Consider the following 1,153,433-nt stretch of genomic DNA (forward strand, 5'->3'; position numbering starts at 1 on the left):
AGATCTTGGCGATTGTATTGTCCAGCTTTTCATAAACTGCATATGTTCGATGTTGTCACATAAACAAAATAATAATGCCTTGTGTGAGAATATGTACAGAATGGAATTGCTTTTCAATTTGTATATAACAATAATACTAATTACACTACATGGAAATTCCTGTATTCTATGCTGTTAACAGTTCCCTTCTTGTGTCACACTAACAGAAAAATTCAAACACTTCTGCAATCTTGTACTGTCATTATGTCACTGCATTTGGTCATGTAATTTTTTTAGGTCTTTTCAAAAAGGACCTTTTCCAGGCCATTTGATGGCAGTTGAATAGTAATCAAGACTACAAAATTTATGATTACACGTTACTGTTCCTTATATTCATATTTTCTGTGAAATATCTACCTCATGCATTGATTATTTTCACTGCTTAAGTGACTTCTTTCAAATCATAAATTGAAATAAAGATAGTGTATGGAAAATTTTATTTTGGCATAAACATTGCCTTTTTAATAACACTTGTAACTTCCAGAGGGATCGTGGGTGTATTGTTTCAAGGTTTATTTGATAGTTTGAGGAATACACAATCATAAATGGTAAATTTTTATTTGGTTGCTTTGTATTGTTACATCTCTTTAAACGTAAATTTTCTTCTTTTCTCCTATTCAGCACAGATCTCAAAACTTGTAGCATACTGTATGAATTTGTGCCTCATCATAATCTGGTAAATCTATTTAACTCCTGTTTTCAGTGTGTTTTGTTACTTTATGATCTCTGATGTTCACAGGCTGAGAAGTAAGAGGCAGCTTGAGCCAGAGTATACCATTGATATATAATGGGAGTAACTTTTCACTAAATTACATAGTTTTGATTTTACTATCCAATTCCAGTTTCATAACTGTCTTCAGTAACTCTTTCTTGGCTGTCCATATGATGTACAAGCTCATTTTTCTTGTTTACAATGGTTCCTAATTCATCTAACAACAGATTTTCACACAACTTCCATTTTTCCTTTTTCTGACAGTCTTCAGTGACCAGTACACTGTGAACTACTCTGTTTGATAGCTGAAATATTCCTTCTAAACCATGCTCTTTGTCAAGGATATTCAGCTGCAAATGTCTCAGCAATGCATTTATTTGTTGACTATGTGAACATTTACACATAAACATGTCTTCTGTCCTCCTATAATTACCACTTCCGTTACCTTTCATATATTTTTTAAAGCAGTTCAGCCTGTTTATGTATTTTTTTTCTGCTCTCATTCGAAGGTTTCTTGTTAATTTTGGCTGTAGTTGTTTATATTATCAGTAGTCTCTAAAATCTTTGTGGGGCTTCTTGTTGGGCTCAACTATTATGCTCAACTTTATGTTCTAGCGATAGTACTGGAGATGATGCTTTTATTCTCTTCAAGGATCATGACAAGACATTCTGGTCACCAGACTTTTCCATTCTGCCTGGAAGTTCTACTGTCACTAACATTTGTGACTTTACTTCTTAACTCACTTGGCAAAGTAGGAACAACACCTGCCCTCACTTCAGCAGTAAGGTTTTGCACACTGTCTGGTAACTGTTGCTGCCTCTCCTCTTCATCCTGTACTGGTTACTGAAATGCTAGTTTTATTTAAGTCTCATGAATTATTACTCCTCTCTCTATTAAAGTTGCCCTTAGTAGGAAACCATACTTTTCAAATTATGCTCTTTGAGTTGACAAGAATTTTCTCTTTGACCTCTCTTAATGATGTTTGAGATTTTTATGAATTGTCTCTAGAGTCACTGGACATGAACAGTAATCAGAGCCTGAATAAAGAGTTCTGCCAATCCATCTTTGGTTGAAAGAACCACACTTTTGCTGCCTTAATTTTCACCGATTCTTTCTAAATAAACTGAAGCACGTGTGAAACAAATGCACACTCAGAAGTTACACAGAAATAATCATTCAACCTGTGAGCCATCTTGACCACGCTAGAGATAAAACTTTAAATTTCTGCACACTGTATGGAGTCACACTTGCACAGCCATTTAAAATATAATAAATTAACTACCAACAGTATCAGATCACCCACAAATACAGCATTTCTCTTTGTTTGTTGTGCCCACTGTTTCACAGCACGTGAAACATAACGTTAGGGTGTAAACTTCTGCTTCTACATTCATATTTTATAAGCTCTCAAAGACTGTGTTTGCATCTCTGTCCACATCTATATCCTGCAAACCTCTGGGAAGTGCATGGCAAGTATTATATATGTATGTCACTACCCTGTTGTGTTTGTGAATGTGTGTTTACATTCATACATATCCTAATATCTCTGATTTTAAAATTTTGTAGATGAGACTACCATATTCTCACAGTTAGATCCAAAGACTTTTCCAGTTGTCATTGTGGACGATAGCTCACATAGTCGATTAAGTGTGCTTCTGCCTAGATTTGAATATTGTTGGCAGCATTAAAGAATATCCTTTAAGAGCTTGATGTTTCTGGACAATTGCAAAATGCCTGAAACAAGTGGAAGTCCCTTGTAAATTGACAGTTCAGTAATTGAGTGACTCTCATTTTGAAGTCCTCTTAACCTGCACTTGTATCATGAGATTCACATTTGTACGTTTGCGCTGACTGTTTTGCCTTATCTGCCCTGGTTCTTTCATACATAATGAAGTAGCATTTCCCCACTCAGCAAAATTTTCACACTAAAGGAAGAGAGGAGGAGGAGGAGGAGGAAGAAGAAGAAATGGATTTTCTTGTCTCAGATGTCTTTTGTGGCCAAGCTTTACACAGTCACTGCATAGGTATTGTTCCCATCACTGGATGTGAGCTCTCTGTCCCAACTGAAATAGTTCTCAAGTTTAACTTGCCTTCTAAAAGTCTGCTGCTGAACTGAAATCGAGTAGCTCATTTACTGCTCTGTTCATTCTTCAAAGAAGACACATTTCATAGCAAAGAAATCTGTCATCACGGCACGTACGCCCATACACAGGGGCAAGTGGGATCCCCACGTTCCTCCCTGCCTCTCAGAGAAAGGAAAAAATATAGTGAAGTGAGGTCTTTTTCTTTCAGGAAATTGATTTCAAAGTCAGTATTACATAGTTTTTTAACAACCTTGGAACTGGATCTTTTTTGTGGATACTTATAAGTCACCATTTGTGTTCCAAAGTATAGAAAATACTCCATACCACCAGGTCTTGGATCCCCCTATGAACTCTCGTAAGAACACCCTTGCATTGTGGGATTGTGCTGGGTTTCCCGTTAGGCATACCTATAGGTGAGTCACGCCCACTAATTAATGCCTTACACTGCCTTTGTTACCCTGATAGCCAACTCCAAGTTTTTCTCATTCTTTCAGCTTCCCTTTCTTTTCTCACAGTAATCTGTGCTTCACCTTTCATTTTGCCGTTCATCGCCTTCAGTGACATTCACGTTACCCTTAACCATTTCTCGTCTACCGTTTGTCTTTAGATACGATAACCGTTCGAGCCGGTAGTTCCTGTGTTCGCACTTAGACTGGCTGGAGGTATGGGAATTTGGAATTTTATTTTAACTTACTCTAGTGCAGGAATTATTTGATGAAAATTAGTGCAGTTTTTGAGAATTGTTAATAACAAGAATCTGTTACATTTGAAATGTGCATATTCATTTTGAATGACCTTTTAGTCTGTTATTCCTTGAAGCAATCTTTGAAACAAATTTCTATGCCACAATCTTATCCCATGAGTTTCTAGCAGATCCACTAGGAAAGAGTGCCTGAAATTTTAATGGACACCCTGTACTTTGTCAGTGGAATGGCCAATAAACAATAAATGTATTTTGCATTGAAATATTTAGTAGTATTCAAAATATTTTCACCTCTCACTTGTCTCTTTGTTTCTGTGCCGACACTTTACCTTTCTTCCCATTTGCTCAGTTTCTGACAAAGTACTTGATAATGTGTCACCTCAGATTTCCTTATAGCTGACACTCCTGTGGCTAACAGGTGGCAGAGCAATAGAGTTTTATCTGTGAGATTCCAACCGCACATACATGGTTGGTACACGAGAGAGTGAGTATCCTTTTGCTGGCCTCACTCTCTGTGCATCCATTGTTGAGCTTGGTACAAAGGATAGAGAGCACTTCCTTCTCCCCTCTGACTCAATCCCTACCTCAGCCTACTCTTCCGAGAGTTCGTTGACTCGCATGGTTCCTAGGTTTGCTCGTCATCCCCATTGTCTCCCAGACTCATCTGGTGCTCATTTCGGTCATTTATATCCAGGTGGCCACAAATCTTCCACCTTTGCAATCTGATATCTCTAGATACCATCCTTATTCTCTCGTGTTGTTCTTCCTTTTGGATTGCATCCCACCCTTCACCACCATGTTAAATAAAAGTAACTGATTATTTTATCCTTTTCTTTTTTGTATCCATTCATGTTTGATAGTATTGGCATTGTCCAGAATCTCAGCATACAAAAAATAACAGATACATGTGCACGCAGAAGGTATCAGTTCTCTAAATGTTTTGCAGTTGCTTGTGCTAGGTGATAGTGCAGTATTTTTCCTATTTTATTACCTGTAGAATTATATATGTGAGCCTGGATTCACGTATATTACCTCTGGTGTCATTTCAACTGCTGTTTCCTTTCCACTCCTGATGAGTTGCGCTTGTTTCATATAAACCATATTCACTGTAGTATTTGGCTCTACTATTTAAGTCAAGTAATTTTTTGAACAACCTGTCATAGAGCTCTACTTCATACTAAAATGTAATTTACTTTATTTTTGTCACTACATCCAGAAAGAAAAACTCCCTCCCCCCCTTCTTCCCCCCTCATTTTCATACTGTATGGCCATTGTTTCTGTTGTGTTCAGTCATCTTGAGTTCATGCCTTCAAGCAGCTTCCCCTTTCCCAGTTTTCTGTCTTACAGCTTTTATAAATCACTTAGCCACCACTACATTGTTCATACCAATTCAGAGGAAGTGCAGATCACTATGTCTATGTAAAATAATTATTTTTTTTATTAACATCCATATTATTGTTTTTCTATCAGTGACTGTCAAAATAGTTGTGTAATTTGTTAAAGTATGAGCTTATATTGTGATTCATCATTGCTTATGTGTATTACACAATTACTATTTATCCATAAATAGTAGCAATTGTTTTGTTTCATTGTTCTGGTGGATACACACTCCCTTGGCTCAACTGTCTTGTCACCATGGTTTGTCCTCCACTATGTGTCTTACTTTATTCCCAGTGCCCTAATTCCTGTTCATGTGCTGCTGAAAGAAAACTTAATTCCTCCTGGATGCTGTGCCTCTTGACTGCATACATTCATGAATCTTTTTTTTTTTTTCTTCATTGCTGTGGTTGGCCTATAATTTTAATACTTATGTTGCAGGCATTTTGTTAGTGTTGCTAGTGTTATACTGTCTGCAGTATAAAGCATGCAGAAAAATAGGGAACTGTAAACAGTAATTTTTGTTGCCTAACCAGTATGGTGTAATGTCTAATATGATGTGCATACTGCAGGGCTCATATTGTCCCTAAGAATACTGAACTGGGAAGATGAAATGCTTTATGTAAGCTGTTGTAAACACTGTGATAATAAAATTATTAAGTCTCACTACCTTGTTAAGCATTTTTAGCCCAAACCCCTCATATTATCCTTAAAGTACCCTTCATGTTAATCTATGTATAAGCTTATGTTTCACAATGTAAGTCAGTAGTGTTTCTATGAGTATCATCAGTATTTTCTATGGGAACTGCCTGCTGGAGTTATATTTATTGGTGTGTCTTGAAGAGAAAGAGAGAAAAGGCTATGATTTTGTGTAGTCGTATCAGAAGTGCAAGTTCAAAAGATACAGAATTACAGGTAGACTTTTATTAAATACTCGTGTGTTTAAGTGCTCAATATGTTCGCCTACTTATGTCTGCATCTGATGGTTAAAGTTTTCTGGCCATTTGGAGGAAGAGTTTATGAAGTTGCTGAATATGAAAAGCACGAAAAAAATACATCATTTTGACTACATCAGTATTTCAGTTGGATAATTTGGGACTCACAGCATAATTTACTGTTGAATGGAATTATTTGCTGGTTCAGAAAATTTCTCGTTGTCAGACATGAAAATATAAAAATAATAGATTTTGAATAAAGTGAAGAAACTATACTGAATAACATTCCTTACGTGCTTTAACATACATGTAACTATTTCAATAAATCTCAAGAACAATATCAAGTATTTTGCTAGATGTGATCAAGTTGCACAGAAAGACGAATTTTGAATCATATCATCATCATCATAGTACTCATTCTGTGTTGTAATTATCATTGCTACTGTTGAATGAAATAACTAAAATTAATCCCATTAACATATGAAAAATAAAAAACTTGTACATTTGATCTCTCAAAACTTAAGCCATTTCTGAGTATGAAACATTAAAAAGAAAAAGGGTGGAAAGAGGCAGGCTCCGGCACTAATAATTCTGTTAAGTGTTTGTCATAATGCTTGCCTCATAACGTTTATCATTTCTACAGCCATATGTTGTGTTTTCATTCATTAAATATTGGACAAAGAGTGCAAAAGTACACTAGGGTGTTGTTCTCCTCTATGCAAATGGTATGTAGAAAATTATAACAGACTGTTCACTGGAACCGCCAATCATGAGGTTCATACAAATTCTGTCAGTTATTATTTCCCAGTAAAATTATGGGATAACCTGCCAACCCTTACAGCTTGATATTCAGCTTTTCTTGTTCCGTTATTGTCTGCTGTTTGTGTTCATACGTTAATTAAATTATTTTCAGCCAAGAAGCTACAATAGTATCCACATCATCAATTTATCCACAGCACGAGCTATGGTATGAAGTTTTTAATTAGTATTTCATATCTAATTTACCCATTCATTTCCACCTACTCTGTTTGTGGTCCTGGCTATTGTGTTTTTTTTTGCTCCACACAAGCAGCCAGTACAAAGAATGTGTTTACCACCCATGGATTGTTTTGACTATTGTAGCTTTTTCATGATACTTGGTATGTAACTGTTACTGAGTCATCACAGATGACTCACTTCTAGTGAAATTGAGTGCACAAAACATATGCATTTCTCCATTATACACCATACTCTGACATGCCTGCCCCCCTCCCCTAGTGATGCAATCTGCAGTTTTGACACGGCACGTATTATGAATTGACACTTGGAGAAAAGCTCTATCCAGTGATGTGTGATTTCTTTAATTCTCATAGTTGCTGCGGTGTCCTCTGAAAGAGCGAAGGAACTTACTCATAACTCTTTATATAGATGTATAGCTAACCGTGTGTACTGGAAAATTGCACCTGACTCTCAAAAGGCAGGGTACACTTATTTGTTTTATTAGAAATCAAGGTGAGTAAAGCAGAAAAGATGTGTGTAGACTATGGAGAAATTAGTCACTTTTTTCTTGTCTATGGGGAAGACAAGCCATGTCCATAAATGCTGCACTTTAGGAAATATTTCCAAAATGATTGTGTATTATTGTAAGATAATCTGTGTATTATTTTATTGTGTGGAAGGATGAATTTACCTGGAAACTCAATATTTGTTAAGTTTTGCAATATAGTTTTAAAACTACAGTGGATATGCTTAAAATTCATTATTTACAAGAATATTCGCCTGTATATTCCAAAATTGGTGGGTGATTTGGTTCGAGGACCCTTTATGTACAGAGTTTTGCACGATTAATACGACCCAAAAGAAGATAAACCACCTCGATTTGCAGTGGATATGGATGTATGCAACGTGATATGACTGTTGTCCCAGAAATGTTAAAACTTTTAAGGGAATGTGGTTGACTATATTTTCTGCTTCAGGGATTAAAATTGCAACAGTTATGGGGACCACTTTTTGGGTAAAAAATCATAGATGCATATTTTTTCCAACTGCCTCAAATATATTTGACTGTCATCAATGGAAGGGAAGAAAATTAAAAAAAGAGCAAAAAACTTAAAAATATAAATACATGAAGAGAAAATAATCTAAAAAAGGACAGTAGCACCATCTTGTCACACCCTGTCCATTGTTTTCAAGGGCACCATGTGAGTAATCTCCTATACTGCTTATTGATGAATGAAGAATCTCCATATCTCAGTGACAAGTGTATCCACAGCTTTGTCCATTGTCTGTTGCAAGTTGTTATGACTTCTTCATTTTTTACAAGTATTTGATTGAAATGGTAGCAGAAAATAGTTCATAGCTGACCACGCACGTGTTGCAGTGTCAGACCACTGAAGTATTTGGACTAGTTTGATATCCATATTTTCCTGTCCTGTGCTGATCATTTTATCTCTTCATCATGACTACAGCCAATATTAACTACGGCCTTTCCCCATATTCTAATTTTTGTCTGCCTCAACCATATTTCTCCTCCAGTGTTCCTTTCAACATCAATTTAACTTTTACTGGAAGCATTACAGGTGTCCCAATAATTTGTCCCTTCTTCTGGTTAGACAGTAAGTGCAATTAAAGCCATATTTGAAAGGATGGTGTTTCAAGCCCCATCCACTCATTGAGATTTATGTTTCCCAGAATCTTTCTAAATTGCATAAAGTGAATGCCAGTAGTGTTTCTTTGAAAAGGCGTGGCCAATCTCCTTCACCAGTCTGACCTTGCGCTCTGTCCCTAATGATAGTATCATTGACTGGTTTTCTTTTCTTCTTCAAGTCTTCCCTCATCTGTTCCTTTCAGAATTTATTTTGCACTATATTTATCACCTTAATTGTCAGCATTCTTCAGCACTACTACATTTCAGCTTCTTCATTGCTGGATTTACAGTCATCTACAATTTTGTTGCACATGATGTTGTGCTCTACTACTGTGTCATCACAAATTTTGACATCAAGCAAACTGTTATTCTCTTTCCTGCTACTCTTCATCACCTTTGTCTTAGCTTCACCTATCCTTAAGCCATATCCTGTGTCGTAAGTTTGCTGTTAAATTCCTTTCAACAAGTCTTCTGTCTTCATTACATTTAAGCAGAAGGACAGTGTCATCGTATTATTATGTAAAATTGGATGTTACGATAGTTATGACCATGAAAATACAGCCAGTGATCTCAGCTTCTGAACTTGTTCAAATAGTGTTGTTACCAGAATATTTCAGTATCATCCCCCTTCTTTACGTGACATGACGTTTTAGAAGTGGCTAAGCCAGAAGCTGTGTACAAGACTATTCATTGTCAACACAGTTATCCAATCATCAAAATGAAAAAAAGAGTGAATCGATAAGCCTGATTATTACTCAGTTAGTCATTGTCATTTGCTAATTGATGTAAGTAGTTGGGACTCAGAATACTGCGTCACATATTGAGCTGTATGAGAATATTCCAACGGGTTCTCTATTGGGACCGAGGGAGGTAGTGCAGTGATTAGCACACAGGGCTTGCTGGCCATCATGATTGAGGTATTCTGTGATTTACCTAAATTGCTTGATGCAGATGTTGGGATGTTTCCTTTGAAAGGACACAGCTGCTTTCCTTCTCCATACTTCGCTAATCTGAGCATGTGATCTGTCTGTAATGACCTTGTTGTCAACAGGACATCAAACACTTATCTCCTCTTCCTCTCCTTTGGACAGAGTCGCAGTGTTACTTTTAAGATTTCCGTTTACATAATTTATCAAAATAGCTGTGCCTGGTTTGCAGGTGGCCATTTTCCCTGTTTTACTGTAGTATTCAAGTCAACCATCATCTATATTGATACAGATTTGTCATTTAAATCACTTTTTTTCCAAAAAATGAAAGTAAGAGATGCATACCAACAATATTTGTTACAGAAGATGAGCAGCCACTAACCAGCTTCTAAAACTAGAATAACTGGAGTACTGTCATTCATTATAAGTTATTTAAATAAACTGTCTCACATATAAATAGTAGATAATGTTAAAACTAGAAGAAACATTCTGTAAACATATGACCAGAAACAATACTTTTTGGTATTCGGGCTATTCTGTCATGTATGTATCTGCTGACTCTTCAGGAGATGCCGCCTTCAAATTTGGTTAGATCTAAGGGACACAATGCCCCCGTAGCATATACATGTTGTCAATGGATGTGGGATACAGCATTATGTTCAAACATTCCCACAACCACAAATCTGAGACAAATGAGAAAGCCGTGCTAATGGAGCTTCTCAACCAATCTGTCACTCATGAAATACTAGTATTTGCTTGTAACAATACGAGAGAAGGAAAGTTGCTACTCATCATATAGGGGAGGTGCTGAGTTGTGATAGGCACAATAAAAAGATTCACACAATCATAGCTTTCAACCATTAAGGCCTTTGTCAGCAGTAGACACACATACACACACACACGCACACACACACACACACACACACACACACACACACACTCACGTATGCGCAACTTGCACACACATCTGCAGTCTCAGAGAGCTGAAACTACGCGAGCGGCAGCACCAGTGCGTGATGGGAGTGGTGACTGGGTGGGGGTAAGGAGGAGGCTGGGGTGGGGAGGGAGACGGATAGTATGGTGGGAGTGGCGGACAGTGAAGTGTTGCAGTCTAGACGGAGGGCAGGAGAGAAGGTGCGGAGGGAGGAGGGGGCAAATAACGGAAAGGAGAGAAATAAAAATAAAAAGAAATTAAAAGGCTGGGTGTGGCGGTGAAATGACGGCTGTGCAGTGCTGGAATGGGAACGAGGAGGGGGCTGGATGGGTGAGGACAGTGACTAACGAAGGTTGAGGCCAGGAGGGTTACGGGGACGTAGGATGTATTGCAGGGAAACTTTCCCTGCTGACAAAGGCCTTAATGGCCGAAAGCTATGATTGTGTGAATCTTTTTATAGTGCCTATCAAAACTCAGCACCCCCGCTATATGAGGAGTAGCAACTTTCCTTCTCTCATATTATTACATCCCATCCTGGATTTTCCATTGTTTGATAGTATTTGCTTGTGACGTTCGTGACATAGAAAATGGAGGGATGTCCAGTCAAATGTAAATTGCACCCATTGGCTTTCTGGAAAGGTAATGTTTTCATAGAGCATAGGTGGTCAACAGCTAAAGTTAACTTGTGTGGCAGATGTGTGACCCTATGAGTCTGTCACCCATAACTCCTGCCCACTGATAGTAGAGTGAAACAGCCGTCCTCATGTGGTTACTGTGGTAATTTATTATTCAGCACTGGGAATCCTATCACACCTACGTAACTATAAAATACAAGATGTGAACTGTATATGTTCAGTGCTGTCTCAGAATCTGTTGGCTGAATGTTAATCTGGCTTGAAAGTGTGCACACACGGTCAGTGGGGAGTGTGGCTTATGCTTCCAGCATCTCCAGTTCTGTGCCTCTTGGTTTCAATATCGCCATCTGCTTCTCTCCACATTCAGTTCTCTGTATCCGACAGATGAACTAGGTGAGATCGACCTTAACCCCGTGTCCTTGTTGCGAATGATACTGTCTCTGCAAGTTGCTGGAACAACATGCCGAGCATGCTTCCAGATACAATTTGGCATACATTACGTGTACCTGTCCGTTAATGTGGTTGGCTTAACCTTAGCAGGTCTACCAATTCCATCCTGGAATAATAAGACTGTTTCCCTGTTCACATTATTTGCATTCTGAGGAAAAAATAATATTTTTCTGATCCTTACACAATCTTAAAATGGCACATACAGAATGGCTGGTGTAGATTGACAGTTGTCTACCATGTCAGACAACAGCATCACAGTGAGATGAGTAAAACAGCCTACACAAGTACCGACCATTCTTTTTTTTCTTTTTTTTGATAATTATTACCAGATGGTTATAATTAAAGTACAGCTAATCATAGAGTCCCAGTGTGAGCCATAATTATCATACGGCAGCAAAACTCGGTAGATATGCTAATGCGTTAATGCGGAACCAATTGACTCTGGGAAACAAATTGTTCCAGTTGTGGCCATCAGGTGTAAATCTGGTGCTGTACACTGCTTGTATTGTGATGTGATACCCACACTTTCATTTGACAAGTTGTAAGGTGAGTGAACAGTATGGCTATTGAGAAGAGAGACTGTGCACTGTTGTTGAAACTGTTTTATGCAAATGGCAGCCATTATACAGGTGCATTGAGAGAGTATCACCATCTGAAGGTCTGAGGAGGGGCCCGGTGTTATATGGTTCAAAGATTATGATGATGAATTTTGAAAACACCGCTGAGCTTGGTGTAGCACCTGGAAGAGAAGGCCACCTATCCCGGTGGAAGTTATTGAGAAGGTTGGAAGTTACTGACAAGGTTGCTGTTGCTGTAAATGACCGTGCACCATGAGCCCGGTTAGCGCTGTTGCTCGTGCAATGTCACACAAGTCGTCCATCCCATGGTCAACAGTATGGAAAATATTTTGTCTATTTTACACTAGTATCTATATAATATCCAAACAGTGCAGCAACTGAAACCTGACAATCCGCAGTAACATTCTGAATCTGCTCTTCAGTTTCAGGCGTAGACTGAAGTTGACGACAAGTGGCCGGGCAATATTCTGCAGAGTGATGTGGCACATTTTACACTACAGGGTGCAGCGAATACACAGAATTGTCGAATTTGGGGCACTGTTAAATAGCATGTTGCGCATGAAGAGCCATTGTGCTTGTCTTAGGTGACTGTGTGATGTGGATTCACAAGCACCTTAATTCTCAATATACTTGAAGAGAATACACCAGGTGGGCCTCTCACGTATATTGTGCTGTCTGCACATTATCAAAACCTTCTGTTAGAGCAAGTAATCCCTGCTTTGGAAGAACAAAACTGTGTTGCACCTCATGTCACTCACACAGTCAAATATCTGCTAATTGCAGCCTTCAACAAATGTGGTATCTCCAGAGGTTTTCCAGATGCATGGGCTACAAGATCACCCAATCTGAATCCATGTGACTTTGGATTCTGGGAACATATAAAAGAATGCGTTCACCAGGGACACATTTGATCTCTGCCTGCTCTGAAAGCTCGTATACAGGAACACATTGTTCAGATTCCACAGGAACTACTGCGCGCAACTTTTAATCGTGTCATTTCGTGGATGCAGTGTCTCGTCAAGATCTGAGCACCAGATTTGCAACAGGTGGCCATAATTGGAACTAATTTTTTTCCTGTGTAAATCAGTTCCACATTACTGCATGAACTTACCTGCCAAGTTTCACTGCCATGTGCTAATTATAGTCCACAATGAATGTTAATTATAGCCATCTAGTATTTCCTGTAAGGAGTGGAACTTTTTAATACACAAATTTCTTGAATGTGTGTCACATGATCCAGAATTTTGAGTGACTGTATCCTTCGGTATGTATCTGTTCTGCACTTTTCTTTTCTGTTAATTTCATTCATTCATTGTATTCAGTGGATCCCCTCTAGGAGGAGAGCCTTTATAGACATGGAACAAGTCAACGTGCCCTTTAACATGCAAAATACAGAAATTTAATCAACAATAAACTGTCACTCCACTGCTTAATGATATTCATGCATGTTAGAAAAATTTAATCAAGTTAATTAAAAAGAAAGTTGCTGTTGTGAAAAAACTTGCTGCCTCATCAATTATATTACCCAGTTTGTTTATCTCCTGTTGGTAGCTTAAAATGTGCTTGATTATACCTTCACCTATAAATACAGATGTAACTATATGGTCACAGAGATCTTTTTAAGCCTCAGAGCAACTGTGCCTGGGTTTCAGGCAGGATCCCCCATCTCGTTCGATGCCGAGGCACTATTCTGATACCATCAGAGCGCCTCTGCAATGCTGACAGAGTATAGGGGGAATTCCAAGTGGACTGAGGTACGAACAAAAATTTGGATAGAGGAGGGAGGCATGCTAGGTTAGTCTGTGCACTTGTGCAGAGCCACTGTGGCAGGATGGCGTAGTGGTTAGCACATGTGCCTTGTGAGTGGGAGACCCGAGTTTGGGCCTCGGTACAAATTTTCATTCATCATTTTAATCTCCATAAATATATTGTGAGGACAGTCCTGTTTACAGTACATTACTACTTGTGTAGCTTTACAACAAACACTGCTGCTTGCCATGTAGTTAATAAAACTTTTCAGTCACTGACTCTAGATATTAAGATGCTTATTTACTTTCCATGTCTGGGAGAAAGATATAACACTTTCCCTCTCCAGAATTCTGCAACATTTCTTAACTTTACAGTGGCATTGAAGACATCTTTCTGAGTAAAGGATTTGTTTTGGTATGCCTGTGCCATCCTCCTCGTACCCCACAAGACCAAATCTGTTCTGCACCTCGAGCCGCTCCAAGTATTGTACTGTAGATGTTATTGCTGATAATTTCTTCCCTTGGAGTGAAGCCCTATTGTTTAGGAACACTTTCTTGCCACAAGAGAAGATATCTGCCATCTGGCTTGCACTTTAATGGTGATATTTGCTGCAAAAAACTTTTCCTGGGCTTAATGTGACATCCTGAAGATGTATAATATTGTACATCAGCTGTTTTGGGTTTTCAGTCTGCTTCTTGCATTTTGTTTCTCTTGGTACTCTGTGTCTTGTAGGTGGGGTTGCAGTGTAACGGTTGAAGCATACGTCTTCGGATTGGAGTCAGTCTGAGACACCTCGTAACTAAGTGGACTAACTTGTTTAAGGCTGCATCCATATGCCTGGTGTGGATCAGCACTCCCCAGACTGTTGGTTCGTACTCTCAAACAGAGAAACTGATCCCCAACGCTGACAGGAGAATCTTGGTATTTGCTCCCCATGTAGAAGTGACCAGCTTTCTTGAAATGTTGTTCCTGCTGCAGTTTGTGCCTTTCAAACCCGTACTGTGTGTTCCAAAACGTAGTATGTGATGCAGAGTAATTTCCAGCTATTTTGGGGTGCCACAGTGCTGAATTCCCGATCCTCTCCACTTAATATTCAGTTTTCTTTTCTTTCTTTCTGGATTGTGCTTGAGAAGGTTTAGATCTTAATATTCTCCCATTTCAGGTACGCTGCTTATTTTGACTCAACTTTCTCAAAGGTCCTCCCTAGGGCTGTCACAGCTGTGTCACCTTCATAGACAAACTGTCTTGCACCTGGAAGATCTGCCTGATCATTCGTATAGATGTAGAGAATCGATGACAACACACTGCCACAAGGTAGTCTGTTTTTCTGGTTTCTCCAATGGCTCTCCTTATCTTGCAGCATTACACAGAATCTTCTGCTGTGGGGCGTGTCTCTAATTATGTTTGTCAGCCTGAAATCTCTTCTTATCTCAGTCGCACTCATCTTCGTTGCTATAACATAACTTCCCTGGTCGTAATCCAGCTTGTTCTGAAATCATGTTTTCATTCAAATTTGATAAAATCTCTCAAAGACTTTATACAGGTGACACAAAAGTGAGATCAGATGAAAATTCTTTGGATCTTTTTCCCAGTCTGAGACTGGTACGTCGTGTCCTTCTCTCCATGGCTTAGGTATATGGGCAGATTCAACATATTCGTTCATTAATTTAACTAACAACTTTGGTCCAAAATTGTTCATTTGCTCTGTTCTTATATCATTTGGACCTTCAGCTCTGTTATTTTCCATTTGCGTGATGGCAATTCTCAACTCTGTTGTAAAAGGCAAAATCAAAAGTTATTTTCCTCAATTTACTGTGTTAATCTATTTGCTTGTAATTTTTTCTCTGTTTTAATATTTTTAAGTAGTTGGTGAGCTATTTCATTTGACATTACAAGGGTGGGTTCCTCTGGTGGTTTTTTGGATCATGACAGATTTTTAATTAGTTTCTATGCCCTTATACTGTTTTGAACCATATCCAGGTCAGCTAAAATATTGGACCATTCTTCTCCTGCAATACATGCAATTAGCTCTTTACCTTCTGAAATGGTGTCTTTAGTTAATGGGTCTTTTTCATATTTATCTTGATAGATCTTAAGTAGGCTTACTGAGACTTGGTTGAAGTTGGATTCAGATCATTTGTAGAAAGAATGGCAAAAGAGGTACATTTTAATTTTCTGATTTGGTAAGAATTTCAAATTTCTTGCCTAATATTTGATAGGAGCTTGTTAAATATCTTACAACCACAGTAAGTAACTCCATTCTGAGCCCTGGATGAACTGAAAATTATTTTTGTGGCTTCTGTATTGTGACTGTGTATACTGCAGTTCTGTTGAAATTGATTTTTATTATCAGCAACAAAAATCATTAAGGGCTAAATATATTGGGAAGTGAGTGTAAGGATTCCAAGATCCTTAAAAAGGTTTTTGCCAAATGTGTGGTTATCTATTTTACACCGTATTCTTACAGCTTGCTTCTACTGAACAAACACTTTATTTGCTTTAGATGCACTGCCTTACCATAAGACAGTAGAGAGTGAAAATATGCAAAAGAAGTCAACATTCTTGTGTTTAGGTCAATGCAATTAGAACTACTGCAGATAGAGTGTGGAGGTTATGAAGTAAGAGCAGGCCAGTCCAACCACAGTGAGAGTGGCTCATCTCACTTGATAACAGTTGTGACGTTTTTGAATATGTGTTGGCTTTTAAAATTAAGATGCCTGCTGATGACCACCACATACGATTGCCCTGCATATTTGTCCCCCTGCATATTTGTTCACATCTGACACTTCAGATATAAAAATTTAGAAGCAACTTTGACCTCACATCTTTTAAATTTGATACAGTGATTCTCTCTCTCTCTCTCTCTCTCTCTCTCTCTCTCTCTCTCTCTCTCTCTCTCTCTCTCTCTCACACACACACACACACACACGCACACACACACACACACACACACACACACACACACTCTCTCTCTCTCTCTGCCCCCCCCCCCCCCCCCACCTCCCACCCCCACTTGACCCTTTTAAAGAAGTCAGTATTCCATACAGCCAACATGAAGTAAAGACTGCTTTAAAAAAATTATAGTGGCTGAGGATCCAGAAGCAGCAAAGTCTGGTGTGGCAGTTGAAGATAGCAAAACAAAAGCCAAAGTTTTAAATTTTACATTTAAGAAATCATTCATGCAGGAGAATCATACAAGCATATCACTGTATGACCATTGAATGGACTCCCATATGGGCAATCACATAATAAGCATCCCTAGTGTAGAGAAACAAGTGGAAAGAGTTGAAAGCAAATAAGTCGCCAGGTCCAGATGGAATCCCAATTCAGTTTTCCAAAGCGTAATCTATAGCATTGACTTTTACTTGGCTTACATTTATCACGAATCTCTCACCAAGCACAAAGTCCCAAGTGATGGAAAAGCGGCTCAGGTGGCTCCCGTATATAAGGAGAGCAAAAGAATGGACCAGCAAAATGACAGATTAATATCCCTAACATTCGTTTGCTGCGGTAACCTTGAACACATTCTCAATTCGAATATAAGCATGATTTAATAAAAAAAAAAAACATTGCTTGTGTGAAACTCAGCTTGCCCATTTCTCACATGATATACTGTGAACTATGGATGAAGGACAACAAAGATTCCATATTGGTAGCTTTCTGGAAAGCACTTGACACATTAACCCTATTGCAGGCTGTTAAAGAAGGTATGGTGACATGGAATAGATTCACATATATGTGAGTGGCTTGAAGATTTTTTAAGTTATATAAACCAGTATATTGTACTTGACAGTAAGACAGAGAGACAAGAGTATCATCAGGAGCGCCACAGGAAAGTGTGACAGGACCACTATTATTCTTGATATACATCAATGATGGGACAGCAGTGCCCTATAGTTGTTTGCTGATGATGCTATGGTGTACCCTAAGTTGTCAAAGTTGAGCGACTGTAGGAGGATACAAGATGACTTAGAAAAAATGTTGATGTGATGAATGGCAGCTAGCTCTAAATATAGAAAAATGTAAGTTAATGCAGACGAGTAAGAAATGTCCAGATACTGCATTAATAGTGTCCTGTTTGACACAATCATGCCATTGAAAAATATTTGGGCGTAACATTGCAAAGTGGTATTAAATGGAACGAGCACGTGAGGATTGTGGTAGGGAAGGCAAGTGGTCAATTTCAATTTATTAGGAGAGTTCTAGGAAAGTGTGGTTCATATGTAAAGGGGACCACATATAGAACACTAGTGCAACCTATTCTTGAGTACTGCTTGAGTGTTTGGGATCTGTACTAGGTCAGATTTAAGGGAGACACAAGCAGTTCAGAGGCAGGTGACCAGATTTGTGACTATTAAGTTCAAACAAGATGGAAGTGTTACAGACATGCTTCAGGAACTCAAATGAGAATCCCTGTTCTTTTCAAGGAAGACTGCTGAGAAAATTTAGAGAACCATCAGTTGAAGCTGACTGAATAACAATTCTACTGCCTCCAGCATACACTGTGCATAAGGGCCATGAATATATGAGAGATTAGGGCTCATGTGAAGGCATATAGACAGCCTATTTGTGAACAGAAAGGAAAGGAAAGGAAATGGCTGCCACATCCCATACGCTGGATTGTGGAGTACCTGGACAGATGTAAATGTAAAAATGGTCATTATTGCAGCCACCATGGACTGATACACACACACATGCTAATGTGATATTTTGAGGCCTGATGACTGTCTTTTAGATTGAACCTGGCAGCACAATACAGAGATTAACTTTTCAGCATTTGGTATGGTTTCCAAAATTGCTTTTGTACACACATTTTGCCTGAAGTAAGAAATATTGTTTGGTTGGGCATTCATGAAGTAATTTCATGTAAATACAAAACTTTGTAAATTTGAAAAAGAGGTTGTGGTGACTGACAGATCTGTTGCAACACAGTCAGATAAAATATAGTATTTTTTAAGCAGAAGCAAAAACAGCAACATTACACACACATTTATCTTCCCCATATCTCTCACCTGCATTTACATTTGGTCCTAGGCGCACAGAAAATGGACTACATATGAAAAGGCAAACTTTATCTACACAATATTGCATTGAGGATGGTTTATACATACCTTTATTTGTACCAAATTACGTAACACACATTGCATATATACAACATTATAACACTGACAGAAAGACTACCAGTGATGTGTGATAATAAAAATAATTTTTACATTTATGTGTTGATTACTTACACACCATATGTACATAAACATATACAAATAAACAGCTCTATTCATATAATTAGAAAACATACACAGAAAATAAAAAATAGCTACTGAATTAACTATAAAAAAGGAATGACTTCAATAACATAATAATACAGTAACATCGAACATAAGAACAAGTAATAGGGAAAGAAACAAATTTATTACACAAAGATCATCTGTAATAAGTACTGGCCTGGAAGACTTACTGATTTTCATAAGGTCTTGTCATCGTACACTGTGAAATATAAAGTATACGACTGAATGTAGTCAACAAAATTTGTCTTCTCAAATATCACATTTCATAATTTGTATCAGGGGATGCATTCAGAATGTAATATTTCTTATAATACTGAACAGCAGAGCTTTCTGTATGGAGAACAGACAGTATTATTTTCTTGCTACAGTGGTAAATGAAAATATAAGTGGAAATTAAAATTTGTTCCACTTTTTTCTTGTCAAACAGGTTCACAGTTGTGCTGAAACAAATAACAACCTTCCATTCAAATATAGTGGCAGACAAAAATAATAATTACACAAGTATTACATAAATGTCTGAAACTTCTATTCCTCTCTGCTTGTTTATAACATAAATACTCAAAGAATAGCCTAGGGATGTGTTCATTTTGGGTGAAACATGTTCTTGACTGATATTTCAGTATAACTTACATTGCCTGCAAATGCACCAGAACACACATGTAGCACCAGGTTAACTCCAAACAACAGCCTTGTCTGCAGCATCAAACTGTGTAAATCAACAGTTCATATCTTAGTTCATTTGATTTATAAACAATACAACAGATTCTCACAGTGAAAGCTGGAACAGAATGTAACGGCTGCATTTCTCTTATGTTAATTTATACTAGTCCATCTTCCTTTTTATTCTTCCATGAGCCATCTCTCAGTTGAGCACGCAGTACTTTACCAGATGGATTGCGTGGAATTTCACTGATAAACTCTACACCGCCAGCAAGGCGTTTATAACGGGCGACTCGGGGAGTTACGTGTTCTTCGACAGCCTCGGCCGTCAACTTCTGCTCAGATTTGAGTACGATGAATGCCTTTGGCACCTCTCCACTAATCTCATCTGGCATACCAACCACTGCAACATCTGCTACTTCAGGCAACTCCATGATGATGCTCTCGAGTTCTGTTGGTGACACCTGAAATGGAAAAAGTCATTAGATTTGTGTCAGAGTTACAGAGAGCAGTGGGTTGCAAAGAAAATGTATTACATTGTACAGCACTATGGAGAAGAGTTTCAGAATACTATCTGCTCACACCACATTTCTTTTATCAATACTGGTTTTGCTCATATACTATCTGATAAGAAGTATCCACACAGCTATTAGTGGAAATTAATACAAGAGGGGTCCACTCTTCACCTCTATGACAGCTCGAACCCTGCTGCAGGCACTTTTAACGAGGTGTCAGAATGTTTGCGGAGGAACAGGATCCCATTCTTCCTCGAGAGATGAAAGTGGAGACGGTAGCGACATTGGATGTTGGGGTCTAGAGTGAAGTCAATATTCTAACTCATCTCGAAGGTGTTCAGGTTGGGACTCTGGACAGACCAGTCTCTTTCAGCAATATTATTGTCCACATAGGGTAGCCTCACAGATGTTGCCTTATGACCGAGAGAATTGTCACACTGATACGGTCATTCTTTCCAAAGGCTTCCTTTACTGTACATAGTACTGTAAAACAAGTTCCATACCCTTCCCACTACTGCTATTCTACTAACACCAATATACTACCTGCATCCTATTATTATACTGGTGGGTCCACCTCCTGTGACGTCTAGTGGTCAATTCCACATTACATAGGTGTGGGCAGATACATTTGATCAGATAATGTACCGTTGTACACCATTCTTGTATTTACACTTACATGTCAGTGTAAATGGAGATATTAATCAATGGACAGAGAACTAGCTAGGCATATCTTTCAGTTTTGTTTAAATAACTACAGAGGCTTCCTTACTGTATAATATACAACTATAGGAAATCAATTGTTATATGCAGAACAAGAATACAAAAATTCAGACAATTTATGAAAAGGTAGGATTAAAATATACATTTTTTTTTACCGTTGCTACATTGTACCAGACAACTGGCACAGATCACAACATTTGCAGAAAGTATGTAATGTATGCCATTGGTTTTGAACACACATTACCACACAGAGAGAGTTTTGAGCACAAAAGACAGTAAAAAATCTGCTTTAATTCTGTATCAGAATTTTTAAATTTGCTAAAACAGTAATTTTCCTTCAAAGATAAGTCAGTCAGCTACATGTAGAATGTAAAAATGCTTATTCATTTTACTTTTTTGTTTATTTTGCATGTTATGTTACACTGACTTGCCCAATAGCACTAGTACATAAACCTTTACAGTATGCTAAAGCTGGACCAATAAATACACACCACAAATGATCCAAATGAAATCGACCCCCCACCAAAATGCTGGCATTTTGAAATCAGTTTCCTGATAGACTTTAAATAAACTGTAGTAATATCCACAGGCTTCCGCAGAAATTTTTCCAGGAGGGGACAAGATTGGAAACTTGTCATTTTTTACATAACTGACTCAGTGAGTCTGAAAAAAAGTTATTCTCCAAGAGCTAAATTTGACATGTATACAAGACTTGCTGTACCCCAGAAGCTTGAAACTTATCTGTTTAGTGTCTTTAAGGCAGTGCACATTGGTGATTACACTGTAAGAATATTCAGTGATACATGCAAAGTACTTCTTTTTATGTTATATGGATGCCAGTTTTTGACTTAATGATTTGAAATTACATTTTTATATGATTAAATCCATGGTATCTGCCAAGTTATGATGAAGAAAATACCCACAAAAATAAGTTGGGTTCAAACCGAAAATTAAAAATCTGAAATAGACAAAAAAGTTGATATGATAAAGAGAAAATATCAACAAAAATGTCACAGTAATACCCCTCAAAATGGAGAAACGGGGAATAAACATTTAAAAATGCTTATTCAAGTTTGACACCATATATAACACTCTTTTTGATCATAAAACTTAATGTGTGTTCATGTTAATAGATTTATTGTGTTACTTACATGATTTCTGTTTCTTAGTGTAGACTTGAATAATGAATTTGAACAAAATGTGTTTTTGAAAGCTGCATGTTTTTGGGTTTGGTTAGGTAAGGTGTAGGCCAAAGCCAGTAGTCGGCTAGATGGAGGTGTGAAGCCTCTGAAAACTATCCTCATATTTGCCAGAAGAATCAACTCTTAGCAGCCTACGACTGCTCCAAGCTTATCTTCACCTCTTCAGTTTTTCATATTATTGTGCAGCATGCCAACTGGAATGCAGAATACGAGGGTCATTGCAAAAGTCACAGCAACTATTTTTTGTCTCAGAAATGGCAATGAATTATGCAAATGGAAGATTAGTTCATATGTAGGTATTACATGTATGGAGATGGCTGAACATGCATGCACGCACGCACGCACGCACGCGCGCGTGTGCGCGCGCGCACACACACACACACACGCACGCACGCATGCACGCACGCACACACCACCACCACCACCACCACCACCACCACAAAAAGTTCATAAATACATAGTACAAGAAAAAAAGATGAAAAAAAGTTTATCGTTGCGAACGTATTCTACTGCCAATTGTAACTGTACACAATAATACATTCCTAGGAATTCAACTGGATAAAAATTTATCATGGGGCCCATATATACAGAACCTTGCAAATTAATTAAATAGCTGAACATTTTCAGTGAGGATATTGTACAACCCTACCAGTATGGTGAAAAGTAGTATAACACAGATACATTGAGTCATTAATAAGGTAAGAAACTGTATTTTGGGATAACTCAAACCATGTGTGTGGAATAGTAAACCTTCAGAAAATCATCACTAGAAGTATGCGCAATGTAGGATGAAGAAAATCACATTGCCCATTCCTAAAAAACCTAAGTATATTATGTGTTCTCTCACTATACATCTATGAGCTGATTACCTTTGTGCACAGTAACTTTGGTTTATTTGTAGCAAGCCATTTTCAACATGATTACAACACCAGAAATCAAAGTAATTTTACGCTGCCCATCCACTGTTTAAAACTCCATGCTAAAGCCTCCACAGTACATGAGTATGAAAATTTATAACAAAGTGAAAGGAAGAGAATTGCTCAGTACAAGTTTAAAACCTAGAGTAGAAATGCTACTGTTAAGTAGAAGAATTCATGAATGATGACTTGAAAGGATTTGGCACAATTTTGCATGAATATAGTGACAACTAAGAAAACTCAAGTTGCATAGTGATTGCTAAAGTTATAGTGTTTTTCGTCTTAGTTGGCAATTTTAAATCCTCTGTTTAGTGGAGTTGCAGGCAGTGAATGCTAGTAATTTGCATGGATTGTGTGATGAATAACTAATCTGTATCCATACTCCCCTCCCTTTGCAGATGCCTATTGTAACACTCATCTATAAAATTGGAGATAAGCAAACAACCTCCAATTACAAACTTATATCACTCTCCAATCTTTTTGAAAATGTTTGAGAAAGTGGTCTTACATAGAATAGTGACTCAATTAACGGGGCAGAATTTGGTAAATGCCATAGAATAGTGATTCAATTAATGGGGCAGAATTTGGTAAATGCCACTCAATTCAGCTTTTGCTAAGGGTCCTCCACAGAGAAAGCAATATGAGACCTAACAAATTAAGTCTTGACAGAGATAAACAAGAAAAATTGTACTGTTGTAATCTTTTGTGACCCGATTTTTAAAAAAAAAAAAAAAAAAAAAAAAAAAAAAAAAAAAAAAAAAAAAAAAAAAAACCTGTGGGTATCGTTGACAGTCTGTGTCACAGGCATGAAAACAATTTCAGGAGGGAAAAACATAACATGTGGAGTGTCACAAGGATCAGTAATGTGTCCACTGTTGTTTCTAACACATACATAAATGATGTTCCAATGACACTAAAGGGCATTTCAGAAACTCTGTTTGCTGGTGACATATAAGCATACTAATCTGGGGTCCAATCTCAACCTTAGCATATGTAGCTCAAACAATCACTGTATGGGCTTGCACTTTCATTCTTAATCTTGCGTAGACTCATACCAGATGATTTAAAACAAGCAAAAATTACCTGCTAGCCTCTGAAAGTATTTGGTATTTGTATGGAGTGTAGCCATGTATGGAAGTGAAACATGGACGATAAATAGTTTGGACAAGAAGAGAATAGAAGCCTTTGAAATGTGGTGCTACAGAAGAATGCTGAAGATTAGATGGGTAGATCACATAACTAATGAGTAAGTATTGAATAGGATTGGGGAGAAGAGGAGTTTGTGGCACAACTTGACAAGAAGAAGGGATCGGTTGGTAGGACACGTTCTGAGGCATCAAGGGATCACCAATTTAGTATTGGAGGGCAGCATGGAGGGTAAAAATTGTAGAGGGAGACCAAGAGATGAATACACTGAACAGATTCAGAAGGATGTAGGCTGCAGTACGTACTGGGAGACGAAGAAGCTTGCGCAGGATAGAGTAGCATGGAGAGCTGCATCAAACCAGTCTCAGGACTCAAGACCACAACAACAACAACAGCCTCTGAATTAGATATTAGCAGTCATATACAAAATGAACACCCTACATAAAATTCCTTGGGATCCAGTTAGCATATTCTGCCATTAGAAGCTTTTCTCGGTGTGTTTACCTAAACACAAGGGCGTTGGTCTATTTTGGATATTTTCAGTCCTTGTTGCCTTATGGAATTATTCTCAGAGACAGTGCACCGGTTTTAATTGCCAACTATAAAATTATCTGTGATCTGCACAATCACAATAAAAGACAGAAGAGTAATTTTCATGTAGACTTTGACATTTTGTCTTTGGCACAGAGTGGAGCTGTGTACACTGGTGAGAAGAAATTCTACAAGCTCAAGCTCCCACCTGACATAAAGAAAGAAGTTGGACATCTCTACCAATTCCAAAGAAAAACAGAAACATGCATCACTGGCATCACAATCTATAGAGTCAAGAAATGAAAAGTTCTGTTAGCTACATGGCAAGTGAAACTGTTTGTTGAAAAGTTGTGTAACAAGTAATAACGTACTGTAAATAGTCCTCATTATTTACAAATGTAGGTAAATATTTTCTTTAAGAATAACATTGTAATTACAGAAGCTACCAACTAACAGCAGATGAAAAGCAGCTATCTACTAAACCTGAGAAATTTGCAGTTTCTCAAAATAGCAGCTTTAGTTGGTTAAATTTAGCTGGCATCATCATGATTTGTATTAAGTAGTATAGTGATCATTTAATATTAATATATGCTACTGGCCATTAAATTTGCTACACCACGAAGATGATGTGCTACAGACACGAAATTTAATCAACAGGAAGAAGATGCTGTGATATGCAAATGATTAGCTTTTCAGAGCATTCACACAAGTCTGGCGCCGGTGGCGACACCTACAACATGCTGACGTGAGGAAAGTTTCGAACCAATTTCCCATACACAAACAGCAGTTGACCAGCATTTCCTGGTGAAACATTGTTGTGATGCCTCGTGCAACAAGGAGAAATGCGTACCATCACATTCCCGACTTAGATAAAGGTCGGATTGCAGCCTATCGCGATTGCGGTTTATCATATCGCGACATTGCCACTCGCATTGGTTGAGATCCAATGACTGTTAGCAGAATATGGAATCGGTGGGTTCAGGAGGGTAATACGGAAGGCCGGGCTGGATCCCAAGGGCCTCGTATCACTGGCAGTCGAGATGACAGGCTCTTATCTGCATGGCTGTAATGGATTGTGCAACCATGTCTCGATCCCTGAGTCAACAGATGGGGACATTTGCAAGACGACCACCATCTGCACAAACAGTTCAATGATGGTTGCAGCAGCACAGACTATCAGCTCGGAGACCGTGGCTGCGGTTACCCTTGATGCTGCATCACAGACAGGAGCGCCTACGATGGTGTACTCAATGACGAGCCTGGGTGCACGAATGGCAAAACATCAGTTTTTTGAATGAATCCAGGTTCTGTTTACAGTACCATGATGGTCACATCTGTGTTTGACGACATCGCGGTGAATGCACATTGGAAGCGTGTATTCGTCATCGCCATACTGGCGTATCACCCTGCATGATGGTATGGGGTGACATCGTTTACGCGTCTCAGTCACCTCTTGTTCACATTGACAGCACTTTGAACAGTGGACGTAAAATTTCAGATGTGTTACAACCTGTGGCTCTACCCTTCATTCGATCCCTGCGAAACTCTACATTTCAGCAGGGTAATGCACGACCGCATGTTGCAGGTCCTGTACGGGCCTTTCTGGATAGAGAAAATGTTCGACTGCTGCACTGGCCGACACATTCTCCAGACCTCTCACCAATTGAAAATGTCCGGTCAATGGTGGCCGAGCAACTGGCTTGTCACAATACGCCAGTCACTACTCTTGATGAACTGTGGTATTGTGTTGAAGCTGCATGGGCAGCTGTACTTGTACACGCCATCCAAGCTCTGTTTGACTCAACGTCCAGGCGTATCAAGGCCGTTATTATGGCCAGAGGTGGTTGTTCTGGGTACTGATTTCTCAGGATCTATGCACCCAAATTGCATGAAAATGTAATCACATGTCAGTTCTAGTATAATATATTTGTCCAATGAATACCCGTTTATCATCTGCATTTCTTCTTGGTGTAGCAATTTTAATGGCCCGTAGTGTACTATAAGCATTAAGTTTCTTGAGGTTCTGTGTCTTTTGTTGGTGTGTACCCTGAGTCATTCCACATCCCTGGATGTACTCCTTCCTCTTCTTCTCCTCAATGGAGAAGTAGCTATTTGCATTGATCTAACTAGATTACCTGATGTAATTAGGAAGATTATCTGACAAAAGGCATCTGGCAATTGTCTGACTCCTCCACCTACAAGATCTGCCACACTGATCCTTTCCCAGAAGTCCAGTATAGCCTCTGATCCCCAATCAAAACCTTAGGCACATCCCAGAATCCCTCCCCTGACAAAATTCACTAATCTGACAGTACTGGACATCTCATTCTAGCTAATTACTGTGCTCCCACCAAAGGATCTCCACTCTTACTGGCCGAAACCTCCAACCGATTGCCAGTATCCTTGCCTCCCACGTTAAAGATATGAACACTTCTTTCACTGACTGTCAAGATTCTCCAAACCAATATCACCTGGATCTCTACTTATCACTGTTGATGTAACTGCTTATACACCAACATTCCACATGCCTGCTGCTATCAGACACTTCTTCTCCTGATATCCTCCCAACTCCCAACTCACTACCCCATTCCTTATAAATCTGACTATGGTCAGGCCACTGGCAGAACATCCCTAACACTTCAAACAGTGGTCCTGTGTAGCTCTCCTACAACTCGAGGTTACATGTGGTCATCCAATAAGCAACCAACACAGTTAACAACAAACGGCTGCATAGCAGCACCAGAAACATGGCCACCTGACCCTTAACAATAACTACACCTTCACTCATAACTACTTCTCCTTTGATGGGAAGATACAAAAACAAATCTGCAGCATGGTCACAGGAAACCTCCTATGCCAATCTGTTTGGCGGCCGCATAGAGCAGTGGCTCCCAACCTTTCTTTGACTACAACCCCTGAGTACAATCAGATATAAGCTGGTAACACCTCCCCCCCCCCCCCCCCCCCTCCTCCACTTCCAACACCATCGCCACCTAAGCAACTAACTACACTCCTGGAAATGGAAAAAAGAACACATTGACACCGGTGCGTCAGACCCACCATACTTGCCCCGGACACTGCGAGAGGGCTGTACAAGCAATGATCACACGCACGGCACAGCGGACACACGCCGTCGAATGGCGCTAGCTGCACAGCATTTGTGCACCGCCGCCGTCAGTGTCAGCCAGTTTGCCGTGGCATACGGAGCTCCATCGCAGTCTTTAACACTGGTAGCATGCCGCGACAGCGTGGACGTGAACCGTATGTGCAGTTGACGGACTTTGAGCGAGGGCGTATAGTGGGCATGCGGGAGGCCGGGTGGATGTATCGCCGAATTGCTCAACACGTGGGGCGTGAGGTCTCCACAGTACATCGATGTTGTCGCCAGTGGTCGGCGGAAGGTGCACGTGCCCGTCGACCTGGGACCGGACCGCAGCGACGCACGGATGCACGCCAAGACCGTAGGATCCTACGCAGTGCCGTAGGGGACCGCACCGCCACTTCCCAGCAAATTAGGGACACTGTTGCTCCTGGGGTATCGGCGAGGACCATTAGCAACCGTCTCCATGAAGCTGGGCTACGGTCCCGCACACCGTTAGGCCGTCTTCCGCTCACGCCCCAACATCGTGCAGCCCGCCTCCAGTGGTGTCGCGACAGGCGTGAATGGAGGGACGAATGGAGACGTGTCGTCTTCAGCGATGAGAGTCGCTTCTGCCTTGGTGCCAATGATGGTCGTATGCGTGTTTGGCGCCGTGCAGGTGAGCGCCACAATCAGGACTGCATACGACCGAGGCACACAGGGCCAACACCCGGCATCATGGTGTGGGGAGCGATCTCCTACATTGGCCGTACACCACTGGTGATCGTCGAGGGGACACTGAATAGTGCACGGTACATCCAAACCGTCATCGAACCCATCGTTCTACCATTCCTAGACTGGCAAGGGAACTTGCTGTTCCAACAGGACAATGCACATCCGCATGTATCCCGTGCCACCCAACGTGCTCTAGAAGGTGTAAGTCAACTACCCTGGCCAGCAAGATCTCCGGATCTGTGGATCTGTCCCCCATTGAGCATGTTTGGGACTGGATGAAGCGTCGTTTCACGCGGTCTGCACGGTCAGCACGAACGCTGGTCCAACTGAGGCGCCAGGTGGAAATGGCATGGCAAGCCGTTCCACAGGACTACATCCAGCATCTCTACGATCGTCTTCATGGGAGAATAGCAGCCTGCATTGCTGCGAAAGGTGGATATACACTGTACTAGTGCCGACATTGTGCATGCTCTGTTGCCTGTGTCTATGTGCCTGTGGTTCTGTCAGTGTGATCATGTGATGTATCTGACCCCAGGAATGTGTCAATAAAGTTTCCCCTTCCTGGGACAATGAATTCACGGTGTTCTTATTTCAATTTCCAGGAGTGTAAATGAAAAATAATTTTCTTTGAACTCTTATTTTCAAAATGATGAAGAATAAATAATATTTAGATTCCATAGGGACTAATGAGTCATTGAGACCATTGGTACAGCTTATACTAATAACTGTTTTTTTATATTTGTTTGTACTCAGACATTGTACAAAACAGATAATGCTCCAAATCTATTCAGTTCCTCATTTTTACTTTCATTGCTATCATAATCAAAAATCTAGTTTCACATTGCTAGAATCATTGATGAAGCATTTCCCAGTGCATCACAAATGCTCTTTACAACTCCTTCTCGGTACATTAAGTTAACTACTCACATTGAGGGTACGCACTTTTTACAAAACACGCTTCCCCTGCACCACTCCTTTCCTTAGCAACACTTGCTTCGCCTGCACCCTGTGCCCCATTTAAAAACAACCAAGTTAAAATGTATGCACTGTAGGTCAATGTTTGTAAATGACTTGATTGCCACATTACTCCTTCTAAGCTGGCAGAAATTGGAATACATCCAGGCTGCTAATGCTTCACATCTTACCACTATAATAATAATAATAATAAATGTACGGCACTATTCTAGCCCTTACGTCGACACTGTTTTGTTGTGCAATTTATGGTCTATTGCAGGAATTGTCCAGAACTTGGAGAAGAGATTTTCAATATAAAAAAACCCACATCCTTTCGTCTTTCCCTCTCCTTCCCTCTTTCCTGATGAGGCAACAGTTTGTTGCGAAAGCTTGAATTTTGTGTGTATGTTTGTGTGTCTGTCGACCTGCCAGCACTTTCATTTGGTAAGTCACATCATCTTATATATATATATACTCACACACACACCCATCCACACATATACAGACAAATATGTCTGCTTGTGTCTGTACATGTGCAGATGGACATGCGCGCGTGTGTGTGTGTGTGTGTGTGTGTGTGTGTGTGTGTGTGTGTATATATCCTAAAATCCACAAACCCAATCATCCCGGCTGCCCCATTGTAGCTGGTTACCAAGCCCCCACAGAACGTATCTCTGCCTACGTAGATCAACACCTTCAACCCATTACATGCAGTCTCCCATCCTTCATCAAAGACACCAACCACTTTCTCGAACGCCTGGAATCCTTACCCAATCTGTTACCCCAGGAAACCATCCTTGTAACCATTGATGCCACTTCCTTATACACAAATATTCCGCACGTCCAGGGCCTCGCTGCGATGGAGCACTTCCTTTCACGCCGATCACCTGCCACCCTACCTAAAACCTCTTTCCTCATCCTGACCCACAACTTCTTCACTTTTGAAGGCCAGACATACCAACAATTAAAGGGAACAGCCATGGGTACCAGGATGGCCCCCTCATACGCCAACCTATTCATGGGTCGCTTAGAGGAAGCCTTCTTGGTTACCCAGGTCTGCCAACCCGAAGTTTGGTACACATTTATTGATGACATCTTCATGATCTGGACTCACAGTGAAGAAGAACTCCAGAATTTCCTCTCCAACCTCAACTCCTTTGGTTCCATCAGATTCACCTGGTCCTACTCCAAATCCCATGCCACTTTCCTTGACGTTGACCTCCACCTGTCCAATGGCCAGCTTCACACGTCCGTCCACATCAAACCCACCAACAAGCAACAGTACCTCCATTATGACAGCTGCCACCCATTCCACATCAAACGGTCCCTTCCCTACAGCCTAGGTCTTTGTGGCAAATGAATCTGCTCCAGTCCGGAATCCCTGAACCATTACACCAACAACCTGACAACAGCTTTCGCATCCCGCAACTACCCTCCCGACCTGGTACAGAAGCAAATAACCAGAGCCACTTCCTCATCCCCTCAAACCCAGAATCCCCCACATAAGAACCCCAAAAGTGCCCCACTTGTGAGAGGATACTTTCCGGGACTGGACCAGACTCTGAATGTGGCTCTCCAGCAGGGATACGACTTCCTCAAATCCTGTCCTGAAATGAGAACCACCCTTCATGAAATCCTCCCCACTCCACCAAGAGTGTCTTTCCGCCGTCCACCTAACCTTCGTAACCTGTTAGTTCATCCCTATGAAATCCCCAAACCACCTTCCCTACCCTCTGGCTCCTATCCTTGTAACCGCCCCCGGTGTAAAACCTGTCCCATGCACCCTCCCACCACCACCTACTCCAGTCCTGTAACCCGGAAGGTGTACACGATCAAAGGCAGAGCCACATGTGAAAGCACCCACGTGATTTACCAACTGACCTGCCTACACTGTGATGTATTCTATGTGGGAATGACCAGCAACAAACTGTCCATTCGCATGAATGGACTCAGGCAGACAGTGTTTGTTGGTAATGAGGATCACCCTGTGGCTAAACATGCCTTGGTGCACGGCCAGCACATCTTGGCACAGTGTTACACCGTCCGGGTTATCTGGATACTTCCCACCAACACCAACCTATCCGAACTCCGGAGATGGGAACTTGCTCTTCAATATATCCTCTCTTCCCATTACCCACCAGGCCTCAACCTCCGCTAATTTCAAGTTGCCGTCACTCATACCTCACCTGTCATTCAACATCATCTTTGCCTCTGCACTTCCGCCTCGACTGACATCTCTGCCCAAACTCTTTGTCTTTAAATATGTCTGCTTGTGTCTGTATATGTGTGGATGGATATGTGTGTGTGTGCGAGAGTATACCCGTCCTTTTTTCCCCCTAAGGTAAGTCTTTCCGCTCCTGTGATTGGAATGACTCCTTACCCTCTCCCTTAAAACCCACTTCCTTTCGTCTTTCCCGCTCCTTCCCTCTTTCCTGACAAAGCAACCGTTTATTGCGAAAGCTAGAATTTTGTGTGTATGTTTGTGTGTGTGTGTCCCTCTGAACTGCAGAGATGGGAACTTGCACTCCAACACATCCTTTCATCCCGCCATCCCCCTGGACTGAACCTACGTTAAACCACCTCACTCCTATTTACTCTTCAGTCTTCTCCTCTTTCCCTTTCCTCTTTAGCCATTCACGCATCTTTTCATCCTACATAGTTGCGTTTATCTTTATACTATATACCTCTTCACTTCTGTGTGTGTGTGTGTGTGTGTGTGTGTATATATATATATATATATATATATATATATATATATATATATATATATATATATATATATATATTCGTTAGTATTTGTTTCACATCCATATATATATATATATGGATGTGAAACAAATACTAACGAAGAGATAGAGGGGCTGGCCAGTACTTACCTCAGCTCAGTACAGCCGATAGATACACAAAAAACAGAACCAAAAATTTACGTTCCTAGCTTTCGGAACAAATGTTCCTTCATCAGGGAGGAGAGAGGGGAAGGAAAGGGAAGAATGGAAAGTAGATTCAGTTACTCACAACCCAGGTTATGAAGCAACAGGGAAAGGAAAACAGGGAGGGTAGCAAGGATGGAGGGATGGTTGTCAGAGGGAAGCCAAAGATGTTCTACTGTAAGTACTGTGCCAGCTTCAAACCAAAGAGGATGAATACAGAAGTGAAGAGGTATATAGTATAAAGATAAACACAACTACGTAGGATGAAAAGATGCGTGTATGGCTAAAGAGGAAAGGGAAAGAGGAGAAGACTGAAGTGTAAATGGGAGTGAGGTGGTTTAACGTAGGTTCAGTCCAGGGGGATGGCGGGATGAAAAGATGTGTTGGAGTGCAAGTTCCCATCTCTGCAGTTCAGAGGGACTGGTGTTGGGTGGAAGAACAAATGGCACATACAGTGTAGCAGGTTCCTAGGTCCCTAGAATTATGCTGGAGGGCATGCTCCGCTACTGGGTATTGGACATCTCCTAGGCGGACAGTTCGTCTGTGTCCGCTCATGCGCTCAGCCAGTTTAGTTGTTGTCATACCGATGTAAAAGGCTGTGCAGTGCAGGCATGTCAGTTGATAAATGACATGTGTAGTTTCACATGTGGCCCTGCCTTGAATTGTGTATGTTTTACCAGTAGCGGGGCTGGAGTAGGTGGTTGTGGGGGATGCATGGGGCAGGTTTTGCAGCGTGGTCGGTTACAGGGGTAGGAACCGCTGGGTAGAGAAGGTAGTCTGGGAATATTGTACGGTTTAACAAGGATGTTATGGAGGTTAGGGGGGCGATGAAAGGCAACTCTGGGTGGTGTGGGGAGAATTTTGTCAAGGGATGATCTCATTTCAGGGGTTGACTTGAGAAAGTCATATCCCTGGCGGAGTAATTTGTTGATGTTTTCGAGGCCAGGATAATATTGGGTGACAAGGGGGATGCTTCTGTGTGGTCTGGGGATAGGAACATTGTAGTTTGACGGGGCGTAATGTATTGCTCGGGAGATCTGTTTGTGGACAAGGTCTGCAGGATAGTTGCGGGAGAGGAAAGCACTGGTTAGGTTATTAGTGTAATTGTTGAGGGATTCGTCACTGGAGCAGATACGTTTGCCACGAATACCTAGGCTGTAGGGAAGGGAGCGTTTGATGTGGAATGGATGGCAGCTATCAAAGTGAAGGTACTGTTGTTTGTTTGTGGGTTTGATATGGACAGAGGTGTGGATGTGAGCTTCAACAAGATGAAGTTCAACATCCAGGAAGGTGGCTTGGGTTTTGGAGAAGGACCAGGTGAAATTCAGATTCGAAAAGGAGTTGAGGTTATGGAGGAAATTAAGGAGTGTTTCTTCACCATGAGTCCAGACCACAAAGATGTCATCTATAAACCTACACCAGGCCAGGGGAAGCAGCTATTGGGTCTTCAGGAAAGCCTCCTCCATGCGGCCCATGACGAGGTTGGCATAGGACGGAGCCATCCTGGTTCCCATGGCCATTCCCCTGATTTGTTTGTAGGTCTGGCCTTCAAAAGTGAAGTAATTATGCGTGAGGATGAAGTTGGTAAGTGTGATAAGGAACGAGGTTTTTGGAAGATCTTCAGGTGGGCGTTGGGAGAGGTAGTGCTCAAGGGCAGAGAGACCATGGGTATGTGGGATGTTTGTGTAAAGGGATGTAGCATCTATGGTGACAAGAAAGGTTTCAGGTGGGAGAGGAGTGGGAATGGATTTGAGGCGTTCTAGGAAGTGGTTTGTGTCTTTGATGTAGGATGGGAATCTGCGGGTGATAGGTTGGAGGTGTTGGTCTACCAGAGCTGAGATACGTTCTGTTGGGGCTTTGAAGCCTGCCCCAATGGGATGGCCAGGATGGTTCTCTTTGTGGATTTTGGGTAATAGGTAGAAGGTAGGGGTACGTGGCTCAGGTGGAGTGAGTAAGTCTATGGAAGACGTTGTGAGGCCTTGTGAGGGACCTTGGACCCCCAACATCACCCCAGCTGAATCCCGTGCCATTAAGGAGCTGAAAATAGACCGCTCTATTGTCATCCTCCCGGCGGATAAAGGCTCCACAACTGTCGTACTTGACCGTGTGGAGTATGTGGCAGAAGGACTGTGTCAACTCTCCGACACCTCAACCTACAAAGCTGTTACCCAGGATCCCATTCCCTCCATCCAGACTGAGCTGCAGAAAATCCTAAAAATCCAAGGTCCCTCACAAAGTTATCAGAACTAGACGAAACCATTTTGTCTGGTTCTGATAACTTTCGCTTTATTTCCATTTCCGTTTTTCCCACATCACTGATAATTTTTAGCAGCTTCCCACAGGTTTTAACGTCATTATTTCTTCGCCAGAGAATTGTTAGCCTCATTTTCATAATCTGCCACCACAAAACCACTCTTTTTAATACATTTACACGTCGTTTTTCCAAATTTTCCCGAATCTCTCCATCCTTTAACGTGTTTTGGCGGCAACACAACCACCTAACCTTTGTGCACATCGTTGTCTACCAACCCAAGTTCACCACAGGATCAACATAGCCCAGCTTTATCCAACACTTTTTCGCCTTTTTTCACAACAGATCTCCAGTTACTTTCTCCAGTTATTTTCCTTTTCATTTCAACCTCATGTTACACTTTCCACCTTATAATACCATGTCACCCTCACAACACCCCTACAACGGCCCCATTAAGTTTTATTTACATTCCCTCCGCAAACATGTCTCCACCCTAGCCAGATTACGCTCGCATATTTTATTTTCTCAGGCTTGTCTGACATTTGGCATTACCCCCAACGCCCTCACACTTAAAGTTCCCATCTCTGGCTGCAACCCTTCTTTCCATCAGTCCCCATACCAGTTCCAAACTGAACAATCAATTGCCCTCACCCACCAAATCCTTCACCTACACATCAACTCAGCCAATGAACACACCCGTCAACTCCTATCCTTAATAAAAGTCCTCAATCTTTCCTCTCCCACATCCACCTGGCTGTTCAGAGCATCCTCCTACAGGCCAACCGCAAATTAGAACAGCATGCCACCCTTCACCTCAAAAAACTATCCAATCTCCTGGTTTCCCACCTCCGGAAAGGCAACTCACTCACCCTTCACAACCTTTCCAGCAAACCTCAACCTCCTCTCATTGCACACAAACCCAGTCTCTCCCATCTACTCAATCTCCCACTTCCAGCTCCACTCCCTCCAAAACCTCAAAATTCCAATCAACGCAATCTGGAACCACAACACCCCAATTCAGTAGTTAACCTTTCCTCCAAACCTCTCTCCCAATCCGAAACCTCTGTCCTATCCAAAGGCCTCACCTTCAGCCCCACTCCCAGATTCAACCAAACAGCCCTCGTCAAAGATTTACTGTCCTACACTCATACTCTCTGCTGGAAATATCACTTTGCCATGAAGAAAAATGATCCTAATCCTACTCCTAATGATCCAACTCCCCAAGACACTATCCAAATTGAACCCTGCCTGGAACAGTTCCGTCCTCCGTCACAGCGGGACCCACCTCCTCTTCCTCAAAATCACCCTCTCCAAACCTTCCAGGAATTTCTGACTTCCACCCTTGCCTCTCAATCCTTCTTAAAAAACCTTAATCCTACTCCCAACATCACCACTGCTGAAGCCCAGGCTATCCGTGATCTGAAGGCTAACCGGTCCATCGTCATTCTTCCTGCGGACAAGGGTTCCACGACCGTGGTACTTGATCGTTGGGAGTATGTAGCTGAGGGACTGCGTCAGTTTTCAGACAACACCACATACAAAGTTTTCCAAGGTAATCCAATTCCTGATGTCCAGGCGGAGCTTCAAGGAATCCTCAGAACCTTACGTCCCCTACAAAACCTTTCACCTGACTCCATCAACCTCCTGACCCCACCGACAGCCCGCACCCCTACCTTCTACCTTCTTCCTAAAATCCACAAACCCAATCATCCCGGCCCCCACAGAACGTATCTCTGCCTATGTAGATCAACACCTTCAACCCATTACATGCAGTCTCCCATCCTTCATCAAAGACACCAACCACTTTCTCGAACGCCTGGAATCCTTACCCAATCCGTTACCCCCGGAAACCATCCTTGTAACCATTGATGCCACTTCCTTATACACAAATATTCCGCACGTCCAGGGCCTCGCTGCGATGGAGCACTTCCTTTCACGCCGATCACCTGCCACCCTACCTAAAACCTCTTTCCTCATCCTGACCCACAACTTCTTCACTTTTGAAGGCCAGACATACCAACAATTAAAGGGAACAGCCATGGGTACCAGGATGGCCCCCTCATACGCCAACCTATTCATGGGTCGCTTAGAGGAAGCCTTCTTGGTTACCCAGGTCTGCCAACCCGAAGTTTGGTACACATTTATTGATGACATCTTCATGATCTGGACTCATAGTGAAGAAGAACTCCAGAATTTCCTCTCCAACCTCAACTCCTTTGGTTCCATCAGATTCACCTGGTCCTACTCCAAATCCCATGCCACTTTCCTTGACGTTGACCTCCACCTGTCCAATGGCCAGCTTCACACGTCCGTCCACATCAAACCCACCAACAAGCAACAGTACCTCCATTATGACAGCTGCCACCCATTCCACATCAAACGGTCCCTTCCCTACAGCCTAGGTCTTTGTGGCAAATGAATCTGCTCCAGTCCGGAATCCCTGAACCATTACACCAACAACCTGACAACAGCTTTCGCATCCCGCAACTACCCTCCCGACCTGGTACAGAAGCAAATAACCAGAGCCACTTCCTCATCCCCTCAAACCCAGAATCCCCCACATAAGAACCCCAAAAGTGCCCCACTTGTGAGAGGATACTTTCCGGGACTGGACCAGACTCTGAATGTGGCTCTCCAGCAGGGATACGACTTCCTCAAATCCTGTCCTGAAATGAGAACCACCCTTCATGAAATCCTCCCCACTCCACCAAGAGTGTCTTTCCGCCGTCCACCTAACCTTCGTAACCTGTTAGTTCATCCCTATGAAATCCCCAAACCACCTTCCCTACCCTCTGGCTCCTATCCTTGTAACCGCCCCCGGTGTAAAACCTGTCCCATGCACCCTCCCACCACCACCTACTCCAGTCCTGTAACCCGGAAGGTGTACACGATCAAAGGCAGAGCCACATGTGAAAGCACCCACGTGATTTACCAACTGACCTGCCTACACTGTGATGTATTCTATGTGGGAATGACCAGCAACAAACTGTCCATTCGCATGAATGGACTCAGGCAGACAGTGTTTGTTGGTAATGAGGATCACCCTGTGGCTAAACATGCCTTGGTGCACGGCCAGCACATCTTGGCACAGTGTTACACTGTCCGGGTTATCTTGATACTTCCCACCAACACCAACCTATCCGAACTCCGGAGATGGGAACTTGCTCTTCAATATATCCTCTCTTCCCATTACCCACCAGGCCTCAACCTCCGCTAATTTCAAGTTGCCGTCACTCATACCTCACCTGTCATTCAACATCATCTTTGCCTCTGCACTTCCGCCTCGACTGACATCTCTGCCCAAACTCTTTGTCTTTAAATATGTCTGCTTGTGTCTGTATATGTGTGGATGGATATGTGTGTGTGTGCGAGAGTATACCCGTCCTTTTTCCCCCCTAAGGTAAGTCTTTCCGCTCCTGTGATTGGAATGACTCCTTACCCTCTCCCTTAAAACCCACTTCCTTTCGTCTTTCCCGCTCCTTCCCTCTTTCCTGACAAAGCAACCGTTTATTGCGAAAGCTAGAATTTTGTGTGTATGTTTGTGTGTGTGTGTGTCCCTCTGAACTGCAGAGATGGGAACTTGCACTCCAACACATCCTTTCATCCCGCCATCCCTCTGGACTGAACCTACGTTAAACCACCTCACTCCTATTTACTCTTCAGTCTTCTCCTCTTTCCCTTTCCTCTTTAGCCATTCACGCATCTTTTCATCCTACATAGTTGCGTTTATCTTTATACTATATACCTCTTCACTTCTATATATATATATATATATATATATATATATATATATATATATATGGATGTGAAACAAATACTAACGAAGAGATAGAGGGGCTGGCCAGTACTTACCTCAGCTCAGTACAGCCGATAGATACACAAAAAACAGAACCAAAAATTTACGTTCCTAGCTTTCGGAACAAATGTTCCTTCATCAGGGAGGAGAGAGGGGAAGGAAAGGGAAGAATGGAAAGTAGATTCAGTTACTCACAACCCAGGTTATGAAGCAACAGGGAAAGGAAAACAGGGAGGGTAGCAAGGATGGAGGGATGGTTGTCAGAGGGAAGCCAAAGATGTTCTACTGTAAGTACTGTGCCAGCTTCAAACCAAAGAGGATGAATACAGAAGTGAAGAGGTATATAGTATAAAGATAAACACAACTACGTAGGATGAAAAGATGCGTGTATGGCTAAAGAGGAAAGGGAAAGAGGAGAAGACTGAAGTGTAAATGGGAGTGAGGTGGTTTAACGTAGGTTCAGTCCAGGGGGATGGCGGGATGAAAAGATGTGTTGGAGTGCAAGTTCCCATCTCTGCAGTTCAGAGGGACTGGTGTTGGGTGGAAGAACAAATGGCACATACAGTGTAGCAGGTTCCTAGGTCCCTAGAATTATGCTGGAGGGCATGCTCCGCTACTGGGTATTGGACATCTCCTAGGCGGACAGTTCGTCTGTGTCCACTCATGCGCTCAGCCAGTTTAGTTGTTGTCATACCGATGTAAAAGGCTGTGCAGTGCAGGCATGTCAGTTGATAAATGACATGTGTAGTTTCACATGTGGCCCTGCCTTGAATTGTGTATGTTTTACCAGTAGCGGGGCTGGAGTAGGTGGTTGTGGGGGATGCATGGGGCAGGTTTTGCAGCAGGGTCGGTTACAGGGGTAGGAACCGCTGGGTAGAGAAGGTAGTCTGGGAATATTGTACGGTTTAACAAGGATGTTACGGAGGTTAGGGGGGCGACGAAAGGCAACTCTGGGTGGTGTGGGGAGAATTTTGTCAAGGGATGATCTCATTTCAGGGGTTGACTTGAGAAAGTCATATCCCTGGCGGAGTAATTTGTTGATGTTTTCGAGGCCAGGATAATATTGGGTGACAAGGGGGATGCTTCTGTGTGGTCTGGGGATAGGAACATTGTAGTTTGACGGGGCGTAATGTATTGCTCGGGAGATCTGTTTGTGGACAAGGTCTGCAGGATAGTTGCGGGAGAGGAAAGCACTGGTTAGGTTATTGGTGTAATTGTTGAGGGATTCGTCACTGGAGCAGATACGTTTGCCACGAATACCTAGGCTGTAGGGAAGGGAGCGTTTGATGTGGAATGGATGGCAGCTATCAAAGTGAAGGTACTGTTGTTTGTTTGTGGGTTTGATATGGACAGAGGTGTGGATGTGAGCTTCAACAAGATGAAGGTCAACATCCAGGAAGGTGGCTTGGGTTTTGGAGAAGGACCAGGTGAAATTCAGATTCGAAAAGGAGTTGAGGTTATGGAGGAAATTAAGGAGTGTTTCTTCACCATGAGTCCAGACCACAAAGATGTCATCTATAAACCTACACCAGGCCAGGGGAAGCAGCTGTTGGGTCTTCAGGAAAGCCTCCTCCATGCGGCCCATGACGAGGTTGGCATAGGACGGAGCCATCCTGGTTCCCATGGCCGTTCCCCTGATTTGTTTGTAGGTCTGGCCTTCAAAAGTGAAGTAATTATGCGTGAGGATGAAGTTGGTAAGTGTGATAAGGAACGAGGTTTTTGGAAGATCTTCGGGTGGGCGTTGGGAGAGGTAGTGCTCAAGGGCAGAGAGACCATGGGTATGTGGGATGTTCGTGTAAAGGGATGTAGCATCTATGGTGACAAGAAAGGTTTCAGGTGGGAGAGGAGTGGGAATGGATTTGAGGCGTTCTAGGAAGTGGTTTGTGTCTTTGATGTAGGATGGGAATCTGCGGGTGATAGGTTGGAGGTGTTGGTCTACCAGAGCTGAGATACGTTCTGTTGGGGCTTTGAAGCCTGCCCCAATGGGATGGCCAGGATGGTTCTCTTTGTGGATTTTGGGTAATAGGTAGAAGGTAGGGGTACGTGGCTCAGGTGGAGTGAGTAAGTCTATGGAAGACGTTGTGAGGCCTTGTGAGGGACCTTGGACCCCCAACATCACCCCAGCTGAATCCCGTGCCATTAAGGAGCTGAAAATAGACCGCTCTATTGTCATCCTCCCGGCGGATAAAGGCTCCACAACTGTCGTACTTGACCGTGTGGAGTATGTGGCAGAAGGACTGCGTCAACTCTCCGACACCTCAACCTACAAAGCTGTTACCCAGGATCCCATTCCCTCCATCCAGACTGAGCTGCAGAAAATCCTAAAAATCCAAGGTCCCTCACAAAGTTATCAGAACTAGACGAAACCATTTTGTCTAGTTCTGATAACTTTCGCTTTATTTCCATTTCCGTTTTTCCCACATCACTGATAATTTTTAGCCGCTTCCCACAGGTTTTAACGTCATTATTTCTTCACTAGAGAATTGTTAGCCTCATTTTCATAATCTGCCACCACAAAACCACTCTTTTTAATACATTTACACGTCGTTTTTCCAAATTTTCCCGAATCTCTCCATCCTTTAACGTGTTTTGGCGGCAACACAACCACCTAACCTTTGTGCACATCGTTGTCTACCAACCCAAGTTCACCACAGGATCAACATAGCCCAGCTTTATCCAACACTTTTTCGCCTTTTTTCACAACAGATCTCCCGTTACTTTCTCCAGTTATTTTCCTTCTCATTTCAACCTCATGTTACACTTCCCACCTTATAATACCATGTCACCCTCACAACACCCCTACAACGGCCCCATTAAGTTTTATTTACATTCCCTCCGCAAACATGTCTCCACCCTAGCCAGATTACGCTCGCATATTTTATTTTCTCAGGCTTGTCTGACATTTGGCATTACCCCCAACGCCCTCACACTTAAAGTTCCCATCTCTGGCTGCAACCCTTCTTTCCATCAGTCCCTATACCAGTTCCAAACTGAACAATCAATTGCCCTCACCCACCAAATCCTTCACCTACACATCAACTCAGCCAATGAACACACCCGTCAACTCCTATCCTTAATAAAAGTCCTCAATCTTTCCTCTCCCACATCCACCTGGCTGTTCAGAGCATCCTCCTACAGGCCAACCGCAAATTAGAACAGCATGCCACCCTTCACCTCAAAAAACTATCCAATCTCCTGGTTTCCCACCTCCGGAAAGGCAACTCACTCACCCTTCACAACCTTTCCAGCAAACCTCAACCTCCTCTCATTGCACACAAACCCAGTCTCTCCCATCTACTCAATCTCCCACTTCCAGCTCCACTCCCTCCAAAACCTCAAAATTCCAATCAACGCAATCTGGAACCACAACACCCCAATTCAGTAGTTAACCTTTCCTCCAAACCTCTCTCCCAATCCGAAACCTCTGTCCTATCCAAAGGCCTCACCTTCAGCCCCACTCCCAGATTCAACCAAACAGCCCTCGTCAAAGATTTACTGTCCTACACTCATACTCTCTGCTGGAAATATCACTTTGCCATGAAGAAAAATGATCCTAATCCTACTCCTAATGATCCAACTCCCCAAGACACTATCCAAATTGAACCCTGCCTGGAACAGTTCCGTCCTCCGTCACAGCGGGACCCACCTCCTCTTCCTCAAAATCACCCTCTCCAAACCTTCCAGGAATTTCTGACTTCCACCCTTGCCTCTCAATCCTTCTTAAAAAACCTTAATCCTACTCCCAACATCACCACTGCTGAAGCCCAGGCTATCCGTGATCTGAAGGCTGACCGGTCCATCGTCATTCTTCCGGCGGACAAGGGTTCCACGACCGTGGTACTTGATCGTTGGGAGTATGTAGCTGAGGGACTGCGTCAGTTTTCAGACAACACCACATACAAAGTTTTCCAAGGTAATCCAATTCCTGATGTCCAGGCGGAGCTTCAAGGAATCCTCAGAACCTTACGTCCCCTACAAAACCTTTCACCTGACTCCATCAACCTCCTGACCCCACCGACACCCCGCACCCCTATCTTCTACCTTCTTCCTAAAATCCACAAACCCAATCATCCCGGCCCCCACAGAACGTATCTCTGCCTATGTAGATCAACACCTTCAACCCATTACATGCAGTCTCCCATCCTTCATCAAAGACACCAACCACTTTCTCGAACGCCTGGAATCCTTACCCAATCCGTTACCCCCGGAAACCATCCTTGTAACCATTGATGCCACTTCCTTATACACCAATATTTCGCATGTCCGGGGCCTCGCTGCGATGGAGCACTTCCTTTCATGCCGATCACCTGCCACCCTACCTAAACCTTCTTTCCTCATTACCTTAGCCAGCTTCATCCTGACCCACAACTTCTTCACTTTTGAAGGCCAGACATACCGACAATTAAAGGGAACAGCCATGGGTACCAGGATGGCCCCCTCGTACGCCAACCTATTCATGGGTCGCTTAGAGGAAGCCTTCTTGGTTACCCAAGCCTGCCAACCCAAAGTTGGTAGAGATTTATTGATGACATCTTCATGATCTGGACTCACAGTGAAGAAGAACTCCAGATTTTCCTCTCCAACCTCAACTCCTTTGGTTCCATCAGATTCACCTGGTCCTACTCCAAATCCCACGCCACTTTCCTTGATGTTGACCTACACCTGTCCAAAGGCCAGCTTCACACGTCCGTCCACATCAAACCCACCAACAAGCAACAGTACCTCCATTATGACAGCTGCCACCCATTCCACATCAAACGGTCCCTTCCCTATAGCCTAGGTCTTCGTGGCAAACGAATCTGCTCCAGTCCAGAATCCCTGAACCATTACAACAACAACCTGACAACAGCTTTCGCATCCCGCAACTACCCTCCCGACCTGGTACAGAAGCAAATAACCAGAGCCACTTCCTCATCCTCTCAAACCCAGAACCTCCCACAGAAGAACCCCAAAAGTGCCCCACTTGTGACAGGATACTTTCCGGGACTGGATCAGACTCTGAATGTGGCTCTCCAGCAGGGATACAACTTCCTCAAATCCTGCCCTGAAATCCTCCCCACTCCACCAAGAGTGTCTTTCCGCCGTCCACCTAACCTTCGTAACCTGTTAGTTCATCCCTATGAAATCCCCAAACCACCTTCCCTACCCTCTGGCTCCTATCCTTGTAACCGCCCCCGGTGTAAAACCTGTCCCATGCACCCTCCCACCACCACCTACTCCAGTCCTGTAACCCGGAAGGTGTACACGATCAAAGGCAGAGCCACATGTGAAAGCACCCACGTGATTTACCAACTGACCTGCCTACACTGTGATGTATTCTATGTGGGAATGACCAGCAACAAACTGTCCATTCGCATGAATGGACTCAGGCAGACAGTGTTTGTTGGTAATGAGGATCACCCTGTGGCTGAACATGCCTTGGTGCACGGCCAGCACATCTTGGCACAGTGTTACACCGTCCGGGTTATCTGGACACTTCCCATCAACACCAACCTATCCGAACTCCGGAGATGGGAACTTGCTCTTCAATATATCCTCTCTTCCCGTTACCCACCAGACCTCAATCTCCGCTAATTTCAAGTTGCCGCCACTCATACCTCACCTGTCATTCAACAACATCTTTGCCTCTGCACTTCCACCTCGATTGACATCTCTGCCCAAACTCTTTGCCTCTGTATATGTCTGCTTGTGTCTGTATATGTGTTGATGGATGTGTGTGTGTTTGCGAGTGTATACCCGTCCTTTTTTCCCCCTAAGGTAAGTCTTTCCGCTCCCGGGATTGGAATGACTCCTTACCCTCTCCCTTAAAACCCAAATCCTTTCGTCTTTCCCTCTCCTTCCCTCTTTCCTGATGAGGCAACAGTTTGTTGCGAAAGCTTGAATTTTGTGTGTATGTTTGTGTTTGTTTGTGTGTCTATCAACTTGCCAGCGCTTTCGTTTGGTAAGTCACATCATCTTTGTTTTTTATATATATATATATAGAACTTTTATTGTCACTGATGTATGGTACAAAAAATGAAGTATATGTACAGTGAGTGGACTACGAGAGGAAACTGTAATCTCCATTGTAAAGTGTCACTCATTAATGTTAGTAAAAATCTAACAATGGAAAATCCAGTGTGGAATAATGACAATATAATGAAAAGATAGATTGCTACTCACCATATAGAGGAGATACTGAATCACCTAAAGGCACAACAAAAAAACTGCTAAACATCTAAGCTTTTGGTCAAAGAATCTTCTTCTAAAGGAAAAAAACTGCTTCAGGCCCCTGAGGTCAGACTGCAAGCAACTGTGCCTGTTGGATGAAGCAATCTGTGGGTGGCTGGGTTGAGGAGGAGACTGGGGCATGGGGAAGATGGGGAGGGGAATGGGGGGGGGGGAGGTAGTAGTGTAGGGGTGGAGGAAGAGGTTGTAGTGTGTAGTGCTGCTTTTGGGAACATGCAGGGACATGGTGGGACAGGGCAACACCGACTCTCCTTTGAGTCAGTGTTGGGCAGGGCAGGGGGAGGTTTGAGGGCAAGGAGAGGAAACGAGAGTGGAAAAGATGAGAGAAGCACAAGAGGGGAAAGAAAGAGACTAGTGAGTGCATTGGCGGAATAGTAGGCTGTGTAGTGCTGGAGTGTGACCAGGGAAGTAGACAAGTAAGTGGAGGATAGGAACTACCAAATGTTGAGACCAGGAGGATTGTGAGGGCCTTTGTTAGCCCTTGTCTTTCACCCACTTGTACCCTTCCCTGCTCCCACTCCAGCACTACACTATCTTCCATTCCAATGAGTCAGAAAAGGTTCTCTGAGACCAAAGAAAAGATTGTCAGATCAGATCAAATGTCAAAGCCATGCTGATTGTTTTCTTTGACTTTGAAGGATTAGTTCATCATGAATTTGTGCCATGGGAACAAACTGATAATCGATGGTGCTATCAGAACATGTTGCAACACCTGTGAGAAAATAAGAGAAGGAAACTCTCTGAAATGCGGCGAGACAATTCGTGGGTCTTGCATCACGATAACATATCTGCAAGGATGAAGATTTGCCACGATACACGAGATAAAAGAAAATTCGCAGACAGCACTTTGCGCGATCCAGCAAGAGACATACCGAGACTGCTTCTGGAAGTGGAAACAGCATTGGGAGAGGCATATTGATTGTGGAGCAGAGTATTTCGAAGGCAACCATGTACAATAAGTAAAAGGTAAGGGCAGAAAAATTTTGTGAATATAGTTTCAGAATTTTTTGAACAGACTTCGTAACATAGTTTCAAAATTTTTTGAACAGATTTCATATACCATGATTACATAAAATTGCTACATAATTATTCACACTGTATTTTGCTAAACTTTATTCTCCTAAACAGTTTTCAGGCTTCTAGAGATAATGGTATAAGTAGTATTTGGGAAAACATTTTATTTCAATTAATAGTAATGACTTAAGGGTTATATAAACCATGAACATATAAAAATTTGATCTCATTAATAATTGTTTTTTTAAGGTTGACATACAGTGTTTAAAAGTCCTCATTGTTGTCTTTCTGAAGCAAATATTATTTTTTCTGAAAATTGTGTGGTTCAAAAGTTATTTCTATTCAAAATTATTACACTCTAGAATGTTCTACCACCTTAAAATGTAATACTTTTCAAAATTCAGTATTATAGTTTTGCAGCCCTAATTTGTCCAGTTTCAAAAATGTGTTTTTTCCTATAATAGTGCATTAGGTTGTAAAATTTTCACATCAGAAAACCTGAATTTCCATAAAATTCTTTGGGGGTTTTGTAGCTCCAAGTGCACACCAAAAGTTCTGTCTCATGAAACAGAACTATTATTTGTATTAATTTAAGGGTCTTAATTTAAGGATATCCCCCCCCCCCCCCAATGAACCAAGCACCTTGCTGATGGTGGGGAGGCTTGCGTTCCTCAGCGATACGGATGGCCATACCATAGGTGCAACCACAACGGAGGGGTATCTGTTGAGAGGCCAGACAAATGTGTGGATCCTGAAGAGGGGCAGCAGCCTTTTCAGTAGTTGCAGGGGCAACAGTCTGGATGGTTGACTGATCTGGCCTTGTAACACTAACCAAAACGGCCTTGCTGTGCTGGTACTGCGAACAGCTGAAAGCAAGGGGTAACTACAGCTGTAATTTTTCCCGAGGGCATGCAGCTTTACTGTACGGTTAAATGATGATGGCGTCCTCTCGGGTAAAATATTCCAGAGGTAAAATAGTCCCCTATTCGGATCTCCGGGCGGGGACTACTCAGGAAGACGTCGTTATCAGGAGAAAGAAAACTGGCGTTCTATAGATCAGAGCGTGGAATGTCAGAACCCTTAATCAGGCAGGTAGGTTAGAAAATTTAAAAAGGGAAATGGATAGGTTAAAGTCAGATATAGTGGGAATTAGTGAAGTTCGGTGGCAGGAGGAACAAGACTTTTGGTCAGGTGAATACAAAATTATAAATACAAAATCAAATAGGGGTAATGCAGGAGTAGGTTTAATAATGAATAAAAAATAGGAGTGCGGGTAAACTACTACAAACAGCATAGTGAATGCATTATCGTGGCCAAAATAGACACGAAGCCCATGCCTACCACAGTAGTACAAGTTTATATGCCAACTAGCTCTGCAGATGATGAGGAATTGATGAAATGTATGATGAGATAAAAGAAATTATTCAGGTAGTGAAGGGAGACGAAAATTTAATAGTCATGGGTGACTGGAATTCGAGAGTAGGAAAAGGGAGAGAAGGAAACGTAGTAGGTGAATATGGATTGGGGGTAAGAAATGAAAGAGGAAGCCATTTGGTATAATTTTGCACAGAGTATAACTCAATCATAGCTAACACTTGGTTCAAGAATCATAAAAGAAGGTTGTATACATAGAAGAATCCTGGAGATACTAAAAGGTATCAGATAGATTATATAACAGTAAGACAGAGGTTTAGGAACCAGGTTTTAAATTGTAAGACATTTCCAGGGGCAGATGTGGACTCTGACCACAACTATTGGTTATGAACTGTAGATTAAAACTAAAGAAACTGCAAAAAGGTGGGAATTTACGGAGATGGGACCTGGACAAACTGACTAAACCAGAGGTTGTACAGAGTTTCAGGGAAAGCATAAGAGAACAATTGACAGAAATGGGAGAAAGGAGTACAGTAGAAGAAGAATGGGCAGCTCTGAAGGATGAAGTAGGGAAGGCAGCAGAGGATCAAATAGGTAAAAAGACGAGGGCTAGTAGAAAGCATTGGGTAACATAAGAAATATTGAATTTAATTGATGAAAGGAGAAAATATAAAAATGCAGTAAATGAAGCATGCAAAAAGGAATACAAACATCTCCAAAATGAGATCAACAGGAAGCGCAAAATGGCTAAGCAGGGATGGCTAGAGGACAAATGTAAGGATGTAGAGGCTTGTCTCACTAGGTGTAAGATAGATACAGCCTGCAGGAAAATTAAAGAGACCTTTGGAGAGAAGACAACCACTTGTACGAATATCAAGAGCTCAGATGGAAACCCAGTTCTAAGCAAAGAAGGGAAAGCAGAAAGGTGGAAGGAGTATATAGAGGGTCTATACAAGTGTGATGTACTTGAGGACAATATTATGGAAATGGAAGAGGATGTAGATGAAGATGACATGGGAGATACACACTGCTTGAAGAGTTTGACAGAGTGAAAGACCTTAGTCAAAACAAGGCCCCTGGAGTAGACAACATTCCATTAGAACTACTGACGGCCTTGGGAGAGCCAGTCCTGACAAAACTCTACCATCTGGTGAGCAAGATGTATGAGACAGGCGAAATATCATCAGACTTCAAGAAGAATATAATAAATCCAATCCCAAAGAAAGCAGGTGTTGACAGATGTGAAAATTACCGAACAATCAGTTTAATAAGTCACAGCTGCAAAATACCAACACGAATTCTTTACAGACGAAGGGAAAAACTGGTAAAGCTGACCTCAGGGAACATCAGTTTGGATTCCATACAAATATTGGAACACATGAGGCAATACTGACCTTACGACTTATCTTAGAAGAAAGAGTAAGGAAAGACAAATCTACGTTTCTAGCGTTTGTAGACTTAGAGAAAGCTTTTGACAATGTTGACTGGAATACTCTCTTTCAAATTCTAAAGGTGGCAGGGGTAAAATACAGGGAACGAAGGGCTATTTACACTTTGTACAGAAACCAGATGGCAGTTATATGAGTTGAGGTGCATTAAAGGGAAGCAGTGATTGGGAAGAGAGTGAGACAGGGTTGTATCCTCTCCCCGATGTTATTCAATCTGTATATTGAGCAAGCAGTAAAGGAAACAAAAGAAAAGTTCAGAGTAGGTATTAAAATCCACGGAGAAGAAATAAAAACTTTGAGGTTCGCCGATAACATTGTAATTCTGTCAGAGACAGCAAAGGGCTTGGAAGAGCAGTTGAATGGAATGGACAGTGTCTTGAAAGGAGGATATAAGATGAACATCAACAAAAGCAAAACGAGGATAATGGAATGTAGTTGAATTAAGTTGGGTGATGCTGATGGAATTAGATTAGGAAATGAGACACTTAAAGTAGTAAAGGAGTTTTGCTATTTGGGGAGCAAAATAACTGATGATGGTCGAAGTAGAGAGGATATAAAACGTAGACAGGCAATGGGAAAGAAAGTGTTTCTGAAGAGGAGAAATTTGTTAACATCGAGTATAGATTTAAGTGTCAGGAAGTCATTTCTGAAAGTATTTGTATGGAGTGTAGCCTTGTTTGGAAGTGAAACGTGGACGATAAATAGTTTAGACAAGAAGAGAATAGAAGCTTTCGAAATGTAGTGCTACAGAAGAATGCTCAAGATTAGATGGGTAGATCACATAACTAAAGAGGAGGTATTGAATAAAATTGGAGAGAAGAGAAATTTGTGGCACAACTTGACTAGAAGAATGGATCGGTGGTAGGGCATATTCTGAGGCATCAAGGGACCACCAATTTAGTATTGGAGGGCAGCGTGGAGGGTAAAAATCGTAGTGGGAGACCAATACACTAAACAGATTCCGAAGGATGTAGGTTGCAGTAGGTACTGGGAGATGAAGAAGCTTGCACAGGAGAGCTGCTTCAAACCAGTCTCAGGACTGAAGACCACAAAAAAAAAGGATATTCAGTTACTTGGTAACCACAACAACGTACATGCCTAAGTGAATTTATATCCTATACTTTTCTGTCTTTTCTAGAGGATAGGGTTAAAAGAAGAGTTATCAAATTTGTGTGGCACCTAAACAGGTTGGTGAAGTTCCAGCCATGCAGAACCAGCTGCAAAGGAGTACTAACCTCGTCAGTCATCATCTCAACGTGGATCAACTGAAATATATCTTTCACCAGGACTTACACCTTATACTATCATACCTGGAAATGAGGGATATCCAACTCACAGTCCTCATTCTTCTCAAACTGGTATTCCACTCACACCCCACCCCCCTCCACCGAACCCACGCAATATCCTAATCTGTCCTTACACTGCACCCATTCCCAACCAATTACTACACAGGTCACATCCCTGTGAAAGACCCAAGTGTGAGATCTGTCCCATCACCCACTCAGCACCTCCTACTCCAGTCCCACCACAGGCTTATCCTATTCCATCAGAGACAGGGCTACCTATGATTGCAGTTATGTCACGTACCAGTTCTGCATAGAACTTCATGTGGGCATGACCACCCACCTGCTGTCCACCCAACTGAATGGCCAACACCAAACTGTGACTGAAAGCAGAGCTGACCACCCATTGGTGCAACATGTTGCTGCACATGTCCTCGATGTGACTGACTGCTTCACAACCCGGGCCTACTGGATCCTATTCTCCGTCGCCAGCATCCCAGAATTACATATATGTATGATTCTTGGGTTTCTCCTGGCGTATTTGATAATCAAAATACTACAAACAAACAGAGGGAGTCACCATGGGTAGCCCACTCTCACTGGTGGTAGCAAATTTGTACATGGAGAACTTCGAGGAGGAAGCCCTGTCATCATCCGAATGGAAACCTACCTGCTTTTTCCGTTACGTGGACGACACGTTCATCATCTGGCCACATGTTATGGATAAACTCCTTGACTTCCTTACACATCTAAACTCCATACACCCCAACATCAAATTCACTATGGAGACTGAAACGGAGGGTAAATTACCTTTCCTTGATGTCTTGGTCAAGAGAAGGGCTGACGGCACCCTAGGTCATGGGGTGTATCGGAAGACAAGGCACACTGATCTGTATTTGCATGCAGACAGCTGCCACCACCTTCCACAGAGGAATGGGGTACTTAAAACTCTAGTACATAGGGTGCGCACTATCTCTGATGCAGAGAGTCTACCCCAGGAATTGGAACATCTGAGAACTGTATTTCGAAAAAATGGGTACTCAGAGTGGCAGATTCAACGTGCTTTCTGCCCTACCACTACAGCACAACCTGTGGAGATGGATGAAATCACGAGGGAGGAGGTAGGCACTGCGTTTATTCCATATACAGGTGCACTCTCGGGGAAAATCGTCCGCATTTTGAAGAAACACCGGGTCGGAACTGTGTTTTGTCCTCTGAATAAAACTCGTGCACTGGTGGGGAACGCCAAAGATGACCTCGGTTTGAGGAAGCATGTACCAGATTCCATGTCAATGTGACAAGTCGTATATTGGTTAGACGATGCGTACCGTCGAGGATCGATGCCGTGATCACCAGAGGCACACTCGACTGATGTATCTGAGCAAGTCGGTGGTCGCTGAACATTGTTTGTCGGAAAATCTTGCTATGGAGTATGAACGCACGAGGATTCTGGTACAGACATCGAGATACTGGGACAGCGTTGTTAGAGAGGCCATCGAAATTCGCACCAATGATGACCTCATAAACTGTGACTGTGGCTATAATCTTACCAAGGCTTGGGAACCAGCGATTGGGTTAATCAAGAGTAAATCGAGCAAACGTATAGTTGTGATGACCACAGCGGAATGCCAAAGATGACCTCGGTTTGAGGAAGCATGTACCAGATTCCATGTCAATGTGACAAGTCGTATATTGGTTAGACGATGCGTACCGTCGAGGATCGATGCCGTGATCACCAGAGGCACACTCGACTGATGTATCTGAGCAAGTCGGTGGTCGCTGAACATTGTTTGTCGGAAAATCTTGCTATGGAGTATGAACGCACGAGGATTCTGGTACAGACATCGAGATACTGGGACAGCGTTGTTAGAGAGGCCATCGAAATTCGCACCAATGATGACCTCATAAACTGTGACTGTGGCTATAATCTTACCAAGGCTTGGGAACCAGCGATTGGGTTAATCAAGAGTAAATCGAGCAAACGTATAGTTGTGATGACCACAGCGGACAGAGCCATCACACCGATGTCATCTCAGACGCCGTCGCAATCTGTTCCACCGCGCGACCATGGCGTGGGGCGCGTACGGCAGAGGGAGTGCGCCGCGGGCGAAGGGTATTTAAATCGGCTGCCGCCGCAACCGAACCCAGTTCCCCCCGAGCAGCCATAGCGTACGGATCTCCGTACCGGCACGTTCACAGGAGCTCAGTCCGTCAGTTCACCTGATGATGGCAACATGTATGATCACCGAAATATTGTGCCCGTTGGACACTGTAGACAGGCAGTATACCTGTGGATATTTTGATTACATATATGTAAGTTGTCCTCACAACACATCCTTCATTCTCATAATGCTGCTGCGCTCAATCTCTGCTAGCTTCCTGTCCCACAACCACCTCCACTCAGACTCAGGACCATAACTTGACTGTCCTATACACATATCCTCTTCCTCACAGTCTTTCCTTCCTCTGTTCTGCTGGCCCCTCCCAACCCACTCCTCCAAGCCATTGTCATCTTGCACTCCAGGGATTCATCGGGTCACATTCCTTTCACTTGCACCTCCTTCTCAGGTGTTAGCCATTCTTCTTTTACTCTCCCTATGTCCTTCCTCTCTCACCCACTCCACTTAACACAAAGAACTACAGTCTTGACACAGTGTTTTCAGCTGGCTGGACCTTTCCATTACCATATTTACAGCCTTCTGTACCACAGGGTAAATCAGTTCACAATTTATGTACAAAGAGACTGTTTGTGAATTTTGTTACAGAACAACTGGGAAGAAATTAATTCAAAGTCATGGAAAGACACACATTTTTTGTAGACTTCCCTCTCATGAAGACATGTCAAAAATGGGAAAGTCAACACATACAGTGACACAGTGGCACTAACAGGTAGATGGGCAAAAATGACTGTTGAAAGGTGAAACAACCATAACTGAATTAGAGTAAACATGCATTTATGGACTGATGTGCGAGCAGTAACAGGTACAAACAAGATAAAAGCAAAACACCTGATGTGCCGAACTTGGAGCCAGTAAATACAGTAAAATGACAGGCATTACTGTATAAATCGTTAAAAAAAAGGAGTGTCAAAAAAAGGTGAAAGTGCCACAACAAAGCACGAGTGTACACACTACGAGGGACCAGTTTCTGAGCAGGAGAACAAGAAGAGGTTACTTGCTACTGTCTTCTGAAATTAAACTAAAGTATATGATACTGTAAATAGTACAAATAACTATCACGCTGCTAATGAACTTGACATAAAAAAAGAACATAATGTACATTCATAGCACAATAAGATCAATGAAGTTAAGACTCTTTTTACTGATGAATAATGGATATCTCAGTAATACATATTTCAACACAGTGACAAGCTAAAAGCAATTCAAATCACAAAAATAAAATATTTCATTTTGATCTCATGGAATTACATTTTCCTGGAGACATACTGAGTCTCAGTTTTATTTTCCATAGGGATATGAACTGAGGTAATTACTTTAGGCACTATCCCTATTGAATATAAAATTTAGACTCAGTATGTCTCCAGGAAAATTTAATTTCATCAGACCAATAGGTCACCAAAGTGTGATATACAACCAGGGTTTTCCCATTATGTACAAAGCTGGGATGCTATTGCTATAGAGGAAAGCCTCAGCAATGATGATGATTTAGGAAAGGGAAAATCAAGATGGGCTGTGGTGTGACTTTGCGGAGGATAGTTATGTGCTTAGTAAGCAGGACACCTGGGTTCAAGTCCTAGCCTTGGTACAAATTTTAATTCATTACTTAAGCTTCTGTACATATCAAAAATTTCATTTTGTCTACTTACTGCTGCATCAGTAAAAATACAGATTGTTAATGGTGTGCTTCTGGGTGCTTTGCCAAGTTGTTGCCACTTTATGCACAATATTTTGAACTTTATTCATGGCTGTTATTTTAAGCAATTGTAATATTATGTTTTCTGATAAAATTCAGTCATCAGTTACAAATAAATTTTTTATGCTTTACCAGTTTTGACAGATTGATTTATCATCTTCAGAAGCCTCCAAAATTAGGAACATTATAAATCTTTAGACCTGGGCTATACACTTATGTGAAGTATAAACAGAATATTACAGAAACTTACTTAGTATTGATATAGCAGACATCAATATCTTCTTCATACAAGCATACCCATGGTATATTCACAAATATACATACTGTATGTGATTATTTTAGACACCGATAGATAATTTACAGTAACTGAATCACATCTATGTATCTTTTGTGCTAGCAGCAAGGAACATATATAAAAGCATATAGACAAAATATAATCACAGTATATAAAAAAGTTATATATAATACATTTCAAAAAACATGACTCATAGTTCTAATGTATGAAAGGAATGGGTTAATTTTCACATTTTATAAGAGATGATATGCAGTCAAAACTGTGTGTTTTTTAATGCAAGTCGATCATTCAATGAATCTTTTGAATTTAGATGAGAATGTTTTTATGTACTGTATTTCAAATTCCTCTAAAAGATTCACTTTGTAGCTCTTGTAAGCTGTATGTGAAATTCCGATATTAAACAAGGATGGAGGAGCAAGTGAGTGTTTCTCCGTTTTGAGATGCTCTGCAGGAGTTGACTTAGAAGAATTTGAAATATGTAAACATTCTCACCTAAATTCACAAGATTAGCAACATACATTAAAAAAAGACACTATTTTGGTTGGATATTATATCTCTTACAAAATGTAAAAATTAGCCCATTCCTTTCATGTATGAGAACTATGTGCTATGTTCTCTCATATATATATGTATATGAAACTTCCTGGCAGATTAAAACTGTGTGCCGGACCGAGACTCGAACTATATTCCTTGCTGCTAGCACAACAGATACATACATATGATTCAGTTACTGAAATTTGTCAATCAGTGTGTAAAATAATCACATACAGTATGTATATTTGTGGATGTACCATGCCATTATGCTTCTATGAGGAAATATTGACATCTTCTAAGCCAATACTGACTAAGTTTCTGTAATATTCTTTTCGTACTTCACATAAATGTATAGCCACGACCTAAAGATTTATAATATCCACAGTTTTGTACGCTTCTGGAGATGACAAACTGATTTGTCGATATTGGTAACACGTAATAGAGTTTATTTGCAACTGGCGACTTAATTTCATCCTGAGGGAAAAGAAAAAAAATATTTTGACCCCGGTCCCAGCCAGCTCCTTCAGGCACTGTGTGAGTTTTGCTGTTATGTGTACTCACTCCTCAGACTGCAGTCAGACACTGAACAGCTGTCAGTCTCAAGCTGCTGTTTACAGCCAAGTTTGATTCCCAATGCCCACTATTCCATTTGTTGCTTTTTATGCATTTCAGAACCTACACTGATATTCTGTGAACACACACACTCTCACCATATCTGGCACAATCTTAATAAAATAAGTTCCAGACCCCAAGCTTTGCTTAAACTGAAATCTTCATTTCTGTTTATTTTGTTATCTGTCACATTTATTTTGGTATCCTCTTTAATTGCGCTGTTCCAGAAACTTGGCATTCACACCAAGAAACTGGTCTCACCGTATTTCATTTTGTGATTATGTTTGAGGAAGTGCTTGGTGACAACAGATCTACTTCACTGTTTCAGTCAGGTCTGTCGCTGATGTTCACTGAATCTCTCCTAAACTGTTACTATAATCTACCCCATATAATACATGCCAAATCTGAATGAAATGCAATACACACCAGGTTTTTGAAGACTCAGATCAATTTTAATATCAAAAAGAAGAATTTTTATCTCACTTGAAGGGAGAGAAATATACTGGATGCCATGTGTCCATTAGAGTCTACTGATCTTTCCAGATATTGGGTCAGCATAAGGTAGAGGCAATTCTTGGCCTCTATTCCTCTGTCTGTCTCAATTCTGTCCCAGGCATTCTCAATTTTGAACTCAATGGCCATCCAATTTGTCAACCTGGGCACCCGTTCCTTCGTACCACTATTCATAGGTGTTGTAATTCTTCAGAGATGCTTTCCTTGCTTAACAGTGTTCGAGCTCTGAGAACCAGAGCCTTTATCACTGAATTTCTTTGTGATGGGTGATGATGGCTTGAGGCATGGTGATGGAGGTCAGTGTGCATAGACTTTCTGTATACACTGTGACCCAGGGATCCGCCCATTCTTCTCTTAACTAACATGTCGAAGAAAGGTAGTAGGTCAAGTTTCATTGTGAATTTTATGTTATGATGGATAGAGTTTAAATATTTGTTTTTCTGCTCAATGTGGCCACACCACAAATGTCTCATTCATGTACCAATAGAAAAGTGTTGGTTTCAAACTTGTCAGATAATAGTGCCTTTGCTTCAAAGTGTTCCGCGTACAGGTTCACCATGACAGGTGATAATGCCTATCCATTGCCACACCATCTGTTTGTTCATAAGATTTTCCATCAAAAGGAAAATCTTGATGTACAAACTGCCTGAAAAGCTCTGTGAAACAATTGTTGTAACAATCAAGCTGTTTCAAATTTAATCATGAACTGAAATAGAATGAGACCAATATCATGGTACAAATCTCAAGTTTTGGGGTCAGCTTTATCAAGGAGTCTATTGAAATAAACCTGTCAGAAAACCTAATAAACATCCACAGAGGATTCAGTTTAGACAAGGTTTGAGGTCTGCCACTGAATTTTTTAATATCTTAGCAGCCTTCACTTTCACAAGAGCTGTGAAAAACAGAAGAATTTTGTTTTCAGTGGAATATCAGTATGGCCTCAGAAAAATGAAAGAGCACCAATGTATCAGGAACTGAACTCTGCTACAAATAGCAGCATGAAATTGATAATAGTTCACAGCCTCATCAGACTCCAAGCAGTGAGTGCATATGACATCAAATTTGCAGCTCATGAAAAAAAAGGCTGGGTTGTGTGTAAAATCAAAACAGCAACTCGGGAGCACATCCGGAAGCACCTCATTAATCAATAACACAGAGGAAACCTGAGAGATTAGATAATTTTTAATAAATACGAAACAGAATTTCTGGTAGGAACTACACTCAAGAGGTGAAATTTTTAGCACCAATGAAGACACACTTTAAAGCAGAAGTGATGATGTTATGGCATCAGTTTTACTTTTAAGCTTGTGTATCAGCAGCACTAAAAATTTTGTCTCTTGTAGATAAGTACTGATCAGCGAATCTATCTCACAGTTATCAGCTTTCTTGATAGAAATTTCCTTTAATACAAGATTGTTTTAATCACGCAGGCTTCACTCAAATGAATGACAAAATGAGATAGCAGGTGTAAAAATTACGATGTTCACATGTACTGTTGGTACTGTTTAGTGATCACCTTCATCACCATCTCCATCGATCAGGTTTGTATTAAAGTCTACAACAATATTATACCCTACAAAAGCAAAACAACAGTACTTCAGGCATACTGTGTGCAATTCCGCTCACTGCTTCGTAATGAGGTCATTTTCTGGGGATACTCAATTCACTTCGTAAAGGTTTTTAAAATGCAAAAAAGAGCTCTAAGAATAATCTGTAGCCTTAAAAAGATGGAGTCCAGTAAATCTCATTTTACTGAGCTTGATGTTTTGAATGTGCCAGACTTATTCATTAATGAAACTGTTTTGTTCACTACTGACTACCTTTTGAAAACAGGCAAACTACCGCAGAACAAAAATGTACACAACTGTGATACCAGAGGGAAAACAAATATACACCAAAAATATACACAGAGCAACGGCCTATCAGAGGAGCATAATTAACTTTGGTGAAATGGCGTAATACTACACAATACGATAACAGAGGAAATAAAAATTGCTATGTATCCAATATCTGAAATTAAACTAAAAGTATTTCTAATAAAGCACTGCTTCTATTCTGTAAAATAATTTCTGTATTTGTAACAAAAATTAAAATGAAAGAATAGTTACCTAATTTTAATTTAGCTACTATTTGGTAATACAATGTATTATTGCAACTTTTCTTTGTCCTGTACAATATCAATTGTACAATTTGTGCTGTATGGTAAAACTTGACCAATAAAAATTCAATGATAAAACAGGGCCAGTAAAAAGAACAATCAATCAAGTAACTAAGAAGAATATATACAATTTCACAGAATGGTAAATGCTGACCCAATCACACTAATCAGACAGAATCTGTACGATGAAAACTGGGAGAAGCTTACCAAGGATATGCAATGGATGAGAAATTTAATGATTACCTCAAAAATATTCTTGCAACATTATGAATCAAGTTTTCCTTTGCGACAGGTCAGGAATAATTACAGTGGAAGCCAAGAGAATGGGTTGCTAACAACTGATATCAAAATATCTCATACCACGGAAAGAGAGAGTTTTATTTAATGGCGAATTAAGAATTCGAAGGTCACTACAAATAGTTTTGCAAAATTCTTTACTTTGTAATTGAGAAAGTAAAAATCATGTACGTTCATTACAAATTTCAAGGTAATTTGGAGCACTATTAAGTATGAAATAAACAAACTAAGGAAGACAAATGTAATCAACCCCTTGATGACAGTAGCAGCAAGACGAATGAGATGAAATTCGAATCACTGGCTAATAACTTCAATGAAATCTTCCTAACAGTACTTGCAAACATAAGGACAAAAAAACGTATCATCGAGAGCAGATTCATTCAACTTACTTAGTCAGGTTGTATACTCAACCACCATCAAATAATAGACGATTTAGCCAAATCATCTATTAAACAGGTTACGGAAGTCTTTAGGATACTGAGCTCTTCTGGTTATGATGATATGTCAACCAAAGTAATAAAATCTTATGCTTACTAGGTACAGCAACATTTGAGTTACCTTTTTAACCAGTCAATGAGTCACTGCATATTTCCCGAATGACTGAAGTATAATAGAAAAGTGGAGATAAGCAAGTGACCACTAATTAAGGACCCACCTCCTTCCTTCCTGTGTCTTAAAACTGTTTTGAGATGGTAGCTCACAACAAAATATCGACCCACCAGTTTGTCCTCTGTAAATGTTTATTTAGTATCCCGACTGGCAGATATTGATACGGACGCAAATGAGTTGCCACGGGTCCCGAGGCAGAGTAGTGGCGCTGGGTGTCGTGGACGGCATGCACAAAGCATAGTACGGGAAGAACCACTGACCGAGATGTTTACCTGTCTGCGGCAATATTCCAGGACTGTCAGCTCTTATGCTGATTTCAACTACCTCAGAACTTATCTTCGTCTCACACTGTGCACTGTTTACATGTGCTCGGGTGTCCAGTCACTCGTGCTGGTCTCATAAGGTGGTTTATCACTGTGCTCATCTCTATGCAGAGTTTGGACTCTGCTCCCCTGGTCAGCACCTGACCCTGAAGTACATACTATGGCACTGGCCTTGTCCAACCCCTCCTTAGCTGAAGTTGTCCTGAGTGTTGAATTACATAAACTTGCCTGCATTGCTGAATCAAATGAACTTACGGTTGCAACAAAGGACGTACTTTCTGATAACTGGCAGGTAGTGAATTAGGCAGTTGGGGTACACAGAATCTGGTACCCCTCAAGTGCGGTGACATCACGGCTCTCCCATGCCTGTGCCTGTGGCAAGACTGCCTGGCGGAAATAAGTCAAATAATCACAGTTCTGACTCGTGACAAATTCTGGGCTCTCAGTGTCATTCTCCTTCTTTATTTGTTTCCACACAGTGTGGCTGTCAGTGGTCCTGCCCCGACTGTCTTGTGGTACAAATTAGACAGGATTGCCCACATATGGAGATGCCATGTGTGGGGTGTGCCATTTGGCATCAATGTGAGACAGTTACAGGACCACAGTGGTTTCCTTGGAGTCAGAGGGTGTGTCCGGCAACCCATAAGCACCAACCCAGGGTATTCTGCCTATGTTGGTCACGGATAGGTGAGCGAATGAGTTTCAGGTAGTAGGGAGTGACAATCAGCCTCATTAACTTAGACACATACAGGCTCTTTGGTTGACCTGCATTGCAACAGATACTACAGCAAATTGTCAGATACTACACAACATTCTCTCTCTCAGCATGTTATCAGAACATGAAATGATTAGTTGTTAATTCACCATTGGCACAATATATTTTGTGGTTATGTGCCTTTTCTGTTTTTGGCTTCCTGATAGTGGACATAGTGCATTTAGTGTGTCAGTTGGTCCCCTTGCAAGATTTGGGATCTTTACTACAGTCACACAACCAGCTGTTTGAGAACAGCTGGAGTCGGGCAGAAAATTTTCAGACACACATCTTGTTTAAGCCACTGGCAACACCTAAAGTTTGTCGCCCTTCCTCCGTTCTGTTCGCAACATATAACAAGGTCAAGGCTGAGTATGGGGACAATACAGATTTCTAGGTAAAAGGAGGAATACATAAGATTGTAAAGAGTAGTTTATATGAAACACTAGACTTGCATACATTCTTTATTCTAATATCCCTTTTTTGTAATCTGGAAGTTTTGATAGTTGCACAAACATCACCCCCATATTTAAGATAAGAATGAAAGTAGGTATAATAAAAACTTCTTATTGTTTTCTCTCCACAACAGCATATCCATGTGCAGAGTAGGTGGCATCTTTGTTAATTTTGCATTTAGATAAGATATGTGCTTATTTCATTATAAACTGATTTTTATTTGCATACAGATGTTGTTTTAGCCAGGTGGTTATGGTTAACACGATACTTTTACATTGCATAAGTAGGCCTACATTGTATTCCTGGTGTACAATAATGAATTATGTATGCTACTAAACTTACCCTGTGACTGTTGTCCATAATCTTTGGTGTTTTGCCACTGTTGGATCAGGTTTTTAAATTGAGTGACACTTTTTGGGAATGGACTAAGCATATCTCTTGGTAATTTGTTCCACTCCCTTACTCCTCTACCAACATAAGGTATTTACCTGTATTGTTATTGCATGATTTCACACATCTTGTACTGATGGCCTTTCATTTTCTTATGGACCCCTTCAGTGACCAGTCTTTATCCTATTTATTTTCACAAATCATCATCCACATATGTTTGGTAAATTCCCACAGGTCTACCTCTTACTTTTCTGTAGAATTATTTGTAGTAGTTTTAACAATATTATGAAAAGGAAAGTTGCTACTCACCATATAGTGGAGATGCTGAGTCACAGATAGGCACAACAAGAAGACTGTCACAAATAAAGCTTTTGGCCATTAAGGCCTTTGTCAACAATAGACGTAGACACACACACGCAAACGCAACTCTCACATGTGGCTGCTGTCTCTGGCAACTGAAAGCACACTGTGAGCAGCAGCACCAATGCGTGATGGGAGTGGCAACTGGATGGCGGTAAGAAGGAAGCTGAGATGGGGAGGGAGAGGGATAGTATGAAGGGGGTGGCAGACAGTGAAGTGCTGCAGGTTAGATGAAGGGCAGGGGAGGGTGGGGGGGGGGGGGGCAGGGGGAAGTAGCAGGAAACGAGAGAAGTAAAAAGACTGAGTGTGATGGTGGAATGACAGCTGTGTAGTGCTGGAATGGAAACAGGGAAGTGGCTGGATGGGTGAGGACACTGACTAATAAAGGTTGAGGCCAGGAGGGTTATGGGAACATAGGATGTATTGCAGGGAAAGTTCCCACCTGTGCAATTCAGAAAAGCTGGTGTTGGTGGGACATATCCATATGGCACAAGCTGTGAAGCAGTCCTTGAAATGAAGGATGTCATGTTTGGCAGCATGTTCAGCAACAGGTTGGTCGACTTGTTTCTTGGCCACAATTTGTTAGTGGCCATTGATGCGGACAGACAACTTGTTGGTCATCATGCCCACATAGAATACAGCTCAGTGGTTGCAGCTTAGCTTGTAGATCACATGACTGGTTTCACAGGTAGCCCTGCCGTTGATGGGATAGGTGATGTTTGTGACCAGACTGGAGAAGGTGGTGGTGGGAAGATGTATGGAACAGGTCTTGCATCTAGGTCTATTACAGGGGTATGAGCCATGAGGTAAGGGATTGGAAACAGGGATTGTGTAGGATGGATGAATATATTGTGTAGGCAGAATACCACTGTGGGGAGGGCGGGGGGGGGGGGGGGGGGGGGGGAGGTGTGGAGGTGTGAGGCGGATAGTGGGTTGGACATTTCTCATTTCAGAACACGGTGAAAGATAGTTGAAACCCTGGCAGAGAATGTAATTCAGTTGCTCCGTTCCTTGGTGGTACTGAGTTTCGAGGGGAATACTCAGTGGCTGGATGGTGGGACTTTGGGAGGTGGTGGGAGACTGGAAAGATAGGGCATGGGAGGTTTGTTTTTGTACAAGGTTGGAAGGATAATTACAGTCAGTGAGGCCTTTAGTATATTTAGAGAGGGACCACTCATCACTGCAGATGCGATGACTATGGGTGGCTAGGCTGTATGGAAGGGACTTCTTGGATGGAACGGGTGGCAGCTGTCGAAGTGGAGGTGTTACTGGTGGTTAGTAGGCTTGATATAGGTGGAGGTCCTGATCTAGCCATTTTTGAGGTAGAGGAGAACATGTAGGAAGGTGGCGACCAGGTGAAGCAAATGGGGGAGAAGTTATTGAGGTTCTGGAGGAATGTGGATATGGTGTCCTCACTCTCAATCCCGATCGCAAAGATGTCGCAATGAATCTGAACCAGCTAAGGGGTTTGGGATTTGGGTTTTTAGGAAGGATTCCTCTAGAGGCCCATGAGCAGTTTGGCATAGGATGGTGCCATGTGAGTGCCCAGCCATACCCCAGATTTGTTTGTAGGTAATGCCTTCAAAGGAGAAGTAATTGTGCCTGAGGATATAGTTGGTCAAGGTGACTAGGAAGGAGGCTTTTGGTTTGGAATCCATTGAGTATTGGGAAAGGTACTGTTCAATAGCAACAAGGCCATGATTATTATGAATGTTAAGTGTAAAGGAAGGTGGCATCAATAGTGACCAGAAGGGCACCGTGTGGTAAAGGGACAGGAACTGTGGAGAGTTGGGGGAGAAAATGGTTGGTATCTTTTATATAGGAGGGTAGTTTGCAGGTAATAGGTTGAAGGTGTTGGTCTATGAGGGCAAAAATTCTTCCAGTGGGGGCATAGTAACCGGCCGCAGTGGGTGGACTTAAAGAAGCATGTAAAATGTAGGTGTGTGAGAAGTGGTATGGGTGAGTAGAGAGATGGACTCCAGGGAGAGGTTCTGTGATGGACCTAAGGATTTGAGTAGCAACTGGAGATCCTGCTGGATCTCTGGAATGGATTCACTGTGGCAAGGTTTGTAGGTGGAAGTATCTGAAAGCTGGCGAAGTCCTTCTGCCAAGTAATCCTTGCAGATTAGAACAACAGCGGTGAAGCCTTTGTCCATAGGTAGGATTATAAGGTTGGGATCAGTTTTTAGATGGTGGAGTGCAGTTCTTTCTGTAGATGTAAGGTTAGTTTGGATGTTGTGGGATTCCACAGTAATTGCAAACAAACAGTCAGTATCATGTAGGATAATGAAAAACATTAATAAACTTGCGTACAGTTTGTCAAGATGTAATTTAATTAAATACGGTGTGGCCCAAGGACCAGTAATGTGATTCCTTCTCATTCTGCTATACATTAACAGCCTACCTGAACATGGATGCTCATGCAATTGTCATTCTTACTAATGATAAAACAATTCTGCAAAAGGGGGAAAAGTTAGGAACAACTGCAGAAATATAGGAAAAACAACGAAGCAGCTGTGCACTGAAAAATCATGTGATAATATACAGCAAACAGAAGCACTCTCACTAAAATTATTCATTTCTCAGAACATAAATACGCAAACAAGGTATATAAGTCTCTGCACATGTTAATGAGTGTTCTGAAGGGTGCAAGCACGGGTACAAATGAGAGAGTCTACATGACTCTTGTAAGACTCCAGTTGGAGTATGCTAGAGGGATTTGTGACCCTAGTAGAGATAGGAGTACAACAGAGGGTATAGTCAGTTATATATAGTGCCCAAGGAGGACTAGACAGTTTTCAGATATACAACAGGAATGCTCAGCCAGAATATAAAAGTCCAGAAAAAATGGGCTTTAAAATGCATACCTTAAGAGCTATGAGCATTTCTTCATCTCCAATAGAGTGAAACAAATATTTACTACAGCAAGCTCTTTGCTTTCCGCATTTTCAGACCAGGTAGTACAGAAAAAAAAGTCCAGTAGACATGGACTCTTAAGTGCACACTTTAAAGAGTTACTAGCACTTTTTCACCTTTGTTAGTGTAAAACAAATATCTGCTTCTGAATAACTTCTCATAACTCTTAGGTATGCATTTTATGACTCATTTTACTCGTCCTCTTTTTTTTGTTTTGGTCCACACTATCTCCTCCCAAAAAAAATGCACCTGCAGTAGAAGAGATTTGTTTCACAGATTCGAAGATGAAGAACTGCTCTTAGTTCCTAACGTATGCCTTTTAGAGCTCATGTTTCTTAGACTTTTTTTGCTTCTAATGATCATCCCTGTCATGTTTCTGAGTACTGAACATTCCTCCTGAGCCACCCCGTATAACGGGAGATTACAGAAGAGTAGATGGTGCTACCAAATGATTAAGAGACTGAGATGGGGAAAGTCTCACATCAAGGGCAGACTGACTTTGTATTCTGGAGGGTGAAGCGTCCAATCTTCATCCTACCATCCTGATTTAGATTTTCTGTTGCTTCCCTAAAATACTTCAGGCAAATGCTGGTACAATTCCTACTATGAGGCCACAGCCGACTGACTACCTGTCCAATCCTTGCTGTACTAGACTTGTAGGTACTCTATGTAGGTGTCTGTACATGTGAATTACTTTTTGGTGTTGCTCTTAAATTGTAATACCAAGACATGTCCAATAACCCTGTAAAAGAAATCTGTGGGTGAATAAAACTGCCTGACAGCTTTCTTTGATCCTAACCCAGTGCTGTTTTCATTTGTTACCATTTTCTTTTGCAACACTATACTCAATGTCAGTCCTTTTTCCTCTTCTTTCCTGTGTTTCTCTTGTCACCTACAAACCGCACTGCATGCTCTACTTATGAGCCATACTGTATCAACCGTCTCAGCCACACACAACAAACAGCTAAAAGACCACGTTGATTGTTGCTGCAGCATCTTATTTCTCACATTACTCCTGCTGATATAATTAATAATATATTTTCCAGTTAATCACACTCCCTGCATCAATCTCCTGTATTTGTACATGCTATTTTCTTCACCTTTCCGGTGCCACATGATCTTATATCTCGAACTATGAAACCGACCCCCCCCCCCCCCCCCACCCCACCCCCCCAAGCTCTTTCGCCTTTCTATCCCAGTTCGCACCGATTAATTCCACCTCATCCAGTCACATCTGCCATCCCCCTTCTTCACGCTTATCCACCCTAAGACCTCCTACCCACAGTATTCTTTACTTTGATCCTTGTGGCATCTCGCCAATTTAGTGGATTTTCGCCTTTCGCTACCATCGACTTCCTCAGATTCCATCTTGTTTCCCCCATTTGCATCCTTTTTGTGAATTTTCGTATGTATTTGGGTGTATTTCTGCAAAATTTATCAGACATAATTCTACATTAGTTAGGTGATTTTTCATATTTTTTCGCCCACCATGGATCCTTGCTCCTTCCATCTGCATCAATACAGAAAAGTTTCCTTATCCCCAGCCAGGAACAAGTACCACATACAGTTCCTGCATTGTTGCTTGGCTCATGGAATCCTCCCAAATGGCCTTACCATTGAATTACCTATCTCTGGCTGCCACCCCTCCTTCCATAATGACCTCCACCTGTTCAGATTTTGCCAGTCCTTAGCCCTCACCAACATAGCCCTGCAAAACCATATCAACCAAGCCCAAAGCTTACAGTACCCTCTCCCCATCTCCAAAATTCTTCTGCTATGCAATCCCAAATTCCTGGAACCCATAACAAATACTGAAACTCTTGCCCTCCAGGAACTTGAGCAACATTCACAACGCCACCGCAAAAAGCTCCCCATCCTGCTCACTTCCTACTCCTTCCTTGGAGTACCACTGTCCATCACCTCTACAACCACCTCCAAATCTCCCCCACATCTCCTCATAGCTGACAAACCCTACCTCACAGACCTAGTACACTTACCCCACCCTCCAAAACTCCTTCCCAACATCACACAGAATCCAGGACCTAAACAGACCTGTAACACAGTCATGAACCTTTCCTCCAAAAGCCTTAGCCCCACAGAAATATCAGTCCTTTCCAAAGGCCTAACCTTTTGCCCCACTCCCACATTCAATCATGCAGCACTTGTTAAACACCTTCTCTCCTTCTCCCGGTCCCTACAGTGAAAACACTTTTTCACCAACAACCCTACCAATCGGACTCAACCAGAGACCAATATTGAATCCTGCCTAACCCAATTCACTCCTCCATCCAACTGTGATCCACACCCACTGACCCCAAATCACCCCCTGTTAACTTTCCAGAATTTCTTAACCTCAAACCTTGCCTCACCATCATTCTCCAAATCCCACAACATCCAAACTAACCTTACATCTACAGAAAGAACTGCACTCCACCATCTAAAAACTGATCCCAACCTTATAATCCTACCTATGGACAAAGGCTTCACCGCTGTTGTTCTAATCTGCAAGGATTACTTGGCAGAAGGACTTCGCCAGCTTTCAGATACTTCCACCTACAAACCTTGCCACAGTGAATCCATTCCAGAGATCCAGCAGGATCTCCAGTTGCTACTCAAATCCTTAGGTCCATCACAGAACCTCTCCCTGGAGTCCATCTCTCTACTCACCCATACCACTTCTCACACACCTACATTTTACATGCTTCTTTAAGTCCACCCACTGCGGCCGGTTACTATGCCCCCACTGGAAGAATTTTTGCCCTCATAGACCAACACCTTCAACCTATTACCTGCAAACTACCCTCCTATATAAAAGATACCAACCATTTTCTCCCCCAACTCTCCACAGTTCCTGTCCCTTTACCACACGGTGCCCTTCTGGTCACTATTGATGCCACCTTCCTTTACACTTAACATTCATAATAATCATGGCCTTGTTGCTATTGAACAGTACCTTTCCCAATACTCAATGGATTCCAAACCAAAAGCCTCCTTCCTAGTCACCTTGACCAACTATATCCTCAGGCACAATTACTTCTCCTTTGAAGGCATTACCTACAAACAAATCTGGGGTATGGCTGGGCACTCACATGGCACCATCCTATGCCAAACTGCTCATGGGCCTCTAGAGGAATCCTTCCTAAAAACCCAAATCCCAAACCCCTTAGCTGGTTCAGATTCATTGCGACATCTTTGCGATCGGGATTGAGAGTGAGGACACCATATCCACATTCCTCCAGAACCTCAATAACTTCTCCCCCATTTGCTTCACCTGGTCGCCACCTTCCTACATGTTCTCCTCTACCTCAAAAATGGCTAGATCAGGACCTCCACCTATATCAAGCCTACTAACCACCAGTAACACCTCCACTTCGACAGCTGCCACCCGTTCCATCCAAGAAGTCCCTTCCATACAGCCTAGCCACCCATAGTCATCGCATCTGCAGTGATGAGTGGTCCCTCTCTAAATATACTAAAGGCCTCACTGACTGTAATTATCCTTCCAACCTTGTACAAAAACAAACCTCCCATGCCCTATCTTTCCAGTCTCCCACCACCTCCCAAAGTCCCACCATCCAGCCACTGAGTATTCCCCTCGAAACTCAGTACCACCAAGGAACGGAGCAACTGAATTACATTCTCTGCCAGGGTTTCAACTATCTTTCGCCGTGTTCTGAAATGAGAAATGTCCAACCCACTATCCGCCTCACACCTCCACACCTCCCCCCCCCCCCCCCCCCCCCCCCCCCCGCCCTCCCCACAGTGGTATTCTGCCTACACAATATATTCATCCATCCTACACAATCCCTGTTTCCAATCCCTTACCTCATGGCTCATACCCCTGTAATAGACCTAGATGCAAGACCTGTTCCATACATCTTCCCACCACCACCTTCTCCAGTCTGGTCACAAACATCACCTATCCCATCAACGGCAGGGCTACCTGTGAAACCAGTCATGTGATCTACAAGCTAAGCTGCAACCACTGAGCTGTATTCTATGTGGGCATGATGACCAACAAGTTGTCTGTCCGCATCAATGGCCACTAACAAATTGTGGCCAAGAAACAAGTCGACCAACCTGTTGCTGAACATGCTGCCAAACATGACATCCTTCATTTCAAGGACTGCTTCACAGCTTGTGCCATATGGATATGTCCCACCAACACCAGCTTTTCTGAATTGCACAGGTGGGAACTTTCCCTGCAATACATCCTATGTTCCCATAACCCTCCTGGCCTCAACCTTTATTAGTCAGTGTCCTCACCCATCCAGCCACTTCCCTGTTTCCATTCCAGCACTACACAGCTGTCATTCCACCATCACACTCAGTCTTTTTACTTCTCTCGTTTCCTGCTACTTCCCCCTACACCCCCCCCCCCACCCTCCCCTGCCCTTCATCTAACCTGCAGCACTTCACTGTCTGCCACCCCCTTCATACTATCCCTCTCCCTCCCCATCTCAGCTTCCTTCTTACCGCCATCCAGTTGCCACTCCCATCACGCATTGGTGCTGCTGCTCACAGTGTGCTTTCAGTTGCCAGAGACAGCAGCCACATGTGAGAGTTGCGTTTGTGTGTGTGTGTCTACGTCTATTGTTGACAAAGGCCTTAATGGCCAAAAGCTTTATTTGTGACAGTCTTCTTGTTGTGCCTATCTGTGACTCAGCATCTCCACTATATGGTGAGTAGCAACTTTCCTTTTCATAATATTGTTAAAACTACTACAAATAATTCTACAGAAAAGTAAGAGGTAGACCTGTGGGAATTTACCAAACATATGTGGATGATGATTTGTGAAAATAAATAGGATAAAGACTGGTCACTGAAGGGGTCCATAAGAAAATGAAAGGCCATCAGTACAAGATGTGTGAAATCATGCAATAACAATACAGGTAAATACCTTATGTTGGTAGAGGAGTAAGGGATTGGAACAAATTACCAAGAGATATGCTTAGTCCATTCCCAAAAAGTGTCACTCAATTTAAAAACCTGATCCAACAGTGGCAAAACACCAAAGATTATGGACAACAGTCACAGGGTAAGTTTAGTAGCATACATAATTCATTATTGTACACCAGGAATACAATGTAGGCCTACTTATGCAATGTAAAAGTATCGTGTTAACCATAACCACCTGGCTAAAACAACATCTGTATGCAAATAAAAATCAGTTTACAATGAAATAAGCACATAGCTTATCTAAATGCAAAATTAACAAAGATGCCACCTACTCTGCACATGGATATGCTGTTGTGGAGAGAAAACAATAAGAAGTTTTTATTATACCTACTTTCATTCTTATCTTAAATATGGGGGTGATGTTTGTGCAACTATCAAAACTTCCAGATTACAAAAAAGGGATATTAGAATAAAGAATGTATGCAAGTCTAGTGTTTCATATAAACTACTCTTTACAATCTTATGTATTCCTCCTTTTACCTAGAAATCTGTATTGTCCCCATACAGGATATATAGCATACTTTCACTCAATACTGTCATATCTACACCACACTCTGCAAGTCACCTATTGGTGTGTGATTGAAGGTACTCCTTTTCTGCATCTACGTAGCTACTATGCAAGCCACCGTACGGTGTGTGGTGGAAAGTACCTGTACCAAAATTTGTCATTCCGCCCCCAGTTCTACTCGCAAACTGAACAAGGGAAAAACAATCTACATGCCTCCGTATCAACCTTAATTTCTATTATCTTATCTTCGCAGTCCTTACAAGCATTGTATGTTGGCGACAGTAGAATTGTTCGGCAGCCAGCTCTAAATTTTTTCAATAGCATTCCTTGAAAAGAACACTGCCTTCCCACCAAGGATCTCCCTGTTTGAGTTCCTGAAGCATCTTCATGACACTTACATGTTGTTTGAACCTACCGGTAACAAAACTAGCAGCCAGCTTCTGAATTGCTTCAGTGTCTACCTTCAATCTGACCTGGTACAGATCCTAAACACTCGAGCAGTACTCAAGTATAGGTCACACCAGCGTCCTATATGCGGTCTCCTTTACACATGAACTGCACTTTCCTAAAATTCTGCCAATAACACTGAAATTTACCATTTGCCTTCTCTGCCGCAGTTGTCACATACTTGTTCCATTTCCTCTCTCTTTGCAAAGTTACACCCACATATTTAAATGACTGTGTCAAGCAGGACACTACTAATAATGTATCCAAACTTACAAGTTTGTTTTCCTACTCATCCACATTAACTTACATTTTTCCACATTGAGAGCTAGTGGCCATTCATCACACCAACTAGATATTTTGTCTAGGCCTTGTTGTATCTTTCCACAGTCACTCACCTTCTGACACCTTACTGCACACCACGGCATCATCAGCAAACTGAAGATTGCTGCCGACCCTGTCCACCAAATCATTTATGTATATATAGAACAATAGCAGTCCTATCGCACTTCCTCGGTACACTCCTGACGATACCCTTGTCTCTGATGAACAGTCACCATGGGAGACAACATACTAGGTTCTGACAATTAAGAAGTCTTCGAGCCACTCGCATATCTGTGAACTTACTCCATATGCTTATACCTTCATTAAGAGCCTACATTAGGGCACCGTGTCAAATGCTTTCCAGAAATATAGAAATATGGAATTACCCTGTTGCCCTTCATCCATAGTTCGCAGTATATCATACGAGAAACAGGCAAGCCGAGTTTCACACAAGCAATGCTTTCAAAAACCATGCTGATTCATGGACTAATTGGTGCCCCCTACCCTGTTCCAGCCACAAATATTGCACGCAGAGAATGATTGTCGGTAAGCCTCTGTATTAGCTCTAATTTCTTGAATTTTTCCGTGATGGTCATTTCGCAAAAGATATGTCGGAGGTGCAAAGCCTGGCCACTTCTAAGTAGGCCTATGGCGTTTACTCTTTATAAACTGTCAATAACTGGGTGAGGGTGCTAGAACTCAATGGAAGCATACTGAGGATCTCAACTGACATTAAAGACACTGTGCTTAGACTTCATGTTATTATTTTAATCACATTCACAAGTTAAGTCTACATTTGAGTTGTAGTTTATTGCAAGCACATTTCCAGGATAAGTTAGGCACACAGTGGTCTCCATTTTTTTTTATTCATTATATGACCTTATTGTAAGCTGCCTTCTCTGACTTCTGTTAATGTAATCAAGCCCTTCTCTAAATTATTAGCCACAGAATAGTAAACAAGAGGAGGACAAATTTACTAACTAGAGTGAAGGTCTATGGCCTCTCTCCTCACTTAGATTCAGGGCATTCTTAATTTTGAGTAATAGCAAACTGAATGCAAGTATTAATGAAAAAAAGTTTAAGTAACAATGTGCTTCCCAGACTGTGGTATTTTTTAGTATTTGCATGTTTTCAACAACAAAATAAGACCTTGCACTTAAGTTCAAACAAAGTCTGATGTATCTTCTACAGTGGCCTGCTCCAAGTCCTGATTTGAACCCAATTTAACACCCTTGAGATGAGCTTAACTATCACTTGCATTCCAAATCAGTCTGTGAAAAACTGCAGCAATACAAAATACTTTACCTCCTCTCCTCTTTCCAGGAAATTGTCTGATGTAAGTTTTATGAATTTCTATTTTGCAACTGATTGGACATATTCCTATTGTACTTTTGACAACTATTTTGGAAAAAGGAAAACTTTTAATGCTTATTTTTGGATGCTCTTGTAAAATGTCTACAAGTATTCACAAATTGTTTGCGATTACTGTCCCACTAGCAAAGTTGGCAAAATGGGGTTAATGTTGCTGAAACTTTCAAATGTAACATACCTTTACACGGTATATTACAGTAATTTTTCCCGTGTATTCCTTCATTCATTAGGATGTTTGTTGCTTTTTGGTTAGAAGTATTTTAAAATAAACATGGTAAAACATTTACATGTTATTTAAATGAATAAAAAAGATGTAAAACAATTTGTTGTATGTTAAAAATGTTTTTATGTTGTGAACGAAGTGTTTTTACTGTATAATGCTAAAAGTAGTGGACACTATAATATTAGAGGGTAAACTTTGAATAGGAGGCTTACGCGGGTTAATGGGAAATATGGGTGGCAATAGATTTCATACGTCTAGCTGCGAGAGTGGGGTGTAGGGACCTAGGCCTATGTGGCAGGAGGCATGTTAATATGGATTAATGTCATCAAGGCAGTATATTGAGGGTGACAGCATTGAGTATATAGGGCTGTTACATCAGTAACAAAAGTCTTGGCAATATGACCAAATTAAATACGATGTATGTCTTTTTCCTTAAAATCCCATCCTAATCTATCGGAAGCAACTGTAATGAGTGGAAGTAAATTTTCTTCGGACTCGGTGAATGATCAGCCCTAAAGGAACTCCTAGTTTCTGTTCGATTTACAGTGCCAGTATTGTTAATCAAAAACTAAAGAACTGGCAACAGAATATATTGTCCACAGCAAAATACTATACACGTTAACTGAACGTCTTGGTATATCAGTCACTTCGTACACACTAACGCTAAAACCGAATATACAAAATATTTTCATTTTCGGACAAATCTAGTCTGTTAACATTAAATAATCACATCATTTGCAACTCTACGAATTACGTGCTTCCCAAAAGGTATATGTTTCAATTATTTTTCAGATGCATAATTTATCCAAAGTTTATGTCTGAACAAGCAAGTTTCCATGCTTGTTGTACACGCAACACTCGCAGCCATCTTGATGACATAAAATATCTGAGAAACTGGCACGCTTTCATTTCAGTGGTTTCAAGTGCTAATCATTTCCTATACGTTGGTAGTTCAAAATTATTCTTCTATTCTTTGGCAGTGGGCTTATTTCCAATGATAAAAAGCACCACGAAAACAACAGTGTTTTGTAGTTTTCTTTTGTTCTTTCCTGTTTCGTCAGTCATATGTTGGTGTAACTGAAGTCTCATATTTGGACTGTGTGCGTCGATAAGTGGTGAGTGCTTGTTGACATCACGTTAAAGTTGTGAAGTTGAAACGGCATCTTCGGGTGATGGAGAATCAGGAGGAGGTGCTTCAGTCACTTGAAGACTTCGCGAAAATGAAGCCCAAGGAGATACCAAAAGAATTAGAAGAGTATCTTGAATACGTCGCAAAAACTGGTGACCCAGTGTATCAGTGGTCTGCTGTGAAATGTTTATTCCGAGAAAAACTCTTAAAAGTTATTACAGATTTCTACGAGTCGTGTCCTACGTGCCCAAATAACGAATTTACACCGTGCCCAAACGTAGAACCATTTAATTACGAGAATATGAAGGCGAGTTTACTGGAACGCCTAGATTCTTTCTCTAGTGCACCGTTTACTATTCAGAGATTATGCGAGTTGTTAACGACACCTACTAAAGAATACACCAGAGTGGACAAGTTTATGCGGGCAGTGGAGAAAAATATACTAGTTGTTAGTACAAAAGAACCGGGAAATAGACGATCAGATGTTCAGTCTGATTTCCTAATGAATGGGGTGATGGATGGAAGAGCACTTGATATTGGTGAAGCGATTGAAACTGTGAGCAGTGATGGCGTTAATTTGTTGCAAACTGAAGAAAATGAAGTGAATGTAAGCAATGGCATTAGAATAGATGAGTTAGACATGGAAAACCGATCTGACATCGAGAACACAAGTGATGCTGTGTGGGATAAAGACCAGAGAGAAAGCTCTGATGCAGAAAAACAGAGTGCAAAGACCAGTGAGAAAAATGGCAAATTAGGCACAGAAAATGAAAGTGGAAGGGAGTCACCAAAGATTTCTGGACAAATTGATGTAAAGGACGAAACGGGAGAATCCCAACAGACCTTAAGTCACCTAAAGGACAAGGCAGAAAGTGATCACACTTGTGCTGCTCAAGAAATAAGTAATACAGTGACTGCACATGAAGTAGCACATGGACAGAAAACAGACAGCACGTCTGTTTTAAGTACAGCAAATGTTACAGAAGCAGAACAGTCTCCAAAGGAAACGGAAAGTAATTCTAGCCAGCTTGTAGATTCAGTGCATGTGGAGGAAGTATCACACAGTGAAGAAAGGGAACAAGAGCTGATAGTGTCATCAACAGGGATTGTGCTGGAGGCAGATGAGAATGTATCACAAGTAAGTTTAGATGTTAAAATTTATTGAAATGTTAAATAAGAGAAGTAATATGATTTGTTTATTGTATTTCCTTGTGCAGTGCTAATATGTAGCCTATTTGAGTGAAAAGTGAATACCTTTCGTTCCACAAAAGTAATAAACCATTTTGCAGACTGATAATTGTAAGGAAAATGCAGAAATATAGACTGTAAAATATATAGCGTATTTTTTAGAATTTTATTGTAAAATGTTGTCACATTTTCTGTAGACTTGATGTTTTAAGAAACTGGCTATATAAAGGGTGACACATGTATGTTATGTATTAAGATGACGGTTTTGTTACCAGCTTGTTCATGCCTAGTACATTAATAGCAATAAAGTATAGCCTACATTTTATTGTGCTTACGTGCATTACTGTGGAATTGTTTATAAAGGCATCCCAAAAATGAGACTTTAGATTGCTTGTTTTCCATTATCACTTCCACACTTACAAGATCATCAACCAGAAGGCAATTATTTTATAATAATACAAAATTTGTCTGTACTGCCATATTGGAGAGAAGAAATCCTGTTTTCACTTTCTGGAATGAAGGGAAAACTGTTTGCTTTAATTTGTGCTTACTTTTGTTTTTGGAACAGACATCAGTGATTGAATTTTACCATTTCATTTATTGCAACTTAAAATATGAAAGTTGTTGTGCTTGATAAATGATGTGGAATTTTCTGCCTGTTGTGTATGAGAAAACATGAAATATCAGGAGCTTGTTTATCTTCGTTGATGTTGTAGTGTGACAGCATTCAGTTCGAACATTTCTGCAAGCCTCTTTCTTTGCCCACATGCAGGTTTCTGCTGTACCCGAAGATGAAGACGATGTACTGTCAAATGAGTCGTACAGCCCAACACAGCCGGTAGAGACCCTAGTTCCATCACCGCCAGCTGTTGTAATTTCAGAGATTGGAGTAGATGAAGGAGAGGAAGTGGGAGACGAGGGCTCTGCAACTGTGGTGGTTAGTCCAGCTGTGCCACAAGGGGACTCGACCACTCCAGGAGCTGCAGTGGAGGAAGTCGTCATCGCAACTTCAGTTACTGGCTCATCTCCCGACCAAGTGTTTAGGGAGACTGCAGTGGTAGAAGAATTAGGTGCTGCCCCATTGAGTACGCAGCAAGAGGTAGTACCACCAGCAGAGACACCAGTGGTTGAAGAATTGGAGAATGCAATGGTGTCGGAGGTAGAGGAAACTGTAGAAAATGTGAAAGTCCTGGCAGTAGAAGAGATGCAGCCTCTTCCACTTCAGTCTTCACCCTTGCAGCAACAGCAGCAGCCACAACAACAGCCACCGGGCTGCGATGAAAGTATGGAAGTGGATGAACAGCTGCAGCTGCAGGAAGAAATGTCCATGGATGGAGATGAACCAATGGACCAGACAGAAGAGATGACCGGTGTTGTTACCGAAGTTGACAGTTAGTGTGGAACGTTATTCTAAGCAGAAGGTGAGTACTAGAAATGATTAGACTGTAATGAACTGAGAATTGTTATGTACCTGCACATATCTTGGATGAAAAATTTGTACTTTAATATACTTAAAAAGTCGTTTGTCAATTTCATTGCAATAAGAAAGTCAGTAATATGAAGTAAACATAACTGAAGAAAAGAAACTGTTCGATTAATTTTATATCACGCCACTTACTGAGTCACTGTTAGAGCTCATTGTATTGATGGCAATCTGTGAGGAAGAGAGACATCATATTCAAAATTAAAGAGCACTTCATTCCTCACAAATAAAAAGAAAAATGATCTTAATATCTTATTAGTTGCCATACAGGTTTCAGAGGCTGTAACATTTGATCTTAACGACCACCTAAGATTAGGCCAAGGCACAAATAACTAAGCAGCTGGGAAATGCAAAGGGAAGTAAAGAATACAGACAACATTTTAATGATGTGTAACTTGGTGGTAGTATCATGTCCTGCATCTGCACTCCTAGGTTAAGATGAATTGTGATGTATGCTACAGTACTTGTGAAATAGTTTTGGAAAAAAACATGTAAATCTCTGAATCAGAGAGTATAGAAGTAGCAAACATTTCCCTTGGAGAATGGGAGTGAAGGTATGCAGACTTAATGGTTGCCATAAATTTTGTATTAAATCATTTAGTGTGTCACCTTTGGTGTACGACAAAATACCTTTCACTCTTTACTTGATCCACTATGTACTTTGATGTATGGGTTATAAAATCTTGAACATGATAGGGGGCTGCAACTGTAATGTACTCTTCATGTAGGAAAAGGTAGAAAACAGCCAAGTTGGTTGCAATAGTACAAGATTTCCTGAAAACGTAGATCAAGTGGTTTTCAATAAACTTTTTACTATTACAGCTGATTTGGCTGTTTTGTTTCCCCACAAGAACTGTATGGGTTAGCATTTTAACTTTAACATTACAGTTGTGGAATCCCTCAAAAATATCAATGACATGTTCTGTGGCTCCTGAAAGACAAAAACATGTGCACATGTAAAAAATGTGGAGCATGAAGTAATTCACTCAAGGATGGTGCCATTGCTGATATATGTATGACGGGGGGTCAACATTACTTTAAGTAGCATGAAATATCTTTAAACAGCTTTAATAAGTGGAGGAAAAAGCAGCAGCAAGAATAAAGTATGTTTTCTGTTTTGTGGATCCTGTTGCTTGTGTAGTTACATGTGACTTCTCTGTTTCAGTTCTTTGGCTTGCATGCAACAAACTGTATACTTTCTACGGGCTGTGTAACATCAGACAACCAAGGCATGAGAGATATGTGAAAATATCAGGGAACTGGGAAGACGTCAGTAAATTATTGTGAACATTAGCCCGTCGATTGTTTTTGTAGGTTGTTAACGTAGGCATTGACTGTACATGAGCATTTTTTAAAGTTTCTTAAGTACATATGCAGCTGGCAAATGGAGAAAATGTTTAATAGTAATAAATTTCTGTTTTTAATCTGTTTTTTCCGTTCACAGAATCTTCATTATGGAAGAGGAAAATATATCCTATGTTTTGTTTTCAATGTCCTGTTTGTTAGTTGAAATGGACAGAGTATTTGTTTGTGATTTTTGTAAATAATAATAAACTTACTCAGTAAAAGCTACGTTATTAAAGTAATTTTTTTTGAAAGAACATCTATTGCCACGAGACAATTTTGCGCAAGGACAGCTTAGGAAATTAGACTTTGAGCGTTTGCATTTACATATTGTATATTTTGTATGGAATGTCAGTGGGATAGTCATTCCCTTCCAGTTGGAAATATTGTGTTATTGACTTGATACATTGTGGTCTTTCATTTAAATCTCTTGTTTGTGGCCTTGCAAGTTCTTGCACAATGATGTATTTCTCCACAAAGCGCTGCAGATGTACGGAGTAGTAAATATATTTCAGCTTAGTGTACACTTTTTGTCATTAGCTGAAAGTGAAAGCAATAGTACCTGAACTTCCTAATTTATACCAATGATATAAACATTTTGTACTCGCACCAAGTGAAGGACAAATTTCAGAGCAACTCATTTTGAAACTGCTGTGCATTACTGAACCATTGTTAAAGCAGTAATATAAATTTCACACGTATCATGTAAACCATTGTGTATTTGTTTGGATATTGTAACGTTAATAAGTAGGCTATGACCAATGGCAGACATACTGGCATAGGATATGTATTTGGTCATGTCATAACAACTGAAATGTTATCCAGTAACCTCTTCACTACAATGTGTTCATAAGTTACAAGGAAGAATGTATATTTATTACACGAATATTTGAGCTCATTAATTGTCGAACAAAAATGTGTATTTTAACCTTGTCAAGTTTTTACTTCGCATTTTAAAAGACTGAAGGCTGGAACTAAGTACCCTAGGACAGGGATTGTCAGTAGCCTGGCTAAAAAGTGTGTCATGACTGTAAATGTGTGATGTCACTGAAAAAATTTGAAACTGTACATAACAGATAAATTCTAAAAAAGTGACAATGTGACAGAAGTAGCATGCTTGTTACCCCTTGTTTTCTTGTAATACAGACAGCCTCACAGATCAAGCAGACACATGTATCCATATATTCACTTCAGATTAAAATAAAGTATCTGTGTCAAGGCAGAAAAATATTTTGTATTATAGAATTATGGAAATAGCAATAAAAACACCTGTTAAATAATTTGAATCCAATTTCTTGTGTCTTATTTCAGATTTGCGTGGGCACGCACGCGCGCGCGCGCACACAACAGCCAAGTACAATCAGCCTGTTTATGAAGTGCTTAGGTATTTCATAGTGTTTTCTTGTGTGTGTGTGTGTGTGTGTGTGTGTGTGTGTGTGTGTGTGTGTTGCCTCTTGACAGTTTAGAGTTCATAAATGACTGAGTTTTATCTTGAAGGCCAGGTAATTAAATAATATTATTAAAACACATGACAGCAGACAGTTGAATTGCCCTCATACTGAAGGAGTTGTATAGAAACTGAAGTTTGAAATGAGACCTTAGGATTTGCAGCTGCACAATAAGGGGAAACAATTATGACCTACTGGTAAATTCCACCCCCCCCCCTCCCTTCCCCCCCAAATCCTTTTAAAAATTGAACTCCCGTATCTGGAACTGCTAGAAGTGAGAAAATTTTTAGACGAGATTTGAAATTATGTTTAAGGTTTATTTGGTACTCTATCCTGTGCAAGTCTCTTAATTTCCAAATAATTACTGCAATTCACATTTATTTGAACCTGCTTACTGTACTCATCTCCTGGCATCCCTTTGCAATGCCTTCAGGTAACATTTCCCAGCACTTAAATTTATATTCCATGTTAACAAATTTCTGTTATTGAGAAACACTTTCCTTGCCATTCTACAATTTATATCTTCTCTCCTTTGGCTATCATATTTATATGATTATTTTACTGCCTAAATAGCAGAACTCATCTACTACTTTAAGTGTCTCATTTCCTAATCTGATTCCCTCAGCATCACCCAATTCAATATGACTATGTTCCATTGTGCTTATTTTGCTTTTCTTAATCCTCATCTTATGTCTTCCATTCAGTACAGTCCATTCCGTTCAATTGCACTTCCGTGTCCTTTGCTGTCCCTGACAGAATTACGATGTCACCGGCAAACTGCAAAGTTTTATGTCTTCTTCATTAACTTTATATTCACTTTCCAGAGTTCTCCTCGATTTCCTTTACTGCTAGCTAAATCTGTAGATTGAATAGCTGCTGCGATATGCTACATTCCTTTCTCATTTCCTTTTCAACCGTGACTTCCATTTATTGCCCTTTGACTTGTGTAACTGCAGTCCAATTTCTGCTAAGTTATAAATAGCCTTTTGCTCGTAGTATTTTTACCCCTGCTGCCTTCAGCAATTTATGGAATGTATTCCAGTCAACATTATCAAAAGCTGTCTACAAATACCTTTACTTGTAAGATAAATCATAGGGTCAGCATTGCCTCACTGGGTTTCTAAATTTCTTCAGAACCCAAATTATTTTCCCCGAGGTCAGCTTCTACCGATTTTTCAATTTTTCTGTAAATAATTCGTGTCAGTAATTTGCAACGACGACTCGTTAAACTTATAGTTTGATAATATTCACACCTGTCAGCCCCTGCTTTCTTTGGAATTGGTATTTTTATGTTCGTCTTGAAGGCCGGCCTGCATGTTCCTCCTGTCTCATTTCTTTAGCGCACACTCCCTAGTATTCCAGCAGTTCTGAGGGACTGTTGTCTATTACATCTCAACTCTTGACATTCATGCAGCTGTCTCTCATTTCTCCAAAGGCCTCTTTTATTTTTCTGTAGACAGTATCAATCTTTCCCCTAGTTATACATACTTCTGTAGACTCACATTTGTCCTCTACCCACTCCTGCTTAGCCAATTTGCATTTCACGCTAATCGCAATTGTATTTCCTTTTGCCTGCTTAATTTGCCGCATTTTTATATCTTCTTTTATCAGTTAATTTCTATGTAGGGATATTCAAGGATTTCTGCTAAACATTATCTTTTTACCTATTTACGACATTGCAATGCCCGAGCAGGCACTGTGGCGACCACAGCCATTTCGAAACACATCAAATGAATTCGCAGTTGCGAGTAAGAACTACTGTCAGCTTTAGAATGGAATGATGACAATGAAAATCTGTGCCAGACTGGGGTCTCGAACCTGGACTTTCCTGCTTATTGCGAGCGGTCACCTTACCGTTTGGCTGTCCCTGCACGACTCGTGGCTAGACCCGTGGTTGACGACACGTGGAAGTTTGGGTCTGGCTGCGAGTCATGCACGGATATCCAAATGGTAAGGCAACCGCTCACGATAAGTGAGAAATTGGGATTCGAGCCCTGGTCCGGCACAAATTTCCATTGTCGTCATTCCGTTCTACAGCTGATGGTAGTCCTTATTCAGAACTGCGAATTCATTTGATGTGTTTTACCTATTTGATCATCTGTTTATCTCACTGTTTCATCTCTGAAAGTTACCTATTTGTCTTCTACTGTACCCCTGTCTCCTGTTTCAGTCAGTCGTTGCCTAATGACCCCTTTGGCACTTTATACAATCTCTGATTCATTGAACTTACCCTTCTCAGTTTGCTACCATTTTGCAAATTTTTGAGTTGTACAGTTCACAACTGAGAAATGAGTATTGTCTGGATAATGTGCAGTGTGTTTTGAGAAAAGCTACTTTTTCATGCATCTTAATGGTTATGACATCGTAGCTCCCAAACTGTGTGTTGTAAAACTACATAATTTTGAAGGTGTAGCCGGTGGTATATGTGGATACCATCTGCAAAATGTGTTGGGAATAGTTACTGTTAAATAAGTGGTAAATTAAAATGTCAAAGTCTGATGCAGCAGTTGTACTGTATGAACAGTGAAAATGTTGTGAATGGTAAATGTTATACCTGTAAAATTTTTTTTTTTAGGGGGGGGTGCAAGAAAAAAGCTTATAAAGGTTTGAAATTATTTTTAATGTTTGTTTTGAAGTCCCCAAGTGCTCTTATTCTCAAAATACTAGATAAAATAAGTTTGGGTGATTTGTGCACTGTGAGTGCACTACACCAAGACAAACACAATTTCTAATTTTAATATTTAATGTGTTAAAACTTTAGTGTAAGATTATACCTCCTAATGAATACATAATCACTGGGTTTTGAATTTTTAAATTCATTCAACAATAATATGAAATATTGAAAATCAAATTTTTGTTGCTTGTAGAAGTTGTCAGGTAAGCAACCTTCAACTGAGTGTTTTACCCATTCAGTAACATAGATGGTTGGTGACGTGCTTCTAAGGATTTACAATGCATTGTGCAGAAAGTAAGTAAATATGGAAAAATAGTAACTGACAGCAGCAAATAATATTTTATTACAAAGAAAATCACTGCACTTGCCAGTTCCCACCTGCAGAGTCCTGAGTAACTGTTGTCTGGGGCAACTCCCTTCGTATCTGCTCAACTAGTGCAACTTGCTTCCTCTTGAACCTGCTTACTGTAATTGAGCCTTGGTCTCCCATTACAATTTTTACCCCCCACACTTCCCCCTGTTACCAAATTCCTTGATGCCTTGGATATGTCCTATTACTCTATCCTTTCGTCTAGTAAAGTTATAGTGAGCAATCTAAGAGAAGACGGGCATTACATTTAAGTAGGCATATACCATGAGCTGAGGAGTAAAACTTTGTAAAAATGTTAATGGCATATGGCATTGTTGATGGGGAAATCCCACGGAGTGGGATCAGCTGCCCATCGAAAAAAGTGTTGTTGTTGTGTGGACACTGGCCCCATTTCCTTGCGGATAAGTGAGAATCGTGCCTTATATGTATTTATATAGTCTAGGTGATTGTAATGGGCATATGTATAGTCATGTTTGTGTTGTTTGATGATGATGATGATGATGGAAGGGGATGGGTGAAACCTGGGGGCCAGCACATACTTTACTGCACTAAATTAGCACCGAGGGGGCTGCTGAGCTTAGCGTCCCCCAACAGATGAAGCAGCATCGACACTGTCACATCCCCTCACTTCACGAGACATTCGAGAGAGACTTGGAATTTAATGCGGGACACTGGTGCGTACCTCCCCTCCCCTTTCTGACTGAATACTGGCAGTGAAAATATCATCCACCAGGTTTAAAACCCTTTTACCTCTAAGTCAAGTGTGACCACATGAGTGTGTGTCAACAGTCTCAAGTACGGAGGCAAATTCATTAAGTTGGTTTTCTTAGAAGTCTGAACACTTTGCTAATAGGAGGTCTTAGAAAGTGACTGGTGGTAGGGGCATCAGATGATGAAGATTTTTTATGATTTGAGATATCAATAGAACATATATTAGCGCCATTACTTAAAATGTTATGAGATGAGAATTAAAACTCAAAAACTGTAATTCGCAAAAAAACTTCTTGGACTTGATTTTACTCTCCATCATTCTCATTTGTACAAATTACGCTTCACTAATGGTTCACAGATATGTGTAGGATGTTTGTTATGCTTATGGTCAATTATTGTTATACAAAAATAAAAACCATTCATGTAGCATTTGCCTGAAGTTTATTAGTATGAATGAAGTAAAATTCACAAGGATTAATAGAATTAAACAAAAAATTGTGGCTCACTGACCATTTACATAAAAATCTACTATAAGCATGTACTAAATTTCTTCATACCATAAAGTTTAAAGCTTTCAGCACATTCATCTCGCATTGTCAGCTGAACTAGAGGACAGATAAGATAAAAGCTTGACGTCATAGTACAAAAGAGCTCCCTCAAATATGGTGTATTGCACATAGTAAGCTACAATCTTAACAAGCAGTTTTACATTGACATAGGTACACCCAGTAATTTAATCATAAAATATTAATCCCACTTGGATTAAGAAGAAAAGAGTAAAGGATGTCGTCACTCAGGCCTTATGTTTCCCATCTTTGATATTGTCACACATTTTCATTGATTCATTGTCCTCTGAAGATTACATCAAGAAAGAGAACCTTTGGGGATGTGGAATGACTCAAAGTATTCTCTTAAGAAAGACAAACAAATTAAACGTGTTTGTACTAGCTGACTTTCTTCCATTTGATCTGTAACAAGGAGATCCTCAAGAGTGTAGTGTGTGTCATGAAAAAAAAATATATATATATATATATATACTAATCGTCATTCCACAGTACTAAATGAAATGGTTTATGGAGTTGGAATAAGCCAAAACTGTATTAATTATATTTTTATTTAAGAGATAATAACAAACTTGTCATAATACATGTAAACGTATAATACATTGAAGTACATGTGGAATCTTACGTTACTGTAGCCAAGCATCATCAAACAGAAAAATCAGTTTACCACACAGAGTTACATTGATCACAATACTTGCACCTCATGTACACATGTGACATATTACAAGGGTTTGCGTGAACAAATTAGTTTTGTCCTTAACAGGCCCAATGTTACAAACGGGTAAAATATTACAAATGAGACAAAACAGTTGAGTAAATTTTTGTGACTAGGCAAGTGAGACTACGGTGGCTGAAAAAAAGGAAAAATAGGGGATGTGAGTAGCAGGGGTAATTTACAAAGTGGTCCAGGTGGGACCTGCACTTCAGAAGTGATGAATAAGGGGACAATACTAAGCTTGAGAAAGTAGGCATACTTATGTTTATAAATTTCTATTATTTCAATGTGGTTCACCTTCCTCCCTTTGTGGATTTATGCAAGAGTTCATGTTGCTCCTTGTAACAGTGTCATTCTTTAAGCAGGTGGTCTGCAGAAGTAGTGTGTCCTTTTTTAAGTGTCCAGCTTCTATGGTGTTCCATCAAGTAAGTAGAGATTTACCAGTTTGTAAAATAATAAATACTGTAGAATATTACATCAGTGTCATGTGTTCCTCATTCATAATTATACGATATTCTTAGTAATACACTGCATTAACAATGTGCTATCAGAATACTGCTTAATACCATCTGTGTTTACTCCAGATGAATGTAAGGCTGATATACTGACAAAAGCTGCTGCTTCTTCAGGTGTACGAGGGTTGCCCAGAAAGCAATGCATCACAGCCGAAAACAATGCTATGAATGCAAAACATTATGTATGTATTATCTGAGGTCTCCTGAGGGAGCGCGCCAAGTTTCCGTCACTTCCAACAGATAGCATAGCTTCAGAATAGTTTCAAAATGGCATCTCTAGATGATGTATGTTACAAGCAATGTGCTGTCATTGAATTTCTCAATGCAGAGAAAGAAACTGTGGAAAATATTCTCAAACGCTTGTGCAAAGTCTATGGAGCATCTGCTGTTGATAATATTACAGTTAGTCGCTGGGCATGGAGGGTGGGGGTCATCAGAAGGCGATTCAGTGGAGCTCCACGGTTTGCAGCAGTCAGGGAGACCATCCGTGGCTGTCACACCTGACAGCCCTGACCTATCTCCCTCAGACTTCCACTTGTTAGGGGCCATTAAAGGATGCCATTCATGGAAGACATTTTGAGGACAATGAGGAGGTGATTCACACAGTGAAGCACTGGTTCCGCGACCAGGACAAGGATTGGCACCGATAGGGCATACACGCCCTTGTTTTGTGCTGGAGGAAGACCATAGAATGGGATGGAGATTACTTGGAAAAATAGGGTGTGTAGATACAACACCATTCTTTCGTGTGTGTAATTCTTACTATGTTCAATAAAGACTTGATGAAGAAAAAAAAAATGCGGTGCATTACTTTCTGGGCAACCCTCATATTAGATAACTGCTGTTTATCTTCTACTGCTAACTCGATATTTGTTTGAATAGATTGGTATATTTTTAATCAACTATCTATTTGCTTCCTTGAGAACAACAACCTCTTTATAACACAGTATGTCATGTTATACAGAGTTATAATGAACACATCTACTTGGCATATAGCAGTCCATGAATCAAAATAAGGAGGAACCATAGTTTTTAGAGGAGCTGATAATGAAGAATTCTTTTTTTTTTAGTTTTCTTTGGGTTGTTAAAGATTGCCAGTTGTTTGTTTTGTGTTAGATTAGAGCTCGTTTTTAAAAATTGACATATGCCAATTGGAAGTAGCAAACTTTGTTTATATAAAACTTTATTACATCACAATTGCTTACATATGTATAAAATATTCACATTACTGGTTTTGTCAAACAGCTGCCATGTTCAGATGTGCTTAATGAATTAAAAAGCTTTGTACACGTATATAAACAGATATAGTTCGTAGTTAGGCACTCTAACATCACGAAGTCATTTAACGTTTCAATGAATGTACATCATATCATCACACGATAAAAGATTGCATTTAGAATAGTGCAATGGGGGTAATGGGAGAGAGAGTGTTCAGAAAATGGGGAGGAAGGGGTGGGGGTAAGAGGAGGAGGGGGCAAAAAACACATGTGAAATGGGGCATAACAATGTTCTTTGCATCTTCGTATGCATTCTGTTGTTGAATACCTTTGCACAACAATAGATGGTAGATCAAGAGTCAGTGTCTACACAAAAATTATGTTCCTGTCTTGTATTGTGATACAGCAAATCATATTTCAGCAGAAAGGGTTTTAAATTATAATCAACAAAGACTATTAACAAATAAATGTGTCGGGTAGTGACTGTAAGAATGCCAAGTTTGATTGACTGATCCATTTTTTCCGTCATTTATTGTGCTGCACAGACGCTGTCAAGAGGGGATGTTCAATGAGTCGAGGTACACATTAACAAAAGACAGTGAAATAATGGAAACTTCGTTTGTATTCTGTATTAACAATGAACAGTCACAAGTCACAGTACAGCTTAATCCTGTTCACTGTTATGCCATTCTAAACTTAGTTCCCTTAAACAGACCTCTACATTATGTGTTGTTCTATACTTTTCACAAAATTCTTACAGCTCAGTCAGTTCAGAGACATGGTGGAACTTTGCATTAACAAATTATTGACATTGACATGTGAAACTTTGCTGTTTGGGTATTTTAATGCAGTAAAATGTGCTCAAAATAGAATTGCATGGGACTAAAATAATTTTTCAAATTGAACGAGTTTCCGGTTTCCACAAAACTCAGTAGGCTACATAAAATTTGTCATGTACCATACACAAAAGTATAAATTTGTAATTAAGCACATATTTACATACCTCGACTCTTGCATAGTAGATATTCATTTACTGTATGTCATACAACAGAATACTTGAATATTACACTTATTGATAAATAATACAACATTTCTGTATTTTTTACTCTAACTTGCACCCAGTATGTCTGCTGGGGGGGGGGGGGGGGCTAGTGGAGAGGGTCTTGCCTGTGCTGTTGAGCGTGCAGGGTGCAGTCGCCTGCGCGTTGTGACTCGCATCACCTCCGACAACGTCTGTCGCGTAGGTTCTGAGGCCGTCAAAAAGTCCCCTGTTCGTGCCAGCAGGTAGTGGAACTGGCCTCGCACATGGGTTGCGAGCAGAGCTTGCAATTTGCTGCCCGTTCCCAGAGTTGACTGGTGTTTTTTTCGGTTTGGAGCTGAGTAGAGGGTCGCAACCTAAGGCTTTGTTGACTCTGTGATGGTCTTGGCTGCAGATTTCTAGACCTGCATTATTGTGTCAGGATTTGTGGGACTCCCATTGAGAGGTCAGGGGTGCACTACTTATGTAACAGAGTACTTAGGCTAGGCAGTAGTTTGAGGTGTTCTGATGAACACTCACCAGCTGGTATGCAGCGAGGGAAGTCAAATGGCATTCAGAATAAACACCATTCAACTGTCACAATTTTGTGAGTAAACTGCCGAAGTATTCGTAGTAAAGTTCACAAATTTAGTGTCCTCCGGGGATGCTCTTGCACTCACATTATTCTCGAGGCCGAGAGCTGGCCGAAACCCAAAGTGGAAAGCAAGTCTTGGAACTATATCAGAAAGACAAATTAGAGGCCATTGGATGGGGAATGTTCATTACACTTGACAAAAATATTGTCTCAATTGAGATCGAAGTTGCGTGTGACAGTGGGTGAAACCAAGGTAATTGTTGGCTGTTTTTACCAGCCACCTGATTCTGCTTTGATAGTTCTAGAGTCATTCAAAGAAAGTCTACAGACAGTAGTTCATAAATACCCAGATAACGAAATACTAGTTGGGGGTGACTTTAACCTGAAAGTATAGCCTGGGGTGTTTATGGATTCATTGTGGGGTGTACAGACTGTCACATGAAATACTTTTGAACACTTTTTCTGAAAACTGTCTTGAGCAGCCAGCAAGGCAGCCCAAACACAGTGGAAATATCTTAGACCTTGTAGCTACAAATAGGTGGACATTATTGGCAATGTCAGTATAGAAACAGGGATTAGCGATCATGATGTCATTATGTCAACTATGATTACAAAAGTTAATAAATCAATCAAGAAGTTCAAAGTGTGTTTCTGCTACATAGAGCAGTCAGTCAGTTATCAGCATCTCATATAGACAGCGAATTGGTGTCACATGGATGTAGGAGAATTATGGGTAAAGTTTAAGCAGATTGTAAATTGTGGTCTGGAGAGTTATGTGCCTAGTAAGTGGATAACAGATGGAAAAGACTCACCACAGTTTAATAACGAAATTCAGTGGATTCTTAGGAAGCGCAGGCTGTTGCACACTCTAGTCAAAAGGGAACACAGAAATGATGACAAGTGAAGGTTAGTAGAGATTTCTGTGTCTGTGAAAAGATCTATGCATGGAACATACAAAACTACCACCATCACACCTTAGCAAAAGATCTGGCACAGAACTTGAGAAAATTCTGGTCTTGCATAAAATCGCTGAGCGGGTCTAAGGCTACCATTCAGTCCCTTGCTGACCAGTCTGGTGTTGCAGTTGAGGACAGCAAAACGGATGCCAAAGGTTTAAAATTCACATTCAAGGAATTGTTTACACAAAATAATCACACAAACATACCACCATTTGACCATCGGACAGACTCCTGTATGGACAACATAGTAATAAGAATACCCAGTCTAGAGAAAGAACTGAAAGATTTGATACCATATAAATCACCAGGTCTGGATGGAATCCCAGTTACATTTTACAAAGAGTACCCTAAGGCACTGGCCGCTTACGTAGCTTGTATTTATTGTGAATCTCTTGCCCAGCACAAAGTCCCAAGCGACTGGAAAAAAGTGCAGGTGACTCTGGTGTATAAGAAGGGTAAACAAATGGACCTGAAAAATTCCTTACCAGTATCCTTTACTTTGGTTTGCTGCAGAATTCTTGAACATATTCTCAGTTCAAATATAATAAACTTTCTGGAGACTGAGAAGCTTATGTCCACAAATCAGCACGGTTTTAGAAAGCATCACTTGTGTGAAACTCAGCTTGCCCTTTTCTCACATGATATACAGAGAACTGTGCATGAAGGGCAATTGGGGTAATTTCTAGATTTCTGGAAAGCATTTAACACAGTGCCCCAATGCAGGCTCTTAATGAAAGTATGAGCATATGGAGTAAGTTCACAGATATGTGAATGGCTTGAAGACTTCTTAAATATAGAATCCAGTATGTTGTCCTCGACAGTGAATGTTCGTTAGAGACAAGGGTATTGTTAGGAGTGCTCCAGTGAAGTGTGATAGGACCGCCATTATTCTCTATAAACACAAATGATTTGGCAGACGGGGCAGGCAATAATCTGCACTCGTTTGCTGACGATGTCATGGCGTGCGGTAAGGTGTCGAAGTTGATTGACTGTAGGAAGATACAAGATAAAATTTCCAATTGGTGTGATGAATGGCAGCTAGCCCTATATGTGGAAAAACATAAGTTGATGCAGATGAGTATGAAGATCAAACCTCTAATGTTCAGATACAGTATTACCAGTGTCCTGCTTGACACAGTCAAGTTATTTAAATATCTGGGCATAATGTCGCAAAGAGATATGAAGTGGAATGAGCATGTGATAACTGTGATACGGAAGGTTTATTGGGACTGCACACAGGGCAATGGTGCAACCTATTCTCGAGGACTGCTCAAGTGTTTGGGATCCATACCAGGTCGGAATTCAAGGAGGACATTGACGCAATTCGGAGGCGGGCTGCCAGAGCTGTTGCTGATAGGTTCAAACAACATGCAGATGGTTCAGGAGCTCAAATGAGAAACACTATTGAGAAAATTTAGAGAACCGGCATTTAAAGCTGACTGCTGAACTATTCTACTGGTGCGAACATACGTCCCGCGTAAGGACAACGAAGATAAGACACAAGAAATTAGGGCTCATATGGAGGCATATACTCATAGACAGTCATTTTTCCTTCCCTCTATTTGTGAGTGGAACAGGAAAGGAAATGATAAGTAGTGGTACAGGGTACCCTCTGCCGTGCACCATACAGTGACTTGTGGAGTATCTATGTAGATGCAGAACTTCAAATTCATTTATTTTTGTATGTGCATACATATTATTCTCATATTTATTTGCTTTACATTTCACATTTTTCACCACATATCAAGGACAGAAATCTGTTTGAATTCCCTGTTCATAACTATTTTTTTCTACACAATATTTTACACTTTACAATAGTTCTAACAACTTGGGAGAATCTGTGTGTACTGCAAATTGCATAATATCATTTACTGATGCAATAGCTTTTTCAAGTGACATCATTTTGCTCCTCTTCTTCTTCCTTTGTTTTCTCCTGCACAACTGCTGTATTGCAGATTTCTATTACATCTACTGATGAAGTAAAAGTGGAGTGAGTTGACAGAAAGTCATCACTTTGAATGTAGTCATTTATGCTAGATGTAATGTTTCAAATTTTAATTAATTCAGTGATTGCTGTCGCATTATCTTGAGATTCGATGGCCAAAGAAGTGTCTTGTTCTCGGCCTCCCAATTCCGCTTTGTTGAAGTGCTCGGTTATAGTTTCAGGCTTTCTTTCCCATACTGCCGAGCCAATCAAATTTACTGCATCCAGGACAGACTCTGACTGTACAAGAGCAAATGCGCATTCTGCGTCTTCAACAATAAGAATAAGAGACTGCATCAGTAATCGCCTATGATGGGATTTGAATGTGTAAATAACCCTGGTCCACAGGTTGTGTGAGGCAGGTTGAACCTGGTGGGAACCAAGCCAATTTCACATTTGATAACTTGACTTTTGAGTGACAGGTTACATTGTCAAGAAAAAGGAGTACTTGGCGTTTTCCTTTTCTTTATTTTGGCATTGAAAGAGCCCAGTCGTTCTTCCATAAGACCATTCACCATCCATGCTTTTTTATTGCTTTGCCTTGTGACTGGAAGCTTACTGACATCAATGTTTTTGAATGAACATGTCTTTTGGATCATAATTTGCAATTAGGTTGCACAGTACTGTCTTCCATTCTTTTGTTACACTGTCCTGCATGTCCTTAGCTTCCCCACACATTTAATTCCACATGGTGTTGTTCCTAGCTTTGAAACTGTCCAGATATCCTGTATATGCCTTAAACTCTGTATTTCCAAGCTCTTTAGCGACTTTCAGAGCCGCACCCCGTAATGTGGTTCTAGACGAACTTAATTTTTTTGCCCACGCATTTATGAACCATTCCCACACTACCTCATTATTTTCTTCAGTTCCTGTCTCCTCATCCTTTCTTTTCATTTGCCTAGGCCCTTTCATCCAGTCATTCCATATCATATCCTTTTGTCTTAAAGTATCATAAATGTGTGTTTTACCCCATTTGAAACACAACACTATTTCACACAACAATACAGACTTCTGGTTCAACATCATGTTATCGCTCAAAGTGCTACTAGTTAGCTGAAACTGGCAGAAAATAGTTAAAACCATTGTTTGATGGAACAACACCCACCTCTTTCACTGAGCAGATTGCAGCAGAGCGTTCATAGGTGCACAACAGTGTTCCAGTGTGTGCCTGCATGCATCAGTATTAATGGAAATTGAGAAATGCCAATAAATACAGTGCTTGAAACGAATCATCTCCTTTGATGTACCAACACTGCACATAGCTTGTTCGTAATTGCACAGAGCGGCACGGTTTGATGTCCACACCTGCTGTGCCGAAACTGTTTTATTGATTTTGTGCTGCTTAATAGCAATGTCAAGGATGTACAGTCTTTGTGTTACGTGACCTTGTAGATTTGCAAATAACTAATGTATACTGTAACACAGTAGTACTGTAAAATGTCTTTTCTGCATAATACAATGAATCATTAATTAAATCTTAAATCTGCATTCTGATTCTTCGTTAGGCATATTCTGCTGTACACACACACACACACACACACACACACACACACACATATATATAAATAAAATAAAATAACATAAATTACATTGAGACTGAAATACTTTTACAGATTTGGCAGATTTCCGAATTATACACATTCCACTTTGATAAAGTTTTACGAAATGGTAGATGATATCCTCAGTGGTGAGGCTCTTCTAGAACACAGATTGTTACTAAATCAGGATCCTGTATTTGCAGACATGATCAGCCATTCTTGAGTACATGATTTTCTACAAAACTTCTGAGAAGGAAATTAATAGTGAAACAGGTATCTACCAAAGGCATGCAGCATCCAATCCAAAGTGTCTCAACTCCCGTAAGTAATGCAGAATGGGCAACTAGATATCACAATAGGTACCTGCCAGTATAAATGGAGGCAGAGAGTATGATGTCAGTACAGGAGCAGTAACAGCAGATTGGATCAATCAGGATAGCTCAAATGTGGACTACTCGTTAGATGTCACCTGAGTGACAAACCAATCAGGGACATTTCAGTTCTTCCAAAACTACTCAGATCGACTGTTTGTGCTGCAACTTTGGTGTGGAAATGTGTAGGAAAAACCACAGCTGAACTGAGGCCAGACAGTGCTAACATGCTGACAGACAGCAACTTTTAATCAGCAGGTAGAATCTCTCATGAGTTTCAGTGTGTTAGCAACAGTCCAATTAGCACCGTGACTGTGTACAGAATTACAAAGAATGAGATACACTGGTGGAGCAGCTCCTCGTAAGCTGTACATTTCTTCAGTTAATGCTAAGTGATGCTTGAGGTGGTGTAAAATGCTATGCTACTGGACAGTGGAGGGCTGGAAATAGTGATTTGGAGTAATCAATCACACTGTACCATGTGGCAGTTTGATATAAGTGTTTGGGTTTGTTAATTGGTTGGGGAATGTTACCTGCCATCATGTGGAGTGCCGATAGTGAAGTATGGAGGAGGTGGTGTTTCTGTATGGAGGTCTTTTTGTGGTCAGGGTTTGGTCTCCTTATTGCAATTAAGGAAATGCTAGATGCAGAAAGGTATGTACATATTTTGCGGTATTGTGTACTGCATACAGCAGAGGAACAGTTCAAAGATGATGATTGTATCAGCATGACACTGTACCCTGTTATAAAGCAGCACCTGTCAGGCAATGGCTTGTGGACAGTAATATTCCAGAAATAGACTGGCATGCCCAGAGTCCCCACCTAAACCCAATGTAATACCTTTTGGACAAGTTTGAATGTCAGTTTCACTCCAGAACCTTAGCATACAACACCACTACCTCCCTCTCCTTTCATCTCTTGAGGAAGGATGCAGTGCCATTCCTCCACAGACTTTCAGACACCTCACTGAAAATATCTCCAGCATAGTTCAACATGTCCATAAAGGAGAGGGGTAGACACACTCTATCTTAATTTTCAGTAACTGGTGTCAACATACTTTTGTCAGATAGCACACTCTAGTCTGTCTGGAGAGGTACCTTGTGAAAATGATGCGTTAAACCTGCTGTTGATACAGTACCTGTAGTGGCAGTGATTTTTTGTTATCTGCCCAAGGCATCTGACTGCGCAAATTCTTACTTTCATTGATGTAATGTGGAATAATTTTTTAAACCAATTTCACACCTAGACACCCAAAATATTGATGGCCCAGGAACATGCTGTAAGGATTATATCTAGTGTCCATCCTCAAACTTCATGTGTGTCACTGTTTAACAAATTAGGCATACTGACGACAGCCTCACAACACATCTACTCTCTTATGAAGTCGTTTTGTGAAAAGAACTGAAATAACTTCCACTGTTGACAACTTGATCTTATTCACTGTAAAAGTACTTGACCACTTACCTAGTTAATTAAAGGTGCTAGTAGATGATGAAAATTTGTAAAAGCTGGTCGAAATAATTTCTGCTTGAGAACACTTACACCATAGATGAATTTCTGAATAGATTCTATGTGGTTGGGTTGGATGGGTCAAATTTTGTTGCAGATTAACACTTAAGTTAAGGAATGTCCAGATAGGTAAATGGCCAGACTCTACCAATGTTTTTGCAGAGAAAATGTAACCCTTTTGTAAATTCTCTAACACATTCAAAATCGTGGCAAATTACTGTGAATATGATCCATGATACATGTAAAAAATTAAACCAAACTAGGCAAAAGAGGCAATAAGTGATAGAAAAAAATCTTAGGAGTTAGTGGGGATCAAGCCCTAGAGATTGAAATTTCCAATCTTGTCCTTATCAGTGGAGTCACCAAGCCACACAGAGTGAGTGATACAGAACATATTAGTTTGTTTATGTCATTTGATAGTGAGCATAAAAAATGGTTAAATATATGAAGGTTCAAATAGTTTGGATAAGATTAGCATTTTTGTGGTCCTTTTAGAGGCACTCAGAAATGTAATTTTGATTTTAGTTGTTGATTCCATAGAAAGCTATGCTCTGAAAACAAAATTTGGCTACTATTTTTCTTTTAAACTTTGTTGAACTTCGCATGATAATTTGTTTTTCTATTACATGCACTAGATTTAAATTAGAATTAATTATGACACTGTGAGTATTTTTAGTAGAAGTTTGGGGGAGTTCATTTAACTGTGAGGTCCACGTCAAGGCCATGTGAAGTAAATACTCTTTGTCCATAAATTTTGCAAAGAATTTTCTCATAGTTACTCTGGCATGCAAAGACATGTTTTAAAATGATTACAAATAGAATTATGCCTAGGATGATGTACCCCCCAGCTTAGTTGGAAAGTGTTTGTCTATTTAGAAAAGATAAAGATGAATCAGCAGGTATTCTTGGGCCGCTTTATGGGATTTTATGTGATTTACAGAATAGCAAGCAGTCTGGAATTTTGAGGCATTCCACATATGGGCCCCCTCCCCCATGTGTGTCACCTGGTTAAAAAAAAAGGAAAAAAAATGGGCCTGAGCATCTACCCCAGGAATACCAACTTGTTTATGTCGTTCCAATATTCTCCAAAGTCTTCGAGCCTCTTATTTACGAACAGTTAAATAACTATTCTGAAAACATGATCCCCTCTCCACCGGACAGTTTGTCTTCTAATAAGATACAATACTACCTCTGCTTCTGTCACTGAAGTTGTTATCTAGCTGCTAACTGCATTTGGAAATGTTTGTTGTACTTTGTGATCTCAGTAAAGCCTTTGACTCTATATCATTTATCATTTACACTCAAAGCTTTAATTTTATGACATATTTAGCTATGAGTAAATCATATTTAAGCAAGAGGAGACAGTTCACCTCAGTTACAAATATGCTTCATTGAAAGAAGCAGGAATTGGTGTTCTGAAAGGCTTAGTTCTCGGTCCATTTCTTTTAGTCATTTCAATTAATGATTTACCTTCCCATGTAGAAGAAAATTCAGTACTGGAGAATGTTATGCAGATGGTACAGCATTGCTTGACACACACCACAATGCCACAGAATTATGTCCCGCAATGCTGGGAAATTAGAACTAGCAATGAACTACTTTTCTTGTAATGAATGTCTCTATAATCCTGATAAAACACAACTAATTCTAAGATTAACTAAAGATTTACAAATTATATAAATAAAATTGTTACTTTTTCATTCTGATTCGAAATTAATCATGGAGAAACATATTAGCCATATGTGCAGGAGAATAACTGGAGTATGGTATCTCATGTGGAAACTGACAAATGCAGTGACTAATGAGTATGAGTTGAAACAAGGCCCCGGGAGAAGACAACATTCCATTGGAACTACTGACGGCCTTGGGAGAGCCAGTCCTGACAAAACTGTACCATCTGGTGAGCAAGATGTATGAGACAGGCGAAAGACCCTCAGGCTTCAAGAAGAATATAATAATTTCAATCCCAAAGAAAGCAGATGTTGACAGATGTGAAAATTACCGAACTATCAGATTAATAAGCCACAGCTGCAAAATGCGACTTCTTTACAGACGAATGGAAAAACTGATAGAAGCCGACCTCAGGGAAGCAATACTGACACGTGAAGCAATACTGACCTTATGACTTATCATAGAAGAAAGATTAAGGAAAGGCAAATCTACATTTCTAGCATTTGTAGACTTAGAGAAAGCTTTTGACAATGTTGATTCTTTCAAATTTTAAAGGTGGCAGGGGTAAAATGCAGGGAGCAAAAGGCTATTTACAATTTGTACAGAAACGAGATGACAGTTATAAGAGTCGAGGGGCACAAAAGGGAAGCAGTGGTTGGGAAGGGAGTGAGACAGGGTTGTAGTCCCTTCCCAATGTTATTCAATCTGTGTATTGAGCAAGCAGTAAAGGAAACAAAAGAAAAATTCGGAGTAGGTATTAAAATCCTTGGAGAAGAAATAAAAACTTTGAGGTTCGCCGATGGCATTGTAATTCTGTCAGAGACAGCAAAGGACTTGGAAGAGCAGTTGAACGGAATGGACAGTGTCTTGAAAGGAGGATATAAGATGAACATCAACAAAAGCAAAATGAGGATAATGGAATGTAGTCGAATTAAGTCAGGTGATGCTGAGGGAATTATATTAGGAAATGAGACACTTAAAGTAGTAAAGGAGTTTTGGTATTTGGGGAGCAAAATAACTGATGATGGTTCAAGTAGAGAGGATATAAAATGTAGACTGGCAATGGCAAGGAAAGCGTTTCTGAAGAAGAGAAATTTGTTAACATTGAGTATTGATTTTAAGTGTTAGGATGTCATTTCTGGAAGTATTTGTGTGGTGTGTAGCCATGTATGGAATGAAACGTGGATGATAAATAGTTTGGACAAGAAGAGAAAAGAAGCTTTTGAAATGTGGTGCTACAGCAGAATGCTGAAGATTAGATGGATAGATCACATAACTAATGAGGAGGTATTGAATAGAATTGGGGAGAAGAGGAGTTTGTGACACAACTTGACTAGAAGAAGGGATTGGTTGGTAGGACATGTTCTGAGGCATCAAGGGATCACCAATTTAGTATTGGAGGGCAGTGTGGCGGGTAAAAATCGTAGAGGGAGACCAAGAGATGAATACACTAAGCAGATTCAGAAGGATGTAGGCTGCAGTAGGTACTGGGAGATGAAGAAGCTTGCAAGGATAGAGTAGCATGGAGAGCTGCATCAAACCAGTCTCAGGACTGAAGACCACAACAACAACAACAACAACAACAACGAGTATCCGATAGTGACATCCTTTGATCTTTTCCAGACACTTATCTCCTATGGTGTACTAATATGGGGGAAGGGGGCATTCCTGGTATATCAGTAAAATTTTAAAAAAAGGATGTAATCAGAATAATGGGCAAAGTGAACCCTGAGGAACACACTGTCCCCTCTTTATGAAGCTGGAGGTACTGACTGTCATAAACCTATGTATATCTATGCAGAATTACTTTATTTTAAAAGCAACACAGAGAACATGTATCATCACAAAACTAAAGGCAACCTGAAGTTTGATATTCTGAAACACAGAATGACAAGGACCAGAAACTCACACAAAATAACATGTATAAATTTTTATTAATATGCTTCCCCAATCTGCTCAGTCCTTGCCCTCTGATATTTTTAAGTTATGATTTGTGATTGGTTATTGGAACACCCATTCTAGAAGATAACAGCACTTTTAAAATAAACAGTGTTGATATTCATTATGAGAATTTGGATGCAGCTGTTAGGATTAGTCAAACAACTAATGTTTTTGTTGCTTATACAGTTTTTGGTATATTTGTGCCATCGACACTGGATAGTTTTATTCAAGTCTGTAAAATACACAATTAATTAATGATTATTGGGAAAAAATTATGCCTGAAAATATTTTACATCTGTTGTGAAATTATTTTGCTTTCTAGGATGTCTAGTAATGTGGCCTACGTTAGTAAATGTAAAATATCTCGTGCACTCCACTGTATGTATATTCACATGTTTGTGACAAATTTTATATTAGCTTTTAAATATAAAATGCAGATAAATAGAGGAAAATAGCTAAATAATAATTACATAGGCATGTTCGAGTAGAATGTACATAATTTAGGAGTAAAGGAGACGACTCATCAAGCACAGAAGCAATGAGTCATTGACAGGCACACACAAAAGAGAAAGAAAACTTTTTAGCTTTTGAAATAAATTGTGTGTAAGATGTGTCCAGCCATGTGTGTGTATGGCGGGGGGGGGGGGGGGGTTGGGGTGTGAGAGAGAGAGAGAGAGAGAGAGAGAGAGAGAGAGAGAGAGAGAGAGAGAGAGAGAAAATGGGGGGAGGGGGAACGGAATGCTTCTGCTATTCGGTGAGTGGTGTCCTTTACTCCTTATTTTTATGACACATTCTACTTTCTATGAAATGAAAAGTATATCATTCTACTCATGCAGCAGAGTGCTGATGTAGGCAGTAGAGAGAAGGTTTAAAGGGAAGAGCAGCTCCCTTAACAGCTTGGTAGCGTATGATGATAGCTACGCAATATGTCAGTGAAACACAGTACCAATCAGATGTTGGCAGCCAGCTAACTGCCTCTGAAGACTTCTGTCACTACAAACACCAGAAAATGATGTCCATGTAATGTGAATTTACTTTTATTTAGTTTCACTTGATGTGTCAACATACATTTTTGTCTGTTTTGTTTTGAAAGAAAATGAAGTTAGGATTTTACAGAACTCTGGAAGACCTCAGGAGGAGCATGACTAGGCACATAATATAATTATAAAACAACAATAGTAAGTAAAGTCATAACTTGTATTTTCTGCTGTAACATCTTAAGGAAATTAATAGAATTAAAAAAATCTTCTTCGGTCACCAGTAATTTCTTAGTTATTGCATGATCAATTCGAAGCCTAAAGCTTCATCTTCAGGTGCCACAAACTGAGAACAAGATGAGGAGCTACCAGTGTACAAGAAATATGGGACTGAGTTACCAAAATGAATTGTAAAACCATGAAAAGTGGTGTACTCATGTAATTATGGAACAACAAATATATGACGGTCAGGCCAGTCAGTCATGGCAGGATCGCACCTACACAAAACCAGTCCTAACATAGAGGGAGGGATCTGGATAAAAATAAACTTGATAGTAGATAAATAAATAAATAAATATATCTAAAAACAGAGATGATGTAACTTACCAAACGAAAGTGTTGGTATGTTGATAGACACTAACAAACACAAACACACACACAAAATTCAAGCGTTCGCAACCCACGGTTGCTTCATCAGGAAAGAGGGGAGGAGAGGGAAAATTTTTCCCTTTCCTTCCCTCTTTCCTGCTGAAGCAACCGTGGGTTGCGAAAGCTTGAATTTTGTGTGTGTGCTTGTGTTTGTTAGTGTCTATCAACATACCAACACTTTCGTTTGGTAAGTTACATCAGCTCTGTTTTTAGATATATTTTTCCCACATGGAATGTTTCCCCCTATTATATAAATAAATAAATAGATAGATAAGTAACTCCAGTCACTCGTATGACCAGCACCCATGGAGTCTGCCTTGACGGTAGTATATGGAAGTAACTAGCGCAGCCAGCCACAGAGTCAGCTGACTGCAGTGGCTGACAGAGGAGTCATTGATGTGGGGAACTGAAACAGATAACTGGGAAAGTACAGGAAACAGGGGTAGACTGGTCCATCTGCTCACATAAGTGTGGTTCACAAGATCAGTGCAAATATAACAACATAAAAACATGAGTGCTCAGCAAAAATGCCTACATGAGAGAATGCGTAACAATAAAAAGATAAAAGTAAAAAATGCAACTAAAATAGGGGCTACTGATAGTATCCAAAAATTAAGCAGTAAGATGATGACAGGTGAAAGACTGTAAGAGAATGATGGCAATCATTAATATCAATAATCATGTATAGATCCATCATTACCATGTCTGCCCCAGATCTAGTTCATAGTCCCTCTTACTTCTCACTTATTTTTATTGCTTCTGGTGCTGCATGGATGCACTGCTCTGTTTTACATGTTTACATTGCTATTTCTGTAGTGTATGTCAGTTTAATCATGACTAAGCTTTTTATACGAAGACTTTGTTTTGGCTTTTTAAGATGAGTCTATACGTTATTACCGATCTTAATGGTTGACGTCATTCTCCTATGCCACTTCACCTATTGCTGTCTTATTGGTCAATTTGTCAATAAATTTCTGTATTCTATCCATGCTCCCTGTTTTAGATATATTTTTATCTTTCATATTTTTATTCTGATGCACTTTGTCACATCGACTTATATGCAGTTCTGACGAACACTCATATTTATATGTTGTTATATTTATTCTTAGATTTGTACACTGATAAGCCAGAACATTTTGACCATGGGCCTACTATTCACATAAACCCATACAGGTGATAGTAGCATTACCTAGTGAGGAATAATTGCTAGTCAGACACACACAGAGTGTACTTTGCATCAGTGAGCCTGCTGTCTGTGTACAGAATGGGGAAGGGGTGCAATCTATCTGACTTTGAATGAGGGCAGACTGTGATGTCCCAGAGGCTCAGCACAAGTATTTCAGAAACTGCATGACTTTAACATTCATAGATTGCTGTGGTGTGTGTATTCGACACATGCTGAAACCAAGGTGGTACCACATCCAGGCATCGTGGAGTTGGGCGTCAGCCCTCTTTACAGATGTTGTATGTCGTAGGCTGGGGAGACTGGTAAAACAGAACACGTGGTAAACTGTTGTGGAAGCAACACAAGACTTTAGTGCTAGGCAGAGTACAAGTGCGCACGAACACACCTCCGCAGCCAGTGATCCGTGCACGTGCCAGTGTTGACACCACGACATTGGCAACTGTGGCTGAAATAGGCACACGACTATCAACACTGGACATTGGTGAAGTGGCAGAATGTTTCACGGTCTGATGAATCCTGATGCCTTCTTCATCATGCTGATGGGAGGATGCAAATCTGTCGCCCTCCAGGGAAACAGCTCTTTGACACCTATACTGTGGTATGAAGACAAGCTAGCGTCAGCTCCATTGTGCTCTGGGGAACATTCATGTGGGCATCCATGTGTCCAGTGGAGCTTGTGTAAGGCACCATGATGGCCAATGAGTGTTGTACACTGGTTGCAAACCACGTATACCCCTTTGTGATGATCATGTCTCCAGGCGGTAGCAGCATTTTTCAACTATGTCACAAGGCCAGGAAAGTGATGGAATGGTCTGGGGAACACAGTGGTGAGCTCCAGTTGATGTGCTGGCCCCCAGGCATGCCAGATATGAACTCAACCGAACACATCTGGGATGTGATTGCATGTGGCGTCAGAGCTCATTGCCCCCTCCCCAGAATTTATGGGAAATAGGTGATTTGTGTGTGCAGATGTGGTGCCAGTTCCCTTCAGTGATGTAGCGAGGTATCATTGCTTCCGTGCCATGATGGGTCACTGCTGCTATCCATTGCAAAAGTGGATATGCCAGCTATTAACTAGGTAGTCATAATGTTCTGGCTGATCAGTGTAGTTCTTTTGATAGATCAGTCAGCCTGTTTCCCACACTTTTTCAGCTACTCATTCTGGCTATCTATTTTGGTTCTCCACCTCACTGGTTCCTACATCAATTCACTTCCATTATTGCACTCAGCTGGCTGCACTAGTTACTTCTGTGTAGTGCTGTAACGGTGGGTGCCACGGTTGCTGGTTCTATGTGTGAGTGCAGTTCCTTATTTAATTATTTATCCACTACTAAGTTCATTTTTGTCCTGATCTGCCGCCCCCCCCCCCCCCCCCCCCCCCCAATTTGGGTAGAAATCATGGAAGAAATAGGAAGTAACTATGATGATGCCATGAATTGTGGTTTGAATGATGATTGTTGTACCAATTAAAATCCAGATCTATAATTCAATAGCTTTCCAGCCCAAAGAAAATGCATACGGTGGAAATATAGTCATTATGCTAACAGCGTGTGCTGCTTGAACCTTTGTCGCACTGTCTGCATGGATATTTGTCTTGCTGCAAAGACCTAATTTCCTGAATCGAGGTGTACAGCATGGCTCACAGATCTCGCACAGCTGGTAAGCAATGTGTGTGTGCTCTCAGGTTGTGCCACATGGAACCATTGAGCTCCTGCATGGCTTTGCCTGTGGTCTTGCTGAACTCATCCGTTTGTGAGATGACCATCTTGTCTGAGTAAACTATCATCTGCCAAAACACTTTTCAAGTTTGGAAATTTAAAAAAAGAATCACTGGGGACCAAATCTGCTGAATAAAATGGATGTTGCAATAATTCAGACTTTAATTCCTCAATTTTGGCCATCAGAACTGTGCAAATGGGCATTTGTGCATTCTCCTGATGGAAGAGGGTTTTTCCTTTTTGAAATGAGGACATTTTTACTCGTTTTCTTCACTCACCTGGTACAATAACAATGCATAATACTCTCCAGTTACTGTTTGTCTCTTTTTAAAGTAACTGAAACATGATTCGGCGTGCATCCCAAAAAACTGAAGCAATCTCCTTGCTGGCCAATTTCACTGTCTTTGCCTTCTCTGGAGCCTGTTTGCCTTAGAAAAACCCATTGTTTTGATTGTTCCTTAGACTTAGAGTGTAGCAGTGTACTCATGCTTAGTCCAAAGTAATGCGCTGTGCCAAAACTTGTCAGGATTTCAGCAGAAAAGTACCAAAAAAGTCTCAACATCAACCACACAGCTGTATTTATTCTCCACTGAGAGGAAGCAAGGCACCAATCTTGAGGAGATTTTTTTTTTTTTCCCCACACCCAATGTTTCATGAAAAATGCAAAAGACTAACTTCAATTGCCTGTGGCCTCAATTATTTTGCATATTTTTATTCATTGATCACTTAAAACCATACTTTGGACTTTGTAAATCATTTTTGGGCTGGTCATTTCCACCAGACATCCCAAACGCTGTTCATATTTTGTGTATGTACAGCCATGTTTAGACTCATTTACCCAGTTGTAAACAGTTGCAAACACAGGAATAGATTTGCTGTGAACATCATACAGCTAAGATTTGATCTACTTTGGTGTTAACCCTCTTAAATAGAAGTGTTTAATCACTGATAGAAACTTACTTTTTTCCATCTTGGGAAATAAGCATGAACTAGTTGCTTGAATGAGATGAAACCATGTGATAAATAAAGCTGCAACTTTATCTTCCCTCTAGTGATAGACGATGCTTACTTTCAGGAAACCACTGCAATACCATGACCATTCCTAGGATATTCTTAGGACCTTCATATCACAGAACAATAAGGCATATTCTTAATAGGCAATGATTCTGCTGTTCATAACATGATGTCACAAATGACCAACATTTAAAGGCAAACCCTGAATGAGAGATACACTGTGTAATCTTTCCACAACTATAGAATGTAGATGGCATTACTACTATGTACTCTGTGCAGTTGTGCTGAAATGTTAGACATTTGCATATCCAAACAATTAGAACACTTCTACCCAGTTTGACATATTTTGCACATCATTTTCATGATGCTGCAGTTTCAATGAGCAGCAGTGTACATTGTTGAAATAACACAGTTATTGACACAAAGATTGATTGGAGTGTCACTGTGGAAGTGGTGTGCTCATACTTTCTCTGAGCTGAGAAATGGCTGATATGGCCAGTTGTAGACAATGCCTACAGCTTAATAGGAATCTCAGTCACAGTACATTTTTATTTCTACACAAACATAAACCAGTATGAGAGGTGGTCTCAATTTTAACTTTCAGCAAAAGTTCTAGCTAGAACCCAAAATTGGACCAGACTTTCAAATCTGTAGTCTGTACAGCCACATCCTACACCTTTGTTTCAAGAAGAAATTTGTATGAGAACTTTTTGCTCACCTTATAAACTTTTTTCACAATGACCAATACACTAAAGGAAACATTCCGCTACTATGAATATGTACCCCGTATATACAGGAGAAGGGAGATAAGATGGATGCTGCTAACTATTGGCCAGTATCTCTGTTGACAAGTTTTTCAAAGGTTTTAGAGAAACTAATGCATGCCAGGATAGTTAAGCATCTCATGGATCAAAATATCCTCAGCAAAAGTCAGTTTGGATTTCAGAAAGGTTTGTTAACAGAAGATACAATATTTGCATTTGCTGGCAAAGTCTTGGAATCTATCAACAAAAAACTAAAGGTGGTTGGGATTTTTTGTGACCTAACAAAACTGTTTGACTGTGTCAGTCACCAGATTCTTTTACAAAAAGCTGCACATCTCGGTATAAATGGTTCATCAGGAAAATGGCTCGACTCGTACCTGTCAAACAGGAAACAGAAAGTTGTAGTGGATAGTCAAAATGGAATACCATTATCTTCAGAATGGAGTACCATCACATGTGGAGTACCCAAGGTCAGTTCTGAGCCTCCTACTTTTTATTATCTCCATAAATGATCTGCCTCTCTGTACGGAATATTGTAGATTCACCATTTTTGCTGATGACACTACACTACTTATTGATAATTCAGTAGATAAACTTGAGGAAACAGCAAATAAGGTTTTAAGTGAAACAGTGAACTGGTTTAACACCAATGACCTTCCTTTACATTACAGTATAACAAACTATGTTCAGTTCCACATAACATTCAAAGATGCAGAAATAGTAATAAAAATAGGTGAGCAGGTGATAACTGGTGTGGTTACCTCAAAATATCTTGCAGATTGACAGCAGACTGAATTGGTCAAACCACATCCTGGACCTATGTGAAAGACTGAGTTCAACAACTTATGCATTAAGCATTGTTTCTTCTTATAGAAGTATGGAAACCATGAAGTCAGCGTATTATGGTTATTTTCATGCCATTATTGCATATGGAATGATATTTTGGGGTAATCAGTCACTGGCTAAAAAAGTAGGGTGTGGACAAAAAAGAGCCATAAGGATCATCTGTGGAGTCCATCCTACAGCCACATGCAGGAATCTTTTTAAGAAACTTGGAATCCTTTCATCCACTGTGCAATATATAAACTCTTTGATGTGTTTCATAAGGAAAGAAAAATCCATTTTTAAACCGAATAGTGAGTATCGTAGTCATGAGGTGAGAAGAAAACATGATATCCACTATGAACAGGCAAATCTAAGTATGGTACAGAAAGGAGTCCATTTTACTGGCTGTAAGATTTATAATGCCTCCCCCCCCCCCTTTCAATAATTAAGTGTTTGATAGAAGATGAGCTCTTGTTTTAAAAAATTTTTAAGGCAGTTCCTATTATAAGGATCATTTTATATGATAGAAGAGTTCCTGAACTACAATATTTAGCATTTCTTTTATTGTTAAATGCAAATATGTGCCCAAATCTACATTTGTAATCCTGACTTTTCTTTATTGTAAACACATATTTTGCAATATTTATTGTCTGTAACGCTTATCATTTTGTAATATTTATTTATCTCTCAAAATTGACTTTCTGTAGTAGAACCTACGTTACTGTTTACTGTAGTATGATATCATTTTGTTTAGTTGTTATGTGCTACCATAGATCTCTGACATGTTACGTATCCCTTGATACTGTCACAACAGGGATCACCAGAACAAGAAATAAATAAATTAAATAAATAAAACAGGATGTCTCATGAAGGAAAACTGGAGGGGCTTGTGGGACATGTGGTGTGTTTGCTGGCTGTTGCCACTGTGCCTGCCAGTTGTCGCTATGTGTAGTTCTCAGACACCAATTCTTTGTGCATGCCCCCTTACACTGTGCGACTGAGTGTACTGGTGTCTTATTTTGAGATTTTTCGCAAGTTTAATCACTTCAAATATTGTTGCTAGACACCATTATTGAAACTGCACTGAATCTGGCACTTTCCCTCCCCATATGCCACTGGGCCCAGTCCTCAGATAGAAACATCGTGTGCATCTCTTCCGTATTGTGCTACTGAGTGTTTGTGTGTTTTGTTTTGAGTTTGCTGTTGAATTTCCATTGAATATTTATACATGAAGGACCAACAAATGTTTCTTGTGTTTTAACTATGCAAAAACAGAATTGTATGTGGAACTTCGGCTTGAATTCATATGAAAATTTTCCCAGTGTGCATGTTCCCAGTGATTTGACAATACACAGTTTAGTGAAGAAATTTCAAGAGACTGGATCCGTGTTACATAAACAAAGGCCTAGAGAACCTAGTGCTTTAACCAAAAATAAATTAGACCAGATAGGGGAGGCCTTGAAGAGAAGTCTGAGAAAATCTCTGCACCGTTTGGCACTTCAGATTGGTGAGTTGAGAGCATCTGCTCACAGAGCTGTGCACAAACTGAAATTGAAACGATACAAAATAACAGTAGTGCATCAGCTGAGGAACTCAGATACTGTTGCTTGACATTGTTATTGCAGCTGGCTGTTACAGTCTGTGCACAATGGGGAAGTTGATCCTGTGATGCTTTTTTTTCTGATAAAACATGGCTGCATTAGTCAGGGTACATAAATTCTCAGAACGATTGATGTTGGAGCTCTGAAAATCCTCATGAATTACATCAACAGCCTCTGCACAATGTGGAAAAAAACAGTGTGGTATGTAATTAGTGCAAGGTAAATTATGGACTAATTCTTTTTCCATGAATCAATACATTCTGACAGTGTGAACAATATACTGCATAATTTTTTTCAAGAACTAACACCAAATAAAAGATGTGTGGTTATTTCATGCAGGACAATGTAAGACCACACATCACCAATGCTCCTATGACAGCAGTATGAAGTGTCTTTGATGACAGTATAGTTGATTGGCCTCCTCATTCTCCAGATCTAAATCCATGTGATTTTTACGTATAGGGAATGTTAAAAGACAAGGTGTATGCAACCAATCCCCACATGCTTGAAGAGTTGGAAGACAGGGTTTGGCTAGTTATTTCCCAGACTTCAGCAGCAGAAATTTGTCGAGTGTTTGCTAATTTGCTTAGGAGATGTCAGGCTGCTCTTACCACAGAGGGACATCATTTTGAGCACCTACTGTAAATAAAGGCAAACTTAAGCTAATCAGATGGCAACATTGTTTATGCTTCACTCAGGGGAAGTGCAGGCAGCCAACAAGTGGATTAGTGTCTGAGAGTTGGGTGCATTGGCAGCTAGTGGGTGTGGTGGTGGTGCTGGCCAGCGGCCATACTGCGCGACCTGTGGACTCCTCCTGGGTGTCTTTTGTGACACAACCTGTACTTCAATGTGTACTTTTTTTAAATTATATCACAGCATTTTTGCAATTTAAGGAAAACAGTTGTAAGATGCAGCCACATACCTGGTTTCCTTTGACTTTGATGAGCTCCTTCGTGCGGTCTACAATGTAGAAATAGCCGTCCTCATCGTAGTACGCAACATCGCCCGTGTGGAGCCACCCGTCACTGTCAATTGTTTCTCGGGTCGCTTTCTCGTTGTTGAAGTATCCCATCATGACCTGATCCAAACAAGTCCACATACATGTTCATTAACTGAACTGTTATTAAATGAAGCACAGAGTTATTATTTTGAGAGCACAGTTTCCTATACATTACAAGTCTCACTTTTTTCAGTGATATTCTGTAGAGTACTGGTTGCGTCAAGAGAAGTGACCAGGTGTGACGTATATCTCTCATATGTCATATTGTTTCTGGCCCAGTAAATCACATTACATTTCAAGAATTATATTCTACAGATGGCAGATAGGAGCTAAAGATGTACCAGTATTTTTTATGTAAGTGCTTTATAACAGAATGACACAAAAATTTTAGTATAAGTAATCCATTCACACTTTATTTTCTGTAAATATCATCATGAAGGAGGGTCTTCAGGGGTATGGGATGTGTCAAGGCAGGAGCAACCAGTGTTGCTACTTCTGTAGAGTTTACTGAAAACTAATTAATTGTATTATAATGAAAAACAAAAGTTTTAAGATCGCTTTTAGTCACACAGTAATATAAGATCTCACACAACAGAAAATATTGTAATTTTTTTTTAAACTCCACTTTCTGTTGTGTTTTTGAAAGCAATTCAACCCATATTTTTGAATGAACTGTGCACTAACGTTAAAACTTTGAAGTATTATTGGGGATAATGCTTTGTATAATCAGTGAGGAAAGAGTCACATTTATAGCGATATGAATACTAAGGGATTTGCATCTAGCTGTACATTATAATTTAAGAGTTGTCAAAATATGGTGCTTTTCAAACCAGTCTCTACAGGATATGCTAAGAGTAATACTAAATATTAATTTTCACAATAATCTTCTATGGACTGAAAATACCATCACTGTTAGTAAATGTGCTCCTTAGAATGATTCAGGGAATGGAAACACACAGAAAAATAATTTCTTCAATTTAAAACTTCCTTAGCACTAATTGTGTGTACCGCAAATGCACCTGAACTAAGAAATTGTTGCATCACGGCCCTGCGTCTTCCAGGAGAAAAATTCTGCGACTTACTTGACAATAGACATCACACTGAGGTGACATAAGAAGCTACAGTATGGGGCAAGTTAAGTATTTTTGCACAAGACACCATAGGCTGAATATGCTGATACTATAGATACCACTCTCGGGAGGTTATATTATTACACAACCAGGCCTACGAAGCTGCTGACACAATGGAAAGGAAGGAAGCAGTGATGTTACAATTGGTCAACGGTCACATTTTGTGCCTTGATTCTGTTGTAACTTAGAGGGCAAAAGCAATACCTTTCAGGAAGAGTAGCAGACCAGACCAGCCAGGTTTACAGGGTGTCCAGAAAAGGACTCCCTGGTTTCAAAATTAAATATCTCGAAAACAAAGATCGATAGAGGAATGCAGTAAACGGTATGTTTATTGTGAAAGCTGTAAGAAGTTTATACAGCAGTTTGAAATAATAGTTACAAAAGCTGCTAACAGATGGTGCTGTATGCTGTACAGCTTATATCAGCATACATAAGTGAAATAATCGTATGAAAACAATCTTTACAAACAGTCACATCACAATGTTTTCAAAATGTTCACCATTGGCACTACAGAAGTGGCGCAAATAAAGAATGAAATTCGCCATCACATTTCGTAGTGTCTCAACCGAAATGGATTCACATGCCACAGGGATCGCCGATTCAAGCTCATCCGGCATCACAGGATGCTTCGGGTGGACCATGTCTTTCACTGTGCCCCACAAAAAAAAAGTCACAGGGAGTCAAATCCGGCAAATATGGAGGCCAATCCACGCCTGCACCAGTAAATTTGGGATATTCCAAAGCAATGACTCGATTCCCGAAGTATTCCTCAAGAAAGCGAAACACTTGTTTAGTCTGATGTGGTTGGGCTCCATCTTGCATAAACCATTCAGTACCTGGTCGATCCTCTAACGCTTGCTGTGTGGCGACAAATTGTTCCAAAATTGCAATGTAACGTGCACCAGTGACCATTTCTCGAATGTAAAAAGGGCCAATAATGCCTATGCTGCATACTGCAGCCCATAATCACCAGATCTGCTTATTCACGTATCCATTCACGTGGAAGTGCGCTTCATCTGTAAACCAGATACAGCCAACATCAAATCCTTCACTATCAATCATTGTGAGCATCTGATTAGCAAAGGCAACCCTTTGTTGCACAGCTCGTACGGGTATGGCCTGGTGCGTTTGAATTTTGAATGGAAACATGTGTAGGCTCTTTCTCAGTATTTTCTGCGTGCTGGAATGCTTCAAACCAGTCTCAGATGCAATTCTATGGACAGATGACATTGGATTTCACTGAATAATTCCAGAAACTGTGGCGACATTTTTAGCCATAACTGCGGGTTGCTTGTGGCAAACATGCCCCACTAGATCATCAGTTACGCTGCCTGTTCGTTGAAATTTTGCGTAGAGCGTACGAATGGTTTTCGCATGGGGTCCTTTTGGAACATTAAATCGTGCTTGAAAACTTTGCCTTGTTGCCGTAGGACTCTCTTCTAACCTGTGGTACTCTAGCAGCAGAAAAATGCGTTGTTCAATGGAGTACACGGTTTTAATCTCTTCCTTCGGTATGCTAACCTCCTTTCACGTTTCAGTAGTGGAACTGATCGCTCTGGGCTTCGGATCACTATTTATACTAGGCATTACGTATGGCGATTACAGCGCCATCTGTTAGCAGCTTTTGTAACTATTATTTCAAACTGCTGTATAAACTTCTTACAGCTTTCACAATAAACATACCGTTTACTGCATTCCTCTATCGATCTTTATTTTCGAGATATTTAATTTTGAAATCAGGGAGTTCTTTTCTGGACACCCTGTAGATATGAATCGTTGTCACCACCAGCAGCCTATTCCAAAGGTAGATCTATGTCGGTCTACAAGTTGAAATGGGTCAACAAGATGTCATTGCCTGACTCTGTCTTCACTAGCTGCAGGCCTGCTGTCTGTACCGAGACCGAATGCTGCCGACTCAGTCACTACTAACTGGCAGCCACCTGCTGGCTACCTTCTGATCACTGTTGGCTGCTTACTTTTGGTGTTCACAGTTTGTACCCAGTTTATCCTGCCACCCAGACACCATTGCCTCTGTGAGCAAACACTGTTGCTGTCAATCATGGCCTGTCGGACACACATTACCATTGTGAGCTGCCGTCACAGTTTGATTCTGCACTCTCCAGTGCATCCTGCACTGAGCCACATATTTGGAGCAGCCATACTAGCCATAGTGACTGGCCATACTAGCCTCTCGCCATCTCACCTGGGCTCTGAGTCAATGCCACTGCTGCAGTGCTGACCACATCACCAATCCTGGACCCACCTACCAGCTGCCCAAAGGGAAATATCGAAATAGATGACAGAGGGATAGAGAAACAATTAAAATCGCTCAAAAGAGGGAGGGCCACTGGACCTGATGGGAAACCAGTTCGATTTTACACAGAGTACGTGAAGGAACTTGCCCCCCCTTCTTGCAGCGGTGTACCTAGGTCTCTAGAAGAGCGTAGCATTTCAAAGGATTGGAAAAGGGCACAGGTCATCCCTCTTTTCAACAAGGGATGTCGAACAGATGTGTGGAACTATAGACCTATATCTCTAATGTTGGTTAGTTGTAGAATTTTGGAACACGTATTATGTTCAAGTATAATGACTTTTCTGGAAACTAGAAATCTACTCTGTAAGAATCAGCATGGGTTTCGAAAAAGACAGTCGTGTGAAACCCAGCTCGCGCTATTCGTCCATGAGACTCAGAGGGCCATAGACATGGGTTCCCAGGTAGATGCCATGTTTCTTGACTTCTGCAAGGCATTTGATACAGTTCCCCACAGTCATTTAATGAACAAAGTAAGAGCATATGGACTATCAGACCAATTGTGTGATTGGATTGAAGAGTTCCTAGATAACAGAACGCAGCATGTCATTCTCAATGGAGAGAAGTCTTCCGAAGTAAGAGTGATTTCAGGTGTGCCACAGGAGAGTGTCGTAGGACTGTTGCTATTCACTATATACATAAATGACCTTGTGGATGACATCGGAAGTTCACTGAGGCTTTTCGCGGATGATGCTGTGGTATATCGAGAGGTTGTAACAATTGAAAATTGTACTGAAATGCAGGAGGATCTGCAGCGAATTGACGCATGGTGCAGGGAACGGCAATTGAATCACAATTTAGACAAGTGTAATGTGCTGCGAATACATAGAAAGAAAGATCCCTTATCATTTAGCTACAATATAGCATGTCAGCAACTGGAAGCAGTTAATTCCATAAATTACATGGCAGTATGCATTAGGAGTGATCTGAAATGGAATGATCATATAAATTTGATCGTCGGTAAAGCAGATGCCAGACTGAGCTTCATTGGAAGAATCCTAAGGAAATGCAATCCGAAAACAAAGGAAGTAGGTTACAGTACACTTGTTTGCCCACTACTTGAATACTGCTCAGCAGTGTGGGATCTGTACCAGATAGGGTTGATAGAAGAGATAGAGAAGATCCAATGGAGAGCAGCGCGCTTCGTTACAGGATCATTTAGTAATCGTGAAAGCATTACGGGGATGATGGATAGGCTTCCGTGGAGGACTCTGTAGGAGAGACACTCAGTAGCTCGGTACGGGCTTTTGTTGAAGTTTCGAGAACATGCCTTCACTGAGGGGTCAAGCAGTATATTGCTCCCTCCTATGTATATCTCACGAAGAGACCATGAGGATAAAATCAGGGAGATTAGAGCCCACACAGAGGCATACCGACAATCCTTCTTTCCATGAACAATATGAGACTGGAATAGAAGCGGGAACTGATAGTGGTACTCAAGGTACCCTCCGCCACACACCGTCAGTTGGCTTGCGGAATATGGATGTAGATGTAGATGTAGTAGATGTAGATGCCACATGCCATCCATTATGGCAGGCTACTGCTGAGCTAAGCACACTTCCAGCCCTTGTCTTGTGGGTGTTGGCTGCCATCTATTACCATCACAGCATTTGTTTCAAAATGAATATACAGTTTTAAGGCTTTGTAGCATTTATTACATTCATCTTAAAATTATAAATATATGTCAAATGGAAAAGCAAGTCAAACAGGTTTTCTTACAAGTGTTTGATGTGAGCACTGTTTGTCATTCATTGAGTCATCCCTGACCTTGGCCAGTGTATCTGAAACAATTGTTGCAACAGAAATGCCGGCCGGTGTGGATGAGCAGTTCTAGGTGTTACAGTCTGGAGCTGTGTGATCGCTACAGTTGCAGGTTCGAATCCTGCCTCAGGCATGGATGTGTGTGATGTCCTTAGGTTAGTTTGGTTTAAGTAGTTCTAAGTTCTAGGGGACTGATGGCCTCATAAGTTAAGTCCCATAGTGCTACGAGCCATTTGAACTATTTTTTTTTGCAACAGTGATGTCTCCAAAGTCAGATATATCAGCTGTTATCAGAGCATGGTCCCTTATGAACCATCAAAGGTAAAAATTGTATCATGTCATATTGTGTATGAATGTAGAGGTCCTGAAAAATCAGCTCTGTCAACTGGCCCCTTGCGGCCAATCCAGCAGTCGTGTATAACTTCGTTTAATCATTTGTGGTGGCACAAATTAAGTTCTGTGGTTCAGCTTCTTCCAATTAAGGAAACAGCCATAGTTTTAGCACATCAAAATACAGTTGCTTCACCAAAAAGGAAAGGCCCATAAACTTTACGCCAGAAATGGCACAAAAAACATTCTATTTAGGGGAGTCTCATTGCAACTGTCCCATCTCGTTGGAATTTTCTAACCCCCCCCCCCCCCCCCCCCCCCCCCAGATATGCACAGTATGTGTGTTTTTAGGCAAAATGTCGCTTCATCACTGAAGAGGACATGATCCAGAGAAACTTCATTGTCATGTAGCAACATTTTGGTTGCAATGCTGACATGTAAACCATAGTCCGTAGGCTTTAGAGCTTGCACCAACTGCAAATGATGATGATGTAGTTGCAGGCACCTCCTTAAAAGTCTCCAGACAGACATCAAAGGAATTGCTGGTTCATGACTTGCCTTCTGGACTGATTTCTTGGGGCTACATGTGAAAGGCTCTCACTCATTCACCATGTTGTTTGGTTACTCATTCGATAATCTCTCTTTTGTGCACACATATACAAACAAAACTGTTTGAGTTGCTCTTTCATTGGACATATTATTTACAATTGCAAGTTCAATGTAATAAATTTTACAAAACCTTAAAACCAGTGCACACATTTAGAAACAAGTACATGGTATTGCTGTTTTTATGATGGAACATTGGACAACCATCTTTGATCAATCCACCACACCACTGTAACAATGCTTAGAGTGGTGAACTGCAATCCTTCCTGACCACTAACAGTGCAGCTCTACAAACCACCATACAGGGAATTCACTCCTAACCGCTACAACTTACAGGGCACGAGTTATGCAACTTCTTAAAAAAAATTTTACAGCACATACAAAAGTCAAACTGACCATTGAACACACCAACCAAAATTCATTTCAATGTTCCACAGTGAGCCTGGGTTTCACATGTATTGCTACAAAAAGTTTTCGTGTACCTACTTAGTAAAGTGATATGGTAGGAAACAAATGATTAATAGCTATCTTTGCATGGATTTATTTCACTGAATCAATATACACTGAAGCACCAAAAAAACTGGTATAGGCATGTGTATTCAAATACAGAGATATGTAAACAAGCAGAATATGGCACTGTGGTTGCAATGCCTATGTAAGACAACAAGTATCTGGTGCAGTTGTTAGATCGGTTACTGCTGCTACAATGGCAGGTTATCAAGAGATATATATATATATCCGCCTGAAAATGTACTGTTGTCCCAAGCATATTGCAACAAACGGTGTATTTCTATCGCTGCTCGTTTCGTTTTTATTGCCGTTTCAAATATACCGGTCATTTTTGAAACACCCTGTATATGGAGCTATATTTGGTGCATGAGCAATGCCACACAGCATATCCAAGGTATGATGAAGTGGGGATTTTCCTGTACAACCCTTTCACAAGTGTACTGTGAATATCAGGAATCCAGTAAAACACTGAATCTCTGACATCACTGCAGCCAGAAAAATATCATGCAAAAATGGGACCAACAATGACTGAATAGAATCGATCAACATGATAGAAGTGCAACCTTTCTGTAGATTGCTGCAGATTTGAATGCTGGACCATAAACAAGTGTCAGCTCGCAAACCATTCAACGAAACATCATCAATATGGGCTTTCGGAGCTGAAGGTGCACTTGTGTACCCTTGATGACTGCATGACACGAAGCTTTATGCCTTGCCTGGGCATGCCAACACTGACGTTGGACTGTAGATGACTGGAAACATGTTGCCTGATCGGATGAGTCTCATTTCAAACTGTTTTGAGTGGATGGGCGTGTATGGTTATGGAGAAAACCTCATGAATCCATGGACCCTGCATGTGAGCAGGGGCTGTTCAAGCTGGTGGAGGCTCTTTAGTGGTGTGGGGCGTGTGCAGTTGGAGTGGTATGGAACCCCTGATACGTCTAGATACGACTCTGACAGGTAACACTTATGTAAGCATCCTGTCTGATCACCTTCATCCATTCATGTCCATTGTGCATTCTGATGGACTTGAGCAATTCCAGCAGGACAATGTGACATGCCCACACATCCAGAATGGCTCCAGGAAGACTCTTCTGAGTTTAAACACTTCCGCTGGCCACCAAACTCCCCAGACATGAATATTATTGAGCATATCTGTGTTGCCGTGCAACGTGCTGTTCAGAAGAGATCTCCATCCCATCATACTCTTATGGATTTATGGAGAGTCCTGCAGGATTCATGGTGTCAACTCCCTACAGCACTACTTCAGACATTAGTCAAGTTCGTGCCACGTCATGTTGCGGCCCTTCTGCACACTCGTGGGGGCCTTACGAGATATTAGGCAGGTGTACCAATTTCTTTGGGTCTTCAGTGAAGATGTGACTGGTTTCCTAGGTTCACATGATGGAATGAGTATTCCATAATTTATCATGTATGTTGTGTGGGTATTTCAATGAAGTGCAGTATGAGGAAGTTTGTAATTTATCACATAGTAAATGCAGTGCAGGTTTGTGCTTCTGTGATGCTTCCACTGACAACAATGGAGAGATGAAAATAAACAATCATTATACAGCTTAATGTTATGCTTACTTACAGCTGGTTGGTCAGTTCAGTGGAGGGGACTGAACAGTGAGGTCATCAGTCCCATCAGATTAGAGAAGGATGGGGAAGGAAGTCAGCCGTGTCCTTTCAAAGGAACTGTCCTGGCATTTGCCTGAAGAAATTTAGGAAAATCATCGAAAACCTAAATCAGGATGGTCGGACACGGGTTTGAACCAATGTCCTCCGCAATGCGAGTCCAGTGTGCTAACCACTGCACCAGCTTGCCCTGTGCATGCATACAGCACATAAATTAGAAAAAAGGTATCACTTTGATCAAAGCTACTTCTTCTTTAGCTGTATTAGATGGTTGCTGTTTTAGATTAATATTTATTTAAGTGCAACCGTATGTTTCAAAGAAAATAATTACCTACATCCATAACTACACACATCTTTTTACAAAACATTACTACTTGTCATGTAGCTTTCAGTGACCACTGCTAATTGCCATGCAGCTAACAGAGCTTTCCACCCCTCAAATCCAAACATTCGTATAATTTGGGTAAGAGCAACTAATGAGGAATGTTTGATTTTGATGCTAATCTGTAGGGGATTCGCAATTTCTTGCTTTAAGTTTATGTCCGAGCTTGTTGAACACCTTAACACCAGAATACATAACCATATTTTGAACCTAAACAAGGAGAGAAAATCTATATGAAAATTATTTTTGTATCTTGTACTGTGATTATGTACATAATAGTTGAGCTGAAATTGATTTTTATTATTAGCAATAAAAACTATTAAAAACCAAATGTAGAAATTGACTATATTGAGGTATAGAACCAACAGAGGACTGAAGCATTCAAAATGATTGGAAAAAGGTCAGGTCATTCCCATTTTCAAGAAGAATCATTAAACAGATGCACAAAACTACATGCCTATATCTCTGATGTTGATCGGATGTAGAATTTTGGAATATTTTTTATGTTTGTATGTTATGACATTTCTTCACACTGAAAAATCTCCACTGTAAGAATCAATATGGGTTCCGAAAACAATGATTGTACGAAACCCAGCTCACTCTTTTCATCCATGAGATCTACAAATCAATTTATACCAGAACCCAACTTGATGTCGTGTTCTTTTACTTTCAGAAAGTGTTCAGTTCAGTTCCTTGCTGAAACCTAATGAACAAAATATAAGTGCACAGAATACCAGACCAGCAATGTAGTTGGATTTAAAAGTTTCTAACAAACAGAACACAGCATGTCATTCTTAGCAGAGAGAAATCTTGAGTCAAAAAATTAACTTTTGGTGTATCCCAAGGGAGTGTTATAGGACCATTACTTTCCACAAAATATATATAGATCAGGATTTTTCAGGAAGAAGCTGTTGTACAAAAAGCAACTTGTAGCAAAAAGTGGGAAGACCAGCAGAGGATTGGTGCTTGCTGCTGGGATTGGCAGTTAATTTTCAACATAAACAAATGTAATGTAGAGTGCATAAAAAGGTAGAAAGACACATTATTGTATGATTACATAATTACAGGTAAGGTAGGTGCCAGGCTGAGATTCACTAAAAGAATCCTCATGAAATGCAGTTCATCTACAAAGGAAGAGGTTTCCAAAACCCTTGTTCAACTTATACCTAAATATTGCTCATCAATATGGGAACCATACCAGATAGCATTGGTAGAGGAAATAGAGAAAATGCAAAGAAGAGAAGTTTGTTTAATTATGGGATCATTTAGTAAGTGCAAAACCATTATGGAGATGCTCAGCCAATTCCAAAGGCAGTCACTGCAATAGAGGCATTCTGCATCATGGTGTGGTTTACTGGTAAAGTTCAGAGCACATATGTTCCTAGAAGATTCAATGAATATATTGCTTCTTCCTATGTGTGTCTTGCAAAAAGATCTTGAAGCTAAATTTACAGAGGTTTGAGCTCAGACAGAGGCTTATCTCCTATCTTTCTTTCTACAAACCATTCTCAACTGGAAGAGGAAAAGGGAGAAAAAATTGTGATACCCAAAGTACCCTCTGCCACACACTGTAAGCTGGCTTGTGGAGTACAGCTATAGATGCAAAGTATTAAGAAATAAATATTTCATTCAGTGGGAGGTATTTAGTAAGCAATACTTCTGAGATCTGTGTTTGTAAATTGCTTATGTTTTTTATGTTCAATTCCATTGGGAACTGTGTGCATGACAACTATGCTACTGTCAGTGTATTTTGGACAAATGGCAGCATCAGTCATAAAGATTGAAATCCTCTATTTGACAGACTGATTTCGGTCACTGTGTGACCTTCTTCAGTGCTAACTCTTTGAAACTTGTATGCCCATATCAAAATAACACAACATTTTCTATGAGGTGCAACATGTACTGTGATGATTACTTCCAACAGATATCTTCAGTTTTAATGCATACAATAATTCAGAAATTATGAAGGGCATATCTTGTCTATAAAAGATTGGTTCTTCTGCAATTTCTTGTCTAGACAAGATAGGATCTTCTGTAATTCCAAAATTATTGTATGCAGTAACAGTGAAGATATCTGTTGGAAGTAATCATCACAGTGCATGTTACACCTCATAGGAAATGTTGTGTTATTATGATATGGGCCTACAAGGTTTGAACAGTTAGCACTGAAGATAGTCACACAGTGACCAAAATTGATCTGTAAAATAAAGGATTTCAGTCTTTATGACCGATAATGCCATTCAGCCAAAATGTATTGCTTATTTTTAACAACAAACCACTGAATGTCGCATTGCTGTTTGTGGTGGTACCTTTAAAAAATACACAATTGTCTGTGGAATTTATGTATGTTTGCAGTTCATGAGTGTTTAACAATGGTGGAGCATTACTCATTACAGGAATTTGCAATATGCATTTAATGTTTAATGCAGCAGGATTTGTATTTTTTTTATCACTGCATCTACACATCATCATTGCATTATATTTTGAATTTTTCCATAGTTATATTAATTTGCCTTCTTGCAAGTGCTTGTCTCCTGAATCAGGTTTCAGAGCATTTGCTTCTTTTCTGTATAATTTGTATATATTTTTATTTTCCCTGTGTCCTATACATTGCTTTCACCTGATACCCCCATTCTTCAGCAAGATGGGAAAATGTGATCCAAAAAATCTTTTATTAATTGCCTAACAATATAAAACGTCTAACAGGTAGCAAAGAAAATTAAAAATTTACAGTGAAATAATTTCTGCAGAGGAACTCCTTACGTTTTTAGGACAAATTATCACTTAAAACTTTCTAATGTGTCCAATTTCACTTGGTTTTCACTTTTCATTATCAACCTACTCCCTCAGATTTAATTTTGTTTCCCCTTATTTGATCCATTTCAACCTTTTTGTGATTTTTCCCAGGTGTCCCAGAGTATTTTTTCAATTTTTTTCACACATAATTTTATGTTATTTACATATTTTTATGTGCTTTTTCCACCATCATGGATCCTTGCTCCTTCCATCTGTGTCAATACAGAAAAGTTTCCTTATTCCTAGGCAGAACACAGTCCCACATACTGTTCCTGAGTTGTTACTTGGCTTATGTAATCCCTCTAAGTGACCTTATCATTAAATTACCCATCTCCGGCTGCAAACCTTCCTTCCACAATGACCTCCATCTGTTCAGATTTCACCAATCCTTAGCCCTCATCAACAGTCCTGCAAAACCAAATCAATCAGGCCCAAACCTCCTCAGAATACCTGCTCTCCAGGAACTAGAGCAACATGCACAATCCCACCTCAAAAGACTCTCCATCCTGCTCACTTTCTACTCCCACCTTGGATTGCCACTGTCCACCACATTTACAGCAACCTCCAAGCCTCTCCCACATCCCTCATAGCTGACACCTGCTAATTTACCCCACACTCCAGAATGCCCTCCCACAACCACACATAATTCAGAACCTAAACAGACACTAAACACAGTCGTGAACCTTTCCTCCAAAAGCCTTAGCTCTGCAAAAGTATCAGGCCTTTTCAAAGGTCTCACCTTTAGCCCCCACTCCCAAATTCAATAATGCAGGATTTATTAAAGATCTTCTCTCCTTCTCTCAGTCCCCACAGTGGAAACACTTTTTCGCCACCAACCCTAACAATCAGACTCAACCAAAGACCAATGATGAACCCTGCCTGACTCAGTTCACTCCTCTATCCAAGCGTGATCCACCACCACTGCCCCCAAATCACCCTCTGTTAGCTTACCAGAATTTCTTAACCCTGAACCTTTCCTCACGATCATTCCCCAAATCCCTCAACATCCAAACTAACCTTACATCTGCAGAAAGAACCACAATCCACCATCTAAAAACTGATCATCACCTTATAAACCTACCTGTTGACAAAGGCTCCACCACCATTGTTTTGAACCACAAGGATTACCTGGCAGAAGGACTTCACCAGCTGTCAGATTCACCCACCTACAAACCCTTCCATAATGGCCCCATTCCAGAATTCCAGCAGGATCTTCAGTCTCTCTTCAAATCCTTAGGCCCAGCCCAGAATGTCTCCCTCGAGTCCGTCTCTCCTCTCCCTTCCACTCACCACACCCATACCTTCAACACACTTCCTAAAGTCCATAAACCCAACCACTCAGGATGCCCCATTTTGGCCAGTTAAGAGAATCTCTGCTCTTGTAGACAAACACCTTCAGCCTATTACCCACAACCTACCCTCCTGTGTAAAAGATACCAACCATTTCCTCCACCGACTCTCCACAGTTCCTGTTCCTTTACCACATGGTTCCCTGTACATCACACCTCTTTTACACTAACATTCCTAAAGCCCATGGCCTTACAGCTATTCAGCGCTACCTTTCCCAATGCCTGACAGATTCCAAACCAACACCTTCCTAATCACCATGGTCAACTATATCCTCACCCACAATTATTTCTCTTTTCAAAGCATTATCTACAAACAAATCTGGGGTAAGGCTATGGGCATTGCATGGCATCTTCCTATGCCAACTTATTCATGGGCTAACTACAGGATTCTGTCAAAAATACCCTTAATTCCAAACCCCTCACCTAGTTCAGATTCATTGATGACATCTTCGTGATCTGGATTGATGGTGAGGACACCCTGTCCACATTCCTCCAGAACCTCAACACCTTCTCCCCCATTCACTTGACTGGTCCTACTCAACCCAACAAGCCACTTTCCTTGATGTTGCCTTGCAGCTCAAAGATGGCTAAATCAGTACCTCTGTCCATATTAAACCTCCAACCACTAGCTACGCCACCAAATCCATACCAGGCAGTCCCTTCTATACAGCCTAATGACCCACTGCTGTCACATCTGTATTAACGAGCAGTCCCTCGCAAAATATACTGAGGGTCTTCCTGAGGTCTTTACAGATTGTAATTACTCTACAAATTTTGTACAAAAACAGATCTCCTATGCTTTATATTTCCAGTCACTCAAAACCGCCCAAAGTCCCACCATCCAACCACAAAGAAGCATTCCCCTTGTGACTAAGTACCACCCAGACTGGAGCAAATGAATTACATTTTTTACCAGGGTTTCGACTACCTCTTGTCATCCCCTGAAATGAGAAATTTGCTATCCACTATCCTTCCCACCCCTCCCACAGTGGTATTCTGCCACCCACCATACCTACACAGTATCTTTGTCCATCCTTACACAACCTCTGCCCCCATTCCCTTACCTCATGGCTCATATCTCTGTAATTGACCTAAATGCAAGACCTACCAATACATTCTCCCACCACCACCTACTTCAGTCTGGTTACAAATATCACATATCCCAAGAAAGGCAGGCCTATCTGTGAAACTGGTCATTGATCCACAAGTTAAGCTGCGACCACTGTTCTCCATTCTACATGGAAATAATAACCACAAGCTGTCTGTCCGCATGAATAACCACTGTGGCCAAGAAACAACTGGACCATCCCATTGCTGAACATGTAACCCAACATAACATTCTTTATTTCAATTACTGCTTCACAGTCTGTCCCATCTGGATCCTTGCCAACAACATCAGCTTTTCTGAATTGTGCAGATGGGAAGTCTCCCTGCAGTATATCCTATGTTACAGTAACCCTCCTGGCTTCAGCCTTTGTTCATTGCTATCCTTACACATCTAGCCCCTTCCCTGTTCCCATTCCAGCACTACACAGCTCTCTATTCCACCAACAGTCTCAGTCTGTTTACTTATCTTCTTTTCTGCTAACCCCCCCCCCCCCCCCTCCTCCCCTCTCCCCTGTGCTCTGTCTATACCTCTTAACTGCACCTAGCTGCCCTTCTCTCCACCACACTGTGTATGCTCCCAGCCCCACTTTACCATCTGCCATCCTTACCTTGCTATCCCACCCCTTTCCCCATCCCAGCCTCCCTACTCCCACCCAGTTGCCTCTCTCATCATGCACTGCTGCTTGCAGTCCGGCTCGAGCTGCCCGAGACTGTGGGTGTGTGTGTGGAGCTGCGTTTGCACGTGAGTGTGTGTTGTCTATTTTTGACAAAGGCCTTGTCGGCAAAAGCTCACTTTCCGATAGTCATTCTGTTATGCTTATCTGTGACTCAGCATCTCCACTATATGGTGAGTAGCAACTATCCTTTTCGTAATATTCTTACATTCCATCCAGGATTTTCCACTGTTTAGTGTATAAGTCATATACATTCATTTTTCCTGTAACAGATCACCACAGTACGTGTTCAGTTGCAGACAGGCACAATGAAAAAGACTGCTTAAATACTTAAACTTTTGGACAAAGTGCTCCTACCAAAGTAGAAAACACAGTGGTGACTGTCTCCCGATCCCGAGGCTCGTCTGTGACTGTGACTGCATCTGATAACAGATGCTTTTGGGCCTTAGTGCCAGGGGACAGTGGCAAGATATGTAAGAGTTGTACTTCTGGCATCGTGCGCCGCAGAATTTGAATCCGCACCAGACGTCATGGACGTCAAAGACCCATAGAGGTCTCTACACCATTGCGCTGCAAGCTGTGGCGGCACTCGCCTCCTGGCCCGCTTTTAGTGAGGGGGTGCCACTGTGGAACACGTGGTCCCAGTGGCCAATAGCGGCGCCCCCGAGAGCGACTTAAGCGCCGGCCACTCGCTCAGCCAGTCAGTCTAATCTCGCTTACGTCAGTTTACACCTCGCTTGCACTAGACTGCTTTCTTCCTGGTTTGTATACAAATTTGTTTCCTTGTGACTCTGTTGTCGGTCTCATCGTATTCATTCTGTCCTACATTGGTCGTGTCCATCCTTTTCCGTTGTGTCGTGGTTTGCGAGCCTCTCCAGGGATCCTGCCGCGCCTTCCGTCAGTGCTACCCCATGACCGTCCTGGTCACAGTTACAACAGTACTTGTGAGTATATGTTTGTGTTTTCTACTTCAGAGGAAAATCTGTGTCTGAGAGCTTATACACTGACATGACAAAAATCGTGGGATACCTCCGAATATTGTCCTTTGGGCCAGTGTTGCAACAGTTCATTGTACCATGGACTCAACAAGTTGTCAGAAGTCCTCTGCAGAAATACTGATCCATGCTGCCTAACAGCATAACTGTGAAAGTGTTGCCAGAGCAGGATTTTGTGCACAAACTGACCTCTCAATTATGTCCCACAAATATTCGATGGGATTCATGCTGGGCTGTCTGGATGGTCAAATTATTCACTCAAATTGTCCAGAATGTTTTTCACATCAGTCACACACAGCTGTCATCCACAGAAATTCCATTGTTATTTGGGAACTGGAAGTCCACGAATGGCTGAAAACGGTCTCCAATTACCTGAGCATAATCACGCCAGTCGACGATTGGTTCAATTCGACAAGAGGACCCAGTCCATTCTGAGTAAACACAGTCCATACCATTGTGGAGCCACCACCAGCTCGTACAGTGCCTCGTCAACAACTTCCGTCTACGGCTTTGTGGGGTTAGTGTGGCGCTCGAACCCTACCGTCAGCTCTTCCCGACTGAAAATGGGACTTGTCTGACCAAGCCACAGTTTTCCAGTTGTCTAGGGTGCAACCAAAATGGTCACAAGCCCAGGAGAGGCACTGTAGGTGGTGTTGTGAAGTCAGAGAAGGCACTCGATCAGTCATCTGCTGCCATAGTCCGTTAATGTCAAATTTTGCCACACTGTACTAAGGGTTACATTCATTGTACACCTTACATTGATTTGGGTTGGGTTGGGTTGTTTGGGGGAGGAGACCATACAGTGAGGTCATCGGTCTCATCGGATTCGGGAAGGAAGTCAGCCGTGCCATTTCAAAGGAACCATCCCAGCATCTGCCTGGAGCGATTTAGGGAAATCACGGAAAACCTAAATCAGGATGGCTGGACACGGGATTGAACTGTCATCCTCCCGAATGCGAGTCCAGTGTGCTAACCACTGCGCCACCTCGCTTGGTCCACATTGATTTCTGTGGTTATTTAATTCAGTGTCAGACGTCTGTTAGCACTGACAACTCTAAGCAAATCCCCCTGCTCTCAGTCATTAAGTAAAGGCCATTGGCCACTGCATTGTCAGTGTTGAGAGGTAATGCCTGAAATGTAGTATTCTTGGTACACTCTCGACACTGTTAATCTCAGAATATTGAATTGCCTAATGATTTCCAAATTAGAATGTCCCATGCATCTAGCTCCAATTACCACTCCGTGTTCAAAGCCTGTCAATTTCCGCCGTGAGACCGTAATCCCATCAGAAAACTTCTCACATGAATTACCTGAGTACAAATGACAGCTTTGTGAATGTAGTGCCCTTTTATACCTTGCGTATGTGATACTACCACCACCTGTGGTTGTGCATATTGCTACAGCATGACTTTTGTTGCCTCAGTGTATATTTTAGCAGTCTTTTTCAACATTTCTGTCTGTGACTCAAGAGCTCCTGTATGGAGTGTGTAGGAGTCTATCCTTTCCAGATTGTTCTTATTCCTTCACGGACTTTCCATTGTTTTACTTTTGTTGTTGAATTTAAGTATGTGCAGTTTCAGAATGTGCAGCATAAAAATACTAAATTTTTACTTATCTTGGTCAATTCAGGTGTGGTCCACTAAGAGTGTGAGTGGTGTTGAAGGCCACTACATTATTTTTGTTATTAAACTTGAAGGTCTAATTTTTTTCTACTTCTGTCTTGCCTATTTGCAGAAGTAGAATTTAGCCTCCAGTAAATCAATACTGGCCTGCCATACCCTCTCCTTTTAACTTTACGAATAACACATGTGAGAGAATAAGTGTGTCTAATTACCAACTACTGGAACAGCAAGGCATACACACAAGTATGCTTAAGAAATCTTTTTTTGTTTTTGTTTTTCATTCTAAATCCATGTGCAATGATTTATTAACTCAGTGGTAGTTCAAAGAATTGAGGTCGACATTGGGAAGTTGTTAGAAAACAAGTTTAAAGCTATTCAAACGTGCAGCTATGCCCATTTTGTATCTGTTTCCACACATCAAATTATGGTTTATGATATGTGATGTGGCCTTGCTCACTGGAAGATGCTGACCTTGCACAGATACTTTCACTTAATTTTGTAGTATTCATACTGTAGTAAATTATTTGACAGTAAATTAAAAGAGTTTTTGCCTGAAACTTTTTATTCTCTAGATGAGTTTTTTAACAGACAAATAGACCACTCCCATGCATATGAGTTTGATGTTTCTGTGTTAACTGTGTGTATTATATAAAAACGATCATTTTATGTTCTACAACACATATAACTAGTCTTTCGTAGCAGATAAATCAAGCTGTATCTTTATGTGATCTCTTAATTATGTTCTATAAGTCATAATTAGGCCCCTTTTTATTTTTGTGTGTAATTGAAAATGACTTATTTGTAAATTAATGTAATATAAATTACACCCATTTAATAAAATACATGTTTTGACATGTTCCACTACTTGCATTTACATGTGCTATTGGATCTATGGAATAAGAATCTACAATAAATAAAGGAAAAGATAAAAATGGCTCTCAGCACTATGGGACTTAACTTCTGTGGTCATCAGTCCCCTAGAACTTAGAACTACTTAAACCTAACTAACCTAAGGACATCACACACATCCATGCCCAAGGCAGGATTCGAACCTGCAACTATAGCGGTCATGCGGTTCTAGACTGTAGCGCCTAGAACCGCTCTGCCACCCCGGCTGGCAAAGGAAAAGATAGACTGCTACTCACCATAAGGATGACACCCTGAGTTGCAGACAGGCACAATGAAAAGACTCTTACACACAGTTTTCAGCCAAAGCATTCTTCGGCAACAAAAGCAAACACACATTCATTCACACAAACAAGCACTCTTCACACACGCCTGACTACCCTCTCTGACAGCTTGGACTAGAATGCCAACCTGGAGTTTTCATTGTTTTAAATAAATAAAGTGCACTTTTACTCTTTGTCTAGACAGTCACTGCCAGAAATTGGTGCAACTGTTACAGAAGTGTGCCTCACCTGTGGACCCTTTACGAGGAGCTCGCCAGTTTCTCCAGGACCCTGGTCGGTGCCGTCCTTCAGCGAGACGATGCGAGCCTTCGTACCAGGGGCCAGTTGGCCACAGCTGTCATACTTGCTGGTGGGCCTGTCCAGGGGCATCACGGTCACCACAGGAGACGATTCAGTCATCCCAAAGCCTGGAATGTGAGCAACATCATAAACTTGGCCTTGGAAGGTCTTCAGTGGTTTGTAAATAATGAACAAGTTAAGGATGAAATGTAGCAAAGTGGAACTGCTACACTTGCTCTTATATGACCCTTAACATAAAACTGTTTTTTTATTTTTATTTTATTTATTTTTATTACGTGCTTGATACACACGAGGGGTAGGTATAAAGTTTTTATGGTCACCTAAAAAAAATAGAGTTGTGTACTTAATTTTTTGTTGTTTGCAGGTTCGTTTATAGACATGATACACACTGGAATCCCCATGTCACCATATTTTAGCACACTAAGAGAGGGGTAAAATGGCACAGCACCATTTTATTTTTGCTCCTGTGGCAGTGTGGTACGATATGGTGGCATGGGGATTTCAGTGTGTGTCATATCTACAGACATGTACCTGAAAACTACACAAAATTAGTTACAAAACTCTAGTTTTTTAGATGACAGTAATAACTTCATAGCTACCCACACATACTGCATTTACATAAAATATCCTAATCTTTTTGTTAAGCTGTAATTTTCTAAATATTATTCTTCAGAGAGCCATTTACACACAGCTGATTACAACCCTGTTTCTATACTACATAAAGAACATCTCGCCGTTTTCCAAATTTTTTATTTTGGGGCACAGTATTACTCAAAAATGTTAGCACACAATTACTCAAAATTTTGGATTGCAGGCACTTCAAAAGTTCAATGCTTGTTTATAGCCATTAGGTTATCTATACCCAAAAATGTATATTTTTATTAGGGAAACATGCTAGTCAGAGAAATATTTAGAATGTAATATTTAGATTTCTAGAAACTTTTGGGTGAGATTTACTAACAAAGAGAGGTAGAAGTGTGTTCTCAAAATTCTAATCACTAATCCATTCATGTTCTGGATCCTATGAAGAATGAGAACCCTCAGGAATGTGGACAAAGTATTAATTGACAGGACAAAGCTGTCATAAAATGTTAATGTCCAAACTGTATTAAAATGATTATCAGTATGTGGTCTCAGGGTTTCTTGGCATATATGCTGTCTTCCAGGTTCTTGAGTGTACTGCTGGATCCAATCACTGAAGGTCCACAATATTTTGGTAAACAACCGTTCTGCCATTATCAGATGGTGCTGATGGAATGATGTGTCTGCTCTGTGCTAGCAGTATTTATAACTGCTGGCCCGGAATTTGTACCTCACCAGCCCCATTTGTTCGTGGTGGTGAGCACTGTGCAGCTGCAGTAGCAGGGTGGGGAGGGGAAAGTGTCTTACTTGCCTTCCTCCCACTGTCTCTGTCACATCTTGCATCAGTATGTCACGCTCTGCTACAACAGAGCTTAGTATTGTCTCCCATACTTTGCTCATTTGGAAGCCTATGTCCCTGTTGATTAAATTACCAGTCTTATGGATTTAAATTGGTCATAGACAACCATCATTTGAAGAGACACTGTGTCAAACACACTGGGTACAAGATATTACCACGAAATCAACTATTCAAAAATATTTTAAAAAGTTCTGATTAAATTCAATTTGCTCATTGCAGTGTGCAAAATTTGCCTGATTATCAATTGAAGACATAAAATCTGAAAATGAGTCAGTCCATGATCATATTTTTGGCACTTTATTTTACATGTCTGTCTCGATCACACAAACTTTTACACTTCACTATTACTTGTATTGGCTACTGCCATCTTCAGATCATAAAATAGTCTGATGTAGTACCAACATCAAACTAAACATTTGGGTACATAGTAAGTGAGCACTTACTATGTACCTAGATGTTTAGTTTGATGTTGATACTACATCAGAATATTTTATGATCTGAAGATGGCAGTAGCTGAAACCGGTAATAGTGAAGTGTAAAAGTTTGTGTGATCAAGACAGATCTGTGAAATAAATTTGCGTGTTTCATGCCAAGTTCATCTCTGAGTGATGTTTTTATCATCATATGTTCACCAAATACAATTGTATTCTGTGAATAGATGTGTTCCTTGTACTGAATTTTAAAATTACACCTAGTTTCCCCTATATAGGAAGCTGTTGAAGGCATTACAGTTAATTTTATAGACACCTGAATGTAAAGTTTGTCATGCTTCTGAGGTCTTTCATGACAATATCACATTTTGAAAGTGTTGTTAATTTGAAAACCAGTTCTGATGTTAGCTAAAACAGCTTTAGATTAACTGTGAAATTTATCCACTGACAGTCACGTCAACATATTCAGTTTCTTGTCTTTATCTCGCTTTATTTTTTCTTTCAGTCTTGTTGAATATGTTTGTGAATTCTGTTTTCTTATAGCCATTAGGCCCTTTTAGGATCCTTTGCTAGGAAAATTATTGTGTGTCTTTTATAATCACAGTTTTTACTACTGGTTCCTTGGCTTTTTATAATTTTATACAGTTCCTAATAGCAATAGTGAATAACCATATTTTTTTGTTTTATTGGATGAGTGGTCCTCAAGGTTCCAGAAATCATTTATCTTAGTTTGTGCTTGACTATATTTAAAAATGTTAAAAATAACTGCTTCATTATAGTTTTTTTAAAAAATACACAAAAAATTGAAATGTCCACCTGGGACATGTGAGCTGAGCATTCTGTCACCCTCTATGGACACAACAGTTCCATTTTATAAGTACAAGACATAAGCAGGCATAGCAGTTGATGTCAGTCCACAAAGATATGGGCATTAGGTGACTAATCAATGTGTTACTTTTGTAACAAGATACTTGGTATTATTTAATAGTAATTTTGTATTTTCTCTGTTTTACTCTATTAGTTTTGATAATGATTCATAAGAGGTGAAACCAGTAAACTGTCATCAGTAAATTCAATGTGACCAAGGAAATTGTGAATATGAGGTGTGTTTTTTAAGTAAGTACCATTTTGAAATTAAAAAAAAAGTGCTAAGATATCTCAATAATTTTATTTTTACATGAAAGCCTGTATCTTAATCTACTTTTTTACATAAGTTCTGTCAATATTGAGGCACTTGTCATAATGTTGTACTAGTTTTTGAATACCCTCCTCATAGAAGTCTGCCACCCGACTTGTTAACCAGTGCATTGCCACTGTTTTTGACTTCGTCATCGTCTTGAAGACGCTGACCACCCAGGTGTTTCTTCAAGTGCAGGAACGGATGGCAGTCACTGGGCACAAGATCAGGGGTGTATGGAGGATGATCTAGAGTTTCCCATTGAAAAGATGTGATGAGATCTTTGGTCTGATTCGCCACATGCAGACCGGCATTGTCTTGCAGCAAAATGATGCCCTTGCTCAACTTCCATTGACTGTTGCTTTGATTCTGGTGTGACGCAGGCCACCCATGTTTCATTGCCCGTAACAATTTGGCTTAAGAAATTATCACCATCATTGTGATACCACTCAAGGAAAGTCAATGCACTGTCTAAACGTTTGGTTTTGTGCACATCCATCAGCTGGTGCTGTTGCAAGGTGTGAAATGAGGAGTAAAGTATGTAAGTGGAACAAAGATGAATGAGGAATCATTCTAGTGATGATACATTCTGAAAATGAGAAAACTGACAGATATACTGCATATGATCAAAAACTAGTAGGACTGATTTTCTGTAGGCCAGATGAATCAACAGAGGGGAGGCTGACTACCTGGTGTATAGTGATGAGGATATTCACAAAAAGAACACAACCTCTGGCAGTAGTGTGTAGGCCTGGAGAAGGTGGGATAATGTTTCCTTTGAATCACTGTGAAGTAGTGTCATCACATGCAGCATGGAACAGAATCTCAAACAGCACTACGCTGTGAAGTTTTGCTTCCAATTTGTAAAATCTGTCACACAAACCTTCAATAATGAGCTTACCAGGGATGAAACTTGGGGGCTTCCAATATGACCTGGAGACAAAACGCCAAAGTTCTGGATGGCACAACAACATGTGTCCATGCGCAAAGAAGGCCTGGATGAGCCAGTCCTGAGTGTAAACCATGCTTCTGGTCTTTTTTGATCATTGTGGCATCACTCACAAGAAGTTCATACTCCCTGGGCAAACCATGAATGCACAGTTTTATGTGGAAGTGCTCAAGAGATTGTAAAAATGAGTCAAGCACGTGTGACCAGACATTGCTCATTCCTGGAAGCTCCCCCACAACAATGCTCTCTGCCACACTATGCCTTTCTGCGAGAGCAGATGTCTCAGTATGGCACTGCCACATTGCCTCACCCTCCCTACAGCTTAGATGTGGTTTCACCAGACTTCTTTCTCTTCCCTCACCTGAAACTGGACATGAAGGGATAATGTTTTGACACTGACAAAGATGTCTGAGACTATCAGCTGCATACCGGTGAGCAACTTCCAAAAGGTGTAGGTGGATCGGTAAGCACTTTATACTTGGTGTGTCAAAGCACGAGGGTCCTACTTCAAAGACTATTAAGGATCTGTACTGATATGTGCAATAAATTAATTTGTGAAAAAACCTGCCCTGCTACTTTTTGGTTGCACCCTGTAAGCAACTTTGACAAAGGCTGCTTGCCTGGGGAAATGATCATCTCAGAATTGGAGCTGGTCAACTGCTTGCCTATTACTGTCATGAGAACCTATGGACAGTAATTTAAGGATGCTGAAACCACAGAAAGGCAATAAGGTGCCGAATGTCCACCCCTCATCACAGAACTTGGAGGTTGGGGGCTTACCCACTCTGTAAAGAAAGTTAAATGGCAATCTGCGGAAGGCGTGATGAGAGAGTACAATGCTGGTGCAGGAATGAATGCTTCAGAACACACTTTTCAGTGCAGATTGTCAACGCTCTACATGTTCCCCTGTTGACCCAATGACATTGTCAGTTGTGACTGCAGTGGACACAGGATCATTAAGATTGGACTGTCAAACAATGGCAATTTGTCACCTGGTTTGGATAAATCATTTTACTTGTTACACCAGGCTGATGGTCATGAATGGCTACTTCAAAGGCTAGGAAACATACTCTGTGATACAGATGCAGGCCAATTGGGACAGTATTATGCTATGAGAGACATTCATCTGGGCTTCCATGAGACCTCTTGTAGTAACAAAATACTCCATGTTTCCTGTGGACTACGTGAACATTATTACAGATCACATGTGTCCTTTCATGCTTGGTATCTTCCCTGACAGCAGTAACACCTTCCAACAGGATAACTCTGTGTGATAGCTAACTCCATTTGATGTCTTAGCCACCAAAAATGCCTGATCTGAATCTGAAGGAATACATCTGAGATGCTGCTGGACACCAGCTCCACACCCACAAGGCACCAGCCTGTAATTTGTGTGAATTATTTGATCTGTGCACAGACATCTGCTGCACATGCCTCTCAAAACCTGCTAAAATCTTGTCAAATCCATGCTATAAAAAATCACTGCTGTATTGCTTTCTACAGGTGGACCAACATGCTGTCAAGCAGGAAGTCGTAATGTTTTGGCTCGTCAATATACAAGGTGTGGCTATAAAATAATGTGGATTGCATTAAAACATTTAATTTCAAAAACATACATATATTTCATCCTCAATATACTCTCCTCCTCTATCCCAATACCACTCCATGTGAATATTTCATTGATAGACACAGTGCTCTAAGTCCTCCTCTGTGAACTCCTTGACGATGTGTGCCACTTTTTCACTTATTGGTTCAACGGACTGAAATATTGTTTCTTTAAATACACATTTGACCCTACAGAATAGATAAAAGTCATATGGTGCTAGGCCAGGTGAATAACACTGGAATGCTGTATTTTGCTAGAAACCTCTTAACAGACAATGTGGCATGAGCCAGAGCATTATCTTGGTGCAGAGTCCACAACCTGTTCTTACACAATTTGGCCCATTTAATAATCTGACCTTTACAAATCTGGTGAAGATGCAAAGTTCCCCGAATATCAAAAAAAACAATCATCGTCACTTTGAATCTTGATTTATTCGTTTGAGATTTTTTTGCTCTCAGTGAATTTGGGCCCTTCCATTGCATGGATTGGCACTTAGTTTCTTGATCATAAGTGAAAAATGAAGATTTATCACTTGTTTTCATTTTTTCCAAGAAGCTAGCATCATAAGTGAAAAATGAAGATTTATCATTTGTTTTCATTTTTTCCAAGAAGCTAGCATCATTTTGAATGGTATTCAAAGTGTCAATACAAACATTTTTGTGGGCTTCTTTTTGTTCAATTGTCAGAATTTTTAGCACTAGTTTTGCACAAATTTTCCTCATCTTAAATTTTTGCATAAAATTTGCCTTGTGCACTCTTTGTCAATTCCTACAGCTTTAGCACTTGATTGAATACTCATCCAGAGGTCAGAGTGAATCAGATTACCTACTTTTCCAATACTTTCATATGTTTTTGATGTTGATGAGGGTTCTGCATGTGTCATCTTGAAAATGCTTGAACTACTGACAAACTCACATATGGGATAAACAGTCTTTACTAACAGTAAAAGAAAGGTTTCAGTAGCAGTTTTTCAAAGTTTCATGTGAAACTTCATGGCAATTTGTTGCTCTATTACTACGCATACCTTCTTTGAGCAAAACAAAATAATAACTCTTACACAAATGAAGGCCGTAGCTACAAAGATTTGTCTACAAACTCCAGATATGCCACATTTGACTGAGAAGCCTTCACCAGTCCCATAATTTTATAGTCTTCATAGCCACACCTCGTATTTGATTCAAGTAGAAACTCATATCCCTTGTATCTCTTTGTGGAACCAACATATGGTACCACCTATATGTCCAGACTAATTGCACATCAAAGTGTTATAAGCACTCCAGCATTACTGACAGCTCATGTACAAAGCCAGCGTCTCACTGGAGTGCAGTCTGCTGCTCTTTCAGTTTGTTGTTCCACTCAAATTTCTGTGTTCTGTGAAACTGATGCCCAAGCTTACAGTTCTCCAGAAAATGAGAAGGAGAAACAGGGTAGGAAGCCTGAACCTGTCTTAAAAGTTAGTGGGAATTCCTACATCACTCACAAAGTCAATAATAAGAAGCCAAAAAAGTGCCAATAAATGAGTTTAGCCTCAGTTTCTATTTTATCCATATCCCAGTCAAAAATGTCATTTACACTGTTAGGCCAGTTCCGCCCTACAAGTTTCTAGGTATGACATGACAAATCTTCTTCCATTTTGACAGTGTCTTAAGAAAATACATGGGCACAATGAGCCTTGCTGAATCACTGGCCATTACATGAGATAAACAGAATTTTTCTGCCTGCCTCCTGTGGTACCATTGTGTGAAACAAAGAAAAAGGACATTTGTTCTAGTCTTGAAATTTTTATTGGTAGAAACTGGGAAATTTATAAGAGCAATCTAAGTTCATAACAGCTTATTCAAGGATTGAATTGAGATTGCATTGCACAACTCAGCATGGATGCAGATCTTACCTGACTTTGAATAACTGTTACATAAAATCAGGGAATGTCAATGACTTACCTAAGAGGACTGGTGCATGGTGCATGGAAACATGTAATAGAGAACTAATTAAAACTAGCTTTTGAGCTCTTGCTCTTTTTGTGGCAAGTGCACACATATACACACACAGAACCACACAGACACTCCAATGCACACACCCACAGTAGTGGCAAGACTGATTACTGAAAGTTGATTATTGAAAGCAGTTTCTTGGGCAGATGGAGGAGAGCAGTAAGATACATGAGACAAATAGGGGGTTACATGGCAGTATGGGGAGGTCTTTTGCTAGATGACTTAGCATTTGCACAACAAGATGAAAGGAATTCAGAAGGTATAGAATATAAGGAATAGAGAGAGGGAGAGGGGGTGGTGCTAAAGAGAGAGACAAGGAGGTGATAGAGTAAGGGGGACAGGTGGAGAAAAGTGGGATCCAGTGTAGTGATGGGGGGAGGGGGGGAGAGTGCAAGAGAGGGGTGGGGGGGGGGGGAGAGAGAGAGAGAGAGAGAGAGAGAGAGAGAGAGAGAGAGAGAGAGAGAGAGAGAGAGAGGGGGGGGCGGTGAGTGCATGTGGTTGGGGAGAGGGGAGGAAGAATGGTGAGAGAAGGCGGTACACAACCTGGTTGGCATAGTAGTGGTGTGGTGTGTACAGAAGAGAGAAGGGAAAAAGTAAGGTAAGGCAGTGGGAAGCACGATAGCAGAGGTTTAAGCCAGGGGGGTTGTGAGAGTGCAGGATATGTTGGAGAGACAATTTCCACCTGTGTAGTGCAGAGAAACTGGTGCGGGAAGGGAGTATCCTAATGGTCCATGTAGTGAAGTGGCTGCGTAGTCATTATTAATGAGGTGCACAGCATGTTTGGCAACTGGACGGTCGAGTTTGCGGTTCGCCACAATTGGGCATTGCCCATTTGTGGGAGTCAACAGTTGGTTACTTGTCACGCCCACATAGAATGCTGTACGGTAATTGTAGCACAGCTGATTTATAACACAGCTGCTTAACATGTAGCCCTGGGCTTTATTGAGTAGGAAATACTTATGACTGGACTGTGGGAGGAGGTGGTTGGCGGATGTATGAGACAGATCTTGCACCTGGGTCAGCCACAAGACAATGACCCAGGGGGTGCATGATTGGAATAAGGATATCCAATGATATTCTGTAAGTTGGGTGGGCAGTGGAACGCTACTTTGGGGGCATGTACAGGATGTGGTTGAGCTTTTCAAAGCCAGAGTGATATTGGGCAAATAGGAGTGCTGTTTGGTTGCTCATTGACAGGTTTACTGGTGTCAGAATGCTTAGGGAGGAGCTGGGTAGGATATTGTCCCTCAATAAAGGCTCAGTTAAGGTTATGGGTATATTTTGACAACTCCTGTTGTCCACTGCAAATACAATGCCCGCAGGTGACTAGGCTGTATGAGAGAGGCCTTTTTAACATGGGGCAGATGATAGATGTCAAATTGGATGTGTTGTTTGTGGCTGGTGCACTTGAAATGAATGAATATATCTATGGAGCCAAGCTATCTGAGAGGTAGAGACCAACAGCTACGGAGGAAGGAGCAAAGATTGTCCCTGCCATGTGTCCAGATTATGAAAATGTCATCAGAGAGTCTGAACCAAACAAGCCATTTCAGGTTTTGACTGGATAGGAAGGATTCATCCAGATGGGCCATAAATAAGCTGGCATAAGATGGTGCCATGTGGGTACCCATGACAGTGACACAGAGTTGTTTGCAAATTTGGCCTTCAAAAGTGAAATAACCAAGGGTCAGGATGTGGTTGGCTAGGAGGATTAGGAAAGGGGTTGTAGGTTTTTATCAGAAGAATGATGGTCACAAGGCTACGGGCAAAGGGGATGTCAGTTTATAAAGATTTTGCTATGTCTGTCATTGTTCATCATTCTCAACAATTAACAAAAAATTAAATAGAGAACACGTTTAAATTTCTTGAGAAAAATGGTTTTGGCATTCATACATATATTCATGAATTTATTTGTCTGTGATTTACAGTGTTGGTCATTAAAACTGCAGCACCATGATGGCATCATGTAACAAATATTAAGCTGCCATGAAGTGTACCAGAAGCCTAGATATGTAAATGATTAGCATATTGGTGCAACTGTGAGAAGTATATGGGAAGACACCATCTATAGTCTATATACACTGCTGGCCACCGTAAATGCAACACCCTGAAGGAAGCATCCGAATCAAGTGAAATTTACACCATGAGTTTGCAGCGATGAGATATGCAACTGATTAGAATTTCAGGGCAGACGCACATCACGCGCGCCTGTGGCTCCACCTCATAGCGCCATTTAAGGCTTGGCGATTTCAACGAGTGTACGTTCGGCACATGTGTTTACCTTGTGGTTGTTTCACAAGACGATCAGTTATGCCTCGTAGACAACAGCGAACATCTTTTGATCAAGCATCCGAGTTCGACAGAGGAAGGATAGTGGCTTACTGAGATTGTGGATTATCATACAGAGAAATCGCTAGTCGTGTTGGACGAAACCAAACAACTGTAATGCGGATATGTGACCGTTGGATGCAGGAGGGTACGACGGACCGACGTGGTCGATCGCATTCACCTCGGTGCACCACTGCACGTGCTGATAGGCAAATTGTGCGCATGGCAGTGACAGATCACTCAGTGACATCCCGAACCATAGCACAGCACATTGCGTCTGTAACGCATCATCCAGTGTCTGCGTGTACCATTCGACGCCATTTACAGCAGATTGGTCTGTCCGCAAGACGTCCATTGCTTCGTCTACCATTGACGCAGAACCACAGACGTCTCCGTCGCCAATGGTGTGATGACAGACGGATGTGGACGGCAGAATGGAATGACGTTGTCTTTACTGACAAGGCATGCTTCTGTCTGCAGCACCACGATGGTCGGATTCGAGTGTGGAGACACCGTGGAGAGAGGATGCTGGACAGCTGCATTATGCACCGCCACACTGGTCTTGCACCGGGTATTATGGTATGGGGTGGTATTGGATATTACTCTCGCACGCCTCTAGTACGCATTGCCGGTACTTTAAATAGCCAGCGCTACATATCCGTGGTGCTGGAGCCAGTTGTCCTTCCTTACCTTCAGGGCTCGGCCACAGCCATATTTCAACAGGATAATGCGCGACCACACGTGGCACGCATTGTCCAAAGGTTCTTCGTCAATAACCAGATTGAATTGCTTCCCTGGCCGGCTCGCTCTCCGGATCTTTCGCCGATAGAAAACATGTGGTCCATAGTTGCTCAACGAGTGACCCAGATTACATCCCCAGCTGCCACACCAGATGATCTGTGGAAGCTGCTTGGGCTGCTGTATCCCAGGAACACATCCAACGTCTCTTTGACTCAATGCCGAGACGTGTGGCAGCGGTGATCTCCAACAATGGCGGCTACTCTGGCTACTGATTCTGGCAGGAACCACATGTCACAGACGTCTGTAAACGTAATCATTTGATACTTGGTCAACATGTTATCTACAAAATAAATTTTGTTGTGCTACCTCTTGTCTTTCTTGGCGTTGCATTTACAGTGGCCAGCAGTGTATAAGGAAAGATTGTGCAGTGGGTTTCTCATTCAGAAATCACATTTTAATTATGAAAAGACTATGTTATGCCTTATGTAAGAAGGAGAAATGTCAAGCAGCACATGGCAGAACTTGACAGCAGCTCATTTTAGCCTATTGTGACAGCTTTTTATTATTCTGCAATACTGCTGTTCACATTTGTTGGGATCTTGTGACTGTCTTGTGAATATGGAGTCACTGGGTTCAGGAGAACCTTACTCATTGCCATGTGGGCTGTCATCAGGTCCATATAACTAGTGCCCCAGGGGGGACAGATATACTGCTTGCATGTCCATGCAGGATTGTACAGCAATGTCACATTACTTGAGCCAGGAAATGGGCTTGCTTACAACAGGACAAATATCCACACAGACAGGGTGATGACACCTGCAGCATAACAGCCTGTCAGCACTGTGACAATTATTGTGCCACCCTTGACACAACAGCAAAGAGAGGCATGTCGGCAGTGATATGTCAGACAGCAACGACGACACAAGAGTGGCTCCGTATGATCTTTTCAGACATGCCTCTGTTCTGTGAACAAAATCACAATCAACAAATCCACATGTCAAGGCTCTGAGGAGAAAAATGTTTCCAAACTGCATTCATCACTTTAATACAGATACAGCCCCAGGTGTGATGGTACAGAATACCACTAGGTATGTAACACAGTCACCTATTGCTCACATAGCTGATAATTTGAACAGTGGCTGCTACATTTCTAACATGCTGGGTCAATGGCTGTGCCCTAGGTTCAAGGTCTCTGTGACATTATCTTGCAACAAACTACCATAAGATAACATGTTCTCATGTTGTCCTGACATGTCTTTATGCAGATGGTGTTCAACTGTTGCCACGGTCAGCATGTTCTCCAGGTCTTGCACCCACTGAAAACATCTGGTCACGGGTTGCCGAGAGACTGGCACGCCACCTCTTGCCACCCACTACACTTTATTAACTCTGGCACAGAACTGAATCACCATGGAATGACATATGTACGTGTCATTCGAGCTCAGTTTGACTCAGAGCTAAGCCAAGATAGAGCTGTTGTTGCTGTCAGAGGTGGAGGATCAATCCACAAAACTTCACACACTGTGTACTTCCAAATCAGCTACAAATTTCGTCAGTTATTCATTCCACTATATAGTGTACACAGAGCAACTAAAATTTAGCTATTTGCTAACCATCCTGGTCTTGCAATTTTACTAGTCAGTAGTGTATTTATGAGGATGTTAAAGCCACCTCTTACATCAAATGGAGTGAGCATATAGCCTCATTAACCATTTCAGGCAGTGAGAAATATCCTTTGTGGTGTAAAACTGTGAACTGCTAACCTTGACCAACGAAGACGTCGTGGCCGGCCTTGTCGAGGAACTTCTGGATGAGGCTCTCCTTGGCCGGAGCCGCACCACTCATTATCATCTTCAGGCTCGCCAGGTGCTCCGGTTTCACCATCGGGTGTGTTGCCAGGAACAACAGTAATGATGGAACGACAAACATCATAGTTGGCTGCAAAATCAAAAACAAAACGCTGCAGTTACTCCATTTATGGTTCAGTTTCATTTGAAAGCTATGATCTCTCACAAAAGTAATTATGCATTTGATTAGTAACTAATGTAATAAATAAGTAATACCTACAGTATACCATGTATGAGGTTGACTGAACCATTAGCACTAATATGTATTACTTGTGAGTACACTCTTTTTCAAATGCAGCATGGGTGTTATATACAGACCAAAAAATTGAATTGAATATCTTGGCGAATTTTGTTATTGTCATTTCACTGTGTGTGTTTAATGGTTAGTTGTAGATGAAGGCAGAACCTTCACATGTTTCTTGTTAATGATGACATTTACTTTCACAACGCAGTTACAACAAGAATGATCATTTATTTATGTTTGATCACTTTGGTGCTGATATTGAACAATTCTGTGCATAAAAATGGAGGTACACACTTTTTCTTGTATGATGTAATTATCATTATCAAGTAATATAGTAGAACACGATACATGACACTAATGTCCAACCCAATATGTAGGCAAATTTCATATTTGTAATTTATCTCTTCATTCTTTGCATTATTTTAGTTTTACATGGGTAATTCTGTTTTGATTTTTTTTCAGAGAATTTTCCTTCATTTAAAATGTGAATATAGTAATTTACTGCACTAACAATTCAACCAATAATGCAAAGGCAGTTCGCTATTTGTGTCACTTAAATCTTAAAACTGTCCCCAAAAAATGAAAATTGTGTGGGAAACTACATTTACAGTAAAATTAATATTATACTAAAAGTTCAGAGTTATGTAGGAAAATGTTGAAACCCTTAGTAAATGAAGAAATTGTTAAATTACAAGTAATTAAACAAGGACATGGCAATGTTTGTAATTGTGTCAGTAAAAAGAACTGGTAATGAGTATTATATCCTGGTCATTCACCTGTCACTACAAGACCCGTTGCAACACTTGTGATCAGAATGTTGTCATGTTCTGACTCTGCTCCTACTGCACTGCGCCTTCACCAGGCAGATGCAGCCATGACTGGCCTTCCTGGCCTCAACCTTCGTTAGTCACTGTCCACACCCATCCAGCCCCTTCCCTGTTCCCATTCCAGCACCACACAGCCGTCATTCCTCCATCAGACCCAATCTTTTTATTTCTCCCCCCTCTCCTCCCCCATACTCCCCCTCCCCCTCTCCCCCTCCCCCTACACTCCTCCCCCACCTCTTCCCCACCACCCCTCCCCCACCACCTCTCCCCTGCCCTCTGTCTAACCTGCAGCACTTCTCTGTCCAACCCCCCCCCCCCCCCCCCCCCCACATACTATCCCCCCCTCCCCACCACAGCCTCCTCCTTACCCCCACCCAGTTATCACTCCCATCATGCACTGGTGCTGCTACTCACAGTGTGGTTTCAGTAGCCTGAGACTGCAGTTCTGTGTGCTAGTTGCATTTGCGTGTGTGTGTGTGTGTGTGTGTGTGTGTTGTCTATTGTTGACAAAGGCCTTAACTGCCAAAAGCTTTAATTGTGAGATTCTTTTTGTTGTGCCTATCTGCAACAGCATCTCTGCTATATGGTGAGAGTAACTTTCCTTTTCATAATGTTGTAAACTATTAACTAGCATTACCTGCTAACCATCAATCACTGCACACATGTCTACCACTGCAGGACACAAAAGCTGATGATAAGGATAAAGTGAGCATTCCTGGTGAAGTCATCTGGTGTGACAGCAACCAGATCTAGATGCCACCATGTCCCGTCTGGCTGCTACCCTTCTCCTGAGCTAGCTGCAGCACTCTGTGCCCTCCTCACTTAGGGGTTCTGTTTTTCATCATTTTCTCTGGTGCTCTGACTCTGCCAAAGTGGTCCCACCAAACGTAGCCTGCCCACGGCTCGGCTCAGCTCTGCTCCTACCGCATTGTGCATTCACTGGGAAGATGCAGCCACGGCTGACCTTCCTCATTAGGGTGGTGCTGCACTTCTGGGTGCCGTATGACGACGTGGTAGTTTCCTCGCTTCTTTCTTTGCATTCGTGCAGTGTAAATCACATTATTCTCCCGTGTGTACCATCTACTGTCTAACTTCTTGCCATCTTCTTGACCTCCTATGTGTGCATCATTTACTGTGATATCTTTTCACGTTCCATCAGGGCTTCATATCATTCGATACTCGAGCCTCAGCACACGGCTTACTTTGTACGGTGTCTTTTGCATCACACGAGGACTCACTCCCGGTCCTTTCTGTTCATGTGATTTTATGCACACTGTGCATTCTGGGCTGTTATGCACATCTTCCCAGAATTTCCAACCGTTCTTCCCCATCGCCACATCCTCAGTGCCCAGGGCACTCTCACCACTGGTGGATCCCGTCTCCACCTCCTGGGGACGATGCCTTCCTTTTTTCATTCAGCCTCTTTGCACTTTCCTTCCAGTGACCACTGCCTCACAGGACTCTCGGCCACTGCACCTCTGTCGGCCGACCTCAGTCGAGACCCGCCTCCCACTGGCTGTCGACACTCTGACGGCCTCTCAGCACCGTCGCACTGGTGACGTCTCTCGTGGACTCGTCCGTCTTCTTCGGGCAGATGTAGCTGCTCCCTCTTCGGTGTGAGATCCACATCTCCTTCTGGACGGGACACCCTACCAGATGCAGCCCATCGGCCGGGGGTTCGCCACCGTCACGCACCGTCACCACCGGCCGGTCTTCCCCGGTTCTGCAGTCACTCGTCTGTCGACCACTTCGAGCCACCGGCTGATGTGTGGCAGGCTGCACCTCGTCACATCAACTATCCTGCATTCTTCTTTCCTTTTCAGACACACTCCATGACAGCTTTCTTCCACAGACACACTACAACCTCTGTCTCTCGATTGGCGCCACTGTCTCTCCCACAGAGGTGAAGGCATGCAGGATATCGAGATGGTTCTACCAGCTTTTGCTTGAGGGGAAGGGTAACTGTATCTGGCCACTCTCCTCTCACTATAGCCAGTGGCACACCACCTGTGATCGGCAGGTGGTCGTGCTGCAGTGCCACAGGCACCTTCTGCCAGAGACGGTACACCTGGCAGGCAGTTCGTATGCCGGCTAACACGCGAGCCACACATATGGCGACAATGCAACTGACAACATAAGCACCCCTGTCAGCAGGCCAGTCTCTAGCCGGTGCTACCAGAGGTGCCAACCTCGCCACCGGCAGCCCATGCATTGACGACAGTGGCAGTGCAGTCGTGGGCACTATATTGCATCTGTGACTCGTATTCCCACTCGGCATCCCGCAGATATCTTTCCACTAGTCATATATTTAAGATGCTGCCCAACCACTAGCAGGCCAACCCGTGATGGCCGTGTCCAGCAGCTCTGTCTCTCTGAGCTCACCACCTCCATCTGGCCGAGCCCAGCCTCTCGATCCGCACCCTGCCGTGATGCCGACCGACATTTTAGTCGCGACACACTACGTGTTTGCTCTTTATGAAGTACAAAATTTTACATTTTTGAAAATTTCAATCTTATCAAGTTCTGATTGGATGTTTTTGCAATTTTTTCAGTCAGTTCTTCTCTGTAGATAACTGCATTATCTGCAGAAAGCCTGAGGTTACTATTAATATTATTGTCTGGCATATCATTAACACAGAATGAGAACAGCACAAGTATCAATACACTTTTAAGAGACATACCTGTAGGTCCTTCTCAGTCTCAATTTCGATTGTTTTGAGCAGTCAGGCACTGGAAAGGTGTTGAAACGATCTTGGCAATGAGTAACAATAATTGTGCAAGTGAATTTACATGTGCAATGTGGTGTAAGTGGAGTAGTTTTTGTGTGTGTGTGGGGGGGGGGGGGGGGGGGGGGGGGTTGCATGTGCACATTTATCTGCATTCAGTACATTCCGTATATCTCTTTATAATGGTTTGGCCATACTGTTGTACACAAAATTGTCAATGAAAGAATAAATATTATTATTATTATTATTATTATTATCATCATCATCATTACATCTACTGATGACTCTCCGTCTAAAATAACATGCAATCCCATAAATCCAGTCATGCTATTCAGTAGTCAAGAAATACCTGAATTCATGATTTGTTCATGGTATCGTGTGAGAAAATTTTGAGCTCGGTTTCGCACAAGTGCTTCTTAGTGGCAGAACACATAGAAGATGCAACAAATCTACTGAAATAGACTGCCTATGCTTTGTTTGTCCATCTTATTCTGGAGTATTGCTATGCAATATGGGATCTTTGGCAGATAGAATTGACAGGGGACAGACAAAAAGTTCAGAGAGGATCAGCTCATTTTGTATTATCAGAAAAAAGATGGAAGAGTGTCACAGATACAATAAGCAAGTTGAACCATTAAAACAGGGTTGTTTTTCACTGTGGATAGATCTTATGTTAAATTTCAATCATCAGATTTCTCCTCTGAATGTTGAAAGATTTTGTCAACCTCCACTTATATAGGGAGAAATGACCATCACAATAAAATAAGGGAAATCAGAGTCGATACAGAAAGAGTTAGGTTTTCATTATTCCTGCATGCTATTCAAGAGTGTAATGATAGAAAAAAATGGTCTGAAAGTGATTTTGTGAACTCTCTCCCAAACAGTTAAGAGGGAGTTGCATCCTGTTCATGCAGATGTAGATGTACTGGGTGCGGCACTTAATATGGACAAGTTTCAGTTTGAATTTCCTGCCATATTGTAGTTCTGACGGAGGTCGGAACTGGCATTCTTGAAAGCCATAGGCACTGAGTAAACAGTCAGAACCTCAAAATGGCCTAGATGTTATGGACAAGTGTGGAGGACAACCGAAGAGCAGCGATTATCAAAAGTCTTTGTGACTGGCGTTCACCACTGAAATATTTCAATTCTTCAGATCAACTGTTTACGATATTGTGGCCAAGTATAATGCTTCAGAGAAGCCTTCAGAATGTTCTGCTAACCTGGCGAGAAACCTCATTTGAGGAAAAGCGTGTCACAAACAGCAGCAGTCATCGAAAAGGCACAGGCACTGATTTCGGAGGACCCAGGGGAATTAGGCATAGCTGAGGAAACTGACATCAGTATTGAATGTCAATGAGTGAACAATGCATCAGATGGCAGAGGAGGATGTGATATGAGCCATTTAGTCCAAAACTGGCTCTCAGATAATGATGAAATGTTCTGGTCAAAGGAGTTATGGCCCCCTAATAGTCCAGATTTGAACTCCCTCAACTACTATGCTTGGAGTGCAGTTGAACGAGTTATCAATAAGATGAGGTGGCGTAATGTATTATCTCTATGCACCGTTATCAAAGCAGCATTCACAAATATGGACAGCACTGTTTTAAAGAGTGCACGCAGTCACTTCAGGACAAGATTGGAGGCGGTCATTGCAGCTGAAGGGGGTTACATTGAGTAATGTTACTCTTGAAAGATACCACTACTTACATGTAAAAGGATTTTCATTACTACTTGCATTTTGTTTTAATAAATTTGCTTTTAATAAAGTTGAATTTGTCCAGATTTAAGCACTGCACCCTGCAGATGTAGACCAATGTTTTCAGAATCCATGCTTGCCGGCGCAGAGATCATTCTCTTTGAGCAAGCAATATGTTCTAAGATTCTGACAACAGTTGGACATCACTGATATTGGACAGTAGTTTTTGTGGATTACTTTTCTTACCCTTCTCGTTTGTTGGTGTGACCAGAGCTTTCTTCCAAACACTGGATGTAGTGCTTTGTTTAAAGGGTTTATAGTGTAGCATGTTAAAATCAGCTAATCCATCTGCAAATACTCTATAGAATCTGAATGAACAAATCCATGTTCCCTCAGGTTCCCAAACTGCTTCAAATGGAACACATGATACTCCCATCACAATTCTCATGTTGGTAAGAGATTTCTTCTACTCTCCCCCACTTGACAAGTTGGCATTTTGGACTCTAACATGCTACTTTTAGCAAGCTTTCTGCTATCAGTGTGTGCTTGCTACCCTTATAAAAGGGACTGGGTAGCTGACAGATGATTCTCAGGTTAAACAGTGTCTTGTGTACATATGGGCTTCATTGCTCTGCCAAAAGGCAATCAGACAGAGTCTGTGCAGAATACTGTGGCCAGTAGATGTGCAGGCAGTGGGCAGAGTGGCAGTGGTGGGGGATGTGGGCAGGTGCTGTAGGGGAAATGCTGAGCACAGGAGGGGAAGTGCCATTCTAAACTTAAGCCTACACTCACACTGTTTGTAAATATTACGCAGGGCCTCTCCACACCCACAACTGTATAGTGACTATTAAAAAAGATCTGTCACCCCTGCTTTGGTTAGTATGTAAGAACAATTCCACTGAAAATGCAACAATTTATTTTTGCCTTACTTGTTCACCATTTGTAACTTTCAGAGAAGTGTCGCAAGTGGCGAATTTTGAGTAAAACCTACACATTTCACTCTTGCCATGTTCTAATTTGCTTCTTATGCCAAAATACAGTGGAGTATACACAGTCTTACCTCACTAAGATGTTGTGCACACAAAATTGTGAGAGAATTCTAAAACAGAGGTTTATTAAGTTTATTAACTGAGGAAAAGTAAGGGCAGCATCTTATGAAAGAGCCCATCTTTGGTGCAAAAAAATGAGTAATATCTTCACTTACGTTGTTCCAAAACTCATAGCATTTCTCATTTCACCAGTATTGATGGCTCTTAAAAATTGCATTCTTTCACTGAAAAATTTTGTAATTAATGGGGTGACACAGTAAATAATGAAGTTCTGCATAACAAACCTACAGCAAAATGCTCTCTTATTTGAAACTTCCTGGAAGATTACAACTGTATGCCAGACTGAGACTTGAACCCAGGATCTTGCCTTTCATGGGTAAGTGCTCTACTGACTGAGCTACCCAAGCACGACTCACAACCCATCTTCACAGCTTCAACTCTGCCAGTACATCATCTCCTACCTTCCAAGACTTCACAGAAGCTCTTCTGTGAACCTTGCAGAACTAGCAGTCCTGAAAGAAAGGATATTGTGGAGACAAAGCTTGGCCACAGCCTGGGAAATGTTTCCAGAATGAAATTTCCACTCTGCAATGGAGTGTACACTGATACAAAACTTTTTGGCAGATTAAAACTCTGTGCCAGACCGAGACTCAAACTCGGGACCTTCACCTTTTGCAGTCAAGTGCTCTACCAACTGGGCTACCCAAGCACGACTCACAACCTGTCCTCACAGCTTCAATTCTGCCAGTACCTCATCCCCTATCTTCCATACTTCACAGAAGCTCTTCTGCAAATCTTGCAGAACTAGCGTTCCTGGAAGAAAGAATGCTATCATTTATCAAAATCTCATTTCAGTACCTCAAATCATTTATAAAATATGAGGAATGTTCTAGATATTTCACTCTGGCTTTATCGCTGGCACAGTGCGACCATAAATGTGTGTCCTACAGAAGCTCAATTTTATCGAGATTGGTGACAGATATAGACATCCACCCAAGTCTAAAGAAAGATTCTGTATGTTATCTAAATTCAGTACGCAGTGACATATTATGTAATATGCTTCATACACAAAATCATAGTGACCCCTGTTTTTCATAGCAAACTTGTTTGAATTTCACACAGTGTCTTACTTTCATGTAAATATCACAATAACTATGACTGTTAACAAAACGATGGACACATCATCATGAAGCTCACATATAAAGCTATAAGTACTGCAAAAATGATGTTGTTTTACCAAATAGTTTCTGTAAAATTGTTTGAGAAAGATTGTAGGGCATACGACTCAATTCTGTAATTGACAACCAGCTGGAAGGGGGTAAACACTTGTTGGACTCCCCTTCTGAAAAGCGAATGAATCGTCCAGTGCTTTGGATGAAAACTGGTCACTGAACGTCAGCTACTGTATCCTTCATGGACACTGCTATTGGATTTGTAGTGTATGAACTATACACAATGATAAGGAGAGATGGGCTACAGAGTGGTGCAGCAACTGTTATTTTAGGACAGCTGGACAGGAGCAGAAATGATTAGCAAACAGGTTAACACAATAAATAGAACATTTACTTAACTTGTATTTCTCTGAGTCTATGAAGACTCATCACAAATAAGGTGGAAAGGAACAGAATCCAGCTATTACAATGTTACAAGGAAGAGACTCCAAGTGCAAGTGGACCATCTGGCTGCCTTTGGGCATTCTTTATCGTGGCAGCAGAGGGCACTCAAGAGTCTAGAGCCATTGGATGCGTGGCACAGCTGGTGCACGCCATTGGGTCCACAGATACCACAGGATTGCTATTGACGTCAGATGGAAACTTGCAATTCTGCTGCTTTGATGCCTGTGGGAAGGTATCAATATGTGACACCACAGTATTCTGCAATGTGTGTGGCTTAAAAACCAAAATGACTGCCTCAGGATACACCTCAAACTGGCGAAATTGGAACCAGGTTATCTATATTGGGTATATCTTCAAAGAGTCACCATGCAAATTTTCTCTGGTATTTAGACAGAAATTGGCCAATTAATTTTTTAAACTTTGCAGCAGATTAAAACTGTGTGTTGGACTGGGTCTTAAACCTTGGACCTTTGTGTTTCATGAACAAGTTCTCACTGACTGAAGTATATGAATATGGCTTACAACTCATACACACTCCTTTATTTCTGCCAGCACCTCTCACCTACCTTTCAAACTATCTCATGGGACTAGCACTTCTGGAAGACATGATACTACAGAGAAACGGCTGACTGCAGCATAGGCAAACGTTCCAGAATGAATTTTCGTTTTACACTAGAGTGTGTCCTGATCCAAAACTTCCCATCAAATTCAAACTGGATGCCAGACTGGAAACTTTGCCATCCATGGGCATCAGATCAATCAGTGAGCCCCAGGCTGGAGTTCCAGTCCATCACACAATTTTAATTTGCTAGAAAGATGCAATTCAGTGCACACTCAGCTGTGGAGCAAAAATTCATTCTGGATAGTCATTTCTGCAGCATATAGAAGGACTCAGCTCAAACAAATGCTGTTCATCAGATGTTTTGCACGGTGTTCAGTGTCAATGGAAAATGCTGTTTTGTTTCTCATTAGAGTCAGTCTCAATAAATACAACATTGCACATTTTAATGTGATGCTGAATGCCAACAGAAAATGTCAGTGTGTTTTTTGTTACAAATAAAATGTATTTTAAACATAATTCCACGTGTATTATAATAGAGTGAACCCTTAGTCAATTTCAGTGTTTAATTTAGTTATCTGTGTTAACAGCAACAGCAAAATATAAAGAGTAAGCAATGCCTAATGACATAAATTCAAAACATTAACACACACTTAAATTTTTTTTCTTTTTATTATAAATTTATTAAATAGAGTACTCTGAAGCATTTTAGTATATACGCTAGTGTTTTATGATAGTACCAAATGTTGCCACCTGTTACTCATGTGGGAAACTATTTCTAATTTTGTTCTGTCTGTGCATAGCTATAATTTTTTATTACTTTTCAGAGATACATTCCCATTTATTTTAGTAATGTATCAAACAATATGAAAATAGTAGAATGAGTAGTGCATAGTGCAAAAGACAGTGTTCATTCATAATTTATTCTTGTTAAAATTCACACACATGCACACACGCACACACGCACGCACGCACACACACGCACACGCAATCGCACACGCGCAAGCGCGCGCGCACACGCGCACACACATGCACACACGCGCACGCGCACGCGCACACACACACACACACACACACACACACACACACACACACACACACACACAGAGAGAGAGAGAGAGAGACAGACAGAGAGAGAGAGAGAGAGAGAGAGAGAGAGAGAGAGAGAGAGAGAGAGAGAATGCTGCAATACATGGGTGAGAGATTGTATTAGTATTGGACAAAGATTAGCAGTATTAGCTATGAGTCAGTTGCCAGTGAAGTGTGTGTGAGCAAGTCAGATTGTGAATGGCACAGGAAGGTCAAAAATATTAACTTCTTAGGAGCAAGCCACTTCAGTATGTTGCTCAAAAAATGTAAACATGGAAAAATTCTTTAACAAGATAATAGTGAAGACATTTTGCTGTCAGTGTAGTGCTATGGAATGATTTTATGAAAATATTCAATTTTTGGTAATATTTGGATGAAACAGAATTGCAACAGACTGTCATGTGTGATACATTATGTGCGTACAACTGTAATTACACAAAACATATTAATAACAAAGTGCTTCACATGGAGCATTCCATGGCTACAAGTGTCACATCTCATGGCAGAGATCCATCAAATTTTTCAGCAGGACCATCTAGAATCACACACATGGAGGTGTCATGGAAATGACTCTGAAACAGTGCCGAATGTCTGCAGCTTTACACATTGGACAATTCGTAGAACATTTATGGAATTTTCAGCAGTATCAAGAGAAGCAATCTTGTAGTGTAAAGTTTCCAAAGACCCAAACACAGAATGGGAGGATAAACATGTGACAGGCTGCCACCCACAAGCTATAAGCTTGAATGCCACCATAAGTTTGTGCTAGCATACGGATAAACAGCTATCTTGCAGCCTTTTCCATGATTCTATAGATGTTGTTTGAAGTAGTTCCATAATAATGCCACATTTTATTGTGTTATGTATTATGAAAATCAGGTGCCTAGACAACCATCAACCTTGAATCATATTTTCTAATTTGAAATTTTGCTTTTAAAACATGTAAGAGAACAGAGTGTTTTTTACTGCAGGTGACAGCATTTATGTTAATTGTACTAGGTGATTAACACTATAAAACCTGATGGCCACTTTACAAGTACTCCAGCAGTGACTGGGTGGTGGTAGCAGACAGACATTGTGGCACAGACTGGCATGTAAGATGGGCATCTCAGGCAAGAAGATGTGGTTAAGAGATACTTACAGTTATGGTACGTGTCAGAGAGCGTATCATTAAACTGAGTATTGCACTGCATTAATGTGGAACTACTCTATCAAATGCACACATAAACCTCCATTTTAAAAACTTTTCTCTTTCCTCCTCCTTTTTATTTTGGCCAAGTACATAACATTTTATAAAGTCAGCTCGATTCCGGAGTTTTAGTTATTTTACTACCCAAATAGCAAAAGTTATCTACTACTTCCTGCATACCTTTCCTAATCTAGTTTGCTCAGCAAGGCATAATTTAATATGACTACACTATCACACTACTGTTCATCTTGTAACCTTTTATAAAGACACTGTCCATTCTGTTCAATAGCTCTACCAAGTCCTTTGCTATCTGTGACAGAAATACAATGTTGGTGGTAAACCTCACAGTTTTTTCTCCCTAAACTTTAAGAACCTATCTAAATTTCTCTTTCATCATCTTTCCTGCTTACTCAGTGCACAGACTGAATACTATTGGTGGTAATACTACTCCCTTTTCAATTGCTACTTCCCTTTCATGTTCTGCAACTCTTATAACTACAGTCTGGTTTCTGTAGAAGCTGTGAATAACCTGTATTGTATCTCTACTAGCTATAGTCAATACTGGCAAACACTTCCTTTAAAATCAATAAATGCTATAAATGCAGGTTTGCCTTTCTGCAGTCTAATTTCTACGTTATGCAATTGGGCCGCACTGCCTCGTGTGTTCCTACATTTCTATGGAACCAAAACTCATCTTCTTTTAGAGTGATTCCTAGCAGTTTTTCCATTCTTCCGTAAACAACTTATGTCAATAGTTTGCAACCATGACAGCGCCAGTATACCTTATTTCAGGAAGGAAGAAAGATTGGGTATAACATCCCGACATCGAGGTCACTAGAGATGGAGCACAAGCTCTGATGGTGTAAGGATGGGGAAGGAAATCCACCACGCCCTTTCAAAGGAACCAGCCTGCCATTTACCTGGAGCAATTTAGGGAAACCATGGAAAATCTAAATCTGGATGGCTGAACAAGGGTTTGAAACACTGTCCTCCTGAATGCAAGCCCAGCACGCTAACCAGGGTGCCCCCACCCTCGGTACCTTATTTCAAGTTATGCATCATTGTCTCTCATTAAAGAGGATGAACTGCTTGAATGGACACACCTGTGCAATGAACACTTAAACTCACACAACAGACTTTTCCCCATATGATTGGCAACTGCTTTTTGACCAAAGTCAGATTGCTTTGTTTTGTTTTATCTTATGTGTCTCATGACTCATGCAAGCAAATTCTTTGTGTTGGAATTTGTGAATTACATTTTATGTGAAGCACTCTTACCTTGTAATCCTCTAGGGCTTTGACAAAACTGGCAGGAGTAAACTTGGGCAAGGTGACATTGTGGATGCCGAGTGACACAGTGAGGTTGAGGATGATGTTGAAGCCGTAGATGTGGTAGAAGGGCAGGATGCTCAGCACCACCTCTTGGTAGCTGGCTGCAACAGAGTCAACATGCAGCTCAAAACACAGGGAAAAGCATTCATTACTCAGATACAACTACATCCACTTCTATAAATTAGAGAAAAAGGCAGTAACTCAGGGAAATAAGCACTTTGAATTGTTGGTGTTCTGCAGCATCAGTTAATTTTGTGAATGATATAGTGTTTCTGAAAGAATACCTCCCAGTTGCTTTAAATAATTTTATAGCCTGGATGATGTTGGGTCTTAGCCCAACAGAAGAGAGATTCAGTTTAGATTATTTCATAGTATTGCTCTGATACAGTGATGTATGTAAACACCATGGTGAGATTTTATAAACCATTCATGATATAAATTTACAATACAGGATTATTCATAAGTACCTCCAGAGTTTCAGAAGATGACTCATGAAAACTATGGCATGCAGCAAAATGACAAATACCAATGGGTAGAGTAGACCTCAATGTTTCAATCTGACATATGCATCACGGTGTACTTTCAGAGCACACTAGAAGGGGGCAGGCATACCAGAAAATTGTAGACAAATCATTCATTAGGTGTTGTCACATCAAAATATTAAGTTAGTGCATAAGTTTGTAGCATTTTTGTTTTGAATGTTGGTATTCTGGTTGCTATGGATTTATTTATCAACTGTCATTTTTTATTTGTTGCTCACTGTTACTATTTGAGTTTATGTATTGTCATTTTGTCATTTGGAGATACTGAGTGGAGCTGTGGATGCTGTAAAATGGAGTGCCAAGTGGTGAAATCAGAACATTTCCAATGTATTCTTCTGTTTGACTTCAACAGAGGGGTGACAGCAGCGGAGGCAGCCAGACACATTTGTAATGTGTATGGGGATAAACCATTGCACAGAGCATGGAGAGAAAATAGTTTTCTCTTTTTCAGGAGGATCATTCTGACATTAGTGGCTCTCCAAATTCAGGAAGACTATTGGAATCTGATGAAATTCATTTAAACACATTAATCCACAATGACCCATGTCAGTGTACCCAAGAACCAGCAACTTTGATGAACTGTGACCATTCTACCATTTTATGACATTTGCATGCAATGGGAAATATTCAAAATTGAGTGTACGGGTACCGTGTGCTCTAACCCAAAATCACAAAAATTAGTGAGTGCATTTCTACTTGTTCTTCATCAATTGGCTCCTAAACACTCCTGATGATTCTCTCCTGAGTCATTACTTATTATCAGAAATGGTGTCTTTATACTGACATAAGGAAAAGAAAAGAATGGTTGAACCCAAACAAAGCAGCGACCTTCTGGTACAAAGACCTGCCTGCGTCCACAATAGGTAATGTTTTGCATCTCGTGGAACAGCATTGGTGTGGTGTACTACGAATTACTTCAGTGAGGTGTAACCACCACGGCTGTCAACAACTGAGACATCTTACAGACACAATTTAAGAACAACAACCAGGAAGACTGCATGAAATGATGCCACTAAGGAGACTGCCTACACTATGGTTGTCTGTCCTCTTTTAGAATACTGCTGCACAGTGTGGGATCCTTACCAGATAGGAATGATGGAATACATTGAAAAAGTTCAAAGAAGGGCAGCACATTTTGTATTATTGCAAAATAGGGGAGAGTGTGTCACTGAAATTATACAAGATTTAAGGTGGACATAATTAAAACAAAGGTGTTTTTCATTGAAGCAGAATCTTCTCATGAAATTCCAATCACCAGCTTTCTCCTCTGAATGTGAAAATATTTTGTTGACAGTGTCCTACATGAGGAATGATCACTGTGATAAATTAAGGGAAATCAGAGCTAATACAGAAAGATATAGGTGTTCATTCTTTTTGCATGCTATATGAGATTGGAATAAAAGAGAGTTGTGAAGTGATTCAATAAGCCCTCTGCCAGGCACCTAAATGTGATTTGCAGAGTATCCATGTAGATGCAGATGTACTCCGTGGTAAGGTCTGCCCACATTCTAATAAACTGTCAAAAAACACTGTGTAGGAGTTGGGTTGGGAAGTCATTCTACACCCACCTCATTCACCTGACCTTGCACTCTCAGATTTCACCTTTTCTACTCTCTATCAAATAACATTGAAGGAACTCCCTTTCTGCACAAAAATGTGCTCCGAACATGGCTTGACGAGTCCTTCACCTCAAAACCACGTGATTTCTATAATTGTGGAATCAAAAAGCTACCCCAGCATTGGCAGACTTTTGTAAATAGTGAAGTAATAATTATTATTGATGACTAAAGTCTCTATTATGTATATCAGTTTTGTTCATTAAAGTTAGGTAAAAACACTACGAACTTATGCACCAACCTAATAGTTCACACATAGGCAATGCAACACAATGCAATGAAGATATTTCCAAAATGCATTGCTGTTGTACCAGCAGCAATTTCAATCAATCGCAAGCACATATTGACATCTCCTGCATCACAAACTATGTCCACATTTAACACCTGTGATGTGTGTTATGAGCCTGGAGAGATGCTCTTTGTACTGCCATGCATCGATTTTCTGTAAGTCTTAATTTTTGTGCAGATTTCTTTTGAAACTCCAGAGATGCTTATGGACAGCACTGTGTATTTGTTGCAGCCTTTTACAGAAACAGTAACACTCATTATTAGTACAAAGCAGGTAAAGTTATGCATCCTAGCCACATACATGAGTCTTGTACAAGTATTTATAAGTTACTTAGCACGAAGTGTGCAGTGATGTGTACATTGTGATATTATTTCCCAAATTACTGTTCATTGCTATGGAAAAGTATTTGAAAGAGAATAAGTTTGTCAGATTTACTATAGCTTTTCGTGCAAAATTTTTTGAGATGAAAATGCATAAAAGACGAATATTAACGGGAAATACTGTCAATTTTGATGTTACTCGTTGCTTGCATACTTCTGGTAAAATATATGGAATAAATCTGTAAAATTTGTCTCTTGTATACCAACTCATACAAAATTTATATATTGTATAGACATTTGCATACATGTTTTCAACATGATCAAAATTTAGTTCATAAAAATGGATAGAAGCATTGTGATGTCTAGGTTTTGATTTGTAATTAATTGAAAATAGAATTATTGATCATAAACACAGAAAAATGAATAAAATGTTAAATTAAAATAACTGTATTTTACTAAAACAAATATATGGACTTATTTTCTTTTTTAGATAGCAGCCAACATTTTTGACTGTGGTATCCTCATATTCCCACGAAGACATAATTCAGCTGATACAGCAGCGTGGTAAAGTGGTTCTCAAAAACTTGTCACTTTATATTTTGCTAGGACTGATTAGTTCAGTTGTTTGATAATATTGTCAAACGGAATCCCCAGTTACTTACAAATCTGAAGCCAGCACCACCAACGAAGTACAGCACTTAGAACTGAAAGCATACTTATTTCTGACACCAATATATAGCCACAACAGAACTGAATTCCTAGACAGAGATTATAGCTATTTATACAAAAATAAGAAGTTCTAGAATGCAAGTATTTATATAAAAAGTGAATATTCCAGAATATACAAACACTACAAACTTAAGGTATTTCAAGAACTTCCAGAAATGACAACTAATGAATAACAAATAATTGCTGGTGGCTAGTTCCGAACAGGCAATCCAAACACACCACTCAGTTATGCTAATCATCACACTATACTGGTCATAGAATTGCTCTCACTCCTGCAGAAACAGTGACCCACTGTTTCAGAGGTTCTTACTGGAACCAACTATAGCACTCTGGACCTAAATCTTGTCAATAGCAATCTGTATGGAGGTACTACTAGATCCTTGCACTCTGGTCATGTTGTTACATCCTCTTCACTATTATGAGCATAGAAAGAAACCCCTCATATTAAAGCTTCATGACCTTCAAGTGGGTCTTCAGTTTCCTTGCACCTCCCATCACTGACCTGCACCTCTGGACTGTAGTAGGGACTCATACATAGGACATGGACAACATCTCTGCCCTTTCGTCTTCTTGATGTAGGGTTATAATCCTTGACTACGTGTTTGATGTCTAACAAGTAATGAAGGATTGATATGGTCCAAAGTAGTGCTTTACTAACTTTTTGAAAAGTCCTACTTTCTGCACAAACATAAAAGGCCATACCAAGTCTCCCAGGGTATATCTTACTAGCTGGTACTGCACACTTGGTACACTCAGTTTTTCTCCTGCTCATTTAAGATCCGCATGCGAGACAGCTGTCTTGCTTCTTTGGTCCTGGTGGTAAGATGATTCACTTACTCAGCTGAACATCTTCCAGCTGAAATGAGAATAGTGTTTCACTTGTCACTTTTGCCTCATGATCAAGGAGCAGAAAAAGGGCATTTGTCTCTAGTGTCTTGCTTTGCTGGATTGCATGCAAATGTCACAATGGACAGTACCATGCCCCAGTCTCTCTGCTTGACATCAGTGAACATTTGGAACATATCTGCAAATATCTTATTAAATCATTCTGTGAGGCCAGTTGTCTTTGGCGGGTAGACAGTTGCCATCATATTAGGTTACCCCTGACACTACTTTTGACTGGAAAACTTTTTCACAATCAATGATCATGACTGGAGTTCTCCTTGCTTCAAAATGATGTCTTCTACAAACAACTTTGTAATTTATGTGGCTTTGGCACCCAGCATAGCTATAGCTTTAGTGACAGCATAGTGTGTGAGGTTGCCTGTACAGACCGCTATCCGTTGACTCCCATTTGTTGAATTTTGAATTCTCTCCAAGAGTTTGAGTCCAATTGGGTGGAATGGGACTAATGCGGGTGGAATGAATATCAGACACCCCAGGGTTGATTGTAGCATGTGATTCCATCATTAGCATTCCACACAGTAGTTCACATAGTTTCTAATGTATTGGTAGAGATCTGGCCAGTAACACCTGTGTCTGATTCTGTCAATAGTCTTCACAAATCTCAACTGAACAAATGTTGGAGTACTGTGTAAATACTGCAGGATAACTTGCCATAGATGAGCTGGGATGACAAGAAACCATTTCCACCCCATTGGATCATAGTTCCTCATATACAGGACTCCATTAATTAATTGAAACTCTTCTTTGGTCAGTTTCTCCTCCATCAGTGTTTCCAGCATTTTCAGCAGTGCTGCATCTTCTCTCTCTTCAGCAGCAATACAATTTAATGCAGTGATGACTGAGACTCCATCCACACTGCTGCATTCTGCCAAAGGATTCCTTGAAAGGCAGTTGGGATCCTTGTGTTTGCATGTACTTTTGTATACCGTTGTGACATCATATTCCTGAAGCCTCAGAGCCCATCTCACTGAACAGCTTGACAGATCCTTCAAGCTAATCGCCAGTAGAGAATGGTGATCAGTCACAATGGAGCAAACCATTCCGCACACAGTACTGAACGTCGTGATCCACAGCAGAGAACCCCTTACATGTTCCCAAGTTGTCACAAAAACATCGTCAATTATCATTGTAGTGTACATAGGGTCATAATAATTGGACCGTCAATCAATCAAACTGTGTTGCCTCGTCAGATGAATCCCATTTATTGTTAAACCAGGTCGATGGTCGTGTCCAGATTCACAGCCACCCAGGAGAGTGGCTGGTCGAAACATGCAGTACCCCACAGAAGCAGCTGGTGGGAGAATTGTTATGTTATGGGGAATATTTCCTCAGCTTCCATTGGATCTGCAGTGGCAATCGAAGGCACCGTGAGAGTGTGGACTATGTGAACATTATTTGGGACCACCTGGAATCACTTATGCTTGATGTCTTCCTCGACAGTGATGGCATCTTCCAATAGGATAACTGTCGATGTGACAAGGTCTGAATCATGCTGCAGTGATGAGCGTGACAGAGAACTTACATTAATGCTTTGGCCATAAAATTCGGCTTATCTGGAGCTGATGAAACTCAGCTGGGATGCTGTCTGGTGCAAGCTCCACGCCCACAAACCAACTGCCCGTAAACTACAGGAAGAGTGTTGCCTGTGCATCATCATCCTGCATCGAAGTACTACAGAAGGCTATCAAACAAAGGAAAAATAGCAAATCAGCTGGCTTGGATGATATACGAACCGAGCAAATCCACTTTGGCTTAAATACACTACTGGCCATTAAAATTGCTACACCACGAAGATGATGTGCTACAGACGCGAAATTTCACCGACGGGAAGAAGATGCTGTGAAATGCAAATGATTAGCTTTTCAGAGCATTCACACAAGGTTGGCGCCATTGGCGACACTTACAACGTGCTGACATGAGCAAAGTTTCCGACCGATTTCTCATACACAAACAGCAATTGACCGGCGTTGCCTGGTGAAACGTTGTTGTGATGCCTCGTGTAAGGAGGAGAAATGCGTACCATCACATTTCCGACTTTGATAAAGGTCGGATTGTAGCCTATCACGATTGAGGTTTATCGTATCGTGACATTGCTGCTCGCATTGGTCGAGATCCAGTGACTGTTAGCAGAATATGGAATCGGTGGGTTCAGGAGGGTAATACGGAACGCCGTGCTGGATCCCAATGGCCTCGTATCACTAGCAGTCGAGATGACAGGCATCTTGTCTGCATGGCTATAACGGATCGTGCAGCAATGTCTCGATCCCTGAGTCAACAGATGGGGACGTTTGCAAGACAACAACCATCTGCACGAACAGTTCGACAACGTTTGCAGCAGCATGGACTATCAGCTCAGAGACCGTGGCTGCGGTTACCCTAGATGCTGCATCACAGACAGGAGGGCCTGCGATGGTGTACTCAATGAATGATGAACCTGGGTGCACGAATGGCAAAACGTCATTTTTTCGGATGAATCCAGGTTCTGTTTACAGCATCATGATGGTCGCATCCGTGTTTGGCGACATCGCAGTGAATGCACATTGGAAGCATGTATTCGTCATCGCCGTACTGGCTTATCACCCAGTGTGATGGTATGGGGTGCCATTGCTTACACGTCTCGGTCACCTCTTGTTTGCATCGACGGCACTTTGAACAGTAGACGTTACATTTCAGATGTGTTACGACCCGTGGCTGTACCCTTTATTCGATCCCTGCGAAACCATACATTTCAGCAGGATAATGCACGACCGCATGTTGCAGGTCCTGTACGGGTCTTTCTGGATACAGAAAATGTTCGACTGCTGCCCTGGCCAGCATGTTCTCCAGATCTCTCACCAATCGAAAACGTCTGGTCAATGGTGGCCGAGCAACTGGCTCGTCACAATATGCCAATCACTACTCTTGATGAACTGTGGTATCGTGTTTATCATCTGCTTTTCTTCTTGGTGTAGCAATTTTAATGGCCAGTAGTGTACGAAGTAATGGTTCAAATGGCTCTGAGCGCTATGGGACTTAACATTTGAGGTCATCAGTCCCCTTGAACTTAGAACTACTTAAACCTAACTAACTAAGGACATAGCACACATCGAAGCCCGAGGCAGGATTCGAACCTACGACCGTAGCAGTCGACAGTCGCCGCCCACAGAAATCGATTCTCCAGCTTTTAGATAATTGTGTAAGCAGAAACCAAATTCCAAACATATAGCGGAAGAATCGACTGATTGCTTTGCTCAAACCTGGCAAAGAAGGAAATTATCCAAAGAATTTTAGACCAGTTACAACGTGCTGACATGAGCAAAGTATCCAACCGATTTCTCATACACATACAGCAACTGACCGGCATTGCCTGGTGAAACGTTGTTGTGATGCCTCGTGTAAGGAGGAGAAATGCTTACCATCACGTTTCCGACTTTGATAAAGGTCGGATTGTAGCCTATCGCGATTGAGGTTTATCATATCGCGACATTGCTGCTCGCGTTGGTCGAGATCCAGTGACTTTTACAAAATGCTGGAATTTTTAATTCCTATCACCTGCAATTGGCCCCTCACTTGTATCTCAGCAATCTGGATTTTGTGCAGGTAAAAGCTGTATTGGACAATTGCTAAAACTCACACAGTTTATAGGAGATGGCTTTGAAGCTCGGAAGGTGACAGGAGTGTCATTTGTCGACTTATCTGCAGCATATGATACCATCAGTGATCTACTACTAGTCAAGGTCTACAATCTGACCAAAGGTTTTAGGTCTAATCAGACACATCGCCTCCCTTCTGCAGAATCGCAGGTCCTTCGTCGACTTTCAAGGACAGCATAGTCGATGGAGATTACAGAAGAATGGCCTCTCACAAGGAAGTGTTTTGGCTCCAATTCTTTTTAATTTATACACGAACGACCAACCGATATCCCCAAACACCAAGAGCTTCTTAAATGCTGCCGACCTCACTCTAGCCACCTACAGCACAGATCTTGGATCAGTGGAGAACAGCCTCATGAATGCCCTTAAAGATCTATCCAGATACTACAACACAAACCAGCTTAAACCAAACCGTTCAAAGACCCAAGTGTGTGCTTTTCATTTGAGAAACAAGGAAGCCACTCGTAAGCTGACAATGGTGTGACTGGGGGTCGAACTGGACCACTATGAGACTCCAAAATAGACTCCTGGAAATGGAAAAAAGAACACATTGACACCGGTGTGTCAGACCCACCATACTTGCTCCGGACACTGCGAGAGGGCTGTACAAGCAATGATCACACGCACGGCACAGCGGACACACCAGGAACCGCGGTGTTGGCCGTCGAATGGCGCTAGCTGCGCAGCATTTGTGCACCGCCGCCGTCAGTGTCAGCCAGTTTGCCGTGGCATACGGAGCTCCATCGCAGTCTCTAACACTGGTAGCATGCCGCGACAGCGTGGACGTGAACCGTATGTGCAGTTGACGGACTTTGAGCGAGGGCGTATAGTGGGCATGCGGGAGGCCGGGTGGACGTACCGCCGAATTGCTCAACACGTGGAGCGTGAGGTCTCCACAGTACATCGATGTTGTCGCCAGTGGTCGGCGGAAGGTGCACGTGCCCGTCGACCTGGGACCGGACCGCAGCGACGCACGGATGCACGCCAAGACCGTAGGATCCTACGCAGTGCCGTAGGGGACCGCACCGCCACTTCCCAGCAAATTAGCGACACTGTTGCTCCTGGGGTATCGGCGAGGACCATTCGCAACCGTCTCCATGAAGCTGGGCTACGGTCCCGCACACCGTTAGGCCGTCTTCCGCTCACGCCCCAACATCGTGCAGCCCGCCTCCAGTGGTGTCGCGACAGGCGTGAATGGAGGGACGAATGGAGACGTGTCGTCTTCAGCGATGAGAGTCGCTTCTGCCTTGGTGCCAATGATGGTCGTATGCGTGTTTGGCGCCGTGCAGGTGAGCGCCACAATCAGGACTGCATACGACCGAGGCACACAGGGCCAACACCCGGCATCATGGTGTGGGGAGCGATCTCCTACACTGGCCGTACACCACTGGTGATCGTCGAGGGGACACTGAATAGTGCACGGTACATCCAAACCGTCATCGAACCCATCGCTCTACCATTCCTAGACCGGCAAGGGAACTTGTTGTTCCAACAGGACAATGCACGTCCGCATGTATCCTGTGCCACCCAACGTGCTCTAGAAGGTGTAAGTCAAGTACCCTGGCCAGCAAGATCTCCGGATCTGTCCCCCATTGAGCATGTTTGGGACTGGATGAAGCGTCGTCTCACGCGGTCTGCGCGTCCAGCACGAACGCTAGTCCAATTGAGGCGCCAGGTGGAAATGGCATGGCAAGCCGTTCCACAGGACTACATCCAGCATCTCTACGATCGTCTCCATGGGAGAATAGCAGCCTGCATTGCTGCGAAAGGTGGATATACACTGTACTAGTGCCGACATTGTGCATCCTCTGTTGCCTGTGTCTATGTGCCTGTGGTTCTGTCAGTGTGATCATGTGATGTATCTGACCCAGGAATGTGTCAATAAAGTTTCCCCTTCCTGGGACAATGAATTCACGGTGTTCTTATTTCAATTTCCAGGAGTGTACCTAGGAGTGACACCTGACAGATCTCTAACTTTCAAAAAGCACTGCATGAAATCCAAGTCAGAAGTTTCCTCCAGGAACAGTCTCCTACGAAAACTGGCCAGATCACAGTGGGGTAGTCAGACTGAAACATTGTCACTATGCTATTCTGTGGCAGAGTGTGCCTGTCATGTTTGGTATAATTCAACTCATGCCAAACAGGTTGATGTAGCTTTCAACGAAACCTGCAGAATTATAACACGTTGCTTGAAATCCGCTCCAGTTGAATGGGTTTACAACCTTGCAGGAATCGCACCAACAGCTGTTCGAAGAGAGATAGCTGTGAACAAGGAAAGGAAGGCAGTGGAACAGGAAATTACCCATCCTTTGTATGGGTGTGAAATGCATATGCAACGACTGAAGTCAAGGAACAGTTTCCTTAGGACATCAAAGGAAGTTAGAACCACTGCTGAACAAGCTAGGTTACAACTATGGAGGGCTATGACTTACCTTCCCCCTAGTTGGAAAAGAGTTGTTGAAGCTCTACCTCCAGGCCATGACGGGGAATGGACAACTTGGAAGTCCCTGAATCGACTGAGATCTGGATTGGACGATCAAAAGTTAACTTGGCAAGATGGGGATACACTGATCCAAATGATATTCGGTGTGGACACAGTTTGACACAAGCTTCACTGTTGACTGTGCCCAGTCTCCTGTACAGAAGATGATCTTCAACAAGCAACAGAAAATGCACTGGAAGTGGCCAAGTTTCTGAAGAAGAGAAATTTGTTAACGTCGAGTATAGATTTAAGTGTCAGGAAGTCGTTTCTGAAAGTATTTGTATGGAGTGTAGCCATGTATGGAAGTGAAACACGGACGATAAACAGTTTGGACAAGAAGAGAATAGAAGCTTTCGAAATGTGGTGCTACAGAAGAATGCTGAAGATTAGATGGGTAGATCACATAACTAATGAGGAGGTATTGAATAGAATTAGGGAGAAGAGGAGTTTGTGGCACAACTTGACAAGAAGGAAGGACCGGTTGGTAAGACATGTTCTGAGGCATCAAGGGATCACCAATTTAGTATTGGAGTGCGGCGTGGAGGGTAAAAATCGTAGAGGGAGACCAAGAGATGAATACACTAAGCAGATTCAGAAGGATGTAGGTTGCAGTAAGTACTGGGAGATGAAGAAGCTTGCACAGGATAGAGTAGCATGGAGAGCTGCATCAAACCAGTCTCTGGACTGAAGACCACAAGAACAACAACAACAACAATAAACATATACAACGAAGGGTTCAATATGCTGCTCTTGAGATGCACATCACCTGTCAATGCGGTATTCAGATTTTCTCATACTGCAGCGAGTATGTCTTGAGTTACAGCTTCCACAGCTTTGCTGTTATGCTAAGTCTCAGTTCATTCATTGTTGTTGGTAATGGAGGCACATAGACAGCATCTTTTATAAGCCCCCACAAGAAATAATCACATACAGTCAGGTTTGATGACTGTGGAGGCCAGTAATGTAAGGCTGAATCATTTGGTCCAGTGCAACCGAGCCATCATTCAGTAATTCTTCGATTTAAAATTTTGACGTTTCCAGATGGCAGTATGGCAGTGCCGCATCCTATTGGTAAATGAAGTCGTTCGAATCAGTCTCCAATTGTGGGAAAAGAAAGTTCTCAAGCATATCAAGATATGTGCTTCCTGTAACAGTCTTCTGGGCAAAGAAAAATGGACCATACACCTTTTTCTGTGAAACTGCGCAAAAGACATTGAATTTTAGAGAGTCCATCTCATTTTGTACAACTTTATGTGGTTGTTTGTACCCCATATTCTCACATTATGATGGTTCACTTTTCCATTTAAATGGAATGTTGCCTCATCACTGAACAGTAAGCATGGAAGAAATCTGCCATCTTACATCATGCCAAGAACAAAATTACAGAACTCCACATATTGTTTGTCATCTTCACGAAGAGCATGCAGTAGCTGAATTTTGTACGGTTTCATGTCTAAGCATCTACGCAACACACGCCAGATGGACACCGAGGGGATGTTGTGCTGTTGAGCAGCACAGCGAACGGATTTCTGTGAATTCCTTGTAAAACTACGGCGGATGTGTTCTACTTCTGTGTCAGACACTCGGGGACGGCCCGGCGATTTGCCTTTACACAAACGCTGAACAGTTATTACTGACCTGCACTGCGCAAGACGTAGAACACACAATGCTTTCTGTTGGCCTGGCACCATTTTTTCTAGAACTGAAGTGGGCGGACACTTGCTGCTACCTGGCGGGAACCATGTAAAACTCGAGAGTTTGCTCTTTCCGAAAGTACGTTGTTCATGAACTTATCTCAAATAACATAACAGTTATGATTTTTAAATCGGATGATTTTTTTTGATAAACCCTGTATTTTGTTGACATTTACACAGGGAGAAATCACAATCGTGATAAAAAAAAAGAGAAATCAGAGCGCACACTCGAGAGTGGAACGGTTGAGAAACAGCCTGAAAGAGGTCCCATGAATCCTCTGCCAACTCTAACCCCCTCTTCCTGCCTCCTCCTCCGGGCTCCCTCTCCTCCCCCTCCCTGCCCCTTAGCGGCTTCCCCCTCCTACTCCCCCACCATCTCTTGTGCCCCCTTTCAGTGTCTCTGCGCTCCCTCCTGCCCTGTCTTCCCTTTTCCTCTCCTGCCCCATGTGTCTCCTGCCTCTTCATGGACCCACGGTTGCCCCTCCTCTCTTCATCCTGCCGCTTCCCCAGCTGCCCCATGCTCTCCCCTCCTTTTCCATCCTCTCTGACCTTTCCCTCGGCAGGTCCCACCTGGCAGTTTTATTCTTCGTCGTGTGTGCTCCAAGTGGGTTTTAAGTGTGTTGTTCTGGAGCGTTTCTAATACTGTGGCCGAGTTTTAACCTGTGCATGTGCATTCAGTGTCTTCTCTGTATTTTAAGAATCGCCAACTGTGTTTTTTTAGCTTTCTGGTGACTTTTTTTAACTGTCTCCCATGAACATCTCCATGTCAGTGTATCTTTACCTCCATTTTCTCCCATTACTCTGTTTTATATTCCCCTTTTTTTATCACCTTATGTATGTAACATTTTCTTCTTGTTTTAGTTGTCGTGTCACTCAGCTGAAAAGCGGCGGATTGTGCCACTGACAGCTCTCCCCTACCCATATGGGGCAGGGGAATGAAATCACAATAGAGAAAAAAAAACCTCTGGCAAACATGTGTCTGTCAACCGCAGAATGGCCATATAGATTTAGATATATAGTAATGGTATCTGATCAAAAGTATCCACACACCCCTGTGTAATGCAGAACTGGTCACTAGTGTCAGACCTGTCAGTAGAAAAGGAGGCGGGAAGTACTGTGTTCTCAGCAGAGGAGCATTAACGGTGTACTGAGTCGGTCACGAGAGCTAAGTGACTTCGAACATGGACTAGCTACTGAATGTCACCATCAGGAATATTTCAACCCTTGTAAAGCTGCTGAACTCAAAGTTGTTGAGGTGATTATGAAGGGGAAACGTGAAGGGACAACCACAATAAACCAACACGAGGCAAAAAAAAACGTGCTGCCAGACAGGGACCGTCGACTATTGTGGAGGATGGTTATGAAAAATTACATGAAGTCACGAAAAGAGTGAGCTGAAACTTCTGTCAGTACTCCAGATAGATGGTTGGTCGATTTGGGTGAGGGAACCAAACAGCGAGGTAATCAGTCCCATCGGATTAGGAAAGGGAGTCGGCTGTGCCCTTTCAAAGGAACCATCCCAGTATCTGCCTGACGCAATTTAGGGAACGTACAGAAAACAGATGGGTAGAACACGTGACTAATGAGGAGGTATTGAATAGAATAGGGGAGAAGAAGAGTTTGTGGCACAACTTGACAAGAAGAAGGGACCGGTTGGTAGGGCATGTTCTGAGGCATCAAGGAATCACAAATTTAGCATTGGAGGGCAGCGTGGAGGGTAAAAATCGTAGAGGGAGACCAAGAGATGAATACACCAAGCAGATTCAGAAGGATGTAGGTTGCAGTAGGTACTGGGAGATGAAGAAGCTTGCACAGGATAGAGTTGCATGGAGAGCCGCATCAAACCAGTCTCAGGACTGAAGACCACAACAACACAGAAAACCTAAGTCAGGAACTGTCGTCTTGCCGAATGCGAGTCCAGTGTAGCCCCAGGTAGCACAATGACTGTGTATAGGAAGTTTTGCAGTCATTGCTAAGCAATGCTTGGATGGAGAAAAGAGTGACGCCACTGGATGATGAATGACTGAATCGCTCTTACCCTGTGGTAATCTGACGGAAAAGTTCGGGTTTGGAGAATGCCTGAATGAGATTGCCTGTCCCCACATGTAGTGCCAACAATGAGGTGTGAATGGGGTGAACTTATGCTATGGGGATGTTGTAGTTAAGGTGTGGTTCCCATATTGTGGTTAAGAAAACGCTAACTGTGTACAGATGTGAGCACACTTTACAGCATTTTGTTCTGCGCATTGTTGTTGTTGTGATCTTCAGTCCTGAGACTGGTTTGATGCAGCTCTCCATGCTACTCTATCCTGTGCAAGCTTCTTCATCTCCCAGTACCTACTGCAGCCTACATCCTTCTGAATCTGCTTAGTGTATTCATCTCTTCGTCTGCCTCTACAATTTTTACCCTCCACACTGCCCTCCAGTACTAAATTGGTGATCCCTTGATGCCTCAGAACATGTCCTACCAACCGATCCCTTCTTCTGGTCAAGTTGTGCCACAAACTCCTCTTCTCTCCAATTGTATTCGATACCTCCTCATTAGTTATGTGATCTACCCATCTAATCTTCACCATTCTTCTGTAGCACCACATTTCGAAAGTTTCCATTCTCTTCTTGTTCAAACTGTTTATTGTCCATGTTTCACTTCCATACATGGCTACACTCCATACAAATACTTTCAGAAATGAGTTCCTGACACTTAAATCTATACTCGATGTTAACAAATTTCTCTTCTTCTGAAACGCTTTCCTTGCCATTGCCAGTCTACATTTTATATCCTCTCTACTTTGACCATCATCAGTTATTTTGATTCCTAGCAAAACTCCTTTACTGCTTTAAGTGTCTCATTTCCTAATCTAATTCCCTCAGCATCACCTGACTTAATTCGACTGCATTCCATTATCCTTGTTTTGCTTTTGTTGATGTTCATCTTATATTCTCCTTTCAAGACACTGTCCATTCCGTTCAACTGCTCTTCCAAGTCCTTTGCTGTCTCTGACAGACTTACAATGTCATCAGCGAACCTCAAAGTTTTTATTTCTGCTCCATGGATTTTAATACCTGCTCCGAACTTTTCTTTTGTTTCCTTTACTGTTTGCTCAATATACAGATTGAGTAGCATTGGGGAGAGGCTACAACCCTGTCTCACTCCATCCCCAACCACCACTTCCCTTCATGTCCCTCGACTCATAACTGCCATCTGGTTTCTGTACAAATTGTAAATAGCTTTTCGCTTCCTGTGTTTTACCCCTGCCACCTTCAGAATTTGAAAGAGAGTGTTCCAGTCAACATTGTCAAAAGCTTTCTCTAAGTCTACAAATGCTAGAAACGTAGATTTGCCTTTCCTTAATCTTTCTTCTAAGATAGTAGAGGAGAAGTTCGGAGACAATTACTTTTTGTACCATCGAGACAGTGCACCCTGTCATCGAGCAGGATCTGTGGTGTAGTGGTTCGTGGCCAATAACATTCCTGAAATGGAGTGGGCTAACTAGAGTCCTGACGTTAATCCAGTGGAATACCTCAGGGGTGAGTTAGAACGCCCGCTTCGCTCCAGCCCTCAGTGTCCAACTTCACTAACTTCTCAGCTCTTGAGGAAGGGTGGGCTGACTTTCCTCCGTGGACATTCACACACCACGTGGAAAGTGTCCCTTGCAGAGCTGAGGCAGTTCTAAAGGCGAAGGCTGGACACATCCCATCCTCCTCTCAGAGTGCTGTGATATTCCTGGCTGTGACCGCCAGCTTTTTTGTTCTGCTAGAAGCTCGCCTTGATGCAGTTTGATAAACGTGAGGTAGCATATGGTACAAAAGTGGAGTGAGGTACAAGCGACAGATGGCTCAGTACGTACCAGTCCTGTGGGAGAGTCCACTAATGGTACTGAACTTGCTTCTGATTCTTTAGTTGAAACTTCCGGGCTGAGAGGCCGTGGTCGATGTATAAAATTTCCACCTGACGTTTCATCCCCAACTGCGGGAGACATCTTCTGAGGTCGACCGGCTACTGCCACTGAGGCTCCAGGTACTCTCGCATTTATAGAGCGCATAGAGGGAACCACTATTCGTCACGTGATGCCGACGGTATGCCTATCTTTGGAAAGCGTCATCATTCTCGATTAAGAGTAATCGATTGCCATTCTGCTGGCTTAACGTCGACATCCATATTTTGTCCAACTTTAAAACTTCCTCTTTTCTATTAAAATTGTTATGGTGTTTGTGAGTTTCTATTGCTTCTCTATACATGCGAGCATGATAATGGGATTTTCGTGCTCGAACGCTTGTCTCATTAAATTTAATTTCGTGATTCCCATCTCAAAAAACATGCTCAGCTACGGCCGATTTTTCGATGTGTCCTAAGCGACAGTTTCTTTTATGTTCGGCTAAGCGGGTGTTTACACTTCTTTTCGTTGTTCCAATATAAACTTGTCCACAACTGCAAGGAATTTTGTGTGCCCCAGGTGTTGCTAGGGGATGTCGAACATCCCATTATCATGCTCGCATGTGTAGAGAAGATATAGAAATTCACAAACACCATAACAATTTTAATAGAAAAGAGGAAGTTTTAAAGTTGGACGAAATATGGATGCAGACGTTGCACCAGCAGAATGACAATCGATTACTCTTAATCGAGAATGATGACGTTTTCCAAGGATAGGCATACCGTCGGCATCACGTGACGAATGGTGGTGCCCTCTATGCGCTCTATAAATGCTAGAGTACATGGTGCCTCAGAGGCAGTAGCCGGACGACCTCAGAAGATGTCTCCCGCAGATGGAGATGAAACGTTAGGTGCAAATTTTATACATCGACCACCGCTTCTCAGCCCGGAAGTTTCAACTGAAGACAATACCGGCCGTGAAAGCCTACATTGCATGATTGCTTCTGATTGGTCGGTAGGTTCGGGCGCTAGGCAAAAAAACGTCTAACTTCTCTTATTAATTACTTATATACTTTTCATTGTATTTAACACAGTTTTTAGTGTGACAATCTCTCATGGTTACCCTACGAATCTATTGGTTTTGTTTATTAAATTTCACTAGTTTTGAGAAACATAAGAGTAACGACATTGCAACCGAAGTGCTTCTGACGCCTTCAAGTCAGTTTGGTGCACCTGGGCGACGAAGTACGTCGCTAGTCACTCTGTTTCAGGCTTTCTGGAGGGTCAGATACGCATCTCAGTATCGTGCATTACTTAGATGTGAATTTGTAATAGTCACTTTGTCTCGGGTGTTCTTCAGAGCCAGACATGTTGTACTCTATATCGGGTGTAACTTAGTTGTGAATATGTAATACTCACTGTGTCTAGTGTGTACCAGAAAGCAGGACATGTGAATCATATTTCGGAAGTTGGATGGAAAAGTTACCATACAATTAAGAAAGCTATGTCGAGTGTTTTAAAAGACAGTGTAAATGTGTGAACATTTGAATAATAAGCCGGCCGGAGTGGCCATGCAGTTCTAGGCGCTACAGTCTGGAACTGAGTGACCGCTACGGTCGCAGGTTCGAATCCTGCCTCGGGCATGTATGTGTGTGATACCTTTAGGTTAGTTAGGTTTAAGTAGTTCTAAGTTCTAGGGGACTGATGACCTCTCTCTCTTATTATTATTATTATTATTATTATTTTTTTTTTTTTTTTTTTTTTTGACAGCATAGCAGTCTCCGCCGAAGAAGATCCCACGACAGAAGAACTGTCTTCTGCGCAGGGGACACAACTTTAGAAGACGACAGTTTGGTGAAAAGGACGGTCAGAGGCTCTTATTCAATCTCACCAGTTTCCATATCTGACTTCCAAAGGGACACATAATTTATAGTATGTTGATACTGCAGACCCATACTTAGCTAGCATATACAGCCACTCGCTCATCGAAAGATTCGTATCTAAAGACTTGAAAGTTTAACAAGTCACACCAATACCCAAGAAAGCAAATAGGAGTAATCCGCTGAATTAGAGGCCTGTATCGCTAACGCCGATTTGCAGTAGGATTTTAGACTGTATACACTGATAAGCCAAAGCGTTATGAGCACTGCCCACCGCGAGGGTGGATCTTGGATGCTGGCGTTGCGGGGGTGTGACACGGTAAGGAATCATTCTAGTGATGACAAAGGCCGCGAATGGGGAAAGCTACCGCCATAAGCGACTGCGACAAAAGTGGTATTACGAGGGTCACTCCAAAAGAAATACTATTTTTGTAAAAATACGGTTTTCATTCTGCAGGTGTGAAAGTTTTACAGTGTGTGGATACATCCTTCCCTCTTGTTTTCAAACTTAGTTCAACCTGTTCCCGTGAGTGGCGCAATCACAGCATGTCTTCAAGATGGCTGCTACACTTGACGTTCGTCAGAAGCAACGTGCTGTCATAGAATTACTGTGATGTGAAAATGAGACAGTGGGAAACATCCACAAGAGGTTGAAAAAAGTGTACGGAGATGCTGCTGTCGATGGCAGTACAGTCAGTCGGTGGGCAAGCAGGTTACGTGATAAAAGCGGGCATGGCAATATTGAGGATTGTCCTTGCAGCGGCAGGCCTCGTACTGCACACACTCCAGACAATGTGCAGAGAGTTAACGAATTGGTGACTACTGACAGATGCATCACAGTGAACGAATTGTCACGCTACGTCGGGAGAGGGGAAGGAAGTGCTTGGAGAATACTCAAAGTATTGGCGTTAAAAAAGGTTTGTGTCAGGTGGGTTCCTAAGATGTTGACAGTGGCTTACAAAGAAACAAGAAAAACGGTATGCAGCGAACTTTTGGAACAGTATGAGAATGGTGGAGATGAATTTCTTGGGAGAATTGTGACAGGTGATGAAACATGCTCCATCATTTTTCACAAGAGACGAAGGGGCAATCAATGGAGCGGCATCATGCAAATTCACCCAAGGTAAAAAAAAAAAATTCAAAACCACACCTTCTGCTGGAAAAGTTATGGCTACGGTGTTTTTCGATTCTGAAGTCCTCTTGCTTGTGGACATCATGCCAAGTGGAACCACCACAGATTCTGATGCATATGTGATGACACTGAAGAAACTTCAAGCTCGACTGAGTCGTGTTCGACCACATCAACAAAAGCAGGATGTTTTGCTGTTGCGCGACAATGCTCGGCCACATGTTAGTCAAAAAACCGTGGAAGGGATCACAAAACTCAGATGGACAACACTGAAACACCCGTCCTTACAGTCCTGACCTGGCTCCATGTGACTATCATCTCTTTGGGAAACTGAAAGAGTGTCTTCGTGGAACAAGGTTTGAAGATGATGACTCCCTTGTGCACGCTGCCAGAATTTTACTGTGTGGGTATACAGACGCTGGTTCCAAGATGGCGTAAGGCAGTTGAGGGGGACGGAAATTATGTGGAGAAATGAAAATATTGTTCCTAAAGGATGTATCTACACACTGTAAAACTTTCAAACATGTAGAATAAAAGATGGTTTTTAAAAAAATAGTGTGCATTTCTTTTGGAGTGACCTTTGTATTACTACCCAGAGCTTGTGAACGAGTATCTAGAAAACGGTGGTCGAATGTTCAAGTGCTACTGTAGAATGACAGTGAAACTACTACTGGGCGGTAATGGTCCAGACTCTTGACGGAACGTGAAATTTGGAGGCTTGCCTGCTCTGTAGAGCAGGGTAGGTGGTGATCTGTACTGTGTCTCCCGAAAGAGTTCCGGTACAATGCTGGTGCACGCATAAGTGTTTCAGAGCACACCGTTCATCGTACGCTGTTGAACATGGGGGTCTGCAGCAGACGACGCCTATGTGTTCACGTGTTGGCCCACGACATCGTCAGCTACGATTGCAGTGGCCAGCGGAGCGTCGAGATTGGACTGTGGATCGATGGAGACGTGTCGCCTCGTCGGACGAGTCACGTTTCAGCCACACTTGGTCGATGGTCGGCTCGACAAAAGCCGTTATCCACGCGAACGGCGGTTACAAATGTGCACCGTGCCAACGACGCAGGTTTGTGGGGGCAGTATCATGCAATGGGAGACATCCTGCTGCTTGTCGTTTTAGGGCGCACAACTACAGTGGTCATTAGCGCCTATACTAAGTTATGAATCCACTGCGAGGCACAAGGTTAAAACAGCAACTAAAACGGACAACACATGAACAGGCAAAGGATTAAAAGAAAACAGCATAATCGAATGTCCTTAGACAGGTTTGTCAAGTGGATAGAACTAAGAACGCGAGCAGCTGCTCCTGGGTCATCCGCTAAAATGTCATCCAGAGTACATGGCAGGCACACTAAGATCAATGCGAACAGAACGTTAAAATGTGGCGTACCGTCAGCAATTGCCTACATGGGCAGAACGGCGCCGGCGCAGCCGTCAGCAGATGGCGATGGCTGAACCGGCAATGTCCAAACCGTAACCGGGCCAAAACGACCTCCTCCCGCCGAGAAGGGCGTCCAAGCCGTGGGGAGAGGTTTCAAGGCCCGAAGCTTGTTTTCAGTAAGTGTAGGTCAATCGGCATGCCACAGCGATAAAATGCGCTGACAAATGACCCTGCTAAAATCAGATGAAGGCACACAACAAGAAGCTGTCCGGGGCTGGAGGACCGCAGCCTTGGCCGCGCCATCTGCAGCTACGTTCCCAGGGATACCGACATGACCAGGAACCCACATAAAGCTAACCGGAGAACTGTCGTCCACCAGCTGCTGAAGAGAGCGTTGGATCCGGTGCACGAAAGGGTGAACCGGGTACGGATCACTGAGGCTCTGGATGGCGCTCAGAGAATCAGACAAGATGACATAAGCAGAATGTCGGTGGCGGTGGATGTGAAGAACAGCCTGGTAGAGGGCAAATAGCTCAGCTGTGAAGACCGAACAGTGGCCATGGAGCCGGTATTTGAAACTGTATGCCCCGACAATAAAAGAACACCCGACACCGTCATTGGTCTTAGAGCCATCTGTATAAATAAAGATCGTATTAATACACTTCGAACAAAGTTCGATAAACCATGAGTGGTATACCGTAGCTTGGGTAACCTCCTTTGGGAGCGAGCTGAGGTCAAGGTGAACGCGAACCTGAGCCTGGAGCCACGGTGGCGTTTGGCTCTCGCCCACTCGAAAGGTTGCAGGGAGTGAAAAATCAAGGTGCTGAAGGAGGCGACGAAAGGGAGATCCAGGGGGTAGCAGGGCAGATACATACAACCCGTATTGACGGTCGAGACAGTCGTCAAAAAAGAAACGACAAGACGGGTGGTCGGGCATTGACAATAGCCGACAGGCATACTGACAAAGCAGTATACCGGGACGGTAGGTTAGTGGCAATTCACCGGCTTCAGCATGAAGACTCACGACGGGACTAGTATAGAACGCTCCGATCGCAAGACGTAACCCCCGATGTTGTATGGAGTTGAGGCAGCGTAAGATGGACGGCCGTGCAGAGGAGTATACAAAGCTCCCATAATCCAGCTTTGAGCGGACAATCGACCGATATAGGCGAAGTAGGACGGTTCGATCCGCTCCCCACGACGTACCGCTGAGAACGCGGAGGACATTTAGAGAACGGGTATAACGGGCAGCCAAAAATGAGACATGTGGGGACCAGCTAAGTTTCCTGTCAAATGTAAGACCTAAAAATTTTGCTGTCTCCACGAATGGGAGAGCAACGGGACCAAGATGTAAGGACGGTGGGAGAAACTCTTTGTAGCGCCAGAAGTTAATACATACCGTCTTCTCGGCAGAAAAATGGAAGCCATTGGCGACATGGGAACTGTGGTAGTAGTCGAAGACACGCTGACAGCTGCTAACCACCTACATCCCTTCATGCTTGATGTCTTCCCCAGTGGCTGCCATATTTCAGCAGTGTAACTTTCCATGTCTGAAAGCCAGAACCGTGCTACGGAGGTTTGAGGAGCATGATAGTGTACTCACGTTGGTGTCTTGGCTACAAAATTCGCTTGATGTGAATCCAATCGAACCCATTTGGGTCACTATCAGGCACCATCAGTACGTACACTAATCAACAGCCCACTGATTAAGGAAATTACGTGACTTGCGTGTGGACATTTGGTGCGACATACCTCCACAAACCTACCAGCAAATTGTCTAATCCATGACGCCCAGAATCGGTGACATATAGTCTTCAAAAGATGGACCACCAAGTCATTAAACGGGTGATCATCATGTTCGGCTCGTACGTGTAGTGTGCTCTGACATTACGCATTACCACGAAGGACGCGATCTATTGACAAACAGCCAAATATCGTTCTTGTGAAACACGAATAGCCCTTTATTCTCACGGAGTAATGAGTGCTGTCAACAGGGGATGTCAAACTCATTCCGTATTTTTAGATCTTCAGAAGGCTTTTGACACCATTCCTCACAGCCACTTCTAATCAAACTGCATACCTCTGGAGTATTGTCTCACTTATACGATTGTATTCGTGATTTACTGTCAAGAAGGTCACAGTAACTGACGGAAAGTCATCGAGCAAAACAATAGTGCTATCTGGCGTTCCCCAATAGCTCTCAGCTATTCGTAATCTATATAAATGATTTAGGAGACAATCTGAGCAGGTTTCTTAGATTGCTTGCAGATTATCCTGTAATTTATCGTCAAGTAAAATCATCAGAAGATGTGTCCGCCTCTGGTAGCTGAGTGGTGAGTGTTTCGGACTGTCACACCTAACGGCCCGGGTTCGATTCCCTTCTGGGTCGGAGATTTTCTCCACTCAGGGACTGGGTGTTGTATTGTCCTGATCATCGTCATTTCATTCCCATCGACACGCAAGGCGCCACAGTGGCGTCAACCTGAAAGAATTGCGGCAGGCGAACGGTCTACCCGACGGGAGGCCCTAGCCACACAGCATTTCCATTTCCATCAGAAGATTAGAACCCATTGCAAAATTATTTAAATAAGATATCTGTTTGGTGTGAAAAGTGGCAATTGACTCCAAATAATTAAACGTGTGAGGTGATACAAATGACTGATAAAAAGGCTTTCTTTTCCTTTTCATGTAATGTTAAACACTGATCCTTGCCAAATTGCGTGATTCTAGGTCAACGGGATGTACTCTGCAGATTTTGATGAGTGAGTTTCCGACTGTCAAATTATGTGACATAAATGGGCGTACATTTTGATTTCATTGACTTAGAAGCTTACGTTTTTTACATCACTTAAGGGACCGTAGGTTTTAGAATGCAACATCAATTTCAACTCGATTCTTCTACCCGTTCCTGAGAGAAGCTAAATTTCAGTTACACGTTAAATCACACAAATTTAAAGGCTGTCAATTAAACTAAATACTTAGGGCTTACAATCACGAATAACTCAAAGTGGAACGATTGTTGTTGTTGTTGTTGTTGTTGTTGTGGTCTTCAGTCCTGAGACTGGTTTGATGCAGGTCTCCATTCTACTCTATCCTGTGCAAGCTTCTTCATCTCCCAGTACTTACTGGAACCTACATCCTTCTGAATCTGCTTAGTGTATTCATCTCTTGGTCTCCCTCCACGATTTTTACCCTCCACACTGCCGTCCAATGCTAAATTGGTGATCCCTCAGAACATGTCCTACCAACCGATCCCTTCTTCTAGTCAAGTTGTGCCACAAACTTCTCTTTTCCACAATCGTATTCAATACCTCCTCATTAGTTATATGATCTACCCATCTAATCTTCAGCATTCTTCTGTAGCACCACATTTCGAAAGCTTCTATTCTCTTCTTGTCCAAACTAGTTATCGTCCATGTTTCACTTCCATACATGGCTACGCTCCATACAAATACTTTCAGAAACGACTTCCTGACACTTAAATCCAAACTCGATGTTAACAAATTTCTCTTCTTCAGAAACCCTTTTCTTGCCATTGCCAGTCTACATTTTATATCCTCTCTACTTCGACCATCATCAATTATTTTGCTCCCCAAATAGCAAAACTCCTTTACTACTTTAAGTCTCTCATTTCCTAATCTAATTCCCTCAGCATCACCCGACGTAATTCGACTACATTCCATTATCCTCATTTTGCTTTTGTTGATGTTCATCTTATATCCTCCTTTCAAGACACTATCCATTCCGTTCAACTGCTCTTCCAACTCCTTTGCTGTCTCTGACAGAAATACAATGTCATCGGCAAACCTCAAAGTTTTTATTTCTTCTCCATGGATTTTAATACCTACTCCGAATTTTTCTTTTGTTTCCTTCACTGCTTGCTCAATATACAGATTGAATGACACCAGGGAGAGGCTACAACCCTGTGGAACGATTACATACATAATTTCCGCCCCCAGTAGTTGAGTGGTCAGCGTGACAGAATGTCAGTCCTAAGGGGACAGGTTCGATTCCCGGCTGGGTCGAAGGTTTTCGCCGCTCAGGGACTAGGTGTTATTTTGTCTTAATCATCATCATTTCATCCCCATCTACGCGCAAGTCGCCGATATGGCGTCAAATCGCCTGTCTACCCGACAGGAGGCCCTAGTCACATGACAAGGCACATATATACTGTGGTGGGGAAAGCAAACCAAAGACTGCGTTTTTGTGGCCACGTGGCACTACCGAGACACCCTGTAGCGTGCATTTCACTGACCCTAAACCACAGCCATTTGTGACTCGGTGTAGTGTCAAGCGACAGAGGGCAGGGTGAAGATCTGTTGTATTTTCTGATGAAAGCCAGCTCTGGCTTGGTGCCAGTGATGGCTGTGTGCTGGTTAGGAGACCAGCTCACTGCCTGCAATGATCCTGTCTGCATGCTAGACACACTGGACCTACACCTGGAGTTACGGTCTGAGGTGTGATTTCGTCTGGCAACAGGAGCACTCTCGCGGTTATCCTACGCAACCTGACTGCAAATTTGTACGTCAATCTGGTGATTCGACTTGCTGTGCTTCTACTCGCAAACAGCATTCCAGGGGGTGTTTTCCAACTGGATAACGCTCGCCCACATACCGCTGTTGTAACCCAGCACGCTCTGCAATGTGTCGATATATCGATCACAGACAGGTCATCGTTGGACGACAACTCGTGTGTCATCCAGAACCGGCATTAACCTTCCCTGTCTCGACTGCCCGAGTGCGACAAGCGTCGAACTTCTTCCATAAACTGACATCTAGCACACGTACAACACAATGCATACACATTTGTATGCTCACATTCAACATTCTCACAGTGACACTGGTTATTAATGTTCCAGCATTTCACATTTGCCACGGCTTACTTCGTGCTCAAATTAACCTGTAATATTGCAACTTTAATCACCTAAATGTGTTACCGAGACAAATGTATTCCGAAATTTCATTACTGTATATTAATAACGAGCGTACGGCATCGGTGGCCAAGAGACCCATCACAGGGCGGTTCGGCTGCCGCTCCACAAGTTCTTTAACGCCACTACGGCGACTTGAGAGTGAACGAGGATGAAATGATGACGAAAGACACACAAAACCCAGTCATCTGGAGGCAGAGAAAATCCCTGACCACGCCGAGAATCGAACCTGGGACCCCGTGCGTGGGAAGCGAGAATGGTACCGCAAGACCGCGAGTTGCAGACACTGTATATTGATTATTATTTTTTAAAGTAATTTTTTGTTGGCACCCACCTTCATGGAGAGTAATGATCATTGTAATTAAAATAAGAGAAATCAGAGCTCACACGGAAAGCTTTAAGTCTTCGCCATTCCTGCACGCCGTTTGAGGGTGGGCCGGTAGAGAGATAGCTCCAAGGAGGTTCCGTGAACCTTCTGCCAGGAACATGAGTGTGTGGATTTCAAAGTTAAATTGTGTTAACATGCCTCAGCAATGCCTCTGCGACATGTATGGCGTCGTCACTGGCGGCAATTAATTGGGGGTCCCAATGTGTTAATTTCACCTGTGATGTACAAGCAGTATTTGGAGGCAGTACATGGCTGACACTGGCTATTGTTTGGGGCAATCATGCAGACTATGGTGGCCTTGAAGCTTTTCCAGATGCCAATATTATTGCTTGGAAGACTTGGAGTACTGCTGAGTCTACAGGACTGTTGGCTAGACAGCCTTATGGTACATGGGTTCCCAGCATGTCATTCACTTTGTCTACCAGGAAGAAGAGGAAATTAAATGCTGATGAATATCTGTTTATTTGGGCCAAAGTTGGAAATGGCAATTGTAAAATAAAGATCAACGGTGACTGTATGTTGTATTGTAGACAATAAACTTCCTTATCCCCTTTCCTTATCTTTGCCTTTTTAAAAAAATAATCACGATTTACTTTCTGACATGTGTTGGACTTGGTTTCGCGCTAGGCATCGCGTGACCTTGAACTGCATGTAATGTCTCTGACTTTGAGTATTTTATCTGTGGCGCTCAAGCTCTTTGGCCAACATGGCAGCCGCCAGGCGAACTGCCATCTTGTCACGGACCTTAGTTTTACTAGGTGTGCGGATATTATTGATCAAATAGTGAAGAAGTACAGAAGCAGTGTGACTGAGCTGACCTGTTGTGGGCTGGAAGAAGAGCAGCCTGGGGTGGTTGAACATCTGCAGGTTGGCGACCAGGTTGTAGTGGGAGAGGCAGACGCCCTTGGGCAGGCCGGTGGTGCCGCTGGAGTATGGCAGCACTGCGAGCTGTTGGGGCTTCCCCGGCGGCGGCAGCGCCACGGGGGAGGCCCGCGACAGCAGGCGGCTCCAGTTGTGCGCGCCGGGCGCGCCGCCGTCCACCACGATGGTGCCGCGGAAGCGCGGGCCCAGCTGCTGGCGCACCTCCTCCAGGGGCACCAGCCGCGAGAACGTCGTCACCAGGCAGCGCACGCCGCTGTCCCGGAACTGCCGGCACACCTCCTCTGCAACACACCGCGCAGCGCGTGCTGCTAGGGTTGCCAACTCTACCACACTCTACGGGGATTCCCACATTCTTCTGAATGTGGGCTACACAGATTAACAGTTAAACCTGCCACAGATTTTTTTAAGTCCCTCTACTGGACGATCTTTGTAACATCGATTAATCGATATGGCTAAATCTCGATTGATGACGGTCATTACAACAACGATTAGTCGATATGGCGCTCTAATATAGATTAGATTAGATTAGTACTTGTTCCATAGATCATGAATACGACACTTTGCAATGATGTGGAACATGCCAGGTTAATAAAAGGTGTCTATACAAGATATTACATTACACAAAATATTACATGACACTCAATATTTTTAATTTTTTTGTGGGGTTTGGGGAAATTACCCACTTACTATATCCAAAAATTCATCTAATTAGTAGAAGGAGTTGCCATTAAGAAATTCTTTTAATTTCCTTTTAAATGCTATATGGCTATCTGTCAGACTTTTGATGCTATTAGGTAAGTGACCAAAGACTTTTGTGGCAGCATAATTTACCCCCTTGATAAATAATCAGCATTGGCAGCCGAAGACTTCCGGCATAAGAAGTCAGCCTCATTCTGCCAACGGCCTTGTCAAAGACGGCGGAGGAGTGGAAAGAGGTTCAGGGCACTCTCTTGTCCCAGGGGTGGGAAATTGCCCCTAAAGGCGGAAGAATCAGCAATGATCAACGACATGAGGATGCAGAAGGCAATGGAAACCACTGCATTAAGGACACGTAACACGTATCCACAGGACATGTGGCCTGTAATTGAAGAAGTGTCATGATGATCTCCCCATTGGCAAAAGATTCCGGAATAGACCCCCATTCGGATCTCCAGGAGGGGACTGCCAAGGGGGAGGTTACCATGAGAAAAAGATTGAATAATCAACGAAAGGATAACGTTCTACGAGTCGGGACGTGGAATGTCAGAAGCTTGAATGTGGTAGGGAAACTAGAAAATCTGAAAAGGGAAATGCAAAGGCTCAATCTAAATATAGTAGGGGTCAGTGAAGTGTAGTGGAAGGAAGACAAGGATTTCTGGTCAAATGAGTATTGGGTAATATCAACAGCAGCAGAAAATGGTATAACAGGTGTAGGATTCGTTATGAATAGGAAGGTAGGGCAGAGGCTGTGTTACTGTGAACAGTTCAGTGACTGGGTTGTTCTAATCAGAATCAACAGCAGACCAACACCGACAACGGTAGTTCAGGTATACATGCCGACGTCGCAAGCTGAAGATGAACAGATAGAGAAAGTGTATGAGGATATTGAAAGGGTAATGCAGTATGTAAAGGGGGACGAAAATCTAGTAGTCATGGGCGACTGGAATGCAGTTGTAGGGGAAGGAGTAGAAGAAAAGGTTACAGGAGAATATGGGCTTGGGACAAGGAATGAAAGAGGAGAATGACTAATTGAGTTCTGTAACAAGTTTCAGCTAGTAATAGCGAATAACCTGTTCAAGAATCACAAGAGGAGGAGGTATACTTGGAAAAGGCAGGGAGATACGGGAAGATTTCAATTAGATTACATCATGGTCAGACAGAGATTCCGAAATCAGATACTGGATTGTAAGGCGTACCCAGGAGCAGATATAGACTCAGATCACAATATAGTAGTGATGAAGAGTAGGCTGAAGTTCAAGAAGTCAGGAAGAATCAATACGCAAAGAAGTGGGATACGGAAGTACTAAGGAATGACGAGATACGCTTGAAGTTCTCTAACGCTACAGCAATAAGGAATAGCGCAGTAGGCAGTACAGTTGAAGACGAATTGACATCTCTAAAAAGGACCATCACAGAAGTTGGGAAGGAAAACATAGGTACAAAGAAGGTAGCTGCGAAGAAACCATGGGTAACAGAAGAAATACTTCAGTTGATTGATAAAAGGAGGAAGTACAAACATGTTCCGGGAAAATCAGGAATACAGAAATACAAGTCGCTGAGGAATGAAATAAATAGGAAGTGCAGGGAAGCTAAGACGAAATGGCTGCAGGAAAAATGTGAAGACATCGCGAAAGATATGATTGTCGGAAGGACAGACTCAGCATACAGGAAAGTCAAAACAACCTTTGGTGACGTTAAAAGCAACGGTGGTAACATTAAGAGTGCAACGGGAATTCCACTGTTAAATGCAGAGGAGAGAGCAGATATGCGGAAAGAATACATTGAAAGCCTCTATGAGGGTGAAGATTTGTCTGATGTGATAGAAGAAGAAACAGGAGTCGATTTAGAAGAGATAGGGGATCCAGTTTTAGAATCGAAATTTAAAAGAGCTTTGGAGGACTTACGGTCGAATAAGGCAGAAGGGATAGATAACATTCCATCAGAATTTCTAAAATCATTGGGGGAAGTGGCAACAAAACGACTATTCACGTTGGTGTGTAGAATATATGAGTCTGGCGATATACCATCTGACTTTCGGAAAAGCATCATCCACACAATTCCGAAGACGGCAAGAGCTGACAAGTGCGAGAATTATCGCACAATCAGCTTAACAGCCCATGCATCGAATCTGCTTACAAGAATAATATACAGAAGAATGGAAAAGAAAATTGAGAATGCGCTAGGTGACGATCAGTTTCGCTTTAGGAAAAGTAAAGGGACGAGAGAGGCAATTCTGACGTTACGGCTAATAATGGAAGCAAGGCTAATGAAAAATCGAGACACTTTCATAGGATTTGTCGACCTGGAAAAAGAGTTCGACAATATAAAATGGTGCAAGCTGTTCGAGATTCTGAAAAAAAAGTAGGGGTCATTTACAATATGTACAACAACCAAGAGTGAATAATAAGAGTGGACGATCAAGAACGAAGGGCTCGTATTAAGAAGGGTGTAAGACAAGGCTGTAGCCTTTCGCCCCTACTCTTCAATCTGTACATCGAGGAAGCAATGATGGAAATAAAAGAAAGGTTCAGGAGTGGAATTAAAATACAAGGCGAAAGGATATCAATGATACGATTCGCTGATGACATTGCTATCCTGAGTGAAAGTGAAGAAGAATTAAATGATCTGCTGAACGGAATAAACAGTCTAATGAGTACACAGTGTGGTTTGAGAGTAAATCGGAGAAAGACGAAGGTAATGAGAAGTGGTAGAAATGAGAACAGCGAGAAACTTAACATCAGGATTGATGGTCACGAAGTCAATGAAGTTAAGGAATTAATAACCAATAACGGACGGAGCAAGGAGGACATCAAAAGCAGACTCGCTATGGCAAAAAAGGCATTTCTGGCCAAGCGAAGTCTACTAATATCAAATACCGGCCTTAATTTGAGTAAGAAATTTCTGAGGATATACGTCTGGAGTACAGCATTGTATGGTAGTGAAACATGGACTGTGGGAATACCGGAACAGAAGAGAATCGAAGCATTTGAGATGTGGTGCTATAGACGAATGTTGAAAATTAGGTGGACTGATAAGGTAAGGAATGAGGAGGTTCTATGCAGAATCGGAGAGGAAAGGAATATGTGGAAAACACTGATAAGGAGAAGGGACAGGATGATAGGCCATCTGCTAAGACATGAGGGAATGACTTCCATGGTACTAGAGGGAGCTGTAGAGGGCAAAAACTGTAGAGGAAGACAGAGATTGGGATATGTCAAGCAAATAATTGAGGACGTAGGTTGCAAGTGCTACTCTGAGATAAAGAGGTTAGCACAGGAAAGGAATTCGTGGCGGGCCGCATCAAACCAGTCAGTAGACTGATGACAAAAAAAAAAAAAAAAAAAAAAAAAAAAAAAAAAAAAAAAAAAAAAAAAAAAATAATAATAATAATAATAATAATAATACCCCCTTCTGAGCCAAAATTAGATTGAACCTTGAGTAGTGAAGGTCATCCTTTCATAGTGAAATTGGCTTCTGTATTTTGAATTCATTTGGATTGTTAATAACAAATTTCATCAGTGAATATATATATTGTGAGGCTACAGTGAAGATCTCTAGCTCTTTAAATAAGCGTCTGCAGGATGATCTTGGATGAGCTCCAGCAATTATTCTGATTACACGCTTGTGTGCAATGAATACTCTTTTACTCAATGATGTGTTACCCCAGAATATGATGCCATACGAAAGCAGAGAATGAAAATAGGCATTGTAAGCTAATGTACCCAGATGTATATCTCGAAAATTTGCAATGACCCTAATAGCATAAGTAGCTGAACTCAAACGTTTCAGCAGATCCTTAGTGTGTTTTTTCCAGTTCAACCCCTCATCAATGCATACGCCTAGAGATTTTGAATATTCTATCTTAGCTACCGGTTTTTGATCGAAGTCTATATTTATTAATGGTGTCATTCCATTTACTGTGTGGAACTGTATATACTGTGTTTTTCTAAAGTTTAATGAGAGCCCATTAGCAGAGAACCACTTAAGGAGTTTCTGAAAAACATCATTTACAATTTCACCAGTTAATTCTTGTCTGTTGGGTGTGATAGCTATACCTGTATCATCGGCAAAAAGTAACAGCTTTGCATCTTCGTGAATATAGAATGGCAAGTCATTAATATATATTAAGAACGGCAGAGGACCCAAGACCGAACCTTGCAGCATTCCATTCTTGATTGTTCCCCAGTTTGAGAAATCACCAGTTTTTTGCATATTATGTGAACTGTTTATGTCAACTTTCTGCACTCTTCCAGTTAGGTATGATTTAAACCATTTGAACACTGTCCCATTCATACCGGAGTACTTGAGTTTATCTAGAAGTATTCCATGATTTACACAATCAAAAGCCTTTGCTAGATCACAGAAAATCGCAACGAGTGACTTCCGGTTACTCAGAGCATATAATATTTCATTAGTGAAAGTATATATAGCATTTTCCGTTGAAAAACCCTTGTGGAAACCAAACTGACATTTTGTTAAAACTGTATTTTTACTACATCGATATGAAGTGAATACAAAACAATGTTTAACACGGTATTGTGTGGCGAGTCATGTTGCCATTTTCTTGCTAGAATAAGGTCGTATTAGCTTTCGTTCTACTGGATCAGAATAACACAGCACCGCTGAACCCAAAACTCCAGCTAAAAAAGAGAGGAAAATTCTTCGAGGGGCGTAAGTAATGCAACACCCTTTTTTTCCTGAAAGCAGGTTGGTTTATTCAGCATTCCAATACACCATACTACTCCCCACTCTTTTGGCTAAAGAAAACTATTTTTCAACATAATCTCCGTTCAATGGGACAGCCTTACGCCACCTAACTGGGACAACTTGTGTGCTCTGATGCTACCACTCTATTAGTCGACATCGGAGCATCGGCAACCTCCCCACCATCCACGTACTGTTCCCCATGGACTGCATCCTTCATTATAGACAGATGGAAGCCGAAAGGTGCTGTATGGTGGATGAGGAAGTCGGTCCACCAAAGTTTTGTGAGCTCCCCTCGGGTGTGCAGACTAGCGTGAGACCTTGCATTGTCATGCAGAAGGAAAAATTAGCTTCCATTCTTGTGGCGACGAACATGCTGACGCCAGAACGAGATTTCCACTCCGCATCAAAGTGTGCGCTGATATCAAACTTCCTGTCAGATTAAAACTGTGTGCCAGACCGAGACTCGAACTCGGGACCTTGCCGTTTGCGGGCAAGTGCTCTACCGTCTGATCTACCCGAGCACAACTCACGATCCGTCCTCACAGCTTCAATTCTGCCAGCAACTCGTCTCCTACCTTCCAAACTTCTTCCAGGACTGCTAGTTCTGCAGGGTTCGCAGAAGAGCTTCTGTGAAATTTGTAAGCTAGGAGACGTGGTGCTGGCAGAATTGAAGCTGTGAGGATGGGTCGTGAATCGTGTTTGGGTAACTCAGATGGTAGAGCACTTGCCCGTGAAAGGCAAAGGTCCCGAGTTCGAGTTTCGGTCTGGTACACAGTTTTAATCTGACAGGAAGTTTCATATCAGTGCACACTCCGCTGCAGAGTGAAAATCTCATTCTGAAAACATCCTTCAGACTTTGGCTAAGCCATTTCTCCGCAATATCATTTCTTCTAGGAGTGTCAGTTCTGCAGGGTATGCAGAAGAGCTTCTGTGAAGTTTGGGAGGTGGGAGACGAGGTGCTGGCAGAATTAAAGCTGTGAGGACGTGTCGTGAGTCGTGCTTGGGTAGCTCAGACGGTACAGCACTTGCCCGCGAAAGGCAAAGATCCTGAGTTAGAGTCTCGGTCCAGCTTACAATTTTAATCTGCCAGGAAGTTTCATGCTGAAGCCGTTTATTCAACTTCCTGAAGGTAGCACAGTAGGCTTCAGGGTTGATTGTAGCAACATGAGGGGTGACGCCAAACAGAGTAACTCCTTCCCAGTGCCAGAAGAAGACTGTCGCCATCACTTTACCGACTGAGGGTGCAGCTTCAAACTTTTTCTTCAGAAGAGCGAAATGACGCCACTCCGTGGGTCACTGTTTTGTTTCTCTTTCGAATTGATCAACCCATGTTTCATTGCCTGTGCTATCAGCCTCATAACGCGCAACCAATTCCGCACAGAGAGTCCTTTGTCGGTCTTTATGGCCGATTGCTAGGCGGCGAAGAACTCAGCGGTCACACACCTCTGAGTATCCTAACTGGTGGACGAGGGCGTCAGCACTACCAACAGAGACGTCCAGTTCAGCAGCGGTGTGTATGAGTGTGACCCATCGATCACGTCGAATGAGAGTGTCCGCACGTTCCAACATTGCAGAAGTCGCAGGCACGCGGGAAATCGGATAGGTTTGCGCGACGTCGTTGCGCTCATGACAGACGGCTCGCTCAATGAGTCACCGTGCTTTTGTTCAGGTTTCCGTAGACATTCAGCAAGCGCCTGTGCATATCGGCGATGATCTGGTTTTCCTTCAAAAGAAACTCGATGATGGCTTTCTCCTTGGAACGCACCTCAGTTACAGACGCCATTTTGAACACTAATTATAGTGCTGCCACCTATCGGAACTTCAGGAAACGACATAGTCTGAACCGGGAATATTCCAAGATGTCCTGCAATAATTTACGCATTTTTTCAACCGAAATTGACCGAGAAAAAAATGTGTTGCATTACTTCCTGACAAATCGGAAGAAATGGGAAGAAACCCATTTACGGGTTAATCTAGTCGAAAGTAAAAATTATTAATCGTGCTGCTCCCTTCTCAACTGTGAATTCAGCTTGATGGCACTACAGACTGTCAGCGGCCCTGCAAAACAGAAGGACACAAAAGCAGAGTCGGGAGAATTAACACTAATTCTAAGGTATCCAGCTATTTTCAGTGCCAAAGTGGTAGTCCTACTAGTGGTGAATTCGACAAAGCTGCAGTAGGTGAGCTGTTGGTGGTGTTCCATGCAGTGAGACACAGCGTTAGTTGTGGCAGCATACACTGTGCAAATAAACTTGCAAAGAGTGTGTTTGTGGGTTCAGATGTGGCCAAAAAAAAAAAAAATGCACTGTGGTGGGACGAAAAATGTGCTAGCGCCAAGAAGTGTAAGTGGTTTCCTAGATATGCTTGATGATCCAGAGCAGTGTACGACCTTTTCTTCCGTGACTTAATGTACATCGAATTATAAGAAACGGAAAATGTTCCCTGTGGTAATCACGTACCGTACTTCGAACCTCTTTTTGACATCAGAAATAAACTATTAGATTTTGTGGACAAAGCGGATGAGAGTGCTACTGGTTTTCATGCTATGATAAAAAAGAGTCTTGAATCTCATTCATTAAATGAAAATAACGTTTCGTCTTATAGTGCAGATGATACCAGTGTAAATTATGCCAAAAATAAATCCGTGATGAAATTGTTAGGTAGGATAATAACAAAATATTTGAAACAAGCTGCACAAATCACATAATCCATAATGACATTAAATGTGCCTCAAATCTCTAACATATATAAATAAAAATTATAGTTGTTAAGGTTTATGGACACTTTTCTGTGTCAGCAAAACACAGAGAAGAATTAAGACTTTTAAAAAAAATTTATTGGTACTGAATGGTGCGAAATGTTAAGGCATACGCCTAATAGGTGTCTTGATAGACTAAAACGAAATGGGAGCCAATAATAAGTTATTTTCAAAGCACGAAGAATCATCTAAAGCTTTGAAACTATTTTAGTGATGACAATCCAGAAAAAAATTTTAATTCTTGAAGCGTATCTTCATTTTTTTTCTGATGTTGGGAACATACTTTTAGAAACCTGAGAGTATCTAGAGATTTCAGATTTAACGTAAATTGAGCCCTGTAATGCTACTGAAGCCCAGTTAAAGAAAATTTTACAAATTGGAAGAAAATTAAAAATAATCTTGTTGAATTCTGTGATACCTCTGATATTTACAGTGTAAAAATTTTAACATTTCTTTCTACAGTTCAATCTTTGCTCCAACTGTCCTTAAAGAATTCCGTTAATTTTAATGATTTTAGTACATTCTCACTCATATTCAGCTAAGCATAAACGGGGATAATCAATATGATGAATTCTGTTCTTTAGAAAATACAGGCTGTAGCACACTGGAGAAGTGGGCAGAGGAGCCCAGGAGATAAACAAGATTCTTGGTTTTGTTCTCAGTCTGCTCACTCAAAAAGAATTTTTTCTTAGATGAACAGTAAATGGTCTGATGATATGAACTATCGTAATTTAAATGAAATGAAAGATGAATGACAAATAAGTGTTAATTTTGGTTTGAGATGTGGAGAATTTGTCAAATTTGAAAAGAATGATCGCAGACTTCAGGCTGCTGTCAAAAATGTAAGAAAATGTAGTTTTAAGTAACAAAAACTGTAGACCTGCAGTCAGTAATTGTTACGATGAAGTTTTTCGGTTGGTTGATCCAACAAACTTGTTACAAGATTTTGAAAAAATACATTAGGACTATTTACTATTTTTTAAATTTTTGTCAGGTTTAAGTCTCCCTTATTTTGACAAAAAAAAATTTGGCAACCCTACGTAGTGCGCGGTTGGCCCTCAAAATTATCACTGTGGCTTTGGACCTGCGGTCATAAGATGACAGCGAAACAGTGACGAGAGAGCAGAAACGTGTGCATTTAAACTGACTACTCCGAACTAATACCAGTCACGCTAAAGAGAGCTGTTTTTCTCTGCGCCATCAGTCTTCTGATTGGTCTGACACAATCCACTACTTGTGTTACAATCTCTTCATATGGGGGCAGCAGTCACACCCAGCGTCCTCCCCTGTTCGTTGGATGTATTCCAGTTGATAGGAGTCTGTTTCAGCACCCTTTCTCTTATAGATTAATTTGCTTCATCTAGGTTAACGATTGCTTTTCTGCTACTTGCTTAACATACACTGAGGCGACAAAAGTCACGGGACAGCGATATACGCATATACAGATGGCGGTAGTGTCGATATAAAAGGGCAGTGAATTGACCGATCTGACATTTGTATTCAGATGATTCATGTGAAAAATTTCCGACGAGATTATGGTCACACGACTGAAGTTAACAGACTCTGATCGCGGAATTGTAGTTGGAGCTAGCGGCATGCGACATTCGATTTCAGAAATCGATAGGGAGTTCAATATTCCAAAATACACAGTGTCAAGAGTGTGACAAGAATACCAAATTTCAGGCGTTAACCTCTCACCAGGCGAAATATCCTCAGACTTCAAGAAGAATATAATAATTCCAATCCCAAGGAAAGCAGGCGTTGACAGATGTGAAAATTACTGAAGTATCAGTTTAATAAGTCATAGCTGCAAAATACTAACGCGAATTCTTTACAGACGAATGGTAAAACTGGTAGAAGCCGACCTCGGGGAAGATCAGTTTGGATTTCGTAGAAATGTTGGAACACGTGAGGCAATACTGACCCTACGACTTATCTTAGAAGCTAGATTAAGGAAAGGCAAATCTACGTTTCTAGCACTTGTAGACTTAGAGAAAGCTTTTGACAATGTTGACTGGAATACTCTCTTTCAAATTCTGAAGGTGGCAGGGGTAAAATACAGGGAGCGAAAGGCTATTTACAATTTATACAGAAACCAGATGGCAGTTATAAGAGTCGAGGGACGTGAAAGGGAAGCAGTGGTTGGGAAGGGAGTGAGACAGGGTTGTAGCCTCTCCCCGATGCTATTCGATCTGTATATTGAGCAAGCAGCAAAGGAAACAAAAGAAAAGTTCGGAGTAGGTATTGAAATCCATGGAGAAGAAATTAAAAGTTTGAGGTTCGCCGATGACATTGTAATTCTGTCAGAGACAGCAAAGGACTTGGAAGAGAACGGAATGGACAGTGTCTTGAGAGGAGGGTATAAGATGAACATCAACAAAAGCAAAACAAGGATAATGGAATGTAGTTGAATTAAGTCGGGTGATGCTGAGGGAATTAGATTAGGAAATGAGACACTTAAGGTAGTAAACGAGTTTTGCTATTTGGGGAGCAAAATAACTGATGACGGTCGAAGTAGAGAGGATATAAAATGTAGACTGGCAATGGCAAGGAAAGAGTTTCTTAAGAAGAGAAATTTGTTAACATAGAGTATTGATTTAAGTGTCAGGAAGTCGTTTCTGAAAGTACAGGGTTATTACAAATGATTGAAGCGATTTCACAGCTCTACAATATATTATTTGAGATATTTTCACAATGCTTTGCACACGCATACAAAAACTCAAAAGTTTTTTTAGGCATTCACAAATGTTCGATATGTGCCCCTTTAGTGATTCGGCAGACATCAAGCCGATAATCAAGTTCCTCCCACACTCGGTGCAGCATGTCCCCATCAATGAGTTCGAAAGCATTGTTGATGCGAGCTCGCAGTTCTGGCACGTTTCTTGGTAGAGGAGGTTTAAACACTGAATCTTTCACATCACTATGTGTGAAACTTGCCCGCACGCGTTCAACCATTTCTTCGCTCACTGCAGGCCGACCCGTTGATTTCCCCTTACAGAGGCATCCAGAAGCTTTAAACTGCGCATACCATCGCCGAATGGAGCTAGCAGTTGGTGGATCTTTGTTGAACTTCGTCCTGAAGTGTCGTTGCACTGTTATGACTGACTGATATGAGTGCATTTCAAGCACGACATACGCTTTCTCGGCTCGTGTCGCCATTTTGTCTCACTGCGCTCTCGAGCGCTCTGGCGGCAGAAACCTGAAGTGCGGCTTCAGCCGAACAAAACTTTATGAGTTTTTCTACGTATCTGTAGTGTGTCGTGACCATATGTCAATGAATGGAGCTACAGTGAATTTATGAAATCGCTTCAATCATTTGTAATAGCCCTGTATTTGTATGTGTAGCCATGTATGGAAGTGAAACGTGGACGATAATTAGTTTGGACAAGAAGAGAATAGAAGCTTTCGAAATGTGGTGCTACAGAACAATTCTGAAGATTAGATGGGTAGATCACATAACTAATGTGGAGGTATTGAATACAATTGAGGAGAAGAGGAGGCTGTGGCACAACTTGACTGGAAGAAGGGACCGGTTGGTAGGACATGTTCTGAGGCATCAAGGGATCACAAATTTAGCATTGGAGGGCAGCATGGAGCGTAAAAATCGTAGAGGGAGACCAAGAGATGAATACACTAAGCAGATTCAGAAGGATGTAGGTTGCAGTAGGTAGCACAGGATAGAGTAGCATGGAGAGCTGCATCAAACCAGTCTCAGGAGTGAAGACCACAACAACAACACCTCTCACCAGAGAGAACGCAGTGGCCAACGGACTACACTTGGCGACCGACAACAGCGGCGTTTCGGTAGAGATATCAGTGCTGACAGACAAGTAACTCTGTGTGAAATAACTGTTGAGACCAATGTGGGACGTACGGCGAACGTGTCCGTTATGACAGCGCGGCGAAATCTGGCTTTAGTGGGGTACGGCAGCAGACGACCGACGCGAGTGCCTTTGCTTTACAGTATGACATGGCCTGCAGCGTCGGTCGTCGGCTTGAGACCATACCGGTTGGACCGTAGACGACTGGAAAACCGTGGCCTGGTACAGAGTAGCTACAGGAACACTCTTCTGAGTTTAAACACACCCTCTGGGCACCTGACTCCCCAGACATGAAATTTATTGAGCGCATCTGGGATGCCTTGCAACGTGCTGTTCAGAAGATATCTCCACCCCGTCGTACTCTCACGGATTTATGGACACCCTGGGGGATTCGTGGTGTCAATTCCCTCCAGCACTACTACAGACATTAGTAGAGTCCATGCCACGTCGTGTTGAGGCACTTCTACGTGCTCGCGGGGGACCTTACGCGATATTAGGCAGGTGTACTAGTTTCTTTGGCTCTTCAGTGTATCGTCTGCACTATTGTGAGCGTGGAGTTGATCTGCTATTCTGTTATTCTGCGCAACGGATTAATCTGAGATGTACCCTTTTCCCTGTGGCTCCTGCAAGATGCAATTTCCACCCCCACACTACTACAGAAGTCCGACAGACGCTCCTAACGTTCTAAAGAGAAATGCCTGAAAAACTTTCAGCAATAAATATCTTCTGGAGTCGTCCGCTGTAAGGAAATGACACAAAAATTCACAACATTTCTTACGTAAATAGTGGCGCACTTGGGTACTGGAGAAGTGCTAGTTAGTGTATGAAAAACATGAAACTAACGAAAATTGTTATTTATTTTGCAAAAATTCTGAGAAATCACAATGGCACTTTTAGTTATGAATTGAACAAGTTATATCCTGGTTCTTTTCGGAATGTGATGTTACCTCTCAAGGATAGGACTCGCTAATGAAATTTCTATACAAAATTTAAGATTGTTATTGACTTGGCCGAATGGCTGAGAGGCACACCTACTCAACTTGAATAATTATCCTTTAGAATGTTGCTAGGTCCGGTCGAGGCTGTCGCGTGTGAAATGCAGTGAAATGTACTGTTGTGCAGGAAATATGGGGCTCGCAAGAGCTGTAGCGCACAATACCGTAAGCTGCGATGACTGCTGTCTGCGCCGCTCGCTGCTGACAAATAAGATGACTCTCGTTCTATCTGGATTGACCTTCGCCAATCAAACTCTCCCTACGCCTTGATGAAGTTAAGGATTCCTATTCACTCCTAGTCTAATGGTGTGGTACACCGGTCTGATAACCAGTCCACCACGATGCCACTCAAAAATTCGCTCACAGGCATTTAACTATAATTCTGTCCATTCACACCGCACAATAAGTGTGTCCGCCAACACAGTGAACGACATTTAATGGCAAGGGCTCAATATAGAGTCGCACTTAGATTCGCTCTCGACAGAGGTGCTCTCCCAGTGAAGTACTGAGGAGAGACTTGTTCCTCGCTCCAAGAGAGACAACGGAGCGGCGCCTCTCCACGCCAGACGTGAAGGAGTATATCTTTTGGTCTCTCCCATTACTCCTTCAGTTCAAGGCGTCAGAAATATCGACTGCCAATCGCCATTGCTCTTCTAAAATTGGAAGAATGACGTTTTGTTTACGGCGACCAATCCGGAAATCTGTAGTATCGGTGTTTGGCTTTTGCTGTCTTCCTGTGAAAATCTCTGAAACTGCATGCTATGTGTAAAGAATGCGTAGGTTAGATGCTCCCACACAATGTAGCGGAATTAGCTTTTAAGCCAAACATAGGGTCGTTCCCCCTTTCACTCGGGCACAGGCTGTCTGCTCCATCGGCGGCCGAGGTTGACTCGTCCTCTGAAGGGACCGGCCTCCCGGTGTGTGGTCTGCCTCTCTCGAACTAAAAGCTCCTGTGACCTTTGTATCTGGAATGTATGTGTGTATGCCAGCCTCGAGTATTTCAACCCCGGTGCGCACTTGTTATTTGCATATCGTTTACATGAATCCATACAACATTGACTTTATCTTATCAAGTTAGGGTTCGAATGAAGCTTCTTGATGTGCGGAATATGATTGTGAGGGCGGAATATGTAAGCAATGAAGGTCAGGAGACCGCGACGTCTTACACTATGACAGGCAGGTCGGCGTTACACCCACAGCGATTGTAGCCTGACTGTAAGGGATATGTGTACCAAGTTTGACTGACATGGATTCAGTGGTTTGCGTCGTGATGCTTTCATAAAACAAAAAAATGATTTGTTATATTTGCTTTCCGAGTAAAGGGACAACCAGTGTGGTATTGGTGTCGTTTAGCAGAGCGGCAAGTAGGTTTTGTTACTTGGCAGTGTGGTTCAAGTGTGTCATCAGTTTTTATTCAGTAAGGACACAGTCTAACACACGCCGAGATGACAAAAGTCACGGGACACCACCTCACATTGTGAGAGACATCCTTTTGCCGGTGTGCTGCTGCAGCTCGACGTGGTATGGACGCAAGAAGTCCCTGGAAGTCCTCTGCAGAAATACTGACGGACGTTGCTTCTGCAGCCGTACATAATCGCGAAAGTATTGCCGGTGCAGCATTTTTTGCATGAACTGACCTCTTGATTGTGCCCCATAAATTTCGATGGGATTCATGTCTTGCGATACTGGCGGCCAAATAATTCGCTCGAATTATCCAGAATGTAATTACCAATCAGATCAACTGAAGCGCTGTGACAGGGCACACTGTCATTCATAAAAATTCCATCTTTGTTTGGGAGCATGAAGTCCAGGAGTGGTGCAAATGGTCTCTATGTAGCCGAGCATAGCCATTTCCAGTCACTGATAATTTCATTTGGACCAGGGGACCCAGTTCATTGCGTTCCATGTTAACACAGTTCACACCATTATGGAGCTACCACCAGCACGCACAGTCCCCTCTTGACAATTTCGGTTCCACGACTTTGTAGCGTCTGTGTCACACTCGAACCCTACCATCAGCTCTTACCAACTGAAATCGGGAGTCATCTGGTCGGGCCACGGTCTTCCAGTCGTCTAGGGTCCAACCGAGAGTGTCACAACCCCAAGTGTGGCGATGTCGCGCTGCTAGCAAAGGCACTCGCGTCGGTCGTCTGCTGCCAGAGCCCATTAACGCCAAATTGCACCGCATTGTCCTAACGGATACTTTCGTCCTACATTGATTTCTGGCATTACTTCATACAGTGTTGCTTGTCTGTTAGCACTATCAACTCTACGCAGACGCCGCTTCTCTCTACATCCACATCCATACCCCGCAAGCCACCTGACGGTGTGTGGCGGAGGGTACCTTGAGTCCCTCTATCGGTTGTCCCTTCTATTCCAGTCTAGTATCGTTCGTGGAAAGAAGGATTGTCGGTATGCCTCTGTGTGGGCTCTAATCTCTCTGATTTTATCCTCATGGTCTCTTCGCGAGATATACGTAGGAGGGAGCAATATATTGCTTGACTCCTCGGTGAAGGTATGTTCTCGAAACTTCAACAAAAGCCCGTACCGAGCTACTGAGCGTCTCTCCTGCAGAGTCTTCCACTAGAGTTTATCTATCATCTCCGTAACGCTTTCGCAGTTACTAAATGATCCTGTAACGAAGCGCACTGCTCTCCGTTGGATCTCCTCTATCTCTTCTATCAACCCTATCTGGTACGGATCCCACACTGCTGAGCGGTATTCAAGCAGCGGGCGAACAAGCGTAATGTAACCTACTTCCTTTGTTTTCGGATTGCATTTCCTTAGGATTCTTCCAATGAATCTCAGACTGGCATCTGCTTTACCGACGATCAACTTTATATGATCATTCCATTTTAAATCACTCCTAATGTGTACTCCAAGATAATTTATGGAATTAACTGCTTCCAGTTGCTGACGTGCTATACTGTAGCTAAATGATAAGGGATCTTTCTTTCTATGTATTCGCAGGACATTACACTTGTCTACATTGTGATTCAATTGCCATTCCCTGCACCATGCGTCAATTCGCTGCAGATCCTCCTGCATTTCAGTACAATTTTCCATTGTTACAACCTCTCGATAGACCACAGCATCATCCGCAAAAAGCCTGAGTGAACTTCCGATGTCATCCACAAGGTCATTTACGTATATTGTGAATAGCAACGGTCCTACGACACTCCCCTGCGGCACACCTGAAATCACTCTTACTTCGGAAGACTTCTCTCCACTGAGAATGACATCCTGCGTTCTGTTATCTAGGAACTCTTCAATCCAATCACACAATTGGTCTGATAGTCGATATGCTCTTACTTTGTTCATTAAACGACTGTGAGGAACTGTATCGAACGCCTTGCGGAAGTCAAGAAACACGGCATCTACAAGGGAACCCGTGTCTATGGCCCTCCGAGTCTCGTGGACGAATAGCGCGAGCTGGGTTTCACACGATCGTCTTTTTCGAAACCCATGCTGATTCCTACAGAGTAGATTTCTAGTCTCCAGAAAAGTCTTTATACTCTAACATAATACGTGTTCCAAAATTCTACAACTGATCGACGTTAGAACTATAGGGCTATAGTTCTGCAGCTCTGTTCGACGTCCCTTCTTGAAAACGGGGATGACCTGGGCCCTTTTCCAATACTTTGGAACGCTACGCTCTTCTAGAGACCTACGGTACACCGCTGCAAGAAGGGGGCAAGTTCCTTCGCGTACTCTGTGTAAAATCGAACTGGTATCCGATCAGGTCCAGCGGCCTTTCCTCTTTTGAGCGATTTTAATTGTTTCTCTATCCCTCTGTCGTCTATTTCGATATCTACCATTTTGTCATCTGTGCGACAATCTAGAGAAGGAACTACAGTGCAGTCTTCCTCTGTGAAACAGCTTTGGAAACGGAATGCCATCGGCCACTGCGTTGCCCGTGATGAGAGGTAAAGCCTGAAATTTTGTATGCACGGCATACTCTTGACTCTGTGGATCTCGGAATACTGAATTCTCTACTGATTTCCGAAATGAAATGTTCCATGCGTCTAGCTGCAACTATCATTCCGGGCGTAAAGTCTTAATTCCCATATAGCGGACATATTCAGGTCTTACACAATTTCATGTGGATCATCTGAGTCCACATGACAGCTTCGCCAATGCACTGTCTTCTTATACCTTGTGCACACGATAGGAGCGCCAGCTGTATATCTGCATATGGCTGTATATCTGGAGAATGTGCTGGCAAGGGCAGCAGTCTAACATTTTCTGTATCCAGAAAGGCCCGTACAGGACCTGCAACATGCGGTCCTGCATTATCCTGCTGAAATGTTGGGTTCCGCAGGGATCGAAAGAAGGGTAGAGCAACGGGTCGTAACACATCTGAAATGTTACGTCAACTGTTCAAAGTGCCGTCCATGCGAACGAGAGGTGACCGAGACGTGTAACCAATGGCACTGCATACCATCACGCCTGGTGATACGCCGGTATGGCGATGACGAATGCGCGCTTCCAATGTGCGTTCACCGCGATGTCGCCAAACACGGATGCGACCATCAATCACGATGCTGTAAACAGAACCTGGATTCATCCGAAAAAAATGACGTTTTGCCATTCGTGCACCCAGGTTCGTCGTTGAGTACACCATCGCAAGCGCTCCTGTCTGTGATGCAGCGTCAATGGTAACCGCAGCCATGGTCTCCGAGCTGAAAGTCCATGCTGCTGCAAACGTCGTCGAACTGTTCGCGCAGATGGTTGTCGTCTTGCAAACGTCCCCATCTGTTGACTCAGGGATCGAGACGTGGCTACACGATCAGTTATAGCCATGCAGACAAGATGCCTGTCATCTCGACTGCTAGTGATACGAGGCCGTTGGGATCCAGCACGGCGTTCCGTATTACCCTCCTGAATCCATCGATTCCATGTTCTGCTAACACTCATTGGATCTCGACCAACATGAGCAGCAATGTCGAGATACGATAAACCGCAATCGCGATAGGCTACAATACGACCTTTATCAAAGTCGGAAACGTGACGGTACGGATTTCTCCTCCTTACACGAGGCATCACAACAACGTTTCACCAGGCAACGACGGTCAACTGCTGTTTGTGTATGAAAATCGGTTGGAAACTTTCCTCATGTCAGCACGTTGTAGGTGTCGCCAATGGCGTCAACCTTGTGTGAATGCTCTGAAAAGCTTATCATTTGCATATCACAGCATGTTCTTCCTGTGGGTTAAATTTCGCGTCTGTAGCGCGTCATCTTCGTGGTGTAGCAATTTTAATGGCCAGTAGTGTAAGAAGCTATTCAGTGTTTGAGAGCATTGCTTATGCCGCACTTCTTGAAAGATTTAATGTTAATGTCTTCTCCCACTCTAGCCCACGACTGTTTTATCCACTGACACACTTGTTTGATTGTAGGTCGTTTGAAAGCTCCCTTCGGCGTGAATCCATGTTGGGTTTCGTCCATCATCCATTTCTTCCTCTCTCACAAACACTTTAAACGGTTTATCGAAACATCAAGAGGACGCAGTTGCGAAGTAATTCCCGAAATACCAACAAATGCTGTATTTGCATATCTCAGTTTCTCTTTTACAGAACTTTTCAAATGACTACTAAACTGATCGAGCACAAGAAGAGAACTCTTCTTCAATAAAGTACCTTTCCTTCTCTACCACACTCTGTTAATCCATGTTTTCATAGCGGCTTCCTCCATCCAACCCTTGTCATGTACCTTGAGAACACCATCTAGCAGTATTTCAGAAGGTTTTGGCATTGTTTTGTGCTTGAAAATGATCATTGAATTAAGTTTAGTACCATCACCACAACATGAAAGGACAACAGTTTGAGTATTTTTTCATTTCCACTCGTTTTACAGTTTTAGCATCTCGCATGGCAACAGTTTTGCTACTCGACACACCAAATGTCGCCGGCTGGAGTGGCCGAGTGGTTCTAGGCGCTACAGTCTGAAACCGCGCGACCGCTACGGTCGCAGGTTCGAATCCTGCCTCGGGCATGGATGTGTGTGATGTCCTCAGGTTAGTGAGGTTTAAGTAGTTGTAAGTTCTAGGTGACTGATGACCACTGCAGGTAAGTCCCATAGTGCTCAGAGCCATTTGAACCATTTTTGAACACCAAATGTCAGAGGAGTTTCGTCCATATTCGCTATTTGGCTTAGTTCCACACAGGTTTTCTTTCGATATTGAATAATAAATCGATGGAAAGATAATATTTTCTCTTCATACTCATGTGGCATTTTCTGAGATATTTTGGTTTTGGTTCAAAAATGGTTCAAATGGCTCTGAGCACTACGCGACTTAACTTCTGAGGTCATCAGTCGCCTAGAACTTATAACTGCTTAAACCTAACTAACCTAAGGCCATCACACACATCCATGCCCGAGGCGGGATTCGAACCTGCGACCGTAGCGGTCGCTCTGTTCCAGACTGTAGCGCCTAGAACCGCACGGCCACTCCAGCCTCCTTGGTTTTGGTTCGCACGCTGTCCATGACGCTTCACAAACCTGTGGCACCCTCTAACTCCACCATTAAAGTCCTAATTTCGTCTGTGGCGCAAACCTACCAGCCTGTTTAGCTGGGTGGTAACGTGCTGGCCTCCCATGCAAGCGGGCCCTCGTTCGATTCCAGGCTGAGTTGGAGATTTTCTCCGCCCGGGGACTGGGTGTTGTGTTGTTCTCATCATCATTTTATCCTCATCACCGGCGCGCAAGTCGCCCAATGTGTCGACTGAGATAAGACTTGCAGTTGGCCGTCGAACTTCCTCGAATGGAACCTCCCGGCCAACGATGCCATATTCTCATTGTGGTGTCACCGCCGGACACCACACTTGCTAGGTGGTAGCCTTTAAATCGGCCGCGGTCCGTTAGTGTACGTCGGACCCGCGTGTCGCCACTATCAGTGATTGCAGACCGAGCGCCGCCACACGGCAGGTCTAGAGAGACTCCCTAGCACTCGCCCCAGTTGGACAGCCGACTTTGCTAGGAAAGGTTCACTGCCTACATACGCTCTCATTTGCCGAGACGACAGTTTGGCATAGCCTTCAGCTACGTCATTTGCTACGACCTAGCAAGGGGCCATATTCAGTACCTATGTCTTCTGAACAGATAATATTGTGAATAATGTACCGTCAAAAGCGACGTTCATCATTAATGGATTAAAGTTAAGTATCAAACTAGCTATGTCCGCTTTCTGAATTCTAATTCTTTGTCATGTTCCAGACCTCACGTCAGTATAGTCATTCCCTTCTCACGCCAGCCTGCGTGAGCTAAAACGCGTGCATTTCGGCCTCCTCTAGTAACACGGTGTTGGCTCTTCTGCCAACACAACACTCATTCCATTCATTTCATTACCAGCGTGTGTTGGAATCATTTTTGTATTAATTCCAGTGCCCTTTTGACGGTGTCCTTGAATCTATGTCAATTTCTGGTTTTGGCCATTTTGCATTCAGTCCTCTGCTTGTACATGCAGTCTTTCTCTTTTTTTTCAGATCCGCTTCACTAGCCCGCCAATTGCGAGTGTTTTTTTTCTGTTGGTGGAAGGCCGAAATGTGGCTCATCTGCTCTGTTTCCATGTTATTTGCATATGCTATTACTTTCAATTTATAGCCCGCATCATGTGAACTCTTTAATTTTTTTCGTTAGGGAACTCGCAACTCAAGTTCACTGGCGCCATAGACTGAAATGACACATCACAGGCAAGACAGTGTTCTCGGTTTGTGATGACGGGACGAGAGGAAGACAGTGTTAGCAAGCTTGTGAATCGTGGAGACTATGTTCGTCACATCGGTGCACATGCAGGGAGGACTGGAAACTAAGTACATTTTGTGAAAGACACGCAGTCACTGGTAGTGTGTTTAGGAAATTACAACTATCCGCTCTTGATAAATTTAATATGTTTGTTTAATATCTTGACAGTGAGAGATTTTGTAGTTATTTTTGTCGTAAGAGTGGTAATCTATTTTTAACTGGTTATTTCTGTACATGAGTATTTCTGACCAATAATTGTCATGCACAATATTCTAAGACGTCGTGGTCTCCTGACCTTCATTGCTCACATATTCCACCCTCACAACCATATTCCGCACCACAAGACGCTTCATTTGAACCCAAATTCGATGTTCTATGAATTCATGTAAACGATATGCAAATAACAAGTGCGCACCGGGGTTGAAATACTCGAGTCTGGCGTACACACATACATTCCAGACACAACGGTCACAGGAGCTTTTAGTTCGAGAGAGGCAGACCACACACCGGGAGGCCGGTCCCTTCAGAGGACGAGTCAACCTCGGCCGCCGGTGGAGCAGACAGCCTGTGCCCGAGTGAAAGGGGGAACGACCCTGTGTTTGGCTTAAAAGCAAATTCCGCTAGATTGTGTGGTGGCGTCCAACCTATGCATTCTTTACACATAGCACGCAGTTTCAGAGATTTTCACAGGGAGACAGCAAACGCCAAACGCCGATACTACAGATTTCCAGATTGGTCGCCTTAAACGAAACGTCATTCTCCCATTTTAGAAGAGCAATGCTGATTGTCAGACGATATTTCTGATGCCTTGAGCTGAAGGAGTAATGGAAGAGACCAAAAGATATACCCCTTCACGTCTGGTGTGGAGAGGCACCATTCCGTTGTCGCTCTTGGAGCGAGGAACAAGTCTCTCCTCAGTACTTCACTGGGAGAGCACCTCTGTCGAGAAAGAATCGAAATGCGACTCTGTATTGAGTCCTTGCGATTAAGCGTTGTTCACTGTGTTGGCTGACACACTTATTGTGCGGTGTGAACGGACAGAGTTATACTTAAACGCCTGTGAGCGAATTTTTGAGTGGCATCACAGTGGACTGGTTATCTGACCGGTGTACCACGCCAATAGTTAGACTAGGAGTGAATAGGAATCCTTAACTTCATCAAGGCGTAGGGAGAGTTTTATTGGCGAAGGTCAATCCAGATAGAACGAGAGTCATCTTATTTGTCAGCAGCGAGCGGCGCAGACAGCAGTCATCGCAGCTTAAGGTATTGTGCGCTACAGCTATTGCGAGCCCCATATTTCCTCCACAACAGTACACTTCACTGCATTTCACACGGACAGCCTCGACCGGACCTAGCAACATTCTAAAGGATAATTATTCAAGTTGAGTAGGTGTGCCTCTCAGTCATTCTGCCAAGTCAATAACAATCTTAAACTTTGTATAGAAATTTCATTAGCGAATCCTATCCTTGAGAGGTAACTTCACATTTCAAAAAGAACCAGGATATAACTTGTTCAATTCATAACTAAAAGTGCCATTGTGATTTCTCAGAATTTTTGCAAAATACATAATAATTTTCGTTAGTTTCATGTTTTTCTTTCACTAACTAGCACTACTGCAGTACCCAAGTGTGCCACTAGTTACGTAAGAAGTTTTGTGAATTTTTGTGTCATTTCCTTACAGCGGACGACTCCAGAAGATATTTATTGCTGAAAGTTTTTCAGGAATTCCTCTTAAATTGCATCCTGCAGGAGCCACAGGGTAAAGGGTACATCTCAGATTAATCCGTTGCGCTGAATAACAGAATAGCAACCCACACGCTCGCAATATTAAGAAACAGTATATGCAACGGGGTTATTGTGCTGATCAAAATTAGAAAATAAAAAAAGCCTCCTAGACCCAGAACAAAATTTGCAACTCGAGTACTCTAACGCAAAACTCTACCCACTGCTCGAACCAGATAGCACTCTTGCATAGTATTGACTCAAAACAATTATCAGACCTGTGATTACAACTTTGCCAAATTTCATTTATTTTTCGACCATTCTCTACCGTGATTATGCACGGATGAAATTTTGTAAGAGATGTTCTGTACTGATCGTATGTAAGGAATCGCGCTGTGGCGTCCGAGTGCGAGAATTTCGTTTCACACTGTATGTTTAACTGACACACCCCGATCGCGTACACCCCCACGGAGTGACTCTGTAAAACTACGATCATATAATGATGTCCCATACTCCGAGGAGTGTAGGGGACGATGCGGGAGACCCGCACCGTTCGTGGTACGATCATCTAAAAACGGCACATCACCGAAATCAGCTGATCGTGGGAACGTATCATCGTCGCCTTAAAGGACTGGGCCTTTTGGCGTGTTCCACCTCAGAATCGTTCACGCAATCTCTTTACCTGATGTGCAACGTTACTCTTGCCTGTTGGGTTCTACTGTATTGCGGATTCAGCTAATCTATCATTAGACGTCAGTTAGAAATGTTCTTTCCAGTTCATTCGGTGTTTCTCAATTACATTTAAAATATGTTCAACATTTAGTTCTTGTCTAATATCGGTATTTATTATTTGGTCCAACAACGAACACCCTGTTACAAAGCGGAGGAACTTCATCTCTGACAAGTGCGAGCCGGCCGCGGTGGTCTAGCGGTTCTAGGCTCTCAGTCCGAAACCGCGTGACTGCTACGGTCGCAGGTTCGAATCCTGCCTCGGGCATGGATGTGTGTGATGTCCTTAGGTTAGTTAGGTGTAAGTAGTTCTAAGTTCTAGGGGACTGATTACCACAGATGTTATGTCCCATAGTGCTCAGAGCCATTGGAACCATTTTTGACAAGTGCGAAGCAGTTCTGTTTACACACGGACAGGAACTACTGCGCAAACGTCAACACAGTAGACAGATAACACAACATGTTCGCCCAATACGTTTCCGAGAGAAATTCAGATATCTCGGTGTCTGGCTGAACAGGAAACTTACATAGGGGAGGGGGGACCACATCGAATATTTCGTCAACAAAGTGCACACGAGGCTCAAACAGCTGTACCCAATGCTCAACAGGGAAAGCACACTGAATAGGGGAGTGTCGAGGTCCATACACATGAAACTGACGAGAGCTCAGATGAGGTACGCCTGCTCCGCCTGCACATCATACAGAACAAAGTGCCACGCATCATTAGCAACGCTCCACGCTACACATGCACCGTGGATCTTCACAATGAATACCGCCTTGAAACCCTCAAGCAAGTATTCAGAAAACACGCCACACGAGTAAACAGGAACACGAGACACTTCTCTTTTTTTTTAACGATCGTTTATTTAATTATTTATTCGATGCTCGAACAGTCCTTTCATCCTTATTCTGGGAAACTATGATCACAACCATAGGTGGAAACATAAGCGGCCAAAGACACTACTACGTAGGGCATAACCACCTATGGCAAGCTAACTCTTTGAAGGGCAGGCAAAACTGTAACTAACCGCATACGTAGACGGTTTGAATGGGCGGTGGTCACTGTGGCTAACCACATAATACACTGCTGGCCACCGTAAATGCAACACCAAGAAAGACAAGAGGTAGCACGACAAAATTTATTTTGTAGATAACATGTTGACCAAGTATCAAATGATGACGTTTACAGACGTCTGTGACATGTGGTTCCTGCCTGAATCAGTAGCCAGAGTAGCCGCCATTGTTGGAGATCACCGCTGCCACTCGTCTCGGCATTGAGTCAAAGAGAGGTTGGATGTGTTCCTGGGGTACAGCAGCCCAAGCAGCTTCCACACGTTGCCAAAGATCATCTGGTGTGGCAGCTGGGGATGTAATCTGGGTCACTCGCTGAGCAACCATGGACCACATGTTTTCTATCGGCGAAAGATCCGGAGAGCGAGCCGGCCAGGGAAGCACTTCCATCTGGTTATTGACGAAGAACCTTTGGACAATGCGTGCCAGGTGTGGTCGCGCATTATCCTGTTGAAATATGGCTGTGGCCGAGCCCTGAAGGTAAGGAAGGACAACTGGCTCCAGCACCTCGGATATGTAGCGCCGGCTATTTAAAGTACCGGCAATGCGTACTAGAGGCGTGAGAGAGTAATATCCAATACCGTCCCATACCATAATACCCGGTGCAAGACCAGTGTGGCGGTGCATAATGCAGCTGTCCAGCATCCTCTCTCCACGGTGTCTCCACTCGAATCCGACCATCGTGGTGCTGCAGACAGAAGCGTGCCTCGTCAGTAAAGACAACGTCATTCCATTCTGCCGTCCACATCCGTCTGTCATCACACCACTGGCGGCGAAGACGTCTGTGGTTCTGCGTCAATGGTAGACAAAGCAATGGACGTCTTGCGGACAGACCACTCTGCTGTAAACGGCGTCGAATGGTACGCGCAGACACTGGATGATGCGTTACAGACGCAATGTGCTGTGCTATGGTTCGGGATGTCACTGAGCGATCCGTCACTGCCATGCGCACAATTTGCCTATCAGCACGTGCAGTGGTGCACCGAGGTGAATGCGATCGACCACGTCGGTCCGTCGTACCCTCCTGCATCCAACGGTCACATATCCGCATTACAGTTGTTTGGTTTCGTCCAACACGACTAGCGATTTCTCTGTATGATAATCCACAATCTCGGTAAGCCACTATCCTTCCTCTGTCGAACTCGGATACTTGATCAAACGATGTTCGCTGTTGTCTACGAGGCATAACTGATCGTCTTGTGAAACAACCACAAGGTAAACACACGTGCCGAACGTACACTCGTCGAAATCGCCAAGCCTTAAATGGCGCTATGAGGTGGCGCCACAGGCGCGCGTGATCTGCGTCTGCGCTGAAATTCTAATCAGTTACATATCTCATCGCTGCAAACCCATGGTGTAAATTTCACTTGATTCGGATGCTTCCTTCAGGGTGTTGCATTTACGGTGGCCAGCAGTGTATTTTCTCCCTTTACCGCTCAGGGGCCAGTAGTTTCTCTGCCAACCAGCTCATTGTTGCCTAAAATGCCGCTAGATGGCAGTGCAGGTTTTCTGCGCGAGTTTTGCGGCATATTCAGAACAATAGTTGATACTTCTTCATTGTTAGCACTGTTCTTGGAAGCGGCGTGCAGTATTCTCTGTAGCTCTTCTTTATACGACTATTTTTGGTAAGTAATTGCTTATATTTATGTGTTGAACACATATAAGTCTACATATAATGTAACTTTAAATTGAAATAGAATTTCCCATGTTATACTGACAAATTTCTGTGTGATTAGCACTGATGGAAATGACCCCACATTCACGACAAGTTGTTCAAGTTCTAGTCTTGTGTGCAGTCGTGTGGTTCTAAATTTAACCAGTGGTCTTCATGGAAAGAGTCATATAATTTTCATGGACAATTATTTTGCATCATATGATCTGTTCAAGGACCTAAAATCCAATGGTGTGTACGCTTGTGGTACAATAAATCCCAGAAGGATAAACATACCAAAACTCAAGGAGGAAAAGGAACTGAAAAGAGGGGAATTCGATTACAATTTTATTTATTTTTTATTTTTTATTTAGCGTATGGCAAGTACAAATCACGTATGAAAAATCTAAAAGTACATAACACACAAAACAGTTACAATATCACAAACAAACATCTAGGTTAGAAATATAATCGATTGCACTGTTAGTCGCATCCATGAAGTCCCTTGTTGGCCCAGGGTAGGCCCTCAGAGGGCATTCTACCACGATATGGTGAATTGTCTGCCTGTCAGCGCCGCAGTCGCACTGTGGTGATAGCACTATGCTCCATTTGTACAAGGAGTCCGCACAACAGCCGTGGCTCGTCCTGATCCTGTTAAGGGTAGACCAGATTTTGCGGGGCAAGTCAAAGCCCCGAGGTAGTTAGATGTTCCCAATAAGGTGTTAACCTGAGGCGGTGTCTTTTCCTCCCATTCTTCTCTCCAGCGGTCCTCAAGAATAAAAGCGTTCTTTACCAGATCTTTGGCACTTGCGAGAGGGGGGTGTCTGGATTTCAATCTATTTTGCTCAATTCCATTACTCAGGGTGTGGATAGGAAGATCTGGGCTATTTTGGATTTTTCGACACTCCCTGACAAGTGCGTGTTCTCTGGGCAAATGTGGCGGCGGGATATGGCTCAATACAGGCAGCCATTGGACAGGAGTTGACCTGATCGTTCCAGAGATAATCCTCATCGTTTGGTTCAAGACTGCATCCACCTTCTTGATGTGAGCACTATTTACCCATATTGGGGAACAGTACTCTGCTGCAGAATAGACAAGTCCTAGTGCAGAGCTACGCAGAACGGAGGCAGTGGACCCCCAACTAGTGCCACTAAGCTTTTGGACAATGTTGTTTCTAGTTCTGACCTTTTCAGCAGTGTTTACAAGGTGTTGTTTATAGCTCAATGTTCTATCGAGTGTCATGCCCAGATACTTTGGTGTTCTATTATATGGAAGAATGCCGCCATCAAAGCGGATCTTGAGCTCTTTGTTTGCTAATTTGTTATTCAGGTGGAAACAAGTGGCCTCTGTATTGGATGGGCTGGGTTAGAGCCTCCAGTCACGGAAGTATTTTCCTAGAGTGGTCAAATCGCTGGATAGTGTGATCTCAGTTTCCTCCATCACTCGGTGTTGTGTGGCCAAGGCCCAGTCGTCCGCATATCCGAACATTTTGGATCTCGTCCTAGGCATATCGGCTATATACATGCTGAAAAGCAGTGGAGCCAGTACTGAACCTTGGGGCAGGCCATTATTAAGTTTCATGAATTTACTTCTGTTGTTACCGATGACAACCTGGAATGGTCTATTGCAGAGCATTTCGTTGATAAGGTTAGCCGTTTTTAGACATGGCACGATGCGGAGGAGCTTATAAATCAGGCCCTGTCTCCAGATAGTGTCGAACGCCGCCGTCAGGTCAACAAATACCACTGATGTTTTTTGCTGTCTTTGGAAGCCCGCCACAATGTAGGTTGTTAGAGCGAGGACCTGATCCGTGCAGCTTCTTTTCGGCCGGAAGCCCACCTGTTCTACCGGTACAGCCTCCAGGATGACTTCGCTCATTCTGTTGTACATAAGTCTCTCCAGTAATTTATAGATCATGCTGAGTAAGGCGATTGGGCGGTAGCTCTGAGGTTGGTCACTCGGTTTGCCCGGTTTTAATATGGCAACAATTTTAGCCTTTTTGAGAGTGTGCAGAATTTTTCCAGTTTGCAACACGTTAGAGAAGAATTGCGCAAGCCATAATCTTGCAAATTTACCACAGTGGAGCAGAAATTCTGGGTGAATCCCATCAAACCCTGGGGCTTTTCCTGGTTTTATATCGTTCAGGGCCATATTTAACTCTTCGACTGAAAAGGGTTGGGAATAAGATGTATTGTTCTCTGCTGTCGATTTTAGCTTTTTAAGCTCCTTTTTAATTTTTATAGTATGGGCTCGTTCCTTTGGGGCCCTGGACGTCTTGCTGATGTGAACCGCAACTGTATTTGGGGACATAGCGCTGGTCATTCACAGATTTTTACCTCCACCTCCAACTCTCCGAAGCAAAGACCACGCCCTTCTGCTTGATCTTGTAAAATCCATTTGTTCCACGGTCTCCATCCACTTAGCACCCCTGGCCGCGTCTAGGCTATGTAATAGATCGTCTGCAATTTCTTTATCCCCATTGTCCAGAAACTGTCTATAAAGCCGTTCACTTTCCTCGCTCCATCCTGGCACATATTCGTTTCTGAATCCTCTGGGCATACTAGCTTTAGCTGAGCTTATGACGGCTCCAACAAATCTTTCGTAGTTCTTATACGTTGGGGGTATCCATCCAAGGCATTTATCAAGTTTCTCCGAGAAAGCAGCCCAATCTGCCCTCCCAAAGTTCCATCTGGGACGAGGATAAGAGGATATCAGGGGAATAGTAAGACCTATTTCTAAGAGCACTGGACGATGCTGAGAGTGGGGGAAATCCTCAAGTACCCTGCGAGAGACCGGCAGGGGTTTGTTGTTCTTGTCAGTTGTAACAAAACTGAGGTCAGGGCAGGTCTCAGTTAGCCAAGCGGCTGATATAAATGTACCTCGGTCTTTGGCGTCAAAGATTAGTGAGTATTATGATCTTCTGTCCATTTCACCAGGTCTTCGCCATTTTGGTCAGATATTCGATATTTCCACAGTTCATGGTGGCTATTAAAGTCACCCACGCATATTGCTGGGTGAGGCAGGATTTGAAGGGCTTGTGGGGGCCACGATTGCCCTGGAGGCTTGTATATATTATTTATTGTGACTTCACCCACTTTTATAATGACTTCGTGAATCTCGTTTGTGGTAGATGTTGATACGAGAGCCACTTCTTCGATATTTCTCCTGACGTATGTTGCCGTGCCATAATGTCTGTGGTGTGTGGCGCCTATTAGGTCATAGTCAGATATTATGCCCCTTGATCTTAGCTGCTCGTCATCTTCAGTATGGGTCTCCTGAATTGCGACTACGTCAATGTCGTTCTTTGTTAAAACTTTATGCAAGTACATGCATTTGGCTCTACTTATGCCTTCAATATTCGATTACAAAATAAGCAATGATGGCATAGTAATCTATAGACGGAAAGATAACAGGGCAGCCAACTTGATTTCAACATGTCATTCTCCATCAGATGTGTCCACAGTAACTCGAAAAATGGAAGATGGAACAATAACCAATATCACTTGTCCAATTGTATTGAAAGACTACAATTCCAGTATGAACTATGTGGATAATTTTGATCGACTAAAGTTAGACTATGCTATTGACAGAAAAAGCAAGAAATGGTGAATGAGATTGTTTTTTCACTTTTTAGACTGCAGTGTGACAAACGCGTTCATTATGCACAAAGAAATCGAAATGGAGTTCTCCAATAAAGACTTCCGTCGAGAGGTGTACAAAATATTGTTGGCTGCAAAAAATAGTTTCAGTGGCAGCTAATTTTGCTTCTGTATCCCAAAGTAGTATAGCAACCCAGATCAGATCACACAGACCATAGGTAGACGAAAGTGTTCGCCACGAAAGCAGTAAACATCAACCAATTCACTCATCATCTAGAAGATGCGCAGTTTGCCGTTCAAAGAAAAATCCAGTGCGAACAGTGTGGATGTGTTCAGTGTGCAAAGTACATTTGTGTCTGAGAGCAGGCAAGAACTGTTTCAAGAGATACCACGAAAATTAAAAACTAGTTATTTCAAAGTCCAACCACCAAATATCGAATTTGTATACTGTAATGGGGTGGTGGTTACCTGTAGAGGCCACATTTAATGTTAATATTTTGTTGTCGTTTGAATGAATTTTTACAAACTCAATGTATAAAACATGTCAAGACAATAAAACAAATGTGTTACAAGTAAAAGAAATTTGAAATTTGCAAATAATTTTTCTTGCCCCACTATGGTAAATTTTAGTGGTGTTTACCTGCCCCTCAAAGAGCTAACATACACCAACCAGCGACAAACATCGGCAAGCCCCTGCATATCAGTAACGTTGACTGGATATGCCAGCTGCTATTAAGACCGACCAACAGGCTACTACAGCAGGGAAACCGACGAGCTCGCCCACTGACGCAAAAACAAATCGCCAACATCACCCTACACTGTACATCTGATATATGACCTATCGGACACAAAACGATGATGAACCTAAGTGTTACAAGTATGCTGACGCTGACGGAGAGATCAACACCGGCACCCAGCAGCAGCCGCCGAGTAACAGCACCGCACAACGTCAAAGGTATCGACATGCATGGTACCCACTACTAACAAAGCCTACCCTTGCATGACCTATCGCAGGCAGCAACACATCCGCTACTGTTTTTACTATCTGTAAAAGTTTCTTTCTCTTGGCTCTTGCCTTGTCACTCTTTTGCCTCTGCCCTTCAAACCGTTACCCTTCGTTCGACTTTCGACCCAATCTACACTCCTGGAAATGGAAAAAAGAACACATTGACACCGGTGTGTCAGACCCACCATACTTGCTCCGGACACTGCGAGAGGGCTGTACAAGCAATGATCACACGCACGGCACAGCGGACACACCAGGAACCGCGGTGTTGGCCGTCGAATGGCGCTAGCTGCGCAGCATTTGTGCACCGCCGCCGTCAGTGTCAGCCAGTTTGCCGTGGCATACGGAGCTCCATCGCAGTCTTTAACACTGGTAGCATGCCGCGACAGCGTGGACGTGAACCGTATGTGCAGTTGACGGACTTTGAGCGAGGGCGTATAGTGGGCATGCGGGAGGCCGGGTGGACGTACCGCCTAATTGCTCAACACGTGGGGCGTGAGGTCTCCACAGTACATCGATGTTGTCGCCAGTGGTCGGCGGCAGGTGCACGTGCCCGTCGACCAGGGACCGGACCGCAGCGACGCACGGATGCACGCCAAGACCGTAGGATCCTACGCAGTGCCGTAGGGGACCGCACCGCCACTTCCCAGCAAATTAGGGACACTGTTGCTCCTGGGGTATCGGCGAGGACCATTCGCAACCGTCTCCATGAAGCTGGGCTACGGTCCCGCACACCGTTAGGCCGTCTTCCGCTCACGCCCCAACATCGTGCAGCCCGCCTCCAGTGGTGTCGCGACAGGCGTGAATGGAGGGACGAATGGAGACGTGTCGTCTTCAGCGATGAGAGTCGCTTCTGCCTTGGTGCCAATGATGGTCGTATGCGTGTTTGGCGCCGTGCAGGTGAGCGCCACAATCAGGACTGCATACGACAGAGGCACACAGGGCCAACACCCGGCATCATGGTGTGGCGAGCGATCTCCTACACTGGCCGTACACCACTGGTGATCGTCGAGGGGACACTGAATAGTGCACGGTACATCCAAACCGTCATCGAACCCATCGTTCTACCATTCCTAGACCGGCAAGGGAACTTGCTGTTCCAACAGGACAATGCACGTCCGCATGTATCCCGTCCCACCCAACGTGCTCTAGAAGGTGTAAGTCAACTACTCTGGCCAGCAAGATCTCCGGATCTGTCCCCCATTGAGCATGTTTGGGACTGGATGAAGCGTCGTCTCACGCAGTCTGCAAGTCCAGCACGAACGCTGGTCCAACTGAGGCGCCAGGTGGAAATGGAATGGCAAGCCGTTCCACAGGACTACATCCAGCATCTCTACGATCGTCTCCATGGGAGAATAGCAGCCTGCATTGCTGCGAAAGGTGGATATATACTGTACTAGTGCCGACATTGTGCATGCTCTGTTGCCTGTGTCTATGTGCCTGTGGTTCTGTCAGTGTGATCATGTGATGTATCTGACCCCAGGAATGTGTCAATAAAGTTTCCCCTTCCTGGGACAATGAATTCACGGTGTTCTTATTTCAATTTCCAGGAGTGTATTTCCAGATGAGCGCGCATTAATGTTAACCTTAACCAGACGTACGCAAACATTGCAGTACCCACATCCTGCGACACCTCACTTAAGTGAAAACTAACCCTTATGCAGAGATGGCAGTAGACCTTTTGAGCTGGCCATCTACATCTACATCTACATTCATACTCCGCAAGCCACCCAACGGTGTGTGGCGGAGGGCACTTTACGTGCCACTGTCATTACCTCCCTTTCCTGTTCCAGTCGCGTATGGTTCGCGCGAAGAACGACTGCCGGAAAGCCTCCGTGCGCGCTCGAATCTCTCTAATTTTACATTCGTGATCTCCTCAGGAGTTATAAGTGGGAGGAAGCAATATATTCGATACCTCATCCAGAAACGCACCCTCTCGAAACCTGGACAGCAAGCTACACCGCGATGCAGAGTGCCTCTCTTGCAGAGTCTGCCACTTGTGTTTGCTAAACATCTCCGTAATACTATCACGCTTACCAAATAACCCTGTGACGAAACGCGCCGCTCTTCTTTGGATCCTCTCGATCTCCTCCGTCAACCCGACCTGGTACGGATCCCACACTGATGAGCAATACTCAAGTCTAGGTCGAACGAGTGTTTTGCAAGCCACCTCCTTTGTTGATGGACTACATTTTCTAAGGACTCTCCCAATGAATCTCAACCTGGCACGCGCCTTACCAACAATTAATTTGATATGGTCATTCCACTTCAAATCGTTCCACACGTATACTCCCAGATATTCTACAGAAGTAACTGCTACCAGTGTTTGTTCCGATATCATATAATCATACAATAAAGGATCCTTCTTTCTATGTATTCGCAATACATTACATTTGTCTATGTTAAGGGTCAGTTGCCACTCCCTGCATCAAGTGCGTATCCGCTGCAGATCTTCCTGCATTTCGCTGCAATTTTCTAATGCTGCAACTTCTCTGTATACTACAGCATCATCTGCGAAAAGCCGCATGGAATTTCCCACACTATCTACTAGGTCATTTATATATATTGTGAAAAGCAATGGTCCCATAACACTCCCCTGTAGCACACCAGAGCTTACTTTAACGTCTGTAGACGTTGAGAACAATGTGCTGTGTTCTGTTTGCTAAAAACTCTTCAATCCAGTCACACAGCTGGTCTGATATTCCGTAGGCTCTTACTTTGTTTATCACGCGACAGTACGGAACTGTATCGAACGCCTTCCGGAAGTCAAGGAAAATAGCATCTACCTGGGAGCCTGTATCTAATATTTTCTGGTTCTCATGAAAAAATAAAGCGAGTTGGGTCTCACACGATCGCTGTTTCCGGAATCCGTGTAGATTCCTACAGAGTAGATTCTGGGTTTCCAGAATCGACATGATACGCGAGCAAAAAACATGTTCTAAAATTCTACAACAGATCGACGTCAGAGATATAGGTCTATAGTTTTGCGCATCTGCTCGACGACCCTTCTTGAAAACTGGGACTACCTGTGCTCTTTTCCGATCATTTGGAACCTTCCGTTCCTCTAGAGACTTGCGGTACACGGCTGTTAGAAGGGGGACAAGTTCTTTCCCCTACTCTGTGCAGAATCGAATTGGTATCCCGTCAGGTCCAGTGGACTTTCCTCTGTTGAGTGATTTCAGTTGGTTTTCTATTCCTTGGATACTTATTTCGATGTGAGCCATTTTTTCGTTTGCCGATGTGGGCGTGGACAGGCTCCACCTCTTGCAAATCTGTGATGATTCGATTAGCCGCAACTGATGAGATATTACGGCCCACCATTCGCTGTCACACAGCAGCAAAGGTTATGCTATTACTCTGTAGAGTTTAATTAGTGTTTCCCTCTGTACATTATGTTTTACGAATCTGGCAAATTTTAGCTCTACGTCATCAGACTTGGGAAATTTAAAATTGCACCCTAAATAATTAAATTTTTTTACTTGTCAGTTGTTTGTATATCTACAACAGTTTTGGCTCTTATAGGTTCCAGTCCTCGAAAACTTTTGTTTGATCTGTTGATATTCTCATTTCGTATTTAGCGGCAAACTGACTCAATTTGGGTACTAAAATTTCAACATTTTCTTCAGATTCTCCCGTTATAATCTGATTATCAGCAAATAGCATCGTCATAAAATTGAAATTATTACTTATTAATGTGTCATTTAATAAAATCAATCGTTTACGAATGATATCGTCAATATCAACATTAAAACGGGTGGGGGACAGTGGGCAGCATTGTCTGTCTCCTTCACTGAGGAATAGGACATAACCTGCCGATATCACAGTACAGATCTTTCTTTTCAATTATTTTGTAATGAATGAATTGCCGGAATCATACGTGCTGGAACTCCCATTTACTTAAATGATTCCCCATAGCACCTTCCGATTTACCTTCTCAAACGCCGTTTTATAGTCGATAAAAACATAGTAAGCTGGCAATCTAAATTTCTTTCTCTTCTCGGTTACTTGTGCCAAACTAGAAAGACAATCAGAACATGATCTGCCTTTTCTAAAACCATGTTGTACCTCTGACAAAAGTACTCACCATTAGTACTGATCTCTTGTTTATAATTTTAGCATACAGTCTGTAGCAGGAATTCAATAGACTTATTCCTCGGTAACTTGCGCTTTATGGTTTACCGCCTTTCCTGTAAACAGGGCGTACAAAAGTTCCACCACGTTCGTGTGGCACTTGTTCAGTCAGCTAGCAAACGTTCATAACATTTAAGGCTCTGTGCCTTGGTCGATCACATGCATATTTGATCAGCTCCATGTTTATATTATCAGTGCCAGGCGTCTTTTTGTTTTTTGTTTATCTGATAACATTTTGTAGATCTTCTAGAATATTTGTATACAGGCTGGTCCATTTATCGTGACCGGGCCAAATATCTCACGAAATAAGCGTGAAACGAAAAAACTACAAACAGCGAAACCTGTCTAGCTTGAAGGGGGAAAACCAGATGGCGCTATGGTTGGCCCGCTAGATGGCGCTGCCATAGGTCAAACGGATATCAACTGCGTTTTTTTAAAAATAGGAACCCCCATTTTTATTACTTATTCGTTTAGTACGTAAAGAAATATGAATGTTTTAGTTGGACCACTTTTTTCGCTTTGTGATAGATGGCGCTGTAATAGTCACAAACATATGGCTCACAATTTTAGACGAACAGTTGGTAACAGGTAGTTTTTTTAAATTAAAACACAGAACGTAGATACGTTTGAACATTTTATTTCGGTTGTTCCAATGTGATACATCTACCTTTGTGAACTTATCATTTCTGGGAACGCATGCTGTTACAGCGTGATTACCTGTAAATACCACATTAATGCAATAAATGCTCAAAATGATATCCGTCAACCTCAATGCATTTGGCAATACGCGTAACGACATTCCTCTCAACAGCAAGTAGTTCGCCTTCCGCAATGTTCGCGCATGCATTGACAATGCGTTGACGCATGTTGTCAGGCGTTGTCGGTGGATCACGATAGCAAATATCCTTCAACTTTCCTCACAGAAAGAAATCCTGGGACGTCAGATCCGGTGAACGTGCGGGCCATGGTATGGTGCTTCGATGACCAATCCACCTGTCATGAAATATGCTATTCAATACCGCTTCAACCGCACGCGAGCTATGTGCCAGACATCCATCATGTTGGAAGTACATCGCTATTGTGTCATGCAGTGAAACACCTTGTAGTAACAACAGTAGAACATTACGTAGGAAATCAGCATACAATGCACCATTTAGATTGTCATCGATAAAATGGGGGCCAATTATCCTTCCTCCCATAATGCCGCACCATACATTAACCCGCCAAGGTCGCTGATGTTCCACTTGTTGCAGCCATCGTGGATTTTCCATTGCCCAATAGTGCATATTATGCCAGTTTACGTTACCGCTGTTGGTGAATGACGCATAGAACACGTGCAAAAAATCTGTCATCATCCTGTAATTTCTCTTGTGCCCAGTGGCAGAACTGTAAACGACGTTCAAAGCCGTCGCCATGCAATTCCTGGTACATAGATATATGGTACGGGTTGATGTTGATGTAGCATTCTCAACACCGACGTTTTTGAGATTCCCGATTCTCGAGCAATTTGGCTGCTACTGATGTGCGGATTAGCCGCGACAGCAGCTAAAACACCTACTTGGGCATCATCATTTGTCGCAGGTCGTGATTGACGTTTCACATGTGGCTGAACAGTTCCTGTTTCCTTAAATAACGTAACTATCCGGCGAACGGTCCGGACACTTGGATGATGTCGTCCAGGATACCGAGCAGCATACATAGCACGTTGGGCATTTTGATCACAATAGCCATACATCAACACGATATAGACCTTTTCCACAATTGGTAAACGGTCCGTTATAACACGGGTAATATATCACGAAGCAAATACCGTCCGCACTGGCGGAATGTTACGTGATACCACGTACTTATACGTTTGTGACTATTACAGCGCCATCTATCACAAAGCGAAAAAATTGTTCCAACTAAAACATTCATATTTCTTTACGTACTACACGAATACGCAATAAAAAATGGCCGTTCCTGTTTAAAAAAACGCAGTTATATGCGTTTGACCTATGGCAGCGCCATCTAGCGGGCCAACCATAGCGCCATCCGGTTTTCCCCTTCGATCTATACAAGTTCCGTTCTTTGTAGTTTTTTCGTTTGATGCTTATTTCGTGAGATATTTGGCCCGGTCACTATCAATGGACCATCCTGTATACTATAATCCGACAACAGAATCGTATTTTAATCTCGAGGTTGCATAGGTATCTCCTCCAATCTCCCGACCCCATCCGACAGACATGGTGTGGATAAGATACACACTGCTCAACAGAAGTTTAGAATACTATCGTAAAATGAAGTCTCCGATACTGGGGGCATTATTGAGCTATGCACTTCTGCATTATCCAGTAAGAGCCCATTTGCTGGACGGTGATTACTACTGGAATGCTTTGCGGCTGCTTCCCAGTCATGTAAACCTACAGCTGCCGGCCAGGGTGGCCGAGCGGTTCTAGGCGCTACAGTTTGGAACCGCGCGACCGCTACGGTCGCAGGTTCGAATCCTGCCTCGGGCATGGATGTGTATGATGTCCTTAGGTTAGTTAGGTTTAAGTAGTTCTAAGTTCTAGGGGACTGATGACCTCAGAAGTTAAGTCCCATAGGGCTCAGAGCCATTTGAACCAAACATACAGCTGACGCAGTGGCACACCGCGAGGAGTTCACTGTCAACAACAGTTTCATTCATTTTGTGTTCAGCAGTGCAGGAACATGCCACGTAAAGGCATACAACCCTTCGATAGAGTCAGGACAGTGGCTTTACTTTCAGCAGGTCATACACAGCAAGAAGTTGCCAATCGGTTGCATGTCACTCAAAATTGTGTGTCTAAGGTGTGGATAAAGTACAGAGAGACAGGAAATGTGAACGATGGACCTGGCAGCGGTCGCCCTTGTACGACAACACCAACGCAGGATCGAATCCTCCGACTGTCGGCTCTCATTCGCCCAACATCAACTGCCAGAAATATTGGAAATGGCTTCTCCCAGGCAACACGGATTCGTATCTCGGACCCAACAGTGCGTAGAAGAAGCATCAGGGCGGTCTTCATTCCAGAGTACCAATGAGATGTTTTGTACTGAACCAACGGAACCGACGCAGTCGAAGGACCTGGACTCTTGCACATCAACATTGGACCATTGCAGAACGGAGTCATGTCATGTGTGCTTACCAGGATTGGCATGTCACTGGACACTAGACTTGTTAGAGTTTGGAGAGGCGCTAGACGACACCAGGAACGCCGATACCTTCAGATAGTCCACCCGTTTGCAGGTACTAGTGTGATTTTCTGGGTGGAAATAATGATGGGACGGCAGACACCTCTAATTCCCATCTATAGCTATTAGATTAGATTAGATTAGATTAGAAGGACAGATCACATAACTAATGAGGAGGTATTGAACTGAATTGGGGAGAAGAGGAGTTTGTGGCACAACTTGACTAGAAGAAGGGGTCGGTTGGTAGGACATGTTCTGAGGCATCAAGGGATACCAATTTAGTACTGGAGGGCAGCGTAGAGGATAAAAATCGTAGAGGGAGACCAAGAGATGAATACACTAAGCAGAGTCAGAAGGATGTAGGCTGCAGTAGGTACTGGGAGATGAAGAGGCTTGCACAGGATAGAGTAGCATGGAGAGCTGCATCAAACCAGTCTCAGGACTGAAGACAAGAACAACAACAACAACAACAACAACAACAGCTATTAGACCGGTCCCCTATACCTCCAAGAGGCCCTACAAACAATTTTATGGTCCTACAGATGTGAAGTCAGTGACAGTTTCATCCTAGTCGATGACAATGCAAGACTGTACGTACTCTAGCAGCGTCTTGGTATCTTCAAAGTTGCAACATCAACCGAATACACTGGCCAGTTTCTAACATTCTGCGTGGTGTCTGTTTGTTCTAAGTCGTGTCTCCCTACCACTTTCGCGCAACGACGCTCTGAGCGTGTTTTTTTAGGGAATTGACTAGTTTGAACCTGGGACCAGTTGCTGTTAAGGAGACGCCAAACCACACATGACATGCAGAGTTCAGAAGAGTTCAGTGAGACTAGCGATGATATAATCAAATACTTAATGATTTCAGCGTCAGCTCCACTGCACTCCCTGTAAAAGAATCTTAATACTAACTACATTTAGTGGAAGGGGTTCAAGGCTTTCCTATTTTTAGTTAGCTGGTAAAATAACGTCGAAAAAGCAGTTAAGTTTACCATTGGAATTTTTATTCTACTCACAAAACACTGTTTGCAAATTGCGCTATTGATAAAAAAAGGAAATATTTTAATACAGGTTGATAAAAACCAACTGCCTTCAACAAAAATTTGAATGAATATTCCGTGAATGGGTTTCCAAGTTCTACAATGGATCGAAGTATGACCTATGCCATATCACATTTATAATCTAGGTTTAAGTTAAGTTTCATAAAAGAGAAAACTATCAAAATTGTCTACAGTGACCCTCAATTATCTTTAATTACTTATTTAACTTGTCATAAATTACAGTGGCTGATGTGGCTTCTCAATAATTATATAACAGAAAAATCATCACGTTTCAGATTTTAACTTCTAGTAGCAAATGTGAATACCACGAAGTTTAATTGACGATCGACACTAGTATTACGTAAAAAGGGGATGTAACAGATGAGACTTCTGCAGTGCTGAGTGAAGCCTTATGCGCTCTTATGCGGCATCGCATGTGTTCATTACGTTTCGGTGGTTAGGCAGCATCAGGGACCGGCGGGTGGTGCAGCTCTACACACCTCGCCGTCTTGGTAGCAACTCTCTTTACTACCATTTACCGAAGTTGGTTTAAGAAAAGTTATCTGGCTGTGTTTTCAACTGACCAATCAGGGTCTCAATGTTAACCTTAAGCTCCGCCTACAAAAATTCTGTCTATCCAATGAGAAACGTTATAATTTTCGTGGTGGGTGAATGTTTTTAATGTTTGCGACGTGACAGAGACGCGTATAGGCTCACGCTAAAACTTGCAGCTGGTGTGGCCTTTTTAGTGTTATCGTAAGATCTACACTGTTCTTCTGGAGGGCTCTATCTTTTAACATGGCTTGGGGGCTGCACTTGGCGGTTGACCGGCGATGTGGGTGTCCATCCCTTATTGTAGGGCCTCCTAGCCTACACGATTCTGCTCTCGGCTTCGGTTCTCGTTTCTCCCTTCGGGACTGCATCTGTTTCACGGTGGGAAGGTATGACATGCATTTAGGCGTTCTTGTGTTAGTCTGTGGTATTCCATTTGCTCACTCGTTGATCGTATTACTTTGGTTAATTTAATGTCAGGATTTATTCGGAGCTATGTGACGTACTGCCGGATTTGCTATCATGCCAGGGTTTTCATGGAAGGTGTTGGATTTGCCTGACACCTTACAAGTTCAGTCCCCAGACACGATTGCAATTGAGCATGCATGATACCTGTTGAAGGTGGCCATTGCACAGCGTCCAAATCCACTTGACAATCTCACTGAAGGTCCCATTGACGGGTGTGACCTCATACCCCAAGATAAACTTGACGATCTCTTCCAGAGCATCCTTTGCAGAGTGGAAGAACTCATTCGTGTATGGAGAGGCCATACTCACTACTTGAGACTGATAATCGTCATCACGGTGGGATAAAAACTTTCGGGGTTTTTGTTTTGAAGATGTATGCTTGGGACGGAGCCCACTTCGTTTTGTGGTGATTTTTTTTGTAACTAACCAAAATAGTTCTTGTTATCAGAAGGAATTATGTTTATTTTGTTAATAAGGTGGCAACGGCCTTGCCACAGCGGATCACTGAAGTTAAGCGCTGTCGGGTGATCATCCAGCGGCCATGCGCTGTTGCCATTTTTCGGGGTGCACTCTGCGTCGTGATGCCAATTGAGGAGCTACTCGACCGAATAGTAGCGGCTCCAGTCAAAGAAAACCATCATAACGACCGGGAGAGCGGTGTGCTAACGACACGCCCCTCCTATCCGCATCCTCAGCTGAGGATGATACGGCGGTCGGATGGTTCCGATGGGCTACTTCTGGCCTGAAGACTGAGTGCTTTTTTTTGTTAATAAGGTATTGTACATTGAAGAGCCAAAGAAAATGATACACCTGCTTAGTATTGTAATGGCCCTGGCGAGCGTGCAGAAGTGCTGCAACACGTCACGGCGTGGACTTGACTGATGTCTGAAGTAGTGCTGGAGGGAAGTGACAGCGTGAATCCTGCAGGGCTGTCCATAAATCCGTAACAGAACGAGGGGGTGCAGATCTCTTCAGAGTAGCACGTTGCAAGGAATCCCAGATATGCTCAATAATGTTCATGTCTGGGGAGTTCGTTGGCCAGCGAAGGTGTATAAACTCGGAAGAGTGTTCCTGGCGCCACTCTGTTGGAAATCTGGACGTTGGGGTGTCGCATTGTTCTGTTGCAATTACCGAAGTCCGTCGGAACGCACAATCGACATGAATAGTATCAGGGGCCTCATATCACTATCACTCCAGCTGCACACGTCACACACCGTTACAGAGCCTCCACCTACTTGAACAGACCCTGGTGACATGCAGGGTCCATGGATTCATGAGGTTGTCACCATACCGATCCGCTCGATACATACTGAAACGAGACTCGTCTGACCAGGCAACATGTTTACAGTCAACAGTCCACTGTCGGTGTAGACAGCCCCAGGCCAGGCATGAAGCTATGTGTCGTGCAGTCATCAAGGATACACGAGGGGGCCTTCGCCTCCGAAAGCCCGTTTTAATGATGTTTAGATGAATGGTTCGCACGCTGACACTTGTTGATGGCCCAGCATTGAAATGTGCAGCAATTTGCGGAAGGGTTGCACTTCTGTCACGTTAACAAGTCTCTTCGGTCGCCGTTGGTTCCGTTCTTTCAGGAGCTTCCTCTGGCCGCAGTTATGGCGGAGATTTGATGTTTTACCAGATTCCTGATATGCACGATACACTCGTGAAATCGTCTTACCGGAAAATCCTCACTTCATCCCTACCTCGGAGATGCTGTGTCCCATTACTCGTGTACCGACTATAAGTGCAGGTTCCAACTCACTTAAATCTTGATAAGCTGCCTTTGTAGCACCAGTAACCGATTTAACAACTGCGCGAGACACATGTTGTGCTATACAGGGTGGCGCACGAAATGTATTTCCAATTGTTTCTTTATATTTACTAAGATGGTATCTGTTCTTTCGGACATGTCCGAAAAAACAAAAACAAAAAAAAAAAAAAAAAAAAAAATGGCTCTGAGCACTATGGGACTCAACTTCTGAGGTCATTAGTCCCCTAGAACTTAGAACTAGTTAAACCTAACTAACCTAAGGACATCACACACATCCATGCCCGCGGCAGGATTCGAACCTGCGACCGTAGCAGTCTCGCGGTTCCAGACTGCAGCGCCTAGAACCGCATGGCCACTTCGGCCGGCCCCGAAATAACAGATACCTTCTTAGTATATATATAGTTAAGGCTCACCGGCCACTTGACCATCTTCTTCTTCTGTGCGAATGCACAAACAGTGCCCGAACTCTTACGGGAATCGGCAACTCGCCGCGAGCAATGAGTATAATGGGCGGGGGCACTACGAATGTAGTGCGGGACAATACGTTGAGAATGTGGGTTTCGCGGGAGGCGTGCCAGAGATAAATCCCTGCTGTCGCGCTATCCTCTGTGTCCTCGGTGGCTCAGATGGATAGAGCGTCTGTCATGTGAGCAGGAGATCCCTGGTTCGAGTCCCTGTCGGGGCACACAATTTCATCTGTCGCCATTGACGTAGGTCAACGCCTGTAAACAGCTAAGGGTGTTCATTTCATTATAATTGTTTCTTTCACAATGTAGGACGCACATTAGATATCCCGCTGGGATCTCTACAGCAGTACCAGCAGAGCTTGGAAAAACAAATGAGTTACGAAATGACGTGTAATTCACGATACTGCGGCTAGGAGACAAGCAAGCAGCAATGGCTGACAATGGAAGACTGACGACACAGCAACGATCGGCAATTCTCATGAAACGAAAAGCCTTGTTGTGACTCAGAGGCGTTTTCGACAACAGTTTAACACACGATGCGTCCCTTGCAAGAAGACCATCCACAGGTTGTACGATAAATTTGTACAGGAAGGAGCATTATTGGAAGCGAAGCGACCTCGGCCTAAGCCTGTTTGTTCGCCGGAGAGTATTGAAGCGGTACGAGTTGCTGTACAGAGAAGTCCCGGGAAATCGTGTAGAAAGGCAGCAGTGCAACTGGGAATATCCAGACGCTCCGTTCAACACATTCTTAAAAGTGACCTAAATGTTTACCCATACAAGATGACCTGTGCACAGAAGCTCACTGAAGAACACAAGCAGCAGAGGTTACTGTTTGCTCAGTGGGCGGAGGATAGGGAAGAAACTCTCAACAACGTTTGGTTTTCAGACGAGGCGCATTTTCATTTAGACGGTGTGGTTAACAAACAAAATGTACGCTTTTGGGCCACTGGAAACCCACAAGTGCTTCGTGAACGACAACATTATGCTCCGAGGATTACAGCGTGGCAGCAATTTCCAGTCACGGACTTATTGGACCTTTTTCTTTGAAGAAAATTTGAACAGCGAGCGTTATTTGAGCATGCTTCGCAATAGCTTCATTCCACAGCTTCTTGCTACTGCCTTGCCCTTCAACACGCAGTGGTTCATGCAAGATGGAGCAAGGCCACATACTGCAAACACTGTGTTGGAGTTTTTACACGAGCATTTCGACATGCGGATCATTTCACTCAGGTTTCCAGGTCGCTTCAATGACGGACAAAATTGGCCCCCTAATAGTCCAGACCTCAATACATGTGACCTTTTTCTTTGGGGGTATCTAAAGGAAAAAATTTTCCCGAAACGTCCACGTGATTTAATGGAGCTCAGAAGACTTATTCTTCAAGCTTGCAGTGAAATTACGGAAGACATGTGCTGTAGGGTAATCACTAACTTCAATGTTCGTTCGAAGGAAGTTAGGAATCGAAATGGTGGACATATTGAGCATGTGCTGAGTTAGAACAAATCTCCATGGACGGCTGTTCATTGTAGTATATGTTCCTCTCAGATTGTATTGACAAAGTTTTTATTCAAAAACAAAATGGTAACGCATTTCGTGCGCCACCCTGTATACGCGGTGCCGACCGCAGCGCCGTATTCTGCCTGTTTATGTATCTCCCTATTTGAATACGCATGCCTATACCAGCTTCGTTGGCGCTTCAGTGTAAAAGTTGTCAATGTGTCAAAGTCTATGATATTCCAAACTTTTGTTGAGGTGTGCATTTTCAAAGTCATCCAAAATCTTGAGCTAATTGTGACCTTCCCTCCCCCTTCCCCCCCCCCCCCCCCCTCCCAACAGGACTGAAGCCTGAGTCTGTGCCCAGAACCACGTCCCAGCATAGGAACAGTATTCCGTGGGCATTGCAGTGGGCGCACTTGGTAGATGTAGCGGTGTGAGACAACACGAATGCCGGGCATTTGCCACGCCGGACATTTGCCAAGTAGCGATCCCTCAGGTATGGGAGGCCCTTCCTCGTACTACCTCTGTCCGCTTTCAAACCGCCGTCTCCACTTCTTACTCGATACAACCAGGACGTAAGGGACCTTCTTCTTCGAAATCTTGACGAAATACAGAGCTTCTTTTCCGAAATCGAAATATTTATAACTTTTTGGAAACTAAAGCAATTTCGACGATTATGTGAGTGTGTAATTAATTCTGCCAAGTATAAATATAGATTCCTCTGTCTGTACGGTAGCTCCCTTTCACGCGTACTGATTGAGTTAGAAACTGTCCATGGCCATGGGAGCAACAAGAAAGGAATGATGTAAAGAGAATGCGAATGTACACTAGTGATTTCTTTTTAATCACTGCATTTGTGCCTACTTTAATTACTACAACTGCATGCCCAAAAGACAATAAGGAAAGAAGAAATGGGTATGTGAATGTTTGAAAAGAAGAATGACATACCCCATATTAAATTACTCTCTAAAATCCGATATCCCTTGCGGCGAAACATTAGTTAATAAAGTGTAGCGGGACAATGTTCAAAACATGACTGAAACTACGTTCATAAACAGAGGTAAGAACATCTATGACTGACATGTCATCTAAAGTCGACGTACAATTTTAAAACTTGTCAGACCCTATTGTAGATACAAAACAACTTCTGTAATTGTTTTAAATGCTTTTTTAAAAAATTATTTTCAACAATTTGTTCACGAGGCCATTCAAATTGTAAATCGTTACGAAAACACACTTGACCTCTTAGCCACAAATAATCTTGAGCATCACGACGGATACAGGGATTAATAAACACACAGTCGTAACGAGGCTCAATTCCGTAACAAAGAAATTCACTAAAACTAAACGCGAAATATATCTATTTATAAAAGCGGCTAAAAATTCGGTTGACGTCTTTCTAAGAGACAGTCTCCAATCCTTCCAAACTATGTAAGTGAAGACCATATGTGGCTTAAGTTCAGAGAAATAGTATCAACAGCACTCGAGAGATTCAGGCCAAATAAATTAATAACAGACGGAACTGATCACCCACAGTACACAGAACACGACAGAAAGCTGCTGGAGGAGAACCGAAAAAGGCAAGTGTAATTTAGACGAGCGCAAAATCTGCAAGATTGGCGAAGTTTTACTGAGGCTCGAAATTTGGTGCGGATTTCAATGCGAGACGCATTTAATAGTTTCCACAACGAGACTCTCTCTAGAAATGTGGCGGAAAATCCAAATACATTCTCGTCCTATGTTAAGAAAAGCAGCGGAAAGGCTCAGTAAGCGATGAGGAGGAGGAGGAGGAGGAGGAGGAGGAGGAGGAGGGGGGGGGAGGGGTGACAAGGGACCCAACCCTTCAGAGCAGGTAAAACCGTGGCAAATGTCCGCACACCAGACAACACAGTCGCTCTTGTAGATTTTTACCCTCCACGCTGCCTTCCAGTACTAAATTGGTGATCCCTTGATGTCTCAGAACATGTCCTACCAACCGATCCCTTCTTCTAGTTAAGTTGTGCCACAAACTCCTCTTCTCCCCAATTCTATTCAATACCTCCACATTAGTTACGTGATCTACCCATCTAATCTTCAGCATTCTTCTGTGGCACAACATTTCAAAAGCTTCTATTCTCTTCTTGTCCAAACTATTTATCGTCCATGTTACACTTCCATACATGCCTACACTCCATACAAATACTTTCAGAAACGACTTCCTGACACTTAAATCTATACTCGATGTTAACAAATTTTTCTTCTTCAGAAACGCTTTCCTTGCCATTGCCAGTCTACATTTTATATCCTCTCTACTTCGACCATCATCAGATATTTTGCTCCCCAAATAGCAAAACTCGTTTACTTCTTTAAGTGTCTCATTTCCTAATCTGATTCCCTGAGCATCACCCGATTTAATTCGACTACATTCCATTATCCTCGTTTTGCTTTTGTTGATGTTCATCTTATATCCTCCTTTCAAGACACCTTCCATTCCGTTCAACTGCTCTTCCAAGTCCTTTGCTGTCTTTGACAGAATTACAATGTCATCGGCGAACGTCAAAGTTTTTAGTTCTTCTCCATAGATTTTAATACCTACTCCGAACTTTTCTTTTGTTTCCTTTACTGTTTGCTCAATATACAGATTGAATAGCACCGGGGAGAGGCTACAACCCTGTCTCACTCCCTTCCCAACCACTGCTTCCCTTTCGTGCCCCTCGACTCTTATAAGTGCCATCTGCTTTCTGTACAAATTGTAAATAGCCTTTCGCTCCCTGTATTTTACCTCCGCCACCTTTAGAATTTGAAAGAGAGTATTCCAGTCAACCTTGTCAAAAGCTTCTCTAAGCCTACAAATGCTAGAAACGTAGGTTTGCCTTTCCTTAATCTAGCTTGGTCTTCCCCGAGGTCGGCTTCTACCAGCTTTTCCATTCGTCTGTAAAGAATTCGAGTTAGTATTCTGCAGCCGTGACTAATTACTCATCTGTAATTTTCACATCTGTCAGTGCCAGCTTTCTTTGGGATTGGAATTATTATATTCTTCTTGAAGTCTGAGGGTATTTCGCCTGTCTCATACATCTTGCTCACCAGATGGTAGAGTTTTGTCAGGAATGGCTCTTCCAAGGCTGTCAGTAGTTCTAATGGAATGTTGTCTACTCCCGGGGCCTTGTTTCGAGTTAGGTCTTTAAGTGCTCTATCAAACTCTTCACGCAGTATCATATCTCCCACTTCATCTTCATTCTCTTCCGTTTCTTAAACATTGCCCTCAAGTACATCGTCCTTGTATAGACCCTCTATATACTCCTTCCACCGTTCTGATTTCCCTTCTATTTGAATACGGACGCCTATACCAGCTTCGTTGGCGCTTCAATGTAAAAGTTGTCATTGTGGCAAAGTGTATGATATTCCAAACTACTGTTGAGGTGTGCATTTTCAAAGTCATCCAAAATCTTGAGCTAATTGTGACCTTCCCTCCCCCTTCCCCCCCCCCCCCTCCCAACAGGACTGAAGCCTGAGTCTGTGCCCAGAACCACGTCCCAGCATAGGAACAGTATTCCGTGGGCATTGCAGTGGGCGCACTTGGTAGATGTAGCGGTGTGAGACAACACGGTCGCCCTCGCAGAAGTGGCGCTCAGCAGAGGCAGCAGGGCAGGGCTTGGGGACTCACCGGCGGTGTAGGCGGGGTTGGCGAACGTGACGACGAGGCCGGCCTCGAGCGCGCCGTGGACGGCGACCAGGAACTCGGGGCTGTTGGGCAGCACGATGCCCAGCACCTCCCCCGGCTGCATGCCCAGCTCCGACAGCAGGGCCCAGGCCAGCCGCCGGCACTGGTCGCGCACTTCGCCGTACGTCAGGCTGTGCCCCGTCTCCGCGCACGTCTGTCGGCAGCACAGTAAAACCTCCAGTTGCCGAGCTTTTTCACACCCCTATTTTACCAAGCGGGGTATTTGGACTACCCCAAAAGAGTTTTGTGTTTTATTCTAATATTTGTTCTCAGATTTCGTTATTTCCATTGAATGGGTTTCTTTAGTATTGAAAAACAGCTTTTCAGGTTATTAGAAGTATTTAATTAGGTCACAGATACAAAGTATAAAATGTTTTTTTATATCACTCACTAAATTCAGTACTCAACGAATAGAAAATTAATAATCTATGTACCTCAAAACGAGGATAATGGAATGTAGTCGAATTAAGTCGGGTGATGCTGAGGGAATTAGTTCAGGAAATGAGACACTTAAAGTAGTAAAGGAGTTTTGCTATTTGGGGAGCAAAATAACTGATGATGGTCGAAGTAGAGAGGACATAAAATGTAGACTAGCAATGGCGAGGAAAGCATTTCTGAAGAAGAGAAATTTGTTAACATCGAGTATAGATTTAAATGTCAGGAAGTCGTTTCTGAAAGTATTTGTATGGAGTGTAGCCATGTATGGAAGCGAAACATGGACGATAAATAGTTTAGACAAGAAGAGAATAGAAGCTTTCGAAATCTGATGCTACAGAAGAATGCTGAAGATTAGATGGGTAGATCACGTAACTAATGAGGAGGTATTGAATAGAATTGGGGAGAAGAGGAGTTTGTGGCACAACTTGACTAGAAGAAGGGACCGGTTGGTAGGACATGTTCTGAGGCATCAAGGGATCACCAATTTAGTACTGGAGGGCAGCGTGGAGGGTAAAAATCGAAGAGGGAGACCAAGAGATGAATACACTAAGCACATTCAGAAGGATGTAGGCTGCAGTAGTTACTGGGAGATGAAGAAACTTGCACAGGATAGGTTAGCATGGAGAGCTGCATAAAACCAGTCTCAGGACTGAAGACCACAACAACATAATGTACCTCAACAGTCTGCCCGGGTTCCCGGATTCGATTCCCGGCGGGGTCAGGGATTTTGTCTGCCTCGTGATGACTGGGTGTTGTGTGATGTCCTTAGGTTAGTTAGGTTTAAGTAGTTCTAAGTTCTAGGGGACTGATGACCATAGATGTTAAGTCCCATAGTGCTCAGAGCCATTTGAACCATTTTGAACCTCAACAGTCACTGCAGTAAAGTAACACAAGACTTTTTTCAACTTTTCAGTCAAGTACATTTTTGCACTGCATGCACTTCTCAGTAACAGTTTCTTCTCCGTGTATATTACAAACAGGTTTCTTGCACGTTACACAACAGAATTTTGTTTTCCGATCTTCGTTTCTCTTGCAATCTTGACATCGTTGTGGTATTGGTAACTTGGAACACTCGGTCTGCATCACTGCTGTAGGAATTGGAATACCACAAGCTTTCAGTGCATCTTGCACAGCTTTATGAAGACCGTTGATATTTTTGGCTCTTTCTTCCGTGTTGCCTTTGCTGAGTCCAAATGCCAGTTCAATCCCGAAGAGTTTACGTCGGCTTCGGTTATTCTGCTGCCATCCAGGAAATCTTTGAGTGTACAGAATATATGCATTCAGTGCTGCAATATCTATCATTGCCATGAAGATTCTTATTGGCCACCGCCTCGTTCCTCTAACACAACTGTATTCTCTAGTCATTTTGTCCCCATTATCTGCAGCACCTTTCGTTTTCTTGTAGTGCAGTATGATTTCGGGTTTGTGTTCACTTTCTTCACCACTCACTAGTCTCTCATCATGCTGGGTGGAGAGTGGTATTACTGCCTTTCCCTTCTTTGGAACATAGGAGACTAAGGTCAAGTCATTTGTGAAACCAAACATTGAACAGTGAACTTCTCTCTTTCTATTTGGCAAGAATTCCTTCGGAATCTCTTTCTTATTGGAATGCTAGGTGCCAACCAATGTCGTGTTTCGTTTTAGCAGTTCAGTAGCCAATGGAATACTGGTGAACAAATTATCAGTTGTTACACCATGACTTTTATTCAGAAATGGTTTCATCAGATCCAAAACAACTCTCTGTCCTTGATTCACTTTCCTGTGTGAATTTGGATCCATAATGAGTAAGATGTCTTCACAGCAGCACAAACCCAAATTTTAATGCCATACTTGCTAGGCCTGCTCTTCATAGAAACCCTAAAAGGGCAGTTTCCTCGGTACGTTGCTAATCATTCATCAGTAGTCACGTATTCATAAGGGTAGAAGTTCTTGCACAAGTTAGACTGAAATTTGTCGAACACTACCCTGATGGCTTGTAGCTTGTCCTTGGTTTCTTCAATTCTCTGTGCTCTTTTGTCTCTGTTGTCAAATCGCAAGAATTTCAGTGTAGACAAAAATCGGTTTCTTGACATGGCAGCTGAAAAGAATGGTGGTCCAAAGGCAACATTACCTCCCCACAGATCGGAAGCACTTGTGCGATGTCCATGAGTTCGACCAGCTCCTATTAGAATTGCTAATACAGCGTACACTTCACTTGCATTTATATCTCTCCATGTCGTTTCATTCGAAGAATGAGCTGCATTACACAAAGCAATTACTCGTTTGGCTTCCCTGTTCGTTTCTTCTACAAAAATGCTCACGATTTCCGGTGAGGTAAATAATAAAAATGACTGTTATTGTTTTTCAATCATTCACTGGGAAAGGTATTACGTTCAAAATGTTGCGACGTTGACGCCGCCCACCTTTTGGTTGTTCACTAGAAAATTGTAGTCCACTTCTAGAAACAAACAAATCTCCAGTGTCTTCGTCGTCTTCTTTTTCTTCTTCTTCTTCTTCTTCTTCTTCTTCTTCTTCTTCTTCTTCATCCTCTCCTTCTTCTTCTACTTGTTTACGTGAAAGTGTAGTGACTTCTGATATTTCATCATCAGCTTCCTCTGATGCTATGATATGGTCTTTGTCAAGAGGTTCCACATATTCATTCAGTTCATTAGCAATGTCCCATTCATTTTCATCGTCACTGACATCAGAATTGTATAGAATTTCCATGATCTCTTTGCTAGAAAGTCCTTTGGACATCCTTACTTGCAGATGAAATACTGACTCGTGTAATTTAAGGCTCAACAGTGAACGTCAAATTCAACTCAACAGTAGTAACCAGCAACAATAACAAACATTGGATCTATGGCAAAACTCAAGAAAGAAAATGAATGACAGATATATTTCCCAAAATCTTCTTTTTCTGCAAATAAGAAAATAAGACGTTTCATACCAAGCGGGGTAGTCTCACAACCACACCAACAAATGACCTGAATGATAAAGCCAAAAAAATTAGACAGTCGTGAGTGTGAATTCAACGTCAACCATTTTGGTACAAAGTCATGAAACCACAGGCATGTGGCCATTCAGATAACATTATTATAGGGAAAAAATCAACCTGGGGTAGTCAGAATACCCCGCTTGGCAATGCGAGGGTTAAACCGTGAACACTCGCAAGCATGCTGGGCACTGTCCTCTCTGGGGGGTCAAAAAAGCCTACATTGTACTTCCATAAGGATCAACGTTATGACCACTAGTCCCGTACCTCACCATACGAGAGGCTTTGCTCCATCTCTGCGCACATTTGTCGACACAACAGTAATACTGTACACACGATATGTGTTTGCAGTTGCGAATAGGGGCAATAATCAGTTGTTTATTGGAATTACTTAACTTACCGGCTGATCAAAAAGTCAGTATAAATTTGAAGACTGAATAAATCACGGAATAATGTAAATAGACAGGTACAAATTGACACACATGCTTGGAATGACATAGGGTTTGATTAGAACCAAAAAAATACAAAAAAGTTCAAATTTTGCAATAAAAAATCGACTTTTTTCGCAAATTTCACCCTTCATCTGCCCTTAAGGCAACGCAGTTGCGTGTTCAGCACAAGTCGGTACATGCACGAAGTGCGCGGTTCCAATATGTTCCAAAGACGCGCAGGAAGATGCGATTTTTCAAGCAGTTATATCTCGGGTTGTACTGATCAGAGAGATAAGAGATGAAGTGTTTTGGCTACCCCTCGGCCTAACGACCCTTTGTTTACCTCTCGGAAGGACAGGCATACTGTAACTATGCTACAGTACAGGTTCAAAAGTTCAAACACTTCACACTTCTTCCAGCCCTTCTTCTAGGCGCTACAGTCTGGAGCCGAGCAACCGCTACGGTCGCAGGTTCGAATACTGCCTCGGGCAGGGATGTGTCTGATGTCCTTAGGTTAGTTACGTGTAATTAGTTCTAAGTTCTAGGCGACTGATGACCTCAGAAGTTAAGTCGCATAGTGCTCAGAGCCATTTGAACCATTATTTGACTCAGATTACAGCTGTACATTCTTCAGACATTTGTTTAGAAACGCCGTTTTCCCGTTTTCGAACTTCTTTATCCATTCTCAACATACACCCGAAAAACCACTATTTTTTTGGGTGCCAAAAGATTGTGGGGATTGCCATTTTTATAATTTCTGTTTATGGCAGATTCTCGAAATCATTACATATTCTTAAGATGATGTTCTCGGGGACCTTGAACCTTTTTACGCTATCATTATCCGTTGCCGAAGTCCAGAGGTTCAAAGTTACCGTACTTATGCACTTAAAATATGCTCCTGTCTTCCGACCTGAGGCGTAAATGTGCCGGGTGATCAAAAAGCCAGTATGAAAACTGAATAAATCACGGAATAATGTAGATAGAGAGGTACAAATTGACACACATGCTTGGAATGACATGGGGTTTTATTAGAACCAAAAAAATTCAGAAGTTCACAAAATGTCCGACAGATGGCGCTTCATCTGATCAGAATAGCAATAATTAGCATAACAAAGTAAGACAAAGCAAAGATGATGTTCTTTACAGGAAATGCTCAATATGTCCACCATCATTCCTCAACAATAGCTGTAGTCGAGGTATAATGTTGTGAACAGCACTGTAAAGCATGTCTGGGGTTATTGTGAGGCATTGGCGTCGGATGTTGTCTTCCAGCATCCCTAGAGATGTCGGTCGATCACGATACACTTGCGACTTCAGGTAACCCCAAAGCCAATAATCGCACGGACTGAGGTCTGGGGACCTGGGAGGCCAAGCATGACGAAAGCGGCGGCTGAGCACACGATCGTCACCAAACGACGCGCGCAAGAGATCTTTCACGCGTCTAACAATATGGGGTGGAGCGCCATCCTGCATAAACATCCTACGTTCCAGCAGGTGTTTATCAGCCAGGCCGGGGATGATACGATTCTGTAACATATTGGCGTACCTCTCACCCGTCACGGTAGCAGTTACAAAACCAGAATCACGCCTTCCCTCGAAGAAAAAAGGCCCGATAACGATAGATGTGGTAAATCCAACCCATACCGTGACTTTCTCGTCGTGCAATGGAGTTTCCACGACAGTTCTACGATTTTCGGTAGCCCAAATTCTGCAGTTGTGGGCGTTGACAGACCCTCGGAGCGTGAAATGAGCTTCGTCGGTCCACAACACTTTACTCAACCAATAATCTTCCGCCATCTTTTGAAACGCCCACACCGCAAATGCCCTCCGCTTCACTAAATCGCCAGGGGTTCATGATGCCGATGGATTTTGTACGGATAGCATCGGAGGGTACGCCCAAGTGCCAACCAGACAGTAGTGTATGGAATGCCGGTGCGACGTGCGACTGCACGAGCGCTGACTTCCCCGTGCATAGACGAACCCGCTACAGTCTCCATTTCTTCCTGAACTGCCTCAGCAGCATTACGCCTTGTGCTCGGTCGGTCACTACGGGGTCTATCGTCTAAACAACCCGTGGCTTCGAACTTCGAAATCATTCTCGCCACAGCTGCATTTGTCAACGGACCTTTACCCGTTCGAATCCCCTTCCTACGCCGATAGGATCGTAACGCTGAACTAGCACATTCCCCATTCTGATAATACAGCTTCACTAAAAGCGCCTTTTCAGGTATCGTCAACATGCTGCGACTGCATTCTCTCTCTCATTACAGCTCCTTTATACACAATTGCCATTCGCAGTCACTGACGTTTTGCTGTCCAGCGCCATCAGTCGGACATTTTGTGAACTTTTTTTTGTTCTAATAAAACCGCATGTCATTCCAAGCATGTGTGTCATGTCTTACCTCTCTATCTACATTGTTCCGTGGTTTATTAAGTTTTCAAATTTATACTGACTTTTTGATCACCCGAACTTACTTACTTACTTACACTGGCCACATAAACCGCAGATGTCCCGGGTTCGATTCCCGGCGGGGTCAGGGATTTTCACCTGCCTCGGGATGACTGGGTGTTTGTGTTGTCCTCATCATTTCATCATCATTCACAAAAGTGGCAAGATTGGACTGAGCAAAGGTTGCGAATTTGTACGCAGTTGAGCGCCCTACAAACCAAACATCATCATAAAGTGCAGCTGGTCATTGGCCTCACTCAGTCCAGCCTCCCACACCTACCTGTCAGCTGCATCATCATCTCTGAGACCCAGTACCCGCACGTCTCCCACAGTATTGTACTTCCATCTCGTTGTCGGCTGCCCTAATGGTCTCCTCCCTTCAGCTTCTTCATCCACTACTGCCTTACCATGTTCTCCCCTCTTCTCCTCGTATGTCCGTATCACACGAGTCTTAGTTTTCTCACTTGCTACAATGTTACGTAGTGTGTATAATAGACAGATTTCTCTTTTTCCTTATTCTCCACTGCTCATTTTCTTTCACTGGTTCATACATTTTACTCAGTACTTTATTTTCAAAAGTGAGCCGAGTATCGACTCGTGCTACACCTTGTGTTTGGATTGCATTGGTTTTCCTTTTCTTCCCCTGACATGTTTGTTTGATATGTTGTCTGTCATTAAGTGGCTGCTTGGTTGTCTTTTCCCTCTGCTATCGATATCTGCGTTTTGCTTCCGGGAAACTGCCATGGAGGAAGTGAGGTCTTTGACCGGTTGTAACCTCGTGTGGTGGCGCGGAAGTAGGGGCGTTGCGCGCAGAGAGTGTGGTGGACACGGGAGGGCAGTGTGGCTCTCCAGCGCGTAGCAGGCGTGGTCGGTTGTACCGAGTCGTCACGTGATGTATGTCGGTTGTGTGTAACGAGCGGGTCGAGTTGACGGAAGAGCTCCACGCGGGTTGGTTGTATACAGAATCGCCCCACGAGAGCGACGTTAACAAGCTTCTTTAAGTCCTCCGTTTCAACACTGGAGTTTAAAAAGGAGACACCTAACGTGAAGGAGCGCTCACTACCCTTCAACGTTGCAGAGAAGACGTGAACTCCGGTGACAGAGCGTGTTGTCGCGTGACCGTGGCGTGTTGGGTACGCTGGCGACGCGTGCGCGGTCGGATGTGTGGATCCTTGCCATCGGAGGTCGTGTACTGCCTGTTCGACCATAATTGCAAGTTACGTTAGTGGAAGGTTTAATCATTAAGTAATAAGTATGCGCAACCAGTGTCTATTCTGCCTTGTGGCCTCCGGCGATCGGGTTTCCTGTCCCCGGCACCAGTGTAATTGAAGACAGTGATCTTTCCTCCTCCTCTCGTTACTGCCCGATGGGAGGTATAGTTTTGGCAGTTTAATTGTTTCGCTATTCTGTCGTGGGTTATGAGTAAATTCGTGCTTCTTGTTGGTTGATCATGTGGTCGCTCATTCAGGACTGTGTGGTGTAATGTTTCCTTGCACGAGGTTAGCTCTAATTCTGTCAGCAAGTTAAGCCATCTTATTACAAGTTTTCGCTGGCTAAAAGTCGGTGCAGTGACCAGCCTGAGAGTGGCAACTGTGTTTACGGGCGTATTTAAATTGGTCAGTATTCTGCCTAGCCTGAGCATCCCTGAGTGGGTGATTCGTGGCCGCCTTACACGGGTCCGTCAAAACTGTTATGTTCTAATGATATTCCAGGACACTTTTGTTCAAAACTTTTTTAAATTCCTCCATTCCTTTATTGCCATTAATCGTGTGTTTGCTGAGGCCTTTGGTTTTTTTTTAATGGCGGTGTTGGTAGCTTCACTACCTCACCGTACTTTATTAACAAAGTTCTGTATTTACTTTAGTAGGCTGTTTACTAATGTTCTTTAAATTTTTGAAACTGTTGTAATGCTGTAAATTACTTGATTCCCGTTAGCGGCGTGTTTTGAAAGGTTGTTTATTGCAGTACTGTTACTTTCTGTAAGATATGAATAAAACATTTGTGTGTGAAAATCTCAACTCGACAGTAAACTACTAGAAATTTGGCCCCGTTTCCCAATTTGTAGTGTGGCTTGTAGTAACCGTGGTAAAAATTGCTGTTTTGAAGAGCGCGCCGCAGCGCATAGTGTGAAGCAGTCGCCCTCCGTTTCTGGCGGTGGCACCGCTGTGGCAATCGCAGCTTTGGTGTCTCCCTCTGGTGGGAAAGGGGAAAGGTAGCCTGCTCACGTGCATTTAAGGGGCGCTATGAGCTCGCCAGTCGGTCAGTTGGAAGCCGGGCCAGTGTGGCGCAGTCAGTGTCTGTCGGTCGTCCGGAGTGCTAGTATGTGTTAGGCCGCCAGTCTGCCCGAGTTGCTCGGGCAATGGGCATTGGCGGTTGGATCGATTGGTAGGTCGGTCGCGCACTGGGACACAAGATGACTTGTCACCCTTCAGCGTCGGCGCATGTGAGGTCGCCACGTGAGTCCAGCGAGGGGTAGTGGCTTCGCGGCCGACACGAGAGCAAGAGGAGTCAACCCACGACGTCGGACTGGCCGGTGCGAGCTGCGACGCCGTGAGACGGGAGATCGGCGCGCCTTCCTGCGTCCGTTGAAGCGGCTGGCAGCGGACGGTTCGGGAGAGCGTTGGGGGTGCTGCACCAGGTCTTCGCCAGATATCGCAGTTTATTAGAAGTTAAGTGATTCGTGATATGTTGTTTCATTTACTTGTTAAATTCTACTTGTTTTCTTGGGCAGTCTCTCGTCCCCAGCTTGCTCGTTTGTCTCTCGTCCGCATTTGTTAGACAGTTAGTGTCTGTCTGTCTGTCTGCCGTACGTTAACAGCTGCCTCTGTCATGTTTGTCGGATTCGGTGTTAACGAATTTATTGCTTGAAGTGTAAAGGCCAAATTTCTGAAATATGTTTTTATCTTGCCTCTCATCTTGAGAGGCGATATATGTGTAATGTAGAGCATGTTTGTATATTTTATGTAAGACTGCATTTTATGGGTTTTTATTTAAATGGTCATTTTAGTATATAAAGTTGCCACCCTTCCTCTGTAAGAGTGTTTTTTTTCTTCTTTAAATCAAGTTGCACCTTCGGTGGCAAGTTAATCTTTTAATCTTAGTGTTTTGTACTGTTTCCATCCCTCCTACGGGGTGCATAGTTTATGTGCTTGTGTGAGTTGTTAAAATTTTTAGTTTAAAGTAATAGGGTGTGTTGCAGATTTGCACCAGTGTAGTCTTTCAGAGGTTGTGAGTGGTCGTGACTACGGCCGTGTCAAAAGGGAGCGGCAAGGTTCTCAGCCCGAAAGGTCATACTGTCAAAAATTTGTTCTTTCTGCCTCTGAATAAATTGTAACTTGATATTTAGAGAGTGCTTTCTGATTATAATTTTAAATCTGTTTCTAAAAAAATAAGAAAAAGGGTTTTTAGGAATAAAATTTCCATTTGTTGAAAGAAATTTGATTTGTTTTCATCAGTTACCCACTGGCAATTACTTCCACGCTCACATAGTGTGATTAAATGTGTTAATGTTCTTGATGAATCGCTAGTAAATAAAGTAAATTCTTAAGAAAAAGTTTTGAAAGTAAATTCACGGTTCCGAGTTTTTATTTATTTTTTTGTCAGGGTCCGTGTCTAGTTTGTGTAGCACACTATTGGTTTGATGATTGTCTGATATATTCTTCGTTTTGTTTGCCTGGAGAGTAGCTCATATCTTATTATGTTGTATAGCTCCTGGACATCTTACCCCAGCTTGACTTCTCGTTACAATCTCTTGTTCTACAAGACTTTGTTTGTTGGTGCTGACACTGAGGTACGTGCATGATTGTGTCTTATGTATTGTTAGGTTCCTGATTGTTAAATGGTTTGGTCCTAACTGAGCTCTTCATTCTATTACTATGCATTTTGTTTTACTTTCATTTATACTCAGACCTACTTTCTTAGTTTCTTCCCTCAGCACAATTCCCATTTTCTTCATGTCTTCCTTGCTCTTTCCTATCACCACAATATCATCTGCAAAAGCCAGAGCATTTATCTTTTTCCCTGTGTTGACTCGTGCACATTCTTGTGTTACTCTCCTCAGGGTGCTGTTGAGTGCTAAACTGGACAGGGTTGGTGATATAATATCTCCCTGTATCATTCCTGTTTTTACCTCCAATGTTTCTGAGAACTCCGCCTATATTTTCACACTACACTTTGAGTTCATCACACATCAGCTTTATCAGCTTGTCCGGTATCCCACAGTCTGTGTAATGGAATTACAGCAGTGAAATTTTGTGCTGGACGGGACTCTACCCATATTTCCCATTTACCTCGAATGGTCGCCATACCAATAGGCTATCTGAGTGCACTTCATGGACAGACTGAAACTTCCATATGTCATCAACTGTCTGTTTACAACTGGCACTTGTATTCCCATTATGTACAATCCCATACAGGGAAGACACTGTAACTGGAAGTCGCTTGCTCGTTGCCAATAGATAAATTCGATATTGCAGTGCCCGTGCAAATGAACATCCCATCATACTTTTGAACAACACAGGTATCGTATACTGTACGAACTCACCAGCACCTTACATTACACATGGGGTAGCATTCTATTTAAAGAGACTACAAATTAATATTGGATTTAGGACCACTGCTTCCACACATCAGTGTACATCAGGCTGCATTCCATCTCCACACATGTTGCTAATACAACATCAATACTGTATACACTCGGTAGCACTGTGTTTCGGACGCTGGACAATATTCTGGACGGAGTGACAAAAATTCTGTATACATTTATTGCTCCCACATCTTGCCAAACATCGGGCTGAGACCAATCTCCAAGTATGTCTACCAACAAGGCACCAATGCCACACACATTCACCACACCAGGTGCGGATCCAAGGGGTGGGAGTGCCACGGAGCTTATGAGCGCCCAAAAATTTTTACTAATATTCTCATATAAACATCAAAAAAAGTTTTGCATCACCCCAGTTACCAGAGATCCTGAAGACAAACGTTAACTGTGTATACCGTATCACAGACACAGTCCCTTTGACTGTTCAGAGATGTAAACAGGCATATACTGTATGAGCAGCACCTATCAGATGGAGGTGGTCCGACAGTCGATCAGTTCCAGGCATTCCAGCAGGAAGGAGGTACACGACCTGTGTTGTCTGCAGTTCAACCATGCCTAGACACTCAATAACGCAGTTAGATCGCGTCCGCATTGTTACTTTGTGCCAGGAAGGCGTCTCAACAAGGGAAGTGTCCAGGCGTCTCGGAGCGAACCAAAGCGATGTTGTTCGGACATGGAGGAGACACAGAGAGACAGGAACTGTCGATGACATGCCTCGCTCAGGCCGCCCAAGGGCTACTACTGCAGTGGATGACCGCTACCTAAGGACCATGGCCCGGAGGAACCCTGATAGCAACGCCACCATGTTGAATAATGCTTTTCGTGTACCACAGGACGTCGTGTTACGACTAAAACTGTGCGCAATAGGCTGCATGATGCGCAACTTCACTCCCGACGTCCCTCGCGACGTCCATCTTTGCAACCACGACACCATGCATCGCGGTACAGATGGGCCCAACAACATGCCGAATGGACCGCTCAGGATTGGTATCACGTTCTCATCGCAGATGAGTGCCGCATATGCCTTCAAGCAGACAATCATCAGAGACGTGTTTGGAGGCAACCCAGTCAGGCTGAACGCCTCACACACTGTCAAACGAGTGCAGCAAGGTGGAGGTTCCCTGCTGTTTTTGGGTGGCATTATTTGGGGCCGACGTACGCCGCTGGTGATCATGGAAGGTGCCGTAACGGCTGTACGATACGTGAATGCCATCTTCCGACCGAAAATGCAACCAAATCGGCAGCATATTGGCGAAGCATTCGTCTCATTCTTGTGAATGACTTCCTTCAGGATAACGACATGGCCTGACTAGAGTGGCCAGCATGTTCTCCAGACATGAACCCTATCGAACATCCCTGGGATAGATTGAAAAGGGCTGTTTAAGGATGACGTGACCCACTAACCACTCTTTGGGATCTATGTCGAATCGCCGTTGAGGACAAGCTGGACCAACAGTGCCTTGATGAACTTGTGGATAGTATGCCACGACGAATACAGACGTTCATCAATGCAAGAGGACGTCCTACTGAGTATTAGAGGTACCAGTGTGTGCAGCAGTCTGGACCACCATCGCTGGAGATCTCGCTGTGTGGTGGTACAACATGCGACGTGTGGTTTTCATGAGGAATGAAATGGGCGGAAATGATGTTTAATCCAGTTTTCTGTACAGGTTCCAGAACTCTCGGAACCGAGGTGATGCAAAACGTTTTTTGATGTGTGTGTATACATTGACGAAAAAAAAACCGAGTACTTGTGCGAGACATACGAAAGTTGGCAAGTATCTTTCTACACCTGAAAGACTATGTCTACTCAGATTTCGAGTCAGTTCAATAAGAGTGACGCTAGAAGCTTCATTATGAAGACGCAATTCAAATTTGGTTCAAACACTCGCCATAGCCAGAATGAGCTTTTCACTCTGCAGCGGAGTGTGTGCTGATATGAAACTTCCTGGCAGATTAAAACTGTGTGCTCGACCGAGACTCGAACTCGGGACCTTTGCCTTTCGCGGGCAAGTGCTCTACCACCTGCGCTTCTGTAAAGTTTGGAAGGTAGGAGACGAGGTACTGGCAGAAGTAAAGCTGTGAGGACGGGGCGTGAGTCGTGCTTGGGTAGCTCAGTTGTTAGAGCACTTGCCTGCAAAAGGCTAAGGTCCCGAGTTCGAGTCTCGGTCCGGCACACAGTTTTAATCTGCCATGAAGTTTCACTCGCCATAACGTTTGTGAGCGTTAAGTTACCTTTCAAATTGGACATTGCACGTTGGGTGTTAGTCCAGAATGTCTTTAAGACAGCGAAGATGGCATTATTAACAGCTGACTGGGTTTGAAATGGTCCGGTAATAGGATTACGAGAGGCTGGATGTTCCTTCCGAGATATTTCAGAAAGACTTCGCAGGAATGTAGTCACTGCACGCGATTGCTGGCTGTGGTGATCACGTCGCTAGAAGATGGGCTCTGGACAGCCACGTGGCACAACCGAAGAGGAACACCACCATGTTCGGCGTATGGCTGTGGCGCAACCTACTGCGCACGAAGCAGCAATCTGAGCAGCAGTTGGCACCACGGTAACACAGCGAACTCTTACAAATCGGTTACTTCCGAGCACAGCTCCGAGCCAACCACTCTGTAGGGCGCATTCCACTGGCTCCAACCCACTGCCGTTTGTGACGTCAGTGGTGTCAAGCGAGAGCCCATTGAAGGTCAGGGTGGAGGTCTGTTGTGATTTCTGATGAAAGCCTTTTCTGCCTCGGTGCCAGTGGTGACCGTGTGTTGGGTAGAAGGAAACCACCTGAGCGCCTGCAACCTACCTGTTTGCATGCTACACATACTAGACCTACACCCGGAATTATCGACTGGGGGTGCGATTTGGTATGACAGCAGGAGCACTCTCGTGTTTATCCCACGCACCCTGACTGCAAATTTGTACATCACTCTGGTGATTCGACCTGTTGGGCTGCCATTCGTGAACAGTATTCCAGGGGTGTGTACCAACAAGATTAACGCTCGCGCACATTCTGCTGTAGTGATCCAACATGCTCTGTAGAGTGTCGACATGTCTCGAGTTGCTCCATCACCACATCTGTCTCCAATCGAGCACATACAGGACATCAACGGACGACAATTCCAGCGCCATCCGTGTCGTGTACATAGTTCCGCGTAGTCAGCGCGTACACAACTTTCCCACTAGAGCACGTCCCGCTAAGCACAACAGCGCAGGCGCAGCGCTCGTCCGTCTCCGCACTGCGAGATGGCGCTGCCATAGAGACGGACCACATTCTGCTTACGCCGATCCGAGTATTAATATGTAACGCAGCCAATGAGATTGCTGCTAACGTAGAACGAAGTTTTACACATATTAACTATCTGTTAATCAGACATTTTAAATGAATCAATTTTATGTTATTAGTGTATTTCGTATTTTTATACTTTGACGATAGCATCATATTATGAACGCTGATTGGCAGTTGTGAAGTAGTGTGAGAGGAACTAGGAGGAGCCTCTGCATATTTAAGCTAATGCTCAGCACTCATAACCATCAGTTGACTTTGTAGCAGCTGAGGAGAGCTCTGCCTTCCATCCTCCAAGGAAGCCATGGGTACAATAAGTTTTATTTTATCTTGTTGAAATTTTGTCGTCATTAGACACTTTCATTTTATTTTAAGATTGGTTTCTAGTATTTTCTAAAATTAATTCACATGTCTGAAGATGGTGAAAGGTGGCTACACTGTGCCACTGCGCCAGAGAGTGCGCCAAAGAGTACTTTTAAGCCGCCTCCACAGTGCCTGTTTAGAGTTCGTGGCAGTCAGTGCTTGTTAGGAGATCGGAGAGGACAGTGTGTGTTGGGAGTTCGTAGCAGGCACTGCTTGTCGTGAAATCGGAAGGATATGTTGTAGTAAAAAGTGTTGTTCCTTGTTTTATGCAGTTATTTGATGGGAGAGATAGCAGATGTTATTGTAATGAGTGCATTTCGTCAATATATATGAAGGTAAAATTTATAATGTTCCTTTATTAGTTGTGTATCTGAAATAATGTGTCACTACAGGTTCAGTCAACAAAGCATCTGGCTCGTGTTCTTGTATTAGAGTGAATTTTGATTTTCTTGCGTAATTATAGTTTTTCTGAATTTCTTTTGTCACGTCGGTATAATTGGTATTTAAGAATTCTTGTCTTGTTTGAGAAGAACCGTGCCAGATGTGGACGTTGAGTCACACTCCCACATACAGAACAGTTACTTTTGTGCTTATTGGTTTTGTTGGTTTTTTTAGTTGCTGGGGACTTAATTAATTAACTGTGTTTACGGAAATTTTCTTACATTGTTCTTTGCAGTCAGATAGCGTAAATATACTAGTCAGGGCCAACCGATTACGAGACTTACGTAATCGGACAGACAGTTACAAAAGTATTTTCAATCACATAAATTTAAATAAGCCCCCATGCACGTGGCGACCGCTGCTTCGGATCGTCCCTTGGATTCTTCTGATTGTGAAAATTGTAGACTGTAGTATTGTTGTAGTGATTTGTAGTTTTATAATTGTAGTCTATTTTGCATGTGTAGATTTGGTAATTGGCATTCTTCTAATGGTATTTTTCAAAATTTAATTTTTATTGCCTTGTACACGCGTTTGACAAATTAGTGCAATTATTTCAATTGTTCGATTGATCGTGTCTGAGGGAGACATTTCATGTGAATAGTATTGTTGGAGATAAGGAGGCATTGTGTGTAATTTTCGAACAGTGACGAATTTTTTGTGTATTTTGTAAATGATTACGCGATCTATGAAAAAGGCAAAAATGATGAATAGTGAGAATAACGAAATTGTTGACATGGCGAACTCGCCAACAGAGGAAAACAGTACGGTGGATAATGAAGTGGAAAACAATGTAATAAGTCGGGAAAATAGTCCGGAACCATTTCAAAATTTTTCGCAATCAGATAATCCACAGAATCCGAGATTAACGATAGAACATTCTGGAATAGTATCGAACACAGATAGCTTTACAGCCATGCAGAAGGAAGCTGGTTTTGTGGGAAATGTGAGGGGTGAAAAGAATTTTGAAACAGTTACTATGGAGCAGTTGATGAGTGCTATATTAAATGTGGGATCACAGTTACGATCTGAACTAAAAACAGATATGGAAAAACAAATAGGAACTATTAAAACTGATATGGGAACAAAGTTAGACTCACTGGGATCACAGATGGGAACAATTAAAACAGAGATAGGAACAATGGAAACACGGATGGGAACAATGGAAACTCGGATAGATTCACGAATAGGAACATGTTTCAAAAATATGAAAGATGAATTAAAGAAAGAAATCAGAGAAGAAGTGCAACCGATTTTGAATGCTCACAATAATAGATTAATTGCAGTAGAAATCAGACAAAGGGAACAGGATAGAGAACAGGAAGAAAGAGATCGCGTGATAGTACAAAAATTTTCAGAGTTAAATTTACAACGTACAAACGATAAGAAAGAAATATTTGAAAGAATCGGGGAATCCGTACCAAATGACAGAATAAATAACTTAACGCAACAGTGTGAACACTTAACTACCAAATGTGACAATACTGAAACCCGAGTCGCGACACTTACGGAAGACGTAAATAAACAGAAAGAACAATTAGGTGACTTATCGGAAAGAGTTGAGGAAATTTCAGATAAACTGACAAATCTTAGTTTACATGGGGACAGAGATTCGGATGATACAGCTCCATTACCATTTGCAGAAACCGAAGAATACCAGAACATAAATAAGCATGTTGAAAATCAGGGAAAATTTAATGAACGCGTGAAAAGGGAATTTGAGGCATTACGAAAGCAAGTCAAGCAGATCGAAGGGGAAATTGTAGGAAAAGATAGCAGAAGAAATTTGGAATCACAGGTAGCAGAAGGGTTTGAAGAAAATAATTTGTTTCATTTACGGGATGCAACAAGAGAGCGCCAGGCGCGCGAACTTTACAATAATCGACATTCGGACTGGGACAGACGCGGTAGGTCTTTGTCGCCGCGAGGCGAAAACTTTGATTATAAACACTTTTTGACTGTCCGGAAATTTAAGATCTTCCGCAACTCTAAGAATGACATACATCCATGTTCATGGCTAGATCAATTTATGTACGCACTTCCGCCAAAGTTGCCATTAAGTCACAAACTTGAAATTATGTGCAGTTATTAAAGTCCTCAGGGGATTCACTACTCTAAGTGAATATGTGCCGTAGCGAGCATAGGGCCCCGAGCTGTAGTGGTGCTATTTCTCTTTTAGTTTTCTGGACCACTGCCTACTCTTTTACTATTCTTTGCATCTGTCAAACCAACTCTTCGACTATCAATCTATCTAGTGAGTAAGTAAACAATAACCGAATATGACTAATTTTACCCAAAAGTGACTTTGGAAATTACCGATTGGACTTACTGTACCTATTGCAGCATTCATTGTAGTTTAAACGAAATGTTACCTGTTTATATTCGTGACAATATTACTTCATATGTTGACGATATTATTATTGCTAAACGTTCTTGGAGTGAGCACAACGAAATTTTGGATTCATTATTACGTATTTTTGCACGAGTTGGCATGACAGTGAACTTGGAAAAATCTGAATTTGGTCGTTCTCAGGTGAAATTTGTCGGTCACATTATTGCTACAGAAGGTATTCTTCCTGATCCAGAGAAACTAGATGCTATTCAGTTCGCAATGACATTCTTTTTAAACGGAAATCGGTCGACAAATCCGTTTGGTTAGTTTGTATTCCTGATGAGTGGGTCAATAAATTGATTTGGTATACGCATCTCAGTTATGCACACTTTGGTCCCCGAAAATGCTTTCATAAATTACGAGAAAATTGTTACTTCAGTAATATGGAAAAACGTATTCGATCTGTTCTTGCCAAATGCAAATTATGTCAAATGGCTAAGCCTCCAACGATTTCTCACAGAGCACCGTTGTTTCCCATCATTCCAGCGAAATTAAAGGAGATGGCTGCAGTCGATTTGTTTGGTCCAGTGGTTCGTTCTTCTAATGGTTTTGCGTACATTTTCGTAGCAGTGGAACTGACATCAAAATATGTGTGTTTTACACCTTTACGCAAAGCAACAGCTCGTTCAGTATCTAACGCTTTTATCAAACATTTTCTTAAAGAAGTCGGTCACGTTGATAAGGTTATATCAGATAATGGATCACAGCTTCGTTCTAAAATTTGGCTTCGTACTCTTCAGCGTCGTAAAATTAAACCAATTTTCATTTCACTTTTTCACCCTCAATCTAACGCTTCAGAGAGATGGATGAAGGAAATCAATAAATTGTGTCGTCTTTATTGTCATCAGAATCACAGAACTTGGGATCAGTATCTTCATATTTTTCAAAACATTCTGAATGAACTTCCTAATGACTCAACTTCTTTACCGCCTCTATTGACATTAAAAAATAAAGCACCGACAAATCGCATATCTGAAATCGTTCCTTTTCCGCCTTCACGGAAACTACGGCATTCTGAAGTTGTGAACATGGCTCTACGAAATATTGCATCTGCGGCTGCTAGAAGAGAGAAATCAGCTAAGCGTCCTGGTCATTTAAAAACTTTTTCAGTTGGTCAAAAGGTATTAATTAAGTCCCATCGTTTGTCTCATAAAGGAAAGGGGTTGTGTCGCAAATTTTTTCTGCTTTATAACGGTCCATATAGAATTCGCAAAATTATTCATGATAACACTGTTGAAGTAGAAACTCTTAAATCTCGACGCTCTAAAGGAATACATCATATATCAAACGTAAAAATTTTTGTAGAATGACATACTTTGGAGAACTAACAGCTACATGTAAACACGCAGAGAGTACAAGGATACCGCGCTGTGTTTTGGCGGCGGCACATACTCAAAGCAACAGTCAAGTCTGCGCGCCGCACAAGGCAGTCGTTGACCGCGAACAATGACTTCCTACGTCACGCGCCCACAGCTGATCGAGCGCTCAGTGCGAATGCACTGACAGCCGTAAACAAATACACAGTCTAATTTCTCCGACTAAATTCTGTATAAAGCTATAAGGATTTGTTGAATTGTGTTATTATCATTCAGTATTTTGCAGGATACGGTTGTATAAAATACGTCACGCGCCCACAGCTGATCGAGCGCTCAGTGCGAATGCACTGACAGCCGTAAACAAACACACAGTTTAATTTCTCCGACTAAATTCAGTATAAAGCTATAGTGACTTGATGAATTCTGTTATTAACATTCAGTATTTTGCAGGATACGGTTCTATAAAATATTTAAGAACTTCAGGTAAACTCTGTGTGTCTCCGACGTTAAGACGACCTGCTATCGAGAAATTTTCAGGAAGAATGTAATTTCGAAGAAGAAACTAATAAACTAAAAAAGGGTAACTATTAATTGAGTTCATTTTACAGGTAACCTATTTCCACTTAGGTACGTACTTTAGACGTAATTTGCTGCTCGCGATTACGTGATTCATACTTTGCGCTAATTTCATGTTCTATGGATTTACTTGTGAAGCGACGTGCTTGTATACATTTACTGATTTTGACAATTATTGATTAATGAACTGGGTTGTGACTTGTATATATTATACATCGCTTGGCTACACTGCTTTTTCACTGATGTCATTTTGTTTTTTAGTTATGTGCCTGCTGTGCTTATTTATTTGAATTATAATTGTAACCTGATTTATTGTGCTGATGAGTTTAGTTATGTAAGTTATACTTTGTGATTTATCTGCTTGTGCCTTCATGTTTGCTTATTAAGATGACATATGAATATTTATTTGCTTATGCTGATATGATGCTAATGACTTGTTTATTACGTAAGATATATGTTTGCTGCTTTTTGTATGGATTGCATATTTACACATTTCTGTTTTGTTGCCATAACTGCTCTTTAATTTGGTGTATAGAAATGCTGATATACTGTGTATTAACATAGAGTTTAGGTCACACTATTGGATTAATTATAGATCGTTCGCTTGGCAGAGCCTCGTTGTAGGGATTGTGCTGCATCCACTTGTTGACATTCTGTTCTTTACTGGTCTATTTACTCGCTATTGCTTGTTTTGCTTACGCTCAGTGCCTTATATTTTTAAGATAAGAAAATTCACTGCTATAATTCGACGAACGACATTAGTACAAGAAAGTCATAGAAGTCACATGAGCTGGAGGTTTTATGGAAGCTGTATAAATTTATGCTAATAGGAAGGAAGCTAACGACATGACAGACCAAAACTAGGTGTAGACCATTGACAATTATCACACTGCATTTTCGTGAGCAATTGAAATAGGAAGTGACACTTGACACAAGAAATACTCCACATGTTTGCTTCTGTCTGCCATAATTCTTGAAGTGGTGTACACACTGTGAAACATTATGATCATTCACGCTCCGTAATCGTACTTAATTACTGAGAGTTATTCGAACTAAGTCTGTTAGAGGTCAGGTATGTATTTCTTTTATTTAATGATGAACAAGGAACCAAAATGTATCTTATAATTTATAATGAGTAGAAGATTGGGCTCAGATGGATTACACAGAGGTTGTGTGTGGACACTGTGTCTTCGGATTGTATGGGATGCTGAATTGAAGTTGCATTAGGATTTTATCTGTACTTGTTCAAGGAGACTGACTAGAGGAAAGAGTTGTGTTGGAAGTGAGATGATATTGGTAATGAGGTTTATATTTATCGACGTATTATTATAGGTATTGAGAGTATATGAAGTTGTTTGTGGACAAGAGGTAAGGTAAATGATATTGATGATAAGAGTTATATGTATCGACGTATTGTAGAAGTATTAGTGACGTATTGAGATTAAGTTGATGATTATTGAAGTTTTGGTGTATAAGAGGTAAAGTAAGTGAGGAGCATATTTTTTTGGTTGGTCTTATGGAACAAGGAGGATGAAGATAGCAGACTAGAACACTAAAGTAGAAGGAAGATAGTCTATACACACACTTTGTTAAATCACTAAGCAGTATATACTTTTTTTTGAAGAGAGGAAGAATTGCATATCTTGGCTCACTGACAGTTGTTCAACAACAGTACATTTTGATCTGGTTTGGCAAACATTGGTCTTGACATGATGACTATGACGTTGACTTAACTATTATTGACTGTTATACATTGCTGCCAGTACTACTTGACACACATGATGAACATCAGATTTAGACAGAATTTCATTTACACAATTAACACTATTCAGTTACACAGTAGTACTTAATGTGGATGAAAGATGAGTGAGTGTGTTCTGTGTGTTTTCCTTTACTAATCCTACCCACCTATCTCCTAAATATTATTTTATTTGTTGGTAGTGGCTTGCACTGACACCATAAATATTATAGGTTTACTGGTATTTGTGTATTGTAATAGTTAATAGGACAATTATCTGACATAATTTGTGTGTTTGTTATGATTTGTATGTTACTGTAAAAGCATTTGTATGTGCATTCAAACTATTGTTCATGCCTGAACTGTCTGATTAGTGAAGATAAATATTCTGAACTGTTACCTGCACTTTTCAACATGATGTGTGACATTTGGTCGTGTTTAATTTCTGCTGATGAACTGTGTGATCAGTGCTAGTGAATTTTGTGGAACTGCTTCGGCTGAGAGAAGTCACTGTTGCTGTGTGCACCTGATCAACATTGCTGATGCCACTAATGGACTGTTTTTACTGAAATGGTGTCACTTGTTGGTGTTTGCACCTACTCAACATTGCTGGGTGCAACTGATGAACTGTTTTTACTGAAATGAAGTCACTGGTTGCTGTCTGCACCTGCTCAACATTGCTGGGTGCAACTGATGAACTGTTTCTACTGAAATAATGTCACTTGTTGCTGTCTGCACCTGCTCAACATTGCTGGGTGCAACTGATGGACTACTTCTACTGAAATGATGTCACTTGTTGGTGTCTGCTCCTGCTCAACATTGCTGGGTGCCTCTGATGGACTGCTTCTACTGAACTAATGTGACTTGTTGCTGTGTGTACCTCTTGAACTTTACTGGGTGCCACAGATGGAACTGCTTCTACTGAAATAATGTCGCTTGTTGCTGTCTGCACCTGCTCTCAATATTGCTGGGTGCCACTGATGGACTGCTTCTACTGAATGGTGTCACTTGTTGGTGTCTGCACCTACTCAACATTGCTGGGTGCAACTGATGGACTGCTTCTACTGAAAAGATGTCACCTGTTAGTATCTTTTTTTTGTATAAACTAATCATTGAAAGCATTTTATGTGAACATTTGTATGAACTGATTTTTTTGTATATTGTATAAACTATTATGTAAGGTCACATGTATGAAAAGAAGTTGTATTGCTTACTGTATTTTATATATTAGGTTAGTAAAAGGTCAGTGCAAAGCCAAAATTTTTAACTAATTATGTGATGTTTAGGTATTAATATTATCTTTTATTTTTGTCTGTATTTTTGTGGACGAATTTGGTGGTATTTTCACCACCAATGCTGGCAAAAATACCATCAAATTCTGGCCTGTGGAGGAGGGGCATATGAAAGGTGGCTACACTGTGCCACTGCGCCAGAGAGTGCGCCAAAGAGTACTTTTAAGCCGCCTCCACAGTGCCTGTTTAGAGTTCGTGGCAGTCAGTGCTTGTTAGGAGATCGGAGAGGACAGTGTGTGTTGGGAGTTCGTAGCAGGCACTGCTTGTCGTGAAATCGGAAGGATATGTTGTAGTAAAAAGTGTTGTTCCTTGTTTTATGCAGTTATTTGATGGGAGAGATAGCAGATGTTATTGTAATGAGTGCATTTCGTCAATATATATGAAGGTAAAATTTATAATGTTCCTTTATTAGTTGTGTATCTGAAATAATGTGTCACTACAGGTTCAGTCAACAAAGCATCTGGCTCGTGTTCTTGTATTAGAGTGAATTTTGATTTTCTTGCGTAATTATAGTTTTTCTGAATTTCTTTTGTCACGTCGGTATAATTGGTATTTAAGAATTCTTGTCTTGTTTGAGAAGAACCGTGCCAGATGTGGACGTTGAGTCACACTCCCACATACAGAACAGTTACTTTTGTGCTTATTGGTTTTGTTGGTTTTTTTAGTTGCTGGGGACTTAATTAATTAACTGTGTTTACGGAAATTTTCTTACATTGTTCTTTGCAGTCAGATAGCGTAAATATACTAGTCAGGGCCAACCGATTACGAGACTTACGTAATCGGACAGACAGTTACAAAAAAATATTTTCAATCAATTATTTATTTAAATAAGCCCCCATGCAATGGTTATATAAATATAACCGAAACCTGTCACCTATGTTGTTGAGACATAAGTGTTGTGATCAAGACTGAACTTTAGTTAAAATATAATAATCTATTGATCACTGTATTCCAAAAATGTTTACCAAAATTGTAACACAGGATACTTTTCAGTTGCTTTTGTGAGAGCCTGTGACATAACTGCCTGCAGATTACACTGCACACAGGAAAGGCACCCATTCATGGGCTGACTGTGCCTGCTGTCAACAACAAATCCGACACTGTTTCAGAGTCCACAGTCAGAACCTGCAAACCACAGGAAGTTGAGTGAGGAAAGAAAGAAAGAAAAAGGCACTGTCCTCTAACAAACCAAAATGACGGAAGGACTGACTTCCCGAACATAGGGGGAAACAATTAAAAGAAACAACTCTCCTTGTGTGTATACTCGCACAGCCATAGTCTGCAGAACTGTGTTCACAATTTTAATGCTTAGTGAAGTACTGATAATGGTGAATCAGTATTGGGTTATCACAAGGGTGAATTTTATACTGAGTAAAGTATCATGTTGTCGAAGTTTTGGGAGTATGTTACTACAATAGTTCTTAAATCAATTGCATGACATATGTACTTCTAAAATTTTCAGACCACTGTTCTTCAAATACTGTTTTTGTCGTAACCGCAATTTCGAGGAAGTTGTGATAAAGAGACGTACTAAGCAATGATGTAAAATAATTTAGTATCCTTATTTCTATTATTAAAATCGTTGACACCTTAAAAGTGGGAAGTGATGGCAAGCACTGTAAGGCATCAGTCAATATTCTGGATTGAGGGACCAAAAAAAAAAAAGAACTCCGCAGATATCAACTCCATAATAATGTCATACAGGGAAGGACAGAAAAAAACCACCTTTGAAGGATTCCCACAAGGTTCCATGTTACATCCACTGTTCTCGTACCTTGTCAGACGCCAAACTATACCCTATCTCCGTGGATCTATTTCAACACCACATTAATACCCTCACCAGCACCACACTGGATAGCATTGTGTCTGACAGGGCACAACATCAGTTCTGGATTTACATAAGGGTTAGTGTTAGGATCACTGCCCCTGCACTCACTGCATGTTGGGCTGTGCTCGATCTCTCCACATGTACAATAATGCCTTACACACTCAGCTGCATTGTGTTCCAGACATTGGGTAGCATTCCGTGTGGAATAACAACGAAATCAGTATTGTACTTCCACAACGTTCAATGTCAGATACATGTCACAGAATATGTGTCTGTCAAAGCCACAGTGCATGCACTCACCAGCATCTTATACAACACATTGAGAAACATTCTACATTTACGTCTACGTATATACTGTGGAAGCCACTGTGAGCTGCATTTGCCATTGTAGGTAGCGTATATATCAGGGTTTCTTCCGGATCCATTTCTGTCTGGAACGTGGGAAGAATAACTGCTTAAAGGGCTCTGTGTGCGCTGTAAATTAGTGTGAGCTTGTCTTCGCAGGTCCTACTGGAGCTATATGCTGGGGGTCTTTACATTCCTCATTGAAAATTGGTTCTTGAAAATTAGCGCCTATCTTAAAGAGCCTGTCAGCTTAGTTCTTTCAGCATTTTTGGGACACTCTCCTGCAAGTCCAACAGACCTGTGACCATTAATACCGCCTTTCGTTGGTATCTAAAAAACATCTTGCCAAACCTGTTTTGTACAAGTCAGTGCACTTGATCGATATTCTACAGTATGTGGTTCTGACTGTTTTGAGAAGTCTCGTGGTCCGTCCTGCTCCTCTCATCACTTCATTGTTTGAGACTCCGTCAGTCCTTTTCGTGTTCAGCACTCTCCTCCAACGCCACATCTCGAAAGTTTGTACTCCTTTCTTTCCCGCCTTTGTCAGCGTCCTACACTCATGCTCATAAATTTAGGATAAAGCTGATACATGGTGAAACAACGCTCTGGTGGGCGGTTTGCGGGTTTAAATCACCTCGGCGTATGACCATGCGGTGAATTTGACCTGCGGTCGTAGCACGGTGCCGCTCGCAGCAGTCCACATACGCAGAGGTGTGTTGGTGCTTTTGTCAGAGTACGGTGCAGCGAGTAAGTGTGCAGACGTTTTCAGACGTGATAATGGTGACTGTGTGTTGAAAATGGCTCAAAGAATACATATTGATGACGTTATGAGGGGTAGAATACTAGGGCGACTGGAGGATGGTCAAACACAGCAGGTCGTAACACGGGCCCTCCGTGTGCCACAAAGTGTGATCTCAAGATTATGGTAACGATTCCAGCAGACAGGAAACGTGTCCAGGCGCTACAGTACGGAATGTCTACAGTGTACAACACCACACGAAGACCGATATCTCACCATCAGTGCCCGCAGATGTCCACGGAGCACTGCAGGTAGCCTTGCTCGGGCCCTTACTGCAGCCACTGGAACAGTTGTCTCCAGACACACAGTCTACAGACGACTGAACAGACATGGTTTATTCGCCTGGAGACCTGCAAGGTGCATTCCAGTGACCCCTGGTCACAGGAGAGCCCGTAAAGCCTGGTGTCAAGAAGACATTACATGGTCATTGGAACAGTGGTCCCAGGTTATGTTCACAGATGAGTCCAGGTATAGTTTGAACAGTGATTCTCGCCGGGTTTTCATCTGGCGTGAGCCAGGAACCAGATACCAACCTCTTAATGTCCTTGAAAGGGACCTGCATGGAGGTCGTGGTTTGATGGTGTGGGGTGGGATTATGATTGGTGCACGCAAACCCCTGCATGTCTTTGACAGAGGAACTGTAACAGGTCATGTGTACCGGGACGTCATATTGCACCAGTATGTCGGCCTTTTCAGAGGTGCAGTGGGTTCTACGTTCCTCCTCATGGATGATAAGTCACGGCCCATCGAGCTGCCATCGTGGAGGAGTACCTTGAAACAGAAGATATCAGGCGAAAGGAGTGGCCTGCCTGTTCTCCAGACCAAAAACCCATCGAGAACGTCTGGGATGCTCTCGGTCGACGTATCGCTGTACGTCTTCAAACCCCTACGACACTTCAGGAGCTCCGACCGGCACTGGTGCAAGAATGGGAGGCTGTACCTCAGCAGCTGCTCGACCATCTGATCCAGAGTAAGCCAACCCGTTGTGCGGCTTTTGTACGTGTGCATGGTGCTCATATCCCATATTGTTGTCGGGGTACATGCGCAGAAAACATTGGCGTTTTGTAGCACATGTGTTTCGGGACGGTTTTATCAAATTATCACCAATACCGTGGACATACAGATCTGTGTCGTGTGTGTTCCCTATGTGCCTATGCTATCAGCGCCAGTTTTGTGAAGTGCCACGTTTTGTGGCACCACATTCTTCAATTGTCCTTAATGTATGAGGATGAGTGTAGTTTCTGCCTTGTACACGCATATGTTCCACATGTATTTCACTAAGGATTGGTTCCTGGTAGTCAAATAGACACTGTTTGGCGTTATCAGTGCCATCACCTGGATAACACATTCTTTTTCCTGGGATATTCTAGATTTAACACCCGTTTTACTTCTGTGATAGAACTTCCACGGTACCTGAAGGAAGTTGTGTCAGCTTTCCGCCTTCAAGATGCAAGAATAGATTGTGTTCTGTTTTCCATTTTTTGTGATCTTCATCTAGCACTTCTTTATTAAGATTTAATATTAATCTAGTGACGTGCCTTCCAACGGCTTTGCCGCAGTGGATACACCGGTTCCCGTGAGATCACCGAAGCACTGTTGGGCGTGGCCGGCACTTGGATGGGTGACCATCCCGCCGCCATGCGCTGTTGCCATTTTTCGGGGTGCACTAAGCCACGTGATGCCAATTGAGGAGCTACTCGACCGAATAGTAGCGGCTTCGGTCAAGAATACCATCATACCGACCGGGAGAGCGGTGTGCTGACCCCATGGCCCTCCTATCCGCATCCTCCTTTGAGGATGACACGGTGATCGGATGGTCCCGGTAGGCCACTCGTGGCCTGAAGACCGAGTGCTAGTGAAGTGCCTTCAGTGGCACGTCTTTAGTTCTGACCAAGAAGGCAATGCCAACTGCAAAACTGGTCCTTCTGAACCATTCTCCGTTGTTATCTAATTGCTGCTGATTTTCGAGAATCTCTTCACTGCATTTTGTATGTACGAACATAGTATTCTGATAGTTTCACATGGTTGTGTAAACTTACTATGAGTTGTGCTCAAATGGGTGGAGAGCACTGAAACCTCAGTCTTAACTTCTCTATTTTTTTTATTAATCCTGTCTCGAAGCTTTTTGGTCTGATGGCGTATGTATTGATAATTTCACTATCAAAACTGAAAAGCGGAGATAATTTAATCTGGGTATTCATACGGCAATTATAAATTTCGATAACGCCTTCGATCGAGTCAACAGCAAACTCCTATGGCAGATCCCTAAAGAATACGAGTATCCCGAACACATTATACGCAGTATTAAAATATTATACAAAAATACGAGATAGTGATTGACCTGACAAAATCAGGAACGTGAACAACGAATTACGAATCGAAGGGTCCGAGAGGGATGCAGTTTTTCATATAAGCTTTTCAAATGTAGCACATCTAGACGATGCCTTACAAAAGGTGGAAGCATTACTTAAACCCAAAGCAATCATAAATGACGACAGCAGGGCATTGCAGTTGTTTTTTTATGGTGATCTCGTAGTTGCGGACAATTCAGAAGACAAGCTGCAATTCGCTATACATATACTGTTATACTGAATCATATCTGATCCGACTAAAATTTATTGATCTCGGATAATAAAAGTAAAGTGTTGGAATCCGTCGGAAAATATACATTTGGTAAAAAGATGACTATTAGTAGTAATGCAGCTAATTAGTCTGTGATATCAGGTGCAATAGAGACAACGATAAGCATAGAACTGAACAGGTTCTGGGCTATGAGTAGAACAATTAAAGCAATCTGTCAGGAAGAAAAATAAAACATAACTAAATTTTTATAAAGCTATGAGGGTTTCAGAGCATCTTTAGGGAAATGGGACATGGGTAACGTAACCATATAGAGGCAGAATGGATGAAATTCATTGGATGCATGAGAGGATATACATTACTGAGATAAGAAATAATGTAGACAGAAAAGACATTAAAGTTTTTAATATCATTGATAAAATACGGCAGTAGTAAGGTTTAAGGAGTTTATAAATATGATGAGAAATAGCAGATTCCCAAAATCATAGCCTTCCGTAGTGGCGGAGCGGTTCTAGGCGCTTCAGTCTGGAACCGCGCGACCGCTACGGTAGCTGGTTCGAATCCTGCCTCGGGCATGGATGTGTGTGATATCCTTAGGTTAGTTAGGTTTAATTAGTTCTAAGTTCTAGGCGACTGATGACCTCAGAAGCAGATGTTAAGTCCCATAGTGCTCACAGCCATTTTTGAACCCAAAATCATACTTACGATTACAAAATTCTAGGGGGAAGAGCAGGTAAGAGAGAGGCATGATCGACAGATGTAAAGGTAATATCCGGAGTCCCACGGGGAAGTGTGATAAGACTGTTGCTGTTTACAGTATGTATAAATGATCTAGTAGAAAGCGTCGGATGCTCTTTAAGGCTATTCGCAGATGATGCAGTTGTCTGTACCAAATTAGCAACGTCAGAAGATAGTAAGAATTTGCAGAACGACCTGCAGGGAATTGATGAATGGTGCAGGCTATGGCAGTTGGTCCTGAACGTAAATAAATGTAACAAATTGCGCATACATAGGAAAAGAAATTCACCACCAGTACTGTACAGCTACACTATTGATGAGAAACAGCTGGAGACAGCGTCTGCCGTAAAATATCTAGGCGTAACTATCCAGAGCGACCTTACGTGGAATGACCACATATAACAGATAACCCATAAGACTCAGATTCATCGAAAGAATCTTAAGGAAATGCAACACATCCATGAAAGAAGTGGCTGGGGTATCGTCTCAGTTGTGCGACTGGATTAGTGATTTCCTGTCAGGAAGGGCGCAGTTCGTAGTAATAGATGGCAAATCATCAACTGAAGTGATATTAGGTGTTCCCCAGGGAAGCGTCCTGGGACGTTTGCTGTTCCTAATCTATGTAAATGACCTGGGTGACAATCTGAGCAGTTCTCTTAGGTTGTTCGCAGATGATGCTGTAATTTACCGTCTAGTAAGGTCATCCGAAGACCAGTATCAGTTGCATAGCGATTTAGAAAAGATTGCTGTATGGTGTGGCAGGTGGCAGTTGACGCTAAATAACGAAAAGTGTGAGGTGATCCACACGGGTTCCAAAAGAAATCCGTTGGAATTCGATTACTCGATAAATAGTACAATTCTCAAGGCCGTCAATTCAACAAAGTACCTGGGTGTTAAAATTACGAACAACTTCAATTGGAAAGACCACATAGATAATATTGTGGGGAAGGCGAGCCAAAGGTTGCGTTTCATTGGCAGGACACTTAGAAGATGCAACAAGTCCACTAAAGAGACAGCTTACACTACACTCGTTCGTCCTCTGTTAGAATATTGCTGCGCAGTGTGGGGTCCTTACCAGGTGGGATTAACGGAGGACATCGAAAGGGTCCGAAAAAGGGCAGCTCGTTTTGTATTATCACGTAATAGGGGAGAGAGTGTGGCAGATATGATACGCGAGTTGGGATGGAAGTCATTAAAGCAAAGACGTTTTTCGTCGCGGCGAGATCTATTTACGAAATTTCAGTCACCAACTTTCTCTTCCGAATGCGAAAATATTCTGTTGGGCCCAGCCTACATAGGTAGGAACGATATTCAAAATAAAATAAGAGAAATCAGAGCTCGAACAGAAAGGTTTAGGTGTTCGTTTTTCCCGCGCGCTGTTCGGGAGTGGAATGGTAGAGAGATAGTATGATTGTGGTTCGATGAACCCTCTGCCAAGCACTTAAATGTGAATTGCAGAGTAATCATGTAGATGTAGATGTAGGCGCTTGTTCGCCAGATTCTTGAGTATTGTTCAGCTATCTGGGATCCCTATCAGGTAGGACTGATAGAGGAGATAGAGAAGATCCAACGAAGAGCGGCGCGTTTCGTCGCGGGATCGTTTAGCTGGTGAGAGAGCGTTACGGAGATGCTAAACAGACTCCACTGGCAGACGTTACAAGAGAGGCGTTGTGCATAACGTAGAGATTTGCTACTGAAATTTCGGGACAGCATTTTTCAGGAGGAGTCGGACAACATATTATTTCCTCCCCCCATCCCCCTCCCCAATACACTCGCGTATTGAGCACGAGAAGAAAATTCAAGAAATTACAGCCAATACAGAGGCTTACCGACAATCATTCTTCCCACGCAATATTCGCGAGTGGAATAGGGTTGGAGGGATCAGATAGTGGTAAGTACCCTCCGCCACACACCATTAGGTGGCTTGCGGAGTATGGTGTAGATTAGATGTAGATCATTTGGCCGGAAACTGTTTGAACGGAGAATTAGGAGAAGACTATGTTATCCAAGAATAAAGCTTGTGTAGGAAGAGATATTCTTAAACTGTTAAAAACTGTAATATATCTTAAAACCCGTATCAGAAAAATGAAAATACATACAGAACTACAGAGGTCAGAAATGTAGATTATAAGAATTAATTTAAGAACTGTATACCAGCTCAAACGAAACAACTTCAGCTTCTTATAAAATGGTGATTCCATAGTTCAAACATAGTAATTTAAAATTAGACTTAACGTAGTACTATCGTGGAAAAACTGGAAGAAGCCAACCTCGGGGAAGATCAGTTGGGATTCCGTAAAAATGTTGGAACACGTGAGGCAATACTGACCCTACGACTTATCTTAGAAGAAAGATTAAGGAAAGGCAGACCTATGTTTCTAGCATTTATAGACTTAGAGAAAGCTCTTGACAATATTGACTGGAATACTCTCTTTGAAATTCTGAAGGTGACAGGGGTAAAATACAGGGAGCGAAAGGCTATTTACAATTTGTACAGAAAAGAGATGGCAGTTATAAGAGTCGAGGGGTATGAAAGGGAAGCAGTGGTTGGGAAGAGAGTGAGACAGGGTTGTAGCCTATCCCCGATGTATATTGAGAAAGCAGGAAAGGAAACAAAAGAAAAGTTCGGAGTAGGTATTAAAATCCATGGAGAAGAAATGAAAACTTTGAGGTTCGCAGATGACATTGTAATTCTGTCAGAGACAGCAAAGGACTTGGAAGAGCAGTTGAACGGAATGCACAGTGTTTTGAAAGGAGGGTATAAGATGAACATCAACAAAAGCAAAACGAGAATAATGGAATGTAGTCGAATTAAGTCGGGTGATGCTGAGGGAATTAGGAAATGAGACACTTAAAGTAGTAAAGGAGTTTTGCTATTTGGGGAGCAAAATAACTGATGATGGTCAAAGTAGAGAGGATATCAAATGTAGACTGGCAATGGCAAGGAAAGCGTTTCTGAAGAAGAGAAATTTGTTAACATGGAGTATAGATTTAAGTGTCAGGAAGTTGTTTCTGAAAGTATTTGTATGGAGTGTAGCCATGTATGGAAGTGAAATATGGACGATAAATAGTTTAGACAAGAAGAGAATAGAAGCTTTCGAAATGTGGTGCTACAGAAGAATGCTGAAGATTAGATGGGTAGATCACATAACTAATGAGGAGGTATTGAATAGAATTGGGGAGGAGTTTGTGGCACAACTTGACCAGAAGAAGGGATCGGTTGGTAGGACATGTTCTGAGGCATCAGGGGATCACCAATTTAGTACTGGAGGGTAGCGTGGAGGGTAAAAATCGTAGAGGGAGACCAACAGATGAATACAATAAGCAGATTCAGAAGGATGTAGGTTGCAGTAGGTACTGGGAGATGAAGAAGCTTGCACAGGATAGAGTAGCATGGAGAGCTGCATCAAACCAGTCTCAGGACTGAAGACTACAACAACAACAGCAAGAGATATTCTTAAACTGTTAAAAACTGTAATATATCTTAAACGCGTAACAGAAAAAATGAAAATACATACAGAACTACAGAGGTCAGAAATGTAGATTATGAGAATTAATTTAAGAACAGTATACCAGCTCAAATGAAACAACTTCAGCTTCTTATAAAATGATGATTCCGTAGTTCAAACATAGTAATTTAAAATTAGACTTAACGCAGTAATACCGGTTGTTAAATCTGCTTCTGTTTTATTATCAATTACGACCCTTCATAGGACTCTGTAGGTTTTCGGAACGAACGCTCTTGGTGACTACATGAAGTTTTTAGTTACGGGTTTGGCTCACTATTTCTCAGAGACGCTCGCTTCCGTCGTTCCATCGACTTAGTGAAGTCAAAGTTGCGTATAAGCCGTCATCATCTGACGTTCTAAGGGCCGACTACAAAAATAATCTATGAAGTAAGCAAGAAAAAACCACTATTCCGCAATATATATTTAGACGTTGACTTGTGTATTGGCGGTCAAAACAGGGGATGGGGAAGGGGCAAGAGGTGAAATCGAAATTACATCGCACAGTTTATGTTGCCATTAACAACCAATACGGGCCCTCCGACTTACCTTAGAAGATAGGCTGGCGGTAAACAAACTCACATTCATGGCACGTGCAGATTACTCCCACTACTCTTACTACTGCTACCACTACTGCTACTACACTCCTGGAAATGGAAAAAAGAACACATTGACACCGGTGTGTCAGACTCACCATACTTGCTCCGGACACTGCGAGAGGGCTGTACAAGCAATGATCACACGCACGGCACAGCGGACACACCAGGAACCGCGGTGTTGGCCGTCGAATGGCGCTAGCTGCGCAGCATTTGTGCACCGCCGCCGTCAGTGTCAGCCAGTTTGCCGTGGCATACGGAGCTCCATCGCAGTCTTTAACACTGGTAGCATGCCGCGACAGCGTGGACGTGAACCGTATGTGCAGTTGACGGACTTTGAGCGAGGGCGTATAGTGGGCATGCGGGAGGCCGGGTGGACGTACCGCCGAATTGCTCAACACGTGGGGCGTGAGGTCTCCACAGTACATCGATGTTGTCGCCAGTGGTCGGCGGAAGGTGCACGTGCCCGTCGACCTGGGACCGGACCGCAGCGACGCACGGATGCACGCCAAGACCGTAGGATCCTACGCAGTGCCGTAGGGGACCGCACCGCCACTTCCCAGCAAATTAGGGACACTGTTGCTCCTGGGGTATCGGCGAGGACTATTCGCAACCGTCTCCATGAAGCTGGGCTACGGTCCCGCACTCCGTTAGGCCGTCTTCCGCTCACGCCCCAACATCGTGCAGCCCGCCTCCAGTGGTGTCGCGACAGGCGTCAATGGAGGGACGAATGGAGACGTGTCGTCTTCAGCGATGAGAGTCGCTTCTGCCTTGGTGCCAATGATGGTCGTATGCGTGTTTGGCGCCGTGCAGGTAAGCGCCACAATCAGGACTGCATACGACCGAGGCACACAGGGCCAACACCCGGCATCATGGTGTGGGGAGCGATCTCCTACACTGGCCGTACACCACTGGTGATCGTCGAGAGGACACTGAATAGTGCACGGTACATCCAAACCGTCATCGAACCCATCGTTCTACCATTCCTAGACCGGCAAGGGAACTTGCTGTTCCAACAGGACAATGCACGCCCGCACGTATCCCGTGCCACCCAACGTGCTCTAGAAGGTGTAAGTCAACTACCCTGGCCAGCAAGATCTCCGGATCTGTCCCCCATTGAGAATGTTTGGGACTGGATGAAGCGTCGTCTCACGCGGTCTGCACGTCCAGCACGAACGCTGGTCCAACTGAGGCGCCAGGCGGAAATGGCATGGCAAGCCGTTCCACAGGACTACATCCAGCATCTCTACGATCGTCTCCATGGGAGAATAGCAGCCTGCATTGCTGCGAAAGGTGGATATACACTGTACTAGTGCCGACATTGTGCATGCTCTGTTGCCTGTGTCTATGTGCCTGTGGTTCTGTCAGTGTGATCATGTGATGTATCTGATCCCAGGAATGTGTCAATAAAGTTTCCCCTTCCTGGGACAATGAAATCACGGTGTTCTTATTTCAATTTCCAGGAGTGTACATCATCATCTTTACTCCGCACGTACTTTGTGTACGATTGCCACTCCCCACTCTTCCTGTTCCAGTCGTGGATGGCATTTGCCTTAGCTGCGGTTAGTCTTAAGTGGCCGTTTCATTTTAAACCGCTTAGTATGCGACCTCTGAGATATTTTATGATTGTGAACCGCTTCCTGTGTTTGTTCTGCAGTCGTTTAATCATACAATAATAGTTCTTTCTGGTAATTTATGAGCAGGATATTATTACAGTTGTTCACGCCGACAGTCAATTGCCAGTCCCTGCACAAAGCGTCGAACCTCTGGAATTTCCATGAAGCTTTTTGCGGATGATGATGTACACCGAGAAGTCGCAACGCAAAAAAATTGTAGCGAAATGCGGGAAGACTTGCAGCGTTATATACTAGCTCATTTACATATATTGTGAAATGTAATGATCCTATAACATTCCCTTGGGCTATCAGAATTATATCAACATTGTAAAGTACATTCTTATAGTCCAGGCTATGTCAACCAATGGAATTTGATCTAATAGCTCGACCCTTTCAGACCTGAATTTTTTCTGCAGGAGTGAATTTTTTTTTAATCCTCTGACGCTCTTAGATAATTTTAGACGCAAGTGTTGTTAAAATATATGAATCCGTTTTCAAAATGTACTTTGTACATACTTGTGTACACTAGATCTCAATCAACTCTGAAATCATTATGGACCAACATACTTTATTCACATCGTGCAGCTCACATATAAACCTTACATTCATTTACGTAGTCTTGAAGTGTTGTTTCGCACACTAAGCAACCATTTTTATTACAGCTGATGTCAGGCTGATGTATAGGATGCTCTAACCATACGCCATTCTGGCAGTGTGACAGAATGGCGTAGTGGTTAGTGCATTTGCCTAGTCATCAGGTGATTAAGGTTCGAATCCCGGCCTTGGCACGAATTTTCATTCGTCGTTTGAGTCTGCATATATCCATGGTAGATGACAGTGTTGAAAAGGTCTCTTAAGCAATGTAGTTTCATTTGATGCCGGACTTGGGAATGGTGTGCAGATTGTGCTGACATCCAGCATAGGAAGAGGAAACTGCGTGGAATGGGACCTTTCTGTCCCTACACGTGTGACGAGCTGTCGAGTTACAGAATTCAACACTCGTAAGTCCCGCCAATAAATAAAGGGTTATACTTGTTTACTGAAAAAAAAGTTCTTACGTCTTTCGGCACTGCAGTTATCTCAAAATATGCCCATAGTCTTCTGTAAATTCGATCGTTAACAGTAGAGAGAACAGACAGAATTTTTCTCCTTGAACATGACCAATGTTATTATGAAAGATATGGAACATAATGCAAATGATTTAGCTGATAGGCTCGTCCGTAAAATTAACTCTCGTATTTCAAAAAAATGGTTCAAATGGCTCTGAGCACTATGGGACTTAACTGCTGAGGTCATCAGTCCCCTAGAACTTATAACTACTTAAAGCGAACTAACCTAAGAACAACACACAGATCCATGCCCGAGGCAGGATTCAAACTTGCGACCGTAGTGGTCCCACGGTTCCCGACTGCAGCGTATAGAACCGCTCGGCCACTACGGCCGGCTCTCGTATTTCAGAAAACAGATCAATGCTTTACTGTGATAACCACTGTCTCTGACACTGAAACACGAAGGACTGCCGACTGCTGTTTTTTCTGTCACAATATAATAAACTAAGGTGAAGAACTCATGGGACAGTTCTCAATATTGTGTCGGACGTCTTTTCGACCGGCGTAGTGCAGCGACACTACGTGGCATGGATTCAACAAGACGTTGGAAGTCACCTCCAGAAATACACACATCAACAAAAGATTTGCATCACCCCAGTTCCCAGAACTCCTGAAGATAGACGCTGTGGTGCATATTGTATCACAGACGCAATCCCTATGACCAGAGATGTTACTAGACCAGTCCAAAGGTGTAAACAACCATGTATGGGCATCGCCTAATGGACGGAGGGCGTCCGACAGCCGATCAGTTCCAGTCATTCCAGCAGGAAGGCGGTACACGGCTCCTGTTGTTTGTGCCTAGACGGTCAATACCACGGTTCGATCGCGACCATATTGTTACTTTGTGCCAGGAAGGGCTCTCCACAAGGGAAGTGTCAAGGCATCTCAGCGTGAACCAAAGCGATGTTGTTCGGACATGGAGGAGATACAGAGAGACAGGAACTGTCGATGACATGCCTCGCTCAGGCCGCCCAAGAGCTTCTACTGCAGCGAGTGACCGCTACCTACGGATTACGACTCGGAGGAAGCCTGACAGCAACGCCACGATGTTGAATAATGCTTTTCGTGCAGCCACAGGACGTCTTGTTACGACTCAAATTGTGCGCAATAGGCTGCATGATGCGCAACTTCACCCCGACGTCCATGGTGACGTCCATCTTTGCAACCATGCAGATGGGCCCTACAACATGCCGAATGGACCGCTCGGGACTGGCATCACGTTCGCTTCACAGATGAGTGTCGCGTATGCTTTCAACCTGACATGTGTTTGGACGCAACCGGTCAGGCTGAACGCCTTAGACACACTGTCCAGCGAGTGCAGCAAGGTGGAGGTTCCCTGCTGTTTTGGGGTGGCGTTATGTGGGGCCGACGTACGCCGCAGGTGGTCATAGAAGGCGCCGTAACGGCTGTATGATCCGTCAATGCCATCCTCCGACGGATAGTGCAACCATATCGGCAGCACACTGGAGAGGCATTCGTCTTCGTGAACGACACTTCGCGCCCCTATCGTGCACATCTTGTGACTGTCTTCCTTCAGGATAACATCGATCGACAAGAGTGGTCAGCATGTTCTCCAGACATGAACGTCATCGAACATGCCTGGAATAGATAGAAAAGGGCTCTTTAAGGACGACGTGACGCACCAACCATTCTGAATGATCTACGCCGAATCGCCGTTGAGGAGTGGGACAATCTAGACCAACAGCGCCTTGACGAAAGTGGATAGTAGGCCACGACGAATACAGGCATGCGTCTATGCAAGAGGACGTGCTACTGGGTATTAGAGGTACTGGTGTGTACAGCAATCTAGACCACCACCTCTGAAGATCTCGCTGTATGGTGGTACAACATGCAATGAGTGGTTATCATGAGCAATAAAAAGGGCGTAAATGATCTTTATGTTGCTCTCTACTCTAATGTTCGGTAACGGAACATGAACTTTTGAACAAACTTTGTAATCAGAATGGTGATACAGGCTCTGAGTTCAGCATTAACGCAAACAATGAAGGTGCGAAATTGAGCATGCCATCTATTGTACATAATAATGGGACATCTGTTGCACATAGTAATGAGAAAGACACTATCAATCAAAACGTACAACAGTGCAAAGACGAAAGTAATGTATTATTTTTAACGGACAGTCACGGCAGAAAAATGAAACACGAAATACGACGCAACAGGAGGAGGGGAGGAGGAGATTAGTGTTGAACGTCCCGTCGACAACGAGGTCATTAGAGACGGAGCGCAAGCTCGGGCGAGGGAATGATGGGGAAGGAAATCGACCGTGCCCTTTCAAAGGAACCATCCCGGCATTTGCCTGAAGCGATTTAGGGAAATCACGGAAAACCTAAATCAGGATGGCCGGAGACGGGATTGAACCGTCGTCCTCCCGAATGCGAGTCCAGTGTGCTAACCACTGCGCCACCTCGCTCGGTCGCGACGCAACAGGTTTTGTGAAGCCAGGAGAAACAGCAAAAAACATTATTGGTGTTGATTTACAAGACAAAATGTCGGGAAAAAATGACTATGTCGTGTGTATAGCGGGTGCAAATGATGTTGCGAAAAACGAAGCAAATAACTGTCTCACTGAACTAAAGAAATTCCTGGAACGCAGTAAACAAAAAAATACGATAGTTGCAACATTACTACACAGATATGATCTAATGTATCACTCGTGTGTAAATAAAGAAATTCGTAAAACTAACATTGAAATAAAACAGATGTGTTCTTTGTTTGGAAAATGTAGCGTCCTTGATATAGGCAAATTGGACAGATGCCAGCATACCACACACGGAATGCATCTAAATTATGAAGGAAAAAACTTTGTATGTAAAATGATAAAAGAAATCATTGCGAACAGAGAGAGAGAGAGCGAACAGAAAAATTCCATGTACCGGTATGGGACCAGTCTCAGCAAAAGAAAAAGAAGCATCCTCAAAAGCAGCAGAATCGTCAGTGGCGGAACCAACAGCTAAAACAACATATTCAGCGGTAACTATTGCCCGTCCTACACGCAACAGAAAACAAACTCAGCGTTTTTTATGGTGAGTAACACCAGAGATGAAGATTCAAAGTTGCGTGAAGCATCTCTCTCGTGTGTTCAATATGAGTTTTCCACACCCCAAGCAATACTATCAACTAATGTACTGAAAAAAGCCACTCCTAGCAAACATCACGCAAATGCAGAGGTGAGAAAAAATCAAACTTTGTCTTTATTCCACCAAAATATATGTAGCCTCAAGAATAAAATAGACCAGTTGCTAATAAATTTAAAAGACGAGTGTGAAAGTGAGCCTGATATACTGTGTTTCTCAGAACATCACGTTATGAATGGGATCCACATGATACAGATTGAGAACTTCAGTTTAGCTACTCATTACTGTAGATCTGTTATGGGAAAAGGTGGTGTTGCAATACTTATAAAAAATAATATAGTGTATAAATCCCTAGATTTAAGCAAATACTGTGATGAACAACATTTTGAGGTGTGTGGCATTGAGTTAACAGCAGATAGTGCAACTGTTATTGTACTGGCTGTTTACAGGGCACCTGCTGGAAATCTAAATGTATTTCTAAGACAAACTGAATCACTTCTGGCCCACCTATGTAGGAAAACTAAATCTATCATTGTTATGGGTGACTTCAATGTGGACCTTTTAACAGAAAATAGAAACAAGACAGATTTTGAACATTTAATGTACTGTTACAATTTAGTACCAGTGGTGGACACTCCAACTAGAGTAACTGCCAGCTCTAGCACTTTAATAGATAATGTATTTGTAGATAAGGATATTTGCAATAATTTAACCATGAAAAATATTATAAATGGGCTCTGATCATGAAGGGCAATTCCTCACTCTAAACCAAATGAATGTACAAAGAAAAGAAAATTTCATTTGGAAAACATTTAGGATTATAAACAGACACACCACTGAAACCTTTAATCAGAAATTACGGCTTGTGGACTGGTCTCCTGTATATGCTACAGTTGATGTTAATTCAAAATTTAATATATTTATCAATGAAGTTACAAGCCTTTTTGAAGAAGCATTTCCTAAAAAATCAGTGAGAGAAAACCTGTTCAAATCTGGAAACAAGCCTTGGATTACTAAAGGCATCAAAATCTCTTGTAAAACAAGAAGAGAACTATATGCTGCAGACAGGAGTTCAAATGATAACAGTAGGATTACACACTATAAAATCTACAATAAAGTTCTGAATAAGACAATTCAGGCAGCAAAGAACATGTGCTTGAAGGCAGAAATTGACAACTCGAGCAACAAAGTAAAAACTATCTGGAAATTTGTAAAGAAGGAAACGGGGAAAAATGCAGTTTGTAGTGAAAATATCCAAATCAAAAGTGAGGGTAATCTTGTTAGCGATCCAAAAACAGTTGCAGACACATTCAACTACAATTTTTTAACAGTAACAGAAAAAATAGGTTTACAAGGGTCCATGAAGCAAGCCATCAATCTTTTGAAAGCTAGAGTACCTGGTTTAGTGCAACACATGAAGGTAAAAACAGTCACTGTTCAAGTAATTGAAAGAGTTATTAAATCCCTGAAACGTAAAAACTCTGCTGGAATCGACAACATTTCTAACAAATTATTAAAATACTGCTCCAGCCATGTAAGTAAAGTCCTTTGCCACATTTTTGATGCGTCACTTTAGCAAGTAATAGTTCCTGAGAGGCTTAAGTATGCAGCTGTAAAACCGCTGTATAATAAGGGGGATAAGACGGATACTGCTAACTATAGGCCAATATCACTACTGACAAGCTTTTCAATGGTTTTAGAGAAACTAATGCATGCCAGGGTAGTTAAACATCTGAGTGAACACAATAGCTTCAGCAAAAGTCAGTTTGTATTTCAGAAAGGTTTGTCAACAGAAGATGCAATATTTGCATTTACTGACAAACTCTTGGAATCTATCAACAAAAAACTGAAAGTGATTGGCATATTTTGTGACCTAACAAAAGTATTTGACTGTGTAAATCACCAAATTCTTTTACAAAAAGCTGCACATCTCGGTATAAGTGGTGCAGCAGGGAAATGGCTTGACTCATATCTGTCAAACAGGAAACAAAACGTTGTAGTAGATAGTCAAGATGGTGTCCCAGTATCTTCAGAATGGGGTATCATTACATGTGGAGTGCCGCAGGGCTGTTCTGGGCCCCCTACTTTTTATTATATTTATAAATGATCTTCCTCTCTCTACGGAATATTCTAGATTCACCATTTTCGCGGATGACACTACACTACTCATTGATAATTCGGAAGATAAGCTTGAGGTAACGGCAAATAAGGTTTTAAATGAAATAGTGAAGTGGTTCAACATTAATGGTCTTATTTTAAATTACTGTAAAACGAACTACATTCAGTTCCACAAAACATCCAAAGATGAGGAAATATTTGTAAAGGTAGGTGAGCAGACAATAACCAGGGTAGATTCCTCAAAATACCTAGGCTTGCATATTGATAGCAAACTGAATTGGTCCAACCACATCGTGGATCTGTGCAAAAGACTAAGTTCAGCAACATATGCATTGCGCATTGTTTCTTCTTATAGAAATATGGAAACCATGAAGTCAGCATATTATGGTTACTTTCATGCAATTATGGCATTTGGAATTATATTTTGGGGATATCAGCCACTGGCTAAAAAAGTACTGTGTGTAGAAAAAAGAGCCATAAGGATCATGTGTGGAGTCCATCCTAGAGCCACATGCAGGAATCTTTTTAAGAAGCTTGAAATACTTACATCCACTGCGCAATATATATTCTCATTGATGTGCTTCATAAGGAAAGAAAAATCCATCTTTAAGCTGAATAGTGCATATCACAGTCACAATACTAGAAGGAAACATGATATCCACTATGAACAGCCAAATCTAAGTATGGTGCAGAAAGGAGTCCATTTCAGTGGCTGTAAGATTTTTAATGCCCTCCCTTCAAGAATTAAGTATTTGGTAGATGATGATCTCCTGTTTAAAGAAACCTTAAGGCAGTTCCTATTGCAAGGATCATTTTATACATTAGAAGAGTTCCTGAACTACAGTGTTTAACATCTCTTGTATTGTAAATTGCAAATGTATGCCCAAATTTGTATTTGTAATACCGAATATTTTTATTGTAAACATATATTTTGCAATATTTATTTCTCTGTAACACTTATTATTTTGTAATCTTTATCTCTCTCTAAAATGTATTTTTGTAGTGGGACCTAAGTTACTGTTTACTGTTTTTTGTTTTGTAATCTCTATCTATTTCTAAAATGTATTTTTTTTGTAGTGGGACCTAAGTTACTGTTTACTGTTTTTGTTTTGTTTTATGTATTACCATAAATTTGGCCAGAAGCTTGTAAAATTGACACGTTCCATATCCTGTGATGCTGTCACAACATGGATCACCGGAACAATAGATGAATAAATAAATAAATAAATAAAAGTACAGGTTCCGGAACTCTCGGAACCGAGGTGTTGCAAAACGTTTTTGGATGTGTGTATTAAGCCATGCTGCGTCTTTAGGCATCCAGAGCGGGATATTGTGGACGAACTGACTTATCGATTATGTCTAATAAATGTTCCCAGTCGGGAGATATGGGTGGCCAAATCATTCGGTCCAGAATGTTCTTCAAATCAGTTGCGAATATTTGTAGCCCGGTGGCTTGGCATCGTTGTTTCGGAATTTGCAGTTCACGATTGGCTGCAAACGGTCTCCAAGTAGCCGAACCATTCCCAGGCAGATGAACCAGTCCAGTCCACGTAAACACAGTTCACACCATTATGGAGCCACCACCAGTTTTCACAGTGTCTTGTTGCCAGCACGGATGCATTGATTCGTGGCGTCTGCATCACACTCGGACGCTGCTAGCAGCTCTCAGCGCCTGAGGTCGGGGCTCATCCGACAAGGTCACGGTTCTCGAGTCGTACACGGTCCAACCGATGGAGTCGCGAACCCAGGAGAGGCGCTGCAGGCGATGTCGTACTGTTAATAAAGGCACTGGCGTCGGTCGTCTGCTGCCATACACCATGAACGCAAAATTTCGCCGTATTGCCCCTAACGCATACGTTCGTCGTACATCCTACATTGATTTCTCTGCTCTTATTTCACGCAGAGTTGCTTGTATGTTAGCACTTACAACACTACGGAAACGCCGCTGCTCTCGGTCGTTAAGCGACGGCCCCGACGGCAACTGCGTTGTCCACAGTGAGAGGTAAAGCCTGAAATTTGGTATCCTTGGCAAACTCCTGACACTGTGGATCTCGGAATATTGAAGTCCCTGACGATTTCCTAAACTGAATGTCCGATGCAAGTTCCAACTACCACACCGCGATCAAAGTCTGTTAATTCCCGTTCTGCGGCCATAATCACGTCGGAAACCTTATCAAGCGGATCACCTGACTACAAATGACATGTCCGCCAGTGCACTGCCCTTCTATACCTTGCGTACGAGATAATACCACCATCTGTGTATGTGCATATCGCTATTCAACGACTTTCGTCATCTCAATGTAACTTGCGTCAACTCTGTGCACTGGATAAGAATATTCTCGTCAGGTCTCGAACTTCGTGTAGGTGTCTCCAAGATTTAGTTCTGCCGTCCGTGCACATACGAGGGCTTCCTCAAAAGTAATGCCTCCGAATTTTTTAGGTGAAAACTCTTAAAGCTTTTTGAATAAAACGAAATGTATAAGCAATCTATACCGTTATTCTTCATGTCTATATATTTACTCCTCAACATATCATTCTGGCGCGAACACATTTCTCTCTACATCTACATTTACACACATACTCCGCAATCCACAATACGGTACGTGGCCTACAGTGCCACAACTAGCATCTTCTCTCCCTGTTCCACTCCCAAACAGAACGAGGGAAAAATGACTGCCTACATGCCTCTGTACGAGCCCTAATCTCTCTTATCTTATCTTTGTGGTCTTTCGGCGAAATGTAACTTGGCGGCAGCAAAATTGTACTGCAGTCAGCCTCAAATGCTGGTTCTCTAAATTTCCTCAGAAGCGATTCGCGAAAAGAACGCTTCCTTTCCTCTAGGGACTCCCACCCGAGTTCCTGAAGCATTTCCGTTACACTCGCGCGATGATCAAACCTACCAGTAACAAATCTAGCAGCCCGCCTCTGAATTACTTCTATGTCCTCCCTCAATCCGACCTGACAGGGATCCCAAACGCTCGGGCAGTACTCAAGAATAGGTGGTATTAGTGTTCTATAAGCTGTCTCCTTTACAGATGAACCACATCTTCCCAAAATTCTACCAATGAACCGAAGACGACTATCCGCCTTCCCTACAACTGCCATTACATGCTTGTCCCACTTCATATCACCGAGCGAGGTGGCGCAGTGGTTAGCACACTGGACTCGCATTCGGGAGGACGACGGTTCAATCCCGTCTCCGGCCATCCTGATTTAGGTTTTCCGTGATTTCCCTAAATCGTTTCAGGCAAATGCCGGGATGGTTCCTTTGAAAGGGCACGGCCGATTTCCTTCCCCATCCTTCCCTAACCCGAGCTTGCGCTCCGTCTCTAATGACCTCGTTGTCGACGGGACGTTAAACACCACTAACCACCACCACCCACTTCATATCGCTCTGCAATGTTACGCCCAAATATTTAATCGACGTGACTGTGCCAAGCGCTACACTGCTAATGGAATATTCAAAAACTAAGGGATTCTTTTTCCTATTCATCTGCATTAATTTACATTTATCTATATTTAGAGTTAGCTGCCATTCTTTACACCAATCACAAATCCTGCCCAAGTCATCTTGTATCCTCCTACAGTCACTCAGCGACGACACCTTCCCCTACACCACAGCATCATCAGCAAACAGCCGCACATTGCTATCCACCCTATCCAAAAGATCATTTATGTAGATAGAAACCAACAGCGGACCTACCACACTTCCCTGAGGCACTCCAGATGATACCCTCACCTCCGCTGAACACTCACCATCGAGGACAACGTACTGGGTTCTATTACTTAAGAAGTCTTCAAGCCACTCGCATTCTTGGGAACCAATCCCATATGCTCGTACCTTAGTTAGGAGTCTGCAGTGGGGCACAGAGCCAAACGCTTTCCGGAAGTCAAGGAATATGGCATACGTCTGATACCCTTCATCCATGGTTCGCAAGATATCATGTGAAAAAAGGGCGAGTTGCGTTTCGCAGGACCGATGCTTTCTAAAGCCGTGCTTGGACAGCAACTTCTCTGTCTCAAGGAAATTCATTATATTCCAACTGAGAATGTTCGAGAATTCTGCAACAAACCGAGTTAAGGATATTGGTCTGTAATTTTGAGGATCCGTCCTTCTCCGCTTCTTATATACAGGCGTCACCTGCGCTTTTTTCCAGTCGCTCTCAACGACAGACCAGTTTGTTAATGCTTTCACTGTAGAATGACCTACTTTGCTGACGCAGGCACAACCTCACCTTCGCTTGCACCGCTTCACCACTATCAAAGTGCTCGAAGGTGTTCTTTAAGTTTTCAAAACAGATGAAAATCAGATGGGGCCAAGTCGAGATTGTATTGAGGATGATCGATGACTGTGAACCAAAGGAGTCGGATTGCTGCAGGTGTCGCAGCACTCGTCTGTGGTCGGGCATTTTCCTCTAGAAGGGGAGGGTGTTTCATACATGGACGAACGTTTTCTGCTGTTAGAAATTCGATTGTAGAGCGCAATTATGCATCAATATACACTGAAGAGACAAAGAAACTAATAAACATGCCTAATATCGTGTTGGCCCCCCCCCCCCCCGAGCACGCGGAAGTGCCGCAACACGACGTGGCATGGACTCGACTAATGTCTGAAGTAGTGCTGGAGGGAACTGATTCCATGAATCCTGCAGGATTGTCCATAAATCCGTAAGAGTACGAGGGGTGGAGATCTCTTCTCAACAGCGCGTTGCAAGGCATCCCAGATATGCTCAATAATGTTCATATCTGGGGAGTCTGGTGGGCAGCGGAAGCGTTTAAACTCTGTAGAGTGATCCTGGAGCCACTCTGTAGCAATTCTGGATGTCTGGGGTGTCGCATTGTCCAGCTCGAATTTCCGAAGTCCGTCGGAATGTACAATGGACATGATCTGATGCAGGTGATCATACAGGATACTTACCTGTGTCGCCTGTCAGACTCTTATCTAGACATACCAGGGGCCCCATATCACTCCAACTGGACACGCCCCAGACCATTACACAGCCTCCACCACCTTGAACAGTCCCCTGCTGACATGCAGGGTTCATGGATTCATGAGGTTTAGGAAGTTCCAAGCGGCTTTTCGCGGATGAAGCTGTAGTATACAGAAAAGTTGCAGCATTAGAAAATTGGAGCGAAATGCAGGAGCATCTGCAGCGGATGGGCACTTGGTGCAGGGAGTGGCAACTGACCCTTAACATAGACAAATGTAATGTATTGCGAATACATAGAAAGAAGGAACCTTTATTGTATGATTATATGATAGCGGAACAAACACTGGTAGCAGTTACTTCTGTAAAATATCTGGGAGTATGCGTGCGGAACGATTTGAAGTGCAATGATCATATAAAATTAATTGTTGGTAAGGCGCGTGCCAGGTTGAGATTCATTGGGAGAGTCCTTAGAAAATGTAGTCCATCAACAAAGGAGGTGGCTTACAAAACACTCGTTCGACCTATAATTGAGTATTGCTCATCAGTGTGGGATCCGTACCAGGTCGGGTTGACGGAGGAGATAGAGAAGATCCAAAGAAGAGCGGCACGTTTCGTCACAGGGTTATTTGATAAGCGTGATAGCGTTACGGAGATGTTTAGCAAACTCAAGTGACAGACTCTGCAAGAGAGGCCCACTGCATCGCGGTGTAGCTTGCTGTTCAGGCTTCGAGAGGGTGCGTTTCTGGATGAGGTATCGAATATATTGCTTCCACCTACTTATACCTCCCGAGGATATCACGAAAGCAAAATTAGAGAGATTCGAGCGCGCACGGAGGCTTTCCGGCAGTCGTTCTTCCTGCGAACCATACGCGACTGGAACAGGAAAGGGAGGTAATGACAGTGGCACGTAAAGTGCCCTCCGCCACACACCGTTGGGTGGCTTGCGGAGAATAAATGTAGATATAGTAGATGTAGAGGTCGTCTCCATTCCCATACACATCCATCCGCTCGACACAATTTGAAACGAGACTCGTCCGACCAGGCAACATGTTTCCAGTCGTCAACAGTCCAATGTCTGTGTTGACGGGCCCACGCGAGGCGTAAAGCTTGGTGTCGTGCAGTCATCATGGGTACACGCTCGCGCCTTCGGCTCCGAAAGCCCTTATCCATGATGTTTCGTTGAATGGTCCGCACGCCGCCACTTGTTGACGGACCAGCATTGAAATCTGCAACAATTTGCGGAAGGGTTGCACTTGTGTCACGTTGAACGATTCTCTTCAGTCGACGTTGGTCCCGTTATTGCTGATTCTTCTTCTGGCCGCAGCGATTTCGGGGATTTGATGTTCTAGCGGATTTCTAATATCCACAGTAAACACGTGAAATGATCGCATGGGAAAATCCCCATTTAATCGGTACCTCGGAGATCCTGTGTCCCATCTCTTCTACGCAGGCTGTAACACCACATTCAAATTCACTTACATTTTGATAACCTGCCGTTTTAGCAGCAGTAACCGATCTAACAACTGCGGTAGACACTTCTTGTTTCATACAGGGTGAAAAGTATTTAAACCGACAAACTCTGGGAGGTTTTAGGGGACATTAAACAAATACTTTTCCCTAATGTCATTTTTTCCTATGAGGATTATTTAAACCGGTGGAGGCCGTATTACGCTCTTCGGTTGTTAGAGGGCGTATTACGCTCTTCAGCTGTAGGCAACTGCTGTCCACCAGTGTAGTAGTGCATTGTCTCTGTTTACTAATGGAGCGATACATCTGGAGTGAGTACACTGATATGGTTGGTGCGTACCACAACGGACGAGCTGTACAGCGGGTTTATCAACAACAATATCCTAATCGCCGTATCCCGGGGATCCTTCAATCAGCACTCGCGCAATTGCACGTAACGTGGGGACGAATCAGACGAATGTAAGAACAGTCCTTCGAGAGCAATTGTTACGTCAATTTCACTTACAGTGTGTCCACAACCTGGAACCAGTTGATTATCCAACCAATTTTCGCAGTGGTACCTGGAACAGTGTGAAATGCATCCTACATTTCCATCCTCTGTGTTGTTTACCGATGAAGCAACGTTCGGGCGTGATGGAGTCTTCAACATGCACAATTCGCATGTTTGGAGTGAGGATAACCCACATGCCATAGTTACTAGCGCTCGTCAAGTGCGGTTCTTCGTTAATGTGTGGGTCGGTGTTGTTGGGGAGTGTTTGATTGGGCCGTATCTGCCACATAGGCCATTAAATGGCAGGCAATATTACAATTTTCTCGCCAGAGCATTGCCAGAATTGCTGGATGACGTCCCGATCCCTACAAGACAAAGCACTTGGTTCTAACATGACGGGGCGCCGGCACATTTCAGTCGTCGTGTGCATCGATTTCTGGACCGACGGTTCCCAGAAACATGGACTGGCAGAGGTGGTCCTGTACCATGGCCTGCTCGATCCCCAGATATGTCCCCTCTGGACTTTGTTGTGTGGGGAGAGATGCGCAACCTTGTTTACGCAACTACTGTTACATCAGAAGAGGATCTGTTTGCCCGGATAGCAGCAGCAGCAGGAACAATTCAGGGTACTCCTGGGGTTTTCGCCCGTGTCTGACAGAACATGATCCGAAGGTGTAACCTTTGTTTACGTGTTAATGGAAGAATTTTTGAAAATCTACTGTAATTGAAATTGGGTTTTGTTAATGTGTTGTCTCTTGGTCATAAAAAAATTGGAAAGTGTTGGTTGGTTTAATTAATTTGCCATAGAAATCTTCCTCTACCGGTTTAAATACTCCTCATAGGAAAAAATGGCATTAGGGAAAAGTATTTGTTTTGATGTCCCCTACAACCTCACAGAGTTTGTCGGTTTAAATACTTTTCACCCTGTATAGGCGTTGCCGACCGCAGCGCCGTATTCTGCCCTTTTCAATGTCTGTACCTGAATACGCAGGCCTATGCCAGTTTCTTTGGCTCTTCACACCACTACGTTACACGTCACAATTCGGAGCCCTCTAGCGGTAGAGGTTTGCAAATTGGAGTAGCGATGCTGGAACGTCGACCGAGTACTCTGCATGACAGGTTAACACCTCAACCGGCATTGAGCACAGAATACAGAATTCAGAGGCATTACTTGTCAACACGCTCTCGTACATTCCATCATGAAGTTTGTTGTTGACAATACTGACGCATTCAGAAGAAACTGAACCATTCATTCGACGAACACTAGACGAAGGAACGGTTACACACTTGTATAACATTTCCTTAGCCAAAGTGCGGAAAGGTGTGCACTTTTCAGAAGGTTTAATTATCAATAGGCTTCCACAGAATTAAAAAAATAATGTGTGTGCTAAACACAAGTATTGAAATCAGAATGAAACTCTTCATTGTGGCACAAGTCTCCCATTCTCTACTGCAGTTTATATCAGTTACTGACAACTTTTCTCTGTAATATGTTTTTATTCCTACACGTCTCGTGTTTGATTACTTCCCTAGGTTATTTTTTTATAAATTTTCTAATCATCATTCCGTGATTGGTGCCATTACCAGGGATCTTCGGCTCGCTCGCTGCAACGGCATATGGTAAATGAATAAATGAGAGTAAATATATTAAAACGCACGTTGGTGTTGTGGCCTTCTGTCCTGAGACTGGTTTGATGCAGCCTCTTCATGCTACTCTGTCCTGTGCAAGCTTCTTCATCTCCCAGTACCTACTGCAACTTACATCCTTCTGAATCTGCTTATTGTATTCATCTCTTGGTCTCCCTCTACGATTTTTACCCTCCACGCTGCCCTCCAATACTAAATTGGTGATCCCTTGATGCCTCAGAACATGTCCTACTAATCGATCCCTTCTTCTAGTCAAGTTGTACCACAAACTTCTCTTCTCCCCAATCCTATTCAATACCTCCTCATTAGTTATGTGATCTACCCATCTAATCTTGAGCATTCTTCTGTAGCACCACATTTCCAAAGCTTCTATTCTCTTCTTGTCCAAACCATTTATCGTCCATGTTTCACTTCCATACATAGCTACACTCCATACAAATACTTTCAGAAACGACCTCCTGACAAATCTATACTCGATGTTAACAAATTTCTCTTCTTCAGAAACGCTTTCCTTGCCATTGCCAGTCTACATTTGATATCCTCTCTACTTCGACCATCAACAGTTATTTCGCTCCCCAAATAGCGAAACTCCTTTACTACTTCAAGTGTCTCATTTCCTAATCTAATTCCCTCAGCGTCACCCGAGTTAACTCGACTACATTCCATTATCCTCGTTTTGCTTTTGTTGATGTTCATCTTATATCCTCGTGTCAAGACACTGTCCATTCCGTTCAACTGCTCTTCCAAGTCCTTTGCTGTCTCTGACAGAATTACAAAGTTTTTTTTATTTCTTCTCCGTGGATTTTAATACCTGCACCGTATTTTTCTTTTGTTTCCTTTGCCGCTTGCTCTATATACAGAATGAATAACATCGGGGAGAGGCTACAACCCTGTCTCACTCCCTTCCCAACCACTGCTTCCCTTTCATGTTCCTCGACTCTTATAACTGCCATCTGGTTTCTGTACAAATTGTAAATAGCATTTCGCTCCCTGTATTTTACCCCTGCCACCTTCAGAATTTGAAAGAGAGTATTCCAGTCAACATTTTCAAAAGCTTTCTCTAAGTCTACAAATGCTAGAAACTTAGGTTTGCCTTTCCTTTATCTATCTTCTAAGGTAAGTCGTAGGGACAGTATTGCTTCACGTGTTCCAATATTTCTACGGAATCAGAATGATCTTCCCCGAGGTCGGCTTCTACCAGTTTTTCCATTCGTGTGTAAAGACTCCGCGTTAGTATTTTGCAGCCGTGACTTATTGAACTGATAGTTCGGTAACTTTCACATCTGTCAACACCTGCTTTCTTTGGGATTGGAATTATTTTATTCTTCTTGAAGTCTGAGGGTATTTCGCCTGTCTCATACATCTTGCTCACCAGATGGTAGAGATTTGTCAGGACTGGCTCTCCCAAGGCTACCCGTAGTTCTAATGGAATATTGGCTACTCCTGGATCCTTGTTTTGACTTAGGTCTTTCAGTGTTCTGTCAAATTCTTCACCCAGTATCGTATCTCCCATTTCATCTTCATCTACCTCCTCTTCCATTTCCATAATATTGTCCTCAAGTACATCGCCCTTGTATAGACCCTCTATATACTCCTTCCACCTTTCTGCTTTCCCTTCTTTGCTTAGAACTGGGTTTCCATCTGTGCTCTTGATATTCATACAAGTGCTTCTCTTTTCTCCAAAGGTCTCTTTAATTTTCCTGTAGGCAGTATCTATCTTACCCCTAGTGATATGCGCCTCTACATCCATACATTTGTCCTCTATCCATCCCTGCTTAGCCATTTTACACTTCCTGTCGATCCCATTTTTGAGACGTTTGTATTCCTTTTTGCCTGCTTCATTTAATGCATTTTTATATTTTCTCCCTTCATCAATTAAATTCAATATGTCTTTCGTTACCCAAGGATTTCTACTACTCCATGTCTTTTTACCTATTTGATCCTCTGCTGCCTTCACTACTTCATCCCTCAAAGCTACCCATTCTTCTTCTACTATATTTCTTTCCCCCATTCCTGTCAATTGTTCCCTTATGCTCTCCCTGAAACTCTGTACAACCTCTGGTTCTTTCAGTTTATCCAGGTCCCATCTCCTTAAATTCCCACCTTTTTGCAGTTTCTTCAGTTTTAATCTACAGTTCATAACCAATAGATTGTGGTCAAAGTCCACATCTGCCCCTGGAAATGTCTTACAGTTTGAAACCTGGTTCCTAAATCTCTGTCTTACCATTATATAATCTATCTGATACCTTCTAGTATCTCCAGGCTTCTTCTACGTATACAACATTCTTTCATGATTCTTAAACCAAGTGTTAGCTAACTAAGTGAATCAAAAATTCATGTTCGTAATCTTAATCTTTTGAGTAGTGAACTGAGTAGTCTCGATAAAAATCATTGCCATTTAGTAAAGTCATTAGAAGGTTAAAACAGATTACAAAATTATTTAAACACGGCTTCTGCCTGCAATCGACCATGAACAAAAAAACTGATTCGTCCACAGAGTTTTAAAAATAATTTAGTAAAATTCCACTTACGCGAACCCACACAAATTAAAAGATTGTCGATTTACCTAAATGTTTCGAGATTACATTTACGAACAACTTAAATTTGTACCACTCCTGAAAAAGACGGCGTTTTATTGGCAGAATATTTAGAACGTGCAACAAATATACGGAAGGGACTGCCAACACTACGCTAATTCGTCCTCTTCTGGAGTATCGCTACGCCAGATGGGTTTGACGGATGAAATCGAAAAAAGTTCAAAGAATGGCAGCTCGCTTCGTATTAAAGCAAAATAGTGGAGAGTGTTTCACGCGTGCGATAGGCTAGTCGGGGTGGCAGTCTTTAAACCAAGAGCGATTTTCGTTGCAGCGAGATTATTTCACGCGATATCTGATTTTCTTTTCTGAATGCCAAAATATTTTCTTGACTTCTACGTACATAAGATGAAGAGATGAATATCGTGACACAATAAAAGCTCGTACGGAAGGAGTTAGGAGTTTGCTGTTCCCACGTTATAATCGAGAGAGGAATGGCCGAGAAATAGCGTGGAAGTGATTGTCCGAATCCTCTCCCGAACACTGAAGCGTGGACTGCAGGGTAATCACGCAGATGTGGATGCAGACCTTCCTCATGTGCTGCTTCCTGGTAGGGCACCAGACCCGAGGTCGTAGAGCAAGAACCAGCCCTGCTGATAACCTTATCGGCTGTTTACTCCGCTCGTTGGTAAACGTCCTATTCTTAAAGCGGTCGGCTTTCATGATAACGTCGATCTGATATCTGTTTTTCTTGCTACGTGGGACAGAAATTCCAGCATTTTTATCACCACTATCAAATGTAGTCCTTCAGGTGCCAGAAATCCGTAATCGGTGTATCAAACCTGCACGGAAAGACTAATTTTCATGCCCGTTCGGTGTAAATCTTTTCTGATGACAAGAAACTCACCGGCTTCACGTACTCGTAGAAGGTTCCAGTTAATTAGATTCACTTTTGGCGATAGTGAAAAGTAGATATCTTGTGTATAGAAACATTGTCATTCGCTGGAAAAGAACACTGGTCACGTGCATTTACAAAATCGGAATTACAACTGATCGACAGACCTATCGTATCAGTAATATTTGTACCAGAATGTCCTGAGTTCGAACACAGTGACTTAAGTGAAATGAAATATCTATCTACGTGGGTTCCGGGAATAATATGGCTCTGAGGTCATCAGTCCCCTAGAACTTACAACCACTTAAACCTAACTAACCTAAGGACATCACGCACATATTCGAACCTGCGACCGTGCAGTCGCGCAGGTTCAGACTGAAGCGCCTAGAACCGCTCGGCCACACCGGCCGTCGGTTCCAGGAATATCGTCAAGTCCACGGATAAACGGCAACAGATCACTTTGATGATCCTATGCTTCCAAAATAATTGAAGCGTTACCACACCGACGACGTCTAAGATATTTAAACTGGGTATGGAATGGATCCATTTCTGACAAGCAGGCCTCAGTTAGTTATACTGGATGGAGAGTCCACAGACACAGGAGTAATACCTGTTTGTTCCAAGGGAGTCCCGTTCAGGTTATACATGAAAGTCTGCAGACACAATTTTAGTTGCGATCTGAGGGTCTTCGCAGATGATGTAGCTATCTGTGTGGAGATTCTGTCTGGTAAAGCTTAATAATATAGGGACAGATCTCAAGTAAATTCCAGCCTGGAGCAGAGAGTGCTAACAAGCTCTTAACGAAGCGAAGGTGAGGACCTCACGAAACATAGAAGAGTAGAATGGTATCCATTAACTGTAGAATGAAGGGGGGTAGGACGTCAAACGGGCCGACTTGCAGCAGGAGAGTCACAACAGGACATTTTATTTCCTACTGTCTATACTTTTACAAACAAATTCATAAAAGTTTGTCAGCATGACGAGGAAGAATTCAGGATTCACACTCATAGCAGTGGAAGTGCAAAAACATAACAAAATAATTTTTTTTTGGATATGAAATTTCATCATTGTTTCACTTACTGTTGGCTGCATTTGTTGCTATAGGTACATTTTCCTTCACAAATAAAAGAGATTCTTTGATGAATTTTGCACAACATACAAACCATACTCACAGGTGTATGAAACTCTAGAATTTTCCAAATCTATTAAAAACTGTGGTAAAAATTGAGATAATTAACTACAAAATTTGATTTTTTTTCTAAACATAAAGTTTAAAACGTAACAGCTCATTCACTTTTTCATAAATTAAATAGATTCTAGAGTTTTAGACACCTGTAAGTATGGTTTGTATACTGTGCAAAATTCATCGAACAGTCTCTCTTATGAAGAAAAGTGTAGCTATAGCAAGAAATGCAGCCAATAGTAAGTGAAAAAATGATGAAATTTCACATGTAAAAAAAATATTTTGTTATGTTTTTGATCTTCCGATGCTACGAGTGTGAATCCTGAATCCTTCCTGGTCATACTGAGAAAGTTTTATGAATTTACTTGTAAAAGTACAGACAGTGGAAAATAAAATGTCCTGTGGTGCCTCTCCTGCTCCAAGTCGGCCCGTTTGACGACCTACCCCCCTTAATGAGTTACAACCAGACTTATTAATGTGACACATATAAGCACACTGTTAGGCAAAAGGAGCACCTGAAAGAAATTTTCACTCTGCAGCGCGGTGTGCGCTGACGTGGAACCTTCTGGTGTACTAAAACTGTGTACCGGACCGAGACTCGAACTCGGAACTTTTCCCTCTCGCGGGAAAGTGCTCAACCGACTGAGCTACCCACGCACGACTCATAACCCTCCAAACAGCTTTACTTTCAAATCAGCGCACATTTTGCTGAAGAGAGAAAATTTCATTCTGGAAATACACCCTAGATTGTGGCTAAGCCACGTGTGCGCAATATCCTTTCTTCCAGGAGTGCTAGCGCTACAAGTTTCGTACGGGAGATTCAGTGAAGTTTGGAACGTAGGAGACGAAATACTGACTGAAGTAAAGGTGTGAGGACGGGTCGTGGGTCGTGCTTGGGTCGGAAGCGTGCAAAATCTCTTTCCGCCCTGCCTACCCCTTTCCCCGCTGCAACCATTAACCCTTTCGTGAGCCGTGGGAAACATGCTTCCCACTACAATGAACTCGCTGCTAGTCCCGTGGGATTCACAGTTCATACCTCTGTACGGTGCTACCACCTAGTGAACAGTATAGGGTACTACTTCCAATCGGAAGTTGCCGCCGTTTTTGCTGTACCTACGCTCAGAGGCATTGTATAGCTGAGTGTCGCTCTGTAGAGGAGCCTATCAGTGCTGTTTGCGTGACATTTTGTGATTTTCTCCTCAAAGCTATAGTATAAGGTAAATACTTTTGATTTATCCAAATTTATGAAGGAAAACGTAAAGTTGGAACGAGGAGAATTCCAGTTTGAAACAAAAGGAGCCATTTCTGCAGTAAAATGGATGGATAACCGTCCAGTCACTTTCCTGTCCTCAATTCATGACCCATGAGAGACAGCCATAGTGAAAAGAAAAAACAAGGATGGTACTAGTACAGAGATTTCTTGTCCTGAAGTTGTGGCAGAATACAACAAAATAATGGGTGGTGTCGATAAGTTTGATCAATTACGAGAAAGGTATGCTATTGGCAGACGTTCTGTAAAATGGTGGCACAGAATATTTTATTTCCTGGTGGATGTTGCTGCAGTGGACAGTTTTATCCTGTGGAAAATAAGTAAAAGAGAAAGTGGAGAGCACGATCAGCTCACATACAGGACCCATCTAGCCAGACAACTGATCGCTGGCTTCTCATCCCAAAAAAGGCGTGGGCAAAAACCTGTCTTTCTGGCGAAAAGGGGTAAAGTACCTGAAGATTTTCGTCATGTGGCTGTAGGGGAGCATCAACCCATTTTAGAAAATACCTACTGGAAGTGCCGTCATTGTAGTACGAAAGCTGCGAGAAAAAAAGAACTCGCTGTGTTTGTATATATTGTCAAATACCACTTTGCATAGACCCATGTTTCAGAAAATTTCATGGCAAGTAATTATGAACAATCATTGTAACAAGAGAAGTAAATTTATCAAATAAATATGACATATATTGAAAAAGTTGTTTTTGTCATTCAACTCCAAGGAAGGGCAGTGGAAAGAATACTTCCCACCTTGTTGTGTGACCTCACTTTCACAGTTGGAGCAAATTTGATATTCTGTATGATAAATATACCTATCTGTTAACTACTTTCTACTCTCCATTCATTAAAAAAACTGCTCAATAATTTTGCCCACGAAAGGGTTAAAGCAGCTCAACCTACCGGAACGAGAACATAAAGAGTACATGTGTACTGATGCACAGCGGTTAAAGCAGTGGATTTCCGCAAGCCTGACAAGTTTCAGGGGACCCGTTCAGCCTGCTGCACCCGACAAGAGGTTGCGCTACCAATACAACGTGACACGTCGGGTATGTACGTGTCGGGGTAGGAAGTTTCACTCCAGATCATCCATCATATCAGTGGAAGCAGCAAAATTAGTAAACCAAACGTAAAGGAGGCTGAAGAGGAACAAAGAATTGTATATCAGTCACGAAAGAGAACCCAAGTCTAGCATGGGAAAAAGTATTTGTAATTATAAGCCAGTTTTAAATAAATCGGTCATTTGGGAACCTCAAGTACGTTACGATATGTTTGTAAGTTTGACAAGGAGTTTCCTCACTTCATAATTAATTTGAAAAAGGGCAGAAATGTAATGGCTGACAAGTGTGTGGAAATGTGTGTGGTGATGTTTAGTTTATGTGGCGCTCAAGTGCGCGATCATTAGCGCCCGTACAAATTCCCAATTTTTACACAGTACAATTTGTACACAATCCAATCTAGCTCCTCTCACCAAATGACGACGATGATGATGATGATGAAATGATGAGGACAACACAAACACCCAGTCCACGGGCAGAGAAAATCACATTTAAATGCCTGGCAGAGAAGATTCCGTCGCAACGAAAAATGCCTTTCTTACAATGATATCCAGCCCAAATGCTGTATCATTTCAGTGACACTCTCTCCCATGTTTCGCGGTAATACGAAATGTGCTGTTCTTTGAACTTTTTCGAGGTACTCCGTGTGTCGTATCTGGTAAGGATCCCACACCGCGCAGCAGTATTCTAGAAGAGGCCGGACAAGCGTAGTGTAGGCAGTCTCCTTAGTAGGTCAGTTACATTTTCTAAGTGTCCTGCCAATAAAACGCCGTCTTTGGTTAGCCTTTCCCACAACATTTTCTATGTGTTCCCTCCTATTTAAGTTGTTCGTAATTGTAATTCCTAGGTGTTTAGTTAACTTTACGGCCTTTAGATTTGACTGATGTATCGTGTAACCGAAGTTTAACGGGTTCCTTTTAGCACTCATGTGGATAACCTCACACTTTTCGTCATTTAGGGTCAACTGCCAATTTTCGCACTATTCAGATATCTTTACTAAATCTTTTGCAATTTGTTTTGATCTTTTGATGACTTTATTAGTAGATAAATGACAGCGTCTTCTGCAAACAACCTAAGATGGATGCTCAGATTGTCTCCTAAATCGTTCATATAGATAAGGACCAGCAATGGGCCTCTAACACTACCGTAGAGAACGCCAGAAGTCAGTTCTGTTTTACTCGATGACTTTCCGTCAATTACTACGAACTGTGACCTCTCTGACAGGAAATCACAAATCCAGTCACATAACTGAGACGATATTTCATAAGCATGCAATTCCACCCCAAGCCGCTTGTGTGATACAGTGTCAAAAGCGTTCCGGAAATCCAGAAATACGGAATCAATCTGAAATTCCTTGTCAATAGCACTCAACACTTCATGCGAATAAAGGGCTAGCTGTGTTTCAGAAGAGCGATGTTTTCTAAATCCATGTTGACGTGTGTCAACAAACCGTTTTCTTCGAGGTAATTAATAGTGTTCGAAGACAATATGTTCTAAAATCATTTTGCATATTGACGTTAATGATCTGGACCTGTAATTAAGTTGATTGCTCCTACTAGGCTACCTTTTTCAATATTGGTGTGACCTGTGCAACTTTTCAGACTCTGGGTACTGATGTTTCGTCGAGCGAACGGTTGTATATGATTGTTAAGTATGGAGCTAATGCATCAGCATACTCAGAAAGCAACCTAATTGGTATACAGTCTGGACCAGAAGACTTGCTTTTATTAAGCGATTTAAGTTACTTCACTACTCCGAGGATATTTACTTCTACATTACTCTTCTCGATTCGAATTCTGGAATATTTACTTCGTCTTCTTTTGTGAAGGCATTTCGGAAGGCTGTGTTTAGTAACTCTACTTTGGCAGCACTGTCTTCGATAGTATCTCCATTGCTACTGCGCAGAGAAGGCACTTATTGTTTCTTGCCGCTAACATACTTCACATACGAAGAGAATCTCTCTGGATTTTCTGCCAGGTTTCGAGACAAAATTTCGTTGTGGAAACTGTTATAAGCATCTCGCATTGAAGTCCGCGTTAAATTTCGAGCTTCTGTAAAATATCGTCAGTCGTGGGGATTTTGCCTTCGTTTAAATTTGACACGCTTTTTTCGTTGTTTCTAAGACAGTGATCTAACCTGATTTGCGTACCTTGGGGGATCAGCTCCGTCGTTTGCTAATTTATTTGGTATAAATCTCTCAATTGCTGCCGATACTATTTCTTTGAATTCAAGCCACATCTGGCCTACACTTATATTATTAATTTGGGAGGAGTGGAGATGGTCTCTCACGAAGGCGTGAAGTGAATTTTTATCTGCTTTTGCTACTCGCGTGGGCTCATGAACTAACTGGTCGAAACAATTTTCAGAGGACGCGTTTAGCACAATTTCGGATGATGTTTTATGCGTACCTCCGGAATTAAACATGTATTTTCGCCAACATATCGAGGATAAATTAAAGTCGCCACCAATTATAATCGTATGAGTCGGGTACGTGTTTGCAATCAGACTCAAGTTTTCTTTGAACCTTTCAGCAACTGTATCATCTGAATTGGGAGGTCGGTAAAAGGATCCAGTTATTATTTTATTCTGGTTGCCAACAATGACCTCTGCCCATACTAACTCAGAGAGTGTCTACTTCAATTTCGCGACAAGTTAAACTACTTCTGACAGCAACAAACACGCCACCGCCAACCGTGTTTAGCCTATCCTTTCGCAACACCGTCAGGTTCTTCGCGAAAATTTCGTCGAAGTTTAAATCAGGCTTTAGCCAGCTTTCAGTACCTATAACGATTTGAGCATCAGTGCTTTCTACTAGCGCTTTGAGCTGGTACTTTCTCAACACGGCTACGACAATTTACAACTGTTATACCGAGGATGTAGATGAAGATGAAGATGAAATGGGAGATACGATACTGCGTGAAGAGTTTGACAGAGCACTGAAAGACCTGAGTCGAAACAAGGCCCCGGGAGTAGACAACATTCCATTAGAACTACTGACGGCGTTGGGAGAGCCAGTCCTGACAAAACTCTACCATCTGGTGAGCAAGATGTGTGAGACAGGCAAAATACCCACAGACTTCAAGAAGAATATAATAATTACAATCCCAAAGAGAGCAGATGTTGACAGATGTGAAAATTACCGAACTATCAGCTTAATAAGCCACAGCTGCAAAATGCGAATTCTTTACAGACGAATGGAAAAACTGATAGAAGCCGACCTCAGGGAAGATCAGTTTGGATTCCGTAGAAATGTTGGAACACGTGAAGCAATACTGACCTTATGACTTATCATAGAAGAAAGATTAAGGAAAGGCAAATCTACATTTCTAGCATTTGTAGACTTAGAGAAAGCTTTTGACAATGTTGATTCTTTCAAATTTTAAAGGTGGCAGGGGTAAAATACAGGGAGCAAAAGGCTATTTACAATTTGTACAGTAACCAGATGGCATTTATAAGCGTCGAGGGGCACGAAAGGGAAGCAGTGATTGGGAAGGGAGTGAGACAGGGTTGTAGCCTCTCCCCGATATTATTAAATCTGTATATTGAGCAAGCAGTAAAGGAAACAAAAGAAAAATTTGGTGTAGGTATTAAAATCCATGGAGAAGAAATAAGAACTTTGAGGTTCGCCGATGACATTATAATTCTGTCAGAGACAGCAAAGGACATGGAAGAGCAGTTGAACGGAATGGACAGTGTCTTGAAAGGAGGATATAAGATGAACATCAACAAAAGCAAAACGAGGATAATGGAATGTAGTCGAATTAAGTCGGGTGATGCATTAGGGGATCACAATTTTAGCATTGGAGGGCAGCGTGGAGAGTAAAAATCGTAGAGGGAGACCAAGAGATGAATACACTAAGCAGATTCAGAAGGATGTAGGCTGCAGTAGGTACTGGGAGATGAAGAAGCTTGCACAGGATAGAGTAGCATGGAGAGCTGCATCAAACCAGTCTCAACAACAACATACCGATGGTTGCTGTAGCAACATTCTTCCTGTGTTCGGCCTGCACCCTTTGTGACTGAAGCCCTTCTTGTGTTTTCCTGAGATCCTGCAACCTACAAAACCGCCTAGTCCACGCGACACAGCCCCTGCTACCCGTGTAGCCGCCTCAAGCGTATATTGGACACCTGACCTATTCAGCGGAACCCGAAACCCCACCACCCTATGGCGCAAGTCGAGGAACCTGCAGCATACACGGTCGCAGAACCGTCTGAGCCTCTGATTCAGACCTTCAACTCGGCTCAGTACCAGAGGTCCGCAATCGGTCCTTGTAATGTCCTCACAGAAAATACCCTCTACCACGCACCAATTAATCATTTTCAATCAAACCATCCACATTCATTCACTTTGGAAAAGTTATTTGATCTGATTTTCTCGTAATATATGGGGCGACAGCTCGACGACGCCAAAGTATTTTCTAGTGCGTTTATTCTTTGAAATAACAGAGATGCATATATGCATTCTCCATGGTTCTTAAGAGTGGTAACTAGGACAGCTTCTGGAGTATCTGTTGAGGGATTGACGTGTTTCTGAGAGATACATATTCTGCTTTTCTTATCGCTAAAGCGAGCCAATTAACATTTGTGCCGCTAGCGGTTTGTTTGAAGAGAAAGAGACTGTAAAGGGAAAATAATTATGGCGTGGAATCACCGGAGATCTGGACATGTAATGGAGATGGATTTAATACACAAGAGAGAGAGCGAATGAAAATAGAGATAATACTAATAACCCTCCATTAGTCTAATTTTTCGCCTGTCTTATCACGGATTAGCCAAGAACTGGGAGGGCCTTACTTTACTGTATAGATTTATGTGTGAAGGTGAAGGGATCTCAAAGGCAACAGATACACGTCTATACAGACAAGACATTACACAGAGATAGCGGCTAGCTGCATTCATCATCTATTCTTAGATAAAGAGATGGCAACTTATTATCCGAACATTTAAAAATGTTAAATCCTGTCGACTATGCTGCAAATGGTTAGCTCTGCTTTCATCTTTCAAGCAAGAGTGGCAGCCTTTACCACTTCTATTAGCCGCTCGAAACCAGAGGAACCTCTTCTGATCCGAAGTGACACACATCATTGGTACCGACGTGAGCCACCACCTGAAGCTGGCGCACTGAGGTGAAAACAGCCGTGGGATGCCTCTCCATATCTACGTTTACACTCCTCAAGCCACCAACGGTGTGTGGCGGAGGGCACTTTACGTGCCACTGTCATTACCTCCCTTTTCTGTTCCAGTCGCGTATGGTTCGCGGGAAGAACGACTGCCAGAAAGCATCCGTGCGAGCTCGAATCTCTCTAATTTTACATACGTGATCTCCTCGGGAGGTATAAGTAGGGGAAGCAATATATTCGATACCTCATCCAGAAACCCACCCTCTCGAAACCTGGACAGGAAGCTACACCGCGATGCAGAGCGCCTCTCTTGCAGAGTCTGCCACTTGAGTTTGCTAAACCCTGTGACGAAACGCGCCGCTCTTCTTTGGATCTTCTCTATCTCCTCCATCAACCCGATCTGGTACGAATCCCACACCGATGAGCAATACTCTAGTATAGGTCGAACTAGTGTTTTGTAAGCCATCTCCTTTGTTGATGGACTACATTTTCTAAGGACTCTCCCAATGAATCTCAACCTGGTTCCCGCCTTACCAACAATTTTATATGATCATTCCACTTCAAATCGTTCCGCACGCATACTCCCAGATATTTTACAGAAGTAACTGCTACCAGTGTTTGTTTCGCTATCATATAATCATACAATAAAGGATCCTTCTTTCTATGTACTCGCAATACATTACATTTGTCTATGTTAAGGGTCAGTTGCTACTCCCTGCACCAAGTGCCTATCCGCTGCAGATCTTCCTGCATTTCCCTTCAATTTTCTAATGCTGCAACTTCTCTGTATACTACAGCATCATCCGCAAAAAGCCGCATGGATCTTCCGACACTATTTACTTGGTCATTTATATATATTGTGAAAAGCAATGGTCCCATAACACTCCCCTGTGGCACGCCAGAGGTTAGTTTAACGTCTGTGTACGTCTCTCCATTGAGAACAACATGCTGTGTTCTGTTTGCTAAAAACTCTTCAATCCAGCCACACAGCTGGTCTGATATCTCGCAGGCTCTTACTTTGTTTATCAGGCGACAGTGCGGAACTATATCGAACGCCTTCCGGAAGTCAAGGAAAATGGCATCTACCTGGGAGCATCTAATATTTTCTGGTTCTCATGAAAAAATAAAGCGAGTTGGGTCTCACACACTCACTGTTTCCGGAATCCATGTTGATTCCTACAGAGTAGACTCTGGGTTTCCAGAAACGACATGATACGCGAGCAAAAAACATGTTCTAAAATTCTACAACAGATCGACGTCAGAGATATAGGTCTATAGTTTTGCGCATCTGCTCGAAGACCCTTCTTGAAGACTGGGACTACCTGTGCTCTTTTCCAATCATTTGGAACCTTCCGTTCTTCTAGAGACTTGCGGTACACGGCTGTTAGAAGGGGGGCAAGTTCTTTCGCGTACTCTGTGTAGAATCGAATTGGTATCCCGTCAGGTCCAGTGGACTTTCCTTTGTTAAGTGATTCCAGTTGCTTTTCTATTCCTTGGACACTTATTTCGATGTCAGCCATTTTTTAGTTTGTGCGAGGATTTAAAGAAGGAACTGCAGTGCGGTCTTCCTCTGTGAAACAGCTTTGGAAAAAGGTGTTTAGTATTTCAGCTTTACACGTGTCATCCTCTGTTTCAATGCCATCATCATCCCGGAATGTCTGGATATGCTGTTTCGAGCCACTTACTGATTTAACGTAAGACCAAAACTTCCTAGGATTTTCTGTCAAGTCGATTCATAGAATTTTACTTTCGAATTCACTGAACGCTTCACGCATAGCCCTCCTTACGCTAACTTTGACATCGTTTAACTTTCTGTTTGTCTGAGAGGTTTTGGCTGCGTTTAAACTTGGAGTGAAGCTGTCTTTGCTTTCGCAGTAGTTTCCTAACTTTGTTGTTGTACCACGGTGGGTTTTTCCCGTCCCTCACAGTTTTACTCGGCACGTACCTGTCTAAAACGCATTTTACGATTGCGTTGAACTTTTTCCATAAACACTCAACATCGTCAGTGTCGGAACAGAAATTTTCGTTTTGATCTGTTAGGTAGTCTGAAATCTGCCTTCTATTACTCTTGCTAAACAGATAAACCTTCCTCCCTCAACTGATCAGGCCACGATTTTCCAATCGCCTAGGCTCCAACCGGTATGGTCACGAGCCCAGTAGAGGGTCTGCAGCCGATGTCGTGCTGTTAGCAAAGGCACTCGTCTAGGTCGTTTGCTGCCGTAGCTCATTAGCGCCAAAGACGCGTCACTGTCCTTATGGATACGTTGGCCGTATGTCCCACATTGATTTCTGCTGTTATTTCATGCAGTTTTGCTTGTCTGTTAGCACTGACAACTCTACGTAAACGCTGCTACTCTCGATCGTTAAGTGAAGGCCGTCGGCCACTGCGTTGTCCGTCGTGACAGTTAATGCCTGAATACTCGGCCCGCTACATCTACATACATACTTCGCAATCCACCATACGGTGCGTGGCGGAGGGTACCTCGTACCACAGCTAGCATCTTCTCTCCCTGTTCCACTCCCAAACAGAACGAGGGAAAAATGGCTGCCTATATGCCTCTGTACGAGCCCTAATCTCTCTTATCTTATCTTTGTGGTCTTTCCGCGAAATATAAGTTGGTGGCAGTAAAATTGTACTGCAGTCAGCATCAAATGCTGGTTTCCTCAGTAGTGATTCACGAAAAGAACGCCTCCTTTCCTCCAGAGACTCCCACCTGAGTTCCTGAAGCATTTCCGTAACTCGCGTGATGATCAAACCTACCAGTAACAAATCTAGCAGCCCGCCTCTGAATTACTTCTATGTCCTCCCTCAATCCGACCTGACAGGGATCCCAAACGCTCGAGCAGTACTCAAGAATAGGTCGTATTAGTGTTTTATAAGCGGTCTCCTTTACAGATGAAGCACATCTTCCCAAAATTCTACCAATGAACCGAAGACGACTATCCGTCTACCCCACAACTGCCATTATATGCTTGTCCCACTTCATATCGCTCTGCAATGTTACGCCCAAATATTTAATCGACGTGACTGTGTCAAGCGCTACACTACTAATGGAGTATTCAGACATTACAGGATTCTGTTTCCTATTCATCTGCATTAATTTAAATTTATCTATATTTAAAGTTAGCTGCCATTCTTTACACCAATCACAAATCCTGTCCAAGTCATCTTGTATCCTCCTACAGTCACTCAACGACGACACCTTCCCGTACACCACAGCATCATCAGCAAACAGCCGCACATTGCTATCCACCCTATCCAAAAGATCATTTATGTAGATAGATAACAACAGCGGACCTACCACACTTCCCTGGGGCACTCCAGATGATACGCTCTTTGTGGCTCTCTAAATATTGAACACCCTAACGAACTGAAGGTCTCACATGTCTAGTTACAACCATCTTCCCGCGTTTGACGTCATCACATCCCAGATATGTTCAACCAGGTTCTGATGCGGCGAGTTCGGGGGCCAGCCCATCAGCTGGAACTCGCCACTGTGTTCCTCGAACAACTCCATTCGCGGTCTTGCGACATTGCGCGTTATCTTGCTCAAAAATGCCACTGTCTTCGGGAAACATGATCGTGATGAAGGGATGCACGTGATCTGTAACAAGTGTACGATACTCCTTCGCCGTCATGGTGCCTTGCACCAAGTGGCGATGGTCACGTGCCCATTTCAATTGTAGTTGCCGATGTCATGGTGATAACATTGGCACATGCAAAGGTCGTCAGCTCAAATGGCTCTGAGCACTATGCGACTTAACTTCTGAGGTCATCAGTCGCCTAGAACTTAGAACTAATTAAACCTAACTAACCTAGGGACATCACACACATCCATGCCCGAGGCAGGATTCGTACCTGCGACCGTAGTGGTCGCGCGGTTCCAGACTGTAGCGCCTATAACCGCTCGGCCACTGGCCGCCCGACCCAGTCATCAATCCAACCTGGGCCCAGAGGATTGACAATCCGTCACGCTGACCATTCAGCTACTGGGGGCGGCCTACGATGCTGAGGTAGGGAGCGAAGTCAGCATTATACACATTAATGAAACCACCTCCTATGTTCGACGTCAACGTGTGATAACCACCCACAGGCAACAGGCGTCAACACCAACAGTGAGGGGTATATAAAGCGAGTCTGGCCAATGCAGTCAACAGTGCAGTCGTAGTCGCAATGTGGAAACTGAGCTATTTATCTGGCATCCAAAAGGACGTTGTCATTGGCTTCCGGGCTAGTATAGAAGCATTTCCGAAATGGCCAAGTTTGTAGACTGGTCGCTCGTCGCCAAAGGTGAAGTATATCGTACATGGCAAAACGGCGCTGTCAAAAACTGGCGCTGAAGCAGCTGTGATGTACCATAAGCCACAGATGGGAGGGGTCAGCCACGGCTGTCGAGATGTGTACAGGGGAACAGATGAGCAGCTGATGGCCCAAGGGGCTACCAACAGTGCCTTCTCGAAGACTGTTGTGGGAACATTGTTGCATGTGGGCACACACCTCGTCGATGCACCCGTGTCGACTGCTATTTATGAGCGACAAACGCTGGAATTTGCTAGCCAGTATCACAACTGGATGTCCACGGAGTGGCTATAGGTGGCCTTTTCAGATGAATCTCATTTTATGCTCCTTCAGATAGATGGCTATCGGCGAGTGTGGCCTGGCAACAACCTATCAGACGGCTCCAGGCCAGATAAGAGAGCATTATGGTCTGGGGATTGTCTTCTTGGCATTCCCTGGGTGATTTCATCACTCTGGACGCCACGGTGGGTCAACGTAAGTATACATGTTTCTTTGGGGGTTTGTTTAACCTCGGAACTATAGCACCTACCAGCAGGACAATGCGACCTGTCACACAGCTTGCGGTGTATGTGCGTGGTTCAAAGAACATCGAGATAAGTTTACCGTACTTTCCTGGGCACCAAAATCTTCAGATTAAAACCCAGTCACCAATCTGTGGGACCACCTCGATCGCGCTGTTCGTCCCATTGTGACCGCTCAATGTCATTCAATACGATCACGACGACACCCCTCGATCGACGTGGTGTCTCTCGCCTTCACACATGGCAGTGGACGTTTGAAAATTCGTGACGCTAGCTCAATGGTCGTCAATTCATTTAAATGTTATTCCCGGCTGACTCTTAATTCAATTACTGCCACGGGAGTGAGGAGAAAGAACACATCCTGGTGATACCAGCATTATGCGTATTTAAATATTCGATTAATCTGAATGGTTTGCAATGTTCCAGCGATTCTATTCGAACTGTATGCTGATGTACCGACAAGGACCATTTTCGCAGACAAACATGCAAGTACGTAATGGATGTACAGTTTCTCAATATAGTTCGTGGCACTCACACATTATACATCCGCTGTAAGAACAATTTCACGCATTTACATTTTTGGTGTCCCACAAAATTGGTTGGCTAAATATTATGACGATACGTTGCATACAACTTCCACAGATATTGTTTTTCATGTAGTCAAGACTACGTAATGGAGCCAAAATCGTGGATGAAATTGAAATGTAGTTTGTTTATTAACACTTTTCTTTTCACTAACTAAATATGAAATATGAATCGGGATTGGAGGTGAAGATCCTATCCTTCTTTTCAGTATTAGAATGGTCGATATCGTGTTCTGAATAACGCGTGTCATATAATGTCCAAATATCGACACGACCCAGGCTCTCAATTCGGCACTTAAATGACTATTCTTCGCTTTCGAAATGTTCGATGTGATTGTCTTTCACGCGCAGGGTTCAATTTAACGGTGTATGCACTGTTTTTAGTATTTTAGGTCCCAGTTAATTAATATCTGGTAGTTAATAAGCGAACTATTTTTATGCTGGCGCCTTGTTTGTATCAGTTACCCCCGCAACCGTCCAAGGATAAGATTCTATTAATGTTCCGCGCACACGCATTTCACAATTTTGTAAAATGCAGAATTACGTAAACTATAGCTTTCCGTTACGTACAACTTTCGTGGGTTCCACAACCATAACAGTTTCCCAAGAGTATTTTTCCAGCTAACACAAAGTTCGAATTATGTTGTCGGAATCATTTCCACTTCACCAGACAATAAACGTCTCTGATCACTTCATCACACGTAATGTATTTTAAACGTGCGTGAAGAGTCTTTAAATAATCTCCTTAACGAATTTCGCAGTCGCGTACCACTTTTTCATCGACTAGCCCGATCGCGATAACTGTAGGTACAGAGCTCAATAATGTGTTACATGTTCTTTTATATGTATTAAAAAACAAACGCGCCCCTATATCTTACTGTCCCGCTTGGTCTTTGCTACTTTGCTTTTTATTACTTTACATTATATTGCTTCTTAGTAATACTGTGCAGTTATTAAAGTTTCGTATTACTTTGCCATTTTTAATTCTTCCAAAATAAAGTCTATTTATCCCCGATTTTAATTAATATGATGCTAATTGACACGCCTGCCCGCAAAGTACCGTTATACCATGGATTCTCAACCGAGAACCCTAGAGCAGTTGGCTGGGGCACTGGTATCAGCGAGGCTGCACGTCGCTGTCAGTACCTTCCAGAACTTCGTGGACACACTTCCTACAAGTCTGCGCTGCAAAAGGTGGTTATTCGGGATTTTGAGAGGTGGTCAGATTAATGTGAGTGGACCGTGTAACTCTCCCCGAAGCCCACTGGATTCAGGCCGGGACTCCGGGTAGGGCATTTCATTAAAGGAATGTTACTGTACACAAAAGATTGCGTCACAGATGCTGCTTCACGACAGGGTGCAATGTGATGCTGATGCAAGCAATCATCTTGTTCCAACGCAGTGCTGAATGCTGTAAAACCATACCCTCCGCATTTAACGTTTTCTGAAGCACATTGAAGGGAGCACATACTGACCACGAAAAACACCGGCATGCGGTTCCACTACATCCTTCATACTTTTATGTTCATACTATCCCTGTCTACAGATAACGTTCTCCAGCATTCGCCAAACCCAAAACCTTCCATCAGATTGCCACAGGGTACAGAGTGACTCGTCACACAAAACAACTTGTTTCGTCATTCACCATCCAGTGGAGTACCTCTGCCCGACTATTGTACTCCATTTCTTTCAACGTCCTCTGTGCAGTCATGGGAACTCACGAGTGCCGCCGTCCGCTGACCTGCTATTTTTTAGAAGCATTGCGTGCAATACTGGACGGTTCCTGTCCATCAATACGTGGAGTCTGTCTGGTCTTGGTTTGGCTAAGGTTTTACCTTCGCGTTTCCACTACACAGTCGCACCTGCAACAGCCGACTTGGGCAGATTTAGAAAGCTTGAAGTGGCCTTTGTGATGATGTTCGGTTTTGTGGCGCGCTCAACTGCACTGTCATCAGCGCCCACATAAAGTCGCAATTTTCACAAGTCCAATGTGCCACTGTCACTTGGATGGGTGACCATCCGGGCCGCCATCCGCTGTTGCCATTTTTCGGGGTGCACTCAGCCTCGCGATGTCAACTGAGGAGCTACTCGACCGATTAGTAGCGGCTCCGGTCACAGAAAACCATCGTAACGACCGGGAGAGCGATGTGCTGGCCGCACGCCCCTCCTATCCGCGATCTCAGCTGAGGATGACACGGCGGTCGGTTGATCCCAATGCTCCACTTGTGGCCTGAAGACGGTGTGGAGAGTGGGAGAATGTGCCACTGTCACGATGATGAAATGATGAGGACAGCACAAACACCCGCACCCTGGGTAGAGAAAATCCCTAAGCCGGCTGGGAATCGAACCTGGGACCCCGTGATCCAGAGGCAGCAACGCTAACCACTAGACCACGAGCTGCGGACTGAAGTGGCCTTGATGGGTTTGTTACTCAGGTGACATTAATTGACTAGTCCACGTTCGATTCACTGAGTTCTTCTGACCCACGGGTTCTGCTCTTAAGGCTTCTATATTGACGACACATCGTCTTTCTTTTATACTGACGGGTCCCCCTTTCGTGACATGTATCGGTCAATTCCGATTAATACACTACTGGCCATTAAAATTGCTACACCAAGAATAAATGCAGATCATAAACGGGTATTCATTGGACAAATATACACTCCTGGAAATTGAAATAAGAACACCGTGAATTCATTGTCCCAGGAAGGGGAAACTTTATTGACACATTCCTGGGGTCAGATGCATCACATGATCACACTGACAGAACCACAGGCACATAGACACAGACAACAGAGCATGCACAATGTCGGCACTAGTACAGTGTATATCCACCTTTCGCAGCAATGCAGGCTGCTATTCTCCCATGGAGACGATCGTAGAGATGCTGGATGTAGTCCTGTGGAACGGCTTGCCATGCCATTTCCACCTGGCGCCTCAGTTGGACCAGCGATCGTGCTGGACGTGCAGACCGCGTGAGACGACGCTTCATCCAATCCGAAACATGCTCAATGGGGGACAGATCCGGAGATCTTGCTGGCCAGGGTAGTTGACTTACACCTTCTAGAGCACGTTGGGTGGCACGGGATACATGCGGACGTGCATTGTCCTGTTGGAACAGCAAGTTCCCTTGCCGGTCTAGGAATGGTAGAACGATGGGTTCGATGACGGTTTGGATGTACCGTGCACTATTCAGTGTCCCCTCGACGATCACCAGTGGTGTACGGCCAGTGTAGGAGATCGCTCCCCACACCATGATGCCGGGTGTTGGCCCTGTGTGCCTCGGTCGTATGCAGTCCTGATTGTGGCGCTCACCTGCACGGCGCCAAACACGCATACGACCATCATTGGCACCAAGGCAGAAGCGACTCTCATCGCTGAAGACGACACGTCTCCATTCGTCCCTCCATTCACGCCTGTCGCGACACCACTGGAGGCGGGCTGCACGATGTTGGGGCGTGAGCGGTAGACGGCCTAACGGTGTGCGGGACCGTAGCCCAGCTTCATGGAGACGGTTGCGAATGGTCCTCGCCGATACCCCAGGAGCAACAGTGTCCCTAATTTGCTGGGAAGTGGCGGTGCGGTCCCCTACGGCACTGCGTAGGATCCTACGGTCTTGGCGTGCATCCGTGCGTCGCTGCGGTCCGGTCCCAGGTCGACGGGCACGTGCACCTTCCGCCGACCACTGGCGACAACATCGATGTACTGTGGAGACCTCACGCCCCACGTGTTGAGCAATTCGGCGGTACGTCCACCCGGCCTCCCGCATGCCCACTATACGCCCTCGCTCAAAGTCCGTCAACTGCACATACGGTTCACGTCCACGCTGTCGCGGCATGCTACCAGTGTTAAGGACTGCGATGGAGCTCCGTATGCCACGGCAAACTGGCTGACACTGATGGCGGCGGTGCACAAATGCTGCGCAGCTAGCGCCATTCGATGGCCAACACCGCGGTTCCTGGTGTGTCCGCTGTGCCGTGCGTGTGATCATTGCTTGTACAGCCCTCTCGCAGTGTCCGGAGCAAGTATGGTGGGTCTGTCACACCGGTGTCAATGTGTTCTTTTTTCCATTTCCAGGAGTGTATTATACTAGAACTGACATGTGATTACATTTTCATTGGGTGCATAGATACTGAGAAATCAGTACCCAGAACAGCCTCCTCTGACCGTAATAACGGCCTTGATACGTCTGGGCATTGAGACAAACAGACCTTGGATGGCATGTACAGGTACATCTGCCCATGCAGCTTCAACACGATACCACAGTTCATCAAGAGTAGTGACTGGCGTATTGTGACGAGCCAGTTTCTCGGCCACCATTGACCAGACGTTTTCAGTTGGTGAGAGATCTGGAGAATGTGCTGGCCAGGGTAGCGGTCGAACATTTTCTTTATCCAGAAAGGCCTGTACAGGACCTGCAACTTGCGGTCGTGCATTATCCTGCTAAAATGTTTCGCAGGGATCGAATGAAGGATAGAGCCACGAGTCGTAACACGTCTGAAATGTAACGTCCACTGTTCAAAGTGCCCTCAGTGCAAACTAGAGGTGCCCGAGAAGTGAATCCAATGGCACACCATACCATCAGTAAGGCGATGACGAATACACGCTTCCAACGTGCATTCACCGCGATGTCGCCAAACACGGATGCGACCATCATGATGCTGTAAACAGAACCTGGATTCATCCGAAAAAATGACGTTTTGCCATTCGTGCACCCAGGTTCGTCGTCGAGTACACCATCGCAGGCGCTCCTGTCTGTGATGCAGCGTCAGGGGTAACCGCAGCCATGGTCTCCGAGCTGATAGTCCATGCTGCTGCAAACGTCGTCGAACTGTTCTTGCAGATGGTTGTTGTCTTGCAAACGTTCCCATCTGTTGACTCAGGGATCGAGACGTGGCTGCACGATCCGTTACAGCCGTGCGGATAAGATGCCGGTCATCTCGACTGCTAGTGATACGAGGCCATTGGGATCCAGAACGGCGTTCCGTATTACCCTCCTGAACCCACCGATTCCATATTCTGCTAATAGTCACTGGATCTCTACTAACGCGAGCAGCAATGTCGCGATACGATAAACCGCAATCGCGATAGGCTACGATCCGACCTTCATCAAAGTCGGAAACGTGATGGTACGCGTTTCTCGTCCTTACAGGCAACGCCGGTCCACTGCTGTTTGTGTATGAGAAATCGGTTGGAAACTTTCATGTCAGCACGTTGTAGGTGTCGCCACCGGCGCTTACCTTGTGTGAATGCTCTGAAAAGCTAATCATTTGCAAATCACAGCATCTTCTTCCTGTCCGTGAAATTTCCCGTCTGTAGGACGTCATCTTCGTGGTGTAGCAGTTTTAATGGCCGGTAGTGTATATGGATGCTCAGAGATACATACAGGGTGGAGACAAACGACCTAATAATAAGTCATATTAGGGTGGGAGACTTGGAATCTGTATTTCAGATAATTGTAGTTCGAAAACGGACTGTTGTGGCGCAACGGCTATGAAACGACAGCCAATGTGCGGCGAACGCGCGAAAGCGTGTGTATTCAAACTAGCTTGTCCCAAATAATACCTGTAATGCTACAGAGTGCAGTTAGTCATGAAATTAGCTGAAGCTCATGTTTTCAGCTGAATAGTCAGAGATAAGGAAACTCTGAATTTCTCTGCAAATCTGGTTACGTCACATACTCATTTTCTGTTTGTTCACTGGATACAACTACGCTAAAAGCACCGAACAACATTTATTTGTGAAGGTAATAAGTTTTTCTGATCAGGTATCTACAGGATTGCAGTAATATGCTCGACACCTGGGGTGCAACGTTATCGAGTTCTAGAGGTCACATGTTTTTATTCTGCTAATGATCTATTCCACAGTAGATCAATAAGTGTGAACTCAAATGTGCCAAAGAAAAGAGAAATAAAATTTTAAACAGCCATTTTTTCTCAGATAAATTATTTTACAGCAGTTGCTCGAAGTTCCTGCCTCCATCATATTGTAGCACAAAATTTGACGTCGTTCGCTTGCCGAACAATCCCTGGCGCGATCGTCGCTGATTGACTGCCGCATAATGCCCGTAGCTCCGCGGCAGTGCATTTCGTGTGTGTGTGTGGTTATCTGAGATTATTTTCTGGCCGTGTTACTCCGTCCTGCATGTATTTATACAGCGTGAAGCGGCTAAGCAGGACACACCTGATACAGTGTCTTTGAGGAGGTGGTGGTACAGACTAGTCGGAATAAAAAAGCTACATTACTAAACCGCTAAAGCAGCACATGGTGCACAGACTCGATTCCGCGTTGCCAGTCAAAAAATTACACAGACCAAAATGTGATTTTCAGTATTTCATATAATTATTGACCGCATTAAAAATTTTTAAAATGTTACCATAACCTACTCAAAAGCTAAAACAATATGCCAAGTATTAAAGTTAGAAATTATGTCTTGCGGCAGGATAACTCACAGCGTCCAAATCACACAATCTTCAGTACGTTCTGCCTGTTCGTGCAGTAATACTTCAGCACCAGGCACGAAGTTTCAATTTATTACTTCTTTACTATTAACTCTGTTTGCAACACATTTGGCAGACAGCATACCATTCAATGTGCCTCAAAAATTATACAAATATACGACACGCAGTTTGGGAGACGTGACGTCGCGAACGTCGAGATACGTAAGGAACTAATTTTTACTTAAAATGGAGCACAAATTACCCAAACTATACGTATCCATTATTTGATAATTAGAGCATTTACCGACTTCCAATAAACTTTAAACACAATTTCAAACCTTCTGTAAACTTTTTCTTGCTTACATTCATAGCGTCAAATATTTAACACATTACATAATCCGTAACGTGAACAGACGTTTGAAGCACTTTTGTACACGGCACTTGGATTCTCTAAACAATTGAGAGTGGGAGTTTACTGTTTCCACAAAACTTCTATGCAGAGATACGGCAGGTACAAAAATAAGTGTTCATTTCGTGCGTTGGCACTCTTGTTGCTACAAGATTTTTTATCGACCAGCTTAGCTCTAGCATAGACTGAATGTATTGCACATACTTTTTTTCGTTTTTCTTTAATCGAATTTTTAAGTTGTTCACAAATTGCAACATCACATAAACAGTATCCACTAATTAAGGCCAAGGAAGCATGGTTATTTCCGAATGTACTTCCGACCAAAAAGAGATTCTGGCAGCTGCATTCGGAGGTCTCTGTTAATCCTGCCTTTCGAGTAATTATTTCTACAGAAGCTTCCATCTCCTAACACATATTTATTTAGAAGTGAAATAGCGGTATTCTTAGATTCACTCTAAAAATGTTTTAATATAACAAAATATTTTTTTAAAAATTTTCGTCCTCTGTTTCTTTTTGGGCTGAATCCCCAAAAACAGTAAAACGCGTATTTTTTTATTTCTAACCGAGAACTCAAATACCTGTTGTCATATATGTAGCCTTAAAATTCTTTAGAAGTTCTTTAGTAATTATTTATTTTGAAAAAAAATTTCACCTACTGTATTACACTCTCAGTGGTTGAATTTTCAAAAATACTGTAAAACATATTTTTTATTTGCTGACTGAGAAACCAGATACCAGTTTTCGTTGTTCTAGCTTCCAAATTCCCTTAACAGCGATGTGCTTTCAGAAAGCCTTTCATCCCCTATGTCAGCTCTTTAGGAGAGGAATTTCGGACAATCCCTTCTTAAACGATGCCCACAGCATAAGATCCACACCCTCTCCAAGCATCAAGTTTCTATCCTTAGAGGTTTGGGCTGGGCTACGATGATTCAGTGAATCAGTCTGACCCTGTTTCACCCCCTGAGGCGTTAAATTTCCAAAAAAACAGTGAAATGCACATTTTTTTAATTTCTAGGAAGCCAAATTTAAATTTTCACAGATTTAGCTTTAAAAATGCTTTGATAATAAGATTTTTTCATGTAAAATTTCATCACCTATTTCACCACCTAAGGTGTTCACTTTGCAAAACCACTGATACACGTATTTTTTTTTTTTAATTTGTAACCTAGAAGTAGAATACCAATTGTCATAGACGGAAGCTTCAAAAATACCTTAGTAATTCTTTAATAATGATATTTTTTCAAAAAAAAAATTTCACCTATTTCGCCCCCATAGGATTAAATTTCCAAAAATGCTGAAACTATTGCTTCTTTATTTCTGACCGAGGAACTAAATACCAATTTTCGTAGGTCTAACTTCAAAATTGTCTTAACAGCGACATTTTTCAAAAAACCCTTCATTCCCTTTTTCTCTCCCTTACGGTTGGAATTTCGTAAAATTCCTTCTCAAACGACGCCTACGGTATAAGATCCACACCTTCTCCAGGTATCAAGTTTATATCCGTAGCTGTTTGGGCTGGAAGATGATGACAGCCGGTCAGCCAGGACATAGCGTTTGTTCTATCTGTTTCGGAGTTCAAGTTGAGAAATTGTGCTTGAGTTTACAAAATCGAAGTTTTCAACTTTGACTGTGGTTGTAGCATCGTTTAAGGGGGAATGTAACGAAAAATGTAAATATTTATTTAAAAATCATTACAGCCATATTTATTAATGTACAAATCTAAAATTTTACATATGTAAAGCTAGAGGGCTGTGTTTTAACGGAAAAATGTAATAAAATATGCAGTATTAATATTTTGCCAAAAACTTGGATTTTTATTTTTTTATTGTATTTTTTATAAAACGCCATAACTCAAAATCTAATCATGAAATTAATTTGAAATTTTTATTGTAGTTGCCTGAGAAGGTTGTAACACTATTGAACCACAGTTATTAATTTATGGTACAAACTCTATCATAACAGAGTTTTTAATTTTGCAACCTCCAAAATTAACTTTTTTCTACATACGATCATCTAAAAATCAGAATGTAATTGCAAGATACCGTATTTTTTAGTTCCAGAGACATAGAAAAACGTTGCGAACAGTTCCTGAAATTTTCATAGCATTAGCGCATATACTTTTGGAGAAAAGGCTTCTAATAACGTAAAAAATGTAAAACAGAGAAAATGAGCTTCAAAGATTTCCTTATACTTCTGCATGTAATGCGCTTATCTCAATTTTAAAATCCCCCGTACTGATACTCCTCCAGGTTTCTCTTCTCTCCTCTTCGCATCTGCCTGGCCTGTATTTGCAGGTAAGACTCTGATCTGTTAGCTTTCTTGACCCTGTTCTCGTCGCTAGTGTAAAATGATTTTGTTGTAAACACACCAGGCTCTATACCAACTCTCTTCAGCACTTCAATTCTGCTGCTATTTCCGTTATTATCACAAAACTGCATCATAGACACGAATTTTGAGTACTTCAAGTCCACAAAAGTCCTTTTTGGCATCGAATCCAAATTACATTATTGAGGCTTTCATTTGCATTTTGTGTGTTTCCGTGAAGACAAATCCAAGGTTTGCAAGAAACCACAATGTGGCCTTAAATGTATTCATAACAGGTTCTGGTAATGAATGATTATGTGAATACGTCTTATTTGTTGAACTTACACCAATCGTCTTTCGGAAACAGATTGTGCATTGGTGTTTGGTCAGTGGATAGTTTGTGGAAAAAAATTGCCCACACAGCACGCCTCATTGCCTCTAAATTGTATGTGTTTTTCCTGATAGCTCTCCCATAAAATAACTGAAGAGCATCAATTTCTTTCAGAGTAAGCCTGTCTTTTCTTCCTAGTGGTTTTCCATCCTCAAGTACTTCACTTTCTTCTCTTTCAGCAAGCGACGAAGTCTACCACTCTTTTGGATGTGGACAACACATTCGAAAGCTTCTGTTGTTTTATTGTGCGGATTTTTATCTGTTACAGCTTTGAACGAAGAGGGGTCCCCATAACCAAGGTATTTAGTATACCTAACACCATACTCGTCCTCAGGCCTGGAGGACATCCTCATAATTGCAGCAGCCTCCATGTCCCCACTTGAGCCACTATATATTTTTAGAGCATGCTACAGCATGCTTTCTTTTGTTGATAATTCTTTCGGGTTATATGGCCGTGGTCCATGGAATACTTCTATTGCTAACGTTTCGTCCAATACTACGTTGGACATCCTCAGAGGTATGACTGGTCCTGTTGAGTCCTGCCGACTGAGGATGTCCAACGTAGTATTGGACGAAACGTTAGCAATAGAAGTATTCCATGGACCACGGCCATATAACCCGGAAGAACTATCAACAACAGTACCATCCGGTCGTGAAAGCCTTCATTGTATGATTCTTTTTTTTTTTTTTTTCTTGCTACAGGTTCTCGTTGTCTTCACTGTTGCACATTTTCCTTGTTGCACACCGGTGGCAGTATTTAGACATATACATCTAAAACTTTACCTGAGTCAATACCAATAACAGATGCAACTTCATGCAGGGATATGTGACCCATTTCTATCCAGGTCCCATCTACAGAAACACACAGGTCAGTAACATTTGTAGAAGATTCACTGTCATGAATATCTACCCCAGGATCTATTCCTTTCTGGTTTATTTCCACTGCTTCCTTCATAGGAACTTTGGCAGTATCGCATACAGTATCAGACATTTATTTATTTTTTCAAACCTTGCTCAAGGTGGAGGCGTGTTCAGAAAACCACACAATAAATTACCTCCTTCCCTGCCCTGTCCAAGGCATCTCAGAGCATATACTAACCTAAAATTGCTTTCATAGGTACCAGTGTCAGTTTTTTTTTTTTTTTTTTTTTTTTTTTTTTTTTTTTTTTTTTTTTTTTTTTTTTGAGGAGGAAAATGAAAATTCGCAGCCACACGAATTACAAATCGTTTTAAAATCACAAGCTATCCCAGCTCTTATTTCTTCAACAACAATCACGCATTCCGTATTTTTACAGCTAACACATGAAAACTTTATAGTCTGGCAGAGAAGCCCTAAGTCAATAAGTCTGAATCCAGTGGTCCATATCATCATTCACGCACCTGTACAATTCTCTTGTCTAAAGTTTCGATGCTGAAACTGAGAGCTCATGTTCTTCATTTCGAGCTGCTTCCTCTTTTTTGTCGGTAAACCGATATCCATGAAACCTCCGATTCCTAGACACAGTTTTTCCACCACCCATTATGCATAAATCTTGACTTCCACGTAAAGGTTTGCGAATTCAACCTTCCACCTACTGATGCGTGTTAGTATTGTCAAAAAGTAAATAAACCACATGCAAGGTTCGCAGGAAAGCTTCTGTAAAGTTTGGAAGGTAGGAGACGAGATACTGGCAGAAGTAAAGCTGTGAGGACGGGGCGTGAGTCGTGCTTGGGTAGCTCAGTTGGTAGAGCACTTGCCCGCGAAAGGCAAAGGTCTCGAGTTCGAGTCTCGGTCCGGCACACAGTTTTAATCTGCCAGGAAGTATCACATGCAAGAAAATTTTCAGGCATATAGTTAAGGCTCACCGGCCACTTGACCATCTTCTCCTTCTGTGCGAATGCACAAACAGTGCCCGAACTCTTACGGGAATCGGCAACGCGCTGCGAGTAATGAGTATAATGGGCGGGGGCACTACTAATGTAGTGCGGGACAATACGTTGAGAATGTGGGTTTCGCGGGAGGCGTGCCAGATGTAAATCCCTGCAGTCGCGCTATCCTCTGTGTCCTCGGTGGCTCAGATGGATAGAGCGTTTGCCATGTAGGCAGGAGATCCCGGGTTCGAGTCCCTGTCGGGGCACACATTGTCATCTGTCCCCTTTGACGTATGTCAACGCCTGTAAGCAGCTAATTTCAAAGATATAGATGTCAGCCAGAGATAGAGATGTCAGCCAAAGATATCGAAGAAAACAGCTTTCATTGAAAAAAATTCCGGTGATGCAAGCAGTTTCCCCAATGTCGGAAAGATGGGAGTGGCCGCCAGTGCTGAGTTAATCAATCAGTTTAACAATTTAGGCATTTCTAAAGTTGCTATCACGATAAAATTCGCACACCACGTAGATTAAACTGTGTAGATCAAGAAAATAATACTTTTGAAAAATCGATTTTTTGAACCAGAATCCATTACATCCCCTCTTAAGCATACTGAGTAGATGTATTTGTGTGTGGCGTTTGTCTGTTGGTGCTTTTAGAGAGTACGGTACAAGATTTCCTAACCGCAGAGAACAAGATTTAAGACTGTTTACTCGTGTTTTCGCTGAGCTGCGCGAGGCCGGTGCAGCTGTCAACAATCAACTGAACGTACAAACGAACAGAGAGTGAATGAGGTGGAAGACATTGTTCAACAAGCATTCGCAGCATTTATAGAAGCATCACTGTTATACATATAAGAATATGGCCAACATCACGTACGCAAGGCCTCGGTTCTTATCTTCACAGAGGATTCAGCGCCTTCGCGAAGGAGATGAATTTAGAAGAGTGAAATGTTATCGGTGTGTCATCCTGTTGATAACGTTTTCTGCAGACGCGACTCTCAAAAGTGGTGGTACCAATAACATTCGTACATCACATCAGTATTCAGCTACATCTACATTTATACTGCGCAAGCCACCCAACGGTGTGTGGCGGAGGGCATTTTACGTGCCACTGTCATTACCTCCTTTCCTGTTCCAGTCGCGTACGGTTCGCGGGAAGAACGACTGCCGGAAAGCCTCCGTGCGCGCTCGAATCTCTCTAATTTTACATTCGTGATCTCATCCAAAAACGCACCCTCTCGAAACCTGGACAGGAAGCTACACCGCGAAGCAGAGCGCCTCTCTTGCAGAGTCTGCCACTTGAGTTTGCTAAACATCTCCGTAACGCTATCACGCTTACCAGATAACCCTGTGACGAAAGCGCCGCTCTTCTTTGGATCTTCTCTCTCTCTGTCAACCCGACCTAGTACGGATCCCAGACTGACGATCAGTACTCAAGTATAGGTCGAACGAGTGTTTTGTAAGCCACCTCCTTTGTTGATGGACTACATTTTCTAAGGACTCTCCCAATGAATCTCAACCTGGCACCCGCGTAACCAACAATTAATTTTACATGATCATTCCACTTCAAATCGTTCCGTACGCATACTCCCAGATATTTTACAGAAGTAACCGCTACCAGTGTTTGTTCCGCTATCATATAATCATACAATAAAGGATCCTTCTTTCTATGCATTCTGACGGCAACCCACATGCCTCTGAAGAACAGTTCTCTGTGAACCTGTGGCGTGGTATGCTAATCAGCTGACTGAACAGTCACAGTAGCATCCCACAGGGTCACGTTACCTAGAATTTCTCCCAGCCCTATTGGAAGAGGTTTCTTTGACAACAAAGATGTGTGTGTTCTATCAGCGCGACAGTACTCCTGCACATTGTGGTCGGCAGGTGATACGTAATCTAAATCAAACATTCCCCAGAAGATGGATCGGCAGAAACGGTCACGTTTGTTTTGGCTACCAAGGTTCCCAGACCTTACCACTTCTACATCTACATCCATACGCCGCAATCCACCATACGGTGCGTGGCGGAGGGTACCTCGTACAACAACTAGCATCTTCTCTCCCTGTTCCACTCCCAAACAGAACGAGGGAAAAATGCGTATATGCCTCTGTACGAGCCCTAATCTCTCTCATCTTATCTTTGTGGTCTTTCCGCGAAATGTAAGTTGGCGGCAGGAAAATTGTACTGCAGTCAGCCTCAAATGCTGGTTCTCTAAATTTCCTCAGTAGCGATTCACGAAAAGAACGCCTCCTTTCCTGTAGAGACTCCCACCCGAGTTCCTGAAGCATTTCCGTAACACTCGCGTGATGATCAATCCTACCAGTAACAAATCTAGCAGCCCACCTCTGAATTACTTCTATGTCCTTCCTCAATCCGACCAGATAGGGATCCCAAACGCTCGAGCAGTACTCAAGAATAGGTCGTATTAGTGTTTTATAAGCGGTCTCCTTTACAGATGAAGCACATCTTCCCAAAATTCTACCAATGAACCGAAGACGACTATCCGCCTACCCCACAACTGCCATTATATGCTTGTCCCACTTCATATCGCTCTGCAATGTTACGCCCAAATATTTAATCGACGTGACTGTGTCAAGCGCTACACTACTAATGGAGTATTCAGACATTACAGGATTCTGTTTCCTATTCATCTGCATTAATTTAAATTTATCTATATTTAAAGTTAGCTGCCATTCTTTACACCAATCACAAATCCTGTCCAAGTCATCTTGTATCCTCCTACAGTCACTCAACGACGACACCTTCCCGTACACCACAGCATCATCAGCAAACAGCCGCACACTGCTATCCACCCTATCCAAAAGTTCATTTATGTAGACAGAAAACAACAGCGGACCTACCACACTTCCAGATGATACCCTCACCTCCGATGAACACTCAATATCGAGTACAACGTACTGGGTTCTATTAACTTAAGAAGTCTTCGAGCCACTCACATACTTGGGAACCAATCCCATATGGTCGTACTTTAGTTAGGAGTCTGCAGTGGGGCACCGAGTCAAACGCTTTCCGAAATTCAAGGAATATGGCATCCATCTGATACCCTTCATCCATGGTTCGCAAGATATCATGTGAAAGAAGGGCGAGTTGCGTTTCGCAGGAGGGATGCTTTCTAAAGCCGTGCTGATGCATGGCTTAGGTTCTTGTCTAGGTATGCCTGAAAGGCGAAGTCTAGAAAGAAAATAATAAACACAAGAGAAGAAAACTGCAGCCTCTTAAAAGAATCTCAAGACGGCCTTAAAGAGCTGTACATGGCGTTTTCAAAAGAATTCGAAGGTTCCTTGAGGTCGGATGTTATATTTATGAAAATATACGCTGACCTTAATCATTTGCCTTTGCTTAACACTGTAATGTTAATCGAGCCTCACTGACCTTTTTTTTTAACTAATTTGTGCCTGATTTTATTCTGAGTAGTTCAGTAATGTATGTAAAAACCAAAAATGTAAATGCGATTCAAAAAGTACTTGAAGTGAGGTGAAGCGCAGCTGGACAGCAACAAACTCTAGCGCGCAATCCCCGCAATGATAGCAGTTGTGAATCATTGTGTATCGACTCTTTAAAAAAAAAAAAAGAGGACTGTTAATCTGTACCTTGTCGAAAGAGGACGTGCTGTTCGGCCGTCGCTCGTCGCTCAGAACATATTGTTACATGTAATGAAAATTGCTATTGTAGTAATAAAACTAAGTATATGTAAGAGTTGCCAAACATTTATGTATACAAATTTTCTGGAAGTGAAGAATAGAAATATCTTGTTTTTGGAAAAGGAGGTGAACTTCATTGTCTGTCAATCGACAGAATTGTAACTGTACAAAGTTCAGTAAAATACAGGAAAGGAAATGCATTCTCTATAGTTTTCATTCAGTACGTAACAACCTGTCATAATTTCTTAGTTACAGTAATTGGGTTATGATCTTGTACAATAGTGTAGTGCTGAACTCCACTGACCAGTTTTGATGTAGCAGGACGCGTAGTTTGAAGGACGTTTGTGTGCCAAGCAATCTCCTTTTTCTCACGAAAAGCAGATTGCTGTTTGATCGTATTTACTTACAACAAAAAAATGGTTCAAATGGCTCTGAGCACTATGGGACTCAACTTGTGAGGTCATCAGTCGCCTAGAACTTAGAACTAATTAAACCTAACTAACCTAAGGACATCACACACATCCATGCCCGAGGCAGGATTCGAACCTGCGACCGCAGCGGTCGCTCAGTTCCAGACTGTAGCGCCTAGAACCGCACGGCCACTACGGCCGGCTTACTTACAACAGTGGTCCCTTAGGTATGATGAGCTACGAAAACTTGGGCTCAAAACTATCCGCAATACGGCCAAGTAAACAACAGAGCCGTACTGTAAATTTTAAAGAACAGAAACTTTCTGCACCAACTGGTGCAGAAGCTGATCATTTAAGGAGGCAGCAACCAAAATTTAGGTACCAGTTACGACTTAAAGTAAGATCTTAATTAAAATCAATCTCTCTCTCTCTCTCTCTCTCTCTCTCTCTCTCTCTCTCCAGACACATACATAAATATTCATATTATTAAGATAAAAGTCATTTTATATTGGCGCCCGAACTGTCAACACCTACTGTGAATATTTGTTTGTGTTATTTTGTAACAACTGTGTCTTTTTAACAAACAAAAATTGAACTCATGTTGTGTGGAATGTTTCATTCGATTCGTTCTAAACTAGCACCTCCAGAATTATTTACTCTTCCTCCTCAAGTATCATGCACGTCCAGAACTAGTAAATCTAACAATAAGTGGTTTATTCCAAATTATAGCGAACTGTATGGAGAATTTACTGACATGTGCAATTAACTTTTGGCGTTAGTAGCTGACAAATTACGACACAGGCTTTTTAAAAACGGGAGTTACATACATTTTTCTTCTACACTAGAATGAGCTTTCAAGGATTACTTCAATAACGTAGCATGTGAGGAACATGATTAAAAAGAGGAAATTGCGAAATACAGGCAGACTTGTAGATGTTTATCGCTTAGTGCGAACTCCGAGAGCTGATCAATGTAAAAAGCAGCAATGTCACGCGCGTTATCTCAAGAAAAACAAACGATATCGCTTAACTACAGGATCAGCGGTATGTCACTGAAATCAGCCACACCTATCACATAGATTGCGCGCAGAATAACGTGGCTGATAGATGCGCAACCGGCAGAGCATGTGTAGAGAGAGCGTTAGTGGTGGTGGTACGTGAAATGGCTAGTCCAGGAGGGGGAGTGTCATTCTGAACTGAAACCCACACTCTCACTTTTTGTAAATATTAGGTGGAGCCCTGCTACACTCACACTTGCATACTGTCCATTCAAAAAGAGCTACTGTCACCTCTGCTTTGGGTAGTATCTGCACTACCGGCCATTAAAATTGCTACACCAAGAAGAAATGCAGATGATGAACGGGTATTCATTGGACAAGTATATTATACGATAACTGACATGTGATTGCATTTTGACGCAATTTGGGTGCATACATCCTGAGAAATCAGTATCCAGAACAGCCACCTCTGGCCATAATAACGGCCTTGATACGCCTCGGCATTGAGTCAAACAGAGCTTGGATGGCGTGTACAGGTACAGCTGCCCATGCAACTTCAACACGATACCACAGTTCATCAAGAGTAGTGACAGACGTATTGTGACGAGCCAGTTGCTCGGCGACCATTGACCAGACGTTTTCAGTTGGTGATGCACCGTCAAGGGTAACCGCAGCCATGGTTTCAAATGGTTCAAATGGCTCTGAGCACTATGCGACTTAACTTCCGAGGTCATGAGCCGCCTAGAACTCAGAAATAATTAAACCTAACTAACCTAAGGACATCACACACATCCATGCCCGAGGCAGGATTCGAACCTGCGACCCTAGCGGTCGCTCGGCTCCAGACTGTAACGCCCAGAACCGCACGGCCACTCCGCCCGGCCGCAGCCATGGTCCATGCTGCTGCAAAAGTCGTTCAACTGTTCGTGCAGGTGGTTGTTGTCTTGCAAACGTCCGCATCTATTAACTCAGGGATCGAGACGTGGCTACACGATCCGTTACAGCCATGCGGATAAGATGCCTGTCATCTCGACTGCTAGTGATACGAGGCCGTTGGGATCCAGCAAGGCGTTCCGTATTACCGTTCTGAACCCAGCGATTCCATATTCTGCTAACAGTCGTTGGATCTCGACCAACGCGAGCAGCAGTGTCGCGATACGATAAACCGCAATCGCGATAGGCTACAATCCGACCTTTATCAATGTCGGAAACGTGATGGTACGCATTTCTCCTCCTTACACGAGGCATCACAACAACATTTCACCAGGCAATGCTGTTTCTGTATGAGAAATCGGTTGGAAACTTTCCTCATGTCAGCACGTTGTAGGTGTCGCCACCGGCGCCAACCTTGTGTGAATGCTCTGAAAAGCTAATCATTTGCATATCACAGCATCTTCTTCCTGTCGGTGAATTTTCGCGTCTGTAGCACGTCAACTTCGTGGTGTAGCAATTTTAATGGCCAGTAGTGTATATTTCTTGCTATCGCCAGTCTGCATTTTATATCCTATCTACTATGGCCATTGTCAGTTATTAAACTACCCAAATAGCGTTACTCGTCTACTACGTTTAATGTCTCGTTTCACAGTCAATTTCTCTTAACATTGCCTGATTTAATGCACCTCTGGCTGCTATTCTTTTCATTTGTATGGTTTAGACCAGTGAATTCTCCAGCAGTCAAACATAAACAGAAGTCCTTGCTTGATACGGAACCCATGGCAATCAAAATTACCATCATCAGCCCTTTGACATTTTCCGGTGGATAAAGATCTCTAAGACACATTATGTAAGCCTACTGATGTAGACTGTTATGTATGGTAGAGACTTAGAGACCTTTATCGACCTGAAAATGTCAAATTTATTTACTTATTTGTTATGGCAAGATAGGACCATAAAGTCTGCATAGCCTTATCCGACAAAACGCAGGGTAGAGCAGAGTAAACGCTTGGTTTTTGAACCGCACGTACGCTGCGACGAGAGGGGGTATTGACCTTTGTTGAATGTTGGCAGACTGCCCGTACAGTGCAGTTTCGGTCGCTATGATGCGTTGGAGCATAGAGCACCGTGTGATCGTTCTCGAGCAATACCTTAGAAACAATGATTCCGTAGTCACAGTGCAACGTCATTTCCGTCCAAATTTTAGAGTTGGACGTCGAGGTGCAGTGCCTGATCGAAATACAGTACTCCGATGGGTTGCAGCGTTTAGAAGTCCTGGATCTGTGATGACCTGGTCTTCCCCGTTCAGTTCATACTCCGGAAAATGTAGACCGAGTGAGATCGGCAGTTCTTGCTAGTCCGCAACGATCGGCTAATAGCCGATATTTTTACGGAAGATGCCGATGCTACAGTCTTCATGAGCGATAAAGCACATTTCGTGTAGACGGTTACGTCAATGCTCAAAATTGTTGGTATTGGGCGCAGGAGAACCCACATGAAATAGACCAAAGACCTCTTCACAGTTTAAAAGTAACAGTGCGGCGCTGCTTTTCAAAGATGGGGATTGTTGGACACTTTTTCTACACGAACAAGGGAAGGGAGTGAGACAGATTTGTAGCCTCTCCCCGATGTTATTCAATCTGTCTATAGAGCAAGCAGTGAAGGAAACAAAAGAAAAATTTGGAGTAGGTATTAAAATCCATGGAGAAGAAATAAAATCTTTGAGGTTCGCTGATGACATTGTAATTCGGCCAGCGACAGCAGAGGACTTGGAAGAGCAGTTTAAGGGAATGGACAGTGTCTTGAAAGGAGGATATAAGATGAACATCAACAAAAGCAAAACGAGGATAATGGAATGTAGTCGAATTAAGTCGGGTGATGCTGAGGGAATTAGATTAGGAAATGAGACACTTAAAGTAGTAAAGGAGTTTTGCTATTTGGGGAGCAAAATAACTGACGATGGTCGAAGTAGAGAGGATATAACATGTAGACTGGCAATGGCAAGGAAAGCGTTTCTGAAGAAGAGAAAATTGTTAACATCGAGTATAGAGGAAGTCGTTTCTGAAAGTATTTGTATGGAGCGTAGCCATGTATGGAAGTGAAACATGGACGATAAATAGTTTGGACAAGAAGAGAATAGAAGCTTTTGAAATGTGGTGCTACAGAAGAATGATGAAGATTAGATGGGTAAATCACATAACTAATGAGGCGGTATTGAATAAAATTGAGGAGGAGTGTGTGGCACAACTTGACTAGAAGAAGGGATCGGTTGGTAGGACATGTTCTGGGACATCAAGGGACCACCAATTTAGTATTGGAGGGCGACGTGGAGGGCAAAAATCGTAGAGGGAGACCAAGAGATCAATACACTAAGCAGATTCAGAAGGATGTAGGTTGCAGTAGGTACTGGGAGATGAAGAAGCTTGCACAGGATAGAGTAGCATGGAGAGCTGCATCAAACCAGTATCAGGACTGAAGACCACAACAACAACACATGAACAAGCCTCGCACAATCGATGATCTGAAGAATTACATTCGTCAGGAAATTGAAGCCGTGTCGAATGAAATGTTGGAGAGAGCCATGAGTAACTTTCGGGAGAGGATCCAAATTTGTACCCAGCAAGAGGGACGTCATCTACAAGACATTATTTTTCGAACCTAATTAAAGTATGTATATTTCAAAACTGCATTAAAAATATATCACTTAATGCTTGTTTTTATTATTTTTATCAAACCGTGTCTCAGTCATTCAATAGCGAAAAACATTTATTTCCTCTGATCCACCCTGTATTAGGTACCCACTTGAAGCAGCCCAATGACTACTTTGGAGTGTTGTAGCTGGTGTATATTATTAGTAGACGGTCATTTCAAATAAATGGTTCAAATGGCTCTGAGCACTATGGGACTCAACTGCTGTGGTCATCAGTCCCCTAGAGCTTAGAACTACTTAAACCTAACTAACCTAATGACATCACACACATCCATGCCTGAGGCAGGATTCGAACCTGCGACCGTAGCAGTCGCACGGTTGCGGACTGCGCGCCCAGAACCGCGAGACCACCGCGGCCGGCGCGGTCATTTCGCATTCCGATGTTGAGCTTAGTAACGGCAGTGTAGTGCTGTGTGTGTGTGTGCGTGTGTGTGTGTGTGTGTGTGTGTGTGTGTGTGTGTTGTGTGTGCGTTTGTTGGGGGGGGGGGGGGCGGCCGGAGTGGCCGAGCGGTTCTAGGCGCTACAGTCTGGAGCCGCGCGTCTGCTGCAGTCGCAGGTTCGAATCCTGCCTCGAGCATGCATGTGTGTGTTGTCCTTAGGTTAGTTAGGTTTAAGTAATTCTAAGTTCTAGGGGACTGATGACCTCAACAATTAAGTCCCATAGTGCTCAGAGCCATTTGAACCATTTGCGTGTGTGTGTGTGTGTGTGTGTGTGTGTGTGTGTGTGTGTGTGTGTGCGTGTGCGTGTGCGTGAGCGCCAGTTGGAAGTACGGAATCAGTGCATTGAGACGGGTCGACACGTGTCTTGGCATACCCGTGACCACACCGTGAATGAAACTGCCCAACTCATTTTTGTACCAACGTGGACTGTTCATTGTGCCTGTAGGGTATGGTGTAACACTTGTTGACGTGTAACATGGCATAAGAACAAAGTTTGTAGGAGGATGCTAACGAACAGGTACCAGTGGCAACGACAGTCTGTTTCAAACCTAACTGGAACTGCAAATAGTATAACCAGGTCCATCTCAACCAATTTTAGAACAGGGGAATACCACGCTGTAGAAATTCGCAGTCCGTGCTGACAGTGGCACATGGAGCTGCCCTTTGCCAATGGACCAGGCAACACAGAAATTGGACAGCAGCTGACTGGCACCAGAGTATACACTCACAACCGCGAGTGACACTAGCAGCGTATTGAGGGCACCGCACGGGTGCCGTATGTGGTCAAACACAACAGCTCCACCTGCATCTGCTTTTCTGTTCAAACAAGAATTTGCCGCGGCGTCTCCACATGCTTGTGGAACCACAGGAAGGGCTGAGCACCTGACTGTGCTGTCTTTTTAATGCGCTGGATACAATCAGTCTTATTAAACGGCACACAGCTCCAGTTGCAGGTTGGATTTACAAAGCCTTCCAGAGACAACAAAAGTCTCATTATCAGTGTTTCATAAAAGAAAATCAGTGGTTTTGAAAAAGGCATCAGTCATACCTTTTTAAAAAATGAGGTTAGGACTTCGACCATAGATACTAGTAGACTGGCCTTGCTGTGCAGAAGCTATAGGGCTGGTGTGGCTCCAACATAAACCACGTGACTGTTGGCAAAACGTGGCGGGATTTCAAATCAGCGGTCTGCCATCCTATGTTTGTATCGTATTTTACCCACATTTCTCAATTGACTGCCAAACGCTTCCAACAAAAATTACTTTTTTATTTGCGAAAAATTATGTCAGAACTACATTTGACCTGGATTTGTTCACAGTACCATTTATAAAATCTAACAAATACATCGAACGCCCCTCTGGTGGGCAGCGGGACGAAATTACTATGAACTATCACTTACGGTAAAATGTCGTTAAAATTCTTTTAAACAGTAAGAGTGGGCTCGTGTCAAAACTTTAAACATTGGATTCTCCGCGTTTTGAGCTTTAGTCGCATATAAAAGAAAATGGGATATGGGAATTACGTCAAATATAGGCGCCAAATTTGTCGACTTTAGGAGCAGGTCCATTTTAGAGTACCAATTTTAGGCGCACTTCAAAGGTTCAGTTCCTACTATTTTTACAAAAGTTTAAACTATCAGTTTAAAAAATGATATTTTAGATGAAAGGTGAGACTTTGAAGTTTCAGAAAATAATTTTGGAGCCTACATTTATTTAATAGTATTAGAAGTTAGAAAAAAATTCTCTTCATGTGTCGACTATAGGTGCTCTTACCTTATTATAATCTCACTTGCATACACAAAAAGACGCGTATGTGCAGATGGCTTAAAGTTTTTCCGTTTCAGGACCTGTATCCAAAGCTGCCTTCGGTTTTCATCCTTAGGGAACCTATGAGTAGGAACGAGAAACAGTTATACTTACTTCTGTAATCGAATTATCACAGATACTTTCCAAAATGTAATAGGAGTCTGACTTTGCAGGCATCACTTTCAACACTTTAATTTACGTGATACTCTATTTCAAGTGTAAAATACATATAAAAGTCACGTCAGCAGATTTCAAAAAACGCATCTGCACTATCATAGAAACACTTACACGTGAAATGTAATGCCATTTCCCCCGACAAAACGCTGAGTGCAGCCATAAGCGCAACACGAAACAACCATGTTTTGCTAACATTCACGTGACTTTACCCCAGAGATGTTGGAGCCACGAAAATGACGTCAGGGCCAGTCTATTACATTTATGGTCGAAGGGTTGGGAGCGAAGTACGCTCTTAACGGCTGTACCTACGAACAGCAGCCCACTGCATATTGTCATAGTTGCCATGGTTTGAAAATTCTGTATGTTTTGAATTTCTAATGGGACAGCCTTCTCTAACATTACCTTTTTTATGGAAATAACCGATACCACGTATACTATCGATTCTTGTATAGGTGAACATTCTCGGTTGTTTCACTCAAAGAATTTCATTTGATTTTGTATACGATGTACTATATTTCAGGCTAAAATGTATAAAAAAATTAATTTGTTACACTCGATATGTACAGCTAAAATTATTCTTCTTTTAGAAATATTTGAAACTACGAAATATCTTAAATTTCGTATCATTAACTGCACAATCTAATGCTAATTATTAAATTTATTTCTGGATTCATTTATAAAATAGTGGTGGTGGTGGTGGTTTGTGTTTAACGTCCCGTCGACATCGAGGTCATTAGAGACGGAGCGCAAGCTCGGGTTCGGGAAGGATTGGGATGGAAATCGGCCGTGCCCTTTCAAAGGAACCATCCCGGCATTTGCCTGAAACGATTTAGGGAAATCACGGAAAACCTAATCAGGATGGCCGGAGACGGGATTGAACCGTCGTCCTCCCGAATGCGAGTCCAGTGTGCTAACCACTGCGCCACCTCGCTCGGTGCTATAAAATAGTGATATAAATTAGTAAAGGTTCTTCTTTTGTCTAGAAGTTTGTAAACTCTTTTGCTTTGTTAACTCTTTGGAATATTGTGAGTACCTTAGAATGTAGGTAGTAGTGGGGCATGCCTCTGATGGAATCAGATGTGTTTTCGATTGTGTAACTAATAATGTAATCTGTGGTGTGATAGAAGTGGAAATTGTAAAGACGGTGTGATGCTGGAAAATGTGACAAAGAATAAAATTCAAGAATAATACAGGCAAATCTTCATCAGTTATTTAGTCATCAGGAACCCACAACGTTATAAATCAAAATTTCAGTCGCATGAATTTACCCCTAGACGCAAGAACCGGAGCCAACAACAAGAGAAAATGAAGATAAGTAAAAAGATTTTCTATCTTACGCCTCTCGAAACTTTCAAAACTTGTGCAGAGGCAGAGAATTTTAATAGCGATGTGTGGTAGGTTAAGATTACAAACTGAACTGATGCCTTATTCAAAGAAGCTACGCTGGCAGTCTCATGTGATCAGCTGAAGAAACTCTTGTGAATCCCATAGTTCTTGCAGTTAATGTTGTTGTCATTTTTAGTTAGATTCTGTTAAATATTTCTGAAAAGATGAATTCTGAATCTGATTTCGAGAGGAAATAATTACTAAAAAAACTTATAAGAGGTATGGAAAATATTGACAGTTGTAAGCAAAATGTGACAAAAAGTGCAAAATGAAGGGCTATAACAGCTGCAGCTGGGAGCTAGGCTGCTATAAAAAATAAATATGTCCAAGGATTAGTATAGAAAGTTTATGCCCTAGGTCTTTTAACAGTTTAGCACTAGACTATGATACTTAATTTCTTGATATGGGCTAATAAGAGAAGTAGGCTACAAGTATTAAAAGGTCATTAATATAGTCAAACTACGTGTACTAAATCCAAATAATTTGAATTGATGTTATAATGAACCACATTTTCACTGTTGAACTTGGTGAAAAACTTGATCAGTCTGTTAAATTTAGTACAGGAGGTTTCTTTCCAGGTGCAAGGAAAGAGTTTTAGCAAGTTCAGTGACACAGACAAAATATCAGTTTTAAAAACATTTCATGGTTCTGAGACCTTCTTTTTCAAGGACTGCTGACATAAACATATATCTACCGTAAAAGGCCTCGAATTCCCAATTCAAAATCAAGAGCCTGTAATATTCTGTTAATACACTCCTGGAAATGGAAAAAAGAACACATTGACACCGGTGTGTCAGACCCACCATACTTCCTCCGGACACTGCGAGAGGGCTGTACAAGCAATGATCACACGCACGGCACAGCGGACACACCAGAAACCGCAGTGTTGGCCGTCGAATGGCGCTAGCTGCGTAGCATTTGTGCACCGCCGCCGTCAGTGTCAGCCAGTTTGCCGTGGCATACGGAGCTCCATCGCAGTCTTTAACACTGGTAGCATGCCGCGACAGCGTGGACGTGAACCGTATGTGCAGTTGATGGACTTTGAGCGAGGGCGTATAGTGGGCATGTGGGAGGCCGGGTGGACGTACCGCCGAATTGCTCAACACGTGGGGCGTGAGGTCTCCACAGTACTTCGATGTTGTCGTCAGTGGTCGGCGGAAGGTGCACGTGCCCGTCGACCTGGGACCGGACCGCAGCGGCGCACGGATGCACGCCAAGACCGTAGGATCCTACGCAGTGCCGTAGGGGACCGCACCGCCACTTCCCAGCAAATTAGGGACACTGTTGCTCCTGGGGTATCGGCGAGGACCATTCGCAACCGTCTCCATGAAGCTGGGCTACGGTCCCGCACACCGTTAGGCCGTCTTCCGCTCACGCCCCAACATCGTGCAGCCCGCCTCCAGTGGTGTCGCGACAGGCGTGAATGGAGGGACGAATGGAGACGTGTCGTCTTCAGCGATGAGAGTCGCTTCTGCCTTGGTGCCAATGATGGTCGTATGCGTGTTTGGCGCCGTGCAGGTGAGCGCCACAATCAGGACTGCATACGACCGAGGCACACAGGGCCAACACCCGACATTATGGTGTGGGGAGCGATCTCCTACACTGGCCGTACACCACTGGTGATCGTCGAGGGGACACTGAATAGTGCACGGTACATCCAAACCGTCATCGAACCCATCGTTCTACCATTCCTAGACCGGCAAGGGAACTTGCTGTTCCAACAGGACAATGCACGTCCGCATGTATCCCGTGCCACCCAACGTGCTCTAGAAGGTGTAAGTCAACTACCCTGGCCAGCAAGATCTCCGGATCTGTCCCCCATTGAGCATGTTTGGGACTGGATGAAGCGTCGTCTCACGCGGTCTGCACGTCCAGCACGAACGCTGGTCCAACTGAGGCGCCAGGTAGAAATGGCATGGCAAGCCGTTCCACAGGACTACATCCAGCATCTCTACGATCGTCTCCATGGGAGAATAGCAGCCTGCATTGCTGCGAAAGGTGGATATACACTGTACTAGTGCCGACATTGTGCATGCTCTGTTGCCTGTGTCTATGTGCCTGTGGTTCTGTCAGTGTGATCATGTGATGTATCTGACCCCAGGAATGTGTCAATAAAGTTTCCCCTTCCTGGGACAATGAATTCACGGTGTTCTTATTTCAATTTCCAGGAGTGTATTTCGTGTGATGCAAAGAAAAATGAGGTGTGCAAGAAAGCTTCTCTGAGTTTATATGGAGTATCACATAAAAGAATTAGATGAGTGATATCACTTCTCTTTGCAGGTGGACCTCCAAAATAAAATCGGGAAAAGAATAAAAATTGTAGAACTAAGGCTGAGCCTGGAGAAGCTATTGCGAAAATAAATGAACACATTATGTCCTACCTCTCAAGTGTGCTAAATACGCAAATCGGGATATCAAAAACCTCAAAGCCGACCTCACTGTAAACCCTATGCACTCTCTTTCTTATACAAAGTACCAAGAAATCAAGGTAACTCATACGTTTTATTTAAAATATTTCAACAAAAACTTCATTCATATTGCCGGTAGGCCACAGAAGTGTAGGGTGACCAGACGTCCGGATTAATCCGGACATGTCCTCCTTTTTAGCTCTTTGTCCGGGGTCCGGGCGGAATTTTACAGTGTCCGGCTTTTTCGCAAAGTTGAGCGTAATACAGTTTAATTTGCAATTCATCCCGTTCTATTGCTCTTTTCTTAAATACTTTAACTATTGGCACAGCCTTCGTGATAAACACGCACGAAGGCGGTGTTAGTAGGTGGCACCAGGATCGTCGATGTTATCGTTGATCGACCTATAAGCGAATGCAAATATGGATTATTTAAAATTTTCGTTACGTATCTTCGCTCTGTATTGGCTTGGCTTCCTGTAGTGCACGTGTGATTTGTAAGTTACGTAAAATATTTGGCCATGCTTAAACGAAAGTGTACATATTCTGATGTCCTTCCCTGCAAATATCCGGCTTTAAAGAAAGGGAGAAATGAATTTGAAGCGGAATGTAAGATACGTGGAGATGGTTCGTACGTCTCCAGTGGCCAATAAAGGTAAGAAATAACTTGACAGATTAACTGTCATGGTTTTATTTCATTGTTTCATAGTCATTCAATTTATTTGTATTCGGAAGGTTAAAGTGCAGATTACATGTCGTCAGCTGCTGCTTGAATTGTAGATGTTGGTAGCGGTGCGTCGAATGAAGGGAGGTGAATGGTCTTAGGTTTTTCGCTTTGTAAACAATACCGTGTTGTTGACATAACAAAACAATTGACGCCACACTGTCACCATAATCAATGTTTTTAATTTAAAATAAAAAAATATATTGCTCTGGGAATCACCATCTGACCACCGGTAACAATTAACTACTAGTTTTACCGGTAATTCCCGGCAGTCACGTGACTTGTCTAAAGCTGACGGGTGGTATCCTCATCTGCAGTTGACCCGTTTGATGTCTCCTCTTCTTTCTTCCTTTGTACTCCTTTTTGAAGCTGTTTTTCCTTTTAAACAACTGCATCTGGTCGCCCTATATAAGTGCCACATGCAAAGCATTAGGCATAAAACAAAAGTAACTACTTCAGATACAATCCAAAACATCTTGCAGCCGCAGAACTGTTAGTTCACAAAAACAGGTCAAAACAGTTTTACAAAAAATGAATGGGGTTAAAAATATGTGTACAGAGCGAGACGATGTTGCATATATTTACGGAGGATGTGCCTCTACCTCATATTCCTGCGCAGGAAGTGTTTCACCTATGACAGCTGATGGTGTATGTGTTCTGTACGTATAAGAAAAGGGCATCGGAGTTTCATTTATATGATGAAGGTATGGGACATAGAGGACCAAACGAAATCTGCACTTTTCTCAACCACTGTATTACAAATAATATACCAGGAACAGCCGAAGTGTATTTATTTTATAACGGATCTTTTACGTTGGGATACATTTATTTTATTTTTTGTTGAATGTTTTCGTTAAATAGCTGAATAAATTATAATTTGGAATAATTTAATTAAGCAGAGTAGAGAAGATAAAGTCAAAGAGATGTTCATTGGGCGGACATTGTCGTAATGTAACGACATTGCGTTGTTCGGTTGTTAAAACAAGTCGTTTGTGTTCCGTTCTGCTGTTCGGTCGTGCGCGTATCTGAAAGGAATTGATTCGGGGACTAGAATAAACTTTCACATAATAGTTAGGATTCGATGTTCCGACAAAAGGGGTTAACGTCAGTGTTAATTTGAATTGTGGGCGACAGGATTAGTTTTGACAGATACGTGAAAACGGACGTAACGAAAGTTGTTCGCATATCATCCTGGAACGTGACTTTTTATTTCATTAACGATTGCGGGCTCATTAAAAGCTATTATCTCATGATTAGGATCAATCCCTCTTTCCTTCTAGATAGTGATCATTCATTAACATTTACGTCATAAGAAAAAGGATTATTAATAAAAGTTATGTTAAATGACAATTACGTGTTCTTCGGATAGTGTGGAACCAACGTAATATCTCTGAAATGACATTGATATATAATTTGTGTTAAATACTGAACTGAGATAGGAAGTAAATTGAAATTAGTGAACATAGAAGCAGAAGCGCTTAAGGTTTCTCTTCTCTAAAATAGCAAAATAGGTACGAACTTTAACTCAATAGTCGACATTATGGATTGCAAAGACATTAGCATTTCATACTTATTTTGATGACGCGTTGTCAAACAAAGGAACGTTGAGTCTCTGTACGAGTAATAAAATTAAATCTAAAAACATAATTAATAACGGCGAACTCCGCTTTAGCAAACTGTATAGCGTGTCTTCATCGGGCAATAACTGCTCAACCCTGGAGACTTGTGTGGTGAAATTAGAAGTCGGGCATATAAAACAAACATAAAAATCCATTCAAGCTACATTGGAGTCGGCACAACACGACGTGGGCAGTTATACACCGGAGGACAAAATCGAAATAACACCGTTATCCGATGCCTGATGACGTTGGCTTCCTCTGGACGATTTGACGAAGTTATCCAGTACTACGCTGTAAGAGGGTCATTCATTCCTTTCCTGGCACTCTAAAGAGACACTTGAAACGAACTGATCGTGTATACACACCTACGGAGTATGCAAAAATGCTGGTGGAAGCTAGTTCAAGCTGCAAGGTTACAAGTGTACTTCACAAGATATTTTTTTCAATTGATTTCAAAAACTGGTGGTAGTAATTTTATAAGGCAAAAGTTTTACCTAGTGAATCTTTAGGAAAGTATATTCCTAAAGACACAAAACAGTTCTGCACTACAGGTTTGAATGCAAGAAGCACAACAAGGGGGCGTCGAAAACTTATGATTTTATCAACGGATTAAGATCCCATAGTTTTTAGTTGGCAAAATGCGAAAATGTACCATTTCCTACTGAAGAGTCATACTTGGAGAAGTGTCCGATTACCTCAAAATAGGACATTAAGAAGTTCCAGTAGAACAAATTATACCATGTGGAAATTTGTGAGAGGCCAACAAAGGATGGAGGAGAAGATGATTAACAGGCATTACATCAAACCTTATGAAGCTAAATGTCGTAAATAAATGCATTTTTTTGTGCAAATATGTCGTAGACAGTGACATTATCTGGCTTGGTGATCAGTTATGTAAAACTAAAACATTTTAAGGTGTATTATTTTTGCTCTAAAATGATATTATTACCTTAATTTTGAAATGACATCAGTCCCCTTATTTATTAATTTTTTTACTAGCTCAACAAAGCAGTAAAAAAAAATTGGTAGCATATGTCTTTTCACAGCTAGTAACTAGGAAAAAAGTTGCAACTCTAATATTGAAAAAATTTTGGTAAACTTTTTTTTCAATTTTCCGAAAGTTAGGACTTTCAGGCTTACGTCCTTTTCAAAACTCCTTATTCAATTGTTGATGGTGTTGAGACGGCGACTAGCCACAAATTTATTTTGAGTTCCTTTATTCAAAAGGTACCGTTACCGGTTTCGAATCATTACGATTCGTCTTCAGACGGTTTTCATGCTTTCATTGCATGTACCATCAACATTTGCCTTCAAAAAACAGCCACGATCTCCAACCATGACATCATATGACAAAATTGCACTTTTTCGACTATTCACTGAATTTAAAGGTGTAACACAGGATCGTCCACAACTCGTAGAACAGCACACGTAGTCCGAAGCTCGGCCTTTGTCGGCAGTTCTCGGTACTCCTCGCCTTTGCTCGGTCCTTCTCGGAACTGCTCGCAACAGCGCGGTCTTTCCATTGAACAATGCGACCTGATGCTGTTTCTTCCGGCATTTGTTGCGGCATTTTTCGGTCGGCACGACTCCCTTCACTTCAGCAGAATCGTGCTATCAGCACTGTTTATCTTTCACTTCTTGATCACGGTATTAAGGAAGTCCATAGGCCCAGTGGGTGTTTGCGCAAAAAGAGGCAGAGTAGCGATCTGTAGTCACAAGCCTTTAAAAATTAATGGGTATCACAGAAGAGAAGGATCAGAATTCCCTATATCTATTGTCCAGCCGCATAATCGATAGGTACCACAAATTTGCTATGGAACGGCATTACAACACCGTACAGAGAGAAAATAAAGATTTTCTGACGACGAGAAAGTACAACATAACAGCGCTTGAAAGACGATCTGTACAGGGGTTTTGTTTTCAGAATGAATTTTTCATTTTGTAAGTGAGTGAGCAGTGATATAAAACATTCTTGACAGATTACAGCTGTGAGCCGGACAGAGACGATAACTCAGGACCTTTCACGGGCAAGTGCTCTACCATTTGAGCTACTCAAGCACGACTCACGACCTGTCCTCACAGCCTGACTCCTGCCGGTACCTCATCTCCTACCTTTCAAACTTCATAGAAGTTTTCTACATCAAGAAGCACTTTATACTAAATTTGCAGGTAGGAAGCAGCAGATCAAATTAATCCTATTAAAAGTCAGGAAGACAAACGGATTATTATAGCGTAAGTTGGAACAGTTTTGATGGAAACGAGTGTAAAGTACTGAGATGTTACACACCGAAGCGATAAGGAAACTGGCATAGGTATGCGTATTCAAAAACAGAGAATTGTAAACAGGCAGAATGCCTATATGACAAGTATCTGGCGCAGTTCTTAGATCGGTTACTACTGCTACAATGGCAGTTTATCAAGATTTAAGTGAAATTGAACGTGGTGTTATAGTCGGCGCACGAGCGATGGGACACAGCATCTCCGAGGTAACGATGAAGTGGGGATTTTCCCATATGAACATTTCACGAGTGTACTGTGAATATCAGGAATCCGGTAAAACATCAAATCTCCGACATCGCTGCGGCCGGGGAAAGATCCTGCAAGAACGAGATCAACAACGACTGAAGAGAATCGTTCAACGTGACATAAGTGCAACCCTTTCGCAAACTGCTGCAGATTTCAATGCTGGGCCGTCAACAAGTGTCAGCGTGCGAACCATTCAATGAAACATCATCGACATGAGCTTTCGGAGCCGAAGGCCCACTCGTGTGCCCTTGATAACTGCGCGATACAAAGTTTCACTCCTCGCCTTGATCCGTCAACACCGACATTGGAACTGTTGATGATTGGAAACATGTTGCCTGGTCGGACGAGTATCGTTTCTAATTGTATCGAGCGTGGACATCTTCGGGTAAGCAGACAATCTCATGAATCCATGGACCACGCAAGTCAGCAGGGAGCTGTTCAAGCTGTTGGATCCTCTGTAATGGTGTGGGGCGTGTGCAGTTGTAGTAATATGGGTCCCCTCACACGTCTAGATACGACTCTGACAGGTGGCACGTACATAAGCATCCTCTCTGATTACCTGTATCCATCCGTGTCCATTGTACATTCCTACAGACGTGGGCAATTCCAGCAGGACAATGCGACACCCCTCACGTCCAGAATTGCTACAGGGTGGCTTCAGGAAAACTCTTTTGATTTTAAACATTTGCGCTGGCCACCAAACTCCCCATACATGAACGTTATTGAGCATATCTGGGATGCCTTACAGCGTACTGTTCAGGGGACTTACGGAATGCCCTGCAGGATTAATGGTGTTATTTCCAGCACTACTTCATAGATTAGTTGAATCCGTGCCACGTCGTGTTGCGGCACTTCTGCTTGCCCGCCGAGGACCTACGCGATATTAGACAGATGTACCAGTTTCTTTGGCTCTTCAGTGTATATTAATTCTAAGTACAGTGGTTAGTTCAAAGGGTTTCTTAGAACAATTTTTAATATTAAGACACCCTATTGATGAAGTTCTGAAGAAAAATAAAAAGCAGGAATGAAAATTAGAACGTCTGCAATGGTCTGCAGTCTTAGGATTTTACGAGGGTCATTTCAAAAGAACTGCATACTGCGCTTGCGCCACCATTACGGTGGCGTGATCAAGTTAAAATTCAAGGCAGTTATGAGCGATACCTTAGGCGTGACGGTCGCCCAAGTGTGTGCGCTCGTTCGTGTAGATGTGTCGTGAGTAATTCAGTTTTAAAATTGACGCAGAAGCCGAATCATGTGGATTACACATGGTGACCCGCGTTCATAATCCCTACGCAGAAAAGAGTCAACGGAAATATACAACGCCTTGAGAGTGATGTGTGGGAATAGTGTAATGGATCGTAGCACAGTGCCACTGTGGTCTGCTCGTTTCCATGAAGGTCGGGTAAGCACTGAGGACAACTCAAGACGTGAAAGAGCAACAACTTCAACAGACAGCACATCCCGTATTATTGTTGTAAGACGTGTATATTTCTATTGTCAAACCACAATTTATGAAAGATGCTTATATTTTATTAATAGGATTAAGTAGGAATAATTAATATTTGTCATGTTGGAAATAATTGTGGTAGCAGGGAATATCTGCACCAAAGTATTGTTGATATAATTTTAAAAAGGGCGGGAGAAACCGCGTACGGATACATTTTAAGAAAAGAGCGAGAAAGACCACGCATTGATACATTTTGTAATGGTAGCAGGGATTGTCTGCACCAGAAAGCATTGTTGGCAGGAGAGACCGCACTTTAGCGTTCGTAGGAAGTCAGTAGAAAGCGAGATGTGTAGCGAGTCGGTAGCAGGTCTGAAGCGAGAGGTTGAGAGGAGCGGTGTGCTTGCCAGCCACCAGCTATGATTTACAAGAGATTATAAACGGATGTACAGAGACATCAGCTAACTATAATCATAAGAGGAAATAATATTATTGAATTATTTTTTTGAGAAACTCAAGACTACTGAAGGTGTGTATGCGCACTGCTAGTTGTCAGATTATTGTAAAAAGTAAGTCCCATTTGAACGTTTGTAAAATCATTTAATTACCAGCAGTAAATATTTGAAGAAACGTTTTCAGAATATAATTAATTTTTGCCAGATATGTTGCATTACTGATTATAATCCAACCCAAAAACCATCAAATTAAAACTTTGCAATAATTTTATTGTTGTCAAGAAAAAGTTTAACTATGAATTACGTAACTTCAGTCAAATTAATTAAAGAATAACGTCAGCTTTGGTAATAAATACAGCCACTTATTATGAAAACCCACCAGCAGCTAATAGAGTATAGTAAAAGAGAGAAAGTATATTCATGTCGCAGTTAGATGTAGCAGTCAGATGGCGATCCAGTAACAGTAAAAAGGGTAAGGAACAGTTTTAGGTTATTGCAGATAACGACTGAGGGCCACACGACGAAGACACATTCTATGTTTCGTCGAAATAATCAGAAAATCTCTTTTAATAGGCAGCAATTAAATTTGTATGCGAAGATAGAGAAAGAGAATAAATTTCAAAGGGAAGATTTCTTTTGTTATTATTAAGCAAGAGATAGAAATCCTAAGGGAAGGTTACATAGGTTGTTGTAAAAGAGAAGGTTATCATTAACAAAAGAGGTATAGAGGAGACGGGAAGGTTTCATTGTCGATGATATTTTGAGGTACGATCGATGAAAAACTTGCGAGCAAATTGCGCATGAGGTCAGAGTGTCTGTAGGTTCAGTTTACAGAATCATAACTGAAAAGTTAAAGATGAGAGAAGTTGTCGCCAGATGGATTCTGCATGATTTTAGTGAAGAGCAGAAAACGGGTCGCAAGGAATCTCACAAGAATTGCTTCAACGTTATCGAAGGAGAGCAGTTTATGAAAAAGAATTGTTGCACGCGATGAAACCTGAATACGAGGTTTTGAGCCGAAACTAAAGTCTCAGTCGTCATAATGGAAATGTTCCTAGTCTCCATCCCTGAAGAAATACCAGCGCCAACGACCAAAGATGAAACTGATGATGATCTTTGCGTATGGTTCAAATGGCTCTGAGCACTATGGGACTCAACTGCTGAGGTTTTGCGTATGACATGAATGGAGTTGTAGCTACAAATAGAATGCCCCAGAGCACATCCGTGACAGGTGCGTACTACAAACTGTTTCTACAGATTGTTTCGCGTCCGAAAATTGGTCAAAGAAGGCCTGTCATGCTTGCAACTGTTGTCTTCACTTTGCACGATAGTGCAAGACCGCATATTGCCCTACCAGTGAGAGAAACGCTCGACAAATATAGATGGGAAGTACTTCCCCACCCGCCATACAGTCCTGATACGAGCCCACCAGACTGTGATTTATTTTGCAAATTGAAGGAACAACTCGGTGGAAAACGCTCCAATACAAATTATTGATGGAGCTTCCTGTGAGCTGACCAGGGTAATCAGAAAAACAAGGAAGGTTCCCTATCCGGAATATAGAATCTGCCAAAACGTTGGGTAGTCATAAGCAAGAACGGAGATCATACTGAAGGCCTGTAAATGTATTTTGTAAAATAAATTATTTTCTTCAATTCTATTTACAGTGTGCAGAACTTTCCAAATGACCCTCGTAAGTAGTCTGTACGGCACACGGCCCATAATAAGACGCTACAAGACGAGAAGCAAATCATTTCTGAATTGAGGTAGACGCATTTTTAAAAAATCGCATTGTGGAAGAGACAAATTCTGACAAGAAATACTATCTACTGTCCTAAGCTCACTGGCGTTAAAGAAAAAGCAAAATTTGGAAGAATTCACCGTGGCTTTGAAATAATTTCAAGAATGGTTTTCGAGGACCCTTGCAGTCTTTCATCTGTTTTTGAGCTGTTTTGGGAAGAGGAAAATTGAAAAAAGTCGAACCCCCCATGCAGACCAAACCGGTGATTGGCGGACATGTAAGGTCCTTTCTTTCGCTGCCACCGTCCACTCTTGTTTCTTTCTCTCCCATTTAAGTTCTCTCACATCCACTGTCTCCTTCTGCCTTTCTCTCGCACAGCCACTGTCCCCTGTCTCCCTTTCACACTATCTCCTGTATTTACAGTATGCTCCACTGCCACTGTCTCCTCTCTCACACTGTCTCCTTTTGTCTTTCTCTCCCACTGCCATTGTCTCCATCATACCTCGGCAGCTCAAAACTTCTCGAGGTCCAATATATATTTTCCTCCTACACCGACGTACTTGAAATTTCGGTTCAAAGGGCGCCGTCTCCTATACCAAAGTGTTCGCCAGTCCGGGGACAAGATTCTCCAAGTATGGTCTCCGCTCATCTCTCTTTTTCATTTCCATTGTCTCTTCTCTGTTTTGCTCCCACTGCTTCTATTTCCATTCATCTCTCTTCCGCTTTTACTGCCATTGTCTCTCACTGATGATCTCTGTCCCTTTTCTCTTTGGCTATCCTCTTCATCCATCTCTCTCTCTCTCTCTCTCTCTCTCTCTCTCTCTCTCTCTCTCTCTCTCTCTCTTCCACTTGCACAGGGTTCTCTCTTCTGACGTCGCCGTCACTACGTCTCTTACAATCTCTTCCAGCACAAAAAGTGCGAATATGTTGACACCCCAAAATTTTTGGTCAGTAAGGTGGAATTACGACTGAAGCAGTTGGTTTCCCGATTTTGCGTCAGGGTCTTTTAAAGAGAACATATTCGCCTTTTTATACCGCGACACGAGGACTTTTCCGTTGCCTCCTTTTCCCTGCTACAGTCCGCCCCCGTTAGCTGAGTGGTCAGCGCCACGCCAATGGGCCCGGGTTCGATTCCCGGCTGGGGCAGGAGGTTTTCTCCGCCGAGGGACTGGGCGTTCTGTTGTTCTCATCATCATCATTTCATCCCCATTTCCGACGCGCAAGTCGCCCAACGTGGCGTCCAATGCAATAAGGCGGCCGATCTTCCCTGAATGGGGGACTCCCGGCCCACAATGACATACGCTCATTTACATTTCCTTGCAACAGCAGGAAGTGCTGCTTATGTAAAATGAATTCTGTAATCAGTAAATTTTGACAGTTTATTCAAATACTGGGTCATCAAAAAGTCAGTGTAAATTTGAAAACTTAATAAACCACGGAATAATGTAGATACAGAGGTAAAAATTGACACACATGCTTGGAATGACATGGGGTTTTATTAGAAGCACCCCATTTTGCTAGACGCGTGAAAGATCTCTTGCGCGCGTCGTTTGGTGATGATCGTGTGCTCAGCCGCCACTTTCGTCATGCTTGGCCTCCCAGGTCCCCAGACCTCAGTCCGTGCTGTTATTGGCTTTGAGGTTACCTGAAGTCGCAAGTGTATAAGTGTATCGTGATCGACCGACATCTCTAGGGATGATGAAAGACAACATCCGAGGCCAATGCCTCACCGTAACTCCGGATATGCTTTACAGTGCTGTTCACAAAATTATTCCTCGACTACAGGTATTGTTGAGGAATGGTGGGGGACATGTTGAGCATCTCCTGTAAAGAACATCATCTTTGCTTTGTCTTTCTTTGTTATGCTAATTATTGCTATTCTGATCAGATGCAGCGCCATCTGTCGGTCATTTTTTAACTTTTGTTTTTTTTTAGTTCTAATAAAACCCCATGTCATTCCAAGCATGTGTGTCAATTTGTACCTCTCTATCTACATTATTCCGTAATTTATTCAGTTTTCAAATTTATACTGGCTTTTCGATCACCCGGTACATTTACGCCTCAGGTCGGAAGACAGGAGCATATTTTAAGTGCATAAGTACGGTAACTTTGAACCTCTGGACTTCGGCAACGGATAATGATAGCGTAAAAAGGTTCAAGGTCCCCGAGAACATCATCTTAAGAATATGTAATGATTTCGAGAATCTGCCATGAACAGAAATTATAAAAATGGCAGTCCCCACAATCGGTACTTTTGGTACCCAAAAAAATAGTGGTTTTTCGGATCTATGTTGAGAACGGATAAATTCGTTCGAAAACGGGAAAACGGTGTTTCTAAACAAATGTCTGAAGAATGTACAACTATAATCTGAGCCATTTGCTGTGGTTCGTTATTTAGATAATTCCGGCTCGTGATGCTAAAAACGGCTAAAAACTTGTTTTTGTGTCAGGAACCGATCATGAACATTCGGTGGTTTTATGAGCCGTTTAAGACTCACCTTGGATCACACCTAATGCAAAAGAACGAACCGATATGCTCAGTTTGCTTGGGCTGGAAGTGTTTAAACTTTTGAACCTGTACTGTAGCATAGTTACAGTATGCCTGTCCTTCCGAGAGGTAAACAAAGGGTCGTTAGGCCGAGGGCTAGCCAATACACTTCATCCCTTATCTCTCTGATCAGTACAACCCGAGATATAACTGCTTGAAAAATCGCATCTTCGTGCGCGTCTTTGGAACATACGGGAACCGCGCACTTAGTGCACGTACCGACCTGTGATGAACACGCAACTGCGTTGCCTTAAGGGCAGATGTAGGGTGAAAATTGCAAAAAAAAAAAAAAAAAAAAAAAAAAATTCGGTTTTTTATTGCAAAATTTATTGAACTGATTCTGTAAGAAGAACGTCGCAAAGTTTCAAAATGTAATTCCGGCTAGAAATACGTTTTTAAAAAAGTTTGTTTGGGCGTCTAAACCTGCCACGCCCCCTCCTTCTGTACTGTGAAAATGAAATGAAATGATCGTATGGCATTGATTGCCGGGAGGCCCCTTGCGGGGGAGTTCGGCCGCCGTGTTACAAGTCCTTTTTAGTTGACGCCACTTCGGCGACTTGCGAGTCAATGATGATGAAAAGATGATGAACACACAACACCCAGTCATCACGAACCCGGGACCCCGTGCGCGGGAAGCGAGAACGCCACCGCAAAACTATACTGTGATCTACAGCGTCTCTACGCTAAAAATTGTGTGTGCATTAATTTTGCGTTCACATAATCGAAACGAATTGCACGAGTCTTAGAAGACTGTGACAAAGATTATTTTTGCTTGTTCCTTTGTTTATAAAGCTTTTTTTTAAATAGTACGTTCTACGAAGTTATTTAGGTTTTAAGTTTTGTGTACATCAACCTGTTTTGTTCGAAATGGTTCGTAACAGTGGACGCATATTCAAAAACGTGTGAGAGTAACTGGAAATTTAAATAACAGTGTTACAGATGCTGCTCCTAAAATTGAAGAACGGTTTTCAACAAAGTCACCGACTTCATTTAGACAAAAACAAACGTTCAGGTACCTAGCCAATCCTGAACTGCTGAAAAAATGTGTGCATGGGAAAACACAGCATACGGATGCGTTGTCCAAAAACAGTATTTGTGGTCCCGGTGGAGGCTCGAGTCCTCCCTCGGGCATGGGTGTGTGTGTTTGTCCTTAGGATAATTTAGATTAAGTAGTGTGTAAGCTTAGGGACTGATGACCTTAGTAGTTAAGTCCCATAAGATTTCACACACATTTGAACAGTATTTGTGGCCTCAATTGTTGTGAAGACAGCTGCATGTAATGCTGCCTGCCTGTTGTTCAGTGGTGGAAATGTAGGTAGGATTAAGTGCCTGCAGGGATAGGCTTGCACCCAGGTGCGTTCACACCGAAGATGCTCAGAAGCGTCGATGAAGTGCGGCTGGACAAAGCTCCAACAGCAGAAGAAAAAATGCAAGGGCTGGCTAGGCCCAGGAGGCAGGGGAAGAAATTACTCCAGGAAGACTAGGAAGAGAATAAAGATTATCGATATGGACATCACTGGTCACTAAAGATATAGCAATATTGTCAAATATTGAAATAAAAACTTTAGATGCGAATCCCCATAAATTGACTTTTGTGAGTAATAATGTATCTTTCCTCAGGAACTATAAAAGCTAACATCCTGAAATTTGGCATACTTCTTAAGAATTACTTACTGAATAATCCTGTGCAGCACGTTTCCGTTATATTATCTCTGAGAAAAGTTTTCAGTTAAAATTTGAGAAATATAGAGCAGTCCCGGGTAACACAAAACTGAAAAATTAATTTCAAAGAAACTATGACTTTAAACGAAGATTTACTCCGCACGTTTTATTAGTCTCTTATGCAAATGCAAACTGTGGAAGTCCAGTTTTATTGCTTGATTAGTTTAGGAGAAAAGGTACATTCTAAAAACAATGGTAATTAAAAATTCAAATCCTTATAAATTGTATGTCGATGCGCATTTTCAAACAATATTGACCATAATATCAAGCATTATGTTGTACATAGTAGTCTCAAAATTTACTACAAATACACTACTGGCCATTAAAATTGCTACACCAAGAAGAACTGCAGATGATAAACGGGTATTCATTGGACAAATATACTAGAACTGACATGTGATTACATTTTCACACAATTTGGGTGCATAGATCCTGAGAAATCGGTACCCAGAACAACCACCTCTGGCCGTAATAACGGCCTTGATACGCCTGCACATTGAGTCAAACAGAGCTTGGATGGCGTGTACAGGTACAGCTGCCCACGCAGCTTCAACACGATACCACAGTTCATCAAGAGCAGTGACTGGCTTATTGTGACGAGCCAGTTACTCGGCCACCATTGACCAGACGTTTTCACTTGGTGAAAAATCTGGAGAATGTGCTGGCCAGGGCAGCAGACGAACATTTTCTGTATCCAGAAAGGCCCGTACAGGACCTGTAACATGCGGTCGTGCACTATCCTGCTGAAATGTAGGGTTTCGCAGGGATCGAATGAAGGGTAGAGTCACGGGTCGTAACACATCTGAAATGTGACGTCCACTGTTCAAAGTGCCGGCAATGTGAACAAGAGGTGACCGAGACATGTAACCAATGGCACCCCATACCATCACGCCGGGTGACACGCCAGTAAGGCGATGACGAATACACACTTCCAACGTGCGTTCACCGCGATGTAGCCAAACACGGATGGGACCATCATGATGCTGTAAACAGAACCTGGATTCATCCGAAAAAATGACGTTTTGCCATTCGTGCACCCAGGTTCCTACTTGAGTACACCATCGCAGACGCTCCTGTCTGTGATGCAGCGTCAAGGGTATCCGCAGCCACGGTCTCCGAGCTGATAGTCCATGCTGCTGCAAACGTCGTCGAACTGTTCGTGCAGGTGGATGTTGTCTTGCAAACGTCCCCATCTGTTGACTCAGGGATCGAGATGTGGCTGTACTATCCGTTACAGCCATTCGGATAAGATGCCTGTCATCTCGACTGCTAGTGATACGAGGCCGTTGGGATCCAGCGCGGCGTTCCGTATTACCCTCCTGAACCCACCGATTCCATATTCTGCTAACAGTCATTGGATATCGACCAACGAGAGCAGCAATGTCGCGATACGATAAACCGCAATCGCGATAGGCTACAATCCGACTTTTATCAAAGTCGGAAACGCGATGGCACGCATTTCTCTTCCTTACACGAGGCATCACAACAACGTTTCACCAGGCAATGCCGGTCAACTGCTGTTTGTGTATGAGAAATCGGTTGGAAACTTTCCTCATTTCAGCACCTTGTAGGTGTCGTCACCGGCGCCAACCTTGTGTGAATGCTCTGAAAAGCTAATCATTTGCATATCACGGTATCTTTTTCCTGTCGGTTAAATTTCGCGTGGTGTAGGAAGTTTAATGGCCAGTAGTGGCGATATGTATTTTTAAGTAAAAGAATGCATTTTGCCCCACGTCTGTCCTTAAATGGGAACTGACACAGTGGAGGGATGAGTATTGAGAAGTCGATTAAGCGGATATAGTGTAAGGTAGTTGTCTAGAATAAACTGACAGGGCGCAGCCACCCTGAATGGCCGCGCAGTCCGACAGGCGGGCTTTGCAGACATAAATCAGTCGGTTTACGGACCGTGCATTCGAACGTCAGCGTTGAACGTGACGAGTTTCTGACGTCACAGCGTGAAAAAGCACGTTGCTGAATCTTTCCGAAAGTACATAGCAATATCAAGCGTGATGGTTATTCTCAACGTACGTTTAAAAGTAGGGCATTGAGATGGAAGGACGCCACCTACGTCACACGCACGCCATCTGTTTTCAGTACAGAGTCTGGAGACTGTAATGGTACGTGGACTACGTAACCATTGCGGCACATCACCTCAACCTCTCGATACCAGTAATATTCTACTGTGTTTCTGTAAAGTAATTAATATATTTCTGAGACAACATTCAGATTTGATTTCATTAATGTAGAGGTACTTTGATACATCGATATGTTTATATTGCAAAGATATTATTCTTATGTGTATTCTTTCTTTTGTCACTATGGTCTTTGTCGTACTTTTAACTCTGAGGTTTGGGCGCGTAAGCGGTGATTGGGGACTCAAGCCTTGGTCGTCATGTTGAAAAGACGCAAATTGTAGTCAGTTTATGAAATGTGAACTTTAACAGCGAGGAAGATATTTTCAAGTATGTTTTATATTGTGAAGTGATGTTTTCTGAGTTAAGTGATATCGCAACAAGAGTAATAAAAAGGAAGTGTAACTTAAATTCGGAGTGCTGATTACTCTTTTTTACATCACCATTGTGCTAACTTGCAAAAGTTTAATTTTCAAGAGTGGTTTATGAAACACATCTATAAAACTTTTAAATATCGCAGCATAACACCTAGGCCTCTTTGCATCCGAGCTTGGAATCATCACTACCTAGATTTTCGACGATTGAGCCGTGAGTTCACAACGAGACCAGCGTGGGAAACACGAGAAGATGACTGCCTAGTTTATCAATTATTTCATGAAATGACTTTATTAACTGTGCTCTAATGACACCTGCCACATAATATAACTTTGTTGTTGCGCGAAAATGCAATATTTAGCAGTGTGAGCAACACTACAATCATAATTAATTTTTCACCTTTGTTGTGGTAGGGTTGTTGGAAGACGCAATACTGGCTTTCAGTTGAAGCCCATTTTTTGTGATGTACGCTTTATCAAAAAATCTGTTTCAAAGCAGCAGAAAAGTTGACCTCTCGAAAACGTGTCGTTTATTAATACCATTTGTTGTAATAAACCGACTGGAAACGTCATATTGGCGGTTAAATAATTTTCGGAATTTAAGTACAGGGTTTTTACAAATGATTGAAGCGATTTCACAGCTCTACAATAACTTTATTACTTGAGATATTTTCACAATGTTTTGCACACACATACAAAAACTCAAAAAGTTTTTTTAGGCATTCACAAATGTTCGATATGTGCCCCTTTAGTGATTCGGCAGACATCAAGCCGATAATCAAGTTCCTCCCACACTCGGCGCAGCATGTCCCCATCAATGAGTTCGAAAGCATCGTTGATGCGAGCTCGCAGCTCTGGCACGTTTCTTGGTAGAGGAGGTTTAAACACTGAATCTTCCACATAACCCCACAGAAAGAAATCGCATGGGGTTAAGTCGGGAGAGCGTGGAGGCCATGACATGAATTGCTGATCATGATCTCCACCACGACCGATCCATCGGTTTTCCAATCTCCTGTTTAAGAAATGCCGAACATCATGATGGAAGTGCGGTGGAGCACCATCCTGTTGAAAGATGAAGTCGGCGCTGTCGGTCTCCAGTTGTGGCATGAGCCAATTTTCCAGCATGTCCAGATACACGTGTCCTGTAACGTTTTTTTCGCAGAAGAAAGAGGGGCCGTAATCTTTAAACCGTGAGATTGCACAAAACGGGTTAACATTTGGTGAATTGCGAATTTGCTGCACGATTGCGTGAGGATTCTCTACCGTCCAGATTCGCACATTGCGTCTGTTCACTTCACCATTAAGAAAAAATTTTGCTTCATCACTGAAAACAAGTTTCGCACTGAACGCATCCTCTTCCATGAGCTGTTGCAACCGCGCCGAAAATTCAAAGCGTTTGACTTTGTCATCGGGTGTCAGGGCTTGTAGCAATTGTAAACGGTAAGGCTTCTGCTTTAGCCTCTTCCGTAAGATTTTCCAAACCGTCGGCTGTCGTACGTTTAGCTCCCCGCTTGCTTTATTCGTCGACTTCCGCGGGCTACGCGTGAAACTTGCCCGCACGCGTTCAACCGTTTCTTCGCTCACTGCAGGCCGACCCGTTAATTTCGCCTTACAGAGGCATCCAGAAGCTTTAAACTGCGCATACCATCACCGAATGGAGTTAGCAATTGGTGGATCTTTGTTGAACTTCGTCCTGAAGGGTCGTTGTACTGTTATGACTGACTGATGTGAGTGCATTTCAAGCACGACATACGCTTTCTCGGCTCCTGTCGCCATTTTGTCTCACTGCGCTCTCGAGCGCTCTGGCGGTAGAAACCTGAAGTGCGGCTTCAGCCGAACAAAACTTTATGAGTTTTTCTACGTATCTCTAGTGTGTCGTGACCATATGTCAATGAATGGAGCTACAGTGAATTTATGAAATCGCTTCAATCATTTGTAATAGCCCTGTAGTGTGTACTTGTTGTTGTAAGGCAAATACGCACTAAATATGCATCCAAAATACATTTTTCTTGGCCCTATTTGCTATAATTACATGTTAGTTAATAACATATCTGCGATTAGAGCCTGTAGAAAATAGTAACATACATGAAATAATTTATATATATATATATATATATATATATATATATATATATATATAAATTATTGAATTACTGTGCTGGTAAACCTCTTACATTATTTGATTTTCAAACAGCTGAGCAAAACTGAACGTACTCAGACATTTCGCTCTTTACGTATTCTGATCAACATTAAACTGACACACAATATTTTTAGCGCAACGCAACCTGATTTTCAATAATCCCTACAAAAGAATGACCCTGACTAACATCAACCTATACCTCACAAAAATGTTCGTTACTCGAACTACTGCAATACAGCGAGCGCCACTACTGCCAGCTAAATACAAGATTCTAACTACTGAAGGCACTAACTACTGATAGGCATAGTTAGTAAATGAAAGATTTTGATAGAGAACAACAATGTATTTACCTTAATAGTGTTCAAAGGTCATAATAAATATAGCAGTTCACGACATCCATTCTTACAAATGTACTGTTTCTGATGGACACACATCCAGATCATCCGCTCCCAAAAATCCACCATCTCACTTCCCCACATCCACCACTGCTGGCGACTCACCTCCAACTGCGCAACGCTACGCGCTGTTAACATCGAACTGCCCAACACTACAATAGCGAACAACAATGCAACCAACCACAGACTGCACACAGGACAGCCAGTGATTTTCATACAGAGCGCTAGGTGACGTTACTAACATAAAAACCTAAACAGCCTACTTACAATATATAAAGGCAATGTCGTGATTGACTGGCTGGCTCATCATGGCATACCCCAAAACGCTAGGGACAGAAACTTGAAATTTGGAGAAGGTGGGTCTTATACTGTAGGCATCGTTAAAGAAGGGATTTTTCGAAATTACAACACTAAGGGGGTGAAAGAGGCGATAAGTGATTTCTTTAAAAGATGTCGGAATTAAGGCGATTTTGGAGCTAGACCTACGAAAATTGGTATTTGTTTTGTGTCACAAATAAAGAAATACGTGTTTCAGCATTTCTGGAAATTTAGCTCTACGGGAGTGAAACGGCAGCTGGAGACGTGTCGCTGGCGACCAGCACGTCGACGGCAGTCGTGTGAAGTTAGCACCCCTTTTTCGAGAAATATACATTTTTTTCAGAGTTCTTGATAGATATGGCATAGTTCTAGAGTTCTTTGTACAAAATTTCAATAGTTCTGCAGAATTTAGCGACGAAAACAACAATACTCGAAAAAATTTTCGTATCGAAAACGTTCTTTGGCAATTTCTGCAAAATGTAAATAAGTACAAGAGTTCAGAACACAGTTCTGAACAGAGCTCCAAGAGTTCTTTCGAAAATCCAAGTAACATTTTTTTGTGCAGCTAATAGTTTACGAGATAATTGCATTTTAATGAGAAAATCTTTTCACTTACTGTGAAGTTGGCACCCTTTTCTTCAGAAATGTATATTTCTTTCACCGTTCTTGACAGGTATGCCATAGTTCTAGAGTTCTTTGTACAAAATTTAGGGAAGAAAACAACAATACTCGAAAAAAATTTTCTATCGAAATCATTTTTTGTCAATTTTCGCAAAAATTAAACTGGTACAACAGTTCTGAGGACAGTTCTGAACAGAACCCCAAGAGCTCTATCGAAAATCCTAATAACATTTTTCTATGGCGATAATAGTTTGTGATAAATTGATTTAATGTGGGACACACTTTCTCTACAGAAAATATAAATATATTCGTACAACAGTTCTGATGACAGTTCTGGACACCACGTGAAGAGTTCTATCGAAATTCCTAGTAGAATTTTTTAGTGCAGGTAATAGTTTAAGAGGTAATCGCAACTTAATTAAGAACCCCATAAGAGCTCCTACTGTGAAGCTGGCACCCTTTTTTTCAGAAATATATAATTTTTTCAGAGTCCTTGATAGATAAGTCATAGTTATAGAGTTCTCGGTACAAAATTTCAATAGTTATGCAGAATTTAGCGAAGAAAACAACATTGTATAACAAAGCTGATTCAGGAACCCTTTCCTTTTGATACAATTCTTCCTGTTGCCACAATAAATCACTTGTGCATAGATTGCAACTGTACTGATCATTACAAAAATACAACCATTGACCAGCGGCGCACATTTCTTGCAGCGTTGTACAAAGCATTCGGCTTATCCGCTGTGAAAATACCACACTTAACGCTATTTTAAAATTTACGGTGGATGGCTTCCGTTTATCTACAATGTCAGCATCTATCGAATTATCTTCATGCAAACGTGATGCCTGGATCACTCACTTCCCCTTTTAGGTACGGAGGAAACTAGAGTTCAGTCTTGTGGAAGTCAAAAAAGGAAATGTGGGCAGCCCTTCTTTTACTGATAGCAAACTCTAGAGAAATCTCCACACTTGTTTTTCTTCATCATGCCAACAAAAGAAAAACTCTCCCTTCATAGCTCTATTATCATTCCAGTACTAGTAAACCAGTTGTCCGCTTTCACATTTCGACCTGACTGATATATAGGTTTACACAGTCACAGAACAACATCAAATTGTTTATTGCTCAGTTGGTAAATCATTCTGGTTGCAACACAGCGTATATTTCCAAATTGTACAGGTAAAATACTTAAGAATCCACACTTAAGAATCCATACTCGTTTGTTTTGATTGATACATATTGGCGAAAACTGTACCTTCCACAGAATCCTTCCAGTTTCTTGCCTACTGTAACATTTTCTCCAAGGGTGTAAGATTTGTGGTAGTTGCGTACAAACACAGTGAATATTTCCCGAATAGCTGTTAGCTTGTCTAATTGTCTCCTTTCATCACGAATAGCGCGACTGTAAAATCTAAGTCTCTCCAAAATAAATTTGAAACGTTTTATGTTCGTTTGCGAGGTGAAATTTTTCAATGCCATCACCATCAGTTCCACACAGATCTTCCAGGCTTTATCTGTTACTTTTGTTAACAACAATTAAAAACAAGAGACTGATGAAGGCTTTCAATTCAATATCATCTATTGACTTTACCCCTCTCTCACGCTGAAATGAGGCTTTGATGCTTTCAAAATTCTGATTGGAATACAAAACTACAATAGACAAATATCGTTATCTATGAGGTAATTACAGCATCACAAATGCTGCTTTGGCTGCACCTATTGGTACAGGTAAATTTCGAATAATATTATGCTCTTCGAACAATATGCTTCGAATTTCTTCAACATTATCTAGTACTTCCCACTTAAAATAATAAAATTCCTATAAAATAACGCAACCAGGCGCAGTGTATTAATCTGATATTTGACGTTCAGACAGCGGACACTGACTATTAAACAGTTCAAACAGAATTTAAGTGCAGTTTACATTCTGGATTAGCTTTGTACTACTTACTACGTTGATAAACAAATAAACTAATCGCTGAAATGAAATACGAAAGGGCACAGTGGATAAAAACGAGCAATCGGCTCATATCTCATCAAGAGAGCATTAGCGTCGATACTGAATCATACATACAACAATGAAAGGCACACATGAAGTGTATATTTTTAGAATCAGGAAGAACCAGATGAATTTTATCACGTAAAACAGTAATTGTTTTGAACTCTCATGACATCCAGGACCCACTAACAGCTAAAAATATGCCCAGGACCCTCATGGATGAAAGTTATATTGCAACATCACCAGCCGCTAGGATACATAAAAACATGTGCTGTGTGTAACGAATAAATTTGAAATTGATGTCGTTAATATTGTTGCAAACATTTGTTCTAGTTAGAAAGGAAGTGTGGAAGTTTGATGAGTTACACTACAGCGAGAGTTAAAAGTCTTTACAATGTATAGAAATGTAAGTATATTTACTGAATATGTCGTACAAACGAACTAAGTAGTATGTTTAAATCCTAATTCAATACATGACTGATAGAGGTGTTATAATGTTGAGGGGATACAGTAGTAAAGAAGTTCGAAATTTGTAAATAAGAACCTCGTTTATTTGGTCCTCAATAATCCGGATTTCCGGTTTATCCGGATTCATATTTTGTGTCCCTTGGTATTTTTCTCTTTTTTTTCTTATAACACGAAGATGTGTAGTCGGTGAGGTACATAGGCTGCTTATCACCAGGCCGGTAATTTAGTCTAGTACTGAGTGATAAGGAACTCGGAGTGTGTGAATGACATTGTTTCTCAAGTATTGTACATTAATATAACAGTGTATTGATGCCCATCAAGTAAGTTGCATAGTAACCACGCCAACAGCACTCCACCACAGCTCATTGTACCTCTGGTGCGATTCTCGACAGGTGTGACACCATCTGGTTAGTGGCGCGTGTGAATGTATCTGCTCTCTCAGCCATCTGTTTGTTTTGCACTGACGAGCCTTCTCTCCTTGAATCATCTAAGCGTGCACATCCCACACTTCCACCTACAGTTACTACAGTCAGTCTTAAGAAGGTGTACTGGCATTTGTATAGTGCTGAACATTTAGACCTTTTGTATTTAGTAGAATATACATCCGGTTTTCGATTTTCGGTTTTCCAAAATAAAAGTGAGAATTTACGATCGTACTCATAGCTGTACTTCCAGCAGTACTTCATCTCCTGCGTTCCCAATTTCGTAGAAGTTGTCCTACGAAAATTGCAGAAGAAGCACTCCTGGACGAAAGGATATTGTGACGATATTCTTTGGTCACAGCCCGGGGTTAGAGACCCGGTCCGGCACACAGTTTTTATCTGCCAGTAAGTTTCACATCGGCGCACACCCACTGCAGAGTGAACACACAATCTATTTCATAATCTACTGGCACCATAAAAATGTTATGAGGGTTTTTAAAAGAACTCTTTCGGTGCTATCCAGAACTGGCAGCAAAAGGGTTGTGCCAATTTATTATAATGTAGACCAAGTGGGTCTCTCGAAAATGCTATTATCTCATTAACTGTTATCCCCACAAAAAATGTTATTACAGTTGTCGGTAGAACTCTTAGGGTCGTATTAAGAAATGCCGTCAGATCTTTTGTACGAATTTATTACTTTTACATGACAAAAGTGAGTCCCGCATTAATTATCTCATATAATGTCATCGTCACAAATAATGTTATTATAGTTTTTGGTAGAACTCTGTGGGTGATATTCAGAACTGTCATCAGAACTATTCTACGAATTTTGCTATATTAGATAAAGTGAGTATCAGATTAAAACAATTATTGTATAAACTATTATCGCCACAAAAATGTTCTTATTTTCAATGCAACTCTTCCGGTGCTATCCAGAACTGCCAACAGAACTGTTATACAAATTTATTTTTTCTAAACTGACAAATAATTTTTTACCATACCAAAATTTTGCCGTGTTATTGTTTTCTTCCCGAAATTCTGTAGAACTATTCGTGTTTTGAGCAGGGAAATCTAGAACTATTGCATATATATCAAGAACTGTGAAAAAAATTTATATTTATCGTAAAAGGGGTTCAAACTTCACGGGAAATGCTCATAAGCATTCCTTAATAATGGCAGTTACTACGTAAACAATTACCTGCACAGAATATGTTACTAGTTTTTTCGATAGAACTCTTACAATGCTATCCAGAGCTGGCATCAGAGCATACGAACAGACATAATTTTTTTTTTGAGTAAGAGTGCCCCACAATTAATCAATTACCATACAAACTATTACAACCACAAAAAATGTTATTATGATTATAGATAGAAGTCTTGACGTGTTAACCAGAACTGTTCATCAAAACTGTTGAACGAATTTACTTTTTCTGTGGAGAAAGTGGGTCTAACATCAAAGCAGTTACCGTATAAACTATCATCGTCACAAAAAGATGTTATTAGGATTTTCGATAGAGCTCTTGGTGTTCTGTTCAGTACTGTTGTACGAATTTACTTTTTGCGAAAATTGACAAAGAATGTATTCGATACGAAAAATTTTTCGAGTATTGTTGTTTTTTTCGCTAAATTATGCAGGACTATTCAAATTTTGTACAAATAACTCTAGAACTATGACATTTCTATCAAGAACTCTGAAAATATATATATATTTCTGAAGAAAAGGATTCCAACTTCACAGTAAGTGAAGAGGTTCCCTAATTAAATTGCAATTATATCGTAACGTGTTAGCTGCACAAAAAATTGTAATTATGATATTCTATAGAACTATTGGGGTTCTGTTCAGAACTGCCCTCAGAACTGTTGTCCGAATTTACTTTTTGTGAAAATTAATAACGAATGTTTGCTATACGAAATTTTTTTCGAGTATTGTTGTTTTCTTCGTTAAATTCTGCAGAACTATTGGAATTTTGTACAAAGAACTCTAGAACTATGCCATATCTATCAAGAACTCTGAAAAAAATGTATATTTCTCGAAAAAGGGGTGCTAACTTCACACGACTGTCGACGGCGCCGGCCCGCCTCCGCACTGCCAGTCCAGGGCCCAAGGCTGCGGCCGTCGTCAGCTGCCCGCTGCACCGCTTCCTCGTCTCACCGCAAAACCACCAGCGCCTGTGCCCAGCGTCACGTCGCCCCTTCCACGTGCACCGAGCCGAGGAAGGCAGTCGCACACGGGGAAAACTGACTATCAACACCGACGTAGCTCCTTCATTTCACGCACGTTCCGTTGTAAACAAGCATGCCGAGGAAAATTAGTCACCCACAGGAGACATCGCGCTGATGCAGCCTAATGCCGCCTCGGCTGATCGCGTCTGACCGACACAATGGAGGATCGCCGTTTTGCGAGCCGGTCGCATCGTAAGCTCTTCACTTCTCTGTCTGCCATCCGAGAGCAGCAACGTCCTGTGTCATCCCGCACCGTTGTCGAGAGACTAGCAGCAGTCGGGCCAGGGAATTACCGTGCCGCGCATAGGCTGCTGTTAACGCCACGACATAAACGGCTGTGAAACGGAAGCACGGATTGCGTTCAGCGATGAATCGCGGCTCTACACTTCCCCCGATGATCGTCATTGGGGATTACTGCGGCGACCTGGCATGAGATCCCTTTTTACACACACGCACATAATCCTCAAGCGACAATATGGTGCCTGGCGGAGGGTGCCTTGTACCACTACTAGTCTTTTCCTGCTACACTCGAAAACAGAGCTAGAGGAAAAGGACTGTTTAAATTGTGTGAGCTCTAATTTCTCGTCTTTGTGGTCCTCACGCGAAATATACGTTGGCGGCAGCAGAATAGTTCTGCAGTCAGCTTCAAATCCCTGTTCTAAACGTTCTCGACAGTGTTCCTCGAAAGGCTCTGAGCACCCTAGAACTTAGAACTACTTAAACCTAACTAAGCTAAGGACATCACACGTATCCATGCCCGAGGCAGGATTCGAACCTGCGACCGTAGCGATCGCGCGGTTCCACGCTGAAGCGCCTACAACCGCTCGGCCACCCCGGCCGGCTGTTCCTCGAAAGGAACGACGTCTTCACTCGAGGGATTCCCACTCGGTTCCCAAAGCACCCACTATACTTCCCCTTCTAGAAAAGATACACAAATATATTAGGACTTGGCTGTGGACACACCATAGCACAACAGCCAGTTACCTAACCATCTAGCACCCTAATCTCATTGCTGGCTCAACTGTACTAACGATATCGTCTTGGTCCGAATCCAGGGCTAACAAACACTATCCTCTTTCTTCGAAAGTTTTCCATTTCACCTGCTCCTACTCAAGCTAAGAGCCCCCACTTTCATGAAGCTTTATCTCCATCTCTCCGACTGCACAGTAAAACCTCCAGACACGTAAAACCTTCCAGCAATGCACAGTACCTCACTTAGACAGCTGCCATCATAACCTCTCCTGTGTAGTCTCGATGGTATATCTGCAGTCACAAGCCAGTATGCTGAAGATTTAGGCCGGTACAGATAGGACAATACCACCACAAATCTAGTATGGCTAAACAGATTTAAGGTAGCATAACTGCACATGTTCCTTATACATCCCCACTATCCAGCTACAAAGGGAATCCAACCCCCCCCCCCCCCCCCCCCCAAATGTTGGAGGGCACAATGGTGTTATTCCTGACATATGGCGTGGAAGGTCGTAGGGTATACCCTCAGGTCACAACTGCTACTGATCAAGAAATTAGGCGGCACAACCATTCGTCACGGACAGCCTGCATCCTCATGTATTAAATCTCATGCGACAGTATCGCGGTGCCATTTTTGAACAGATCAAAAGTTTTTTTTCAGACGACTGGCAACAGCATTGATATACTTGGATTAATGCATGATACACACTGTGCTGTCTTACAGTATATTTACTCACTATCGGTTTCGATCGTGGGCAATCTTCACGGTGTCACAGTAGATATTTTTCCACTTTAAAGATTGTCCGTGATTAAAACCAGCAGTGAATAAATATGTTGTAAGACAGAACAGTGTGTATCTTGCATTCCTCCAAGTAGATTTCAACTGGGCAGTACTCGTCCACGCAAGGTACATGTTTTCATAAAATGTCCGCGTGATGTTGAGGTTCTCCCGCGGCCAGAAAGATGCCCATATCTGTCCCAATAGAACATATGTGGAACCAGTTCGGATGCAAACTCAGTCCCTGTGCTAGTGTCCAGAATATGAAGGACCAGTTACAGCAGTTGTGAGCCATTTTGCCTCAGGAGACGATACAAAGAATTTATGACATGCTTTCCAACCGAATCAACGCCTACATCAAGGCCAGATGATGATGATGTTGATGATGATGATGATGATGAGTTTGTGTGGCTCTCAACTACTCTCTCATAAGCGCATGTACTAAGTCCCAATTTTTCCACAGTCCAGTCGAGCAACTGTCACGATGATGATAATGAAATGATGACGACAAACACCCAGTCCCTGGGCACAAAAATCCTCAACCCGGCTGGGAATCGAACCCAGGTCCCCGTGATCCAGAGGAAGCAGCGCTAGCCACTAGACCACGATAAGCGGACACCAAGGCCAGAGAGGGTGTAATGTCGTACTGGTAAGTGAGCTGATACTGTCAAGTTCTTTGTAAATTTGACTCGAATTTGTAATCCTCTCAACACGTAAAGTTTCATTTCGTTTCCTGCTTCCCTTCTGGGTGCTCCACTTCTTTTGTCAGGCAGTGTACATCTTAAGTAATGACAGCATACAGCACGTTTTATTATCAGGACTAGCTGTGTACCCAGCGTTGCCCAAGTACGTATTTATTCCGGTCTTCTAGTAGTCTATCTTCTCCTTCCCTCTCTCTTTTCTGTTCATCTCTTTCCCCCTCTCAAACCACCTCTTCCACCCTCCACTCTCTATCCATCTCCTCCTATCCGTCTCTCTCCATCCATCTCCTCCCACCCCTCTCTCAGCCCATCTGCTCTTTCCCATTCTCTCTGCCCATCTGCTTCTATCCCCTGTTCATCTCACCCTCGTCCTCTCCATATCCTCTTCTCCCCTCTTTCCGTTCACTTCCACCTCTCTGTTCATGTCCATCTCATTCGCCCCCACTATCTGTGTCCGTTTCCTTCTTCCCATTGTCTATCTGTCCATCACCTCCACCTCCACGTTATTACCGCTGCCCAAATAGGGTGCCGGTGGTTCTTACTTCATTTGTTTACCGATCGCAATTATACAGGCACCAAATCTGAAATCGTTCCGTGGGTTTGGGCTGGGCTTTTTGCGTATGGTTTTGCCTGTGTTCGCACATGTCAAATGTATTTTACATACAGTATGTGATCAAAAGTTTCGGCAAACCTGGCTTAAAATAACTTACAAGTTCGTGGCGCGCTCCATCGGTAATGCTGGAATTCAGTATTGTGTTGGCCCACCCTTAGTCTTGATGACAGCTTCCCCTCTCGCTGACATACGTTCAATAAGGTGCTGGAAGGTTTCTTGAGGAATGGCAGCCCATTCTTCACGGAGTGCTGCACTGCGGAGAGGTATCGATGTCTGTCGGTGAGGTCCGGCACAAAGTCGGTGTTCCAAAACATCCCAAAGATGTTCTATAGGATTCAGGTCAGGACTCTGTGCAGGCCAGTCCATTACAAGGATGTTATTGTCGCGTAACCACTCCGCCACAGGCCGTGCATTATGAACAGGTGCTCGATAGTGCTGAAAGATGCAATCGTTCCGCAATTGCTCTTCAACAGTGGAAAGCAAGAAGGTGCTTAAAATATCAATGAAGGCCTGTGCTGTAATATTGCCATGCATAACAACAAGGGGTGCAAGCTCCCTCCTTGAAAAACACGTCCACACCATAACACAACCACCTCCGAACAAGGGGTGCAAGCTCCCTCCACGAAAAACACGTCCACACCATAACACAACCACCTCCGAATTTCACTGTTGGCACTACACACGCTGGCAGATGACGTTCACCGGGAATTTACCATGCCCACATCCGGCTATCGGATCGCCACACTGTGTACCGTGATTCGTCACCCCACACAACGTTTTTCCACTGTTCAATCGTCCAATGTTTACGCTCCTTACGCCAAGCGAGGCGTCGTTTGGCATTTACCGGCGTGATGTGTGGCTTATGAGCCGCTCGACCATGAAATCCAAGTTTTCTCACCTCCCACCTAAGTGTCACAGTACTTGCAGTGGATCCTGATGCAGTTTGGAATTACTGTGTGATGGTCTGGATAGGTGTCTGCCTATTACACATTACGACCCCCTTCAACTGTCGGCGGTCTCTATCAGTCAACAAACGAGGTCGGCCTGTACGCTTTTGTGCTGTACGTGTCCCTTCACGTTTCCACTCGACTATCATATCGGAAACAGTGGCCCTAGTGTATGTTTAGGAGTGTGGAAATCTCGTGTACAGACGTATAACACAAGTGACACCCAATTAGTGATGGGGAGCTCGTGAATGAGTCGTTTAAATGAACGCTTCACTCCAGTGAAGTGTGAACTAACCACTCAATTTCAATGAACTGGTACTTCAAACTCTTCACAGATAACACACTCCACACTTTTTTCTAGTTCACTCACTCTCTTCCCCTCTCCCTCATCCCATTACATCGGCGCTACGTCACTTATTCTCCCTTCACTTCAGTTCCCTCTCTACTGCCTGTCGACGAATCGCGCGGCGTTTGTGGGAAACGATAGGTTTGCGTGGGGTTTTGTAAGTGAGGGGCGAGGGGAAAGCAGCGTCAGCTGCTTCCTGCAGTGCTGACATCATTACCCGTGACTATTTGTGCAGTTCAGTTATACTTCGCGTCTACGGGTAGCCTACCGTTGGCAGCGCTTGCGGACAAATGAATATTACATATAGTAGATACAAATGATGAGGCTGGCTGTGTGAGCACGCACAGCCAACATGAAAATAAAAGGTTTGTTAATAACACTGAAATCGTACCAATGACTACAGGTGACAGTTTACGTTTTGAATCTGGAGGGTTATTATTCTCAACAAAAATAAATCTACAGGAAAACTTCTGAATTATTACTTAAAGTAGATATATAGACTTTGTGACAGTGGTAAACATACACATTCTATTTTGGATTAAATTTTAAAAGGAACATGAAAATGGACTGCATTTCGTTGGTAGCCCTAGTTTTCAGCCCATGAATACAACAAATAATGTTTCACTTGGCAGACAAAGACTTTTTTGGGCGCTTCATGGGAAAACGTCGAGCAAGATTAAATGTAATACCTTCTTTATATGTGACAGGCTTCTCTACTTATCTTTCCTTTGTCCCCTTCGACCATACTCTTATTTAAGTTAGCTCAGACGTTGTAAGAGCGTAAAACGTTGCGTGCACGTTATGCATAGTTCGGCCATCTGTTGGTAAAATTATGAAGTATTACGAAGCTTTATTGTACGAGCGAGGCGAAGCGAGCGTATCCGCGGCTGAGCGGCGAACTGGGCAACTTCGCCAGGCTTCCGTACTTCATGAATAAACTACTTCATTTGAACGCTTCACGGCAAAGAGTGAAATGAATGAAGTAGTTCACGGGAATGAACGAGTTCGACCCATCTCTACACCCAATCACCTGACCACGTTCGATGTCCGTGTGTTCCGCGGAGCGCCCCATTCTACTCTCTCACAATGTCTAGTGACTACTGAGGTCGCTGATATGGAATATCTGGCAGCACAATGCACCTAATATGAAAAACGTATGTTTTTGGCGGTGTCCGTATACTTTTGATCACGGAGGGTATTTTTACACTTATATCGCCTGTACCTCTAGCGAATGTCGCCCTGCAGTTTTACTTTTACGCAGCTCAAGGTTTATGACGTCATATCGTGTAGTACAGTGATACAATTTTGCTGCTACATTCTGAATACTGTATGCAGAATTTGTCATCAGTACATTTAGTAGTAAAGGAGTAATAAATTAAAACGTCTTGCTTCACGCGGCAGTTATGCTGCGTGAACAGTGAAACTGTAGTAAGCGATAAACGTCTTCCCTTTCATCAAATGGCTCTGAGCACTATGGGACTCAACTACTGAGGTCATTAGTCCCCTAGAACTTAGAACTAGTTAAACCTAACAAACCTAAGGACATCACAAACATCCATGCCCGAGGCAGGATTCGAACCTGCGACCGTAGGGGTCTTGCGGTTCCAGACTGCAGCGCCTTTAACCGCACGGCCACTTCGGCCGGCTTCCCTTTCATCGTTTTGGTTAGTTGTCAGCTAGAAAAACTTTCGTAATAATTTGAAATCATGTTAAAGTTTGTTGCTAGTCACTAAGTGGTCTCATTGTCAAATACTGAATCAATAAATTACGAGTATTCGTGCGTTGTGGGCTACGCTACTTTTTCACCCCGCCCCTAGCTCTTTGATAGGTAAGTGGTTCTTAGCCCCGAGAGAGACTCTTTCCAGAGAGTATTGATGTGTGTACCAAGTTTCTTTAAAACTGGACTAGCGGCTTAGGAGGAGATGTGTACCATATGCGCATCATTTTCTGTAATGTGTATGGATTCAGTATCTCGGATAATGCGATATGGCAGATGATCAGACAGTTCAGGAGACAAAGTTTCACGCAACAGAGGCGATAGGGAATCGTCGTAACGAAGCTCTAGGAGATGATACCATAAGAAAGATAACAATAAACAGCTGTACTACAACGAACAGTAGAAATAGAACAACTTGCTGCAAGCGAGTATCAGCACGCGAGGCACTGCAGCAGACTCACTTGCCGGCTGTACTAGATCGAGACGTGAGAATCGTTCGTGTAGAACGTGCTGGGGAGAGCGAAGAGCCAGCGGTTGGCCAAGGGATGGGCAACTGGGAGGACGCGGTGACGAATGCCGGACATTTGCCACGCCAGACATTTGCCCCTTCTCCAGGTAGCTTGAGTGGCGATCCCTCAGGTAAGGGACGCCCTTCCTCGTACTACTTCTGTCCGCTTTCAAACCGCCGTCTCCACATCTTACTCGATACAACCAGTACGTAAGGGACCCTCTTCTTCGAAATCTTGACGAAATACACAGCTTCTTTTCCGAAATCGAAATATTTATATCTTTTGGGAAACGAAAGCGATTCCGACGATTATGTCAGTATGTAGTTAGTTCTGCCAAGTATAAATATAGATCTCTCTCTGTGCGGTAGCTTCCTTCCACCCTTACTGATTGCGATAGAAACAGTCCATCGCCACAGGAGCAACAAGAAAGGAACGCTGTAAACAGAATGCGAATGTACGCTAATCATTTCTTTTTGATCGCTGCTTTTGTGCCTACTTTAATTACTACAACTGCATGCCCAAAAGACAATAAGGAAACAAGAAATGGGTATGTGAATGTTTGAAATGAAGAACGATATACTCCACATTAATTTACTCTTTAAAATCCGATATCCCTTGCGGCGAAACATTAGCTAATAAAGTGTAGCGGGACAATGTTCAAACCATGACTGAAAGTACGTTCCTAAACAGAGATAAGAACATCTATGACTGACATGTCATCTAAAGTCGACGTACAACTTTAAAATGTTAGAAATAAGGAAATGAAGTAATACAGAATGCTATGCTTGTACCGTACGTTGTTGTTATACATTGTTTAGCTCTGGTATTTACAGGGTCACAGAGAAAGCATCCTAGGTTTTGGAGGGAAAAGCCGTAATTGTAATGATCTGCACTACAACAGAAACAAGAAGCAGAACTTAAGGAAAAATAATGTAATGTGTGTTCCAGCTCACAAGCGACATTGAAGCAGGTAGTTCCTGTGGCTTAGTATGGACAGAGGTCATATTCGACAACCGAAATAAATTAATAACTGGCTCCTTTTACCAACCCCCGGTCTCAGATGAAACAGTTGAGGAACATTTCAAAGAAAACTCGAGTCGCATCGCAAATAGGTACCCTACTCATACTATTATAGTTGGCAGTGACTTCAATCTACCTTCCGTAAGTTGACAAAAATAGATAGAAAACAACTTCCATAATTGTTCTAAATGCTTTTTATAAAATTTTTGTGAACAATTGGTTCACGAGACTATTCAAATTGTAAATGGTTAGGAAAACACACTTGACCTCTTAGCCACAAATAATCCTGAGCATCACGACGGGTACAGGAATTAGTGAACACACAGCCGTAGCGAGGCTCAATTCCGTAACAAAGAAATATACCAAAACTAAACGCGAATTATATACATTTATAAAAGTAGCTAAAAATTCGGTTGACGTCTTTCTAAGAGACAGTCTCGAATCCTTCCAAACTAAGCGAAGACCATATGTGGTTTAAGTTCAAACAAATAGTATCAAGAGCACTCGAGAGATTCATACCAAATAAATTAATATCAGACGGAACTGATCCCCCATGGCACACAGAACACGACAGAAAGCTGCTGCAGGAGCACCGAAAAAGGTACGTATAATTTATACGAGCGTAATATCTCCGAGATTGGCGAAGTTTTACTGTGGCTAGAGATTTGGTGCGGATTTCAATGCGAGATGCATTTAATAGTTTCCACAACGAAAGTCTCTCTAGAAATGTGGCAAAAAATCCATAGAGACTCTGGTCCTGTGTTAAGAAAACCAGCGGAAAGGCTCAGTAAGTACCTTTACTGCGGGTCGGGGGGCGAGAGAGGAGGAGGAGGAGGAGGAGGAGGAGGAGGAGGAGGGGGGGGGGAGCCAAGGGACCCCACCCCTCGCAGCAGGTAAAATCGAGGCAAATGTCCGCCGTGGCAAATGTCCGCACACCGCGGTGACAGCGAAGTCGTTTGGTAGAAGGCAGAAGAGGTGGGGCGTCACAAGCCAGTGTGGCCCTTGACGCGTCGCGGTATCTCCAGATATCGGCCGTGTTTGCGTGGTCTTTGCCCCACACCGCATCCGACATCTTCACCACTAACTGCTCACTGCGGTTGCACAACACCCGACCATCTGTTTGACACGAGCGGAGCAAACTTAATTTCCCTGTAGGCGCACGTTTTTCTAGAAGCGGTCTCGCTCTGTGGTGTCGAAAGGCCCCTGCAAACGATCAAACAATTTGTCAAACATCGCTTGTTTATCAAATTACTTGACAGTGTGCGGCTTTGTTAGACGTGTTTGTGAAACAGACAGTGTTTCGAGTGTTTGAGAGGAACTTTGATTGACGATGTACTTGAGGACAAAATTATCGAAATGGAAGAGGTTGTAGATGAAGATGAAATGGGAGATACGATACTGCGTGAAGAGTGTGATAGAGCACTGAAAGACCTGAGTCGAAACAAGGCCCCGGGAGTAGACAACATTCCATTAGAACTACTGATAGCGTTAAGAGAGCCAGCCATGACAAAACTCTACCATCTGATGAGCAAGATGTATGAGACAGGCGAAATACCCTCAGACTTGAAGAAGAATATAATAATTCCAATCCCAAAGAAAGCAGGTGCTGACAGATGTGGAAATTACCGAACAATCAGTTTAATAAGTCACGGATGCAAAATACTAACGCGAATTCTTTACAGACGAGTAGAAAAACTGGTAGAAGCCGACCTCGGGGAAGATCAGTTTGGATTCCGTAGAAATGTTGGAACACATGAGGCAATACTGACCCTACGACTTATCTTAGAGAATAGATTAAGGAAAGGCAAACCTACGTTTCTAGCATTTGTAAACTAAGAGAAAGCGAAAGCAAAACGAGGATAATGGAATGTAGTCGAATTAAGTCGGGTGACGCTGAGGGAATTAGATTAGGAAATGAGACACTTGAAGTAGTAAACGAGTTTTGCTATTTGAGGAGCAACATAACTGATGATGGTCGAAGTAGAGAGGATATAAAATGTAGACTGGCAATGGCAAGGAAAGCGTTTCTGGAGAAGAGAAATTTGTTAACATCGAGTATAGATTTAAGTGTCAGGAAGTCGTTTCTGAAAGTATTTGTTTGCAGTGTAGCCATGTATGGAAGTGAAACATGGACGATAACTAGTTAGGACAAGAAGAGAATAGAAGCTTTCGAAATGGGTGCTATAGAAGAATGCTGAAGATTAGATGGGTAGATCATATAACTAATGAGGAGGTATTGAACAGGTTTGGGGAGAAGAGGAGTTTGTGGCACAATTTGAGTAGAAGAAGGGATCGGTTGGTAGGACATGTTCTGAGGCATCAAGGGATCACCAATTTGGTATTGGAGGGCAGCGTGGAGGGTAAAAATCGTAGTCGGAGACCAAGAGACAAATACACTAAACAGATTCGGAAGGATGTAGGCTGCAGTAGGTACTGGGAGATGAAGAAGCTTGCACAGGATAGAGTAGCATGGAGAGCTGCATCAAACTAGTCTCAGGACTGAAGACCACAACAACAACAACAACATTTGATTGACGGCCGACTTGAGAAAATGACGGACTTCGTGTTGATGTTCCGCCGCTCACGTTTAGGGGGAAAGAGAGTTTTTGTTACTATTTATTTTACTGTACAGTGAATTCCGAAAAATTATGGAAACAACGACCAACGATAAAAACAAAAGAGCACTGGCAATTAACAAAATGATCGAGATGCTGCGTCTTTCCCAGCCATATGTCATACAGAAAACGTTAAGAAGAAAATGAATGGTGTATTCATGTTGTCTTCTTTGTTTTCCCATCTTTTTTCTGCAGTTGCAGGTATGCAAGTTATTTAGGTTAATTTCCGCCCTTTGCAACTGCAATGAAAGCCCTACTAAAACCAGATGCATTTCGCTTAATTCTAAAGCATCTTCATTAGTCAATGTAACTATTTGCTTTTATATCTGATAATTTTGTTTGCAATGTTTATGAACAATTTGCATGCTTTACTTACTACTATAAACAGTTTTTAGTCTTTTCGTTACTCACGGTTTTTCGTTGTTTGCTATATGCTTTTCCTTCTTCCACATGTATGTGTTGGGTTTTTGTGCATAGCACTTTCACTGTACTAAATATATTCGCGCTTCTGTGTCGAAGTGTCGGTCTCCTCTCGCCATTTCGTGTGTTTAGTTTTGCTGTTACGGGATGCGTTCAACTTTTGTTCATTTGGGTAGTGGCGGGAGCGTCTGCTACGGCTGTGTGAGTGTTAATACTTTCTGAATAGAAAGAGAGAGCGAGCGAAAGTGTGTGTGGAGGTAGGGGGTGGGGGGAGGGGTTGCATGCGCGTGCATGTTTATTTATTTACTTATTTTTTTAATAAATTGTAAATTGGGGATGATTATCAGTGTGTGTGTGTGTGTGTGTGTGTGTGTGTGTAACACAAGAAACATCACCTAAAGCTACAGGAAAACTTCCAAATTGCTTAAGCAATAACAGAGAAGAAACGCACAATAAATGACCAGAAGCTATTTAAACTAATAAAGCTCATTGTTGAGAAAGACCAGCCTCCTGGACGCCACAGAATAATACCACGCAGCAGGCAATACCCCACCTTAGACCATCCACCTCCGTACCATAGTAACTAGGACATGTTAGCTCCTTTATTTCTTTCTTTCTCTCTCTCTCTCTCTCTCTCTCTCTCTCTCTCACACACACACACACACACACACACACACAACAAACAAACACACCGCGGTAGCAGACGTCCCCACCACTATCAAAACATACACTCCTGGAAATGGAAAAAAGAACACATTGACACCGGTGTGTCAGACCCACCATACTTGCTCCGGACACTGCGAGAGGGCTGTACAAGCAATGAACACACGCACGGCACAGCGGACACACCAGGATCCGCGGTGTTGGCCGTCGAATGGCGCTAGCTGCGCAGCATTTGTGCACCGCCGCCGTCAGTGTCAGCCCGTTTGCCGTGGCATACGGAGCTCCATCGCAGTCTTTAACACTGGTAGCATGCCGCGACAGCGTGGACGTGAACCGTATGTGCAGTTGACGGACTTTGAGCGAGGGCGTATAGTGGGCATGCGGGAGGCCGGGTGGACGTACCGCCGAATTGCTCAACACGTGGGGCGTGAGGTCTCCACAGTACATCGATGTTGTCGCCAGTGGTCGGCGGAAGGTGCACGTGCCCGTCGACCTGGGACCGGACCGCAGCGACGCACGGATGCACGCCAAGACCGTAGGATCCTACGCAGTGCCGTAGGGGACCGCACCGCCACTTCCCTGCAAATTAGGGACACTGTTGCTCCTGGGGTATCGGCGAGGACCATTCGCAACCATCTCCATGAAGCTGGGCTACGGTCCCGCACACCGTTAGGCCGTCTTCCGCTCACGCCCCAACATCGTGCAGCCCGCCTCCAGTGGTTTCGCGACAGGCGTGAATGGAGGAACGAATGGAGACGTGTCGTCTTCAGCGATGAGAGTCGCTTCTGCCTTGGTGCCAATGATGGTCGTATGCGTGTTTGGCGCCGTGCAGGTGAGCGCCACAATCAGGACTGCATACGACCGAGGCACACAGGGCCAACACCCGGCATCATGGTGTGGGGAGCGATCTCCTACACTGGCCGTACACCACTGGTGATCGTCGAGGGGACACTGAATAGTGCACGGTACATCCAAACCGTCATCGAACCCATCGTTCTACCATTCCTAAACCGGCAAGGGAACTTGCTGTTCCAACAGGACAATGCACGTCCGCATGTATCCCGTGCCACCCAACGTGCTCTAGAAGGTGTAAGTCAACTACCCTGGCCAGCAAGATCTCCGGATCTGTCCCCCATTGAGCATGTTTGGGACTGGATGAAGCGTCGTCTCACGCGGTCTGCACGTCCAGCACGAACGCTGGTCCAACTGAGGCGCCAGGTGGAAATGGCATGGCAAGCCGTTCCACAGGACTACATCCAGCATCTCTACGATCGTCTCCATGGGAGAATAGCAGCCTGCATTGCTGCGAAAGGTGGATATACACTGTACTAGTGCCGACATTGTGCATGCTCTGTTGCCTGTGTCTATGTGCCTGTGGTTCTGTCAGTGTGATCATGTGATGTATCTGACCCCAGGAATGTGTCAATAAAGTTTCCCCTTCCTGGGACAATGAATTCACGGTGTTCTTATTTCAATTTCCAGGAGTGTACAAGAGACGAACTCGTCCTGCAATAGCAAAACAACAACACACGAAATGGCGAGAGGACAGCGACACTTCTTAACACAGAAACGTAAATATATTTAGTGAAGCAACACGCGGAAGAAGAACAATAAAAAACGAAGTAAACAACAAAAAAACCGTGAGTAACGAAAAGAATAAAAACTGCTTATAGGAGTAAGTAAAGCATGCGAACTGATTATGATCGTAGCAAACAAAATTGTTAGACAAGACACGACACTATGTGATCAAAATTATCCAGACACTCCCAAAAACATATGTTTTTCGTATGAGGTGCGTTGTGCTGCCACCTACTGCCAGGTACTCCATATCACTCATTAGACATCGTGACAGAGCAGAATGGGGCGCTCCGCGGAACTCACAGACTTCGAACATGGTCAGGTGATTAATGTGTCACTTGTGTCATACGTCTGTACGCGAGATTCCCACGCTCCTAGGTCCACTGCGTCCGATATGATAGTGACGTGGAAACGTGAAGGGACAGGTATAGCACAAAAGCGTAGAGGCCGACCTCGTCTGTTCACTGACAAGAGACCGCCGACAGTTGAAGAGGGTCGTAGTCTGTGATAGGCAGACATCTGTCCAGACCATCACACAGGAGTACCAAACTGCATCAGGATCCACTGCAAGTACTATGACAGGTAGGCAGGAGGTGAGAAAACTTGGATTTCATGGTCGAGCGACTGCTCATAAGCCACACATCACACTGTAAAATACCAAACGACGCCTCGCTTGGTGTAAGGTGCGTAAACACTGGACGACTGAAGAGTGGAAAAACGTTGTGTGGAGTGACGAATCACGGTACAGAATGTGGCCATCGGATGACAGGGTGTGGGTATGGCGAATGTCCGGTGGACGTCATCTGCCAGCGTGCGTAGTGACAACAGTAAAATTCGGAGGCGGTGGTGTTATGGTGCGGTGGTGCTTTTCATTGAGGGGGCTTGCATCCCTTGTTGTTTCGCGTGGCACTATCACAGCACAGGTGTACACTGATGTTTTAAGGACCTTGCTTCCCACTGTTGAAGAGCAATTCGGGGATGGCGATTTCATCTTTCAACACGATCGAACAACTGTTCATAATCCACGGCATGTGGCGGAGTGGTTACACGACAATAGCATCTCTGTAATGGACTGGCCTGCACGGAGTCCTGACCTGAATCCTATAGAACACCTTTGGGATGTTTTGAAATGCCGACTTCGTGCCAGGCCTCACCGACAGACATCGATACCTCTCCGCAGTGCAGCACTCCGTGAAGAAATGGCTGTTGCCATTCACCAAGAAATCTTCCAGCACTTGAGTGAACGTATGCCCGCGAGAGTGGAAGCTGTCATGAAGACTAAGTGTGGACCACCACAATACTGAATTGCAGCATTACCGATGGGGCGCGCCACGAACTTGTAGGTCACTTTCATCCAGGTGTGCGGATACTTTTGAGGAACAGTGTATATTGTTGCAGTGACCACAGAAGGTGCTTTAGAATAGAGTGAAACACGTCTGGTCTTAATAAGACTTTCATTACAGCTGCAAAAAACTGAAATCAACATATAAACATGAAATACTACGTACAATGTACAAGCGGGGCGCAATGAAATTGAAAAAATCGAAGCTCTTCGGTTAATCCACGGACGACGTATATTTTTCCACGTTGTTGTATTTTAATGAACTTTCATTACAGGACCAAGCAAAAAGAGAATAGATTTTTTCAAAACTGTGACTTCTTTTTCAATGTGAGTGCGAAGTATTCCTAACAAGATATGTAAAGTTTGACTGTCCATTAGGACAAAAGTGGACGTAGTCATCAGGTTCTGAGTGCTGCACTTCCTTATATATTCCTGACGCAGTCTGGAGGCTGTCTGTAGTGCGTGGTAACTGAAGAAACTTTGACAAGCCAAGATTACTAAAAACGCATTTTATTGTATGACAGAGCTATACTGTCATCGTATTTTATGTTGTAAAAATTTTAACGCTTAAGATCCGATAATGACAGCACAGCTTTGTCGAAACAGGTCATCCGATGGAATGCTTTGTTAGCGATCTTGGCTTGTCAGGTTTTCTTCAGTTACCACATATTTCATTTCCTATCATTCTCGTGGCCACCGTCTTGTTTTCTTTTTCTTCTTTAGCGTTAAAGGCAAAGCAAGAAATGCTTTGTCTGCATTGGTAGCCACTTGCGCTAGTGTCAGAATATTTCGCGACATGAAAGTGAGGTTATATTTGGCAAACTTCGCTCGTACCTCGGCGTGCTTGTTGGACAAACTCGTGGATAGCAAACGGTGAATTTGACAAAACAAGTTTGATCGTTGACAGGAATTGTACCAGTTGTTCACGCTGCAACAAAGCTGCATATTGATAAGTTAGGCGTGACGCCTCTTTCCAGTCCTCTCCCAATGCACCCACAAACAGCCAGGCCAAAACCAACGCCTTCTTCCGATCTTCTCCTCGGCTGTTCCTCGCTCACGTCCTGCCCCATCAGCTTAACAAGAGAACCTTCCACTACGCTGTGTCCGGACTGAGACTCGAAACCGAAACCTCACCTTTCGCGGAAATCTCTTACCGACTTAGCTCTCCAGCCACGACTAACTCATAGGTTCACTTCTACCAATATCTGTCACGTGGCTTCCAAACTCCACATGAGTTCTCTTGCACATCTTGGAGAAACGGGAGAAGTAAGCGTAGTCGCGAGGGTGGGTTGGATAGCTCAGCTGGTAATGTGTCTCTTGGTCAGGAGATGGTAAGATTATCTGACCGCCATTATTTGCTAGTTCATTTTAGCGTTATACGCAAGGCTCAGCACACAGTTCTAATCAGCCATGAAGTTCCATGGCAGCAATATACCAGTATAATGCAAACGCTCGAAGATAATCGCTCTACTAAAACCTGGCAAACCAGCTGATAGCACTAAGAGCTACGGAGTAATAAAGCCGCTATCTGTGACCTACAAGCGATTAGGGGAGATTATTCGTAATACAATCAGTGCAAGATTATTTGAAGCGATCCCGACCAAACAAGCAGGCTTCTGGCTAAAACGAAGTAGCGTGTATCCATCATTTTGATTTGCAGCTCCTTGTATTAGCGTGTTCGCAGTTAAAATTGTTGGATGTGAGGTCCGCCAGTTACGCAAAACACCGTTTCTCTCAGTATCCAAACATGTTTCTGAACCACTGTGCCTTCATCAGTGGGTTTTCGTTTTTATTTATTCTGCAATGTGAACCTCTTTTGCTACATGATTATAAAATTATGTGCATTTTTAGTTCAAACAACAGATCATTTCTTTTTGTAAATACCTTTACATGTGGTGTACATGAATTTTCTGCATCACTTGCGGGTTAATTACTACAGGTAGCTTGTCATCTCAAAATGTTCAAATGTGTGTGAAATCTTATGGGACTTAACTGCAGCTTGTCATCTCCAACCAAACGATGTTGATGAGAACATTTTGTTTCTGGGAGTTAACCTATCTTCTAGAATGTAATTCAGTTTTTCGCGATGTTTTCGCGCCTGTATTCGTTTTTACTTACGTTTTCGTGTGGCAAGTACTCCACATAATGCTGAGGTGCTGTGATGCACACGTAACTAAACCGAGTATTTTTCACAAATAACGTAGTAAAACACTTTTCACTTACCCAGAACACAGTGCGATTGTGGTATGTTATGTGTCCCAGCCCGGTCAGTGCTGTTTTGGGGTGGCATTATGTAGGACCGACGTACGCTGCTAGTGGTCATGGAATCCGCCGCAACAGCTGTACGGTAAGTGAATGCCATCCTTCGACCGACAGCATATTGGCGAGGCATTCGTTTTCATGGACGACAATTCGCGCCCCCATCGTGCACCTCTTGTGAATGACTTCCTTAGGGACAACGACATCGCTCGACTAGAGTGGCCAGCATATTCTCCTGACGTGAACCCTATCTAACATGCCTGGGATAGATTGAAAAGGGTTGTTTATGTACGACGTGACCCACCAACCATTCTGAATGATCTACGCCGAATCGCCGTTGAGGGGTGGGGCAATCTGGACCAACAATGCCTTGATGAACGTGCTACTGGGTATTAGAGGTACCCGTGTGTACAGCAATCTGGACCGCCACCTCTGAAGGTCTCGCTGTATGGTGGTACAACATGCAATATGTGGTTTTCAAACCACGTGGCTGCTACGGTCGCAGGTTCGAATCCTGCCTCGGGAATGGATGTGTGTGATGTCCTTAGGTTAATTCGGTTTAAGTAGTTCTAAGGGAATGATGACCTCAGATGTTAAGTCCCATATTGCTTAGAGCCATTTGTGGTTTTCGTGAGTAATTAAAAGGGCGGAAATGATGTTTATCTTGGTCTCTGTTCCAATTTTCTGACAGATTCCGGAACTCTCGGACCGAGGTGATGCAAAACTTTTTTTGATGTTTGAGGGACTTCTCCTCCTAATGGCGGGATGGAGGTTTATGGCGATGTTATCTTGCAATTATTTCTTCATCAAGAACTATGCATGTTAAGTCGTTGAAGTCGTATTGAAAGGCTCTTCCCAATACCACGCTGTATTCAGGGGAATGTAGGTTCTTAATCTCATCCGGCCACTGTGATTTAGATTTTCCTTGGATTCTTGCCTAAACTACTTCAGGGAAATGCTGGGATAGTTCCTACCATAAGGCCACAGCCGACTACTCGTCCCATCCTTGACAAACTAGACCTCTGAGTATACTATCTACATCTACATTTATACTCCGCAAGCCACCCAACGGTGTATGGCAGAGGGCACTTTACGTGCCACTGTCATTACCTCCCTTTCCTGTTCCAGTCGCGTATGGTTCGCGGGAAGAACGACGGCCGGAAAGCCTCCGTGCGCGCTCGAATCTCTCTAATTTTACATTCGTGATCTCCTCGGGAGGTATAACTAGGGGGAAGCAATATATTCGATACCTCATCCAGAAACGCACCCTCTCGAAACCTGGACAGCAAGCTACACCGCGATGCAGAGCGCCTCTCTTGCAGAGTCTGCCACTTGAGTTTGCTAAACATCTCCGTAACGCTATCACACTTACCAAATAACCCTGTGACGAAACGCGCCGCTCTTCTTTGGATCTTCTCTATCTAATCTGTCAATCCGACCTGGTACGGATCCCACACTGATGAGCAATACTCAATTATAGGTCGAACGATTGTTTTGTAAGCCACCTCCTTTGTTGATGGACTACATTTTCTAAGGTCTCTCCCAATGAATCTCAACCTGGTACCCGCCTTACCAACAATTAATTTTATATGATCATTCCACTTCAAATCGTTCCGTGCGCATACTCCCAGATATTTTACAGAAGTAACTGCTACCAGTGTCTGATCGAAGTTATGCGAAATTAACCGCTATTCGTCACGAGAGGCGAATTCTCCAGTATGAAAGTATGCGGGCGGTGTTGTAATGGCGGCAGAGATGCCATAACAGCAGAATGGGTCTGTTACGAGAGCTCAGTGGCTTTGAACGTGGAGTAGTCATTGGATGTTACCTTGGTAATAGATCCATCAGGGACATTTCAGCTCTTCAAAAGCTGCCCAAGACTGTTGCTGAAGTGGAAACGCGGTTACACACGGACAGCTAAATCAGGTCAAGCAGGCCTCAAGTACTGGCAGACAGGAAGCGTAACGTATTGCCGAGTAGGACTATCGATGTTTTTAAAAATATCGGGAATCTGATATATCGATATTTAAAAAAATATCATCGGTTCTCAATATTTCGAAGAGAATATCGCTGTATCAGCATGTCGAAGGAAACTGGCCTGTAAAAATATCGGCTGCACATTGCACATACTGGTACAGTGAATCGCGAAAGAAACTGGTATGGGCATGCGTATTCAAATACAGAGAAACGTAAACAGGTAGAATAGCACGCTGCTGTCGGCAACGCCTATGTAAAACGACAAGTCCGAGGCAGTATTTAGATTGGTTACTGCTGCTACAACGGCAGTTGATCAAGATTTAAAGCGAGTCTGAATGTGATGTTGTAGCCGATGCACGATCGATTGGACACAGTGGCTCCGAGGTAGCGGTGAAGTGGGGATTTTCCCGTATGACCATTTCACGAGTGTACCATGAATATCAGGAATCTAGTAAAACATCAAATCTCCGATATCGCTGCGGCCGGAAAAAAATCTGCAAGAACGGGACCAACCACGAGTGAAGAGAATCGTTCAACGTGACAGAAGTGCGGCCCTTCAGTAAATTGCTGAAGATTTCAGTACTGGGCGATAAACGTCAGTTTACGAACCGGAGGCGAAGTCCCACTCGTGTACCCTCCATGACAGCATGACACAAAGCGTTACGCTTCGCCTGGTCCGCCAACACCGATATTGAACTGTTGATGACTGGAAACATGACGCCTGGTCGGACGAGTCTGCTTTCAAATTTCATCGAGCAGATGGACGTGTACTGCTATCGAGACAACCTCATGAATCCATGGACCCTGCATCTCAGGAGGGGTCTGTTCAAGGTGGTGGAGGTCTGTAATGGTGTGGGGGCGTGTGCAGTTGGAGTGACATGGGACCCCTGATAAGTCTATACAGGATGGTCCATTGATCGTGACCGGGCCAAATATCTCACGAAATAAGCGTCAAATGAAAAAACTACAAAGAACGAAACTGGTCTAGCTTGAAGGGGGAAACCAGATTGCGCTATGGTTGGCCCGCTAGATGGTACTGCCATAGGTTAAACGGAAATCAGCTGCGTTTTTTTAAAATAGGAACCACCATCTTTTATTACATATTCGTGTAGTGCGTAAATAAATATGAATGTTTATTTGGACCACTTTTTGATAGATGGTGCTGTAATAGTCACAAACATACGGCTCACAGTTTTAGACGAACAGCTGGTAACAGGTAGGTTTTTTAAATTAAAATACAGAACGTAGGTACGTTTGAACATTTTATTTCGGTTGTTCCAATGTGATACCTTTGTGAACTTATCATTTCTGGGAACGCATGTTGTTACAGCGTGATTACCAGTAAATACCACATTAATGCAATAAATGCTCAAAATGATGTCCGTCAACCTCAATGCATTTGGCAATACGAGTAAAGACATTCCTGTCAACAGCGAGTAGTTCGCCTTCCGTAATGTTCGCACATGCATTGACAATGCACTGACGCATGTTGTCAGGCGTTGTCGGTGGATCACGATGGCAAATATCTTTCAACTTTCCCCACAGAAAGAAATCCGGGTACGTCAGATCCGATGAACGTGTGGGCCAGTCATGAATTATGCTATTCAATACCGCTTCAACCGCACGCGAGCTATGTGCCGGACATCCATTATGTTGGAAGTACATCGCCATTCTGTCATGCAGTGAAACATCTTGCAGTAACATCGGTAGAACATTACGTAGGAAATCAGCATACACTGCACCATTGAGATTGCCATCGATTAAATGGGGGCCAATTATTCTTCCTCCCGTAATGCCACACCATACATTAACCCGCCAAGGTCGCTGATGTTCCACTTGCAGCAGTCATCGTGCATTTTCCGTTGCCCAATAGTGCATAATATGCCGGTTCACTTTACCGCTGTTGCTGAATGACGCTTCGTCGGTAAACAGAACGCGTGCAAAAAATCTGTCATCGTCCCGTAATTTCTCTTGTGCCCAGTGGCAGAACTGTACACGACGTTCAAAGTCGTCGCCATGCAATTCCTGCTGCATAGAAATTTGGTACGGGTGCAATCGATGTTGATGTAGCGTTCTCAACACCGACGTTTTTGAGATTCCCGATTCTCGCGCAATTTGTCTACTACTGATGTGCGGATTAGCCACGACAGCACCTAAAACACCTACTTGGGCATCATCATTTGTTGCAGGTCGTGATTGACGTTTCACATGTGGCTGAACACTTCCTGTTTCCTTCAATAACGTAACTATCCGATGAAAGGTCCGGACACTTGGATGATGTCGTCCAGGATACCGATCAGCATACATAGCACACGCCCATTGTGCATTTTGATCACAATAGCCATACATTAACACGATATCGACCTTTTCCGCAATTGGTAAACGGTCCATTTTAACACGGCTAATGTATTACGAAGCAAATACCGCCCGCACTGGGGGAATGTTACGTGACACCACGCACTTATACGTGTGTGACTATTACAACACCATCTATCACAAAGCGAAAAAAGTGGTCCAACTAAAACATTCATATTTATTTACGCACTACACGAATATTAAATAAAAAATGAGGGGTTCCTGGTTTTAAAAAAACGCAGTTGATATCCGTTTAACCTATGGCAGTGCCATCTAGCGGGCCAACCGTAGCGCCATCTGGTTTCCCCCTTTCGTTCTTTTTAGTTTTTTCGTTTGATGCTTATTTCGTGAGATATTTGGCCCGGTCACTATCAATGGACCACCCTGTATACGACTCTGGCAGGTGACAGTAGGTGAGCATCCTGTCTGATCGCCTGCAACCTCTGTGCTTTCCGACGGAGTTGGGAAATTCCAGCACGACAATGCGACACCCCAGACATCGGGAACTGGTACAGAGTGGCTCCAGGAACACTCTACCGTTGGCCACTAAACTTCCCAGACACGAACATTATTGAGCATATCTGGGATGGCTTGCAACGTGCTGTTCAAAACAGATCTCCACCTCCTCGTACTCCTACGGATTTATGGACAGCCCTGCAAGATGCATGGTGTCAGTTCCCTCGATCACAATTTCAGACAGTAGTTGAGTCCATGCCGCGTCGTGTTGTGGCATTTCTGCTTGCTCTCGGGGGCCCTATACGATATTAGGCAGGTGTACTAGTTTCTTTCACTCCTCAGTCTATAATGGCGGTTTTAGAGCTGTATATTTGAGTATTTGTTTATTATTTGATGTTCTGTACATCAACAAGCTGGCAGCTTGCCTATCCCCGTTAGAACAAGAACTGAAAGGAAAACGATGCGCACTCAATTTGCTGATAACCACTTTGTTAACAATGGTAACTGCACGTAAGTAGCGCAATGAAAAAGGAGTCCGTTGTTCTGTTCCGTCACATACCGGATTTGTCCGGAACACTTCATGTCGACATCTCTGTTTTTTCATTTCTGCCAACGCCGGTGACCTAGCAGTTGTAGTTTCAAAATTGCGTGGTGAAGTTCAATGCTACAGTTTTTGTTTGGTAGTCCCGAGCGGCGTTTACATCAGCATTTCTCTTCATCTACATCTACATCTACATCTACATCTACAGCATACTACTCAAGGCACCTAAGTGTGTGTGGTGGAGGGTAGTTTCGGTACCACTATCTGATCCCTCCAACCCTATTCGATTCGCGAATAGTGCGTGGGAAGAATGATTGTCGGCAAGTCTCTGTATTGGCTCTAATTTCTCGAATTTTCTCCTCGTGGTCATTAAGTGAGATGTACAGGGCTATTACAAATGACTGAAGCGATTTCATAAATTCACTGTAGCTCCATTCACTGACATATGGTCTCGACACACTACAGATACGTAGAAAAACTCATATAGTTTTGTTCGGCTGAAGCCGCACTTCAGGTTTCTGCCGCCAGAGCGCCCGAGAGCGGAGTGAGACAAAATGGCGACAGGAGCCAGAGAAAGCGTATGTCGTGCTTGAAATGCACTCACATCAGTCAGTCATAACAGTGCAACGAACCTTCAGGACCAAGTTCAACAAAGATCCATCAGCTGCTAACTCCATTCGGCGATGGTATGCGCAGTTTAAAGCTTCTGGATGCCTCTGTAAGGGGAAATCAACGGGTCGGCCTGCAGTGAGCGAAGAAACGGTTGAACGCGTGCGGGTAAGTTTCACGCGTAGCCCGCGGAAGTCGACGAATAAAGCAAGCAGGGAGCTAAACGTACCACAGCCGACGGTTTGGAAAATCTTACGGAAAAGGCCAAAGCAGAAGCCTTACCGTTTACAATTGCTACAAGCCCTGACACCCGATGACAAAGTAAAACGCTTTGAATTTTCGGCGCGGTTGCAACAGCTCATGGAAGAGGATGCGTTCAGTGCGAAACTTGTTTTCAGTGATGAAGCAACATTTTTTCTGTTGTGGACTGGCAAGACAGCCAATCCACTATGACAGGTAGCCGAAAGGCACGCATTTAAGCTCACGCAGGATGGCGTGAGGTCTGGAACAGGACAAGGTCTTTATAGTAGCAAAAATAGTACGTAGCTTCTGGAATACTGAACTTTAATCCATAATTGGTGAACATCGCTCTTGACGGTACATGCATCACAAGATAAATAGCAAATGATAATGGCGCCTTGCTAGGTCGTAGCAAATGACGTAACTGAAGGCTAACTATCGTCTCGGCAAATGAGAGCGTAATTTGTCAGTGAACCATCGCTAGCAAAGTCGGCTGTACAACTGTGGCGAGTGCTAGGAAGTCTCTCTAGACCTGCCGTATGGCGGCGCTCGGTCTGCAATCACTGACAGTGGCGACACGCGGGTCCGACGTATACTACCGGACCGCGGCCGATTTAAAGGCTACCACCTAGCAAGTGTGGTGTATGGCGGTGACACCACATTTTCTTAATGGTGAAGTGAACAGACACAACGTGCGAATCTGGGCGGTAGAGAATCCTCACGCATTCGTGCAGCAAATTCGCAATTCACCGAAAGTTAACGTGTTTTGTGCAATCTCACGGTTTAAAGTTTACGGCCCCTTTTTCTTCTGCGAAAATAACGTTACAGGACACGTGTATCTGGACATGCTGGAAAATTGGCTCATGGCACAACTGGAGACCGACAGCGCCGACTTCATCTTTCAACAGGATGGTGCTCCACCGCACTTCCATCATGATGTTCGGCATTTCTTAAACAGGAGATTGGAAAACCGATGGATCGGTCGTGGTGGAGATCATGATCAGCAATTCATGTCATGGCCTCCACGCTCTCCCGACTTAACCCCATGCGATTTCTTTCTGTGGGGTTATGTGAAAGATTCAGTGTTTAAACCTCCTCTACCAAGAAACGTGCCAGAACTGCGAGCTCGCATCAACGATGCTTTCGAACTCATTGATGGGGACATGCTGCGCCGAGTGTGGGAGGAACTTGATTATCGGCTTGATGTCTGCCGAATCACTAAAGGGGCGCATATGGAACATTTGTGAATGCCTAAAAAAACTTTTTGAGTTTTTGTATGTATGTGCAAAGCATTGTGAAAATATCTCAAATAATAAAGTTATTGTAGAGCTGTGAAATCGCTTCAATTATTTGTAATAACACTGTATGTGGGGGGGGGGGGAGTAATATGTTGTCCGACTCCTCCTGAAACCCCGTTATGCACAACGCCTCTCTTGGAACGTCTGCCAGTGGAGTTTGTTTAGCATCCCCGTAACGCTCTCTCGCCAGCTAAACGATCCCGTGACGTAACGCGCCGCTCTTCCTTGGTCCTACATAATAGGGATCCAGGACAGATGAACAATACTCAAGAATCGGGCGAACAAGCGCCTTATCACTTCTTCCGTGGATGAGTTACATTTCCTTAAGATTCTTCCGGTGAATCTGAGTTTGGTGTCTGCTTTTCCCACTATCGGTTTTATATGGTCATTCCACTTAATGTCGCTGTGGATAGTTACGCCTAGATATTTTACGGCAGATGCTGTCTCCAGCTGTTTCTCATCGATAGTGTAGCTGTACAGTCGTGGATTCCTTTCCCTATGTATGCACAGGACGTTACATTTATTTACGTTCAGGTTCAACTGCCAGAGTCTGCACCATCCATCAATTCTCTGCAAATCGTTCTGCAAATTGTTACTATCTTCTGGCGTTGCTACTTTAGTATAAGCAACCGTATCGTCTGCGAATAGCCTTAAAGAGCATCCGGCGCTTTCTACTATATCATTTATATATACTGTAAACAGCAACGGTCCTGTCACACTTCCCTGTGCTACTCCGGATATTACCTTTACATCTGTCGATTTAGTTCCGTTAAGAGCGACGTGTTGAGCTCTATGTGCGAGAATAATAGGTCTGCTCCGATACTCCGTAAGCTCGTATTTCTTCATGAAACGGCAATGTGGGACGGCATCAAATGCCTTCCTGGAATCAAGGAACACGGCATCAACCTGAGTGCCGTTGTCCACTGCGCTGTGGATCTCATGGAGAAACAGAGCGAGCTGAGTTTCGCAGGATCTCTGTTTGCGGAATCCATGTTGATTTTTATAAAGGAGATATTCATTTTCCAATAACGTCATAATTCTTGACCGTAAACGATGTTCCATAAATGGACAACAGATTGACGTGAACGATGCAGGTCTACAATTGTGTGGATCCGTCTTACACCCTTTCTTAAAAACGGCAATGACCTGCGCTTTTTTCCAGTCGTTAGGCACGTTTCGTTGCTCAAGCGACCTACGATAAAATACTGCCAGATGGGGAGCAAGTTCTCTTGCATTGTTGTTGTTGTGGTCTTCAGTCCTTAGACTGGTTTGATGCAGCTCTCCGAGCTACCCTATCCTGTGTAAGCTTCTTCATCTCCCAGTACCTACTGCAACCTACATCCTTCTGAATCTGCTTAGTGTATTCATCTCTTCCTCTCCCTCTACGATTTTTGCCCTCCACGCTGCCCTCCAATACTAAATTTGCGATCCCTTGATGCCTCAGAACATGTCCTACTAACCGGTCCCTCCTTTTTGCCAAGTTGTGCCACAAACTCCTCTTCTCCCCAATTCTATTCAATACCTCCTCATTAGTTATGTGGTTTACCCATCTTCTGAACGTGAACGATGCAGGTCTACAATTGTGTGGATCCGTCTTCTGTAGCACCACATTTCGAAAGCTTCCATTTTCTTCTTTTCCAAACTATTTATCGTCCATGTTTCACTTCCATACATGGCTACGCTCCATACAAATACTTTCAGAAACGACTTCCTGACACTTAAGTCTATACCCGATGTTAACAAATTTCTCTTTTTCAGAAACGCTTTCCTTGCCATTGCCAGTCTACATTTTATATCCTCTCCGACCATCATCAGTTATTTTGCTGCCCAAATAGCAAAACTCCTTTACTACTTTAAGTGTCTCATTTCCTAATTCCCTCAGCATCACCCGACTTAATTCGACTACATTCCATTATCCTCGTTTTGCTTTTGTTGATGTTCATCTTATACCCTCCTTTCAAGACACTGTCCATTCATTCCGTTCAACTGCTCTTGCAAGTACTTTGCTGTCTCTGACAGAATTACAATGTCATCGGCGAGCCTCAAATTTTTTATTTCTTCTCCATGGATTTTAATACCTACTCCGAATTTTTCTTTTGTTTCCTTTACTGCTTGCTCTATATACAGATTGAATAACATCGGGGAGATGCTACAATCCTGTCTCAGTCCCTTCCCAACCACTGCCTCCCTTTCATGACCCTCGACTCTTATAAATGCCATCTGGTTTAACTCATAGGTATCTCATCTGCTCATGACGCCTTTCCACTACTAACCGATTGCAGTTGCTTTTCAATTCCGCGATCGGCTATCTCAATATCTGCCATTTCGACGTTCACACGACGATTGAAAGGAGTGACAGTGTTACAATCTTCCGCGGTGAAACAACTTCGAAAGACCGGATTCATTATTTCGGCCTTCTCTCTGTTATCTTCCGTTCGTTGCCGATGGGGTCGCCTAGAGAATGAATAGATGGTTTTACCCACTTACTGATTTCACATACGACAAAAATATTTTACGGTTTTCACTCAGGTCCGTTGACAACGTCTTATTTTCAAAATCATTGAACGCTTGTCTCATTGCTCTCCTTACGCTCGTTTTCGCGTCGTTCAGCTTTTCTTTGTCAGCTAGGTTTTTACTTCTCTTGAATCTGAGATGAAGTGCTCTTTGTTTACGCAGCGCTTTTCTAACACGGCTATCAAACTGTAGTGGATTTACCATCCCTTAAAACCTTACTTGGAACATAATTGTCAAGGAATATTGAACGATGTCTTTAAATTTTTTCCATTTCTTCAGACGTCTCCGCCCACTGCAAAGACCCATCTTGTTGGTATTTGTTCATTATTTTGAGCAACTATTTTTGAAGGACGTTGATATGAAGAAATAGCATACTAGTGGAGTTTTTTTTTTTTTTTTTTTTTTTACGCAACAGGTGTGCTATTTCTTCAGATCTGGAATCTTGTTATTCGAGTCACACCGCCACCCTCCAGTGAACCTATTCCTGCTTCACACACTCAAAGAGAAAGACTGGACATGGTGAAAGCTCCAAAAGTAATAAAAACTCCTCCACACAGTGAAAGTAAAATTGAATTGTGGTGTCACCGCCAGACACCACACTTGCTAGGTGGTAGCCTTTAAATCGGCCGCGGTCCATTAGTATACGTCGGACCCGCGTGTCGTCACTGTTCCTAGCACTCGCCCCAGTTGTACAGCCAACTTTGCTAGCGGTGGTTCACTGACAAATTACGCTCTCATTTACCGAGACAATAGTTAGCATAGCCTTCAGCTACGTCATTGGCTACGACCTAGCAAGGCGCCATTATCATTTGCTATTTATCTTGTGATACATGTACCGTCAAGACCGATGTTCACCAATTATGGATTAAAGTTAAGTATTCCAGAAGCTACGTACTTTATTTGCTAGTCTTCATTCCTTGTCCTGTTCCGGACCTCACGCCATCCTGCGTGAGCTTAAACGAGTGCCTTTCGGCTTCACCTCATAGTGGCTTGGCTGTCTTGCCAAGTCACAACATGTATTCTACTACAATTTCAAAAGAACAATCCCAAATACACTACTGACCATTAAAATTGCTACACCACGAAGATGACGTGCTATAATAGCGAAATTTAACTGACAGGAAGAAGATGCTGTGATATGCAAATGATTAGCTTTTCAGAGCATTCACAGAAGGTTGGCGCCGGTGGCGACACCTACAAAGTGCTGACATGAGGAAAGTTTCCAACCGATTTCTCATACACAAACAGCAGTTGACCGGTTTTGCCTGGTGAAACCTTGTTGTGATGCTTCGTGTAAGGACGAGAAATGCGTACCATCACGTTTCTGACTATGATAAAGGTCGGATTGTAGCCTATCCCGATTGCAGTTTATCGTATCGGGACATAGCCGCTCGCGTTGGTCGAGATCCAATGACTGTTAGCAGAATATGGAAGCGGTGGATTCACGAGGGTAATACGGAACGCCGTGCTGGATCCCAACGGCCTCGTATCAGTAGCAGTCGGGATGACAGGCATCTTATCCGCATGGTTGTAACGGATCGTGCAGCCACGTCTCGATCCCTGAGTCAACAGATAGGGACTTTTGCAAGACAACAACCATCTGCACGAACAGTTCGACGACGTTTGCAGCAGCATGGACTATCAGCTCGGAGATCCTGGCTGCGGTTACCCTTAACGCTGCATCACAGACAGGAACGCCTGCGACGGTGTACTCAACGACGAACCTGGGTGCACGAAAGGCAAAACGTCATTTGCGGATGAATCCAGGTTCTGTTTACAGCATCATGATGGTCGCATCCGTGTTTGGTGACATCGCGGTGAACGCACGTTGGAAGCGTGTATTCGCCATCGCCATACTGGCGTATCACCCGGCGTGATGGTATGGGGTGCCATTGGTTACACGTCTCGGTCACCTGTTGTTCACATTGACGGCACTTTGAACAGTGGACGTTACATTTCAGATGTGTTACGACCCGTGGCTCTACCCTTCATTTGACCCCTGCGAAAACCTACATTTCAGTAGGATAATGCACGACCGCATGTTTAGGTCCTGTACGGGCCGTTCTGGATGTAGAAAATGTTCGACTGCTGTCCTGACCAGTACATTCTCCAGATCTCTCACCAACTGAAAACGTCTGGCAAATGGTGGCTGAGCAACTGGCTCGGCACAATACGCCAGTGGTATCGTGTTGAAGCTGCATGGGCAGCTGTACCTGTACACGCCATCCAATCTCTGTTTGACTCAATGACCAGGCGTATCAAGGCCGTTATCACGGCCAGAGGTGGTTGTTGGTTGGTTGGTTTGGGGGATTAAAGGGACCAGACTGCTATGGTCATCGGTCCCTTTTTCCAAAGACAAAGAACACCCACAGAGAATAAAAACGAGGAACAAAAGAGATCACAGACGATACAGGACAAGAGAAACTGAGACAAAGACAAGACAAAACGAACTAAAAGCACACAGAGTGTGACGGTGGTTGGCCGACCAGAGAAATAAAAAAGGAAAAGCCAACCACTGGAAACACATTAAAAAAAAAAAAAATCAGTTTAAAACCGGAGGCCAAAGCCCAGAATCAACACAAAACAATAAGATAAAAACAGAAACACTCAGAGCAAAGAATAAAAACCCCCTGCCCGAATAAAACGTAAAACTAAGTCAGCCATAGCCGGGTCATCTGTTAAAAGGGCAGGGAGCGAGTCAGGCAGTGCGAACGACTGCCTGAGCGCAGCTAAAAACGGACACTCCAATAAAACATGAACCACGGATAAAACGGAGCCGCAGCGACATAGAGGCGCATCCTCACGGCGCAATAAGTGGCCGTGGGTAAGCCGAGTGTGCCCAATGCGCAGCCGGCAGAGGACAACAGACTCCTTGCGAGAAACCCGCAAGGAGGAGCGCCACACACCGGTAGCCCCCTTGATGGCCCGAAGTTTGTTGCGTGAAGGCAGGGCGCGCCATTCAGTGTCCCAAAGGTCCAGAATTTTGCGGCGTAGGAACGCCCGCAAATCTGTCTCCGGGAGGCCAACGTCCAGAGATGGTGCACTAGTCGCCTCTTTCGCCAGCCGGTCAACATTCTCGTTGCCGGGGATCCCAACATGGCCTGGGGTCCACACGAAGACCGCAGAGCGGCCGCAACGCGCAAGAGTATGCAGGGACTCATGGATAGCCATCACCAGACGGGAACGAGGAAAACACTGGTCGAGTGCTCGTAAACTGCTCAGGGAATCGCTACAGATAACGAAGGACTCACCTGAGCAGGAGCGGATATACTCTAGGGCTCGAAAGATGGCGACCAGCTCAGCAGTGTAAACGCTGCAGCCAGCCGGCAAGGAACGTTGTTCGGAATGGTCCCCTAGAGTGAGCGCATACCCGACTCGACCAGCAACCATCGAGCCGTCGGTGTAAACAATGCCAGAGCCCTGATACGTGGCCAGGATGGAATAAAAGCGGCGGCGGAAGGCCTCTGGAGGGACTGAGTCCTTCGAGCCCTGTGCCAAGTCTAGCCGAAGGCAAGGGCGAGGAACGCACCACGGGGGTGTACGCAGAGGTGCCCGGAAAGGAGGTGGAACAGGGACGAGCCCAAGCCCGGAGAGAAGCTCCTTGACGCGTATGGCGATCGGACAACCCGACCGGGGCCGACGTTCCGGCAGACGGACGACTGACTGTGGGAACAGGAGACGATAGTTAGGATGCCCGGGCGAGCTTAGAACATGGGCAGCATAAGCGGCCAGCAAACGTTGGCGCCGGAACCGCAGTGGAGGGACACCTGCCTCCACGAGTAAGCTGTCCACAGGGCTGGTGCGGAAAGCACCAGTGGCAAGGCGTATCCCGCTGTGGAGGATTGGGTCCAGCACCCGCAACGCAGATGGGGATGCTGAGCCATATGCCAGGCACCCATAATCCAGACGGGACTGGATTAACGCCTGGTAGAGCCGCAACAGTGTAGAGCGGTCGGCGCCCCAGTGGGTGTTGCTCAAGCATCGCAGAGCGTTTAGATGCCGCGCCAACACGTCTGTTTCAGCTGCCGGATATGAGGCAGCCAAGTCAACCGGGCATCGAAAACCACCCCCAAAAACCTGTGGGTCTCCACCACAGCAAGGAGTTCGTCGGCAAGATAAAGCCGCGGCTCAGGATGGACTGTTCGGCACCGGCAGAAATGCATAACGCAGGTCTTGGCTGCCGAAAACTGAAACCCATGCGCTACAGCCCAAGACTGCGCCTTACGGATAGCGCCCTGTAGCTGACGTTCAACAGCTGCAATGCCAGTAGAGCTGTAATAAAGGCAGAAGTCGTCAGCATACAGGGAAGCGGAGACAGAATTTCCCACGGCTGCAGCAAGCCCGTTAATGGCTATTAAAAACAGACAGACACTTAAAACTGAGCCCTGTGGCACACCGTTCTCCTGGACGTGGGAGGAACTATACGAGGCCGCGACTTGCACGCGGAAGGTACGACACGACAGAAAATTGCGGATAAAAATCGGCAGAGGACCCCGAAGACCCCATCCATGGAGCGTAGAAAGAATGTGATGACGCCACGTCGTATCGTACGCCTTCCGCATGTCGAAAAAGACAGCGACCAGGTGCTGACGGCGGGAAAAGGCAGTACGGATGGCCGACTCCAGGCTCACCAGATTGTCGGTGGCGGAGCGGCCTTTACGGAACCCACCCTGAGACGGAGCCAGAAGGCCCCGAGACTCCAGTACCCAATGCAAGCGCCGGCTCACCATCCGTTCAAGCAACTTGCAAAGAACGTTGGTGAGGCTAATGGGACGGTAGCTGTCCACCTCCAGAGGGTTCTTTCCAGGTTTCAAAACGGGGATGACAATGCCTTCCCGCCATTGCGACGGAAACTCCCCCTCGACCCAAAGACGGTTGTAAAGATCGAGAAGGCGCCGCTGGCAGTCCACTGAAAGGTGTTTCAGCATCTGACAGTGGATGCCATCTGGCCCAGGAGCGGTATCAGGGCAAGCAGCGAGGGCACTGCGAAATTCCCACTCACTAAATGGAGCATTGTAAGATTCTGGGTGGTTGGTGCGAAACGAAAGGCTCCGACGTTCCATCCGCTCTTTAATGGAGCGGAAGGCCTGGGGGTAATTCGCAGAAGCGGAACTCATAGCAAAATGCTCTGCTAAGCGATTGGCAATGACGTCGGAGTCAGTACAAACTGCTCCATTCAGTGAGAGCGCAGGGACGCTGGCAGGTGGCCGATAGCCGTAGACGCGTCGAATCTTGGCCCAGACCTGCGAGGGAGTGACATGGAGGCCAATGGTGGACACATACCGCTCCCAGCACTCCTTCTTGCCTTGGCGGATAAGGAGGCGGGCCCGTGCACGCAGCCGTTTGAAGGCGATAAGGTGGTCGAGGGAGGGGTGTCGCTTGTGACGCTGGAGCGCCCGCCGGCGATCTTTAATCGCTTCAGCGATCTCAGGCGACCACCAAGGCACAGCCTTCCGCCGAGGGGACCCACAGGAATGGGGAATGGCAGATTCGGCGGCAGTAACGATGCCGGTGGTGATCGATTGAACCACCGCATCAATGTCATCGGTAGAGAGAGGCTCAAAAGCGGCAGTGGAGGAGAACAAGTCCCAGTCAGCCTTATTCATAGCCCATCTGCTAGGGCGCCCAGAAGAGTGGCGCTGTGGCAGTGACAAAAAGATCGGAAAATGGTCACTACCACACAGGTCGTCATGCACACTCCATTGGACAGACGGTAAGAGGCTATGGCTACAGATTGAAAGGTCAATGGCGGAGTAGGTGCCATGCGCCACACTGAAGTGTGTGAAGGCACCATCATTTAACAGCGAGAGATCGAGCTGTGACAATAAATGCTCAATGATGGCGCCTCGACCTGTTGCCACTGACCCACCCCACAGAGGGTTATGAGCATTGAAGTCGCCCAATAGCAAGAAAGGTGGCGGCAATTGGGCGACCAGTGCAGCCAGGACATGCTGCGAGACATCACCATCCGGTGGAATGTAAAGACTGCAGACGGTAACAGCCTGTGGCGTCCACACGCGTACAGCGACAGCCTCTAAAGGCGTCTGGAGAGGGACAGACTCGCTGTGCAGAGTGTGAAGGACATAAATGCAGACGCCACCAGACACCCTTTCATAAGCTGCTCGGTTCTTGTAATAACCCCGATAGCCACGGAGGGCGGGGGTTCGCGTCGCCGGAAACCAAGTTTCCTGGAGAGCAATGCAGAAGAAAGGGCGAAGGCTGAGAAGTTGGCGGAGCTCAGCTAGATGGTGGAAAAAACCGCCGCAGTTCCACTGGAGGATGGTATTGTCCATGGCTGAGAAAGGCGTGAAAGGACTGGGAAGGCAATTTACGCCGCTTGTTCACTCACTGCCACCGATTCAGTACCCGGACGAGAGGCATCCATGGCGTCTGAGGGACCAGCGAGATCAAGGTCCTCAGCGGACGCTAGAATCTCGACTTCATCCTCAGACGCAGAGCGCGAAAGGTGCGGTGGGGTTGGTGCCACCGCAAGTTCTTTAGCCTTAGAGGTCTTTCTCTTGGACTTCTCTCGCTGAACCTTGGGTTTCACCGGCTGGGAAGGCTTCACCAATTCAGTCTCCGGGACAGAGGAGGATCGTGAAGCCCGACGCCCGGCTGCTGGTGAGGACTTATGCCACTGGTGGCCGTCATCCTTCCCGCTGGGGGAACCCTGGGAAGGGAGCGTCCCAAGGGAACTCTTACGGGCGAGAGTAGCCGAAGAAGTTAGGCGCTTTTCCGGCTGAGAAGCGGGGACGGACGTCCCCGACGGGTGGGAGGAGGTTGCTCCTGAGGTAGGTGGTGCAGGAGCAACCGGTTGGGGAGAGCCCCCCACGGGCAAGGGGGCAGAAGGAGTCGTACTGCTTATCGAGCTGGCTGGAAGTCTCGCAACTGATGGAGCTAGCACAGTTGTTGTAGCAGCTGCATACGAAGACGTCATTCTCACAGGATGGAGTCTGTCATATTTCCGTTTGGCCTCAGTATAGGTCAGCCGGTCCAGGGTCTTATATTCCATGATTTTGCGCTCTTTCTGAAAGACTGTGCAGTCAGGCGAGCAAGGTGAATGGTGCTCCCCGCAGTTGACGCAGACGGGAGGCGGGGCACATGGAGTATCGGGATGAGACGGGCGTCCGCAATCTCGACATGTGAGGCTGGAAGTGCAGCGGGAAGACATATGGCCGAACTTCCAGCACTTGAAGCACCGCATCGGGGGAGGGATATAGGGCTTGACGTCACATCGGTAGACCATCACCTTGACCTTTTCCGGTAACGTATCACCCTCGAAGGCCAAGATGAAGGCACCGGTAGCAACCTGATTGTCCCTCGGACCCCGATGAACGCGCCGGACGAAATGAACACCTCTACGTTCTAAGTTGGCGCGCAGCTCGTCATCAGACTGCAAAAGGAGATCCCTATGGAAAATAACACCCTGGACCATATTTAAACTCTTATGTGGCGTAATAGAAACGTTAACATCCCCCAACTTGTCACAAGCAAGTAACCTGCGGGACTGGGCGGAGGATGCCGTTTGTATCAGTACTGACCCAGAGCGCATTTTAGACAAGCCCTCCACCTCCCCAAACTTGTCCTCTAAATGCTCTACAAAGAACTGAGGCTTCACGGACATAAAAGATTCCCCGTCAGCTCTGGTACAGACGAGATACCGGGGCGAGTATCTTTCACTCTCATTCATAGCCCTTCGTTCCTCCCATGGTGCGGCCAGGGAGGGGAACGATTTGGGGTCATACACATTAGCCTTGAATTGAGCCTTGGAACGCTTAGAGACTGCTGACGGCTGGCCGCCAGCAAGAGATGATGTACCACGCTTCATTGCGGGTCATCCGCCCTGATGCCACCTACTCCGACCAAGGGCCCTCCCCACGGGCGCCACCCAGCCACAGCAAAGGCCACCTGGCAGGATGGCCATTGCCGGGAGTCCCGATGCCCCAGGGAGATGGGCATCTACTCCTTGGCATACGTGGGGAGTGAACGGCGCAGGCATCAGTAGAGCGATCCCTGTGTTGTCAGGGGGCTACAACCAAGAGGGTACATGGCGACCCCACCACAACGGACTGGCTACCGTGCTGGATCTTAGGTGCAAAAATGGCCAAGGTCGTCGTCACAGTTAACAGAAACACTGCAGAGTGCAGCGTGGTAATCGCCCATGAGATCGAAAACGAGCGGGACACCATCGCAACGACGAGAAAGACGGCAATAGGTCTAATTGCACGAAGGATACAGTGCACCACGTAAGGTGCCCTTCCCCAATTGGCTCGCTCTTCGGAATAATTTGGATAGATGGAGGTCAAACCCGAGAGGGGACCATCACATAAGGCCGAAACGTTTGAGACTCCTTTTAGTCGCCTCTTACGACAGGCAGGAATACCGCGGGCCTATTCTAACCCCCGAACCCGCAGGGGGACCCAGAGGTGGTTGTTCTGGATGCTCATTCCTCAGGATGTATGCACGCAAATTGCGTGAAAATGTAATCACATGTCAGTTGTAGTATAATATATTTGTCCAATGAATACTCGTTTATCACCTTCATTTCTTCTTGGTGTAGCAATTTTAATGGCCAGTAGTGTATTTACCGAAAATTGTGAAAAAATATGATAGAAAACAAAAATATCGGCCCTCGATAATGACATTTCCATACTGATGTATCGGCACATAGTGGAAAAAAATATCGCCGATAGATATCTGTGTCTTTTGGAAAAAATATCGATATAATGATCTTAACAGCATTATTGCTAAGGGTGAACGTAAACATTCGCACGAAATCAGCGGAAGGGATGGCTCTTGTGTCCCAAAGTGCTACCAGCGGTCCGGCTAGTACACTGACTGTTGGTATGGAGTTATAAAAATAACGGGGTCCAATGATCGCGCAACAGCTCACACCGGCGCACACTCCTGCAGTCAGGGCTAAGATGCGACAGTGGTTTACTGGAAGCGAGCACTTTGGAGTGACGTCTCGTATTACACCGTGTGGCAGTTCGATTGAAGGGTTGGCTCTGGTGAACGGCTGGAGGATGTTACCGGCCATCATTTGTGGTGTCAACAGTGAACTACAGAGATGGACTACGTAAGGTAGAGGCGATGAAAGATTGTGTCTCGATGTAAATGCACCCTGCCATAAAGAGCCTCTTTGAGGTGGCGGTTTGTTGATAATAAGATTCGTGAAATGCAATGGATCGCCGAGAATCCCAACATGAACGAAATGGAACACCTTTGGCATGTGTTGCAACGTTGCCCAGACCGCAGCGTTCATATCGCTTCTCCGGCTTTGGCTCTGGAGGAAGATTGCGCTGCCATTCCTCCACATTCAGTCACGTTACCGAAAATGTCTCCATCAGAGTTCAAGGCGACATAAAGATGGAGCTTGAACACAGCCCTGTTAATGGCCAGTAATAGATGTCCGGATACTACTGATTAAATAATGTGTGTAAATGCATGTATACAGGGTGTCCCAGCTATCTTGTCCACCCAAAATATCTCTGGAACAATAACAGCTGTTGGAAAACGGCTTTCACCGGTATCAATGTAGGGCTGTGGCCTACGAATGTACATATTTGGAAACATTCTAAAACGAAAGCATATGTGTTTTTTAACACAAACTTATGTTTTTTAAATGGACCTCCTATATTTTTTCTTCAGCAATCCGTAGCATGACAAAGCACATATACAACGGCGTTGATTGCATCGCAATATTCCAATTACATCCCGAGATATTAAGACGCGAAGTTGACGCTTGAAACACCCGACATGCGCTGCTAGCGCACGTCCTGAGGCTCAGGCGTGAACCCCATGCTGCCCGTAATCGCGATGTGATTGACATGCGCAATCACACTTCCATACTTATCAAGAGGTCCGAAACGAATAATACGGTCTGCTGCCATCCTGCATTAACGTCGTACATTCCAGCAGATATTTATCCCATAGGCTAGGGGTGATGCGGTTCTGTAACATATCTGCGTACCGCAACGTTAATCACAAAGTTAAGCTTATCGTTAATCCGTTATTAAAAAGGTAATGCCGTTCAACGTTAAAACTTTGCTTTACTGTAGATCTAGCGCAAGCGACAGTTAATCATTCACTCGTAATAGTAAAATTCATGTTGATGGTTTTAGTGAAAGGAGCAAGTGGACTAAAAGTTTTACCGTTGTTTCGGACCTCTTGATAAGTATGGAAATGTGATTACACATGTCAATCACATCGCGATTACGGGCAGCATGGGGTTCACGCCTGAGCCTCAGGACGTGCGCTAGCAGCGCATGTCGGGTGTTTCAAGCGTCAACTTCGCGTCTTTATATCTCGGGATGTAATGGGAATATTGCGATGCAATCAACGCCATTGTGTATGTGCTTTGTCATGCTATGGATTGCTGAAGAAAAAATGTAAGAGGTTCATTTAAAAAAACATAAGTTTGTGTTAAGAAACACATATGCTTTCGTTTTAGAATGTTTCCAAATAAGTACACTCTTGGGCCCCAGCCCTACATTGATACCGGTGAAAGTCGTTTTCCAATAGCTGTTATTGTTCCAGAGATATTTTGGGTGGACAAGATAGCTGGGACACCCTGTATATGAATCATGTTTTTGTTCTTAATGTGTAATAACAATACACGATAGATATCGTTGGGAAAGTGGTTCATGGATGAATAAAACTACTACTACTTACTACTGCTGCTGCTGCTGCTGCTGCAGACATGCGCGTTGCCACAAAAAGTGGAAGAACTCTGCGGTCATTGGCCACGGCGAAAAGAAAACACGGGATGCCGGCGTAATTAGTGTGTTTAGCGTATGGACCTGTTTCTGACTGCTGTGGAATATATGCTCCACGAGGAACTCTCGCGCTACGTACCGAAAATGATGTTCTCCGATGGCATTGGCTTCACTACGATAACTACTCCCCAGTGGACTAGGAAGTGGCGACTCGGGAGGGGGGGGGGGCACATCAAAGTCGCGGCAGTTGGGGTGGGGGTGGGGGGAAGATAGATACCGCGTTTTGGTTTCTGTCCTCGCTTCCCCCGCTTTCCACCTCCCCCTCCACAAAAAAAGAAACAGATGTACATGATATACGGCCAGAGCCAGCGATAAAAAAAGATGTACGTCAGCAGCAATGTCGTTTAACACCAAATTTCGCTTCTAATGAATCAAAAGCGCGCAAATTGAAACCATTATCCGTCAAAGGGTGTCAGACGTCTTCTAACGCCAGGTACGTTCTGTCCTGTCCTCCTCCTCTCTGCCTTCGTCCCATTTTCCAGTCCGTCCCTTTTAACGTCCCACAAAAAAAGTGCTAAGGAGACGAACTCTGAGGCTGTGCGTTGCAAAATCCACGTGCAACCTTTTTTGGAAACCTGTGAACGGATCAGTACAGACTGGTAGAGCCGGCAGAGCCCTCTTCTTGTTCAAAGAAATTATTTTTTCCTTTAAGATCTGACACACAGTTTTTGTAAAATAATTATAATAATAAGTGGTTTATTTATGGTCTGTTCATACTGCAGTTCACACCAAATGTAAACTCATGTACGTAAGTGCTTCAAATGGTTCAAATGGCTCTGAGCACTATGGGACTAAACATCTGAGGTCATCAGTCCCCTAGACTTAAAACTACTTAAACCTAATTAACCTAAGGACATGACACACATCCATGGCCGAGGCAGGATTCGAACCTGCGACCATAGCAGCAGCGCCGTTCCGGGCTGAAGCGCCTAGAACCGCTCGGCCACCACGGTCGGCACGTAAGTGGTCTCAGTGCAGTATTCACAGCGATGTTATGTCTTTTTCAAAAGTAAACGAAAGTAACTGTTTCCAAGAGGCAGGGCCTACCAATTAATTGTGGTCATGCTGACAAGGAACAGTGACTTCGTGAAATAATTATTTGTATTTCTCTGCTACCATTGAACATATGTTGTATTTAATATACGCTGTCTACATTCACGGAGAACTGTTTGTGGACCCAAAATATGTCAAAAACAGGATTAGACGGAGCAGTGGAATAATGTAATGCCGAATAACAGCTCAACAAGTGAATCAACGAAGCTCCGGGGCGTCAAAATCTCAGTGAGTACAACAATGAGAGACAGCTCCATGGCAGCAGAAGACGAGACTGGACTTGGCTTTCGGTCACCCACGCCACGCCACGCCCCCCTCCCCCTCTCCCTGAAGTACTCCAGCAGCAGAGCAGCGGACAAAACATTTCTAGGTTAAGTTAGACCAACAAGAACATCTGTATGCGTAAACGTCTGAGGATGAGTAAAAACACGCCAGAAATGCGTTGCGCTGCTTTAAATTGAGCATAAAGTAAATAAAGGTAACTGGAAACGGAAAAATACAAATAAGGGCTTGTAAAACTGGGCCGATATTTACAAATTTTGATATTAATGAATAGTTTCGCTTTGAAGAACAACATAGCACTGATGCATATCACATATTCCCGCACTATCAGTACACCCAGTCAGTCCACATAGTTTCTTATACGGGGTGAAATGTATTTAAACCGACGAACTCTGGGTGCTTGTAGCGGACATCAAAACAAATATCTTTCCCTAATGTCATTTTTTCCTATGAGGATTATTTAAACCGGTGGAGGCCGTATTACGATCTTCAGTTGTTAGGGGGAGTATTACGCTCTTCAGTTGTAGGAAACTGCTGTCCACCAGTGGAGTAGCGCATTGTCTATATTTACTAATGGAGCGATACACTTGGAGTGAGTACACTGGTATGGTTGGTGCGTACTACGTAGCGCACCACAACGGACGAGCTGCACAGCGGGTTTAGGTATCAACAACAATATCCTAATCGCCATATCCCGGGGATCCTTCAATCAGCACTCGTGCAATTGCACGTAACGTGGGGACGAATCAGACGAATGTAAGAACAGTCCTTCGAGAGCAATTGTTACGTCCATTTCATTTACAGCGTGTCCACAACCTGGAACCAGTTGATCATCCACCCAGAGCACAGTTTTCGCAGCGGCACCTGGAAGAGTGTGAAATGCATCCTACATTTCCATCCTCTGTGGTGTTTACCGAGGAAGCAACGTTCGGGCGTGATGGAATCTTCAACATGCACAATTCGCATGTTTGGAGTGAGGATAACCCACATGCCACAGTTACTAGCGCTCTTCAAGTGCGGTTCTTCGTTAATGTGTGGGTCTGTGTCGTTGGGGACTGTTTAATTGGGCAGTATCTGCCACCTAGGCTGTTAAATGGCAGGAACTATTACAATATTCTCCCCAGAGCGTTGCCAGAATTACTGGAAGACGTCCCGCTCCCTACAAGACAAAGCATGTGGTTCCAACATGACGGGGCACCGACACATTTCAGCCGTCGTGTGCGTCGATTCCTGGACCGAGTTCCCAGAAACGTGGATTGGCAGTGGTGGTCCTGTACCATGGGCTGATCGATCCCCAGATATGTCCCCTCTGGACTTCTTTGTGTGTGGAGAGATGCGCAACCTTGTTTACACAACTCAGAAGAGGATCTGGTTGCCCAGATAGTAGCAGCAGCAGGAACAATTCAGGGTACTCCTGGGGTTTTCGCCCGTGTCCGACAGAACATGATCCGAAGGTGTAACCTTTGTTTACCTGTTAAAGGAAGAATTTTTGAAAATCTACTGTAATTGAAATTGGGTTGTGTTAAAGTGTTGTCTCTTGGTCATAAAAAAATTGAAAAGTGTTGGTTGGTTTAATTAATCTGCCATAGAAATCTTCCACTACCGGTTTAAATACTCTTCATAGGAAAAAATGACATTAGGGAAAGTATTTGTTTTGATGTCCGCTACAAGCACCCAGAGTTCGTCGGTTTAAATACTTTTCACCCTGTACGTAAATTGAAAGTGGAGGGGTGAGACAGGAAAGAAAAGCGAAGGGATGAACATATAACCAAATACTGGGTGATCAAAAAGTCAGTATAAATTTGAAAACTTAATAAACCACGGAATAATGTAGACAGAGAGGTAAAAATTGACACACGTGCTTGGAATGACATGGGGTTTTATTAGAACGAAGTTCACAAAATCTCCGACAGATGGCATCGTTTGGTGATCGTGTGCTCAGCCGCCACTTTCGTCATGTTGTCTTGTGACAGCCAGAGCGAGAGCACCAGCAGCAGCGAGTACTGTTTGTATAAAGCGTTTATTTTGCATTTTGTTTACGACCTTCCACTAAGGAAGGGATTCTATTTGTGTTTATCTGCTCTGCATAGTAACTAACAGTTCTTGATAAAACTTTACGTAGTTTTCGTGTTAGATTTCTTAGTGTTTTCTTGATCGTTTAGAACAGAAAGCGCCCTAAAACCGTCTTTTGTTTGTTTCGCGGCCGTTAGCCACTAGTCACTTGAATCAGCAGTTGTCTTGTGACAGCCAGAGCGAGAGCACCAGCAGCAGCGAGTACTGTTTGTATAAAGCATTTTTGTACTTATTTGCTGCGCTTAGCTTTTAAATAGTTTTTCTGGGAAAACCTAGCGTAGTTTTCGCGTCTCGTATTTCAGTGAGTGTTTCTTGATTATCAGAGTAGCTCATAAGAAGATTATCTTGGGAATTTGTCACCGTATAGAGTAGGGTAAACATAGTCATGTGTAGGGACTGTGGTTGTTGTGAGCGCACGCAAGGAGAATTGGCCACTCTTCGGGGGCAGGTGGAGGCCTTGTCTGTTAGGCTCATCGAGCTCGAGGCGCAGGCGTCGGCTCGTAGTGGCGTTGGGGCAACTGTGGTGAGACCTATGCCTACTTCGGTGGCCTTGGAATCACATGGAACCCCTGATGTCGCTGCGTCTTCCGGCAGTGAGCATCTTACCGGTCAGCCATCACTCCAGGGTGAATGGCGGACAGTGGTGGGCTCGCGCGTGCCTGGCCGAAAGGCGAAGGTGGGATCTGGCCGCGTGGCAGCTGCCTTACCCCTTTCCAACAGGTACGGGGTGCTTCCTAGTGGTGATGACATCGTTTCCGAGCCACCACAGGATGCCTCGCCTGTTGGGCCAGTGGCCGATTCTCCGGCAAGGTCCCGACAGTCACAGAGGGCGGGCCTATTAGTTATAGGGAGCTCCAACGTTAGGCGGGTTATGGAGCCCCTTAGGAAAATAGCGGGTAGGTCGGGGAAGAATGCCAGTGTGCACTCGGTGTGCTTGCCGGGGGGTCTCGTCCGTAATGTGGAGGAGGCCCTTCCGGCAGCTATTGAACGCACTGGGTGTGACCGGCTGCAGATAGTAGCACATGTCGGAACGAATGACGCCTGCCGCTTGGGTTCTGAGGCCATCCTTGGTTCCTTCCGGCGGCTGGCTGATTTGGTGAAGACAACCAGCATCGCACGCGGAGTGCAAGCTGAGCTTAATATCTGCAACATAGTGCCCAGAGTCGATCGCGGTCCTCTGGTTTGGAGCCGTGTGGAGGGTCTAAACCAGAGGCTCAGACGACTCTGCGACTATAATGGTTGCAAATTCATCGACCTCCGTTATTGGGTGGAGAACTGTAGGGCCCCCCTAGACAGGTCAGGCGTGCACTACACACCGGAAGCAGCTACTAGGGTAGCAGAGTACGCGTGGCGTGCACACGGGGGTTTTTTAGGTTAGAGGGACCCCCCTTGGGCGAAACGATAAAATACCTGACGGCTTACCAGAGAGGACATTATCATCGTTGATAAAGAACGTCCGTCCTCAGAGACCAAAAACAGGAAAAGTTAACGTAATATTGGTAAACTGCAGGAGTATCCAGGGCAAGGTTCCTGAATTAGTATCTCTTATTGAAGGAAATAGTGCGCATACAGTATTAGGAACGGAAAGTTGGTTAAAACCGGAAGTGAACAGTAACGAAATCCTAGACACAGAATGGAATATATACCGCAAGGATAGGATAAACGCCAATGGTGGAGTAGTATTTATAGCAGTAAAGAATTCAATAATATCCAGTGAAGTTATTAGCGAATGCGAATGTGAAATAATCTGGGTTAAGTTAAGTATCAAAGGTGGGTCAGATATGATAGTCGGATGCTTCTATAGACCACCTGCATCAGCAACCGTAGTAGTTGAGCGCCTCAGAGAGAACCTGCAGAACGTCGTGAAGAAGTTTCGTGATCATACTATTGTAATAGGGGGAGACTTCAATCTACCAGGTATAGAATGGGATAGTCACACAATCAGAACTGGAGCCAGGGACAGAGACTCTTGTGACATTATCCTGACTGCCTTGTCCGAGAATTACTTCGAGCAGATAGTTAGAGAACCAACTCGTGAAGCTAACGTTTTAGACCTCATAGCAACAAATAGACCGGAACTTTTCGACTCCGTGAATGTAGAAGAGGGTATCAGTGATCATAAGTCAGTGGTTGCATCAGTGACTACAAGTGTAATAAGAAATGCCAAGAAAGGAAGGAAAATATATTTGCTTAACAAGAGTGATAGGGCACAAATCGCAGAATATCTGAGTGACCACCATCAAACGTTCATTTCTGAGGAAGAGGATGTGGAACAAAAATGGAAAAAATTCAGAAACATCGTCCAGTACGCCTTAGATAAGTTCGTACCGACTAAGGTCCAAAGCGAGGGGAAAGATCCACCGTGGTATAACAATCATGTACGAAAGGTACTACGGAAACAAAGAAAGCTTCATCATAGGTTTAAGAGTAGTCGAATCATAGCTGATAAGGAAAAGCTGAACGAAGCGAAAAAGAGCGTAAAGAGAGCAATGAGAGAAGCATTCAACGAATTCGAACATAAAACATTGGCAAACAATCTAAACAAGAACCCTAAAAAGTTTTGGTCATATGTAAAATCGGTAAGCGGATCTAAATCCCCTATTCAGTCACTCGTTGACCACGATGGCACCGAAACAGAGGACGACCGAAGAAAGGCAGAAATACTGAATTCAGTGTTCCGAAACTGTTTCACTGCGGAAAATCGTAACACGGTCCCTGACTTCAGCCGTCGCACGGACGCCAAAATGGAAAATATTGAAATAAACGATATCGGAATTGAAAAACAACTGCTATCACTTAGTAGCGGAAAAGCATCCGGACCAGACGAGATACCCTTAAGATTCTACAGTGATTATGCTAAAGAACTTGCCCCCTTTCTATCAGCAATTTATCGTAGATCGCTGGAAGAACGTAAAGTACCTAGCGACTGGAAGAAAGCGCAGGTCGTTCCCATTTTCAAGAAGGGTCATAAATCAGATGCGAATAATTATAGGGCTATTTCGCTTACGTCAATCTGTTGTAGAATAATGGAACATGTTTTGTGTTCTCGTATTATGACGTTCTTAGATAATACAAATCTCCTTCATCATAACCAACATGGATTCCGCAAACAGAGATCATGTGAAACTCAGCTCGCCCTATTTGCCCAAGAAATTCACAGTGCCGTAGACATTGGCGAGCAGATGGATGCCGTATTCCTGGACTTCAGGAAGGCATTTGATACGGTTTCGCACTTACGTTTAGTGAAAAAAATACGAGCTTACGGAATATCGGACCAGGTTTGTGATTGGATTCAGGATTTCCTAGAAGAAAGAACACAACATGTCATTCTTAACGGTTCAAAATCTGCAGATGTAGAGGTAATTTCGGGAGTACCGCAGGGAAGCGTGATAGGACCTTTATTGTTTACAATATACATAAATGACTTAGTTGACAACATCGGTAGCTCCGTGAGGCTATTTGCAGATGACACGGTTGTCTACAAGAAAGTAGCAACATCAGAAGACTCGTACGTACTCCAGGAGGACCTGCAGAGGATTAATGCATGGTGCGACAGCTGGCAGCTTTCCCTAAACGTAGATAAATGTAATATAATGCGCATACATAGGGGCAGAAATCCATTCCAGTACGATTATGCCATAGGTGGTAAATCATTGGAAGCGGTAACGACCGTAAAATACTTAGGAGTTACTATCCGGAGCGATCTGAAGTGGAATGATCACATAAAACAAATAGTGGGAAAAGCAGGCGCCAGGTTGAGATTCATAGGAAGAATTCTAAGAAAATGTGACTCATCGACGAAAGAAGTAGCTTACAAAACGCTTGTTCGTCCGATTCTTGAGTATTGCTCATCAGTATGGGACCCTTACCAGGTTGGATTAATAGAAGAGATAGACATGATCCAGCGAAAAGCAGCGCGATTCGTCATGGGGACATTTAGTCAGCGCGAGAGCGTTACGGAGATGCTGAACAAGCTCCAGTGGCGGACACTTCAAGAAAGACGTTACGCAATACGGAGAGGTTTATTATCGATATTACGAGAGAGCACATTCCGGGAAGAGATGGGCAACATGTTACTACCGCCCACATATATCTCGCGTAATGATCACAACGAAAAGATCCGAGAAATTAGAGCAAATACGGAGACTTACAAGCAGTCGTTCTTCCCACGCACAATTCGTGAATGGAACAGGGAAGGGGGGATCAGATAGTGGTACAATAAGTACCCTCCGCCACACACCGTAAGGTGGCTCGCGGAGTATAGATGTAGATGTAGATGTTTGGCCTCCCAGGTCCCCAGACCTCAGTCCGTGCGATTATTGGCTTTGAGGTTACCTGAAGTCGCAAGTGTATCGTGATCGACCGACATCTCTAGGGATGCTGAAAGGCAACATCCGACACCAATGCCTGACCTTAACTCCGGACATGCTTTACAGTGCTGTTCACAACATTATTCCTCGACTACAGCTATTGTTGAGGAATGATGGTGGACATATTGAGCATTTCGTGTAAAGATCATCATCTTTGCTTTGTCTTACTTTGTTATGCTAATTATTGGTATTCTGATCAGATGAAGCACCATCTACCGAAAATTTTTTGAATTTCTGTTTTTTTCGGTTCTAATAAAACCCCATGTCATTTCAAGCATGTGTGTCAATTTGTACCTCTCTATCTACATTATTCCGTGATTTATTCAGTTTTCAAATTTATACTGACTTTTTGATCACCCGGTAGTTTCGAGACTGGATTAATAAAGAATACAGAAAGCTTCAGGTATTGTACATAAGCTTCCAGTATCAGCCCTCAAGACCTCTATTGATTATTACGACAGCAGTTTAGGAAGATTTCCATTTTCAAGTATGTCTACGTTGTCCTGATATAACATCTGGTGCGACTGTATCTGGTGATTGTTCTTGTTATATTTCACGTGAAATTCTAAAATATCGATTTCTCGACAGTTTTGGCCTGTTTTATACAGTGTGGCGTAATATTCTGATAAAATGTTGTAGACATTTCCTATACTTTATTGGCAATTCACGCAATAAATGTTTTATATTAATTTTTATATTTATATTTTTTTGACAGTTCACATCATCATGTTTTATGTTTATATAAAATATCTATTTTGTGATCCGTCAAAAAAATTACCGGAAATAGCTACAAATTATATCAAAATTTTACGCCACACACTGTAAAACAACAAAAATCGATATTTTAGAATTTCACGTGAAAGATAACGAGAACACTCACCAGATACAGTCACAGCAGATGTCATATATACGTCAGGACAACGTAGACGTACTTGAAAATAGAAATTTTCCGAAACAGCTGTCGTAATAACGAATAGAGGTTTTAAGTAGTGATCTGGAACCTTACTTACAATGTCCTTTCAAGGCTATTTCACTGCAGGCCCAATCGTCAAGAATCATCAAGAAACATCAACAAAGCTTCAGGTGTTTTTCATAGCTCACCCTCCCGCGCCCTCGCTACCCTTGAGTATAACTCACCGAACGTCCATACAACCGTGCCAAACTCTCAGAAAAGCCCTCCTTTGGGATGGTGGTAGGTTTGTATTGATCAGACAACGTCTCGTCACCTGTGACGATGTTTCCAGTAAACAATTGTCCGCAGTTTCCGTTTCCAAGATGTTGACCCACTGCGAGTTGCGACGCACCGGTGTTGACACACTACACGACTTGCCACCGCCTGCTCACTGCTACCTGGTCGAATGTACGTCTGGTTTACAGTCGTTTGTTCAAGCTGTCACCTACTTACTGTGCTGACGTGACTTATACATGAGGAAAAAGAGTCAGTCTCGGAATTTTTTGGACGGACGAAGTGCATCTTGCATGCTTAATGGTTTTGCTGAAAACTGTGTGTCTGGTAAACATTAGATAGCCGCACGGGATTAGCTGAGCGGTATGCTGGCACGGTAGCTCAGCGTGTTCGGTCAGAGGGCTAGCAGCCCTCTGTAATAAAAAAACTGAGTAAATCGATCGACAACGAGCTTAAACGGATGTCTTACGACGCCCGCCCCGAGCAGATGCAACGAACAAAAGCGAACAAAATGAGATTAAAAAAAAAATAGCGGTCTAAGGCGGTGCAGTCATGGACTGTCCGGCTGCTCCCGGCGGAGGTTCGAGTCCTCCCTCGGGCATGGGTGTGTGTGTTTGTCCTTAGGATAATTTAGGTTAAGTAGTGTGTAAGCTTAGGGACTGATGACCTTAGCAGTTAAGTCCCATAAGATTTCACACACATTTGAACATAAAAAAAACGTTAGATGAAATCAGTGAACAGATTTCCTTGACCCTTGCGCACAGCGCCCCCCCCCCCCCTCCCTTCATCCCCCCTCCCCTCCCCTCCCCAACACGTACACACTTAAAAATTACACTGAAGCGCCAAAGAAACTGGTAGAGGGATGCGAATTCAGAGATATGTAAACAGGCAGAATACAGCACTGCAGTCGGCAACGCCTGTATAAGACAAGTGTCTGACGCAGTTGTTAGGTCCGTCACTGTTGCTACAATGAGATGTTACCAAGATTTAAGGGAGTTTGAATGTGGTGTTACAGTCGGCGCACGAGAGATGGGACACAGCACCTCCGAGGTAGCAATGAAGTGGGTATTTTCCCCACGACCATTTCATGAGTGTACCGTGAAAATCAGGAATCCGGTAAAACATCAAATCTCCGTTGTGGCGGGGAAAAGAATCTGCAAGAACAGGATCAACCACGATTGAAGAGAATCGTTTAACGTGACAGAAGTGCAACCCATCCGCAAATTGCTGCAGGTTTCTATGTTGGGCCATCAGCGAGTGTCAGCATGCGAAACATTCAGCGAAACGTCATCGTCATGGGCTTTCGGAGCCGAAGGCCCACTCGTGTATCCTTAACGACTGCACGACACAAAGCTTTGCTCCTTGCCTGGGCCCGTCAACAGCAAAATGGTTCAAAAGGCTCTGAGCACTATGCGACTTAACTTCTGAGGTCATCAGTCGCCTAGAACTGACATCACACACATCCATGCCCGAGGAAGGATTCGAACCTGCGACCGCAGCGGTCGCCCGGCTCCAGACTGTAGCGCCTAGAACCGCACGGTTAACAGAGACACTGGACTGTTGTTGACTGGAAGCATGTTGCCTGGTCGGACGAGTCTTGTTTCAAATTGTATAGAGCGGATGGACGTGTACGAATATGGAGACAACCTCACGATTCCATGGACCCTGCATGTGAGCAGGGGACTTTTGAGGCTAGTCGAGGCTCTGTAATAGTATAGGCGTGTGCAGTTGGAGTGATATGGGACCCCTGATACGTCTAGATACGACTCTGACAGATGACACGTCTAATGATACGTAAGTAAGCATCCAGTTGATCACCTTCATCCATTCATGTCCAATGTGCATTCCGACGGACTTGGGCTATTCCAGCATTACAATGCAACATCCCACACATCCAGCGTTGGTACAGAGTGGCTGCAGGAACACTCTTCTGATTTTAAACACCTCTGCTGGCCACCAAACTCCACAGACATGAACACTATTGGGCATATCTGGGATGCCTTGCAATGTGCTGTTTTCTTTATGAATTTTGGTTGGGACCGCAGTTTAGGTGCAGATCGGATCATCACTGTGCAGTATGTTTTTCCTCTTGTGACGTATAGAAATTCCTGTTTAATTAGCTATTTTTAATTAGTGACTGGAAACGGTTTTCTGTGTGTTTTCTATCCAAGAAATGTTATTTATATTAAAAAGACGTGGGGAACTTTTTATACAGTATGTTTTGGACATGAGTACTGCCATACTCCCTCTGATGGATTTGAGTAATACATCATTTATAGTCACTATTTTTTCCAAAAGTGTGGAAATATTTTACATAGTAGTAGATGAAATCACACTTCATAAAAATCCAACCTCAGAATCAGCTTCAGAACAAACAAGAAAATGCTGTCATTCCCTAGCTCAATCCTATAAATTTACCCATTCAGGTGTTTATACGTTAAAATGTGGTAGATTTAAGAACATATACGTTTGGATGGACAGAAAGAACTTTCAATCCAATGTTAACGGCGCACCGCACTCTCACACTAGTGAAGCTGTCTTCATTTATCTCACACCTAAAACAACAAAAACACATTTTGAGCGACTTTACACAATGCATGTCAATCCCATCAAGCAATGAAACAGTTCCCTCTTCAATGTTTTACAAGATATGGAAAGTTTCACACATGTCACGAAAGATCCTCACATTATTTTGAACGAACAGTTCGAACTAAAACACAAATAATTCATTCAAAATTTTGACAAAGTCCTTGCAAATATTTAACGTTGAAGCAATCATGGATAACACAATTTAGAAATGAAATTATATAACCTGTGATATAACCATATTAAACATTATCTTTGAATGTAAAACACATCACAGTTGACAATTACACAATAGCCAAATTTATATGCTGACTGTACTATGAAATCGGTGTATGTAAGATATATGAACAAAATATTAGTTGCATTAAGCAATATGAAATACTAGTCAACCGACATAAATGTATTCGGTAAATGGTTTGCACCTCCTCTTACAGATTTATGGACATCCCTGCAGGATTCATGGTGTCAGTTCCCTGCAACACTACTTCAGACATTAGTCGAGTCCATGCCACGTCCTTTTGCGTCTCTACACAATATTAGGCACGTGTACCAGTTTATTTGGCTCTTCACTGTAGTCGGTAGGACACAGCTACAGGCTACAGCTATCGCTTTCGCTGTTGTTGTACGAATATAGCCAATATCTACGGCGTCCCGTTCAATTCAGAATTAGTTTACAACGTGTGTAGATCTGCATGTTTGCTCCGGAAGCCACCTAACAGTTTGTGGCGGAGCTTACGTCGCCTACCGTTATCATTTCTCCCACTTTCCCTGTTGTACTCTCGAATGGAACTCAGTTAGAACTTCTGTCAGTGTCCCTCCGTAGGATGTGCAGATTGTCTGATTTTCCCATCTTGAGCATTTCGGTACGTGTGCCTGCATGAGGGAGACTGGCTCTTCGTGGAAGGCATGCTCCCTGAATTTTAAGTTATGCGTAGCTTCCGGGAGCTTTGATCAGCGTCTCCGCGATGGTCCGGCTTTTGCTGAACGACCTCTTCACGCATTATGCATATTTCCCTATTTCCTCCACATTACTGCAGGCTGTTGTCTGACAGGGTAGTAACTAGTATCTACAGATCAGTTGTTTCAACCTGTGAGTTCAGTTATATTACTTGTCCACAGGAGAATTCAGCTCAATAAGTCCATATAATTAGTACGTATAGATCAGTACTTTCAACCTGTGACTTAATTCATATTATCTGTTCACTGAAAAATTTAGCTGAATAAGCACAAACGAAATAATTACATCAACGTCTTTAACACATCATTCCTTTGGTGGACCAGTGTGCGCTTGCCGTTGCTGTTGTCAAGACTTTCTCGAAATTGTTGGGTAGGTTTTTCCCTCATCTTCTTAAATGGCTAGTGGTCTGCGATTACTGGGCTCGCCTGAACGACGAGTAATTGCCGTGACGGCCTGTGTTTTCCAACACTCGCAGGGGAAGTCGGAAGTGTTCTTGCAGGGAGTAGCCAATGAACTTGCCGGCCTGTGGCCACTGACAGATTGGTTGGAAGGTCTACGTCTACGTGTGCTATATAAAGACAAGGCGCTGTTTAGCGTTGTTACCAAAACGGAAAGTTCTTGATCGACGCGACACTCTAATCAACGTTCGCACTGACATAGGCTACATATTTCTTAATATATACATGGCATATAAATATGCACAAATATAAAAGTTGTTAGCAAAAACCTTGATCGATATTCTTCAAATTTTTTACGTGATACTTTAATAACATTTGCATGGACACGGCTATACATTTTTTTAGTAACAATTTACAGAGTTACTGTTAAAACCGACTGCAAGGAAGAAAATGCTATGCTGTGTCTTGCTTTGAAAATGCGCGTTTCGTTTTCTTTCCCACAGTCAGTTTTAACAGAAAACAGGAAAGTTGTATCTATGGCTTATGGGCTTACGACGAGAATACTACTACGGAATCTGAATCGTGCGATACTTGGTAATCCTACCCATTTGCATGTTACAACTATGCCAAATACTGTCACTGAAGCTACGATACTCACAGATCTAGCACGTGTAGAGGTCTCTCTCATACCCTGTGTACCAAGGACGCCAACAGATTTACCCATTCATTTTAAACGAGTTTAATTCCGAATCAAGGTTTTGTTTGCACTAACAATAAACAAGGCTCAATGTCAAACACTGTGTCAAGGAGGAGGCAGAGATATCTACATACATACTCCGCAATCCACCATACGGTGCGTGCGGAGGGTACCTCGTACCACAACTAGGATCTTCTCTCCCTGTTCCACTCCCAAACAGAACGAGAGAAAAATGAGTGCCTATATGCCTCTGTACGAGCCCTAATCTCTCTTATCTTTGTGGTCTTTCCGCGAAATGTAAGTTGGCGGCAGTAAAATTGTACTGCAGTCAGCCTCAAATGCTGGTTCTCTAAATTTCCTCAGTAGCGATTCACAAAAAGAGCGCCTCCTTTTCTCTAAAGACTCTCACGCGAGTTCCTGAAGCATTTCCGTAACACTCGCGTGATGACCAAACCTACCAGTAACAAATCTAGCAGCCCGCCTCTGAATTGCTTCTATGTCCTCCCTCAATCCGACCTGACAGGGATCCCAAATGCTCGAGCAGTACTCAAGAATAGGTCGCACCAGCGTCCTATAAGCGGTTTCCTTTACAGATGAACCACATCTTCCCAAAATTCTGCCAATGAACCAATTCTTTCATATCGGTCTGCAATGTTACGCCCAAATATTTAATTGACGTGACTGTGTCAAGTGCTACACTGCTAATGGAGTATTCAAACATTACAGGATTCTTTTTCCTATTCATCTGCATTAATTTACATTTATCTATATTAGAGTTAGCTGCCATTCTTTACACCAATCACAAATCCTGTCCAAGTCATCTTGTATCCTCCTACAGTCACTCAACGACGACACCTTCCCGTATACCACAGCATCATCAGCAAACAGCCGCACATTGCTATCCACCCTATCCAAAACATCATTTATGTAGATAGAAAACAACAGCGGACCTACCACACTGCACTGGGACACTCCAGATGATACCCTCACCTCCGATGAACACTCACCATCGAGGACAACGTACTGGGCTCTATTACTTAAGAAGTCTTCGAGCCACTCACATACTTAGGAGTCTGCAGTGGGGCACCGAGTCAAACGCTTTCCGGGAGTCAAGGAATATGGCATCCGTCCGATACCCTTCATCCACGGTGCGCAAGATATCATGTGAAAAAAGGGCGAGTTGAGTTTCGCAGGAGCGATGCTTTCTAAAGCCGTGCTGATGCATGGACAGCAACTTCTCTGTCTCAAGGAAATTCATTATATTCGAATTGAGAATATGTTCGAGAATCCTGCAACAAACCGATGTTAATGATATTGGTCTGTAATTTTGAGGATCCGTCCTTCTACCCTTCTTATAAACAGGCGTCACCTGTGCTTTTTTCGTCGCTCGGGACTTTACGTTGGGCAAGAGATTCGCGATAAATGCAAGCTAAGTAAGGAGCCAGTACAGTAGAGTACTCTCTGTAAAACCGAATTGGAATCCCATCAGGACCTGGTGATTTATTTATTTTCAACCCATTCAGCTGCTTCACAACCCCAGGGATGTCTATCACTATGTCCTCCACATGGGAACTCAAACGCAGTATGTTTGTACGATCCTTCTGCGTGAAAGATTTTTCAAATGCTAAATTGAAAATTTCAGCTTTCGTTTTGCTGTCTTCCGTTGCCAGGCCAGACTGATCAGTGAGTGACTGGATGGAAGCCTTCGACCGGCTTACCGATTTTACGTAAGACCAGAATTTCCTTGGGTTTTCCCTGTTGGACGGAGAGAGGGGGAGGCGGAGCGAATGAAGAGATAGGAGGAGGAGGAGATGAGGGGAAAGTGGTGGAGAGAGATAGGGGAGGAGGAGAAGAAAAAAAAAGAGAGTTGGGGAGGAGGTCAAGGACAGAGAGAGGGAAGAGCAGGTATCCAATTCCTACAGATATTTAGCAACTGTGATGCTTTGCCGGCTTCGCGAGTCTTAAAATAATTTCGTGGAACAGTCAGGAATTCGCGAAATCTAAGGAATCTGGCATCAATTCTTGTGGGCTATCTGGGCCGGAGTTTGTGTTCTAGAGCGGTTGTTTCACGGTCCAGTGGCACTGATGTGGCCACCGTCTGTCTTCGACGATCACGTGCAACAGCCGCTGACAGACGGCAGATGGGAGCTCTTGCAGAGGGGGGGGGGGGGGGGGTGTACACAAAGGGAGTGTGTGAGGACTTCAGTACTGTCGTTGTCGTACTGCGGAAACGGAGTGATTTATCTAGCGTCCAAAAGGCCTTTGAGCCACGAGGGGAAGAATTTCCGAGACGGCTAAGTTTGTAAACTGTTCGTGTGCCACAGTGGTTAAAGTACACTACTGGCCATTAAAATTGCTACACCAAGAAGAAATGCAGATGATAAACGGGTATTCATTGGACAAATATATTATACTACAACTGACATGTGATTACATTTTCACGCAGTTTGGGTGCATAGATCCTGAGAAATCAGTACCCAGAACAACCACCTCTGGCCGTAATAACGGCCTTGATACGCCTGGGCATTGAGTCAAACAGAGCTTGGATGGCGTGTCCAGGTACAGCTGCCCATGCAGCTTCAACACGATACCACAGTTCATCAAGAGTAGTGACTGGTGTATTGTGACAAGCCAGTTGCTCGGCCACCATTCACCAGACGTTTTCAATTGGTGAGAGATCTGGAGAGTGTGCTGCCCAGGGCACCAGTCGAACGTTTTCTGTATCCAGAAAGCCCCGTACAGGATCTGAAACATGCGGTCGTGCATTATTCTGCTGTGTTTCGCAGGGATCGAATGAAGGGTAGAGCCATGGGTCGTAACACATCTGAAATGTAACGGCCACTGTTCAAAGAGCCGTCAATGCGAACAAAAGGTGACCGAGACGTGTAACCAAAGGCACCCCATACCATCACGCCGGGTGATACGCCAGTATGGCGATGCCGAATACACGCTTCCAATGTGCGTTCAGCCATGCGGATAAGATGTCTGTCATCTCGACTGCTAGTGATACGAGGCCGTTGGGATCCTGCACGGCGTTCCGTATTACCCTCCAGAACCCACTGATTCCATATTCTGCTAACAGTCATTGGATCTCGACCGACGCGAGCAGCAATGTCGCGATACGATAAACCGCAATCGCGGTAGGCTACAACCCGACCTTTATCAAAGTCGCAAACGTGATGGTACGCAATTCTTCTCGTTACACGAGTCATCACAACAATGTTTCACCGGGCAACGCCGGTCAACTGCTGTTTGTGTATGAGAAATCGGTTGAAAACTTTCCTCATGTCAGCACGTTGTAGGTGTCGGCACAGGCGCCAACCTTGTGTGAATGCTCCGAAAAGCTAATCATCTACATATCGCAGCATCTTCTTCCTGTCGGTTAAATTTCGCGTCAGTAGCACGTCTACTTCGTGGTGTAATGGCTAGTAGTGTATAACGTGCATGGCAAAATGGCGCTTTCCAAAACCATTGCTGAGGTATATGTGGTGCACCATGGGCCAGAGGTGACAGGGGTTGGGCTGTTTGGGTAAGAGACCAAATTGTGAGGTCATCCGTCTCATCGGATTAGGGAAGGACGGGGAAGGAAGGCGGCTGTGCCCTTTCAAAGGAACCATCCTGGCATTTGCCTGGAGTGTTTAGGGAAATCATGGAAAACCTAAATTAGGAAGGCCGGACGGGGGATTGAACCGTGGTCCTCCCGAATGAGAGTTCAGAACCCAGTACGTGCAGAGATGTAAACTTGTTGGCTTACCAGCTTGCGTCCACTGTAAACTCCAGCGACCTTGACAATCTTTTGCTCACTTTGTCACATAACTAACCATCCGCCATAGAATTGATTGTCATCCTAAAAATTGTACCGCACTTTGAACTGGTATCGGACGATTTTCGTAGTATTGACCAACATCGTAACGTAAGCGTAGGAACTACACGCGGTATTTACCTTCAGCTGTGATGATCTGTCGTCTGCTGGGCCACTCTCTTCCTCTGAAATTCCTATAGAACTAATTACACCGTTGCTGAATTTTCCAGCAGAAACTTTTCCCGTGTTTCTCATTATGCGAGAGAACATGTACTCATCCCTAGTCTTAGAATGTGGTGATATACACGCCCGTGACTGGAGCAACGTGCTTATTATAGTGACCGCTCAGTTCTCGCAGGAACAATTAACTAGTTCTTACTTTAATATTCTTGTCTTTACAATTATTTAACTTTCTGAGAGGTAAGATTTAATACTGTTGTGTTTACGATTATTTCACTTTTTGATGTTGACGAGATGCGTTATCCTGACAACCGTTTTTTGCTGTCACATTGAAAACTGTGTAAAAGTGTGTATTTTTGTGCTAATATTGCGACATTAAACATGTCATTTCAACTTACAAAGTTGTCTTCAATCCTAGAATAAGTAAACCTCAAATATTGCACCTTACAATTGTAGTAAAAGTTGAAACTGATATTGATGAAAGACTCAAGATCAATTAAACAGTGACTTCTCCGCAATGATAAATTGTCGGTGTCAATTACAAAAGTGTGGGAGTGGAAGGCGCAGTAAGGAACATTCATTGTTGAGAACCAATAAACAAGTTCATGTACATCGTGTTGTCATTTGTCAGAGAAGCACGTCGTGTGTGGTTATCAAGTCGATGGCCATTAATTACAGCCACGTGGCGAGTAACAGGCAGACTGATTGGCGTTTCGGTGGTGGTGTGTTTTATATCATCTCACTAAGTCAGATCGGCAAACGACTAAATAAACAACAGTACATGTAAAATTCAAAAGGCAGAGGTCACGACGTGCTTCAACTGCATATGACAAAATCCAGTATGACAGAGCTGTGCAAATTCAGTCTCCGGATCGCTTTTCTTTATTTCCGCCTGACCAGTTCGAGGCCAGTTGCCTATCTTGAGAACTATTACAAAAAAATTTAAAATACAATATTTTAAATTACAAATGCTCTAAGATTTATGTTTAGAAAACTTAAAAACTCTTAAGAAATTAGTTACAGCACAACAGTTGAGCGACATACGATTTGTTACTGTTACAGATTAATCTGTCCCATATGGAACTGAAGTTCACTGCTATAACTAACCACACACTAGCCTGCTACGACTTTTTAAGTTTTTTTTAAGAAGCCTGATTAGTGCAACACTTATAGAGGTGAAAAGCGCCCCTCTCTGTAGAGAGTGCATTGATGGAATTAACAAAAAATGTTTCTAAGTAATGAAATACTGATGTGCAATTTAATAGCTTTAAAACATTTTAAGATAACTATATAAAATATTTACAAAAAAATTAATTTTTTTTATATGGATGCTACTGGTACAAAGTTTTTAACGATCAAGAGCGCCATCATGGGCTAACAGAATACATAAAAGATGTTCCTGAATGTAACGCATGAAACAGAAGAAATTATTGTTAAAGACATTAAAAGAGCTTTCAAAAAACGTCTTCTCCTCCTCCTATTTGGCCATCATAGAGCCACTAGGGCTAAAGTACTCTAACGGAAAAAATCGCACCCCAAGATATAGTTACTGATGAAATATTGGAAATATATTTCTCAATGTAACATATTGTAAGTAGGCTGTTTAGGTTTTTATGCTGGTAACGTCATCTAGCGCTCTATATCAAAATCACTGACTGTGCGGTGTGAAGTCTGTGGCTGGTTGGCATTGTTGGAATAGTCGCTATTGCAGTGTTGGGCAGTTGGATGTGAACAGCGCGTTGGAGGTGAGCCGCCAGCAGTGGTGGATGTGGGGAGAGAAATGGCGGAGTTTTGAGAACGGATGATCTGGACGTGGGTCCATCAGAGACAGTAAATTTGTGAGACTGGATGTCATGAACTGCTATATATATTATGACTTTTGAACACTATTAAGGTAAATACATTGTTCTGTATCAAAATCTCTCATTTGCTAACTATGCCTATCAGTAGGTAGTACCTTCAGTAGTTAGAATCTTTTATTTAGCTGGCAGTACTGGCGCTCGTTGTATTGCAGTAGTTCGAGTAACGAAGATTTTTGTGAGGTAAGTGATTCATGAAAGGTATAGGTTATTGTTAGTCAGGGACATTCTTTTCTAGAGATTATTGAAAGTGAGATAGCGTTGCGCTAAAAATATTGTGTGTCAGTTTCGTGTTGATCAGAATAAGTAAAGAGAGAAATGTCTGAGTACATTCAGTTCCGCTCAGCTGTTTGAAAATCAAATAACGTAAGGGGTTTACCAAAACAGTAAGTCACTAATTTTTCTAAGGGGACGTTTCGATATTTAAGTGACTAACCTTGCAAGATCACAGGCTAACATAAGTGGGGGAAAAGCCATTGCACACGTGAAAATGTTGTACAGTAATAACCGGTGTAAGAGCCAGAATGTTGAATACAAGCATGCAGTGCCGGATGTCAATTGTGGGATGGATTTCCATCCCCGTTGCCCTTGTTTCGTCAAAACAGGGACGGTTAATGCTATTCGTGATGACACGGAGTAGTCGTCCGATAATATCCCATGTGTGCTCCGTTGCAGGTAGATCTGGTGATCGAGGAGGCCAGGACAACATGTGGACACCCTGCAGAGCAAGTTGTGTTACAGCAGCGCTATGTGGGCGAGCGTTATATACATCTACATCCATACTCCGAAAGCTACCTGACGGTGTGTGGCGGAGGGTACCTTGAGTCCCTCTATCGCTTCTCCCTTCTATTCCAGTCTCGTATTGTTCGTGGAAAGAAGGATTGTCGGTATGCCTCTGTGTGGGCTCTAATCTCTCTGATTTTATCCTCACGGTCTCTTCGCGAGATATACGTAGGAGGGAGCAATATACTGCTTGACTCCTCGGTGAAGGTATGTTTCTCGAAACTTCAACAAAAGCCCGTACCGAGCTACTGAGCGTCTCTCCTGCAGAGTCTTCCTCTGGAGTTTATCTGTCATCTCCGTAACGCTTTCGCGATTACTAAATGATCCTGTAACGAAGCGCGTTGCTCTCCGTTGGATCTTTTCTATCTCGTCTATCAACGGTATCTGGTACGCATCCCACACTGCTCAGCAGTATTCGAGCAGTGGGTGAACAAGCGTACTGTAACCTACTTCCTTTGTTTTCGGATTGCATTTCCTTAGGATTCTTCCAATGAATCTCAGTCTGGCATCTGCTTTACCGACGATCAACTTTATATGATCATTCCATTTTAAATCACTCCTAATGCGTACTCCCAGATAATTTCTGGAATTAACTGCTTCCAGTTGCTGACCTGCTGTATTGTAGCTAAATGATAAGGGATCTTTCTTTCTATGTATTCGCAGCACATTACACTTGTCTACATTGAGATTCAATTGTCATTCCCTGCACCATGCGTCAATTCTCTGCAGATCCTCCTGCATTTCAGTACAATTTTCAATTGGTACAACCTCTCGATAGACCACAGCATCATCCGCAAAAAGCCTCATTGAACTTCCCATGTCATCCACAAGGTCATTTATGTGTATTGTGAATAGCAACAGTCCTACGACACTCCCCTGTGGCACACCTGAAATTAGTCTTACTTCGGAAGACTTCTCTCCATTGAGAATGACATGCTGCGTTATGTTATCTAGGAACTCTTCAATCCAACCACACAATTGGTCTGATAGTCCATATGCTCTTACTTTGTTCACTAAACGACTGTGGGGAACTGTATCGAACGCCTTGCGGAAGTCAAGAAACACGGCATCTACCTGGGAACCCGTGTCTATGGCCCTCTGAGTCTCGTGGACGAGCTGGGTTTCACACGACCGTCTTTTTCGAAACCCATGCTGATTCCTACAGAGTAGATTTCTAGTCTCCAGAAAAATCATTATGCTCGAACATAATACGTGTTCCAAAATTCTACAACTGATCGACGTTAGAGATATAGGTCTATAGTTCTGCACACCTGCTCGGCGTCCCTTCTTGAAAACGGGGATGACCTGTGCCCTTTTCCAATCCTTTGGAACGCTACGCTCTTCTAGAGACCTACGGTACACCGCTGCAAGAAGGGGGGCAAGTTCCTTCGCGTACTCTGTGTAAAATTGGACTGGTATCCCATCAGGTCCAGCGGCCTTTCCTCTTTTGACCGATTTTAATTGTTTCTCTATCCCTCTGTCGTCTATTTCGATATCTACCATTTTGTCATCTGTGCGACAATCTAGAGAAGGAACTACAGTGCAGTCTTCCTCTGTGAAACAGCTTTGGAAAAAGACATTTAGTATTTTGGCCTTTAGTCTGTCATCCTCTGTTTCAGTACCATTTTGGTCACAGAGTGTCTGGACATTTAGTTTTGATCCACCTACCGCTTTGACATAAGACCAAAATTTCTCAGGATTTTCTGCTAAGTCAGTACATAGAACTTTACTTTCGAATTCATTGGACGCCTCTCGCATAGCCCTGCTCACACTACATTTCGCTTCGCGTAATTTTTGTTTGTCTGCAAGGCTTTGGCTAATGGCACCGAGACAGAACCAGTTATCACAAAAGGCAACAGAGCTCCATCCCGCACTCCAATGAGCTCTCACTTGACACCACGGAAGCCGAAGACAGCGCCGGTTTGGGGTCAGTGGAATGGACGCTACAGGGTGTCTGGCTCGGAGCTGTCCTTGAAGTAACCGATTTGTGACGGTTACTTGTGTCCTTGCGGTGCCAACTGCTGTTCCAAATCCAATACGACGCGCCAGATCCACACGCCGAGCACGATGGTCTTCCCTCTCGGTAATGCCACGCGGCCGTTCGGAGTCCGGTCTTCTTGCGAACGTACATTCTCTTGCCCACCACTGACACCACTAACGTACAGTGGCTACATTCCTGCCCAGTCTTTCTGCAATAGCGTTTTCCAAAGCTGTTTCACAGACCGCATTGCAGCTCCTTCTCTAAATCCTCGCACAAACGAAAAAATGGCTGACATCGAAATAAGTGTCCAAGGAATAGAAAAGGAACTGAAATCACTCAACAGAGGAAAGTCCACTGGACCTGACGGGATACCAATTCTATTCTACACAGAGTAAGCGAAAGAATTTGCCCCCCTTCTAACAGCCGTGTACCGCAAGTCTCTAGAGGAACGGAAGGTTCCAAATGATTGGAAAAGAGCACAGGTAGTCCCAGTCTTCAAGAAGGGTCGTCGAGCAGATGCGCAAAACTATAGACCTATATCACTGACGTCGATCTCTTGTAGAATTTTAGAACATGTTTTTTCCTCGCGTATCATGTCGCTTCTGGAAACCCAGAATCTACTCTGTAGGAATGAACATGGATTCCGAAAACAGCGATCGTGTGAGACCTAACTCGCTTTATTTGTTCATGAGACTCAGAAAATATTAGATACATGCTCCCAGGTAGATGCTATTTTCCTTGACTTCCGGAAGGCGTTCAATACAGTTCCGCACTGTCGCCTGATAAACAAAGTAAGATCCTACGGAATATCGGACCAGCTGTGTGGCTGGATTGAAGAGTTTTTAGCAAACAGAACACAGCATGTTGTTCTCAATGGAGAGACGACTACAAACGTTAAAGTAAGCTCTGGTGTGCTACAGGGGAGTGTTATGGGACCATTGCTTTTCACAATATATATAAATGACCTAGTAGATAGTGTCTGAAGTTCCGTGCGGCTTTTCGCGGATGATGCTGTAGTATACAGAGAAGTTGCAGCATTAGAAAATTGCAGCGAAATGCAGGAAGATATGCAGCGGATAGGCACTTGGCCCAGGGAGTGGCAACTGACCCTTAACATAGACAAATGTAATGTATTGCGAGTACATAGAAAGAAGGATCGTTTATTGTATGATTATATGATAGCGGAACAAACACTGGTAGCAGTTACTTCTGTAAAATATCTGGGCGTATGCGTGCGGAACGATTTGAAGTGGAATATCATATAAAATTTATTGTTGGTAAGGCGGGTGCCAGGTTGAGATTCATTGCGAGAGTCCTTAGAAAATGTAGTCCGTCAACAAAGGAGGTGGCTTACAAAACACTCCTTCGACCTATACTTGAGCGTTGCTCATCGGTGTGGGATCCGTACCAGATCGGATTGACGGAGGAGATAGAGAAGATCCAAAGAAGAGCGGCGCGTTTCGTCACAGGGTTATTTGGTAAGCGTGATAGTGTTACGGAGATGTTTAACAAACTCAAGTGGCAGACTCTGCAAGTGAGGCCCTCTGCATCGCGGTGTAGCTTGCTGTCCAGGTGTCGAGAGGGTGCGTTTCCGGATGAGGTATCGAATATATTGCTTCCCCCTACTTATACCTCCCGAGGAGATCACGAAAGTAAAAGTAGAGAGATTCGAGCGCGCACGGAGGCTTTCCGGCAGTCGTTCTTCCCGCGAACCATACACGACTGGAACAGAAAAGGGGGGTAATCACAGTGGCACGTAAAGTGCCCTCCGCCACACACCGTTGGGTGGCTTGCGGAGTATATATGTAGATGTAGATGTAGATGTAGTCACATCCAGCTTCTCGTAGCCCTACTAAACGACCTCATTGAAAGACAGTGAGGTGTTGATAGTGGCGTCTTTGTGAACTTAAAGGCATTCGTCACTAACATCAGCTGTCCGCCAAGTGACACTAACCTCCGCAGCAAATGCTGCCTCGTTGGTAGTGTGCCTCATCGTTACACATTGAAAGGTCTCTGTTGGATTCCTTTCATGTTAATTTCTTAAATCTGTTGTCATTTACGGCATAAATTCTTATTCTAAATTTACTGTGGTGTTTCTGACTATCCGGGAGGAGACTGAGCAGTGGAACGCGTTACTTTTACACATAAACAAGAACGATCTGTCACACTACTACACTTTAAAACACAGTTTACATGTAACTCATGTCACACAGTCTCATACGGAACCTACATCCGCTTTCTTTTATGTACTGTATATGATAAGATACTGTCATCCCCCTTCCCTTCTGTGTGAAAGGATGAATGAGCAAATGTATTTCTAGTTGCATGCTTGATGGTAGCAGACAAGCCTGTCTGCTAGAGAACAGTAGGACCAACGTCGGAACAGGTAGCTACGCTTTCTAAAAGCACAGAGGTTTCTATTCTTAGTATGGTCCTGTCCGTCCCTTGTCATGTTGGTATAGGAAGCTGCCTCTCTGGTCACTTCCGTTTGTATCTGTGAAGCACCCTCTGTAGGGGCCCAGGTAGTCTGTCCGCGGCGAGCATCTGAAGTGGTAAGATCTCCGGCTAAGCGCGTCCCTGCGAAGTCCGTAGGACAATGGATTTCTTAAGTTCTGCCTAACTGAAAATTTAATCACCTTTATTTCAGGTTTAGATCTTAAATTGTAACGCAGTGTAATTTGAGTGTGAAGTTCAGAATATCTTCCAGTAGTTGCTTTGTCACTACTTTGTGAGTAAAGTGGAACCACGTGTTGATGATCCGTAACTCTAACTAAGATCATCAATCTTAAATGCGAATGTCTCGTCTTGACAATATTTTTCAATATAGCAACTTTTCTTTATGTTCAGCCCATGTGGGGTGTACTTTGTGAGACCAGTACCACGTGCTTATACAATTGTTTGACCCATCAGGTTAATAGTAAGACGATAGTAACCAGTTCGAGGTTTTTCTTTTGTAAGTTGTGTTTCGATGTAATTTATTTTAATTATCAAAATTATTGTGGAGTTACACTCCTTGTGTAAACCAAGTTGACCACGTGAAGCATGTAGTGTAATCATCAAAGTAGCCCTCAGCTATTCTTTTCGGGAAGATTTCACAGAGAGTTAGTATGAATTTAGTATACCAGTAATTTCATGACGGACAGGATTGCGCTACGAACGTAACTTCTTTGGGTGAAAATTGAATCGGTTGGTTGTGGTTAATTTCCTCTTGCATATGTTTCAACGTTCTTCGTGTGTTATTTTATGAATGCAGTGTTGTATGCAGTCGCCCAATCTTGGCTCCATATTTGATGTGTTCCGTAATATTACAAACTCACATTTTCACAATCCTAATTAAGGCACCAGTTTAGTTATGAATCAAGTTTAATATGCTGAAATTTTAACGGAACAATGATCAATGTTAAAACAAATGTCCAAGTACAAACTGGTTTATTTCTTTTTATTTAAATTGTCCTTTTATATATATATAGATGACTACTAAAAGATTATAATTAATGTTAGTCTGGTTGGGAATTTGGTAAGCTGGACTAGATACCTGGTGAAACAGTTGCTCAGTAATGCAAGGTTAACTTCCCCAGATAGCTCACAGGTTTTAACCCGCTTTTATTGTCTTGAATATCAGCACCGCTTTCAGAACAACATAAAGCATCAACATTGCAACACGTGGAGATCGGACTATCAACTGGAGGTGGACCAGGGAGAAAATTGCTCAAATAACAAGAACTTCAGCAAACAATGTACCGACTAATATTTTCTTCAGACCAGAGGAAATAACGCAGTGAGTTGGTTAATGGGCAAATATACAAGTTATGTTTTTAACAATATTAAGAGTGATGAAAATATTGAATACAAGATGTATGTGGATAATGAATTCGAGAAAATACTTAAATATCAGAATCACAGTAAGAAATATGGTAACATGTCAAAGGTGGCTACACTGAGTCACAGTGCCAGAGATTGCGCCAAAGATTGTTATTCCCCCGCCTCCACTGGTGCAGTAGTAATTCAGAGGTTACCGTGGAGAGGATGTCGAGAGCAGTACTAGTTCAGAGGATGTCGAGTGCAGTTGTTGCTATGTTGGGCGAGAGAGTAGATGCTGTTCGGTTTGTATAATGTATAGATGGAAGATGTTGCAATGATCACAGTGTATTTTTCGTCAATATATAGTGAGGTAAAAAAAAAAATACACATTGAAGAATTTTTAGCTAACATAACACAGCATGTTTTTCTCAATGGAGAGACGCCTACAGACGTTAAAGTAACCTCTGGCGTGCCACAGGGGAGTGTTATAGGACCATTGCTTTTCACAATATATATAAATCACCTAGTAGATAGTGTCGGAAGTTCCTTGCGGCTTTTCGCGGATGATGCTGTAGTATACAGAGAAGTTGCAGCATTAGAAAATTGTAGCGAAATGCAGGAAGATCTGCAGCGGATAGGCACTTGGTGCAGGGAGTGGCAACTGACCCTTAACATAGACAAATGTAATGTACTGCGAATACATAGAAAGAAGGATCCTTTATTGTATGATTATACTATAGCGGAACAAACACTGGTAGCAGTTACTTCTGTAAAATATCTGGGAGTATGCGTGCGGAACGATTTGAAGTGGAATGATCATATAAAATTAATTGTTGGTAAGGCGGGTACCAGGTTGAGGTTCGTTGAGAGAGTCCTTAGAAAATGTAGTCCATCGACAAAGGAGGTGGCTTACAAAACACTCGTTCGACCTAGACTTGAGTATTGCTCATCAGTGTGGGATCCGTACCAGGTCGGGTTGACGGAGGAGATAGAGAAGATCCAAAGAAGAGCGACGCGTTTCGTCACAGGGTTATTTGGTAAGCGTGATAGTGTTACGGAGATGTCATTTCTCACGTCACCACTTTTGAATTTTTTGAACCACGCATAAACGCGTTCGCCGAAGCTTCGATAAGCATTCGATGCGATTCTGCAGCAGATTACTTCAAATGATAACAGAAAACCAGCGCTGTCCGCAAATCGTACTTTGTAGGCATGACACTCGACATGTTTACAGGTTTGAAACAGATACCTATGTACGGAACTTGGGTTACTGTGTGCTGACATTCGTCGTCAGCCGTTACAGGAAGCACATGGGGCTGCAGACGCGGTCTCACGGGCCCTACACTGACAGCTAGCTTTCGACCTTAAATGTAATAGACTGGCCCTGACGTCATTTTCGTAGCTCCAACATCTCTGGGCTGAAGTCACGTGAATGTTGGCAAAACATGGTTGTTTCGTGTTGCTCTTATGGCTGTGCTCAGCGTTTTGTCGGGGGAAATGGCATTACATTTCACGTGTAAGTGTCTCTATGATAGTGCAGATGCGTTTATTGAAATCTGCTGACGTGACTTTTATATGTTTTTTTACATTTGAAATAGAGTATCACGTAAATTAAAGTGTTGAAAGTGATGCCTGTAAAGTCAGACTCATATTACGTTTTGGAAAGTATCTGTGATAATTCGGTTACAGAAGTAAGTATAACTGTTTCTTGTTCCTACTCATAGGTTCCCTAAGGATGAAAACCGAAGGCAGCTTTGGATACAGGCCCTGAAACGGAAAATCTTTAAGCCATCTGCACATGCGCGCCTTTTTGTATTATATACAAGTGAGATTATAATAAGATAAGAGTACCTATAGTCGACACATGAAGAGAATTTTTTTTCTAACTTCTAATACTATTAAATAAACGTAGGCTCCAAAATTATTTTCTGAAACTTCAAAGTCTCACCTTTCATCTAAAAAACTGATAGTTTAAACTTTTGTAAAAATAGTAGGAACTGAACGTTCGTAGTGCACCTAAAATTGATACTCTAAAATGGACCTGCTCCTAAAGTCGACAATTTTGGCACCTATAGTTGACATAATTCCCATATCCCATTTTCTTTTTTAAGTGACTAGAGCTCAAAACGCGGCGAATCGAATGTTTAAAATTTTGACACGAGCCCACTCTTACTGTTTAAAAGAATTTTAACGACATTTTACTTTAATTGATAGTTTATAGTAATGTTGTCCCGCTGCCCACCAGAGGGGCGTTCAATGTATTTGTTAGATTTTATAAATGGTACTGTGAACAAATCCAGGTCAAATGTAGTTCTGACATAATTTTTCGCAAATAAAAAAGTAATTTTTGGTGGAAACGTCTGGCAGTCAATTGAGAAATGTGGGTAAAATACGATAGAAACATAGGATGGCAGACCGCTGATTTGAAATCCCGCCACGTTTTGCCAACAGTCACGTGGTTTATGTTGGAGCCACACCGGCCCTATAGCTTCTGCACAGCAAGGACAGTCTACTAGTATCTATGGTCGAAGCAGCTAGCACAATCTGTAGCGAAATTCCGGTTTCATACTTCTGTACCTGGCAGTGCTTCCATATGTTCGCTTATTGTACTAACCTCATGCTTGCTATCTTTTACAAGCGCTCCAAATGCTGTTCGATTAATGTGAGTTCAGTGTTCCTTGTATCAGATTTCGAAATGTCGCTCCATCTGGTATTTGTAATACGTATCAAAGTCCGCACATATGTTCTTGTACATTCCGGAGTTACCGTACCTATTTCGTTTCGTCGCGGTTGGTCTATTTTTAATGTATACCGAATTTGCCCTTAGGAGCTTTTTTTGTTAGTTAAGTCAGTCTACTCTCTACAGATGGAGGAGGGTGCTTTTCAGCTCTGTAAGTGCTGCCCCAATCAGGTTTACCAAAAAAAAAAAAAAAATTAATAAAGCCACAGCAGGCCAGTGTACGGCTAGTTTTGACAGTGATCTTTCCGTTCTATATTCGCCAGATTACTCTGTAAGTGTAACAAATTATATGTTGCTCAACTGCTGTATAGTAACTAATTTCTTAAGGATTTTCAAACTTTCTGAACATAAATTTTAACGAAATGCAGTTTAAAATACAGTTTTTTTTTTTTTTTTTAAGTAGATCTGAAGATGGCCAGCTGGCCCTGAGACGTAGCGCCGTATACCGATCCTGCCTTGGAGGCGGTTAAGTGGGAGATGTGTCTCAGAGCTGGATAGTGACAGATGGTGACGTGAGACTGGACGCGCACGTAGTTTATGTATCAGCCGATAGAGGACAGTAATCAGCCGATAGAGGACAGTATTGGATATGAGTACTGTGATTTTAGTTTCGATTGTGCCCACTAGAGTGCATTAAAGTAATAGAACGTTTTTCATTAACTGTTCTAGTATTTTAATAAAGTGTTATTATGTCTTTTTGTGTATGTAAAATGTTATAAATGTGATTTAGCAGTATGAATGATGTGTGAGTGTGGTTTAAGGTTAATATGAAGATAATTGCTTAACGAGTTATGTAGTAGGATTTAGTGTGGAAACATTTCGAAGAAGTATGGATATGGACAAAGGGGATTTTTGTAGAATAGATTTGTAAAGTAAGTTTATGGTAAAGGGAAAGTTAATTCAGGTATTAAAAACAATAGTAAATAACTTTATGCATAAACAAAACATCAGCATATTAAATAATTATGTCGGTAAAAAGTGCAGTCGTGAGGTTTACTATTTTGCGATTGGTTATGGATCAAAAGCGCTGACTGACGCGGGAGAATGTTGTTTTGTAATTGGCTGTTGAGTAAACTGACCAATGGTAAAGCAATATTTTTCGCGCGCCTTTCTCTGCTGGTAGAGAAGACTTAGAGTATTCTAGGGAAGAGTCGGAGCCTAGCCATGAAACAGTTCGGACGTGTGTAGCAGTAGTTCCGATGGAAATGATAAGTTGCCGGATCTAGCAGTGTTTCATACATCAAAAGTGTGGTAAAGTGACGGCATAATTATTCCGATGTGTGTGTAGAAATTTCGGAATTTTGAAGTTAATTTTGTGACGAGAAGAGACATATATTCCGCGTGACGTATTGAGCAGGTCGGTGGCTAAAAACTGTGACTGCATTAGGTACCGACAGACTTAATATTTGGCGAGCATTCTCAATGGAAAACAATCAGTATTCGTGTAGCTATTATGTTTTCGGGAAATGCAACACCATAAACTTGCTAACGTGAGTGAAAGGGATTGTGAGTGACTGTGTTAAGACTAGCACGGGCTTGGCAGTGATAGTTGTTCACCTAAGTTTCAGAATATGTTAATTGAGGACAAAATTTCCAACCTTTCATTTGTGAGAAAACTTTCTCCCGAAACGTAGATTAGTGGCTTAAATTGCAGCCTGGTTCACGTCGAAGTACAGTAGGTTTCACTCGGCTTTTCTACTGATGATCTGTTGAGACAATGTTCACAGGTAGGTGCAGGTCCGTTGTCGTAAAAGGACTGAAAGAACCGCGCTGCCGCAGCCCGAAACCGGTGATGTGGCAATAAAGAAAAGCGATGTGAAGACTGAATTTAGACAGTTTAGTAACGCTCGCCAGCTATCCTAGATGACGAACAGAAGGAAGGAAAATATATTTGCTTAACAAGAGTGATAGGGCACAAATCGCAGAATATCTGAGTGACCACCATCAAACGTTCATTTCTGAGGAAGAGGATGTGGAACAAAAATGGAAAAAATTCAGAAACATCGTCCAGTACGCCTTAGATAAGTTCGTACAGACTAAGGTCCAAAGCGAGGGGAAAGATCCACCGTGGTATAACAATCATGTACGAAAGGTACTACGGAAACAAAGAAAGCTTCATCACAGGTTTAAGAGTAGTCGAATCATAGCTGATAAGGAAAAGCTGAACGAAGCGAAAAAGAGCGTAAAGAGAGCAATAAGAGAAGCATTCAACGAATTCGAACATAAAACATTGGCAAACAATCTAAACAAGAACCCTAAAAAGTTTTGGTCATATGTAAAATCGGTAAGCGGATCTAAATCCCCTATCCAGTCACTCGTTGACCACGATGGCACCGAAACAGAGGACGACCGAAGAAAGGCAGAAATACTGAATTCAGTGTTCCGAAACTGTTTCACTGCGGAAAATCGTAACACGGTCCCTGACTTCAGCCGTCGCACGGACGCCAAAATGGAAAATATTGAAATAAACGATATCGGAATTGAAAAACAACTGCTATCACTTAGTAGCGGAAAAGCATCCGGACCAGACGAGATACCCTTAAGATTCTACAGTGATTATGCTAAAGAACTTGCCCCCTTTCTATCAGCAATTTCTCGTAGATCGCTGGAAGAACGTAAAGTACCTAGCGACTGGAAGAAAGCGCAGGTCGTTCCCATTTTCAAGAAGGGTCATAAATCAGATGCGAATAATTATAGGCCTATTTCGCTTACGTCAATCTGTTGTAGAATAATGGAACATGTTTTGTGTTCTCGTATTATGACGTTCTTAGATAATACAAATCTCCTTCATCATAACCAACATGGATTCCGCAAACAGAGATCATGTGAAACTCAGCTCGCCCTATTTGCCCAAGAAATTCACAGTGCCGTAGACACTGGCGAGCAGATTGATGCCGTATTCCTGGACTTCAGGAAGGCATTTGATACGGTTCCGCACTTACGTTTAGTGCAAAAAATACGAGCTTACGGAATATCGGACCAGGTTTGTGATTGGATTCAGGATTTCCTAGAAGAAAGAACACAACATGTCATTCTTAACGGTTCAAAATCTGCAGATGTAGAGGTAATTTCGGGAGTACCGCAGGGAAGCGTGATAGGACCTTTATTGTTTACAATATACATAAATGACTTAGTTGACAACATCGGTAGCTCCGTGAGGCTATTTGCAGATGACACGGTTGTCTACAAGAAAGTAGCAACATCAGAAGACTCGTACGTACTCCAGGAGGACCTGCAGAGGATTAATGCATGGTGCGACAGCTGGCAGCTTTCCCTAAACGTAGATAAATGTAATATAATGCGCATACATAGGGGCAGAAATCCATTCCAGTACGATTATGCCATAGGTGGTAAATCATTGGAAGCGGTAACGACCGTAAAATACTTAGGAGTTACTATCCGGAGCGATCTGAAGTGGAATGATCACATAAAACAAATAGTGGGAAAAGCAGGCGCCAGGTTGAGATTCATAGGAAGAATTCTAAGAAAATGTGACTCATCGACGAAAGAAGTAGCTTACAAAACGCTTGTTCGTCCGATTCTTGAGTATTGCTCATCAGTATGGGACCCTTACCAGGTTGGATTAATAGAAGAGATAGACATGATCCAGCGAAAAGCAGCGCGATTCGTCATGGGGACATTTAGTCAGCGCGAGAGCGTTACGGAGATGCTGAACAAGCTCCAGTGGCGGACACTTCAAGAAAGGCGTTACGCAATACGGAGAGGTTTATTATCGAAATTACGAGAGAGCACATTCCGGGAAGAGATGGGCAACATATTACTACCGCCCACATATATCTCGCGTAATGATCACAACGAAAAGATCCGAGAAATTAGAGCAAATACGGAGACTTACAAGCAGTCGTTCTGCCCCCGCACAATTCGTGAATGGAACAGGGAAGGGGGGATCAGATAGTGGTACAATAAGTACCCTCCGCCACACACCGTAAGGTGGCTCGCGGAGTATAGTTGTAGATGTAGATGTGATCTAGTTTTAACATTGAGTATGACGTCTGTTAACTTCTGCTTGTAGCTTAAATACGATCTTACATCTGATAGGCCGTGGTCCTCTCGACGAAGGAAAAACGTGACGTCTTATTCTGTATATGACGATTTAAACGCAGCGGAACGTGAAGCTGCACGTACTGGCGTCACAAAAGCCCGTCGGTCCCACCAACAAGTTTGCTTTCGCGCCCCCGAGAAGACGGGCTCCGTGGAGGCTTCGAGGCACCGACGAAAGGAGCGCAACACACACGAATCACTAGCCGACGGCGCGCATTAAACCCTTGTTCTCTCGTTCGACTCTGTGCTGCCCTAAACATCAGGCACCCTGTGCCAGCTCTTGAAGGGGAAGAGCTGGATACAGCTCATCAAACGTGTGAGGTCAAATTAAATCAAACGGTTTGAAGAGCCGAACCGAGTTTATCTTTTAATGGCTCGGAGTGTTTGCAGAGCAAATCTCATTTCGATAAGAATCACGGACACGCGGTCAGAACTTCGGGACAGATAAAGTTCTCTCGTGCGTAATCTCACCAAAGTGCGAGCCGATAGCGACGTATCGCTTCGAGTATTCTGCATCTACATACTACCACTGCAAATCGCTGCGAACACGTGTCAGAGGGTACTTCATACGTGTCTGGAACGGGAAAAACCCGTAACAAGTGGAAGTGCGGGAAGCAAGATCGACTGCTTAAACAGCCCTTCGCTGGCGGTTATTAGTCTAAACTTTTCTTTGGGGTTACTGTGGAAGTGACATGTACGGGGGTGATGTAAATCTACATTACTGGCCATTAAAATTGCTACATCAAGAAGAAATGCAGATGATAAACGGGTATTCATTGGACAAATTTATTATACTAGAACTGACATGTGGTTACATTTTCACGCAATTTGGGTGCATAGATCCTGAGAAATCAGTACCCAGAACAACCACCTCTGGCCATAATAATGGCCTTGATACGCCTGGAGCCAAAGCTTGGATGGCGTGTACAGGTACAGCTGCCCATGCCGCTTCAACACGATACCACAGTTCATCAAGACTAGTGACTGGCGTATTGTGATGAGCCAGTTGCTCGGCCACCATTGACCAGACGTTTTCAATTGGTGAGAGGTCTGGAGAATGTGCTGGCCATGGCAGCAGTCGAACATCTTCTGTATCCAGAAAGGCCCGTACAGGACCTGCAACATGCGGTCGTACTAAATGCTAAAATGTATGGTTTCGCAGGGATGGAATGAAGGGTAGAGCCACGGGTCCTAACACATCTGAAATGTAACTTCACTGTTCAAATTGCCGTCAATGCGAACAAGAGGTGACCGAGACGTGTAACCAATGACACCCCATACCATCACGCCGGATGATACGCCAGTATGGCAATGACGAATACACGCTTCCAATGTGCGTTCACTGCGATGTCGCCAAAAACGGATGCGACCATCATGATGCTGTAAACAGAACCTGGATTCCTCCGAAAAAATTAGGATTTGCCATTCATGCACCCAGGTTCGTCGTCGAGTACAACAACGCAGGCGCTCCTGTCTGTGATGCAGCGTCAAGGGTAACTGCAGCCGTGGTCTTCGAGCTATAGTCCATGCTGCTGCAAACGACGTCGAACTGTTCGTGCAGATGGTTGTTGTCTTGCAAACGTCACCATCTGTTGACTCAGGGATCGAGACGTGGCTGCACGATCCGTTACAGTCATGCAGATAAGATGCCTGTCATCTCGACTGCTAGTGATACGAGACCGTTGGGATCCAGTACGGTGTTCCGTATTACCCTCCTGAACCCACCGATTCCATATTCTGCAAACAGTCATTGGATCTCGATCAACCGCAATCGCGATAGGCTACAATCCCACGTTTATCAAAGTCGGAAACGTGATGGTACGCATTTCTCCTCCTTACACGAGGCATCACAACGTTTCAGCAGGCAACTCTGGTCAACTGCTGTTTGTGTATGAGAAATCGGTTGGAAACTTTCCTCATGTCAGCACGTTGTAGGTGTCGCCACCGGCGCCAACCTTGTGTGAATGGTATGAAAAGCTAATCATTCGCATATCACATCATCTTCTTCCTGTCGGTTAAATTTCGTGTCTGTAGCACGTCATCTTCGTGGTGTAGCAATTTTAATGGCCAGTAGTGTACATACATCTACATAACTACTCTCCAGTTCGAATTTAAGTATTCGGCATAGGCTTCGTAGATCAACCTTCGGACTATTTCTCTACCTTTCTGTTCTCGAATAGGGCTTGGGAAAAATGATCACCTAATCTTTATCCGCACGAGCTCAGATTTATCTTATTTTATTTCGATGATGATTTTTTCCTATGTACGTCGGCGACAACAAAATATTTTGGTATTCAGATAAGGCACCGCTGACTGGAAAGTCGTGAAATCTTCCCGCACCGAAAAACGCCTTTGCTTTAGTTAATACCACCCGAACTAACTTATCACATTCGTAACACTCTGTAATCTGAAGGGAGCGAAAGACTATTTACAACCTGTGCAGAAACCAGACGCCAGATACAAAAGTCGAGGGGCATAAAAGGTAACCAGTGGTTGGGAAGGGAGTGGGACAGGCTTGTAGCCTATCCCAGGTGTTATTCAATCAAGCTGTGAGCAAGCAGAAGAAACCAAAGCAAGAATTAAAGCTTTCATGGAGAGGAAAGAAGTACTTTGAGGTTTGCCGATGACACTGTAAATAAAGAAATAAAAAAAAAACATTGTAACACTGTCAGAGACAGCAAAGAACCTGGAAGTGTAGTTGAACGGAATGGACAGTGTCTTGAAAGATGGTTGTAAGATGAATATCAGCAAAAGCAAGACAAGAACACTGTAGCAGAATTAAATCATATGATACTGAGGGAATTAGTTTAGGAAATCAGACATTTAAAGTAGTAGATGAATTTTGCTATTTGGGCAGCAAAATAATGAACGATGGCCTAGGTAGGGACATCAAGAGTTCACTAGTATTGAAGGAAAATGGGAAGAGTGGAAGGGGCAAGGGGAGTAAAAAGTCTAGCAGGCTGAGAAGGATGTAGGCTGCAGTAGTTATTCGAAGATGAAGGGCCTTTCACAGTATGCACCAGCATGGAGAGCAGCATTAAACCAGTCTTCCGAATGAAGACTTCAACAACAACATTCTCTCCTACTTCGCGATAATGCATAAACATCTACCCGTCTTTGAACTTTTTCGATGTTTTCCGTCAAGCTATACCGTGCAGCAATACTCCAGAAACTGATGGACAAGCATACTGTATGTAGTCTGTTAGCAGATTTCGCTGGCTGTAAGCATTGTGCTAGTAAAATGCAGTCTTAATCCAACTTCTCCGCGCATTCCCAATTTAAGCTGTTCATAACTGCAGTTTAAAGATATTTTGTTGAATCGACAATCTTTAAATTTGTGCGATTTATCGTGTAGGGAGAATGCACCGGAATTTTTTCTCAAGTGGAGAACCCCACGAATTTTACTGTACAAGGCCTTTTGCAATTGGGTTTGGTGCTCTGATGACTTCACTAGCGGTAAATGACAGCATCATCTGCAAACAATCTAAGAAGTTTGCTAAGATTGTCTCTTAAATCGTTTGTACAGATTAAGAGCAGCAGGTGGTTTATAACACTTCCTTAGCGAACGTGTGACATCACCTCTTTCACTAGATAGCTTCTCATCAGTTACCATGAAATGTCACCTTCCCGCTCGCACAACTGTGACTATACTTCATACATACGCAACTTGATTAGAAGCCTCTTCTAAGAAATGGCTTCAAAAGCGTTCTGAAAATCTATAAATGTGGAGTCAACGTGATCCTCTGTTGATAGTACCCACTATTTTCCGTGAATAAAAAACTCGTTGTCTCACACAAAAAATATTTTTCTGAATACGCATTGGCTGTGTGTCACAGATCGTTTTCTTAGAGGTATTTCGTATTGTTGGAGCACAGTAAACGTTTCAAGATTGTATTGAGCGGTTTTCCATGTTCTTTCAGACCAATACTGTGCTGACTCCCGAATTCCGTCCCAGCGAATATGATGGACAAACAGTTAAAAAGCGATAACACACAGAACAAAGCTAACGCAGTTAGCAGACATGTGGGCATAAGACTTCCCTCCTTCAGGTTATTAGACGTTGCGGCGACAGGAAAGGGGACACTGCAAAGACAAATCAGGTAATTCACAGCTTTTGTTTTCTGTTTTTGCTTTCTGTACTTCCACCGGATTGTATTGTCATAACGAGCATTTTGTCGCAGCTTATCCACGGGCCACTCACATTAACGTGACTACCGCCTATATTCGACATCAACGTGCAACAAGCACTCGCAAACTACAGGAGGCAACACTAGCAGCGGGCGGTATACACTGAAGAGCCAAAGAAACTGGTGCACCCGCCTAATATCGTGTAGGGCCCCAGCGAGCACGCAGAAGGGCCGCGACACGACGTGGCATGGATTCGACTAATGTCTGGAGCAGCGCTGGAGAGAATTGACACCATGAATCCTGCATGGCTGTCCATAAATCCGTAATAGTACCAGGGGTTGGAGATTTCTTCTGAACAGCACGTGGCAAGACATCCCAAATATGCTCAAAAAAAGTTCATGTCTGGGTAATTGTGGCCAGCGGAAGTGTTTAAGGGGCTCCGGAACGCCCTATACTTGCAATGTTAAAATAACCCTCATAAATTACATCTTTCCTCACAAGGTATTTGAGGTAGGAAGTTGAACTTTTTACAGATTATTTATTGGAATATGGGCTACAACTTAACACAGGGATTTTACAAAATTTTAGTTCAGTTATTAAAGATGGTTTTTTTTCAATTGTAATGAAAATTCACAACATTTTTTTGCAATTTTTTATTTATATATTCAAAAATATACAGTTTTTTGGAAAAAGGCTGTGTTAAATTATGCAGAAGGTACTGTGTAACATTTACTGAAAGTTTGAAACAAATATGTTTGGAAGATCCTTAGAAAGCATGTAATTAGTATGAGAAAATAAAAGTTTTGGGAATCGAGCGAAAAAAGATTGGATTAACTTTTTAGTGCATTCCAGGTCCATAGGATGGATTATCTTCATCCTCTGCAAACTCCTCCTCCAGCTTCCTCTTGTTCCTCCTCCTGTTTACTCTTGCTTGTATTTCTAGACTCTTTACAGCCCTGTCTGCAGCCCGAAGGCGTTCCTTGTCTAAAGCAAGCATCGCTCGTTGCTGTGTTCGTAGATTTTGCTACCATTTTCTTCAGTTGCAGTTACTGCAACACTGTTCCAAAAGGTGGTCATGTATGAACACTTATCACATTTCAGTTGTATTTCACTAGCAAGTCCTACGTGCTTTATTATGGAGAGTTCCAGACCAACTTCACTACAATGAATACATCTTACACAGTTTGAAAACATTCCTTTGAGAACCGACATATCAAATACACTCCTGGAAATGGAAAAAAGAACACATTGACACCGGTGTGTCAGACCCACCATACTTGCTCCGGACACTTCGAGAGGGCTGTACAAGCAATGATCACACGCACGGCACAGCGGACACACCAGGAACCGCGGTGTTGGCCGTCGAATGGCGCTAGCTGCGCAGCATTTGTGCACCACCGCCGTCAGTGTCAGCCAGTTTGCCGTGGCATACGGAGCTCCATCGCAGTCTTTAACACTGGTAGCATGCCGCGACAGCGTGGACGTGAACCGTATGTGCAGTTGACGGACTTTGAGCGAGGGCGTATAGTGGGCATGCGGGAGGCCGGGTGGACGTACCGCCGAATTGCTCAACACGTGGGGCGTGAGGTCTCCACAGTACATCGATGTTGTCGCCAGTGGTCGGCGGAAGGTGCACGTGCCCGTCGACCTGGGACCGGACCGCAGCGACGCACGGATGCACGCCAAGACCGTAGGATCCTACGCAGTGCCGTAGGGGACCGCACCGCCACTTCCCAGCAAATTAGGGACACTGTTGCTCCTGGGGTATCGGCGAGGACCATTCGCAACCGTCTCCATGAAGCTGGGCTACGGTCCCGCACACCGTTAGTCCGTCTTCCGCTCACGCCCCAACATCGTGCAGCCCGCCTCCAGTGGTGTCGCGACAGGCGTGAATGGAGGGACGAATGGAGACGTGTCGTCTTCAGCGATGAGAGTCGCTTCTGCCTTGGTGCCAATGATGGTCGTATGCGTGTTTGGCGCCGTGCAGGTGAGCGCCACAATCAGGACTGCATACGACCGAGGCACACAGGGCCAACACCTGGCATCATGGTGTGGGGAGCGATCTCCTACACTGGCCGTACACCACCGGTGATCGTCGAGGGGACACTGAATAGTGCACGGTACATCCAAACCGTCATCGAACCCATCGTTCTACCATTCCTAGACCGGCAAGGGAACTTGCTGTTCCAACAGGACAATGCACGTCCGCATGTATCCCGTGCCACCCAACGTGCTCTAGAAGGTGTAAGTCAACTACCCTGGCCAGCAAGATCTCCGGATCTGTCCCCCATTGAGCATGTTTGGGACTGGATGAAGCGTCGTCTCACGCGGTCTGCACGTCCAGCACGAACGCTGGTCCAACTGAGGCGCCAGGTGGAAATGGCATGGCAAGCCGTTCCACAGGACTACATCCATCATCTCTACGATCGTCTCCATGGGAGAATAGCAGCCTGCATTGCTGCGAAAGGTGGATATACACTGTACTAGTGCCGACATTGTGCATGCTCTGTTGCCTGTGTCTATGTTCCTGTGGTTCTGTCAGTGTGATCATGTGATGTATCTGACCCCAATAAAGTTTCCCCTTCCTGGGGCAATGAATTCACGGTGTTCTTATTTCAATTTCCAGGAGTGTATTTCATTCACATCCGATTCGCCCATAAATCATTCATAGTTTTCACTCATTGAACCAAGCTTCTTCTGTGAAGTATTTTCTTTCCCACTTCGACTGCTATGGGCAGGTGTACTTGAGAGGTTAGGTTCACTCACTTGGTTATCGTCTTTATTGTTTACAGTAATAACACATACCTTTGGCTTTCCAACATTTCTCCTTTTCTTAAAAGCCTTCAGAGGATTTCTAATAACTTCACTTTTACTCATTATTATACTTCAACAAAACAGAGACTCAAGAAACAGAATTAATTACGAATATTTTCGAGATAACGACAGAGTAAATAAACATGAAACAATCGACAATCACACCAGCGATATATATTGAACCATCACAGATTAGCCACAACACATAATTTATCTCACATCACTAAAATGTACCTGATGAACACGGACGTTAATAATAACACCATTTGACAGCAGTTTAACAGCGCCACAGTGGGTCACGCCCATGTAGAACACATTTCAAAAAAAATTTAAAAATAGTTGTAGTCTTCGGAATTGAATAAATTATATATCTATTAAAAGGTAATAGTCTGCAGATTCAGAAAACGCAAAAAAGTAAAAATTGAACTTTTCATGATTTTGAGCCTTTCCGGAGCTCCTTAAGCTCAGGAGAGTGTTCCTGGAGACATTCTGTAGCAATTATGGACGTGTGGGTTGTCACGTTCTCCTGCTGGAATTGTACAATGAACATGAATGGATGCAGGTGAGCGCCGGCCGCGGTGGTCTCGCTGTTCTAGGCGTGCAGTCAGGAACCGAGCGACTGCTACGGTCGCAGGTTCGAATCCTGCCACGGGCATGGATGTGTGTGATGTCCTTAGGTTAGTTAGGTTTAAGTAGTTCTAAGTTCTAGGGGGCTGATGACCACAGCAGTTGAGTCCCATAGTGCTCAGAGCCATTGGAACCATTTGAACCATCGCACTGTCGCCTGATAAACAAAGTAAGAGCCTACGGAATATCAGACCAGCTGTGTTGCTGGATTGAAGAGTTTTTAACAAACAGAACACAGCATATTGTTTTCAATGGAGAGACATCTACAGACAAAGTAACCTCTGGCGTGCCACAGGGGAGTGTTATGGGACCATTGCTTTTCACAATATACAGGGTGTCCCAGCTATCTTGTCCACCCAAAATATCTCTGGAACAATAACAGCTATTGGAAAACGGCTTTCACCGGTATCAATGTAGGGCTGGGGCCCATGAATGTACATATTTGGAAACATTCTAAAACGAAAGCATATATGTTTTTTAACACAAACTTATGTTTTTTTAAATGGACCTCCTGTATTTTTTCTTCAGAAATCCATAGCATGACAAAGCACATACACAATGGCGTTGATTGCATCGCAATATTCCCATTACATCCCGAGATATTAAGATGCGAAGTTGACGCTTCAAACACCCGACATGCGCTGCTAGCGCACGTCCTGAGGCTCAGGCGTGAACCCCATGCTACCCGTAATCGCGATGTGATTGACATGCGTAATCGCACTTCCATACTTATCAAGAGGTCCGAAACGAATAATACGGTCTGCTGCCATCCTGCATTAAGGTCGTACATTCCAGCAGGTATTTATCCCATAGGCTAGGGGTGATGCGGTTCTGTAACATATCTGTGTACCGCAACGTTAGTCACAAAGTTAACTTCGCTTACCGTTAATCCGTTACTAAAAAGGTAATGCCGTTCAGCGTTAAAACTTTACTTTACTGTAGATCTAGCGCAAGTGACAGTTAATCATTCACTCGTAATAGTAAAATTCATGTTGATGTTTTTAGTGAAACGAGCAACTGGACCAAAAGTTTTACCGTTGTTTAGGTAAAAATGTTTTGATTTGGGAAGTTCAGGTAGGACATTGAAGATAAATGTAAACATGTTTACACAATTAGTTTTATTATCACATAATTATCAATGTTATGTTTATCTAATGCGTTAAATGACAAATTGTTGCAAACAAATGTTTCTTAATATCACTGGGTAAAATGGCCCTTTGTAGAAACTTCCACTGTGATACCAGCACTACATACTAAACATAGCGTTCACATCTCATGCTCAAAGTGATGCCCATTGGCTTGCATACATAGGGTCACTCTGCGGATGAAGGATGCCCTACTTCGTGCTACTGTTTCCTCTTTGATGGCTGTACAAGCATCAATAATGCGTTGCTTCATGTCCTCTGGTTCATGTTGGTAAACAGCATCCTTCACTGCTCCCCAAAGAAAATAATCCAGCGGTGTAGGGTCCGGAGATCGGGCAGGCCACCTAACTGGGCCACCTCGTCCAATCCACCTACCCAAGGAGCTTACGGTTCAGAAGTCGTCGTGCTCGTAAGGCGTTATGTGCAGGGCATCCGTCATGCTGATACCACATGGCCATTCTCCGGTTCTGAGGTACGGTGTCCAAGAGAACAGGAAGATTGTGTCGTATAAATCTGGAGTATTGTCTGCCATTTTGGATGCCATTTATAAAGAAAGGTCCGATAATGGTATCTCCAATAATCCCACACCAAACATTAACTTTCCACCGACGTTGATGCTCTACCTGACGGAGCCATTTTGGATTGTCTGCGGACCAATAATGCATATTCCTCATATTGACAATTCCTTCGTTGGAGAATGATGTCTTGTCGGTAAAGAGAACATCTGCAAAAAAATTTGAATTAGTCAGAAGTTTTTGCTGAGCCCACCGACAAAATGTTACCCTATTGCGGAAGTCATTTCCATTAAGATCCTGGTGTAAATGAATATGGTAAGGATGAAATTTATGACGTTTAAGAATACGCTGTGCACTTGATTTCGACACACCAACTTCACGTTCAGTTTGACGTGTGCTGATTTGAGGATTCACAGCTATGGTAGCGAGCACAGCAACTTCAGCACGTTCATCTGTGCGTGTTCTAGGACGATGTCGAGGTCTTGGATTTAAGCTTCCCGTTTCACGTAGACCAGATGTGAGACAACCAAACATCCGGCGCGAAGGCGATGGCTTGTCAGGGAATAGTCTTCTGTACAGTCGTTCTGCCTGAACAGCATTTCGTCCACCTACAACGGGGTACAGTACAGGTATGTAGAGTAGGGTAGAAAGCAGACATATTAACTTAATAATCATAATGTTCGCTAGCAATACTATCAACAAACAAGCAATCTCATAACGTATTTCCCGTCAACGCACATTCTCCATAGATCAGCAGCACTTCTACCATATCTTCATGTGTGTACATTATACTGTACAGTATAAGTTCCACAACACAACGTCTATTCACAATGTGTACTACCTCCGTGCCGTCACTTGATTACTCTGATGCACGACTACACTGGCAAGCGGTGTACTGCACGCCAAAGCAACAACAAATGGGATGCTCAGAGAGTGGTGGAGTACAGGAGCTTGCATGGGTCGCAAATCATAAACAAGGCGAAGTGGTAACTGTGGCAGTAGTGGGAACTACGTTGGACACTTGACTAGGTAGAGCCAGGCCCTGCGCGACAGGCTCAATGGCTCATATAACGCCTTATTTTGGGTGTACAGGATAAATAAGACAACCTGATGGGTGTACACCGATCGGTACTGGTTCATATTGTGTACGTAGATACGTAAAACGTGCAAGAGGGAAACCATTATGTGCTTATGAGAGTTCAAAATGATTCAAATGGCTCTGAGCACTATGGGACTCAACATCTGTGGTCATAAGTCCGTTAGAACTTAGAACTACTTAAACCTAACTAACCTAAGGACATCACACACATCCATGCCCGAGGTAGGATTCGAACCTGCGACCGTAGCGGTCGCGCGGTTCCAGACTGAGCGCCTAGAACCAGTGGACCACCGCAGCCGGCTTATGAGAGTTGATGGCAGCAGACCGTATTATTCGTTTCGGACCTCTTGATAAGTATGGAGGTGTGATTACGCATGTCTATCACATCGCGATTACGGGCAGCATGGGGTTCACGCCTGAGCCTCAGGACGTGCGCTAGCAGCGCATGTCGGGTGTTTCAAGCGTCAACTTCGCGTCTTAATATCTCGGGATGTAATGGGAATATTGCGATGCAATCAACGCCATTGAGTATGTGCTTTGTCATGCTATGGATTGCTGAAGAAAAAATATAGGAGGTCCATTTAAAAAAACATAAGTTTGTGTTAAAAAACACATATGCTTTCGTTTTAGAATGTTTCCAAATATGTACATTCATGGGCCCCAGCCCTACATTGATACCGGTGAAAGTCGTTTTCCAATAGCTGTTATTGTTCCAGAGATATTTTGGGTGGACAAGATAGCTGGGACACCCTGTATATAAATCACCTAGTAGATAGTGTCGGAAGTTCCGTGCGGCTTTTCGCGGATGATGCTGTAGTGTAGAGAGAAGATGCAGCATTAGAAAACTGCAGCGAAATGCAGGAAGATCTGCAGCGAATAGGCATTTGGTGCAGGGGGTGGAAACTGACCCTTAACATAGACAAATGTAATGTATTGCGAATACATAGAAAGAAGGATCCTTTATTGTATGATTATACGATAGCGGAACAAACACTGGTAGCAGTTACTTCTGTAAAATATCTGGGAGTATGCGTGTGGAACGATTTGAAGTGGAATGATCATATAAAGTTAATTGTTGGTAAGGCGCGTGCCAGGTTGAGATTCATTGGGAGAGTCCTTAGAAAATGTAGTCCGTCAACAAAGGAGGTGGCTTACAAAACACTCGTTCGACCTAGACTTGAGTATTGCTCATCAGTGCGGGGTCCGTACCAGGTCGGGTTGACGGAGGAGATAGAGAAGATCCAAAGAAGAGCGGCGCGTTTCGTCACAGGGTTATTTGGCAAGCGTGATAGCGTTACGGAGATGTTTAGCAAAGTCGAGTGGCAGACTCTGCAAGAGAGGCGCTCTGCATCGCGGTGTAGCTTGCTGTCCAGGTTTCGAGAGGGTGCGTTTCTGGATGAGGTATCGAATATATTGCTTCCCCCTAGTTATACCTCCCGAGGAGATCACGAGTGTAAAATTAGAGAGATTCGAGCGCGCACGGAGCCTTTCCGGCAGTCGTTCTCCGCGCGAACCATACGCGACTGGAACTGGAAAGGGAGATAATGACAGTGGCACGAAAAGTGCCCTACGCCACACACCGTTGGATGGCTTGCGGAGTATGAATGTAGATGTACATATCTCTGTATTTGAATACGCATGCCTAGACCAGTTCCTTTGGTACTTTATAAAGCGCGTCGGGTTACTCGGACAACGTCATCCAATCCCCAGAGACAACCCCTCCTGATCCCCGTTCCAAATTCCCGCGTGTGCTCCTACACTGCAACATAACATCTCACACCATCCAGCGAGTTTCTCCCCTCAACTAAAATCCCAACTATCCGATACAAGAAGAGAGACTGTGCAGTCGTGGGTCTTGAGAAGACAGCGGGCCTGAGCACACTCGATAGCTCAACAAGATCAACGGAAAACTGGGCAGTCGTTGTCGTAACACAGAAGCTGAGGGTTATCTCACGTCCAGAAGGCTATGATCATTGGCTTCCAAGCCAAGAGCGGAAGCATTTCCGAAACAACTATGCTTGTGAACTGTTCGTGTGCTGTCGTGGTTGAAGTACACTCTGCATGGCAGAAGGGCGGTGTCCAAGACTGGCGCCGATGCAACTGTGGTGCACCATGGACCGTAGATGACAGGGTTGGACGAAAGCTGTGGAGATGTAAACGGGCGAATAGACGCGTAACTGTTGAGCAAATGACCGAAGAGATGAACCAACGTCTATCAACAGTGTCTCCTAAATGACCGTTTAATGGGTCTCTCTCTACCGCAGGCGCCTGTTTCGTGCTCCTGCCGACAGACAGTCATCGGCGACGACGGCTGGAATTTGCACACCATTACCTTAATTTAAGGAGATGGCACCTGGATAAACTGACTAAACCAGAGGGTGTACAGAGTTTCAGGGAGAGCATAAGGGAACAATTGACAGGAATGGGGGAAAGAAATACAGTGGAAGAAGAATGGGTAGCTTTGATAGATGAAGTAGTGAAGGCAGCAGGGGATCCAGTGGGTAAAAAGACGAGGGCTAGTAGAAAACCTTGGGTAACAGAAGAAATATTGAAATTAACTGATGAAAGGAGAAAATATAAAATTGCAGTAAATGAAGCAGGCAAAAAGGAATACAAACGTCTCAAAAATGAGATCGACGGGAAGTGCAAAATGGCTAAACAGGCATGGCTAGAGGACAAATGTAAGGATGTAGAGGCTTATCTCAGTAGGGGTAAGATAGATACTGCCTACAGGAAAATTAAAGAGACCTTTGGAGAAAAGAGAACCACTTGTAAGAATATCAAGAGCTCAGATGGAAACCCAGTTCTAAGCAAAAGGGAAAACAGAAAGGTGGAAGGAATATGTAGAGGGTCTATACAAGGGCGATGTACTTGAGGTCAATATTATGGAAATGGACGAGGATGTAGATGAAGATGAAATGGGAGATATGATACTGCGTGAAGAGTTTGACAGAGCACTGAAAGACCTGAGTCGAAACAAGGCCCTGGGAGTAGACAACATTCCATTAGAACTACTGACGGCCTTGGGAGGGCCAGTCCTGACAAAACTCTACTGTCTGGTGAGCAAGATCTACGAGACATGCGAAATACCCTCCGACTTCAAGAAGAATATAATAATTCCAATCCCAAAGGAAGCAGGTGCTGACAGATGTGAAAATTACTCAACTATCAGTTTAATAAGTCACAGATGCAAAATACTAATGCGAATTCTTTACAGACAAATGGAAAAACTAGTAGAAGCCGACCTCGGGGAAGATCAATTTGGATTCCGTAGAAATATTGGAACACGTGAGGCAATACTGACCCTACGACTTATCTTAGATGAAAGATTAAGGAAAGGCAAACCTACATTTCTAGCATTTGTAGACTGAGAAAAAGCTTTTGACAATGTTGACTGGAATACTCTCTTTCAAATTCTGAAGGTGACAGGGGTAAAATACAGGGAGCGAAAGCCTATTTACAATTTGTACAGAAACCAGATGGCAGTTATAAGAGTCGAGGGGCATGAAAGGGAAGCAGTGGTTGGGGAGTGAGACAGGGTTGTAGCCTCTCCCCGATGTTATTCAATCTGTATATTGAGCAAGCAGTGAAGGAAACAAAAGAAAAATTCGGAGTAGGTATTAAAATCCATGGAGAAGAAATAAAAACTTTGAGGTTTGCCGATGACATTGTAATTCTGTCAGAGACAGCAAAGGACTTGGAAGAGCAGTTCAACGGAATGGACAGTGTCTTGAAAGGAGGATATAAGATGAACATCAACAAAAGCAAAACGAGGATAATTGAATGTAGTCGAATTAAGTCGTGTGGTGCTGAGGGAATTAGATTAGGAAATGAGGCACTTAAAGTAGTAAAGGAGTTTTGCTATTTGGGGAGCAAAATAACTGATGATGGTCGAAGTAGAGAGGATATAAAATGTAGACTGGCAATGGCAAGGAAAGCGTTTCTGAAGAAGAGAAATTTGTTAACATCGAGTATAGATTTAAGTGTCACGAAGTCGTTTCTGAAAGTATTTTTTATGGAGCGTAGCCATGTATGGAAGTGAAACATGGACGATAAATAGTTTGGACAAGAAGAGAATAGAAGCTTTTGAAATGTGGTGATACAGAAGAATGCTGAAGGTTAGGTGGGTAGAACACATAACTAATGAGGAGGTATTGAATAGAACTGGGGAGGAGTTTGTGGCACAACTTGACTAGAAGAAGGGATCGGTTGGTAGGACATGTTCTGAGGCATCAAGGGATCACCAATTTAGTACTGGAAGGCAGCGTGGAGGCTAAAAATCGTAGAGGGAGACCAAGAGATGAATACAATAAACAGATTCAGAAGGATGTAGGCTGCAGTAGGCACTGGGAGATGAAGAAGCTTGCACAGGATAGAGTAGCATGGAGAGCTGCATCAAACCAGTCTCAGGACTGAAGACAACAACAACAACAACAACAACAACAACAACAACAATAGCCAGTGCTGAAGAGACCCGCCTCGGTGACCTAGGTCGCTAAGGCACGCTTGTATGGTGGCGCTCAACCCGGAGATAAGCTGGTTCGAATCCTGGTGGTGGACGGAATATTCACTGCCAGTGTTTGGGCGGCAGGAGGAGGAAAGACGGTGGCGTCGGGATTCTGACCATCACTTTTTGCGCCATTGTGCCGGATTTAAATCCAAACCTCTCCGCTGTGTCTCATGAAATGAGGTCATGGGATGCAGTTGGTGACCCGTCCGTCGTATGGGGGCGTTATGCTTGGTGCAGTTCGAGAGGAGTAAGCTGTAAGCCGGCAGCAAGTTTCGCCCTCTCCCTTGTAATACTTCTGGCTTTACAGCCATCATATTAAGCGACAAGAAGCTCTTCTTAGAGCAGTTGAGAAAGCAGCAGTGGGAAGATGTAATGTGGTGTGAGGTACCAATGACAGACGGGTTTTGTGAGGAACACCGCCTAAATGTAGATCCTTCTCCGCGTTGGCTGCTGCGTTCGGCAATTGCGCGCCAAAATGACAATCTTCTGTCATTAACATTAGACAAACTAAACAGCACTTTTGTTTGCATTTCAAATTAAAGCAGCTCTCAGAAAGCATGCTAAAAAAAAAGGAACAACTTTATAATTAATGTAACAGCATCAATGTCTCTGTACTAGTGTAAAAAGCATTTCAGTTGCATAAGTGATTATATGATCCTTTTCCAAACGTAGGACATCTTCAAATGTTACGATGTATCATAGCATCTTTGATACTCATATGTTTGTAAGCTCTTTGTATGTATCAAAACATGTGGTGCGTGGTAGAAATCTTTTCAGAGACAAATCTAAAGTGTTCAGTGAGAAAAATTGACGTGAGCAACAATAAGAATGCTGTGGGAATGTACTCATATCTGTTGGCGGAATGTTATAAAAACAAACACTCCAAACCGACATTCCATGTAAGTCACATCCAACAAAAATCTGTAAAGCAACCATCTGTGTGTGGCGTGCTTATAATTATGTATTATTTATATTTTAGGACAATTAATCTGTAAAAAACGCACCACATATTATAATGAAAGCGTGTAAACAGTCTGAAGATGAATCACAGCGATTTGAAATCGGTAATGGTACCTTTTGAATAAAGGAACTGAAAATAAATTTGTGGCTGGTTGCTGTCCCTATACCATCAACATTTGTCTTCAGATAACAGCCACAGTCTCCAACCATGTCATCACATGACAAAATTGCAAAAAAAAAAAAAAATCAAATGTGTGTGAAATCTTATGGGACTTAACTGTTAAGACCATCAGTCCCTTAGCTTACACACTACTTAAATTATCCTAAGGACAAACACACACACCCATGCCCGAGGAAGGACTCGAACCTCCGCCGGGACCAGCCGCACAGTCCATGACTGCAGCGCCCTGGACCGCTCAGCTAATCCCGCGCGGCACAAAATTGCATATCATGCCATTATTTCACTAGTATTTATAACCAACACAATTATAAACAATTTTGAATGGAAAAGGCAGACGAAGGATTCGGTGATCTTCGAATCGCGCCTAAGTTGGATGGCAGGTGAAGTGGTTCGGCTGTACGATCAGAACTGGTTCGGCAGTTTCGAAGGACAGACATGTTGTCTGCCGCTGCCACTGTCACTTAAGTCTTTGTTAGTAATCTATGGTTTGTTAATAGAGCTGGTTGGGAAGCCTCGGAGGACAAACATGTTGTCTGCCGCGGTCAGGGTTAGTTAAGACTATTACCAATGTGTGGTTGTTTGCATATGTAGTTGAGATGAGTGTGATACTAATTGCGGATATATGCAGTTCATTAATTTGTTGAAGAATAGGAATCATTTGTGACTCTATAAAGGCAGATCCTCGTGTTCTGCCAATGAAAGGGGAGTGGCATCCCGTACAAATAAACTGTTTGGAAACTTGATCATTTCAAAAATTACAGTTCCTCGCAAAGAATTTCTTACAGCCTCAAGATTACGGATTCACGGCCCACGTGCTGTTTTCTGCACAGGGGATGACTACTGTAGAAGACTGCAGGTCGCTGAACACTTATTAGAACTTAATGCATTCCACTCAGGGCGGCGGAAGCAGTTAGGCACCTCACGCGTACTACAATCTTAGTACAAATGAGGTCAGTGACACGTCATATGTGGTAACACAGAGGAGGTATGAAAGAGAGAAATATTTTTGAGGGCAGAGGTTCATCACACACACGTATAAATGTCACCCTCCTCCTCTCCCTGACACTCTCTTTTTCAACTTGCCGTACCCTCCTCTCTCGTTGTCTCCAACACGAACATGACACTACACTACACACAGACCCATTACAGTCACCTACACTTATCGCATACAGTTCTCATACTTCGCGAGGGAAAGATGCATGCGGGCAAGAACGATAGGAAAAACTTTCCCGATGTGGCGGCTGCACCTTCCCTTCGGCATCTCCCTGCCATTCATGCCGTACGACTTTAAAGGGTGACAACTGAGATTGAACAACTTTCTTTTTCGTGTTAATTTGTCCGCTTTCAAGGGTTACAAGCAGATAAAAGCATATTACGTAGACAGAGGAAACAGGTCAGTTACAGAATGTGATCAAAAAGTATCCGGATACCTGGCTGAGAATGAGTTTTAAGTTCCTGTCTCCCTCCATCGGTAATGCTGGAATTCAATATGGTGTTGTCCCAACCTTAGCGTTGATGACAGCTTCCACTCTCACAGACACACGTTCAGTTAGGTGCTGGAAGGTTTCTTAGCGAATGGCAGCCCATTCTTCACGGAGTGCTGCACTGAGGAGAGGTATCGATTTCGGTCGGTGAGGCCTGGCACGAAGTCGTCGTTCCAAAACATCCAAAAGATGTTCTATAGGATTCAGGTCAGGACTCTGTGCAGGCCAGTCCATTACTGGGATGAAAGTGCAAACGCCATCTCCGGACTGTTCTTCAACAGCGGTTAGCAAAAAGGTACTTAAGACATCAATGTAGGCCTGTGCTGTGATAGTGCCACGCAAAACAACAAGGGGTGCAAGCCACCTCCATGAAAAACACCACCACACCATAACACCACGCTGGCAGATGACGTTCACCGGGCATTCGTAGTACCCACACCCTGCCATCGGATCGCCACATTGTGTACTGTGATTTGTCACTCCACACGACGTTTTTCCACTGTTCAATCGTCCAATGTTTACGCTCCTTACACCAAATGAGGCGTCGTTTGGCATTTACCGGCGTGATGAGTGGCTTATGAGCAACCAGTCGACCATGAAATCCAAGTTTTTTCACCTCTTGCCTGTCATAGCACTGGCAGTGGATCCTGATGCAGTTTGGAATTCCTGTGTGATGGTGTGCATAGATGTGTGCCTATTACACATTACGACCCCCTTCAACTGTCGGCGGTTTCTGTCAGTCAACAGACGAGGTCTGCCTGTACGTTTTTGTGCTGTACGTGTCCCTTCACGTATCCACTATCACATCGGAAACAGTGGACCTACAGATGTTTAGGTGTGGAAATCTCGTATACAGACATATGATAGAAGTGACAGCCAATCACCCGACCACGTTCGAAGTCCCTGAGTTCCGCGAGTGCGCCATTCTGCTCTCTCACGATCTCTAATGACTATTGAGGTCGCTAAAATGGAGTACCTGGCAGTAGGTGGCAGCACAATGCACCTAATATGAAAAACCTATGTTTTTGGGGGTGTCCGCATACACTTAGTGTACTTCCAGTGCCGGCCGTGGTGGCCGTGCGGTTCTAGGCGCTCCAGTCCGGAGCCGCGCTGCTGCTACGGTCGCAGGTTCGAATCCTGCCTCGGGCATGGGTGTGTGTGATGTCCTTAGGTTAGTTAGGTTTAAGTAGTTCTAAGTTCTAGGGGACTGATGACCACAGCAGTTGAGTCTCATAGTGCTCAGAGCCATTTGAACCATTTTTTGTACTTCCAGTTTTTATTGTGAACTATGAATGTTTTGTAAGTTTTCTCCTTATATGGAGACGCAAATTTGTTGTGGCTCCTGTTCTTAATCTTTAAAAGGAAATAGAGCATTGTGCTGCATTGGTACCGCACTGACGGCGGCAGTGTAAAATCACCATACAGATCGTGTGTACACGAGTACCATCCAACAGTCCGCGCTACGTGGTAATAGGTACATTACTATCTCAGCAATGCTGTAGCAATTCTTATGCCACGTGTTTGTTGCTCATTTCTGTTGGCATTGTTATTAAAGTACCACTGTTCGCTTCTCCCATTTTTATAACAACACAGTATTTCAAAGCAGTACAAGATTTATGAATAAACATTACTCGTTTCTTAAAGATTTATTTGAAAACAAAAAAAATTGCTTCTATGGCTAACTAATACTTCGTTTTCTTACTGGATTATCAGCAAAAAATAACACCTGTTATAAGCCGGCCTTTGTGGCCGAGTGGTTCTAGGCGCTTCAGTCCGGAACCACGCAGCTGCTACGATCGCAGGTTCGAATCCTGCCTCGGGCATGTACGTGTGTAATGTTCTTAGGTTACTTAGGTTTAAGTAGTTGTAAGTCTAGGGGACAGATGACCACAGATGTTAAGTCCCATAGTGCTTACAGCCATTTGAACATGTTATAACTGAGACCAACGAAATAGCGAAAAATACCGGTATCGGTTTTAAGTGGTCTGTTTTTCCCATACCTACGGGGCACACAGATGGTTTGTTACGCTCGGCCACGTACAGGAAGCTGTCAATAAGGTGACCGCAGCTGAGAGCGTCCTACTGGACCGCGTGGCCAACAGACCGGAATACGCGCAGCCTGCAAGAGGTGCAGCGTGCAGCGAGTGGCGGAGAAAGTCCGTGTCCGCAGGTTAATTCCAGCCCAGCTTTCTCCCGCGCCTCCGGGGTTTCGGAAGAGGCCAGCGGTTAGAGTGGACCGAGTTGTAGGCACTTGTGAGAAGCGGCACTTGCGAGAAACTGGAATGTGGAGACAGTTGTGAGAAATCCGGGGTGCTGAGGGACCGGCACAGGGTGTGTCGCGAATGCTGCGCCGCTACCTGCTCGGTCACCGCCTGCTGCCGCTGGGTGTGACTGAGCGCTCGGCTTGTGCCGGCCCGGGCAGCTGCCGAGGGGCATTCACACTCCCCCAGTGCAGCCAGGCTACATTATTTCAGAATTTGTTTGGGCAAAGAAGAGTAGCCTTAGTTACATTACAATAGGAGCTGATTTTGCCCCCTCTATATCATGTCAACCATTAGCTGCAGCGCACAGTTATGCGTAAGACCTTTTTCATTGTAATTTTTGTTCTGATTAATCTTACATAGGGCATAATTTCCGCTCAACCTCATACTTAACGATGTATCATACAGAAACTACAGAAACCGAAAATGTTTTCCATCTTTCAACCCCTCACCCAAAATTTGATATGATAGGAGTGGCAACCTTTTACCATACATTAAGAGGAACCAACCAAAGGATTTGGTTCTCGGTACAAACTTTTTTCTTTAACTATTTCGAAATAAACCTCAATTTTCCCTTACCACGCAAGGAAGTGTACTCTAACGTGAGTCCTGCTAGCAATTAGCGTTAAGGAATGCAATGTATGTATTGAAACAAGATGTATTCATCGTCCACTCAAACAGACATTGTTTCTAAAATTCTCTACACAAAAATGCTGATTGTGATTGTTAGAAAAGCTATGACTTTTCGGACTTCATTAGTGAATCTTTTACAATGTGCAAAGACATTTAGCCGACTTTGTGTCGTTTCCAGGGAACACCACGAGGAGGTAGTCTCTCTTCGTCCCGCATTATATTTATTTACAATATTTACAGGATGATTATTTATTTACAATTTTTACAATAGGGTGACTGGCGTGAACTGAACCCCTTTTCAGTATTTACAAGTGTTGCTGTAGCTTCAGCCATTTCCGTTTCACTGTAATTTCTGTGCATAGGCCACGCAAGTAAGAAATGATTTAATATTGCCGTCTACTTGGGGTCTTGTAAGGGCCTTAGAAACTATCTCATCGGTCTTAATTGCGGACTTTTTTCTTCTTTTCCCACCTAGATTTAAAACTACTCGGTCAAATTAGTGCCCATGATATTCTGCGTCCTCTCTGAGAATTTTTACTAAGGAGTAAAAAAATTGGATGAACCTTCGAAATTGTGTGTTTATCCTCAGATTCCATCCTTCTGAAACATCGTTGGTGCGCTGACGCCTTCCTGCGCAGTTCCATATATCCCTTGACATGTCTTCATTATCCAGCTATTGTCAACAAAATAGTCGTAAAAACCCTGCAGTTTTTCATTATCTGGCGCCCTCTCCTGAATGCATAGCCACCCATCATCTAACATGTCCAGGGGAATGTGAGCCAAAACGGAACACAATCTTCAAATGGCTCAAATGGCTTTGAGCACTATGGGACTTAACTTCTGAGGTCATCAGTCCCCTATAACTTAGAACTACTTAAACCTAACTAACCTAAGGACATCACACACATCCATGCCCGAGGCAGGATTCGAACCTGCGACCGTAGCAGTCGCGCGGTTCCGGACTGAGCGCCTAGAACCGCTAGACCACCGCGGCCGGCGAACACAATCTTATGTGAAAACGAATGTCTTCTTTTTCCTTGTAGGCAGCAACAAGGCCACAATTCTGCACTTGCCTCCACAAGCACTGCTTGAATGGTAGTTGCAGCCATTAATCTTTGCAGCAGGAAACAAATGTGTTACTGATTGGATGATTGCATCTTCAAAATCCATCATGGTAGCTATAGGATTCCATCCATGTACGTTGCTCTTAACAGCTGTGAAAAAGCGATCGTACGTTTCTCGCTTTTTGTTGGATGGCAAGGCGTACACGGTTGCAACTGTTTGTTTCTTCCTCAGAACTGGAAATATCGGCATGAACAATAAATAGCTGTCCAAACTGCTTGCTGGAGCTTTTGAATGTTTGCAGTCCGTTAAACAGGATTTTCCCCTTTCGCTGGCGAACACCAATATCCTATCATTTGGTCCTCTGTCGTCATCTGCAAGTAAAAATTGCTCCCATCATTCATTAGCAAATGATGTTCTTGCAGAAATAATCCTGCAGCATCGGTCGGATCTTGTGTGGATCCCACGCTTTTTTGCCTGTTGCGTTGCAGCGATCGCTTAGCACTCCTGTGTGACGGCGGTGACATGACGATGCCGTATCCTTGATTGAACAGCGGCCCTACTTCTTCGGCGTAAACAGAAGAAATTGAAGTGTCCGTTTCTTTTGCACGCCTTTTGGCGTTTGCCACGTGTTTTCGCACTTCATTAGCTGCGACGTCCGGAATACACGTATGGCTACCTTCGCCTAAAACTAAGTTGTTTCTGGTGTATAGCCTTCCTTTACACTTGTTGTTTACGTTTATGCACCGCCAATAACTTATACCTTCATTGTTGGTATATTCCACTATATACTGGTAACTGAGTGCATGGCAGTACTGAACTGCGGTGTGCTACCTGTTTGGTGTCCCTGTAGACCACCTGCTACCTGTTCGGCCGGGTCTCCTCACAAGTGTCGCTCCTCAACTGTCGCTCCTCACAAGTGTCCCAACCTCGAGTGGACCGCGTAAGGCCGGTATTACACTGTCAAAAATCTTTGTCAAAGATATTTGATGGTGTAATAGGAACTTTGTCAAATGTCGTCCAATATTTGATCAAACCTAGGGCCTCGCTGTAGATTTGATCAAAGAAATCGCTTGTCTTCTGTTCACTGCAATGTGACGTGTTACCACATGGAGCGCTAGCATCGCTGCAGCGTTCTGTCGTCTGTAGTGTTTTTTATAAACATTGCCCGTAAATACAATTGGTGTGTACCGACAACTACAAAATTAATAGATATGTAGGAAGCTGATGAGGCGCTTTACAACGTGAGGCACCCTCAATACAAAAATAGATTAAGAAGAATGGAGACCTGACCTTCCTAACCTAACCTAACCTAACCTAACATAACATAACCCTCTCCTGTAGCAAGAAATCTGAGTGTTACAGTGAGCCTGTCTTCTGAAGACGTAGCAGTTCTTAGTGAATATTGTGCTTTGTGATATGAGGATACACTTCACTGAGCACATACAGAAATGTATGCTCATCCATTCTTAAGTAATTGATGTACGACTTGACGTCTTCCACTGTAAGCTCACGTAACAAGTTTTGTTGAATGCTTTTATCGTGTTGTCGTAAAACCCACGGATTCACCCAGATTAGATTAGTTTTTCGTTCCATAGATCCGTACTGAGGAGATCCTCGTGGATGTGGAACATGTCAATATTTTTAAAGCTGAAATAACAATACTAATAGTATGAATAAATACAATACATCATTTGTTTCTATTAAAAATTTCGTCAATGGAGTAGAAGGAGTTGGCCACTAGTAAGTCTTTCAGGCTCCTTTTAAACTGATCTTTATTTGTAACTAAATTTTTTATGTTTGCTGGCAAATTATTGAAGATGAGTGTTCCTGAGTAGTGGACCCCTTTTTGAAGTAAAGTAAGTGCTTACAAGTCCTTGTGCAGATCATTTTTGTTCCTGGTATTGTATGCATGAACTGAGCTGTTTGTTGGAAAAAAGAGATATATTATTTAGGGCAAATTTCATTAAGAAGTAAATATACTGAGAGGCAGTAGTTAGTATACCCAGTTCTTTGAAGAGGTTTCTGCAGGACGTCCGTGAGTTTACTCCACAAATAATACATACTACACGCTTTTGGACTCTGAAAACTTTTGTTTGACTTGAAGATTTACCCCAAAATATTATACCATATGACATTACGGAATGAAAGTAGGCAAAGTGTGCAAGCTTTTTCATTTTTACGTTGCCTATGTCTGCTAACACTCGAATTGCAAATACAGATTTGTTAAGGCGTTTCTGCAGTTCTGTGGTGTGCTCCTCCCAACTGAATTTATTATCAAGTTGTAATCCCAGGAATTTAAGACTGTCAACCTCGTATGTATTGTTCTTCCCCCCCCCCTCCCCCCCCCCACTTCTTTTCCGCATGTGCAGACAATGCAATTGCGGTATGTGCAACTACTGTGGTTAATAACAAGTTGTTGTCAGCCATCTTGAACTTTGACGAAAAATTTGACGACACTGTAATACCCGTTCTAGCGCTACGTCAAAGATCTTTGTCAAATATATTTGACGGAATATTTGATCACATCTTTGATCAAATCTTTGACAAAGAAATTTGATAGTGTAATACCGGCCTAAGCGGGTCTCTTAGGGGCTGACCACAGTGTCATTAGACGCCTGCTGAGCTGGAGAAAGAGGCGACACTGGAACGTCTTCCATTCGTCACTACTGTCACGACCGAGATCGGATTGTGTCCTGTACAGAACATTCCTCGGGAGGTCCTAGTGCAGCTGGTTTCTGTACTGATAAACGCCAGCACACCGCTTCTCGTTGTCGCGACATATGGCAGGGATCTCACCGCTGTTGGGGCATCTCCAGACACATCTTCGGCCTGCAGTCTCATTGCCTGGAATAGGTCTTCAGTGATGAGTCCCGCTTCGAATTAAGCGCCGATGACAGCGAAGACGACTGTGGCGACGTCCCGGGCGGGGTATCAACCCGACCGTCCTCCACTATACGGTGCAATGGTCTGGGGCGCCATCTTATTTCATAGCGCGATCGCTGTGGTGGTCATCCACGGCATCCTTACAGCATAACGGTACGTCGACGACATTCTACGCCCCGTTTTGTTGCCCTTCATGGCAAACCATCCTGGGCCGACTTTTCATTAAGATAATGGCCGCTCCTCCGCGGTGAGAATTTCTACTGCTTGTCTTCTTGCTTGCCAAACCCTGCCTTGTCCAACACGGTCGCCGCATCTCTCTGCAAACCGTTTGGAGTAAGGGAAGCGACCTCAAACCATCTCGGGATTTTGACGATCTAACGCGTCAGTTGGACAGAATTTGGCACGTTGTCCCTCAGGAGGACACCAAAAACTCCATCAATCAGTTCCAAGCCGAATAACTGCTTGCGTAACGGCCAGACACGGAAAAACGCGTTATTGACTTCGTATATAGATTTCTTTATTATTTTACAGTTCATAAATTTCACGTACTCTGCTGCCGAGAGCAGATCGAAGATGAGAACGAAACTGGCGGAAGTCCAGTCAATTACAGTCTCTTCTTGGGAGTTTATCCGTAGAGTCCTCGTGAACACTGTAAGTACAATCCTTTCTTTGAAATTTTTTGCAATCCCAAAATTTTTATTCACTATGAATTAAAATTGAGGAATTTAAGGAGATTGATTTGGGTAAACTGAAAGAACTAGAGATTCTAGAGAGTTTCAGAGGGACCATCAGGGACAACAGACAACAACATGGGAGAGAATTACAGTAGAAGAAGAATGGGTACCTTTGAGAGATGAAATAGTGAGAGCGGCAGAGGATCAAGTAGGTTAAAACACGAGGGCTAGTAGAAATCTTTAGGTAATACAAGAGATTCTGAATTTAATCGATGAAAGGAGAAAATATAAAAATTCAATAAATGAAGCAGGCGAGGGGAATACAAACGTGTAAAAAATGAGATTGACAGCAAGTGCAAAATGGCTAAGCAGTAATGGCTAGAGTACAAATGTAAGGATGTAGAAGCATATATCACTTTGGGTAAGGTAGATTCTGCCTACAAGAAAATTAAAGAGAACTTTGCAGAAAAGAGAACTAGCTACATGAATATTGTTGTGGCGTAACAAGACAGCTACGCCACACTGAAGTAGCCGAAAGGCACGCGTTAATCTCACGTAGGCTAGAGAGAGGTCTGAAACAGGATACGTAATGAATGGTAGCAAGAAAAGTACGTAGCTGCAATAATACTTAACTTTTAATCCATCATTTGTATACAGCATTCCTTGATGATACAAGTGAGACTCTATCTTAAAATGGTTAATGGCGCCTTGCTAGGTCGTAGCCATTGACTTAGCTGAAGGCTATTCTAACTGTCTCTCGGCAAATGAGAGAAAGGCTTCGTCAGTGTAGTCGCTAGCAAAGTCGTCGTACAACTGGAGCGAGTGCTCGTCCGTATCTCGAGACCTGGCTTGTGGTGGCGCTCGGTCTACGATCACACAGTGGCGACACGCGGGTCCGACATGTACTAAATGGACCGCGGCCGATTTAAGCTACCACCTAGCAAGTGTGGTGTCTGGCGGTGACACCACAAATATCAAGAGAAGGAAAACCAGCCGGCCCAGGTGGCCGAGCGGTTCTAGGCGCTTCAGTCCGGAATCGCGCGCCTGCTACTGTCCCAGGTTCGAATCCTGCCTCGGGCATGTATGTATATGAAGTCCTTAGGTTAGTTAGGTTTACGTAGTTCCAAGTCTAGGGGACTGATGACCTCAGATGTTAAGTCCCATAGTGCTTAGGGCCATTTGAACAATTTTTTTTCTTCATGAAGCTCTCTCTCTTCAATAAATCATTCAGTTTTTTCTGAAATTGTAATCATTTGCTTGTCTGTACATGTACACCACATCTACTGATTTCCGTTCCATTCGGATAATTCGTTCGTGATGCATCATTTTTGTCTGTCTTAGAGTGTATTACACTCTGTTTAAAGTGTCAGGATATAAGACAGATAACAGAAGACATATTACACGTCTATTGCAACGTCAGAGCCAACAGTGATGTCACGAAGGGACTTTTAATGGCACACGCAGCCTGCCAAGGTTAATAGTAACATGAATATTAAACGTTATACACAATACGAGGGGAGTTTGAAAAGTCCGCGCACAGTCCAACAGATGGCATCACTGGTGCGTATCGAGGACATGTTCAATTAGTAGCATCTTTGGAAAGAACGCACTCCAAGTTTCAGCCATATTGGTCTATTTCTTTGTGTTTGGTATTCGTGTGAATCAAGGAAGTCGAGTGATTGTCAAAAATGGACGAAAAATAATTTCGTGTGCTGATTAAACATTAATTCATGAAAGGTAAGACGTCTCAGGAGACTAAAGAAAAGCTTGATAAACATTACGGTGACTCTGCACCTTCGATTAGAACAGCTTATAAGTGGCTTCAAAATTTTCGGTGGCCATATGGGCACAAGTGATGCTGAACGTTCTGGACACCCTGTGGAGGTTACGACTCCACAAATCACTGATAAAATACATGATATGGTGATGGACGACAGAAGAGGTAAGGTGTTTGAGATTGCTAGTGCTGTGTGAATCTCGAGAGTATGGGTACATAATATTTTGCATAAACATTTGGACATGAGAAAGCTATCCACAAGATGGGTTCTGCGATTGCTCACGCTTGACCAAAAACAGAATCGTGTGAAGTGTTGAAAGGATGGTTTGCAGCTGTTCAGGAAGAATCCGCAGGACTTTAAGCGTCGTTTCGTCACTGTGGATGAAATATGGATACATTACTATACTCCTGAGACCAAAGAACAATCTAAACAATGGGTTACCAAGGGAGAATCTGCACCAGAAAAGGCGAAGACCATTCCTTCAGGTGGAAAGGTTATGGCGACTGTCGTTTGGGATTCGCAAGGGATAATCCTCATCGACTATCTGGAAAAGGGTAAAAGTACTACAGGTGCATATTATTCATCGTTATTGGTCCGCTTGAAGCTGCAAGAAAAACGCCTGCGATTGGACCACAAGAAAGTCCTTTTCCATCACGACAATGCACCAGCACACACCTCAGCACTTGTGGTCGCAAAATTAATGGAAATAGGATTCCAACTCATTTCACATCTCCCCTCTCCCCCCCCCCCCTCCCCTATTCTCCAGACTTGGCTCCCTCGGACTACTATGTGTTCCCCAGTTTGAAGAAATGGCTCCCGGGACAAAGATTTTATTGAAACGAGGAGATGACTGCAGCAACTAATAGCTATTTTGCTGAGCTGGACAATTCCTATTATTCGGAATGGATCAACAAATTAGAACAGCGTTGGACAAAGTGTGTATGTCTAAAAGGAGATTATGTCGAAAAATAGAAAAGGTTTACCCCAGACACGTAAGAAGTTTTTATTTTTGCACGGAATTTTCAAACTCCCCTCGTACGTCATGCAATCTGTTGTGCATTAGTGGAGTTTCCAGCCCGCACCCTCTGATCGTATACGAGGAATGGATGGAGCACAAAACAAGTCGGATAGAGATTGGCTTTTGATGCAATGTCGGATGTGTCTGAAATACAAAGTTCTCATTCAGTCTGTGCAACCACAATGGCAAGTGGGCATGGACTGTTCAGAAATTATTGCCCAGAAAACAGAGGAAGGATGCATGGTTGGAACTGTTAGAGAAGATACGAAAACAAATCTATAAGAGAACAGATTGTAGCGGAAGTAGTTACAAAATTAAATGGACGTGGAAAGGTCTTGTATAGGGATTGGGAAATAATATGAAAACACCGCGAGAAATGCATTCTTGGGTGTCAATGCTGATGCTAGCCAAGTCTGCACGGTGCGGTGTTGTGTCTAATCACAAATGACAACTATGCAGGTCCATGGCCCAATACGTTCCAAGTGTCAGTCGTCGATACGGCAAATTGTTGGTCCTCCTACAGCGGACGCTTCCGTGACCAAGGCAGCACAAGTGTTTTGTGTTTCGAAAGGCACCGTATCGAAGATTTATACCGCATACGGAGCAAGCGAGAAACCACCATCTGGTAAGTCACAAGCCGGACGAAACTTTATGTTGAGTGATCATGAAGGACTATCATTGAAGAGGATTGTGACGAAAAAGCGGACGACAGCTGCAAAAGTCACTGTCGAACTGCACGTCAGGACCAAAACAACATGAAGCTGAGACGTGGCGGCTCATATCGATAGTGCCACTCTGGTGGTTTATCTTTCCTGCCACGGTCAGGGCGGTAAGCAGCGTCCTCTGGGGCCTACACGAGGAGTAACGAGGGAGGTCCTGTGGGGGGTGTGCTTCGGGACGTGGTGGGAGACGGTTGTCGGGTTGACCCAGCGAGTGTGGGACCGGACCTATCGCATGGAGATATACAAGTTGGCTCTGAACGGAAGGCGCCGCAGCAAGCAGCGGGAAGCGGACGTCCTGTAATTTGTGTGAAGCAGTAACGATTTTGCATTGGATGTCCCAGTGGTTCCCGAGAGTTGCGGTGGCTGCTTTTGGAGAAGTAGTAAGAGCTTGTGTCTACGCTCTTTTTCGCACGATGTTGCTGCCTGCCGTTATAAACGGGTGAAAATCAGGCGCTTGTATTGACTATACAGGAACTGGTGATGTAAAATTACGTTTGTGATTGAGTCTCACTTGTAATGTGACAATTTAGAGGCGACAACTGTGGTGGTTTCATTAGGTCTGGTTCTTTGCTGTGCAACTAAGGGAGTCAGTTATTTGGGGTAACTGAGGGAGCTCCATTTTGTAGGTCTAAGTGTACGTTCTCCACGTTTTGTCTATGGCTTTGTGAATCGAAATCGTGGGGGAGTACACGTGTGAGTAATTTCCTGTTGTATTGATGGTTATGATGTAAAGACTGTTCTCTGGTGTGTTAAATCACGCGCTGATTTGTAGCCAATCTAACCAGAAGTTACCGTTGCTACTTGCTTATGTGCTACTGTCCTTATGATTGGCGTTGTTTGTCTTTACATCGTGGATGCGCTCACTATTCATAAGGGTCGTCTGGTAAGGAAATTGCTTAAGCTTTTATCATATGCTGCTCTGTTTGCTTTTCACATTGGCTTTCTATGCAGTAACTGAAGGAATGTATATGGTGGTTCAAGATTGTAGGCTGACAAGTATTTGAACTTGTGTTGAGGTTAAGGGCGAAATCAGCATCCCGCAAACCCGCACGCTGCGCGCGGTTAAATGTTTCGCTATTGGGGGGGGCCGGCTCTCTGTTCTTGGATTTTGTAAGGATACGTGATGAGTGCATCGCTGTAGTTTTTCGCGTGCTAAATTGCGGGGTGTCGGTGCCGTCCTAGGGCTAGACTTGTGATGTATGTTATGTTGAAAGGAAATTAACTGTACCAAACTTAAGAGAGCTTTTAGTTATTTTAGGTCTGTACACGGAATGATGTTCATATTTTGTCGATTGCGGCAATAACTTCCTGTGTGGGGAGATCCTCTGAGGGACTTGTATTGTACTGTTGCAGTGCAGTCCATCTGAAACGTGCTGCTTAAAACTTGGGACTGCAGCTCTCTGATGTTATTTATTACTGTTTAATCTTAAATGTAATATGGTTGTTGAGGATTATGTAATTAATTTTGATGGCTGGTTCCTTAAAGGAAGTATTTCGTTTTAAAATTTGATCTCGGTCAGAGCCTATTTAAATATGATTTATCATTCAAATTTTCTAGTCTTGCTTTCTTAAAAGGCTTTCAGTTAAATGATTGCTATTTGCCTGTTTAAATGTTTGAGTGACTTAAAGGAAAAGAATATTATTTTGTAATTTGTACTGATTGTTCCTTTTGGGTAATACCTGACTTATGTGTTCAATAAATGAGTGTCTAGTCAATGGAGATGCACTGTTCTATTGCTAGCCTACCCCTTCCACTCCACAGCCTATTGAGCTGCTTTGTGTCGAAATTGTGTTCAGAACACCCCTCTGACCTGACACCTCAGAAACGAGCTCCATAGTCTGGGAACTGCATGACGACTGAGATTCCAAAACCACTCACAGTGATGCCCGTAGCACGGAAACGCGCTGCCATAGCCATAAATCAAGGACTATGGATGAACGTCGTTTCCAACACACAGTTTCCAACTTCAGGCTGAGCATCTGTCCCAAGAGTGAAACATGGCGGGGGGTTCGGTGGTAATTTGAACAGACATATCTGTACGCCGCAGCGATTTCATATTCTGTTGCGATTTCATTTGCTGGCGCCCTGTTAGGTGGCACGAATTGTCCTCAGATTCCTGTGTGTTATCGCTTGCGCGGGGTCTTGAAAACTAGCCGGGGCGTATGGAGTGGCGAAGGACAGTGGTCGAACCGCCTGCTGTGTGGGCCGTTGGCTCTATTCGTGCGGAGACTGGTTAGTTGCGAGTGCGCCATTGGTAGTTTTCATCACGTCCATCAGTGTGCTTTAGCTGAATTGTCATCCCTTATGTCCATGCTGCGCGCTTTTGGATGCTGGCGTTTTGCATTGACCTGAAATGGTGGAATAACGACTTCTTAGTTTCTAGCATTTGTAAACTTAGAGAAAGCTTTTGACAATGTTGACTGGAATACTCTCAAATTCTGAAGGTGGCAGGGGTAAAATACAGGGAGCAAAAGGCTATTGACAATTTGTACATAAGCCAGATGGCAGTTATAAGAGTCGAGGGACATGAAAGGGAAGCAGTGGTTGGGAAGGGAGTGAGACAAAGTTGTAGCCTATCCCCCATGTTATTCAATCTGTATATTGAGCGAGCAGTAAAGGAAACAAAAGAAAAGTCGGAGTAGGTGTTAAAATCCATGGAGAAGAAATAAAAACTTTAAGGTTCGCCGATGACATTGTCAGAGACAGCAAAGGACTTGGAAGGTCTTGAAAGGAGGATATAAGATAAACATCAACAACAGCAAAACGAGGATAATGGAATGTAGTCGAATTAAGTCGGGTGATGCTGAGGGAATTAGATTAGGAAATCAGACACTTAAAGTAGTAAAGGAGTTTTGCTATTTGGGGAGCAAAATAACTGATGATGGTCGAAGTAGAGAGGATATAAAATGTAGACTGTCAATGGCAAGGAAAGCGTTTCTGAAGAAGAGAAATTTGTTAACATCGAGTATAGACTTAAGTGTCAGGAAGTTGTTTCTGAAAGTATTTGTATGGAGTGTAGCCATGTATGGAAGTGAAACGTGGACAATAAATAGTTTGGACAAGAAGAGAATAGAAGCTTTCGAAATGTAGTGCTACAGAAGAATGCTGAAGATTAGATGGGTAGATCATATAACTAATGAGGAGGTATTGAATAGAATTGGGGACAAGAGGAGTTTGTGGCACAACTTGACTAGAAGAAGGGATCGGTTGGTAGGACATGTTCTGAGGCATTAAGGGATCACCAATTTAGTACTGGAGGGCAGCGTGGAGGGTAAAAATCGTAGAGGGAGACCAAGAGATGAATTCACTAAGCAGATTCCGAAGGATGTAGGTTGCAGTAGGTACTGGGAGATGAAGAAGCTTGCACAGGATAGAGTATCATGGAGAGCTGCATCAAACCAGTCTCAGGACTGAAGACCACTCCAACAACAAGAACAGTGTAGCAATGGTTGTGTCGCCCGTGCTGTGATATGCCCGCCTTTGTGACTCTCGCCTTATGGATTCCAAAAAAATTTTCACCCGTTGCAATTATTGCTAACCATAACTGGTCTGTTTGAGTTTTATCCGTTAACTGGTTAGTGCTCGTTACTCACGTGTAACGGTGGTTGCTTGCCACTATAAGTGCCACAGGAAGTTGGTGGCTTTCAAAACAATGTTATTTTCTTCTGTGAGTCGTCAGGGCATTCGTCGTTACCCTAGTGTTTAATGAAAGTGGGTATTTAGTGCTATCAGATTGTTTCATAAACTCTTTGGTGAATCTGGTTTATTAAACGAGTGTTTTCACGTCCTGGGATATTTCCTTGGTTTTATTCTTTAATCTGTTAATTATTCTAAGAAAATTTGTCAGGCTAATGTATGCTGTTCAAACTGTGTTTTAGATCATTTTGAAATCTAAGAGAGATTTACTTGTAAATGCTAGCAATTAAGATCCACTTTCCAGAGGTAAGGTCCTGTAGCTCGTAGAAATTTCAGCTTGGTGCAAATCAAATTGGCTGTGTAGCCTAAGTGACTTATTCGCTGTTTTTTATTTCAAGTAATTCTCTGAGATCAATGATTTTACCCTATTCAGTAACGTCGCTTTGGGGGAGACGTTTGTTACGTTAACGTTTTATCATGTTATCAACCGGTGTTTGCTCTGTGCAATTTTGAGTAACGTCACTGATTATTACGGCAGGTTTGATGGTTTTGTGTCATTAAGGCGTGGGCGAATTACACTGGCTGAACTTGTACCTTTTAGCACGTGTTTCACCTCAATGGCGTTTGTTAACAGCTAGTTTTACGAATTGCACGTCCGCTGTGTGGGGGACGCTCGCCCGCGAGAACCTGTTGCAGTTACGCACCGGCATGGGTTTGGCTGCCCGACATTACCTTAGTGGATCTGTTCGCACTAGCAGCGTATTTCTTCGTTTAGCCTACGCACTTATTAACAAGCTCTTACGATAATATTTTCCGCCAAACATTTTATGTCTCTTCTGAAATGGATAATATTACCCGACTTATGAATAACTTTCAAATTTTCTATATCAGACTATTTCAGCCTGTACTTATCGTGCAAATATTCGGAAAATTTGAGCTTACTTTCTGTAATGGTCAATGTTTGAGATGTTTTTCTAATATTTTTGCCATGACTTTCTTGTTGTATTCACTCCATGTATGTAAAACAAAAATCATGCTGGATCGTAACTGTTGACATTCTTCATCGTTGGTCTGTTCTGAAGACTGAATGCTTGCCCTTGTGATTTACTAATCGCAGCTGCAGGTGTTCCTTTCAAAGGCTAGTCTGATTAATACTGAAATTAATTTAAATTTATTTTTTTAAACCGTCTTAAGAGCCATAAGTGAAGACACGTTCTTAAAATTTCGGAAAGTAATTCTTTTAATTATTCCAAGGCCAAATTGTTTTAGTTAAGAAACGCCTTACCTTACTGTCTTACGATTTTGTATTTATTACGGATTCCTTGTTCGTGCCTTCAGACCTTCTATCAGTGGCTTAAACCAATTACTCGTAAAAAAAAAAAAAATGCTGTTGGCCATTGTTCGACATGTTAAATATTGTTTTTCGTTTATTAGTGTAATGAGTTCTGCAAATAAATTTTGAGAGTTGGCAATACTCTTAGCATTTAAAGGTTGGCTACAGCGCGCATACACAAGCTCTGGAATCTAAGATATTGTTGTCGCGCCTCGCAGCGCACGGATTAACTAGTGGCAGTTTGGGAGCCGGTGTAGGAGCCCGCCTGCCCGCCTGCTGTGGTGCGCACGTGTGTTGGGCGAGGGGTCGTCGCCGAGCTGCCGTACTGCCGTGTCCGCCAGCAGCGACACAGGATCTGGTAGTGAGTTGCTATTTTTTATAATTTGCAGCGCGCTTATTAATTTAAAGGAAAGGGTCTGTGTATGCGCGTAGCAGCAGACGGTAATTTTGATAATGATAGGAGTTGAATTCTTAAGGGAAGCCATTGTTAGGCGAATAGATTAAGTATTGATTTTTGTCATTGATTTCTTTTGTCATTGTCAGGGAATTGTTTCACTATGTATTTAATTGAGAAGTATTTCAGTCTGTCTCAAGATTTTGGTTAATTTGTAATATTGCTTTAATGCCACTGGGGGCAGATTTAATACGAAGCGATTATTCAGAGAGCTTCTAGCGTTTTGTTAATTGAATGAGAAAGAATAGCTTTCAGAATATAGGTTTTTTATAAAAAGGAATTACTTGTTTGGGTTATCATTTATCGAGTTTAGATTTGACCAAACCCTTTCTCTTGAATTACATGTAGTTGTAGTAAGCAGCAACAGCAGGAGCCGCCATACAGAACATGCATTGCACTCAGCATGAATAATAGGTTTTTTTATGTTTTTGTTAAATGATGGAATGCAGCAGATCAAGCAGTGGCAGCAGAAATACCAAGTAAGTTATCTGTTGTGCACAGGACCAATTAAAAAAATAAAAATAAAGTTTAGGCGATCTCTGTAATAGTAAAGTTAACAAGAGTGCAAGCACGAGATTTTCAGTAGAAAACACGAGATAAGAAGATAGAGCTCGTGACGTTCAATGTGAACTGTCAAAGGAAAAATGATGCAATTATCGTGGGTCCGCCCTTCCCATGTTCTGTAAGGGGATTTCAATATCGTGGTAATCCACGGGCCCCACCGTTGATGTGCAAGGTCGAATTACTGCCAAGTACTATGTGGCCATCCCAGCTGATCACGTCCATCCCACGGTGCAGTGCAGGTGCTCCAGTCGTGATGCTGTCTTCCAGGACGACACGGACCCTGTTCACAAAGCTCGCATCATCCAGAACTGATTTTTGAACACGAGGATGAATTGTCGCATGTTCCTGGCCACTATAATCACCAGACCTCAATATTATTGAGACTACTTTCGAGAGAGGCGTGATCGCTATCCACCTCCATCATCTCCGTTGAAAAAATACAAGTCCTGTGTTTATCCGTTCCTATGGAAACTGAATGCTAATAGTTTCCCTACAGAGTATTAGGTACTGCAATGTGTTGCATTTTTCATGTGTCCATATATACACATCAGAAAAAGTTTTGCGTAACCCCAGTTCCCAGAACTCCTGAGGATAGGCGTCGAGTGGATATTGTATCACAGATACAGTCCCTTTGACTGTTCACACATGTCACTAACCTGGCCAAGGAAGTAAACAACCGTGCTTGAGCAGCGCCTATTAGACGGAGAGGGTCCGACAGCCGATCAGTTCCAGTCGTTCCACCAGGAAGGGGGTAAACGGCTCATATTGTTTGTAGTTCAACCATGCCTAGATGGTCAATGCAGCGGTTTGATCGCGTCCGCATTGTTACTTTGTGCCAGGAAGGCGACTCAACAAGGAAAGTGTCCAGGCGTCTCGGAATGAACCAAAGCGATGTTTTTCGGACAATGGAGGAGATAAAAAGAGACAGGAACTGTAGATGACATGCCTCGCTCAGGCCACCCAAGGGCTACTACTGCAGTGGATGACCGCTAACTATGGATTATGGCTCGGAGGAACTCTGACAGCAATGCCACCATGTTGAATAATGCTTTTCGTGCAGCCACAGGACGTCGTGTTACGACTCAAAACTGTGCACAATAGGCTGCATGATACGCAACTCCATTCCTGACATCAATGGCGAGGTCCATCTTTGCAACCACGACACCATTCAGTGCGGTACAGATGCGCCCAACAACATGCCGAATGGACCGCTCAGGATTGGCATCACCGATGAGTGTCGCATATGCCTTCTGCCAGTCAATCGTCGGAGACGTGTCTGGAGGCAACCCGGTCACGCTGAACGCCTTAGACACTGTCCAGCGAGTGCAGCAAGGTGGAGGTTCCCTGCTGTTTTGGGGTGGCGTTATGTGGGGCCGACGTACGCCGCTGGTGGTCACGGAAGGCGCTGTAACGGCTGTACGATACGTGAATACCATCCTCCGACCGATACTGCAGCCATATCGACAGCATATTGGCGAGGCATTCGTCTTCATGGACATCAGTTCGCGCACCCATCGAGCACATCTCGTGAATGACTTCCTTCAGTATGTTCTCCAGGCATAAACCCTATCGAACATGCCTGGTATGTATTGAAAAGGACGACGTGACCCACCAACCATTCTATCTACGCCAAATCGCCGTTGAGAAGTGGCACAATCTGGACCAACAGTGCCTTGATGAACTTGTGGATAGTACGCCTTGACGAATACAGGCATCCATCAGTGCAAAAGGACTTTCTACTAGGTATTAGAGGTACCGGTATGTACAGCAGTCAGGATCACCACATCTGAAGGTCTCGCTGTACGGTGGTACAACTTGCAACGTGTGGATTTCACGAGGAATAAAAAGGGCGGAAATGACGTTTATGTTGATCTCTATTCCAATTTTCTGAACAAGTTCCGGAACTCTCGGAACCGATGAGACGCAAAAATTTTTTTTGATGTGTGTATTTGTACACCCTCTGTAGCTAATCAGACGGATGGTAGCGACAGTAACGGAGTTTCTGGCAGAACTAGCGACACAATGAATAGCTGGGCAGATGGAAAGTTGACACTAAGAAACATGGGGGAGCGACATGCATGCTAACTACTGAAGAGTGCAGTGTGTTAATTTTCCAGCAATGGGTGTCACATTGCCGCTGCTGCTGATAATGATGATGATTATGATTGTGTCAGCCTTCCAGATCGAACCAACAAGTACGTTACTGATTAAGGCCCGTTTAACACTGGAACACTGGTGACGGTCACCGGCGACAGTCACCGTCAGAGATACATTCGTTTGAACCGGAGCGTTCACACCTCTCAGTCACCGCCGCACATGCATTTCAATTGGAGTGTTCGCACTGGGACATAGATCACAGACACAGCGCTGCTTATTCGCCAACAGACGACAGTCATTTTTGAGGCAGTGACGCGAAACATTCATTCTACATTCTGCTTAAACTTATTAGGTCCATCTATAACACAGGAGAGATACTGACAGACATCCAGAAATGCATCATTGTTCCTATACCAAAGAAGGCAGCAGCATCAAAATGGAAACAGGAACGAACTCTAAGCCTAATATCACATGAATCAAAAATTCTCATAAAAATAGTTCTGAAGAAAATTGAAGAGAAGGTTGAGGATATGCTGAGTGAAGATCAGTTTGGTTGCAGACGGGGACTGGGAACAAGAGAGGCAATTCTCGCACTGAGCCTCGTTATCGAAAAGCAATTACAGAAAAATAAACCAACTTATATTACCTTTGTAGACATGGAAAAGGCATTTGATAACGTTATCTGGCAAGAGATGTTCAGAGTGCTGAGGAAAAGTGGAATAAAGTACAAAGACATCCGTGTGATACTCAGTTTCTAGAAGAATGAGGTGGCAGTGATTAGGAACAAGAAGCAAATATCAGAAAAGGGGTAAGTCAAGGATGTGCTCTCTCTCCTGTTATGTTCCATGCTTACATCCAGGAAGATATAGACCAAGTTCGAGAAACTACTGAGGTGGGGATCAAAATTAATGGGCACAAGATACACATGCTGCGTTATGCAGATGATATTGGTATAGTCACGGAGACAAAAGAAGATCTAGAGGAAGTCCTCAGCACAATGGAAAAAATTCCATGCAATCAGTATGGAGAATAAACAAGAAAAAGACTAAAGTGATGGTATGCAGTACAGGAGCAGAATATGAACCTCTGAGAATGAGAATTGAAGGAGAGGAGCTGGGAGTGATACAGGAATTTACTTACCTGGAAAGCAAATTCACAAGAGATGGTAGAAGCCGAAAAGAAATTGCGACCAGAATAGAAAAGGCCAAAATTGCATTTAATCGGAGAAGGAACTTACTCACCAGCAATAACATCAGTCTGAAAATAAGAAAACGTATCATGAAAGGTTTCGTTTGGAGTGTGGCCATATACGGATGTGAAACTTGAACAATTGGAAGAGAAGAGAGAAGACGGCTAGAGGCCCTCGAGATGTGGTGCTACAGAAGGATGATGAAGATCGGCTGGAGAGACAAATGAAGAGGTGCTTAGAAGAGTACAGGTAACCAGATCTCTGTGGAGGCACATCCAAACAAGAAGAGACAAACTTGTAGGGCACAGCCTACGACACATCATCATTGGAACAATAGCAGAAGGAGGTATTGGGGGAAGTAATCGGCGGGGGCGATCAAGGATATCATACAAGCAACAGATCATGAATGACGTTGGATGTAACACATGTGGAAATGAAGAGGAAGGCTGGCACAAGAGAGAAATGGCGCTGCTGCAAACCAACCTCGGGGTTGAACACTAAAAGAAAAGAAGTAGACATTATACTGTACACACTGTATCCATGAATTTAGATTTGATTAGCACAGAAGACTTTATAGGTGAAGTAGAAAGCTATTTGGGACGTCAAAAGCGATTACTATAGCAACAAAGTGGTGAAAACGAATGCTTGGCAAGAAATTATAACGAAGTTTGTGCCTGATTTCAATGAGAAGAGCATGGATGAAAAAACAACATTGTATAAGTTCTATGTTCTATTTTCAAATTTAATACCTTATTCTTCGGACCATGAAAGAGTAGCGAAATTTAGTTACTACGACTGTAAAGCTAGGACGGCAGTAACCTTGCAGCACATTTGCATCCCTCTCCCATTTTGTTTTGCATTTACCAGTGTTAAGGGTACCTTTCTGAGTCTTAATGCGATAAGAAGGGACAAAATTGATGAGAGTGGAAACCATGAACTCACCCCTACAGGGCGAATGAAAAAGAAAACTAAAAAATACTTATTTCAAACTTTTCATAACAAAATTAAATATGCGTCTTATCGTCGAATTACGGCGATCCGCCTAAAAGGTCCGAAAAATACAGTTAAAATGTTATTGTCCATTCCTGTGATTTCTTGTTTCACTTCTCTTAGCAGTTCATCAAATGAAGATTTCGACATTCGAAAATACTGAAAAAACGTCTTCTCATCTTGCCTCAGATCGACATAAAGAGTTGTCGTTGTTGTTGCTGTGGTCTTCAGTCCTGAGACTGGTTTGATGCAGCTCTCCATGCTACTCGATCCTGTGCAAGCTTCATCATCTCCCAATACCTACTACAACCTACATCCTTCTGAATCTGCTTAGTGTGTTCATCTCTTGGTCACTCTCTACGATTTTTACCTTCCACGCTGCCCTCCAATACTAAATTGGTCATCCCTTGATGCCTCAGAACATGTCCTACCAACCGATCCCTTCTTCTAGTCAAGTTGTGCCACAAGCTCCTCTTCTCCCCAATTCTATTCAATACCTCCTCATTAGTTATGTGATCTACCCATCTAAAATTCAGAATTCTTCTGTAGCACCACATTTCTAAAGCTTCTATTCTCTTCTTATCTAAACTATTTATCGTCCACGTTTCTCTTCCATACATGGCTACACTCCATACAAATACTTTCAGAAACGACTTCCTGACACTTAAATCTATACTCGATGTTAACAAATTTTTCTTCTTCAGAAACGCTTCCCTTGCCATTGCCAGTCTACATTTTATATCCTCTCTACTTCGACCATCATCACTTATTTTGCTCCCCAAATAGCAAAACTCCTTTAATACTTTGTGTGTCTCATTTCCTAATCTAATTCCCTCAGCATCACCCGATTTAATTTGACTACATTCCATTATCTTCGTTTTGCTTTTGTTGATGTTCATCTTATAACCTTCTTTCAAGACACTGTCCATTTCGTTCAACTGCTCTTCCAAGTCATTTGCTGTCTCTGACAGAATTACAATGTCATCGGCAAACCTCAAAGTTTTTATTTCTTCTCCATGGATTTTAATACTTACTCCGAATTTTTCTTTTGTTTCCTTTACTGCTTGCTCAATATACAGATTGAATAACATCGGGGAGAGGCTACAACCCAGTCTCACTCCCTTCCCAACCATAGCTTTCCTTTCATGTCCCTCGACGCTTATAAATGCCATCTGGTTTCTATACAAATTGTAAATAGCCTTTCGTTCCCTGTATTTTACCCCTGCCACCCTCAGAATTTGAAAGAGAGTATTCTAGTCAACATTGTCAAAAGCTTTCTCTAAGTACACAAATGCTAGAAACGTAGGTATGCCTTTCCTTAATCTTTCTTCTAAGATAAGTCGTAGGGTCAGTATTGCCTCACGTGTTCCAACATTTCTACGGAATCCAAACTGATCTTCCCCGAGGTCAGCTTCTACCAGTTTTTCCATTCGTCTGTAAAGAATTGGCGTTAGTATTTTGCAGCCGTGACTTATTAAACTGATAGTTCGGTAATTTTCACATCTGTCAACACCAGCTTTCTTTGGGATTGGAATTATTACATTCTTCTTGAAGTCTGAGGGAATTTCACCTGTCTCATACATCTTGCTCACCAGATGGTAGAGTTTTCTCAGGACTGGCCCTCCCAAGGCTATCAGTAGTTCTAATGATGTTGTCTACTCCCGTGGCCTTGTTTGGACTTAGGTCTTTCAGTGCTCTGTCAAATTCTTCACGCAGTATCATTTCTCCCATTTCATCTTCATCTACCTCCTCTTTCATTTCCATAATATTGTCCTCAAGAACATCGCCCCTGTATAGACCCTCTATATACTCCTTCCACCTTTCTGCTTTCCCTTCTTTGCTTAGAACTGGGTTTCCATCTGAGCTCTTGATATTCATACAAGTGGTTCGCTTTTCTCCAAAGGTCTCTCTAATTTTCCTGTAGGCAGTATCTATCTTACCCCTAGTGAGATAAGCCTCTCTATCCTTACATTGGTCCTCTAGCCATCCCTGCTTAGCCATTTTGGACTTCCTGTCGATCTCATTTTTGAGACGTTTGTATTCCTTTTTGCCCGATTCACTTACTGCATTTTTGTATTTTCTCCGTTCATCAATTAAATTCAGTATCTCTTCTGTTACCCAAGGATTTCTACTAGCCCCCGTCTTTTTACCTACTTGATCCTCTGCTACCTTCACTATTTCGACATAAAGAGTATAAAAAATATATTCTGCAGCCGATCTCGTAGCAGTGGATGTAAGTGTAATGAACGTTTTGTCCTTATTCGCCCCCTCCTCTTGCTTAGAAATACTAACAAAAGTTCCTCCTCGCTCGAGTCCATTTCCCTAACTAATCAGTTGGCAATACCTGTGGTGCCGGACACCGGTGATCCAGGAGTGCTCACCACAATTACCGGAGACAGTCGCTGGTGACCGTCACCAGTGTCCCAGTGTGAAACGGGCCTAAGAATCGTCGCCTCTCTTCTTGCAGCCGTCCCCGCTGCGCGCCGTACATATCATCGCTGACTAACGGCGACCGTAAGAAGTGAGTGTGCCGAAGTTATTGGCGTTCCCCGTGTGACGTCACGGACGCGAGGAGCCAACTCGAGCCGATTGTGTGCCTCGCCGCTAACTTTAGAACAATGCACTTCCCACGGCGCTGCTCAAGAGCGGGCCACGCCTCCAAGGGCAGAGGGCCGACGCAGGAAGGGAAAGGGCACGCACGGCAACTAGCGGCAGCTAACGGAGCTACAAGTTCCGCTCAGAAGGGAACTGTACGAAGACCGATGTAGACAGGGCGTTTAGGGCACGCTTGGCACTTCAACATGTGCGAATATGAAGACGTAACTAACCGTTTTCGTGGAAATCGAGTTTTGAAAATTTTAGGTTGGATTATAGACTTTGTAGCACTGAAAGACGTAAGTCGAAAAAAGGCACCGGGGTTAGACAACATTCCATTAGAACTACTGACAGTCTTGGGAGAGCCAGTCCTGCCAAAACTCTACCATCTGGTGAACAGGATGTATGAGACAGGCGACATACCCTCAGACTTCAAGAAGAATATAATAATTCCAATCCCAAAGAAAGCAGGTGTTGACAGATGTGAAAATTACCGAACTATCAGTTTAATAAGTAACGGCTGCAAAATACTAATGCGAATTCCTTACAGACGAATGGAAAAAGTAGCAGCCGACCTCGGGGAACAGCAGATTGGATTCCGTAGAAATATTGGAACACGTGAGGCAATACTGACCCTACCATTTATCTTAGAAGCTAGATGAAGAAAAGGCAAACCCACGTTTCGAGCATTTGTAGACTTAGACAAAGCTTTTGACAATGTTCACTGGAATACTCTCTTTCAAATTCTGAAGGTGGCAGGGGTAAAATACAGGGACCGAAAGGCTATTTACAATTTGTACAGAAACCAGATGGCAGTTATAAGAGTCGAGGGGCATGAAAGGGAAGCAGTGGTTGGGAAGGGAGTGAGACAGGGTTGTAACCTCTCCCCGATGTTGTTCAATCTGTATATTGAGCAAGCAGTAAAGGAAACAAAAAAATTCGGAGTAGGCATTGAAATCCATGGAGAAGAAATAAAAACTTTGAGGTTGTAATTCTGTCAGAGACAGCAAAGGACCTGGAAGAGCAGCTGAACGAAATGGACAGTGTCTTGAAAGGAGGATATAAGATGAGCATCAACAAAAGCAAAACGAGGATAATGGAATGTAGTCGAATTAAGTCGAGTGATGCTGAGGGAATTAGATTAGGGAATCAGACACTTAAAGTAGTAAAGGAGTTTTGCTATTTGGGGAGCAAAATAACTGATGATGGTCGAAGTAGAGAGGATATAAAATGTAGACTGGGAATGGCAAGGAAAGCGTTTCTGAAGAACAGAAATTTGTTAACATCGAGAATAAGTGTCAGGAAGTCGTTTTTGAGAGTATTTGTATGGAGTGTAGCCGTGTATGGAAGTGAAACATGGAAGATAAATAGTTTGAACAAGAAGAGAATAGAAGCTTTCGAAATGTGGTGCTACAGAAGAATGCTGAAGATTAGATGGGTAGATCATACAACTAATGAGGAGGTATTGAATAGGATTGGAGAGAAGAGAATTTTGTGGCACAACTTGGCAAGAAGAAGGGATTGGTTGGTAGGACATGTTCTGGGGCATCAAGGGATGACCAGTTTAGTATTGCAGGGCAGCGTGGACGGTAAAAATCATATAGGGAGACCAAGAGATGAATACATTCAGCAGATTCAGAAGGATGTAGGTTGCAGTAGGTACTGGGAGACGAAGACGCTTGCACAGGATAGAGTATCATGGAGAGCTGCATCAGACCAGTCTCAGGACTGAAGACCACAACAACAACATAGACTTTGTATGGTTGCTAAAATGGAACGAGTCCGCAGCCCAGCGAGTAAGCGCTCAGTTTAGAAGTGCGAGGTCTCCGGGTTGAATCTCGCTGCCGATACACCTTTTTTCGTGATCTGCACGAAAATCCCGTGCTGTGCTTCGATATGCGTGGTACGCCGCAAACTTGCGTGATGACCAAGAACCGTCTGTGGGAGTAAACCAAGTTTGTTTTGCAATACACTCATGGAAAGGAACGATGGACATGCAAAAGTTGAGCGTTACTTACATCTTCTGTACATCGCGATAAATACTGTGTTTCCATAGTTCTACGGTCAGTACCATCCTGAGTAGTGCTATGCTGTGTGAGTTGCACGTCTACTTGTCACAAATGTAGATATAGTATGTTGTCGGCTACTGTGGGAATCAGCACCGATACAAACAAGGGAGGTGAAAACTTGCGATGACCGGTGGCAAGAATCGAAAACGATCTGTACATAAAACTTTCATATTATCTGTAAAGAGGGAAGAAACATAACTTTTCGTTATGAGTTGGCTTCTAGTCCTACCTGTGCCTCCTAAATGCAAACTTTTATACAGGGTTTATACAGCATGATCCATTGATCGTGACCGGGCCAAATATCTCACGTAATAAGCGTCAAACGAAAAAACAGCGAGTACTTCGCCTTCCGTGATGTTCGCACATGCATTGACAATGAGCTGACGCATGTTGTCAGGCGTGGTCGGTGGATCACGATAGCAAATATCCTTCAGATTTCGCCGGCCGCGGTGGCCGTGCGGTTCTAGGCGCTTCAGTCCGGAACCGCGGGACTGCAACGGTCGCAGGTTCCAATCCTGCCTCGGGCATGGATGTGTGTGATGTCCTTAGGTTAGTTAGATTTAAGTAGTTCTAAGTTCTAGGGGACTGATGACCTTAGAAGTCCCATAGTGCTCAGAGCCATTTGAACCATTTGAACCATCCTTCAACTTTCCCCACAGAAAGAAATCTGGGGACGTCAGATCCGGTGAACGTGCGGGCCACGGTATGATGCTTCGACGACCAATCCACCTGTCATGAAATATGCTATTCAATACCGCTTCAACCGCACGCGAGCTATGTGCCGGACATCCACCATGTTGGAACTACTTCGACATTCTGTCATGCAGTGTCCGATCGTCCCGTAATTTCTCTTGTGCCCAGTGGCAGAACTGTACACGACGTTCAAAGTCGTCGCCATGCAATTCCTGGTGCATAGAAATATGGTACGGGTGCAACCGATGCTGATGTAGCATTCTCAACACCGACGTTTTTGGGATTCCCGATTCTCGCGCAATTTGTCTGCTACTGATGTGAGGATTAGCCGTGACAGCAGCTAAAACACCTACTTGGGCATCATCATTTGTTGCAGATCGTGGTTGACGTTTTACATGTGGCTGAACACTTCCTGTTTCCTTAAATAACGTAACTATCCGGCGAACGGTCCGGACATTGGATAATGTCGTCCAGGATACCGAGCAGCATACATAGCACACGCCCGTTGGGCATTTTGATCACCATAGCCATACATCAACACCATATCGACCTTTTCCGCAATTGGTAAACGGTCCATTTTAACACGGGTAATGTATCACGAAGCAAATGCCGTCCGCACTGGCGGAATGTTACGTGATACCACGGACTTACACGTTTGTGACTATTACAGCGCCATCTATCACAAGGCGAAAAAAGTGGCCTAACTAAAACAATCATATTTCTTTACGTACTACACGAATATGCAATAAAAAAATGCAGTTGATATCTGCTTGACCTATGGCAGCGCCATCTTGCGGGTCAACTATAGCGCCATCTGGTTTCCCCCTTCAAGCTAAACGAGTTTCGTTCTTTGTAGTTTTTTCGTTTGATGCTTATTTAGTGAGATATTTGGCCCAGTCACTATCAATGGACCACCCTGTATACTATAACTGCTCGCAGAACGGAGGCTAAGTGTCGTCTTCCTGTTATTCAGTGCTGATGCTGTCAAAGTCAAAGTCTGACCCGACAAGCGATGGGCTGCTGATTAAGTCAGCGTTGGAAGGGAGTGCTGAACTGTGCCTTCCTGGAGGCGCGCTGGTCGGTGTGCAGTCGATGCTTTAGGAGTACACTGATTTGATTGAAAGTTCTCGTGTATTCTTCTTCCATTTCCAATCTCCTTAAGAAAAAGACACTTCTTCCTCCTCTTTTTCTTGTTAAAGATCAGGAAAATAGTAAATGAATGATAAGGCATCGTTACTTCTCACCGTCATAATAAACCTACTGTTAAAATTACGTTGGAATGAAAAATGAACTACCAGCAGCAAGACTCGACCCACAGACTTGATGTTGCCTATCTTGCGCATGGACTACTCAGTTTGTATATTTTGCTTATTTTTTTCATAGTTCCACACAACTTCTTCCTGTTTTCTCGATTGATCTGTGTCCAGTTTTTCAAGGCCTATCCACTGTGCCAACTTATAACTAAATCTGAGGGGGCGGGGGGGGGGGGTGCGATGGGGAGGTTCCCTTGTCAGCAGCTATAAGAGCTCCCAGTTCAGTGCTGCCGCTTAGTTTAATCAACTGGTAACCTAACTTTTTAAACTAATGACCAGCAAACTTCTGGTGCAGTCACGGGACACCCTCTGGAGACACTCGCCGTTCCTGAGGCTGGACACAAGACTTCCGCGACATACTTTCCGTGCATGGAAACCTACGGCTAGTGTTGTCATTCTGAGCTAGGATTATGAAAAAATCCCCGAAATACTACTGCAGTATCTCGCGCTGCAATTACAGCTCCTGAACTTACCCTCTGGATAACTCAATCCCTTTGCCACGATTCCATCACCCGTTTTATTAAAAGCCACGGAGAGATAGAAATTCATAATAGACACAATTTAGTAATAATAAATGGGGATCGTGTTGTTAAATCGACCGCCGGAGAGAGTTTACGAAAATGCTCTAATTTAAGTTCAGAGATATAGCAATACCAATGTTAAACTCAGTGGAGCAGTGGTCTCGAAAAGTATTGGACTGAAGACGCAACGCAGTCCAGTTGGGGCCACCACAAGTAGCGGAACTACGAGGGGAAGTTGGGAAATAAGTTTCCCCGGTCGACTGTGGGCAGAGTTGTGTGATATGGGCGAAAGACGACATGGCAGGTGAGTGCAAGACACCGGTACACCATTGGATAGAGGTCGACGGCGATGAAGCAGATGGCGCTGTCGCAGTGCCTGCGCAAAGCGGAGGCCAGCCGCTCACAGGGGAACCTGCCCATCGCACCCCCCTCAGATTTAGTTATAAGTTGGCACAATGGATAGGCCTTGAAAAACTGAACACAGATCAATCGAGAAAACGGGAAGAAGTTGTGTGGAACTATGAAAAAAGTAAGCAAAATATACAAACTGAGTAGCCCATGCCCAAGATAGGCAAAATCAAGGATACTGTGAGCTTTGGAGCGCCGTGGTCCCGTGGTTAGCGTGAGCAGCTGCTGAACGAGAGGTCGTTGGTTCAAGTCTTCCCTCGAGTGAAAAGTTTACTTTCTTTGTTTTCGCAAAGTTATGATCTGTCCGTTCGTTCATTGACGTTTCTGTTCACTGTAATAAGTTTAGTGTCTGTGTTTTGCGACAGCACCGCAAAACCGTGCTATTAGTAGACGGAAAGGACGTCCCTCTCCAATGGGAACCGAAAACATTTGATCGCAAGGTCATAGGTCAACCGATTCCTCCACAGGAAAACACGTCTGATATATTCTATACGACACTGGTGACGGCATGTGCATCACATGACAGGAATATGTTGTCGACCCACCTAACTTGTACACTTGGCGAATGTGTAAGAAGATTCTTCTACCTTGCCCGATTTAGGTTTTCTTGTGGATGTGATAATCACTCCCAAAAAAGTGATGAAAACATAAGAGGTTGTCACATAAACTGCAAGAAATGAATGCAACAGTTTCACAGTCGCACGGTTTTCCCTGTGCTCTGTCAAAACATATGTTTTTAACGTTTCCAAATTTTTCCTTGTGTAGACCGTCAAATCCAGCATACGTCCAAGCAAATCTGAACATGTCCTGGAATTTTGGAGAGCGAAGTTGATTATGTGTGGGTGCCTGAACTTTAATAATTCTCTGAAAAATAAAAATTCAAACTGTTCACTCGAGGGAAGACTTGAACCAAGGACCTCTCGTTCCGCAGCTGCTCACGCTAACCACGGGACCACGGCGCTCCTGAGCTCTCAGTCTCCTTGATGTTGCCTATGTTGCGCATGGACTTCTCAGTTTGTATTTTTTGCTTATTTTTTCATAGTTCCACACAATTTCTTCCTGTTTTCTCGATTGATCTGTGTTCAGTTTTTCAAGGCCTATCCATTGTGCCAACTTATAACTAAATCTGAGGATCTGAGGGGGGGGGGGGCGGGGGTGCGATGGTCAGGTTCCCTTGTCAGTCTTTTCCCGGAGCTATGGAGAGGTGCGTTTTCGAGTCGTGGTCAAAGGCGGAAGTCAGAGCTGTTATCCGCTGTGAATGGGCACATGGAGTATCAGGCACAGAAATTCAGAACCGCCTTGTTGAGATGTATGGGTGAGGTGTGATGTCGAGGCAAGTGGTGCGGAGATGGTGTCAGTAATTCAGTGATGGACGTCAGCACGTGCAGGACATACCGAGACCTGGGCGGACGCGCACGGCCACTACAGATGCAAATGTCAGGGAGGTGGGTGACACGATTAAAGCGAACCGGCGTGTCGCCGTCGATGGAGTAGCGGCAGAACTTGGAATCGGACATGAGCGAGCTCACAAGATCATCCACGACATTCTTCGATACGGGAAGGTGTCAGCACGATGGGTGCCCACCCAACTGACCTCGACGCACGTGGAACAACGCATGGCGTTCAGCCTGGAACAGCTCGTGCGTTACCATGAATCTGGCAATGATCTCCTGTTCCGGAATGTGACGGTGTATGAAACGTGGGTCCACCACTACGCGCCCGAATCGAAGGCCGCATCCGTGGAGTGGAAACATCCGCCATCACCTGTCCGAAAGAAGTTCAAAAGCACTCCGTGCTACTCATCGTTTTCTGGGACGCCAAAGGAGTTTTGCTGCCGGACTTCCTGGAGGATGCAACCATCAACACTGCGCGGTACTGTGCCGCTCTGTCAAAATTGAAAGAGGTGATCTGGAAAAAGCGGCCTGGCCTTCTCAGAGCTGTTGGATGACAATGCGAGACCACACACGGCGATGGCAACGCAAAACCATATTGCAACTGTTGGTTGGGAGCGCCTACACCATCTGCCTTACAGTCCGGATCTCGCACCAAGTGACTTCCATCTGTTTCCTGCTTTGAAGAAGACTCTTGGCGGACGGCGCTTTGGCAGAAATGCTGACGTCAGACAAGCCGTTCAGCGCTTCTTCCGTATGCAACACCCTGATTTTTTTTGCTGGAAGGCTTTTTGAAGCTTATCAAGCAGTATGACAAATGACTCAATGTACTTGGAAATTATGCAGAAATATAAAGATATGTCTTATCTTTAATGTCTCATTCTCTTTTTTTTCCTTTCACACGCAACTCTGATCACAGTCGACAGGGGAAACTCATTTTCCAACTCCCCCACGTATTAACTCAATTCAACAATAAATCTGCACTCTGCAACGGAGTGTTCGCTGATGTGAAACTTCCTGAGCCATCAGAAGTGTTTGTCGGACCCGGACTCTAAACTGGCAACAGGGCCTTTTGCAGGCAAGTGCCTACCTACAGAGTTTCCCAAGCATGATTCACGACCCACCCACACAACTTTACTTCCGCCAGTACCCCATCTCCTATCTCCCAAACTTGACAGAAATTCTTCTACATATCTAGCATTTCTGGAAGAAAGGATATTACGGAGACTTGACTTAGTCGCAGCCCTGAGGGATTGTTTCCAGAATGAATTTTTACTCCGCTACAGAGTATGCTCCGTTTTGAAGTTCTCTGGCAAATTAAAACTGTGTGCCGAACTGGGATTCGAAGCTGGGACCTTTGCATTTCGCAGGCAGAATGAGGAAGAACTTCTGTGAAGTTTCGAAGGTAGATGATGTGCTGGGGGAATCTTATTAAGTTTCCTCCCCCCCCCCCCCCCCCCCTTCCATCTCTTCACATCGAATGGTGCAGTGACATTATTTCAGCGGAAACGTTCGAAAATACGTAGCACGTTCATTGCAACAGTTACAAAAGCAGGTCCCAATATGGCCAAAGTATCACGTGGCGCTACAACAGAGACGTTACGCATTACGTGGAGGTTTACTACTGAATTCTGGTGACGTAATTTTCGGGTTGAGTTGGCCAACGAATTATTTTTCCCACTTATGTCTCGCGAAATAGCACAACGAGATAATCAGCGAAACTAGAGCTAGCAGGAATTTCGCCGACACATCTTCCCAGGAGCCAATCAGGGTTTGAACAGGGAAAGGGAGAACGTTTTTTTTTTTTTTTTTTTTGTCATCAGTCTAGTGACTGGTTTGATGCGGCCCGCCACGAATTCCTTTCCTGTGCTAAGCTCTTCATCTCAGAGTAGCACTTGCAACCTACGTCCTCAATTATTTGCTTGACATATTCCAATCTCTGTCTTCCTCTACAGTTTTTGCCCTCTACAGCTCCCTCTAGTACCATGGAAGTCATTCCCTCACGTCTTAGCAGATGTCCCATCATCCTGTCCCTTCTCCTTATCAGTGTTTTCCACATGTTCCTTTCCTCTCCGATTCTGCGTAGAACCTCCTCATTCCATACCTTATCAGTCCACCTAATTTTCAACATTCGTCTATAGCACCACATCTCAAATGCTTCGACTCTTCTGTTCCGGTTTTCCCACAGGCCATGTTTCACTACCATACAATGCTGTACTCCAGACGTACATCCACAGAAATTTCTTCCTCAAATTAAGGCCCGTATTTGATATTAGTAGATTTCTCTTGGCCAGAAATGCCTTTTTTGCCATAGCGAGTCTGCTTTTGATGTCCTCCTTGCTCCGTCCGTCATTGGTTATTTTACTGCCTAGGTAGCAGAATTCCTTAACTTCATTGACTTCGTGACCATCAATCCTGATGTTAAGTTTCTCGCTGTTCTCATTTCTACTACTTCTCATTACCTTCGTCTTTCTCCGATTTTCTCTCAAACCATACTGTGTACTCATTAGACTGTTCATTCCGTTCAGCAGATCATTTAATTCTTCTTCACTTTTATTCAGGATAGCAATGTCATCAGCGAATCGTATCATTGATATCCTTTCACCTTGTATTTTAATTCCACTCCTGAACCTTTCTTTTATTTCCATCATTGCTTCCTCGATGTACAGATTGAAGAGTAGGGGCGAAAGGCTACAGACTTGTCTTGCACCCTTCTTAATACGAGCACTTCGTTCTTGATCGTCCACTCTTATTATTCCCTCTAGGTTGTCTCTCCCTATGGCTTACCCCTACTTTTTTCAGAATCTCGAACAGCTTGCACCATTTTATATTGTCGAACGCTTTTTCCAGGTCGACAAATCCTATGAAAGTGTCTTGATTTTTCTTTAGCCTTGCTTCCATTACTAGCCGTAACGTCAGAATTGCCTCTCTCGTCCCTTTGCTTTTCCTAAAGCCAAACTGATCGTCACCTAGCGCATTCTCAATTTTCTTTTCCATTCTTCTGTATATTATTCTTGTAAGCAGCTTCGATGCATGAGCTGTTAATCTGATTGTGCGATAATTCTCGCACTTGTCAGAGAAGAGATAATGGCACCGTAAGTACACTCCGCCACACAACGTCAAAGGTTTGAGGAGTATACATGTAGATATAGGGTTACCATCCGGCCGTATTTATGCGGGCGCAAATGTTAGCATTTTCGTCCCTTAATTTAGTGTCCACATACCTTTTTACGATTTCCGCTAAAGTGTGTTTTTATAGTTTTCTGTATTAAAGTCTTTTGATTTTTGTTTTCATCTCGTATAGTCAACAATTTATATACTTTTCACTTCAGTTACTGAATTACGCCATTTTTATTTGCTTGTAATCGATCTGTTATGCTTATGATATCGGGGATTTCGATTTATATCGTTTACGGTCGATGTTTAGATTATTATTGCTTAGAGACATCTGTGGTGTATGTGTCCCTTGGCTGCTTCGACCATAGATACTAGTGGACTGGCCTTGCTGTGCAGCAGCTATAGGGCTGGTGTGGCTACATCATAACCCACGTGACTGTTGGCAAAACGTGGCGGGATTTCAAATCAGCCGTCTGCCATCCTATGTTTGTATCATATTTTACCCACATTTCTCAATTGACTGCCAAACGCTTCCAACAAAAATTACTTTTTTATTTGCGAAAAACTATGCCAGAACTACATTTGACCTGCATTTGTTCACAGTACCATTTATAAAATCTGACAAATACATCGAACGCCCCTCTGGTGGGCAGCGGGACGAAATTACTATAAACTATCGATTAAGGTAAAATATCGTTAAAATTCTTTTAAACAGTAAGAGTGGGCTCGTGTCAAAACATTAAACATTGGATTTGCCGCGTTTTGAGCTCTAGTCACTTATAAAAGAAAATGGGATATGGGAATTATGTCAACTATAGGTGCCAAAATTGTCGACTTTAGGAGCAGGTCCATTTTAGAGTATCAATTTTAGGTGCACTACGAAAGTTCAGTTCCTACTATTTTTACAAAAGTTTAAACTATCAGTTTAAAAAAAAAATGATATTTTAGATGAAAGGGGAGACTTTGAAGTTTCAGAAAATAATTTTGGAGCCTACATTTATTTAATAGTATTAGAAGTTAGAAAAAAATTCTCTTCATGTGTCGACTATAGGTGCTCTTACCTTATTATAATTTCACTTGTATATACAAAAAGGCGCGTATGTGCAGATGGCTTAAAGTTTTTCCGTTGCAGGACCTGTATCCAAAGCTGCCTTCGGTTTTCATCCTTAGGGAACCTATGAGCAGGAACGAGAAACAGTTATACTTACTTCTGTAACCGAATTATCACAGATACTTTCCGAAATGTAATATGAGTCTGACTTTACAGGCATCACCTTCAACACTTTAATTTACGTGATACTCTATTTCAAGTGTAAAAAACATATAAAAGTCACTTTAGCAGATTTCAATAAACGCATCTGCACTATCATAGAGACACTTACACGTGAAATGTAATGCCATCTCCCCCGACAAACCGCTGAGTACAGCCATAAGCGCAACACGAAACAACCATGTTTTGCCAACATTCACGTGACTTCAGCCCAGAGATGTTGGAGCCACGAAAGTGACGTCAGGGCCAGTCCATTATATTTATGGTCGAAGCTTGGCTGGGATAATTCCCTTTCCTCTGGTTTTCACTTAAGTTTACTTCTGTACGATACACGTGTTCCTAACAGACTAGTGTATTCATTTACCTGTATCATTTATAAATGACGTATTGCTCACCCACTAATGCATCTCTTTAGGTAAGTTGAAAAACCAGTTTTGGAAATATAAGCTACGGCTGAAAAACGTTGTTTCATTTCATAAGCTAAGATTTTTCTTTTGCTGAACAACGCGTTTTGATCATTGTTTATTTCACTTTTGTTTAAGATCATTTGATAATTTATCGTCACGCTGAAGAGGAAACGCACATTTACGGATAACTCCGAACAGAGTGTATGGTTTGTTACTCAGGGACCTATGTTTCAATGACAAATGACGGCGCTAGTGACGTGGAACCCTATCAGAGAAACATATTAAGAGGTCCACGACTAAGGAATTGGTTGCTAGCGCACTCGAGCAGATGTAATTTCGATGGATTGCTCAAGCGCTGCCTGCGATATGTAGGCTATAAGAGAATCCGAGACCAGAGAGCAGTGTTGTCAGCAGTAGGAACTGTGTAGCAGGTGTAGTAGTAGTAGTAGTAGTAGTAGTAGTAGCAGCAGCTAGCTGTCTAGTGTATCGTGTTGGCTGGGCCGGTCGTGTGGAGCGATGGCGGTGCCTTAGCGTTGTAGTACAAGGTAAAAGCAGCCTCGCGCATATGTAGTATTATTATTGTATCTAGTCCCATGTAAATGTTTTTCAAAAGATCTCTTAATAATAATCCTTTTTATAAAAATTAACTTTTGACAGTCATTCATCTCAATTTAAAGAATTTACTAATTTCTCCAATCCATGATAATCCCGATTATTGTAAAGAAAAATCAGTTGTTTCCTTTTATACATGGCAAATATATCGGCCAGCATCGCACTGGGCTGTGCCAGAAAAATTTCTTATAGGAGCAGATATATACGCGTTATCCGGCGTCCTTATTGAGGTAAGAATTTTCAATTTATTCAGAATGATCTTTCAGGGCCATGACGCAGCGCTGCTGACGTCCGAAATTTACCAGTTTAAATTCACAGTCAATTATTGAAAGGTTATCTATGAGTCACAGTTTTTATTAGGAGATTAGTGACATTTTATTGTTCCAAGGTTACGGAATTTATCTGTTGGTAGGTTACGCAGAATGTGAATTATATATTATATTTTTACTGTTGGGAGGTTACAATATAAAGTGTGTTATTTTGTTTGTTTCACCTGTAATGTAGCCATCTGACAACATAAAATTGAATTAATAATGTTCCATTGGCCAGTCCTATACGGATTAGCCCGGATCTCAATAGGAACATGACAGTAACTGTATTACAACAATAGTACTTACTTATTTACAACAAAAAGATCCCAACCTGGTACCGATTACCAGGGCTGCGCTACAAATAAAGGGTACGGCAATCGTACTACGAGGGTCGTTCAGTAAGTAATGTCCCACATTGTTTTGTTCGGAAAATATTTATTGTTAAGAGTCAGAATTTGGTGACAATATACATCAACACGTCTTGTCCATATCCTATTTTTCTACGTAGTCTCCATCACGTTCTAAGGTCGTGCGCCATCGTTGTGGAAGGGCATGTATTCCCTGCTCGTAAAAGCCCTTCTCCTGTACGTCTACCTGCATGACTGACAAGCTCGTCGTCTTCAAACTGTGTTCCTCGTAGAAATTCTTTAAGCACCCCAAGAAGATGGAAGTCCGAGGGTGCCAGGTCTGAACCGTAGGGTGGATGGGGCAATGATGTCCAACCCAATTTATCGATGTGTTCCCGGGTTCTCGAGCTGATGGTTGACCCTCTTGGTATCACATCCACGAGAATGGCGCCATCACAATCCCAGAAGACTGTCACAACGACCTTTCCAGCAGAGGGTGTTGCATTTAATTTCTTCTTCTGTGGTGAATGTGGATGATGCCACTCCATGGACTGCCTTTTTGTTTCCGGCGCAATTTGGTGCACCCAGCTTTCGTTCCCCGTAACGATCCGTGACAGAAAGGCCTCTTCGTCGGTCTCACAATGCTCCAACTATCCAGATGAACTGGCCTTTCTTTGAATATTGTGGTCCGGTGTGAGCATTCGTGGAACCCATCGTGGGCACCTCTTTGAATATCCGAGAGTCTCCATCATTGCAGACGCACTTCCAATACTAACCGACAACTGTAGAGCCAATTGTTGAGCTGTGATGAGCTGGTCGGAACGAATAATGGCATCCGCGCGATTCAGCATGTCTGGAGCAGTGGCTGTGACAGGGCGTCCCGATCGTGGCTGATCTTGAAGTTCTGTTTCTGCATTTCCTGAGGCTGTAACTTTTCTTTACCTGTCACCCAACTGTACTTCAATCTGAGACCTGGCGCCATTAAGTTAGTAGACCTGTCTGCCGCCATTAGCTCAAGGGTAGTATCGACTATCCCTATTGGGGCCCCGTTGCCAATACAGGGCGTTTCAAAAAGAAAGAGCAGATTTCAAACATTTATTTCTCAAAAACTACAAATGATAGAAACACAATTCCAACGGTCCTTCACTCAATATGAGTACCAAATGTTACACAACAAATATCAAAACTGTACCTCAATATGAGCACCATTTGTTACACGACAAATATCAAACCGGTATCTCATTTCTTGCCACACACGACGCAACTGGTCTTTAGTTACCGAATTCACGGCCGCAACAATTCGATGTCGTACTTCTTGAAGAGTAGCGGGCATAGGTGGGACATAAACACAGTCCTTTATGTACCCCCACAAATAAAAATCGCAGGGAGTAAGGTCTGGTGACCTGGGAGGCCACAGACGATGACATTGATCTTGTGCTCCTGCTCTTCCAATCCACCGTCCTGGAATGGTGTTATTTAGGTACCGTCGTACAGGTTCAGAGAAGTGTGGTGGGGCGCCATCTTGCATGAAGATGAAGTGATTTGAATCTTCCTGAAGTTGAGGAAATAGCCAGTTTTCTAACATGTCCAGGTAAATGGTTCCTGTGATAGTTTTCTCCATGAAAAAGAAAGGTCCATAAACTTTGTTTACCGAAATTGCACAAAAGACGTTAACCTTTGGTGAGTCTCTTTCATGTTGAATAACGTCCCTCGGAGTTTCACTCGCCCAAATTCGTACGTTATGCCGATTAACTTTACCAGAAATGTGAAACGTTGATTCATCTGAAAAAATTAATCGTTCGGCAAAATTGTCCTCTTCCATGTCCTGTAGAATTGCAGTTGAAAATTCGAACCTTTTGTTGTGGTCGTCAGGACGCAATGCTTGCAATAACTGCAGTTTGTACGGCTTCATGTGCAGACGCTTACTCAGAACGCGCCATACCGTTGTTTTAGACATGTTTAGTTCGTGACTTGCCCGTGTCGTGGATTTTCTAGGGCTCCTTTCGTAAGCTGCACGGACACGCTCGACATTTTCATCCGATGTGCGTGGACGACCCGTGCTTTTTCGCTTGCAGATGCAACCATCTTCTACGAATCTGTGATGCCACTCATAAATTTGCTTATGACGAGGCGGCTGTTTGTTGAATTGACGGCGGAATGCACGTTGCACACCAACAATGGACTCTAACTTTGCAAATTGCAGCACACAAAATGATCGTTCCTGTGGTGTCGTCGCCATTTTCCTACAAACAAACGCCAGCGCCACTGCGGATTTGCATGGAACTTCTGCGCGGACCATTGAAAAACTTTGAACCTTTCTCTGACAAGAAACGTTTGAATTGTGTTTCTATCATTTGTAGTTTTTGAGAAATAAATGTTTGAAATCTGCTCTTTCTTTTTGAAACGCCCTGTATATATGAAGAAGGGTTGGTATCTGTGGGTTGTGTCCTTAGGCGGTCTTTGTTTGCCGATATACATACGAGTTCGCTGGCCCGAGATGCAGAGGCACCAAGTTTGGCGGTCACAAGGTCCGAGCGGCCGAAGCCACGAGCTACGCCAGGATGGCCTGCCCAAAGTAAAGATACCGGAATACTTCATCGGGGTCAGCGTCGACTAGCAGGCCGACATCCCGTCGGTTGGTTGGCATCATTCGTGTCGGACGACCGCTCGTGGCCTGGCTGCCCCTTCTACCTGGCTGTCATCGGCACCACTCACAAGGGAACCTCCCCATCGTACCCTCCACAGATTTAGTTTTAAGTTGGCACAGTGGATAGGCCTTGAAAAACTGAACACACATCAATCGAGAAAACAGGAAGAAGTTGTGTGGAACTATGAAAAAAGTAAGCAAAATATACAAACTGAGTAGTCCATGCCCAAGATAGGCAAAATCAAGGATACTGTGAGCTTTGGAGCGCCGTGGTCCCGTGGTTAGCATGAGCAGCTGCGGAACGTGGGGTCGTTGGTTCAAGTCTTCCCTTGAGTGAAAAGTTTAGTTTCTTTACTTTGGCAAAGTTATTATCTGTCCGTTCGTTCATTGACGTCTCTGTTCACTGTAATAAGTTTAGTGTCTGCGTTTTGCGACCGCACCGCAATACCGTGCGATTAGTAGACGAAAGGACGTGCCTCTCCAATGGGAACCGAAAACATTTTATCGCAAGGTCATAGGTCAACCGATTCCTCCACAGGAAAACACGTGTGATATATTCTATACGACACTGGTGACGGCAAGTGCGTCACATGACAGGAATATGTTGTCCTAACTTGTACACTTGGCGAATGGGTAAAGAGATTCTTCTACCTTGCTCGATTTAGGTTTTCTTGTGGATGTGATAATCACTCCCAAAAAAGTGATGAAAACAGAGTTTGTTACATAAACTGAAAATATAAAATTAATCTTTTCACTCGAGGAAAGACTTGAACCAAGGACCTCTCATCCCGCAGCTGCTCACGCTAACCCCGAGACCACGGAGCTCCTTTGTTTTCACTATCCTTGATGTTGCCTCTCTTCCGCATGGACTATTCAGATTGTATATTTTGCTTATTTTTTTTCATAGTTCCACACAACTTCTTCCTGTTTGCTCGACTGATCTGTGTTTGGTTTTTCAAGGCCTATGCACTGTGCCAACTTATAACTGAATCTGTGGGGGGGGTACGATGGGGAGGTTCCCTTGTCAGTAATCGCCGCGACGCACCGTTGATCCACGGAGCTGCTTGCTGATAGAGGGGAGTAACATTCTGTAACCCTCGCAGTGATTGGTGTCATTGTCTACGCGACCTCCTAATTATTTTCTGGTTTGTACCTGACACTCAGAGTTTTACGCGGTCGGCTCTTTGGTCGTAAATATAGACCGTAGTATTGTACTAGACACTAGGGGTCGTTTGAAAATTTGTTGTGCTATTATATTGCCCTTCCTTTTTAGTTTATACTCGATCATTAATGTTTTAATGAATCAGTTCCTGGTTGGAAATACAGTCGGGACAATTCTATCAAGACACAGGTTGTCGTTAGACAAACAGGGGTCTTGTGGTTAGATTTAGATGTTAACTGGTTCACTTCCTTGATTGTAATTGCATTTGTGATAATCTGAACTACCTGTTGTGCTAAGCTGCGCCTCCCTGTCTTTGAAAGACCGGCTTATTATTGGTGTATTTTTAACTGGATCTTGTGGTTCCGCCGAGTGAGTTCTCTTGTAATAAGTGCTCATGCGTAATGTTTTGAAACATTCCTTCAGAGTGGCCTTCATAACTGACAAGCAGTTTAACTTCTGACGTATTAACAGCCAACTATCATCGCAGGCCGGAGTGGCCGTGCAGTTCTAGGCGCTACAGTCTGGAGCCGAGCCACCGCTACTGTCGCAGGTTCGAATCCTGCCTCGGGCATGGATGTGTGTGATGTCCTTAGGTTAGTTAGTTTTAAGTAGTTCTAAGTTCTAGGCGACTGATGACCTCAGAAGTGAAGTCGCATAGTGCTCAGAGCCATTTGAACCATTTTGAACCAACTGTCATCAGGGTTTTAGTCAGAATAAGATTGTCAAAAGGCATCGGTTGGGATCCAGTCGCACCTTGGTTGCTGATTGAAATGGAAAGGTTGCTCGCTTTGAAGCAAGCCTTATCATTGTCATAATTTTTTCCTAATTTGTTTAACCTTTAAGCATTGGTATGCATCGTAACCCCAAACCTTTCGACATAGTTTCCAAATTAAAAAAGAAATTTGTACGTCATCTGTTTGAATGACTGAAACGCTCTTGTCATCAATATTAGTAATATGTTTTCATGTGCCGGCCACGGTGGCCGTGCGGTTCTAGGCGCTCCAGTCCGGAGCCGCGCTGCTGCTACGGTCGCAGGTTCGAATCCTGCCTCGGGCATGGGTGTGTGTGATGTCCTTGGGTTAGTTAGGTTTAAGTAGTTCCAAGTTCTATGGGACTGATGACCACAGCAGTTGAGTCCCATAGTGCTCAGAGCCATTTTTTTGTTTTCATGTATTGCAGAAGGGCATTTAATAAGAGAAACTGTGTCCAGCGCGATAGTAAACACCGCTGAGAAAGGACCGCTATCTTCTTCGATATACGTAAACAACCTGGCGAACAAGGGGGGGGGGGGGGGGAGGCAGCAATCTGCGCTTGTTTGCCGATTATGCTTTGGTGTTCGGCAAGGCATCGAAATTGAGTGACTATACAAGGATACAAGATAAACAAAATTTCCAATCGGCGTAATGAATGGCAGCTAACTCTTAATGTAGAAAAATGTAAGTTAATGCAGCTGAGTAGGAAAAACAAACCCGTAATGTTCGGGTAGAGCTTTAGTAGTGTCTTGGTCGACACAGCTACGTTGTTTAAATATCTGGGCGTGACGTTGCAAAGCGATATGAAATGGAACGAGCGTGTGAGGGTTATGCTAGGGAAGACCAATGGTCGACTTCGATTTTTTGGGAGAATTTTTGAAAAGTGTGGTTCATCTGTAAGGGAAACCACACATAGGACGCTGGTGTGATTGAATTGTGACTCCCGCTCGACTGGTATCCGCACCATGTCTATTTAAAGGAAGACATCGAAGCAATTCAGAGGCGGGGTGCTAGATTTGTTACCGGTAGGTTCGAACAACACGCAACTGTTACGGAGATGCTTCGGGAACTCAAATGGGAATCCCTGGAGGGAAGGCGGCGTTCTTTTCGAGGTATACTACTGAGAAAATTTAGAGACCCGAGTTTGAAGCTAACTGTAGAACGATTCTGCTGCCATCAACATACACAGCTGGCCATTAAAATTGCTACACCAAGAAGAAATGCAGATGATAAACTGGTATTCATTGGACAAATATATTATACTACAACTGACATGTGATTACATTTTCACGCAGTTTGGGTGCATAGATCCTGAGAAATCAGTACCCAGAACAACCAACTCTAGCCGTAATAACGGCCTTTATACGCCTGGGCATTAAGCCAGACAGAGCTTCGATGGCTTGTACAGGTACAGCTGTCCATGCAGCTTCAACACGACACCACAGTTCATCAAGAGCAGTAACTGGAGTATTGTGACGAGCCAGTTGTTCGGCCTCCATTGACCAGATGTTTTCAATTGGTGAGAGATCTGGAGAATGTGCTGGCCAGGGCAGCAGTCGAACATTTTCTGTATCCAGAAAGGCCCGTACAGGACCTGCAACATGCGGTCGTGCATTATCCTGCTGAAATGTGTGAGGCAGCGTCAAGGGTAACCGCAGCCATGGTCTGCGAGCTGATAGTCCATGCTGCTGCCAACGTCGTCGAACTGTTCGTGCAGATGGTTGTTGTCTTGCAAACGTCCCCCTTTGTTGATTCAGGGATCGAGACGTGGCTGAACGATCCGTTATAGCCATGGGGATAAGATGCCTGTCATCTCGACTGCTAGTGATACGAGGCCGTTGGGATCCAGCACGGCGTTCCGTATTACCCTCCTGAAGCCACCGATTCCATATTCTGCTATCAGTCTTTGGATCTCGTCCAACGCGAGCAGCAATGTCGCGATACGATAAACCGCAACTTTTACCAAAGTCGGAAACGTGATGGTACGCATTTCTCCTCCTTACACGAGGCATCACAACAGCGTTTCACCAGGCAACGCCGGTCAACTGCTGTTTGTGTATGAGAAATCGGTTGGAAACCTCCTCCTTGTCAGCACGTTGTAGGTGTCGCCACCGGCGCCAACCTTGTGTGAATGCTCTGGAAAGCTCATCATTTGCGTATCAGCGTATCTTCTTCCTGACGGTTAAATTTCGCGTCTGTAGTACGTCATCTTCGTGGTGTAGCAATTTTTATGGCCAGTAGTGTATTTTCGCGTAAGGACTACGAAGATAAGATGTGAGAGATCACATTTATTATGGAGGTGTATATATACTCTTTTTTCCACCGCTTAATTTGCGAGTGGAACTGGAGCAGTGATCACAGGGTACCCTCCGCCACGTACCGTTCTGTGGCTTGCGGAGTCTGAAGATGTATACGTATAAGCGGATGCAGACGTAGACATTCCGTGAAACGTCCTGAGAACATTGACTGATAGTGTAGGAGTAAGCTACAACCAACCCGCAGGGAACGCGAAGATAACATTAGACTACTTACAGCGTTTAAAATCCGTTCACAATCATTTTGAGCTCTCGAAATGTCAATGGAAGCCCTTACAGCTGCAGACTGGGAAGTACGCTGTGCCACACACTGCACACAGATTTGCAGATTATGGATGTAGGTATTAATGAGCTTTGGCACAAAACTAGTCGTGTAAAAGAGCTTCCATCACTACGTTCCGTTTTTGGAAAAGGCTTGTCGAAATAGATTGTTCGCAGGGTCTGCCATTTTCTTGCAAGGACGTTCAACAGACGTCTGAAGATGCCTGGACGAAAGCGGCCCGGTCATGTTGACTCGTGTATGATCCACGGGTGCTGACGCAAATTGTTATCGGCACTTAAAAGAGCTTCATAGTCGGCCTTCGTTATTTTACAGTAGACGCGCGGTTTTACGGCGGCAGCTGTGCACCGGTAATGTCTAATTTGGGGCCGCGACTTTCAGAGTCCAGCGTACAGTGATTTAGTCGTCAGCTGTTGTTAGTAAGCATGCTAGGCAAATTATGACCCACGTTCAGAGACATCACGCTGATTCCATGTGACTCTGCCTCTTTTGCTGAGGCTCTCAATCCGACGCCGAAGAGAGTGTGCAAGTTTCTTCAGGTGTCATATCCACATCTGAAGCCGTTCGTGGATGATTAGATATCGTTGTTGTTGTTGTTGTTGTCTTCAGTCCTGAGACTGGTTTGATGCAGCTCTCCATGCTACTCTACCCTATGCAAGCTTCTTCATCTCCCAGAACCTACTGCAACCTACATCCTTCAGAATCTGTTTAGTGTATTCATCTCTTGGTCTCCCTCTACGATTTTTACCCTCCACGCTGCCCTCCAGTACTAAATTGGTGATCCCTTGATGCCTCAGAACATGTCCTACCTACCGATCCCTTCTTCTGGTCAAGTTGTGCCACAAACTTCTCTTCTCCCCAATCCTATTCAATACTTCCTCATTAGTTATGTGATCTACCCACCTAATCTTCAGCATTCTTCTGTAGCACCACATTTCGAAAGCTTCTATTCTCTTCTTGTCCAAACTATTTATCGTCCATGTGTCACTTCCATACATGGCTAAACTCCATACAAATATTTCAGAAACGACTTCCTGACACTTAAATCAATACTCGATATTAACAAATTTCTCTTCTTCAGAAACGCTTTCCTTGCCATTGCCAGTCTACATTTTAAATCCTCTCTACTGCGACCATCATCAGTTACTTTGCTCCCCAAATAGCAAAACTCCATTACTACTTTAAGTGTCTCATTTCCTAATCTAATTCCCTCAGCATCACCCGACTTAATTCGACTACATTCCATTATCCTCGTTTTGCTTTTGCTGATGTTCATCTTGTATCCTCCTTTCAAGACACTGTCCATTCCGTTGAACTGCTCTTCCAAGTTCTTTGCTGTCTCTGACAGAATTACAATGTCATCGGCAAACTTCAAAGTTTTTATTTCTTCTCCATTGATTTTAATACCTACTCCGAATTTTTCTTTTGTTTCCTTTACTGCTTGCTCAATATACAGATTGAATAACATTGGGGAGAGGCTACAACCCAGTCTCACTCCCTTCCCAACCATAGCTTTCCTTTCATGTCCCTCGACGCTTATAAATGCCATCTGGTTTCTGTACAAATTGTAAATATCCTTTCGGTCCCTGTGTTTTACCCCTGCCACCCTCAGAATTTGAAAGAGAGTATTCTAGTCAACATTGTCAAAAGCTTTCTCTAAGTACACAAACGCTAAAAACGTAGGTATGCCTTTCCTTAATCTTTCTTCTAAGATAAGTCGTAGGGTCAGTATTGCCTCACGTGTTCCAACATTTCTACGGAATCCAAACTGATCTTCCCCGAGGTCAGCTTCTACCAGTTTTTCCATTCGTCTGTAAAGAATTCACGTTAGTATTTTGCAGCTGTGACTTGTTGAACTGATAGTTCGGTAATTTTCACATCTGTCAACACCTGTTTTCTTTGGGATTGGAATTATTATATTCTCCTTGAGGTCCGAGGGAATTTCGCCTATCTCATACATCTTGCTCGCCAGATGGTAGAGTTTTGTCAGGACTGTCTCTCACGAGGCTATCAGTAGTTCTAATGGAATGTTGTCTAATCCCGATGCCTTGTTTCGACTCATGTGTTTCAGTGCTCTGTCAAACTTTTCACGCAGTATTGTATCTCCCATTTCATCTACATCCTCTTCCATTTCCATAATATTGTCCTTAAGTACATCGCCCTTGTATAGACCCTCTGTATACTCCTCCCACCTTCCTACTTTCCCTTCTTTGCTTAGAACTGGGTTTCCATCTGAGCTCTTGATATTCATACAAGTGGTTCTCTTTTGTCCAAAGATCTCTTTAATTTTCCTGTAGGCAGTATCTATCTTACCCCTAGTGAGATAAGCCTCTATATCCTTACATTTGTCCTCTAGTCATCCCTGCTGAGCCATTTTGCACTTCCTGTCGAACTCATTTTTGAGACGGTTGTATTCCTTTTTGCCTGATTCACTTACTGCATTTTTGTATTTTCTCCTTTCATCAATTAAATTCAGTATCTCTTCTGTTACCTAAGGATTTCTACTAGCCCTCGTCTTTTTACCTACTTGATCCTCTGCTGCCTTCACTATTTCATTCCTCAAAGCTACCCATTTTTCTTCTACTGTATTTCTTTCCCCCATTCCCGTCAATTGTTCCCTTATGCTCGCGGTACAACCTCAGGTTCTTTCAGTTTATCCAGGTCCCATCTCCTTAGATATCGTAGAGTTACGAAATCACGAGGGGGGGGGGGGGAGGGGGGGGGGGATGTTTGTTGCTAGCGTTCACTCGCTGTTCGAAATAGTCCCAGGCATTTTCTGTGGGAGTAAGATCGCGTGGCTTATTGGAACTGAGTGTCCACAGAACCAGAAACATAAGGGTGTTTATGAATTGGTTATACAATAGCAACCTTACAGAAATGTTTGACTCAACGCTGAAGGCAGTATATCTTCAAGTTTTATTTGCAAATGCTCAGTGTGGCTACCTTTTGCAAAATGAGAAATCTCCCGTGTGTAATCAATTTCCTGCCAAATTCTACGAAGCAAGTCTTGATGTACGGTGGCAATTGCTTGTGTTATCCGTTGTCGCAGCTCGTCCCATAAGTGGAGCAACAAACACACTGTCTTTAATGTAACCTCACACACAGAAATCCATTGGGGTTAATTTAGGTGATCGTGGTGGCCACGATATTGTCCCACCACGACCAATAAAAGTCGGCACATTCCTGTGCAGATACGCGACAACGATAATGTGGTGGCGTACCATCTTGCTGGAAAATAAATAATGTGCCCATATTCTGTCGTGATTGGAGCATTAGATAATGTTCAAGCACGTCCAAGTACGATAAGCCAGTTGGTTCGATAAAAAAAAGAGAGGAGCGCAGATGTTGTTACGGCTGACCCAGCGTCGTATGTCACACACTGTCAGTGTCGGTGATGCGATTGGACCAGCTTGTCTGTGAGATGGTGGCTTGCAATATTTAGTCCAGGATTGTCTCTGAAATGTAGTATCGGATTTGGATTCATAGAACCGTAAACAGCATCACACAAACGCTCTGCACGGTTATACGACTCCATGATGACTGTTGGAATAAGTCATTCGCGTATGGCACCTAGCGGCAACGTCGGAAGACAACAATGTTATGCGGGAATAATACTTGAAGATATTCTGCATTCAGTGCTGTATCCTGTTGCATAAAGTAATAAGAAAAAGAGTATCCAATGTTTAAAAAGATATCATTATGGGTCCTCCATATATCGAAAAGAGAATCGACACACCGATAGGAAAAGACGACATACTTTCTTATAAAAATATCAGCTGCAAATTGTAAATATACGGCCAGTTATAGAGCTGTATATTTAAGTATTGATTTAGTGTTAGATATTCTGTACATCAACAAACTAGCAGCCTTGGAGTAAGAATTAAAGGAAAACGATGCAAGTTCCCTGAAGGCGATAACGACTTTGCTAACAATGGTAACTGCATGAAAGAGCCACAATCAAAAGTGCCCGATGGGTCGGTCGTTCGGGTTCCTTACATATTTGTGTGTGACACTTGATGTCGACTTCCTCGTTTTTTTTATTCCTGTACACACCAGCGACCTAGGAGTTGTACTGTCAAAATTTGTGTTGTTAGCACCAAGCGCCGATTACGTCAGCATTTCCCCTAACACACCTGGGCACACTGCCAAAGACCAATCTTGTCATTTAGATTTTTGTTTTTTAACGCAACTTGTGTGTTATTTCTTCGCATCGGAAATCTTGGTACTCCGTTGACGCCGCCAGTATCCAGTGCAATTGGACAACTTCTTTCTGCCACCTATACTTGCTTCACACAGTCAACGAGAAAGACTGGACGTGAAGAAAGCTCAAAGCTCCTTCGCACACTGAAAGTAAAATTTTCTGCTACAATTTCAAATATTTATTGAAAATTTAAAAAAAATAAAATAAAATAAAATAAAAATATATAAAATAAAAATTTCGGCACTGAATAATGCCATTTCGATATCGATATACCGTTGAAAGAGATGGCGACGATATATATCGTTACGTTTTGGATTTATTTCGATTTATCGATATTTTATCAAGTGCCCTACTGTGAACTCGGCTATTGTCACCTTGCAAGGTGAGATTAATATACAATAAACCTATAATCGACGGAGAAATAAAATATTACTTTGCAATCAAGTAAAGGAAAGAGTTGGCTGTAATAAGTGGACTTTTTTTGAGTCATCAGTCTTTTGACTGGTTTGATGTGGCTCGCCAATAATTCTCCTCTTCTGCCAATCTCTTCATCTCCGAGTAGCAATGTCACCCTTCATCCTCAATCATCAGTTGGCTGTATTCCAACCTCCGTATTCTGCTGCAGTTCTTAGGCCCCTACAGCTTCCTCTATTACCATTGAAGATATTTCCTGATGTCCCATCATGCCGTCTTCTTGTCAGTGTGTTCCTTTCTTCGCCGATCCTACAGAGAATGTTCTCAGTCCATCTAATTTTCAACATCCTTCTGTAATACCACATCTCAAACGTTCGATTCTCTTCCTTTAAGGTTGTCCCAAAGTCCATAATTCGCTACCACACACCTCTATACTCCAAACATATATCCTCAGAAATTCAGGAAAAGTATAAACTTTAGTGACTGGCGACATTTATAAATGGAATCCCCAAATGGTTCATTTTCGTGTTCACTGCTATTCCTTACATATACCCTACTGGCCATTAAAATTGCTACACCACGAAGATGACGTGCTACAGCCGCGAAATTTAACCGACAGGAAGAACTAGCTGTGATATGCAAATGATTAGCTTTTCAGAGCATTCACACAAGGTTGGCGCCGGTGGCGGCACCTACAACGTGCTGACATGAGCGAAGTTTCCAACCGATTTCTCATACACAAACAGCAATTGACCGGCGTTGCCTGGTGAAACGTCATTGTGATGCCTCGTGTAAGGAGGAGAAATGCGTACCATCACGTTTCCGACTTTGATAAAGGTCGGATTGTAGCCTATCGCGATTGCGGTTTATCGTACCGCGACATTGCTGCTCGCGTTGGTCGAGATCCAATGACTGTTAGCAGAATATGGAATCGGTGGGTTCAGGAGGGTAATACGGAACGCCGTGCTGGATCCCAACGGCCTCGTATCACTAGCAGTCGAGATGAGAGGCATCTTATCCGTGCAGCCACGTCTCGATCCCTGAGTCAACAGATGGGGACGTTTGGAAGACAACAACCATCTGCACTAACAGTTCGACGACGTTTGCAGCAGCTCGGAGACCGTGGCTGCGGTTACCCTTCACGCTGCATCACAGACAGGAGGGCCTCCGATGGTGTACTCAACGACAAACCTGGGTGCACGAATGGCAAAACGTCACTTTTTCGGATGAATCAAGGTTCTGTTTACAGCATCTTGATGGTCGCATCCGTGTTTGGCGACATCGCGGTGAACGCACATTGGAAGCGTGTATTCGTCATCGCCATACTGGCTTATCACCCGGCGCGATGGTATGGCGTGCCGTTTGTTACACGTCTCAGTCACCTCTTGTTCGCATTGACTGCACTTTGAACATGTGGACGTTACATTTCAGATGTGTTACGACCCGTGGCTCTACCCTTCATACGATCCCTGCGAAACCCTACATTTCAGGAGGATAATGCACAACCGCGTGTTGCAGGTCCTGTACGGGCCTTTCTGGACACAGAAAGTGTTCGACTGCAGCCCTGGTCAGCACATTCTCCAGATCTTTCACCAGTTGAAAACGTCTGGTCAATCTTGGCCGAGCAACTGGGTCGTCACAATACGCCAGTCACTACTCTTGATGAACTGTGGTATCGTGTTGAAGCTGGATGGGCAGCTGTACCTGTACACACCATCCAAGCTCTGTTTGACTCAATGCCCAGGCGTATCAAGGCCGTTATTACGGCCAGAGGTGGTTGTTCTGGGTACTGATTTCTCAGGATCTACGCACCCAAACTGCGTGAAAATGTAATCACATGTCAGTTGTAGTATAATATATTTGTCCAATGAATACCAGTTTATCGTCTGCATTTCTTCTTGGTGTAGCAATTTTAATGGCCAGTAGTGTATGTGAATGACCTTCCACTTAACATTCAACAAACAAATCTGGTACTTTATGCAGATGATGCTAGTGTTATAACAAACCCGCTAAGAGAGAAATAATTGCAAGAGTTAATAATGATGTTTTCCAGTGAATTATTAAGTGTTTCTCTGAGAATGGTCTGTCCGAAAATTTTGAAAAAAAAAGACATTCTGTACCACTAATAGAATTATACCAACTAATAATGTAGCACATGAGCAGAAAGTCAGCCCCAAATTTTTGAGTCTACATACTGATGAAAACTTTAACTGGAAGAAGTATATTACTGAACTTCTCAAGCAATTAAGTTAAGGTACTTTTACTCATCGTTTTACTGCTAATCATAGAAATAAATGTATCAACACTCTGACATGAAACTTCTTGGCAGATTAGAACTGTGTGTCGGACCGAGACTCAAACTAGTGAACTTTGCCTTCCGCGGGCAAGTGCTCTGCCGACTGATCTACCCAAGCACAACTCACGACCCTTCCTCACAGCTTCAATTCTGCCAATACCTCGTCTCCTACCTTCCATACTTCGCAGAAGCTCTTCTCCAAACCTTGCAGAACTAGCACTCCTGGAAGAAAGGATATTGCGGAGTCATGTCTTAGACACAGCCAGGGGGATGTTTCCAGCATGAACTTTCACTCTGCAGCGGAGTGTGCGCTGACATCAAACTTCCTGGCAGATTAAAAGTGTGTGCTAGACCGAGACTCGAACCCGCAACCTTTGCTTTACGCGGGAAAATGGTCTACCAACTGAGCTACTCAAGCATTCTGGAAATATCCTGACATATTTTGCATATTTCCACTGAGTAATTTCCTGAGGTAACTCATCACTTAACAAAGAACGTATTGAGAGCACAAAAGCGGACTGTAAGAATAATATATGGTATTCACCCACACACATCACTTATGTACCTCTTCAAGGAGCTTGGCATTTTTATTGCGCCGTCACAATACTTAAATTCGCTACTGAAATTTGTCATAACTAATCTGCTACAATTTGAGAAGAATAGTAATGTCCACATGTACAACGCTAGTGGGAAAAAATGACGTTTTATTACCCATTATTAAAGCTCTCAGTGGCTCATAAATGATTTCAACATGCAGTAACAGAAATTTTTGATCACTTGCCCAGTAGCATAAAATGTCTGACAGATAACGAAGCACGTTTTAAATCTAGTTAGAATTATTTCTCCTGGACAACTCCTACTATTCTACTGACGAATTTCTGCTTAAAAACTGGTACCGGTAAAAGAAGAAGGAGAAGAAGAAGAGAATTTAAGTGTAGTTGCTTGAGTACGACAAAAATAATAATGTGTTCATTATTGTTAACTCTAATCATGCATTCATACCCTATAATCTGACACATCATTTCTTTAAATGAATAATTCAAATGATCTGTGAATAACTAACTTCTTCAAATTAACGCTGATATTTGATACAAGCAGGTTTCTTTTTGGGGAGGGATACCCTATCTGTCTGTGCTCATCTGCTTTTTAGGTCATCCTTGTTTCGTCCGCCAAGGGAGTACCATTTGTTCATCTACTTCGAGATCCCCATTTTTCTACATCTACATCTACATGGATACTCTGCAAATCACATTTAAGTGCCTGGCAGATGGTTCAACGAACTACCTTCACAATTCTCTATTATTCCAATCTCTTATAGCGCGCGAAAAGAATGAACACCTATATCTTTCCGTACGAGCTCTGATTTTCCTTATTTTATCGTGGTGATCGTTCCTCCCTATGTAGGTCGGTGTCAAATAATATTTTCGCATTCGGAGGAGAAAGTTGGTGATTGAAATTTCGTGAGAAGATTCCGTCGCAACGATAAACGCCTTTCTTTTAATGATGTCCAGGCCAAATCCTGTATCATTTCTGTGACACTCTCTCCCATATGTCGCGATAATACAAAACTTGCTGCCTTTCTTTGAACTTTTTAGATGTACTCCATAAGTCTTACCTGGTAATGATCCCACACCGCGCAGCAGTATTCTAAAAGAGAACGGACAAGAGTAATTTAGGCAGTCTCCTTAGTAGGTCTGTTACATTTTCTAAGTGTCCTGCCAACAAAAACGTAGTCTTTGATTAGCCTTTCCCACAACATTTTCTGTGTGTTCCTTCCAATTTAAGATGTTCGTAATTGTAATACCTAGGTATTCAGTTGAATTTACGGCTTCTAGATTAGACTGATTTATCGTGTAACCGAAGTTTAACGAGTTACTTTTAGCACTAATGTGGATGACCTCACACTTTTCGTTATTTAGGGCCAACTGCCACTTTTCGCAACATTCAGATATCTTTTATAAATCGTCTTGCAGTTGGTTTTGATCTTCTGATGCCTTTATTAGTCGATAAACGACAGCATCATCTGTAAAGAACCGAAGACTGCTGCTCAGATTGTCTCCCAAATCGTTTATATAGGTAAGGAACAGCAATGAGCCTATAACACTACCTTGGGGAACGCCAGAAATCAGTTTTACTCGATGACTTTCCGCCAATTACTTCGAACTGTGACCTCTCTGACAGGAAATCACAAATCCAATCACATAACTGTTACTATATTCCATAAGCATGCAGTTTCACTATGAGCCGCTTGTGTGGTACAGTGTCAAAAGCCTTCCGTAAATCCAGAAATACGGAATCGATCTCAAATTCCTAGTCAATAGCACTAAACACTTCATGTGAATAAAGAGCTAGTTGTGTTTCATAGGAACGATAATTCTAAACCCATGTTGACTGTGTGTCAATAGACCGTTTTCTTCGAGGTAATTCTTCATGTTCTAACACAATATATGTGACGTGATTCTTCAATTTCTCCAGGCGCATTTTATGACGGAATAAATCTCAGGTGAACAGCCTGTTATGAGTGTGCATAGGACACAATATTTCGGCAATCGATCACGTTGCCATCATCAGGTTGTAAGACGTCGTGGTCTCCTGACCTTCATTGCTTACATTATCCGCCCTCACAGTCATATTCTGCACATCAAGACGCTTCATTCGAACCCAAACTCAATAAGACAAAGTCAATATTGTATGAATTCATGTAAACGATATGCAAATAACTAATAAATCGCAAGTGCACACCGTGGTTGAAATACTCGAGTCTGGCGTACACACATACATTCCAGACACGAAGGTCACAGGAGCTTTTAGTTCGAGAGAGGCAGACCACACACCGGGAGGCCGTCCCTTCAGAGGACGAGTCAACCTCGGCTGCCTGTGGAGCAGACAGCCTGTGCCCGAGTGAAACGGGGAATGACCCCGTGTTCGGCTTAAAAGCAAATTCCGCTACATTGTGTGGTGGCGCCCAACCTATGCATTCTTTACACATAGCATGCAGCTTCAGAGATTTTCACAGGGAGACAGCAAAAGCCAAACACCGATACTACAGATTTCCGGATTGGTCGCCGTAAACAAAACGTCATTCTCCCGTTTTAGAAGAGCAATGGCGATTGGCAGTCGATATTTCTGACGCCTTGAGCTGAAGGAGTAATGGAAGAGACCGAAAGATATACCCCTTCACATCTGGCGTGGAGAGGCGCCGTTCTGTTGTCGCTCTTGGAGCGAGGAACTTCACTGGGAGAGCACCTCTGTCGAGAGCGAATCGAAGTGCGACTCTATACTGAGTCCTTGTGATTAAGCGTTGTTCACTGTGTTGGCCAACACACTTATTGTGTGGTGTGAACGGACAGAATTTTTGAGTGGCATCGCGGTGGACTGATTATCTGACCGGTGTACCACGCAAATAGTTAGACTAGGGGCGAATAGGAATCCTTGACTTCATAAAGGCGTAGGGAGAGTTTTATTGGCGAAGGTCAATCCAGATAGAACGAGAGTTATCTTATTTGTCAGCAACGAGCGGCACAGACAGCAGTTACCGCAGCTTACGGTATTGTACGCTACAGCTATTGCGAGCCCCATATTTCCTCCACAACAGTACACTTCACTGCATTTCACACGCGACAGCCTCGATCGTACCTAGCAAACATTCTAACGGATAATTATTCAAGTCGAGTAGGTGTGCCTCTCGGCCATTCTGCCAAGATGGATGTTTGTGATGTCCTTAGGTTAGTTAGGTTTAACTAGTTCTAAGTTCTAGGGGACTAATGACCTCAGCAGTTGAGTCCCATAGTGCTCAGAGCCATTTGAACCATTTTTTCATAACTAAAAGTGCCATTGTGATTTCTCAGAATGTTTGCAAAATAAATAAGAATTTTCGTTAGTTTCATGTTTTTCTTACACTAACTAGCACTACTCCAGTACCCAAGTATGCCACTAGTTAAGTAAGAAATTTTGTGAATTTTTGTGCCATTTCCTTACAGCGGACGACTCCAGAAGATATTTATTGCTGAAAGTTTTTCAGGCATTTCTCTTTACAACGTTAGGAGCGTCTGTCTGACTTCTGTAGTAGTGTGGGGGTGGAAATTGCATCTTGCACGAGCCATAGTGTAAAGGGTACATCTCAGATTAATCCGTTGCGCAGAATGACAGAATAGCAACCCCACACGCTCACAAGGTGCGCTGATGTACTGACCGGCGGTGGGCCGGCGCCAGGTATATATAGGACAATCTCCCTCCTCCCTCAGGCGCTTCCTATGAGTCGATGCTGTCCAGGTACAGCGCCCGTTCTCCCGCCGTCTGGGCGCTGCGTCCTAGGACTTCTCGTTCAGGAGGGTCTGCCGGCACCGCTCTCGTTCTTCTTCTCTCCTCCCCCGAAGTCGGTACACTCTGGGAAATATCCTCTTTCTTCTTAATCCGGGTGATCGCGGGTTCCCACGCCTTGCTAAGAATGTCACGATTTAGTTGTGGCTCCCTTACTCTATTCTCTATGGCTTCTTTGATGACACAGTCCCAGTATTTGGAAGTCTGTGTCAAGACTTTGGTTTGCTCATAATCCATGCTGTGGAGTTCCGACAGGCAATGCTCAGCGATTGCAGTCTAGTGTGCCGTTGATGTTCTCGCCATCGGTCCTCAATGGTACGAATTGTCTGACCTATGTATACACTCCCGCATTGGCAAGGTATCTGATAAACCGCTGATTTACGTAGACTAAGGTTGTCCTTGACACTACCAATAAGGCTCTTGGTTTTGTTTGGAGGACGGAAGATGGTTTTCACTTGGTGTTTACGTAAAATGCGTCCAACTTTTCCGGATAAGGCCCCACAAAGCGGAATAATAGCCAAGGCCACCTTCTCCTGATGTTCATCCTCAGTTTCCGCCGGTGCTGCAAAAAATGGTTCAAATGGCTCTGAGCACTATGGGACTTAACATCTGAGGTCATCAGTCCCCTAGAACTACTTAAACCTAACTAAGGACATCACACACATCCATGCCCGAGGCAGGATTCGAACCTGCGACCGTAGCGGTCGCTCGGTTCCAGACTGTAGCGCCTAGAACCGCTCGGCCACTCCGGCCGGCCCGGTGCTGCAGGTGTGGGGTTGAGGTTGCGTTGTTTGGGGAAGGAGACCAGACAGCGAGGTCATCGGTCTCATAGGATTAGGGAAGGACGGGGAAGGAAGTCTGCCGTGCCCTTTCAAAGGAACCATCCTGGCATTTGCCTGGAGCGATTTAGGGAAATCACGGAAAACGTAAATCAGGATGGCCGGACGCGGGATTGAACCGTCGTCCTCCCGAATGCGAGTCCAGTGTGCTAGCCAATTGCAGGTGTGGGATATAGAGCCCTCCGAATTTGCCCTTCCTTGTAACCGTTCCTCCGAAACACGGTCTTCAGATGGTCCAATTCTTGTTGGACAATGTCCCTGTCGGAGATGGTGTGAGCTCTGTGTACAAGAGTTCTGAGCACACCATTCTTTTGCGCCAGGTGGTGGCAGCTATACGCATGTAGGTACAAATCGGCGTGCGTCTTCTTCCTATACACACTGTCTCTGTCTTCGGCTTGCTCCCAATCTGTATTCTGTACCAATTAGATTGTTTTTTCCATTCTACAAGTCTTTTAATTCTTCACGTTTTTCCTACAGTCATTTCGCCTTGGTTTCCCTGCTCTTCATATTTATTTCATTCCTAAATTATTTTGTTCTATTCCTGTCTTCCCCTAAACATTTCTGCACTTGGTTTGCATCGACGAACTGAAATACTACTTCTGTTACCGAAGGTTTCTCCGCAGTTACCTTTCTTGTATTAATGTTTGTCCGTCAAACTTCTTTGAGTGCCCTTTTTAGAGATATCTAGCCCTATTCAACTGAATTAGCTACTGTAGCAAACAGTATCTGCAGCTTCAAAGAACTTCAAACGCACCTCCCTTCCAAACCGCATACAGGTTCTCCTGTGAAAGGTAAAGGTTACATGTTCGAGTTTCTGTTGGGTGCACAGTTGTAATCAGCCAAGATGTTCCGTGTCTCAACGAAGTTAAAAATTCACTGCTTCCAATTTGAGTTTCCGGACTATTCTCTTTAAGTTCATTCTAGTCGTCATTATTACTAAATTGCGATCAGAGTCTACATCTGCTTCTGGTTGCACCCTAAAATCCAATATCTTGTTTAGGAATCTTTGTCGGACCACGACGAATTCCAGCTAGAAGCTGCCTGTGTCTCTGGGCCTTTCCCAAGTGTACCAAATGAACATTGCGCGTTGTAATATCCGCCAGATGTGAAGGGAATATAATACAACGGAGCAGAAGATACGTATACCCTCTTTGGCTTCTATGCATTAGTTTTTAGAATGTTTTTCCTTCAGTCTAAGTAATCTGCATCAACTAGTCTTGAGAAACGTGGCATTCAGTCAGCCGAACTCAGTGCACTATTGAATGTATGATGAAAGTTGAATACGTAAAGCAACACTTTTTTCAAGGCCAATTTCGGTCGAAAAAATGCGGAATTTGTTGTGGGACATCAATGAATATTCACGCTTCAGTCCCTATAGTTTCAAGAAGTTGCGATGGTGCCGCTATAACTAGCCCTCAAAATGGCATTCCGTAACGGAAGTGCGCTCCAAACAGTGAGATGTCATTGATTTATTTATGTATACAGACTGAGGCGGCGAGTGAAAACTCTTTCCCTGTGTAAGAGGGAATTTAAATTAGACGGGGGCCTCAGTGAGGATTTGGATCGAGAAGGGAGGCGTGTCAGGGTAATTCGTGCAGCTGTGTGGACCGCTGTGGCAAGGTGGCTTAGCGGCTAACACACCTGCCTAGTTAGCAGAAGACGCGGGTTCGATTACCGGCATTGGTACAAATTTTCTCTCGCCTCTTCAGCCTACATACACTTCTGGCCTTTAAAATTGCTACACCAAGAAGAAATGCAGATGATAAACGGGTATTGACTGGGCAAATATATTGTACTAGAACTGACATGTGATTACATTTTCACGGAATTTGGGTGCATAGATCCAGAGAAATCAGTACCCAGAACAACCACTTCTGGCCGTAGTAACGGCCTTGATACGCCTCGGCATTAAGTCAGACAGATCTTGGATTGCGTGTACAGGCACAGCTGTCCATGCAGCTTCAACACGATACCACAGTTCATCAAGAGTAGTGACTGGCATATTGTGACGAGCCAGTTGCTCGGCCACCATTGACCAGACGTTTTCAATTGGTGAGAGATCTGGAGAATGTGCTAGCCAGGGCAGCAGTCGAACATTTTCTGTGTCCAGAAAGGCCCGTACAGGATCTGCAACATGCGGTCGTGCATTATCCTGCTGAAATGTAGGCTGTCGCAGGGATCGAATGAAGCTTAGAGCCACGGGTCGTAACACATCTGAAATGTAGCGTCCACTGTTCAAAGTACCGTCAGTGCAAACTAGGGGTGCCCGAGACGTGAAACCAATGGCACACCATACCATCACGCGGGTGATACGCCACTATGGCGATGAGGAATACACGCTTCCAATGTGCGTTCACAGCGATGTCGCCAAACACGGATCTGACCATCATGATGCTGTAAACAGAACCTGGATTCATCCAAGAAAATGAAGTTTTGCCATTCGTGCACCCATGTTCGTCGTCGAGTACACCATCGCAGGCGCTCCTGTCTGTCATGCAGCGTCAAGGGTAGCCGCAGCCACGGTCTCCGAGCTCATAGTTCATGCTGCTGCAAACGTCGTCGAACTGTTGGTGCAGATGGTTGTTGTCTTGCAAACGTCCGCATCTGTTGACTCAGGGATCGAGACGTGGCTGCAGATCCGTTACAGCCATGCGAATAAGATGCCTGTCATCCCGACTGCTAGTGATACGAGGCCCTTGGGATCCAGCACGGCGTTCCGTATTACCCTCCTGAACCCACCGATTCCATATTCTGCTAACAGTCATTGGATCTCGACCAAGGCGAGCAGCAGTGTCGTGATACGATAATCCGAAATCGCGATAGGCTACAATCCAACCTTTATCAAAGTCTGAAACGTGATGGTACGCATTTCTCCTCCTTACACGAGGCATCACAACAACGTTTCACTAGGCAACGCCGGTCAACTACTGTTTGTGTATGAGAAATCGGTTGGAAACTTTCCTCATGTCAACACGTTGTAGGTGTTGCCACCTGCGCCAACCTTGTGTGAATACTCTGAAAAGCTAATCATTTGCATATCACAGCATCTTCCTGTCGGTTAAATTTCGCGTCTGTAGTACGTCATCTTGGTGGTGTAGCAATTTTAATGGCCAGTAGTGTACATAAAAAAATATGTCTGTATGCGACCAGTTAAGTCTTTAAAACTGTGTCATTCCAGATGTCATTGAGTTTCTTTTAGATGCGCGCTCAAATATCTCTAATTTTACATTCGTGATCTCCTCGGGAGGTATAAGTAGGGGGAAGCAATATATTGGATACCTCATCCAGAAACGCACCCTCTCGAAACCTGGACAGCAAGCTACACCGCGATGCAGAGCGCTTCTCTTGCAGAGTCTGCCACTTGAGTTTGTTAAACATCTCAGTAACGCTATCACGCTTACCAAATAACCCTGTGACGAAACGCGCCGCTCTTCTTTGGATCTTCTCTATCTCCTCTGTCAACCCGACCTGGTACGGATCTCACACTGATGTGCAATACTGAAGTATAGGTCGAACGAGTGTATTGTAAGCCACCTCCTTTGTTGGTGGACTACATTTTCTAAGGACTCTCTCGATGAATCTCAACCTGGCACCCGCCTTACCAACAATTAATTTTATATGATCGTTCCACTTCAAATCGTTCCGCACGCACACTCCCAGATATTTTACAGAAGTAACTGCTACCAGTTTTTGTTCCGATATCATATGATCATACAATAAAGGATCCTTCATTCTATGTATTCGCAATACATTATATTTGTCTATGTTAAGGGTCAGTTGCCACTCCCTGCACCAAGTGCCCATCCGCTGCAGATCTTCCTGCATATCGCTGCAATTTTTAATGCTGCAGCTTCTCTGTATACTACAGCATCATCCGCTAAAAGCCGCATGGAACTATCTACTAAGTCATTTATATATATTGTAAATCAATGGTCCCGTAACACTCCCCTGTGGCACGCCAGAGGTTACTTTGTCTGTAGACGTCTCTCCATTGAGAATACCATGCTGTGTTCTGTTTGCTAAAAAATCTTCAATCCAGCCACACAGCTGGTCCGATATTTAGTAGGCTCTTACTTTGTTTATCAGGCGACAGTGCGGAACTGAATTGAACGCCTTCCGGAAGTCAAGCAAAATGGCATCTACCTGGGAGCCTGTATCTAATATTTCCTGGATTTCGTGAACAAATAAAGCGAGTTGGGTCTCACACGATCGCTGTTTCCGGAATCCGTGTTGATTCCTACAGAGTAGATTCTGGGTTTCCTGAAACAAAATGGCACGCGAGCAAAAAACATGTTCTAAAATTCTACAAGAGATCGACGTCAGAGATCTAGATCTATAGTTTTGCGCATCTGCTCGACGACCCTTCTTGAAAACTGGGACTACCAGTGCTCTTTTCCAATCATTTGGAACCTTCCGTTCGTCTAGAGACTTGCGGTACACGGCTGTTAGAAGGGGGGCAAGTTCTTTCGCTTACTCTGTGTAGAATCGAATTGGTATCCCGTCAGGTCCAGTGGACTTTCCTCTGTTGAGTGATTCCAGTTGCTTTTCTATTCCTTGGACACTTATTTCGATGTCAGCCATTTTTTCGTTTGTGCGAGGACTTAGAGAAGGAACTGCAGTGCGGTCTTCCTTTGGAAAAAGGTGTTTAGTATTTCAGCTTTACGCGTGTCATCCTCTCTTTCAATGCCATCATCATCCCGGAGTGTCTGGATATGCTGTTTCACACATGGCCATAAAGAGCAACGAAAGGCCATCTGTGCGGATTTTCTTGCGCGTTACGAGGCTGATAGTGACAATTTTTTGCCGCAAAACGTCACAGGCGATGATACATGGGTTCGTCATTTCGAAACGGAAGCAAAACGGCAATGTATGGAATAGAACCACACCATCTGTCCTTCGAAGGAAAAGTTCAAAACCGCGTCCTCAGCCCGAGAAGTCATGGCAACTGTCTTCTGGTACGCTGAAGGGGTTATTCTGCTTGATGTCCTCCCTCATGGTGCGACGATCAACTCTGAAGTGTACTTTGCTAACCGTACGAAATTGAAGAAACAACTTCGGTGTATTCGCCACCACAAAAATGCAAACGAACTTCTTCTGCCGGCCGGAGTGGCCGAGCGGTTCTAGGCGCTACAGTCTGGAACCGCGCGACCGCTACGGTCGCAGGTTAGAATCCTGCCTCGGGCATGGATGTGTGTGATGTCCTTAGGTTAGTTAGGTTTAAGTAGTTCTAAGTTCTAGGGGACTGATGACGTCATCAGTTAAGTCCCATAGTGCCATTTTTGAACTGCTTCTCCGAGACAGCGTAAAGCCTCATACAAGTCTTCCGCGCCCGAAGGGAACTCATATGACTTCATCGGACTGTTCTTCCTCATCCATCCTACAGGCGGGATCTGACACATCCCGACTTCCATCTGTTTGGCACAATGAAGGATGCACTGCAGTGTGTGCGTGATGGGGAGGTTGCTGATGCAGCAAGACTTTGGCTCAGTAGGGAGGTACCACGCGGGTACACCCCCTCCCAGTAAGGTTGCCTAAGGCCGTCGCATTGAACGGAGACTATGTTGAAAAATAGCAGCTTGTAGCGAAAAGTGCGGGGAATAATACGGTGTATTCGAATCCTGATTAAAACCAACCTGCTTTCAGAAAATAAATGTGTTACATTACTTATTGAATGCCCGTCGTATTATCATGTAAAATAACGGTAATGCGCTTACTGTTTTGACACACTGAAGTAGAGCTTTTTTTTTCACAGATTTGGATGTTCGGTCATTAGACACTTTACCTCCGTGGTGTACGTCACATGTTACTGCAAGTGTATATTCTAACATCCTCTTGCGTCACCACTGTAGGACTCGAAGATATACGCCAATCCTACGAGGAATAGTCATAAAGTTTTAATTTTAACTCTGAAAATAATAAAATTACATAATGAGATTTTCACTCTGCAGCGGAGTGTGCGTTGGTATGAAACTTCCTGGCAGATTAAAACTGTGTGCTGGACCGAGACTCGAACTCGGGACCTTTGCCTTTCGCGGGCAAGTGCTCGACGAACTGAGCTACCCAAGCACGACTCACGCCCCGTCCTCACAGCTTTACTTCTGCTAGTACCTCGTCTGCTACCTTCCAAATTTTACAAAGCTCTCTTGCAAAATCTTGCAGAACTAGCACTCCTGAAAGAAAGGATATTGCGGAGACATGGCTTAGCCACAGCCTGGGGGATGTTTCCAGAATGAGATATTCACTCTGCAGAAAGTTTTATATCTGCGCACACTCCGCTGCAGAGTGAAAATCTCTGAGCTTCTGTAAAGTTTGGAAGGTAGGAGAATAGGTACTGGCAGAAGTAAAGCTGTGAGCACGGGGCGTGAGTGGTTACATATCAGCGCACACTCCGCTGTAGAGTGAAAATTTCATTCTAGTATAAGTGCTGTTAGTGTTATTAATCAATTAATCATGCGCTCATACGGACAACAACACTTTATGAGGCAATTAGTGTGGCAGCTTTGGTGTCGCTGAGGGTGGCAGCACTGAAGTAGAGAACAGTCGACACGAAGTGTTCGGATTCTAACGATCAGTACTTTGAGGGAGGATTGGTTTGTTTGGGGGAGGAGACCAGACGGCGAGGTCATCGGTCTCATTGGATTAGGGAAGGTTGTGGAAGGAAGTCGGCCGTGCCCTTTCAAAGGAACCATCCCGGCATTTGCCTGGAGCGATTTAGGGAAATCACGGAAAACCTAAATCAGGAAGGCCGGACGCGGGATTGAATCGACGTCCTCCCGAATGCGGGTCCAGTATGCTAACCACTGAGCCACCTCGCTGGGGGGAGGGGGCGGAGGGTACCTAATTACACCCTTACTATACCTAGCCTATTGGGAGTTCGTAACATACCAATTCATGTAGGTTACCAATTAATAATAAGGTCGGTATGTGTGCGGTCACAGGAGCAATCCCACAATGTCAGTATTGACTCTTCAACTTGTGGTAAGGTCTTATGGGACCAAACTGCTGAGATCATCGGTTCCTAAGCCTACGCACTATTTAACCTAACTTAAGCTATGGACAGCACATACACCCATGTCCGAGGGAGGCCTCGAACCTCCGACGGGGGGAGCTGCACGGACCGTGACAAGGCGACGTAGACCGCGCGGCTTGGCTCGCGAGCCAAAAACGTTTGGTGACCACTGGTTTAAACTATTGCACAACAACGTCTTTTATGGAAAGGCAATGAAGCCTTACACGACAGATCCACGTTGTTTTATGTAAATTTAATGCCAAAAAAGACGGAAAGTACAAAAATGTGCACTTGTCTATTTACTTATTGTAAATAGCTTCAAATATAAATAACTTATGTAAACTAATTTTGTGAAACGTAATTATTATTTCATCAATAATATTTCAAAGCCTGCGGTTGACTGAGATCCATTATAATACGCTGTTTGCTTTAGAAAGTATGTGAAGAGCGTTCCTGCTCGCATCTCATCTCTCTCTCTCTCTCTCTCTCTCTCTCTCTCTCTCTCTCTCTCTCTCTCTCTCCTCTGTTAGACTTTATACTGATAGGAAGAATCCTTGCATATCACTAATTAATCTATTATTTGTGTAGACAAATGTGATTTAAGTGTCACGTATTAGCTTTAGAACCATTTGTAATTAAATTAATGTAAATTAGTTACGTCTCAGGAATTCTCATTTTAACAGTTCTCCTAACAGATGTAAGACACATAAAATGTTTTAACATTTACTGTAACAGCAAACGACCAATACGAGGTTAATGGAGCATGGCGTGGAGACGCAATGGCCGAGTACAGTTAGTATTCCGTCATTTATTTATTTGCAACTTGCTACGGTGTCCGTGAGATTAATTGCCGATCATCACAATGCGTTTAGCGAACTTGAGTGCAAGCGCCAAAGCTTAAGTAATCTGGCCACAGCCTCCAAGCTACGGTTCCGCTTCACCCGTAAATACACTACTGGCCATTAAAATTCCTACATCAAGAAGAAATGCAGGTGATAGATGCGTATTCGCTGGGCAAATATATTACACTAGAACTGACATGTGACTACATTTTCACGCAATTTGGGTGCACAGATCCAGAGAAATCAGTACCCAGAACAACCACCTCTGGCCATAATAAGGGCCTTTATACGCCTGGGCGTTGAGTCAAACAGAGCTTGGATGGTGTGTACAGGTACAGCTGCCCATCCAGCTTCAACACGATACCACAGTTCATCAAGAGTAGTGACTGGCGTATTGTGACGAGCCAGTTGCTCGGCCAAGATTGACCAGACGTTTTCAAGAGATCTGGAGAATGTGGTGACCAGGGCTGCAGTCGAACATTTTCTGTATCCAGAAAGTCCCGTACAGGACCTGCAACACGCGGTCGTGCATTATCCTGCTGAAATGTAGGGTTTCGCATGGATCGAATGAAGGGTAGAGCCACGGGTCGTAACACATCTGAAATGTAACGTCCACTGTTCAAAGTGCCGTCAATACGAACAAGAGGTGACCGAAACGTGTAAGCAATGGCACCCCATACCATCACGCGGGTGATACGCCAGTATGGCGATGATGAATGCAAGCTTTCAATGAACGTTCAACGCGATGTCGCCATCGGATGCGACCATCATGATGCTGTGAACAGAACCTGGATTCATCCAAAAAAGTGACGTTTTGCCATTCGTACACCCAGGTGCGTCGTTGATTACACCATCGCAGGCGCTCCTGTCTGTGATGCAGCGTCAAGGATAACCGCAGCCATGGTCCCCGAGCTGATAGTCCATGCTGCTGCAAACGTCGTCGAACTGTTGGTGCAGATGGTTGTTGTCTTGCAAACGTCCCCATCTGTTGACTCATGGATCGAGACGTGGCTGCACGATCCGCTACAGCCATGCGGATGAGATGCCTGTCATCTCGACTGCTAGTGATACGAGGCCGTTGGCATCCAGCACGGCATTCCGTACTACCCTCCTGAACCCACCGATTTCATATTCTGCTAACCGTCATTGGATCTCGACCAAGGCGAGCAGCAGTGTCGTGATACGATCCGCAATCGCGATAGGCTACAATCCGACCTTTATCAAAGTCTGAAACATGATGGTACGCATTTCTCCTCCTTACACGAGGCATCACAACAACATTTCACCAGGCAATGCTGTTTCTGTTTGAGAAATGGGTTGGAAACTTTCCTCATGTCAGCACGTGTGTTGGTGTCGCCATTGGCGCTAACCTTGTGTGAATGCTCTGAAAAGCTAATCATTTGCATATCACATCATCTTCTTGCTGTCGTTTAAATTTCGCGTCTGTAGCACGTCATCTTGGTGGTGTAGCAATTTTAATGGCCAGTAGTGTAACAGATACCGGCTGTGCAAAACTCACAGTGGTATGAAAAGTGTAATCTTTTCTAAATTTTTCAGCATTTTTCTAGAAATCAGTTTGGGCACTAACAAAAATGCGTTCACTATCAACAATGACCGTCTGCATCACTTGATTTTAACAGTTTTGTTTCCATTTCAATTTCTACTTAGAACCAAATTATTATTCGTTTTGTAATCTTGCGTGAGTAGATGCGTCAGCAGAAGGCGAATGGTGATCGATGTCTATACTGACAACGGCGAAGCTTAGAGAACAGTTTTGGGAGACACACACACACACACACACACACACACACACACACACTCACACACACCGCGATTAGCCGAGCGGTCTAAGGCGCTGCAGTCATGGACTGTGCGGCTGGTCCCGGCAGAGGTTCGAGTCCTCCCTCGGTCATGGGTGTGTGTGTGTTTGTCCTTTGGATAATTTAGGTTAAGTAGTGTGTAAGCTTAGGGACTGATGACCTTAGCAGTTAAGTCCCATAAGATTTCACACACATTTGAATATTTAGAACACACACACACACACACACACACACACACACAGCGAAAGAGAGAGAGAGAGAGAGAGAGAGAGAGAGAGAGAGGAGAATTAATAGAAGTCGGATAACGTTTTTCCTTTTTCGGCACCTCCCCTGCATTATTGATGCACGTTTCCTCCCTGCCGTTCACTAACACGATCCTGCACCGAGCCCTAATTACACCTTAGCGCACAGCAGGTGCAAGAACTGACGTACGTGGCTCATGTCCGTAACAGGAGCACCACTGAGTGCATCATCGCAACGACTATCTGGTATTGTGCGATACTCGCGAAGGCCAACGCGGCAGGCTACGAAGAAACGTCGCGGGAAAGTGTGCAAGAGCTGTTCCTGCTACTAGCAAGGCACTGCCCCGCCTCACTGAACACAGGGCCCAGTCACGCACGCTACATCGTTAGCCAATCAGATTTTGCATCAGCCCCTTCCTCTAGCCCCCCCCCCCCCACCCCCACCACCGCCTTCTCCTTCCTGGTGTAGTATCCAACAAGTTCTTCCTCTTTCCACCCTATGAGAAAAATACTGCTTCGCACGCATTTAAAGAATGACTAAGCGGTGGTTCTGGAAGTAGGACATCCGTAGAACAGCAAAAGTGCAGACGTCTACAACCGAGGTCTACATCAAGCTATGTTTGGTGAAAATTTGTCGCCTTGATGGGCGAATAAGCAGAGAAATGCGACGCGTCAGCAATTTTAGTAGTCGGAATTGTCTTTTTTTTGGGAGGGGGGGGGTTACAATAAAAATGTTATCTTCGAGTACATTTACTCCGGAAGCCACCGCCCGACGCGTGGCGAAGCGTACCACGTCCCATCACTAGTTGTTTCCCTTCCTGTTCCACTCGTAAACAGCTAGCTTTAACCGTCCGTACTAGCCCTAATTTCCATCATCTTGTCTTCGCGATCTTTATGCGAAACGTACGTTGCCGGCTCATTAAGCTTCCGCTATAGTACCTCGTTGAAAGAGCGTCATCTTCCCTCTAGGGATTCCCATTTCAGTTCACGAAGCATTTCCGTCATTTTTGCGTGCTGATCGAACCTACCGGTAACAAAACTAACAGCCCGCCTCTGAATTGCTTCGACGTCTTCCTTTAATGCGGATCTCACTACCTTTCTTTACGCCGTCTCTCTCATAGATAAGCTACACCTTCCTAAAAGTCTGCCGGCTGCTGTGGCCGAGCGGTTCTAGGCTGAAGCGCAGGAACCGCGCTGCTGCTGCTACGGTCGCAGGTTCGAATCCTACCTCGGGCATGGATGTGTGTCATGTCCTAAGGTTAGTTACGTTTAAGTAGTTCTAAGTCTAGGGGACTGATGACCTCAGTTGTTAAGTCCCATTGTGTGTAGAACTATTTCAACCATTTGACCAAAAATTCTCTTAATAAAACGAAGGCGAGAATTCGCGTTCCCGATTACCAACCAGATGTGTTCATCCATTTGATATCGTTTTGCAACGTTACGCCTCGTTATATAATCGACGTCACTGTGTTGAACAGGACACTAACAACGCTTCATTCGAACATTATGAGATTCGTTATCCGCATTAACCAACATTTTTCAACACTGAGAGCTAGCTATCATTCGTCACACAAACCTGAAAGTAGCTATGCTTTCTAAAGCGGTGCTGATTTAAGGACAGGAAGCGTTTTCGTCGCAAGGAAATTTATTTGACCGTGAATAAAGAAAAGTGTGAAGTTATTCACATGAGTACTAAAAGAAATCAGCTAAATTCCGATTACGCGATAAGTCACACAAATCTGAGGGCTGTAAATTCAACAAGTACTTAGAGATTACGATTACAAATAACCTAAATTGGAACGATCACATAGATAATACTGCGGGCGCAACACTTAGATGGTGCAACAGGTCTACCAAAGAGACTGCTTACACTACGCTTGTCCGACCTATTCTGGAGTACTGCTGTGCGGTGTGGGATCCGCATCAGGTGTGACTGGCGGATAACATCGAAAAAGTACAAAGAAGGGCAGCTCGTTTTGTATTATCGCGAAATAGGGCAGATAGTGTCACAGACATGATACGTGAATTGGAGTGGCAATTATTAAAAGAAAAGCGTTTCCCGTTGCGACGAGATCTTGTCATGAAATTTCAATCTCCGCTTGCGAAAACATTCTGTTGGCACGCATCGACATAGGGAGAAATGATCATCACGATAAAATAAGAGAAATCAGGACTCGCACGGAAAAATATAAGAGCTCGTTTTTCTCGCGTGCCGTTCGAGAGTGGAACGGTAGAGAGACAGTTCATTGAACCCCCTGTCAGGCACTTTATTGTGAATAGCAGAGTAATCACAAAATGATTCAAATGGCTCTGAGCACTATGGGACTTAACATCTGAGGTCATCAGTCCCCTAGAACTTATTGTTGTTGTGGTCTTCAGTCCTGAGACTGGTTTGATGCAGCTCTCCATGCTACTCTACCATGTGCAAGCTTCTTCATCTCCAAGTACCTACTGCAACCTACATCCTTCTGAATCTGTTTAGTGTATTCATCTCTTGGTCTCCCTCTACGATTTTTACCTTCCACGCTGCCCTCCAGTACTAAATTGGTGATCCCTTGATGCCTCAGAACGTGTCCTACCAACCGATCCCATCTTCTAGTCAAGTTGTGCCACAAACTCCTTTTCTCCCCAATCTTATTCAATACCTCGTCATTAGTTATGTGATCTACCCATCTAATCTTCAGCATTCTTCTGTAGCACCACATTTCGAAAGCTTCTATTCTCTTCTTGTCCAAACTAGTTATCGTCCATGTTTCACTTCCATACATGGCTACACTCCATACAAATACTTTCAGAAATGACTTCCTGACACTTAAATCTATACTCGATGTTAACAAATTTCTCTTCTTCAGAAACGTTTTCCTTGCCATTGCCAGTCTACATTTTATATCCTCTCTACTTCGACCATCATCAGTTATTTTGCTCCCCAAATAGCAAAACTCCTTTACTACTTTAAGTGTCTCATTTCCTAATCTAATTCCCTCAGCATCACCCGACTTAATTCGACTACATTCCATTATCCTCGTTTTGCTTTCGTTGATGTTCATCTTATATCCTCCTTTCAAGACACTGTCCATTCCGTTCAACTGCTCTTCCAAGTCCTTTGCTGCCTCTGACAGAATTACTTAAATGTAACTAACCTAAGGACATCACACACATCCATGCCCGAGGCAGGATTCGAACCTGCGGTCGTAGCGGTCGCGCGGTTCCATACTGAAGCGCCTAGAACCGCTCGGCCACACCTGCGGGCTCGAACTCGCAATGTGTTAAAGAATTCTTCAGCAAACCTATGTTAAGAGTGTCGGTCTGTAATTATGCGGATACGTTCTTTTTTCGTATACAGACGTCACCTGTGCTCTTTTGCACTCGTCTGGGACTTTGCGCTGGGCGAGACATTCGCGATAATTGCGAGCTAAATAAGACGCTAATGCCTCAGAGTAGAGTCTGTGAAACCGATTTGGCATCCCAGTTGGACCTGGCGACTAATTTGTTTTCAACGCCCTCAGTTGCTGCTCTACGCCAGCGATGCCTGCCCATCGAACAGGGAGCTGATGTGCCGCGCATGGCGAATGACTGTGAGCCTTGCAGATTTCAGTGCGGATGCAGGCGAACGGGCATGTAATGTGCAGCGGGAATGTGAAGTGGCGCTGGCGGGGCGTCAACCAGTCTCTCGCCCGTGTGTGTGTGTGAGCGCGCAGCACGTGGCGGGAAGTCCCACATGGAGGGGAGCTGAGCTGTGGCCCGTGTCCGCAGCCGTGTCGCGGATACAGGGTTCGGCTCTGGCCAGCGGTAGAGAGGATCGCAGTTGTTTACTTTCTGCTGCTCTGCCACATCTCCCCCCCCCCCCCCCTCACCCCCAACCACCACCACCACCTTCTCCCGAAAAAATATTATTTCCGATTACCCACACAACATGCCAAATAATAACAATAAAACATACACGATGTTATCTACATCTACGCATGGCTACACTGCAAATATACATCTAAATACATACTCCGCAATCCACCATACGGTGCGTGGCGGAGGGTACCTCGTACCAAAGCTAGCATATTCTCTCCCTGTTCCGCTCCCAAACAGAACGAGGGAAAAATGACTGCCTATATGCCTCTGTACGAGCCCTAATCTCTCTTATCTTTGTGGTCTTTCCGCCAAATGTAAGTTGGCGGCAGTAAAATTGTACTGCAGTCAGCCACAAATGCTGGTTCTCTAAATTTCCTCAGTAGCGATTCACGAAAAGAACGCCTCCTTTCCTCTAGAGACTCCCACCCGAGTTCCTGAACCATTTCCGTAACACTCGCGTGACGATCAAACCCACCAGTAACAAATCTAGCAGCCCGCCTCTGAATTGCTTCTATGTCCTCCCTCAATCCGACCTGATAGGGATCCCAAACGCTCGAGCAGTACTCAGCAATAGGCCGTATTAGTGTTTTATAAGCGGTCTCCTTTAAAGATGAACCACATCTTCCCAAAATTCTACCAATGAACCGAAGACGACTATCCGCCTTCCCCACAACTGCCATTACATGCTTGTCCCACTTCATATCGCTCTGCAATGTTACGCTCAAATATTTAATCGACGTGACTGTGTCAAGCGCTACACTACTAATGGAGTATTCAAACATTAAAGGATTCTTTTTCCTATTCATCTGAATTAATTTACATTTATCTATATTTAGAGTTAGCTGCCATTCTTTACACCAATCACAAATCCTGTCCAAGTCATCTTGTATCCTCCTACAGTCACTCAACGACGACACCTTCCCGTACACAACAGCATCATCAGCAAACAGCCGCACATTGCTATCCACCCTATCCAAAAGATCATTTATGTAGATAGAAAACAACAGCGGACCTACCACACTTTCCTGGGGCACTCCAGATGATACCCTCACCTCCGATGAACACTCACCATCGAGGACTTACGTGCCTGGTAGAGGGTTGATCGAACCACCTTCACACTATTTCTCCATTATTTCACTCTTTCACCGTGGCCTAGGGGTAGCGTCTTTGATTCATAATCAAAACGTATTCGGTCCCGGGTTCGATCCCCGCCACTGGCTAAATTTTGATAAATAATTAGCATTGGCGGCCGAAGACTTCCGGCATAAGAAGTCAGCCTCATTCTGCCAACGGCTTTGTCACAGAGGGCGGAGGAGCGGATAGAGGTTCAGGGCACTCTCTTGTCCTAGGGGTGGGAAATTGCCCCTAAAGGCGGAAGAATCAGCTTTGATCAACGACATGAGGATGCAGAAGGCAATGGAAACCACTGCATTAAAGACACGTAACGTGTATCCACAGGACATGTGGCCTGTAATTGAAGAAGTGTCATGATGATCTCTCCATTGGCAAAAGATTCCGGAATAGTCCCCCATTCGGATCTCCGGGAGGGGACTGCCAAGGGGGAGGTTACCATGAGAAAAAGATTGAATAATCAACGAAAGGATAACGTTCTACGAGTCGGGACGTGGAATGTCAGAAGCTTGAACGTGGTAGGGAAACTAGAAAATCTGAAAAGGGAAACGCAAAGGCTCAATCTAGATATAGTAGGGGTCAGTGAAGTGAAGTGGAAGGAAGACAAGGATTTCTGGTCAGATGAGTATCGGGTAATATCAACTGCAGCAGAGAATGGTATAACAGGTATAGGATTCGTTATGAATAGGAAGGTAGGGCAGAGGGTGTGTTACTGAACATTTCAGTGACCAGGTTGTTCTGATCAGAATCGACAGCAGACCAACACAACGATAGTTCAGGTATACATGCCGACGTCGCAAGCTGAAGATGAACAGATAGAGAAAGTGTATGAGGATATTGAAAGGGTAATGCAGTATGTAAAGGGGGACGAAAATCTAGTAGTCATGGGCGACTGGAATGCAGTTGTAGGGGAAGGAGTAGAAGAAAAGGTTACAGGAGAATATGGGCTTGGGACAAGGAATGAAAGAGGAGAAAGACTAATTGAGTTCTGTAACAAGTTTCAGCTAGTAATAGCGAATACCCTGTTCAAGAATCACAAGAGGAGGAGGTATACTTGGAAAAGGCCGGGAGATACGGGAAGATTTCAATTAGATTACATCATGGTCAGACAGAGATTCCGAAATCAGATACTGGATTGCAAGGCGTACCCAGGAGCACATATAGACTCCGATCACAATATAGTAGTGATGAAGAGTAGGCTGAAGTTCAAGAAGTCAGGAAGAATCAATACGCAAAGAAGTGGGATACGGAAGTACTAAGGAATGACGAGATACGTTTGAAGTTCTCTAACGCTATAGATACAGCAATAAGGAATAGCGCAGTAGGCAGTACAGTTGAAGACGAATTGACATCTCTAAAAAGGGCCATCACAGAAGTTGGGAAGGAAAACATAGGTACAAAGAAGGTAGCTGCGAAGAAACCATGGGTAACAGAAGAAATACTTCAGTTGATTGATAAAAGGAGGAAGTACAAACATGTTCCGGGAAAATCAGGAGTACAGAAATACAAGTCGCTGAGGAATGAAATAAATAGTAAGTGCAGGGAAGCTAAGACGAAATGGCTGCAGGAAAAATGTGAAGACATCGAAAAAGATATGATTGTCGGAAGGACAGACTCAGCATACAGGAAAGTCAGAACAACCTTTGGTGACATTAAAAGCAACGGTGGTAACATTAAGAATGCAACGGGAGTTCCACTGTTAAATGCAGAGGAGAGAGCAGATAGGTGGAAAGAAACATTGAAAGCCTCTATGAGGGTGAAGATTTGTCTGATGCGATAGAAGAAGAAACAGGAGTCGATTTAGAACAGATAGGGGATCCAGTATTAGAATCGGAATTAAAAGAGCTTTGGAGGACTTACGGTCAAATAAGGCAGAAGGGATGGATAACATTCCATCAGAATTTCTAAAATCATTGGGGGAAGTGGCAACAAAACGACTATTCACGTTGGTGTGTAGAATATATGAGTCTGGCGATATACCATCTGACTTTCGGAAAAGCATCGTCCACACAATTCCGAAAACGGCAAGAGCTGACAAGTGCGAGAATTATCGCACAATCAGCTTAACAACTCATGCATCGAAGCTGCTTACAACAATAATATACAGAAGAATGGAAAAGAAAATTGAGAATGCGCTAGGTGACGATCAGTTTGGCTTTAGGAAAAGCAAAGGGACGAGAGAGGCAATTCTGACGTTACGGCTAATAATGGAAGCAAGGCTAAAGAAAAATCAAGACACTTTCATAGGATTTGTCGACATGGAAAAAGCGTTCGACCATATAAAATGGTGCAAGCTGTTCGAGATTCTGAGAAAAGTAGGGGTAAGCTATAGGGAGAGACGGGTCATATACAATATGTACAACAACCAAGAGGGAATAATAAGAGTGGACGATCAAGAACGAAGTGCTCGTATTAAGAAGGGTGTAAGACAAGGCTGCAGCCTTTCGCCCCTACTCTTCAATCTGTACATCGAGGAAGCAATGATGGAAATAAAAGAAAGGTTCAGGAGTGGAATTAAAATACAAGGTGAAAGGATATCAATGATACGATTCGCTGATGACATTGCTATCCTGAGTGAAAGTGAAGAAGAATTAAATGATCTGCTGAACGGAATGAACAGTCTAATGAGTACACAGTATGGTTTGAGAGTAAATCGGAGAAAGACGAAGGTAATGAGAAGTAGTAGAAATGAGAACAGCGAGGAACTTAACATCAGGATTGATGGTCACGAAGTCAATGAAGTTAAGGAATTCTGCTACCTAGGCAGTAAAATACCAATGACGGACTGAGCAAGGAGGACATCAAAAGCAGACTCGCTATGGCAAAAAAGGCATTTCTGGCCAAGAGAAGTCTACTAATATCAAATACGAGCCTTAAATTGAGGAAGAAATTTCTGAGGATGTACGTCTGGAGTACAGCATTGTATGGTAGTGAAACATGGACTGTGGGAAAACCGGAACAGAAGAGAATCGAAGCATTTGAGAAGTGGTGCTATAGACGAATGTTGAAAATTAGGTGGACTGATAAGGTAAGGAATGAGGAGGTTCTACGCAGAATCGGAGAGGAAAGGAATATGTGGAAAACACTGATAAGGAGAAGGGACAGGATGATAGGACATCTGCTAAGACATGAGGGAATGACTTCCATGGTACTAGAGGGAGCTGTAGAAGGCAAAAACTGTAGAGGAAGACAGAGATTGGAATACGTCAAGCAAATAATTGAGGACGTAGGTTGCAAGTGCTACTCCGAGATGAAGAGGTTAGCACAGGAAAGGAATTCGTGGCGGGCCGCATCAAACCAGTCAGTAGACTGTCAGTAGACTGATGACAAATAAAAAAAAAAGCGCGCGGAAAAAAAGAACTCCTATGTCTTCCCTGCCAACTCTAATTTCCGTTAGTTTATTACGATGTTCTTTTTTCCCCATGTGGTTCGGCGTCGACAAAATACAGGGTGGGATTGAAACTTCTCTATTTAAACGAATGTGCGAGTACTTAAATTGCAGAATGACTGAGAAGATGAAAACTTCTACGTTAATTGAATCTGAAACAGCTGAGTAAAACTGAACGTACTGAGCCCACTTTCCCTTTACTTTTTCGTATCATGTCGACACTGGCCCACAATATAATAAGCGTTTGACTCGGTGCCCATCTGCAGACTCCTAACTAAGGTACAAGCATATGGGATTGCTTCCCAAATATGTGAGTGGCTCGAAGACTTCTTAAGTAATAGAACCCCGTACGTTGTCCTCGATGGTGAGTGTTCATCAGCCGGCCGAAGTGGCCGTGCGGTTAAAGGCGCTGCAGTCTGGAACCGCAAGACCGCTACGGTCGCAGGTTCGAATCCTGCCTCGGGCATGGATGTTTGTGATGTCCTTAGGTTAGTTAGGTTTAACTAGTTCTAAGTTCTAGGGGACTAATGACCTCAGCAGTTGAGTCCCATAGTGCTCAGAGCCATTTGAACCATTTGAGTGTTCATCGGAGGTGAGGGTATCATCTGGAGTGCCCCAGGAAGAGTGTGGTAGGTCCGCTGTTGTTTTCTATCTACATAAATGATCTTTTGGATAGGGCGGATAGTAATGTGCGGCTGTTTGCTGATGATGCTGTGGTGTACGGGAAGGTGTCGTCGTTGAGTGACTGTAGGAGGATACAACATGACTTGGGTAGGATTTGTGATTGTTGTAAAGAATGGCAGCTAACTCTAAATATAGATAAATGTAAATTAAAGCAGATGAATAGGAAAAAGAATCCTCTAATATCTAAATTCTCCATTAATAGTGTAGCGGTTGACACAGTCATGTCGATTAAATATTTGGGCGTAACACTGCAGAGCGATATGAAGTGGCACAAGCATGTAATGGCAGTTGTGTGGAAGGCGGATAGTCGTCTTCGGTTCATTGGCAGAATTTTGGGAAGATGTGGTTCATCTGTAAAGGAGACCACTTATAAAACACTGAAATGAAATGAAATGTCGTGTGACGAGGGCCTCCCGTCGGGTAGACCGCTCGAATACGACCTGTTCTTGAGTACTGCTCGAGCGTTTGGGATCCCTATCAGGTCGGATTGAGGGAGGACATAGAAGCAATTCAGAGGCGGGCTGCTAGATTTGCTACTGGTAGGTTTGATCATCAAGCGAGTGTTACGGAAATGCTTCAGGAACTCGGGTGGGAGTCTCTAGAGGAAAGGAGGCGTTCTTTTCGTGAATCGCTACTGAGGAAATTTAGAGAACCAGCATTTGAGGCTGACTGCAGTACAATTTTACTGCCGCCAACTTACATTTGGCGGAAAGACCACAAAGATAAGAGAGATTAGGGCTCGTACAGAGGCATATAGGCAGTCATTTTTCCCTCGTTTTGTTTGGGAGTGGAGCAGGGAGAGAAGATGCTAGTTGTGGTACGAAGTACCCTCCGCCACGCACCGTATGGTGGATTGCGGAGTATGTATGTAGATGTAGATGTCCCAGCAGGGTGCGACGTGTGGTACGGTAGTGTGGGGTGAAACGCATCCCTCTATATATTATGATGCGCTGCGCAATATGACAGTGACGCCTGCTCCTCGTTTTCATACATGTGTTTTCAAAATGCTCGCACTCTTATTTTTGCGAGATAAACTTTTGTCTTGAATCTGGCTGATAAATCTCATACTGATCCCCACCTACGGAATTTTTCCTTCGCTCTTTGAATGTTTGATATGTCACTGTTCATCGTTAAATATTACTTCGTTATATAGTATGTACAGACCTAATCTTCACAAGGTTTATATCCTATTTCGGAAAACACTGTCTCTCTACATGATTTGAAAATAGTTTCAAGTAATCCGAAACTAGTCATCAATTAAATAAAAAGTGAATCTTGCAACTGGAGGAAACGATGAGATACGGAGGGTTTACAAAGGAAAGTACTACATTGTTTTGTTATGCAGAGAATTTTCCACGAAAAAAACATGAGAAATTAAGCTAAATTTAGTAATATAATGTAACATTCGTTTAACTGGATCATACACTATGTGAACGATAGTATCCGGATACCAGGCTGAAAATGACTTACAAGTTCGTGGCGCCCTCCATCGGTAATGCTGGAATTCAGTATGGTGTTCGACCACTCTTAGCCTTGATGACAGCTTCCACTCTCGGAGGCATACGTTCAGTGAAGTCTTGGAAGGTTTCTTGGTAAATGGCAGCCCATTGTTCACGCAGTGCTGTACTGAGGAGAGGTATCGATGTCGATCGGTGGGACCTGGCATGAAATCGGCGTTCCAAAATATCCCAAAGGTGTTCTGTAGGATTCAGGTCAGAACTCTGCGCAGCACAGTCCATTACAGGGATGTAATTGTCGTATAACCACCCCACCACAAGCCGTGCATTATGAACAGGTGCTCGATCGTGTTGAAAGATGGAGTCGCCATCTCCGAACTGCTATTCAACAATGGGAAGCAAGAAGGTGCTTAAAACTTCAATGTAGGCCTGTGCCGTGATAGTGCCACTCAAAACAACATGGGGTGCAAGTCTCCTTCATGAAAAACACGACCACACCATAACACCACCGCCTCCGAATTTTACTGTTGGCACTGCACACGCTGGCAGATGAAGTTCACCGACCATTCGCCATACCGACACCCTGCTATCGGATCGCCACATTGTGTACTGTCATTCCTCACTCCACACATCTTTTTTCCAGTGGTTTATGGTACAATGTTTACGCTCCTTACACAAAGCGAGGCGTCGATTGGCATTTACCTACTGACTACTGAGCTCGTTGATATGGAGTACCTGGGAATAGGTGGCACCACAATGCAACTAATATGAGAAACGTATATTTTTGGGGTGTCCTGATACCTTTGATCACATAGTGTATTTCAACATATTCAGGAACAGGAAATTTTGTTTGGTGCCTGGCGTTCTTTGTCATATGAGTCATCTCTGCTTTTCTTAACTGTGTGTACGATGTTCGATACTCGGCATAGTAGTTACATATAATAACAACTAACTGGTCGTACGACTCCATACAGGTATATTTTAATTGTTCTACGAGGTACGAAACATGTCACAAAGATCGATGAGAGCGAACTGGCCCTGAGTATCATGGGACTTAACAACTAAGGTCATCAGTCCCCTAGAACTTAGAACTACTTAAACCTAACTAACCAAAGGACATCACACACATCCATGCCCGAGGCAGAATTCGAACCTGCGAACGTAGCGGTCGCGCGGTTCCAGACTGAAGCGCCTAGAACCGCGCGGCCACTCCGGCTGGCATGAGAGCGAACTAACTGCAGGTCTAGAGAGGTTAGTTGAACTGCGCCAGGGCAGCGATATTGTTGCAGGCGAGATGACGGAGTTACGTCCCCAGAAGTGTATAAAAAGTCATCTTTTTCCTCTCACTTTGGACTGGGGTTTGTAAAATACGAATTTTCGTGTCAGATAAATTTAAACAATTATGTTAACAACTGTATTATGCGGTACACACCTGTAACGGTGTATTGTATTAGCGACGATCGATTTCGATCGAGGATCAGACCATCATCGAGTCCAAAAACCACCTCAGTCATCCATTTCCGTAATTAGAAGGTGAATCAGACGATTACATCACTATTGCATTCGCTGAATGTAACCAGACGTCTGTTTCGAAGATATTCCAGCAAAAACAAGCCCTGACGGTCGTTATAAACACAAATTTTCGTCATAAACGGCGCACAGTGATGAAAATGCGTATTTATAACTATCCTCAGGGTTCTTTTTGTCTTCTGACGTTGCAGCCTTCTTATAACCAACGTCCGCGAAAAGCGTAAATGATAACGATCCTACAACACCCCATTGGGATACTCCTGAAAATAACTTTATGCCTGTCGATTTTTTTCCATTAAGATTCTGTCAGAGAGAGAAACGGAATTGGAAGAGCAGTTGAACGGAATGGATAGCGTCTTGAAAGGAGGGTATAAGATGAACATCAACAAAAGCAAAACGAGGATAATGGAATGTAGTCGAATTAAGTCGGGTGATGCTGAGGGAATTAGGTTAGGAAATGAGTCAAAGTACTAAAGGAGTTTTGCTATTTGGGGAGCAAAATAACTGATGATGGTCGAAGTAGAGAGGATATAAAATGTAGACTGGCAATGGAAAGAAAGGCGTTTCTGAAGAAGAGAAATTTGTTAACATCGAGTATAGATTTAAGTGTCAGGAAGTCGTTTCTGAAAGTACTTCTATGGAGTGTAGCCATGTATGGAAGTGAAACATGGACGATAAATAGTTTGGACAAGAAGAGAATAGAAGCTTTTGAGATGTGGTGCTACAAAAGAATACTGAAGATTAGATGGGTAGATCACATAACTAATGAGGAGGTACTGAATAGGATTGGGGAGAAGAGAAGTTTGTGGCACAACTTGACTAGAAGATGGGATCGGTTGGTAGGACATGTTCTGAGGCACCAAGGGATCACCAATTTAGTATTGGAGAGCAATGCGGAGGGTAAAAATCGAAGAGGGAGATCAAGAGATGAATACACTAAGCAGATTCTGAAGGATGTAGGTTGCAGTAGTTACTGGGAGATGAAGAAGCTTGCACAGGATAGGGAAGCATGGAGAGCTGTGCTTATAGCCGGGAGATACGTGTGTAGGGGCCCGTGGGGCGCTGGTGGGGTGGGACGGTGGGGGGGGGGGGGGGGGGAAGCGGGAGGCAATGCGGTTGCCACTGCAACCGCTGCCAGGATGTCTGACGTCACGACACAGAACGTTCATACGGAGGGGACTCGCACGCGCCTGCTGCCTCTCCTGCCAACAATGCTTTCTGGTGCAGACAATCCCTGCTACTATTTCAAAATGTATCAAAGCGCGGTCTTTCCCGCTCTTTTTAAAATTATGCGGAGATACTCCATTCGTTTGCCACTTAAGTGGGGTAGGACGTCAAACGGGCCGACTTGGAGCAGGAGAGGCACCACAGGACATCTTAATTTCCACTGTCTGTACGTTTACAAGTAAATTCACAAAACTTTGTCAGCATGACCTGGAAGGATTCACAATTGTAGCAGCGGAAGTTAAAAAACATAAAAAAATAATTTTTTTTTACATTTGAAATTTCATCATTTTTTCACTTACTGTTGGCTGCATTTGTTGCTATAGCCGGCCGCTGTGGCCCAGCGGTTCTAGGCGCTTCAGTCTGGCACTACGCGACCGCTACGGTCGCAGGTTCCAATCTTGCTTCGTGCATGGATGTGTGTGATGTCCTTAGGTTAGTTAGGTTTAAGTAGTTCTAAGTTCTAGAGGACTGATGACCTTAGATGTTAAGTCCCATAGTGCTCAGAGCCATTTGAGCACCTTTTTTGTTGCTATATGGACACTTTTAATCATAAGTGAGAGAGACAGTTCGATGAATTTTGCACAGCATACGAACCATACTTACAGGTGTCTGAAACTCTAGAATCTATTTAATTTATGAAAAAAGGAATGAGCTGTTACGTTTTAAGCTTTATGTTTAGAAAAATAATCAAATTTTGTAGTTAATCATCTCAATTTTTACCGCAGTTTTTAATAGATTTGGAAAATTCTGGAGTTTCATACACCTGTTAATTATGGTTTGTATGCTGTGCAAAATTCATCAAAGAATCTCACTTGTGGAGAAAAATGTACCTATACCAACAAATGCAGCCAACATTAAGTGAAAAAAATGATGAAATTTCCATATCTAAAAAAAAAAAATTATTTTGTTAAGTTTTTGCACTTCCACTGCTACGAGTGTGAATTCTGAATCCTTCCTGGTCATGGTGACAAAGTTTTATGAATTTATTTGTAAAAGTATAGACAGTAGAAAATAAAATGTCCTGTGGTGCCTCTCCTGCTCCAAGTCGGCCCGTTTGACGTCCTACCCCCATTGAAGAATCGATACTGTCTTGATCGGCCGTTCGAACTGCTCTACCTTTTATAAGAATTCCAAAATCGGAAATGAATGATCTGAATCACTCCATATTTTTTCTCGGCCTGTTTCGGTTGAAAAAATGTGAATTTGTTGTGGGCCACCGTGGAGTATTTGCACTTCGACCCCTATAGTTTTATGAAGTTCCGATTGGTGGCGGCGCTATACGTGACCATAACCTCCAAAAAGGCGTCAGTAAAGGAGAGATCTGTATTGAGTTTCTTTTGGCGGGAAACCAGCGCATCGCAGATACTCATATGCAGCTTGCAGACCTGGCAGTGAACTTTTCCCATTGGCACTACATCCCGGGATGTGACTTAGCCTCCTCAATAATTTTCTGTCATCCCTCTCTGGACTTCGCCGTGGACGTCCAGTTACGGCAACCGACTCTGTCAGCGTCCTCTCCAACCTCCTCCATCTCAACCTAGGTCGTCCTCTCGCTCTTCTTCCTCCAGGTTCACTGCAGCAGGCATTCCTTGCGGTGAAACCTTCCAGTCTCCTCTATATCTCTCTTGTTCCCTTCTACAACAACCTATGAAACCTTCCCTTAGGATTTCTGTCTCTTGCTTAATAACAACAAACGAAATCTTCCCTTTGAAATTAATTCTATTTCTCAATCTTCGCGTACAAATTTAAATTCTGCTTATTAAAAGTTATTTTCTGATTATTTCGACGAAACATAGAATGTGTCGTCGTCGTGACCCAAAACTGTTCCTTACCTTTTTTACTGTTACTGGATCGCCATCTGACTGCTACATCGAACTGCGACATGAATATACTTACTCTGTTTTACTATACTCTATTAGCTGCTGGTGGGCTTTCATAATAAGTGGCGGTATTTATTACCAAAGCTGACGTTATTCTTTAATTAGTTTGACTGAACTTAATTAATTCATGGTTAAACTTTTTCTTGACAACAATAAAATTTTGCGAAGTTTTACGTTGGTGGTTTTTGGGATGGATTGTAACCAGAATTCAGAAATGCAATATTGCTGGCGAAAATTAATTATATTCTGAATGAAATGATTTTACAAACGTTCAAATGGGACTTACTTTTTACAATAATCTTACAACTAGCATTGCGCAAACATACCTTCAGTAATCTTGAGTTTCTCAAAAAAATAATTCAATAATATTAGTTCCTCTTATGATTATAGTTAGCTGATGTCTCTGTACATCCGTTTATAATCTCTTGTAAATCATAGCTAGTGGCTGGCAGGCACACCGCTCAACTCAACCTCTCGCTTCAGACCTGCTACCGACTCGATTCACATCTCGCTTACTACTGACTTCCTACGAACGCTAAAGTGCGGCCTCTCCTGCCAACAATGCTTTCTGGTGCAGACAATCCCTGCTACCATTACAAAATGTATCAATGCGCGGTCTTTCCCGCTCTTTTCTTAAAATGTATGCATACGCGGTCTCTCCCGCCCTTTTTAAAATTATATCAATGTGCGGCCTCTCCTGCCAACAATGCTTTCTGGTGCAGACAATCCCTGCTACCATTACAAAATGTATCAATGCGCGGTCTTTCCCGCTCTTTTCTTAAAATGTATCCATACGCGGTCTCTCCCGCCCTTTTTAAAATTATATCAATGTGCGGCCTCTCCTGCCAACAATGCTTTCTGGTGCAGACAATCCATGCTACCATTACAAAATGTATCAATGCGCGGTCTTTCCCGCTCTTTTCTTAAAATGTATCCATACGCGGTCTCTCCCGCCCTTTTTAAAATTATATCAATGTGCTGGCTCTCCTGCCAACAATACTTTGGTGCAGACATTCCCTGCTACCACAATTACTTCCAACATGACAACTATTAATTATTCCTACTTAATCCTATTAATAAAATATAAACATCTTTCATAAATTGTGGTAGACGTCTTAACAGCGGGATCTGTATCATCGAGTCGCATTACACGTCCCGCCCATTACAGTCTACACAGCTTTATGAACTTTACCACATCCTCCTCCATATAGCAGTCAAAGTTCGGCATTCCTTCACCTTCTCCAGCTCCCATTTTCATATACAGGTCCAAAATTCCTCCTCCATATACTTCTTTGATGTGATCTCAATTTGTTTTCACCCTGATTTGCAATCGTCCATGTTTCTGAGCCATAAGTAAGTATTGGGCGTATCGGCGAATTGTAAAGTCGGCACTTTGTCCCTCGTGATATAAGCTTGGATTTAAAATGTCACGACATTCCAAAGTAGCATCGGTTAGAAGGTTGCCATTTGCTTCTATCTTTGGCATCAGATAGTTGAAACATTCCACTCGCTCAAATGTCATTCCATCAATGGTTATTGTGGGCCGTAAGGGTTGGCTAGTGCCATTACACATATACTTCGTCTTTCCTTCATTAATTTCAGGCCCATATTCTCTGTACTTTAGAGCTGAAAATGCACTTTTTAGATCTCTAAGTGTTCTGCTCATTAAATCCAAGTCATCTGCATACCCCAGCAATTGTACAGACTTTAGTAGATAGTTCCTCTTGTTTGAATACCCGATTCGCGTACCATTTTTTCAAGTGCCAGGTTGAGAAGTAGGCAGGAAACCCCATCTCCTTGCCTTAGCCCATTTCGAGTGGGAAACGTAGGTGATAGTCTTTGCACTCGCACGGCACACTGGGAATACTTTAGGGTGACCTCTATTAAATGCACCAATTTTCCAGGCACTCGAAATTCCCGCGTTGCCTCATAAAGTTTGGCCCGGTTTATTGTGTCATATGCTGATTTAAAGTCAACGGCAGTGAACGGCAGCGTAAATTTCATCCACCTCTAGGAAGCGATCCGGCTTACTTCCGGATCGGGCGTCATCACACAGAGCCGGATTCTCTGCTGATAGCGCTGACACACTCGTCCACCATTTGGGACACTGAACGGTGTGTGTCGCTGGGTATCTCACCGCCTAAAAAAAGACCATAAAGAGCAATGAAGGACCATCTGCGTGGAACTGCTTGCGCGTTACGACCTTGATCATAATTTTTGGACGAACATTGTCACAGGCGATGAAACGTGTGTTCGTTACTTCGAACCGGAAACAAAACAGCAGTCCGTGGAATGACGCCACACCACCTCTCCAGAGCCGCAGCCTCAGTCGGTAATGGCCGGCCGGAGTGGCCGAGCGGTTCTAAGCGCTACAGTCTGGAACCGCGCGACCGCTACGGTCGCAGGTTCAAATCCTGCCTTGGGCATGGCTGTCTGTGATGTCCTTAGGTTAGTTAGGTTTAAGTAGTTCTAAGTTCTAGGGGACTGATGACCTCAGAAGTTAAGTCCCATAGTGCTCAGTCTTTTTTTTTTTTCAGTCGGTAATGTCGTGACAACTGTCTTCTGGAAGGGGTCATTCTGATGCCTCCGTCATGGTGCAGCAATCAGATCTGAAGCGTATAGCGCTGTTGTCAGGAAATTGCGCGTTCGTCGTCACAAAGATGCAAACGAACGTCTCCTCCGTGACAACGCAAAGCCTCACGCAAATTTGCACACCCGAGAGCACAGAACTTCAGTGGAACTGTTCTTCTTCAGCCACCCTACAACCCGGATCTCGCACCTTCCATCTGTTTGGCCCAACGAAGCATGCACTCTGTTAGAAGCAGTACACTGATGATGGAAGGTTACAGATGCAGCAAAACATTGGCTCAGACGTCCACAAATAGAGTCCTACCATGCAGGCATACAGACCTCGCCAGTAAGGTGACTTGACGCCATACCACTGTGTTGGAAATGAGTTTTGTAGCCAGACGTAAGGGAAATAGTATGCTGTACTGGAATCCCGAATAAAACCAAAGTGGTTTCAGAAAAAAAATTGTTACATTACTTACTGAACGCCTCTCGTATGTAGACCTAGCACTGTCTGCGGCGCGGCACGTTTCTTTTTACGGCCCTGCCAGTGTCCAGCAATGTTCATTAGTCTAGCTAAAAGCTGTAGTAGAAAATACTAGACCACTACTGTCTACTGCAGATCGTAACATACATAGAATTGTCCGGTAAACAGGATGTAGCCAGCTACTGAAATAGAAGTTTTAACTTGGCAATGTAAATTTTCAGGTGTATTTTTACGATAAAGATCACAGTTAATACTGCCAAGTCCGTACTAAGTGGCAACACAATGTAAAGTTCCCAGGCATACCACAATCACACACGTTGCCAGTTTATGGTATTTACACCCGTTACCGAAGTTAATAGAGTTCACCGGATCGTTTAGTTATGAAAATGCTCCCCCATATGTTGTGCACTCTGCTCTACACGTAATACCTGTTCCAGTCTCAGATCGCACAACACGCCACGTGGTTTTAACCAACAGTGAAAAGCAATAATTTTCATATTCCGTCCGAAATTCCACACGACTTCCACTATACCGTTCGCTTAAATACACTTTGTACTACTTCGCGAATTCGTAATTAGCATTTTTCCGCGATTTTATAGTACTTTCGTCGGAGCTGCTTTCAATGGCATGTTACTGGTTCGAACCCTCAGCCCCGACTGACTTAGATCACACCAAAGGCTTTGTTCCCAGCATAGATTGGCGCGAGCCTGCATTTTTCTGATTGGCTGATATCATAAACAGCAAATCAGGTTGCGGTATTATCCCGCGCTAACCCGCGCTTTACTTCAATGACCAATAATAGTAAACCATTTCTTTCTATGGCAATTGCTAAATAAATAAATTTAGAAAAGTATCAAATATAATACTACTACTCCTGAAATTACCGATTAATGTGTGTTCTACTCACGATTTATTAGTACCATAAACTGACTGCACATTTAATTATAGTAAACCCCCTGTATAGTTTCACTGGTACTTCGTGAATAAACAAAACAGTTTTCATTTACTTCTGTTCTTCTTCACTCATACAACACTCACACTGCTAATTACTACTCATATAAAACAATTATAATTATGCAAATTGTTGTGGTTGGCACGCCCGCATCTCGTGGTCGTGCGGTAGCGTTCTCGCTTCCCACGCCCGGGTTCCCGGGTTCGATTCCCGGCGGGGTCAGGGATTTTCTCTGCCTCGTGATGGCTGGGTGTTGTGTGCTGTCCTTAGGTTAGTTAGGTTTAAGTAGTTCTAAGTTCTAGGGGACTTATGACCACAGCAGTTGAGTCCCATAGTGCTCAGAGCCATTTTTTTTTGTGGTTGGCAGGAGAGCCAACACCGTGTTACTAGAGGAGGCCGAAAGGCACGCGTTTTAGCTCACGCAGGCTGGCGTGAGGTCTGGAACAGGACAAGGAAATTAGAATTTAGAAAAACGGACGTAGCTGGTGGAATACTTAACTTTAATCCATTAATGATGAACGTCGGTCTTGACGGTACATGATTCACAATAATGAATAATAACTGAATATGACGCCTTGCTAGGTCGTAGCAAATGACGTAGCTGAAGGCTATGCTAAACTATCGTCTCGGCAAATGAGGACGTAAGTAGGCAGTGAACCATCGCTAGCAAAGTCGGCTGTACAACTGGGGCGAGTGCTAGGGAGTCTCTCTAGAACTGCCGTGTGGTGGCGCTCGGTCTGCGATCCCTGACAGTGGCGACACGCGGGTCCGACGTATACTAACGGACCGCGGCCGATTTAAAGGCTACCAGCTAGCATGTGTGGTGTCTGGCGGTGACACCACACAAATACATTAAATATTAATCAAACATAAGTTTACAACATTGTTTTGACTACGACTGCTAGCACTGTCCGTCAACTGCTGACCTCTGCCGCGTACTAGTACAACTCCGTGCAGGTCTGTAACTCAGGTCCATGTCAGCTGACTCATGCCTATAACGATATCGTCCTAACAAGTGACAGGGGCGATGCGAAGGCGCTGCGCCTCATGTCCTCTTTTGTGTGATCGGACAGGTCGGTGTCAGTCCAGACTAAAAAAAAAAAATGGTTCAAATGAATCTGAGCACTATGGGACTTTACATCTGAGGTCATCAGGCCCCTAGAACTTAGAACTACTTAAATCTAACTAACCTAACGACATCACACACATCCGTGCACGAGGCAGGATTCGAACCTGCGACCGTAGCGGTCGTGCGGTTCCAGACTGAAGCGCCTAAAACTGCTCGGCCACTTCGGCCGGCAGTCCAGACTCAGTCCGTGCAAAGCCGTCAAATGAAGTGAAAACATGAAAGCAAATACCGGTATGCTTGTCGACTTCAAAGAGCGCAGTATCAGAGTGTGAGTGAGTTCTAACTGGGGCAAATAAATCGTCTCCAGGAAACGGGCTTGTCGCACGTGACACGTACGACAGCGATGCGTGTGCGGAAGCAGTGGATATAAGAGGGTCGTACACAGCGACGAACTGGCGCTGAACCACACAATGTGACCACAGCGCGGTATGACCGCCGTCTTGTCCACACGGGTGTAGGCGGCAACACGCCTTGGTTCACAGTGTTGGTTCGATAATGGAGTGCTGGAGCTAGTGCGGGCACCTCTGCGTCGGCAGTCCGACTTTGTAGGCTGGGGGGAAAGGGGGGGGGGAGACTGGTGGCACGCACGTCATTCCGTTGCTTCCACTGACAGGTAATCACCAATGTTGTTCGGACATGGAGGAGAGACAGAGAGACAGGAACTGTCGATGACAAGTCTCGCTCAGGCCGTCCAAGGGCTACCACTGCAGTGGACGACGGCTACCTACGGATTATGCGACTCGGAGGAAGGCGGACAACAGTGCCAACATGTTGAATAGGGCTTTTCGGGCAACCACAGGACGTCGTGTTACGACTCAAACTCTGTGCAACAGGCTGCATGATGTACAACTTCACTCCCAATGTCCATCGCGAGGTCGATATTTGCAACCATGACACCATGCGGCACGGTACAGATGGGCCCAACAATATACCGAATGGACCGCTCAGGATTGACATCACGATCTCTTCACCGATGAGTGTCGCATATGACTTCAAGCAGACAATCCTCGGAGACGTGTTTGGAGGCAACCCGGTCAGGCTGAACGCCTTAGACACACACTCCAGCGAGTGCAGCAAGGTGGAGGTTCCCTGCTGTTTTGGGGTGGCATTATGTGGGACCAACGTACGCCGCTGGTGGTCATGCAAGGCGCCGTAACGGCTGTACGATACGTGAATGCCATCCTCCGACCGATAGTGCAACCATATCGGCAGCATATTGGTGAGGCATTCTTCATGGACGACAATTCGCGCCCCCATAGTGCGTATCTTGTGAATGACTTCCTTCAGGATAACGACATCGCTCGACTAATCCTCCCGAGACATGAACCCTATCGAACATGCCTGGGATAGATCGAAAAGGGCTGCTTATGGATGACGTGACGCACCAACAACTCTGAGGGACCTACGCCCAATCGCCGTTGAGTGGGAAAATCTGGACCAACAGTGCCTTGATGAACTCGTAGATAGTATGCCACGACGAATACAGGCATGCATCAATGCAAGAGGTCGTGCTGCTGGGCATTAGAGGTTCAAGTGGTTCAAATGGCTCTGAGCACTATGCGACTTAACCTCTGAAGTCATCAGTCGCCTAGAACTTAGAACTAATTAAACCTAACTAACCTTAGGACATCACACACATCCATGCCCAAGGCAGGATTCGAAACTGCGACCGTAGCGGTCGCTCGGTTACAGACTGTAGCGCGTAGAACCGCACGGCCACTCCGGCCGGCGCGTTAGAGGTACCAGTGTGTACAGCAATCTGGACCACTGCCTCTGTTGGACAAGGACGTGCAGGTGGAAGTTACAGACTTTTTCAGGCAGCAGGACACCGCGTTTTACTAAACAAGTATCTTCAACTTGGTGCGTCGGTGGGATGAGTGCCTCAGTTCTCACGGTGATTTTGTCTGGTTGGCATACTGACTTTGGACTGTACGGCCTTCGAACGGAAACTTTTTGTTCGCCCCTTATACGTGACACAACTTATCAGCACAGTCTCCAAGCTTCTGTAAACGAACGGCGGAACAGTCTGCCAACCGTTCGGTTCCTTGAACATAGAAATTGAGTCCATGGTCGCGGACCCACACGGGAACTCCGTGTGAACGTCCTCACTATACGAAAACCTCTTTCCGCTCCAGATGTTCTTGTAGCTTGTCGAAGAGATGGAAATTGCAGGGTCCATGATCTGGACGTCTCTATCAGCATGACCCACATCTGTCGATGTAGCACTGGCCAAATTGTTGGCAGCATTTCACGAAGGCTGGACGCGAAATTACATTTGATGCAAATACCGCCAGAATTTCACTGTGAATTTGTGTGAAATTTAGATGTTGTACCCTTATGAATCTTACCGCGACGTGTACTACAACTTCGGAGCAAGTTTCCAGCTTTTGCGCCATTTCGCTCCCACACTGTGACATAGTGAAATCCGTTTCGCAACATAACTGCGTGTCTAGCAAACCCGGAGCGTGTGCTCTCTCCTGACAACTCGTCTGTATTGTTGCGCAATGGCTCGACGTTGCGCTGTTGCCGAGAGGTGGCGTGGACACAAATGGTTCAAAGGGCTCTGAGCACTATGGGACTTAACATTTGAGGTTATCAGTCCCGTAGACTTAGAACTACTTAAACCTAACTAACCTAAGGACATCATACACATCCATGCCCGAGGCAGGATTCGAACCTGCGACCATAGCAGCAGCGCGATTCCGAACTGAAGCGCCTAGAACCGCTCGGCCACAGCCTAGGGCATGGAATGTTCGCCGATATGAATCTTCCTGGCAGGTTAAAACAGTGTGCCGGATGAGGCACATTCTGGGAACAGCCCCCCCCCCCCCTTCTGTGGCCAGGCTACTTCTCCGCTGTATCCTCTTTTTCAGAAGTGGGATACGCCTGAGAACTTCCATGAAGTTCGAAATGTGCGAGACGAGGTATTTGGTGTTGACAGAATTAAAGCTGAAACCTGTGAGGTGGGAAAGGGCGAGGTGACGGGGGGGGGGGGGGAGAGGGGAGGAGGAATGGAGAGGGGAGAGTGTGACCTGAGTCATGCTTGTTGTGCAGCTCAGTTGGTACGCGAAAGAGCTTGCCCCCTTCTAACAGCCGTGTACCGCAAGTCTCTAGAGGAACGGAAGGTTCCAAATGATTGGAAAAGAGCACAGGTAGTCCCAGTCTTCAAGAAGGGTCGTCGAGCAGATGCGCAAAACTAGAGACCTATATCTCTGACATCGATCAGTTGTAGAATTTTAGAACATGTTTTTTGCTCGAGTATCATGTCATTTCTGGAAACCCAGAATCTACTCTGTAGGAATCAACATGGATTCCGGAAACAGCGATCGTGTGAGACCCAACTCGCTTTATTTGTTCATGAAACCCAGAAAATATTAGATACAGGCTCCCAGGTAGATGCCATTCTGCTTGACTTCCGGAAGGCGTTCGATACAGTTCCGCACTGTCGCCTGATAAAGTAAGAGCCTACTAAATATCGGACCAGCTGTGTCGCTGGATTGAAGAGTTTTTAGCAAACAGAACACAGGATGGTATTCTCAATGGAGAGACGTCTACAGACGTTAAAGTAAGCTGTGGTGTGCTACAGGGGAGTGTTATGGGACCATTGCTTTTCACAATATATATAAATGACCTAGTAGATAGTTCCATGCGGATTTTCGCGGATGATGCTGTAGTATACAGAGAAGTTGCAGCATTAGAAAATTGTAGCGAAATGCAGGAAGATCTGCAGCGGATAGGCACTTTGTGCAGGGATTGGCAACTGACCCTTAACATAGACAAATGTAACGTATTGCGAATACATCGAAACAAGGATCCTTTATTGTATGATTATATGATAGCGGAACAAACACTGGTAGCAGTTACTTCTGTAAAATATCTGGGAGTATGCGTACGGAAGGATTTGAAGTGGAATGATCATATAAAATTAATTGTTGGTAAGGCGGGTGCCAGGTTGAGATTCACTGGGAGAGTCCTTGAAAATGTAGTCCATCAACAAAGGTGGTGGCTTGCAAAACAATCGTTCGACCTATACATGAGTATTGCTCATCAGTGTGGGATCCGTACCAGGTCGGGTTGACAGAGGAGATAGAGAAGATCCAAAGAAGAGCGGCGCGTTTCGTCACAGTTTTATTTGGTAAGCGTGATGGCGTTACGGAGATGTTTAACAAACTCAAGTGGCAGAATCTGCAAGAGAGGCTCTCTGCATCGCGGTGTAGCTTGCTGTCCAGGTTTCGAGAGGGTGCGTTTCTGGATGAGGTATCGAATATATTGCTTCCCCCTACTTATACCTCCCGAGGAGATCACGAATGTAAAATTAGAGAGATTCGAGCGCGCACGGAGGCTTTCCGGCAGTCGTTCTTCCCGCGAACCATACGCGACTGGAACAGGAAACGGAGGTAATGACACTGGCGCGTAAAGTGCCCTCCGCCACTCTCCGTTGGGTGGCTTGCGGAGTATAAATGTAGATGTAGATGGTAGAACACTTGCCAGCGATAGGCAATGGCTACAGGTTCGAGTCCGCCACGCAGCTTTAATGAGGCAGGAAGTTCCAAATCGTCGCACTGCTTCTGAAAACATTTATCCTGTGTGAAAGAAAGACTGACGACAGAATTCAATAACTCTGCTTTAGTTCTGCTGCTTCTTGTTGCAGTGCCTGTCCATTCACATTCTTTAGAAGACTGTTTTCGTGCTAGTGACAGCCTTAACATATTACCAAAGTTTCTTGGAGTTTTCAGACATGTCTTCTGATACTATATGGCTATTATAGTGATTCAAAGCTTCACCCCTACTTCCCCTACCACCAAACATCTCTCAATTGACTTCTGCCACCTATAAATTCATGCTCTTTTGTACCTATTACGAAGTAAGCGTTCTTTCTGTATTTACATACAATAGCGTGCAAAACTTGAGGAGCAAAGTAACTTTCGCATGATGTGTCATGGTTGGTTGGTTGGTTGGTTGGTTGGTTTGGGGAAGGGGACCGACCAATGCGGTCATCGGTCCCATCGGATTAGGGAAGAATGGGGAAGGAAGTCAGCCGTGCCCTTTCAAAGGAACTACCCCGGCATTTGCCTGAAGCGATTTAGGGACATCACGGAAATCCTAAATCAGGATGGTCGGACGCGGGTTTGAACCGCCGTCCCCCAGCCGAATCATGTGTCAATGTGAAGTAACACAGCTCGATGAAATTTGGACCACACATAGAAAGAACCGCTACATTATAGTACAGAAGGTAACTGAAAGAAATAGCCCATGAAACGGAGCGGAATGACACTTTTATTCAAAGACAATAATTACACATAAGTCGCCACAATTTATGATGGAACCCTGGACATTACAAAAGGTGGCACATGGTTCCAAACAGGGTGTGCGATCACCAAAGATGGCAACGCATCCTCTGCAACGTGGTCCCACGCCGGCCACGAGGATGGTAAACAGCTCCTGCAGTAGCACGTATCATTTCTCCAGTAAAGCGGTTTGCAACCGCTGGTCGTTCGTGGATGTTCACGTGCTGCAATACATAACCCCTAACGCATTTCACAGGTACTCGACTGTATTTAAATCGAGGAAATGGGCAGCCCAGTCCATTCACCGAACATCCGCTCGTTCCAGGTGCTCCTACACCTGTGCTCTTGTATTTCTACATCAACATGGACACTCTGCAGACGACACTTAAGTACATGGCAGAGGGTTCATCGAACCACTTTCACAATAATTGTTTATTATTCCAATCTCGAATAGCGCGCGGAAAAATAAGAACACCTATATCTTTCCGTGCGAACTCTGATTTCCCTCATTTTATTATGATGGTCGTTCCTCCCTATGATGGTCGACGCCAACCAAATATGTTCGCATTCGGAGAAGAAAGTTGGTGATTGAAATTTAGTGAGAAATTTAGTTTGTTTTAATGACGTCCATCCCAAATCCTGTATCAATTCAGTGACACTCTCTACGCTATTTTGCGATAGTAAAAAACGTGCTGTCCTTCTCTGAACTTTTTCGATGTACTCCGTCAATCCTATCTGGTAAGGAGCTCACACCGCGCAGCAGTATGCTAGATGAGGGCGGACAAGCGTAGTGTAGGCAGTCTCTTTAGTAGACCTGTTACATTTGCTAATTGTCCTGCCAATAAAACGCAGCCTTTGGTTGGCCTTCCCCACAACAATCTCTATGCGTTCTTTTCACTTTAAGTTGTTCGTGATTGTACTTCCTAGGTATTTATTTGAATTTACGGCCTTTAGATCGGACTGATTTACTGTGTAAACGATGTTTAAAGGATTCCTTTTAGCACTCACGTGGTTAACCTCACGCTTTTCATTATTTAGGATCAATTGCCAATAAAGATACTTTTCTGAATCGTTTTAAACACTACTGTGTATAAAAAAGTTTGTGTGTGTGTGTGTGTGTGTGTGTGTGTGTGTGTGTGTGTGCGTGTGTGTGTGTGTGTGTGTGTGTGAGGGGGGGAGGGTCATTTGGGGAGGAGAGAGATTCAGGGGAGGGATTCTGGGATGTGCCTAAGGTTTTGATTGGGGATCAGAGGCTATACTGGACTTCTGGGAAAGGATCAGTGTGGCATATCTTGTAGGTGGAAGGAGTCAGACAATTGGCAGATGCCTTTTGTCAGATAATCTTCCTAATTACATCAGGTAATCTAGTTAGATCAATGCAAATAGCTACTTCTCCATTGAGGAGAAGAAGAGGAAGGAGTACATCCAAGGATGTGGAATGACTCGGGGTACACACTAACAAAAGACACGGAACGTGAAGAAACTTAATGCTTATAGTACACTACGGGCCATTAAAACTGCTACACCAAGAAGAAATGCAGATGATACACGGGTATTCATTGGATAAATATATTATACTAGAACTGACATGTGATTACATTTTCACGCAATTTGGGTGCATAGATCCTGAGAAATCAGTACCCAGAACAACCACCTCTGGCCATAATAACGGCCTTGATACGCCTGGGCATTAAGTCAAACAGAGCTTGGATAGCGCGTGCAGGTACAGCTTCAACACGAGACCACAGTTCATCAAGAGTAGTGACTGGCGTATTAAGCCAGTTGCTCGGCCATCATTGACCAGACGTTTTCAATTGGTGAGAGATCTGAAGAATGTGCTGGCCAGGGCAGTAGTCGAACATTATCTATATCCAGAAAGGCCCGTACAGGACCTGCAACATGCGGTCGTGCATTATCCTGCTGAAATGTAGGGTTTCGCAGGGATCGAATGAAGGGTAGAGTCACGGGTCGTAACACATCTGAAATGTAACGTCCATTCTTCAAAGTGCCGTCCATGCGAACCAGAGGCGACTGAGACTTGTAACCAATGGCACCCCATTCCATCACACCGGCTGATACGCCACTATGGCGATGACGAATACACGCTTCCAACGTGCGTTCACCGCGATGTCGCCAAACACGGATGCGAAATCATTATGCTGTAAACAGAACCTGGATTCATACGAAAAAATGACGTTTTTCCATTCATGCACCCAGGTTCGTCGTTGAGTACACTATTGCAGGCGTTCCTGTCTGTGATGCAGCGTCAAGGGTAACCGCAGCCATGGTCTCCGAGCTGTTAGTCCGTGCTGATGCAAACGTCGTCGAACTGTTGGAGCAGATGGTTGTTGTCTTGCAAACGTCCCCATCTGTTGACTCAGGGTTCGAGACGTGGCTGCACGATCCGTTACAGCCATGCGGATCAGATGCCTGTCATCTCGACTGTTAGTGATACGAGGCCGTTGGGATCCAGCACGGCGTTCCGTATTACCCCCCTAAACCCACCGATTCTATATTCTGCTAACAGTCACTGGATCTCGACCAACGAGAGCAGCAATGTCGCGATACCATAAACCGTAATCGCGATAGGCTACAATCCGACCTTTATGAAAGTCGGAAACGTGATGGTAGGCATTTCTCCTCCTTACACGAGGCATCACAACAACATTTCACCAGGCAACGCCGGTCAGCTGCTGTTTGTGTATGAGAAAACGGTTGGAAACGTTCCTCATGTCAGTACGCTGTAGGTGTCGCCACCGGCGCCAACCCTACGTGAATGCCCTGAATAGCTAATCATTTGCATATCGCAGTATCTTCTTCCTCTCGGTTAAATTTCGCGTCTGTAGCACGATATCTTCGTGGTGCAGCAATTTTAATGACCAGTAGTGTAATTAGCTTTGATCATCTGATGATTTTACTAGACGATAAACAACTGCATGATCTGCAAACAACCAAAGACAGCTGCTCAGATTGTGTTCTACATCGCAGCAGAGAGTCTATAACACTACATCGGGGAACCCCACAAATGACTTCTGTTTCACTCGGTGACTTTCCGTCATTACGACGAACTGTGACCTCTCTGACAGGAAATCACGAATCCAGTCACATAACTGAGACGTTATTCCATAAGCACGCTATTTCACTACAATCCGCTTGTGTGGTACAGTGTCAAAAGTCTTCCAAAAGTTTAGATACATGGAATCAATTTGAAATCCCTTGTCGGTATCACTCAACACTTCGCGTGAGTAAAGAGCTAGCTGTGTTTCACGAGAACGATGTTTTCTAAATCCGCTGTGATCATGTGCCAACAGACCGTTCTTTTAGAGGTAATCCATAATGTTATTTTATTTTTATTTTTATTTACACGTCAAGTTTCGTATGATCAAATTGAGAAGAAAATCTCCAAGGTCTTGGCACGTGTCAGTACATGAAATTACAACATAAAAGTAATAACAGATAAAAATAAAATGTTTATGAAGCCGCTTTATAAAAAAGGAGAAAGGGATAATGTAGACAATTTTTGACCTATTTCTATGTCATCAGTTTTTGCTAAAGTTATCGAAAAGTCTGTATGTAAAGATAACTGATCATTTTTTATCACACGATTTGCTATCAAGTGTACAGTTCGGCTTTGGTATCGCTTAACACCTGAAAATGCTATATTCTGTTTTCTCTGTGAGGTATTGGGTGGGTTAAACAAAAGGTTTCGAACGCTAGGCATATTTTTTTATTTAACTAAGGCGCTTGATTGTGTTAATCACAAAATATTGCTCCAGAAGTTGGACCATTACAGAATATGGGGAGTAGCTGACAATTGGTTCACCTCTTACTTTAGCAACAGGCAGCAAAAGGTCAAGTGGGTGGGGGGGGGGGGGTGTCCCAATGATCAGTGTTGGGCCTCTCCTGTTCCTTATTTATATGAAAGACATGCCCTCTAGTGTTACAGGTAACTCTAAAATATTTCTGTTTGCTGATGACACTAGGCTGGTAGTAAAGGATGTTGCGTGCAACATTGGCTCGGTTTCAAATAGTGCAGTTCATGACATAAGTTCATGGCTTGAAGAAAGTAAGCTAACCCTATATCACAGTAGCCGGCCGGAGTGGCCGAGCGGTTCTAGGCGCTACAGTTTGGAACCGCGCGACCACTACGGTCGCAGGTTCGAATCCTGCCTCGGGTATGGATTTGTGATGTCCTTAGCTTAGTTAGGTTTAAGTAGTTCTAAGTTCTAGGGGACTGATGGCCTTAGAAGTTAAGTCCCATAGTGCTCAGAGCCATTTGAACCATTCTAAAAGGATATTTTTGGCTCAGAAACGGGCGGTTCGGGCAATAAGTGGTGTAAATTCACGACCCTCTGTTCACGAGTCTGGGTATTTTGACGTTGGCCTCTCGATATATATATGTTCCTTGCTGTCCTTTCTTGTTAACAATATTATCTTATTCCCAAGAATAAGCAGCTTTCACTCAGTTGATACACGGCAGAAATAAAACCTGCGGCCGGCCGGAGTAGCCGTGCGGTTAAAGGCGCTGCAGTCTGGAACCGCAAGACCGCTACGGTCGCAGGTTCGAATCCTGCCTCGGGCATGGATGTTTGTGATGTCCTTAGGTTACTTAGGTTTAAGTAGTTCTAAGTTCTAGGGGACTAATGACCTCAGCAGTTGAGTCCCATAGTGCTCAGAGCCATTTGAACCATAAAACCTGCGTTTGGATTGGACTTCCTTAACTCTTGTGCAGAAAGGCGTGCAGTATACTACTGCATCCATTTTCAATAAGCTTCCACTAGAATTCAGAAATCTTAGCAGTAATTCAAGCCGTTTCAAATCGAAACTGAAGAGTTTCCTCGTGGGTCACTCCTTCTATTCTGTCGACGAGTTCCTTGAAAACTTAAGGTGATTCTAGTTGTGCTATTGGTTGCGTTTACTTAAACTTATGGTTTGACTTTATTTGTTTATTTACACGTCAAGTTCCGTAGGACCAAAATGAAGAGCAAATCTCCTAGGTCATGGAACGTGTCAGTACATGAAATTACAACGTAAAAGTAATAACAGATAAAAATAAAATGTTTAAGAAGCCAAAAAAAGTCAATCAATAAGTTTAAGTAAACGCAATCAACAATATAACATAAGAATCAGCTTAATTTTTCAAGGAACTCCTCGACAGAATAGAAGGAGTGACCCATGAGGAAACTCTTCAGCCCCCACCGGGGGCGGAACCGCACAATAACCCCGGGTTCGGTGTGGGGCGGCGGAGGGGTGAAGTGGACTGCGGTAGTCGTCGTGAGGTTGCGGACCACTGCTGCTACGGCGGGGACGGAGCCTCTCCGTCGTTTCTAGGTCCCCGGTTAACACACGATACAATACGTTGTTTACGGAATATGAGTCATGTGGTTAGAATACTTTACCGTCACAAGTAAATGTGATGAATAGTGAGGGCAGGCGACATAGATATCATATAGACGTCTCACAGAAATGAAAACAACAAATAAACGGGTGTGAACTGTGGTACAACAAAGGAATTCTAAAACGTTATAAACGTATGTTTTGACAGAGAAACTGTGTGATTATGAAATTGTTCCGTTAATTTGTTGCAGCTAAGGTGATTTAGAATTATGTTTTCATCATTTCCTTGGGAGTGATCATATTCAAATTCATACGTACACCAAAATCGGGTTAAGAGGCACATTTCAACACTCACCAGGCGTACAAATTAGGTGCATAGATAAGAGATTCCAAAATGGTTCTAATGGCGCTATGCACTATGGGACTTAACATCTGAGGTCGTCAGTCCCCTAGAACTCAGAACTACTTAAACCTAACTAACCTAAGGACATCACACACATACATGCCCGAGGCAACATTCGAACCTGCGACCGCAGCAGCAGCGCGGTTCCGGACCGAAGCGCCTATAACCGCTCGGCCACAGAGTCTGGCAAGAGATTCTAAACATATGACAAAGGTAGTTTCACTAATAGAATGAAATTTTCACTCTACAGCGGAGTGTGCGCTGATATGAAACTTCCTGGAAGATTAAAACTGTGTGCCGGACCGAGACTCGAACTCAGGACCTTTGCCTTTCGCGGGCAAGTGCTCTATCAACTGAGCTACTCAAGCACGACTCACCCCTCCGCCCTCACAGCTTTACTTCTGCCAGTACCTCGTCTCCTACTTTCCAAACTTTACAGAAGCTCTCTTGCGAACCTTGCAGAGGCGAGGTACTGCCGGAATTAAAGCTGTAAGGGCGGGGCGTCAGTCGTGCTTGGGTAGCTCAGTTGGTAGAGCAAAGGTCCCGAGTTCGAGTCTCGGTCCGGCACACAGTTTTAATCTGCCAGGAAGTTTCATATTGGTCTCACTAATACCGTGTATGACACACCAGACGTGTTTGATTCAAATGGCTCTGAGCGCTATGGGACTTAACATCTGTGGTCATCAGTCCCCTAGAACTTAGAACTAATTAAACCTAACTAACCTGAAGACATCACACACATCCATGCCCGAGGCAGGAGTCGAACTTGCGACCGTAGCGGTCGCGCGGTTCGAGACTGTAGCGCCTAGAACCGCTCGGCCAGTCCGGCCGGCTCCAGACGTGTTTCCCGGTGGATGATTCGCTTGACCTGTCTCCTTGTCATCAAACGTTTGCGGTTGCCATTCGAAACCCACTTCCTCTCGGCTGCTAACAGTAGTTGTGCAGAATCAGCTGTCATCACAGGTCCTAGGCTTACACCTCGCTGTTGCAAACAGACGTTACACCACGGCACAGACACAAAATTGAATAAAGCGAACAGCGAAAAAAAAAAAAAATGTCACAAGAGAGGTTTGAATACGACTAGCCCGCTTGGCAGTCCAACATCTTAACCGCGACGCCATTTCTTCTTCGGGATGCTCTACATTTCACTTCTTGTTCTTGGAGCGTTCAGTGTTTCTATTTTGTCTTTTCTCGCAGTTTTCATGCTTGATCTGTATTCAGTTTTTGACGGAGTATCCACTGGGCCCGCTTACCCTTAAATCTGAAGGGGGGGGGGTGCTATGGGGAGTTCCCACCATTCGAAACTTACTTACGTTTTGTAGAGGAAAGGTGCTTATTATGCGATAGTTCCCTAATATGAGACACCCCAACTGTGATCTTGTTAGGGGTTGCACTCTGGTGGAGAGTTTCGTAAACACGTCTATTGTGTGCCAGACGACGACACAGCGAGTAGGACGCCATAGTTGAGCCGGACACAGTACGTACAGGCTGATACAAAATTGTTTGTGTTTAGAGTTTTTGCGACATCGGTGTAGAGACAATATTTCAGCTTAAAAGTGAGTGGATATTACTGCACTCTTTTACTGTTGTTATTTGTACCTGTATTACCTATAATTATTGACAATTAGGTTCATTTTCCAACGAACGTTGTTACAAGTGCGTGATGCTTTGTGTAAGATGGCGAAATTCCTAATATGCGATAGTATGGGGATCCAAATACGCGACAGTGTCGCATATTACGATACGTATCGCATATTGGGGAAACTCGTTTTCTCGCAACTTTTTATATGTAATTTACGCAATACTGTCATGAGATAACAATATTTCATCATTTATTGTAGTAAAATTTTGGCAACTGCGTTTATTTTAATTCGATTAAATTATCATAAATAGGGATTACTTTGACTAGTCTTATGATCAGAAACTGGAATGTTTTCTGGAACATGATGGACCGTCCACCAGCAGGATCAATATCAGCTTGTCATCCAAGTGGCTGGATACAAACTCACATTTTTACTCAGTTGTTTGATCATTTTGTGAGTCATGTAAAGCCATCCTCAAATGAGGCTGTCATTTTGATTCTTGATGGGCATTATTCCCACACAAAGAATCTCGATGTGTTAGATAAAGCTCGCGAAAATAATGTTCATACTGTATGTTTGCCACCTCACTCAACGCATAAAATGCAGCCTTTGAAAACCTACTATGCCTAAGAGATAGAAACGTGGTTGGCAAGTAACCCAGGTCGTGTTATCACCCCATTATTAATAGCCAGGATACTTAGGGCAGCTTACAACCGAGCAGCAACAATGGAAGCATCTGTGAATGCCTTCAGAAAAGCAGGTCTCATCCCATGCAACAGAAACATCTTTAGGGAACATGAATTTTCAACTCATCGCCGTGCTGCCGCTCTTCAAGAAAGAGACGCCAAAAACGAAAATGGAACTACTGATGGAGATGGTAAAGCTGTCAGCCCGGCAGACATCAGACCTCCCCCACACATCGCAAAACCACCTGGAGTTAGGCAAATAGGTCAAACATCGCGTTCGTGCTCTGCTGCGTTACTAACTTCAACTCCTTATGTGAAGCAATTGCAAGAATCTAAACATAAGAGATCATAGGCTGAAGCTAAGAAAGCAGCGAGAAAGTTATTTGTGGAGAAGAGTGGAAAATCTTCCAATCGTAGACCTAAAGCAGAAGAATCGTCTGGTGACTCGGCATCCGATGTCCATCTTGATGACAGTGGGGATTCAGACAGCAGTGATGACGATGACGCGGAGTGTCTGTTCTGTACTGGGCGCTCTTCTGAAGGCAGACACGGGGAGAAATGGGCACAGTGCACGAAATGTTATCGCTGCGCTCACGAAGATTGCGCTGTCACAGAAGACAATTTTGTTTGCCCTGGATGTCGTAAATATAAACCTAAGTAATGTGAAATGAGTGAAGGATAACAGAAATGAATGAACATGTAAAAATTGTATATTCATATGTCATTATTATGTAATAAAACAATTAAAACAAAATATTGTTACTGTCTCATATTAGGAAACCTTGATCTCATTTCTATGAAATGCCTTGTTTGTGAAGATTTAATAACTACTCTGAAATATTGTTTATTATTGCAAATACGATAATTTTATGATAAAATTAGATAATGCAGAGATCTTATTGCCATCATAAAAAATACAACTGCACTTACTTTTATGTCTTTCAAATGGGTTTACAAAAGTGTCTCATATTAGGCACCTTTCCTCTATACTACTGTATTCCGGAAGCGTACAGGCCGATTGCGTCGAAACGGAAGGAATGTACTGTACGTGCATTCGTTGTGTCCGGATTCATATCGCAGGATGAGTACCTGCGTGAAAAGGCGCAGAGAGGTACGGCCGCATCTGTCGGCCGCTCGTAACACTACAACAGTCCGACTGTTAGTTGCCGTCTGCGGCACGTTCCTGAGACACGGAATAATTTGTGGAACTCAGCTGAAGTCACGTACAGAAAACTAAGGAGAGAGGTGTGTGTGTGTGTGTGTGTGTGTGTGTGTGTGTGAGCGCGCTTCGAATGTGCAGTTCTCCGAAACAGCTCCCTCACACACAAGCGGACGGCGAGTTGCAACGCAACTGCACGCCGTGGGTTCCCGCGAATTTCGGCATCTCTGGTCGGACGAAAGCTATTCTGTACTACCCAGATCGCTGGGAAATTTTTCGAACACGTCATCTGAATGCCTGCTGGAATGGAATTTCCTACACATCAATGATTAGATAAGACCTATCTTTCCAACACAACCTCTGTTTGAACACGGTTACATGATAAGGAACCCGGTGCAAAGGGCATCTGTCGTGCTAAGAGGAAAGAATCGAGGCTACTTTGTTGGAAAGAGGTTATTCCATTAGTAGTAACTACCTAGAGCGTCCTATTTCTTTTCAAGACACTGGCAATTCCATAACAAGATAGACATTGGCACAGTTAAAACAACGGTAATGAAATGTAGTCGAATTAATTGAGATGGTACTGAGGGAATTGGACTATGAAATGAGGCACTGAAAGTGGTGAAGTTTTGCTGTTTGAGGTCGCGCGGGGTAGCCGCGCTGTCTTGGGCGTCCTGTCACGGTGCAGGTCGCAGGTTCGAGTCCTCCCTCGGGGATGGGTGTTTGTGTTGTCCTTAGCGTAAGTTAGTTTAAAGTAGTGCGTAACGTAGTTTAAAGTAGAGCGTAAGGTTAGTGACCGATGACCTCAGCAGTTTGGTCCCATAAGACCTTACGACATATTTCCAAAATTTTTGCTATTTGAGCAGCAAAATGACTGATGGCAGAGGAGATGAAGACATCTACATCTACATACATACTCCGCAATCCACCATACGGTGCGTGGCGGAGTGTACCTCGTACCACAACTAACATCATCTCTCTCTGTTCCACTCCTAAATAGAACGACGGAAAAATGACTGCCTACATGCCTCTGTACCAGCCCTAATCTCTCTTATCTTATCTTTGGGGTCCTTCCGCGAAATGTAAGTTGGCGGCAGTAAAATTGTATCGCAATCAGCCTCTAATCCTGGTTCTCTAAATTTCCTCAGTAGCGATTCACGAAAAGAACGCCTCCTTTCCTCTAGAGACTCCCACGCGAGTTCCTGAAGCATTTCCGTAACACTCGCGTGATGATCAAACCTACCAGTAACAAATCAAGCAGCCCGCCTCTGGATTGCTTCTATGTCCTCCCTCAATCCGACCTGATACGGATCCCATACGCTCGAGCAGTACTCAGGAATAGGTCGTATTAGTGTTTTATAAGCGGTCTCCTTTACAGATGAACCACATCTTTCCAAAATTCTACCAATGAACCGAAGACGACTATCCGCCTTCCCCACAACTGCCATTACATGCTTGTCCCACTTCATATCGCTCTGCAATGTTACGCTCAAATATTTAATCGACGTGACTGTGTCAAGCGCTACACTACTAATGGAGTATTCAAAAACTACGGGATTCTTTTTCCTATTCATCTGCATTAATTTACATTTATCTACATTTAGAGTTAGCTACCATTCTTTACACCAATCACAAATCCTGTCCAAGTCATCTTGCATCCTCCTACAGTCACTTAACTACGACACCTTCCCGTACACCACAGCATCATCAGCAAACAGCCGCACATTGCTATCCACCCTATCCAAAAGATCATTTATGTAGATAGAAAACAACAGCGGACCTACCACACTTCCCTGGGGCACTCCAGATGATACCCTCACCTCCGATGAACACTCACCATCGAGGACAACGTACTGGATTCTATTACTTACGAAGTCTTCGAGCCACTCACATATGTGGGAACCAATCCCATATGCTCGTACCTTAGTTAGGAGTCTGCAGTGGGGCACCGAGTCAAACGCTTTCCGGAAGTCAAGGAATATGGCATCCGTCTGATACCCTTCATCCATGGTTCTGAAGATATCATGTGAAAAAAGGGCTTTCTAAAGCCGTGCTGATGCATGGACATCAACTTCTCTGTCTCAAGGAAATTCATTATATTCGAACTAAGAATATGTTCGAGAATCCTACAACAAACCGATGTTAAGGATATTGGTCTGTAATTTTGAGGATCCGTCCTTCTACCCTTCGTATATACAGGCGTCACCTGCGCTTTTTTCCAATCTCTCGGGACTTTACGTTGGGCAAGAGATTCGCGATAAATGCAAGCTAAGTAAGGAGCCAATGCAGTAGACTACTCACGATTCATATTACACTGAAGTGTCAGATGTCACGAGCTAGCGATATGCACACATACAAGTGATGGTAGCATCGCGTACAGAAGATATTAAGGAGCAGCACATTGCCAGAGGTGTCATTTGTACGCAGGTGATTTGTGTGAAAAGGTGTCTGACGTGATTATGGTCGTACGATTGCAATTAACAGATTTTGAATGCGAAATGGTAGTTATAACTAGACTTGTGAGGCACTCCTTTACGGACATCATTAGGGAACTGAATAACCTGAGATCCACAGTGTCAACAGTGTACCGAGAATACCACATTTCAGGCATTACCTTGAAACGCCTCTGTCGAGTCTTTTCATACATGTTTGCCTCATATGACTCAGTTACGTCTCCTTTGATCCACTGCGTAATTGCGATTTTGCTTATTAACTCTCCCAGAAAGACTGAGCAGTGGAACTGAAAGCAATTTACTTACATCCAACGTAAAACACAAGCAAATTGTGCCTTGCACTAGTATTTCAATGTATTGTATTCTAATTTTGTGTTCTACGTGAAATCATGAGCCATATTTATCATGTCCATCCGTTATATTACCTTATGTGTGGTTGAATGTGAGTGAATGGGTGTTTTACGTATATTGTCGGGCTTATTTAGTGGTGGAAGCTAGTTGGTTGTCGTGTGCTGGGAGCAGAAGATGAGTGCCTGTCGTTTGGCAGGGCTCACAGGCTCACCAACTTAGAATTGCTTACCTGAGCAAAGAGGTTCATCCCTTTTGTCCCAAGATTTGCGTGTTTGTCAGGTTGGTGGCGGAAACGATCCCTCTGGGCGCTTCCGTCTCAGCCAGGGGTTGCTAGGAGCTTTGTGCAGAGCAGGCACTCTTCTCCAGGCTGTTGGTGAGTACGGTTCGCAGCTCCTAAGTAAGGCTTCTAGCACTAATGACGAAGTAGGAGGCAGTGCTAATCGCGATTTTCCTATGTTAAATTCGTTGGAATATTTAAGTCGCTCAGCCTAACTGAAACCTTACGAATTTCTGCTCGGACTGTGGTACAATTGGTTAATAATAGGTCATGATCGTGTTTAGTTGTGGATGAAATTGGCTTTGTTCCTTTGGGACATCGTCGTGTGGAGCATCCACTATTGAACATGATTAGGAACAGCTAGTGAACTTATATCTCGTGCCAATGTGAGACTAATTGTGTATTTTGCTTGAGTGGTTTTATTTTTTTCTATTTTTTTGTGGTTTCTTGGTGATAGTATATGTTTGTGTTCGTATTGTACTACGGGTTTGGTAAACCATGTACGTTTCCGCTTCCTACTGCATACCCATAGGTTTTTCCAGTGCTAATTTAATCTGTTTTGCGCGGGATAAATTCGTTGAAACATCGGATTTTCGTGAATTAAGGCGAACTTTTGTAATGGTTTAATTCTTAACGGACCACGTGTACCTTGAATCATCGGAAGGTTTCTGCCATGGTGATTTAGTTTTCCGTTGTAGTACTAATTCATTTTATAGTCGTTCCCTAAGAAAAGAAACGCTTCTTGTATTTATTCTTTCCACTCAAATTCTGCTTTGAAACCATGAATGTGTGACCCAATTCACCACGTGGTGAGCCGGCCGCGGTGGTCTAGCGGTTCTAGGCGCTCAGTCCGGAACCGCGCGACTGCTACGGTCGCAGGTTCGAATCATGCCTCGGGCGTGGATGTATGTGATGTCCTTAGGTTAGTTAGGTTTAAGTAGTTCTAAGTTCTAGGGGACTGATGACCACAGCAGTTGAGTCCCATAGTGCTCAGAGCCACCACGTGGTGAACTGCGTTCCTTTGCACGTGGGCGCACGGGTTCTCATCTCATGTATTTACGCTGACCAAATCTTGCAACGGAAATAAACCGCTTTGCAAATCAGTGCATGTTTGTGAAGTGGTCGGTTATTCCTGTGATCTTTCTCTGTGTGAATCTAGATTAAATGATTGAGAGGATGTTTCCAGTTTCCCCTTCCTCACCTTATCCATTAATCACAACAGTTAAATTGTACAAAATAATTTCACTTATCGAAAATAGATTAATGTAGTTCATGTTCAGGCACCAGCTAAGTGTACCCATAGGATGTGCACGCTATTTCAAAAATCTTTATTAACGAATACATATGCCCTAAAGGATAATACTGTGTGTCGTGCTACTTCATTTGTTTCCATTGAATTCCAAATTTGAATTAATTCCAGTTCAGTCATTCTTGTTTGTTTGGAAGGGCTTGGGCTCGTGGCGACCCTGTAAATTTTATTGTAAAAAAATTGTCTTTTGACGATAGCTCAACAGCAGATATTTGCCAAGTGTGGATGCAATTCGTTACTTAATATGGTTCGATTCAGTCCATTATCATCGATAAGGTTACGACGTGTAGCTTACACCTACAAATGGAAATAGCTCCCACTGTAGATCAGCGAACTAGCGGTTTACATAAGTAGCTTACAACCTCTCACCACGGACAACCCAGCGACCGACGGCCTTCACTTAACGACCGATGGCAGCGGCGTTTGCACAGAGTTGTCAGTGCTAACAGACAAGCAACACTGCGTAAAACAACCGCAGAAATCAGTGTGGGACGTAATGACGAACGTATTCGTTAGGACAGTGCGGCGAAATGTGCCGTTGATGGGCTGTGGCAGCAGACGACCGACGCGAGTGTCTGCTAGCAGCACATGGCCTGCAGCGTCTCCTGGGCGCGTGACCACATCGGTTGGACCCTAGACCAGTCCCCATTACAGTTGGTAAGAGCTGATGGAAGGATTCGAGTGAGGCGCAGACCCCATAGACCCAAGCTGTCAACAGGGCACTGTATATATTACGAGTGGAATATGAACGTGTGGAAAATTACGTAACTCAATAATATTCATTCAATTGTGTAATTATTTCTTAAAAAAATGATAATTATGTAAGACAGAGACAATATTTGTCTCATTTTTTGTTAATCTATGTCATTCTTTTCTTTTGTTTTGTATCCTTTTGTCGCCTTCTTTTGATGTACGTCGCCGACGCAAGACGCGAATCGATTTGAGGTCTGTTGAATGAAAAACATTTAATGTAAAATTATTGTACTTTTGTGTTCATTTGCTGGTAAAAAACAAACAAATAGAGCCAAATGCGTTAAAACTATTTATGATTAATTATTGAAAAATCACTTCCTCTTTTAATTATAATATGTATTAATTGTTTTATCATAGCTGCAAGAAGCGCAGCCATTGTTAGTTGCGATTATATAGTAACTACGTCTGTACTTCTAGTTGAAAATACCATGGGTTTGTGTTAAACTAATTTGCAAAACAATTTAGTAATTTTTTTTATTGGTGGCATCAATTAAAATGATTAATTATTTATTGAGCAAAGGAAAATCTTAATTAAAAAAAGAAATCCTCTATCTTTTGTTGGCCGCCATGTTAAATTTTCTCACAGCGGAAATTTAAATTACTTGAAATTGCAAACAATATTCCGATGTGTAAGAAATAAATGTGCACCGGTGGTTCAAAAATGGCTCTGAGCACTATGGGACTCAACTGCTGAGGTCATTAGTCCCCTAGAACTTAGAACTAGTTAAACCGAACTAACCTAAGGACATCACACACATCCATGCCCGAGGCAGGATTCGAACCTGCGACCGTAGCGGTCTCGCGGTTCCAGACTGCAGCGCCAGAACCGCGCGGCCACTTCGGCCGGCGCACCGGTGGTACTGAACTCTATTTATAAAAGAAAAAAAAAATCGAATCAGACTGCATTTTCTAAGAACAGTGCTGGTGGTATTTATTGTTGAACAAGATTTCATTGCTGATGTACGAAGCCAAAATTAAACAACGCACGAATCACGGAGAAAAATATTTCTGGTAGCATACGTCAGTGTTGTATGCGGGTGGTATTCTGTGGTTCCATTTCATGATCAATTTGCTAAGAATAATTAAATCCATTGAAGACAAAAATTATAAAAGCTCTGATGTACGATCTGTAATTTTAGTGATATGAACACAACTTACAGTCAACATTATTACACTACGTCAGGTGGAATTCTTGTGCAATTTGAACAAAATAATTATCCGGGAGAAGTTGTAGTATGCATAATGCATACATAATACATGTGTATTATATTGTCAGTATATATTAAAAAAAAAGAGAGAGAGAGAGAGAGAGAGACAGACAGAGACAGAGTGACTTCAAACCGCAGAATACCATTGAGGATCGTATCATCCATATTCATTGCATTTGTCCATGTTGATGATACACAAAAACCGCTACAACTGTGCAAGGTGATAGCGGCTTTATACGGGTGTAGGCTGTGTTTACTGGAAGGGACTGGTTCGTCTAGCTCAACTGAACCAATTATTAACAGAAGACGGGTGTGTTCGGCTCCTTGGAGACGATTTGGCGCCATTCGTGGACGTCATGTTCCGAAACAACGATGGAATTTGTTGGATGACAACGCGGCGTGTCACCGGGCCACAATTGTTCGCGATTGGTTTGCAGAATATTCTGGACAATTCGAGCCAATCATTTGGCCACAGGGAGTACCAGACATGAATCCCAAGAACATTTAGGGTGCATAACCGAGAGGTTATGCTGGGACACGTGAGGCAATACTGACCTTGCGACTTACCTTAGAAGAAAGATAAGGAAAGGCAAAACTACGTTTCTAGCATTTGTAGACTTAGAGAAAGCTTTTGACAATGTTGACTGGAATACTCTCTTTCAAATTCTAAAGGCGGCAGGGGTAAAATACAGGGAGCGAAAGGCTATTTACAATTTGTACAGAAACCAGATGGCAATTATAAGAGTCGAGGGGTATGAAAGGGAAAAAGTGGTTCGGAAGGGAGTGAGACAGGTTTGTAGCATCTCCCCGATGCTATTCAATCTGTATATTGAGCAAGCAGTGAAGGAAACAAAAGAAAAATTCGGAATAGGTATTAAAATCCATGGAGAAAAAATAAAAACTTTGTGGTTCGCCGATGACATTGTAATTCTGTCAGAGACAGCAAAGGACTTGGAAGAACAGTTGAACGGAACGGATAGCGTCTTGAAAGGAGGATAGAAGATGAACATCAACAAAAGCAAAACGAGGATAATGGAATCTACTCGAATTAAGTCGGGTGATGCGGAGGGAATTAGATTAGGAAATGACACTTAAAGTAGTAAAGGAGTTTTGCTATTTGGGAAGCATAATAACTGATGATGGTCGAAGTAGAGAGGATATAAAATGTAGACTGGCAATGGCAAGGAAAGCGTTTCTGAAGAAGAGAAATTTGTTAACATCGAGTATAGATTTAAGTGTCAGGGAGTCGTTTCTGAAATATTTGTATGGAGTGTAGCCATGTATGCAAGTGAAACATGGACATGAGGAGAATAGAAGCTTTCGAAATGTAGTGCTACAGAAGAATGCTGAAAATTAGATGGGTAGATCACATAACTAATGAGGAGGTATTGAATAGAATTGGGGAGAAGAGGAGTTTGTGGCACAACTTGACTAGAAGAAGGGATCGGTTGGTAGGATATGTTCTGAGGCATCAAGGGATCACCAGTTTAGTATTGGAGGGCAGCGTGGAGGGTAAAAACCGTAGAGGGAGACCAAGAGATGAATACATTAAGCAGATTCAGAGGGATGTAGGTTGCAGTAGGTACTGGGAGATGAAGAAGCTTACACAGGATAGAGTAGCATGCAGAGCTGCATCAAACCAGTCTCAGGAGTGAAGACCACAACAACAACAACCGAGAGGTAAATTCATCTACAAAATCCTGCATCGGAAACAGTTGTACAATTATGGACTGGTATAGTTGCAGCATGGCTCAATATTTCTGCAGGGACCTTCCAACGATATGTTGAATCCATGCTGCAGTACGCCGGGCAAAAGAAGGTTCTACGCGATATTAGGAGGTATCCTGTGACTTATCACCTCATCGTAGTAATAGCAAGAAACAAAGAGTTTGAAATATTTGTCTGGCGTGTAGGCTCCTATGAGAGTGAAACGTGGAGTATAAACAATGCACACAAGAAGACACTGGGATGAAGATGGTATCTGTTCTTTCTGTGCGGATGCGCACGTTTTGCCCGAATTCTTACGGGACTCCGTAAGGTTGTCTGCCGCGAGTAATGAGTGTAATAGGCAGGAGCACTACGATGTAGTGTGTGGACATTAAGTTGGGGCTGTGGGTTTCACAGGGAAAGTGCAAGGGATAAGTCCCTGCAGTCGAACTCTCCTCTGTGCCCTCGGTGGCTCAGACGGATAGAGCGTCTGCAATGTAAGCAGGAGATCCAGGGTTCGAGTCCCTGTCGGGGCACACATTTTCAACTGTCCCCGTTGATGTATATCAACGCCTGTCGGCAGCGTTGGTTCTATCAAGACACTAGGAGCTTTTGAAATGTGATGCTACACAAGAATGATGATTACATGGGTGGATCGGATAACTAATGGGGAGGTACTGAATCGAATTGAGAGGAAAAAAAAATTATGGCGCAACTTGACTGAAAAAGGGATCCGTTGATAGGACACATCCTTAGGCATCAACGAATATTTAATTTCCAGAATGAGATTTTCACTCTTCAGCGGAGTGTGCGCTGTTATGAAACTTCCTGGCAGATTAAAACTGTGTGCTGGACCGAGACTCGAACTCGGGACCTTCGCATTTCGTAGGCAAGTGCTCTACCAACTGAGCTACCCAAGCACGACTCACGCCCCGGGACGGGGCTCAGTTGGTAGAGCACTTGCCCGCAAAGGCAAAGGTCCCGAGTTCGAGTCTCGTTCCAGCACACAGTTTTAATCTGCCAGGAAGTTTAATAATTAATTTGCTAATGGACGAAAGTATGGGCGTAAACGTTGTTGAGGTTAATGAAGGATTAACTAAAGTAAGCAGGTTCGAGTGGTTGAGGTTACTGTGCAAACAGAGCCTACACAGGAGAGAGAACACGGAGTACTGTATCAAAAGCAGCCTCGGCCAGCTGACTAAAACAAGCAACATCAAAGGCCCGTCGAAGAGCAGCGAATGGAAGGCTTCCAACCACGCTCAGTCCGCAGCTCGTGGTCGTGCGGTAACGTTCTCGCTTCCCACGCCCGGGTTCGATTCCCGGCGGGGTCAGGGTTTTCTCTGCCTCGTGATGACTGGGTGTTGTGTCTGCCCTTAGGTTAGTTAGGTTTAAGTAGTTCTAAGTTCTAGGGGACTGATGACCATTGCTGTTAAGTCCCATAGTGCTCAGAGCCATTTGAACCATTTGAACGAACCACGCTCACTGTTTTTGAACTATGCTGGACATAATTTGCGTACTTTCTTTATGGTCAGCTGTGGACGTCCCATTTCCGACTGCACATTTATTAGCAAAAATCTCTAAGATCTTCTTGACCGATTTACTTCAAATGCAATGTTTTGTTACCTTTTCCGTTTTAACAAAAAAACAAAGTTGTATTTATGGCTTATCTGGTGATGATTGCAATATTACTACGCAATCTGGAGCCTTCTAAACTTTGCAATCCAGCCCGTTTGCAGCTTAAAACTATACGAATTACTTTTAAGCTACTATCCTAACAGATCCAACGGCGGGAGTGATTTCTCATACCCCGTATAACAATAATCCCAACAATTTACTCGATCATTTTAAGCGACTCCAATTCCCGCGTGTTTAGAGAACGCTCGACAACTGACCTGTGGTTTATGGTACAAGGCCAGCCGCAGAGCTAACGTAAACATGGTGACTCACCCAGGCTGCTCGGCGACGCCCAGTTCAAGAATAATAAGGGCGTGCTTTCTACACAGAGCCTAACCCTTACGGTTCTTTTTAACAAAGAAGGTCTTGCACAGTGGCACCCAAAAGTATGTCCGCAGACTATCAGCATCCAATACAAAATGTATAAATACTATGAACGTTATGTGTATACCATTATCTTTGATCAAATTATGAAATGGGAGATACGATAATGCCTGAAGAGTTTGACAGAGCACTGAAAGACCTGAGTCGAAACAAGACCCCGGGAGTAGACAACATTCCATTAGAACTACTGACGGTCTTGGGAGAGCCAGTACTGACAAAACTCTACCATCTGGTGAGAAAGATGTATGAGACAGGCGAAATACCCTCAGACTTCAAGAATATAATAATTCCAATCCCAAAGAAAGCAGGTGTTGACAGATATGAAAATTACCGAACTATCAGTTTAATAAGTCACAGCTGCAAAATACTAGCGCTAATTCTTTACAGACGATTGGAAAAACTGGTAGAAACTGACCTCGGAAAGGTCAGTTGGGATTCCGCAGAAATGTTGGAACACGTGAGGCAATACTGACCCTACGACTTATCTTAGAAGAAAGATTAAGGAAAGGCAAACCTACGTTTCTAGCATTTGTAGACTCAGACAAAGCTTTTGACAATGTTGATTGGAATACTCTCTTTCAAATTATGGAGGTGGCAGCAGTAAAATACAGGGAGCGAAAGGCTATTTACAATGTGTACAGAAACCAAATGGCAGTTATAAGAGTCGAGGGGCATGAAAGGGAAGCTTTGGTTGGGAAGGGAGTGAGACAGGTTTGTAGCCTCTCCCCGATGTTATTCAATCTGTATACTGAGCAAGCAGTAAAGGAAACAAAAGAAAAATTCAGAATCGGTATTAAAATCAATGGAGAAGAAATAAAAACTTTGAGGTTCGCCGATGACATTGTAATTCTGTCAGAGACAGCAAAGGACCTGGAAGAGCAGCTGAACGGAATGGACAGTGTCTTGAAAGGAGGATATAAGATGAACATCAACAAAAACAAAACGAGGATAATGGAATGTAGTCGAATTAAGTTGGGTGATGCTGATGGAATTAGATTAGGAAATGAGACACTTAAAGTAGTAAAGGAGTTTTGCTATTTGGGGAGCAAAATAACTGATGATGGTCGAAGTAGAGAGGATATAAAACGTAGACAGGCAATGGCAAGGAAAGCGTTTCTGAAGAAGAGAAATTTGTTAACATCGAGTATACATTTGAATGTCAGGAGGTCGTTTCTGAAAATATTTGTATGTAGTGTAGCCATGTATGAAAGTGAAACACGGACGATAAATGGTTTGGACAAGAAGAGAATAGAAGCTTTCGAAATGTGGTGCTACAGAAGAATGCTGAAGATTAGATGGGTAGATCACGTAACTAATGAGGAGGTATTGAATAGAATTGGGGAGAAGAGGAGTTTGTGGCACAACTTGATTAGAAGAAGGGATCGGTTGGTAGCACATGTTCTGAGACATTAAGGGATCACCAATTTAGTACTGGAGGCCAGCGTGGAGGGTAAAAATCGTAGAGGGAGACCAAGAGATGAATACACTAAGGAGATTCAGAAGGATGTAGGTTGCAGTAAGTACTGGGAGATGAAGAAGCTTGTACAGGATAGAATAGCAGGGAGAGCTGCATCAAACCAGACTCACGACTGAAGACCACAACAACAACGACAACAACAACAGCTACAACAACGAGTGTTTTGTCGCTTCCTGTGGTGTTTTTAAGTGTCTCACTGTGTGATTTTTCTACTGTGGGCGACTTTTAACTTGTGTTTCACTTCAGTGCCTTTAAGTGTGCAACGAATTGGCAGCTGTGTTATTTTAACTTTATGTCGATTTTTTAACTGTCCCCGAGTGCATGTGCTCAGCTTATAAAAGTAGTCACTATGTGCCTCAAATGTTTTTGTCTGGATACTTGCGTATGTGTATGTATGGCGGTAATACCAAAATTGGTTCTTGTATACTGTTCTTATGTTGTCTAAATGGTAATTTTAGAGCTGCACAGATACTCAATTCTCTACCAGCAGCTTTTGAAATAGTTCTTACAGGGCGTACAAAAGAACATTTTATTGTTAATTCTGAGACACAATCATAAATGTGGATTGAATTGCCTATGTCCCAAATGTGTAGAAACAGCGATTTATCATTTCTTACTGGCAGGACTTTTATAGCATACTACACTGAAGCGCCAAAGAAACTGGTATAGACATGCGTAATCAGATACAGAGACATGTAAACAGGCAGAACACGACGCTGTGGTCGGCAAAGCCTGTGTAAGACAATAAGTGTCTGGCGCAGTTGTTAGATCGGTTACTGCTGCTACAGTGGCAGGTTATCAAGATGTAAGTGAATTTGAACGTTGTGGTAGCGATGAAGTCGGGATATCCAGCACGACCATTTCATAAGTTTACTATCAGGAATCCGATAAAAGATCAAATCTCCGACATCGCTGCTGCCGGAAAAAGATACTGCAAGAATGGGTCCAACGACGACTGAAGAGAATCGATCAACGTGTCAGAAGTTCAACCCTTACGCAAATTGCTGCAGATTTCAAAAAATGGCTCTAAGCGCTATGGGTCAACATCTGAGGTCATCAGTCCCCTAGAACTTAGAACTACTTAAACCTAAGGACATCACACACATCCATGCCCGAGGCAGGATTCCAACATGTCACCGTAGCAGCAGCGTGGTTCCGGACTGAAGCGCCTAGAACCGCTCGACCACAGCGGCTGGCTTGCAAATTTCAATGTTGGGCCTTCAACACGTGTCAGCGTGCGAAGCATTCAACGAAACACGATCGATATGGGCTTTCGGAGCCGACAGCCCAGTCGTGTACCCTTGATGACTCCTCGACACAAAGCTTTACTCCTCGCCTGGGCCCGTCAACACGGAAATTGGACTATTGATGACTGGAAACATGTTGCCTGATTGGACGAGTCTCGTTTCAAATTGTATCGAGCAGATGGACGTGTAGAGGTTTGGAGACAACCTCTTGAATCCATGGATCCTGCGCGTCAGCAGGGGACTGTTCAAGCTCGTCGAGGCTCTGTAGTGGTGTGGGGTGTGTGCAGTTAGAGAGATATGGGACCCCTGGTACGTCTAGATACGACTCTGGCAGGTGACACGTACGTAAGCATCCTGCTTGATAACTTGCACCCATTCATGTGCATTTCAATAGCTTTGTGTAACTCCAGCATGACAATGCAACACCCCAAACGTCCATAATTGCTACAGTATGGTTCCAGGAACATTGTGGCTCCCCAGACATGAATACTATGGAGCATATCTCGGATGCCTTGCAACGTGCTGTTCAGAAGAGATCTCCACCCCCTCCAACTCCTACGGATTTATGGACAGCCCTGCAAGATTCATGGTGTCAATTCCCTCCAGCACTGCGTCAGGCATTAGTCGATTCCATGCCACGTCGTGTTGTGGCACTTGTACGTGCTTTAAACCGACAACTCTGGAAGGTTGTAGGGGACATCAAAACAAATATTTTTTCCTAATGTCATTTTTTCCTATGAGGACTACTTAAACCGGTAGAGGAAAATTGTCCGGCGGCAAATTAATTAAACCAACAGAGACTTTTCAATTTTTTATGACCAAGAGACAACACATTACCACAACCCAATTTCAATTACAGTAGATTTTCAAAAATGCCTCCATTGACACGTAAACAAAGGTTACACCGTCTGATCATGTTCTGTCTGAAACGGGCAAAAATCCCAGGAGTATCCTGAATTGTTCCTGCTGCTGCTACTATCCGGGCAACCAGATCCTCTTCTGAGTTGTGTAAATAAGGTTGCGCATCTCTTCCCACATAAAAAAAGTCCAGAGGGAACATATCTGGGGATCGAGCAGGCCATGGTACAGGACCACCTATGCCAGTCCACGTTTCTGGGAACTGTCGGTCCAGGAATCGACGCACACGACGACTGAAATGTGCCGGCGCACCGTCATGTTGGAACCACATGCGTTGTCTTGTAGGGAGCGGGACGTCTTCCAGCAATTCTGGCAATGCTCTGGCGAGAAAATTATAATAGTGCCTGCCATTTAATGGCCTAGGTAGCAGATACGGCCCAATTAAACAGTTTCCACCAACACCGACCCACATATTAACGAAGAACCGCACTTAAGCGCTAGTAACTGTGGCATGTGGGTTATCCTCACTCCAAACATGCGAATTGTGCGTGTTGATGACTCCATCACTCCCAAACGCTGCTTCATGTGTAAACAACACAGATGATGGAAATGTAGGATGCATTTCACACTGTTCCAGGTACCACTGCGGAAACTATGCTCTGGATGGATAATCCGCTGGTTCCAGGTTGTGGACGCACTGTAAGTGAAATGAATTTAGCAATTGCTCTCGAAGGACTGATCTTACATTCGTCTGATTCGTCCGCATGTTATGTGCAATTGCACGAGTGCGGATTGAAGGATCCCACTCCATATGCTGCAAGATAGCTTCCTCAAATTGCTGTGTTTTTACCGTGCGTCGGCGTCCCTGTCCAGGTAATCTACTAAATTACCCGGTGTCGCGCAGACGTTGGTACACAGCAGCAAATGTCGTATGATGCGGGATACGGCGATTAGGATATTGTTGTTGATAAACCCGCTGTGCAGCTCGTCCGTTGTGGTGCGCTACGTAGTACGCACCAACCATATCAGTGTACTCACTCCAGGTGTATCGCTCCATTAGTAAACAGAGACAATGCACTACTACACTGGTGGACAGCAGTTGCCTACAGCTGTAGAACGTAATACGCTCCCTAACAACTGAAGATAGTAATACGGCCTCTTAACAACTGAAGATCGTATTACGGTCTCTAGCAACTGAGTCCACGAGACTCAGAGGGCCATAGACACAGGTTCCCAGGTAGATGCCGTGTTTCTGGACTTCCGCAGGGCGTTCGATACAGTTCCCCACAGCCGTTTAATGAACAAAGTAAGAGCATATGGACTATCAGACCAGTTGTGTGATTGGATTGAAGAGTTCCTAGATAACAGAACGCAGCATGTCATTCTCAATGGAGAGAAGTCTTCCGAAGTAAGAGTGATTTCAGGTGTGCCGCAGGGGAGTGTCGTAGGACTGTTGCTATTCACAATATACATAAATGACCTTGCGGATGACATCGGAAGTTCACTGAGGCTTTTTGCGGATGATGCTGTGGTATATCGAGAGGTTGTAACAATAGAAAATTGTACTTAAATGCAGGAGGATCTGCAGCGAATTGACGCATGATGCAGGGAATGGCAATTGAATCTCGATGTAGACAAGTGTAATGTGCTGCAAATACATAGAAAGATAGATCCCTTATCATTTAGCTACCGTATAGCACGTCAGCAACTGGAAGCAGTTAATTCCATAAATTACCTGGGAGTACGCATTACGAGTGATTTAAAATGGAATGATCATATAAAGTTGATCGTCGGTAAAGCAGATGCCAGACTGAGATTCATTAGAAGAATCCTAAGGAAATGCAATCCGAAAACAAAGGAAGTAGGTTACAGTACGCTTGTTCGTCCACTGCTTGAATACTGCTCAGCAGTGTGGGATCCGTGCCAGATAGCGTTGATAGAAGAGATAGAGAAGATCCAACGGAGAGCAGCGCGCTTCGTTACAGGATCATTTAGTAATAGCGAAAGCGTTACGGAGATGATAGATAAACTCCAGTGGAAGACTCTGCAGGAGAGACGCTCAGTAGCTCGGTACGGGCTTTTGTTGAAGTTTCGGGAACATGCCTTCACCGAGGGGTCAAGCAGTATATTGCTCCCTCCTACGTATATCTCGCGAAGAGACCATGAGGATAAAATCAGAGAGATTAGAGCCCACACAGAGGCATACCGACAATCCTCCTTTCCACGAACAATACGAGACTGGAACAGAAGGGAGAACCGATAGAGGTACTCAAGGTACCCTCCGCCACATACCGTCAGGTGGCTTGCGAAGAATGAATGTAGATGTAGATGTAGAAGGGCGTAATACGGCCTCAACCGGTTTAAATAATCCTCATAGGAAAAAATGACATTAGGGAAAAGTATTTGTTTTGATGTCCCCTACAACCTCACAGAGTTTGTCGCTTTAAATACTTTTCACCCTGTATATTGGGCAGATATACGAGTTTCTTTGGCTCTTCAGTGTGTCCCTGTGTATCCTGTGTCAGATTTTGGTCTTATTTACTCGTTTCGGTGTACTGCGGGCGTAAAATTTCTTTTGTGTCGGAATCTGTCCTTCGTTAAGCCTATATAGTTTCGTATCACAGTTCGACTGAAACTTGTGTATATTATGTTTGACGGTTCGATACCCACGCCAGTGGCCGCCGCTTTGGATTCCCGCCGAGTGGTGGCTCCATTGACCGTAGTGACATGGGGCACTCCGGGGTCGGTCGCCGCACTCTGCTGGCAGTGGGCGACAGAAACTCGCTGCGACAGAGCGGCGGCAGTTGTTTCCCTGGCCATACGTTGGGTTGGTCGGGGCACACGGTAGGTCCAAGCCGTTGTTGTTTCGAATGCCAGACATTTGCCCCCGTCGCCAGGTAGCGATCGCACAGGTATGGGACGCCCTTCCTCGTACTACTACTGTCTGCTTTCAAACCGCCGTCTCCACATCTTTCTCGATACAACCAGTACGTCGGGGACCTTCTTCTTCGACATCTTGGTCAAATACAGAGCTTCTTTTCCGAAATCGAAATATTTATAACTTTTTGGAAACTAAAGCTATTTCGACGATTATGTGAGTGTGTAATTAATTCTGCCAAGTATAAATATACACTCCTGGAAATGGATAAAAGAACACATTGACACCGGTGTGTCAGACCCACCATACTTGCTCCGGACACTGCGAGAGGGCTGTACAAGCAATGATCACACGCACGGCACAGCGGACACACCAGGAACCGCGGTGTTGGCCGTCGAATGGCGCTAGCTGCGCAGCATTTGTGCACCGCCGCCGTCAGTGTCAGCCAGTTTGCCGTGGCATACGGAGCTCCATCGCAGTCTTTAACACTGGTAGCATGCCGCGACAGCGTGGACGTGAACCGTATGTGCAGTTGACGGACTTTGAGCGAGGGCGTATAGTGGGCATGCGGGAGGCCGGGTGGACGTACCGCCGAATTGCTCAACACGTGGGGCGTGAGGTCTCCACAGTACATCGATGTTGTCGCCAGTGGTCGGCGGAAGGTGCACGTGCCCGTCGACCTGGGACCGGACCGCAGCGACGCACGGATGCACGCCAAGACTGTAGGATCCTACGCAGTGCCGTAGGGGACCGCACCGCCACTTCCCAGCAAATTAGGGACACTGTTGCTCCTGGGGTATCGGCGAAGACCATTCGCAACCGTCTCCATGAAGCTGGGCTACGGTCCCGCACACCGTTAGGCCGTCTTCCGCTCATGCCCCAACATCGTGCAGCCCGCCTCCAGTGGTGTCGCGACAGGCGTGAATGGAGGGACGAATGGAGACGTGTCGTCTTCAGCGATGAGAGTCGCTTCTGCCTTGGTGCCAATGATGGTCGTATGCGTGTTTGGCGCCGTGCAGGTGAGCGCCACAATCAGGACTGCATACGACCGAGGCACACAGGGCCAACACCCGGCATCATGGTGTGGGGAGCGATCTCCTACACTGGCCGTACACCACTGGTGATCGTCGAGGGGACACTGAATAGTGCACGGTACATCCAAACCGTCATCGAACCCATCGTTCTACCATTCCTGGACCGGCAAGGGAACTTGCTGTTCCAACAGGACAATGCACGTCCGCATGTATCCCGTGCCACCCAACGTGCTCTAGAAGGTGTAATCCAACTACCCTGGCCAGCAAGATCTCCGGATCTGTCCCCCATTGAGCATGTATGGGACTGGATGAAGCGTCGTCTCACGCGGTCTGCACGTCCAGCACGAACGCTGGTCCAACTGAGGCGCCAGGTGGAAATGGCATGGCAAGCCGTTCCACAGGACTACATCCAGCATCTCTACGATCGTCTCCATGGGAGAATAGCAGCCTGCATTGCTGCGAAAGGTGGATATACACTGTACTAGTGCCGACATTGTGCATGCTCTGTTGCCTGTGTCTATGTGCCTGTGGTTCTGTCAGTGTGATCATGTGATGTATCTGACCCCAGGAATGTGTCAATAAAGTTTCCCCTTCCTGGGACAATGAATTCACGGTGTTCTTATTTCAATTTCCAGGAGTGTAGATTCCTCTGTCTGTACGGTAGCTCCCTTCCACGCTTACTGATTGACTTAGAAACTGTCCATGGCCATGGGAGCAACAGGAAAGGAATGATGTAAAGAGAATGCCAGTGTACACTAATGATTTCTTTTTAATCACTGCATTTGTGCCTACTTTAATTACTACAACTGCATGCCCAAAAGACAATAAGGAAAGAAGAAATGGGTATGTGACTGTTTGAAAAGAAGATCGACATACTCCATATTAATTTACTCTCTAAAACCCAATATCCGTTGCGGCGAAACATTAGTTAATAAAGTGTAGCGGGACAATGTTCAAAACATGAGTGAAACTACGTTCATAAACAGAGGTAAGAACATCTATGATTGAGATGTCATCTAAAGTCGACGTACAATTTTAAAATATTAGAAATAAGGAAATGAAGTAATACAGAATGCTACGCTTGTAACGTACGTTGTTGTTCTACATTGTTCAGCTCTGGTATTTACAGGGTCACAGAGAAAGCACCCTAGGTTTTGGAGGGAAAAGCCGCAATTGTAATGATCTCTACTACAACTGAAACAAAAAGTACAACTAAAGGAAAAATAATGTAACGTGTGTTCCAGCTCACAAGCGACATTGAAGCAGATAGTTCCTGTGACTTAGTATGGGCAGAGGTTATATTCGACAACAGGAATAAATTAATAACTGGCTCCTTTTACCGACCCCCGGTCTCAGATGAAACAGTTGCTGAACATTTCAAAGAAAACTCGAGCCTCATCGCAATAGGTACCCTACTCATACTATTATAATTGGCAGTGACTTCAATCTACCTTCCGTATGTTGACAAAAACACATTTTCAGACCATATTATAGATAGAAAACATCTTCTGTAATTGTTTTAAATGCTTTTTTAAAAATTATTTTCAACAATTTGTTCACGAGGCCATTCAAATTGTAAATGGTTACGAAAACACACTTTACCTCTTAGCCACAAATAATCCTGAGCATCACGAGGGATACAGGGATTAGTGAACACACAGTCGAGCGAGGCTCAATTCCGTAACAAAGAAATTCACCTAAACTAAACGCGAAATATTACAATTTATAAAAGCAGCTAAAAATTCGGTTGACATCTTTCTAAGAGACAGTCTCCAATCCTTCCAAACTATGTAAGTTAAGACCATATGTGGCTTAAGTTCAAAGAAATAGTATCAACAGCACTCGAGAGATTCATACCAAATAAATTAATATCAGACGGAACTGATCCCCCATGGTACACAAAACACGACAGAAAGCTGCTGCAGGAGCACCGAAACAGACACGTATAATTTAGACAAACGCAAAATCTCCAAGATTGGCGAAGTTTTACTGAGACTCGAAATTTGGTGCGGATTTCAATGCGAGATGCATTTAATAGTTTCCACAACGAGACTCTCTCTAGAAATGTGGCGGAAAATCCAAAGAGATTCTGGTTCTATGTTAATTAAACCAGCGGAAATGCTCAGTAAGCGATGAGGAGGAGGAGGAGGAGGAGGAGGAGGAGGAGGAGGATGAGGAGGAGGAGGGGGGGGGGGAGGGGGAGACAAGGGACCCAACCCTTCGGAGCAGGTAAAATCGTGGCAAATGTCCGGCGTGGCAAATATCCGCACACCGTTGTTTCGAGACGGCACGAAGAATTTTATGAAGGAGCCTGCTGCAATTACTGCAGAATTGTGGACTCTGACTGACGTTAAATAGCCACATAAAGAAAAGATGATGGTCGAGACGACCGTGGGCAGCTGTTGGCCTGTGTGGGTTGTGTGGCCGTTACAGCTTGTAAGAGCGCATATTTACTGCTCACTCGATTGAGTGACTGGCGCGCATCGTCATTATTGTATCGAGTCCACGTGGTTTTGGATGCGCGTGCTTGTCTCGACAAGATCCATATCTATTACGTTATGCTGAGTACCGTGCATCTGTTATTCGTTGGATACCGTTGAAAAATGTGTCGTTCAGATTTTGGAAGGATGGATGTGTATGGATTATGCTAATGTGTGAGCTATCAATTCAAAGTATTAGAAGGCTTGTCTATTGTGTAAGGATTACCTGGGGTCATTTTAACATTATTTATCCTGAATTGCAGGACGGTGTACTAAGTGCGTAAATTTAAATTTTCTTGTTAACTGCTGGTGAGACCCGTGCGATTGCCGTCTGTGATATTAGTTAATGGGATTTGTACATTACGTAAAGATTATGATAATCTAAAAATAACAAAACTTTATCGTTCTACGTCGCACTGAAGGTGCCTTACAGTAAGAAAAAGGCGAAACGCGTCTGGGAAAAAAATAAGTTGCAGCAAAAATGGCAGTTATATTTACAAAACAATTCTTTAAAGTTATTTATTCTAAATGCAGAATGGTGAACCCAGTACATAATTTGAAAGTTGTTCTGGAATGAGATTTTCACTCTGAAGCGGAGTGTGCGCTGGTATGAAACTTCCTGGCAGATTAAAACTGTGTGCCGGACCGAGACTCGAACTCGGGACCTTTGCCTTTCGCGGGCAAGTGCTCTACCAACTGAGCTACCGAAGCACGACCCACGGCCGGTCCTCACAGCTTTACTTCTGCCAGTACTTCGTCTCCTACCATCCAAACTTTACAGAAGCTTTCCTGCTAACCCTGCAGAACTAGCACTCCTGAAAGAAAGGATATTGCGGAGACATGGCTTAGCCACAGCCTGGGGATGTTTCCAGAATGAGATTTTCACTCTGCAAAAAGTGTTATATCAGCGCACACTCCGCTGCAGAGTGAAAATTTCATTCTTGAAACATCCCCCAAGCTGTGGCTAAGCCATGTCTCCGCAATATCCTTTCTTTCAGGAGTGCTAGTACTGCAAGGTTCGCAGGAGAGCTTCTGTAAAGTTTGGAAAGTAGGAGACGAGGTACTGGCAGAAGTAAAGCTGTGAGGACGGGTCGTGAGTCGTGCTTCGGTGGCTCATATGGTAGAGCACTTGCCCGCGAAAGGCAAAGGTCCCGAATTCGAATCTCGGTCCGGCATACAGTTTTAATCTGCCAGGAAGTTTCGTATGAAAGCTGTTCTGGTTGATTTCAAGTATGCTTATGTCATGCTGATTTCTTGTTAATTCCTAGTGAGACTTTTGCGATTTCTGCCTGCCATGTTAGTTGATTGGATTTCTTGTTTTTTTGTGAAGATTGTCTGTGGATCCTTTTAAAATTGATTTTTTTTAATGCACGAAGGTGAATCCAGTACATAATTTGAAATTGTTTTGGTTGATTCGAAGTACGTTCATGTCATACCAGTTGATTAGCTGCTGTCTTTGTTTCTTAAAGGTAAAAGGGGAATGAAAGATTAAATTCAGATTTTCCCTACTCATCGATCTTAAAAGTTGTATTTAAAAACTTTGTGTGATAAAGTTGTTTTATCGATTCTCTTGTAAGACTAACTGGGGTTCACCTCTTTGTTCGTTGGAATGTCATTACGTATGTCTGTAAACCCCAGTACCGCCACCCAATTGCTACGTCACACTATGAATTGCACAAAACCAACTGCTGTTTAAAGTTTTCAGTGTTCAGATAGCTCCATAGACACGTTCCAAAATCCTACAAATTAAAAAAAGTTAATTGGTATCCCTACACAATTTTTTACCCTCTACACTTCCTGCCATTGTGAAACTGAAATTTCATTGCTGCCTCAGGATGTTTCCTATCAACTGATTTCATTTTGTAATCAAGCTGTGCCACATTTTTTTTTCTCAATTAGATCGAATACCCCCTCATCCCGTCATCTTCAGCATACCTCTATAGTATCACATTTCAAAAGCTTCTGTTCTCTTCTTGTGTGAATTGCTGATCGTTCGCTTTCACTTTCACACACGACTCCACGACAGACAAATATCTACAAGAAAGGATTCCTAAGGCTCAAGCACTTAAATTAGATGTTAACATATTCCTCTCTCAGGAATTCTTGCTGTTGGCAGTCTGTATTCTATATCCTCGCTTCATCTACATCTACATGGATACTCTGCGAATCACATTTAAGTGCCTGGCAGATGGTTCATCCAACCACTTTCACAATAATTGTTTATTATTCCAGCCTCGTATAGCGCGCCGGAAAAAAACGAACACCTATATCCTTCCGTACGAGCTCTGATTTCGCTTATTTTATTATGATTATCGTTCCTCCTTGCGCAGGTCGCCGTCAACAAAATATTTTCGCGTTCAGGGGAGGAAGTTGGTGATTGGAACTTCGTGAAAAGATTCCGCCCCAGTGAAAAACACCTCCATTTTAATGATGTCCACCCCAAATCCTGTATCATTTCAGTGACACTCTCTCCGCTATTTTGCGATAATACAAAACGTGCTGCCTTTCTTTGAACTTTTTCGATGTACTCCGTCAATCCTATCTGGTAATGATCCCACACCATGCAGCAGTATTCTAAGAGGAAGGACAAGCGTAGTACAGGCAATCTCCTTAGTAGGTCTGTTACATTTTCTAAGTGTCCTGCCAATAAAACGCAGTCTTTGGTTAGCCTTCCCACAACATTTTCTATGTGTTCCTTCCAATTTAAGTTGTTCGTAATTGTAATACCTAGGTATTTAGTTGAATTTACAGCCTTTAGATTTGACTGATTTATCGTGTAATCGAAGTTTAACTGATTCCTTTTAGTACTCATGTGGATGACCTCACTCTTTTCGATATTTAGGGTCAATTGCCAATGTTCGCACCATACAGATGTTTTTTCTAAATCGCTTTGCATTTTGTTTTGATCTTCTGATGTCGATAAACGACAGTGTCATCTGCAAACAACTTAAAATGGCTGCTCAGATTGTCTCCTAAATCGTTTGTGTAGTTAAGGAACAGCAGAGCGCTCATATCTTGGTGACAAATCACTTCTGTTTTACGCGATGAGTTTTCGTGTCAGTTACTACGAACTGCGACATCTCAGAAAGGAAATCACGAATCCAGTCAGATAACCGAGACGGTATTCCATAAGCACGCAATTTGATTACAAGTTGCTTATGAGGTACGATGTCAAAAGCCTTCTGGAAATCTAGAAATACGGGATCAATATGAAATCCCTTATCGGTAGCATTCAACACTTCGTGAGAGTAAACAGCCAACTGTGTGTCACAAGAACGATGTTTTCTAAATCCGTGTTAACTGTGTCAACAGACCGTTTTGTTCGAGGTAATTCATAATGTTCCAATACAATATATGTATCCAAAATCCTGCTGCATATCGACGTTACTGGTATAGGCCTGTAATTTAGTGGATTACTTCTACTTTGCAGTCTTTGGGTACGGATCTTTCGTCGAGCGAACGGTTGTATATGATTGTTAAGTATGGTGCTACTGCATCAGCGTACTCTGAAATGAACCTAACTTGTATACAGTCTGGACCGGAAGACTTGCTTTTGTTAAGTAATTTAAGTTGCTTCACTACTCCGAGGATATCTACTTCTATGTTACTCATGTTGGCAGTTGTTCTTGATCCGATGTGTGGAATATTTACTTTGTCTTCTTTAAAAAAATGGATCTGAGCACTATGGGACTTACCATCTGTGGTCATCAGTCCCCTAGAACTTAAAACAACTTAAACCTGACTAACCTAAGGACATCACACACATCCATGCCCGAGGAAGGATTCGAATCCGCGACCGTAGCGGTCACGCAGTTCCAGACTGAAGCGCCTAGAACCGCACGGCCACACCGGCCGGCTCGTCTTCTTTCGTGAAGTAATTTCGGAAGGCTGTGTTTAGTAACTCTGCTTTAAAAGCACTGTCTTCGATAGTATCTCCATTGCTATCGTGCAGAGAAGGCATTGATTGTGTCCTGCCGCTTCGGCCGCCGTCAGTTATTTTGCTGCTCAAATAGCAAAACCCGTCTCCTACTTTTAGTGTGTCATTTCCTAACATAATTCCGTCAGCATCGGCTGATTTAACTCTAATACATTCCATTGACTTTGTTTTGTATTGTATTGTTGTAGTGTGCGTACTGTAAGACCTTCGGTACACAGACCATCAGATTATTTGACTCGTCGCTCTAACGAAGTAGGCGAGTGTCAGCAATATGTCTCGTGGTCTTATCGTGGCGTGTTTATCTTCTGCCGTTAGGTCAGATGATAGAAATGCCACTTGCACGCTTAGAGTAGCAGATTGACGGTGACCAACTTTAAACAGAACTTGATTAAGTTTCACACACATTTATTAAAATAATAACAAGCATAAAATTACTTAACTTGATTCTGGATGCTATTTACAATTGACAATCTGAAGTTCCTTTGGTCTTGGTACGTTAATCTTATTCTCACATATCTCTGACACTTGACAAAGTGTCTATATATTTATCTTCATGGCTGTGTACAGGAATATGATAATCTTATTAGGCGCAGACTGAAACTTGACTACAGACTAATGCAGACTGACTAATCGGAGGTCTGTACACTCGTTATAATACTTCGCGCGTTCAGGTATCACTGCGCGAGTGTGATCCGCGAGGAGAAAAGGTTCTACGTTAGCAGCAATCTCATTGGCTGCGTTACATATTAATACGCGGATCGGCGGAAGTAGAATTTGGTCAGTCTCTAAGACAGCGCCATCTCGTAGAGCGGAGACGGACGAACGCTGCGCCTGCGCTGTTGTGCTTAGCGGGGCGCACTCTAGTGGGAAAGTTGTGTACGCGCTGACTACGCGGAACTATGTACACAATAATTGTATTAAACCGGGGACCTAGAAACGACGGGGAGGCTTCGTCACGCCGTAGCCCTCAGTGGTTCAAATGGTTCTGAGCACTATGGAACTTAACATCTGAGGTCATCAGTCCCCTAGAACGTAGAACTACTTAAACCTAACAAACCTAAGGACATCACACACATCCATGTTCGAGGCAGGATTCGAACCTGCGACCGTAGCAGCCGCGCGGTTCCAGACTGAAGCGCCTAGAACCGCTCGGCCACCAGCGGCCGGCCTCAGTGGTTCACAACCCCACAACAGGTCGCAGCACGGGTTATTGAGCGGTTCAGCCCCCCCGAGTTGAGCCCCCCCCCCCCCTCCCCCCACCGGGAACGTCTCATACCAGACGAGTGTAACCCCAATGTTTGCGTGGTAGGGTAATTATGGTGTACGCGTATGTGGAAACAGTGTTTGCGCAGCAATCGCCGACATAGTATAGCTGAGGTTGAATATGGGGAGCCACCCCGCATTCGCCGAGGTAGAAACAAACCGCCTTAAAAACCATCCACAGGCTGGCCGGCACACCGGACCTCGACACTAATACGCCGGGCGGGTTCGTGCCGGGGACCGGCACGCCTTCCCGCTCGGGAAGCAGCGCGTTAGAACGCGCGGCTAGCCGAGTGGATTGACTGTGTTTTACTTTTGCTGATGTTCATCTTGATGTCATCGTCTGTACTGATGCCAGCTTTTGTGTTGTTAGTGCAGTCACGGGACGGAGCTGGAGCGACTCCAGCGTGGTGAAGCTGCGTCGTGCGCGTGACTTGTGACCAGCTTTTCGTGATAGACGGCGTCCTCACACGGCGTCGTGTTCACCGTACGTGGAGCAGCGGCGAGCATCCGCCTTTGCAGCGGACCTGACCTCAGCTATCGCTCCGCACTCTGCACCGGCGACTCAGAGGCGATAGCCGCGGAACAATACTTTTATTCTGAAATAGCGGTGACCGGACGCCTATCACCGGTTGCGACACCAGGCCTCGCTCTCAGCTTGCTACGCAGCTCGGAACGTTCCTCTCGTCCGTGCTCCAGAGCTTCCGTGGCGTCGACGGAATGCCGCGGTCGGAGCCCCCAAACTCTTATCGATGTGACAAACAGCACGACGCACAGATCCGCAGATTTAACGAGAATAGCCATTCCTCTGTAGGAACCGACACAGGTTCCGGAACAACGACCGTGTCAAACCCAATTCGCTCTGTTCGTCCAAGACACCCGAAAAGCAGTAGACACCAGCGCCAAAATAGAGGCTTCGTTACAGGATCATTTAGTAATCGCGAAAGCGTTACGGACATGATAGATAAACTCCAGTGGAAGACTCTGCAGGAGAGACGCTCAGTAGCTCGGTACGGGCTTTTGTTGAAGTTTCGAGAACATACCTTCACCGAGGAGTCAAGCAGTATATTGCTCCCTCCTACGTATACCTCGCGAAGAGACCATGAGGATAAAATCAGAGATTAGAACCCGCACAGAGACATACGGACAATCCTTCTTTCCACGAACAATACGAGACTGGAATAGAAGGGAGAACTGATAGAGGTACTCAAGGTACCCTCCGCCACACACCGTCAGGTGGCTTGCGGAGTATGGATGTAGATGTAATGTAGATGTAGATACAAAATACAAACAAAATTCGAGCGTACAAAATGTCAGACAAACTGTACGACTGGCTCGAAGAATTTCTAGCAAATAGGACACAGCATGTCATTCTTAACAGAGATTTATTTATTTATTCGTATGGCTGACAAGCAGTTTAAAATCACAGGTATATAACATTAGTAATACTATATGTGACCACAAGTAACCGGACACGTGGCTGAAAATGACTTACAAGATCGAGGCGCCCTCCATTGGTAATGCTGGAATTCAGTATATTGCGTTGGTCAGCCCTTAGCCTTGATGACAGCTTCCACTCTCGCAGGCATACGTTCAGTCAGGTACTGGAAGGTTTTTTGGGCAATGCCAGCCATTCTTCACGGAGTGCTGCAGTGAGGAGAGATATAGATGTTGGTCGGTGAGGCCTGGCACAAAGTCGGCCTTCCAAAACATCCCAAAGGTGTTCTATACGATTCAGGTCAGGACTCTGTGCAGACGAGCCCATTACAGGATTGTTATTGTCGTGTAACCACTCCGACACAGGCCGTGCACTATGAACAGGTGGTCGATCGTGTTGAAAGATGCAGTCGCCATCCCCGAATTGCTCTTCAAGAGCGGGAAGCATGAAAGTGCTTAAAATATCGATGTAGGTCTGTGCTTTGATAGTGCCACGCTAAACAACAAGGGGTGCAAACCACCTCCAAGAAAAACACGACCACACCACACCACCGCCTCTGAATTTTATTATTGGCACTACACACGCTGACAGATGACGTTCGTTCACCGGGCATTCGCCATACCTACACCCTACCATCGGATCGCCACGTGTACGGTGGTTTGTCACTCCACACAACGTTTTTCCACTGTTCAATCGTCCAATGTTTACGCTCCTTGCAGCAAGCGGGGCGTCATTTGATTTTTACCGGCGTGATGTGTAGCTTATCACCAGCCGCTAGACCATGAAATCCAAGTTTTCTCACCTCCCGCCTAACTGTAATAGTACTTGCAGTGGATCCTGATGCAGTTTGGAATTCCTGTGTGATGGTCTGGGTAGATGTGTGGTTATTACACATTACTATCCTCTTCAACTGTCAGCGGTGTGCCGCGCGGGATTAGCCAAGCGGTCTCAGGCGCTGCAGTCATGGACAGTGCGGCTGGTCCCGGCGAAGGTTCGGGTCCTCCCTCAGGCATGGCGTTTGTGTTTGTCCTTAGGATAATTTAGGTTAAGCAGTGTGTAAGCTTAGGGACTGATGACCTTAGCAGTTAAGTCTCATAAGATTTCACACATATTTGAACATTTTTTTTGTCGGCGGTGTCTGTCACTCAACAGACTAGGTCGACCTGTACGCTTTTGTGTTGTAAGTGTCCCTTCACGTTTCCACTTCACTATCACATCGGAAACAATGGACCTAGGGATGTTTAGGAGTGTGGAAATGTATCGTACAGACGTTTGACACAAGTGACAGCCAATCACCAGACCATGTTAGAAATCCGTGAGTTCTGTGGAGCACCCATTCTGCTCTCTCATGATGTGTAATGACTATTGAAGTCGCTGATATGGCGTACCTGGCAGTAGGTGGTAGCACAATACACCTAATATGAAAAATGTTTGTTTCGGGGATATGCGGATAGTTTTGATCACATAGTATATGTAACAGTAATATGAAAACACAAAACTACATACAGGGTGTTACAAAAAGGTACGGCCAAACTTTCAGGAAACATTCCTCACACACAAATAAAAGATCTTATGTGGACATGTGTCCGGAAACGCTTAATTTCCATGTTAGAGCTCATTTTAGTCTCGTCAGTATGTACTGTACTTCCTCGATTCACCGCCAGTTGGCCCAATTGAAGGAAGGTAATGTTAACTTCGGTGCTTGTGTTGACATGCGACTCATTGCTCCACAGTACTAGCATCAAGCACATCAGTACGTAGCATCAACAGGTTAGTGTTCATCACGAACGTGGTTTTGCAGTCAGTGCAATGCTTACAAATGCGGAGTTGGCAGATGCCCATTTGATGTATGGATTAGCACGGGGCAATAACCGTGGCGCGGTACGTTTGTATCGAGACAGATTTCCAGAACGAAGGTGTCCCGACAGGAAGACGTTCGAAGCAATTGATCGGCGCCTTAGGGAGCACGGAACATTCCAGCCTATGACCCGCGACTGGGGAAGACCTAGAACGACGAGGACACCTGCAATGGACGAGGCAATTCTTCGTGCAGTTGACGATAACCCGTCAGCGTCAGAGAAGTTGCTGCTGTACGAGGTAACGTTGACCACGTCACTGTATGGAGAGTGCTACGGGAGAACCCGTTGTTTCCGTACCATGTACAGCGTGTGCAGGCACTATCAGCAGCTGATTGGCCTCCACGGGTACACTTCTGCGAATGGTTCATCCAACAATGTGTCAATCCTCATTTCAGTGCAAATGTTCTCTTTACGGATGAGGCTTCATTCCAACGTGATCGAATTGTAAATTTTCACAATCAACATGTGTGGGCTGACGAGAATCCGCACGCAATTGTGCAATCACGTCATCAACACAGATTTTCTGTGAACGTTTTGGCAGACATTGTTGGTGATGTCTTATTCGGGCCCCATGTTCTTCCACATACGCTCAATGTAGCACGTTATCATGATTTCATACTGGATACTCTACCTGTACTGCTAGAACATGTGCCTTTACAAGTACGACACAACATGTGGTTCATGCACGATGGACCTCCTGCACATTTCAGTCGAAGTGTTCGTACGCTTCTCAACAACAGATTCGGTGACCGATGGATTGGTAGAGGCGGACCAATTCCATGGTCTCCACGCTCTCCTGACCTCAACCCTCTTGACTTTCATTTATGTGGGCGTTTGAAAGCTCTTGTCTATTCAACCCCGGTACCAAATGTAGAGACTCTTCGTGCTCGTATTGTGGACGGCTGTGATACAAAACGCCATTCTCCAGGGCTGCATCAGAGCATCAGGGATTCCATGCGACGGAGGGTGGATGCATGTATCCTCGCTAACGGAGGACATTTTGAACATTTCCTGTAACAAAGTGTCTGAAGTCACTCTGATACGTTCTGTTGCTGTGTGTTTCCATTCCATGATTAATGTGATTTGAAGAGAAGTAATAAAATGAGCTGTAACATGGAAAGTAAGCGTTTCCGGACACATTTCCACATAACATATTTTCTTTCTTTGTGTGTGAGGAATGTTTCCTGAAAGTTTGGCCGTACCTTTTTGTAACACCCTGTATAAAAGTAACTAAATGCCAATATCTAGGTTCCTAATCTTTGTAAGAGCTGTATCATCAACTTTCATGAGGTCGCTCCAATTCCCCTCGAAGGAGAGCAAGGGGCATTCAACTCTAATGTGCTCGATTGTCTGGTTCGGAGCCCCACAGTCACAAACCAGAGCCTCTGTAGCACCCCATTTGTAAAGAGAGTCTGCACATCGTCCAAGCCCAATGCGAGCTCTGTTTAATTTGGCCTACAGGTTCCTCGAGTTCTGTGCCAGCAGTATCACAATCACACTTTCGCAACCAGCCACGCTCTTCAGGATTTTCAATAAGTTGACAGTTCTGGTTCCACAGGTCTCTCACGCCAGTATTACTGGTATCTAGCTGTTCTGGTTTCTTGAACGGAGTGTATTTCGTCGTAAAGTTGGTGTGTCTTCCTGTATGGGTAATTCCAGATTCTCCTGTAGGTTGCAGTGTTCCCTAAACAAGGCCTCGCTTCTGTGTATTGCGGGTGGATAGGTTCAGATGGTTCAAATGGCTCTGAGCACTATGGGACTTAACTTCTGTGGTCATCAGTCCCCTAGAACTTAGAACTACTTAAACCTAACTAACCTAAGGACATCAGACACATCCATGCCCGAGGCACGATTCGAACCTGCGACCGTAGCAGTCGCGCGGTTCCGGACTGAGCGCCTAGAACCGCTAGACCACCGCGGCCGGCGGTGGATAGGTGTTGCTCAGCAGAGGAAGCCAATAAATCGGTGTCGGTCGGATTGCCCCATTTATTAACCACATAGTGTGATTCAACTGGACGTCGATCAAGTTGGTGTGGCAGCTGTTTAGCTACATCAGGGGCACAATACTCGGCTGCTGAGAAGACCAGCACAGTGGATGATGAGCGCAAGGTATTTGAAGATCCCAATGTCATTCCACACAATTTTTGAATAATACTGTTACGAATTTTTATCTTGGCAGCAGTATTCTCAAGATGTTTTCTACATGAAATGGTGCGGTCAAGGGAGACACCAAGGTACTTAGGGTACTTGTTATGGCAAAGAGTGTTTCCATTAAATTTCACTTTGATTTCTTCATTTGCTTGATTGTTAGTCAGATGGAATGTACATACATACTTCAGTTTTACTTGTACCGGGTTTAAGTCGTCAGTTTTTAAAATAGGCACTCATAACGGCTAGATCCTCTGTAAGAATTGTCTCCGCAAGATTCTCGGTTCTACAAGCAAGAGCAATATCGTCGGCGTAGCAGTATTTTCTTGACCTGGTATTGGAGAGATCGGAGATATAGAGAGTGAATAATAGGGAGGATAAGACGGAGTCCTGTGGTAGACCATTACTTAATTTCCTCCCCTTGCACACATTTTCTCCCAAGTAAATACGAAAACATCTATTTTTTATCAAGGTGTTGATGAGAGTTACAGTTTTTCGGCATCGGATTGTTTTTAGTGAATTGCAAATCATCCCTTCCCTCCAGACTGTGTCAAATGCCGCGGTTAGGTCTACGAACGCGACAGACGTCTTCACATTTTCTTGGAAACCAGACTACGAAAACTGTTAGGGCCAGCAACTTCTCTCTGGTCTGAAACCCGCTTGCTCAGCTGGGATATTTTCCATAATGAAGCCGATAATTGTGTTACAGATGAGCCTCTCCAAGAGTTTATAAGTACCAGGTGAACAAAAAGTCAGTATAAATTTGAAAACTGAATAAATTACAGAATAAAGTAGATAGAGAGGTACAAATTGACACACATGCTTGGAATGACTTATTATAACCAAAAAATTAGAAAAGTTCAAAAAATGTCCGACAAATGGCGCTTCATCTGATCAGAATAGCAATAATTAGCATAACAAAGTAAGACAAAGATGATGTTCTTTACAGGAAATGTTGAATATGTCCACCATCATTCCTCAACAATAGCTGTAGTCGAGGAATAATGTTGTGAACAGCACTGTAAAGCATGTTCGGAGTTATGTTGCATTGGAGTCGGATGTTGTCTTTCAGCATCACTAGATGCATCACGATTCACTTGCGACTTCAGGTAACCCCAAAGCAAATAATCGCACGGACCGAGGTCTGGGGACCTGGGAGGCCAAGCATGAAGAAAGTGGCGGCTGAGCACACGATCATCACCAAACGACGCGCGCAAGAGATCTTTCACGCGTCTAGCAATATGGGGTGGAGCGCCATCCTGCGTAAACATCTTACGTTCCAGCAGGTGTTTATCAGCCAGGCTGGGGGTGATGCGATTCTGTAACATATCGGCGTACCTCTCACCCGTCACGGTATCAGTTACAAAACCAGAATCACGCATTTCCTCGAAGAAAAAAGGCCCGATAACGGCAGATGTGGTAAATCCAACCCATACCGAGACTTTCTCGTCGTGCAATGGAGTTTCCACGACAGTTCTAGGATTTTCGGTAGCCCTTCCTACGGCGATAGGATCGTAATGCTGAACTAGCACATTCCCCATTCTGATAATACAGCTTCACTAAAAGCGTAACGTCAACATGCTGCGACTGCTGGCACATCTGATTATCTCTCTCATTACAGCTCCTTTTATACGCGATTGTCATGCACAGTCACTGACGTTTTGCTGTCCAGCGCCTTCTGTCGGACATTTTGTGAACTTTCTTTTTTTTTGTTCTAATAAAACCCCATGTCATTCCAAACATGTGTGTCAATTTTTACCTCTCTTATCTACATTATTCCGTGCTTTAATAAGTTTTCAAATTTATACTGACTTTTTGATCACCCGGTACAGCGCTGTGTAAACCAGCTCGCGTCCGTAGTGGGGCACTACACGTGCAACCTGGGTAACGCTGAATGAGCTAGAACGAATAGGCAGCCAGACCAGATATTGGATTTCCTGGTTACAGGCATGCAGACAAATCAAAATCTGAACGGAGAGAAGGCGTCAGACGTCAAAGTAACTTCGGGCGTGCCCCAGGGGAGCGTTATACGACCACTGCTTTTCACAACATACATAAATCGCCTAGTAGACAAGGTCGGACGTTACATGATGCAATTCGCGGGTGGTACTGTTGTATACAGTGAAGTCGCGACGCTAGAAAATTCTAGCGAAATACGGGAAGAAAATGGTTCAAATGGCTCTGAGCACTACGGGACTTAACATCTGAGGTCACCAGTCCCCTAGAACTTAGAACTACTTAAACCTAACTATCCTGAGGACATCACACACATCCATGCCCGAGGTAGGATTCAAACCTGCGACCGTAGCAGCAGCGCGGTTCCAGACTGAAGCGCCTAGAACCGCTCGGCCACAGCGGCCGGCGAAATGCAGGAAGACCCGCGGGGGATCGGCGCTTGGTTCAGCGACTGGCATTTGACCCCTCAACGTAAGAAAATGTAACGTATCGCAAATACATACGCAGAAAGACCCTTTATTGTATGATTACAAAACAATCACTGGAAGCAGTTATTTCCATAAAGTACCTACCAGTATGTGTACAGAACGGCCTGAAGTGAAACGACCACACAAAATCGCCAGCAGCTTGTGGTCTAATGTCTAGCGCTGCTGCCCCTGGATCATGGGGTCCCGGGTTCGATTCCCGGTCAGGTCGGGGATTTTCTCCGCACGGGACTGGGTGTTTGTGTTGTCCTCATCATTTCATCATCACTCAAGAATTGGCGAGACTAGACAGTGAAAAGATTGGGAATGTGTAGGGGCGCTGATAACCACGCCGTTGAGCGCCTCCCAAACCAAAATCATCATCATAATCATAATCACTACCACCACATAAAATAAGGCAGATGCCAGACAGATTCATTCGAGATATCCGGAGGGAATGTAGTCCATCAGGACGGGGAGTAGCTTACAAAACAATCGTTCGGCCAATACTTTAATACAAGGTGTTTGTAAATGAATATCGGGGTTTTAACGCTTTACAATATTTATTACATTAAACTTACAGTTATAAATGATATGTCAAATAAAAGAGCAACTCAAACAGTTTTACCAAGAACCTTATAAATGTTCGATGTGAACATTATTTGTCACACGGCACACATCAAGTCTATACCAAAGCGCCGGCCGCGGTGGCCGTGCGGTTCTAGGCGCTTCAGTCCGGAACCGCGAGACTGCTACGGTCGCAGGTTCGAATCCTGCCTCGGGCATGGATGTGTGTGATGTCCTTAGGTTAGTTATATTTAAGTAGTTCTAAGTTCTAGGGGACTGATGACCTCAGATGTTAAGTCCCATAGTGCTCAGAGCCATTTGAACCATTCTATACCAAAGCGCTGGATAGGCCGCAAGGGGCCCAATGACAGGGGTTGCTCTGCATGGCCTCCACGTTCAGCCGACCTAACGCCATGCGATTTTTTCCTTTGGGGCTTCATCAAGGATCGTGTGTACGGGCCTCCGCTACCAGCAGACCTCCGTGAATTAAGAAACCGGATTGAAGCAGCTGTTGTTACAATCGCTGAAGACATACTTATCAACGTTTGGGAAGAACTCGGCTATACAGGGTGAAAAGTATATAAACCGACAAACTCTGGGAGGTTGTAGGGGACATGAAAACAAATATTTTTCCCTGGTGTCATTTTTTCGTTTGAGGAGTAGTTAAACCGGTAGAGGAAGATTTCTATGGCGGCAAATTATTTAAACCAACAAACACTTTTCCATCTTTTATGACCAATAGAAAACACTTTTCCATTTTTTATGACCAAGAGACAACACATTAACACAACCAATTTCAATTACAGTAGATTTTCAAATATGCCTCTATTGACACGTAAACATAGGTTACACCGTCGGATCATCTGACACGGGCAAAAAAAACCAGGAGTATCCTGAATTGTTCCTGCTGCTGCTACTATCCGGGAAACCAGATCCTCTTCTGATGCAACAGGAGTTGCGTAGACAAGGTTGCGCATCTCTCCCCACACAAAAAAGTCCAGAGGGGACATATCTGGGGATCGAGCAGGCCACGGTACAGGACCACCTCTGCCAATCCACGTTTCTGGGAAGCGTCGGTCCAGGAATCGACGCACACGACGACTGAAAAGTGTCGGCGCCCCGTCATGTTGGGAACATGCGTTGTCTTGCAGGGAGCGGGTAGCTGAGAAACCCGCTGTGCAGCTCGTCCGTTGTGGTGCGCTACGTAGCACGCACCAACCATATCAGTGTACTCACTCCAGGTGTATCGCTCCATTAGTAAACAGAGACAATGCACTACTACACTGGTGGACAGCAGTTGCCTACAACTGAAGAGCGTAATACGCCCCCTAACAACTGAAGATCGTAATACGGCCTCCACCGGTTTAAAAAATCCTCATAGGAAAAAATGACACTAGGGAAAAATATTTGTTTTGATGTCCCCCACAACCTCCTAGTGTTTGTCGGTTTAAATACTTTTCACCCTGTATACTTGATATGTGCCGTGTGACAAATGGTGCTCACGTTGAACATTTATAAGTTTCTTGGTAAAACAGTTTGAGTTGTTGTTAATTTGTCGTATAATTAATAGCTGTAAGTTTAATGTAACAAATATTATAAAGCGTTAAAACCCCGATATTCATTTATAAACACCCTATATTGTTCGACAGTTTGAGATCCGTAGTAGCAGACAGGATAGATGGAGGAAATAGAAAAGATCCTTAGAAGAGCAGCGCGTTTCGTTACAGGTTACTGAAGTTAGGGCGAAAGTGTCACCAAGATTCTAGGCCAACTGCAATGGCAGACGCTGCCAGAGACGCATCCTGCAGCGCGTTATGGTCTACCATAAAAGTTCGACAGCTTACGTTCCTAGGAGAGTGAAGCAGTGTACTGCTTCCTCCTCCGTATATCTCGTGGAAAGACCACGAAAATAAAATTCGAGAGGCTTACCAAAAATCGTTCTTCCCACGAATCACTCGCGACTGTTACAGGAAAAGGAGCAAGTAAGGCTGGTACCCAAAGTACCCTTTGCCACAGACTGTAAGGTGCCAAGTGGCGTATAGATGAATCTGCAGAAGGGTTCATTTTCTCCTACAACGTGCTGACATTTCTCATACAGAAACAGCAGTTGACCGGCGTTGCCTGGAGAAATGTTGTTATGATGCCTCGTGTAAGGAGGAGAAATGCCTACCATCACGTTTCCGACTTTGATAAAGGTCGGATTGTAGCCTATCGCGATTGCGGTTTATCATATCGAGACACTGTTGCTCTCGTTGGTCGAGATCCAATGACTGTTAGCAGAATGTGGAATCGGTGGGTTAATGGGGGTAATACGGAACGCTGTGCTGGATCCCAACGGCCTCGTATCACTAGCAGTCGAGATGACAGGCATCTTATCCGCATGGCTATAACGGATCGTGCAGCCACGTCTCGATCCCTGAGTCAACAGATGGGGACGTTCGCGAGACAACAACCATCTGCACGAACAGTTCGGTTCGACGACGTTTGCAGCAGCATGAACTATCAGCTCTGAGAGCATGGCTGCTGTTACCCTTGACGCTGCATCACAGACAGGAGCGCCTGCGATGGTGTACTCAACGACGAACCTGGGTGCACGAATGGCAAAACGTCATTTTTTCGTATGAATCCAGGTTCTGTTTACAGCATCATGATGGTCACATCCGTGTTTGGCGACATCACGGTGAACGCACATTGAAAGCGTGTATTCGTCATCGCCTTAGTGGCGTATCACCCAGCGTGATGGTATGGGGTGCCATTCGTTACACGTCTCGGTCATCTCTTGTTTGCATTGAACAGTGGACGTTACATTTCAGATGTGTTACGACCCGTGGCTCTACCCTTCATTCGATCCATGCGAAACCCTACATTTCAGCAGGATAATGCACGACCGCATGTTGCAGGTCCTGTATGGGCCTTTCTGGATACAGTAAATGTTCGACTGCTGCCCTGGCCAGCACATTCTCCAGATCTATCACCAATTGAAAACGTCTGGTCAATGATGGCCGAGCAACTGGCTCGTCACAATACGCCAGTCACTGCTCTTGATGAACTGTGGTATAGTGTTGAAGCTGCATGGACAGCTGTACCTGTGCAAGCCATCGAAGCTCTGTCTGGCTCAATGCCCAGGCGTATAAAGGCCGTTATTGCGGCTAGAGGTGGTTGTTCTGGGTACTGATTTCTCAGGATCTATGCACCCAAACTGCGTGAAAATGTAATCACATATCAGTTGTAGTATAATATATTTGTCCAATGAATACCCGTTTATCATCTGCATTTCCTCTTGGTGTAGCAATTTTAATGGCCAGTAGTGTAATTCCCTGCACTTAGACGCTATTAAAAACAGTGACGAGTCGTCACCTTCGCTAGGACCTATAAGACAAGGTTAAATTTCTGGCCACTCCAGAGTCAGTACCCATTGTGCAGTAACCTATGCATAAGTCTGAGATCCCGTTGAGTACAGTAACAGCATTCCGATACTTCACCATTAGTAATTCGTCAATGTACACTCCTGGAAATTGAAATAAGAACACCGTGAATTCATTGTCCCGGGAGGGGGAAACTTTATTGACACATTCCTGGGGTCAGATACATCACATGATCACACTGACAGAACCACAGGCACACAGACACAGGCAACAGAGCATGCACAATGTCGGCACTAGTACAGTGTATATCCACCTTTCGCAGCAATGCAGGCTGCTATTCTCCCATGGAGACGATCGTAGAGATGCTGGATGTAGTCCTGTGGAACGGCTTGCCATGCCATTTCCCCACCTGGCGCCTCAGTTGGACCAGCGTTCGTGCTGGACGTGCAGACCGCGTGAGACGACGCTTCATCCAGTCCCAAACATGCTCAATGGGGGACAGATCCGGAGATCTTGCTGGCCAGGGTAGTTGACTTACACCTTCTAGAGCACGTTGGGTGGCACGGGATACATGCGGACGTGGATTGTCCTGTTGGAACAGCAAGTTCCCTTGCCGGTCTAGGAATGGCAGAACGATGGGTTCGATGACGGTTTGGATGTACCGTGCACTATCCAGTGTCCCCTCGACGATCACCAGTGGTGTACGGCCAGTGTAGGAGATCGCTCCCCACACCATGATGCCGGGTGTTGGCCCTGTGTGCCTCGGTCGTATGCAGTCCTGATTGTGGCGCTCACCTGCACGGCGCCAAACACGCATACGGCCATCATTGGCACCAAGGCAGAAGCGACTCTCATCGCTGAAGACGACACGTCTGCATTCGTCCCTCCATTCACGCCTGTCGCGACACCACTGGAGGCGGGCTGCACGATGTTGGGGCGTGAGCGGAAGACGGCCTAACGGTGTGCGGGACCGTAGCCCAGCTTCATGGAGACGGTTGCGAATGGTCCTCGCCGATACCCCAGGAGCAACAGTGTCCCTAATTTGCTGGGAAGTGGCGGTGCGGTCCCCTACGGCACTGCGTAGGATCCTACAGTCTTGGCGTGCATCCGTGCGTCGCTGCGGTCCGGTTGGTTGGTTGGTTGTTTGAGGTTAAAGGGACCAAACAGCAAGGTCATCAGTCCCTTGTTTCAAATGGACTCCATTCTGCTAACGGGACATCGCAGTATAGTCAGAAAAATAAAACGGATAAAGGGGAAACGTAAAAGGGCAGTCACGTTGTCATTAGTAAAAACAAATGAGGGAAGTTGGCAAGAGAACGAACCCAACACTATGCTGAAGCAGCATAGGCAAGACCACCTGTGACTTAAAAGGTACAACTGCTATAATGCAGAAAGTACGTATGGGAATAGGAAAACTAACCAAGCCTTAAAAAGAAGGGGTAAAAACAGAGTAAAAGGGAAAGAAAAGAGGATTCCGGTCAGGGAGGTGAATCGGGAATCTCTGAACACTGCCTACAGTGGGAGACACCGAAACACTCACCGCCCTGCCCCAACACCAGAGGGAGATTAAAAACTTTAAAACTGAGAATAAAAACCACTCTCCCGGAGGAAACCTAGAACCAGAGAGACCATCCGGGAATCGTCAGCCAACATCAAAGGTAAAGTGTGGGGGAGTCTGCTGCGGTCCGGTCCCAGGTCGACAAGCACGTGCACCTTCCGCCGACCACTGGCGACAACATCGGTGTACTGTGGAGACCTCACGCCCCACGTGTTGAGCAATTCGGCGGTACGTCCATCCGGCCTCCCGCATGCCCACTATACGCCCTCGCTCAAAGTCCGTCAACTGCACATACGGTTCACGTCCACGCTGTCGCGGCATGCTACCAGTATTAAAGACTGCGATGGAGCTCCGTATGCCACGGCAAACTGGCTGACACCGACGGCGGCGGTGCACAAATGCTGCGCAGCTAGCGCCATTCGACGGCCAACACCGCGGTTCCTGGTGTGTCCGCTGTGCCGTGCGTGTGATCATTGCTTGTACAGCCCTCTCGCAGTGTCCGGAGCAAGTATGGTGGGTCTGACACACCGGTGTCAATGTGTTCTTTTTTCCATTTCCAGGAGTGTAATACACTGACTGACCTTACAAGTCATGCGATGTCCCTGTAACGTGTCGGAGCTCCTATTGCCCGGCACAGTGCAGCAACCCGACGTATCTTCAACTCAACAATCGCTGAAAGTCAGTCCCCTGCGGAGATGCTGAGCCACGCTGCCTCCGTATCCGTCCTCAACTGCCGGAGCAGAATTTTGAGCACGAACTGTGCACGTCCCACAAGTTTTCGATGGGTATCATGTCGAACGGTCTGGGTGACCACATCATTCGTTCGAATTTTCCGGAATGTTCTTCAAACCAATTGCGAACAATTGTGGCCCGGTGACATTGCGCATTGTCATCCGTACAAATTCCATCGTTGTTTCGGGACATGACGTCCATGAATGGCGCCAAATGGTCTGCAAGAAGTCGAACCTAACCATTTCCAGTTGGACCAAAGGCCCCACTCCATTCGATGAAAACACAGCCTACACCTTTATGTAGGCCATCACCAGTTTGCACAGTGCCTTGTTGAAAACTTGGATCCATGGCTTCGTAGGGTCTGCGCCACACATGAACCCTTCCATCAGCTGTTACGGCGATGTCGTGCTGTTCGCAAAGATAGGCCTACTCGCGTTGGTCGTCTGCTGCCATAGCTCATCAACGTGAAATTTCGTGATATTGTCCTAACGAATACGTTCGTCATACGTCCCACATGGATTTCTGCGGTTATTTCTGGCAGTGTTGCTTGTCTCTTAGCACTGACAACTCTACGCAAACGTCGTTGCTCTCGATCGTTAAGTGAATGCCGTCGGCCACTGAACTTCCTGTGGTGAGAGGTAATGCCTGAAATTTGGTACTCTCGGCACGCTCTTTGCAATGTGGATCTCGGAATCCTGAATTCCCTAACGATTTCCGATATGGAATGTCCCATGTTCAACTAACATTCCACACTCAGAGTCTGTCACGTCGCAAAACTTTTCACGTGAATCAAGTGAGTGCAAATGATAGATCCGCCGAAGCGCTGCTCTTTCATACCCTGTGTACGCTATACTATCGACATCTGTATGTGTGCATATCGCTACCGAACGAAATCCTGAATTCCCTAACGATTTCCGAAATGGAATGTCCCATGTTCAACTAACATTCCACACTCAGAGTCTGTCACGTCGCAAAACTTTTCACGTGAATCAAGTGAGTGCAAATGATAGATCCGCCGAAGCGCTGCTCTTTCATACCCTGTGTACGCTATACTATCGACATCTGTATGTGTGCATATCGCTACCGAACGACTTTTGTTACCTCATTGTATGGCGGCATTGATGGCTGCAGTTAATGCCTCGCCTCTGGTCTCAAAATTTACTTGTAGTGTCGGGTTTTTTTCCTATTTGCAATGGAAATTTTGATAAATAAAACATGTGTTCACAGTTCAGCACGTGTTTTCTAAATAAATGATCGAATTCGCACAGGAATGTCATCCCGCATGTTTATGGGCTGATGTGGACCTACGTTTGATTGAATTTCACAAAAATAAAAGCATTGTGGACCTTCGTGATACACCACGTTCACCACTTGTGAAGTGGCGATTCACAAAATGTATTTAAAGAGATCATTCTCGGCACCAGTTTATGATATGTGAATTTACAAAAGAAAGTATAAAAATGCATAATAAAAATAGATTGCCTAACATCTAGCTCTTTGTTTCTTTACATCGTAAAGGGCAGTCGACTGAAAACGAGTCAATGGAAAAAAGTAAGTAAACTGTTTATTAATTCGAAAGTAATCGCCATAACCGTTAAAACTTTTATCCCACCGGTTTTACAAATGTTGACCCCAATATTAATTTTTTTCCGCATATTCGGGTCAACATTTGTAAAACTTTCATTCCTCTCTCTCAAACCCCACCCTATGGGGGAGAGGGGGAGAGTAAATTTTAGCGAATCAAAATTTACGAAGTATATGAGCATTTTTTATTTATTCGTAACCATTTTCCACGCAAAAATGAGAACATGGATTTTCTTGAAGTACAGCGCCAACTACCAAAAATCAAAACAAATGTTTAAGACAAAATGTACGTAGTTTTTATGTAGAACTTGATTCAGCAATAAAAGATAGGATATCATATATGGTGACCGTTCAGCTCTCTAGAATGAAATTACAATTAAATTAATACCATTAGCTGCTGACGGACGTTGATATACATCAAAGGGGACAGTTGAAAATGTGTGCCCCGACTGGGAGTCGAACCCAGGATGTCCTGCTTACATGGCGGACACACTGTCCATCTGAACCACTGGGGGCACATAGTGCGACTGCAGGGACTTATCGCCGGCACGCTCCCCGTGAGACCCACATTCTCAGCTTACAGTCCACACACTACATTCGTAGTGCCCCTGCCAGTATACCCATTACTCTCGGCAGACAATCCACCGAGTTCCGTAAGAGTTCAGTCAATTCGTGTGCATCCGCACTGAAGAACGTCATCAGCCGGTTAGCCTTAACGATATGAAGATGGCATCTGTTCTTTCGGACATGTCCGAAAGAACAGATGTCATTGGTGACCGTACAGCTCTCCAGAATGAAATTACAATTAAGTGGTGGCTCAGATGGATGGAGTACCTGCCATGTAAGCAGGAGATCCCGGGTTCGAGTCCCGGTCGGGTCACACATTTTCAACTGTCCCCGTTGATGTATATCAACGTCCGTCAGCAGCTAAAAGTATTGATTTAATTGTAATTTCATTCTAGAGAGCTGCACGGTCACCATATATGATATCCTATCATTTTGTCACCACAACTGGAATTCGTGTTACAGGCAAAATCACTGACAACACGAAAGGGGCACAGTCCCGTCTAATTTATTTCGATTAGTTTCGTTCGTCAAAAGCGAGCGTTGCAGGTACTGATAGCCCAAACTAACCACGGAGTGTACTAACGAAAACAGTTTTGCTTTCGTCTGTGTTGTAAACGAAAACAAAGTTTTCGCATAATTTTACGTGATTTCTATGTTCGTTGTAAAGCGTTATAGCAGGACACCAGTAGTCATTGACTGTGAACACATAGACATATTTCACTGAGATTACAATGAAATGAACACCCTTAGCTGCTTACAGGCGTTGACATACGTCAACGGGCACAGACGAAAATGTGTGCCCAACCGGGACTCGTACCCGGGATCTCCTGCTTACATGGCAAACACTCTATCCATCTGAGCCACCGAGGACACAGAGGATAGCGCGACTGCAGGGATTTATCTCTGGCACACCTCCCGCGAAACCCACATTCTCAACGTATTGTCCCGCACTACATTCGTAGTGCCCCTGCCCATTATACTCATTACTTGCGGCGCGTTGCCGATTCCTGTAAGAGTTCGGGCACTGTTTGTGCATTCGCACAGAAGAAGAAGATGGTCAAGTGGCCGGTGAGCCTTAACTACGAGGGCTGTCCACAAAGTACATTACGTTTTGGAATTAAAAATAAATAAAGTATTGGAATTTTTTTTATTATATACAGATGAAAGCCACACTGAAATACTACTTTTCTACATAGTTGCCATTTAAATTAAGGCAGTTACCGTAGCGATGGACGAGCTTGGAAATTCCTTCGTCGTAGAATTCGGCCGCCTGCGCCTTCAACCACGTGGTTACCTCTTCTTGAAGCTGTGCGTCGTCATCAAAACGCTGCATAGCCAACCACTTCTTCATTGCTGGGAATAAGTGGAAGTCGCTCGGTGCCAGGTCGGGACTGTACGGCGGATGAGGAAACAACTCCCACTTAAAAGATTCGAGAACTTCACGAGTGGCATTTGCCGTGTGGGCCCGGGCGTTGTCGTGAATCAGCAAGATCTTTGAGCCCAACTTTCCCCTGCGCTTGTTTTGTATTGCTCTTCTGAGGTTGTCCAGAATTTGGCAATACCTTTAAGAGTTTATTGTAGTGCCTCTTTCAAGGAAATCCACAAAAATCACACCTTTTCTGTCCCAAAAGAGGTAACCACGTGGTTGAAGGCGCAGGCGGCTGAGTTTTACGACAAAGGAATTTCCAAGCTCGTCCATCGCTATGATAAGTGCCTTAATTTAAATGGCAACTATGTAGAAAAGTAGTATTTAAGTGTGGCTTTCATCTGTATATAATAAAAAAAAATTCCAATATTTTATTTATTTTTAATTCCAAAACGTAATGTACTTTGTGGATAGCCCTCGTATATGCCAGAGACATGTCCGAAAGAACAGATACCATCTTAGTATATATGTATTTCACTGAAACATCATAGATCTCATTCATTTTCTAGATACATCTCATGATGGAATATATATTCCGAAATCGGTCATGTCTGTTGTATGAATAACCATCAGTTAAGTGCAGTCTGAGGAAGTCTAATATTTCAGGTAAGAAAATACGTCAATCACTTTTCTCCACGGCAGGCTCTTTTTAAGCCACAGATTACGATAGCATCAGATGCAACGTAAACAAGTTCGTAGAAGAGAGAGAGACGTTTAGCCGGGAGTATGAAAACAGTTACTAGTGGTACTATAATGAGTCGTATTTTACATCAGGAAATGTATAGTTCTGCAAAATAACGTTAAATTAAGGCTGTTTTCCCCTCTTACGGTAGCTATTAGCCCCATGAAAGGACCGTTGGAAAATGTATTTGGCACTTTATCTGTTTTCTTAAAAGGGAACTTTAAAATTTTAGGAACTGTTTCGCTTTTTAGACTTATATAGTGTATGTATATATATTAAAAATTTGTGAATTTTCTCGTGATGCAGCCGGAGTAATATACTTTCTACGCCAATTGCCTCGTACAGCCGTTCGCTTATCTTTACGCAGTCGACTTGTGCAATACATGTGTTCTTTATTTTGTAATGAAGTCAGACAAATGTACTGTTTCTTCCAGTATTTTTTTTTTTTGTTTTGGTTTTAGGGTGCAAAACTTCTATGGTCATTAGCGCCCGGTCCGTGACTTAGGAAACAGTAAAAAGCCGAAATTGAAAACCAGCAGCAATGGGAACGAAAGTCATAAAATTGGAGAAACTAAAAGCAGAAGGAAGGCTTAAAAATCCACTACAGAAAGGGGTTGGTTGTCCCCAAAAAAAGCTTCAAATGACTGACGTCATTTCACTGGCACTAATAAACTTGAGAACGCGGTCGGTTGAGCGCGTGTCATCTGCTAAAATCGACGATATATCAGGCGATAGCTGTAGACGGGAGCGTAACGGATTAAAATAGGGGCACTCAATTAAAAGGTGTCTTACCGTCCACAGCTGAGAGCAGTGGGGACAGAGTGGGGGAGGATCGCCGCTTAAAAGATGTCGATGGCTAAAAAGACAGTGCCCTATCCGGAGTCTAGTTAAAATTACCTCCTCCCGACGACGCGTTCGGGAGGAAGAGGTCCAAGCACAAGGAAGAGCTTTCATGTCCCGCAATTTATTATGGGTAAGTGTCGACCAATGCGTGTGCCATAAATGTACAACACGTCGACATAGAATGCTCCGTTGATCGGCGAAGGGAATCGATTGAATAGCTGGCCGAGGAAGAGAGACTGCAGCCTTGGCTGCAATATCGGCCGCCTCATTTCCACAGATACCAGCGTGTCCCGGGAGCCAGAGGAACGCCACCGAGACGCCCCCCAGGTGGAGCAAGCGCAGACAGTCCTGAATCCGGTGGACCAGAGGGTGCACAGGATAAAGAGCTTGGAGACTGAGGAGAGAGCTGAGAGAATCTGAGCAGATAACGTACTGTATCCGCTGATGGCGGCGGATGTAGTGGACAGCCTGGAGAACAGCGTAAAGCTCCGCAGTATAAACCGAACACTGGTCGGGAAGCCGAAAGTGATTTGGGGTGTCGCCAACAATATAGGCACTCCCTACACCTAACGATGTTTTCGAGCTGTCGGTGTAAATAAATGTGGCGTCCGTCATTTGTGCACATAGAGCAGCAAATGCCAGACGATAAACAAGTGAAGGGGTACCATCCTTGGGAAATTGACAAAGGTCACGGAGCAGGCAGATCCGGGGACGGAGCCAAGGCGGTGCTGTACCCCAAGTTGTCAAGAAGGTTTTAGGAAAGCGGAAGGAAAGAGAATGGAGCAGTTGACGGAAGCGGACTCCCGGTGGTAGTAGGGAGGAGGGGCGGCCTGCATACCCTACATCAAAGGAGGCGTCGAAAAAAATGTCATGCGCTGGATTAGCAGGCATGGAAGACAGATGGCTAGCATAACGACTCAGAAGGACTGCTCGCCGATTGGACAGTGGAGGTTCAGCAGTCTTAGCACAAAGGCTTTCCACAGGGCTGGTGTAAAAAGTTCCAGACACTAAACGTAATCCACGGTGGTGGATAGAGTCGAGACGCCGAAGAATAGACGGCCGAGCAGAGGAGTAGACTATGCTTCCATAGTCCAATTTCGAGCGCACTAAGGCGCGATAGAGGCGGAGAAGGACCACTCGGTCCGCTCCCCAGGAGGTACCATTCAGGACACGGAGGGTGTTGAGGGATCACAGACAGCGAGCCGAATGATAGGAAACGTGGGAGGACCAGCACAGTTTTCTGTCAAACATAAGACCCAAGAATTTAGCGACGTCTGAAAACGGAAGGTTGACAGGACCTAGATGTAAGGAGGGCGGAAGAAACTCCTTACGTCGCCAAAAATTAACACAAACGGTCTTACTGGGAGAAAAACGGGAGCCGGTTTCGATGCTCCAAGAGTGGAGGCGAGCGAGACATCCTTGAAGACGTCGTTCAAGAAGGCTGGTCCGTTGAGAGCTGTAGTAGATCGCAAAATCGTCCACAAAGAGGGAGCCCGAGACATCAGGAAGGAGACAATCCATAATTGGATTGATGGCAATGGAAAACAGTACAACACTCAGCACGGAGCCCTGGGGTACCCCGTTTTCTTGGGAGAAAGTACGGGAGAGAGTAGTGTTCACCCGCACCCTAAATGTGCGCTATGCCATAAATTCGCGAAGAAAAAGGGGCAGCCGACCTCGAAAGCCCCAAGAGAACAGTGTGCGGAGGATGCCTGTCCTCCAACAGTTAGAAATTGCGACGGGGTCCACTAATGTGTCATGCGCGACAGTGAGCCCAGAGACCGGGGAGAAACTAGGCGCGCCTGAGAACCGTCGAAGCCGACTCCAAACTTCCGAGGAGGGAGTGAAGGTGTTAAATGAGCTAATAAAGAATTTCCAGCTTGCCTTCTTGCTATCGCGGATGACACGACGGCATCGCGCTCGGAACTGCTTATAGCGGATACAGTTGGCCAAAGTAGGATGGTGGCGGAAAACGCGGAGAGCACGTCGCCGCTCACGTATTGCATCACGGCATGCCTCGTTCCACCAAGGAACTGGGGGGCGCCGGGGCAATTCGGAGGTGCGTGGTATTGAATGTTCCGCAGCTGTAAGAATAACGTCGGTAATATGTGTGACCTCATCGTCGACGCTGGGTAAGTGACGGTCATCGAATGTCGCTAGAGACGAAAAAAGTGTCCAATCGGCTTGGGCAAACTTCCAGCGTCGCGGGCGCATGTAGGGCAGTTGAGGCTGCAGGCTAAGGACACATGGAAAGTGGTCACTCGAGTGTGTATCATCAAGGGCGAACCATTCGAAGCGCCGAGCTAGCGGAACAGTACCGACCGCAAGGTCCAAATGAGATAAATTTGTCGTGGAGGCAGACAAAAATGTAGGGACCCCAGTGTTGAGGCAAACTAGATCTGCTTGGTGGAAGACGTCTAGCAATAGTGAGCCACGTGGACTAGGACGTGGAGATCCCCAAAGCGGGTGGTGGGCATTGAAGTCCCCAACCAGCAAATATGGGGGTGGAAGCTGACCAAGAAGATGAAGGAGATCAGCTCGTGCCATTGGTGTGGACGATGGAATGTATACAGTACGAAGAGAGAACGTGTATCCGGAAAGGGAAAGATGGACGGCGACAGCTTGGAAGGAAGTGTTTAAATGGATTGGGTGATAATGGAGAGTTTCATGGAGAAGAATCATGAGTCCTCCATGTGCTGGAGTGCCATCAACAGAGGGGACATCATATCAGACAGACTGAAAATGAGGGAGAACAAAGCGGTCATGGGGACGCAGCTTTGTTTCCTGAAGACAGAAGATGACCGGCGAGTAGGATCGTAAGAGGATCGACAATTCATCCCGATTGGCTCGAATACCGCGGATATTCCAGTGGATAATGGACATAGAGTGAACAGAAAATGGAGGAATGTGACTAAGGTCGCTGTCAACTCAACGACTGCTCTGAGCTTGCGACCGACAGCATAGAATGGCATTCAGCCGAAGGCAGAAGATCCTGATCCATAGGTTGGTCAGGAGCAGCTCCTGCCACCAGCGATCGGCCGGTTGATCGGCCGCCAGCAGTGCGCCTCGGCGACACAGAAGACGGCCGAGGGCGATTTCCGCCAGGTGGTGCTGTAGATGGGACACGCCTTGGCGGAGAAGGAGAGGAACTGGGTTTCTTTCTAGCCTTCTTGGAAGTATGATGTTTAGAGGAAGGAGGAACCGATGGTTGGGAAGTTGCCGTACGTAAAAAGTCTTCACGAGTATGCTCTTTTTTCGAAGTCTTGGTGTCTGACTTTTGGGCTCGAGATTTAGCAGAACTCGACGAAGGGTGAGCCAGAGAGTGGGCAGGCGAAAGTGGTGAGGTTGAACGGGCGATCTTTGCGCTGGCCGATCTGACGACCGTGGCACTAAAGTTGAGGTCGCAAGTCTGCGTGGCCGCCTCCTTTGTTGGCCGAGGAGAAGCAAGGACAGTGCTGTATTTTCCTGTCTGAGGCACGGTGGGCTGTGGACTGGCGAATAATTTTCGAGCAGCAAAGGTCGACACCTTTTCCTTTACTCTAATTTCCTGAATGAGCTTTTCGTCCTTAAAAACGGGACAATCTCGAGAGGAAGCAGCGTGGCCACCCATACAGTTGATGCAGCGAGGGGATGGAGGTGGACAAGCATCCTCATGGGCATCCTTGCCACACGTAACACATTTGGCCGGATTGGAACAGGACTGGCTGGTGTGATTGAACCGCTGACACCGATAGCAACGCGTAGGGTTTGGGATGTAAGGGCGAACGGAAATTATCTCATAGCCTGCTTTGATTTTCAATGGGATTTGAACTCTGTCAAATGTCAAGAAGACAGTGCGGGTTGGAATGATTTTCGTGTCAACCCTGTTCATAACCCTATGAACAGCCGTTACGCCCTGGTCAGACAGGTAGTGCTGAATTTCTTCGTCAGACAATCCATCGAGGGAGCGTGTATAAACGACTCCATGCGAGGAATTTAAAGTACGGTGCGGTTCCACCCGGACAGGGAAGGTGTGTAGTAGTGAGGTACGCAGCAATTTTTGTGCCTGGAGGGCACTGACTGTTTCTAACAACAGGGTGCCATTCCGTAATCTGGAACAAGACTTTACAGGACCTGCAATTGCGTCGACACCTTTCTGAATAATGAAAGGGTTGACCACGGAGAAGTCGTGACCTTCGACAGACCGAGAAACAACAAGGAACTGTGGCAACGATGGAAGAACTGACTGTGGCTGAGACTCAGTGAACTTACGTTTGTGAGCAGACATAGTGGAAGGTGAGGAAACCATTGCGGAAGAACCCCCCATGATTACTGGCGTCTCCGATGGCGCGCTCCTCCCTTGTGGGGGCCCTCTCTGAGGGCACTCCCGCCTTAGGTGATTGTTCACACCTCAGGTCACACCTCCTGACAAACGGACAGAGGGACCAATCGGCACTTTCGGAAGGTATCAGCTCGGGTAATCACCCCTCCCTGGGCCTGGCCGTTACCAGAGGGTATGTACGTGTCCTACCTGTCTACCCGGGGCGGGGAATTACGCGTTACCCCGTCACTGGCTACGCATGGAAGTGCGTGGGTCGGCCTTCAGACACGCACAGGGAGGAAGAAATAGAAAGGGAAAGGAAAGAAGAGAGGTCTCAAACGCCGCAGCGGAGAAAAGGGTAAAGAGAAGAGGTAAGGAAAAGAGAAGGACAAGGGAAGGATGAAGACATACAAGCAAGGAAGGCGAAGAATGCGGTACATTTACAAGCATCCGTCTCCGGACGTAGGCACAAACCATACTCCCAGAGGGGGAGAAAGGGAAGGAAAGAGCCAGAGGTGAGGGGGGGGGGGGCGAAGATGGGGGATGGGGAAGGATGCGGAAAGGGAAGGTATGCAGCCCGGAAAGGAAGGAGGGCCACATTAGCTCGGGGTCCCGTGCTCGCTACGCACGTATCCACAAAAGAGTTGTGGATCCCCTGGGGGGTTTTTCCAGTATATGACACAATTGTATCTCGAGAAATGGGCTTTGCGTGAAACCAATTAACTTTTTTTAAAAAAAGCAAGAAAACACCAGTGGACTACCTTAAAATGCGCAAGCAGATGACACTTCTTGATCCGAGAGAAAATTGGTGATAACATACTACAACAAAGTCAGATTAATGAAACAGAACGAGATTGGTGATGTAATTACGCATTTTCTAGTAGACCTCCGATTCTTTAAGGAAACTAACTGCTATGTATACAACAGTTTCAGACGCCTGATTAATTTACGAAAGAGGGAAAGCGTTAAATATTTGACGTTAGGCATGTAAGTGAGAAAAAGTTTAGAAAATATTTGAGATTATACAGGATGTATCAAAAAGAATCATCCGATTTGCCACATCTATATTTCTGAAACTAATAAACATATACAATGAATTTTGTTTTTTGAAGAACGGTTAACTCAAAAAGTTTTTTTCCATACCTTTTCATATGTGCTCAATATGCCTCCTTGAGATGCACGGCATATGTCAATACGCTAATCAAACTGTTCCCACACTGTAGCGAGCAAGTCTTGAGTTACAGCGTCCACAGCTGGTGTCATGCGATGTCTCAGGTCATTCATTGTTGTTGGTAAAGGAGGCACACAGAGTCTTTTATAAATCCCCACAAGTAAAAATCACAATCAGATCCGGTGACCTTGGAGGCCAGTAATGTAAGGCTGAATCATTTGGTTCAGTGCGATCGATCCATCGTTCAGCAATCTTGTGGCGGTGCAGCATTTTGTTGGTAAAACTCGAGTGTATGTCCTTTCGAACAGCGCATTATTCAAGTACGTATCTCAAATAACATAATAGATCCGATTTTAAAAACTCACATGATTATCATATCATTATCAAACACTGGATGAGTGAAGTGTGGGTAGTTTTCCACCGTTTTAAGCTGGAACTAGTTTTCCACACATCTCTGTTTATGACGTCATCACAGAATGATATAATTTAGCAGTCACATCCAGTGATGTTCGGAGTTGCGGTCTGCAAACTGTGTTGCGAATACAGCAAGCAGTGAAGAAATATCAAATTAAAACGTCGTATCTGACTCTGAAGTTTTACTGCACGAGCAGTTAAAATGTCGTAAGTGAAATCCTTTTTTTTCTTTCATCATTTTATGCGAGTGTTTGCGAGAAATTTTTTTGTAAAGGTTTGAAATTAAGCGTACGGTTTGTTGGAAGTCGCTGACAAGGGGATCGACCTCACGAACTTCCCTCGCCGATTTGATTTGTATTGGCAGGATCTGTATAGCACGATTATGACTTCAGCATAATGTAAACAAGAAGTCGCAACTCTCAACCGTTTCCAAGAAAATCGAGTCTGAAAATTTTACGCTTCTTTATATATTTTACATGGTCGCTAGTATTCCAGACGTCCGCAGTCAAGTGTGTTAAGAGGTTACTTTTAGGAGCGCGAGGTCCATGCATCGAATATGCCTGCGCTCCTTTTTCTTTTCCCATGTAATTATTACGACTGTTTAGATTGTCATTATTGAATTATCTGTTACTCTCAATCTTTATCCTGGAAAAAGGAGAAAAAAATTTCGTAATGAGCATGGAAAGAGTGAATACACAAGATTTTTTAATCCAATCATTATAGTCATTTTATTTATATTATTTTGTCTACATATGTAGCAATTACAACGTGTAACCTATGGAACACTGTACGAATCTGGATGATACTCATCATAGAAACATGGGAAACAATAATTATTGGAACATACAGCATTTGTAATGAACGCATGTGCACGACTTTTTTTTCAGTGTGAATATTGCGAAACACGCTTGGGTTACGTTCGTAAGCGGTTCTCTGTCATCAAAGATTTTCGTGGGGTACCATGCATGTCTGCTGTTAGAATTACGTTGGAATGAAATTTAAAAACTACCCTCGGACATGTGAAGAAACTAAGCGCTTACTCCTTTGGCTGCCGAATTGTTGGTTACTGGCGACCATACGAAGTATAGCTGGACATACACCCCCATTTGGTAGCATGTTGCGTACAGCCTGGATGCAGAGAGGTAGGCGTGCAACTCTGTGCTGGGTCCACGTCCACAATGACATAAACCAAGGTCTTCAGACCGGTATCCTGCGCTGCAAGCGTGACAGATGCAGCAGTGTTTGTTTACTGCGGTACAGAAGTCAACATACACTTCGAGTCTGTCGTTTGTTCCAAGAGAGACTTGCAACGAACGCACTGCGAGTGGTGTGGTGTGTTAGTGTAACAGACGTGTATTGCAATACATAATTCGATAGCGTAACATCGATTCGAAAAGAACCGAAATACCAGCGGAGGTGAGGAAAATTATTATTGAGCTCAGTAAAAAGGGCTTTTCACTGCGGAAAATTGGGGAAATTGTTAGAAGGAGACTGGCAAGTGTCTTAACCGTAATAATAAATTACAGGGATCGAGGAAGTGTAGAAAACAGAGCTAAGTGTGGACGACCACCATTATTATCCGACAGGGAGCGTCGACACATCATTATAAAAGTGAATGCGGATCCCACAGTTACAGCCACAGAGTTGGCATTAGATGTCGCAAATACTCGTGTAAATAATGTTCATCCCGTAACAGCACGAAGACTGCTGCACAATCATGGATTTGAAAGTAGAACAGCAAGGAAGAAACCGTTCATAAGCAGGGTAATTGAACGGAAGCGACTAGAATTTGCAACTCTGCGTCGAAATAATGATTCCACATTTTTGAATAGAGTACTTTTCACGGATTTGTGTAAGTTTAACATCCCCCAGTGTGATGGACAGCAAAAGGTGTGGCGAAAAAGGAATGAAAGTTGGAAGAAGAGAAATCTTGTCCGATCAGCGAAGTATGGGGGTAGAAATATTCTTGTGTGAGACTGCATGTCTGGAGCTGGAGTTGGGAATTTACTATTTATTGAAGGTACTATGGATAAATTGAGGTATCTCACCATCTTAAAGGAGAATCTGAAGCAATCTGGGGAGAAACTGAGACTAAGAACAGACTGGGTGTTCCAGTAAGACAATGACCCCAAGCATACGGCCACTGTAAAAGAGTGCCTACCTTACAGTGTACCAAAACAGTCTTACTCGCCTCCCCAGTCACTAGACACTAACTCAGTTGAACATCTTTGGAGATAACTAAAGCGTAGTATAAAAAAATGCAAATCAAAAACAAAGATGTTTTAAAAGCAGCCTTAGCGAAAGAGTGGAATAACTGCGTACTCAAAAACAAATTGGTAGAATCTATACCTCGACGTTCTGAAGCTGTGATCCAAGCAGAAGGTGGCAAAACAAAATATTAATTTGGACCTGAAAGTGAAGAACATCACAGTGTATATTTACTCTTATGCCTGACCGCTGTTTCATTTGTATGCTCAAGATGTCAGTATATGGAATTATTATTAATTATGTTGTGTAACTGTTGTTTTTCAGTCCCTAACATGTATGTTTATGTCACAGAAAGTGAATATATAATATTTTCTTGATTGATTTCGATTTCAAGTGTTATTTTTAGGGTGTAGTGTTTAGTTCAAAAATGGTTCAAATGGTTCTGAGCACTATGGGGCTTAACATCTGAGGTCATCAGTCTCCTAGAACTAAGAACTACTCAAACATAACGAAACTAAGGACATCACACACATCAATTCCCGATGCAGGATTCGAACCTGCGGTTGAAGCGCCTAGAACCGCTCGGCCACACCGGCCGGCTTAGTGTTTAGTGTCCGACTGTATGTAGGCACGCGCAAAATGTTCAAATTCGATTTTCTCGAAAACGTTTGAGAGTTGCCTCTCGCTATTTACATATGTTGCAGCCCTAGTCGTGCCCTACACAGCTTGTCAATACGTATCAAATCTGTGAGGGGAAGTTCGTACGGTCCGTTTGTGAGTGCTCTCAATCTCAAATACTGGACGAATATAGTGTGGGTACTTCGCGCCGTGAGTTACGGCTGCTTTCAAGACATATGCACAGGTTCTAACCTTAACTCTACCTTATTGTGTTAAGGTTATAGCTCTAAATAAGCAGATTGTGATAGCATATAAAAATTTTAAGTTCATTCAATAATTGCCCGGGATACCGGATATAAAATTCTTTTGTTGGCCCTGGATGCCGTTAGATAGGCAACCCGCATACGAGTTACCAATTTAGTAATATAGGTGTATCTCGCAAGGGAACCTCCCCATCGCACCCCCCTCAGATTTAGTTATAAGTTGGCGCAGTGGATAGGCCTTGAAAAACTGAACACAGATCAATCGAGAAAACAGGAAGAAGTTGCGTGGAATTATGAAAAAAAGAAGCAAAATATACAAACTGAATACCCCTTGCGCAAGATAGACAACATCAAGGAAAATATGAACTCAGGAGCGCCGTGGTCCCGTGGTTAGCGTGAACAACTGCGAAACGAGAGGTCCTTGATTCAAGTCTTCCCTCGAGTGAAGAGTTAAATTTTTTTTATAATCAACTTCGCTCTCCAAAATTCCAGTACATGTTCAGATTTGCTTGGACAAATGCAGGATTTGACGGTCTACACACGGAAAAATTTGAAAACGTTAAAAACATATGTTTTGACAGAGCACAGGGAAACCCGTGCGACTGTCAAACTGTTGCATTCATTTGTTGCAGTTTATGTGACAAACTCTTATGTTTTCATCACTTTTTTGGGAGTGATTAACACTTCCACAAGAAAACCTAAATCGGGAATGGTAGAAGAGTCTTTTTACCCATTCGCCAAGTGTACAAGTTAGGTGGGTCGACAACATATTCCTGTCATGTGACGCATATGCTGTCACCAGTGTCGTATAGAATATATCAGACGTGTTTTCCTGTGGAGGAATCGGTCGACCTATGACCTTGCGATGAAATGTTTTCGGTTCCCATTGGAGAGGCACGTCCTTTCGGGAAATACCGAAGCGTCCGATCCCGCCCGTCTGTTTTGATCCATGACGTCACAAATATGGCGGAAACGACCATAAACCATGATTCCAATATGGCGCATATAAACTCGGTACGTACACATTATGAAGACGAAAATACATCGAAAAACAAACACACACACTTTCTACAAAAAGCCTAATGACACTAACGGGACAAGCGCGAGAAATGGGGTGTTTTTGGGTGGGGGCAAACTAAATATAAACAAACTTAGACACCCACCCACATACAAATCAACACAAAACGACGAAAAAAACCGACATCACAAAACTCTCAAAATACCACTAAACACAATATCATCTGGTATCGGACACTTCCCTTGACCTATATAGCTCAACAGCAGCTCCCGATCCCATAAATTAGGACCTAACACTTCCCTTGGCCTATATAGCTCAAAAACATCTCCCTATACCAGTTGGGATCGAACACTTGCCTTGACCTGCGCACTGTTAATATTATCCGTCATATCCATTCCTGAACAAAAACAACAACCGATTAATTTTACTAAAATTACCACACGGTGTACAGCGAACAACACTAAATTAACCTTCACATAAAATCGTTAACTCGAACGAATTCCACTACAAACACAGCCGACACTCTAACAATTCTGGATAATGAGCAAAAGCAAACTGAGCCCATTACTCCACACAAACGAAAACCCTGAACATACCACCAGAGAGCACAACAAACCGCAACATGACGACATCTACAAACACGCCACACACACAAACCAAACTCCGCGCCGTCATGACGTCACACACGACAACACCCTTACCGACGCGTAGGGTCGGACGCTTCTGTCGACCCTCCTTTCGTCTACTAATCTCACGGTTTTGCGGTGCGGTGGCAAAACACAGACACTAAACTTATTACAGTGAACAGAGACGTCAATGAACGAACAGACAGATCATAACTTTGCAAAAATAAAGAAAACTTTTCACTCGAGGGAAGACTTGAACCAAGGACCTCTCGTTCCGCAGCTGCTCACGCTAACCACGGGACCACGGCGCTCGTCAGCACACATTATCCTTGATGTTGCCTATCTTACACATGGACTACTCAGTTTGTACATTTTGCTTATTTTTTTTCGTAGTTCCACACAACTTCTTCCTGTTTTCTCGATTGATCTGTGCCAACTTATAACTAAATCTGAGGGGGTTGCGATGGGGAGGTTCCCTTGTCAGGATACAAGGCGAAGGCAGAAAGGCGCATTCAGTTTGTTTTGCACCGGGCGAGGTACTTACGATGGCTTTCTTGTCGGGCCACCTGTGGTAGTCCTGCCAGAGGTATTGCGTGACGCTGAGTTCCGGCACCTGCACCTCGCCCAGCGGGGACTGGATCACCCTGGAGGGGGCGGCGGCTGAGGAAGACGCGAGGCAGCGACTTCCTTGGCGGCGGGCCGACGCCCACACGCAGCGGCCCACGACGCTCCACATGTCACACACACACAGCACAGCACACGAACAGATCACTGCACTGCGACCAGCTGCGGCCGGCGTTCGCGGCGGACTGGTCCGCGAGATACGCGCCTCGTGCAAGGTCGCGTGCTCGGTCGGCGCCCCCTCCACTGCTCTCCACAGCTGACTGGCGCGCCTCGCCAGCTGATGCACTAAAAATACGCGACACGCCTCCAGAGACCGGCAGGCTGCAGGGGCTGCCCCAGCTCAGGTGCCACACGAGTTGTTGTGGTCTTCAGTGCGAAGTACTGTTTGATCGACACCGACTCAAAGGAAGGCCTCGGCGCTTGTTGGTGACGTCACGTCAGCTAGGCACGGCGAACGCCAGGTCTGTTGCAGGCATACTCATCATGGTGTCTCCCTCTCTGACACAGGAAAATGTGAAACTATTGGCGGTAGTTGACCAACACACATTGTTCTGAGAGATTTCCGCGATCAATTAATTGTGCAATTCATTACACTTCTTACAAGGGAACCTCCCCATCGCACCCGCCTCAGATTTAGTTATAAGCTGGCACAGTGGATAGGCCTTGAGAAGCTGAACATAGATCAGTCGAGAAAACTGGAAGAAGTTGTGTGGAACTATGAAAAATATAAGCAAAATATACAGAGGAGTCCATGCGCAAGATAGGCAACATCGGATAGCCTGAGCTCGGGAGCGCCGTGGTCCCGTGGTTAGCGTGAGCAGCTGCGGAACGAGAGGTCCTTGGTTCAAGTCTTCCCTCGAGTGAAAGATTTACTTTCTTTATTTTCTCAAAGTTATGATCTGTCCGTTCGTTCATTGACGTCTCTGTTTACTGTAATAAGTTTAGTGTCTGTGTTTTGCGACCTCACCGCAAAACCGCGCGATTACTAGACGAAAGGACTTGCCTCTCCAATGGGAACCGAAAACATTTGATCGCAAGGTCATAGGTCAACCGATTCCTCCACAGGAAAACACGTCTAATACATTGTATACTACACTGGTGACGGCATGGGCATCACATGACAGGAATATGTTGTCGACCCACCTAACTTGTACACTAAGCGAATGGGTAAAAAGATTCTTCTACCTTGCCCGATTTTGGTTTTCTTGTGGATGTTTCGATGTTTCTTTAGGTGTAGCGTCCCCATGCTACGGCGCAGTTACCTCGCATCGGACGGACGAACGGACGGACAGATAAGAATTGTCTGCAAACAAAAAATTAAACTTTTCACGCGAGGGAAGACTTGAACCAAGGACCTCTCGTTCCGCAGCTGCTCACGCTAACCACGGGACCACGGCGCTCCTGAGCTCGAACTATCCTTGATGTTGCCTATCATGCGCATGGACTACTCAGTTTGTATATTTTGCTTATTTTTTTCATAGTTCCACACCTTCCAGTTTTCTCGATTGATCTGCGTGCAGTTTTTCAAGGCCTATCCACTGTGCCAACTTATAACTAATTCTGAGGGGGGTGCGATGGGGAGGTTCCCTTGTGAGAGATTTCCGCAATCAATTAATTGTGCAATTCATTACACTTCTTAACAAATAGTGTCCTCCTGAATTTAAATGTCCACCTGTTTTAAGGATTGACAAACAAAAACAACTTCATGGTCCAGCAGCAACAGAATTCGTGCTTCTTTACCTCACTTGTAAACCTGAGGAAGTTACATTTGTACTGGGTTGCTTTTACAAGAAACTGTGAACATATTGGTCTCTTATTTAGCTATCTTGGTTGACTATGGGGTGAGGAGCACTGAATGTTAATGAAATATCTTGCGATTGTACACGTTGTGGGAGGGGGTGGGGGACAGAAGAAGAGGCAAAAGAGAGATACTTGTTTTATCAATTTTTTTTTCTTTTATCTTATAAAGTTTCTCCTTTCAGTTGCAAGAGGGGAATATTTATCTTTTGTACTGCGCATGTTTAAAAAAGTTTAAGCTCAGCAGTATTTTCAATGTATGAAGCTATTTTGTTTCCTGTTTAGAATTCCTTTCGTTGAAAATGACTGTAATCTAATGACTGGCAACAGTTGGACATTTACACATGTAAATTAATTCACATTTCCAGTGACGATGTCAAACGAAAATAAATAAATAAATAAAAGAAACGAGTTAATTGTAACGGGATTGGGGTAAGTTTCGACAGCAAAATGGATCAAGTAAATATAGTTACTTGAATGTAAAAGTTCCGAAGCTCGCAATTGGGCAAAGCATCTTCTCATATTGATCTACGTTTGTTTAGACAGGATTCGGTAACTCAGAACTATGATCTTCATTTGTAGCTTTACGATAGTAAGAAAATCTTTCATCTAAATAAAACTGCAGAATCCAAAACAATACCAAACATTTTGTCCAAAAATAAGAGACTTATAGTGATAAGCACGCCGGGCGTTTCTGCCTGCAACAGACCTGGCGTTCGCCGTGCCTAGCTGACGTGACGTCACCAGCAAGCGCCGAGGCCTTCCTTTGAGTCGGTGTTGGTTTGATGCAGCTCTCCTTGTCACTCTACTCTGTGCAAGCCTCTTGCAAAGTACCGCGCACTAGAGGGCCTTAGGCCGGTATTAAACTATCAAATTTCTTTGTTAAAGATTTAATCAAATATTCGTCGAATATATTTGACAGAGATCTTTCACGTGGCGCTAAAAAGCGGTATTACACTGTCATCACATTTTTCGCTAGCGTTCAAGATGGCTAACAACAACAACAACCTACTAACCGCAGCAGTTGCATGTACCACAATTGCACTGTGTGCACATGCTGAAGAGAAGCGGAGAAAGGAAAAGGAAAAGTATCTGCGTGAAGCCTTGCGTTTTACGACGACACGATAAAAGCATTCAACAAAACCTGTTACGTGAGCTTATAGTGGAGGGCGTCAAGTCGTACATCAATTACTTAAGAATGGGTGAGCATGCATCTCTGTATGTGCTCAGTGAAGTGTATCCTCACATCACAAAGCACAATACTCACTTAAGATCTGCTATATCTGTAGAAGACGGGCTCACTGTAACACTCCGATTTCTTGTTACAGGAGAGAGTTAGGTTAGGTCAGGTCTCCATCTTCTTAATTTATTTTTGTATCCAGGGTACCTCGTGTTGTAAAGCGCCTCATCAGCTTCATTATTGTTATTGTAGTCTTCAGTCCTGTGACTGGTTTGATGCAGCTCTCCATGCTACTCTACCCTGTGCAAGCTTCTTCATCTCCCAGTACCTATTGCAACCTACATCCTTCTGAATCTGTTTAGTGTATTCATCTCTTGGTCTCTCTCTACGATTTTTACCCTCCACGCTGCCCTCTAATACTAAATTGGTGATCCCTTGATGTCTCAGAACATGTCCTACCAATCCATCCCTTCTTCTAGTCAAGTTGTGCCACAAACTTCTCTTCTCCCCAATCCTATTCAATACCTCCTCATTAGTAATACGATCTACCCATCTAATCTTCAGCATTATTCTGTAGCACCACATTTCGAAAGCTTCTATTCTCTTCTTGTCCAAACTAGTTACCGTCCATGTTTCGCTTCCATTCAAATTCCATACAAATACTTCCAGAAACGACTTCCTGACACTGAAATCAATACTCGATGTTAACAAATTTCTCTTCTTCAGAAACGCTTTCCTTGCCATTGCCAGTCTACATTTTATATCCTCTCTACTTCGACCATCATCAGTTATTTTGCTCCCCAAATAGCAAAACTCCTTTACTTCTTTTAGTGTCTCATTTCCTAATCTAATTCCCTCAGCATCACCCCACTTACATCCTATTATCCTCGTTTTGCTTTTGTTGATGTTCATCTTATATCCTCCTTTCAAGACACTATCCATTCCGTTCAACTGTTCTTCCAAGTCCTTTGCTGTCTCTGACAGAATTACAATGTCATCGGCGAACCTCAAAGTTTTTATTTCTTCTCCATGGATTTTAATACCTACTCCGAATTTTTCTTTTGTTTCTTATAGTGCTTGCTCAATATACAGATTGAATAACATCGGGGAGAGGCTACAACCCTGTCTCACTCCCTTCCCAACCACTGCTTCCCTTTCATGTCCCTCGACTCTTATAATTTCCATCTGGTTTCTGTACAAATTGTAAACAGCCTTTCGTTCCCTGTATTTTACCCCTACCACCTTTAGAATTTGAAAGAGAGTATTCCAGTCCACATTGCCAAAAGCTTTCTCTAAGTCTACAAATGCTAGAAACGTAGGTTTGCCGTTCCTTAATCTAGCTTCTAAGATAAGTCGTAGGGTCAGTATTGCCTCACGTGTTCCAATATTTCTACGGAATCCAAACTGATCTTCCCCGAGGTCGGCTTCTACCAGTTTTTCCATTCCTCTGTAAAGAATTCGCGTTAGTATTTTGCAGCTGTGACTTATTAAATTGATAGTTTGGATTTGCACATCTGTCAACTCCTGCTTTCTTTGGGATTGGAATTATTATATCTTTCTTGAAGTCTGAGGGCATGTCGCCTTTCTCATACGTCTTGCTCACCAGATTGTAGAGTTTTCTCAGGACTGGCTCTCCCAAGGGCGTCAGTAGTTCTAATGGAATGTTGTCTACTCCTGGGGCCTTGTTTCGACTCAGATCTTTCAGTGCTCTGTCAAACTCTTCACGCAGTATCGTATCTCCCATTTCATCTTGATCTACATCCTCTTCCATTTCCATTATATTGTCCTCAAGTACATCGTCTTTGTATAGACCCTCTATATACTCCTTCCACCTATCTGCTTTCCCTTCTTTGCTTAGAACTGTGTTTCCATGTGAGATTTTGACAATTCATGTGAGTGGTTCTCTTTTCTCCAAAGGGCTCGTTAATTTTCCTGTAGGCAGTATCTCATACACTTTCTCTATCTCTTCATCTTCAGCTTGCGACGTCGGCATGTATACCTGAATTATCGTTGTCGGTGTTGGTTTGCTGTCGCTGAACTTTTCACAGTAACACAGTCCCTGCCCTACCTTCCTATTCATAAAGAATCCTACTCCTGTTACACCATTTTCTGCTGCTGTTGATATTACCCTAGACTCATCTGACAAGAAATCCTTGTCTTCTTTCCACTTTACTTCACTGATCCCTACTATATCTGGATTGAGTCTTTGCGTTTCCCTTTTCAGATTTTCTGTTTTCCCTACCACGTTCAAGCTTCTGACAATCCACGCTCCGACTCGTAGAACGTTTTCCTTCCTTTGATTATTCAGTCTTTTTCTCGTGCTAACCTCCCCCTTGTGGCAGCTCCCTCCCGGAGATCCGAATGGGGGACTATTCCGGAATCTTTTGCCAATGACGTTTTGATCGACACCGACGGACGAACAGCCCTTGTCGGGATACCGGGGGGAGGGGAGGGGAGTGTAGGACCACACGACAGCCCCACCCCCCTCCCGCCCCTTCCCCACTTCACCCAACAAATTGTGTCGTGTGTAGGGCTGTCGTGCCAAAGTGATGTGGTTATCTACTGTATATTCCCGACTTTTCGTTGTATCTATAGCTCAGATGGAGCAGCCACAAACACCTTCACCGTAGCGGCGACTTAATTTAGGGTTTTAATAATAATAATTAATGTTAACTTTTTGCTCAGTCGATCACCCGTCATCTGTTGCTGCGTTACCAAAGACGAGATAGTTACTAACACATATGCTATTGTGGAAATCACTTTAGCTTTTTATTAACAACATTTGATAATAATTAAATGATCATGAATGATTGCGTTTTGTATGTAGGGAATACAAACGTCTCAAAAATCGACAGGAAGTGCAAAATGGCTAAGGAGGGATAGTTAGAGGACAAATGTAAGGATGTAGAGGCTCATCTCACGAGGGGTGAGACAGATACTGCATACAGGAAAATTAAAGAGACCTTTGGAGAAAAGAGAACCACTTGCATGAATATCAAGAGCTCAGATGGAAACCCAGTTCTAAGCAAAGAAGGGAAAGCAGAAAGGTGGAAGGAGTATATAGAGGGTCTATACAGGGGCGATGTTCTTGAGGACAATATTACGGAAATGGAAGAGGAGGTAGATGAAGATGAAATGGGAGATATGATACTTCGTGAAGAGTTTGACAGAGCACTGAAAGACCTACGTCGAAACAAGGCCCCGGGAACAGACAACATTCCATTAGAACTACTGACAGCCTTAGGAGAGCCAGTCCTGACAAAACTCTACCATCTGGTGAGCAAGATGTATGAGACAGGCGAAATTCCCTCAGACTTCAAGAAGAATATAATAATTCCAATCCCAAAGAAAGCAGGTGTTGACTGATGTGAAAATTACCGAACTATCAGTTTAGTAAGTCACAGCTGCAAAATACTAACACGAATTATTTACAGACGAATGGAAAAAACTGGTAGAAGCCGACCTCGGGGAAGATCAGTTTGGATTCCGTAGAAATGTTGGAGCACGTGAGGCAATATTGACCTTACGACTTCCCTTAAAAGAAAGATTAAGGAAAGGCAAACCTACGTTTCTAGCATTTATAGACTTAGACAAAGCTTTTGACAATGTTGACTGCAATACTCTCTTTCAAATTCTAAAGGTGGCAGGGGTAAAATACAGGGAGTGAAAGGCTATTTACGATTTGTACAGAAACCAGATGGAAATTATAAGAGTTGGGGGCCAAGAAAGGGAAGCAGTGGTTGGGAAGGGAGTGAGATAGGATTGTAGCCTCTCTCTAATGTTATTCAATCTGTATATTGAGCAAGCAGTAAAGGAACAAATGAAAAGTTCGGAGTAGGTATTAAAATCCATGGAGAAGAAATAAAAACTTTGAGATTCGCCAATGACATTGTAATTCTGTCAGAGACAGCATAGGACTTGGAAGAGCAGTTGAACGCAATGGACGTGTCTTGAAAGGAGGGTATAAAATGAACATCAACAAAAACAAAACGAGGATAATGGAATGTAGTCGAATTAAGTCGGGTGATGCTGATGGAATTAGATTAGGAAATGAGACACTTAAAGTAGTAAAGGAGTTTTGCTATTTGGGGAGCAAAATAACTGATGATGGTCGAAGTAGAGAGGATATAAAATGTAGACTGGCAATGGCAATGAAAGCGTTTCTGAAGAAGAGAAATTTGTTAACATCGAGTATAGATTTAAGTGTCAGGAAGTCGTCTCTGAAAGTATTTGTGTGGAGCGTACCCATGTATGGAAGTGAAACATGGACGATAACTAGTTTGGACAAAAAGAGAATAGAAGCTTTCGAAATGTGGTGCTACAGAAGAATGCTCAAGATTAGTTGGGTAGATCACATAACTAATGAGGAGGTATTGAATGGAAGTGGGGAGAAGAGGAGTTTGTGGCACAACTTGACTAGAAGAAGGGATCGGTTGGTAGGACATGTTCTGAGGCATTAAGGGATCACCAATTTAGTACTGGACGGCAGCGTGGAGGGTAAAAATCGTAGAGGGAGACCAAGAGATGAATACACTAAGCAGATTCAGAAGGATGTAGGCTGCAGTAGGTACTGGGAGATGAAGAAGCTTGCACAGGATAGAGTAGCATGGAGAGCTGCATCAAACCAGTCTCAGGACTGAAGACCACAACAACAACAACATGTAGGGAAAAGGAGGGTTGATCCTACAATTACGGCAACTAAAATGTCCGTGATTTTTATAGTTCGACACTCAAAGATATTATAGCAAAGACTATGATCCATTACTATACTTCGATACAGCCATTCAGACTTCGTACGTTTTTATTTTCACAAAGCTAAGTGTCCAGTTCCGTTCTTAGAAAAACGTCCCTCCGTATAGTCCACAAATCCCATTATCGATGAATCGGCATGTAATAGAATTTAATGCTGAGCGCTACATTTCCTCGCGCACACAATTCGTCAGATATTCTTAGTCCGTGACCTTAAGGGGATACGGAATCGGATTTTGGGTTAAAAAATCGAATTTTTTTTATTGGCGTATTATATTCTGCCATGTTTCCTCTTTAAAATGACGTATCATACATAGCTCTACTACAATTATAACTATTTTATTTTTATATATTTGTGAGATCGGGTATTGCGCTTTAGTTATACACGTCTCTCGTGGCTGACCATGAACTTTTTGGCAGTACCTTTAAAGTGACATGAATTCAAATATCCCGGTTTCCAGCGACTATTTATACACTAGTTGCCCGAAAATGTTTTTCTCTGGTTTCCTCAAGTTACTCTTTGACTTTGTGGCGGGACTGTTTTGTAAACAGTGTGATATAAGAAAGTAGTTGTTGTTGAGTTATTTCGTATTTAGTGCTTCATTTTTCGCAGTGAAAATGCCTAGAGCTAAAGCAAAAGTATTTAAAAAGCGTGTGAACTGGCAAAAGAAAAGAAATAATGATTCATTAGCAAAGCAAAGCAGTTCATCATCATCACTGTTGGAAAATGTGAATCCACTTATTACTGATTTGCCGAACGAACTTACACCAAATGAAAACAGTGCTTCTCATAAAAAACTAAGAGATTTGGAAGAGAAATATAATTTACTTGATAGAGGGAATGAAGTTTTTGAACTCATTGATACGAATATATTGTGTGAAGCTCTTGAAAACAGTTTGTGCTGCAAAAAATGTCATGGAAACGTTTCTCTGAAAGTAGAATCCCATGTTGGCCTGGCTGCCCAGTTTAATTTAATATGCAGTGTTTGTAAATACAGCTGTAAGTTTCCAAGTTCGGTTTCAGTAACTGTAAATAATGGATACAAGAAAACTGAACTTTATAGTGTAAATATTAGGTTAGTTTATGGATTGCGAGCAATTGGTAAGGGCAAAGCAGCTGGTGATATGCTATGTGGTGTTCTAAATCTTCCAAGTGCACCTTCAAAGTTTGAAGCTTACAATTATGTACTAGGATCTGCAGTTGAAGATGTAGCACAGAAGTCAATGCAGGTTGCTGTGGAAGAAGCAGTGGAAGAAAATGACGGCAGTCGTGACCTCACAGTGGCGTTTGATGGCACGTGGCAGAAAAGGAGCCACACCTCCAACAATGGTGTTGTAACAGCAACTAGTGTTGATACTGGCAAGGTTATTGATGTTGCAATAATGTCTAAATACTGTAGGTGCACAGGCAGGCTGAAAAATGAACACAGTGATGACTGTATTGCTAATTATTATGGTAGTAGTGGTGGCATGGAGGTTGCTGGGGTGAAGAAAATTTTTCATCGCTCTTCACAGTGGTATAATGTTCGCTATGTCAAATATCTGGGAGATGGTGACTCTAAAGCATTCAAAGAAGTTTTGGAAAGCAAACCATATGGGAACAGTGTAAATATAAGCAAACTTGAATGTATAGGACATGTGCAGAAGAGAATGGGTGCCAGGCTGAGAAGGTTAAAATCAGTTATGAAAGGGAAAAAACTAGATGATGGGAAAACCTTGGATGGCAGAGGAAGATTGACTGATTCCATAATAGACCACATTCAGAACTGCTATGGCCTTGCAATCAGGCAAAATACAGGAAATCTTGAAGAAATGAGGAGAGCTATATGGGCTTTATATTTCCACACCGCATCCACGGATGAGCATCCACAACATGGTTTGTGCCCCAAAGGTGAAAACAGCTGGTGTAAATACAATAGGGGACTAACAACAGGAGAGAAATACATTCACCACCACAGTCTACCATCAGCCATCATGGCAGAAATAAAGCCCATTTTCAGAGATCTGGCTGACAGAAGTCTTCTGATGAAATGTCTTCACGGAAAAACGCAGAACCCCAACGAGTGCTTGAATAGTGTGATATGGCATCGTCTCCCAAAAACAGTGTTTGTCGGAATTAATACACTACATTTTGGTGTGTATGATGCTGTGGCAACCTTCAATCTTGGAAATATAACTAAATGCCAGGTCCTTCAAAAGTTAGGTATGTGTGTTGGTTCCCGTACGGTACGTGCTATGTTCTTTTTAGATCAGCACAGACTAAGGCATGCTGATAATATAATCAAGACATTAGTGAAAAAAGCAAGACAGGTGCAGAGGGGTGCCAAAAGAAGACTTGAAGATGATTATGAAGACTGTGAAGGGGGTATTAGCTACGGATCAGGAATGTTTTAATTTTCTTTCTCCGTTTCCCGTAAGTTTACTTTTTACTTCATCTAGGAACATTATCTCAGGTACTGGTCAACCTAGAAGTCTGAAATTTTTATGACGTAGTGACATAGGTCCCTATTACATACTGAAACAACGATTTTTTAATTACTTGATTTACAAAAGACTTAGGGGTGATAGTCTAGTAAAAAGCGATGGAAAAAATTTACTTAAAAATAAATGTACAATATCTCTGTAAGAAAATACTTTGACAATAAACTGTTGTTTCAGTATTGTTGTAACATATGAATGCACATACAGTAAAATTTTTACCTCTCTGTCTCCAGTAGTTTGTGAGAAAATGTTCCCTATAGTAGGCATATATTAACATTGCGGGGATAGGTGATTCCGTATCCCCTTAAGGCAAAAGTCTCTCCCGTATAATCTAACTATGGTCAATTTTCCTGCAGTTTAACAAAAGTACCCTGATCCCTTCCGTAGCATATCACACGGAAATGCACGCTATATCGCAAGTCGCAGCTAAGTAGACTTACTCAGAGCGCAGAAAACAAGACAACTAGCAATACCCGCTCGTGATTTATGTAGCAGAATTTAGAAACAAAAGTAGCTGCATTAAACCCTCTTTGATTTCCCTGAAGCGCTACTTTGCTGCAGGCGTTATTCTGATGAGAGATTATTTATCGACAATTTTAATTATAACTTTTTCAGTGCCATTAATTATTTCCGATATTATCAATCACCTCTCCCCTGTATGAAAATAAGCCTGATATTGCTCTAGAGTGGTTATAGCCCGACAAAAGTTCGCCTTTTGCCACTACACGCGGGTTCAAATGCTGTTCTGTTAAATATACATGACAGAAAGCGAGGCGGACGAAACTTCTAAGAACAGAGTTTTTGGAGAAATTTAAAGACTGCGGATTTTTTTTTAGGACGCGTCGTGAGAGGCGTACGGCAATAGAAATATAAAAAATGAATTTTTTAACGAATCCATAACAGTCCCTTGTGGTACACAGAGAGAATAAATGTATTTCTGTGTTTCTCTTTTTAGGTTTTATTTCGGGTGCTTATTGGAAATGAAATGTAAAAACCGAAATATCGGCATTCCATGGACTTCAACTCATTCTGGTAAGTGTTAAAAAAGTCCAACCAATATTAAAGTTCTCTGCTATGAAAAATAAAGTGGTTTCGATTTTTTTCTTTTTTTTTATAGATATAGCAGTTGCTAAATGTTTCATTTCTTACATATCTGTTGTATTTGTTGGATGTTGTGCGTCACATCCAGTGTAGTCTTTCTTCTTCGAGTCTGAAGCGAGTTTCTTAAACTTACAGTTCATCTTTTATGCTACATCCAGAAACGTCTTATATTTATTTTGCTTTACGCTGATGTTTTTCTTCAGTCAACTATAAATCACGTTGCTGGTTTCAGGAAAAATTTTAGTTGATAGTTGTGGACATACAATACCACTGAATCACTGCACACACTGTATCAATCCGATAGCAGGGTGTGAGTATGGCGAATGCCCGGTGAATATCAGCTAGTGTGTGTAGTGCCAACTGTAAGATTCGGAGGTGGTGGTGTTATGGTGCGGCCGTGTTTCTCATGGAGGAGGCTTGCACCCCTTGTTGTTTTGTGTGGCACTATCACAGCACAGGCCGACAGTGATGTTTTAAGCACCTTCTTGCTTCCCACTGTTGAAGAGCAGTTCGGGTATGGCGACTGCATTTTTCAACCCGATCGAGCACCTGTTCATAACGCACGGCCTGTGGTGGAGTGGTTACACGACAACAACATCCCTGTAATGGACTGGCCTGCACAGAGTCCTGACCTGAATCCTATAGAACACCTGTGGGATGTTTTGGAACGCCGACTTCGAGGCAGGCCTCACCGAACGACATCGATACCTCTCCTCAGCGTAGCACTCCGTGAAGAATGGGCTGCCACTCTTCAAGAAACCTTCCAGCACCTGACTGAGTGTATGCCTGCGAGAGTGGAAGCTTTCATCAAGGCTAAGGGTGGGCCAACACCATATTGAATTCCAGCATTACCAATGAATGGAGCCACGAACTTCAAAGTCATTTTCAGCCAGGTGTTTGGATGCTTTTGATCACATAGTGTATTTAAACATACCCGCGCCAAAAAGAGATATGTACGAAAAGAAAGGTGAACGTGTACTCGTATACTTCTGTTTCCTTGGCCGATATCAGATCTTTCACTCTTCAATTATCGGCCTTTTCCCGCCCCTGATAGTGGGTGGACGTACGGCGTGTATGTCCGATAATAATATATGAATTTGTGCAAAAGTTTCTACAATATATTGTACAATATATTTCTAAATTGCTTATACCGAAAATGATTCCTGGGCACACGGTAGCCTCCAATCTTTGGATACGGCAGCGACGTTATTTATGATTGTATTATGTCGCATTCTTTGTGACGGAGATGGACGGTGCATCCTTTTCTTCAAGAAAGAAGACGTAAAAGTCACTCTGTTCAGAGGACCGTTAATGCATCAATCAAATTAGGTTTTTACGGTGGTAATCGTAGCGAGAGACTGTGGAGGGGCGAACGGCGAAGCGTGAATTGCTGTTGGTGAAAGTATCCGCAAGCCACACACCTCGAAACAGTTCGCATTATTCGCACTTCCTTATGGCGTCATTTCTTAAACACCAGTATAAATGATGCCCGTGATGCGAGTTTAGATAACTGAAGTAATTAAAATATATTAACTCTTTCTCAAAGTTTTCCATTGTTTTAACTATCTTTTGTTTTCTCTACTGCCAAGAGAAAGAGAGGAAGGATTACGAAAGAAGTACATGCATGGACGAAGAATAAAATTTGTATGGGAACTACCAGAAAAAAAATATTGCGAAATCTATCGAGAATGTAGGAAAATTCTAACTTACAGCTTGCATGGCTTCGCTTGGTAGCGCTTCACTCGTATGTGATGATAGTAGTAGTAGTAATAGTAGTAGTACCTCTCCTCTCACATCCTAAAAATTAGAGCATTTTAAATTATAGTAAAATAGTGTGTTTTAAAAAATTATATTTTGGTAGATTATTTTGAGTTAGTGTAAGTGTGACAACAATGAGTTGCAGTAAATGTTCACAACAAGTCTCAGAATAATTTAGAATATGTTGTCAGAGTAATTAAGAAGGGGATATTCATTTCAAAATTCTGCAAATAGTAAATCAGAAGGACAGAAATGGATACAGCAGGTAAAATCATTGTTGATCATTCAGTAATTAAGTTCAAGCACAAAATGTTGCTGCAATTAATGCGATGACAAATGTTAGTGATCGTGAACATGTCGGCGAGTCAGACGAGAACAGCGAGCATTATTTAAGCTCAGCTATGATTGGGGTAGCGATGTTGTGATTAATGACATGGCTTTACTTACGGCAGACGAAACCAGTTCACGATTATCATCGGGAAGCATTTCTTTCACATGAGACTAGTGAAAGGCGCGGTGGCGCAGATTCTAGTAGATCTAAAATTTCTGCATCGGGCGAAATGGACCCGAATGTAATCAGATACGTCAGTAGGTGTTCAAAATGATACTTCAACGTTGCGAAACGCCTTAATTATGTTAGGAATGAACAAACACTAAAATTTAATCAACAAACACAAAACTTACACAAAAATTCAATAATTTGTGACAAGAAGTCGATGAGTCTTCAAAATAACGAACACGAACATTTAATGATTTTACGAAAAATGTGACACAAAAATTTGAGGAATTTTCAAGTGATAGTATGAAAGCTTTCACGACCGGATGATATATCTTCTGGTAAACCTTCCGGGATGTAAGGTCGTGGTCCATGAAACTTTTCAGCTCCTAACGTTTCGTCCAGAGCTGCGCTGGACATCTTCAGAGGGGGGAGGAGGAGAAAGACCCCTCTGAAGATGTCCAGCGCAGCTCTGGACGAAACGTTAGGAGCTGAAGAGTTTCATGGACCACGACCTTACATCCCGGAAGGTTTACCAGAAGAAACTTTCAAATGAACAAATGCAAAAATTTGATGACCTAAGTAAAAAATTGTCCACTGACCTGTCAAACGATTTAACATATGAGTTATCGGAAATGGGAAAAGAATTAAAAGTGGAGTTACTCAAAGGACTGTCTCAGGAAACAGATAAAAAGGCATCGGATATTGACAAGGCACAGCAGGGAGTTGCAGGTATGCTGGAAAACATGAGAGAGACACAGACTGAAACACAGGGCACTCAGTCAGAAATTAGTAACAGTGTGAGGGCGATGCAAGGTACTATTACTGAGTTACAAACTAGATGTAAAAATATCCCTGAGGAAGAACAGAAACTGTCCGTGGAATTGAACAATTTAAAACTGAGCGGTAAGTTCAACCCCAGAAAGACCGATAGCTCTCCATGAAGACAGTAGGAAGTGCACAGCCTTTGTGTGTAGGGACACAAGCTGTGAATTCTGTGTCTTGCCTTTTGGCTTAAATGTGAGCGCGGGTATCTTCATCTCCGCGTTAGACTAAGTGTTACGTCTAAAATTACTTAATAAAGTCACTGTCTACGTGGTTGACTTGCGCACTTTTTAAAGCCAGTTCTAAGACACTTTTATTTGTCATCCTCGCCTCTGGGAAATCCCCACTCCTCACCATTCCCCCCACACTGTAACATCCACGAAATAAATTTTAGCTACAGTGCGACGAGAGGAAGTTATGCCTCTAACAGTTATAAACATTATCTATTCGACATATGAAAAAACAGTGAAAACGATGATAAATATTAATTATTTATATAATATTTATGATGTAGTTAGACATATCGATGTGTATCATACAAAGACAATGATAATTGTAAATTCCTTTTATGATCTGCGTTTGTCTTCTTTTGTTTTTACCTTTTGTTGGATGGCTTTTACAGGTTGCGGACGCATATGAGACTGAGGTCTGTTAAGAAATTGTAATTATTTGTTAATTATTACTTGAGAATAGAGTTCATTATTATTATAAATATGAGTGAATAATTATTTGTAACCTTAATTCCTCACTCAATAAGCATTATCTGTGTTAATTATTTCTTTCCGCTGCAAGGAGCGCAGCCATTGATGATAGCGATTTGTATCGCGTTTTTGTCTGTGTTTTCCTTAGAAAAAAATCAAATGTTTGCTTGATGAAGTCTAAATAGTGCACAATACGAAAGTAAAGTTTAATAAGCATTTCAAATACTTATCTTACTTGCTCTAACAATAGAAGGTCTCTATCAATTGTCTGCCGCCATCTTAACAATTATCTCAGCGGCAAATTCAAATTACGCAACTCTGCAGACAAAAATTCCGAACGTAATACAAATGTGTAAAAATAAATGTGCACCGGTGGTCCCGAACTCATTTTAATGAAAATAATTCGAATCAGATTGGTTCTTTAAAAACAATACTCATAGCACGATCCTTATAACAAAGTTTTCTAGCTGATGTATGGAGCCGAAAGTAATTAAGCACGAGTTGCGAATATTATTGTTTCAGGTAACATACGTCAGTGTTGTGAGCGGCTGGTATTCGGTGGTTTTAATGATCATTTTGCTGAAGATAACTGCTTCCATCATAATCAATAGTTGCATAGAATCTGTTGTATGAAATGTGATTTAGTGACACTTACACAACTTACAGGCAACACTTTAACACGACGTTAACTTGGAGTTCTTCAGCAACTTGACCAAATCTTTAGCCGGGAGAAAAATTATTTAGTAATTACTCAATGTAATAAAATAAGATTATCATTTTCATTTACAAATTAGTTAAATAACAAACCACTGAATAACACAGCGAATGCCATAACACCCTCCCCTTAACCTATTGTTCACTTATACATCACGTTTCCCCTCTCAGTTGAATACAAGCTGCTTGAGGTCTGGCCTGAATTATTCGATTAGCCCCCTCCCACTCAATCAATATGATGACTAATTAATTAAATAGATAACCTTTTCTGTGGGGCAGTTTCCATTGGTGGATATTGCCACCGTCTGCAAATATTGATAGACTGGCTTTTTGCCAGAAACCGATTGAGTGCAACGAATATTGTTTAAACAACTTCTAGTAGGCAAGGCAACTTATGGAATATTGTTTATTCAAATAATTTATGGAATACAAGGCAGTACATGGAATACAGTTTATTTATTTATATAAAGAATTTGTTAGGAAACGGACTGCATTGTATGGAACACTGTTTATTCAAACGGTTTGTGGGTGGCAAGGCAGTACGGAACATTGAAACAAATGCGGCGCTTTTTTATTCCGATTACACAAGGAATACCATCATGAAACACTCATCACACGTAATTACACTGTTACAGATCGCGCGAAGCATATCCGGCGAAAGAAAACCCCCGATCGTGTCGCTGACCGCTGGGCCAATCGAACTGTACTAGGCACGCCACTGGCCAGGGACCGCCATTACTGATCGTTGATCATCCACAAACAAACCACCAGGCAGCTGTATCCCTTTGAAATTTGATACCAGACACTTCCTGCCTCTCTCTCCCTCCCCCTCTCTCAAGAGGCTACTTCCTGTTAGCCTTCAAACACACTGACGAAGGTTTTTTTCACTCCTCATAATTCTGTTGCTGCAAAATACTGACACGAATTCTTTACAGACGAATGGAAAAACTGGTAGAAGCCGACCTCGGGGAAGATCAGTTTGGATTCCGTAGAAATATTGGAACACGTGAGGCAATACTGACCTTGCGACTTATCAAAAAATGGTTCAAATGGCTATGAGCACTATGGGACTTAACTTCTGAGGTCATCAGTCCCCTAGAACTTAGAACTACTTAAACCTAACTAACCTAACGACATCACACACACATCCATGCCCGAGGCAGGATTCGAACCTGCGACCGTAGCGGTCACGCGGTACCAGACTGAAGCGCCTAGAACCGCTCGGCCACCATGGCCGGCTTACGACTTATCTTAGAAGAAAGATTAAGGAAAGGCAAACCTACGTTTCTAGCATTTGTAGACTTAGAGAAAGCTTTTGACAATGTTGACTGGAATACTCTCTTTCAAATTCTAAAGGTGGTAGGGGTAAAATACAGGAAGCGAAAGGCTATTTACAATTTGTACAGAAACCAGATGGCAGTTATAAGAGTCGAGGGACATGAAAGGGAAGCAGTGGTTGGGAAGGGAGTGAGACAGGGTTGCAGCCTCTCCCCGATGTTATTCAATCTGTATATTGAGCAAGCAGTAAAGGAAACAAAAGAAAAAATCGGAGTAGATATTAAAATCCATGGAGAAGAAATAAAAACTTTGAGGTTCGCCGATGACATTGTAATTCTATCAGAGACAGCAAAGGACTTGGAAGAGCAGTTGAACGGAATGGACAGTGTCTTGAAAGGAGGATATAAGATGAACATCAACAAACGCAAAACGAGGATAATGGAATGTAGCCTAATTAAGTCAGGCGATGCTGAGGGAATTAGATTAGGAAATGAGACACTTAAAGTAGTAAAGGACTTTGCTATTTGGGGAGCAAAATAACTGATGATAGTCGAAGTAGAGAGGATATAAAATGTAGACTGGCAATGGCAAGGAAAGCGTTTCTGAAGAAGAGAAATTTGTTAACATCGAGTATTGATTTAAGTGTCAGGAAGTCGTTTCTGAAAGTATTTGTATGGAGTGTAGCCATGTGTGGAAGTGAAACATGGACGATAAATAGTTTGGACAAGAAGAGAATAGAAGCTTTCGAAATGTGGTGCTACAGAAGAATGCTGAAGATTAGATAGGTAGATCACATAACTAATTAGGAGGTATTGAATAGAATTGGGGAGAAGAGGAGTTTGTGGCACAACTTGACAAAAAGAAGGGACCGGTTAGTAGGACATGTTCTGAGGCATCAAGGGATCACAAATTTAGCATTGGAGGGCAGCGTGGAGAGTAAAAATCGTAGAGGGAGACCAAGAGATAAATACACTAAGCAGATTCAGAAGGAGGTAGGTTGCAGTAAGTACAGGGAGATGAAGAAGCTTGCACAAGAAGGGTAGCATGGAGACCTGCATCAAACCAGGACTGAAGGCCACAACAACAACAATTCTGTTGCAATTTAGATATACATATAGAGGATAATAGTCCATTTGCACTACCTTATCAAATTAATTGTTTAACAGTTTACAGGCGTTAAACAGATTGCTTAAAGCGTTCACCACCACCTTACGTTGATACTTCTTGTAATAAAAACATATTTTCAACATTTGAGAATCACACACAAACACTTTGCAAATCAAGCAATTAAATTTCCAGCACAAATAGATCGTAGTGGTAAATACACTGAAGCGCTAAAGAAACTGGTATAGGCATATGTATTCAAATACAGAGATACGAAAAAAGGCAGAATACGGCGCTGCTGTCGGCAACGCCTATATAAGACAGTTGTTAGATCGGTTGCTGCTTGTCCGCAGCTCGTGGTCGTGCGGTAGCGTTCTCGCTTCCCACGCCCGGGTTCCCGGGTTCGATTCCCTGCCTCGTGATGACTGGGTGTTGTGTGATGTCCTTAGGTTAGTTAGGTTTAAGTATTTCTAAGTTCTAGGGGACTGATGACCATAGATAAGTCGCATAGTGCTCAGAGCTATTTGAACCTTTTGGTTGCTGCTGCTGCAATGACAGGTTCTCGAGATTTGAGTGAGTTTGAACGTCGTTTTATAATCGGCACACGAGCGATGGGATGCAGCACCTGTGAGGCAATGATAAAGTGGGGATTTTCCAGTATAACTATTTCACAAGTGTACCGTGAATATGAGGAATCCGATAAAACATCAAATCTCCGAATCGCTGTGGCCGGAAAAAGTTCCTACAAGACCAACGACCACTGAGGAGAATCGTTCAGTGTGATAGGAGTACAACCCTTCCGCAAACTGCTGCATATTCAGCAATCAACGAAACATCATTGACATGGGCTTTCGGAGCCGAAGGCCGACTCGTGTGTCCTTGATGACTGCACGACACAAAGTTTTATGTCTCGCCTGGGCCCGTCAACACTGACATTGGGTTGTTGATGACTGGAAACTTGTTGCCTGGTCTGACGAGTCTCGTTTCAAATTGTATGTAGCGGATAGACATGTACTGGTATGGAGACAACCTCATGAATCCATGGACGCTGCATGTCAGCAGGGGACTGTTCGAGCAGGTGGAGAACCTGTAAGGGTGTGGGGCGTGTGCAGTTGGAGTGATACGGAACCCCTGATACGTCTAGATTTGACTCTGACAGGTGACACATACATAAGCACCTGCATTCACTCATGTCCATTGTGCATTCCGATTGACTTGGACAGTTCCAGCAGGACAATGCGACACACCATACGTCCAGAATTGCTACAGAGTGGCTCCAGAAAAGCTCTTCTGAGTTTAAACTCTTACGCTGGCCACCAAACTCCCCAGAAATTAACATTACTGAGCATATCTGGATGCCTTGCAACGTGTTGTTCAGAAGAGATCTTCACCCTTCGTACTCTTACAGATTTCATTCATGGTGTCAGTTCTATCCAGCGCTACTTCAGACATTAATTGAGTCCATCCCATGTCGTGTTGGGGCACTTCTGCGTGCTCGCAGGGGCTCTGCACAATAGCAGACAGGTGTACCAGTTTCTTTTGCTCTTCAGTGTATATCCGAGGTCTTGTATGCACCAATGTTTAAGAATACAAGCACTGTTGTCCACCACAATATTTCCACTAAACATATCTGGTGACAAAGTTCTATCGATCACACACACTCATGATAGCGAAAAGTGCATTATCTGCTCGTTGCTGAAATCTGCAGCAATGATGCCAGCTGGCACATCGCGCCGGTCGGGAGACACCAACACATGCATCGGCAGCTGCAGGTCCATCCTCCAACATCCACACGCCGGTCCTACCGAACACTCACAGGTCAGAGACATTGTCACCAAGTAGTCAACCAATCGATTTACGCAAGAGCAATAATCGTCGAATGCAAACATCTATCGTACTCAATCTTCTCAAACGACACACACATCTGCTTCTGTCGTCGATTACCTAGCTTGCTACACAGAACAACAAGAAAAGGGAAGCGCAACTGCTATGTTAAAAAGAGGGAAACTCAGACCGATAACAGTGCCTCTAGTGGTACGGAGATGGACTAAATAAGGATAAACATTGCGGGTTGCATCACTCCTAGCTTATGTACGTTGTAGTTTTTTTTTGTTTTTTGTTTCTAACTTTCTGATCTCACTTTTGTGGGTGTGCTATGTAACTATTTTGGCTAGCATCATAATAAAATAATTCAAACTCACCTACAGCACATTGCAATACAGAAGTGACAAACCTGTTATTCAGGAATATTTTTAGTCCAATTTAGCTGCTACAATTTTATTTAGCATCAGTTATTTACACTACAGGCTTGTTTCGACTTACTGTCAGTTTCAAATGTTGCGTCTAGTTCTTATGACGCACAAACATCCTGGAGCTTTTACATGTTGACAGAAATGGATAAGTATGTCAGTGTACAAGTTTGTGGCACACAGTCGCTGCTCCTATGGTGGTTTCTTGAGCAGCGACTGTCAGACACAAAGGTGAAAAATAGATTTACTGTCACACATTTTGTGCGACATAAGAACTAGATGCAACACTTGAAACTAACAGTAAGTCGAAACAAGCTTTTAGTCTAAATGACTGTCACAAGCTAAATAAAAATTGTAGGAGCTTTTGGACTACAAATATTCCTGAATAATTCATACTTTGACATCTTACAAGCTGCAGGGCCAATAGAGAAAAAAACCTGTTATTAAGCGAATAATCAGCAGTTAATGAGGTTCAATTAAGAAATCTTTATCAGATTGTCAATTATTGAAGAATTCTAAAATTTGTTACAACTATGTTTCAGGACTGTAATTTCTGAGTATTTGCCCAGGAAACTTATTCTACAGGCCATTAATTTCTTAAAAAATGTTCCTACATCTTACGATTGTAAATGCTTCAACAAAAAAAGAATACATCAGTATTAAGTACCGAAAATAGGAAAGGTGGATGAAAACAGTGAAATGAAAACAAAACCTACTTTTTCTAAAGCACACCATAAAAATTTTCTTTAACTCTCATACAGCCTTAAGCCTTTTACTAATGTTGTCTTTAACAACATTAAGTCTTTTACTATCGATGGTGTGTTTCCAATCTCACACATACATGTAAATTAAAAGAGGTACACATTTTCTTAAAATATATGGTTCAGAAAAATGGGCTTTGTGAAATGTTATTTCCAATGGAAATATAAACAGCGAATAGAATGTATTCTACAATTTTTTATGGTGTCCACATTTATCTAAAAATGCATACAACTGCCTTTGAACATTTGCTATAAAAGACATTAAGCTTTCACTAACATACATTAATTATTGTGGGTTTAAAGCATCATACTCCTTGAAACTTGTAAATAAATGATGCTCTGTGGGTCTTGGAGCCAACAGAGTAGTTTTAGAGTCACTACAGTTGGCTTCAGATGCTACACCCATGTTTCATAGAATGTAACCAGCTACATATGCTAGTGGTTGTCTATCATTTCTTACATCAGCCCATTCACCACCACCACCACCAGCAGCAACAGCAGGAGGAACTTCATTATCAGCAGGGGCACTCTCTAAAGCACTTTGGTCAGTAATGGAATTGCCTGTTGTGGAATCAAGAAAGCTGTCACCACTTGCTCCCAAAAATTGCGTTAAATTGCTTGATACCATGCATCTATCATCCTCTCAATTACCTAGTGAATTTATAGGTGTGCCCATGTTATTGACTACAACTGTTTCCAATGTTGCTTTGAACTGAAAGCAAGATGGGTAGGTGTTTGCAACACCATGCAGCTTCACACAACAAAATACATTCTCCAGTGGGTCTTGCTTGAAAGCCCTCATGCTTAAAAAATTAAAGCCATTTTTTAAAAAATCTATTAAAAATGAACATCAGTGATCTTATTGTAGTTTGTTGCCCACTTATGAAACTGAACATTTTTGTCTTATGTCTCCCTGTGCCTTGCTCCAACACTTTCCAATTTTCCATTTCCTTTAATAGACTTTACCACATTTCAATATGTGGGGACTCTACAGAGAGAGCACACTTATAAGATTTGCCATCATGTGGATAATAATTGGAGCTGTTCAGTGAATCAAATAAGCAGTACTTCTTTTCAACAAATTCTGCAGTGTATATTGCCTCAACAGGTGAGATATTACATGCCACGTAAGTTTCAACAACTGTATGACTAAGTTGGGCTGCAGCTACCCTACCTTTCATTTTAGTAAAAAAATCATTAAATTCAAAATGATTCCTCTGTAATTTTGGCAATTTTTTAAACATCTTCCGCTGATCCAGAAGAAATGCCCTCTGAATAATTTCAAAACTAGCCTCTTTTTTTAAACCAAATCTGTATTTTATATCTTAGCAGAGCATTTCTAGTATTCTTTAATAGATGTGGGACATCATAAATTGCTGCAATCTGCTCATCACTGACTAAAAAAAGAAATGGACTGGACTCAGTAAATTTCTCACAGCAGAGTTCCTTGAGTGCTCTCCGGTTGGTTGCACCCTGGTCACAAACTGTAGAAACTACCTTTAGCCCTATTTCTTGCAATTGCCATATGACATAGATAGTAAGACTTTTTAAAGTGATACTTAAAACTGAGTTCTGAGTGAAGTAATAAGCAACAACCCGCTTCCAGAATTTATGTAAGCCTCTAACAATGAAATCTAATGTATGGTTTGCACATACATTTGCTCTCCCTAAATGCTCTAAATCTTGAGACCCTGAAATTTTTTGTTTGTTTGCATCATAATACTACCCTCTCTCCAAAGACATTTTATCAAACAAAAATGCACAATAGTTATCACTGTTGTCGACTGTCTCAACTTCTGCTTTTATTATATTCATCACGGAACTATTCAATCCTGGTTCAAAATGTATAGAAGACAATAGAGATTTCAGATGCCTCACAGAAGGAAGATAAAAATGAACTGATCAATATTTGTATAGGCAGGGACTTCGTTTGTATAAGGGTAAAGCAAATACTGTGTCCTCAGATGTCCACCACCTTGCATTTCTTGATCGATGAGTATTCTTAATTGACTGTTTACGAGATCTTTAGCAATGGAATTTCAATTAGTTTCTGTGAAATAGGAAGTATTGCTGCCATATAAGTCTTTGAGTGTTTTAGTTCTGATTTTTCATGATGTAGCTTTGCTTTTAGTTTTGATAGATTTGTTAGAACATTCCTATGAATCTTGTACATTTTTCATGTTCTTGAGTTACGTCTGCTTTTGAAACCCTTGTACCTAAAACCCCACTTTCCTCATTACAAAATGTTTGAGATAAGAATGTGTACTTACAATCTGCAGATTCATTTTGAGGGGAGCTAAAAACTTTAAGAGGTGCATCACTCAATGAATTACTCTGTTGAGCACAACTAGTGCTAGGGAATTCTCTAACACAAGTTTAACTTCTGGTATTGGCACCTGTATAATAAAGATTTTCCATGGCAACACTAGTGCTTGATAGGCCTAATCCACTATTGACACTAGTTTCACCTGATCCACTTCTGGTACTAACAGCTGCATGAGAACAACTTGCCACAGAACAACTAAAGCTTTGCAGTTCATTAACACCAGTTTCACTTCTGGCATTAGTAGCTGTGTAACCCAAGTGATATCCAGATGAACAGCTGGGGAATTTACAAAAGTATTTCGTCAGTTTGTTGTGTTGAATATTCTGAAAGAAACAAAATTCTTCATTAAATAAAACTACCACTGACATATCAAAGTTACTTAAATAAGCAAACGGAAACCACATAGCTTAATTCACGATAGAAGAGAATACATTTCATTTATAGGCTACGAGATTATTTACTGGAAACTCTAGATGTTATTCCAGTGAATCCACTCACTAGGTGCTTAAATTTTTCTCTTACTGCGAACCCTGTACTAAATTCATGGTGGCTCTCTGGAACCATGGCAGAAAATTATTGAGCTTTGCATATCAAGCACTCCATGTCCAGTCCATTGCATTTCCTATAGGGAAATTACGCCTGCCTTGGTTTTATGCAGCTAATCTAGCAGTGACCTCAGGGCCCCACCCTGTAGACCAACTGTATGTTCCAGCTTCCAATAAACACATCATTTTCTCATTTTCGTTTGCCTATAACACGTTATTGTCCATAAATCTGTCTGGCTTCTTTACTTTGAGGTTTCTGAACAAGAATTTTTTTACAGGAAGAGGTTGTTAGCTACTTGCCCAACCCCCAACTTGGAGGAGCAGGATTTGTATGAGGTTTACTCCTTTAGGGAAGCTGGCTTCACTACACCTATAGAGCCCTCCCTGCCCTACGTTGTGGGACACACTTTGTCTGGCTCCTTCATCAAGACCACTCTGGCTTGGCCTGTCGGTAGCTACGCTACTGCCAATACAGCTGTTGACTTCATCGGAGCGCACAAACCCTCCCGCTTGTCACTGAAGGCGCCTTCGATAAGGCAGTGTCCCCTGGGAGGGTTGGACCTACAACTACTGCCCGTATATTATTGAGTAGGAGTATCCCATTCTTCTTCTGGTCTTCTTCCGCATCATCACAAGATCATTTAGTTACAACAAAGTCTTTGTGTTGAGGATACTTCACCCAACTATCCATGATACCAACTGCATCATACTGGAATGGAATTTTATAGAAAATATATGTCACCAAATGAGCTGCAATGCTCACACATTGTATATACACATGAAAGTTGCTCTATCATTCATTTTAACAATGACTGGAGACGCTGCTGTGATGATGAGGTGATTCAGACAACCGGGTGCTGCTGCAGGTATTCTAGACATTTCAGTGAAAATACTGGTAGAGTAACATTGTTGTGAGAGGTATGAACAAAATAAAGCATGATTTGCGGTAATATACACATCTTTATTCAGTAGCCATACACTGGATGCGCTACATCAAAAAATTATTTGGTTCTTTACATATATTCACACATATACAGAATTTAGCAAATAAAGCTTTCTTGTATGCATGGAATTTAGTATGTAATTCACTCAAACTGATAGGTATTCCTTTAGCTTCTTTTGACATCATATCGATGCAGTGTTCTAAGTCGTCTGCATGCACACTATATGTACGGAGATAGTTCACAATGTCTTTATACACAGTTTAAACACAAGTTACCCATCTGTCAAGTCTTTCCATCACAAAGGATAGCACCATCTGTAGGCTGAACAAGTTTGTTACGGTGGAGTATTATCGATAAATGGATCGATCTCCAGATCTCATCATGAGTCCCAAGGAGGTTACTGCTGGCCCAGAGATGCCGTAGGTCGCTGCAGATGCTAACAAGCTGGATGTTACTGACTGTCTGAACATATTGGATGTTACTGAACAAATAATAATAAGAACAAACTATAACCATGTACAAGCAAACACATGGAGCTGAACAAACACATGGAACGAAGCCACATGCACTTACTTTCATGCTTCTGCTGTGGAACAGGCAGATGACAATCTCTCTTGCTGCTGACGCTTCATGGTTCTTCACCTGCCTGACTGTGACTGAAACCACATCTGTCTTATGTCTCCCGACGACACAATCACATGACCAGATGTTGAATTCCTATTGGCTCCTACCAATTTTCAGGTGGGGAAGGGGGACTGCCGTGTTACTATCGGTTCTTCACAGGACAAAATGTTTCAAGGGTCCTCTGTGGATTAGCTCATTCCAGCCCCATACACCAAGGTGAGTACCTTTGGTTCATTCAGTCTGGAGTGGTGGAGTAGGACAAAGTTGTCTCCTGCACTGTGGATTGACTGACACTTCAAAAATCATGAACAGCTCCAGCACACGCAGTAGTCTCTATGAGTAGTGAAATTCATCTTTAGTCCATCTCGCTTCATGACCATTACTCGCTGAATAATATTCCCCCCACAGTTGTCTGTTATCACTCCTTCCATTCCTCGTGTGGGAGACAGACCTCAGCTGTATGCTTACAGATAAAACACTTATCAAACTTCTCTCCATCCAAAATCTTGTGAATTGAGCACATTTCCTGCCCAAAATATATAAATAAATAGCTTACGACCTTTTTCTCCAGCCTTTTTCCCTTCATTGTACAAATGGAGGAGGGGATGCAGCCCTAGGACAATCCTTCCTCTCCAGCAGCCCAGTGCAGACTGACAATTTTTCCTGCCAATTAACAAGTTGGAGAAGGGAGAGGAGGGGAAGTGAGAGATGGGGGGAGTAAGGGTGGTGACATCATCAGTGCGATGTTGCCACATCTACCCCACACAGAGAGGAGGTGGGAGGACCCCCAGGAGAGCCGCCATATTATATAAATTTGGCAACAATGCAGACTGTGTTCATTTTGATTTTGTTTCCCTACCTCTTCATCCAAAGCAAACTGACAGCCACAAATGTCTTGCTTCAGGGCTTCAAAAATATGGAAATCGCAAATGAGATCGGGACTGTATGAAAGATGTATAAGAGTTTCCCAGTGCAACTTCTGTAGCATACTTGAAACGACCTTGGCGACGTATGGGTGGGCCCCTACTGGTCCTCCATATAGTATCAATATCTCCTCTTGCAATTTCTATATTTTTGGAGCCCTGAAGAGAGACATTCATGGCTGTCAGTTTGCTTCAGATGAAGAGGTGCATGCCTTGGTACAGCCATAGTTCCCTAGGGAAGTTCCATGAAAGCATTGACTATCTTTTCTCACATTGGGATAAATGTGTCAACGGTTTTGGTGATTAATTTTGAAATAATAAAGAGTTTTCTTACTTTTTCCACCTGTCTCATTTTTATTTGACTGGCTCATATATCTAGATACATTTTATTATGTTTAGAAAAACAAGTGCCATGCATCAGATCATAGTAAAGTTAAGTATCATTTTGTACCATACTTTTAATAAATGTTATTTGTTATTTCTTAATGTGTTGGCTCATTTTTGTGATTGTGAACCTGTCAAACAGCAGTGTAATTAACAAGCATACAGTCAACCACCACAAAGGATCTGGTAGCAAGGAAACTCTGGGCTGCATTAATAGCGGCATTCAGTTACTACATACAGAACATTTTGGCGATCAGGAAACATTTTCACTTTGTTAACAATTTTCGCCAGTTATCATTTTGCCGAGGTGGAGAAACTTTAACAATTGTTCACACTTTTTCACCAGGTCCCAACATTTTGGTAATAAGAAACTAGAAATTGTTGATCAGAGCAAACACATAGTATGGTACCGTGCGCCGCAGAATTTGAATCCACGCCAGACGACATGGACGTCGGAGACCCCCAGAGGTCTCTACACCATCGCGCCGTAAGCTGTGGCGGCGCGCGCCTCCTCGCCCGCTTTTAGTGTGAGGTCGCCACAGTGGAACACGTGGTCCCAATAGCGGCATCTCCGATCATGTCTTTAAGCGCCTGCCCCTCGTTCAGCCAGTCAGTCTAATCTTGCATACGTCTCTGGACATATCGCCTCGCCTTAGACCGCATATTTACTTTCGTGTCATGTGTACGAGTGGACGTGGTTGTCTAGTTATGCTTTCTTGTGATTGTTGTTTCTATCTTGTTGTTCATAAGGTCCTTCGTTGGTCGTGTCCGTCCTCTCCCGTTGGTGTTGTTGTTCGCGGGCCGCTCCGTGGGTCCCGCCGCGCTTTTCGTCATGTCAACCCCGCGACCGTTCCGGTCGCAGTTACAACATTTTGGCGGCGAGGTAAACGGTGGTCGTTGTTGGCATGGGGGCGAAGTTGTTCTGTCTGCTGGAGCAAGAGCAGCAGCTCATGCAGCAGCAGCCCCAGTTAGACATCTTACAGCAGTCACTGCGATTGCTAACGGACAAAGTCGATGCCTGGTACACATTACCACAACACCTTCCGAGTCCTCGGGTGTCCGATGAGTTCTCACGTCCGCCGCCATTCCCATCATTTAATGACGCTAAAGAAGACTGGGAGACGTACTTACAACGACTGAAACAACATTTCACGGCTTTTCAAGTCACAGGCGACTCCTTGAAGTGGTCGCTGCTTTTGTCTTTGGCCTCCCCTGATACGTTCTTTCTTCTCCACAAATTGGCACCACTGTCCGATCCTGTGGCTGTCTTTCCAGCAGATATGCCTTTTGCTGAGAAACTATTATTCCCAACAGTACCATGTGGTCGCCTCTCAGCTGGAGTTCCACCAGTACCATAAACAGCCCGGCCAATCGTATCATTCCTGGGTCACGGACTTGCGAGGTCTCAGCTGTCGATGCGATTTTATGTGCACCAGTCAACAGTGTAAGGCTTCGTATGCGGACTCCCTGATCCGGGATGTGGTGGTTCAGCTGGCTCCCGATCCTGAGGTCCGTACTGCGGCACTAAAACTCGATAACCCCTCCTCGGAAGAGATCCTCCGCATTACCCACTCCTTTGAAATTTCTTAAGCGGCTAACGAGCGTCTTATGGCGCGGCCGCAGGTGGCGGCGATAGAGGCGTCACGGCGGGTTCCGCCCTCGGGACGTCAACGTGGCCCAGCCGACGAAGGCCAGCACCATAGGGACTCAGCATTGTCCGACGTCTCTGTGGCATCGGCGCCTTCGATCGCCCCTCGTCGCCTCTCGCGCGGCCCACTTCCGTCTTGCCCACAGTGCTTACTGCACATTCTCGAGCTGACTGTCCCCACTCCTGGAAAACCTGCACACTGTGTAACAAGGAAGGCCATATCCGATCAGTTTGTCGTAGTCGCTCGACTCGCTCGGGTCCTGCCCCTCCTGGGCCTCAAGATACAGTCCATGTTCTGCAGCCGGTCGTCCCACAGGGTGGCCTGTCGGCGCGGAAGCTTTACCTCACGCTCCACCTTTTTACTGAGGATGTCAGTTTTCAGGTCGACACTGGGGCCACTGTCTTCCTGATTAATATGGCGACATATACCCGGCTAGGCTTTCCTGAGTTGTCTCCTCCCTCTCGCCATTTGGTCGCCTACGGAGACGGTTCCATTCCCCTTTGTGGGCAGTTCGTTGTCCAGGCGACGTACAAGTATATTCCCGGTTCCTTACACTCTTTGTCGTCGACCATCCGTCGGCTTCGAATCTTTTTGGCCTGGATGCGTTTCAACTGTTCGATGCGCAGCCGCGCTTTTTCCGGGCCCAGCCCCTTCTGGGGCAGGAACTTGATCAGCTCCAGGCTGCTGGCGTTCTGGAGCCTGTGACATACAGTGCCTGGGCGACACCATTGGTGGTCATACAGAAACCCAATGGGTCCCTTCAGCTGTGTGGGGACTTCAGTGCTACTGTCAGTGCTCAGTCCCTCGTCGACTCTTACCCCATGCCCCGACAGAAAGACCTTATCACCATCCTTGTCAGGGGATTTTTCAAAGATCGACCTGGCTGAGGCATACCACCAGCTACCTTTTGATGCTGAATCTCAGAACATCTGCACACTGTGCACACTGTGCAGAATCTCAGCGCCTTATTTCACGCTCTGCAGTCAGCGGGTTTACGCTGTCAGCTGGACAAGTGTGTTCTTTTTTTAGCCGGAAGTGGAATACTTAGGCCACTGGCTTAGCAAAGATGGCATTCGCCCTTTAGGTCGTAATGTCATGGCCATTGAGGCCCTTCCTCGTCCCAAGGACTTATCTGAACTCCAGGTGCTTTTATGCAAGGTTACTTATTACTTAAAGTTATTGCTCCAGGCTGCCTCCATTGCTCGACCCCTCAATCACTTGCGTCACAAAGGGGTACATTTTGATTGGACTGCTGCCTGTCACCAGGCTTTTCTCCGTTTAAAGGTGATGTTGCAGTCCGCCACTTGCCTTACTCCCTTCTCTCCAGACCACCCCATGGTTGTGGTGGCTGATGCGTCGGCATACGGCATTGGGGCCCTCCTTGCTCATCAGGATGCTGATTGCTCCAAACAGCCTATCGCTTATGTCTCTAAGACGTTGACCCCAGCACAACGGAACTACTCCGAGATTGAAAAGGAGGCCCTGACGATCGTGTTCGCCAGCCAAAAATTTCACACCTATCTTTCTGGGGTAAAGTTCACCCTCCTGATGGACCATAAACCCTTGGTTACGCTTTTCAGACCTCACTCTCACCTTCCAGAGTGGACAGCTCAACGTGTCCAGCGCTGGGCGTTTTTTTACGAAATTACGCTTACACCAACCTGGTATAAGCCCAATACCCACCATGCTAATGCAGGCACTTTGTCACGTCTCCCAGCAGACCCTTTGACCAACAGGAGTTCCTCTGCTTTCACATTGATTCCACCCACTCGTATGCACTGGACGGTCTGCCTCTTGTGGCTGCTCACGTTGCCTCAGCTACCCTCCGCGACCCTGTCTTATGGCAGGTTCTCCACTACATGGTCCATGGGTGGCCCTCCTATGTTACTCGTCGCATGCAGTCCGGTTTCAGCCCCTGGCGCCACCTGTCCCATAGGCTCTCTGTGGGCAATGATGTTCTTCTGTTGGCCACGGAGTTGGATGCCCATCAGGTGGTCATACCTCTGGATTTGCGGCCGTGGGTGCTCAGGTATGTCCCGTATGAAAGTTTTGGCTCACCGGCACGTGCATTGGCCCGGCATTGATGGCGATATTGACTACCTGGTCCGTGGGTGCACTGTGCGTGCGCGTCACCAGGCAAGCCCTCTTCAATCGTTTGCATCCTGGCCTGTGCTTCACCGGCCCTGTGATCGCATCCGTATCGATTTTGCGAGCCTGTTTTTGGGGTATATGTGGTTACTCATCATTGATGCCTACTCCAAGTACCCATATGTCGTCCGCACGGCATCCACCACAACAGAGGATACACTCACGGCCCTGGCCCAGGCTCTCTCCATTGAGAGCCTGCCACACATGTTGGTCTCCGACGATGGCCCCCACATCACGGCGTCCTCCTTCCACGACTTCTGTCAGCCAAATGGTATCAATCATATCTGTAGCCCTCTTTTCACCCTTCATCCAATGGCGCAGTGGAGAGGCTTGTCCGCACTTTTAAACAACGGTTGACAAAGGTGATCGACACATCTCCAACCACGTCGGCGCTCACCCTCTTTTTGAGCAACTCTTGCACTACGCCAATTGACGGACGCCGTCTGGCGGAGCTCCTTTATGGGCGACAGCCGTGGACCCTGCTGCATTTGCTGATGCCATCCCACTCTCACTGCCAGGCCTCGCAGAGTTGTGCTCCCGGCACGGTCGTGTGGGCCCGCGAGTACGAGCTGAAGGCGGGTTGGACGCCCGCCACGGTTGTCGCGGCCCGTGGGCGGCGTGTGACGCCGGTGCAGACGTCGACAGGGCTGGAGCGCTGCCATCATTATCAGCTCCGCGCGCGTGCCCCCTCAGGACTCGCGCCGCCGCCTCATCCCCTACCCCCTTCGGGTACGGACGTGGTCCTCGAGTAGCCGCCCCTGCCCCTGATTGCCGTCTCCCCGTGGGCCTGCCACCCGCCCTCCCCAACCCCAGGTGGATGGCAGCTCCCTCCCCCTGGACTCTGGGTCGACCATCACGGATACCTTGGGCATCCCTTCCACATCACCAACGGCAGTTGACGAGCCCGGCTCAGGGGTGAGGGATCTGGTACCGTGCGCTGCGGAATTTGAATCTGCGCCAGACGACATGGACGTTGAAGAGGTCTTTGCACCATCGCGCCGTAAGCCGTGGCGACGCACGCCTCCTGGCCCACATTTAGTGTGAGGGCGCCACACTGGAACACGTGGTGCCAGCAGCCAATATATTTAAGCGCCTGCCTCTCGCTCAGTCTAATCCTGCGTATATCTTGGGATATATCACCTCACCTTAGACAGCATATTTAATTTCGTGTTCTGTGTACTACGAGTGGATGGGGTTGTCTAGTTAGGTTTTCTTGTGACTGTGTTGTTTCTATCTTGTTGTTTGTAAGGTCCTTCATTGGTCGTGTCCATCCTCTCCCATCTGTGTTGTTGTTCGCGGGCCTCTCTGTGGGTCCTGTCACACTTTCCGTCACGTCAACCCCGTGACCGTTCTGGTCGCAGTTACAACACATAGCATTCTCATCAACATAGGGTGACAAGTAGAAAGAAACAGTGCTGGACAAAAAGCAGAAAAAATGAAGCAGGACACATTTTATTTTCAGTTATTCCTTACACATCATGAATTTTGAGTTTGATTTTTGTAGCAGCACTGTATGGCTTAAAATATTCTATTACTGTTACATTCTAGGGCTCCTAATCAGTTTCCTTTTCAGGAAGATATTGTGAGTATTGTAAAACGTTCTGACCATATTTTTCAGACATGGCCCAAATGGACCTCATCCTACAACCAAACAACGCTAAATTTCCTACAATGACTGTCACACCCCAGGAGCTCGTGGTGGCACGCTTGACCTAACTTGAAGAAAACAAAACCAACAACTAACAACAACAACTACTACTGCATTTAAAAATGCTGCCGTCAGCGTTACGAGCATTTGAAAGTGGAGTCCTGGAACAGTTGCATGCAGCGTCTGGAACAGCATTAAACCAAGCATCACATATCAGCTGATGTAAAAATAAAATAATTTTTATCAGCTTATACAGGCCCCACTGTATTTAAGCTTCTTCAGAAACCGCTTTCTAGGTGTGAACCACGGACTCTCTCATATTCTGATACTAAAGAAATGCTTGCCACGTATTTTGACTCGCAAGTTCATATTGCAGCTGTTAAACATAGTTTTTTCAGCGCTTCAAGAAGTCACTTACAGGACCTGACAAGGAAACGGAAATTTCATTATGAAAATGATCAATTAAGATATTTTATGCAGATTGACTAATTCACAACTTGCTTATCATGCACACCCTTGGCAATAAATTCAAGAACGATGTGATTAGTCTAACAAACTCATGTTTACAAGATTGTTTACCATTCATATGGGCATACAAACATCGGTATATATACAGTGAAACAATACAGTCCAAAGATGCTGACATATTCACTACATGGTTCAAATGGCTTTGAGCACTATGGGACTCAACTGCTGAGGTCATTAGTCCCTTAGAACTTAGTACTAGTTAAACCTAACTAACCTAAGGACATCACAAACATCCATGCCCGAGGCAGGATTCGAACCTGTGACCGTAGCGATCTTGTGGTTCCAGACTGCAGCGCCTTTAACCGCATTGCCACTTCGGCCGGCTTCACTACATGTAAACAGCCAGTATTGCTAAGCAAGGTCAGACCTGGAAATCACAGGTCACCGACGTTATCCAGCTGAAATAGTCAGAAAACATACTTAGAAATTCAAAATTACAATCTGATTCGTTCTGTGGCATAAACCGCGAAAAATAACGTTGTCTCTATAACAATGCACTTAGTAATAACTGAAGAAAGTCCAGACATAGGGATGAGGTGTTCGATACGAGGCACAATGAATAAAAATAGCAGACATTCACCCATATGGCAGTGGCTAACAGTAAAAGTCAAGTACTATTCATAACAAACATGTGCAAATTCAAAAACTTTCACGACGAAATGTTAAGTGAATACCATCTTTGCTGGTAATAGCAAGTCATTAACTGTGGCTTGTCGAATAAACAAAGTGTCACACAGAATCGTTCACTTCAATAATTAACCTCCAGGCGTAGCAAAAGTTACGAATGCAAAAGATTACAGATTTCCAAAGTTCACTGTTAAGGCACAACAATTAGAAGTTTCCAGTAAGAGTATAACTTTCAACAGATGCGCTGCGCAAATACGTTTGAACTGTAACTTTCACCAAAGCAACAAATTTATTAGGATTGAATTCCTGCAAAGTTTTGGGTCCCACCATTCTCGAGTGAGCAAATCAAATTCAAACTGACATTACAAATAGAATGTTAAACAAATGTAGCAAAAATATGATTATATTTTTTAACATAGCAACAAGCAGTATCGAAGGTTACAAGGCACACATTATGGTGAAGCCAAAAGCAGTGCTGAAATTTTGCAAACCACTCAACATTCCTTTTTTGTGGAAAGATGAAGTAAAGCAAGGACGAGACCATCTTGAACAGAATGAGGTTATCAAAGTCATAAGCAGTAGCCAATGGACAATGCCGATAGTAGTTATACAGGAACTGTATGTTTCACTGCCCATATGTGGAGAATTCAAAGCGACAAGTAATTCTCAGTCTATTACTGATTCATATTCTATTCCCAGACTGGAAGAACTGATGTTAAAATTTGCTGGTGGTGTGTACTTTGGCAACCAGGACATTAAAGAAGCATATTTGGAAATTCCTTTGGATGAAGACACACAGAGATTTATGGTGATAAATACTCCATTTGGTCTCTATCATGTACTGGACCATATTATTTTTCTTTCTTTTCTTTTCTTATGTATATAAGCAATGTGTAAACTGAATGAGCTATAAACCAAAGACACCGCCAAAAGTAAATTAACGAGTTGTTTCGTGGCAAGGATAATGTTTTGATACATTGTTAAATATTTGCATGAAACACAGTGAGAAATATGCTCTTCAGTTTATTAAATCATGTACCTTCACCCTTTTGTTTCAGGAAGTGGTAGCATATGGACGTATGCTTGGATCCGTCATACCAGCATTGTTAAACATGTGTATTTTATCTTTTCATTGAAAGTGTTATAAAAAGTTGCTAGAAAAGGAATATTTATTTGCATGGCTGTAAGTCAAGTACCTATCTGTTCATCATTTCAATCCCCTCCAAGATCCTGCATGAAGAGGTTCAGTGCATACAAGAATAATTAACGCCATATCTGGAGAAGCGTTGCTGCATCGACATTGTCACACTCAAGACTAAATACAATGGAATTAATTTGAAGGTAATGACTCAGACTTGATAGGCAGCTACTGAACTTGGTTTACGTACAATAAAAATATTGTGTTTTGTGTGTTGATGAACTTATAGACAGATCGACAATTTCAATGGTTGCCATGATTATTTGGTACCGCACACTACTGGAAGCAGCAGTTATGTTTATTGACCTTGAATGTAATGATATTCAAGGTCTGTTGATATAGGTATCAGTTAAAGTTCACCCCAGATTGTGCACAAATTCATAAATTGCATTCAAAATTTTCTCAACTATTCTTTCCAATCAATTTTTCCAATTATTCAAGCAATTATTATTCCATTTCCATATAAACATCTCACTATTCAATGGAGACTGTTTAAAGGACGGTGCCGAGCGAAATATGAACAGACCTGTCAATTGCTGAGATAAATATTTTTGAGATAAATGATTCATATTACTGTTACAAGGAACTAATGAAACTTTCATTGTTAGTTGTTACATGGCCACGAGATTGGGAATGATAAAACCATTGAAGGTGCAAATTAAAATTATATTCTCATACAAATGAGACGGGCCTTGCTGATTTCAGCGGTAAAGGCAGGAAGCTGTTAGGCTATATGCTTATATGGCCATGCTTAGCGCTGTCTCTCTGGAAATAGATAATGTCTTTTGCTTCCAATTATCATCCTTTACAGAAAGTGCATTTCTACAGAAAAGATGAAAATTTGCACAAAGTCATCATTAAAATGCAAGATAAGTCATTTAAATTCTATAAGACTGTGTCAGATAATAACAAGGTTCATTTTTGAATAAGAAGCTAAACCCACTTTATCTAAAAAGTACCAATACAGACAAAATTTCATTTTTGAAAAATTTTATTCATAATTTTGTTGAAATATATTCCCAATGGAATCAAAGGAAATAGGCATTGTTGAAAATCCATTACAAAATGCAAGATGTCGAAAATTCGAGCTTGGCAACAGTTGAATGTAAGGCCTAGTTTACATGACGACAGTAGGTTGCAGGCAACTGCACTACCGTCCACTAAGCATGCGCACCGCGCGTTTGCGCAACTCGTCAGTGAAACTAAACACTTTCGGCGTGTTCCAACTTTGACGACAGTAGTTGCACGAGTTTTGATGTTATGTGTGTTCGTAGAGTGTAGACAAACTGAAATATGAAGTGGAGAATGGAGAATAATCTTCGCTTTTTGGATATCTATGCTTTGCATAGGTGTTTGTGGATTTCAGTGTTGCTGATTACAAAAATAAGAAACATAATGCTTATCCTGAGGCCATCACGTGCAATCTGAATAAAGATAGTTTGACAATATCTGAGCTGCAGTGCAAAATTTATTGAATTAGGTGCACATATACAACTGAATTAAAAAATACAGGCAAATGTAATTCCTGCTGTAGAAATGCTCTTCCCTACCCATCATTCGATTTGTCTGACTCTTTTTTTAAGGAATATTGTTGACAGTAGGGAAGGATACACAAATCAAGAAGCTACATTCTTTATTCAGTATTCATCTATTTAGAACATCGCAGAGGTGCTCCCCATTCACATATGTCTGAATTTTGAAATATTGCCACTGTACAGATCTACCTTCAAGAGAGTAGTTTGCAGACCATTCTCTTCTTAATGCGGCCTGCTTCGAATAATTACTGATATTAATGTTATTAATTATTACTGTTAATAATTATTGGTCATAATGAAAGGACATCATCACCAACTAAAACGACATCTTATAACATCCCGAGCGTTCTCGATTGTAATGTAATATGTAATTTCAGTTCTGGCGACAGTGCTTTATGCATTACAATATATTTATTCCTTATCGCCTAATTAACTCTATTTAGAAGAAATGGTAACAATTCTGGACAAATTCCAAGATAATTAAAAGGACTTCTTTGGTCTTCCGTTACAAATTATTTCAGCAAGGATGCTGAGCAACCGAGCTGATACGAGGGCTATCCACAAAGTACATTACGTTTTCGTTTGTGTCCGTTAGGGGCGGGGCTAGCGCGGCCATCTTGGTGTCATAGCATTCCGCCGCTCAGTCGGCATCCTGACGTGCTAGTGAGAGGTTCGTGCTGTACTCCGTTGAGTTACTGTGACAGTTAATTGCGTTAACTGAAAATGCTGCGAAGTGTGAAGTGCGTGCTGTAATAAGGTTTCTGACTACAAAAAACTGTACACCGATAGAAATCTATCGGCAGCTTTGTGAAGTGTATGGGGACAACATAATCACTGAAGGTGGAGTGCGTCAATGGGTCATAAAATTTAAAAATTGCCGAACTAACGTTCACGACGAACAGCGAAGTGGAAGACCCAGCATAGTGACTGCCGAACTTGTTGAAAAAGTCGATGCCGCGGTCCGTGAAAACCGTAATTTCACAATAACGGAATTCACTATGAGTTTTCCACAAATTTCACGAAGTTTGTTGCACGAAATCATTACCGGAAAGCTTGGTTACCACAAGTTTTGTGCGAGATGGATACCAAAAATCTTGACAGAGATTCACAAAAATCAGCGAATGGCTGCAGCGTTAACGTTTTTGGATGCTTACGAGAAAGATGGCGACTCATTACTCGATCGCATCGTTACTGGTGACTGGGTTAAGCATGTGAACTGCAAGACAAAATTGCAGTCAATATAGTGGGGCCACACAAATTCCCCCCAAAAACCCAAGAAATGCGTGCAGACAATGTCGGCAAGGAAGGTGATGGCAACTGTCTTTTGGGACAGAAAAGGTGTGATTTTTGTGGATTTCCTGGAAAGAGGCACTACAATAAACTCTCAAAGGTATTGCCAAACTCTACACAACCTCAGAAGAGCAATACAAAACAAGCGCAGGGGAAATTTGGGCTCAAAGATCTTGCTGATTCACGACAATGCCCGGGCCTACACGACAAATGCCACTCGTGAAGTTCTCGTATCTTTTAAGTGGGAGTTATTTCCTCATCCGCCGTACAGTGCCGACCTGGCACATAACAGCCGTTTTCCACTCCATTGGCATGCTCTCCTCCAGCCATATGTTCAGTTTTACTTTATGTATTGCTTTTGACAATGCTGCCACACCATATTTGAGAAGTTCTGCCTGTATCTGATATTCTCCTAGAGCTGTGTTATTTTTTAAGGCCTTAATGGCTTGTATCACTTCCTCCACTGTGGGTTCTGGTGTTACGGCCTCTGGTCCATAATAAATAATTTCCACCAGTTTTTCTTGTTCTAGTCCTTCTACTTCTGGGTTCAGTAACTCTTGGCAGTATTCTACCCATCTGTCGAGTATTTTATTACTCCCCCCTATCAAATCCCCTTCTTTATTTCTACATACATTTGTTCTAGCTAGAAACCCAGCCTTTCCTTCTTTAATTTTTTGGTACATTTCGCGTGCTTGCTTCACTTCTCCTAGCTGCTCAGTTTCTTCCATTTTTTTTTTCTTTTCTAGTGCTCTTCTCTTCTTTCTACAAACCCTCTTAGCCACATGGTGCTTCTCGTTCTATTCATTTAAATTCGTTCTATTTCTTCTCTGAAATTATTTCGTTCATGGTGTGTTACACTACTCGGTTCTTCTCATACATTCTTCATCAAACCAATCTGGCTTCCATTGAGCCCGTACATGTCCCAAAACCTCCCCAGCTGCATCTAGAATTGCAGTCCTACATTGTTTCCACATTATTTCTATATGTTCATTTGATGTGTCAATATTGTTCTTAATCCCCTCTTCCATTTTCGTCTCGTATGCTCTCTGTATTTCTTCTGTCTTTAGTTTCTTAATGTCAAAACTCAACTGTTTGTGGCCTTTTTTGTTCACTCAATAGTGAGATCCTTTGCCTGTACTTAATTCTCACTAGATGAAGGTCTGAATTTATTGGCTCCTAACATCCATTACGTCTGATCTGTGTCTCCAGTCAATCAATTTATGGTCAATCTGATTTCTAGTTTGTCAGTCTGGTGACATCCATGTTTCTTTGTGTATCTTTTTGTGTGGAAAACGTGTACTGCTGACAGTCATGTTTTTTCTTATATCAAAATCTACAGCCCTAATTCCATTGTCATTTGATATTTCATGGAGGCTATGCCTTCCTATAGTTGGCTGATAGGCCCCTTCCTTTCCTATTTTTGCATTCAAGCCTCCTATTAAGATCTTAACATCATGTTTAGGAGCCTGATCATACAATTGCCCTACCTCCTTATAAAACTTATCCTTCTCTTGTTCATCCGCCTCCTCTGTGGGTGCTTGTATATTTATAATTGTTATGTTGAAAAATCTTCCCCTTAATCTTAATGTGCACATCCGTTCATTGATTGGTTCAAAGTGCATTTCAGTCCTTTAGCGATCACAAAACCTGTTGATTGGTTCAAAGTGCATTTCAGTTCTTTAGCGACCACAAAACCTGTACCAAACGTATTCGTCTTCCTGCCACTATAGAAGATTGTGAAATTTCCTGAGTCCATTATGTCATTAGCGTTCCACCTAATTTGCTGGAGAGCCAATAGTTTTATACCATGGTTGTTCACTTGGATTAGCAGCTGCCATAGGGCTCCAGTTTGGTAAAGGCTCCACACATTCCATGTTCCTATGTAAATATCTCTTATCCTGTTTTTGTTTGCTGGGGTCGTCATCAAACTATATGTCTGGTTTACTCCTGTGTCAGCATTCGCAACAAGTGATTTTTACAGGGGAAGATTGTTAATCTTCCGCCCAAACATTTGAGGACTTGCCTCTTACAGCTCGCTGGGTAGTTGGTTCCATTTTCAGGGGAACACCCTTAGCCTTTGTAGATCCCTTTACTGGCTGCAAGGCAGCAGTTGATGGTTGGGGCTCATCTGCCCTTTTTCCAAGCGATTGGTTCTCATACCTGCTGGTTTTGGTCCGCCTCAGGCATTTTATTTCCCTGGTACCCTCCATATCTGGAGGGCATTCCCCCATCTGCCGCTTGAGGAGGCGCCTGATGAGGAACAAGCAACCCCAAACGGGCAGCTGCACTTTTAAACACTTAATAAACATTTGATACTACTGGTAGAGTCAGATTTGAGTTGTTCTTAGAAGCAACTAACTATTTTGTTCTTGGAATCACTGTTAAATCTATAAACAAGACGCAACTAAGCACATAAGTGCGTTTCTGTGGAATTTCCACAACCCTGTAGAGTGTAGATCCTTCCTGAAGAATACTAGAGAGGCAAGGCATTGTGTGGTTATCTGAGCACTATAATGTACATGCGATGTTGTTGTGGTCTTGGTCCAGAGACTGGTTCGACGCAGTTCTCCACGCTACTAAATCCTGTGCAAGCTTCTTCATCTCCCAGTGTTTACTGCAACCTACATCCTTCTGAATCTGCTCATTGTATTCACCTATTGGTCTCCCTCTACGATTTTTACCCTCCACGCTGCCCTCCAGTACTAAATTGGTGATCCCGTGATGCCTCTGAACATGTCCTACCAACCGATCTCTTCTTCTAGTCAAGTTGTGCCACAAGCTCCTCTTCTCCCCAATTCTAGTCAATACCTCCTCATTAGTTATGTGTTCTACCCATCTACAGAATTCTTCTGTAGCACCACATTTCAAAAGCTTCTATTCTCTTCTTGTCTAAACTATTTATAGTCCATGTTTCATTTGAAATTTCTCCTCTTCAGAAATGCTTTCCTTGCCATTGCCAGTCTACGTTTTATATCCTCTCTACTTCAGCCATCATCAGTTATTTTGCTCCCCAAATAGCAAAACTCCTTTACTACTTTAAGTGTCTCATTTCCTAATCTAATTCCCTCAGCATCACCCGATTTAATTCGACCGCATTCCATTATCCTCGTTTCGCTTTTGTTGATGCTCATCTTATATCTTCCTTTCAAGACACTGTCCATTCCATTCAACTGCTCTTCCATGTCCTTTGCTGTCTCTGATAGAATTACAATGTCATCGGCGAACCTCAAAGTTTTTACTTCTTCTCCATGAAAATACCTACTCCAAATTTTTCTTTTGTTTCCTTGACTGCTTGCTCAATATACAGATTGAATAACATTGGGGAGAGGCTACAACCCTGTCTCACTCCCTTCGGAACCACTGCTTCCCTTTCATGTCCCTCGACTCTTATAACTGCCATCTGATTTCTGTACAAATTGTAAATACCCTTTCGCTACCCGTATTTTATCCCTGCCACCTTCAGAATTTGAAATAGAGTATTTCAGTCAACATTGTCAAAAGCTTTCTCTAATTCTACACATGCTAGAAACTTAAGTTTGCCTTTCCTTAATCTATCCTCTAAGATAAGTCGTAGAGTCAGTATTGCCTCACATGTTCCGACATTTCTATGGATTCCAAGTTGATCTTCCCCGAGGTCGACTTCTGCTAGTTTTTCCATTCATCTGTAAAGAATTCGCCTTAGTATTTTGCAGATCCATACGTGATGATAATGACATGTCAGCAAATGAGTAGGACAAGTGTATTTGTAACTGTATTTGTATTTTATTATGTTATGTGTACAGTATGTGGAAAGGATACTACAGAAACTTTATGTAATGTAACTTTATGAAAGACGCTCAAAAACAAAGTGCAAAACCATAAGAAACCTGGCTGCAAAGTGTTAGGTTTATGTGTGTTAAAACAATATGTGGGTGTGCATGTGGTAAACTAAAAATGGCAATACTTCATGTAACATGAATTGTCTGTGCTCAACAACATACCTTGTCGACGTGTGTTGGTTGTACGGCTGGTCTCCCCACTGAATAAGGCAGAGCAAAGAGGTGAATAAATTCCGCGGGCCGCTGATATGGAAGCCAGTAGTCAGCACATCGAAGATTTCACAAAGTATCACGGCGATTAACACAAACTTCACGAATTTGCGTAGCGAAAGCCACTGTAAACGCATGACAAGGACACTCTGGCCTCGTATTGGACATCTGAGCGCGAACTCTGATGATAACGGAAGTTGAGCTGCTTATGTGTACTTCGCAAATTAAACACTGTGCAGATTCTGATTGACAATAATGGGATTATGCGGTTGCAGCATACACTTTGTTAGGAGAGAAGACTTATTGCAAAACTGTTGATTTCTCCAAATCTTGAATTGCAAATACAAAAATGTGTGTATATTATGTGTGTGTGTTTGTTTTATAAGAATCTGACATGCCCATATTAATTGATAACCATTCAAGGTAACTCAAATGGCCGAAAATAAAGGCTACACCCATACCAGCCAGGATTATCAAGCATCAAAAAAGGAAATAAGCTCAGCCACTGTGTACCTTTGTATGACATCAGCGCACAGTGGGGTGCAATTGTATTGAATCATATTATTTTTCTTTCTTTTCTTTTCTTATATATATAACCTACATGTAAACTAAATGAGCTATAAAGCAAAGACACCGCCGAAAGTAAATTAACGAGTTGTTTTGTGGTAAGGAGAAAGTTTTGATACATTGTTAAATATCTGTATGAAACAAAGTAAGAAATACGTTCTTCAATTAATAATTCATGTATCTTCACCCTTTTCTTTCGGGAGGTGGTAGCATACAGACATATGCTAGGATGCTTCATTCCAGCACTGTTAAAGACGTTTATTTTAACCATTCATTCAAAATTTTACAAAAAAGTTATTAGAAACGGAACATTTATTCGCATGGTTATAAGTTCAACTCCAATGTGTTCATCACTTCACTCACTTTCAAGATTCTGCATCAAGAGATTCGGCCAGACAAGAATAATTAACACCATATCTGGAGAAGCGTTCCTGCATCGACATTGTCACACTCAAGACTAAACACAATGGAATTAATGTGAAGGTAATGACTCAGACTTGATAGGCACCTTACTTACACTAAAGATATTGTGCTTTGCGTGTTTAAGAACTTGTAGACAGGTCGACAGTTTCAATGCTTGCAGTGGTTGTTTGATACTGCACTCTACTGGAAGCAGCAGTACATAATGCAAATTATGTTTATTGACCTTGAATGGAATGATATTCAAGGTCTGTTGATATTGGTATCTGTTGAAGTTCATCCAAGATTGTGCACAGATTCATAAATTACCTTCAAAATTTTCTCAACTATTCTTTATAATCAATTTTTCCAATTATTCAAGCAATTATTAATCCATTTCCATATCAACATCTCACTATTCAACTGTTAAAAAACGCCATTCTTTGGAATAACCGGTGCACTCAGTTTGTTCCAGCATTATTTAGAATATTTGATTTGGAAGGCTCTTAATAACGTGAACTAGCCGGATGACATAACTGTCTGAGGCACAGTTCCACAAGAACTCTTACACAATTTGGAACCTATTTTCCAAATTCTACAACTAGTAAATTTGAAATGCAACAAAGACAAGTATATCTTCCTTCAATGTGAAGTACAGTGCTTAGGGCACATATTGTCTGCACGCAACATCAAGTCAATGGCACAACACATGATGCCATTAGAAACCTTCCCAAGGATGTCAAGTAATTACATTCTGCATTAGGACAAATAACTTATTATTGGAAGTTTTTCTCTCACATAGCTTCCAGTGAACCACTGATGAATGACCAATTGTAGTTGTTACAAAAGGCAACAAATGGAACTGGACAGTGAATGGCAATGTGCATTTCACAAAGTAAAACAATGTTTAGTTCACACCAAATGTCTTACAATGTTTGTTGTGGCAAAATGTTTACAAATGCTGTGGATGTTTTAGACTAAGGCTTAGGCACAGCTCTGTTGCACAGACATTGTGGTTCTGAGTGACCAGTTGCATTTGCCTCAAAGACTTTGAGTGGCACAAAGAAATTACAGTCAAATTGAGGAGGCTATCGCCATTATACTTGCAGTAAAGGAATCTCATGATGATATTTAGAGACATAAATTTATGCTTCTTACAGCACAGCTCTTTAGTGGCAGTCTTTGCGCTGAACGGTGCCGATCCTACACAGACAGCTCAATGCTTACAGTACTGGGTTGCCCTCTTTGTCGAATTACGACTATGAAATTATGTTCAGTTCCACTGCACAACACATGAACGCAGATTAGCGCACACTCCGCTGCACAGTGAAAATCTCATTCTGGGAACACAGGTTTGCTTTCACACTCTGCTAATAGGACCAGACAAAAAATTCCTCTCATCAGGTGGTATTTGTTAATAGATATCAATAAACTTTGAAAACTATCCCAGGGAACTTAAATTTAATTGCCAAACTTGTTACTGATGATCCTGTTTTGTCTAAGATCAAACAGAATTTTCAGTCAGAGTGAGCTAATGATAAGATGTTACTTAATCGACCAGAGATTAAATCTTATTGGAATATGATGCATGAACTTGCATTATATAAAATTGTCATTTGGTACATTCAGAAACAAGCATCTGTACTTAAATTTGAGGTTGTGTTGCTACTCATGCCACATCAATGCCATTGGGACATAATTCGTACCAAACAAATTGCTGGAGAGCATTGCTAGTGGAAGAATATTGACTAGACATTGAAATGATTTTAGCTAAATGCTATTACGTCAAAGAAACTAGTCAGCTCCAGCTCAATAACATTTTTCGTAGCCACAGACATCAGAACTCTGGTTTTGTCTGCTTACTGATTTTGTAGGACCATTTGTCTGAAGTTACTGACTCATCCTTATCAACGCTTTCTCTAAATTTTCGTTTGTGGTAATATGTTTTGATATCTTCCACAAATACTATTCAGGCTTTGGCTAAGGCCTTCTCTGTTGAAGGACCGTCGAAATATATTGTTACTGACAATGTTACGCAGTTTTCTCCTCAGGAATTTAAACTGTTTTGTGAAACCAATTTCATTTTACACTTCAGGTCTGCGCTGTTTCTTTCTGAACCTGGTAGACTCACTGACAGAATGTACGAAGTTTCAAGTTGCATATAACAAAGCTGATCCAACAGTACAATGAAGACAGTTCTTTATTGGCCTTCCAACCTCAGTACAGAGCCACTCCACACGAGGCTCAATCTGCAGTAGAGACACTCCATGTAAGACCGCATTGAACATTAATGTCAATTTTAAAGACATGGGTGCACCATGACAATAGTTGAAACAAAAAAAATTTAAGCTGCATGATTCAGCTGCCAGCCAGTGTGTCTGAGCGATTCTAGGCGCTTCAGTCCAGAACACTTGAACAGTCGACAACATCTTGTCATTCCCTGAAATGAGGAATATCCTACCCATTACCCTTCCTACCTCTCTCACAGTGGAATTCCGCCATCCAATGAACTTGCACAATATCCTCATCCATCCCTACACAACACCTGCTTCCAATCCATCACTCATGGCTCATATCTCTGTAATAGACCTAGACGCAAGATCTGTCTCATCTGGTCTCCCATCACCACCTTCTATAGTCCCATCACAAGCATCAGCTGTTCCATCAATTGCAGTGGTACCTATGGATGCAGTCTTGTGATCTACAAGCTCAGCTGCAACCACTGTGATGCGTTGTAGGTGGGCATGACAAGCAACAAGCTGAAACTTCCTGGCAGATTAAAACTGTGTGCCAGACCGAGACTCGAACTCGGGGCCTTTGCATTTCGCAGGCAAGTGCTCTACCACCTGAGATACCCAAGCACGACTCACGCCCCATCCTCACAGTTTTACTTCTGCCAGTATCTTGTCTCCTACCTTCCAAACTTTACAGAAGCTCTCCTGCGAATCTTACAAAACTAGCACTCCTGAAATAAAGGATATTGCGGGGACATGGCTTTGCCACAGCCTGGGGGATGTTTCCAAAATGAGATTTTCACTCTGCAGCGGAGTGTGCTGATATGAAACATCCTGGCAGATTAAAACTGTGTGCCGGACCAAGACTCAAACAAGGGACTTTTGCCTTTCACGGGCAAGTGCTCTACCAACTGAGCTACCCAAGCGTGTGCAAGCATGTGTCTCTGAAATATACTTTCTATCGTGCTAGGGTAGCTCAGTTGGTAGAACACTTGCCCGCGAAAGGCAAAGTTCCCGAGTTCGAGTCTCGATCCAGCACACAATTTTAATCTGCCAGAAAGTTTCATATCAGCGCACACTCAGCTGCAAAGTGAAAATCTCATTCTGGAAGCAACAAGCTGTCTGTCTGTATTGCCACTGAAGAATTGTGACCAAGATACAGGTGGTCCACCCAGTTTCTGAGCACACTGCCCATCACAACATTCTGCATTTCAATGATTGCTTCGCAGCCTGCTCCATCTGGATCTTTCCTCTTAACATCAGCGTTTCTGAATTACACATATGGGAAGTCTCTCTTGCACTATATTCTACATTCCTGTAACCCCCCTGACCTCAATGTTCGATAGTCACTGTCCTTCACCCACCTATCCCTTTCCCTGCCCACTCCAGCATGACACAGCTTTCTGATGCACCAAAACACACACAGTACTTCTTATCCACTCCACCCCTCCCCCCTTCCATCTAACCTCCTGTTTGCACCTAGCTGTCCTGTCCTGAGCATGCCCCTGTATCCTCCCATGAGCAGAACTTTACCATCCTCTACCTCTGTCTTGCTATCCCTACCCCTCCTCACCACAGTCTCATTTTTACCCCCACCATCCAGATTCTACTTCTTCCATTGTGTGCAGTTGCTCACAGTCTGGCCTTGGTGACCAGATACAGTGGTCATGTGTGTGCCAGTTATACTTGTGGAAATGCGTGTGTTTTGTCTAATTTGGGAGGATGTACTTTGGTTGATAACCAACTTGTTTAACACTTTTTTGATGTGCCTGTCTGCGACTCAGCCTCTCCACTGTATAGTGAGCAGCAATCTATCCTTTTGATAATATTGTCATTATTACATCCTGAGTTTTCTTTGAAGAGCTCTGTACATGTTTGATATTCATTGGCAATACTAGTTTATCAAACCTTCAATATATGGAAGCGACCTCACACTGTCAATAATACTAACAAAAATTATCAGCTGACACCACAATTTTTAAAGGTTAAGATGTTGAAGAACCAAAAGGAAGCGTATGTTGAAATTGTGTTAGCCGTAGCATGCAAGCAGTAGGAAACAACGAGAAAGAAGAAATGGATTCAAAAATGGTTGAAAAAAATGACCAACTCGTCACATGTTAATTTACTGACTGAAATCAGAATCATAGTTTTTTTTCATTATTATATCAATTCCCTACAAAGAGGATGGGCTGTCAGCAGATGAAAACTACTCTTCATCTGAAGGTTACATAAACTGTAATTAAAAGACAGTTAAAATATATAAAAAGATGACAATAATGGGTGATTTTGTAAAAAATCCATTGTGAACGACATTGACGATTTGTGCATAAAAACAAAAGACAGTAAATGAGGTTCTTGTAAAATAGATATGACTGGAAAATATTGATGATTTTTAAACCTCATTTGACGATTTTATGTTACAGTTAAAATGTAGTCACTGATGAATGGGGATAATACTGTGGCGTAATGGTGATGCTATGTGATACATGAAACAATGGTCATTGTGTAGAAGCAATGATGAATATGACTATGAGGCCTGTAAAACCACAGGTAGCGACAAGAAGCTGGCAAGATAGATGAAGGGGGAGAGAGAAAATGGAGGAATGGTGTTAGCTGGAGCGTTGTGATTAGGAGTGGAATTGGGTATACCTCGGGACAGATTTCATTGTTGAGGAATGGGACTTGGTCAAAATTCTGGCGGGAGAGAATGTATAAAGCATGAGCGTGCATGTAAGGTGGAATATGAATGTAGTGATGCAGCAGGGTACCTGGATTGGTTGGGTGTTGGGACTGGGTTTTGTGATTAATGTATCAAATCTGAAGGTGCTCTATAAAGAGAAGGAAGTGTGGGAAGTGGATGAGTTGGCAAAAGATGTGAAATAGGAAAGGTAGGCGAATGCAGAAGGCGGGGATGAATACATGTCTTTCCAGGATTTCAAGGGAAGAGATCCAGGCATTGATGGCATAAGTTAAGATGGGACGAATGTGGGATTTACAGGTGAGGATAATGGTAGAAGGATGTACACCCCATGTATGGTCTGTTAGTAGTTTTAGTCGTTATTGGGCTTTGTGGAGGGTGGTAAGAAGATGTGTGTTCCATGTCAGTTTTCTGTGAAGAGTCAGTTCTAACTATTTTACTTTGTTAGTCAGAGGGATCGGTTAGTTGAAGATCGAGAGATGGAAATCAGGACGATGGACACGCCAGGTGGTGCAACCAATGATGATGGCTTGACTTTAATTGGATTTGTTTGAAGTTTTCACATATCACATCACTCAACCAAGAAATTCAAGTGGCGTTATAGGGAGACATGGGAGACTTGAAGGATGTGGTGAATGGCAAGGTATGTAGTGTAATCAGCATATTGCAGGAGGTATATTGGGGGTGGTGGTTTGGGAATGTCTGCAGTGTACAGGATTAAAGAAGGGGTGAAAAAACTGATTCTTGAGGCATACCTGGAGTGGAATGAAAGATGTGGGACAGGTATGGTTGATTATAACATATGTGTGACAGTGGTGAAGGAAGTGTGCTATAAGCTGGACATAGTTAACTGGGAGTGCATAGGTTTGTAGCCTGAAGAGCATTCCTGAATGACATGCCCATACAACGTCTTTTTGGATATGCAGAGTTACAATTATGGTAGACTTCCATTTATTCAGTTTATGGGAGATTAGTTGGGTAAGATAAAGGAGTTGGTTGTCGATGGAATAGTTGGGAGAAAAGCGACACTGAATACTTGGAATGGCTAGGTGGACTGCAAGGTGCTGACAGATTCACTAGGTAACAATGGCTTCAAAGTTTTTGCTGAAAACTGACCTGAGGCTGTCGACATGATGAGGTCTGTGAGGGTGGTTTATCAGATTTCAGGAAGAGGACGATTCTAGATATTTTCCACAGCTCTGGGTAGTCATCTATGTTGAGGATGATATTGTAAAGGATACCAAGGGTTTCGTGATAAGCTCTGGGACATTCGTTAGGTGGTGCCAGCTAACTGTATTGTGACCAAGTGAAGTGTTTCGCTTTGTAGTAAATGCTTGTGTAATTCTGTCGGCTGTCATTTGCGTGTTCAGCCCTGTTTCTGGAGTGCTGTGTAAGTACTGAAAGTTCAGTGTGAGAGGTGGGATAGTTGTGTTGGTGCATTCATTCATGTACGGGTCCATTGTCTAATCAAAGTTGGAATCATGTAGGGTGATAAATGTGTCTCCCAGGTAGAATGTGAAGTTATTGGCTTTGGTGATGTTTTGTAGGATGGGATAGATGGGAGTGGGCTTGTTTCTGATGAGTCTAAGAAATGCTTTCCAATATTTTGTGGAGTTTATAGATATTTTGTTTAGTTTTGTGTGTGTCATGTGCTATTCCTAACGTCATTTGGCTTGTAAGTAACTGCAAACATGTTGCTGGAGCGGTCGGCGGCATGTGAGTGTGTCTTGGTCACCAGTACGAAGGAATTTTCTGTACGCACGATGAGATTCTTGGAGCTGGACGAGAGGGCATGAAGGGAGAGTAGGACGGCCGTATTAGAGATTCTGGAGTCATATATGGTTGAAAATTGCATCCGAGATGGTGTGTTGTAAGAAATCAGTCACACCTTGGATGTCATTAGGATTTTGAAGGTTGGAATCGTGGCTTTCGACTACGTCATGAATTTCGGCACGTTATGCGCTCCTATCTTCTCGGGAATAATCCTGGATATGTCGAGGTGGATCAGAACCCTAGACTCGAAACGTTTCATAACTTATTTTCCGATGAGTCCTGCATTTTATGACAAGTTATTATTATCAACGCGAGATAAAATAGAGAAGCAATATACGTTAGGGAGAGAGACTTTCGCAGTCATCAAGAGACTAAGCGTAACTTTAAGATTTCTGATGACAAGTATGTCTTTCTAACCGTCGATGTTTAGTTTTGTAATATCAGCGAACACAATTAGCAAAGTTCTATAGATACATGTGAAGCAGTTATATCTGCCTGGCAAGGAATTGTTATGACAATTAACATGAAACATTCTTTTTAGGCTTTATGATAATTAGGTGAAACTGACAAGCATTACGCAGACCTCTTGCCAGTCACTGCAGATATATGACGTAATTTTCGAAGTGGAAACATTTTTCCAGACTTCTGTCACGGCAGATATGTGGCGTAATTTCCGAAGTGGGTACAATTTTCCAAACTGGTATGTAATTCACCAATTTACACTGTATTTTCAAATTAATAAAGTAAGCAGTGACCTCCATTAATCATTCTAAAGTGGCACATACAGAATGTTTACCCTTACATGGTAATATTATTTTTTTATTAAAAGATTAGTTAAAATAGAATGTGAAGTATGATATAAACAATGACGAAATGAATACATAAATAGTGCACACTGACATCGTGTACCTTGTTCATGAATCTCTGCAACATCTGAAGGAGGAATTGTCAGTCAATAGTTGACCTCACACGTTCAGTATGTAGGTATTGACAATACTGAGAAATTTTGAGGGCCTTCAATACTGTTCGTCAATATTTCTAGTTATAATAATATGTCAATACGCACCCTCATACAGATAATACACTTGACAGTTTGGCAATATCATTGAATGTGAGAGGACCCTTGAGGTAGGTGTTTCATCTCTTTTGTTTTATACTCTTTGTACGAAATCCACAGCATGCGCAGAGATGATACGTATCTTGTAGGTTATGATGAGGAACTGTGACGACGAATTTGAAGTTTTGTTTCGAAATTCTCTTGCTATGGTTAGAATGGTTTAATAACTTTGAGTATACATCTAGAAAATGTGTAATGTACTGATAACTCGCTTCATGGATACTCCAAAGGAAAGGTAATTAAGCTGATAAATTCTCGGTACATAAATACTTTGATCTAAGCAGGTCTGAGAAGCGATATACCGTAGTTTTAAGGATAGTAGTGTGTAAAAATCTTTTACTTTAAGTAGCTATATGTGATGTATTGAATAAGGAAGTGTTTGTATACTAATCTTTTGGGAACTTCAATCGCTATGCCTATAAACTGTGTATGCCAAACCGCTTTTGGAAATATATTTTCGACTATATCTAGGTGTACATTCATGTGCGCCTGCACTCAACAAATAAATCAAAATCAGATTGCGATAAATTACAGTACCAGTTAACAGCCACTGAGAACGGAAACTTGGTTTGTAGTTCTTTAGTTCCATTCGCACCTACATATTAGACAACAGTCGTCTGGAAAGTTGGAAAACAGGTTGAGTTGAAGTAAAACGCATTCTTTGTGGCCAAAGTTATTGTTGACGAGTCAATGCATGTATTTTAAAAGGTACACAGAAAATTACAACTACGTAAATTCTTAATGCGAGGGTAGTAGAAAATCTTTATATTTAAAATACGAAAGTCTTGAATTCATGAGCAACGAAATCCAAAATGGCGACAATATTAGGGTTCGTAGAGTCTCGTAAAATTGGGGAAATGGTTTTTGCCCTGAAACTGATATCTTTACTGCTTTTTGTTCTTCGCTGTATGATGATAGTTGTTGTATGCAGTAAATCTCTTTGGACATTTAACACGCTTTGAGGTTATATTAATCGTCAGAGGTCAAAACTTGCTCCAAAGAGTTTTAGTATAAACGTTAAAATTCCATTTGTGAAGTATGTTTTCCAGTTACATGCTAAAACAGTGCCTCAAAAACATGAGTAGGTTAACTTCTTTAGAATGTTCAAATGGATGTAATTTATTTTTTAAGCTCTGACTTCTCGTTAACTGATCACTCATGTTGCGCAAACACTCGGCCCAACAGATGTTTACCTGAGTGTTCCTAAACTGTGCAGTGGTACGAACGCTGGTTAAACGGTTTTAATTGTCGAAGATAGCGTATTCCAGCTAGAATCCTGTTAAAGATACTTTTGTGTCTCAATATTAACCGGTCATGTATACTGTACCAAGGAAGAAAGTATAAGATGATCCTGTTTATTCGTGTAAATGGTCTCCAAATCTGATATTAAACTACTTTTGGTTCAAACTAAACGATTGCACTGACAGTTTGGTTTAGGAACACATTAATAAATTTTAATGTGTGCCAAGATTTGTAAGCCAGGTGAGGGCACTTGTGTTGTGGGTATGGTATTGTTTGAAGTGAAATTTCGTTGTATATTTGTGCAATAAAGAATTTTTACAGTAATTTCTGTTGTACTGATTTTGTAGCAGTGTTACTTTCATACTTCTGTTATATGCTGACTTCGGCAAAACATTTTTTTTAAGCTGGTAATAGGACAGTATTTGTAAATAAACACTCACTTGTACTAGTGATTTGCAGCTTTTATTTGGCATATCTTACAAGTGATCCAATAAAAATTAAGTTGGTTGCTTGGCTGTTTTTAAATATTTTAGTTTTCATGTGTGATTACTATATAATTGAGAAGTTTAAAACAGTTAACTATGTTGCAGCCTTATTAGGTGGTGACAACACGTGCACAACAGGTTTCAATTTGGAGAAATTAACATTAATTTGGATATGGGTTAAATTACAATATTGCAGTTGGCTTGATTGTTTACAGAAAATTCTTGCTTACAACAAAGTTTATTACTGAAAAATACCCTAAATTAGAAAATAACCAGTCAATATGACCTCCAAAGTTTTTAGAAAATCAATGTTTTAGACTCAAAAATAACAACCAGGGAGTGATTTAAGAGGTTTTTTTTTTCTTTTTCTCCAGTTAGCTATCATAAGCTACCAGTCTTACATGGAGCAATGACACTGACAAATGTTTCCTTAATTGTTTCAAAATTTTTGAAATTTGAAAAACCTTAATTTTATAAAGTTTGGGGCTAATTATCTCTGGTGGGGCTGAACATGTTAACTTTTGCAAATTTTGTACACTTAAGACATCAAAGAACTGCCAAAAATTCAACTTTGATATTTGACTGTGAACAAAGATATGAATTTTTGAAAATGATAAGATAATGCACATTAGACTGCAGTTGATTTTATGACTGTTGCCTAATTCATATGTGATATTGGCTAGGTGTAATCAATTATCATTGAAGTTACGGTACTGAACTATATGCTGAAACTCAAAAAATTACTTTTATTATCCTGAATGATGTAAAGTAAATATTTTCAGTTAAAATACTTCTGAGATGTGTTGCTTCCTAGTCCTAGTGTTAATTGTTAAGAACACTTATGTCTTCAGACAACTTCCGTGGTACAGAATAAGATCTCCTAGGTGCTGTGGTAAGTTCAAGCACTGAAAGCTTCCTTAGTAAGTTTTTCATTGGTACCCAAACTGTCAATAGTACATGTCTTGAACAACATTCTAGGGCCAGCAGCGTGGTAAATATGCATAAAAACATGATTGTTTTACAAACTTGTTCTTTCAACCTATGCAAGCCACCATTGCTATCACATAGACTTGCCACTGTGGCATTGAATGTTAAATTGTACTGACACAATGATCCTCATAAATTTTTGTTTCTGATATTACCTAGCACCGAACAAAGTTTTCTGCAATGCCAAGGAAATTGTGGAATTCCTTGTTTTATTGCTATACAGTTTTCAAATCTGGTTTGAAGTATTGTTTTGATTAGGACTAACAACTTCCTCTTCTGTCTTGATAAGAAAATAGGTTATGCCTTTAATTAATTCTTGCAAAAGGCATACATATATCTTCTGTTGTAAGAATTTGGTCTTTGGTCATTTTTTGTAGGCTGGCTTTAATCACTTCGCATTTTGTTGTACCTCTTCTTTCGTCGCATGAATTTTTACTTATGGCAAGAGGCAAAAAAGCACCATTCAGCCTCCAACCTGAAATCTACTTTGTAGTTGCAAAGATTTGGAAAATTCTTTCTGTTGTTATATTGCCCACCACTTCCATCTGAAAAAGTATGAGCTTCTCAACCTTAGGCAACTTTTTCATGTAAACTGTTACACTTTAGAAACACATGGACAACCACAGTGTTGTACTCAAATTAGTCATGTAGAATGCAAATTGAAGAACTGCAAACTTGATCTTTCTCATTTTTGAAGTACAGGACAAATGGATGCACTTTTGCCCGGTCATTAACCCTGTGGTACCCTTGTATTTATTTCATCTTGAACCATAAACGTAACATTTTTTGCAAAACTAGCTAGGCCTATGCATTCAATTAAAGCCTTGTGCTTTGTCCTTCAAAAACTTACTTCAGATTTTAGAAACATAGTGGTCACTTTTGAGATTTTCTAAGTTATCAATTAAAGATTCAGAGCACTCTTCTCGAGATATAACCACTGTTATCGTTCCAGCTCTGTCGGTTGTGATCCACTGTTTGAAGGCAACATTGTCAGGCATTTCCTCCTCAGATTTGTTAAACAGCTCAAGTGTTTTCTTTACCAGAGCCTTTATCACACAAACTCATTGTGCAGTCATAATTGTTGGTGTCACAGACCACTAAATCTAGTAACTCTTAGTAGTTCATGCCATTGAGTTTGCACCTGCGATCATCATTTTGACATTTAATGACGAAACAAACACACACAGAGCGTGTTTCTGAGGAGTTGGCCAAAATACACCACTTAGGGCGAAGGTCACAAAATTTTGGCCTTCCAATTTTACATTCAGGATGAGCATTTTTGAAAGCTACATAAACTTCATTTAAATTTGACAGTGCTGTCCACTAGTTGTTTCTGCTTTGTTACTTTAACTCCATTTACAACAACCCTTTTGCTATCTTTGCTACCTGGGCACATTCTACTGTTTTGTCTTCATCAGAAAACTGAACCCATGAACTTTTTTTTTCACTTGACCATGGGTCGGGGAGCAAACTTAAAATTTATAAGTTTGTTTTTTAGGTTTCATCGAACTCTTACTTTTTAATTACTCAATTAAGCTCAGATATTCTGTGTCAGATGGTTCTGGAGATAAGATTTCTTCCTTGTCAGAATACTGTTGGCATCTGCATTATTAAAGCATGATTCACAGCCTTTTGTAATTCTGTCTGAAATTCATTGTTCCTTGCTTTCGATAGCTGCTTTTCTTTTTCTGCTAATTAGTTTCCTTATTTTCTAAGCAGGAGATACTTCTGAGTTGGAACAGGCAAAATCCAGTTTGCTAATAACATCCCAATTAGTAATACAAACGTCATTAACAGTGTTAGTGATTCTTTTTTTGGATTCACAGTAAGTATTTCTGAGTAACAGTTTGAGCACAGGGAACTTCCAAGAATCACAGTAAGTTTCATTTGGGAAGCCAATTTACTTGCACTTAACAAGGACAAATGTTCAAGATTTATTTCCCTCAAACCTTTAGTAACTGGCTTTTTATGAACTTTGAATGGATCAGAGTATTTTTTCCAAAAATGTGATTGTACTTCAGAAAGTTTTTTCTCATGATACTAATGAACTGATGATACAGTAAAACTTATTCATAATTTAACCAAAGTTTGTCTATCTTCGTCACTCATTAAATTTTTAAGTTTTTTGAAACTGAACCATAAACTGTTTTGTGGCACTCTTCACATACTGTTTGTCCAATAGAGCACTGTTCATCCATTTTATCACATTCCAATTACTCTTTAACATTCATTTATTATTAAATTTTAAAATGATTTTTGTCGATTAAAGATTCACCCACAACAAAAGCACATAAATTATTCTACACTCTCAGTGAAAAGTATATACATCCACCCTAAGAGTTTTATGTACAGACTAGGCACTGGCTACTGGGCTCCTGTGCAGAGTTATTACTCTGAGCTTCTGTACACACCTGTCTTGAGGACCAAATTTGTGCACAAAACTGCAGCCTTCTCAACAGTAATTTCACATGTTTATTTTACTTTCATTGTTTTGAACTGGTAATTATGTGCTGCTTAATTGAGAATAAACTGACACGTAAATAGGCAACTTTTTACTATACTGTCACGTAGAAGAAGGGGTAATTAGATGAATGACGAACACTAACTTCACTTAATGGAGGTTTATTCAGCACTTGCACATATGAGTGCGGAGTGAACTGCCTCCGGCCAGAACACTTGCAGTATATATACAGCTACAGAACATTCCAGTACAATAATTCTTGACATTTGTGGATACTTCTAAAATGTACTGGAACAGAGTATAGAAATTAAAATAGTACAGTCCAGGTGAGTTTTGAACTCGCGACCCTCCGTGTAAGAGTTTAGTATCGTAACCACTACACCATAGTGCTACTCAGCTTCTTCTGCGACATTGTTCTCTCCTTAAGAGAACAGTGTCTTGGTGTTACGTTGTCCTAGTCTGGGAATGAGTCATCGGTCCTGCATACTCCGACTCCCGATGACTGATGCTCGCCTTGGCGGTGATCTTCTTAGAACTTCTTTTGGCGCTGCACTATTCGTCACCTTTCCATTTGTTTCCTGCTGCTGGAGCTTCAAATTTACCCTGGGTGGCAGGATTCTTGTAGGGCTTCATTCGAAGGATGTGGACCGTATCTCTGATCTTTCGTTGTCTTGTGTTGAGGTCGAAATCTTAAACTTCATAAGTAACTATAGACAACTGTCTAACAACCTTATAAGGTCCAAAATAGCACCTGAGGAGTTTCTCAGGGAGGCAAACTTTCCGAACATGAGTGAATATCCAGACGAGGTCACCAGGCTGGTAGACAGCAGGGTGGTGGCTTGCATCATACCTTCGGCGATCGTTTTCTTGAGCCTGCAGTGCGTGGAGTCGTGCAAACTGCCGAGCTTCCTCAGCTCTGGTTAACACCTGACCGATGTAGTCATCGTCCGCGTCATCAGGATGTAACGGAAACACAGTGTCCATCGTCGTCACCTCGTGCCCATGCACCAGGAAAAATGGCATAAATGCTGTGGTGTCTTGTTTGATGGTGTTGCAGGCAAATGTCACAAAGGTAGCACCTCATCCCAGTTGCTCTGCCCAACAATGACAAACATTGATAGCACGTCAGCCAAGGTCTTATTAAGGTGTTCAGTAAGCCTGTTAGTTTGCGAATGGTAGGCAGTCGTCATGTGATGAGTAATGTTGCACCGACAGTCTATCTTTGTCACAAGATTCGATTGAAAAACTTTCCGTTGATCCGTAATTGACAACCTTGGGGCACTGTGTTTTAATACAATGTCTTCCACGATGAATTTGGCTACCTCAGATGCTTCAGCTGTTTTCACAGCTTTTTGTAATGGCATAGCGTGTCATAATCAGTGCAGACAGTAATCCATCTATTGTCACTAGCAGAAATTGGAAATCGTCCGAGGCGTTCAATCCCAACACACTGAAAGGCATTTCGGCTGGTGGAATTGGTGTGTCGGCCAGGTGGTTTCTGAGGAACTGCCTTTCTCCTCTGCCACTCTTGACAGTGCGGCACAGTGACGGACACTCCTAAATAAACATGGCCAGAAAAATCTCTTTTGGATTCTGTCGTAGGTCTTAATAAATCCTAAATGTCCGGCCTCAGGTGTGTGATGGAATTTCTGTAGAATACCTAAGTGCATGTAGGAATAACTGGTAGCCACCTCTTTTTCTGGCAAAGTAATCCATTAACTACCTTAAATTGTCCTTTCACATCATCTGACCGTTCTAAGGCAAGCATAATTTGAGATATCTTGGAGTCCTTCTGCTTAGCAGACATCCTCGAGTGTCTGCTTAGCAGAGACATCCTGGAGTGCAGCGAGACAATCTTTATCCAAGGCTTGATGATCTTCCACAGGGTTTCTTGAGAGACAGTCAGCATCTTGGTGTTTTCTTCCACTTTTGTACTCTATGGTAATATCATACTCTTGAAGATGTAGTGCCCACCTGACGAGTCGTCCTGTTGGATCCTTAAGATCTGTCAGCCAACAACATGAATGATCTGTAACAACTGTGAATGGCCTTCCATACAATACTGTCAAAATTTGCACATGGCCTAGATCACAGCAATACATTCTCTTTCTGTAGTAGAGTAGTTTCTCTTGGCTTTTGTAAGTGTCATAGAAGCATAGGCTATAACCTTCTCTTTTTTATCCAAAATTTGCACCAGAACAGCACTGGTTCCATACCCACTGGCATCTGTGTGTAGTTCCATATGTGCTCTCTCATCAAAGCACAGGATAAGTCGTCAGAGCTTTTCACAGCACATTGAAAAAATCTTGTTGAGCACCGCTGCAGATAAATTTAGCATCAGCTTTTAACAACTCTTGGAGTGGCCTGGCTTTGCTGCAAAAGTCTTCGCTGAAAATACGGTAATAAGAACATAATCCGAGGTAGCTTCTCACATCTCTAATACTTTTAGGAATAAGAAATTCTGTTATAGCTCTCACCTTTTCTGGGTCTGGCCGCACGCCTTCGTTTGACACAAGGTGTCAAAGTATTTTGATTTCTTTGTCTCCAAAGAGACACTTTCTTGACTTAAGTTTCAGTCCGCCTTGTTGGAGACGCTTAAGAGCTGCTCTTAGTCGTTTTGTGTGTTCATCAAATGCCTCTGAGAACACTATAGTGTCATCTAAATAACAAAGACACACATTCCACTTCAGGTGCATTAGAAGATTATCCATCATCTGTTCAAAAGTTGCTGGTGCATTACACAAACCAAACAGCATTACCTTAAACTCATACAGGCCCTCGGTGTGTGATGATTGCAGTTTTCTCACGATCAGCCTCATCTACTTCGAGCCCCCTTCATACAATCTAGTGTATCGTCAGTTCGTGGAAGGGAGTAAATGTCCTTTTTAGTTATCTTATTAAGCTACCTGTAATCGACACAAAAGCACCAACTGCTATCCTTCTTCCTGACGAGGACCACTGTTGATGACCATGGGCTCTGCGAAGGCTGAATGATGTCATTCTTAATCATTTTCTCTACCTTGTCAAGAATTATTCAATGTTCTGTTGCTGACACATGGTATGCTCCCTGGCTTATTGGTTGATGATTTCCAGTACTAATCCGGTGCTTCACCGTCGATTTGTGTAATTTGCTCTTCACTTGTGGATTGAAGCATTCAGAGAAATCTTGAAGAATGGCAAGTAGTTTCTTCTATTGTTCCTTAGTGAGATCTGGTGATAGCCGAGCTAGATCATCTTGCTTCGTAGTGGTAGCACTAAGTTTGCTCACAGGCTCTGCATGGGAGGTTTCTATGATGTTCAGCTGTTCTTCGATTAACGGCTCAGTGTTTGCTACGCACGTGCGTCTTGTAAGGATCTGCGGTTCTCGGTGGCAATTCACCGGATCAGTTCGTAAATGAGACGACAGAGGCTGGGATGACAGTTATTCTTCAGTGGTATGCTTCTCTACAAGATCCATGGGTTGATGCATGGCATGACACATGACAGTTACCTTTCTAGCAGTGACTGCAAGAATGGTCACTTCATCCAGCACACACAGTCTCCACACACTCGGATGCGCATCTTCCTGTCCACAGTATCTCATCTAGCAAAATCTTTGAGCGACCACAATCTATAATTGCCTGAGAAACTTTTAAAAAGTCCCATCTGAGAATGATGTCATGACTACTCACTTGTAAGACAATGAATTCTGAGGGCTGTGTATAGCCACTTATACCAACACGAATGACACACCTTCCTGTAGGTTTTGCATATTTCCCATTAGCCACCTTCAGCAGAGATGATTTGTTGTCGAGGAATACAGATTTCCTGCAACTGGTAACGGTACTTCTCCAAAATGACTGAATATGATTCTCCAGAGTCCACAAGAGCTTGGGCTGGTCAGCCATCCATGAGGATATCGACGTAGTTACCTATCATTTTTGTAGTGATTGGCGGCAGAGGATTTTTCTCTTCGGCGACCTAACCTCCAAGGAAGGCCGCGCCCTCTAGTTTTCCAGGTTATGGCAGCTAGGTGATCGGCTGGAGCTTCTAAACGGCGATGGAGACCTTGATCAGCATGTTGGGGAGCGTCCTCTCTAGCGGCTAGCTTGCGGCGATGGTGACCTACGTCGTCCTGTACCCACATCTTCTTGTTCATCTTTGTCATCCAGGAGCTGTTGTCAGCTAAGATCTGTCTGCTGTATTCTGGTGCAGGTGTCATCAAATATCCGCCGCCTTCCTTGACAGTAGCACACCACATTTCCCGATCGTCTGTAGTGGAAACATACTGGTTGGTTATCGTGGGTCCTCCAGACGTCAGTCTTCCTTGGTGCCCAAACAGGTTCCTCATGCAGCATTGTGGGAACGTAATTTCACCTAGATCTCGACTTTTTCACCATTTTAAAGGCAAATGAATGACAAGAGATTGGGTTCAATGTCTGTTCCACTTCCTCCCTTATGACCTCTTGAAGCACCTTGGTTTTTTGCTCGCCGTGTAATCCAAGTGCCTTCTGAACTTCCTCTCTCACTATCTGACAAAGAACACTTGTGAAATCACTTGCTTCCTCCATCACAGACATCAATACAATGTTTGGAAGCCGTTCAAACTTCTTGTGTGTAATTCTTTTTTCATGCATTGCCTCTATATACTGGCACCATTTTATGAAGTTGTCTGCTGTCGAAACCTCCTTCAGGAGTAGAGCGTGATACATGTCCTCAGCAACAGCATTCATGAGATGTTAAACCTCATCTTCCTCCTTCATTCTGGGATCCACTATTTTACACAGCTCCAAGAATGTAGGATGCTGTTGTTTCTCCTGGATGCTGTGCCCTGCACTTTATCTTCAGCCTTGCACTTCTGTCGTTGTGTGTCACCTGAAGTACTTGCGCAGTTCTGCTTCAAATACTTCCCAGCTTGTGAACTTCTCCTCGTTCTCATACCATTGCTTGACAGTACCCTCCAAGTAGAAAAATACGTTAGCCAAACACACAGTGTCATCCCATTTGTTAAATTCGGCTATATGCTCATATACCTTCAGCCACTTGTTTGAATCTTGGCCGTCGTCACCAGAGAACCCAGAAAGAGGTCTCATGTGGTGGTACACAGTTGCTGTCATCGTAACGTCTTCTTCTTCTGCCTGTGGTAGATTGCGATCTGTAGAATATGGCTCGAACTCTGGTTTCTCATCACGTAAACAGCGGCTCTGTTGTGGCCTGGTGGGAACCACTTTGTCATCGATAATGTGCGCTATCGTAAGTTCCAATACCCAGGGCCTCCACCAGAATAATGTGACATAGAAGAAGGTGTAAGTAGATGAATGATGAACACTAACCTCACTTAACGAAGGTTTATTCAGCACTTGCACATACAAGAGTGCAGAGCGAACTGCTTCCAGCCAGAACACATACAGTATATATACAGCTACAGAACAGTACAGTGATTCTTGACAGTTGTGGAAACTGCTAGAATGTACTCAAACTGAATATAGAAATTAAAATTGTACAGTCCAGGTGAGTTTCGAACTCGCAACGCTCCTTGCAACAGTGTAGTATCATAACCCCACTACACCACGGTGCTACTCAGCTTCTTCTGCGACAATGTAGTTAAGCAAAAGTTTCTGTTGTTTAATATTTTATTATTAAAATAAATAAAACTAACTAGATACGGAGTGGTAATGTTAACTACATATATATTACAGCTAAATTTTATTACAGTGAAACAATAAGCCATTTAAATAGGCAACAACCGTAAGATCAATAGTAGTGCAATGTGAATTACTTCCTCACTTTTAGAGTGTCATATCTTTGTTCGGTCAGATATCAATGTTTAAATTGTTACGGTAGTTTGCTATCATATAGGTGTACAAAGTGTGCAAAAATCAAATTTTTATATTCAGTGCCAACAGAGATAACTAGCCCGATACTTACAAAAAATTAATATTTTTCAAATTTCAAAAATTAATAAGAAATTGAGGAAATATGTCAGTGTTCTTACTCTACAATATAAGGCTAGTTGTTTATGATATCTAACTAGAGAGGGAAAAAAATAGGCTCTCGTAAATCAGGAGGACATTTTGACTGGTTATTTTTGACTTTAGGATAATAACCAACATTGTAGAGGAGAATTTTCTAAAAACAGTCATGTCAGTTGCAATGTTGTAACTTAATCCAGTGCAGAGATATTCAAATTAATGTTAATGTCTCAAAACTGAAAAACTGCCGTGCACTTACAAATAAAATGTGGCCACCATTCAATAAGGGTGCAAGGCAAAATTTTTTTAAAAACTGTTTCGAACTTCACAGTTATAGGGTAATCACATAAAAAAGAAAACAATGTTTTTAAACAACCTTCATTGGATCACTTCTTAACCCTCTTGTGATATTAGATCGGCTTTACCACATGCAAACAATATTTTCCTCTGGATTGTAAGTGTCCTGGCACCATGCTTTGAGAGATCTGTGCCCTCAGTCATTTCAAAACATTGTGACAATACAGTTGCAGTGGCATAATTTTGGCCCTGCAGTTGTTGCATACACACAGTACCAAAGTAAAAATAGATTCTGTGTGTTTTAGCCATGTTGCCAAAATCAAGAAGTGTATAACTCCAAGTTTTGGTAAAACTCAGTAGTATCTGTACATCAATAAATGTTCCTGACACTGTTCTTATCATAAATGATTTCAATGTGTTACTACGTATTGTGGCCAGTAGATGGTGATTAATGTCTGCAGGTAACAAAATTGTCAGGAAATAAGACAAATTGCACCTGCTTACATATAAGTTAAACTGCTTCTACAATCTCCCAGATTTCTGTAATACAGAAATTTGGCATTATGGAAGTGTCAGATTCCACCCATCTGCTTTGACCCATGACGTCAGTATGGTGGAAACGGCTATCTCCAGCATACATAATATGACGACAATGACATCACTACATACACACACCAACAAATGCCAACAAAAATAAAAATGACACAGTAATGTCTCACTTCAGAAACAAAATGAAACTAATGGGATGACCACGGAAAAGTGGGAGTTTAGGGTGGGGACAAACTAAAACCACGACATTAAAAAAACATTGCACCATCCAAAAACAAATAATATAAAAAAATAATTACAACATTCCGCTACACCAACAAAACCACAGGAAGTGGACATTTCCCTTGTCCTATACAGCTCAAGTGAAACTGTTGTTACATAAAATTCAGTAACTACATCCCCGAAAAGTGGAATTGCACACTTCCCTTCAACTAATAGCTCAACTGCAGCTATCAGTGCCAAAAAATGGCACTTATAACTTTGAAAAGTGGGAACTAAAACCCCAAGAACTCAAAAACCCAAATACCCCATATCACTACATCAATTAAAACGCAACCAACCTACCAGAAATATAAAACAGACAAAACATCACAATTACTATGGAATAAAGGCAGAATAGAAATTACTTACCACCAACAGCTGATGGCAGTATCACCTGGGTTGCCCAGCACGAGTGCAGTAACACCCCCCCCCCCTCCCCTCCTCCCCCCCCCCCCCCAAAAAACACCCACTCTTGACCTTCTGTCATACCCATACCTAACTAAAAAGCAATTAAAAAAGTTAAGACTTCTTTTCGCACATCAAATACCAGACTAATTGCACCTAACCAAAAAGAAGAAACCCTTAGTAACTCACTGAAAACACTTCCACAGCCAACAATGCCTCAGCACCTTCCTGAACTCGAAACCATGTTTGGATGATAACCAAAACTGAAATGAACAGCACGTCCACTTCCACCTCCAGAGGGCACCATCAAATGCAACAACACAATGTGTACAAACAAAACCAATTCAGAAACACTGCAACTAAGTGACATCACACACCACAACACCATTATGTCATGGATCAAAGCAAATGGGTGGCATGACTCAGAATTTGTAGAGGTTAGTTAGTGCTCTTTGTTTCAATTCATGCTGTAAATGTGCATTCATAGTTGATTTACTGGAAGTTTGTCTTGCATTTATGCAGAAAAGCATGCCTAATGGTACTTAGCTTAGTTCCAAATAATACAAACAGATCACTGCCTAAATGAAGCAGTTGTTAATAAGTACTTTGAGAGGACTAGAGAAAAATTGTTTGTTGCACCATGAGGTACAAATATCTTAATAGCCGAAACAGTTTGGTGTAGCAGTCGTGTTACCTACACCTATGGGATGATCATATGTACATGGACAATCATTACTCAATAATGATACAGACAGATACATCCTCTAGTTGACATCCCATTGAAAAACATGAAGTAAAACAAAATTGTGATGCACATGTGAGTGATGGCTGCTAGGCATTATCCTAGTTATCTTCATAAGACACTGTGGGAAATTACCTGTTTTCTCTGCCTTGACTCCTTTCGGAGTATTAGGTGTTCATAATTTGTCAGAAATTCCACTTCTGGTGCTTGCCATGCCATTTGATTCACGTTTATGCCCTAGCATGTGTGGTGTTATATGAAACATACATCCCATTAGAATGAGGTGGGTGACAAGATCTTAATACATTATGTTCTGGATTGCAGGTATTGAAACCTTTAACCCAGTTCATTAGGTTTTCTGGTACTTTTTCTATGAGTGCACTACCCCATAAATTTGGACCATGAAGCTACAACTTTGGTTTTTGACTTTGTTTCATAGCAGTGCTCAGTGTTAGCTGCAGCTGGTTTGCAGTTAATTAGTCACATTTCCCAAGGATCAATTTGCACAATAGATCGTATTAACGTGTAAAGAGTCATTTTACATTCACATTATGCTATAGCCAGAAGAAACACAATTAATGGAACATAGTACTTCACAGAGCAACAAATAAGATACACGTTGTGCATAACACTAAATATATTGACTGGACAATGGTAATACAGTGTACAGAATAGGCTGAGCACTCACGATCGTGTAAAAAAAAAAAAAATTAGTTTCCTTGGTGGCTCACCAGGGTGTGCAAGGCGGCTGACCAAGGTGGCCTCTATAAGCAGGCCTGTCAACTGTATGGACGTGCAATTGCAGAGGCAATTAATTTGTATCTATCCTTATATTCTGAACATTTCTAAGCTTTTTTTATGTGAGTTAGTAATTCCTGCCCTTCACCTTTTGCACATTACAATAATGGAAATTCTTTAAGGGGTAGTAGTAATTCTCAAGGAGAACCTTCCTCAGTTTGTTTTCAAATTTTACTTAGCCGTCTGTCGGACACTTTATACCACTGAGTAAATGATCAAAAATTTTTGTAGAGTAATGAATGCTATTTTTCCTTTTGGCCTTGTAATTATGATCATCATTGTTCCTTTTGAACTGCAGTGGATTATTTATAACAAACTTCACGAGGGTATAAATATACTGTGAAGTAGTAGTCAGGATGCCCAACTCCTTCAACAGATGTCTGTAAGGTGATTGTGGGTGAGCACCACATATCTTCTTACAGCACATTTTTGCGAAATGAAGACTTTCTTAAAGATGGATTACCCAGGAATATTATTGTCTTCTGCAAAAAGAACTAATTATGCTTGGTATGTACTAGATGGAAAATTGTTTATGCCTGTGGGGAACAATAGCGGACCTAAGATTGAGCCTTGGGAACCCCATACGTGATTTCTTCCCAGTCAGAATTATGTCCCTAGACTGTATTGTATGAATTACTTAATAAGACTTTCTGCATTCTTTTGGCTAGATATGACAGTCTCCACTGATCGGCTATATCATCAATCCCATAGAACTTTAATGTACCTAGGAAACTACTGTGATTCACATCAGATGCCTTAAATGGGTCTCAGAAAATTTTGACCGGCACTGTTTTATTATTTAATCCCTGGGGTGAATGAACATGTAAACCGAATTCTCAGTAGAGCAAAATTTCTGAAACCAAAGCAGTGGACACTTCAATTACATGTTACTGTGGCACTTGCAAGAATTGTTCAATGAGGGGTGGATAAAAGAAATTGCTCATATTGTTAAGGTAGTATTTATCATGATGTATTAGTGCACAGTTACGTTTTTCTAGATTAAACCATGTTGTGCTGCCAAGTTTCATTTGAGTCAAGCAACTTGTAACATTGGATAAGCAGTTTGGTACATATGTGTTCTTGCACTGTGCTAGAAAGTAAAATTGTGTAGTTTCTGTTCATATTCATTTAAAAAAAGACTTGCTGAGATAATTTATATAATAGAAAGAAATGCAGATGTGTAAGAATTCGGTTCTAGGCGCGCAGTCCGGAACCACGCGACTGCTACAGTCGCAGGTTCGAATCCTGCCTCGGGCATGGATGTGTGTGATGTCCTTAGGTTAGTTAGGTTTAAGTAGTTCTAAGTTCTAGGGGACTAATGACCACAGATGTTAAGTCCCATAGTGCTCAGAGCCATTTTTGTAAGAATTCAGATTCAAATAGGTACACATGAAGACAAACATCACTAATCGAGCATATTTGAAGTATACAGATTTGCAGTCATTCTCATATGTGACAGTGACAGTGTGACAATCTGTGGTGGAGTAAAATAATATGTCTTCAACAATTAATCTGTGTAACCACTAATCACACCTGACAAACCTCAGAAATCACTCTTATCAGGAATACACTTTTTTGTATTCATATGACCAGTTTTGAGACATTAAATTTCATTATCTAATATTGTCAGTTTGTTTCATTATCCAATATTGTCAGTATTCATTGTAATATATTGAGTTTTGCTGATGGCTGAAATGTATCAGAAAAGCATGTTTAAGTGCACTGTATCATATTCTATGATTTATGCACTGTAGACGTAATGATTCATTTAATATTTGGTATGCCACAAAACTGGTCATCCAAATTAGTCCTAACAGTGACATTGGAAGAATTCAGTAAGTTTTTGTAAACTACTTCAGATTTCAACACTCAAAAGCATCATAAAGATGACCAAATGCTTGCATCCTTTTCTACATTGCTATTTCTGTAACCCACCACAAACTGGTTCTGTAGCAGCTTCATTGTTGCCATCCTTCCTCCTCTCTCTCTCTTAACTATGTTTGTTGAGTATTTTAGCCGTGGTTTCTGTAGATCAAATATGCTATTAACATAACGAGCTGTTCAATAGTTTTTGATAAACTTCTGTTAATGTGATGACAACTATACTGAGTAACCAGTGTACTGCGATCCCTTTGCCGACCAGAAAATATATGTAGCACTATTTGAAAAGCTGCATGCCACTGTATTAGTAGTGATGAGACTAGATAGTTCATAAGTCCTGAGCAGTTGAGATCCCAAGGAACCCTCCACATTTGTACCAATAGTTTGATTTTTTTGTGTTGATTTAGTATCTCAAAACACTAACTGTTCCAGTTACAACACTTTGCAAAGGCCTTTATTTGAGAGACTGAGGTACACCTGTCTCACAATCTGTCCTGTATGAAGCCATCCATTTGATGATACTGCAGCACACACAATTCATCCTCTTGCCTTTGCAAGTGAGACTGATTTCCGTGATTTATTTTGATTATTAGACCCTGAGGATGTGACTGAATGTGTGTTGACAAAATTGCCAGCTAGGAATGTCATATTTGTCTCCTAGTATCACAAGATGCTGTTCCTAGGCTTCGTGTGATTTCAGATAGTTACTTCTACTTGAGTTCTCCAGCCGTGCCATGAAGTCTGACTTTTGGTTGAGATTTCTATCAAGCCCATCTCCTCTTGACATTTTGATGAAAAGCCTATAGTAAATGTAAACACCACTCATAGATTAGGCTGTAGGCCTGTTCTGACTGACTAGCTGCCGTCTACATTGCAATATGAGCAGCAGTTTATGATTGTGGGATATGATCAGTGTGTATCCGATCCCTCCAGCTGTTATTACCAATAAATAATTGTGATGATGCTGCTGCTTCTTTATTCAAGCCGCTCCTCACCTTAGAAAGATCCAAGGTTGTACTCGGAATCTAACCCAGCTGCATCCACACCAAAAGCAGCAGAACTAACCAGTTGGCTATGGGGGTAAATAGGATGCACAGCTTCATCAACCAAATCTGCGTCTACATGATTGCACTGCAGCTCACACTTAACTGCCTGGCAGAGGGTTTATCTTACCACTTTGACTAATTCTCCATTGTTTCACACTCAAATACTATTTGGGAAAAAGAACACCAAAATCTTTCTGCACTAGCTCTGATTTCTATTATTTTCACTGTGGTCACATCTCCCTTTGTGGGTGGGAGTTCAGAAAATCTTTTCACATTCAGAGGAGAAAATTGGTGGTAGAAATGTTGTGAAAAAGTCTCACAGCAATCAGAAACATTTTGTTTTAACAACTGCCACCCCAACTTGCAATACTTCAGTAGATGATGGCCAATCGTAATGTAGGCAGTCTAATCGTGTGTTGCCCCTTTTAAGTGTTCTGCCAGTAATAGTGTCTCTTTTAAACTTTTTCACATTTTCTTTGTGACCATTCCAATTTAAGTTGTCCATAATTGTAATTCATAGGTATTTAGTTGAACTGACTGCCTATAATAGGTTCCTTTTAGTGCTCATAATGATGACCTCACACTTTTTATTGTTTAGAGTCAGTTGCCACTTTTGGCACCAGGCAGATAGCTTATCTAAATGATTTTACAATTGATTTTGATCTGCTGATGATTCCACTGGACAGTGAATGACAGCATCATCTGCAAACAATCTAAGAAGGCTGCTCAGATTGTCCCCACATCATATGTATAGATTAGGAACAACAGAGGACCTATAGTACTTTGTTTTTAGATGATTTTTGTCAATAACTACCAACTGTGACCTTTGACAGGAAATCACATATCCAGTGACACAATAGTGACAACACAACATGGGCATACAATTTGATTAGAAGCCGCTTTTGAGGAAAGCCGTCTGGAAATTCAGAAATATTTTGAATAGATTTGAGTTTCCCTTTCAGTAAGTCATTACTTTGTGTGATTAAAGAGCCAGTTCCATTTTGCAAGAATATTTTCTAAATCCATGCCGATTGTGAAAGTCCTTATAATGTTCAAATACAGTATATGTTCCAATCTTGCTGTAAATTGTCCTCAGTTATGAGTTTGTTGTTCAACAAATCACAATTCTGTTAATTGTTTGAAAGGTATACTATCAGGAAAGACTAATTCAGAGTGAACAATATGTCGTCGTAAGAGGAATTTGGGAGGACGGGGGGGGGGGGGGGGGGGGGTAGGGGTATAATACAGTACTGTGTCAAATTATTTATCCCTAATTGGCTTCCTCATTGTGTTCTCAACTTGAAAACTACAAAAATGAAGTTTATTAAAATGTTACACCACATATTACACTCAAGCTTGATTTTCTTCAGTCAGTTAAGTCTGTTTAATCACAAACATTTCACTTGTTCCTGCTCTCAAATACTCATACTGCTCCTGTTTCTTATGTTGTCTTGTGGTACACTACACTGGTTCTGCGGAGAAATACTGAAGACTTTCCCTTACAAATCATTTTCATTGGCCTCAGCCTAATCCAACTGTTCATACTTTCATCTCTTCTCCTGATTTGTCATTCCAGATATCCCAACTAGATTTCCTAGCAGTCTCTCAGGTCTTGCACTCTCACCTGAATAACCCACTGTGATTCACTATCAAGAATTTATCGATGCTCAGTGTTTGCCGACTACCCTCTTCCTTTTCTGTCTATTCCAGACACTCTGTAGTGTAGATTAGGAAGATGGGGGACCTTAGTCATTTCTAGCAGAAATTCTGTTACATAAAGGAAGAGAGATCAGAGTGACAAGTTGAAAATAGTAAATTAGTAAGTACTGTGCTTGCTTCACTTCAAATATAAGTAAATGTACAGCCGACTTCAACCAAGAGCACTTATTTTGAACATCATAATGTTTTATTATGGAATGTCCATTTGGAGGTGGTGTGCCTTTGCCTTTGTCTGAGGTTTGCACTGACAGATCCAACCAGTTATGGGATGACCTATAGTTTAATGTGGTGGGGTACAAACCATTGTATAATTTGATATTTTTCAACTACACACATCATGGCAAGATGTGATAAGTGATGGAAAAAGGACCAATACTTAATGTGGTGGTGAGCCCCCCAAGGTCTTATAATTTACTTACTGAGCTACACACATAACAGACTGAGAGGTAAAGCTGGAGCAAAAGTGAGAAACTGAATGAATAATGCAGTTATGGAATAGGGGAAAAAACGGAGGAGGAGAGGAACACTAATAGCTAAGTTCTGACAGCCACCATATAACAAAAGGGTAAGGAAGAGTTGTATGCAAACAGAGAACAAGTCCAAGAGGGGATAGTGAAGAGGGAGTTTCCATCACTGTAGTTAGCGGAAACTAGTTCTGGTTAGGAGGCTGTAAATATCATGTGTAATGCATGTTTGTAATGTGCTCAGTATTTCCTATGGTATCTGCATGACATACGTTGTTCCTGCAGTTAGACTGACAGTGTGTGTCTGTAATTTCTCAACTTCATGCAGTCCTTAGCAGTAAATCATTGGCTTATTTGAACTACAAGCTTTTGTGTTCCATACTCTGTGATTTGAACTGTAACCTAATATTTAGTGTGCACAAAACAACTTGGCCTGTTCCTGCATAATGGATGGAGAGGAGACAGTTGTAGTAGTGGGGGTTTAGTTGTGAAAGAGCACCCCACAGTATGGGAGATGCAGTTAAGGCGGGTGACATGTACACACAAATGCATGATTTGTAAGCTGTTAGCAAGTCTGCAAACAATCATATTAACAGGTTATGCCAGTACAACCAATAATTCAACAAATGACATTCAAAGTTTCTCATTACAGTATCTAAAAAGAAATGGTTCTGTAAACAAAGGTTAAACCACAGCAAATTAAGCACAATCACATGTTGCCAGAAAGAAATTATCTCATAAAACAAAAAATTGTAAAAAATGTATTGTGGGGAGCAAAGTGTTTTAGTAAAACACTGAAAAGGTAAAATAAAGAACTTGTCATATTAAAGTTGTGTGGCCATTCCCTGTTGTTCTGTTCATCAATATTATCTGAATATGAAATTGTCTTCTTCCATGTCTTTTCTGTAGTAGTGAAGCCTTTCCTCCTGTGTGTTCTCTTTATTATTATTATTGTTGTTGTTGTTGTTGTTGTTGTTGTATGATTGGAGTAGCTAGTAGTTCCAACAATCCTCTCAAGCACAACTTTTAATGAGATTTTTGCTTCCTCGTTTGCCTCTTCTGACATAAATCTAATAACATTACGTATAATCAAATATGCATGAGTATGAAAACTTTCCCTAGAGTGAAAGTGCTTGGAGACAGTGGCACCTATGCAACATAGGAAAGAGAAAGCAACAAGAATGCTCAAAGTGTGCAAGTTGGCAGGTGACTGCCCATTCAGAACAAAGGGGTGAACTCACTCAGGATGACTAAGCATTTTTGCACGTGACATGTTTCATAATGTTTCCAGAATAAGGTTACACGTAGCCAGTGTGATCTGCAAATGTTGCCATCAGCACGAGCTGGAATTTAGATCTTCTACTAGTCAGTCGCACACAAACTACTTTCTTGTTCAATTAAGACTTGGAGAAACTGGAAATTGGTGCATCTGTGTTCCCCCTCTGCCTCCCCCTTCCTCCACTCTACAGAGGTTGGTGCAATTTAATGGCGAGGTGCAATAGTCAGCTGTAAACATTGTTTCCTCTTAAATGCACCACCACAAATAGCTGTTGCCATGTTGCTGACTTCAGTGTGGATGTGGCTTAATGTGACATTGGGTGATAACAGGATATTTTTATAGCCTGCTTCCTTCATGGCCATTACCGTTAGCTTATCCCACTTCTGGGTGTTTATGTATTGCAGAAATACAGTTTTTCTATTCCTCAAATTATTTAATTGGATAGAGAGAAAAAATCTGCTCACCAAGCGGCGGCAGAAAAAAAACACACACACACACACACACACACACACACACACACACACACAAGGCTGTTGTGATTGGCAAGCTTTTGGAGCCAGTGGCAGAAGGGTTGAAGGGTGAAGGAAAAGGACTGGAGAGGTCTAGAAAATAGATTTTGGGAAAGTCATCCAGAACCGCAGGTAAGGGGAGACTTACCGTATGGTATGAGAAGGAGAGACTGATTGTTCAGGACTGCTTCGGACGAGATTTGAGAACCTGAGAGCTTAAAGGTGGAGGACAGGATAATAAGCATACAACATTGTGCACGAATTAATAAGAGTGAGAAGCTAAGTACATTGTACGTAACAAAGTTGGGAGGGGGTGGTGAAAAATAGATGGGAAAGACAACGAAAAATGTAGAAAACTGAAACAGAGTGAAGCAAAGAGTAGTTACAATGAAGAAAAGCTGAGACAGAAGAAATTAACGTGAATTAAGGCCAGGTGAGTGGGTAGAACCAAGGACATGTAGTGGCAGTTCCCACCTGCGGAGTTCTGAGGAAATGGTGTCTGGGGGAAGAATACCGATGGTGTGTGTAGTGAAACAGCTACACATTTCCGTCCACATCAAACCTACCAATAAACGACAGTACTTCCATTTTGACAGTTGCCATCCTTTCCATGTCAAACGTTCCCTACCATACAGCCTTGGCATACGAGGCAAATTTATTTGTTCGGATGCAGACTCTTTACAGCAATACACCACCATTCTCATCTCAGCTTTCTCTGCACGTAATTACCCCACCAGCCTAGTTAAAAATCTGATTTCCTGAGCCATCCCTTCCAGTCCTGATGCTGCTGATCCGCCCACAAAATGCTTCAGAGCACACCATTGGTGACTCGATATTATCCTGGTCTGGAATGTGTTAATCAGCTACTTCGACAGGGCCACGACTGCCTAAAATCAAGCCCTGAAATCAGATCCATTCTGTCAAAAAGTTTGCTGTCCACACCTAGAATAGCTTTGTTACCCTCTTAATCTCCACAATATTCTTGTCAGACCCTATGCTCGTCCTGCACCAATCTCCCTACCCTATGGCTCCTATCCCTGTGACTATCCCCGCTGCAAGACTTGGCCTACACACCTTCCTACCACCACCTATAATAGTCTTGTAACTGGCAAAACATATACCATCAAATGGAGAGCCACCTGGAAAATGACACGTCATATACCAGCTATTATGCAAACACTATTCAGGCTTCTACATCAGCATGACTGCCACCAAATTATCAATTAGGATACTGGGCATAAGCGGAGGGTATATATTGGGAACTTGCAATATCCTGTTGCAGAGCATGCTCTACAACATGACATTCATGATCTCGGCACCTGTTTCACCCCCACGCGCCATCTGCATTCTTCCCCCAGATACTGGTTTCTCAGAACTCTGCAGGTGGGAACTACCACTACAAAATGTCCTTGGTTCTCACCACCCACCTGGCCTTAATTTACATTAATTTCTTCCATATCAGCTTCCCTTCACCGTAACTACTCTTTGCTTCACTTCGTTTCAGTTTTGTTGTCTTTGCCATCTATTTTTAATCATCCCCTCCCACATCTGTTACGTACAATGCACTTAGCCTCTCACTCTTATTAACTCGCGGATGATGTTTTAGTGGTAATCTCTGTCTTGTGTATTATCCTGTCTTCCACCTTTAAGCTCTCAGGTTTTCAAATCTCACCAGATGCGGTCCCCAACAATCTGTCTTTCCTTCTAATACCGTGCAGTAAATCTCCTCTGACCTGCGGTTCTGGGTGACTTTCCCAAAATCTACCCCTTTCGTAGACCTGTACAGTCCTTTTCATTCACCTTTCTTCCTTTCCCCCTCCAGCCCTTCTGCCTGAAACAGGAACCACTGGCTCTGAAAGCTTACCAGTGACAACTGTCTTTTATGTGTGTGTTCTGCGCCACTTGGTGAGTAGATTTTTATCTTTTTGATTAAATAAATTTATAAATACAGTAGAGCGTCAATTATCCGAAGTAATTGGGGGGACATGGGTGTTCGGAAAACTGGTTTGTTTGGATAATCGAACTGTACATGTTTATTTGCCAAAAAAAAGTACTGTACAGCATAATCTTCTTTCCTTAATATGTCCCTTAGTTTGACTTTGCAAGAATCAGCCGACAGTTTTTCTCCCTGTATTGTAAGCTCACGAATGCCGTGTCTTGACTTGAAGTGTTTTAACCAGCCCGTGCTCGCTTTAAAGTTCGAAGGCCCTCCAAGTTTTTTGTTGAACTGCATTGCCTTCTCACACAGAATGGGACCTGAGATAGGTTCTCCTTCTGATCTCTTTTGTGTAAACCACTTGTAAACAGCATCATCTAGATCTGTGTTAGTGGCAAGCTTCATAGTTTTACGGCTTGTTGATCCATCAGTAGAATCAAGCATAGCTATAAAATTTGCTATGCTCGTCTTTTGTAATCTATCCGTAATTATCGACTTCCCCACCTTTTACTCATTGGATAAAGTGGTTACAGATTCACCTTCTTCTAACCTTTTAATAATCTCATACTTGTCCCTCATAGAAAGGACAACACGTTTATGTTTAAGCATTTTGTATCGTCAAGTTCACTTCTTCACGCAGCAGCACACAAGGGGTCGTAACAGAGAACAGAAGGTGACTGTTTGCACTGTGAGAAGCTCTTCTTGGGGGTGCGCAATCCTTCAAACTGCGTGGAGCGGCACGCCTCAACTCTTAAGCTGGTGCAGCTGTTGCTGTGAACAGCTTTGATATTGCCGCTACTTCTACTGCCAGTGCCAAGCCGACAGAAGTGTGCTGATTGTTGAAACACAGCGACTAGCGGCTTGGCCAGTCAGCAGTGCCTTGTGAAGGCCCCATTAGAAGCAATGTTCCGCCAGCGGTGGCCCAGTGCAGTGACTACTGTGGGAAACTTGGTTTGGGAGTGAGGGGGATGATGGACGGTAGGGTGGGAGAATAACAGGTGTGAGCGAGTACACAGTTCGGTTAAGCAGTCGTTCGGTTGACCGACGTTCGGATAATCGACGCTCTACTGTAATTGATATTTTTTCTATTCCCTATATTTTTGTTTATTATTTTCTAACCAGCATTTGGTATGGCATTTATTGTTATGTAATTATCTAAGAAAGGATCTCTCTGGACATTCTGGATCAAAACTGATATTTTAACCCAACCCCCCCCCCCCCCCCCCTAAAAAAAACACCACCACCACCACTGCCTATTTTTGAACTTGTTTTTTTGCAGTTTATCTATATTACTGTATGTCATTTCATATTTTAGCAAAGATACAAATTTTTGCATGATACTCTAATAAACATTTGGACAGACATATTTTTTAAGTGACTATCTACAGTTTTCTGACAAAATTAACTGCGCAGGGGGAGAGACGTTGTGCTATGAAAATATGCGGTTTAGTTTTTTCCCAGTCAGTTTCAACTGTGATGTAAACCATTAGACAAATTGTTTCTGCCGTTCATATTCTTTCTCTTTCAAACAAATATTGTTTACAGAACAGTGTGGTTTCCTTCCTAGCTGCCAGTTTTGGAGAAAAAAGGATAGTTATATTTATGCCTTATTGGCTTATGATTAGAATACTACCAAAGAATAGAGTTGTCTGAAACTTCAATTCTTCCCATTCGCAAATTAAAACTAAGGGAAATAATATCATTGAGGCTATCCTCACAGGTCCAGCAGTTGGAGATCTCTCTCTCTCTCTCTCTCTCTCTCTCTCTCTCTCTCTCATACGGCATACACCAGTGTTACCAAGTGATGTACTCAATAATTTGAAGCAGCGTAATTACCAATCACAATTTGTAGAGTGGGGAGAAGATATTACAAGAGAGGAGAAAAGGAAATGGACATTTGGGGGGGGGGGGGGGTAGTGGAGTTTAGGACATATATCAGATTCCCTACATATTTAGAAAATGTGAAGCATTGACAGGTTCACTAGTTGTAAATAGTAACAAAGCAAGATATATCATGTGTAATGTTGATGCATTTTGCAAGTTCATTATTTATTTCTGTGTCAGTATGGAACCCATTATTTACATCTGGGGTTTTATGGAACCAGTCATTTGAAAAGTAACATAGTCAGAATTAGGCTAGCCATTTTCTAATGTGTAATTGTGAGAAAAAGTTTTCCCATATAGTCACTCTTGTGGACACTTTCTTGACATGCACATTTTTATCTAAAATTTTGGGAAATTTCATGAAATTAAAATTTTAAATGTTAGACTAATAAAAAGGCATCATTATGTAGGTAACATTCTGTTTTCTCCCATTTAGGACTACAGGCTGGAAGAGAATACACTGTGCTCTGGCTTGTAAATGAAGACTACGGCTAATTTGAAGCTGCAGATGGAAGACTACGGAAACATATGCTTTATTTCTCGCAGCTGCTCTGCATTAATAGAAACACTGGTTAATCGAGTTTTAGTTATGGACAATTTCAGTGTCGAGATTGTCCATGGTGCAGACCGTGATAAAATAAGTGACTGTGGGAATGAGGGCTTTGCAGTGGCACACGATATTGTCTTAGTCTTACGTGGAGAATGTTCTCAAATCCTTACTCACCCTTCTTGATATCTTTTGTGCAAACAGACTTCAAATGTTTCTCAAAAACATTTATTGAATCAGGCCATCAGTAGCTGCAGTAATATTAAAGTTTGAAATCCTTAAGTGATACACAACTGTCTCTGTTTGGGAGTAATAGTTACAGAGGTCTGGAAACCAAAATTATGCATCTGATTTAGTAAATACATGACAAATTAATTGCTACATGTAAAACTAGAGAGCAACTCTTGGAAAAATGAAGTAACTGAAAATGGGCCTTTTAATGTGGAATGATGCATTGGATTTAAATTTACATCAGGTGTTCTGAGATCGGAAACAGAATAACTACTATACTGGGCATAGCTTGTTTTTATACAAGAAAATTCAGCATTAGTGAAGTATGACAGTGGCCAGACAGCAATTTCTGAAGTATCCGAGGAGTTTTCTGTAAAGTGTGAGAGAATGGAGGGCCATCACCAAGAAATTGTTGCAGAGTTACACCTGACACAAAACAATAGTGAGAATCTAATGCATGACGTCACTTCAGTGGAAATAGGGATGACTTGAGGAAAATTTGAAGTAGAATACACAAGTAGTTAACTGATTACATACTGTCTTGACCCCCACAACTTAAAGAGAACTGCAGGTTTTTAACTGTCTAATTCAGATCTAGTGGGTAGGAAGCAGATTATGGTGGTAAATTAATGTTAAGCAACTATAAAGTTACATGGCTAAGAGATACTCAAGATTAAATTCAGCTGCCTGATCAGAAAGGGGTGGTCTTTTTAAACTTCACACACAGTCAACTCTCCTTTTTGCAAAGTGAGAGAGTTGTCATAAGTATATCTGTTGTGGGTGATTATAATGGGAGTATTTTTATAGTTTACCTTCATATACGTGTTCTATGATGTTCGAAGAAGGGAAAGGCTGAAATCCAAAGTGGGCACATAACCTACCCCTTGTGTGTGTGTGTGGGCCCTACACACTTAATGTCCTCATCCAGTGTATGGGCAACCATCAATATGCCCTCACTCTGAAATAAGAGATGTTTGGAATTTAATCTAGACTGTTGACAAAAATTCTACTGATCATTAGCTTCATGTCTCCACCTCTCCTTCCCCTTCCAGCCTAAAACTAGAAGTGAATATTTCTTCCACTGCCACGATTCAAACCACTGCCTCAGCATCCAGTGCAGTCACACAAGTGTCTGTTGGTGACCTTTGCAACAGAGATGGGCTTTGGATAATGTTAACATTTGTGATATGGTTTTAAAAAAAGCTAGACCTTATGAGGTTGTAAATGCAGCTTCAGTACAGAAGATAAAATTTGTGCCATAAATTTGCAAGTAAGTGTTTTCTGGTTAGAGAAAAAGTTTGAGATTTAAGTTTGTAATTTGGTAATTTTGCAGTTTTGCTCCAAAAATAATAAACAAAAGAAAATGAATGTAATCTTTGCAGTATGCTTAGATGGCAAAATCTTTGCTATGATAATACAAACCCATCACATCTTTGTTCTTTCAGTTCTGCACCAGGGAAGAAATAGCTTCAGATTACTATGACAAAACTATGCCTGGCATTTTGAACTTGGATCCCAGTCATTTGCAGGCAGTGTGCTACCAGTTGCCTAAGTTTTCACCTGACATATGAGGGGGCGGGGGTCAAAAAGTTTCTAGCCTCAAAAATAATGAAAGAAATTTTATAATACCAATTTATTTTTCAATGGAATGCCTGTGTACACTAATACACTTATGGGCACGCTCAGATAACTTCTGCAAACCATTTGAATAAAAGTTATTAGATTTCGAGTCCAACCAAGTGTCCACGGCATCAATCACTACTTTGTCATTGTCCTTTGAGGTCTTTTTTTAGGTTTGGGAAAAGAAAGTCTGATAGAGCAAAATCTGGAGAATATTGCAGATGGTGTAACAATTTGAACCCGAGGTTGCGCAGAGTTTCCAGTGTTGTTAGGGCTTTGTGCACTGGTTCATTTCCTGATGTAAAAGAACCCTGCACACCAGTTTGCTGCACCATTTTTTCTCTCAAATGGTGCAGGAGGTTGCAGTAGTATGATACATTGATAGCTATGCCCTTTTGCAAGTAATCCGCCATAATACCCCTTCTGCATCCCAGAAGACTGATGCCATCACCTTACTGGCTGATTTTTGCACTCAGAATTTTTTTGAGGTAAGGGATGAAGGATGATCACATAGTCGTGACTGTTGTTTTGTCTCAGGATCGAAGTTCATCGACTTCAAATTGGTGGACGATATCTTCACAACATTGCACATGCTCCTATCTCTGTTCTGCATTCAAGTCTTTTGGGACCCACAGAGGATGAAACTTTAAGCATTCCCAAAATATCCATAGCAATGTCATGAGCATGCCCATAGGAGATTCCAAATGTGGTTTGAATGTGCTACTACATTGCTAGGCCATCCTGCAAAATAGTATCATGAATTGCAGTCACTGTTTCATCAGTAGCAACGGTGACAGGCCTTCCACCCCTTGGTGTGTCTTCCACACTCGTTCTAATATGTTTGGAGGTGGACACCCAGTTTTTCACTGATGCATAAGACGGAGCACTGTCCTTAAGTGTATTCCGCATTTCCTCTGCAATTTCCTTGGGCGTCATTCTCTTCAAATGAAAATATTGAGTCTCAGCGTGGTTCTTGATTCTCTCAATATTCGTCATTTTGCTTACACTACGGTATACAATGTATCCTAGTGGCAAAACTAATTAAGCTGGAGCTGCAAAATTTGATTTGCATAACACAAAGGGTCACCATAAAAGTAGGTGGTGGTGTTTGTTTGAGACATCACAGTAACTATCTCAGTCTAGAAACTTTTCGATCACCCCTCATCTAATTCGTGCAGTCTATGCTCTGCATAGAGTAATAATGATTCATTCTTGACTTATACTTTCTTAGGTTTGAAACTGTAGGCTTTAGCCTCTCTCTGAAATAAATATCTTAAAGTTTCATATTATGGAACAGTTCTAGGAAGACAAGTGTTTAGAGGTATTGTAAATGAACTGACATGAGGAAATTGGTTATGCACAGACACGGAGAAGAAAGATTCTGTAATGTATAGTTACACTGAGCGACTGTTCCTGGTCAAATTTTGTTTACCAGTAGACAAGGCCAGTATGAAAGTCTTCCACGCAAGTAATGATAGAATCAGTTGTCCATGAGGTACAATAAGAATGTGGCAGGTGCAAACAAGATACATAGGGCCACAGTGAAGGGTTTGATTTCCACAGAACTTTTAGGGTCACAGTAAATTTCGAGGATTGATTTCCACTGAACTATTTGGGGGAGATGGGGAGGAGGGGGTATCTGCAGTGTCAAAGGAAATTTAGAGGAACCATTACATACATAATATGAAGAAACTGCAGAGAGAAATGTCAGGCAGTAATAATTTTTAAACTTAGAGAGATCATGCTACATTGCTTAAAACTAAGACTACCGTTGGATAAGAACCATTAAATTTATTGGCAACATTACTTATATCTAATCCTAGTAAGTTGTTACACAATTTAAAAATTTATGCCACTCATTAAAATTATGTAATATTTTGCAGAGGTTTAAAATGAGTTGATAGACAGGAATCCAGAGTGTCCTTTTTGAGCAGCTGTTTGTATCATTCTGACATTATTTTTCTGTAGTTTTACGGAGCCAGTGGTGTTAATAATGTCTCTATATTGGTAGGGGGAAAAAATGGTCAACAGCATTTGATACTTCTGATAATCAAGCCTTCCAGATGTAACACCATTCATCCAGACTTTGAGATATCTTTGTGTGTTTCATCAGGATTGTACCAGAGCCACCTGAAACTTAGATAGGAAGAGTTCTGTTGTTGGTCCCCTTGAGATTCTGTGTATGGAAATAAGGCCATCAGTTCCACACATCACCTTGCAAATAAAGGGTATTTCATAAAGGACTTTACAACTTTGAAAATTCATATAAATTTATTGAAAGAAGATACATAGCTGGGTTTAGTGTTATTTTGTAGGGAGACACATTAAGTTGTTTTTTACCTTAAACTAAAGATGTTGTATGTGGCTTCCGTTGGTTATCCTGCACACATCCCATCAGAAGCCAGTTTCTTTGCAAACTCACTGTAGTACTGCAGGTGTAACATGCTTAGTGGCAGCGTAAATTCTTGCTCTAAGTTCAGATAGAGAAGTTGGCACAGGAGGTACAAACACGATATCTTTGATGAATCCCGATTAAAAAGAAAAGAAAAACAAAAAAAGGAAAGTGATGTCAGGTCTGGGGAACATGGGGGCCATGCAATTGATGGATCACGGCCAATCCATTGACCTGGAAAGTGGTCATTGAGAAAATCCAGGACATCGGCTAGGTGGTGGGGTGGTGCGTCACCTTGCATGAAGTAAACATTTCGTTCTTGATCATCCTCATCGATCAGTGGTATCAAAAATTGATGTAACATATCCAGGTCCACTATACCGTTGATGGTTCTCTTATGAAAAAAAGGGGCCATACACTTTGTTCTTGCTCCATTCACAAAAAGCATTCAGTTTAGGACTATCACAAACATATTGCAGTGTGTGGAAATTACGCTGAATTGTTATCGCAGACTTTGATTCTTCAGACCAAAAACACAGCTAGCACACTCAGGTCTAGTGAAAGCAGCCATCTTTAACGCAACTGCCGCTAGCGCTCTTTGCGGTGCAATTCAGCACTAGCGAACTACGTGAGACCATCTTGATGTATTCCCCTGCAAATTGACGCTACAATCACCTCTGTAGGTACTAAGAATTAATTTACATGAATTTTCAAATTTGTGAAGTCCTTTTTGAAACACCCTGTATATTCATCATTGAAATTGTCAAAATCATTACCTGTTGCATAATGTGAATCACTGTGATGAAGTATATCTGAACCTCCATATGGCTTGATTCTCCTGCAAAGCTGCACTTGATACATTGAAATTTTCAATTTTGTCTAAAACTTTGTGCCATTAGTAATCTAGTGCTCTTTCAGACAAATAACTAATATTTGCACATTTTCACGTAATGATTTCCAAGACTCTGGCCTCGCCAGCTAGAGACAGTGAGAGCTGCGTTTGCATGAATGAATGTGTGTATGTCTAATTAAGAAGGCCTTTTAACTAAAATCTTATTTATTTAGCCGTCTTTTTGTTGGGCCTGCCTGCAGCTCAGTGTCTCCACTGTATAGCGATTAGCAATTTATCCTTTTCATATATTTTTCTTTTTCTACACTCGGGACAAGAAGTTCTTTGAAAGATGGAAAAATGTAGCCATGCAAAGGAAATCTTGTAGGTTATTGAATTTCTCTTTTAGGTACGTTTGCGCATGTCCCGTTGGCAATCTTGTGATAATTCAGTCCAAGGATCACCCATCACAGCATGCTCATTCTGGTCAGTGACTGCCTGTGTTTTAGGCATGGTCTCACTTAGTTGGCTGTCTCAGGATCTCACTTAATCGGCTGTGTCGTTCACTGATGCTTAGTTCTTGAGAAAAGTTGTGAAACTGTTGCTCTCCACTTAAGATGTTGAAGGGCCATAGAGCCAACTCTCACTTCCCTCTGTCCGTCTCCTGTCTCAGTACTGCAGTTAGAAACTGTTGTGGATGCCAAATGTTGGATAGCTTTTCCACTGCTGTTTTATTGTACTAGTGATGTTTCCCTTGTATATGGATAACACTTTGTGTCCCACACTTTAGCACGGAAAATTACAGTACCACAAGTGTCCCTTTTGAGCACTATATGAAACTGAAAATAGCATTAATTAAACATTTGCTCTGCCGAATACTGCCCGTGTCTCTTCCTCTACATTTAAAGACATGACGCATTATTTTTGAAAGTAGCTTGCAGTAAAAAGTGAAAAGAAAATATTGATGATTATAAATTATTGTATGCGTAATAGTCCCAAGTTGAAAGTTGGAAATTTTTTGCTAACTAAGAAATATTACTCAAATTGTTTCAAGTCGTAGAAATAATTTTTCTGCATCTCTTCTCAAAATTTATGTTACGATCCAATTTCTGTGTAATCTCACACACCTCCTCCTTCTTACAAATGATTGTAAGGGGTAATATGGAAATTTCAGGCTAAATTCTAGAACATTGGTGTAGGTGAGTTGCTCTTCTGACCTGAAATGATGCAAATTCGCATCAAATTGAACAGGTAGGGCCATGAAATTATCCCAAATGGAACTAGGCCAACTTATTCTGGGTCATTCCATCTGCTAAAATTTTGTAGAACATCCCCCTTAGGTGCCATAGCACTGTGACAAAACAGTACTATACTGTCAGTGACTCTTAAGCGCTCAACAGGCACAGTGGAAACTTGCAGCTTCACTGTGCTAGATGTCGGCCGCCCACTTTTGCCCCATTGCATCTCATGGGGCCCTCGGTAGCAGCGAGTATGCAACATTATTGCAGTGAGCGAAATCTAAGCATACCTGCATCACTTGCTCTGTGTGGAACCTAAAATAAGGAGAAACCGTTTTGAAGTCAACGGGAGTGTACACCTTGTTCTCATTTTGTTTGAGCCCGCACGCGCCCACACACACACACACACACACACACACACACACACACACACACGCCCCCCCCCCCCCCCCCCCACACACACACACACACAAAGTGCCTGCTCCTCTCTGCTGGTTTTCTTACTCTAGTTGAGATGTACAGGTGGTGGCTGTTAGTCTTCTTGGATTTGTCACATTAGCTCTTACTGGCCTCCTTGTGAGATCTGAGAATAAAATATTGTTGAAATGAGATTGAGCTCCTACCTTCCTCCTTGTTTATCAGTTTGATGGGTCCTCTGCCCTCGCATATAGATACACACTGTGATTTTAGTATGGTCACTATCATGCATGTTTGTTTGCATAAACATTGACCACCTCTTAAACTGCTTGAACGAGCTGTCAGTATTATAACAAATTTAGTGGTTAATTACATGATAGTGAAAAGAGGCAAGCAGTTGACATCCTTTCAAGTGCATTAAATTCGTAGATTAAAAATGTTCGTGCTTGTACGGATTGTTGCAACAATAAAGGTGTACTAAAATTGCTAAAGACAGTAAAAATACCCAATTCAGAACAACATGTTTTCTGTGGTTCCAGGTAGAAATAAGAATAAAATATTTTAGGTGTGCTTATTTATAACATATTTTACATATGATGATGACATGTAATTTATACATAATTTACTTTCAAATGGTAATCTTGGAACCATTTAGGTACATTCGATCCAACACACAGGCCTTTGCACAACCATCTATATTTTGTGATGCAATTGCCAATGTTTTTTCTTCCCTTTGTCAGAGCAAACTTTAAAGTAGTGCATAGCATTCATTTTGTTGTTAGTTGGAAGTATTGTCACTGGGAAATTGCGACTAAATTTGTCATGAAAAAGATTGGTGTGTATAGCACTGACATTTCTCCTCCTGTAATTATTTTTTTTGTGACTTCCACAAGAGAGCTTTTACTTGAAACTGTTAGTAGAGTATGAAACCATTCTCCGTAGACACTAGGAAAACTTTTATGAAGAGTTTTTCACACCATTTCATTATTTTACATCCAAATGTGTATTAACTGATCCATGCCGATCTTGTTGGTGTAATCAGCAACAATAACTAACTTTATCATTTTTTCTTATCCTCTTTTTGAACAAATGGGTCTCTCTATTGTGGTAACCTGATGTTTTGTTGGCAGGCAGTACACATTATGTTCTTCCATTGTAGTACCAGAATAGGACCCTTTCCACGTAAATTCATTTCATTTTAAACTCCATTGTTTTGGAGATTGACAGTAAACCCTTTGTGTTCTTTGGGACAACTCCTATATCTAAGTTGCTGTTACATTTTCAGTAGGGTCACACTTTTATATTACTGGCCCAAGTAAATATAGTGACCTTCATTGTGATATGGGGGAGCACAACCTAACCACTAAACCTGGGATGCTGTTGTCAGTCTTTTCTGATGTTCCATTGTAAACCTCGCAATTTACCACATAGCTACTGTTGCATCACAGAATTCATATTTTCAACCAATATATTTTTTTCATGTAAACACCAAAACTTGGAAACTAGATTTATGTCTGAAAACAAATTTTTTTGCGATGGCACTGTTATATGAAACATTTTCAGACAGCTTGCCACATCAGTTCAAAACACGAATATAGCTAATATTATGAATAGGAACATGGTTTTGATCTCCCTTCTTGGTGTATGTCAAAATATTGTTCAGATGCAACATGAACTTATGCTTGGAAACCTATCACTGCTCAAAAATCAATTTACAAATCTAGTTTGTAAAAGTGGCTCATTTGGCTAATAGTGACTAAGTTTTGATAATTTCACCACACGTATAAAGCAGCAAAGGCCACAATAGGTACAATAAAGAACAACAGGAGGAAACTGTGGTTTGATGAGGAATGCAAGAAAATTGGTAGAGGAAAGTGCGATTAGATTGGGATAGAATGGGAGACAGAAAATGAGAGTAGTTCTTGAACATGAAAAGGGATGTTGGTCGTAGGCTACGGGCAAAGAAGAGGGATTATTTGAACAATCAAATTACAAAAATGGAAACAAACAGTAAAACAAACAAAAAATTAGGGAACTTTATGTAGACATAAATGGGTATGGGAAGGGATTCAAGGCTAGGACAAATGCACTTCGAGGGGATGCCGGGGGAATACTGACAGGCCCCAGTGCTATATTAAGTAAATGGAGGGCGTATTTTGAGCATCTATTAAATGTACACCAGGAAGCAAGAAATGAACAGGCGTGCGAAATACATGCAGCAGAACCCCAGATACCTGAGCCAACGTTAAGGGGCTCCGGAACGCCCTATACTTGCAATGTTAAAATAATGCTTACAAATTACATCGTTCCTCACAAAGTATTTGAGGTAGGAAGTTGAACTTTTTACAGATTATTTATTGGAATATGGGCTACAACTTAACACAGGGATTTTACAAAATTTTAGTTCAGTTATTAAAGATGTTTTTTTTTCCAATTGTAATGAAAATTCACAACATTTTTTTGCAATTTTTTATTTATATATTCAAAAATATACAGTTTTTTGGAAAAAGGCTGTGTTAAATTATGCAGAAGGTACTGTGTAACATTTACTGAAAGTTTGAAACAAATATGTTTGGAAGATCTTTAGAAACCATGTAATTAGTATGAGAAAATAAAAGTTTTGGGAATCGAGCGACAAAGATTGGATTAACTTTTTAGTGCATTCCAGGTCCATACGATGGATTATCTTCATCCTCTGCAAACTCCTCCTCCAGCTTCCTCTTGTTCCTCCTCCTGTTTACTCTTGCTTGTATTTCTAGACTCTTTACAGCGCTGTCTGCAGCCCGAAGGCGTTCCTTGTCTAAAGCAAGCATCGCTCGTACCATGTTAGAACCTATCTTCATTCCCATATTTCTAAATACCTTGCACCTTGCAATGTTGCCATCATTGAAAGTCGCAACAGCATCATACACACCAAAGTGAAGTGTATCTATTCCAACAAATACAGTCTTGAGGATTCTCGACCATATAACACTATTTACACTTTCATTGGGGTTTTGAGTTTTTCCGTGAATACACTTTTTCAACAGTTTAGGTGCTGCTAAGTCTCTGAAAATAGGTTTTATCACCTCCATTATTGCATGAGGCAGACTATGCTTATGAGTGTACACTTCACCAGTTAGCAATCCTTTGTTATATTTACACCAACTGTCTTCTTCTTTGGGACAAAGCTATGTTGGGGATTTTCATCGGTTGAAAAAGTATGAAAAAAAAGAGCCCAAACAGCCTTCTTCATTTCGTCGACACTTTGTGTATTTTGCCTAATAGCCATTCCATAATAGTTCTGTATTTTGCCAATTACACTGTCAGTTAACCTTTCCTTCCCATGCAACCCTTTACCATCACTGAGTTTTTGTTTTTTGTACGAAGCTTTCAGTCGCCGAAGTCTTGTTCCCATTCGCTTCTGTACGTGTCCAATGCACTCAAATTTCTGCACTACAACATCATCACCATAGGGGTTCAGTCCTTGAACATGTTTGAAACTTTTAGAATCACCGTCACCAAGGTAATTAACATATCGCACTTTATCACACGCCTCAGAACGCTGGAATATACTGGCAACACCAGCCACTTCCATTCCTCCACTACTGCCACTATAGTTAGCTTTGCAATTATTTTCATGTGTACCTTTGTATTTTTGTGGACATCTACAATACTTTGATATTACTGCTACATCTAAAACTTTCCCTGTATACATGCTGGTGGCAGATACTACACCATGAAGAGATGTGTGTCCCCGTTTATGCCAGATACCGTCGAACGCTGCAGTCAAATCTCTGTTACCATTATTTTCCATTACTGCCTCTTCCACAGCGTTCTTCATAGATTCTATACAGACATCTTCTACTTTAGACCCTATTAATTTATTATAGGTCGTAAACTTGGTTGGGGGATTTGGAAGATTCATGATGCCACAGAAAATTGCACCTGCAGTAGCACCCTTACCAACTGAACGCAAGGAATAAACAAATCTAATATTGTGTTCGTAGATTTTGCTACCGTTTTCTTCAGTTGCAGTTACTGCAACACTGTTCCAAAAGGTGGTCATGTATGAACACTTATCACATTTCAGTTGTATTTCACTAGCAAGTCCTACGTGCTTTATTATGGAGAGTTCCAGACCAACTTCACTACAATGAATACATCTTACACAGTTTGAAAATATTCCTTTGAGAACCGACATATCAAATATTTCATTCACATCCGATTCGCCCATAAAACGTTCATAGTTTTCACTCATTGAACCAAGCTTCTTCTGTGAAGTATTTTCTTTCCCACTTTGACTGCTATGGGCAGGTGTACTTGAGGTTAGGTTCACTCACTTGGTTATCGTCTTTATTGTTTACAGTAATAACACATACCTTTGGCTTTCCAACATTTCTCCTTTTCTTAAAAGCCTTCAGAGGATTTCTAATAACTTCACTTTTACTCATTATTATACTTCAACAAAACAGAGACTCAAGAAACAGAATTAATTACGAATATTTTCGAGATAACGACAGAGTAAATAAACATGAAACAATCGACAATCACACCAGCGATATATATTGAACCATCACAGATTAGCCACAACACATAATTTATCTCACATCACTAAAATGTACCTGATGAACACGGACGTTAATAATAACACCATTTGACAGCAGTTTAACAGCGCCACAGTGGGTCACGCCCATGTAGAACACATTTCAAAAAAAATTTAAAAATAGTCGTAGTCTTCGGAATTGAATAAATTATATATCTATTAAAAGGTAATAGTCTGCAGATTCAGAAAACGCAAAAAAGTAAAAAAAGTAAAAATTGAACTTTTAATGATTTTGAGCCTTTCCGGAGCCCCTTAAAGGAAGTAAGAGATGCAATCAACAAATTGAAAAACCATAATGCGCCAGGATCAGATTGCGCAACTGCAGAATTAGTTAAAAGTGGGGGACAGAAATTGGTGGAAGTTGTTCACAAAGTGATAACTAAAGTATGGAACTCAGAGATGATACCTGAAGAGTGGCAGGAGTCGATTCTGATCCCAATTTTTAAGAAGGGCGACAAAATGGATTGTAATTATAGAGGGATATCGCTATTACCAGTATGATCCAAAATTTTCTCGAATATTCTGCTAAGTAGGCTTACACCATATGCAGATGAAATTGTGGGGGATTACCAAGCTCGCTTTTGGAGGAACAGATCAACTATAGACCAAATATTCACCCCGCGTCAAATTTTGGAAAAGAAATGGGAATACAATAAACCAGTTCATAATCTTTTCATAGATTTTACAAAAACATGTGATTCAGTATTGCAATCAAAATTGTACAGAATTCTTTTGGAACTTGGAATGTCAAAGAAGTATGTTAGACTTATAGAAGCGAGTTTGGAAAACACAAAAGGTAGAGTACGTGTAGGGAAATTGGAGTCAGAAGAATTTGTAATAAAGAACGGACTTAAGCAGGGACATGCCCTGTCTCCGCTACTTTTTAATTTAGTCCTAGAATATATTGTATGAATGACAGCAGATAATTCAGAAGGGGGGGGGGGAGTTAAATGGAAATATTAAGATATTAGGGTATGCAGATGATCTAAACATCATTAGCGATAGGAAAGAATCTGTAACAGCAAATGCGAATGCATTAATCAAGGCTAGTGAAGATGTAGGTCAAAGGATAAGTGAAGACAAAACTAAATACCTGGTCACTACTAGAATGCCAACAGCAGTAGATCAGGAAATGTTAAGAGTTGGAGACATACAGTTTGAAAAAGTGAACACATTTAAGTATCTAGGCATGGACATCACTTCGAGAAATGAGATTGAATCCGAACTGAAGAAGAATGCGTGCTACTTCTCACTGAATAGATTACTTTCATCACGGATATTGTCTAGGAATTTAAAGATTAGAATCTACAAAACTATTATTCTACGAGTTATGCTGTATGGTTGTGAGACTTGGTCTCTCACTGTGCAAAATGAAAAGCTGTTTCGAGTATTTGAAAACAAAATTTTGAGGAAAATTTTCGGAGCAAAAAGGGATGACATTAGCGGAGAGTGGCAAAAACTGCATAACGAAGAGGTTCACGAACTTTATTCAAGCCCTGACATAATCAGTATTATTAAATCACGTAGGATGCGGTGGGCGGGTCACATAGCTCGAATGGATGAGGGCAGGGCAGCGCGCAGAGTACTGGTAGGGCACTTAGAGGGAAAACGTCCTGTGGGAAGACCAAGGCGTAGATGGGAGGACAATGTGAAGGCTGATTTGAGGAGCCTATATATTGAAGGTGAATGGAAGGAAATACCCCAAGACAGGGACAGATGGCGAAAATACATTGGTGCGGTAATGGAGTCCGGTGTGACCAGCGAGTGATCTTTGTACGATAATTTTACTGTGTTGTGCCCTAATCACCCCTGTAACAATTATATTTAAACATTGCAGCATACATACATTGAGACATCTTATCATTAGGTGCTTTCTTTGACCATGCTGCAAGACATTGCATCTCATGTAATGACATTTTGCTACTTTTAAAATCTTTATTATGTTTCACTTCTTCATCTAGTAGTCTAGCTTTTACAAAACTCGATTTCAATTGCTTACTTGACGACAAGCTTTCCAAAGCGGTAACAACTTCTTATCCTGGAGGCATTGTTAGTTACAAACTGCATGTTGTTTTACTTTCTTCAGTATCAGCACCAAATGCTTTCAAATCGTATATTAGCTTATCGAACTTCAAATTTATTTTAATTTTAAAGAGTATAATCTCTTGCATTAAACTTTGGCAACAGTATGTTTATAATGAAAGTTTATTAGCCACATCATTCCACTTGAGAGTTTTAATTAATGAATTCCACAGACATTTTTAGCATACTTAGAGTGACTGAAATTTGTTGGATTATTTGTGACTTACACCTCCTGTCTTCTTGGCAAAGTTTATCCAGAAGAGCCCTCTGTGCACCTGTGTCGTCCTGAATATGTTCCATTTCCACGTAGGGCCTTCCCACAGAGCTCAGTAGTTCCAGCTTAAGAGTTTCAATCCTAAATTTCCACTTGCTGGTGTTTGTGCCGTCAGTCAACGGTACCCTATACTTCTCTATTTCTTGTGCTGTGGTTCTAAATTATGTATTGAACTAATGACTCTGTTTTTCTACCATAAAAATTTTGCGCTGGGTCCAGAGCATGTTATAACTAGAAAATTTGGTGAATGTTTAGTAGTGTTTACCCTGGAAATCCACAGTTAGGCAAATAACAATAATTTATTAGATATTAGAGTTACAGAACAACCACCAATGCAAGCAAGGTACTGAGTACTGAACAGTGATCAAAAGTGGAGAGAAGTTCATAAAGAAAGAGTATCAAAGCATAATAATTGAGTTGTTAATACGTCAACATTTTCTGGAAGACATTTTAGAGACAGTAGCAACAGCAGTTGTCGTCATGCGTTGAGTGAAACATCTCAATGTAGCCAACCATATGAACCAAATGTCACTGAGAAAAAATGATTTTAATGACAAACTGCATTTGTCCTTGGAGAAAAATAGAGAATTAATATGAAGCTGGCTTGACACATGGATGTAAGAGGTTGTTATAAAATCTGGATTATCTTTTGTGGCTACAGTAAATGCAGTTAGCTCATCCATTGGCAGTCCTTACTCTCATGTTTGTTGTTCTGCTTGCACAGTGTCAGTGAAACAAAAATGTGTAGAATAAAGTGTTTCATTTAACATGAACATAAATACTAAAATATGACTTCTTGCAACAAATCAGAAGCTCAGTGTCTTCAGCGGTGTGGAATCTGTCATATTATACTATTAGAAATGGTCCAAAAGATTATGCATTTCCTTGTAGCTTGGGAAATTAGGCAAGAACGGAATAATATGGGCTCTAGCAATATTCCCACCATGCCATCCGAGCTCTAGCCAAGTGACCAATGCAAAATCAGAAGTGGAAGCCAAATTGAAAATGCTGTGCAAACACACAGATTGGAAGCAGATGGTTTTTATTGACACACTAAGCACTGCTGCTTCTTTGAAAATTTACCTTCCTATTTGTGAAAAATTGTTTTAACATTTGCCATGATTGAAAGATTCAATGTTTTGTTTCATAGTGCTGTCTTATACAATAGTCAGATAAACTATGCATGTATGAAATTAAATCTGAAGCTTTGGAATGGTTTCTCCCAGAAAAGCTTGGGTGTACTACACTTAAATGTGTCAATGCAGTGGTAAATAATACACACTTTTGTGGTGCAGTATTTAATATGTTAACTTGGGCAAACACACACACACACACACACACACACACACACACACACACACAAACACAAAAATAATCTGGCTCGCACATTTCATTCGGACAAGCCCTATATCGTGAATTGTGATCAAATGGGCACAAAATAAATTAGGTCAAATTACAGAAAGTGCAGTAATCAACACAGATGGTAAATGCATAAAAGTATGTGGAAAATTGCATTTGCTCATAGTAAATTATGTTTTGGTGTTCACACCCAGCAGATCTACTTATCACATTTGTTACAGCAAATATTTTAATATTCCACTGCTGCTGTCAATATTACATATTACATAATGAGTACAATGTTAATCAACTACATTTCAGATGTTATTGCAACCTCTTTATTATTAGAGATTGATGCTCTTGGTCTTTCTTCAGGATGGCTTCTACAAACTGCCTTTTTCTTTCTGCTAATTGCAGAGATCTGAACTCTTCTCTCCGTAAATTAGATTCACATTTGTGCCTTAATTACCGTAACCAAAATTCAATGAATGATGTGCACTTGCAGAATACTCTTTCACATTTCATATGATCTATCTGAAAAATCTGAGAGACGAGTTTGATTATTATTTGTGTTATGAGGAATTTTTTCCGCATGCATTGCCTGTGTGCCATCTCTTTTTGTTTCATACTTTACTTCTTGTGTGTCCATTGGCTGCAAATGATCATCATTGTTTGTCTGCGTGCCAGTTCCAGACCCGTACAAAGGCTCTAGCAAATTTTGAGGAGGCTTCTCCCTGTCACTATGTTCTACACATACTGCTGGTATCGGTTGTTTCCATATAGTTTTCTGATTGGCAAGCAGTACTAGCCCAGTCTCTTTTTGCAGATCTTCTCCATGTTGCCGAGAGCAAATTGCAAATAATCACAGCCATATTGTCTACATAATAATGGTTGTTTTTATCCTCACTGGGAAATAGTGTCTGCATTTTAATCAGTCGGCCTTTTTCCTGTGAAAGGACCTTAATGGGCTTATAGATAGGTCTTTGGCTTTCTGTTTGTAGCCTCAAGTAATCTTCTTCTGGAAACATAAATTCACGTAAGTTAGTATAAAATCAATCATATGCACCACACTGAAGACTTGAATCTTTTCAAAAATTTTGTCAAAAACTTCTTGTGAATACTTATTTAAGATTGTTGATGATGTCCTGTGGTACCAGCACACCTATATTATAGTAAATCACCCATTCCTCCCACTTAGCCAAATAGCCTTAAGAAGTATTTTAGATAATTCTGATACTTTTGAAAAGCATTTGCTATAGATACGTAACATTTGACAACAGTTACATTATTTGTACAAACATTTTTTTTTAATTCTGTAAGAATTGAAAATGTTTTCCTGTGGTATACCATTTTTGGATTTGATAAGCTAAAGACAGGTTGCATATAGCACATGAAATGAACACACAGAGGTAAAGTGGAAAACAACTTCTAATGGCATTTTGCTCTGGCTGTCATCAGTGTGAAAGCCACTTGGCTCAGGGATGTCCCCCAAAAAATATTCTACTCTGCTAGCTGTTTCAGAATCTGGAAGTCTATTTCCAAAAGTCACAACTTTCTGATGAAGCTACTACAATTCCCAGTGACAAGCCTCGACACTCCTGTCTGTGACTACAACAGGAACTAGGCAACCATCATGGCCCAGAGAGCGTGTACAATCTATAAACAGCATTTTTGTTGCAGATTTTGTGTGTGTGTTTGTTTTGCATATATAGTGAGTAAATTTCACTGCCGGTTTTGCATCCATCAGAAAAATTCAAGTGTTTTAGTTCTTGCACATTCCTGAAGGTCCAGTACATACATTTTCCATTGTGGAAGAATTTTCTGTTGAGAAAAAATTGCTTATTAATGAGATGTCAAAAACATTAGTAAGAAAACAGTAGTACAAATACAGTGTGTTTGGAAAAACGCTGCATACTGGTCTACGGATACATATTACGGTGGAAGTTAGAAACAAAGATGGCAGAACTTGTTTTTGGAATAGATACAGTTTTTACTAACTCCTAAATGCATGAATTGTTTATTTTTATTGAAAAAATTTTCATAGTTGTGTTTAGGGGTGTTAAAAGCCAGAAAAGTAGTTTTAAAAAAAATTATCCCAAAATTTGAGGCTCTTAGATACAGAGAAATAGTTTGTAGCTGATCAGCTACAAAATGCGTTTAGCAGTTAACTGACAAACCACAGTGACTTTATGACTTTACATCATCTCTCTCTCTCTCTCTCTCTCTCTCTCTCTCTCTCTCTCTCTCTCTCTCTCTCTCTATTCGTTTAGTCGGTTCTGATGCTTCGTGACCCCATGAACCAAATCATGCCACTTTTTCCTGTCTTGCACTTTCTCCTGTAGACCTTCCAAGATGGAACACATTGCTTCTGTGATGCCATCGATCCATCTCATCCTCTGACGTCCTTGTCTTGTAGTTCCTTCAATCTTCCCCAGCATTAATGTTTTTTCCAGCGAGGCATGCCTTCGCATTGTGTGTCCAAAGTAGGTCAGCTTTTGTTTTAACATTAGACCTTCCAGGGAGAAAACTGGTTTTATTTGCTCCAATATTGATCTGTTGGTTCTCTTTGCAGTCCATGGAACTCTAAGAAGTTTCCTCCAACATTACAATTCGAAGGAGTCAATTCTTTGCCATTCAGCCTTTCTAATGGTCCAGGTCTCACACCCATACATCACAACTGGAAAGACCAGAGCCCTCACAATACGGATCTTTGTTGCTAGTGTTACATCTCTGGACCTTATAACCTTGTCAAGGTTTGACGTCGCCTGTCTACCGAGCAACAGGTGTCTCCGGATTTCATGGCTACAGTCACCATCAGCAGAGATCTGGGAACCGAGATAACTGAATGTGGTCACTAACTCCATGGTTTCTCCTGCTATATCCCACAAATTGGTAGGTGTAGTTGCCATAATTTTTGTTTTCTTCAAATTCAGCCTAAGATCGGCCTTTTCACTTTCGTCTTTCACCTTCAGCAAGTGTGTTCTCAATTCTTCTTCACTTTCTGCCAACAGGGTCGTATCATCCATGTACCTGAGGTTGTTTACATTTATTCCAGCTATTTTAATTCCTGTTTCTCCTTCATCTAGCCTCGCATTCCTCATAACATGTTCTGCATACGGATTGAATAAGTACGGTGACAGTATGCAGCCTTGCCGGACCCCTTTCTTAATCTTTATCCATTTCGCTGTTCCATACATAGTTCTCACCGTGGCTTATTGGTCAAGGTATAAACTCTGTATCAGATGAACGAGATGATCTGGTAAACCCATTTTTTCAGTACGTTCCATGATTTGTTGTGATCGATGCAGTCAAAGGCCTTGGTACACATTTCTCTGGAATTTTCTTACTTTTTCCATAATCCACCGAATGTTAGCAATTTGATCTCTAGTTTCTCTTCCTTTCCTAAATCCAGCTTGTTCTTCAGGTAGCTCTCAATCTAGATATTGACGAAGTCTATTTTGTAAGATTTTCAACATGACTTTGTTAGCATGTGAGATAAGTGCAATTGTTCGGTAATCTGAGCATTCTTTAGATCTTTTCCAGTCTTCTGGCCACTGCTGTGTGATCCACATTTTTTGACGTATTGAGTGCAGCACTTTCACTGCATCCTTTCCAGTGACTTTAAACAATTCTGCTGGTATTTCATGTCCACTAGTTTTGTTATCAGCCATATTTTCAAGGGCTCTCTGGATTTCACTCTCCAAAATATCTGGCTCTAGTTCTAAATTAACATTAACATCAGCAGTAGGAGCCCTGTCATTATGCAGTTCTTTCTTGTATAGGTCTTCTGCATATTCTGCCCATTTTTCCTTAACATCCTCTGATTCACTCAGATCTTTCCTGTTTCTATCTTTTATCATTCCAATTTTTGCCTGGAATTTTCCTTTAATTTCTCTGATTTTCTTATAAAGATCTCTGTCTTCTCCATTCCGTTACTATCTTCAACTTCTTGCACTGTTCATTAAAGAATATATTTTTATCTCTTCTAGCTAATTTCTGAAAATCTTTATTTAATTCAAACATAGCTGATCTATCTCCCTTGATTTTTTTCTTTCCTTCGTTCTTCTGCAATGTGCAGTGCCTCAATTGATAGCCATCTAGCCCTCTTGCTGTCCCTTTTCTTGGGAATGCGTTTCTCTGTGGCTTCCTTGACAGTATTAGCTACTTCTGTCCACATCTCTTGTGAGCTTTTGTCCTCCAGCTCTAATACATAAATCTGTTTTGCACCTCTACAGTGTAGTCGGAGGATATAGAGTTAAGGTCGTATCTGCAAGTTGGGATACTTTTTTGCTACATTCTGAAGTTTCAGCCGAAATGTTGCAATCAGGAGCTCATGATGTGATCCGCAGTCAGCCCCAGGTCTTGTAGCTGACTGAACTGCACTCTTCCACCTCTGATTACAAAGTATGTAATCAATTTGGTTCCAGTGTTGGCCATCTGGCGAAGTCCAGGTATATAGGCATCGTTTTGGTAGTTGAAACAGTGTATTAGCAATTACCAATGAATTTTGTTGGCAGAATTCTAGGAGTCTCTGTCCTGATTCATTTGTTGTACCAAGACCATATTTCCCTGTTATACCTTCTACAGCTTGATTTCCCACTTTTGCATTCCAATCTCCAACTATGAAGACGATATCCTTTTTTGGTGTTGACAGTAGTAATTCTTGTAAATCTCCATAGAACTGGTCAATAATTTCCTTTTCAGCATCGGTTGTTGGCGCATAAATTTGAATTACTGTGATGTTGAGGGGCTGTCCTTGAAGTCTGATGGACATCATTCTATCATTTTTATATTTGCATCCCATTACAGCTTTTCTCACTTTATCACTAACTATGAAGGCTACTCCATTACTTCTGTTGTTATTGTGCCCAGAATAATACACCATATGGCCATCCGAAGCAAATTCTCCCATGCCAGTCCACCTCACTTCACTTATTCCCAATATGTCGATGTTAATATTCTCCATTTCTCTTTTCACTATGTCTAGTTTTCCTTCATACTTGTATCTTACATTCCATGTTCCTATGCAGTGCTTCTCTTTGCACCTTCTTACTCTTCGTGAAGCTCCTCTTGACCTGGTTCCCCCGGGAAACTTGAAACTCCGGAAAATTTTGAGCTGAGCAAAGCCATGGGGTTTTCTTGGGATAGTTCAGTGGTGGTTTCCTGTTGCCTTCCACTGTCCTCCAACTCCTATCTGCTCACTGACTCAGTTTCCCACTGGGGTTGGTTACCCAACCTTCCGCTGTGTTGCTCGGCTTAGGAGGGGCACCACGTGTAGGTAGGAAGTTGGAGAATTGAGGTGACAGAGGCTGTGAGAACTCTCTTGCTGAGCTCTTGTAATCGCACATCACCCCCATTTTACGCCAGAGTCTCGTGCCCCCCCCCCCCCCCCCCAAGTCATTTCCTAGTTGAGTTACATCAACTAGTGTGTGAGATTTCTGCTCCATTGCAAAAGTGGACATTGTCCATACACACTCACAGAGACATACTCACTGACGTTAAGCAAGAAAAACTAATAATAAAATAAATAAAAATATTACATAAGCTTCAGTAGGTTACAGAAGCAACACAAAAACTCATTTAAATGAAGCACAGAAGTAATTTAAAAATTTTCAACTTAATTTGGAACGTGCAACAGTCGTATTGCATATGATATTCCTTAAAGCATTTTTTATTTTTGTTAAAGCATAATGGTACTGTAGGCACCCCGGTGGTCCCGGTCGCCTACGATGTACTGGAGGCCGAGCCGTGACCTCTCCAGTTGTCAGAATGCTAGGAAATGACTGTGGACACGTCAGAAACGCCAAAGAAACATTATTAATTCATAACACCTTTATTTCTGCCGAGTAGAATGTGGCTTGGAGATATCAACGACCTTCCCGAGTCCTCGCTGACTCGTAGCGATGACACCAGCTCCGGGCCGCACAGTCTTGCTAGCGCAGCGCCTCCTGCTGTGACGTAGCAGACGAATGCCCTCACTTCAGCCGCGCGTGGCTGGTGGCGCCCGCCCGCCCGCCTGCCCGGCTGGCCGGCCGGCTCGGCTGCGGACAGCAAGCTGCTGCACGTAGGAGGCTCCGGGTTGGAGTTCCGGTGCTGTCGGCACGAGAGGCATTCTCGTAGTGTGGAGGGTACTCTATCCCACCCCGTCTTCTTCCCTGCTCCTCCTGGTGGCTCGTCCACGGTGGACGGGCGGAACAGGCTGCAGTCCCCCAGTGTCGTCGGCTCACCCAGTTGTGACGGCGGATGCACAGGGCCTAGGCCCCGCACAATCTCGACGACGGCTCCCTGATGTGGTCAGTATTGGCGGCGAGCGAGTCTGCCGCGATGTCTGCTAATCCTGGGTCGACGATTCACAGCAGCAGCAGAGAGGACCAGAGCTGGTACTGTCCCCTCACGTCTGCTGCTGGATGGGCCTCCCTTACTGCAACATCTCCTTAATAAAGATTAACATGTCGATCACTGAGCCGAGTGCTATGCAGCGGCCCAGTACACATCTAACTGCAAGTCTAACTGCGAGTGCCTTGTTGCTATCAAAGCTGGCGTATTTAAAGGAAGCACGAGCGACGTCCTGACGTCATGCTCGTTTGTAATGAACGCATTCGTTCCACTTATACTGCTGATTCATCTGTCGTACTCGCCCCTTAGGTGTTCTTGCGGTAGAGTTACGTGTTGTTACGGCAGACTTCGCGAAGTTGTGAAATGCAGTACAGCTGACACTATACCTATGTATTGCACTCTACGAAAGTCTCCATCTAACACAAACCCGCGGGCTAAGCAATTCTCTCTCGCCTGTTGTGTGTAACGAGGCCATTGCGCCTGCGTGACGACACATTCTGATATATGCACAATCCTCTTAGTTCTTGGCTAACCTACAGCCTCTGGCTCTCGGCATAGGCAACGAAACTTTGACAATATTCCATGTTTCCAACTCTTTACTATTCTGCGACACTACAGTACTACACACTTTTCACAATAAACCCATGTAAATCCATTAAATCCAGGAAATTTACGTCACTGCCTTATTTCCAAGTGAGGTGGAAAATGACACACTTGGTCCAGTCATAAAACCTTTGTTGGCATATGAGCAGTTGGTCCTCTACTCTTCTTTGCTTGGATTGTTGTTCCAATTCATTGTTTGGTCTCCCACATTTTGACGATGTGGTCCCAGCGTGGCATAAACATTCGGCAACCTCCATGCAGAATTTGCTTATCTTTATGGTATTTTGATTCCCTTTACACTGTGCTATTAGTACAAAATCCATGATTTACTATGCCCATATTTAACAGATAGAATATTATAAGGTACCACTTCTGATATAAGAATTTCATGTCTGCCTATAATACTGTCTAATAAATCTACATCTCCCATATGTTTGTTGTACAACTTTATTTATTGAGGACATGACACTGTTATTCTTGCTTTTGTTTTCCTGCTATACCTGCAAACTTTCCTTTCCAGTAAGAGTAGAAAGAAGCATAACAGTTTATCATCTTTCTAAACAACATTGGAGACAACTCCTTGAACAGTTGCCACATGCTCGATACACGTACCTCTTTCCAGTTTTTTTCAATTCTTCTTCCTTTGGAAGCTTGCAATCTGTCACTCGGTCTCTTCTCACCGTTCCTAAACAATAAATGCCCTGCTTATGTAAGTGAACTAGAAGTGATAATGATGTGTAGTAATTGTCACAATAAAGTTTACAGTTTACATTTCTTTGCAGTGCTCAGTTAAGGCGAACAACAGTATTTGCACTTGCTCCTAAATCCTCCCTCCTCAGCAATCTTTTCTCAGGGCAGTTTTCATCACTTGTGAAAATTTCAAAATCATATGTGAACCCTGAGATTCTGCTAATAATGAATAGCTTGTACCCATATTTATGTGGCTTATTTGGCGTGTACTGTTTGAGATAACTCATCAGTTTTGTGAAACACATTTGCTAATCGACAGACGTGCATTCTTCAATAGGAACTGTTTGGAAACGAGACCTCAGCAGGTCAATTATATACCTCAACTTGAAAAGTCTATCATGGCCATTTTTCCCCTAGGAATAATGTTACTGTTGTCATTGAAATGATGATTTTGTCTGATGTCAAACCTACCTACCAACTTTGTACTGCTAATCAATTTGTTACCAATGACAGTATCCTAATAATCTCTTGTGTTGTGCATGTACAGCTGATATGACAGTACAGATGCAAATAAAATTACTCACGCCGTCACAGGATATAGCTAGTGGTTTACTGGGATATTTCTGAACACTGTATCTTTGCGATACAAATCTGTCGATTGTAAAATGATTTACCTTTTAAAGTTCTTTGCGGGCTGCTAAATAGGAAGGAGGCTCTTCTTTTAAAGCACCATCAATTAAATTTGCAATGTAATGGCCACAAGTGTTTGTAGTATCATAAACGGAAATCCAGATAATGTAGTCTTTGAGTTCATTGCGTATTTCTACCAGAACCTTTACGAAAATTGTCGGTATGTAATTTTTACACAATGTTGATTCATCTGGTATATCTTGATTTAAGCAATATTTGCTCTGGAAGCCTTTCAGGATAGGGTTTGTAAGTTTGTCGGGGAGGATATTGCTTGCAATGAATGCTTCACATCAATTCATGTTAAACCGATTTTTTGGTTACCTTTGGACAAATCCCTGCAACTTGTCTGTTGTCAGAAGTTGTTGTCGTGGTCCTTTCTTCTGCATTCCTGTGATATGAAGACTTGTCTCAACATGCTGGGCTATTTGAAACTTTTTTTTGCATGAAGTGTTTTTCTTGCAAACTTGACAATATTAAAAATAAAAAATCCATCATGTGTAAATGTTCCAGGATGGTCAGCTATCCACGAAACGATATGTTTTTTCGGGCGGCATGATGCACACACTTTACAAAATACACATTGTAAACACATTCAGCTGTGTACAAATAAATAGAAAGCTAAACCGAAACCGTGGATGTACGACTAAAAGCTTGCATAGTTTCATTTAAGTGTTGCCGACTCGTACGGTATGACAGCAGAGGGGATTAACTGAGGGTGTGGGCGCAGGAGCATTGACTCTGTCTGCCTGTTCCTGTTCCTTATCTGTAATGATTTCACTAGGCAGTGGCCTCTCGTTTAGCGAATCCACGCAGTTCTAGGTCAATCTGTGAGACATCGGAACTAGATCGAGCTAGAGACCGCAAGTCTAAATTTTTAAAATATTGTAAACATAGAGCGAAAATATGCATTGTCATTTGATTTTAGTTAAAATGTGCAATATTATTTATTTATTTGTTTGTGTCAGAAGTACTAGGACACTGACTGTGCTGATTTAAAAAAATACATATTTGTATACATGAGTAATTCAGAGACATGTGACCTTAATAAAATAGGGAAAAAAGAGTAAGAAATCAATATTTAGATAATACACCCAGGAGTAAGAAATCAGTTTTTACATAATAAACACATTTACACTAGTTGTGTCCAGTATTTGGCAACATTGACTGCGTTGCTATAAGCCAAGGCCAGTTCCAGTCCTGTACAAGAGTATGGGCAGAGACGACATTTCAGGAGATAGGTTGTAGTTTGTTCATCTACACACACACACACACACACACACACACACACACACACACACACACACACACACACACGTGTGCCTGCCTCGTGCAAAGTTGTCCTACATTCTTGCAGTGCCGGAGTGCAGTCTGTTCAAGGACTTCCGTGTGCACCATCCTTCTTGGTGACCAGGTGCAAAGTTTCTTCAATGAAGTCTTGCTCTGGATGGACATGATGTCTTTCTTTTTTCCACAATTCAACCCTGGCTATACTTTGGTCTCTGTCAATAGGAACAGGAGACTAGAAAGTTCTTCCTGGACTTCAGTCGAGGTGGTGGTAGCTGGTGTTCATGCAAGGGGTGGGCCAGGTTATTGCAGACCTTTTGCCTCTCGTTGCTAGCAGCTATCTCGCATCTAATATTGGGTGGGGCTATACTTGCAAGTGCATACAACTTCTGTATTGGTGTTGGCTTCAGACAGCCCGTGATCAGCCTGCAGGTTTCATTCAGGGCAGTGTCCACTTTTATTGCATGTGCAGAATTGTACCACACTTGAGTAGCATATTCGGCAGCAGAGTGCCAGGGCAGTCGTTTTTACTGTCTGGGGGTGGGCACCCCGTCCAGAACCAGTCACCTTGTGCAGCAGGCAATTTCGCGATGAAACCTTGGCTTTAAGGTAGGTGCAGTGTGCCTTGAAGGTCAGGGAGCAGTCCTGGGTAACACCAAGGTAAACTGGAGCACTTCAGTGTTCCAACTCCTTTCCATTCGAGTTCACATGCAGCTGTTGAGAAGCTTCTCTGTTCTACGTTTTAGTTTTTGATGGGTTTGGCTTGAGATGGTTTTCCTCATAATATTCTGAGAGAATCTTCAGAGCAGCAGTGAGATTTTCTTCAACTGTCTCAAAGTTCTTACCCCGAGTTGCCACTGCCAGGTCGTCTGCGTATAGGAAGCTTCTTATGTAGAGAGGAAGTGGTTGGTCATTGGTGTAGGTATTAAACAGCATTGGTGCTAAGACACTGCCTTGCGGGAGCCCAGTCTTTTGTATTCTCCATCTGCTCCGCCTGCCTTGAAATTCTACAAAGAAATGTCGATTCCGCAACAGGGTGGCAATGATTTGCATAAGCCTGAAGTCCATTGTAAGATCATAAATCTTCCTTAGGATGATTTGATGTTGTACAGTGTCATAGGAGCTGAAAACCATATTCTATGTGCTGTGTCAGGTTAAGGGTCTGTGTACAGCAGTTCTTTCCTGGCCTAAATCCAGCTTGCTCTGGCATGAAAAGAGGTTCGACCGGTAGTGTTATGCGGTTCAATAACAAACAGTCTTTCAAAAACCATGTAAAGATGGCACAGAAGTGATATTGGCCTGAAGTTCTTTGGGTCTATTGGCTGCTTTCCAGGTTTCAGAACAGCAACAACTTTAGTCTTCCTCCAAATTTTAGGGATTTGGCATCATTCCAGGCAGTTATTGAAGAGCTGTAGGATCCATTGCTTGGTAAGGTTTCCAAAGTAATGAATCTGCTCCATACGCATATCATCTTGTCCGGCTGCCTTGCCTGTCATGCTCTTTTTTTTTTATGGTGTCTTCCAACTCTTTGATAGTGAATGGGTTGGACAAGTTAGATGTTTCTTGTTCGACATTTCTTTGAAGCTTAGATGGTGTTCTTGTTTTATTTGTTTTGCCATTTATCAAGAGTTGAGGAGCAATCTTGTTAAGTGTAATGTTGGAGTGCATGGGGCCGTTCGTGGGATCATTGTTCAGAAATCTTATTAACTTCCAGGTGCCTCTGCTGTTTTTTGCCATGTCCAGTTCTTCCATCAGCTTAACCTAGCACTCTATCTTTATTTTACTCATCAATTTACCTTTAATTAGCACAATAAGCCTGTCAAACAGCTTGTGCTTCACAAAAGACGTCAATACAAAAATAGCTTTGTCTAAATGTTTGACACATTTACTATCTACATATATATATTTAATAGTGCAATGCATTCTTTGTATATGCGTGTTGGTATTGATTCCAGCTTTCAATCTATGGCAATATGCCCATCAATTTGCATTCCCAACATAGTTGTCTCGAAGTATGTGGCAAATTGAACTGTATCAGGATCACATTCCAATCTCTCTAGCACAATATGTGACATCTCGTCAAATGAATCTACATCCTGCTCATGCACCAAAGTTCTGATTTGCTTGTATACTTCACCATGTTTTTCTACACCTTGAATCTTATATTTGATATTCTTCCTCCAACATCTATCAACATGCCATGTACAATAAAGTTGCATTGATGGAGCTGCCACGACATCATTCCATGCAATAAAGAAAGACTCAGCCAAATCTGACATAAAAACATCTGGCGAAATTGGTACAACCTGCCTCTTTATACGCTGGAAAAATATTGACAGCATCTAGGAGTCATTCCTGTCAGATATTAGAAACGCGCATGGAAACCTTTATCTCAGATCGTCTAGCACTAGTTGAGTTACAAGTTCAAAATTACATCTGCTGAGACCATGTGTCCTATCAACATAAACACAGTTGTTCCCATATTTCTTTAATATCTCGCCTTTAGCATTGTTCATAATTATCAATGCAAAATCAGAGTGCTTTAATTGAGGGTATGAATCAAGAACCACATCTTGTGGTTTATAGAAAAGCACAGAAGGACTGTCTCAACCATTTACTTCGTTTACCCGTCCTTCTACACTTATTGCATCATTATGGTGTCTTATTGACTTGAAGGACAAATTATAAGATCAATCTATATTATGTATATTCTGTCTCGTAATCAAATGTATCCTTTCCAAGTTCGAATCTACAATTGTATCTCGAATTTTGCCTAATATGAGTGAATGGTATGCCACTTGCTATATCTGCAGCAATACTTTCCCTTTCTCTTTTTGTTAGTTGCAGATGACATAACTGGGATTTGTGGCCAACATGGGTTGAAACATATTTCACGCAGCAGGTTCCATCCTTTTTCATATCTACTCTCATCTTAGCATGCACAGTGCATCAATCTTACTACTACCTTGCAATTTAAGACATCGCACGTGTTTCTCCTATAGACACAAACTTACCAGAATGGTGACAGATATAAGAAACAGCTTCTGAATCAACCTTAGCATGGGAACGACGACGTTTGACAAACCTTAAGAGCGTTGTCTGCTCAGTTTCCTCCTTCCCCTTCCGAAATTCATCAACAGTGCTAAAATGTAGTATTTCACATCTACTTCACATGCTGACTGTCAATGTTCAAAGAGGCACTTTTCAGAAGTATTTCTTTCATTATTTCTTTCATTGCACAGGGCGCACACAAACAATTTTTTCTGCTCTATTTGCAGTCCATGAACCTCTAACAAGTATCTATTCAAATTACCTTTTTTAGGATAGACCTTATCACACACGACACTGAAAAATCATGTTGGACACAAAGAAAATTTCACTGCTTACACACACGCACAGCACAGCACAGCACAAAGTAACAGTAAGGCCAAAATACACTTATTCCATTAACTACATATTTGCTGACAAAACTGCACGTGTAAACTTTCCAAAGATAAGAATGTCTACGCCACAGCTCCTTCGAGATGAACCAATCCTATTGGATTCGCTACCCTAAAATGCTATTGGTTATTTTCGTTTCAAGCCAAGATCTCCGTAAAGCTGTTGTCCCGCATTATTGCTCAGTCTGTGTACGTGTAACACAGTGTAAAACGTATCCTTGTGATCGTACTTGACTGTGCTGGACACAGCTTGGATTCAGCTCCATGAGAAATGAAATCCAATGAGATTCGAGCAAATGTGGAGGAATATGTGGCATACTGTTTACAACAGGTTTATTCTTATGATGAACAGAGTATAGTGCCGAAGTTCACTATACACGAAAAGTGTTTGCTCCAAAAGTGAGGTTAAATTGACAAGCTTTGTTGATACGTATACGGTTTGTTTGACCCATCCTTAGTGAATTTAACAGACGAGTTTGCTCCATCTTGAGGCCATTAACAAACTTTCGAAAGTTTCATTGTCTATTCGAAGGAAGTTGATGTAATCATCAGGTTTTGAGAGTAATATTTCTTTTAGCAGATTATCATGGGTAAATATCTCATTTTCAGCTGTTTCCCAGACCAAGCCTTGTTTTCTTCTTTCTCTTTAAACACTGTGTCAAAGTCGGCGCCAGGACTGATTTGTCTGTATTTGTGCCCATTCTCACTACTGTCAAAATACTCACAAACAGCGTTTGCTTCCAAGTGAAGTTAGACTGACGAACTTTGTACCTGCACAGGCTTGCTTGACAAATCTGTGACTAGACAGGGACACATTCGACAAACAAGTTTCCTCATTTACAGGGGTCTTAACGTCCAGCTGTTTGATGCAGTCTATGTTTATTTATTTATTTAATTTGCTCGTAACAGGTAATTTTTACATGCATGTGCCTTTTTACAAAGTATATAAAGAATAAAAGTGAAATTTTTACAATTAGAGTTTTCATTTTACATTATTTCTTATTACATTATAAATGTATGTAAAGTATATAAAACCATAAAAATTAATTTCTGATTATATCATAAATGTATATAAAGTATATAAAAAATTAATTATTTCAATTAGAATCTTCTTTTTACATTACTTCTTGTTACATCATATTTCATTTAGGTCCAGATGATTGGGACATTTTTTAATAAGACACTGCTTGACGCACTGTTTTGATTTCATCCAGTAATGAATTGTGGAAAGCAGCTCCGTGCATATAAGTACTTTTTGCTGTTGGAGTTAATCTTCTGGTAACCATGTGAAAGTCTTTTATGCCTTGCTTCATAGTGGTGGATGTCCATATTTCTTTTGGTGATCTTAGTGTCTTCTTTCACTAGCATTATGGTTTCTAGTATATACATGGCATAAACTGTAAGAATATTGTGTCTAGTGAACAGTGTTTTACAAGAGCTTCTTTGTTTTACTTTTGTTACAATCCTTAAGGCTCACTTTTGTGGTATGAAGACTCTTTTCATATTTGTTTGGCATGTGCTGCTCCACAGTACTACCCCACATGACAAGAATGGGTATACTAACCCTTAGAGTTTCCGAATTGAGATACGGTGATAATCTTCTTAGTACATATAGACTGGATGTAATTTATTTTTGCAGACATGGTCAACTTGCTGCTTTCATGAGAGAGTGTCGTCTATGTGTAGTCCCAAGAATTTATAATCTGAACAGCTATTTGACAGTGTTTCCTTAGTCTCGGTGTTTTGCCTGTTTATACCACTGGGTTTAAAATGAATGATATTTGTTTTTTTCCATGTTTACTTTCAAGTTGTCTTTTTCGAAGTGTGCCCTTGCCTTCTCAATAAAGCTACGAATTTCTTCGACTAGGACGGTCTCACTGTCTGCACAAGACACACCAGATGTATCATTGGCATACATAGTGACCAATTGCTTACTGTCTAGAGAACTTGTGAAATCATTTATGTAACATATGAATAGGACGGTACCTAAAATAGAGCCCTGGGGAACCCCAAAATGTATTTTTCTTATACTTGACATTTTCCACTCTAGTATTTCTCCGTTGTAATATAGGGTTTCTGTGCACTGTTGCCTGCCTTTTAAATATGTTTCAGGCAGTTACATGAGTTTTCCAGTGACACCACTCTTTGCAATTTTTGACAAGAGTACATCATGATGTACTCTGTCAAAAGCTTTTGAGATGTCCAAGAATACTCCTGCCATTTGAGACTTTTCATTTATGTTTTCAAGTATGTGGTGCGTAAATTGTACAGCTGCTGACATGGTACTTCGACCCTTCCGGAAACCATGTTGGAAATCCCCTAGTATTTCAGCATTATTGTAGTGTTCCAGGATTCTTTTTAATATTATTTTTTCTATCAGTTTGCTGAATGTTGAGATAAGGGCTATAGGCCTGTGTAGTTCTGTACATGCTTTCTTTCCCCTTTTTTGTGTAATGGTTTAATTACAGACAGTTTCAACCTGTCTGGGAACACACCTTCTTCGAGTGTGCAGTTTATAAGATGAAGTAGTGGTTTCAACAGTTCATGTTTGCATTTCTTCATTGGATATGGAGAAATTTCATCTATTCCCGCAGATTTTTTGTTTTTGACGCTATCAGTGTGCTGCAAAATATCATAAGCACTTACTGCGGGTAGTGTACTACTGCAGTCCTGTTTGTCACTTGTCGTGAATATGTATTGTTTATCCTGTTTCATACATTCATCATTTTCGACAATGTCTATGAAGTAATTATTGAAAACATTGCTGATGAGAAAGGAATCGGAAATGACATTATTGTTCGCGGTTAATTCTACATTGTTAATTTTGGTGTCTGTTTCCTTATTTCTTATTTTATTTACAACTGACCAGCAAGGCTTCGAGACATTATCTGAGTTTTGTATCTCTTGGCTGATTCTTTCTGCTTTTAATTTTCTGATTTCTTTGCGGTACCTGTATTTGTACTGCTTGTAGGTTTCTTTGTGTACCTCTGAGTCAGTCAGTCTGTGTAAGCGATACATGTTTTCCATTTTTTCTTTTATCTTTTGTTTTACAGTCTAATGGCGCAGGTTTTGATGTTAAAGGTTGGTTTTTGTGGATATTTACTTTTGTTATTGGCATTGTTCTGTGTAGGTGCCCAGTCAGGATTTCTACAAATTCGTTCCATTTATTGCTTACCCCATTGGTAGTAATAACTGATTCCCATGATTCCTGACTTTAACAAAGTCTTAGCTTGGCAATGTTGTTTGCAGATAGTATTCGCTTGTGCTCATACATTTTAGTACTAGTGTTTGGCCAAAATGATCTGAAAGGTGACCATTTATGATGTCTGCTGAGATGATATGGCCATAATTTGTAATGATATGATCAACTGATGTGGGTGTGTTAGACATTCTAGTGGGTACTAGTCCAAGAATGTCTTTAGCCCCATAGGAGAGGATACAATCTGCAAAACGATTGCTTTCCTGGTTGTCGAGTAAGGTGTTTATGTTCAGATCTCCAAGTATGATAACATTTACATTTCTGCAACCTGACATTGATTTACTTAGAACTCCATCAAGTGATTCCAGGAAAGCGTCAAAGTTGCCACTCGGGGATCTATATATACCTATAACAATGATTGGAAATAGTACAAAATGTGAGTTTAAGAGCTGTTATTTCGAAATCTTTGTCAGCATTGAATTTTTTTGTACATAATACTTTTTCTGTGGCTGTTATTAACTTACATTTTCTCACGTAAATGGCAACACCACTGCCTTTATTTTGTGTTCTATAGTAGAATGTTGCTAGGTTATAGTCTTCTAATTTGAAATGATGACTGTTGTCTACTGGTTTTTGGTGTGACCATTACTACATGTGGAGCTAGCTCTGTGATGAATGATTCAAATGCATTTATTTTGTTTCCTAAACCCTAAACACAATAATGCAGAAGCGATAAATTGCACTCATTTGAACTGAGGTCTGGTTGAGGCATATATGTGGATCACGCACAATTGCATCTGGTGGAAAGTTTTATTGCCCCAAAAAAAGTCACTTTCGTCCTGCTGATGTACTGTATCACTGACCTGGTATTTCGGGGTTGATTCATCTGTGAATTTGTAATTTTTGTCCTCGAGAGGGATGGCCATTGTAGCATAACGCTCGACATTCACTTTGTTGTTTACTATTTCTTCAATGTGTGGAATTTTCTTCGTATGCTGCTTATGCCCACGAATGTTATGTTTTCGAATCTCTAGCATATATTTTTATTTCCTTATTTGCTCGCTGCACTTCTTCATTTACACATGACCTATTTGGTAAGTCGTGTCGATGTGGAACTGAGAAGATGATAACCAGGCACGGCTCGTGGTTTCTATACTGGGGAAGGCTGCGGCATTTATCGAACAGAGCCAACATAGACCTCGGGTTACGCTACAGATTAGTCTGACATAAACAACTAAGAATTCAACGGGAGGGGGGTGGGCAGATCACTCTCTACCCATAATTTTATGTACTGTATCTTCTAGACTCGCGTATTACATATCATTAGGAGCTAACTTCGAGTTAAAATCTTTGGTTAGTGTTTTTATGTGTCATCATTACATTTTCTGACACTTTGCAGCAAATCATACGAAAAGACGTGTTTTGGAGAGATCTTCAATGCGATGAATGTTAACTTTGTGGCTGCTTAATATTTTTGGTGTTTTCAGTTCTAAACTTAAGGTGTTTATTGTGTTTTACCTCCAAAGCTCGAAGTTTATGAGTTCGCATGACGATACTGTGTTGTTTTGGTGATGTCACAGGTCTTGTGTTGTGATTGGGTGACATGAGTAATCCATGCAACTGCCATATTAATTCACATGTTTGAGAAGCGAACAGTTCATATTTATTGTGTATTATGAAAATATGCATTTATGTGAAATAGCACACTAAAGATCTCTCCAAAATACGTCATTTTTAGTATGGTTTGTTGTGCTAAAGTACACAAAATGTGACACTGTAGCGCAACACACTGTACCGATACCAAAAGTGATTCGTTTCGGAAAATGTCATCACGTTTATGACTGGCTAAACATGACACTACCCTTTTTACTCACTTCACTTAATAGGCTAAGTAGGACTTAATATAAAGAAATTACCTCTTATCAATTATGAATGCACTTTTGCTTACATCAATTCATTTGTTTATAGATGAAGTCCGCTCGTATCCCCTTCTGCACAGCAAAATGGTCTATGACCATTTCATTGAAATTTGGCCGATTCAGTAATTCTTTTGCTAGGGAACACATCGCAAGCGCACGAAGTCTGTCCTCATTCATAGCGTTGCGCGTGAATGTTTTCACTCGCTTTAACATAGAGAAGCAGCGTTCTGCCTCTCCGGTCGTCATAGGAAAGGTTACTATTATTTGCAGAACTTTTACACTTTCAGGAAAAACTTTAGCCAGATTGTTATCGTAAAGAAAATTCAACAAGGTCAAAGCACCTGATGCCTTCATAAAGTCTTCAGCTGTACAACATGTTCAGCTCATGACATAGATCTGAAGACTGTAAATGGAACAAATTAACAGCTATTTTGAGCTCTTTTTTCCGGAAAAATAGTTTGATGTTTTGCTAACAACGATGGATCAAACAGCTGTGAAATTGATAAGTGATCATTGAAACTGAATTGTTCTTTGCTGTGAGTTGTGATGAGGTCACAAACGTTTTGTGCACACACTATTCTTGATTCTATGAAATGTCCCCGTTTTGCAGTTGGTTCTATCTGTTCCTAGTGATCGTCCGTTTCAAGTGAGGCCCTAATTTGCTGGACAGAATCTGCAAAGTGCGATAGATATTAAACAGTTTTCACTGTATCAATATTCCTCTGCTGCAGTTGATTAAAGAGAATGTCACAATGAGGCATGACTGTATTAAAAAAATTTAACCAGAAGAGGAAATCTTCGTCTTGCAGGAAACCTTTCAGTCGTGTGGCCTTGTTTATTGTCTTGTAATTACTGGCATCATCATCAATAATTCTTTCTAGGCACTCAACAATTTCCTTTTGGTATTTGTACACACTGGTTATGCTCTGCGATTTAAAATTCCACCTGATGGACTGAGGACAGGTAGGAATACGCTTCTTCACTAATTCGTCAAGAATGGCTGTATGGCTAGAAGACCGGGAGAAAAGGTGGAAATTCCTTCCAAGTTGCTAAAGAAGATCTGCACTTGTTTATTGCCCGTCACACAATGTTCAACAATTAAATTTAACTGATGGACGGAACAGTGAATAAAGTGAGCATTCCTGTACATTTCTCTAATTTTAGTTTGAACTCTACTTTTATGGGCACTCATAACAGGAGCACCGTCATAACGCTGAGCTATCAGTTTTTCAGGTGTTTCATGTACATTCATTTTCTCTAGCTCGCAGAGAACAGCTGCAGTTACATCATCTGCACTGTGACTTCTTGGGCGTACAAAGGAAATAAATCTTTCATTTATTTGGCCCAGTAGCTCATAGCGAATTATTAGGATCGATTGTGACAAATTTGCACAGTCGGTAGTTTCATCAACTTCTATTGCGAGAAATTTTGCCTTTGACAGTTCACTCCTGATGAAATTGAGGCATACCTCATAAATTGATTCCAGGAGTTCATTTTGAATTGTCTTTGATAGGCCTAAGAAAACACGGTTTTCTGATTTCTCAATGTGCTGCTTCAAGACACAGTCCAGTTCTGCCATAAGACTGACTAATCCTTGAAAAATTCCTGGGTTTTTGGAATCTTCTGTTGCGTCGTGCCCCCTTAAGGCAAGCTCGAATTTACCGCAAAATTTAATACAGTCTATCAGTTTACCCAGAATATACCGATTTTTTGATACATTTTCATTATATATCTTCATATTATGGCGGTAAGTACTCCTACTCTTCTTTGAAAAATTTTTTCTATAGTTTTTGAGAATACAGATAGTAGAGCAATGGGCTTGTAGTAAGCCACTTCATCCTTTTAACTTTTTTGAATAGTGGTTTGAGCTTAGCTGTTTTTAGGCATGATGTGAAAATTCTGATTTGAAAGGAACTGTTATAAAGGTGAGATAATGGTTCAGTAATTAGATCTCCACATTTTTTAATGAGGCTGTCTGGGATGCCATCTATTCCAGTGGAATGATTCACTTTTAAAGTTCTGATAACTGACAGGACTTCTTTCTGGATTGTTGGAAAGAGAAACAGTGAAGTAGGATTTATGTTGATATTTACAAATGATACTGAGCAGTTTGTATTGCAAGATTTGATTTCAGCAATTAATTGCTCACTTATATTGCTAAAATAAGTATTGAACACATTTGGTATTTCTTTAGGATCTTTATTTTTTTTGCCGATACAATTCAATTTAATGTTGGAATTTTGAGGAGAAACATTGTCAGCTTGCTGTTTCACTATACTTCATACAGCTTGCATTTTGTTAGTGGAGTTATTTGTATAGCAGTCATTTTTCATTACTTTAGCTTCTTTGAACACACACACACACACACACACACACACACACACGGTATGAGGAATTCAAACATTGGTATTTTAATTTCACAGTTAAGCCTGTTCCTAGCCAATAGTGTAAACAATCTGTAACAGAGTTTGCACTGCTCTGAGTGACAATTAGACTTGGGTGACCTACAGTACGTTTAGTTCAGAGTGGGAGCATTTGACCATTTTAGTGTTATTTAATAATAATAATAATAATAATAATAATAACAGTTATGTGCACTCTTATTTCCCTTGGTTACTGTTATTGTCATTCTTATATTTGCTTTTTAGTTAGTAGTTTTTACTTCAATTTTTTGTCCATGTTTATGAATAGTGCTTTACTTAATTGTGAAATTTAACTTGGGATCAAAATGCTCAGTGATGTCGGAATGGAAAGAAACCGTATGACTGCATAAAAAGTGATCCCCAAGATAAAGTTTCTGCAATATACAGTACACAGCATCTGCAAGGTTGTTTCATATTCTGAAATTGTATTAAGAAATTCAATAAAACTTAACCCTCAAACGGAGTGGTGACTTCTTAGTATCGTAAATGGTGGTGTGGGGTCCAAAAGGACACCACTCAATTTTATCCATGAAAATTAATTTACTTTCATTAGAAATATTTATTTATAAATTCCTTAATTGCCTATGTTACAACACAAAACTTCAGTTAAACTAAAAAAAAACTCTATAAAAATCACATAAGGAAAAAAAGTTTATGCAACACTAATTAACATTGAAATGAAATGCAATATAAAAATTCAAACTAGTTTATTGTATCAGAAATAACACGAAACAGTAACAGATTGCTGTGAGATAAATATATAGTGTTTGAAAAATTATCTGCATGTAATGAACATTAAATATGAATTGATACAGAGTTTTTCACAAATCGTCAATAATCACCCACATTCTCCTCTCCACACTATTTACAGACAACCGGACGACAGGTTTGGCAAACTGGGCGACTGCAGCAGGTACAATATTAGTTTGTCTTTTTCTCACTGGCACGTGGACAAAGAGCACACCGTTTCCTCTTTGAATCCAGAGTGAATATTTGTGATTTTGGGAGAGGTTTCTTCAAAAGTCCTGAGATTGTTACTCTTAGTTCTTTTGGTAGTGTGCCGTTCATCACCTCTCATTGAGATAGGGTTCAGTAAGCTGCCTGGCAAGTGTCTTGATGAATTCAAACTGGGAAATAGGTATGTACTTCTTGCAGGATGTTTGTATTACATACGAGTTAACTCCGAGCATGTTCAGAACTGCATAAAATACAGCAAGAGGCCATCTGCGTGTTCGTCTGCCTGTGCTGTAGGTAGCATACTTCTGGTGAAGAGTTTCTACGTCACCTTTTGTGCTATTGTAAAAGGAAATTATTTCTGGCTTTCCTGTTTTTGGATCTGTACTTTTTGAATGATGCATACTGGGAATAAATGACAGCTTTTCCTTTTTTTAGGGACATAAGAAATCAATGTTCCGTCATTTGTGAAGCCATAAAGTGTTGAACCTTCCACACACCTCTTCGATGGCTGGAATTTTGATGGGATTTCCTTTTTGTTTTTTCCTCAATGTACCAACATAGGTCAACTTTCGTTTTTTCAACTCTGAAACTGATTCAATAGAGCCAAAGTAGTTGTCAGCTGTAATGTTACGGCTTGTACCATAAATGGGCTTCGCTAGTCTCAGGACAGATTGAGTAGGTTTCTGAAATTTCTATTCTTCTGGTGTCAAGCCGCCATCACTGTCTTTCCCAGTGTATAAATAGGCATTCAGAAGGTAATTTGTTTGAGCATTAGCTAAAATCATTATTTTCAGCCCATATGTCGCTGGTTTACTAGCCATATAAACCCTAAATGTGCATCTCCCATGAAAACCAACCAGCATTTCATCCATGCATCCATGTGAACATATAAGATGCCTGAGAATTGTGAACCATTCTATCGAAAAGCCAAGAAATTGCTGCTGCAGGGTCATTTTTCTTCCTCTCATCTCTGCTATTTATGTCATCAGATCTTAGGCAGTAAAGCAATATCAGCACTCTCTTCATGGATAGTGTGGCGCGGAAAATCTCTCTTCCAGTGCCGTCTGTTGCAAACATAGACTCCAGATTTTCATGATTAGATTTGAAAATGGCACTGAAGTATAATAATCCAAATAGTGCCCTAAGTTCATTGACGTTCATGTCTCGTAGTTCTGTGCACTGCTGATCAGAAAATTTTGATCGATATGAAGTAGTTTTCACATTGGTATGACTCACAATTTCTTCTAATATATCTCTGGTAAACAAACAATCCCATGCTTCCAATGGACTGCATGAGTCTCCCAATCGGCTTGCAGGGCCTTTCAGTGTAGGAACTTTTATTATCAAGTTGTGGGCTGGTGTTCTCACATTCCTTTGAGGTTCTAGAGTGGACCACATATACCTATTTCTGCCATAGAAACTAGCTGATTCCCATCTATGTTTATTTCCCCTCTAATTTATCTGATTCACTAGAGTCACGACTTTGTTCTGAAGCAGTTTCATGTTCACTGTTGTAAGAAGGGTCATTTTCATCGTCCAGATCATTTGCATCACTACCCTCTTCTCCTTCTCCTAGCGTTTTTCTCACAAAGTCTGGAAAACTTGGATCGAGCACTGACATACGTGAATGAGAGCTCGAAGCCATAGTAACACTGAAAATAAATGAAAACACTCACTAAGCCTAAAAATAAAATGACATTTCGTTGATAAGTAAACTTTTGACGTAGGGCAAACAGAAACACTTATGGTGTCGTGGGTCAATAATGGCACCACCCAAACTTTACAGCTGTGCACTGAGAAAGAGAACAACTCGACAATGCTACTAGTTCGTCAGGAGGTTCACTATCAACTGCTGAGAAGGTATGTAGAACCGCCAACAATAGAATGACCAACAGAGGAAATGGCATGTGTGTACAGTTTGACTGATATCAAAAAGGACCCCAAAACTCCGTTTGAGGGTTAATGATTTCAGAAATATTTTCCACAAAAAATACTTCAGTCATTTAGCAATTTAGAACTAACCACAAAAAATCATGTACGGAAAATGACTTCCGGAAGATGGTGTCCTTCCTCGGTGATGCATTCCACAAGTCTTTCCTCGAAATTTTCCATCACTTTCACTACTGTTTCTTCTTGAATTGCCATAATTTCCGCACTGATTGCCTCCTTCAGATCAATTAAGTTTCGGGGCTTCTTTACGTAGACTTTTGACTTTAGGTATCCCCAAAGAAAAAAATCACAGGCTGAGAGGTCAGGTGATCTCGCGGGCCAGTGGACATCTCCAAAACGCGAGATGATGTGGTGGGGGAACATCCGCCTTAAAACACACATGGAGTCATTGGCTGTGTGGGCCGTGGCCCCGTCCTGTTGAAACCAAATTTGATCTCGATTTACATGTAACTCTCGCAGTTTCGGCACCAAAAAGCTACGTAGCATGTTAACGTAACGTTTAGAGTTCACTGTGACTGTAGCGTTGTTCTCCTCAAAAAAATAAGGACCAACAATCCCCAATCTTGAAATTCCACACCAGACTGTTACCTTAGCACTATGAAGAGGCTTTTGGTGCAATTCTCTGGGATTATCTGCTGCCCAATACCTGCAGTTTTGTTTATTGACATAGCCGTCTAAATGGAAATGGGCTTCATCTGACATAAGAAGCACAACATCATTATTAGAGTACAAAATGTCAAGCATTGATTCACAAAATCGTCTTCGCTGCTCAAAATCACGATCATACAGCTTTTGCGTGATCATAATTTTGTATGGGTGAAACTGTAACTCACGGCTTAAAATACGCTGCAACGAACTACGGCTGAGGCCTAAAGTTTGAGCACGACGCCTAGTGGAACGACGCGGGCTTTGCAGCACTGACACTCTATCATCATCAATGTTCTGTGGAGTAACTGCCGTACGTGTACGCCCTGTAGATTTACCACTTTTGACAGACCCTGTTGTCCGGAATGCAGTCACCCAACGTGATATGGATCTGCGATCTGGAATGGGTCCATCACGCGCTACACCAAAACGTTGTCGAAACAATCGTTGCACAGTAATAAACGATTCATCATTTCTGAAAAACTGTTCCACAGCAAAAACACGATGCTCGACCGTCCACTGCGCCATCTCGCGGCAAACTGGGTGTAATGGCCGACTTGCAGACGGCCGGCAGTGGTCCTCCCCCCTCACCTTTCAATGGTACTACGCAGTTCAAATCCGACCATCCTTTTTGGGCCACCCAGTATCACCTCAGCATTTGCCGAAAGAGAATTATTGATGTTGGGTGCAAACCAGCAGGAAGAGAGAGACAGAGCTTCAATAATTTTAAATAAGAAACTTGCTCATTTATTTGAACATAAATTTACGATGTAGCACCAGCTACTATACTTTTAAAACCAACCAAAACAATTTATATTTATTGCCAAAAAGTGCAAAAAATTGCATTTATCTAAATAAACAGATGACTTTAGGAAATACTTCGATTTTAGAAATATAGCTCTTTTTCTTTTTTCCTGTAAATCCGTCGCCACTGCTATGGAGGCAGAGTTGCCACTGTTGTTATGGTAGGCTGACTGTGAGTTCATGAAACAGCTTCCGGTGCAGTACACCGCTAAGACAATGTTTCTCTGCCACTATTACACATCTATGCCCCAGGATCAGGTAACAGGATAGGAGAATGAAGGTCCTACAACACTCTAACAAATTAGTAACAAAGTCACGCAAATGAGTTAAAAAGGTTTACTTATCTTTGTGACTTGTCGAATTGTGAAGTCCGCAAAACTGCTTGTAATATAACACAAAAAAGGCCCTCAGTGGCCAAGTGCAAATAATCGTAGGTTAACTTCACAGTACATAGCAAATGCAATTTACATCATCTGTCTGTTCACTTCTAAGAGTTCACTAAATTACGTTCCTGGTCTAAGTCAGCCGTGGGTGAGAGCTGCTCTTCTATCTTCCGAGTAGGCTTCTGTCCACTGTCATCCAGTCATTGGCAGATTGTACTCGGCCAGCTATTGGCTGAGACAAAGTTGATATCTTCAGCACTGCCCGTGGCGCTGGTGGGACTTGTGCAAGTGGTGAATCTCTATGGCACTGGCACCAGCTCGCATCTTTGTACTTGTAGTGCTTTTGCCCAGGCTGTGTCTTATTCAGATGACTCAGCACTTTTTTTTCTCTCTCTTTGAAATCACATATGTTATTTGTGTCTAAAAGTTGGCAACTTATGTATAACCAAAAAAGCTGAAGAATTGTGTAATTGAGGTCTTCCCCAGTTATGGACTTGCCTCTCAGCTGTCCGAGTACCACATTATAATTTTTATGTTGGATGTTACTGGGTGGGTCTGTACACTGTCACAAGAGTCAAAGCCAGTGGTTGTGTTTACTTCTGTAGCTACTGTCTAATGTCTCTAACTGCTGTGTGCCCGTGGGGGGGGGGGGGGGGGGTTTCAACTGGTGATGTGGGATTTCCACTTTTACAAAGTTTGTAACCCCACCTCCTGCTGTTGACCTATCTTTGTGGTAGATAGTATAGTTTGGTGCCAAGGTCCTAAATCCTGATTTGAGGTGAGTCTCAGAAACTGAACAAATGCAAGACATCCTTGCCCTTCAGGAATTCACTGAATTTGCTTACTTGTCTGTGTGTGCCATTTGCATTAAAAAAGTACGAATTTAAACCCTATATGTGGTTCTCAATGCACCTGGAAGGGGGAACGGTTTTTTGGAGTTGGTTGCAGCTATTTATGAGGACACTACTGCCGCAGTGGGTGTGTTTGCATCCCTGGGCTAGCTTTTGAGTGAAGCTCCTGTTGGATTCGTAGGATGGTGCTCTCATCAGTTTCGTATCTAGTTGGACTGGTGCTAGCATTGTCTATGATATTAGCAGGTGAGCTCACGACTTCTGTGTAGGTGCAGCCGTCAGCTGCATTTATGCTGTGGTGATATGGTGCCACTGTCTCAGAATCTACTCTTCCCATTATTACCTGCCCTATTTAGTTGTAACATAACCTACTGATAGAAAACTAAGGGGACATTTAATTTACTTGGAAAAAAAGACCACTTGTATCATCTTTGCATTGCATATAACAAAAAGTAACAGAAAACCATGCGAAATGAATAGCGTTATCCAATTAATGAACAGAGACTGGATCATCAGATGCCTGATCCTGATAGTATGTTTTTTCTGCGATGCACCCAGTTTTTGCTTTTGTTTCAAAGAAAGAAAAAAGAAAACCCCCTCATGATATACTTTCCATTTTTCAGAACTGCCTAAGGAAGTTTATTTGTATTTCTTTTCTTTTGCCCTTTTTTATCATTAATTACTGACCAATGAAGTTGGTCCTTTCAGGTTTCCACTGGGATTCTATGAGCTTCCTGAGATGAGCTTGCTATTGGTGATTTAGAGTTCTGAACCTGAGAACCATGAATGCCTTCTGGTACGCCTGAATGAATGTTTCCAACTGCAGAGATGTATTCTTCTAAAACCATCTATTCTGTTTGATTGTCTGAGGAATACCTCATTTCACATCTCATTTTACTAAGGTTTGAAGCTCCTCTTTTTGTTCTTCTGTGTTTGCAATTTAAAAACTGGGTTGTTTTGGAAGTCAGCCTTATGCAAACACAATTAGTTTATTTCTATATTTCCCCAGACATGTTTTGACACCAGTGTGTCATCTTCTGTGGGTTAAATTTTTATTTCTGTAAGTACAATATCACATTTGTAATAATTTAACTGCTGTAGGCCTCAGAAACACAATATTTGCAATTTGCTTCGTTTTGTTTGGACACTTAGCTCAAAATTACATCTAAAGTATTGTTTTGCTCAGTCTGTCTGTAATCTCAGTGGCTCTTGATTTGTCAAGTAAAGCTGTTTTGAGAAATAAATTGTATCCGCAGATAATTCAGATTCCATGGTCTGTAGAAATGTATGGTCTTCCTGCTTTCCTCCGTCTATAATCTCCCGTCTCCTTAGAGATTATATGGGTTAATTAATGATTATTATGTTACAATCCTCTTTTTGCAGTTGACCGTGTATATCAAGACTTCGTTCATTGTTAAATGCAATGGTGCGGTACTAACTGATGGAGACGCATTAGTAACGGTCAAACTGTGTGCCACTACTATTAAACATAGAGATAAATCCTTTGCTACGCAACCTCCTTTGGCTCACGCAGCCTACACCTTCCACAACCTCTCGACAACTGCCTCTGCTTGCGACACTCTGTGCCACTGGGCATTGTCGCCCTCCAAAGAACAACCACTTACAGATACTACACACCAGTACCATCACACATCCAATGTGTTTTGCATTAACTCTTGATGATGAGCCTCCATGCATTGTTGAAATTCATATTTTGCAACGTGTCTGCACGCATTTGTTGAAATTTGTGTTTTCAACATTGAAATGAAAGATTCCACAACTTTAAAAGCTTTCTGTATTTTCTTTTCATCCACAACTAATTCAAAAGCTTCGTTTAAGAGAGAAACAAATTTGGCCTTTGTAATTGTTTTTGATCCACCATGCTTTTGTTTTGAGAATCTGACACTGTTCTTCCATGATGCTTTGTGGATGGAAAACACTCACATCACAAGGCTGAAGGACATTAGTTGGATTTAATGGCAAACTGAAAATAAGTATTCCCTTCTCTGGACAGAACTTACTTAGAACTAACAAGTTTAAATGAGACTTTTGCCCATCTAAAAGTAATGACACAGGAAAACTGATCTTTTTGCCAGTAACCAGGGATAAAGGCAGTTGGCAGCAAACTGATAAGAGATTGGTGCAGTCATCCAGTCTGAGCCACACTTTCCAACAAAGAATTTCAGAGGGCATCCTTTTATGAAGATGTACTATCATAGGTTTCACAATTTTTCCACTAGCAGAAAACTCAGCTATTACAGTGACTGTTCTTTCTCTTTGCCACGAGGAATACTGTATTTTATGGATTGTGATACACACTTTTTTCTTCAAAAAATTGTCTCTGAAATTCAGGTGCATCTTAGACTCAAAATTAATATAAAAAAATGCAGTGTTTGATTAAAAATTCCCACCCGTCTTAAAAATGGCCATATATGGAATGCTGTGGGAGACTTATCTTATGTGGCAACATTGTATTCAACTGGCACAAGCAGTGCAGCAATGCGATGAACATGAGTTGTGGGACTCACAAGCATTTCTGCGTTATCAGCAACAGTACAATATTTTTGTTAGTAGCTAGTTTTGTAATGAAAACAAAAAAAGACATTCATATTATGTGGGCTATAAATTGAAGGTAATAGCATAGGCAAAGAATGTAGAAACAGAGCAGCTGAGCAGCATGTCAGCCTCAAACAACAGAAAAAACCGTTTGTGATTGATGGGCTAGTAAAGAAGCACTGAAGGAAATGAGGAAGACTAAAGATGCAAATAGAGAACTGAGTGCAAAACAGCCAAAACTAGATGATGACGATTTTCAGGGTTTTGAATTCTCTGTTCGGTTTTGTAAACTAAGAATTTTTTTAGTCTGGCATTGCACTCCAAAAATAAAAATGGTAAAAATGTTATTTTTTTTAAAAAGTGCTTAAAACTTAAGGTGCAGATTATAGTCCTTAATATATGGTAGTAAAAAAAGATTCTTCTTTGAACCTAAGACTCATCCAGTTTTAGGGCAACACCTGCCTCATCAGTGTTGAATATTTGGTCACCATCAAGCAGTATGTTGTGGCAGTTTTCTTCTTGTCAGTGTTTTCAATATTCCTCAAACCAGCTTCATATGATACCATTAGTCAAATGCTTTCTCTTTCAATATGATTTCTGAACTGTGATGTGAAATAGCAGCGTTTTAAGAAATAGTTTCACCCATTTCTCTTGTGGTCTACTATTTGTAAAGGAATTCTTGCTTCATGCATCATCATTTGTGTACAGCATTTTTCACTTCACAGATACACAATTTTTGCTTTTCCTAACATCCAGTCTTTCAACACCTGTTCTTCATTTTCAAGCCATTACTTACATTAGAAGTACAGTATTAATACAAACATAAAATACAAAATGTTAAAACACACAATAGTTCTTAACATTTTGTATGTGCAGATTACATAGTTATTACATACTTCCTTCTCTGTTTGGCTGTTCATAATTTCAATGGAAGATTCAAAATGTTTGTCCATACGTTAGATAAATATAACAAATATGATTTGATTGCAACATAATTCCAGTGGCACATTCAAAATCTTGATGAATTATAAATAAGAGTTGCTGATCCTTGTACCAACACAGTGTTGGAATTTCCTAAATTATTGGCTTCGATAATCAGTATAGTTTTGGTTTTCTCTGCACGTAGCGTGTTATCATTTCATAAGCAGTAGTTGAAGATAGTTGTCAGTAATTATATTATTGTTTGTTGTAGAAACTTTTCTGAGGTGTAGTGTTTATAATCTATTTTTACTGGTGTGAAGAGCAAATTTCATTTCTGCTTCTGTTATGTCTTCAGTCAGGTAAGTCTATCTACCATGGTATAGTTTTGATCAGCAGTAAGATTGGTAGTTCTGTTCCAACATTAGTCAGAAGTCAGTCAGATATCCCATTTTGAGGAAAGGGGTATGCCCCTTTTTGAGCACCTCTTCAAAGATTTCACCTTTTCTTCTGTCATCTGGTGTTCCAATGGTGTTTATGATTGCTTTATCCTGTCAGGGTTTTGAATTTTGTCCAGAACTTCCTACCCTTCCTGCAACATAGTCAGTTGCAGATGTCGGTCCATTCTGTTTCTTTTTATTCTGAAATTTTCGTTTTGTGGGTTTAAAGACGTTCCCCTGCCCCCCAATCATTCGAATATGTCTGGGGAAAGGGTTGATTTCCAGTTGTTAGAGATTAACCATGCCATGTGGGTGTGTGCACCCAAGAGCTTGAAAGCCAGTGTGAACACAAACTTTTTTTTTTTTTTACGTGTTTCTGGACTCCCCGCATCAGTGTGCTATAGGTGAGTTGTTGGCTTTCCCTTATTTCTCGCAGTGTTCCCTCCAGAAACTTCCATTACAGCTATACAGTGATCACATGTATCATCAAAAGGTGTAATTAAAGCAGCAAGAGACATTAAAATGGGAAAACACAGTAATATATTGGAAATGGTTCTGTCTGTCTCTGTCAAAGGAGCCATCTTGGGAACAAAAACTGTTTTCAAACAAACCATGCTTCAGTTTACTTTTAAATAATTGATCATTATCTCATAGTGACTTAATATTACTTGGAAGAGACTTGAGGATTTTTACAGCAGAGACAAGTTCTTCAGGTTGCAATATATGACACATTTCCCTCTTCTGTTATGTGCTGACTGTAGGAGGGTACAATATGACTCGTTAAGCAAAATTTCTAGTTGGCGTGATCAGTGGCAGCCGGCTCTAAATGTAATAAAAAAAGTTATTGCAGATAAGTAGGAAAAACAAACCCGTAATGTTCAACTATAGCATTAATAGTATGCTGCTTAACACAGTCGTGTAGATTAAATATCTAGGCATACACAGCAAAGTCTGAAATGGAATGAGCACATAAGGATGGTAGTACAGAAGGCGAATGGTTGACTTCAGTTTATTGTGAGAATTTTAGGAAAGTGTAGCTCACTTATAAAGGAGACGGCTCAGGGAACACTAATGTGATCCATTTTTGAGTGAGCTTGAATGTTCAGATACACACCAGATTGGATTAAATGAAGCAAATCAGAGTCATGCTGGTAGATTTGTTACCGGTAGGTTTCATCAATGCACGATTATTGTGGAGGTGCTTCACGAACTGAAATAGGAATCCCTGGAGAGGAGATGACAGTCTTTTCACACAACACCATTGAGAAAACTTAGAAAACTGTCCAAGATGACTGCAGAATAATTCTACTGCCATCACCTTACATTTCATGTAAGGAGCACAAAGGTAAGATGAATGAAAAGTGAAATCAGGATCTTTACGGAGGCATTCAGACAGTTGTTTTTCCCTTGCAGTATTTGAGAGTGCAACAGAAACGAAAATGAGTGGTGGTGGCATAAGGTACCCACCGCTGTGCACCTTACGGTGGCTTGCAGAATATATAGACACATATGTATGCAGCTCATAGGGACACACATTCGTTTCATATTGAGAAGGATTTTGAAGCTTGTTGTCATGGCTGAAGAGAGATACCTGTATTGTGAGGCAGTGGTTAATATCTCTAATAGCTAAAATATTATGACAAGAGGTTCTTGGGAGGACTCCACACACAACTCTGACAACCTACTTCTGAATGGTCAAGACTTGTTTTGGTGGTAGTGATAATGACTCCATAACACATCAATGAATGGAAGTAGCTTCTAATGGAGATTATCTGGATATCAAATGTTGCTAAGCCTTTCCAAGATTTGTAGTATGTGTTGTTTCTAGTTAGGCCTATTACTATATGGATGCCTAAGAATTTCGAACAGAATACCCCGTGTTTCTGCTGGCTCCATGAACAATATTAATCTTCTGTAGGCTTTTGTGGTCAGAATGAAATTGAGTATAATTGGTTTCGCTATTGTTTTTTTTGCCAGAGAATTTACTGTACACCACTTAAGAATACCTGCACCCTAGTTGATTGACATTGAATGTTTTACTGTCTGTCACAATGCACGAGTCATCTGCAAACATTGTGAAGTTGCTTGCTTTGTTGGAGGACAGAGATGGGACACACACATAAGAAAAGTACTTAATGTAAATGATTTGCAAGTTATAAGTAACAAAACGCAGACCCAATAAATTGGTGTAGTACCGTATTTCTTAATAACCTGTTGTATTATGTTGTTTCCAAAAGAATTTAGTGTGAAGCATTTCGCATTTTCATTAAAGGTTAATCTGAAGTGACATCTGCAGTGCAGATTCTTGCAATTGATTATGTTGTCAGGTTTGATGGTGTGTTCTGTGCAAGCTGAATACAATCCATTACTGTACTTCACATTTCTGTCACTCATCTGAAGAGATACTATTCCGATATTTATCTTCAGTGGAGTATAATTTTTGGCTAAGGATAGTGTGAAGCAAATTTTCTGGAAGAATGGTCAACTTCGGTTTTTTGTGAGAATTTTAGGGAAGTGTAGCTCACTTATAAAGGAGACTGATTAGGGAACACCAATGTGATCCATTTTTGAGTGTGCTTTATTCATTTTAAGCATAAAATGATAATTACCACTAAATGCATGTGAAGTGCTCGCGAGGTGTGTCGGCTCTATAAATATGCTATTTTCAGAATTATTCAGTTATGTATTAAGGTGAAAGCTTTACTGTCTAGTTCTCTGACTTTTGACAAGCAAACTGATACAATTGATTTGCTATTAATGGAAGGATAGGACCGTCGTATGTTGCAGGTCTCAGGAGCTTCAGCTGGTTGTCAGCAACAGTGCCGGTGAATTATGCGGACTTCAAAAGAAGTTGCTGTCATCATACCAAAAACCACAGAAATACAGACAGGAAGGAAAGGGAGACCATAAATTTTGCATTAAGAACAAAAAGTTCACATCTGTAGACAGTCAAAATGAGGGAGATAACAGTGGGCCATCTGAGGATGGAGAGGAGCAGGGAAGCATTCTGGAAGGAGGGGAAACAGCAGTCGATTCCAATACTCACAAGCCTGAAGCTACAGATAGAGAGCCAGGTTACTTGAACTTCGGCTTTCAGAAGTTCTGTGAAGACAAAGGACAGTATAGATATCTAGTGAATTCTGAAAAGATAGACTGGAATGAAGAATTAAAGTTTTTGGACGAAGTAGACAAGAGTAAACTAGAAGAACCTGCAACAAGCTCAAAGATTGAAGAACTGCTCGTGTGCCCACCAGAGAAAGTAGAACGATTCTCGTATAAGACACGTAAGGTGGAGGGTAGTGCAGTGCCTCACATCCTGACCAATGAAAGAATGTACTGCACAAATTCAGCAGTGCTAATTCAGGAACAGGCAAAGTGTGTGAAAACAGAAATTTCACATGGAAAGGATCTGTTGTTGCAGTGTGACAGAAAAGGGGCCGTGAACTACAGTGAGAACAGTGACCCTTGTGATGAAGCACATGGTATGAAAATATGGCTGAAGATGAACAGAGAGGTTTTTATTGCAAAAGATAAAGTACCTGACTTGCAACGAAGCTCCTTTGGGATTAAAAAGTTAACTCTGTATGAAGCAACACAGTCTGGTAAAAATAGTGAACTAAATAAGCAGAATGAAGGGGGCAAAAGGGTGAAGACATGGGACCATGAAGTCGGTGGAAATAATTCTGGGCCTCTAGTTAAACGTGTTTGTCTCACCGATATTTCTGGCTGTGCCTCTACATATACCTCTCATATTTCTCCTCCCAAAATGGAGTTTAGATGGGTGGATGAGAAGTGTCCAGAAAACAATTGTCTGTCTGCTTTGTCACTTTTCAAAGAATTGCAGACAACAGTCAGGATGCACCCTGTCTATGAGCAAAATATTTTGCAGCAGTTTGTGTGGCCAGTTTGTGGTACTGGCATGATGTGTGTGCCATTTTCTCTACTTGGCAAGCCATTGGGAACTGCTGGTATCCCTACAGACTGTAAAATTTGGATGTGGGGTGGAAGCTCTGCTGCAAAACTCAGTGTGAATGTGGCAGAATACTTACTTCAGTGGTCTTTGAAAACCAGCCAGAGGCTGAATGCCTTGAGCGTTACATTGTGTACATATTTAACTAAGAGTCAGACAGACCTCCTCCATGAAACATTAATATCATTACCAAAAAGGAAAGAATTGCTGTCTACAGAGAAAAACAATGGCACTTCATCCCAAATCATAGCTGTGGATGGCAACACCATTAGAGTACAGGGAAATGATGTGACAGATGTGCAAAATGAAGCGAAGGAGCAAAAACCTGTGGACTGTGGTTTCCTGTTATTCTCTCCTGTGTGTAGTAATGTATGTGATGTCCAGAGTGAAACAGCAGACAGTCAGGTTTGGAACTGGGACAACGGAGTCACTCAGAGAAAATCATACAGTGATGAACACATTACTGGTGACAGCATTTTCCTGCTGTCTTCAGAACTGCAACCATTCAGTGACAGGTTAGTACCCTTTCCAAAGTTATTTCTATCTGCTCCTAGTTGTAATATTTTACTCATGCAGTTTAGTGTCTTTTCAAGACTCATAACATTTTTATTTGTGAGGTGGGTCGACAGGCTTCATATACAGTCCCTGGCCAATTTATTAGATGCACTACAGTTTTTAAATTTTGATTTATGTCAAATGAAATGTTCTTTTTATATACATAAATTGTGACAAAATGATTGTGTGTAGTCTACTTCATAACTAAAGAAATAAATAAAATGTAGTATTTGTTGAAAATATTGTATTTCAACAATTACAACAAAAATTAAAATATTATGAAAGTGAAACATTGGTTTTAATATCTCGGTGAGCCACCTTTTGCAGCTGTGAGAGCCGTAATGCGATGTGGCATGCTGTTGATGGAGGACCATACTGTGTCCTGCATTTGTGGATGATGATACCACATATGGATGATCTTCTCTAAGAGCTGTGTTTTTGTTGTGATGACATCTTTTGCCACCTCCCTCTTCATTAGTTCCCATACATTTTCTACATGATTCATGTCGAGACTATTACCTGGCCAGTCTAACAGAGGGATATTTTGTTCCTTCAGAAAGGATTTAACTGACCGGTTTGTGTGACAGGGACCTCCAACCTGCATTAAAAAAAATGGCTCTGAGCACTATGGGACTCAACTGCTGATGTCATAAGTCCCCTAGACCTTAGAACTACTGAAACCTAACTAACCTAAGGACATCACACACATCCATGCCCAAGGCAGGATTCGAACCTGCGACCGTAGCGGTCGCACGGTTCCAGTTTGTAGCGCCTAGAACCGCTCGGCCACTCCAGCCGGCAACCTGCATAAAAACAAATGTTTTTGTGTTAACTGTTTTTGCAGGACTTCCTTGTACTGGTCTTGCCTCATTATGCCCTTAATCACCCTTACCACAGATGACAGACCAAATCATCACCTTAGTTGTCTCATGGTCTGAATAATGCAGTAGGGATGAAATTTTTGTCCTGTTCGACGGTGCAAATGTTGAGATTTGTTAGTTAAAATTTCAAACTTGCTTTCATTGCTGAAGCATACCTGTAAAAATCAAGAAACATCATTAATATACCATGAATAAATGTTACACAGGTTATATAATATCATAAACAATAATTTTAAAGTTAAATTACGAATCTCCAGAAGTCTACATCCTTATCACACCACTGTTTAGCACACTTCAGATGCTTTGTTTTCATTGTGGCTGTTAACTTTGGTTTTCTAGCAGGTCTACAGGCCTTGAAATCAAAATCTTTCAACTTTCTGCAAACAGTGCATTCAGATGCATTCACCTTAGCCTCTTCCAGTTGAGATTTTATCTGTTTTATTGTTGCAAATCTGTTTTCTTGGCAAAGTCTTTTGAGAAATCTTTCTGACCTTGGTGTGAAAATTGGTTTCCTTCCACTTTTATTCTTGCTTCTGGGGCTCAATTCTTCACCTGAATCAATTTTCTTCTTTATGCTCCTCGCACTAGCTTCAGATATTTCCAACCTTCATGAAATTTCCCGATTGGAATACATTTTCATTTTAACGAGGGCTTTGACCTCATCTTTTTTACGTGATGAAATGTCCCCTCTTTTACCCATTTTTAAAAGACACAATTTGTAACATCAGGCTGATAATCAAAATGAACAAAATATTACACCAGTTACATGTGAGAACGCCACTGAACAGGTCCTTTCCTGTATGCTGTACTCTGCACATTGATACCTACAATAAGTCAACAATTCAGTGTCACGTACCAACAATAGTAACAAAATTCAACAATGTAACAAGTGCCCGGAATAACTCATAAATTTTCTAAGTAATCACATTAGATATAGTACTCAACATATAATTATCACAAAAAACATTAAAAATGTGCATTGTGTCTAAGAATTTGGCCAGGGACTGTAATTATTAATCATTGTCATTTTGGCTTAGGCTCCCAAACATTGTTATTTTCTGAGCTTATTCCTTGTGGGTAGTGTAGAACATGTCTGTGTATTACTTGAATATAAGTATATATAATTGTGACCAGTTACTTATGAAATATTTGTTTATTTTCATAAATTAGTTTTTGAGGCTTTTCAAGTTCATCTTCGGATTGAGCATGCAGAACTTAAATGTTTTACTTTCATAGTGTGTTGTTGGGTACTGGCTTGTGGCAGTATGAGTGGAATTGTTAATACCCATTTTTATTGCCTATTGGTCACTGAATTAATTACTACTCACTATAAAGATTGTCACCATAAATAAATCTGCCTGCATTTGCTGTGTGATTTACATAGATTTTTTATTTATTGTGACTGAATTTTGAGTATCACTCATTGTCAGGCTGCTGTAGGCGTACTATATATCAGTATATACAGCAGTTCATGAAATGAAAAGTGTATTCTATTTAAAAAAAGCAGAAGATGTGCATGTGAGCGATGCGTAAAAATGGCAAATGCAGAAATCCACACAGATGTAAATACTGCTGCTAATTCAAACACCAAATGAGTGTGATCTGTGTCTAAGTCAGAATATATAAACAAACACAAATTCAGATGGAAACTGTGACAGTACTGTACTTTCTCAGGCATGCCAGATCAACACTTTAAAAAAAAATAATCATCCTCTTACGCAATTACATCTCCTGATCAGTCGTCACTAGTACCTGTTGTAAAATCTCACCTCGCCCTTCCCTCAATTAGCACTACACCATGGATGTGGAGGAAAAAAAAAAACTATTCACCATCACCTTGCCCAATGATAGCTAAGTCTTTGCTTTTTCTGTTGGTGAATCTACATGTTTGCACTGCTTGCTTTGTTTGTTTGTCTCTGAGTGATAGCAGTGTACCCAGCACTTGTTCAGTGATTGTGTGTTTAAATACTTCATCCAGATTACCACTGAAATTTTTCTGCTGCTACCTTAGTTCAGGAGGTTTTGTAAGGTTCTGAGTATTTGTGAAACCCAGTAAATGGTGACATTTGTCGTGTTCAAAATGGCGTGCAAGATGTTGAAAGCTGATCTGATGACGACTTTCTAGTTTTTGCACTGTTGTGTCAGTTGTGATGCAGTGGTCTTTTAGCACCACAGCTTCCGTTTCTCTTGAGATTCATGATTCTTCACAGAGAGAAGAAAGTCTGTTACTTCATTCTTCAACACTCAGACTTCTTTGGTCATTCGAAGCACCTATGGCACCTAACAATTGTGTCATACAGTGGTGCACAGTTGCCGTACAAGTTACCCTGTGATAATGCATGAGCACAATAGTGTTACATATTGCCACTTGGGTGGCTAAACGATGTATGAGGGCATAGAGACCAGCAGTCTGTAGTGTGAACGTTCAAGGACACTTCATATTATTTTTCTTAATTTTAATTCTCATTCCATTGAGAAAGTTAAATGAATAGCACTCAAATGGCACTGTGCTTGAATTATTTAGTTTTTAGTTAGTTTCAAAATAAATGATTCAAAATTTTGTAGTCTGTTAATGTGAAACTGTTTCTCTGGACTAAGCTACATAACAGATATGATTTGGAGTTTGATCCTTACGTAACTGTGAGTACAGAGAAACTTGCAATTTGAATACACAAGGCAGATATTTTCAAGGAGTGAATTTTTTTCCCTTTATTGCAACATGAATTTCCTTGACTGTTGTAACTTATTAAGAAGTTTTACTTGTTGTATAAAAGTCTCCCAAATCGATTTTACCCTTAGTTGGGGAATTTACAGTATTTTTCACAATATGGATTGTCACTGGTTTGTGACTGCCCTCTTACTGAAATGCAGCATTATCTTCCTAGCATACAAAGCTTCAGTCTTAGGTTTTAGCATTTCTTTCTTCTTACGTTTGTTAAATATCACCCAAATGTTAGGTGAAAACTGTATTCTAGGTACCAAAGGAATAAACTGCAGCAGATGGTAATTTTTTTAACCTGTAGTGTATACTTTTCAAATCACTTGTTGTTTGTCCTAAAAATTCTGTATAATTGTGTTTTCTTATTTGTGATTTTGCTGTGCAGTAGTTCTGTTTTTTTACTTATTCAGAATGCTTTGTCATAAGCATTTGTTTATCAGAAAAATGGTTTCTCTCAATCAGCACTAATTTCTGTGGCCACTGTAAAGATAATGAGAATCCAAATGCATTTTAACTGAGAGTGTTTCACTTATTTATCCATTGGACTTGGTAGTACCAATCTTTACAGTGTGGTATTTTGTCACAAGGTAGCAAGTGCCTTTATTGTTTCCAGTTTGACCATAAAACAGGCTTCAAGTCACTTTTATCAGACCTTAATAGATGCATTTACATAAAGAATAATATTTTAGACAGTGGATGTACTTGAGTTCTTACGGGTAACATGCTACATTTTGAAATAAATTTATAGAAACAGTGACATCCAGGAAATTGTGCTCACTCAGAAAACAACTAAAATTGTATCGCAAGGCTTTAAAGAGATGCCAAATAAATTTTTGATAAAACTTTTACATATAAAATTCTGAACAGAACTGTATCTTAAAACAGTTGTCAGTTGCTGAAGCTCAATGCTCAACTATCCTCATTGGAACAGTACTGTGGCAAATAAGTCAAAGATAGATACTGTAAACTTCAGATGTCCTGAATCAGTATGGCAGTCATTCAAACAGTGACTTCAGTTAACTCTGCACTATCCTGTTGTTGTTATTTTTTGTGCTTCCTTTGGTGAAGTTTAATTATTATATTCAGACAGCCAGTTATTATCTGTATTTATAAATATACTTTCATACAAAACATCTAGTGTGTTGTACTGCAAACCAGTATCTCTCCACAGAGTTACTTCCCTGAAGGTTCGGAACACATGCCCAGCTGTCTGGCATTACTTTCTAAGAATTAAAAATTTCACTAATTTTGGGTATGTTATACTCAGATGGTGAATTAGCACTGAATGCGATGTTTCTACAAATTATTTACTGGAGTTATTGTTTCAGGTCATCTGTGATGCTTCCAGAACAAAATGAAGAATTTAGTGTTGCCACTACTGGTGAAATGTGGGCAGTGCCAGCATTGGAAGCCACATTTACTTCTGAACAAGAATTTCTTCCACCACATAGATCAGAGCTCCAGATGTCTAAGTGTCATGCCAATGACAAGATTCAAAGCAGTGTCGATGAGACATTCTCGAAATTACATGATAGGTGCAACCCAAATGGTATACTGTCCCCAGACTACGGTTTCTGTGAAGGTGATGATGCTGCAGGTCTCCCAACTCAAACTGCAAGCTTGACTGACAAATTCTGTAATGTATTGGATGAACATCGTGGTATTCTCACACATGCAGAGTTCCCAAAAACCTCTAAAGGGAACCACGAGAGGTATGAGAATATTTTTCAAAAAGAAGCTGAATGTAAAGAAAAGGAAGCCATTGAGAGATTATGTGAACTCTTGGATGTTCATATACCTAATAGTAACAGGAAAGATAGAGATAAGTGTTCAGCTACATTGCTCCCAGCTGATACCACATTACCAAAAATCACTGAAACTGATCAACCCATAAACAGAAGTGTAGAGCATACAAAGTTTCAACAAAAGTTCAGAGATAAAGTTGTCTTAGCAGCAGATTCTCAGTTTCGACCAATTTCACCAGAACATGTATCTTTAGAGGACACTGGATGTATTAGGAAGGCCCCACAAAAAGATGCTGAGGCCAAGAAAACAGAAGTTTTAGAGTTTACACACAGTGTTACTGATGGTACGCTGCCTCCGAGCAGTGACGACGATGATGATGATGATGATGACAGCAGTTCTGAGTCATTGTCCTCTGTTGTTACTGTTGTACCAAATGCCTCTTGGGTCCCTCAGAACATTCACCAATATCCAGTAGGAAACCAGAGCCAACAGAGAGGTAGCAGTGGAGGTGAAGGTGAAAGTGTTCCCTTCAACCAGCTCAATGACCACACATATCCTATAGTAGAATGCCCACAAACAGGCGAGCCTGTCAGTTGTGTGACAAGAACAAGCTGCTCAATGACTGTCTCGGTAAGAAACTGTGATAACAATGAGAGTACAGAAACTGTGCTTCACACCTTGGGCAGAGACCAGTCGTACAGTGGGTCACAGTCAAATTCTGAGTGTGCAGATGGGAGCAGTTTGTCTGTAAATGAGCCATCCCTGCAATTTTTGGATGATTTGGTGAGTATGTCTGATATTGGGTCTTCTAATAATTTAGAGCAGAAAATTGTCAAAGGATCGGGAGCACTATTAGTCGACACAAACAGTTGCAGTAACACGGCAGCACAAACACATCCACAGTGTTCCGAGGCTGTGCACTTGGACTGCAAATGCAACACCAATTTGAACTCAGTGCAGGAACTTACGGTCATCAGTAAACTGCACGAACCTAGCTGCTATGACACGAAAGCAAAAGGTAATAACATATCTCTGAGCAGTCTGATGGTAGTGCCTCGGTCAAAGAGAAAGAAATCTTTCCGTAAAAATGACACTGTTGCTGAGAAAATTTTATGTAGGACTAGGAAAAAGATGTTAGACATTCACAAAACATCAGTTGGTGAAACTTGTTTACAAATGAAGGCGTCAGAAGAATTGTCAAGATTATCTTCTGCAGAAAATAAACCAATCCAAAGTAATCTGACAGCACTCAGATTTGATAATCTAGACCCAGTAGCACAGTATACTAGCAAGAGGAGGAGAAAACGTGTCTCTGAACCCGTCGAGGCCTGGTTGCAAAATACTATTACGTATTTCCCTGGTATACAGGACGAGCATTTTGCAGGAGAAATCTCAAAAGATGTCACTTGTAATCTGCCAAAAAAGGAACATGATGCTCCCAGAGTCAGCCCAGTATCGATTTTGCCAAGAAAACGTTCATCAATCGATAGCAGAAGTGATGAGAGCTCTGGTACTGAATTGTCAACTCGCCCGTCCAAAAGACGCAGAGGGACATTGTGTGATGAAGGAGTCGTAATGGTTCAGATGTACTCTAAAGGTGGCTGTTCTGTAAATAAAATGTCTAAAGGAGGAAATGGAGCAGAATTATCTTGTACATACTGTGGTAAGCTATTTGACAGGGTTTCAAAGCTAACTGAGCACATAGGCTCACACACCCTGCCCTACCATTGCTTAATGTGTGGACGCCGCTTTGGGAGGGAGTCGCAGCTCACTACTCACGAGCAGCATCTGTCCTGTTCACCTCTAGAGAAGTGCCGCTATAAATGTGAAGGATGTGGCCAGAAATTTCTTCAGAGGATATGTTTACTTAGGCATGTGGAAAAGCACATGGAACAGGACAAGGAGGAGCGAGTGGAGAAATCGAGGTGCAAGGCTTGTGGAAAAGTATTCGATCAGGCAAAGCTGCTTCTGCAGCACGAGGGAGAACACAGGACGAAGGGGCGGCAGCACACGTGCAGGGTGTGTGGCAAGACATTTAAGCGACAGGCCTTCTTGGTCAGGCACCGACAGCTTCACCGGGAGAAGATCCGCTTTGAGTGTGGCTACTGTGGGGACTATTTCAAACTAAAGGACCAACTAAGAACACACATTAGGCAGCACTTGAGGGACGAGACAAAGAAAGCTCTCGAACAAAAGCGGAAAGTGCAGCAAAAAGAAAATATGATGAGAGAAGAGGTTGCAGGATCCTTTCCCATTATCCAAAAGGAGCTCTCCCTGCTCATCTGCCCCGATTGTGGCAAAATTTTCCGCTGGAAGACGGCACTGCAGAGGCACTCGGCACAGCACAAGCGGGAGGATTGCAGGAAAGCGGCACTCGACCCCGAGCTAGCCCGATTCCACTGTGACGATTGCGGTGACAAATTTGCTTCCAGAAACTCAATGCGTAGCCATGTCCGCCGACATGTGTGTGAAAAAATTAATTTATCATCTGTGGAGTTGCAGCGCTCTCGACACCACTCTGGGTGCACCGGCAGTAAAGAATGTACATCACCACCGATGACTCCCATCTTGCAGTATAACTGCAGCAAGTGCCTTGCAGACTTTTCACAGTTGTCAGAGCTGCAGCAGCACTCGTGCGGTACAGATGACCAGCGACCGTACACATGTTATGTCTGTGACAAGGCATTTCTGTCCCCGCGCCACCTAAGTCAACACATGAGAGTCCACTTCCCACCCCACAAATGCCGTTTTTGTGGACACACTTTCGCCCGTAGATATGAATTGCTCTACCACGAGTGGAGCCATCGTGACCGTGAGCACTTCAGTACCAATGATAATAATGGAGGAACCAAAATAGTTTATAAATGAAGCCTTTATATTTTCTTCAGAGTTCAGATCTTTTTTTTTATTTAAATATTTTTTCCTGTGCTTTTAACGAATTGGAATTACCTTTTTCCCCCTTTTGCTGAACCAGTGTGTATTTTTGTAACTGTGCTGCCCAGACACTTGTTTTATTATTGTTATTACTGGTTAAATGCAGTGCACGTTCACAGTGTACAGTTCTGAAGCCTCCATCTGATAGTGGCTCTCTTTGTTTGAATTCTCCGTGGTATTTGACAAGTCATTTTCAAATGCATGGCATATCTCACAACTGTACTACATGCTGCCATCTATAAAAGTCTGTGCTGGTGCCAACACCTTTTCATATTTTTCAACTGTGGGCACCTCGTTAGCCTGTAGTACAATTCTTAATTAGACCAGTTATGGCTAAATGTTTCCTTTAATTGCGTGCAATGTGAATAGATTGCATGGCCCTTACTGGCAGTCAGCAGACTGGGCACTGTCTGGTTTAGATTTCAAGTGGATCAACATTGGTTTCAAAGTACTACTGTGACAATAGCAGCCAGGCTGCATTGAAACTAGCATGAATTTTGTGTGCTACAAAACCTGAAATAAGTTAACCTAGCCACAGAACCATTGCTGCAGTTTGCACTATTTTCTTAGATGTATTCTGCCAGCATGATGAAGTTTGACATCCATTGTGTCATCTACTTGAAACTTAAAATTAGCTAGAGTGAGGTCTGCATCAGTTATGTTTCCTCCAGCTGTGTGGTAATGCATCTTTCATGTAGAACTAAAACCCCATGTTTGCACATTTCACCAGAGCTTGGTGATGTACTCTGTTACAACGCTATTACCATGACCATTACACTTCCAAATATTTCTATTGCTGGTTATCAATAGATCCAGATCGAAAAGTCTGTCTGTTTGAACTTGTTGCACATCATGGTGCAGTCTTCAGAGAGTAAATTAAGTAAATGATCTGCTCTGTAGACTAAAGTAGTTTACCAGACAGTTCTGATAAGATGTCTGTTCATTATATTATATGTTTATTGGGTATTTATATTTCATTTTTTTTAATTATTTGATATTTCTGCTCCTTTTAACTGCTATTAAATATTGCCAAAATAAATACATTATGTTTGTCCTTAAGGATGTTTCACACAGTACTATTTACTTAGTTTGTTTACGTGTTTGTTAATTTAAGAACTCTATCTTGCATTTGTATATTGCTATTTTTTTGCAGAAAAATATCAAATTGTGATCTCAAATTAATTATATTTGTATAAACTGTACCTGAGAAAAAATGTACCTGAGGAAAAATGTTAATTTTCTTGTATTTTTGTAATAAATTATAAGAAATCATATTTAACTTATTTTTTGAGGTATCCACACACAAAGACAAACAGGCTTCATATTTCAGTATCCTTTTGCATAACTTCTCAAAGTACAGTTGTATGAAGTCTGAACCAAACAGTCAACTTTTTATGACTTCATTACTAGGAATGTAAATTGCATTAGTTTTATTTATTCCATGCATTTCATTTATTATGGCATAACTATTAATTTTAAATTCATGTGAAGATTTTGCATTGTCAGGAGAGCTGTAAGTAGCCTATTGAGTTTGTTAATTTTAAACTGAGGTTTTGTTTGGCATTGTACACATGAATTTTCAGACATAACTGTTTTATTATTATTATTATTATTATTATTATTATCATCATTACCTTCATCATCAGCTGACAGCATATGGCACACAGCTGGCAGCTGTAGTACAATGCTCCATTCATTTCATAATTCCACATAAAGACAAATTAAATGTTAAGGATACAAAACAGAAGATTTTTAATGTTTCACTAAGACTATTGCTTGGTAATTTTGTGATTCTTCTTAGCTATTGATAACTGTATTTTGTGGAGTGTTCCTTAGACTATTAAGTTACAAAGACACCGTAAATTTCATTATTCTTTTCAAAGATTTTGTTAAATTGTATTTCCATAACATTTTTCATTTATACAAAAGAAAAGTCACAAACAATATCATAATCTATGTTTCTGTGTTTTGCATAACTTTTCCAACAAGAATTGCCCAAGGTCATAAGCAAATCAGTAAAACTCTGAAGAATACAAGTACATCAAAACTGAACGATATGCTGGAAAATGGCATGAGTGTTCAGTTGTGTGGGAACCGGTAGATTCAGTCATGGATGGCATGCTTTAGTTTGTTTGTCTCATATATCACAAATTCCCAATAGTTCAGTTAATAAAGAGCAAGTGTAAATGATAGAGTGTCATTCAAACTTCAGCATTATTCACTGAGTAAAAGCAGTGCTCTGAAATTACTCAAGACTATTTTTAAATGAACTTTTATTATACCAATATGTAGATTTTTGAATAATTAAACTGTGATGTGCACAACACTTCTTACTGTTACAAAACTCTTCTGTGCTGGGTCATGCGAATAATGTAGGCACTTTTCTGCTATATGTTTATTTTGTTTCAATTCCTCAGTTCTGTTTAAAAGATAGTCATTTGCAAAAAAGGTCAGATTCATAAATTCAAATGCTCATCATGAAATCTGGTCTGCATGATTACATTTTCATTGAGATAAAAATAATGCCAATAACCTCCTCCAATAACCTAATGACATTTTTTTGCTAGTGGCATAATTTCCGCAGTAGGTTAATCCAAACCAAAATAATGAAAGAAAGTGTGCGCAATGTACAGTCGTTGCTGATCAACTGTACTCTTACGTATCACATACAAAACATAACAAGCTTTCAAAAGCTGTGTTTTCAGGGCTTCCTAAATGATAAGCCTATTTTAAGTTGCTATTACAATATTCCAACACAATTCGGGAGTGAGTCAAAACTCATTAGCATGGATTTCTTTTTATCATCAACACATGGCAAACAAAGCAAGAAGGATGTAAACAGTAGACTTTTATAGGCAGAAAGAGCGTTCCTCACCAAAAGAAGTCTGCTAGTATTAAAAACCGGACTTAATTTGAGAAAGAAATGTCTGGCCAGTCTTACCTTATACCATTGTCACACAGAGCAAGTTTGACTAAGCTTGCTGGATGGTGCACACAACTGTTGGCTAGCAGGCAGCAGTGATGGCTGATCCACCTTCAACAGGCTGTAAGGAGGCCCCACACACAAACAACAGATCACAGCAATCTGTGGGCAGATTGTGCAAACTGTCCAGTGATCGCAAGTGTGTGGACAAACTGCAATGATCGATCACTGATCACTCGGGATTCCCATGCAATTTCATGAATTGCATACAATGTGTGATAGTATGGTTGCCAGGCTGTGCCTTCTTTGTCTAGTTCTTAAGTGTGTATGTATAGTTTTATTTCATTTTGCTTTGTCCATATTGGGTAAAAACTTTACATTAGAATTTATAGTTATCTGGGGGCCCACGAACAATTCTGAAAATTGAAACTGAAGCTGGAGTTAAGTTGAGAAGGAATACGAATAGAAAACATTGACACTTTTGTATCCCACCTGGAAGGCGGCGCGTGGGTTGGATCAGGAAAAGGTAAAACATGTCGGTACTGCTGTATGAATTCAAATCCCCTTTACTCAAGCAATAAGAATACATAACTTGGAATGAGGTGCAAAGTTGAAGTGAATTGTCCTGGCTGTCTGCACCTGATGAGAAATGGGCAGAAGCAGTTGCAGAGCTCGTAGACCTCGACAGCACCGGCTAGAGGGTGCTGTCGTCGGTGTCTCTCATAGTGCCAACCTAACCGAGCGGACCTATGTTGTGGCATCACAGCTACTGATACCACAGACACCCTCAGATTTTGTAGTGATTAACTTTTTGCAGCTTGTGCTCTAGAAGTAAAATTCAGAGTTCTCAGTGATAGTCACAATATACTGGGCTCCATGCAATGATTTTGAGCTATTTATGAAACAGCTAAAGAGTTTTTAACTTGTGTACCATAATGTTTAAATTAAAATACAGTGTGTCCCAAAAAGAATGACCTGATTTTAAATAGAATTATTTATTAGGAAGAAGGGCTTCACACCAACAAATTGCATACTAAATTACTCAGAAAAGACAGAAGTTATAAAAATCCATCATAAATGTTCAATATATCCTCCATTGGCCGCACAGACGACATCTAGCCGATAGCCGAATTCATCCTAAACTGAGTGTAAGGTGTCTTCTGTCACCGAAGCTACAGCAGCCGATATTCTGGCTTTTAGTTCATCAATGTCACGAGATAAGGGAGGATCGTAAACACATTGTTTAAAACATATCCCCACAGGAAGAAATCACATGGTATTAAGCCAGGGGGCCTAGGAGGCCAAGAGTCTCGTAGTCTTGTACGCCCTATCCAACGTCGAGGCACTTTGGCATTGAGGAAACTGCACATGTTGTGCCAGTGCAGTGGTGCTCCATCTTGCTGATAGATGAAATTGTCAGAGTCAACTTGTGGGAATAACCAGTTCTGTAGCATTGCAAGATACGATTGTCGTGTTGCGGTTTCTTCCTCAAAGTATGGTCCATAAACCTTGCTTTGCGAAACAGCACAAAAAACATTCACTTTTGCTGAATCACATTAGTGTTCAATTGTTTCATGAGGATTTTTGAGCCTCCATATATGGACATTATGACAGTGAACCTTACCGCTAATATGGAAAGTTGCCTCATCACTGAATATAGACATAGAAGTGTCATCTTCCATGTCCTCTAGAATAGCATTGCTAAAGTCCACTCGTTTCACTTTGTCAGTATCTTGAAGAGCTTGTAACAGTTATAATAGGTATGGTTTGAGGGCTAAATGATGCCGTAATACGCGCCACACTGCCATGCGTGGTAATGCAAGTTCTCGGCTAGCATGATGCGTAGGCTTGCGGGGGCTCTGCTCAAATGCTCATCGGATTTGTTCCACTGTTTGTTCAGAATCTGTGGCCGGCCAGGACTTTTGGCTTTACAGAGGCACCCGGTTTCTTCAAACTGTTTATACCACCGTCAAATGTTCTTTGGTGATGATGATTTAGCACGGAATTGAATATGAAACACCCACTGAACTGTGATCACTGATTGAGTATGACTAAATTCAATAACGCAATACACATTCTGTTGCGTAGATGCCATATTGAGTGAGACTGGATCCACGCTCCAGATCAGCACTCGTAGCAACATCCAGTGGAGTTTTTCTGAACTCTAGACCAAGCCAATTACATCTAGCACTGTTTCAGTTACCTAGTGACATTTGTCTCAATATTATTACAAGTTAAAATTGGGTCATTCTTTTTGGGACACCCTGTATATAGGGCAATCCTATTCTGCAACTATACTGAAGGCCTTTTCATCTCATATGGTCTAAGTATAACCCATACAATTTGTAACAAGAGTTATGGAGTTATTGAAAACATTTCTACACATGTACTGAGATTGCAGTTAAACTAAAAGAGTAATGATTGAAAAACAAATTGATGACTATAGTTGGCTATAGTGTTAATGGCCTCTGGCCACACATCTCACAAGAAGTTGTGCATTGTCAACTCGGCTGAAAGTGCACCAATAATGCCACAGGCCATTGCAGTGCGTAGATGCACCTTGGCATGTTTTAAACCAGCTCGCCTGGATCTGCCTCATGTTTGAAGAATGACAACACTTTAAAAGTAAGGTCCCTTGCTTGTTTGTGAAGCACTTGGTGCCTCCTAGATATTTCAGCCATTATACCACCGAAATCAATCGTAGTTCTTTTGTACGTAAAACATCATAGAACAGTCAAATATAATGGAAGAGTACACAATACGGAATGCAGAAACAGAGGAGCACTGATTGGCTAGCTGCACAGTTGTCTACTGCATATCCCTGGCCCATATGCCATAAACGTGGTTGCGGATTGTAATACATGAAAGTGACACACTAAAAGATGTACACAACCCATTTCGGATCAGTGACAGATGTAAAGTAATGTACAGTTTCCAGGAATAACATTTCAATCAACATGTTTATTACATTTCAATTTCTAGCTTTTTAAAGCATTGTGGAAATATGGAGATCACTTGCCACTGCTGCTAACGTAGCACTTCTTTTGCATAGCAGAATTCCTCAACACAGTGGCATTCATGATAGTATGAGAAATTGCTTGGGAAACTGCTCTCAGATGCTGGTCTCAGAGCAAGTGACTCATTGCAGGTGGTATCAAAAGTGATCTGTCACCTGTGTGGGGAGCACTTAAGGTCTGCATCAAGTTGTTTGGTGACAAAAATGTGTTTCGAATGCAACTGTTCATTGTAATAATTCAGATTTTTCTGTTAAAACAATAATGATTTCTTTTCTTCACTGTGCAGATGCACACACACATATTAAAGGTACTTTTTAGGTTAGCTTCCAGTAGTTCTTCTCTCTGCTTGCAGTGATGCACTTGAGTTGTAATGTCAGACACTGACAGTAGTTCTGATTTGGCTGAACAGGCGGCATTCAGAGACTCTTACAAGCAAAACTGCACTAGCGCTCTTATTCAGAAACATGCAAAGCTCCTGGCAGTCAAGTTGCTTTTGAGCCATCACATGAGCTACTGAGTAAACTTAAAGCAAATCTTACAATGTGAGACATGGGATTCTTCTCGAATCACTAAGCACGAGTGGGAGATCGTAACGGCAGTACGTTGCCTAATACTTAATGCTAGGCTAAATGGGTGGCTAAAAATTGGAGACAAATGACACAGAAGTTTTTGTTTTATGCAAACACTTATTTATTTGTCATGGTCAAGTAAATATTCCATAATTGTGCTTTTTTGGCCTCTAGCCGCGATCATCATATTGGGTTGTAGGCTGTTAATAATTACTGATACAGAGATTATTGAAAAAAATATGCTCACACTACTGTATTTCTGGAAGGCAGAGGGTTCTTTCACTTCCTTTCTCCTTGACTTCTTGTCATGTGTATTTAGTTGAAAGTTCCATCAAGGGAAAACATAAGAAACAGTAGCCTTGAACAGGGTACACTCACTGAGGCAAGCAGTTTGCATGTGACCCTTTATCCTAAATCTCATCTGACAACCTACTATGGAAAGCATAATCTGCAAGCAAGGTGAGTGCAACACTTTATTTTCTAGTGATTATAAAAAGAAACAGGCAGCACTATTTGTGGACACAGGGTGGTGTCATCCTTCCTCTGACAGAAACTCTGCAGTACATTTCTCTCCAGCATGTTTCCCTTCTCCTGGACAACTCTAAACTTGCCTTCAAATTATCATTTTGGCCCCTTGTTCATTCAACTTAAAATTCCACACGGAACAATAAAAGTTGATCGTTAAGTACACTACTGGCCATTAAAATTGCTACACCATGAAGATGAGATGCTACAGACGTGAAATTTGACAGGAAGAAGATGCTGTGATATGCTGCTGATAAGCTTTTCAGAGCATTCACACAAGGTTGACGCCAGTGGAGACACCTACAACGTGCTGACATGAGGAAAGTTTCGAACCGATTTCTCTTACACAAACTGCAGTTGACCAGCGTTGCCTGGTGAAATGTTGTGCTGCCTCGTGTAAGGAGGAGAAATGTGTACAATCACATTTCCAACTTTGATAAAGGTCGGATTGTAGCCTATCGCGATTGCAGTTGATCGTATCGCAACATTGTTGCTCATGTTGGTCGAGATCCAGTGATGGTTAGCAGAATATGGAATCGGTTGGTTCAGGAGGCTAATACGGAACGCTGTGCTGGATCCCAGCGGCCTCATATCACTAGCAGTCGAGATGACGGGCATCTTATCCGCATGGCTGTAACAGATCGTGCAGCCACACCTCGATCCCTGAGCAACAGATGGGGACATTTGCGAGACAACAACCATCTGCACGTACAGTTCGATGACGTTTGCAGCAGCATGGATTATTAGCTCGGAGACCATGGCTACAGTTACCCTTGATGCTGTATCACAGACAGGAGTGCCTGCAATGGTGTACTCAACGATGAACCAGGGTGCACAAATGGCAAAACGTCACTTTTTTTGGATGAATCCATGTTCTGTTTACAGCGTCATGATGGTTGCATCCGTGTTTGGCGACATCGCGGTGAACGTACATTGGATGTGTGTATTCGTCATCACCATACTGGTGTGTCACCCGGCGTGATGGTATGGGGTGCCATTGGTTACATGTATCGGTCACCTCTTCTTTGCATTGATGGCACTTTGAACAGTGGACGTTACATTTCAAATGTGTTACGTCCCATGGCTCTACCCTACATTTCAGCAGGATAACGCCCAACCGCATGTTGCAGGTCCTGTACGGGCCTTTCTGGATACAGAAAATGTTCGACTGCTGCCCTGGCCAGCACATTCTCCAGATCTCTCATCAATTGAAAACGTCTGGTCAATGGTGGCCGAGCAACTGGCTCGTCACAATATGCCAGTCACTACTCTTGATGAACTGTGGTATCGTGTTGAAGCTGCATGGGCAGCTGTACCCGTATATGCCATCCAAGCTATGTTTGACTCAATGCCCAGGTGTATCAAGGCCGTTATTACGGCCACAGGTGGTTGTTCTGGGTACTGATTTCTCAGGATCTATGCACCCAAATTTCATGAAAATGTAATCACATGCCAGTTCTAGTATAATATATTTGTCCAATGAATACCCGTTTATCATCTGCATTTCTTCTTGGTGTAGCAATTTTAATGGCCAGTAGTGTATGAACAGTTTCCGTTTAAATGGTTCCCTGCATGAGGATACTAAATAAGATTTAAAATTGGCCTCATATTTTAATAACGTATATAGAATTTCACATATTAAAAGTTTTATTAGACATATTCCTGTTACTTGATGAAGCAATCAGGGAAATACAAGGGTAATTCTAAAAGGTAAGAATATTTTGATCTGCGGAGTTGTGCAGCTCTTCCCAACCCGTTTCACTGTGTCATTAACCTTCCTAAGTTTTGGCATCATTATGATGCTACCAGCAAGTGGGAAGGGTTATTTGCTGTTTATTTGTGACAATATTAATTATCTTACCAGGTGTTGTGTTCGTAATGTAACACTATTTCTGAATTCAAAAAAACTCTTCCCTATCAAAATGTACTGACGGATAATCAAATTTAATGGAAATGTGATGAGGCTTTAGTTGGAATGTAACGTGTCTTTTTTAGTGGCAGACAAATGAACATTCGACTGACAAAATCAAATCAGGGACTGAGGGGAAAATTTGGTAGGGCAGACATTTTGCTGTTCATTGACTGAATTTTTGCTTTCCTGAAATATCACAATCGTGTTTCTTTTTTTTTTATATAAAATTTTTAGTGGTGATTTCAGTTACAGAAAATTGTATGAGAGGTGGGTCTTTAAACGTTTTACATATGAATGCAAAATGGTAGCTGCACAGAGTTTTCTCACTCAGTACAAGGATGGTGAGGTTTCTGAACCGCATTGTTACTGTTGAAAAGACCTGGGTCTCACATGAAACATCAGAAACAAAGTCCCCTGTCAGTCGAATGGCATCATTCACTATCCCTAACAAAAAAAAAGCCATACAAATTATGAGTAGCAGAAAGGCGAATTGAAAATGATCATATGGCATTATTGACTAGGAGACCATGTCTACAGTTGTTTGACTCCCAGGTGAAAGGCTTCCTGTATGACACTGCTGCAGTGAATTGTTCACCAGTGATGGTGAAATAATGATGACAATGTGATGCCCAGTCCCAGAGTGGATAAAATCTCCAACTAGGCTGGGGATCAAACCCAGAGCCCCCACGTGGCAGTCAGCCATGCTGACCACTATGGAGGTGGACCAAAAAGGTTTTGGGCCACAGTATTTCGGGATCAAAAGGGTGTCCTATTCATTGAATCTATGCCTAGAGGAGAAACTTTAAATGCAGTGGCCTACTGTAAGATCCTTCACTATGCCTTTCTGTTCAAAAGATATGGTATGGATTGTTGTCTAATGGCAATGTGCCTCTTCACAATAATGCTTGCCCACTTTCTGATGTGTTGAAGAATTTGCTTCGGAAGTTTTAAGGGGGAAGTTTTTGAACATCCACATTATAGCTTAAACCTGGCTCCGAGTGATAACTATCCTTTCCCAAATTGACGGGTTTCTTGGGTAGAAATCATAACGAACAAAACAACAAACTGTAAGAGGACAGTATGACTGATTCAACAACTTGGTGGCAACTAAGTATGCAGAGAGCATTGGAAAACTTGAGGAACAGTACAACAGATGTATGAATTTGAACAACAACTGTGTATACAAATAACTAAGATAGTAAAATGTGTTGTAAAATAGATTATCTTGAGTAAAAATGCTTAGTGAAACAAATTTTCTTTACTTTTAGAATGACCCTCCTACATGTAGGGTTGGCACCAAGAACATCATAGCGCAAGTAAAGAGTACGTATCATCAAACCCAATTGCCCAGAGAGCAAAAAAATGGACAAATCACCATGAGTAAAACTGTGGGACAAAGAAGAGGAAGGACAGAAGAACACTTTGCCACAGAATTCTATTCTGTTTGAGTCTGAGGAGTCAATATTCTTCACTAGCAGCTGCTGTTTTGAAATGATAGCCTTGCCACAGGTGGCTTGTCTGAACTCTGCTGTGGTTATCACATTTCCCTCTCCCCCCATCTGAAAATCATGAGTAGTACCTGAGGACACAAGGTAGAGAACCAGCCTCTGCTGAGCTGCCCCCAACTGCATAAAGTTTGCTGCTGTCCAGCTCTCAACAGCACACCATCAACTGATCCTGAATGCGCTTAACCTCTGACTTTTCATAAGCCTTGTCTTGGTGTAGACAGGAACTTGTAATCCTCGATAACATGTGTCTCTATTGTTATACAAGCAAAACACCCTGGGGGAGTTTTACTGTCCATGCTGCTAGTTAAATCACAGTAGTTTTGTATCTGTCTGAGGATGGGTGCATTAGTATCTCATGTTATACATTTTAGTGATTGCATATTGCACACTTGTACTCTGTTATGAAGATATTTTCACAGAATTGGGGTTGTTACATTAGACTATGTTTTCTGTTGTATGTGTCGATGGATTGAATATTTTATGCTTTTTCATAGAAGAAAAAGAACTGTGATGATGATGTGAGTATCCATGTGTCCCATACACTAAAATACCCAAAATATCACTGAAAAACCTGCAAAAATGTATTGTTGGAGTCACGTTCACCCTATGAAAACACACACATACCAAATGTACATCATTGCACAATAATTAAATATTGACAAGCACTTTTTTTACAATACTTCTCACTGACAACAAATTATATTTACAGTGTAATGCATATGAATACATGTTTTGTCTGAATAATCCACTGGCCACTTTAATTCTGAGCCTTTGTTCCTTCATTTTTCCATAAAACTCTAATATAGTTTACCTTTCTTCAAACTACATCAACTTATTCACAAACATGGTGCCTCATTTATTGAGGCATCTTTCGACCACAGATCGGTTCTGTGCAAGGAAAATGATGAAGTTTGTGGAAAGTTGGTACTTCCTTGTATTGTTCATAATAATCACAGAATCTGCTATCAACATATTTTCCCACACCATTAATGGGCAATTTATTGTGTGCACTTTGCTATTGAATACTGCATCACTTAACATCATATCGTTCCCCCCTGCTGCAATCTGTACACCATCAGCTTACTCAGCCTTAACATTCTGCTTGCATTTTACATCAGAACGATCATGCCTTTCTCCTTTTCATCATCACAAAGTTTAATGGCATTAACAGTAAGAAACAAAGGCATTTTCCATAGTCACTTGAAATGCTCATACTGCAAGGAGACAATGATCACTAGTTTGAATGGAATATGGTTGCACCTAGTGATGTGATGAAATTAATTCCCACTACGACAAAGTCTACGCTTTGCTTCATCAAGTAATACTTGCCAACATTTATGTTTCATTGCTTGATACCTTATATGTTAAATGACCTGTAGAAACCACATCAACACCCAGAGCACTGAATTAATTTAACTGACCTCTTAAGCATAACCTAATCCTAGAAATTCAAGTCACAACATGAATTTCATCAAATGAAAATATATTTGTCTATGTACAAGATGTTTCAACAGATGTGTGATACACGTTGTAGGGTGGTTAAAAAGAAAAACTGTGTGTATCGTGAACAACTCACTGTACTTCTCAACATAGTCTCCTTCGAGGGATATACACTTGGTCCAGCAATCCTCCAGCTTTTTCATCCCATCAGAAATAGTTACTGTCAAGCTATGCAAAACACACGTTGACAGCAACTGTCGCTTCCTCGTTTGATGAAAATTTCTTCCTAGTGAGCCAAAGTTTCAAGTTAGGTACTAGGGAGAAGTCATTTGGGGCTACGTCTGGTGAATAGGAGGATGAGGAAACAGTTCGAAGCCCAATTCATGCACTTTTGCCATTGCTATCATAGATGGATGGGATGGTGCATTATCTTTGTGAGAGAGCACTTTTTTGTGTGTCAGTCATGGTCTTTCTTCAGCCAAGGCAAGTTTCAAATCATCCAACAATGAAGCATAATTGGATCCAGTTATGGTTCCACCTTTTTCTGAGTAATCTATTAGGATTATTCCTTGAGAATCACAAAAAACAGTGGACCTCACCTGACAAAACAGTTTTACCTTCTTTGGTACACTTTCACCAGTGATGGTGATTGTTCTGACTGCCATTTTGACTTTGGTGTGTAATGATGGCTCCAGGTTTCATCAACAGTAGAAAATTGGCACAAAAAGTCTTGGGAATTGCAATTAAATATCACCAGCCATTGTATTGAAATGTTGTGCCGGATGTGCTGTCGGACTATTGTGAGCAGTCATAGCACACAACTTGCACACAGCTTCTTCATAGTCAATTATACATCCAGGATATTATGCACTCACTCAGTTGTGAAATGCCTTCAGTCTTGGCAATATCACAAATTTTCATTTGGCAGTCTTGCATTACTGTATTATGGATTTTGTCAGTGGTTTCCTTTGTGGTGACCTCAATTGGACGGCTGGAGCATGCTTTGTCTTTGGTGCTTGTCCATCACTTTTAAATTCATTAATCCAAAAGTAAATGGTCGTCAATGATGGTGCAGAGTCCAGGCAAACTTCATGCTGTTCTGTTTTGATTTGTGTTGTAGCACAACTCTTCAAATGAAAATGTTTAGTAACATCATGAAACTCGGTATTCTCCATTTTCAAATCGCATTCAACACACTGACCAGTTAAGGCAGCTGTCAACAATGAACTGTATGCTGCATATTATTCAAATTCTTTATACAGACCTTGGAATAATCGAGCTTACCAACCATGAAGGTGCTACAAAAATGTTCCTTTTTTTGCAGAAATTTACCAGACTTTTCAAACCACCTCCTATCATGAATCACAAGGACAATAAAAGTCAAGGATTGGAAGATTAATTGATACAACCTAATTGTTGGGACATGGCAAGGCACCGTAGGATAGTTGAAGGGTGAAGCAACGGAGTTCAGCGACATTTATACAGTTGAATTTTAGTATACACTATTTCATATAACAATATGTTTTGAAGCAGTATCAGACAGATAGCAAACCATTAGGAAACAACCTTTTTACAGAGAACAATGATCCACAATTACATATCAACACAATTGTGAAACTAATTTTCATTTCAATAACACTTATCTCTTATCCCATGCATTAGATGGAGGTAAGATGTGGGTACCAGTCTTGGAAATATCTTAAACAATAAATACAAGAATGATCACTGAGATAAAAAAAAGCCATTTAAACGAAAACCTAGACAAGCTACCTCATACTGAAGTTTTATCTTCAGGTTATTTAATCTTGGTGATTCCTAAATCTGCTTTAGTTATTGTTGGCCAGTCAGAAATTTTACCGGATTAAAAAAATAAATAAATTTCATAATCATAAGCTTATGCCCCTTTCTGTGCAATCGCAGATGACAAGCAACAAGACAACACATGACCTCTAGAAAACTTTCAATATTTTCTTAAAAGCAAAGGCAATTATTACTTTTAACCAGAGCAGACACATGTGTAAACCAATTAATCCTGACATGCAGTTTTAGGCTAACAGGTATTCCACCGGGGATGGACAGGCAGTATTTAACAGGGAGGGGACAACCAGTGCTTCAATACATATTATTGGATTCCTGATGGCAAGCCTTTATATTCAGTCCTTTGATATCCACCTCAGAGCTCCATTCAAAATATGTCTTGAATCACATCTGAAACAGGCCATTTAGCAACAAGCAAGCAAGCAAGCAATCATCATCATCATCATCATCATCATCATCATCATCTACATCTACATCTACATCTATACTCCGCGAGCCACCTTACGGTGTGTGGCGGAGGGTACTTATTGTACCACTATCTGATCCCCCCTTCCCTGTTCCATTCACGAATTGTGCGTGGGAAGAACGACTGCTTGTAAGTCTCCGTATTTGCTCTAATTTCTCGGATCTTTTTGTTGTGATCATTACGTGAGATATATGTGGGCGGTAGTAATATGTTGCCCATCTCTTCCCAGAATGTGCTCTCTCGTAATTTCGATAATAAACCTCTCCGTATTGCGTAACGCCTTTCTTGAAGTGTCCGCCACTGGAGCTTGTTCAGCATCTCCGTAACGCTCTCGCGCTGACTAAATGTCCCCATGACGAATCGCGCTGCTTTTCGCTGGATCATGTCTATCTCTTCTATTAATCCAACCTGGTAAGGGTCCCATACTGATGAGCAATACTCAAGAATCGGACGAACAAGCGTTTTGTAAGCTACTTCTTTCGTCGATGAGTCACATTTTCTTAGAATTCTTCCTATGAATCTCAACCTGGCGCCTGCTTTTCCCACTATTTGTTTTATGTGATCATTCCACTTCAGATCGCTCCGGATAGTAACTCCTAAGTATTTTACGGTCGTTACCGCTTCCAATGATTTACCACCTATGGCATAATCGTACTGGAATGGATTTCTGCCCCTATGTATGCGCATTATATTACATTTATCTACGTTTAGGGAAAGCTGCCAGCTGTCGCACCATGCATTAATCCTCTGCAGGTCCTCCTGGAGTACGTACGAGTCTTCTGATGTTGCTACTTTCTTGTAGACAACCGTGTCATCTGCAAATAGCCTCACGGAGCTACCGATGTTGTCAACTAAGTCATTTATGTATATTGTAAACAATAAAGGTCCTATCACGCTTCCCTGCGGTACTCCCGAAATTACCTCTACATCTGCAGATTTTGAACCGTTAAGAATGACATGTTGTGTTCTTTCTTCTAGGAAATCCTGAATCCAATCACAAACCTGGTCCGATATTCCGTAAGCTCGTATTTTTTTCACTAAACGTAAGTGCAGAACCGTATCAAATGCCTTCCTGAAGTCCAGGAATTCGGCATCAATCTGCTCGCCAGTGTCTACGCAACTGTGAATTTCTTGGGCAAATAGGGCGAGCTGAGTTTCACATGATCTCTGTTTGCGGAATCCATGTTGGTTATGATGAAGGAGATTTGTATTATCTAAGAACGTCATAATACGAGAACACAAAACATGTTCCATTATTCGCCTGGTGTACACCTAGAATTTGTATTATATCAAAGGACAAAACAGATCAGTTAGAAATTAGCTCATACTGTTGGTGAATGAAAGGAACTTTGGGGATGTGACTTGAATAACACTGCAGGATCCAGATGCAATAACAATGCCAGGTTTTCAGTCTGGCAGGATATTTGATGTTAAATATATTTTCACCCACAGTCTGCTCGTTCTCCAACTATCCACTACCACATGACAGCTAATCTATTCACACTGAAAACAGTGTGACCCCTTAGCTAAATGGTCAGAGCATTTGACTCACATGCATTGGGCCTTTGTTTGATTTCTGGCTGGCTGGGTTGGAGATTTTTTTCAATTCAGGGAATGGGTGTTGTGTTGTCCTCATCATAATTTCATCATCAGTAACATACAATGTGGTGTCAACTGGTAAGTCTTGCAACCTGACACCTGAACTTGCCCTGTGGGGATTCCCAGTCATTAAAGCTATATGATCCTTTCATTTCACAGGGAAACAGAGTGCCATTTCACTGTGTTAGACAACATCCTCAGTGGCCAGAGACAAATCCATGTGTTTAAATATTTGTGTACTGAAGAAATATGTGGATCCGGTGATTTACTGAATATGGTATCAGTCACTTCAATATAACATCTCTTGGCCTGCCACATAAATGGTCTATTATGCTTATTGGCTTCTGTTGAATGGGAAACACCAATATGTGAACTGCAAACACATTTTTAATTTTGCCTGCTTCCTAACATGTTACGAAAGGCTGTAGAATTTCTGAAATTGAGCATCGACTTTTTAAAATTGTGAAGAGAACTGTTTGATACCTACGAGAAAATGACAAATCAAAAAATCTGTCTGAAATATTCAGATGTCAGCAAGAGAAAAAAATATCACGATGGTGGTAACATTGCAGAAACTGATTCGTTGAAGAGAAAAGTCAGGGATTGAAACTTTACTACTATGAAGGTTACTCAATAAGCTATAAACTATACATACAAGACGATTCATTTCCTGCCTCAGTTCATTGTTGAGTTTCCTGTGGAAATTAAAGAAACTGCCCAAACATTCCTTGAAACCCATTCTTAGGATATTAAAACCACACTCTCCAATTCATTTGGTTCATTTATTCATTATTATTTCATTTTCAAGTTATAGGATGTTGAAGATCAAAAAACATTTCCAGCATTCTGAAAATATGGTGCAATCAATATCTGTGAATGTTGTACCAGTTGTAGAAACTTATAGATGTCTCAAGATTGTGAACGCCACAGGTGAATAACGTATCTCGAATCTGTACAGCTTCTGAAAAATTATCACCAGTCTTGTTTGAGGCAAGAGCAATTGAACTCATTGAAAATTATGTCTTGTATTAAACAGACTTTGAAGTTCGAGAGCTAACAAATAAGGGCCCAGCTGTGCTTTGCACTGCACATGGAGGGGCAAGGGAATAGATAGCTGGGCACAGCATGTAGCTTATTGTGCTGTGTGGCAATAGCACTGAAGGAAGGGCTGGCTAGCTTGGTTGGGAAAGTGTGTGTGTCTCTCACACACGCCACTAAGAGTGGAGTGCCTGCAAGTAGAGTGAGCTGGGGGCACCATCGACACCAGTGAGATGCACGCTTGAAGCAAAGTGCTAAAGAGAACAGTGTTACCTTTCTTAAGGCCAAGCAGTACACACTCTTTAGGAGTGCCGTGATCTAAACTACTGGTCCTATTACTCACTCCTTACATTCTAATGTCTTCACTGGCACCAAGGGAATGCCTGTTTCAAAACGCAACACAGAAGGCAGTGTCTCTTCTCATCGGAAGGTGCTACTAGTATGCTTTTGAAGACAAAGGGTTTGAAAACCACCATTCTGCATTGAATTTGGACCAAAGCTACCAGTATTTGTTAGATGCTGTAGGTGCTCCACTTGCAGCTGAGAATTTGACTCTGTTCAAATGCACAAGATGTTCACGCAAAAGCCTAGGAGTGGGAGCAGTGAAAATTACTTGACTTGTTTGTTGTTGGGATATTTGTTAAATGACAGCTTTTTTTTGTGATGCTTTTGAAGTCTCGATTGTATTGTTAACTGTGTTTGAGAGAGAACACCCATGTAAGATTAAGAAATGTTATCACAAACAGCATTTGACTTTCTTACTTAATCAAAACATGGATGGAAAACACTCGTGTATTTAATTCAGAGACAAAATTAACACATGATAATGAAATAATTCAAGTTAACATAAGTTTTATGAGAGATTAGACCTCGTAAATATATAATGTTTGATATTGTTAAAATCAACATTTAAATGCAGTTTGGGATATAAGTTTTGTTTGATTATATTTATCAAGGTTGGCCAATTGGTTCAAATTCGTATGAAATTGTATTTATGGCATGACACAACACCAAAATGATGAAGTTGGGGAGGCACAGAAGCAGCAGCAAATACCCAACATACTGTAAGGTATAATGGGGATATAAGAATTTACCTTGGGACTGGTGTTAGGACGTAAAAGGGCCTTCTGTCAGTGACTCAGAAGAGTCAAGATGTTTCAGTTCTAGCTGGAGAGGACTTTGGTTGGGGACTCAATATTTGTGTATTTCATTATGTAAGGAGATGTGCCTGGATTAGTGGACCAGAGTTTTCTCAGGAACTCAGGAGAGTCCAGACTTTTTTGTTCCTCTTCTAGTGAATTGTGGACTGGGTTGGGGACTCGAGAGGGTCAAGACATATCAAATTTAGGGGCTAAGTTTCCTGAACTGTGAAGTTTTCGGACTTCACTTTTTGTTGAGAATATATCATGATTTAGGAGATTTCTGTGCAGTTGAATTGCAAGAGCTCTAAACATGAGTTGGTTTACCCCGGCTTGGAGTTCCTTCCCCAGTGGCACTGTACCCGAGTAGTAAATTATGTTGGGAACTGTGGTCAGACTCAGGAACAGTTAAAACAGTTCTTTGCACATTGTAAGTGAGACTGTCTGCTAAATTTGCACCTGCTGAAGTGACTGAGATAGTTTGCGTCATTGATACACTGTTACTAATAAACTAGCAACTTTAACAATTTCATTGTGTCACCTGGTTTTACTTGCAAAACCCAACTCCAGCTACATAGATCTGATTTGAACTCAGACAGCAGATTTGCTAGGATATTATAAACTTGAAGTAACTGTAAAGGGAACTATTTTGCAGTGATGTATAGTTGGCCCCAGACAAATTCTGATGAGACAAAATTGAAATCAAACCCAATAGTATTTTTATGTTTCCTTCCCTAAGAAGAGTTTTAATTCACAACAGATAAGATATGCTTCCTCCTTGCACTCTGATGGATATCTGGAATGTGTATGCCTTGTTACTTTCTTCTAGGGGAAAGAACCTACACAGCCCAACCATTTTTTTCTCATTTTCAAGATGACTATAAGACTTATGTACAGTTGGCAGCGTTTTCACCATTGCTTAACCTACTCGAAGCATCTGGAGCATTTGAAATAGCATCTTCTGCCAGTAAAACCAAATATGTAACAAAGTAAATTAATACCTTATTTGTTTGCTGCTGTCACAATCTCTCATGAATAATTCTGTGTGACTGGTTTCAGGCATAACACGTCTCCAGACCATAAATATTACAATACTCATATAGTTGTTGCTATGGTCTTCAGTTCAAAGTGTAGTTTGTAATACATCAGAACTATGGTACTAACTGCAGATACTCCCTGTTATGTGCATGGTGCTATGCAGTTTTGACATGCTATAAATAAACCCTGAAATCAGTCACCTAGAACAATACATGAGCAACTGTGATGGCAAAAACAGAAACTGATACCAATTGTGACTATATTCATCATAGCATTACAGGATGCCGCAAATCTACAGAAACTATTTTTTTCTGTTTTTAAATTCCATCCACTGAATACAAGTGGAGAAACATCGCAAAAGATTTTGAGGTTTCCTGGAATTACCTGCTCAGTGTTAGGGCTTGTGATGGAAAACACATAGTTATTCAAAGCCCAAAGAACAGTGGCAGCATGTTTTTCAATTACAAATGGACCTTTAGCTTTTTTTTTATGATGACTGCTGTTGATGCTACCTATTTTTTCTTGTTTGCTAATACAGGCTATCAGGGCTGCATTTCAGACCATGAAGGTTTCCCAGAAACTTTGTTCCACAAAAAATGAATTGGCATTTCCACCTCCTGAAGCTCTTTGCGCAAGCATGAAGTGTTGTCATATGTATTAGTGACTGATGATGCATTTGCATCACAGGAACAACTTATTAAACCCCTTTCAGGCCTTCAAAAAAGGCACTCTTGTCGAAGACAGTACAACTAAAGATACTCAGGTGCTTGCAGAGCAGTGGAGAACAATTTTGTGTTGTTGGCATGTTTTTCATGTATTTAGAAAACCACTAGTGCTATCTGTGGATAATGCAGAACTTGTTACAACATGCGCTTATCTTCACAACTTCTTGAGAAAAAGTTACACTTCAAAACTTCTGCACTCACCTCAAGGAATATTTGACAGACAAAAGGGGTGAAAATGTTTGTGTATCATGGAGGTTCATAATCCAGAATGATACTGACATGGAGAATTTGCAGTCACACCACAGATGGTCAGCCTTAGAACCAAAAGAAGTGTGGGATGAGATTATGAGGTACTGTAAAGTACTGTAAAAATCATGCCTGCCTTTGTAAGATCACTACTGGTACTGACATGTCCACAGCAAGAGGAAATACAAATTCTTATAATGCAAGGAAATGAAAACTCTACAACTATGCTACACACATCTTACTGTATGCAATCTACGAATAAAAAACACCACATATTTGAAGTTCAGTGAGATTGACAGGAGCAGGCTGTCACTATAAGTGCAATAAATTTGTTAATTTACTTTTAATTTCTCATATTCATGCCAGTTACAATAATCCGTAATAAAGAAATTGTTTTACTAGTTGTCCATTCCATCTCTCATACAACAAGCTACACAGAACCACTGACTGTCAGATAACTGGCAACAAGAAGCAACATGTCATTTCTTGTTAACTAGCCTTGCATTCACGTGACAACAGATGCTAGAATGCCATTAATAAATAGTCCCAATTCAAGAATAACAGCAAAGTGCATAGCTACAACACTAGAAGAAAGGAAGATATTCACTATTCTGGATTAAATCTCACTTTGGCACCAAAAGCAGTGAATTATGCTGCCACAAAAATCTTTGGTCATCTGCCAAATAGTGTTAAAAGCCTGACAGATAGCCAGCCAACATTTAAAAGCAAATTAAACGAATTTCTGAATGACAACTCCTTCTACTCAATACATGAATTCTTAGATATGAAGTAGTAACTGTAAAAAAAGTAATTAATTAATTATTTTGTGTAAAGAAAACTCATGTTAAAGTGACATGTTCCACATCATTATGAAATGTTGTTTTCATGATCTATGGAACAAGCATTAATGTTTGTACGTCTTTATGTAATGATGCATGGGGTGTGTTGCCATGTGTCACCCTGGTCAAATTGCTCCTTGTGACACAGCCACATGCCACATGTTGCCAAGATGTCCCATTGGTGGAACTGCAGTTTGGAATGAGTGGGGGTGATATTTTGGGCTGACAGATATATTGTTCTGGTCTTTCTGATGTAAGTACTTAGTGCTTTGTATGAAATATGATACAAACACCAGAGTGTGCTCACTTTGTCTGGGGTATAAGGTATGAGACAAATTAGCAGGATTTCCAAGTTATCTACATCTGCAAAACTCATCAGACTGATCATGGTATACACCTCAGCACGTCCAGCAGGACTCCCATGTGTGATGGATACTCAGAAACATACTCAAACTCGATTTTAGAACCCCCTCCAATACTGTTGTGAAACAGCAAGGATCACCCCTATTAAAACTGCCTTGCCTTACTTACAAGTTAAACTACCCAGCAGACACACTTCAGTTTTGATTGGCTTTGAGTATATTGTAGCTTAGAGCAAAATAAAAGAAAGCAATTTTTTTGTATGTGCCCATACGGGCATTAAGGAGATGAACCAACCCTTTGAAAAAAATTGAGTTTAATATTCCTAAGCGAATACCACTGGAATGGTGACACATATAATACATTCTACATTTTTAATGTGCATTACTAAGGTGCAAACAGATTTGCTGAAAAAGTGATTTTTTTCAAAATACCCTCTCCCTCATTACTTCGTTTTTCATTTTGACCTTTTACTAATAGCAACATTTATAGCATTGTTAATATCAAATTTAATCATATGTGATGAAATAGTATTCCTGATATACATTTGTCAGAAATAAGCAAGAATTTCTTTGTATGAAATTGCATTCAGTACCCCCTTTTCTTTTTTTTATTCAAACATTTAACATATTTTACAGACTACAGGATGCAACTTAAATTTTAAGCATTTTTTTAAAAAAACATTTTTACAATTTTTATTGTTAGATTACAAAGTCAGACTAAAAAAAATTCTTAGTTTATAAAACCGAACTAACCTTTAAAATCCCTGTAAATCATCATCTCAACTTTCTTCTTCTTCTTCCTCTTCATTGCCATTGTTGTCCTCTTCATATATAAGATGGTCTTCACTGCCACTGAGAGCATTAATTATGCTGCACATCTTGAAAGATTTAACAATAATGTCTTCTCTCACTCTAGACCATGACTGTTTTATCTGCTGACACACTTGTTTGATTGTAGGTAGAGCTTTAAGCTCTCTTCAGCATGAATTCATGTTGGGTTTCATCCATCACCCTTTTGTCCCATTCCTCTCTCATACACACTTTAAATGGTTCATTTATCAAGACATTAAGAGGTTACTATTGTGCAGGAAGTCCTCCTGTAATAACAGCAAGCTCTGTATTTCCCTGTCTCAGTTTTTCAAGTGACCACTAAACTGATCTAGTGCAAGAACAGAACTCTTCTTCAACAAGGCATCTTTCCTACCCTCCCACACTCTGTTAACTCTTAATTTCATATCAGCCTCATCCATACAATCCTTGTCATGTACATGAACACCAACATGTGGTGGTATTTCAGAAGGTTTTGGCATTGTTTTGTACTTGAAAATGATCATTGGATTAAGTTTAGTACTGTCAGCACAACATGAAATGATGACATTTATTGCATTTTTTCATGTACTGTTGTTTTTATAGTTATAGTTTTAGCACCTTTGATGGCAACAGTTCTGTTACTCAGCACATCAAATGTCAGAGGAGCTTCGGTCATATTTGCTGTTTGGCTTAGTTCCACACTGGTGTTCTTTCAATGTTGAATAATAATGTGGTGGAAATATAGTATTTTCCCTTCATATTCTTGTGGCATTTTCTGATACGTTTTGGTTTTGGTTCACTTGCTAAGTCCACGATGCTTGATAAACCTGTAGGCACCAACCAACTCTACTGTTAAAGTCTGTTATGTTCCACTGTACTGCTAGCTTACAGGTGTGTATTTGAATCATTTTTGTATTAATTCCAGTGTTGTTTTGATGGTATTCTTGAATCCATTTCAATACACCATCTTCTAGTTTTGGCCATTTTGCATTCAGTCCTCTGTTTGCACATTGAGTCTTCCTTATTCTCCTTTCCTATCCTGGGAATTGCAAATGGTTTTTTTTCTGTTGGTGGACAGCAAAAGTACTGCTCAATTGCTGTGTTTCAATGTTCTTTTGCATATACTATTATTTTCATTTTATAGCTCTCACCATTGAATACCTTTTATGTTTTTGTGTTACAAAACTAGCTACTAACAAACTTTTACTGTAAAATCACTTTCAGTTCAAGTTCACTGGCAACATAGACTGCAATGATGCATCATAGGCTGGACCATGTTCTATGATGTTGGTGGGACAGTAGGGAGACAGTGATGGCAAGCTTCTGGATTCCTGCAACTCACATTTGTCACATTGGTGCACTGCTGCTGCCAGGTGAATCAAATGTTGCCAGATAAAGATAGGTTTCATGCAGCATCAAATGAATGGCCATTTTTAAGACTGGTGGGAGTTTTGAGCCAAATACCAGAGATTTTAATATTAATTTCAAGTATAAGACACACATGAATTTTGGAGGCAACTTTTCAAAGAAAAAATGGTGCAGTTTATAGTCCATAAATTGTGATATGCAGCTTTCTCATTGTTGTACAAATTTACAATAATGCACTAACAAATTCAAATATAACATAATTGAATCTGAGAAGTTTGCAACTTGAAAATAAAATACAAAAATACACCAAATACAAAAACAAAACACAATTACAAAACAAGGTATTTTATATTTCATGAAATTAAAACAAAAATTATGTGTAGAACAGCATATGTTGATATACATTTAGACTAAATTTATCTGCAGAAGACTTTATACAAATGCAACATGAAAACAGTCATCAAAACAGTCATATCAGGTGCACATGCAGCAATATAGAGATATTTCCAGCTTATTTCTAATACATGCGTCTCTGGAATACCACTTCATTATATGTGATTGTATTTGGTGTTATGGATGCTATACATTTTGCTATTAGTCAAATGTTGAAATGAGAAACAAAATAGTGGGGGCCATGGGATCTAGAAAAAATGAAGTTTTCAACAAATCTGGGTGCATCATTGTAGCAGACATTAAAAACCATAGAATTTTTATTTGAAGTTCCCTTTTTTTACCATTTCAAGGATATTCATTCGGTGATATTAAACTCAGGTTTTTTTTCCGATGGGTTGTATCACCCCCTTAACGACCATATGGGCCAGTATTTTGCTCTACATTACAACATATTCAAAGCCAATCAAAATTGAAGTATATCACTTGGGTTGGTTTACTTGTTTCAGCTGGATAGAGACACATCATAACCAACAGACAAGATATGAAAGAGAGGCATGCAACAGGATGAACACAAATTTCTGCTTCAGATGCATCTACACCCTCCTGCCTCTGCCTCCCCCCGTCCCCCAATAACCATAGTCACAAACAACCTAGACTTGTAACCCAGTCTTATGACAGAAGAAACCCAGAGACTCATAGAACAATCTCTATCCAACAACCTGAACCAGGCAAAAACAGTAACATAGATGCTAAAATATTAGGTTGGTGCATAAATTTAGGGCATTTTTAACACTGTACAATAAGACAGATTGCTAATTACCATGAAGAAAACATGTTAAGCTGCAGATAGGCACAATTTACCAACTGAGTGAGGTGGCATAGTGGTTAGCACACTGGACTCGCATTTGGGAGGACGATGGTTCAATCCCACGTCCGGACATCCTGATTTTAGACTTGCTTGTGTGTATGAATGGTTTGTGTGTCTCTCTTTTACTGATGAATGCTGTGCCCAAAAGCGTTATGTAAGGGTCTTTTGACTGTGGTTTGTTGGTTTAGAGCAGGGGACCACACAGTGAGGTCATGGGTCTGATCGGATTAGGAAAGGATGGGGAAGGAAATTGTCCATGCCTTTTCGAAGGAACCATCCTGGCATTCATCTTAAGTGATTTAGGGAAATCACAGAAAACCTAAATCAGAATGGCCGGACATGGATTTGATCCATCTTCCTCCCGAATGCGAGTCCAGTGTCCTAACTACTGCACCACCTCACTCAGTTTTTTTAATTGTGCCTATCTGCAACTTAACATGTCTTCTTCACAGTAATTAGCAATCTGTCTTTTGCTACAGTGTTAAAAAATGCCATAAACTTATGCACCAACCTAATGTTTTAGGATGTATGTTACTGTTTTCGTCTGGTTCAGGTCGTGGGATAGAGATGTGTTCTATGAGTCTGTGGGTTTCTTCTGTCATAAGGTTGGGGTACAAGTCTAGCATGTTTGTGAGTATGGTTATTTGAGGGAGGGAGGAGGGGTCAGGGGGAGGGGGGGTTTGGCAGGTAAGTAGCAATCTGTTCTTTCCTACATTGTTGATATTCCTACCTGGAGTATCCATTGTTTGATTTTGCTGAACAGCTTTCTTTTGTCCTACAAACCTGTGATGTTTTTCATTGTTACATTCCTCTGTAGAAGTACTCGTCTCAGTGTCCAGCATGGCTTTCTACCATCCCACAACCGTGTGATGTTTTTCTTTGTTACTCTTCTCTATAGCATTACTCATCTCATTGTCAATTCTTTCTCTTCTTTCCTGTGTTTTTTCACCTCCTTCCAAAATGCATCTACTTCTGAGGCACATTGTATCAGCGATTGTCTGTGCATGACACAGACTTGGTGACCACACAGATTGTTGATGCAGCATCTGATGCCCCAGATTCTTTCCTCTGATAGTTATATTTGTTCCTATTGATCCCAACCTGATGTACCTAAGTGTTTTATTTTCTACAGCTACCCATGCTGCACGAACCGTTGAACCTCGACCTAACCCATCCCCCTCCCTCTCTCTTCACTTACCACAAAACACACACACACACACACACACACACACACACACAAATGTATCTGTGAATATTTTTACATGGTTTCATGCAGTTTCATGTATTTTTGTGTATGTGTGCACAGTTATATGTTCCTAGCATATTTTTGCGTATATATAAATATTGGGCATTCCACCCTGAAATGCTGGAGTTGGCAGTCATGTGTGCATGAGGTATGCTTGCTTGTGTGTGTCAATGGTGTGTGTCTCCTTTACTGATGAAAGCTGTGGCCAAAAGCTTTATTTAAGTGTCTTTTAATTGTGCCTGTCTGCAACTTAATGTGTCTTCTTTATGGTAAATAGCAATCTGTCTTTTCCTACAAGATATATAACTTTGCTTCCACTGTTTGTTGATAGGTGGCAACAACGGTGAGTAGCGGTCGAAAGAAACAGATCGCAGACCTCAGGCAGTTAGCTTGGACCTCATTCAAACATTAGTCAATTTGTGTCTGCATCATAAAGTTGTTCTTGATTGAAAATGTTAGTTTACGATCCTAATTCTCATCAGTTGTGGGAGGTGTTACTGTTTTGTTCCAATATGAAGAAAACAGCGGCTGAGTCTCGTCGAATGCTCTCAAGTACGTATGGTAGGGATGCTATTAGTGAAAGAACACATTGTGAGTGGCTTCAACACCCCAAGATCAGTGATTTTAATGTTGTAGACTGGCACAGTGGTGGAAGAGAGAATGTTTTCGAAGATGCAGAACTGGAGACATTGCTGAGTAAAGACTCACGTGAAACTCAAGAATAATTGGCAAGATTAGTGGGAATGACACAGCAAGACATTTCAAAACGTCTCAAGGCTATGGGCACGATTCAGAAAGAAGGAACTTGGATCCCGTGTGAGCTGAAACCAAGAGACATTTAACGGTGTTTGTGTGTTTGTGAACAGTTGCTTCAGAGGCAAAAACAGAAGGGATTTCTGCATTGCATTGTGACTGGGGACAAAAAAAGGGCTCATTACAATAACCCTAAATGCAAAAAATCGTGAGGATATCCCGGCCAAGCTTCCACACTGATGGCCAAAATGAATATTCATGGCTTCGAGATCATTCTCTGCATTTGGTGGGACCAACTTGGCATCATATACTATGAGGTGTTAAAACCAAGCGAAACAATCACAGGTGCTTGTTATCGAATGCAATTAATGCATTTGAGCAGAGCATTAAAAGACAAACGGCCACAATACTGTGACAGGCATGATAAAGTGATTTTGCAGCACAACAATGCTCGACCCCACATTGCAAAAGAGGTCAAAATGTACTTGGAAACGTTAAAATGGGAAGTCTTACCCCACCCGCCGTATTCTCCAGACATTGCTCCTTCCAACTATCACCTGTTTAGATCAATGGTGCATGACCTGGTTTACCAACACTTCCGATCTCATGAAGAAGTCACAAATTGGATTGATTGTTATATAATCTCCATTTCTAAACATGTTTTCTCCCTTAATACAGTGCAGTATAATGACAAATGGACTTTCCACATAATATCTGTTGTCTTGTCTGCCTACATGGAAACAAAAGTGGCAGCATTAATGTCTTTAATCAGTCTTTCAATGTAAACTTGATACATACAGTCTAAAACTTCATTTTATACGAGGGTTGGAACTTAAATAGTGGCAACTATTTATTCACAACCAATACAAAAGAGTTACATCTTTGCACCTGTTACTGTCATTCAGAGTAGTCACCAGCATTGTGTAGAACCTGTTGCCAGTGATGCGAAAGGCGTAGTATGGTGTTAGCAGAGCCTGTGCTGTTGATGGTGCGAATGGAGCTGTCTACTGCCTGTCGAATCTCTGGAACAGTTCTGAAGTGAATGCCAAGAAGTGGTTCCTTCATCTTCGGAATCAAATCAAAGTCACAAAGACTTAAGTCCGGGGAGTATGGTGGACGGTACAGTACTTCCCAGTCCCATCGACTGAACAGAGCAGTCACAGCTTGTGCTGTATGCGCCCACGCATTGTCATGCAATATGATGGGTGGGTTGCACAGAAAGTGTCGCCGCTTTCGCAAAGCTGGTCACGGGCGGTGCTCCTAAAATGAACAATAATACTATGCATTGACAGTCTGCCATGCATTAGGATAACAACATCACAGTCTTACATGAGAATCACCGTAAATTTCACCATACTGGGGCTCTGACACACTTTCAACTTTCACGGCAACCCACAATGACGCCGTTCATTGGATTGGCATTTCAGTTTTGGCTCCTATTATGTGGCCCATGTCTCATCCAGTGTTGCAGTATGGCATAAGAAAGCCTCTCCTTTGTGTTCATAATGCTCAAAATGTGTCTGAGCAGCACTGTAATGCATCCATTTCTGCATTTCCATCAAGTCATGCAGAACCCATTGTGATGCAGTTTTTCACATGCCCAGGCAGTCCAGAATGTGAAGCACAGTTTTATGTGCTATTCACTTTCATTGGCAAGCTCACAAATCATATGGCAAAGATAACTGTCCACTAACATGGATACAGTATGCACTTCTTCTTCAGAGACACTAGGACGGCCTGCACGATGCATGTCTGCCACAGTTTGCTGACCTTTGTTGAAGGCTTTTACCCAGCGTTCCACTGTTCTGTACAGCAATGCTGATTCCCTGTATGCCTCTTGAAGACCTTGATGACACTTTTGTGCTGTACAACCTCTGGCACATTCAATCTTGATCCAACTCCATTGTTCCTGTTTAGAAAACATAGTGATACCGTTACGTTAGACCTCTCACTCACAAGTGACTTTGTTTCACTTCGATTGTGTACACACCGGTGACACGAGACAGGCGAGTCCATTTGCTCGGAGATAAGATAGGTATGTCAACAATGTGAGCTATCAACGACAATAGTAGATTCCGTTGTATAGTGTCTCCACAGCAGTGTTGCCACTATTTAAGTTCCAACCTACGTATAACGTGTGATGTATGTTTACAGCTGGAATTGCTACAGCTGTTTAAGAGGTCATTTAACATACTGTCAAGATTTTCTAGAAGAGATAACTAATCTAAGAAACTGCCTTGGTTAGTTGTCTTCTGTTTTGCATTGAGGGCCCTTAGTGGTAACTGAAGAGTACCACTAAATTTTAAGCACTCTACTACTCTGACTACCCTGTTTAATATTCTTCATAACTAATTCATTATATTTCTCTACTGACATTTTATATACTGAATCAATCTGAGCAGCAATATCAATGGTGCCAAAAATTTTGTATTTACAAGCATTTCTAAGTGTACATCTATGTCTACATACCCACTCCACAAGCCACCAATGATGCATAGTGGATGGTAGCATGTATCACTGCTAGTCATTTCCTTTCCTGTTCCACTCGCAAACAGAGAGAGGGAAAAATGATTGTTTATAAGCTTCTACATGAGCCCTAATTTCTCTCATCTTATCTTTGTGGGCCTTACATGAAATGTGTGTTAGTTGCAGTTAAATCAATCTGTATTTGACCTCAAATTCCAGTTCTGTGATTTTCTGCAAAAGTGCCCGATGAAAATAACCCTCCAGGTACTGTCATTTGAGTTCATGAAGCTCTTCTGTAATACAGCAGAGTCCCATTAATCTGAACTAATTGGGGCCGGACCTTGTTTGGAAAACTAATTTGTTTGGATTAGGCGGAATTATGGTGAAGAGTTTCTAGAATGAAGTATACCAAGCAGATAGTATGTACACCATGGTAACAAATGGGAACAAGTGTGGGAACAATGGCTCACTCTCAGTCCCTGCCCTTCGTTGTTGTGCATTGTTGAGATCTTTGTAGTGTCTGTGGCCAGTGCACTGCCAGTTGGTTCGCAAAGCACTTGGTTATGTTAGTTATCGATCACTGGTACGCGTAACAGTTGTATTGTATTTGTTCAGGTGTAGTGGTGTACATATTTTTGTCATGAGTAAATGGAAACATACAATGTTAATGCTCAAAGAAAAACTGAATGCTTTGAAGTAGAGAGACAATGGTGAGAATGCATCTAAACTGGCAACAGAACTGGGTGTTGGTAAAGCAACCATTTGTGATTGGAAGAAGAACCAAGTGAAGCTTCAACAGTCCTGTGCAATGTCTTTGGGAAAAACACTCGAAATTTGGCAGACTTTGAAACAGTCCAAGTACGATAAAGTGGATGAAGCTCTTTTCCTTCGGTTTATGCAGGAAAGAGAAAGGGGAACTCCTTTGAGTGGAGCACTGGTTCAGGAAAAGTCTGTTTACCTGAACAAGTTAACAAATGGTGATGAGTCTTCTAGTGCGAGTAGGGGCTGGTTGGACAGATTCAAAAAACGTGATGGAATCCGTCAGCTAACAATTACTAGAGAAAAGCTTTCTTCTGATCATGATGCAGTGAAGGAATACTTGGGTGAGTTTGAAAAAATGATAAGAGAGGAAAAGTATTCTTCCCAACAAATTTATAAAGCTAACGAGACTGGCTGCCAACAAAAAGCCTGGCATCAACAGCAGAAGACCGTGCTCCTGGTTTTAAAATGTGCAAAGATCTTATGACTTCATTAGGGTGTAGCAACGCTGCTGGTAATCACAAGTTGCCTATAATGCTGATCGGCAAATCTGCTAGGACCAGAGATTTTAAAAACTGCAACATGGAGTCCCTGCCTGTATATTATTGCAACCAGAAAAAAGTATGTATGGATGGTAAGCTGTTCAAAGAATGGTTTCACAGCCAGTTTGTTCCCTCTGTTCGATGGTTTTCTAAGGAAAATCATCTGTCTCCCTGTGCAATCCTTTTGATTGATAACACGCAGTCTCACCTCAACACTAAGGGATTATGTGATGGAGAAATTGTAGCGAAGTTTTTGCCACCAAATGTTACACCACTTCTACAGCCGATGGACCAGGGCATACTGCAAACATTAAAACTGGTTTACAAAAAACCAATTTTAAGAATGCTGACCCAAGATGATAGCATTCCTTTAGTGGAAAAAATAAAAAAGACCAAGTGAAAGATGTTGTTTATTGGGCCACTGAGGCATGGCAGAAAATTTCAGAAAATACTTTGAGAAAATCATGGAGACAACTGTGGACATCACTTGAATTTCAGAAAAACCTAGTTGAAAAAGAAGAGGAAAATCTACTGCAAATGATACAGACAATCTCTGGATGTGAACAAGCTAGTGAAGGAGACATAGGTGAGTGGATGTTAGTGGATGGGGCATGTGTGGAGAACCTTACTGACGCTGATTTTGTTGCTACTGTGACTAAGACCAGGAAGAAGTGGACTGCTCTGATGAAGTCACAATGAGCCTGAAAGCAACAAAGGAGAGCTGGTGCCACACAGTGACGCAGCAGAAGTGCCTGAACTCGTACTACATTATTTGGAGCAACAGCCTACTGCTACACCTGCTGATTTGATGTTTATGAGATGATGGTGCAACTATGCATCATATAACAGACTGTCTTCATTACACCAAAAAACAATGACTGAATTTTTGTCATCTAAGAAGTAGGGATAAAATGTCTGCTGTATTTTAATAAGTTTGACAGCTTTTCTTTCATTGTTATGCATTGGTTAAACCTAATGTTTTTTTGCCAATTTTTCTAATACATGTTTACTGTACTGTGTAAATTAAAATAGTGTGTATGTACGGCAGTTTACCACACAGTTTTCCATATTTAGACTAACATTTTTCATGTTCGGATTAACTGAACGTTCTGATTACTGGGGTTCGGATTAGTGGGACTCTGCTGTACTTGTATGCTGGTCGAACCTATCAGTAATAAATCTGGCAAAGTGCCTCTGAATTGCTTTGATGTCTTCCATTAATTTGACCTGATGGGAATCGCAAACACTTGAGCAGTACTCAAGAATGGCTCGCATTAGTGTTCGATATACCATCTCTTTTATAGATGAACTACACTTTTCTAAAATTTTTCCAATAAAACAAAGTCAAGAACTTCCCTTCCTGATTACCAACGTGAAGATCTCATTCATTGTTTGATATCTCTTTGCAACATTACACCCAGATATTTAACTCATGTGATTGTGTCGAGCAGCACACCAGTATAGCTCTATTTGAATGTTACAGTTTTTCCTGCTCATCTGCATTAACTTACATTTTTCTACATTCAGAGCAAACTGTCTTTAATCAGACTGTAGTGCACAGACCATATTTGGCCATAAATGCATGAAGTTGGAAAAGAATTGCAGCAGTACAAACCACAAGCAAGTGTGGATGTTATGCTTTACGAAATATAACACAGCCTTCACAATGATGCGAGGTGAGCTGGGCTGGGACAATGGGGGAAGTAGCTGATTCAGCATTGTCCAACTGATTGATGCCATAAGACTTCCCATACTGGCACACACCAAAGTGTTTAGTGTACATGCCGCAAGCCGTAGTAAAGCCCAAGCAAGCACGGCTAGGAAGTCTATAGTACCTAGAGATTTATTCCAAAGTCCCTTCTGTTAGTATTTCAGTACTATCACTGTGGATCTATGTCACTTGTCCACCATTCAGAATGCTGTTTGTGGACCACAGTTCAACTCTCTGTCAGGGCAGTCCATCTCGAGACCACAGGATCTGGTGCTGCAGCCTCAATGGGCCAGTATCAGCCCTGGCAAGCAGCTCACAGGCTGTGAACTAAGGGCCATTGGGGCACTGCCATTATGCAACCATCCTGCCATCTTCTGGATAGTGTGGGGCATGCGAGTCACATCACAGTGCACAAGGCTGCAACTAGCTGAGGCCAACTGGAGCTCAAGTCACTACTGATAGAAGCAGTCACATTATGGGCCCCTTCCGGGCCGACACTGTACTCTGTCAGCACTGTGGGGGGGGACAACGTGCAGGAGGCCCCCAAATGCTGCTGCTGCTTCCTGTACTGAGCTACAGCAGGCAGGCTGTAATATAGTATTTGGAATTAGAAGCAATTTAATTGGTGCCACACAGCATTCCTCCACCAGCTCATCTCGTCCAGCCATTTACAACACCAACTAGAAATTCTGTCTAAATCATTTTGTATCCCCCTCCAGTCACTCAACAATGACAGCTTCATGTACACCACAGTTTCATCACCAAACAGCTGTAAATTGCTGTTCACCATGTCTGCCTAATTATTTATTTATGCATACAGAGAATAAGAGAAGGCCTTGGGGCATTCCTGATGATACCCTCGTCTCAATGAACACACGTTGTCTAGGACACTGTACAGGGTTAGGACAATGTACAGGGTTCTATTACTTAAAAAGTCATTGAGCCACTCACATATCTGGGAACCTAATCCACATGCTCAGACGTCCATCAAGGATCTTCAGTGTGGCACTGTGTCAAGTGCTTTATGGAAATCTGGGAATATGGAATCTGCCTTTCGCTCTCAATCCATCATTTGTAGAGTATCATATGAGAAAAGGGCAAGCAGTCACATGAGTGATGTTTTTCTTAGATCCATACTGATTTTTGGACAGAAGCTTTTCTTTCACAAGGAAATTTATTACTTTTGAACTCAGAATGTGTTCAAGAATCCTGCAGCAAACTGGTGTTAGGGATGTTGTCCACTTTCATTGTGTTTCTTAACTCATTCACTTAACTGCTCTAAACCCTTACAGCCAGCTATTGTCAAGAATCCTTAACCACAAAATAACTCACAGCCAAAGCAAAGCAACTTTTACTTCTTTTCACTCACTGTTAACCATAACTTTTTACAGAACCATGTAATGCTGAATGTTCTGTTCTTTCCATCAAGTTGAGCCATTAAGAATTCTTTTGGTTGGTGAGCTTCTAGCCATTTGATTTCTAGCTTCTTTACCATAGTTGATAAATTAAAGGGCATTCTTAGCAAACAACCTACTCCACTTATTTCAAAATCACTGTAAGAATGAGTTTCAACCACATAGCTCCAGAATATAGAACACTACTGAGAGATGCCCCCTGTCTGCTCTGTTTGCTGTTTGTGGCATTTCCTGTTGATAAAGGGTAATGGGGGGAGGGGAGAGGAAGGGGAAGAGAGAGAATGGAGTGAGGGATGAGACAGCAGCTACAGATACATATGTTAAGTGATGCCGGTGAAAATTCTGGGTTACAGGCCCAAGCTGGCTGGCCCCAAACAGGTGAAAGTATCAAAATCCTAGTAACTGACAGCCAAAGCATTCACAACAAAGTGACAGAGTTTGAAACATTCCTGAAAAGCAGTGAAGCTAGCATAATACTAGTTGCAGAAAGCTGGTCAAACTCTGAAGTTGACAACAGTGAGATTTTTGGCGAAAATTTACATGTCTATCGAAAGCATAGGCCAATAGGAAGTGGAGGTGGTGTACTTGTCATAGTAGATGAGACACTCTAATCCATCAAGACAGAATTGAAGCTGCATGTGAGACTGTTTGGGCAAGACTCAGTATCAGGGGTGGGCATAAAATTGTAATTGGATTCTTCTATCAACCACCAGACTCACCTCCTGATGTAACCGAAAACCTTAGAGAAAACCTCAGTTCACTTGTACTGCAATCATACTGTGATCACTGGTGGAAACTTTAATCACTCAACAATCAACTGGAAAAATTAAATTTTGTAGTGGTGGGCACAACACGACATCCCATCAAACATGTTAAATACCTTTTTTTGAAAACTACCTAGAACAGATGGTTTGGATCCTAACTCATGATGGAAATATATTAGATCTAATGGCAACAAATAGGATGTCCAATGGGGAACTTGAAACTTTTAGCACAGGACAGGTGCATGTAGAGAAGCTATGGCTCAAGTTTAAAAGAATAGTTCATCATGCACTTGATAGATATATACCCAGTAGAACAGTTCATAATGGGAGAAATCCTTCATGGTATACAGTTGCTGTAAAGAAACCTCTAAAGCAACATAGACTACTGCATAATAGGTATAAAATATATAAAATAAAGCATAGGGCTATGGATGTAGAGATATTGAATGAAATGCATTTGACAGCCAAGAGAGCAATGTGTGAAGCCTTCAGTGACTATTGCAGCAGGACACTGTCAAAAGATCTTTCACAAAACCCAAGGAAATTCAAGTCTTATGCATAGGCTGTTAGTATCACCAAAGTCCATTCACTCATGGGTGAGATTGGAACTGAAGTTGAAAATAGCAAAGGAATAGCTGAAATGCATAACTTTGTTTTCAAATGTTCCTTTACAAAGGAAAACCCATGAGTGTTGCCCCAACTAAATTCTCATACCACTGAAAAGATGAGTGAAATAGATATTGGTGCCAGTGGTATTGAGAAACAGCTGAAATTGTTAAAACTGTACAAAGGGCCCGAAGGACTTCCTATCGGATTCTGTATCCAGTTCACAACTGAGCCAGATCAGGATCCTCTGTTAATTGTAATCTAACACAGATTCCTCAAACAAAGAACTGTTCCCAGTAGTTGGAAGAAAGCACAGATTGCATCTGTCTACAAGATGAGTAGCAGAAGTGATACACAAAACTACTATCGATGTCCGTGACATCTTTTTATTGTACAACCTTAGAACATATCCTGAGCTCAGAATCAGATATCACAAACAGGAATGACATCATCCATACCAACCAGCATTGTTTCTGAAAACGCCAGTCATCTGAAACTCAACTCACACTTTTTCCACATGACATGCTGAAAGCCGGATACACTGCCAGAAACAGAGTTAGTTTTGTTTGCAGATGACACAAGTATTGCAATAAATAGTATGTCAAGTGCAGTTCTAGAAAGATCTGCTAATGATATTTTCATGGATATTAATAAATGGTTTAAAGCCAACTCACTGACATTAAGCTTCGAAAAGACTCACTATATGCAATTCAGAACCTGTAAGAGGTTTCCACCCAGCATATGCATAAAGTATGAAGAAGAGCAGATAGAAGAGGTTGACAGTCTTAAATTCCTGGGATTACAAATTGATAATAAATTCAGTTGGGAGGAGCACACCACAGAACTGCAGGAACGCCTTAATAAATCTGTATTTGCAATTTGAGTGTTAGCTGACATAGGCAATTTAAAAATGAAAAAGCTTGCATACTTTGCCTACTTTCATTCCATAATGTCATATGGTATAATATTTTGGGGTAACTCTTCAAGTCATACAAAAGTTTTCAGTGTCCAAAAGCGTGTAATACGTATTATTTGTGGAGTAAACTCACGGACGTCCTGCAGAAACCTCTTCAAAGAACTGGGTATACTAACTACTGCCTCTCAGTATATTTACTCCTTAATGAAATTTGTCCTAAATAATATATCTCTTTTTCCAACAAACAGCTCAGTTCATGCATACGATACCAGGAACAAAAACGATCTGCACAAGGACTTAAAAGCACTTACTTTAGTTCAAAAAGAGGTCCACTACTCAGGAACATTCATCTTCAATAATTTGCCAGCAAACATAAAAAATTTAGTTACAAATAAAGATCAGTTTAAAAGGAGCCTGAGGGACTTACTAGTGGCCAACTCCTTCTACTCCATTGATGAATTTTTTAATAGAAACAAATGATGTATTGTATATATTCATACTATTAGTATTGTTATTTTGATCTCCTCAGCATGGATCTATGGAATGAAAAACTAATCTAATCTAATCTAATCTAAGGCAGCTGGATGGATGCAGTAGCACTTGATTTCTGGAAAGCATTTGAGTCAGTACCACATCTTCACTTTTTTATCAAAAGTACAATCCTATGGGGTATCAAGCAGAATTTGAGATCAAATTAAGGATTTTTAATAGAGATGATGCAGTGAAGTATCTTTGATGGAGAGTCAGTGGCAGATATAGCAATAACTTCAGGAGTGCTCCAGGAAAGTATGTTAGTAACCTTGCTGTTCATGTTGTTTATAATTAACCTAGTGTACAAAAGTCATTTTGCAGCTGATGCAGGCATCTGTAATTTAGTACTGAAATGCAATTGAGCTAATAATATATAAGAAACATACTATGCCAGTAGGTATCAATCTTTTAAGTATGATAAGAATAAGTCTGATATATACTCATTCACAAAAGGGAGTTTTCCATACTTAAACTTTTATATCCTGCACATTTAAATTAATGTTGAGGCATTTCACTTATATTCATATAAATTAACTGTTTTGAAGTTGTACAAGTGATTATTATTGATAGTGTTACAAACTCATTGACCTCTATGTGAGTTCACTGTTCTTGTCCATTGAGATTTGGAGGGAAGGTGTGGTGGAATGTACACACTTGACAGAAGTGTTGTTGCAAAGGAATTTGATATTGTTTTGTAGAATGCTGAAGACAGAAGTATTATATGCTATTAGAGCTGAGGGTGGAAATACTGTAGAATACATCTATTTCAAAGTTCAGGAACTGCATTTATTGGTGTAACCACCAGATGTTGACTGAATAACAATCCTTTGACTGTTTAATATTTCTTTGCATAAGGACAATGACTAGGACCAGCAACATCTTCCACAGAAGGCAGTGAGAGGAACAATGAAACATACAAGATAAGTACTAATTTAGAACTATAAATGTCGCATGAGACTCACTGCAAACTAACTACAAAATCATGATCAACATTTTTTTTGAAGGTAGATCATTGAAGAGGCAATACTGAAGAACATTTTACAAACTAGATAGATATTCAGTCAGATCTTGATAATGCTTCAAAGTGGTACTAAGCTTGGAAACTTGCTTTAAGGTTGTGCACTTCACAGAACAAAAAATTGTAGTGTCCTATGGCTATAATTTCAATGCGTTGCACTTGGAAATATCTGGGTGTAACACTTGTAGTGATATGGTATTTTCTCATAAGCTCAGTCATGGGTGAAGCAGGTAGTAGACTTAAGTTTACTTGCGGAATACTAGGAAAATGCAATCAGTGTGCAAAGGAGATTGCTTGCAAATCACATGTGCGATCCATCCGAGAATATTGCTCAAGTTTGTGGGACCTGTACCGAGTAGGACTAACATGGGATATTGAATGTATACAAAGAAGGGCAGCACGAATGATCAAGGTTTGTTTGATCAGTGGGAGAGTGTCACAGAGATGCCAATGAAACTGAACTGGCAAACTCTTGAAGCTAGACGTAAACTGTCTCGAGAAAGCCTACATACAAAGTTTCAAGAACTTAAGTGATGACTCTAGGAACGTACTAGAACACTCTATGTATTGCTCCCATAAGGATCATGAGGACTAGATTAGTTTACTGACAGTATGCACAGAGGCATTTAAATGGTCATCCTTCACATGCTCCATACATGAATGGAATGGTAAATAACCCTAATACTGGCACAGTGGGACATACCATCCACTATGTATTTCATAGTAGGTTGCAGAATATAGATGTACATTTGCAGACAGGTGGGAGAGCAGTAATGTGACACACAGACAGTGCAGTTTGCTGGGGTATGCGTGAGCTGGTCCATCCACCAGACCCAGCTGAGATAGCCCTAAGCTACGCTACAGGCAGGCGCACGATGGAGAAAAGGAAAGAGCTCAGTTAGGTCACTACAGCTACAGTTTTAGGGCTGAAGGTAAGGAGGGAGAATGTGTCACCTGACACTGGGCCTCAGTGTTTGCTGAATGGGATGGTGAGAGGAAAACAAGTTTGACACTGTGAAATGATGGGCAAAGGGGAGGGGTAGCGGTGGTGGGCCTGATTACCTGTGGTCTCTGTCACTCGTAGTGCACCAAAATCACATCATACTTAAACTCTTTGATGTTGTTGTTGTTGGTGGTCTTCAGTCCTGAGACTGGTTTGATGCAGCTCTCCATGCTACTCTAACCTGTGCAAGCCTCTTCATCTCCCAGTACCTACTGCAGCCTACATCCTTCTGAATCTGCTTAGTGTATTCATCTCTTGGTCTCCCTCTACAATTTTTACCCTCCATGCTGCCCTCCAGTACTAAATTGGTGATCCCTTGATGCCTCAGAACATGTCCTACCAACCGATCCCTTCTTCTAGTAAAGTTGTGCCACAAACTCCTCTTTTCCTCAATTCTATTCAATACCTTCTCATTAGTTATGTGATATACCCATCTAATCTTCAGCATTCTTCTGTAGCACCACATTTCGAAAGCTTCTATTCTCTTCTTGTCTAAACTATTTATCATCCATGTTTCGCTTCCATACATGGCTACACTCCATACATATACTTTCAGAAATGACTTCCTGACACTTAAATCAATACTCTATGCTAACAAATTTCTCTTCTTCAGAAATGCTTCCCTTCCCATTGACAATCTACATTTTATATCCTCTCTACTTCGACCATCATCAGTTATTTTGCTCCCCAAATAGCAAAACTCCTTTACTACTTTAAGTGTCTCATTTCCTAATCTAATCCCTCAGCATCACCTGACTTAATTCGACTACATTCCATTATCCTCGTTTTGCGTTTGTTGATGTTCATCTTATATCCTCCTTTCAAGACACTGTCCATTCCATTCAACTGCTCTTCCAAGTCCTTTGCTGTCTCTGACAGAATTACAATGTCATCGGCAAACCTCAAAGTTTTTATTTCTTCTCCATGGATTTTAATATCTACTCCGAACTTTTCTTTCATTTCCTTTACTGCTTGCTCAATATACAGATTAAATAGCATCGGGGAGACGCTACAACCCTGTCTCACTCCCTTCCCAACCGCTGCTTCCCTTTCATGTCCCTCGACTCTTATAACTGCCATCTGGTTTCTGTACAAATTGTAAATAGCCTTTTGCTCCCTGTATTTTACCCCTGCCACCTTCAGAATTAGAAAGGGAGTATTCCAGTCAACATTGTCAAAAGCTTTCTCTAAGTCTACAAATGCTAGAAATGTACGTTTGCCTTTCCTTAATCTTTAAAAAAAATGGTTCAAATGGTTCTGAGCACTATGGGACTTAACTTCCAAGGTCATCAGTCCCCTAGAACTTAGAACTACTTAAACCTAACTAACCTAAGAACATCACACACATCCATGCCCAAGGGAGGATTCGAACCTGCGACCGTAGCGGTTGTGAGGTTCCAGACTGTAGCACATAGAACCGCTCGGCCACTCCGGCCGGCCCTTAATCTTTCTTCTAAGATAAGTCGTAGGGTCAGTATTGCCTCACGTGTTCCAACATTTCTATGGAATCCAAACTGATCTTCCCCGAGGTCTGCTTCTACCAGTTTTTCCATTCGTCTCTAAAGAATTCGCATTAGTATTTTGCAGCTGTGACTTATTAAACTGATAGTTCAGTAATTTTCACATCTGTCAACACCTGCTTTCATTGGGATTGGAATTATTATATTCTTCTTTAAGTCTGAGGGAATTTTACCTGTCTCATACATCTTGCTCACCAGATGGTAGAGTTTTGTCGGGACTGGCTCTACCAAGGCTGTCAGTAGTTCTAATGGAATGTTGTCTACTCCCGGGGCCTTGTTTCAACTTAGGTCTTTCAGTGCTGTGTCAAACTCTTCACACAGTATCATATCTCCCATTTCATCTTCATCTACCTCCTCGTCCATTTCCATAATATTGTCCTCAAGAACATCGCCCCTATATAGACCCCTTATATACTCCTTCCACCTTTCCGCTTTCCCTTCTTTGCCTTGTTTCAACTTAGGTCTTTCAGTGCTGTGTCAAACTCTTCACACAGTATCATATCTCCCATTTCATCTTCATCTACCTCCTCGTCCATTTCCATAATATTGTCCTCAAGAACATCGCCCCTATATAGACCCCTTATATACTCCTTCCACCTTTCCGCTTTCCCTTCTTTGCTTAGAACTGGGTTTCCATCTGAGCTCTTGATATTCATGCAAGTGGTTCTCTTTTCTCCAAAGGTCTCTTTAATTTTCCTGTAGGCAGTATCTATCTTACCCCTCATGAGATAAGCCTCTACAGCCTTACATTTGTCCTCTAGCCATCCCTGCATTTCCTGTCGATCTCATTTTTGAGACGTTTGTATTCCTTTTTGCCTGCTTCACTTGCTGCATTTTTGTATTTTCTCCTTTCATCAATTAAATTCAGTATCTCTTCTGTTACCCAAGGATTTCTACTAGCCCTCATCTTTTTACCTACTTTATCCTCTGCTGCCTTCACTACTTCATCCCTCAAAGCTACCATTCTTCTTCTACTGCACTTCTTTCCCCCATTCCTGTCAATTGTTCCTTTATGCTCTCCCTGAAACTCTGTACAACCTCTGGTTCTTTCAGTTTATCCAGGTCCCATCTCCTTAAATTCCCACTTTCTTTTATATAATAGTGAAAAAATACACAGAAAAACACTATCTCACAAAATTTCTTGTGAGGTTGGTCTAAACCAGGTCTTAAAAAGAGCTGTCCCTATCATCAGTGTACTCATAAGAAGAGTGCAGCTACATTTTGGGCACTTAAACAAATTGAAGACATCTTCCTATCATTCATCTCTCAGCATGCTGAATAATGTAATGAACCTAGCTCTGATTGGGAACTGTTTTAGGCTCTTAACTCATCACATAATACAGCTCCAAGCCCTGATTCAATTCATAATCAGATGAGCCATCATCTGAATGTTACTCAGAAACTCCATCTACTCAGGATCTTCAGTCATATTTAGCTATAAGGTGTTTTCCTTATGTAATGGCAAGATCGTATCATTGTTCCAACACTTAAGTCAAACTATAAACCTTTGTCTATCAATAGTTACCAACTAATCAGCCTCAGCAACATGCTTTGCAGACTGCTCAAAAGAATGGTAATGTAATAATTCTGCTGGGGACTCTAATCATTGGGCCTTTGTTCCCATATCAATATGGTTTCCAGGACAGATGATCCCCAAAAAACTATTTTGAAATATAAATCAGACAGGCTTTTTCTAAATGCCAACAGGTCATTGAAATCTTTCTTGGTCCACATAAGTCATACGATACCATCACAATTCAAGGCTTCCTACCATTTTTTACTTGTGGTTTTATCACACTTGTTGTTTCAGCTCAGAGTTGGTTCACCTCTCAGCTCCCCTTAGGTTCCAGAGAATGACATCCTGTAGTAGGTCTCCATGCTGTTATACTCTTCCTCATTTCCATCAATTGGCCTCTGTCAGATCACTGGTCAGCCTCACAGTGTATGTTGATGACTTTTGCATGTGGTATACCTCCCTTCTGTGGCCTTGCATGAATGTCAGCTCTGAGGTGCCATTTGGATGACCTCTATTTGGTCCCTTTCCTGTAGCTTCCAATTCTCCCCATACTCTACAACTGTATTCACCCCTATTTGGGTTTGGAATGGGTCAGACGCCAGTGGGGTTTCTACCCCCACAGATGAGCCCTGGAAAACCCTTATCCATTCTGACCCACACTATGTGATCCAAAGTATCCAGACATCTGGCTAAAAATGATTTACAAGTTTGTGGCGCCCTCCATCAGTTATGCTGGAATCGAATATGGTGTTGGCCCATCCTTAGCCTTGATGATAGCTTCCACTCTCACAGGCATATGTTCAATCAGGTGCTGGAAGGTTTCTTGGTGAATGGCAACCCATTCTTCATGGAGTGCTGCACTGAGGGGAAGTATCGATGTCAGTCGGTGACGCCTGTCATGAAGTTGGTGTTCCAGAACATCCCAAAGGTGTTCTATAGGATTCAGGCCAGGACTCTGTGCAGGCCAGTCCATTACAGGAATGTTATTGTCATGTAACCATCCTGCCACAAGCCATGCATTATGAACAGTTGCTCGATCGTGGTGAAAGATGCAATCGCCATCCCCGAATTGCTCTTCAACAGCGAGAAGCAAGAAGGTGCTTGAAACATCAGTGTAGGCCTGTCCTCTGATAGTGCCATGCAAAACAACAATGAGTGCAAGCCCCCTCCATGGCAAACACGACCACACAATAACACCACCACCTCCGAAATTTACTGTTGGCACTTCTCATGCTGGCAGATGACATTCACCAGGCATTTGCAATACCCACACCTTGCCATTGCATTGCCACAATGTGAACCATGATTTGTCACTCCACACAACGTTTTTCCACTGTTCAATGGTCCAATGATTATGCTCCTTACACCAAGCGAGGTGTCGTTTGGCATTTACCGGTGTGATGTGTGGCTTATAAGCACCTGTTTGACCATGAAATCCAAGTTTTCTCACCTCCCATCTAGCTGTCAAAGTCCTTGCAGTGGATCCTGATGCAGTTTGGAATTTGTGTATGATAGTCTGGATAGATGTCTCCCTATTACACATTAGGGTTCTCTTCAACTGTTGGCACTCTCTGTCAGTCAACAGACAAGATCGGCCTGTACGCTTTTGTGCTGTATGTGTCCCTTCACGCACTTCACTATCACATTGGAAACAGTGGAGCTAGGGATGTTTAGGAGTAAGGAAATCGTGCATACAGATGTATGACACTAGTGACACTCAATCAGTTGACCACGTTCAAAGTCCATGATTTCTGCGGAGCATCCCAGTTTGCTCTCTCACAATGTCTAATGACTACTGAGGTCATTGGTTTGGAGTACGTGGTAGTAGATGGCAGCACAATGCACCTAATATGAAAAATATATTTTTTGGGGGACTGTCCAGGTACTTTTGATCACATGGTGTATGTACTGCCCTAACTCTTATACTTTTATTTCACCTAAAATTGTTTCTCAGCTCTGGAATCAATCCTGCTTTCGGTGCCTCAGTTTTACTGCACCTACATACTTCCATAATCTCATAAAATTTCTGACAGATGTCACTAACTTCAGATGAGCTACCTCTTGATTGATTGACTCATGACATTGCTGTTTAGTCCCTTAATCTCCTACCAACCAACCTACAGAAGGTATCAGATTTTGAACAAATCCTGAGGTGTCAAGGAATTGTCAGTTTGGCAGTAGAGGGAAGTATTGGGTGGTAAAATGTTTGGAGGAAGACCAAGGCTTAAATGCCACATGCAGGTTCAAGTGGATGCAGACTGCTGTAGTTATGCAAAGAAGAAGAAACTTGCACGGGATAAACTAGTATGGAGAGCCGCACCAAGACATTCTTTCAACAGAAGATCACAACAACAACAGTTAGAATGGGGACACCTCCAAAGAAATCACCATTAGTGATAGAATCTGAGGGAAGAAACCTGGCACAGTTTTGTTTTGTGAAAAAGAGGAACAGAAAGCCCTCACTATTCCATTACAGAAAGCTGACAAGATCAACAGCACTAAGCCGGCCAGAGTGGCCGAGCAGTTCTAGGTGCTTCAGTCTGGAACCGCACGACCATTACGGTCGCAGGTTCGAATCCTGCTTTGGGCATGGATGTGTGTGATGTCCTTTGGTTAGTTATGTTTAAGTATTTCTAAGTTCTAGGGGACTGATGACCTCAGAAGTTAAGTCCCATAGTGCTAAGAGCCATTTTTCAACAGCACTAAATACTGTCAGTGGTTCCAGAATCAACTCGTTTCAAATCTTCCATACTGATGAGAAATGTTATACTTGACGTGGTTCCCAACAGCACAATTCCAAGAAATGAAGCTCTCTTCACTGCTTACTGCACAGGAAGTACACTGAAAGAAAAAAAATTACACCATCAAAAAATAATTAATTTAGAGTAATGAAAGAAGTACATTTGTCTAGGTAACATGTTTCAGTGATTAACTTTGCAAGATCACAGGTTAATGTAAGCACAAGGTAAGTCATAGCAAATGTGAAATGATGGTACATTGGAAATAACTGCCATGTGGCTAGGGCCTCCCGTCGGGTAGACCTTTCGCCTGGTGCAAGTCTTTCGAGTTGACGCCACTTCGGCGACTTGTCTTTCAAGTTGACGCCACTTCGGCGACTGGTGCATCAATGGGGATGAAATGATGATGATAAAGACAACACAATACCCAGTCCCTGAGCGGAGAAAATCTCTGCCCCTGCTGGGAATTGAACCCAGGCCGTTAGGTATGACATTCTGTCATGCTGACCACTTAGCTACCAGGGGCTGATGTAACCACCAGAATGTGGGATGCAAGGATGCAGACATGCATGCATTGTGTCATACAGGTATCTGATGTCAGTTTATGGGATAGAGTTTGATGCCTGTTGCACTTGGTCAGGGATAGTTAATGCTGTTTGTGGATGATGCTGGAGTTGTCATCTGATGATGACCCATATGTGCTTGATTGGAGCCAGATATGACGACTGAGCATGCCAAGACAGCATGTTAACACTCTGTAGAGCATGTTGTGTTACAACAGCAGTATGTGGACGAGCATTGTTATGTTGGAAAACAACTCCTGGAATACTGTTCATAAATGGCAGCACAATAGGTCAAATTACCAAACCGACATACAGATTTGCAGTCAGGTGTATGGGATAAACACGAGAATGCTCCTGCTGTTGCATGAAATCACACAGCAGACAATAATTTCAAGTGTAGCTCCATTGCGTTTATCATGCAGACAGTTTGGTTTCAGACCCTCAATGGCCTTCTCCTGATCATCACACAGCCATCACTGGCACCAAGGCGACACCAGATTTCACAGAAAATACAACAGCCTTCCACCCTGCCCTCTTTTGAACTCTCACTTGACACCACTGAAGCCACAAATGGCAGTGATTTGGGAATGGTGGAATGTGCCCTACAGGACATCTGGCTCGGAGCTGTCTTTGAAGTAACCAATTTGCATCACTGTGGTGCCAACTGCTGCTGCAGATGCAGTACAGTGCACCAGAGCCTCTTGGTTGAGCCATGTGACTGTCTGGAGCCAAATATTCTTGTGACTCTTCTTTCTCATGACCATTGCTGCCAGCAATCATGTACAGTGGCTCATTCCTGCCGAGTCTTTCTGCAGTATCACAGAAGAAACATCCGGCTTCTTGTATCCCTATTACACAATCTACATCTACATCTACATCCATACTCTGCAAACCACAATGAGGTGCATGGCAGAGGATATGTCCCATTGTATCAGTTATTATGGTTTCCTCCCATTCCATTCGCACATGGAGCACCGAAGGAATGATTGTTTGAATGCCTCTGTGCATGCAATAATTATTCCAATCTTATCTTCATGATCACTGTGTGAGCAATATGTAGGGGTATTCCTAGAATAAACATTTTAAGCTGGTCCTTGAAACTTTCTTGGGATAGTTTATGTCTATCTTCAAGAGTCTTCCAGTTCAGTTCCTTCAGTATCTCTGTGACACTCTCCCATGGATTAAACAAATCTGAGACCATTCATGCTGTCCTCCTCTGTGTACATTCAGTAGCCCCTGTTAGTCTTATCTAGTACAGTTCTACAAACTTGAGCAATATTCTAGAACCTGTCGCACAATTGATTTGTAAGCAATTTTCTTTGTAGACTGATTGCACTTCACCAGTGTTCTACCAATGAATCAAAGTCTACCACATGTTTTACCCACAACTGAACCTATCTCATCACTCAGTTCCAAATCCCTACTAAGCATTACACCCAGGTATTTGTATGAGCTGGTCAATTTTTGTGAAGCGCAAAATTTTGCATTTCTAAACATTTCAAGCAAGTCGACAATCTCTGCACCACTTTGAAACCTTATCAACATCTGACAGAATATTTATGCAGCTTCTTTCAGATAGTACTTCTTTATAGATAATTGCATCATCTGCAAAAAGCATGAGGTTACTATTAATATTGTCTGCACGGTCATTAATATACAACATGAACCTCCAAGGGATCCACGAAAAATGATAAATGTAATGTAATGTAAACCTGAAATTACTTTGACTCTGACAATGACTCACCATCCAAAATGACATGTTGTGTTCTCCCTACCAAAAAGTCCTCAATCAAGTCACAAATTTCACTCGATACCCCCATATGATCGTACTTTTGACAGTAATTGTAGGTATGGTACTGAGTCAAATGCTTTTCGGAAATCAAGAAATACAGTATCTATCTGACTGCTTTGATCCAAAGCTTTCAGTATGCCATGTGAGAAAAGTGCAAGCTGGATTTCACATGATCGATGTTTTCAAAATCCATGCTAGCTGGCATTGAAGAGGTCATTCTGTTCAAGGTAACCTCATTATGTTTGAACTTAGAATATGTTCTAAGCTTCTACAAGAAATTGATGCCAAGGATATTGGACAGTAGTTTTGTGGATCACTTCTACTACCCTTTATGTAGACGGGTGTGACATGTGCCTTTTTCCAGGAACTGGGCATGGTTTTTTGTCTGTGGGATCTACAATAGATTATAGTTAGGAGATGTGATAACATAGCCACAAATTCAGTATAGAATCTGACAGGGATTCCATCATGCCCTGGAGTTTTGTGCAGTTTTAACAATTTCAGCTATTTCTCTGCATCATTGACTCTGATATTTAATTCATTCATCTTTTCAGTGGTATGAGGATTAAATTGGGGCAATTCTCCTGGAATTTTCTTTGTAAAGGATCATTTGAAAATGGAGTTAAGCAATCCAGCTTTTGCTTTGCTACTCTCAATTTCAGTTCATGTCTCATTCATAACAGACTGGACAGTAACTTTAGTGCCACTAACAGCCTTTACATATGACCAGAATTTCCTTGGGTTCTGTAAAAGATCACTCATAAACATTCTGTTAAGGTAGTCACTGAAGGCATTACAAATTGCTCTTTTCACAGCCAAATGTATTTCATTCTGTATCTCCCTATCTACAGACCTATGCTTTGTTTTACACCTGTTATGCAGTAAGCTCTGTTGCTTTAGAAGTTTCTTTACAGCAATTATATATCATGGAGGTTCCCTCCCATTATGAACTGTTCTACTGGGTACATATCTTTTCAGGGCATAGTCAAATGTTCTTTTAAACTTGAGCCAGAGTTCTTCTACATGCTCCTGCCCTGTACTGAAAATTTAAGTTCCTCACTGAGATATGACACTACTGATTTTTTATCTAGTTTACTGAACTGTCTCTTTCTGCTTGTTCTAGTTGTCCTTTGTACTTTGGTTATCATGGTCACTGATATCAGTTTCGATTTGGACATCCTCAAAGAGGTCAGGTCCATTTGTTGCCATTAGATACAGTGCATTTCCATCACAAATGGGGCTTTTAACTATCTGTTCTAGGTAGTTTTCAGAGAAGGCATTTAGTAAAGTTTCGCAGGTTGTCTTATGACTACCACTAACAAAACTTTAATTTTACCAATGATGATTAAAGTGTCCATTGATGATTACAGTATGACTTGGGAACTTATTACAAGTGAACTGAGGTTTTCTATAAAGTTTATAGTTACATCAGGGGATTAATCTGGTGGGTGGTAGAAGGGTTCAATTATCATTTTATGTGCACCATTGATACTGAGTCTCACCCAAACAGTCTCACATGTTGCTTCAATTTCTACCCCGGTGGATTTGAGTTTCTTGTCTATTGCAAAAAATACACCACCTCCATTTCCCATTTGCCTATTCTTTCAATATACTCTTACCTTTTTCCCAAAAATTTCACTGCTATCAATTTCAGGTTTCAACCAGCTTTCTGTACCTATTATTATGTGAGCTTCACTGCTTTTCATAAGTGCTTCAAACTCTGGCACTTTGTTGTAAGTGGTTTGGCAGTTTACCGTCAGGATTTTAATACTCTCACCTGTGGGACACATTTCTTTTGATCTTACACTGATACTTCTGGGTTTCCTACACTTATCATTATCTGGAATGTAAGGAGAGTCACCCAATCTAAAAAAATCCCTTGACTGCACAGAACACACACAGTCAGCTAGCTGAGTAGCAGCCTCTGATTTGTAGTGCACACCTGACCCATTTAGGGAGACCCTACAGTTCTCAACCCTATGGTGCATGTCCAGTAAGTCACTGTCTAGTCTGTCACAGAACTTTTGCAGTCTGTGTTTCAGTCCTTCCACTTCACTCAGAACCAAAGGGCCATGATCAGCTTTCAGGACAATGCTGCAAACTGTGAGTTTCATTGAAATTCCATGTGCAAGGATGTCCAGGCTCTTCTTCTCAACCTTCTCTGCGAGACACTAGAATTTCCCAAGAATGACCTTGGAGCACAGATGACAGGTATCACTTGTTCCAACCTGTGCCACAATTTGCAGTTGGTTGCACCCTGTTCCCTCAATGGCTGCTGGAATAGCCTCTTCAACATGTTGAGTGAGGCCCCCAGGAATACACACTGAGTGCATCTGGCATCTGTTCCTGTCCCTTGCTGCCATTTCCCTAATGGGTACCATTATTCACCATACGTCTGAACTGTCAACTATTGGTACGCCAAAACTAGCTTTCAAACTTCAAAAAAGGGCTATTAGAACAATAAAAAGGGTTCCCTGCAGAGTGTCATACAGGGAAATATTTAAAGAATTTAAAATAATGAATCTTCCTAGCTTATACATCTATGAATGTGTATGCTTTCTGAAAACTCACCAGGAATTTTCAACATTAAATAATCAGGTTCATAACCATGAAACAAGGAACAGGGATGATTTTTACAGACACACCCACAAAGGAGCACTCTACCAAAAAAGTGTAAACTAACAGCCCAAAATACTTTTTAGTGCATTGCCTCCTACAACAAAGAAAATTAAAGAATTTCATAAATTCAAGGTAGATCTTAAACAATTTTTACTACCACATAGTTTTTATAGCATTGAAGTATATCTGAATATGGAAAAGTAATATTATTTATATATCTGATATAAAATATTTGTATTTATTATCCAAGTTTTTGAAACAAATTAAAGATAAGAAACTATATTGTAATTGACTACATCCATACAATGTATATTGTTAACGGAGGAATAAAGAGATAAAGAGGTTGATAGACCCCTGTCCTTTTGCGTTTGCCTCCTCCTGGCTCTGGACAAACCACGTTTCCCAAAAACAGGTGAAGTGAAAGATAGCACTTCAAACTTCTTGTTTAGGGGGATCAATACAACACCCTGAGTAGATTAGATTAGATTAGATTATTACTTGTTCCATGGATCATGAATACGACACTTCATAATGATGTGGAACATGTCAGGTTAATAAAAGGTGTCAATACAAGATATTACATTACTCAAAATATTACATGACACTTTATATATATATATAATGGAAGGAAACATTCCACGTGGGAAAAATTATATATAAAAAACAAAGATGAGGTGACTTACCGAACAAAAGCGCTGGCAGGTCGATAGACACACAAACAAACACAAACATACACACAAAATTCAAGCTTTCGCAACAAACTGTTGCCTCGTCAGGAAAGAGGGAAGGAGAGGGGAAGACGAAAGGAAGTGGGTTTTAAGGGAGAGGGTAAGGAGTCATTCCAATCCCGGGAGCGGAAAGACTTACCTTAGGGGGAAAAAAGGACAGGTATACACTCGCACACACGCACATATCCATCCACACATACAGACACAAGCAGACATATTTTCTTTTAACCGGAAAGAAGCTGGAGATCTGGAATGAAAAAAGGCGAAAAGGTGTTGGTTACAGCTGGGCTATGTTGGACTTGGGTTGGTAGACAACGATGTGCATAAAGGTTAGTTGGTTGTGTTGCCGCCAAAACACGTTAAAGGACGGAGAAATTCGGGAAAATTTCGAAAAAACTGCGTGTAGTATATTAAAAGGAGTGGTATTGTGGTGGCAGATTATGAAAATGAGGCTAACAATTGTCTGACGAAGAAATAATGGCGTTAAAACCTGTGGGAAGCGGCTAAAAATGATCAGTGATGTGGGAAAAACGGAAATGGAAATAAAGCGAAAGTTATTAGAACTGGCCGAAATGGTTGTTTAAAAGGTGAAAGGAGCTGTTTGTGAACTAGAAACGGTGGATATTATAGCGGCGGTAGTGCTGAAAGCGGCAAAAAATTTTTTTTTGGTTATGGTTTGGAAGTGGGTTACGTATTATTGAGTATATATATAGGCGGGATAAAATAGTATAGCAGATTACGGTAAAAAGGAGAAGGTGAATACAAAGTGAAACTACTGGCAAAAACAGAAAGAGGAAAATAAGACGACAGAAAAGATTTCGAAATGCAACAGTGACAATAACAAACGTGATTGTTGGATTCAAATTAATGATATCAATATAATGGAAGGAAACATTCCACGTGGGAAAAATTTTATATAAAAAACAAAGATGAGGTGAGTTACCGAACAAAAGCGCTGGCAGGTCGATAGACACACAAACAAACACAAACATACACACAAAATTCAAGCTTTCGCAACAAACTGTTGCCTCGTCAGGAAAGAGGGAAGGAGAGGGGAAGACGAAAGGAAGTGGGTTTTAAGGGAGAGGGTAAGGAGTCATTCCAATCCCGGGAGCGGAAAGACTTACCTTAGGGGGAAAAAAGGACAGGTATACACTCGCACATATCCATCCACACATACAGACACAAGCAGACATATATATATATATCTGCTTGTGTCTGTATATGTGTGGATGGATGTGTGTGTGTGCGAGTGTATACCCGTCCTTTTTTCCCCCTAAGGTAAGTCTTTCCGTTCCCGGGATTGGAATGACTCCTTACCCTCACCCTTAAAACCCACTTCCTTCCGTCTTTCCCTCTCCTTCCCTCTTTCCTGATGAGGCAACAGTTTGTTGCGAAAGCTTGAATTTTGTGTGTGTGTTTGTGTGTCTGTCGACCTGCCAGCACTTTCATTTGGTAAGTCACATCATCTTAGTTTTTAGATATATTTTTCCTACATGGAATGTTTCCCTCTATTATAATATATGTATATATATATATATATATATATATATATATATATATATATATATATATATATATAATATGACTTACCAAATAAAAGTGCGGGCAGGTCGATAGACACACAAACATACACACAAAATTCAAGCTTTCGCAACCAAGGGTTGCTTCATCAGGAAAGAGGGAAGGAGAGGGAAAGACGAAAGGATGTGGGTTTTAAGGGAGAGGGTAATGGGTCATTCCAATCCCGGGAGCAGGAAGACTTACCTTAGGGGGAAAAAAGGACAGGTATACACTCGCACACACACCCATATCCAACCGCACATACACAGACACAAGCAGACATTTGTAAAGGCAAAGAGTTTCGGCAGAGATGTCAGTTGAGGCAGAAGTACAGAGGCAAAGATGTTGTTGAAAGATAGGTGAGGTATGAGCGGCGGCAACTTGAAAATAGCGGAGGTTCAGGCCTGGTGGATAACGAGAAGAGAGGATATACTGAAGGGCAAGTTCCCATCTCCGGAGTTCTGACAGGTTGGTGTTAGTGGGAAGTATCCAGATAATCCGGACGGTGTAACACTGTGCCAAGACGTGCTGGCCGTACACCAAGGCATGTTTAGCCACAGGGTGATCCTCATTACCAACAAACACTGTCTGCCTGTGTCCATTCATGCGAATGGACAGTTTGTTGCTGGTCAGTTGGTAAATCATGTGGGTGCTTTCACACGTGGCTCTGCCTTTGATTTTGTACACCTTCCGGGTTACAGGACTGGAGTAGGTGGTGGTGGGAGGGTGCATGGGACAGGTTTTACACCGGGGGCGGTTACAAGGGTAGGAGCCAGAGGGTAGGGAAGGTGGTTTGGGGATTTCATAGGGATGAACTAAGAGGTTACGAAGGTTAGGTGGATGGCGGAAAGACACTCTTGGTGGAGTGGGGAGGATTTCATGAAGGATGGATCTCATTTCAGGGCAGGATTTGAGGAAGTTGTATCCCTGCTGGAGAGCCACATTCTGAGTCTGATCCAGTCCCGGAAAGTATCCTGTCACAAGTGGGGCACTTTTGTGGTTCTTCTGTGGGAGGTTCTGGGCTTGAGGGGATGAGGAAGTGGCTCTGGTTATTTGCTTCTGTACCAGGTCGGGAGGGTAGTTGTGGGATGCAAAAGCTGTTTTCAGATTGTTGGTGTAATGGTTCAGTGATTCCGGACTGGAGCAGATTCGTTTGCCACGAAGACCTAGGCTGTAATGAAGGGACCGTTTGATGTGGCATGGGTGGCAGCTGTCATAATGGAGGTACTGTTGCTAGTTGGTGGGTTTGATGTGGACGGACGTGTGAAGCTGGCCATTGGACAGATGGAGGTCAACGTCAAGGAAAGTGGCATGGGATTTGGAGTAGGACCAGGTGAATCTGATGGAACCAAAGGAGTTGAGGTTGGAGAGGAAATTCTGGAGTTCTTCTTCACTGTGAGTGCAGATCATGGAGATGTCATCAATAAATCTGTACCAAACTTTGGGTTGGCAGGCCTGGGTAACCAAGAAGGCTTCCTCTAAGCAACCCATGAATAGGTTGGCATACGAGCGGGCCATCCTGGTACCCATGGCTGTTCCCTTTAATTGTTGGTATGTCTGGCCTTCAAAAGTGAAGAAGTTGTGGGTCAGGTTGAAGCTGGCTAAGGTAATGAGGAAAGAGGTTTTAGGTAGGGTGGCAGGTGATCGGCGTGAAAGGAAGTGCTCCATCGCAGCGAGGCCCTGGACGTGCAGAATATTTGTGTATAAGGAAGTGGCATCAATGGTTACAAGGATGGTTTCCGGGGGTAACAGATTGGGTAAGGATTCCAGGTGTTCGAGAAAGTGATTGGTGTCTTTGATGAAGGATGGGAGACTGCATGTAATGGGTTGAAGGTGTTGATCTACGTAGGCAGAGATACGTTCTGTGGGGACTTGGTAACCAGCTACAATGGGGTGGCCGGGATGATTGGGTTTGTGAATTTTAGGAAGAAGGTAGAAGGTAGGGGTGCGGGGTGTCGGTGGGGTCAGGAGGTTGATGGAGTCAGGTGAAAGGTTTTGTAGGGGGCCTAAGGTTCTGAGGATTCCTTGAAACTCCGCCTGGACATCAGGAATGGGATTACCTTGGCAAACTTTGTATGTGGTGTTGTCTGAAAGCTGACACAGTCCCTCAGCCACATACTCCCGATGATCAAGTACCATGGTCGTGGAACCCTTGTCCGCCGGAAGAATGACGATGGATCGGTCAGCCTTCAGATCACGGATAGCCTGGGCTTCAGCAGTGGTGACGTTGGGAGTAGGATTAAGATTTTTTAAGAAGGGTTGAGAGGCAAGGCTGGAAGTCAGAAATTCATGGAAGGTTTGGAGAAGGTGATTTTGAGGAAGAGGAGGTGGGTCCCGCTGTGACGGAGGACGGAACTGTTCCAGGTAGGGTTCAATTTGGATAGTTTCTTGGGGATTTGGATCATTAGGAGTAGGATTAGGATCATTTTTCTTCATGGCAAAGTGATATTTCCAGCAGGGAGTACAAGTGTAGGACAGTAAATCTTTGACGAGGGCTGTTTGGTTGACTCTGCGAGTGAGGATGAAGGTGAGGCCTTTGGATAGGACAGAGGTTTCGGATTGGGAGAGAGGTTTTGAGGAAAGGTTAACTACTGAATTAGGGTGTTGTGGTTCCAGATTGTGTTGATTGGAATTTTGAGGTTTTTGAGAGAGTGGAGCTGGAAGTGGGAGATTGAGTAGATGGGAGAGACTGGGTTTGTGTGCAATGAGAGGAGGTTGAGGGTTGTTGGAAAGGTTGTGAAGGGTGAGTGAGTTGCCTTTCCAGAGGTGGGAAACCAGGAGATTGGATAGTTTTTTGAGGTGGAGGGTGGCATGCTGTTCTAATTTGCGGTTGGCCTGTAGGAGGATGCTCTGAACAGCCGGTGTAGATGTGGGAGAGGAAAGACTGAGGACTTTTATTAAGGATAGGAGTTGACGAGTGTGTTCATTGGCTGAGTTGATGTGTAGGTGAAGGATTAGGTGGATGAGGGCAATGGATTGTTCAGTTTGGAATTGGTATAGGGACAGATGGAAAGAAGGGTTGCAGCCAGAGATGGGAACATTAAGTGTGAGGCCTTTGGGGGTAATGCCAAATGTCAGACAAGCCTGAGAAAATAAAATATGGGAGTGTAACCTGGCTAGGGCGAAGGCATGTTTGTGGAGGAAATGTAAATAAAACTGAATGGGGTCATTGTGGGGGTGTTGTGAGGGTGACATGGTACTAGAAGGTGGAAAGTGTAACATGAGGCTGAAATGAAAATGAAAATAAAAATATATGGGGAGAGATAAAGGCGAACTAGAAAGCAACTGGAGGTCTGGTGTCAAAAAAGGCGAAAAAGTGTTGGTTAAAGCTGGGCTATGTTGATCCTGTGGTGAACTTGGGTTGGTAGACAACGATGTGTACAAAGGTTAGGTGGTTGTGTTGCCACCAAAACGCGTTAAAGGGTGGAGAAATTCAGGAAAATTTCAAAAAAACTGCGTGTAAATGTATTAAAAGGAGTGGTTTTGTGGTGGCAGATTATGAGAATGAGGCTAAAAATTGTCTGACGAAGAAATAATGACGTTAAAACCTGTGGGAAGCGGCTAAAAACGATCAGTGATGTGGAAAATACAGAAATGGACATAAAGCGAAAGTTATTAGAACCAGCCGAAATGGTTGTTTATAGGTGAAAGGAATTTCTTTGTGAACTAGAAACGGTGGATTTTATAGCAGTGGTAGTGTTGAAAGCGGGATGTCTTTTTTTTTTTTTTTTACGGCAAATGAATCTGCTCCAGACCGGAATCGCTGAACCATTACACCAACAATCTGAAAACAGCTTTCGCATCCCGCGACTACCATCCCGACCTGGTACAGAAGCAAATAACCAGAGCCACTTCCTCATCCCCTCAAGCCCAGAACCTCCCACAGAAGAACCACAAAAGTGCCCCACTTGTGACAGGATAGTTTCCGGGACTGGATCAGACTCTGAATGTGGCTCTCCAGCAGGGATACAACTTCCTCAAATCCTGCCCTGAAATGAGATCCATCCTTCATGAAATTCTCCCCACTCCACCAAGAGTGTCTTTCCGCTGTCCACCTAACCTTCATAACCTCTTAGTTCATCCCTATGAAATCCACACTTACTAGATCCAAAAATTCATCTAATGAATAGAAGGAGTTGCCATTCAGAAATTCTTTTATATCCCTTTTAAATGCTATATGGATATCTGCCAGACTTTTGATGCTATTAGGTAAGTGACCAAAGACTTTTGTGGCAGCATAATTTACCCCCTTCTGAGCCAAAGTTAGATTTAACCATGAGTAGTGAAGATCATCCTTTCTCCTAGTGTTGAAGCCATGTACACTGCTATTACTTTTGAAATCGTTCGTATTGTTAATAACAAATTTCATAAGTGAATATATATATTGTGAGGCTACAGTGAAGATCCCTAGCTCTTTAAATAAGTGTCTGCAGGATGATCTTGGATGAGTTCCAGCAATTATTCTGATTACATGCTTTTGTGCAATAAACACTCTTTTACTCAATGATGAGTTACCCCAGAATATGATGCCATACAAAAGCGGAGAATGAAAATAGGCATGGTAAGCTAATTTACTCAGATGTATATCACCAAAATTTGCAATGACCCTAATATCATAAGTAGCTGAACTCAAACATTTCAGCAGATCTTCAGTGTGTTTTTTCCAGTTAACCCCTCATCAGTTCGTACACCTAGAAATTTTGAATATTCTACCTTAGCTACCGATTTCTGATCGATGTCTATATTTATTAATGGTGTCATTCCATTTACTGTGTGGAACTGTATATACTGTGTTTTGTCAAAGTTTAATGAGAGCCTTTTTGCAGAGAACCACTTAATGATTTTCTGAAAAAAATCGTTTACAATTTTATGAGTTAATTCTTGTCTGTTGGGTGTGATAGCTATACTTGTATCATCGGCAGAAAGTACCAGCTTTGCATCTTCGTGAACATAAAATGGCAAGTCATTAATATATATTAAGAACAGCAGAGGACCCAAGACCGAACCTTGAGGCACCCCATTCTTGATTGTTCCCCAGTTTGAGAAATCACCAGTTTTTTGCATATTATGTGAACTGATTATTTCAACTTTCTGCACTATTCCAGTTAGGTATGATTTAAACCATTTGAGCGCTGTCCCATTTATACCACAGTACTTGAGCTTATCTAGAAGTATTCCATGATTTACACAATCAGAAGCCTCTGTAGTCCCCATCGACCCCGTACATGATGCCTAGGCCTACCACTGACATGAGACTCCCAGTAAAGTGGACAAGTAATGAAAGATCCTGTACTTTCTGCAGACAAGATAGGATCCATGGGAGAAAATAGTACTTGAGGTACATCTGGTACAGTTGTCACAGGTACACAACTCCCGGGAGCTCTTCCAACAGACTGACTCACAGCAGTTGCCAATAGCTTGACAGTATTCAGGACAATTTCCAACTGCTTATGAATGTCAACCTACTCATCCTGTGTTTGAGCACAGCTTTCACAGTGGGGCTGCATTTTGGCTGGTGCAATGTATTATAAGGCAGTGAACAAATAACTTTGAATTAAGCCTGTTGATTATCTTTTAATCTCTTTAACTAAAAAGTACATCTAAAAACAAAGATGATGTGACTTACCATACGAAAGCGCTGGGAAGTCGATAGACACACAAACAAACACAATCACACACAGAAAATTCTAGCTTTCGCAACCAACGGTTGCTTCATCAGGAAAGAGGGAAGGAGAGAGAAAGACGAAAGGATGTGGGTTTTAAGGGAGAGGGTAAGGAGTCATTACAATCCCGGGAGCGGAAAGACTTACCTTGGGGGAAAAAAGGACAGGTATACACTCGCACACACACCCATATCCAACCACACATACACAGACACCCAATTTGTGTATGTGTGGTTGGATATGGGTGTGTGTGTGTGAGTGTATACCTGTCCTTTTTTCCCCCAAGGTAAGTCTTTCCACTCCCGGGATTGGAATGACTCCTTACCCTCTCCCTTAAAACCCACATCCTTTCGTCTTTCCCTCTCCTTCCCTCTTTCCTGATGAAGCAACCATTGGTTGCGAAAACTAGAATTTTGTGTGTATGATTGTGTTTGTTTGTGTGTCTATCGACTTGCCAGCGCTTTGGTATGGTAAGTCACGTCTTCTTTTTTTTAGATATATTTTTCCTGCATGGAATGTTTCCCTCTATTATATTCATAACTAAAAAGTACCTCTTTCAGACTCAGTGAAGTGCTGATAATGGGGTCTTTGTCATCTTGAAGGCATTCTTGACTAACACCAATTCACCACATCCAATCTCAAAGGTGAATAACACTCATCTGCAAACCTGATTTGCAACCTCATGGTGGCACTACTAGCACCATTCATATGCAGGTGGTGTGCAATTGGAATGGTCATCATGTTTCAGATGTAGAAACATGCTTATGAACTTCCATTTAAGTCACACAACTCCTTCTTTATATTGTGACTTTTTTTCTGCCAGTGTATATTTTTTTGGCTGAGAAACAGGTGAACTCTTTCAAATACACCACAATATCAGAAATTTCAGGTATGCAGCATTACTTTTTGAGGTTTTATTCTTCTTCTGACTTTTTATCAATGCTACCTACTACTACACACTCACACAAATGCAACTCAGACACACATGACTGCAGTCTCAGGCAACTGAAGCCACACTGCCTGAGACTGCAGTCATGTGTGTGTGAGTTGGGTTTGCATGAGTGTCTGTCATCTATTTTTGATGAAGACCTTACTGGCTGAAAGCTTTATTTGTGACAATCTTTTTTGTTGTGCCTATCAGTGACTCAGCATCTCCACTATATGGTGAGTAACAACTTTCCTTTTCATATTATTGTTACATTCCATCCTGGATTTTCCATTGTTTGCTCTACCAACAATGTCATTTACATGCTCACTCAACATGTTACAAGCATTAAATAATAAAACAGCACCACTTGGTATTTTCTGTGACCTATCTAAGGCATTTGACTGTGTAAATTACAGTATTCTCCTAGATAAAATTGAAGTTTTATGGGATTGATGATATAGCAAACCAATAGATAATGTCATATCCAACCAAACGAATGCAGAAAGTTGCACTTGGTAATTCAACCAACGTAGGCCAGGAATATAATTCTGACTGGGGAGAAATCATGTATGGGGTTCCCCAAGGGTCACTCTTAGGTCCACTGTTGTTCTTTATATATGTAAATGATCTTCCATATAATGTACAACAAACAGAATTAGTTCTTTTTGCAGATGATGCTAGTATTGCAATCAATCGAAGCACACATACAGAAACAGGAAAAATGGTAAAGAAAGTTCTTAAAAGTATCATTGACTGGTTTTCTGTGAATGGTTTTACCCCCAATTTTAAAAGGACACAACATATTCAGTTCTGCACAATTAGGGGTACTAAATCTGTGAAAAGTGTAACACATGGTGAGGAAATAATAAATAGGGTGGAAACTTCAAAATTCTTAGGTGTCCATTTTGATGAGAATTTAAAGTGGAAAAAGTACATATTGGAACTGTGAAAATAACTTATTTCAACCAGATTTGTACTCTGAATCATTCCAAATCTTAGGGAGAGACAAATCAGCAAGTTGGCATATTTTCGTTCAATAATGTCATGTGAAATAATTTTCTGGGGCAATTCAGCTTTAAGAAAGAAAGTCTTCTCTGCTCAGAAATGCTGTGGGATAATATATGGTGCTCACCACAGTCATCTTGTAGACATCTGTTTAAATAACTGGGCATTCTGACTACTGCTTGACAATATACTTATTCCCTAATGAAGATTGTTATAAATAATCCACTAAGATTCAGAAGGAATAATGATGTACATAATTATCATACCAAAAGGATGAATGACATTCACTACTCCACAGAAAGGGGAACACAGTGCTGCAACAAAAATTTTTGATCACTTATCTAGTGATATAAAATGTCTAACAGACAGCAAAGTAAAATTTGAACACAAACCAAAAAAGTTTCCTGTTGACAACGCATTCTATTTCATAGAAGAATTTTTATTGTGATGTGTAAAAGTTGGTGGGTAGGAATTACTAACTAACATTTAAAAAATAAAAAAAAAACAAAGAAAGTATAAATGTTCAGTATGTAGCCATGTTTACAAATTAATTTATCATATGAATGCAAAATGACTTCTTTCACACAGTTACAATTTATCCTATAAAATGAGCCAAGGTACATGAAACGAACTTTCTGAAGGTAAGTAACAATTTTTTCTATACATGCACACTCTTCAAATAGTCACAGATCTGAAAATAAGCCTTTGTAAAGCTAAAAACACTTGCTGTCCAGTTATAATCTGTCACAGAAGGTTGAAATCACAACTTCTTTCATTGTGTCTTTGCAGATTCCTTACGGACAGCAGTGTAGGCAGTGACTGTATTTTGCCTGTTTCTATTTTGTAGCCATTGGAAAAGAGAGCTTATACCTTTAGCCATCACTGATATTTGATTTTCTCTCTTGGAATGGGGGACTCAAAGCCAACGAAAGGTTGCACCTGCGCTGAGAAGTCACTGCACATAAAAGTGGAGCAGCTCACAAAGGATAAGGAACAGTTACAGAATGAGGTGGCCGAGCTCACCAAGGAAAGGGAGGCACTTCTGGAGAAGGCGGCCCGCTACGAGGTATGCATCCAGCTGCCAGATGACGCTGTGTTCATAGCATGACAACATTTAGTAGCTTGCACCTTTTGAAAGATTAGAACTTTTCTGTATACAGAGGACTTAGAGTTGCATTTGATGATAGCTAACTCCAACTGATTATATTACACTATTTTCCAATGCCAGGATGGACTGAAAACAGAGGAAGGAGTAAAAATTACCACTCATGACATAGCTGAGACACTGAGTGGACAGCAAAAATATAGTACTGAGTTCTGCACTTTGTTGAATGTTGTCCTTCCAAACAATAACTTTAATGCATTAGTAGATATAATTTAGCATAATAGCCCATTTAAGCACTTAGCAAACGTACCTAATCCTTGAAAATTTTGTAAATCACATGGTTAATCAAATCAAGTGCTTTACCTTTTCTGTCCTCTCCCTCATTAATGTACTTGATGCACTTTAATTCTGAAGCCTCCAAATTATCTGCTTCCTCCATTTCCATACTACAATTTTCTGTTACTGTTAACATTCAGTGATTTATGCACAATTATGTTCAATCCCTCAATCCTTCTTTCTTCCATTGTTTGCATTCCATCCAGGACATGGCAATCAGTATAATATAATTAAGTGGTGTTAGATATCACCAAATGCTTCCAATTTTAGCTCTCTATACACAGAATTCTGTAACGACTGGTCATATGATCAGTCAGAAAAGTTCTAGCCTTTTCAAAAGGTAAAAGTTACTCAACATCATCACACTACGGACACTCCTTCCATTTCTTTTTATTGTTATGTATCAAACTGTGGTAATTCACACAATTCACATTGTAAAGTTTTCCTGTAAATGCTATAAGTCAGTCATCAGACCAAAATTAAGGCTAGTTAGTTGACACCCTTTTGGTGGTACTCAGTTCTGTGTATGCAGGGGATCAGGACAAAGCAAAATCATGAGTTAGGTGTAGGCACATTCTTGAACACATGGGACATAAAAGTATTTCATTCGAGAACAAATAGAACTCAGGCAGAGAGCAACTTATGCTCTGGAGAAGTTGAGGATGTGGAGGGAGATTATGAAAACTTTTGACAGTCTGTGATATTGTTAATATTATTTATCACAGGGACCTTACGAAGTGGCCCACTTAGATTTTCATGATACTTGTACTTGTAATCTTACTTGGTTACTGTCTAGTCATCTGTTTCCTAAGGTTGTACAATGCAATTTGGACAAAAATCAGCTGTGAAGATTAGATTTTAACAGAGTTTCTTGTAGCTGAGTTCATGGTGTCTGGTAATCCTGAAGTCACTGGTTTGTTTATCACTAGCAGCAACATTTTTATGTACTTTTATTTAAATTCTATACTTATTGTCAAATGGAGATGTTAATTAATAGATATATAGTCCTATTTTTCAAAATAAAAATTACATTTTTTCTTACATCTTATCTTAATATTATTACATGTTATACATTAAATCTTAAATAACATGAAAAAAATTACATTTTTTCTTACATCTTATCTTAATATTATTACATGTTATACATTAAATCTTAAATAACATGAAAAATAAATTAAAATTTCATACATACTTGTGAAAGTCTTATTGATAAATGAAAAACTATGTACTTTAGTACGTAATACTCTTTGATCAGTAGAAATAAATAAGTGTTTTATTTTCTATTTGGTGCTTCAAATTTTTATACAGAATTTTAATTTATTGCAAATACTTGAGTGCTCTAAATCTAAATTGTGCCAGGGACTTCATGAATGCAAGATTTTTATGCTACGCACTCAGCTTCCAGTGATTGTATTAAAACAGTCAAAATGTTTGTTATTTAACAGTGTTCAAATAGTTGTGAACCTTGGGAGGAGATTTTTTGTTTTTCTGAGAACTGCATTGTACTCCCATAGGACAGTCATGTCCGAACAATAAACTTCAAGTTATAACTATGAAGAAAATCAAAGAGAATCAGTTTATGAGGTCATCTCAGTTGATTATTCTTTAAAGAATATCAAACTGCATAAACAAAAATAGTAACAGTTTTAGGAACAGAAAGGATTGTGTAAAATTTTTTTTCTACATTTTCTTATCATATAATTTTCTCTGTTGATAGGAGTATGTAGAGGAACTGTGGACACTGATAAGCCAGCTAAGGGACTTAATACACCATGAGAAGGTGGAGATTGGTGATGCTATATCCCATTGCGGCTGCAAGAACTGCAAGTCCCAAGAGTAAAATGTTGTCCCTGACTCAGGTACAGACTGAAGGTAAGTGTACAATGTGCTTTACAGTTCTGTTAGGTATGAAATGGCTGTGAGGTGATCCTGCCACACATTCTTTGTATGAGTGCCACCTTTTCAGTTTTTACAAGTGACTGCTAGCAGGCGCTATTGAGATGTGACTTTACTGTTTTCTTCTGAAATTTTGGGAATTGATTCAAATGCACACAAAAGTGTGTAAATTTTAAAAGTAGGTATTTTGAGAAGCAATAAAATGATTCATACCAAAAATGTTTTTCTTTCACTGTTTTTGTAAATACTTAAAAGGAAGCCCTGGTACCATGTCTATGTCATTCTGAAATGATACTAAAATGTCCTGGGTGTAGTTGAGGGATTGTGCATTTGAACAGCCAATAAACCAGATTCGATCTCTCAGACAAAGCCATTGTTAAAATCTACTCCCCCCAACCCCTCCTTCCTTCAACCACCCACAGATACATTGCTGTGGCTCTGTGGCTACTGTGAGGAGCTGTACAGGACTGAGTCATTGTGTAACTAGCAGCAAACTGGAGGTTTGAGTCAATCCATGAAAGCATGATATCCCATCATTTTTTATTACTGTAATCATCTCTACCTCCACCCCCTCTCACATTTGTTGTTATAGCTGATATACAAAGAGGTGGAATGACTCCTTTAATTGCAGCTGTACCATGCTTTGCATATATGAGGGAACTGCCTTTTGAATTTTAAAAAAAAGTGGTGACAGAGAAAAATTTTTTTAAATGTGGATTGTACTACCATTTGTAACATAATTCAGCTTTAAAATTCATACCCTTGTCCAAGGTATCATATCAATTATGGAAGCATTTTTCCACTCTTGATACATGTACCTCAGTAACGTGATTTTGGGATGATTAAACAGCTTCTTGAAGTGATGAAAATGTTCATCTATGCCTTTTTGGTTGAATTTTCATAGGATTTGTTGATCCAGACAAAGCTTTTGAGAGTATAAAATGATACAAGAAGTTCAAAATTCTGAGACAAGTAGGTGTAAGCTATAGCAAAAGATGGATAATTTCCAATCTGTACAAAAAGTGAGAGGGATCACTAAGAATGGAAATAAGTGCTCAGATTAAAAATGGTGCAAGACAGGGATGCAGGCTTTTGCCACTGCTATTCAGTTGATACATACAAAAAGCAATAATGGAAATAAAAAAAAGCTTCAATAGTGGGTGTAAAATTCATGGTCTAAAGATATCAATGACAAGATCTCCTAATGACATGCAATCTTCAGTGGAAGTGAGGAATTACAGAACCTGTTGAATCTAATTACCATTAACATTTCTTATGGTCATATATCACTTTTTGGAAATATTTGAATTCATCAATACCATGTTGTTGAGAATATGGCCTATAAGAAGCATAATTCCATTACTGTCATCACCATAACCCAAAACTAACACCTTCTCTACTTTATTAAAACCAATAGAGCTTTTTTTCCCCCCTTACAAACATCACCAGGGCAAATTCTCAGCCCGTGTTCTTTTCAGTGCATAAGTTTTGTTGCAGTACACAAAAATACAGGAATAAAACAATGACTGGCTCATACTATGCCACTTTATTGGACAATTTGCTCACTAAATTGAAGCAGACACAAGGAAAATTATTGTAAACATACACAACAGTCTTTAGCTGGGCTAAACAAACGTTTTTCAGCTACGTTTTCCTGCAGATTTCCTCCTTCTGAATTTTTACCCCTGTCTCAACAAAAATTGAATTGCACAAGGAACTTTTCATCAGATGAAGAGGTTATAAAAATTTTAAATGCATATTACAAGTTTCTTTCATGAGGGAATACAAAAACAGGAATCTCACTCCACTGAAAATCTCTCCACTGTAGTTTCCTTCAGCCTCGGTGGAAAACATTAATGTAGGTAGTAAGGTTATTCATTGATCAGTCATATGATTACATGTGTACTTATTATTCTAGCCTTTCTCGAACCAACACCAAATTGAATTGCAACATATAGTTGAGTAATAACATGTTTTCGAACATGTCTTCATGTGTATTCCTAATATTTGTAGCTGTTATTCCCTCATTGGCACGTGAGTTATGTTTATCATGTGAATAAGAATATATTCAGTTGCAAAATACAGATAATATTTATTCTTACCTACCAATAATTGTAGTCTAAACTAGATTAATATCTCGCAGATTAAGTTCCTCTATGAAAATTGCTAAGGTCTGTGCGTTTAAAGCATTGGGTTGTAGCAACTGCAAATTTTTCATATGTATTTCTGTTTCAGGCTTGCATCATGCAGTAGGATGAAGGATTTTAAAAAGCGCTACAAAAATAATAGAAAATAAGGATGAATCAAAGCATGAGTTCTAAAAATAAATTTTATAATGTTTAATAACAAATAATGGTTGTGGAGTATTTTGTGCATTTGACATTTGAACAGAGAAGTGATTTTTTTCTGATTTAATGCTGAGTGTGTTCCTAACTTCTTGCTGCTGTGAGAAATTAGATCATTTTCTATTGAGAACAAAACTACAGTGGTTTATCAGAGAAACCAATACACATGACTACATTGGGTATGTGATATGAACAGAATACATTAAGAGCAGTGATATACATATTAGTGTTCAAATGTTACAACCTACTAGAATTTTCCAGTTGCAAATTCATCCCAATTTCTGAAAGCATAAGGACACTTTTTTTATATTTCCTTTGGAGAGATTCTAATACTTCTGAACTTGGCAAGTGTCACCAGAAAAGTCCCAATTCAACACAATGATCCCAAGAAATCTGACTGGCACTAATATTGGTCATTTTCAATTATTTTTACATTTCCCACTCCTCAGACACACTCACAATATAGAGACTTGGAAACTGAGCAACTGACAAGAATGTGGCATGTTGGTCACATTTTCATTGATTTTATTGGGCTGTGGTAAGACTGGTACAGTGCCTCTATTTTGAAATGTTTGTTTGCAGTATAGCCCTAGGAAAGTATTGCTACAAATTTAACCTACTTTGACCAGTTAAGATTGGCTCGAATTGATCCTAACTCCTGACAGCAGAGGACGAAATATCTTAACACATTGGTGTTAATTAGGGTATTCAAGTATACAACAATTATTTAAAGTGAAAAGAAAGACACTGATATTTAAAATGAGGAATAATGTAAAGAAAGGTATACTGTGTGTCACCATCTGTATTAGACTAGTGACTGAAGATGCAAGATAGATTGATAAATAAAGTGTAAATAATGACATCAGTACACTGTGGTGATGTATTTACTATGTTGAACACCCCTGACAGATTCAAATTTTTAGCTAGGCCAGGACTTAACTGTAATCTATACCTTTGAGCGACATTACTCTTTCCAGAACATGTTTCACTGCCCAATCTAAAGCTTTAACTAACTACTACTTAATTCTGTCTCATTTAGACCTAACACAGATTATCCTTCAAATACTTTTTTCTGTATAGCTGAGTAGTTGAACCAGTCTATGAGTGTACCCATGTGGCTTAGTTGAAAACAGCATTTCCTGTGAGAGATGGTGTCCCAATTTGGCACAAACTTTAGCTGAAAGTAGCAAAAATTATCATAATAGAATATCAGTATGGACTTGTGGTAATTCCAGTTCTAATGATGATTTGGTACAGCATAAAAGTTACCAACAAGCAATTCATTAAAAAACTTTAATGGAACACTGAAGCACAATACAATTCAAAAACTTTTAATGGCACACTGACACAAAGACAAAGAGAGAAGAATCAAAGATCGTAACATCAAAGATGAATGATAGTGTTCTAGTGGTCAATGATCGCCACAGAGACCCCTCTCCCGCCAATCACAAACCCCCACCCCCACTCCCAACCCCACCCCCACCCCCAGCCCACCCCCACCCTCACCCCCATCTCCACCCCCAGGAAGAGCAGAGCACTGTGGAGGTGCAGAGTAGGTGATGCCATTGACATCAAAATCTTCATTCCATTCATATGGATGAAGTGGAAGCACTGCAGAGGAATGGAGGAGGTCATTGGCTGCAGCATTGTCCATAACTGGAGAATGAAAGAGTTGACCATCGGAGGAAATTTTCTCGGAAATAAGATCTTGGTTGGTATTGGGAGGAAACTCAAAGAGTTCAGGAGTTGGATGTGCATAGTGGTGGTGTCATCTCGAGATGGTGGTGAGACAACAAAGCTGAAGGCTTTGATACACACTACTCCAGTATTGTCATACACGTTACTCAAAACACTGGGGAGTGAGGTGGGAACCTCAAGGGGGACTAACTCGCTCTCAGCACACATAACGTACATCAGAGCACTGAAAGATGAAGTTGAGGCCATGGGAGGTGGGGAAGGGCCATCAGATTGATCTGGAGGGATGGTAGGTGTGGCCTGAGTTAGGTCATTGAAGAGCAACCAGGCAGGTTGCAATAAATTCACCGAGACCATCTGATGTTTGCCATTAAGTATAATAATGATGGCATTCTGTCCACGAGCGAGGACTTTGTGAGTGCACAACTATGGAGTCTGGAGTGATGCATGAACAGAGTCATCGGGGAATGTCACATAATCTCAAGTAGCCAGTTCTTTCTGGACAATAACATGGGAATATGGCTGTGGAGGTGTCATACAGATGTGTGCACTGTGTGTGTAAGCAATCAACCAGTGCTGGAAGCTTGTCATTCTGTGAGGAAGTAAGAGAGCAACGAGTTTGGCAGGTAGGACAAGGGGCTCACTGTGCAAGATGTCTCTGAGTGATGCCTGGAGGTCATCCTTGTAAGCAGGGCATATGACTAAAAGTGTCCGTGGTAGCACTTGCAACCAGGAACCATCATGACACATGAGTGGTGCCTTAAATGTGTGATGCAAACACTCCATGAGACTATGGTTGTATGGATGGTAAATGGTAGTGTGGAATGCATTAACACCACACAGCTCACAAAGTTTTGAAAAGAGGATGGACTCAATTTGGTGGCTCTGGTCGGTTGTAATTGAGGAGGGGCAGTTGAAGTGGGCAATCCAGGAGTTAATGGAAGACCAGTTAACTGTTTTACCCATAATGCCAGAGAGGGGAATGGCTTCAGCTCAGCCGCGCGGGATGAGCCGAGCAGTCTAAGGCGCTGCAGTCACGGACTGTGTGGCTGGTCCCGGCAGAGGTTCGAGTCTCTCTCATGCATGGGTGTGTGTGTTTGTCCTTAGGATAATTTAGGTTAAGTAGTGTGTAAGCTTAGGGACTGATGAACTTAGCAGTTAAGTCCCATAAGATTTCACACACATTTGAACATTTTTTGCTTCAGCTCACCTTGTAACTTGCTGAATGATAGACAGAATGTAGCAACAACCATCTGAGGGTGCTAGTGGACCCCATTGTCAATATGGATGTGGCATAGGTAACCTCTGGCAATGCTGAATTGTTCAAGGGGAGGCTGGACCTGCTGTTCCACCTTACTCCTCTGACACGGGATATAAGCAAATGTCCAAGAGCGACAATCATTTTTTATTCCTTCCGAAATGAAATGTTCTGTGATTAGTTTCAGGGTAGCTTTGGTACCTGGGAGGGATAGTCCTTACAGTGATGTGAAGACTGTACAGCATAGAGAGGCGGAGCATGCCTGTCGAGGTGTAGCACACCATGGGTGTGGGCCAACACGCGAGGAGGCAATGTTCGTGTGTAAAAGAGCATTTTGTGCCCGTCAACATTACGGATAGCTCAGGATAATCGGTCTCTATGTGTTTCAACTCGTTCATGCCCATGCAGTCAAGATAATTTGTATGCGGGACAAATAGTCTGTTATAACATTATCAAACCTGTCAATATAGTGTACATCAGCAGAATACTGCCAGACGAAGTCTGTGTGCTGGAGCCATCGAGGAGGAACATCCTTTCCAGGGTAACGAATGGTGTCAGCCAATGGGTGGTGGTCACTGAAGATGGTGAATTTGTTCCCCTTGATATTATCAAATAATGTTTGATTGCCTCAAAAAGTATGAGAAGTTCATAGTCGAATGTTGACCATTTGTGCATCAAATTACGTGCATATGGAGTATCGTCTGAGTTGTGTGACTGGATTCGTGATTTCTCTTAGAGAGGTCACAGTTCGTAGTGATAAACGGTAGAGTAGAACAGAAGTGATATCTGGCGTTCCATAAAGTAGTGTCATAGGCCCTCTGATGTTCCTGATTTACATAAATGTTCTAGTTGATAATCTGAGCAGCCCCCTTGGATTGTTTGCAGATGACGCTGTAATTTACCGTCTAGTAAAATCATCAGACGATCAATTCCAATTAGAAAATGATCTAGAGAGAATGTTTGGTGCGAAAAGTGGCAAACAAAGAAAACTGTGAGATCATCCACATGGGTACTAAAAGAAATCCGATAAATTTTGGGTATACGATAAATCGCACAAATCTAAGGGCTGTCAATTCGACTTAATGCCTAGGAATTACAATTATGAGCAACTCAAATTGGAAAGACCACATAGATATTGTGGGGAGGCGAAACAAAGACTGCGCTTTGTTGGCAGAACACTTAGAACATGCGACAAACCCACTAAAGACACAGCCTACATTACACTTGTCCGTCCTCTGCTGGAATATTGCTGCGTGGTGTGGGATCCTTACCAGGTGAGATTGACGGAGGAGGGAGCTCGTTTCGTGTTATCGCGCAGTAGGGGTGAGAGTGTCAGTGATATGATACGTGAGTTGAGGTGGCAGTCCCTGAAACAAAGGCAGTTTTCTTTGCAGCGATATTTATTTACGAAATTTCAATCACCAACTTTCTCTTCCGAATACGAAAATATTTTTTTGACACCCACGTACGTAGGGAGAAAAGATCATCATAATAAAATAAGAGAACTAAGGAGTTCAAACAGAAAGATTATAAAATAGGAGAAATCAGAGTTCGAACGGAAAGATTTAGGTGTTTCTTTTTCCCACACGCCATTCGAGAGAGGAATTGTAGAGAAGAAGTATGAAAATGGTTCGATGAACCCTCTGCCAGGCACTTAAGTGTGAATTGCAGAGTAACCATGTAAATGTTGGTGAATCAACAGGCATTACCAGCCAGCCAATCGCAACTCTTAGCATTTGTCCATTTAATTAATCAAGATCAAATAGTAAATCAATTTCTTTTTTGCAAAGAATTAAGTGTGTCTACTAAAGTTGAGGATGTTTCCAACATTTTAAATGTTTATCTTAATAAGTAGCAGGTAACATGGAAGTCGTGTATGGACACTTGTACAGATGGCGTCCCTTCAATAGTGGGCTACGTTAAGCGCCTTATAAAAAAACAAACTTAAGATGTTATCACAGCTCACTGCTTTCTTCATAGGAAGTCCTCATTAACAAAAACATTGGGAGAAAAAAATGAGAGAAGTCTTATAGCAAGTTGTTCAGATGCTAAATTTTATGAAAACAAGACCAGTTAAAACCAGTTCATACGAAAAATTTTGCATCGATATGGAGTCAGAACACAGACAGTTTCTTTTACACACAGAAGGCAGCTGGTTGTAGAGGGGAAAGTACTTAACCGTGTGCATGAGCTACGACAAGAACTCCTCGTTTTTTTCCGAACAAATGAAACGTTTACATTTTTATAACCTCTTTCAGAGTGAACTTTGGATTGCCAGATTGCAGTATTTGACCGATATATTTCAGCAGTTCAATATTTTGAACACTAACATGCAAGGGAAAGAAGAAAATATCTTCACATCCAACGACAAAATTAAAGCTTTTCATAGGAAACTACAAATATGCAAAAGAAAAGCTATTCAAGGTATCTTGGAAATGTTCCCGTATGTAAGGAGCACATACATAAGTGAAATAGTTCCAATAGTAGTGACTAGTGAATTATTTGATAAGTTTAGAAGAGAAACAGAATTCAGATTTTCCATCCCTCAACACTGAACAGTGCGACTGCATTCAAAACCCATTCATGGAAACTTCAGGTGATTTCGGCTTAATATTAACAGAAGAAGAAGAACTGGCAGCTATATATATTGATCGTTGACTGATGGTTAAGCATAAGAAATTGTCTCTTGAAGCCTTTTGGATTTCGAAAAAAGAAGAATGTGTGTCGATATCTAAAAAGGCTCTGAACATTTTACTTCCATTTTCGCCGTCATATTTACGTGAATTAGGATTTTCTGCCCTCACCACAGTTAAGTGTTAAAATGGAGGAGCTCTTCATTGTATTGATGAGGAAATGAGAGTTTGTCTTTCAAATATATCTCCAAACATTGAAGAAATGTTTCTCGTAAACACTAGAAAGCGTAGACGTAGGGTACCTTTCATTTGTACTGCATTTATTACTTTTCTCTATAATTTGAATAAATCGTTAGTTTTATTGCATTATTTCATTTCAATACGTTGCACTTAGCAGTCTCTCTTGCCTTTCGTCTTGGCAGGGTTGGAGGCAACGCGACGCTCAGCCGCCACTTGGGTGGCAAACATGCTTCATGAACCTCTCACATTTTGTACACAAAAATAATTTGTTCTTATTGTGATAACGTATATTTTTATTAATAGAAGTCGTTTTTTTTGTAGTCTGGACGCAAAAATCAAAATAAAATGACTGTTATTTTATCACAGTACTGATTTCCCGTATTGACGGCTGTAAAATATTCCACAGAAGTGTGTATGTAGTGCGCCCACAATTATTTGGGGCCTTTTAAATGCGCCCGAAGCTCAAAAAGTTCGAGAACCACTGCCTTAGTACGTGACATAAGCTTCCACTCTATAGCTCCACCGAGTCCACAGAGAATTCGTGCTACGTAATGGTCGATATGGAAATGACAAAGAAGTAACTTTTCGTAACATTTTACCAGAAATGAACTCTTCTCGCATTTTGTCGTAAATATCGCTGCTAATATCCGTCTCTTGCCAAATTCTCCGCTCCTAGGTCAAGTGGGAAGCGCCTAAAATGGCCGATAAGAGAGTTATCGATGACCAAACAATCTTATGTAAGTCGCTGTAATTGTCGTTTGCATTGAGTTAGAAGCTTGTATTTTGAACACAACGAATGGATCAGACACCTTTCCACTCGATAGCTAGACACAGTCCTAACTCCAAAGAGAATTCCTGCTATGTAATGGTCGAACATTACGATAGTCGATATACAAACGATAAAGCATAACTTATTCCTAACGTTTTACTACAAATTAACACTTTTCGCGTTTTGGGGTAAATATTGCTTTTAATCCTCCTCTCTTGCCTCGTCTCTTGCCAAATGTTGCTCTTCTAGGTAAAGTGGGGAACGCGTACAATGGCCGATAAGTGAGTTATCGATTACCAAAATGTCTAATATAAATCTCCGTACTTGTTGGTTGCAATACCTTAGAAGATTCTGTTTTGTATACAGTGAAGATACCAAAAACCTTACTACATGGCATAAATTTCCACTACATAGCTCAACCTAGACTTCAGAGGATTTGTGCTATGTAATGGTCGAACATTAGGATAGCCATATATAAATGACAAAGAAGTAACTTTATCGTAACGTTTTGTCCGCAGCTCGTGGTCGTGCGGTAGCGTTCTCGCTTCCCTCGCCCGGGGTCCCGGGTTCGATTCCCGGCGGGGTCAGGGATTTGCTCTGCCTCGTGATGACTGGGTGTTGTGTGATGTTCTTAGGTTAGTTAGGTTTAAGTAATTCTAAGTTCTAGGGGACTGTGACCATAGCTGTTAAGTCCCATAGTGCTCAGAGCCATTTTTTATCGTAACGTTTTACTTCTCTAGTTTTGTCGTCAATATTGCTACCAATCCTCGACTCTTGCCAAATAATACGCTTCTAGGTCAAATGGGAATCGCCTGAAATGGCCGATAAGTGTGTTATCGATTACCAAAATGTTTAACATAAATCGCCGTACTTATTGATTGCAGTAAAATAAAAGCTCCTATTTTGCACACAACTAAGGGACGGGACCAGATGCCTTAGTACGTGACATAAATTTCCACTTGATAGCTCCACACAGTCCTCAGAGAATTCGTATTATTTAACGGTCGGACATTACGATAGTCCATATACATGTGACAAAGAAGTAACTTTATCGTTGCATTTTGCTACAAATTAACACTTTTCGCATTTTGTCGTAAATATTGCTGCTAATCCTCGTCTCTTGCCAAATATTACACTCCCAGGGGCCAGTTGTACAATCTCGGGATAAATCCATGGCTACCTAACCGAGAAATAGGCTTACTACTGGTTAACTTTGAGTGCGCGTTGTACGTCGCCATCTTATTCCTCGGTTAGTTATTCCTGGAATAGTTCTCATGTCGAGTTATTTTGGCAACAACTGAAGAGCACTCTGGGTATTTCGTGTACGTCGTTTCATATTTATGTAGTCCTTGTCTACAAAAATAGCGTGTCAAACACGAATGATAAACGTTCCAGACCGCAAAACTTTTCGCTTGAGAATACCTTGATGCAGGTAGGTACTGTGAATGAGTTCAAGAGTATAGAACGAAACACGAAAACTGTTACAGTTTCAACCATTGAAAATGTTAGTTCAAAACATTTAACTAAATTGATAGGGTACATATATGTATAACTTCCTATCCTGAATTTAGTTAAATGATCAGTCATTAGTTATTTGGCCACTAAGGGATCTTTCTAGATTTCCGCATAAAGTATATGAAAAAATATGCAGCAGTTTTCATTCACAAACAACTTCAAATAGATCGACAGAGAAGCTACAAGAGACAAATGTCTCTGAGCACTATGGGGCTTAGCATCTGACGTCATCAGTCCCCTAGAACTCAGAACTACTTAAACCTAACTAACCTAAGGACATCAGACACATACATCCATGCCCGAGGCAGGATTCGAACCTGCGACCATAGAAGTCGCACGGTTCCGGACTGAAGCACCTAGAACCGCTCGGCCACAACGGCCGGCCAAGAGGCAAATGATGATTGTTATTTTTACTTAAAGAAAGAAGCACGGAAATATTAAGAGGTTGTAGATTTGTGGCCCCCATATGTGTAATGTAAGTTCCAAAAATACATGATTGTCACAGAAGGACGCCACAGTCAGTTCGATTGAGATGCAACATTTCTATATGATAGTATTCCATCAAATGTAGATGTAGGGTAGATGGTGCATTGAACTGTAAGTAAGCATGTAAATAGAAGCAACTGTGAAATGCAGTCTGCTTTGTAGTAGGCCTAGTTGGCCTTTATAGTCTCTCCAACAAAGTGTGACAACACAGACCTGATGGAGATTGATCGGACTGAAAATTATTAAAGTCATTACTGGCTAGCTTGCTGTTGTGTTTATATCTTAGAATAACTAATTCATTACAGCAGCAATGGGTGTTATACAGAAAATAAATTGTTTAACACTATTTGTGCATCCATTTTAGCAATTCTTGGGCATAAATAAATCACGTTTCTGTGCTTTAATAATCATTAATTATACTGGGCATATATATAAAGAATAATATGGCAAAATTCACAATAAGCATCCATGATCTTTTCTATAATCTTGGGGTGGAAATGTACCTATGACAAATATCAAACTGGAGGCTACTGTTATTCTATCTCACCATAAGTGGTTGAGACACTGTTTCATACATAATTTTGGATTGTACAATTATCTCTAGCACCTGCATTTTATCTGGGAGGGGAAGGGGAAGTAACCAGAGTCCTGGCACTGACACTGTGTTCTTCCTTCTCTTATTCTCATCTCAGCTTATAATTGTCAGTTTTGTTTTCAGAATAAAAATATTTGTTCTCAAATGTGAAAGAATTAGCAGACTTGCAGAGAGTGTTGTTGTTGTTGTGGTCTTCAGTCCTGAGACTGGTTTGATGCAGCTCTCCATGCTACTCTATCCTGTGCAAGCTTCTTCATCTCCCAGTACCTACTGCAACCTACATCCTTTTGAATCTGCTTAGTGTATTCATCTCTTGGTCTTCCTCTACGATTTTTACCCTCCACGCTGCCCTCCAATGCTAAATTGGTGATCCCTTGATGCCTCAAAACATGTCCTACCAACCGATCCCTTCTTCTAGTCAAGTTGTGCCACAAACTTCTCTTCTCCCCAATCCTATTCAATACCTCCTCATTAGTTATGTGATCTACCCACCTTATCTTCAGCATTCTTCTGTAGCACCACATTTCGAAAGCTTCTATTCTCTTCTTGTCCATACTAGTTATCGTCCATGTTTCACTTCCATACATGGCTACACTCCATACAAATACTTTCAGAAACGACTTCCTGACACTTAAATCTATACTCGATGTTAACAAATTTCTCTTCTTCAGAAACGATTTCCTTGCCATTGCCGGTCTACATTTTATATCCTCTCTACTTCGACCATCATCAGTTATTTTACTCCCTAAATAGCAAAACTCCTTTACTACTTTAAGTGTCTCATTTCCTAATCTAATTCCCTCAGCATCACCCGATTTAATTTGACTACATTCCATTATCCTCGTTTTGCTTTTGTTGATATTCATCTTATATCCTCCTTTCAAGACACTGTCCATTCCGTTCAACTGCTCTTCCAAGTCCTTTGCTGTCTCTGACAGAATTACAATGTCATCGGCGAACCTCAAAGTTTTTACTTCTTGTCCATGAATTTTAATACCTACTCCAAATTTTTCTTTTGTTTCCTTTACTGCTTGCTCAATATACAGATTGAATAACATCGGGGAGAGGCTACAACCCTGTCTCACTCCTTTCCCAACCACTGCTTCCCTTTCATGCCCCTCGACTCTTATAACTGCCATCTGGTTTCTGTACAAATTGTAAATAGCCTTTCGCTCCCTGTATTTTACCCCTGCCACCTTCAGAATTTGAAAGAGAGTATTCCAGTTAACATTGTCAAAAGCTTTCTCTAAGTCTACAAATGCTAGAAACGTAGGTTTGCCTTTCCTTAATCTTTCTTCTAAGATAAGTCGTAAGGTTAGTATTGCCTCACGTGTTCCACCATTTCTACGGAATCCAAACTGATCTTCCCCGAGGTCCGCTTCTACCAGTTTTTCCATTCGTCTGTAAAGAATTCGCGTTAGTATTTTGCAGCTGTGACTTATTAAACTGATAGTTCGGTAATTTTCACATCTGTCAACACCTGCTTTCTTTGGGATTGGAATTATTACATTCTTCTTGAAGTCTGAGGGTATTTCGCCTGTCTCATACATCTTGCTCACCAGATGGTAGAGTTTTGTCATGACTGGCTCTCCCAAGGCCATCAGTAGTTCTAATGGAATGTTGTCTATTCCCGGGGCCTTGTTTCGACTCAGGTCTTTCAGTGCTCTGTCAAACTCTTCACACAGTATCTTATCTCCCATTTCGTCTTCATCTACATCCTCTTCCATTTCCATAATATTGTCCTCAAGTACATCGCCCTTATATAAACCCTCTATATACTCCTTCCACCTTTCTGCCTCCCCTTCTTGCTTAGAACTGGGTTGCCATCTGAGCTCTTGATATTCATACAAGTGGTTCTCTTCTCTCCAAAGGTCTCTTTAATGTTCCTGTAGGCAGTATCTATCTTACCCCTGGTGAGACAAGCCTCTACATCCTTACATTTGTCCTCTAGCCATCCCTGCTTAGCCGTTTTGCACTTCCTGTCGATCTCATTTTTGAGACATTTGTATTCCTTTTTGCCTGCTTCATTTACTGCATTTTTATATTTTCTCCTTTCATCAATTAAATTCAATATTTCTTCTGTTACCCAAGGATTTCTATTAGCCCTCGTCTTTTTACCTACTTGATCGTCTGCTGCCTTCACTACTTCATCCCTCAGAGCTACCCATTCTTCTTCTACTGTATTTCCTTCCCCCATTCCTGTCAATTGTTCCCTTATGCTCTCCCTGAAACTCTGTACAGCTTCTGGTTCTTTCAGTTTATCCAGGTCCCATCTCCTTAAATTCCCACCTTTTTGCAGTTTCTTCAGTTTCAATCTCCAGTTGATAACCAATAGATTGTGGTCAGAATCCACATCTGCCCCTGGAAATGTCTTACAATTTAAAACCTGGTTCCTAAATCTCTGTCTTACCATTATATAATCTATCTGATACCCATTAGTATCTCCAGGATTCTTCCAGGTATACAACCTTCTTTTATGATTCTTGAACCAAGTGTTAGCTATGATTAAGTTATGCTCTGTGCAAATTCTACAAGGCGGCTTCCTCTTTCATTTCTTCCCCCCACTCCATATTCACCTACTATGTCTCCTTCTCTCCCTTTTCCTACTGACGAATTCCAGTCACCCATGACTATTAAATTTTCGTCTCCCTTCACTACCTGAATAATTTCTTTTTTCTTGTCACACATTTCATCAATTTCTTCATCATCTGCAGAGAGTGCTGTTTCAAAAGTACCTTGGCAAGAGGCAGAGAAGGGCAAAAGAATTGTATTTGTTAATAAAGGATCAAGAAGCTCAAAATTAGGATCAGAAAATAAAAATTAATGCAAATGATTTCAGAATAAAAATTTATTAATCCATATACATTCGTTTATTTTCTTTTCTTTTAATTACATCATAGAACTGAAATAATTAAAAAACTGTCTCTTGTGCATGTTGTCCAGTTTCATACACATCCTTGTAACAATCATGCTGGCTGTTCCCTTGCCAATACCAATAAAATCTCCAATGGACAGAAAGAAATCACCAGAGGCAAAATATCTGAATGTCTGTAGTAGTCTTCTGGAAGAAAGTAAAGAATGAAATGAGATAATTCAAGAGAAATTTAAAAACATAATTTGCAACCACACCTTTCACTGTTACGGTTATGTAGATCCAATAACTAAAGATTCCTGTTTACTGAATGGAATGTACCTATGTTATTGTCACACAGAGATAATATGTATGTGGTTATGTGGATAATACTAATAACTGAGAAGTACAACAGTTATCTGCTATAGCTTTCCTTTTTCTAAAAATATACTTTCCTATTAATTTTACCATGTTTAATTTAGCTTGAACAAACACAAATTATTTACATGTTTATGGGAATAATGCTAGGTGGTGGAATATTTTGTTGCTCTGAAGCATTCATTAAAAAGATAGAAAGTTATTGTCCCAATGGGATATAAGAGTGAACAATATTTTCTGCTGTAGACATTAATGTACTAGCATACTTTTTGTCATATTAAACAGTCACAGTAAGGCATCAGTTTCGGAAAAATGGTGCTTCACACAAGTAAAATATATGATAGTTCAATTTAAGGTACCATCAACTAACTACAGTTTGACGAAGGACACTGAAAATGACTTGATAGTTAAGGAAATTAGAACCATAGCATTCCAGGCACTCCAGCCAACTATGCAGATACCTGGATTTCTGTTCTCTTCTTGTAGCATACAAATACAGCTATTATTTTATGACAAATATGGGTGAGCTTATGTGGATAACACCAATAACAAAGAAACAACAGTTACTTTCTATAGCTGGGGGAGCGTCACTTTTTTTAAAGAAAAAATCTTACTTTCCTCTTAATCTTATTGTGTTAAACTTAGCCTGAATAAGAACCAATAGTTCACTATCATCAGTGAATAATTGTAAGTGGGAGACAATCTTGCTCTGAAGCATTAATGGGCCTGCAATGCTAATATTTTCAATAGAAGGTGGAAAGGTGTTTTGACACTGCTGTGGTGTTTACATAATAGGGGCATTCCCAATAGAAAACAAAGTGGTACAATATTTCTGGCATTGATGAGATTGGGACACAACTGTTTTGTAAAAGCGTTTTGCTTCACGAAAAATCAATGTTTCGCCATAAATAGAAAAAGCTGTTAATGCAAATTGTACACATGATTTGTATGTTTTTTTCCATTTGGTTAAGTCTATTATGTCCTTGTCTGCTAAATAAAGCGAAGTAGTCCTTTTCACTACTACAGCAATTGTAACACATACCAGATAAACACGACAATTTTTCTACGAATCGTCATTTCAATGTGCCCGATTTACATGAATAACATGACGGAATTCCTGAGGTACTGAAATCGAATGCATATTACTACAAATCAACAGTATTATTAAAGAAAACAGAGACGGTCTCACCTGTCTGTCATATGCTCCAGTTTCTCATATACAAGATTGAAAACACAAAGCACAGCTTCCTTTGATAAGCGAGAGACGTTTACAAACGTTGAAGTAGCCTCTGGCGTGCCACAGGGGAGTGTTATGGGACCATTGCTTTTCAGAATATATATAAATGACCTAGTAGATAGTGTCGGAAGTTCCATGCGGCTTTTCGCAGATGATGCTGTAGTATACAGAGAAGTTGCAGCATTAGAAAATTGTAGCGAAATGCAGGAAGATCTGCAGCGGATAGGCACTTAGTGCAGGGAGTGGCATCTGACCCTTAACAAGACAAATGTAATGTATTGCGAATACATAGAAAGTAGGATCCTTTATTGTATGATTATATGATAGCGGAACAAACACTGGTAGCACTTACTTCTGTAAAATATCTGCGGGTATGCGTGCGGAACGATTTGAAGTGGAATGATCATATAAAATTAATTGTTGGTAAGGCGGGTACCACGTTGAGATTCATTGGCAGAGTCCTTAGAAAATGTACTCCATCAACAAAGGAGGTAGCTTACAAAACACTCGTTCGACCTATACTTGAGTACTGCTCATCAGTGTGGGATCCGTACTAGATCGGATTGACGCAGGAGATAGAGAAGATCCAAAGAAGAGCGGCGCGTCTCGTCACAGGGTTATTTGGTAAGCGTGATAGCGTTACGGAGCTGTTTATCAAACTCAAGTGGCAGGCTCTGCAAGAGAGGCGCTCTGCATCACGGTGTAGCTTGCTGTCCAGATTTCGAGAGGGTGCGTTTCTGGATGAGTTATCAAATATATTGCTTCCCCCTACTTATACCTCCCGAGGAGATCACGGATGTAAAATTAGAGAGATTCGAGCGCGCACGGAGGCATTCCGGGAGTCATTCTTCCCGCGAACCATACGCGACTGGAACAGGAGAGGGAGGTATTGACAGTGGCACGTTAAGTGCCCTCCGCCACACACCTTTGGGTGGCTTGCGGAGTATAAATGTAGATGTAGAAATCTGGGTATAAATTCGGAATCAACGTCGTCTCAGTATCTTCTTCTTCCTCATTCTCACGAACACTTCAACCGAAATACCGCCATCACTGTCTGCATCTGTCACTAATCCTGCCATTTTGAAAACTCATTCCCCGGTTAAGCTCGCCAACTGTCCAGGAATCGCCGATTAAGGTATCCTGAGTTTATTCTCTGTTTAGGGGTTATTCCGGTTTCGTACAACGCATTTCTCGTGTTATTCCGGGAATAGCGCTTAACCGGCTGCTAACTGGAGATTCTACAACCAGCCCCAGGTCAACTGGGAACGTGCCTACAGTAGCTGATAAGTGAGTTATCAATTATGAAAATATGTAATATACAGGGTGATTATAATTAAAGTTAAGCATTCAAATGCTGTAGAAACAACACCACTGGTCAGAATGACGTCAGTTTGTAACGGAATATTATCGGAGAAAGGGGAAGACGTATGGCAGAAGAAAAAAAAAATAGTGTGAAAATTTATCAATAGATGATGCTGTATGCGTCAAAATACGTGTCATGCGCACGACCCATTGAAGTTGGTATAAACACTCCGGGTATACGGTTTTTCCTCCTTCCGTGTGTGCAACGTTCGCCATGTCCGTCTCAACGCAGGTTCGCGCACTGCATGTAAAGCTGTATTACAAGAATAATGACTGTGCACACGTCGCTCTGCAGAAGTTCCGGACACTGAATGGTCTGAAAAAAGGCGTTGGTCCGATAACTGCCGTGGGTCTGGAGAAAATTATTCGGAAATTCGAAAAGACGAGTTCTTTTCGTGTCCAACCTGGCAGAAGGAGGAAACGAATTGATTAGACATCAGTGGAAGCAGCGGCCACAGCAATGCAGGAGGAGACGAGTGGTGGTGTGCAAACGTGTAGCGCATGGAGAATTGTCCGAACATTGGACATACCCATGGGCATGGTGCGTAAAATCCAACGAAACATCCTTCTTTGCAATCCATTTAAAATTACCCTTGTGCACGAGTTGCTTCCTGTTGACCTGCCAGCGAGAGAGACCTTCGCTTTAGAATATCTTGCTTGCTTGTAAGTGAGCAATGATGTACTGTGGAAGATTTTGTGGACAAACAAAGCCCACTTCCAGGATATATCAATACACAGAATTGACGAATATGGGCAACAGAAAATCCACATCCAAATCAACCAGTTCCACTTCATCCTGAAAAGGTCACTGTATGGTGGGGGTTTACAGCACCATTTATCATAGGGCCATATTTTTTTGACGAGACAGGTGCTTCCGGTCCTGTTACCTGCACCATCGCTGGTAAGCCTTATGAGTGTTCAGTTAAGCAGCTGCTGAAGTGCTAATTCGGAAATGCTAGAATTATCAGCCGACATTTCCCTACTACCTGGCCGTCCCGATCACCTGATATTAATCCATGTGGCTTCAGGCTGTGGGGCTATCTGAAAGATGTTGTGTTCAGTATTCCGACTGCAAACTTAGCTGCATTGAAGGCACACTTTGTGCAACACATTCTGAATGAGACCCCGGGAACACTTCGATCACTTATGGAACATGCTTGTTTTTCGATTTCAATTTGTTGCAGAAAACGGTGGACAGCACATTGAACATGTTTGGCGGCAGTTACACGGAAATTAATAATCCGATTTGGTGTTGATTGATTCTTTTTATGCAGTTTCTGGCCTCAGGACAATTAAAAACAGTTGTGAATTATGCTCTTTATCGGTTTTTGGACTCAGTAAAATTAAAAACCGATGAGATATATGCTTTCTTTGCGATTTTTGGCCTCGGGAAAATTAAAAACCGATATGAGTGATGCTTTTTTTTTGCAGTTTTTGGTCTCTGGACAAAGCCGATTTTTTCCCCATCCGATGTGATATGAGCATGCCATAGTGGATGGGCTTACATAACTAACAGTATCATGCCTGTACACCTCTGCATACTGAGTAGTACACTTTGTTTAATGACAAACTTACACCTTAGGCGTTGTTTTATGATACATTTGCATGTGTAGTCGACAAGTATTACATTATGATGCTTACAGCGCCATGTATTGCTACATTTGGTAACTATTTACTTTTCTTCTTCTTCCATATGTGTCCCCTTTCTCCGATAATATTCTGTTGCAATTTGACGTCATTCTGACCAGTCGTTTGAAAATTTAACTTTGATTATAATCACCCTGTAAATCGCTGTAATTGTCGATTCCAATGACTTGGAAGCTTCTATGTTGTACACGAAAAAGTGACCAAACTCCTCAGTATGTGACATAAATTTCACTTGATAGCTCTACCGAGTTCTCAGAGAATTCGTGCTACGTAATGGTCGAACATTACTATAGCACATATACAAATGACGAAGAAGTAAATTTATCGTAACATTTTACTACAAATTAACACACTTCGCGTTTTGTCGTAAATATTGCTGTTAATCCTCGTGTCTTGCCAAATAATACGCTCCTAGATCAAGTGGGAAGCGCCTAAAATGGACGATAAGTGAGTTGTCGGTTACCAAAATATCCAATACAAGTAACTGCAACTGTCGATTGCAATGACTAAGAAGCTTCTATTTTGTACACAACGAAGGGACCAGACATCTTAGTACGTGACATACATATCCACTCGATAGCTCCACCCAGTCCTCAGATAATTCGTGCTATGTAATGGTCGAACATTACGATAGTCGATATACAAACGACAAAGTAGTATCTTTTTCGTAACGTTATACTACAAATTACACTTTCCGCGTTTCGTCGTGAACATTGCCGCTTATCCTCGTCTCTTGCCAGATATTACGCTCCTAGGTCAATTGGGAAGCGCCTACAATGGCCGATAAGCGGGTTATCTATTACAAAAATATATAACGCTGTAATTGTCGATTGCAATGACTTATTAGCTTCTATTCTACACAACTAAGGGAGCAGACACCTTAATAAGTGACATAAATATCCTCTCGACAGCTCCACCCAGTGCTCAGACGATTCACGCTATATAATGGTCGTACATTGCTATATTCAATCTTCAAATGACAAAGAAGTAACTTTATCGTTATGTTTTACTACAAATCAACACTTCTCTAGTTTTGTCGTAGATATTGCTGCCAATCCTCGCCTCTTGCCAAAGAATATGCTCCTAGGTCAAGTGTGAATCGATAAAAAGGCCAATAAGTGTGTTATATCAAATATAAATCGCTGTACTTGTCGCCTGCAGTAAATTACAAGCTCATATTTTGTACACAACTAAGGGACCAGACACCTTTAGTACGTGACATAAATTTCCACTAGATAGCTGCACCCAGTCCTCAGAGAATTCATGCTATGCAATGGTCGAACATTACGACAGTTAATATACAAATGACAAAGAAGTAACTTTATCGTCACATGTTACTACAAATTAACACTTTTCGCATTTTGTCCTGAATGTTGCTGCCAATTCTCGTTGCTTGACAAATATTACACTTCTAGGTCAAGTGGGAAGTGCCTACAATGGCTGATAAGTGAGTTATCGATGAATCAAGAATTTGATTTACCATAGATCATTTTATAATGATGTTGGCTTCATCATACAGGACGTACTAGTACATACAGAACAATAAAGTAAACTAGTGTCAGTACATTATAGAATACATTTTAAGCATGGCAGTGTACCAAATTACACAGGAGAAAAAAATGGCTCTGAGCTCTATGGGACTTAACTACTGAGGTCATCAGTCCCCTAGAACTTAGAACTACTTAAACCTAACTAACCTAAGGACATAACACACATCCATGCCCGAGGCAGGATTCAAACCTGCGATCGTAGCGGTCGCACTGTTCCAGACTGTAGGGCCTAGAACCGCTCGGCTACACAGGATCGTTTCTAAAAGTTAATGCAATACGCTATACTATAATCTAATATGATATAGTATTGTAATGTTTCCAGAATGAGATTTTCACTCTGCAGCGGAGTGTGCGCTGATATGAAACTTCCTGGCAGATTAAAACTGTGTGCCCGACCGGGACTCGAAGTCGGGACCTTTGCCTTTCGCGGGCAAGTGCTCTACCATTGGAGCTACCGAAGCACGACTCACGCCCGGTGCTCACAGCTTAAGTAAAGTTTTAATCTGCCAAGAAGTTTCATTGTAATGTTTATTGTATACACTATGGAATTACACACAATTAACCACATCACACAATAATATGTTATGTGAACAAAGTATCAAATATAAATCGCTGTAATTGGCGATTGCCGTGACTTACAATCTTCCATTTTGTACACAATGGAGGGACCAGACATCTTAGTACGTGGTGTAAGTTTCCACTCGATAGCTAGATACAGTCCTAAGAGAATTCCTACTATAGAATGGTCGACCATGATGATAGTCGATATGCAAATGACAGAGATGTAACTTTTTCGTAACATTTCACTACAAGTTAAAATTTTCAAGTTTTGTCGTAAATATTTGCTGATAATCCTTGTCACGAGCCATGTATTACGCTCCTAGACCAAGTGGGAATCGCCTAGAATGGCCGATAAGTGTGTTATCGATTACCAAAATATCTAATCTAAATCACTGTACTTGTCGATTGTAATGACTTTGAGCTTGTATTTTGTACACAACAAAGTGACCAGACACCTTAGTAAGTGACGTAAGTTTCCACTCGCTAGCTAGATACAGTCCTAAGAGAATTCCTGCTATGTAATGGTCAAACATGATCATAGTCGATATGTAAATGACAGAGATGTAACTTTATGGTAACATTTCACTACAAGTTAACACTTTTCGAGTTTTGTCGTAAATATTGCTGCTAATCCATGTCACTTGCCATGTATTACGCTTCTAGGTCAAGTGGGAAGTGCCTACAATGGCCAATAAGCGAGTTATCTATGAATCAAAAATCAAGAATTTTATTCGCCATAGATCATTTTACAGTGATATTGGCTTCGTCATACAGGATGTACTAGTACATACGGAATAATAAAATAAACTAGTGTCAGTACATTATAGAATACATTTTAGGCATGGCAGTGTACCAAATTACACAGGAGAGCTTCTAAAAGTTAATGCAATACGCTATACTATAATCTAATATAGTATAGTATTGTATTGTTTATTGTATAAACTATGGAATTACACAAATTAACCACAGCACACAATAATATGTTTTATGAACAAAGTATCCAATATAAATCGCTGTAATTGGCGATTGCCGTGACTTACAATCTTCCATTTTGTACACAATGGAGGGTCCAGACACCTTAGTACGTGACGTAAGTTTCCACTCGATAGCTGGATACAGTCCTAAGAGAATTCCTGCTATGTAATGGTCGAACATGATAATACTCGATATGCAAATGACAGAGATGTAACTTTTTCGTAACATTTCACTGGAAGTTAACACTTTTCGAGTTTTGTCGTAAATATTGCTGCTAATCCTTGGCACTTGCCATGTATTACGCCCCTAGGTCAAATGGGAATCGCCTAGAATGGCCGATAAGTGTGTTATCGATTACCAAAATATCTAATATAAATCACCGTACTTGTCGATTGTAATGACTTTGAGCTTGTATTTTGTACACAACGAAGGGACCAGACACCTTAGTACGTCATATAAATTTCCACTCGATAGTTCCACCCAGTCGTCAGAGAATTCCTGCTATGTAATGCTCGAACATAAGGTGCTCGAATATTACGATAGTCTATATACAAATGACAAAGAAGTAACTTTTTCGTAACATTTTACTGCAAATTAACATTTTTCGCGTTCCGTCGTGAACATTGCTGCTAATCCTCGTCTCTTGCCAAATACTACGCTCCTAGGTCTACTTTGAAGGGCCTACAATGACCGATACAGGGTTATCGATTACCAAAACGTCTAATAAAAGTAGCTCTAATTGTCGATTGCAATTATATAGAAGTTTCTATTTTGTAAACAACGAAGGGACTAGACATCGCAGAACGTGACATGATTTTCCACTCGATTGCGCCAAACAGTCCTCAGAGAAATTGTGATATCTAATTGTCGAACATTGCGAAATGACAAAGAAGTAACTTGTTCGTAACATTTAACTGCAAAGTAACATATTTCACGTTATTTCGTAAATATTGCTGCTAATCCTTGTCTCTTGCCAAATATTACGCTGTTTGTTTTTCAAATATCACGCTCCTTCTATTATTTTTTGCTTTGTTTTTTTTTGTTTTTTGTTTTCTCTTGTTACTTTTTTTCTTTTCTATCTTTTTGTTTCATTGCGACTCCAATGTCGTAGAGAAAGTGCAAAATAAAAATGTCATTCGTTCAACGTGCGAAAACGAAACTGGCTTTTGAAAATAAACGTTCCGTGTTCCCGGAACACGGCACCGATGTAACGTGCAGGTAACGCATATCGAAAAGAAAAAGAACTAAAAGCGAAGTAGTATATAATGTTCTTCATCAATAGACACTAAATGTCCAAAACGGAAGGCTGAAGTAATGGGTTACACAAATACAGCATCTTTTAGTAGAGACGAACTGAAATTCCACTGATATGAAAAACTTTGAAAAAGTAGAAGGAATCTTCCATCAAAGGTAAAAGAAAAAAGTTGTACAAGGAATAACAGTAATAAATCATCTTCGGATAATGATGAAAACAAAAAACGGTGGTTAACAGCGTGCTGATGCAAAGTCTTTTATCCAGTAAAATGAAACTGCCCCTCCGTAAATTAAGGGTCAACAAAATTCCAAGGGCCCGTTATTTGAAATCACATTGCAACCAGTGAAGCTACACATCCGGCTAGCGCGTAATGACTGGAGGTGTGGACACAAATTGTTTTTCAAACTGTCACACAAAACGGCACAGTCTTGTAAAAATGAAGTCACATCTGTACAAATACGGTAAGAGGATTTAGTGCTACACAACAGATGTCATTGCTGTGAGAGCAAATTTAAAGACGTTACTAAAGTCCAGACTGTAAACGTAAGGTGTGAAAAGCCTTCTGTATCGGGATAAGCAAAAATCTGGCGTAATGTTCATGTTATTTCAGGTGCTGTTTCTCTCGTCCGTGAATGTCCCAGACATAGGTTATGAAATCCAGGTTGTCCGTTAAACCAAAGGCGAAAGTTGCATATTCCCTATGGGCAGAAATACAGATATTTGCATCTCTTTTTGTTGCTGGATAGGGCCGCCAATGAGGTACCAAAATATGGAGAGGGTGGATTTTCCTGCATCAGTGCTATTGATGAGCGCCAGCATACCCCTGGCAGTGATCCCTACTTCCATGAATCATGGGCACATAAAACGATGTTCAATGGTGTCTTCTGCCGCTAAGTCATCATATAGTCTCCGTGGTATAAGATTTATCGCATGTAATTTCGCATTCGTAGGTCTAGTACGATTGACAACCTTATACCACGTAGTTTGGACATCACGCATTAACAACGGGCTGGAGATGTTCTTCCATACTGCCAGCCAGTCAAAATGCGACAAACTCTGTGCCCATTTATTTTTGGGTGAATTACTGCGGAGGGCATCTGCAATTTTACTGGCGTTTTTGCGATAAACGTCGGCATCCACCAAATAACTGCTATAAAAATAGTACTTTCGAACATGATTCTATTTGTAGGGTGTAGACTGAATTGAAACTGGTGCCCGTCGGGAGGTTCGTCGATAGGATGTAAAGAGTATCGATCTTGGACTCATTGCATCGTTTTCCATCAGGCAGTTTATTCGACGCAGAAAAAGCGCGGCGAATGAAGATCTATCAGACCGATGTCACCATCTTCCAGAGGGAATATGCATATGCACAAAGCAACTTTTCCCCTCGCCAAATTATCGAATAGACGGCGTGATGAATGGCTCTTTCCAGATCCTGAGGTACTGGCGATACCTGTGACGGAAACCATGCCTTTACCATAATTTGTGTATTAGCGATGGAAATTTTCCGTTAAAACCATATTGCGTTTAGCATTTGCTTGAGTCAACGCACTAATCGACTATAACACTGCTCGCCAATTTAAGGCTTCCATGAGTTGGACGTTTGCCGTCATTAAAACGTCTACAATTTTATGTTGGTCTTTAATGGTATACCAGTTGCGTTGGATAGTCTTCATATCATGGGTGAGAAGTAATAAAATAGATTTGCCCCTGATGCTTTTTCAAACTGTTCGAGGATTAAAGACAGTGCAACAATGTCGTCCGGCCTTTCAATAAAAACACCTAAATCGTCTTCAAGGGCCTTGCAAATCAATGAGCTCCCACCAATAGTGATGCCGTGGCAGATGTTGGAGATTTTACGCAACAGTGGATCGAGCGCAATAGTGAAGAGACTCATAACAGCGGGCATCCTTGCTTGACAGATCTGTGAATTTTAACGCTAGCACCCGAGCGTCCATTAAAAAGTATTCTAGATGTCACCGCATTTAAAATATTCTGAATCAGGTTTGGAAATTCCATGCTAAATCCCATACGGATCATCACGTTTCGCCGATACTCGTGGCTAGTCCTATCAAAGGCATTCTTGAAGTCAAGTGAAATGATTGCAGCATTATTGCCATGGAGGGAGGTAGCACAGCCAAGGCAATCACGCTATGCAAAAACCGCATGGTGTATGTTCCTCCCAGGAACAGCATACGTCTGAAACGGACTAATGGGAGCCTTCATAAACCGCTTCAAACGGTTGTACTAACGACGAGACAGAGCGTAGCTGGGAGTCGCTGTTTTTTTTTTTCCTTTTTGGTATGAAAACCTAAGACCGTCTAGTATCTCCTCCGGAACACCGATGCCCTCGTGCAGTTCGTTGACCATTGCAGCAAAAGTGTCTTTTAAAATATCAAAAAGCTTCACATAAAATTCTGCTGGAATACCGTCGTTGCACGGAACCTTCGCCTTGAATCGTGTCGGACACATCTTCCACCGTAAACACTTCATTTAAACCTAATCTTTCAGCCCTCGTTAAAGCACATGGAACGTCTCGTAAAAAGTATTGAAGCGCAGCGTCATCCAAAGGCCGATACTGAAAAAAGCGTCTTCAAGTGGTCGAAAATTTCAGTTTGAATATCCTGTTTGTTTGTTATTTTGACGCCAGCGTTCGTGACCCATTCCTTTATAGAAGGTTTGTCACTCCGTAGTCGGTTCCGTTTTAAATGATACATGGATAGTGGCTCAGTCAGCGTAGCATTAAAGGGCCTGCTACGTATGATGCAACCTTTCCCTTTCCAACGCAATGTATTCAAAATTTTTGGCCTAATTTGTCGTAAGGCCGGGAGAAATTCTGGACGATCGGTTACTTTAGAAGTGAGGTCTTTTAAACAATCTTGATAAAACACAAGCGTCATCTTGTCCCAATGGACTTTGTTACGACTGTAATTAACTAAAAGATTACGTATGGCAGGTCTGGCACGGAAGAGCCACCATTCAAGTTCAGAACGCGCTTGTAAATGCAGTTGCTGCTAAGTTGAATGCACATGTTCTATAAGAGATGTGTCATCTACAATGCTTGTGTTTAATTTCCAGATCGAATGTCAGCGTTCAGAACGTGCATACGGGGTGTGAAAAGTACACAAATAACCACAATGATCAGAAAGAATTGCCGGGGCGATATCTGCGTCCACAATTTGGGCCGTTAATACCGTTGAGATAAAAATTCTATCCTCTCTACTATGTCCACAATGATAAAAATGCGTAAACCCTCTTACGTTTGGACGGAAAACAGTCCACGTATCCTTAAGGTGATAAATGTCAATCAAAGTTAGCATTCCAAAACCTTTAATTGGGTTTGGTTCCTGATCGTCATCCCTTAAAAAGCAATTAAAATCACCGCAAATGATCATTTTGCAGCGGTTTTTATAAAATAGTTGACACTGATCACTACTTAAAAAAAGAACTCCGCAATCGTTTGTTTTCCGTTCAGGAAGGAGTGTAAACATTTACAAAAAAAAAAAAAAAAAAAAAAAAAAATGGTTCAAATGGCTCTGAGCACTATGGGACTCAACTACTGAGGTCATTAGTCCCCTAGAACTTAGAACTAGTTAAACCTAACTAACCTAAGGACATCACAAACATCCATGCCCGAGGCAGGATTCGAACCTGCGACCGTAGCGGTCTTGCGGTTCCAGACTGCAGCGCCTTTAACCGCATGGCTACTTCGACCGGTTAAACATTTACAAAAGAGGTATCTTGTGTAACACAACTCATCGCTCGCCCATTTGGTAGAAGATCGACATCTTTGACATCTAAGCCTGGCGACGTTAATATAGCCGTGCCACATTTTGTTTCGGGATCGATAGTGACGATGGCATCATAATCTGAAATACACTACCGGCCATTAAAATTGCTACACCACGAAGATGACGTGCTACAGACGCGAAATTTAACCGACAGGAAGAAGATGCTCTGATGTGCAAATGATTCAGAGCATTCACACAATGTTGGCGCCAATGGCGACACCTACAACGTGCTGACATGAGGAAAGTTTCCAACCGATTTCTCATACACAAACAACAGTTGACCGGCGTTGCCTGGTGAAACGTTGTTGTGATGCCTCGTGTGAGGAGGAGAAATGCGTACCATCACGTTTCCGACTTTGATAAAGGTCGGATTGTAGCCCATCGCGAATGCGGTTTATCGTATCGCGATATTGCTGCTCGCGTTGGTCGAGATCCAATGACTGTTAGCATAATATGGAATAGGTGGGTTCAGGAGGGTAATACGGAACGCCGTGCTGGATCCCAACGGCCTCGTATCACTAGCAGTCGAGATGACAGGCATCTTATCCGCATGGCTATAACGGGTCGTGCAGCCACGTCTCGATCCCTGAGTCAACAGATGGCGACGTTTGCAAGACAACAACCATCTGCACGAACAGTTCGACATCGTTTGCAGCAGCATGGACTATCAGCTCGGAGACCATGGCTGCGGTTATCCTTGACGCTGCATCACAGACAGGAGTGCCTGCGATGGTGTACTCAACGACGAACCTGGGTACACGAATAGCAAAACGTCATTTTTTCGGATCAATCCAGGTCCTGTTTACAGCATCATGATGGTCGCATCCGTGTTTGGCGACATCGCGGTGAAAGCACATTGGAAGCGTGTATTCGTCATCGCCATACTGGCGTATCATGCGGCGTGATGGCTTGGGGTGCCATTGGTTACACGTCTCTGTCACATCTTGTTCGCATTGACGGCATTTTGAACAGTGGACAGTAGATTTCAGATGTGTTACGACCCGTGGCTCTACCCTTCATTCCATCCCTGCGAAACCCTACATTTCAGCAGGATAATGCACGACCGCATGATACAGGTCCTGTACAGGCCTTTCTGGATACAGAAAATGTTCGACTGCTGCCCTGCCCAGCACATTCTCCAGATCTCTCACCAATTGAAAACGCCTGGTCAATGGTGGCCGAGCAAGTGGCTCGTCACTACTCTTGATGAACTGTGGTTTCGTGTTGAAACTGAATGGGCAGCTGTACTTGTACACACCATCCAAGCTCTGTTTGACTCAATGCCCAGGCGTATCAAGGCCGTTATTACTGCCAGAGGTGGTTGTTCTGGGTACTAATTTCTCAGGATCTATGCACCCAAATTGCGTGAAAATGTAATCACATGTCAGATCTAGTATAATATATTTGTCCAATGAATAGGTGTTTATCATCTTCATTTCTTCTTGGTGTAGCAATTTTAATGGCCAGTAGTGTATTTCCTATTTACACCAAAGCTCTAAGCACCTCGTCTACACAATGTCCACTTGCTAATTTTAGAAATGCACTATACTGTATAAAGGTCAACTGAATACCAACTAAATCAAATTCCAGAATCCTCATTTCGTTAAACATCCATTCACGGATTATGTAAGGGGACGGACGAGCCGCGTTTCCATCAAACAAACACCGCAATGAGATTGCACGATTCATTTTTCGAAGTTACTCACAAGAACGTTGACTGAAGAGGTGAGCTGCTAACCGCTGCTCGACGTAAGCACGGCCCACTGAGCGACGACGGAGGTCGCAAGCAGTCAGCCAACTAGTGTACTTGGTCAGGCGGGAGGCACTTACAATGGTCGATAAGTAAGTTACTGATGACCAAAATATCTGACATAAATCAACGTACTTGTCGATTGCATTAACTTACAAGCTCCTATCTTGTACAGTACAACGGGACCAGATACCAAGCCCGTGACATAAATTTCCACTCGATAGGGCCACCCAGTCCTCAGAGAAATCGTGATATGTTATGGTCGAACATTACGATAGTCGATATACAAATGACAAAGAAATATACTTTTCGTAACATTTTACCACAAGTTAACACTTTTCGCGTTTTGTCATAAATATTGCTGCTAATCCTCGTCTCTTGCTAAATATTACGCTCCGGAAGCGCCTACAATGGCCGATAAGCAAGTTACCGATTACCAAATTCTTCTCCTCTTCTTTTCCTTCAGCATTTTTCCCACGTGCCTGGGGGTCCGTTACATAGCTCCGTTGTTCTAATTTCCCTCTATCACGGGCTGCATCTTGGTGGATGTTCACGCGTTTAAGGTCTTTATGAAACGTATCACCCCAAAGTTGCTTTGCGTCTTCTGCTGACGACTTCAAGTGTGTAACCCACCTTGGCACTAGAGCCATCACCAACTCATAAAACATGGCCAAACCATCGAAGACGACTCTCACGCATCTTGTCTTGGGTCGGAGCAACACCAAACTGTTTCCTAATTGGAAACGTGATCTGACTTAGTGAGGCCTGCTGTCCACCTTAGCATCTTCGTTTCCACTACACTTAGGCGACGTTCTGTCTCAATTGCAGTTGGCCAGCACTCACAACCATACAAGGCGACTGGTCGGATGACAGTGCGATAGGTTTTTGATTTTAAATTATCTTTCATCCTGCGGCCGCAAGTGACTCCGGTTGTTGTTCGCCACTTCATTAAGGCTGCCTAAGATCTGGTGCTGACCTCTTTGGTGAGTCGGCCGTCAACTGTGATCGTGGAGCCGTGGTACATAAACTTACTCACACGAGACAGATCTTCACCATTAATCTTGAAGGTACCCATTTCATGGCTGCCTGATGTCATGTACTCAGTTTTCTTCAAAATATGGCGAAACCGTGTTACGCCAACTGGTCACTCCATTTTTGAGTTTGGCTCTCCAGATAAAGCTCGTTTTCTGCTGCCAGCACCACGTCGTCAGCATAAAGTAGGACCCATCTAATCGAAATCGGTGTAATTATCGGTTGCAGTGACTTCGAAGCTTCTATTTTGTACACAACGAAGAGACCAGACACCTTTGTACGTGACACAAATTTCCACTCGATAGCGCCATCCAGTCCTCAGAGAAATTGTGATATGTAACGGTGGAACATTACGATAGTCGATATACAGATGACAAAGACATATATTTTTCGTAACATTTTACTACAAGTTAGCACTTATGGCCTTTTTTCGTAATTATTGCTCATAATACTCGTCTATTGCCAAATATTACGGTCCTAGGTCAACTGCATGGCACCCAATATAGGTTAATAGGGGAGTATTCGATAGCCAAAACATGACCTCTAACATGTCGTACTTGTCGACTGCATTGACTTAGAAGCTTCTAATCTGTACAGAACGAAGAGAGCGGATACCTTAGTACATGACATAAATTTCCACTCGATACCTGTAACAATGCCCGAGGGAAATGTGATGTTCGGGCATTACGATAGTACGAAACCAAATGACAAAAACGGAACTTTTTCTTAAGATTTCATTAGAAATTAATGCTTTTCGTGTTTTATCGTGTAATTCTGCTGCTAGAGCTCGTCTCTTGCGAAATATTATGGTCCTAGCTGAATTGCATTACACATAAAACTTCAATAGGTGATTTCCGATAACCAAACCGTTAGCAGTAAAATGACGCACTTGTCGATTGCATCGACTTTGAAGCTTCTGTTTTGTACAGTACGAAGAGATCGGATACCTTGGTATGTGAAATAAATTTCCACTCGATGCTGTAACCATTCTAGAGAGGAAGGCGTGCAATATGACGTTCTATTACGATAATACATAAACAGATGACAAAAACGGAACGTTTTCCTTAGATTTTATTACAAATCAACACTTCTCGCCGTTTTCTGGCGTAATTCTGCAGCTACACCTCGTCTCGTCCCAAATATTACGGTCCTAGGTCAATTGCATGGCTTTCTAAAACCGGAAAATAAGCGAGTTTTCCATAATCAAGAAATGATTCGTAAAAGCCATAATCAATGATTGCATTGGCTTAGAAGCTTCTATTTTGAAGAGAACGAAGAGACCGGATAGCTTCGTACGTGGCAATAATCCCCGAGATAAATTAATACTTTTTGCATTTTCTCCCGTAATGTTGCTACTACACCATGTCCTTTGCCATATATTGCGGTGCTTGGTCAACTGCATGGCACCTAAAACGGTCAATAAGGAAGTTTTCAGAATGAGATTTTCACTCTGCAGCAGAGTGTACGCTGACATGAAACTTCCTGGCAGATTAAAACTGTGTGCCCGACCGAGACTCGAACTCGGGACCTTTGCCTTTCGCGGGCAAGTGCTCTACCATCTGAGCAACTGAAGCACGACTCACACCCGGTCCTCACAGCTTCACTTCTGCCAGTATTTCGTCTCCTACCTTCCAAGCTTTACAGAAGCTCTCCTGCGAAACACTTGCCCACGAAAGGCAAAGGTCCCGAGTTCGAGTCTCGGTCGGGCACACAGTTTTAATCTGCCTGGAAGTTTCAAGGAACTTTTCGATTACCAAAACATGAGCTGTAATATGGTGTACTTGTACATTGCTTGACTTAGAAGCTTCTATTTTGTACAGAACAAAGAGACCAGATACCTCTAACCATTCCCAAATGGAAGGCATGCAATGTGAAGTACGGGCATTACGACAGAATGATAAGAAATGACAAGACGGAAAATTTTCCTAAGATTTTATTACAAATTAAAAGTTTTCACGTTTTCTCGTGTAATGTTGCTGCTACACATCATCTCTTGGCATATCTTACGGTCCTAGCTGAACTGCATGGCACCTAAATTAGACAGTGAGTTTTTGATAACTTAATATGCCGTACTTGTCGAATCCATTCACTTAGAAGCTTCTGTTTTGCCTGGAACGAAGAGACCAGATACCTTAGTATGTGACGTAAAATTCCACTACGTGAGTTTTCGATATTACCTGAGCCGTAATATGTCGTACTTGTCGACGAGCTTGACTTAGAAGCTTCTATTTTGCACAGAACGAAGGAACCGGATACCTTAGTATGTGACATACATTTCCACTCGATACCCGTAACCATCCCCTACATGGTTCAAATGGCTCTGAGCACTATGGGACTTTATATCTGAGGGCATCAGTCCCCTAGACTTAGAACTACTTAAACCTAACTAACCTAAGGACATCACACACATCCATGCCCGAGGCAGGTTTCGAACCTGCGAGCGTAGCAGCAGCACAGTTCTGGACTGAAGTGCCTAAAACCGTTCGGTTGGCATCCCTAGAGAAAGACGCTTAATGTGATGTTTGGGCATTACGATAGTACGAAAACAAATGACAAAAACAGAACGTTCTCTTAAGATATTATTACAAATTAATACCTTTCATGTTTTCTTGTGTAATGTTGCTGCTACACCTCATCTGTTGCCCAAGATTACTGTCATGGTCATCGATGTTCGTGCTGTGTGAACTGTGGCACCATCTTGTTGGAACCAGACATCACCCTCATCCATTTCTTCAAGTTCTGGAAGAAAAAACTGTTCAATCATCCAAATATAACACTCAGAAGTGACCGTCACTGCCTTATCGTTCTCTTCGAAAAACCATGTGCCAATAATGCCAGGTTTAGATAGCACACATCAGTCACACGCTCTGTATCCAGGGGCTGCTCATGAAGTTGTCGGGCGTTCGTGCCACTCCAGTACCACATATTTTGTTTATTCACGCAGCCAGACCACTCCCAGGATCTATAAATCCCTCCAAATCCTCGAACACCATGCACTCCACCTCGCCTTCTGCATCTGCCTTCTGTCCCCCACATGCATCCTCTATGACCTCATCCCCTTCCCCCACCTCATTTTCCTTGAACACATTCGCACATTACATATTCTCCGTTACCTTGATCCCTCTCACCCCCTGGTGTCTCCCTTCCTCTCCATCCCATTGCTGTGCCTTTACCATTGTGTCCCACCCTCTCTCCATCTCCACACCCTCCACCTCCTTACCCAATGCAACTTCCACCATCTACCCCTCCTGGATGATGAGCTTCACCCTGTCATCTACCCTTCCTACCAACTCTAACCCCATCTTTCTCCTGCCTCCTCCTCAGGGCTCCCTCTTCTCCGCCTCCCTTCTCCTGAGCGGCTTTCCACTCCTACTCCCCCTCCCTCTCTTGTGCTCCCCTTCAGTGTCTCTGCACTCCATCCTGCCTTGACTTCCCTCTTCATCTCCTGCCCCACCTGTCTCCTGCCTCTTGGTGCACCACTGACGTCCCAGTTTTATTCTTCATTGTGTGTGCTCCAAGTAGGTTTAAAGTGGGTTTTTCTGGAATGTTAATACTGTGGCCAACTTTTAACATGTGCGGTTGACTTCAGTGTCTTTTTTGAGTGCTAAGAATCGCCACCTGTGTTTTTTAAACTTTATGTCGACTTTTTTGATTGTCCCCCATGAACGTCTCTATGTCAGTGTATTTTTACCTCTATTATCTCCCCTTGGCCTGTTTTATGTCCCCCCTTCTTATCGCCTTATATGTAACATTTTATTCTTGTATTAGTTGTCATGTCACTCGGCTGAAGAGCGACGGATTGTGCTGCTGACAGCCCTCCCCTGCCCATATGGGGCAGGGGAATGAAATCACAAAAAAAAAAAAAAAGCAGCCAGACAAATGAAAATTTGCCTCTTCGTTGAAGAACACAAAGTCGTCATAAGGCAGCTCATTGATCAAGGCTTCATACACACTTTTTCATGAACGGATGGAGTGTGTGCACCACTGACAGTTTACATGGATGAAATTTCATGAAGAATTCGTCTCACTGTGCGTTCAGAAATTGAAAGAGCAGCTGTATATTTGGGTGTAGATCGCTTGGGAGAATTAAAAATCGACATCCTTACCCTCTCTATGTTTTCATGCATTCTGGTGGCTCTTGAAGGTCCTGGTTTCTTTTTCTGCACACTTCCAGTACCCATAAAGGTCTCTACCCGCATAACAGTTGATTTACCATCAGGAACACGACGTGAAGGCGCGATCTTGAACTGTTTCCTGAATGCACGCTCAACTCCGATCACCGAACGTCCATTCGAAAAGTAGGCCACAATGGCGAACGCGCGTTCCTCTCTCGCCCACTGCATGATCGCGACTAAACTAACCTTAAAAGACACGTATTCCCAGAATCGATCCTGAAGTGTTTACATGACCGCCCAGAAGCGGTAAATACGAACTCGTTTTTAAATCTACTCAGGTCAAGCAAACATCTGCGATCACACCCATATGCGTTTGTTTGTCATTGATAATCCTGCCGGTAACCATCATGGTCCCAAAGATATATGTTGTTATGGAACTAAATACGAATTTTTATCACTGATGTGTTGTACAGTAACGATGTATGTACACAATATTTATTTAATGAAATCCACATCATTTGTGACACACTATAACAACGCATCATCTCTGTAGCAAATGCCCTAAATAACACTGACAACAGCCTGTTGGCATCCCCATCATACAGTTCGGCTGAACCGTAAACAATAGGTAACAGACGTCTGCTGTTGGTGAAGTTGTGACAGGAGTTACATTACAAATGGAATTGTTCAGTAAGCACTCGTGATTTACTTTGCGAAGCAATTCGTGTTGGATATGGTGAGTATATAATAACTGTTGAATGAATTGTGTGCAAATTTCATCGGTGGAAGTTACATATTTGTCACGATTGCACCCCCCCCCCCCCCTATTCACGCCTTCGTCTTCATTTGAAGAGTAACACAAACAATTTTAACTGTACACCTTTGTCAGAGTAATATATGTATAACGTTCTACTAACTAGGACGCGTGCAACGTGAAGTAAAATAATGTAGTACGGTTCATACGAAAGCAACATAAAAAATTTAATATGCTATTGAAGACATTGGAAGGCCATTATTTACATGCTACGTCATACACGCCGACCAGTCCAGTGGTCAGCTTCCGACCATATTCAAACAGATAGAAATTTTGCGCTGACGCACCCAATAACGTACAACTAAGCTGTGCAAACATTTAACTCAAGATAAAAAAAAAAAAAGATAATTCCAGTTTTTATGAAGCTTTCAGTGGAGGGCCGAAAACTGTCAAGCGAGTTCAACGATAGCCTTGGCAGGACTTAAGTTGGCTTGAAACTGGAACTAGTTATAATGCAGAGGAGATATTTGAGTCAAATGCCCAACTTTTTCCCAATAGCACCATTTAAAAATTTCAGGGCTGTGGTGGTCACAATTTCAACGCTTCATGAACTCAAAATTGACAAGCAGTTATTTATGAGTAGTCTGACGTTATTAATGTGTATACATGCCATTAATTTTGTAATCAAATTTCTGTGTACTTTTACGCAACATTTCTAAATATTAACACTCACCCCATTTTCTTTGTGTTTCTTATTGTAGAACAAAACGTTTTTGTACTGGAAATAATTTTGTTTGTTTTTGAGGCTGGGTAGTGTTAAAACAATGAGCCTGAAAATCCAGCTACCTAACATTCATAAACTGTTGCCATATTTATTTGAAAATGAAGCTATTAGTAGTTTGTGTGTGGTTGAATACTGATACATAATGCGAACTAAGCATGTCTTAGTATTCACAAGTTTGAAATATAGAATAACAGTGTAAATGACCTGCTAGCAACTGCTGTCAAGATTAATCTTCAAATAGTGTCATCTACATCACCGTACCCCCTGTTATTACAAGCTGGCTGCACCAGGTTTCTCAGTTATATTTAGAAACTGAGTGTTAGAAGGGCCTGCTGTATGTTTGGTGTTGTGTATCAATTGGTCTTTGTCTTTAATTACTAGATCATCGTGTTCCTTGATAGATTTTCCTGTTTGCTTTCAAATTATGCTCTATGTTGTTTTCATTTTATTTTTGTTCTCTCTTTCTGCTGCTTGATACTTAAATACCTTTTTAACTCGGGTTTCTTTGATACACTGCTAGTGCCATATTTCATAATTTACTTTGAGAAACAGTTGTTCAAGGAGGAGGGAATTTACTTAGAAATGGATTAAGCTTAGAATTAACATTCATTACCTCATATAGCTTACTCCAGCTGATGCCTTGCAGATTCCTTCTAAAAGTGTTTGTTGATAGCTCATGAACTGTTCTAATGTTTTTCCTAGTTAACACTCTATACTTTCTATGCGCCAGATGTTTAATACATAACAATGATTCTTTTTTTTTTCTTTTTTTAAAAAAAGTTATATCAGACAGCTGTTGCCTTAGATATGTAAACATATAACAGTTTATACAGATGAAATACCCTGTAGGTTCAATTTTAGCATAATATAAACCTCTCCAAATAAATGCTATGTGCCATCATTGCTGCAAAAGAATTTTTTGAAATCTGGATTAAATTTATTTTCATCTTCTGTTGTCTGATGCAGGGTGGCAGTGCACTGTAAAGCCTAAAATTAGTACACCTCACATTTCTTTATGCATGAATACTTTTTTCTCACTGTGTATAATGAGCTGTGGTTTAGTTTTCCTAGCCTGAGAATTTCTAATTTGGTCCTGGTGATTAAAATGTCTTGTGTGTGTGTGTGCGTGTGTGTGTGTGTGTGTGTGTGTGTTTTTCTTTTTAAAGATGTACATTGTTATTCAGATTGCCATTTTCTGTAACAAATAAACTGGTTGTAAATGGGGTGGTGACAATTCCAAAATAATAATTCGCGTGTAAAGAGGAACTGGACATAACCAAAGGATCAAAGTACACCATCCTGGCGACTCTGTTGTGCAAATGTTTCAGACATTTCTTAAAGTAAAACAGATTGAATTAAGTCGGTGCAAGGTTTGTTATGCAGTCTCTATAATTTAAGTTTTTGTCAACAGTTTTGTATATTTAGGTTTCCAAAATTGCAGGTAGTTTGATGTATGGAGACTGTCAATCTTTTGGCATTAAACAAAGAGTAGACGTACTTCAGGACTTCATCAGTTATGCTCAGGGATTTGTTTGGAGCAATTATAATCATACTAGTGGAATGTGTGAATAACGTCTTTCCTGAATTATTTCTCGTTCTGCCCCTTCATCCTCCTTCCTCCCCTCCTCTCTCCAACCCCCCTCCCTCTCCCCCTCCCCCTCCCCCTCCCCCTCCCCATCCCCCTCCCCCTCCCCCTCCCTCTCCCCATCCCCCTCCCTCTCCCCTCCCCCTCCCCATCCCCCTCCCTCTCCCCTCCCCCTCCCCATCCCCCTCCCCCTCCCCCACACACACCTCCTTGCCAGCCTTCATGCATGTATATTCATCATGTATGGGTGAGGGTGGGGGTGGGGGTCACATGTTCATGTCACAAGTTGATTTATACATATGGTTACATTCTGAACGTTTTGAGGTTTTACAAAAAGAAAGAGAAGAAAAAATACAGATGTGAGTTGGTAATTCCTACCTGCACATTTTACACATTATAGTAATAGAAATTCTTCCTTTTGAGGAGGAGAAAAAGTTGTCAAGGAGAAACTTTCTCAGTTTGTTTTCAAATTTTACTTTGCTGTCTGTGAGAATTTTATATCACTGGTTAAGTGATCAAAAATTTTTTGAAGCACTATGGTCCCCTTTTTGTGCTAAAGACGGCTTTAATGTGGAGTGATGAATGTCTTTTTTTCCTTCCTGTGTTATAACAGTGAGCATCATTTTTCTTTACATAATTGTTGACACTCTACTTAAACAATTTCTCTAATATGGAGACCAAAATGAGGAGAGATAAGTGTCAGTGGTTTTCTGCCTTTTACTTGCTGTCACTTGTAAGTAATAGCTTCACTTTTTGGGAAACACTCCTTTATTGAATGATAAAATGACAATGTGGGTCTTGCAGTTTGTGAAGCAATCTTTTATGAAGACAGATACAGCACTTCATGCAAAGCTCCAGACATTTTTGGCTTCAAGCTTTTTACCATCTTTAACACTTAATAATTTATTGAAACTATTTTCAAGCTACAAACTACTTTCAAATTTTCTTTTTTCCTTAATTTGTGAATTTCAATCTGAATGCACCAGTTGCATTTATGAGATAATTATTGATACGAATGGGTAAGTCTCCTTTTTGAATATTACCATACTCTATGTTTCTGCGATTGATTTACTGGTTGTAATCTGTCTTTCCCATTAAGTACAGCATAGAAATTGTAGAGCAATTTACAAACTCTTCTATTCCTACAATATAAACATGTCACCACTTTCCAACCCCTACCATTGGAATGGGAGGTTTCTTAGTCCTGTAGTCCCATGTGCACTAAGTTTGGTTGCACTTACTTTAGTTCTTCTACAAGGGCAGCAGCCTAGATTTATGTGACAGTGGCCTGGTTTGGTAAGTATTTATTTATAATTGTAGTGTGTGTGTGTGTGTGTGTGTGTGTGTGTGTGTGTGTGTGTGTGTGTGTGTGTGTAGTTTTTTGTGTCAAAATAGGTGATGATGCAAGTCTTCATGAATTTTGGGGTTATTCTTTTTAGTGTTAGGTAAATGTGTTGTATCATGATTGAAAGGTATCATGAACTTTGGCTCAGGTTATGTTTTTGATATTAGTTGTGTGAGTGAGTTTTGGTTTGTTGCACTGTGAACTTCATTTTTGATAGATAGGATAAGTGAAGGTTTGAGCGTTACAGAAGCATCCAATTCCACACGTCTGCTTTGGCCCGTGATGTCATTAATATGGTGGAAATGACTATTTCCAATGTATACAGAATGACAACAATGTCACTACATACACATGCCAACAAACGTGACCAAAAATTAAAATGAGACAGCAATGTCTTACTCCAAAAATAAGATGAACTAACAGGACAACTGTGGAAAACTGGGGGGCGTAGGGCAGGGACAAGCTAAATATACAACAACAAAAAACACATCACTGTCCCAAAACAATTAATACATAAAAAAATTAAATTACAGCATCGTGCTACACCAACAAAACCACAGGAATCGGACATTTTCCTTGAGCTGTACAACTCAACTATTGATACAAAAAAAACCAAACACCTATAATCTCGAAAAGAAGCAATTGGACATTTCCTTTGACCTATATAGCTCAACCAGAGATATCAATACCAAAAATCGAACACCTGCAACTCCAAAAAGTGGAATCAGACATTTTCTGTGACCTTTATAGCTTATCCTTGACCTGGGTGCGTATGATCCCAGTTGTTTTCATGCCATAAAACAAAACAAAACAAAACAAAGTAATTTACAGCTCAACTGCAGCTATCTATACCAAAAACCGTCACCTACAACTTTGGAAAGTGGAACCATAACCCCAGAAACTCAAAAACCCAAATACCCCATATTCACTACATCAATTAAAACCTACCATAACCATGCAACACACACACACACACACACACACACACACACACACACACACACACACACACGTCCGACATTGTCATCTCAGAACATAATTACACACTCATGAACTTCACTGTCACATCCATACCTAAGAAAATAGCGAAAAAACAATTAGACTTTTTTCCCTGCTGACAGGCACTAAATTAATCAGACCTCACAAAAATGCAAAAAAAAAAAAAAAAAAAAAGAAATTCCTTAACTCACTGAAAACACCTCCAAAACCCACATTACAGCACCAACTACATAAACTCAAATGAACCCAATAGCCCATGTTAAACTCAGTGGGTCCACATCTAACACCAGAGGGCATGATCAGATACAACAGTAAGACATCTACAAACACAGCCAACTCAAAAACTCAGTGCCATAATGATGTTACATGCCACAACACTATTATGTCAAGGGTGAAAACAGATGGGTGGAATCAAACGCTTCTGTTGAATGGGAAGTGTCTGATTCCTGTGGTTTTGTTGGTGTAGCAGAATGTTGAAATTTAAATTTTCTTTTATAGTATTTGTTTTTCTTGAGGTGGTGGATAATGGGTTTGATGATTTGTGTGTGTTGTTTTTTGTTCCATTGTCACACCTTGGAGATTCTTAGTCTGAGAGGCTTTTTCCCCCAAATAATAAACAATGTATGTGCAAGTACTGATGCCAATTGCTCCATAGATTCCAGTGCTTAATTTAATATTTGGCCCTCTTATCACCCATATTGCCAAATGCTCTGCTGTTATGCTTTTCGCCATACTTCTTTGAGTTGACACTTCACACCTGATGCGTTAAACGTCATCAAGAATCGTTAATCAGCCCAGAACCCACAAAAACTGTGGTTTAAGTACTAATTTCGTAATTTTTAATTATAGATTTCTCATCCTCCCCCCTCCCCCCCTGCTCCTGTTAGGATGATACGGGTGTCTTGAACAACATTATGTTTTTTACAAGTAGTAAGTCATATATGTACTAAATCTCTTATCTTTGAAGTACTTTTCTCTTGAATTTCACTTAATTACAGATTCTTTGTTCTCTCTACAGATTTCATCCCCAACATAAAAGGAAATGACATACTTCTGTTTCAGGCCTATATTTTAAAATCTTCTCTTTCACACTTCCTCCCTATTCCTTGCTCCTCCCTTCCCTCTCTCTCTTCCCTCTCTCGTTTGCGCACGTAGACACATACTCAGACACTTGCTTGTTTAAATGCATGATAGAATATGTCTTGGAATATAAAGCTTCCTTAATAGAAATTTTAGTTAATAGTACCCAGTTTGTACTACCTGAAACAGAATATAAGTTACATGGAAAAGAGGAAAGCAACATGAAATTTATTGATTTCACGCAACATTTAATATGGTTGCAGTAACATTCCCTTGGCTAATTAAAAGTTCAAATGCATTAAGTGCTATTAATGTTGTTATGCTTGAAGTGGTAAATGCCAAGTGTCATATGTACACAACCCATAAGAATATGTGAATGACAGTATACTGTCCCTGGGGTGTGACAAATTTTTAACGATGAGTTGGGTGCAATTGTGCATTGTTGGTAGCACCTCTCATTGAATTTTTCAAGATTTCACCCAAACCAAGAGACATCTGCAGTGGAGTGATGAAGGGAAGCATCCTTCATTAGAGGAAAAGCTGCTGTTGCTGAGGATGCTATATTAGCTCATCCCCTTCCAGGCACACGTCTCACTGCTGTGGCAGACACACCATCAGCTGTGATTGGAGCTGTACAACAACAACGTATTTGACATTAGTGGCAATCTCTGGCTTTCTTCAGTGACAGATTATTACCTTCTGTCAGAAGCCAGACAAAGAATTATTGTGCCAGTTAGAGCATTCAGACTGCATCACACAGTTCATCATAGATATTCAGTATGTTGATGGTTAACAGAATGGACCAGCAAATGATCTGTCTCACATTAATGCTGTTGTGAACACGCTTGACTTCTTGGCACATGCTGTCACAGACAACTAACTAAAGACATTCCAGAAAGCACGATAGAGCTTACAACTCTGACATATTCAGATAATAATCTCGTATTTAGTGCCATATTGTGACATATCCATGTCATAAGCATGTGCATTTGTTACAGCAGATAACCATCAGCAAGCAGTTTCCTCTCTCCACAGCTTATATCACCCAGTAGTCAGCGATACTGCACAGCTAGCGGAAGAGGAATTTGTTTGGTCAAGTATCGAGGAAGATTGCAAAGCATCTGTCTTCCATTGCAATGCTAGTCATAACACCAGAATAAGTTGACACATTATAGCTCTGCTTGGCACTTTACCTTTCATATTCAAAGATGTGAGTATGTCTGTATTGATGTCTTTGAACCTTAACCACCATCAAACGGATACCAATACCGTCTCGCAGTGATGATTGTTTCTCTCATTGGGCTGAAGCCTATCCAGTGAAAGATTCAACAGGAGCAACTGTACCTAAAACCTTGTTTCCTGATAATACCTTGTTAGTCACACCTACAGTTTATCAGAATATTTGGATACTCAGATGTGTTAAACAGAATTTTGACTGTTTACAAATGGTACTGGTGTGCATGAAGTAAATGCCTTTAAAAACAGCAGATGAGTGGTATGAGAGAAGGAGGTGTGCCTTTTATGGAAGCAGCTGATTTTTCTCCTAATGTAGTTGTTTAAAATAATCCAGAAGTAATTTCCACAACTACTAGTTAGAGTAGACTAGCATTAGTGAGAAATTGTTGTCAGTATATGTTATAAAAGTTGACAGTAGTGGCTGTCTCACTTGACTCAGTCCACATCCTTGATGACACTCTTTCATGGCGAGATTTTGTGTGTGTGTGTGTGTGTGTGTGTGTGTGTGTGTGTGTGTGTGTGTGTGTGTGTGGGAGAGGGAGAGGGAGAGGGAGATCTGTTTTTACTAAATTATCTGGCATGTTCTCCTCTTACAGGAATCCACAGGAGAGAAAGAGGCAGTCCCACTGTGCAGCAGAATAGACATCAAAGAAGAGCCAGTAAGTGATATTAATGCAAATATTCACTGTAGCGTTTCATTAGAGTTTTTCTTTTTGTGCAGCCATTGTGGAATATCAACAATGTAAGGAAAGCTAGATTGATACTTACCTCAAAAATGACACATTAAGTTGCAGATCAACAATTAAAAGACGCTTCCACATTAGATTTCAGCCACAGCTTTCATCAGAAAAAGAAACACACGCACGTGCATTCACACAAACAAGCGCACGTCATGCACACGACCGCCATCTCGTGCAGCTCGGACCAGCTAGTCCTATCTGCAGGTGATGCAGTCATGTGTGCGTGAGGTGTGCTTGCTTGTGTGAATGCATGTGCGTGTGTTTCTTTTTCTGATGAAAGCTGTGGCTGAAATCTAATGTGGAAGCGTCTTTTAATTGTTGATCTGCAACTTAATGTGTCATCTTTGTTAATCGTCAATAAAAACTGGTATCTATATGTAGAACTGATCTGTCATAAAGGAAATAATCTAATTGGTAAGTTTTGAGGCACTTCCTTCACGTGGAACAACAACTCAAGAATGCTAGGCTAATTCTTGGTAGGTCTGTTAGTAAAAGAATGATACACAATAAATGTTAGTTGATAAAATATGACTACACAGGGGTATGATACCACACAGGCCTCAGTGAGGCAAGTTTTGGTAGATCGAGGCTAAGTGGAAATATAGAAATAACGATGACTAGGTTAATTAATCCCATTACTTTTATCCACACACAATTCATTAAATCCTATCAAAAGAGCCTTTACAGATATCGCACAAGTTAAGTTATTCAAAGAAGACACAAGCAGCCCCTCCTACAAATGCCCCCCCCCCCTCTCTCTCTCTCTCTCTCTCTCTCTCTCTCTCTCTCTCTCTCTCTCTCTCTCTCTCTCTCTCTCTCTCTCCCTCCATTGTATTGGTACTGCAGTGTAAATGTATGTGTATTCCATCCTAGTAATTTCTGAATGAGAACATTGTCCACAGGTTTAGCATTGTTTAATGGCTTCAACTACTCAACATCTCAACAATCTGATGAACATTTTAATATGAATATTTGTATTGCAACATGGCTCTCTTTTTGTTCTGTTACTTGAGATGTAATCTCAGATATTAATTTAGTTCTTGTTTACCTTTATTCTTAACCACGGCATCTTTTTGTCGTTCTCAGACTCAGGATCGTTTGTTCATGTGTAGCTGTTAAGGTTGTTTACAGCACATTTCAAGTCTCCGTCAAATTGCTTTGGGAATTTCAGTCATATTATTTATAAAACATTCATAAACTCATTTACATGAACAGCATCCTGACTCAATATATTATACCCAAACTCAGAATCATAATTGTCAAGAACAACAAAGGTTAATTACAAGTCTCTTTCCTTTACAAGCTTCAGTTGTTCTCTTTGTGATTTGGAATGTAGTGCACCTCCAAGGTAGGCTGGCACTCCATGATGTAATTATTTTTGTATCTGAGCCAGCATTTCCTTTCTTGAAGTCTCTGCAGATACCACCCCATTTGGAAGACATGCATTGTCTTTGGATTCACACACCACGCATATACAGAAATGATAACCTTGCACAATATCTGCACTTTTATCTGTGACATCTTCTTTTATAATTGCCAGTTGCGAGTATCATTCACTGGTAAGAAGATGTAGGAAAACACAACAGTCTGTGGAGTGATATGCATCTCCATATACGTTGTTGTTCTTCCTTCATTGCTGTATCAAGTTTTTTTACCTGTTTTCTTTCTCTCTTATAGTCCATCTGTATCTTCCCCTACAGTTTCTCTAACCCCTTGGTTACATATTGCCACCCCTCCTTAGCACATTTGGCCTGGACTTATTGCGTGCTGTAGCTCTGGTCAGAGCCACTTTGTCAATGCTGCTCATTACCCACCTAATCCAAAACTGGATTTCAGCTGAACCTCATTGTATCCCCTTACCTATCCATCCTATTCCTCAGACTGTCCCAGTCATTTTTTGACATTGTATCTGTGGCCCAATATCAACTGCAGCTTGTAGGTAATGATGTTCCACTGTTGGTTTGTAGAGGAGGCACCAGTGTTTCTTATCCGCTTCTTTCCTAGCCTCCAATGTAACTTGCAATCACACCCCATTTAATAAAACATGCCACTGATGGCTAGGATTTTAATAATAATAACAATAAAATATGTAAAATATTTGTATGTAATAATAATAATAATAATAATAATAATAATAATAATAAGTAGGGGAGGCCCGGGAAATGAATAGGCCTCCGTTATGTTCTGCCAGTCGTAAAAGATGACGAAAAGAACAAACCACTAATAGGGCAACCCCCCTTTTAGTGTGATTAGTTGGCTCAGGACAGAACTAATGAAGCCTTGGACAAGTGCTGTCATGGTCGGCGACGACGCTTGAACCCTATGCCCGTCCACAATGGTAACGACACTGCTAGCCACACGGAAAATGATTTAAATCCAAATAGAGGTGTTTTGCAGGATGTGCTTCCTGCAACCACTCTAGAAGGAAAACAAAGACAGAGGATGAGATGGTCAGATTAAGTTAACCGACACCTCATGTTCTGTTATTACCAAGCAACAGACTTAGGAACCAACACAACTGGATATAGATCACAAGTATACACAACATTTATTACCAGATACCCAGAATTAAAATTTTTAACAGAACAACGATTAGCTGATCAGATCCGTGTAATAATAAAAAGCAACAGGATACCCCAGTCAGAATTAGAAAACATCAAACAAGTACAACAAATACTGGAACAAAATAATGTGCTATCAGAAGAAGAAGAAAATACAGTAATGGACTCAAACATACCACAGCAAACAAACAAAGAATAACACGCATCAGTTAAACAATCAGAGGAAAACGAAATCTTAAGACAGCCACCAGAACAAGCACAAATAGAACATGAAGTGACACACATGTTAGATATAGAAGAAAAATTTCAGCTGACATACATAGAATATAAAGACACAAATACAGACATTAGACCATTCTTGCATAGACCACCAAATAACCCACAAGTCAAAACAACAATAACAACTATCAACACAATCATACACAACAAAATAGACGAAAATACAACTATGGAAGAGTTAAAACTACTGGTTTATATAGGAGCACTCACTACACTAAATATACACACTAGGCAGAGATCAGAACCAACCAACACACAGAAGAAACCCACAAAACCAGCATGGCAACACAGGCTACAGATCAGAATAGAAAAGCTGAGAATAGACATCAGACACCTAACACAATTTATAAGAAATGAAATATCAGACAAAAAACGAAAAAGGTTTGGTAAAATCTCACAACAAGAAGCGATAGAGCAATTAGATGAATGTTGTTGTTGTCCTGAGACTGGTTTGATGCAGCTCTCCATGCTACTCTATCCTGTGCAAGCTTCTTCATCTCCCAGTACCTACTGAAACCTACATCCTTCTGAATCTGCTTAGTGTAGTGATCTCTTGGTCTCCCTCTACGATTTTTACCCTCCACGCTGCCCTCCAATGCTAAATTTGTGATCCCTTGATGCCTCAAAACATGTCCTACCAACCGATCCCTTCTTCTAGTCAAGTTGTGCCACAAACTCCTCTTCTCCCCAATTCTATTTAACACCACCTCATTAGTTATGTGATCTACCCATCTAATCTTCAGAATTCTTCTGTAGCAACACATTTCAAAAGCTTCTATTCTCTTCATGTCTAAACTATGTATCGTCCACATTTCACTTCCATACGTGGCTACACTCCATACAAATACTTTCAGAAACGACTTCCTGACACTTAAATCTACTCTTAACATTATCAAATTTCCCTTCCTCAGAAACGGTTTCCTTGCCATTGCCAGTCTACATTTTATATCCTCTCTACTTCGACCATCATCAGTTATTTTGCTCCCCAAATAGCAAAACTCCTTTACTACTTTAAGTGTCTCATTTCCTAATCTAATTCCCGCAGCATCACCCAACTTAATTTGACCACATTTCATTATCCTTGTTTTGCTTTTGTTGATGTTCATCTTATACCCTCCTTTCAAGACACTGTCCATTCTGTTCAACTGCTCTTCCAGGTCCTTTGCTGTCTGACATAATTACAATGTCATCGTCAAACTTCAAAGCTTTTGTTTCTTCTCTATGGATTTTAATTCCTGCTCTGAATTTTTCTTCTGTTTCCTTTACTGATTGCTCAATATATAGATTGAATAAAATTGGGGAGAGGCTACAACCCTGTGTCATTCCCTTCCCAACCCCTGCTTCCTTTTTGTGCCCCTCGACTTTTATAACTGCCATTTGGTTTCTGTACAAATTCCAAATAGCCTTTCGCTCCCCGTATTTGACCTCTGCCACCTTCAGAATTTGAAAGAGAGTATTCCAGTCAACATTGTCGAAAGCTTTCTCTAAGTTTACAAATGCTAGAAACGTTGGTTTGCCTTTCCTTAATCTATCTTCTAAGATAAATTGTACTGTCAGTATTGCCTCACATGTTCCAACATTTCTGTGGAATCTAAACTGATCCTTCGCAAGGTCGGCTTCTCCCTTTTTTCCCATTCGTCTGTAAAGAATTTGTGTTAGTATTTGTCAGCTTTTACTTACATAAAAAGCCATTGTCCTTTTAAACACTACTGCCTGTCATTGATAAATGTGAAGTTGTATATTTTTGATCTCTCTCCTGTACTGCAGCAAAATAGTTGTATCAGTGTAAATAATTTAAAAAAAATCACAACTCAAAATATAGTCAGAATAGTCTGTACTAAAACATTTGGCACCATGTTGCATATTTTAATGGCTTTTAGTAAATTAACTGCACAGGCAAAGGTTGGGTCCGGTTTCAAGTCATTACATAGCTACAATCTGTTGGTAAGTTTCATTGCAATATGTGAACCACTGTAGAGTTAAATTTACATTTTATCATCTTATACATATCAGATGAATGCAATGTCAGTCAGATTAGTATTTGTTAAGGTTTTCTGTCTGTGGAAAATACTTTATTAATCTAGCAGAAATTAATGATACTACATGGTTATTCCATTCTTGTAGTCAGTACCTCATCTAACTTCAGGAATCTGGAAAGTCGCACCGATACCAATTAGGACTATCAATATATGGCGTTTAATGAAGCAGATCATGAACCTGAATGGGAATGGGAAGCCGAGGTCAGTTAGTCTGATCAATGAAAGCATAGTGGGTCACTCTGTGTACTCCCACACTGATAAGATGACCATTTCACCATTTCAGCATTTAGTCATAGCCAGTACATGGATACCTACATGTCTTAATAGTAAAACTATTAAATTGCACTGTCCTAACTCTTACCATTTTTGACAGTTTCGGGTTTGAAGGCTGAAAGGTGTGTATCCAGTCAATAGATGCCAAATTCCTTGTATTCATAGATCTGCTGCTTAGTAATGAGTTAACCTACTGACCTCAGTTTTTAAGCATTGAGTGCTTAGGCCCCTGAGTTGATATAATGTATAAAAAATAGGATAAGTCATTGAGATTTTTTATGAAAAATGTTGAAAAACACACTTTTCCCATGTTCTTAAAATTCCTGATTTTTTTTAAACAGTAGAGAATCCAGAATGGAATGTAGCAATATTGCTATTCACCACATAGTGGAGATGCTGAGTCGCAAATAGGCACAACAAGAAGACAATTACAAAATAAGCTTTTGGCCAACAAGGCCTTTGTCAGAAATAGACAACGGGTGCACATTTTCTCTCTCTCTCTCTCTCTCTCTCTCTCTCTCTCTCTCTCTCTGTCTCACACACACACACACACACACACACACACACACACACACACACACACACACACACACACGATCACAGTCTGTGGCAGCTGAAGCCACACTACGAGAAGCAGCAGCATTGCATGTTGGGAAAGGCAACTGGGTTCGGATAAGGAGGAGGCTGGGGCAGGGAGGGGGAGGGATAGCAGGGTAAGGGTGGGGGATGATGAAGTGCTGCTGGGAATCATGCAGGGATGAGGTGGAGAGAGGGTAGTTCAGCTAGGAGCAGTCAGGAGGTTAAATGTAGAGCAGAGGAGAGGTGTGGAAGCAGAAATAGATAGAAGTAAAAAGTGCGCTAGTGGAATAGAGGGCTGTGTAGTGCTGGAATAGGAACAGGGAAGGGAGTGATGAGTAAGATAATGATGGCGATGACAATGATGGCGATGATGATGTTGGTTTGTGGGGCACTCAACAATGTGGTCATCAGAGCCTGTACAAATTCCCAATTTTTGCATTTGCGGCCTCGCCACATCCCAATTGATGATACGATGGTGGTGATGATACGATGGTGGTGATGATACGATGGTGGTGATACGATGATACGATGGTGGTGATACGATGATACGATGGTGGTGATACGATGATACGATGGTGGTGATACGATGATACGATGGTGGTGATACGATGATACGATGGTGGTGATACGATGATACGATGGTGGTGATACGATGATACGATGGTGGTGATACGATGATACGATGGTGGTGATACGATGATACGATGGTGGTGATACGATGATACGTTGGTGGTGATACGTTGGTGGTGATACGATGGTGGTGATACGTTGGTGGTGATACGATGGTGGTGATACGTTGGTGGTGATACGATGGTGGTGATACGATGGTGGTGATACGATGGTGGTGATACGATGGTGGTGATACGATGGTGGTGATACGATACGATGATACGATGATGATGATGATACGATACGATGATGATGATGATACGATACGATGATACGATGATGACAACACAAAACACCCAGTCCCCAGCTGGAGAAAATTTCCGTGCTGTCTATGAATAGAACCCGGGATCCAATGATTCAGAAGCAGCAACGCTAGCCACTAGACCATGAGCTGCAGACTGATGGGTAAGGACAATGACTAACAAGATTAAGGCCAGGATGGCGACTGCAGGGAGAGTTCCCACCTGTGCAATTCAGAAGAGCAGGTGTTGGTGGGAAGGATCCATATGGCACAGGCTGTGAAGCAGTTATTGAAATGAAGACTGTTCTATTGGGCGGCATGTGCAGCAACATGGTGGTTCAGTTGTTTCTTGGCCACAGTTAGTCGGTGGCCATTCATGCAGACAGCCAGTTTGTTGGTTGTTACGCACACATAGAATGCAGCACAGTGGTTGTAGCTTAACTTGTAGATTACATGACTGGTTTCACAGGTAACCCAATTTTTGTTGGTATAGCTGATATTTGTGACCGGACTGGAGTAGGTGGTGGTGGGAGGATGTATGGGACAGGTCTTGCATCTAGGTCTGTTACAGAGATATGAGCCATGAGGTAAGGGGTTGGGAGGGGGTGTTGTGTAGGGATGGACAAGTGTATTGTGTAGGGCACAATAACTGGCCATAAACGCAACCACCCAGGACACTCCATCAGGGCTGGCTACTGTGCCCCCCACAGAGAGAATTTCTGCTCTTGTAGACCATCACCTTCTACCTATTACCCAGAACCCACCCTCCTATGTAAAAGATACCAACCATTTCATCCAGTGACTCTCCACATTTCCTGTCCCTTTACCACACAGTGCCCTGTTCGTCACTATCGATGCCACCTCCCTTTACACTAACATCCTAATGCCAATGGTCTTACTGCTATTGAACGCTACCTTTCCCAACACCCAATGGATTCCAAACCAGCAACCTCCTGCCTAGTGACCATCCTAATGCCGATGGTCTTACTGCTATTGAACACTACCTTTCCCAACACCCGATGGATTCCAAACCAGCAACCTCCTTCCTGGTCACCATGACCAACTATATCCTCACCCACCATGACTTCTCCTTTCAAGGTATTACCTACATACAAATCTGGGGTATGGCTATGGGCATCTGCATGACACCATCCTATGCCAACCAATTCATGGGCCATCTAGGGGAATCCTTCCTAAACACCTAGAATCCTACCTTGTTTAGATTCACTGATGACATCTTTGTGATCTGGATCGAGGGTGAGGCCATCCTATCCACATTCCATCCAGAACCTCAACAGCTTCTCACCCATTAGCTTCACCTGGTCCTACTCAACCCAACAAGCCACCTTCCTAGGTGTTGACTTCCCCCTCAAAGATGGCTACATCACTGTCTCTGTCCATATCATACCTACCAGCCACCAGCAATACCTCCACTTCGACAGCTGCCACTTATTTCATACAACCTAACCACCCAAGGACATTGCATTTGCAGTAATGAGCGGTCCCTCTCAACATTTACTGAAGGCCTCACTGAGGCCATTACAAACTGTAATTATGGTCCCAACTTTGTACAAAAACATATCTTCCACGCCTTATCTTTCCAGTCACCCACCACATCCCAAAGTCTCACTGTCCAGCCACAGAGGAGCATTCCCCTCGTAACTCAGTACCACCCAGGACTGGAGCAACTGAATTAATTCTCTGCCAGGGTTTTGACTACCTCTTATCATGCCCTGAAATGAGAAATGTCCTGCCCACTATCCTTCCCCCCACCCCTCCACAGTAGTATTCCACTGGCCCCTTAATCTACACAATATACTCGTCCATCCCTATGCAACCCCTGCTCCCAAACCATTACCTCATGGCTCATATCCCTGTAATAGACCTAGATGCAAGACCTGTCCCATACATCCTCCCACCACCAACTACTCCAGTTCGCTCACAAACATCACTTATTCCATCAATGCTAGGGCTATCTGTGAAATCAGCAGTGATCTACAAGCTAAGCTGCAACCACTGTGCTGCATTCTATATGTGCATGACAACCAACAATCTGCCTGTCCGCGTGAATGGCCACAGACTACCTATGACCAAGAAACAACTGAACCACCCTGTTGCTGAGCATGGTGCCTAACATGACACTCTTCATTTAAATGGCTGCTTCACAGCCTGTGGCATATGGATCCTTACTACCAACACCAGTTTTTCTGAATTGTGCAATTGGGGACTCTCCCTGCAATATATCCTACATTCCTGTAACCCTCCTGGCCTCTACCGTCGTCAGTCATTGTCCTTATCCATTGCCTTCCCTGTTCCAGCACTACACAGCCCTCTATTCCACCAATGAACTTTTTACTTCTCTCCTTCTCCGTTACTTTGCTCACTGTCTAACCTCCCAACTGCATCCAGTTGCCTCTCCCAACATGCACTGCTGCTGCTCGTAGTGTGGCTTCAGCTGCCAGACTGTGGTCATGTGTGTGTAAGTTGCACTGTGTGTGTGTGTGTGTGTGTGTGTGTGTGTGTGTGTGGAGGGGGGGTGTCAATTTTTGACAAAGGCCTTGTTGGCCGAAAGCTTATTTTGTGAAAGACTCTTTGTTGTGCCTATCTGTGACTCGGAATCTCTGCTGTATGATTTTAAGATCATAACTTTTTACAGGGAAAAATTTCAGACCTCAGCTTGTACATTGTAACTCTTTAGTCCTAATATTAAGTATAAACAACAACGGAAAGTATTTCACAATACAATTTACAAATCTTATTTTCCATTAAAGATGACTCAATTGAGAAAAAGTCCAGTCACACAAACTTCAAAGTCCTGGGTACATAGGTAGACAATTGAGTCTCAACTTGATTTTTTGCTGAAATGTTTCCATACTTGGTAGCAATCTTAGCTCAGATAAGAATGTCCTAACTCACTCTATTTGTTAGCAAAGAATAAAATGCCACTTACACATACCATCCACATTCAACACTACATGGAATTAAAAAATAAAAACCATTTGTGTTTCTTAAAATTTTTTCCTAACATATATGTGGTACACATGTAGGTCAGAACTGTAAAAAAGTGAGAGTTGAAACCAGTTATCAATTATTTTTTAATGTATGTGTAATTTTGTATTACACTGTTATGTCTTTTCAATGTAAAGGATTAAAAGGTCCAGCTTCGGTGCACAAATGTGGTGATATATTATTATTCTGTTAATGTCAATCAAAAAGACATCAGTGAAATAAAAGATGCAAGCAGTAATGAGAGACATTAATATTTTTTTTACGTATACAGGGTGTTACAAAAAGGTACGGCCAAACTTTCAGGAAACATTCCTAACACACAAAGAAAGAAAATATGTTATGTGGACATGTGTCTGGAAACGCTTACTTTCCATGTTAGAGTTCATTTTATTACTTCTCTTCAAATCACATTAATCATGGAAAGGAAACACACAGCAACAGAACGTACCAACGTGACTTCAAACACTGTGTTACAGGAAATGTTCAAAATGTCCTCCGTTAGCGAGGATACATGCATCCACCCTCCGTCGCATGGAATCCCTGATGCGCTGATGCAGCTCTGGAGAATGGCGTATGTATCACAGCCGTCCACAATACGAGCAGGAAGAGTCTCTACATTTGGTACCGGGGTTGGTTAGACAAGAGCTTTCAAATGCTCCCATAAATGAAAGTCAAGAGGGTTGAGGTCAGGAGAGCGTGGAGGCCATGGAAATGGTCCGCCTCAACCAATCCATCGGTCACCGAATCTGTTGTTGAGAAGCATACGAACACTTTGACTGAAATGTGCAGGAGCTCCATCGTGCATGAACCACATGTTGTGTCGTACTTGTAAAGGCACATGTTCTAGCAGCACGAGTAGAGTATCCCGTATGAAATCATGATAATGTGCTCCATTGAGTGTAGGTGGCCCAATCAAGACATCACCAACAAAGCCTGCCCAAACATTCACAGAAAATCTGTGTTGATGACGTGATTGCATAATTCCGTGCAGATTCTCGTCAGCCCACACATGTTGATTGTGAAAATTTGCAATTTGGTCACGTTGGAATGAAGCCTCATCCTTAAAGAGAACATTTTCACTGAAATGAGGATTGACACATTGTTGGATGAACCATTCGCAGAAGTGTGCCCGTGGAGGCCAGTCAGCTGCTGATAGTGCCTGCACACACTGTACATGGTATGGAAACAACTGGTTCTCCCATAGCACTCTCCATACAGTGACGCGGTCAACGTTACCTTGTACAGCAGCAACTTCTCTCACGCTGACATTAGGGTTATTGTCAACTGCACGAAGAATTGCCTCGTCCATTGCAGGTGTGCGCATCGTTCTAGGTCTTGCCCAGTCGCAAGTCATAGGCTGGAATGTTCCGTGCTCCCTAAGACGCCGATCAATTGCTTCGAACGTCTTCCTGTCGGGACACCTTCGTTCTGGAAATCTGTCTCGATACAAACGTACCACGCCACGGCTATTGCTCCGTGCTAATCCATACATCAAATGGGCATCTGCCAACTCCGCATTTGTAAACATTGCACTGACTGCAAAACCACGTTCGTGATGAACTCTAACCTGTTGATGCTACGTACTGATGTGCTTGATGCTAGTACTGTAGAGCAATGAGTCACATGTCAACACAAGCACCGAAGTCAACATTACCTTCCTTCAATTGGGCCAACTGGCAGTGAATCGAGGAAGTACAGTACATACTGATGAAACTAAAATGAGCTCTAACATGGAAATTAAGTGTTTCCGGACACATGTCCACATAACATCTTTTCTTTATTTGTGTGTGAGGAATGTTTCCTGAAAGTTTGGCAGTACCTTTTTGTAACACCCTGTATACCATTATATATAGACACAAAATTCTAAAAAGAACATTGCATAAACAAATTAGTATATAAAGAAGGAAATAGTATTTTTAAAACTCTTCCACCTTGTTTATCACATTGCGTTTCTTGACATCTTCATCCAAAAACAAAATATGTTCACGTAAAGGTGAGAGAGAGGATCTCTTCTTAGCACTTTTATCAGATTTATACAACTGTGAATTGTGACTTTGTAATGATGGGTTATCAACTTTTCATGTAACATGGGGGATCGGGATCTAAACAGCATCTTTCCTACTGGATACAATTAATCTCAAAATCTTTAAAATCGAGTGAGACCAAGAAAGTTTTCACTGTATTTGAAAATCACATGCTGCTCCACTTGTAACTGTTCCAACAAAACATTTTCTCAGTCTGCTATAGCAATTTTATATCTGTTGAACATCTCTTCATTTGAATTGTGGTAGTAGCAGTGGCTAGAAATGAATGATGTAATTGTGTTTATGGAACTGTCCCGACTGTACTCTGCCTGTGTTCCAAGAAACTGTAAAGTGATTTGATCTCTTGTGAAGAAACAAAGAACATCAACACCCAGTATTTTGTGGAGTGTCCATGGTTACGTGTCTTCAGGAGTCAAGGTGTAGTTTTATGGTGGTGTAGCTTCCAAACTGGTTGTTCTGGCTTGGCATTTGACAATTCCTCCATTGCCATCAGAGGGGCTATTCCCATGGCTCAAAGCAAAAAAGTGCCATTCTGCTTCAATCTTAAAATCTTCCTAATGGTAACCCAGGTTTGTGAGGTTCTTGTAATTTTTGTACTGTAGTGCAGCATTTCAACCAAAAATGAAGTTGAGATTTAGTTGTTTACATTCCTGCCAAGGACTTTGATGTTCGTGGAATTTGACACTTTTTTTCTGGTGGAGTCATCTTTAAGTGAAAGTAAGAACTACTAATTGCAGTGTGAAATGTTTTACATTGTTGTTTATACTGATAATAGGACTGAAGGGTCACAGTGCACAAGCTGAAGACTGTACTGTTTTCCTGTGAAAGTTATGATATTTTTAAAAAAATCATGACTTTAAAAGCACAGCATGGAAAAGTGTTTTTCAACAATTTTTTGTAAAAAATCTGAATGATGTATCCTACTTTTCATACATTATGTGAACTCAGTGATCTAAGTACTTGATGCATAAAAAAATTGAGGTATCTAGGTTAACTCTTTACTAAGTAGTAGATCTCTGAAATAGTTTCTGACTAATGACTGGTTCACATCCGTGAACCTTCAAACCTGAATTTTTCAAAAATGGTCAGAGTTACGACAACAGTGCTATTTGGCAGTTTCATTATTGAGAGATATACGTACCCACATACATAGTGTTTTTGTTTCGCATGTTGGTATTCCTGTTGCTATGAGTTTATTTATTTTTTGTCGTTTTTTATTTTTAGTTCACTGTTGCTATTTGAGCTTATGTATTGTCATTTTGTCATTTGGAGATAGAGATTGGAGCTGTGGGTGCTGAGTCAGGGAATTGGAACATTTGCAACATATTCTTCTGTTTGATTTCAGTAGACAGATGAAAAGCGGCAGAGGTAGCCAGAAACATTTGTGCAGTATATGAGGAACAGAGCATGGCAAGAAAATGGTTTTCTCATTTTGAGGAGGATTGTTTTGGCATTGTGACTTCCTGCATTGGGGAAGACCTTCAAGGTTTGATGATGATTATTTAAACACATTAATCCACAATGATCCACATTAGTGTAGGTAAGAACTGGCAAATGTGATGAACTGTAATCATTCCATCACTGTGCAACATCTGCATGCAATAGGAGAGGGTTCAAAAATCAGGTGTATGGGTACACAATCACAGAAACTAGCATGTGGCCATATGTGCGTCTCTGCTTGTCCATCATCAGTTGGCTTATTAACAACAATGATCATTCCTGTCCTGTATCATTACTAGTGACAAGCAATTATGTCTTCTAGATCTTGTAATTAAATATTCCCCAAGACATTCAAGTCTCATCTTTATCTACGATAATGATGGAAGCAGGAGAAATGAATTAAAATTTGTGCCACAAATGCTAACATAAGGAAAAGAAAGGAATGATTGAGCCCAAACAAAGAAGCAACTGCCTGTACAAAGACCTGCATGCATCCACAAAAGATATTATTGCAAATTTGGTGGTACAGCGATGGTGTGGAACCACCATAGCTGACACACATTGTCAACAACTGAGATGTTTTGCAGACACAGCCCAAGAACAATGACCAGGAAGACTGTGTGAAGTGATGCTACTAAACAATAACGCCCATCTGCATTCTGCCAGACTGACAAAAAACACAATACTGGAGTTGGGATGGGAACTCATTCTGGGCCCATCTTATTCATCTGATCTTGCTCTCTCAGAATTTCACCTTTTCCACTCTATATCAGACAACCTCTGAAGAACTTGCTTTCTGTATGAAAAAGCACACTGAACATGACTGGATGAGTTCTTCACCTAAAAACCACATGATTCTACAATCAGAGAATCGAAAAGTTACCCCATCATTGGCAGTCTGTTGTAAATACTGAAGGGTTGTAGCCTATCCCTAATGTTATTCAATATGTATATTGAGCAAGCAGTAAAGGAAACAAAAGAAAAATTTGGAGTAGGAATTAAAATCCATGGAGAAGAAATAAAAACTTTGAGGTTTACTGATGACATCGTAATTCTGTCAGAGACAGCTAAGGACTTGCAAGAGCAGTTGAATGGAATACACAGTATCTTGAAAGGAGAATATAAGAGGAACATCAACAAAAGCAAAACAAGGGTAATGGAATGTAGTCGAATTAAATCAGCTGATGCTGAGGTAATTAGATTAGGAAATGAGGCATCTAAAGTACTACATGAGTTTTGCTATGTGGGAAGCAAAATAACCGATGACTGTCGAAGTAGAGGGGATGTGAAATGTAGACTGGCTATGGCAAGGAAAGTGTTTCTGAAGATCAGAAATCTGTTAACATGGAGTATAGGTTTAAGTACCAGGAAGTCTTTTCTGAAAGTGGTTATATGGAGTGTAGCCATGTACGGAAGTGAAATATGGACAATAACTAGTTAAGATAAGAAAAGATTAGAAGCTTTCAGACTGTGGTGCTACAGAAGAATGCTGAAGATAGATGGGTACATAACGTAACTAATGAGGAGGTATTCAATAGTATTGGGGAGAAGAGGAGCTTATGGCACAACTTGACTAGAAGAAGGTATTGGTTGGTAGGACATGTTCTGATGCATCAAGGGATCACCAATTTAGTATTGGAGGGGAGCGTGGAGGGTGAAAATTGTAGAGGGAGACCAAGAGATGAATACACAAAGCAGACTCAAAAGGATGTAGGTTGCAATAGTTACTAGAAAATGAGGCATGAGTAGCATGGAAAGCTGCAGCCAAACAGTCTCTGGACTGAAGACCACAACAACAACAAAGTCTGTTGTGTTCATTAAACTTGCAGAGAAATTTTCCAAGCCAATACTTTGATGTATCAGGCATTGAGATAACAGAGATTGAAATTTACAATAAGTCATTATTCTTTGTATATATCAGTTCTAGTAGTATTAAAAAAGGAAATGGATAGGTTAAAGTTAGATATAGTGGGAATTAGTGAAGTTCGGTGGCAGGAGGAACAAGACGTTTGGTCAGGTGAATACAGGATTATAAATACAAAATCAAATAGGGGTAATGCAGGAGTAGGTTTAATAATGAATAAAAAAAAAGGAGTGCGGGTAAGCTACTACAAACAGCATAGTGAACGCATTATTGTGGCCAAGATAGACACAAAGCCCATGCCTACCACAGTAGTACAAGTTTATATCCAACTAGCTCTGCAGATGATGAAGAAATTGATGAAATGTATGATGAGATAAAAGAAATTATTCAGGTAGTGAAGGGAGACGAAAATTTAATAGTCATGGGTGACTGGAATTCGAGAGTAGGAAAAGGGAGAGAAGGAAACAGAGTAGGTGAATATGGATTGGGGCTAAGAAATGAAAGAGGAAGCTGCCTGGTAGAGTTTTGCACAGAGCATAACTTAATCATAGCTAACACTTGGTTCAAGAATCATGAAAGAAGGTTGTATACATGGAAGAAGCCTGGACATATTGGAAGGTATCAGATAGATTATATAATGGTAAGACAGAGATTTAGGAACCAGGGTTTAAATTGTAAGACATTTCCTGGGGCAGATGTGGACTCTGACCACAATCTATTGGTTATGAACTGTAGATTAAAACTGAAAAAACTGCAAAAAGGTGGGAATTTAAGGAGATGGGACCTGGATAAACTGAAAGAACCAGAAGTTGTACAGAGTTTCAGGGAGAGCATAATGGAACAATTGACAGGAATGGGGGAAAGAAGTGCAGTAGAAGAAGAATGGTAGCTTTGGGGGATGAAGTAGTGAAGGCAGCAGAGGATAAAGTAGGTAAAAAGACTAGGGCTGCTAGAAATCGTTGGGTAACAGAAGAAATATTGAACTTAATTGATGGAAGGAGAAAATATAAAAACACAGTAAATGAAGCAGGCAAAAAGGAATACAAAAGTCTCAAAAATGAGATCGACAGGAAGTGCAAAATGGCTAAGGAGGGACTGCTAGAGGACAAATGTAAGGATGGAGAGGCTTGTCTCACCAGGGGTAAGATAGATACTGCCTACAGGAAAATTAAAGAGACCTTTGGAGAAAAGAGAACCACTTGTATGAATATCAAGAGCTCAGATGGAAACCCAGTTCTAAGCAACGAAGGGAAAGCAGAAAGATGGAAGGAGTACATAAGAGGGTCTATACAAGGGCGATGTACTTGTGGACAATATTATGGAAATAGAAGAGGATGTAGATGAAGATGAAATGGGAGATACGATACTGCGTGAAGAGTTTGACAGAGCACTGAAAGACCTGAGTCGAAACAAGGCCCCGGAACAGACAACATTCCATTAGAACTACTGATGGCATTGGGAGAGCCAGTCCTGACAAAACTCTACCATTTGGTGAGCAAGATGTATGAGACAGGTGAAATACCCTCAGACTTCAAGAAGAATATAATAATTCCAATCCCAAAGAAAGCAGGTGTTGACAGATGTGAAAATTGCTGAACTATCAGTTTAATAAGTCACAGCTGCAAAATACTAACACGAATTCTTTATAGACGAATGGGAAAACTGGTAGAAGCCGAGCTCAGGGAAGATCAGTTTGAATTCCGTAGAAATATTGGAACACGTGAGGCAATACTGACCCTATGACTTATCTTAGAAATTAGATTAAGGAAAGGCAAACCTACATTTCTAGCATTTGTAGACTTACAGAAAGCTTTTGACAATGTTGACTGGAATACTCTCTTTCAAATTCTGAAGGTGGCAGGGATAAAATACAGGGAGCAGCGAAGTGCTATTTACAATTTGTACAGAAACCAGATGGCAGTTACTAGAGTTGAGGGACATGAAAGGGAAGCAGTGGTTGGGAAGAGAGTGAGACAGGGTTGTAGCCTCTCCCCGGTGTTATTCAATCTGTATATTGTGCAAGCAGTAAAGGAAACAAAAGAAAAATTCGGAGTAGGTATTAAAATACATGGAGAAGAAATAAAAACTTTGAGGTTTGCTGATGACATTGTAATTCTGTCAGAGACAGCAAAGGACTTGGAAGAGCAGTTGAACGGAATAGACATTGTCTTGAAAGGAGGATATAAGGTGAACATCAACAAAAGCAAAACGAGGATAATGGAATGTAGTCGAATTAAGTTGGGTGATGCTGAGGGAATTAGATTAGGAAATGAGACACACAAAGTATTAAAGGAGTTTTGCTATTTGGGGAGGAAAATTACTGATGATGGTCGAAGTAGAGAGGATATAAAATGTAGACTGACAATGGCAAGGAAAGTGTTTCTGAAGAAGAGAAATTTGTTAATATAGAGTATAGATTTAAGTGTCAGGAAGTCGTTTCTGAAAGTATTTGTATGCAGTGTAGCCATGTATGGAAGTGAAACATGGACGATAAATAGTTTGGACAAGAAGAAAATAGAAGCTTTCAAATTTGGTGCTACAGAAGAATGCTGAAGAGTAGATGGGTAGATCACATAACTAATGATGAAGTATTGAATAGAATTGGGTAGAAGAGGAGTTTGTGGCACAACTTGCCAAAAAGAAGGGACCGGTTAGTAGGACATGTTACGAGGCATCAAGGGATCACAAATTTAGCATTGGAGGGCAAAAATCGTAGGGGGAGACCAAGAGATGAATACACTAAGGCCATCCTGCCAGGTTGCCTTTACTGTCGCTGGGTGGTACCCCCTGGTTGGAGTGGGTGGCATCAGGATGGATGACACGCAATGAAGCTAGTATGTCATCTCTTTTCAAACACCAGCAGCCTCTGAGCATTCGCAGCCTCAATTCAGTGCACAGAAGTACAACCCCAAACCATTCCCCTCCCTGGCCACACCATGGGAGGAACGTCAGGCTTAGGATGGCAGTGGCTCTTATTCGCCCCGGTACCTTGTGTGTCAGAGAGCTGATGGGGAATGTTTCATGATGATGAAGCCTCAGTTTTCTGTTGAGTATTTAGAGGGCAAGTTTGGGGAGGTGGAGGGCTTGTCCGAGATCTGGGTCAGTCTTGATCAAAACAGTATCCTCTGCTCAGTCACAGGCGTTACTAGCTTGTGGCAAGCTGGGGGATATTTCTGTAACCATCACACCCCATAAGAGCTTAAATATAATCCAGGGTATCATATTTCACAGGGACCTTCTTCTGCAGTCTGACGATGAGCTGTGCGCCAGTTAAAGCAGCAAGTTCTACATTTCATTCGGCGTGTCCACCGGGGTCTGAGGGATAATCGTGTTGCCACCGGGGCCTTCATCTTGGCCTTCGAGGGTGACACATTGCCCGAAAAGCCCTCCATCCCTCCCCCAATGTGGTGCTTTAAATGCTGGAAGTTTGGCCATATGTTGTCTTCCAGGTGTACTTCCAGCGTCACATGCCTAGATTGCGGACGCCCATCACATCCCAATACTCCATGTGCCCCGCCTCCCATGTGTGTCAACTGCGGAGAGTACCATTCGCTTGCTCGCCTGACTGCAGGATTCTCCAGAAAGAAGGGAAAATCATGGAGTACAAGACCCTGGACTGACTGACCTACACTGAGGCTAAGAGGAAATTTGAACATATACATCCTGTACATATGACATCATTTTACGCCACCGCTACAAACAGTTCTAGCCCCATCAGCTCTGCCAACTCGTCACCTCTCAGAGCCGGATGACTACACCTGCCCCCTTGATGGTGGGGGGGCACTTTCCTCCCTTTTGATCCTGCACCACCTACTTAGGGAGCAACCCCCCCCCCCTCCCCCCCCTCCAACCATTGGATATATCAGTCCCACTTCTGTGCCGGCGAAGCGTAAGTCTTCTTCGGCTCCTCTCGCTAGGAAGGGGTCCCTTCGGTCACTCGCTTCCCAGGTTTCTGCTAGTGGGAAAGATGACATCCACCAGAGGCCGAAGAGCCAAAGAGCAGCTGGTCATAGGGCTTCACGCTTATCCTCAGTTCTGGAGAGTGAATCAGTGAAGTCCTCCCAGTCAGGAAAACCCAAGGAACAGTGAGAGAAATCCAAAAAGAATGTCCACAAGACCAAGGGAATTGTGGTGGCACTCACACCACCGCAACCTGCAAGCCCTGTGTCTGTGGATGAGGTGGAGATTCTGGCGTCCACTGAGGACCTAGATCTTGCCGGACCCTCAGACACAATAAATGTAGACTGCTGAGGCAGTAAGTCAGTGGCAGCAGATGACCCTGAGGTGTAAACTGCCTCATTGAATGTTCCATGCCTTCCCAGTCTCACGATGACGTCATCCTTCAGTGGGATTGCGGCGGCTTTTTCCTCCACCTGGCTGAGCTACGGCAACTGTTAAGCCTTACACCTGCTTTCTGCATTGCCCTCCAGGAAACCTAGTTCCTCGCAATGTGGACCCTTGCCCTCCGCGGCTATAAGGGATATTATAGGAACCGTAGCGACTATAATCGAGTGTCAGGCGGAGTTTGTGTTTCTGTCCTAAACTCAGTCTGTAGTGAAACTGTGCCCTTAAAACCTCTCTTGAAGCTGCAGCTGTCAGAATAAGGAAGACACAGGAAATAACTGTCTGCAATGTATATCTTCCTTTGGAGTGTGCAGTACCCCTGAATGTATTAGCTGCACTGGTTGACCAACTCCCTAAACCTTTCCTACTTTTGGGAGATTTCAGCACCCATAACCCCTTGTGGGGTGGCACCTTGCTTGCTGGCTGAGGCAGAGATGTCGAAACATCACTGTCTCAGTTCGACCTCTGCCTCTTACATACTGGGGGCACCACACATTTCAGTGTGGCTCATTCTAGTTGCTCGGCCACTGATTTATCAGTTTGCAGCCCAGGACTTCTCCCATCAATCCACTGGAGAGCACATGACGACATGTGTGGTAGTGACCACTTCTCCATCTTTCTGTCACTGCCCTGGCATTTGGCCGACGGACACCTGCCCAAATGGGCTTTAAACAAGGCAGACTGGGAAACTTTTACCTCTGCTGTCACCATTGAATCTTCCCCGTACAGGAACATAGATGTGATGGTTCAGCAGGTGGCTACATCAATCCTTCCTCCAGCAGAAAACACGATCCCTCACTCTTTAGGGTGCCCCCGGGGAAGGGCAGTCCCATAGTGGTCTCCAGAAGTCGCTGAAGCAATTAAGGAGCATTGGCAAGCTCTACAGCAGCATAAGCGAGAAGGTCGCCAGAAGTCGCTGAAGCAATTAAGGAGCATCGGCAAGCCCTACAGCAGCATAAATGGCACCCTTCCCTTGAGCACCTCACAAACTTTAAATGGCTCTGTACCTGCATTCGCCAACTTATCAAATGACGGAAGCAGGAGTGTTGGGAGAGAGAAGTCTCGACCATTGTGTGCCATATGTCACCTTCCAAAGTCTGGGCAAGGGTCAAACATGTTTTTGGGTACCAGACCCCAAGAGGTGTTCCCGGTGTTAACATAAGTGGCATGTTATTTACCGATCTGAATGCGATTGCCGAGCACTTTGCTGAGCACTATGCTGGAGCCTCTGCATAGGAGCATTACCCCCCAGCCTTTTGCACTATCAAACGACGACTAGTAGGGAAAGTCTTCTCGTTCACTACACGCCACAGTGAATATTATGATGCCCAATTTACAGAGTGGGAGCTCCTCAGTGCCCTTGCACATTGCCCTGACACTGCTTCTGGACCAGATCGAATCCACAGTCAGATCTCTCATCTGACTACAAGCGACGTCTCCTCATCATCTTCAACCAGATGTGGTGTGATGGTATCTTTCCGCTGTAATGGTGGGAGAGCACCATCATTCCAGTGCTCAAACACAGTAAAAACCTGCTTGATGTGGGTAGCTATTGGCCCATCAGCCTCACCAACATTCTTTGTAAGCTGCTGGAATGTATGGTGTGTCGGCATTTGGGTTGGGTTGGGCCTTGGAGTGAGGTGCCCTACTGGCTCCATGTCAGGGTGGCTTCCGCCAGGGTCACTGTACCACTGACAGTCTTGTGTCTCTCGAGTCTGCCATCCGAACAGGCTTTTCCAGATGCCAACATCTGGTTGCCATTTTTTTTTTATTTACAAAAAGCGTATGACGTGATCTGGCGACATCATATCCTTGCCATTGCTTTGTACTTTCCATGTCCAAGTTGGTGCCTTCCATAGTTCCCTCCATATCCAGGAGAATGGGGTCGCACATGGCTCTGTATTGAGAGTGTCTCTCTTTTTAGTGGACATTAATGGTCTAGGAGCAGCTGTAGGGCCGTCTGTCTCACTCTCTCTGTATGCAGACGATTTCTGCATTTTGTACTGCTCGATCAGTACTGGTGTTGCTGAGCGGTGCCTACAGGGAGCCATCCACAAGGCGCAGTCATGGGCTATAGCCCAGTTTCCAGTTCTTGGCTTCAAAGTTGTATGTTATGCACTTCTCTCAGCATCCTATTGTTCATCCAGAACCAGAACTTTACCTTAATGACAATCCACTCACTGTATTGGAGACATATCGATTCTTAGGACTGGTTTTCGATGCCCCATTGACTCGGCTTCCTCACCTTTGTCAGCTTAAGTGGAAGTGCTGACAGCACCTCGATGCCCTCCGCTGCCTGAGCAAGAACAACTGGGGTGCAGATCGCTCTACGCTGCTGCAGCTCTACAGAGCCCTTTTTCAATACCACCTTGACTGTGGGAGTCTGGTTTATGGTTCGACAGTGCCTTCAGCATTGCATTTACTCAACCCAGTGCACCACTGTAGAGTTCACCCAGTGACAGGAGCTTTTAGGACGAGTCTGGTGACCAGTGTCGTGGTGGAGGCCAGAGTCCCTCCATTGCAAGTTAGGCGTGCACAACTGCTGGCCAGTTACATTGCACATGTTTATAGTTCTCCTGCACATCCAAATTACCGTCTCCTTTTCCCACCCATGGTGGTTTATCTCCCGCATCGGCGGCTCAGGTCAGGGCTACCAATTTCAGTTTGTGTCCTGTCCCTTCTTTCCGAAGTGGAGTCCTTGCCTTTACCACCTATACTTGAGGTCCATTCAAGTACACCTCCATGATGTACACCTAGGCCGTGGCTTCACCTGGACCTCTCACTTGCCCCTAAGGACTCAGTTAACTCTGCGGCTCTCCGCTGCCACTTCCTCTCAATTCTTGACTTGTACCAAGGTCACGAAGTGGTTTAAACTGACGGCTCGATGGCTGATGATCACGATGGCTTCGCATATGTCAATGGAGGACATATTGAACAGCATTCCTTGCCCAATGGCTGCAGTGTTTTCACTGCCGAGTTGATGGCTGTTTCTCTTGCTCTTGAGCACATCCGTTCATGCCCTGGGGAGTTGTATCTTCTGTGTACTGACACCTTGAGCAGCCTACAAGCTATCGACCAGTGCTACCCTCGTCGTCCTTTGGTATTGACCATCCAGGAGTCCATCTATGCCCTGTAATGGTCCAGTCATTCAGTAGTGTTTGTCTGGACCCCGGGTCACATCGGCATCCCAGGCAATGAACTTGCCAACAGGCTGGCCAAACAGACTATGTGGAAACTGCTTATGGAGATCGCCGTCTCTGCAACTGACCAGCATTCAGTACTACTCCATAAGGTTTTGCAGCTCTAGGAGACAGAATGGCATAACTTCAGTATGCACAACAAACTGGATGCCATTAAGGAGACTACGAATGTGTGGAATACCTCCACGTGGGCCTCTTGCAGGGACTCTGTGGTTCTCTGTCGGCTTCACATTGGCCACGCTTGGGTGACACACGGCTACCTCCTGTGCCATGATGACTCACCTCAGTGTCGGTGTGGCAATCAGCTGACAGTGGTGCGTATCTTGTTGAGATGTCCATCTTTATCTGCCCTGCGATGGACTCTTCAGTTACCAGACTTGTTGCCATTAATTTTAGCTGACAATGCCTCATCGGCTAATTTAGTTTTATGTTTTATACGTGACAGTGGGTTTTATCATTCTATATAAGTTTTCGTGCATGTCCTTTGTCCCTTTGTGTTCTCCACTGTAATGCTTTTAGACTGGATGTTTTAATGTGTCTCAGAGTGGCTGGCTTTTCCTTTTTATTATTGTGGTCGGTCAGCCATGGTCATTTGCTCTCTCGTTTTTACTCCTTATACCTGTTTCTTCCCCCCCATGAACCATGGACCTTGCCGTTGGTGGGGAGGCTTGCGTGCCTCAGCGATACAGATAGCCGTACCGTAGGTGCAACCAGAACGGAGGGGTATCTGTTGAGAGGCCAGACAAACGTGTGGTTCCTGAAGAGGGGCAGCAGCCTTTTCAGTAGTTGCAAGGGCAACAGTCTGGATGATTGACTGATGTGGCCTTGTAACAATAACCAAAACGGCCTTGCTGTGCTGGTACTGCGAACGGCTGAAAGCAAGGGGAAACTACAGCCGTAATTTTTCCCGAGGGCTTGCAGCTTTACTGTATGATTACATGATGATGGCATCCTCTTGGGTAAAATATTCCGGAGGTAAAATAGTCCCCCATTCGGATCTCCGGGCGGGGACTACTCAAGAGGATGTCGTTATCAGGAGAAAGAAAACTGGCGTTCTACGGATCGGAGCGTGGAATGTCAGATCCCTTAATCGGGCAGGTAGGTTAGAAAATTTAAAAAGGGAAATGGATAGGTTGAAGTTAGATGTAGTGGGAATTAGTGAAGTTCGGTGGCAGGAGGAACAAGACTTCTGGTCAGGTGACTACAGGGTTATAAACACAAAATCAAATAGGGGTAATGCAGGAGTAGGTTTAATAATGAATAGGAAAATAGGAATGCGGGTAAGCTACTACAAACAGCATAGTGAACGCATTATTGTGGCCAAGATAGATACGAAGCCCACACCTACTACAGTAGTACAAGTTTATATGCCAACTGGCTCTGCAGATGACGAAGAAATTGAAGAAATGTATGATGAAATAAAAGAAATTATTCAGATTGTGAAGGGAGACGAAAATTTAATAGTCATGGGTAACTGGTATTCGAGTGTAGGAAAAGGGAGAGAAGGAAACATAGTAGGTGAATATGGATTGGGGGACAGAAATGAAAGAGTAAGCCGCCTGGTCGAATTTTGCACAGAGCACAACATAATCATAACTAACACTTGGTTTAAGAATCATGAAAGAAGGTTATATACATGGAAGAACCCTGGAGATACTAAAAGGTATCAGATAGATTATATAATGGTAAGACAGAGATTTAGGAACCAGGTTTTAAATTGTAAGACATTTCCAGGGGCAGATGTGGACTCTGACCACAATCTATTGGTTATGACCTGTAGATTAAAACTGAAGAAACTGCAAAAAGGTGGGAATTTAAGGAGATGGGACCTGGATAAACTAAAAGAACCAGAGGTTGTACAGAGATTCAGGGAGAGCATAATGGAGCAATTGACAGGAATGGGGGAAATAAATACAGTAGAAGAAGAATGGGTAGCTTTGAGGGATGAAGTAGTGAAGGCAGCAGAGGATCAAGTAGGTAAAAAGACGAGGGCTAGTAGAAACCCTTGGGTAACAGAAGAAATATTGAATTTAATTGATGAAAGGAGAAAATATAAAAATGCAGTAAGTGAAACAGGCAAAAAGGAATACAAACGTCTCAAAAATGAGATCGACAGGAAGTGCAAAATGGCTAAGCAGGGATGGCTAGAGGACAAATGTAAGGATGTAGAGGCCCATCTCACTAGGGGTAAGATAGATACAGCCTACAGGAAAATTAAAGAGACCTTTGGAGATAAGAGAACGACTTGTATGAATATCAAGAGCTCAGATGGAAACCCAGTTCTAAGCAAAGAAGGGAAAGCAGAAAGGTGGAAGGAGTATATAGAAGGTCTATACAAGGGTGATGTACTTGAGGACAATATTATGGAAATGGAAGAGGATGTAGATGAAGATGAAATGGGAGATATGATACTGCGTGAAGAGTTTGACAGAGCACTGAAAGACCTGAGTCGAAACAAGGCCCCCGGAGTAGACAATATTCCATTGGAACTACTGACGGCAGTGGGAGAGCCAGTCCTGACAAAACTCTACCATCTGGTGAGCAAGATGTATGAGACAGGCGAAATACCCTCAGACTTCAAGAAGAATATAATAATTCCAATCCCAAAGAAAGCAGGTGTTGACAGATGTGAAAATTGCTGAACTATCAGCTTAATATGTCACAGCTGCAAAACACTAACACGAATTCTTTACAGACGAATGGAAAAACTAGTAGAAGCCAACCTCGGGGAAGATCAGTTTGGATTCCGTAGAAACACTGGAACACGTGAGGCAATACTGACCTTACGACTTATCTTAGAAGAAAGATTAAGGAAAGGCAAACCTACGTTTCTAGCATTTGTAGACTTAGAGAAAGCTTTTGACAATGTTGACTGGAATACTCTCTTTCAAATTCTAAAGGTGGCAGGGGTAAAATACAGGGAGCGAAAGGCTATTTACAATTTGTACAGAAACCAGATGGCAGTTATAAGAGTTGAGGGACATGAAAGGGAAGCAGTGGTTGGGAAGGGAGTAAGACAGGGTTGTAGCCTCTCCCCGATGTTGTTCAATCTGTATATTGAGCAAGCAGTAAAGGAAACAAAAGAAAAATTCGGAGTAGGTATTAAAATTCATGGAGAAGAAATAAAAACTTTGAGGTTCGCCGATGACATTGTAATTCTGTCAGAGACAGCAAAGGACTTGGAAGAGCAGTTGAATGGAATGGACAGTGTCTTGAAAGGAGGATATAAGATGAACATCAACAAAAGCAAAACAAGGATAATGGAATGTAGTAGAATTAAATCGGGTGATGTTGAGGGTATTAGATTAGGAAATGAGACACTTAAAGTAGTAAAGGAGTTTTGCTATTTGGGGAGCAAAATAACTGATGATGGTCGAAGTAGAGAGGATATAAAATGTAGGCTGGCAATGGCAAGGAAACCGTTTCTGAAGAAGAGGAATTTGTTAACATCCAGTATTGATTTAAGTGTCAGGAAGTCATTTCTGAAAGTATTCTTATGGAGTGTAGCCATGTATGGAAGTGAAACATGGACGATAAATAGTTTGGACAAGAAGAGAATAGAAGCTTTCGAAATGTGGTGCTACAGAAGAATGCTGAAGATTAGATGGATAGATCACATAACTAATGAGGAAGTATTGAATAGGATTGGGGAGAAGAGAAGTTTGTGGCACAACTTGACCAGAAGAAGGGATCGGTTGGTAGGACATGTTCTGAGGCATCAAGGGATTACCAATTTAGTATTGGAGGGCAGCGTGGAGGGTAAAAATCGTAGAGGGAGACCGAGAGATGAATACACTAAGCAGATTCAGAAGGATGTAGGTTGCAGTAGGTACTGGGAGATGAAAAAGCTTGCACAGGATAGAGTAGCATGGAGAGCTGCATCAAACCAGTCTCAGGACTGAAGACCACAACAACAACAACAACAACAACAACCTGTTTCTTACTTCTCTTTGCAGTTTTCTTTTCCTGTTTTGTCCGTAGTAGTGTTGGTTGTCCTCCTGTCGTTCTTCTGGTTCTTCCATTCTCGAGCTATTGTTCTGTACGTCTCCTTTCTTTTCTTTTTTCCCTTCTCTAATTCTTTTACAGAGAACAAGGGACTGATGGCTTCACAGTTAGGTCCCTTCCCCTCTCCTTTAAACCAACCATCCAAGGGTGGAAGCATTTCCAAAACGGTTAAGTTTGTTTACAGTTTGTGTGCTGCTATGGTTAAAGTATACCACCCATGGCAAAATGACGCTATCCAATACGATTGCTGATGCAACTGTGGTGCACCAAAGACCAGAGGTGAGAGTTGTGACTGATGGCTGCAGAGATGTGTACAGTTTGCCCAGATGAACTGAGGGGCTACCATCAGTGTCTGTTCAGTGAACTTTGCTTCATATGGGCCTCTGCAGCAGGCACATGGTTCATCCGCCCGTGATGCCTGCTGTTCACTGGCAACAAAGGCTGGAATTTGCATTCCAGTACTGCAGCTACACATCCACTGAGTGAGTGGCGATAGGTGGCCTTTTCAGATGAATCACATTTTATGCTCCTCAGACTGAAAGCAAACACCTGCAGCAATTTCCGGAAGGGTGCAGGCTGAAGGAAGGACAGAGCATAATAGTCTAGGAAATGTTTTTGTGGTCTTATCTTGGTGATCTCGTAATTCTGGAAGGCACAATAGATCAACACAAGTATGCATCTATCCTTGGGCACCATGTCCATCCCTACATCCAGTTTGTTTTTCTTTGACACAATGGCATCTACCAGCAGGACAATGCATCATGTCACACAGCTCACAGAGTATGTGTGTAGTTTGAAGAGCATAAGGATGAGTGTACTGTAGTCCCCTGGCCACCAAACTCCCCAGATTTAAAGCCAATCGTGGATCTGTGGGATGACCTTTATCGGACTGTTTGCACCATGGATCCTCAACTGGGAAACCTAATGCAGCTGTTCATGGAGCTGGAATGGATCCACACCCCTGCCAGTACCTTCCAGAACCTCATTGACTCTCTTCCTACATGTCTCACACTAGTCAGACAGGCTTTTGACAGGTGGTCATGTTAATGTGACTGGACAATTTTATTTTTCTCCATGAATGTGTATCTGAGTGTACTCATCATGTCTTCTTACTTGCAGATACCAGCTGACCCATATGAGCAACCAGAAAGTGAAGACTTCTATATTGAAGAAGGAAATGTAAGTGTTATCAGTTATTCTTGCCTGTACGTGCTAATATTTTACACAGAGTTTTTGATTAAATAGTGCTATTTTTACATTGTATCAGTGCTAAAAGAGAGAATAACTGATGGTACATGTTGAGGCTAATAAGAAAAGGGATAATGTTGGGTGTCACATTTTGCCAGTTATAAACTTCCCCTCCATCCCAAAACTCCTAATTTTTAATAAATTCCTCCTTATTTGTATTTGAATGTCACAAACTACTATTCTAGAGTAAGAGCTTTTTTTCTTAACTCCAAAGTGCAGTTGTTCCTCTTTTTTTTGTTTCTCGAGCTAGAATGATTATGATTTTCTCTCTAAGCTAAACCTGAGCGGTGTCTCTTAATCAACTATGCCTAAATATTTGTTTATTAAATGGCTTCTTTACTGTATAAGCTTTTTGTACTGAAAAAGACAGTGCACAGCTGGTTAAAACATATTTATTAACACACATTGTAATTCTCAGATGACAGACAGGTACAAGAAATGTTGATGGAACTTCTCTATGGTTCTATAGACGATTTAGAGAAGACCCAAACTACAGCACAACACTTGTGTTTCTGCAATGAGATTGGCATCTGCTCCAATGCATGTACTATCACCCTCTTCAGTCTGGTAAAGTACCAACCCACACACTAGATAACTCGTGCATTTTAGAGGGAACACAGTAACTTGCACTCACTCGATGATCGATGGCGACATCAAATAAAGAACATAAATTTTTACCAGCATGACAGATAGTTGCAACTGTGACCATCTAGGTACAAGAAGATTGTTGATAACTCTTTGCTGTAGCCACACAAGGGTTAATGGGATTTATATCATTCTAAAAAAAAACTGTTCCAGTTCCCATATAGCTGCCGGAGTATAGTAATGAGCTTGTAGTTGCGCTTCCAAGACAGATCACCGTGGCTTGATACCTACTTCTGCATCTGCAACTATACACTGAAAAATACTCCGAAGTGAATGGCAGAGGGTACCTCCCAAATGTTCCATTTGTTAGTTCTCAATCCCATTCCATTCACACAACAAGATTGATTGCTTAACAGTGTTTATGTGAGATGCGAGCTGTCTAATCTTGTCTTTATGATCCATATGGGAGCAGTACTTAGGAGGGCTGTGTATATTCAAAGTTTCCTCACATAAAGATGCTTCTTGAAACTTATTTGCACTCACAGAGCAATTGATGTCTATCTTCAAGTGTCCTCCAGTTCAGGTTTTTCAGAATCTCTGTGATGCTATCCTAGTGCTCAAATGAGCCTATGATGATCGATGTTGTTCTTCTTTATGTACTGGTATATTGGATATCCCATGTTAGTAATGTTTGGTACATGTCCCACATACTTCAGCAATATCCTTGTGTGGGTGTTTTGTAAGTAGTCATTATAGACAGATTAAGGTTTCCTAGTATTCTGCCAGTGAACCGAAATGTGACGTCTGTGTCAAATAAGACTGAACCTGTGTGAGAGTTGATTGATTCCAGTTGTGACTCATTGATATTGTTAGTGTAGAATATTATTATTATTATTATTATTATTATTATTATTATTATTATTAATTTTTTTTTTTTTGCGAAGAGCTCAATTTTATTTTTCTGAACATTTAAGTCAAATTACCAATCTATACATCATCATGAAAACTTATCATGATCTGACTGAAAATTGTACAGCTATTTTCAGACAGTGCTTCGTTATAGATAACTGCCTCATCTGCAAAATGTTTGAGGTTACTATTAATATTGTCTGCATAGTTATTAATATGTAACATGAACAGCAAGTGTTCTAACACACTGCCCTGGGGCATACATGAATATTGTCATCCGTAAGTAGACATTATGGATTACCTGTCAGCTCTACTATAAATGTTTGGTTGAAACAGTTGCAGTTAAATTTATTGTGTGACACACAAATCTCAACAGTCAGTTACATGGCAATGATTTTTTGTTTTACCATGGTTAATATTTCTATTAATGCTCTCCTATCTTCAGGTTTTCACCCAGCATTGTCTGTACCAGGCAAAGTTTTCTCATGAACTCTACACTTTGGGGATATCATTATTCATGGCAACATTCCTTCAGGGTCAAAATTGTATACACACTACTGAATGCTGTCTAATATCTCAAATAAAGGAACAAGGTCTCAGTGAATAGTTAAGACAGTATGAAATCTTGAATGATCCATATTTGAAATCTGTGAAGTACATACATTTCGGGGAGTACTGGCGGAACTACACCTCATAAACATCATTGGTGGCAATGGCCTAAATGAATTTCAATTAAGATTTCATTGCATCAAGTTGGCTGTTCTAATAGTAAGTTCCATTAATGTATAAGAAAAAGCCAGTACTATGAGAGATTTTTTAAATTATATTCTACTTGGATATACAGCTGGCTACTGTTTTTGTACATAATTCATAGAGGCAGCCGTCAAATCAAGAAACAAGTTTATCAGTGCCCTCATTGTAGAATTCTGCAAGCCAAGGCGTGCTTTGACACATTCCTTTAACTCATGATGATCTTGAGACTGAAGTGAGTATAGCCATTTCTTTATCTCCATGAACAGTTTTAAATCATTGGATAAAAAAATTCCCAGTTGAAACTGTTTGTGTAGAATGGCAGCATGTGCACTAGTGTTATCATGTGCAAAAACAATGCCAGAACTCAACTTCTGTGGCTATACTGAGATCATTTATGGTTTCACAGTAACTTTTGAAATTTATAGTAGTGCTGCTCTTTTTTTTAAAAAAGAGCAAGTACTCCTTTTCTTTGCAAAAAGCATTTGTCACCAGCTGTCTAGCAGAGTATGTTTGGTGGCATTTTAAATGTCCCACTCCAGTCATTGGATTTTTGTATCCAAGTTGACGTATGCAAACTATGTTCCATATCCTGTCACAGTGTGATTGAGGAGTTTGTCTCCTCCTGCATCATACCACATCAGAAACATTACGGCGGCTCCCAGACTCTTCATTTTGTGGTGATCAGTCAGAAGCTTTTGGACCCGTCGTGCACAAAATTTGTGTTAACCAGGATTATCAGTCACAAGTTTGTAAATCTCCGTCTGTGATACCTGAAGAAAAGTGACTGGTAATTCTGCAACAGTGTACCAAAAGTTTTCTCAAATTCTGTCTTTTACATTTGCATCAAGTTCGTTTGTTACAGTAGATGGTTGTCCACTACTTTTTTCATTATGGACATCCATCCAAGCTGAAGCAATCTGTACCACTTTCTTACAGCAATATCACTCATGATATTCTCCTTGTATACTATGCAAAATTCACTATGGATGTCGACAGTTTCCACATTTCTCACACAAAGAAAACAGGCAGCAGGACATTTTTTTACTATGGTGACCATTTTGTCTTTACATGCAGACAGTTCAGTAACTTTTCCACAGAACTGCCATACTCGTACTGAGCCATGTTATACAACTGTTCTGAAACCACTCTGCTACCCCCACTCCTCCGCACAACAGACAGCATCGGTACCTATTTTTCAAAAAGCCCCTGTGTTATACGGTATAGGAATTATTCACCATAGAGGCCTCTTTCAACTATGATGGTTTCACGGACTTCAGTGTGAAAACTATTCATAAACTGAAGATTTTGCAGCAGGTAGTCGATAAATGCATGATGAGAATTATTAAGACAGACTCAAAAACAACAAATTGATCAGAGTGCAGAGTAGAGCTGAAAAAACAATTATGATGGTTGTTGTAGTTGTTGTTTGGTCTTCGCGTTGAAGACTGGTTTGACACGGCTCTCCATGCTACTCTATCCTGTGCAAGCCTCTTCGACTCTGAATAACTACTGCAACTTAAATAATTCTGAAGATGCTTCCTGTTTTCATCTCTTGGTCACCCTCTACGATTTTTTCCCTCCCACACTTCCCTTCCCCCTGCAGGTTTGGGTGTAAGAATAGGTCCGCGGTATTCCTGCCTGTCATAAGAGGCGACTAAAAGGAGACTCAAATGTTTCGGCCCTTATGTGGTAGTCCCCTCTAGGGTTTGACCACGCTATTTCAAAATTATTCTGAAGAATGAGTCAATTGGGGAAGGGCGCCTTACTTGGTGCGTTGTGTCCATCATACATTGAAACCTGTAGCCAGCTTATTTGTCGATGCATTGCAGTCTTGCTTGCTCTGCATCTCTTGGGCGAGGATACATTTCTGGGTGCAATTTCTGCCATGCACTCTGCAGTGTCGCTTTTTGTGCTGATGACGACTGTGGAGCACTTGCCACCTAATATCCAGCATGGTAGCCAGTCCATTGTGGTGGGGCCACCATGTACCCTGTTGATTGTAGCCCCCTGACAACACAGGGATCATTCTACTGATGCCTGCGCCGTTAACTCCCCATTTATGCCAAGGAGTAGATGCCCATCTCCCTGGGGCATTGGGACTCCCAGCAATGGCCATCCTGCCAGGTGGCCCTTGCTGTGCCTGGGTGGTGCCCGTGGGGAGGGCCCTTAGTCGGAAGAGGTGGCATCAGGGCAGATGACACGCAGTGAAGCATGGCACATCTTCTCTTGCTGGTGGCCAACCACCAGCAGTCTCTAAGCGTTAGAGGGCTCACTTTAATGCAAACATGTATGACCCCAAATCGTTTCCCTCCCTGGCCACACCATGGGAGGAACGAAAAGCTAAGAATGACAGTGAGATGTATTTGCCCTGGTATTTAGTCTGTACAAGAGCTGATGGGGAATCCTTTGTGTCCATGAAGCCTCAGTTCTTTGTAGAGCATTTAGAGGACAAGTTCGGGGAGGTGGAGGGCTTGTCTAAAATGCGGTCTGGGTCAGTCTTGATAAAAACAACATCCTCTGCCCAGCCACGAGCAGAAGCCGGGAGATATTTCTGTTTCTATCACGCTGCACAAAAGCTTAAATATGGTCCAGGGCATTATCTTCCACAGGGACCTTCTTTTACAGTCCGATGACAAGCTGCGCGCCAATTTAGAGCGGCGAGGTGTCCATTTCATCCGGCGTGTCCACCAGGGTCCGAGGGCTAATGAGGTTGCCACCGGTGCATTCATCTTGGCCTTAGAGAGTGACACATTACCCGAGAAGGTGAAGGTGATGGTCTACTGCTGTGATGTCAAGCCATATATCCCTCCCCCTCCTCGGTGCTTCAAGTGTTGGAAGTTCCGCCATTTGTCTTCCCGCTGTGCTTGCAGCCTCATATGTCGCGATTGTGGTCATCCATCCCATCCCGATACTCCATGTGCCCCACCTCCCATCTGTGTCAACTGCGGATAGCACCATCCCCCTTGCTCGCCGGACTGGAAGATTCTACAGAAGGAACGAAAAATAATGGAATACAAGACCCTGTGCCGACTGACCTACACTGAGGCTAAACAGAAATTTGAACAGCTTCATCCCGTGCACATGGCCTTGTCTTATGCCACCACTGTCACTCCTGTTACAGCTCCATCCGTTGCACCACATACAGTCAGCTCTCAGAGCCGAAGGACCACACCTGCCCCCTTAATGGTGGGGGGCACTTCCCTCCCTGTTGCTCCCACACCACCTACCTCAGGAACAGCACCCCCTCAACCATTGGGGCATCAGTCCCCACTTCTAAGCCGGAGAAGCGTAAGTCTTCTTTGGCTTCGGATCCCTTGGGTCACTCCCTTCCGAGGTTCCTACAAGTGGCAAACCAGACACTCGCCAGGGGCTGAAGAAGCCCCAGGTAGCTGGTCGTAGGGCTTCGCGCTCCTCTTCAGTCCCAGAGACTGAATCAAAGAAGCCCTCCCACCAAGGGCAACCAAAGGAACAGTGTGAGAAATCGAAATCAAAGACTCCCAAGACCAAGGAAATTGCGGTGGCACCCACTCCACTGCTACTTATAAGCTCTGCATCTGAGGACGCAGTGGATATTCTGGCATCCGCTGAGTACCTAGATCTCGCCGGTCCCTCAGACATGATGGATGTCGCTCCCGTCAGTACTCAATCGGTGGCACCAGGTGACCCAGTGGCATAATCTGCCTCCTCGGTCCCTTCACACCTTTCTCGGCCATGGACAATGTCATCCGCCAGTGGAACTGTAGCGGTTTTTTCCAACATCTTGCTGAGCTCTGACAACTTCTCAGCTTTCACCCTTTCCTCTGCATTGCTCTTCAGGAAACTTGGTTTCTGGCGATGCGAAATCTTGCTCTCCGTGGCTGTCGTGGTTATTTTAAGAACCGGGCAGCTTATGAGAGGGTAGCTGGTGGCGCCTGCATCTACGTCCTTCGCTCTCTTTACAGCAAGTCTGTCCCTCTACAAACACTTTTAGATGCTGTCGCTGTTTGGGTGTGGACGCCTCAGGCTGTTACTGACTGCAGTCTCTACCTTCCACCGGATGGTGATGTCCCGCAGCATGTCCTGGCTGCACTGATAGACCAATTGCCGCCACCTTTTTTGTTACTGGGCGACTTCAACGCTCATAACCCTCTGTGGAGTGGATCAGTGGAAACAGGCCAAGGCAGCATCGTTAAGCAAGTATTGTCACAGCTTGACCTTTCTCTTTTAAATACTGGTGCCTTCACACATTTCAATGTGGCGCATGGCATGTAGTCAGCCATCGACCTTTCGATCTGCAGCCCTAGCCTATTACCATCTGTCCAATGGAGTCTGCATGGTGATTTGAGTGGTAGTGACAACTTTCTGATCTTTCTGTCACTGCCACAGCATCACTCTTCTGGGCACCCCTGCAGATGGGCTATGAATAAGGCTGACTGGGACTTGTTCTCCTCCACTGCCACTATTGAGCCTCTTTCCAGTGATGCCATTGATGTGGTGGTTCACTCGATCACCACCGGCATCATTACTGCCGCAGAATATGCCATTCTCTGTTCTTCTGGGTCCCCTCAGCAGAGGACTGTGCCCTGTTGGTCATCCTGAGGTCACTGAGGCAATTAAAGATCGCAGGTGGGCGCTCCAGCGTCCCAAGCGACATCCCTCATTGGAACACCTCATCGCCTTTAAACGGCTCCATGTGCGAGCCCACCGCCTCATTCATCAATGTAAGCAGGAGTGCTGGGAAAGGTATCTCTCCACTATTGGTCTCCGTACCTCTCCATCGCAGGTTTGGGCTAAGATCAGGCGACTCTATGGCTATCGGACCCCCATCAGCATACCTGCGCTTTCACTGATTGGAGCAGTCTGTACTGACTCTGACGCAATTGCAAACCGCTTAGCAGAGCATTTTGCTGAGAGTTCCACTTCTGCGAATTACCCATTGGCCTTCCGCTCCCTGAAAGAGCGGTTGGAACATCGGAGCATTTAATTTCACACCCGCCACCCTGAATCGTACAATGCTCCATTCAGTGAGTGGGAATTCCAAAGTGCCCTAGCCGCTTGCCTTGATACGGCTCCCGGGCCAGATCGCATCCACTGTCAGATGCTCAAACACCTCTCAGTGGACTGCCAGTGATGCCTCCTAGACCTTTTCAACCATATCTGGGTTGAGGGTGAGTTTCTGTCGCAATGGCGGGAAAGCATCGTAATCCCTGTGTTGAAACCTGGCAAGAACCCACTGGAGGTGGACAGAAACCGCCCCATTAGCCTCACCAACGTTCTTTGTAAGTTGCTTGAATGCATGGTGAGCCGGAGGTTATGTTGGCTACTTGAGTCTCGGGGCCTTCTGGCTGCGTCTCAGGGTGAGTTCCGTAAGGGCTGCTCTGTTGCTGATAATCTGGTGTGCCCGAGTCTGACATCCGTATGGCCTTTGCCAGCCGTCAGCATCTGGTCGCCGTCTTTATTGACATGCGGAAGGCATACTATATGACGTGGCGACATCACATCCTCTCTATGCTTCATGGTTGGGGTCTTTGGGGTCCACTCCAGATTTTCATACAAAATTTTCTGTTGCATCATTCCTTCCACATGCAAGTTGCGGCCTCCCATAGTTCCTCCTGAGTTCAGGAGAATGGGGTACCACAATGATGTGTCTTAAGTGTCTGCCTCTTTTTAATTGCAATTAATGGGCTCACTGCGGCAGTGGGAACGTCTGACTCAGCTTCCTTGTATGCTGACGACTTCTGCCTATACTGTAGCCGCTGAATGGCAACTGCAGGGCGCTATCCGCAAGGCACAGTCTTGGGCTGTAGCGCACAGCTTCCAGTTTTTGGCTGCCAAGACCTGCATTACGCATTTCTGCTGGTGACGCACTGTTCACCCTGTTCCACAGCTTTATCTTGACGACGAACCTCTTGCTGTGGTGGAGACACATCAGTTTTTGGGATTGGTTTTTGGATACCCGGTTGACTTGGTTCCCTCATATTCAGCAGGTTAAAAAGACTGGCGGCACCTTAACACTCTCCGTTTCTTGCGTCACACCAGCTGGGGTGCTGATCGGTCTGCCCTTCTACAGCTGTACCAGGTGTTAATTCAGTCCTATGTAGATTATGGGAGCCTGGCTCATGGTTTGACATCCCCTTCCGCATTGCAGTTGCTGGACCCCATCCTGCACAGCGGGATCCAACTCGCCACTGGAGCTTTCTGAACAAGCCCTGTCAACAGCATACTTGTGGAGGCAGGTGTCCCTCCATTGCGGTTCCAGCATCAACGATTATTTGCCGCTTATGCTACACACGTTTGTAGCTTGCCTGGGTATCCCAATTAGCGTCTCCTGTTCCCTCAGTCGGTCGTCAATCTTCCGAATGGCGGCCCTGCTCAGGGTGTACAATTGCGGTTCGCGTCAGAGCTCTCCTCTCTGGGCTTGAGGTTTTCCCTCTTCCACCTCTTTTTTGAGCCCATCTGCATATATCCCCATGGCATGTGCCCCACCCGTGCCTTCGGCTCGATTTGGCACAGGGCCCAAAGGACTCAGTCCCTCCTGGGGCCCTCCGCCGCCGCTTTGTTTCAATCCTTGCCGCATTTCAAGGCTCTGACGTTGTCTATACTGACGGTTCTATAGTTGCTGGTCGTGTTGGTTATGCTCTTACTCTAGGGGATCATTATGAACAACACTCGTTACCAACTGGCTGCAGTGTTTTCACTGCCAAGCTGGTCGCCATCTCTCGCGCCCTAGAGTGTATCCGCTCCTGCTCAGGTGAGTCCTTCGTTATCTGTAGTGACTCCCTGAGCAGTTTACGAGCTATCGATCAGTGTTTCCTTCGCTCTCATCTGGTGATGGCTATCCAGGAGTCCCTCCATACTCTTGCCCGTTGCGACCGCTCTGTGGTCTTTGTGTGGACCCCGTGTCATGTCAGCATCCCGGGAAATGAACGTGTTGACACGCTGGCCAAACAGGCTGTCAGTGCACCATCCTTGGAAATTGGCCTTTCAGAGAGTGACCTTAGGTCAGTTTTGTGGCAGAAGGTACTTTGCACCTGGGGTGAAGAATGGCTTGCCCTTCCTTCACCCAACAAACTTAGGGCCATCAAGGAGGCTACCGGTGCGTGGCGCTCCTCCTTGCGGGTCTCTCACAAGGACTATGTTGTCCTCTGCCAGCTGTGCATTGGCCACACTTCGATGACACACAGCTATTTATTGCGCTGCGAGGACCCACCTTTATGTCACTGTGGGTCAGCTTTGACGGTGGCCCACATCTTGTTGGACTGCCTGCTTTTAACTCCGCTCAGGCAGACGTTTGCGGTGCTTGATACGCTTCCTGCACTTTTATCAGATGACATTGCGATGGCCGATTTAGTTTAGAGTTTTATTCATGCAGGGGGTTTTTGTCAATTGATCTAAGTGTTTCTCCTTTTTTGTGTTGAGTCTGGCCTTTGGCCTACGATTTTAGACGGATTTTTAGTGCGTTTCCTGGTGGTTGGCTTTTCCTTTTTTGTTTCTATGGTCAGCCAACCACTGTCACACTCGGTGTGATTTTAATTCCTTTTTGCTGGTCTCCGTCTGTGTCTTTCTTGTCCTGTGTCGTCTCTTGTCATCTCCATTGTTTGTTCTTATTCTTCGTGAGTGTTTCAAGTTCGTGGAAAAAGGGACCTATGGTGCTAGTAGTCTTGTCCCTTCAATCCCACAAAGCAACCAACCACACTTCCCTCCAATACTAAATTGGTGATCCCTTGATGTCTCAGAATGTGTCCTGCTAACCGATCCGATCTTCTAGTCAGGTTGTGCCACGTATTTCTTGTCTCCTCTATTATATTCTGTACCACCTCATTAATTACATGATGTATTAATCTAATCTTCAGCATCTTTCAAAAGCTTTGATTCCCTTCTTGTCTAAACTGTTTGTCATCCATGCTTTACTTCCATACTTGGCTACACTCCATACAAATACCTTCAGAAAAGACTTCCTGACACACAAATATATACTATATGTTAACAAATTTCTCTTCTTCTGAAACTCTTTTCTTCAGTCTACATTTTTTATCCTCTCTACTTCGACCATCATCAGTTATTTTGCTCCCCAAATAGAAAAACTCATCTACTACTTTAAGTATCTCGTTTCCTAATCCAATTCCCTCAGCATCACCTGATTTAATTAGACTACATTCCATTACCTTTGTTTTGCTTTTGTTGATGTTTATCTTGTATCCTCCTTTCAAGACACTGTCCATTCCGTTCAACTGCTCTTCCAAGTCCTTTGCTGTCTTGACAGAATTACAATGTCATTAACAAATCTCAAAGTTGTTATTTCTTCCATTGCTTCCCTTTCATCACCCTCAACTCTTACAATGCTGTCTCATTTCTGTACATAGTGTAAATAGTCTTTTGCTCCCTGTATTTCAGCCCTACCACCTGTAGAATTTGAAAAAGAGTGTTCCAGTCAACATTGTCAAAAGCTTTCTCTATAATGAGATTTTCACTCTGCAGCAGAGTGTGCTCTTACATGAAACTTCCTGGCAGATTAAAACTGTGTGCCGGATCGAGACTCGAACTTGGGACTTTTGTCTTTCGCAGGGCAAGTGCTGTACCATCTGAGCTACCGAAGCACGACTCACTACCTGTCCTCACAGCTGCCAGTACCTCATTTGCTACCTTCCAAACTTCACAGAAGCTCTTCTGCGAACCTTGCAGAACTAGCTCTCCTGGAAGAAAGGATATTGCAGAGAAATGGCTTAGCCACAGCCTAGGGGATGTTTCCAGAACGAGATTTTCATTCTGCAGCGGAAGAAGAGCTTCTGTGAAGTTTGGAAGGTAGGAGACGAGGTACTGGCAGAATTAGAGCTGTGAGGATGGGTTGTGAGTCGTGCTTGGGTATCTCAGATGGTAGAGCACTTGCCCACGAATGACAAAGTTCCTGAGTTTGAGTCTCGGTCTGGCACACAGTTTTAATCAGCTTTCTCCATGTCTACAAATGCTATAAACATAGGTTTATCTTACCTTAACCTGTTTTTCAATATAAGTTGTAGGGTCAGTATTGCTTTGCGTGTCACTAAATTTCTCCAGAATCCAAACCAATCTTCTCTGAGAAAGGCTTTTACCAGTTTTCCCATTCATCTGTAAAGCATATAGTTTAGTAATTTTTACATCTGCTGACAAATTCTTTCCATGGAATTGGAATTATTATATTCTTCTTGGAGTTGAAGAGTATTTCACCTGACTCGTACATCTTGCACACGAGATGGAGGAGTATTGTCATGGCTGGCTGTTCAAAGGCTATCAGTTGTTTCGACTTAGGTCATTCAGTACCGTGTCAAATTCTTCCCGCAGTATCATACCTTCCATCCCATTTCCTCTATGTCCATTTCCATTTCTATAATATTGCTTTCTAGTTCATCAATCTAGTTGTTGTTGTTGTTGTTGTTGTTGTGGTCTTCAGTCCTGAGACTGGTTTGATGCAGCTCTCCATGCTACTCTATCCCGTGCAAGCCTCTTCATCTCCCAGTACTTACTGCAACCTACATCCTTCTGAATCTGCTTAGTGTATTCATCTCCTGGTCGCCCTCTATGATTTTTACCCTCCACACTGCCCTCCAATGCTAAATTTGTGATCCCTTGATGCCTCAGAACATGTCCTACCAACCGGTCCCTTCTTCTTGTCAAGTTGTGCCACAAACTCCTCTTCTCCCCAATCCTATTCAATACCTCCTCCTTAGTTATGTGATCTACCCATCTAATCTTCAGCATTCTTCTGTAGCACCACGTTTTGAAAGCTTCTATTCTCTTCTTGTCCAAACTATTTATCGTCCATGTTTGACTTCCATACATGGCTACACTCCATACAAATACTTTCAGAAACGACTTCCTGACACTTAAATCTATACTTTATGTTAACAAATTTCTCTTCTTCAGAAACGATTTCCTTGCCATTGTTAGTCTACATTTTATATCCTCTCTCCTTGCCATTGTTAGTCTACATTTTATATCCTCTCTGCTGTGACCATCATCAGTTATTTTGCTCCCCAAATAGCAAAACTCCTTTACTACTTTAAGTGTCTCATTTCCTAATCTAATTTCATCAGCATCACCCGACTTAATTTGACTACATTCCATTGTCCTCTTTTTGCTTTTGTTGATGTTCATCTTATATCCTCCTTTCAAGACACTATCCATTCCGTTCAGCTGCTCTTCCAAGTCCTTTGCTAAGTCTGACAGATTTACAATGTCATCGGCGAACCTCAAAGTTTTTATTTCTTCTCCATGGATTTTAATACCTACTCCGAATTTTTCTTTTGTTTCCTTCACTGCTTGCTCAATATACAGATTGAATAACATTGGAGACAGGCTACAACCCTGTCTCACTCCCTTCCCAACTGCTGCTTCCCTTTCGTGCCCCTCAACTCTTATAACTGCCATCTGGTTTCTGTACAAATTGTAAATAGCCTTTCGCTCCCTGTATTTTACCCCCGCCACCTTCAGAATTAGAAAGGGAGTATTCCAGTCAACATTGTCAAAAGCTTTCTCTATGTCTACAAATGCTAGAAATGTAGGTTTGCCTTTCCTTAATCTATCAATCTAGTACAGACCCTCTATTTACTCCTTCTGCCTTTCCCTTCATTGCTTAGCACTAGTTTGCCATCGGAGTTCTTAATGTTCATACAGCTGCTTCTCTTTTCTCCAAATTCCTCTTTAATTTTCCTGTAGATGGTATCTATATTACCCCTAGTGAAATATGGTTTGAAATCCTTAAATTTGTCCTTCAGCCATTCCCAGAGAGTATGAATATGAAGTGATGATGGGCGAGATGGGTGGCTGGATGCATGGATGTTAGTTACTTAAATTTGATACGAGAGATTATGCCGATGTCTGCAACAGCTGGATGCTAGTAGTGCCACTGATCACATTAAAAAATAAATAACTCACTTTATGTCTCTGTAGTGTTTGTAGTATATTACGTTTTTATGGTTTGTCATTCTTAGATTAAAATCTTCTCTTAACGTCATTCAGGAAAAGTTTGACAAGGGTGCAAGTTCAATAACGACCCATGAAAACCCTTCCTCTAGTTTATACATTATGCCATTAAATTTGGTACTATTAAAGAAAATGGTTCTGTATCTTGTGTTACCCAAGGATTTCTGTTGTGTAGTTGTTATTCCACTGCCTTCACCATTTCGGCTCTCAAAGCTACCCACTCAGCTTCTATTGTGTTACTTTCCGCAGTTTGTCAGTCATTGCCTGATGCTCTCTTTGAAACTGTCAATAACCTGACAAAAATAGCACAAATCATTAAATTGTAGCATATGGGTAAAGGGAGGTTAATTAATGGATGTTAAATTCAGGAGGATGGGGAGAAGGAGATACATTAGAGACAATTTCTGCTAATTCCTAGAACTAGTATTAAGTGAAGAATGCAGATATGTACTATATAGATGCCTACACACAAGTCTTGTAGGAACTTTGGGGACAAGGTAGGCTGATAACCTTATGCACAGAGGAATTTTAGCAGTCACTCTCCCCACACTCTTTACATAAATGGAATGGGAAGAAATCCTAATATACGAGATAACAGAAAGTATCCTCAGCCACACACTTGTGGAGTGTGTTGGTAGATGTCTATGTTATGGTGAAGTGCTGGTATACCACAGTTGATTTCCTTATGTAGACATTGGCAATGGCAGGCATTTATGTCCTGTGATGATTGCGCCAGAAAATTTAATGGCATGCCAATTCTGTATTTGTGTGGGTGACACATCATGCTCACAAGCCCTTAATACTCTGAGAGGTACTGTTTGCCATCACTACCATCTCACTGCTTCTTACTTGGAGTGCTAGAGGAGTAGGAGGGGAGGATGTACTTTCATATTGCAGCTGTTTGGCTATGAAACAAAATTTGTGTCACTAGACACTGGATAGTTTGTAACACACTGTAAAATGGAAAGCATATAGTTATAGCACAGCACTTCGTACATTCTTTGTGAGTGACCTTCAGATAAAACTTGTGACTGATATTATTGTTAAAGCCACCAGTGTCACCTATAAGCTTGAACTAGTAGGATATAAAGGGGTTGGACAAAAATAAGAAAACACCAAAGGAAATGTGTGCTTGAACATACAGTAAATGCAGGTGCTAGCCGAGCCTGCAGGTTCCGCTGTTGTAACTGACCACACACAGTACCTGTGCAATGTTCTCAATACTTTGTGGTCAGAACAGTGTTCTGTGTAGATGTGAGTGCAATACATCAGAGCTAAGTGACTCTGAATGTGGACGAATTGTTGGTGTTCATATTGTGGGAGCTTCCGCAAGCGAGATAGTCCCTGTGTTAGGTGTTTCAGGAAGATTTATTCTGCACACAGGGAAGGCGGAATAATATGATCCGCTGAAGTCTGAGACTGCTGGAAGGTGTTTTAAAAGTCATGAAAGGCATGATAGTGCTTTCGGCATTTCCACATTGTTGCCATCCCATCCCCTTATAAGTTCTGTGAAGTTGCATTTACTGTGCCTTTATCACACAAAAAATATTAAGAATAGAATCTCTCAGTGTGTGTGTGTGTGTGTGTGTGTGTGTGTGTGTGTGTGTGTGTGTGTGTGTGTGTGTGTTTTACGGATGAAGCTACATTAATATAATCCACATTAATTTTTGCAGAAAGTGGAAATTTCTGAAGATGATGATGTGTATGAGCTAATAAAAGTGAAGAAAGAGGTAAGTGATGCCTTAGAGTATTTATCTCTGTGTATGCAAGATGTAACTTCCATAACTAATCATGTGGAGGGGCCTGTCGTAAAGTTTTATTACTTTGAAAATAAAATAGTTACATAATAAATTTTTTGTTTGTTTACAGGTACATGTTTACAGTCCTGGTACAGAGTCAAATCCTTGTACCATTTTTCTTGCTAGATGAGCTAAAACAAACTAGTACAGTACAGTGGTGAAGTGGATGTGGAGTGCGTCATTCAGTTTTAATTCCCCTAGCAGCATACTATGGTATTGTAGAACAGGGATTTGAATGTGTAGCTAGAGTGCAGACATGTACCTGTAAATGCACAATAAAGGTAAGGACCTTTGTTTTTTAGTGGGGCGATTAAAACTTTAACCCTCAAGCAGGCGCACTGCGATTCATAACACAAGCAGGCAGGTGGTGTACTTTGTACACATCTAAAGAACATCTGTCTTTGTCAGCAAGGTAAACATTTATGAGCAAAATCACACTTTAATCTTAGTTTAATTAAACAACTATGAAATAAACATACATTATATGAGCCAAATCACTGTTTAATTAAACAGTAATAAATGAACTTCTATTATGTTACTCTGTTGTTGCATACAAGTGTTACCCCCAGTAATGACCAACTCTAAGCATTAAACAGAGCAGTTTGCATCAGATCCCAGCCAGCCACTTATTTGATTACTAAGTACCTTGTAGATGACTGCCTCATCATGGGATTGTGCTACTAGCTCATAATGTGGGTCATTTTCGTGCATGCATCATAAATTTTTTTTCACCAAGCGTGATGTTTATTGTCTATTATTGCTGCTCGTTTGGATGTATTACAACACACCTTATCACTGTCTTAGCTGAAGCAATAACAAAGGAATAGGTACAACCTTGCACTTTTAAAACAACACTCGAATGGAAGAAGACAATGTTATTTGTGGTTGGGGTACTTTATACTTACATGCACCTGCTCAAGGATTAAGAGAACACCCTCCTAAATAGGTGAGCGCTAGTTGTACTCATTAGCTTGTTTGATGTACTGAAGTAACTTGCAGTGGCTGTCTTCTGCATGTTACTTATAGCTTGAATCGCTCCACATCCCAGGAGGCTCTCTTTCATGATGTGATGTGTGACGCACGCATTCACATAATTGATTCGCCTTGATGGGCAGTCAATCCACCACCTTCAGTGCAGATGCACAATTATGTTCAACCTCCTGTGGGGATATCAAGAGTAGCGAGCAAGGACGACATCGACAGGGACTGCAGATAGGCAGTGCTAGTTGGGAATGTAGGTCAGTTGAGAGGGTGATGATACAGTCCACGCAGTTGTTATAAACACTGTGTCCAGATCCCAGTTTGAATCCCGGTCCAGCACAGATTTTCACTCATCGCCGCTGATTCTATATAAACCCCCAAATGCAACAGACATAAATATTTCCTTGCTTTTGCTTTCCTTTCTCCTTCTCCACCCTAATTTACATATAATGAATAATCTTGCACTACTGTCTCTCAAATTGTAATATGATAGCTAATAATGTGAAAGACCATTGATTACCATACAGAAGAAGAACAGAAATAGACCCAAATGTAAACTTTCGTATCCTCTCTCTCTCTCTCTCTCTCTCTGCGAACCAAATAAAATGCTTATGAACCTGAAAAAAGTCAATCCATAAGTTTAACTAAACATAGTCAAGAACACAACAAGAATCAGCTTAATTTTTCAAGGAACTCCTTGACAGAATAGGAATAGTGACTGATGAGGAAACTCTTCAGTTTCAAGTTGAAAGCATGTGGATTACTGCTAAGATTTTCGAATTCTAGTGGTACCTTATTGAAAATGGATGCAGCAGTATACTGCACACCTTTCTGCAACAAGAGTTAGGTAAGTCCAATCTAAATGCAGGTTTGATTTCTAGAGAGGGAGGAAGGTAGGTAGGTAGGAAAATACCCAGTCTCCCAACATGGGTTGACAAAAGGTTTGTGAACTTACACCACTTATTGCCCGAACCGCCCATTCTGAGTCAAAACTATCCTTTTATAATGGGAAGAGTTACCCCAAAATATAATAAAATACGACATATGCAAAGTAGACTAATTTTCATGTCGAACGATCACTCACTTCAGATACCATTCGAATAGTAAAAATGGAAGCATTAAGTCTTTGAACAAGATCCTGAGTGTGGACTGTTCACGACAGCTTACTATCTATCTGAACAACTAGAAGTTTGAACTGTTCAGTTTCACTAATTATATGCCCATTCTGTGAAATTGAGCCAGTTTTTGTTGAATTGTGTGCTAGAAACTGTAAAAACCGAGTCTTAATGTGATTTAGAGTTTATTTTCTACAAGCCATGAACTTATGTCATGAACTGCCCTATTTGAAACTGAGCCAATGTTGCACACAACATCCTTTACTACCAGGCTAGTGTCATCAGCAAACAGAAATATTTCAGAGTTACCTGTAATACTAGTGGACATATCATTTATATAAATAAGGAATAGAAGTGGCCCCAACATTGATACCAGGGGCACCGCCCCCCCCTCCCCCGCCACTTCACTGTAACCCACTCAGACCCCACATCACAGCCATTCTCAACACTGTGAATAACAACCTTTTGCTGTCTGATGCTAAAGTAAGAGGTTAACCAATTGTGAGCTACTAGCTTCTACCTAAGAATTAGAAACACAAAAATTCTACATCTGCATATATGCACCACAAATCACCCCACAGTGCGTGGTTGAGAGCAACTTCCACCCCTGCTAGTCATTCCGTTTCCTGTTCCATTCACAAATGGTGTGAAGTAAAAACGACTGTCTATATGCTTCCGTATGAGTCTTGCATTCTCTTATCTCATCTTTGTAGACGTTACATGGGATGTGTGTTGGTGGCAGTACAATCATTCTGCAATAAGCTAAAAATGCCAAATCTCTAAATTTTCTCAGTAGTATTTTGTAAAAAGAACTTCATCTTCACACCAGGGATTCCAGTTTGAGCTCATAAGCATTTCCGTAATACTCACATGTTGCCCGAACCTACCAGTAACATATCTAGTAGCGCATCTTTGAATTACATTGCTGTCCTTCATCAATACAACATGGTAGGTATCTCAAACAATCAAATATTACTCAAGAGTAACTCACAAAAGTGTTCAGTACGCGGTCTGTAGAATTTTTGGAATAAACTGAAGTCAATCCTTTGCCTTCCATACAACCAACCTTACATGCTCATTCCATTTCATTTCGCTTTGCAATTTCATGTCTAGATGTTTAATCGACATAACCGTGTCGAGCAGCAGACCACTAATATTGTATTCGAACATTACGGGATTGATTTTCCTAGTTATCTTCATTAAGTTACATTGCCCCACATTTAAAGTAAGCTACCATTCAGGGCACCAAATAGGAACTCTGTCAAAGAGATCCTGTATCCTCCCACAGTCATTCAATGACAATACTTTCTTGTGCACCACAGTACCATCAGCAAACAGTCACAGTTTGCTGCTCATTGTACCCAGAAAATCGTTTATGTATACAATGTATTTAAAAAAATATTTGGTATTTTGAGATGTGGTAGTATGGACCAAAACAAGAAAAATTTGTCCAGTAAACAAGGCTTCTGGAAGGCATACCTTAAGAGCTATGAGCACACTTGTTCGCCTTCACTACTGTAAAACATGTCTTGTCTTCTGAGCAAGCTATGAGCACACGAGTTCATTTTCCCTACTGTAAAACACGCCTCTTCTTCTGAACAAGTGCTCGTAGCTCTTAAGATATGCATATTAGAGCTCATGTTTACCAGACATTTTTGTCTTGTTTTTATTGGTAGTACATACTCTCAAGATATGAAGTACTTTTTTTGACACCCTGTATAAGAAACGCTAGGTCCTAGAACACTTCCCAGAGGCGGTCCTGATCATACCTTCATCTCTTCTTTCAGTACAACATACTGTGTCCTATTATTTAAAAAGTCTTCAAACCAGTCATAAGAAGTATGTCATTTTTCTAATTACTTCAAATTTATGCAACTTTATGAAGCAATCCAAGCAGTAGATTTTATCACAGGATAAGTATTTGAATTTCACTGGTGGAATTGTGCACACGGCATATTGTACTCGTAATTCACACCAAATCATACCACAGTAGTGACAGCATCCAGTATTCCCTTCCACACTCTCTACATCATGCAGGTGATGGGATATTTCATACTGCACTTATGTAGGAATGTCAAGAGCAGATGAAACTTGGTGGCATATTGACTGGGTGCCGAACTGGGACTGTAAATTAGAACCCACATTTCTGTGGCTGAATCACTGACCAGGCACATGCTCAACCTGCCATCACAGCTTCACAATATCCAGTACCTATTCCCCTATTTTCCAAACTCTACAGAAATGACCTGCCTGCCTTGGTGCTATAGCAGTCCTGGAAGAAACAGGAAATGGCTTAGCCACAGCATAGGTTACTTTTTTAGAATTAATCTTTCATTCTGAAGCAGTGTGTTAAGTGCAGAGGAGAAGTGTTGTTGGAACAGCAGCTGTGCCTAGGGGACTCCAACAGGAAGAGCACAGTCTGCAAAAGGTGGTGATCTGGGTTCATATCCTGGTTTCAAAACAGCACAGCTGGCACTACAGAGTGAAAGATTCGTTGTGGGTCAAGGTTGTTAATACCAACAACTGTTGGTTGTTTGATAATGTTTTATTTGAACTTGATACTGGATATATTTTTTATTTCCATGTTCACTTCATGTAGTAAGCTTGTGCCAATCCGTATATATATGACCATTTTTTGGTGCCTTTTTTTCCGCATCAAGGAGCAGTGTAGCTCTTCTGGTTATCTTAATCCACAAATTGATGGTATTTTGTTCTTTAGGTGGCCAAAATAGCTGGAAGATAACATCAATGGTGCCAACTGGAGTAACTTAGAAGTAGTGTAGTGAAGTAACTTAAGTCACATAATAAAGATAATACTGCAAGTCCAAAATGCATACAAGTTAGGTTCCTTTTGGAGTATGCAGATGTAATGGCTCAGTATTTAGCAGCCATATACAACCAGTCATTTGTCAAGATTCATGTAGAAGGAATGGAAAGTTGCACAGGTCACACAAACATACAAGAAAAGAAATAGAAGTAATCCACTGAACTCTAGACCTATTTCACTGGCATCAATTTGCAGTAGGAGTTTGGAATGTATCCTATGTTTGGTTATCATCATACCTCAAAGAAAACAATCTATTGACACATAGCCAGCATGGATTCAGGAAATATCATTTTTATGAAACACAGATGCTCTTTATTCACATGAACTAATGACTGGTACTGACAGGAAACTTCATATTGGTTCCACATTACTAGATCTACAGAATGCTTTGACGCTGTTCAAAAAGATTTCAGGCTTGCAGCTGGTCATCGTAAACTTCATTGCTTGATATTTTGGCTGGACAACTGCTAGCCATCTTCAGGTAAGCTGAACGAGGACTGATGAAGACGTTCTCTGCTCCATCTTATATAGTGCGCTGATAGTACTGCCCCGCATGCGTTGCAGTCGCAGAGACAGAAGGGCCACATCACCTGGCGACAGTGCCCTCGCTGGTGGAACTGCAATACTCAGCTGCTGTCAGTATTGTCGCTGGCCGTAGCTATCGAAGTCTTCTGGTGTCTTTGTCTCAAGCAACTTTCAGACATGACGGGATTCCATGCGTTATTCAATTGGTAACCACTGTCAGGGTTCATTAGATTTCCTGCAATGCATATTTCAACAGATGCTTTGACAGTGGACTCCCAAAAAGTTGTTGCTGTGGCCAAAATCGAAGTTTTGTCGTACTCCATTGAATGTCCATTAGAAATACAATGTTCTGCAACTGCAGACTTACTGGGTTGCCGTAGGCGCTGCAGACTTACTGGGTTGCCGTAGGCGAGTGCAACATTGATGTTCTGTACAACGCTCTTCCACTGTATGCGTTGTCTGTCTTATATAGGCCATACCACATTGACATGGTATTTTGCAAATTCCCGCCTTCCGCAGTAACAAATCATACTTCACCAATCACAGCAAATCTGAAATCTTAGAAGGTGGACGAAAAACCACTTTCACATGAGAATTATTAAGAATCCTCGCTATCTTGAAGGAGCTTATATTTTCGTTAATACTCTGCAGTGGGACGCTGGAGTGTTGCTGCATGAAACAGGATCCTTATGAGATAGGATTGATGGACAACATCAGAAACATTCAAAGAAGGATAGCTCATTTTGTATAAACATGAAACATGGGATAGAAAGCAACAGACATAATATGCAAGTTGGGATGGCAGTATTTGTAACAAAGGTGTTTTTCATTGCAGTGAGATCTTTTCACAAAATTTCAGTCACAAACTTTCTGCTCTGAATGCGAAAATATTTTGTTCACTCTCACCTACATATGGAGGAATCAGCATTGTAACAAAATGAGAGATCAGAGTTTGCACCAAAAGATTTAAGTGCTTGTTTTTTCCACGTGCTGTTGGAAAGAGAAGTGATTTAGAGTTTGATTCCAATAGTTTCATCAGAATTTTTTACCAGTGAAAATTGAAGCTTTTGAAAACATTAAAAAAATGTTACAGTTAATGGATTTTTTTTTTTTGCCTGATATGTGGCACTTGTTCATCATTGTTAATGTGCACATGTGTTGTTGCTCCACCACAACCACCACCACCACCACCACCACCACCACCACTACTACCTGTCACTGCAGCTTGACCAGCCTAAGAACAGAATGGACAAGAGGCTTTGGAAGTTGAAGGGGATTACAGCTGTGGAGGTGGATGGGAAGAGGTTCAGAGTCTAATACCATATCTTGACATTCTTTGCTAAATCTCACAGAAAAAGCTTTTGATGACACAACTTCATCTGAGCTAGGGAAAGGTTTAAATTTTGCACTGATGCCAAAGCATTTGCTAGTGGTTATTTTTATTACTTCTGTTGAACAGGCTGTTTTTAAACTACCTCCTGATTATGCAGAGGGGGCAAGGAGGGAGGAATGCCATATGTTGACAGGGCACATCCACCCAAGTGTAATGTAGCAGCTGCTCAGAGGGCTTCTTTGTGTTCACTTAGAGGCGATCCAGGTAATGTTATTTTACCTGCTATGAGCAATGCTGCAGTTTTGGACAAGCAAGGTATGTTCAAAGGATGCAGTAATTACTACCCGATTCAGCATATTGTAGGATTGGTGTTGACACCACGAAAAGTGCTGAGAGAAAGACTAACAGTCTTCTGAAGAAAAGTTCCTTTTTGCAAGATACTATCAAGAATCTTAATTCTTAGTGTGCTGTTTCTCTTAGGTTATATGCTTTTCTAAAGCTCTACATGGAAATGGTTCCCATCAGGCCGACTGTAACAATGGTGCTTTGACATATCACGTAGCCAAACACCTTGCTACTCTGTTGAGCTCACTAGTAGATCAGTGTGAGTATCACATTAAGAACATGCAGACTTCTTATGTCAATTAGAGGGAATGCATTTGAATGATCCTGATTAAAAAAAAAAAAGAAAGAGAGAGAGAGAAAGAGAATGTCGTGTGGCTAGGGCCTCCTGTTGGGTAGACCGGCTGCCTGGTGCAAGTCTTTTGAGTTGATGCCACTTCGGCGACTTGTGCGTCGGTGGTGGTGGTGGTGGTGGTGGTGGTGATGATAACACAACACCCAGTCCCTAAGCAGAGAAAATCTCCGAACCAGCCGGGAATTGAGTCTGGACCCTTTAGCATGGCATTCCATAGTGCTGACCCCTCAGCTATTGGGGTCGACAATGACCCTGATAGTCTAGTAAGTTTTGATGTGGTCTCTCTCTTCTCTCTCTCTCTCTCTCTCTCTCTCTCTCTCACTCTCTCTCCCCCCCTCTCTCTCTCTCCCCATTCCCATTCCTGTGCCTGATTTGTTACTGTTAATCAAGATTAGGTTCAGTGTTGAATTAACAAACCTGTTTCGACGTGATTGATTTTCACAGATGAAGTTGTGATGGAAGCCCGTTCTCACTTATTATTGTCAGTTTGTTTATGGAAGACCGAGGAACATGCCTTGTAGTCAATGGCTTTGAAACCTGGATTTTTTTTTTCTTTCTTCCACGTACGTAAATCGTATTTGTGTTATTTGGCATTTAGAATTTGAACAATTATTTAGAACACCTGAATTCAGTCCACCCAAATATTTCTTTTATGGTGGAGGTGGAAAAGGATGGCTGCCGTCCATTCCATGATGTGTTGGTCAGAAGGAAGTTTGATGGTATATTGGTACATCCTATTTATAGGAAGCTTACTCACACTGGCTTGTTTCTACATACTGATAGTTGTCACCATGGGATGCTTCAGTTTCCTTTTTTTCTTTGTTTGTTGTCATTGGTGTCAACATACTGTGTTGTGATACTAGATGAAAAATAAGTTGTGGAAGTAAAACACTGACTACTTTAAATAATGTAGCCGACAGGTGCACAGTTGCATTTTACAGTAGTTCACTTTTACTGTTCACAACCCCCCAATAATATGCTGTTATATATGGCCAGTGCACTATTGTTTTAATTTTCCATAAGCCTCATCAATAGTTTGCAGGCAAACCTCTACATACTGCTACAATAGTTTACTACTGAACATCTACGACCAGTAAAAACCTAACCACAAAGTTCACATTTCTTGAAGAATAGAAAGGTACATATGGAGCAGACACTGTCATTGTTTTAACACATATCCTAATTGTGTTATGCATATTTCATGGATGCATTGTTGTTGATCTAACCAATACAGGTTCCTCGTCTGAAACTCGGTCGTGGACTGACTGTCTCGGGACCAAAAATCGGGGCCTCATATACCCTCACAATAATACGTGCTGAAACTTCACAATGTTTGATGTTGAATTTATGAAAATTACAATTAAAACTTAACTCATTAAATTAATTCAATACATCGAAAAATTGATTCTTTTTAAAAGTTTCTTCTACTACAAGAGTCAGGCTGAATTATTTGTTTAAATCATGTAATAACAAATATCATTATGCAAATAATACTTTTGATAAAACTGTTAATTACTTTGGAATTAATGAAGGACTGGCTGTGCTAACAGGTTTTCGAATAGAGCCAAATAAATACTTAAAGGATGTTAGTGTTTCATCTTCCAAACGTTTATAATTAATACAGAATTTATATTTGTTTATATGTCAACAATAGAATTTAAATTACGAAACAATTACTGATTTCACCCTGTAACAAAAGATACTAACTAAAGTGCGCGTCATATATGTTGGCGGCCGAGTTTAGGTTTGTTCTGCGCATCTGACGTCACAAAACACAGTCAGCCAATGAACAGAGAATGACGTTGCCAGATCTCGACTGCAGAGCAGAGCACGGACGAGTGTCTTCAGTTTTAGAAACGTTCAGTCATAAATAAAGTAATAGAACAAAAGCAATGTCTTGATAGCAGATTTTCTTTTATAGAAAGTTTGGAAAAAGCGTTCTTTATACCACTGCTTCATATTCTATTAATTAATTAAACCAAACAAGCAATAAGTCTTCTAATTCAGGCGATAGCAAGGAAAGGTGTTTGTATCAATCTCACGAACCGCTTTTTCGCAATAAAGAACAGCGGTAATTGTTTATTTCCTATTGTACTTCGACGAAATGTGAGTAATTCATAATCATACCAACAGTGTTTCTCAGTATTTTGCGTGACGTGTTAGCTACCTCGTGGTGTTACATTGTCGGACGAGTTGCGGTAGCGTAACGGTTAAGGCGTTGGGTTAGTAAGCGAAAGGTGTAGAGTTCAAACCTTGTGCCGTGCTTATTATTTTCTTTATTTAAAAACAATATCGAAGTGTCTTACTTCACGAATTTTATTCGTTTGAATGCAGTTTTTTGAAATTTCTAGTGCTTTGTCTCTTCATTAACCCTTTCGCTGCTGCAGACACGTGCTTCCCGCGTTCCGCGCTGTGCACGATTTTGTCATCACTGCACTGCTCGCCTGTGCAGACACATGGTGTTCTCATTGCTTTGACACACTTATCATTCGATTTCACAAAAACTATTTGGTCCAAAAATTAGGTTTTTACACATCTTCTTGACTGATACCTTCCCCCCATAAATGACTTAATTTTTTTTCGATGTTCAACCCAGTTATTGTGCAGCATTAAATATAGTAAACCATTGCACGAAATTTTGAAGAGTTTGCAGAGGTAAATGTCCATAGAGTATACTTTCCGTATGGTCGATTTTGGTTGCCACAATGTTGAGAATGAAATGTGGACAAGGTACCTAAATTTCATATAAAATTTACTGTGTAACAATATCTCATTTAATTTAAGTACCACATAGGTGTCGTATGTAATATTGAGAAATATTCCATCTTTCGCGACTGCAACAAAAGTGTGTCTGCACAGGCGAGCAGTGCAGTGACAAAATCGCGCACAGTGCGGAATGCGGGGAGCACGTCTCTGTAGCAGCGAAAGGCTTAATGCGGCCTTGGTGGCATTACTTCATGAACTGCGCGCTCCCCCCCTATACGTAAGCTTGCGAACTATGCTATACTATGGTGCTGCTTCTCTTGGCGCGTGCGTCGTGTGCAACTGGCAACGCTGCAATCTCCTGCGTCTGGGCAGGCATGCGCGAGCCGCCAAGATAAAAGAATTGAACTATAGGAATAGTCAAAATAAATCAGTAAATCAATTACATACGTGCCTTCTGCAGGGAGCATTTCCATCATAATTGGTCATTTTTTATGGAAATATGATATGAAATATGTTTGTAGACCACTATCTAAGATTAGGATCCTTTAGGTTCCACAAAGGATGATTTTGGTTTGTGTAAGGCGAGTGTCTGCCGTTTTCCTTGCAGTTGTGACATTTCATATATAGATCATAATTTCAGGACTGTGGGGGACCAGTGTACTGAGCACAAGCAGCACACACACTTACAACAGCCAAGCAAATCTGCAGTTGCAGAACATTGCCTTGGCACCAGTCATTCTAGAGAATATAACAGTACGGAGATTCTGGCATGCACTTCTAGCTACTTGGGATAGTGCTGTTAAGGAAGAAGTTGAAATTAAACTAACAAGTAACTTTATATATAGATACAGAAGTTTTTGTTTGAATTGTGTGTGGAGTCCTGCTCTTTCTCACTTGTCAAAAAAGTTAAAAAAAAAGAAAAAACAGAGGGTCAGAGTTAATGCTATCTCACCCATTGGTTCTAAATTTTCACTACCAATAACTTCTGACATTCATCTCCTCTCTCTCTCTCTCTCTCTCTCTCTCTCTCTCTCTCTCTCTCTCTCTCTCTCTCTCTGTGTGTGTGTGTGTGTGTGTGTGTGTGTGTGTGTGTGTGTGTGTGTATCTTATTTTTTGTATATGCTGGGAGAAACTCAGGTCTCATAGGGTTATCCCCTAGTTGTCAGTAATGGTAACAAGCTTTGTGTTTTATTTTTCTTTTGAACCAGCTGCAGGCATCCAGCTTGTAACAAAATTTAGCACTGCTGATGAGCTGCCACTGCTAACAACTAGCAGATATTCAGCAAACAGGAATGATTAATTCAAAACTTTATCACAAGCAAAGTTAATCGTTTACCTCTGGTTGAAAATTAGGCAATTACCATCTATTGATATGTCTCTATACTTGCAGCGAGAGGAAATAATTGACTCAATAAAAAAATAACCAGTATTCTTGTGCACAGATTTAGTATCTATGCAGCATTATAAAACAAGAATAGACAATGCACAATACAAAAATGAGGGATGTGATAATATCCTTCTAAAAATCCCAAGCAAAACAATCCTTATAAATGTGGTATAAACTAGAAAAAAATCTGGTCTAAATAATGCCATAGGGCATAATCGAGCTACTGACAAGATGGGAACTATGTTGGAGTTTTAACCAGGCCATTCAAACTTACCAGATGATCCTACATATATAGTGATCAGCATCCTAAATTGGTCCAGTGCTGGGGACAATAGCTATTTAAAAACAAAAATTAATCTGAATCTAATTGGTGAGAGAAATTTATTGCACAGCTCAACCAAAAGAAGGGATATACATGTGTTTGACCCATGCTGAGACATAAAAGGATAGTTAATTTGGTAATGAAGGGAAGTGTGGGTGTTAAAAATCACAGAGGCAGACCAAGGCTTGACTGCAGTAAGCAGCTTCAAATTGTTACAGGGTGCAGTAGCTACACAGGGGTGCAGAGGAGAGACTAGTGTGAATTGTTGCATCAAACCAGTCTTTTGATCAAAGATTATGAGTTATGCCAATGCTCCTACTTTGAGAAACGTATTTTTTTTATGTAGGTATTGGAAATGTAGACATTTAGTGTCTCACTTTCTTTGTTCCACTTTTTATTTGATGTGTAACTGCCATTCTTTCTGTATAGGCATGTCTGTCAGAGGAAGAAACCACATCTCCACTTGATGCAGCTCACATAAAAAAGGAACCTGTAAGTAATGACAAACATATGATTCTTTTGTTGCATGAATCTGTACATCAATCAGTAAACTCAAAACTGTGGGAAGGAGTAATTTTTTGAAGTTATTTGCACTGTTATGGAAAGAAATAATAGTATTTCTAGTTGATTTTACATTCATTATAAAATTAACAACTAATAGGAAATAAAACTACATTGGATGTGGACTAAAACCCAAATATTTTCCTTTTACAATAAGTGGTGTTACGAAGTCTCCCAAGTCTGCATCATGGATCGACTCACAGCATCAATTAGCCAATGGCTTTCTCAGTTTCTTAGACATAAACATTAATTTCTGTCCATAAATATTTATAGTGCCATTTTCAAAAAATGGAAATTCTAGGTTGGAACATCAGCAATATTAGGAAAAGGATAGACTGCTACTCACCATAAAAATGACACGCAGACTGGAACAATGAAAAGGCTGTTACACATTTTGCTTTTGGCCAGAGTCTTCTTCAGAAAACATGCATACGTGCACAACCACCATCTCCAGCAGACATTCCAGTCTGAGCTGCTCGAGATGGCAGCCATGTGTGCATGTGCATGTGTCTTTCCTGCCTGCTTGTGCCTTTTCTTTTCTGGAAAAGGCTGTTGCTGCAAACTAAATATGTAATAGTCTTTTCATTGTGCCTGTGTGCAACTCAATTTTAATGACAGCATTTTGTTGCTTTGCATTTATGTATTCTGCTTAGCAGTTTATAAGCACAAGATGTGTTACTGTTCATCTATAAGGTTTCATTTCTGTGTTCATTTCGTTTCCTCAGTTCTGTGACGATATTGTTTTTTTCCAAATAATGTAATACAGTTTTGAACATTAGGTGAGATGAAACAGTCTGTATTGAAAATTCTTCAATATGGGTGAGTTTAAAGTAAAATGAAATAAAAGGAGGAAAAGAAATCCTGTTTAGCTCTCTTAGAACATCTCTCAAGATTTTTTTTGAAAAACCAGTGTTATTAGCCACAAGTGTGCTAAATATTATTTTGTAACATTACTTGAAATTCAGAGATTAGTGGAGTTTGGGTGGTGAAATAAAGGTAACAATCTGAGGCCCTTTCTGTGTGATATGATATACAGGACAGTTATAATTAAACTTTCCCTACTTGAGCCAGTGTAGATTATTTACCATAGGGATACCCAAATTAATAGGAATGATGTTCAGACTGTGTGCTGCAAGATTTGTGTTGTTAGTACTGTTAGTGTCATAATTTGCCTTTAGGCACCAGTACTGGTACTGCAATGTAGGTTTGAAACATGAGCATATGTGCACATTGCAGTTGCAGACTGTCAATATGGGTCTGCACAAGGTGAGTGACACTTTGCTCGTAAAGTTTTTTTTATCAAAACAACAGCAGTGGTGGTGCTGTTCACAAGTATTGATGCAGTAAAGGAATACAGAGAGGTGTTCTTTCCACACCAGGGTTAAAGAACAAGATTTGGAAGTTTGAATTCACTGGTGATTCGAGAATTACTCCTAGGAGAAGTCGACAACGAATTGTGCCACAAACTGTTGAAGAATTTACTGTTGCCATGGCTGAGAATGCTGGACACAGTGTGTGATCTTCAAGAAGTGCACAAGCTATGTCACAACAGCTGAACACTCTATAGTCTCCCATTCAAAAAGTACTGTGAATGGTATTTGTACAATCTTCTAGGCTGTTGTGGATACGGACTGAGCAATGTTTGTAACCTGGTATGTAAACATTGTATGCAATTAACAAATGTTACCCTCTCATGTAAAGTAAAATTGGTTTCTTTCAATGGTTTATTTATTAATTATTTTCCGCAAGACCTTACAAAAAGTTTACATGAAGTTTCATTGTCCTATGATCATTCATTTCTCATGGGGATCTCTCAAGCATTGAAAATTTAATTATAATCACCCCTTAAGTTACTGAATTTATTATTTTTTGCTTATATTTCCATTAGAATGGTCTCCTTAAATGACTAAGATGAAGTGGTGGACCACACGTAATGGCAATTAGTACAAAAGAAATTACAATGCCATGTATTTTCAGTTATTATTGTTACTATTATTATTATTATTATTATTATTATTATTATTATTACTGTTATTTTTACTGTTTTGAAGGGGATTCAGAAATGATTTAGAATAGTAGTTTTTTTAACCATATTTATTAATGAATGTGGGTAAGTGCACCTTCGGATATCTTATTATGCTTCCCATTGACATCAATACACCACTGCAACCTTCCTGGCAACTTCATTATTATGCCAAAAAACCACTGTTTGGGGGTATTATGCACCCACTCTTGGACAGCTGCCAGCAATTTTTCACAGTTGCTGAAGCTCTCACTTCGCACAACATCCTTCATGTTATCGAATAAATCATAACCAGATGGAATGAAATGCAGTGAATTATGGCATGTTTGGTAGAACAAGGAACCCCAGTAACGTCAATTTTGTAATAGTGGCATTGCTGGTGTGGGGTCATGTGTTATCGTGCTGGAGGAGTCCTCCTTTCAGCCACTTTTCATGTTACATGTACTGAATCCTGTCTGTCATGTAAGAGTGTCACCATACACCCTGCTCTTGGCAGGTGTTCCATGTGGAAGCCAGCCCATTAGCAATATGCTGAAAGTATCCCAAAAGGTGAAGGTCATCTGCTTACCTTCTGATGGAGTAACATGAAATTTCTTGGGCCTAGGACTCCCAGAATGTTTGCATTGCATAGACTGGAATTTCTTATTACAAGGGAACCTCCCCATCGCACCCCCCTCAGATTTAGTTATAAGTTGGCACAGTGGATAGGCCTTGATAAACTGAACACAGATCAATTAAGAAAACTGGAAGAAGTTGTGTGGAACTGTGAAAAAATAAGCAAAATATACAAACTGAGTAGTCCATGCGCCACATAGGCAACATCATGACAATGTGAGCTCAGGAGCGCCGTGGTCCCGTGGTAGTGTGAGCAGCTGCAGAACGAGAGGTCCTTGGTTCAAGTTTCCCCACGAGTGAAAATTTTACTTTGTTTATTTTTGCATAGTTATTATCTGTCCGTTCGTTCATTGACGTCTCTGTTCACTGTAATAAGTTTAGTGTCTGTGTTTTGCGACCGCACCCCAAAACCGTGCGATTAGAAGACGGAAGGACGTGCCTCTCCAATGGGAACCGAAAACATTTGATCGCAAGGTCATAGGTCAACCGATTCCTCCACAGGAAAACACATCTGATATATTCTATACGACACTGGTGACGGCATGTGCGTCACATGACAGGAATATGTTGTCGACCCACCTAACTTGTACACTTGGCGAATGGGTAAAAAGATTCTAGTACCTTGCCCGATTTAGGTTTTCTTGTGGATGTGATAATCACTCCCAAAAAAGTGATGAAAACAGAAGAGTTTGTCACAGAAACTGAAAATAAAATATTAAACTTTTCACTCGATGGAAGATTTGAACCAAGGACCTTTCGTTGTGCAGCTGCTCACGTTACCACGAGACCACAGCGCTCCTGCGTTCCCAGTGTCCTTGATGTTGCATATCTTCCCATGAACTACTCAGTTTGTATATTTTGTTTATTTTTTTCGTAGTTCCACACAACTTCTTCCTGTTTTCTCAATTGATCTGTGTTCAGTTTATCAAGGCCTATCCACTGTGCCAACTTATAACTAAATCTGAGGGGGGTACGATGGGGAGGTTCCCTTGTTAGTTGTATGATAGTGATACCATGACTTGTCACCAGTTTCCCCGAAAAAATCAGGATCGTCATTCATTTCCAATAGTCTAAAACAGACTTCAACTCTTTTTATCCTTCTAGGCCTGCATCAAGTCCTGTGGAAGCCAGTGTGCACACACCTTTTTCATACCCAAATCATCATAAATAGTGGGGTATGAGGCTATGCCTCTGAGGCCTGTCTACCATTTTTCATTCATGAAAGTTTACACATGAATCAGCCATAATCAGTTGAGGGCGAACTTCATTGTTGGCAGATGGCCAGTACTCGCATTCTTGCATGCAGATTCCCTTCCACTAGTGAACCTAGTGATCCAGTTGTAGGCAGTCTTTTATGCAGGAGCTTCCTGGCCACACACCACAATTAAACATTTATGTATATCTGTTTTTGACTCCTTCCTTCCCTAAAAACCATGCGGTCCAGCATTGTCCATGACAGTCGCCTTCCCTTTTGTCTATAGCTTTATCAGCTTATCAAAAAACAAGTGCTGTCCTTCCACTAAGCGCATGGTTCACCACCACCAGCTAGTGTCTGCATGGTGTACTAGAATCAGTTCATTATCTAGTGAGAGGACATGCCTGTAGCTTGAGTGGTATTCAAAAAGCAGCACAATTATAAATCATTTCCAAATGCCCCTATTACTACTACTACTACTACTACTACTAATACGCCTCCATGTTGTTTAGTCCATTGAGCAAGCAATGAAAGAAACCAAGAAAGAATTTGAAGAGGGAATTAAAGTTCAGAGAGAAGAAATTAAATCTTTGAGGTTTGCTGATGACTGAAATTCGGCCAGAGATGACAAAGGACTTGGAAGAGCAAGAGAGTGGAATGGACACTGTCTTAAAAAGATATTGTAGGATAAACACCAACAAAAGTGAAACAAAGGTAATAGGATCTAGTTAAGTTAAATCAGGGGACTTTGAGGGAATTACCGGTAGATCAGTAAATAATACACTCAGAGTAATACATGAGTTTTGCTGTTTGAGCAGCAAAATAACTGGTGATGGATGAAGTGGAGAGGATACAAAATTACAACTGGCAACAGCAGGAAAAGAATTTATGGAAAAAATGGATTTGTTAACATTTAATATCAATTTAAGTGTAAGGAAGCCTTTTCAGGAGGGTCTTATGTGGAGTGTAGCCTTGTATGGAAGTGAAGTTTGGATGATAATCAATTCAGACAAGAACAGAATATAAGCTTTTGAAATATGGTGCTACAGAAGAATGCTGAAGATTAGAGAGGTATCAGATAGCAAATGAGGAGCTACTTAATCAAATTGGGGAGACAAGAAATTTGTGGCACAATTGAGATTTTGTGGAAAAACCCAATTTATTTCCTTTTTACCTACTCTCCATGCAAGTAGTTAGTCATAACGTTGTTGATGCCCTTTATGTACGTTGTGAAACAGTTTGCTCGTGTCACTCAACATATAACACTACCGTCTGCTACTGTTATACCATAACCCCAAAGCTGAAGGCAAATTGTATCACGTAATTACTAGTCAAAGCAATTATAGTATAAAGAAGTAGAGCAGTGTTACCCTCTGGAAGGAATTTAGTTGTGTTGACCATATACCTAATGGAGGTGGCTGATCGGAAGTGAAAATCAGAATTACATAAATATTTAAACAGTAACAAACAATAATTTACCTATCCACAGCATCCAAATGATAATAAAAATGGCCACCAGCCTAATTAGGCATAAGGATGAGTATCATTCTTGTTCAAGGACTGAAAATAAGTAACTTCAATGGGCAAACACAGCCTATAACTTTTGTCAAACGAGAGTGCAAAGAACTCTGGCACCTGCATATGTTCACATTAAGGTTGGAGCTGACAGAGCAGAAAAGACTATTTGTGTTAATATAACAGATAACAATACACACTACTACCTTCAGGGCTTATTCAAAGTGAATGATCTCGTAACATTACTATTAATATTCGCTGTAGAATCCTAAATTGGACATAGGTTCAGTCTCTCTTTCTACCAAATACTTTCCTATCTGACATGAAAAAAAAAAAAAAGAATATTTCACAAGCAAACTGTTTCTCACTGTCCTATGAATGAAAGAAGTTGCTGTTATCATAGATAGTGGTCTTTCTATTAATCATTATTTAGCTTAGCACAAGAGACAAAATGTGTGCCCTGTTGCACTATTAATAAGCACTTTCAATATACAAGAGAAACCCAATACTGTACAGAACTTGACAGGAATAGCAAGAGTAATTGAAACTTTCTATAATTAAGTAACTTTGTGCATTTGGACTACTTTCAATTGGGGGGGGGGGGGGGCTTGACCACCGTAGTAGAGCAAAATAAATGCACTTTCATTACATTAGTGAAACAAGCACATGAACATTTAACTCTCAACAGTTGCAGTTCTGAACTTTTCCTGCAGTGAAACACAAAATTGAGATGTTTGTAAGATCCTTTCAACAAACAATATTAATTTTAGCACTCTCTATTGCCATATTAATTTTAATATGCTTTCAATAAAGGACACTCGGTAAGCACTTTAGTGTGGGAGGGACGCTAAGTGGATATGTGACTGAGGATAAATCACAGTAAGTACAAGAGTTCAGTTATAATTTACCTTATATTTGAGTACACTATAACATCCAATGAACTGATCCTTCACTGTACATTACTATAGTTCTTCTGTTTAATTACAGTGATTGCACAATTTGGTGACGAGTGCATGTTGATAGGTGGATTTGCAGGTAGAATTGCTGGACTCTGTCATTTCTTGGGGGCGATGATAGGTATCAATTCCAACATAATTCCAACTTGTTACTGCATCCACCCGAGGCTTTGGCACATTGGAAAATGGCACAAAAAGCACCTCTCGACACCAGCACAATTCACAACCTTTTCGTGAGCTGTTTGTGGTTCATTAGCTCATTCCCGACTGACTCTTGATCCAGCTCTTCTACCTATGCCAACCACAATTTGCGTGTGGTACTAAGATCCATTCTGGAGGGGAACCACACCACCTTTTACATACAAAATAACTAAGAACCCTAAGTGAAGGTCAGGAGTTTACATAACAGCAATCAATCACTTTAAACAAAACATATTATTTGCACATATTGGTAGTTTTACATAAAATTATTTAAATAAAATTATTCAATTTTAAAGACAACCAAAGAGATTATGTAAGAAAGACAAAACATATCATTTGCTCGTATTGTGCATATTACAGAAATTACACTTCATTACAGTATCAAATTAATCATACACTAATTACAGAAGTTCAATGACGTAATGTTAAACAAAACAGAAAGCTAAATACATCAGCAAATAAATAAAGAAATAAATAAATAAATAAATGAAAATAAAAGGTAGGTTCTGAGCTGTGGTGTTACGAACATGGCAGATTTTATTGGTACACATACTGTTGGGTGTGCTAGGTTGGAGGGTAGACGGGGCACAGGTCATTGTGGTTTAGCCAGTTGGAAAGTATGTACCATCAGCAGCAATGTGATTAGACAACTAGGCATTATAGGTGAAATGCTTCAATCTGCAGATGTTAAAAGGCGTTTTTCTGATTTCAAGGAACACTTCTGAAAAAGCAACCTTTTTTAAAATAGAATATTTGCCAGAAACTTAAAAAAAACCATGCCGTGTTTGAACTTCCTTGGTGGGAAACTTTTCAGTTTTGGTGCATTTCACAATGACCTCTGATATGTACTGTACATTATAGATTTATTTGTGCTTGCGCAAGGTACGTTTAGATGGACCATATTTTACAGAAATATTTGTCTGCAATAGATACGGAATAGAATGACCATGAGAGCAGTTGTTTTTTATTTCTGTGACAATGATTTTATATCAGCTGGTCTGCCTCATGTATCGTTATATCCAAATGGTTTATAAATGTTAAGCTACATTCAGATCTGAGAATCGCAGCTTTAGGGTGTTGAAACCATTCAGTAAACAGTATTTAAGCGATCTTGGCTTTTGAATTATTTCTGTTGCAACTAGTTTCCGACATATTACCTTGTTGTCCATGAAAGGCAGAGAATATTTTGCATTGCAGAGCAAAATCAATCAGTCAATGAAGCTAGCTCTCTCTCTCTCTCTCTCTCTCTCTCTCTCTCTCTCTCTCTCTCTCTCTCTCTTCTTGTCTGTAAATACTTCCCTCTCATTCTCACCTGTTTCATACATCTCTCACTGACAGCACTGCAGTCACATGTTCGAGTGCAAACACTATTATTTCGCTTTTGTTTGAAAGTTTGCACTTTCGTATATTGTGTTGTTTTGTTTTGTAGTTTCTTGCTGTTAGTTTGTTTGTATACAGCAAATGAGTTTGTTATTTGCATATAGCAATGAAAACGTGGGCAAATGAGAATACTGTAATGTTTATAATTTTGATTCCTCTAAGATCGGAGCTACGAGACATGGAAAGTAGTGTCTGCGAAAATCACACTGCGAAAAAGGATAGCCGATGATTTGTTGCTGATGAATACAGAATCGTGGTTGACGAAGCTTACAAAAATTGCAAAGGCATCAAAACCTTTGCTAAAATGCGAGGCAAAACAGTTGCGGAAGAAGAGTGGAAGTGCAGGCAACTCTTCATCCACATGTTTGCATTTGATGCCATTGGTTTGATTCTGTTCCAACGTGTGCCTGAAGCAGGAACTGAGAACTTAAACACCAGTTCAGAGGTAAGCAAAAACTTTATTTCTTGTCAACATAAATACAATGATACATTTTTCTAGTATATGTCTTGCCATGCTGTCTGACCATGATCATTTATTACGTAATTCATGTACTGTTCTCCTACTGCTTTAGCCCTCGTACTTACATTCCTCAGGACTTTTTTAAGACATTCTACACAGACTTTGTTGTTTTGCCAAGATCCTTGTAATATTCACCTTGTATCCACACCTTCACTATCAACAATCCCTGGTGGTGAATACAGCATCTGGCTTTGTTCATTATGTTGCAAAAAATTGTGCATATATGCACAAACAAAGCAACTTTTGGCATGTTATCTACTCCTAACTCAATTTTTTTCTAGAAGATACAAAAAATTGTCACCATTAAGCCAAAAGTATTTTCAACAACCGTCCTTGCTCTAAAAATTCTATAATTACACGCACATTTTGATGCATGGGCACTTACTGTTGAAAACATCCTCATAATGTTTTCTGTTAATGGAAATGCATTGTCTGCTACAAATACAACAGGGACTGACATTCCCCTGCCAGGAAGAGGCACAGGTTCCAGTAAATTTAGTGAATGATCCAGTAGTGCTTCACCAAGTACAGTGTGTCTAAAAAATCCATCTGAAATCCTTCCTTGGCATCCATTGTATGTGTCTGTAAGCAGGCAATTGACAAACAACGCTTTGCTGGAGAACTATTTGTAGTTAAAATTCTTACTACCAGTATTACATGGGCACACAGCAGCTAAGTGCTTTCCATCCATGGTACCAACACAGTTAGATTACCAAATTAAAAAAAGAATAAATACAATAAATACAAAAGCAATATGTATACTAGATATGTAGGATTCAAAAGAAAATGTTGTATTTCAGATAGTGCCAATTGCTAATGATTTATACCCTGTTTTCAGGCCCAGTTACAGACTGACACTAAGGTCATGTTGCAGGGTGTCAGATACCCAGACAGAAGTGACGGCTTCTAGAAGAAACCACAGGAGAAACATGAAAGATCATCATATAGACAGAAATTCAAAAGGAGTGGAAACAGTTAACACCACCTTTACAAATTGATATGGTACAATAACTGTATTAGCGCTAAAGTGGAATTCAAAATCAGTAATTATTTCTATGAAGCAAATCCTGCAATGCTAAGCAGTGCAAGTGGTTCTCCTTTAGGTTCCAGCAAAACTGCATTAGAAATAGTGTATTGTGAAAGTTCTCATGACAGTGATGGACAGGCATTTGCAGAGATTGTATTAATGCTACTGTCATACTTGAAGATTATCTGCAGCAGTGATGAACATTTCAACATACAAGTTTTGCTGTCATCTTCATCAACTGTGTGCAATGTGCTCTTAAACAAAAATAAAACATAAACAAAAATTGTTTTCTTATTTCAAACTTACCTTGATGAATTTCTTAATTTTTTTGTGTTCTTTGTATCTTTTCATTATACAGACGTTTTTCAGAACATTGTACTCTCCACAGGAACACAGCAAATGAATGCAGCCTGAATACTTCATATCTTGTCATACTTGTGTAGTTATTTAATGAATAGCTTACTATTTTTCCAGATTTTACTTACAGCTGCTAACTCAAAATCATGGTAATTTAAGATGTGGCCAATCACATATGTTAGCTGGCACCACTATTGTAAAGAGTGCCAAAAGGCCTAAGTAATTGTAGCTGAGCTCAGATGGATGTTCATCTGATGTAAGTGTATTGACTAAGGACCATGTCTGGTTTGGAATGTATCATTCCCCCCATTGGGGTAGCATGTTTTATTTTAATCTCTTTCTTATGTTCAGGAAGAAATTATAGGCTCTTGGTGCCTTTTTATGCCATGCGTCCATCTGCCATCTTTTAATATGGCATTTATCGATCTGATGTCTTCTTCAGTGATTCGTTCTAGTCAGTCTTCAATCCAACATGTTGCAGCATTGTACATAATGGTAATGTCAATTGGAAACTCACTCGGAACACACAAAAGGCTTCCAGAGTTACAATTCTAAGTGTGCCTGATAACTGTAGGAGCACACCACCCTTCCTGTGCCCCATAGCAGTTCTGTTTATTACCAGGCAGAGTTTACCTGCCCATGTGCTTGTTGTAAAGCATGTAATGGATTCAAAGGGTGCACAGTAGTAGAGTCTCATGTGTTTTAGTGGATGCCTGTAATATGTCAGTTTTTGTAGCAGTTTTTTGGCCTTGTCTGTTGTAGTTTGTAAGTGGCTCTTAAATGAGAGTTCTTTGTCAGTTATAATTCCCTGTTATATTTTTGTCTTCTTTTGTTCTATGTTTTGTTTCTGTTTGCAAGCTTCATCAATGGATTCTGATGCATTTTACTTTAAGTAGGATCTGAAATGTTTTGTTTGGGGTTACCATTAACATATTTTGTGTACACCAGTTGTTCATGTGTTGTTATATACCACTTGCTTTCTTATAAAGTTGTGCTCGGGAGTTTGCTGAGATTACAACCAGCAGTTCATCAGCATATGTTGGGATTCTGTTGGCACAATTACAGACATCTATGAGGTCTAGTAGGGGTTCTATTGCTATATCACAAAAAATGGGCCCACAGATAGATCCTTGTGGGCACCCTTAGTTAATTTTTTGACTACTTTCCAGTTGCCAGCTTGCCACTTGGCATTCTTGCCCCCTGCAATAAATCTGTAGGATTTAGTATAGGATCACCAGTATCTACAGCTCCCTAAAACTTCATTTTCACTGGAGCAATATCTCAAAACACTGAGGTACACAAGAGAGACATGCATTTTTGCACGATTCATACGACAAAATTAACACCGTGTGTCATGGTGCAAGTTGCCATGACTGGGTCCTGACCTCAATGGATTACTGTGTGGCAATGTTACATTGGCAACACGTAGTGCCCAATGAAAAACATCTTGCATTTATTAAGGACTACAGACAATATGAAGTGCTGTCGAACAAGCTTGTAACAGATTATAAAAATAACTGTATAAAAAGAGAAATTATATAGAACCTAAACCTGAAGTGCAAAATTGACAAGAGCACTGTGAAGAAGATAAAGAATCTACAATATGCATTTCATCAAGAACACTCCTGTGTGGCAAAGCAAAAAGTGGCTCAGGCCTCAAGTGAAAGATAGGAAATCGTTCACATACGATTCATTAAAATTCATTCTTAATGTGATGGAACCAGGAAGTGCCAGCTTTTTTTTTTCCAACATTGCAGCACAGACAGCAATCATGATAATCAAATATATAAGAAACTATCAGCCTCAATTGCGGTAATGAAACCAACCTTTACCTAGGTTTCAGCCCAAATAATTGAGCCTTCTTCAGAAGATATACCTGAATCTATAATTCGTCTAAGAGGACACGGTCTAGAAATAAAACTAAAACAGCTTGAATAGGCGCAGTCACATTTTAAAAATGCGGTACATAAGTACTAAGTCTACACCAAAACTTGACTTAAGCTCTGGCATGCGCCTAGTCTCCATGGACGCCATGCGGTGGGCCTCGGGTGTCCCGAGATTGGATGTCATCAGTTAATTGTGAACCTGGATTTTGATAGTAAGTTAAATAGGAAGCAGCTCATATGGAACAACAAAACAGTGTACGCATGCTGTGTTGATCTGGCCAACATTGTGAATATAGATGCAGAAGAACTGGGTACTGAAGCTTTTTTAGATATACTAAAAATTTTAAGTACCTCATTGTATATTTCATTGCAAATAAACTGTCATCAGATGTAATGACTGAAATTGCGAGACTTTACTGAAACTGTCTGCTGTAGGTGTTCTTGTGAGGTCAGCGACATGTGGTGGTGCTGCTGTCAACATTAGGACATTCAAAAATGATGGGTGCTCCTGGAATCTGGAAAATTTTGCCTCTTACTTCAAGCATTTTGCCAATGACATTAATGTTCATGCAATTCTTGACCCATGCCATATGCTGAAATTAGTTTGTAATATTTTAGCTGAAAAGAAAGTGATTAACTCTGAAGCTGGAGATGTGAAGTAGGATTTTATTTTGAAGTTACATTATCTGTAAGAGTGTGAATCATTAAAATTTGCTGATTCACTCTCTAGTTCACATGTGAATTGCTATAATGTGTAGCAGCCCAGACAAAAAACTCCAAAGTTACTAATGGCGTTGAATTTCTAAAGTGTTCCAAGCACCCAGATTTTCAGTTTGCCACTGCCACTGTACAATTCATCAGAATTATTGATAAACTGTTTGATGTGTGAAACTCTAGGAATGTTCATGCTAAGGGATTTAAACAAACATGCAGAGCTGAAAATGTAAATTATTTGACTGAATTTCTTTTCCATGCAGAAAACTTCCTTCAAACATTAAGGATTGATGGTGTGTGTGCATTAGTATGTCCACAAAAACAGTTCTGCTGGGATTTTTGATGCACATACATGGTGTTAGAAGCCTCTCACCAGATTTCTGTTTCAGGATACTGAAACACTAAAGTATTTTTTAATATAGACACTCTCACAAGATCATCTAGAACTCTTTTTCTTCGATCAGATCTAAGTTTGCTTGGACCAATACTCCCACCACACTGCAGTTACAGTCTGCTCTGAGAACAATGTTGCTCAAGGGCGATGTTATCGTAAGTGACAAGATGCCACTGAGAAAGTGAGCTCTTTTAGTGTTTGTGAATTCATGTGCCATAAGAAGCAAAGTGATAAAATCACTTATGATAATGAAGAGGCTCTTGACCCAACACTACTCAGTGAATACAGGAAAATGTTATTTATTACATATCAGGGTATCTTGTGAAAAAAATTTTGTACAAATGTTAAGATGTGCTGAGTGCAAATAACTTATTACTGTTCCCTACATGTGCCCAAATGATCACACTTACTACAGGACTCCTGGGCAAATGCAGCTGCATTTACTATGAAGGTTGACAGAGGTGGTTTGCTTCATTCATCTGTAGCTGTGTTTAAATTGTGTAGCATACAGAAAATCCTTTCGTTCTGCTCTAGCGAGATTTACCTTCAACTCAAACCATTTTCATGACTGGCTTATTAATTGTCCGTTGTTTCTTTAGTGAACATGCGAATGGGCTTGAAGAGCATACGCTAGTCTCTGCCGTTGACCGTGAAGATATGCATGAGTCACAGTTAATATGTCATATTGGTACTGTGTATCTTCAGATGAGATTAAAGACACGCACACACACACACACACACACACACACACACACACACACACAAAAGCAACAGCTGCTGCACAGGGTAACTATTCTGACATGAGGCAGAGGTTGGGAAAGCTAATTACATTTAACATTTATGATGTGCAAAAAATAAATAAAAATTAAAATGTGATGTTTACATGTTACTAATTTGACCGCTTCCTTCCTTTCCCAAAATTGTTGCGTAAATTGTAAACATAACATTCTGTTAAGGGATTCATATTAAAATTAAATGTTTTTCCCAGTTAGCAACTGAAATTAGCAACAAAGCAATGGTTTAGCAGTTTTGTTGGCTAATGATGTGTATTGAATTTCTCTTGTTGTGTGTAGAGAGAAATACACTTTGCATCACACGTGCCATTGTTTGAACGTTTGCTATGTATCTGACGAAATAACTATAATAAGAAATTTTTCATGTCAATGTTTGGTCATTTTGTATCGCTATTTAGTTTCGTCGGAAATAAAGTGCAAAAAGTGAAAACTTTTGCACAGAGATAATATTTTTGAAAAGCATAATGTGTCAACAGCTTTAGCGGCAGTACGGAAATTATGTATTTTATTTTATTTTGTCCTTCAAATCCTACATGTAAAGAATATATACAAGGACATTGGACATGGTTAGGTCTTTCCAAGATAAAATACAGTTTGTATTGCATTCCTAATGACTAGATATTTAACTAATTTAGCAAAGAATAATATATACAACAAACATTAGAGGCAACGTACAAAGTTGAAGATTCATAATGCATTTTTGTTTTTGTTGTTTGGTTTCTAGGTACTCTGTCAGACTGTAAAAGCAATGATTAAGTAAATATGCCTTTAGTTCAGCCTTGAAACTATCGACTATACTTACTGATTTAATATTGTTAGGCAGATTACTGTAAATTTTTATCCCAGTATGTAGAGTGTCTTTTTTTGGCACAATGATGTTCTCCCCTGTTTCATATGAAGATCAGATTGTCTGCCTTGTACTGTATGCATGTATATCTTCATTTTTTAATAAGATATCTGGGTGTTTATCAATATATTGTTTGATGAAACCAGGTGTTTCGTAGATAAAAATGCAAGGAAGAGTAAGAACTGACAGTTTTTTGAATATGGGTCTGCGTAATTTCCTATTGTTTACCCCTTCAATAATTCTTAATATTCTCTTTTGCATCCTGAAAAGTTTAATATTTGTTGTTGCATTGCCTCAGGAGATTATGCCATATTTAATTACAGAATGCACATAGAAGTAGTATACATTTAACAGGCTGGCTTTGCTGCAACAAGTTTTTAACATCCTTATCATGTAGCAGGTTTTGCTTTGTTTTCTTTGCAAATATTCAATGTGTACCTCCCATTTTGTGTTGTTCTCGAGGCAGAGTCCCAGAAATTTTGTGCTGTCAACACTTTCAAGAACTCTGTTCCTTAGTTCTATTTGTATGATTTGGTGGTGTCTTCCATTTAAATTGCAGAAGTTCAGTGCTACTGTCTTTTCTTTGTTTTTAATTAGCTTGTTGTAGCTGAACCACTGTTCTACACTGCTCATTGTTTGAATAGTGGAGTCTTTTAGTTTTTATTCTGTTTTCCCACTAATAAGGAAGCTTGTATCGTCTGCAAATTGTAGGGTAGCTCAGCATACATGTTGAACATAAGATCATTGACATAGAGGAGAAACAGAAAGGGTCCTAATGCTGATCCTTGAGGGACGCCGTACTTCACATCCTGCATAGTAGTAACTGATTTTGTTATGGTCAGTATATTGCACTTCAACCACCTGTTTGCGACCACATAGGTATGTCCTGAGTCACTCATTGAATGTACCTGTAATTCCTAATTGGTCAAGCTTCTGCAGTAGGACATTGTGGTCAAGCTTAAGAATAATTGCGAAATTGATGTTGTGGGGAAGGGTTAGAAGGTACCAGACAATAGCTAACAGTGAACTATAAACTAAATAAGCACAGCATATAGTGTACATAAATGGTAATTGTATTTTTTATCTATATAGTAGAATAATTTGACACCTTGCCGTGGTTTAACAAGGCGACTGCGACGTCACGCATCATGGCTGCGCTTCGTCTGGTGCTCTCTTACTAACGCTATAGTCACTGTATGTATCTGAAGCAGAGATGCTGTTCCCTACAGGCAGGTATTTATGTATCAACTTTGATTTGCCAGTTACCAAGAGCAGTACACTAATGTTTTAATGCAGCTCGTCCCTTATTACGAGGCATGTATGGAAAGAAAGTACCATTACAGAGAAAAACTCATATTTTTTCCTAACCAAAATTTACTTTTACAGGAAAGGGCATTTCTTAGATTATTTTTCTTGCATAGTTGCCACCATTGTTCAGACTTTTGTCATAGCGGGAAACCAGTTTTTCTATGCCCCCTCTTAAAAAGATGCCGCCAGTGAAGACAGCCACTGCTGAACACCATTTTCGTCGTCGTCGATGCTGTCAAAGCGCTGTCTTCCAAAATCACGTTTAAAATTCAGCAACAAATGGAAGACGGAAGGTGTGAGATCGCGTCCGTACGACGGGTGATCAAACTGCTCCCAACCGAATTGTTAAATAGGGATTTGAGTGACACCAGCAGAATGGGGACGTGTGTTGTCTGAAGCAATGCATTGATTGGGCATCCTACGCATTTTGTTTTGAATTGCGTGCGGAAATTTTCTCGGTACTGTTATCGCAGTGCCGTACTACACTGATGGTTTCATCTCTGGGAAGTAACTCAATAATCACAATGCTCTGTCTGTCCCAGAGCACACTGCGCATGATTTCTTGTCAGCACAAGACACATTGTTTTGAATTTTCGTTTTTTGGGGACTGGTAAGTGCCTCCCCTCCTTCAACTGTTCTTTTGATTCTGGAGTGACTTGACAAACCCACGTTTCATCACTGAACCCAATACTGTTTAAGAATTCATCGTGACTTTCTCTGGTAAGAAACGCTTCATTTTGTGGACCTATTTTCAGGACCTAATGGGAACACGATTTGCGAAAATTTATGCGATTTGTGACTATCCCTTCCCTGGTGGCATTGAGAAGCTACATCAAGCATCCCACGAGGCACTCCCCTGGATCGAGTCCATCAAAATCCGAGTGTAATCTGAGCCGTTTTAAAGCTTGTGTACTGTATACAATTTCACATGTTCATCTATATATTTCTTTGTTTTGCTAAATGTGTATTACTGTAATTGATGCATACGATAATAATAATAACTGCATGAGCGTCTAGGGAAGTGATTCCAGTGGTGGTTTCCCGTTACCTTCCACTGGTGATGAAATGATAATGAGGACAACACAACACCCAGTCCCTGAGCGGAGAAAGTCTCCGACCCAGCCGGGAATCGAACCCGGGCCCCTTGGCGTGAATATTATTACTAAGTTACGTTAAATGAAACATTAAGCTATTCAAATATATTAACAACCATCGACGTATTTCTTAATCACGCTATAGTCGTGCAGCTTTCATTTCAAAAATCGCGTACAGTCACAGCATCTGCGCTGTTGTGCACCGATTGTTGTGTTGTTAATACGCAATACGAAAATAACTGAGGCTGCTTGTTGTTCCGTAGTGAAACATGCGTGTGGAACACGGTTAAAAAGTGCTGAGGGATGTAACTTGTAATGGCACACTTTCCTCTAACATTATCTTCTTTTTATAGAAATAACCGATACCATTTATACTATAAAGTCTTGCACAGGGTGGTCCATCTTAGGTTTCGGATGATATTATCTTTAAAACTATACAGCGGGTAAAAATAGTGGGTAAGACAAGTTCATAAGCTCAAAGGGGGACATAAAATGATACTACACGTGACCCTCAGCCCCCACCCCCTTGGGTGCAGTGAGGGCAACTTTTAAATCTTAAATGGAAACGCCAATTTTTTATTGCAGATTCGGGTTCTCCATAAAAAAAGTAATCAAGTTTTTCCTGAACATTTCTTTAAACCATTGAGAGATGGCGCTGAAATCGGGGAAAATTAAAATTGGGGAAGAACTCTGATTTATTTAGATTGATCCGAGAAGAATTTTTTTCGCAATTTTCCTTTTTCCTCGATTTCAGCACCATCTGTCAATGGTTTAAAAAAAGATTTCAGACAAAACTTGATTACCTTCTTATGGAGAATCCGGATCTGCGATAAAAATGGGTGTTTCCACTTAAGATTTAAAAGTTACCCCATCCCCACCCAAGGGGGCGGGGGCTGGGGGTCACGTGTAGTATCATTTGATGTCCCCTTTTTAGCTTACAAACTTGTCTTACCCACTGTTTTTACCCAATGTATAGTTTTAGAGGTAATCTCATCCGAAACTTCAGATGGATCACCCTGTATAGGTGAACATTATCTCAGCCATTTCAATAAATGAATTTCATGTGATTTTGTATACGGTGTATTATATTTGAGGCTAAAATGTATAAAAAGAAATTAATTTGTTACAATGGATATTTACTAATGGTAAAAAATTATTCTTGTTTTAGAAATATTTGAAATTAGAAATTCTAGCATACTTAAAATTCATATTGTTCATTGCATAATCAAACGCTAATTATTAAATTTATTTCTGGATTCATGTATAAAATAATGATGTGGCTTAGTAAATATTCTCCTTTTGTCAAAAAAGTATGTAAACTCTATTGCGTTGTGAACTCTTTGTAATACTGTGAGTACTGCTGAATGTGTGGGCATGTCCCTGATGAAGACAGATGTATTCATACTATTAACACTAACAATGTAATTTGAATATTAAGTGGAAATTGTAAAAACGATGTGATATTGAAAAAATGTGACAATGAATAACATTCAAGAAAAATACTGGCAAATCTTAATCAGTTATTTAGTCATCAGGAACCCATAACGTTATAAGTCAACATTTCAGCTTCAAGAATGTAACACTAGACGTAACAATGAGAACTAACAACTAGAAGAGAAAATTGAGTAAAAAGTTTTTCTTTTGTAAATCTTGTGCCTCTCGAAGTTTGCGAAACTAATGAAGACTCTAAGAAAAATTTGATAGTGAAAGTGTGGGAGGGTAAGATTACAAACCGACGAACGCTGGCGGGATATAGGACGGCACGTCACGAAAGAAGAAGAGCAAAATGCGGCACTTGGGCGGCAACATGGATTCTGTTGTTGATCGACTTGTTATCAACGCAGATCATCACAGTTCCAGAACAAACAAATTACTCCGATTCGTATGAGGAAGGAGCTAAGAGATTGCCAGACGAGTTAACGTAATCAATACATTCATTGGCTTCAGTGGGTGAAATCTCTGCATCACGCGTAGCTCCCTCAGAAATATTATCCACTGCTTCAGTTAATAATTTTCTTCACTCTTGTTTGTAATTAAAATACTATATAGGTGGTCACCTAAGAATCGCATGGTAGTGCTGGCATTTTGCCTGATATTCATTCATTCTTTTTAAAATTAAATGACATTCGAAGCTACATTGTTTCTTTGCTCATCTCATTTTTACTTCTGAACTGCAACTGCTCGCACCATTCCAGGTTAGTTGGGCCGCTGGCTGGGCAGTGCTGTCAAAGTTAAATGCGACGGTAAAGCTGTTGTTTCGCGTAATAGCTCGGTCCATGTGCATGTAACACAGCATAAAACGTATCCTTGTAATCGTACTTGTCTGTACTGGTCACAGCTTGGCTTCCACTTCATGTGAATCGAAATCCAATGAGATTCAAGCAAACGTGGAAGAATACGTGGCGTAATGGTTACATCGGGGTTATTCTTATGACTATAGAACAGGGCTTCACAACATTCGTGCTCGCGGAGCAAGCTGTGAGCAGCAAAGCGCGAGCACAGAGCAGTGCGAGCGCGCTACCCCCACTACCAGACCAGACCAGAGCTGAGAGTGGGGAGAGTCACGTGGGGCACACAACAGCTGCCGCCAGTCAATGTAAATCCGCGGCCACCTGCAGGGATATCACCCACGAATTATTACTGCGACAATTGAAACAAATAAAGGAGAATGTAAACGTGCCACATAATTTTATTAGAATAGTGTATGCCTCTACATTCGTATTAATTTGTGAACTATTACACAATAAAAGGTGTCACTGAAGTGTGAGATTCTCGGTTATCTTGTACTTTTTGCCCTTTACAATTGCGTTTATGTTCGGAGTAATTGTTCTTGTGCATCGTAGGCGCAGCGTGCAGTTTAAATTTTGATCAGACAATGCGTTTCTCAGGCGCGTCGTGTTACATTTCATTGCAGAGAACAGTTGTTCACAAATATACGTGGAACCGAACATTGATATTATTGTAGCCGCCAGTTTGTGCAAACGAAGAAATCTATCCTGAGGGAAGTGTCTGTAGAATTCCAAAATGTTTTTCATGTTCTGAAATTTGTCTCTGTATTCTCTGTCACACTGCAGGTCAATAATTTCTTGCTGCAGCTCTGGGTGAATCTCTTAAATATTCGCTGAATATGGAGAGAACAGATCAAAATCACTGTCTAGTGCTGTCAGATCTTGAAAGCGCTGATCAAATTCTTCCTTAAGGGCAACTAAACTATGTGAATAACGTTCAGACTCTTTGTGAACATCTTGCATGATGATAATTTAGGAAAATGAGCTAGGTTTCCTGTTTCCAACTGACTCACCCAAAGTGTCAATTTCATTTTAAAAGCTCGTATTCGATCTATGAAATGAGTAATTAGCAGATCTTTACCTTGTATTGGAATGTTCAAAGCATTCAGATGGCTAGTCAAATCTGCTAAGAATGCGAGATCATATTTCCATGAAGGCTCTTTCAATTCAGGAACACACATGTTATTTATTTCCATGAACATATTTATCTCATCTAATAGGCAAAAAAATAGATTTAATAATTCGCCACGACTAAGCCAGCGGACCTCGCTGTAATAAGGCAGGCTGCCACACTGGCTTTCTACATCCTCAAGAAAGCTTTTAAATTTCCTGTGTTGTAGCCCATGCTTCCTTATATAATTGGTTGTACGAACAACTCTCATTGCATTTTTTAGAGTGATACTCTTTGCGCATAAGTTTTCCTGGTGGATCACACAGTAAACGCCCCATATTTCATTCGGCACGGTCAGTTTTTGCATTTTCTCCTTCAACAGCGCAACGAAACCTGATAATTTCCCTGTCATCACTGGTGCACCGTCTGTAGACACTGAAACTAAAGAATTCCATGACAATCCTATATTTTCAACACTTTCTTCAATACTACTTAAAATATCACCTCCGGTTGTAGTGTTCTTCATGGCTACTACATCGAGGAGCTCCTCTCTCACCTGAAGATCTCTTTTAACGCCTCTAATAAATATGGCAAGCTGCGCTGTTCCAGTGATATCAACACTTTCGTCCAGAGCTATAGAATAAGCCATAAAATCTTTACAGATATTTGCAAGCTTGCTCTGGACGTCGTCTGCCATGTTCTGTATGCGACGCATAATGGGCATGTTAGATAATGGCACAATCCGAAACTGTTCAACTTGAGATGGACACAAATGTTCCGCTGCAACTATCAAACATTCTTTTATTAAATCGCCATCAGTGAAGGGGCGCAGGGATTTTGCTAAAAGCAAAGCAATTTTGTAACTCACTCTGAGAGCTGCCTCAGTTGATTTTTCTTCGTCGTCCAGATCTTCTTCGGATAGCTTTCTTTTAAGTTTAATAACTTCCTGTGCACGATCTGGTCCATCACATTTTCCACTTCCATAGTCTTTCACGTGGTACGACATATAATGTCGCTGCAAATTAAATTTTCTAAAAGAATTCAGCGTTTTGTGACATACTAAACATTTTTCAACACCATCTTTTTCTGTAAACAGATACAATTCCTCCCAACTGCGAAAGCATGGTTGGGGTTGCACAACAGCGACTTGACATGATCCTTAACCAGCGAAGTGACTGTTAGAGCTGATCTTAGTACTTTAAACGTTACACAGTGGTCGCGATTTCAATAGGCAAACTGCGGCCCTATTCAAACGTGCGCGCGCATTTCCCCTCCCTGCCCTCCCACCCTACTCCGCGGCCTTGCACCTGGTCGCGAGCACGTGCCTGAGCGTCGTAGTCGCGCTCAAAACTGGCCAGTTGTAGAGTATAGTGCTGCAGTGTCGGTAGAATCAGAGTGAAAGGGAAGCCTTGAAAACCGGGAAAAGGTCTTGAATTTCCATCAGAAACCTGGATTTTTTAATGACATTAATCTCTTCATTTTTGTATACAAAAACATTTTAAACCAATTTGTGGGCGTTTTTAAAAAAGCAACCAAATGATAGGCTAGACATTTCGAAATTATTTGGATATTTCTGTCTTTATCTCAACGTCTTAAACCGTGTGATTCGACGTAATTTCCTTCCCGACGTGGCTCTCTATTCAAGAGATGCGACGTTATCGCAGTGCGCGACTCTGCGAAATCGCAGCTTAAAAGAAAATAGAATAGAATAGAAACTTTGTCACATAACATGTCATACACAATCAGATGATTGGGACATAGGTGACTCGTCAGTTTAAAGCTACTTCTAATTGTAAGTATAAAGAATAATTACAGATATTTTGTAATTTTAAGTACCTCAAAATGATTTAAAATAATCATGTTGCAAATAAAGTAAAATTAAGAATAAGTATTTACTTAAAGTACTTTTTTAGCATGACAGAATAAAATTTAACATCAGGCACAGTTATTTATGACAGTCAGTCATACATTCTTCTACACTGTAATAATATTTACTTGCTAGGTATTTTTTTAAAATGACGTCCAAATTTTTCTGGTAATAATTTTCAAATTTTTCATAGACTTTATTTCCCATCCTCATACCCATATAGTAAGGTGTCTTCTCCAGCAGTTTTAGCATGTGAGCTGGTAACTTATACTGATATTTGTTTCTTGTTTCATAATCATGGTTAAACAGGTTATCCTCAAAAAGTTGTTGGTTTTGTTTAGAAAACTTAACTGTCTCATAGCTACAGAGACCAGGAACAGCCATAAGCTCAAGGGCCTTGAACACAGGTCTGCACGATTGTCTTTTTTTCTGCACCTGCCATGACACTAATGATTTTTTTTTCTGTAGCCTAAAGAGTCTCTAAGTTTGTTTTCTCTGATCCCTAAAAAATTATAACATATCTAATTACAGATATAAAATATGCGTGATATACAACTTTTTTGACTGGCGTTTCTATTATACTGCTTATAACATTCATTGCAAATATTAGACTATTGAGACGGTGACACAGGCCTCTACATGGTATGTCCATGAGAAGTTCTTGTTCAGCATTACACCTAGAAATTTGGTACAGTTTGTGGTGGCAAGGTGATTGTCCTCATTGGTATTTCTAGTATATACTATTTCTCACCCAGGCCTCAGTTTCAGCCAGAGACTGCTGAAGATGACTAATTAACTTTTTACTTTGCTTGCAACAGACTATTGCTGTAGAGTTATCCGAATAATGAATAGTGTCTGAATTTATGTTAGTTGGCAGGTCATTTGTATAATGCAAGAAAAATATTGGCCTTGTTCTGTCTTTTTCCAACTAGAGAAGAATCTCTTACCAGTTTCTTCTATTACTATTCTTTGTTTCCTGTTTAATAGGTAAGATGACATCCATCTCAGCGAATTTTCACTGAAACCATATGCTTGTAGCTTGTGAAGTAGTAGTTCGTGATCTACTGTGTCAAAGGCTTTACATAGGCCACAAAAGATGCCAGAAACATTCATATTTTTATCTAGACTACTACTAATTTTTGTAATAAGTTCATTAATAGCTTTCACAGTGCAATTTCCTCTTTGGAATCCATGCTGATTGTTCTGGATAATACACTCCTGGAAGTGGAAAAAAGAACACATTGGCTCCGGTGTGTCAGACCCACCATACTTGCTCCGGACACTGCGAGAGGGCTGTACAAGCAATGATCACACGCACGGCACAGCGGACACACCAGGAACCGCGGTGTTGGCCGTCGAATGGCGCTAGCTGCGCAGCATTTGTGCACCGCCGCCGTCAGTGTCAGCCAGTTTGCCGTGGCATACGGAGCTCCATCGCAGTCTTTAACACTGGTAGCATGCCGCGACAGCGTGGACGTGAACCGTATGTGCACTTGACGGACTTTGAGAGAGGGCGTATAGTGGGCATGCGGGAGGCCGGGTGGACGTACCGCCGAATTGCTCAACACGTGGGGCGTGAGGTCTCCACAGTACATCGATGTTGTCGCCAGTGGTCGGCGGAAGGTGCACGTGCCTATCGACCTGGGACCGGACCGCAGCGACGCACGGATGCACGCCAAGACTGTAGGATCCTACGCAGTGCCGTAGGGGACCGCACCGCCACTTCCCAGCAAATTAGGGACGCTGTTGGTCCTGGGGTATCGGCGAGGACCATTCGCAACCGTCTCCATGAAGCTGGGCTACGGTCCCGCACACCGTTAGGCCGTCTTCTGCTCACGCCCCAACATCGTGCAGCCCGCCTCCAGTGGTGTCGCGACAGGCGTGAATGGAGGGACGAATGGAGACGTGTCGTCTTCAGCGATGAGAGTCGCTTCTGCCCTGGTGCCAATGATGGTCGTATGCGTGTTTGGCGCCGTGCAGGTGAGCGCCACAATCAGGACTGCATACGGCCGAGGCACACAGGGCCAACACCCGGCATCATGGTGTGGGGAGCGATCTCCTACACTGGCCGTACACCACTGGTGATCGTCGAGGGGACACTGAATAGTGCACGGTACATCCAAACCGTCATCGAACCCATCGTTCTACCATTCATAGACCGGCAAGGGAAGTTGCTGTTCCAACAGGACAATGCACGTCCGCATGTATCCCGTGCCACCCAACGTGCTCTAGAAGGTGTAAGTCAACTACCCTGGCTAGCAAGATCTCCGGATCTGTCCCCCATTGAGCATGTTTGGGACTGGATGAAGCGTCGTCTCACGCGGTCTGCACGTCCAGCACGAACGCTGGTCCAACTGAGGCGCCAGGTGGAAATGGCATGGCAAGCCGTTCCACAGGACTACATCCAGCATCTCTACGATCGTCTCCATGGGAGAATAGCAGCCTGCATTGCTGCGAAAGGTGGATATACACTGTACTAGTGCCGACATTGTGCATGCTCTGTTGCCTGTGTCTATGTGCCTGTGGTTCTGTCAGTGTGATAATGTGATGTATCTGACCCCAGGAATGTGTCAATAAAGTTTCCCCTTCCTGGGACAATGAATTCATGGTGTTCTTATTTCAATTTGCAGGAGTGTATTATGCAGATTATTGAAGTTTACTATATGGTTCCATGCAGCTCTTTCAAATAGTTTGGAAAATATTGATAACAATGAGATTGGTTGATAATTACTCGCTTCATTGTGTCTGCCCATTTTTGTAAATGGGTCGTATTTCAGCATACTTCAGTCAATCGGGAAAACATACTTCCTCGATAGATTGATTCATGATAAGGGACATAGGATGTGCTATACTATGGGTGACTGCCTTCATTATTTTTGTAGGAATTTCATCCCAGCCTACAGAATTTAAATTCTGCAAGGATTTTATGATATCAGCTACTTCAGAATAGGATATATGGTGAATTTAAATGTAGTAGGGTAACATAAACTGGAAACATGGTACACGTTTGGCGGTGAAAGTTCATTAGTTTCCATGGGTTTATGAAGTGGCTCTTAAACGATTCACAGATTTGTGTAAGGTCCTGAACAGTCTCACCTTCAACCACCAGTTCAAGTTTCCGTTGCTTGCCTTTTTTTAATATCTATTTCATACTTTACAATGGTCTATATTGCTTTAGACTTATTTTTAGCGTTTGTAGTGTAATTATTATTAGCCAATTTTTTGGCTTGTCTGACAATTTTATCAAAGATCTACTTATATTGCCTTACATAATTCAAGAATTCTGTGTCTCAATTGACTTTTGCCTCTATACGAAGTTCTCTTTTCCTCATGCTTGAAATTTGAATACCCCTTATTATCCATGAACCCTTCTTAGGTGTGTCAGTTTTTACAATTATAAAAGGAAAGCATTCATTGAACACCATCAAGAACGCCTCCAGAAATTTATTGAAATTTTCATTTACTGAGGACCCTGCAGTAAATGGCCATGAGATGAGGCTGATTATATTGACGAACATTTCTATTTTTTCCTGTCGAAAATTTCTGATTTTCTTATTTGTGTGCTTTGGGCTAACATAGGGTAATGGCACTAATAGAGCACTGTGGTCTGAGATCCCTAAGTTTACTATACATTTTTCTGTTACTCTGTAGTTTAAGCTACTAGCAACGTTATCTATGCAAGATGCTGACGAGGCAGTTAGCCTTATCATTTCTACAAAATTTAGAATAAAACCATGTGTGGACATCAGCTCCTTCATCGTAAAGGGAAATTTGTCATTTTTTCTCACATCTATATTAAAATCAGCCCAAACAACATTTTTTTACATAGCTTTTCAGTTCTGAGTTGGTGGAGTAAATTTTCAAGTTGGACCAGAAAACTGCAGGAGACTGAGTAACCAATAGTACGATATATGCTGAATATCAGCATGTTATAGTCCTTAAGTTCTACACAGCAACTCTCAAATGTGCATTCTTCATTCAAATTATTGAAATTTTGCTTAATTTAGTATTTTACTGATGAATGAACCAGAATACATGAACCACCATACCCATTGCATCTACAGAAGCTAGCTGCTACTTCATAATCTGCAAGTTTGTTCAATAAATTTATATTTTCAGCTCTAAGCCAATGTCCACTTAAACAAATAACCTTTACAGACCATTTTTTTCTCTCTATAAATATTTCTGCGTCATGAGGCTTACTGTCCAAATTACTTGATAAACCTCCAATATTCAAATGCATAATAAGATTAGATGTCATCAAAATTATCTACTCTAAACTGGCCAGACACAACATTTTGTAGATTACTTATCTTCATGTTTTTTCCTTCCAGTTTCTACTAAAAAATCCTTAAGATGGCATGATGGTGAAATTTTTCTCTTGTTGTGAGTGGCTCCTATTGATTCTTCTGCTGTTGTTTCTTCTTTTGATTTTGTTGGTTCTTCTGTTGTTCTTGCTTATTCCCTTTTTGCTTGTTCATCTGGCTATGATAGTCCTGATTCTGGCAATGCCGATAGGTGACACGTGGGCCTTTCTGGCCCACCACTCCAGTTCATGCAAATTCTGTTATTGCGACTGTCCAAAATGTGATACTCTTAACTTTCAAACGTATTGAAATGTAACAGAAGTAAAAGCAAATTTCACCCGCGTGGTTAGAGGCGCCATGTCAAGAATTGCGCGGCCCCTTCCGCCGGAGGTTTGAGTCCTTCCTCGGCTATGGGCATGTGAGTGTGTTGTCCTTTTTTAGCGTAAGTTAGTCTAAGTGTTGTATAAGTCTAGGGACCGATGACTTCAGCAGTTTGGTTCTTAGGAATTCACACACACACTTCATTTAAACATAATCAACGAAAACAATTCTAAACTTCCGCAACATTTCTTAAATAATAATAATGAAAACAAACACTTTCTTATCCTAGAATAATCAGGGAAAATAATCGTTTCTATGAGTGTAATATCCTTTTTTCTACAGTGAGTAAGCGCATGACGAAAAAAATGAATCTGTATGAGTATAAACATGACTACGAAAAGAACATAGTTATATCCTTCTACAATAAAGTGTTTCTCCTGTTCAGTATTTTCAGAATCAGAATAGTCAAACTAGAAAATTAGAAGACATTTCGGCACAACAGACATAATTAACTGGAAATTATTAATTATCGGTAGTCTTCAAGTAGCTGTACTCAAACAGAAATTTTCATCACAAAAGTAAATACAGATCAGTAACAACATGACAGTATAAAATCTAGTTTATATAAAATATCAAAATACCATGAAAATAGAAAATAATACTCTGTACATTTCAGACTGGCCATTGTATATCATTGTCTAGCTCATTCACGAAACAATTTGTTTTTCTTTTGAAGGCAATAAATGTAGATTGTCCTTGAACATTATGCACAAACAGGCTCTTGGCAGTCGACACATTTATTAGCTGTCTTCCTGCGCTGGGGGTAAAGATGACAGTATTTTATTTTCCCCAGCTTATCATCCATCGGAATGGTTGAGAAAGTAATCTCAATTTAAAGTGTTTTACATATCCAAGATTTGACGCCATTGTTTACTATAGGGCTTGCTAGCCTAGTTCTCGTGTGTGGTTTCACAAGCTGCAGCCCGATTGTCTAGATAAAAATGAACCTTCGTAACTTTGGGTTAACAACAAAACTTTTGTGATCAATGTAGCTGTTTACCATGGCAACGTTTAGTATTCCACTAAATACTCACAGAGTCCATCTTTTATCCCTTCGTTGTGTTGGATAGAGTGCGCATTTGTGATCCAATGTGTCAACGCTCTTCTCTGTAGCATTGAAAAATGGTTGATTTCAGATTTACCATTTCCATTAGTTCTTTGGAATGGTGCATAGAGGATACAATGTTCAAAACCACCTTACTTTTCAATTTTGAAGAAAACAACGTATTTTTACCATCTAGGAAGAATCCATAGAGTGAATCCCTGAGACATTGTTTTTTGGTGGTGGTGAATTCAGGAGTAAATCCCTTTTTTTTCGCATGGTGCCTAAAGCTCGGTTTACACTAGCAAGTTATTGCAGCAATTTACTTGCCGCGCGAGTTGCGAGTGTAAACATATCGCCAACTCGACTTGCGACTGTAGCAATTTATTGCGGAAGTGACTTGCTGCACGTTTTCTGCTTCCAGTGTGAACACCACCCAAGAAGTATCTGCAAGTAACTTGCAGCTTTTAGGATTTATTTCTATTTCCTGCAAGTAGGAAGGGCAAGTTATAGTAAGTATGTCGTCTGCATAACACCCATATTTAACATTTTACTTAATGTGGTGACTTAATTTTATGCAACCATCTTACAAATTATATGCAAACAAATTTCAGAAATGGAGGAGAAACGGGAATGGATGAAGCAGGATACAGAACATTTTATTGAAGTCGTGGAGAGCTACCCCGAAATATGGAACGTGCATAACCGAGACTTTAAGGATAGAGTGAAGAAGATGAGCGCATTAAATGAAATCTCGTAGATATTCGACACATCTGTGAAAGAAGTACAGAGAAAGTAGCATAACTTGCAGACACAACCCCTTTGCCACCTGCATCCACTTGCTTGTTGTTTTAAGAGTCTAAAAAAAGACGATGTGTAATTATTACATGTTCTATTAGCGTGTCACTTTCCATTTTATGAGCCTTAGAAAAAAAAAAACATTTTTATAAACATATTCTGTAAAATGCAGTTTATTTCAATAAAAATTTAATTTTATTGTTGTGTTTTCACATACCTTCAAATAATTTTTCCTTTTCAAGACGACTTAAATGGCTCTACATACATCGGGTACTATCAGAGAAATCGTGCTGACTGGAATATGAAACAAGTACATTAGGGACTAGTATGAGTCTCCTACAAAGAAAAGATTTCAAAATTCAAACTTTTTTTGGTTGTATGTTTCACATAAATAAATGAAAAGGCCTATTTTATTCGTAGCTCACCTGTAGCTATAAATCGTAGAGTGACTTGCTGAAACAGCAGTACGGAAGTTTGTGTCTCGTTTGATATGACGGGCGCTATTAACGTCAACAAACGCTCCAGGTCATTGGAGGACATTCTGCAAAAATTTTCAGAAGTATCCATGCTCTCGATATCAAGTTCTTGCAAAAGTTTATTATAGGCACCATTTTGCGATCTTCTCATTATCCACTCTCTAACTCAAATATTTTTCTTCTTCACGTTTTTCATTACAAGAGCTGCAGCACATCTCATCCGCCTACTTGTGATTTTATACTTAGGCTGACACTCGTAGTGGTACTGAAAGCATATGTAAATAGTATCAGCAAGTAGTTGACGCAAGTTTCTTGCCAGAGAACTTGCGGAAGAATCTTGCTTAATTCTAGCGCTGCTGTGTAAACACAGCTGCAAGCGGCTCCCAATAACTTGCAGCAATAACTTCTGCAAGCGACTTGCTAGTGTAAACCCAGCTTAAGTAGGTCAACCCTCTTTTTACCAGGCTCATTCAAGTCTCCGTTGAGCTAAACTAATTGTCAGCTGTCACAATGCGGTTGCTGCCTTGAATAGGAGCTGTTAAGGTGAGGAAAGCTTGAGTTGGGACCTTTAATTTTTTTTCCACCTTCTTTAATGATTTACAATCAAATCTCATCCAATGTATATATAAGAATTCAAAATGTAGCTGGTACGACCACCAACTAAGTTCATCAACTTTATGCTGTTCTTTCCTGGATTTTTTGTATATGTGTACAGAATCTGTCCGCAGCTCGTGGTCTTGCGGTAGCATTCTCGCTTCCCACACACGGGGTCCCGGGTTCGATTCCTGGCGGGGTCAGGGATTTTCCCTGTCTCGAGATGACTGGGTGTTGTTGTGTCTTCATCATCATCATTCATTCCCATTAGGTTCGGAGGAAGGCAATGGCAAACCACCTCCGCTAGGACCTTGCCTAGTCGGCGGTGCGGGTCTCCCGCATCGTCTCCCTATGCTCCTCGGACTATGGGACATCATCGTCACCATCATCATCACCATCATCATCAGCATACGAAATCTGCATAACCCCCTGAAACGAAGTAGAGTTTCATCCACAGGCAGCCAATGGCTGACTACATACATCTTCTGACATTGTGCCACAAACTTACAACAAGTTTTCGAAATTGGAGCAGCAAGGCCACTTCTATGTCTCTTATCCCTTGTAGGACAGTCATCAAACCAAAGTGTTGCTTTTGTAGCCGCAAAGTGGGGAAAAGAGGAAAACAGGACGCCCTTTACACCAGACGGAAACGAGAGGCTGGCATGTTTTGATTTGTATATTTAGGTCAGTACCAATAGCCCAGTGGACGTGTCCGATTCGTCCTTTGTTATATCGTAGTAGTTCCTTATATTGGACGACGTGATGCGTGAGTTAGTTTGATTCATGTGTAGTGTAATGAATCGCCAAATCTGTTCCATTCTCTCTCCATTAATGAATTGTTTCCACATGTCTAATGCAGAAGATTCATTGCCGAATCACTGCAGTGTATAGTTATTAACACCTGATAACTAACCAAAAAAAAAAAAAAAAAAGGCTCTGAGCACTATGGGATTTAACATTTGAGGTCATCAGCCCCCTAGAACTTAGAACTACTTAAACCTAACTAACCTAAGGACATCACACCCATACATGCCCGAGGCAGGATTCGAACCTGCGACCGTAGCGGTCGCGCCGTTCCAGTCTGAAGCGCCTAGAACCGCTCGGCCACTCCGGCCGGCTGGTAACTTACATCCGAAAACATTGTGAGCTTGAGGTCTCCCTCTTCTCTCTGGCTCTGTGGCTTTCCATTCTGTTTTTAGCTTCATATACTTTGTCGTGAGCACGTCACCTTCAGTAGCTGATTTCTCGTCGTCCAATTCCTCTTTGTCGTAAGATCTCGGTTTCAGTGTAACTCCACTTTGGGTAATAATCTGGATCATCGTCTATGTCCGAATCTAACAGTGACATTGCAGATGGAGCACGTAATGGTATCTGTTAATTTTCGTCGTCACCCTCTTGAAGCATAATTGTATCACTGTCGCTGCATCTGGAATTACAGTGACTATTGCCAAAATGCGTTTGCCAAAATCTGGTTCATCAGCTCGAATTAGTTTCCTTGCGTGACAGTTTTTAGGTGTACATAGTTGATCAATCTGCACAAATTACGACAACAGTCCGTCAAAATGTGTACATTTATTTGGTGTCACGAAGGTCAAAATAGCCGTCATGTGGCCTGAAATGTCCCATACTATTACAGGAAAAACAAAGTTTTACCTTACCTTGAAACAGATGAGCCCGCAACCAGTGCACCACCCACTCAACAACTAACTGAAACGTATTTACCATTGGCGTTCCGGGCTTTCATGACCTCTAGTGTCCACATCATAACTTCAAGTTGCCGCATTGACTATAAAGGCCTACGTGTCTTGCAAAGGATTAAGCAATGGAAATGGACGGTAGCAGAGACAGATAGTGGAAATCGACCTTAACTGTGCCTGTGCAATTGAACAAGTTCATAACATGTTTCCATTACGTGAAAGCAGAATGTAACTCAATGATTTCATTTAGTAGTTCGTTTAACAGTTTCGCTCCCTTTTCTGTCATGTGGGGCAACCTCCATTGGCTCTTTGGTACCAAGTCTCAGCGGCGCGGGATTAGCCGAACGGTCTATGGCGCTGCAATCATGGACTTTGCGGCTGGTCCCGGCGGAAGTTCGAGTCCTTCCTCGGGCATGGGTGTGCGTGTTTGTCCTTACGATACTTTAGGTTAAGTTGTGTGTAAGCTTAGGGACTGATGACCTTGGCAGTAGAGTCCCATAAGATTTCACACACATTTGAACATTTTTGAACCAAGTCCCATTCCTCAATTTCTGGCCTGGCCATAGCAGATGATGTCACTGTGGGCTCTATTGGTGTCTCCAACTCCTATTTTGCAGAGATTTCGAGCTTCGTCCACTGTCAGTCTGCCTCGGGTGATATCCATCTCCTCTCAGAATCATGAATGCTACAATTCTGCCTTTACTATGAAGGAGCTAGACTATGATCTCACTTCAAACCAATCTTCTGACTCAGGGCAGTGCCTTTCTCTTGTGGGTAAGCACTTTATCCTTCATATATACAGTTGTAAGTGGTTTGTCCCACCATCTTTACATCTTGGCTCTGGTACCACGAGCTGCGGAATTTGATTCCGCGCCAGATGGCATGAAGGTCGAAGATCCCTAGAGGTCTCTGCACTACCGCGCCGTAAACCGTGGTGGCGCGCGCCTCCTGGCCCACATTTAGTGTGAGGGCGCCACAGTGGAACACGTGGTCCCGGCGGCCAATGGCGGCGCCCCCCAATAGAGTAAACCGCCTGCCTCTCGCTCAGCCAGCCAGTCTAATCTTGCGTGCGTCTTTGGACATATAGTCGTGCCTTAGACAGCATATTTACTTTCTTGTTCGGTGTATAAGTGGATGTGGTTTTCTTGTGATTCAGTTGTTTCCGTCTTGTTGTTGTTTTGTTAGGTCCTTCATTGTTCGTGTCTGTCCTTTTCCATTTATGTTGTTGTTCGTGGGCTGCTCCTCGAGTCCTGCCGCACTTTCCATCACGTCAACCCTGTGACCGTTCTGGTTGCAGTTACATCATTTGGCCTGTTGCTCTTCCTTTCGTTGAGACTATGAAATTCCTGGGGCTCATGCTTGATAGGGAACTCTTTGGACCTCCCATATCTCTTACCTCGCAGCCCACTGTATGCTGTTCCTCAATGCCCTGAGTGTCCTGAATGGTACTTCCTAGGGCGCTGATCGAACCACCCTCCTGCGTTTCTACTGGTCCCTTGTCTGTTCGAAATTCGACTATGGGTGCTTTGTTTATACGTCTGCACGTCCATCCCTCTTATGCCCTCTCATCACTATCTATCATTGTGGCAGCCAGTTGGCCATGGGCGCCATTTACACCAGCCCAGTTGAGAGTCCGTATGCTGAAGCTGCTGAACTACCTTTGTTCTACTACCGTGACTTTCTCCTCAGCAGGTATGCATGCTGTTTGTCTGCCATGTGTGGCCACCCATCCTATGCCTCCTTGATGATTCCTTTGATCACCAGTATGGGGCTCGTCCTTCTTCTCTGTTACCTCCTGGAGTCCGCTTTTGGCACTTGCTACGGTGCCTTAACTTCACACTACCTGCACCTTTCCCAGTGGGTGTGAACCCTTCACCACTTCAGCTCCATGAAGTGGCCCATGTTAACATTGGCCTTCATTCGCTTCCTAAGGACACTACTCCAGCCTCGGTCTATTGCCTTTAGTTTCATGACCTTCGCATGGTGCTTTGTGATAGTATCTTTTTATACAGTGATGGCTCTCGGACTAACTGTGGGGTCGGGTGTGCCTTCGTCATTGGCACCCGTGTCTTTCAATATCAGCTTCCGGCACACTCCTCAGTATTTACAGCTGTGCTCTTCTCTGTGTATCAGGCCAGGAGTACATCAGGTGACACAGCCTTTTCAATTGTGTCCTCTGCTCAGACTCACTCAATATCCTTCAAAGTCTATGTGCACTGCACATCACCCATCCCTTAGTGCAGCGGGTCTAGGAAAACTGTCAACTGCTCACTCTTTTGGGAGCCAGTGTGATGTTTCTGTGGGTTCCTGGTCATGTTGGTCTGCCAAGAAACGAGGCTGCTGACACTGCTGCCAAAGCTGCAGTCCTACAACCTCAGCCTGTGAGTACCTATATTCCCTCTGATAAGCTATGGATCTGTCAGGAGGTGGGTGGTGTCTCTCTGGCATTACCAGTGATCCTCCCTTCATGGGAATAGGCTCTGGCGTGCTCTCGGCCCTCCCGCCGGCAGGAGGTTATTTTAAATCGGCTGCATATTTGTACACATTGCACTCAACTTTTAACTGTCCTCCAATTCCTGATGGAATGTCCATTTTTTAACCTTTTAGGTTCCCATTCAGGTTTTCCGTCTTGAGTTACTTACCATTTTAACAAATGACATGTGGGCTGTTGACTGCAGCTCACTTTTTATCCGCCATATTGCGAAGGTCATTTAATAATTAGTTTTGGACCTCCATTTCTGTATGGTGTCTTTTTTTAGCCCTTTTTCCCTGTACCTGTTTTTAGCTGTCTTCTATTATATCAATTGGGACTGACATATACTCGCTTTTTAACGCCTCTCTATCTTTGTGTTCTATAGTTTTGACTTCAGCGCGTATGACCCCAGTTGTTTTTGCGCCCTGAAGCAAAGCAAACCAAAGCCAATACATACAGTCGCATTTGAGCAGAAGTCACGTTTCCCAGATGCTGGTGCGAAGACAGTTTCATACCCACACCTAAGCCCAGTAAGGACAAACATTTTCCTTCTATCTACTGCCTGATTTTTCTCATCAGCTGTATTTGCAAGGTGATGGAACGTGTAAGTCATGGCCAGTTGGCATTGTTGCTTGAGTCTTGCAATCCATCAACCACTGCACAACAGGGGTTTCGAGCATGCCACTCTGCATTTGACCATCTCATCAATTTGTTGGCTCATGTTATGAACAGTTTTCTATGGCGATACCAGACTGTGACCATGTTTTATGATTTGGAGAAAGTCTATGACATCTGCTGGACGAATGATGTCCTCCATACTCACTACATATGGGGCTTCCAAGGCCATCTGCCCCATTTCCTTCAGAAATTTTAAAAGACGTAGTTTTCAAGGCCTTGTCGAACAACTTTATCGAGGAGGACGGTGTGCGTCATGGCTCCATCCTGAGTGTTGTCCTCTTTGCAATAGCCATTATTCCTATTATGGACTGTCTCCTGCCAGACATCTCTGGCTCCCTGTCTGTCGACGACTTTGCGATTTATTGTTGCAGTTCTGCAGGGACTTGACTTCTTGAGTGGCGTTTTCAGTGATGTCTTGATCGTCTTTATTCATGGATCATCGACAGTGGCTTTCGCTTTTCCACTGACAAAACCGTTTGTACGAATTTGTGACGGCGCAATAGGTTACTTCCACCATCTTTACATCTGGGGCCTGTTCCTCTTCTGTTTGCTAAAACAACGAAATTCCTGGGGCTCATGCTTGATAGGAAACTTTCTTGGTCTTCCCACGTTTCTTACCTAGCCCCATGATATATCTGATCCCTCAGTGTCCTATGTGTCCTAAGCTGCGTGCTTCGTTTATCCCTCTTATCATGTCTGTCAATCTTACGCCGTCTTAACACAGTCCACCATTGAGGAATATGTTTGGCCACTGGAACCTCTTTCATTGGCCTGGTTGAGAGTCTCCCTGCAGAAGATGCTGAACTGCCACCGTCATACCAGCATGATGTCTGCCTCAGCGGATATCCATGCTGTTTATTTACCATGTCTGGTCACCCATCCTGTGGCCCTTTTTATGACGACTCCCTTGACCACCAGCATGGGACGCATCTTTCTTCTCTGTTAATTTGCTTTCAGATACTGATAGGGCAGCTTAACTTCACACTACCTGCCATGTTTCCGATGGGTCTGAACCGTTCAGTGTCTTGTTTTCGTGTGGTAGCCTGCGTTCACCTTGGATGTCATTCGCTTTGTAAGGACATTACTCTTGATTCGATCAACCACTGTAAGTTTCTTGACATTCACACGCAACTTAGCGATAGCACCTTTGTGTATACTGATGGCTCGAAGAATGACTGTGGTGTCAGGTTTGTCTCTGTCATTGGCACCAACCATTTTCGGTATTGGCTTCCAGAACACTGCTCGATCAATACAACAGAACTCTTCGCCCTCTCCCACCCAGAGCATCCGGCGATACAGGCTTTTTAATTGTGTCATATGCTCCGATTCTCTCAGTGGCCCTCAGATCCTCTGTGTGCCGTACACAGTCCATAACTAACAAGGGGAGGCCATGACGATTGGAACGCGGATTTACTGTAAACTTCGTACACTCGTAGTACTTCACGGGGGCAACAAAATGTGTAAGCAGTAGCGCGTACTTCTCAAGCGTTATTGAGAAAATCGCAAGATAATTTCGGTCGTCGAGTATATATCTGTGCGTGGCCATTTTAACCATGAAGCGGCTGCAGCCGAGCGGCGGCGTCACGGTAGCTCAGCGTGTTCTGTCAGAGCGTTAGCTGCCCTTTCTAATAAAAAAAGCTGAGCGAACGGATCATCGAACAAACTGAGCGGGTGTCATCAGACTCCGCTCTGAACAAACTCAGCGAACAATATAGAACAAAATGTATTTTTTTAAAAAGTGTTTGGCGTTCAAGCCGCTGGATCGAGTTTCGTTCGTCAGTTTTTTTTATTTTCAACACAGTCATTTTCTTTACTATTTATATTACAATTGATATAATGGGAAAATACGTGTAACTTTTATTAAATTAACAATATTATTTGGCAGTCTACTAAGTTTTATTATCACAAATAATATAATATTCGTAACTATCGACTAGTAAACGACCAAACGCATAAAGTGATACTGAAAATGTATGCTTGTCCGTGTCTCCAAAGCTTAGTATTTAATCGAAAGAGAACGAGAAAGTGCTTCTCGGAAGACCTTATTAAAATACACGCCATACTGCATAACCAATTATCACAGCCGATTTTTAAGGAAATACTGCGTTATGCATGGTTTGCTTCCAAACTATCGTCTGAAAGAGAGGTTTTTGAAAATGTGAACAAGGTTTGTTTTCCCACAGAAAACGTCAAAAGACGTTGCGTATGCGGTGCCGTTTAACTTTATGTTTACCATGTTTTTACGAAAAATACCATCCTGCAACTTGTAATGTCGAAAGCGACGATTAATTGTACATCTTTCGAAACCCATCTGTGCCGGTCAAAACTTGGAGGTAACAAGTCGTTTCGGGCTCCTTCCAGGTGTAAGGGATTTCTCAAATCACGGACAAGCTTACATTTTCAGTATGTCTTTATGCATTTGGTCGTTTAACAGTCGATAGTTTCGATTATTACATTATTTGTGATAATAAAAATTAGTAGACTGCCAAATAACATTGTAACTTTAATAAAATTTCATCCGATTACACGTACTTTCCCCGTTATATCAATTGTAACATAAATAATAAAGAAAATGACTGTGTTGAAAATAAAAATAAAAACTGACGAACGGAACTCGATCCAGCGGCTTGAACACTAAACACTTTTTTTTTTTTTTAAAAAAACCATTTTGTTCTATACTGTTCGTTGAATTTCTTCAGGGCGGACATCCGATGACACCCGTTCAGTTTGTTCGATGATCCGTTCGCTCAGTTTTTTTTTTTTTTTTTTTTAGAAAGGGTAACTAACGCTCTGACCGAACATGCTTTTTTTTAAAATCTCAATTTGTTCGTTAATGGTCGTTGCAATTGTTCGGGGCGGACGTCCCCTGACGCCCGTTGAAGTTTATTATTGATCCATTAGCTCAGTTTTTTTATTACAAAGGGCAGCTAACCCTCTGACCGAACACGCTGAGCTACCGTTCCGGCGACATGCTGAGCTACGCTGCCGGCACCACTCGGCTGCAGCCGCTTTATGGTTAAAATGGCCACGCACAGATATATATTCGACGACCGACATTATCTTGTGATTTTCTCAATAACGCTTGAGAAGTACGCGCTACTGCTTACACATCTTGTTGTCCTCATGGAGTACTACGAGTGTACGAAGTTTGCAGTAAATCTGCGTTCCAAACGTCGTGGACTCCCCATGTTAGTGCAACCGGTCCAGGAAAGCTTCCACTTGCTCACTGTTGAGGGAGCCCGTCATGTTGGTTTGATGGGAAACAGGGCTGCTGACGCTGCTGCCAATGCTGCAGTCATCCTGCCTTGGCCTTCTAGCTCTTCCATTCTTTTGTATGGTATCTGTGTTGCCATCTGTCGGCGAATGGTGTCAGTTTGGGATCACCACAGGTCTTCTCTTCGTGGGAACAAGCTCTGGGAAATTACACCTCTCCCAGTGCCTTGGCCGACCCCCTCTCGTCGCGAGCATATCATTTTGGGTTGCGTATTGGGCACTGTCTTTTTAGCCATCACTATTTGTTAAGTGGTGATGCCCCACCACTTTGTGCTCGTTATCATCAACCTTTCACGGTTTGCATTTTCTGATCGAATGCCCTGTTTTCATCCGCTTACGTTCCAGTGTATGTTTGTCGTCTGAGGTATTAGCCGTTTTAGCGAATGACGCGCGGGCTGTCAACCGCGTTTTGGTTTTTATCCGTCGTAGCAACATAACGAAGGACATTTAGTGTTCAGTGTGGGACCTCCACTATCTCTATGGCGTATTGTAGCCCTTTCTCCAAGGGGAAGTCCTTCTTTTTAACTTTCTTTCCTTCCATTGATTGGGCCTGAGGTGTAGTCGCCTTTGACTTCTTTTACTTATTAATGCTCTAAGGTTAAGAAATGGGCGCTTATGATCTCAGTTGTTTTTGCGCCCTAAAAAAAACCACACCCAAAAAAACCTCATTACCAGAGTTCATACGAGTCAGTTTATCCATGGCTTATGTACGACACCTAATTACAAACGCATTACGCTCTTCGTACAACGCAACGATAAATATTCCGTCAATGGCGAAATTGGCTTTGGGCAGCCACGGCAATAGCCAAAAAGATAAACGCTCTATAAAGAATCGGAAGTCTTTTCTGATAAATATACTTACGCAACGCCCTGAACCTGACACAAAGAAAATTCAGTCGCAAACCAGTGAACAAAGTAAAACTATTTTTATCTCTCACATACAATATTTACTTGCCCTCACGATGTTATCGTCTTACAAGGTCCCCACGGTGGGATCAACGTTTTGGAACCATATATACGGTGATATAGGCCAAGATCTCATGTATCGCAGTCTGCAGCCATTCGTCCTGGTGCGCCATCATTTTCGAGTAATCGACGAAAAAAAATTTCGGAATCTTGCGTGACCGTTCAAAAACTGGTGTTGGATAGACTGTGTTGTGTAATGGATAGGATAGGGACTTCACATGCAGAAGATTATGGGTTCGAACCTCGATCAGCTGCACTAAATTTTTTTTATATTTAAATCTTTATCGAAATGACTGTGATCAGTATTTTTATTCACTTAACTTGTTTAAGTGTAGTCTCTTTTTCTCTATTCCTTTGTCACATTTTTATCAACATATGAAATTTTAATTTGTTCTAATTTTACTTATATCATTCTTTTTCTCTTAGAAGTTTTTATTAATGTTTATTAAATTATGTGTATGTACTATAATATTTAAATATTTGAAAATACCAATCTATCGGTTAAAAAACAAAAGACAATATCATCGATTTATATTGACTGTGCAGTGGTGTCAAAAATGTATTTTTTGTTAAAAGATGCGCATTTTTGTATGGTAATCGTCATACAAACATTTTAAACGTATCCTAAATTCCTACTGCGCATGGACAAACTAACGCAGATCTAGCTTTAAATGAAAGAAGGGATTATAATTAAAACAAAATTCAGGCAAATGAAGAATAGGAATAATGAATGCAATAACATGGACAAAAGTATAGGGCGATAAACTGAAAGAAAATAAATCAAATTAATACATAAAATTAATTAAAATCATATGAACAAAGATTTCATGCAGAAAAAGAATGATAAGAAGAAAAGTAATAGTAAATTAATAAATTTATATGTGAATTAAAATTGCAGAATTAAAAATTTACATTTAAGCCAGTTAATTGAATAAAAATAATGATCAGAGTAATTTACAGAAAGATTTTAAAAATAAAAAAAAAAATTGAAGCACCTGAAAGATTCAAATGCACAACCTCCTGCATGCAAAAGCTTTAGTCTACCCCTTACACCACACTGCTGGTCTACAAAACACTACTTATTTAAAACTATCGAGTGTCATGCAGAATTCTGGCATTTTCTTTCTGTCAATTACTCGCAAACAAGGGCCCACCAGGACGAATGGCTGCAGGGTGTGATACCTGAAATCTTAACCTACATCACCACGTAGATGGGTTCAAAGAGTCGACCCCACCACTGGGGACTTCTCCTTGTTAGACGAACAATCGAAATGTAGGTGTCTTTATTGAACTATTTTCCTTGAGTCACTCTGAGTCGATGTAAGAGAGGAAGATGTTGACCAGAATTATCTTAGCATTAAAAATGATATTATGAAAATCTTATCCCCGAGTGCAGCAGCCTCTGTAAAAATGAGCCATTACAAAACACCTGTGTTTTCTGTACTGTGTTATTTTCATAACCCATTTGCAAAATTGCTATTCTCCATTTCAAAACTGCTGTTTTCAAATGCTCGATTTCCCCATGATTCATTTCCTTGTCGTATTTTCAGTGCTTTATAGTATGGTAGTATTTAGAGTGCAGTGATTTATTTCAATCGTTACATTTTTTTTTTATTTTATCTTCTTTGCAACCACGCAGACTCTATTCAAACAGTCAATTTTTTCAAAAATTAATTGTATCTATTCTTTGTTTTTTAGATCATAGAATTATTTGTGTTGATTTTGGAAATCATTGCATTCAGCTTTGCCATGACGACTTCTGATGAATTGCACAGCTTATACAGAAAGACATTGGCAGAAATGCATATCAGACAGCCTCAGCATGAATTATTACAATGTGTATTTGGAGTTTTAGGGTATCATTCTAATGGAAAAATTCTTATCGAGGTCTTTCCCCCTACATCGACTCAGGGTGACCCAGAAAACATAGTTCAGCAAAGAAATCCAGGATTGGATTATTATGCTAAGATGAAAACATTGTGGCAACAACCCAATGATTTCGTAATAACTGGCAAAAAGAATCCAATTGTAATTATACATTCTAGCACCTAATTAAACTTACAGAACGTGTATAAGTTAAACATTTAAACACGACTTAAATTTTACAGGAGCTTCAGCATCTAGCGATTCTTCCAATGCAAGTGGTACTATAGAAGCAGGTTCGACACCTTCAAATTCGAAACCTGTCAATGTAAACAATCGTTAGTGCAGTCATTTTTATTATCAGCAAATATCACGGAAGCTGACATTTTATGGTGGTTAAGTACAATTTATAATCATTTGTCAAGCCAAAGTTCTGCTGCTTACATACAATCATTTCCAGAAATGTTTCCTGACTTCCTGACGCTAACGAAGTGACTGCTTTTGCTGACATCTTTTACAATCTGCGTGGATCTATTGTATCTCGTACGGACAGAAGAAACTGATGACGTTATTGAGGACTTGCGCGCGTGCATTTCCGTCTACTTGAGCTCTTACTTGTGATGGCAGTCAGACAATCAGGTGTGTCGATTGTTGCAGCCAAGTGTGAAATATCTGCATTGTGCGTTTCCGTGAAGTGATCTTTACTGCAGAAAGGCGATCTTCAACAGGTTCTATCTGAGGTGCAGCGCAGAGCGTAGCAGTTTCCGAGGTGTAGCGTTTATCACGTCTGCCTAACACGCAGGAAGTCCCGGCTCGCAAAAAAATACGGTTGCGAAGAACAGAAATTGGATAGAGCATTGTTTATAATATTGCTCCTTATGTTCATAGCAAACTTACTGACATGATTAAATAATGTAACAATCTTGTTGTTGAATCTGATGCGATTTTAAACACGGTTTCCCGAAAAACACAAATGGACGTCAATTTATTTGTTTTGATTCATCTTTGAGCATTTTTATGCAATCGATGTCGCGATAGGGAGTTTACGTATATTGTACAAACGTATTGTTAGACTTTGGAATCAAGATGAGCCACATGTTTCAGCCTGGTGTTTTGACTCTACTTTTATTTAACACGCAAGGGCCAGTGACTTACTATATGCTTTGAAAGGATCTTTTGGTTCGCAGAGGATTCCAAACATTTTGTGGTTGTTGATGTATGGACCAAATGTTAATTTTAAAGTTTGGAAGGACTTGAATAATGAACTAAAAGAAATTTCTGTTAACACAGAACTCTTGCAGTTAGACAGTTGCAGCCTGCATGTAGTTCATGGAACTTTCAAAACCGACATGTCACAAACAAATTCAGAAATTGCACCATGTTTAGACTCCTATATTATTTGTTTCACTGTTTGCCTACGTGAAGAAGTTAATATCCAGGATACACAGCTTCCTCAGATTTTCCTTTGCACTTCTGTGGCACAAGATAGATCGAAAATTTAAATGTGGCCGAACGAGTTTTAAAATTTTTTCCGCATCTAATCGGTCCAGAATTAAACGCTATGTGATTCAGCGAGTTTTAATACCCTGTTGGAAGCAATTAGAAACACTTTCTTGGGTAGAAAATTGTATTGTTGAGACAGCATGTTTATTCTAAGATTTTTTACGATATTTCGAAAGCTTTGTACCTATGGCTCCTTTTATGTCCAATGAATTGTTCATTCTTAGCACCTCGTTTATGCAGTGAGCTGTCAGATCAGACATTTTGGTAAATGAAAATTCCCTCATGAAGATCAACATTAAGGATGAGAAGAATCTGATCACGACACAATACTTTGTTTTTGATTTTACTACACAAGATGCCTGGACCTGTCTGACATCTAGATGCGTAATGAAGAAATGCGTTCTTGTATTATTGGTATGATGCAAAAGATACCTAAAAGATCACCACTGAAATATAAACTTATATGTCCCATTCCACGTTTGGACCCATCAGTAGCTTGAAATCAAGAAATGACTGTAATAAGATTGACAACGTGCCTTCAAATTCTTCTTTCTGGTTAACCAGACCATGTCAAACAAGAATTTATCAATATTATTTTGTAACATTGACCATATTCAAAAATAAATGACATTGTTCAAAAGAAGCGAAACTGGTGTGGATGAGTTTTGGATGAACGTCATTAAATTGTCACAAAAAGTGTTGTAACTTTGTAGATATTGTGAAAATTATTTTTCTAAATTCAGATGGAAGTGCTGTTGCTGAATGAGGTTTTTCCGTGGACTCTTGAATGTAGTGTTGAGAATCAGAGTGAAAAAAGTCTTGTTGCTCATATAAGACATATTTATGTTGTGATCCATGATGTTGGCAGTGTAGACAATTCCAAAATCGACAGGAGCTAATTCTGTCAATGCACAATGCAAGCTCGTTGTACAAAGATGATAAAAAGAAACAGCTAATTGAAAACGAAAAACAACAAGAACAAGAATTTACCAGAAAAAGAGTATAGCCTGAAATTAACACGCTAGAAACTTAGAAAACAAAAATGTTGTTTTAAAGCAGTTAAAATTACGACAGAAATTGAACATTTGGGAAAGCATTTTTCGTGTAAATATTTTTATTGGTTTTTGATCATACTGTCCATAACGCAATATAAGTTATATGTTTGCTAAATATGTTATTTACAGTACCAAAAGCAGAATTTGTTTATGTTCTTGAAATATAGAGAGATTTAATTTTTTTTAAATATAATGACTTGTAGATGTTGTATATACAGGACTTAATTGATTTCATAAAACACCATTCAAAATATGTAAGTTACACAAGTATAGCAAACTCGCAGTTATTTGGCTTACAGATTATTTGTGTATATTTCGACGCCTTTTTGGAACTCTAAGAGTAAAGGAAATAAGCATCTTAATTAGAACAAAATAATGTTCCCATTGAAATGCGCTAGTGAGCATGTAACTCACGTGTTACAGCCAGGTGATGCTGTGAGTCCGATTTCTACACATCTGTTATTATTGAAATGTTTTTCCTTCTCTCATTTCATCTCCTCCAAATTCCAGAACTCTGCCCTCACAGCGTTTTTCATTAGGCCTGTGTGGTATTACGCACACCGAAGCATTAAAATTCGTTGATCAAAGTTTGCAGGACTTTACTGATGTTTTAATGCTGTGGAAACTGAAAACCATCGTCAGAAAAAATATAAACGAATAATTGAAACAGAAGAATGGCTGTTCATTTCTTGATAGTGCAGTAAATCATATGAAACGCAGTGGCTTTTGAAATGTGATTTTGGAAGTGAATGGTCAGTTATCCTCTCTCTCTCTCTCTCTCTCTCGGTGTGTGTGTGTGTGTGTGTGTGTGTGTGTGTGTGTGTGTGTGTTTTAAGGACGGGATGAGAATTCTACTTTCTTGATAAACATTCAAACTGACACATTTCGCGTAATTATTCACGATTCAAACATAGCTCATACACTGTCCTATCACTTCATATTGGATACTGTAGGCATACAGAAAAATTGAGAAACACGATACACACAACGCAAATGATTTGCTGGTAAATTTTGGTTACGCACTCATACAAGGATATTTTTTCGGTAAATAAACCAATTTTAGGTTATTGTTGCTTAGAGAAACTTCAATGAGAAAGTTCTACACGTATCTTCAAGTTTTCTTTCAAGATGAACTGAAACATTCTACAGTCATTAGTTCATGTGATGTGACTGTGTATTTTAATGTAATCATTTCTGTCACGCGTTGGCTGATTAAACCATCAGTTGATTATGAGAAGTTTAGTTTAAAAACGAACAGACAACGTTGATCAAGCGAAAGCAGTTTAAATACAGCGGTACCGGTATCATATTATGATGTACAGTATCCTCCAATAGCGAAAGCTCGACTTATCTATTACACTGTGCGTGGTGCACATCATATCATGACATGGTTCAACTTTGACGACATAGCCTATATTTTGGAGATACGTAACTTGTTCTTTCCAGTACAGTATGTTTGCTAACACCGTTGAGTAAAAACAAGTGACGCGGCAACCTGGAAAATGATCATTTTAACCTGAGAAACCTGGAAAAAATCTTTAACTTGAAAATTAAGATTCCAAGAATGGAATCATACTTACGTTCCGGAGACACCTCGTACTTCTGGATGACTTTCATCATGTAATTGAAAGGACATTTTTTCCCTTTAGGACACACACAGATGAGTGAGTCAAAACATTACTATTGCTCACTGCAAGAGTGAATATCACTTGGGGTGTAGCGGGCATTTGATGTGATAGGGAAAACACATAAACATATGTAAGGAACATTTTATAAGTAACACACATTTTTTTTATTACACGTTTTTTTCAGTCTGTTTGCAGTCCTTCAAGATAGCCTCCCTGCTTTTCTACGAGAGACCCCAACCACTTCTGTTCATCTGTCGAATGGCTCGGGTAGCGGCGGTAGAAAGCTCTTCCAGATGAAGATTGCGACGTCCACGAATTGGTTTTTTCAAGTTTGGGAACAAGTCGAAGTCTTTGGGACTCGTGTCCGGTCAGTAGGGAGGATGCGGCAACACTTACCATCTGCAATCGCCCAGTGTTTGGGCTATAACATTGCCGATATGCGGGCGAGCATTATCGTGGAGAATGGAAGGTCGATCCTCGAGCAACTGGGGTCGGAGATTACGATAATAAAATACTGTGACACTTGTTCCACGTGGGTCTCTGTCTGTCATGATGATTCCATGGTGGTCTAAGCAAAAATCATCATTTGATTGAGCTTTGATGGAGCACCTCGAAGTGTTTTTGGACGTAGAGGAATCTGAAGCTCTCCACCCATTGGACTGTGGTTTCAGTTCCTGCTCAAAGTCTGTCATCCACGTTTCACCAATAGCGACAATTCGACTTTCTCGACCTTCACGGTCAAATCGTTTGAGAAAGCCTGCATGTCCAGGCATTCCTGCTTATTTAGCAGTCAAACTCATCTCGCAGGAATTTTTCTCTTCTTCAACTCTTTTGACAGATTACGGAATACTGATGTTGCGGGATTTCCCGTTGCTTCAGAGAGGTCGCAGTGCGATCTTCAAGAGTATCTGCCACAATTTTCATATTTCGTTCACCTGTTGACATTTTTGGACCTCAGGCCTTGGATTATCGTCTATGCTCATACGAGCGCCTTATCGTCTATGCTCATACGAGCGGCACGAAAACGATTAACCCAACGTGAAACTGTACTACTGTCGACTGTAAACTCACTTCAAACATCTCTAACGCAATTTGGGTTTCTGTTGGAGTTTTTGCTACATAAAGTTTCAGTCTTGTTGTACAACGTTTGGTCTTCGACAGTACCCGACACCCTTGCAGGGTCCATTTCTACCTCTCGCCAATATTCTATTAGAGTACGCATTGAAGAAACAGGAAAAATGTACTTCTTCCTCAAGCGCTCAACTGCATCTGCTGTAATTTTCATTGTTGTTGCATAAAAAAATCCACTGTAATACCTACCCGTGCGTTATTTATGGAATGTCCCTCATATAAGATGAATGGTAAATGTGAAGATATGGCTTGCAAAGGAGGAAATTCACTGAAATGAGGGCAGACCGAGCGTAGTGGTACAGTGGTTAGCATGCTGGACTCGCATTCGGGAGGGCGACAGTTCAGACCCGCGTCCAACCAACCAGATTTAGGTTCTCCGTGATTTTCCTAAAATCGCTTCAGCCAAATGCTGGGGTAGTTTCTTTGAAAGGGCATGGCCAATTTCCTTCCCCATCCTTCCCTCATCTCATTGGACCGATGACTTCGCTGTATGGTCCCATCCTCTAAATCAGCCAACCGACCAACAAAGGGCAGATTGTTATGGTTCGGCACCTGAGATTGTGCAAAACTACTAGGTTCTTCAGATGCTGCTTCTATGGAAAATATTTGAACACTGTGAAACCATGAGTAGATAATGTGTTGGGTGTCTATGCTTCATCACAGGCCAGAAATTTGTTCGCTCTGTATTCTAGGATAAACAGTGACCTCTGGCCATCTGATGACAGAGTGCAATGCTGGTGCGAGTACAAACGTTTCAGAGCACACCATTCAGTGCTCATTGTTGAACACAGAGATTCACAACAGAGGATCCTCATGTGTTCCCATGTTGACCAAACGACACTGTCAATTACAATTTTTGTGGGCAAAGGATCCGCGAGATTGGACCATAGTTTAATAGAAATGTGTTGCCTGATCAGATCAGTCCTGTTTCTTGTATCCAGATTTGCCCTTGTCAATGTGAAAGGCTGCACAAAAGTGTATCAAGCCATGGGTGGAGGCTGGTGGACACAGTATTATGCTATGGCGGATATTCATCTTGGCGTCCATGGTAGTAATTGAAGGCACCATGCCATCTGTGGACTACATGAGTATAATAGTGGGCCACCTAAATCTCTTCATACATGATTTCTTCCCCAATGATGATGGCATATTCAAGTAGTATAGCTGCCCATGTCGCAAGGCCAGTATCATGCTACAGTGGTTTCCAGTATGTGATAGCGAACTCTCGCCGATTTCTTGGCCATCCAGTTCACCTGATCTGAACACAATGGACAAATCTGAGACGCTATCAATTACCAGTTCTGTGCCCACAAACCATCAGCCTGTAATTTATGGCAATTATGTGAACCGTTTGTAGACATCTGGTGTCATATGTCTCTGGAAAAATGCCATGGCTTTATGAAATCCATGTCCCAGATGTGTTTCATTGTGCTCAGATCGGATCAGGGGAATTAGATGATCAAGACAACAAAGTCAGTTTATTATCATTACTGCATTCCAAATGTGGATCAACACACTGTTGAACAGGACGTATTGTTGTTGTGGCGTACCAGCATATGTTTCACTGTGCACTTTGTGGGTTTTTTGTGACTTTGTGTCCTTTTGCACAAAATATATTGGCCTATCTTTGAGAATATGAGGATTGTGAACTGTTCCACAGCTAAATTATTATTGCTGCTCTCTCTCTCTCTCTCTCTCTCTCTCTCTCTCTCTCTCTCTCTCCAGGGGAAGGCAAATGTCTCAAATTCAACTCTTGGTCTTGCACACAGTTTTAATCTGCCAGGAAACAAATCAGTGCACACATCACTGCAGAGTGAACATTTATTCTGGATACAATCCTCTAAGGCTGTGATTAAGCCATATCCTTTCTTCACATGCTAGTCCGCATAGTCCACAAGGGGTACAGGAGAACTTGTGTGATGTTTGGAAAGCAGGAGATGAGGTACTGGCAGAAGTAAAGCTATGAAGGTGGGTCAAGTGCCATGCTTGCATACGTGTCAGGAGAGCACTTGTTCATCAAAGAGGAAGGTCCTTGATTTGAGTCCTGGTTGGCACACAGTTGTAATCCGATGGGAAGTTTCAAATCTGTGCACACTCTGCTGCCGACTGAAAATTCATTCTGGAAACGACTGATATATGACATTGATATACAAAGAGCATTCCTACGTTAAAACACACAGATGCCATCTTCAGTGAGAAAAGACGAATTGAGGCACTTGTCAATACGCATGGTGCACTGACATAAGAGACGTAGAGGTGAACTGTACCCCGATTGAATCAGTGCACTAGGTTGACGGCCTTCAGTTTGATACATCAGCCAACCTAACTGAGGCTTTTAAGTTGTTTAGCATTCTCGTTTTTTCAGATGCAAGGCAGATCGTCAATCTCCACTTAAAAAAAAGTTAAAATGCAACAATACACAGAAAACAGTATACATGACCCACAGATAGATGGTGCAAGTGATTTTCCTCCTTTTGGTAACTTGGTGACACTGGCAGCAGTTAACGTACTCGGCGACCGAAGTTTGAGTAATTGCTAAATGATGGAATAGCAGACACTGCCAGAGGGAGAACAAACGCTACAGAAACAGAACCCTTGGACAATCACAGTCACTGGGAAGTAAGAAGAGAGGTTGTATGCATTTGCAGGGTTGGGCAAATCCCTCAAAACTTAGGTTGATAGGAACCCACTTTCTATGAGGAGATGAATTGGCGTTTTATATGAGGTGGATAACCGTTAGCATAGGTTTTGGGTGACTTGCACCTGCCCCCTCTCCATCCATCCTAACTGCCTTCGTTCCCCCAATTATATCCTATTTTCCCCATGAAAAAGGAAAATCTAACTCTTACAGCTGTGAATGCTGTAGTCTATTATTATTGTTGTGGGATATCAGCAGGGAGCCTGTGTGTAGGTACTACCAGCTCATGTGTCTATGTTAAATAGCATTTCTCTGCTATGTTCAGATTGTGCAATTGGACTATAATGGCATGGGCTTCAGTGAGAGTTTTGAACACATTATTGTGAAAGAAGATACACAGATCTAGTGTAATTTGTTGTATGATTTCCTGAGTTTTTGAAATTGTGTTAATTTATTTACTCTGACTTTTAAGACAGCAAACGTCTGAAAGTTGTGTAAAGTAAATAATGAATGTATTTTGTTGATTTTGCTGTGCTGCTGTCAAAAAATTCTTAAACTATTATTTTAACATCCTATATGTACTATTTGAGTTTAATCACTGCTTACTGTTCACAAATTGTGTGTGCAAGAGGGTATCCATACTGAAAGGTGTGAAAGCATTTTCATTCTTATTCCTTTTCACAGTTGCCCATTTCATAGAGCAGGTTGCTTGTTTCATTTTAGTGAAGAAATAACTGGGACATGGTGTAGAGCTTCCTCACTTTCATGTCTGTCCATATGTTATTTGGGATATTATGTTAGAGACAATGTACTTTTATATGTTTTGGAATTCTCATTTCAGCTATCTGACCACAGTTTTCATTAGCTTTGCAGATAGTCCAGTTTTCAGCACCATATAGTAACAATGTGTCTCATTAGTGCTATTACTATTATTGTTATTATTACTACTACTACTACTAGTACTATTATTATTATTATTATTAATGTTCGTAATCCTTTCAGGAGTTAAAAATTGAAGTGGAGCCAACCAGTTGTGGCAGTGACCAAGAGAGGTACAGTTTTTTGTAGTTCTTTTTAGTTTTTTGCATTGTTGCTTTGGTATTCAGCTTCTTGTTCAAGCAGCTATCTGGACCATCTGTGCAATGTTTTAGAACAACCCCATGATATACATTTTGTAGTGAGCTGTACTGTCATTGATTAAAAAATTCCACCTTCTTATTTGCATGCTTCCTGATCTTATTTAATCTATCTTATATGCCAGCACCTTCTGTGCAGTTTTCGAAGGCGAACAGTCTTTTACCCTTATAAAAATATGTACACTCTGTCACTATTTTGTTGCCATTACTTTTTCAGATAGAATATAACATTTAGTTCAGCACATTTTACTCAAAATGACAATTGTAACGTTAGTTGCACATGAGAGCTGTCTGAAATGTAATCTCCATTTTCAAGTAGCCTACTTTAGGAAGTCCCCCCCATGAACCTTGGACCTTGCCGCTGGTGGGGAGGCTTCCGTGCCTCAACGATACAGATAGCCGTACTGTGGGTGCAACCACAATGGAGCGGTATCTGTTGAGAGGCGAGACAAACGTGTGGTTCCTGAAGAGGGGCAGCAGCCTTTTCAGTAGTTGCAGGGGCAACAGTCTGGATGATTGACTGATCTGGCCCTGTAACACTAACCAAAACAGCCTTGCTGTGCTGGTACTGCGAACGGCTGAAAGCAAGGGGAAACTGCGGCAGTTTTTTTCCGAGGGCATGCAGCTGTACTGTATGGTTAAATGATGAAGACGTCCTCTTGATAAAGCATTCCGGAGGTAAAATAGTCCCACATTCGGATCTCCGGGTGGGGACTACTCAAGAGGATGTCGTTATCTGGAGAAAGAAAACTGGCGTTCTACGGATCGGAGCGTGGAATGTCAGATCCCTTAATCGGGCAGGTAGGTTAGAAAATTTAAAAAGGGAAATGGATAGGTTAAATTTAGATTTAGTGGGAATTAGTGAAGTTCGGTGGCAGGAGGAACAAGACTTCTAGTCAGGTGAATACAGGGTTATAAACACAAAATCAAATAGGGGTAATGCAGGAGTAGGTTTAATAATGAACAGGAAAATAGGAATGCGGGTAAACTACTACAAACAGTATAGTGAACGCATTATTGTGGCCAAGATAGATACGAAGCCCACGCCTACCACAGTAGTACAAGTTTCTATGCCTACTAGCTCTGCAGATGACGAAGAAATCGAAGAAAAGTATGATGAAATAAAAGAAATTATTCAGATAGTGAAGGGAGACGAAAATTTAATAGTCATGGGTGACTGGAATTCGTCATCAGGAAAAGGGAGAGAAGGAAACATAGTAGGTGAATATGGATTGGGGGTAAGAAACGAAAGAGGAAACCGCCTGGTAGAATTTTGCACAGAGCAAAACTTAATCATAGCTAACACTTGGTTCAAGAATCATAAAAGAAGATTGTATACATGGAAGAAGCCTGGAGATACTGACAGATAGATTATATAATGGTAAGACAAATATTTAGGAACCAGGTTTTAAATTGTAAGACATTTCCAGGGGCAGATGTGGACTCTGACCACAATTTATTGGTTATGACATGTAGATTAAAACTGAAGAAACTGCAAAAAGGTGGTAATTTAAGGAGATGGGACCTGGATAAACTGAAAGAACCAGAGGTTGTATAGAGTTTCAGGGAGAGCATAAGGGAACAACTGACAGGAAAGGGGGAAAGAAATACGGTAGAAGAAGAATGGGTAGCTTTGAGGGATGAAGTGGTGAAGGCAGCAGAGGATCAAGTAGGTAAAAAGACGAGGGCTAGCAGAAATCCTTGGGTAACAGAAGAAATATTGAATTTAATTGATGAAAGGAGAAAATATAAAAATACAGTAAATGAAGCAGGCAAAAAGGAATACAAACGTCTCAAAAATGAGATCGACATGAAGTGCAAAACGCTAAGCAGGGATGGCTAGAGGACAAATGTAAGGATGTAGAGGCTTATCTCACTAGGAGTAAGATAGATACTGCCTACAGGAAAATTAAAGAGACCTTGGGAGAAAAGAGAACCACTTGTATGAATATCAAGAGCTCAGATGCAAACCCAGTTCTAAGCAAAGAAGGGAAATCAGAAAGGTGGAAGGAGAATATAGAGGGTCTATACAAGGGCGATGTACTTGAGGATAATATTATGGAAATGGAAGAGGATGTAGATGAAGACGAAATGGGAGATATGATTCTGCGTGAAGAGTTTGACAGAGCACTGAAAGACCTGAGTCCAAACATAGCTCTGGGAGTAGACAACATTCCTTGGGAGAGCCAGTCCTGACAAAACTCTACCATGTGGTGAGCAAGATGTCTGAGACAGGCGAAATACCTCCAGACTTCAAGAAGAATATAATAATTCCAATCCCAAAGAAAGCAGGTGTTGACAGATGTGAAAATTACCGAACTATCAGTTTAATAAGTCACGGCTGCAAAAGACTAGGGCGAATTCTTTACAGACGAATGGAAAAATTAGTAGAAGCCGACCTCGGGGAAGATCAGTTTGGATTCCGTAGAAATATCGGAACATGTGAGGTAATACTGACCTACGTTTCTAGCATTTGTAGACTTAGAGAAAGCTTTTGACGATGTTGATTGGAATACTCTCTTTCAAATTCTGAAGGTGGCAGAGGTAAAATACAGGGAGCGAAAGGCTATTTACAATTTGTACAGAAACCAGATTGCTGTTAAAAGAGTCGAGGGACATCAAAGGGAAGCAGTGGTTGGGAAGGGAGTGAGACAGGGTTGTAGCCTCTCCCCGATGTTATTCAATCTGTATATTGAGCAAGCAGTGAAGGGAACAGAAGAAAAATTCGGAGTAGGTTAAAATCCATGGAGAAGAAATAAAAACTTTGAGGTTCGCCGATGACACTGTAATTCTGTCAGAGACAGCAAAGGACTTGGAAGAGCAGTTGAACGGAATGGGCAGTGTCTTGAAAGGAGGATATAAGATGAACATCAACAAAAGTAAAACAAGGATAATGGAATGTAGTCGAATTAAGTCGGGTGATGCTGAGGGAATTAGATTAGGAAATGAGACAATTAAAGTAGTAAAGGAGTTTTGCTATTTGGTGAGCAAAATCACTGATGATGGACGAAGTAGAGAGGATATAAAATGTATACTGGCAATGCTAAGGAAAGCATTTCTGAAGAAGAGAAATTTGTTAACATTTTGTATAGGTCTAAGTGTCAGGAAGTCGTTTCTGAAAGTGTTTGTATGGAGTGTAGCCACATATGGAAGTGAAACAGGGATGATAAATAGTTTGGACAAGAAGAGAATAGAAGCTTTCGAAATGTGGTGCTACAGAAGAATGCTGAAGATTAGATGGGTAGACCACATAAGTAATGAGGAAGTATTGAATAGGACTGGGGAGAAGAGAAGTTTGTGGCACAACTTGACTAGAAGAAGGGATCGGTTGGTAGGACATGTTCTGAGGCATCAAGGTATCACCAGTTTAGTATTGGAGGGAAGCTTGGAGGGTAAAAATTGTAGAGGGAGACCAAGAGATGAATACACTAAGCAGATTCAGAAGGATGTAGGCTGCAGTAGGTACTGGGAGTTGAAGAAGCTTGCACAGGATAGAGTAGTATCGAGAGCTGCATCAAACCAGTCTCAGGACTGAAGACCACAACAACAACAACTTTAGGAAGTACAGGGGGAGGGAAGTGGTCAGTTATTGAAACATTCTCCCTAATTGACTCGTACAGCAGGTCTGTTGGCGTAGAGCCACAATAGGGAGACAGCCACATTGCTTCTTGTTCGCCACAGTGGCTGTTCAAAACGAGCTTTGTAACTGAAGTCCATTCTGTAATGTGGTTTTCAGTGGCACTCCTAAAAGTGTGGACAGTCCACTACGCCTACACATTGGATTGTGGGTGGAAGGGTAAAGTACGGAGGCGCTGAAAGCCACATTGTCTATGAAACACTGTAAATGTTGCAAGTGTGAACTGGGGACCATTGCCTATGACTACTGCCGTCAGTAGATTCCCGTGCTGAAGACTTTAATGAATGCCTTAATTTCATTCTCCTCACTCGTAGAATACACCTGCCTCAAATATGAAAGTTTTGAAAAAAGAATCCAAGATACATACATTTCAAAATGGCATCCACATAATCTGCAAACCTGCTCCCAAGAGCGCGCAAAAAAAAAAAAAAAAAAGAAAAAGTTGTGGAAGAAGCTTATTGAGTTGCAGACTCCTTATCTATCAACAGCCAGTAGTCATGGTGGCAGGTGAGTATCTTCATGCAGATGATACCCACTATCTGACATACAGCAGTGAAATCACTGTAATGTTGAGGTGGGCAGAACTAACACCAGATGAACGCATTCTCTGTGCCAAGTAGTAGCATGTCATCTTGAGCTGTTCAGTGATGCCTTAAATTAAAATAGCCTTTTGACTGTTTGATGGTCTCATGCTGGTAGTTGATAAGGCTGATCTAAATTCACCTGTATCAACACTTGTCGAAACATATTCTTCTTTGATTCTTCTGCAGTTGTTGGTATGGTAATAGGAAATTCTACTAAAGCATGGCATGCCTCTGTGTTGGTCACACATGACCTCTTGTTGGCTGAAATCAGGTTCTGGATCAGCTGGAAACCTTGGGAATGCATCCTCATTGGTGTAGCAGATGGAAGGCTTGGATCCAGTGTGATACTCATATGCTAATAGAAACATAGTGTACAGCCTAAAGCCTTTGGACTGTCTTATCTAGTAAAGAAGATGGACTGAAAACTGCCAGCAGTGGCTTGTGGTATGTCACGTGTTGAAATTTTACGCCATGTGGATATATGCGGTATTTATATACAATGTAGGGGGCCTCTTTTTTCCTATTTCCACGTAATTCTGCTGGATGGAGTTTTGTGCTTCAGAAATGTATACATCAGAGTGTTTGGAACAATTTTGCTCATTATGGTATGACTCTCTCACTACAATATTGACAGATGTCAGTTCCTAGTATCAGTGGTTTCCCAGGGAATGCAAGATTAATCAAGCTGCAGACTGTTTGAGATTGCAGAACATAAACAGTTGGATAGCAGAACATTTTGTCACACTCTGTTGACCATATGAACTTTGTTCCCCTCTTGTGAGATGCATTGAGGGATGCAAGATCTATGCTACATTGTTAGTGAACCTACCACTATTGCAACACACTGGAACATTGCAGATGAACTTTGTTAGAGAGGACTGAGAACTGATAGGGATGCTGTAAAATCCACAGGAAAGTCCTCAGTGCTGATAGCCAAACGGTCTGTCAAAACAAAACCTGTTGGGACTCCAGATCCAGTGAAAGTGTATAAATGCGCTGGACAGATTGTCCCTTTTAGTTTAGAAAATAAGCTTTGCGGACAAAGGGTCAGAAATGTGTCTGCAACAACTTGAGAATTGCAAGTTTCCACAGACTCTAACAGAGCTCTTTATCTTCCAAACAAGCATTAGCAGAGTTGCCCAGAAACTGATGTGATGAGTGTAATGTTTTGTCCTGTGGGTGATCAATTTCCACCCTGAATCCTTCACAGAGGATGTGGAGGTATAGGTCAGTTGGGGCAAAATGGGTAACTGTGGTTGATTTAACACACATCTTGATATGTATGTCTTTTGCTCAGCCTAATCCAGGAGAAAAAAGTTTGAGAATTTTGTATATGATTCATTAAACGCTTGGAAAGATACCAAAATGGGTTGTCCATCATATGTTTGAAGTTGGCTGGACTGTTATACGGTCAGAGCTGCACAACCCTCAACTCATAGAGGTTATGAAGAAATATTTTCATTGTCAGCGTGACTGTGTGTCTGTAGTTGAAAATACTTCACTACTTTCAAGCAGTCTAGGGTGCCATCAATGTGCAGCAGGGAGTAGACATCTTTCTTCATGATTTTGTCCAGTTGTCGGTAGTTGAGACAAAAACACCATTGCCATCCTTCGCAAGAACCACAGGAAAATACCAAGGACTCTCTGAAGGTTTATCTTTTCGACTTCCTCCCGAATTATGCAACGTTCAACTGGTGACACCCCACACAAGCATTGGCTAACTATTGGATGATCCCTAGTATTAATATCGTAATTTTACTATGGATTGCTTGATCTGTCTTTTCTCCACTCCAGATTTCAGTGCATTTGAAAATTGGATAAGACTGGTTAACGCATACCGACATTGTTTCTCAGTCAAGCTAGATCCTTTTGGCAGTTCGATAGTAGCTTCCTCACCTGTGTTGGCTCTAGTGATAGTGTAGCATTATTCTTAGTCAGTGGCACTGAGTTCTCAATCCTGGTTTGGTTCGGCTGTTTGTATGCACATATGTTAAGGGATGAGTTGTTGCTGCTTATGACAATTGAGGTGTTGAGATCAAAAGAGGGACATGTTACTCGACAGCAGTTTTGATATATATTGAAAAAACGTGATAATCTTGAGTATCATTATTCCACAAACCTTACAGTTACTCCCACAAGCTCATTAGGATGAATACATTGTCATACCAAAATATGTAATCATAGAATAAAGGCATATAACAGAAAATGGTAATAGAAAATGATTGCATATCACCTTTTTGCTTTACAAAACACTCATTTCATGATAAATATTATGTAACTAAAATATTATATTTTCAATCAAAATATTCTTTTTAATCATTTCAGCATGTTCATAAACATTCGTATTATCTGTACAAACATTCATAATTAAACAATACATATGAAAGTAGACAGTATAATGAAAGACAATATCCTTTTTAGTGCCTAGGCTTGTAACATGGGAGAGTTAATTCCACAATTTTTACTTGTTAAACAACCCTGTTTATATTGACAGTCACACATGTTCATAAACTTGTCATCTTTGATCACTGTCTCAAACTTCAATTTCAGATTCATTGTCTTCCACTCCACCAGTCACTATATTAATGGCACATTTTTTTAGAATATTATCAAAATATTCATGAAACTGGAAGGGGCTAACACCAATCATGCATGAAACATCCTGCAGTGCCTCAGGTTTTAGAGGAATGATATCCATGTACACTCGTGGCACATTATAAAAATGAGGGACTATCCATAGTAACCAGAGGAAATCCGTATTTGACCATTCCACTATTACTGGGTGAAACAGAGACACATTTTTACTGAACAGTGTATTCAGATACCTTGTTTACTGCATCCCACTACACTGCTGCCATCACATCTCAAGTTCTTTTTTGCAGTATGGGGACTTGTCTCTGTGACAGCTTTCTCTGCATGAGAAGGAATTTTAACAGTGATTTAGACACAGAAATATCACTGAACAAACCCTATTTTAGAAACAACAGTTATGGAATCGTATGAAAATAACAACCCAAAAATTATAACAAGTCCCCTTTTTGATCTCAATGCCTCAATTAGTGATTCACAGTTCTCTTTGAACAATTATAATGTTTATGGTTGTCACTGATATGTAGTTATAGATTTCTTTTGTTACTTTTAGTAGCTTTTTGCAACTGATGAAAGCTTCACACTTTAACTGAGCATCTAGATTGATGACTGAATATCACTTCATTGATGACAGTGGGATAACAATGTCCTCAACGGCAACTAATCATCAAGAGGACTCTTCATCATGTGTTCTTATGGAACAGCTTCATTAACTTGTAACTCTGATCTTCCACAGTCTATGACTGCTTGGGTTTCCTGCAAGAAGTGCCATCCAAGAGCGACATTACAACTACATCACTCAGCTAAAATGACAAATCTGAAGGGCTGTGTTCTGTCATCGATTGTTATTCCTGCAATACATGTTCCCATCAGCTGGATGTATTTCCCGTTTGTGATCTTCACAAATCTACAATCGGTCATGTATCATGAAACATAGTCTTCCTGAGCTAGGAACAGTCAGCATTTAACATTACAGTAAAATAATCCCCTTAGTCAGTGCCTGGACAGGTTGGCTGCCGACGATGACATCAATGAGATTTTCTGACATCTAGTTAACTGTTGTCTATGGAGGATTTTCATTTGTGGTGTCCTCTATAGAGGATTGCCTCAATTAATTTTCCTGAATTTGTAGTTTAGGTAAACTGTTGGTACCTCTGCACAGTGACAAGGAATGGCTTCGGCATCCTCAGGAGCGACCGCATTCAGTGTACAACGATTAGCTTCGTCCTACAGCTCGACTATAACCATGTGCAGTAGACTGGCACTGTTGTGATATTGACATTTTGTGTTGTGATAGTTGCTGAAAACTCATTTTCCTTCTCTGGAGCTGTGTACAATGTGTTCAAGACCTCCACAGTGGAAATATACCGGCATATTGTCCTCTGTCCTCCAAATGTCTGTCCCTCTATGAGGCATTATCCTTGACAGACAAGTTGGTTGCAACCGCTTTGGTCCAATGCAATACACCTCTAAGAGCCTTCCACATCGCAGCACGTCAGCAATCGTTGGTTAATATATTTAAAAAATAGAAACCCGGCCCGATTGCGAAAAAAGCACCTTGTGTTAACCTGGGTTTCGGCGTAGATAAGTACACCTTCTTCAGTGCAGAGAACTCTCTTAGCCTAGCCTTTGACTGAAGATAAAAACAATGTATGAGGGGTGTGAAGCAAAGAGGCACAGGTGACACTTCCGTTAAAAATGAGATAAGTGTGTCAACAGCATGATAAGGCATGTAAAATTGTTGTGGCAAACGGATGCAACTGAAATCCCACAATGTGCACTCCATGGTGATAAAAAAGGAAACTAGTTATAAGATGTCACAAAAGAGCTAAAGCATTCTTTCAGATTTTGGTTCAGTATTGTAAGTCACAATAGGCATGGTGTTCATGTAACTTTACATAAATATTTCGTTGTAGGTCTATAAAGAAATTTTATGGTAAGTGAATTGAGGCACTGAGAACCGTAAGGACCCAAAGCATGGACACAAAGTGGCAATTATACTTTGTGTTTTGGACCTACATAGAAGTAAATATAAAAGAAATTGGTGAGAGAACTTTTTGTGAATATTCTTGTAAACAATGTGAATGTACAGATGGTTCACCATAAGATCAACAGGTGTCAGGAGCATTCATATATTATGAATGAAACACACACAACATTGATGTAATATTCTACAACATTTATTACTTGTTCCCCAAACTAGTTTTCAGGTGTTACACCATCAGCAGGTGCAAAGATAAGTATGTGATGCAGTGAAGTTTTGTTGGATGAAACATATTAAACTGGTGCACCTAAAGAGTATATCAATTTCCAGAGCTGAAAAATGTTTATATTATAATTAGGAGTAAAACAAAAGCCATTATTTCAGTGTAAATGCAAAGTAAGATTATTTGACTAGGATCAAATATGTGACACCTTAACTAATGAACTATATACAAATTACTACAGTGTTCATAGAAGAAAATTATAGAACAACAAATTTTGGTTATATATTCCGAAGATGTGGCTGAACAAAATAATCTTGTCTGTAATAGGTCTTAAATTACAAACATTTAAGATATAATAGTGATATTAAGGAGGTGAGTGAAGCAGCTGTGGTTATACAAAGTAAATTTTTTTAACACAACGAGTGAAACTGTGGTTACTGAAATGAAGGAAAGTGGGGCATGTGGATAAGAGGGGTAATTTACAGCACAGCCTGGATGGGATTATGAGTAGTATCTGGAGTTTGAAGTACCAAGTAAGGGAACTGTGTCTGGTCATTCAGTACCAAGCCTGGGCTGATGGGCATGTGTTTGATTAATTTCCATTATTTCAGGATAGTTCATGTTCCTTCCTTTATAGAAGTGCGCTCCAGATCCCTTGTTTCGACTGAAGCCTCCCCGGGCTAAAAAGTCAAAATTTCCTCACACTATCATATCTCATATCCTCCTTATTTAGTTCCTAGTCCCTTTCCATAATATTCTCTTCCAGATTCTTCTATTTTTCCATTCCACTTTCAGCCTTACCTTCTTCGTTTAGTAGTCACTTGCCATTTGAGCTCTTAATAATCAGAAAGCTCCCTCTTAGAAAATTTCTTCAGTCTACCTTATAGTTGGGCATACTTTACAGCTTTGCATTTCTCCTGTAGCCCTTCTCCTTTAGCATTTTACACTTCCTGCAATCCCTTTTTATTAAGGCTGTAACTTTTTCTATTTAGCCTACTTCATTTGCAAAAATTTTACATCATCTCCTTTCCTCAATTAAATTCAATATCTGTTATGTTGACCAAGAATTTCTACTGGGCGTTTCTTGCATAGTTGATTGTCTAGTGCTTGCAGTATCTCAAATATACTCATTCACCTTCTGTTGCCTTCCTTTTGTTTCCATTAACTAATGCTTATTGCTCCTTTGAAATTCTCCACAATCGTATTTAAAAAACAAATCCTCTTATTTATCCATTTTTGAAATTTCTTCAGTTTTAATCAGCAGGCACGAATTCGAGTGGATACACTGGGAGCAGTAGTAGTTTCTGTTTACACGCAGGATTTAGATTGGTTTTTGTCCTCATGTGCTTCTATAAAGAAGTGAATAGGATCTGCGTATTTAACTGTGTTGACTGGAGCATACGAACTTAATGTTAACTTCTTCATGTAAGTTTTAGTGCAGCTGCATTATGAGAGCTGACTTTGGGGTGTAGTAAAAACCAGAAGTAGCGTAGCACCAGTACTCGCATTGCATCCAGCGACTGCTTGTGCTGCAGACAATTATTGACTACAGATGGATACGAACTGCGACAGTTGTGTACAAATGCAGTGGGAATTGACCACTGTCAGTAAACAGTGATGGCTTCAGTCTGCTGCCTTTGGTTCCAGTGGCGTTGGGACACATGAGACTAATGCTTCAGCACCTCTGATGCGTACTGCACCACCCGGGATTCCGGATCTCTCAGTGCCTTCAGATGCACTTTTCCTGGCCAATTGGGCATAAGGACGGGTTTGAGGTATTGCCCACTGTTAAACGTAAATCTGAGCAAGCATCGAATCCATTGTCTGTTGGGACTGGAGCCAGGCTACCTGAAAAGTCCTAACAAGTGCTGGGGGTAGGATTGCTTTCCATTAGAAGCTCGAATGTTGGGCAGGTGGTGGGACGCCTTTGGTAAATAGCTGAAACTCGGGAAAGAAAGCTAATTTCCATTCTGTTTGCCAGCGAGGAACGTCCAAGATGTAGAGGAGGTTCTGGCGGCAGTTACTGAATGGACGTTGTGCACCTAGCTCCAAATTGTGGCTTGTGGCAGTACGAATGATGACTGCAGCCAGGGATCAGATGCCATCCTCGGTTGCTATGGGCAGCTAGCTGCCTTGGTGAAGGTAGAGTAGAAGGCGTAAACAAGAGGCGCAGACGATTCTGTAATGATCCTGGACGTGAATTTTTCTACTTCTGCTATCGAGCAGAGAATTGTAGGACCTCGCCCCCCCCCCCTTCCCACCCCCTCCCTGCTTATAGGTCTGGTGTGCGGTACACGCAACAAGCAGCTACTAAGGCAGCGCAGTACATACGACAGGCATATGTAGTTTCTTTAAGGTAGAGAAATCTCTCCACAGGCTCAACAACGTAAGTCATGGCGGATCGGAGAAAGAAAGTGTTAATGTAGTATTGGTAAACTTCAAGAGCGCTTATGGAAACGTTCCTGTACTAATCTCCAGAGATAGGTAGCTGGCTGAAACGAGGTGAAATTCTAAATTTTGATTGGAATATGTAGTCAAAGAATGTGAAGTTGTTACAGATTCTGAATGCGAAATAGTGTGGGTGAAATCAGTTTTATAAGTGGTTTGAACATGGTTATCGTATGATTTTATAGGCACCCCTGCCTCAGTGGCAGCAGTGACGGAACATTTGAGGGGAAACTTGGAGAAGATTTCGTATGAATTTCCTGGTCATGTTATAGTTTTATGTGGAGATTTCAATTCAACAGCTATAGACTCGGAGACAGAAGTGGTTAAGGTGGATAGTAGGGACAGGGAATCATGCGAAATAGTTCTAAAGACCTTACCCGCAAATTGCCTTGAGCGACAAATCAGAGACTGACTCGAGAAGGTAATATACTAGATCTTCTGCTCACTGATGGAACCGAACAGTTTGACTCAGCATAAAACAGGGAATCATTAATCCTAAGGTCATTATAACATCACTGAATATGGCTGAAAGAGGAATGTAAAGAAACGTAGGAAGATATTTCTGATTAGCAAGAGCGCTAAAGAAACAGACTTCAGATTACGTGAGCGCTCAACACCAAAACGCATCTCGACGACCGAAAATGTTGAGCTTAAGTGGACAAAGTTTAAGAGTGTTGTACAGTACACTCTAGACAAGTACATGCTGTGCAAAATTATGAGGGGTGGGGAAGACTTGCCATGGTTCAAAAGCCATGTTAGAAAGCTCTATGGGACTTAGCATCTGAGGCCATCAGTCCCCTAGACTTAGAACTACTACTTAAAAAAAATGGTTCAAATGGCTCTGGGCACTATGGGACTCAACTGCTGTGGTCATAAGTCCCCTAGGACTTAGAACTACTTAAACCTAACTAACCTAAGGACAGCACACAACACCCAGCCATCACGAGGCAGAGAAAATCCCTGACCCCGCCGGGAATCGAACCCGGGAACCCGGTACTACTTAAACCTAACCAACCTAAGGGCATCACACACATCCATTCCCGAGGCAGGATTCGAACCTGCGACCGTAGCAGCAGCGTGGTTCCAGACTAAAGCGCCTGGAACCGTTCGGCCACAGTGGCCGCCCCCCACTACCATGTGCTGCTCATTTGTGCGAACTTGTTTATTCTGGTTCGACAATGTGGCCTTCCTGCACCCACTGTGACATGAACTTCGTTAATCATGACGCTGTTCCACGTTCTTCGCTAACAGCGAACATGAACAATATACCTTGTGCTTCACAATTAATAAAAGGTTACAGTGACACTTCACGAACCGGTGTTTCGCTGGTGAATGTGCTTGTACAACAATGGTGTGGACAGTGCTCTTATTGGATTTGCTGCAGGACCTGCCTGCGGTGTTACTTTTACAGCCTCACATAAACATTCGTATCGGCTCGATCCAATTAATCTTCCAACTGCATCATGTTTTTATTCACACGCGTTGGACTCGTGGCTCGCTTGCTACACATCATCTTGTAACCACGCCACATGATGTCTCGTGCAGTCCATGTTTCATGCAACCGACTGCACTACTGGCTGCCACATCAACTGTACGTCAAGATTCGCAACACACATCCAGGCTGCGCATCCTTGCAGCCGCCACACCATCCAGGAGAACAACATGCAGCATCACATCTCAAGCTTTCTCCATTCCGCATGGATATTCCTCATCTTTGGTTCCCTATCGCGGAAGGCACCTCTCACACCTGGGTCGCCCCCCATTGCGCCGTAACTGAGCATGTGCAGTCGCGCTACTGCTGGCACGATGCGCGCTTTGGGGACACTGAGTGCAGCTGTCGACATTGCTGTCAACACCCTAACTTACCCCACAGCCCGTGAGAAGCGCCACGGGCCGTGTCGGATGCAGGAGTCATCTCGATGAACAGGAGAAAGTCTCATGGACACTTCACAAACAACAAACTATATACTCTCACAAACTGCCTATTGGCTTCTGTCTCGGCTTCTTCGGCCGACGTTCATCTAATGATTTTTCTGACGTTTCGCCAGCACGAGTGGCTGGCATTGTCTAAGCTTCACCCTCCATTGCCGGTGGTGAACTGGTGGTGAACAGTTCACCACCGGCAATGGAGGGTGAAGCTTTGACAATGCCAGCCACTCGTGCTGGCGAAACGTCAGAAAAATCATTAGATGAACGTCGGCCGAAGAACCCGAGACAGAAGCCAATAGGCAGTTTGTCAACAAGTGGCCACGAAAGCCTCAACAATTTTGTATATACTCTCAGCCAGAACAGCGGCCTCCACTTTCTCGTTGATACTTTTCTCATGTTCTCACTCTGCAACCTTCGCCTTCTCTACTGACAGCTGTCCAGCACCACAACTTTGGCTGAAGGCCGCCGATGACTCCGTTATTATCGGTTATAGTTCACAATCCCGCAAACTCGACGTGGAATCCTTCATGTCGTTCACTTGGACGTTCATTATTGCTCACGTGAGCAAACCGGTTCGTGGCGCTGATTTTCCCTGGGCCTGCCATCTCGTTCCTGACTGCACAAGGGCGAGTTAACATACTCGTCTTCCGCATGTTCTGTCAAGGCAATCTGCGACTCTGTTTCCTCGAGAACATGTCATGGGGTCACTGCCCCTCGAGCAGATCGTGTAACTCAACCATCTTTGGCGAGAACTACATGTGACAATGTGTCGATTACATGAAACGTATTCTGGACATTCAACAGCTCCATTGAAACCTCATGCGAAATGGACTTAACTGCACAATGACAGTGAAATGCTTGCCGCCACATCCGCATGGCTGACTTCCTGCGGTACGTTACCTCCTCAACCACCTCCATTACTTGCGTCATGTCGCTACCTGTGGATCTGCTGCAGCCAGACGCCAACATGAGCCACCTGACAGACCCGCTGTGACCACGGAGACACCACAGGTTATTGACATGCCTTCTTGTTGCACATTGCCCCATACCTCTCAGTGCCACTCCCCTAAAGGCCTCGTTTGTTATGTCTGTGATTAAGAATGGAACAGTGCACCGCATTAACACGACCCCTGGGCTCAGCGAGGTCGACGCCCTCGCAAGCTAAACCCTGACTGTTTGCGTACAGCAAAGGCCACAGTGGACGAGCTTCTTCAGGTGGGCGTTGTACGTCTTTGGACAGTTGCTGGACATCACCGATTCACATCATCCCCAAAAACGATGGTTCAGTCAAACTTTATGATGATTATTATGCTATCTGCGCTTGCACCATCATAGACAATTATCCTGTACCTAACATTCAGGATTTCACACAGTACCTCACTGGTGATACAGTGTTAATCGTTTTTGACTACAATAAGATCCCTATGTGTCCAGAGGACGTCCGCAAGACGATTATAATCACGCCCTTCGGTCTGTACAAGTTCCTCTTTATACCACAAGTTCTCAAAACGCCGTTCAAAAGTGGCAACGGTTTATTGATGGTGTGCTCTTCAGTTCTGATTTTGCTATGCATCCCCTGATGACATTAAAATTCCCACCTAACTTTGACACCCATTTATCCTACCTCAAAAAAGTTCCTTTCCGCTGACAGATAACAGCGTCATGATAAGCAATGACGAGGGCCAACTTCCTGGGAATGCTTAATTTGTAAGTCCATCATCTACCCCATGTGGCCTACTTCTAAACCTCCTCACCAAAGTGATACAAGAATACCTCTGGCCAACACACACACACACATGAATGTGGGATATACAGTGGGCCTTTGAACACATCAAGGGTGCTGCCACATAGGCTCATCCACTACCTGCAGCTCAACTCTCAGTTACTGCAGATGTTAGCGACCTGGCCATTGGTGCTGTACTGTAACAGATAGAAAACGGGTCCCAACAGCCCCTACGCTTCTTTTTCTGCAAGCTTACACAATTGCAATGCAGATGGTTCATTTGTTTATGAAGCCTTCTGTTACTTTCGAGAGTACACAGAAAGATGCCTCCTTCTCATGTACACCGATCACTGGCCCCTCATGGATGCTAACTGTAATGCTCCCAAATACAAATGCTACAGATGATACAGACACTTATAGTACATCGCACAATGCAGACTAATGTCCGACATGTAAATGGTACAGACAATGTAGTAGCTTATTACCTCTCACACGTTGACACCATTCTGTCCACTGTGATTATGAGAGATTTGCACAGACTCCACACCTCCATGATCTTCACGATCCCGTGGAAAACCTTCATATCGAACCCAGGCTCATATCGCGTGTGACTCAATTTGGTTCTCTGTGACACACAGCAGAATTCGACATGCCTCTTGTCCCACAAACTTCCCATCACCCAATCTTCTAGCAATATCACAATCTTACATATCTTGCAGTGCATCCAACCACATGCATTACCACTGAGCGTTTTATTTGGCTGTATATCGAGAAAGACTTCAGTTGTGGAGAAGAGTGTGTGTTCCCCATCAACAAAGCAAAAACTCACTACACACCCAGCCACCTCTAGGTCGCTTTTAAATACTGAAGGGTCAGTTCCAACACATACATGACGACCATGTTCGCTCCCTGCCTCTCTCAGCCTTGTTGGCTCCCTGCATCTCTCAGCCTGGCTAACATTCATTATATCCTATCGGTCATTGACCACGTGCAGACGACAGACGACCCCCCTTCCAGATATTGTGGCAGAATCAGTTACGAAGGCTCTGGTGACTATTTGGTTCACTCATTTTGGATGCCCCTCATATATCACCACAGACAAGGGCAGACAGTTATTCCTAGAAATTTGCAATTTATGTGCCACCTCACCCTGCATGCCATTTGTATGCCATCTGCAAAGCAGCGAGCTTGTTCAGAGGTGGTTCCATATCCTGAAGGCAGCTGCAATGTGCCACAGAAGCAAGTGGACTGACACTCTCTTCAGGGTACTTCTTGGTGTGTGTAAACTTGACCTGGACACCTCATTATCCAAGCTGCTTTATGGAGAGATGTTGTCACTCCCTGGCGATTTTGTTTTGCACCAGAGTGCCTCCTTGGTAACTCCTCTGTCTGCCCTCGTTGACTGAAGGTGGGGGGGGGGGGGAAGCAGCTCTGTCGGAACAACAATACCGCTGACCAGTCAGAGTGATGAGCAGCCAGGTCTGTGACTTTGTAATGTATTGTCGTTCATAGTTGTATGACATTTTGATAAAGAGAATTTTGTACTCTGTACCAACGGTGTGCTTTATTATCTGACACTACTGCGTACCACAGTTCCTCAATGTTAATACTGACAGTACTTCTACTACTGCTGCTACTTACAATGGTAACAATAATAATAAATGATAATAATAACAATAATGATAGTTGCGGTTATAAAAAGAATTTCTAGTGTACAAGGTGTATGTTTTCTGATGTGCGTTCTGGAAAAGGAAATTATGGAGACTGTACCAGCTAACAAAACTAGGAAATAAGGAAGATCTATTTGGAGAGTAGCATGTACAGGGAAACGAGTGTGTGCAGGGACAATAGTAATCATCATTGTTTCTTTAGGAGATGTGTCATTTACTGTCTTCTGAAGCTGGAGGTGTTATTCATTTTTCTAATTTGATGGGGGAGGTTATTCCAGAATCTGTTTCTTGCTGCTGTGAAGGATTTAGAGAAAGTGACTGAATAGTGGAGTGGAACAGAAACGATTTTGCTCTGATGGGAAAGGGTGTTTCTACCATGTTGTTCAGAGATATATGTTACGGTCGAGGAGAGATATGGGGGACAGTGTACATTGACAAAATAGTAGAGGAGGCAGAGGATATGGAAATCTCTACTCTTGTGTGCATGCAGCCAGGATAGCTCTGCACATGATGGTGACATATGTTCAAAGAGTCAAATGTCATAGATGTAACACACAGGCATTCATAAACAGTTCCACGAGACATGAGCTTTCCTGCGAAATACCTTGCAGACAAAGTCACTGTAATCAATAATTGGAAGTATAAGTGTTTGTGTAAGTCTCTTTCCCTGGTCAAGAGTTAAGAGTTTTTATATTTTGTAGGCCATGGAGAGATGCTGATGCCTTCTTGCACACTGCAGTCATGTGCTCAGTCCAGTTTAGATTTTCATATATTATTACTCTTAGCCACTTTGCTGAGAGAGAGAGATGTTGATATTCGTCCCATCTAGGCCTAAGGTAGTAAGGATTCCCAATATTTCGGAATAATGAGTCTACAATGACCAACCAGTACCGCTTGGGTTTTGGATGAGTTGAACTTTAACACTATATCCTGCACCCATTTTGATAGCGCATACAGGTCGGCATTGAGATTCTCAATAGCTGTATTCACTTGTATTTGTTTTCCATTTGGTTGTTGGAGATCATCAACTTACATGTGTATGTATCTGCATTAGGGCAAAACTGTAATGACATATCATTGACATACAAGCAAAATAGTACAGGACCTAATACTTCATTGCGACTATGGCGCCGGACATGACACATTGCTGGCGAAACGTCAAGTATGTGCGAAATCATTGTACTGCGCTTTGTGAGAAATTTAGGTTGTTAAGTTTGGCAAGTAAAATATCGAAGTCGGCAGTGTCAAAGGCTCTGCTGAAGTCTACAAAGCACACGATAGGCGCCTCTTGTGCATCAGTGACTAGCTTCAGGTCATCTGTTACCTTTATTAAGGCAGATGTTGTGCTGCAATATTTACGGAAACTTCATTGGTAGTATTGTTAGCTGGTCGTGGATTATATATTCTAAGGCCTTGGACAGTGAGAAAGAATGCAAGAAGGTTGCTAGTCAGAGGATGCTGTGGCATCGTCTTTTTTAGGTAGTGCCTTAACTAGTCCATGTTTCCAGGCCTCAGGGAAGACACTTGTGTTTAAGGGGTGGTTTATGATATCTGTTATAGTGGGCAGTAGTGGTCGGTAATAAGCTTCATCATTCGGTCTGTGGTACCATCTTGTCCAGTCATATGCATGCTGGCTTTTTTGGAGATATTGCAAGTAACGTGTTTTAGGTAGTATTTCTCGTGACTACAGTCGTTTATCATTATGAAGTAATCAAAGAGTCTCTGTTTAGTTTGCTGTTCAGTTGTGGTTGTAGGTAATGTGAAGTGCTGTTCCAGTTCTTCGCCTGGGACAATGGGATCAGCTGCAGTTTTTACTTTGGCAATACGAAGACCACACAGTTTTATTCATCGGACAGCTGGTCTATTTCTGTTCTTAGTTGATGAGTGAGTCTAGCATTTCTCACAGTTTGACTGACTCTTCTGCTTGTAAGCAATATGATTTTCTGGCAAAGGGCGCAGATTATACACTATGTGATCAAAAGTATTCGGACACAGAGCTGAAAATGACTTAGAAGTTCGTGGCGCCGTACATCGGTAATGCTGGAATTCCATATGGTGTTGGCTTACCCCTAGCCTTGATGATAGCTTCCACTCGCGCAGGCATACGTTCAGTCAAGTACCGGAGGGTTTTGTGGGGAATGACAGCCCGTTCTTCACGGAGTGCTGCACTGAGGAGAGGTATCGATGTCGGTCGGTGACGCCTGGCACGAAATCGGCGTTACAAAGCATCCGAAAGGTGTTCTATAGGATTCAGGTCAGGACCCTGTGCAGACCAGTCCATTACACGGATGTTATTGCCGTGTAACTACTCCGCCACAGGCCGTGCATTATGAACAGGTGCTCGATCGTGTTGAAAGATGCAATCGCCATCCCCGAATTGCTCTTCAACAGTGGGAAGCAAGAAGGTGCTTAAAACATCAATGTAGGCCTGTGCTGTGATAATGCCACGCAAAACATCAAGGAGTGCAAGCACCCTCCATGAAAAATACGACCACACCGTAACACCACCGCCTCCGAATTTTACTGTTGGCACTACACACGCTGGCAAATGACATTCACCGTGCATTCGCCATGCCCACACCCTGCCATGGCATCGCCACATTGTGTATCGTGATTTGTCACTCCACACAACGTCTTTCCACTGTTCCATCGTGCAATGTTTACTTCCCTTACACCAAGCGAGGCATCGTTCGGCATTTACCCGCGTGCATTCGCTCGATCATGAAATGCAAGTTTTATCACCTCCCGCCTTTCATAGTACTTGCAATGGATCCTGATGCAGTTTGGAATTCCTGTGTGATGGTCTGGATGGATTGCTGCCTATTACACATTACGACCTTCTTCAGTTGTCGGCGGTCTCTGTCAGTCAACAGACAAGGTCGGCCTGTACGCTTTTGTGTTGTACGTATCCCTTCACGCTTCCACTTCACTATCACATCGGAAACAGTGGACCTAGGGATGTTTAGGTGTGTGGGAATCTCGCGTACAGAAGTGTGACCAAAGTGACACCCAATCACCTGACCACGTTCGAAGTCCATGAGTTCTGTACAGCTCCCACTCTGCTCTCTCACGATGTCTAATGTCTACTGAGGTAGCTGAGATGGAGTGCCTGACATTAGGTGGTAGCGCAATGCACCTAATATGAAAAAGAAATGTTTTTCGGGGTGTCCAGATACTTTTGATCACGTAGTGTATGTTCACTGTGCAGCGCCTCTGAGATTCGTGAGCTGTTTTAGTTTTTCAGCTGGTCAAGGTGGAGGTTTGCTTCTTACATTTCCGCTATTTAAGGGAGCATATTTGTCATATAAACTATTTCTTGCGCCTCAGCTGCAAGTTAGGACTAATTAATGCATTTGAAGTCTCGGTATGTAGCCAGTTGCGGTTTCTTTCTGGGACATTCTAGTGAATATGACATGAGAATTATGTCACGAGCAGACATACCAGGAGCAGAGAAGTACGAATTCCTGTACTTAGGGATTTCGTTGCAAATATGTCTATGTAAGTGTGATTACTGTTCGTATGATGGGTAGGAGCAAGCTGAAATAGGTAAACATTAGAAAAAGAAAGCGTCCACTTACATTTCACCCTGACTTGACAGAAAAGCTTAAGAAGTTTAGGTTTTATGTTAAATCGGTGACCAGAGCAGAGCCTTCTGTGCAGACACACTGTGACCATAAAAGCATTGGAACATAGGATGACAAACGGAAGTCCAAAATACAAAACATGTTTTTCCAAATCTGTTCACTGAAGAATATTGTACTGTGGTTCTTCCTTTAAATCGTTGTAAGAACGTAAAAATGACAGACACCATAGTATAGGAAAGCAGCTGACATCACACACCAGAGGAAAGGCCACGCTAGATCTGATGGTATACCAAATGGGATACCAATACACTTATACATAGAACATGTGAAAGAATTTTCTCGTCTCCTATCAGCAGTGTACCTTAGGCTGCTGGAGGAGCAAAGCGTTCCTAGTGATTGGAAAAAAACAAAGGTCATACCTGTTTTCAAGAAGGGTCGTTGAACAGACGCCCAGAACTGCAGGATTAAGTCTCTGACATCGGTCCCTTGCACAATTTTGGGACATGTTCCATGCTCACGTGTTATGTCATTTCTGGAAATCGACCATTTTGTGTGTAGGAATGAACATGGGTTTTAAAAGCAAAGATCTTGTGAAACCTCTGCTCACTCTGCTCGTCCACAACTCTTAGAAAGCAGCAGATATCGGCGCCCAGTTTGCTGTCGTATTCCACTGGAAAGAAGAGTTTGTAGCACACAGAATATAGCATGTCATTCTCAGTGAAGAGAAATCTTCGAATGTAAAAGTAAATTCGGGCATACCTCAACGGAGTGTTGCAGGACAATTACTTTTCGTAATACACACTACCTGACAAACAAAATTTCTTTGTGTATGCTGTAGACTTTTCGTGAAAACGTCTTGATGGAATCATAAAACGTTTTTCGTTGATGTTTTCGTCTTCAGTCCAGAGATTGGTTTGATGCAGCTCTCCATGCTAGTCTATCCTGTGCGAGCGCCTTCATATTCGAGTAACTATTGCAACCTACATCCTTCTGAACCTGCTTAGTGAATTCGCCTGTTGGTCTCCCTCTACGATTTTTACCCTCTACGCTGCCCTCCAATACTAAATTGGTGATCCCTTGATGCCTCAGAACGTGTCCTACCAACCAATCCCTTCTTCTAGTCAAGTTGTGCCACAAACTCCTCTTCTCCCCAATTCTATTCAGTACCTCCTCATTAGTTATGTGATCTTTCCATCTAATCTTCAGCATTCTTCTGTAGCATCACATTTCAAAAGCTTCTATTCCCTTCTTGTCTAAACTATTTATCGTCCATATTTCATATCCATACGTGGCTACACTCCGTACAAATGCTTTAAGAAAAGACTTCCTGACACTTAAATCTATACTCGAGGTTAACAAATTTGTCTTTTTCAGAGACGCTTTCATTTCCATAACCATTCTACATTTTATATCCTCTCTACTTCGACCATCGTCAGTTATTTTTCTCCCCAAATAGCAAACCTCCGTTACTACTTTAAGTGTCTCATTTCCTAATCTAATTCTCTCAGCATCACCTGACTTAATTCGACTACATCCCATTATCCTCGTTTTGCTTTTGTTGATGTTCATCTTATATCTTCCTTTCAAGACACTGTCCATTCCATTCAACTTCTCTTCCAGGTCTTTTGCTGTTTCTGACAGAGAGACAATGTCATCGGCAAATCGCACGGTTTTTATTTCTTGTCCATGAATTTTTTAATTCCTACTCCAAATTTTTCTTTCCTTTCCTTTACTGCTTCCTCAATACACAGATTGAATAACATCGGGGGTAGGCTAGAACTCTGTGTCACTTCCTTCTCAGCCACTGCTTCTTTTTCATGCACCTCGACCCTTATAACTGCCATCTGCTTTCTGTATTTGACCCCTACCACCTTCAGAATTTGAAAAAGAGTATTCCAGTCAACATTCTCAAAAGCTTTCTCTAAGTCTACAAATGCTAGAAACGTAGGTTTTCCTTTCCTTAATCTATCTTCTAAGAAGTCGTAGGGTCAGTATTGCGTCACATGTTCCAATATTTTTACGGAATCCAAACTGATCTTCCCCGAGGTCGGCTTCTACCAGTTTTTCCATTCGTCTATAAAGAATTCGAGTTTGCATCCGTGACCTATTAAACTGATAGTTCGGTAATTTTCACGCCAGTCAACGCCTGCTTTCTTTGGGATTGGAATTACTATATTATTTTGAAGTCCGATGGTGTTTCGCCTGTCTCTTACATGTTACTCACGAGATGGTAGAGTTTTGTCATGCCTGGCTCTCCCAAGTCTACCAGTAGTTCTAATGGAATTTTGTCTACTTCCTTGTTTCGACTTAGATCTTTCAATGCTCTGTCAAACTCCTCACGCAGTATCATGCTGTTTTTTCCACTTCCTTCTCAACTTTACCATAGTTCTCTCCCCCCCCCCCCCCCAGGGGCTCAGCATTCATTTGCTGAGTACGGGCTTGGCGACCCCGGGGTCCTGAGCTGGGGACTGGTCAGCGCCGCCAGTCTCCTGTCACCGTAAACCCCGGACATGCTTCAGCGACCACCGCATGGCGCAGCGGTGGAATGTTGTATGCTGCGGGGAATGGTAATCTTGGCTTGACCGCCTGGATTGCGAGGAAGGTAAACCTCTATAAAAACCCCTCAATCTTATTGTGTGCTGCGCGCCTATAAGATGCATGGCTGTAGGGGTGGAACAGTCGCAAGCGGGCAACCTCTGGGGCACCTGCCGCACCACAGTTGTATAAGGCTTACTCAGGCACGCGGGGCTCTGTCTGAGTGGACCTTTAGTTCCCTAGCTGCTCGTGGGACCACAATGGACCCTTCGACCTCTACGTTTCCCCCTACCAGTGGATTGGGTGGGCCACTGGTAGGAAAACACACCCAATCGAAAAAGCGACTTCGTGCTGCGAGTCCTCCAGCGCCTGGTGTTACTAGAGATTTATCAGACTGTCGTAACAGAGCACATGCTGATATCCAGAATGTGTTTTTGATTGTCAAACGGAAGGAAGGTAGCTTTGAGAGAGTTTCTCCCTTTTACATCCACAAGGGTCTTGAGGGAATTGCAGGAACACTGGAATCTGTGAAGCGTCTGCGCAATGGGACTCTGTTAGTTGAAACTTCTAGTTCCCGTCAAGTTACTTCTCTTAGGAAAGCAACCCGTCTCGGAGAGTACGCTATCGAGACCGAGCTCCACTCCACTTTGAACTATAGTAAGGGTGTTGTGACATGTAGGGATTTGGTGGATATCCCCAAGGACGAGTTGAAATCTGAGTGGGCTGACGAAGGTATTGTCGACGTGCAGCATATTATGAAACGAGTCAATGGGGACCTAGTCAAATCCGACTCGTTTATTCTCACGTTCAATCGCCCGAGACTCCCAGAGCATGTTAAAGCGGGCTTCCTACGTTTGCCAGTACGGCCATATTTCCCCAATCCAATGCGCTGTTTTAAATGTCAGCGCTTTGGGCATACTACGTTGGGGTGCAATGGGATAGCCACTTGTGGTAAATGTGGTCAGCCTGCCCATGAAGGAGCCGATTGTTCATCGCCTGTGAAGTGCGTGAATTGCTCTGGGAGTCACCCTGTCTGGAGCCGGGTCTGCCCCATCTATCTCGAGGAACGGAATATACAGGAGATCAAAACATCTAAGCGCATCCCCTATGGTGAGGCCAAGAAGCTCTTTAAGGCCATGCAGCCTCCTGTGTTTACAACGTCTTTCGCTTCCACTCTGCAGAAACCGGTACAGTTGGCCACTGTTGCTACACAAACGGAGGTTGATAGTGCCAGCACTAATATCTGCGTTTGCCAGTGCACTTGTGCTGCTGCGGTTGTTTTGCAACCTGCAGCTCTCCCCACAACGTCGGACAAGGCCGTGGTTGCTGCCATTGGGGTACTTCCTGCACCTCCCCATATGGCACCTTCTGCCCAGGCGAGTAAAGCTCCAACTGTTGACAAGGTTCTGCATTCTAAGCCCCCCAAGACGAAGACGCCGAAGGTGAAGGTTTTGCCACCTGAGGAGACTAGTCAGGGTCAGTCCGATGACGATGCCATCTCCCTTGGGTCGCCATCGGAGCTGATGGACATTGATGTCGACCGGGGGCGATCTTCTCGCCCCAGGAATAAATCTCCAGCCAGTACGGGCTCTCCTCCAAAGCACAGGGGCAGGGTGAAAATTCAGCCACCCTGATCACTGGCTCCCATATTACAGTGGAACCTGAATGGTTTCAGGACGCATGTGGCCGAATTACAACTCATTGTACGAGAGCGCCCCTTGTGCTTATGTCTCCAAGAGACACATTTTCGGGCCACTGATGCTCCTTCTTTATGGGGCTATACCGTGTATCGAAAAGATGATCTGATGGGGGAAAGGGCAAAGGGTGGTGTTGCGGTTTTTGTCCGTGACATGCACCACTCATCTGAGCTCCCTCTCGTTACGGACTTGCAAGCAGTTGCAGTTGACCTTCTTGTGGGGCGGAGGCTCACAATCTGTTCCGTTTACTTACCGCCTGAGGATGCAATAGACTCTGAGGCTCTCACAGACCTTATTAGCCAACTCCCCCGCCATTTCTCCTTCTGGGGGACTTCAATGCTCATAATGTCGTATGGGGCTCTACGACTACTTGCCCCAGGGGTCGCATTCTGGAAAGCCTCATGGCGTCCAAAGAACTGTGCAGCCTCAACTTTGGTGCTCCCACTCATTTCTGTACTGCTTATGGGTCGTCGTAAGCTATTGATCTTTCCTTTTGCTCTCCAGCACTCGCGGATTCTGCTCTGTGGGAGGTTGCCGCTGACCTCCATTGTAGTGACCACTTCCCCCTTTGGATTCGCCTCCAGGATGAGGCTGTGGCATTACCAGTGCCGCCCATGTGGCACCTCTGCAGAGCTGACTGGACACTTTTCAGCCATTTAGCTGTTTTGGAACACCGTGCCAGCGTCTACGAATGGGTCGACCATATTACAGCCGTGATCTCCCATGCTGCTGAACTGTTGATCCCACGGTCCTCAAGTCATCCCAAGAGGCGTCCTGTCCCTTGATGGACCACTGAATGCTGCTCAGCCATCCGAGCCTGCCGTGCAGCTCTGCGCCGCTTGAAGTGCCGTCCCTCAGCTGACAATCTCGTGGCCTTTCGGGTGGTAAGGGCCAAGGCGCAGTGAGTGATTAAAGAGAGCAAACGACAGTTTGGCAATCGTTATTGAACTCCATTTCCCGCTCCACTAGTTCTACGAAAGTATGGGAAGCCATCAGGAGGATTTCCGGGAAACGCAGCCAACTACCTGTCACGGCGTTGTTCCATCAGGGATGTCTTCTCACGGCGCCGAGAGACATTGTCCAGACACTGGCCGTGCATTTTGCGGAATCTACCGCCACTATTAACAGTGATCCAGATTTCTGCCGCTACCGCACTGCCATCGAGAGGGATCACTTGGACTTCCAGTCTCCAAATTCTGAACCCTACAACTGCCCCTTCACAATGTGGGAACTGGATTCGGCGCTGTCTGTGGCTCATGATACTGCGCCAGGTGATGATCAAATCCTGTACAGCATGCTGCAGCACTTGTTGCTGCCATCCAAGGAAGTTCTCCTGAATTGTTTTAATATGATATGGTCATCCGGCACATCCCCTGACTCGTGGAGGGAAGCGATTTTGATTCCCCTCCTCAAACCGGGGAAGGACTGAACGCATCCCAGTAGTTATCGGAGTATTGCTTTGACGAGCTGTGTCGGGAAGACATTGGAACGCATGGTCAACCGTCACCTGGTTTGGCTGCTCGAGACCAGGCAGCTCCTTAGCCACTCTCAATGTGGCTTTCGGAGATGTCGTTCAACTATAGACAACTTGACCCTGCTTGAGGCGGCCATCCAGCAGGCCTTCCTGCGTAACCAGCATTGTCTAGGTGTATTCTTTGACATTAATAAGGCGTATGACACTACTTGGCGCCGCCTTATCCTCAATCGTGGCCATCTCCCCATCTTCATTCGGTCCTTTCTTTCTCGCCGGCTCTTTCGATATCGGGTTGGTAATGTGCTATCTGATGTGTACGTGCAGGAGAATGGTGTTCCTCAGGGAAGCATTTTAAGTGTTACCCTCTTTGCCATCGCCATTAACAGTATCACGTCCACTATCCGGAGTCCGGCCCAGTGCTCCTTGTTTGTGGACGATTTTGCTGTTTTCTGTTCTTCCTCCAGTCTTGTCACTGCTAGTCGCCAGCTGCAGCTTACGATAAAGCGATTAGAGGCATGGACTGCAAAGACGGGTTTTACCTTTTCTGCAGACAAATGTGTGTGTGTGTGTTCATTTAATCGTTCTCGACGTGCTTCTACCTCCTCTGAATTGCGTCTGAGGGACACCATTCTTCCTTTTAGAGACACTGAGAGGTTCCTGGGACTCACTTTTGATTCCAAGTTGTCGTGGTTGCCGCACCTTAAAGACCTCAAGGTGCGGACCCTGAATATTTTGAAGTGTCTGAGCCATCGGTCCTGGGGAGCAGATCGGGCGCGTCTGCTGCTGTTTTATAGGGCTTTCGTCCGGTCGCGTCTTGACTATGGATGCATCGTGTTTGGGTCAGCGAGGCCTTCGTATCTGAAGATTCTTGACGCAGTACACCATGAGGGTATCAGGCTGGCCACTGGTGCCTTCCGTACCAGTCCCATCCCCAGCCTGTGTGCTGAGGCAGGGGAACCGCCGCTCGCCATCCGGCGGAAACTCCTCATGGTGCGATGGGTGTGTCAACTCCTGGCCTGTCCTACCTCCCCTGCGTACCCTACTGTTGCCCGACCGCCTATGGAACGTCTCTTTTCCAGTCGTCCCAGGGCAACGAGACCATTTGAGATTCGTGCCAAGCATTTGCTTGAGTCCCTTGGTGTGGAGCGTGTGGCACCCCAACTCTAGGGTTTTACCCGTCTGCCTCCCTGGTTGCTCCAGAGGGCCAGCGTCCTTTTAGACTTGTCAGAGTACCGGAGGAGCTGCACTCCTGCGTTTGTTTTTACCTCCTTATTTTATGATATTTTAAACCAGCATCCCGACCATGTACCAGTAATTACGGATGGCTCTAAACAGGGGGACTCTGTTGGTTGTGCTGTTGTTTCCCCTGATCGAGTCGTCAAGTTACGGCTTCCCGCGGCGTTTACCATCTTTGATGCCGAATTGTTTGCGATCTTGCGGGCATTGGAGCAGATGAGATGTGTTCCCAGTCTTAAGTTTCTCATCTGTTCTGACTCCCTGAGTGCCCTTCAGACCATGCAACATTTGTACCCAGCGGATATGGTCCTCCAGAACATCCATGATGACCTACTCCACCTGCAACGGCAGGGGAAGGAGGTTTCTTTCTGCTGGGTGCCGGGGCACGTGGGTATTAGGGGAAACGAACTGGCGGATGTGGCTGCCAAAGATGCATGTTCCCTTCCTCACGTTGTTGAATGTGCTGTCCCCCTCCATGCTGTTACCTCCCTTTTGCGTTTTCGTGTTATGCGTCAGTGGGAAGAGGAGTGGCTGGCAGTTGGTGAAAATAAGCTGCGTCTGGTCAAGGCCACCACGCGATGTGGCGCGCGTCCTACCAGTCATGCAGGCGGGATGAGGTTCTCCTCACTCGCCTCCGCATCGGGCACAGTCCCTTAACGCACGGTTTTTTACTCCGGCGGGAGGACCCCCCCCAATCTCCAGTGCTTGCGGCGTCCAGATTACTGTCCGCCACATTTTACTTGACTGTCCTTTATTCTCTGACCAGAGGGCGGTGGTTTCCTTGCCACCGGATTTGCCCTCTATTTTGCAAGACGACGCAACGACTGTGGTTAAGGTCTTACGGTTTTGTGTCCTGTCCAATTTGTTGCCTCGGATTTTAGGGAGAGGATTTTAATGTGCTGCTGGGTGACTGGCTCACCCAGGTTTTAGGTAAGAGATCCGCCAGTCACGATTACCTACTTGTTTCACTTCGATTTCTGTTCTCTTTTCCTTGTGTTTCCTTTCCTTTTTTAGTGCGTTTCTTTTCCACTTGTTTTGCCTCTGTATGTGAGGATTTGTAACTGCGTCAGGCCTGTGTCTTTTAGCCGTTCTCCTTGTTCGCTGTCCGTCTTCGTCCCTTCTCCGCATGTGTTCCTGTTTCTATGCGTTTGGGCGCTGATGACCACGCTGTTTAGCGCCCGAAAACCTCAAACCACAAACACACACACACACACGCAAATGTTGTCTTGGGACATAGTTTTCCTATCGACGTTTTGTGACTTTCATCGGGATTGTGAGTTTTGCTGTGCACGCAGTTTTGTAGAAGCTCTGGATCTGCTAAATACCGACATATTCCTCGCATTGTGACTGGAAGAAAACGCCGCAGGAATAAACAATATGAGGAAATAAAGGATAACTAAGGAGCGTAGCCCCGTGCGAGTCCTGTTAATTATTATTTTTATCACACTTGTGTAGTAAGTGAAGCTCCAGTAAATTTTTTTTCACTATTTTGGTCACTTTCGCGGACGTTGAGTTTGTCAAACGGAGGTTAAACAGTAATGTTCCATCAAGATCACAAATGTTTACAAAATATTTTGAATCCCATTTTTCTTGTGCTCATTGCGTTGTATTACAACAGTCTTAATTTAATTTCGTATTCTTTGCTACAAATACGTATTGCATTTTAAGATGACCATCTCTGTAATACGCATTTACGAATCCACCTTAGTTCTGCATTAAAATTTGTACCATAGCAGCTGGTCAGCACGAGTTGCGCTCGCGCTTGAGTTGTCAGTACAGAAAGGCAAACAATGAAACACTACCCTCTCCCACATCGTCTAATCCCGGAGTGACTGTGCTACTTACCCCTCTGTTCCTAAAGTGAGCGGCCAGGTTTGCTTAGCTCAAGGCCGGTTTCACGAAAGTCAATTAAAATTAAACACACGTTAAAATATTACAACATTGCAGTGCCTATATTATTGCGAGTTATGATGCAATGAACACAAAATAAGCAGTCTTGCATATGCGGGTGACTTAGTTGTGATGGCAGATTCGATTGAAAGTTTGCAAAGTAATATTTCAGAGCTAGATCAGAAATGTAAGGACTATGGTATGAAGATTATCATCTCCAAAACGAAAGTAATGTCAGTGGGAAAGAAATATAAACGGATTGAGTGCCAAATAGGAGGAACAAAGTTAGAACAGGTGGACGGTTTCAAGTACTTAGGATGCATATTCTCACAGGATGGCAACATAGTGAAAGAACTGGAAGCGAGGTGTAGCAAAGCTAATGCAGTGAGCGCTCATCTACGATCTACTCTCTTCTGCAAGAAGGAAGTCAGTACCAAGACTAAGTTATCTGTGCACCGTTCAATCTTTCGACCAACTTTGTTGTATGGGAGCGAAAGCTGGGTGGATTCAGGTTACCTTATCAACAAGGTGGAGGTTACAGATATGAAAGTAGATAGGATGATTGCAGGTACTAGTAGATGGGAACAATGGCAGGAGGGTGTCCACAACGAGGAAATCAAAGAAAAACTGGGAATGAACTCTATAGATGTAGCAGTCAGGGCGAACAGGCTTAGATGGTGGGGTCATGTTACACGCATGAGAGAAGCAAGGTTACCCAAGAGACTCATGGATTCAGCAGTAGAGGGTAGGAGGAGTCGGGGCAGACCGAGGAGAAGGACCTGGATTCGGTTAAGAATGATTTTGAAGTAATAGGTTTAACATCAGAAGAGGCACCAATGTTAGCACTGAATAGGGGATCATGGAGGAACTGTATAAGGGGGGCTATGCTCCAGACTGAACACTGAAAGGCATAATCAGTCTTAAATGATGATGATGATGATGATGAAGATGCAATGTTTCTTTCGACAAGCATGCAGTACATTACGGCGGCTAAGCCAGCGGACTTCTCTGTGGTATGGTATGTCACCGAACTCTTCCCCAATTTCAGCTAAATATGTGTGAAACTATCTATGTGTAAGCCCGTGGGATCTCAAATAATTAATTCCCCGTATAATCACCTGCATGACGTCCCCCAGTTTTGCTGCTTTTGCACAGAGTACCTCTTGTTCCCCTTTCATTGCAGGTGCTCCGTCTGTTGTCACTGACACCAAACGTTCCCAGTTTAAGCCAGCTGAATCGACAGACTCTTCAACGGCTTTTAGGATGTCCGCGCCGGTGGTCGTGCTTTTTAAGGATATATCTAAATAGTCCTTCGTTATCTGCAGAGCAGTGTCCACGCCGCGGACATAAATCACTAATTGCGCGGTGTATGAAGTATCTGTGGACTCATCAAGTTCGATGGTAAATGCAATAAACTCCCGCACTGCACTCCTTAATTGACGGTAAACGTCACCTGCCATGGCCCTTATACGACGACTTACAGTCCGCCGAGAAAGAGTGATAGCTCGAAACTGATTTGCGTTCAGTGGGCGAAGTAAATCAGTAGCGTCACTGATGCACTCCTTTATAAACTCACCTTCAGCAAATGGTTTTCCAGCTCTCGCTATATTAAGCGCAATCTTATATCTTGCACGTACCGCTGGGCTATCATTGTTGTCGTCCTGAAAAATTGAAAACAGTGCTCTATAAGATTTTAAATCAGTTATATGAGAGACATGACGAAAGAAAGTCGCAGATCTATCGTGACAACAGCAACTTACGTCAGATTCATCTAGTATCGTCAGGTCGCTCTTCTTAAGCTCAGTCAATTTCCCCATCCGCTCGGAATCCGACAATAAATTGTACTCGTCCTTGTGAAATTTATTATAATGGCGTTCAATACTAAACTTCCGCTGACCAGCGAGAATACTGCCACACATTAAACATTTCGAATTTTCACGTTTTTGCACAAAGAAGAAAAATGATTCTCTCATTCCTTTTTAAAAGATAGCAAATCTCCACTTCTCCGTTTCCTTGACTCACTCTGCGTTTTCCGGTTCTTGAAATACAACGTTCGGTACGTAGTGGTCGCTTCGCATCAACGTCCGCAGCTTAGCCTGGCACTACACTGCCGCAACCTGCCGGCTGTCGCCACAGCCCCGGTGGACGCCTGCACGCGAGCAGCACACGTGCAGCGCTGTGCGCTCACGAGCCGCGTGCAGCGTTTGCCCGCCCCTGCGTTAGACTATCCCAGCAGGATTCGCGGCCAAACCCAAAATTCCTTATGTTGTCAGCCATGTGTGTACGACCTGTACTCGTAGATCCATTATGTATATTTCCGTACAAGGGAGATATGTTACTTGCATGCATGTCCAAAGGACGCATGGTTGACGACGTATGGAAGATTGAGCCTGGGTGTGAGTCGTGCTCGGATAGCCTAAAGATAAGGCGGCCGCTGGCGATTAGCGGAAAATCCTTGTTCCATGATGATGATTTATGGCGGAGGTCATCACCGTCCTTGCATTAATGATATACCGGTGAACATTGTGAAAATCTGTGGAAAAAGGGCAATAAACGAAAAACCAACTTTTATCCCCCCATAAGAACCGTAAAGCAACCCAAATAAAGCGAGCTTCAGAAAAGCTCATTGTAAAATTCCAACGAGACACAGCAGAATAACTAGATAAAATCATGGATAAAATACCTGTAAAGGCTTTGTTAAAAAAGGGAAGATGACCGAGGTTGGATGACTACTTACGAGAGACATTTGAAAAGTCGCTGCAAAAATAAAAACTACTTACGTGTTTGAGGTAAACCTTTTTTATTTTTCGACATAGTCTCCTTTTAGACAGATACTCTTCGTCCAACGCTGTTCTAAATTGTTGATCCCGTCCGAATAATAGGAATTGGCGAAGTCTGCAAAATAGCTATTAGTTGCTGCAATCACCTCCTTGTTTAAATAAAATCTTTGTCCCCCAGCCATTTCTTCAGATTAGGGAACAGATAGTAGTCCGAGGGAGCCAAGTGTGGAGACTAGGGGGGATGTGAAATGAGTTGGAATCCTGTTTCCATTAATTTTGCGACCATAACTGTTGAGGTGTGTGCTGGTGCGTTGTCGTGATGGAAAAGTACTTTTTTGCGGTCCAATCGCCGGCGTTTTTCTTGCAGCTCGGTCTTCAAACGGTCCAATAACCATGAATAATATGCACTTGTAATAGTTTTACCCTTTTCCAGATAGTCGATGAGGATTATCCCTAGAAAATCCCAAAATACAGTCACCATAACCTTTGCAGCCGAACGACTGGTCTTCGCCTTTTTTGGTACAGCTTCTCCCTTTGTAACCCATTGTTTAGATTGTTGTTTGGTCTCAGGAGTATAGTAATGTATCCCTGTTTCATCCACAGTGACGAAACGACGCTTAAAGTCCTGCCGATTCTTCCTGAACAGCTGCAAACCATCCTTGGAACTCTTCACTCGATTCCGTTTTTGGTCAAGCATGAGCAATTGCGGAACCCATCTTGCGGATAGCTTTCTCATGTTCAAATGTTTATGCAAAATTTTAAGTACCCGTTCATTCGAGATTCCCACAGCACTAGCAATCTCACGCACCTTAACTCTTCTGTCATCCATCACCATATCATGGATTTTATCAATGATTTCTGGAGTCGTAACCTCCACAGGGCGTCCAGAACTTTCAGCATTACTTGTGCTCATATGGCCACTCCGAAACTTTTGAAACCAGTTATAAACTGTTCTAATAGAACGTGCAGAGTCACCATAATGTTTATCAAGCTTCTCTTTAGTCTCCTGAGGCGTTTTGCCTTTCATAAAGTAGATTAGATTAGATTAATTATTCATTCCATAGACGCATAAAAGAGGGAATTCTCCTGGGTGTGGAACATGTCAGATAAACACATTACAAAAATGTAATTAGAAAAGCTTGAGTTTCATTAATTTTAATGATCCTCAGTCAATAAAAAGTAAAATTATGAACATGAATTAAATTTAAACTTCTAATATTTACAGGTTTAATACTTACATCTGCTTTCATTAAATCCATCTTTCAGACATTTGCTAGTTTCTTGGCTATTACAACCAAGTATTGTCAAAAATTAAAGCAAATTGTTCATTTCAGTGATCCTCAGGTAAGAAAAGTCAGATTATGTACAAGATTTAAAATTAAACTTCCACTATTTACAAACTTAAGACTTACATCTGCTTTCCATACATCAACCATTCACACAGTAGGCAGTTACTTGGCTGTTACAACCAAGTATGTCAAAAATTAAAGTATAACAAATTTTCATTAAAATGGTCTACTGCACTTGTTGAGAAACTCATGGATGGAATAGAAGGAGCTGGCCACCAAAAATTCTTTTAAATTTTGTTTAAATTGTGCCTTGTCTGAAACTAAACTCTTAACGGTTGCTGGTAACTTATTGAAAATATGTTTTGCTGAATACTGGACTCCTTTCTGGGCAAGGGTAAGTGATTTTAAATCTTTATGTATATTGTTCTTATTCCTAGTATTGATACTATGTACTAAGCAGTTAGTTGGAAAAATAGATGTATTATTTCAAATGGTTCAAATGGCTCTGAGCACTATGGGACTTAACATCTTAGGTCATCAGTCCCCTAGAACTTAGAACTACTTAAACCTAACTAACCTAAGGACATCACACACATCCATGCCCGAGGCGGGATTCGAACCTGCGACCGTAGCAGTCCCGCAGTTCCGGACTGCAGCGCCTAGAACCGCACGGCCATCGCGGCCAGCATGTATTATTTGCAACAAACTTCATTAAGGAATAAATATACTGAGAAGCTGTGGTTAATATGCCCAATTCTCGGAATAGGTTTCACATGATGTTCTTGGATTTACACTACTCATTACTCTTATTATACGCTTCTGTACTCTAAATTTTTTCTCTGTTTGTGGAGTTACCCCAAAATATGATACCATATGACATAATGGAGTGACAATAAGGAAAATACGCCAGTCTTTTTATATTTATGTCTCCTATTGTTTAGGCGCTTTGGCAGTTCGTTAGTAGACTATGTCGCTCCCAACTGAATTTATTATCAAGTTGTAATCCCAAGAATTTTACACTCTCAACTTCTTCTATTTCCATGTCATCATATTTTATACACATACCAGAATGAAATCTCTTGGAAGTTCTGAACTGCATATAGTGGCTCTTTTCAAAGTTTAATGACAGTGAATTGGCTATGAACCACTTATTAATGTCAGTAAAAATTTGATTAGCTACCCTTTCTAAATCTGTATTTAATTTACTATTTATTGCAATGTTTGTATCATAATGTTTCGTAATGTATCATAATGTTTAATCACCACAGGAAATTCTTCTTCATCCATTTTTTGACAATCACTCGACTTCCTTGATTCACACGAACGCCAAACACAAAAAAATAGACCAATATGGCTGAAACTTGGTGTACGTTCTTTCCAAAAATGCTGCTAACTAAGCATGACCTGGATACGCGCCGGTGGTGCCATCTCTCGGACTTTGCACGTACTTCTCAAACGCCCCTCGTATAAATAATAAGTGACCCAACCATTCTGTGACACGTTAAGACCTCACACCAAATATTTTGGGAAGAATTTCTGACACCGCACAAAATCTTAAAACACGAACAACACTCGCCTCGTTATCAGTTAAAACAGAGGGCAGATCCTGTGGGGGATCCAGTTCAAACCTCAAGTCGTCATATAAAACACACTCACTTAACATATGTCGTATTGACAACTATGTACCGCGTATCTGACATGCTGGGGGCTCCTCCCGACGTAGGAGGAAGCCACGTGTCTGTGGGCAACGTCACATTCTAAGCCGTGCAAGGAATACTTCTTCAAAGCGTCGTGGGCGGAAAAGGTAAACCACAGTCGTACTGAAGTTTTTGTGGAACGTAATTTATTATTACCCGCTTCCAGAGGCAGAGCCTCCCACTAACACGTGACGTTCCTGGTCACAAATTGGTCCGGGTTCGAGTCCCACTACGGCACAAATTTTCACCATCGTCATTCCATTAAACAGCTGATGGTATTCCGAACTCGCAACTGCGAATACATTTCATGTATTAAAATATTACTGTCTCTGTAAGTATGTTTGCTTCAGGAGCTCTTAACGTTAGTTGACTACGTCGGATTCGATTGTTAGGTGTTCTTTATTCGTGTCAGAGGTACGCTAAAATGAACCCACATACAATGCGTACAAAGAAAACTATACAGTATTCACTCAGAATTGGGCAACTTTGATAGCATTGGATGCTGCAGACGTTAAGTCCTTCATGCTACTGCTGGTTGAGCATGAGTTGCATTTGAAGAGATGCCGAGTTGTCTGCAATTCACCGCATTCGCACAGTGTTGTGTTGGCATTTGGCAGTTGGAAGTTCCATTTAAGGAGATTGTCCCTCGATCTTGTGACTTCGGTCCGCAGTCTGTTCAAGGACTTCCAGATGACCCATTTCCCCATCTGTCCAGCCGGAAGGGATTCTTGTTGTGTCATCCAGTTTGACAGGTGTTGGGCATCTTTTTTTCCACTTGGTGAGCCGGGTAGCCGCAGCTGATCCTTGTAAGGGCTGTGAGGTTGTAAGGAAACTCTTCCTGGACTTCAGTCTTGGCTTAGCAGATTAATGTCCAAGAGTGGATGTGACCTCTCTTCTGATGTCACATGGAGCAATCCCAGCGAGACATTCAACTTATCTACATCTACATCCATACTCCGCAAGCCACCTGACGGTGTGTGGCGGAGAGTACCTTGAGTACCTCTATCGGTTCTCCCTTCTATTCCAGTCTCGTATTGTTCGTGGAAAGAAGGATTGTCGGTATGCCTCTGTGTGGGCTTTAATCTCTCTGATTTTGTCCTCATGGTCTCTTCGCGAGATATACGTAGGAGGGAGCAATATACTGCTTGACTCCTCGGTGAAGGTATGTTCTCGAAACTTCAACGAAAGCCCGTACCGACCTACTGAGCGTCTCTCCTGCAGAGTCTTCCACTGGAGTTCATCTGTCATCTCCGTAACGCTTTCGCGATTACTAAATTATCCTGTAACGAAGCGCGCTGCTCTCCGTTGGATCTTCTCTCTCTCTTCTATCAACCCTATCTGGTACGGATCCCACACTGCTGAGCAGTGTGGGAACAAGCAGTGGGCGAACAAGCGTATCGTAACCTACTTCCTTTGTTTTCGGATTGCATTTCCTTAGGGTTCTTCCAATGAATCTTAGTCTGACATCTGCTTTACCGACGATCAACTTGATATGATCATTCCATTTTAAATCACTCCTAATGCGTTCTCCCACATAATTTATGGAATTAACTGCTTCCAGTTGCTGACCTGCTATATTGTAGCTAAATGATAAGGTATCTTTCTTTCTATGTATTCGCAGTACATTACACTTGTCTACATTGAGATTCAATTGCCATTCCCTGCACCATGCGTCAATTCGCTGCAGATCCTCCTGCGTTTCGGTACAATTTTCCATTGTTACAACCTCTCGATATACCACAGCATCATCCGCAAAAAGCCTCAGTGAACTTCAGATGTCGTCCACAAGGTCATTTATGTATATTGTGAATAGCAACGGTCCCACGACACTCCCCTGCGGCACACCTGAAATCACTCTTACTGCGGAAGACTTCTCTCCATTGAGAATGACATGCTGCATTTTGTTATCTAGGAACTCTTCAATCCAATCAAAAAATTGGTCTGATAGTCCATATGCTCTTACTTTGTTCACTAAACGACTGTGGGAAACTGTATCTAACGCCTTGCGGAAGTCAAGAAACACGGCATCTACCAGGGAACCCGTGTCTATGGCCCTCTGAATCTCGTCGACGAATAGCGCGAGATGGGTTTCACACGATCGTCCTTTTCGAAACCCATGCTGATTCCTACAGAGTAGATTTGTAGTCTCCAGAAAAATCATTATGCTCGAACATAATACGTGTTCCAAAATTCTACAACTGATCGACGTTAGAGATATAGGTCTATAGTTCTGCACATCTGTTCGACGTCCCTTCTTGAAAACGGGGATGACCTGTGCCATTTTCCAATCCTTTGGAACGCTACGGTCTTCTAGAAACCTACGGTACACCGCTGCTAGAAGGGGGGCAAGTTCCTTCGCGTACTCTGTGTAAAATCGAACTGGTATCCCATCAGGTCCAGCGGCCTTTCCTCTTTTGAGCGATTTTAATTGTTTCTCTATTCCTCTGTCATCTGTTTCGATATCTACCATTTTGTCATCTGTGCGACAATCTAGAGAAGGAACTACATTGCAGTCTTATGAAATATGGCTGAGCATCGCGAGCCAAACGAATACTTGATTCGGTCGACATGCGGCCAGTGGGCCGCAGTTTGACGACCACCGTGTTATGCCCTTTGTAACATTGTCTGCAAACGCCTGCTGTACACTATGCATTCACATGTGTATTGTGAGATATTTAAGAACGTATCTTAATGTAATTTTTCATTTGTAATATAGTACTGTTATGGCAAAGCTTTCTGACATAGTTTCTTCCGCAATTCTGCAGTAATAAACCTGCTGGCGTGGGACCGGACGGCACTGGCAGCGGCGGTTCCCTAGAACGCACCACCAAGCAGGAAGCCTTCTGTGAGCATGAAAGCGATGCTCAACATCTCGCCCGCAGCTGCAACATCTGCAGAAAGACACCTCTGCACCTGCAGGACCCGAAGGAGCATAAACAGGTGACCAATGGCCTAAATTCGTTCGCGTGCAGTGTGTGTCACAAAAGGTTCAAAGGAAGAGAACACCTGAAGAAGCACTCCCTCCTCCACAGCGAGCGCCCATATAAATGTGATGTGTGCGGCAAGGCGTTCAGACACTGCGGCACGCTGAAGATGCACTCACGGCAACACACGATGGAACGTCCTTACGTCTGTGAAGTGTGCCACAAGGCGTTCAAGGTTTTCGGCAGCTTCGAGAGTCACTCACGTCTGCACGCGACCGAATGTGTGTACTTCTGTAAAGTGTGTCACAAAACGTTCAAGTGTCTCGGCAACACGAAAAGGCACTCGTGCGTGCCTAAGATCGAACGTCCTTACGTGTGTTCCGTGTGTCACAAAAAGTTCAAAAATGTTCGTGAGTTGAGGAGACATTCACGAGTACACAAACGCGAACGCCCGTGTATTAGAAACGTGTGTCGTAAGAAATTCACAGGCAGCAACGCCCTTAAGAAGCAGCCCACTGTGCGCGTGAATAAAGGCCCCCAGACCTGTGACGTATGTCAGAGGATATTCCCGTGCAGGAGCAAACTGAGGGAACATTCCAGAGTGCACACCGGCGAACGTCCGTTCAGTTGCGGCGTCTGCCCCAAGGCATTCAAGCGAAGGTCTTGCCTGAAACGACACATGGGAGTGCACAGACTCTAACGGCCTTATGACTGTGTTGGGTGCTGTAAGACGTTAAAGACTAGATGTGGCTTTAAGGCGCGTGGAATCTCATGTCCTTACACTACTCTTATGACTGCTTGTGCTGGAAGGGCTAAGTGTTTCTGCAACCTGTCAGTTGGAATCCTCCGGTGCTGCACCTGTGCTAGGGTGAAACGTCAGCTGTGTCATCGCTGTGACCATGGTTGTAACATAGCTATATGAATGCGTGGTGTTTATTGCCCATCGAGGCGAATCAATTATATGACGTTGTAGTTTCTGTTATTTCGGACATGTCGGAAAGAACAGACACCACGCAATCATAATAATACAGGATGTATCAAACAGAATCATCCGATATGGAACACCTATACAGGGTGTTTCAAAAAGAACATACGTATTTCGAATGCATTCATTCATTCATTCATATCGTTTGTGCTCTTATGGACAGTGTTTGACCTAATATACCTCATGATGACACAATTTTCACTTCTTTCCTTTCTTCCTTTTCTCTTCCCAAAATCTCATCATCCTCTGACTATGCTCTTGTTTCCTTTGTTCCGTCCATAATGCTCCCGTCTTCCTCTTCTCATTTACCATAAATTTTGCGTTCCTAATTTTGTTCCTGAATTCCTTTCTGTCTTTTATCATTTGTTTGTTGATCCCCAGCTGCCTTATGTCTTCCTCTATTTCATGATACCAATTTGTTTTAAGGCTTGAATGTTTTACTATATCAAAGATTCTCTTTGTAAGTTTGGTGTTGTCCATTCACTGTATGTGTCCGTAGAAATTTAGTCTGCGTTTTCTGATCATGTCTGTGAGTCTGTCAGTGTGTTGGTATAAATTATTGGTCGGTCTTTTCATCCATATGCCATCTTTGTGTATTGGTCCGAATATTTTCTGAGAATTTTGCCTTCTATTCTTTCTGTCTCTATAATGCCTGATGTTCCAATTGCGGTTGTTTCTGACGTATATAGTGCTTCCGGTAATATAACTGTTTTTAGTGTCTAGTTTTGGCCTGTCTTGATATGCTTTTCTTATTATAATGTGAGCATGTGAGTTTGTATGCTTTTTGGAGTCTTTCTGTTCGTTCTATGTTGGATGCCTTGTTTGTTACTCCTATTCCACTGAATATTCAAATCTTTCGGCTTTTTTTACGGATCCATACATCGTTTGCATGATGTGTACAACGTTGGTTTGTCGTTCCATGATACGATATCCGAAGACTTGTTTTGGCAGCTATTTCACGTAGGTGTTCCAGTGCTTCCTTTGCCTCCTGTATTATTACTTACTAAGTATGGCTATGTCATCTGCAAATGCCAGACGTTCTATGATTGTTCTTGTTTCACGTGTTCTTCCTAGCTGTATTCCTTTAACTTGTTCTTCCCATTGTTTGACAATTTTGTCTAAGACTATTTTAAACAGGACTGGTGAAGGCCCATCTCCTTGTCGGACACCTGTGTGTATCTGGGAGGGTTCCGAAATTTCTCCCATGAACTTAATCTTCGAGGTGGTGTCTTGTGAGCGTCTGTTGTTTAATTGCCCTGGTTTTTCTTTCCATGCCATATTATTCCAGTATGTCAAAGAGCGTTTGTCGATCTATGGAGTCGCATGCTTATTTAAAGTCAACAAAGGTAACTACAGTGGTTCTTGTCTGTCTGACTTTCAAATGTGTTCTGAAGTTTCAGATCTGTTCTATGCCTGAATGCATATGTTTATTAAGCTTTAAGACATACGAATATGAAACTTCATACACATATTTACGTTCAGATCACAGATGTTAAATATGTCCTCCATCAGCTACACAAACAGTATCACATCGATACTCAAATTCCTCCCATACTCGGGCAAACATGTCCTTCGTCTCTGATGTTATGGCAGTACGGATCCGGTTCTTCAACTCTGCCAGGTTATGTGGCAGTGGTGGTACACAAACGTCTTTAACGAAACCCCACAGGAAGATGTCGGAATCCGGTGACTGTGGAGCCCAGCTGAGACATGCTAAGTCGGCAGCTCGTTGACGACCAATCCAACGGTTCGGTAGGGTATCAGTCAGATATTCACACACTTGGCGATTCCAGTGAGGGGTTGCCCCGTTTTGTTGAAAAATGAAGTTGTCTTCGTGCAGCCTCAGAAACAACCAGTTTTGTAGCATAGCGAGATACTGCTGACCGTTAACCGTGTTTCCATCAAAGAAGAATGAACCGTAAACAGATGATCTGGATATCGCACAAAACATATTGACTTTGGGAGTATCTCGTGCATGTTCAATGGCTGCATGTCGGTTCTATAGGCCCCAGGTTCGAACATTGTGTTTATTTACCTGACCACTAACATGGAAAGTCGCTTCATCACTGAACACGATGCGTTGTGCGAAAGTGTTATCATCGTCAACAGCACCAAGAATCTCGTTACAAAATGCCACATGTTTGCGTTGGTCGTCAGGACGCAGAACTTGTAACAGCTGTGACTTGTACGGCTTCATAACCAGCCGACGTCTCAAAACACGCCAAACTGATGTTGTGGGCAGCTGAGACTCCCGACTGGCACGGCGAGTTCATTTTGAACGACTACGTTGGAAAGCAGCTTGAGTTCGTGCAACATTTTCCTCAGGAACACGAGTGCGGCCAGGACTCTTTCCTTTACTCACACATCCTGTATCTAGAAACTGTCGATACCATCTGCGAATGTTCTACCCATTCTGAGGATCAATTTGGTACCTCAACCTGAAACGTCTTTGCACTTTCCGTACTCATGGAATTGCACTTCGCAAACTCGAGAACAGAAAATGATTTCTGCTTAGGAGTAGCCATTGCAAACATATGACGGTTACCAAGCAAAACAAAAGAGAACTGACATCTGGTGGCTATTAATATAAACTGTATTTGTTTCTCCAATAGCCGAGCCGAGGCGCAGCGATTGATAGTTTGGACAAAATAATACTTTGTAATATGTATATTATTTTTGAAACACTGTATTTCTGGAACTAGTAAACATATACAATGAATTTTGTGTTTTGATAAACGGGGAACTCAAAAAGTTTATTTTCATACCTTTTCATATATGTTCAATAGCACCCCCCCCCCTCCCCTACCCGCACCACACTTTGAAATGCACAGCATATGTCAGTGCGGTATTCAAATTGTTCTCACACTGAGCGAGCATGTCTTGAGTTACAGCTTCCACAGCTGCTGTTATGCGGTCTCTCAATTCATTCATTGTTGTTGGTAGTGGAGGCACATAAACAGAGTCTTTTATAAACCCCCACAAGAAATAATCCACACAGTCAGGTCTGCTGACCTTTGAGGCCAGTAATGTAAGGCTGAATCATTTGGTACAGTGCGACCCATCCATCGTTCAGTAATCTTTTGATTTAAAAATTCCCGCACTTTCACATGCTAGTGTGGCGCTGCCCCATCCTGTTGGTAAATGAAGTCCCTCGAATCAGTCTCCAGCTGTGGGAAAAGAAAGTTCTCAAGCATACCGAGATATGTGCTTCCTGTAACTGTTCTCAGCAAAGAAAAATGGACCGTACACGAAACTGCACAAAACACATTAGATTAGGATAGTCCCTCTCATGTTGTACAACTTCATGTGGTTTTCCGTACCCCATATTCTCACATTATGACGGTTCACCTTTCCATTTAAATGGAATGTTGCCTCTTCACTAAACAGTAAGCATGGAAAAAAACTGTCGCCCTCCATCTCGTCAAGAATGAAATTACATAACTCCACAAGTTACTGTTTGTCACCCTCATGAATAGGATGACCAGATGCAGTTGTTTAAAAAGGAGGACAAATAGCTTCAACAAGGAGGACAAAGGAAGAAAAAGGAGGACACATCAAACGAGTCAACTGCAGATGAGGATACCAACCGTCAGCTTTGGACAACTCACGTGACTGCCGGGAATTACCGATAAAACTAGTAGTTAATTGGTTCAAATGGCTCTGAGCACTATAGGACAACTTCTGAGGTCATCAGTCCCCTAGAACTTAGAACTACTTAAACCTAACTAACCTAAGGACATCACACACATCCATGCCCGAGGCAGGATTCGAACCTGCGACCGTAGCGGTCGCGCGGTTCCAGACTGTAGCGCCTAGAACCGCTCGGCCACTCCGGCCGGCAGTAGTTAATTGATACTGGTAGTCAGGTGGTGATACCCAGAGCAATATTTTGTATTTTATATTAAAAACATTGATTGTGGCGACAGTGTGGCATCAATTGCTTTTATATTTATGCGTAGTTTTAAGATTTAACAAAGACGGTTGCCTAAGCGTCACTCCTGATTGGCTGCTTCCATGTGACCTGTGCAAAGCTGACGGCTGGTATCCTCACCATTGCAGGATGTGATTTCAGTGTATTTTACTTCTGATGAAGCTATATTTAGATATACCGAAACCGTGGTCAAGAATTTTAATAAATCTTTATCCTGCAACTGTTTGGCTGTTATCATTTACCGTGAAGAATTTCAACAAAATGGTTCAAATGGCTCTGAGCACTATGGGACTCTATATCTTAGGTCATAAGTCCCCTAGAACTTAGAACTACTTAAACCTAACTAACCTAAGGACATCACACACACCCATGCCCGAGAATTTCAACAGTAGCTGTTTCAGCCATGTTTAAAATCTTGAAATAAATGAGTTTATTATTTACAGACATAACATTCATATATTCCTTAACAATTATTACTACTTTAAGAAAAGAGCAATAGAACGGGACGAATTGTAAATTTAGCTGCATTACGCTCAACTTTGCGAAAAAGCCGGACACACTAAAAATCCGTTGGACCGCGAACAAAGAGCTAAAAAGGAGGACATGTCCGGACTAATCCGGACGTCTGGTCATCCTACTCATGAAGAGCTTGCAGTAGCTGAATTTTGTACGGTTTCGTGTGTAAACGTCAACGCAACACGCGCCACACGGGCATCGGGGGCGTGTTGAGGTGTCGAGCTGCATGGCGAACGGATTTCTGCGGACTCCTGAAACTATGGCGGATGCGTTCGACGTCTGTGTCAGACACTCGGAGACGGCCCGGCGGTTTGCCTTTACACAAGCAACCTGTTTCGCTGAATTGTTCATGCCATCGTCTGATGCTCTATGCTGTAATAGGATCTACACCATACCCAGTAAGAAAGTCACGCGGCACTGCGCAAAACGTAGAACACAAAACGCTTTCTGTTGTCCCGACACCATTTTTGCCAGAACTGAAGCGGGCGCACACTGCTGCTACCTAGCGGGAACCATGTAAAACTCGCGAGTTTGCTCTTTCCAACAGTACATTGTTCACGCGCATGTCGCAAATAACGTAGTAGTTATGATTTTTTGGAAATCGGATTATTCCTTTTGATATTCCCTCTACTGATACGTGAAGTACCGATTTTTAATATTGATTAAACAAGGAGGCCGATGAAACTTACATAATTCGGAAGGTACTTCGCGATAAATGTGCACAAAGTAAAAATCGTTTGTACATAGCTGTTAAGAGTGGTAAAAAGAAGTATGTGCTTTCATATTCGAATCTATGATGACACCTTGCCTATCGCGAATTGAAATCTCCAATACGTGAACATCGAAAATTGAACTTCTACCAACCTCTGCCCTGCGTAAACGATCAGGTGTTACGGTAGAAGTGACACACGAAAGTAACACTGTTCCGTGAAATCGCATTCCAGGTATCTTCATGTTCACTTGGTTCATTTGCAGTAACACATACATTTCGAGCAGCTACAATGCGACAATTGCTATGTCTATCATGTCAACACTGTAAATCAAAATGTTGTAGTAACGATGTTTGTAAATAACGTTGTATATTTGCGTCGTTATTTCACTTACTTTTCTGGGAGAGTAACTTTGTGGTCATTTGCCGGTGTTACCAGACAATTTGAAGTAAGTTCCTAATTTGTAATGTCTTCATTTTGAATAACCACAACATCTGACTTCCCCTATTATATGGAAAGTACAACCTATTTGTTTTAGGCTATGCCTAGAGGGAGATCGCTAAAGGCTGGGACTGAAAGACAAAGAGCTAGAGCGAGACAATATTTGCACAGATGCTGGCACTGATAATGAAAATTCTATTGTTGTTTTGAAAGATACATTTCAGTATTCACTGAACTTAATTACAAATAATTATACATGAGGTTTAACGAATTTACAGTGCAGATTTTGGTAGTGCAAAACAATTCTCATCTGAGGTTACTGTATGTGATATAACAGCATTCACATTGTGTTGTCGTAAAGAAAAAGTTAATTTCCCTCTGTCGGTATAAACTTTATTTTTCAATGCATTGTATCAACGACTCAATTGTTATGATCGAACAATAAAAGAGAAACCAAAGAACCATTTCAACAATATTCGTAGCTAAAATGGAGCAGCTTCTGAGGATAAAATTTCAGTTTTACGTCGAGTATATCACTTTAAGATACACAACATTTTTTTAAATCGTAGATCAGGTCCAATGGCTTCTACATATGGTCGTGGACCATGTTATGGCCAGTTGTATCTTTATGACACTGTTACTGCTTGCTCTTCGCCCTTCCTTACTCTTGTCCTTATAGCGCTGAGGTAAGAACTAAAAATCTGCAAGTGTTTATGTAATAACTAAGAATCTGCATAGAATAAATTCCAGATAATTAAATAAAGAAATTGAACTTTCATTAGTTTATAAACACAGCTCGTCGAATGTCGGCCACAGGTGATACTAGTATAACTTGATTCGTCTTGATGGCCAGTGAATGCACCACATTCAGTGCGGATGCTCGATTACGTACGACCCCCTGCGGTAATCTCCAAGTAGCCAATATGGAGGACGTGGGCAGGGACTGTGGACAGGTGGCGCTGAATGGGTCGGCCGGGAGTCGTGCCGAGATACTCTGCGCGGTTCCGATAAAGAGTGTGTCCGGGTGGCGCAGTGGTTAAAGCAGCTACCTAGTAAGCAGCAGATCCCAGGTTCGAATCCCAGTCCAACACACGTTTTCAGTCGTCGCGGGTGATGTCTCACAATGTTCTGATGAAGCTGATATCAGTAGTCCCTTCCTTTCCCTTCCCTTTCCTTTCTCCTCCCTCCTCAGTCAATTTACGTAATACAATATAGCTCGCTTCATGTATATAGATTACGGGGATAGCTGTGGTGTCACAAAAGTACCTCGAAGCTGGAGGGACACAGAAGCTGTAAGCAAGAGATATTCATTAAATTTAGTTCTTGCAAGAATCATATTCAAGGTCGGGACACACATGTCAGGACCGTGTCCGTGCCGAGACACGTCCGAGTATCGGCCGTCACCCGGACTACGAAATACAACATTAAAACAAATGCAGCGGGCCCCACTTGACCGGGCCGTGCACGGGGAACGTCAACGGGCCGGGGCCGGGCCGGGCGGGATTCGCCGTGTTTAAATTTTCACGTGACGGACACGGCCTGACGGTGGGGTTGTCTTGTGAGCTGTGCAACTGCGCAAAACTGTTCTGTGTACAAAACATGGATGTGGAAAGACTAATAGAGGAAGTTCGTAAGTTTCCTGTTCTTTACGATCAGGGAAGTGAGATCTACAGGAATATCGAGTACAAAGACAGAGTTTGGAAGACTATTGCAACAGATCTACAAGCCAAAGGTAAGATAAAAACTATACAAGTTTTAATACCCGAAAGATATTTATTTACTTTTTATTTTACAAACAGATGTTTGGTTTATGCCATCGTTATATCGCCAAGGCGACATGTTCTTGCCATTCCACAGTCCCTTGTGGAGGGTTCAGGAATTTTTTGAGTTGTTCTCGTACAGCAAATGCAGCATCTGTTGATCTCCCACGAATTCGAGGTAGGTTTCGAAGATTTGATGAACTTCCGGATCCCTCAGCAGTTTCCGTTTGATCCATCCTCTGTTCGGGCACCCTATAACCTTCCATTTTTCGAATAAAGTTGTACACACGCAGCCGTCACAATCATTGTAAGGTTATTAGGATCTCCCTGAAGGATTCTTATAAATATTCGAAATTTCTGTTGCAATATACCGAATGCATTTTCGGATATTCTTCTTGCCCGACTCAAACGATAATTAAATATAGCCTTGTCATTTGTTAAGTTCCTGCCAGGATATGGTCGCATCAAGTATGTTTTGAGAGGGAAAGCTTCATCGCCTACAATTACCATTGGAAGTTCAACATCAGTTCCGGGTAAAGTTTTACTCTTTGGGACGCTAAGCGTATTGTTTTCCAATGACTTTCCAAGATTTGAATTTACTAGAATGCCTCCATCAGAGATTTTTCCGTACGCTCCCACGTCTATTGCAATAAAATTATAACATGGGTCAACCAGAGCAAGAAGCACAATGGAATATGTTTTTTTGTAATTCCAATAGAGACTTCCTGAGTTGTTTGGAGCCTGTATTGTTACGTGCTTTCCATCTAAAGATCCAATGCAGTTTGGAAACTGCCATTTTGTCCAAAACTCCTCAGCTATAGCATTCCATTTTTCTTCATTCGGCACAGGCATCACCTCTTCTAACAATAAATCGATAACTGTTCTAGAGGTGTCATGGACGATAGCTGCAACTGTGGATTTTCCCAACCTGTAGCTGAAGGAAATAGTTTTAAAGGAATCTCCTGTAGCAAGGAACCTGAAAAAATTTGAATGTATAAGATGAGAAATACTGTATAATCTATAAAATATTTGCAGCATTTTAAACATTGTAATATAAATACGCGATTTAAAATATTTTTGCTACAGGTGGAATAGAGGAATGCAAAAAAAAATGGGCATCTGTTCGTGACCAACTAAGGAAGGCCTTGCAAAAAAGGAAAACTGTTTCAGGACAAGCTGCTGTTCATCAACATAAATACAAGCATGAAGATCTCTTAACGTTCCTGCTACCTTACATGGTAGAACGAGAAACAGTTTCCAATGTTCCTTACACGCAAGACAATAATGAGCATAAACAAGAATCAAATACAGATTCCCAAGAGGAGCAGTCGATTGTTGAAAACGAAAAAGTGTCTACACAAGAAGACATTGCAGATGAAGAATGGATCATTAAAAGCCAGGATAGTGAAACAGAGAATTTGATAGAGCGCACTCGGCATTCCCAGACGCCCTCAGCTCATTCGTCCGTCACTTCAAAGAAGAACACGTTTATGAAACCACCACTGAAACGAAAATTTCAGCGTGAGGTTAAACCACAAGAATCTGCATCAAGCCAGCTCATGGCTTACATTTTGGCAGAAAAAAAAGCTGAAAAACAGAGAGATATACAAAACCCAGTTGATGCTTTTTTGGCTGGTATAGCACCAGCCCTAAAATCATTGCATCCACTACTGTTTCATCAAGCTAAAAGTAGGATTTTTTCAATTGTACAAGACTTTGAACTGAAGCAACTCATGAATGACGTATCAGTCCATCAATTCACTCCATCATCCTCCAATTCCTCAGCAAAATCTGTTTCAACACCATATCCTTCACCTGTGGGAAACGAGTCAACAGAACCTACACAGCAGCTTTTGGACCTGCAAAGGGATTCGCACAATTCGTATATAAATAACCAAAGCCATCATCCTCCAAGTTCCCCTGCATCCTCATCAGCTTCAGAAACTAATTCACTGAATAGTCCTCATTTGTTTTTCTTAGGGTAGTAGAAATTTAACTGTATTATTTTCTAACTTATGTATTTATCTTTCAATTACTAAAGTAATAAAATAAAAATGCTGTCCTTAAAACTTCTTATTTATTTGTGTTCTGTGTACTTTTCTTTAACCTACCGTAAAAAAACAGCCAGTCGTTCTTTGGGTGAAACTGATACTCTCCAGAACGTGTCATTTTTTTCAGCCTTGGTTCTAGTTTCTTTAAAAGTTCACAGAAGGTGTACTGCGTCATCCTAAAATATTCATAAAACTTAGTCTCATCATCTACGAGGTGAGAAAATAGTGTTCGAAACTCTCCCTGTACTGGTCTTGTTTTCCAGGCACTGTGGATCCATAATTTTCTTCTTCTTGTTTGCCTTCGTTCGTTTTCCTCTTCGTCTAAAGCAAGTGCTATAAGTCCTAATTCACTATTACGAAAATTAGTGAACATGTTTTACAGCTTTCACAAACAGAAACACAGCTCACCGCGTCCGAGTCACTACAAGGAACAACAGAGACGCGGACGTGCCCCGGTCATGTGTGGCCCCTGCAGGAACGGACCGGAGTACAGCCGTCACTCGTCCGACGCTCGGCCCTGACACGGCCCGGACGTGTGTGTCCCGACCTTCATGCAGTGTAAACGACAGTTTTTGAGTGGCTCCAGGTAGGAAGGGTTCTTTTTATTTTAATGGAGAAGCGAAAATTATACACAATATGACAGTGTGTGACAAGGCAACTAACAATATTGACATTTTCGTAGATGACTGTGTATTCATGGGAGCTACGTTAAGGAAAATATGAACACTACCTGTTTTTCCATGCTGGCTGGCGAGGTATATACAGAGCAGAGTACTGGAGAATGCTCTTACGATTCGTTTATCTCGAAAGTTGTTCATCGTAATTTATTTATTTTTATTTTATGTGTTTGCTTTATGCGATATGAAGTGCTTGAAATGAACCATGTGGATAAACTGAGCTTTGACCCTTCCACTGCTTGAAAATTTATGTAATCTGTAATAAACGAAGCCATATCCGGAAACATGAATGCAAAACTATTGTCATTCAGTGGAGCTCTAAAAGCTTAATGGACCCATTCTTACAGTATATTTCACTGAGTCGATGATATCAAAAGAAAAATCTGTTGTAGTGCGCATCATGTAAACTCAAAGGAATAAGTGAAAGCAGCTGATGCCTTATAGAAGAAGGTGGATCGAGCGTTTCCTAACTTCTAGCGCCATTCCTCGTGACTAATATGGGGTACTTTGTTAAGGTTTTCTGAAGTGATTTTAAGCAGTATAAGCTATTTTTGCCGTAGTAGCATATTCTAATGAAGAAGTATTTTGTATGAATGGAAATGTTCCTAGAGATACCAATATTCAGTTTGTGTTTGTGCAAAGTATTATCAAAGTTGCCTAGATTATTCACGACGTTTATCTGTTATTAGAGTTAAAGATTAAAGACAGTGATACCTTCAAGCTGAACCAGAATTGTAGTCTCAAGAAGGGTGTTTTTTAGACGATAAAAGTGCAAATAATCTGTTTCCAATAAAAAGTGATTTTTTACTCGAAGATTAACACTGAACTCTGTATCATATTCCTGTTGTGCATTAGGCAGACGTATACTACTAAAATGTGAGATTCTCCAGGCAGTATTTTAACTCAAGACAAAGGCCATTTCCACTGTAGAATAGCCTTCTGCAACTGGTTTTGAAATAAAAATTTCTGCCAGCTCTCACATTTGGACTCATATATGAAATTTAAAAAAAGTTTTGAAAAATGTTTGCTTCTAGCGAGAGTCAGTCCATTGATCTCATGACTGCAGGCCTATTGCGCCATCCACTTGGCTAACGACGAATTCCTTAACAGTCAGCAAATGCTGCATGTTTAACAGTGCTTCGAAATTTGATAATTTTCAAACACGGTTTTTTCTACCGTTTTTGGTAAATGCATCGCTCGGATTTCCAGCAGTGACCTTCAAATTCTGCAACTGCAAAGAAAATTGAAGAAATCCCTTCTGTAAGGTGCCATTGTTTGATAACACTCATCTCAGAACTGAGTAAATAAAAAATGGAAATGGCCAGCACCCATTCCATCTAAGGGACATCCAGACTAAAACCCACCACAAGAATTCAGACGGTCATGAGCGAGGTTAAGGAACTGGAGACGCAATATCCAGATCTTCATTAATAAATTCACACTGAAATGTTAAAGGCAAATGCAGAGACGGCCCCACTGAAGAAGACCAGTTCGTAAACTTCGCTCATCCTCTTTGCGTCCGAAGCAATGTTCGATCTCCAGTGGCGTGACAGCAATGGGTTGAAGCCGTGTTCTATCTCCTGTGGCGTGACAGCAATGAGTTATTGAACCACAATCTTCTTTCCCTCATTGCATGGTTCCCTCCTGCAGTTTAACGAACGCTGTTGCTAATGTGACTCTGAAGTGTCACAATTGTGTCCAAAGACAATGGGCCACCGATGGCATACTTCAGTCGCTACATAGTATGGAACTTGGATCGTGGCTCGTTGTAGGCTTATAGACTCTTTTAATTCGCCAAATTCTTGCTTTTGGAAGATGCCAAGATATCATTGCGTATATAAATTGTATGTGTCAGCAAACACTCTGCAACCATTCCAGGTGGAACATAAGTACAATTAGGTAGATTTGTAACATTTTCAGGCATTCTCTAACACCATAAATTCATGTAGTTGGCATTGATGGCTGATTGCACTACGTATATCTCAATGGAGATGGCTCAAATCTAACGTGTGTTTTCTGTAAAAAGTTCTGGTTTTTTCAGACATACAAGTCAATTTATAATGTAGTTAGTGTTGTACTCAAATCAGAGGGAGATTCTGCAAAACACATCCCTGACTCATAAATTACTCGGGACATTAGCCAGTTTCATATCTTCTGGATGCCATCGATTTTCGTGTCTGCTTTGTGGAATGATCCTCTGCCACAAGCTTTGCTATCAAGGAGGCTCCATTTACTTAAATCTTTGCTGTATCCAGTCCTATTTTATTTGTAACAGGTTCCTTCTTCCATATAGACGTGAACAATAATGGTAATGATACAGACGAATATTCTTCTCGTACTTTGGAGCCCCTGGCTGATAAGAAGAAGGTGATGCTCATTCAAAGTGCAAGTTGCCGGAGGAACGAAATAGAACAAGGTGGCAGCAGAAATGACAAATTATCGCTCATCAACTACGAAACGTGGGTAGGATTTCAGGATGCACAAGGCTGTTATGAACAAGTTACGACGAGCGAACATTACAACAGCGAGCAATGGCAGTCGCATTCCCATCCAGAAAAACTGCAATTTATTGCTGGTAATACCGGTGTAAAAACATTCAAAAGTAAACATTCAGTAAGACAGAGAAAAATCGCCAGCAGAGAAGTTTTCTATACAGACTAGACGTATTAATTCCAAACTTCAACGCTGATTATGTAATTAACAACGAGCAGACTCGATGCCAAAATAGATCAACGTGCAACTGGGAACTCGATTACAAGGGTGCGGGGACCATTTTGGTGAAAATGCTCATCAGTACCTCCAAAACTACTCAAGCGCAGTACAGTTTAGCCACTTCAAAGAACTGTTACCACTCGTATTTTTGTGTACGCAAGAGCCTGGCAATACATTTGATCCTCGAGTTGCTGGTACCGTGAAGAAATTAGAAGAAGAATGTAAGAATGTCGTCGTTACTTGTTCCAAGTCAAGAAAACTAACAAAAGAGCTTTACGCAAAAATTTTGGAAACAACGTTAAAACTGTACGTTGCTAACCACAGATTCTTCCTGTTAGCGGATTCGTGGGACGGCCAAACAGATTTGACAGTGTATGAGACACTCAGCAGTGAGGAAGGCGGATAAAGTGTACTTAGAAGATCTTTCCATCCAAATGTACTCCTCTTACTCAACCATGTGATGTATACTTGTATCGGCAAGTCAAAAATCTAATTAAACGATTAGAAAGCTCCCCTGATTTGCTACAACAACAGCGAGAATTATCGTAAAGGGAAGGTGAAATTAAAATTCATTCAATCGCGCAGTATCAATCGAATGCTTCTGTCTTCACCCAATGATTCGATATGCTCGGTAGGCATCAAAATTGACACAGGAAAGATCTTGATTTAAAAAAGTGAATGAAGTATGCTTTCAATTGAAGAATATTTCGGATAAATGCTGTTGCTCAAAAAAAGGCATTCATAACATGTGCAAGGTGTGGACAATATTTATGTTTTAAATGTTTCTTTGACGATTATCAACCAAAAACATGTAATGTAACTGCATATAACACATTAAAAGCAGATACTTCGTAGCTACAATTTTCGGAAATTTTAATTTCATTCAAAATGTCACCTAATTATGAAAATTAACTATTTAAGTGTACTCGTGATTCAAATTAATCATAACTAATATTTTATAGACTAATTCTATGTTTTAAAATTGAGTTGCTATGTTTTATTTTATAGTTCATAGTTGAATGTTGTGAGAAATAAAATACAGTGAATGAAAATAAATTGGGTAGCAGTGGGAAACGTACTCGAGCCGTCGAATTATCACTCCGTATGCTTCAGAACGTATTCAGAAAACTTTCGAGGACGTCTTCTCTTTTCCTATGACCCACTCAGACGAAGTATTTTAGAAACTGCAAAGATATTCTTGTTTCTGCTCACACAGTTTGAGCCAAATCGGTGAGACCTGTCCCACGCTCTCCCCTTATTAGACACACCTTTCAGAATATTACTGACAGCTGGCCAGCACACAAACATATAGATGCTGAGTGCACTCCGAACATAAAGTCATCTTCATGTGTGTTACCATTAGTTTCATACGTTTTTATTAAGATACTCCCACTTACGGTACAACAACAGTGCTCTTATAAGGACACATGACCTTTTTTATGGAAATAATGTAGTTATTTATATCTTTGGCTTCCTTTGGTAGTTCATTATATAGTTTTACATCTCAGTGAAACGCGCTGTTTTGGATCTTCTGCTTATTTTTCCTACCTAGGCGAAGACAGTGACTTGATCTTGTTGTGTTGTTATGAGTAGTGCTGTTTGTGCTGTAATTCGAATATGTTCTGAAAGTAATGTGGTGCCATCATCTCCACCTCCTGTAGCAGTTTTATTATTATGTGTAGAAAGAAAGAAATGGATTTCCTCATAGATTAGATTAATATTATAAGGAAATAAAATATGTGTATTTTACAAGCGTCTTTGTCGTTGGGTTTAACACTACTTGTGCATTTTCAGAAGTTGCGTAGCCGGTGGTATAAATGGCGCCCAATAAAGATTTCCCTTCCGAAGTTTTACCTTTACCTGGAGGCTGTATTTTTACCGTTCTGCGAATGACGATTTTATGCCATGTGCAATCCTAACGAGAGGCAATCGGACTTTTTAGTTGTGCTTCCTCCTCTTCCGTCACTGGTTGATATTTGCGTACTGGTTTAAAATAACTATCAGACACTGTTACAACTTCGTTGAAGTATATTTCAGTAAAATGTACAAATTTTATCACGAGTTATTCATAAAAGCACTACTTATCGTGCATCTCATACGAAAACAAAACATGTGACAGAAGATGAAAGAACATCGAAAATGTTCAATTTTAATTAAGAGTCCTGTGACCTCTTCAGTGATATTATATCTTAACTTTCCTGTACATCTTTGTGCAATGTAATTACAGATTGTTAATAAAAACTTGTTTCTATCATCGGTTCTTGTACGACTTGTCATAAAAAAATTTTCATCTCATTTTTCCGTACATACGTTACATAACATATGCCCCCGAACTGCCTGCTGGAAGCGGAAACCTCAGTACTTTCGTTGACAGCAGATAGTATATGGGTATCTCACTGCATGCACGAAATTACAAATTTTTGTATATACAATCACAAAGCCACAAAGCACTGACACAGATTTCAAGTTAGTTTTTATATTCGCAAGGTACAATTTTGCCTTTCTCACGTCCTTGAATACCATTGGGTTACGATCATGGTTCGGGGATGTAATTCCTTCATTATTGGACCAAGAATAGGCATGGGGGTATCAGGAATTGCTTTATACATTTTCTTTATTACTGTCACATGTCTACCATTAATGAAAGTTAAAATTTAGATTCTACAGAAACAAAAAATTTTCAGTTATAAAATGCTGAAGACTACGAAAAGTTGATTGTTTTTGAACAGTTTTTGCTTATGAGTTGTAAGAGAGCATCTTCTATATAAACATGCCTGTTAATTATTTCTTAGGAAGTGACTTCATAAAATTTAATTAGTTCATGTCAAAAAAATGGCTCTGAGCACTATGGGACTAAACATCTGAGGTCATCAGTCCCCTAGAACCTAGAACTACTTAAACCTAACTAACCTAAGGACATCACACACACCCATGCCCTAGGCAGGATTCGAACCTGCGATCGTAGTAGTCGCGCGGTTCCGGACTGAAGCGCCTAGAACCGCTCGGCCACCGTGGCCGGTTAGTTCATGTCAATCACCATTGTACAATCATTGTTACGGCTGCATTGTTTCTAACGCCACTTTCCTATCGAGTTGCCCTGTTTTGCATCGACCCTCGGAATGCACAATGTTGTCGGTACTTCAGTTTGCGTGAGTGAATGGGCGGGGCAAGTACACTAGGCCGTGTACCGGTGTTTGCCTCATGCCTTCGTTATGTATCTCTAGGCCTGGTGGAAACCGAAGATGGCACAAGGTGTGGTATACACTGCCAAGACATTCGTCCGGTAAGTTGGCCAATTAACTGTGATTCACTTTGACGTAATCCACATTAACTGCGCATGCTACTACTCCGTTGGCTCACGGCGCACGTTTACATTCTCACGTATTTGAAATTCTGCTTCCAAGCCTTCTGCTTCCATATATACATTCACGTTCAGAAGAATTAGAACACTTTGAACGACTAGAGATAGGTCATTCATATTCACAGGACATGTACATTAGTATGTTCTGCAGAAATGATTGGCATTTCAGTCACCTCGGTTCAGCATGTGTCCTGTTGCCAAGGCTCTGGTAACTTGTTCCGTGGTTGATGGCGTGGAGGCGCATAAGGCGCGAATGGCATCCCGTGGTACAGCCACCCATGCTGGTTTCACCTGGTTCCAAAGTTCATCTGTTGTGGTTGGGACTGGGCCACAGCGCTGCAACCGTCGTTTCACCGTATCCCACACATTTTCGATTGGCGACAGGCAGGTGATCTGCCGGGCCACGACAAAAGGCCGACATAAGGTGACACCAAGAAGACACGTGTTCGTGCAGCAACATGAGGTCGCGCACTGTCTTGCTGAAAAATGGCGTCTGGAGTGATGTGCAGAAAAGGGTATGGCTAGGAGTTGCAGGATGGTATTCACGTAGATCACACTGCTCACAGAACCATGGAAACGCAACAACTGTGATTTGTGTTTGTACCAAATAGTACCTCACACTATAGGGCAATCAGTTGGCGTTGTATGTCTTGTGCGAAAGCAGTCGTTGTGATGCTGTTCTCTTAATCTGCGGCGAATCAAAATGCGGCCGTCATTTTCAAACAAACAGAATCTGTATTCGTCCAAAACCATTATCTGATGCCATTCGTATCCCCAGGGACGTCGTTCCATGCACCACTGCCGTCTAGCATGTTTCTGCAAACATAAGTGTACTTTTACACCTCTCTTTATATTATAGAGGTTATAGAAGTACATTGAAGTATTTCTTACATTTGTGATACAACGATAACTTTCCTCTATAGTAATTACATCATATGGTTGTCCTTTGTTATCCATTTTGAGCTTTCCACGCGACCTATTATTTCATAAAATACCGTATTGTGTAATTTTCTCAGGGTATGGTAGGTTAATTCATGGTTTCTTCTTATTATGGGCAAATGAACACATTGCTTGTTATCAATTAGACATTGGCTATTGGAAAATTTTAACCGAAAATCCATGATCCACACACCTGCATCTAGATACATCAGCTTCCAGGGAAGAGTATACTACTGTATCTACTTACAAGGGAAACCCGTTGTCGCACTTCCTCAAATTTAGTAGTAAAATCGTCCTGCCGATAGTCCGCCAAAAACTGAACCCAGATCAAGCAGGAAAACAGGAAGAAGGTGTACTGAACTGTGAAAAAAAGAAGCAAAATACAAACACTGAACGGTCCAAGCTGACGATGTGCGAGAACCGTGGAGTCGTGGTTATGTACTAGTCACGGTGTTGGAGTGCAAAGCGGGAGATCCGCGTCCAAATCTCCCTCGTGCCCATTTTCTTTTCCTTTTTTCAAAACGTTGTGAACTTCCCATCTGGTCACTGAAGCGTGTGTTCTCCTTCTGTAGTCTTGGCAATTGTCATACTACATATTAGTTATATAATATAAGTCGTATCGTAAGAATGTATTGCCGTCACAAGTAAATGTAGTGAATAGTGATAGCAGGCAAGATGCCGCGTAGACCTCCAAAAATGGCTCAAATGGCTCTAAGCACTATGGGACTTAACATCTGTGGTCATCAGTCCTCTAGACTTCATGGCCGAGGTAGGATTCGAACCTGCGACCGTAGCAGCAGCGTGGTTCCGGACTGAAGCGCCTAGAACCGCTCGGTCACAGCGGCCGACGCCATAGGCCTCTAACAGAAATGAAAACAATAAATAAGCGGGTGTGAACTACGTTACAACAAAGGAACTCAAGAGGCAAAAGTTCCAAAACGGAACGCAAGAGTCATAACATGAGGTACTTGTGTAGAACAAATAGGAGGAACACACGTCTGGAGGTGTTTTCCTTAGCACCTCGCTGTTGCAATCGGACGTTACTCCACGACGCAGTCACAAATTTAATTACAGCGAACAGACGCGTCAGTGACCGGATGGACACTTCATAATTTTGTGAAAAAAAGAGGTACGAGGGAAATCTGGACACGGATATCCCCCATCGCAGTCCAAGACACTGGCCACATAACCACGAAGTGGGGCTGTTCAATTTCGCGCCATGTTGCACATTTTACACTCGGGCCGTTCACTACTTCGATTTTTCTTCATTTTTTCACCGTTCGGTACACCTCCTTCCCGTTTCAATGCTTGATTTATGATCAGGTTTTGACGAGCCGTCTTACCACTAAACCTAAGGACGGTGCGACTGGGAGTTTCCCTTATTAGAAGCTGTCCTCCACGTGCAGAAATTAAGACTCTGCGTGATATATATTTTACAAACGGAAAAGATATGACTGCACTACAGCGGAAATTAGTCATTGAAACAGACATGAAAATTGATAGTGTAGTGTAACCTAACATATACAATACCCAGAATGAGATTTTCATTCTGCAGCGGACTGTGCGCTGATATGACCTTTGCAAAGGTCCCGAGTTCGAGTCTCGGTCCGGCACACAGTTCTAATCTGCCAGGAAGTTTCATATCAGCGCACACTCCGCTGCAGAGTGAAAATCTCATTCTGGAAACATCCCCAATGCTGTGGCTAAGCCTTGTGTCCGCAATATCCTTTCTTTCAGGAGTGCTAGTTATGCAAGGGTCGCAGGAGAGCTTCTGTAAAGTTTGGAATGTAGGAGACGAGGTACTGGCAGAAGTAAAGCTGTGAGGACGGGGCGTGAGTCGTGCTTGGGTAGCTCAGTTGGTAGAGCACTTGCCCGCGAAAGGCAAAGGTCCCTAGTTCGAGTCTCGGCCCGGCACACAGTTTTAATCTGCCAGGAAGTTTCATATACAATACCGCTCATTAATTTCAGTACACCCAATAAATGACATCTAGTTCTATGTAGATAAGGTCTAATACTGTGGGTACGGTTGAGGAAGCAAAGGAATAATGCAACAGTTGTACACAAGTCATGATTTTTGTTCGTGGTCATCGAGACACAATAGTATCCAACAAACAATGTTGTGTACATAAACGTTATGTACCTATCTCATATGTTTGTTTACCTATTTACCGACAGTTGCCGCATTTGGTGCACCTGTGTATTTCCCTGCAGCGACCGGCAAGCATTGCTACGATACATAACATGTGCTTCGTGCACATCAGTTCCTTCGTGGAATTGAAGCATGGATCCACGAGTGGAGACATCCATAGAAAAACGTACTGCAGTTGTAACACTTATCCAAACGGGTTTATCTACTCGCCGAATTGCGAAACAGTTTAATGTGTCTATAGGGGGAGTGCAATCTACCCTTCACCGCCAGAAGAGAACAGATAGCAAAAAGGTCATACCACGACCAGGACGACCTCGTAAAACAACTAAAAGTGATGATAAATAAACCACAATTACCAGTAAGAGAAACAGATTCAAAACAGCGCCCAAACTCACGCAGAATTGGTAGAAATGAACACGACAACTATATCTGTTGCAACTGTAAAAAGGAGACTGTGTGTAGCCGGCTGGAAAGGGTGTGCCACAGCAAGAAAACCCCTTCTAAAGCTCATAAATAAACACAAGAGACCTGAGTGGGCTAGAACACATCGTAATAGGACATCGGAAGAGTGGAAGAAGGTGTTATTCACCGTTGAATCGAAGTTCGAGATTTTTGGAACCAGAAGGAGAATATTTGTTTGCCGATTTATAGGGGAAAGGGTAGCCCAGCAGTATGTTCTACCTACAGTTAAACACGGTGGAGGTTCTATTATGGTTTGGGGATGTTTTGCCGGAGATAGAGTTTGCGACATTGTGAAAGTAGAAGGATGTATGGATCAGAAGCAGTACCACCGCATACTTCAGTATCATTTAATAGGGAAAGGATTCATCTTACAACAGGATAATGACCCAAAACATCGGTCGGCATACTGTACGAACTAATTGCATCAAAGGAAAAACAAAAAATACTAAATGATATGGTATGGCAGTTCCAAAGCTCCAATTCGTATCCCATTGAAATGGTCTGGGATGAAGTGGACAGACGTATCAGGGAAGTTAACATATCCAGCATGGAACATCTCTGGAATATTGTTATGGATGTGTGGAATCATATAGATTCACGATACCTACAAAACCTGATTGACCGCATGCCTAGAGTTTGTGAGGCAGTCATTCATTAAATCCACAGGAGGATACTTTGATGAAAGTAAAGTACCAGGTGATCAAAGAGTCAGTCTAAATTTGAAAACTGAATAAATCACGGAATAATGTAGATAGAGAGGTATGAATTGACACACATGCTTGAAATGACATCGGGTTTTATTAGAACCAAAAAAATACAAAAGTTCAAAAAATGTCCACAGATGGCGCTTCATCTGATCAGAATATCAATAATTAGCATAACAAAGCAAGACAAAGCAAAGATGATGTTATTTACAGGAAATGCTCAATATGTCCACCATCATTCCTCAACAATAGCTGTAGTCGAGGAATAATGTTGTGAACAGCACTGTAAAACATGTCCGGAGTTATGGTGAGGCATTGGCGTCGGATATTGTCTTTCACCATCCCTAGAGATGTCGGTCGATCACGATACACTTGCGACTTCAGGTAACCCCAAAACCAATAATCGCACGGACTGACGTCTGGGGACCTGGGAGCCCAAGCATGACGAGAAGTGGCGGCTGAGCACACGATCATCACCAAACGACGAGCGCAAGAGATCTTTCACGGGTCTAGCAATATGGGGTGGAGCGCCATCCTGCATAAACATCGTATGTTCCAGCAGGTGTTTATCAGCCATGTTGGGGATGACGCGATTCTGTAACATATCGGCGTACCTCTCACCCTTCACGGTAGCAGTTACAAAACCAGAACCAAGCATTTCCTCGAAGAAAAAAGGCCCGATAACAGTAGATGTGGTAAATCCAACCCATACCGTGACTTTCTCGCCGTACAATAGAGTTTCCACGACAGTTCTAGCATTTTCGGTAGCCCAAATTCTGCAGTTGTGGGCGTTGACAGACCCTCGGAGCGTGAAATGAGCTTCGTCGGTCCTCTGCAGTTGTGGGCGTTGACAGACCCTCGGAGCGTGAAATGAGCTTCGTCGGTCCACAACACGTTACTCAACCAATCGTCATCTTCCGCCATCTTTTGAAACGCCCACACCGCAAATGCACTCCGCTTCACTAAATCACCAGTTAACAGTTCATGATGCCGATGGATTTTGTACGGATAGCATCGGAGGGTACGCCTCAGTGCCAACCAAACAGTAGTGTATGGAATGCCGGTGCGACGTGCGACTGCACGAGCGCTGACTTCCCCGTGCATAGACGAACCCGCTACAGTCTCCATTTCTTCCTGAACTGTCTCAGCAGCATTACGCCTTTTGCTCGGTCGGTCACTACGGGGTCTATCGTTTAAACAACCCGTGGCTTCGAACTTTGAAATCATTCTCGCCAGAGCTGCATTTGCCAGCGGACCATTACCCGTTAAAATCCCCTTCCTATGGCGATAGGATCGTAACGCTGAACTAGCACATTCCCCATTCTGATAATACAGCTTCACTAAAAGCGCCTTTTCAGGTAACGTCAACATGCTGCGACTGCTGGCGCATCTGATTCTCTCTCTCATTACAGCTCCTTTTATACACGATTTTCATGCGCAGTCACTGACGTTTTGCTGTCCAGCGGCATCTGTCGGACATTTTGTGAACTTTGTTTTTTTTGGTTCTAATAAAACCCTATGTCATTCCAAGCATGTGTGTCAATTTTTACCTCTCTATCTACATTATTCCGTGGTTTATTAAGTTTTCAAATTTATACTGACCTTTTGATCACCCGGTTCAAAATGGTTCAAATGGCTCTGAGCACTATGGGACTTAACAGCTATGGTCATCAGTCCCCTAGAACCTAGAACTACTTAAACCTAACTAACCTAAGGACATCACACAACGCCCAGTCATCACGAGGCAGAGAAAATCCCTGACCCCGCCGGGAATCGAACCCGGGAACCCGGGCGTGGGAAGCGAGAACGCTACCGCACGACCACGAGCTGCAGACGATCACCCGGTATAATGAGTATGATTGTACTATGTATGTGGAAGTTAATATAATTATCTTTTGTGAAAAATAACGTTTGATTTTGTGTTATAAATCTAAAATACCGGAGTGCATTGAAATTAAGAAGCGGTAGTGTACCTACTTACTACCTGTACCACATACGTGTTTACAAAGACGACTCCAAAAGGGAGGCGACATGTTACTCACACTTTGTTATATCAAGACAGTATTTCAAATTCACATTGGTAGTATTTTTCGTACCTCTTCATCTTCAATACCTTATATATCTATGTAAATAGACGTTCATTGTGATATTACCTTTTTAATAGTGATACATGTGTGTATGTACCTTTGGTCATTTTTCTGTAGTCATACTTATAACTATAAATTTTTACATAGTTAATTTCGTTCTCCTGCGTGGTAAATTTTAGTAATCCATCTCTCTCACACATTCCTATTCAGAGATGTACTAATGTATTGTCTTCATGGACGAGCAATACGGAGTGCACTAGTTAGTGTAGGTGTTGTGAATGGTTTTGTGCAAGGGTTATACCATCTGTTTCTGGTTCTGTATTAAATCCATGTAAAATGGAAATGGAGGGGGGGGGCGGTGCTAGGGGGCGAGAGGTTTGCTTTGCTCTATATTGTTGAACGTTTTTACGATTATCGGCGAAAACATACGCTATCAGTTGATGTATAACTCAGTTCCTCAGTCGCTCTTCCGTGACGCACTGTACGTATAAGGACACACATTTTCAACTCTTAGATGACAGTTATCGTTACCTTTAGATCCACAATAACTAGTATTTGTACGTGCCTTGCTACTCCACTTCACACACACTCGTACACTGTATTTCGTAACAGCGGGGTCCTTACGGTTCATACTACCGTATTTGACCGTATCCTCCTCTACTAATTGGGACGTCCACCGGTATGGTTCCCGTAAAATTTACCTCCTTTAATTAAGTGATTGACTGCCCATAGATAACCCAGCGTAGCATTCACACCTAAGCACAATGTTTTCAGAGTAATTTAGAACACATTATTTCCCAGTCTTGAGAAATACACTCCTGGAAATGGAAAAAAGAACACATTGACACCGGTGTGTCAGACCCACCATACTTGCTCCGGACACTGCGAGAGGGCTGTACAAGCAATGATCACACGCACGGCACAGCGGACACACCAGGAACCGCGGTGTTGGCCGTCGAATGGCGCTAGCTGTGCAGCATTTGTGCACCGCCGCCGTCAGTGTCAGCCAGTTTGCCGTGGCATACGGAGCTCCATCGCAGTCTTTAACACTGGTAGCATGCCGCGACAGCGTGGACGTGAACCGTATGTGCAGTTGACGGACTTTGAGCGAGGGCGTATAGTGGGCATGCGGGAGGCCGGGTGGACGTACTGCCGAATTGCTCAACACGTGGGGCGTGAGGTATCTACAGTACATCGATGTTGTCGCCAGTGGTCGGCGGAAGGTGCACGTACCCGTCGACCTGGGACCGGACCGCAGCGACGCACGGATGCACGCCAAGACCGTAGGATCCTACGCAGTGCCGTAGGGGACCGCACCGCCACTTCCCAGCAAATTAGGGACACTGTTGCTCCTGGGGTATCGGCGAGGACCATTCGCAACCATCTCCATGAAGCTGGGCTGCGGTCCTGCACACCGTTAGGCCGTCTTCCGCTCACGCCCCAACATCGTGCAGCCCGCCTCCAGTGGTGTCGCGACAGGCGTGAATGGAGGGACGAATGGAGACGTGTCGTCTTCAGCGATGAGAGTCGCTTCTGCCTTGGTGCCAATGATGGTCGTATGCGTGTTTGGCGCCGTGCAGGTGAGCGCCACAATCAGGACTGCATACGACCGAGGCACACAGGGCCAACACCCGGCATCATGGTGTGGGGAGCGATCTCCTACACTGGCCGTACACCACTGGTGATCGTCGAGGGGACACTGAATCGTGCACGGTACATCCAAACCGTCATCGAACCCATCGTTCTACCATTCCTAGACCGGCAAGGGAACTTGCTGTTCCAACAGGACAATGCACGTCCGCATGTATCCCGTGCCACCCAACGTGCTCTAGAAGGTGTAAGTCAACTACCCTGGCCAGCAAGATCTCCGGATCTGTCCCCCATTGAGCATGTTTGGGACTGGATGAAGCGTCGTCTCACGCGGTCTGCACGTCCAGCACGAATGCTGGTCCAACTGAGGCGCCAGGTGGAAATGGCATGGCAAGCCGTTCCACAGGACTACATCCAGCATCTCTACGATCGTCTCCATGGGAGAATAGCAGCCTGCATTGCTGCGAAAGGTGGATATACACTGTACTAGTGCCGACATTGTGCATGCTCTGTTGCCTGCCTCTATGTGCCTGTGGTTCTGTCAGTGTGATCATGTGATGTATCTGACCCCAGGAATGTGTCAATAAAGTTTCCCCTTCCTGGGACAATGAATTCACGGTGTTCTTATTTCAATTTCCAGGAGTGTATCATTCATGTATCTTACACATTCCACAAGCACCAAAATTAAATTTATTCTGACGAAGCTCATACTAGTGAGGTCTCGTATTAACTCTCGTGTTGTAGGATAGCTTGCACAACCCATTGCATTTGTCGCCAGTAAATCTTACTTTTTGAGTATTTTGCTTGTTGAATTGTTCGTAATTGCTTCATAATAGTACGATGTACTGTTATGTCTCATAATAGTTACAACTTCCTTGAAGTATATTTCAATAAAATGACCAATTTTGTCATGAATTATTCAGACAAGTACTACTTGACGTGCAACTCATTCGAAAACACAAAACACATGACAGTACATTGAAGTACATCGAAAATGTTCAATTTTAATTAGGTGTCGTTTGACCTCATCAACGATGTAATATCATAACTTTCCTGTACGTCTTTGTACTACATAGTTGCTAACTGTCAATAAAAATTTGCCTCATCATCAGTCCTTGTACTATATGTCATTAAAATTTTTCATCTTATTTTTCATGTACATATGTTACCTCTCACTTCTCATTAAACTATAGTATTGATGAGAGAAAGAGTTAATATCTTCATGCTAGAGCACTGTACATTTCCAGATATTAGCACGAGAGTTTGACAACAGGAACAATTAAATGTAACAAACACTTGTTATACGTCTATACTCGGCAAATGCTTGAAGTTCATTTGACACAATGTCTAATTTTTAATTTTTCTAGTGTACTCCATGTGTAAAATAAATGCTGCAGCACCCATACGCTGTAGTTGCATTACCTTTTAGCATAGTGATTCATCTCCTAAATAAACTCCACACACGAAATGACTGTGTGTTCAAGTATTTGTTATATTATACATGAAGATAGACGTAATTCAGTCAGACCTACTGCCAAGAAAACCCACGGAATACATACCACAACACTTAGATCGACACAGTCAAATGGCTACATTTCCAAGACACATTTTAAAATATCTTCCAGCTACGGAAAATGAATAATATGTTTTCATTATCAGAGTACCCTCTCTAGAAATCAGCAAATAACAGCTAATAGCGGATTCCTGGCTACCTTGAAATATTTCTGGACTTTATTTTCAAAACACCAGAGAATAACCCCATCCCATTATTTGCTCTTAGATGCCATCAGTATGCACTGCTAATATTTTCTTCAATAGAGATCATTCCTGTTCATGCCAAATGAATGACACAGCTCAAGTGACATGAATTTACTTTCCTCGTGTGGCGCCTAGCACTGCAGGCCTACCAGATTAAACGTATCCTGTTCGCTGTGAACTGGCCATATCTCCGTCTGTTGCTCAGCCTGATCCCGATCCTATAGTAACTCTCAAACTTTCAGAGTGTCAGGATTCGTGATGTCAGCAGCAGGCATACTTTCCCCAGCATCTACCGAAAAGACAAATGCATCGAGAAGTACTCGAGTGTTGCAAGACAAGCAGTCTCCTCCTCAGTTCTTACCAAATCACTCCTTCTACTGCAAGTCACGCTGAGTACCCACAAATAACGAAGATGACGTCACAGGAAATGGTGTGACAGCTGTAACACCTTCGTTTTTATCCCGACCCGACCTGATCGAATAGCAGCCTAATATTTATTATTAACATGACCGTGAACCTAATGGGCTGGTAATCGGAACTGACTGCTACGGAAGTTGTTACTTTCCAGTTCGTCCTGTTCAATACTATAATACTGAATGTATGGTAATAAGGAACACCAACACAGTCTTACTAATTACGAACTTATATTCTTCTCAAAACACAAAAAGGGAGACAGCCACTGCCTTCGTCATACATATCTAATTACGGCTAATCTCAGCACAGGCTTTCTTCGTTTGCCATTATCGTCACACGCTAACCCATCACTGCATCCAACACTGCAATCCAAGGTTAGGCCGGCGCGGTAGACGCGAAACTAAATATCGGCACTAGTAACGTCACTGATCACTTTTATAAAGATACTTCATCACTTTCCCGGTGTTTATTTATTATTTAGGGGTCTAACCACGGCGATGGTGACACCCTTCTCGGTTAAAAACCCTGTATTCCAATAATGGCCTCCACACACACACCATTCCCGCCAACCACTCTGGCGCATCTCGACACTCGCTCTCGCAACACGTCACAATCGATTGTTCACCCTATCGGCCTGTGCCGAGTGCAAAGTTATAGTAAGGGCCTACGGACCCCTTACACAGCTCAGCAATGGCGCTGTGAGCTTCCTTTGCCACATTCTACTGGAACGGTTTCCAGTATGGTGTTAACTGAAACCATATAGGCGAGTGTAAAAGTTATCATGCAGCTTGTGGCAGTAAAGCAGCACCGAGAACGAAATAGGAGTAGGAAACAAAAGTGTTGGGTCAGTAGAGAACTTCACTCATTAAATCTGTCATTAATTATATATTGATACATACTGTTTTTATTTGGACTTTTCATGACCCAGTAACAGGAGGAAACTAAAAATACAGTGGGTCTGTCCAATAGAATCTTCTCTTGTAACTCAAATTTTCTGACCTTTGAGTGAATTACTGACCGCATTATACAGCCATTATCAAAATCACAGTAAACTACCAATCTGTCCATCCCCAGCCGAGCAGTTCTAGGCACTTCAGTCCAGAACAGCGCGACTGCTTCGGTCACAGGTTCGAATCCTGCCTCGGGCATGGTTGTGTGTGATGTCCTTATGTTAGTTAGGTTTAAGTAGTTCTAAGTTCTAGGGGACTGATGACCTAAGATGTTAAGTCCCATAGTGCTCAGAGCCATTTTTTGTCCATCTCCCCTGTCCCTTCATGAACCATGGATCTTGTAGAGATGGGATGGCTTGCATGCCTCAACGATATGGATAGATGTAGTGTAGATTCAATCACAAGACAGAGATATCTGTGGGGAGGCCAGACTAAGAAATAGTTGCTGAGGATAGGAAGCGGTCTTTTCAGAAGTTTGTAATGTCACAATTTGGATGATTGACTGACCTGAGCCGGCTGGTGTGGCTGAGCGGTTCTAGGCGCTTCAACCTGGAACCGCGCGATCGCTACGGTCGCAGGTTCGAATCCTGCCTCGGGCATGGATGTGTGTGATGTCCATAGGTTAGTTAGGTTTAAGTAGTTCTAAGTTCTAGGGGACTGATGACCTCAGATGTTAAGTCCCATAGTGCTCAGACCCATTTGAACCATTTTTTGACTGACCTGAGTTTGTAACATTAACCAGGGGAAACTCCCCATCGCACACCCCTCAGATTTAGTGATAAGGGGGCCCAGGGGATATCCCGTCAAAAACTGAACACAGATCAAGCATGAAAACTGGAAGAAGGTGTACTGAACTGTGAAAAAAAAAGCGAAATAGAAACAGTGAACGGTACAAGAACAAGAACTGCGATATAGAGAAATGGCGTTGTGGTTAAGTGTTCCGGTGTTGGGATACCAAGTGATCGAGTCGTCGTACCAATTTTATTTTGTTATATATATTATTTTCGATGTTCGCTTTATCCAAAATTGTGTGTGTGTCGTGGTGTGCTGTCCGTCTGCAACAGGGAGGTGTAAGCTAGGGGCTTATATTGACAGTTTGTAAGTAGGCTGTTTAGGTTTCTATGTTGGTAACACCATGTAGCTCTCTATATGAAAATCACTGACTGTGCTGTGTGCAGTCTGTGGCTGGTTTGCATTGTTGGAATTTGCTATTGTAGTGTTGGGCAGTTGGCTGTTAACAGCGCGTAGCGTTGCGCAGTTGGAGGTGAGCCACCAGCAGTGGTGGATGTGGGGAGAGAGATGGCGGAGTTTTGAGAGCGGATAATCTGGACGTGTGTCCATCAGAGACAGTAAATTTGTGAGACTGGATGTCATGAACTGATATATAATGACTTTTGAATATTATTAAGGTAAATACATTGTTTGTTCTTTACCAAAATCTTTCATTTGCTAACTATGCCTATCAGTAGTTAGTACCTTCAGTAGTTAGAATGTTTTATTCAGCTGGCAGTATTGGCGCACGCTGTATTGCAGTAGTTTGAGTAACAAAGATTTTTGTGAGGTAAGTGAGTCATGAAAGGTTTAGGTTATTGTTAGTCAGGGCCATTCTTTTGTAGGGATTTTTGAAAGTCAGATTGCTATGCGCTAAAAATATTGTGTGTCAATTTAAGCACAATCATTTTATAATTTTTCTAAGGGGACGTTTCAAGTTGATTCTGCACAACTACTCTATTAGAAGCCGAAAGGAGGTGGCTTTCGAATGAGAACCGGAAACGTCTGATGACAAGGAGGCAAATCAACCGAATCTTCCACCGGAAAACACGTCTGGTGTGTCATACACGGCATTAGTAAAAGTACATGTGTCATATGATTGGAACCTGTTATCTGCGCACCTGATTTGTACGACTGGTAGCTGAGTGAGATATGCCTCCTTGCCTGACATAAAGGCCCAGGTGTTCGTATGAATATCAGTGTGATCACTCTCAAGGAAATGATGAAAACATAATAGTGTGTCACGTAAGCTTCAACAAATGAACGCAACAATTTCACAATCACACAGTTTCTCTGTGCTCAGTCAAAACATATGATTATAACGTTTTTGAAGTTGCGTTCCGTTTTGGAAGTCTTCCCTAGTGAATGTCTTTGTTGTAACATAGTTCGTACCCGTTTATTTGTTGTTTTCATTTTCGTGAGATGTCTGTGTGGTGTCTCGCCTACTCTCACTATTCATCATATTTACGTGCGATGGTGAAGTATTCTAACCACGTGATTCACATTGTAGAACCAACGTATAGTATGACAACTGCCAGTACCATAAAAAGATAACAAATATTTCACTGATCTTTCGAACAATTCTTAATGTTTTAATACAGAGGGTGAAGCGAAATTAGCGCACTCGGGCCTCGCAGCGCGAATCCCCACATGTCAGCAATAAAAAAATATCCCTCACAAAATTGCGTCTGACGAGTACACCCAGCAAAAAAAGGACGTTAAAGAATGGCAATCTGGCAACACTGTAACCACATGCGAGGTAACTATATCTGTCAGCACATACTTGCCATGCTGTACAGCTGGTGCAGTGGATAGAGTTTTGGGTTAGCATGCAGGAGATCGATGGTTCGATCCTGGGATGAGGTATATGTTTTTTAGTTGGTAAATTTAGTCCAGGTGGTACGGTATCTGTCATCTGTATAGTCAACAGTGACTGCAGCAGGTCTTCTAGAAAACATTTGCACTTACATACTACCATCGTAGAAATGGTGGATTGGTCAGCTTTGAAAGAAGCCCTTTCCACTTCATGGGTGAATTTATTTGCATGACTTCATCTACCAGATGCAAAACCTGTTTTCTTTGTACCCTCCTCCAATGGTCCCATGGATTAGTACCAACTATTATTCTTGCTTCGTTCAGGTCTATTACATTTCGTTAGGGCCTTACGTTACCAGTAGGTCTAGCAAACATCCTTTGCTAATAATGTTCAAATTCGATTACTATTTGTGTGTGTTATCACCATGATCCCACTAATTATGCCTTTCAACATTGAGTCTGGTAACCACATGGTGTTTAGTACGTGTCTAGATGCATTATTACTATTATTAATGTTCTTCTGTCAATGGAATTGTGGAAACATCACATATATTACCGTTAGGGAAACAGCGTAATTTGAAACCGAACAGTTCACAATTAGCGGTGTTGGTTCAAATGGCTCTGAGCACTACGGGACTTAGTATCTAAGGTCATCAGTCCCTTGGAACTTAGAACGACTTAAACCTAACTGATATAAGGACATCACGCACATATATGCGTGAGGCAGGATTCGAATCTGCGGCCATAGCGGTCGTGCAGTTCCAGACTGAAGCAGCTAGAACCACTGGGCCACAGAGGCCGGCAGTGGTATTGGGGTGAATCATGCAGAGCAGTATCTGTCAGAGGAGTAATGCGCCTCAGGTGTGTAATAGGGTCGGAGTGGGTGACGTGGTCAGGGTTGTAGGGCTTGGCTGGGTAGAAAAAGGTGGCTGTTTTTAGAAATCTTCCTTTATATTGTTTGTTCTCCCAATACATTTTCCGGTAGCTCAGCCCCACCGCTCTTGTTGTGGTGGAGACGTGCTGATGCATGAAGTCCGTGAACGCGACACCGGGCTCGGTCAGCGGCTGCGCAGGCGGGAGGAGGTTAGCAGCACGAGGCCCGGCCCAGCGCGCCTCCTGCAGATGCTGTGGCTCGTGACGACGCCGGGAGTCGCCGGTGCAGCAGCGGGCAACGCCCTCCGCTGGCCAGTCCTCGGGGACAGCGTCACTGATGGCGACGATGCGACAGTGACTGAACGCCCAATCGGTCGAACCAAATGCCGACGCCCACCTCTGATGCCCTTAAATAGTGCAGATCGCTGCTGAATCCGCCGATTACACGGCGTCGTGTTTATTAGAATGTTCTCGATGAGATGGCTAACGCAACCGCGCCACACGCGGACCGCGCCGCGTAATTCTGCGAATGCTGCATTCTGATGGCTGCCGTGCATGTACACACATACCGACGCTCGTTGCAAAACTGTGTCACCTGCATAACACGCTGGCCAGCCTTCGTCCACTGTCTGCCGTGAGGCTGGGGCATCGCGCACTGAAACACACTAGATCACAATTTCGCACCATATTTCCTAAAAATAGCCCCTTGTACTCTACAGGTGGAACAGTGTGCAGGATTGATGGCATGTTTATACTGTATGCGTTGTCCACCAGACAGGGACTAGTTACGAGTGGACTAACGCGCCCGTGACAGACTCCAATGTACATGTGTACACATATCGAATTTTCTCATTGTAAACCTCTAAACCAGTGTGGCAGACATATAGCATGCACAACCGATGAATATGTGGATCTGCCTTGGTGGATCTAATAACCGGGTTGGTGGTGTCACTCGTGAATATGTTGCTAGATATCCTCATTGACGAAATCCAGATAAACATGTGTTTCGTTGTCTGGAGCTGCGCCTTTGGGAGTCAGGTTCTCTGCTTCCACCATCAAGTGACAGTGGTCGTCCACGGACTAGCCGTACTCCCGCTTCTGAAGAAGCTATTTGGAGGTCATACACCAAGAACCTCACCAAAGTACACGTAGCGTAGCAAGGCAACTGCGTGTCTCGCAAGGCACGAGCATGGGCGGCATGCTTTCCCGCAACACCTGCATCCTGCAGATCGCCGTCAGTGGTCACAATTCTGTGAATGGCTCCAACAACAACAGGAAGCCAACGATGATTTTGTGATCACTGTAATATGGTCGGATGAAGCAGCATTCACTCACGAGGGTGTCTTCAACATGCACAGTGCCCTCCATTGGTGTAAGATTAACCTGCATGTCACCCCAGACCGTGGATATCAAGTTCGATCTTGTATCAACATCTGCGCCAGAATATTGGGCGATAGGTGTTTGGGCCCCTACATGTTGCCTGACTAGATTACTGCACGAAGGTATCAAGAATTCATCTCAAACTGTGTGTCTGGTGCATTGGAAGATGTTACACTACATGTTCGGCAGAGGATATGGTTCAAACATGATGGTGCACCTCCACACTCTGGAATTAGCGTGCGACAGTATTTGGACAGAACATTTCCAGGGGAATGGCTCAGGCGTGGAGGTCCAGTTGTATGGCCACCGCTTTCAGCTGACGTAAATCCCTGGATTTCTTCCTGTGGGGACACCTGAAAGGGCACGTGTACTCTACTCCGCCGACGAATGTGAAAGAATTGGTAGCTCGTATTCATGACACTCTTGTTACTGTTGACGCAACTTAGCTGCGAAGGGTCAGTGCCGTATGATCCGGCGGGTTGCACAATGTTTGGACGTACAGGGAGGTTGCTCTGAGCATCTGTTGTCCTGATTATAACGTATTCTGTTGTGAAGGTCATGCGGTAAGGTCATGCGGTCATTAATATGGACATTTTTACTGTCACTGCTTGCTAATGTGCGACATCTTAGTGCTCATATTAAAAAAAAAAACTTATGGGACTTAACTGCTAAGGTTAAAAAAATGGTTCAAATGGCTCTGAGCACTATGGGACTTAACATCTGAGGTCATCAGTCCCCTAGAACTTAGAACTAGTTAAACCTAACTAACCTAAGGACATCACACACATCTATGCCCGAGGCAAGATTCGAACCTGCGACCATAGCGGTCGCGCGGTTCCGGACTGAAGCGCCTAGAACCATTCGGCCCCACCGGCCGGCTAAATGCTAAGGTCATCAGTCCCTGACCTTACACACTACTTAACCTCAATTATCCTAAGAACAAACACACACAGCCATGCCCGAGGGAGGACTCGAACCTCCGCCGGGACCAGCCGCACAGTCCACGACTTCAGTGCTCATATTACATATAGTATAAATGCCAAGTATTGTGCTATCATCTTTAGCATGTTGAAATTGATATTGTTTTTGTAGTTATTCTGTCTTGTGACAGGTCATTTGTTTCAACTGTCTATTTCTTATTTGTGTAACCATGTATTTGTTACGTTTAGCGTTACAAAATGTTGTAAATTTAGGATCCATGTGGCCTAAGAAACGGTGTATATTACAATATGATATGTCAGAATAAAAGTAGCAAATAAAAATAAAATGCACCCCAACCAAGGATCGAACCCTTGACCTCCTGCATGCTAACCCAAAAGTCTATCCACTGCGTCAACTGTACAGCACGACGAAAATATGCTGATAGCTGTAGTTACCATACATGTGGTTACAGTGTTGGCAGATTGCCGCTCTTTAACCCACTTTTTCTGCTGGATGTACTCGCCGGACGAAATTTTGTGAGAGACTTTTTTTATCGGTAGCAAAGGAGGATTCACGCTGCGAAGCTCGAGTGCGCGAATTTCGCTTCACCCTGTATACGTATCGAGGTAGCTTTGAACACGGCTCACCCCAAAACCATGACCACTGACCCACGACCTTGTTGCTGTCTCAGTCTGCTCTATATGCAGTTCTTGTTCTTGGACCGTTCACTGTTTCTATTTTTTTTTTCTTTTTTTTTTTTTTTACCGTCCAGTTCACCTTCTTCCAGTTTTCATGCTTTATCTGTGTTCAGTTTTTCACGGGCTATCCACTGGGCCGTCTTACCACGAAATCTGAGTGGGGTGCGCTGGAGAGTTTCCCTCGTGAGAATGACTGAAAGCAAGAGAAGAATAGAGTCGTCATATTTCCCAGGGGCTTGAACCCCTGCTACATGGTTTAACGATGTTAGCATTCCTCTGGGTAAGGTATTATACAGGTAAGATAGTCTCCTATTTGGTTATCTGGGTAGAGACTGATTGGGAGAATATTGTTAGCAGGAGAAACGAAACTGGCGTTCCATGATTCACAATGTGGAATGTTAGATCTTTTAAGCGAGTAGGTTGGTTAAGCAGTTTATAAACATAGGATGATTGAAGTTAAACAGAGTGGTAATTAGTAAAGTGTGGTGGTAGAAATAACATGGTTTCCTGTCAGATGATTTCAAGGTTTTATAATACGAAATCAAGCAGGGGTAATGAAGGGCTGGATATAATAATGAACAGGAAATAGGTATGAGTGTAAACTTCTATAAAAAGCATAATGGATGCACTATAGTAGCCATGATGGACAGGAACAAACACCTTCCTCAGCAATACCATTTTCTATGACTACTAGCACCGCTGATGACGAAGAGTTTGAGAAAAAAAAAATAATTCGGGTCACTAAGGGAGACAAAAACTTAATTGTAAATCTGAAATGGAATTGAATAATAACAAAAGTAAGAGAAAGAAAAATTGTAAGAGAACATGAAAAGGAAAAAAATGAATGAATGGCGAAGCCACCTTGCAGATTTTTACGCAGAGCACAATTTAAAACATTTGGTTTAGGGATCTTGAGAGAAGGTTGTATACGTGGAGAAGACTTGGAAACATCTTAATGTTTCACGAAAATAACAATGGCAAGACAGACATCTCGAAAACGGATTACAAAAGCTTTCCAAGGGAGGCAAATTAAATCAGAAGAAACTACAGGAAGGTGGAAAATTAAGCAGATGATAGCTGGATAAATTGAAAGAACCACAGATTGTTGAAAGTTTCAAAATATAGAAAGGAAACTAACTTGAAGACATTATTACAGAAAGAGAAGAGAAAGTAGATGAAGGAGAGGTGTGAGTGAAATCCCTCGGCTAGCAGGACAGAGCGGATGCGGTTATATTTGTGAAAAGGAGCCAAAATAAGTTACTGTCAGTTGCACTCAACATAGAAACTTTATCTTAAAACCCACAATCACACAAGCAGGAATCAAAACTATCAAGGTTTTACGAAAGACCTCCTTTGATTTTGGATCAGCTGAAGGCCACATCGAAAATTCAAGGCACAAGGCCTAAGCAAGAAATTGTTCTAGAGGATTCACTTCTTCAGAAAAAAAATTTATGTTCAATATAAATAGGCTGAAAGCCTTAGCTTAAATTTTTCCCATAGAACTTGGCTGAAGGCCTCACATTAATGAAGAACAGTGTTACGGCTGAAGCTCAAGACCAATATTTTCAAAGTTTAATCTAAATAGGCTGTAAACTTGGCTGAAAGCCGTATACTAAGGAATAACAATCCTATGACTTAAGGGTAAGACAAGGATTTTGAATTTTTAGTTTAAGAGAGATTAAAACTCGGCTGAAGGCCACACACCATGCAGAAAATAATTTTACGGCTTAAGGCGTAAAGGGAAGAGCTTCTAAATTTGAACTAAAATAGGCTAAAGGCTTTATCCTAAAATGCTTCGCATAACTCTCGGCTGGAGACCACATACGAAACACAAGCAATCTCATGGCTTAAAGCCCAGACAAAGAAATTTCCAATTTTTAATTTAAGCTAGAAAACTAGACTGAAGGCCACATAAAAACTAGAAAATATTTCTTACAGCTCAAGGCCTAGACAAAATTTTTCAACTTTTGATTTGAAAAGACTGAAAACTCGGCTGAAGGCCACATACCAACTTGAAACCAATTTACGTCTTTAAGGCCTAGGCACAAGGAATTTTCAGTTTTAATTTTGAAAGGCTGAAACTCGGCTGAAGGCCACATACCAAACAAGACACAATTTTTTTACGGCTTAAGGCCTAAGAAGAAAAGCCTTGCAGTTTTAATAAGCAAAAACTCGGCTGAAGGCCACACAGAGTACTTAAGGCTAAAAAGGAAATCACTATGTAAAACACAAGGAGCGGCGCTCAGAAGCTTCCAAGGAGCGGCCTGGGAAGGTAACTCTAACGCACGTTTAGGTGAGACAGGCAGCCAGACCGACAACCTCTTAATCGGAAGGCAACGCAACCGAAAGCCAGCTGACAAACCAACCAACAACATCAGTTCTGCTCCATCCGACCAGCAAGACGACAACAGCGATTCAATAGCACACCGTTCTGGGTGCTGATGCCCGATCCAGCCAAGTCAGAATAAACGCCCAAAACTACCAACAACACCTCAGCTGTCGAACTACACGCCGTGCTGGACAGCATCAACACGACGAGGAAAATAGACTGCCAAAAGCTACGTCAACGACCAGGGCAGGTCACTGGAACATCAACGGCCACAAGGCAGAAGATACCGCTGGTATACTTCATTAATGAAGGAATGAATTAAATTAAGTTAAAACCACACAGGAAGATGGCTGCAATTCTAGCCGACTTCAATGCACATACGTTGTTGCTCGCGTGAATTCCCAGAAAGCGACAACGGGGATCAAACGAAGAGATGTGATAGCAGTTGAGGCCTCTTAGTAAGTTAAGTGAGCACTCAGCTTTAGTGTCCTGGATCGGTGGGCGACGAACTTCGTAACCCTCGCAAGAAGCGCCTCACAACTGCAAACCGCGCTTGTACCCCGCCGGTGGCTCCGGCCTCACTACGTGCCACGAAGACTTCGTCGCTGCTCTGCCCCAACCGACCGACCGCCACACACGGCAGACCTGGAAAATACTCTACTAGCCATTAAAATTGCTACACCACGAAGATGACGTGCTGGGGACGCGAAATTTAACCGACAGGAAGAAGGTGCTGTGATATGTAAATGATTAGTTTTTCAGAGCATTCACACAAGGTTGGCGCCGGTGGCGACACCTACAACGTGCTGACATGAGGAAAGCTTCCAACCGATTTATCATACACAAACAGCAGTTGACCGGCGTTGCCTGGTGAAACGTTGTTGTGATGCCTCGTGTAAGTAAGAGAAATGCGTACCATCACGTTTCCGACTTTGATAAAGGTCGGATTGCAGCCTATCGCGCTTGCAGTTTATTGTATCGCCACATTGCTGCTCGCGTTGGTCGAGATCGAATGACTGTTAGCAGAATATGGAATTGGTGGGTTCAGAAAGGTAATACGGAACGCCGTGCTGGATCCCTACTGCCTCGTATCACTAACAGTCGAAATGACAGGCATCTTATCCGCATGGCTGTAACGGATCTGCAGCCACGTCTCGATCCCTGAGTCAACAGATGGGGACGTTTGCAAGACGACAACCATCTGCACGAACAGTTCGACGACGTTTGCAGCAGCATGGACTATCAGCTCGGAGAACGTGGCTGTGATTACCCTCGACACTGCATCACAGACAGGAGCGCCTGCGATGGTGTACTCAACGACGAACCTCAGTGCACGAATGGCAAAACGTCATTTTTTCGGATGAATCCAAGTTCTGTTTACAGCATCATGATGGTCGCATCCGTGTTTGGCGACATCGCGGTGAACGCACATTGGAAGCGTGTATTCGTCATCGCCGTACTGGCGTGATAGTATGGGGTGCCATTGGTTACACGTCTCGGTCACCTCTTGTTCGCAATGACGGCACTTTGAACAGTGGACGTTACATTTCAGATGTGTTACGACCCGAAGGTCTACCCTTCATTCGATCCCTGCGTAAACCTACATTTCAGTAGAATAATGCACCATCGCATGTTGCAGGTCCTGTACGGGTCTAAAAATGATTCAAATGGCTCTGAGCACTATGGGACTTAACTGCTGAGGTCATCAGTCCCTTAGAACTTAGAACTACTTGAACCTCTAACTAACCTAAGGACATCGCACACATCCATGCCGGAGGCAGGATTCGAACCTACGACCGTAGCAGTCGCGCGATTCCAGACTGTAGCGCCTAGAACCGCTCGGCCTTTTCGGCAGTCTGTACGGGCCTTTTTGGATGTTCGACTGCTGCCCTGGCCAGCACATTCTCCAGGTCTATCACCAACTGAAAACGTCTAGTCAATGGTGGCCGAGCGACTGGCTCGTCACAATACGCCAGTCACTATTCTTGATGTTTTATCGTGTTGAAGCTGCATGGGCAGCTGTACCTCTACACGCCGTCCAAGCTCTGTTTGACGTATCAAGGCCGTTATTACGGCCAGAGGTGGTTTGTGGGTACTTATTTCTCAGGATCTATGCACCCAAATTGCGTGAAAATGTAATCACATGTGAGTTCTAGTATAATATATTTGTCCAATGAATACCCATTTGTCATCTGCATTTCTTCTTTGTGTAGCAATTTTAATGGCCAGTAGTGTATATCCACCACACCAGAGATAGCACAGCAGGACTAGTATCGATAGACGCTGTTGCTGCCACTCTCGGAGAGAAGACAGCAACGTTATGGCGTTAACCGAAGAAGAAATAAGACACCAATCGACTGCAACCAATGATAAAAAAACAAGGCATGACGCGAGCCAGCCACGGCTCCGTGGGATGTGGCACTGTGGGAAGAATTCGATAGAGCAGTGTTAGATGTACCGGAAAAGAGTCAAATGGAGTGAATGGCATTGTGTCAGTTTTATTGAGATCCTTAGGAGAAAATGATATGGTACGGCAATTCCACCAGATACACAAGACAGATCCTCAGTTCTGCTTATTGGACCTCACAGGGTATTCAGTACTTACCGACCACTGTGTCAACCTCTGCAATTGGCATGCTACTGTGTGGCAGGGCGCTGCTGTCCTGGCCGTTGTCAACTTCCCGCATCTGGCAGTCGATACTTCTCACTCAGTTGGTCCTGTGAATGCTAGGGCAGGTATACTTGTCATCAACGTATCCAGTCGACTGGGCTACGTCTGAGAACACAGGGAAGATCACTGTATTTTGCACCAAGCGCCCGAGAACAAGTAATGGACTCCCTAAAATATTCTGTATCACCTCGCGCCATTGGTCACAGACTAGTAACACACAGACTGTGGAATTTTCGTCGTAAGCGTGGGCTACTGCCAACGCGGCACCACAAACAACTGCGCTTGGAGCAGTGAATTGCTGACTGTGACGTCATCTTGTCTTCAGCAATGAATCGCAGTGCTGCACTACTCTGGATAACCACCATTGGCAAGTATCTCAGTGACCCGCGCAGAGATTGAATCTCTTCAATGTTTTGCAGATGCACAGCAGCGTTAATTCTGGCATCACGGTGAGGGGAGCAATCAAGTGTGACTTGAAGTCACAACTGTGACGAGGGCACTTGGAAGTCACAACAGCACATCATAAACATCCTGCGTCCTCATGTTACCTCTCATGCGAAATAACGTTCATTCAGGAGTCTCCTTCCACGAATTCGTAAAAAAAAAAAAAAAAAAAAAAAAAAAAAAAAAAAAAAAAAAAAAAAAGAAAAAAAAAAAAAAGAAAAAATGCTACAAAGTGTAAACTCGTGACTGGTTTAGACGTTTCACAGCATTCTCTTAAATTATCTTTGAGGCATTGCTCACAAATACATTTGTATCCATCAGAGACGGCCTTACAGAATTCCAAATAACATCTAACACACAGATTTTCGGGAAGGAGGGGAATAATTTGTGGGGACTAGCAAATGTTGGTAAAGAGGGCTACGACCTTGCCAAATTAGCAGAAAATGTTGTATGCATGAGTAAGAGCTCCGCTCAGATTGGCAGTCGAGGCAGAAGATCGTATCTGAATGGCGACTTGGATATCTCCGAAGAGAGAGATATATCCTTAAATAAATAACATTGATGTCTCTCTTGGTGTGGCATATTTCGATTTAGTTTGGTTGAAGAAAACAACGGAAGGAGACGAACGTAAAAAAGGTGACAGTAATTTTTCTAGCACACTGGCACTTAATCAGCTCCTCCAGCAAGTATTAACAGTAGTGTACGTTACTTGTGGCATCTCATCATCTGCACAACAAATCATTCAGACTGCATTTTATTCTGAAAAATAGAGCAGTGCTTTCCATTTTAGGTAGTAATAAGATGAGTGTGATAATTTTTTTTTTAAATGCCCGTAGCACATACTTATACTAACTACACTTCAGTGTTTATGGGAATGGTTGCTTTACGTTTTTCGTTCTTAGATGCTGGATTCTAACTCTTACTTTCTTCAGTTTTGTTATCTCTATTGATTTACTGGATGCCAAACAAATTTGTGTATACAAAATTTTAGCGTGTTTAAGAGGAGGAAAAATGAATCTCTTTTATGTGAATAAAATTTCACAGGTGCACTTTTTTCCCACTAATATTCATGAACGTTTTGATGCTAGTGAAGTTCAGAGATAGTGTTCAAACAAAGACATTGAACATTGCTAACAGAAACGAAAACTTATCCTTTCTGGTACTACGACGTAATTTTGTTCGAGATCAGTGTTTTAGACATGTTTCAGAAAATGTCATCTGTTTACACTAATGAACAACTGGCATTAACGTGTTAACGAGTGTGTAACACACTCAAGACAGGACAGAAAGATTCACAGCATTGGTCATAAGGCGATCCGTCTTTTTCTATTGCATTGCAGATCGAGATTTTAGTTTATAGTGCAGCCATCATCAGTGTGTTGTAAGTAGTTATGTAGACAACAAGCATTCCAATCTAACTCTGGCATGTACAAGCATTATGAGTGATGCTGACTTTCTTTCTGTCTGCGATTACATCATCGAAGCATTCTCATGGAATCTCTCATGATGGACACTCAAAACAACGAGGTGTTTCACAAATAATAGCTGCAGCCTGTGCAAATGAGCAACCATCTCTTCTGAAGTGTCTGTCGGTGTGCAGTACATCTTCATCTCCAGCTCCCCCCCCCCCCCCCCCTTCCACCGCCACACACGTACACGCACGCACACACACACACACACACACAAAGAAATACCTAGGAGCGGACCCAGGTAAATTTGGTGGACCCTGATTTACCTCTCCCAATCCAACAACTGGGAAAACCATGTCTAAATGTTCTCTGACATTAAACAGCAGAGTTAGTGTGGCAATCATGCTGGAACCATAATCATTGCCTGACAGCTTTTGGGTCGTTGAACATTTCCGATAGTACTTCACAGAGAAAGATATGGTAGGTTCCTCCACTGAGCGTAACAGATGTGGCCCAAACAGATGGTCATGTTGACGGTGGAACACAAAAGTTGTCTCCACTTTCCCTGTTCCCAGACGTGGCTGTTGTGGCCTTCCCTTGTGAAAGCAACTTCGTGAGTAAACAAAGCATACATTGTGAAGTCAGGGTTGTTTAATGAATGGCATAGATACCATTGGCCTAGTTCATTATGCTAGAGAAAGTCAACTGATAAGTGTTGTACCTTCTGATACATTAATGGATGCATGGCAGTCTCATGCAAAGTGTTCCACTCATTGGTGTTTGATGTTTTAGTTCCTTGGATATAGATTGTGTGTTGATGCTCGGATTGTCCTTTGTTCACTTTAACACAGTTTCGTTGAATTACCAGTTTCTCATCAGTTTGGTGTAATTGATACCGTTTCGTAAAGACAGTAATCTTTTGAAATGTGAGATGATTTGGCAAGCTCTTCCCTGTAAGTTATTATATATACAAGCGCCTTGCTGCTCAAATGTTGCATCATGCCACTATAAATTAGATGCTTATCAACTAACTGTATTAGAGTGCAATCAGTCATCAAGGGACTGAAAACATCGACAGTAACTTTTGTGTAAAAACAGAATAAGTAGTAGCAGTAGTAGTAGTAGTAGCAGTACTAGCTTTATTCGTCTGTAGATCTCTTTTTACAAGGATATAGGACATATCAAAGTATTTACAAGTTTAGACCAATTTAAAATATGCTAATTCATATACACATATATTTACAGACTTCTAGTGACAGACAATCATTAGATTTACTCCTGGTATACAATAATTTTTTATCAAATAACTTATTAAATAATGTAATGCACCACTGTTCACTCATATCTCACTATCAGTCATGCTCACACTATACACAAATTGTTTCATAACACTTCATACACACAGACTGGTGATCTCTGGGCCATTATTTGTACTGCAACTTCCCATTTGCTATCCTGAAAAACTTGAGTCAGCATCCCTTCATAATGAGTGAGATGTTGAGCTCAGAAAGAGGAAGAGGTGTTAGTATTGTCCTATGCGTAGCTTGGGGGTAGGTACTTCCAGAAAGGAAAAAAGAAGGCAAAAACATAAAGTGAAGGTGTTATTTATTTGTGTAACATTTTTTTATCAAACCCCTACTCTGTTTTATCGAAGTAATTCTTCAATGTATAAAATGTATTGCATAACAGGTACTTTTTAGCTGCCTTTTTAAATAAGTGAATTTTTGCAATTTCTTTAATCTCTTTTGGTAATTTATTGTACAGTTTTATTACTTGGTAGAAAATGCTGTTTGGAGTTTTATGTTTATGTTTTCTTGGTAAATGTAATTTGATTCTATCTCTTGTTGCATGGTCATGGACGAGCTGTTTACCAATGTTATTTTTGATGTGCACAATGGACTGGTGAATGTATTCACATGCAGTAGTTAAAATCCTCAATGTTTTCAACAGATCTTTACAATGAGCTCTGCTAGTGTTTTTGGTTATTATTCTTATGGCTCTTTTCTGGAGCTTGAAAACTGTGTTCATATTTTGTGCGTTTATTCCCCGAAAAAAGAATGCCATAGCTAAAAAATAAGTGTACATATGAATAATATGTAGCTAAAAGACACTGCATGTTACACAGTGATGGTAGGAGTCTAAGGGCATAACATGCTGATGAAATTCTGTTTGCAAGTACCTTTGTGTGTTCACACCACTTCAACTGAGAATCAGTATTCAGTCCTAGAAGTTTAGCATCTGTTACACAGTCTATAGGGGTGCTGTCTACATTTAATTTAACATTGTCATTTTTCCTCTTCAAACTGAAATTCATGGCATTAGTTTTCTTTATGTTCAATGTCACTTTATTGCTTATAAACCAATCATAAACTTCCCTGAGAGTTTCATTTGCTTTCTCAGCAAGGAGTTCTCGTTTTCTCAGTGACTATAATATTGCTGTAATCAGCGAAGAAAATTTTTTCACCATGAGTAACACTACTGGGAAAGTCATTGATGTATATCAGGAATAATATTGGTCCTAATATGCTACCTTGCAGAACCCCTATATTAATGTATTTTGGTTCTGATAAGTGTTTTACTAAATCTTTAGATCTATTTGAAGTATGTGTTTGCTCTACTCTTTTTACCCTATCTGCTAGGTATGATCGAAACCAGTCATTAGCTACCCGACTTATCCCTAATTATTCTAATTTATTTAATAGAATCTTGTGGTCGACTGTATCAATCGTCTTAGAAAGATCAAAAAATATGCCTGTGACACACTCATCTTTATCAAGAGCATCAAGTATAACTTTTGTGAATTCTACTGCGGCTCACTCCGTATTTTTGCCATTTCAGAAACCAAACAGTGATTTGCTTAAAAGATTGTATTTATTTAGGTAATTCATTAATCTGTCTTTCATAACTGCTTCTATTATTTTTGAGAATGCTGACAGCAGGGAAATGGGTCAGTAATTTACTATGTCTTCTGCATTGTCTTTCTTAAGCAAAGGTACAACTCTTGCCTGTTGTAACCGCTCTGGAAATGTCCTTGATGTGAAGGATTCATTTATTATATTTGTTAAGGGGCCTTGTATAATCTCTATGCATTGTTGCCTTTTTTATATCATCCCAGACTGCTTTGCTTTTATTCTCTGCATTATATATTATTTTGTCATTAAATGAATTTTTTGTAGCAATCAGCACCTTCTTATAAATCTGTTTGTATGTATGATAGAAATTTAAGAATTCTGGATCATTGCGAAGCTTTTTCATGGAACTGAGGTGTTTAAGTGTTTTGGAGGATTTCTTAATGCCTGTTGTTATCCAGCTGTTTTTTTTTTTTTTTTTTTTTTTGAGATGTTGGTACAGACATGGACAGTTTTGGAAATGCCTTTTCAAAGTTCAATTTAAACAATGTGGAGAATTTAGGGAATTTCATATTCACGTTGGTTTCCTCGTAAACTTCATCCCGGCTTTGTTTTTCTAGTTCTTTTGAGAAGTCTTGAACTATGATTTCTGACAGGTGTCTTTTGTAGGCTTGTAGTTTAGGGAATGATTCGATGCCTGATTGTACTGTTGTTATTTGACAGAGATGGTCTGATAGTCTGAGATCTTTCACAGCTACATCACATTTTTCCCTGTCTGTATTTGTGGCCACATAGTCAATTACTGTTGGAGTCATTGTAGCGACACTTGTTGCACTATTGACCAGTAGGGACATGCCAAAACTTTGAAGGATGTTTATGAAGGTGCTGCTGGATTAATTTATGATGTTAGTGTTGATGTTAATGTCCCCACACAGAATTATGTTGACCTTTGTACTTGAAACTTTATCTAGAACTTCTGTTGATTTATTGAGAAAAATGACCACACTACCACACAAAATGGTTAATTTCTTGGTGATATCAAGCCCTGTTAATTCGATAGCTGATATTTCAAAGTGTTTGTCTTCACTTACTATACTGAGGCCATGTCTTGATTTTTCTGATATAAATGCATGATCCTCCACCCCTTGAAGTAGTTCTGCAGTAAGAGTTTGCCCTTTCATACAATAATAATACTACATGTTGGATTTATGTGTCTCTACACCAGTGCTCAGTAATACAAACTACTATGTAGTTCAAAGATTAGAGCTAAACTTCTAATACTTGTATTTTATTTTTTATTGATTGCTTGTTTTTATGTTGGATTGTTAAGTTTGTGAAATCCTCCATGTTACTCTTTCCAATAGTTTGTTTTTCTTTGTGACCTCTGGTATGTGTGATATTTCAAGTGTTAAAATCTGTCTTGTGAGTAATTGTTTCAGACTTTTTTAAACTGCTAGAGATACTCTTTAGGCAGAGGAACCTGTTGTCTGGATATATCTTGAAAAAGACCTACTTTTCCTACCTATGACAACAGCTATAACGTAAGTAATATTCATGTAATTGTGTATTCAGGGACATGGACACTGCTGACAGGAATGAAAACGTACCCTTGCTAGCAGTAAGCTGTAATTTTGTATCAGATCAACTTTCAGTGTCTACGTGTTGCATACAAAGCAGTCAAAACAGCTGTGATAATTGACCTAAGGGAAGTACAGCTTCAAATCCTTCACCGACACTCAGTGCAGAAACTGCACCTGTGCCGTTTATTTGAGTCACATAACAAAAGTATATATTTTTTTCTCTCCTCTCATAACTCTGCAAACTTGTATATGTAACTTTTTCTTACACCTTGCAGATTTTACACTTCATACAAAGACAGCTATGTTTATTAATCTGTGGCAATAATTTTTAAGCCTGTTTACCCTTAGGTGTACTTTATGGAAGCAGCATGCCCAAATTTTGATGTAGATTATGTTAGTTGAAGAGGAAATAAAAGGCAGCAAACTATTTGCCAGTATGAAGTGAGCTTTTTTATGAAGTGAACATTGTTAACAATATAATCCTAAAGCGAGCACATATAGACATATAGTACACTGAAGCACAAAAAAAAGAGAAGAAAACCTTGTATAGGCATGCGTATTCAAAGACAGAGATATATGAGCAGACAGAAAACGGCACTGCGGTCGGTAACGCCTATATAAGACAACAAGTGTCTGGCGCAGTTGTTAGATCAGTTATCGACATTTAAGTGTGTTTTAACTTGATGTTATAGTGGGCGCACGAGCGATGGGACAAAGCATCTAGGAGGTAGCGATGAAGTGGAGATTTTCCCGTACGACCATTTCACGAGTGTACAGCGAAATTCAGGAATCCGGTAAAACATCAAATCTGCGTCATAGCTGCGGCCGCAAGAAGATCCTGCAACAACGGGACCAACGACGACTAAAGAGAATCGTGCAACGTGACAGAAGTGCAACCCTTCCGCAAATTGCTGCAGATTTCAATGCTGGGCCATCAACAAGTGTCAGCGCACGAACCATTCAACGAAACATAATCGATATGGGCTTTTGGAGCGGAAGGATCACTCGTGTACCCTTGAGGACTGCACGACACAAAGCTTTACGCCTCGCCTGGGTCCGTCAGCATCGACACTGGACTGTTCATAACAGGAAACATGTTATGTCCATTATAATTATCCGGGCTGGTCGGTTGATGAATCCTATGTCAATTCCCAACGTTTCGTCTCCGATTGTGGGAGACATCTTCAAGGGGATCCGTAGCTCGATGGAAGGTCCAACACACCCACTGGCTCGCTACTGACTGCCGCTAAATTCCGCGTCCACGCGCTCCCGCGCCGCGGCGTGACGTCACTTGTTTTGAAAACGTCAGTGCAATGCCATTCAATCTGCTGATGAAATGTGTCGAATTCTTTGTATAAGAGCCCGAACGGCCCACATGTGGTTTTAACAGCGTAGTGCTGTGGAGACATGGCAGGGAGGAACTAAATCTGTTCCACGAACATCTGAATAGTATAACCTCGAGAATTCAGTTTACAATGGAGGAGGAGGTAGACCAAATTACATTTCCTCGATGTGCTTGTTTTTAGAAACGAAAATGGTAGTTTGGGCCATTCAGTATACCGCAAACTCACGCACACGGACCGTTATTTGCACCGGGATTCGAACCACCACCCACAACAGAAGCAGGGTGTTATCAAGACGTTAGCGGACATAGCTAGAAATATTTGTGAACCTGAGTTGCTCGACGCTGAGATGGAACATCTCCACAATGCACTAACGAAGAACGGATATTCGTCCGCCGAAATAAATCGTGCGTTGAGGCAGCCACGCAGAAATTGTAGTGACGTACAGGCTACTTCAAAATCTAAGGTTTTCCTGCCGTTTGTTAAAAATGTAACAGAAAGAATAGGGAGGATCTTGACGAAGCGGAATATTACCGTAATTTACAAGCCCACCAGGAAGATACAGCAGTACCTTAAGCCTGCCAAGGACGCTCGCAAACCATTGGAAAAAGCTGGAGTGTATAGGATCCCATGCAGCTGTGGAGATGTTTATGTGGGTACCACTAAAAGAACTGTTTCTAAACGTTTGGAAGAGCACAAGGGCAATTGTAGAAGAGGAGAAACCGAACGATCAGCTGTTGCGGAGCACGCTTTCCAGCCATAGAACCGCCATATTCGTTTCGAGGAGATGCAAGTACTAGCAGCCACAAGCGGATACTACGAAAGGCTCTACAGGGAGGCAATCGAAATCGCTAAACACCCTAATAATTTCAATCGTAAGGAGGAGGGCGTGAAATTAAACGGTATATGGATGCCGGTGTTAAAGAAGATGTGTGCACTGACGTTTTCAAAACACGTGACGGACACGGAATTTAGCGGCAGTCAGTAGCAAGCCAGTGGGTGTGTCGGACCTTCCATCGGGCTACGGACCCCCTTGAAGATGTCTTCCGCAGTCGGAGACGAAACGTTGGGAATTGACACAGAATTCATCAACCGGCCATGGCATAACAGCCCGGATAATTAAATGGACATGATATTTCCGGCCGTAAAAGTCTACATTTTAGTAGGAAACATGTTGCCCGGCCGGACGAGTCTCGTTTCAAATTTTATCGAGCGGATGGACGTGTATGGGTATGGAGACAGCCTCATGAATTCATGCATCCTGCATGTCAGCAGGGACTGTTCAAGATGGTGGAGGCTCTGTAATGGTGTGGGGCGTGTGCAGTTGGAGTGAAATGGGATCCCTGATACGTCTAGATACGGCTCTGACAGGTGACACGTACGTAAGCATCCTGTATGATCACCTGCCTCTATTCGTGTCCATTGTGCATCCCAACGGACTTGAGGAGGGCTATACGACACCCGACATGTCCAGAATTGCTACAGAGTGGCCCCAGGAACACTCTTCTGAGTTTTCCGCTGGCCACAAAACTCCCCAGACATGAACATGGTTGAGCATATCTGGGATGCCTTGCAACGTGCTGTTCAGAAGAGGTTTCCACCTATTCGTTCTCATACTGATTTATGGACAGCTTTGCAGGATTCATGGTGTCAGTTCCTTCCAGCTCTACTTCAGACGTTAGTCGAGCCCACGCCACGTCGTGTTGCGGCTCTTCTGCGTGATGGCGGGAGTCCTGCGCTGTATTAGGCAGGTGTACTAGTTTCTTTGGCTCTTCACTGTCTAAGAGCTTGTAGTGCTTGGATTTGTGAATTTTTAATCTTATAATTAATTATGGGTGAAGTCAGCGACAGGCTGTGAGGAGAATGGGACTCGACAATAATCAGTATAGCTCATGTAGCAGAAGCATTATCTCCATCTGTTGGGATTGCTACCCAACTGCTATCTTCCTGCTGGAAGTAATCACAGTTCGTGAAAATCAGAGAGACTGCTACAGCAACGGTGAAAGTACCTTCAAATGCGATTCAGATGGGCTCTAAAACTGCAGTGGAAGTCGACGGGGAACTACCACATTTTCTGCCACAAGTACGTGCAGTTCTCTGCTAAATAAGTAAGTTTGGCTTCCTCCTGTATAAAATATCGTGGAGCTAAAATAGATGCTGGTAACAGTGACACTGAAAAGAATGTGTAAATAATAATGAACTCGTGTAATAGTGAAGCAGGATGAGAATTTAGCCATGGTATGAGACTGGAATAGAGGCAGAGGAGAAAATGGTTAGTTCAGTCTAACTAAGCGACAGGAGTTGGGAGAGACATTGACTGAATTCAGTTTTCGGCGTAAGTTAGTCCGTGTGAGCCTACGTTTTGAGAAATCATTGAGAAGAAACTGTATTTGTAAGATGCAAGTGGATCGAAGAAGATATCAGATTGACGTGATTTTGCTAAAACAATGATCTTGCAATCAAGTTATGATCTACAAAAGCTGTCCAGGTGCCATCATTGAGAGTGACCCGAACAAAGTACTAATGAAATTCCAGTTTAAATTCAAAAAGTTGAAGAGAGATCGACTGCAACGTTGTAACCGAGATAAACTGAAGAAACCATGGAAGACACGTGAAGTAGGAAATAGCGATGCTTCAAGGAATTAGCAGCATGAAAATCTGATGAAATTAGCTTAAAATAGTGCTGAAACTGCAGAAGTAAAACACTAGAATTGGAAAAGGCAGAAAAGAGGCAGCTATGGATAACAGATGAGATACTTTCATCAATAAAGAAACTATGAAAACGTAAAAACGTGAAAGTGAACAGCAACCAGATATTCCACTCAGAAACGACATATCTGAAAATGTAAAAAGTATAAAGAAGAGACAGCGGAGGACAGAAGTCATGAAGTAGATAGTCCGCAGCTCGTAGTCTTGAGGTAGCATTCTCGCTTCCTGCGCACGGGTTCCCGGGTTCGATTCCCGGCGGGGCTGGGGATTTTCTCTGCCTCGTGGTGACTGGGTGTTGTGTGTCCTTCATCATCGTTTCATCATCGTCGTTGACTCGCAAGTCGCCGAAGTGGTGTCAACTAATAAGAACTTGCGATACGGCGACCGAACTTCGCCGCATGGGCCCTCCCGGCCAACAATGCCATACGCTCATTATTATTATTATTATCATGAGGTAGATACAAAACTGAAACTGTAGTAATATAGAAACAGTACCTTGACTGACAGACAATTACCTCTGTAGCGTAGTATAAGAATTACAGTAGTTACAGGCAATGGAAAAGTGGCCAATGGAAGCCGCAAATACGGCGTGTGGGGAGAAACAATATTTGGAGAAACTTTGTGGTCTCCCATGGCAAATTAGACCAGCTGAGAGCGAGGACACAGTACAGGAAGAGCACGCAAGAAGCAAATACCTGTGTATTGCTGAAACGCGAAGGACGTCCAGTAAGTAATGCAACATATTTTTTTCATAAAAGCAGGATGGTTTTATTCCAATAAACCGTATTTTTCTCCACTCTTTCGGCTACAAAACCCTATTTTTCAACCTTATCCTCATTCAGTGCGACGGCCTTACACCACCTGACTGCGATGGGCTGCATGCTCGCATGGTACGGCTCCTCTGGGCGACGTCGGAGCCTGTGTCTTGCTGCACCAGTAACCTCCCCATCTCCACGTAAGGCTTCCAGTGGAGCGTATCCTCATCGGGACAAACAGATGGAGATCAAAGGCGCGACATCTGGGCTGTAGTGTGAATGAAGAAGATAAGTGAAGTTCTGTGAGCTCCTCTCGGGTATGCGTACTTGTGAGAGGCGTTGACATGGAGGAGGAGAAGTGGGTTGACATTTTTGTGGTTACGAACACGCTGAACTACACTCATGCTCGTAAATTAAGGATAATGCTGATAGCCAGCCAGAGTGGCCAAGCGGTTCTAGGCGCTGCAGTCTGGAACCGCGCGACCGCTACGGTCGCAGGTTCGAATCCTACCTCGGGCATGGCTGTGTGTGGTGTCCTTAGGTTAGTTAGGTTAAAGTAGTTCTAAGTTCTAGGGGACTGATGACCTCAGAAGTTAAGTCCCATAGTGCTCAGAGCCATTTGAACCATTTTTTTTGATAATGCTGATACATGGTGAAACAACACTGTGGTGGTCGCTTTGCGGGTTTAAATCACCTCGGGGTATGACCATGCGGTGCATTTGACCTGCGGTCGTCGCACGGTGGCGCTGGCAGCAGTCCACATACGCAGAAGTGTGTTGGTTCTTGTCAGGATACGGTGCAGCGAGTAAGTGTACAGACGTTTTCAGACGTGCTAATGGTGACTGTGTGTTGAAAATGGCTCAAAAAACACATATTGATGACATTATGAGGGGTAGAATACTATGGCGACTGGAGGCTTGTCAAACACAGATCGTAGCACGGGCCCTCTGTGTGTCACAGAGTGTGATCTCAAGATTATGGCAACGATTCCAGCAGACAGGAAACGTGTCCAGGGGCTACAGTACGGGACGTCCACAGTCTACAACACCACAAGCAGACCGGTATTCACCATCAGTGCCCGCAGACGGCCACGGAGTACTGCAGGTAGCCTTGCTCGGGACCTTCCTGCAGCCACTGGAACAGTAGTATCCAGACATGCAGTCTACAGACGAATGAACAGACACGGTTTATTCGCCCAGGGACGTGCAAGGTGCGTTCCACTGACCCATGGTCGCAGGAGAGCTCGTAAAGATTCGTTTCAAGAACACAGTACATGGTCATTGGAACAGTGATCCCAGGTTATGTTCACGGACGAGTCCAGGTATAGTCTGAACAGTGGTACTCGCCGGGTTTTCACCTAGCATGAACCAGGAGCCAGATACCAACCCTTTAATGTCCTTGAAAGTGACTTGTATGGAGGTCATGGTTTGATGGTGTGGGGTGGGATTATGATTGGTGCACGTACATCCTTGCATGTCTTTGACAGAGGAACTGTAACAGGTCAGGTGCATTGGGACGTCATTTTGCACCAGTATGTCCGCCTTTTCAGGGGTGCAGTGGGTCCCACCTTCCTCCTGATGGATGATAACGCACGGCCCCACCGAGCTGCCATCGTGGAGGTGTACCTTAAAATGTAATATATCAGGCGAATGGAGTGGCCTGCCTGTTCTCCAGACCTAAACCCCATCGAGCACGTCTGGGATGTTCCCGGTCGACGTATCGCTGCACGTCTTCAAACACCAATGATACTTCAGGAGCTCCGACAGGCACTGGTGAAAGAATGGGGGGCTATACCCCAGCAGCTGCTCGACCACCTGATCCAGAATATGCCAACCCGTTGTGCGGCCTGTGTACGTGTGCATGGTGATCATATCCCATATTGATGCCGGGGTACATGCGCAGGAAGCACTGGCGTTTTGTAGCACTTGTGTTTCGGGACGGTTTTCTCAACTTATCACCAATACCGTGGACTTACAGATCTGTGTCGTGTGTGTTCCCTATGTGCCTACGCTATTAGCGCCAGTTTTGTGTAGTGCCACATTGTGTGGCACCACATTCTGCAATTATCCTTAATTTACGAGCATGAGTGTAGTTTCGTCAGTTTCCAGAGAGTAGCGCGATACACGTCAGAGTTGATCGTTGCACCATGAGGTAGGATGTCGTACAGAATAACCCCTTCAGACTCTCAGAATACTGTCGCCACGACTTCACCGGCTGAGGCTGCGGCTTTGAACTTTTTCTTCGGGGGGAGAGGTCGTGTGGTACCACTCCATGGATTGCCTGTTTCGTGATGATGTTTCATCACCTGTGACGATGTTCGACAAAAAAATATCACGACGAGCCTCGTAACGCAGGAACAATTCGGCACACATTGTCATTTGTTGCTCTTTGTAATCTTCTGTTGGGCGGTGAGGAACTCAGCGCGCATACGCCTTTAAGTACCCAAACTGGTGGACAAGTGTATCAGCACTACCAACAGAGGTGTTCAGTTTAGCAGCGAGTGGCTTAATGGTGATCTGTCCAGCACTGCAGGAGTCACAACTGTGACTAGCACATGGAAAATCCGACAGGTTTGCTCGATCTTGTTGCGATGGTTGCAGACACATTGCCCAACGACTCACCGTGCTTTTCTTCGCTGCCTGGTCTCCGTCGGCATTATGCAAGCGCCTATGAACACTTACTGATTTTCCCCCAAAAGAAACATAATGACAGCACATACGCAGATGTATGTTTGCTCCCATGTACCGGTTGGTCGCATCTTGTGCTGTAACATTGATATAGGTCTTGTCGGAATTCTTTATATTGTGCCGACAGTCATACCACACAGAGACGATGCATACGGCGATCACGCAACTAAACATGTAACCAACCACAACATGCAAAAAATAAATAAAAGATATATTTCTGGCAACACTCCCATTAATAAAGCGTAGTTATGTCCTACTTCACTTGTTCAGTAAAAATTCACATGCACGCAATACAAAGACATAGTTTTCATATGAACTACTGGGAACGATCAGGAACAGACTGCAAAGGATGATGATGAGAACAGCACAACACCCAGTCTCTGGGTGGAGAAAATTCCCCGACCCAGCCGGGAATCGAACCCGTGCCCAGAGGACGGACAATCCGTCACGCTGACCATTCAGCTACCGGGGGCGGACATGAATACTGATAGAGACACACTAATAATGTTGAAATGCGCAGCGAAGTTTAAGACAGCCTCACAAGTTGTCCTCGCCCTCTTGTAAATAATATTGTTTTAAGTGTTCTACTTGATGGATCCAGAAATACTGGGTGACGCAGAAAAACGGGGACATTTCCACAATCCAATAAAACAAAAAGTGATGAAGGAAAGAAATTGCATTCATACCAATTGAAACTTTACAACTCTGCCATTTATGAAACATTGACGGCATTTATCATTTTTTCTAAATTACGTCCTTTAGATGGCGTCAAGAAATGGCTCTGAGCACTATGGCACTTAACTTCTGAGGTCCTCAGTCCCTTAGCACTTAGAACTACTTAAATCTAACTAACCTAAGGACATCACACACATCCATACCCGAGGCATGATTCGAACCTGCGACCGTAGCGGTCGCGCGGTTCCAGACTGTAGCGCCTAGAACCGCTCGGCCACCCAGGCCGGCTAGGTGGCTTCCTCCTGTACGAATACATTCGTGAAATCTGCTGTTGAGATTCCTCATTGACCGCTGCAACATCTCATCTGGGATACTGTGAATTGCATCCCGAATTCTCTGTTTTATCTCACCCAGGGTTCTTGGTCGAGTCTTGTAGACTTGTTCTTGAGGTAGCCCCACAAGAGAAAAAAATCACAAAAGGATAAATTTGTCGATCTAGGGGGCCAGGGAATGTTACCGATTCGTGAGATCACACGTTTGCCAAACAGTTCTCGCACACATGCCATTGATTGCCGTGCAGTGTGTGGTGTCGCTCCGTCCTGTTGAAACCAGGCTTCTTGAACGTTTGGAAAGTTGTTCAGTGCAGGCGTAACGAAAGTTCGTAACATATCCACGTAACGATCGGTACTGACAGCTATTGTGTTTCCCTGTTCATTTGAGAAAAAATACGGTCCGATAATCCCATGTCATGAAACACCAAACCATACTGTCACTTTACTAGCGTGTGAAGGGCACTCATGAACGTCATTAGGATTTGTGTTTGCCCAGTAACGGTAGTTCTGTTTATTCACATAACCTGTGAGATGAAAATGTGCCTCATCTGACATCCACAACTTGTTAAGAAATTCATCGTTATTGTTTATTTTTGTTATCATTTGTTGACAGAAATCTAATCGTAACCGGTAATCATTGTCCTTCAATTGTTGCACCATCTGTAGTTTGTACGGATGAAATTTTGAATCAAGATGAAGAATTCTGCGAACACTCTCCCGGGACGTTATAACCACTGCTGTTTGCTTACGTATTGAAGGCCGTCGACTCCGTAAGAGAGACTCGCGTACAACGTCAATGGTCGCTGGAGAACACACACTTCTTATTCGTCCTGTTGGCTTCTTCTTCAGGACAGATCCAGTCTCTTCAAAGTTATTAATCCAACATTTTACCGCGCGTTTCGACGGAACGGCATCATACCGTCCTAAATTAAAAAAAAAAACCCTCGAAACTCCCTCTGTGCCGCTACCAAGCTATCACTGTTTTTATAAAACATTTTTATGGCTAACGCACTGATCCATAATTAGTGAAATGGCGGACTGTTTACGCGCTGTCACGATCCTGCAGTGCTGCCACCTGCCCATGGCTGCCACTACTCATTTCAAACATTCCCTTATTCTGTGTCACCCTGTATTTCTCTCTGCTCAAACTTTCCATCTCTACAGAAATTGAAAAGTTTGATCCTTGAAATTGGAAATTTCAGTGACAGAACAGCAGTGCCGGAATGTTTTCATTTCATCTTTTACTTTCGATAATTAATGTGAGATCAGATCAGTATTAAATCACGTAATAAAGGCAAGTCTTCTGGTCCAGACTGTATACCAATTAGGTGCCCACAGTATGCTGATGCAATAACTCCATACTTAACTATCATATACAACCGCTTGCTCGACGAAAGATCAGCACCCAAAGACTGGAAAGCTGCACAGGTCACACCAACATTCAAGAAAGGTAGTAGGGGTAATCTGCTACATTGCAGGCCATATCATTAACGTCTCTATTCTGCAGGATTCTGAAACATATATTGTGTTCGAACATTGTGAATTAACTCGAAGAGGACTTTCCACTGACATGCAGTCAATACGGATTTAGGAAACATTGTTCTTGTGAAACGCAACTAGCTCTTTACACACATGAAGTGTTGAGTGCTATTGGCAAGGGATTTCAAATAGATTCCATATTTATAGATTTCAAGAAGGCTTTTGGCACTGTACCACACAAGTGGCTTGTAGTGAAATTGCGTGCTTATGGAATATCGTCTCAGTTTTGTGAGTGCATTTGTGATTTCCTGTCAGAGAGGTCACAGTTCGTAGTAACTGACGGAAAGTCATCTAGAAAAACAGAAGTGATTTTTGGCGTTCCCCAAGGTAGTGTTATAGGCCCTCTGTTGTTCCTTATGTATATAAACAATTTGGGAGACAATCTGAGCAGCCGTCTTAAGTTGTTTTCAGATGATGCTGTCGTTTATCTTCTAGTAAAGTCATCAGAAGATCAAAACAAATTGCAAGACGATTTAGAAAAGATATCTGTATGGTGCGGAAATTGGCAATTGACTCTAAATAATGAAAAGTGTGAGGTCATCCACATGAGTGCTGAAAGGAATCCGTTAAACTTTGGTTACACGATAAGCTAAAGAACATAAATTCAACTAAATACCAAGGAAGTACAATTGTGAACAACTTAAATCGGACAGAATACAGAGTAAATGTTGCGGGGAAGGCGAAAAAAATACTGCGTTTTATTGGCAGATTGGAGTCCTGCTGCGTGGTGTGGGATCCTTACTAGAGAGGATTAACGGAGAACATCGAGAAGTCCACAGAAGGGCAGCACGTTACCTATTAACGGGAAATAGGGGAGAGAGTGTCACTGACATAATACAGAACTTGGAGTGGACATAATTAAAAGTAAGGCCTTTATCGTTGCGACGAGATCTTCTCACTAAATTTCAATCACCAACTTTCTCCTCCGAATACGAAAATATTTTGTTGACGCCGACCTACATAGGCGCAGTGGCATTGGTTGCAGACCACGATCATCATAATGAAACAAGGGAAATCAGAGTTCGCACGGAAGGATGTTGAGCCGTGGCGGCTCAAGTCGATAGTGCCACTCTGGTGGTTTATCTTTCCTGCCACGGTCAGAGCGGTAAGCAGCGCCCTCTGGGGCCTACGCGAGGAGTTACGAGGCGAGGTCCTGTGGGGGGTGTGCTCCGGGACGTGGTGGAAGACGGTTGTCGGGTTGACGCGGCGAGTGTGGGATCGGACCTATCACATGGAGGTATACAAGTTGGCTCTGAACGGAAGGCGCCGTACCAAGCAGCGGGAAGCGGGCGTCCTGTAATTTGTGTGAAGGAGTAACGATTTTTGCATTGGATGTCCCAGTGGCTCCTGAGAGTTGGGGTGGCTGCTTTCGGAGAAGAGAATTGGTAAGAGCTTGTGTCTACGCTCCTTTCCGTACGATGTTGCTGCCTGCCGTTATAAACGGGTGAAAATCAGGCGCTTGTATTGACTATACGAGAACTGGTTATGTAAAATTACATTTGTGATTGAGTCTCACTTGTACTGTGACAATTTAGAGGCGAAAACTGTGGTGGTTTCTTAGGTCTGGTTCTTTGCTGTGCAACTGAGGGAGTCAGTTATTTGGGGTAACTAAGGGAGCACCATCATGTTGATCTAAGTGATACGTTCTCCACGTTTTGTCTATGGCTTTGCGAATCGAAATCGTGGGGGAGTACACGTGTGAGTAATTTGCTATTGTATTGATAGTTAAGCTGTAAAGACTGTTCTCTGGTGTGTTAAATCACGCGCTGATTTGTAGCCAATCTAACCAGAAGTTACCATTGCTACTTGCTTGTGTGGTACTGTCCTTATGATTGGCGTTGTTTGTCTTTTGATTGTGGGTGTGCTCACTTAAAAAAAAAAAAAAAAATTCGGCTGCTATTCATAAGGGTTGTCTAGTAAGGAAATTGCTTAAGCTTTTATCATATGCTGGTCTGTTTGCCTATCACATTGGCTTTCTATGCAGTAGCTGAAGGAATGTGTATGGTGGTTCAAGATTGTAGACTGACTAGTATTTGAAATAGTGTTGAGATTAAGGGCGAGATCAGCATCCCGCAAACCCGCACGCTGCGCGTGGTTAAATGTTCCGCTTTTATTAAATTCTGGCTATGAATATACTTATTCAGTGTAAACCAGCGTTATTGCAAGTATTCAGATTGTTTAAAATACTGGTGTAGAGTATTTGTTTCGTTTCATGAGATGTGATCGACACATTGAACATATAAGGTGATAGGAGTTCTATTTCTTTGTCCACACTCTCGATAACTAGATTTCAGAGTCAAAAGCGTGTAATACGTATTATTTGTAGAGTCACGGACATCCTGTAGAAACCTGTTCAAAGAACTGGGTATACTAACTACTGCCTCTCAGTATATTTACTCCTTAATGAAATTTGTTCTAAATAACATATCTCTTTGTCCAAAAAACAGCTCAGTTCATACATACATTACCAGTAACAAATATTATCTGCACAAGGACTTAAAAGCACTTACTTTAGTTCAAAAAGGGGTCCACTACTCAGGAACACTCATCTTCAATAATTTGCCAGCAAACATAAAAAATTTAGTTACAAATAAAGATCAGTTTAAAAGGAGCCTGAAAGACTTACTAGTGGCCAACTCCTTCTACTCCATTGACGAATTTTTTAATAGAAACAAATGATGTATTGTAGATATTCATACTATTAGTATTGTTATTTCAACTTTAAAAAAAAGAACAAATATTGACATGTTTCGCATCAATGAGGATCTCCTCAGCACGGATCTATGGAACGAAAAACTAATCTAATCTAATCCCATGTTCTGACTTAGATGAGTTTTAAACAATACAATTACAGATAATCTTTCGCTATAAATTTCGACCTACGACATTGTACTCGAAGATTTGCATTGGACTCTGTCATATTCCTGTTCACTAGTCATTAGGTCAGTCTGTGCCTCTGTCATGAGGAATTCTCCCCACTGTATTCCGTTCAGCACAAATACAGTATCCACTCTAGAAGCATCTTTTGCAAGCGATTTTCAGATCAATACCTTGCCTTCTCAACTCTCAAACTGTGGACGCATGTGGCTAATAACAAATAAATGGCGAGGCAAACACATACAATTCTTCCTACTTGGTAGTAGAAAGCTCTCATTAGTTTCTTAAATTGTTGATCATTGAGTAAGCATTCACAGAAAGCCAAACTGGGCGCTCACAGATTAACGCCAAAATGGCGTGAACTACCTATTGTGGTCGAGTATAAAAGTAAGTAATAATTCCAAAGACTTTAAACATCTGCTACTACAGCCAGCATAGGCTTCTCATTCGTGCTGTTTAGATTAGATTAGATTAGATTTACTTTCATTCCATTTGATCCATAGTGAGGAGGTCCTCCAGGATGTGGAACATGTCAGAAAACCAATAATACATGACAAATATTTACAACAAAAACAAATAAACTAATGTAACATTCCATAGGTCCCAAGTGGAATGATCGTCATTTTTTAATGAACACTATATGAAAGAGTCATTTTACAAATACTAATGCACTGAATTTAAAATAAAAAGGTTTTTTATTTATTTATGAGGTAATAAACGTGTAATACAATTACTATAATACTTATTTACAATGAACACGTTACTGCACTGAAATAGTGCAGAAGTTAGGTGGAACTTACACACACACACACACACACACACACACACACACGCATATTTACAATGAACACATTACTGCACTGAAATTGTGAAGAAGTTATATTGTATATATTCACAAATCAGTTGGTTTTACTGAGAAATTCATCAATGGAGTAAAAGGAATTGGCCACCAATAAATTCTTTAGGCTTCGCTTAAACTGAATTTCATTGGTTGTTAAGCTTTTTATGGCTGCTGGCAAGTTATTGAAAATGTGTGTTCTTGAATAATGCACACCTTTATGTACAAGACTAAGTGACTTTAAATCCTTGTGAAGATTATTCTTATTTCTAGTATTGATTCCATGAATTGAGGTGTTGGTTTGAAAAAGTGATATATTTTTAATGACAAATTTCATTAAGGAATAAATATATTGGGAAGCAGTAGTTAGTATCCATAGTTCACTAAACAGGCTTCTGCAGGATGTTCTTGAGTTCACACCACATATAACTCTTACTGCACGTTTTTGTGCCCGGAAAACTTTAGCTTGGCTTGATGAATTACCCCAAAAAATAATCCCATATGACATTGTGGAATGAAAGTAAGCATAGTATGCCAGCTTTTTTCATTTTTATGTCCCCTATATCTGACACAATTCGCATTGCAAAAAGAGATTTGTTAAGACGCTTCTGCAGTTCTGTGGTGTGCTCCTCCCAGTTGAAATTATTATCAAGCTGTAATCCCAAGTATATCTGTCTGGAATCAAACAAGGTGAGAAAGTGAGATTGACACCAGTGTGTGTACATGAAGGAACGTCTTGTAGAGACCTGTGTGAAGAAATTGGGTGCTGACTATTGTTTCCAAATGCAGTGATCCATAATGTAACCTGCCGTAAATAATATGAGATCGATTAAAAAGTTTCCGTTCGAAGGCTGTTCACTTCAGAAACGGTATGCCAATCAGACAAAATCACCGAGAGCGTTGAGGCAATCATCCCAACGACGCACCAGGTTGAGGACACCCGTTTGGTAAAAACACTGTGTCCTGCTGCATGAAGAAGTCCATAACTGCCTGCTGCACATTCTCGTTCGACAGGACTCCTCAATACTTCAACGCCTTTTTTAAAGGACGGAAGGTGTGATAATCGCATGGTCAGAGATTACAACGGCAGATCGAGTGCTCCAATGTCTCCCACTTGGACTGGCATGATGAATGTGGCTGGCCTCCCAGATGGACTGGCGCCTTGTGTCGAATCGCGAGCAGCACGAAACTTGGCGCACCATTCCACAATGGTGATTTTCAGTGGGCATGCTGCCGCATACATATTCTTTATTCTCCAATGATTGTCTACCAGCGTTCGTCCTTCGACAGTCAAGAAAAGAATAATAGCATGTTGCTGCTCTTTGGACGCATTTGGTAATAAGGCACTCCGTCTTGAGGTCACAAGTGGCCCATAGGGGCCATCCGACCGCCGTGTCATCCTCAGTTGAGGATGTGAATAGGCGAGGCGTGTCGTAAACACACCGCTCTCCCAATCGTTATGATGGTTTTCTTTGACCGGAGCCGCTACTATTCGGTCGAGTAGCTCCTTAATTGGCATCATGAGGCTGAGTGCACCCAGAAAAATAGCAACAGTGCATGGCGGGCTGGATGGTCACCCATCCAAGTGCTGGCCACGCCCGACAGCGCTTAACTACGTTGATCTCACGAGAACCGGTGTATCTACTGTGGCAAGGCCCTTGCTCATTTGGTAAGGTCGCCATAATTCACGTTCCCGTACATACCACGCTTGTGCTGAAAATCATGAATGCAGCACCAGCCCCTTGTCCACACGTTGGTGCTTATTGCCTATATGCGCCAGCCAAAAATTTCAGTTGTGGGGCATTGTTGTAGAGTATATACAATGTAGCGTGACTCCACATTGGCTGTTTGAAAACAACAGACCATTTCATGTAATCTGTGCTAGATATAACGAGAACATTTATAAAAATTTAAAGTCTGTTACTCTGGTTCATAAAGGATCCACTGTTCAGGAACACACACTTTAAATAAGTTGCTAGTAAATAAAAAAAGTTTACTGATGAAGCTGAATTTAAGAGGATTTGTCAGTGCTCGAGTCTTTCTACTCCATTGGCGAATTTCTTAGTATAACCAATTTATGTGTGTATTGTTAATAATATCAAATAACGTGAGTGTTACGTCAAATCTGACTTCTGCACAATGTAGTAAAGTGATCAATGTAAATAAGTCTAGTAAACAGACTCTGTTTTTGCAAAATAATGCGATAATAGCTAAAGAATTATTATTCACATCTCATTGTATTATTCATGTAAAGTGTTGTGCAACAAGTTTGTTACTGTTTCTCAAATGAAATTCGTTTCAATTTTTTTTCCGTATTCTGTATCGATGAGGATGATTAAATTTGTATCTGTGAAAGCAGCATTAGAAATACCTCCTTTGGTGTGCATATGTATTATGTATTCTTGTATTATTACACGTTCTGCTTTCTTGATAACTTTGTCACTATAGATTTATGGAACAGTATCGTATATTTAATCTACTCTGCATGGGAAGGATTAACACGCGTTGTCTGGAATAAAATTCTGTTTGTTGTAGAAGAAAGCAACAAGTTTGCTGGCTATGCATCATGCACAGCTACTCAACAGATATGTGCTACTTAATAGGGGGTATAAAAGATTAAACATCGAGCCCGAGCATTTCTGTATGAGAAAAACGTATAAAATTCCAAATAAAAATTCTTACATTCCTGTAGCTGTCTTACTGTGATGTGTTGCAGAGGTTCAACATGCAATCATTAACGTAATCGTTTCTGTGCAGTTTGTAAAATACGTCGTATAACAATATGGAAGTATTATAACTCGTATAATATTTTATCTAATTGTAATAGATAAGTTTTTATGATCCCTACAACATTTCCAGTTTCTGAGGGCCCGCAGCACGATATTTGTCATGCAGAGACAAGTAGAAAAATCCAAATCGATGCTGTGTAAAGTATTTAATGCTTTATTGTTTGGTTTGCAATAGGCCTATTTCGGCTATAGTGTCATTTTCTGGTGGCCTCCGTATAATACAAAATTTCGTTAATAACTTTTTCTATTCTTATGTATAACTGACAACAATTTTGGGTGATTATACAATAGTACTTGCGTCTGGCTGCTTTTTATGTCTACAAAATATCGATTGGTGCTGTATATGTGTAATTGTTTGATTGTTATGTCGTATAGGTGGGGTGATTAAATGACTGTGGCAGCTATACTGCCATATCTTGATCGTTAATGTTGTAGACAAGACTTTTTTTTTGGCTGTGGAATTGTTCTGTTTACTAGTTTTTGTATATTTGGACAGCTTTATTTGACAGGACACTAGCGATGACATGTGGTTGTTATTTGTTTGTTTTGGTTTTTGACCGGCTGGATACCATTCAATCATTGCTGCGTAGTAATTGTTATGATTCTCGTCGTCAGTTGTTATGATGACAGGTGGCCAATGCTAAATAGAAACATACATTGCAGGTTTGGCAGGGAAGTCGGTAAGGCGCTGGCTGCATAGTCTGTATCTGCAACGACTGAAATAATTAGTAGTCGTGGTTAAAAAATAATGTATATTGTACTTAACTTGTGTTACAGGCTTCTTCATATGCTGCATACATATAATTACAAACATATCTAGGGAGGCATTACTTAAGCCATACTTGACTAAGCGCCTTGTCAGAGGTTGCTTCATATCAGCGGTAGGCTATGCTACATTTCTATTTGACGCCCCGAGCAGGAGTGGACGAGAGCTGGTTAGATACTTGTCACAAGCCGCGGAGCGGCGCCAGTCTCGACTCGCGGGTCCAGCGATATCTATTACGGACCGCGGTCGATATCTGCAACCCCTAACAAGTGTGGTTTCGAACGTTGATACCACAGTAACAATATCTCTGTTCACTCAGTATCCGCTTATTTTCGTATAGCTTCGCTTTTCCTGTTCCTTGCAGATTACTATTAAACTTTATATCTTTATCTGTCCATTACACATAAATTCGATTATCTTCTTGTAGCTTTTAATGTTGGCTTCAGATAGCAAGGATTTGATTGACATTGGTTGCGGGATTTTAGTCTTGATAACATACGCTAAAAACTCGTTCACACCTCACAACGATTTCTGCATTGAAATAATATACGGTTCTTATCTCCCTGAGCGGTATCACCACAATCACAGGCTGGTGTTTGGTTTATATGCAGTTGGCGTATATGTTCTGGAAATGTCCCACGATCGAGCATTATTCTACTTAATGTGGATGTTGTTTGTCGGTGTCCACAAACGTACTCAAACCAAGGTCATTTCGGAATTCGTGGTTGTACACTGCTTGCCATTAAGATTGCTACACCACGAAGATGACGTGCTACAGACGCGAAATTTAACCGATAGGAAGAAAATGCTTTGATATGCAAATGATTAGCTTTTCAAAGCATTCACACTAGGTCGGCCCCGGTGGCGACACCTAGAACGTGCTGACATGATGGAAGTTTCCAACCGATTTCTCATACACAAACAGCAGTTGACCGGCGTTGCCTGGTGAAACGTTGTTGTGATGCCTCGTGTAAGGAGGAGAAATGCGTACCATCACGTTTCTGACTTTGATAAAGGTCGGATTGAAGCCTATCGCGATTGCGGTTTATCGTATCGCGACATTGCTGCTCGCGTTGATCGAGATCCAATGACTGTCAGCAGAATATGGAATCGGTGGGTTCAGGAGGGTAATACGGAACGCCGTGCTGGATCTCAACGGTCTCGTAACACTAGCAGTCGAGATGACAGGCATCTTATCCGCATGGCAGTAATGGATCGTGCAGCCACGTCTCGATCCCTGAGTCAACAGATGCGGACGTTTGCAAGACAACAACCAACTGCACGAACAGTTCGACGACGTTTGCCGCAGCATGGACTATCAGCTCGGAGACCATGGCTGCGGTTACCCTTGACGTTGCATGACAGACAGGAGCGCCTGCGATGGTGTATTCAACGACGAACCTGGGTGTACGAATGGCAAAACGTCATTTTTTCGGATAAATCCAGGTTATGTTTACAGCATCATGATGGTCGCATCCGTATTTGGCGACATCGCAGTGAACGCACATTGGAAGCGTGTATTCGTCATTGCCATACTGGCGTATCACCCGGCGTGATGGTATGGGGTGCTATTGGTTACACGTCTCGGTCACCTCTTGTTCGCATTGACGGCACTTTGAACAGTGGACGTTACGTTTCAGGTGTGTTACGATCCGTGGCTCTACCCTTCAATCGATCCCTGCGAAACCCTACATTTCAGCAGGATAATGCACGACCACATTTTGCAGGTCTTGTACGGGCCTTTCTGGATACAGAAAATGCTCGACTGCTGCGCTGGCGAGCACGTTCTCCAGATCTCTCACCAATTGAAAACGTCTGGCCAATGGTGGCCGAGCAACTGACTCGTCACAATACGCCAGTCACTACTCTTGATGAACTGTGGTATCGTGTTGAAGCTGCATGGGCAGCTGTACCTCTAGATGCCATCCAAGCTCTGTTTGACTCAATGCCCAGGCGTATTAAGGCCGTTATTACGACCAGACGTGGTTGTTCTGGGTACTGATTTCTCAGGATCTATGTACCCAAAATGCGTGAAAATGTAATCACATGTCAGTTCTAGTATAATATATTTTTCCAATGAATACCCGTTTATCATCTGCATTTCTTCGTGGTGTAGCAACTTTAATGGCCAGTAGTGTATCTGCGCATATTCCCCTCCTTTTTGTCGTGAGCTCTGCGTCCATTCTTCCTGACGGTACTGCAATGCCCTTCTCCGAATAAGTTGTCTGTATTCCGTATAGAGAAGCTTTATGTCCAGTGGTGACCCGTTGCTCGTAGTCTGCTTCGCCAATTGATCTGAGTTTGCATTGTGGCTTTCACCCACATAAAGGCAGTTTCTGCCTTCTGAGATATTCCTAATACCAATAGCGAACTTGAAGTAGCTACTCATTGGTGGTTTTTGCGATTTTGATGTTTGATGTTGCTTGACGTACACATTTAGAGTCCGATAATGTTGCATAGGATGTGTATTTCTCATTAATATGCCACTGTATTGCCTTTAATACTTCGATTGTTTCGGCCAGATAGGTAGAAGTAGTTTCTGATGATTTTTATTTTTGGGGCATCTCCAATTGTGGAATAAATATGGCACATCCTGTGTTGTCCTCTCCTGCTGTCTTTGATCCCTCAGAGTATGTACAGATTACTCATTGTCTTGTTTCCTCCATTTGTCTTGACACTGCTGTAATTGTCTCCAAGAAATCAGACTTCACCTCTGTCGTTTGGAATGAGGTGCGATCCATGATTTTGAAATAATCATATTGTTGAACGGGCCACTGTATACTTGTGACAATATCTCTGCACTTATCTAGCAAAACATTATATGCCGAAATGAAATCAAAAGGCTTTCTGCCCCAATTTTCTGGAGAAGGATGATACAGTCGTAAAATTTGATGAACTGGATGGTGTGACGATTATAATTTCTGTGCTATGTATCGTTCCATGAGCATCTGCCTCCTTACATGGCGGGACATCTCTTGCACTTCCACCAGGAGTGAATTTGTTGGTGTGGATTTCATTACTCCTAAGCATGTGCGTACACAGCGGTACTGCAATTCATCCAGCTTCTCTAACATTTCGCATGTCGTGTATTTGCAGTGCATACATCCGTAATCCAATCTGGATCTAACGAGCGAGCGATATAGGAACAGTAGCATTGAAGAATTCGCTCCCCACCATGTAGTAGTAATGATCGAATAATATTAACCATTCGCTCACTGATTTCGAGTCATTTGTTGCGTGATATATGCTGTTCTATAGCAGCGTGTAGGTCCTGTGTGGAGATTCGGCTCTTTTACTACTGACTTTACCTGTAATTCAAGAGTTGGCGATATTTATACCAATCCACTTTGTTCATGTTCCAGGTCAATTTGCTGGCAATATGTGCTCGGCTATTTTTCTCGCACTGTTTATTCATAGTTTTGGGAAAATGATCTGATCCCTTGGTACCCTGCAGAACTGGCCATGCTGTGATTTGGCTCATAGAGGGAGAAGCAAAGTCTTATATACTGCAGTTGATCTGTTCCATTGTCCTTAGTTTACTGTTACAGATACATCACTGTATATGATCATGCTGAAGTCGTCAGTGCAAGACATTATGTACATCCCTGCCTTATCATTCATTTGACAGCCCCTTGCTGTGTGGTGCGCATTGGAGTCCCCACAGATTAGGAATGGTTTTGGTATATTTTGCAACGCTGTGTGCATGTGTATTTGAAATTCAACATCTTGGGGGACGGTATTCAGATGCAATGGAGAATCAACATTTGTTAGTACTTACTTCTACCGCTATTACTTGAAAGTCAAGGTTAGGTAATGGTACGGTAATAATTCTGTAGTTAAGTATTGTACTGATCTATGGGGCTACTCCAACTTTTCCATCCTCTCGATCCAATCTTATTGTTATCCTTCTTATCTAATAGAAATGCTCGGTTCAATCCGGGTTCCTTTTATAACAGCGACAGAGTAGTCATAAGGTTCGCGCATTAACGACCCTCTATTGGCATATAAGGATGTGGCATTCCTTTGAAAAACTTCAATATCCCTTATTCTGTTTATATGAGTAGAGCTTAAGTATGCCGTATTTATGTCCTGATGCATATTAGGTTTTTTTTTTTTTTTTTAGGTCTGTCATTCCAGCCACCAGTTGTTCGGTTATCTCCGTATTCTTATCTTCCCATCCCGTTATAACTGCTGTAGAAAAACACAATTAATTTGGCGAGAGAGAAAGGTATGACAATAGTATCGTACTCAGCAGCGCCTGTCGATTGGTAAAGTTTATTTTATTTTCTTTACACCAACAACATATAGGACATGACGATAGGTACTGCTATCAGTCTTGTGCTACTTGAAATCGAAATCATTAGTCTTGAAAGTTCTCTTCCTGCTAATGATAATTACGTCCTCTCTCTCACATTACGACAATGTTGATGACAATACGATGGTCGTCTTCTTGAGAATTATGCCCATGCATCCGAATATTGGCTGCAATGGTTCAACATCCGCATAGAGGGGAACAGGTGTACTTGAAGCTCTTAGAAATTGAAAGCTTTTCTTTCACGTGAGCAGAAGAGCTACACTATCTGGTCAAAAGTATCCGGACACCCCCAGAAACATACGTTTTTCATATTAAGTGCATTGTGCTACCACCTACTGCCAGATACTCCCTATCAGCGACCTCAGTAGTCATTAGACATCGCGAGAGAGCAGAATGGAGCGCTCCTCGGAACTCAAGGACTTCGAACGTGGTCAGGTGATTGGGTGTCACTTGCGTCATAAGTCTGTACGCGAGATTTCCACACTCCTAAACATCCCTAGGTCCACTGTTTCCGATGTGATAGCGAAGTGGAAACGTGAAGGGACGCGTACAGCACAAAGGCGTACAGGCCGACCTCGTCTGTTGAATGACAGAGACCGCCGACAGTTGAAGAGGGTCGTAATGTGTAATAGGCAGACATCCATCCAGACCATCACACAGGAATTCCAAACTGCATCAGAGTCTACTGCTAGTATCTTGACAGTTAGGCGGGAGGTGAGAAAACTTGGATTTCATGGTCGAGTGGCTGCTCATAAGCCACACATCACGCCGGTAAATGCCAAACGACGCCTCGCCCTGTTTAAGGAACGCAAACGTTGGACGATTGAACAATGGAAAAACGTTGTGTGGAGTGACAAATCACGGTACACAATGTGGCTATCCGATGGCAGGGTGTGGGTATGGCGAAAATTCCCGGTGAACGTGTGTAGTGACAATATTAAATTCGGAGGTGGTGGTGTTATGGTGTGGTGGAGTTTTCATGGAAGGGGCTTGCACCCCTTGTTGTCTTGCGTGGCGCTATAGCAGCAAAGGCCTATATTAATATTTTCAGCACCTTATTGCTTCACACTGTTGAAGGGCTATTCGGGGATGGCGATTGCATCTTTCAACACGATCAAGCACCTGTTCATAATGCACGGCGTGTGGCAGAATGGTTACACGACAGTAACACCCTTGCAATGGCCTGGCCTGCACTGAGTCCTGACCTGAATCCTGTAGAACACCTTTGGGATGTTTTGGAACGCCGACTTCGTGCCAGATCTCACCGACCGACATCGATACCTCTCCTCAGTGCAGCACTCCGTGAAGAATGGGCTGCCATTCCCTATGAAACCTTCCAGCACCTGATTGAACGTATGCCTGCGAGAGTGGAAGCTGTCATTAAGGCGAAGGGTGGGTCATCACCATATGGAATTCCAGCATTACCGATGGAGGGCGCCACGAACTTGTAAGTCACTGGTTTATGTCCCCAGCCCCTTCATTGGTCATCGGATGGGGTTCTATTGAGAGCTGTTTAAGTTCTCCTGGCTCACCAGGATATTGACCTCATTTTAGGTGATGTCAACTAAATGTACGTCATGGGTATGGTTCCTCAAGTTGATGTCTTGTGCAGCTCTTGGTTAGAAATCGCGATGGCCTTGCCCACTATTTGAAACGTAATTTTAGTTATGTTGACTATACTCAGCTGTTGGCGGATTGTTTTTTGTGTGTTTGCGTTTTGTTCTTACCAAATGCCGCACTGGTTGTTGCCACCAGTTGGCGGTGCATTGTGTACCCTCTCTGATCAGTAAAGCCCGATCGATTAAAGTTTTTGTCCTTTTTTGTACTTGTAACCTCATTTATATTTTTGGCTTTTCCCATTGCCAAAGTGGTTCCTGTTACCATTGTTTCGAAATATGTTTGGTTGCGAACCATGTCGCTTATTGTTACCATTTCCATGTTGCTGTTAGCTAAATCTTTTGTGATGCACCGACCATTTCTCATAGATAAGGTCAATGGAATCAAGAACTGATAAAAGATACTGTATGTCTTGTTCTGGAATAATTAATTTTTCGCGGATGTGAGCAGGCAGACGGCTTTCCAAAATCATTAACACATCAACATGAGACATCGGGTTCATCCAGTACTGAGTTTTATTCAAATACTTCTCAAAGTATTTCCTTAGCACCCTCCACCATGTTTGCTACTTAATGATGACGGATTAAAAATTTAACGGTGTAACACATCCTGCACCCCAGTAGACCTAACTTTATCCAAAAATGCTCTCTCGAACGGTTCATAAGTGTGACATCTATCTGCAATGTCCATGGCCTATAGCAAGACATTCTCTTGCGTTTATCCTACAACAAAACGGATCTTTTCTACGTACCACATTATGATAGGCGCTTATGAGCACCACCGGGCTCTTTCTTTCGCCTTCCAGTGAAAGACTATGGAGCTGTCTATGTCGTAATGAAACTTCATCTGCTAATAATATGGAAAAATATGCAGCACTGTCTGCTGAGGGTGTGGCATTGTTTCGGTACATGGGATTCTATTTCTTCTGAATACGGCTGCGCGACAAGTACAGTAGTCGGCATCGCCTTCTGCATCTTGTAACTCCTATCTACTTCATCTGAGGACTTCTGACAAACTGCGGATAAGTATCCGTCCTCTCTAATGGCAATTAGGCTGCTTGGCATCGTATTTTCTTTTAGTACTTTTGCAGCATTGATTAGGCTACACCGCAACTTTTCCTCTGCTGCTTTAATCTATCCTAGCCAATAGTTCATTCCCTTTTTGCTTCAGCACCTCCTCGACTACTTCCAAGTAAGTTGTATGTTCCTGAACTACACTTTGCGCAAGGGTCTAGCACAGGGCTTCCCAAAATGTGGTCCGCGGACCCCTTAGGGGTCCGCCGGTTCCTTCTAGGGGGTCCGCGGCACCTTTCACCAAATCGTGTAAAATAATGAGTAAAATTATTGAATAAAAATGTGAAAATCAAACTCATCACATTTTTTTTCGTGTCAAAAGCATGTGCACTTTTACTTCAGGTCGTATTCCCAAGCAGCCTTTGCGGTTCCTAAGTGAGAACGCATACACAGTTTAATGCCGGAGAATGCGGCTTCTCTGATTGACTGTTTCGCAACAATTAGGGGGTCGTTTGTGCGCCGGCTCACGGCGCTAGATGCGCTGAAACCTTTTATGCATGCGCGGAGCGCGCTTTGTTGACCAATCACAGCGCTCAATGGCACGTATGCGGCCCCAGGCATCGTTAAATGTTAAACTTGCCTTGTCAGTGCACTACCTATTTCATAAGTCGATTTTTGACCAGTTTATTACTTCTAACATGGATCCCTGGGTGAAGTCGGGATCATTGAAAAAGGGTGCGGTTTCTCCATCGCCTTCACAACAAGGGACGTTTGCAGTTGAAATGAAGGGGGAGGGAGGACGACCAGAGGAAGAACAATCATAAGAAGCTCCAAAGACTATTGATACTTTTGGGGGGGGGGGGGGGGGGTCATTGGGAATGTGGAACTTGCATTAAGTAGTTTTCAGTTCCCATGGGTTTCGCTCTGATATTTAAAGTTACTGTGCTCTTAACTGATTAGGGGTCTGCCATGGATTTTCGACTGTAGAAGGGGTCCACCAGCTGAAAAGGTTGGGAAGCCCTGGTCTAGCATAACTGCTTCAGCCCTATCCTTTAATTCTTTTACATCTTTGTGAATTATTCTCTGCTCCTTTTTGGTGTGGGCTGCACTCCGCAGCATCCAAGGTTGTCGGATGCAGTCATCCATTGCAGGCCGTGCCCTTCCAGATGGTCTTTGTACAGATCCATCAGTTATCATGGAACACCTTACAAACCATTTTGTGACGCTGTCGGTGTCCAGCTGCCTTTGTCTTCTGAAAACAGCGAGCTGAAGCTTCGCACATACTCTACTCATTATCAGGTGGAATACTGTAATGAACCTTTTACTGAATGGGAGCTTCTTCTGGCACTCTCTTCTTCGCACGATTCAGCTCCTGGCCCTGATTCCATTCATAATCAATTGCTTCAACAACCTAATCCTCCATAACGCCGACATCTCCTCCAGGTATTTGACCATTTTTGGCACCAAGGCATTGTCCCTTCTGAATGGAGAGAGAGTACTGTTGTTCCTGTCGTTAAGCCTGGCAAGGATCTGTCGTTTCTTGATAGTTACTGGTTCATCAGCCTGACTGATGTTCCCTGTAAGTTATTCGAATAAATGGTGGCTCGTTTGCACAACTGAGCCCTTGAATATTTTGACCTTTTATCAGTGCCGCTTTTGGGAGAGACAGTCTCTGATCGATCATCTGTGTCGATTGGAAAGGGCAGTTTGCCAGGCCTTTTCTCAAAGACGCCATCTTGTCGCAGTTTTCATCGATCTTCGTAAGAGCTATGATACAGCTTGACGCCATCATGTCCTCCTTGCACTCCGCGAATGGTGTCTTTGCGGCCCTCTCCCGATTTTTATTCGCCAAATTCTGACCCACTAGTTATTCAGAGTCTGGGTTGGCACCGTTCTCAGCTCTCTGTGGATCCAGGAGAATGAGTTCTGCAGTGCTCAGTATTGGTGTCCTTTTTCTAATCACTGTTAATGGACTTATTGCATCTGTCGGGCCGTTGGTCACCCCTGCTCTGTATGTGGATGTTTTATGTATTTGAGCTAGTTCCCACTCAGTGGCCTCTGCAGAATGACAGCCCCAAGGTGGCATCCGGCGCGCTCCCATGTGGACACTCTCCCATGGTTTCCAATTCTCTCCACTTAAGTCGAAGGTGGTGCATTCCTGTCGCCATACTACAACCCACCCTGGTCCAGTGCTCTACCTTGTTGTCCAATGCCTGACTGTGGTCCCTCATTTCCGTTTCTTGGATCTTCTTTTTAGCAACAAGCTTACTTGGTGGTCGCATATCCATCACCTGAAGGGTGGCTGTATTTATAAACTCAATGTCCTTTGCTTCCTTGCCCACACTTCTTCGGGTGCAGATCGTTCAATCCTTCTCCAGTTTTTCGAAGCATTGGTTCTGCCCAGTCTGGACTATGCCTATCAAGTTTATGGATCAGCTGCCACTTCCACTTTGCTCCTCTTGGACCACGTTCACCGTCGTTGTATATGTTTAGCCACCGGTGCCTTTCAAACTAGACCTGTCGATAGTCTTTTGGTTGATGCTAGGATCCCTCCCCTTTCACTGATGGCTCTAAATCTGCTGATCATGTGGGTTACGACTTCATGTCTTCTGTTGGCATGGAACACCATCTCTTGCATGCCACCAGTGGGGTGTTTACTGCCGAATTGATGGCCATCTATTATGCCCTCTGTTTTATTAAACAGTCATTCCTCGCCGCACAAAGTGGCCGCGCGGTCTAAGGCGCCATGTCACGGATTGTGAGGCCCCTCTCGCCGGAGGTTCGAGTCCTCCCTCAGGCATGGGTGTGTGTTTTGTTCTTAGCATAAGTTAGTGTAAGTTAGTTTAAGTAGTGTATAAGTCTAGGGACGATGACCTCTGCTGTTTGATCTCTTAGGAATTCACACACATTTGAACTCATCCGAGTTTTGTTATTTACAGACTCCATGAGTGACGTTCACGCTATCACTCACTGCTTTTCCTGCCATCCCTTGGTCTCTGCCATTAATGACCTTCTCGCTGATCTCGGTCATGCTGCTTGTTTGGTTGATTTACTTTGGCTTTCTGGCCACATAGGTATCCCAGGCAAAGGACTTGCTGATCATCTGGCGGGGGGAGGGGGGGGGGGGAGGATTTACAGCTTTACACCAAATCCCTTTTCGCTCAATCCTGAGCTGACTCTTGGGAGGCTACCCTCTTGTCTGGTTAATTTCAACCCACCAAGGAGAGTCCCACCATGTGGCGTTCTTCCCCCTGCCTCTTCTGGCAGTAATCTGCCATCCTCTGCCGTCTTTGTATTGGCCATACCACTTTCACCCATGGTTTTTTACTCCACAATGAGCCCTCCCCCCTCTTTGTAGTCGTGGGGCTGCACACACAGTGGCCATATTTTGCTGGACTGCCCCTGTCTTTTGGCCCTTCATACTTAATATGCCTTCGCACCTTCTTTGTCTTGCATGTTAGTGGAGGACCCTTGCATGGTTATGTCTGTTCTCGGTTTTCTTGGTGAGAGTCGTTTGTATTCTCAGTTATAAGTCCTTAAATCTTTCTTTGGAATTAGTCCCTCAGTTAATGTAAGCATTCGTAGAAGACCTTGACCCCCCACATCGGCCAGGTTCTCCCTGGCTTTTCCCTACATTTTTGTCTGGTCGATTGTTCTCTTTCATTTCTCCTTTTCTTGTGTCTTCTTCTCCTGGGGTTGTCCCCATTGTATCACGATAATGGTATGGTGTGTGTGTCGGGACAGGTCAGTGGCGGTGCTGGTACCCCACCATGCATAGCATTTCTGGGGCACCCCTGTTCTTCCTGTTTCCACCCACCTCCCTCCTCTTCTTTCCTCTTCCTGCTGCCCTCACGTCTCTTTTCTCTTTTTGTTTGTACATTGACTGGACTGTGCTGTTTGTGTTGTTCCTGCCTTGCTTTCTGCCATCCTAGATCATTGGACCAATGACCTCGCCGTTTGATCCCCTCCATCAAATCAACCATCCAACCAACCAACCATCTTGTATCAGGCGCTACGAAGCGCAGTCGTGCAATCAATATGTCGTAAATTTTCCTACCTTCAAGTCGCTGTATTCGGTCTTCTCGATATTAATTCTTCAGTTAGTCCTGTTTGGTTTAAGCGTACCACTTAACGGCCTCTCCTCCATTACGATGGCAACAATATTTCAACCATGAAACGAAAAAGGACAATGAGAATATCATGAAAGGTTACAAAACATGCAATTATATAACATTTAAACAATAACCTAATCCTTTCTCTCTATGGCACCGTCCAAGAAGCGGTCGCTATTGTATAAAATGAAATGTCCCCTTTGAAAAATTATACATGACAAAGGGGACGTTTCATATGGCGACCCTGCCAGGATACCTCACTGGAATCTTCTGATTTTTTTCTTGTAGTTTGTGTAATTAGTGTAGCTATTGTTTATTGCTAGCACATAATTGTAGAGAATCTCCTTTGCAGTTGCAGTCTTTCATTGTTGTTGTGGCATGCATGTAGATTTGCACCAAGTATTTCGCAGCTGCGCTTGCAATTAAGTAGATATTATTTTCAGTGCTATGTTAATGTGTTTTCTTATTTTGTCTTCAAATTGTGCTTTTCTGTGTTGTTGTGTGAAATATTGTGACAATAATGGCGTGTGAAAAACGTAATACTAGGCTCCAAAGTAAACTGAGAAATGACAGTGAAGACGAAAGCAGGGTGTTAGCGCCACCGTATAATGAATTAACTAATGTTCAAACTAGTGATTTGGTAATTGTGCATAGGGAAATGGAGCGGGCGGCAAACAATGGCGTAGGCAGTGAAACAATTAGTGAACAGGGAAGCATTATCGATTGATCGGTTGCAATAGCTCGCCTCAGGAATCTGAAATGACAGGACACAATCTCGCAAATACTGTAGATTCAGGTTTTGGGTCCTCACCGTTTTCTCAAATAAGTCAAGACACATTTTCTGCTTGTCAAAATGTGAATGTTGCCGGTGCAAATTCACTGCCGAAAAGCACTGACGAACATGTTTCAGACACCAGTGCATTGTTATTACAATTAATACAACAAATGGGACAAACACGGCAAAAGCTTCAAAAGTTAGACACAATGGAACAAAATCTTCGAAAGTTATACACAGTGGAACAAAATCAGAGACAAACACAGCAACAGTTAGACACAATGGAACAAAATCTTCGGAAGTTAGACACCACACTTGAACAAACACGTGAAGATTTAACTACTGAGTTACATAACATTGAATCGAAATTTGTGAGCATTTCCAACCTATTTTTTTGCGTCATGAAAATGCATTACAGTATCACGAAGCAGCCATAAAAGAACTGCAAACTATTGTTCATGAAAATCACGACACCTTGCAAGCTAAAATTGACTCAGTTGCATCTACCGATTTGGTTACGCAACTTGCAAAAACTCAGGAAAACTTAAAGGACACAGTAGATACGATTTCAACACAAATGGACACTCTGAAATTTGGTTCAGAAAAACACACAGAGGAAATAATTTCACTATCGGATGAAGTAGCCGAACTTTCAGATCAGTTCACTAACTTAACTACAAAGGTAGATGATAATCTGAATGACACAAAACCGCTAGTCTTTAATGACACAGAAGAGTGCGAACAAATTAGGAAATTCAAACAAAATCAGAATCAAATTAATACGCAACACCAAAGAGAAATCAGGGAAGTACAAGATCAGTTGGCACAAGTAATACAAGAATTACATATTTCAGAGGACACTCGTGCTCCAGTACAGGAAGAGGGATATAGAAATACGGAACAACCACAAAACAATAACACAGGACATTTCGGGAATTATGAAAGAAATTGGCAAGGTGCACCGAATTTTGAAATGGAACCGCCGAAATGACGTAACAATGACCGATGTGCGACTCGCCGACATGATGATTTTGACTATAAGCTGTTCATTACTACACGTAAATTTAAAACATTTAAGAATTCTGGCAACGACATTCATCCACAAGCGCGGCTCCATCAATTCTCTCATTGTTTTCCTCCCAACTGGTCATTAGAGCACAGATTAGAATTTATGTGTGGCTATTTAGAGAATGAACTAGCTGTAAGAATGCGATCGGTCATTCACGATTGTCACAGTGAAGGAGAATTTTACCATGCCTTCCTCTCATCATGTTGGTCTCAAGCTACACAAGACAGAGTAAAACATAGCATCATAATGATAAAACATTTCGAACAATCTGAATTTTCCAGTCTTGTGAAATATTTTGAAGACATGTTGCACAAGAATCAGTACCTGTCAAACCCATACAGCCCCTCAGAACTCATCTGCATTTGCTTAATCAAATTACCTGAACATTTACGACATATTATTTTGGCAGGACGTTGCAAAGACGACAGGAAAGTGGATTGATTTGTGTCGTTATTTCTTCTTGTTTGTCCTATATAAAATTCATCTTAATCTAGCCATTTGATTTGTATATGCCAGAATTTTTGTGGACTGATAATTTTGGTTTTTGTGACCTCCCGACTATAGATAACAGATCAACATACACAGCCAAAACGTTTTACAATCAAGTATGAAATTCACAGTATAGATCGGATCACTAATACAAAAAAACTCATAAAACTAAACTCCGTCCGAACAGGCCTTGGAAGGCCCAAAGGTACCGACCGCCAGCCATGTCATTCTCAGACCACAGGCGTCACAGGATGCGGATATGGAGCGGCATGTGGTCAGCACACCGCTCTCACAGCCATATGTCAGTTTCCGAGACCGCAGCCGCTACTTCTGAGTCAAGTAGCTCCTCAGTTTTGCCTTACAAGTGCTGAGTGCACCCCGCTTGCCAACAGCGCACGGCAGACCGGATGGGCAGCCATCCAAGTGTTAGCCCAGCCGGCAGCTTTCAACTTCGGTGACTTGACAGGATCCAGTGTTACCACTGCGGCAAGGCTGTTGGCACAGAAACTCATAGATTAATAAATTAAAGGAAAATTGCAACCATATAACATAGTTGGGAGTCCAGTTGATAAAAGCTGTCTAAAGTACAAAAACTAGTAAACAAAACAAAAAGACGACAACCAACAAAAATATTGTCCACAACAACATTAACGATCGAGATATGGCAGCATAGCTACGACAGCCATATAATGACGGCACCTGTAAGACATAACGATCAAATCATTAGACAGTGACAGCACCAATCGATGTTTCATGGGTGTCAAAAATAGCTACACATAGGTACTATTGTATAATCACTCAGTATTACCAATAATTATACATGAGAACAGAAGCAAAGCTTAACGACGTTATGTATTATTTGCGAGCAGCTAAAAATGACACTAGCCGAAATAATCCAGTAGCAAATCAAACAATAAAGCACTAAATACTTTAGACATAAAAGCAATTTGGATTTCACTACTCATATTTCATTATGTCTCTCTCATTTCAGTTCATTAATATAAATTTTTAAAGTGCAGTGAATCACCAACGAGAAAGAGAGTTCCTTTCAAGGACTGTAAGAGAAAGAAATCTTCTGTAGCGGATGAAGTAAATGCTTATATTTTAGTGTACCGCGGAGGTGGTGGTGACATCTGAAGGTGGCCACGCATACGTGAAAGGGGATACTCCGGCTGGCTGAAGTTGTATGACGGATTTTAGGTATCCCAGTAACAAGTCCATCCAATCAACAGTGGTTTAGTAAAGCTGAGATATTATTAACAAACTGCCACAGCCGAGTAAATCCAATTCATTAGTGATCTACAAGTGCTCATCGACAGCAACTATAGTTTTTTTCTCTCTAGAGAACAAGTATATACTCTGAGGTGATAAAAATGGTGGGATACCTCCTAGTATCGTGTTGCAGCTCATTTTGTCCAGTGCAGTGCAGCAGATCGACGTGTAGTGGATTCAACAAGCGTTGGAAATGCCTCGCAGAAATATTGAGCTGTTGTGGTCTCGTGGCATGACTCATTGTCATCCATAAAAATTCCCCTGTTGTTTTGGAACGCGAGGTCCATGGATGGCTGCAGATGGTCTCGAAGTAGCCCATCATTTCCTGTCAAAGATCGGTTCCGTTGGACAAGAGGCCCCAGTCCGTTCTACAGGGTGTTTACAGAAATGTACGGCCAAACTTTCAGGAAACATTCCTCACACACAAAGAAAGAAAATATGTTACGTGGACATGTGTCCGGAAACGCTTGATTTCCATGTTAGAGCTCATTTTACTACTTCTCTTCAAATCACATTCATCATGGACTGGAAACACACGCCGGCCGTGGTGGCCGTGCGGTTCTTGCGCTGCAGTCTGGAACCGCGGGACTGCTACGGTCGCAGGTTCGAATCCTGCCTCGGGCATGGATGTGAGTGATGTCCTTAGGTTAGTTAGGTTTAATTAGTTCTAAGATCTAGGGGACTGATGACCTAAGATGTTAAGTCCCATGGTGCTCAGAGCCATTTGGAAACACACAGCAACAGAACGTACCAGCGTGACTTCAAACACTTTGTTACAGGAAATGTTCAAAATGTCCTCCGTTAGCGAGGATACATGCATCCACCCTCCGTCGCATGGAATCCCTGATGCGCTGATGCAGACCTGGAGCATGCCGTATTGTATCACAGCCGTCCACAATACGAGCACGAAGAGTCTCTAAATTTGGTACCGGGGTTGCGTCGACGAGAGCTTTCAAATGCCCCCATAAATTAAAGTCAAGATGGTTGAGGTCAGGAGAGCGTGGAGGCCATGGAATTGGTCCGCCTCTACCAATCCATCGGTCACCGAATCTGTTGTTGAGAAGCATACGAACACTTCGACTGAAATGTGCAGGAGCTCCATCGTGCATGAACCACATGTTGTGTCGTACTTGTAAAGGCGCATGTTCTAGCAGCACAGGTAGAGTATCCCATATGAAACCATGATAACGTGCTCCACTGAGCGTAGGTGGACGAAACCAAAATGAGCTCTAACATGGAAATTAAGCGTTTCCGGACACATGTCCACGTAACATATTTTCTTTCTTTGTGTGTGAGGAATGTTTCCTGAAAGTTTGGCCGTACCTTTTTGTAACACCCTGGATATAAACCCTCCCACACCATTAAGGAGCCACCACCAGCTTGTTGGCCTTGTTGACAACTTAGGTCCATGGCTTTGTGGTGTCTGATCCACACTGAAACCCTACCATCAGCTCTTACCAACTGAAATCGCGAGTAGTCTGACCAGGCCACGGTTTCCCAGTCTGACTGACATCGAAATAAGTGTCCAAGGAATAGAAAAGCAACTGGAATCACTGAACAGAGGGAGGTCCACTGGACCTGACGGGATACCAATTCGATTCTACACAGAGTACGCGAAAGTACTTGCCCCCCTTCTAACACCGTGTACCGCAAGTCTCTAGAGGAACGGAAGGTTCCAAATGATTGGAAAAGAGCACAGGTAGTCCCAGTCTTCAAGAAGGGTCATCGAGCAGATGCGCAAAACTGTAGACCTATATCTCTGACGTCGATCTGTTGTAGAATATTAGAACATGCTTTTTCCTCGCGTATCATGTCGTTTTTAGAAACCCAGAATCTACTCTGTAGGAATCAACATGGATTCCGTAAACAGCGATCGTGTGAGACCCAACTCGCTTTATTTGTTCATGAGACCCAGAAAATATTAGATACAGGCTCCCAGGTAGATGCTATTTTTCTTGGCTTCCGGAAGGCGTTCGATACAGTTCCGCACTGTCGCCTGATAAACAAAGTAAGAGCCTACGGAATATCAGACCAGCTGTGTGGCTGGATTGAAGAGTTTTTAGCAAACAGAGCACAGCATGTTGTTATCAATGGAGAGACGTCTACAGACGTTAAAGTAACTTCTGGCGTGCCACAGGGGAGTGTTATGGAGCCATTGCTTTTCACAATATATATAAATGACCTAGTAGATAGTGTCGGAAGTCCCATGCGGCTTTTCGCGGATGATGCTGTAGTATACAGAGAAGTTGCGGCATTAGAAAATTGTAGCGAAATGCAGGAAGATCTGCAGCGGATAGGCACTTGGTGCAGGGAGTGGCAACTGACCCTTAACATAGACATATGTAATGTATTGCGAATACATAGGAAGAAGAATCCTTTATTGTATGATTATATGACAGCGGAACAAACACTGCTAGCAATTACTTCTGTAAAATATCTGGGAGTATGCGTGAGAAACGATTTGAAGTGGAATGATCATATAAAATTAATTGTTGGTAAGGCGGGTACCAGGTTGAGATTCATTGGGAGAGTCCTTAGAAAATGTAGTGCATCAACAAAGGAGGTGGCTTACAAAACACTCGTTCGACCTATACTTGAGTATTGCTCATCAGTGTGGGATCCGTACCAGATCAGGTTGACGGAGGAGATAAAGAAGATCCAAAGAAGAGCGGCGCGTTTCGTCACAAGGTTATTTGGTAACCGTGATACCGTTACGGAGATGTTTAACAAACTCAAGTGGCAGACTCTGCAAGAGAGGTGCTCTGCATCGCGGTGTAGCGTTCTGTCCAGGTTTCGAGAGGGTGCGTTTCTGGATGAGGTATCGAATATATTTCTTCCCCCTACTTATACCTCCCGAGGAGATCACGAGTGTAAAATTAGAGAGATTAGAGCGCGCACGGAGGCTTTCAGACAGTCGTTCTTCCCGCGAACCATACGCGACTGGAACAGGAAAGGGAGGTAATGACAGTGGCACGTAAAGTGCCCTCCGCCACACACCGTTGGGTGGCTTGTGGAGTATAAATGTAGATGTAGATGTAGATGTCTAGGGTCCAACCGATATGGTCACGAGCGCAGGAGATGTGCTGTAGGCGATGTGCTGTTAGCAAACACACTTACGTCGGTCGTTTGCTACCGTAGTCCATTAACACCGAAATCCGCCGCACTGTCCCGACAGATACGCGTCGTCGTGCGTCCCACATTGATTTCTGCGATTATTTCACACAGAGTTGCGTGTCTGTTAGGTCGGGCAACTCGAGACAAACTCCGCTGCCCTGGGTAGTCAAGTGAAGCTCGTCGGCCTCTGCGTTGTCCATGGTGGGAGGTAATTTCTGAAACGTGGCATTCTCGTCACCCTTTTGACACTGTCGGCCTCGGAATACAGAGTTCCCTAACGATTTCTAAGTGGAACGTCCCACGTGTCTAGCTGTAACTACCATGCCGTGTCCAGGGTCTGTCGATTCGCGTCGTGCGGCTGTATTGACGTCGGAAATCTTTTCGCGTGAGTAACCTGAGTATGAGTGGCAGGTCTCACCAATGCGCTTATACCTTGCGTACACGATGCTGCCACCATTTGTACGAGGGTTGGAACTTTAATAGTGGCAACTATTTATTTATTTATTTATTTAACCTGGCGAGATTAGGGCCATCAGGCCCTCTCTTACATCTAACCAGGCATTCTACTTATTTTACATTCATATGTTAAACTACATCTAGTACAAAAAGTGAAATACACAATTAGAAAGGTACACCTGGAAAAATACATACATATAGAGTTTATATTCGTAGATCATAAGTACTGTTGTAATTAGACATTATTGAAGAGACAGATTTTAGATAGGAGTGCTGGCAGCACGGAGTATGAGGGAGACTCATGGTGAAGGGAGGAGAAGAGTAGCCCGCAGCTCGTGCTCGTGCGGTAGCGTTCTCGCTTCCCACGCCCGGGTTCCCGGGTTCGATTCCCGGCGGGGTCAGGGTTTTTCTCTGCCTCGTGATGGCTGGGTGTTGTGTAATGTCCTTAGGTTAGTTAGGTTTAAGTAGTTCTAAGTTCTAGGGGACTGATGACCATAGATGTTAAGTCCCATAGTGCTCAGAGCCATTTGAACCATTTTTGAGAAGAATAATACAGAGACATGATGAAACATAATTAAGGAAATATAAAGGAAAAGAAGATTGCGTGGCTAATGGAGATAGATGAAGAGCAAGGCATCTCAGGAGCAAGTCAGGAGACGCTAGCTTTGCTATTTGACAGATGAGAGGATCGGCCTTCTAAATTAATTTTGTGGAGAACTTTATGAGGATGACAGTAGGAAATGCTTCAACTTCTTCTTAAAAGCAGTAGGAGATTGAATTTTGCGCAAGGTAAGGGGCAGTTTGTTCCAGAGGCGGACAGCGGCAACTGAGAAGGAGTTTGCAAAAGTTTTTGTTTTGTGAGTGGGCACAGTTAGGATACCAAATAAGAGTGACCTCGTGTTCCAATTATGATGGCATGACAGGTTTTTAATCTCTGAAGCAAGGTACTGGGGTGCTTGCGTGACGAGGAGTCGGTGAAGTAGACATAGAGTGTGGTAGTCACGCAGTTTGTCCGGCTGCAGCCACCCTAGCTGGGAGTATGAAGCACTAACATGATCATATCGGCGAATGTTGCAGGTGTAACGCACACAGGCATTCATGGTTAGCTCTAGCCGTCTTTTGTTTTCACTACTCGTGCCTTGTTGAATAGTGGAGGTTCGGTAGAACGAGTGCTTGCACGAGCTGGCGTTTCAAGTCCTGTGGAAATATGTTCCGAAACTTTTTGAGAGCATAGAGACAAGCAGACGTCTTTCGGCACACTGCGACTGTATTCTCCGCCCAGTTGAGATGCTCATCCAAAGTTACACCAAAGTTCTTCACTGTTTTTTACAGCTCGTACAAAACAGATACGTGTTTCAAAGTTTTACTGACCTTCAGAGTAGTCACCAGCATTGTGTATAACCCGTTGCCAGCGATGTGGAAGTCGTAGGGTACTCTTAGAAGTGCCAGTTGCGTACAGTTCGAGCGGCGCCGTCTATTGCCCGACGAATTTGTAGCAGTTCTCAAGCGAATGCCGTGAAGTGTTAGAAATCGAGTTGAACTGACGAGCGCTTAAGTCAGGGGAGTGCAGTAGCTGGTATAGCACTTAGCAGCCCCATCAGTCAGACAAGTCAGTAACAGCTTGCACTGTACGTGCTTGAGCATTGTCCTGCAAAATGATGGTCAGGTCCTGCAGAAAGTGTCATCACTTCTGTCTCTATGCTGTTTACTTTTGGAACACAACCTACGACGAGCTTAGAGACAGAAGTGATGACACTTTCTGCAGGACCTGATCATCATTTTGCAGGACAATTGTCAAGCACGTACAGTACAGGCTGTTACTGATTTGTTTTACTGATGGGGCTGCTAAGTGTTACACCACCTACTGCACTCCACTGCCTGAAGTTCTCGTGAGTTCAACTCGATTTCTAAACCGGAGGAGACACTTCACGCCATTTGCTTCAGAACTGCTACAAATTCGTCGGGCAATAGACCGCGGCGCTCGAACTGTCAGCACAGCTGGCACTGCTAAGAGTATCCTACGACTTCCAAATCGCTGGCAGCGGGTTATACACAATGCTGGTGACTACTCTGAAGGGCAGTAAAACTTTGAAACACGTATCTATTTTGTACAAGCTGTAAATAAATAGTTGCCACTATTAAAGTTCCAACTCTCGGATATGGGAATTCGCTATCCTATGACTTTTGTCACCTCAGGGTTTTATAGCTTAGTACTTTTTAAACGTGTATGCAGTTTTCTATCATAACAAGTAGATTAAAAGTTTCCTTTCATAACAAGAAGATTAAGAGTTTGTTTTGGAAATGACTATTTCCTTAAAAGTTTCCTATCGTAACAAGTAGATTAAGAGTTTGTTTTGGAAATGACTGTTTCCTTTCTTTTATGATTGTACTGAAATACAAAATTATTTTCCGCATGATGTGTTTAGATTAATAGCTTTAGTCGACTCATCTTCGTCAAGTTACTGAAGCTCGTTTATTCAGTAAACACTTGCATGGTAAAGAGTGCTTCGACTCTCTGCAGCACATACTCGCAGAGTTACTAGAAGAATTTGCATTAGTAGCGTGTTTGTTAATGTGTTTGCACTTTTTTCAGATACAGTCAAATACACTGTATATCAAATTAACTCATTTTCATTATTCATTTTCCTTATCAATTAAAGACACTGTGTGTCTACAATAAGACTACGCACTTGGGTAACACTGTGTAAAAACTTGTGCGCAGTTTAGGACGTTCATTTTCAATAATCTTCCAACATAAAAAAATATGAGTGATAAATCCCAATGTTTCAGATTCAAGCTTAAATGTTTCCTTGTGGCACGCTCTTTCTGTTCTGTACAGGAATTAATCACCGTAGTCGAGTAGTTTTCTCTGTAAAGTGTTCTTTGTTCTTGTAGCCCCTCAAAATTATTTCATGTTTTATTAATAGTTTAGAAATTTACCACATATAATTCTATAAGGTGTGTACTGACTTGTAATGTGATCAAGTAGCTGAACCTACCATTTTCCTATGGAACCTGTTACATAAATAAATAAATGGATGTGGTTAGAACAAAGTGCAAAGTGTTTCGAACATACGTGAATGAACCCGCAAGCATGCCATTTGTGTTCTCTTTTGTAATTTTTTCCAGTACTAAATCTGCAAGAAACATACTTAAAGCTGGAAGTGTAAGAAGACCTGCTTTCCTCGCCACAACAGTAAAAATGAATCCATTTCCCCTCATAATTTGTGTTTCCACATTAAACATTATTCGGCCAAGCACGTCTTATGGTAGCATGGAATGTGCATACAAATATAGTGACACTAGAAACGTCTTTTCCTTCGTCAAATCAATGAGTGACCAATAATGAAAGGGATAATAATTAGTCTGTGTGTATGGAATCCCTCGCCGATCTGTGTGAAGACATCCGCCTCCTGCACATCAGCCTACAAACACCCATCTGCTCCCGGGCTTGAACACAGGTAAGTGAAGTTTCCACCTTTTTTCGAAGCGTCTGCATCGGCGAAATTGTCCATTTACACAAAGCAGCACGCACCAAACACTATATTTCACTCACACCTCGCCCTGTTTGCGTGTGTCCTTATTTCTCTCACAAATGTTTTAATTAATACTTGGAGCTCACACACATTTCACTATAGCTTAAGTACAGGTTTTATTTTAGAGTTCCTTAATTGATATTACGTAGACTTGTCCGTCTCCACGGATCTCATTATTCTCAATAGAACGCAAAAATCATTTCACCTCATACACACAAAGAATGTTAGTTCTAACATTTCTCTTTACATTATTTTCTTGTCCTTTGCAGAAATATCACCACTCCGTGACAGTATCCTCCTATCGTTGAACTACTAGTTAGGTAATGATTTAGCCTATTCCATTTCAGGAATTTGCCGCTGTACGTACTTAGCACTATTCAAAGCTTGAACAACAGATTTTTGATTATTCGTGAACAAATTTCATCTGCTCAGAGTAGAATAATGACCACACGAACAGGAAAAATGCACGTAAATCAAGCTGAAAATTCGAAAGATAGGCTCAATCGAAAGTGCATTATGTTTTAGTATACGCACAACCTTCACATTAAAATATTCGTCCATCACTTAACTACATCTGTTTATCCATTTAAAGTTAATGGACTTGAAGTTTGTCTCATTCAGGCTGATGAACCTTGATTTCTTAAATATAAACTATCAAATTATGCTGCAGCTACATGTAAACCATTAATTTCTCGAGAAATATTTGCATTTTGCTTTCAGTATTCTTCTCAGAGTTCAAACTAGCCTCAACCATTTTAACGTCATGGTCAAATAACTGTTCATTATGCACAATACAGCTTAGACTAATTTATATGTATACAAGTACTGTCCTTTTGTAGAAGAAAGACGGTGATTACCATGAAGATAACATTTATTTCTTTAACCTCCATTAATGACAACATTTTAGTTTTGTGTTAAAGCCTTCTCTATTTTAAGTGTTCATTAGTGTCACATACTGACATGCTGTACACTTTTTGTCCTTCCAACTTAAAGTGTTGCATAGGAACCTATTTATATACATGTATCTGGCTAAATAATTCACAATGTCCTGCAGCACTTGCTGTGCTTAAAAATATTGGTATATAATGGTAAAACGATTCAGATAACTGTTTAATTTCTAGTATTTCTTTATGGGCACTTGATAGTTTTGCACACTCATTACAAATAATTGGTTTGTTTACTTTTACATAGGAAATTGGCTAGAACACTGTTCGTTTGAATCTCTAGTTAAGGATTTATATGTTTAACATTTCTCATTTTGTTTTTGGAAAAGCCAAAAGGTGGGACCTGCATGTGGGATCTGGATAATCTTCTATGATCTGGTATACAGTTGCTGCCATTTACTCTTTCTTTTCTTTAGGGCAAAAGGTTTTGGGTGTGATTTATTTAGGAATACAGTTATCCCAGCTAAATATTCCTGTACACGTCCTGCCTTTTTGTCATAGCTATTCTTTCTGATACTGATATGTTCAGTGAATGCAATTCGTGTTTCACTTACCTTTTCTTGCAGTGTAGATTCTTGTTTAGTCAGGCATGGCAGTGGATTTATCCAGTCAGTGACTTGTTTGCTGTTAGTTAACAGATCTGCTGTATTTAGCGTTGTGTAAATTGGAAAATTATTTACAATATGCTCAGAAAGGTTCAAGAAATTCCAGTGAAACATTCGTTTTTTCTCCTGCAACAGCCGTTCGTTTCACCCACAGGTTGGAGTAAGGCTTTTGGCAAAATGGGTGATGTGAAATCACGTCCATGTGCTACACACGTTATGTATTTATTATTCCCGGTTTTTAATCAAATACATGTAAGTAAGATTTTTAGTTTTAGTTGTTGTTCTGAACTGAGACGGGATAATTCCATTACTTTATCATGGACAAACATTTGGTTTGTTTCACTCTGACCACAGGAGATTGAAGAATTGTTTTCGGGTGTACTCTTAGTTAACAGAAATTTCATCGTAATATCCTCTTAATATTTAACATGTCTCATTGGGATCTGTATTAAATCAACTATGATAACTTTTCTCTCAGTGTACAAATAGGATTTGCCCAAAGAAGACCCTAATTTTATGTCCGTTTCTCAGGAAAACTTCATGCCAAGAAAACATTCGACTGTGAGACACCTCAAATTAGGAACAGGTATAACATAACTCAGTTCCCTATTATAACAACTACCTGTGCCTGCCATTTGACAACTTGTGATTTTGCGTCCAGAGCCCTGGTTATACGGCAGTTCTGTGCTAGGTAAGTTGACACTTTATTTTTTTAATCTTGTTAAATAAATTCTGTGATGTAATATTAACAGAGGCACCTTTCTCTAGAGCAATTGGAATTTTTCCAACTAATTTGAGAACAAAGCCGGCCTCAGTGGCCGAGAGGTTCTAGGCGCTACAATCTGGAACCGCGCGACCGCTATGGTCGCAGGTTCGAATCCTGCTTCGGGCATGGATGTGTGTGATGTCCTTAGGTTAGTTAGGTTTAAGTAGTTCTAAGTTCTAGGGGACTGATGACCACAGCAGTTAAGTCCCATAGTGCTAAGAGCCATTTGAACCATTTTGAGAACAAAGTCTTTTGCGATGGCACTGATATGTAAAACACTCTCGGTTTTTTTGCTGTGTGAGTTCGGGATAAAATGTCGGGCTTTTGACGATAGCTTCCATCATCATCATCAGGAGAAACTGACTGTCTACACTTTTTTTTATTGTAATTTCATTCCCCTGCCCCAAAGGGGCAGTCCACTGCTGAGTCCACTGCTCTTCAGCAAAACAGTTTTAAAAAAATACATGAAAGGGGAATGTTTACAAAAAAAGGGGAGATAAAAGGAGGACATAAAAAATCCAGGAAATGGAGACGATGGGAATTAAAATATACACTAATACGGGGACATGCACAGGGGGACAGATAAAAACTCGACGCAAAGTTAAAAGAACACAGCTGATAATTTGCTGCGCACTTGAAATCACTAGAGTCAAACATGAGTTAAAAGTCGGCCACAGTGTAAAAACCACACAGTGAGAGGCACTTTAAAGAAAAACGCGGGAAACGACAGAGCATGCATGAGGAATGAAAACCGCTGGCAGGGACCTGCCGAGGGACTGGAGGCCAGGGAGGAGGAAAAAGGTGGGAGGAAGGTGCAGTGGGGGCTGGGGGGGGGGGGGCAGGAGGAAGAGGCAAAAGGTGGACAGGTGGTGCACCAAGAGGCAGGAGATGGGTGGGGCAGTAGATGAAGAGGGAAGAGGGAAGACAAGGCAGGATGGAATGCAGAGACACAGAAGGGGAGCATGGGAGAGGGACAGGGTGTAGGATGAGGAAAGCCACTCAGGGGAAGGGAGGGGATGGAGCCCTGAGGGAGGAGGGAGTAGGAAGGTGGGGTTAGAGTTGGTAGGAAAGGTGGAAGTCAGGGCGAAGCTCATCATCCAGGAGGGGCAGGTGCTGAAAGTTGTGTTGGGAAAAGAGGTGGAGGGTGTGGAGATGGAGAGAGGGCGGGACACAACAGTAAAGGCACGGCAATGGGCTAGGGGAGGAGAGGATGGAGGACATCGGGGGGGGGGGGTGGAGGGGGATCTAGTCGATGGATGATATACAGACTGGATGTGTTAAGGAAAAGGAGAAGGGCAGGGGCAAGGGGATGGGGTGGTAGAGGATATGTGTGGGGGACAGAAGGCAGATACGGAAGGCGACGTGGAGTGCATGGTGTTCTAGGATTTGGAGGGCCTTATACTCTCTGGGAGGTCTGAAAATCCAAGTGACACTGGCATAACAAAGGATGGAGCAGAACAAGGATCTGTAGGTGCGAGAGATGGTAGAAGGCGCAGTCCCCATGTCCGGTCTCTAACAACCCTACCACAACAAAGATAAAAAATTAATTATGATTGTAGTGTTGCTCACGCTGCTAAATATTGCATTTTCGGTCAACAACAAAGTTATATTATGTGGCAGGTGTCATTAGAGCACAGTTAATAAAGTCATTTCATGAAATAATGGATAAACTAGGCACTCATCTTTTCGTGTTTCCCACGCTGGTCTCGTTGTGAACTCATGGCTCAATCGTCGAAAATCTAGGTAGTGATGATTCCAAGCTTGGGTGCAAAGAGGCCTAGTTGATATTCTGCGATATTCAAAAGTTTTATAGATGTGTTTCATAAACCATTCTTGAAGATTAAACTTTGGCAAGTTAGAACAATGGTGATGTAAAAAAGTAATCAGCACTCCAAATTTAAGTTACACTTCTTTTTTATTACTTTTGTTACAACATCACTTCACAATATAAAACATACTTGAAAATATCTTCCTCACTGTTAAAGCTCACATTTCATAAAGTGACTACAATTTGCGTCTTTTCAACATGACGACCAACACTTGACTCTCTAATAACCGCTTATGCGCCCCAAAAATCAGAGTTACAAGTACGTCAAAGATCATAGTGACAAAAGAAAGAATACACATAAGAATAATATCATTGCAATATATACATATCGACGTATCAAAATACCTCCACATTAATGAAATCAAATCTGAATGTTGTCACAGAAATATGTTAACTATTTTACAGAAACACAGTAGAATATTGCTGGTATCGAAAGGTTGAAGTGAGGTGCCGTAATCGTTACGTGATTCAAGTACCATTACAGATCGGACAGGAGTTTCAGGAGGCAGAGTCTGTTGTGGGCTTTGTGTTGGATTGTAAGGAGATGGGGAGTCCAAGTGAGGTGGCGGTCAAAGATGAGGTCAAGGTATGTAAGGGTAGGAGTGAGGTGGAAAGGAAAGCCATAAATGGAGGTGGAAGGAGCGGGTACTGTCTCCATTGCAGCTGTGGCATTATATAGCCCGTGGATGGCTTCTGATTGGTCGACTTGTGATTGATCGGTGATTACAGACTGCTATCGCGCACAGTGTCAATGTCTGCGCTGGTGGCCCCACCGCTCACGTGGGAAAACACTCCAAGGAATGTCTTTGCTGGTTCTCTGCACCGAGTGCTCTTTTCCGTGCACCACTCAGATAATGTCCGCCGCCATGGTTAAAGTTCTTTTAGCTCATCCTTATTTCAACAGCCTCCTTAATAACAGAATCCGCGTATGTGGAGGCATGGGACAAAATTTTTGTTTCATCAAACAGTTTTTTGTGTTTGTTAGTGAGACTGTGCTCCGCAGTTGCCAATTTCTCTAGTTATCTATTTTTAATATACCGCTGGTGATCTGCACAGCAGTCGGAAATGGTACGAATGGTCTGACCTATACAGGATATTACAAAAAGGTACGGCCAAACTTTCAGGAAACATTCCTCACACACAAAGAAAGAAAATATGTTATGTGGACATGTGTCCGGAAACGCTTACTTTCCATGTTAGAGCTCATTTTATTACTTCTCTTCAAATAACATTAATCGTGGAATGGAAACACACAGCAACAGAACGTACCAGCGTGACTTCAAACACTTTGTTACAGGAAATGTTCAAAATGTCCTCCGTTAGCGAGGATACATGCATCCACCCTCCGTCGCATGGAATCCCTGATGCGCTGATGCAGTCCTGGAGAATGGCGTATTGTATCACAGCCGTCCACAATACGAGCACGAAGAGTCTCTAAATTTGGTACCGGGGTTGCGTCGACGAGAGCTTTCAAATGCCCCCATAAATGAAAGTCAAGAGGGTTGAGGTCAGGAGAGCGTGGAGGCCATGGAATTGGTCCGCCTGTACCAATCCATCGGTCACCGAACCTGTTGTTGAGAAGCGTACGAACACTTCGACTGAAATGTGCAGGAGCTCCATCGTGCATGAACCACATGTTGTGTCGTACTTGTAAAGTCACATGTTCTAGCAGCACAGGTAGAGTATCCTGTATGAAATCATGATAACGTGCTCCATTGAGCGTAGGTGGAAGAAACCAAAATGAGCTCTAACATGGAAATTAAGCGTTTCCGGACACATGTCCACGTAACATCTTTTCTTTATTTGTGTGTGAGGAATGTTTCCTGAAAGTTTGGCCGTACCTTTTTGTAACACCCTGTATAATTGCTTCCACACTCACAGGGGAAAATTCCAGGGACCATGAGGCCGAGACTGTCCTTAACAGGGTACATCAGCTCCTTAATTTTCTTAGGAGGACGCAAAGTTGGTCTTATACCCCATCTACCCAAGAGTCTTCCTATTTTACTGGACATAGCACCACAAAAAGGAAGAACCGCAATCTTTGGTTCAACCTACGAGTGTGCAGCATTTTCACGTTTCCTTTTCTTGGAGACATACAAAAAATAGAGAACTAGAGAAATCGGCAACTGCGGAGCACAGCCTCACTAACACACATAACACACCGTTTCATGAAACAAAAACTTTCTCCCATGCCTTCACATGCTGGGATTCTGTTATTAAGGAGGTTATTGAATTAACGATGAACGAGAATAAATTTAACCATGAAAGCGGATATTCTGTGAGTGGTGTATGGTAACGAGCGCTCGATGCAGAGAAGCAGCAGAGACATTCCTAGCAGTGTTTAATTTCCCACAGGAGCGGTTGCGCCACCAACGCAGACATTGGCTCCGTCTGCGACATCAGTATGTAATCGCCAGCCAGTCACAAGCCGACCAATCAGAAGCAGTCCACGGGCTATATAAGGCCACTACAGCAGCGGTGAAGACAGTAGTCGCTCCTGACGATGACGATGGAGGTTATTCTCAAAAAAATTGGCTCTGAGCACTATAGGACTTAACATCTGAGGTCATCAGTCCCCTAGAACTTAGAACTACTTAAACCTAACTAACCTAAGGACATCACAGAACCTGCGACCGTAGCAGTCGCGCGGTTCCGGACTGACGCGCCTAGAACCGCTCGGCCACCGCGGCCAGCTTATTCTCAAAAGCTCGAGATTTTATCCCGAATTGACGCAGCAAGAAAACCGAGAATGTTTTACGTATTGTGTTAATTGAAGGTTGAAGCAATACGTGTGGATCATTAGACCACACTTGTTGATCCCTAATCAATTAATCATTATATGTTAAAAGGTTGGCATGAGTGCCTTGATTGCCCTCACCCCAGGTCCAAAGCGAGGGGAAAGATCCACCGTGGTATAATAATCATGTACGAAAGGTACTACGGAAACAAAGAAAGCTTCATCATAGGTTTAAGAGTAGTCGAATCATAGCTGATAAGGAAAAGCTGAACGAAGCGAAAAAGAGCGTAAAGAGAGCAATGAGAGAAGCATTCAACGAATTCGAACATAAAACATTGGCAAACAATCTAAACAAGAACCCTAAAAAGTTTTGGTCATATGTAAAATCGGTAAGCGGATCTAAATCCCCTATTCAGTCACTCGTTGACCACGATGGCACCGAAACAGAGGACGACCGAAGAAAGGCAGAAATACTGAATTCAGTGTTCCGAAACTGTTTCACTGCGGAAAATCGTAACACGGTCCCTGACTTCAGCCGTCGCACGGACGCCAAAATGGAAAATATTGAAATAAACGATATCGGAATTGAAAAACAACTGCTATCACTTAGTAGCGGAAAAGCATCCGGACCAGACGAGATACCCTTAAGATTCTGCAGTGATTATGCTAAAGAACTTGCCCCCTTTCTATCAGCAATTTATCGTAGATCGCTGGAAGAACGTAAAGTACCTAGCGACTGGAAGAAAGCGCAGGTCGTTCCCATTTTCAAGAAGGGTCATAAATCAGATGCGAATAATTATAGGCCTATTTCGCTTACGTCAATCTGTTGTAGAATAATGGAACATTTTGTGTTCTCGTATTATGACGTTCTTAGATAATACAAATCTCCTTCATCATAACCAACATGGATTCCGCAAACAGAGATCATGTGAAACTCAGCTCGCCCTATTTGCCCAAGAAATTCACAGTGCCGTAGACACTGGCGAGCAGATTGATGCCGTATTCCTGGACTTCAGGAAGGCATTTGATACGGTTCCGCACTTACGTTTAGTGAAAAAAATACGAGCTTACGGAATATCGGACCAGGTTTGTGATTGGATTCAGGATTTCCTAGAAGAAAGAACACAACATGTCATTCTTAACGGTTCAAAATCTGCAGATGTAGAGGTAATTTCGGGAGTACCGCAGGGAAGCGTGATAGGACCTTTATTGTTTACAATATACATAAATGACTTAGTTGACAACATCGGTAGCTCCGTGAGGCTATTTGCAGATGACACGGTTGTCTACAAGAAAGTAGCAACATCAGAAGACTCGTACGTACTCCAGGAGGACCTGCAGAGGATTAATGCATTGTGCGACAGCTGGCAGCTTTCCCTAAACGTAGATAAATGTAATATAATGCGCATACATAGGGGCAGAAATCCATTCCAGTACGATTATGCCATAGGTGGTAAATCATTGGAAGCGGTAACGACCGTAAAATACTTAGGAGTTACTATCCGGAGCGATCTGAAGTGGAATGATCACATAAAACAAATAGTGGGAAAAGCAGGCGCCAGGTTGAGATTCATAGGAAGAATTCTAAGAAAATGTGACTCATCGACGAAAGAAGTAGCTTACAAAACGCTTGTTCGTCCGATTCTTGAGTATTGCTCATCAGTATGGGACCCTTACCAGGTTGGATTAATAGAAGAGATAGACATGATCCAGCGAAAAGCAGCGCGATTCGTCATGGGGACATTTAGTCAGCGCGAGAGCGTTACGGAGATGCTGAACAAGCTCCAGTGGCGGACACTTCAAGAAAGGCGTTACGCAATACGGAGAGGTTTATTATCGAAATTACGAGAGAGCACATTCCGGGAAGAGATGGGCAACATATTACTACCGCCCACATATATCTCGCGTAATGATCACAACGAAAAGATCCGAGAAATTAGAGCAAATACGGAGACTTACAAGCAGTCGTTCTTCCCACGCACAATTCGTGAATGGAACAGGGAAGGGGGGATCAGATAGTGGTACAATAAGTACCCTCCGCCACACACCGTAAGGTGGCTCGCGGAGTATAGATGTAGATGTAGATGTAGTAGACCATTTTTGGAGCGGTTAATGAGATTGGAATTGGATTGACGAAGGTTTCGTGTTGGTATCTGGCTGTAGCTCCTTGCTCACTTCAATAAAATGTACCAACCGGCCCAGATTTTGTGAGCTGGTGTCAGGCAGACCATGATGATTCTGCAGGTGAGTACCATTCACAGCCCTTTGACCTGAATTGCATATGTGAACCGTTGTTGTTATTTCTACAAAACTGTAGCCTGTTTCCCTGGTAAGCAGAATGATACTGATTATTGTATCTTCGTCTGTCATTATGTAGATTCAGCAGTCAGTAGTTTCTATGTCGTACATCATACCTGTGTGACATGGGAGGTGATGTCACTTGAGCAACACAATAGCCCATTGGCTGAGCCTGAATTTTGGTACTGCACATGTGGCTGTTCTGACTGTAGCGCACTGTTGTGGCCATTATTGTTATTATGAGTGATCTTTATGTATTCATACATCATGTGTACGGAGTTAGGTACAGACATAAAAGCTCTAGGTTATCTTACGATTGTCTAACACGTCTTTCTGAGAAATTCGCTTGTATTAAAAGCGAGTATTGTTTGAGTACTTCTCATAATATCTGTGGAGGCTACCCTGCTTTGCATGAAATGTTTCAGTACTGAATACCTGTTTCCTAAGCCTTTCTTGGTGGCACCCTGTCCACTGCTTACATAAAAATGCTTCTCGAAATTGTTCGTGTGTTTGGGAAGATTATGTCGTTTGAGTTGCCCAAAGGCCGCCATCAGCATGAATACAGGCTGTTGTGACGCGAATCTTTTGCTGGTCACTCCAGGATTGAGGTAGCAACTCTTTGAAAGCCATAATGTGGGATACGTTTATTTGCCGAAAATACCAGTAATTGCCTGTGATTAAGTAAACTTACTTCAAGTAGCACACAGGATACTGGAGGTACAACTCCTACCTCATTGGTACATGGTTCGGCAATAAATCATTGTTATTAATTTCATTACTGTACATCACAGGATGCGCAACAGGACTATTGTAACTATCATATGTCCTATTAGCAGTTGCTGGGGTGCCTTGAACTGTTATTCCAACTGTAGACAGTTCCTGTTCCACTATTTCTAGCTGCACTGCAACTTCGTCATCCCATCCCGGCAAATCATTGCTTATGCTAGACAGTATCTCTGCTAATTCTCTGACTTTATTGATTCACCGGAACTGTCCATTCGAACATTGCAGCTGTGACCGATTCATTTACAAGAAGTCCTAATTCTTAACTTAATTTTCCATTAATCTCTATGTCGTGCTTATACTGACGATCAGATTGTTTCTGTACTTCTACTGCTCTTCCTTGCTTCAGTCTATGTATATACATCTTCCACGAAAGTATCAACTTCATTTTCTAACTTTTGTACAGTATCTCACAATTGTTTTTGTTTCTTAAACAAAGAACGTATGGATTCCGGGAGACTTTTGTGGGCCGTTTTCAGCTGTACAACTTATCCAGTTTAATGCATTACACTGTAGTGATAAATTGTTAAAATTATTAGTCAATTTTGTTGAGTCATCGGATCGTTTTTCTAATTTCACTGGTGTATTGTTAAAGTTTATTTCTTCTTCAGCGTAATATTGTTTATACTTTCATCCATTGCCTTGAAAGCTTCGTAGCAGTTTCGTAATTCGATCAGCAGGCTGACTATATATTTGAATGTTCGACTCACGTGACTCCACCGGAACATTTATATCACATGAAACATCATCATGCTGAACAATTACATTAAATGAGGGGTTTACTGTGTGCACTTAAAATGTACATAAATTATTACCAATTACAGTATTTCTGTCGCTTTCAGACCGTGATTGTAGATGAAGTTAGAGAGAACAATCTCTGTAATGGATGAAAGTCTTAATGTTAAAGGCTATGCGCACATGAAAAATGAGCTTATTGGTGTCGTTGGTACCATGAATAAGTAATTGGTGTAGATTCCTGTTAAAAACTGTCCTCTTTCTTTTATTGTAATTAGTCTTCACTTTTCATTTTCTCTTTAGTTTGATTTTTGTTTAATATTTACTCCATACTGTCGTGTCTCTCAGAATGGGTTGGACTTGAAACATAAAGAACACACAATGTAAAATATTGATTTATTGATCCATTTCATCTACAGCTGCACACTGTGCAAGAGATATTTCGTGTTTATGTTAATATTAACAATTTTAAATGTAATTATATCCTTGCACATAAAATAACACACAGTAATATATCAACTATTGATGAATACTTAAATAAATGTTGTTACGCTATATATTGGGATATAATATACAAATGATGTTCTGTATGAGACTACACTGGATTAACATAGAAAAATTTATTTTTGTAGATATTTATTTACTGTTTAAAATCAGTGGTCAACCAAGTATGACTTCAATTTAGATTTGAAGTGACCAATGTTCTGTATGTGTTTGATGGTATCTGGTAAGACATTGTATAGTTTGAAACTAGGATGGACAAGACTGTCTTGAAACAATTTTGTGTTGGCACTTTGAACATGTACATCCAATTTTTGTCATGTATCATAGCCATGTTTCGTGTGATTTTCAGTGATGAGTGGTCTTTTTGTGTTTAAGTTTTGTTTTAAATAGATTGTATTTTCAGATATATATATATATATATATATATATATATACAAGGAAGAGGCAGGATCATCCTTTTTTGAAACAATGGTCTACAGGATTTGCAGTTATCTACCCCCTCCATTATTCTGACAATTTTTTTTCTGAATGTTGTATGTTTTGATGGCATCTCCAGAATTTCCCCAGAACACAATCCCATATGGGAGGTGAGATTGTACAACTGCATAAAAAACACACTGAAGAGTGTTGTAATATGTACAATTTTTTAATGTCCACAACACAAAACAAGAAATACTAAATTTTTTTTATTGGTTTGCTCATATGTACTTTCCATTTCAAGTTGTCTTGAAGATGAAGACCAAGAAATTTGGTACAACCTTTTTGGTAGTTGACCGTTCATAATATCTACATGTCGTGTCACAATTGTGCTATTATAATTCCTCTGCCTTTCAAATAAAAGGTTGGTGGTTAATTATTTGGTTACTAGCAAGAAGAGAAAGTGGAGTCATCATAATGACGAGAGCTAGGGGGAAAAAACGGAGTAATCAGTGGTCGCTGATTAGCTGCTAATAGTGTGATGCATGACCTCGATCGATATTTCGGTGCCTGTGTGGATTTTGTAATACAATAATTGTTTATAAAATATCGGACTTGGTATGATAAATTTAGAATGAGTGAAGGTTCTATTACTGACCCTGCTATAAGCATCTAAGGCCCAATTCACACAGAAATGGCGCCTGCAATCAAGGGACGTGAGCAGTTCACACTGGAGTGAGACAGTCATGCTGCGGATGGATCAGAACATGTCATCACAAGGAGGTACTGATGCACCGGGTCTCTTGTAACTAGTCAATGTTGAGCAGCGAACAAGATATTGAGCACACACGTTAGGATTGAAAGAAGGGAAGTTGTGTGGTACATCTGACGTAATGAAAGAGCTGAACATGCATCCTGAACGTATCCAGCATTTTTACAGAATGTTTAAAAATGTTTAAAAAGAGTTACTATAGTCTAAAAAGAGTTACTATACTAAGTTAGACAAAGTGAAGGACAGCTTTCAAAGGAAAGCAACGTAACTGGAATGTTTTGACCACAATCGTATTTTTTTATGTTGCTTTCGTTTGAATATAAGCGTAAGTATTACTGATTTTGTGAAAAATGTTCAAAATAATAACACACATTTCCAAAATCTGAGCATCTGTAAATATTTCACTGCATTTGACCAGAAATTCCTCATTACAGGGTATAGTTTCCTACCATGTAATAGAGATTGTGCCCTTATAGAGAGTAACAAAATATTTTTTCACCCAGACGTCTGGATCCAAACGCCACGGGGAACAGATTCCTTCTGTGCGAGATGCAAACAGAGGATTTCAGGGGCACGGGTTGCAGAGAGACTCGTTCGACATAACTTAGTGTGTCTGCCTACACATATCGTGTGACAGTTCTACTACACTAAGGGCAAGGAAAATTCAGAATAGCCAGCAACCGTGGATTTGTCAAAACATTGTAAAGCAGCTGATAGGTGCAGGGAAAAGGATTCTGTTGCTAGATAACAGTTTTCCCCATCCTGGTGATGGTAATTTGCTATTGGACCATGCTAGTGGTTCGAAACGTTTACATATTGGTATAGAAGCAACCACAGACAGAGAGTGGCGTATTGTGATAGAGATCGAGAATGCAGCTAAAAGTGTTAAAGTGCGGCTTATGGAGGTGGACTGGGATGAACTTGTCGTGCAAAAGCGTGTATCACGCAGGAATTGACAGCCGAGTATCACCCGAGCCGTCCTCCTCCGGACATTTGCTGTGCTGCTCTTACTCTATCCATTACAACAGTGTACAATGACTCTGCACTCCGTGTGAAATCAGGTGAAACATCTTTCTATCTACAGCACTCCACCATTACAATTTTTTTTTCGCCATTGTGATGGAAAGACTGAACAGATGGCTGCCATGTGTTAAAGCTGTGTATAGAGACATTGCAGAGTATCTAATTATGGACAGTGCGTATGCAGACGACTTAGAACAGGGAGTCAGTATGGTGCCAGTGAAAACTAATGTACTGCCAATAAGTTTGAGAGTAATACATGCTGAATTCGGTGCTTACAAGAAGGCTTTATTTTCTATATTCTGTACTGATAAATAAAGGACCAGTTGATGTAGTGCATCCTGTGTATGATTACTGAATAAAGACATGTATATAACCAATTATGTGTTTTTTTTTATTTCATAACTCTTATTATATTGCAAGTACTAAAGCTATTGCCCAGTATTTTCTCTGGAAACGGGCAACAGCAGAAAATTCTATCATTTAACTGAATTCTCCGGAAAAGCGCAATGCACGCCAGTATCTGAAATTGTCGGTATCCTGGAAAGGGCATAGCGTTAATTATTTTCTATAAAAACCCACTGCACGCCGGTACCTGGCGTAGTAGGTGCCATGGCAGGATGGGGGAAGCATCAAGACTTCGTTGTAAGCGACTGGAGCTGTGACGGTACTCAAGAAGACCAGAAGAAGGAGAATGGCGCACTGCTTCCCGACAACATACGTGCAATAATTGTAGGCCCATCCAACTGCGGCAAGACAAATGTTCTCATGTCGATGCTAACACATCCGGATGGATGGTTCAAAATGGTTCAAATGGCTCTGAGCACTATGCAACTTAACTTGTGAGGTCATCAGTCGCCTAGAACTTAGAACTAATTTAACCTAACTAACCTAAGGATTCGAACCTGCGACCGTAGCGGTCGCTCGGTTCCAGACTGTAGCTCCTAGAACCGCACGGCCACTCCGGCCGGCCATCCCGATGGAGTCCGCTTTGAACATGTATGTGTATTTTAAAAAGCACATTTTCAGCCCAAATACCAACTATTACAGGAGATTCTGCAGGGTGTAGATGGTGGGACATACACCACATTCAGTGAGAGCAGCGATATCCCTCCACCGGAAAAAGTAAACCCAAACACAGCGTTCATATTTGACGATGTTGTTGCGGAAAACCAGGATCAAGTTAGGCGATATTTCTGTTTCGGTCGCTATATGGCTGTTGATGTATTTTATCTGAGTCAGACGTATTCCAGAATCCCAAAACAGCTAGTGAGGGATAAAGCAAACTTAAATATAACATTCAAACAGGACAATCTGTGTTTAAAACACATTTACCAGGCTCGTGCAGGAACCGACATGTCATTCAATGATTTTGTAAAGATATGTGCAGATTGTTGGAATCAATCACAGTATGGGTTTCTCGTTATTGATAAAAGAAGAGAACTCAATGATGACAGGTACAGACGGAACTTCCAGGAGTTACTGTACATATAGCCACACAGAGAGGTGAGTATCTCAGTATATGCATCACCAAGGATAAATTCGCATACATACCGAAAGCTCAATTTCATAGAATTGGTGTACATAGACAAAACATTCGCTTGTACGTGGACACGAAAATTGAAACTTTCGAGCATAAAGTTGGAGGTGTACGCAAGGAACTAGAGACTTATTGTCAAACCCTTCTGAGACTGAACAATACACTGAATGATCGGGTTAATGCAGTCGAGAAGAAAGTAAACGGTTTAACTGATGGGGGGATAGCTGTCATTGAGAACAGGACATTGTACGAATAGGTTACCGCAATTGAAAAGAAAACAGGCAACTTAACTGAAGGAGAAATAGCTGTTACCGAGAAGGGGGAGCAGCGGAAGAAGAAGAAGAGAGGATATATAAAACCTCACGCTGCACAGAAGTCCGATTAGCATACGCCGGGATGTCATCGAGGCACGGAAGGCCGTTCGCGAGAAGTTACGGTTGCTGAGGTTAGGCATTTGAAGCTGGAGCAGACATTGCGAGAAACCTTCAGAACCAGTTACTGAACCTCTCGATGAACTTTCAGTGAAATTCCGCAACGACGACGATGACGCTATTGCCGATTTCATTAACCGTCACAGCGACGCTAGGATAGACAAAACATTCGGTGTTAGTGGTGAGAAACCATACATGTTGGGCACACAGCCTATAACTTTAAATCAATAAACGATACAGATCGTCGATAAACCGTTTCAAAGAACACCCGGTCTACTGAACCTTATTTTCCTAAGACCCACAAAAACTGTAAATTATTCGTCTAAAAATCTGGACAAGTATCGTGAAATACTGCTTTTAACTGATCTGCATAAGAATGCAAAAAGTCGAAGCAATGTGAAATACAAATCCATTATAAGACCTATTTTGGATGGTGAAAAAAAAATAGCAGTGGTGATGGTATTGACATTCAGCATAAAAGAGTGAGCAATTGACTCCCACAGTATATATATATTATGACGACCCCAATGAACTAATAGACCGGCTAAGACTGCTCATGGCATCAGCTGCCAATGGTAATACAGCTCATTCGAATGAAGTTGTTTCAGTAATTCCTGAACTTAGAGAGGCATCATCGAATAAGTATGGAGACTGTAGTTCGAGAACTGCACAAACCAGCATGCAAAACATACCCACGAAGATATGTTATGATTAAAGGTTTGGACGACCTGTGGCAGACAGATCTTGTCGACATGAGAGAGTACTCACGTGTGAATAACGGATTCAAATGTATTTTAATGGTCATTGATGCTTATTCTACATATGCCTGGACATTACCTGTAAAAGCGAAAACAGGGAAGGAAGTCGCGCACATGTTTGACGGGTTGCTGCAGACGGGGACGAATCGAAGCCCACATAGTCTTCAAACAGATCATGGCGGTGAGTCTTACAATAAGTATTTCAAGACTGCGATGGAGCGGTATGGAATACATCACCCATCTGAAGGCGAGTATCGTGGTACATCTGAACAGAACAGTGAAAACCCAGATGTGCATGCAGTTCAGTCTTCAGTGGCTCACACAGATGGATCGATATCCTCCCGCACATAATAGCATAGTACAATCGTACCAAACGTCACATAATAAAAATGAGACCAATCGATGTTTGTGATAATAAACTTCCAGATACAGCATACAATCGTATTAAAATGGTAGATCCGAGCAAACAGCAACTTAATGTAGGTGATTTAGTACGTATTCCAAAACACAAGACGACATTTGACAAATTATACCTGCCTAACTGGTCAACCGAGATATTCACAGTTTCCAAAGTGCAGAGAGAGAATCCTGGAACCTACCTCTTAAAGGACAGCAGTGGTACTGAAATTGCAGGATGCCTTTACACACAAGAGTTACAGAAGAGCTTGGAACCAGATGTGTATCTCGTATGGCGTCGAGGGAATAGAGCGTTGGTTAAATGGCTTAATTTTCCCACATCACAAAACAGCTGGATCGACACTGACGGTTTGTTATATGACAGAGAGCGCAGACGAAAAGCACCTCAGTAGCATAGCATGCGTGATCGGAGATGCATAGAAGAGGAGGCGGTATTCTCGACAAACTACCAGTCGAATTACACATTCCAGGATATAACAACTGTGGACCTGAGATACGCTTTTGTAAACCCATTTGAAAGACCTAAAAGTAAGTGCAACTGTATTTTTTATGGTGGTAATAGGATCTTGCATTATTTACTTTTATCATACAATTATCGTATTTGCAGTAATAAACAATTTTTCAGAGTATTTATTAATTCTTCACAAACAAGGCATTTCGTAGAAATGAGATCAAGGTTTCCTAATATGAGACAGTAATAACATTTTGCTTTAATTATTTTATTACATAATAATGACATATGAATATACAATTTTTACATGTTCTTAATTTTATCATACAATTATCGTATTTACAGTAATAAACAATCATTCAGAGTAGTTACTACATCTTCACAAACAAGGCATTTCGTAAAAATGAGATCAAGGTTTTCCTAATATGAGACAGTAATAATATTTTGCTTTGATTATTTTATTACATGATAATCACATATGAATATACAGTTTTTACATGTTCATTCATTTCTGTTAACCTTCACTCATTTCACACTACTTACGTTTATATTTACGACATCCGGCGCAAACAAAATTGTCTTCTGTGACAGTGCAATCTTCGTGAGCCCAGCGATAACATTTCGTGCACTGTGCCCATTTCTCCCGTGTCTGCCTTCAGAAAAGCGCCCAGTACAGAACAGACACTCCGCGTCATCGTCATGACTGCTGTCTGAATCCCCACTGTCATCAAGATGGACATCGGATGCCGAGTCACTAGGTCTTCTGCTTTAGGTCTACGATTTGAAGATTTTCCACTCTTCTCCACAAATATCTTTCTCGCTGCTTTCTTGGCTTCAGCCTCTGATTTCTTCTGCTTAGATTCTTGCAGTTGCTGCACATAAGGAGTTGAAGTTAGTAACGCAGCAGAGCACGAACGCGATGTTTGTTCTATTTGACTAACTCCAGGTGGTTTTGCGATGTGTGGGGGAGGTCTGCCGAGCTGACAGCTTTACCATCTCCATCAGTAGTTTCATTTTCGTTTTTGGCATCTCTTTCTTGAAGAGCGTCAGCATGGCGATGAATTGAAAATTCATGTTCCCTAAAGATGTTTCTGTTGCATGGGATGAGACCCGTTTTCTGAAGGCATTCACAGATGCTTCCATTGTTGCTGCTAGGTTGTAAGCTGCCCCAAATAACTTGGCTATTAATAACGGGATGATAACACGACCTGTGTTACTTGCCAACCACGTTTCTATCTCTTGGGCATAGTAGGTTTTCAAAGGCCCCATAAATCCGACGTCAAGTGGCTGCATTTTATGCGTTGAGTGAGGTGGCAAACATACAATATGAACATTGTTTTAACGTGCTTTATCTGACACATCGAGATTCTTTGTGGGGAATAATGCCCATCAAGAATCAAAAGGACAGCGTCATTTGAAGATGGCTTTACATGACTCACAAAATGATCAAACCACTGAGTAAATATGTGAGTTTGTATCTAGCCACTTGGATGACTACAATACTACAATAAATGATAAAATATTGTTCTCTCATGATAGTATTGCGTAAATTACATATAAAAAGTCGTGAGAGAGCGAGTTCCCCCAATATGCGATAGGTATCGTAATATGCGACACTGTCGCGTGTTTGGATCCCCATACTATTGCATATTAGGAATTTCACCATCTTACACAAAAAACCACGCACTTGCTAACAATGTTCGTTGGAAAATGAACCTAATTGCCAATAATTATAGGTAATACCATTACAAATAACAACAATAAAAGAGTACAGTAATATCCACTCGCCTTTAATCTGAAATATTGCCTCAACACCGATGTCGCAAAAACTCCAAACACAAGAAATTTTGTATCAACCTCTACGTACTGTGTCCGGCTCAACTACGGCGTCATACTCGCTGTGTCGTCGTCTGGCACGCAGTAGACGTGTTTAAGAAACTCTCAACCGGAGTGCAACCCCTAACGTGAGTACAGTTGGGGTGTCTCATATTAGGGAACTATCGCATAATAGGCACCTTTCCTCTACTTCAAATATGATTAGCACGCGGTGATAAGGGAATAAATTTATTCGACGAAGCGTGTATGGAACACGACATTGCTTATGTAGCAAATAAAGCTCGTCACACAGCCGATCGAATTTTAGCTGACAAAGCTAAGGCAATACGTGCCAGAAAGGATATTGGTATAGGTCAACGCATTGCAGCATTTGCAGTGAAAAAAACTATGCGTGGTAAAGTTAAGTAGGGTTTGGGTACGAAGAAGTTCAGCCAACTCATGAACACTGCACGTAGAGCGCTAAGGAACCAAAGGGTACATGAAAAATTGTATCCTGACAGCGTTGTAAGCAGATAAAAGTGCCCTGAAGTGGAAAGGAGTGAGAGAAAAAGTTCAATTAAACCACCCAAGGTTCTACCAATACCGAAGACGGCAGGTGCAATTATTCCATTCCTTATTCCTGCATTAGCCGGACTCTCAGCGGTGGGTTCACTGGCTGGGGTTGCTGCGGCTGTTGCCAGCACAGTCAAGAATGTACAAAGCTCTCAGGGGCAACGGCAGGAGCCACAAAGACATAACCGCATGATGGAGGCAGCAGCCATTGGAAAATGGCTATACTTGAAACCATATTAGAAAGGACTAGGTCTATTCACAAATAAAAAAAGCCTCATAGCAGTCCTACCAGACAGGGCGCTTACAAATACAGATCTGCTTAAGTTTATTACGAAGAAATTCAACATTCCGAGGTGTGTTTATGCGGAATACGTTACCAAAGACTATGGAGAAACCAGGAGAATGAGGAATTGCGAATCTGGAGCTGTAGCAGGAGGACCTGGAACTCACTGGGTAGCATATGTTAAAAAAAGAAAAACAAATAACGTTTACTATTTCCACTCAATCAGCGGCCTGCAACCTCCAGAAGAATTACAACGATACTTCACAGGCAGAAGACATGTCTTCTACAATTTACATTTCTGTGTGGTCATCTATGCATCATGTTCCTTCTCACTTTTATGAATGATATATAAGGCTGGGTATTAAACACCCATTCACCAGTCGTACGTTTAGATGCAACGTCATACACTCTGACATTAAAAGAACGATCGTCTGTACCAGGTGCGAATTACTTCCCACCAACTGAGTTAAGCGTTGGAGATTGGAACATCGCGCTGATTGGACTGGAGACATACAACAACATCGAAAATATCGCAGAGGTTAACAATAAACTGCATCTGGAAATTAATGGCAAAGAAGAAATCGTAGAAATTGAACCTAGTGGATACGATATTGACGATTTAAACGAAGTTTTTCAACATCAGTACTCTTAAATCTGATATAAGGACGTTGAATGCTTCGATTCACTTTAAGCAGAAAGGTTCAATAGGCCCACTACTGTGTTTCACAAAGGGACAGGTTTTGAAGATGGATCCCAATAAATTTTACAAATCTGATGAGACAGTGGATATTCTCCCTGTTAGTACAATCCGTGTTGAGTGTAACTTCGCAACGAACTCATATCCCAATGATAGGTTGGTTCATTCAATTTACGGATTCTTCCCATCCGTTGGAACAGGGTATAACATTGTTGAGACTCCTACCACCGTAATATACCTTCCAGCGACAGTTCAGACATTGGACTATCTGGAGCTGCGTATTATGGATCAGAATAACCAATGTGTTGACTTTTGTGTTGAAGAAATCATTGTACAACTACATCTACGACAAGATGGACGTAAGGTATAAAACCAGCACATGCAGCACACAACATAGCACTTCACAGCAGATCCACAAGGTGGTAACACGTGCGAACTACAAGTTTCTTAAATCAGTAGGCTTGAAACCTCGCAATGACGTCGTCGCTCAATATATCTCACTCAGTGGAATGTGATGAGCGAATCATACACCAGGAATACTTCTCGCATAGACCTTATGCTTCAACGGCATTTAACAAGAATGTTGAAATTAGGATTTCCATCCAGCATCAACACGCTTTAACTCTTCCATGCAAGAGTTTCATATTGGAATGTATACAGTCTAGCATTCGACATGTATGTAAGATTCCGTGCTTCTTAGTATGAAGGTGTTGAAGAGGAAGGATACCAACTCAGTCTACGGAAATTCACGGAGCTGGCAACAATAATCGTGATAGACTGTTCTAAGCAGAATAAGATAATTAAATCAGGACCGATAGACGTCAATCGAATTTGAATCTTCATCAAATTTACCAGAACACACTACAGCGTATGCTCTAGTTCTACAGGATCGTGTGATTAACTATTGCCCACTTTCTGGTGTTGTGCAGCATGCTGTGTAAATGACCAAGAGTTGTGGTATGCTCAGTTCATTTCACAGTGACAACTTACAGTGTGAACGTCGTTGCGACATTCAAGGTTTCTATGATGATGAGTGTAGACAATTCGTATATAAAGATGTTGCACTCATAGCATACACAGAAGATGCTGGTAAATAGAGACATTCTCAGTAAGAATTGCATCACCGAGGCCTTTCGAGGATGTGAACTGTGCTAAAACATGGAGGAGTGCAAAGTGGCTAATACGTTTCTTTCATGGACTCCACTGGGAAGATACTGGTCTACCTTATAAAGAAATGATGACTTCACTTCGAATATTCGATCATCCTGAGGCGATCATCTACGTCAAAGGCGAGGAGACGATCGCATGGATGCAGCGAATCTTCAGGTTTGCATCTATTCAAGACCTGGAATTCTACGGGTTCCCTGCTATCCAAAAGTTCGAGAGGAAGAAAATGTGTGAAAATAGTGGTGTGTCTGCTTATGAAAATGTAAAATTACTTTTAAGTTGTATTAATGTAGATAAATGAATTTTTACCTCACATTCTGTGTTTTTCATTTCTTTCTACCTATCTCCTACTTAGATAGCATGTAGCTTTGCCCAGATCCTATGTCTGTGGCTTTGGAGATATAATTTCAGCCATGTTTGCTATGTGTCTTTAGAAGCGGACACAATCACTCGCCACCTCTTCCCAAAAACCTATATGTGCAACACGATAAGCGAAATCCCATGCAATCGTTACATATATTTTGTTTTCCTCCACCTTCAACGTCACCACCATCATGCTTTAAAGTAATATCTTGCGCATCTTGCACAGCCTTTGTAAGGGTGAGGATTTGTGAAATAACAACAAAGACATATGGTAACGAATAACAATTTTTTATTTAGTCATAAATACTCACAGTAGTAATACAGCTTTACATCCACAAATCTTGTTTTTACAGTACACAAAGTAATATTGCTTTTAAATTCACATTTCATGTAACTGTTTGATTTTTTTTATTTAAAGTTCATAATTTTTAAAAATAATAGTACTGATTGAATTCTTTTTGTACTTTACATTGCAGTACTGGTTACAGCTATTGCAGAGGTATAGTTTCTCTTACACTAATACTGTTACTAGTGAAATTCTAACCAAACAGAAGACTTAATTTATGCTTCGAATTGGGCGACTCTAAACATTTTCTACCTCAAGCAGCTGAAATGATTAAATAATACGATGAAGTGGATAGCCCTAAAATGTTCATCCCCAACAGCTGCGCGAAAATGAACTGGGTGGAACTCACACTTAAAACTAGTATGACTTGGATAGCAAGCGGTCGGTGAAACTTAAAAACTAATGTATTTACACATACACTCACACATGCATAAGAAGCTTAAAAGCGAGAAATAATACGGTAAACTATTTTTTCTTTCATTTTCATTTTTTTAACTTTTTTGATGATTTTGGTTCAATTTCTTAAACCTTTTATGTACATTGCACGTTTTTAATTGTTTTCCCAGAACATACTGCTTATATAGCACTGACTAGATATTATGTTACCTATTTAGAAAATATATATGCACACACAGGCATACATACTTACACAGACATCCACACTCGAATGCACCTACAAGCATATAAATAGATGCGCATAAGCATCACACATTCAGGCACGCCGTACGTCACACACATAATATTTAAACTACGATAAAAGAGCCATACGGTTAGGTACAAGCTCTCACTCAGGGCACTTACTCACTCACTCACTCACTCTCTCTCATTCACATCATCGGAGTCCCCCACCCCTTCTTACACTTCAAGTAAATAGTGAGAGTGTGGGAGGGTTTCGATCTCATCATCACAAATGGCTCTTTTATCGTCAGGAGGTGACAATCCGGCTTTAGATTGCAGCACAGTGTACAACTCATGATCCCACGATCGAATAATAATTTGCTACACCAAATGCGGCGGGTTGTGGCGGATTACCACGAACGCCCCCATACAGGCACTGCAAGTAGTCTTTGACCCTGAGGACACATGATGCCACACATTGCACACCCTTAGCACGCCTCTGAGTGGCTCCATATAGTGCACAATATGCATACATTTTAGATGCAGAAACTCCACAATTGGCAATCCACCCACCTCATCTTTCATTAAGCCGATAACCTTCTTGTTTTGAGGAACAATACTGTAAGGATTATCGGCTGCATATCCCGCTGTCTCGAATTGATTACTGTGACATCTAATTACTTCATATGGATCGCAGTTCTTCACACAGTAGATGAAGCTATCTGTATGCATATAAAGTAACTTTGGCTCCATGAAATGAGTTCTAGCAAACTCATAGTGGAATCGGTACCTGTGGAGTTTGGAGATATCCAATATACATATACCCAAATAGATTGGTTTTGTAAACTCTACTGAAACCTTCAACACTCCACAGCAACAATTGAAAATTGTGACCCACTTATAATTTGGTCTGCCGATACAGTTTCTTATGCCCCAACTCCCATCCCATTCAGTCCTAATCAAAATATCACGTTCATTTCTCACATTCTGTACGGTTTTACCGAAAATGGAATTATTCATTAATTTGTAAGTCGGTATTCAATATACTCCTTCAACTGGGGGGACTAATTGAAGGAACTAGCCCAAGTGATTCTACCTAGCTCCATTCCTAAGCTGAGACACTGCTGGAGATTACGATAATGAATTACATACCTCTGTTTGTGTCCAACAGTGGTGAGCAGTTTAGCGATAGTGCTTCCTCATGGAACTTGTTGCTCTGGACATAGAGGCAAGTCGCTTGTCATTTCATGCAAACTAACAGGTTAAATGAGGTCTGCCTCCACCACATACCCTACATGAGAATCACCACCGGCCCCAATATTTTTCCACCTAATCCCTTTAATTCGTTTTTGGGTACCCGTTGAAACCCACCAACCGGCAGTGTCTGCGCAAGTTATTCACATCCAAATATACACTCCTGGAAATTGAAATAAGAACACCGTGAATTCATTGTCCCAGGAAGGGGAAACTTTATTGACACATTCCTGGGGTCAGATACATCACATGATCACACTGACAGAACCACAGGCACATAGACACAGGCAACAGAGCATGCACAATGTCGGCACTAGTACAGTGTATATCCACCTTTCGCAGCAATGCAGGCTGCTATTTTCCCATGGAGACGATCGTAGAGATGCTGGATGTAGTCCTGTGGAACGGCTTGCCATGCCATTTCCACCTGGCGCCTCAGTTGGACCAGCGTTCGTGCTGGACGTGCAGACCACGTGAGACGACGCTTCATCCAGTCCCAAACATGCTCAATGGGGGACAGATCCGGAGATCTTGCTGGCCAGGGTAGTTGACTTACACCTTCTAGAGCATGTTGGGTGGCACAGGATACATGCGGATGTGCATTGTCCTGTTGGAACAGCAAGTTCCCTTGCCGGTCTAGGAATGGTAGAACGATGGGTTCGATGACGGTTTGGATGTACCGTGCACTATTCAGTGTCCCCTCGACGATCACCAGTGGTGTACGGCCAGTGTAGGAGATCGCTCCCCACACCATGATACCGGGTGTTGGCCCTGTGTGCCTCGGTCGTATGCAGTCCTGATTGTGGCGCTCACCTGCACGGCGCCAAACACGCATACGACCATCATTGGCACCAAGGCAGAAGCGACTCTCATCGCTGAAGACGACACGTCTCCATTCGTCCCTCCATTCACGCCTGTCGCGACACCACTGGAGGCGGGCTGCACGATGTTGGGGCGTGAGCGGAAGACGGCCTAACGGTGTGCGGGACCGTAGCCCAGCTTCATGGAGACGGTTGCGAATGGTCCTCGCCGATACCCCAGGAGCAACAGTGTCCCTAATTTGCTGGGAAGTGGCGGTGCGGTCCCCTACGGCACTGCGTAGGATCCTACGGTCTTGGCATGCATCCGTGCGTCGCTGCGGTCCGGTCCCTGGTCGACGGGCACGTGCACCTTCCGCCGACCACTGGCGACAACATCGATGTACTGTGGAGACCTCACGCCCCACGTGTTGAGCAATTCGGCGGTACGTCCACCCGACCTCCCGCATGCTCACTATACGCCCTCGCTCAAAGTCCGTCAACTGCACATACGGTTCACGTCCACGCTGTCGCGGCATGCTACCAGTGTTAAAGACTGCGATGGAGCTCCGTATGCCACGGCAAACTGGCTGACACTGACGGCGGCGGTGCACAAATGCTGCGCAGCTAGCGCCATTCGACGGGCAACACCGCTGTTCCTGGTGTGTCCGCTGTGCCGTGCGTGTGATCATTGCTTGTACAGCCCTCTCGCAGTGTCCGGAGCAAGTATGGTGGGTCTGACACACCGGTGTCAATGTGTTCTTTTTTCCATTTCCAGGAGTGTAGAATATAACTCGAATCGAGAGATGTGTTAAACCCGCACCCATATGTGGATTATTTGCCTTGGTGTATCTATGGAGACACTGGCAAAGTCTTCCATGGATCCCACGCTCAAAGAAAAGAAGCATATCGGCATCAGTTAAAAGTTCGATGCTGCACCTCAGTTTCTTGAGCATTGCGTCCTGGGACAACCCAAGTGCTGCGTAATAAAAGGTGGGGTCCAGAGAGTATATGGCCATGCATATACTCTGGAACTTTTCAAAAATATCCGCAAACAAGTGCACGTCGGTGTCATGTATAGTCTTGCGTATTCACACAAATTTGGAATGCTGAATTCCCTCCAGACATCCATGGCATGCTCATAATCTGCACTAGTTATGGCATCGCCTGTGAGAGTACTGGTAGGTGCAGAAATGTCGGGTAGTCTGGATCCATAGAGTTTCGCCTTAGTATCCAGATACTCATAAGGGAAAACTCCTTTCCTAGTCGCAAGGTGAAACTTTTCCTCCTTGGGGTAAGCAGATCAGGTGATGTGCATATCCACTCGAGGGAGAATTTCAACGAGTTTGTGGAGTGGCACCTGCGTAAAACGTAGTGTGGAAGGGAAGCGGAGCGTAATTTTTGGCGTCATTCGTTTGGAGAATGAAATATGCTTCTCAACACTCTCAGCACTTCTCAACACTGACCTGATTTTTCTCCCAACCGAAATGAACCAATTGCTCAACTAGAAAGTGAGCATCATACCCACTTAAGTTACGAAAGAAAACGGGTATGAATCGTGGTAACATACTTCAAATTGCATGCGGTGTGAGCTGCACTGCGGAACTTCCTCGTAAGATGAGAATGATCTCTATGTGGAGTTTCAGCTTTTCTATCTAACGGCAGCCCACAAATATGACAGTTAACCGCATCATTGTATAATTTTTTATCCTCCTCCGATTCAGTCATGGGGATGTTGGCGCTGTAAAGCCTATGAACATCCCATGAGAGTTTTTCGAGTTGAGTGTGCAACCAAACCTCAGGATTATCCCCGACATAAGATTCATAGCGGTTAGACTTGAATCATGATGTTGTTGTTGTTGTTGTGGTCTTCAATCCAGAGACTGGTTTGATGCAGCTCTCCATGCTACTCCATCCATGCGAGTTTCTTCATCTCCCACTACCTACTGCAACCTACATCCTTCTGAATCTGTTTAGTGTATTCATCTCTTGGTCTCCCTCTACGATTTTCCCCTCCACGCTGCCCTCCAATACTAAATTTGTGATCCCTTGATGCCTCAGAACATGTCCTACCAACTCATGCCTCCTTCAAGTTCAATTATACTACAAATTTCTCTTCTCCCGAACTCTATTCAGTACCTCCTCATTAGATATGTGATCCACCCATCAAATCTTCAGCATTCTTCTGTAGCACCACATTTCGAAAGCGTCTATCCTCTTCTTGTCTAAACTATTTATCGTCCATGTTTCACTTCCATACATGGCTACACTCCATACAAATATTTGCAGAAACGACTTCCTAACACTTAAATCTACTCTTAACGTTAGCAAATTTCTCTTTCTCAGAAACGGTTTCCTTGCCATTGCCAGTTTACATTTATATCCTCTCTACTTCGACCATCAGCAGTTATTTTTCTCCCAAATAGCAAAACTCATCTACTACTTTAAGTGTCTCATTTCCTAATCTAATTCCCTCAGCATCACCCAATTTAATTCGACTACATTCCATTATCCACGTCTTGCTTTTGTTGATTTCATTTTATATCCTCCTTTCAAGACACTGTCCATTCCGTTCAACAGCTCTTCCAGGTCCTTTGCTGTCTCTGACAGAATTACAGTGTCATTGGCAAAACTCAAAGTTTTTATTTCTTCTCCATGGATTTTAATTCCTACTCCGAATTTTTCTTTTGTTTCCTTTACTGCTTGCTCAATACACAGATTGAATAATATCACGGATAGACTACAGCCCTGTCTCACTCCCTTCCCTACCACTGCTTCCCTTTCATGCTCTTCGACTCTTTGTAAAAATTGTAAATAGCCTTTCACTCCATGTATTATACCCCTGCCACCTTCACAATTTGAAAGAGAGTATTCCATTCAACATTGTCAAAAGCTTTCTCTAAGTCTGCAAATGCTAGAAACGTATGTTTGCCTTTGCTTAATCTGTCTTGTAAGATAAGTCGAAGAGTCAGCATTGCCTCACATGTTCCAATATTTTTACAGAATCCAAACTAATTTTCCCCGAGGTCGGCTTCTACCAGTTTTCCCATTCGTCTCTAAAGAATTCTTGTTACTATTTTGCAGCAGTGACTTATTAAACTTATCGTTCGGTAATTTTCAAATCTGTCAACACCAGCTTTCTTTGGGATTGGAATTATTATATTCTTCTTGAAGTCTGAGGGTATTTCGCCTGTCTCATACATCTTGCTCACCACATGGTAGACTTTTGTCAGGACTGGCTCTCCCAGGGCTGTCAGTAGTTCTAATGGAATGTTATCTACTCCCAGAGCTTTGTTTCGACTCAGGTCTTTCAGCGCTCTGTCAAACTCTTCACGCAGTATCATATCTCCCATTTCGTCTTCATCTACATCCTCTTCCATTTCCATAATATTATCCTCAAGTACATCGCCCTTGTATAGACCCTCTATATTCTCCTTCCACCTTTCTGCTTTCCCTTCTTTGCTTAGAACCGGGTTTCCATCTGAGCTCTTGATATTCATACAAGGGTTCTCTTTTCTCCAAAGGTCTCTTTAATTGTCCTGTAGGCAGAGCTGCATGTTTAAATGAAGATCATGCTCACCTGCATATTTCGAAGAATGGAGTGGTCCAACTATAGTATGCTTGTCGTGCTCATCTGGCTTGCTTATCTGTTGCTTCTAAACAGAAACCGATATTCCAGGATTTTGCGCCTCAAATTTTGGTATGTCATGAATCTTTGTGGGGTACTCGATACCACCAAAGTTATAACATCCAAGAATGTTAAGATCTATTCCGTATAGAGATGTGGACTCTGGATTTTGTTTCATTTTTCCTTGGATCCTCCATTTAATGGATCATTTGGCTGAGTGCTTTTGCTCACCCTGTTACTTCCATCTCAGAAAACCAGGTGGATTCACGTGACCTCTCTGTCATTGATGTACTCCGAGATATAACACTATTGTCACCCCAGATGTAATGTTTCTCTTCAGCAGCACCCTGTTGTTTGGGCGGGTGGGTCAGCTCGCAGCAGAGCACTGCATTACATTTAATGGCAATATATCTCGGATCGTCTATGGCTTTCAGGAGCTCTGCCTCTAACAGTGGGAAATGTGTTTCTAGGAACCTGGCTGGGTCACGATACCCCCAGCCGTATTCTCTATTCTATTAAAGGGGATACGCCCCTCAAAGGCCTTAGCAACCTCTAGGTATTATAGAGGGGCCATGATGCTGCTAATCCGATGTCCTTCACTATCAGAATGGGATAAAGCACTAACGCTAGTCATAGGTTGTTTGTCATTAATAATACTACAGCTAGCTGGTGGATGAGGGCGCTGGGGATGGGGCGCCTTCAGGGTGGAGGGGTATACATCTAGGTACGCATACCTCATATGTATGTGGATTCCGACAACGCTCATACAATGATGATGGTGATGATGAAGGAGGAGGATGCTGCAGTGTTACCAGGTCAGCGCGATGGGAACAGCCAGGCTGTGGCAATGGTTCCCGATGTTGTTGTAGACCCGATCCTGTAACTTGAGGAGCAGTGGTTTGTTGCTTGGCACACGGACGTCAGAGCGTGGGTGCCGGGGCGACGGCGACTGCAGCGGCTTCCCGCACAGCAAGTAGCGGCGCCCTTGTAGGCGAGGCGTGCCTTAACGGGCACCGCTTTGGTGCGGAAGACGGTTTAGCCGCCACCGGTATTCGCACCATACTGTGTTGAGGTTGTTCAGATGCGACCACTGTTGAAGAGGAGATAAAATAAATAATAGTTAAGTACAATATTTACCACTGCTGGCACAGTGAAAGAAAGAATTCTGACGATCACATGGTTATAAGCAGAGTGAGTAATTACCTTTTTCGCTCAGGCTCCAGGGCACTAACACTTGATTGGGCGACTCCATTGCACCCTCAAAAAAGTCATCCAAATCATCATCTAGTAGAGCCAGATCACAGCGCCTTTGTCTGTCCTCATCTGTCTCGACTACAGCAACAACAACAACAACAAACAAGATATATAAACCAGTTTGTTACAGAAAAAGAACCTTGCTATACTACTAGAGGCATTTAATCATTTTTTAAAACTAAAAGTATGATGCTTGGGCATCTCATTATTTGCTGGAGGCTATTCCTGTATCTGCTTATGAACAGCCTCCAGCTACCTGTCCAATAAATCGAAGTCCTCTAGAGCTGTTCATGTAACAGCACGAGACATAATTTTATTTATTTTGAATGTCGAGCTAGACAGAAAGATCACACATGGATATTTTTTTCTATGCTTACGTGAGTGTTGTTGTTGTTGTTTATCCACAGCTGGAGGCTGTTCCACATAGCATTGCTGCTGCTGCAGTAGATAGTTGTTTTCAGCCCCCAGCAGTGCCTCCAGCTCAATTTGCATTTGCTTCAAGTGAGCTAGAGGAACTAAAAAAGAAGTATGAAATAAGACAATTTTGAATAGCTACTAAACAAGAACAAATTACAATGAAAATTATGCTCACAATGCAATTCAGGCTGTGAACCCAACACAGGAGGCTGGACTTCCAGAGTCTGTCGCAGTCCAGCCCCCTTCTGTCTTTGGCACTCCAAGACAAAATCCTGGTGTTGTACTATAACAAGAAGACGGAATTAATAAGGCGAATTTATCACACACACGAAAATTTTCGCTCAAAATAGAAACTACTTACTGACTTCGTAATCCTGTCTCCAGAACTTTAAGCCTCTTGATACTACACTTTGAAACATTGATGCAGCTACCTGTCTTCATATTGCGGAGAGCAAAGAACAAGTAAACACACAGACACGTTGGAATGCACAACAAGGCCGACTGAGGACGATTGGGGTTGGTTGTGGGTTTATATACAGACCGAGGGGAGCAATGAGACAGCTTCATTTGAATTGACAGTCAGTGAGAAGCTTTTACCAAACGTCACTATTTCTGAAAGAGCTTAATGCGACCATTCTTTCTCTCTCTCTCTCTCTCTCTCTCTCTCCAAGTAACAAGAACGTTTTATGATTAATAGCGTTTTCGCAAGTGTGCACAGACATGATGAAGGCTTTTAGTTGTGAGCACATTTACCGTTTCTGACACGTATGTTGACAGTAGGACATCACCATTTCCAGGAAGGGAACATGTGATGTGTCGTTAGGACCATCAGGAAGAATGCATACACTGTTATTCTGGGATATTTTCGTGAACAGTTTCTGAAAGAAGTTCAAAATATTTCTAAAGCATGCGTCTGTTCAGAGGGAGATTTGGCTATCAGCTACATCGACATGAGACGTGTGTATAACATTGATAACCTTTTAGCTGAGCCATGCTTTTGTTCCTTGAAGGCAGGTCGCCACTGACGTTAATAACGTGTGCTGATCCACGTTTTGAACAGTCTCTCCTGTCAGGACAAGAATTCCCATGGGGACAAGCTGAGACATCATGAAAACTCCTGCAACAAAAGCGATTGTTAGCAAATTGGGCAGCACTTTATGATTTATGGGAAGATGTGATATGTAAATGACAGCTGTCTCTTTAGGGTCGCTAGGAAGAATGGGTACTGTGTTATTCTGGGATATTTTCGTAAACACTTTCTGAAAGCAGTGCAAAAGATTTCGATAGTGTGTCCAGAGGAAGACTTGGCTGTCATTTACATAGACATGACATGTCAGTATAATATTGACAACCTTTTCACCGTGCCTGCAACGGTGGGTCGCTATGAAAACATCTCGCTCGGCAATTAGGCCATGTCATAGAGCTGTCACGTATAGAATCTCTCGATGAGTCGTTGTTCACATCACGGGTGTCAGTCAAGATGCGTCTCGCCTGTGGGACAGGCAGACAGGCAGGGCTGGCGTGTGCGTCTGACACAGTCGGTCATCATTCTACCTTGGAGCTCTGTAACAAACAGATCGCTGATGTGTCGTGGTTGAATTTCTTAATGATACTTCGAAAGCATTTCTACATACAGTGAGTGTTTGTGCGCTGCATTATTTCGGCTGTTTAAGCGTTGTGAGAGTGTTTGCAGAGCATTATCAGTGTACTGCATTATTTTCTGAACATGTATGTAGGCTGTGCAATGCATTATTTCGGTAATTTACGAGTTGTATTTGTGTCTGCACATCAGTGTACCGCATTATCTCGGTGATTTACGAGTAGTTTACAGGTCTGTAAACTGTACAGGGTGTTACAAAAAGGTACGGCCAAACTTTCAGAAAACATTCCTCACACACAAATAAAGAAAACATGTTATGTGGACATGTGTACAGAAACGCTTAATTTCCATGTTAGAGCTCATTTTAGTTTCGTCAGTATGTACTGTACTTCCTCGATTCACCGCCAGTTGGCCCAATTGAAGGAAGGTAATGTTGACTTCGGTGCTTGTGTTGACATGCGACTCATTGCTCTACAGTACTAGCATCAAGCACATCAGTACGTAGCATCAACAGGTTAGTGTTCATCACGAACGTGGTTTTGCAGTCAGTGCAATGTTTACAAATGCGGAGTTGGCAGATGCCCGTTTGATGTATGGATTAGCACGGGGCAATAGCCGTGGCGCGGTAAGTTTGTATCGAGACAGATTTCCAGAACGAAGGTGTCCCGACAGGAAGACGTTTGAAGCAATTGATCGGCGTCTTAGGGAGCACGGAACATTCCAGCCTATGACTCGCGACTGGGGAAGACCTAGAACGACGAGGACACCTGCAATGGACGAGGCAATTCTTCGTGCAGTTGACGATAACCCTAATGTCAGCGTCAGAGAAGTTGCTGCTGTACAAGGTAACGTTGTATGGAGAGTCCTACGGGAGAACCAGTTTTTTCCGTACCATGTACAGCGTGTGCAGGCACTATCAGCAGCTGATTGGCCTCCACGGGTACACTTCTGCGAATGGTTCATCCAACAATGTGTCAATCCTCATTTCAGTGCAAATGTTCTCTTTACGGATGAGGCTTCATTCCAACGTGATCAAATTGTAAATTTTCACAATCAACATGTGTGGGCTGACGAGAATCCGCACACAATTGTGCAATCACGTCATCAACACAGATTTTCTGTGAACGTTTGGGCAGGCATTGTTGGTGATGTCTTGATTGGGCCCCATGTTCTTCCACCTACGCTCAATGGAGCACATTATCATGATTTCATACTGGATACTCTACCTGTGCTGCTAGAACATGTGCCTTTACAAGTACGACACAACATGTGGTTCATGCATGATGGAACTCCTGCACATTTCAGTCGAAGTGTTCGTACGCTTCTCAACAACAGATTCGGTGACCGATGGATTGGTAGAGGCGGACCAATTCCATGACCTCCACGCTCTCCTGACCTTAACCCTCTTTCATTTATGGGGGCATTTGAAAGCTCTTGTCTACGCAATCCCGGTACCAAATGTAGAGACTCCTCGTGCTCGTATTGTGGAAAGCTATGATACAATACGCCAGTCTCCAGGGCTGCATCAGTACATCAGGGATTCCATGCGACGGAGGGTGGATGCATGTATCCTCGCTAACGGAGAGCATTTTCAACATTTCCTGTAACAAAATATTTGAAGTCACGCTGGTACGTTCTGTTGCTGTGTGTGGTGTCACCGCCAGACACCACACTTGCTAGGTGGTAGCCTTTAAATCGGCCGCGGTCCGTTAGTATACGTCAGACTCGCGTGTCGCCACTATCAGTGATTGCAGACCGAGCGCTGCCACATGGCAGATCTAGAGAGACTTCCTAGCACTCGTCCCGGTTGTACAGCCGACTTTGCTAGCGATGGTTCACTGCCAAATTACGCTCTCATTAGCCGAGACGGTAGTTAGCATAGCCTTCAGCTACATCATTTGCTACGACCTGGCAAGGCGCCATTATCATTTGCTATTTATCTTGAGATGCATGTACCGTCAGGCAGATGTTCACCAATTATGGATTAAAGTTATGTATTCCAGAAGCTACGTACTTTATTTGCTAGTCTCCATTACTTGTCCTGTTCCAGACCTCACGCCATCCTGCGTGAGCTTAAACGTGTGCCTTTCGGCTTCCTCTCATTGTGGTGAAACGTCCCCTTAGAACATTTTTACAAGACTGTGCTTAAACTGACACACAATATTTTTAGCGCAACGCAATCTGACTTTCAAAGATCCCTGCAAAAGAATGGCCCTGAGTAACATTAAACTATACCTTTCAGAAATCACTTACCTCACAAAAATCTTCATTACTCGAACTACTGCAATACAGCGAGCGCCACTACTGCCAGCTTAATAGTCATAATATATATAGCAGTTCATGACAAATTACAAAACTGCGCCATCTCTCTCCCCACATCCACCACTGCTGGCGGCTCACCTCCAACTGCGCAACGCTACGCGCTGTTCACATCCAGCTGCCTAACACTACAATGGCAGACAACAATGCAAACCAGCCACAGACTGCACACAGCACAGCCAGTGATTTTTATACAGAGCGCTACGTAACATTGCCAATAAGATAACATAAACAGCCTACTTACATAGCCCCCATGCTCCACACAAAAAATTTTACAAATTGTCTTGGGCAGTGGCCAATAATGATTTGATAAAATTTTTCATAATTACAATAACAAAGATATCAAATGCACTCACTTATTGATACAATGTTGGTCAAAAGCTAAAATTTTCTCACAGTCCATAAAGACAGTCCTCATCATTCGTCACAGTAAAATTGCAGTGTTTTTCTCAGAGTCTGAGCAGTAAAAGAAAATGCACACAGAAGTAGTGGATTTCCATGCAGTCTTAAAGAAGTAGTGTTGTCCTTCCAACGGAAAGACAGTGCTGACTCTCGACATGCAGACAGGTGATGCGCCACAACAGAGCAAACCCACAGCAGAGTCAGTCGAAGTTTTGAAGAATATTGGTGGGTAGGTCATCACAGAGCAGACCCACTGTAGTCCTGGTAGGGATTATGGTATTAGTGGGTCATCAAAGGTGCAGACCCACTGCAGTCCTTGTAGAAATAATGGTATTGATGGATCATCAAAGATGTAGACCCACTGTAGTCCTTGAAGAGATGGCCAGCAGCCATCTGTTGTGACTGTGCAGGTGCACAATCACCACTGAAGAGTCTTGGGGATAATATAGCAAGTCCATAAACCACCACTTGTGCAGTCACAAAGTTTTTGGAATTGTCCTTAGAACCAGCAATGCTGTTATCCAGTCCCTTGCTGAATTATTAACACACATGCAAACACTAACAGTCCCTACTTCTCACATTTTGTCCATATACTATGACCAACAGAAACGTGTGCAGTGAAATGGAACTTACATGTTAATAATATGATGAACTGGTGTCAATTACAATTTTATAACATAAGAATACAATAACAAAGGTACAAAATACATCATTATAGAACATAACAATACAGATAACATTTGAAGTACAGGCTTTACAACAGAATAGAAATAAACATATACATCAATGTTACAGGAATTATGACATGAGAACATAGATAAAAGACCGCAATAACTTTCGGAATATCAACTTCACACATGAGCATTAAAACAAAACAGAATACATAATGTCTAAGCATATTTACAAGGTAAATAACATATTATTAATGCAAATTATATTTGAGGATAACAGTATTCCTCATCATAGTGAATTTAACTTAGTATTAGAAAAATTCTACAATATAAGTCTTATCAGATAAACATATAAATACAGGAAAAACATAAATACCCAAGGGTACACAAACATATAGTGGAATAATACAAGGAAAGGACAGGGTTTGTTTTACTGCAGTATTTTGCAAACAAAACTTTCTTTACTTCTCGGAGATCTCCCTTCGTTCTTCATTATTCCCAAAAAGTCCTATCTGTACCTGCTTTCTGTATTCTATTCATATTTCTTTCAAAATAATTATTTCTCAGTGCACAATATTCATCTTTACCAAATCTGTTTCTTATATCTTCTCAATGCGTTTCTTCCAATTCATCGCAACTCATTCTCTTATATAGTCTACCCCCTCTTAAGCTAACTTAAATCTACTGAGCTCTGATGCTAAACTAAGGGACGAGGCAATGCAGCAGCACAAAACAAGTAACACAAACATCAATGACAAAAAATTCAAACTGGCAAAGCAATTGCAATATTACAACTAATATAAGGCAACGTGCAACAAACAAGAAAAATAAAACTAGCTTAGCAGAGTAACACAAATTAAAATTCAGTAGCACTATGCCTGGCAAACAGCAGCTTATATCTAAACATGACAAAGCTCCAGCAGAAAAAATATTACACTGAAAATGACCATGTCTAATACCTATGTCACATCTCAACACTAGAGTGATGCATCACAATTTATTCTAGAAAAGAAATTACCAAGTCATTAAAAACAGTATTTATGCAATTCCTGTGAAGGGAAATGTCTATTTGTGCTCTCTTTTCCAAGAAAGTTTATCAGAAACGTATTCTTTACTAGGTCTGTAGACAGAAAATAGTGATATTAGTACATCTATTAAATTTTATAATAAGCAATGCTGCAGTGCAGCTAGAAACTAGATATTAAAGAAAATGAGCAAATATGTACAAAGGAAGGCATGAAAAATCATTCATTAGCCATATGGCATTTCATAAGGTAGTAAAAAATTCTCTCAGTTCTCCAGAAAGACGCTTGTCATAATCAGGTGTGCAGATGTAAGTATCTTTCCAAGTAATGAGCGTGTCGTATTTGCGGTGCTTTCTACAAAGGTATGTCAATAGCGAGAATAATGGCCTCCCTTTTTTTTTCTCCACCTGTGCCTCTGAACAGGCCCTCACTAATGGATTTTTTTCAGGCGTCTGACACAGCTGGGTGCCCACGACGCATTACGTGCAGGTGGTCCGTTAACTTTCTTACGGAAATATTTACGACAGCAGTTTCCGCTACAGTGACAGTCTCGTATAAAAATATTTCACAGGTCAAGAATACAAATCTGTAGAAACAAAATGCTATTGATATAACAGTGTCCAAAAAATTTTCGTCGGCATTGTGATACATTCACGCATATACACGCACATTTCATAACTCTTAAAGTACGATTCTTGGTTTCCAACAACCTTTTTCACAAATCAGCGTCCCTAACCACTACTCATTATTCCTTAACTTATTACATATACATATTCGTCGACACTTCTTCAATATTTCATCATGAGAAATACGTAGCATAATAAACATTCCTCAACAACATAATACACATCGTTGTCGTAATAATAACATCATAACACCTCAGTCAAATCTCAAAAACGTCGTAGCTTTCTGCAATAATTTCAAACCCTAAAAAAAATTCTCTGCTCATTTCAATAGTGTCATCTACCTCAAACGTACTTTAAAAATCATGATCTCATACCAAATACATCATTCAAAGCTCTCATAGTATCACAATGGTTCTGAAAAAATATGAACAGTTCACAAAGTACAGACAAAATACCATTTCGTAAGTGTGAAGTTACCCAACTGTGTAATTGCGTAAACATGTGTCACTGATGTAGTAAAAAAAGTTTATCTCTCAGTTAAATGATCAGATAGCTGTGTAATTTGTGTGTTAGAGATATATGGTACCGATGTGTAAATTTGTATAAGCAAATACCATATTAGCTAGGGCTCCTTGTGCTTGCCAAACACATGGTACACAAAGTAAGCGTGTACCCCCCTGAGGATTAATGTAATTATACCCTCAGGTGTTACAGATTACAGCAATGGAATGAAATGTATCACGGAAAACCCTTGTATCATTGTACTTCAAATATCTAAAAAAATAAATGTTTTAAGTGCGAAATTAATCACTCAAATATGTGTACTGAAGCGCTGAACTGTGCGTCATGCTGTAAGATAATCTCTGTGGAAGTCTCGTAGTTATCCTCCTCCGAAAGCTAAGTTCTGCAGAAGTCAATGTACTTACCTCATGATAAACAAAAGTGAAATGCTTTGTGTATAGATATCGTAGTTATTACTCTTATTGTTGTGATGAAGAAAGTATTGTACTGTAACGTATTGTTGTGCTATGGAAAAGGCTGTCTCATTGTAGCTTTACCACAAAAGTTACTACTAAAATATGTTTTACTTTCCAGAAGAATTCAGAAAAACTGTGCATATATAAAACAGATACACCGCAAAAGCAACAAGGTAAATTGTGTCACACATTAGTAGCGTCGTGATATAGTCGTGTAGCTGTCAAATAAACTAACCACTGTGTCATCTGGTATCTCACTGAAAGTACTTTAAATCCAGAATGTATTTTCAAGTAAACCAAAATGTTGCATTAGAATCTCATTAGCAGTACATGTTCTAAGTATGTAAGCCTTATAGTCGTTACGTAATCGAGCAACTAACAAGCAAGAATGTACACACACAATAACACTGTGTCGTCTGTTCACAATAACAATGCATTCATAATTTCTGTTTAAATAAGTTCTCTTGGTTCTTGATTGGATATTTAACTTCAAACATTGTTGCATTGTAACAGTTTCTAAGTCTGACAATGCATACTAGTAATGTAAAGTGAAAAGTTGTATGGCAAAGACAAAGTTAAAAAGCAGATTATCTTTCAATAAACGGTTTTACATGTGAAATGTGGTGTAAACCTTTACTCTTCCTAGTACGCAGAGTTTCAACTTCAACGCAATTATCGTGTGGTATACGTCGGATTCTGTAAGGTCCATTGTAAACTAGAAAGAATTTGTGACTCAAGTGTTTCTTCTTATGTGACAATGAATGAGCTTTAATGAGAACTTTCTGACCAATATACAATTTCTTTGCATTTGCTTTACCGTGTAGTTTTCTCCTTTTGTCTGCTGCAGATTTTATATTTTTAAGAGCCAAATCAATTATGTCTTTGTGTCGAAGTTTATGTGTATTCGGGAAAGGTACAAGCTCTCTGATTCTGTTCGGTGGTTCTTCATTCTTCAGTACAAGAGTAGGTGGTAAAGCAGTGGAATCATGAGGCATTTCATTCAGCACGTTTTGAAATAAGTGTAAATATCTGTCCCAATGCTGATGCTTTCTGTGACAATAAAGTCTGCAAAGCTTATTGATTTCTTTCATAATCCGTTCGGAGGGGTTACAATGTGGTGAGTACAATGAAATAAAAACAGGTTTGATTTTATGGTTGCGAAGCATGCGTGACCAAACAGCAGATCTGAAATGACTTTACTAACGTGTCCAACTTCACGTAAGAAATTTTTAACAAAGGCGTTGGATACAGACCGTCCAGTGGCTTTACGTAACGGTGTGAAAGAAACAAATTTTGAAGTAAGTTCAACAGCGACTAGAACGTACGAAAATCCATTAGATGTTCTGACAAGCGGTCCCAAGAGATCAGCAGCAGCAAATTCTTTTAATTTAGAAGGAATGATAGGAAACAGCGGAGCACGATGGGAGATAGTAGATGGTTTCGCCTTTTGACAAAGTTTACAAATAGACAAGATTCTTCAAATTCTCTTTTCCATATTGTTAAAATAACAACTCGTTCGAAGAATATGATAACATTTTCGTGGGCCAAAATGTGCGTAGCTGAACTGAATGTACCAAATGAGCTTATTAACAAAGTCGTCAGGAATACAAAGTACCCATAGCTTGTCATCAACAGTGCAGCGTTTGAAGAGTATGTTGTTTCTAACCAGGTAATAATGCCGAATCTGAGTGTGTGTCTTTTCATGCCATTTACTTTTGATGTCTTTCCAAATCGGATCTTTATCTTGTTCATGAGCAATGTCCTTTAAAGATGTGGTGATGAAGTTCTCAAAGGCGACTTTCTGAATGTAAAGAATACTGAAATTTTTCTCAATGTTTCCTTCTGTGTTACTTTTCTCAAGCCCAGCCGGTGCGCGTGACAGCGCGTCCGCAACAATGTTCTCCTTGCCGGGAACGTAGACTATTGTGAAGCGGAATTCTTGCAGAAACAATGCCCAACGTTTTAAAATGTCATGATTTAATTTTGAAGACATAAGAAATTGTAATGCACGATGATCACTGTATACTTTTACGTGCTTACCAGAAAGAAAGAAACGGAATTTGTTAAATGCCCAAACGATAGCTAAAGCTTCTAATTCAGTAACGGAATAATTTTTTTCAGATTTTGTTAGCACTCGGCTAGCAAAAGCAATGGTTTTCTGAGCAGTAATGTCATTTTCTATGGCTTCTTGAAATAAATGGGCACCAAGACCGACTTTAGAAGAATCCGTGCTAAGGCAGAAATCTTGTGACAGATCTGGATGAGCTAGTATTGGCGCGTGAAGTAACGCTTCTTTCAAAGAATTGAATTCCAACTGTGCTTGTTCGTCCCAGTTCCAAATAGCATTTTTTCCAGTGAGAGAACAAAGTTTTGGTGTAACAAGAATTTGCATATTCAGAAAACGACGGTAAAAATTTACGAGACCTAGAAAACTGCGGACTTGTTTTTTTGTGGATGGAACTGGAATGGCTCTGATTGCTTCTAACTTTTCAGGATCCGGCTGAATGCCTTCAGAAGAAATAATATGTCCCAAAAACCTCACCTTTGACCTACCGAATTCAGACTTTTCCAAGTTAACTGTAATTCCAGATTCTGCAAAAATACGTAACAAACTGTTGAGAATGCGATTATGTTGTTCCCATGAAGCTTCTGCTATTAGAATATCGTCCACATATAAGGTGATGTGACGTTTTAAGAACTCAGATAATATGGAATTTAGCCCGCGAATGAATGCTGCTGAAGAAATGTTCAAACCAAAAGGAAGTTTCCGAAACTGATAACAAACGCCGAAACAAAGAAAAGCTGTGTATTTTCTACATTCTGGATGAAGTTCGATCTGATAAAAGCTGGATCTGAGATCAATGGAAGACAACACTTTTACACCATTAAAATTTTGAAGAAGTTCTTCCATCGTCTGCGGTCTGTCTGTTTCAGGAATAATGATAGTATTGATTTGTCTCGAATCTAAGACAAGTCTGATCGATCCATTTTTCTTCTCCACAACATGTAATGGATTGTTGTATGAGCTTACTGCAGGCTCAATAATGCCCTCATTAAGCATAGATTGTATTTCTGTTCTAACACGGTCCCTATAATGTGCTGGAACTACATATGGTCTAACACAAAATTTAGTATCCTCACGAACACGAAATTGGTATTGAAATCCCTTGATTGTTCCTGTTTTGTGAGTAAAAACTGTGGAATGTGCTTGCAAAATCTCAAAAAGGTCCTGCCTATCAGTGTCATTACAATTCTCAATTGTTTGAATTTTATTCTGAATTAACTCATTAGTTTCAAATACGCCGTCGATATCATCTCTTTCAGTACTTGCAGAGTGATTGTTAGTGTCTAGTTCCGTAGAAAATTCCGAACTGTTGTCTAACAGAAGGTAAAGCCGATTAATTTCCTCGTCATGGTTTGAGAGCCAGTCTTCAAATTTCAAAGCTATTGACTTACCTTCTTTCTCTAAACTTATATCAGCATCGTGAAAGCTTAAGATTGCTTTGTATTCATTCAAAAAGTCTACTCCCAATATAATTTCCGTCAACAATAATGGAACAATAAGAAAGCTCATAGAGAAGCTGTGGCTTTGACAAAAGAATTCTAAGTTGGTTTGTTGGCGTACATCTACACTTTTTCCAAAGATTGCACCTTGTAATTTAATCTTACGTAACGGAAGTGTGGGACAATCGTTCGATTTGTTGCATTTGCTAAAGGCTGTTTCACTAATTACTGAAATGGGACTGCCAGAGTCAAGTACTGCCGTAAATTTTTCATCATTTACTGTAATGTGAATCACAGGATATGCAATGTTGTTATGTTTTACGTCGTGTTCCTGGAGTAAGATGTCCCTAATGTCTTCCATTTTGACGTAATTACTAGCTACGGCAGCTGCGTCGTCAGTTTCATAAGTACGTTTTGTGGCTGCCAGCGGTGTGAGTCATTGCCTATTGTCTCTTTGTTGGCGCGCGTCGTTATTGGGATTTGGAGACCTAACTTCTACAAATTCACCTCCTCGAGAGGGCCCTGCTCTGTTTGAATCCCGCCAGTTCTGATGCAATTCAGGTCTGTCGTTACGATCATATCGTCTGTCGTCATGTCGGTAGATGCCATAGTTTCTTTCTTGACGGTCACGTGGTGGAGAATTTCTCCCTGAATCGTAACTGCGCCTTGGACCGTTGCGTCTAAAGTTATTCTGTCTCCCTTGATAAGAATTATTTTGGTTCCCAAATTGTCTGTTTCTCTGATTGTCTCTGTGATAGTCACTACTGCAGAGAGGTGATCTTTCCCTGTAATTATTACTACTCTGCCAACGGTTTTCATACTGGTGGTGTCTGTTTTGGTCACGATATGTGTTGTGAGAATAGCTTTGTCGTGTCCAGTTATTATTTCTTTCATCGCGGAATTGTGACAGATGTGACCTGTAATTGTTGTGCTCCTGTTTCCGCGTTCCCCGATTGTCAGTGTCAATTTCTAGTTCTTGTAACAGTCCTTGAAATGCCTCAATGTCTTCTTTGCAACGTCCTGCTAAAATAATATGTTTCATCATTATGATGCCATGTTTTACTCGGTCTTGTGTGGCTTGAGATCAATATGCTGAGAGGAAGGCATGGTAAAACTCTCCTTCACTGTGGCAATCGTAAATGACCGATCGCATTCTTACAGCTCGTTCATTCTCTAAGTAGCCACACATAAATTCTAACCTGTGCTCCAATGACCAGTTGGGAGGAAAACAATGAGAAAATTGATGGAGCCATGCTTGTGGATGAATGTCGTTGCCAGAATTCTTAGATGTTTTGAATTTACGTGTAGTAATGAACAGCTTATAATCATAGTCATCATGTCGGTGAGTCGCATACTGGTCATTGTTACGTCGTTTCGGCGGTTCCATCTCAAAATTCGGTGCACCTTGCCAATTTCTTTCATAATTTCCGAAATGCCCTGTGTTATTATTTTGCGGCTTTTCCGTATTTCTAAGTCCCTCTTCCCGTGTTGGAGCGCGAGTGTCCTCTGAAATACGTAATTCTTGTATTACCTGTGTCAGCTGATCTTGTACTTCCCGGATTTCTCTTTGGTGTTGTGTATTAATTTGATTCTGATTTTGTTTGAATTTCCTAATTTGTTCGTACTCTTCTGTGTCATTAAAGACTACCGGTCTTGCGTCAATCAGATTATCATCTACCTTCATAGATAAATTAGTGAACTGATCCGAAAGTTCGGCTACTTTCTCCGATAGTGTACTTATTTCCTCAGTGTGTTTTTCTGAACCAAGTTTCAGAGTGTCCATTTGTGTTGAAATCGTATCTACTGTGTCCTTTAAGTTTTCTTGAGTTTTTGCAAGTTGCGTAACCGAATCGGTAGATGCAACTGAGTCAATTTTAGCTTGCAAGGTGTCGTGATTTTCATGAACAATAGTTTGCAGTTCTTTTATAGCTGCTTCGTGATTCTGTATTGCATTTTCATGACGCGAAAAAATAGGTAGGAAATGCTCACAAATTTGTGTTTTTACGTCATTACAGACTTTTTGACATTTCGATTCGATTTTATGTAACTCAGTAGTTAAATCTTCACGTGTTTGTTCAAGTGTGGTGTCTAACTTTTGAAGATTTTGTTCCATTGCGTCTAACTTTTGAAGCTTTTGCTGTGTTTGTCTCTGATTTTGTCCCATTGTGTCTAACTTTTGAAGATTTTGCTCCATTGTGTCTAACTTTTGAAGCTTTTGCTGTGTTTGTCTCTGGTGTTGTTCCATTTGTTGCATTAGCTGTAATAACAATGCATTAGTGTCTGGAATCTGTTCCTCTACGCTTTTCGGCAGTGCATTTGCACCGGCAACATTCACATTTTGACAAGCAGAAAATGTGTCTTGCCTTATTTGAGAAAACGGTGATGACCCAAAACCTGAATCTACAGTATTTGCGAAATTGTGTCCTGTCATTTCGGATTCCTGAGGCGAGCTGTTGCCGACCGATCGATCGATAATGCTTCCCTGTTCACTACCTGTTTCACTGTCTACGCCATTGTTTGCAGCCCGCTCCATTTCCCTATGCACAGTTACCAAATTACTACTTTGAACGTCTGTTAATTCATTACACAGTGGTGCTGGCAAGCTACGCTCGTCGTCACTATTATTTCTCAGTTTACTTTGGAGCCTAGTGTTACGTTTTTCACACGCCATTATTGTCACAATATTTCACACGATAACACAGAAAAGCACAATTTGAAGAGCAAAAATAAGAGAACACATTAACATAGCACTGAAAATAATATCTAGTTAATTGCAAGCGCAGCTGCGAAATACTTGGTGCAAATCTAAATGCATGCCACACCTGTTTTACTGTACAACAATGAAAGACTGCAACTACAAAGGCTCTACAATTACGCGCTAGCAATAAACAAAAGCTACACTAATTACACAAACTACAAGAAAAAATCAGAAGATTCCAGTGAGGTATCCTCGGCTAAGGGTCGACATATGAAACGTCCCCTTAGAACATTTTTACAAGACTGTGCTTAAACTGACACACAATATTTTTAGCGCAACGCAATCTGACTTTCAAAGAATGGCCCTGAGTAACATTAAACTATACCTTTCAGAAATCACTTACCTCACAAAAATCTTCATTACTCGAACTACTGCAATACAGCGAGCGCCACTACTGCCAGCTTAATAGTCATAATATATATAGCAGTTCATGACAAATTACAAAACTGCGCCATCTCTCTCCCCACATCCACCACTGCTGGCGGCTCACCTCCAACTGCGCAACGCTACGCGCTGTTCACATCCAGCTGCCTAACACTACAATGGCAGACAACAATGCAAACCAGCCACAGACTGCACACAGCACAGCCAGTGATTTTTATACAGAGCGCTACGTAACATTGCCAATAAGAAAACATAAACAGCCTACTTACAGTGGGTTGGCGCTCTGGCCAGTCCACAACACTGTGTGTTTCCATTCCATGATTAATGTGATTTTAAGAGAAGTAATAAAATGAGCTCTAACATGGAAAGTAAGCGTTTCCAGACACATGTCCACATAACATATTTTCTTTCTTTTTCTGTGAGGAATGTTTCCTGAAAGTTTGGCCGTATATTGGCTGTATATTGTGACCCCAAGCACATCAGGGTGAGTGTTTTGAATCAACATAATAAATAAACTACGTGAAATCCGTCCCTAAATAAATTGTTCCATTAATAAATCGAGTACTACCTTCCTCTCTCCACCAGCCCAGAACAGGCTGAGTCGTTTTCCCGCCATTTTTCCTCTCCAGACTGGCATCTTGGATTACGTCACAGGAGGGATGACGGCACCGTCTAGAGGCAGTGCTGCGTATTAGGTCAGTTGGACTCCGGAACCCCATGGTGAACACACCGGATGGAGGCACTGCCTCAAATTGTTTAATAAAGACATACGTCTGTCCTATCCAGCACAGCCCTGGACCTAGAAATTCCTGCCAAAATTCGAAATTCCCGTCAAAATTCGAAATTCCCACCAATATGGTAGGTTGGGGGGAGAGTTGGGGTCGGGGGAGGGGGGAGGGGGAGGAGGAGGCTGGGACACACATGCAGCTGAGAAAAACACGTGACATCATCTGGGGCAGGGGTAGGCGTGGTCGGGGATGGGGAGTGGGGGCATTAACTGATCAATTTAATTAATTTTCATATCAGTTTGATATCAAAATTGCACCGAGAACCCCACTGCCCTACTTCTAACGTGAGAGCAAAAAACGATTTCCCAAATTCAGTTTTCGTCTTTCGGAAGATTTCTCACATGTAAATGTAGTGTGTGTGAATTACTTAATTTGTTTATGTATAGGTGTCGTGAAACAGCGCTGTCCCCGCCAGGCATCCGCACTGCGCCACATCTGAGTGAATTGGGCCTAAGGCTGTCGTAATGGCGACCAGTCAACGGCATCACCGTATTAGCCTCCTCCAACTAACATAGTGGCTCACCGTCAAAAAGACTGTAAAAATGAAAGTCAATGTTAAGACAAGAAATGGTGATAATATTGAATAAAACATCATTTCTCTTAAGACTGTGTTATTAATCTAAGATAAAATGGTACCACCTTATAGTAGTCGTCGTGCCAATGCGGCACGGGTAAAATATTGTGCAAAACACGCATTGTCAAAAAACTGACATTTTACAAAAACAGCTCATTTACGCAGATTTAGGACAAAGGATTTGAAAGATCGACTCATAAAGCCATGGCGATTGGTCGGTCGATTGCGATTGACAGATTGAGCACCCTTGTTTTAATAAAAATGTATTAACGGGAACATTAAAACACGAGGAAAAAGCAGCCAAGAAATGGCCTCCAATTTAGTTGGTCGTGCAACGCGATATCGGTTAGATTTAATTTATGCTTTCTCGTCTGCATGATGTACAAAAGCATTTAGATAAAATGTAACCATCCTTTTTTTAAGCACTCTCATTGCTTCTACATCTCATTCTGAACGAGACGCCTACCACAAATTTATTCCATTCCATTAAGAGTTTGTCCTCTCAACAGTAGTGCTTTTTATAGGATCTTAAATTAGTAATAATTATACATTACTTAGTATAGCATCAGCTCATTGGCGTTACTTCGCACAACAGTATCTTCCTGTGATGTGTTAACAAACAATGCAGCGTTACTTTAAGAGAACGGAAAGATTTAGGGGTTTAATCCAAACATTACTTATATTTACCGCGTGCTGTTTGAGAGTGGAACGGTCGATGTGGCTGACTTTGATACCAGATTGGTCTTCCAGTCGAAATGCAAACCGTATTAAAAATATAAAATCGTCCCTAGCGGTAGCAAATTTTTTTTTAAAATGAATTTAAACGTCTCAATGCCAGCCATTCCGTGGCTCTATTGAGCTCCTCTCAGCCTTTCTATAATTATTTGCAGCTCTGTTAGTCGTAACGTCTGTACTTTCTATTCTCAAGAGAAGCATGTGCAGCAGAGTGTTTTGTTACACAGTTCCAGTGGATGCGAAGTGCCGTCATTTATCAATCTATGCTTTACATTTCGTTCATTTGTAGTTATATTAAGTGTATATACACTGATCAGCCAGAATATTATGACCACCGACCTATTGTCAATATAAACCCGCCCACGCGATTGCAGCGTCACATGGAGGAATGAGTGTTAGTCAGACACACACAAGGTGCATGTAATATCAGTGAACATGCTGTAAAATGGGGAAGGCTTGCAATCTATTTGAGTTTGACCGAGGGCAGATTGTGATGGCCCAGTGACTGTCTTCAACATGTGGAGAAACCGAGGTGAAACAACGCCGAGACGGCGTGAGGCTGGGGAGCCAACCTTCATTACGATGTCGGAAATCGAAGGCTGGGCAGACTGGTAAGAAGGGACGGGCAGCGAACTGTGGCGCAACTAACATCAGATTTTAGTGACTCCATAGGCTTCCCCGGCATAATAACTCTTGAGAGCCTCTTCGGGTTTACTGAGGGATCAGTTCTCAGCGTGGCTCAGCAGCAGAAGCAGCGTTTTCCTGTACGAGACGTGAATGCCATCCTCCGACCGATAGTGCAACCATATCGGCAGAACAGTTGGATCTCTCAAATATTGAATCGAGGTGATTTTAGTATCTGGCGCAAACCCAAAGAGACTTTGAAGAAGAGATTTTAGTGCCGGGAAGAGTACAAGTGTGTCTGAACACACAGTGCACAGAACACTCCTAACGATGGGCCTTCGCAGTCAACGACCCAAGCATGTGCCAATGTTAACACCATGACGTCGGTAACTACGACTGAAATGGGCATGTGACCATTGGCACTGGACGTTGGCACAGTGCAGAGCGTTGCACGGTCTGCTGAATCCCGATACCTTCTTCATGATGGGAAGGTGTGAATCCATCGTCCCCCAGGGGAACAGCTCCTTGATGTCTGTACTGCTGGACGAAGACAAGCTGGCGGCGGCTCCATTATGCTCTGGGGGAACATTCACATGGGCATCCATGGGTCCAGCGGAGCTCGTGCAAGGTACTATGGGGCCAAGGAGTATAGTACACTGGTTGCAGATCACGCACACCCCTTCATGACGACCACGTTTCCTGATGGCAGTGGCGTTTTTCAGCAAGATAATGCGCCGTGTCACAAGGCCAGGAGTGTTACAGAATGGTGCGAGGAACACAGCAGCGAATTCAATTGATGCGCTGGGTCCCCAGCTCGCCATATCTGAACCCTGTCGAACACATCTGGGATGTGGTTGGACATTGCATCAGAGCTCATTGCCCCCCTTCTGGAATTTATGGGAATTAGGTGACTGTATGAAGATGTGATGCCAACTCCATCCGGCGACCTACCATGGCCTCATTGCTTCCATGCCACGATGCGTTGTCACAGTTATCCATGGCAAAGGTGGCCGGCTGGTGTGGCCATGCGGTTCTAGGTGCTTCAGTCTGGAACCGCGTGACCGCTACGGTAGCAGGTTCGAATCCTGCCTCGGGCATGGGTGTGTGTGATGTCCTTAGGTTAGTTAGGTTTAAGTAGTTCTAAGTTCTAGGGGACTGATGACCACAGATGTTAAGTCCCATAGTGCTCAGAGCCATTTGAACCATTTGACCCAAAGTTGGACAGATTGGCTGTTATGTAGGTGATCATAATGTTCTGGGTGATCAGTGTAAAGCCCTGTGTTTGCTTTCCCCATTTGTCTGTTACGTTTCCACGTAATATTTCTGTGTTTCCATTGCCCATTCCTTGCCTTGTCTGTTAGAGACAGTGCATATGTTTGTTGCTTTGGCTTTTGGACACGGATTCTTTGAGTGGTAGCGGCAGTTTAGACAAGATTTGTGTGGATACTAAGTAGCTTCTGCTGGTCCAAAGAGACGTTAGGGGAGACTGGTCAGCAGCTGTTGTACCAGTAGCCAGAACGTATTATCTCTGCGAGCGTTAGGCTTGCTTTCAATCTAACCATTCAAAGGAATCTGTAGTTCAAGCACAAGTAGATTTCATAACCCCGACTCATTTGCCTAGGATCTCAGTTTTCTGTGAAAAAGACATATTTTAGGATGTTTTAATATAAATTTTCCTATTCTACAGATTTCATATTTCCATATGCTTGAGTAGCATAGTTACTTGCGTTGCTAATCTGCGTAGTAACCTATTTCTCTTTTATATTTTTTGTGTGAAGTATATTTATGTCTATTATACCTATGTGACGATATACACAAATCAAAAAAAGTTTTGCATCACCTCGGTTCCGAGAGTTCCGGAACCTGTATAGAAAACTGGAATAGAGATCAACATAAACATCACTTCCGCCCTTTTTATTGCTCATGAAAACCACACATTGCATGTTGTACCACCATATGGCGAGACCTTCAGAGGTGGTGGTCCAGATTGCTGTACACACCAGTACTTCTAATACCCAGTAGCACTCCCTCTTGCTTTGATGCATGCCTGTATTCGTTGTGGCCTACTATCTATAAGTTCATCAAGACACTGTTGGTCCAGATTGTCCCTCTCCTCAACGGCGATTCGGCGTAAATCCCTCAGAGTGGTTGGTGGATCACGTCGTCCATAAACAGTGCTTTTCAATCTATCCCAGGCATGTTCGATAGGGTTCATGTCTAGGGAACATGCTGGTCGCTCTACTCGTGCGATGTCATTCACAAGATGTGCGCGATAGGGGCGCGAATTGTCGTCTATGAAGACGAATGCCTCGCTGATATTCTGCCGATGTGGTTGCACTATCGGTCGGAGGATGGCATTCACGTCTCGTACAGCCGTTACGGCGCCTTCCGTGACCACCAGCGGCATACGTCGGCGCCCCATATTTCCACCCCAAAACATCAGGGAACCTCCACCTTGCTGCACTTGCTGGACAGTGTGTCTAAGGCGTTCAGCCTGACTGGGTTGCCTCCAAACACGTCTCCAGCGATTGTCTGGTTGAAGGCATATGCGACACTCGTCAGTGAAGAGAATATGATGCCAATCCTGAGCGGTCCATTCGGCATGCTGTTGGGTCCATCTGTACCACGTTGCATGGTGTCGTGGTTGCAAAGATGGACCTCGCCATGGACGTCGGGAGTGAAGTTGCGCATCGTGCAGCCTATTGCGCACAGTTTGAGCCGTAACACGACGTCCTGTGGCTGTACGAATAGCATTATTCGACGTGGTGGCGTTGCTATCAGGGTACCTCAGAGTCATAATCCACTGAAGTAGTAGCCCTTGGGTGGCCTGAGTGAGGCGTCTCATCGACAGTTCCTGTCTTTCTGTATCTTCTCGCCGGCCGGTGTGGCCGTGCGGTTAAAGGCGCTTCAGTCTGGAACCGCGTGACCGCTACGGTCGCAGGTTCGAATCCTGCCTCGGGCATGGATGTGTGTGATGTCCTGCGGTTAGTTAGGTTTAATTAGTTCTAAGTTCTAGGCGACTGATGACCTCAGAAGTTGAGTCGCATAGTGCTCAGAGCCATTTGTATCTTCTCCATGTCCGAACAACATCGCTTTGGTTCACTCCGAGACTCCTGAACACTTTCCTTGTTGAGAACCCTTCCTGGCAGAAGGTAACAAGGTGGACGCGATGGAACCGCGGTATTGACCGTCTAGGCATGGCTGAACTACAGACAACACGAGCCGTGTACCTCCTTCCTGAGGGAATGATTGGACTTGATGGGCTGTCGGATCCCCTCCGTCTAATAGGCGCTGCTCATGCATGGTTGTTTACATCCTTGGGCGGGTTTAGTGACGTCTCTGAACAGTCAAAGGGACTGTGTCTGTGATACAATATCCACTGTCAACGTCTATCTTCAGGAGTTCTGGGAACTGGGGTGACGCAAAACTTTTTTTTGATATGTGTACTATGTAACAGGTCAAACGTGTTAACATTGTTTCGTTGCGTTAAGTCTGCATGTGGGTCTAGCGTCGCTAAATTCATTAAATAGTGTATTATTTTTTGTGGAGTAATTTGCAGTAGAAAAAGTTTTAGCATCAGTATTTCATTAGCATGTTGAGCTACAAAGTGGATAGGGGAACCCGATCGCATGTAAAGTATGCAAGCGGCAAGACACATTCAATACCTTCGCGATAACAAAGGAAATGCTACTTACTGAAATGCTTATGAATTGATGGGAAATATTCTTACATCTCCACACTTGATTATGACAAGTGTCTTTGTACGAGAGTTGAGAGAATTTCTACTGACTTATGAAATGCCACATGGCTATTGAATGATGCTTTTATGCTTTGCTTTGTACATAGTTGCTTATTTCATTTGATACCTGGTTTCCAGCTGTGTTGCAGCATTTGTTTTATAAAATAAAATTAAATGAATTTGCTAACGTGAAAACTTTCTGTTAATAGATCTGTTAAATAATGATTTTATGATCCACATTCTTCGAAAAAGGAGCACTTGGAAAGGAAAGAACAATAAGAAGGGACTAATAACAGTAACTGCATACATAATTTTGTTTTCAAGTACTTGGTATTTTTTTGTAGAATAAGTTGTTGTAGTGCACTACTTTAATGACATAGACATTAAGATGTGAATAGACATTTCCCTGATCTGGATTGTTGTCTTAGTGTGCTAATTTTTTCTGCTTGTGGGTTTGTTATGTTAAATATGTGGTATTGCATTTGCAGAAGCTGTTTGCCAGGCATAGTGCTACTGAATTTCACTTTGCATTACTCTGTTGAAGCCAGTTTTCCTACTGATTTATTATTCTTGTTGCTCCACATTGGCTCATATTAGTTGTAATGTTGCATTTGCTCTGCTAATTTAGATTTACTGCTGCTTGCTTTGCCAATTCGCATTTGTTTGTCATTGCTGTTTGTGTTAATTGTTTTGTGATGCTGCATTGCTCGCCCCTTAGTTTATGCATCTGAGCTCAGTAGATTTAAGTTAGCTTAAGATGGGGGGGGGGGGTCTATATAAGAGAACGAGTTGTGACGAATTGGAAGAAATGCATTGAATTGAGAAGCTATAAGAAAATGGTTTGATCAAAAAAGTAGTGTACAGTGGAGAATAATTATTTTGAAAGAGGATATGAACAAAAAAGTAGGGTTTAGGGACAACAGGTTTAGGTAGGATTCTCTTGGAAATAAATGATGAGGTAAGATAAGGGAAAATAAATAATGAGGTGAGAAATATGTGAACATATAAATACAGAAAGCATGCTTGGTTAGGAGTTTTTTGAGTGGGAACAAATGTTGAAATAAGAGGAAAGATATATGGAATGGAGTTTTGGGTTGGACTGCAGTACCAAATGTTACACTAAAAACAACCCCTGTCCTTTCCTTTTGTGTTATCCCGCTATGTGTTTGTGTACCTTTGTGTATTTGTGTTTTTCCTGTCTTTATGTGTTTAGCTAATAAGATTTATGTTGTAGAATATTTCTAATACTAAGCTACATTCACTATGATGAGGAATACTGTCATCCTCAAATATAATTTGCATTAATAATATGTTACTTACTTTGTACAGATAGTTAGACATTATTTTCGAAAGCTATTCTGATCTTTTATGTATTTACTTACGTCATAATTCCTGTAACACTGATGTGCATGTTTATTTCTATTCTTTTGTAAAGCCTGTATTACTACAAATGTTATCTGTATTATTATGTTTTTAAATGATGTTTTCTGTACCTTTGTAATTGTATTCTCATGTTATAAAATTGTACTTGACACCAGTTCATCAAATTAAGTAACTCGTAACCATTCGAATGACTCTGTTGTGGGTTTGCTCTGTTGTCGCCCATTACCTGTCTGCATGTCAAGAGTCAGCACTGTCTTTCCGTTGAAAGGACAACACTACTTCTTCAAGACTACATGGAAATCCACTATTTACGTGTGAATTTTCTATTGCTGCTCAGACTTTGAGAAAAAAAAAAGAAAACTGTAATTACTATTGTGATGAATGATCAGGACAGTCTTTATGAGAACAATTTTTGCTTTTTACCAACATTGAATTGTTGGCCACTGCCCAAAACAATTTGAAATTTTTTTTTGTGGGGAGCATGGGGGCAATGTGAATAGGCTGTTTCGGTTATTATGTTGGTAACGCCACGTAGCGCTCTGTATGAAAATCACTGAATGTGCTGTGTGCAGCCTGTTGCTGGTTTGTATTGTTGGAATATTTACTGTTGTAGTGTTGGGCAGCGGAATGTGAACAGTGTGTAGGGTTGGTTGCGCAGTTGGAGGTGAGCCACCAGCAGTGGTGGATGTGGGGAGAGAGATGGCAGAATTTTAAGAGCGACAAGTGTCCGCCAGAAAGAGCAAATTTGTAATGCAGGAAATCATGAACTGATATATATATATATATATATATACGCTCACATCGGCCTCCACTCTACCTTCTCGCGCCTTCTGCTACCCTGGCCCAGGTCCTCTTAATGAACGCTCACATCTGATATCACGCTACCTCCCAACACCTGCTGCCACCCTGTCCCAAGTCCTGGCTGTAAACACTGCTCCATCGCGTCGCCCCTGCTGTCGCATATATATATATATATATATATATATATATATATATATATATATATAATGACTTTTGAACATTATTATGGTAAATACATTGTTTGTTCTATATCAAAATCTTTCATTTGCTGACTATGACTATCAGAAGTTAGTGCCTTCAGTAGCTAGAATCTTCTATTCAGCTGGCAGTAGTGGCACTCACTGTACTGCAGTACTTCGACTAACGAAGATTTTTGTGAGGTAAGTGATTCATGAAAGGTATATGTTATTGTTAATCAAGGCCATTTTTTGTAGGGATTTTTGAAAGTCAGATTGCGTTGTGCTAAAGATATTGTGTGTCAGTTTAGTGTTGAGGACATTCAGTTTAGCTCAGGTGTTTCAAAAATCAAATAATGTAGAGGTTTATCAGGACAGTAATTCAATAATTTTTCGAAGGGGATGTTTCAAGTTGTATGGAAGTGGCACGGTGGCCAACGTGAGTGTCTATTTCCAGGAATTGGGGCAAGGATGGCAGCAGGTAAACGAGATGGAGCGGTAGCTGATGTGAGTGTCTAGTGCCAGGGTCTGAGCCAGGGCAGCGGTAGGCATGAGGAGGTGTAGCAGTTGCTGATGTGTCTATTGGCAGGATCTGGGCCAGGGTGGCAGCAGGCTCGAGGAGGTAGAGTGGAGGCCGATGTGAGCGTCAACAGGGGTGACAAGGTGGAGCTGTGGTCGATGTGAGTGTTTATTGCCAGGGTCTGGGCCAGAGTAGCAGCAGGTGCGAGGAGGTGTAGCGGTGGCTGATGTGAGTGTCTATTGCCAGGACATGGGCCCTCGTGGAAACATGTGTGGGGAGGTGGCGTGGTGGCAGATGCTAGGACCTGGCCCAAAGTGGCAGTAGGAGCAAGGAGATGGCACAGTGGCCAATGTGAGTTTCTATTGCCAAGACCTGGGTCTGGATGGAGACCGGTGAGGGGAGGTGGCACGGAAGCGGATGTGAGCAGCTATTCCAAGGACTGGGCCAGGGCGCAGCAGGCAAGATGAGGTGGAGTGGTGGCTGATGTGAGTGAATATTGCCAGGACCTGGGTCAAGGTGACAGCAGGTGCAAGGATGTTGCGTCATTGCCAATGTGACCATCTATCGCCACATCCTGGCCCTGGGTGGCAGCAGGCATGAGGAGGTGGCGCTGGTCAGAGTGAGCACCTACTGACAGGACCTTGGTTTATGTGGCAGCCGGCACGAGCATGTGGAGCAGTGGCCCATGTGAGCATCTATTGCAACGACCTGGGGAGGGTGGAAGCAGTTGTGTGGAGGTGGCACATTGGCCATTGAGCATCTAGTGCCAGGACTCGGGGCCAGGTTGGCAGCAGGCACAACGAGGTGGAGAGGTGGCTGATGTGAGCATCTACTGCAAGGATCTGGGCAAGGTTGGCAGCAGACGCTAGGAGGTAGAGTGGAGGCCGATGTGAGTGTCTATTGCCAGGATCTGGGCCACTGCGACAGCAGGGGTGGCGCGATGGAGCAGTGTTTACAGCCAGGACTTGGGACAGGGTGGCAGCAGGTGTTGGGAGGTAGTGTGATATCAGATGTGAGCGTTCATTAACAGGACCTGGGCCAGGGTAGCAGCAGGCGTGAGAAGGTGGAGTGGAGGCCGATGTGAGCATCTATTGCCAAGGCCTGGGCCAGTGTGGCAACAGGGGTGACGCGGTGGATCGGTGCCTGAAGTGAGTTTTTATTGCCATGACCGAGGCACGTGTGGGTAGATGGTGTGGTGACAGATGTGACTGTCAATTGCCAGGGCCCGGGCCCAGAAGCAGCAGGTGTGAGGAGGTGGCCAATGTGAGCGCATATTGCCAGGACCTGGGGCAGGGTAGCAGAATGGGCGAGGAGGTGGAGCAATGATTGATGTGAGTGTGTACTCCCAGGTACTTTGCCAGGGTGGCAGTAGGCACGAGGAGTTTCTGTGGTTGCCGATGTGAGCGTCTGTCATGAGGTCCTGGACCAAGGTGGCAGCAGGCAAGCGGAAAGGGAGTTGTGGCCGATGTAAACCTCTATTGTGAGGACCTGGACAGGGTGGTAGCAGGAGCGACAAGGTGTAGCGGTGGCTGACACAGTGCTTATTTCCAGGATTTGGGTCAGGGAAGTAGCAGGCGCGAGGAGTTTGCGTGGTTTGTGATGTGAGCGTCTATCGCCAGGTCCTGGGCCAGGGTGGCAGCAGACATGAAGTGGTCGCGCGGCGGCCGGTGATAGCATTTATTGCCAGGGTCTGGGCCAGGGTGACAGCTGGCACAAGGAGGTTGCGTGGTTGCTGATGTGAGTGTCTAGTGCCAATTCCTTTTCCACGGGGGCAGAGGGCACGAGGAGGTGGTGCAGTGGTAGATGTGAGTGTTTATTGCCAGGACCTGGACCTGGGTGGAAGCAGGTGTTGGGAGGTGGTGTGTTGACAGATGTGAGGGTCAATTTCCAGGGCCAGGGTGACAGGTGGTATGCAGAGGTGGAGAGGCAGCTATGTGAGCTTCTATTGCCATGACCTGGTGCAGGGTAGTAACAGGGGGCAGGTGGTGGAGTGGTGGGTGATGTGAGTGTCTGTTGTGAAAACCTGGGCAGGTTTACAGCAGCTGTGTGAAGGTTGGACAGTGGCCGAAGTGAGCGTCTATTGCCAGGACTCGGGGCCCGGATGGCAGCAGGCAGAACGAGATGGAACAATGGGTGGTATTAGCGTGTACTGACAGGATATGGCCCTGGCTGGCAGCAGGCGCTAGGAGGTAGAGTGGAGGCCGTTGTGAGCATCTATTCCCAGGACCTGGCCAGGGTGGCAGCATGCACAAGGAGGTTGTGTGGTTGAAGATGTGTCTATCACCACGTCCTGGGCCAGGGTGGCAAAAGGGGTGACAAGGTGTCCCAGTGGCTGATGTCAGCATATATTGACTGTTTATGGGCCAGGGCGGCGCCAGGCGGGAGGAGGTGACGCGGTGGCCGATATGAGCATTTATTGCCAGTCCCTGGGCCTGCGTGGAAGCAAGTGTTGGGAGATAGCATGGTGGCAGCTGTGTGCGTCATTTGTCCGGGTGTGGGCCTGAGTGGTAGCAGGTGTGCGGAAGTGGAGCATTAACCTCGTCAGCATCTATTGCCATGACCTGGGCCAAGGTAGCAGAAGGTGCGAGGAGGTGGAACGGTGGCTGATGTGAGTGTCTATTGCCCAGACCTGGGCCGGGGTGGCAACAGTATCGAGGAGGTGGATCGGTGCCTGATGTGACTGTCTATTGCCAGGGCCTGGGCCAGGGAGACAGCAGTTGTTGGGAGGTGGCTCAGTGGCAGATTTGAACGTCTATTGCCAGGAACTGGGACAGTGTGGCAGCAGGGGCAACGAGGTGGAGCAGTGGCCGATGTGAGCGTATATCGCCAGGACCTGGGCCAGGGTGGCAGCATGTGCAAGGAGGTTGCGTGGTTGCCGATGTGAGCGTCTATCACCATGTCCTGGACCAGTCTGACACCAGTGGTGATGAGGTGCTGCAGTGGCTGATGTCAGCATTTATTGCCAGTTCTTGGGCCAGCGAGGCAGCAGGCGGGAGGAGGTGGATCAGTGGGCAATGTGAGTGTTTATTGCCAGTCCCTGGGCTTGCATGGAAGCAACTGGCGTGAGGTGTCATTGTGGCAGACGTGTTCATCAGTTGTCAGGGCGTGGGCCTGTGTAGCAGCAGGTGTGGGGAAGTGGAGCATTAGCCTCATGAGTGTCTATTGCCATGACATGAGTCAGGGTGGCAGCAGTAGCGAGGAGGTGGAATTGTGGCTGATGTGACTGTCTATTGCCACGTCCTGGGCCAGGGTGGCATCAGGCCCTAGGAGGTGGCACTGTTGCCGATGTGAGCGTCTGTCGCCATGACCTGGGCCAGGGCGGTAGCAGGTGGGAGGATGTGGATTGGTGGCCAATGTGAGTGAATGTTGCCAAGACCTGATCCAGGGTGGCAGCAGGTTTGAGGAGATGGTGCGGTGGCCAATATTAAATTATATTGACAGTATTTGGTCCAGTGTGGCAGCAGGTTCAAGGAGGTAAAATGGAGGCTGATGAGAGCCTCTATTGCCAGGACCTCTGCCAGGATGGTTGCAGGCGGGAGGAGGTTTTACGATGACTGACATAAGTGTCTATTGAAAGGGCCTGGGCCAGGAAGACAGCAGTTGTTGGGAGGTGGCTCAGTGGCTGATGTGAGCGTCTATTGCCAGAACCTGGGCCAAGGTGGCAGCAGTTGTGGGGAGGTGGAGCAGTGGCCAATGTCAGAGTCTATTGCCAGGACCTGGACGAGGATAGCAGAAGGCAGGAGAGGGTGGCACAGATGCCAATGGAGCATCTATACCCAGGTTCGTGGCCAGGATGACAGCAGGCACAACGACGTGGAGCAGTGTCTGATGTGAGCATCTACTGCCAGGATCTGGTCCAGGTTGGCAACATGCACGACGAAATTGCATAGTTGCTGATGTGAGAATCTATCATTAGGTCGTGGACCAGGATGGCAGCAGGTGTGAGGAGGTGGCGCGGTGGCTGGGGTGCGCATCTATTGCCAGGAGGTGTGTTAAAGTGGAAGACGACATGTGCATGTTGAGCAGTGGCTAATGTGAGCATCTATTGCGAGGGTGGCAGCAATTGTGTGTAAGTGGCATGGGGGCCGATGTGAGGGTGTATTGGTAGGACTCTTGGCCAGGGTGGCAGCAGCCACGACGAGCTGGAGCAGGACTGATGTGAGCATCTACTGCCAGGACCTGGGCCGCTGTAGCAGCAGGCACGAGGGGGTTGTGTGGTTGACAATGTGAGCGTCTATCGCGAGGTCCTAGATCAGGGTGCAGAAGACATGCGGAGGTTGCGCAGTGGCCAATGTGCATCAATTGCCAGGACCTGGGTTAGGGTAGCAACCAGCATGGCAGATGGAGCAGTGGCCGATGTGAGCATCTATTGCGAGCACCTGGACATGGTGGCAGCAGTTGTGAGGAGGTGTAATGGTGGCTGATGTGAGAGGCTGTTGCTAGGACTCAGGGCCAGGATCGCAGCAGACACGACAAGGTGGAGCGGTGGCTGATGTGAGCATCTACAGCCAGGATCTGGGCGAGGGTGGTAGCAGACTCAAGGAGGTAGAGTGGTGGCTGATGTGAGTGTCTATTGCCAGGACCTGGGCCAGTGTGGCAGCAGGGGCGACGAGGTGGCTGTGGCGGTGGCTGATGTGAGTTTTTATTGCTAGGACCTCGGGCAGGGTGTTAGCAGGCACGAGGAGGTCACGTGGTTGCTGATGTGTGTGTCTATCGCCCAGTCCATGGCCAGGCTGGCAGCAGGTGGTTCGGTGTCTGATGTTAGTGTTTATTTCCAGGACCTGGGCCTGGGTGGAAGCAGGTGTGGGGAGGTGGCGTTGTGGCAGATGTGAGCATCAATTTTCAGGGCCTGGGGCAGTGTGGCAGCAGGTGTGGGGAGATGGAGCAATGGTCAATGTAATTGTCCATTGCCAGGACCTGTGCCAGAGTAGCAGATGGCGCGAGGCGGTGGAGCAGTGGCTGATGTGAGTGTCTATTGCAAGAATTTGGGCCAGGGTGGCAGCAGTGCGAGGAGGTTGCATGGTTGCTGATGTTCGTGCCTATTGCCAATACCTGGGCACAGGTGGCAGCCACATGTGGAGGTGGCGTTGGTCGATGTGAGCATCTATTGCCAGGACCTGTGATAGAGTGACAGCTGGCACGTGCAGGTGGAGCAGTGGCCGACGTGAGCATCTATTGTGAGGACCTGCGCAGGATGGCAGCAATTGTGTGGAGGTGGCACAGTTGCCGATATGAGCGTCTGTTGACAGGACTCGGGGCCAGGCTGGAAGCTGGCACGACGAGGTGGAGCAGTGGCTGATTTGACTGTCTATTGCCAGGACCTGGGCATGGATGGCATCAGGCGCTAGGAGGTGGAGCAGTGGCGAATGTGAGCGTTTATGCCAGGACCTGGTCCAGGGTAGCAGAAGGCGTGAGGTGGTGGAGCGTTGGGTGATGTGCGTGTCTATTGCTAGGATCTGGGCCAGGGTGATAGCTAATTCGAAGAGATGGCGCAGTGGCCTAAGTGAGCGTCTGTTGTGGGGACCTGGGCACATTTGCAGCAGTTGTGTGGAGGTGGCACAGCGGCCGATGTGAACCTCTATTGCCAGGACTCGGGGCCAGGATGACAGCAGTGGAATGGTTGCCGATGTGAGCATCTGATGCCAATATCTGGCCCAGGGTGGCAGGAGGCAAGAGGAGGTAGAGTGGAGGCCAATGTGAAGGTCTATTACCCGGATCTGGGACAGTGTGGCAGCAAGGGCGACGCAGTGGAGCTGTCGGCTATGCGAGCGTCTTTCGCTGGGTGCAAGCATTTGTGTCGCTGTGGCACAGTGGCCAATGTGAGCATCTATCGACATTATACAGGGCAGGGTAGCAGCAGACGCAAGGAGGTGTAGCGGTGGCTGATGTAAGTATCTATTGCCAGGACCTGGGCCTGCGTGGAAGCAGGGGCGAAGAGATCGCGTGGTTGAAGATGTGAGCATCTTTCGCCAGGTCCTGAGCTATGGTGGCAGCAGGCATGAGGAGATGTCGTGGTGGCCGATGTGAGCATTTATTGCAAGGACCTGGTCCAGGGTGGGAGTAGGTGTGGGGAGGTAGTGTGGTGGCACATGTGAGCGTCAATTGCCAGGGACTGGGTCAGGGTGGCAGCAGGTGTGGGGAGGTCGAGCAGTGGTGAATGTGAGTGTCTATTGCTAGGACCTGGGACAGGGTAGCAGAAGGCATGAGAGGTGGAGGAATGGCTGATATAAGTGTCTATTGCCAGGACCTGGGCCACAGTGGCAGCAGGCACGAAGGGGTTCCGTGGTTGTTGATGTCAGCGTCTATATCTAGATCCTGGACCAGGATGGTATTAGGTGTGAGGAGGTGGCTGATGTGAGCATCTATTGCTTGGACCTGCGTTAGGGAGACAGGCAGTATGAGCAGGTGGATCAGTGGCCAATGTGGGCATGTATTGCGAGAACCTGGGCAGCACGGCAGTTGTCGTCTAGTGCAAGGACGCGAGCTGATGTTGGCAGCAAGCATGACAAGGCAGAGTGGTGGTTGATGTGAGCTTCTATTGGCAGGGCCTGGGATAGTGTGGCAGCAGAGGCGGCACGGTGGATTGGTGGTTGATGTGAGTGTTTATTACCAGGACCTGGGCCAGTGTGGCAGCGGTGTGGGGAAGTTGCATGATGGCAGATATGAGCGACCATTTCCAGGGCCAGGGCCAGGGTGGCAGAGGGGGTAGGAGGTGGAGCAGTAGCTTATGTGTGTATGCCAGTAGCTGGGACAGGGTAGCAGCAGTTGGGTGGAGGTATCTCAGTGGCCAATGTTAGTGTTTATTACTAGGACCTGGTCCTGGCTGGTGGCTGGTGTAGGGAGGTGGCGTGGTAGCAGATGAGAGCGCCACTTCCCAGGGCATGGGCCTGGGCCTGGGTGACAGTAGAGGCAGGCATGAGGAGGTGTAGCATGGTTGTCGAGAGGAGCGTCTATTGTGAGGACCTTGACCAGGTTGGCAGCAGTGCGAGGAGGTAGCGTGGTTGACGATGTGAGAGTCTACGGATTGGACCTGGGCCAGGGTGGGAGCAACCCTGACGAGGTTGTGCAGTGGCTGACGTGAGCGTCTATTGCCAGAGCCTGGGCCAGTGTGGCAGTAGGGGCAATGCGGTACTTCCATGGGCGATGTGAGTGTATACTGGAAGGACCTGGGCGAGGGTGACATCAGGTGCAGGGAGGTTGCCTGATGGCAAATGTGGGCGACCATTGTCAAGGCCTGGACCAGGGAGGGCAGCAGGAAAGGGAGGTGGAGTGGTGGCCAATATGAGCATCTATTGCCATGACCTGGGCCAGGGTAGGAGCAGTTGTGAGGAGGTGTAGCGGTGGCTTATGTGTGGCTATAGTCAGGATCTGGACCAGGGTGGCAGCAGGTGTGGGGCAGTAGTGTGGTTGCCGATGGGTGTGAGTATTGCCAGGTCCTTGTCCAGGGTGGCAGCAGGAAGGAGGAGGTGGAGCGGTGGCCAATGTCAGTGTCTACTTTTAGGACCTTTGCCAGTGTTGCGGAAGGCTCAAGGAGGTGGAGCGATGGTTGTTGTGAGCGCCTGTCGTCCGGGTCATGTTGGCAGCAGGTATGAAGAGGTGGCGTTGAGGCCGATGTGAGTGTCTATTGCCAGGACCTAGGCCAGTGTGGCAGCAGGGGCGACGAGATGGAGCGTAGGCCATGGTGAGTGTATATTGCCAATACCTGGGAAAGGGTGGCAGCAGGCATGAGGAGGTGGTGTCGTGACCACTGTGAGCATCTATTGCCAGGGCCTGGGTTAGGTAGCAGCCTGCACGAGCAGGTAGAGCAGTCGCCGATGTGAGCTTCTTTTGTCAGTACTTGGGGCGAGATTGGCAGCAGGCAGGCCGAGAAGGTGTGGTGGCAGATGTGATGGGTCTACTACCAGGTTCTGGGGCAGCAGGCTCGGATAGGTAGAATGGAGTTCGATGTGAGTATCTATTGCCAGGACCTGAGCCAGGGTGGCAGCCGGCACGAGGAGGTTGTGTGGTTGCCGATGTGAAGGTCTATTGTGAGGTCCTGGGTCCAGGTGACAGCGTGCGAGATGAGGTTGCGTGGTGGATAATGTGAGTGTTTATTGCGCGTACCTGGGCCTGGGTGGAAGCAGGTGTTCGGAGGTGGCGTTGTTGCACATGTGAGCATCAACTGCCAGGACCTAGGCCAGGGTGGCAGCAGGTGTGGGGAGGTGACCAATGACAGCGTCTATTGCCAGGACCTTGGCCAGGGTTGCAGCAGGCTCGAGGCGGTAGAGTGGAGGCCGTTGTGAGTGTCTATTGCCAGGTCCTGGAACAGTGTGGCAGCAGGGGCGACGACGTGGAGTGGTGGCCGATATTGGAGTTTATAGCCAGTACCTGGGCCAGGATGGCAGCTGGTGTGAGGAGGTTGCATGATTGTCGATGAGAGAGTCTATCGCCAGGACCTGGGTCATAGTGGCAGCAGGTGATGAGGTCGCACAGTGGCCGACGTGACCGTTTTTTGCCACGCCCTGGGCCCGTGTGGCAGCAGGGGCGCTAAGGTGGAGTGGTGGCTGATGTGTGTTTATTGCCAGGACACGGGCCATCTTGGCAGCAGGCGCCAGGAGGTAGTGTGGTTGCCGATGTGAACGTCTATAGCCAGGTCCTGGGCCAGGGTAGCCACAGGTGTGAGGAGGTGGCGCGGTAGCTGATGTGAGCATTTATTGGTAGGACCTGGCCCTGGGTGGCAGCAGGTGCGAGGAGGTTGCCGTTGTGTGTGTCTATCGCCAGGTCCTGAATGAAGATGGCAGCAGGTAGAAGGAGGTTGCATGGTGGCTGATGTGAGAGTTTATTGCCAGGACGAGACTGGGTGGATGCAGGTGTGGGGAAGTGGCGACGTTGCTGATGTGAGCATCAATTTCCAGGGCCCGGGCCAGCATGGCAGCAGATGTGTGGGAGGTCGAGCGGTTGCCAATGTCAGCATCTCTCTCTAGGCCTGGGACAGGGTTGCAGCAGGCTCGAGGAGGTATAGTGGAAGCCGATGAGATCGTCTATTGCCATGACCTGGGCCAGTGTGGCAGCAGGGGCGACGAGGTGGAGCAATGGCCGATATGGGGGCTTATTGCCATGACCTGGGCCAGTGTGGCAGCAGGAGCAAGGAGGTGGAGAAGCAGCCGAAGTGAGTGTTTATTGCCAGGACCTGAGCCAGGGTAGCAGCAGCCGTGAGGAGGTGTAGCGATGGCTTAGGTCAGTGTCTATAGCCAGGACCTGTTCGAGGGTGGCATAAGGTACGAGGAGGTTGTGTGGTTACTGATGGGGGTGTATATCGTCAGGTCCTGGTCCACGGTGGCAGCAGGCAGGAGGAGGTGGCGCTGTGCTCGATGTCAGTGTATATTGCCAGGACCTGGGCCTGGATAGAAGCAGGTGTAGGGAGGTAATGTGAAGGCAGATGTGAGCGTCAATTGCCAGGGCCTGGACCAAAGTGGCAGCAGGTGTGGAGAGGTGGAGTAATTTCGAATGTCAGTGTCTATTGCCAGCACCTTTGCCAGGGGGCAGCAACTCGAGGAGGTCCGTGGTTGTCGATAAGAGTGCCTATTGACAGGACCTGGTCCTGTGTGGCAGCAGGAGTGATGAGGTGGAGCGTTGCCAATGTGTGTTTATTGCCAGGACATGGGCCAGGGTGGCAGCAGGTGCGAGGAGGTAGTGTGGTTGCCAATGTGAACGTCTATAGCCAGGTCCTGGGCCAGGGTAACCACAGGTGTGAGGAGGTGGCGCGGTGGCCGATGTGAGCATTTATTGGTAGGACCTGGGCCTGGGTGGCAGCAGGTGCGAGGAGGTTGCGTGGTTGCTGTTGTGTGTGTCTATCACCAGGTCCTGAATGAAGATGGCAGCAAGCGGGAGGAGGTCGCATGACGATGCGAGATTTTATTGCCAGGGCCTGAGGCTGGGTGGATGCAGGTGTGGGGAAGTGGCGTCGTTCCACATGTGAGCATCAATTGCCAGGGCCTGAGCCAGGGTTGCAGCAGGTTCTACAAGGTAGAGTGGATCCATAGGACCTGAACCAGTGTGGCAGCAGGGGCAACGAGGTGGAGCGGTGGCCGATTTTAGAGTTTATTGCCAGTACCTGGGACAGGATCGCAGTAGGCGCCAGGAGAATGCGTGGTTGCCGATGTAAGCGTGGTAGCATTGCTGAATACTGAGAGAATAATAGAAAGATAATCAGAAGTACGGAGGGAAATTTTTGTTATCTGAATTCTTCGTATATGATGTTCCCAGTATCTGGGATAATATCAACAATGATGGTTATGACAACATGTTTACTGTTCACTGAAATCACTACCCATAATTAGTATAGAACCTAATGACCTATGATGCAGATGTGGAGAATGAGAAAAGACAAATAATTGTGGGGAATGTGTTTTTGCAAGCTCTGATTAAAACGATGCTGTGTGCCCTGGACAACGTTGTCCGTGATGCCTGCTTGTCTAAGATGGTACCATTGTAAGAATTTTTGAAATATAAAATGAAAATGATTTCATGTTCCAACAGTATTCCATCACCTTCCAGGGCCTCGGCCAGGGTGGCAGCAGGTGTGGGGAGGTGGTGCGATAGCCAATGTCAGCGTCTATTGCCAGGACAAGGGCCAGGGTAGCAGAACGCGCAAGGAGGTGGAGTGCTGGTTGATGTGACCATCTGCTGCCAGGTTCTGGGCCTGGGTGGCTGCAGGCTCAAAGAGATAAACTGGACGCCGATGTGAGCGTCTATTTCCAGGAGCTGGACCAGGGTGGCAGCAGGAGCGATGCGATGTATCCATGGCCAATGTAAGTGTTTACTGAAGGAACCTGGGCCAGGGCGGCAACAGGTGTGGGGTGGTGTAGCAGTGGCTGATGTGAGTGTCCATAGCGAGCAGCTGGGCCAGGGTGGCAATTGGCTCATGGACGTTGTGTGGTTGGCGATGTGTGTGTGTGTATTGCCAGGTCCTTGGCCAGGGTAGCAGCAGGCAGGAGGAGGTGGCACGGTTGCCGATTTTAGCATTTATTGCCAGGAATAATGCCGGGGTGGAAGCAGGTGTGGGGAGGTAATGTGGTTGCAGATAGGAGCGTCAATTGCCATGGCCAGGGCCAGGGTGGCAGGAGGTGTGGGGAGGTGGAGCGGTGGCCAATATCAGCGTCTACTGCCAGGACCTGGGCCAGTGTGGCAGCAGGGGCGATGCAGTGGATCGGTGACCAAGGTGAGTGTTTATTGCCAGGATCTGCGCCACAGTGGTAGCAGGTGTGGAGAGGTTGCGTGCTGGCAGATGTGAGCGACCATTGCTGGGGCCTGGGTCAGAGTGGCAGCAGGTGTTGGGAGGTGGAGCAATGGCCTGGGTCAGGGTAGCATCAGGCGTGAGGAGGTGCAGCGGTGGCTGATGTGAGTGTCTAGAGACAGGACATAGGCCAGGGTGGAATCAGGCGTAAGGAGGTTGCGTGGTTTCCGATGTGTGTGTGTACGTATCGCCAGGTCCTTGGCCAGGGTGGCAGCACGTTCGACGAGGTGGACCATTGGCCGGTAAGGGAGTTTATTGCCAGTACGTGAGCCAGTGTGGCAGCAGGCGCGAGGAGGTTGCATGGTTGCGGATGTGTTCGAAATGCTTTGCTGAATACTGAGAAAAGAATAGAAAGAATATCAGAAATAAGGAGCGAACACATTAGTTATCCGAATTTCTCGTATCTAATGTTCTCAGTATCTCCGATAGTATTGACAACAGTGGTTACGATAGCATTTTTACTGTTGACTGAAATCACTACCCACAATTAGTAAAGAACCTAATGAGCTATGTTGCAGCTGTGGAGAAGCATAGGAAGACAAGTGATTGTGGTGAATGTGTATTGCATGCTCTGCTCTGGTTGCACTAGATAACGTTGTCTGTGGCGCCTGCTCTTCCAAGACATGACCATTGTAAGAATTGTTGAAATATAAAATGAAAATGATTTCATAAATGATTACATATTCCATCAGTATTGCGTCAATTGCCAGAGCCAGGGTCAGGGTGCCAGCAGGTGCGGGGCTGTGGTGCAGAGGACAATGTCAGTGTCTAGGTAGCAGAAGGCGCAAGGAGCTCCAGCGGTGGCTGACGTGAGTGTCTATTGCCAGGGCCTGGACCAGGGTGTCAGCAGGCGCAAGGAGGTTGCATGGTTGCTGATGTGAGCACGGTAACTTTGCTGAATAGTGAGAAAAGATTAGAAAGAAAATAGGAAGTAAGGAGCGAACTATTTAGTTACCTGAAATTCTCGTATCTGATGTTCCCAGTATCTGCAATAATATCGACACCGATGCAATGTTGGTCAAAAGCAAAAATTGTTCTCATAAAGACAGTGCAGATAATTCATCACAATAGTAATTACAGTTTTCTTTTTTTTCTAAAAGTCTGACCAGTAAAAGAAAATTAACACGGATCTAATCAATTTCCATGCAGTCTTGAAGAAGTACTGCTGTTCTTCCAACGGAAAGACAATGCTGACTCTTGACATGCAGACAGGTATTGGGCCACAACAGAGCAAACCCACAACAGATTCATTCGAAATTTTGAAGAATATTGGTAGGTAGGTCATCACAGGGCAGACCCACTGTAGTCCTGGTAGAGAGTATGGTAATGGTGGGCCATCAAAGGTGCAGACCCACTGCAGTCCTTATAGAGACGGCCAGCAGCCATCTGTTGCGGCTGTGCAGGTGCACAATCACCATCGAAGAGTCTTGCGGACAATATAGCAAATCCATAAAGCACTACTTACACACTCACAAAGTTTTTCGAATTGTCCTAAGAACCAGCAATGCTGTTACCAGTCCCTTGCTGAATTATTAACACATGTGCATACACTAGCAGTCCCAACTTCTCACATATTGTGCATATACTATGACCAACAGAAATGTGTGCACTGAAATGAATGCTTAAACGTTACTTAATTTGATGAACTGGTGTCAATTGCAAATTTTATAACATGAGAATACAACTACAAAGGTACAGAAAACATCATTAAAATGAAATAATACAGATAATATTTGTAGTAATATAGGTTTTACAATAGAATAGAAATAAACATACACATCAGTGTTACACGAATTATGACATGAGTAAATACATAAAAGATCTGAATAGCCGTCAATAACAATGTCTAACCATCTTTACAAAGTAAATAACATATTATTAATGCAAATTATATTTTAGGATAACAGTATTCCTCATCATTGTGTATATAGCATAGTATTAGAAAAATTCTACAACGTAAATCTTGTTAGTAAAACACATAAAGACAGGGAAAACACAAATACACAAGGGTACACAAACACATAGCGAAATAACACAAAAGGAAACAAGAGCGTTTGTTTTCAGTGTAACATTTGGTACTGCAGTCCAATCCAAAACTTCATTCCATAGATCTTTCCTCTTATTTCAACATTTGCTCACACACACAAAAAAAATCCTATTAAGCATCTTTTCTGTATTTACATGTTCACATGTTTCTTACCTCATAATTTATTTTCCATTGTCTTACCTCATCTTTTATATCCAAGAATATCCTATCTAAGCCTGGCAATAGACACTCACATCAGCCATTGCTCCACCTCCTTGCGCATTCTGCTACCCTGCCCCAGGTCCTGGCAATAAACACTCACATTGGCGACAGCTCCACCTTCCCACTCTTGCTGGTACCCTGGCCCAGATCCTGAAATAGATGTTCATATTGGCCTCCGCTCCACGTCCCCACAGATGATTCCACAATGGCCCAGGATCTGGCGATAGACACGTCAGCTACCATTCCACATCCTTGCGCCTTCTGCTAACTGGCCCAGGTAATGACAATACACACTGACATTGGTCACCGCTCCACCTCCACACACCTGCTGCCTCCCTGGCACAGGACCTGGCAATTGATGCACACACCTGCCACAATGCCACCTCCCGACACCTGCCTCCACCCTGGCCCAGGTCCTGGAAGTAGACGCTCAAATTGGCCAATGCTCCACTTACCCACACCTGCTGCCACCCAGGCCCAGGCCCTGACAACTGACGCACTCTTCTACCACCATGCCAACTCCCCACACCTGCTTCCACCCAGGCCCAGGGACTGGCAATAAACGCTCACATTGCCCACTGCACCACCTCCTCCCGCCTGCTGCCGTCCAGTTCCGAGCAATAGATGCTCACATTGGCCATTGCTCCACCTGCTCATGCTGGCTGCCACCCTAACCCAGGCCCTGGCCATAGATGCTCACATCAGCCACAGTGCCATCTCTTCACGCCTGCTGCTATCATGGCCCAGGATCTGGCGATAGACGCTCACATCGGCAACCACGCAAAGTCATCGTCCCTGCAGCCACTTTGATCCAGGTTCTCAGAATTGGCGCTGACATCAGCTACCGTGCCACCTTCCCTCACCGGCTGGCTCCATTGCTCAGGTCATTGCTGTAGAATCTCACATCGGCCATTGTGCCATCATCTTGCTCCCTCAGACACCTTGCCCCAGATCCTGGCAATAGACGCTCGCATCTGCCACCAAGCCACCTGCCCACACCTGCTTCCACACAGACACCGGTCCAGGGAATAGACACTCACATCAGACACGGCTATACCTGCTCGGACCTGCTGCTACACCGGCCCTGAGTCCTAGAGATAGATGCTCACATTGGCCTCCACACAACCTCCTCAAGCCTGCTACCAACCCTGCCCAGATCCTGGCTGTAGACACTCACAACAGCCACTGCTCCATATCCTCATGCCTGCTGCAAAACTCCCACCGAGTCTTGGCAATAGATGCTCACTCGGGCACCGCGTCACCTCTTCACGGCTGCTGCCACCCAGTCCCAGTAACTGGCGATAGATGCTTACATCACAAACACGCTACATTCTCACCCTGCTGCTACCTTGTCCCAGGTCCTGGCAATAGACACATCAGCTACCGCTCACCTCCTTGCACCTTCTGCTAAGCTGCACATCCTCACAAATGTTGCAACCCTGGCCAGGCTCTGGCAGTTGACGCAATACTGTTGGAATATGTAATCATTTATGAAATTATTCTCATTTTATACTTCAACAAATCTTACAATGGTCCCGTCTTGGACAAGCAGGCATCACAGACAATGTTGTCAAGTGCATACAGCATCCTTTTAAGCAGAGCATGCAAAACACATTCATTACAATTATTTGTCATTTTTGCTTCTCGACATCTGCAACATAGCTCACTAGGTTCTTTACTAATTGTGGGAAGTGATTACAGTGAAAAGTAAACATGTTGTTGTAACCATCGTTGTCGATATTATCGCAGATACTGGGAACATAAGATATGAGTAATTCGAATAACTTAAGTGTACACCTCTTACTTCATATTTTCTTTCAATTATTTTCTCAGTATTCAGCAAAGCTACCACGCTCACATCAGCAACCATGCAACCTCCTCGCGCCTGCTGCCATCCTGGCCCAGGTATTGGCAATAAACTCTCATATTGTCCACCACTCCACCACGTCGCCACTGCAGCCACACTGGCCCAGATCCAGATAATAGACGCTCACATCTGCCTCCACTCTACCTCCTCAAGCCTGCTGCCACCCTGGTGAAGATCCTGGCATAGACGCTGCCATTGGAAACCATTCCACCTCCCCACACCCGCTGCCACCCTGGACCAGACCCTGGCAATTGACGCTCACACCTGCCCCCACATTACCTCTCCACACCTACTTCCACCCAGGCCCAGGTAATGGCAATAAACACACATCAGTCACCGCTATACCTCGACGTGTCTGCTGCCAACCTGGTTCCTAGTCTTTGCAATTAGACGCTCACAATGGCCACTGCCCCATCTGCTCATCCCAGCTGGCAATAGATGCTCACATCAGGCACTGCTCCACCTCGTCGCCTCTGCTGCCATCATGGCCCAGGTCCTGGCAATAGATGCTGACATTGGCTACCGCTCCACCTCCCCACACCTGCTTCCACCCTGGCCTAGTCCTTGTCAATTGACACTAACATTTTCCACCACATTAGGTGCCCACACCTGCTTCCACCCAGACATAGGTCCTTTCAAAAAACACTAACATCCTCCACCACACCACCTCCTGCTGCCTGCTGCCACACTTGCCAAGGACCTGGTGACACACACACACATCAGCAAACACGCAACATCCTTGTGCCTGCTGCCATCCTGGCCCAGGTCCTGGCTATAGACACTCACTTCAGCCACCGCTACACCTCCTCACGCATGCTGCTACCCTGGCGTAGGACCTGCTATTAAATGCTCACATCAGTCACTGTGCCACCTTCTCACACCTGTTGCCACCCTGCCCAGAACCTGGTGATAGACATTCACATCGGAAACCACACAATCACCTCGCGATTGCTGCCAAACTCGCCCAGGTCCTGCCAATAAACACTCACATCGGCACCCGATCCACCGCATCAACCCTGCTCCCACACTGTCCCAGGCCCGGCATTAGATGCTGACGTCGGACATTGCAGAACCTCGTCACGGCTGCTACCACCCTCGACCAGGATCTGGCAACAGAATCTCACATCAGCCACTGCTCCGCCTCCTTGCGCCTTCAGCTGCCCCGGCACAGGTCCTGTATATTGACGCTGATATTGTCCACCGCTCCAACTCCCCAACCTTCCTGCTGGCAATTGACGCAATACTGATGCAATATGTAATCATTTATGAAATCATTGCCATTTTATATTTCAACAATTCTTACAATAGTCCCGTCTTGGGCAAGCAGGCATCACAGACAACGTTGTCTAGTAGTGGTGGGCAGGAAATCGCGTATCTGTTAGAAATCACAGTGACTGAGAAGTCACAGATATCACAGTAGCAACTTTACAGAATCTAACTGCGATTTCAGTCACAGTTAGCAGTCGCAAATAGTATTTCACGTTCAAAGACGTGAGCCATCTATGGGTCGAATTTAGCACTGCTTTCTGCGATTTCAGTGACAAGTCGCAACTAAGAGTCGCAAGTAGCAACTAAAAAGCGCGGTTAACAGTGGCATCTGTTGGCCGAAGTTCGTACTACGTCCATCTCTGCGGTACGCTATGGAGTCTAACTGCGATTTCCGTGACAAGTCGCAACTAAGAGTCGCAAGTAGCAGCTAAAAAGCGCGGTTAACAGTGGCATCTGTTGGCCAAAGTTCGTACTACGTCTATCTCTGCGGTACGCTATGGAGTCTACCTGCGATTTCCGTGACAAGTCGCAACTAAGAGTCGCAAGTAGCAACTAAAAAGCGCAGTTAGCACTGCCATCTGTTGAGCAAAGTTCATACTACGCTATTCGTTACCGAGTCAAACTGCGATTTCTGTGACAAATCGCAACTAAGAGTCGCAAGTAGCAACTAAAAAGCGCAGTTAACATACTTTTCCTAGTGTCATCTGTTGACCGACGTACGTACTTCGTTATGAGAACGTTGTGCCTCACGAGATCGATGTGCTGTGTGTGCATATGAAGGGCTTATTTCAGTAGTGGTACAAGTCCATTTTTGTTAATTTTGAGATATAGAGTCGTAAAGTTAAATGAGCGCTGAAAAATCTGCAGTTGAGATACCAGAAATATTCAAGCATATGGCTTCTTGCTAGAGATGAACCTTTATTTATGTTTGTTTGGATCACTAATTTCAGAAGTATTATAGACAGAAAAGTGTAGGTAATGGACTTGTACCACTATTGAAATAAGCCCTTCATATTATATGACGACATGCACATTCAGCATCAGTTATGATTGGTCAAATACTGCTGTGACTCTGAATGTATTATATTAATAAGAAGCAACATTGCCTTTTTCTCCTGAAAATATCAAGTAACGTAACAAATGTGTTTGATTCTGCTTCCAATATGACAGTTTTGGTTAATACTCCACATGCCTACAGGACTTTGCAATGTTAACACAACAGAACTCAGACATCTGTATAAGTGTAGAGAAATGAAAACAGTCATATGAATGCCTCACTTTTGTTCCGACACAGTTCAAGACGCGGGAGAAAAGTTTTACACCTGGTGTTCTACATGGCAACTTCACACACAAGAACTTTTTGCCGACACTACTACCACCTTCATAAGTAAGCTTTTCCTGTGTCACTTTCAAGTAATGCACTTAAGCTATTCCTGATTTAACTGGAAGATCTGTACTTCCCCACTTTCATAACAACAGCCTCAAAATGCATATTGTAGACTTCAGGATATGTTACAGGTCAGTGTCACACCAAGATTGTGGAGAAAGGGGGGGGGGGCGGCACGTCTGTATCCAACAAGCGTTTACCAATAAATAAGTGGCGGAAAATTACGGGTATAGGACGGCTTAACATGTGGTAAATGAGATTTTTATTATTCACTCAATGTATTTAACATTTATTATTCCTTTAAAATCGCACAACAACTTCAATAAAACACTTTAATCAGTCGCACACTTATTTCATAATTATTTCACTTTTAAACTGCAAATCCTCTAAGAGCTGTCTTGAATCTTCACGAGTCTCTCTCAACAGCCTTGATGTGGATAGATATGTACAGCAACCAGTAATCAGTCAGAACTGCGTCTGCAAAAAAAAGGACTATTAAACAATTTTTGCTGTCACTAATTACTAGCAATATAATTGACACAGTAGATTGCTAATATTTGCTATATCACATTTGCTAATATTTGCTATATCACATTCGCAAGAACGATCTCACTGAAGCAATTAAGTCCATCAAAACGCTTAGAAACTAACCTCTCGTCTGACGAAAACGGTCTAAAGACTGGCAATTTCTTCAGATCTGTTGACACTGATATTTTGAATTATCTCTTTACTGAGTGACTGAAATGTAGTTCAGGTACCTATGAACATAACAATATGTTAGAATTCATTTTATAAACACGAACTATTACGGTACTGTGCGGCTACTTACATATTAATTACACTATTAATATTTTCACAGTTGTTTCTTTAATACGAAATTAAAGCCAACGGAAGAATAAACGTAAAACATACTTACCAATGACAGGTTTGTTGAGATGCAATTTTCTGTGTGGACAGATGTAACTTTTTCATACGGTGTTACGTCGCATAAATCGCAGGAGTCACAGAAATCGCAGAAGTAGCAGAAGTCACAGAAATCGCAGAAGTAGCAGAAATCGCAGAAGTAGCAGAAGTCGCAGAAATCGCGGAAGTAGCAGAAATAGCAGTGGCGGAGGGATACGCGACTTAGGTTCCTTAACTGCGACTCTTAACTGCGACAAATCACAGTTAAGAATAACAGATACTGAAAAGTAGCATTCACAGAAATCACTGATATCGGAAAATCGCAGTTTAGCCCATCACTATTGTCTAGTGCACACATCATTTTTTTAAGCAGAGCATGCAAAACACATTCACCACAATTATTTGCCTTTCTACGCTTCTCCACAGCTGCAGCATAGCTCATTAGTTTCCTTACTAATCGTGAATACTAATTCCAGTGAACAGTTAACATGTTGTCATAACCATCATCGTCGATATTATCGCAAATACTGGGAACATCAGATACGAGTAATTCCGATACCTAAAACGTCCGCTTCTTAGTTCTGATTTTCTTTCTATTCTTTTCTCAGTATTCAGCAAAGCTACCACGCTCACATCGGCAAGCACGCAACCTCCTCCACATGCTGCCATCCTGCCCCAGGTACTGGCAATACAGGCTCACTTCAGACTCCACTCTATCTCCTTGAGCCTGCTGCCACCCTGGCCAAGATCATGGTAATAGACGCTGGCATTGGAAACCGTTCCTCATCACTACACCTGCTTCCACCTAGGCCCAGGTCCTGGCAATAAACACTAACATCGGCCACTGCGCCACCTCCTCCTACCCTGCCACCCTGGACAAGGAGCTGGCGATACACACATCGGCAGCCACGCAACCTCCTCGCACGTGGCCCAGGTCCTGGCTAGACACTCAAATAAGACACAGCTACACCTCCACACACATCCTGCTAACCCTGGCCCAGTTCCTGGCAATAGACACTCTCATTGGTCACCGCACCCCCATCCCCACCTCCCCCACATCCCACAACTGCTTCCACCCTGGCCTAGGCCCTGGCAATTGATGCTAACATCTGCCACCACATTTCGTCCCCACACATGCTTCCACCCAGGCATACATCCTGGCAATAAACACTAATGTTGACCACCACGCCACCTCCTGCTGCATGCTTAATGCTGTCTGCTGCCACCCTAGCTGAGGATCTGGCGATACACACACATATCGGCAAGCACGCAACATCCTAGCGCCTGCTGCCATCCTGGAGCAGATCCTGCCTATAGACACTCACATCAGACCCCACTACACTTCCTCACGTCTGCTGCTACTCTGGCCAAGGTCCTGGCAGCAGATGCTCTCATTGGCTACCACTCCACCTCCCCAAACTCGCTGCCACCCTTGCCCAGGCTCTGGCAATGGTCGCTCACATCTGCCACCACGCAATCTCCCCACACCTGCTGTCACCCTGGTCCGGGTGCCAGCAATAAACTCTCAAATCGGCCACCGATCCACCGCATCTGCCCTGCTGCCACACTGGCACATTGCCTGGCAATAGACGCTCACGTCGGCCTCCACTCCTCGAGCCTGCTGCCGCCCTAGCTAATGTCATGGCAATAGACGCTAACATTTGAAATAGCTACACCTCCCCACAACTGCGGCCACCCTGACCCAGACCCTGGGAATTGACCCAATACTGATGGAATCATTTTCATTTAATATTTTAACAATTCTTACAATGGTCCCATCTTGGACAAGCAAGCATCACAGACAACGTTGTCTACTGAACACAGCATCATTTTAAGCAGAGCATGCAAAACACATTCACCACAATTATTTGTACACTCCTGGAAATTGAAATAAGAACACCGTGAATTCATTGCCCCAGGAAGGGCAAACGTTATTGACACATTCCTGGGGTCAGATACATCACATGATCACACTAACAGAACCACAGGCACATAGACACAGGCAACAGAGCATGCACAATGTCGGCACTAGTACAGTGTATATCCACCTTTCGCAGCAATGCAGGCTGCTATTCTCCCATGGAGACGATCGTAGAGATGCTGGATGTAGTCCTGTGGAACGGCTTGCCATGCCATTTCCACCTGGCGCCTCAGTTGGACCAGCGTTCGTGCTGGACGTGCAGACCGCGTGAGACGACGCTTCATCCAGTCCCAAACATGCTCAATGGGGGACAGATCCGGAGATCTTGCTGGCCAGGGTAGTTGACTTACACCTTCTAGAGCACGTTGGGTGGCACGGGATACATGCGGTCGTGCATTGTCCTGTTGGAACAGCAAGTTCCCTTGCCGGTCTAGGAATGGTAGAACGATGGGTTCGATGACGGTTTGGATGTACCGTGCACTATTCAGTGTCCCCTCGACGATCACCAGTGGTGTACGGCCAGTGTAGGAGATCGCTCCCCACACCATGATGCCGGGTGTTGGCCCTGTGTGCCTCGGTCATATGGAGTCCTGATTGTGGCGCTCACCTGCACGGCGCCAAACATGCATACGACCATCATTGGCACCAAGGCAGAAGCGACTCTCATCGCTGAAGACGACACGTCTCCATTCGTCCCTCCATTCACGCCTGTCGCGACACCACTGGAGGCGGGCTGCACGATGTTGGGGCGTGAGCGGAAGACGGCATAACGGTGTGCGGGACCATAGCCCAGCTTCATGGAGACGGTTGCGAATGGTCCTCGCCGATACCCCAGGAGCAACAGTGTCTCTAATTTGCTGGGAAGTGGTGGTGCGGTCCCCTACGGCACTGCGTAGGATCCTACGGTCTTGGCGTGCATCCGTGCGTCGCTGCGGTCCGGTCCCAGGTCGACGGGCACGTGCACCTTCCGCCGACCACTGGCGACAACATCGATGTACTGTGGAACCTCACGCCCCACGTGTTGAGCAATTCGGCGGTACGTCCACCCGGCCTCCCGCATGCCCACTATATGCCCTCGCTCAAAGTCCGTCAACTGCACATACGGTTCACGTCCACGCTGTCGCGGCATGCTACCAGTGTTAAAGACTGCGATGGAGCTCCGTATGCCACGGCAAACTGGCTGACACTGACGGCTGCGGTGCACAAATGCTGCGCAGCTAGCGCCATTCGACGGCCAACACCGCGGTTCCTGGTGTGTCCGCTGTGCCGTGCGTGTGATCATTGCTTGTACAGCCCTCTCGCAGTGTCCGGAGCAAGTATGGTGGGTCTGACACACCGGTGTCAATGTGTTCTTTTTTCCATTTCCAGGAGTGTATTTCTATGCTTCACCTCAGCTGCAACATAGCTCATTAGGTTCTTTACTAATTGTGGGTAGCGATTTCCGTGAACAGTAAACATGTTATCGTAACCATCATTGTCGATATTATCACAGATACTGGAACCTTCAGATAGGAGAAATTCGGATAACTTAAGTGTTCGCTCCTTACTTCTGACCTTCTTTCAATTTGTTTCTCAGTATTCAGCAAAGCTAACACGCTCACTTCGGCAACCACGCAACCTCCTCACGCCTGCTGCCACTCTGGCCCAGGTACTGGCACCAAACCCTCATATCGGGCACCGCTCCATTTCGTCGCCCATGCTGCCATCCTGCCCCAGGTCCTGGCAATAGAAGCTGACATTGGCCACCACTCCACCTCCCCACACCTGCTTCCACACTGGCCTAGGCATTGGCAATTGACGCTGAAAGAAAGGTCTCGAGTTCGAGTCTCGGTCCGGCACACAGTTTTAATCTGCCAGCAAGTTTCAAGTTTCAGTTGACGCTAACATCTGCCACCACATTTCGTCCCCACACATGCTTCCACCCAGGCATAGGTCCTGGCAATAAACACTAACGTCGGCCACCGCATCACCTCCTGCTGTCTGCTTAATGCTGCCTGCTGCCACCCTGGCCAAGGACCTGGCGATACACAAACACACACGTCGGCAAGCACGCAACCTCCTCGCGCCTGCTGCCTTCCTGTACCAGATCCTGGCTATAGACACTCACATCAGCCCCCACTACACTTCCTCACGTCTGCTGCTACTCTGGCCAAGGTCCTGGTAGCAGACGCTCTCATTGGCCACCACTCCACTTCCCCAAACTCGCTGCCACCCTTGCCCAGACTCTGGCAATGGTCGCTCACATCTGCCACCACGCAACCTCCCCATACCTGCTGCTACCCTGGTCTGGGTCCCAGCAATAAACTCTCACAATGGCCACTGAGCCACAGCATCTGCCCTGCTGCTACACTAGCCAATTGCCTGGCAGTAGACGCTCACGTCAGGCTGCACTCTGGCTCCTCGAGACTGCTGTCACCCTAGCTAATGTCATGGTAATAGACTCTGAGGTTGGAAACCGCTCTACATCCCCACACCTGCTTCCACCCAGGCCCAGGTCCTGGCAATAAATACTGACATCGGCCAATGTGTCACTACCTCTTGCCTGCAGCCACCCTGGACTAGGACCTGGCGATACACACCCACATTGGCAACCACACAACCTCCTCGCACCTGGCCAACGTCATAGTTATAAACACTCACATAAGCCACCGCTACAGCTCCTCACACTTGCTGCCACACTGGTCCAGGCCCTGGCAATAGACGCTTGCATCGGCCACCGCACAACCCCATCACGGCTGCTCCCACCCTGGCCCAGGGTCTGGCGATAGACTCTGACATCGGCAAGCACGAACCAACTTCCTGCCTGCTGCCACCCTGGCCCAGGTCCTGGCAATAGACACTCACATCAGCCACTTCACCACCTTCTTGCACCTTCTGCCATCCCTGCTCAGGGCCTGATTGTTCATGCTCACATCCACAACCATACCACCTCCCGACACGTCGTTCCACCCAGGCCCAGGTAAAGGCAATAAACACGCACATAAGCCACAGCACAACTTTCTCCTGCCTGCTACCACCATCGCCCTGGACCTAGCGATAAACACACACCCTGGACCTGGCGATAAACACACACATCGGCAACCACGCTATGCCCTCGTGCCTGCTGCCACCTTGGTCAAGATCCTGGAAATAAATGCTCACATCGGCCCCCGTGCGACCTCCTCACGCCTGCTGCCACCCAGGCCCAGGACCTGGCGATAGACACATTTCTTACCGCTTCACTGACTTTGGCGTCCACTCAACCTCCACACACCTGCTGCCACCCTGCCCCAGGCCCTGGCAGGTGATGCAATACTGATGAAGTATGTAATCATTTATGAAATTATTTTTATTTTATATTTTAGCGATTACCACATTGGTCTTGTCTTGGACAACAGGCATCACTGAAAACGTTGTCTAGTGCACACAAGTTCCTTTTAAACAAAGCATTCAAAACACATTCACCAAAATTATTTGTCTTCCTATGCTTCTCCACAGTTGCAACATAGCTCATTAGGTTCTTTACTAATTGTGGGTAGTGATTTGCGTGAACAGTAAACATGTTATCGTAACCATCGGTGTTGATATTATCGCAGATACTGGGAACATCAGATACGAATATTTTGGGTAACTAAAGAGTTCGCTCCTAACTTCTGATTTCCTGTCTAATCTTTTCTCACTATTCAGCAAGGCTACCATGCTCACATCGGAAACCACGCCACCTCCTCGCGCATGCTGCCAACTGGCCCAGGTACTGGCAATAACCTCTCATATCGGCCACCTTGTCGCCCCTGCTGCCATCCTGACCCAGGTTGTGGCAATAAATGCTGACATTGGCCAATGCTCCACCACCCCACACCTGCTACCACCCTGGCCAAGGCCCTGGCATTAGACGCTCACATCAGCCTCCACTTTACCCTCTCGAGCCTGCTGAGACCCAGGCCCATAACCTGGCAGTAGACGCTCAAATCGGCCACCGCTGCACCTCGTCGTGCCTGATGCATATCTGGCCCCCAGTCTTGGCAATACACGCTCACATCGGCCCCTGCTCCACCTGCTCGTGCAGGCTGCCACCCTAACCCAGTTCCTGGTAATAGATGATAGCAGCAGCCACTGCGCCAGCTCCTCACCCCTGCAGCCACCCTGCAGTACCAAATGTTACACTGAAAACAAACGCTCTTGTTTCCTTTTGTGTTATTTCGCTATGTGTTTGTGTACCCTTGTGTATTTGTGTTTTCCCTGTCTTTATGTGTTTTACTAACAAGATTTACGTTGTAGAATTTTTCTAATACTATGCTATATACACAACGATGAGGAATACTGTTATCCTAAAATATAATTTGCATTAATAATATGTTATTTACTTTGTAAAGATGGTTAGACATTGTTATTGACGGCTATTCAGATCTTTTATGTATTTACTTATGTCATAATTCGTGTAACACTGATGTGTATGTTTATTTCTATTCTATTGTAAAGCCTATATTACTACAAATATTATCTGTATTATTTCATTTTAATGATGTTTTCTGTACCTTTGTAGTTGTATTCTCATGTTATAAAATTTGCAATTGACACCAGTTCATCAAATTAAGTAACGTTTAAGCATTCATTTCAGTGCACACATTTCTGTTGGTCATAGTATATGCACAATATATGAGAAGTTGGGACTGCTAGTGTATGCACATGTGTTAATAATTCAGCAAGGGACTGGTAACAGCATTGCTGGTTCTTAGGACAATTCGAAAAACTTTGTGAGTGTGTAAGTAGTGCTTTATGGATTTGCTATATTGTCCGCAAGACTCTTCGATGGTGATTGTGCACCTGCACAGCCGCAACAGATGGCTGCTGGCCGTCTCTATAAGGACTGCAGTGGGTCTGCACCTTTGATGGCCCACCATTACCATACTCTCTACCAGGACTACAGTGGGTCTGCCCTGTGATGACCTACCTACCAATATTCTTCAAAATTTCGAATGAATCTGTTGTGGGTTTGCTCTGTTGTGGCCCAATACCTGTCTGCATGTCAAGAGTCAGCATTGTCTTTCCGTTGGAAGAACAGCAGTACTTCTTCAAGACTGCATGGAAATTGATTAGATCCGTGTTAATTTTCTTTTACTGGTCAGACTTTTAGAAAAAAAAGAAAACTGTAATTACTATTGTGATGAATTATCTGCACTGTCTTTATGAGAACAATTTTTGCTTTTGACCAACATTGCATCGGTGTCGATATTATTGCAGATACTGGGAACATCAGATACGAGAATTTCAGGTAACTAAATAGTTCGCTCCTAACTTCCTATTTTCTTTCTAATCTTTTCTCACTATTCAGCAAAGTTACCGTGCTCACATCAGCAACCATGCAACCTCCTTGCGCCTGCTGACACCCTGGTCCAGGCCCTGGCAATAGACACTCACGTCAGCCACCGCTGGAGCTCCTTGCGCCTTCTGCTACCTAGACACTGACATTGTCCTCTGCACCACAGCCCCGCACCTGCTGGCACCCTGATCCTGGCTCTGGCAATTGACGCAATACTGATGGAATATGTAATCATTTATGAAATCATTTTCATTTTATATTTCAACAATTCTTACAATGGTCATGTCTTGGAAGAGCAAGCGCCACAGACAACGTTATCTAGTGCAACCAGAGCAGAGCATGCAATACACATTCACCACAATCACTTGTCTTCCTATGCTTCTCCACAGCTGCAACATAGCTCATTAGGTTCTTTACTAATTGTGGGTAGTGATTTCAGTCAACAGTAAAAATGCTATCGTAACCACTGTTGTCAATACTATCGGAGATACTGAGAACATTAGATACGAGAAATTCGGATAACTAATGTGTTCGCTCCTTATTTCTGATATTCTTTCTATTCTTTTCTCAGTATTCAGCAAAGCATTTCGAACACATCCGCAACCATGCAACCTCCTCGCGCCTGCTGCCACACTGGCCCACGTACTGGCAATAAACTCCCTTACCGGCCAATGGTCCACCTCGTCGAACGTGCTGCCACCCTGGCCAAGGACCTGGCGATACGTACACACACACATCGGAAACCACGCAACCTCCTTACGCCTGATTCCACCCTGGCCTATGTCCTGTCTCTAGACACTCACATCAGCCACCGCTGCACCTCCTCACGCCTGATGCTACCCTGACCCAGGCCATTGCTCCACCTCCCAACACCTGCTGCCACTCTGACCCAGGCCCCAGCAATGGTCGCTCACATCTGCCAGCACGCAACCTCTCCACACCTGCTACCACTGTGGCGCAGATCCTGGCAATAAACACTCACCTTGGTCACCGATCCACTGCGGGACAATTCGAAAAACTTTGTGAGTGTGTAAGTAGTGCTTTATGGGCTTGCTATATTGTCCGCAATTGCATCAACATTGCATCAATAAGTGTGTGCATTTGATATCCTTTTAATTGTAATTATGAAAAATGTTATCAAATCGTTATTGACCACTCCTTAAAACAATTTGTAAAATTTTTGGTGTGGAGCATGGGGGCTATGTATGTAGGCTGTATAGGTTTTTATGTTGGTTACGCCACGTAGCGCTCTGTATGAAAATCGCTGACTGTGCTGTGTGCAGCCTGTGGCTGGTTGGCTTTGTTGGAATATTTGCTATTTTAGTGTTGGGCAGCGCAATGTGAACAGTTGGAGGTGAGCCACCAGCAGTGGTGGATGTGGGGAGAGAGATGGCAGAATTTTAAGAGCGGACGATCTGGACGTGTCCGCCAGAAAGAGTAAATTTGTAATACTGGATATCATGAAGTGGTATATATATTATGACTTTAGAAGATTATTAAGGTAAATACATTGATTGTTCTCTATCAAAAACTTCCATTTGCTGACTATGCCTATCGGTAGTTAGTGCCTTCAGTAGCTAGAATCTTTTATTTAGCTGGCAGTAGTGGCGAAGATTTTTGGGAGCTAAGTGATTCATGAAAGATCAGTCAGGGTCATTCTTTTGTAGGGATTTTTGAAAGTCAGATTGCGTTGCGCTAAAAATATTGTGTGTCAGTTTAGTGTAGATCAGAAAAAGTAAAGAGAGTAATGACTGAGTACATTCAGTTTTGCTCAGCTGTGGGGAGCTGGCGTGATGGCAGATGTGAGCAACAATTGCCAGGGCCTGGTCCAGAGTCGCAGCAGGTGTGGGGAGGTGGAGTGGTGGCCAATGTGAGCGTCTATTGCCAGGACCTGGGCCATGGTAGCAGTAGGCGAGAGGAGGTGTAGTGGCTGCTGAAGTGAGTGTCTATTGCCAGGACCTGGGCCAGGTTGGCAGCATCAGCGAAGAGGTTGTGTGGTTACCGATGTGTGTGTCTGGGTGGAGGTGGCATCGTGCCTGATGTTAGTGTTTATTGCCAGGACCTGGGTCTGGGTGGAAGCAGGTGTGGGGAGGTGGAGCGGTGGCCAATGTCAGTGTCTACTGCCAGTACTCGGTGCCAGGGTAGCAGCAGGTGCGAGGAGGTTACGTGGTTGCCGATGTGAGCGTATATCGCCACGTCCTGGGCCACGGTGACAGAGGACGTGAGGAGGTGGCGCGGTGGCCGATGTGAGCACCTGGGTTAGGGTGGCAACCGGCACAAGCAGGTGGAGCAGCGCCCTATGTGAGCGTATAATGCCAGGACTCGGGGCCTTGGTAGGAGCAGGCGTGATGAGGAGTAGCAGTGGCCAATGTGAGCATGTATTGTGAGGACCTGTGCGGAATGTCAGCAGTTGTATGGAGATGGGACAGTGGCTGATGTGAGCATCTATTTCCAGGACTGGGAGCCTGGTTGGCAGCAGGCACGACGAGGTGGAGTCGTCTCTGGTCTGCATGTCTATTGCCAGGAGCTGGCCAGGATGGCATTAGACGCTAGGAGGTGGAACACTGACCAAAGTGAGCGTCTATTGCCAGCTCCCGGTCATGGGTAGCAACAGGCACGAGGTGCTGGAGCGATAGTTGATGCAAGTGTCTATTGCCAGTACATGGGTCAGGGAGAAAGCAAGCACAAAGAGGTGTCGCGGTCGCTGATGTAAGCGTCCGGTGTGAGGAGCTGGGCAGGTAGCAGCAGTTGTGTGGAGGTGGCACAGTGGCTGATGTGAGTGTCTATTTGCCAGGACTCAGGGCCAGGATGGCAGGAGGCACAGTGAGATGGAGTGGTGGCTGATGTGAGCACCTACTGCCAGAATGTGGAACATGGTGGCAGCAGGTGCGAGGAGTTCGCATGGTTGCCGATGTGTGTGTCTATCGGCAGTTCCTTGGCCATGGTGGCACAAGGCGGGAGGAGGTCACGCGGTGGTTGATGTGAGTGTTTACTGCCAGGACCTCAGTCAGTGTGGAAACAGGTGCGGGGAGGTCGTGTGGTGACGCATGTGAGAGTCAATTGCCAGGGTCTGGGCTAGTGTGGCAGCATTTGCGAGGAGGTGGCACAGTGGTTGATTTGATCGTGTATTGCCAGAATCTGGGACAGGCTGGCAACAGGCTCGAAGAGGTGGGGAGGTGGCTGATGTGAGCATCTATTGTCAGGAGCTGGGCAATGGTGGAAGCAGGCAAGAGGAGTCGGAGTGGAGACCAATTTGAGTGTCTATTGCCAGGATATGGGGCAGGGCGGCAGCTGGTGAGAGGAGGTGGAACAGTGGCTGATGTATGTGTCTATTGCCAAGACCTGGGCTAGGGCGACAGCATGGGTGAGAAGGTGGTACTGTGTCTGATGTGGCCATCTCTTGCCATTACCTGGGCCAGGTTGGCAGCAGTCATGATTAGGTGGAGTGGTGGCTGATGTGAGCATCTATTGCCAGGACCTGGGCCAGGGCGATAGCAAGCTCGATTTGGTGTGGTGGCTAATGTGAGCGTCTGTTGCTAGGACATGGGCAGGGTGGCAGCAGTGGTGAGTGGGTGGCCAATGTAAGTGTTTATTGCCAGGACCTGGGCCAGGGTGGCGGCTGTTATGTGGAGGTGGCAAGGTGGTCGATGTGAGTGTAAATTGAAAGGGCATGGGCCACGGTGGCAGCAGGTGTGGGGAGATGGAGCAGTGGCCAATGTCAGTGTCTATTGCCAGGACCTGGGCTAGGGTAGCAGAAGGCTAAAGGAGGTGGCACGGCGGACGATGTGAGCCACTATTGCCAGGACTCGGGGCCAGGATGGCAGCAAGCACAATGAAGTTGAGCGTTGGGTGATGTGAGCGTCTACTGCCAGAATTGGCCAGGGAGGCAGAAGGAGAGAGGCGGTAGAGTGGAGACCGATGTGTGCGTCTATTGCCAAACCCTGGGCCAGTGTGGTAGCAGGGGTGACAAGGTGGCATGGTGGCCAATGTGAGCGTCTGTTCCAAGGCCTGGGCCAGTGAGCAAAAGGGGCAATGTGGTGGATCGGTTGCTGATGTGAATGTTTATTGCTATGACCTGGGTCATGGTGGCAGCAGGTGTGTGGAGGTTGTATGATGGCAGATGTGAGCAACTATTGCCAGAGCCTGGGCCAGGGTTACAGCAGGTGTGGGGAGGTGAAGTAGAGTTCAATGTGAGTGCCTATAGCCAAGACCTGGGCCAGGGTGGTCGCAGGCAGGTGGACGTGGCTTGGTGGCCGACGTTAGTGTTTACTTACAGGACTTGGGCCGGGGTGGAAGCCGCTGTGTTGAGGTAATGTGGTGGTAGACGTGAGCATCAGTTGCCAGTGACTATGCCAAAGTTGCAGCAGGTGTGGGGTGGTTGAGTGGTGGCCAATGTCAGTGTCTACTGCCAGGACCTGGGCCAGGGAGGCGGCAGGCGCGAGGAGTTTGCGTGGTTGCTGATGTGACCATCTATCTCCAGGTCCTGGGACACAGTGCCAGCAGTCATGAAAATGCGGCGCGGTGCCTGATGTGTATGTCTATTGCCAGCTGGCATGAGAAGGTGTGCTGTGGGCAATGCGAGAGTCTAATGCGAGGTCCTGGGCAAGGTGGCGGCAGTTGTGTGGAGGTTGCACGGTCGCCGATGTGAGTGTTTATTGCCTTTACCTATGCCTGTGTGGAAGCATGTTTAGGGAGGTGACGTGGTTGCAGATGTGAGAATCAACTACCAGGGCCTGGACCAGGGTGGTAGGAGTTGTGGGGAGGTGGAGTAGTGGCCAATGTCAGCGTCTATTGCCAGGACATGGGACAGGGTGGCAGCAGGCTCGAGGAGGTAGAGTGGAGGCCGATGTGATTTACTAATGCCAGCATCTGGGCCAGGGTGGCAGCAGGCGTGAGTCGGTTGCGTGTTTGTCGATGTGAGCGTTGTACCTTCGCTGAATACTGAGAAAAGATGAAAAAGAAATTCAGAAGTAACTCTATAGCTATCCGAATTTCTCGTGTCTGATGATCCCAGTATCTGCGATAATGTCGACAACAATGGTTACAGTAACATGTTTACTGTTCACTGTAATCACTACCCACAATTAGTAAAGAACCTAACAAGCTATGTTGCAGCTGTTGAGAAGCAGAAAAGACAAATAATTGTGGTGAAAGTGTTTTGCATGCTCTGCTTAAAAGGATGCTGTGTGCACTAGACAAAGTTTTCTGTGATGAATACTTGTCCAAGTCGGGATCATTGTAAGCATTGTTGAAATATAGAATGGAAATAGCGAGGGCCTGGGCCAGGGTGGCAGCAGGTTCGAGGAGGTAGAGTGGAGATCGATGATAGCGTCTATTGCCAGGACTTGGGCCAGTGTGGCAGCAATGGCGACAAGGTGGAGCGTAGGCTGATATTAGTGTTTATTGCCAGCACTTGGGCAACATGCGTGATTAGGTTGTGTGGTTGCCGATGTGTGTCTCTATTGCCTGGTGCTTGGACAGGGTGGTAGCAGGTGGGAGAAGTTGGCATGGTGGATGTTAGTGGTGTTCATTGCCAGGACCTGGGCCTGGGTGGAAGCGGGTGTGGGGAGGTAGTTTGGTGGCAGATGTGAGCTCATTTGCCAGAGGCTGGGCCAGGGTGGCAATAGGTGTGGCGAGGTGGAGCTGTGGCCAATGTCAGCGTCTATTCCCAGGACCTGGGCCAGGATAGCAGTTGGCGCGAGGAGGTGGAGCAGTGGCCAATATGAGTGTCTACTGCGAGGTTCAGGGCCAGGGTGGCTGCATGCTCGAGGAGGTAGTGTGGAGGCGGATGTGAGTGAATATTGCCAGGCCCTAGACCAGTATAGCAGCAGGAGCGACGAGGTTGAGCATTGGCCGATGTTACTGTTTACTGCCAGGACCTGGACCTGGGTGGAAGCAAGTGTGGGGAGGTAATGTGGTGGCAGATGTGAGAGTCAATTGCCATGGCCTGTGTCAGGGTGACAGCAGGTGTGGGGAGGGGGAGCAGTGGCCAATGTCAGTGTCCATTTCCAGTACCTGGGCCAGTGTGGCAGCAGGGGCGACGAGGAGGAGCGGTGGCCAATATGAGAGTTTATTGTCAGTACCTAGGCCGGGGTGGCAGCAGGTGTGAGGAAGTTGGCTGGCTGCCGATGTGAGCGTCTATCGCCAGTTCCTGTACCAGGGTAGCAGAAGGCGCAAAGAGGTGGAGTAGTGGCTGATGTGTGTCTATTGCCAGGACCTGTTCCAGGGTGGCAGCAGGAACACGGAGGTTGTGTGGTTGTGATCTGAGCGTCTACTGCCAGATCCTGTGCCACAGTGGCAGCTGGCGTGAAGAGGTTGCGTGGAGACCAATGTGAGCATCTATTGACAGCCAGCACAAGCAGGAAGTGTAGTGGGCAAATTGAGCGCCTATTTCGAGGACCTGGGCAGGGTGGCGGCAGTTGTGTGGAGGTTGCACGGTGCCTGATGTGGATGTTTTTGCCTCTACCTGTGTCTGTTTGGAAGCAGGTGTTGGGAGTTGGCGTAATTGCAGATGTGAGCATCAACTGCCAGAGCCCAGGTCAGATTGGCAGCAGGTATGGGGAGGTGGAGCAGTGGCCAATGTGAGCGTCTATTGCCAGGACCTGGGCCAGGGTGGAAGCATGTGTGAAGAGGTGGGGAGGTGGCCAATATGAATGTTTATTGCCAGGATCTCGGCCTGGGTGGAAGCAGGTGTGCGGAAGTGGTTTGTTGGCAATTGTGAGCTCATTTGCTGAGGCCTGGGTCAGGTTGGCAGAAGGTATGCGGAGGTGGAGCGGTGGCCAATGTCTATTCCGAGGACCCCGGCCAGGGGGCAGAAGGCGTGAGGAGGTGGAGCATTGGATTATGTGTATCTACTGCCACGTTCTGGGCCAGGTTGGCAGCATGCTCGAGGAGGTAGCGTGTAGGCGGATGTCAGCGTCTATTGACCGGACCTAGACCAGTTTGGGAGCAGGGGCGATGAGGTGGAGCATTGGCCAATGTGACTGGTTATTGCCAGGTCCAGGCCCTGGGTGGAACCTGGTGTGGGCAGGTAATGCGGTGGCAGATGTGAGTGTCAATTGCCAGGGCTTGGGTTACGTTGGTAGCCAGCACGAGCAGGTGGAGCATTGGGCAATTTGTGTGTCTATTGCGAGGACATGTGCAGGGTGGCAGCAGTTGTGTGGAGGTGGCATGGTCGCCGATCTTAGTGTCAATTGCCAGGGCTGTGGCCAACGTGGCAGAAGGTGTGGAGTTGCAGATAATGTCAGTGTCTATTGCCAGGACCTAGGACAGGGTGGCAGCAGGCTGGAGGAGGTAGAGTGGAAGCTGATGCCATTGTCTTTTGTGAGGACCTGGGCCAGGGTGGCAGAAGGCGTGAGGAAGTTGCATGGTTGTTAATGTGAGCATCTATCGCCAGGTTCTTGGCCAGGGAGGCAGCAGGTGCGAAGAGGTGGCGCGGTGGCCGATATGAGCATCTATAGCCAGGACCTGAATTAGGGTGGCAGCAGGCACAACGAGGAGGAGTAATGGCTCATGTGAGTGTCTACGGCCAGAATCTGGGCCACGGTGACAACATGCTGGAGGGGGTTCAGTGGAAGCCAATGTTTGCGTCTATTGCCACCACCTGGGCTAGTGTGGCAGTAGGGGCGACGAGGTTGAGCGGTGGCTGATATGAGTGTTTATGGCAGGTGTGCCAGGTGGTGTGAGGAGTTGGCATGGCGGTTTTTGCGGGTATTTATTGCCAGGATCTGGGCTTGTGTGGAAACAGGTGTGGGGAGGTGTGTGGTTGCCGATGTGAGCATCTATTGGCAGGTCCTGGACCAGTGTGGCAGCAGGCCTGAGGAGGAGGTGGCCCAGTGGCCGATGTGAGTATCTATTGCCAGGACCTGGGTTAGGGTGGCAGCATGCATGAGCAGGTGGAGCAGTGGCCGATATGAGTGTTTGCTGAAAGGATCTGGGCCAGGGTGGCAGCAGGTTCAAGGAGGTAGACTGGAGATCGATGATAGCGTCTATTGCCAGGACCTGGGCCAGTGTGGCAGCAGTGGCGACAAGGGGGAGCGTAGAGTGATATTAGTGTTTATTGCCAGTGCCTGGGCAAGGGAGGCAACATGCGCAATTAGGTTGCGTGGTTCCCGATGTGTGTCTCTGGACAGGGTGCCAGCAGGTGGGAGGAATTGGCATGGCGGTTTTTGCGGGTATTTATTGCCAGGACCTGGGCTTGTGTGGAAACAGGTGTGGGGAGGTGGTTTGATGGCAGATGTGAGCTCATTTGCCAGGGCCTGGGCCAGGGTGGCAGTAGGTGTGGGAAGGTGGAGCTGTGGCTAATGTCAGTGTCTATTCCCAGGACCTGGGCGAGGGTAGCAGTTGGCGCGAGGAGGTGGAGGAACTAAGGATGAATGTCTACTGCCAGGTTCAGTGCCAGGGTGGCTGCATGCTCGAGGAGGTAGTGTGGAGGCGGATGTCATATTGCCAGGCCCTAGACCAGTATGGCAGCAGGGGCGACGAGGTCGAGCATTGGCCGATGTGACTGTTTATTGCCAGGAACTGGACCTGGGTGGAAGCAAGTGTGTGGAGGTAATATGGTGGCCGATTGGAGTGTCAATTGCCAGGGCCGTGGCCAACATGGCAGTAGGTGTAGGGAGGTGTCGGGGTGGCCATTGTCAGTGTATATTGCCAGTACCTGGGCTAGAGTAGCGGAAGGTGCAAAGAGGTGGAGCAGTGGCTGATGTGTGTGTCTATTGCCAGGACTGGGGCCTGGTTGGTAGCAGGTGTTGGGAGGTGGAGTGGTAGTTGATGTGAGTGTCTATGCCAAGGACCCTGGAATGGGTGAAGCAGGTGTGGGGAGGTGGCGTGATTGCAAATGTGAGCATCAACTGCCAGGGTGTGGTCCATGGTGGCAGCAGGTGCGGGGATGCCGATAATAGCATCTATTGATGGGACCTGGTACTGGGTGGCAGCAGGTGCAAGGAAGCTGCGTGGGTGCCGATGTTTGAGTCTATCGCCAGGTCCTGTTCTAGGGTGGCAGCCGGTGGGAGGAGGTTGCACGGTGGATGATGAGAGCATCTATCACCAGGTCCTGGGTGAGGGTGGCAGCAGCTGAGAGGAGGTTGTGCGGTGGCTGATGTGAGTGTTTATTGCCTTTACCTAAACCTAGGTGGAAGCAGGTGTGGGGAGGTTACGTGGTTGCAGATGTGAGCATCAACTATGAGGGCCTGTGCCGGTTGGCAGCAGGTGTGGGGAGGTGGAGCCATGGCCAATGTCAGTGACTATTGCCAGGACCTGGGCCAGGGTAGCAGAAGCTGCACGGAGGTGGAGCGGTGGCAGATGTGAGTGTCTATTGCCAGTTGGCACGAGCAGGTGGAGCAGTTGGCGATGTGAGCATTTATTGCGAAGACCTGGGCAGGGTGGCAGCAGTTGTGTGGAGGTGGTAAGGTGTCTATCGCCAGGTCCTAGGCCCCACTGGCAGCATGCGTGGAGAGGTGGCACGGTGAACGATGTGAGCATCTATTGCCAGCCATCATGAGCAGGTGGAGCAGCGGGCAATGTCAGCATCTATTGTGAGGAACTGGGAAGGGTAGCCGAAGTGACCAGGTGGTGGAGCAATAAATGATGTGAGTGTCTATTGCCAGGACATGGCCCAGGGTGGCAGCAGGCGCGAGGAGGTGGCGTGGTTGCCGATGTGGGCGTGGTAGTAGAAGTAAGGAGCAAACATTTTAGCTATCCAAATTTCTTATATCTGATATTCCCAGGATCTGCGATAATATCGTCAACGATGGTTACGATAACATTTTTATTGTTCACTGAAATCACTACACACAATTAGTAAAGAATCTAATGAGCTATGTTGCAGTTGTGGAGAAGCAGAAATGACAAATAATTTTGGTGAATGTGTTTTGCTTACTCTGCTTGAAAGGATGCTGTTTGCACTATACAAGTATTTTTGTGACTCCTGCTTGTCCAAGATGGGACAACGTAAGAATTTTTGAAAGACAATTTTGGAGTACAAGTGATGACTCATTTTGTGTCATATCCTGTATTACAAAATTAGTATTTTGATCATTTTAACGATTCATAACCGTTTCGAGAGTGTTATTCACGGACAATTAACTGCAGCAGCCCTTTCTCGTTCATTCTTTCACTCATCCCTGGGATAATGCCTTCGTTGATGGAATTTACATTTATGATGTGGTCATTAATTTTTTATTGTTGACTGTAATTTCTCTGTCAATTATGGACAATTCATGGCCAAAGTAAAAAGGAAATGTAAAGTACAAGGACTCACGTCGCAAAATCAATTTACATATGTAGGCACTTGTGCTTTTCATCCGAATGGCAAACCCATGATTTTGACTGAAGGTCCATTGAAAACTCAAACATCCATCCCTATACAATTTGAAATAAATAAAAAATTTTATCACCTAAATGTAAATCAGAGTGACATGTATGTCATGGTCGTTCTTTTTATAATTAAGGGTCTACAATTAATGTAAACACACTATGTGTCACTGTTGCTGGACATTTATTTGTTTATGGAGTAAATGTCTTAATTATACAGTCCTAGCGATGTCTGCCCAAGTCCAGTGCTTGGCTGGTGCACAATTGTGTAAATCCACATAGAAGCAAAATTGAAAAGTTCTCTCGATATTTATGTAATATGGAACGATCACAGAAGTACTTTATGTATTAACCTAACATAGGCATTCAAAACATGACAATATGGATAAAATGTGTAAGTGAAATAAAATGATAATTAAAATCGCACTTAAGACATAATACATAGATTGTCTCTGATTATCAAACATCAAAGTTTTAAAGAAATACATAAGTCATTTCAGGATTGTCTGACTGTCGGCGTTAATTTAATTTTTATTTTTTTTAATCGTATTTATGGGGGACAACTTGACCGCATTGGTGTCCAATTGTTTGCAGCTTCACACACACCCTTATTTGTAATGTTTATGTGGCAGGAATGGGAGGAACGATGAAACTGGTTAGCACGATCAGGAGCACGTGAGAGCCCAGTGAGACCAACAGTGGTAGCAAGATGTCGCCTTGGCGACCCATATCTTCTTGATTCGGAGGCAACAGTACCGACTGTGTGGATCACAGTGCTGCTGCGTCTAGTGAGGTACTTTCTGGCCCGACAGCTGGAAGGAGCACTGCCTCAATAGAGCTGGGCGTCGATGTCCCTCACACGAGAGACCGGTGATCCTCTGATTTGCCCACATCTGCAGAGACCTGATGCAGACAGGCAGCAACACGGAACTCCTTCTTTGGCTAGTGGTAGGTAGGGAGGGTATACCATAAGACGTGAGCCATTGCCTGGCTCAGGTCCTAAGTGAAGGTGCCGTAAGACACAAAGAGGTTCTGCAGTAATGTTGCACCGACAGACACGGCGAGCGACAAATAGAAGTTACCGATCATGCTTCTCCGAACTGACACCCAACCACCGCGTGTATACAGGGACCAGGGTATCCCAGCTGCACGTCATGGACCTCTGCATGTCAGCTTTCAGTGAGTGGCCGGTGTACCACAGCCTCCGTCATTGCAGGAGTTGATCTGCATTCCATTGGCCAGCTGTTCTCTCATCTCCCGATTGCCACCGTCCTCGTTCTCGTGCCATCGAAAGTGTCATGCGCCAATTTCCATATCGCCTCACTTAACCCCCTCTGAATTCTCTGCTGACACATTTACGTAATGACATTACATAAGGAACTTATTTCTTTACAATAAGGGATGACCACAATTTCCATATTGGTCATGTACAAAATTTTACATACATTAATTTTTGTTTTACTGCACATACAGCATAGATACGGAAAACATAGCATTAGAACAAAATGAAATCTCCTTATAATAATAAATCGTCTTAATATCAATTTTCTTTTTTTTTATCAGACTTGAGTGGAAAGGGAATCTCTGGATTCAGGGGATTGGGATTCCATCACCTTTCTAACTACCACTGAGAAATGGCCAGCTCTACAAACTACGAGGTGCATTCAAGTTCTAAGGCCTCCGATTTTTTTTCTCTGGACTGGAAAGAGATAGAAACATGCACATTGTTTTAAAATGAGGCCGCGTTCATTTTCAATACGTCCCAGAGATGGCAGCACCGTACGGCAGATGGAATTTTACCGCCAGCGGCGAGAATGAGAACTGTTTTAAATACTAAAAATGGCGACGTTTTCCTTACTTGAACAGCGTGCAATCATTCGTTTTCTGAATTTGCGTGGTGTGAAACCAATTGAAATTCATCGACAGTTGAAGGAGACATGTGGTGATGGAGTTATGGATGTGTCGAAAGTGCGTTCGTGGGTGCGACAGTTTAATGAAGGCGGGACATCGTGTGACAACAAACCGAGACAACCTCGGGCTTGCACGAGCCGGTCTGACGACATGATCGAGACAGTGTAGAGAATTGTTTTGCGGGATCGCCGAATGACTGTTGAACAGATCGACTCCAGAGTTGGCATTTCTGTGGGTTCTGTGCACACAATCCTGCATGACAACCTGAAAATGCGAAAATTGTCATCCAGGTGGGTGCCAAGAATGCTGACAGACGACCACACGGCTGCCCGTGTGGCATGTTGCCAAGCAATGTTGATGCGCAAGACAGCATGAATGGGACTTTCTTTTCGTCGGTTGCGACAATGGATGAGACGCGGACGCCATTTTTCAATCCAGAAACAAAGCGCCAGTCAGCTCAATGGAAGCACACAGATTTACCGCCACCAAAAAAATTTCGGGTAACCGCCAGTGCTGAAAAAATGATGGTGTCCATGTTCTGGGACAGCGAGGGCGTAATCCTTACCCATTGCGTTCCAAAGGGCACTACGGTAACAGGTGCATCCTACGAAAATGTTTTGAAGAACAAATTCCTTCCTGCGCTGCAACTAAAACGTCCGGGAAGGGCTGCGCGTGTGCTGTTTCACCAAGACAACGCACTGGCACATCGAGCTAACGTTACACAACAGTTTCTTCGTGATAACAACTTTGAAGTGATTCCTCAAGCTCCCTACTCACCTGAACTGGCTCCTAGTGACTTTTGGCTTTTTCCAACAATGAAAGGCACTCTCCGTGGCCGCACATTCACCAGCCGTGCTGCTATTGCCTCAGCGATTTTCCAGTGGTCAAAACAGACTCCTAAAGAAGCCTTCGCCGCTGCCATGGAATCATCGCGTCAGCGTTGTGAAAAATGTGTACGTCTGCAGGGCGATTACGTCGAGAAGTAACGCCAGTTTCATCGACTTCGGGTGAGTAGTTAATTAGAAAAAAAATCGGAGGCCTTAGAACTTGAATGCACCTCGTAAGTAAATTAAAAAAAAAATGTTTTATATACCACCCAGTATTAGTCGATGCATTCTGGGGCTTTACACCAGGTCTGATGTCCCTACAGCAGTCTCTATGAATCTAGCAGATACAACAAGATTTCTTATCTTACCCAATGATCCAGGCTTGTTCGGTATAGTTACACCTTCAGAATTCTCTTGCTCTTCTCCTGTTAGCCCTTGCCCATATTATGGTCTCTTTATACTTGTTGACAGGAATTTTACTAGTGTAATGCCACCACAAAAAAGAAACAAACACAACCCACTGCTCACACACGCAGTTGTCCAGAAAACTTAAATTTCTCGACAAGTATTCTTAAACACCGTTATTAATGTCCGCTCTTTCTGTGACTTCAACAAGCTATTCTCACAACGGCGAGAACCGCGGTGTTGTCTTTTTTTTTTATTTCTGCCCGCATTCGTTTCAAAATTTCTAAAATGTTCTCTAGACCTGGCCCATTTTCAATTTCTGTCCCCTGTGTCCTACAATGAGCACCGTTTCCCGTTTCCTGTTAACCTTTCTGTGTCTAGAAACGTTATGTTTCCGTGCACCAGTCGGGTCGCTCCAGACTGAACCACTCGACTGCGATCGGAAATAATTCGTTTCAGTGGCACTATGGCACCGTAGGCTGTATCCTCCATAATTATGGATTATGACATCAGCTTCCACATGCCTCGGTTCCTCAGCGTCGCAGTCGGACTCAGATCCTACTACCCACTGGGCTGAACCCATTCTTATCATCACCTTCCGCCATCCCCATTTCACACTCGTCACTTTCGCTTGCGGTACCCTCGCGACTGTCACCCATTTTATCACTATTAGAGACGAGATTCTGCTCTGCTGTGGCCCTGGCTTTCGCTCTCGTCAACATGTGTAATGTAATGTGATTCGTACACTCGACAACAACATATTTTAGCCTCAACAATAAAAAGGAACAAAATACCAATCACAAAACAAAATGCTAAACTGGGAGTGAGCAGAGAACAGAAACGCCACCAGTTTGTACTTGCTAATAGGATTGCCCCACAAATGGTTTTGCACTTACTGTTCAGCATTTGCTGAGTACAAGTAACATTAGCGAGCACAAAAAAAAAAAAAAAAAAAAAAAAAGAGACCGCTTGCAGGATAGAAGCAAAAAACACACAACGTATGCCACTTACTTTTATCAATGATTCTACTATCAAAATGTTCATCTGCAGGTTTACTGTAACCCGTAGAACTTCACATTGATGATGAAACACAGAAATTGCATCGGTATTGAATAGAAAATTCACATGGCCGACTTCTGTCCACGGGAGTAACGCATCAAAGAGTCTGTTCTTTGAGCCTTTCCTGGGAGACCAGTTTTAGATTCCGCTGCACCACAGCAGGTTTACTGTAACCCATGGACATTCACATTGCCGAAGAATCACAAAATTGCACGAGGATTAAATACAAAATTCTTAATGCCGATTTCTGTCCACGGGAGAAGTAATTCAAAGAGCCTGTGCTTTGAACCTTCCCTGGGAGACCTGCGGTAGATTCGGATACACTACTGCAGGTTTACTGTAAACCTTACACCGTCACATTGTCAATGAAACACAGAAAGTGCATCGGGAATCAATACAAAATGCACAATGCCGATTTCTGTATACGGAAGTAGCGCTTCAGAGAGCCTGTGCTTTGAACCAATCCTGGGAGACCAGTGTTAGATTCAGATGCACAACTGCAGGTATACTGTAAGCCTTGGACTTTCACATTGACAATGAAACACAGAAATTGCATCGGGATTAAATTCAAAATTAACAATGCCGACTTCTGTCTATGGGACTAACGGTTTAAAGAGTCTGTGGTTTGAAACTTTCCCAGGAGTCATATGGTAGATTACGATGCTCCTCTGCAGCTTTACCGTCACCCTTGGACCTTCACATTGGCGATGAAACACAGAAATTGCATCGGGATTCAATACAAAATGCACAATTCCGACTTCTGTCCACGCAAGTAATTCTTCAAAGAGCCTGTGCTTGGAACCTTTCCTGGGAGACAAGTGTTAGATTCCGATGCACAACTGCAGGTATACTGTGACCCTTGGACCTTCACATTGGCGATGAAACACAGAAATTGCATCATGATTTAATCCAAAATTCACAATGCCGACTTCTGTCCACGGGAGAAACGCTTCAGAGAGTCTGTGCTTTCAGTCTTTCCTGGGAGACCAGTTTTGCATTCCGCTGCACCACAGCAGGTTTACTGCAATCCTTGAACCTTCACATTGACGATGATTCACAGAAATTGCATCGTGATTCAATACAAAATTCACAATTCGACTTCTGCCAATGATTGAAACGCTTCAAATACTCTATGCTTTGAGTCTTTTCTGGGAAGCCAGTGTTAGATTCCCATGCACCACTGCAGGTTTTCTGTAACCCTTGGACCTTCACATTGACGATGATACACAGAAATTGCGTCGGGATTCAATACAAAGTTCACATTGCCGATTTCTGTCCACGGGTGTAACGCTTCAGAGAGTCTGCACTTTGAAACTTTCCTGGGGGACCTGTGGTAGATTCGGATACACTGCTGCAGGTTTTCTGTAAACCTTACACTTTCACATTGTCAATGAAACACAGGAAGTGCATCGGGATTCAATACAAAATGCACAATGCCGATTTCTGTCCACGGGAGTAATGCTTCAGAGAGCCTGTGTTTTGAACCTCTCCTGGGAGACCAGTGTTAGGTTCCGATGCACAACTGCAGGTACACTGCACGCATTGGACTTTCACATTGACGATGAAACACAGAAATTGCATCGGGATTTAAATCAAAATTAAAAATACCGGTTTCTGGTGATGGGAGTGACGCTAGAAAGAGTCTATGCTTTTATCCATTCCTGGGAGACCAGTGTTAGGTACTGAGGCACCACTGCCGGTTTACTGTAACCCTTGGAGCTTCACATTGATGATGAAATACAGAAATTGCATAAAGATTCAATACAAATTGCACAATGCCGACTTCTGTAAACGGGAGTAAAGCTTCAAAGATTCTGTGCTTTGAGCCTTTCCTGGGAGACCAGTGTTAGCTTCCGATGCACCACAACAGGTTTACTGTAACCCTTTGACCTTCACATTCACGATGAAACACAGAAATGGCAACGGGATATAACACAAACTTCACAATGCCAATATCTGTCCATGAGAGTAATGCTTCAAAATATCTGTGCTTTGGGCCTTTCCTGGGAGCCCAGTGTTAGAATCCGATGTACCACAGCAGTTTTACTGTAACCCTTGCACATTCACACTGACGATGAAACACAGAAATTGCATCTTGGTTGAATACAAAATTCACAATGCCGATTTCTGTCCACAGGAGTAACGTTTCGAAGAGTCTGTTTTTTGGCGTTTCCAGGGAGCCCAGTGTTAGATTCCGATGCACCACTCCAGGTTTGGAGTAACCCTTGGACATTCACATTGACGATGAATCACACAAATTGCATCGGGAATCAATACAAAATTCACAATGCCGATTTCTGTCCACGGGAGTAACGCTTGAAAGGGTCAGTGCTTTGAGCCTTTCCTGGGAGACCAGTGTCTGATTGTGATGCACCACAGCACGTTTACTGTAACCCTTGGACCTTCACATTGACGATGAATCACAGAAATGGCATCAGAGATGAATACAAAATTCACATAGCTGACTTCTGTCCACGGGAGTAACGCTACAGTGAATTTGTGCTTTGAGCCTTTCGTGTTAGACCAGTGTTACATTCCGATGCACCATTGCAGTTTTATGGTACCCCTTGTACCTTCACATTGACGATGAAAGACAGAAATTGCATCTGGGGTGGATACAAAATTCACAATGCCGACTTCTGTCAATGGGAGTAACGCTTCAGAGAATCTGTGCTTTGAGCCTTTCCTGGGAGACTGGTGTTAGATTCCGATGCACAAATGCAGGTTTACTGTAAACGTTGGTCTTTCACATTGACGATGAATCACAGAAATTTCATCAGAGATGAATAAAAAATTCACTTAGCCGACTTCTGTCGACGGGAGTAATGCTTCAGAGAATCTGAGATTTGAGCCTTTCGTGGGAGACTGGTGTTAGATTCAGATGCATGATTGCATGATTACTGTAACCTTTCGATCTTCACATTGGCGATGATCACACAAATTGCATCTGAGATGGATACAAAATTCACATAGCTGACTTCTGTCCACCGGAGTAACGCTTCAGAGAATCTGTGCTTTGAGCCTTTCCTAGGAGACAGGTGTTATATTCCGATGTACCAATGCAGTTATACTGTAAACCTTGGACTTTCACATTGACGCTGAATCACAGATATTGCATCAGAGATGAATACAACATCCAAATAGCGAACTTCTGTCTCCGGGTGTAACGCTGCAGAGAATCTATGATTTCAGCCCTTCCTGGGAGACCAGTGTTAGATTCTGATGCATGATTGCAGGTTTACTGGAACCTTTTGACCTTCACATTGACGATGAAACACAGAAATTGCATCGGAATTCAATACAAAATTTACAATACCGACTCCTGTCCATGGGAATGACGCTTGAAAGAGTCTGCGCTTTGAGCATTTCCTGGGAGACCAGAGTTAGGTACTGAGGCACCACTGCAGGTTTACTGTAACCCTTGGAGCGTCACATTGACGATGAAATACAGAAATTGCATAAAGATTCAATACAAAATGCGCAATTCCGACTTCTGTCCACGCGAGTAATTCTTCAAAGAGCCTGTGCTTGGAACCTTTCCTGGGAGACCAGTGATGGCTTGCGATTCACCACTGTAGGTTTGGAGTAACACTTTGACATTCACATTGCCGATGAATCACACAAATTGCTTCGGTATTCAATACAAAATTCACAATGACGATTTCGGTCCATGGGAGATTCGCTTCAAAGAGTCTGTGCTTTGAACCTTTCCTGGGAGCGCAGTGTTAGACTCTGATGCACCACAGCAGGTTTACTGTAATATATGTACCTTCACATTGACGATGAAAAATAGAAATTGCATCAGGGTTAAATACCAAATTCACAATGCCGACTTCTGACCACGAAAGTAATGCTTTAGAGAATCTGCGTTTTACCCATTCCTGGGAGACCAGTGTTGAATTCCGATGCAGCACTGCAGGTTTACTGTAACCCTTGGACCTTCATATTGTCGATGAAACACAGAAATTGTATCGGGATTCAATACAAATTTCACAACGCCGATTTCTGTCCACGAGAGTAACGCTTCAAAGAGGCTGTGCTTTGGGCCTTTCCTGGGAGGCCAATGTTAGATTCTGATGCACCACAGCAGATTTACTGTATCCCTTAAGAAGAAAGATAGGAATCGCATCGGGATTCAATACAAAATTCACAATGACGATTTCTGTCCATGGGAGATTCGCTTCAAAGAGTCTGTGCTTTGAGCACTCCCAGGGAGCCCAGTGCTAGATTCCGATGTACGACTGCATGTTTACTAAAATCCTTGGACGTTCACATTGTCGATGAAACACAGAAATTTCATCAGGATTCAATACAAAATTCACAATGTCGATTTCAGTCCACGGGAGTAACGCTTCAAAGAGTCTGTGCTTTGGGCCTTTCCTGGGAGCTCAATGCCACATTCCGATGCACAACAGCAGGTTTACTGTAACCCTTGGACCTTCGCATTGACGATGAAACAGAGAAATTGCATCAGGGTTGAATACAAATTTCACAATGCCGATTTCTGTCCATGGGAGATTCGCTTCAAAGAGTCTGTGCTTTGAGCCCTCCCAGGGAGCCCAGTGCTGGATTCCGATGCACCACTGCAGGTTTACTAAAATCCTTGGACCTTCACATTGTCGATGAAACACAGAAATTTCATCGGGATTCAATACAAAATTCACAATGTCGATTTCTGTCCACGGGAGTAACGCTTCAAAAAGTCTGTGCTTTGGGCCTATCCTGGGAACTCGGTGCTAGATTCCGATGCACAACAGCAGGTTTACTGTAACCTTTGGACCTTCACATTAACGAAGAAACAGAGAAATTGCATCAGGGTTGAATACAAATTTCACAATGACGATTTCTGTCCAAGGGAGATTCGCTTCAAAGAGTCTGTGCTTTGAGCACTCCCAGGGAGCCCAGTGCTAGATTCCGATGCACCACTGCAGGTTTACTAAAATCCTTGGACCTTCACATTGTCGATGAACACAGAAATTTCATCGGGATTCAATACAAAATTCACAATGTCGATTTATTTCCACGGGAGTAACGCATCAAAGAGTCTGTGCTTTGGGCCTTTTCTGGGAGCTCAGTGCTACATTCCGATGCACAACAGCAGGTTTACTGTAACCCTTGGACCTTCGCATTGACGATGAAACAGAGAAATTGCATCAGGGTTGAATACAAATTTCACAATGCCGATTTCTGTCCATGGGAGATTCGCTTCAAAGAGTCTGTGCTTTGAGCCTTCCAAGGGAGCCCAGTGCTGGATTCCGATGCACCACTGCATGTTTACTAAAATCCTTGGACCTTCACATTGTCGATGAAACACAGAAATTTCATCGGGATTCAATACAAAATTCACAATGTCGATTTCTGTCCACGGGAGTAACGCTTCAAAAAGTCTGTGCTTCGGGCCTTTCCTGGGAGCTCAGTGCTAGATTCCGATGCACAACAGCAGGTTTACTGTAACCTTTGGACCTTCGCATTAACGAAGAAACAGAGAAATTGCATCAGGGTTGAATACAAATTTCACAATGACGATTTCTGTCCAAGGGAGATTCGCTTCAAAGAGTCTGTGCTTTGAGTACTCCCAGGGAGCCCAGTGCTAGATTCCGATGCACCACTGCAGGTCTACTAAAATCCTTGGACCTTCACATTGTCAATGAAACATAGAAATTGCATCGGGATTCATTACAAAATTCACAATGTCGATTTCTGTCCACGGGAGTAATACTTGAAAGAGTGTGTGCTTTGGGCCTTTCCTGGGAGCTCAGTTCTAGATTCCGATACACAACAGCAGGTTTACTGTAGCCTTTGGACCTTCGCATTAACGAAGAAACAGAGAAATTGTATCAGGGTTGAATACAAATTTCACAATGACGATTTCAGTCCAAGGGAGATTCGCTTCAAAGAGTCTGTGCTATGAGCCCTCCTACGGAGCCCAGTGCTAGTTTCCGATGCACCACTGCAGGTTTACAAAAATCCTTGGACCTTCACATTGTCGATGAAACACAGAAATTTCATCGGGATTCAATACAAAATTCACAATGTCGATTTCTGTCCACGGGAGTAACGTTTCAAAGAGTCTGTGCTTTGGGCCTTTCCTGGGAGCGCAGTGTTAGACTCTGATGCACCACAGCAGGTTTACTGTAATATATGTACCTTCACATTGACGATGAAACACAGAAATTGCATCAGGGTTAAATACCAAATTCACAATGCCGACTTCTGTCCACGAAAGTAATGCTTTAGAGGATCTGTGTTTTACCCTTTCCGGGGAGACCAGTGTTGGATTCCGATGCACCACTGCAGGTTTACTGTAACCCTTGACCTTCACATTGACGATGAATCACACAAATTGCAACGGGATTCAATACAAAATTCACAATGCCGAATTCTGTCCACGGTAGTAACGCTTCAAATAGTCTATGCTTTGGGCCTTTCCTGGGAGACCAGTGTTAGATTCTGATGCACCACAGCAGGTTTTCTGTAACCCTTGGACCATCACATTGACGATGAAACTCAGAAATTCCATAAGGTTTGAATACAAAATTCACAGTGCCATCTTGTGTCCACGATAGTAATGCTTCAGAGAATCTGTACATTGACCTTTTCCTGGGAGACAAGTGTTCCTTCCGATGCACCACTGCAGGATGTAATATTATTGGGATTTCCGTAGTATGAAAGCTGTGAGTACCCTTGGAAAGGCATTCACCTATCTGTATATTAAATGATAAACCTATGAGATGAGAACTATTCTTTGAAAGACATTTGTTTTATGTAATTTACGTAACTATACAGATGCGCATCTAGCGCTGACGCTAATACATCGATTGTGCAGACAAAGAAACATTTTAACAGAAGCTGAAATGACGTTCCGCTTCGATCTAAATAAAAGATGGCAGTAAAAAAAAAAAAAAGACTTTTGTAGATCTTCAGACTTTAATGTACTACTTCTGCTTGTAATGTGAAAACCTAAAAGAAGGTCGACTTTAAGCTAGAAAAGTGAGCGGTCTTGCCAGCGTGCAGACAACATTTTTAATTAATCAAATTCAAGTAATTTATGTTCGAAACTGTAAATCGGCAAGTTATTGTTATGAAGGTGTTGAACAGTGCAAGAATTGTTTTTAACGAAGGAGAAAAGTAATGACTGTAATTTGTGACAAAAACGTAAACCAAGGAGACAGCACAGGGCAGGCTGAAATCTGATCGCACCATACAGTTAGAGAAGTACTTATGTAAGTTATATTGTTTATAAATAAGCCCTAATTTGATAGTGAGAATTGTTTGAATATATTTAGTGTTTACCAGATTTCTTATTCTGTTCTTTTCCTTTATACTTTTTTAACCTCCATGCCATATTATTTTTATAAATGTCAAACAGCCTTTACTACAGCAGAGAATACTGCGGCATCCTGGTCATGTACAGAAGGCCGCCCCTTGTGTTCTATACAACTCATAGCTGCCCCATTTATTAAGGATTTCATTTGCAAATGCAATTTTTTTAATGATCATTGTTAAGCTTCCCTTAGGTAATTATAAAATTCATACTGATTACGTAAAGAAATCCGGGTTGTTATTTTCCAAATAATAGAAGTCTTTGCGTAATCAAAAACTAACCTCCTTCTGACAACGATCAGGAACCGCCCACAAGACGGACGTCTTCGATCGTTTTCGTGTCTCCTGTGGCAAAGCTGTGCCAAGCTGGGAACACGACATGCTAGTATGAAACACAGATTTAAATTGAAAGAATTGAAATATATTTAACCTATTTTTTTTATCATACTAGAACCACGTCCTACTGACTGTATTCCTAGGACCTTCACATTGATGATGAAAAACAGAAATTTCATCGGAATTAAATACAAAAGGCACAATGCCGACTTTAGTACCAGGGGAGTGACTCCTGTTAGAGTCTGTGCTTTGAGCCTTTCCTGTGAAACCAGTATTAGTTTCCGATCCACCACTGCAGGTTTACTGTATCCCTGGGACTTTCACATTGACATTGAAACACAGAAATTGCATCCGGATTGAATACAAAAGGCACAATGAAGACTTAATTACAAGGGAGTGACTCTTCTTAGAGTCAGTGCTTTGAGCCTTTCCTGTGAGACCTGTATTAGATTCCGATGCACGACTGCAGGTTTACTGTATCCCTTGTAGCTTAACACTGACGATGAAACACAGACACTGCATCGGGATTGAATACAAAAGGCGCAATACCTTCTTAAATACAAGGAGTGTGACTCTTCTTGGAATCT

The 1,153,433-nt window shown here is 42.6% G+C and overlaps 5 protein-coding genes and 1 long non-coding RNA gene across 8 annotated transcripts; 5 read left to right on the forward strand and 1 right to left on the reverse strand.

The window, feature by feature from the left end:
* Nucleotides 1-18,846: 18,846 nt before the first annotated feature.
* LOC124550610 (probable 4-coumarate--CoA ligase 1) lies at nucleotides 18,847-584,389 on the reverse strand. Of its 2 annotated transcripts, XR_006967727.1 has the most exons (9): nucleotides 584,137-584,389; nucleotides 223,889-224,099; nucleotides 176,562-176,906; nucleotides 149,895-150,049; nucleotides 137,538-137,712; nucleotides 125,039-125,217; nucleotides 106,332-106,487; nucleotides 19,665-20,158; nucleotides 18,847-19,474 (listed from the first exon to the last, which is right to left on the reverse strand). XR_006967727.1 is itself a non-coding variant. In XM_047125329.1 (8 exons), the coding sequence occupies exons 1-8, from the start codon at nucleotides 584,326-584,328 to the stop codon at nucleotides 19,853-19,855; spliced, it is 1,719 nt and encodes a 572-aa protein (XP_046981285.1). In that variant the 5' UTR covers nucleotides 584,329-584,389; the 3' UTR covers nucleotides 18,847-19,852. The 2 variants fall into 2 exon arrangements, 1 of the variants encoding a protein (XP_046981285.1); XM_047125329.1 differs by having other exon boundaries at nucleotides 18,847-20,158.
* LOC124550611 (serine/threonine-protein phosphatase 4 regulatory subunit 2) lies at nucleotides 72,801-78,157 on the forward strand. The gene is made up of 3 exons (XM_047125330.1): nucleotides 72,801-74,000; nucleotides 74,823-75,471; nucleotides 76,699-78,157. Exons 1-2 carry the CDS (start codon nucleotides 72,906-72,908, stop codon nucleotides 75,444-75,446), a joined length of 1,719 nt encoding a protein of 572 aa, XP_046981286.1. The 5' UTR covers nucleotides 72,801-72,905; the 3' UTR covers nucleotides 75,447-75,471; nucleotides 76,699-78,157.
* A 120,651-nt stretch (nucleotides 584,390-705,040) lies between the features above and the next one.
* LOC124550778 lies at nucleotides 705,041-719,165 on the forward strand. The gene is made up of 3 exons (XM_047125502.1): nucleotides 705,041-705,054; nucleotides 707,920-709,617; nucleotides 714,586-719,165. Exons 1-3 carry the CDS (start codon nucleotides 705,041-705,043, stop codon nucleotides 717,869-717,871), a joined length of 4,998 nt encoding a protein of 1,665 aa, XP_046981458.1. The 3' UTR covers nucleotides 717,872-719,165.
* A 95,556-nt stretch (nucleotides 719,166-814,721) lies between these two features.
* LOC124551285 (zinc finger protein 583-like) lies at nucleotides 814,722-967,403 on the forward strand. Of its 2 annotated transcripts, XM_047126288.1 has the most exons (7): nucleotides 814,722-815,018; nucleotides 822,662-822,724; nucleotides 850,473-850,532; nucleotides 865,460-865,516; nucleotides 877,908-877,970; nucleotides 927,637-927,686; nucleotides 965,505-967,403. In XM_047126288.1, exons 1-7 carry the CDS (start codon nucleotides 815,016-815,018, stop codon nucleotides 966,361-966,363), a joined length of 1,155 nt encoding a protein of 384 aa, XP_046982244.1. In that variant the 5' UTR covers nucleotides 814,722-815,015; the 3' UTR covers nucleotides 966,364-967,403. The 2 variants fall into 2 exon arrangements, with proteins under 2 accessions (XP_046982244.1, XP_046982245.1); XM_047126289.1 differs by lacking the exon at nucleotides 865,460-865,516.
* On the forward strand, nucleotides 882,544-887,720 carry LOC124551286. The gene is made up of 3 exons (XR_006967802.1): nucleotides 882,544-882,586; nucleotides 886,087-886,369; nucleotides 887,283-887,720. It is a non-coding gene; the product is annotated as an uncharacterized LOC124551286 (long non-coding RNA).
* A 6,442-nt stretch (nucleotides 967,404-973,845) lies between the features above and the next one.
* On the forward strand, nucleotides 973,846-975,991 carry LOC124550779. Its single transcript, XM_047125503.1, has 2 exons — nucleotides 973,846-973,978; nucleotides 975,093-975,991. The coding sequence occupies exons 1-2, from the start codon at nucleotides 973,846-973,848 to the stop codon at nucleotides 975,989-975,991; spliced, it is 1,032 nt and encodes a 343-aa protein (XP_046981459.1).
* Nucleotides 975,992-1,153,433: the final 177,442 nt, after the last annotated feature.

The sequence above is a fragment of the Schistocerca americana genome, chromosome 9, assembly GCF_021461395.2.
Source record: "Schistocerca americana isolate TAMUIC-IGC-003095 chromosome 9, iqSchAmer2.1, whole genome shotgun sequence".
NCBI lineage: Eukaryota > Metazoa > Arthropoda > Insecta > Orthoptera > Acrididae > Schistocerca > Schistocerca americana.

What these genes read in the sequence shown, in the direction of transcription:
- LOC124550778 (XM_047125502.1), top strand. An exon ending in CTGCAACCATTCAGTGACAG is followed by an intron (nt 709,618 to 714,585) that starts GTTAGTACCCTT and finishes TTATTGTTTCAG; the next exon opens with GTCATCTGTGATGCTTCCAG.
- LOC124550611 (XM_047125330.1), top strand. Translation starts at nt 72,906, where the DNA reads ATGGAGAATCAGGAGGAGGTGCTTCAGTCACTTGAAGACTTCGCGAAA. An exon ending in CAGATGAGAATGTATCACAA is followed by an intron (nt 74,001 to 74,822) that starts GTAAGTTTAGAT and finishes GCCCACATGCAG; the next exon opens with GTTTCTGCTGTACCCGAAGA.
- LOC124551285 (XM_047126288.1), top strand. An exon ending in TCTATATTGAAGAAGGAAAT is followed by an intron (nt 850,533 to 865,459) that starts GTAAGTGTTATC and finishes TAATTTTTGCAG; the next exon opens with AAAGTGGAAATTTCTGAAGA. An exon ending in TGTGGCAGTGACCAAGAGAG is followed by an intron (nt 927,687 to 965,504) that starts GTACAGTTTTTT and finishes GCAATTCTGCAG; the next exon opens with TAATAAACCTGCTGGCGTGG.
- LOC124550610 (XM_047125329.1), bottom strand. Translation starts at nt 584,328, where the DNA reads ATGTGGAGCGTCGTGGGCCGCTGCGTGTGGGCGTCGGCCCGCCGCCAA. An exon ending in CTTCTTCCAGCCCACAACAG is followed by an intron (nt 150,050 to 176,561) that starts GTCAGCTCAGTC and finishes ACTCTGTTGCAG; the next exon opens with CCAGCTACCAAGAGGTGGTG. An exon ending in TCCTCGTAAAGGGTCCACAG is followed by an intron (nt 106,488 to 125,038) that starts GTGAGGCACACT and finishes TGTTTGGATCAG; the next exon opens with GTCATGATGGGATACTTCAA.
- LOC124550779 (XM_047125503.1), top strand. Translation starts at nt 973,846, where the DNA reads ATGGATGTGGAAAGACTAATAGAGGAAGTTCGTAAGTTTCCTGTTCTT. An exon ending in AACAGATCTACAAGCCAAAG is followed by an intron (nt 973,979 to 975,092) that starts GTAAGATAAAAA and finishes TTTTTGCTACAG; the next exon opens with GTGGAATAGAGGAATGCAAA.